Source organism: Phocoena phocoena, chromosome 1, assembly GCF_963924675.1.
Source record: "Phocoena phocoena chromosome 1, mPhoPho1.1, whole genome shotgun sequence".
In the NCBI taxonomy this organism is placed as follows: domain Eukaryota; kingdom Metazoa; phylum Chordata; class Mammalia; order Artiodactyla; family Phocoenidae; genus Phocoena; species Phocoena phocoena.
The window spans coordinates 56589767-57733751 of record NC_089219.1 but is presented as its reverse complement, the minus strand read 5'-3'; the positions used below and the strand labels follow the sequence as shown (position 1 = coordinate 57733751).

Sequence of the window (1143985 nt, the reverse complement as noted above, 5' to 3'; positions counted from 1 at the left end):
TTTGGATTGGGTTGTTTGTTTTTTTGATACTGAGCTGCATGAGCTGCTTGTAAATTTTGGATATTAATCCCTTGTCAGTTGCTTCATTTGCAAATATTTTCTCCCATTCTGAGGGTTGTCTTTTTGTCTTGTTTATGGTTTCCTTTGCTGTGCAGAAGCTTTTAAGTTTCATTAGATCCCATTTGTTTATTTTTGTTTTTATTTCCATTTCTCTAGGAGGTGGGTCAAAAAGGATCTTGCTGTGATTTATGTCATAGAGTGTTTGCCTATGTTTTCCTGATAGTATCTGGCCTTACATTTAGGTCTTTAATCCATTTTGAGTTTATTTTTGTGTATGGTGTTAGGGAGTGTTCTAATTTCATTCTTTTACATGTAGCTCTCCAGTTTTCCCAGGAAAATTTATTGAAGAGGCTGTCTTTTACCACTGTATATTCTTGCCTTCTTTATCAAAAATAAGGTGAACGTAGGTGCGTGGGTTTATCTCTGGTGTTTCTATCCTGTTCCATTGATCTGTATTTGTTTTTGTGCCAGTACCATACTGTCTTGATTACTGTAGCTTTGTAGTATAGTCTGAAGTCAGGGAGCCTGATTCCTCCGGCTCCATTTTTCTTTCTCAAGATTGCTTTGGCTGTGGAGGGTCATTTGTGTTTCCATACAAATTGTGAAATTTTCTGTTCTCGTTGTGAAAAATGCGATTGGTAGTTTGATAGGGATTGCATTGAATCTGTAGATTGCTTTGGGTAGTATAGTCATTTTCACAATGTTGATTCTTCCAATCCAAGAACATGGTATAACTCTCCATCTATTTGTATCATCTTTAATTTCTTTCATCAGTGTGTTATAATTTTCTGCATACAGGTCTTTTGTCTCCTTAGGTAGGTTTATTCCTAGGTATTTTATTCTTTGTGTTGCAATGGTAAATGGAAGTGTTTTCTTAATTTCACTTTCAGATTTTTCATCATTAGTGTATAGGAATGCCAGAGATTTCTGTGCATTAATTTTGTATCCTGCTACTTTACAAAGTTCATTGATTAGCTCTAATAGTTTTCTGGTAGCATCTTTAGGATTCTCTATGTATAGTTTCATGTCATCTGCAAACAGTGACTGTTTTACTTCTTCTTTTCCAATTTGGATTCCTTTTATTTCTTTTCCTTTTCTGATTGCTGTGGCTAAAACTTCCAAAACTATGTTGAATAAGAGTGGTGAGAGTGGGTAACCTTGTCTTGTTCCTGATACTAGTGGAAATGGTTTCAGTTTTTCACCATTGAGGATGATGTTGGCTGTGGGTTTGTCATATATGGCCTTTATAATGTTGAGGTAAATTCCCTCTATGCCTACTTTCTGGAGGGTTTTTATCATAAATGGGTATTGAATTTTGTTGAAAGCTTTTTTTGCATCTATTGTGATGATCATATGGTTTTTCCCCTTCAATTTGTTTATATGGTGTATCACGTTGATCGATTTGCATATACTGAAGAATCCTTGCATTACTGGGATAAACCCCACTTGATCATGGTGTATGATCCTTTTAACGTGCTCTTGGATTCTCTTTGCTAGTATTTTATTGAGGATTTTTGCATCAGTGATATTGGCCTGTAGTTTTCTTTTTTTGTGACATCTTTGTCTGGTTTTGGTATCAGGGTGATGGTGGCCTTGTACAATGAGTTTGGGTGTGTTTCTCCCTCTGCTATATTTTGGAAGAGTTTGAGAAGTATAGGTGTTAACTCTTCTCTAAATGTTTGATAGAATTCACCCGTGAAGCCATCTGGTCCTGGACTTTTGTTTGTTGGAAGGTTTTTAATCAAAGTCTCAATTTCAGTGCTTGTGATTGATCTGTTTATATTTTCTATTTCTTCCTGGTTCTGTCTCAGAAGGTTGTGCTTTTCTAAGAATTTGTCCATTTCTTCCAGGTTGTCCATTTTATTGGCATATAGTTGGTTGCAGCACTCTTTCTTGATCCTTTGTATTTCTGCAGTGTCAGTTGTTACTTCTTTTTAATTTCTAATTCTATTTATTTGGGTCTTTCTTTTTTTCTTGATTAGTCTGGCTAATGGTTTATAAATCTTGTTTATCCTCTCAAGGAACCAGCTTTTAGTTGCATTGATCTGTGCTATTGTTTCCTTCATTTCTTTTTCATTTATTTCTGATCTGATCTTTATGGTTTCTTTTCTTCGGCTAACTTTGGATTTTTTGTTCTTCTTTCTCTAATTGCTTTAGGTGCTAGTTTTGGTTGTTTATTTGAGGTGTTTCTTGTTTCTTGAGATAAGATTGTACTGCTATAAACTTCCCTCGTAGATCTGCTTTTGCTGCATCCCATAGGTTTTGGGTTGTCGTGTTTTCATTGTCATTTGCTTCGAGGTATTTTTTGATTTCCTCCTTAATTTTTTAAGTGATCTCTTGGTTATTTAGGAGTGTATTGTTTAGCCTCCATGTTTTTGTATTTTTTACAGAATTTTTCTTGTAATTGATATCCAGTCTCATAGCACTGCGGTTGGAAAAGATGCTTGATACGATTTCAATTTTCTTAAATTTACCAACACTTGATTTGTGTCCCAAGATATGATCTATCCTGGAGAATTACCACTTGAGAAGAAAGTGTATTCTGTTTTCTTGGATGGAATATCCTATAAATATCAATTAAGTCCATCTTGGTTAATGTATCATTTAAAGCTTGTGTTTCCTTACTTATTTTCATTTTGGATGATCTGTCCATTGGTGAAAGTGGGCTGTTAACGTCCCCTACTATGATTTTGTCACTGTCAATTTCCCCTTTTATGGCTGTTAGAATTTGCCTTATGTATTGAGGTGCTCCTATGTTGGGTGCATAAATATTTACAATTGTTATATCTTCTTCTTGGACTGATCCCTTGATCATTACATAATGTCCTTCTTTGTCTCTTGTAATAGTCTTTATTTTTTAGTCTATTTTGTCTGATATAGGAATTGCTACTCCAGCTTTCTTTTGATTTCCATTTGCATGGGATATCTTTTTTTATCCCGTCACTTTCAGTCTATATGTGCCCCTAGGTCTCAAGTGGGTCTCTTGTAGACAACATATATATGGGTCTTGTTTTTGTATCCATTCAGCCAGCCTATATTTTTTGGTTGGAGCATTTAATCCATTTACATTTAAGGTAGTTATCAATCTGTATGTTCCTATTACCATTTTCTTAATTGTTTTGGGTTTGTTATTGTAGGTCTTTTCCTTCTCTCATGTTTCCTGCCTAGAGAAGTTCCTTTAGCATTTGTTGTGAAGCTTGTTTGGTGGTGCTGAATTCTCTTAGCTTTTGCTTGTCTGTAAAGCTTCTAATTTCTCCATCAAATCTGAATGAGATCCTTGCTGGATAGAGTAATCTTGGTTGTAGGTTTTTCCCCTTCATCACTCTAAGTATGTCCTGCCACCCCCTTCTGGCTTGCAGAGTTTCTGCTGAAAGATCAGCTGTTAACCTTATGGGGATTCCCTTGTATGTTATTTGCTGTTTTTCCCTTGCTGCTTTTAATACTTTTTCTTTGTATTTAATTTTTGATAGTTTGACTAATATGTGTCTTGGCTTGTTTCTCCTTGGATTTATCCTGTATGGGACTCTCTGTGCTTCCTGGACTTGATTAACTATTTACTTTCCCATATTAGGGAAGTTTTCAAGTATAATCTCTTCAAATATTTTCTCAGTCCCTTCCTTTTTCTCTTCCTCTGGGAGCCCTATAATTCGAATGTTGGTGCGTTTAATGTTGTCCCAGAGGTCTCTGAGACTGTTTTCAATTCTTTTCATTCTTTTTTCTTTATTTATAAAAATGTGCTCAACCTTGTTAATATCCATATAAATGGAACTTAAAACCATTAGGTGTAAATAATTTTATACCTAATAGAATGGCAAAATTTAAGATTTCTGATGTAACCAACTATTGAAGAGAATGTGTGTCAAAGGGAAATTTTATATATTGCTGAATGTAAATCGGTAGTACTACTTTGGGGAAAACATTATACTTTATTGTGTAATTTAAACTACATATGCAACATAACCTAGTAATTGCATTCTTAAGTTCTGGTGTATGCTAAGCAGTGGGTCTCATATTTCAGTGTACTTACAAATTACTTGGGAATCTTGTTAAAATGCAGATTCTGATTCAGTAGGTCTGGGACAGGGCCTGAAATTCTGCCACTGCACAATGCTCCCAGGTGAGGCTGACTGTACATAGTCAGGACTTAGAGCACTGACTTTAAGACTTTTTGATTATGACTGCATTGTAGAAACTACATTTTAAATCCCTATTTGTTACATACATTTAGAGTTAAAAGATGTCTGAGACTCCATCTAGTTCAATCTCTCATTCCCAGCAAGAATAATTTCTTCAGCATTATGTACATAAATTGTTATTGTTAAGTCATTTGTCTTCTCTTTGACTAGTTCAAATGAAAGAACACTTACTATTTCCCTGGATTGTTAGTTCCATTGTCAGGTAGCTCTAAATGTTAGAAGTTTCTTCTTCATTTTAAGCCAGTGTTTGTTCATGTAATTTCTAGACAGGATACAAATTTCTACCCTTTATTCCAGCAAAGAAAAACGTCTGTATTTTCTTTGCACAGTAGTCCTTCAAGGTAATTTAATTATTGTAAAATCATGATAGAAAGAAAAAGACAACAATCAACTGTCTTCTAGATAGTATTTCTAGTTTGGTTCTTGAATTGTCTCTAAGAGATCTTGAATCATCTAATCTTCTATTTAGCACATTTACTAATATATCACAAGCAAATGCATTTTGATTTTTTTGTGTTATAGGACACAAATATCTATTTGGCTGGCACTGAAGAAGGTCATATTCACAAATGTTCTTGTTCATATAATGAGCAATATCTAGATACCTACAGAGGACACAAGGTTAGTTTAATTATAGTAGGTATGGAAAATTTTATCTTGCAATATTTCTGAAAAAAATAGTATCATTAGGCACAGCATTTTTTATGCAATAATTTACAACTTCAGAGTTAAAAATACCAGCTTGAATTAAGTGCTTTCTTATACAGAAAACACCAATAACATGGGGGTCATTTAATTTGGCTTCTAGGTATCCTTGATTTCTTCTTGCCAGTTGCAGAAGCCACAATTTTTATTTGTTTCTAAGTGACTTTGCTTATGTTGACATGCTGATCCCAGAGTGAAATTGTCTCTGGCATATACCTATTCTCCACATTTTTTATGATTGTTCCAACTATGCTTTCTTCATTTTCTCCCTTATTTCTATTTATTTTCCTTAACATTCTTTATATTTTTAAAAGTAGTATAATATGTATTAATATTTAGTGAGTATTGTAGCAACTATATTTTTATGTTTCTGAATGGCATAATTTAAGGAAGAGATTCAATTTATGGCCTTATTTTCAGCTAAAATAATACCCACACAATAATTACATGGTATATAAGCTTTTAGAAATCTCTGCATTTTTAATTTGTTGGTCAAGTTTAAAGTATAAGAGGTTAAATCCTACTTACCTATGTATTTTAATTTATTTTTCTAATTCCAGGGTCCAGTGTATAAAATAGCATGGAATCCATTTTGTCATGATGTATTCTTAAGCTGTTCTGCAGATTGGGGCATTATTATATGGCAACATGAGAATCTTAAGCCATTTTTGAGTTTTTATCCAACTACTTATGTTGTTTATGATGTTGCCTGGTCTCCAAAATCATCCTATATATTTGCAGCTGCAAACGAGAGCAGAGTGGAGATTTGGGACCTTCACTTCAGCACGTAAGTGTTAATATTTTTCTTGGAGTTATTTCTAATAGAAGCAGTTCAATCTAAATGATACCTGATAGTACTGACATTGGTTAGAGAGAACTGTAGTTACTTTAAGACAAGTAATAGTTTACACTGTGAGAGTCCTTTGTGAATAAAGAGATATGCCAGGATAATAAATATAGTTTTGAACCTGCAAAGTATTATTTTATTTAAGAAAAACAAGGAATGTAGTATAAAATTATGACATGGGAAAAAAGTTTGCAAAGCATTCACGTGGAAAGAAGGTGTTTTAACTTTTCAATATCCATGTTTGCTTAATTCTTGTCAGCTGTTCACTACTGCTTCAAATATCCGGAATTAATAACTGTACCAACAAAATTCATCCCTAGTGTTTCCACAGAAGACATTAAAATATGAACAAATTATTTTTTCCTTTTCTTCAACCAAAATAGTCTTTCTTAGTCCTTTTTGTGCAAAAATATTACAAGAGCAATTTAAATGGAAATACTGAAATAACATGCCAACATTTCAGAGCACATTTAAAACACCCAGATAATTCTTGAAATTACCATATTCTAAAATAGAATAATATATTAATGTTAATTACTTATACCATATGTCATTTAAAAAATATTTGAATGAAAAATATTTGAATGAAAATAGGTTACCTTACTCCATCTCCATAAACTTTTTGTTTTTGTGGTATGCGGGCCTCTCACTGTTGTGGCCTCTCCCGTTGCGGAGCACAGGCTCCAGACGCGCAGGCTCAGTGGCTATGGCTCACGGACCCAGCCGCTCCGCGGCATGTGGGATCTTCCCAGAACCGGGGCACGAACCCGTGTCTCCTGCATCAGCAGGCGGACCCTCAACCACTGCGCCACCAGGAAAGCCCTCTCCATAAACTTTTACAGGCTGATATAGGATATCATAACTAGCTTGAATTCTTTGTCATTGCCTGGTTTGTGGAAGAATGCAGAGAGACACTGTTCTAATTGTGTCTAATTAACTAAAGACTTTCTATAATAAGATAAAGAAAGGGAGCAAAATAAGTATTTTTTATAATATTTACTTACTCTCTTACCTTGCTTTAAAACATATTTGAAGGGGCATGCATTTAATTAAAATTTCTTATTTTAAGTGTTACACCAAAGTTATGAGAGTGCCATCTAGGCCATCTATCCTTTTTAATATGAAAGTTTATACAACGCTGGAATAAAGTGTTTAATGGTTCTGTAATACTTATTCAATCAATATTTCAATATTGGAAAATATTATAGATCTTTAGGCAAGTTATTAGCAGATGAAGCATGGAAATGCATTCTTGTTTAAAATAAATGACATAAAATTCAATGGGTTTATTATTAATTGCAAATTTTTTCCTAGAGATTAATAATTTAGTAATTGGAAATTTGCATCATGGCTTGTTCTATAAAACAGTTTGACCCCAAAATCAAGGATTACAACACAAAGCAATTTATTTTTGAGTATGAGATGACTAAGGTAGAAAGTGGCTACTTAAATGATCCTACCTCTGATTTTATTTTTTCTAGTAAAATTGTAGTTCCCAGGGCAACATTTCTTCAGAAGTATGCAAGTGACTGCTGCTCTTATTTTATAAGGGTGTCAATGGATTGCTTTGGATAACCAAGAGTAGGAAAGAACCTTTGAACAAGGTTTTCAATCTTGTTCAGATTCATTTAATTTAATTTTTAATTTTTTAAAATAAATTTATTTTATTTTATTTTTGGCTGCGTTGGGTCTTCATTGCTGCCTGCAAGCTTTCTTTAGTTGTGGTGAGTAGGGGCTACTCTTCATTGTGATGTATGGGCTTCTTATTGCCATGGCTTCTCTTCTTGCAGAGCACGGGCTCTAGGCATGCGGGCTCAGTAGTTGTGGCACACAGGCTCAGTAGTTGTGGCGCACAGGCTTAGTTGCTCCATAGGGATGTGGGATCTTCCCGGACCAGGGCTTGAACCCATGTCCCCTGCATAGGCAGGCAGATTCTAAACCACTGCGCCACCAGGGAAGCCCGAGATTCATTTATGTTCCAGGGGTTCATTTGGATCCAAACATCCTTCTGTTAAGAGACATTTATTATTTAAGGAGTTGTATTAGGGATCTTCAGAGAAACTAAACCAATAAAGAGAGAGAGAGAGATTTAAAAATATTGGCTCACATGATTGTGGGACCTGGCAAGTCCCAAGCCGGCATGACAGGCTGGCAACCTGGAATTTCCATCAGAGGAGTCCATGTTGCAGTATTGAGTACAAAGGTAGTCTGGAGGCAGAATTTTATTCTACTTCAGGGACCTCAGTCTTTTCTTTTAAGGCTTTCAACAGATTGGATGCGGCCAACTCACTTTGCAGAGGGTAATCTGCTTTATTCAAATTCTACTGATTTAAGTTAATCATATCTAAAAAAAAAAAAAGATACTTCACAGCAATGTGTAGACTTGTGTTTGACCAAGTTAATGCATAAAATTACTCATCATGGGAGTTTAAATTATGAGTTCACATCTTAATTGTGAACTGCTTTAATTTATTTCGTTGAAATTAGTTTATTGAAAAAATGAAAGTTTTGATTGAATAAAGAGTCAGAAGCAGTTTTTTTGCTTTTGGAAACACATAAAGAAGCTTTTGGTTTTTGTTACATGAAATCACAAATATCTCAGATTTTTCTTAGTCCATATCTAAAAAGAACATATTAACAACAACTAAATTTACAAATAAAATATTTCATTACAGTTTGGACCCTCTGATTGTGAATGTTGCTAACCCTGGAATCAAGTTCACAACTGTTCTCTTCACTAAGCAAACAGATTGCCTTCTGGTGGGAGACAGTGATGGACAAGTTGCTGTGTATGAATTAAGAAATATGCCCCCTGCTTTGGACTCTAACCGGGTAAGACTCAAAAGTCAAAATTTATGTCATTCTATGATTTTATTCCGTTGTAATTTTGTGGCATGGAAGAGATTTACATTTCTTAAACGTATGTTAAGTGTGGTGCAATGGAAAGAATGTAAGTCCCAAGAGTTGCTACCTACTAGGCGTGGCCCCTACTAGGCTTATTTTCTTTGAGTCTCACATTCTCTATCTGTAAAATTAAATAATGTTGTTGGGCAGAATAATTATAAATATTATATGAAAGAACTTAAAATTGTCCCTAGTATATGGTTGGGACTGCTTACTGCAAATATTCAAAGACTTTTACAAGAAATATTTTTAGATATTATCCAGTGTTCCTGAAATTGGCATTTGTTTCTGTTGGTTTAGCATTACCCTCTTCCCTTACTCTGATTTTCAAATATCAAAACTTTGTTGTAAAACTTTGACAAGCAAGTCCGTTAGATTACTAGATGCCCATTATTTTAAGAATTATTTATGTAATTATATATTTACTTATTTCTTGTTTTAAAAAAATTTTAAATTGAAGTATAGTTGATTTACAATGTTATATTAGTTTCAGGTGTACAACATAGTGATTTGATATTTTTATAGAGTATACTTAAAGTTATTATAAAATGTTGGGTATATGTCCTGTGTTGTACACTATATCCTTGTATCTTATTTATTTTATACCTGGTAATTTGTACCTCTTAATCCCCTTCTCTTATCTGCTCCTTTCCCCTCCCCTCTCCCCACCGGTAACCACTAATTTGTTCTCTGTATCTATGAGTCTTGTTTCTGTTTTGCTACATTCATTCATTTGTTTTATTTTTTAGATTCCACATATATGTGAAAACATATAGTGTTTATTTTTCTCTGACTTACTTCACTAAGCATAATGCCCTCCAGGTCCATCCATGTTGTTGCAAATGGCAAAATTTTATTTTTTTATGGCTGAGTAATATTCCATTGTATATATACCATATAGATGCCCATTATTTTCAAGACAGCTTTTCAATTTTTTCTGTTTATGTTTACATTTCTATTTTAAGGAGTAATCTGGTAATTATTATGAATATATCAACATGCTAAAAATATTAAAAATATGTACAAATCAATAAGAAAAAACATTAAGACTCCAATAGAAGCGTGAGTAATGGTCAGGAACAGTTCATTCACAAAAAATGGCTAGTAAATATATTTAAAAATTTAACCTCACTAATAAAACATTGTTAAATTAAAATGTGATACCATTCTCATATATCAAATTAACAAAGTTTTTTTAAATTGGACTACTTATTCCTGGCAAAAATTTGATAAGATAGGTCCTCTCCTATACTGATGGTTGAAATAGAAATTGGTATAACTTCTTTGGAAGCAATTTGGCAATCTGAACCAGAATTGTCCACTTTTGAGACTCTGTCCTACAGAAATATTCATAAAGGCAATCAAAGCAATTAGTTATAGCATATTTTGTGATGGGATGAGGAAAAAAGAAAAAGAAAGAAAATGAAAGAAAAAAAGAGAAAAAGAAAAAAGAAACAATCTAAATATCCAACCAGAGGGAAATATGACCAGGAAAGTCAGATGTACTGATTAGATTAGGGGCACATGTCAGAGGTGCAGTTCTACCCCAACCATATGGACTATAAATGTTAAACAAACAAACAAGCAAGGAAACAAACAGAGAATACCTACCTACATACATACTAGCTTGCTTGGGACTTTGTACTTGTCATTCCCTCTCCCTAAAATCCACACAGTTTGTTCCTCTACCCACTGCAAGTCTTTGCTGAAATGTCACTTTCTTAGTGAAGTCTTCACTGGCCACCTTATTTAAAATTGCAACCTCTACTCTTGCCCACACTCCCTATTCAATACTCTTCCATAACTTATTTTTCGTAGTAACACTTACTTGGTATATACCATATTCTTTATTGATTTATTTTGTTAATTGCTAGTCTTCCACAGCTAGATTATAAGTGCCACGTAAACAGTGAATTTTGTCTCTTTTGCTCTGGGCTATATCCCTGTGACCTAGTACAGTGTCTGGCTTGTAGTAGTTAGTCAATAGATGTTTTTGAATAAATATGCATTGAAAAACTAGAGAAAAATTCAACATGTTAGAAGCATTATTTTTTAGGGGTAGGATCATGAATGAATTTTAGTCTTTTACTTATCCATTTTACAAATCATTACACTACATAAAGTAATTTAAAAAATACATTGGTCTCCTTACATAACAATTTTAGTCTGCTCTGAGATGTGCACCCCTAATGGCTTATTTTTTCCATATAAAACATTTTAATATTTTCAATTTCTCACACATTCATTGAACGCAAGATATTTTAAGAGGATGGGGATGTTTGTGCCCACAGTGGAACTTGTTTAAGATACACAGCTCAACTACCAAAAGAAATTAAAAGAGAATTCTATTCTTTATTTAAGCCTCTCAAAGAAACATTAAAATGGATCCAAATATGTAGTTCATAGTACTCCTTTTTCTTCTTCTGTCCATATCTCTCAAACCCTAAATGTATCTTCAAGGCCTAAATCCATCCCTTTTTGTCTCTGTAATTCTTTCAGTTCTATCCCAGAAGAGCTCTAAGAACTTGTCCACAAGCTCTGAACTTGGGGCAGTGGGCAGGGAGACTTGAATTGTTTCAAAATTTTTCTTAGTATGTGTTGGTGTACTGGTAGAAGGGAATCTATAAGCATTAGCATGTTGATTCTTTTCATCACATATATTTTTCTGCAGGACCTATCAAGTACTACAACAGTTTATCAATATAATTTATAATATTTTGTATACATGTCTTTCTTACTAGTTTGAGCTGCTTGAAAATTGTATGTTCAAGTATCTAGCATAGCACTAGCACATAATAGGTGCTAGCACATAATAGGCATTCAGCAAATGTTGAACAGATGTGTGAATGAACAAACCTATAAACAAAAAGAATATAGTTTCTAAGAAAGAAGCAACATATGCTTAAGAAACATAATCGAGTCATAAAGAACAAAATAAACAAACTCCTATAGGAGCACAGAGCAGGACAACAGTTGACTTTTGAAAGGAGAATAGGAAGAAGAAAAGGAAAAAATAAGAATGTTATGGGGAAGGCTTTCGCACAGGAGATTAAATTTCAACTGTGTTTTGGAGGACTAGGATTTTCTCTTGTAGACAAGAGAGTAGAATTGTTATTCCAGACTGAGTGAAAGGTTTAAGCAAAGATATGGAATTGAAAAGGTCCATGGCACTTTTCATGTGGAAATGGTGAGTAGATTTTTTTGACTGGTAAAGAGATTGCTTGAGATAAAAGCAAGAAAAGGGCCAGTTGGGCCATCTGGGACCAGAAAATGTATGACAGCCATGATGAGGAATTTGAACTTTATTCTATAGATTATGGAAAGCCATTTAAGGTTTACAATTTGAGAAGTGACATAGGGGGGAAACATTAGATCCCCATCTCACATTTTGTACAATGGTGAACTCCAAATGGATTGAAGACTGTGAAAAGTAAACGAACTCATAGAAGAAAATGTAGGATAATACATTTAAGGTCAAGGATAGATTTTTTTTTAAATGACCACCCCAAATCCCCTAATTTTTTCAATTTTTTTCCTTTTCTTTATTTGTAAAATGGGTATAATATTGGTACCAAAATCAAAGGTTGTTAGAAAGATTGAGGGCTTCCCTGGTGGCGCAGTGGTTGCGAGTCCGCCTGCCGATGCAGGGGACATGGGTTCGTGCCCTGGTCTGGGAAGATCCCACATGCCGTGGAGCGGCTAGGCCCATGAGCCATGGCCACTGAGCCTGCGCGTCTGGAGCCTGTGCTCCGCAACGGGAGAGGCCACAACAGTGAGAGGCCTGCGTACCGCAAAAAAAAAAAAGAGATTGAGTGAATATGTGCAAAGTGGTTAGAACTGTTGCTGGCACATAGTAAGCTCTCAACAAATCTCAATTATTCTTTGTATGATTATTATGTCAAAATTAACATTTTCTGTTCAGGATTCCATATGCCAAGTTAAATGAAACAGATTGGAAGAAGAAATTTCCAAGATATATAAAAGACATTTAATATCCAAAATGTATAAAGAACTCCTACAAAACAATAAGAACTCAATTTTTAAAATAGGCAACGTATAAAATATTAACTCAGAGTAGAGGAAACTAGATTATCAAATAAACTTGTGAAGCAATATTCATTCTCACTAATAATGAGGGGATGTGCAATTAAAGTTATATAAGATACCAGTTCATATTGATCAGATTTACAAAAATTAAAATATTAGCCAATATCAAGTATTAGCAGAGTTGTAGGGAACTAGGAATTCTTCTTTTTTTTTTTTTCCCTGGTATGCAGGCTTCTCACTGCTGTGGCCTCTCCCGTTGCAGAGCACAGGCTCCGGAGCGCAGGCCCAGCGGCCATGGCTCACGGGCCCAGCCGCTCCGCAGCACGTGGGATCTTCCCGGACCGGGGCACGAACCCGTGTCTCCTGCATTGGCAGGCGGACTCTCAACCACTGCGCCACCAGGGAAGCCCAGGAATTGTTATGCAAGGGTCATGGGAATATGTCGAGATTCTCTTGCACATGTGTACCAGGAGACATGTATAAGGTAGCAATGTGAGTTTTTTTTAATGTTTCTTTTAGACATAGAGAAGATTACTCAGTCTAGATTCATTTCAAACATTCACATTCAAATATGTTACAAAATTTTAAAAAAACTTTAGGTCACCTTAAGCTCTTACATTTAGATTATATATTTTATTATTCTAAGTCTAGGAAACTTTAATACCTACTTTTAAGTGAGTTTTTGTAACAATTAAATTTCTCTAAATTCTTTAAATTACATTTATGGATTTTTAAGTACTTCAATTGTCTTAGGGCCAACAAATCTCAGATACTTAAGGAATTTTTATTAATTTAATATATTTAAAATATTGAATATGCTGTATCTTAAACTTTCCTAAATGTTTCAGTGCTGTTTACAAATTAATAATTTTTAAATCTATGATTACAAGTCTAAATCAGTTATCCAATCACACATTAAAATTAGACAAATTTATTTGTTAGACAATCAAATATGACAAATTCTTTTATATGTAATGAATATTTAAAATTCCAAATATGTACAAATTCCTTAATACAAAAGTATTAAAATTACCTGTTTGATTTGCTACATTATTTCTATACACAACTTTTATTCTTCTCAGGCTAAAAAATATGTTTTCCCAATAAAGAAACAAGTGAAACATTCCAGGTAGCTTTGGAGATTATTTTCTTAACTGGCTGAGATGCATATTGACGGTAGATGTTTAAGGGCATTTTCCAGACTACCTTGGCTGCCAGGCTGAGCCCTATTTTACAGTTGATTTGTCAATGCCCAGCATATGGAATCGTCTCAAAGCCCGTGTCTCCTCAAGTCTAATTATATATTACCAGCATATTCCATCTTCTCATGGAAGGCTGCAACCCTGAATGTGTTGCTGCATTACTTGATTTATTTCAGTTCATTTATTGACTGTGTCATTAATTCTAAATTACTACAGTTTTCCTATCTGGTAGGACTATAATTGTTCTTGATGTTTAAATGACATCTGTTTGGATTCTGTATATCTCCCAGGGCTTTGTTTAATTTGTTGGTAGTGGTCTGAAAGACATGCAAATGAGAAAAGAATGTTCATAACAGCTTTGTTTCTACATTGATAAATTGGAAGCAATCTAAATGATCATCAGTGGGAGACTGGGTAAATAAAATATGGCATAATTACATGAGTGATTACAATACAGAAGTTTAAATGATATATATTTCAATGTGTCAATATGACAAATTTTGAATAAACCTTAAACAACACAGTGTTGAGTGACAAAAGCAAATTGCAGGAAGGTAAATACAATATGTTATGATTTATGTAATATTATTTAAACACAAAAATCAAAATTATGTCCTTTACTGGCTCTATTTATAGTTAGTAAAAGAAAAGAATATAGACTGGAATGTGAAAGAAAAATGTTTCATTTTTGTTTTGATTTGAATCAGAGACATCTTTTATTTTGAGCAGTATGCTCTGTAAGCAGAAGGCTAAGCTCAGAGAGTCTGAATGTTTTCGATAAACGTGTGTGTATGTGCATGTGTGTTAATGATTTCAGGGCTGCTGAGCAAAATTTTCTTTTAACAAATATATTCCATACATTGGTAAATAAATACAATTTCCTAATACAAATAAGTTTTTCGTTCTTTTTGGCCATTATATTTTAAAGGTTCAGGGTTATATTTCTGAGAGATTAAACAAAAAATTATTAATCAGGTTTTTAACCACAAGCTTAACTGATACGCCTCCTCCTTAGCTTTTCAGAGAAGAATTATAATCATAAAAGTTATTTAAAGTCTTAAAGTAATTAATGTCAAACCATTATTTCCCATCAAGATGTCTTACCGAGTAACATTATGACCTACAATTTCTTCATTAATTTTAACCAAGAGTTAATCAAAATTTTGGAAGTCATATGATTTCACTATATAGGAAAGATGTACATCAAATTTATGATAAAGGCTGCCTCTGGGAAGTGAAAGATGAGGGAAGAATAGGATTGGGGAAGGGTACAAAGAGAATTTCATCAGTAAAATTTTATTTCTTTTATTAGAAAATATTCAAGGCAAAGATGATGTTTGTTGATTTGGGGTAAATATGTGTTTCACAAAGGCAAAGTACCAGACAGCCCACGCATAAAGTGTACTGGAGCAGGGTTCACTGAGGAAAACCCACGGAGATGGGATCAATAGCAATTTTAGGACCACAACACCCACTCATATTCTCATTGCCCATCACTTTCTGTGGCCTTGCACAGCAGGAGAAGGACTTTGATCCTTGGGCTGTGGAGGAGGTTTTAAGTGACATAATTTCTGAAACTATGGACCCTCCCAATGTGATCAAGGGTCAGAGTATTATTGTGATAGGACATGGCAGAACATTGGCTCTAGCCCTATCCTACTGACTCAGTGCTCATGGTTAAGGGTAACATCAGCCTGATGCCTGACATGAACAGGCAGTTGGGGTCCAAGCCTTGCAGTTATAACTTTGTGATGTAGCTAGCTGTTGACAGGATTTACCGCCACATTAGCATTTATTGTTTGTTGAAGCACCAACTCCTCTCCTGGTGTGATGGGGTTTGGTTGATGGGGGCCTAATTCTTGCATCGAACAGAATTATGGCTTAAGCACTTGGCAGAAGCTAATTTCAGTGGCACAAACCAACTCCTTTTCTGGAGGCAGCCTGTAGAGAATCACTCCTAAATACTGTATCTACTCTTATGTTTCAGTATACAAATGTTTGCCATCTTTTCCTCTGTACTTTTTTTTTTTTTTTTTTTTTTTTTTTTTTTTTTGCGGTACGCGGGCCTCTCACTGTTGTGGCCTCTCCCGCTGTGGAGCACAGGCTCCGGACGCGCAGGCTCAGCAGCCATGGCTCACGGGCCCAGCCGCTCCGCGGTATGTGGGATCTTCCCGGACCGGGGCACAAACCCGTGTCCCCTGCATCGGCAGGCGGACTCTCAACCACTGCGCCACCAGGGAAGCCCTCCTCTGTACTTTTGAGTGTACATTTTTTCCCAAATTAAAGGGAAAACAAAAAGATAAGTGAAATTGTCAAAAATATAAACACACACACACACGCGTGTGTGTGTGTGTATATATATATATACACATATTAATGTTGAGAGACACTGAAGACAGAAAAAATAGACTGTTCATTCAATAAATATTTACTGAGTATACACTATATGACAGGGTCTGTTTTAGGCACTAAGAATACAACTGTGAACAAACTACAGTAATGATCTACTACGTTTGCCCAAGTGACAGACTGAACTAGATTTAGGTGGGTTTGAGAAGCAACTTAGCAACTGATTTGATGTGTCACAGCTTAAAGGATGGGGAAGTACCAAAGAGTATAGTATAGGTTAAAAGACAGGAACTGACTTATGTATTATCTAAGGTGTTTATAACTCTTTAGAGTTTATAAAACACTTTCACCTACATTAGCTCATTCACCTCTTACAACAGTTTTTGGAAGTGGATGTTAATATTTCCATTATGCATTCAAAGAAACTAAGATTCCCAGATATCAGTGATTTCCTCAAGATCACCTATATGTGATAGAGAAAACTCTAGTCTTCTGCTTCCAATTCCCATCTTTTCACTATGTCTTTCTTGAAAACTCACCTCCCATCTTTGGTTTCATTTACCCTTTTAGTACAAAGATCATTATTATTAAATGAAATACAAAATCCATATAGAAATTCAGACATTTTACTCTCTCTAAATCAAACACTACAGATCAACAAAGAGCTTAAGATAGCATCAAGACTAAAAGTTATTTTACAGATGAGAAAACAGATTTAAGCATTAAAGCTAAACAGGAGCTGCCAAAATTGTCCCTTTACTGAATCCTTATAAAATTGTTTTTCAAACTTCATTAAGAGAATCTCTCATAGGAAAGAGAAGGTTCATAGTAGGAAGTAAATGTTATTATTTAAACTTACCTTGGTTTGTTTCATTTTACAATCTTATTGGATGCCCTTTATATGTGTATCACTAGCTTATAAATTTTAAATGGCATTTTAAAGACTACTTTACCTCTTAATTTGTGTTTTATTGCATTGTAATTGTGTGACCTTTTTTTTTTCTTTTCAGGGAGATATAATAAATACTTTGCTTGGACCCAAGTCAAATCAAAGCATAATTCATCATCAGTAGTATCTTTTTTGTTGTTGTTTAAAGGAACAGTGTTTAATATCCAATAGTCTGGTTTGTATGCAGTGAGCTGGGATTTTGATTATAGAACACAATATTTGATGTATAACTTCCATCTAAATTTAATATAAACTTAATGAACTTTTACTTCAGAAAATGTGATTAGTTTGTGATTTAAGCTAATTGTAAGAGTTTTACTGGGTTTTTCTTAATTTTTAAAAATTTATTTCTATTCTTTTTCTTGGTCATAGTCCAAGTACATATATGTACTTATAAAATATCCAGATAAGTTAGAAATTGTTATTCCTTTAGAAGCAACGCTTGGAAAGTATTAGAATTATTTAAACCAGAATCTTTATTAAGACAAAGTTCCATACACTTTTAAATCTTCTGCTTTCTGAGCTGTGTTTTCCAGGGTTTATGAATTTTGCAGGTGTTAGTATTGTGAGAATACTGGATTTTCATACCCAATTTTAAATAAGAATTTTATACTCTTAGATCTGAGAGCTGAAACTATAGAATATTGTTAGACTATTTGACAAACAAAAGACATGACAATAAATGTCAGAATTGCATTGTTTGGCCAGCAGGCATCATACACTCAATTCAGAGAGAATTAGTCTGGGACACATCAGGGCATCCTCCTCTGCATCCTTCAGAATCTGCTCTGCGTTTTAAGCCCAGACTTAAGTGGGCCCAGAGATAAAATAGAAGTCCCTGGTCTGTAGTTTGCATCAGGATGTTATTTTGTGAAGGGCTCTAGAGCAAGCTTGTGGAAATTGGAGGAGTGGGAGGCAGCAACTCCTCCAAATATAGATTGCTAACTGTCTGTTCCATGCTGTTTGTCTTCAAAAGTCTTGCAGTTTGTTAACTGAGACCATAGAACAGTATAACCTGTTCTGTAAAGCATTCTAAGTGGAGAGGAGAGGATAAGGCACTTGAAACTGACTAAACTGTCTGAAAAATAATATTAAAAGTGAGAATGGAATCAGAGCAGCAGTGGGAATTATCAGTGTCCATTTCTCTGGAGCCATCCTTTAAACAAAAGCAAGGCAATTTTTAGGTGGACTGAAAGCTAAGGTCAGGTTATAAGGATTATAAATTTTCTGCTGGTGTAAATCATTAACTCTTTGTCTTTTAAAAAGATTTGGACTTTCCATAATACTTTGTATAACAAAATAAAACTTAATTTAATTGAAAAAAATGTGTCTTTTTATTATATATTTTTGATCTTAAAAAATTTTCACATGTTCTATTCTCATTGCTCATCAGGCCTAAATGAAAAATAAAGCTATTTTATTCTTCTTGGATCCTGGGCAACTGATCCTGAACTGAACCTATTCCATTGTATGGAATCATACGATATGTAGCCTTTTCAGATTGGCTTCTTTCATTTAGTAATATGAATTTAAGGTTCTTCCATGTCCGCTAATGGCTTTATAGCTCATTCCTTTTTAGTGTTGAATAATATTCCATTGTCTGGATGTACCACAGTTTGTCATTCACCTACTGAAGGACATTTCGGTTGAGTCCAAATTTTGGCAATTATGAATAAAGTTGCTATAAGCATCTTTGTACAGGTTTTTATGTGGAATAAGTTTTCAACTCCTTTGAGAAAATACCGAGGAGTGCAATTGCTGGATCGTATGGTAAGAGTATGTTTAGTTTTGTAAAAAAAACAAAACAAAACCCTGAGCCATCTTCCAAAGTAGCTATACCATTTTTCATTCCCACCAGCAATGTATGAGCATTCCTGTTGCTCTACATCCTCGCCAGCTTTGATATTATCAGTGTTCCAGATTTCAGCCATGCTAATAGGTGTGTAGTGGTACCTCATTATTGTTTTAATTTTCATTTCCTGATAACATATAGAGTTTACCATAAAATGTTAAGAATTGAATGAGAATTCTGCTCAGTTGTTAGCCATCTCGTTTTATCTTTAAACACACACAAAATACCAATGGGCTGGTTAAGGGCCTAAGGAGGGAGTGGTGACTGGGCTAACTTTAGGGTCCTATTTTGTGCTAGGTATGCATTTTTGCATTTGGTCATTCTCTGCCAGGCATCTCTCAGAGAGAAGTTAAACTGTTGCCTGAGAGTAAATTGTTAGCTGCTCTTCCAACTTCTGTAGGGAAGGAAGATTGTATTCTCTAGTATATAGTTGTACATCGTATTTAGTGTGTTCATTTAGTTCACCTCTGTGTGGTTACATACAATAATAAATGAGAAGTAGAACATTTAGTATTTGCTGCTTTGTCTCAATAGGAGTCTCTCTAAAAACGTTGAATTGTACTGTGAATAATTGTTATCAACACGCTAGTAACAGTGTACCTGTTAAAGTTCTTTGCAGTTTGCAAAACATCTTCAAGTCCACTGTCGCATTATACCCTTACATTGATCCTATGAGACAGGTAGGGCAAACAGTTGTATTATTATCATAATCTCTACTTTCCAGATGATATAATTAAGGCTTAAAGAGGTGATATATTTTGCCAAAGATCATAGAGCTGGTGACTGGTCAGACTTGAACTCAAACCCAAGGTTTTGAACAGTTCTTATACATTATCCACTATTGTGTTGTCAATGGTTTATGCCTATATGGTTTGCTGAGGTCTCATACACCAAAACATGAGTACATATTCTTCTATAATTAAGGTTTTACCCCTAAATCATAATGCTAGTAACTTAGTTTTACTCAGCTTTTTTCCTCTGCTATTAGACATTGCCATATGGACCCCTTCTGCTGGGAGTACTCTCCTCCTCTCTCCTCACTCCCCTTCAGTGTGTTAGCTCTTCACTCACCCTTCAGATCTCAGTTCATATCTCATCTTCTCAGAAGAGCCCCTTCTGAGCTCCCTCCTACAGGACCTCACCCAGCCAGGCTAAATTTGCTCCAAGCATCTTGAACATGAAGGGAAATGTGAAGTTTCTGCAGGGCTGGAGAGGAAGGGGAAATGAAGAAAAGAGAGAGGCCTGTGGATCCACAGAGCAGAGGGGACCCATGTCCTACTTCTGAAAAGCATTGTTCAGGAAGTAGTAAGACCTAGGAGGGACCATAGTCAACCTCAAAAAACCATTCTCCATGGAATGAGTGATGTGCAAAGAAGCACAGGAACTGAAAAAACCAGGCAACTGAGGATGGTTAATGATCCAGCAAGAAGCAGCGCTTTGGTGGTAGAAGGGCCTTGGCACAGAGTAAGATACTAGAATTATATCCTGGGAAATGGAAGAAAACCAACTCTGAGAGATATGGACATTAACTTTTTGTATGTGTGGTTTATTTCTGCCAGCTGACTGGAATGAAGACTTGGAGTTAGAAATTGAATTATAGAAAATCTAGTTCTTGGATACCTAAGTTTCTGAGTTGACATTCATACCTGCTGTGCTAAATATTTCTGTGGTCATTTTCATAGCGTCTGCCTCCAGCCCTAGACTGTAAGCTCCTTGAGGGCAGGGACTATGTGTTTTGCTCACTACTGTATGTTCAACACCTAGAACAGCACCTCCAATGAGTAGTTATTACCACAAATATTTGTTGAGTAAATGAATCATCAAATTAATGTAAGTAATGTTGGCTCCATGCTTGTCCTATATTATAACATGATCTAATATTTTACATATGATTTCCTCAACATCCTAACAAAACATCTTAACATCACAGAGGGTAAAAACATTTTAATGGTGGAAAACATATAAAGCATAAAATGAGCCTTAAAAGTTGCTAAACACAGGTCATAGCTCTTTTTGGTTCTACAACAGGATAAAATCCATTTTCCCCCTCAAGACAAAAGCTAAGAACAAATCTATGATCACTTTCTTTAGGTGAGTATTACTGATGCTTTGTGAGACTGTATTCTCACTGACAATTTGGGGCACAATTTTCCTCCAGCGGAAAGCACTTAGCAAGATGCCTGGTATGAAGTAGTTGCTCAAAAATAGCAGTTCTCATTTTGATTATCCCAGACCACATCCCCACTTCTTGATCTGAGAACCTCTTTGCCCTTAGCAGCTGGCTGTGTCCTTGCCAAGGCCCTACTCCTCCTTCAGGAGATATAGACTGTGCTTATGACCTCATTTGTTCCTTTATACAACATCTGGGCTTCGTGTCTTGTTTGTTCAGGCCTTCAGAACCATAGAACACTTACTAGGCTATTAGCCTTCATTTGCTTAGGTTGGCATACCTAGTTGGTGATAAAACTAAAAGGCTAACAGTTTACATGAAACTAATTCCTGGGTTAAATAGAAAGCAGAACATGCCCATTAAGCTGGAACACCTAAAAACATGGTTATGAATCTTATAAAATGAGCACTGCTTTTTTTAAAACTGATGAAACATTTATGTAGCATCCAGAACTACTCATAAAAAATGTACTCTCACCGTGTCTGTGATTTCTTTGGATAAGCCAGCTTTTAAAAGATATGATGCCATTATACCAGGAAGAACAAAGGATCCCAGGACACTTTAGGGATCTTAAACCACAACTTACTGATAATAGTTTTAGTGAATTTTCTAAATTACACATAGTTTGATTATTTATTGTTTTAATTTCTAAAAGCCCCAAATAACAACAAACTCATAAAAAGAAAATAGCTTCTCTGTCCATACAAAATGAAACTTTAAATATTACTGTTTATGAGATTGTTAATAAAAACATTTTCAGCTGCTCATTTAATTCTTAATGATAGGGCATTTTAAAAATCACTAAAATGAATGGTAAGAAAATTTTATCCATAAAATTATGCAAAATTATCTAGATAAATGGTATTTCAATATTGGTTCTACAGATAATTGTAGAATAGAAATTAACTGGTTTTAAAGAGGGAAGGAAAAGGAGCTTTAGGTGAAGAAAACAGTATGTGTAAAGGCCTAGAGAGAGAGAGAGAGAAAGAGAGAGAAAGAACATGAACCTTTCAAAAAACTCTGAGGTGTTTGGTATAGGTGGACCATTTAAAGTTTGAGGGTATCTAAGACCTTTGCAAATAGAGGCCAGCTCACGAAAGGTCTTACAGGCCATGTTAAGGGAATTTTGCTTTTTCTTGAGGAAAATAGGAAACAATTGAAGAGTCTTCAAAGTGGGTAATAATCACATGTTTTAGAAAGATCATTCTGGCAGCAGTGTGGAGAATGGATTGATGAAAGATATAGGGCCAAGTGAGAGGCCATTGCAGTAATCTAAATGAAAGTTGTGATCATGGCAGAGGTGATAGAGAGCAGTGAGTAGAATACAGGGAAATTTATCAATAGAAAGTAGAACTGATGAGACTTGGTGATTTAATGGATGTGTGTGTACAGGAGGATTCAGTCAGTGAAGAGTGAGGGAGCATGAGGAGCTGTGAATGATCCACAAGAATAGCTGAATGAATGGTGTGCCATTGATGAAAACACCCTCCAGAAGCAGTTAGTATGAGTATTAGCCAAGGATGAGCAGTACTAACTCTGTGTTAAAAAAATAATAAAAATAGGGCTTCCCTGGTGGCGCAGTGGTTGAGAGTCCGCCTGCCGATGCAGGGGACACGGGTTCGTGCCCCGATCCGGAAAGATCCCACATGCCGCAGAGCGGCTGGGCCCCGTGAGCCATGGCCGCTGAGCCTGCATGTCCGGAGCCTGAGTGGAGAGCCTTAAATTCCAGGCTGTTTGGATTTTATTCTCCAGGTAATGCCGAGCCACTGAAAGTTTTTGAGGGGGGAGTAACAGAATTAGCCAATTATAGCAAGACTTAGAATTTCAAGTTCAAAAGAGTTTTTTTCTTTCTTTTTTTTTTAAAGAGTTATCAAGTAATTCAATCCAACTCTCTCAATTCACAAATGGGGAAAACAAAGCCCCTAAATTTGAAGCTCTGCAGCTGGGGCTTTCATTATTGGCAATAGGTTTTTCATGTGGATAACTGACACGGGTGATTAGCTTGCCTCCATTTGGTCACGGCGTGAGCTCAGATCTTGCGCAGGTCTCTCGCCTGCGTCCCAAATTAACAAGAGTCCTGATGAGGCCTAAGAGCTGGCTGAAGAAGGGACTATTTTGAGCCTTGGGAGATCAAGTAAGGGTGATGGCAGAGTTCAGAGATAACGGAGTGTATCTAACATCTAGGGTAGGGTCATTCCTTGGCTGAATGCTTCTCTCTTGGGTTTTGCAGAAGCCTAACCTAGCCCATAGTCACTGATGACAGCTTTACTGCAGTGCTATGTTAAAGCTGGCATTATCAAGGTGGGCAATATAAGTCTCCAAAGAAGGGAAGAAGTTGGGAATAAATGGCTGAATAATTGCTGATGTTGTGAGTGTGTTAGACTTGGTCATGCAGATGTCCCTCTGGAGTTGATAAATGACACAGGTTCACCTGCAGTTTTGACCCATCAAAAGATAAGGTAGCTCTGTCTGATGTCAAAAACCATTCCTGCGCCTTTGGTGTCTTTCTTAGCAAATGGGCGCCCTACCTCCCAGCTGTGTAAGGCAGAAACCTAAATACCACTTTTGGCTGCTCTCTCCATTGCCCCTGATGCCCAATCGGTACCAAGCCCTTCTATTGTTTGAATACCCATTTGTCCCATCCTGTCTACCATGACCTTAGTTTAGGCCACCACCATATCTCATCTAAATTATTGCAAAAGCCTTTCTCCGTTTTCCCTGCCTCAAACCTTGTACCCCTTAATCCATTATCTGCAGCCAGAGAGATAAAGAAAGCATCAATTCTTTGAAATAATATGTCTGTTTTTCAGAGTCAGAGATGTGTCCAATGACAGCATCGATTATTTTGTTCTGTTTTCTAGCTTCCCTACAGAAGAACAGTGATGTCACAAATATTAGGGGTGAAATGACATTGATCCACAGGCTCAAGTGATCTTTTTCAACCAGATATCACAAAGATTCAACAAAATCAACTAAAAAATTATTTGTCCAATTTGCTAAAAAGCGACACAATAAGTCTTTAAGATCTCAAACTCTAGAATTTTCAGTTTAGGTAAAAGCTTTGCAAGAGCTAGTGCTTTCAGAAGGTTTACTGCAAGAGAAATTTCATTATTTAGCTATTTGAGATTATGAATTCAGTTTTCTATTATAAAAATGTGTGTTGATAAAGGCATACCTAAGTCATAGTGTGAAGGATAACAAGGAAGATTCTAGTCAGAGAACTTCTCCTGAATTCTAAAGGAAAGTTATCTTTCTACTTTGTCCGGATGGTAAGGGAAGAAGGCAATCAATAATTATTGACTGTTTATTTTGCCAAGCAAGATGCACATTATCTCATTAGCTCTAGGAAGTAGTTACTATCAGCACAATTTTACAGTGAAGGATGCTTGGGAATGTTAAATATCTTGATAAAGATTCTAGAGCTGATAAGTGGGAAACCAGGATTCAAGCCTAAAACATGAGAACCTGCATTCTTTTTCTAAAAAATTTAATTTAATTAATTTATTTTTTATACAGCATGTTCTTATAACTTATCTATTTTATGCATATAGGTGTATATATGTCAATCCCAATCTCCCAAAGAGAACCTGCATTCTTAAGTGTGCATTCTCAATGCTTTGAAATAGATGGTGCTTTCAATACTTACAAATCCCTTATGAGATAGGTTTTCCCATTCTATAGATATGATTATCGAAGCTTAAAATGTTTAAAACTTGTCCTGTGTCACTCAGTAAGGGGTAGGGCTGACACTGAATCTCATACTTGTCCAGTTTCAAAGTCCATGTGTTTTCCACAATGTCTTCCAAGACAGCATCCTGTTAATTGTCTCACGTATGCGGCTAATAGTAAGTGATGATGTTCAGAAGGGACTGAATAACTAGCAATAATCGTAAAAGCTCATTTTTAAAACGTCATGGTGTCGCCTATGTGCTTAGCAAATGTTGTTAAAATGACGTATTGACCAATAAAATGTCAGGAAATTTCGTATAAATTGGCCAAGAGTGTGAGGGCAACGTCAAAACTTGATTTGACAATATTCACTATATCAGACTCTCATTAAATTCCCAGCGAAATGAGGGGTTTCATTTTTACTTTGTTTCTCTTCTCTCTCCTGCTTGCCATCTCAGAAGTGAAGAGTGAAGAATCCAGGAAGCTCTGCGGGCTCGAGTACATATGAACTGTCATTTACACCTGTGCCAGCTCCCGGTGGAGAAAGCACCTGGAGTCGATCCCACAAGGTCAGCAAGGTAACATGAATGCATATGACTCCCTCATTTATTATTATTTTTTTAAGACTTGTTTTAATAACTGTTTCTCTAGTTACTGCTAAGCCACTTCTATATCAATCTGGGGGATTAATTATCAAAATAAACATTTTGGCTTGGGAAGGAGGTGAGCTTCCTTTCAAAAAATAAGGACCTCGTTTTCTTTAGTCCCCAGCTTGAAATGATTTGATTGCACAACTACTTCGATGAGCTTAGCATCTATGGCAGGTGCTGGGAGGGTGGGTAGAGAGAAGCATGTGATTTCAAGGGTCATGCTGGAGCAGCAAGATTTTCACATGCAGATAATTATAGAATATAATAAGTTGGCATTCAGGCAGGTGCTAAATAAGAATGGAAGGAAGGAATCTAACTTTTACTGAGCACTTATTACATGCCAGGCAGTTTCATGGGCAACATTTCATTCAGTCTTCCGATAAGGATCCTTTGAAGTAAGTAATATTACCACCATTTACCATTTTACTGAGGACAAATATGTTCACCCAGCTAGTAAGCAGGGCGGTTGGGAAGCAAACCAGCTCTTTCTGGCTTCAGAGCTGAGGTCTCCTGCTTATTCTATACTGCGTCTCAGGTGGGGAAAAGATGGTGGTAGTGTGTTGTAATAAATGACACTACCGTGGAGGTGGTGGTATTTGACAGAGGCCCTAAGGGTGTGTAGGGTTTGGGAGTTATGGGGAGTGGGATGGGAATTCTAGCAGTAGGAATTGTCAGAATTTTAGAATTTTAAGGGTGGGAGTGAACCTAATGTGTTTCAGAAACGGAGAGGGGGGTGACTTCACTACATTTCTTCATTTTCCAATTCAAGTAACTTAGAAGTTGGCATTTTTCTCCTGCTAATCCTATATTAAAGTGTGACGTATAATTTATTTAAGATTCTATTTTAATAATTGTGTTTGTTATGTTTTATAATAAAAGTAAAAAAGAAAAACATGTTTACAGAATAGATGTTGCAACCACACATATGATATGAAAACTTTACAGGTTTCAATTTGGTTTAAAATGACTGGTAAACAAAAAGATTTTGGAAAATGACCCAGAGTTTTTGTATTTTGGTGGACTAATGTCTTGAAAAATTATGAACTTACCACTCTTACTTTAATAATGAGAGGTTCATAGTTACTAGATGTTAATAAACAATAAGCATTTTTAATCTCAAGGGAGTAAACATAATTTACCAGGTTGACCATATTTTATCAATCTCCGGCAAATCAGAATGCAATAGAAAAAAATACATTTTGAATATCTTTAAAATATGTGGGGCAATGGAGTATATGTCTGTATAAGGCTATCTCTTCCGACACCACTAGTCAAATATTTTCCCATACATTATTTATTTGATGCATTACTGGTTTACCAATCAGCATTCATTCATCTACATTTTTTCTGGTGGTTGCCAGTGTGCTAAGGTGCTGATGAGTAAGTTTGAACGAAGTTAAAGTGAGACAGGCTTATACATGGACTTCGGGAACAACACTGACAAAAACAGTTGGGCCCACTTTTAATTTTCAGACATAGAGGTTTAAATCTCCACTTCCTTCCTTACTGATCAGCTTTGCAGGGCATACACAGGATTATTTTTTGTTTGATTGTTTTCGTTGATAGCATGTAACTAATACTTTTGGAAGCCGCTGGTCACTGTGCAGAGGTAGCCACGGCAACAGAAGTCAAGCCCTGACTTGGCTGCTAACTGGCCAAGTGACACTGGTTCTGTCACTCCTCTCTGCACCCACGTTTCCTCTTCTGTAAATGAGGAGGGTGGATATGACTGAGTTCTCCCTAAAATATCTAATCTCTCTGAAACCCCAGATCAAAGTTAAAAAAAAAAATCAACTGCAAGATTCAATTTCCTTCCAGAAATCCAATGCATTTCTCCCAGAGTAGAACTTGGTTGCTGCCTTTGTCAGAGCTCTCTAAGGAAGTATTGTTTTTTCCCTTCCATATAGCTGAGAGAGGAAACCGCTTCCAGCTGCCTAATGAACAGATTTCCGAGGAAAGCCCAGTGCAAAACCTTCCAAAGACGGATTCCTCGGAGGAGGAAAGTCTTCAGGGAGAACAGCTGCCCACGGAAGGGCTTCGGAGGTCAAAGAAGTATTCGGTGATGTCAAGACAAGACTTGCAAAAGTGCTGCACCGAAGTCTGTTCCATGTCTGACTTGAGCGCTCTTTGTTAGGACAAACAAATCCCCAAGGGTGGCAGAGTTTTAGCACACGTTTAATCACAGTGTTTTACTTCCCAGAACAATACTCACATTGTGTCATTAAACTAATGTCTTTTGGGTAGGCAATCCTTCTTTCCTAAATGTTGTAGATGGTTGGCTAAAACCACAACGAGGTCTAGTTTCTCCCATTGCCAAGGTAAATGCACTGTTCTTTCCAAATTTTAACTAATCCTTTGAAATTTTAAATGCTGTGCAAAATTACGATAAAAATTCCATAAAGCAAGCTTACTGTGATTTTTCTGTTTTTAAAACAATTTTAAAGAACTTTAAAACAGTAAACCAAAAATGTTGATGGTAAAAAAAAAACCTTAAAAAATAAAAAACTACTATTACCTCATCATCTAGAAATAATCCATTCTTAAGTTTTGTGTTGCTGTATATTATTACTGAAAATTTAAACATCGATTCACAGTCAAGTGTAAGAATCTAAACAAAGTGCTTTTCTCAAGAGTTCTTAGAGTGCTCAATTAATGTTTCCTAATATGCATCTCTTCAACATTATACTTGAGAATAGTTGGGTGCATATATGTATCAAAGAGGGCCCATAAACAGCCCGAATCCAGAAAACGTTTGGGTATCTTAGCTCCTTTCATAGTCTGGGCTGCCTTGGTTTTGCCTTCCTACTGCTGAGATAAAAGGACATTCTATTCTCATCCTGGATGTTGAGAAACTAAAATGCAGATAGCCAAGTCATTGTGCCACAATTGGATGTCTTCACAGATGAAAAGATAAAGTAAGATATCACAAAACTATGCTCTTATTTCTAACTCTGTCAGCCAACTCCCCAGTAGGTTTTAACATAGTTAGACTCTGTTCATCTGAGGTGCTGCCTATTAATACTCCAGCCTGTATTTGAAATTCATCGTCTACACATTGTGCACGTAAATTGTGCCAAAGCATTGTTCTTTGCAGATAAAAAACTGAGTCTCCCTAGAATTAAGTAAACGTTTACTAAGTCACACAGCTGAGGAGGCGGTATCACTGATCCAAACTTAGGCTACTTAGCATGAATCAAGGCAGTCACATCAAACTGCACCGGTTGTCAATTACTCTTTACCACGAGACACTCCCTGTTTGTTTAAATCAGTTTCACTGAAGAATGTCTTTTTTTTTTTTTTTTTTTTTTTTTTTAATTTTTCAGAACACGCAGGCTCAGCGGCCATGGCTCACGGGCCCAGCCGCTCTGCGGCATGTGGGATCTTCCCGGACCGGGGCACGAACCTGTGTCCCCTGCATTGGCAGGCGGACTCTCAACCACTGCGCCACCAGGGAAGCCCTGAAGAATGTCTTTTGAAGAAGCAGTAGAAATTAATGATATTAAATCTCAACCCTTGAGTACATGCCCTTTCAATATTCTGAGGGGTGAAATGGGAAGACTGCATGAAGCATGTTTGCTGCAGACTGAAGTATGATGGTTTCCTCAAGGAAAAGCACTTCTGTGATTGAGTTTGAACTTAAAAGTAGCTGCTTTTTCCAAGAAGCACCATTTTTTAAGAAAAAATAAAGACTGAAAAACTGTGTTTATTCAGATTTGGGTATTAGCAATGAAATGAAATAAGATTTGAAAATGAACAAAGTAGGCTTCAAGGAAAACGACTGACAGTATTGGTTGCTGATGATAAAGTTCAAGCTTACAAGCAATTTTGGAAAACTTTTACCTACCACCTTGAGCATCAGTGGTGATATTTGATTTTTTGATATTATATGACATGTGTCAACATTTGGGAGATCTGCTATAACTCAATGAACCAATATTTTCCAAATGATCAATGCATGATACTACAAAATCATGAATGGTTAAGAAATCTGCTCAAAGTGCAAAATAAAGATTTTAATCTAACTACAAAAAATTCATTGGTATCATTTCAGATTTTACATTGCAAGTAACCTTTAATAAACAGTCACTTGTTGAGTTTTGGTATAATATCAAAAGAGAATATATTGATAAATATGATCTGAAAATGCTATTAAAATACTCTCCCCTTTTGCAACTAAATGTTTATGTGTGGCTGAATTTTCTTCATGTACATTAGCCAACATAACACACAGCAGCAGATTAAAAATGTAGGAGCTGATAGAAGCTGAATTTTATAAAGACAGTCATTAGAGACTTGCAAAAATATAAAACAGTGCCACTTTTCTCACTAAATGTTTTTTGTTTTGTGAAAATATAGATTTTTAAATAAAATATGTGACTGGTGTTAATGTGTGATGAGTTTATTTTTATTTTCAAATGAGTTAAACATTTAAATTTCTCAGTAAAATTCTAATATGATAAGTATTGATAAATTGAACCCACATAAACGAAAGCTCTTTGACATTCTTAATACTTTTTAAGAGTGTGAAAGGATTATGAAACCAAAAAGTGTGAGAATTGCTCTTATATAAGGTTTTGCCACAAATTTTTGAGGTTCCATCAAGAGATGTTTAGGTTGCTGTATTTGTCATGGCAAAGATGCAATAAACAGCCTTGTTTATATATCCTTATGTACCGACACTTTCATTTCAATAGGATAGCTTGCCGAGTTGCTAGGGGGAAAAATATGTGTATTTTTTTCAATGCACTTTTTTTTTTTTCTTTTTTTTTTTATGCTGTACGCGGGCCTCTCACCGTTGTGGCCTCTCCCGTTGCGGAGCACAGGCTCCGGACGCGCAGGCTCAGCGGCCATGGCTCACGGGCCCAGCCGCTCCGCGGCATGTGGGATCCTCCCGGACCGGGGCACGAACCCATGTCCCCTGCATCGGCAGGCGGACTCTCAACCACTGCGCCACCAGGGAAGCCCTCAATGTACTTTTAATAGTTATTTTTTATTTGTTACATATTTATTAGTTATAATAAATGTATCTATTCAATTTAAGTACAAAGAGAAACAAAGAAGAAAGATGGAACCTCGTCTTTTTTTTTTTTTTTGCGATACGCTGGCCTCTCACTGCTGTGGCCTCTCCCATTGCGGAGCACAGGCTCTGGACGCGCAGGCTCAGCGGCCATGGCTCACGGGCCCAGCCGCTCCGCGGCATGTGGGATATTCCCAGACCGGGGGACGAACCCGTGTCCCCTGAATCGGCAGGCGGACTCTCAACCACTGCGCCACCAGGGAAGCCCGGGACCTAGTCTTTTTACTTAAATCCTGTAGTTCCTTTTTTGGGGAAAGAAAGATAATATATATATACGGTTAGGAAACGTAAACAGTCCAGGGAAGTATAAAATACAACAAAAGTCTCACTCTCTTCCATTTGATTCTGAAGTAATATAACCCTTATTCAGAGTTTCTTGTAATTTCTGCCAGAAACAAAAAATTATGTCTATACTGAATATGTGTGGTATAGTTACAGATTTAGTAACTATAGTAGATATAGATAGCTTGCCCTATATCATTATCTATCTATCTACCTACCTATCCTATCTATCTACCTATCATTGTCTATCTATATCTATATCTATCTATATCTATAACAGAGACTTTTAGCTGTCCACTAAAACTTCTCCTCTTCCTCTTGGGCACAGATAGACTACATTTCTCAGTCTCTTTTGCAGTTTCATGTGATCATATGACTGAATTCTAGCTAATTACATGTGACTAGTCCATCAAGTCTCCCTCCCTCTGCCTCGATTTAGCAAGCAATAACCTTTGACGTTTTTATGTTTGATTCTATTTTTTACAGTTGTTAACCCACTCTAATACAATATGTACTGACTCTATCAACCCATTTTACACAAAAAGAAATTACACATACTCATTGCTTTGTTTAATACATCTTGGAAATATTTCAATAACATCCCAGTATAGGTATTATAATTTTAAACACATACCAAGAGAATACCATTTAAAAAGTTTGTATTAATTCATATTTTCACTAGAAATTTATGAGTGACTCTTTCTCTACATTCTCCCCAGTCCATGATGTTATTACACTTGCAAAAATTTGCAATTTTTATAGATGAAACATTGAATATAATTTTGTTGTATTTGCATTTAGTATTTAGTATTGCCTTTAGTATTTATTGGACATTTTAATTTCCTCTTCTGTAAATTTGTCTGTTCATATTCTTTGCCCATTTTTTGATTTCTATTTATTTATAATAGTTTCCTTATCAATTTTTAAGACTTTTTAATATTAAGGATATTAACTTTCTGACTGCCTTCTTAGTAAAATATTTCCCCCCAAATCTTTGGTATGCATTGATTTCATTTAGGATGTCTTTTGCATACAATGTCATTGCATACAATGTCTGTCTTTCCTTTACAGTTTCTGGATTTCCTTTTTTGCTTAGGCAGACCACCCTTATTGTGAGTAAGGTTGTGAAAAAGTCTACTAAATTATATTCTAATAATTTAATTTTGTAAACTTTGCATTTAAATTTAATCCATCTTATATTTATTTTTGTATAGTATGAGGTGTTTAATTTTTATTTTCTTCCAAATGAACAGAACATTTTGCCTGCATCATGGAACAGCCTTTTCCCATGGAAATTTCATGCCATTTTAGTCATATGTTGTTTCACATGTTTGGAGCTATTGTAGGCCCTTTATTCTGCTCTCTGCTCTATTTATCCTCAGTTAGCACCATACTATTTCGATTGCAGTAACTTTATGGTAAATTTTAGTAGCTCTTAAGAAAAGTTGCCCATCACTATAGATTGTTTAAAATTTTTTCATGGATATTATGAGACATACATCCTTCTATGTGGATTTTATAATCCAGTTTCCAAAAAAATTTTATTGGAATTATAATTTGAATTGCTTTACATTTATACTCATGTAGAAAACATTTATATTCTATGATATTAAGAATTCTTATCTAAAATATATTACTATAATAATACAGTATTTTATTTCTTTTAATAACTTTTTATAATTTTAACTATATAGGTCTGTGTCTTTTTATACTACCTTCTAATTTTGTTACCTTTTTTTTTTCATTTTTTTCTTAAACATCTTTATTGGAGTACAATTGCTTTACAATGGTGTGTTAGTTTCTGCTTTATAACAAAGTGAATCAGCTATACATATACATATATCCCCATACCTCCTCCCTCTTGCGTCTCCTTCCCACCCTCCCTATCCCACCCCTCTATGTGGTCACAAAGCACCGAGCTGATCTCCCTGTGCTATGCGGCTGCTCCCCACTAGCTATCTATTTTACATTTGGTAGTGTATATATGTCCATGCCACTCTCTCACTTCATCCGAGCTTACCCTTCCCCCTCCCCGTGTCCTCAAGTCCATTCTCTCTGTCTGCATCTTTATTCCTGTCCTGCCCCTAGGTTCTTCAGAACCATTTTTTTTTTTTTAGATTCCATATATATGTGTTAGCATATGGTATTCTTTTTTTTTTTCTTTCTGACTTACTTCACTCTGTATGACAGATTCTAGGTCCATCCATCTCACTACAAATAACTCAATTTCATTTCTTTTTATGGCTGAGTAATATTCCATTGTATATTACCCTTTTATTTACCATTTTTATTTGCCCCTGTGAATGAGACATTTCCCCCATGTTCATTTCTAAATGCATGCTGCGATACAAAGAAAAATCTTGATTTTTTGTATACTCATCTCCAGCCACCTCCTCCAGTTATTTTATTAAATTTAATGGCTATCTACCCAAGTCTATCTTGGGTTTTCTAGGTGTACAATATTATCATCTACTAATAAAAAGGTAATTTTGTCTCTTTCAATATTTAAACTGATTGCTTCATTTTCTTGTCTTATTACATGACTCATTACTCTGAAATTATACATTGAGAGGGTAATGTGCAGGCATTGTTGTGGGTCTAAGGATACAACCATGAATAAAACAGACTAAGTGTATATTCTTATGGAAGGCAGACATAAGCAAGAGAAATATTAGATAATGATGGACGCTAAGAAGAAACTATGGAAAGGGAGCAGGAGGGCTTGGAGTGGGGGTGAGGATTGAATTTCAGACAGAATAACTAGGGAAGGTCTCACTGGGAAAGTGACTGCAGCAAGAATTCTTAATGATGATGATGATGGTAGATATCTCTTTTATCTTCCTAATTTCAACAGAAAAATGGTTTCTGCATTCCAGTACTCAATATAACATTTGCTATTCAAAATATAAATAAATAAAATAATGAATAAATAATAGTCTTTATATTATAGATGCATATATGTATATGTACGAATATAAATAATATTGTTGATTATCTAAAGAGTTTTATTACCTATTGCTTATGAACTTATTTTGTTATAAATGGCTTCTAAATTTTATCAAATATCTATTTAACTTCAATATATAATTTTTTTCTCTTCTGTTAAAGTGAAGAATTATATTGCTAGCTCTACTTATGTTGAAATTTCTCTGTTTTCTCAGAATAAATCTATTTGATCATGGATTTATTAGTTTTTAGTGTAATAGTTTTTCAATACTCAGAAGGACTAAATTTGTTAATATTTTCTTTAAAATTTTTAATCTGTTTTCATAAGTAAAACTGATCTCTATATTTGTCAATGAAGATTAATATAGCTTCATAAAGTGAAAACATTATCTGTTCTTTAGAAATTTGGAAGAAAAATGCTATGATAGTATCTTTTGCCTAGTGACTTTAAAAAGATTTGTTGAAATATAATATACATATACAATAAAGTGCATAACTTTGAAGTGAATTTTTGCCTACTTTTATAGCCATGAATTTCTGGAACAAATTCAGTTATTAATAATTTGTTATTGTTTTTGACATATCACTGGATTTTATTTGCTAACATTTTGCTTAATATTTTTGCATATATTTTCATTAATAAACTTATATTTTTCCTATAATTTTCTGTAATATCTTAAGTGATTTCGATATCAGGGTTAAGTTAGCTCTATAAAATGAGCTGGGACAATCCCTTCCTTCCTTCCTTCCTTCCTTTTCTAATCTCTGAATGTTTAAGATTGGTATTATTTCTTCTCTAAATGTTGGAGATTTCACTACTGAAGTCATTAAGGCTTGGCATTTTCTTCGTAGAAAGATTTAAAATTTCAGATACAATTTATTTTACAGATGTAGAAATCTCAAGATTTTTACAATTTTTCCTGAACAAATTTAATGATTGTGTTTTTCAAGGAATTTGTCCATTTCACCTAAATAAATTCTTCATAATATCTTCTTATCTTTTTGCTGGGAGGTACTTTTTATATGGTAAATCATTACTTTTCTAGTCTACTTTGTAGTTACTGATCTTTTCAGATTTCTATCATTTTGAGGGTTAATTTAGATAGTTATTCATTACTCAGAATTTCTTCTAGATTTTCAAATTTGCATGACAGCAACCACAAGGCTTTCCTTTATAGTGTGTCCTTGGTTTCAAGAACTTATCTTTAACACATAAATTCCAATCGTATTATCAGCATTTATTCATATTTCAGTGCAAGAACTACTGCTTACCACTATTTTCTCCTTCTTCCTGATACATAGTTTCTAATCAATAAGTATATTTTGGTTGAATGAATAAAATAATCTTATATATTTTTTAATATTATATATTTATGTTCTATTTGCCCCTTAATCATGCTTGCTGATGGTTGGGGGCAGAAGGGTGTTTTTATTCTGTTACTCTTTTGTTTTTTTTCCGAATTTTATTTTATTTATTTTTTTATACAGCAGGTTCTTATTAGTTATCAATTTTATACACATCGGTGTATACATGTCAATTCCAATCGCCCAATTCATCACACCGCCACCAACACCCCTCCATTGCTTTCCCCCCTTGGTGTCCATACGTTTGTTCTCTACGTCTGTGTCTCAATTTCTGCCCTGCAAACCGATTCATCTGTACCATTTTTCTAGGTTCCACATATATGCGTTAATATACAATATTTGTTTTTCTCTTTCTGACTTACTTTACTCTGTATGACAGTCTCTAGATCCATCCACGTCTCAACAAATGACCCAATTTCGTTCCTTTTTTTTTTTTTTTTTTTAGATTTATTTATTTATTTATTTATGGCTGTGTTGGGTCTTCGTTGCTGTGCGTGGGCTTTCTCTAGTTGAGGTGAGCAGGGGCTACATTTTGTTACAGTGCACGGGCTTCTCATTGCAGTGGCTTCTCTTGTTTCACAGAACGGGCTCTAGGCGCACAGGCTTCAGTAGTTGTGGCTCGTGCACTTCAGTAGTTGTGGCTCACGGGCTCTAGAGTGCAGGCTCTGTAGTTGTGGCACACGGACTTAGTTGCTCCACAGCATGTGCGATCTCCCCGGACCAGGGCTCGGGCCCGTGTCCCCTGCATTGGCAGGCAGATTCTTAACCACTGCGCCACCAGGGAATCCCTCGTTCCTTTTTATGGCTGAGTAACATCTTCTTTATCCATTTATCTGTCGGTGGGCATTTAGGTTGCTTCCATGACCTGGCTATTGTAAATAGTGCTGCAATGAATATTGGGGAGCATGTGTCTTTTTGAAATATGGTTTTCTCTGGGTATATGCTCAGTAGTGGGATTGCTGGATCATATGGTAATTCTATTTTTAGTTTTTTAAGGCACCTCCATAATGTTCTCCATAGTGGTTGTATCAATTTATATTCCCATCAACAGTGAAAGAGGGTTCCCTTTTCTCCACACCTTCTCCAGCATTTGTTGTCTGTAGATTTTCTTATGATGCCCATTCTAACTGGTGTGAGGTGATACCTCATTATAGTTTTGATTTGCATTTCTCCAATAATTAGTGATGTTGAGCAGCTTTTCATGTGCTTCTTGGCCATCTGTATGTCTCCTTTGGAGAAATGTCTATTTAGGTCTTCTGCCCATTTTTGGATTGGGTTGTTTGTTTTTTTAATATTGAGCTGCATGAGCTGTTTATAAAAATCTGGAGATTAATCCTTTGTTCATTGATTCGCTTGCAAATATTTTCTTCCATTCTGAGGGTTCTCTTTTTGTCTTGTTTATGATTTCCTTTGCAGTGCAAAAGTTTTGAAGTTTCATTAGGTCCCATTTGTTTATTTTTGTTTTTATTTCCATTACCCTAGGAGGTGGATCGAAAAAGATCTGGAAACAGAAGCTTTAAATGACACAATAGACCAGATAGATTTAATTGATATTTATAGGACATTCCATCCAAAAACAACAGAGTACACTTTCTTCTCAAGTGCTCATGGAACATTCTCCAGAATAGATCACATCTTGGGTCACAAATCAAGCCTCAGTAAATTTAAGAAAATTGAAATCATATGAAGCATCTTTTCTGACCAAAATGCTATGAGATTAGAAATCAATTACTGGGAAAAAAATGTAAAAAACATAAACACATGGAGGCTAAACAATATGTTACTAAATAACCAAGAGATCACTGAAGAATTCAAAGAGAAAATCAAAAAATACCTAGAGCCAAATGACAATGAAAACACGATGATCCATAACCTATGGGCTGCAGCAAAAGCAGTTCTAAGAGGGAAGTTTATAGCTATACAAGCCTACCTCAAGAAACAAGAAAAATCTCAAATAAACAATCTAATGTTACACCTAAAGGAATGAGAGAAAGAAGAACAAACAAAACCCAAAGTTAGCAGAAGGAAAGAAATCATAAAGATCAGAACTGAAATAAATGAAATAGAAACAAAGAAAACAATAGTAAAGATCAATAAAATGAAAAGCTGGTTCTTTGAGAAGATAAACACAATTGATAAACCATTAGCCAGACTCATCAAGAAAAAGAGGGAGAGGACTCAAATCAATAAAATTAGAAATGAAAAAGGAGAAGTTACAACAGACACCGCAGAAATACAAAGCATCCTAAGAGACTAGTAGAAGAAACTTTATGCCAATAAAATAGACAACCTGGAAGAAATGGACAAACTCTTAGAAAGGTATAACCTTCCAAGACTGAAATAGGAAGAAATAGAAAATATGAACAGACCAATCACAAGGAATGAAATTGAATCTGTGATTAAAAATCTTCCAACAACAAAAGTCCAGGACCAGATGGCTTCACAGGTGAATTCTAGCAAACATTTAGAGAAGTGCTAACACCTATCCTTCTCAAACTCTTCCAAAAAATTGAGAGGAAGGAAAACTCCAAAACTCATTCTATGGAGCCACCATCACCCTGATACCAAAACCAGACAAAGATACTACAAAAAAAGAAAATTACAGACCAATATCACTGATAAATATAGATGCAAAAATCCTCAACAAAACACTAGCAAATAGAATCCAACAACACATTAAAAGGATCATACACCATGATCAAGTGGGATTTATCCCAGGGATGCAAGGATTCTTCAATATACACAAATCAATCAATATGATACATCATATTAACAAACTGAAGGAAAAAAGAACATATGATCATCTCAATAGATGCAGAAAAAGCTTTCGACAAAATTCAACACCCATTTATGATAAAAACCCTGCAGAAAGTGGGCACAGAGGGAACCTACCTCAACATAATAGAAGCCATATTCAACAAACCCACAGCAAACATCATTCTGAATGGTGAAAAACTGAAAGAATTTCCTCTAAGATCAGGAAAAAGACAAGGATGTCCATTCTCAGCACTATTACTCAACATAGTTTTGGAAGTCCTAGCCACGGCAATCAGAGAATAAAAAGAAATAAAAGGAATACAAATTGGAAAAGAAGAAGTAAAACTGTCACTGTTTGCAGATGACATGATACTACACATAGAGAATCCTAAAGATGCCACCAGAAAACTACTAGAGCTACTCAATGAATTTGGTAAAGTAGCAAGATACAAAATTAATGCACAGAAATCTCTTGCATTCCTATATACCAATGATGAAAAATCTGAAAGAGAAATTAAGGAAACATTCCCTTTTACCATTGCAACAAAAAGAATAAAATACCTAGGAATAAATCTACCTAGGGAGACAAAAGACCTGTATAAAAAAACTATAAGACACTGATGAAAGAAATTAAAGATGATACCAACAGATGGAGAGATATACCATGTTCTTGGATTAGAAGAATAAATATTGTGAAAATGACTATACTACCCAAAGCAATCTACAGATTCAGTGCAATCCCTATCAAATTACCAATGGCAATTTTTATGGAACTAGAACAAAAAAATCGTAAAATTTGTGTGGAGACACAAAAGACTCTGAATCGCCAAAGCAGTCTTGAGGGAAAAAAATGGAGGTGGAGGGATCAGACTCCCTGACTTCAGACTACACTACAAAGCTACAGTAATCAAGACAATATAGTACTGGCACAAAAACAGAAACAGATCAATGGAACAAGATAGAAAGCCCAGAGATAACCTCACTTATGGTCAACTAATCTATGACAAAGGAGGCAAGGTTATACCATGGAGAAAAGACAGTCTCTTCAACAAGTGGTTCTGGGAAAACTGGATAGCTACATATAAAAGAATGAAATTAGAACACTCCCTAACACCATACACAAAAATAAACTCAAAATGGATTAGAGACCTAAATGTAAGACCAGACACTATCAAACTCTTAGAGGAAAACATAGGAAGAACACTCTTTGACATAAATCACAGTCTGTATGTGTCCCTAGGTGTGAAGTGTGTCTCTTGTAGACAGCATATATATGGGTCGTGTTTTTGTATCCATTCAGCAAGCCTGTGTCTTTTTGTTGGAGCATTTAATCCATTCACATTTAAGGTAATTATTGATATGTATGTTCCTATGACCATTTTCTTAATTATTTTGGGTTTGTTTTTGTAGGTCCTTTACTTCTCTTGTGTTTCCCACTTAGAGAAGTTACTTTAACATTTGTTGTAGAGCTGGTTTGGTGGTGCTGAATTCTCTTAGCTTTTGCTTCTCTGTAAAACTTTTTTTTTTTTTCTGTAAAACTTTTGATTTCTCCATCGAATCACAATGAGATCCTTGCCGGGTAGAGTAATCTTGGTTGTAGGCTCTTCCCTTTCATCTCTTTAAGTATCTCATGTCTCTCCCTTCCAGCTTGTAGAGTTTCTGCTGAGAAATCAGTTGTTAACCTTATGGGAGTTCCCTTGTATATCATTTGTCATTTTTCCCTTGCTGCTTTTAAAATAATTTTTATTTGTCTTTAATTTTTGCCAATTTGATTACTATGTGTCTCGGCCTGTTTCTCACTGCGTTTATCCTGTATGGGCTCACTGCACTTCCTGGACTTGGGTGGTTATTTCCTTTCCTATGTTAGGGAAGTTTTCGACTACTTTCTCTTCAAATATTTTCTCAGGTCCTTTCTCTCTCTTCTCCTTCTGGGATCCCTATAATGTGAATGTTGTTGCGTTTAATGGTGTCCCACAAGTCTCTTAGGCTGTGTTCATTTATTTTCATTCTTTTTTCTTTATTCTGTTCCACATCAGTGAATTCCACCTTTCTGAATTCCAGGTCACTTATCCATTCTTCTGCCTCAGTTATTCTGCTATTGATTCCTTCTAGTGTAGTTTTCATTTTAGTTATTGTATTGTTCATCTCTGTTTGTTTGTTCTTTAATTCTTCTTGGTCTTTGCTAAACATTTCTTGCATCTTCTCGATCTTTGCCTCCATTCTTTTTCCGAGATCTTGGATCATCTTCACTATCATTATTCTGAATTCTTTTTCTGGAAGGTTGCCTATCTCCACTTCATTTAGTTGTTTTTCTGGGGTTTTATCTTGTTCCTTCATCTGGTACATAGCCCTCTGCCTTTTCATCTTGTCTATCTTTCTGTGAATGTGGTTTTTGCTCCACAGGCTGCAGGATTGTAGTTCTTCTTGCTTCTGCTGTCTGCCCTCTGGTGGATGAGGTTATCTAGGAGGCTTGTGCAAGTTTCCTGATCCTGTTAGTCTTTTGAAAGAAAAAATTGTACTTTTTTACTAGCTTTTAAATTTTTATTTAATATGTTTCAATTTTTGTCTGTAGATATCTCCCTATTTTTCTATGTAAATCTCCCTTTTATTTGTTTTGTTTATTTTGAAATGCTTTCTTAATTATTAATATTATCTATTTCCTTCCTTTTTAACTCACTAATGTGTTTAAGTCTAAATATATATGTCTGAGTATATCTTCAGCTATGTCCCTGGGTTTGATTATGAAGCGTTTACCTTCCTATTATGTTCTAAACTCTTTTCAGTTTTAGTTTTCTCTTCATCTTTGACTTAAGGAATTATTTGGGAGTGTTTCATAATTTCAAAATAATACAGTTTTGTTTTCTTAGTCCCTGATTTTTGATTTGTAGGTTTAGAAGTTTATGATCACAGATTAAGTCCTGTAAATTCTCTAATTTTTGTAATTTATTAAAGTTTTTCTGGGAGCCAAAACAAAAAAAAAAAAGTCCAGGTACATAATATATAGTTTATGTTGAGAGTATTGGCTGTTAATAGCTCACAGTTTTCCCTTTTTTAGAGAACTGCTCTGACCAAATAGAGGTGACTCACCAAGGAGGTTATGTGCCTCTCTCTCTGTACCCCCCTCCCCCACTCACGGATCAGCAACAGGTAATGACTGACTTACACAGAGTACAAAGGGCCAGCTCCCTTTTGTCAAGGCTGAACCAGCAATATGGTGCACCTCCTGCTCCAGGGCTCCAGGATGAACCTAAACTCCAGCTGAGAACACATGCTTTGCATAGCTCCTTCCTGTCTGGCTTTCCTTTCTTTATTCCTCCTCAAAACACTCCCTCAATGTTTCAGGCCCTGTTCTGGGGAAGCTAACTGTTTCAAGAGCTGTCATAAAAAACTGCCACAGGCTGGGAGGCTTAAAAAAGCAGACATTTATTCTCTCATAGTTCTGGAGGCTAGAAGTTTGATATCAAGGTACCATCAGGACCATGCTCTTTGAAGGCTCTGGGGGAGGATCTGTTCCATGTTATTCTCTGAGTTTCTGGTTTTGCTTGCAGTTCTTGGCATTTCTTGACTTGTAGACACATCACTCCAATTTCTGCCTCTGTTGTCACATAGCTATGTTCTCCTCTCTGTATAGGGCTGTCTTGCATCTCTTTTTCTCTCCTTATGAGGACATCACTCATATAAGCTAAGGGACCACATTACTCCAATATGACCTCATCTTAACTTACATTTTAATTATATCTGTAAAGACCATATTTCCAAATAAGGTCAGATTCACAGGTATTAGCGGTTAGGAACTTTACATATCTTTTCTGAGGACACAGTTCAACCCTAAACACTGACCTAACACATCAGATGAAAATGCGTATTATCTATTTTAGGGCATGTCCTTCTTTCTGCCTGTAACTGCTAAATCACGTTTAAAAAAAATATTATTAAAATTCTCCATATCTTGCTTATTTTTTGCCTTTTTTAAGACTCTGTAAAAGAACCATTAAAATCTCTTAATTTAATTATGATTTATCAGGTTCTTTTATTTTTAGGAATTTTTCTTTATGTATGACTGTGACTATTGGATGCATAAAGATTTACTGTTGTTATACTCCCTTCAAGTTCTATCTCTACTATTAAACAGTATTTTTCTTTGTTTTATCTAATACTTTTAAACTTGGAAATCTGCTTTTTCTTATATCAATACTGCTTTACTTGCTGTTATTTAATATACAAAATTTGATGATTGTTTTACCTTCTTTATGAACTGTATCTTTTGTTCTTATGAGAAATTGTGTTAGCTAGCTCAGCCTGCCATAACAACATACCATACACTGGGTGGCTTAAACAACAGTGATTTATTTTCTTATAGTTCTGGTGGCTAGAAGTCCCAGATCAAGGTCTGGAAGGGCTGGTTTCTGGTGAGAGCTCTCTTCTGGCTTGCAGACTGCCGTCTTTGGTCCTCATATGGCCTTTCCTCAATGTGTAGGCCTGTGGTGGTGGTGGGGAGGGGCGGGAATCATTCGCTTTTCCTCTACTTATAAGGTCACTAATTCTATCAGATTAGGGCCTTACCCTTATGACTCCATTTAATCTTTTTTTTTTTCCTAATGTATTTATTTTATTATTTTTGGCTGCGTTAGTTCTCTGTTGCTGTGCGTGAGCTTTCTCTAGTTGCGGTGAGTGGGGGCTACTCTTTGTTGTGGTGCACGGGCTTCTCATGGCAGTGGCTTCTCTTGTTGCAGAGCATGGGCTCTTGGCGCCCAGGCTTCAGGAGTTGTGGCTCGCGGGCTCTGGAGCACAGGCTCAGTAGTTGTGGCACACGGGCTTGGTTGCTCCACAGCATGTGGGATCTTCCCGGACCAGGGCTTGAACCTGTGTCCCCTGAATTGGCAGGTGGATTCTTAACAACTGCACCACCAGGGAAGCCCTCCATTTAATCTTAGTTACCTCCAATGTCCTAATTTCCAAATATAGTCACAATGGGGATTAGAACTTCAACATATGAAGTTGCGAGAGGACACAATTAAGTCCATAACAGATATCATTTCTTTTATATTTAATGCTTTGGGCCTTGAAATTTACTTTGTCTAACATTAGTATTGACATTGTTTTTGCTCATATTTCTGCGGTATATCTTTGACCAAAATTTCAAACTTAACTGAACTTTAACTCCTACTTTTCTTGTCTTTTGGTTTTCAGTGTGTATTCTCAAAGTCACATGTAGCTGTCTTTTATTTGTTAAACAAGCCAATTCATGTTTAATGAGTGGTACTTAATAGAGCTGATTATATTCTATACAGTCTAGCATTTATTTTAATTTTTTTGTTTGCCTGACCAATTCCCCTTCCTCACTTGTTAATTTGGAAATGTTACTGTGCTTTTCCATTTCATTGCTGGTTACTTTCCACTTTCTATTAGACATAAAAATCTTGACTTCTCTCTTTTATATTTCCAATTCCTCTCCTCCACTAAGAGAATCCTTTACAACTAGGGCAGTCAAACCATGGCCTTGGGGTCAAATCTGCCCTACCATCTGATTTTTACGGCTCACATACTAAGAAGGGTTTTTACTTTTTAGATGGTTGATAAAGAAATCAGAAGAAGAATAACTTTTCATGATATATGAGAATTAAATAAAATTAAACTTTCAGTTACATAAATAAAGTTTTTTTAGAACACTGCCACACTTATTTTGTTAATTATTGTCCCTGACTATTTTTGTACTTTGATGGCAGAGTTGAGTAGTTGTGACAGAGACTGCACGGTTTGCAAGGCTGACAATATTTACTGTCCAGCCCTTTACATTTTTCTGACCTATGATTAAGAACATTCTAATATCCTCTGGTTGACCCAACTCTCTAGAATGTGTCCTTAGAAGGCTTTGCTTATGCTTGTAAACTGGGATACAAATAAAAAGTTTAGCTGTATTTTTAATTTTTTAGCTGTCCTACCAAAATATAGTTCTTACTATGGAATAAATTTCCTCAAAGAAAAATAAAAAGATAATTTATTTTCTATAATTAATATATAGACTATTTTTCTTTATTTCCAAAATGGAATGACTCTCTAAGGTTAATATTTCTCATATGAATTTAAAAAATGATTTCTCAGCACTCTCTGCACAAATCAGTCTGGATATTCTGTTCTTTTGATGGTTAGATGATCCACCCTCATCATGATCTGTGGGAAGCAACAGACTTTCTTTTTTGATTATGAATGGTAAGTGCGGCTTAGTGCTTCCCATAGTGGTTATACTGGTTCCCTGACTTGCTAAGTAGGAAAATGGCCTAGTGGGTGGGTAGAGAACCACAAGTTTCCAGTTATGTCCTGCACTAAAATAAAAATATAAAAAATTGTGCATGGTAGTTAAATTAGCAAGGAAAGAAACTGAGAAGAAATTTCAGGAAACTTTAGTCAGACACTTAGCATAGTTAAGCTTTAATAAACCTTCTGGTAGTATGTGTTCATGTATGCGAAGAAGGGAAGAGAACATGTAAATTCAAATGGACACTAAGCCAGGAAAAAATAAGTAGATAAGTAGAGTAAGCAAAAATATTAAAAGGAACTACATAAGTCCTAAAGTGGGAGGCAAGACATCTGATCAGAAGAAGTATAAAAAAATAGGCAGAGGTTAGCAAAAAGAGATTAAATTTGGGGATGAATGGTATTTAATCATAAATGTGGACTTGAGAAATAATTCAGTGTTTCTGACTCAAAGAAGGCAGAAACAGGTGATTAAAACTTTTAAAAGAAAAAAATAATCTAGGGAGTATAGTGGAGAGCAGAAATTGCTAAAATATAAGCTCAATTCTTTAGGAAAACAGGTTCTGCATAAAGAAGTTGGAGGTGGAGAGGGAGCTTTCCACGATGGGTCAGATGTTTTACATACACTTTCCCTTTCAGTCTTCACAGCAACAACAGAAGCAGTGATCACTGATCATTGATCAGTTATAAGTAGCAATCAATGTTACAATCATTTTTACTTTTGAGAAAACTGAGGCTGCAGACACTAGTCACTTTGCCCAAAGTCACACCGCTAGTAAGGTCTAGAAGCTAAAATGAGATATATGTCTGTCAAATCTGCAATTTAAAACAAACAAACAAGCAAACAGTCAAACCTATATCACATTGCTGCTCAAGAGAAATTCAGAAGAGAATTCAGAAGAGAACTGAGGTGGAATGCAGCTGGAGGAATGTTTGGCACATTTGGCCCCAGGCACCACTTCCAGTGTTTGTGAAAGCAACATATTGGTGGGGCTGAGATCTGGATTGCAGGAGGTGGAAGTGAGAGCAGCAGAGAAAGTCAGAGGCTGTGGGGCAGGCCACTTATTTAAGAATTTCAGGAGCAAAAAGCACAGTAAATTATCAATACTATTTAATATTGAGTTTTCTTAATTCATTTTTTGATAATATCTAGAAAGATAGGTCAAGTCATGGTCCCAAAAGGAAAGTGTTCACTCTCTAAAATGGCTAGATTTAAAAGTTCTGATTTCTCAACTGTTGTTTTGTAAACTCACCCACGTACTGGATAATTCCCAAGAGTTTCTAAAGAATCAATGAGCTGAGATAGCTCAATTTCCCGACGCGTAATCTGTAAGGGCCTTTTATTATGTGTTTTCTTTAAGGTTGTTTTACTAAGGATGACATCAGACGACAGCATTGACCCTTCTATTTAAGGTGCTGATGTATTAAGGACTGAACCTTTATATTTCTTGTGGTGTCTGACAACAGAAGCCCATCATATAGAATTTTTTTTTTAATGAAGGAAAGAAAGAATGTATCATTTAATTTTGATTTTGGGAAAAATTTCTCTATTGATTTTGGTGACATTCCTAGAGTTAACTGAATTTTCAGTAATTTGCTACTAGTACCGACTATACTTGCTGAAGCTGCTGCTAATAAATATTTTATAAAGCAGGAGGAAGATATTAGGTCTCAACTTGGATGTCTGTCAAGTCTAAATTTCTCACCTTGATGTTGTAACTTAGCTCCAGTCCCACTTTTTCAGCTGCTTGAGGCAATCTCCAACTGAATGTCCCATTATTAACTTAAATTCAACAAGTGCAAAATCAAGCTTAGTATTTTAGTCTTCAAATTCTTCCTGCTGACTTTATTTTTGCTAGGAGGACCATTGATCTGGTTACTCGGACTCAGACTTTCAACTGCAATCATAGGAGCTGCAATCATAGGGCTTCCTTTTAGGCATGGTGCTGTGAAGAGCTTAGCTAACATATGGATTTAATTCTCACCAAAACCCTGTGAGGTAGGTACCAGAACTATCATTACTGTACTTTAAGATGGGGAAGCGGCAGCATAGTGGGGTTGTTGATTTATTTAAGATCACTTAACTAGTGACTGGGATGGAAGGACTCAGACCTGAGGCTGCAAACATCAGAGCTTGAAACTTTCAACCACCTTTTCACTTTGCCTTAATTACCTCTGACTCCTTCCTCTTTGCCTGATTATGTAGACTTTGTCCCTAAAATGTTCATACAACTGTCTTCTCCTTTCCATTTCAATGGCACCGCTGAGTTCAGCCCCTCATTACCTGTCACTTCTCCTAAGTGGTCTTCCTGCTCTTTACTGATGCATTCATCTTCTTAAAGAGTCAGTTCATGTATACAATCAGCCTAATGAAAAGCCTTTGATGGCTACCCAGGGTCTGAGTGTCATTTTCATACTCAGACATTCAAGTTACCAATCTTAGTTCCAACCACTTATCTTCATTCATGAACACTGTGTTTTATCCAGTCTAGACTTCTTCCTGTATTCTGAACTTCTGTGTCTGTTGAAATTCTACTTGTCACCTTCATAGTATAGATAAGTGCTTCTTCCTTCATGAAGCCTTCCCTGATTCCCTTAATTATATAAAGATATTCTGGACTTTTCTTATGAAAACATATTCTAGCCTGTACCATGGTCACTTGTATACTTACCACCCCTATAGGATCCTAGGTCTTCTAGGGTTGAACTCTGTGTCCTATTACCTTTTTGGTTGGTAATTATGTAGCATAGTACTATCAATGCTTGCGATTCTTTCTTGAAAAGTTAAGATGTATTACATTTTCTTCTTAGGTGTTGTCAGGATATGTGGTCCATATACTCAAGATGTTTTCAATCTAGTAAGGGAAACAAAGCTATTATTCAAAACTCAGCTAGAGAAGAATCAGGGGCTCAGCCATGAGAGTGATGAAAGAAGAGAGAGGATGGGAGGGAAGAAATGAGTGGAGAAAGATTTAGAGAAAAGGTGACACCTGAGTTTAATGCTGAAAATTGAAGGAAGCTGCTGTAAGTGGAAGGAGGGTGTTCTGAGCTAGGCACAAGCATGAGTCAAGGCTATGAGGTAGGGATGGCACTTTAGGAACATCTATTGAGAAGAAAAAACACCAGGAGAGTTCAGTGGATTTCAAAGTAAAACAATTCCCTCAAATTTAGTGTCATTTCTTTTTGTAAAAAATGTTTATTTTAAAATTGAGATATAATTGACAGAACACTGTATAATTTTAAGGTACACAGCATGTTAATTTGATACATTTATTGGTTGGAATAGGTGTTAGCTAATATATCTATCAAAATTTCCCATCACAAAGCTTTTTAAAATAATCAGCATTCCTCCAAATTAGTTACAATTAGTAAGCTTTTACCATATATTTTTATGCTGTTATATAATTGCGAGAATTCATCATTGACTACCTGAATTACAGTACACAGCAATATGCTGGCAAACCGCTTCCTTTTTCTGATTTTTAACTGCCATCGTATTGTTAGGTTTTGAATCCTTATACAGCCTAAGACAGATGGTAAGAAACTATCTCATGGTTGAGATTTTATAACTCTAAAAAATAAGGACATTTTTATAATGGACTTTCTACATACTAAAAAAATTTCCTTCATACTGATTTATTCATGCAAAATTGCCATATGATTTCCCCTGCTATTGTTCTAAGAGGAGAGATGTTCATAAATGTATAGTGAATATATAAAACTCATTTATGTACTGTACTTATGATCTAATCCAGATTCATCACTGGCTATGAAGATCGACAAATCTTGGTTGTGATAAATTGTTACACAGACATATTCCCACTAAGGCACTAACAAAAAAAAACAATGAAAATTGACTAATTCATTTTGAAACGCTACCTTAAAAGCCAGAACAAAGAGAAGAAAAGGGATTTAAAAAGTATACTTAAAAAAAAAATACACGTCATCTTGAGGGAAAAATAAGACATCAGTACGTGATTATAAAGCACTGACTATTTTCCCATTTGTTAAATTCATTTTGATATGAATTACACATCATTTTTTCCTTAGGACTATAGAGTTGCTAATTTTCTCCATATGTGTACACTTCATCTTTGACCTTTAACAAATGTCCTCTAGGCAGACCACTTACCATCCAAGAACAATGTCACAGCACCATTTTACATGCACACAAAGGGCTGAAAGCTCCATAAAAGTAAATGATCTATGTTATAAGCTACATTAACCCACAGAATAATAAGCTATTGCAGCCCTGTAAATTTTAGTGCCATCCATTCAAAACCACACCGGGTCACTTTAGTATTAAATTCATAGGAACAAAATAGTAAATACACGTTTTATCTGTTAAGCTGCCAGCTATATATTTTGTGTAAAAGTCTGTTAGCCTAGGAAACCTATTGAAAGGTGTTTCAGGCAGTGTATATTTAAAAGCAGTGGCTCTTTCCAATACACGATTTTATGTTAAAGATACACTTACTATTAAGCATCATGTATATTTAATATCGCATCCTCTACTTCAGTGCCCTAAAAAGCCTATTTTCATTTTGTTGTTTCCATTATTGAAGAGCTAATATTTGGTTCTCCCACAATTTTGTAAAGTGCAGGCAACCCACAAGAGCTTCTAGTTTTAGCTAGCAGTCCTGTGGGACTACGATAATTGTTATGAAATCATTAATTCTACATTAGCAGTTTCAACTGTCAGGTACATATAACAATAATTGCAGTTAATGAATGCTGCTTAACTTATTAAATACAAAATGAAAACCAGTATTCTTTTATACACAGCACTGAGACAGAGTACCATTGATCATTTGTGTATACCACATTGAATATGCTACCGTCATTTATTGGTCAGGGTATATAGCCATATTTTTTAAGACTTCTCTTCATTAAAAAAATAATGCAGGGAATTCTAACTCTCTAATTAAAGTGTAATTAAAATAATTAGTACCCAAGGCAATATTTAATAAGAATCTATGTCTATGAAAAAACAATCCAGCAGAACCAAGACGTAGTTCCTTCTTTGGATAAACAAGATTCTTTCTTGTGCCACCATCTCTCCCCCAAAGAGTAAGTATACTCTTTCATACTTACAAGAGTATGAAAAAGTCCCCAAACTTCCAATTGTTTGAAATATTAGTGCTGTGTCTTTCTCAAACGTCTGGGCAGTGAAACTTGTGTACAAAGATACAGCCTATTTCTTGATTTAAAAAGTATGAACTAGATTTCTTGTTTTCAGTCACTCAAAGTAAACTGTGTAGACATTTGCAAGAGCAAACAGAGAAGAATTTCTGAAAATGTAAGATGCAAAGGTATCATTTTTAGGATCCCAGAGGCATCTGCTTCCAATCAGTATGCTCTGGCCGGTCAGTTGTCCAATGTGAACCATCACAATTAGCTTATATCGTGGAATCATCAAGTCCTTGACCTGGGCTTTAATAACCTAGAAATTAAAAGCAAAAAAAAGTCCTCACTTAGTCACATTGAAATGTAAGAGTCTTAATTTTCCTCATAAATATAGTGGATTTAATTGAAGAAAACAGCATGATACATTTTGGATCCTTTTTTTTTTTTTTTTTTTTTAGCGGTACGCGGGCCTCTCACTGTTGTGGTCTCTCCTGTTGCGGAGCACAGGCTGTGGATGCACAGGCTCAGCAGCCATGGCTCACGAGCCCAGCCGCTCCGCAGCATGTGGGATCTTCCCAGACCGGGGCACGAACCCACGTCCCCTGCATTGGCAGGCGAACACTCAACCACTGCGCCACCAGGGAAGCCCTTGGATCCTTTTAACTGTTGTAGAATGGTAGCTATAATTTCCTTCAAGCACTGGCCTCACAAGACAGGACATTTAGGGACAAAATGATAGCCCAAGCAAGAAATCTACGTTTTCTAAGGCACATGGAAAAATGATAATCCAGAGAATAGAGTTTAATGGATTTATTAAATTCTTTGAAAATCTATGTTGAGATGGCTTCCCTTCAAAGAATGTTGGCATTTGAGTTATACCCTCTTGTTCATGTCTAATTAAGGGACCATACAGCTGGAGTCTCCTGTAATATGACTAATCGTGAATGCTTATTAGAGAGTTTGTAATAAGAAAGTAGAGAAAACCTGATGGAGTGCCAGCATTTTACTTGATAAAAATAGAAAGGTATTTAAAGGCCACAATGTTTGCATTTGATGGCATACAAAGAAGGTGCCTTGGGGAAGAAAAAATGATTATTAAAGTGTATTTTTTACAATAAAAAGTTTTAAATAAATGGGCAGTTTTATATATTTCTTAAACAGAATACATGCAAGTGATGCACATAATAATTGTATTAGACAAAGGCTTTTTACACACACACAGATACACATAGAATATGACCTAATAAATATTTTTATAAAATAAAAATAAGCAGTTTTACTGCTACTGCAAATTAATTGCCTTCATCAAAAAGTAGGGGGTTGTGCTTTCAACAAATGTTCTCATCATAGTTAACACTTTGGGAAATCACACGCATACCTCAGAAATCGTTTTAGTCATCTGTCTACAGAGCTCTGGTTCATATTTTTCTTCTTGTAGGTAGTTAGTTAACACATCTTTCAGAATATGATTGACAATGACAACAGGAAAATGTTTGGTAGGACCTGAAAATACAGATGGAATTTCTTTCAAAGAAGTAATTTCAAATCATATCCATCCACCCCATAGCTTTATTGAAAGAGGGGTCTGAGAAGGGAACTAGATCCCAGAAGAGCCATGTGGAGAGGGCTCCCTTAAGAGTAGCTTATGTCCTTCTGTTGATAGATGCAAACAGCCCAAGATGAGCCCAAAGGCAAGGGTTCACACTCCTCTCTTCCTGCTGAAGTTTCCCTATGGCTGAACTTAACCAGAAGGTGACAGCCCATGCCTAAAGTTGAGTTAGGTCAGCCTCCTGGGGCTCAGTTAATCGTATTTTTATTTTGATGATTATACATGAATTGTTCAATTAAATTTAAATCAGCCTGGGGAATGAATGTGGACAAGTAAAACAGAGACATCTGCTACGAGTATGAGAATTAACCCCAGTATTGAGTCAGCAGGAATCTCTGTTCTACAGGAGAACGACAAGCAGTTATAAACCTATGAAGGGTTGGTCCTGGTTGCTCTTGCATCATGGGGTCAGAGCTAGGGCACCTGTCACCATCCTGTGGATGTTTCAGAAGATCTCCACTTGCGTACGCTAGTGAAATGAGGCTAAATTTGAGAGTGGTTTCTCCCTTCCTACTTAAGAAATTAAAAAATGATACTACCAGCTTGGACTAAATTAAATAGACTATGTCCTTTAGATTGGTACCTCTCTTTTTCACTCCCTCCTACCAAGCACTCGTATGGCATTTACCTTAACTTGACCTGTATCATTCACACGGAACTTAATTCGGCCATGTATTATAGTGACCGTATGCATTGTTCCCTTCAGAAAATAGTTAATTCCTTCAGTGCATATATTTGTCCACCTACGCTTAATACTCCTCCCTGTGATTTGGGAACAGCATCTCCCAAATGGAAGGAACTGGTCCTCTTCCCACTCTAACCAAGTGGTTCTTTACGCTCTACCATCATTTTCTTTGAGCCCAAGTCCAGATCATGGTTGATTGGCCCTTGATGGACTTGCCCCAAGCCAGGCCAATTAGAGTCCTTTCTTGGAATTTTTATTTTAAATTGGAGCTAGGAAAAAAAAAAAAAGTCAGTCTCTTTTTGGTGTTAAAAGTTATGACATGTGACTCTAAGGAACTGCTGGAGGCTGTTTCTCATAGTGGGAAGGCAGCCAGGCCACGGTGAGAGAGGGAGCCTCACACAGTTTAGGGCTGGAAAGATGGAATCCTGGGGGCACCTGAGTCTCAGCTCCCACTGCCCGGCTGCACCAATGCCCTTTCTGCACTTTGCTCAGGTTTGTCTTTTTAATCTCATTAACGAGATTCTATTCCGAAAAGAATTTAAAATATGGTAGTAAACTTTTCTTTTCTCACTTCTTTGTGACCTTGGCCCTATACAGCCAGAATTATCTATTGCCTTACTCAGGCTGGGATGCTGAGAGGCAAAGAGAGAGAGTCAATATTCAGCATTTGACTTCCAAAACAAGCTCCTGAAGCTTTCAGAATCAACTAATGTGAATGCCTAAGCTTTTTTTCATTTCTTTTTTTTAGAGAAAATTTTTTTCTTTAGGAGGAAAAAATGTCTTTAGAAATCAAAAAGCAAAGATCTGAAGAAGTATCAGGATGGAAAAAAAAAAAAAGAGAGAAACTTGTCCATAAAAATAGATTTAAGAGAGAATAGATAAAAATTTGGTTATTTAATATATCTGTGTCTTAGCTTCCCAAATAGGGATAGTGATAAGAATGATCACATATTGTTTTTTGTTGGGATTAAATGAGACGAAGTATTTAAAATGCTCAGAACAGTGCCTGCCACACAAAAAAGCCACTCATCAGAGCTTTGTTATTTAAGAGTGTTGTAGCTGTTATTGTTGCTACCTTATTCTGAGCAAAGAGACAGGGATTGCTGTTGCTGAGAAGGCAGCAAGATGGGCAACAGTGTAAAGGAGGGATGTAGTGAGGCCTCCACAGGCGGGAAGGACCCTGTAGGGTGGAGCAAAGTCAGCACTGAGAGACTGGCAGACTCTGTCCAACAAAGCCTCTGGTGACAGGGCCTGCTCATCTCACGGGAGTTGAGTTCAAACGATGTCTCTCTCTCTGTCTTTAGATTCTATTTTTCAATAATTGGCTTCAGGTGGACTGTCTCGAAGTGGCAGCAAAGATGGCCCCCTATAGCCCTTGTGTGATGTGGTGCTCACAGTGTTTTTAAAAAATCAGGTACCTCTATAGTCATTGCTCCAGAAAAAGTCCTGTGGAGAACTCATTCCATACTTAATAGGAAATTATGTTGGATATCATAGAAGGCTTTTCTTCTTAGTGATCTAAGGTGAAGACCTGGAGTCAGTCAGTTTGAGAAGCAATAACATACTGAATGGGGAAGCAATTTAAATACAATAGTTCATTTAATTCTCACAGTATCCCTAGATGTGACTAGTATCTCACAGTATCCCTAGATGTGACTTGCAGATGAAGAAAGTGAGATTCAAGGATGCTGAGTCCCTTGCTCAAACATCATTTATTTAGGAATAGGCAAAATGAGTGTTCAGATTCATATACATTGGACCCTACAGCTCGTATTTTCTTCTGTACTCATGTTTCAGTAATTAATTAATGGGAAGAGGTAAGTGGCTTTTATTATAAGAAATATGTTTTCATTCTTCCATTCCCCCTTTTTAAAAATTATGATTTATCTCATTCTTGGTGGCTGTAATTACTTAGATAAAGGGAGGACAAACATGCTAAACATTTAAGATGTGTTTACATGATGCATGAGAAAAAGTAAACACAGTGATACTGGTGATTGAGTTTTTCCTCACTCTTCTGGTCAGTATTCATTGTATAGATAGGAGAAAATCTTTGCCAAAGGCCCACAGACTACCTTCTTTCAGATGCAAAATAAACCCAGAAACAAGTGGAAGTGGAAATACATTTTTGATTATTAACAAAATAGCTAGTTAAATGCTTTAAACATGGATTGTCATGTATAAAAGACTTTAATCACAAAAGAATAATTCACATGACTTTCTGAAAGAAAATATGGAAAATATACTAAGCTATTTCTAAAATTACTTTTCTAACTTGCTTCAACACTCAGTACTTCTAAAACTGATTAGACAGTTTAGTTTATTTGGAGAAATGTTATGGAAATAGATCCCTTTGAAGAAGAAACACAGGGCTTCATATTTCAAATGCTTTATCTTGTGAAAATCAGATTCAAAGCCTTCTAGCATGCAGAGCCCAGAGTCATAGGCACTGAATGGAAAAGCTCTTTTAGTTACAGGAAGACCTGACCCAAACTTATTTTGCCTAACTGAAAAGTCTAAGAGTACGCAGCTGGATGTAGGACGTGGTCTCAGGCTTCATGTGAGGGCAAGATGGCCAAAGCTGCCATAAGCCCTTATTCTTTCCAGTTTCAGGATATGAACTGCTTCCTCAACAGCCCAAACAACATTTTCTGAATTGAACCTCAAAGGCTTTGACGGCCTTGACCAAATCCCCAAATCAGTCACTGTTACATCTCTGAAGCCAGTGTCAGCTTCAGGAGGATGCTATGGACCAAAAGTGATAATGATGGCAGTGGTCGGGCTCCCCCAAAGGAAACTGGGTCAGGCTACCAGAAGGAGTATAAATGTATCTTGGTTGGCAGGAATATTAGTTGTCTACCATAGGCACTGTGAAAATACCAGTAGGCAGACTAATTATGGAGGCTTATACTCCATGTCATCTTGGGGATTACTGTAGAAAACTGGCTAGAAGGCCTAATGGGATGTGCTGATGTTCTATAATTTTCCTGAGGTTAACTGACCACAGATGAAACCACTCTGGCCCATGGAGTCTTCCTTTGGTCACTGGTAAGTCTCTGCAGAATTTCTATACAGAAGTAATTATATGTGGATCCAGATAATAGTGAGAAGGTACTCATTTAGAGAAAGCAAGTAGTTCTATGAAGAAATGTGAATGGGGAATGATAGTCACTGTGGACTCCACCTGGAGTATAGGGGCAGGTGCAAAGATTTTTGTTTTCAAAGACCCAAAACCTCTGCGGGAAAAGATAAACATCTCTGTCAACAGGGGACCAGGAATCATTTGCCTTTGTCTTAAGGCTTTTTTCTCCACCTATCAGCAACCTTGGTTGGTTTTGTTTGATAAAACTATAGTGCATATCTCTTTCATTTAACTCAAGTAGATATAGAAAAACTCCACAAGAAATACCCAATGAACTCCTTAATTCAGTAATACAACTACACCTCAGTGCCGCCCAGTGACTTGCTTGGTATTTAGAAAATACTGATAAAGAAAAGTAGGCAATGGATACTGGTCCCACTTTGCATAGGAAGAAATTAAAGCAATACCAAATCACCCAATTAATTAAGATCCCTTATATTGTGCTAGCATTGAAGATAATGCCAGGTTATCAGGTATTATTCTAAGTAAATATCACCCATAAAATTAGAAGTCTTAAATAGGATGGAGTGATAAAATAACACACCCAGTTGGTAGGTGTTTTCCATCTGAACTGCGAGGTGAGAGGCATCTTCATGCTGGCTAGGTTCATCCATATAAGACACTGTACCCAGAGAGCTAAAAGCAAGGAGAAAACAAATTTCAACAGTTACTATAACAATAATAGCAAAACACCATGTTGCTCTTAGCAAAGATGTGACAGAAGTTTTATGTTTTCTCTAAAAATATTTCAAGCAAGTCCCCTGTAAATATCCTGGTAATACATTTAAAGTCTAAAACATTTTGGAGATGGAAATATTACCAGTGTAGAGAAGTCACTTGGAGCAGGTCTCAATATAGTGGTTGAAGCCCAGTGCAGTGCCTGGGGCATTTGATGATCACGAAAGTATTCACGGGTTGTTCCATCTGTGGGCTAATGGAGTATGTACAGTCAGCCCTTCGCATCCAGGGATTCACCCAGTCACGTATTTCAGTTGGTTAAATCCGCGGATGCGGAACCCATGGATATGGAGGACCAACTGCACTGCGCCATTTTATATAAGGGACTTGAGCATCCACTGCTTTTGGTGTCCCATGGGGGGCTCCCGGAACCAATGCTCAGCAGATACCGAGGGCCGACTGTACACGTTTCAAAAGCTATTGTCAATTGCATCTCTACTGCAGGTGCAAAAGTCTCTCCTCAAAGTGGACAGAACTCACAAAAGGGACTGGGGATTAAGTGAGGAAGCTTAAAATGTTGGGCAACAAGCTCTTTACATACATGGGGGATTATAAGGAGTTTACTATTAAATGTACCTCACAAGATCCCTTTAGTAGAAAAAAGAAAAACGAGAAACTCATCTACATGATGAGAGAAACCGCAATTCACCCAAACTATAGTAATCAATAAGCATCAATCACCCTTTTCAACATTAAGAAAGGGTTTTGGCTTGGTTACCAAGGCAATATAAGCTTATCCAGGTGCTGAACAGGAGACTCAAATGAAGAGTAACCCCTAAAGTCCCTCCAGCACTACTTAATCAGAGAAAATTCAGCTGTCACTAATGGCAGTCTCAGATCTCTACCCCAGTTCTCTCCACCTGTGAAACGGAGGTTAAGACAGATATTTCAAAGGAGATGATATAACAGTGTGTGTGTGTGTGAGTGTGTGTGTGTGTTTTCAGAGTGATTACTTTTATAAGCAGGCTAAGTGTTTGCTTTAATTAAATGAGAATATTTGTTCTTAATCTTTGGGGACTTTTTTTTCTCTCTGCAAGGAGTTTTAAATACTTAGTTCTGAGCTGTTGGGAGTTAGTGAGCTTCCTGCAAATTGCTATTTTAAGAAAATCATGGATATTATCTTTTAAAAATCGTTTAATACAATTTAAACAATAAATTAAGGTTTACCCACCCAGCCCAAGAAAGTGATGTAAGACATTACGGTTGCTTTTCCACAATGGATTTCTGGATTAGTGAGTTAGTCTCCATTCTTATAACACCTGCTTTCCTCAATTTTCTGCTGCCCTTTGAAGTAGCAACCAACCTATTTAGCCACGTTGGCTGCAGGTGTTGTGAGCAGCGCCAAAGATGGTAACTTCTGCTTAGAAAAACCAATGTTGCATAAGCCCCTTGATTTTAAGATAAGCCAGCCTGCCCCAATATTGTATACGCTACTTTTTTTCTGCAAAATATTTTCCATGAACTGTCTCATTTTATCTTTAAAATACCCCCTGTAAGGAAGTAAAAGAGTCATTATTCTGCCCATTTCAGCGATAAAGGGAACTGGCAAAGTGCTTAACTGAATACACATACGAAAGGCAGACTTAGATTTCAAATACTCTATTTACCTCTGTAACAAAGTTTCATATATGATCATACCTGATAGAATGGAAATAGGGGCAATGACTACCTGAAATAATTAATTGCTGCAATTAAAAGTTACTTGCACAAACATAAGAAGATCTTAATAAAACCCTATTTCTTTTCTACTAAACGCCATATTAAAAACTCATAGAAGGAGAAGTAGAGTTTGTATAAAACTCAAATTAGCAGAGTTAGAAGTCTAACACAAAAAAGCGAGTAATGATTTTTTGCTTTGGATACTATTGCTTTGTTATTGCCATGTTACTAAAAAAATGATATCCAGTGCCGTTTATAATATTATCAGTATGATATTGGTAACTGTCATAAGGGCAGCTTCAAAACCCCATTGGCTGAAGATTGATGTGCAAATAGAAAGTTCTTTAGAGTGACTTTTTTTTTTGAAATACTGAAGGTGATTTCGTACAGTGCCTTTTTATTTCTACAGCAATCTGTAAACCGTGTATGCTCATTGTAAAAATTTCAAAGTGTACAGGAAAGTATAAAGAACAAAGTAAAGTTACACAAAAAATTACTAACCTCAGTGATTATCTAACCACTCTTAATGTTAAAAAATCTTTTCAGACATGATTTTACATATGGGATCTATTATAGACGCCGTTTTTTTTTCACTCAGAAATATATAGCAGATAACTATGTCAATAAATAGTAATGTGCATCCATGTTTTAAATATCAAGACAGTATTTAATTTATGAACATACTGCATTTTAGTTAAACAGGCCATTTAGGTTGTTTTCAATATTCCATCATTATAAAGAAAACTATAATGACCATTGTGGCAGGGACTCATTTGCTTTCCAGTGTTGTTCTCTTCTTCCTTGGTAGCAGTACCAGAAGTTTGTGGGAATATTTCTCTCCAAATTGAAGACAAATGCTTGGACTCCTTAGTGCTACTGGGGCCATGTGGCTTATGAGCCAATAAGATGTAAGTGGAAGTTATGGGTGAAAATTCTGAGAGAATTAATTCAACCAACTAAGTCAACCAGCAGGGGCCTGTTCATGACTGGACCATGGATATGATGGCAAGAGCTCAGCAGCTATCTTGGATCTTGAGATGACGTTATGGATTGTAGATCAGAAGCTAGAAGACTAGTCCTTCTAGACTTCTTTTATGAAAGAGAAAATATATTTCTATTTTGTTTAAGCCACTGTTTTTATTTTTTATAAAAAGATTTTTATAAGAAGCATTAGATATAACTGATACAAATTTTAACTGATACAGAGTTTGGAAGTGGGATGCTGCAAGTAATAGAGCACAAAACTTGGAGTTAATTTTGTGGAAGAGACGGGGCTTTGGGGAGTGAGATTTCAGATATTTCCGATATATTAACCTGGCTTCCCTTATCATGCAGAAGGAAAATATTTGGTTAGTCTATTGATTTCTGTACATTGGAAATCTGACCATGTATCAACCAAGACTATAATTTCATGTAAGTTATAGAAAAATTTTACTTTTTTAAAAACCCTATTTATGGTATTTTTTGAAACTAATGTTTCCTATATTAGAATGAGATGCCTCGGAAGAAGGGAGAGAGAAAAGAGAGTAAGTTGAACAGAAAAAATACAATATATATTGCATGAAAAAAGACAAAAAGAAGACACAAAATATTAAAAATGCTTGCAATTACCAATGTCAGTTCAGAATACTGACTTAGAAAAACATGTACATATTTTCTATTGATAAACAGCTTTATTCAAGCCCTTTGAAATTTTTAAAGATAAAAATGTGAGCTGCTTCAAAGAGCAAATTTATAATTTTAATTATCAATGCTGTATTCACAGCACAACAAATTTATTGGGTATATTTCACATTACATGTGGATGAGTTTGTGTTGCCTGTGACCAGGCCTTCCCTAGTTTATAATAATAATCCTTCTTAGATACATGATCTCACTGCGAATGGAACGCTGTAGTTGATTTTTTAAATGTGAAAAATGTTCTTGCTGTCTATGTGTTTCATCAGCTTGTTGGCATTTATGGAAGAAAAGGATTTCAACTGGCAAAATGTGCCCAAAGGAGTTGTAAAGTTTTAGGCAGGAAGGTAGTTTAAAAGTAAAAGCAGGAAAACTGAAAGTCTGGTGTAAACTGCTGGTGAAAACAGTGAACAAATGAACTAATACTATTCTAGAGAGAAGAGTAACAATTTGTAACCAATATAAATTTCCATTAATACTTGGAATCACATGTACCATTGCTCAGGACAGACTTGAAATTAGCCTGGTTGTGGAAATAGCTGCATGAAATTGGTACACAATAACAAAAGTAACTCTCTTACATTGTGTCCCATGCTAACCCAACAGCCTGTGTTATGATTATGCAGAAAAGAGCCAAAAAAATTAGCTAGGGAGTTGGAATATGTTTATTTTTCACGAAATTCAGTTTTCCTGAAAACATCTTACAAATTTGCATGCTGACCATTCCTTGAATTACACAGAATAAGTACAAGACATGTCTTATTGTCATGATGGTTGGAGATAGAAACAATGTCAATTAAATCTCACCAGCCATAATACCATCTAATTATTATTAAGAATTCATTTCCAGACATTTTCACTGCCATTATGCCTTAGATGTTTTAAGCTGCAGTAAGAGATAACGTTTGAATAGATAGCTAGCCTTGAAGCCATTCATTTAGCAGCTTAAGAAGGTCACACTATCACCTCTTTCTTCGATTTGTAACTGTGAAATGCCTGGAACTACCGTATTTTGAATGGAATCATTTAAGCATGACCCTCCCTTATTTTTTAAAATCTGTTGTTAAAGTCACGTGCTGCCTTCCAGTGGGGTTATTTCAGAGAGCACAGAGAAAAAGAAGGCTTCAGGGTATAAATTTGTACATTTGTTCTTTTCTTTTTGCTTCATTCTTTCAACAGCTATTTATTGCCCACCATGTGGCAGGCAAAGTGAGAAGTACCGGGAATAAAAAGGAAAATAAGACTTCCTGTGCTGGAGACACAAGATGTAGAAAACAAAATAAAATATGCATCAAAACTCACTTGGGGGCTTCCCTGGTGGCGCAGTGGTGGGAGTCCACCTGCTGATGCGGGGAACGCCGGTTTGTGCCCCGGTCCGGGAGGATCCCACGTGCTGCGGAGCGGCTGGGCCCGTGGGCCATGGCCGCTGGGCCTGCGCGTCCGGACCCTGTGCTCCGCGGTGGGAGAGGCCACAGCAGTGAGAGGCCCGCGTACCGCAAAAAAACCCTCACTTGGGAACTTTCCACCTCAAAATGTCTATGGACATTTTTATGACTATTATGCTTAAGATCAAAAGCGTACCAACTCTTCCCCCATCAGTGGAAGGTACAAGTTGTCTGTTAAGGTAATTTAGTTGTGTGTAGCCAGTTAGTTTTATAGCAGTATTGCTGGATTTTTAACATAGTTTTAAGATATTTTATTCACATTATGGGTCCCATCTTACAAGTAAGAGAAAGGTTGTAATGGAAACAAAAGTCAAGATATGTTTTCAAAAATGAAAGAGGAGAGAAAATGACATGATATGTGTTCTTGTGGGATACATTTTTAAGAGTAGGAATGATTCTGAAGGACAAAGAATGAACCATGCAACCTGTGAAAAGTCTAGCTCTGAAGCGATTGAAGATAATCCAGGAAATGTGACTGACAAAGTAGAACAAATTTGAGTGGGTGAATAGAAAGTCAGAGTTAGTGTCTGAAGCCCACTGTTGGATTTCTTTATTCAAGAGAAGGTGAGGTTAAGGTCAAGAGCAGCTGACGAAACTTCTGTTGCAGCTCCTGGATGAATGCACAGTTCAAAGTCGCATTACCCTTGGCAATCATCAGAGAGGTGAGGCTGGGAGTGTGTGTGCCATGGTTACCTCCACAGTGCCATGGAGATCATCAAGGAGTGTCGTCTATCCCAACAGATGTTCAACACAAATGATAATGTTCTTCTTTTTTAATAGGTGCACAATGGAATGTTTCAGCAAGAAGGTAAAGTATACGTTGTTTTAAAAATTTGAACGAACATTTTTCTTTTTGCTGTAAATGCATCTTTTGTCTGCAAGATGAAAGTCCTTAGTCACCCTGGACTTACATACTCGGACCTGTGAACCTAACCTGTTTGTGTTCAGGAATTAGGATAATGCAATAATTATTCATTCTACTGTCAAAAAATATTTATTGAGTGACTATGTGCCAGGTGCTATTCTAGGTCCCTGGGATATAAAAAACAAACAAACAAAAAAAAACCCAAAACAACAACAACAACAAAAAAACCCAGAAAACAAAAACAAACTAAAATCTCTGCCCTCATGGAACCTAGTGAAAAGAGACAGAAAAAAGACAATAAAATACTAAACAAGTAAGTTATATGCTATGTTAGAAGATGATAAATGCTACATGGAAAAGGAGAGCTTAGTTAAGGGAGCTTGAAAGTGGATGGGAGAGAGGCAGTTGTGTATAATTTTTAACAGAATGATCAAGATAGATCTCCCTGAGCAAAGAGTTGGAGGAGGTGAGAAAATGAGCCATGTTGATGTCAGAGGGAAGGGTGTGTCGGGGGAGAGGAAAGCACATGCATAGGCTTCGAGCAGAAGGCTGCCTGGTAGTTTTGAAGAAGTGCATAGAGGCCAGAGTAGCTGGAGAAGAAGCAGCAAGCAGGAGGGTGGAAGGAGATGAGGTTACCAGGGTGTCAGGTAGCTGGACCATGTAGAGTTTTGTGGGCCATCTTAAAATCTTGGCTTTTACTCTGATAAAGTGGAAGACTTTATAGAGTTTTGAGTAGAGGAATAGCAAGATCCAATGATAACTCCAAATGTTGTGCTGAGAATAGGCTGTAGGGCAGCATGTGTAAACACAGGGATTCCAGTTAGAAAGCTTTTATAGTAATCCAGGGGTGAGATGGTAGTAACTGCTAGGAACAAAATTGTGTCTCTTCAAAATTCATAGATTGAAGCCTTAACACCCCATGTGAGTATATTGGAGATAAGGCCTTTAAGGAGATCATTAAGGTGAAATGAAGTTGTAAGGGTGAAGCCCTGAACTGATAGAACTGGGCTCCTTACGTAAAAGAAAGAAACAGCAGCATTCTTTCCTCCATGCAAGGACACTGTGAAAAGATGGCTGTCTACAAGTCAGGAAGCAGGCCCTCACCAGAACCTAACCAAGCAGGCACCCTGATTTCAGACTTCCAGGCTCCAGGACTGTGAGAAAATAAACTCCTATTGTTAAAGCCACACAATCCGTGGTATTTTGTTATGGCAGCTCAAGCTAATACAGTGACCCAGACCAAGTCGGGGGGTAAGTGGTAAGTAGTTGGGTTGTTTTTTAAAAAAATTTATTTATTTTTAGTTGAGTTGGGTCTTTGTTGCTGTGCGCGGGCTCTCTCTAGTTGCAGCGAGCGGGGGTTACTCTTGGTGGTGGTGTGCGGGCTTCTCATTGAGATGGCTACTCTTGTTGAGGAGCACAGGCTCTAGGCACGCAGGCTTCAGTAGTTATGGCATGTGGCCTCAGCAGTTGTGGCTTGCAGGCTTGGTAGTTGTGGCGCATGGGATTAGTTGCTCCACGGCATGTGGGATCTTCCCGGACCAGGGCTCGAACCCATGTCCCCTGTATTGGCGGGCAGATTCTTAACCACTGTGCCACCAGGGAAGTCCCGGTAGTTGGGTTCTGAATATATTTTCAAAATTGATCCAACGGATCTCCTCTTGAATGGGAAGGAAGGTAGTTAAAGAGTTAAGTTGTGAGATGTTGAGTTTGCAATGTCTGCTAGGTACTGAAGTGAGGGGTCAATAGGCAGTTAGACCTATGAGTCTGGGGTTTGGGAGAGATGTGTGGGCCAGAGATATACATCTGGGGGCATAGCACCATGTCTCAGTCACTAGACTGGAGGAGATTCCCGAGGGACAAGTGTAGGACAAGAGAAGAAGGGGACAAAGTGCTCCCTGAGGCACTCCTACGTTAAGAAATTGGGGAGAAGAGGAGGGACCAGTGAAGAAGACTAAGAAGGACTGACCACTGCATCAGCAATGTGAAAGTCATTATGATCTTGACAAGGGCAATGCCACAAGTTCAGGGACAGTCTATTTTGTTCACCACTGCATCTTTAGCATATAGCACAATGCCAGTAACCCAGGCAACAAAAATGTGTTCAGTAAACAAAAGACATGATGCAGTGATGAAGTCATTGTTATTCTCATTTCATAGATAATATATTAAGACAAAGAATATTAAATAGTAGCTAGTTAACAGAAGATCAGGGATTCAAACTCAGGTCTAGTTTGATGCCAAAGTTCTATGTAATAATAATGATCAACACTTGCTCTGTTCTTTGATGTGCCAAGAACTATTCTAGTGCTTCTATGTATTATTTTAATAAATTCTCAACATGCCCGAACTGACAACTATTATTTTTATCCCATTTTGTAGAGGAAGAAACTGAAGCAAAGAAGGCTTAATAACTTATGCAAGACCAGCAGCTTGTAAGTGCTCACACTGGAATTGACCCCAGCCAGTGGTGGCAGAGCAGGCCTCTGAGTCACCCGTTCGACTCCCCAACTAAGCTCATGCTATTCCATTCACTCCTTCAGAGATACAGTTGACAATGTGGGGGTTAGGGGTGTTGACCCTCTTTGCAGTGGAAAATCCAGTAGAAGTTATGGTCAGCCCTCAGTATCCATGGTTGCATTTCCTCAGTATCCTTGATTCCACATCCACAGCTCCAACCACGGATCGTGTAGTACTGCAGTATTCACTATTGAAAAAAAATCCACGTGTAAGTGGACCTGCACAGTTCACACTTGTGTTGTACAAGGGTCAGCTGCACTGCAATAGTTAGCCAGGGCTGCCATAATGAAGTACCAAGTCTGGGAGGCTTAAACAACAGAAGTTTGCTGTCTCACACTTCTGGAGGTTAGATGTCCGAGAACCAGGTGTTGGCTGGATTGGTTCCTTCTGAGAGCCATGAGGGAAGGATCGGTTCCAGGCCTCTCTCCTTGGCTTGTGGATGGCCATCTCCTCCCTGTGTATCTTCACATCGCCTCCCTCCAGGCCTGTTGGTGTCCAAGTTTCCTTTTCTTATAAGGACACCAGTCACATTGGTTTAGAACCCACCCTAATGAACTCACTTAAACTTAATTCCCTCTTTAAATAAGAGGTAATTAAGTTTACCTCTTATTCCAAATAAGGTCACATTCAGAGGTATTGGGGATTAGGGCTTCAACGTATGAATCTGGCAGGGGTAGTGGGGTACAATTAGCTCGTAACAAATAAAAATACTTTCATGAGGTCTCTAAATTCTAGGGTCAGAGAACCACAGATTATTTGCTCTGTCATCTGGGAACTGTGATACGCTGGCCAGTCACTTTACCACAGCAAGCCTCAGTGTCCTCAGTATATGGGGATAATAGGGCATGTATATCCCTATTTTTCTAAATACTGTTAGATTTCTTTGCTGAATGCCTATATTATTCTCACTAGCCTTGCCAACATTTGGTGTTATTCTCCCTTCTTATGTTTTGCCATTCAGTTGGGTGTAATATAGAATCTTGTTTTAATTTGCATTTTTCTCTTTCCAAGTGAATTTAAGCATCTCTTCACATTCTGCTTTGCCATTTGGGCTTTGCTTCTGTAAATTGCTATTTATCTCTTTTGATTATTAAAAATTGTTTTCCTCCTTTTTTAAAAAATTGTTAATATGCATGAGTTTACAAATATATATCTTCTACTGACCTACAAACTGTGTCTATTGTATTCTTTGTTGAACAGAAATACAAGTTTTACTGTAGTTGTATTTATCAAATTTTTTTTTTGCTTTATGATTTTAGTTTTTCATTTTGGGATCTTATTTAAGAAATCTTTCCCTTCCAGAGAACACAAAGATATTCTATACTTTCTTCTATTAGCTTTCCACATTTCAGTCTTCCATCTGGAGTCTACCATGCAAATGGTGTAAGAATCCAGCTTCATTTTTTTTTCCATCATATAGTAAGCCAGCTTTCTCCCAAAACAATCTATTAAAAACCCATCATTTCTCATGGAAGAAATCAAAGAGGAAATAAAATAATATCTAGAAACAAATGACAATGAAAACATGATGACCCAAAACTTATGGGATGCAGCAAAAGCAGTTCTAAGAGGGAAGTTTATAGCAATACAATCCTACCTCAAGAAACAAGAGACATCTCAATTAAACAACCTAACCTTGCACTTAAAGCAATTAGAGAAAGAAGAACAAAAAAAACCCCCAGAGTTAGCAGAAGGAAAGAAATCATAAAGATCAGATCAGAAATAAATGAAGGAAACAATAGCAAAGATCAATAAAACTAAAGGCTGGTTCTTTGAGAAGATAAACAAAATTGATAAACCATTAGCCAGACTCATGAAGAAAAAAAGGGAGAAGACTCAAATCAATAAAATTAGAAATGAAAAAGAAGTAACAACTGACACTGCAGAAATACAAAGGATCATGAGAGATTACTACAAGCAACTATATACCAATAAAATGGACAACCTGGAAGAAATGGACAATCCTTAGAAAAGCACCACCTTCGGAGACTGAACCAGGAAAGAATAGAAAATATAAACAGACCAATCACAAGCACTGAAATTGAGTCTGTGATTAAAAATCTTCCAACAACAGGGGCTTCCCTGGTGGCGCAGTGGTTGAGGGTCCGCCTGCCGATGCAGGGGACACGGGTTCATGCCCCAGTCTGGGAAGATCCCACATGCCGTGGAGCGGCTGGGCCCGTGAGCCATGGCCGCTGAGCCTGCACGTCCGGAGCCTGTGCTCCACAATGGGAGAGGCCACAACAGTGAGAGACCTGCGTACCATAAAAAAAAAAAAAAAAAAAAAAAAAAATGTTCCAACAACAAAAGACCAGAACCAGATGGCTTCACAGGTGAATTCTATCAAACATTTAGAGAAGAGCTAACACGTATCCTTCTCAAACTCTTCCAAAATATAGCAGAAGAAGGAACACTCCCAAACCCATTCTACGAGGCCACCATCACCTTGATACCAAAACCAAACAAAGATGTCACAAAGAAAGAAAACTACAGGCCAGTATGACTGATGAACATAGTTGCAAATATCCTCAACAAAATACTAGCAAACAGAACCCAAGAGCACATTAAAAGGATCATACACCATGAACAAGTGGGGTTTATCCCAGGAATGCAAGGATTCTCCAATATATGCAAATCAATCAATGTGATACACCATATTAACAAACTGAAGGAGAAAAACCACATGATCATCTCAATAGATGCAGAGAAAGCTTTTGACAAAATTCAACACCCATTTATGGTAAAAATCCTCCAGAAAGTAGGCATAGAGGGAACTTACCTCAACATAATAAAGGCCATATATGACAAACCCACAGCCAACATCATTCTCAATGGTGAAAAACTGAAACCATTTCCACTAAGATCAGGAACAAGAAAAGGTTGCCCACTCTCACCACTATTATTCAACATAGTTTTGGAAGTTTTAGCCACAGCAATCAGAGAGGAAAAAGAAATAAAAGGAATCCAAATCATAAAAGAAGTAAAGCTGTCACTGTTTGCAGATGACATGATACTATACATAGAGAATCCTAAAGATGCTACCAGAAAACTACTAGAGCTAATCAATGAATTTGGTAAAGTAGCAGGATACAAAATTAATGTACAGAAATCTCTGGAATTCCTATACACTAATGATGAAAAATCTGAAAGTGAAATTAAGAAAACACTTCCATTTACCATTGCAACACAAAGAATAAAATATCTAGGAATAAAACTATCTAAGGAGACAAAAGATCTGTATGCAGAAGACTATAAGACACTGCTGAAAGAAATTAAAGATGATACAAACAGATGGAGAGATATACCATGATCTTGGATTGGAAGAATCAACATTGTGAAAATGACTCTACTACCCAAAGCAATCTACAGATTCAATGCAATACCTATCAAACTACCAAAGGCATTTTTCACAGAACTAGAACAAAGAATTTCACAATTTGTATGGAAACACAAAAGACCCCCAATAGCCAAAGCAATCTTGAGAAAGAAAAATGGAGCTGGAGGAATCAGGCTCCCTGACTTCAGACTATACTACAAAGATGCAGTAATCAAGACAGTATGGTACTGGCACAAAAACAGACATATAGTTCAATGGAATGGGAGAGAAAGCCCAGAAATAAACCCACCCACATATGGTCACCTTATTTTTGATAAAGGAGACAAGAATATACAATGGAGAAAAGACAGCCTCTTCAATAAGTGTTGTGGGGAAAACTGGACAGCTACATGTAAAAGAATGAAATTAGAACACTCCCTAACACCATACACAAAAATAAACTCAAAATGGATTAAAGACCTAAATGTAAGGCCAGATACTATCAAACTCTTAGAGGAAAAGATAGGCAGAACACTCTATGACATAAATCACAGCAAGATCCTTTTTGACCCACCTCCTAGAGGAATGGAAATAAAAACAAAAATAAACAAATGGGACCTAATGAAACTTAAAAGCTTTTGCACAGCAAAGCAAACCATAAACAAGACCAAAAGACAACCCTCAGAATGGGAGAAAATAGTTGTAAATGAAGCAACTGACAAAGGAGTAATCTCCAAAATTTATAAGCAGCTCATGCAGCTCAATAACAAAAAAAACAAACAACCCAATCCAAAAATGGGCAGAAGATCTAAACAGACATTTCTCCAAAGAAGATATACAGACTGCCAACAAACACATGAAAGAATGCTCAACATCACTCATCACTAGAGAAATGCAAATCAAAACTACAATGAGATATCATCTCACACCAGTCAGAATGGCCGTCATCAAAAAATCTACAAACAATACATGCTGGAGAGGGTGTGGAGAAAAGGGAACCCTCCTGCACTGTTGGTGGGAATGTAAATTGATACAGCTACTGTGGCAACAGTATGGAGGTTCCTTAAAAATCTACAGCTAGAACTACCATATGACCCAGGAATCCCATTACTGGGCATATACCCTGAGAAAACCATAATTCAAAAAGAGTCATGTACCAAAATGTTCATTGCAGCTCTATTTACAATAGCCAGGAGATGAGCAACCTAAGTGTCCATCAACAGATGAATGGATAAAGAAGATGTGGCACATATATAAAATGGAATATTACTTAGCCATAAAAAGAAATGAAATTGAGTTACTTGTAGTGAGGTGGATGGACCTGGAGTCTGTCATACAGAATGAAGTAAGTCAGGAAGAGAAAAACAAATTCTGTATGCTGACACATATATATGGAATCTAAAAAAATAAAAAGAAAAAACTGGTTCTGAAGAACCTAGGGGCAGGACAGGAATAAAGACACAGACGTAGAGAATGGATTGAGCACATGGGGAGGGGGAAGGGTAAGCTAGGACGAAGTGAGAGAGTGGCATGGACATATATACACTACCAAATGTAAAATAGATAGCTAGTGGGAAGCAGCTGCATAGCACAGGGAGATCAGCTTGGTGCTTTGTGACCACCTAGAGGGGTGGGATAGGGAGGGTGGAAGGGAAACGCAAGAGGGAGAAGATATGGGGATATATGTGTAGGTATAGCTGATTCACTTTGTTATAAAGCAGAGACTGACACACCATTGTAAAGCAATTATACTCCAATAAAGGTGTTAAAAAAAACCCCATCATTTACCCTTGCTCTTGTATTATGTTCTATATATTCATAGGTCTACTTCTAAAGTTTCTATGTATTCCATTGCTCTATTTGTCTATTTCTACACGTATTTGCTTATTCCTGTATTTACTATTATTTTTACTTACTACAGCTTTGTGGTATATCTTAATATCTGATAGAGTAAATTCCTCCTCTATGCTCACTCTTCAAAGTGAACTTAGTTACTCAGAATTCTTTCCCTATTTATAAAATTTAGAAATGGTTTTTTGAGTTTCTCAAAACGTACAAATGGGTTTTGATTGAGATATGTGCCTTTGTAGATTAATTTGAGAAATTTTGATATGCTTTTGTGTTAAGCAGTTTCATCTATGAATTATTTCACCATTAATTCATATCTTCCTTAACAGGAATGCCTTTACCTGGGATCACATTCACAGGGCACTTTTCACAAAGATGCCAGTGAAGGGTTATGTACAAAGATGTTCCACATGGCACTGCATACCTTGGCAGGGAGGGAAAACCAATCTGGGTGCTCATCCCTAGGGGAATGGATAAGAGCATGAGTGATGGATGTGTATTAAGGACTATTATGCAGCAGTAAGAAGCAAAGAGCTAGATATCCATAGTCACATGAGTAAACATAAAAAACGAAAACTATTGAATGAGATATGAGATTGAGCAAACAAAATGAGATTTATAGCACAGTACCATTCATGTAAGCCAAAAATGCATATCTTTAAGTACTCGTTCTGTCATTTTTTATGAGAGTCAGTCAGGTGAAGTCACAGAAGGAGTCAGAGGACGGGTTCATGAAAACAGTTTATTATACTCACAGGTCCTAGAGGCAAGAGACACAACATGCCACACAGGACCATGTGGAAAAATGCCAGTGTGGTCAAGAGGCAGAAGACGGGAGCAAGGGAGAGCCAGGGGCCTTTACTGGGGTTTCCCAGGGAAAGGCAAAGCGGTACAGGGGAAACAGCTCAGGACTGGCCTGGTCTGAATAATTTCAGTGGGCTCTAAGCTATAGGAGAGGCCCCTAGTTGCCTGGTACTTGGCACTGGGATGATTAGGGCAGAGAAATACTGCCTCCTGGGATGTGTGGGGGGCCAGAGAGAATGGGTCAGGATGCCAGTTGGTTAGTTTGCATATTAAAGGCATGCTCCCTGCTGAGTCCTTGACTATCTTTAATAACTGGCTAGCCCTGGTGCCGGGGGCAGCCTCTCCCCAGCCAGAAAGGTTTTTGAAGATGTCAAAACATCATAATACACAGAAAATTAAAAATATATATAATATAGTATTTAAGTATGTATATTCTTGTAGTATATTTAGTATTTTGTGCATCAGAGTGGGTGCCTATTGGGAGATGAGAGTGGGAGTGAGGATGGGGAAGAAGGGGGCAATCAGGCAAACAAGGGGTCCTACTCATATTAGCGATGACAGTGTGCTACGAAATGAGGAATAGTTTCAACTCGTCTCGGCTCCTGAGAGAAGTAAGATAATAAATGAGATGAATGGGGATAATAAAAGTACCTTCTCTACTTAACCCACAGGGTTTTTAAGAGATTCATATGGATATTGTATGGGATATATCTATTAAGCACAACTTAATATTAGCTATTATTGTGGTTTAATTTAGGAACATGGCCAATGCAGTTTCTCAAGCTTCTCTCTCTTTGGAGGGAAGCTGTGTCTCATCCAGGTCTTGTTTGGGGCTTTAGTTTGATTCAGATGGCAATAGAGCTTATCAAAAGGAGGAAACAGGCCAGGCAACATCATTTTTAACCGCACATAAGCGGCTCAAGTAGTATAGGTTGGAATCATTGAATACATTCATCACATTTAAAATGACTTGTGCATTGCCTTTCCCACCAGATTATTTCTGTGTGGTTCACCACCTACTCATTGGTCAATAAACATTTATTTCAAATGAAGCAATGAATGTAATCTTTTCCATTTTTTCCAAAAAAAGATTACCATGTGGCTTTAAGTTTACTTGAAAAATGAGATTCTCGAGAGAAGAACAACCCTACAGTTACACCTTTATATGCCTTACATGTGGCACGAAGTGGAAGCTTAATAAATCTTGAATAAATGAATAAGTGGAAGAATATAATGTGGCCTACCTACTGCATTAGATGCCGCCAGTGGGTTCAAGTGGAGAGCTCTGAGATCCATCAAAGTTCTGGTTCATGATATCACTGTAATTTTGGTTTGAGGCAAAAGAGAGACTCTTCAGTCTTCAGCCTTAGGCTTGACCTACCAGTTGAACTACTGGCCTCAGAGATAAGAAGCCTGGATATCACGTCACATTATCCTGGGAAAGTAATTTAATCTCAGGCTTCTATTTCCATTTTAAGGATATGAGAGCAGCACATCTGTTCAAATACTCTTTGAAAGCTACCAAAGCCTGTTTCCAACAAGAAAGACGTCATTGTAAATACCTGCTCTTACCCAGGGATGGGAAACAGAAGGTTCTGGTGAATGAGTAGAAGAGTTTCATTGATCCAAGTTACACGTAGATAGCCAATTTTCAGAGAATGAGAATTTTTGACTGTAAACAAAAGCCCGTTTTGCCACTTGCTGATTCTGTAGCTTTGGAGCCTCAACCTCTCTAAGCATGTTTCTTCATTTGTAAGATGAAGATGCTAACAGCATCTCTCTTATAGAACAGGGGTCAGCAGATATTTCTGTAAAATGCCATATAGCAGATATTTTCCACTTTGCAGACCCTGCACGTCTATTGCAACTACTGAACTCTGCCATTATGGTGTCAAAGCAGCCAGAGACAATACATACATGAATAAGCATGGATGTGGTCCAGTAAAAACCTTATTTATGGATACTGAAAGTTGAGTTTCTTATAATTTTCACATGACAAAAAGTATTATTCTCCTTTTGATTTTTTTCAACCATGGAAAACCCTTTATACAAAAACAGATGGCAGGTTGGAATTGGCCCTCAGGTCATAGTTTGCCAACTCCTGATACAGTGGGTCTCTGAAACTTAAATGAGGTCACAGTGAGGGCTCAGTAAAACTTAGCTTACCACCCTTATTATTATCAATTATTTAACTGAAAAGCAACAAAATTCAAAATTATAGATAAAGTGTGATGACAACTAGGTAGCTATCGGAAGAAATATGCCAATGCGCTAACAGTTATGATGTTGGGATAGGAAAAACCAGCTTAAAATGTTTTTTTTAAAGAATAAAGCATAAAAATTACCTCATAATGAAAACATAATTTACATTAAAGAGACAAATCTAAAAACAATTAACAATAATTATATTGAATATAAATTCAATCTTCCTTTTACAATTCAGAAGGCATTTCAGGTATCCATTATGCCCAGGGATCAATGTTAAGCGTTAGTTACTTCTATAGAAGACCACAGAGAAACCAAGAATGTGGATGAACTTATGCTGAGCTTATGCCACATCTAAGAAACTGTTTTCCAAGTAGGTTTACCTCCTATGCTTCTTTGCTCTCCTTATCAGAGTGTTTACTGTTATAAAGGCCAATAAGTCCACAGTCTAATGAGAGAGATAGACAAGAAAACACCCAAATACAGTACCACGTAGAAGGCGAAAGCAGCAGGAGCAGAAAGGAAGAGCATCCGACCCAGTCGGAAGTGGAAGCGGTTGTAGTTGGGTAGTTATGAAACCGTGGGTTACATCCATTTCACCTGCCTTCGCTAATCAAGGTTGTTTTAAGACGTTCATGTCCTCCAAGCGGTGCATAACCTAAACAATAAGATGTTTGCCCAAGTTATTGTTTAGGAACTTGGAGTCAACTGCATCTAATTCGAGGTCAGCTGGTTAAGGCTGGATAGGACCACTGACCCTTCAACTGGGCAGACGCTAGTGTCCAATCAGTGACCTTTTAACATCAGAGGGCCCAAAACTCCACCCTCAGAATGTGCAGAGGGCTGTAGGCTAGAAATGTCTGCACGGAACAACAATTACTGCATCTTTTCCCAATCACCTTTCCTCACCCTCCCCGCACTTCCCACGCCTCATACCACCCTGCTTCTTTATTCTTTGTCCCATAAACTCCCGATCCCCCTGGCTTTGAGGAGGTGAATTTGAGATTTGTTCTCCTATCTCCTCGCTTGGCTGCCTTGCGAATGAACACTCTTTGCTGCAAACCTCAGCATATTAGCGTTTTGGCTCGTTGTGTGTCAGGCAAAATGAACCTGTTTTGGAAACTGTGATAGACAGCTTTTTGGAGAGTTGGAGATGGAGCTAAATTCTGAAGGAGGAAAAGAAGGAAGCCAGAGTGTAAGACAAGCATTCCAGACAAGGATACCCCATGGGAAAGCAATGTGAAGCAATGGCTGGAGGCAAGGCAGAGCACCGAGGGATTGTAAATATGGAAGGTGGGAATGGCCCAAGTGTAGGATGCAAGCAGGATAGTGGGGAAGACGGAACTAGAGAAGAAGGCAAGAGTTCGTGGACCCTTTTGGCCATACTCATAATTTAGGACTGTATCCTAATCCTTAAATTGTTCCTTGACCTATAAGTCTCAGCTATTTCATAGCAAAATGGTAAGAATGATGTCTACCTAGTAGGATTAATGCTGGGGAGATTAAATGACATAATGTATTAGGTCCTCAATATACTTCAGCATATGCTTTATACTATTGAAATTAATCTGTTCAAAAAATTGTTTTGAGATAACTTTCAAGTGAAAGCTATATGTTTTTCCAAAAAAACACTGCAAATTCAAAACAATGCTGCATTTGATAGCCACTAAGTTTTCAGAATTTTTCTACTAGTTGAAGACCCATTTCAGGAAGGAGAATCACCCATACATTCTGGTACCTGGCAAGGATGAAGACAATGGAAGATAAGTGGGAGTTAGGGTTAGGAGGCAGCCTCCTAAATGGCCTCTGCATTGCAAGCGTGCTTGGAATCTGTTCATTTGCTATTTAATAAAAAAGGCTCCAATAGAGGATCCATTCTGAATATTTTGTTTGAGAGTCTCTGTTTCTAATTTTGAAATATATCAAGATAATTATCACTCAAATGTATTTGTTAGTAAAAAAAAAATCTTTCCTCATGTGTTGCTAAAACTATTTTCGTGTTCTTGTTACCTTTTAATTTGTTTTTATACTTCATCAATAAAATAAGAGTGATCTTTAATTCTTCAGGTTGGGCCATGTTCTGATTCTATATACTTGACTTTCTAATTTGCTTTGAAAGGGAAGAAGAAAATGAAACTTATGCAAGTAGGGATGATAGTTTAGTTTCTGGATAAGAACAGTGCTTTTTAAATCATGGGACCAGGACTTATGTCAGATTATTATTATAATATTTGCTTCTAAAAAGTTGAATTTAAGCTAACAATTATTTTAAAATAATTTAAAAATAACTCTTACACTTAAATCTTGGAAATAGCAGTCAAAATGACTTAGGATCAGAAGCAAAAGCTATAGAGGTTAATTATTCTCCCAGCTTTACTTCTGATGTACACTGAGATTGCTACTCCTTTATATTTCCTATCTATGAAAGAGAGCATTTGTACAGGACTTGTAATCCACAATCATCTAGGGTTGAAAAGTAGAATTTTGAGTAAGTGTATTAATACATTCTGAGAGCAGAACAATTTGGTTTCAGAATTCGAACGTAAATCTCTTCCAGTTCTTCTGGTCTCTGTTCCAACAGACACACCAGCTCCTGCTTCCCAATCATGGGGATTAATATGCTACATCTTTCTTTCTTTCTTTTAAATTTATTTATTTATTTAATTTACTTATTTTTGGCCTCATTGGGTCTTCGTTGCTGCGCGTGGGCTTTCTCTAGTTGTGGCGAGCGGGGGCTACTCTTCCTTGCGGTGCATGGGCTTCTCATTGCGGTGGCTTTTCTTGTTGCAGAGCATGGGCTCTAGGCACGCGGGCTTCAGTAGTTGTGGCTCGCGGGCTCTAGAGAGCAGGCTCAGTAGTTGCAGCGCACAGCCTTCGTTGCTCCGCGGCATGTGGGAACTTCCTGGACCAGGGCTTGAACCCATGTCCCCAGCATTGGCAGGTGGATTCTTAACCACTGTGCCACCAGGGAAGCCCTGTTATATCTTTCAATCGTGTAGAAACTTTTAAGAAGGAAAGTTTATAATATAAATTAATTGACCTCTGCGTTGGATAATTTGTTTCGTTTTCCTCCCAATGGCAGTCAAAAAAAAATGTCATGAAAGTATTAAAAATTAATTCATCTTTTTTAGGAGAGCAAATGCAATATGTAGCAAGAGCCAAAAAATATACTTATTATCCTTTGACCCACTAATTATACTTTGGGGAAGAAAACAATCAGAGACTTCTTATATAGTAAAAAATTTAAAAAGTGGAAACAAACTTAAAATGCTCAATGATTGGGGAACTGTTGGCTAACCCAGAATTATAAGCTGACAAAATATTGTATTATGCAACCATTTAAAAGGATATGCACAAAGACTATGAAAATACATTACAAAATTTGTTTAAAATAATGCTAAATGTATTGTATATGTATATATTGATTACAAAAATGCAAAAATGATGTATTCATATAATATTGAGGAGAAGAATTCAGGAGTCAGTTAAGAAGTAGCTGGTCTACATTGCATATGACATTCTTTTCAGTAGATGATTTTTTGGGGTAGTCTCTGAAATAGTAACAAAAATGCTGCTGTGATCAACTTATCACTTAAATTTCCTTGTTCTTTTTCTCTTTCTTCTTTTTCTTGGTGCACAACACAGTGATTTATTATTTCTGTACATTTCCAAATGATCACCATGATAAATCTAGTTACCATTTTTTCTCGTTCTTTTAAAAAATATGGCCCCCAAAGATGACCTAAACCTTGTACTTGCCCATTTTTCTCCCTTTTTATGTCCCAAAGGAAATGCATTTTTTTCCTCCTGATAAATATTATGAACCTGTTTATTCAATAATTGAGTGTGTTAATGGACATCCAGTAACTCACTCTTTGGTGCGTCCACGAGGCTCTTTCCGCTGGAACTCATGGCTACTTAAAGAAGACACACTGCCCCTCTTCTTCAGTAAATGAGCCGTTCTGTCTTTAGCAATGTCTGACATCATCCTAACCTACGGAAGGAAACTTTTGTAAAATACTGAACAAAAGATCTGAAAATATTTTAGTATAACATAGAGACTCATTCTAAATAAAGTACACAGATCCTTTTTTTTTTAAGCATTTTTGAATAGGGAAGTGGGGTTTCCTTAAGAGTGATTTTTAGTATATGTTGTTATTCTGGTCGGTATAACTGGAAATATGATAACTCTTTTAAAAAATATTTCAGAATTTATTTATAAGAAGTAGAGACTTCCTTTTTTGTTTTATTTTTACTTTTTTGGCTGTACTACATGGTACGCGGGATCTTAGTTCCCTGACCAGGGATGGAACCCGCTCCCCCTGCAGTGGAAACATGGAGTCTTAACCACCGGACCACCAGGAAAGTCCCATCTGATAACTTTTACTTATGCAATAGCATACTTAATTCACACAAGCATATATTAAGCTGCAACAAAAATACTTAACTGCAGAAGAGGTTAAAGTCACTGAGAAATGATAGCCATATGTAGAAGAACGATATTATCCTACACCAGAAAACAATATTTTTATTGCCTCCCCAAATTTAATTTCAATGATATTTTGCTAATTAACATTTGTTGTTGTTGCTATTACTTTAAAAATTAAGATAAGCTGCTTCTCCAAAGGGTATTTTTTTTTTTTCAAGCAACAGTGATTTACTTTGTAAAGAGCAAACAGAACTTTTGTTTTTGTTTTTTTTTTTTTTGCAGTACGCGGGCCTCTCACTGTTGTGGCCTCTCCCGTTGCGGAGCAACAGGCTCCGGATGCGCAGGCTCAGCGGCCATGGCTCACGGGCACAGCCGCTCCGCGGCATGTGGGATCTTCCTGGACCGGGGCACGAACCCGTGTCTCCTGCATCAGCAGGCGGACTCTCAACCACTGCGCCACCAGGGAAGCCTAGAACTTTTAATGAAGTAATTTATTGGAAAACCTACCTCCTCTCACAAATGCTTGTGAAAAAGCTGGTAGTAGGAATGGACTTCCCAGAACTTGGACTGTAACTCTACTGCCCTATTGCCTACATACAAGTTTAGACATTCATTGGAATTATTTTATAATCTGTAAATCTGAGAGCCCTAACAGGGAGACACTGTGCTAGGCACTAAAATAGAACTAAAACAGTCCCTGCCTTCAAAGAGCTGGCAGTTGAAGTGGGTAGGGCAGACAAGAACACAACCTAAAACCCCAGTGTGATCAGTGTGAAGGCAGACAGAGGCAAAGGGTACTGAAGGGCACACAAATACAGCAGAGGTACTGTGTGTTAGGAAGCAGTGTGGGGGGTGTGTGATTGTGGACCTGTGTGTGAGAGTGTATGTACATGGGTGTGAGCATCTCTATGTGAGCATATATGTGTCTCTGTGGGCATGTGCGTATGAGCATAAGTGTGTCCCCATGAGTGTGTGAGGCTGTGTGTATGACTGAGTGTGTACATAAATGTGTGTGCCTGTGTGAGTGCCCATGTGAGCATCTCTTTGTGTACGTACCTGTGTGTATGAGTGATTATCTGTGTACCTGAGTGTGTGCCTTTGTATGTTGGTGTGTGCACCTTTGTATGTGATGTGTCTGTGCACTGAATGCATGTGTGCTTGTGTGTTTGAGTGTGTCTGTGTACATGAGTGTGCCTGTATGAGCGTGTATATGTGTGAACAAGACATACAGAGCCTGTTTAAGTGGGTCATTCAGGTTCCAACCTTAAAGTGACACTGACAGACCTCGGTTTGCTCACCTGTTTCCAAAGCTGCCCCGCAGGCCAGAATTGGGACCTGGAGGTCCAGAGGGGCTGAGGCCGCCGGTGTCGCCAGACCTCAGGCAGACTGCTCAGAACTCATGCTGCTCCACGATCGGACCGGCTGGCCAGCTCTGCACTGGGTAACACTGTAAAGCCGAGACACACAGGCGGGCAGGAAACAAAAGGCCAGGACCTGCTTCCAGTTCCAAAAACTGGGGCCACTTTTTTCTTATTTTTTGGAGGGAGGAGGAATAAGGCATTAGAGAGAGAGGTCGTGGACAAGGCAGGCAGGCCATTTCTAACACAGGGCCCTCCCCGCTTAGCCCCCTCGATCCTCGAACTTGCCTTTTGCCTCTGTCAATCTTCTCTGCTCCTGCCCAGACGCGCTGCGGAGAGGGCGCACTTACCTAAGGCAGTGCTGGAGACGCAGACGCGACTCGGCGGGGGACCTCCCGGACCACTGGCTCTTCCGCTGCCGGGACCAGCGCGGGTCGAGGCTCCCGTCTCCCAGGCTTCCCTCTGCCCGCGAATGCCCGCGCACTCCCCCTGGACTCCGCGGCCCGTCTCCAAGGTGACCTTCTCAAACAGAGTCCTTGGCCCGCCCCAGGCAGACATAGTAGTTGCGTAGTCCTCTGAGCCGCCTAAAGATGTAGAGGATCTCCTCGTCACTGCCCAGAGGGGGCTGCCCTGAGCCTGGCTGTGCCTTGGGGTGGTCGTGAGCTGGAGAGAAGCCGAGTCACTCTGTAGCGAGGGGGACATCTGGGAACTCAAGGGGCAGCCCTGAGAGCCCTCATCAGTTTCCTTTTGCAGATGTCAGGGGCAGGAGAGGGAAATGCTGGCGGTTCCTAGGACGGGAAGTGCGAGGTACAGAGAGAAAGGAAAGCACCCCCTTCCCTTCCCCCGACCCCTGATGCTGCCTTCCACCACCCCAAGGCACAGATGGTTGATAATAGAGCTCACATTTACCAGGTACTGGCAAACAATTTTAGTTTTATCTAGTCCTCCCAATAACTCTCTCAAGAAAGCACTGTTGGGACTTCCCTGGTGGCACAGTGGTTAAGAATCCGCCTGCTAATGCAGGGGACACGGGTTCGAGCCCTGGTCTGGGAAGGTCTTACATGCCGAGGAGCAGCTAAGCCCTTGCGCCTAACTACTGAGCCCGCGCGCCACAACTACTGAGCCCATGTGCCACAACTACTGAAGCCCGAGCACCTAGAGCCCAGGTTTCGCTACAAGATAAGGCACCACAACGAAGAGTAGCCCCCGCTCGCTGCAACTAGAGAAAGCCCGCACGCAGCAAGGAAGACCCAACACAGCCAAAAATAAATAAATAAATAAAGCAAATTAAAAAAAAAAAAAAAGCAGAAAGCGTTGTTAGTCCTTTACAGATTTAGAGAATTGAGATTCTGAGATATTGAATAATATGCCCAGGGCCGCTTGGAACTCATCGTCTTATCTTTTGGGCATTACAAACTTTCACGTTACACTTTCCTTGACACCACTCTCCCCAATCCTTAAAGTTTACGAAGATTTGAAATGGAGGCTGTTTGGGGTTGAGAACCCACCTGACATAAATAATAGGCCCTTCCTCCTTAATAACTATCCCTCTTCTAACCCCAGAGCCCTTCCCCCAACCCAAAGCAAACAAAACCAGACCCTGAAGGGACCTTCACATAGTGGGCAATCATTGGAAATAGAAAAACATGGCGCCCTAAGCACCTAGCTTGGTGCATGTCCATTAATGAGTGCTCAGTGCAGCTAGAATTGGCTGTCAATAGCAATACATCTGCATAGCGGTAGAGCGCATAAGGATTAGGATAGCATTGGAGAAAGAGCATTAACATTTTCTGGCCCGTCTCAATCCTTATTCACATAAAAATAAGAACAGGAAAGGATTGTTGACTATTTACTATATAATAGTTAGGAACTGTTAGGTGACTGATAAATATTATCTCATTTAATCTGTTCAGTGACCCTAGGATAAGTGAATAGTAACAATTTTTTTTTAAGATAAGGAAATGAAGAATCATTGAGTAACATGCTCAAGACTATAGTTAAATTATAGAATGAGATTTGTCCAACTCTATAGCCCTTGCACTGTGCCAGACCTTCTGCCCACCATGCCCACCCTAAATATGCAACGAAGTTTTCCAGAAATGTGGTAAAACTTTAAGAGGCTGGTAATAAAAGAGGTTCACAGCTCAACTTATTTTTGTTTTTCATTTATTTTCCAGAAAAAAATCACATTTAAATAGTAACTTACTTATATATTTGATCTTTTCTCAAGTATAATTAAACTTTGTCCTGCAATGGGAACCCTAGTGGCAGTAATGTGCCATGATAAATAATTGCATATTCAGGATTTTGTAAAATGGGTGATTGGGAAAATTATGAAGGAAAAAACACTTGTAAAAATCATTGTTTACAAAAAATGATATCCACACCTTTTCTAATTTATAAGGCAAGTAACATTAAAATGTTCTCACGGTTATCTTCAAGAAGTCAGTATTACACATTCATATTACCATTGTTCATCAGAGAGCTTTGGGCAGTTCTGTGAAGGAACAAACCCTTGCTTTTTTTTGCTGTTTTTTTCTTGAGCACGGCACATAAGCAGTAAAGATTTCATCACAGCTACGAGAATTAAGTATTCTCTATTGAATTAAACATGTAGGAAAAAGAGCCAGCCATCAATATTTTAACTAATTTTAAAAGTATATTTGAGTATTTTACCCCAGAGTTTTTTTTTTTTTAATAAATATTTTATGCTCAAGGTATTTTGTGAAAATATGTACTCCATCCAAGGTCATAAAGACATTGTTTACTTTTGCTACAAAGATCGTGGAGAACTCTAAATAAAAGCTACCACCAACTCAAAATATACACTAACAGCATTTTCTTTAAGAAAGACAGATGACTGAATTTTATTACCTTTAGAAATACAACAAAATTTCTGAGATATTTTTCCTAGTTTCTCTTATTGTTAAAAGTACAAAAAAAAGATCAATGCCTTCCATTGCCATTTAGTAGGCACAAAATTAACATTTGATCATTACATTCATACAGATCTCTATGCAAAGTGAAAAAAAAATCCTTTGTATATTGAAACCCAAAACTCTTCAAACAGTTTAAAAAGCCAGCTCTACAAATGACTGCTTGGCCTGTAGTGAAGTCCTAATGAATTAAAAATTGAACTATATTTAGAGAAATGTAAAGTGATTCAGCTTTACTCTTTTCTGTCTGGTAACAGACAGTTCACCCAGGAATTATTAAAGGAACTTTGTTGATTTTTTGTGAAAACGATTTGCAAAATAAAGCAAAGCAAAAAAGAACTGCTTAATGCTCATTAATAGAGTGTAGAGTCCTGCAAAATTTATACAAAATAGTGTATTTTTCCTAGGTTTAACTGAAATGTTTTTCATATAATTTCTAACAAGATTATGTAAAAATGCAGTCAGCATCAATCCATCATGATTCAATTTCTTAAAGTGTTTAGATAAAGTATTACCAAAGATTGTTCACTAGTATTAATTCTACTCTGTAAAGAAATCTGGACCATCTTCAACAGATAGCAGCATGATGTGATGGTCATAAGTGCAGATCCTAAAAATAATGCTTAAAAATTTAAAATAGTAAAACAATTTTATTGTTTTGTTTTGAATACTTTAGGTGATAAAGTTAAATTCACTAAGATATACTTATGAAATTTAAAGTAGATACTAAATCGTTTAAAGTGGTAGAAATTTTCCTTAGAGTTAAAACAAAAACCCAGAAGCATCTTTCCAAAGCATTCCTGGTTATATTATTTGAAATTGCTGAAAGATATGTAAACCAGTGTTAAAAAGAAAACTTTTCTAAAGTTTCTTCAAGATGTGTTTAGAAAGAAAAGTGTTTTTCTGATCCAAAACTTTCTTAAGCTTCATTAAAACACTAACATTTATTATCAATGTCTAAGGAGTGGGTTGGGACTATGGTCTAGAATAATTTATTCTCAGACCACAGTGAACATTTGCCAGAAGCAGTAGTCCTGAACATGATTTGGAAAACTCTGGAATACAGTGAATGAAGTAGAATTACCCTTTACTTATTTTCTTTTACCAATTAAGGGACACATAAAAATATATTTGATTTTCATTGAAACATCTTTTTCTATAAGGTTAAAGATGTATTTAAAACAGGCAATGTACTGCACTAGAGATAGAAGGAGACAATTAGAAATACTATAAGTCAAAGGAAAAATAACATTAGAAGTTAAGCCTAGAGAATAAGTTATTATACCCATGGTGGATGTCAGCAAGGAGGTGACTTTCTCTCCTAGGAATACTCATTTTGGGTAGACATCAGATATTAAACATGAGGGACAGTGAAGAGGTCTGACCATGGTCAACTCAATAGACCCTAAAATTTGATCTTTCAAGAAGGATATTTGGTATTCAGTTAGATATTTAAAATGCAGCTCTAGCCTATAGAAGATTACAGAACATCAAAGAAATAGAAATGCTAGTGGGTTTTGTTGTTTGGTTTTAATAATTGGAGACTTAAACATTGCACTCCTATCTCATTTTTCCTCCATACATTCCACAGACAAAAAGTAATGTAATGGTAGCCATGTTTGATTCACAAATGAGTAAATGGCATTTAACTACTGTTTGCTGAATGAAAAAAAAAAAAAAATGGAAGGAGCAGGAAAATACAATAAAGCCTGAAGAGAGAAGTGCACATAGTAAAAGAGATGGGGTGGGTCATCAGAACAGTCTCTTTAATCAGTGTAACAATGATTGACTCGTTCATTCATATCAACAATTTAATTTGACTCATTTTAAGGAAACATCATGTTGACAACTTTTAAAGCGATATTTAGAGATCACCCTAATTTTGATAACATAAAAAAATTATGCTTCCATTGAAAAAAAATTGCTGACCAGAAAACCATGTAGCAAAATGAATACATTTACATTGAATGGGATTTTGCTCAAATGCATAATCTTTTGGAAAAAAGAAAGTTAAAAAAAAAACAAACAAACAAGAAACCACAAACGCATCTCCTTAGTAGATATAGGCACATTTTACCGTGTCATTCAACTTTAACTGACAGACTGATTATTTTGAGAAAAAAAAATGCAAAAATGAAAGCAATTGGTGCAACTGTTTTGGAATGACAGTAGTCCGTGCTTATAAAGCATCCAATTCAAAGGCCTACAAAAGAAACAGTGTCAGCTCACAAGTTAGTTGCCTGTGTCCCTTGCAGGAAGGGAGCCATGTTTTAGGACATTTTATTTGGAATGAATGACAGCTTGCAACCTACCTACTTCTTTTAATCTTTTAAGACACTGACAAAAAGGACAGAAAAATGACAGTGAGAGAATGCATTTCAGGTCAGTTTGAGATAGCATAAAAGAACTCTAAGAAAACAAGGAATTTTCCTAGAAAAATCCCTCTACCTTTTTTTTTTCCTTCAAGATTGTAGGAAGCTAAGTGGACTGAATGAAAAATTAAGCTCACTAGAAAAATGGTATTCAAATGATAATTGAATGTGTCAAATCTGATGAAATGTCAGAACTAAGAAGTATTTGAGAGATCTACTAGGGCAGTGATTCTCAAATTTTGGGTGCTGTCAAAATACATATTCTTAAACCCCACCCCTACAGATTTATTTATTCAATATCAATTTATTGATGCCCACTACATTCTAGGCTCTGGGGATATAGTGGTAACTAAGCCAAAATCATTTCCCTTGTTAAATAAATGATAATACAAGTGGTCCATAAATCATGCTTTGAGAAACATATTCTTTTCCAAGAATTTTGCTTTTGGAATTATCCTTATTTTGGTATTAATTTTTCATAGCACCTTTTACCTGGGTATTTATTGGAATATGTATAGTAAAATAAAACAGAAGAGTTCATTTCCCAGAATGAACAAGTAAAACAGGTCAAGGGCTCCCACTGCTGTCAAGATAACTGGGTTACTTCCAGCTGCTGTGTCACTTTGGGCAAATTATAAATTTGTTTAAGCCTCAATGTCACCATTTGTAACATACTAATTAAAAAAAGTATCTACCATTTGGGGGTTGATATAAAGATTAAGTGAGCTAACATCTATAGTGACTGGTACATGGTAAGCACTCAAGAGAATATCAATTTTTATTGTATATCAATTACTATGATTGTACAAGTTTTTTTTAAAGCCCGCAAAGGTGGATCTCTCTGAGTCAACTAGAACCATGGCACTTCTGAGGTGGGAGAAGATTTATAGATCATGGCTGTGTTATTATGGTATTTAAACAGTGCTCTGGAGGACCAGATTTAAATTGCCGGAGGAACTCCTTCATTGCTCTGAGCTGTTTTGCCTAAGAGGATTCCATGTGCAATTTTAGCAGAAAAAAGTTTGGCTGTTAAGAAAAGCTTGGAAACCACTGTCAATCTCAACTCCTCATTCTAAAGGTGAGAAATTAAAGAGGGCTATGATTTGTCCAAGGTCACACAACAAGAGTTAATGGTAGAGCTAATGTAGTTACCAGGCTTCTTTGAAATGAATATTTGGAAATGGAAATATGAGTAATTATGGCCTCAAACACTTTGCAGATTGAGATTCAGTAAAAATACATAAAAACAAAAATAAAACAACTGTAGTTTAACTTTCTGGAGGGGATGGTTCCTCTCTATTCACTTGAAACCATTTGAAATGTGGACATTCTTTCTTTACAGGTGAAATGTACTTCCAAATACTATGCAGTGAATTTTCATTTTGGCTGTACGTGTCGAGAAGAATAAAGCTTTAAAAATAATTTAAAATTTAATTGTTTGGAATTGTATGTTCCAATTATGCTAAAATTCAGACTAATTCTTAAGAAAAATTATTTTTAAAAATAACATAAAAATATGGAATTTATTTGAAAAAAAATATTTCCCATGTTGCAAAATAAAGCATTCATACTTTCTATCTTGTTAGAGCAGAATCTTTTTTAATCATAATGCTCAGGAAATGGTGTTCTGTTTAATGAGAAGCCTTTCTTTTTATTTGAACCCTTGGTATTGAAAATCTAAATATGTACTAGCTCATTTTGTTTTAGGAATTGATAATGAATCTGACTTAGTGTTTCTTTTATAATTACTTTGTCTAGGATCATTTTTCCTAACACAAATTATTATTGTACAGTACTTTGCATACAGGAGTAACAGGAGATTATAAACTACAAGATTAAAAAAGAAAACACCAAAATCTAAATCCCTGCTATGAGTTAATTGTGTTATTATATGACCTATTTTCTGAAAGAAGAAGGGATATATTCTCTATGAAGTTTCTGGTATTCAATAATAATAATAAAAATATTTCAAAATTAATAATTTTGAAATCTCTGACTTTCATTCTGTTTCATAAAGACCAATTATGGAATCATAGGATATCTTCATAGTTTCAAATTTCGTGCCTAGAGACATTTGAATAATGTAGAGATCATTGTAATCTGTTTTAAATTACATTATATATCAACCAAATTATTCTATGAAAAGAAAACCCTTGTGTTTAATTACTAATTCACTCTAGAAAGATATAAAATAAAATAAGATATAATGAGCAAGACATGAGAACCAATAATATTTATACACTTTTAATATGGCTTTGTGTTAATATTCAATATGTTTTCTCATGAACTGATTTCTTAAAAACACATTTTTATATTCATATGCTGGATAATTCTCAATTTTCTGTTACTTACTCTCCATTGGTTTCAGTGTCTGAAATTTCCCCATGTTTCATGGGATTTAAAAGTTTGCATTTACTATTTTGGTTACAAAATCAAATTGAATATCTTTGCTTAAAGTGAGTTTATTACTTACTTGTTCAAAAAACTTCAACACCAGAGACTGCTTGGCGAGCCAATTGAGAGTTGTTTGAACAGTAAGATTTCTTCTAAGGTAAAACAGGTCATTTTGAACATTCTCTTGGTAGCAAGCACTGATTGAGAAGTACAAATATTAATTTAAAAGGTTTCACTATAAACAATTGCCTGTCACAATCTCGTTTTAAATGTAAGACTTACAAAATTTAATTTGATTCTAAAATTTAAAGGGGCTAAAGCTTCTTTGTCAAGCATGAATGAATGTAAAATAAAATTTATCAACTAATGATGAATATAACAACTTAATAATTATACTTATTTAATAGTATAACCTAGAGTAGGAATTAGTTTATGTTTAAAATAGGTTCTATGACTTAAAGGAAAATTCATGTTTTCAGATTGTAATGAAGGAAGGTTTTACAACTGGGACCCCTGAAGAAGAGCTTCTTCATCCCGAATTCCCATATTATGAGGCCAGACTGAGTAATTACAGTTTTTATTATACCTTGCAACAATGAAATCATAACATACATTTTTGATAACTCTCTTTTTGATTCCCCAAGAATGGCAAAGATTTATAGTTACATACAATGAATCTTATCCAAAAGGAAATTTATTGCATAATAATGTGGTTAGAATTTGATTTATAAAGCTTATTTTTTCCTTCCCAAATTATATAAATGATGACAATTAAAATTCTTCTTCTGGATTTAAGTAGGGGACTAAAACCTTTTTTTTCTGGGATATTTAGACTCAATGTTTTAGTTCCTATTGGTAAGGAGGAAGATGCTTGGTACCATTCCCCATGCTGGATGGGAGGCACTCTCTGTATAGAGTTATTGTGCAAAAGTTGTTAACCAGTTCAACTATGGAAATTCTTGAAATTTTAAAATCACAATTTTTGTTTTAGTCTGATTATTCAGTAATCTCCACATCTGCTAAACTGTGGAGAGAGGGGGAAGTAGTTAAGACTTCGACATCTTCTTTACTCTTGATTATAATTTCATAAACTTTAAATATGAATTGCTTTCCCTTTTTACACAAGTTATAAAAATAAGAGGGCCTGTTTACACAGTTTGCATTTTTATGAAATTTGCAGTTTGAAAAAAAAGCTTTTTAAAAAGTGGTAATTAATGCTTTTCTTTGAATATGCACATGTACCTTAGAATTTTTTTTTTCTGAAATAGTTTCTGACTTTAACCCACTAAATATTTGAAGATAGAATTTTTATTTAGCACTAGAGTAAAACATACTAAGGACCGAAGAAAAGGAAGTTTTTTTCTGGTTCCACTGAATTTTCTTTGTGTGTGGCACCCCCTTATGACAGCTATCAATATTATATTTAAATTTTATATATTGACAAAATGCAATCTACCTCTGTAAGCATTGTGCCATTCAACAGTACTACTATTAAATTTACATACCACAGTTTAAATTACATCCATTTCAGGAATGGTAAAATGCTAAAACTCAAGTATAACTGCCTTACTGGAATGAGTACAATTTACAAATACAATAATTACATTTTAAAACCATTAACAATATTACACCTAGAAGCAAATACTGTAGGACTGGTCATCATGGTATTGTGTGAGGGAAATCATTGCTGAAAGTCATTGACATTTCCAGCAGATATACCCCAAGTGCAGATTTTGGTTTGTTTTCATCAAACCAAAATTAAAACCTGTTTCTCATACAGTAGTTCTCCATTATATGAATCCTCCAAATCCTTGCATAAGATTTTATTAGTTATCTGCCAAGTATTTTCCTGCAAAATAAAACAACATATCAACGGTTACCTGCTAGTTCCATAATGTGGTTATTAAGTGGGTAACATTTCTATTCTTCCTGCCCTACTCCTAGAAGCCAATACTATGTAATTGAAGGGTACAATACTAACATAAAATACATAAAGTTTATTAAGTTTTCAACTTTCCAGACCAGTTAGTTGCCTTTTCACATTTCCATATAGGAATACTTTGCAGAGGTTTGGGTTGCCCAGAATAGCTTGGAAGATTTGTTCCTGGATGGGAGAATCCAACTTCTTATAGAAAGAGTAACCATATAATTTCCACCCTGGGCCATTTTTGAGAACAAAATGGGTGTAGTTAATAATTACATCAATAAGGCAGACATAAAAGCCAGGATGTATTCCAACAAATCATTGACCAAGATAATCACCTTAATATTGGGGAATCCCCACCAATAAACTCTCGTGTGTGCCAAAAACCTGTCTCATTATCACATTTCAGCTCCAGGCAACCACTTCTGATCTCTGGTCTAGAGTTTTTAAGGTGCTATTAAAGTGAAGATGGATCCTCTTAGATCTCAGCTAAGCCTAGACAAGTCTAAAATCTATGAAGACCTGCTGAAGAAGAAAAGTTTTCAGGTAAGAGATAAATTCAAAATTAGCATTCATCTTGCTTGTCAATGTAACAAAAGTAGGATTTACCCCCATTAACCTCAGTGTACACACCTATATAATGGGAATGACAGGTCAGTCCCATATAAGAAATAGCCAGAGCCATGATAAGTATCCAGGACCTTCCTGATTTCTGATTCCCAGTTTCATTGTCCTATTTTTACTTCATTCAACAATTGGTTTGCTTTCTGATTGTGATGGGAAATGGAGAGTGGGAGTGGGGAAGAAGAGGAGGAAGATGATCAGAAAATCACAACCTATTCCTTCTTAAGGAAGAGTAGCTAAGGCAACATTATTGTTTGCAGATGAAACTCACAAGATACCCACTTACCTGCAGCAAACCTTTTCTTGATGAGTGAAAATCTATATCCTGCTCCAACAAGTTCAATGTCACAGCCAGAAAGGGTGCTTCCTTCACTTGTAAACTGTACAACCAATGGGGAAGGTTTGCTTGGGCCTTCAGATAACTGAAATCTTGCCAATAAAGAGCCCACTCCTAAAAAAGAGTATTATTACAAGATAGTCAACACAACATTCTGGATATAACTTTGGAAATTGTATTCAAAGTTAATGTGCAAAATCGAACTTACTAGAAAATAGTATATGTTTCAGTATAAATAGAATAAAATTTATCATTAAATATTATTCATGACGTTTTTTGCACGCTGATAAAAATGTAATTCAGCCAAATGGTACTTCAAAATTTGGAAGCATGCTGCTTGGAAGGCAATGTATTTTCCAGTTTATGATTAATATCAGAGGAAAGTGAAAAATATCTAACTATCAGGGAGTGTGAGATCTGATACAGAATGGAAATATGCCTCATTAAAAGCTCTTCTCTGCTTAAAGTATGGTCTGTTTGATGTGGGGTCTTGGGCAGAAAAGAGGTAGCAGAGGATTCATTGAAGAACTATTTTCTTTTATTGGTTAAAATAAGTATATACCAAAGTGAACTGAAATATTTTGCTTACTTTTAGAGCTAAATGTATTTTGGTTAATAAGTTTCTAATATCTGAAAGTTATTTCAGCTTTATATATTAAATAAAATAAGCCTGTGATTACATTACCTCCATTTTCTGACTTCTGAGAAATATCAGGAATCTTCCACAATATTCTGTGCTGTTCAGCATTCCTAAAAATAAAGTAGGTAAAAGACTTTTTCATATGCAAGGGTTTCTGTTTAATGGATGTCGTATTTTTCCAGATAGTATTAATTACTAAAAATGATCTTAAAAATTTTAGCTACAATTAAAGCATTATCTATCTATCATCTATCTAACCATCCCTTCCTCCTTCCCTCCCTCCTTCCATCTATCTATCTATCTACCTACTTACCTATCTAACCCTTCGTCCTTTCCTCCCTCCTTCCATCTATCTATCTATCTATTTATCTATCTAGGTATCCCTTCCTCCTTCCATCCCTCCTTCCATCTATCTATCTATCTATCTATCTATCTATCTATCTATCTATCCATCCCTTCCTCCTTCACTCCCTCCTTCCATCTGTCTACCCATCCATCCATGCATCCATTCATCCATACATAAATACTCTCCTTTCTCTTTCCTTATTGTAACTAGTCACAACACTGTCAGAGAGATAAACATTTAGAGGACAATGCAGTTAAATTTTTTTTTAACACATCTACTGAATAAATAGATGGGAAGTGTTAGTTGATCAATTAATTCAGGTAATTTAAATTGGAGCTGTCACATGGCTGACATTCTATTTTTTTTTCTTTTTTAATGTTCTACTTTTTGCTTCTAACAATCATGTGGAAAAACTGGAGTATTTTTCCTTAGGAGGAAAGGATTTTTTAACATCTGGTATTGGTACTCAGTGTCTATTCTGTTTCTGTTCCCATACCTTCTCTAGTGTGCCTTTTAATAGTCCAGAGGCTGCAAAATGAAACTCAGACTCCCTTGTAATTAGGGTCCTAGATGCAGATTAGGGTCCATCAATTATAGGTACTACTTGAAATCTGGAGAATAGAAGGGAGGCAGAGGCCATTTTCCTGATGCTTTTTGGGCTGTTTTCTGCTGGTCAGCAACCTAACTGAGATGTGGGGATCTTGTTAAACAGTGCTCCAGTCCAGTCTCAGTTTTGTAGTTGTTGAGAAGCAGTTTAGGCAGTGCCAGTAGGAGCTCTCTTATCCTTAGACTCTCATGAGGGTGGTGGGTTCTTGAATTCAATGGCTCCACTGACAGCCTTCTAATTTCTCTCCTTCCTGGTTGTAGCAGAGGTAGCAGCTCCCCTGGTGGACCAGTTCTGCAATCTTCTGGGAAATATTCTTGGAGATCCAGTCTAAAGCTTGTTCCTCTTTTTTTGTGTGAACATCTAAATCCCTGTGTTAAATCATTTTCTGCTTGAAATTAGCTATAGCAGCTTCTCTTTAATGCCCTGAACCCTGACACCCAGGCCTGCTGTGATCTCTTCCTGTAGGAAACACAAATGCTAAAAAGTCTGTGATCCCTTTGCCCAGGAGCCCTTTGGTGAAGAGGAAGGGGACTAATGGCTCCTTACCAGACTGCTGGTGGGAGCACAGCCTGGAGCTTGGTTACCCCTCCATCTATGGGGACCAGGAACTGCACATTGTTGAGGGCCACGGCCGTTGTCATTGCATCCGTATTGTATTTGTAATCTATGCGCAGGTCGGTGCTTGCCGGCTCACATCGCCAGTTCACTGCCAGGTTCAGAGGTGTGGACTGAATGCCCTGGGCTGACACCTTGCCAAAGACAGGAAGGAGAACATTTAAGGCTTGAATATTAATCTGAAACAAACCCAGAAGCTATTATTATCTCCCAATGGAATATTCTTAGATATCAAAATGTCATAATGTTGTTTGTGCCGCCCACAAGTGAGCACTCAGTAAAAAAATCACCATGAAGGGTGCCGTATGAGTGAGAGCTGGGTGCTTCAGGTGAACTGTTACAGATTAAAAATATAAAATCAATTATTAAAGTTTCTATAGCACTTTAGAGTTTACAATGCACTTTATGTCAGATAGGGAGCTGGTAGCACACTGGTTAGGAGCTGAGGCCAAGAAGGCAGACAATCCTGGGTGTGAGGTCGTTTTTCCTTTCTTTCTTTCCCTTTCTTTCTTTCTTTCTTTTAATTGAAATAGAGTTGCTATACAATATTATATGTTACAGGTGCACAATACAATGACTCATAATTTTAAAGGTTATACTCCATTTACAGTTATTATAAAGTATTGGCTATATTCCCCATGTTGTACAATATATCCTTGTACCTTATTTTATACCTAATGGTTTGTACCTCTTAATCCCTTACTATTGCCCCTTCCCCTTTCCCTCTCCCCACTAGTTTGTTCTCTATATCTGTGAGTCTGCTTCTTTTTTGTTATATTCACTAGTTTGTTGAATTTTTTGATTCCACATATAAATGGTATCATACGGTATTTGTCCTTCTCTGTCTGACTTGTTTCACTTAGCATAATGCCCTCCAAGTCCATCCATGTTGCTGCAAATTTCATTCTTTTTTATGGCTGAGTAGTATTCTATTGTATACATATACCCCACATCTTCTTTAACCATTCATCTATTGATGGACATGTAGGTTGTTCCATACCTTGGCAAATTGTAAATAATGCTCCTGTGAACATGTATCTTTTCAAATTAGTGTTTTTGTTTTTTTCAGATATATTTGGGTGTGAGTTCTGATTGTCACTTCCAAGCTGAGTGATCTTTGACCAGTCACTAAAAACTTCTCTGTGCCTCAGTTATTTCCTCATTTGCCAAATGGGAATGATAATATATATTTTTTAATTTTTAAAAATGTTTTTGGCTGTACCATGTGGCATATGGGATCTTAGTTCCCTTACCATACTCATGGCCCCTGCACTGGAAGGGTGGACTTTTAACCACAGGACTGCCAGGGAAGTCCCAGAAATAATAATAATATTTATGCCTAGAGATGTTAGGAAGATTGAAGAAGATGTTTTATATGAAACACTCGGCCTAGTGCCTCATATACAGTAAGGAGTTAACATTTTAATACATGTTACCTATTAATATTCTTATCATATTTGCTCTTCACAAACCAGTGAGTTAGACAAAGGTGAATTTGACTAAGGAAAAGCCAGGTTTGAAGAAGCAGCAAAAAGTTATAAGACAATAATATCAACTAGAATCCTGGGCCCACAGTGAAAAATTTGCAAGGTTATTACTTCTATGTACCTTTTATAAGTACACGCGCACAGCAGGGGCCGTGTGGGTGGTGTCTGTGCCCTTGCAGTTTTACTCATGGAGTATAAGTTTTGCTGATTTTAAAGAATATAAACAGCTCTTTATTGGCCTAGTAATGCCTGCACATATGGACACCACGTGGACCTGAAGGCAGGCTGTGCTTAAAAGTCAGCCATGGTTTTGCTGCAGAAACAGACCCAGACATGGATTCTTTTATAAGATGACAGACATGGCTTTTGATGACGTAATTTTAGTTTGATGACCATTATAATAAAAGCTTTAAAACTTTATAATAATCTCTATGATAAGCTTTATAATAAAGTTTTTAAACTTTAAATATTTTTAGCAGCCCAGTCCTCTGCAAATGCACTTTTATGTAGAAGTCTGTTACTTAAGATATAGCTCAAAAGCAGAGCAGACCCACTCTCCCCACCCATTTCTATACTCTGTCCTTGGCAGGAGTTCTCAACTTCTCAGTAGTTCCTCTACCTGGGGAGGTGCTTTATGGATATGTGATTGTCCCAGTTACTGGGAGGGTGCTACTGGTGGCCAGAAAGTAAACATGATGTGATTTGATCCCACAAAATGCTAATTATGCCTCCCAACCAATCCCTTGCATTGTTGAAAAACAATAACAACAGCACAACTAAACCACAACAAAAGGGATTCCTCAGAGCACCTTTAAAACAAAATGTCAGGCCTAGGGCTACTTACATTTCACAAAGTACTTTGAAATGTCACAGCCTATAAAATACCTAGGTAGGAATCATTTTTTCCTAATTTGCAGATGAGGAAACTGAGGCTCAGGGACATTAAGTGTCCAAGGTCAGTGGACAGTAGGAAGCTGACTTAATTCCAGAATTCAGTCTCTTGCCTTCATTATAGTACTTTATACCAAGCTCATATTGCAATAGGTGAATTCTGTTTACTTTCTACGTTTTGTTATAATGTCCAAAGCTTCAATGGTATTATTCTTACTAGAAAAACATTATATTCATTTGTATTTTTGTGAAATGTACAATTACATAGATGCTTCATGTTCAATGGTTCCCTTAGAACATGTGGTTTTCAATCCACAGGGTGCGTTATAATCATTTGGAGGACTTGTAAAAATATATACACCTACGTCACATCCTGAACCAATTAAATAAAAATCTCTGGGAGTGTCAGGGCCCAGTAGATGTCTCTGTCTCTGTCTCTGTCTCTATCTTTATCCCTCTCCCCTCCCACCTCCCCATCTCCATCTTTATCTATAAATAGATTTTTATAGAGACATCTATCTATATTTATATCTGTGTCTGTCTATAATTAGCACCAGTTCAGAATCAACATTTGTTTATAACCGCCCTGGTGATTGTAAAGTACACTCATGTTTGAGATGCACTGATTTCTATTAAAGTACAACTTTCAAAAGAGATCAAGTGGCTAGGAATCAGTGGGATACTCAAGCTCTCTAGAACCCTGGTTTGAAACAGGCTTATTTATTAAATCAGTAATATTCTGGGGTAAAGGGAAATCCTAAACACAAAAAGAAAGTTCTCATATCCTTTAATGTGTTGTACCAAATATTCTCATTAAATTATTTCTTAACATAAGTTTCATCAGAATTTAATTCATAGACTATCACATTATGAAAAAACACCAAATTACTTACATTTAATCATTTAAAGTAAGAGATTTTAGTACGGTAATATCTTAACGAAATTACAGTGAAATATTTTGTCAATATTTGTAATCTTAATTGATGTAGTTTTCTGAAAATTCATTTTTTGGCGTGTTTCCCTAAATTTGAATGAAATTTTTTACTTGCAGGTTTCAACTAATAAGAATATGTATGAATATTCTTGACACTATATAGCCTCCAAATAGTCTTTTAAGGTTTCTGTTTTCTTATAAATTCTAGCTTTTAAATAATATTGAAAGAAATTTTACTTTGTCTACTTTTATTTAATGTTAGGTATGTTAGAATATACATTTGTAATGTGAAAGAGACACCTTGACCATATAAATAGGCTTACCTGATATTTGAGCATATCCACGTTATAATATGTAGCCTGGGGCTTTTGTTCCGACACTTTCTTTAGGTGAATCATCAAATTTGGCATGTTTACCCAGAATTCCTTGGTATTGGCATCATTTTGGGTATTATCACTATTCAATTGGGAAGAAAAAATGATTGAGTAGCATTTTGTAACAAACATAAACCACACAAAAAAGCATATTTTCAAATTGTCATCTGATTTCTATCTCCATCTTTGACAATTTGTAGAGATTATATTATTAACAATAGTATAGTTTTAGTATAATTGTAGTCCTGAATGGTATTATGTTAATAGATTAATACCCATAGGGAGGCATTATTGTATTGCTATAAATCTCAGTGATTTGTACCCAGTAATATTACCCAGTAATATTAACCAATCGTGATGATAACTGGTTGCTTTAAACACTGAATTATTTATTAACCCAAATTTAATAGCCCTTTCTACATCGCCACCATTTCCTATGAATTAGTCGGTTAATGCAATCAAGGAGTCGAGTACATTGATTTTCTGTTGAATTTACTTGAACAGTAGGGTCTCAGAAATTACTTAGTAAATATTTGTAAGCAAACATTTGTAAACAAATGTGTAAACAAATATCTGTAAACACGGTCTTTATCTCCAACTGAGGAGAAAACGGTGATACTAAAATTATCATGCTCCTTTTTTAGCATTCACAATAGTTCATCTAAGAGTATCTAAATCATAAAAAGTCACCTCACTTATAAGATGATCCTGGAATTTAAATGATAATAACCAAGGTAGTTACACTAGAGAGTGCAGTCTTGGTAAATTAAGGAGTTTTATATTCCTATGAGGGTCGTCAATGTTACTCTGCGGCCTCTCCACAGGCCACTCCCCCCGTGTCTTGTGAAAATGTTTGTCTCAATGGCAAAAAGAATCAGGCTAGAGTGTGAAAAGCATCTGCTCACTTCTCACATGATGAAAAAACTGGGGCCCAAGTGTCTCAGTAACTTACTGGCATTTCACTTTCAGAATATCCTATGTAATACAATAATGGTAGCTAGAAGTTTTTGAGCCTCTATTATGTGCTAGGCACTCTGTTAGATACATTATAAACTATATCACTAAAATCTACCCTGCAAAAGAAGAATTATCTTCCTTTTTAAAAATAAGCATATGTTATAAAAAGAGAAAATTAGAGGTCACAGAGACAGAAGGGTGTGATACAGTGATAAAGGCAGGTCAAAAGTAAGTTCCTATGGTTCAGCCTCCAGAAGCCAAGCATATCAAGAGCTGAGTCAAAAAAAACATCAGGGCCTTGAATCTGCTTCTGGTCAGTTAGGAACGAGTGGTCATGGACACCAAGTCTCAGCAGGACCCCTGTGGTTCTGTTGTGCCTGCTATAGGTTGTTGAGGACAGAGAAAACCCTGTGCCTCTGGGCAGGAGGAAGTGAATGGAAAAGACTCCTGGCCCCTCGTCCTTGCCCCTGGCCCAGCTAAGCTAAGGATGCCGATAAGTGTTGTCTAAACTGTTATTATCTAAAACATCCAAGTTACCCAGAGCCTCCAGAGTGGTACCTACACAGGAGGCTGGAGCTAAGAACAATAGAGGTTCAGCAAAATTAAGTAATTTACTTAAGGTTGAACAGCTAATAAGTAAGAGAGTCAAGATTCCAGCCCAGGTCAGTCTTACTGCAGGTCATACTTTCCCACTATACCGAAAGAGGTGTGGAATTAATATCCAGCAACATTTTATTAATTTGTGCTAAGTAAATCCAAATAACTGAGAAAATCCCAATTATATGTTTAATAACAAAATAAGCTAAGTCATATGTCTATGAAAATTCCTCAGAGAACTTGCTTTAACAAATAGTCAAGAAAGGTTTGTCAATCAAAAGCTTGCACAGAGATGCAATTCCTGACTACTCATAAAGCCTTGAGAATTCTTCAGACTCAATTGGTTTAGCGATTGTTCCTGAACATCCTTTGTAAGCCAATCCCTTTCATAAGGGAAAAGTAGAAGTAAATTTCAATTTGGTCCCTGTCACAGGGATTGCAAACCCAAATGTCTCCAGGGACCTAAACTAACCTAACCTAAATAAGTCTTTCAGTAAGGATAACTGAGAAGATTGGCTGGGTGTAAGATAACAGATGAAGAAAGGCTTGAACAGCATTTGAGAATAATGCTTGGTTCCATGACCTTTTGAAAAGTAGGGGTGGCAGCAGGGGTGGTGGAGTGGAGCTACATACCAAAACCAAACAGTCTCTAGGACTGATGGGTCACCAATCACAGCCCTGACACAATCATCAAATACTTAGAGTTAATAAAGTCCAAATTAATAAGAATTTTTTTGCTTTTGCTTTTGTTTTGTTTAAAAAACAACTTAAGGGTCCATATAATGTTTTGTCACACAAAACATTCTCAGACTGATATTTAGTTCAATTCATAGGACTGATATATTAATATAAGTATAAAACTCTGACACATATGCCTAAGAACTTGGCAACATAACTGCCTAAAAGTGCAACAAAAGCTATAACTATCGCACCAGTGATATTTACAGACAAACTGGTGAGATGGTGGCACGTAATTCCTAATTTCAGATGGAGGAACCTAGAAAAATAAAATCAACTCGCTGTGAGGCTCGCTGTGCACATCAAAAACACAGAGGGAAACTGGAATAAGAAGTTCCCAATTTCCAATCTTGATCATTTCACATTTATTTTTCATTTAAAGGGTGAGCATTTCTTTTGTATTTTTAAGCCTGGAATCAAGTTTGCCAATTAAACCATCGCAAGGACCAAAGAGAAGGAGGTGATCTTGGTCATCACCTGAAACACCTGTGACTGTTTTTCATCATGGGAGCGAAAAAGTCTCATTCGGGCAAGAGAAAGAGAGTGACTGTATTGGTCCTCAGATTCCAAATAACCTTTAGTTATTTCTACATAAATATCCAGCTTGACAAAATTCTCTAAGTTATAGTTGAATTGTTCATTCATTCAACAAAGACTACTCAAGTCCTTATTAGGCATAGTGGAAGGTACTGAGGATACGGTGGTGAACCAATAGATGTGTTCTATTCCCTCATGGATTTTACAGTCTAGTGGGGGAGATGGATGGATGAAGAAGACAAATAGATATGTAATTATTAGTTTTAGTAAGTGTGACAAAGGGAAGAATAGGGAAGATGGAGAGAGAATAACAAGGTGATGTGATTTAGTGTGGGAGTGGGGAGGAGAGTGGGGAGGTCAGGGGAGGCTGAGTGCAGCTGAGATCTGAAGGATGAGAAAGAGTCCGGTGAAGAAGTGTGGGAATCCTGTTGGCGGCAGAGGAAACAAGCATACAAAGTCTTGATGTGGGAAAGGACTCAGCAGTTCCCAAGACTGGCAGGTCTGGCTGGAGCTACAAGGATTCTGAGGAGGATGGTGGGAGATGAGGACAGACAGACAGGCAAGAGTGGATGACTCAGGGTCTTGAAGGCAATGGTAACAAGTTTGGATTCTGGTACAGATGCAATGGGAAGCCATCAGAGGACTACGAGCGAGGATAACCTGATTTATGTCAAAAAAGGTCATCTGGTTATTGTGTGTAGGAGTGGGGCAAGACTGGATGCAGGGAGGGAAGGAGGAAAGCAGTTGCTGTGGTCCAGGGAAATGACAGTCATCATTTGGATAGAAGAAGTGATGATAACAGGGAAAAAGTGGCCATTTTAGAGAGAGAATTTTGGATGGAATATCAGGACTTATTGATGGAAAAAACTGTCAAGAATGACTTTTTTTGTCTCATCCATTGTCAATAATTAACTTGTAGGGTGGATCATTTTTTAGTAGCATGTATATATGTGTGTGTTGTGTGAATGTGTATGTGCGTATATATATATGATAAAGACTTCAGATTTAATAGGAAATGTGAAGAAGTGTATTTATGTAAACAAATTCACATAAGCTTCTTTGATGCCATACATGTAAAGTTCCATCAAAACAATCATCATTACAGTACAATGAAATTACATGTTTAACAAAGAGATTTTCAAGCTTATATGAAGAGTAGCTCACAGTTCAGATATCATTTGATTTTAGAAGATGCCAATACAACAAATGGACTTTATTCCTTTTATTGGGCTCATTTTCCACCATCCTCATCCATTGTCTACCAGTGATAAGCAAAACAGACAATGACTAAATTGTCACTAATGCAGATTTCATTACTCTAAATGTCTCTTTAGCCACTTGAGATAGATGGCCATTAAAATACATATATGCACACACACACAATCACCCACCAACAATTTTTACAGCTGGTAAAAGTTCTGGGATTGAATCTATAAACATATCTGAGTAGCGGTAATTTCAGTACAGTGTACCTCTCTCGCTAAAGTACATCCCTCATCTAAGAATAAGGTGCTAAGCCACACACAACTCTAAAAAATTTGTGCAAAATATATTTACCAGCAGAGAAGTTGGGGATTTGGCAGGACGTGTTCTAACCTGCTGAAATTTGTCACCCGAAAAGTCAGGGCAGCTGGCGATGGGTTGTTGGCAAAGTGTCTGGTGATGCCGGCAGGAAAGGACAACACCATTTCTCCAGTAATCTTCACGATACATCTGGCGTATCACAACACGTGAGAGGAAAGAGAGGAAACCTAGGTCAGCATGTGAATCAAAGCAGTTGTGAAAAGCAAAGATTTCTGTAACAATATGACACAGCAGAAGAGAGGAAAAGTAAGCTCTTACAATATCTAAAGAACTGAGGACTTAAAGGTTTATTTTAACACGTCTCCAAAAAAGGTGGCTGTTTTGTTGAAGGTGTTTTTGCACCGTTAGAAGAGAAGTGCAGCTTTTTTCTTTCTGTAGAAAAGTCTGTATGTTCACCTCACAAACAGAATCATTTATTCTGGTGATTCTCTCTCTTTGCTGAATTGATGGCAGCATATTTGACGATACTAAATAATTGCACAATGTTACCACACTATTCACTGGGACTTATTTTAGTTTTCTGAGTAATGTGATTGATGCCTTGAGTGTGTTCTTTTATGGACACATGGGGTAAACTTCCTGCTTCCCACTTAATTAGATCTTTATTCCATTAACTTGTCTATCTGGTTGAAATGATAAAATCAGTCATATATATAAGTTAACACAGTTGGATGATAATTTGGAAGGAATAATAATCCTTTCTAAAAAGGGGCTTTATTGAAGTATAGTCGATATATAATAACTGGTGCTTATTTATAGTGTAAATTTCCATCATTTTTGACATAATCTACATCTATGAAACCATCACACAATCAAGATAATCAAAATATCCAACGTCCCTAAGAGTCTCCCCCTGTGTTTTTGTTTCCCTCTCTCCTGCCCTTCTCCATCCTTTCCCTCGATGTCCCTTGGTAATTACTAATATATTTTCTGACATTACATATTAGTTTGGACTTTCTAAAATTTTAGATAAACAGAATTGTAAGGTGTGTGATTTTTTTTTTGGTCTGATTTTTTCCACTCAGCATAATTATTTTGAGATTCATCCATGTAGTGTGTGAATCAATAGCTCATGTCTTTTTATTGCTGGGTGGAATATGGATATACCACAGGTTCGTTTTGAAAATTCATTCACTTGTTGAAGAACATTTGCATTCTTTCTGTCTTTTGCCTATTACAAATAAAGCTGTGATAAATATGTGTGTACAAGCCTGTGTATGGGCACATACTCTTATTTCCCTTGGAGAAATATATGACTGGATCACATGATAGGTGTACCTTTAACTTTTTAAGAAACTGCCAAACTCTTTTGTGAAGTGGAAAATACAGCTGAGTGTGAGAGTTTCAGTTCCTCTCCATCCTCACCAACATTTGGTAGGATCTGTCTTTTGATTTGTCATTCTCATAGGTGAGTAACAGTATCTTATTGGTTTTTTTGTTTGTTTGTTGTTTTTTTTTTGCGGTACGCGGGCCTCTCACTGCTGTGGCCTCTCCCGTTGCGGAGCACAGGCTCCGGACGCGCAGGCTCAGCGGCCATGGCTCACGGGCCCAGCCGCTCCGCGGCATGTGGGATCCTCCCGGACCGGGGTACGAACCCGCGTCCCCTGCATCGGCAGGCGGACTCTCAACCACTGCGCCACCAGGGGAGCCCTCATTGTTGTTTTAATCTGCATTTCCCTAATGGCTAAGGATCTTAGCACCTTTTCACGTGCTTATTTGTCATCAGTTATTTACTCAGGTGAAGTGTCTGCTCAGATTTTCTGCCAGTTTTTAAAACTGAGTTTTCTGTTCTTTTATTGATTTGGGTTTTTTTTTTTTTTTTGGTACATTCTGGATGTAAGTAATTTATCAAATACATGCTTTGCAAAGATTTTTTTTTCCCCCGTCGGGGGCTTGTTTTTTTTTTTTTTTCTTTCTCTTAAGAGTAATTTGAAGGGCAGAAATTTTAACTTCATCAATTTATTCTTTTATGGGTTGTAGCTAACACTTTATTCTTTTGGAGTCTTATCTGAGAAATCTTTGCTAAATCCAAGGTCACAAACATTCCACCTATGTTTTATTCTAGAAATTTTTAATTTTTAGTTTTACATTTAGCTTTATGATCTATTTTTGGTTAATTTTCTGTGCGGTATGCGTCCAAGTTCATTTTTTAGTGTGTGGATGTGGGTATCTAATTGTTCTATCACCATCTGTTGAATTTATCCACTTGGTAATTTTGTTGAAATTCAGTGGTCCATATATGTGTGGGCCTATTTCTAAATTCTCTATTCTGTTCCGTTGATCTATTTTGTCCGTCTTTACAACAATCCCACACTGTCTTGATTGCTGTAGCTTTAAAGTTATTCTGAGATCAAGTAGTATTAGTCTACCAACTTTGTTCTCTTTCAAAATAGTTATGGCTATTTTAAGTTCTTTGTATTTCCACATGAAACTTAGGATCACTGTGTCAATTTCTCCATAAAATCAGTGGAGTTCCAATTCACCCTTTACTGTCTGCTCTGAGAGAATTAGTATTGGGCCATTAATATATTTTTTCTTTGCCAACGTAACAGGCACTGTCTTACTTTTTGTCAGTAGAGGGCACTAGAAAGACATTGCAGGAAGAAGAGACCTTTTTCCCCTTCCTGGTTCCAGTGCGCTTGCTAGGCAGTCCTCTGCAGTACTCAAGGCTTTTCTAGAGCTAGGCTCCTGCAGTGCAGGAGGCACGTGGCACCCAAGAGTATGGGTACTGCAACCCATGTGGCTTTGCTAGTGCCCAGTAACTGGCAGCTTCCGGAGCCTCTGGCTCCTGAGGTACGTGTGGCTGGGCTGTCCCAGCGCCCAGCTCTTTTAATGCAGATGGGGTCCCTGGCTCCAGGCTCCTATCATATGCACACCTTCTCCATAGCCAGCTTCTGCATTGCATGGTGGTCTGAGGTACCCACAGGCCATTAGCTTCCTCGGGCACCCTCCTCAGCCAGTTTTGCAGTGGAGTGTGTCTCAGTGAGACACCTCCCACGAACGCCTGTGAGTCTGCTGGGCTCTCCCTATGCCATGGCCTGGAAACTCCCCAGGAAGTCAGTTGGGGCAATCATAATCTCACCTCTCAGGGGTCACTGTCCTTCACCTGGGGTCCTGTGTCTTGCAAACCATTGTTTCATATATTTTGTCTGTTTGTGCAGTGTTTTCAAGTAGAAGCGTAAATTGGTCCCTGTTAATCCACCTTAACCTGGAGCAGAAATCTCAAAAAGACTTTTCTTCTTTGGGAAATGCTAAATATTTAAAATGAGTGAACTTCTTTATAACTTTCCTATACATCTGGATAATTGACCCTTGTACCATTTCTGCAACTTTAAGTTCAGGAGTGTACTTTCTAGGGAAATTGAGGTTAATAAATGAAAACTTCGCTCACACTTGAATATAGGAAACTCTATTTGCCCCATAGTCACCTTGTATGCTGTGTAATTGTGACTGATGAGGCATAGTGGCTCAGATGAGATGGTCCTTGGCACACATTCAAAACGGCTTGTGTGAAGAACTGCTATAGCCTTGTTTGTGTAAGGCTGGGTTTGGGGTAGAGGTGGAGGGCAGGTGAGCTTCCTAAAGTTGCCATGTGCCCCTCCTCCCACTCAGATAATATCATCCCTAACTCTGAACTGCTCTGAATGAGAATTCTGGTTTCTGGAAGTTTGCCCCTCCATCCCTGCTGCAGAATATTGCTGATCTCTCCGTTTGGTGCCAACTCTTCTTCCTTCTCTATCTTTCAGACCCATAAGGCTTGCTTGATTTACTGGTGATGAATTGGTGCTAAGCCTGGACTTCCCCTTAAGCTGAGTCTACTCTTTATGTTTTTCAACATGTGGGCAAGAAAAATTTTATTTGATGACTCTAGAAGAAAATAATAACTACTCAGAGCACTTGTTAATCTAGACTTCAGCACCTACCGTCACTCAGTCCACTGTTAGCAGTGGTTGCTCAAATGTTTTTTTAATTGCTAAGGGATCTGCTCAGTTTCTTTTCCAGGTTGCTCAAAATGAGCTCTAAGTGGTGTCTTGGTGGAGGATAAAGTTTCTCTTTTGAAAGAAAGTCAGCAAGGGGAGGAGGTGGAATTTATTAAGTCAATAAACATTTATGGATGCCTAACTATGTAAGCTGGGGTTGTTTGTTTTTGTTGTGAGTGGGGAGGCAATTAAAAAATGAGCAAAAGACATATATACGCTAATATGTATAAAATAGATAACTAATAAGAACCTACTGTATAAAAAATAAATAAAATAAAATTCAAAAAAGATGAGCAAAAGAGCCCCTGCCTTCAAAGGGCTTACAGTGTCAGATGGACTATGAGAGAAGTAGTCAGTATAAGCCAATAGATGAAGCACCCAGGCTCGTCAGTTACATTACATTTCTTACTCTTTTTTTTTTTTTGCGGTATGCGGGCCTCTCACTGCCGTGGCCTCTCCCTTTGCGGAGCACAGGCTCCGGACGCGCAGGCTCAGCGGCCATGGCTCACAGGCACAGCCGCTCCGCGGCATGTGGGATCTTCCCGGACCCGGGCACGAACCCGTGTCCCCTGCATCGGCAGGCGGACTCTCAACCACTGCGCCACCAGGGAAGCCCTACATTACATTTCTGAACTGCATCTCAATTGTCAGAGTCAGACCTTTGGTGATTTATTAATCCATCCAGTGTCTAAGTCGATCTAAAATTTTTTATATAAAAATTAATATTTTCAACCTATGCTCACTCACTAAAGGAAAGTCTTTGTTCAACAGTAATGATTGTTCCTATCAGTGTGTGATGTGGCTACATTTCATGTGAGTTTAAATCATGGAAATCTGAAATACTGCTATATGGAAATATTGACATAGGTACTTTATGAAGTAAATTTAAAACCCTATGAATCCCCATATGAAACATCTGTCTAGAATGGCAAGATTTCCAAGTCAACTGGTCTAGAGCCTTGTAAACTGGGCTCTCCCTGTTACCACAGGCAGCATCATGTTAGCTGGTCAACAGAAACACTGGCCAATTTTGGTCAGGAAATGTGTGGATTTGATTTATGTGAGGTCATCAGAAATATATCCCTCTCATAAAGTGTAAGTTTTACTGCTTTGATAACTAAGCTCATGGTTTTCTGTTCAAGCATACACACTTCTGCACATAGGCTGCTTCCCTTCCTTTATTTATCATCCCCTTTTATTGACTTGGGTACCAGGCAAAAACTCCTTTTATATTCAAGACTCAGTTCAAAGGCAGGCCTTTCCAAGGTCTTTGTTAATATCTTCTCCATTCAGCCCTCTTTAGTTTTTCCTTTCTTTAGTTTCCTTGGACAAATGGACAGATTTTTTTTTTTTTTTTTTTTTTTTGCATTACGCGGGCCCCTCACTGTTGTGGCCTCTCCTGCTGCGGAGCACAGGCTCCAGACGCACAGGCTCAGTGGCCATGGCTCACAGGCCCAGCCGCTCCGTGGCATGTGGGATCCTCCCAGACCAGGGCACAAACCCGCGTCCCCTGCATCGGCAGGCAGACTCTCAACCACTGAGCCACCAGGGAAGCCCAAGGACAGATTAAAAAAAAAATCTGCTTTGTAGTTTCTTGCACGTATTTACTACTGTGAAGGCAAGTACTGTGTCTTAGGTTCTGGGAAGGCAAAGGTATAAAACACAGAACCCAGTGCAGAGTAGGAACTCAATAAAGTATTTTAAAAATAAATCCATACATTTTTTTTTTTTAAAAATAAATCCATACATTTAACAATTATATATTGGCTGCCTAATCAACGTACCAGGCATTGTGTAATGCACTAGAATGGGCAGTGAGAAACAGGACAAATGTGGTCTTGAGCAAACTTCTAGTTTAAGCAGGGAGATATACACTTGAATAACTAATTGAAATATGGTGTTAAGGGAAGGATAGACTATAACTGAGAAGCCTAAGGTTTTCTTGGGAATTAGAGAATTAGTTCCTAGCACAAGAGTTGTTCAAATAGGAGCTAATAACGGGAAATACGTTTCCCCCAGGTGGCAGCAAAGTCAAGGAGTTCTCTGCCTTTGAGCTACTGAGAAAGACTCAGATGCCAGAATACCAGTAGTGGATTTTTGTTTCCAGTGTATGGTCTGAAAACAAATGGGGAAGTCTTTGATACAGGATGAGAGAGAACCACAGGCAAAGCAAAGCCACGTGCGTTTTCTGCATCATTTCTCTATGTGGCGCTGTGTTTGGCTTTATCCTGCTCCCCACCTCTCCCCATGATGGAACTTTTGAACTTGAGTTGTTTCTTTGAAAGTGCATAACAAAGGAACAGCAGTTAAAGTCATTCACTGCTTGGAGATGACATTAAATTTAGAAGAATGTCACTTCATGATCTGTTCATAAATTTCAGATCTCATAATTTCAATGAAATATACTAAATCTCCCATCTACCAATATACAGTATACACTACAGCTACTTATGGCAATATAATTGAAAAAAGACTCGATATGTGCAGTCATCCACAGATCAAAGGCTCAGTTAATTTGGAAGGGCATAGGAAAAGCACTAATATTAATTTGGCTCAAGTACCACATCACTGGAATGCTAAAGTCATGGACACCAGGCTGACTGGTACAGACCTCCGCAGACACTTGTCAGAGTGTGCTGGGGAAACAGAAACTAGATGAAGAACCCAGCTTGTATAGGGACAGGTTCGCAGGTGACTGGTAGGGTCTTTAAATCCCAAGACCACTTCTTGGGATTTAAAAAGGATTATTATTCAGGACTTCTTAACTCCCATTGCCCCATATCTTCACCTCTTCTATAGTGGACTTTGCATTATATTTATGTACAAGTTTTATTTTCCATATCAATTGTCTTCACCACCAATATATCCCTGTCTAGCACAATGGCAGCCACATAATAGACATTCTGTAAATGTTAGGTGAGTAATTAAACTCAACTTGTTCAGCGAATATGCACTGGGTGCTCCATGCCAGGTCCTGTTTTAGGTACTGAGGATATAACAATGAACAAAATACTTAAAGTCCCAGCTCTCATGAAGCTTACACTCTAGTGGGGGAAGGGACAGACAGTGGACACTGAAAACATGGAACATGTTAATTAGCATGTTCATTAACTAGAAAACAGTAAGTATGTTAACTACGAAGGAAGAGAAAGTGAAGTAGGGAGAAAGGAAATGTTGACAGCGGAGAGGGCAGGAGAATTGCTATTTTACATAGAAGGTCTCTGATAAATCTGCTGAAGAATCATGAAGGAAGTGAGGGGGCAAGTCACTCAGATAGTTGCGAGAAGATTTGACTAAGGCAGAAGGAGCAACGAATGCAAAGACCCTGGGGTGCAGGTGGGGTTGGGCTGATGAAAGAAAAACAGCCATGAAGCCAGAGTGGCTAGAGGGGAGTGATTAAGGACGAGGGTGACGGAGGCAAGATCAGAGAGGTGGCAACTGGGATGGGTCGTGAAGGACAAATCTTATAGACCATTATGAAGCATTTGTCTTTAACTTTGAACAAGTTAGGAAGATTTTGAGCTGAGGAGTGACATGTTACATTGAAAATAGATTTCAGGGGGGACCAGAAGTGGAAGTACCCCTACTACCAATTGGATCTCTCTGAATAAATGAACGAATAAATGAATGAATGAAAGCCAATTAGTAAGCAGACAAAAAAGCATTCATTCTCGTGTGATCCTTAGTGTTTTTCACTCCATTATAGACACCTCTCCACATTTTCAACTACTCATTTTTTTTAGGGTGTGTTTCTACCTGCAATTCAGGGAAGCCTGAGCTTTCTAAGGTCCAGGTCAGTCAGTAATAAGTAGTCTTTAGAACTGGTGTGACAGAAAGTCATGCAAATTCTTTACTCAAAGAAGGGTCTACAGAAGAAACATGTATGTATGTATACAAAGTCTGTATACAACCTAAGCGAATGATGCTTACTTTTCTCTAACAGTTCAAATGCATATTCTGTATGAGGAGCTTTTAGTTGCTGTTGATGCATGGTCATGGCAAATGATCTTTCTGCTCTGAAGATGAAAAAGAAGAGACGTGGGAGAAACCAGAACGCTATAGCCTGAATGCTTGTGTTCTCCCAAAATTTATATATTTAAACCTAATCCCTGATGTGATGATATTTGGGACGTGATTAGGTTATGAGGATAGGGCGCTCGAGAATGAGATTAGTGCCTTTATAAAAGAGACCCACAAAGTTCCTTAGCTCTTTCCAGTATGTAAGATTCCGATGAACCAGGAAGCTGGCTCTCATCAGATACCGAATCTGCCAGGGCCTTGGTTTTGGACTTTCCAGCCTCCAGAATTTTGAGAAATAAATTTCTGTTATTTATAAGCCACCTAGTCTGTTATAGCAGAGCAAATGAACCAAGACACCAGCGTCCACAGTATTTGTTTCTCTGCAAAACTCTGGGCCCAGAATAAAACCTAAATGCTGTTTAAAAGGATATTTAGGGAGATTGATAGATCTCAGTGGCTAGAATGGAGTGCAGTTACTAATTATATTAGGTATAATTAGTAATGTTGTTAGATTTAAACTTAAAAATAATGTTGTTAGATTTAAACTTAAAAAAAAACTTAAAAAAAACAAAAAAAAACTTAAAAGCTAGTGTTTCTGAAGTGTAAAGAGGGTTAACAATTAGTCATATAGATTTTCACTTAAAATAGAGTTCCAAGTTCTAATTATACTTATCACTATTTCAAAAATTTTTATAAAACAGTCTAGTGTTCTATATGCACATTTAATTTTTTCTCTCATCTTTATTTCCACGGCTACCAAGGTTTTCTAAGCTCTAGTCCCTGCAAGTAAAAAATAAAAAGCAATTCTTTCCTCACCTAGGTTTGTCCTTTGTTTATACATCAGATTCAGACCTGGAATTGTATTAGTGACACACTTGAAAACCAGTTTGACTTAGGTGTTTAGTTTTCAGTGTAGACTAATAATCGCCCTTAACTTTTTTTTTGAATCTGAACCCCTTTGTGAAATTGATGAACACTGTAGAGTGTCTATGGGCAAATGTGCATGTACACACACACATTAGATATGAAATATAATTTCAGGGGATCCATAGACTTCCTGAACCCCATCCATGGGACACGTTATAGAGAAGCATGTACATTCAGGTAAAGCCCATTGTCAAGTTGTACTGATATAAGTGTAATCAGGCTCATGTAAATAGAGAGTGGTACATTTTTACCTAAAATTTTTACTTTGCTGTGATTATTTTTTTTGGCTAGTTTTTCCTTACTTAACAAGGGTAACACATAACTTGTCCTCTTACATATCTGCATGTTATGGAAAGGTGGTTTTATTCCAGGTTCTCCAATGCACCATTGTTTCAGTTTCTATGTGGGTGACTCCCACCCAGGAAAGACTAAGACAATAAAGACATGATCTAGACATTTCCTTTTGTGAGATAATACATTTTCTCATTGCTGATGGAGTTGGTTGGGTTTTCTGTAACCTGCAACCAAAAGTGAATCAGAGATTTCTGTATTAGATTAGATTACTGGACCTTTTGGCATATTTTTTTAAAAAAGCAGTGAATTAATATTCCTAATCAAATTAATTCTAGGTATGCCACCTGTTACCATTGACTGGATTTTTTTTTTGTTTTGTTTTAGGATATGGAATGAAATAACTATACGTAAGGTGTCCCCACTGAATTGGATAGAGTTTGGAGAATACAATGGACCAAGCCCCAGACTTACTTGCTCGGATCTGCTCCTTTGAAGTAGGCATTGACTGTTTCTGTAAATGCTGCTGCAACAGGGAGGGTGTCCTGGGCTCCCATGGTTAGGGGGCTGGGTCCCCTGGAAGAACCTGCATGAAATGAAAAATCTTCACTTAATATGGATCGGAGCCATCTTAGTATATGTGGAACTAAAAGCCCATTAAAGGATTAGAGGATGAAATCTAATTACTGAAAAAAAAAAGCCATGTGCTAAGAGCCATAACTGTATATTCAACATAGAGCTCAAGTATTTAAAAGGAAATATTTGGCTGGTTTACAGACAAACACACTCGAAATTAATGCAACGATGTATTTTACTACAGAAAAAAATCCAAGCAGAAGAATAAAGTCATGGGGGGTTTCAATGTTTTACATAAAGCATAAGGCAGTATTTGCATGACAGTTTGTACAGCAGGTAGTTAGTAAGAAAATTATTAGCTTCCTATTTGAGCCTTCACCTTATACAATTGCCCACACACTCAAAACTGTTTGCATTTCTTCATTTTAAAGAGACAAGCAGCCATGGAGCACCAAGTTACACATTGTCCTTCTCTGGGGTGTTTCCATTTCAAAAAGTCCAATTACCCTCAGATCAAGTAGGCTGAAGTGTACATGTCCCCAAACATACACAACCCAAACGTCCACCTTGACTTAGCACAAACACATCAATGCATCAATTCACATTATTAAAAATAACAGTTTACTGACCATCTACTACATACCAGGCACTCTACTGGATACCTGACAAGAATTACCACATTCAAGCCCCACATCAGCCCTGTGGGATAGACATTATTATCCCCATTTTACAGAAAGAAAACTGAAGCTCAAAGAGCTAAGTGACTTGCCCAAGACACAGTTAGTTAAGTGGCAAAACTAAAATTCAAACCTAGGTTTGCCAGCCTATAAGGCTCATGTTTTTCCCTATACTGTTTATACCATATTGTTTGTCTAAATGAAACATTTTCCTGTATGTTTTTGATACAACTTGAGGTTTCCAAAAGGAGCGAAGTTTAGGATTGTTGTCTTCATTAATAATCTTTAGACATGGTACTGAAGAGTCAAGTTTTATAAGGAAAAAGTATTTAATTATGTCACACATTCACTGCTTCTCCTTCTTATCACACAAAACACATTTCCTCTTCTCCACCTCATCACAGACTACGTGTTATGCTTTTTATCTTTTACCTTTAGTAACTCTCATACTCCTCTCTGATTACGAAAAGATCTACCTTTGTATATTTCCCTCCTCAATAAAGTTTTCCTTGATAATTCTAGTTCATCCTAGTGTCTACATTTTCTATCTTCCCTTGTCTTTCAATATCTTGGATGTAGTAATGGATCACCAACAGACATTGGCTTATTATCTGCTATGTATCAGGCATTATGGTAGGTGCTGGGGATTCAGAGATAATTAAACATAATCCTTGTCCTCAAGAAATAGGTTTTTGTTGTTTACGAGCCACGCCTCGAGTGGTATTTTGTTACAGCAGTCAGAATGGACTGAGGCACGCAGTCTGGCCCAGATCTATCCTTCCTCACCTCTTCCCTCTCTTTCCAACAACGCTATACCCTAGCTGTGTTCACCTCTGGGCACTACAGTCCTTACTGTGGGTTTAATCAATAATGCCAGAGAAGGAAAGAACATCAAGATTTTACAAAGAACCCCTTTACCTTAAAGGATCCACAGTTTACAATTCTAATTTCTTCACATCCCTATACATTGCAATTAATATGCCATCTTCTATTTCACTTTTTTCATTTATTACACAATTTTCCTTATTGCTCTCTGGTCTACATATCATTTCCATGAGTATATATTATTCTACAAAAATTCTCCAAATATTGGGTCATTTCTAGGTAGAAATTATTCTAAATCCATCTTTGTATAAATTGGTCTTTTTCTTTTAATTATTTTTTTTAAGATATAGTTTTATTACTACAAAGTGGGATGACCCAACCATAAGGCAGATAAATTTTTGATTGCTAAGAATGCCAGATTATTTTATCTTATTTTTAAAAATAAATTTATTTTATTTATTTATTTATTTTTGGCTGTGTTGGGTCTTCGTTGTTGCACGCGGGCTTTCTCTAGTTGCGGTGAGCAGGGCTATTTCTTTGTTGCGGTGCGCGGGCTTCTCATTGCAGTGGCTTCTCTTGTTGCGGAGCACGGGCTGTAGAGCGCAGGCTCCGTAGTTGTGGCACATGGGCTTAGTTGCTCCGTGGCATGTGGGATCTTCCTGGACCAGGGATTGAACCTGTGTCCCCTGCCTTGGCAGGCAGACTCTTAACCACCACGCCACCAGGGAAGTCCCCCAGATTATTTTACATAAAGATTACACTCAGTGAAAATGCTATTAGTAATAAATGAATGCTTCTGTTCCCCTGCAGTACCTTAGAGAGTCTTTGTTACTATGATTATTGGAAAACTGGGCTAAAACCAGGAGAGTGTCTAAGATGCTGAGAAATTCAAACCTTATGGCCTAAGGTGACTAAGAGGGGCCTCAAAACTATTTTCAAATATCTGAGATAATATTACCAGACAGTGACTCTAGGGACCAGAATTCATGGCCATGGATCCGCAAGTTAATAGCTTTGTGACCTCGGGCAAATGAATTATCTTTAGGTTTTCTCAACCATAAAATGAAGGCAATAGATCACATCATCCCTGTGTGTTAGGATTCTATGGTTTTAAGTTGTTTATAGGAATTTAAGGAGTTTTAAACAGTAGGAACAATTTTCTCACACAGAAATAAGCTGCTTTGAAAACCGTATCCCTTCACTGGTGGTTTTAGTGAACCTGCCAAATATTTACTGGGTCTCTACTATGTGTAAGATAGTGGTGGGAACGCAGATATGTAAACTTTCAGGAAATAAGATACAAGCATATAGGAAACCCAGTAACAATATCATAAACAAACAAGAGCTTAAGACAATAGCTCAAGTGACAGCACTACGAGGTTTTTTCACTACAAGATTAATTGTCCAATGAGCAGAACAGGAAATTCTGCTCCTTGATTTAATACAAAGAACCTCAGACTCTGGTGTCACATAGACTTGTGTGTGAATCCCAATGCCTCCACTTACAATCTGCTGTGACCAGGAGCAAGCTATTTAATCTGTCTGTGACTCAGTTTCATCTTTAAAATAAAATATCAATAATATCTATGTTAAAGGTTTGTGGTGGACATCAAATGGGATATCCTTAGCGTGGTATATACTTGAAAAAACATCTTCTTGTTTTTGTTGCTGTTATTTTGTCAGGGTGAGTTTTACTAAGGTTGTTGAATTAGAGTTGGTTCTATGAATTTGAATAGTTATTGAGGTAGAGAATGAAGGGAGGTACCACAAATGGTACTCCTCACTGAGCAAGGACTAGGCCAACATTTTCAGGTTCCTTCCAACTCCAAATTTCTTTTATCATAAGAGCAATGAATTCTGTCGTGCATGTTTAATTTTTTGTGTATTACGTGGGTGGCTCTCATATCTATTCAAGTTGCCTGATAGAATGCTTGGACTCGTAGGAGATGAAAGTTGGTTGAATGCATATTTGTCTGTTGATTCATTCGAATGTGAGTTCCTGCAATAAGTAGGCATTGTGCTAGTTGCTGAGGGATTCACAGAAATGTATGAGATGTACCCCTCCCTTCATGGAGCTTATAGTGTAAAAGGGGACTATAATATTAAATACAAATGAAAGACAAAGCACTACATGAAGGTAGATAATATTGATAGTTAAGTATTATAATTATTATATTATTATTAATGATTATTTTTAAAGAATTCAATGTCAAAATAGTAATTATTATGTCTGTCCTACAATAAAATAAAAGATCAGACACTAATATGGCTTTTTGTTCTTTATACATTGAGGGGATAAACAGGTTCAGTATAATTATCTCTATTGCACTAGCCCAAGTTCACTCTGCTAGTAAGTGGTAAAGATGAAATTCAATCCTAGGTCTCCTAGTGCTAACAAAAACAGTAGTAGCAACAACGAAAACTTTGTACCTCTTATCGCATACTAAGAACTATTCCTGTATTACCTCTTAATCCTGATAATACCCCTATTAGGGAACTACCATTGTTATCCCTGTTTTCCAGAGGAGAAAACTGAGGTTACAAATCATTCAGTAGCCTTGCCCACAGTCACCCAGTTAGTAAGCAGTAAGCACAGCATTGGGATGCAAACCTAGTACTTCCTGACTCTGGATCCTGAAGTCTTACCTACACTGCTCATGGAACATGTAAGTCAGAACAAAATTATGTTAGACATCTGAGGGTGCATATGTGGTCCCCCAAGGAGGACAAGTTGCTGCCATTACCTTGTCGAGTTCTGACAAAATAGCAATTCCAGGGTCCTGGAAAGCAATTGCCATGCACACTTAGGGAGTTCTGAGAAATGGAAAAAGGCACACAGACTCACCATCATGTGATGAAATTTTCTGAAAGGCAGTTTTCTGTGACTCTCATTACCAAGCAAGGTTACACACACACACACACACACACACACACACACACACACACACACACTAAGGCTAAAGAAAAATTAGTATGACATCTTTAAAAGAAGAGGTCATCCTACTATATAGCACAGGGAACTATACTCAGTATTTTGTAATAACCTATAAGAGAAAAGAATCTGAGAAAGAATATATACATATATATATATATACATATATATATGTAAAACTGAATCACTGTGCTGTACACCTGAAATGAACACAGCATTGTAAATCAACTAAAAGAAATCAATAAAAAAAGAAAAAGATAAGGTTGTTAGTTTGTGAAAGCATTTCCTGAGTAGTCTACTGAAATATGAATGTGAGTATGGAGTAGGGGCTGTATATGTAAAAATACGAAAGGAGAAAGGGAAAAGGGAGAGTGATTTTAGAAGAGAAAGGGAAAGATACAAATAAAAAAGAGGGAGAAAAGGAAGTGAAATACCCAGGTACAGAACTTGAGTAAGAGTACAAGGTTTACTTGATAAATAAATGGCTGTTCGAGTCCCGGGTTCCACAGACACGCCTGGTACTACACCACTGCCAGTCTTTTGTGTGGAGGGGAAGTGTGTCCTCACGGTGTGCAAGCCTGTCCGGTCCCCCTGCCCCCCTGTTCGGTACAATTTACTCCATTTTCTGTATAATGTTTTCCACTTTGCAAAGTTGAAATTTGGAACTTTTTTCATATCAAACCAGCTCATGAAGAAGACTTCTTTTGAGTTGTTTTAAATATAATATGAATTTATGTCAGAGTAGTGCTTTCCTCAGGGGTGTTTGTAGCGTTTGTCACTATAGGCTTAATAAATGGTAAAAGCTGTTATTTATTGTGTCCTAACTCTGTGTGATGCTTTATATGCATTACCTCCTTTAATTCACACAAACACCTCACCAAGTAGGTGCTATTTTTAACAACCTTTTCTTACAGATGAGAAAACTTTGGAGGCGTAAGTAGGTCAAACTCAGAGAGCAAGTGATCTATGCTTTTAGTTATTATGCTTTGCTGTTACAGTAAAGAATCTAGAACTTCTTCAGAGGCTGTGGGCTTCAGTAGTGACTGTGCTTCTTAGTTAACATCTGCCCTTGGGCAGGTCACTGATTCTAGCTGCATCCCTATTAAATTGCGACAGCAATGTCAGTGCCGCCAACTTTATCTGACTGTAAAGAGGATTTGCACTTACAAATGTCAGGAGTCAAAAGAGCTGCAAATTTTACTCTCTTTTCACCTGGGTTCGGAAACAGTCACTCTGAAAGTACAACATGAAGCATGGACAGCAGGAGAGGGCAGACTTGTTTGTTTAGAAGACCATTACCAGCCTTGCAGCCTACCAACCCGAACAACTCCTGCTCCACCAGGCCCGCTGTACACGCAGGGCAAATGACCCTTATGTCCAGGAGTGAGAATGCAGGAGACAGAACCAACAGATGGAAGAAACAGACAGCATCAGAATGCATGAAAGAAGAGAGGAGAAATTCCAGGAGTTGTATGAAGAGAGTGGGAACTGGATTAGCTTTTTCTAAAACAAAGCAAATCATATTAGTAGAATTAGTAAAAAAAAAAAAATATATATATAGTCAATTCAACTATAATTTATAGAGTATATTCTGTATAATGTGATAAAGACAAAAATGTTGGAATCAGATTGAATTAAATTTGAATCCTGACTTTATCACTTATTGTGCTACCTTGGGAAAGTTACTTAACCTCTCTCATGTCCACCTTCATCATTTTTTAAAATGGAGATAGTACCTTCTACAGATACTGTGAAGATTACATATGATGATATAGAATGTCTTTGTTATCTGAGGATAGTCAGTATCAGAAAAAAAGTCACTTAGAAATGAATGCATTTACACGGTTTCCAAAATTTCATAGGATATAGTAATAAAAGGGCTTGACTTGCACTCTAAATTGTCATAAACTAAATTTGTGAAAACAATCTTTTATTAACACACTGCAATCAAATAATCAATGAGTTCTTAGAATGAACAAAAATGATTTGTGTTGATTTTTTGTGTTGATTTTTTGTGTTGATTTTTCCTCAATCAAAATTGAGGAAAGGCATATTTTTCTGATAAATTGTATTATAGCTTCATATAACAATCTAGTTTCAGATTTGGTTTTCTTTCATGATTATAAAGTGATCCTATATTGCAGGGTTACTTGAGAGTTTTATACATTTTCCTAAGGGTCTCTCAATTTCTTGATTTTCTTTTGAAGTGGCTATGATGTAAGCTTCCTTTATTTCTTCTTTTTCAATCATTGATAGTATTATTTCTGCTAAACCCTCAATTGATGATGACTTTGAATATGACCTAAGGAGCTTTACACCATCACTTTCCTTGGCTTCATGGAATCCTGTATCCTTTCTAAGATTGGCAATTTCATTTTGCAATAAATGTGCACTGCACCTGCATTGCATGTCCATTGTTTGTTTCAGACATTTATGGAAAAACTGACTACATCTGCATATTATGTGATGAACGGTGATAGATGCTAGGGTTAATTTGGTAAACTGATTTTAGAATGGGGACTAATGTTCTAGATTAATACTTTCATGTCGAGTTGGTCTTACTTTCCTACTAAATCCAGTAACTGCAAAGACACCCGTAAGGACACTAAAGTAAGGAGTTTCGCCAGTATATGTAAATCTGAGTGCCTGAGCATAGTAAATACTCAATAAGTAATAGCCATTATCATTAACAGAGAAGGAGAATTTGCTGGGCAGTCACAATATGTAATATATTGTTTCAGGCTGCCCTCAACACCATATGCATTTAGCATACAAAGTAAGATAAAGAGACGATTAGAAGCTTTTCTTAGCCCAGTAGAAAGAATTTTATCGTGAGAGCTTAACTTGAGAAGGTGAGTTGTACTTTTGTGACCTTGTGAATCTTAGTTAGCTGAAGTGATGGTTAATAAAGTAATGTTACTTTTTTAAAAATCACGGCAACTTTGTTTAAAAATTTTTAGGATAGGTTTGTAAGAAAAGGAGTCAAAGGAAAGTTATTACATATAAAATTTTCTATTTTTTTTTCTCTGCATCTTGGAATGTTACAACTTTACATAAACTAGTTGACTTAAATTATTTGAAATTTATCTTATATGTGTATGTTGTATGTGTGTGTATATGCTGCATATAAAAGTGTACATGTAAAATATTTTGTGTATTTTGGTATATTTTTGTCTCTTTTAGAATTCTAGGTCTAAAAATTCTATATCTAATGAATGCTGTAGGTTAATTTCATAAATAATAATGCTGTGATGATAGCTAAACTGAACATATACTTTTTGTATCCCAGGACTATTCTAAAAGTTTCACATGCATTACCTTACTGAATCCTCACATTTAAAAAAATATTATTATTACTATTTTGCAGATGACAAAACTGAGGCTTAAGAAAGTCTGAAAGATTCCCTAAGTGCTAGTTTGGTTCCTCACATCCTGAAGTAAGTGCCATCAATTGACTTGCTAAGTGCCAAGTGCCAGTACAGAGGAAAAACGACAAACCTCAAATGAGGAGTCACCAACATTACTGGGTACTTGCTATGGGCTACACTCTCTCGTTTATGCTTCACACATACTGCATCATTTAATTATCACCACAGTCCTGTGCCCACATGGGCACTACTACATATTACAGATCAAGAAACTGAGTCTGAAAGAAGATAGTCTTTGGCTCACATTCTCACCGTAAGCAGTGGAGTTAGTTAGGATTCAAATGAAGGTCCACTTAACTCCACGCTCCTTCCACATAAGGAGCCCCATAGGCTTGTCTCGACTCACAGTGGCTTTGGGTGAATTATACTTGTTACATGCTTTTCAGTGTGCAAGGCATATACCTTCAGGAAAATGAGGAAGGCATACTTAAAGTCAGTTATCATAGAGAAGAATTAAGGACACTGAATTTCTGGGTATGTAAATAGGATTAGAGTTGTTTTCAGTCTTCCTCTTCAAAAGTCCCTGCTCACCTGCCTTGGAGAGATATACATATATGTAAAATATATACATATATACATATATAGATATATAAAAATATATTTTATGTGTAAAATGTATATATACACATATAATATATATATTTCATGTGCAGATAATTGTTGCTTTTCAAATTCCACTTAGTCCATAAACGTGATTGGTCAACGTTTTTGTTGTATTTTATAGAGAATTTTCTTCAAACTGGATCTTTGCTTACAGTTCTCAAACCATCATCCAACATTAATTAATGCCGTATTTAATTAACTTCCTAAAACAATATGGTTGACTCAGAAAATGGGAAAATTATGTTTCCTTTTCATCATCAAAGTCACATCAAGCATATTCAACACAAGGACTATTATTAGACATGGACATAAGGCAGGAGACAAAGCCATAATGAAAACGTCTTCAGTATGAGGACTCACATGACCAAAACCTATACAACTTCATACAGACAATACTGAGAGTGATTAAGCATCTGAAGCTAAGCCAGCCAGAGCGTGGTATGACAAAGGATGTGGAGAAGACATGAAGAGCTACTCTATGTAGAACACTTATACGGGATGGCCATTGTGCCGAATACTTTACATGCATTATGTCTTCTACTTTCCAAACATCTCTTTGAGGTACATATCATACCATTATTAGGCATGTGTTACCTTCGAGGAGATTGAAGCTTAGTGAGATTAAATAATTTGCTCAAGGTAACTTGCTCTATAGTAAGTAGAAAGGTGCTGTGACTGAAACCAGATCTAACTTCAATTGTATTTTCAGTGTTGGCCTGTTCATGTTAGAAAGCTTTGCTCCAAGATCCAGCTGGATGCATAGTATGCATTCTCAAGGGGGCAGCTTCTCCCCAAAAGGGGTAGAAATTGGTTCTTAGGGGAAGGTGAAGGAAATCTTTACCTTTTTATGTATGAAGCACACAGATATTCATACAGTACATAACCAGGTGTACAGTACATCTGTGATATTAAAATTGTACTGGGGAGCAATGAGGGGGAAACAAAGGTCTAAAAAGACTCTGTGGGTAAGGGAAGGGGGATAATGAAAAAACAGTTTGAGAAGATCTGGTTTACAGCTTAAAAGGGTCATTGGTTGTGAATGTCCTTTACACCTCATCAACTCTCTTGGGAAAAACTTTACGGGACTGGTTTCGCTAAAGGATAATAATGGTTTATTTCTTTCTTCAAACTTACAGAGTGAATAATATCTATGGGGCTGAAATTATGGGTGGGCTAATCAAGATCATTGGGAAAATATCCAGTAAGGACCCCACAGAGGAACCATAAATGGCTAAAAAGTTTGAAAACAAGTTCAGCCTCACTAGTAATCAAAGAAATACAACAGGAAGAGAGAAATAATTTTTTATCTTTTCAGATTAGAAAAGATCTGAAAAGAACAATACTTCATGCGTGTGAGAATATAATGAACTAGGCACTGTAATATAATGTTGATGGAAGTAAAATTTGGTATAACCTTTCTAGAAACCTGCTTGGCAATGTGTGTCATGAGCCTTTAAAGGTGTCGTAAATTTAGCCCATAATTCCAATTTTAAGGATCTATTCTAAGAAAACGTCTTAAGGCCAAAGAATTATGTGCAAAGATGTTCATGGCATGTGGGAGAACTTGAAGCAATTTAAATGCCTAATAACTGAAGTGAAATAAATCACAATTCATGACAGAATAAAATGCTATGCAGATATTAAAAGGTTTTCAGTAATTAAAAATAGAGCTAAAAACAATCACGTATCACATTTTACCTATTAGATTGGAAAAGATCAGAAATACTGACATAACTCAGTGTTGCTAAGTGCATGGAAAAAATGTTAATCATAATGCTGGTATAAATTTTTGGATGGACATTTGGCAATATGTAGTATTATTTTAGATGTGCATACCCTTTAACACAGTGATTTCAGTTTTAGCAGTTTATCTTTTGGAAAAATTCACACAAGTACGTGAGGACATAGGTTTAAGGCTGCTCACTGCACCATTTTACACAATAGCAAGAAAAAGAAAAGAAAGAGCCAACCTAAATATCCATTAATAAAAGAAAGGTACATGCATACAGTATAATACTATGGAAACATTAACATGATTATATAGATGTATATGTATATAATGCACACACATATATATATCCCAAACACTCCATATCATAAATTTAAATGACTACTATTGAATGCAGATTATAGAGGAGAGTCTATCTTCTATTTGCATAAAACCGTACATACTTCCTTGATTGTTAAGAAACATACTTTTGAAAACATGAAAATATTAAAATTTCTGAAATTGAGATGCATCTTGTAATCAATGTCAAAAGAAAACTGGCAGCTGCTAACAGAACATGTTCCAGAGTTGTCTTTGCTTGTACTTGTGGGAATGTAACCTTGATTAGAAGTGATCAGCTCATCTCGAGGTCCCCTCAGTTGAGTTATTTGAATTGACAGCCTCTCATGTGATTAAATTTGGACCCTTATTTTCCCTTAAGAATTGTTTTTAAAGATTCCATCTGATGCAGTAATAAAGTGAGAAGTTATTTGTACACAGAAGATAAACTGTCACACACCAAGCTATGCAACGGCAGGCAGGAGAAACTGCCAGATGCTTTGAAAAGTAAACCATGGAATTTCGAAAGGTGGGACAAGTAGGTTATGACTGAATTATGCATCATGAAAGAATATATAACTCAGGTGCTAAAACTGTATCTGTCAACAACTTCTGGCTGACTTTCAAGAAAGTTACCTTTTGGCAATTTATAAATAAACTTAGGAAGATGAATGCAGATAAAACCTTGGAAGTTTTGAAGTGCCCCCAAATGAAACCATAAACATCAAAGAGAATAAAAAGATCCAGATTATGAACATGCTGTATAAAAAGCATCAAGTCACTGTGATATTAAATATAACTGCTGATGGCCAGAGTGACTTAGGTGTATCTTTAATTCTGAAATTGAAATAAGTTTAGATTCAACTTCTGATGGTTATACTGAAGATAGTGGCTTGCAATTTGTCTGTTATTGTTAGTTAGGAAAAAAATGCCTTTATACTTTTAATGAAACTTATTTTGCACCTGAAGTGTTGTTAAACCAATGGAGTACATCCCAATGGATGGCTTTTTGGAATCAAGTAAATGCAGCACGTGTGCACACACACACACACACACACACACACGTGTGATTTCAGCATTGTATTTACTCTTTTATTTTTCAGTTCCAGGATCTTTTTTCTTTAACTTTATTGAGGTACAATTGAGAAATAAAATTGTAAGATATATAATGTGTACGTATGATGATTTGATCTACATTTACATTATGGAGGATTCCTCCCATCTAGTTAATTCACACGTCCATCACCTCACATATTTTTCTCCCTTTCTTCCTTCCCTTCCTTTCCTTCTTTATTTCTTTTGTGAGAACATTTAAGTTCTACTCTCTTAGCAAATTTCACTTGTATCAATACAATACAGTGTCATCAACTATAGTCACTACGTTATACATTAGAGCCTCAGACCTTATTCATCTTATAGTTGAAAATTTGTACCCTTTTACCAGCCTCTCCATATTTCCCCCACATCCAGGCCCTGGCAACCACTTTTCTACTCTCTGTTTCTATGAGTCTGACTTTCTCTTTTCTAGATTCCACATATAAGTGATACCATGTAGTATTTGTCTTCCTCAAGATCCATCCACGTTGTTGCAAGTAGCAGGATTTCCTTCTTTCTCTGTATTTACTCTTTTATCTATACTTCTCCATATTGTTTGAAGTTTTAAAAAGTAATGTGCTTACATCAATTTCACAATCAGAATAAAACACTGAGCTATTTTCAAATACAGTTTAATGGCATGGGGGACATTATCATATGTTAAAGTAAGAGAATGCATACTTATATACTGTATGAAAATATAAACTACACAAACACACATGAGTCACCTACACAAGAAAAACCTTAGAAATAAATTACACCAGAACAGTGGTTATCTATGGTTATTAGATTATAGGTTATTTCATTTTTTATAGCTTTCTGTTTTTCTAAATTTTATATAATGAGCATGATTAGGGATAGTGTGGCAAAAAATATTATAAATAGAAGATGTGGTACAAATATACAATGGAGTATTACTCAGCCATTAAAAAGCATGAAATAATGCCATTTGCAGCAATATGGATGGACTTGGAGATTATCATGCTCAGTGAAGTAAGTCAGACAGAAAGATGAATATCATTTGATATCGCTTATATGCAGAATCTAAAAAAAATGGTACAAATGAACTTACTTACAAAACAGAAACAGATTTATAGGCTTAGGTAACGAACTTATGGTTACGGGGAGGGGAAGTGGGGGAGGGATAGATTGGGAGTTTGGGATTGACATGTACACACTGCTATGTCTAAAATAGATAACCAACAAGGACCTACTGTATAGCACTGGGAACTTTACTCAATACTCTGTAATAACCTATGGGAAAAGAATTTGAAAAAGAATAGATACATGTACATGTATTGATATAAGTGAATCACTTTGCTGTACACATGAAACTAACACAACATTGTTAATCAACTATACTCCAATATAACATAAAAATTTAAAAAGAAAGAAATTGAGAGTTATACTAGGATCTTAAATAACTCTGAAGTTTCTACATTTCTCCTTTATTTCTTGAATGGTTTCTGTTCTTACAGTCAAAAAGTAGATGCTGGTAATTTTGAATTTTATGATATTTGATATTTATGAATGGAGAGGCATAAAGAATGCTGTCAGTCCTAGTCTGACTGCCTGAAAGCCTGCTATTTGAGCCACCAGTTTCCTGGGGAATGGGCTGTGAGCAGAGTCCAAAAAAGGCAAAATCTAGGAAAGGAGTAATCAACATTAAGTAACTCATTCTTCCCCTTCCTGGACTCACCCGTTACAATGATGACTGCAACTCCGGAAAGTCACCAAAACATCTTTGAAAAATTAACCTCACCCTTGCTCCTTTGTGATACTTCTCCAGAAAAACCTTTCATGTTTCTCAAAGGCATAGTTCAATGAGCCTCTAAATCAAATCTTGAAGCAATGTTGCAGTTACTCTGAATATAAGACTGAGCAACACAATTGTAAGTCGCACACACTGTCTGTGTGAATATGTGCCAGCAGGAAAAGAAGCCCCAAGGCCATATTTACTAATATCCTGGTGACTCAGTACAGCAGAGCCAGCAGAAAAGGAACACGTCCATGAAAATTCCTGTCTGCTGAAATTCTACACTCTAGCAGAGATTATTGCCACATACATGTTGCAAAATAGTTGAAGATACAAAAGGGTTAAAATCTTAAGGGCAATGACTTATCTTAATGCCTTATTTTGATGACCCCAAATCAATCTCTGATTTAATAAATAAAGCAATGAATCTAAAATTCTTAGCACATATTAAGTATTCATTAATGTTAATTATTTTAAGAAATGATTATATTTGTATAGTACTTTATAGTTTACAAAGGCCTTTCACAAGTAATTGATTAAAGTCTATTAGGAGTATGTTTGATATTGATGAAATATATACATTCCACATACATAAAAGGGCTTAGAAATGGGAGATTCTCCCGAGTCTTGACATCACCTCTTTGAATCCCTTTTTCATTCACTGTGTCAGCTCTCCTCTCTCTAGTGGGTAATCAAAGGTCCTTTTCTCTGTCTGGGGGAGTCAGAGTCAGGAGTACAATGTATGGGCTGTCTCCATCTGTGGACAGCTCTTCTTAGAAGACACATAATAAAAAACTATTGTACAAACTAGTATGTGTAAAATAAGTTACAGGGATATATTGTACAACACAAGGAATATAGCTAACATTTTATAATAACTTGAAATGGAGTATAACCTTTAGAAATTGTGAATGACTATATTTCACACCTGTAACATATAATATTGTACATCAGCCACACTTTAGTTTAAAAAAAGCTATGCATGATGAAGGCTCACAACTATGCAAAGGTAAAATAGATCCTTCTGGTGATTCTCAGCTTCTCCACTCTTTTCTCAGGAAGTTTGAAGTTACTTGTCAAATTTGCTGAAATACCTTGATTTACAAATTCCTTAGTAAAAGAAATGGTAACAGATTTTCTTCCAACATCTCCCATCAGCATGAACACAGCATCCCGAGGAGTGTATCACCAGGCAGATCATTAGCCTCAGCGAGGCAGCTTTAATGATTGGCTCTGGTGGAGGCTGGTGGTAGGAGGTGAGTGTACAGCAGGAGGACGCATCCTGCTTCCACGGGATTCTCCTGCTCCATAAGCAGCCAGAAAAGAGGGCCCATTGTCCCTGCTGACAAAGAGCAGGGGGCCATGTAGCAGCTCACGGCAGACTGAGTTGCCAGATGCTTTATGTGGAAGACTAGAATGCAGCAACCTGACCTTCTTCAAAGCAGGCGATAACTAAACAAAGCAGTCCAGGGATATGGGAAGGTGGACAACAGTGGTAATAGCTAATCATTATTGAGCACTTTGCATGCACTGACCTCGTACTTGACTATTTAATCTTTACTACAACCACTACAATACTATGAAATAGGTTACTATTTCCCAGTAATACCATAACTATTCCAATTTCCAGAGAAGAAAACCAAGACTTAGGTTAAGTAGCTTCCCTAAAGTCACATCATGCTTAGACTATAATTTAGACCCCGAAGGCTAGTTCCAAAGCCAATGCACGCGCATACATACACACACACACACACACACACACACACACACACACTTTCTCCCTGTCTCTAAATATATATATATTCCATGTATTTTTCTCTATCTCTATGGATATATGTGTGAGTACATGCATGTGTGTACACTGAAAGTAAACTAATATAAATTAAATGGGGACTTTGTCTATTTCTAATATCTAGGATAATACCCAATATGCCTTTAGATTAACATTTATACATTATGTAAGATTTTTATTAGAATTCTAACTCAGCAAAACATTTTATCTTTCTTTAAAGCGGACTCTGTGTAGACTTAAAAGTCATGCCTGTCTCTTCTTCTGGAAGCTCTCCCTAACTTCTAGGCCAGGTTGTCTTTCTGCTGGGTGCCTCCCCAAACATCCTATCTCCTGAATTATAACAATCTCTGCATGTTACTGTAACAACTTGTTTAATGTCTTTTCTATGCTCCATGAAGGTAGAAACATGCTTTTCTTGTTCCCGACTGTAACCCCAGTATCGTTCATAGTGCTGAGCACATAGTAGAGGCTCAGTAATTACTTGCTGACTGAATGAATACAGCCACAACAATATTTGTCCTTATAGCAATATTATCAAGGTCGTGTTCTACCAATTTGTTCATTGTTTTCCCTATCAGATACCTACCTATTGTAGAATTAGTAAACATGGTAAACCTTAGCATTTTAATCAATTTTGTGCACATACATACAAACATATGTAGACAGTCCTAATTCCTGCTAGAGAATATTAACTGCAAGCATGTCTAGACACATTGCCGCTACCATGAGGAGGAATTTAGAAACTCTGTAATGTCATAAGAAGCAACTAATTGCTCCTTTTGAACATGACTTATATAAGTTTACCGTGGGGATAGGCAGGGAACTTTAAAATTTATTGCAAGAGCTCCTATTTCATGGAAAAAGAAAAATGAAGTGCCCTATTAAAACAAATAATTTTCTTTCTATTTATAAGCCAAAAAATACAAAATTTATTACTCAATTATTTGTAAGGTTTATACAAGTCATTAAGTTTTTGTTTGATGTACTCAACAAATATTAAAGATTCCTTCAGTCTCAAATGATGGTCAGTTTTGAGCGTTCACGTCTGTGGGTCAGAAGGAAGAGATAGAAGCTTACAAGACAGATGAGAAGGACACACGCCCAAGAGAGGATGAAAGGCGTGGACAGGCAGCGGTCAGGGAAAAGAGGCAGGATGTCACCTCTACGCTAACTTGTATTTGCAATAATGGCCTTCTAGAAGCTGGTATCCTCCTTCTAGGCTTGGTGTCTGCAATTTTCCTATCTGTTACTTAGGTGAACGGTCATACTCAGAGTGCAGCCGGGTGAGCCGGTTAGGCGCTCTCCCCCGAACACGAGTGACCGAGAGACAACAGATGAGCAAAAGATCTAGGCACTTAGTATATACCACAAAAACCTGTCCATTAAATATCCTGCATTCAAAATTAACCATTAATACTGTGTGGTTATTTAAAGAAAAGATACAATGGAGCAAGTTCCAGGCTACAATGCATTCCTTTTCCCATATGGTTCCTGATACAGGCTTGCCCCAAGGCTAAACCCTTACCTCCCTGGATTCAGTCCTCACGTCTAAGCAAATAACTCCCACATTTCCACAGTCTGTTTACTCCTGGACTCATACTATATAGATGGTGTGCAGGACTTCAAAGCTGAGACGTCTCCAAAGAAACTCATTTTTTCTGACCAAATCTAGTGCTCTTGGAGTCTCCTTTCTTCTGGTTTACAACAGTACCCTTCTCCCTGTGTCTCAGAATAGAAGTGTTCACTTATTTTCCACAACCTACTAGATGTCAGATGTTTCTACCCCAATGGTGATTTCCAAAGCTCTCCGTGAAAACGGTACCGTCGGTTCTTTCCTACTTCTCCTGAACTGCTTCAGTAAATCCCCAAATTTCTCTGTGCCTCTAATCCTAAAAGTCAAAGATGATCCTACCAATTTCTTTCTCCAAAATTTCTCAAAGTTCCACCTTGCATAAAGATTGTAATCAAATTCCTTCTCTCAGTATTGAAAGCCTTTTGGAATATGATCTCTACTTACTTTTCAAGATCATTTCTTAAAACATTCCTGGCCTCTCCCAGTGTTTACTGAATATAATGTGGATATCATTCCTGGGTATGACGTGGATATCACTCACCCTAACGCCTTTGCTCAAGTCATTCTTCAAACTGGAACAATCTTAGGTGTCTGAAGTCCTCCTTGTACCTTACTGTCAGTCAGGTCAAAGTCCCTGTGTCTCTAAAAAGCTTTCCCAGATTCCTCCCAGTTAAAAAAAATCTATCCATTACTCATACATTTCCAGCGTGTTTTTAAAATTCTATTATGACATTCACTACAGTGTGCCTTTTATAGAAAATCCTAACTCTTCTATTTCTTGTGAATTCCTACAAGGCAGAAGCCATATTGTTTTACCTCCATAACTCCTTCACAGGGGAGTGTGATAGCTCTCTAATAGCTAAGAGCAGCTCAGGGAATGCTTGTTAACCACTGAAAGAAGAAATACAAGAATGAACAGTCTTTAGCTTTTCTATTCTATTCATTACTAACCCTAGTTCCCTTTTCCTGATCTAGGGAACTATTTAACTTATGCTTCAGGTTTTGAAATTGTCTACACATAACAACTCTTCTTTGTGGGGCTTAAGGCTTTGTGCTGTTCTTATTTGTTCTTCATTTGGTAACCTCAATCAGATGAGAAACACTACGATTTAATCTACTTTTGCACCCAGACAAGTGTGACTGAAACTCAGGGTTCATTTCCTTTGTTGGGGAATAAAAGACTTCAATCTTGAGCAAAGCAAAGGCTGTCCAACATTTACATATTTTAAAATTATCGAATTATCTTCATTTTCTTTTGCATGAGGGACACATTCAGAAACAACTGTGTATTTTGGACCATATTAGAAGAAAATACACCATCAGTGAGTCTGATGGGGATACGAAAGGAAGCTCCTGGCCTTAGTCACTACCAGAGACCCAAGAGGTCACTTTAGAGACCAGGAAAATACCAGAAATAAACAAATGCATCTTAGCTACAGAACCTTCTTGGCCCCTTCCCTTAATTCTCCTCATTCAGTTTGAATGAAAATTCAAAGTATGAAAAATAAAAACATTTCAGAGCTACGAGTAATAAAAAGACATGGAGGAATCTTAAATTCATATTATTAAGTGAAAGAAGCCAATCTGAAAAAGGCTACACCTTGTATAATTCCAACTATATGAGATTCTGGAGAAAGAAAAACTAGGGAACCAGTAAAAAGATCAGTGCTTGCCAGTGGTTGGGGAACTGGGAAAGAATGAATAAGCAGAGCACAGAGGACTAGGGCAGTGAAAAAACTATGTAGGATATCATAATTACAGACACATGTCATTACACATTTGTCCAAACCAATAGAATATAAAACACCAAGAGTGAACCCTAATGTAAACTATGGACTTTAGGTGACTACCCTGTGTCAATGTAGGTTCATCAATTGTAACAAATGTCCCACTCGGATGAGGAAGATTGTGCATGTGTGAGGGCAGGGGGTGAATGGAAAATCTCTGTACCTTCCCCTCAATTTTACTTTGAACCTAAAACTGCTCTAAAACATAAAGTCTATAAAAAACCAAAACCAAACCAAAAAGCCTTTCATATCGTGTAGTATGTTAGTAAACCAAACACACACACACACACACACACACACACACACACACACACACACACACACACAAACTATCTTAACTTGATTTTCCTAATTATCCTACCAGGTGGGTATTATACCTTCCACTTTAAAAATTACAAAACAGAAAACTCAGACATTAAATTCTCAAGATCACATAGTGAGTGGCACAGCGAAGATCTGAATATTATAGTGGTTAGGAGCATTTATAACATAACACTAACTCCCTCTGAACCGATTTACACACTGACTAGCTGTGTTATTTTGGGGAAGTAACCTGAATTCTCAGTGCCTCTGTTTACTCATCTGTAAAGTGTGAATAACGATAGTGCCCACTTCACACAGTTGCTGTGTAGAGTACACGAGTTTGTGGCCAGGGAGTAATTAGCAGAAGATGAGAGCCATGGTAAGGGTTTATTGGTGATATTGCATCAGCAGTATTGGTATAAGCAGCAGTACTCTGGATATGCTGAATCCAAATAAAATCAACTTTTCACTAAAGGGTACCCTTTGCTTGGTGACTTGGGATAGAAACTGCCACCTACTCTTAAGCTTTCCCACAAGTATTTAATTGTATAGAATTCTGATATGAATTCTGTACATTCACATCATCCCTAGCAACCCATTCATAATTTGGCCTGGACATCAGGGCTAAAACAGGGAGCACTTTGCTGACTACGATGTTAAGAAACACATATTAGGTCTTTGTCCCAGTTCCTGGCACAGAGCTCCTCAAACCCTTGTGATTGCTTGAGCGAGAGGGTTAGTGGGGGCTTTGGGGTTATTCATAAAAAGTCTCTTTTAACCATACTTGAGTCCATACTAAGGAGGTGACTCTTGGAGGATGGGGGCTGGTTGGTTAAAGGGTTGAACTTTCTGTTCCATCTCCCAACCTCTGGAAGAGGAGAGAGTCTGGACATTGACTTAATCACCAGTAGTCAATGATTCACGCAACTGTGCCTACATAATGAGCCTCCCATAAACCCCCTAAACGATGAGGTTTGAAGAACGTCCGGGTTGGTGGACACATCAAGGTACTGACAGGGTGGCACACCCAGACAGGGCATGGGAGATCCGTGCCTCTACCCCCATACCTCCTCTTAGTCATTTCTTTTATTTGCCTGTGCCTGCGCTGTATCCTCTAGAATAAACGGTTGATAGAAAGTAAAGCTCTTTCCTGAGTTCTGTGAGCTGTGCTAGCAAGTTATCAAAACCCAGGAGGTGGCTGTGGAGAGCCCTCAATTTACAGGCGGTCAGTGAGAAGTACAGGTGACTTGTGGGACTTGTGACTGGTGGGTAAAGCGAGGGGCAGCCTCGTGGGACTGAGCCATGGGGTGTGCCTAACTCCAGGTAGTTACGTCAGAATTGTTCAGTGTGAAGGGAAACACCCCACATGTTTGGTGTCAGGAGTGAGTGGAATAAAGAGAGAGGCTTCTCTTTTACTGACTTTCTTGTCTATCTCCAGCATGACAGTCATACACAAAACATGTGAGCCAAGGCACCTGCCTCAAAGAACAGGAACAAGTGAAATATCAGCATGTTGGCCAATCCCAGAGATTTTCAGAACCAGGTCATTAATTTCTTGTGAAGAGGTCGAGTGAATTCTGAAACCCTCAGCAGATCTGCCTGGTAGAACATTTTGCAGGTTCAGCTCCACTTGAACCTTCTTCACAGGTTTAGGCTATTTTAAAAACTGCGACCTTCAGTTATGAATAGAAAGGGCGTTACATTTTATATTGACAATGTACTTTACATAGAAAGATTCAGAATAGCTAGGAAGTGCGATTTTAATATGTTTAATGAAGACAGTCTTGTATCACTGCTTTTTATGTTTCTATATCGTTTCCCCAACTGTGACTTGCAGAGTTGGGTATTCCATAACTTTACTGCATTATTGATTGAAAAGGGCCTACAGTGGGGTAGGGGCAATTAGTGGACACTTCCCACTTCAAGAATATTGTGAATTTAGCAAAACAGCTGCTTCCCAGAAAATTGGTTATGCCTTTCAATTTTTCTTTCTTTAGTGACTCTCAGATGAATGAATTACTATCCTCCTGGTCATATGTGAAAAACTTGACCTGTTTGCTTCTTACAGGATGCTATTACTATTGTCAGGGCAAAGAAAGTTGAGTGGTCCATGACTACGATTATGTCTTACCAATTTTTAAGCAGGGATATTTAATAACCTACTGAAGGAGGTCAGAAGTTAAAAATATCCCAAGTGTTACTTTTTTCACATGGACTACATAATTCCAAAGAGGAAAATGTAGATCCCACTGTATAGAGACATACTTTTCCTCTGTGGGGTCTAACCTGGATAAAGAAGAAAACTTGAATGTAGGCTTGGCTAGTGGACTGAACGAGAGTGGGGTGGACATGAGACTAGAGGTTTCAACAAGGTTAAAGATAAGGTGTAGTCCCGGGACCAGGAAGCTGGAATGTTAGGAGAGTTGGAAAAACCTGCGAGCATCACCTATCTCAAGGGGCTGTTGCGAAGGCTGAATGAGATCACGGATGCGGAGCAGAGCATCAGCCTCGGTCTCCAGCTAGGAGCCTGGTTTCAATCCCTTCTCTGCCTCTTCTTGGCTGAGTGATCTTGCAAAAGTGACTTATGTTAGCTGAATCTGAATTGCCTCATCAGTGAGTTGTGCAGGTAAAATGAGATAGTAGATGAAATGTACTTTTTGCATAGTAAGAGCTCAGGTGTTAGTTATTATTGTTCATTACTTTTATTACCTCAGGTCCTCTTATTTATTTATTTTCACCCCCAATATGTTCCATTCTCCTTCCCTATTTTATTTTATTTTTTTCTGTAGAATTTAGGCTGTAAATTTTACTTGTTTATCTTTTCACTTTTGATTCTCCACATTAAAATGTAAGCTCCATGGTGACAGGGAATTTTTCCTGTTTTGTTCCCTACAGGGGAGTGCCTAGGACAGTGCTGGCACACAGTAGTACTCACTAAATATTTGTTGAATGAAAGAATCATTGTATAGGAGTATAGGAAGGGGGACACATGGTTAGTTCTGAGATAGCCAAAATGACACTTGTCAGTAGGGACCTTTTCCAAGATGTGGTCAGAGGTGTGCGTTAATGAGTGGAGGGAAAGTTTATTGGAACTGAAGAAGTCAAGAGGCTCTGGAGCGAGGGTGTTGGGTGGATCATCCCCATCGAATCTATGACACAAAATGAAGCTAGGGAGTGAGGTGGAGAAGAGGGTGAAAAGGGGCTGCCAGCATCCCTAAGCCTGTAGATGAACGCTGAGGAATGCTCCGTAGTCAGTGGTGGACGGCCGTAGGTAAAAGGCAGAATGAGCAGATGGCTGCTTTACATTATGGGGAGTGGGAGTTGGAGGTAGCAATGGGGAGTTGGGAGAACTCGCAGTCCCATGACATAGGGCCCACAGAAGACTGAGGAACTTTCCGTGGAGAGAGCTAGAGGAGAAGAGATGGCCCCTGGAGAGAGCTGGGATGCAGTTAAGGAAACAGGTGGGCGAGTGTGGCAGAGAGCCTGGGAATGCAGAGAAGGGTGTTGCTAAGGACATGGCAGTCCCACAGGTTGGTGGGAGTGAGACTAGTAAACGGGAGCACGGAGCTGTCTTGAGAGGAGAGTGCAAGTGGCTGTATGCACAGAGGAGAGGTGACACTCAAGAATGTATGGCTGTAGGTCGTCTTTTTCTCCATTACCAGATACAAGATGATTTTGTAGTTAAATAAGTTAAACAAAGAGAGGGACAGCACATTTCTGGAAGCATCTTGATGTTCAAATGCTCTACAGAATTATTCAAATATCTAACAGTCACATCTTCTACTTGTTATGGAAATATCTTTCCCTTCCTTCCATCTCAGAAGAATACTTGATAGTTTCAGTTGGATATACTCCTGGATGAATGAATTTAAACAATTACCACCTTTCGTAACCTTCACCACTTTTTTTCAGCTCAACTTAAATAGGTTAAAATTTCAGTGAATTTTTAAAAGATGAAATTGTTTATAAAAGTAAACCACTAAGACAAGCTTTGGAACTCTTCTGAGTTAGAACTATCATCTAATGCTTTTCTATCTCTCTTGTTAAGTTAAATTTGGAGGTGTGAAGCATCTCAAGTTATCTCCAAATAAGTTCATAAGACAAAGTTCATTAGTGAGTTGGCTGATTGGTCAGTGACTCAAACACTCACTGGGTAACCACAATGCCTAGAGCACTGTAAGAACAAAGCAATGGATAAGACAGGCTAAGGTTTTGAACATGATAGAAACACTATTTAGATGCCAACCAATAATAATTTCAAAGCTATTTGGAACAAGTGAATATTTTGAGCTGGGAATCTTTCTTCCTTTTCTGCATTCCCTGAATAAAGAATTGAAGATAAAGATAATTAACATTAATAATAACAAATGTGGGTACAGCCAGAGTACCCTAGAAAAATATACTAAAAGTGCTACTCAATAAAACATGTTGAATGACAGTCTTTTGGGAGTTTAAAATTTGGGTAGGGGCACTATTCTCAAGGCATTTTAACATGTCACTGTTTCTATGCCATTTTATCATCACAGCAGAAAATTTAAAAATCATTCCAGGTTGCACTAGCTAAAACTACCTGAGATGAATGTACATAAAAGATGAAAACAAAGTTTTCCATTCTTAAAATGTAGCCATCCTTATGTCATTTTTAGTTCCGTGGGTAAGGTGTCATTTTTAGTTTCTCTTAAGTCTTCTCTTGAAGTTCACTGTAATGTATTTTCATCTGCATGAGTGTTTCTTGATGAGAAGACTAGGGACACATTTATGAAACAGCTGCTCCTATAGTCCCTTAAGAAGCCTTGCCTATACTTTCCAGCCTTGAGCAAAGTCCAAGATGAAGCTAACACAGAACTAGAGATTCCAATTAATTTCTATTCAACCTCTTTCTTGTATGACTTCTCTTGGCTTAAATTGAGATGCTTAAGGAATTTAGATCTTACTAATTAAAATAGCAATGTTACCAACTTTAGATACCCCCAAATCTACTAACAAATATTTTCTTTTCCTAAAAAGAAAAAAAGGGGTTCACATTGTTATTTCATATGTTTATTAATACTTATATTTGATTGATGATGTGGATTTTAAAAAGAAACAAACCAACAACCAAAAGTTCTCTTTAGATTGGTATCTTCAGAAAAAGTCTACCTCTCTCTGTTTAAAGAAATCCAAGCCAAAACACAAGCAAAGCAACCAACGGATACTCTAAAGACAAAACAAACCACACCAACAAAAAATTATGAAATATATTTTTTGGAGCCCCAGATGTTACTTGAAGGTTGCCGGTAGCATATGGCTTAATTTCCTGGTTAAAGCAGGGTAAACTACAACTTCTACTGTGGCCAGACTGAACCAGAGAAAGGGCCTTTATGTATGCAGGTATTGGCTATAAGTCAGGATCACCAACCTATTCAACTGTAGCTTCTGCTCTGAGTTGTGCTGATCAGTAAAAAGACACCTGGGCACTTTTTAATTCCATCTGATTCGAAGAGAAAGTTTAGCAGGTCATAAGTTTGTGGATTTTGCATCTTGGTTATCACAAAATTAATAGCCCGAGGCAACGAAGGTTTCCGACATCACGTGGAAAATATGCATCTTCCCTTAAAGACTGCCTATCCACCTGTTCTCTGCCTGACCCAGGATAGACATCAAGTATTTGGGAAGCTTTAAATCATACAATATTTCCTGCTGCTACCCAAGCTACTCCAAGCTAAGGACTTCCATCTCTGGGACCACCTTGCAAGGAAAAGTCACTGTTAAGAGAAAAAAGCCACACCACAAAAAACTACTTCAAAATCTGTATCAGTCATTCTGATTTTTTACAACTGTGCTAAAACACACACTTAAGAAAGTTCTTTTTGTTGTCATGAAATATAAAACATTCAATATTTAGGTTCAATTCTAGAGTAGAATATTTTTTGGCCAACTTTTTATCCCAAGATAAACGTAGCTATTTAAAATCGTAGAAAGCAGAGTTTTAAGTGATATGTGTAAGATAGTCCATTAATTAAGTTGAACTACTTAATTTTTCCTATACAATAGTTTAAACAGGCCATTTTATCAAATGCCTGGCCTGTAAAAATGATTTAGAATTTAAATATAAAATAGAAGAATGCTAATCCTTAATACAGAATATAACAAATTATCTAACATTGAGGTTAGATACCTGACATTATATTTATGTATATTTTCTTTCATCTTCTAAAATGGCAAGTCCAGTGGTAGCTGTACATTTTACTAGTCATTCCAGTTTCAATTTCCATTTCAGAAGATGTAAATAGAACTTACTAAAATACTTTTTTTCTTTTCCTCACTTTTCTGACCTCCCATGCAGCATTCCTTGTCATAAGAATATTTACACATTTACATTTTACAATAATGGATGTTGTATCTGAAATATTAATTATCCAAAGCAAAGTTAAATTCCAATTCCAACCAAAAATGTCCTTATATTTGTTGCATTGCATTTGCAAAAGAGTTAAGAAAGAGCCCTGGTTGACAGAGTTAAGTTCCTTGCCCAAAAAAGGTGTTTGTTTTTTTTCAATTTAACACAGTTAATTAAGTAACCAATATTAACTGCAAATTAGCTTTAATTTTTTAATATGAAAAAATCGAAGATCCCATACAAACCAAATTCATGGAATATTTTCTTTAGTATTTAATATTTTCGAAGTAGCCATAGCATTTTTATATAGAAAGTGAGACCAGGTCTTTTGAAGAGAATTGGGATTTTAAAATGTGAATGGGGAAAAGGCACGAGGGGAGGATAAATTAGAATCTGGTATGCTATGCACTACTTACCTTCAAAAGTCAAATAAAACTTTCCTCTGTCAAACCAAACGAGGGAAGGCTGTTCATTCTCTGCATGGCCAGGAGTTGAAGCGGGATGGGAAAGGTTAAGGAGAGGGAGAGAGAAGGACACAGTATGAGTTACAGAGCAGGTCATTAATCTCACTAGGGGGGAGGGCAGAGGCACTGCATGCCGTTAGCGTGCAGGAAAAAGGGAAGGCTGGCAATCTATTATTATTGTTATTTTGTTTTCAGTTCGGGAAACAGAAAGCAAAAGCAAAGCTATGGAGGCCTAAAGGGATGGGCACGTGTTGCTGGTAGCTTGGTACTCGGTGCTGGTGCGCATGGAGCAGAAGTCTTCCTGGCCATGCAGGGGTGTCAGCATATTTTAACTGCACTAGTTTGGCCAAACCGTCATTCAGCAATTGCTGTATTTATTTCATCTTCAATGTCATCCCCTTCTATGTTTTCAAAAAGATAAACTCGGAGTTATAGGTTATATAAAACTTAGCTGAGGTTTTCAATGACAACAGCATTGCATATCAACTGAAAGTTCATGGAAGATGTCATATTTCTTCCATCCCCTCCCCTGGAATCACCTTAGGCATCCAGACACAAAACACCCTTTACCTACATACCAAAGAAAAAACAAGATTACTAACGGTGCTCTACTATATTTTTAATTAAAAAGCCGTCACTGGACACGTAATTCTGAGCAGTTAAATTATTCCTCCTTTTGTAAATTCACAAAGCAATAGCATCTCACCTTTTTGGAACCTTTTCACTGAGAAACTGTCATGCAACCTGCGGCTTTATAAAATGTTCACTCAAAAAACATTTCAGTGGCATGAGTTCCACGATGAACAGTAAATAGACGGTGCATCTGATCGGCACTGGCCACTCATGAGGCGAGGAGCATGTCCATGAATTCATGTTGAGCATTCAGATGGCATAAGGGCTTGGATTTTTAAAGTCTAGATATCTAGAGCTCACTCGGCTAGCACCATACCTGCAGGCGTTTCACAGCGCCTTTCAAACGAGGGCAGTTTGTCATAAAAAACATCATCTTCTGACACTACGAACCAAAGAAATATAAAGGAATGGAAAACAAAAACACAAATACAAATCTCAAATGAAATCAAGCAACACACTTTACTGATCGAAACACAGGAATGATTTTAATGGAAAAGGAAACAAAACCTAAGACACTGCGATTATGGAAAGGGTATAAAAAAGTGATGTGCTTATTTCATGATGAGCCTATGAGAAGAAATGGAAATCTAAAAAATGCCAGATGTTAGCATCTGTGAATTCACTGAAGTCAGCTCCATGGAAAAAATCACACCCCCACCTTTTCAGGGAGTTGTTAAAAGCACTATCATTAATAATTGACTCGTGCAGGTGTATTTCATTCAGACACAATTCTCAAGTGGCTGGACATATATCCATCAACAGAACCTCTGGACAGAGCGCTGACAGCTCAATGGGATCACCCAGCATGCACCTTCCTCCCCATGGGGAAAGAGGAAGCTTTTAATGAGACCATAAAAATGCAACAGTATGAATCTGAGGTCCCTGAATGAAGTATCCCATTTCAACTTCATAATATCCAAATTCAATTTGCCTTGCACTGTACTTGGTAGTTATGGATTGTTAATTTTGAATAGCATTATTGTAATTCTATCTTTGGCTATGGTATCAGGCATGGCCAAATGTCTTTGTAAACTGGTCACAACAGTTGCTCTGAATCCCAACCGTTCTGGATCTCTGTACACGGTCTCCCTCCTCACCAACAAACGAATGTAGACAATTGAAGTTTTATTCTATGTGATTTAGATCAATCAGTGCTACAGGTCTGAAGGGCATTATTATAACTTTAATAGAAAATTGAATAAATTCTGTACAAATTTCTAGGGAATTTTTCTAGGGAATCTTCCCTAGAACACAGAGAAGTAAGATAAGGAAATGGATGAGGGTAGTAAAATTATTTCAAAAACTCTGTTTCTTGGAAAATATTCTACTAGCTTGCCTCCTTAGACTTAGTGAATAAGGCGGGGAAACTATTTCTTTGTCAGTTCTTAAGGCTCTAGGATAGCACCTGTCAATCAGCTTTTAATATACATGTGGCTTCCTTGGTGGCTAGAATAAGAGAATGCAACTCCTATAATATCTGTAGGAGAGGAAAAAGAACTGGCCCTAAGAAGGATACCCCATAATATCTCCAGAAAATAGGACTCAAAAAAGTTACATTGGCAGAAACTGAATGTAACAGTGCCTTTTCATACCTATTAGTGGGGAATGGTGGAGAATATTCCTTTCTTTTGAAGAACTAATTTTCTGTTTACAATCTCCTTCAAATGAGGAGCCTCCAATACTGTCATTTGTTCTTTGAGCTGAAGTTACAAAAGAATGGTTCGTAAGGGTTGAACAGGGTGGCTATCATTTTTTATTGTGGTTGTAGACATTGAGCGCTTAGAAGAAAACATACTAAATACGTCAGAGAACTTAAAAAATGGGTGGTTGCATAGCTCTGTGCTTAATTTAAATAAGGGCAACACTCAAATCAAGTACAGAAGAAAAATTTCCTTAAGAACTAACCATGGAAATTGCCTCAGATTGATCTGAGATAGGGAAGTCAGTACTGGAGACAGGCTTTTCAAAAAAAAAAAAAAAAAAGGCAGAAGGAAAAAAATACTAAAGTGTGAGAATTTAAAATTGGGATCAAGAATATCTACCTCCAAAGGTCTTTCTTTTTGTCCAGAATAATTGATGTTAATATAGTTATATTTTTTAAAAAGCTTATCTAAGTCAGAATTGCCACCCAGCTTAGAGAGACAAAGACTTGGAGGAAATATTTTAAGTTTTAAATGCTATGACTAATATTCCTGTACTGAATACAAATCACTTTTGCTCAAAGATCTACACCAAAGGAAGCATCAAAGTCCATCTGATGCTTCCTTTGGTGCCTGTAAATGATTACCTTTCATTCATTACAGATTCCTGGGATGTTAAAGATGTAATTTAAAAATGCATAATTAACAGTGAAGGAATATAATTCATAGTGAATTTAACAATGAAGAAAAATTGTCTTCATGGTGGTCTTTTTGCATTGGGGTACCAAAGGAAGGTTTTGCAAACATCGAAAAAAATGACTATCACCTATAGAAATAAGAAACAAATAATAAATTGGATATATACAATTAGAGATGACTCCCTGTTTATCTCTATCTCTAAATGTCTAGGAATTTGTTTCTTACAATAGAATAACTTTAAATACTTTCTTTATTCATATAATATTAATAGGATTCTTCCCCCCAAATCAAATAGTGAAGGTCCTGTGAGCTTTGTTCAGTACAAAAGGAGTTTATTGTATTTCATTGATTCTACTATGTGTACTTTTTAACCTCTCTGGAATTGGGATGGGTCTTAAAATCAGTATGATAAGAAAGTATTGCACCTTACCTCAACTGGCAGCTTTCTCCACCCTTTCTCAGTCATATAGAAAATAATAGTGCATCTTCTGATTGAAGGTAACTTAAATTCAGTGACATATAGTTGCAAAGGTACTCTTCATTATTTGAATGTGACAATGCACAGAAAGTCCTGTTTTCAATTTGGCATCAGATTTACTACTTTATAATCACAGGTCTCATGAAAAAGATTTTATGCTCGAAGTCTGGCAGGAGCGAATTCTTACTTGAATTGTTGTGTAGGAAGACCAGACATGCTCTTAAAAATTTAATCCTTGAATTATATTAAACTATGCAATAAGCAAGTACAAATAATAAGTATCCAGTTTCTGCCACACATGTCCCAATTTTGGCACAAGTGTCACAGGAAATGTCAGAAAAGTATCTTGGTGGAGGGAGGGAAATATTGAGCCATCGATGTCAGGAATTTGCTGCTGAAATTCTATCTGCCCCAAGCCATCTGATTACATTAAGTTGATGTTCCAAGGCAGTCATGAACAGTCAGCACCTTAGTGCTGAACAGCCAAAGCACATCCTCTCCAAAAAGAGATAAACAACGCTACACAAGGTGCTGCTGGGCGGTCGTTGACAATGTATTTACTTCAGAGAGAAACGGCTGTCAGGTGACCCACAGCAGCAGGAAATAAAGAACAAGAGAGTGAGGAAGATGAAAACCAAACAAAAGTAACAGACCCAAACAGATAAAATCAGAATGCCCCTCAGCAATGAAGCAATGTGACCAGCCTCTAAGGTGGCTTTTTTCTCTTTTTAGCCCCTCTGTGGTTCATCTTAAAAGAATGCATACTAGCTGTGTTAAGAATCAGAGTCACTGGCCAGGATTTGAGATTTCTGCAGCAGGGAGCATGAGAACACATGGTACAAAACGTGGCCACAGGTCAAACGCTCTGTGTGTGCAATTTTCTCTATGAATCTCAATGAGTTGAAGGAATAGGTTAGATGGTCATCTGAGGTCACTTGAGGTCTGCTTTCTGAGTGACAGTTTATTATCCTTACTTTCCTCTCTGGACCACCAGGAAAATCACAGAAAGTGAGTGGAACAAATGACCTTGAGGAAAAACAACGGAAAAACAACAGAGCAGGAGTGGGGGAAATGGCTGTAGCAATCAAGAGCATTAAAGAGAGTTCAAAAATAAGGTCGGAAGTTACAGAAAAGACAAAGCAAAACAGCGACAACAACAAAACCCAGAGAGAAACTAGCTAATAGGCATCTAAAGTTAGGGAGCCCTGAATGGCCCCAGCTGATGATGCAGATAAAGAATAGACATGGTTATATAAATGATGTTAAATATCTGTCTGTTAACGAATCATATGAAATTGGATAACTGGCTACATTTTCACCAAATTTGAAGAATTCTTTGGGGCTGATCTGATTAAAAATGTAGAGCACGTGATATGGTCGAAATTCCCTTTGGGGGCCTAAGACGCACACCTTAACTTATTTCCCTGGGAAAAGAGGGATTTCTTCTCCAGAAGAGCTTCAGGCTTTGATCAAATTACTCCTCCCATGGGCAACTCTGTAGTGTGCTTCTTTTTTGGCAAGTAGCAGCGGGAATTTATTTAGCTTTGGTTAATGATTCTCCCAAGCAATGCAGCATGAGCCAGATGGTTTATAATATGGGAGACTTGGAGGGCATTCAGACAATAAAGGAAGACAATGGGAAAAAATGGAATGGGAAAGCCCAGGTCAGAGATACCATGCAAACATGAGAGAGGCAGCAGGAGCTACGGAAGGTGGGTAAAGAGGTGTAGACAGAGACCGGCCTTGGGAAGAGGGAAGACACTCCAGGCAAAAAGAGGCATTTAAACCTGGGAAAACCATCCAGCTGAGCAGCCATTCTCAACTCTTCACTTTCATCACACCATAAGGAAAGAGGCACAAAGGCATTTACTGAAAGTGCCAGCAATGACTTATTTCTTGGGGAAAATTGACCGCACATCACTGAAAAGCACTACAAAAAATGTCGAAAAGTTTTCTCACGTCCCACAGTGCCCATGTTTATACCATCTGTCAACATAAGGAGAACCAAAGTGATGAAGAAATGAAAGCTTCAAGAAAATAAAAGTTCTAAATTTTGTGATTTCTGATGTGTTACACGGTTGGAATTTAAAAAAACATTCCCCCCTCAATGGAGACTATTTTCATTATAAGAAATAATATCTAAATTATAGGATCTTATTTGACGATTTCTTCTTTACTTTTATGAATAGCTCTACATGGAAATAGCATAAGAGAATTCCTGCAAAACACAGGTGTTCACATTCTTTTATTTGCTTACTTAAAGCACTTTGCCTTCTTTGCTGAGAAGGTGCTTTTAAAAGAAGAGTCAGATGATAGTAGCAAAACACACAGCAAAACAACTTTGATCAGAAACATTGGGCGTTAGGGTTTTCAGATCATAAATAATAGCCAGTCAAAACCACAAACAGATTAGAAGAGAGGAGATAATTTTTACCAACTGTCGGGGTGGTGGCTGCACTCAAGGAATTTGTGGACGATATTGAAGAAGTGCTTTCAGCTCGGGCTAGGGGTGCTATCGGAGGAGGGCTGGAAGAATGGATGGGAGGGCTGAAAGGTCGGGGCTGCAGGGAGAAGAAAAGAAATGGAAAGTTAGATTCACAGGTCTGCCCTCCATATTTTTAGTGTCTCCCGGCCCCAGATATGACAACTCAGATTCTTAAAAGAGAACAGGTGGCACCATTTTTACACTGAAGTTGATTATATCTGTACAGGAGCTTGTGGATGGAGCTAGAGGAACCATCAACCGTAATGCGCTGCACTCAACAGGAACATCACATTTAGAGAAGCTGAGGTCTGGGGTGTGGTCAGTGATGTTTCAGGAGGATGGCCTCTTATGCCCCCAGGAACTAAGCAAGTAACATAATGTGAGAGCTTATACCCACTGAAAGATATCTGAATACAGAATACTGTACTGTGCTAGCTAAACCAGATATCAGGGACATCACCGGTCTGTGACTCCTGTGTGCAGATATCAAAGAAATTTACCTCTGCCAGAAGTCTCTTAATTGTTCACACAGAATGTTTCCCACCTCTCAGCCTTAAAACATGATGCAAGAAATGTCAGAAAAAACTCATTGGGTCATACCACCCTCCTTTATATGCACACAGTGTGCCTACCACCAGTAACTTCTCTGTAGTCTGGGGACAGAAATCAGGACTTGCCCTCCCTTGGAATCTTCCAAAATCAGATAAATATGGTGAAAGGAAACACCTCCCATTCTAAAGGATTTAGCACAATTGAGCATTATTATCTTAATTTTCATCAAACCCACTGTAGAAGAATTAAGGGCCCCAGGATCCTGTTCCTACTATTTTCGACCTTGGCTTGAAAGATGTTAGAGATTTGAGGCCAACTGAAACATACACTCTGATTGCAGTGACTGTCTTTCAGATGTCACCTGTCAGGGCCATTTGTACAAGCACTGTAAGTGAGACTTAGACCTGAAGTTGAGATGACCCGCATTCAGGCACTTGGACTCCTGTTTGTCATTCCCACTGGATGTTTCTGAGCAGGCCAGGGCAGAAGGGAACATACCACATCTCCGACTCCAGGCTTCCCTGGAGGTAGCTTTGGCCGAGACGGAGGCCGGGGAGGAGGTGGAGGTGGGGTCGTGGTGCTGCAAAGAACCAAGGGGGTGGCTGGCCGAGCAGGGGATGATGCACCTGAAAAACAAGCTGGTGTTAAAAATGATTAGGAACGCAGGTGGCCAAAAGTGCTGTCATCACTGGATCCCGCCTTCCCCATCCCCCAACACAGTGTCAATCACAGCCATTTGTTTCACCTCAGCAGTTAGTACAGTCAACTCTGTAGCACATGGGGTTTGGGTTTTTTTTTTTCAATAAAGAAAAAAAATCACTAGGCTGATGGCAGAAGCTGAAGCTCATTGCCTTTTGTTGTCATGTGACATCCAGTGAAAGGTAAATCCTTTTATTACTCCCTGTGACAGAAAATATATTCTTAAGACTCTTTTGGCTGGGTGGGTGGGTATCCTTCATTTTGACCATGGTACACACCAAACTTATGATAAATTCTCTTGATTTTTGCATATTCAGAATTTATTTATGTCCAAGATGAAAATGGAGGTTGGAACTTGAAAAAAAAGATTTTTCACATTATATGTATATATACATATATATAAATATGTGTGTATATGTATATATATATATATTTATGTATATAAAACACAGAAGAGAAGTATCCTTCTTACTGTGCTTCAAGCTATGAGTGCTAACTTCGTAAATGTAAGCAAACACTCGATGGTAAGCAAAGGACAAAATGTAAGAAAGTAAATTAGATGGTATGTGCATACTTTGTGTGTAGAATCTTAACAGAAACACATTGAATTGAGAGGATTTTATTTTTCAAAGGTGGCTAGGTAGGAATCTGTCTGTGTAGAGGTTTCCTGTGATGATTTTTGTGATGATTTTTAAAAGAGCCCTTGGATTTACTTTTCTGGCTGTCAATGACAAGCATGTGAAACACAGAGGACACACAGAGGTTGGCATGCACGCTGATGAGCACACCAGAGAGGTCTCTAGACTCAGGGGTCTGCCTGTCTTCAGTCATCTGTCCGGGATACATGGGTAAACTACTTGACTAACAACCTTAAGAAAGTCAAATCAATATTCCAAACTGTTCTTGTTCAGTCAGAGAAGTTCCAACTACTCCTAAGGTTTTTTTCACTTTGATTAGAAGCACAGGTATCAAATCACTCCAAGAAAAGTCTAAGAAATTGTGCCCCAGGAAAATATCTCTCCCCACCTAGCCTCCCCTCCAACATGTCACAAAGCTCTGTTCTCTGGAGACTCCTAGACCAGCACCTCCATGTCCAGATTTTCAGATTCTCAAGGAGCTTTGGAGTTGAGCAGCAAAACCCATCACCTCAGCATCTGCTCCCATCTTAGGCATGTCCTGGATGTGAAAATCTTGCTTCTTTGTTTAAACAATTTGAAACGTTGAGTGCGTTGTGTTTCTCTGTGTTGCTTATTCTAAGTGTAGTTTCATCGGTGCGAAACCCTACTAATTATTACCACCCATCCCTACCGATACCTCCTCTCCACCACTACCAACTTTTTATTGTATACTCACTTTTTATTTTGTTGGGCCAGCATCTATGTTAGGCATTTTACATGCATTATCTTATTTTATCCCCACAATAAGCTTTGGAGGAAGGTACTTCTACTGTCTCAGTGGAAAGTAAAGCTCAGAGATATTCAGTAACTTGCTCAAGGTCACGTAGCTCAAATGGTCTATGTAACTACAAAGCCTGAGCTTTTAAATGCAGTGTCTTGTAGCTTTAGGTGGACCTTAGCCCCATATTTTGCACAAAGGTCTTCTTTTTGCATGGATAGACTGCATACTTTTCTCTCAATATAAATATTCTTAGTCTTTGGCTAATCTTCTCTGAATAAAGAATAGGGTATATTTTGACAGGTCCCACTACAAAGTTTTCTTTATACCCAGGATGTTTTCAGAAAACAGAAGTGACAGCAAAGAGATGGGAAATAAATCTTTACACAGCAAAGTCTTTGTCAGGAAGTTTTATGGAGCTTTTTTGAGGGTTCTATTTTGCTGGAAAACCATGCTATAGGAGTGGGTCAAAATGTCTACCCATGGGTCTATTTCCAAGAAATAGTCTTCTGAGTCAATCTCGGGAAAAGGTCAGCTGTGGGATTTTGACTTCTCTGAGCCTCAGCTTCCTGTTTTAAAAAAATAAGACATGTTTCTACTTTGCAAAGGGGTTGTCACAATTGGAATGGACAATGCTTATTAAAGTATTTACTAAACTATAAAACACTACACAAATGGAAGGCAGTTGATGATGGTAAAGATTGTTTTTTGATACAGGTACAACTAGAAGCAAGGAAAAAAGTGGCTAGTTAACTGGTTTCCTTTTCCTTTTGCGGCACGTTTTCTTTACTGTTTTACTCACTTTTTCTTTACTGAATTGATTTCATTGATTCGTTGTGCAGTTAGAAGATACTAAGGGAGTGTTTAAGAAGCAAAACCTGCTTGACAGAACCCACACATTCAGCAGAGAGTAGTCAGGGCCTAAGGAGTATTTCACAACTGTACTAACGTTTCACACAATTTTGTGAGATTACACAATTATTTTGTATTGCAAGAATATAGAGGGCTATTATTTGTACATCTCTATCCTCATTCTTCTACCTTCAATTATACTTTCATTTTCCCTTCAAGCAGTGTTTATTCCCAAGAACAATGCTGGAAAATAACTGGGCAACATTGTTTAACTTTAAAAATCACACGTACGTCATTTGAGTTTTGTGAGTTCAGAAAAGTTGGCAACCATTGACATGCTCTCAATCCATCTGCTGCTCTCAACCTGGAGTTCGATCATAACTTTGGTATGAGAACTGCATAAGGATGGCTTCAACTTTCATCTCTCTTTTTGTGTGTGTGCTTGTGGGTGGGGGAGGGGAGTGGGGGGGAGAAGTGGTAAATCGAATCCAACAGACCTGAGGTCAGACAGATACTGGCTTTGCTATTTATTGTTTTGTAACGGTGGCAAGTCCTATCTTTCAGCATCCGTTTCCTTATCTGTAAAATGAGGCTAATACATCAAAATGTTGTGGAGGAGAATCAAATGAATTAAAATATATGCACTTCAAAATATGTGAAGAATAAGTCTTTCCCAACTTGTGTTCCTTAGGACACAATTATACCATTGCTTTGAGGAAAGTATTAAACATATGTGGGAATGGTTTCACACTGCATTTCTTTTTTGGTGACCAGCACATTAAAAGCCCTAAAACAATACTGTCCAACAGAGCTTTCTGCAATGATGAAAATGTTCTGGAACAAGTGCTGTCCAATAAGATAGGCGTTAGCCACATGTGACCACTGAGCACTGAATTATGCCTACTGTATCTAAATAACTGATTTTTAATTTTAATTTTAATTAATTGCCATTAAGATTAAAATAGCCCCACGTGCCTAGTGGCTTCCATATTGGACATGTAGTTAGGAAATATATTTGTTTAATTCAACCCCAGGTAGCTCAAAGTAATTTGCTTATGGGGGGTTGTATGTGTGTGTCTGTTTGTGTTTAACATGCTTTACTATTGCTTTAGTTTCCCCAGTCGGGAAACGTTGCACTGAACGTTCTATCTTTACGGACACCTCTCTTTCCCTGGCCTCCAAACTTGCTGCAGGCCAAGAAAACACTTTCCCCATTCTATCCCCTGGGCACACACAGCCCACATAGGAGAAGCGATAGCTTTTGCCAAGAATCAGTGTCTGCATTCCAATAAAGCAATGTGTTGGCCAAACTATGTATTTTGAACTTTTGCCATAAGGAAATTAAAGTTCTTGGAGCAAATTCTTAACTTCCAACTTTTTCAATAGCAGGTAACTCTTCTGATTCACGAGGCCTGAGTACTGTCTAAACTTGGTCATTGGCAGTCATCTCAGTGTGAATGAAAATTTTAAAGTAGGCATAATGGTATCTAATTAAATATAGTTTGAGGTCTACAAGAAGAGTTATTCCCATCAGGTTAAGTTTTAAGAAGCAGGTAGTGATAAGCACTACGAATCTTTAAAACATGAGACCGTGTCCTATTGTTTTAATCCTAAATTTACATTTCTTCCAGTCTGTGTATATTTCATCAATAAAAGATTTACGAGCAAATAAACTGGGACTTAATTAAGGAGATAATGGCGCAAGTTTTATTTATTCATGAGCTTCATTGGCCCAGTTCGGTCTTCTACTTAGAAATTCAATCCTTTAATACCAGCAAAGTATAGTTTTTTCCAGCACAGTTATTAAGAATTGATAGTCTTTACTGGTAACATTTTCAAGTAATTTTAAATAAGAATATGGAAGCTAAACACTAAAACAACAAAACTCCCAAGGATTCTAGAAAGAAAGCTAGAGCTTCTCTTGTCACTCATTAGCTCAGTGGTCAATTCAATCAAACAAGCATCTCCCAGAGCCTTGTGGAAGGTGTTGGAGGAGCTGGGTGAGTAACAAAGCTCCCCTCCCCCGACCAAAGGAGTTTACTTTGAGGAGAGCATAGTGGCCGGGCCACTGGAAAGAAGGCATTATTCCTTGAAAAGTTCTTTCGGAAGACTCAGAGTCTGGCCCAGGAAGGAGAGTCCCATCCAAGGCAATGAAAACATGCCCCTCTTTGACAGAGGACAACCAGCTTCTTTGGGGTTGAGGTCTGAACTGAAGGTTTTACCTAGGGGCCCTTTATTATCTTTACAGTTAAGTAAGAACCCCAAAGACGTAAAAAGGAATAGAGGGTGGAAGTGAGGCTCTAACCCTCCAGAATTATAGAAAGGAACACAGAGGAGTAGGTTTGGAGAGAAGACTTTTGGTGATCTTGATGACACTGTGCAGTACAGGTGTGTGTCAGTCTCAAATAAGCTTGGGATGTTTTGTCACTAAACCTTACAAGAGTGCCTGGAGGGCATAGTGGTTGAGAACACAGGCTTGAGATCAGAGAGACCCGAGGATCAATCCCAAGTCTACCACCTGCAGCTGTGTAAACTTGGGCAAAGTACTAAACATCCAAGAGCCTTGGTTTTTCGATCTGTAAAATGGGGGAAAGAAGAGTATTCACCTCATGGGGTTGTTGTAAGGATGAAATGATGTGCATAAAGTTCTTGGCATGAAGCCAAGACAAGAAACTATAGCTGTTGCTCTTATTGGCAAAATAATGGCTCTCAGAGGTCCTATAGTAAAGAAGCCTGCCGATTTTGTTTTAACATAGTTTCCCAAACTTAAATTTTAGTACTGCATTCTTTGTCCTTCTTGGTGGAGGAAGGGCACACCTAATGATATAAAACACTGATTTTGTGCGCAGTGCATGTGACTCTCCAGTCCTCTCCTTGATCGGCTTGGATGCTCTCACTTTAAAGCACAGAGCAGTTTGCAAACCAGAGCAAGCACTGAAAGATACTCCACTGAAAGCAGAAGCAATGATGACTATTAGAATAGAGACAAATGCCTTTCCTTTCTGTCTCTTACTAGACCTAAATAACTTAGACTTGGTCGCCTCTTTCAAAGAAAATAAAAAACAAATAGTCCTTCACACCCCTGCAAAGGAACCTAAACCAAACCCACAGGAACAGTTTGGGAAGGCACTGGAGGATCTTGTCAGACAAACATGAGCACCAATGGAATGAATAATACAGAAGCTGCATTAGAAAAATCTTGGTCTTTCTTGGATATGCTTGGTAGTTCCCATCCTTTCATAATTAGAGAGCACAAAATGAAGCTTCAAATAAGGGAAACCAAAATATCAGATTCAATGTCAACATGTGCATTTAGAATCCCAAAATGTACATTTCTGATAAAGTGCTCCATCACCTGTCACTATAATTAGAGTTGACCTCATAGGCCGATGAGCATGTCAAATGATGACATCAGAGAGTAGTTTGTTTCAGTGGCAGCTTGATTAGGCTGGGGATGCAATAAGGCAGGCTCTTTTTTTGCTGTCCTCTAAAATCTCTTTTTCAAACCCTACTTCTTTTTCTCTGAAGTAATTAGAGGAGTTAGCATAGTTCTCCCACCATAAGGAAAATAAACAGAAAAAAAATAGAAGAAAACGCATTGATCTACAAAAACTAGGACCCTTGAAAAAAAATACAAACAGATTTATAAGCTTATAAGCTGAATAATGTCTGAGGATCTAATGTATAACATGGTGACTATAGTTGATAACACTGTATTGAATGACTGAAATTTGCTAAGAGAGTAGAACTTAAATTTCTCACCAAAAAAAAAAAAAAAAGGTAAATATGTGAGGTGATGGACTGTGTTAATTAACTTGGTGGGAGGAATTCTTCACAGTGTATGTGTATATCAAATCATCAAATTGTACACTTTAAATATCTTACAATTTTGTCAGTTGTATCTTAATAAAGCGGAAAAACCCGAAAAAATCCCAAACAAACTAGGGCTCTCGTGGAGGCATCTGATGAGGAAATCAGACATTAAACATGAAACTCATTTGCTGTGAAACCTGTCTTTCTAGAACTTTTCCTGAAATCTAAACAATGACATCACAGCTTTCTTTAAAAAATATACACCTTATCTGCAGGGTAGAAGGCAGGGCACTCCTAAGGGCTGCAAGTGCAGGGCAGGACACATCCACAGACTTGCACTATGACCGTGAGCATTCGATGGACTAGTACATGCCACAGGGCACAGGACACCCACGCCAAAGGAGGGATGGCTGAAGCTCTAAAGCCAACTGCCAGGCAGGAGGAGGGCGTTGCTCACACTGCAGTAGCCACGGCCATTCCCGGTCACACGAAGCACACTCAAACATAAGACGTACCACTGGTGGTCCCCGTACCACTGCCCGAGCCAGGTCCAGGGGATGAAACCACAGTCCTGTAGGTGGGTGGTGGTGGGGCAGGCGGAGTTGCTCTCTGCCCCAGCCCCAAATCTTTAGGAGATGAGATTGTTTCTAAGTAATCATCTTTAATGAAGGCCTGCTCAGCGACTTTCTTCTGGACTTCTTCTAAGTTGAGTGGCGATGGTACATTGCGAGGGGGACTTGGAGGTCCTGGGGGACCAGGAGGGCCCGGGGGGCCCGGAGGCGGGGAGTCAGCTGGGTTGTCTGAGGCAGCTGGTGGGGACACCACCTTTTCCCTTGGAGTCAACTCTGGAGTAACACGTTCCGGGGATGTATCAGAAAAATGGACCCACTTTTCTTCAGCATTAACAGCAACAGACTTGGGGGACAACACAGGGCCAAAAATGCTGTCCAAGTCATTGATTGATGGTAGTTTTTCAATTTTGACCTCTGTGGCTGCCTGGTCATTTCCTATGGTTAAAGTAGTTGATTTTAAAATTTAATTGACTTTGTTAAAATTATTTGTATGGGAAGTGGGAGGGGTGAGGCAAAGCCTGGTAAATAGATTGTCTTGTGAGGTGCCTAGGTAGGCATATTTCACAATGGAAAATCTTGATTGGAGTTGAAGGGGAGGGAAGAGTTCCTTGCGTCTACAATATGAGTATCGTCTTTTTTGCTATTATTTACCCTTGTGTGGGGTGACCCGAGTTGGCTACTTCTACCATCATCGAAAGCACTTGAGCACACGACTGCCCTCCAAGCCTGCTCACAGGCATGCAAAGTGTGGTCATTCTGAGAAGGCAGTGTTAGGTTCACAGAAGTGTACAAGCTCTGGAACTGGAAATTCCAAAAGGGAGGTCCCTTTGGAAAATCTGGCCTACTGAAATACAGAGGACACAACTGAAAAAGAACTGATAGCTGGAAATGACCCTCATTTGATAAAGATTGTCTACTCTGGCATATTAAATGAAAATGTTTCGTGAAACTAATGACAATATCTGTTAGTTAAAGAAAATGATCACATCATAATTAGTTGTATAGCCTCCACCTTGAACACACCAGAAACACAGCACAAAGATTATTTAAAGAGATATCCCCACATGAATATTTACAAACATACATATACACACTCCACATACCACACACATAGGATAATGAGAATACATTTACTACTTATTAGAACTGTTACATACATACCTGTTTAATAGGGAAGAAAATTATAAAAACATCTTTATAATTTCTTTTCTCAAGTCTAACCTGTTAATATCAAAGGCATAACTGATATATATCTATCTGAAGTCGCAAAACAAAAAAGTCTGTTTTGCTTAAGTATTAGCATTAGCTATTCTTTTTAATTCTTATCAGTAATAAGAGAAAAAATTAAAACTATCTTCTACAGCTTGGCAGGAAATACTTGATAACATTCAAAATGTGAGAAAGTGTACCTTTTACTAAACCTAGGTTATTTAAATTAGAAATTGTTACCTATATAATTGCAAGGCATGAGCAGAAGCCACTTTACCTTTAAATAACCTTCTAGCTATAAGAGCCAGATTAGTATTTCCATATTTCACATTTGAAAAGAGCTAACCTTCAAGGTTCCAAGGCTACAGATAAATGGGATAGCAGTTTGCATAGGCCACAATATTTATAATTTTGTTGCTGGTAGATTTATCTCTAACACATTCATGGGAATCCAAGGGGCCAAAATGATTTGAACTTGCAAACACCTTTACCTGTGACGCTCTGGATGACTGTTGGGTCTGAATCAATGTAAATTTCATAAATGACTATGTCTTGCATTTGCTCTTGTTGATAAATACCTCACTCTGTAGCTATCAAACTCACCAGGCTGCATAAATAGCTAAGGATGAAGCTGCAACAGAATTCCAAAGGTGATGAAGAACTGCATTCTAAGGACCCAGGCACATAAAATAACTACTATTGCCTTTTTTTTTTTTTTGCGGTACGCGGGCCTCTCACTATTGTGGCCTCTCCCGTTTGGAGCACAGGCTCCGGACGCACAGGCTCAGCGGCCATGGCTCACAGGCCCAGCTGCTCCACGGCATGTGGGATCTTCCCGGACCGGGGCACGAACCCGTGTCCCCTGCATCGGCAGGCGGACTCTCAACCACTGCGCCAGCAGGGAATCCCACTACTACTGCTTTTGACTTGCTAGTCCAGTAAGACTAGGTAGATTATAAACTGTAGGAATACATAGTATTGATTTTAATAGACAGTAAAGGTGTGCCTTAGAAATTATCTGTCTAAAGGCATGCAGCAATTCCTTGCCATATTTTATCATCCTTACACATCTCTTTGCCGTGGGATAATAAATACTTTAATAACTACTGGGAAAAATTCCCACCACCCAAGCTTACCTGTATGTTGCATATCCCAGGAACCATTCTATTATCATTGTGGACGACACAGTTTTAATTCTAGAAAAAGACTTACTGGTTCTTGGAACAATACAAATTATGCCTTTTAATTTGTAAATCATTACAGTGAGATCCAATGAAGTGAGATGTCAATTGAACAATGACTTTTGATATTGAGTTTGTTTTCTTCCATCTCACAAGTAAATGTGGCCTTTGTTCGACAACATTATACAGAGAAAACATGAGTTAGGAAAGTGAACCCTTTTGTGAAACCTGGGAGTGATACTTTAAAAGAAGTCTACATAGTGAAATGTAATGGCAATAAAACTAAACGCAAACAGTTTCATGTTTAGTCTAGCCTATAGCTTCCAACACATCAAGAGCATGTTGAGGTACAGGGCCACTGCTGATTGCTACATCATCCCAGAGCAGAAAAAATAAAGCTTACCTGGTCCAGTTGTTAAGGGGGAGCCTGTTCGGGGTGGAGTGGCTGGTACGTGTTTTGGAGGCAGTGGTGGAGGTGCTGCCAGGAGATAAGAAGCCAAGCATTGCTGATCACACTCTCCCTAAGTTACACAGTATTCCCTAGGTAGGCAGGATTGGGGCTTTCGCTCATACTTCTGCTATTGGAAAAGGAATAGCCATTAACAATCCATCTTCTTTAAAGTTCAAAGCTAAGGGATTGAAGCAGGACTCATTCAGATTCTTCCATTTTATGATAAGAATTTGTCAAGAGAAAGTCAGATAGTAACAACAATAACACCGTCATTTCATTCATTCGTTCCTTTTTTCAATATGCCTCAAGTACCAATGAGGTCCCATGTCCTGTACTAGGAATGAAGGACGTGGGGTTGACTACAACGAGCCTCTGCCCTCAAGGAATTTACTACTGAATGAATGAAGATCATGGTCACAGGCAATTACTGTCCAGAGTATGGTCAAGGACAATGAGAACAGCTTGGGTAGGGGCTCAGGGGAGGTTTTGTTTTTAATAGAGTCAGGATATTATCGCTTGGATGGAGTCTGGAAAGATTTCTCAAAGTTATATGTCTTAAATTTTGGGTATATTTTTGAAAGACTGAAGCAAAATGATTTGGATCAAGGAAGAATGAACAGATTCCTTTGATGAAATTATAGCTAAAAAAAATCCATGAGATAGAAAAAGTATTGTATTATAGCCCCAACCCAGAGACTCCTCCTTCTGAACTGGGCTTGTCACTTTGTGGGCCAAAGTTAAGAATTTCAACAGGTACGCTGTTTTCTTATTCTTTCTTTAAATGTATGTTTTCCTCTCACTGCTATATTTGGTAGATTTGATGAGTTCACTTTTTTCTTCAGGACTTCTTTCCCCAGCCACCTGGAGTAAGGGTTGGGGGCATTCTGGAATAAGTGGAGATGATGGCTCTCTTTGCTTTGAGATGAAATTGCCCTGATCTCCTATCTCAGCTTCTCTCTACCATATGGCATCATTTCTTTTGTTCTCCAATTATCACTCTTTCCTCTCAATGTGTCCTCTCTATTCTCTGTAGCCTCAGTTGTTCTGTAGGCCTAGCAGAGACCTTACCTGATTTGGTTACCTCTGTGTTGTGTGCTAGCCCACGCCTGGAGAATAGCAGGGTCTTTAGTTCACTTGCTTATCACTCCTACATAAACCTATTGAACGAATGAATGAGCCTGTGGGACGTCAGAAGAAGCTATAGATTCCAAGTTACTTATTCTGCTTTATTTATTTTATTATTCCTGTCTCAACCAACTGTCCTAGGTCCCTGTAACTCTAAAGCTTATCAGGATAACATCTCTTCTTAATGTTAAACAGTCCAAATGTGGCTTACGTAGACTTTGTAAGGGTTGCCTAATTTCACTATGCAGGCAGACAGTAAAATGAGTCACTTATTTTTCCAGACAGAGCAGACACATAACTTACTTCCAGTGGGAAAAGGCCTTGTTAACTTTGGCGACTCTGTGCTTGGATTAATTGGTTGGCCTGGACCCCATATCTCAGGCTGATCTAAAAGAACTGGAAACATAAAAAGAAAATTTCCCAGGGTGAGTTCAAAAAAGAAACGTCCTGAGTTTAGAACTTAAAATTTCAATTTAAAGTTGAGTTTCACAAAATTACTTCTGTCTTCCCTCAGTCCTAGCAAATTAATTTAGAGATGCGTTGTTCCTCATTTTTTTCAAGCAGAGAATGGACAAAGGAGCAGAGTGTGTGTGTGTGTGTGTGTGTGTGTGTGTGTGCACGCGCGCAGGGGGTGTCTGTGTGTGCACATATAGCTAAATAAAAACTTGCAAAACAGAGCGTCTGCATTCTTTTCCTGGTTGGTCACTTAAGGACATTCTAAATGTCAATACATGTACTGGCTCCTTTCTGGCACCCACTTGAAAATCCAGGCATTACTCCCATGGACATTTGTTTTAAGTTGGTTTATTTAAAGTTTGTTATGAATAGGCTTCAAGAATGAAGATGCCTGAATTCTGTACAGTGGTTCCCACCTTTAAAGCATCTTACGGGGTCTTTAAACAATCCTTTTACAGTATCATAAAGAGAAATTAAATTATTCAAAAAATGTTTGGTGAACATATTAAGAGAACCAGAAAAATAAATAAGTCCTTAGGCATCTAAAGTAAATCAGGGCAGTTAGGTATTAGGCCTAAGGGCACTGAATCTAATATTTCTTTTTTTTGGTTGTTGCCATGGTAACAATGTAATGAACTAGCTCTTCTCAGCACCTATCATGTGCCAGGGTCTGTGTAAGTACTGCTGGTAATTCATTAGGTTGTAAAACAGGCTGGGAAGTCAGTTGGATGTGGATTTGAATCCAGCCTCTATGCTTACTCTAGGACCTTGGGCAATTCGTGTAACCTCTGAACTTCCCTTCCTTCAGTGTAGGGATAATAAGAGCAATCTCAAAGAGTTACTAAAAGGATTAAAGAAGGTAATGTATATAAATATAATGTATATAAAATACATGTAAAACACTTATCACAAGGCCAGTAGCTATTATGATATATTTTAGTCCTCACCTCACCACCATGTGGTTGATATTGAGGAAACCAAAGATTACAGTGATTAAACAACTTGCTCAATGACATACATGGTGAAAGTAGCAGAGCTAAGATCTGATCCCAGGCGGGCATTCCTAACTCCAAAAATATCTACTTTCCTCTCAGGCTTTGTAAACTAGTGATAGAAGAATCAATAAAGAAAGAGTGAGTAGATAAGAAAAGTAGGTGCAGATATTGGAAGAGCTAGTATGTTCGGTGCAAATGTTGGAACTTTACAGAAATCCAGGGGCTGAAACCACCTAAAGAACAATCAAGACAGGCTCATTGACAAGTTCAGTTCCTCTCCACCACAAACCTCAATGATGGTCTTAGCTCTGTTTTGTTTTAACATGAAAGCACACATTCTCCAAAGATGTGATGTAGCATTTGGTTTTTTGTAGATGCAGTGTGGGACACCACTTTGATTTTTATGAACTGTTTTCTATTTTGTCTATCAGGTTTATATAATGTTATGGGATTTTTTAATAGGTAGATTCAAATGCAACAAATCAAACCCCACCTTCAGTCACTACACATGACTTTATGTCATTAAAAGTGAGACTGATCACAGATCGGTTAATAAGATAACTGAGAACCTCACCGCAGGGCCACCTTTATTTATGGATTCTAAGTTGTAGACATGTAAATCACTGAAGGAGTATTTAGGGATGTTCTTTATACACTTTGCTAACTACATTGTTGAAAAACATTCAGCTGTGGCTGGCTGCTAGCTGTCTCCCAGGATCCATTCTCCATTTCTTCTACGGTTAAAGTTAAGCAGGCCATATGGCACTAAATTCTTTCTGATGGGTTCTGGTTGGAAGTGATGTGTGTCTCTTCCAGGTTTTGCTCTTACAAGAATTGGCAGTGAGTTCCATGGGTCCTCCCCTGCCCCCCTTTCTTCTGATGGTGAGAGCTGCAGCAGCCCCCTTGCACCCAGAGATGAAGGCCACATGCGGAGGATAGAAGAGCCACCCAACCAGTCCTACATTGTGTACTTCGAGGCTGTTTACATGAAACAGAAATAAAATTCTATCTTGTTTAATTCACTGTACTTTGGAGTCTCTTTGTCACTGTATCTTAGCCTACTTACTATGCTTTCAAGTCTTGTTGTCCTTAACACTTATATCTAATTTCCTTCACCGATTGGTCCTAGAAAAATCATCTTTGATTTTTTTGATTTTTTCTTTGATTACATGACCATAGGGGTCTTAAATCAAATGATTTCTATAAAAACATCCCATATTATCAAATATATAGCTGCTGGAGATCCATGCATTGGACATAAATACATTTTAGGAATAGATTAGATCCCTTTCATAAAGAGTTTCTTTTATGTCAGCAAGGTATACATTACTCACAGCCATCCAAAAATGGTTAATGTTTAAAAGTTAAAATATTTAATTCTAGGAATAAATATTTATTAGGTAAACCCAACAATAACAGCCAAAATGATATTTCTCCCATAACATTTTATTTCTAAGTTGCTAAATGATTTAAGGTCATTCCTGGGTCTTGAACCTGCAAACAGTGTCTATTGTGTGAGTAAGACAATTGACACCTTCACTGATGAGGTCGACAAGAGAGAAAATGTGGTCAAAGAGGCTATATCACAACGACAGTGACTATGATGGGGAATTTGAAGGTCTGGCTCCATAATAATGGCTGTTTGGTTAATAGAACACTTATTCCCCATCCAGTGAGTTGTAGAGATTTGCAGTAATTCTTATTGGCCTCTTTTGAAGAGTGAACTTGTTAGCTCTTAGCTACTCTTGGAAGTAAAGTTTCAAATCCTGAAATGCTAGAGGTCTGCAAACAAAATTCCCATGCTGAGAGCACACCTAGATCAGAACTATCCTTTCACATGAAGATCTGGTGATACCTTACAAACATGCCTCAAAACACATTTACTCTAGGTAAGTTATACTTTATTGAAAGGAAAAACAAATCTATAGATATACAGAGTTTTTTCTACCTTCTGTCTTCTGTTCATCAAAAGCTGATTCTAATGGTGGGCCAAAGAGGGGAGCAAGTGCCATGGTGTCATCTGGAGGTTTTCTGCTGAATCACACACATTACAGCAAAACATAGAGAAAGGAAATATTAATGTTAAAAAAGATATAAAGCTTCCAAATATTTTCCACGGTAAGGCCGATGTATGTGTGTGCACTTATGTACATATATATGTATGTACTCAAGCTCCCGAGGGGCTAAAAAGTATATTTATGAAGAGGTCAAATGTATACGGACAAAAGGATCAGTAGGAGGTAAGATCCCTCATTCTCAATGGGGGCCCAAGGGGCTGGTCCAGCAGAAACAAGATGAAGAGAGAAACTCTTTCAAAGCATCTGAGTCTCTATACCTAGAAGAGATTATTAAAGATAACAGTTTATTGAAAAGCACCTTCTTCTCTTAAGATCTCAAAAACCATTTATATCTGTCTTCACCACATCTCTGTGTTGTAGTTAATGTGGGTTTATGATTAGTGAAAGTCAGGCACAGGGAAGCTAAGAAACAAGCCACCAGGAAGTTTGTGTTTGAATAAGAAACTGAGTCTACCAGCTTCTAACTTCCATCCTCCCCTGACCGCCCCACACAGTTGACTAATTATAACTTCCTAATACCTTAATACTGCACATTAGAAAAAGAAGAGCATTGAGAAATCAGGGGGGAAAGACAGGTAGTAAGTTAGATGCTCATCCTTTCTACTAATTATTACTTAAACTGATTATTAAAGAAAAGCTGCATAATTATCTCCATTTCTTCCCCAGACCTGATTCCCTTCATTGATCCTCATGAGTTCTGTGTGTGTTGGGGGATAAGAGGTGAAGAGGAGAGGGGAGGGGTTAGAGAAGGAGGGAAAGTTAAAAGCCTTTAGATAGAAATAGGAGTCTTTGGGGGAAACATTGCTTATGTGCACAATACTTACTTATCCCAAGGATTACACGGTGTAAAACACAATGCTTTGCCAAAAACAAAAAACAAAATAGAAGATTCCTTTGGTGTGTGGCAGGTAGAATGTATCACAAAATTGTAGCCAGCTAAACAGGCTACTCTTTGTAAGGCAATATAATCATATTTCAGATCAGCATTCCAGACACCAAATGACGTCTTCATGTAGACGTTTAATCCTCTCATTAGTGAGGGGCTCCATATTCTGATAGATGTTACTTTAGATGACTACAGAGTACTTTCCTAAAGATCTCCCTCAGGCTGCACTTAGGAGAAATGATAACATATTTGAAACTGCTGTGACATACACATATGGGCAGGCCCTTTGTTATTAGATGCTGAGACTTTAGCCCAAAGGAGATTTGTTTCATTGTTAACAGTGCATGATGCCTTGCATAAAACACAACTAGTGTTTTTCATGCTCACCTTATGAGTTCTGGAGTTGGTGTGGAACGCCTGGGTCTCGCTACTTCTTCACCTGATGCACAGGACAAAGGGAATTTTTAGGCATATTTTTACCATTTTTTTTCTTTTATGTCTTATGAGCTATGTTTGGAAACACTTAGAGATTTAAGTCCCATCAATAAGCAACTCCATGTGAAAACTTTGCAAAACAAACCCAGAAAACAAACCCTCTCCCCTGGCAATGCAACAGCCATATATTAGGCATATGTAGTAGCATTTTCTTTGGCATTTATAAAACTAGTTAACCAGGGAATTACCACGATAAGCCAGCAAATGGAAGATGTGTACACTGTAGAGCTTAGTGGAATAGCACACCATTCTTTCAATGCCTGCTGCCTTGATCAGTTCTGCTTTTCAATTACCATAAGAGAATACTAAGCCAGGCCATATGTACATAGTGCATGAATCCAGCATTCTCTGCCTGTTCTTTTCTTGAAATGCCAAGAAAATGTTATACCTTTAACTAGGAACCATTCATTTAAAATTTCCTAGAACGTGCTGTATGCAGCAGAAGAAAATCATGCCACATGTATATTATAACCTATTTCATATAGCTTTGGTTTACTAAGATTTTCACATCAAATAACACAAAAATGGGTAAGTTGCATCTACCTTCAGTTCCTTCAGCCCTCCTCCTCTCCCTACCCCAATAAGCAAACACACACTTGATTAAATTCATTTCTAAAGTCAAATGATACAGTAAGAGTTGACAAATATAGGAAGAAAATAGCAATGTTTACCCCAAAACATATTCACTTTCAGGATCTAAACATTAGTCATTCAGAACCCAGAGAGCCCTTTTATCATTACAAGATTTCTTTTATCATTACAAGATTTCTTTGCTGTAAGAGTAAGACATTTGTAAGCCTTAAAAATCAAGCCCAAGAGTGTATAAGTCAAATGTATATATGCTCCAAGATCCAAGGAACTGTTCCTTCTTTTAAATCGTACTCTATTTCTGGTAGCTAAGATATACTTACTGGATAAGTTCCTTTTAATTGCACCCTAGAATTAGAAATAGACACTATAAGGTTTAAGACCACATATATGTTATGTACAATATGTATATTTCTGTCATTTCAATTAAACTGAACTCAAAGAAATGCAGTTGGGGAAAAATGAATTTTTTCTCAGAATTGCATTCAAGTTGGAAATTGTAGACACACACATATAAATCAATTTTTCATTTTATTCAAAGATTACAGAGAGGAAAGAGAGTAAACAATAAGTCTTCCAAACCAGAAGAAAACCCTTACCTGGGTAGATTTGGTAAATTAAAGCAAATATTGAATAGTCTATTAAAAAAAAAACCCTTGAAATCTAGCAGTCAAGAAAGTAAATCCATGTTTAACTTATGTTTAATGTTTAAAAATTACAGACTGTATGAGGAGTACTCTCTGCTCTTATCAGATGGGGTCCCTAAGTTGCTTGTAGAAACAGTCATTAGTTACGAATGCAATTTTTAAAGATACATGTGGAAAATGTTAAAAAGAAGGAAAACTTGAAGGTATTACCACTGAGTGGGCTGTTCTATTCAGGGAACCAGAGAATTCCATTCTTTCCCATCGGCCCTTCCTACCCCAATTTCTTTCACTTGCCTGCCATGGGGGCACCAACCTATCAATTGGGTGTCAAGGTGCTGTGATTCTATAGAAATGACAATTTCCCTGTCAGGAATAATCTGAGAAGGTCATTTTCAGATTTATAAGGCCCTAGGAGAAAATTATTTTGACAACAGAAGATTGATTCAAGTTTTGATTCAAAACTGCTGTGAAAGGTCCTTAGCATGTGATGCTTCCAGAAAAGCAGACCACTAGAAGCGTGGCCTCATAAGATGGGACATGGCTTGGCAGGGCCTCCTTAGGAGAATGACAGGGGCAGAGTTCAGGTTGGGGAAGTGGAAGTATAATAAAGTATAATAAAGTATAATATAGTATATATAATATAGTATAATATAGTTTTATATAATATAAAACTATAATATAATATAGTTTACATTTATATAATATAAAACTATAATATAATATAGTTTACATTACTATAATATAATATAATATAATATAAAGTATAATAAAGTTTTCAAAAGGGTATGACTATGAGTTTGGTGGGTGATAATCAAACACATTTTTTTCTACTTTCCTACTTTGGTGAAGGCTCAACATGGTGGTCACAGATGTTTTCTTCTCTCAAATGATAACAAACAACTCAGGACAAGACGTAGCACCTCTGTAACAGAACTATAAGAGGATTCTTTCCCTCTTTCCTAAGGATTTATCAGAATTTTGTCTCATTTTGAACTCATTTACAATAGAGGAGCAGTTTCAGACTGAATAAGATCCACTAGATGTTTTTTAGTGACTTGCATGTATGTGCTATATAGAGATTATTATACATTATTAGTAAAAACTTTTTACTAAATATTTTATTTATTTTAATAGATAAACACTTTAAATCAGTATGTGTAAGTTAACATGTTCATTTAAATTAATAAATATTTAAAACAAATATGATCATTTAAATCAGTTATGGTCATTATAGGAGTTTTGATGTGGGTTGGCTTTTGGAAAATAAGACTCTGTAGACAAAATAATAAGAGAACAAATTGTTTAAATGGAGTTAAAATGTTTTTCTAGGTTGGAGAGCCTCAGATTGTCAGATTTTTATTAATAAAGTCTGAAGGAAGAGATCAGGTGGAGGCGTTAGGTCCAAGTAGTCAATCACGAGGTTGACACTGAGGGAATAGGACCTACCTAGTATAGTGAGACCTGAAATTCAGGAGTTAGGGGACCCCAGAAGCTGTATTGAAGACCTTTTGGTCTCTGTCTTACCCCTTTATTTATAATGTAATATTCATGAAACCAAGAAAGATACAAAGCTTCTTTGGTGTTCATTGGTATTCATCATTTCCTGGTGTATCAATTCATTTGATAGATGTTTATTGTTGAGAGGCACTAGACAAGAAGCCTCTGTGATATTTTATTAAATATTCCGTATGAATGAACAATCATCAGTGAAGAGGAAGAAAGACATGGCAGAAATATGCAAGAAAACCGTTGTTTAGAAATTAGAAAGAATAAAATCATATCAATTTAGAAAGGAACAGATGTTCAAACAATAAGCAGGAAACCATTAGCAACAGAAAAGAAAGTCCCGTTGTCCCATGATCTGGCATACAGATTTTGATGGCCTTGCTGTCGAAACAGGACAACTCTAGAACAAGGTTAAGGTGATGTCGACCACATAAAGCACATTCAGGAAAAAAGCCTATTGAATCCTGAAACCTTCTCCTCCCCAAGTGACCACATTTTCTTCCTTTCAAGGACTGTCTTTATAGGCAGACTGTGAATAGACTTCCTGCATTTTGCCTTAGTTAATTCCCTCTTTTTCTTTTTTTTAAAAAAGGAGTAACTTGTCATAATCTGAGCTGTGACCCCACTGCTGGATTGGAATCAGCCACATAGTCCCTGTAGGTGTTATCTTTGATCATCAACTACGTGGATTAAACAGAGAACCACAGCTTGTCAGCTGGTGCAGAGTATTTGTCTCAAGTAGTAATTGACTGATCAAATTGGCATAGGCCTACTTTCTGACAGCATTGTTTCAGTTCCATTTCCTCTCTCAAGGGACTGACTGGGCAGGTCCGGGTCATTTCAAACATAGCAAAGTCTCTTCTTGTTGCCTCAATGTTATCACACGGAGGAAAATAACAGATTTACTTTGAGCAATGCAAACTAATACTGATTTGCCTTCAGTGATGAAATATATATGTGACAGCCTAGAAAGATTGACTTGAAAGTACGGCTCTTCCTCCCAAGATAGAAATTATGATTGTGTATGACTGTATATCAGTACACTGAACAATTTGAGTTATGGTCCAGGGACTTATGTTAAATTCAGGCTTAAAAACAATGTGGTTTACAAATTCTTTCCTTACTTGCCTTACAGTTTTCTTATTCTTTATTATCACCTTGCTATACATTTCTATGGTGATTTCTGGACAATCTCCAGCCCTTGTACACACACACACACACACACACACACACCACACTTTTTACATTTAGCACTAGGAGTTGGGGTACCTATGTATTAGTTTAATTTGTTATGGAAAATTGCTCTGATGATCCTAAAACATGCTCTTGACACATATAAGACCAGAGACTTTCAGCCACTAAACCTAATTCATCTGCCTCGTTCATACTGGGTTATCATAAATTTAACAAGAAGCCAACCTGGCCACCTTGCCTAGGCAAGAATTATCTCTATACATGTTTAAGGTAAAAATGTTGAGGATTCTTACCGGGCTGCGCCTCTGTGATCAGCAAAAAGGAAGAGAGAACAGACACCTAGTCAGAGAATGATGGATCAGTCAACAGGCTTGGGTAATAGAAGATTTCATAAACAGCTAACTAAACACACACTCCAGGTAATCAGGCCAAAGGAAGACAGGCAGTCATTGTGTTTGTGGCTTATTTAAACCATAATGAGGTTTTGGAGAACCTTAAGGAGACTCTATCCATTGCATAATATAGCTTTGCTAATGAGGATGTACTGGTTTCAGTTATGTGTACATACAGACAAAGCAGAAACATACAAGAAAATTTTACTGATAGATTTAAAGGTCTTGTCATACAGAGTTTTTCTTCATATTGTTTGAGGAGGGGAGTTTTAGAAACTGGGTAGTACAGAGAAAACTGTTTCCCCATACAAAAGGGTGTTAGCAAACATCATAGACACGATGCATTTCCCACATAATTCAGGCTTTAATCGGAGCCTCCAAAAATCAGAGAGCAGGATTAGAGACACCTCTTCTTTGCCTAGCTCTTCTCTTTAGTGTTCTGTGGAATGAGTGCGGATGAGGACTTTTTTAAAGTATATGTTCTTGGCCTGGTGTGATTTGGGCAGCCTCACCCAATGGGTAGAATGTGGTGGGGAAGATAAGGAGCTCCTGACAAGCACAGGTGCGAATGATGAAAATTGTCCAGCACCAATAAAACACTGGTGGACCAGATGATGCCTGGAAAAACACAAAATGCTGACCTACGACTTTTTTCTTTCACTCGTCAAACCTTGATCATGGCTGCTATCAATTTACCCCAACAATCTCTGGTTGCTCTCCCTCTTTGGGATTTTTCTGTAGTAACAAGAGTGACTATGATGTGAGTAGGGAAAGAGCTGTTGCTCAGTTTCTCTTTCAGGATATGGGCTAGCTTGTGAATTCACCAGAGGCTACCTGGGACCCAGTACCAGCCAAATTCCAAAATCCAAGCAAGAAGCACAAACACAAAAGTATCTAGCAGGTTGCTTAAATGAAAAAGATGATTCTACTCTCCATAACATAGACAAGAAATAAAAACCTATAGTCTTTTATACCTACTCCAGTTGATTTTACTTGTAATATTTTAGATATTATTATTTGCCATATTTTTCCAGTTCTGTTCCATACGGATCCCATCTTTCTTATAAATCTGTCTATATGCATGGATGCAATTTAAATGAAATTAGAAAAAGGACACGTTAATATGTATTTCTGGGCTTACATTCTTTTACTGACGAATTCATACTGTGTTTTGAGAGAAATCCAAGCACTCTTTTATCTATTTAGACTTTATAATTCTTTAATGACCAGGCTAAAGTTCTTCACTAAAGAAGATGTGGGCATTTATGATTTTGCTTTAATTGCATGTCAAACATTTCCTTCTTAAGAGCAGCATAAAATACAGCAAAGAGGGGATTAAAAGTGACACAATTTCCCCCAAGATGATTATGAGAAATAATGCAAAATAAAATGTGTATTGCAACCATATAGAGGCAGAACCTTAAATTCAATAAACTTTGTTAAGATTATAGAGAACAACACTGTTCAAAATAATTTCAATTATATAAATTCACCCAAATTAAGTCCAGTGAATTAAAAACCTATATATTTTAATCAATATTTCCTGTTTGTATTTTTTCTAGTAAAAGATAACATGAAAAAAAGGAACATCAAGGAACATCTGTTGAAATTCATGTAGTCACAGGTTTATTAACCAAAAGCCAGAAGACCCAGCTAAAAGCTACGGAAAGGTCAGACCCAGAAAACCTCAAGGTCCACAATTAAAAGTGATCTGAAACCTGCAAAATAAAAGGAATTCCAGAAGTCAAATTGAAGGGCTTTCTATACACTAATTATCACCATTAAGGAGCATAAAGCAGTTGTAAGTTCTGCTGAACACGGACAGCAAAATCATTATCCGCCAGGAGGGGAGAGTCTTTCCTTTTAAAAGTTTTATTTTACTCTTTCTCCTGTCATTTCCCAGGAACTTTGAGGCCTTTAGCATTCTATCTTTGTTCTACCAATGTATAGAATTTGCTTCAAAGGCGGAAGGAAACATTCAGTATCTGATCTTGATATATTCTGTAAGCTGAACACTCTCCATGTTAAATCACAAACTCAAAAGCTTGCAGGGCAAGGAGCAGGGTCGCTGTGCACGAGGGAATGAGAGTTTCACAAAGCTTTGGTGAAATGGCCACAACTCAGGGGCCCCATGCTTGCAGCACAAAAATATGGGCCTAATGCTGCCAGATCTTCAGAGTTGTCAGAGAAGACGCATATCTTGATTTTTTTTTAACTTCAAAGATTCTGGCTTTTAAATGGCATTAGAATTGTTTTTAACTGCACAACCAAACAAAACATCTATTCAGTTGTTCAGAATCTGCAGGTGGCCAATTTGTCTCTGATTGCAGACATTTGTATCACACATAATAAGCTCTCAGCAAGTTTTTTTTAATCTACTGTTATTATTATTTCACCTGATTACTCAAACAGGGATTTTGCAATTGGTCTATTTGTTTTCTGAACAAATTTCTTGTGTTCCTAATTAAACATTAATTGCTCAATTCCTTGACTTCTCTTGACCTTCTGATGCATTCTGGAGAAGGTACTGAAAAACATTTTATTTTCCCCTCTATTTTTATCTTGATGTTCAACTTAGAGATAAGTCTTAGCTTGTATTTTGAGGCTATTTTCAAAGTGGGTATGATTTGGTCACTAGAATGAAGATCTTCGGTCAGAACATTTTGCATTTCTAAAATTTATATACTTGGCTATATGAATACGCCTTCCTAAAAGAAAATACTTCAGCAAATGTCCTCACAGCACCCACAGTATCCTTACCCACACCAGCTTTGTTTTGTTATTTTTCTGCACAAAAGAATTAATTTAAATTCAGCTAAGTAGGCTAACTTAGTCTTTGCCAATGCGGGTAAGTGTTTTAAGATATTTATAAAAAGAAGTAACCAAACACAATCTGTCCGGCTTGTCAAAGTCACTAAATAACCAACCTCAGGTTTTGAAGCTTTACAACATCCTCATTTGCTAAAATTCAGTGCTATAGGGAAACAGAGGAAAATACGTGTAAAGCCACAAAGCACCCAACAAATATTATTTTTATACAGTCTAGTCATAGCAAATTCAGTCATTCATGGTAGTGAATTTTCTAGGAAAGAATTAGAATATATGATGATTATGTTTATTATTATGGTCCTAACCAGTTTCTTGTTTGCTTTCAAATGCTTCAGGGTGAAGATAACCTCTCTGGCAAGCACCTATTTGATGTCCCCACCCCTGCCAACTTTTGTGTTTGTCTGTATTTAAATTTGTTCCCATATCTATTACAAGTCAGATGACTGTGAATGCCTGCCAGATCCAATAGGACTTGGTAGAGATGATCTTCCGAAATTCCATTTAGGAAGAGACACAAAGAGCCTATTACTAACCAAGATATCACTAAAAGTTGACTGGTTTGAACAGCAACAACGTGGGCATTGCCAAAGAAAAACGAGGCAGGGGAGCAGGAGAAGGACTCATCCTTAGAGGCACAGCTAACAATGCAAAGGAGTACTTGTAGTTGAAATTGCTGTAAGAACAAGAGGAGGAAAACCAATGAGGAACAAAGAGTTTTTAAAGCACCACGGATAAATTTCAGACTACATAGTCCTGTCAATATTTGAAGTGGCCAAATCTGGATAATTCAGAGAAAGATTCAGGGTCAAAGAGAATAAATGAAATGGGCAAAATACTGTTGACTGAAAAAGAAAAGCACAATGCAAGAGTTGTGAGTTAAGTTTTATTTGGGGCAAAGTGAGGACTATAGCCTGGGAGACAGCATTTCTGATAGCTCTGAGAAACTGCTCCAAAGAGGTAGGGGGGCAGGTCAGTATACATGTGATTTTGGTGAAGGGGGAGTACATGCAGTCAGGCACATATTTTTTGCAGAAGGTTGCTGCTAGTCATGAGGAGCAGCCATCACCATGAAGGATTTTAGTGCTTTTCTATATATGAAGAGATGCAACAGTTGGGCTCATAAAATCTTCTCCTGAAAATATCTAACCATCTGAAGTTCTGCCAGTTTTTCCCAGAGCACAGATTGCCTCATTCCTGATCTCCACCCTGAACTCCTTTCAGGAAGTGTTGAAGGTCAGCAGCTGCAGTGGCTCATAATTTAATCCTCGTAGAGGTAGATGGAAAGTACCAATTTATAGTTGGCAATACAAAGAAAGGTTGCTGAAGCACACCAACGATCTGTATGTCACATAGCATGTGACCCAGAGTTGACTCGCAGTTACACAGAAGTGGGCCATTCAATTTAGTAATAGTAATAGTTACAATCGTACTAATTTTATTTTTGGAAGCAATGTCATTGGGTCCATATTTTGACAAATTGTAATATTTTGATTCTGTCTTTTGTTCTTCCTGTGTCTTCTGTTCTTCCTTCCTCAAAAAATTACATGAAATTGTTACCAGTACATTTCCTGCATGTGGTACGGAGACTGCCAGGCTTGGGTCAATGCGCAGGATGGGAGGTTTAGCAATAATTACAGCATCCACTTAGGTGAGGTCAACAGACAGTCAACTACTTCTCGGTGTGTGTTAACATGGAAACACAATATTTTCATATTTTCCACTGGAGAGGTCACGTGTATCAGCCATGCATTAGCATCCTGGGAACATGTTCCCATAAATTAGGCAGCTGAGACAAGAACAGTGCATTTTTTTTTTTTTTTAGTAGATCTGTTTCATTGCTGCTCTTAAAAAAAGAAAAAAAAGATGTAGATACATCCTAACAGATCTGTACTGCCATTGAAAAGGATGCTATCATGTTGTACATTCAAAGAAAATTTAACAAAGAAATGTTTGCCTAGCTCATGGTAGATATATGTAGCTTGACTAACCCAAGTGGAAGCTGCAATAAATGAAACTTAATACTAAAATATTTGAACATATGCCTGTGATTGAGGCGGAGGTGAATCTTTACAAAATTACCCTGTGGCCCTTAATAACAGGTTTGGAAAATCACTTAGCAACCAGCTTCCTTTTATCCCCATGGGGCATAATTAGACTGTGTCCTGGTTCACAAAGGTTTGTTTTTAAAATTCAGAATCTTGTTTAGGTGTTAAACACAGTCAGTCATTAGATATGCAGATGATGAAAATGAACAGAATAAACAATGTTTGGCCAAGATGTAGAAAGGATTTGTTGTTTCTTACCGGACTTTTCCTCTAAAAGCGTAGGCATGAGGAGGAAAAATAAAGAGAAAATGAAAGAGGTGAAATGTATATTCAAGAAGATACCACTCAAGGCTCAGAATAACCTTACTTAAAGCAGCTCTCTAAGGCATGGCTTTTATAAATGCTTCCTGCGGATGTCTGATATAGTCATACCCAGGCTGCCAGCTTTATACCACCCCAAAACATGCCACTTGGCCATACTGTTTTGAGCTGTAGGCACTTGAAAACAGCAAAATCAGGAGAGACTTTCTATGAACAACCTTAATCTGCCTAAACATAAATCTTCCAGTTGTCATAAGGGTTTCACCAGCCAGGAAGGACTGACTCAACATAGGAGTGGAGACCAGAAATCAACACCATGCCCAGACAAACTCTGTCACAAACTATCATATTTCCCATCTATGCTTCCAAGGGTCCATTCATCTTCCCTAAATTACTCTCCCTTAAGAAGCCTCCATCCCTCTCCCTTTTCCCTGTTAAGACGGTATTTAATCCTGAATTCTGAAGACACCTCTTCGAGTTACTCAATTTTCCTGAGTGTTTGCCAGGTATACAGGAATAGACATGTTAATAAACTTATGTTCGTTTTCCTCTTGTTAATTCTGTCTTTTTGCTGAAGAGTCCCAGCTGAAAACCTAAGACGGGTTGAGGTAGTTTTGCCTCCTGTCCAAGTTCAAGTGATAGAGGACATACGTGTGGTCTCCATTTGAGCACATTCTAAGCTCTCTTTTGAATGGTTTACTTTTATCAAATAGATTTGTACTTTCAAAACAGAGAATTATGCTTTGTAATATTGAAAGGAGCGGGAAAATTCCATGAATGCATTGCAGCCAAGCATGAAACTAAAATGTGAGATTTTCCCAAAATTCTAATCCTGTCAGGGAACCTGGTACCTAGTATCTTCTCCCAAGATACTCTGGCTAGAACCATCAGTTCTTCCATCCCATCCTTCATTTGTCCCCACCCCGCATTGGGCAATGACAAATTATTTTCCTGGTGAGTGGTCCCTGGCCCCTGGGAATGATCTTTTCTTTCTTCCACATCTGCCTTAATGAGGGCTTCATTTCTTGCTGACAGTAGTACTCCACCAAGCTCCTCCATATTTCATCTCCTAAATCCATCCTTTGTACCATCCCTAGAATTATTTTCCAAAAATAGTGAAGTCAATGTATTACTCTGCCCTGCAAAAACCACTCTATTATTCAGAAAATAGAATGCAACCTCCATCCTGTAATTTAATGCCTTTGTGATGGGCTTCGTCTTACCTTCACTCCCTCGTCTTCCACTGTTGTCTGTATGAAGCCTACACTTAGCTGCAGACACTCCTTCTCGTCTCCTGAACTTGTAGCACACTCACACTTCCCTGCCTTCTGCTCAAGCTGCTTCTTCAGCCTTGATGCCTTTTCCCTCCCTCTCAATTACCATCTTACTTATTCTTCAGGGCCAGTAACGTTTCCTCTATGAGGGCCTTCCCCAAGGGCCTTTCCAATTAGGATAAATTGTTCCCTGGCATTTTTTAGCCTCAGAGAAAACAGAGGTACAAACGGGTAGTATATATTTTTGCAGTTCTTATTTTGTTCTGTATTATTTAGATGTCTCCATTCGATTATTAGCTCCCAGTAATGGTTATGAATAACCTCTGTCTAGCCCCAAACAGAGTGCAAATCACACAGTAGGCACTCAAAGCATGTCTATGAATTTTATTTTTGTGGTCATTAAAACATTATACAAATGTTTGAAGCATAGTGTCTTTTAAAATATAGAAAGATGGGGGGCTTCCCTGGTGGCGCAGTGGTTGAGAGTCCGCCTGCCGATGCAGGGGACACGGGTTCGTGCCCCTGTCCGGGAAGATCCCACATGCTGCGGAGCGGCTGGGCCCGTGAGCCATGGCCGCTGAGCCTGCGCGTCTGGAGCCTGTGCTCCTCAACGGGAGAGGCCACAACAGTTAGAGGCCTGCGTACCACAAAAAAATAAAAAATAGAAAGATGAATTGCTCTCTGAAATAAGGCTGAATTGTATATAATATATAGCCCAAGGGATATGGCCCCAGTTGTAATGGTTCCTTCACCAGCTCCTATAAATGTGTCACTTAGCTCCTATTTAACTGTTGATCTTTCTGCCCATTAGTGACCTCAGGGGCTGATATGTGTTACCAAGGCTCCAAGGAATTGGCACAGCTTTGCACAAACACTGGTGTAGAGCTATGTGATCAGCTCTCAATGCTCTCCTATAGCAAAAAGAAAACGAGTGTTTCAGCATAACTGAGGCTCAAGATAGGGCCCACATCCTAGGTGCTGCTTTCAGACCCAGACCCTTGCGAAGTAGCACAGAAAAATGAAAATGCTTAAGGTCCAGGTCCTCGATTTACAAACAGAAAGAATTTTGGGGTTAAGATCAAATAGCTTCAAAGAAGTTGTCATGGAAGGAGGTGCAAAAGTTTTTATATATTCAAATTAGCTTAACCCCTTATTTTCTGCTTGCTTTTGCACAAGACATACTGTTCCTCAGTTCCATAGGTTGTAAAGTAGGGATGATTGCTATCTTATAGAACAGTTGTGAGGATTAAAAGATATGGATGATAGTGACAGATAAAATTCACTGAGAATTTACTATTATTGTTTTACCTTACGAGGTTGGTGTCATTATTATTTCTAATTTACCAGTGAGGAAAAGGAAGGTCAGTTGCGTTCCAAGGTCACGTGGTTACAAAGGATGAGAGTGGGACTAGATCCCAGCTTGTCTAACTCCAGAAAGCCTGGGCAGGGGTGGGCTCATGGCACAACCCAATTCCCCTGGCCCTTATCAGCACTGGGATTTAGAAACAACAGAGCTAATAGCTTGCAGATCACAGAGCCTGGAAAATAATCTTGGAGTTTTCCAATGGAAGGAGTTAAATAGGTCATGCCTGTCTATCATAGCAGGTCACAGGGAATGAACTTTTCAGAGAGTGAGCTTGTATTTTTAGGCATGGTGTCAGATCTTAGAATTAAACTCTGATTATATAGGTAAATTTCTCAGCCTCTTTCTAGAATTAAGTGCATTTTATTAAATTAGAATCAGAAGAATAAACATGAACACATGAGTGATAAGGGCCCTCCCCTCCTGCCCACTCCAGGCTAGATGATGATTAAACCATCTTTATTCAATATGTTGTTTTAATTGTTAGCAGCTATCAACACCTAGGCTATGGCCGTTTGGCTTAAGGGTTTCTTCAGAATGTTAAACAACCAAAGATAAAACATGACAAGACAATTCTCCTTTGGGGAAAGCAAATATATTTCTTGATTTAAAATGAGCTAATAGCATCAGAGTGATTTTTAATTATGGAAAAGATAATAAAAGAAACAAAAAAGACATGTATACCTCCAGGTACTCGTGTTCACAGAAACAAAGTCAGTGAATTTTTGGATTGAACAATGCATATACCTAAAATATAACCACTGTCTCTAAGTGCAGGGATGTTCCTGTCCTATGGCCTGAGATAACATAATTCTCCAATTTGCAAGCCTTGTTGAAAGGTAGTTCATCCTTATGATCGAGGAAGCTTTCCAAGGAGCACACAGGCCCCTGCCCTCTGTGGATGGAGTCTCTCTCTGGCTGCATTATCCTAAATCACTTTCTAATGCAAGTAGTCATTCAAGTTAGGGCTTGTTGAAGCCTTCATTCTGCACAAAGGGCTAGAAATCTGCAGCATTTAAAACTGAATTCTGTTGGAGACCCAGACCAAAGCTAACTGAGGTGAATAGAGAAAATATACACCAGAGTTTCAATGATCCTTACATGGAGATTTTGTGCTCTAAATACACCCCTGTCCTCTGAACAAGGAACTGAGCTGCCATGGGAATTTTTGGCATCAAGTTTCATAGAGTGGGATCAAGACACAAAAAGCCAGATCTAATTTAGAAGCTTTTTAAGAGTCCACAATTGTTTAACCTGAAAAATAGGATAGCTATATTTTGAGTCTATATTTTAGCTAATGAGATTTTTTATAGATATAACCACTTCCTACCAGTTATGTATGAATAGTCAGGTATTCACAAGGAGCAAAAGGGTTATTTACTCATTTATTAAACCAGTAACTGATATTTATTGGGTACCTAATAAAGACCAGACACTATTCTTGTACCTTGGTGAACAAAACCGTAGGAACAACAAACAAAAAACTTCAACGAGCTTTTTGGGGGGCAGGGGAGGAAATAGATAATAAATAATAAATATAATAAGTAAGCAAAGTATTTAGTATTTTAGAAGATGATAAATGCAATTTTAAAAAGTAGAAAAAATATAAGGGTTTGGGAATACCAGGGTAGAGAGTTTTGTGATTTTAAATAAGATGGTCAGGAGAGGCCTCACTGAGAAGGTGACTTGAACAAGCACCGGAAGCTGAGAGGGAGGTGGCAGTGCCAGTATCTAGAGGAAGAGGGCACAGCCAGGGAGCTGGGAGGGGTGGTGTGAGAAGGAAGAGTGGCAGGTGTTAGTCTGGGGTCGTGGTGTCCCCACCGCGAGGGTCTTGAAGGCCAATGTGAAGATTGGCTTCGTTCTGCTCCCAATCAGGAGTTCTCAGCATGGACGTTTAGTCACTCTTGGTTGCTGAGAAGAGGCATTGATGAAACAGATGAAACAAGACCAGAAAATGCCTGGATGTGACATATGCTGTTGTTTTTCACTACTCTTTGGGAGCTTCTTTTGATTCCCCATGTACCATGCTAAAAATAAAATAAAATAAAGATGGGCTTCACACAGGCTGGGAGGTAGAAAGAGAGTTTCAACTGGGCAAAACAGAATGAGACCAGTCCATCTTGCCTTCCCTCTGTGTCGGCCACTTCAGGACGAGTAGCTCAGACTGGCACGCACAGCTCTGTACCACAGCTGTGCTGGTGGCTGATTTCAAACAGTAGTTCTTAAGGTCCAGTTAGTGGCTGTCCTTTAGATAATATAAGAGACAGAAGGAAACTTCACCTTCATTCTGTTTAGAAATGAAATTTCCCCCAGTCTTTGAGGAAACATTTTCTGACATAATTAATATGGGTGATTCGTACTCTAAGATTTTTTTTTCTAAAACAATGAAAAAGTACATTCATTGCTGTAGATTATTTCTGACACTAAAAAAAAAAAAATTCTCCTTTAAAGAACAAAGGGATAGATCCTTTTTTCTTATACTGTTATACTTACTTTTATACTATTATTCATACATTTATAGAAACTCTTTAGTATAAAAATAAATATAACAGTGTAAAAAGATAATAAAGTATCTACCCTTTATTCTCAAGGTCATGGACCACTAAGTGACAAATCTGAGATGAGAAAACAGACATCTCATTAGGATGTATGGGATTAGGGAAAGAGAATTATGACAAAAAACTGGTAGCCTCAGAAAAGGACACATTAATAAACTTTAGAAAAGAACCTACAGATAACCCCTATAAGAGAAGAACAGTTATTGTTCATACTGATCATCCATCTGATAACGAAGAAAAACTTGGTTGAATTGAAGGGGAAAAGATAAAAAATTTTCTCTCTTTATAAAATAATGCGAGGGATATAAGTTGTCTTATATCCCAGGGAAACACCAAGTTCCGTACACGTCCCACAGTGAAGAGCATCCTTCTGTTCAATCAACCAACAAATTTTGTTTTGTTTTTGGCTGCACTGCGTGGCTTGTGAGATCTTAGCTCCCCAACCAGGGACTGAACCGGGGCCCTGGCAGTGAAAGCGCCTACTGGACTGCCAAGGAATTCCCAGCCAACAGGTATTTTCTAAGTACCTATTACGTGCCATTCAATGTCCTAGACTCTAGAGGAAAGGCCCCATTAAGGCAGGAGTAAGAACCTATAACTTCTGGGTGCAGGATGAGTTGTCATTAACCCAACACTTGCTGAATTGTTCACAAGTTATGTTTCTGTTACAAACTTATTTTCCAAAATGATTGCTTCTTTACAGGGCCCATTCTATCCCGAATACACCATTAGCTAATAAAAATGGTTTTAAATTCAACTCTACACTGGTAGGACTAACACAACCAAGGCAGAAGACCTTAAAGATAGAAAAATTAGCCTTTTTGATTACAATTAGCATTGTAATTAAAAGACTAAAAGCATATAATTCAAGAATTTGCTACCTCTGGTTGAGGACATCCTAACATTTTTATGTGTGTCAATATTGTAAGTCTATTGTTTCATTCAATTAGATTTTAAGTTGGTAACAGAAATTGAGGGTTAAGGTCTCTGACCCTGGTGTTCACGTTTCTGGAACCCCCAATCAGATTAGGTTGTCTGAGATAGAAGAACACAATGAAAGAATCTGCAGTTATGCAAGGAAACTCTAACTCTTACATCTCACAAAGAGAAGCAAAATACCAGGTACTCAGAGGGTACAACCAGTATTAGTTGGAGAAATAATAACAGAGGCAATCCAGATTGAATTAATATTCTGCTCATTTTCAAGGAGATCAGAACATATAACAGTTCAGGGATTTCTTCGCACCATCGTAGGCTGGGCATAAGGGTTTGGAAAAATGATATTTTAATTTTAAATGTCAGGGAATGGGAGCAACAGAGAATTCCCTAAGAAAAAATAGTAATGAAGGAAAGAACATACACATATCAGATATGAAACAAATTCTTCTGCGAGTAAGTCACACGGCTTACTATAATGCAGGAAAGAGAAGAATATATTTTGAAAAAGGAAGATCCCACCCATCTCCCCATCTATCCTTCTCTATAAGGCCTGGAAAAAAAGAGATACATCTCATGTGCCAACTCCAGAAGATTTTGGTCAGGCTGCTTGCAGCTCTGTCTAGAGGGGGCTTCTCAGACTACATCTGGGATGTGGGATCTAGTCGCAATGTCTGCTGAGGGTTTAGAAGGGGAGTGGCAGTTTATATGCTTCATGCTTGACATCCCTGATCTAATCCCAACCCAAATCATGTTTGATGCGTTGAACCCAAGCTGAGCCTCTCCCCTCCAACTCGTTGTACTGGAGGTCTGGGCTGAGCGCTTAGCATCAGAATGCATGCAATCTTTACCTTCCCCTTGCACCGTGCTGAGTTTCTACCAAGAGTGAATGCCAGTGTGTAGGAGACTGGAGCTCTCTTCCCCCACCGATGACTCTTTGTTTTTACTGAACTCAATGGGGTGCTGAACCTTCTGCCCAAGTGAGGACAGGAAAGGGAGTGGTGTTACCAAGCAGCAGCAAATTCAGGGATTTTGCTCGCTGGCAGGCTAATTTGGGGGTGGGGGGTCACCTGGAATAGGCAAACAGCACCAGACTGTCCTCAATTAAAAGCTATCTCCTCCTCCCCAGATTTTTTGATTAAATAACTCCATTATGGATGGCAAATCTCCAGGAACAAGATTAAACTAATTGCCCCTTCATAACTCCATGTCAAATTCTTTAATTCCTTGTATCACTGAATTTTGCAGGGGAGAGAGAGGAGGCAGTAGCACACATGCCAGGCTAGGTCAACTCCTACTCTCTCATCATTTCTATCAACCCTCTTCTGCTTGACTTTGCTCAAGTCCTCCCTCGCTATTTTTATTCTCTTTCTTCCTCCCACAAGTCTCTGAACTTAAGGAAGAGAGAAATGGAGCTGAAGAGGGAACCGATACTTACAGAGCCCATTCCTAGGTGATAGGCACCCAAGTGGGCATTTTGCAACATTACCTCACGTCATCTTTACATCAGTCCTGAGAAGGTAGGCATTACTGTTCCCATTTTACAGACTTGGGAACTGAGATGCTGAGTTAAGGAGCTTGCCCATGGACACAGAGATAATAAGATACGGATTCAAAAGCCTGTGTTCTCTCTACTTAACCAATGGGCTTCAAGGAAGTGCTCTTTTTCTTGGTCCCCTTGCTATATCATCAACCTGTCCCTAAAACAGAGCACTTCCCGTAGAGATTCTTGGGCCAGAATATGCACAGCAGAGTATTAAAGTTGAGAGGAATTTAAAAATAATTGAATCACAGACCCTGATTCAATGTAGATGAGAAAATATACTGTGGTGGTTTTTATTTGTTTTTTTTTTTTTTAATATACTGTGTTTTTAACTTGGCAGAAAGGAGGCAGATGCTGGAGTTCAAGTCCTGGCCCTCAAAACTTCAGCTGCCTCTTGATCTTTTGGAGTTGATGTCTTCCGTAAAATAAGCTGAGCGCCACCTCCCTGCCTACTTAACAGTGTAGCTTGCTCATTACATCTTTCTGATCATGACAGCTTTTGCAAAACATGAACCATTATTATAATGAACCATCCATCTAAAAAATGCTTGCTGATTGATTGATTAGGGGAACTGAAATATATGAGTCATATAAAAACAAGGTGTCTTTCTTTAACATTTAAAACAAAGGTGACACAGCTGCAATTACGCCTGACTGACCTATCAGCTCAACCTTGCTCTCTTGTCACGTGGAACACAGGAGAGAGTGTATGTAGAGTGACATGCGCTCTTTAGGCACAATTATAGTGATAGCCTTCAAAGGGTTTGTGAGTAATCAGAAATTATTTGTAAAATGTTTTGTATGAGTTATTGAAATTTTAATTTTTTCCTCTGGAAAGAGAAACAGTAGCTTTCTTCAAAAGTAGTATAATATAGTGGGTAAAAATTTTGAATTGGAAACCAGAACTTCTGAGTTTAAATCTCAGCAACTTCACTTACTAGCTGTGACATCTTGGGTGAGTTAATTAATTCTTCTATGCCTCAGTTTTATCATCTGTAAAATGAGGGTAATAATAGTACCTATCTCATAGGGTGGTTGTGTGGATAAATGAATTAACATATGTGAAGCAACTGAAACACAATCAGTGAGCAAATTTTCATAGCTGCCAACCAGCAACACCATCGCCATCGTAAGTTCTCTAAGTGGTCTCTCACCTTAAGGATGTTTATGAGTAGTCACCATGAGACACACTCCATTGTTCTGATTAAAAATAGCTATCATTTACTAAGCAACTCCTTTGGGCCTTACGTAAATATAATTACAAAGTACTAACTACTTTACATGCACTACTTCCTTCATTTTTAAAAGGATCCTATGAGGTGAATAGTATTATTAAAATGATTTTACACCTGATTAAGCCTTGACTGGGGCTTAAAGGTTTAAGTAACTTACCCAGGATCATGTGGATAATGAGTGCAGAGCCAGAATGCAAACTTGGTTCTGACTTATCCCAGAGCAAAAATTTGTAATCAGTATAGAACTCAATGCTTCTAGTTAAGGACAACTTCTCAAGGTAAGTCAGCAGTGATCCTCGACTCACCAAAGAACAAAAGTAAAGGAATCAACGGCAGCTCATGACACAAGGAAAAGATGATATTGCACCAAGAATTAAAATATAGCATCTGTCTTTTCAATTCCAGGAAAGCTATGAGAGCCACAAGATTCAAAGTACCTAGTGAGCAAAGCACGTCGCTGAAGATGTGTCCCTGTGGGTTCAGGAAGAAACGGAGATGTCTACCTCTGAGATCCTGAGAGGGGTGAGGAAGTCAGGAGACTGTGAAATGGAGGCCAGAGGGGAAGCTGACCACATAGGCCCACATATTCAATCAGGACTGAGTGAAGACAGGACCACAAGGGGAAGTTCAACCTCTATGTACTGCTTGTGACATCAGCTATACATTGTTTTCTGATAAGCTTGTAGTTAGTTAGCACGAAGGTTAGACCAAGTGTGTCCAATATTTCTGATGCTAGCTCTCAGTGCCTGCTACATAGAAGGTGCTTACCAAATATTCGGTGAATTGATTCGAAGAGGGCTGGAAAATTATGTCATTTCTCCATGAAATAAATTTGGTGGGGATGCACAATGTAGGATCCCATTGGGAATGCTAGCCTTCAGTACGGTCTCCCGAAGAAGCACCACACTTATTCAAGGGATTTTGTTAAAACAAAATTAGGGATGCTAAAACAGGAATGCTTCTGGAATGAGCTTCAAAACCAATCCACAGGCATCACAAAATAAGTTATTTTATTAACACATTTTCCCAGTTTGATACTCAGAGTAATTACTGGTCTTGGCTCTAAATGACTTTTGGTCATTTGGGTTTCCTGATTTATCACCATTAATGATATTCTTAAAAATATGCCCCAGGCTCTGCAGACAATTCTAATAACAACAATCAAATAATCCCTAAATGTAGCATCTGAGTGCTTTCTATATTAACTCATGCCACACTTACAATAGCCCTGTGAAGTAGGTATGGGAGTTATCTTCACCTACTAATGAAGAAACCATGACTCAGGTTTTGTCACTTGCACAAAGCAACCCCAGGTAAGAGGCAGAGCCCAGTTATTTGAGTAATTGTGACATCATTGGAATAAGGGTCTATTTGTATCTCCCTCAAATTACCTTAAAGGGAATTAATGGTATTCCATTGTGTATTGACTTTTCATTTTTTTGTTTTTATAAGGGCATATTTCCTTATAGTCCAATCTTGCACCCGTTAATTTATTTAGCCCCTTTGAGAAATTTTTACTTTTTAAGGACAAAACCACTCGTGGAAGATATAATAGAGGTTTGCTTCTACCCTGAATGTAAGGAGTGTGGTATCAAGGGAAGCAGATAGCAGAACTCTTTATCTCATATCTCTGCTTCCATCTTCTCCTTTAAAGGAAAGATCTTTACATTTTATTAGCAGAAAGAGATGGACTACCGTGTAAGGTAGGTGTTCATTTATGCCCATTTTAGACATGAAGAAACTGAGACTCAAACAGGTCTAAGAAACTTGCCTAAGTTTGCAAGAGGTTGAGTTCAGGTCTAACAGATTCTAACATCTTTCCTATAAAATAAGCTGGCACTGTATGCTAGGTCCTTCAGGGGTTAAGTACAAAGTTTCTATTTGTGTTTAAAGAAATATCAATCACAAATGTCCAGTATGGAAAAATTTGATTTAAAAGCAGTTCCTCTAAAAGGTGGAGATTTGGTTCAAAATTAAAGTCTAAGATAGGCAAGAGACTGCCCAAACCTCTTTAACTGAATTCAAGACTTGAGATACAGATACATTATAATCCAGGATATGAAAAGACAAAATGCTTTTAGGGCAGGGGACTAGAAATGGGGGAGCAAAGCCATGACTCTCAATAAAGGGTCAAGAGTTAGATTAAAAAATTATGTATATACAGATATAGATAAATACATACATACATACATACATACATACATATTAGTGTGATGGTTAATTTTATGTGTCAACTTGATTGGCTATCAGGTACCCAGATTAAACATTATTTCTGAGTGTGTTGTGAGGGTGTTTCCACATAAGATTAGCATTTGAATTGGTGACCCTCCCCTATGTGTGTCAGCATTATCTAATCTATTGAGGGTCTGAATAGAAAAGAGGTGGACAAAGGAGGAATTCACCCCCCTTTCCTGCCTCATTGTTTGTGTTGGGACACACCTTGTCATCTTCTGCCCTCAGACTGGAATTTGCACCATCAAGTCTTCTGGTTCTCAGGGTTGAGGCTCAGATTGAATTATTTCACCAGCTTTCCTGGGTCTCCAGTTTGTGGACAGCATGTTGTGGGACTTTTCAGCCTCCATAATCATGTGAAGCCAATTTCTTATAATAAATCTATCATCATCATCTCTCTCTCATCTATCTATACACATATATACATATATCCTGTTAGTTCTGTTTCTCTGGAGAACCCTGAACAATACAACCAGTAATAAAGAAACAAACAACTGCAAAGCACAGTACTTAACAAGGTACTGTTACTAGGATATTCTGTGTGCTTTCTTCATTCACTCATTTATTGAATAACTATCTATATGCCCAACGTGTACCATGTACTGTGCTAAGCACAGGGAACAAAAAGTCAAAGAAGATTTGATCCTTCCAGAGACCAACCATAATCTACAGAAAAATTCCATAAGGACCATTATTACCCTCACTTTACAGAAAAGGAAACAGAAGCTCAGAAGAATTATAGGACTTATCTAAGGTTACATAGGTAGAACATGGCAGACCTGGGTATTATTATACGGCTACCTCCTATTGACCCAAGATTCTAGAAGAAATTATTTATACAAATGGCCAGAAAGCACTTGGAAAAGAATGTGTTAACAAGAGGTGCCAAAATATGCCGTGTAGATTTGTCTTCAGAAGGGTTTCTCCCACAGCTGTTAGGAGTGCTATTGGCAGACAGCCTTCAACTGTCAACACTTCAGGATCTGACTCAGCTGCAGAGAGACACCTTGGCGAAGGTCATGCCCCTTTCTTAGCCTGCCCATATTGGAGCACTAGCTGTATAAAGGTTATTGATCTCAGCTAAACCCAGGACAACCCGGAAGGGTCATTCTAGCTCACAAGTTCCCCATGTGATTAGCTTAGGCTGTTGTTGGATGTGCAAAACAGCTTAACTTCTCCCTCTGCCCACCCTACCCCACAGGTATTGAGCCCAACATCCTGCACGCTAAACTCGGAATTGGAGTCAGCGTGCTGCACGGAAAACCTGTTGAGAAAAGGAGGGACTCTGTTCTTTTTTCATCCTCCAAAGAGCACAACTATAACATGAACAAAAGTTACACAGAGACAGCATTTGGGTTTAATAAATTTCTTTCAACAATGAAACAGCCTTCCTCAAAAAGCAGTGAACTTTGTAAGATAGAAGGAGCGCTATTACTGTTGGAGGCATCTCTATCAACCAAATAAGTTGGTATTTTACTTAAATTTGTTTCTTTTCATCCTTCTGCTGGCTAACACATAGCATAACATAACTGGTATTTAGAAATTAGTGATTAGAATTCTCTAAAAGGAAACTTCCTAGTTTCAATAGGTTCTGGGAATAATTTTAAGATAGATGGGGAGGAAATCCCATTTTCCAATAACTCCCCAAATTTATCTGAGATTATTTAAGATATAGTGGCACAGAAACTGTGTCAATATCTACCAATATCCATTCACTCCTTTATCTTTTAGTAACAGAACCCTGAATTTTAGCTGGTTATATGTGTATCCAGCCAAAAACTACATTTCCCAGACTCCCTTCCAGCTAATATGGCCATATGACTAAATTATGGCCAGTGGGATCTTGGGGGCAGTGATGGGTACAACTTCTGAATTCAACACTCAAAAGAAACCACTTGCCTTTTATTTTCCCTTTCTTCCATCCCAAGGCTGGAACATGGAGGTGTTTTGTGATGGTAAGGCACCAGCATCCTTGAAAAGGTAGAGCAATAATACAGAAAGTTCCTGGGTTCTTGAATAACCCCTGGAGCAAGACTCTATTACCCATCTGGACTGCCTACCAGCTTTGACTCTTTTGTGGGATAGAAATAAATCATCCATTTTTTAAAAGCCGTGACTATTTTGGTTTCTGTTAAAGCAGCTCTACCAATATTCTAACTCATACAGATCCCAAATCAACAACTAAAACCTGGGTGATTTTCCTTCTTTACCATATCAGCATGATATCTTACTAGGAGACCACAACACGATAAGAATAGAAATTAACATTTGCCTGTGAGTTGACCTTTGCATCCTCCTGTCTTCTTTTTTGGTGCTTGGCCTTGTCCTGGTCCATACTATACTTGATTTCTATATAAAAATCAAGGGCCCAGGTGAGATCTGAACTGGAATTATGTTCATTTGTCTGTAGAGTAGGATTTTTGCCAGTAGCTAAAACCCTGATTTTCTATGTTGCTGAAGCTTTGTTTTGGGGAGGAGTAATTTTCAGATAGGTTTGTTTATACTGTATATACACATAGATATATATGACACATTCATCCATCCATTCATTCATTTCATTCATTTATCGAGTCATTTGACCATGATGTATATACAGGAAACCTATCCAAATAAAATGAAAATCAATTCATGATAAGAGATATCAAATGGGTTACAATTCATTAATACATATTCACAGATAGATGAAAAGAACAAGTGAAACACAACTTTATCTTAAAATTCTTCAAAAGAAATAGAAATCAGAAATTCAACATAAGACATTGTTATGAATAGCTTACCATTTGGAATTTTCTTTATTTCTAGTAGTGTAACAATTGATGCTTTTGTAGCGTAAGAACCATAGCCTAAATGAAATATTCTGATATATCATTAACTGGTATAGGTCCTATTTCTCTTTTTGTACCTGAATTAAGTGTAGCTGTGTGAACGTCTGATTGCTTGGCTGGAAACATCTAAAGCTGTGCAAAGCATTCCTCATTTTTATCATGGCACTAACTAGATTTCAGAAGGTTATTTCTATTTATCCAGTTCTGGAGATGAAGTTCTACCTATGTCATTGGTGAAATACACCTATATTTGGTTATGGGTTATCTAGAAGAGGGCATGGATTCTAAAGCCAAGAATATGTTTCCAGTCCAATCGCTCTTTACACTTATGTTTATCCAGAAACGTGCCTACCTTTCCCTAAAGCAACAATCACAGCTCATTTTCTTACAGTAAATGTCAAAAATCACAACTCTTTGGGAATCATAGTAATGAGAGAGCCAGGTTCTCACAGTAGAGGGAACCAGCTGGGAGTGTGGAGGCAGTAGTGGGGGTGGGGATCCCTTGGTTTGTGGGGCTGCAGGGCTGCAGGAATTGCCTAACCCTGGGATTACTTCTCTGGGTGTCTCCATCTAGTTTTAACATTGTTTCCCTAACATCTTTTTGTCAGTCTCAGCCACATCGTGTCAATATACCACTTTAAAAACTGGTGTTGGGAAGAGCTCAGAGTGACAACCACTCTCCTTGCTGTACCCTCATTATCTGGTAGGAGGAATGACTTGGGCAGGCATATTCGTTTTGATAGAAGGGACTTCCCCTTTCCAAGAGTCAACTAGCTTTCAGCAAATATATCCCACACATGTCTGGGATCGTTCTAATAAGTTTTTTTTCACAGAAATTTGTTCACTGAACCCCATGAACTTGCCTTCTTACACTTATCCTGGTAGCTTTCAAATGACCACGAGGTTTATTACACTCTACAGAGAAGTGGATATAAACCGGTTTCAGGCATTGAAATAAACTTTTACAATTGATAAAAAATGATTTAGTAAGTAAAAAATGATTTGAAAGATGTTAACTGAAAAGTGAAAGTGTGTACAGTTAAAATGCCCCTATTACTAGAAATCACCTGTATTGTAGACCAACATGTGAATTTAAAATCTGTACCCTCCATGGCAGAAGGGAAAGAAAACTAATACATGTTATGCCTCCCTTTTCAAGAAAACATCTTAAGATGGCAAGTGAGTATGATTAAAAATTACCTGAAATATCATTTGCTGTGGTTGACTACTATTAGCAATCATGTTAGTTGACCCTAACCGTAGAGGTAAAGGCCATTATAAGCACTAAGCACTAAAGAAGGCATCTTTATAGACTTTATTCATCCCAGGCAGGCAAACATTTATTCCCAAAGGATGGGTGATTACAACTCCTTCAGAAAGGTTAGTCGAGATAGTCCAGAAGCATCTCAAAAATGGTTCAGCATTTATTAATTACCTCGTTCATGGGAAATGCTGCAGGGAGAGCACATTTCTCTAAAGAAGATGCCAAGAAGCCAAGAACTATTAGCTCCTAGTATGAGAGCCTTCATCTGCTCTTCACAGCTATTTTTAGAAAACAATTGCAGCATTTATCAAGTACTACAGAGAAAACACTGTAAATGTTGGAACTCAGAATGCAGCAATTAGAGAAATTTAGTAGATGAGAATTGGAGAAGGAAGTACAACTTGTAGAAAAGTACAAATTTGATTAATATAAATAAGGCATACCTGTATCTGAGGTGCCTAAATGATGAGATTATTTAAAACAATTTGATAATAAAATATAATGAAGCTTATGAATTTTAATATCTTTTTAGACTATGATCTATGATGTTAGATTAATATTTCTTTTTGAAGCATTAGCAATGAAAAGGGTTTTCATTTTCCTAAAAAAAAGCAATTTTCTTGGTTTTCTTTCCATGAGTTTTTATGTTTTATATCATAAGAGATGACATTAAGATGTGTTTTTAAAAATCACTATTAGTAAATTTGTATACTTCATATTGTTTTTAATTGTTTCAGGAGTAAGTCTGGATAATCTTTATGTTATTCTTTCCTTCTTTGAAAAATGATTGTGGGAAAACATCAAAAAGAAATGTGATCTCGTGCATTTTTACCATTTTGAAAAGCACAGAAACTGCAATATAGAATGAGCATAACTTTCCATGGCTAGAACGAGCTGCTTCAGGTTTATAGACTTCATAAAGTGGTGACCATATGCAGCCTTCAGTTTAAGAAGTTTCTGATCTACTTAACGTGTATGGGCAGAGCACAGCTCTCTGTCCAACCTCACCAAAGCTTGAAATAAAATCCACTCACCACTGGTGATGGGGAAAGTGCAATGTTGCCTATTGATGCCTTCAGTTCATCTACAGTTGCAGCGTTCTTAAGAATGTCTTTAGCTTGCAATGGCTTAATCTTGATATTAAACTTCTTGTGTGATTCTTCTTCCTCTTCCGATTCGCTTGAAGAATAAAAGTGCTTTCCTTTGGTAGGTAGAACACAGTTAAAGATACGTAACTCTTTTTTTCTACTGGGAGGCAATGATGAGTATAAGACATGAGTGACTGCACATAGAGGCAGCAGAAGTATCCTTAGATGGTAGAAAATCAAAGCAAAACAAACAAAAATCAAAGGGTAAAGAAGGAAAGAGTTAGAATTTATTCACCTTTCCTTGGAGCAGGATTAAGGATGGTGAATTTCAAGGAGCAATGGTTACAAAGTTGGCCATTTGTGTCTCACTCAGCACACACAGTGACAGGCGTGACAGGCCCACGGGAACTTCTTCTTACTGTGGAGACAGGAAGGCCTCTCTACTGACGATTTGTGATGATTTTTAACTGCTTCAGAGTGTGACCTGCTCTTACCAGAGATGGTTTGCAGGCAAAGCACAAGTCAGAGCTATTTTCCAGCCACCATTAGTGACGTCATATCAGATTTCAGCAGACAACCCAGTACCCGCAATTTGTACAACTGTTTTTCAGCACAACTTTTCTCTTTCTCCTCTCTCTCTCTTTTCTATGAATAGAGCAAGGCAAAATGCCTGCTTGTTAGTGATCAGGCTGTTCTCTGTGCTGTTTGTTCATCTCTAATACAAGGGACAACAGGACTTGAAAAGCTTGGGTTTCGGCACCTTTTCAATACAAAATTTATCACCCTGCTGAGAGCAAATGAAAATGAAAATGAAAATATAAAGAAAGGATATAGCCGGGTTCCTCAGGTCTGATGCTGTAGCCTTCCTCATCCAGCTCAGGCGAGTTCTATAAAATACAAGTGCACATCAAGCAATTATTATCCTGACAATGATAAAGGAATTATTCATTTTCCTTCAAGGGTCTTCCAGTTAAGGGTATAGACTTGTCTCTTGTTTTGGAGGTGAGTGCTGGGCCCTATATGTTTAGATATTTACTCACGGATATTTGGAGAGTCTTCCTATTGGGAAAATAAACTAGTAATCAACTGTCAATGAAAGAAAACATTCAAACAGAATTTATCATGCATTTCCTGTAAGCCAAAGACTATGCTGAGCAACATGGCAGGGATACAAAATGCAAATTATCTTTCGACTGTATTCTGGTAAGCAAAAGCTCAAAAAAATGCGAAACACAAAACATCAGTGATAGGAGTTTGAAAGGAGAGGAAATTTGTGAGGTTTGGAAGAATTAGGGAGTCTGTGTGTGCCTTTCGGGCCAGATGGAGAGGAGAGGGGAGTCAGTGGTGAGGAAGAGCCTGTACCGAGACACCAAGGCAGGAATGGACAGTATGATTCCTGTAGGGAAAGGGAGAGGCAATGGTGACAATGACAGGACTGGAAAGGAAGCTGTATTGTGGAAGACCATGGAAAAGAAGACCATGGCTGGGGGCTGGGGAGCAACATGCTGGGGGAAGAGTCTGGACTTGATATGGCTACTGCAGTTTCTCAATTAAGGTAGGACATGCTGAAAGCAGAATCTTAAGGTGTTGGAAATATGCTTCAGGATATATTGGGGACAGAAGAAACTGGAGAAAGGAAAACTAATTTAAGATGCTTGCATCAATTCAGGTGAGATGTGCTAAGTAAATGACCAAGTTGTTCGTGGTGGGAAGGGAAGAATCAAGGACATTTGGAAGGACAATTTGTTAGTTCTTAGTAACAGACTGGTCATAGGAGAAAAAGAAGATGGAAGGTTCAAGAAGACTCCAAGATTGCTATCCTCAAATTCTGGGAGTACTCCTGGCTGAACTCATTCTAACAGAAGGCAAGTAACATTTTTAGGAAAAAGACAGGAAAGATAAAAGATAGTTTGCATGACTGGGATTAGAGTTATATTTTAGTTCCTATTATAGGATAAGTACTGTGACCCGCGCTTTATTTTACTGACCCTTCATAACAGTCATATGCAGAAAGAATTATCCCATTCACCAAGGAGGAAACTAAGAGGAATTAGACGCCATTTCTCAAGGAAACACACCCAGCAAATGGTAGACCTGGGCCTTGATCCCAGGTATTTTGAGGCTCAACTCTATGCCTGAGAGAGGAAAAGGGTACAGAGTTCAAGGGCAGCCTCTTGAAGTTGAGGTCATAGGCCTGGAAGTAAAGAAGACAGAGCTGGAGAGAGAGATTTTGGAGTCACTGAAGCAAAAGACATACCATGACCATGGAGAGAGAAGAGGGCCTGAACGCCATGGAAAAGCTGCCATTTATTGGGCATTTATTGTCTCCCTCTGTCCTTTCAGTACTCAAAGCTACTTTTAAAATGCAAGTGTATTAAGGTTACTTTCCTGCTAAAAACCTGTCCCTGGCTTCTCACTGCACTTAGAATAATAGTCAGCACCACTGTGCAACCCGCAAGGCCCTGCCTGATTCTCACGAGGCCTTCTTCCCACTATTAACGTTTATGATTTGATTGCTCCAAGCTCTTTCCCACTTCAGGGTCCTCATAAATGTCCTTCTCTCTGCCTGGAAGTCTCCTCCCTCAAATGTGCAGTCAGTTAAACCCTACTTAAACTTTAGGGCTTTGCCTGAAGGCCACATCCTTCCCTAGGCCTTCCCTGCCAAAAACACGATGATATAATCTATTAAGAATAAAACCTTTATTATTACTTAGAGAAAGTGGAGTCTAGTGTATAATTACAAACACAATTCCTGTGACCCGAGTATTTTTTAGGACCAAGCAAATTCGAGGGAAATTCTGCTTCATTTAAACACTTACGTGTTGACAGGACAGCACTAGGGTTTAGAGTTTAGATGGGGTAGCAGAAGTACTTGATGAGTAATTTCGTATTTTAATTACCATGCTTCTTGTTTGCTTAGAGTATCCCATTCCTGTGTATTAAAGAATTCTACAAAACATAACAAAAATCTTTCTGGGTGAAAAAGTGTTAATTTTGAGAAAAGAAATCATCCTTCCTTAATATCTTTAGTAACTTCCTTTATAACATTATTTGTGAACAATTTGGATGTAGGATAACATAGGGGCTATCATAGATCTAGGGAATTAAACTGCTAAAAATAGCAAAAGATCTCAATTCTGGGAAACAAATATAAGAGAGGACCAGGTAATGAGGCTGACAGAAGGACATGTTTTGGACTACACGGGTGGCATGAAGAATTTAACCTATCTGAGCTTCAGTTTTCTTTTCTCTAAAATGCAGATAATGTAGTATTTACCTTCTAAGGTGGTAAGAATTCAGTAGCATATAATATTATAAATGGTGGTTGTTATTATAAAAATCAAATTCTTCTTATTAACAAATGTGCAAAAGCATTAACATCAATCTTAATTCTTATGAAAGGGGAGGCTGGGCCAGACAGTCACCTAAGGTATAAGTACAAAGGCATTCTGTAGGGATTGTGAATTTGGGCACTTACTATGCAATAGAAATGATTTTGGATGTGAATATGGTCTACACGTTTTCTATGATTAGAAATCTAAGAGCCATTGTGTCCATTTTGTTGTGGTCGGTGAAGAGTGTGGTGATGAGGTTAATAGCTTTCTGGGGGAATTATGAGGAGAATTTAGGTCTCAGTTGGGATTCACCTTCGCTCCTTGAGAAGCAACAAGTGATTGTCATTTGACCTAAGAAAAATCTGTACCACGAGGCTATAATAATTATCATGAGCTATGGTATGAAGGTTTGTATTCTCCCCAAACTTATATGTTGAAATCCAAACCCCAAGGTGATGGTATTAGGAGGTGGGGCCTTTGGAGGTGATTAGGTCACGAGGCAGGAGTCCTCATGGTTGGGGTTAGTGACCTTATAAAAAAGACCCCAGTGAGGTTACAGCTAGAAGGTGCCTTCTATGAACCAGAAAGTGGGCACTCAACCAGACACCAAATCTGCTGGTACCATGATCTTGGACTTCCAGGCTCCAGAACTGTTAGAAATAAATATCTGTTGTTTACAAGCCATTCAATTTTTAGTATTCTTGTTAGAGCCGCCCGAATGGACTAGGACATTATGAAATCAAGGCCCAATACTCAAAGCTGCTTAGAAATATAACCAGGACTGAAACATCTGGAGTTAATATTTTAAAAAGCATTTTTTGAACACATATTACAGGCTAGGCAGGCTACTGAAATATTCTGCAAATAATTAGCTCAATGAATCCTCGCAACAGTGTTATAAAATAACTACTGACTTCATTTTTGCTGGCCAGCAAATAACCAAAGCCACACATAGGTGATATATGGAGGGGCCAGGTCTTGAACCCAGGTCTAATAGACTCTAGTGCTCTTAACTGCTACCTGTGCCGGCACTTCCTAATGAGGTGTTTCACTTATTTCTGTGTCCTATTTTAAATACAAGAATGCCTCGACTCGTTTTCACGTTCTGAAATATTTATAAAGACAAACAATCTTCTGATACTCACGTATCTTTCCCAATCAATTTCCGCATAAAATCCATTTGGTGCCCCATTGCTTTTCTTCTGTAATAAATTTGAAAATACGTTTAGAAGAGAAACAATTGAATGAAAAAAAAAAAAGGAACAAAGAACACTTCACCCTTATCTGGATTTAGCAAGAGCTATCCAAACCCAACACTGGAAAGACAAATTAGAGCAGCCTATTAAGCGGCCACATTGGTGTAACTGAATGGTAAATTGAGCTGCTGTGACACTGCATAAAAGAACTTACACACTTATTTCACAAAAGACTGTAGGATACCTAAGCATAGAGATATTAACAACTAGCTGTTCAAATTTTATTCAATTACTAGAGAGTCAGCAGCACCTACGTTATAATTCCATCCTTACCTTAGGGGATATACCCAGATGTATATACATATTTAAATGGAAATATTTTGACTTCTACATTACTCTCATATACAATTAGTTCCAACAGATCCAAAGAGTATTCATCCCAACCATTAACTAGTCTTCTTTGAACTTTTCTGACACTGACTCAACTTTTTCCTAACCACCCCCTTGACAGAATATAAAGGAAATCAGCTCCAAATTAGGTAATTCAGCCTGTAAGTATTAAAAATAGTGCTGATATTCTTTTCAAGTGGCTTTTCTTACCAAATTATTAATATAGAATTTGAGGATTAAGAGTGGATTTCTGTCATCCATGCATCATAAGCCTCCATGAGCACACATCATTACAAGTGACTGGGTATCAGCATTGTCCTCTCAGGATTGTCTTAAAGTTCTATTTTGGCCCCTAGACAACCATGGCATGTATGGCCATAAGAACTTGAGCAAGGATGTGGCATCATCCAAATTGAAATTCCTGGGATTCTCTACTTCTTGTGAGCAAAGGACAAAAACGCAAATGAGGTTGGTAATGGACAGTCCATTCAACAACATTCCTGTAGTTGGCACATGGAGCAACAAACAGTATGTCACAGAGCACTCACAGATCTCACAACAACACGCATCAGATGCTGACATGACACACGAGGCTTGAGGACAGGACACGTAATTTCGCAGTCACAAATGAAGGCCAGTTGAAATAAAATATGAACAGCTGACAATCTGACAAATAGGCAGGAGAAGAAAGCTTTGCATCTATGCATATAGGATCATTGGAAAACCAAAGCAGAGGTAAACCTAGTAACCATCATCATTGAGTAATACTTACTGCATGTTGACTGGGCACTCTAAGAACAGTAGTTCAGTAAGGGTAAAGTGCCTAGGGAATAATGTGTTCATTATCTTCCTCTCTCTTCCTGTACACTAACACTGCACTGGAATTTACAAATGCACCAACGCTGCCCCACCTCCACCAACCAGCGCCCCAGAATACAGGGCTGGTACTCCTCTTCGTCTGTGTCTTGCTCCTGACAAAGATAATGTACTTCGTCAGACTACATCATTTTAACCTTCTCACAGAATTGCCTTCATTGAATTAGTGCTTCAATGACATTCTTTCTTCTTTGAACAAAGGTTGCTTTAAGAACCTGCCACATCAACTCTGCACCAGTATGAGCTATGAAGCTGCTTTTGAGGACATACATGGTCCATTAAATAATGTGCCATCTAATAAAAAAAAAAATCTCTCTCATAGTGAATGGGCATGGTTCCTATTTTCTTTTCGTCATATTTGCTTTCTTTTAAAATTTCTACTTTACCAATCTGTTTGCATATGTCTTCTTTGCAAAATTCTCCAAATCCTTCTTAGATAGCATGTATAATAAATTCAAAATACAAATGTAATGTATAATAACGAGAAATCAAATAAACTAAGCTGATCTCAAAGAACTAAACTGATGAATTTTGTGATCAGTATAGTACTATTAATAGACCTTTTAGTTATCAAACAATTCTTCAATACAAAGAATTGTTATCTGAAAACTAAAGAGATTAAACTACTGAGTTCAAAATTTTCAAAGTTCTACAGTTGTTTGCTTCCATGATAAGCTCATCTCCATAATCAAAGCCTTTCAAAACCAAGATAGTTGATATGTTCAGCTAAACAAAAACAAAATAAATATATGTGTGTGTATGTTTCTTTCCTGACAACATATATCCGACATTATGACTCAAAAAGTTCCTCGATTTTTTGAATTTTCTAGATCTGGGCTGAGTGAAAATTTCCCAGTTTCCATGGAAACCAATGGAAGATTGAGATAAAGAGAAAGCAAAGCCTATAAAAAGAAATTTTCCTTTAAAATAGGAACATTTTAAACATAAGTACTAAACACAAACAACAAATCATAAAAATACATTCTTTGGGGCAGACATTCAAAACATATGCAAACATACACACACACACACACACACACACACACACACACAGACACACAGATTCATTAGAGAAATTGGCAATTTGGCCTCATTCATACTAGTGAATTCTTACAAATATATTTGGTTTTGCAAGTGGATATTATCAAGTTAAAGCTAATCCAGAACCTGGCTGAAATTCTTCTGGTCAAACTCCAAGGAAGAAACAATTCTCCTGGTTTAACCATTTAAGCAGCTCATAGTGGTAATATGGAGGTGATGGCTGTATTGATTTTCAATTGGAAAACAGTGAAAAAGCAAGGAAGTATGTAAGTTAAGTGGGGAAATATTATTTAAAAACTAAGCTTACTATTTAAAGCAATGTTGGCTATTCATCAACATATAAACAGTGATTTTTCTCTTGGAGTATAATTATTTATTCTTTTAATTCTTTTCTGTATTTTCTAAAATTCCACAATTAGCACAAATAACTTCTACAACTTGAATATATGACTGTTATTTGAAGATAATTGAGGCTTACAGCAATGTTGATCACGTTTTAATAGGTATTTTACTTTGGTCAGGTTTATTATCTGCTCTCACATAATATCATGGTTTAAATCAATAGACGTAGTAACAATTGTGTTCAATTACACATTCATCAAAGTTCTTAATTTCCATCGTGAATGCTCTTCTTTTCCAAGGTCAGATCATGGCCACACAGCTTTCCTTGGCGAGAAGTATTAAAGGCACATGATACACTGCCTAAATATAATCTTTTTGCCATTGAGACAGACTTGACTCACTTTGTATAGAACAGCACTATCCAATAGAACTGTCGGTGAAGAAGTAAATGTTCTGTAAGTGTGCTGTCCAATATGGTAGCCACTAGCCACAAGTAGCTGTGGAGTACTTGAAATGTGACAAGTGTGACTGAGGAACTGAATTTTATTTTTGAATTAAAAAATTATTTATTTACTTAATTAAAGTATAGTTGATTTATAATGTTTCAGGTGCATAGCAAAGTGATTCAGTTATATATATATATTCTTTTTCAGACTGTCTTCCATTATAGGCTATTACAAGACAATGAATATAGTTCCCTGTGCTCTACAGTAGGCCCTTGTTGTTTATCTAGTTTTATATATAGTAGTGTGTATCTTTTAATCCCAAATTCCCAGTTTATCCCCCCCTTTCCTTTGGTAACCGTAACTTTGTTTTCTATGTCTGTCAGTCTATTTCTGTTTTGTAAACAGGATTTGTATCATTATTTTTTTTTTTTAGATTCCACATATAACTGTTATCATATTATATGATATGTGTCTTTCTCTGTCTGGCTTACTTCACTTAGTACGATAATCTCTAGGTCCATCCACGTCGCTGCAAATGGCATTATTTCATTCTTTTTTATAGTTGAGTAATATTCCATGGTGGAATATTCCATGGTGGAATTCCAAGATGTGGTGCATATATGCACCACAACTTTATCCATTCAGCTGTCGATGGACATTTAGTGAGCCCTGAATTTTAAACAGCCACATGTGGCCACCGTGTTGGACAACACAGTTATGGTTGTTGCATAGTCTGGGACAGGATCAGCATCCCAAGTCCATTGTCAAGTACATTAGATCCCACAGGCCAAGGTCCTGCTGAATTCCTGATGTTACTGAGATGGTGCTTATCCTAATAAACAACTACTCAATTTGTATGGTGGTGTTTATATTACAGCCAAGGCTTTTTTATAGATAGCATATTCTTTTTAAAATCTGAATCCCTATCCTTTGTGTAAGACATAGGAATCACACGTCTCTTATGTCTGATCACTTTTTAAAAGTATATTCGGATGTCAACATATAGAGTCTATTTGGTTGATTTAAAAATTGGCCCTGGGTATTCAGGAAGTAATTGGGAAATATTATCTAAGAAAGAGTCTTATTAAATGCTACTGTTGTTTTTTCAAATTTCAAATTGGGATTTTACTCACTGTTTCTACAACCCCTTGGATATCTTAAACTAAAATCTGTTTCCTTACCGAAACTTTTTTTCCTCCTTCACGTGCGCACTCTGCTTTGTTATTGTAGGGTGGTTCATGTGGGCTGGGCTGCTGGAATTGATTGTTTTCATGTAGAAAAAAGTTGTTAAAGGATCTGTTTGTTCTTCAAGACACATATAAAGAATCACATGGAGTCAGCAAGCATACCATAGAAGAAATAATGTCTAGGCCAAATTGTAGGGCCTACCAATCTTGGCAGGGTTCTTGAAGCAAAGAGTGGACTTTGGGGCCCATAATGAGGCTCTATTCAGCAGGCCACTGTGGCTAGGCCAGGAGAAGAAGGGAAGGAGGAAGAGGCACCCCAGGCACTAGGGATGATGTGGATCGAGTCCTCACTCAGCCGGCACTTAATTTACAGGTAGAGAACAGACACCGGGACACACCAAAGAGACTTAATAAAAATGGTTGCATTTCTAATGGACGTCTGAAAAGGCTAGCTCCATCATATATTCCCCTGGATCAAAGCCTTCCTGGGAGACATCAATACACACAGCACACACAGTTGACAGCTCCAAATCCGGACCCTTTCTTGCACACGTGTTCAGGATGAGCAGAGATCTCCTCACAGCAACGGCCGTGACCCCTAGTGCCCCCAGTCTAGGTGTGGATGGAAATCTGAACTGCTTAGGAAAAACTTAGAGAGTATCCTGCGAAAAACAGAGTTTGTCTCTGGGTTAGACTGCGTCACCACACACAGTTGCCTGAAGCTTCAGACATCGAGACAGACAGCTCGGCCGAGGGTAGGCATTTTCAGCCAGTGGGGAGCAAGGTAAGCCCATCTTGATACGTGCAGCCTGGCCACAGAGGCTCTGTAGATAAAACCTCAAAAGCAGTGTCACTAGAGATGGGCTTCACTGGATTTTTGAGAAACTGAATTTAAATAGTTAAATCTATCGTGTGGCCCCTGCATGGACAAAGTCGTCTATAAGCGTTAAATGGATACACCACAACCTGTAGTTTGTAGAACCACGTGAGTGAAACCATAAATTTCAACTTCAGATATTCAAAAAGCAACAATTTGAAAGCTAACTCAGCCACATAAACGTGGACTGGCTCCACAGACATGAGATCTTAAAGAAATCAGTCTGAGTTTGAAAGAAAATCAGGTTGAGATTTCCAGGGACTGAATGCGAACAGAAACTTGGACCCCTACAGCACTGGTCTCATAAGACGTTCTCAAAATTTGGTGACCATAGTATGTGGAAAAAACTTGAGGCACATTTCCAAATAGTAAAATTAGCAGCTGGCCAATAATTTCCAGTTACCCAGGAAGCTGTACACCCTGTTTCTGAGAAACTGCATTTATTTAGAATGCAGCCTGCTTTCCAAACAGGTCTGTGTTATTTCCTGAGAAATCAAAATTAAATAATTCTTCCTTCCTAAAATCATGACCATTCATGGCATTTCCAATTAAGGAACAAAGAAGGCACATCTGCTGATAAATAACTTGATGTGACTGAGAATGGTGACAGTGAAGGAGGATCGGGGAACTCAGGGATGAAGCCCTGACTTAGGGTGGGCAAGTCCGCAGAATCATGGCTGGGCTTATTGACTCAGCACATACTCAGAGTTGCCTGCTACACGCCCGCCAGGACTGTGCCAAGCACTGGGATGCATGTTCTGCTCGAGATTTAAACTCGTGGTCCCTAGAAGACCAGAGAACTCTGAGATAGCAGTGGGGCCTTGGGAGACAATGAACAGCAGGGTGGGAGGAGCTTTAGAGAAAGGAAAAAGGACAAGACTGAGGGTGCCACAGGGAGAGAAGCAAGAAACAGCAAACCAGCCTGGAAGCAGCAGGGAGGGAAAGCAGAGACTATCTCACAGAGCCTTGCAAGGGTCAGAATGAAGGGGACAAGAGAACTCAGGGAGGGGACCAAGACAGAAGCAAAGAGAAGACACAGAAGCAGAGAGTACCTGAGACAGAGTTAACGAGAGGGCTCTGAGCCAGAAGCAAGAGGTGAGGAGAAGCTGAGTCTTCTGGGTCTTTTTTTTCCCCTGCTGAATAGAGCCTTGATTATAGTGTTACCCAATGTCTGATAAATTTCAGTCTACTTTCTTAACATTTCATGGCGAGAACTACATGAATGCAAAAGGCGTCCCAAAGCTAAGAACCTTGAGTCAAATATGGGAGAAAAATTCTTACCATAGCTGCAATTAACACCCCAATTTAGGTCTAATATTATAAAGGGTGATTTTTCAAGAAAATATTTTTAACTATCTGGTTTATTTTCATTCCCACTTCAGCCCAATGAGCCTAATGCGAGTCCCTTTTTTTTTTTTTTCCTTCAGTGGCAGCTGTTCTTTTGAACCTTCTGAATAGGCATCTGATTTAGATTTGAAGGAAGTTGTTTTAGAAGCTGGTGCAGACTCGCATAAGCACAACTCAGATAAATCCAAGCCCATGCACCACAGATTTCTTTAAAAAGCAAGAAATCTGGTGACCAGCAAGGAATCAGAGTTACTGTTGAATCTAAACCCAGTGGACACATTTTCCTCCTCCAGGCTGTAAATTCAGGCATAAATGGTTTCAAGACTATTCCCTACCTATGAACTTAACATAGAAAATGTATCTGCAGCTCAACTACGAAAGAGGAAGAGCTTCTTTCAATTTTATTGGATCTCAGATCCATTACGACTTTGTGGCCTCTGCTGGAGAAAAACATTCTCATATAAGGAGCTCTTATATCATTAAATAGGAAACGAAATAACAGTTGATGGTAGCAGTCCCTGCAGGAACTGTCTGGCTTCTGACCCACCATATTGATGACTGGTTTGCTTGCCTACTCTGGGGCAGGGTTTTTGGTGAATGCAATAAATAAGTTTAACTTGACCAAGACTGAATTTATGTCCCATGCAATGACTACAAAATTTACAACAAAAATTTGTAATTGAAAAGTCATTTAAGCTAATTTTTTTCCCCTTGCAGAAAAAAAAAAAAGAAGAAATGGGGCTTTAAGAAATTTAAACTAGCATAGGTTGAAGTGCAAACCTACTAATAATGGTCATTTAAATACTTACAATTCCATCTCTATCTGGTGAACCTCTGTAACAAAAAGAAATTGGTAGCTATTAGGAAAATGAATCATTCTTGCTACATAGTCTCAAGTATGACAATAAGAATCATTAACCACCTTTCTCCCCCCTCTCACAAGTTCCAACCCCAGTAAACCTGGCTAATGAAAGCCAAATCAAAACAGATTGGTTGAGTGATATTTGAGTGTGGGGTGTGTGTATGTGTGCGTGGGAGGGAGAGTCTCATTAAAAACTGAAATCCAAAAGGCACAAGTTGCTGGTGCAGTGTTTTGAGAGGAGAATTCATTAAGAGCTGTCCCACCCAGCAGCCTTCTATTTGAAACTACCACCAGGAATGCAAACCCATTTGTTCTCTCTCATCTCCCCATAAGTGGTCTTGAATTTCCCCTTATAAGAAGAAACTTCTTATACTTATAAGAAGAACTTATAAAACTACAAAGTAGTTTTCAACTTACTTTGAGAATCTATATTTTCTTCCATATTTCTAGAGTTACTGCTCCTTTGATTACAGAACAGGAAATGGAGGGCAATTTTGCTAACTGGCTTGCTTTGATGACTAAAGTCCAGGGTATTTAATCCATGGTGAAGCTAGGCTGCAGTGCTTAAGAATAAGGGCTTTAGAGTAGGATGAAGCCAGGTGTCCGGACTCCACCACTTATTAGCTCTCTGACCTTGAACATATTGATTATTACTTAGTTCTCTAAGCCAGCTTAAATATGATAAGGTATATAAAGAACGTACAATGGTTCCCGACACATACTAAGTATTCAAAAATGTTTGTTTGTTACAGGTTTTTTCCTCTTCCGTGATGTCTCTACCCTAGGAACACAAAACTGTTCACCTGCAGCCATGTTAGACTTTATAGCAATAAAGGAAGGGTATTATTATTGTTACTTTGGAAAACTGGGCTGGAGGAATCAGAGAAAGAGAGAAGAAAAAGAGTAGTCACTTTATAATTTCTTATATTAATTAATTCTGTAAGGAGCTAGAAAAACATTATTCTATTAACATGGAGACCAGAATTATGCTTAGATGGGGACCTGCATTGTTTGGAAGAAAACCTTAGTAAGTGCTTGGGTGGACTATGAAATCTTGAAGAGTTTGGTGTGGTTGGAACTGTTCCTTAGCAGGTGGGACCAAGTGACAAAATTGTTTATTGCTTCATAGGGTGGGACAGAGGAGAGAGAGAGAAATGCAGAGTTGGTGGGACATCTTCTTGGCTTCAAGATGTGATTCCCCTTCTCCCACCAACACCCCCTTCAAAATTAGCAGAATATTCTACTTGTATTACAAAACACTTGATGGGAGAGCATCATTTTCCATAATCATTTCTGTGTCCATGTGGATACAGGGATGAATCAGTGATACAGGGGCTAGAAGCAGAGAGGACCCTGATATTGAAAGACCATGGGAGTTGACAGAAATCTTAGGATCTTTGGATATTCGCTGGCTATGGGAAAAAGTTGGTTCAAAGAAATTTCATCTAAGATAGAAAGATAGGAAGAGTCTCAGCCAATAAAAGTTATATATAATTCATTGAACAACTATTGAGTGCTTATAATAGGCCAGGCACTAGGCTAGGGTCAGAAGATAAAATAATGAAGAAGACATGCTCATCATAGAGAGAATGAGACAGGCAAGTAAATCCAGTGGGCTATTATGGCCGCAGTAAACCCAGGTAGTAGGAAAGTACAGAGGAAAGGTACCAACCCATATTCATCAAAGTCAATTTTCCCTAGATTTGTACACTGCAAAAAATGAGCATTTCTTACTAGGATTTCAGCCTCTGCTAAAGGAACTGATAGAGAGGAGATTGCATCAAATTTTGCATAGGACACATCCAGAGGCACTGATCCTCGTGGGGTTGTCTTTCGGGGCAGGTGATAGATGTGGAGAAGACAAGGCTCTGGAGATAGTCCTGGCTGTGGTGTTGCCCACTATTGGTCCAGGTAGAAGGGCATAGCTATAGGGGATCTTAAATGGGAAGCCACTTGGTCTCATGCATATTACAGCTATAGGGATGGCACTTCAAAAATCTTAATCAGAATAATTGTAATTGTACATAGCAGCGTTGGTGTCTATTCTGATCCTTTGTCTTATTCACTGATGGAAATGGGGCTGCTGCTTCCCCGTATGATAGCAGTAAGCATGGTGGTATAGAGCACTAGCTATAGTGCCCAACTGCCCAGGTTCAATCAACTTAGATTTCCTAGTTGCATAACCCTGGACCAGTACTTCACTCCTTTGTGTCTCAGTTTCCTCATCTATATAACAGCCATGATAACAGCATATAGCTCATAGGTCTGTTAAAGGATTCAATAAGTTAATATAAATGAAGAGCCCGGAATAGTACCTAGAACATAGTAAATACTCATTAAATGCTACCTAGAATAAAGTTATTATACAAGCTGACCTAGGATGGGGAGTAGAGAGAGATTTTAGCAGCCTCAGACAATGGGGTATGTGTCCTCAGTTTATTTCCTAACCCCCTTTTATTAAGTTTTATACATTTTTAAATACTTTTTTTTTTCTTTTTAAGAGCAGACCCATTATATTTACTGATTCTGTTTTAAAACTGATCATCTACCAGGAACGCTTTGCCTCTATTTTAAAAAGTGACAGTCACCTCTTGCCACTGCTGCCGTTTCTCTTTTACCCTCCTATTGGTCTTGAATATAATTTTGCCCATCTATTCTTTTTTTTTCTGAGTAATCAAAGAATAGGCACTTGACTCTGGACTGGAATACTGGCTCCATGTCTTATTTTTCTGGGTAGCCTTCAGCAAGTTACTTAATTCCTTTTGGCACTGATTTCTCATCTCCAAAATTGAGATATTATTTCTAACCTTGTTGAATTACTATGAGGATTAAAAAGGATATCAGTACATACAAAATACCCTGCACAGGGCCTGCCACTTAGCACAGGCTCCTCTCTCCTTTCCTCTTTCTATCAGCCATTGTAACGTTGATCAAATCAGGAAGCTCTGGTTCTAACCCCACTCTATCTAAGGACACTCAATCAACTGAAGTTGGAACTGGCAGCTACCATAGCAGGTTACTTGTCAACCCTCACGGAGTTGCAACAGCCCTGAAAACAGTTTGTATCAACAAGATTTCAGTGATTGCAGACTAACATAAGCATTACCTAAATCTGAAGGGATAGCACATTGCCAGAACATTTCTCCAGCCTTCTGCAAGAATGATATATGACCCAATTAGAGAGCAGGGGCTCATGAAAAGCAAAGGCTTACACTAAACGTCTTGTCCTTTGACCATCACTGCTGGTGGAACCAATTTATAGCTAATTTGCTATCACCTAAGTAAACTGGGGCGCTCAGATGATAAGAAGTAAAGGACAGATGCTTGGGATTTTACAAGAAAATGTCTTGTTAGAGTATTTCAGAGAGATATTGGGCATCTACACAAAGCCATGAAGAGTAACTTCCTCATTTTCATGTTTTTAGAAGCGGTGATGGAAGAGTGGTACTTTGGCCACCTGCAAATGAGCTCAGTCTGCCCTGGGGAGGTTGTTTGACCTCTTTTTCCTTTTGAGGGAGCTTTTTTCCTTTCTAATTTTCTTCACACACCAGAGATTATGTATAGTCAGTTACAGAAACCATCTCAAAGAAAAATGGATTTGTTTTCTGCTAATGATGTTCTCCTGAGATATGTCTAATAGTGTCCCCCACAACACATGGCACATTGTAGGTGGCAAAAGATTCTGTTGACAGACGGACTGCTACAGTGTCTGGCCTTTTATGGAAATTCCATTCCATCTAGTGCAAACTGAGGCCCATTAGAGGAAAGTGTATTCTAAGTATGTGGAGCTATTGGCAATGCTGAAACCAGAGCCCAGGTCTTCCGACTCTGGTGAACGAAGCATCTCCTATTCTGGTTAATGTTTCAAAGTTGGCAATTTCTTAAGAAATAATGAAAATTATATAATGCTCAGAGAAATTTTTTTCTAATTTAATCATTTAGAAAAATTGGCAAGACTAGAGTAAATACAGCTTCCATGAAATAATTATTTACCCAAAGAAAAAACACAAAGAAAAGGTAAGAACAGGGGACTTAAAATTTGATATCTGGACAAAAAATAGCTTTTTACCCCCCAATCCTTTACAGTCTCTGGTTTAAAAGCCTTCAAGGCTTCAAGGTCGCCCACTGCCTAAGGAAGGAAGCCCAGACACCTCAGCCTGGCTGGTACTTAAAGCCCTTCCTATCTGGCCCTGATCTCCTTTGCAGCCTTGCCTCCCACTATTACATTTATGTGTGGCCGACAAGTAGACAGACTGCTCTGTTTAGCTTGTCCCGAATACCTACTTGGCTTTTCCACATCTCTGCTTTGGCTGTTGTCCCTTGGCACGAAATGCATGTCCTCATCTTCTTGAAGGCCAAAATCAAGGCTCCTCCCTCTTTGAAGCTTCACTGATCATTTATTCAAATATGAGCTTTCCCACCCTCCAATTCCCCGGAAATTCCATTTCTAATCGCTCCTAAGGAACTTACCACGTATTAATTTGTATTAGTGATAACAGGAGTAGTGGCTGCTACCATTCACTGAGCGTTTACTAAGTACGTGTTACCATGGTAGTCATAACAAATGTTAGCTCTTTTAGTTATATGAAAGATACTTCAATTTGTGTGATAGATATTCTATTCCATGAATTATAAATTCCCAGAGGACAAGGCCACAGGGCAATTCTCAGCACCTTGTGATAAAATTTATGCACGATAAAAATGTACAGAATGAAAAGCTAAAGTTGCGAGATCAACATCACCTTTTTTCTTTTCACCTGTGCCTAAACAACTATTGATTTTTGCATTTTCTAACTTTCTTTCAGGGATTCTTGTCAAATAAGGGGTTTTATAGGTTCATTATTCTGCTATACAGCAGACCACACCAGATCTGCGTTTCCACACGGTCACAGCCAGCTGATGCCAAGCAGTGGTGCTCTCCTTAAGTACATACGTAGAATCAGTGTCCTTTTCTTTCTTCCGTATTCCAAAGGCCTTCCTTGTACGTTTTTTCAATCCTGTGGGAAAACAACAAAAGGTCAAAAAATCTATTTTCTATTTGAATGTTCCTAGCAACATGCAAGTGAACATATTTTTAAAGTTGCAATATATCAGTTAAATTTGAACGTTCAAAAACCCGTGAAAGTTTCTTCATGTGTATGCATGTGTGTGTGTGCGTAGGATTCATTATTGTTTTTCAACAGATGTTTATCAAGGACATGGCACTGTAAGTTCTTAGCCCTATGAGCAATGTAAGAATATTAAAAAAAAAAAAATGGAAAGGAGATCAGGACAAAGTACAGTAAAGTAGGCAAGCTTTTCTTAGACTATTGCTAGCCATCGCCCAAATTGGCGCTGTGCCAAGAAACCCCATCACAGACTTAGAAGAACAGTAATTTCCAGGGTAGGCGGATTCTTGACACTAGGGTAGTTCCAAGACAGAGATGATGTAAACCATACGAAAGAGCCACATTGGCCTGACACTTCTTTGTATCCCATATTCCCAGTTCATCTTTTTCTACTTCCTCAATTCGGTGGCTATACTGGATTCTCTGAACATCCCCAATATCTGTTCTCTTGTATCTCTTTTCTCTTTATGTGGTCCTTGCCACTGGCTGAAATGCTTTTCCTGTTTTGTTGATATTTACAACTTCCATATGTGCCTTCACAGCCCAGTCAAATGCCCCCTCCTCTGTGAGGGCCTCTCAATCTTAGTGCTGTCAGAACTGACTATCCTGTCCTCCCCCAAATGTTGCTGTTATATGTATTACAATATATCAAAGCATTCCACTTAGTAGTTCCTACGTCAGTTTCCCTCATAGACTGTAAGACTTTCTAGGACAGAGGCCAAGGATACTCTCAGTATGTCCTCTACGCCAAGTAGAGGAACCAGATAATATTTGTTGATTTAAGATGTTTTCCAGGAAGCATCATTCAGGTGGTATTGGGGTAAGAAGTCTCCTTTTCTTCCATCCTGGACAAACCAAGCCTACTCTTGTATCTTCTATTCTTCTCCTGTCAAGGCTGTGTCAGGGATTCCTATCTCCCACGTGTCCTGTAATTACATATGTGGCTTGTGTGTTTCTCATGTTAGTGAGTATTATTCAAATATACCAATGCCTATATATTCAAAATCTTAGACTTGTTACTGGTGGTTTGGAACTTCATCCTGACAAATTAGAGCTGGAAAAGTCACTGACGTTCAGGATTTGTTTGGCACTACCAGGTGGATCAAGGGTAAAAACACTGACAAAATCAGAGATTTGATGACATCTTTTTTTAAAACATGTGAGTCAGCCCAGACCACTCAGATGATCTGAGTCATTCATTATCTGGCTCTTAGGATACTACTCAAATATAATCTCCAAAATGCCTCTGTTTGTCTAATTTTGTATTGGAATAGTCATTCCATTTAAGATGTTTAGGTCTTTAAAATGTCAATGTTTGTTTAAAAAAAAATCTCCTCCCACATTAAGCTATTCTCCATTATCCCCCACGTGAAGAGTTTATAGAAAACTTATTGACATTTAAAACTACCCACCCATAATATTTAGGAACACCTTCTCTCTGTTCATTTTTAATTTTGATTGTGAAAAACTTCTTTCTTCTCACCTGTAATTGCCTTATCTCCTTATAGGGACAAAATATTGTAGTTAAAATCATCATTTTCCTCCTATAATTTTTCTTGGGCTTCAAGTCTCTTAATTGGCTTCTCCATGCTTCTAATTCAGCTTTGGAGTCACAATGAATGCTATATTCACCAGTCACTACTGGTTTTTATAGAATTATAAACCAAATGCTATTATTATCTTATGTTTTCAAATTACTCTATTTTCTGCAACTTGACCATGAGACAAGAGATAGCATGCCCTACCAAACAGATGAGAAAATACAGACAAATTCCAGTAATTCTTGTATTAAATTAGTAACAGAGCAAGCAATAGTAATTTTCCATAGACTCTGTCCTGTTTTTGACCACCAAACTTGGATAATAGCCAACATGAACTAGGTCATGAACGTCACGAGTTGTCCATTTTCCAGTGAAAAGTGCCCTGGATCAGGCTCCAGGAGACAGAGTCCATTCCCAGCATCATTTCTAATTGTGTAGATGAGTATGAGTTGCATTCTTTTTGTATTTCCATCTCTCAGTGTACAACAAATCAGCAAGTAATAAGGAATGAAAGAATTTGCATATGTTCACAAAATGCAATGCCATTCTGTAGTTTTAGTTTCACTGAAAGTCATATTTCCCATATGTAAAATACATTCCTATATATGGAACATAAATAGGAATACACTAGAGATGTGACATTCCAGAAAAACAAAACTAATCGAATTATTGTATAAGAAAAAACACTGAAGACTTTTCCCCCTTGAAAGGTGGAAAGATGTGAGAAGTTTAGAAGAGTAAGAAGAAAACTCTGAAAGACTAAAACAAAGTTATGAAATATAAAAGTTATTCATATCTTAACAGCTTTTTGAGAAGACCCAGGAAGAAACAGTCATACCAACCATGTTAAAAGTGAATGGAGAGGTGTGGTCAAGTCTTTTGAGAGTTTATTTAAAAATATTCAAAGAAATTCTTCAGAAGAGAGCAAGGACAGTCAAAAATCTTACAGGAGTAACAAGTTTAAGACACTGTGTCTGGTAAAATGATAAGCTTAAAAAACAGTATATCCAATGATTTTTCATTTCTGACTCCAATATAGTGTAATTGTTTTTAGGCTGGGTCATGAATTTTTGTCAACTATTTCTTTACCAAAAATGGGAGGGAAAAAAAAATCAAGTGTCTTTGAGAAATGAAGTAAATAACTTTTCCCTTGCCAATATCAAAACAAAGAGATCTAAAGAGAAAGAATTTTAAGGTCCTGATGATCTGGGGCTAGAACAGTTTTCTTCCAAGCTATGGAATTGAGAACATCCTCCTGTGTGCATGCAGAACTGGGTTGGAAGTCTGGCCTGTGCCTCTTAGCGTCTCTTCACCTAATTTAGATTCTTTTAGCTTCCATCGGTATTATGGGAGAAGCTAGCAAAGTCTGGGAACAACAACAACAACAAAATTAAAAACAGACTGAGCTTTAAGAGGGTAGGAAAGCTTATTTCAAAATAGGTAGTCCTGGATATGAGATTACAAGACAGTGAAATAAAGAAACATGCAGAAACTGACAATAGTGACAGCACAAATATATATAGTAATATTTGTAGCTATCATTACTGAGGTCCTACCTATGGGCCAGGTACCAGCTGCTTTGCATATGTTGACTCATTTAATTTTCTTACAAACCTTGTGAAAAAGTAGGAGGTGTTTTCTTTGCAAATGATGAGCCTGAGGGTTCACCTGAGTTAGGTTTTATTTATCATCATCTCTAGGGAGGAAATTGGAGGCTCCTTCTCCCTCCACGGATCCCCAAAGTACCTCTGGACTCTGTCCTAAGTTCCTTTACACTCTCTCCCTGGGGCAATTTCATTCACTCACATGGTTTCATTTTCCATCTGTAGGCAGATGAACCCTAAATCCATAGGTCAGATCCAGTACTATCTCATGAGCTTCTGGATATACAGCACTTCTTCTCATGCTCAAACTTCTACAAATAGACATCAGGTTTCTTTGAAAGCCTTTAGGTGACCATATATATATATATATATATATATATATATATATATATATGTATATATATGTATATATATGTATATATATGTATATATATACATATATGTAATCAAACCTCTAAAGGTATGTCCAATTGATTAGTTTACAATTATTTTCTGAATAAAATCTCCCTTAAAATGAAATAGTTCTCCATGAACTAATGAATGGATAAACAAAATGTGATGTACCCACACAATGGCATATTATGCAGTCATTAAAAGGAATGTGATACTGACACATGCTACAACATGCATGAACCTTGAAAACATTATGCTAAGTGAAAGAAGCCAGATACAAAGAACCACCTATTGCATGAGTCCATTTATGTGAAATATCTGGAGTAGGCAAATTCACTGATACAGAAAGCAGAGTAGAGGTTGCCAGGGGTGGAGTAGAGGGGAAATGAGGAGTGACTGCCTAATTGGTACAGAGTTTCCTTTTGGGATGATATAAAAGTTTTGGAACTGGATAGTGGTGATGGTTGCCCAACACTGAGAATGTACTGAATACACTTAAACATAGCCAAAATGGTAAATTTTGTCGTGTGTATTTTATCACAATAAAAAAGAAACAGAATAGCTCAAGCCAGATTATTCTGTGACCAGAGGGAAGAAAGATAGGAGGGAGTGAAAAAGAAAAGAAAGAGACAAGGCAGATTGGCTTAAAAGTTGGGAATCTTTTTTTTTCCTTTTTATTTATTCTTTTGTAAAGTTGTCAAATATTTAGTTAAGAAACTGGGAGCTATATAGTCACAAATCTGTGTTCATGATGACCTTCACCATCGCGAAAGTGATATGTCTGCAAGAATTTACAACTACAACAACCCTCCAGCTTTTCTCTCTCACATAATAGCTGTTTACAAAAAGCTTGTCATAAACACATTTTTATGTACTGTTCCTTTCAGCTTTTCTCATCAGATCACAATGTTATGTTAATCCCTACTAGCCGGTAAGCTCTGTGAAGTCAGCCACTCTACTATGTAGATGCCTGTCTTTATTTTCACTGCCCCATAGTGTTTCACGAATAGAACATTCCTTAAAATGATTTACTCAATTGTGTTAAAATAGAGGCATTATTTCTCACCTTCTTTTCAGACTGCAAGTCAGGCCATCGGAAGCTTATGAAATCAATTTGTTAGGGTGAAACCTCCATTCGAAAATAAAGTAGAAGAGAAAAACGAAGTGTGCATTGCCTGTAGAAAGGATGAAGACTGCATCATGAAATTCTTGGCCTCAGCTGTGTGGGTAGTGAGTGTCTGCAAACTGGGTGACCATGTAAAATATATTTCTTATGATAACTCCAAAAAGTTTGAAAGTCTTTTAAAAAAATAAACCTTCCTTTTAAAAGTCTTTTAAATTTAAAACACAAATTACTGTGTTCACTATGTTTTTCTCTGAAATGTCTCCTAACTAATTAAAAAATAAAGATACCTTCCTGACTTTGAGTATACAACTCCACAGGTGAGGAAGAAATAATACAGCAAAAAATTACCTTTATCAATTTCCTTCTCTCCCAAGTGTAACTGTTCTATAGAGATTCACTAAGCAAACACTAAGTTCTAAATTTGAGCCTTTAAATGTTACAATGAAAACAGAATTTGTCAGAGGGATCCTCCAAAACAGAAAATTTAGCCTCTATACTATATACTAATTTTAGGTGAAACATCAAAATCTGATACTCAAAAGAAATACAGAGTTTTTGCTTGGTTGGTTTCACATCTTCTATTTCTTAAAATTACAATTGAAATATTTTTCCCTAAAAATGAAGGCTAGTTCTATAGATGGACAGACTGAGATAACAGTCCTGGAGTTGAGTCCAAAACAGGAGAAATCAAGGTGTGAGCATCCTGTAGGCAGGAGCTGAGGACCAAACTCACAGAAGATTCTGCTGGCCTTCGCAAGACGCTCTCCTGCCACATAGGAGTGAACGTGGAGAGTCCTGCCAATACCTCCTCTTTTCTCTCCTTGTCCTGAATTCCTACCATTCCACTGCTAGCTGGTAAGACAACAAGAAGAGGTCAAAGGTAGACTGGTCACCATCCTATCAGCATGTTGGCAACAAACTGGTTTATCTCCAAGATAAATTAAAGGGACTGGGATGGGAAGAGATGTGGCACTATATTTTATTACCTTCCTCACTCATGTCGCAGTCTTGCTTACACACTGCTTTCACTAACAGCTCTTTATTATGGTGTTAAACCCCCCATACAAGCATTTTGCATTTAAAATTGATGAAAAGGCGGCACTTTTTCAGATCATGTTCCTGGGGTGTACTTGATCCTTCTTCTTCCCACTCCTCTACAAACAGTGATTTTGAGCAGAGCTTGGACCAGTCATGGCCTGGGCACAGAGCTGGCTCTAAGAGTGACCTAGAGCTTTGGAAGAAAGAGGAGAGGGTGGCAGTGACAGCTGTTTAGGGTCAGTATGTAAGACACAGTTCACAGAGGAATGCAAATCATCTTCTCGTGTATCTCCTCCAGAAGCATGAAGATGCCCCTCCCAGATACAGAGCAGGAGACGTGGTGGAAGGGAGCAGAAGGGCTGCTTTCTTTGGAATCCAAAGATCTGGAATCAAATCTTTTTTTTTTTTTTTTTGCGGTACGCGGGCCTCTCACTGTTGTGGCCTCTCCTGCTGCGGAGCACAGGCTCTGGACGCGCAGGCTCAGCGGCCATGGCTCACGGGCCCAGCTGCTCCGCGGCATGTGGGATCTTCCCGGACCGGGGCACAAACCCGTGTCCCCTGAATCGGCAGGCAGACTCTCAACGACTGCGCCACCAGGGAAGCCCTGGAATCAAATCTTAATTGGACCTCTTACTGGCTGCCATTTGCAGCAAAACGTATAGAGAATCTGAGAGGCACTGCGTTACTTTCAATATAAGATTCATGTCCTCCCAGGACATGAGGTTTGGAGGAATAGCCTCAGTTTTTCTCTCTGTGATCCCTAGGAGTGAGGGGAAGGCAACGCTGGTTCACTGAGTCCCACATACGTGTCACACACTATGCTAAGCATTTTCACAAACTAACTCTTTCAACAAGCCCAGACGGTATCACTAACCCCTACTTTATGGATTAAGAAATAAACTCAAAGTGATTAAGTTCCTTTTCCAAGATCACCAAACAAACAAGTTAGATAAGACCAAGATTTTGAGCCGGGTCTGTATGCCTCCAAGCCAAGTGACTTATCGGGTAGTCCCGATGCTTCTCTCGGTACCCAGGGCCATGCCTAGTACATGGTGGACACACCTTCCATGTTTGCCTAACACCTTTTAAAAAAGCCACTGAATGTTTGTATAATAATTAAAAGAAAAACTAAATGACTTTTCTGGATGTTTGCAATCTACATTCCATTGATGTTTAGTGTTTGAATATTTATTTGTATATATGGAGGTATCAGGGAAAGAGAAGGAGCCCTAAGCTGCATGGGGTGGACCTATCTGATAGCATGTGCATTGGGGGAGGGGTGTGGGGTGACCTCACCACATTTTTAGGTGAAGAATGTATACAGTGGCACATTGAAAAGCTAAATTTAGCCCAAAACACACATCATGAATAAAAACCAATAGATGTAATTTGTTAAGTACTTAAGATGTTTCAGGAAATTCATCAGGAACTTCGTTATCTTAGCTCAACACAACCTTATAAAGCGGGAGCTATTATTATTGTACTGATTACATACCATGGGGCATGAGGAGTGACTAGTGTCAGGTCACACAGGTGGCAGTTGACGGACCACATTTCTTTTTTTTTATATTCATGGTTATAGTTTATTACAGAAAGGCTTATTACAAATTAAAATCAGCAAAGGGAAAAGGATGCTTAGAGCAGATTTCAGGAAAAAAACAAGTGCAAGTTTCCAGTTGTTCTCTCCTACTTTTGCATGGGTAGTGCTTAATTCTCCCCGTAGCAATGTATGACAACACATGTGAAGTGTTGCCAACCAGGAAAGCTCACCTAAGTTCAGAGTTTTTACTGGGGGTCAGCTCACATAGGCATGGAACACCTGCCTGACTGACCTGAGGTTTTCAGTCTACAGTCCCCTAGATGTCAACTGATAAACCCAAAGCTTCAGGCATACAAAGACAGATGCTCACCACAAATCACACTGTTAGACTAAACTATCTGGTATGGCTGAAGGTTTCAGATATACAATGCCACTCCTATCAGGCAGGGTATTCCAAGGGCTCCCTCGGAGTTTAGTTCCCAGCGGTTGGGACAGACCACATTTCAAAGTCCCCTTTGCCTAATTCCAGAGTCTATGCGCTTCATGTCTTTGGAATATCTTTCTGTTGACAATTCGTCTTGCCCTCTTATCAAAAAAACCAAAAACCAAAAAAAACAAAACCTTGATTTTTTTTTTTAAATTGAGAAACATTTTTAGGGAAAATAGGCAGTACATTTGTTAAACACAAAGACTGTGTTTTGCATGTTTAAATCTTTGTGCTGCCCAGTGAACATAAGGAGACCCAATAAATGTTTGCTAAATGGATTATTTCTGTAATAAATGTAAATTTTCAAGCTTGAGTCTTCGTCAGCTTGGAGGGTTACTCAAAGGTGAACCACATGTAATGGAATTACTTATTTTCTGCAGGAACCCAGGCCAAACATTTGGTCTCAATAATAAAAAACAGGCAAATTTAATTGCCCTGGGCGTAATGCCACATATTGACAGCAACTCTCACTGGCAATGTCTATTAATTATAATGGCCACTGTATTTCTGTCAGGAAAGATTAAAATGCTTTGCGTATTAGCTCTTCCCCTAAGTTTTAAATATAGGTACTATAATCCAATTCAGATTCTTTGTCCTAAGAAGGTCTTACAGAAAAATGTAAGACCAGTTAAGATGAAGGCCAGTCTCTCCCAAGATTTTTTATGATATTAATGATTTCCAGTGCCTAGACTATTGCCTAAGATATGGGGATGCTTAATAGAGGTGAGTACCAGGGAATATGAAAAGTCAAGTTCAGTGTTGAGCAGTACCTGGCACAGGGTAGTCACTTAACAAAAGTTTGTTGGTTGCTCTACACATTTCCAGATTGTTCAAAATTGGTATGCATGTGGTCTGAATGCTTTACTTTCATTTTTATGTGACTCAAAGGAAATCCAGGTGATCTTTGTACTTAGCACAGAGCCTCTTTACAATATGGTACCCCTTTATTCTGAGCTGAGCTTATTGGGGGAAATATGCATCTTAATGACACACTTCATTGGTGCTGGATTGCAAAAGAGGCTGATGTGGATGGCACCTTGAAATTCAGATTTGATATATGGGAGTTCAGGTTAGTATGCTGAAATGGAGATGACCGTAAGACAATTAAGACTTCAAGGGCTAAAAAATAGTAACAACTTTTTTTGTGTGTGTGTGGTATGCGGGCCTCTCACTGTTGTGGCCTCTCCCGTTGCGGAGCACAGGCTCCGGACGCGCAGGCTCAGCGGCCATGGCTCACGGGCCCAGCCGCTCCGCGGCATGTGGGATCTTCCCGGACCGGGGCACAAACCCGTGTCCCCTGCATCGGCAGGTGGACTCTCAACCACTGCGCCACCAGGGAAGCCCAAATAGTGACAACTTTTAAAGAAATATTTGACCTTTTGGAGACATGGAAGAAATGTTGAAAAGAAAATGGTCATGGAACAGGTTTGCCACAAACGAACTTAGTATTTGCTATGCCAATATCAGTGCAATGAAGGAGTTGAGTGGGAATGGGAAGAATTTTAAGCAGGTGAACAACTTCTATTAAGCTTTAAATACAGTAACAAGATCCATGGGAAACATGCAGTTGTAAAAAAACGTAGGAGCTTTGAGCTCTGAAAAAGTTTTGTTCAAATCCCATCTTCACTACCTCCTGGGGTAAGTTACATAACTTCTCCGACTCTCAGTCTTTTCAGCTATCATAAAAGGTTTTTGTAAAGTTTAAATGGGTGTAAAAGCTTCGTATCATACATAAAATACATTGCGCATCACTTTATGCATACTTTTCTTGCTTTTCTTGCAGTTTTGATAGTTACAAAGCAACTAGAAATCAGCTATTTTAACAGATTACATAAAAGTAACTAAATGCCTGATTTCAGCACTTACAGCATCTCCCTAGCTCTATTCCTTTAGAAATAAAAATACAACACCAAAATTTGAAAATAATCAAATTTTCAAAATCTCAAGCTTCTCCTGGTTACAGCTATAAAAACAAAACCAAGATCAAGAAATGTAATTTACTAACATCTATCATAAAAGATAAGTGGGGATTTAAAAACTCACAGTAAGAAATACAACAGTCTCCTGAAGCAGGAAAATACATCATTGATGAAGCCTTTACTGTGTGCTATTCCAAACTTTAATCAGCTGGTCATCCCAGCGTGATTTGAAAGTAAGCCAGTGTTACTTTTACTTGGGTTAGTGGTATATAGAATTTGTTTTCTGCTCCTACCAGGTAGGGAGAATAACACTTCAAACACTAGTGAAATGAATTTGACGTGTTCCTTGGGAACCTTGTTCTGTAAAATGGTTTTCCTCTTATTCTCTATTTCTCTCCCTCATCCTCTTTCCCCACATTCATTTATTCTCTTCTCTCCCCTCCATCCCCAGTCCCTCCCCAGCCTGACACTGACATGTAAACAGAACTGAAGTTAACGATCCTGCACAGAAAGATTCTGGTTTTCAGGCATAAACAGAAAAATTCAATTGAATTGTAATTCACCAAATCTCATTTCCCAAACACTCCATTTTCAGCAAGAAAATAAATCCAAAAGAAAGCAAACTGCACAACGACAGAAATGCTTTTCGTATGCTCTTGTCTTTTTATATTTCATCTGGAGAGGAAGGAGCAAGTCCTTTGGTCAAATTTCTAAATTGTTACGACATGTGGCATTTAGCGCTGTGAATTAAATTCTTCAAGTGTGAATTTAAAAATGAACGCTGGAACATGTCCTACAAAGAATCATTTTGGTTTAATTCTAACCTACTACATGGAGGAAGAGAGGTGAACAAAGGAAAGGAGATTTACATGGCATGGCTGACTCAATACATCACAGGTTATTAGCCAACCTTATTTACTGGGAATCCATGAAGTCAACTTCTGAAATGGAATGGAAATGGTTTAAAACATATAAACATTGAGTTGTTTTTTTTAAAAAGAAGATCAGTTATCGGAGAAACATACACAAAATAAGGGTTTAAAGGAACTAAATACAGAATTCGCGTCTAAGTCCTTTTGAGAGGCCTCTGGAATGCATGTGGATTGATTCTGTTTGTAAGATTTATAATCATCATCATCCATCTATCTATTCACCTGTCCTCTATACATTTGCCTGCCCACCCACTCACCCATCTATCCTTTGGCTATAAATTTCAATAGGTAACAAAGTTCAATGTCATGAAATTATGCCTGTTGTATAATATAAATCTACCAAGTTGCAATGAAAATCTACTCTCCTTTAGTCTGTTCTCATTGGAGGTAGAAAATATCAAGTCCACCCTCTTGGAAAATTAACCCTTGGTAGGCTTGTTGATTTATTAAGCCATGCCCTCAGCATCTTGGTAGACTAAACAGCCATATTACTCTTCCCTTGCTTCATTTACCAATGTTATATTCCAATCACTTAAATTCATGTTTGTTACTCTACAAATGATCTCTGATTCTAGTTCTGCATATTTACCTAGGAAGCTCAGATGGCAATTTCCCCCATTACTGGTCAGTATTCTCCTCATCAATTTCTCAGTGTTGGGCAAGGAGATAACTCTAGCCTTTTATTCAATGCCCAGAGTCAGGCAAGCTCCTATATTTGGGATCACTATCAGAAGATTTCATCTTCTCATTTGATGGTTGATAGAACAGGAACGTGTTGGACGTCTATCATGTGCCAGGGGCTCTTCTGGACTAGAGATAGTGTCTAATATGACCCTTGAATTATGTGAAATCAAAGCTAAGTTACTGGGCTTCCCTGGTGGCACAGTGGTTGGGAGTCCACCTGCTGATGCAGGGCACACGGGTTCATGCCCGGTCCGGGAAGATCCCACATGCTGTGGAGCGGCTGGGCCCGTGAGCCATGGCCGCTGAGCCTGCGCATCCGGAGCCTGTGCTCCGCAATGGGAGAGGCCACAGCAGTGAGAGGTCCGTGTACCGCAAAAAAAAAAAAAAAAAAAAAAAAGTAAAGTATCCCATCCAGTGTAAATGGTAAGGTCTCTCTCTTCCCTTGTTTGCATGAAAAGGGGAGGAAAATCCATTTTCCCTAGCAAAACATCTAAGAGCATATTTTCCAATTTCTTCCTTTGGGTAGCATTAACTCTAAAATTCTATAAAATCATGCTTATTTGCTTTTCAACAATCTATTAAGATAAGGACAAGTGTTTACACGAGGCATGGATAATCTAAACTGGAACTTCCTCCTTAGCCAGTTCCTTTGCCAGAGGTTCCCTCTCCATGGAAAATAGTACCATCAACCCTCAAGATGCTCCATCCAGAAATCTAAGAATCTATCTTTGACTCCTTTCCCTCCCTCTCCACAGCCAATCGATCAGAGAGTGCTGTTAGCTTCTTATGTACATCCAGTCTGGTCACACAGGCTCCTTCCATCTCTGTCATCTTCAAGACATGGCCCCTAAGATTGTCGTGGAAGGGAAAGAAAGCATGAGGAAGTTACCTGGGATACTTTATTACCTCAGCCAGGAGGGACAGAGTTATGCTTATATACCACTGACCAGAAGGGTTTGGGCTTATATACCATCTGGTCTCACCTAGATGTAAGAGATGCTGGAAAACAAAGTCCCTGGCTGTGAAGTCACTCCCCAGCAACAGCTCTGTGCTGTGGAAAGCAAGCTTGGCTCTTTGGGAGTCAGCTAGCTATCTCTTCCAATCCCTTTACACAAAAGCCTCACCTCCCATTTCACTTCTCTGCAGCTGAGAGCTCTAGTCCCACATAATTAATTGATTCTGCCACTTGCTACTTGTGTTACTGTCAATAAATTTATGCTTCTCTCAACCTCAGTATTCTCATCCACAAAATGGATCTTATCTCATAGGGTTGCTATGAAAACTAAATGAATCATGCCTGTAAATTGTTTAGCAAATCAATGGCTTATCACAATCAATATTTTCTAGAAACTGAGTCTGGATATAAAATTCTTAAAATAATTCTTAAAATTGTTGGAATAAAAAAAAAATCTATACTGTGGTTTACTGAATTATCTTTTCACCATAAAGGTAATGGTTGAAGAAGACTTTGGAGATTTTTGTTTCCTTTTTTCCCCCTTAAAATCCCAATTTAAACAAAACATTCTTGTTCTTTGAAGAAGCTTTTAATAAGCCTCCATTAAAAGATTAAAAAGGGGAAATAACATGGCACAACTGATAGGCAGTTAAATCACAGAATATCAGGGTACAGATTAACTAATAGATAAGCAAAACTGAAGTGCTGGGAGACTAAAGCAACATGCCTCCAGCCACACAGAAAATTATAGAGAAGGCTGGATTCAAACCTTTGTCCCTTTACTTTAGTTCAATATACTTTACCATATTGCTTCATTATGTATGAGTGGGCATAGGTATGTGTGTGTATAAAAAATAGCCTGGCATTCCCTGGTGTTCCAGAGGTTAAGACTTCACACTTCCACTGTAGGTGGCACCCGTTCGATCCCCGGTGGGGGAACTAAGATCCCACATGCTGTGCAGTGCGGCCAAAAAGTTAAAAAAAAAAATTATATTTATATAAAATAAATATATAAAATAAAAAAATATATATTTTATATATACATATATATAAAAAAGAGAGAGAAAGTACACAAACTATCTCTCATAGTGCTCTAGAATGCCAAGTAGTTTTAGGTTTGAATACAGTTTTTGTTTCTACTTCTATGCTAAATATATCTCATTACTTTCTAAATGTCTAGAACCGTGTCATGAACCCCTATTTGGCTGAATAGCATTCCCCCAACAATCTGGGTCACAATTCCAGTGACACTAATACCATTTTAAGTGGAAATTTGGCATAACATTTTGACTAAATTTTCTGTTAAGTACTCTAAAAAGACTTTTCCTTTCATGAGACTATAACCTCAAAGGCAGAAGGAAGTAAAAGGTGACTTTTATAATGATAAAAACAAAACAGAAAAAAGTCATTAGAAATGGGGTTTGTAGAAACACCAAGATCCAAATGCTGAGTCTGAATTAAGCTAATTATGTGGTACTTTCCGCAAATGTATGTTTTTCTTCCTGGAACAGTCATGCTAACAAGAGTAATTCTATGCGAAATTCAAAAGTTTGCTAGCATCCTAGTCAGGCTGCCCCAGATATTTCTCCTCTGAAATGCATTTGAAAACCCCAAGTGACTGTAGTTCCTTCTTTTTTACAGCCACCTAAATACATGCCCACACTTGGTTCACCTCTGCCATTTTGTTTAATTAGAGCCCCCTCAGTGATTTCAGCAGAATTCAGTCTGCTCTGAAGTTACCAGAAGACAGATCTCCTTGCTTAGGTTGGCATTTCAGACATGGTCTATCATATTTCTCTAGTTTCATCTCTCACTATTACTTGTAAACACTCCGCTCTGCAACCGAATGAAAATTCTCCTCATTCCCTAAACAAGTGTGCACATCTGTGGCGTATGTATTAGCTTCTATTTTGAGGACTCTCTCTTTGGACCACCTTCTCTTTAGCAGATAACCACAGGAACCCACCTATGCTCCAGCTGGTTCATAAATACCCCACCACACCTGCAGGAGGGTCTCCTTCAGAACTGATTTTTTTCTCTTGGGTTCTTCCAAAACTTAAGACTCCACAATAGAAATTACCAAATTTTGCCTCATATGTCAGTTTACAATGTCTTTGTTCTTTTGGATCTTAGGCTGCATGAGGACAGGACTCACTTCTCATTCATCTTGGGCCCCATCAGTGAAGCTAATTCAGTGCCCTGCAATAACGTCAACTAAGTTAACACTGATTGAATTGAGAAAAGGGTTCTAAGCCAAGCCAAGGCTCAGGTGTCAAAAATGACCTTCTCTATCCTTGCTGGATATAAGCAAACAAATCAGGAGCTTTCAAGTTAAGTCTTCTTCCATCACTGAGAAAAGAACCTCCACTAAATACTTGCTAATCTTCACGTATACAAGCACACGTATCATAAATACAGCCAACATCCTAAAAAGCTAGCAGAGTTAATGAAGAAGTGAAACAAAGGTGAAAGAAGGTATACTAGTGTGTGTACACAAATAAGATGTACTAATACTTGTGTATACAGCACAGAGGAGGTCCTCAGTTTTTCTCATTGTCTGTTCCCTCCTGTTTTAAGGACAGAGACAACAATCTTACTAATCTTTTCCAGACCAGAAGGGCAGCAGCTAATTAGAAGGGGTCAAAGAGGCAAAGTTATGCATAGGTAGCAATGGCAGCTGCCAGAGAGGAAATGGCACATCGCACTCTTCAGAAAATGAAAGGGCTTTTATCATCAGGCTACCAGCCTGGCTTGTAACAACAGCGCCTGATAGCTTTGTTGAATTATAGCATAGGGCATTCCGTGGTATTCTGAACAATGATAAATATAAAAAGCACTTTTTAGTTGTTTTAAGTAGTTACAAAACTGTTACTTCTTACCATCAAAAATGGGTTAAATGATGTTTGATGATCTTTGCTTAAGAAATATAAGAATATTGATATATCAGAATATATGTTACATATGTTAAGTATATATTTATATATCTATAATATGCAAACATATTAAAATTTCACTTTTGATATCTCTAAAATGTAATATATATTACACATAAAATATATAATATTTTTCCCTCAGAAAATTAATTTCTGTGGGGTAAGACTGGCTAGTCTTAAGGTAGCATTTATTAAATGCCTGCCAGGTACTTTCATGCATTATCTCATTAAAATGCACAACACCACACTGTGCTGTCTGCTTGGCAGACAAGGAACACTTCTTTGAGAAGTTCCACAACTTGCTGACATGTGTCTGCTGGGTGACTGGGGAGAGAGAGCTGGGTGCACACAGTGCCCTGACCGTGCACTTGCTGAAGGCACTCGGGAGACCCGGTGATTCTCCTCTCGCTCCCCCAGTTTCCTCTGCCAGCACTCCTGGGAATATCTGCTCTAGATGGTCTGCTACATTCTCTTGCTACCATTATTACAGAATAAGATGCGTGCATTCAGGAAAATGAAAAGCAATAGCAAGAACTAAGTCGGTGGTTGGCATGTAGGGATGAAATACTTCCCTTGCCACCAAGTTCTAATGTTTTGAGTAGGCTTCCCCTCTGAAGAAATTGAAGAGATTGATCAGGCATCTCTGTGACGGGGTGTCCCCTGGTGGGGGAGCATCCCTCTGGGCCTTTCAGGACTCCCCCATGACAGAACAGGTTCAGCTACACAATCAGAAGGCAAGGGGAAAAGAAGGGACCGGTTCTCTCTCTGAATTACCAGCTTTTATTTTAGCGATAGAGACAGTGACTTACTTTCTTCACTTACTCTCAGCCATCAAGTGCCGGCAAAACGTACCCTGCCACTATGGTGCACCCTCCTTCACTCAACTCTACCCAATGGTAGACTGTGCTCGAAACAATCAGTCTGCTGTTTGGCATCTGCTTAGCGGTACTCTCTAGGACTTAGCAGGTTTTATTTATAAGTAATGCCTAGTCAAGGATGCTAGGCTACCTGGTCACTGTGTGTAATAAAACTACAAGCCTTGGTCCCTCATCCTAAAGGAAATTGTCATTTGAGGTAACCAAACAGTTAGTATTTTGTTTTGAAATATGAGGAAATATTGGAAATATGAGGAAATAGGGGGAAAGTTCATGGTTAAAGGAAGGGTATTATAGACTCAAGCATGTTTCTTAAACAATTAAAACAGACCTTGGAATATCTGTTTGAATTCTGTTGAGGAAAAAATGTGATAAAAACCCCATAATAAGATAGTACAGTTCACAGAAACAATGCATGGCTCCAATCCTGTTTTCATTAGGGAGTATATTTTAGAATTCCAGGAAAAATGTATTCATGAAAATGGTCTCTCTAGCTATAAAGAAATTTGGTCTTTTACTATGTAGCAGTGGCTCTTCACTTCTTTTTGGTCGCAGACTCCATTGAGAATCTAATAAAAGACAGGGATCCTCTCGCATAAGGTATTGGCATAGACATATATCTACCAACCTGTGCATACTATTCCTGCATTATAAACAGGCTAAGCGTATCACGGACCTCAGGTTAAGCCCCTTCCTCTGTAGGAACTCATTTTTTTTTTGCATTAATGTGTAACAATAGCATATAATAAATGATCGTGGCCAAGACAACCCAGCAATGCCAAGCATTATGGTGAATCTTTGTCAGAAATTAAATGTTACTTAACACTTCAGAAGGAATCAGGGACTGAGTCAGGCTTAGAATTCAGTGTCTGTCCCTGGACCCATGATGATGGATGCTCTAAATTACAGTCCATCAGCTGAGTCCTTTGTCATGTCTCACTCATGGAGCCTCCCTATTTTTCCTCTGGCTGGTCTAGTCATCCATCTGTTTCTATTACAAACAGCCACAGTGCTTTGGCTGGACCTGCAGCTTTCAAAACTTAGTAGAAGGAGGAAAGAAAACCCCAGAAGCTAAAGAGCTTGGTTATTAGCAATGATAAGGGAAGAAAAAAATAAACATAGTTCCTACTGTGTGTTAATTACAATGCTAGGCTCTCTCACTTATTTTATCTCATTTAATCTGTAAATCATTCCTGCTGGGTAGGTATTATCAATCCACTTTTTACATGCAGGTAAAAATCTAAGAGATTATGTGACTTGTGTAAGACACCATGGTTAATAAATCGCACTAATATTTAAATATATTTGTGTCTGACTCCAAGTCTAGTATTTTTCTACTATATAATGCTTTTAAAAGTACTTATTAAAAACATCTGAGATCTAACTCCATGCTTACAGTATCTTGAAATTATCTATGTCTGAGAGACCTCAAAGCTTCCTCAGATGAAAAGTTATGCATGGAGGAAAAGGTGACATACACCTCCTAGAACATTCAGGTGAATTCCAACACTAAGGTCACATGGTTTTCACTGAGACAAAGCAGTCAAAACCTTACCTGGAGGACTGGGTTTCCATCCAGGAGCATTCAGACTCATAATGCTTTTTCTCCCAAGACATGGCTAATTGAACCACAGAGACAATCAGAGGTATCAGGCAGTCATGATGAAACTTCGTATCCTATTTCCATTCACCCTCAGACACCAAATTAGCTTTCACCTGTATTTCCTTCTAGATTAAGAGTCGAAGCTTTTATGGACTGTCATGGCAAGAATATCAGCTTGTTTGGGGCTATAAAGGGGTCAAGAGTCACTGTTTTGCTCTTTGTTAAGAACTCTGGGACACACCGGATAGCACAGTAGTTTTGTAATATCTAGACTGATTGCCTCCCCCCACATCCCATTAAGAGACAGTCTGGTATAATGACTGTGTCCCTACTCTCCTTAAATTCATTTCAAGTGTCTAGGTTGAAAACAAAGCCACATTACAATTCTTTAGAGAGATGTCTTACAGAGGGGTCCCATCTCTTCACCTTCTTTGACAGCTTCCCATTTCTACGTCTCCTTTCATTTCTCTACCTCTTGGGCGAGGTAACTGAGGTGAGGTAAGCAGACAGTCTGGGGGGCCAATGTTTCCAGAAAGTCCTGCTCATGGAGTTCTACCTGGGGAACGACTGCCATAGAGCAATTGAATAGTCAGATAAGAAAGCCTTCAGAGGCTGTCTTCCAAAGTCATGCTTAGAATGGACCCTGGCTTCTCCCTTGGTAACAGCCTCCTGTAACTCACCTGAAAACATCTGGCAAATGCTTATTGAGCACCTACTATATTCTGGACATCATTTTAGATATTGTTCTATGGAGATAAATAAGATAGAGCTTCTGCCTTTGTGGAGTACTGTTGAGTTAGAAAAAGCGATTCACAAGTATAAAATTTCAATAGAGCATATTTGGGTATGCTTATGTGCAGGCGTTAGAGTCTATGAGAGCAAATAAGAAAGGCACCCACCCCAACCTGGGGACTTAGAGAAGAGTTCCATCTGACATGCATAACATGAGTATCAAAAGATGAGTAAGAGTTATTCTGGTGGAAACAAAAAAGTGGGATGAGCAAAAAATGTGGTCTGGACTGAGGAAACCACATAAACATAGGCACAGAAGGATGAAACAGATGCCATGCATGGATAAGTAACAACAATTTGCTATTTGTTACTAAAACTAAGTAAAAAGGAGACAGTGACAGGAGATGGGGCTGGAAAGGCAGGTAGGGATCTGGTCATAGAGAGTCCTCTATGCCATACTAGGTAACTTGGACTTCATTCTTTAGGTTATTATGAAGCAGATGCAGGCTTTTAGCAATGCAGTTACATGCTTAGACTTGTATGTGGTGGAGAAGATGGATTAAGAAGGCAAGACCAGAAGTAGGGCGACCAGTTTAAAGATCTTTGCAACAATCTAGTCAAGAGATGTGATAGGGACCTGGGATTGAGCAGTGGTACAGGAATGAAGACCACAAAAGTGGATTAAAGAATTTATTTAGGAGATAAAATAGGAAAAACTTAGTGAATGACTGGATATTGGATTGAGGGGTGGGAAGATCCCAAGATGACTCTAGTTAGAAAAAAGGGGCTAAAGGTTGACTAGGGAAAACTCAAATGTCTCAAGAGTATACAAACAATCAGCTAACCCGTGGCTAATCCAATGCAATAATTTATACCTAGTGACATAGCAGCGATTGTTTATGAATTAGACATTCATCACATCATTTTGATCCTCCCAACTGCCCTATGAGAAAAACACTACTTTGTTACAGATGAGGAAATGGGTTCAGGGAAAGTTAAATGGACTTGGTCAAGATCATATAACAAAGCAGTGGTTGAGAGAGACTCAGACTTTCTAGATTTATACCAGTAACCTAGAAAATGAGTTTCTTTTTAAGTTAAACTGTATAAAATTGTCCATATTTTACCATTTTGGCAATTTCATATGGTTCGACCCAACACTCTGGTACATTCTTCAGTGGAAGAATCTTGTGGTCTGAAACCTCCATGACAGAAATGCAGACTTTTTCTTCAGTCATCCCACCAGAATCTTTCTGTTTCTGTACTTTAGTTGTTTTCCTCCACAGACTATTCCGCTACATTATGAGATGAAATTCAGAACCCTGGGAATAAGTCCAAGGAGTAAGCTTTGGAGTCCTAGTACCTTCTCTGATCTGGAGAAGAATGGCTTTTTCCCCTTGCACTTGCCCTTCTCAGAAATCTCATCATATTTAGATCATCATCGAGTTTTCCAGGGACAGACTCTAGGTAACTCATGGGGTTCCCATGAAGGTCAAATAAGAGAATACATGTGAAGGGGATTCATAAACTATAAAGTGCTGTTTAACTCATAGTACTATGTTGTTATTCTCTTGTCATAATGAAATAAAAGGGAGGAAGACAAAAATTTTAGTCAATATCCTTCAGACTCCTTTCTGATTCTGAGTATACGCACCTCAGCACATTCCAACATTCATCTGAGGTTCAAGCAGCTAGGCGATGATTATATCTAGCTACAGAAAATTAAAAAAGAAATACTCCATAGATACTTTTTTTATTAAGATACTGGAGGACAGTTGGAAAGTGATTGCTTTTTCTATTTTATTTTTCTTTCCTTTCTAGACCTTACCTAAAATATTTTGCCTGAAGAGATTGGGTTTTCCTACCTTAAAAATTTATATCATCTTTTAGTAAAGTGTTTCTCAATGTGTTTCACAGCTCCAGTACCATGAGGTCTGTGTGACTGGTTCTTCTTATTCTTTTTCATGCATAGCTTTATACTTCAAATGCTCTATCAGAAGCCATACAAGTGAATATTCTAATTCCACTGCTTTCCTTTCAGTTTTTAAAATCTCCTTTTTATGTCTTAAACCACTGAGAAAACATTAATTGCTCATTTTTAAAATGGAAATTGAACTCTTGTAGGCCACTAAGCATAGACAGTCTCCGAATTCACTCACCCAGAGACTGTGGGGTTTGATATGTAAATCCTGCACAGGATGTGATTATATATCATTCCTATTATTTATCTTATATTAGTAAATAAAAATCTTTACTTGAGAAGTACCATGAAAGAACTAAAAGTTTTTCCACAGTTAGACTGAAAAACCTTTAATACCCTCTCCTTAAAGGCTGAACACTCTATTCTCACCTCGTTTTCTAAGACAAACTGTTGTCAAATAGCATGAGCTTAAAATTTATCATGTATTTTAGGACTGATTCATTTAGGCTCCACCTACAATAAGGTGAATTTTCTCATATGTTTCTTCTGATATACATGTTTGTAAAAAGGGAGAAAACAAGTACACACACAAACAAATCCCACTGTTTTCCACAGACAATAACTATAGCTCATCATGTTATTTTATTTCAGAGAGGTCAGTTTTAATTTAGGACTTAATTTAATTATGTAACACTTTAAAACATTTGTGTGAAACCTTTTTTTAAGATTTTTTTTGATGTGGATCATTTTTAAAATCTTCATTGAATTTGTTACAATATTGCTTTTGTTTTATGTTTTGGGTTTTTTGGCTGCAAGGCATGTGGGATCTTAGCTCCCTGACCAGGGATCAAACCTGCACCCCTGCATTGGAAGGCAAAATCTTAACCATTGGACCGCCAGGGAAGTTCCTATGTGAAACTTTTTTTTTAAGTTCTAGGAAATTTCTGGTGTTACTATAAGCAAAATATTCTAACGCATTACAAGAAAATAATATTTTTTCCACATCGTTATAATTAATCATTTTTAAGGTGAGCAAGGAGAGAACATGCAAATTAGGAGATAATCTGATGCTGCTTTCTGTTCTACACTTTGGCCATTTGGGTTTATTAGTTATGCTCAGTCTAAACACTGCAGTTGACTCTGGAATTTCAAAATTCAGAAAATCATTGATAATTTGCCCAGATTGGCAGGGAAAGCTGGGAGACCTCTATATTGGTGTCTTGCACCTAGAGGGCTTTTGGCTGTTTGGGGGGTTCTTACACACACTGTTTCATTTGTCCCCCATCACAACCATGACAAGGAGGCAGATCACAGCCTCCTCTGGAGCAAGAACCTGGGGTTCATAAAGCCCAAATCAGAGAGTTCCAGTCATGTTCACACATGTGGGTCATGCAGGGAGATTTTAAAATGTTTACATTCCCAGATCTGGCTTCAGCGCTCAGGAATCTGGGCTTGAAGCCCACAGGAATTTATACATTAAAATATTTCCCAGGTGATTCTGCTGCAGTGAGTCCAAGGCTCAGTGTCTGGGAGGCTCAGGTCACATAAGCAAGATCTAGGAACTCTCAAATCCTAAGGCAAGTTTCTGTGCCCCACCAGTGACCCAGCTTTGACTTTAAGTCCCTCTAGTAGAAAATCCCTGTGGTATGAAATGCAGAGATTCCAGTTTCTCCAGACCACTGCTTCTCAGCTCAGCCAAGTCTCCTCTATGCTCACCCGACACCAGGAGCTCCTTGGTCTGTACATAAAAGAATTACACATGGGCTTCCCTGGTGGCACAGTGGTTGAGAGTCTGCCTGCCGATGCAGGGGACACGGGTTCGTGCCCCGGTCCGGGAAAATCCCACATGCCGCGGAGCGGCTGGGCTCGTGAGCCATGGCCGCTGAGCCTGCGTGTCTGGAGCCTGTGCTCCGCAACGGGAGAGGCCACAATAGTGAGAGGCCCGCGTACCGCAAAAAAAAAAAAAAAAAAAGAATTACACAGATACGCTTGGGACATGATATCAGGAGGGTGAGATTTATAGAGGAAGGTGAGATTTACATATAATTAAAAATATTGTTTTTATTAATATGACTGTTATAAGGAAAGGCTCTCTACATCAGAATGGAAGTTGAACTAGATCAGTATTTTTCAAACACCAAGCAATCATTCATTAGCGGGTCAGGAAATCAATTTACCAGGTTTTGACAAGCATTTAAAAAATGAAATAGAGTAGAAAATAGAGTGACTCTCACACAGAAAAAAATAGGGTTTTTTGTTTGCAAAATACTATACTTTTAATCTGTGTACATACATCTGTGTATAAATCTGGATGTAACATGTTTTTATTACTGTAGGGGTCAGGGTAAAGTGTTTTTTGAAAACACTAGATTAGATCATTTAGCTTCATTCCAATTATAGATACACACACACACATACACACACACACACACAATCAAAAAAAACAAGCCAAAAAAAAAAAAAAAACCTGACAAAAATAGTGGAAAGATAACTCTGTATGAGTTTTACTAAAGAAGTATAAAAGTTGCTTTTACTTCTTTTGCACAGGACCAACATTGGTGCTCTTGAAGCCCAAGCACCCCCTTTGTGTTCATGTTGGGGAGGCTTTTTCTCTGCCAGGGAAAGGTGGGTACACTAAATCACCATGAATTGTCAACAGTAAGAGTCTCATGGAATAAGCCTTCACATGCACATAGTGTTTGCTGTGCACTATTCCAGGACGCTAGGTACTGCAGAAGGGCTTTAGAAAGTCATCCAGCCTAAATAATTCCTGCTTCAAAAAACAAAGAAAGAAAGAAAAACATCAAGGAAATATCAGTGGAATTAACAATCAAAATGACAGTCAGTTCAAGAAGCATTTAAGTGAGGATCTGTCCTTGCTGCCTGGGCTTGGGAAGGCAAAAAGACAGATAGCAGGAGATCTTCACACATCATATTGTATTGACAATACCGATACCACATACTGATATCATCAAATGTGTTGTTTGATAGAAAACTCTATCAAACGGACCAAGTGCAGGAAGGAATTGAGGGGGGAAAGACCAGAGGCCTGAGGACCAAATGGAAGGGATTTTACAATGATCCAAGTAAGAGACAATGATGCCAATGACAGGTGGAATGGGGGAGTGAAAATTGGCAGGACCTTATCATTGAATGCAGGCAGAGGATGGACCTTTAGATTTCTATTATAGTACCTAGAATAATGACACCATGTGTTGTCCATGTGTTTAAGAAAAAAACAAGAGAATAAGTTTAAGGAGAAGTTGAGATTATAAACCTGTTAACTTTCAGATGCCAGAGGGATATGCAAATTGGCATATCCAGTTGGCATCTGGGCATAGCACTCTGAGCTCAGGGATAAGAATGTCAGAATATAAGTAGTGCTTGGACCATCACGGTAGCTGACAGCCAATCCTGAAACCCTGCTAGTCTTCACAACAACCATGGGAGATAGGCCATATAATCCTTAATTAAGAAATGAAAAATCCGAGGCCCAGAGAGGTACAATAGCTTGCCAAGGTCCCACAGTAGTGGCAGAGTAGAACTCCAATCCAAGTCTGACTTCCAAACATAAACTCTTTCCACTATGCCATGATGCCTCTTGAGAAGAAAGTTAGGGAAAGATCTGAACTCTGGGGGATATTTATATTTGAAAGGTTGACATAGGAGGAAGAGCTGTTTGCTCTGTCACAGTGAAAAACTGATCATGTTTCTGCAGCCCTTCTGCTACAAAAAGAAGGTTACAAATGTGACAATGTCCGCCTGGATTTCTTAATATAATATCTGAAACATTTTTGCAGTAAAATGTAAGAATGAAACTAACTCTCTTTGAGCAGCTACTATACACTAAGCATTGTTCTCTATACGAGATTAAATAATCTCAGCTAATTCTTAACCCTCTCTAAAATATGACATTATTAACGATCTTTTATAGATGAGAAAATCAAAGCTTAGGGGAATTAAAAAGGTCACTGAAAAAAAAAGACACAGATAGATGGTATTCTAGCTCATGACTGTCAGGCTCTAATGGCCATGCACTTTCCACTTTCCACCATACCTTGTGGACTTCCACATGAGGCATTAGTAAAATCATGAGATCAGTCACAAGAGCAAGTTCAAATTGGGGAAGTTGGTCCTTAATGCTTTTTTTTTTTTTTTTTAGATGTTGGGGGTAGGAGTTTATTAATTCATTTATTTATTTTTCCTGTGTTGCGTCTTCGTTTCTGTGCGAGGGCTTTCTCTAGTTGTGGCAAGCGGGGGCCACTCTTCATCGCGGTGCACGGGTCTCTCACTATCGCGGCCTCTCTTACTGTGGAGCACAGGCTCCAGATGCACAGGCTCAGTAGCTGTGGCTCACGGGCCTCCTTGCTCCGCGGCATGTGGGATCCTCCCAGACCAGGGCTCGAATCCGTGTCCCCTGCATTAGCAGGCAGATTCTCAACCACTGTGCCACCAGGGAAGCCCCTTAATGCCTTTTTAAAAATTACTTTTGATAACATTTAAATTCTTCTCACTGATTTACTTTAAAATGCAATTTCCAGTTAGGTCCTAATATAAATCCAGCCCACTTATTACTGTCCTATTCAGTGACAGTTAGAATTCATAGTTATCTCCCTGAAGGGCTGCAAGATTCTGGAGTAGGTCTTCCTGTGTCGGGCTTCTTATCTATTCTAAGCTATTCTCTACACTATGGGCAGAGTGGTTTTTCAAGTCTGCAAATCTGATTATGGCTTCCCCCAGCCTAAAACCTGTCAGTGCTTTACCCCACAAATCCATACCCTTGCATGGTGTACAAGACCATTTGCCATGACAATCTCATCTACTCACTGGCTTTCTCTCCTGCTGCCCTCTCTGAGCCACGCCACAGCCCAGAATACTAAACTACTTGCATCCTCCCTAACAATGTGCTATTTCAGCCCCTGGTTTCTGAGCACACTCTTCTTTCTGCTTTGAATTCTCTTTCTCAGCATGTTCACCAAAACTCCTACTAAAGCTTCAGGTTAAAACCTAATCATACCTCCTCTGTAAAGGTTGCCTTGGTAGCATCATCTAGACAGAACCAATAACTCTTTTCTTGCTGCAACAGTCAGAACTTGTGAATGCCTATTATTATTATTGCCTTATGATTAATGTCTTATTATTGCAACTACCTCATGAGTATGAGTTTCCATTTTTATGACTTCCATTTATAGGACGGGGTCTCACGCTTGCTTTGCCTTTGCATCTCCAGTTTCTAGCAGAATGATTGGCACATAATATATATTTGATAAATATCTGAGCAAATGAAGGCTATCCAAATCAAAGGAAGATTAAATCTTAGATAGAAATTTCTTGTCTAGATGTGAGTCATAGTCACACCGCTTTGTAATGAATCTATTTTAGAAAATTAAATTTCTGTAAGTTTATTGAAGTGCACCCAAGGCACAAAGACTGACTGTTTAACATGCTGCTCATAAGGCTGCATGTTAAATGCCACTAAACAAAAAGCAAAGCAAAAGCTCACCAAAGCTCGCTAAAGCTGTGTTTTAAAATACCCATTACAATAGACATCAATGTGTCAAATCTTGTAAAAGTTCTAGCATTCATTGGACCTTGGGTTTTAATACTGCCTGCCCCTCTGGGCTAAAAAGATGGTATCAGGGATAATTTCTGTGAGGGCTGATGGGAAAATCCAGACTCTCTTCAGTGTTAAATTGGAGCTCGGCAGGTTGAAAATAGATCCCAAGTGTCCAATTCCCTGAAAGACAGAATCAACCATTTAGCTACAGGAAACCCGAGGAGAGGACATCATCCTCTGAAAGACCTCAGGGTCTCCTTGGTAACAGGAGCTGAAAGTTGTTTTAATATTGTTTTAGTGTTTATTCAGACCAAACTCAAATCCTCATGCCATAATACCGTGTACATTTTCCTCACATACTCAAAATCAAGTGGGGCAGTGATTAAATCAGCACACATATTCCTGTCGTTAAATAAGACATGGAGAATGGAAGTCTACCTCTTTATTCCGTAAATTCAAACCTGGAAGGAAGAAGACAAATGAGGATAGGGAGAGAAAGCATGGCTTTGTGAAAGGCGTCCTGGGAGGAGAATCAGGACACCAGGATTTTGTTTCAGTTTTGTCTCTAATTTCCTATGAATTTTCAGGCAAATCACTTAGCTCTGCAGCCTTAGTCACTTACCAGCCATTTAGATGGACAAGTCCCCCAAACTCTGTTAAGTCTCAATTACTTTGGGTGTAAAATTAGGCCGATTATACCTACCTTATGAGATTTCATGAGGAATAAACAAGAGAACATGGATGAAGTATGTTTCCCAATGCCCAAGTTCATTTGATAGCTAAGTAATATTTTCACAAAATAGAAATACCTAACAGCTCTGTTCATTAGTAGTTAGGTACAAATAACTTGATGAGTATTTTCAGGTCCTTAGCAACTTAGTAATTGTATGAAAAAAAGATACGTATACACTGAAAGAAAAAAATTAACAATTTTATTATATTTGTAAATAACCACAATTACTTAACAGAATGTGTGCTCTTGCTGGAACACTGCCTCCTTCATTTCCTGTTCCACAAAGATTTTCATTCTTTACTTGCTTTTTGTCACAGTAACTATCTAAAACCCAGCTTTGCGAAGATATGAAGTCATCTGAAGGAAGGTAGCATGGTCTAAGGTTGAAAATGTGAAGTACCTTATGCTCATTCAGCATCTGACAGATATTATTGTGTTCCCCTTGAAAATTTAAAGTTCCCGTGGCAGCATGGTACCCTGGGGCACCTTGGCACAAATTCTGGGAACTATGGCCCTAGCACATAGTAGTTACTCAGGAGAAATCTGAACTAGATGAATTGACTCTTTCGGGTAAATAATTCTATGATTTGTTAGTTTTTTTTTATTGCTTTTCATATACTAGTGTGGATAGAGTTCATGTAAAGAAAATAAATTTAAATCACCTATTTGCCCTTTTCTCCTCGATTAAAAGATACCTTTATCTTCAAAATGAGTCACTGGTGTCAGCATCTAGAAACTGATCTTCTCTGACACTGAAGGTTGCCAGTATATATTAATCATTGCAAAAAGGGTACATATCTTTAAAAATATGCACATGCCCAAGAGAACTTACTTTCCCCTACACGGGCCAGTTGTGATCATTTTCTGCTTGAACTATGAATAAATTAAATAAAACCTGTTCACAATTTACCAGCTGCATATGGCATTATTTTTTAAGGAATGTTGCATTTAAATGCGAAAAAACTCAATTTGGGGAGTATTTATTTATGAACAATAAAGGCATTTCAGCCAGCATGTGAATCATATTTAAATGAGGTGAAACTGGGGGAGGAAACAAAAAGTTAATGCATAAAATCCTTTTTATTTGGCGTGGACAGGAGGATAGAGTACACTAGAAAAATCTCATTCTCTAGGAAGGTGAAACAGCACATAAATGCTGACTCTGGGGCTCCATCTTGTGTCAATGGCAATTTACTGTTAACGTCTCTCTGAAGTGTTATGTTAAGAAGGATTCTGAGGAAAAATTCAGGCTTTTAAAGATTTAAGTGCCATGATCCACTAGTGATGATTGGAAGCATATATGCTGCATGTTTGCCATTTCTGGCTGAAATACATAGAAATCCAGAACACTCCCCCTTCACATTTTTAAGGAAAAAAAAACCATCTCATTTTTGCTTACTTATTTTACTGTCTTATATTAAAAATAGAAAATAAAACAAATAACTATAAACCAATACTCTCGAGTTTTAAATAAAGTTCTCAGGTTGACATATTGTTTGATCAATAGCTTTCTGCTATAATATAGACTCAGGTCATATGAGGGAGCAAATGTATCTTTGAGAACAGTCCCCAAAGTAGCAACATTATAATAATAGTAGGAAATATTAAGAACACAGCCATGTTAGGGTTGAAAACACCTGAACATCATTCTCTGCTACTATTCTGAAGGAATAATTCTCTTTATTTGATACCAAATTACTATAAAATGCGGTTGCAATTCCCAAGATCCTTATCACAGATCTTTTAAAACTCTTTTGAGATAATGCTAGATTCACATGCAGTTGTAAGAAATAAGAGAGAGCCATCTACCCTTCACCCAGTTTCCCATTCCAGTGATAAGTCTTATATGACCATAGTACAATGTCACATCCAGGAGACTGACATTTATACAATCCACCCAATTATTCAGATTTTATCAGTCTTCCATGCATTCATATGTGTTGTGTGTGTGCATTTGCGTGTTTTTATAATGCGGTTTTATAACATATGTAGATTCTTGTGACTACCACAATCAAGTCAAGCTACAGAACAGTTCTATTACAAGGACCCCTTGAACTACTCTTTTTTTTTTTTTTTTTAACTTAAGCAACAGAAATTTATTTTCTCACAATTCTGAAGGCTAGAAGTCCAAGACTAAGACTTAGGCAGGTTTGGTTTCTCCCAAAACCTCTTTCCCTGTCCTACTCTTTAAGAGCCACAGCCAACCTCCCTTTCTCCCCTCTTCCTAAGCCCTGGTAACTACTAGCTTTTTTTCCTCTCTATATAATTTTGTCATTTCAAGCATATTATATAAATGGACTCATACAACATGTAACCTTTTGAGATTAGCTTTTGCAGCACAGCATAATTCCCCTGAGACCCATCCAGTCTGTTGTATATGTCATTAGTTCATTCTTTTTGTCACCGAGTAGTATTCTATAGTATGGATTCCATAGATCAGTTTAACCATTTGCCCTTATCGTAAAATTTATGAATAGGTTAAGAAAGTCAGTGAATGGAAATGCCAAAAGTACAAACTCTTTCACAGGCATAATGTCTGACAGAGGAACTCAGGAGTTCCCCAATATAACTTTTGTCTTTATCCTCTCATATTTTGTGAGGTTGTGGAAGGTATTTGGAGGGTACCCCAAGACCCCTTAGCATGGTGAAAATCTGATTAATGGAAACAGCATTCAGTTTTAATATAAGAAATAGTCTGTTTTTAAGCTAAAAGCAGGGACTGGTGATTGATTTCACAGTGGCCTGTTCCCAGGATGGCAAATACATTTCATTTCCAGTAAAAATTATGAGCCATTGATAGTGGCGGCCTGGAGGCCAGTGATGAGAATTCAGAGCGTGACTCCAGGCTCAGCAGGAACAGAAACTAGATGGTTCCCGATGTCTGCCCCAGGCATTGGTGGAGATATTGCCACATCTGTGCTAGCTGTTTGTCACCAGTTAGAACTAAAGAAAAACTGCATCAACTGAAAGGTCAATGACCAGCATGAAGTATATAAAAACAATGTTAAGAAAATCAAACCTGACCCATGTGTCTCTAGTATTGTTTGGGCAAGGAGCTCCCAGCAAGCAAAGTGTCATTGGAAAGCTTATCTCAGTGGTGGGAAGGAATGGCTCAAGCCAGGAACTCCTTCACTGTAATCTTCTGTTCCCTTTTCTTCCCTCTCTACACACTTTAACAAACTAGCTCATTCTGAGAGAGAAAGCGCTGACCAGAACAGCTGAAAGTTTCCCCTTTCCCTAATATTTGAGTGTTTGGTAAGTGACAAATAGGGTGCTAATGCATTTTATATGCATTATCTCATTAATTCTCACACAATCTTGTGAAATTGGGTCCTATTATTTTCCTCATTCACAGATAAAGACTGAGGTTTAGAGAAGTTTGGTACCCACCCAAGCCAGGAAAAGGAAGCCCTTAGTGTCTGTCTCCACTGCCACCCCTGCCCCATAGCCTTTCCTTTCTCATTATAAGGTAATAAGCTAGAGGTATGTTTAATATACAAATCTCTGGTGAGTCTGAGTCACATGGTGGTTTCCACAGTCCCAGAGCCTGCTCACCTCTGGGCGCTAGCAAAATCAAGTGCCTGGATACCCAAGTTTAAGGACCAGACCTTGCAAATGGAGACTCAAGTGAGTTTTCTGAAGCCACTTTGCTTAGTCCTGAGCCAGCCTTCCTAAGCCACACCCTTCATCACCCTAATACACCTCAACATAGGTCTTATCACAAAAGACAGAATTACTGGGAAAAAATTGCTCTTTTTTTTTTAGCACCTACAGGGTGAGAAATTATGTTTATGTTAATAATAACAGGTCTAATAGATTGAGAGTTTCCCAATGAGACCTACAAGGGGGTAGAAAGAAATAATTTTGAGGACTAAATAAGTGTTTGGAGTTTATTGGGTACAAACCTTTTTTACACTTAAGCAAAAAAAAAATTGTTTCCATTTTTTTCTTTCACATATGTTGTTTATTCCCATTAGATCATCCCACGAATACTCTTCATTCTCACTTCTAGATTTGATAGATATAGAAGTATTTTTAAATTTCTAAATTTATACCCACATTGCACTTTATTACTTTAAGTTGTGAAGAAGAAAAACACATTCTTGTTATTGGGTAACCAAGGATAAGATTCTTTTATTTCACCTCTCATGATGTTATTCCTTAAGAAACTTGCAAAGTTTATCAGAATATTTGTTATATTCTTTAAGAATATGATTAGATAAATAGTCTTTAAAATATGTTGGTATCTATTAACCTTATTTAGAAGAATAGGAAACCTAAGCATATAAGAGATTAAAAAAATGCTTGGCAAATTGCATAGCAAATGAGGAACAGAACTGGGTCTCACTTAGGTCTGTTTTTGACCTCGAGTGGAATTCATTATGCCTTAGAGCTCACACTAATATTCCATTTTCCAAAATAACTAGAAGACAGTCTTAATAAGGGAACCATGTGCTTAATCATCTACTTACACTAGTAAGTACTATGAGTCCAGTGACCCCACCAACCCATGTGAAAAGTGAACATAACTGTGGGCCTAGAGAAACTCTCATTCATTGTTGGTGGGAATGCAAAATGGTACAGCCACTTGGAGACAGGTTAGCAGTTTCTTATAAAACCAAATGTGCTCTTACCATGCAATCTAACAACTGAGCTACATGGTATTTTCTCAGAGGAGTTGAAAACTTATGTCCACACCAAAACCTGCACATGAATGTTTATAGCAGCCTTATTCATAGTTGCCATAACTTGGAAACAATCAAGATGTCCTTCAGTAGGTGAATGGATTAATAAACTGTGGTACCTCCAGATAAGGGAATATTATTCAGTGCTCAAATGAAATGAGCTATCAAGCTGTGAAGACGTGGAGGAACCTTAAATGCATATGAGAAAGATGCCCATCTGAAAAGGCTTCATACTGTATGATTACAACTATGTGACATTCTGGAAAAGGGAAAACTAAGGAGATGGTAAAAAGATAAGTGGTTTCCAGGGTTTGTGGAGGTTAGAGGGGTGAAAAGGCTGAACTCAGAGGATTTTTAGGGCAGTGGAACTACTCTGTATGAGACTACAATGGTGGATCCGTGTCATTACACACTTGTCCAGATTCATAGAGTATACAACATTAAGAATGATCCATAACGTAAACTGTGGACTTTGGTGATGGTGTGTCAACATTGGTTCATCATTTATAACAAATGTACCACTCTGCTGGGGGATGTTGATAGTGGGGAGGTTATACGTGTGTGCAGGTTTGGAGGATATGTAAATTCTCTGCGCTTTCCATTCAATTCTTCTGCGGACCTAAAACTTCTCTTTAAAGTCTATTAGAAGGAAGAAAAGTGAACACAACTGGCAAAGGAAGGGACTTTCTCAAAATGGAGGTCAAGGAGAAAGTGTCCATCACCCACATATGATCATTCTCACAGGCTTACTTTGAGCCTAAGGATCATATTCTTGGCTTAAATGAGGTAAAATTATCTGAGAAAATTTTATTGTTTAACAATTGGGTCAAGATTCCCTGTAAGAAGAAATCTAGCATTGTCTGGGAAATGGCTTGATAAGATGCTTTGGACTTTGGTCCTAAATCCGGAATGTGGAGTGAGGGTGTAGGATAGAGAGAAGGATCAGAGACCTCTTCTCCCTCCCTGAAGTAGCGTAGCCAATGCTCAACTTTAGAGAAGAATCAATGAACACCAAAGATTTCAAGTTTACTGTACGTGCATGATATTAAAATGCCTTTATCACCTCTAAACAATATTTAGCAAATTTTACATTGCTCATTAATGCAGAAGCATTGATAAGAGTAGATTTTTCTGTTGGGGCAGTTTGAAAAGGAGGACGTCTGAGCTACAGAAGTAGAATGTTTCCCTTATTTAAAAAAATTCTTATATATAGAACATACACTTAAAGCCAATAATTCAGAAGAAAATTATTTTCTAATGTGTCCTCTAATTTTATAGAGATTTACTACAGGACTCTGTTAATCAAACTAACAGATGTTGACAGAATCCAATTATTCTTAGGAACATAAAGGAGGATAATATTTATTTTTATCTTCAAACAGATTAGGATTACTCAAGAGGCCATCTATGTATTTGCTTAGTGCGCCAAAAACAGGAAAAAAAGTTAAAGAATAACATTTCCCAAAACAAGTATAGAAAATTCTGAAATTTGCTAGACTTTCTTATCCTTATTTGACTGAATAACATCATTTTTATTTTGAATTAGATGTGGTAGTGGAGGAGATGCCAAATTTTTTTCAGTACCTAGGGTCTCTTGAGATCTTAATCTAATCTCTGTCCTCGAGTAATTTAAAAACTCGATGGGGAGGTAAAACACACAGGAAACAAAAAGAGAAAACACAGTGTTATATCACCGTGTGGCAACTGTGTGTTTCTGTCTATGAGCACAATAGAAATTTTATGAGACATAGAGACATATGGATGAGATGAGACTTAGGCAAGGCCAGAAGGACTGGATAGGCCAGTCCTTGGTATTCAGAAGAAGATATTCAGAAGGAGATGTGGAATTTTTATATCCAGAGGATAGCTTAAATAACCCACAGTTTCCATGACTTCTGAAGATGATTCCTTTAAAAAGTCTTGACTTACAGGTAATGTTTTAGGAATATGTTGTCAAACACCTTCACTTGTTGAGTCTTCAGGGCTTAGAGTCATTAGACATAAGAAATGTAGCATCAGGGGAGTGATTTCCATGGGTTTCTGAATTTTCACCACAGGTATCCTTTGGACGCTAAAAGGTGGGGAGGCATACATTCCCATCACAAGCTCAAGATCTCCTGGGAAAACTCATCTTTGTAAAATTCATGGGCTAAAAAGGCCAACAGTTTGAGTTTGCTTTAAGGACTCCTGACCTTCTAGCCCAATGTTTAGGGAATTTGTTATGTATTGTTTTAAGAAAAGAAGAGAAACTGGGGTTAATGACAGAGGATATTTTTTATGTCCAAATGATTTAAGAAAACAAAGTCTAAAATAGGCATGTCTTAGCCTCTTCAGCAAACACTAAATAAATTCATTCTGTTTCCTTCCAGTCATGAGAAATCCCTGAACCCTTCACCTTCTCTTTATCCTCAAGTTACCATGTAGGTACTGGGAATCTAAATGAAGAAAACTAATGATGACATATTTAGATGCTAAATAAAACATAAGACATGAGTTCCTATTGATTAAAGCAGGCCTGTGTTTTATTGCTGGGAAAAAAATGAAGAAGATAAGAGTCCTGCTTCCGTTTCTTGTGTTAGATAGAAGCAGTTTTTTCTTTTCTTCATTGCATTTCTACCAATTTTTCTCTTTTAACTGCCAGAACCTGGGAGGCAGTATAATTCTCTTATTTTACAAACTTAAAGAACATTTGATAATAATAGTGTTTTGGTTACTTCTGAGAAAATGTTCAACTGAGAATCTACTGTTAATGGTCTGCAAAGAATAAAACACAGATTAAATATGAAATCAGAAGGGAGGTAAGAATGAAGAATGAGAATGGGACATTGTGAAGGTTATCTGCACTCTTAATTGCACTTAGAGCTTTCTAGATCACAGACAAAGTGAAATGGAAAATACAGGAAGGAAGATCCACTAGAAAGAGTGAAAAATTAACTCTGTTCAATTGATTATTCTTTCTTTTCTTTTATGGTAAAAATCAAATTACCATATATTATTAGACTGAATATATCTCTGCCTTGGATCACTTGGCCTCAAATATTCACAAATCCTGCATATTAATAAATCTGTCCTTCATAAATGAAGAAAACACAAAACACCACTGCTTCACTTTCTCTTTCAACAGTTGAATGAAGTAGGGTAGAGTCTAACCTTTTCACATTTTGCAGATGAAGGCACCAAAGGAGAGAGAGGGTAAGTGCCTTCTAAGAGGCTGTACAGTGAGTCAGGGTCAACCTGGGGTATGAGCGATAGGACTTGCATATTATTTTACTATCGTACTTGAACACTTCAAGGGGACACATACCTATGCAGTGATTCCATTTGCTTTTAGTTAGTGGTAATAAAAGATGATGTCCTAGCAATCATTTCTCTTCTTTCATGGGGATTGTAGTGATGCAGACAGGAGCTAGCCATGAAAACAAATGTTAACACCATGTGACAAAGGAATATGCAGAAGAAAAAGACACCAATAATCTCTGCTTGTTGGGAAGTAGGAGGTCTTAAGCAAGGATGTAAAACAAAATGAGGCTGAAACAGCATGGGGTTTGCTCTTTAGTTCACCTAATGAAAGGGTGTTCGGGCTCAGAGAATTATGCTTTCTATGTATTTAATCACAAACTGAGGAGCTTGGATTTTTATTTTAAAATAAAAATTAGGATCAACAATTTCTACAAAGGTGAAACCTAGCCTCTAAGCGAATAGTCAGTCCCAATGGTTGACAACCTTTAGGGTGCATCAGAACAAACCAAGGAACTCATTCAATGCAATTTTTGAGACCCGCTCCCTGAGATTCAGTAGAATGGGGTTAATCTGAATTTAGAATAAGCACTTTAGGGGCATCTAGTGCAAGTAGTTCATGGACCACACTTTGAGAATACTCCCAACTTTTCTGCTGCTTTCCAGAGCTGATGGGTCACCTATTGAACAAATCCATCTTCAGGTCTCATCCAAACCACTTAGACTTTTCTGGCATCCCATTATAGCTGGATGTTTTATTCGAAAAACCATATATAATTCAAAATACTTATAGGCATATGTGTCTCACCCTCTCCTTGAGAACCATTTTTTAGGCAGGGTGTAAAACGCCATGTGTAATTCAGATATTTACAAACCAATGGATGTCAAACACATCAGAGACTTGATATATTAGAGAATTTTATAAAGGTATGTAAAATAAAATCACTCCCTATCTATATTTTTTCATAAATCTGAATTTAAGTTGGGCTTACTTTAAAGTAAGATGTACCTATAGGTTAATACTCATTTTTTCTAGCATAGTACAGGTGGTTGTCACTCTATTACGGTAAACAAAGACCTGAGGGCTTAAGAATGAGATCTGGGGGCTAACTTATTTTAACATAATCTTAGATTACTCAAAGTTGATTAACCTTTTAGCTTATTTTACGCAACAATAAATCTAATTGCTTTCTATGTTTTTGATTGGAAAGAATTAACTGCTTTTCCACTAATATAAATTGGCAAAGCCCTTCAAAAAAAAAAAAACTCGTGCTCAGTTTGTGAAGTGTGTTTTCCCCTCATTTAACCAAAGACTCAGAGGTAACTGCCTTTCCCCAGATCTCCCACAGAACAATGACTCTCCATTCATATTTGTAGGCCTGACCCGGTTTCACACAAAGTATGCCTGCAAGGGATGCTGGACAGGAAAGTCCTTCTATCTTCACTTGCCAGCTCATCTGGCCACTTCCCCTGAGAAAAAAATACCTCAGAGCAAAGCCATTCATTTTCAAAGGCAACGTTTCACAATAAGTGGTGTTTTATATTATCCATACTATTACTTTGAGTCCACTTACTCTCATTCAGAATTTATGAGCCCTTTTAAAATCAAGATGACCTTTTCCCAGATTTCTAGATAGCTCATAACCTCCTTTACCTGCCCTATGAGCACAGGAACGTGGAAGGAGTACTGAATGGACTTGGGGAAACAGTGATTCCAGTCCTGTTGTCACCACTAAATAGACTGTCTCTTCTTTCTGTGAGGTGAGATTCAGAATCCATCACCTTGCTCTCTGGGCTATACCTCAGTGTTTCTCTTTTTCTTTTTGTATAATTATGATGGCAAAGTAGCTGGTGACCTGGCCTTGCTTCTAGTAAGACACCGGTTAATTGGAATGCTGCAGCTCATTGAGATCCACACTGGTTATCAGGTCCCACGTCAAGCATTTCAAATACAGAATGAGGGATTATCTCTTGTGATCTCACAAGGACCCTCAGGTGGTATGCAGGCAATGGATACTTTGTGAGGTAAATTAGATTACACTACAGAAGGATTAACCAAATTATAATCTACTTGCTTGTCTCTAATGAACATCTTGTGTCTTTCTTCATTTGATGAAGTAAAATTGGGTAAAAGTCTCCAGTCTTCCTATTTTAATGTTAAAGTGTTAACTATGTCAGGACCAAACTTACATGTGATGCTGTGTTGTTACTATGACAATCATTCTTCAGTCTTCAGTGAGGAACACAAAATGAAACTCCGCTAACTTGGAGTTTTCTCATGAAGAATGCAAAGTAACTTGGTTTGGGCTAAGCTGAGGATGTGCCAGGCGAAGCATTTTAAACTTAGGAAAATGTATGGGTCCTAATAGAGGAACTACTTTTATAGAAATAGATGTTCATCATTAATAGTTTTTATTTATTCTTTGAGTCAAGACTGGCAGGACCTACTGAGAAATACCCTGTTGACAGTTATTACATGCAATTAAAAGTAATAAGAACTATATTCTGGAATAATAGTAACAAAAGATAAGATCAAGATTTTCCTGTTTATAAGGCACTATTTTAAGAGTTTTATGAATATATGCCATTAAATCCTCTCACGAACATGATGAAGTGATACATTATTAACCCCATTTATATACAAGGACCAGAGATGATAAGTACTTTTCCAAGGTCACACAACTAGAAAATGTTCAAGGTAGAATTTGAAAATACACAGCCTTGACCCTTAAACCACTGCCTTACATGAACAAACTGGCAGTTTAAACAGATTGGGCTTTGTTCGTCTAAAGTAATAATGAGGTTTCATCATTTACTCTCACATCTTAGCGTGAGAAGGTCTTGAGTTTTTGCCCACTAATAAAACAAGTAATTGTGTTAAGAAAAAAGTTACAAAATAAGATTTCTCCAATTTTTTCCATACCTTTTTTTAAGCTTTGGTATCTATGATGGCTTGGCTTTTCTCCAGGTCACAGTTGGCAGATCAAAAGACATGTACCAAGCACTGTACTAAATGTTGAAGACACAGTAACGACGACAACAACAAATTACTGCTGTATATGGAAAGATAGATGATGAACAAATAAATAATATATCTTGTGTCAGGTGGAGAGAAATGTTATGCATAAGAAAAAGACAGGTTCAGGTGGTAGGGTGTTTTGAGGTCATGGTTGCTATTTTATGTGGTATGTTCAAGAGAGGCCTCTCTGGCTAGGTGCTATCTGAGCAAAGACCTAAAGGAAGTAAAGGAATACATATATACCATGTGGTTATCAGGGGACGAGGGTTCCAGGCAAAGCAGAGCAAGTGCAAAGATCCTGAGGCAGGAGCAATGCTTGAAGGTGCACAAGCACCCTAATGTGGTGGAAAAAGGTAGAAGAGATGGTGGAGCTCTAGGTTACACAGGGTCTTGTGGGCACTGTTAGGAGTTTGGCTCTTTCTCTGAGTAAAATGGAAAGCATTCAAGTGTATTAAAGAGTTGTGATATGATCCACCTTACATTTTTAAAGGATTTGCTCTCACTGTCATGTAGAGAATAGATAGAAATGGGGCTAAATGAAAACAGAAACGATAATCAGGAGGCTATTAAAATAAAGCATCTGAAGGCTGACTGTGGCTTAGATCAAGGTGAAACCTTCGCAGATGGTGAGGAGTGATTGTATTTGGGACATGTTCTGACAGCAGAGATAATAGGATAGTTAGTTGATTGGATGTGGTATGTGAGAAAGAGAGGATTCTGGTGTGACTCAAGATTTTTGGTGAGAGCAGCTGTAAGAACAAGGTCCACATTTACTACGATGGGGAAGAGGAGAGAATGGCCAGTTGTATTTGGGTGAGGGTGTTGCCCAAAAAGGCTTTGTGGGAAGAAATAACCCTTGAACCCAATTTTGAACAGGTCTTATAACGTTAGGGAAAGATGTCCCCGGAACATGAACAGATGATTTTTATTTTTGTCAGCTGTGAGCCAAGGCAAAGGCAGGTAAGAAAGGAAGAATGTTGGTCTTCCCTGGTGGCGCAGTGGCTGAGAGTCCGCCTGCCGACGCAGGGGACACGCGTTCACGCCCCGGGTTCGTGCCCTGGTCTGGGAAGATCCCACATGCTGCGGAGCGGCTGGGCCCGTGAGCCACGGCCGCTGAGCTTGCGCGTCTGGACCCTGTGCTCCTAAACTGGAAAGGCCACAACAGTGAGAGGCCCGCGTACTCACCCCACCCCCCCAAAAAATGAAAGAAACACAAGAATGTTGTGAGAACCACGGGTAGTCTGGTAGGCCTGGAACAGAAGGTGTGAGACTGGGGAGGTCAGCAGGGCCCAACGAATGAAGAGCCTCTCAGACGTGCACTTTATTCTATAGGTCCCTTGTCACGTGCACAGGATTTGAGAACCATGGTCTGTCTACATAGCTTTAAAGTTCTTCTTAATCCCATTTGGATCTCTTTTCTATCCTATATATTTGCTCTAATTCCATATTGATCTCTTTTTCTATTCTGTGAAATGGCTATGTCTATCATTTTATAAAACCTTACAAAAACTCTGACATTGGACAGCCCCATGTCCACCATCTTATGCCTATTATCTTATACCTCAATGAATGTCCCCAAGGACTCTGACATAAAGGGCTGGGCTAGTGAAAAACGTGTGAGGCTAAACAGAGGTAGCCTTGAGAAAGGGAATATCGGGTACAGGCATAGTGGGAAGACAGGGTAGTCATGGTTTCTCTCTCTCTTTTTTGCCTATAAAATTCAGTTTATTGATTTTTTCTTTTATAGACTGTTCTTTTAAACATTATCAATTGAAGTATAGCTGATTTACAATACAATGTTGTCTTCACTTTACCTTCTTAAAAGAGAATGACAGTTAACGGCAACAACGAAGTTTGGTTAATCCCTACAAGTAAACATGTATACGATTTTAGGAACCCCAAAATAGACAAAAGTAAGACCACACACACTGGAATACTTAAAGAGGAGGAGAAAAAAGTTCTGCTCTTTTTCTTTCATTAGATTTTTATCCAGAGACCGCATGCTTACTGATGCGTCTCTGGATCAGCAGTGTCACCTGTAGATGCCCCCCCAAATTCTCTCTGCTTGCTGAGCTAGATATTAATTCACCATGAACAAATTCCTTGGACCACTGAATGCATATGTTGTGTAAAGGGCATGAGATACGCAGTGTTTGAATCTGGGCTTGGCCAGGACTTTGGGTTTCTAGGCAAGTCAGTTGATGTCTTTGCCTCAATACCCATTTAAAAAAATAGAATAAAAACAACTGCTTTACCAATGTTTCAGAAAGTATGAAGTATATGAGAGCACTTTATAAGATGCTTCACAAATGGTAAAGTGCTTTAAATATGTAAATTATATATTTCATAACATAATTAAAGTTTGTGATTGTGTTTTCTTATGTCTACTGGGCAGGACCCAATCTTTTTACCTCAGTGGTTCCCACATCAGTTGTTCCTTTGCTGCCTTTGGGAAGCTTTTTTTAAAGATACACATTCCCAGCACCTGACCCATCCCAGATATCCTGACTCAGAACTCCAGGGATGGGCTCAGGTATAGGAGCTCTCATGTGACTCGGGCGGTCAGCTAGATTGGGGAGCTATTGTTACATGGTACTGGATATTCTCCAACCCCCACTCAATATAAGTACATAGCAGGAACTTAAATCTGATAATGGAGAAAGATGAAAATATAAATGTCTCTGCAAGACATAAGATCTTGAAAAAGTCATACTAATTTATAAAGGACAATGTGATATTTTGGTTAGAGTAGATCTTAATAGGAGAATAATTCCTAGAAAGCAAACTTGAAGCTAAAAATCATCTGGTTCTTGAATCTTGACTTCATACAGGAAGGGAAAATGCCAAAGAAATAAAGAAAAAATTTCAAAGTGTAATCTAGGATTGAGCCTGCTGTCACTGTGTCCTTCCCATTCCTCCTTTCTGTCTTTTCTGTCTCAGCATGCAACACACACACATACAAAGGACTGGATTCATACCATTTTTCTAGATTGCTAAGTAAATTAGTTCATCAGATTCAAATTATTAATCATTTGAGCACTTGCTATGTTCAAAGCCTGATTTTATGTAGAAAAACAAGTCCCTGGAATCTTGCTTATGAAAGAGAAACAAGTACAACTGTCACTACAGTGAAAATGAGGGAAGGTAACACCCACCAGTTAAAATAGCCTCGTAACCTCTCTCCTCTGTGTACTTCACTGTGACCAGCTTCCCCCAGGGTCAGAATCAGAAGCCAGAGGCCATCAAATTAATTAGCTAATTTAAGCATCAGGGAGAGAGTGAATTCAAAGTAGAGAATGGTTATCAAACCAAGATACACATAGATTAAAATAAATTGTTCAGGGTCAGTCTATGAATGAGAAGCGTTCTCTAAGGGGTTCCTTTACGTGAGGAGATGCTGGACTGCATCACCAGATTAGCCAAGGATACTTGCAAGTGTAAACCTCTGCTGTAAACATGTGCTCTGAGCTGAGAGAGAAAGGGAGAGGAGAGGCCAAGAAAGGACTTTATGGAGGAATTGATGTTTGAAATGGACTTTGAAGAATGGAAAAAGCATTGAATAAGCAGAGAGTGGAGGAAGGTGGTGCCAGTAGAAGCTTGAGCTTTATCCGGGAGAAAACCTCCCTTGCTAGTGCACAGCAGTTCAGTAGTTACTCAGGTCCCTACATCCTGACAGTTACCCTTCCCCAAAAATAAGACAGAGCTTTTTCAACTCTAACTGCGGCAGCTGCTCTCCAAGCCCCAGGCACGACCCCGCTGATGCTGCAGCCCTGAGCAGGCAGCCGGTCTGCCCGGGAAGGAGGTGGGAGGGAAAATGAGACAGTCACTGCCCTTGTCTATTCTGTAATCCCTGAAGGAGAACTCCCAGAGCCCAGACTTCAGGTGACGCAGGGCTACTCTTTCAAGAACAGTTTGGCGTATGCCACTGCCCATCCCTACCAAGTCTGAGAAGACGGATGAGAAAAAAGGAGGAGAGGAAGAAGCTGAGAAACGAGACCACAGATAAGTTTCAGAAAATTTAGAGAGATGGATTTTTGGAGCTAAACTAGTAAAGACAGAAGAGGTTGGTCCAGGATATCTCGCGATGTGTGTTAAAGTTTGGTGTAGTAATAAAATTAGCTATCAGTTCCTTGAGTGCTTACCATGTGCATTGGGATCATTACCTCTTTACATCTTTACCATGAGCCTATATTCTCATCTCTATTTTACAGACAAGGACACTGAGGTTTGCAAAAGTAAATACTTGCATAGATTCGTAAAGCTTTTTAAAGTGGCTGAATTAAAAAAAAAAAAAAAAAAAAAGAGACTGAACCCCGTTCACTGACTCCAGAAACCCAGGCTCCTAGCCCACATCATAATGGGCTTAACCACTTAGGTTCAGCAGTGGGAAGCAATTCGGTTACAATTATTTCAGTTTACCTAACAGAAAGGTTTTCTCCTTCTTCCTCATCTTCAGTGATTCTGAATTGATACATTCTCCGTTAGCACCTCCTTTTCAAGAAGAAAAATGTTAATGCTAATACAGTACTCCTTCCTTGTTAACAACCTGAAAACAGTAATTATCTTTATGACTCCAGGATGACCCAATCCCAGGTCCCATCTCCATATTGTTACCATCCATTCTCGTGTTTTGACCTCTTGCTGCAATACATGAATCAATACTGATTCCCTTTGGATTTTTGCACCTTCACTCCCAGCTCCAGCGTCCACATGTTCCCAGGAAGAAAAGTTCTGAAGTCAAATAAGTTGCACATTGCTCCTGGTGTAAGGACAAAGCTGCCACTGTCAGGGGAAGCCTGGATCCATTTGGAGGCCACCTGATAACAAAGGCAAACTCTGTCTCTAGTTTTCTTTCCAAGACACCCAGATGACAGGTGGTTTCCATTTAAGCTATAAACACACAACACATATTTTATTCACTTTGAAGTTTGTCAAAATCTAACCACAGATAGAAAATAAAGCCCTTGGTATGATTTTACCACCGAGTACATATGTACCAAGCATGAATCATTCAGTTTCTACAGCGTTCGAAATGAAGAGACATTAGGAATAAGACTGGCCCCCTTTTCCACTTTTCTGTGAAAAGGCCTGGCATGACTTGCATGAGGACCCACATTGAGCCATGTGCAGGATGTCTCAAACACATGGGTTTGAGAGAATAGACATTTACTAAATTTGTACTATGGCTACTTGCGTCCAGTTTTGAGGTTTTGGACTGTTATTTTTAAGTGGCTCATTTCTAAACAACAGCAAGCAGAGAAGATTTGAGGGTGTATCTCCAAGTAAATGTAAGGCCAACTTGAATCTAAGAATGAGAAAGTTGGTCAAGTGAAATGGGGTGCTTTAAATGCACATTATGGACTTGAAGGGTTCAGAATGTGCCACCCAAAATATGTTGCTTTGGCATTTTGATTATTTTGAGCTGAAGGCACTTGAGAAAGTGCAGATTCAGGAAGAGGTCTCTGACTTCTCCCTTTCTACCTAAAAGCAGGTCGAAAAATTTCCCATGAGAAAGGTGCACTCCCTGTACCAGGGAGAGAAGAGCATTCTTATCACCAGACACTGCAAGCTGACTCCAAAATGGACCTGTACAAACAAACCTACTAAAATAACCCTTATCTTACATAGCTTCCCCCATATATTTCCTAGTCACTGTCCCACAATTTACTGCCCCTAGCCCAAGCCCCTTTGTCTCGTCATATCCTCATAATTTATTGTTCTCTTTGTAAAAAGGTTTATAAGTTTTGGTGCCCAACAACTTCTTCGGGTCTTCATTTTCCTTCTGAAGACCCTTGTGTACATGTAAAAATATTTTTTAAATTTTATGCTTTTCTCCTCTTAATCTGCCTTATGTCAGTTTAATTCTTAGGCCAGCCACAGGACTACCCCTAAAGGGGTAGAAGGAAGTTTTTCCTCCTCTGCAGACAATAGTTAAGACCGTGGGCTGTTCTTCCATCACTATCAATCTTATAGGAAATTCACACATGACCTAGTACAAGTCCTCTCACCCTCTTTACAACACTCCCTAAATTCCCAGAAGATTCTTCACTCTTATCCCCATGAACCATACATAGACATGAGCTTTCTAAGCAGAAGGTCAAAACTACACATCATGTGATCAGAACTACAGAGAGGATGTACCTTCCAAGTGTTCTGTGAGTGGCAACGCGATAAACTTTTCTATCAAAAGACATCTCTTCAAAAAGCTCTAGAGCTCTCAAAGTACATGTTTGCCCACATTTTGACAAAAAATATAAGGTCAAATCTATTTTAGAATAGAAAGACATTTAAAATAAACAACACCATGGCTTCACGAAAGAAAAAATTTTCATACCCCAGAGATTGGAAGGACATAATCTCTAAATAAATTTCTTGAACAAGGGCTGTTGGCAACCTTACACACACACACACACACACACACACACACACACACACACACACACCCCACATAGACAACATTGTCTTTATTTTGATCACTTCACCATGGACTAGCAGCAGTCTACAGCCTGGTATTTGAAAACTGCTGCTAGTAAGCAATGGGGAGCCACTGAACGTTCTAAATGGGGAGTACTAAGAATAGATTTGTTAAAGAAAAGACGTTGATGACAAAGACTATAAATTAAGGGGCTGCCCTGGTGGCACAGTAGTTGAGAGTCTGCCTCTCGATTCAGGGGACATGGGTTCGTGCCCCGGTCTGGGAAGATCCCATGTGCCACAGAGTGGCTGGGCCCGTGAGCCATGGCTGCTGAGCCTGCGCGTCCGGAGCCTGTGCTCCGCAACAGGAGAGGCCACAACAGTGAGAGCCCTGCGTACCGAAAAAAAAAAAAAAAAAAAAAAAAAGACTATAAATTAAGGAGCAAAAGGACAAGGTGATAACTCCCCATGTGCTGCATATGAAGCAAACCATACTCTCCTTCCACTTAAAGAATTAAAAACAATCTAATTGTTTTCATAGATGTACACTATATGTGCCTAACTAAAGACTGAAAATGTATATAATACGGAATTGTATTAGGTGATGAGTAAAATATGAGAAAGAATTGGAGATAAGCACACATAAGTTGGGAAGGAGGGAAAAGAGAGAGTGGATGGAGAGACGAGGGCAGGGTGGGAACACTGCATCAGAGACTGGATAGCCATTTGCTATCCAGTTTCCTCTTCTTCCTGGACCACAACTGAGTTACATTTCCAAGAGTCCCTTGCAATTAGATGTGCTATGTGACACAATGAAACTTGAGTGGAAGTGATACTGAGTACTCCCAAGCTGAGAGGGCAGAGAAATGGATGTGCCTCTCTCTGCTCCCTTTCCTTATCTACCAGCTGTATACAGAGGACTCTGAAGACCTAGAGACATAAGATGGAAAGAACTTAGGTCTCTGAGTGAATGCATGGGACGCTCTTTGGCTACCAGGAATACCCGTTATGGGAATGAGAAAACAAATTTGCTAATGTGAAGCCACCATAATGTTTGAGTGTCTTTGTTACACCAGCCAGCATTACCCTAAAAAATAATGTATCCAATTCTCATGCCTAAGTTTTAAAGAAAAGTAGCAGCTTTATTGAGATAGAACTTATATACAATAAATTTACAATTCAATGATTTTTAGTATGTTCCCAGAGTGTGGAGCCATCACTGCTACCTAATTCCAGAGCATTTTCATCACTTCACAAAGAAACCCTATACCCATTAGCAGTCTCCCCCATTTCCCTCCAACCCTTCCAGCCCTAGACAACTACTCATCTTCTTGTCTCTATAGATTTGCCTAGTCTGGACACTTTCTATAAATGGAACAATAAAATATACGGTCTTTTGTGACTATCTCCTCTCACTTAGCACAACGTTTTCAAGGTTCATCAACATAGCGTGTATCAGTACTTCATTCCTTTTCATTGCTGAATAATATTTCATGGTATGGATATACCATATTGTACACTTCCATCCATTAACCAAGCTTTTCTTATCTTTGCTGTAGGAGCTTTAAAATATCCTATCACCATATTGAAGAGGCGATTCACTCATCTGGAGAACGCACACACACATTCAAAGTCTTGTGGGTTACAACTATGAATACCTTACCAAAAAAATGGCTTGACTTAAAAGCATTCAGAAAACTTGAAATTCCTGTTAGAGTGATCACATACAAGGTACCCCAAAGTGAAAAAAACAAGAGGAAAGCACATGGTTTCATACCTTTTAATTCAAGAATATAAGGAAAAATAATGCATTGCAGCCAAACAGTCTGGCAGCAGCCTCCATGAAGATACATTCTGGGGAGGAACCCAAATAACTAAACCAAGTGTCAACAGAAAGCAATTAAGTAGAAATTAGGTATTGCTGGGTCAGGAAGAAAAGTTCATTAAAGAATTAAATCTCAGTGTTTTCCTAAAGATAAATCCCAGCTAGTCTGAAAATCATTAAATCTTAATGACAGAGTCAATTGTTGGTGTTGTTTACAATTGAAATATTCACATATTTCTGTAGCCTGGAAGTTTAGAATTGTGATTGCCTTTCCATGGTAGAGAAGTTAAATTTCTGGGAAGATTTACAATACGGGAGAAAAATGCTGTAAGACAGAAAAATGCTGTTTCTGTATTCACTCTCTTTAGGTCATCAGGAGGACATTCACAAAGAAAGAACTGACTCTGCAAGCATTACATTCATTTGATAGGCACTTATCAAGCTCCCCTTGTTTCCTGGGCACTATGGTGATGCTAGGAATACAGAGATATAGAGACATTGGCTTGGTAATTACAGCAGAATGTAGTAAGATCTGTAAGAGAGTCGTGGATAAAGGGGAAACTGGGAGAGAAAGACTAATTCTGACTGAACTCCTGATCTCAACGGAAAACATATTGTGTAGGGTCTTGGGGATGAGTAATTTACTATGTGAGAAGGACAGCAAGGAAATGGGATCCACAAAGATTTGGAGTCATGAAAGGTCATGACAGGCTTAGAAAAAATGGAGTTATGCAAGGCAGAATTATAGAGAATGCAGAAGTAGGTTGAAAACTATTTTGGGTTCAGTCTATAAAGGGACCTGCATGGCAAGCTCATGAGTTTAGATTTTGTTCTTTAGACATCAGGGAATTAGCAGATTTTTTTTTTTAACGAGTTCCATGGTTGGATTATTTTTTAAATTTTACTATGAAAACTTATACACACACAAAAGAATAAGATGCAAATTACCATATGCATATCAACCACTCAGCAATTGTCAAGATTTTTCCACTTTTGCTTTGTTTTACTTAAATGAAGGATTTTAAAGTAAACTTCCCACCTGATTTCATTTCACCCCTACATCTCTACATGCGGATATGTTCTTATCAAACCACAATCCACTTTCACATCTAACTAAATTAATAATATTGTATTGGCATAATTTAATCATTGTGGACTGAAATGTTGTGAATTATCTCATAAATATCTTTTTTATAGTAGGTTTGCTCAATTAATTTCCCATGTTGCCCTAAGTTGCAATGATTCTTAAAAATCTTAATTTAGAGCACTTCCTCTTCATCCCACCCTCTTTTATCCCCATGCCATTGACTTACTGAAGAAACCTGGTATGTTCTGGAGTCTGTCCCATACATTGCATTTATCTGTTTGCTTCCTTGTTGGTATAACTTAACCTTTTTTTTTTTTTTTTTTTTACATTTTTCCTGTTTTCTATAACTGGTAGTTTACTCTGAAAGGCTTAGTTACATTCACCCTCAATTATTTTTTTTAAGGCAAGAGTACTTCATAGGAGGTATTACATAATTTATATTGCATCTCATTGAGAAGCACTTAATATCTGGTTGTCCCACTCACAGTGATGTTAACATTGATGATCAGATTTTCTTCCAAGATGACTTTGCTAGTACTATGTGGAAGATGGACTATGGTGAAGCCACTTTTGTAGCAGGGAGATCAGGCATTGCAGCATAATAGGAGCAATGAAGTGATGTGAGGCAGGAACCATAGATAAACAGAGAGACTGACATGATAATAATTCTGGAGTAGAAGTATTGGAAGATTGGAAATTTATTATAAGTTTGGATGGAGGATGGGAATCAGGGCAGGTGAGCATGTGATGAGGACAAAAGAATGTAAGCTCCATGATAGCAAAGAACTATGTGTATGTTGCTCAGTACTAAACCCTTAATGCTTAGCACTGTGCCTAGCACACAGTAGATATTTGATAAATATGTGTTAAATCCATATATGAATGTATTGTTGGATGGGTGGATGGGCGGATAGGTGGATGGATGGTGCTGAAGCTACTAAAATAAAAAACTAGTTGGGTGTTCACACTACTGCTAGTAGCTGGAGAGATAATATGAAATGTCCTTCAAATTTGACTTGCCTCCAAGATATTTGTCTATTAGTACCTCAGGAAAATGCTTAACATTGTAAGGTATATTCCAAATCATACAGCCCAGAGATGTAAAAAAAGATCCAAGTGAATCTAAATTTATTCCTTGGAATGCATATCTAGATTTTAGAAATGTAGGAATGAACTTTGTGATTTTGGAGGGCCTCAAATCATACAAGAGTTTCAGGAAATTCCTAGGATGATGACAATGTGAGAATTTATGCATGTCCAACAGGAGGCATTTCACATAGTAAAGTCAAGAAACATTAAAAATAATAATAGATCAACAAAAGCAGAATCTGGTTCCTTGAAAAGATCAATAAAATCAATAAGCCTCAGCCAGGTTATCTAAGAAAAATAGAGAGATGACACAAATTACTAACATAAAAATTAAAAGCGGGGACATTACTACAGATCTCACAGACATTAAAAAGATAATAAACAAATATTATGCCTACAGATCTGATAACCTATATTAAATGTACCAATTCCTTGAAAGGCACAATCTACCAAAATTCACACAAAATAAATAGAAAATCTGATAGACATGTATCTATTAAGGAATTTGAATTAATAAATTAATAGCCTTCCAAAACAACATCAGGCTTAGACAGGCTCACTGGTAAATTCTACCAAACATTTAAGGAAGAAATCATACCAATTATCTATAATTTCTTCCAGAAGGAAGAACTACATGGAATACTTCCTAACTCATTCTATGAGACCAGCATTACCCTAGTACTAAAACCAGACAAAGGCATTACATAAAAAGAAAAACTACAGACCAATATCTCTTGTGGACATAGATGTAAAAATTGTTAACCAAATATTAGCAAATTGAATCCAACAATGTATATACAGAATTATACACCATGACCAAGTGGGATTTATCTCAGGTACACAAGTTTGGTTCAACATTCAAAAATTAATTAATGCAATCACATCAACAGACTAAAGAGAAGAATCACATGGTCATATCAATAGACGCAGAAAAAGTATTTGACAAAAGCCAACACCCATTCATGATAAAACCCTCAGCGGACTAAGAATATAGGAGAAATTCCTCAACTTATAAAGAACATCTATAAAAAACCAATAGCTAACATCAGATTTATTGATAAGAAACAGGAAAATTTCTCACTAAGATCAGGAGCAAGACGAGGATGTCCTCTGTCAACAGTGCTTTTCAGTATTGTACTGGAAATCTTAGCTAATGCAATAAGGCAAGAAAAGGAAATAAAAGGTATACAGATTGTGAAGGAAGAAATGAAACTGTCTTTGTTAGCAGAGGACACGATCATCTTTGTAGAAAATCTGAAAGAATCAGCAAAAATCTCCTGGAACTAATAAGTGATTATAGCAAGTTTGCAGAATGTAAAGTTGATACACAAATATCAATCACTTTCCTATATGCTAACAATGAAAAAGTGGAAATTAAACACAGTGTCATTTCCAAAAATAAAATACTTAGGTATAAATCTAATAAGCCAGGTATAAGAACCACATGAGGGGAATTATGCTCTAATAAAGAAAACAAAGAGAAGGACCTTCAAGATGGTGGAGGAGTAAGATGTGGAGATCACCTTCCTCCCCACAAATACATCAAAAATATATCTACATGTGGAATAACTCCTACAGAACACCTATTGAACACTGGCAGAAGACCTCAGATTTCCCAAAAGGCAAAAAACTCCCCATGTACCTGGGTAGGGCAAAAGAAAAAAGAAAAAACAGAGACAAAAGAATAGGGACAGAACCTGCACCTCTGGGAGGGAGATGGGAAGGAGGAAAAGTTTCCACACACTAGGAAGCCCCTTCCCTGGTGGAAATGGGGGATGGGCAGGGGGAAGCTACGGAGCCACGGAGGAGAGTGCAGCAACAGGGGTGCAGAGGGCAAAGTTGAGAGATTCCCACACAGAGGACTGGTGCCTGAGAGGTTTGTCTGCTCACCCGCTGGGGCGGGTAGGGGTTGGGAGTTGAGGCTTGGGCTTCGGAAGTCAGATCCCAGAGAGAGGACTGGTGTTGGCTGTGTGAACACAGCTTGATGGGGGCTAGTGCACCACAGCTAGCTGGGAGGGAGTATGGGAAAAAGTCTGGACCTACCTAAGAGGCAAGAGACCTTTGTTTCAGGGTGTGTGAGGAGAGAGGATTCAGGGCACCACCTAAACGAGCTTCAAAGACGGGTGCGAGACACAGCTGCTCCTGCAGCCACCAAGAATCTGTGCAAGCATAGGTCACTATCCACACCTCCCCTCCCAGGAGCCTGTGCAGCCTGCTACTGCCAGGGTCCCATGATCCAGGGACAACTTCCTTGGAAGAACACACAGCATGCATCAGGCTCTTGCAATATCACGGTGACCTCTGCTGCCACAGGCTCACCCCACATGCTGTACTCCTCCCACCCCCCAGCCTGAGTGAGCCAGAGCACACTAATCAGCCACTCCTTTAACCCCCTCCTGTCTGGACAAAGAACAGACGCCAGAAGGTGACCTACATGCAGAGGCAGGACCAAATCCAAAGCTGAACCCCAGGAGCTGTGTGAAAAAAGAAGGGGCAATTTCTCCGTGCAGTCTCAGGAGCAACAGATTAAATCTCCACAATCAACTTGATGTACCCTGCATCTATGAAATACCTGAAGAGACAACGAATCATCTCAAAATTGAGGTAATGGACCTTGAGAGTAACTGTAGACTTGGGGTTTGCTGTATGTGACTGACTAGTTTCTGATTTTTATGTTTATCTTCGTATACTTTTTAGCACTTGTTTTCATGTTATCATTAGTGGATTTGTTTATTGGTTTGGTTGCTTTCTTCTTTTTTATTACTTTTTAAATTTTTTTCAAAATAATTAAAAAAATTTTAATAACTATTTAATTTAATTTTGTTTTATTTTATTTTATTTATTTATTTTTCTCCCTTTTCTTCTAAGCCGTGGGGCTGACAGGGTCTTGGTACTCCAGCTGGGTGCCAGGCCTGAGCCTCTGAGGTGGGAAAGCCAAGTTCAGGACATTGGACTACCAGCGAACTCCCAGCACCACGTAATATCAATTGGTGAGAGCTCTCCCAGAGACCTCCGTCTTAATGCTAAGACCCAGCTCCATTCAAGAACCAGCAAGCTCCAGTGCTGACACCACATGCCAAACAACTAGCAACACAGGAACACAACCCTACCCATTAGCAGAGAGGCTGCCTAAAATCATAATAAGTTCACAGACACCCCAAAACATACCACCAGACGTGGCCCTGCCTACTAGAAAGACAAGATCAAGCCTCATCCACCAGAACACAGGCACCAGTCCCATCCACCAGGAAGCCTATACAACTCACTGAACCAACCTTACTCACTGGGTTTAGACACCTAAAACAACAGGAACTACAAACCTGCAGCATGTGAAAAGGAGACCCCAAACACAGTAAGTTAAGCAAAATGAGAAGATAGAGAAATATGCAGCAGATGAAGGAGCAAAGTAAAAACCCACCAGACCAAACAAATGAAGAGGAAATAGGCAGTCCACCAGAAAAAGAATTCAGATAATGACAGTGAAGATGCCCAAAATCTTGGAAAATAAATGGAGAAAATACAAGAAACGTTTAACAAGGATACAGAAGAGCTAAAGAGCAAACAAACTATGAAGAACAACACAATAAATGAAAGTAAAACCTGTATAGAAGGAATCAATAGCAGAATAACTGAGGCAGAAGAACAGATAAGTGACCTGGAAGATAAAATACTGGAAATAACTACCGCAGAGGAGAATAATGAAAGAAAGAATGGAAAGAATAGAGGACAGTCTCAGAGACCTGTGGGACAACATTAAATGCACCAACTTTCAAATTATAGGGGTCCCAGAATAAGAAGAGAAAACGGAAGGGACTGAGAAAATATTGGAAGAGATTATTTTAGAAAATTTCCCTAATATGGGAAAGGAAATAGTCAATCAAGTCCAGGAAGGGCAGAGAGTCCCATACAGGATAAATCCAAGGAGAAACATGCCAAGACACATATTAATCAAACTATCAAAAATTAAATACAAAGAAAAAATATTAAAAGCAGCAAGGGAGAAGCAACAAATAACATACAATGGAATCCCCATAAGGTTAACAGTTGATCTGTCAGCAGAAACTCTGCAAGCCAGAAGGGAGTAGCACGACATATTTAAAGTGATGAAAGGGAAAAACCTAAAACCAATATTACTCTAACCAGCAACAATCTAATTCAGATTCAACAGAGAAATCAAAACTGTTACAGAAAGCAAAAGCTAAGAGAATTCAGCACCACCAAATGAGCTTTACAACAAATGCTAAAGGAAATGCTCTAGGCAGGAAACACATGAGAAGAAAAACACCTACATTAACAAATCCAAAACAATTAAGAAAATCGTAATAGGAACATACATATCAAGAATTACCTTAAATGTAAATGGATTAAATGCTCCAACCAAAATATATAGATTGGCTGAATGGATATAAAAACAAGACCCATAAATATGCTGCCTACAAGAGACCTATTTCAGACCTAGGGACACATACAGACTGAAAGTAGGGGATGGAAAAGATATTCCAAGCAAATGGAAATCAAAAGAAAGCTGGAGTGCAATTCTCATATCAGACAAAATAGAGTTTAAAATAAAGACTATTACAAGAGACAAAGAAGGAAACTACATAATGATCAAGGGATCAATCCAAGAAGAAGATATAACAATTGAAAATATTTATCCACCCAACATAGGAGCACCTCAATACATAAGGCAAATACTAACAGCCATTAAAGGGGAAATCGACAGTAACACAATCATAGTAGGGGACGTTAACACCCCATTTTAACTAATGGACAGATCATTCAAAATGAAAATAAATTAGGAAACACAAGCTTTAAATGATACATTAAACAAGATGGACTTAAGTGATATTTATATGGCATTCCATCCAAAAACAACAGAATACACTTTCTTCTCAAGGGCTCATGGAACATTCTCCAGGATAGATCCTATCTTGGGTCACAAATCAAGCTTTGGTAAATTTAAGAAAATTGAAATCATATCAAGTATCTTTTCTGAGCGCAACGTTATGAGACTAGATATCAATTACAGGAAAAAAAACTGTAAAAAATACAAACACATGGAGGCTAAAGAATACACTACTATATAACCAAAAGATCACTGAAGAAATCAAAGAGGAAATCAAAAAATACCTCAAAACAAATGACAGTGAAAACACAATGACCCAAAACCTATGGGATGCAGCAAAAGCTGTTCTAAGAGGGAGGTTTATAGCAATATAATCCTACAGCAAGAAACAAGAAACATCTCTAATAAACAACTTAACCTTACACCTAAAGCAATTTGAGAAAGAGGAAAGAAAAACACCAAAATCAGCAGAAGGAAATAAATCATAAAGATCAGATCAGAAATGAAAAAGAAATGAAGGAAACAATAGCAAAGATCAATAAAACTAAAACTGCTTCTTTGAGGAGATAAACAAAATTGATAAACCATTAGCCAGACTCATCAGGAAAAAATGGGAAAACACTCAAGTCAACAGAATTAGAAATGAAAAAGGAGAAGTAACAACTGTCACTGCAGAAATACAAAGGACCATGAGAGATTGCTACAAGCAACTATGTGCCAATAAATGGACAACCTGGAAGAAATGGACAAATTCTTAGAAAAACACAACCTTTGGAGACTGAACCAGGAAGAATTAGAAAATATAAACAGACCAATCACAAGCACTGAAATTGAGACTGTGATTAAAAATCTTCCAACAAACAAAAGCCCAGGACCAGATGGCTTCACAGGCGAATTCTATCAAAAATTTAGAGAAGAGATAATACCTATCCTTCTCAAACTCTTCCAAAATATAGCAGAGCAAAGAACACTCCCAAACTCATTCTATGAGGCCACCATCACCCTGATACCAAAACCAGACAAAGATGTCACAAAAAAAGAAAACTACAGGCCAATATCACTGATGAACATAAATGCAAAAATCCTCAACAAAATACTAGCAAACAGAAAACAACAGCACATTAAAAGGATCACACACCATGATCAAGTGGGGCTTATCCCAGGAATGTAAGGATTCTTCAATATAAGTAAATCAATCAATGTGATATACCATATTAACAAATTGAAAGATAAAAACAATTTGATAATCTCAACAGATGCAGAAAAAGCTTCTGACAAAATTCAACACCCATTTATGATAAAAACTCTCCAGAAAGTAGGCATAGAGGGAACTTACCTCAAAATAATAAAAGCCATATATGGCAAACCCACAACCAACATTGTCCTCAATGGTGAAAAATTGAAACCGTTTCCTCTAAATTCAGGAACAATACAAGGTTGTCCATTCTCATCACTATTATTCAACATAGTTTTAGAAGTTTTAGCCACATCGTCAGAGAAGAAAATGAAATAAAAGGAATCCAAATTGGAAAAGAAGAAGTAAAACTGTCACTGTTTGCAGATGACATGATACTATACACAGAGAATCCCAAAGATGTTACCAGCAAACTACTAGAGCTAACCAATGAATTTGGTAAAGTGGCAGGATACAAAATTAATGCACAGAAATCTCTTGCTTTCTATGCACTAATGATGAAAAATCTGAAAGAGAAATTAAGGAAACACTCCCATTTACCATTGCAACAAAAAGAATAAAATGCCTAGGAATAAACCTACCTAAGGAGACAAAAGACCTGTATGCAGAAAACTATAAGACACTGATGAAAGAAATTAATGGTGATACAGAGAGATGGAGAGATATACCATGTTCTTGGATTGGAAGTATCAACAGTGTGAAAATGACAACCCTGTCAAACTACCAGGGGCATTTTTCACAGAACTAGAACAAAAAATATCACAATTTGTATGGAAACACAAAAGACCCCAAATAACAAAAGTAATCTTGAGAAAGAAAAATGGAGCTAGAGAAATCAGGCTCCCTGACCTCAGACTATACTACAAAGCTACAGTAATCAAGACAGTATGCTACTGGCACAAAAACAGAACTGTAGATCAATGGAACAGGATAGAAAGCCCAGAGATAAACCCATGCACATATGGTCATCTTACCTTTGATAAAGGAGGCAAGAATATACAGTGGAGAAAAGACAGCCTCTTCAAAAAGTGGTGCTCGGAAAAGTGGACAGCTACATGTAAAAGAATGAAATTAGAACACTCCCTAACACCATACACAAAAATAAACTCAAAATAGATTAAAGACCTAAATGTAAGGCCAGACACTATCCAACTCTTAGAGGAAAACATAGGCAGAACACACTGTGACATAAATCACCTCAAGATCCTTTTTGACCCACCTCCTAGAGAAATGGAACTAAAAACCAAAATTAAACAAATGGGAGCTAATGAAACTTAAAGGTTTTACACAGCAAAGGAAACCATAAACAAGACAAAAAGACAACCCTCAGAATGGGAGAAAGTATTTGCAAATGAAGCAACTAACAAAGGATTAATCTCCAAAATTTACAAGCAGCTCATGCAGCTCAATATCAAAAAAACAAACAACCCAATCCAAAAATGGGCAGAAGACCTAAACAGACATTTCTCCAAAGAACAGATACAGATTGCCAACAAACACATGAAAAGATGCTCAACATCACTAATCATTAGAGAAATGTAAATCAAAACTATAGTGAGATATCATCTCACACCAGTCAGAATGGCCATCATCAAAAAAACTACAAACAATAAATGCTGGAGAGGGTGTGGAGAAAAGGGAACCCTCCTGCACTGTTGTTGGGAATGTAAACTGATATAGCCACTATGGAGAACAGGATGGAGTTTCCTTAAAAAAAACTAAAAATAGAACTACCATACGACCCAGCACCCATTACTGGGCACATACCCTGAGAAAACCATAATTCAAAAAGAGTCATGTACCACAATGTTCACTGGAGCTCTATTTACAATAGCCAGGACATGGAAGCAACTGAAGTGTCCATCAACAGATGAATGGATAAAGAAGATGTGTCCCATATATACAATGGAATATTACTCAGCCATAAAAATAAACGAAGTTGAGTTATTTGTAGTGAGGCAGATGGACCTATAGTCTGTCATACAGAGTGAAGTCAGTCAGAAAGAGATAAGCAAGTACCGTATGCTAACACATATATATGGAATCTAAAAAACAATGGTTCCTATGAACCTAGGGGCAGGACAGGAATAAAGACAGACATAGAGAATGGACTTGAGGGCATGGGGAGGGGGAAGGGGAAGCTGGGGCAAAGTGAGAGAGTAGCATTGACATATACACACTACCAAATGTAAAATAGCTAGCTAGTGGGAAGCAGCCGCATAGTACAGGCAGATCTGCTTGGTGCTTTGTGAGCACCTAGAGGGGTGGGATAGGGAGGGTGGGAGGCAGACGAAAGAGGGAGGGGATATGGTGATATATGTATGCATATAGCTGGTTCACTTTGTTATACAGCAGAAACTAACACAACATTGTAAAGCAATTATACTCCAATAAAGATGTTAAAAAAAAGATTGTAATTATGTGATGTGACTGAGATGTTAACAAACCCTGCTGCAGTAATCATTTCACAATATACACATATATCAAAATCATCACATTTTACACCCTAAAGTTACCCAACGTTATATGTCAACTATATCTCAAAAACACTGGAAAAAAATAAAGTTAATTAAAAACCTAATAATATATAATGAAAATGATGATGCTTACAAAAATAAAACTTAAAAGACTTAAAATAGGTCACTAAGGCAAAGCCTTTGGTCTTTAATGATGGTGTTTTCCCCTTTTCTTTCTTCAAATAACATCTTTTTAAATTTCATAGATTACTGTCTGCCCTCCTTATCCTCAGATTCTGTATCCATGGACTCAACAAACTGCAGGATCATGCAGTACTATATTTACAATCCTTGGTTGGTTGAATCCATGGATGCAGAACCCACGGATATGGAGAACCAACTATGTGACTTGAGCACCTGTGGATTTTGGAATCTGCAGCAGGTCCTGAAACCAGTTCCCCGTGAATACCAGTGGATGACTGTATTATCTCTTCTGTTCTGAATGTTTGAAAATATCTGGTGGTGTTCTTCCTAGTAAGATAAGAAAGTCTGTATTATCATATTCCTTCCTTACTACCAGATTGGTATCAGTCATGCCATTAATAGTTACCTTTCAATGGCTTAATAAGTGAAAGGTTCATATATGTTTTACCAATTTTTAAAAAAATATAATCTGATTCAAACAGCTTTAGTGAAAATGGGGGATTTATCAGTTCACCTAAGTGAAAATTCAGGAATGGCACGTCTTTAGACCTAGGCTGTTCCAGGGACTCGAACCACACCATCAGGGCACCATGACCTTGAGTACTCAATTCTCCTTTTTCTGAAGGGACGTCCTTCTTAGTCTCCACTATTTAGAGACTAGCTACAGGCCCACATCCTCCTGGGTTTAATTTCAAGAGAACAGAGAGAGTACCACCAGTAGCTCCCATATAACTCCCGGAATTCATTTCTGATTCAACCAGCTTGGATAATTTGTCCATCCCTGATCCAAATCTCTGTGGTTATTTTATAAGCATCGTCAATTAGTGTTCTGATTTGCTAGGTCTGTGTCACATGCTCTGTGCCAGACAGAGGAATGGCTAGTTCCCAGAAGAAATTTTGTATACTAGAAAAAGAGTAGATGTATTCTAGCAAGGCAAAAACTCTAAAACATTGTTTTGTACTTCGCTTTCATATTATTTTGTTGTGAATATCATCCCCACCTCACAAACGAGAAACAGAAACTCACTGAGTGGTGTCATTTGGACTGCAGCTCAGGTCTCCCCTTTCTTAGCTTGGTGTCATCCCGCTGGACTAGATTGTGCTGCATACTAGAGTAAATATTCATTACTCCAAAAATGAATAATGGAACTCTCCCCCGAGAAAAGATGTACTTTTTTATTGCTGGATAAAGGAAAAGATTTTGGAGGCAAATGTAAAAATTCCTCTTTCCAAATTTTCAGTTGTTATTCAATTGTTATTCCAATTGATTCTCTGAAATCAAAATGATGGATGGAGTAAGAATTAGCTCCTAAGAAAGTTGACGGCCCTAAGAGAAAACAATTGCTCATTAATTCACACTGACCTTAAAGAGATCCCATGATTCAAATAGCAAAGTTGCTGGCAGAGAGCGCTGAGGTGGGTTGCTTACCACTAAAGAAATCACCCTAGTGTCCTTTTAATAAGATTTACATAGACTCTTGTGCAGTTTCAATGTACTCGAGCCTGAATGATTAATTTTCCCCAATAAAAGAAAGACATTAAAATGAATACATCTTTCACTCAGTGTAGTGACTGGCCTGGGTTGACCCTAACTGGAGCCATAACAACTTAGAATGATATACTGAAAATTTGCTTTTTAATTAAATGGGCTGGCAAATGGATGAACACTTAAAGTTCAGACTAGACTATTCTGTATCAATATCCCCTGCTCTTTGCTTTCTCCTAGAAGTAGGACATGGTAGGACTAAAAAAGTTTTTCTTGACAAACTAGACTTTAAATTCTACAAGAGCAAAGACCTTTGCCTGCTGGACTCACTGCCTGGCACATACACAGACACTAGTACAGGAGAGATAAATAAAGTTTGTTGAATAAATTAGTAAGCAAACAATTCATTTAACTTTCTTAGAGGAGCAAGAGTCTTCCAGCTTTGGGACTCCACTGTGACATACTTGTTTTCTAGAACTCTAAGCCCAAATTTTGGAGTTTCAATTTATCACCCTCCCATTTAGAAATCTCTCCTTTTCTTCAGAACTCTCTTGTATTTTCTCTTCATATCTCTATCACTTGGAATTTATTTACTGTCTTTTCATTTTTATATGTGTATGTTTTTGTCCTCAATTTATGTTTCTAGATTTCAGACACCTAGGTTTATCCTTTTTATACCCCCTACCACCTCCTACATCCCTCAAATATTTAAGTTTGCATTTCCACTTGTTTCCGATAACCTGGACAGTTTTCAAAAAGACATACCCCCAAAGAAATACAGTACTCTGTTTAAAACAAAAAGTAAATAAAAACCAGGCCACAGAAAATAAGAGTCCATGTCAACAGAAGGAAGGGATAAATTCTTTCAGAGCTAGACAATTATACTTGGGCAATAAATTTGGTTTCAAGTTTTCCAGTCCAAAAAGAAAAAGGGGGATGCCCAAATTACATGTCAGATGACTATGCCTTGGCAGAAACATTTCCCCCAAGAAATTAAACCCAAGTAAAAATTTATGAGGGGTCTTTGTAATAGAAAGCAAATGGGCATTGGAGTCAGGTTGTCCTGGTTTTACATCCATTTTCTCCCCGTTTCCTAACTGTTTGACTTTGGACAAGGCATTTATTAAACTCTCCAGACCTCAGTTTCTTCATCTGGAAAATGAGGACTTTGATAATGATAAGCTCCACAGGGTTACTGTAAGGAGTGTTATTATTAAGCTACTTACATAATAGTAATAATACTTACTACTACTTCATGCTTACTATACCAGGCACTGTGCCAAGGTCTCTATGTGTAGTATCTCACTTCCCTCTCATTCCCACCTTGTGAGAGAGGTGACTGAAGTAGTGGGATGAAGTAACTGGCTTAAGGTCCCACAGCTAGCTCACTCTGTGACTCAGCATTCGATCAAAGTTAATTCCCTTTCCCTTGCATGGCCTGGTAAATATCTCCCGCCATCACATTTTTACAAAAAGAATAACCAGTGCAGCATGATTTCCTATCATTTCCTCAGGACTGTAAGCCATCCTGGGATAGTATTGGGACCTACGTAAGGAAAAAAGGGCAGATGACACAGAATCTCAAGTCTTGATAATTACACTAACTAAATTTCTGTGTGCTTTCTTTGCATGTTTATATGCATTAAGTTTAGATCAGTCAGGTCCAACCATAGTTTCCTCTGCCCTTACCTCACTGAATTTTCCCTGCTTATAGGACACAGTAACCTAGTGCCTGTCCAGCCTCATCCCATCACTCTCTGTCTCCAAGGAGACCTTAGTTCCAGGTGAGAAAGAAGTCAAAAGACCATTTACCACTTAAGTGAGTTACAGGAGAGTCAATGGACTGAGCTCAATTCCAGACCCGCTACTCATTAGCCATAGGACCTTAGGAAGGTCACTCTGAAACGTGAGTGTCACTATGTATAGAGAGAATAAGTTGGACAAGCTTAGTAATAGTTATTGAATTACTAACTCGATAGGGAGCTGTCTCGGGGACTGCTACTCCAGGGCAAGGAGGAGATTAAAATGTTCTCAACCCCTAACTTCAACCTGGGGAGCTCCAGTTTTATTGTTTTTTTATTTACTGGGTGTTGACTTTAGTTTGGTTTAATAAAGGGCTCCTGATAGATTGAACTAAATGATTGCTAAAGGTCCTGGTTTAACAATCTCAATACACATCTATTCCTGGCTGGACTGACTGCCCTAGGTGGGACTTCTATGTTACAATTTGCCACTAGTAGTAGGCATGGCAGGTTTACTAAGAGAAGAGTTAGGAAGAGGCCTTTTTCCTTTTCTTTGCTAACTTCTGAAAAGAAGTAAAATATTCCAGATGATATTCTTTCTCTGAAACTAGCAAATAGGTGGCCAGAGGAAGACACTGGTTGCAAGTGAGACCAGATGAACTGGGAAATTATTTACTGCTTTCAGCAAATTATCTGGAGGAAGAAAAAAGAACGCTTTCTCCCCTTTAGCACTGTGGGGCGGAAGTAAACAAAACATTCCATTCGATGTGATTCAGAATTTCCCAGATGCTAAGCCAATCGGCCCATTGCAGAGTTCTAAATCAGTAGGACTTTCCCAGAGCATCCTCAAAGCAAAGAATCGTCTCTTATGAAAGAGGCAGGGGCGGAGGGGACTGTCCATAGGCTCCCACTCAAGAGATCTGGTCCTCCCAGTCTCTCCTCTGTCTCTCTTTGTTTGGAGCTGGGCAAGTCGCTTTCTTCTCTGGTCTTGGTTTCCAAATCTGTCAAAGGAAGATTCTGGACGAGGTATGTGTTACTAAAGTCTCTTCTTGCTACAACATAGTGTGTTCCTCCAAATAACCCAGGAGTCAGCCAAATGGACAGCCCCAAGTCACCTGGCCTCTGTAACACTTCTCAGTATTGAAGTAGAAATGCTTCAAGCCCCAACCCTGCAGACAATGACACACCCACTGACCCTCTCCTCAGTACCTTCAAGGTTTACTGGGTGGGTTATATTCCTTTTAAGCATATCTCATTCAGATGGTCTATTTACACTGAATTCTTGATGTGTTTTTTCTTTTTTTTGCAGTACACGGGCCTCTCACTGCTGTGGCCTCTCCCATTGCGGACCACAGGCTCCGGACGCGCAGGCTCAGTGGCCATGGCTCAGGGGCCCAGCTGCTCTGCGGCGTGTGGGATCTTCCCGGACCGGGGCACGAACCCGTGTCCCCTGCATCGACAGGCGGATTCTCAACCACTGCGCCACCAGGGAAGCCCGTGTTTTTTCTTTTATAGCTGATTTTTATTTCCTCTGTACTTCATGCTGATGTTTCAGGACAATGCCTCCTTTTTTTCCCCCCACAATTTCCCCTAAATATCACATATTAAAGAGTAGTGGGTAATAGACTTTAACAACAACAAATAGGCAATAATAAAGGAAATGTTACATTATAGAAAAGTAGGTTACTTAAAACTAAATTTTAAATATTTCTGTTCGTAAAAATCACAAGTCATTATTATCACAGAGAACCTTCCTTCTGCCAAATTTCTTCATCTTCCCTCAGCCTCTCGCTCTGTTACAGATCCTAGCTCACTGCCATTCATTCTAAGTCCTCTCCTTGGCAATTCCTGGATATTTGAAATTTTTCTCAACTTCATTTTATAGAGCAGTTCGGCTCTCTCTCTCTTTTCTAATGATGCTCCTTGGCCATGCCCTGGGGTTAGTTCTCCACATCTAAAAACAACAAATTATTTTTTCTAATTGATTTCTCTGTGCAGTTTCACATCTCAGTTTCCTTAGCTGTAAAAAGGGGAAATCCTATTTCTGTGAGTTATTGTGAGGCTTCAATGAGATGATACCTGCTTGGCCTGCTTGGTACCCCAAATAGTGCCTGGTAGAGTCATAGTCGGTGCTCAATTAATGTTAGCTATTTTTAGCTATTGGTATTTGCAATACTATAATCTTTCAGGATTGCTTTGAGGATTAGAGATAAAGTGAATACAGGGCCTGCCTCATGGAAGGCAGATAAAAGCATGTAAATGTGTTAAAACTTAAAGAGGGCTTACTCAAGGCCAAGCACCCTTCTATTTAAGCACATTTAATATTCACAACAGCCCAGAGAGGTAGAGTATAGATATTCTTATCTTCACTTTACATACGAGGAAACTGAAACATAAAGAGGTTAAGTAACTGACCTAAGGTCACACAGCTAGTTAGTGGCATAACTAAGATTTAAACTCAGACAACTGAACTTCAGAGTCTGTGCTTTGACCCACCATGTTGTTCTGCCTTTTAACTTTTTTTTAGGAGCATTCATAAATAAATGAGGACAGAAGGTTCATTTAATGCATACTCTAACTATAGGAATCTGTATCAAGGAACAAATTCTCTTAAAACACTTTTAAAAGTAGCTTTCAGCAGTTCACTAGGTCTTCCAGGAATGTTGTCAAGAACATTCTAATGGCTAATCCGTTGAAGGAAAAGAGAGCGTTTGGGCCTTCAGGCTTCCCTGCAGGAGATCTGTGATGAGATGAGATGGTCTATTGCCCTTCTTGAAATGAAGGCCTTTTATTGGGAAGTGTGTGTGAGTAGCCCTTGGTTGGTTGTCAACCCAGTACCCTATCTCCTCCTTCCCCAGTCATAGCACATTTCCTCTTTCCAACATTACCTGGCCTTTTTTCAGTTATCCACTCCCCCACACATCCATGTGCTTCAAGGTACTCTAACCCCCTCCTCTCTGGCTCCAGCAAGGGGACCCTGATTATCCTGATTAACCTAAACTGATCACAGTCATCTAATTTCTCTGGCTAAACCACTGGGTTAGGAATAGACCCAAGACATGAAACATGAGACGTTTGCTTGGGGCTTCTGGGAAATGTATCTGGGCTCTAAACAGAGACACTCTAGAGACAGCTCCCTCTGCCCAGGACATTGTTTTATCCAAAGGTAATGCCTGTGACAGTCATAGCCATTTTGCAATGCTGAGAATGGCAGCATGGAGAAAAGCCTGGATCTTTGATGACACTATGGAATCATGGACTCTGCTGCTCCTGGAGCCTGTTTTGACTCTCTCTGCTCTTTCAATTGTGTAAACTAATAAATCTCATGGTTGAAGGCAGTTTGAGTCAAAGTCAAACTTTCCCCTTATTTGAAGCTCTAAGGATTCTAAGTCCCAGCATGCATGCATGCATTTGTGCAGGCTTGTGTCACTCTAAGTATCAGGAAGATAGGGTAAACCAGACTGCTTTTAGGGAAAGGTGGTAGCTCCACTGTAAGCCAAGATGAAACAGAAACTCAGGATCTGACCAAAATGCCAAACACGGCAAACCTGTCAGCTTGCTACCCAAAGTGTGGTCCATAGACCAGCAGTATCAGCCTCACCCATGAGCTTATTAGAAATGCAGAATGTCAAGCGCCACACCTCCCAACCCCACCACCTGACCTGCTGTGTCAGAATATACATTTTAACAAGACTGGTAGGTGTTTCCTGTACACAGTAAAGTTGGAGAAGCATTATCTTAGGATCCTTGAGTCCTGGAAGAAAAGCGGAAGAAATGGGCCCAGTGATATGGTTCCCCAGGGATCTCTTGAGGAATTTTCAGGACTCAGCCTACTTTCCCTTTCCCTTGTCTCTAGCTGGAGGGAAGGGCCTGGAAATCATGCACCCTTGTTAGCCCCTCTCCAGGTCCTGTCCTCTAAAGATTTTTCTCTTTGACTCTTTGAAATCAAATGATAACACCTGCATGGCAGGATTGTAGCTCTATTCCTTTGCAGCCAGGTGAGAAGGAATGCATCTTTCTGATATGATGGTTGCTGGAGAGGGCTCTCGTTAAACAAAGGGCACCACACATCACAAACCCAGCCATTACTCGTGCATTCAACTTGGGGCAAGAAGAGCCAAATTGGAAAGACAGGCTATTCTACAGCTGCCAGTCTAGCCCACTGTGTACGTTAGGTGTTCAGGGAGGACCTTGTACATAACTTGTGGGGCTTGGTGCAACATGAAAATGTAGGATTCCTTGCTCAAAAATTACTAAGAATTTTAAGCAAGTAACAGCAGGGCACTAAGCCAAGTGCACGGTCCTTCTAAGCCTTATGCAACAGGACAGATTGCACAAACATGAAGCCAGGCCTGCTCTCAGGATAAAATGAGCGGGAGAGAATGTGAATGTAGTTGTCTCTGCTTTCAGAAAACCTTTTGCAATAAAAAGATATTGTCAGTGGAAGAGGTCTAAGATTGGCTCATGGTGAATAAGACTCCATGATGAAACCACTCATACTACATATCATCTACTGTAATTATTTCTTCATTCAGACTCACCACATGCAAGGCACATTGCTAGTTTCTTGGATACAAATTTTAGAAAGAGACGTCCTCCATCTTCATGGGGCTCACACTCCAGTGGGCGAACTAACATGAAAACAGGCCTATAATCTGAGTCTGCAGATTGTTATAATGGAAGAATCCAAAAATATTAAGTATTGGAAGCTGAATCACTGATCCATAAAATCTAAGGGTGTTCTATAAATTAGTAATTTTCCCCTTCTAACGAAAGGGGAACTTTAATTTTGTGTGTGGCAAACTTTTCAAATGAAGCCAAGAAGCAGGCTGATTGAGGGGACCACAAGTTGAATTTCTTTTTGAGGGATGAGGCACATCATTTTGCCTATGTGGAAATTTTGTCTAGTATGTACCTACTTATTTTTCACCTTCATGAAATCTTGCCCCTACTCCTCCTTTCTTCACTATATCCTCCTAAAACATCTATCCCAATCCCATTGCCGGAGGTGGGCAGATCAAGTAAAGTGATCCATTTTCCTGAGGTTTTTGGAGAATGTTTGTCAAGGAGATAACGGAGAGATCTGCATTTAATGTCAGGCTGAAATTAAAAAGAGGAAGAAAAGAGCCAGCTTATTTTAGACCTTCCAAATCCCAACAATAGTAAGCAATTTTCACATCTTCAAGCACCAAAGCCAGTTAACCTTTTGTGGAGGATTCTGATACAGGCTGCATCTGGCCAGGGCAGTTGATGGATGAGCAATGTTGGCCATGGGTGTGGAGTGGGAAAGTTCCGAAAGCCTTATGTGAAAACTATTTGTACAAAAACCTAGTCATTTCACTGATTCAGAAGTAGAGTTTACCCTTAACATTTGGACAAGAATCTCCAAATTATAATTACTACTCCAGAGACCCCAGAGATGTGGATGCTGGATGCACAGCTGGGTATATTCTCTAACTGACCCTCACCTAAACCTCTGCATCCCTACCTGGGTGATTCATAGTCACATCTTAGGACCTACAAATTATTTCTTGCTGTGAGTCTAAAATGCATGGTATGAATACTGGAAACTTGAATGCTAAAGTTGTAAATATCAAGATACAACAGTTGTCTGTCAAGCATGGACTCTGAAAACATAATTTAACCAGGTTGATATTCTCTTAAATAACTGGGATTCACATGATTAGGCTTCTCTGAGGAAAAAGCTTTCAAGGAGAGCAAAAATATTAAGCTTGAAAATCCAATAAGGGAACCATTTGAGACATCTTGTGTTACAGGTCATTTTATCCATGATGGATCACTCACCCTTTAAAAAACACTTTCTGATCTCCACACTCATTTGAACAGGGTCCAGCTGGCATCAGAAGTAGGGCATCTTGCATAAACCATCCCGTGACTTGTGGGTGGAGGAGGGAAAGTTCTGGAGCCTTGGTTTTAAAGGGTACCAGTGACACATATCCAATGCCATGCTTTGCAAGGAAGCTGGGCACACAGCCTGCCTTCCTCCATCTCCATTGCAAGCCTGGAAGCAAGCCTGTCTGTGCTTTTGTGAATGCGAACCTACATCAGGTTGAGCCAACTCAATCAGTGGGGAAATACAAATGCCCACTTCATTTTTATTCAGCGATCAGAGGCTTGCAGTGCAGAGCTTCCTAGGATAGCATGCCAGAGAAACTCTAGGAAGCAGAGCTTCCTTAAATAAGGCGCATCCTGCCGTTATCCATGTAGCATTTTCAGAGGGCCAGAGAAGACCCTTAAAAGGAAAAAGAGGAGCTCGAGCTAGGGTAAGCTTGTTATTATTTAATGCCAAAACACAAGGATACATCTATTTATAAATAGCTAGGAGAGCATCTCACTGGGGATTCTGAATACACAAGAACTGAATCAAAAGGGCCATCCATACCTAATAAGATCATATTGTGCTTCGTTGATTGTAGAGTCTGCCTTACGAGATTATTTTTATTTTGGGGGTTAGTCTGATAATATATTCACTATTTTCCTATGCCTTGCAATGGTGTGAGGATTAGCACAGTATAATGCTGACAATTGCATACTCTGTAACCCCTGGGTTTGAATCCAGGTTGAACCATGTTCTAGCTTTCTTATCTTAGGCAAGTTACTTAATCTCTCTGGACCTCAGTTTTCACATCAATAAACTGGGAATAATAAAGCACCTAACTTCACAATGTTAATATAATGGTTCAGTGAGTAAAGCGTTGACAAAGCACTCAGAATAGGGCCTGACACATAGGAAGAGCTTCCTCCTTCTCCGGTCTGTAAGAGAAATGACTATGGCCAGATTTTGGCCAATTTAAAATCCTTCTTTGATTTCACTGATTTCATTCTTCATTAAGTGTATGAAAGCAAAGCAACGCTCTAACACTAAGACCACAGAGCTATAAATTAGTACCACTGGGATTTACAGAATCCTGACATGAATGTAGGATACAGTAGTCAAGGATACCCTCGTGGAAGGGAGTCATATACTAATTCAACTAACACTTACTAAGTTCTCCTTATGTGCCTAGCCTCATGCATGTGCTCAGGATACATCTTTCTTGATGAACAAGAGGGACAGAGCTCTTCTTTGTACTTGGGCTGGACCTTGAAGGACTTGGAAGAATTCAATGAAGAGAGTTGCAGAAAACAGTCTTGGCAAAGGTTCAGAGATAAGATAAAGATGGTGGCCACAGGAGTACAGAAAGCTTATTTGGGACAGTTTCTGCTTATGGAAGCCTAGAGAACTTGATATTGCAAGTGATAGGGAAGGAACAATTGAGGTTTCAGACAAGAACAAGAAGTGAGCAAATATGTATACACACAAGAAGGACTGGGAGGAAAACTGGGTAGCGCCTGGGAGTATGGACAGCTTGCAATGTACTTCAGGATTCCAGGAGTGAAATAAGATCCAGATTTACAGTAGAGGGTGACAACAATAGGAAAGAAGAATACAGACAGGCATTTTGAGAAGAGAAGTGATGGTACTTGGTGATTGAACCTATGAGATAGGGAGAAAGAAGAAAAAAAGGCAATTGCACGTCCGACTCCTAACCAGTTGGGATGACTAAAGCGTTAACATGGCTTAAGATAAAATAGAATCTCTTAAGATTACTTAACTTAAAGATAATCAGTTTTATAGATTGATTTTATAGATGAAGAATATCTTAATCAAAGCAGCAAATGAAAAATTAGTAGCAGAGCTGGAATGAGATTTCCAATCAAGTGCCTCTTTCTACTACGAAACCAAAAGATAGATCACAGTATTGTATAAAAAATATAAACAGACTCAAATTTGAATTCTCTGCACAAGCTTTGGGGCCTCATTCTGTCTGAGCCTTGGAGAAAGTACCTATTCTCATAAGATGGTGAAAAACAAAGCAAAAGATATTTAACTCAGTAGAGCTCAACGGTTGTTGGGTTCTCCCTCTTCTATACTGTACTCCAACCTTGATTAGACTCTTCAGAGCATCATTTCTTCCGAAATTGTATGAACTTGTGGATCAAGGCAGCATACATTCAGGAACTACCAGAAGTGAATTCTTGAAGCCCTACTGGATGCCTTAGAAGATCTGCTCAATGGTAATGGAACAAGGGGTGTTTGGTCGGTACGGGAAACACGGTAATGGACTCTGTCATGTGATTCAGAGACAGAGTCACAGACAGTTGCAGCATAAACCAAGCAGCAATGAGCAAATAAGGCCAGTCCACACACATCCAGATGGATGCTCAAGAGGGGGACCACCGGCAACGGTGCTTCTAAATTCAGATACCGACCCAGAGTGCTAGAATGTCAGAGCTGGAGGAAACTCTCAATCATTTTACAGATGAGAAAACTGAGGCCAGGAGCGGGCAGTGTAGGAAGGAGGGTATGCAGCAAAGTGAAGGGAGCAAGATGGTGAGGTGTTAAGAGCACAGATACTGGAATCACATCACGGAGACCTGAGCCAAATTACTTAACTTCTCTTGGCATCACTGTTGATGACCTTATTTTTAAAATGGAAAACATAATATCATCCGTAAGAGGAGGTTTCGAATAAAATGCTTCGTGAAAAGTACCAGGCAGAGATGGCTCTGAGCATCTTCTGAATTCTTTACACTCGCCCCTCCCCACCTGCACACGAGTTATCACATGTGCACTGATGCATGACTGTTGCAGGCAAGCGAACAGGAAGCCATTGTTCCCCCAGTTTTCTGCCCAGCCTCCTAAGACCACAAGACCCAAACCGTGGAGCTATTGCCAACACCCCCCTGCACTGGAAATATGGGAGGCATATGGTAAGACAGGAATTGCAAGAGTTAAGAGAAAAACGACACTTGGCTGATGCATTGGTCCCTGTGGCAGTAGGCCAACGTGCTTTGTGGCCAAGGGGAACTTGAAAAGGAAGGAATGGGAAGCACCTTAAAGGGAGAACTTGTCTTGTATTCTTCCTGGGGGAAGGGTTTTCCTTAGAGTGGTTAAAGTGATTTCTCTCTCAACGAAATGATGGGATTTCCTGATATAAATTACTCACCACTGAAAAATTTATTAAAAAAATGTTATTAGGCAAGTGATTGCTAAGCTTGGGCACTAACCTAAGCACTTTATATATATTTGCTCATCTATTCCTTATAATAACCCTCTGAGATAGGTATTAGTATTGTAATGTTGATTTTAAAGCCGAAAAAAACAGAACACCAAGGCATAGAGAAGTAAATTAGCTGAGGTTTCAGAACTTGTAAGTGAAGGGGGAGGGATCTGAAGCCCAGCAGCCGAGCTCAAAAGGCTGCTGTCCTGTCAAACGTGACTGCAGGAGGGGAGCAGGAAGCGGGGAGATCACAGAACGGGAACACAGGAAGCAGCAGCACGATGCAAGCCAGGTAAGAGAACACAAAAAGAAATGAGGAGAGAAGAGAGAAGAGGCAGCAGTGGAGCAGTGTGAAATAGCACACAGAGCAGAAAAGAAGGGCCAAGTGAAGCGGCCAAGCGTAGCGCAGCTCCGGAAATTGTGTTGCTAAATGAATTTGACAAAGTCAGTAAAGACTCATTAAAATACGTAGCCAGCAAAACAGGCACACTCAAGAGCTCAGACGGGATGATGACTGGTGATAAAGAAGTCCCAGGTGAAGTCTTCGACTGCTCTTGACAATGGATGAGAGCTTCACCAGCCCAGCTTCCTCTAACAAGCCCGCGATGATGGCAGACATTAAACACAGAGATGACAGGATCTGGGCTCAGCAAGTCCCATCCTGCTCTACCATTTCCTAGCAGTGCATGTGACCTTGGGCCTCATTTCCCTCATTTATCAAGTATGCTTAAGAATAACCCTCATTGAATGTAAATTGGTGCAGCTACTATGGAAAACAGTACGGAGGTTCCTTAAAAAACTAAAAATGGAGCTACTATATGATCCAGCAATCCCACTCCTGGGCATATATCTGGAAAAGATGAAAACTCTAATTCGAAAAGCTACATGCACCCCAATGTTCATAGCGGCACTATTTACAATAGCCAAGACATGGAAACAACCCAAGTGCCCATCAGCAGATTATTGGCTTAAGAAGATGTGGCACATCTATATAACAGAATATTACTCAGCCATCAACAAGAATGATATATTGCCTTTTGCCACAACATGGATGAACCTAGAGATTATACTAAGTGAAGTAAGTCAGACATAGAAAGACAAATATTATATGATATCACTTATATGTGGAATCTAAAAAATAATACAAATGACTTTATTTACAAAACAGAATAGACTCACAGATATAGAAAACAAATTTATGGTTACCAAAGGGGGAGTGGGGGAAGAGGGATAAATTAGGAGTAGAGGATTAACAGATATACACTACTGTGTATAAAATTAGATAAGCAACAAGTATTTATTGTATAGCACAGGGAGCTGTATTCAATATCTTGTAATAACCTATAACAGAATAATCTGAAGAAATATATACGTATATAACTGAATCACTCTGCTGTACAACTAACACATTATTGTAAATCAACTATACTTAAATTAAAAAGAAAAGAATAACCCTCATAGAGTTATGGTGAGAAATAGGTGATCTACCATTTATACAGTCACTCACTCAGAGGCCTGCACACATAATTACTATTACACATAGTACTAATGATGGCTATCGTTACTACAAGCCTTGGGTGCTCTGGCCAATTTTGCCCTCAGAGAATCTACATGGTTTTGGACTGTTGCACGCTTTAGGGGCATGTGCCTTATATAGGGAGTTCAACTATGCTGTTGTTTTTCCTGCTCTGCCTAAAGAGCTTGTAATGAGAACAAGAAACACAGTGCACAGGGGGAAAAAAGGCAATACCTAGGGCTGTATTTATATTTACTGCAGAATAAATAGCATAAATGCTCTATTTTGGGTTTATAAATAAACTTGGAGAGGATCTGCATATTTTTACACATTTCTAAAATACGCATTTTATTACAGTTTTTGAGGACTGTGCATCTGTTAGGAATATTAAAATCAAAAGCAGTGTTAAGTCTTAACTACAGTGAAGCTATTAATATGGAATTGGGAACTATAACCTTTTCCAAACCACACAGTCAGAAGGACTTTATTTCTCACATTAAACAAAAGTGAACTGGTGATTGAACTGCCTCTGAAATTCTATAAAGTAAAAATTGTACGATGTGCCCAATAGATTATTAAGCAAAAGGTGGAAATAGATTTCTCATTCTAGCATAGGAGAAGTGCTTTAAGTACTGAAAAGGCACTGCAAATTCCTCTGAAACATCCAGTGTAGTTTATCAAAGTTTGCTTTACCATACAGTGCCATAGAAACCTATAAAGTAAATGTGAGAAAATGCAAACCAATCTGATTAAGAACAATCAGAATAAGGACATCCTGGACAATGTTTTTCTACCTCTACCATTATCTACTTATTTTTTATTAGCCAGAAAATTTTATGTGAGGTATTATAGACGTTTTATAATATATGCAGGAATTGAACAGCAATCTCCTCAAATTCACAATTTACCTGGTGGGAAGAAACAGGTAGGCATGCTGTAATTGTCAGTTGTGATGATGTTGCTGTTTTTCTTGATATGGGAATATATTAACATAATTTCTCCAAGGTTAAAACTTTGAGACACAATATTACTTAGTGATTCAAACATAAGTTTGAGAGTCAGATCAGTGTTCAAGTCCTAAATATTTAGGCAAGTCATAAACTCCCTCATCCTCAGTTTTCTTATCTACATAATGGGAATAATTATCATAGTATCAACCTCAGAGAATTGTTGTGAAGGTTAAATGAGATAAATGCTTATAAAGAATTTAAGAACGGTTTATGGCATGTATCAGGGGCTCGAGAAATGGTAGCTAGTTTTACGTTAATAAATCTGAGCTCTACCCGAACATTCCCTCCTCCTGGGGAGGGCAGTTATTATAGCTGTAGTTACTTGTTAAGAGCAATTGTGGAATATTTCAGGGATAATGTTATTCTTAGTCTTTCTTACATCTGGAGATCTAGTGTTGTTCTGGGGCAGCTCTCTTTCTATAAGGTATAATTAGAGAATAGGAAGAAAGGAAGGGAGAACTAAAGTCATTTATGAGCAACTTCAGAAGAAGAGGTGATTCGGAGCTAATGGCTATAAAAAGCTATCCCTCTCACCCATCAGCTGGAAAAATCAACAATTTACCATGCATAGATGTATATATCACATATGCACAGACAATATAAAAAATTAAAACCATAGTTTCACAGCCTTTGGTATGAAGAAATGGAAAAGTTTGAGGATTCAATTGATGGCATAGGCTCTAAGGCAGTGATGAACAGGAAAGACTTGCTGGAAATCAGTGGGAAGAAATATTACCTCAGGCTCATAATTCAGCCAGAACAGGTGCTTATGGTGTCGAGTGGGTGTAGCCATAGGCTCTTCAAAGAGGCTTAAACAGAGAAGGAGGCATCCTCCTTTTCTTTTGGAAAATCTCCTAAAAGGTTCTTCTTCCCTTCTGGAATAGCATAGCAACAAGGCAGTTGTCATGTTGGGATCCGGATGACATGCATTTAGGAGATAAAGCAATAAGATCAGGAAATCAGGAGCTTTCTAAGGAATCCAGGTGAGTCAGGCATGGCTGGAACTCAAAGTGTGAGTGGCTAGTCCCAGAAACTACTCAGAAAGCAGGTCAGAAATTAGGTAAACTGTCAGGCATCAGGGAGCACAGATGCAGAGCAGCTCCAGGCAAATAACCAAGAACGCAGTCAACAGACATTTTTGGAGCACCCCGTAGCAAGTTCTGGGAAAGCTCACTGAATCAAGGATACACACATACACATGGTGTATCCATACATGTGTATCCATACACACATACACATACTACATGCACACACATGGTGTGCATGTATTATTAACAATGACAATAGCAATGATAATATAACAATAACAACGATGATCCACTGAATGCAAAGGTCACAGGAAATGTGTTATAGGTACAGTGTCAGTTAATGTTTGCAACAACTTTGACTCATCCCCACCTTACCAGGTTAGGCCTCATAGTTAAAAAGCTCTGTGACATAGAAAACAAACTTATGGTTACCAAATCAGAAAGGGAATCGGGGAGGGATAAATTAGGAGTTTGGGATTAGCAGATAAAAACTCTTATATATAAAAAGATAAACAACAAGGTCCTACTGTATTGCACGGGGAACTATATTCACTATCCTGTAATAAACCATAATGGAAAAGAACACACACATATATATATATGAATCACTTTGCTGTATACCAGAAACTAACAACACTGTAAATCGACTATACTTCAATAATAAAAATAAATAAATAAAGAGCTCTGTGAGAATCCCATTCAGTACTTCCTTCACAGCACTTTGCTTGCTTGCAATCATTTCATCATCTGTATTAATGTTTTTTTATTTAAAAAAGACATTTATTTTCTTTTGGATATATTTCATTGTTCATCGTAATGAGAGCCTCTATATATTAGGTACTTAACAATACTTGCAGAATAACTATCTGAAAATTTAAAATGTCAATGTGTCTTTTTTTTTTTTTAACATCTTTATTGGGGTATAATTGCTTTACAATGGTGTGTTAGTTTCTGCTTTATAACAAAGTGAATCAGTTATACATATACATATGTTCCCATATCTCTTCCCTCTTGCGTCTCCCTCCCTCCCACCCTCTCTATCCTACCCTTCTAGGTGGTCACAAAGCACCAAGCTGATCTCCCTATGCTATGCGGCCACTTCCCACTAGCTATCTATTTTACGTTTGGTAGTGTATATATGTCCATGCCACTCTCTTACTTTGTCCCAGCTTACCCTTCCACCTCCCCATATCCTCAAGTCCATTGGCTAGTAGGTCTGTGTCTTTATTCCCGTCTTGCCCCTAGGTTCTTCATGACCATTTCTTTTTTTTTTTTAGATTCCATATATATGTGTTAGCATATGGTATTTGTTTTCCTCTTTCTGACCTACCTCATTCTGTATGACAGACTCTAGGTCCATCTACCTCACTACAAATAACTCAATTTCATTCCTTATTATGGCTGAGTAACATTCCCTTGTATACATGTGCCACATCTTCTTTATCGATTCATCTGTTGATGGACACTTAGGTTGCTTCCATGTCCTGGCTATTGTAAATAGAGCTGCAATGAACATTGTGGTACAAGACACTTTTTGAATTATGGTTTTCCCAGGGTATATGCCCAGTAGTGGGATTGCTGGGTCATATGTTTTTAAGGAACCTCCATACTGTTCTCCATAGAGGCTAAATCAATTTACATTCCCACCAACAGTGCAAGAGGGTTCCCTTTTCTCCACACCCTCTCCAGCACGTATTGTTTGTAGATTTTTTGATGATGGCCATTCTGACCAGTATGAGATGATATCTCGCTGTAGTTTTGATTTGCATTTCTCTAATGATTCATGATGTTGAGCATTCTTTCACGTGTTTGTTGGCAATCTGTATATCTTCTTTGGAGAAATGTCTATTTAGGTCTTCTGCTCATTTTAGGATTGGGTTGTTTGTTTTTGATATTGAGCTGCATGAGCTGCTTGTAAATTTTGGAGATTAATCCTTTGTCAGTTGCTTCATTTGCAACTATTTTCTCCCATTCTGAGGGTTATCTTTTAGTCTTGTTTATGGTTTCCTTTGCTGTGCAACACTTTTAAGTTTCATTAGGTCCCATTTGTTTATTTTTGTTTTTATTTCCATTTCTCCAGGAGGTGGGTCAAAAAGGATCTTGCTGTGATTTATGTCATAGAGTGTTCTGCCTATCTTTTCCTCTAAGAGTTTGATAGTGTCTGGCCTTTCATTTAGGTCTTTAATCCATTTGGAGTTTATTGTTGTGTGTGGTGTTAGGGAGTGTTCTAATTTCATTCTTTTACATGTAGCTGTTCCGTTTTCCCAGCACCACTTATTGAAGAGGCTGTCTTTTCTCCACTGTATATTCTTGCCTCCTTTATCAAAGATAAGGTGACCATATGCGTGTGGGTTTATCTCTGGGCTTTCTATCCTGTTCCATTGATCTATATTTCTGTTTTTGTGCCGGTACCATACTGTCTTGGTTACTGTAGCTTTGTAGTATAGTCTGAAGTCTGGATGCCTGATTCCTCCAGCTCCGTTTTTCTTTCTCAAGATTGCTTTGGCTATTCGGGGTCCTTTGTGTTTCCATACAAATTGTGAAATATTTTGTTCTAGTTCTGTGAAAAATGCCAGTGGTAGTTTGGTAGGGATTGCATTGAATCTATAGATTGCTTTGGGTAGTAGAGTCATTTTCACAATGCTGATTCTTCCAATCCAAGACTATGGTATATCTCTCCATCGATTTGTATCATCTTTAATTTCTTTCATCAGTGTCTTATAATTCTCTGCATACAGGTCTTTTGTCTCCTTAGGTAGGTTTATTCCTAGGTATTTTATTCTCTTTGTTGCAATGGTAAATGGGAGTGTTTTCTTAATTTCACTTTCAGATTTTTCATCATTAGTGTATAGCAATGCAAGAGATTTCTGTGCATTAATTTTGTATCCTGCTACTTTACCAAATTCATTGATTAGCTCTAGTAGTTTTCTGGTAGCATCTTTAGGATTCTCTATGTATAGTATCATGTCATCTGCAAGTAGTGACCGCTTTACTTCTTCTTTTCCGATAATCCCAATCTCCCAATTCATCATACCACCACCATCACCCCTGCCACTTTCCCCCCTTGGTGTCCATACATTTGTTCTCTACATCTGTGTCTCTATTTTTGCCCTGCAAATCGGTTCATCTGTACCATTTTTCTAGGTTCCACATATATGCGTTAAGATATGATATTTGTTTTTCTCTTTCTGACTTATTTCACTGTGTATGACAGTCTCTAGATCCATCCACATCTCTACAAATGACCCAGTTTCATTCCTTTTTATGGCTGAGTAATATTCCATTGTATATATGTACCACATCTTCTTTATCCATTTGTCTGTCAATGGGCATTTAAGTTGCTTCCATGACCTGCCTATTGTAAATAATGCTGCAATGAACACTGGGGTGCATGTGTCTTTTGAATTATGGTTCATCTGTACTAATTTGTATTAATTTAATGTCTTTGTCACTATACTGTAAATTCCGGAAGGCCTGGCATTTGCTCACCAGAGACACCTAGCCCTGAGCACAGTATTTGGAACCTCAATAAATACTTGCTGACAATCTTGTGAATTTGTGATAAATTAAAAACCTGAGAAAGACACACAAAAAAACCCTGAAGTTTAGGCTTGCCCAAAGGCACACAGTAAGTTGCAGAGGCAGGATTTGAACCCAGGTCTGTTTTGACTTCCAAGCCTGTGTAATTCCCTGCTGTGAATACTTAGAAAAGAACACCAGAGTCCTAAGTATCAAGAAGATTGGAATAGGAGCACATGCCACCATCAGGAAGGGGACAAATGCATACAGCATTGGCAGTTTTGGCACCTGCAGGTAGGCAGGCAGAACTGTATAGCCGGAGGTGTGCATAGGTGAATCTATTTAATGGAAGCAATAGGGACTCAGGCAATGACATTCAGAAAGGACACAAGAGGTTTTAATGGAAACATTTGTGGAGAAAATGGAACACCGAGAGGTCAACCTCTATCAACAGCAAGGTCTCTTAAGTACTTCCATCTTTCTGATCTGGCCTAGAGAGAAAGAGACGCAGTGATGAAAGCCAGCCTAATACACTAACTGATTCAGTATCAAAATGACTATCAAACAATTGAAGTGCTTTGAAGCCATTTAAAAATAAGTACATAGGGGCTTTCTTGATGGCGCAGTGGTTAGGAATCTGCCTGCCAGTGCAGGGGACATGGGTTCAAGCCCTAGTCCGGGAAGATCCCACATGCCACGAAGCAACTAAGCCCAGGTGCCACAACTAATTAGCCTGTACTCTAGAGCCCACAAGCCACAACTACTGAAGCCCATGCATGTAGAACCCATGCTCTGCAACAAGAGAAGCCACCACCATGAGAAGCCCGCACACCATAACAAAGAGCTGCCCCCGCTCACCACAACTAGAGAAAGCCCATGTGCAGCAACAAAGACCCAACGCAGCCAAAAATAAATAAATAAATAAGTTAAAAAAACAAAACAAAACAAAAAAACAAGTACATAACACAAACACATATTAATATACTTTAATATCTTCAATTTTTTCACCTGTCAACATGCCTCTGAAAAAAATCTAATGCCAGAACATTTGGGTTAGGCAAAGAATTGATTGAATAAAGTCGAATTAACCCTCACTTTGAGCCCTCAGACCTCAGCACAGATGGTGCTGAGTAGTTGGGGGAAGAGCAGCACAATTCCTTCCAATTTCTCTTAGCTTTCCCAAAAATGAACATATAATTTAAATAAAATCAGAGTATTTATTACTCAAACACAGGTTCAAGACAATCTCCTCTCAGAAAAACAAACAAAAAAACCCCAAAAAACCCACTCAAAAAACCATAATGCTATCTCTAGCCACTCAAGTTCATCCAACATCCACAGTAATTGTTTAAAGACAAATGGAAGCATGACCTTCTGCTAAAACGCCTCCAGTGGCTTTCCATTGCCTCAGAATGAAGTTTAGATCCACCTCCATTCCTCGTAAAGACATCCTTGACATGAATCTTGCCTTCGTTCTTCCTTGCCTCCTTCCCCCTCCTTCACTGGTCTCCAGTCACCCTGGCTTTCCTTTTGTTCCTTGAGCTTACCAAGTTCCAGGCCTTTGACCCTTGCAATCCTCACTCCTGCAGGATCTTCACATGTCACAGTGTGAAGAAGTCTCAGCTCAAATACTTTCCCGGACCCCCTAAAGTAGGATTCACCACCACTCTCCATTCTCTTCCATACGATTCTTTTTTTAAAATTGATTTTACCACCATCTGAAATTCTCTCGTTTATTCATTTGGTTTGTTAGTCTTGTCTTCTCACAGTAGAATGCAAGCTCCATGAGAGCAAGGACTCTCTGTGTCTTGCTCACAGGTATCCCATACCTAGAACCATGGTAGCTCAAAGCACTCCACTGCCACCAAAAAACTTCCTCTGTATCTTAGTCAAAGTTTATCAAGAAAGCAACGAGCTCTATCCTTCAATGTGCCAACTTGAAGTGGGTTGCCGTGAAGATAGAAGATACCAGAAAACTCTAGAAAAGAAATCCAGATTAAGTAATTTGTTCTGGCAATTAGATTGAGCAGATTAGACTTTGCTGAGATTATATATTTGGTTTTGTAACTATGCCAAGATAGATTTTAATTGGACACACTTTTAAATGTATTTTAAATTGTCCCACTACAAATTCATCATTAGAAACAATATTTTTACCCAGTTTAACAAAATGATATACTACACTGTTCAAATAAATAATTCACCAAATTAGGAAAGGTGTTGGTCTCCTGGTATCCAAAAATGAAGAAAACCATTTGTATGCATGAACGGTGGGAGGTATGGGGAGAGGGGTTAACTATAGCAGGGACACAGCCCGAAATCCTAGTACCAGGTCACAGAACCTTAAAACTAGTTAGCGCCTCCCAAATTACCTAGCCTAACCTTTCACTTGAAAACAGAGTTTCCTAGATACTAAATGTAATTATTATAGCCCTAATACTATACTACATTTATATAAAAATTTAGAGCTTTCGAAATACTTTCTCATTATATTTTGTGCTTTGATATTTATAACCTAGTGAGAAAGGCAGGAAAGTTCATATCATTTACCATCCTACAGATGGGAAAATAAAGAGATAGTGACTTGCCCAAGATACACAGCCAGAACCTTCAAATAAGACATAAAAAATCGATTCCTACCCACCTGGTAAATTCTTGGCCTCATACCCACAGCTAATAAAGAATGGTGCCAGGAGATGCTAGAATTTTTTGAATTACAATCAATTTCTCTTTCTAATCTTTGCTTTCTCTTCTCAGTGTTATATGGCTGTCCAAGGTTCCTCTGCTGGCTGGGGCAGTGCAGGACTAGAACCCAATACAGAACTTGCACTGCCTCACCAAGCTATCATATTAAATGAAAACCAAGAATTCATACTATTCCATGAGACTCAATGTGAGCCATTCTAGCTCAAAATGCAAATCAAGCTCCAGCTAATAGTATAAATGTGTAACACCAAGGAAATAGTAAAATAACGTATGACGTTATGGAATATTATGCAGCCCGCAAAAATAAGGTTTTTGGAGATTATTTCGTGAGTCTGATAATGACAGCTAACATTTCTTTTTGTTGTTGTTGTTGGCTGAGTTGGGTCTCCGTTGTTGTGTGCGGGCTTCCTCTAGTTGTGGTGAGCAGGGGCTATTCTTTGTTGTGGTACATGGACTTCTCATTGTGGTGGCTTCTCTTGCTGTGGAGCATGGGTTCTAGGCTGTGTGGGCTTCAGTAGTTGTGGAGCATGAGCTCAGTAGTTGTGGTGCACAGGCTCAGTAGCTGTGGCTCGTGGGCTGTTGAGTGCCCAGGCTCAGTAATTGTGACACTTAGCTGCTCTGCGGCATGTGGAATCTTCCCGGACCAGGGGTCGAACCCGTGTCCCCTGAATTGGCAGGCGGATTCTTAACCACTGCGCCACCAGGGAATTCCCAACAACTAACATTTCCTGTTTTTTTCAATGTTTTTATTGGAGTATAATTGCTTCACAATGTTGTGTTAGTTTCTGCTTTACAACGAAGTGAATCAGTTATACATACACATAGATCACCATATTGCTTCTCTCTTGCGTCTCCCACCCTGCCACCCTCCCCATTCTACCCTTCTAGCTGGTCACAAAGCACTGAGCTGATCTCCCTGTGCTATGTGACTGCTTCCCACTAGCTAGTTATTTTACATTTGGTACTGTATATATGTCCATATATACACTACCACTCTCTCACTTTGTCCCAGCTTACCCTTCCCCCTCCCTGTATCCTCAAGTCCATTTTCTAGTAGGTCTGCATCTTTATTCCCATCTTGCCCCTATGTTCTTCATGACCTTTTTTTTTTTTTTTTAGATTCCATATATATGTGTTAGCATACGGTATTTGTTTTCCTCTTCCAGACTTCATTCTGTATGACAGACTCTAGGTCCATCCACCTCCCTACAAATAACTCAATTTCATTCCTTTTTATGGCTGAGTAATATTCCATTGTATATATGGGCCACATCTTCTTTATACATTCTTCTGTTGATGGACACTTAGGTTCCTTCCATGTCCAGGCTGCTGTAAATGGAGCTGCAATGAACATTGTGGTACATGACTCTTTTTGAATTATGGTTTTCTCAGGGTATACACCCAGTAGTGGGATTGCTGGGTCATATGGTAGTTCTATTTTTAGTTTTTTGGAACCTCCATACTGTTCTCCATAGTGGCTGTATCAATTTACATTCCCACCGGCAGTGTATTAGGGTTCCCTTTTCTCCACACCCTCTCCAGCATTTTTTGATGATGGCCATTCTGACCGGTGTGAGATGATATGGCATTGTAGTTTTGACTTCCATTTCTCTAATGATTCATGATGTTGAGCATTCTTTCATGTGTTTGTTGGCAATATGTATATCTCCTTTGGAGAATTGTTTGTTTAGGTCTTCTGCCTATTTTTGGATTGGGTTGTTTGTTTTTTTTAATATTGAGCTGCATGAGCTGCTTGTAAATTTTGGAGATTTATCCTTTGTCAGTTGCTTCATTTGCAAATATCTTCTCCCATTCTGAGGGTTGTCTTTCCACCTCATTTATGGTTTCCTTTTCTGTGCAAAAGCTTTTAAGCTTCATTAGGTCCCATTTGTTTATTTTTGTTTTTATTTCCATTTCTCTAGGAGGTGGGTCAAAAGGATCTTTCTGTGATTTATGTCATAGAGTGTTCTGCTTATGTTTTCCTCTAAGAGTTTGATAGTGTCTGGCCTTTCATTTAGGTCTTTAATCCATTTGGCGTTTATTGTTGTGTAGGGTGTTAGGGAGTGTTCTAATTTCATTCTTTTACATGCAGCTGTCCCGTTTTCCCAGCACCACTTATTGAAGAGGCTCTCTTTTCTCCACTGTATATGCTTGCCTCCTTTGTCAAAGATAAAGTGACCATATGTGCGTGGGTTTATCTCTGGGCTTTCTATCCATTAATCTGTTAGTTCTATTAATCTATAATCTATAATAATCTATTAATCTATATTAATCTATATTTCTGCTAGTACCATACTGTTAATTACTGTAGCTTTGTAGTACAGTCTTAAGTCCAGGAGCCTGATTACTCCAGCACTGTTGTTTTTTCTCAAGAATGCTTTGGCTATTTGGGGCCTTATATGTTTCCATACAAATTGTGAAATATTTTGTTCTAGTTCTGTGAAAATGCCAGTGGTAGTTTGATAGGGATTGCATTGAACCTGTAGATTGCTTTGGTTAGTAGAGTCATTTTCACAATGTTGATTCTTCCAATCCAAGAACATGGTATGTCTCTCCATCAATTTGTATCATCTTTAATTTCTTTCATCAGTGTCTTATAATTTTCTGCATACAGGTCTTTTGTCTCCTTAGGTAGGTTTATTCCTAGGTATTTTATTCTCTTTGTTGCAATAGTAAATGGGACTGTTTTCTTAATTTCACTTTCAGATTTTTCATCATTAGTTTATAGCAATGCAAGAGATTTCTGTGCATTAAATTCATATCCTGCTACTTTACCAAATTCATTGATTAGCTCTAGTAGTTTTCTGGTAGCATCTTTAGGATTCTCTATGTATAGTATCATGTCATCTACAAATAGTGACCGCTTTACTTCTTCTTTTCTGATTTGGATTCCTTTTATTTCTTTTTCTTCTCTGATTGCTGTGGCTAAAACTTCCAAAACTATGTTGAATAACAGTGATGAGAGTGGGCAACCTTGTCTTATTCCTGATCTTAGTGGAAATGGTTTCAGTTTTTCACCATTGAGAACGATGTTGGCTGTGGGTTTGTCATATATGGTCTTTATTGTGTTGAGGTAAGTTCCCTCTATGCTTACTTTCTGGAGGGTTTTTTAACATAACTGGGTGTTGAATTTTGTCAAAAGCTTTCTCTGCATCTATTGAGATGATTATATGGTTTTTCTCCTTCAGTTTGTTAATATGGTGTATCACATTGATTGATTTGCATATATTGAAGAATCCTGTATTCCTGGGATAAACCCCACTTGATCATGGTGTATGATCCTTTTAATGTGCTGTTGGCTTCTGTTTGCTCATATTTTGTTAAGGATTTTTGCATCTATGTTCATCAGTGTTATTGGTCTGAAGTTTTCTTTTTTTCTGACATCTTTGTCTGCTTTTGGTATCAGGGTGATGGTGGCCTCAAAGAATGGGTTTGGGAGTGTTCTTCCCTCTGCTGTATTTTGGAAGAGTTTGAGAAGGATAGGTGTTAGCTCTTCTCTAAATGTTGGATAGAATTCACCCGTGAAGCCATCTGGTCCTGGGGTTTTGTTGGTTGGAAGAGTTTTAATCACAGTTTCAATTTCAGTGCTTGTGACTGGTCTGTTCATAGTTTCTATTTCTTCCTGGTTCAGTCTCGGAAGGTTGTGCATTTCTAAGAATTTGTCTTTTTCTTCCAGGTTGTCCATTTTATTGGCATATAGTTGCTTGTAGTAATCTCTCATGATCCTTTGTATTTCTGCTGTGTCAGCTATTACTTCCCTGTTTTCGTTTCTCATTCTATTGATTTGAGTCTTCTTCCTTTTTTTCTTGATGAGTCTGGCTAATGGTTTATCAACTTTGTTTATCTTCTCAAAGAACCAGCTTTTAGTTTTATTGATCTTTGCTATCGTTTCCTTCATTTCTTTTTCATTTATATCTGATCTGAGCTTGATGATTTCTTTTTTTCTGTTGATTTTGGGGTTTTTTTTGTTCTTCTTTCTCTAATTGCTTTAGGTGTAAGGTTAGGTTGTTTATTTGAGATCTTTCTTGTTTCTTAAGGTAGGATTGTATTGCTATAAACTTCCCTCTTAGAACTGCTTTTGCTGCATCCCACCGACAGCTAACATTTCTTGATCGAGCATTTACTCTGTACCAAATGTTCTTTAAGTATATTATATTTGACATATATTAGAATAAAATAATAATAACTATATTAAACTCATTTAATCCTTATAGTAACCTTTTCATTGGGGATTATTTCATATAGAAGAAGGAACTGAGGCACAGAAGGGTTAAATAACTTGCCTAAGCTAGCATAGTTGGCAAAGGTAGAGAGATCAGGATTTGAGTCTGGGAAGTTTATCTCCAGTTCCCCTGTGCTTAACAAATATATAGGCTGCTTAGGATAGTGGTTACAATCTAATGTAAACTGGAAAAGTCATGTGTATGAATATACACACAAATATGTGTAAATATGAACATATTTATAATGATAAAATTGGGTTCTTTGACATAAATATATATTTTGAACATAAAGCTATTAAGAGCTAGCATGTATTCCGTGCTTACTTAATACGCCAGGTAAGTTGCAAGTGCAGTCTATATATTATCTTATTTTATTTCCCCACCGTCTTGTGGTAGGTGTTATGTCAACTCACTTTACTGATAAGATTGCTGAGGTTTAAAGAGTTTCAGATTGTCCGTTTCCAAAACCCATATTCTACACTCAACAAGTTGTAACTGTGTTTGGTTATTTTATTGATATAACAATGAGATTAGTGGTGATTTCAATTTCTTCTTCACATCTTCTTTCTATCTTTTAAGTTTTCTACAATGAAACCTAGTCTTCCTTAAAATGAGAGGAACACAATTAAAAGAGTCAGGAGGAATGTGTGAGATACTAGATTAACTGCATGCTCCTGGAACCAGAGTGTGGCTTTTGGCCTGAGTGAGCCTACACAGCAGACGGGTGCTTTGGGGAGAGCAGAGAGAGCACAGTCCCCAGGGGTACTGCCTGGCATCCAGAAACCATGCTGGAGCCTTCTATGTGCCCAAAAGAGTAAATTGAGTAAGTCTTTCCTATGGAGCAAATACTCTTCTAAATGTTTTATGTATATTAACTCATTTAATTATTATGATAGCCATAGACTGGGTGGCTTGACTATCCTCCAAAGAGTCTGTTATCCCTCGACAGGATTCATTCATTCACTTGATATTTACTTAGCACTTATACAGGCCACACAGTGATAATACAAAAATGAGTAAAACATGGTCCTGGCTCTAGCCAAGTCCTTGGGTCTTTGGGGGAGACACAAACAAAGTAGGTGTAAGAACAAAAAATAGCAGCTAATATTTATTGAGAGCTTAACATTTTGCCTCAAGACTGCAACATCAACCCCACCTAAGTTTCTAGCCTGCCAGTCTGTTCTGTGGACTTTGGACTTGCCAGTCCTCACAATCAAGTGACCCATTTCCTTAAAAATCTCTCTCTCTCTCCCTCTCTCTCACCTATTGGTTCTGTATCTCCAGAGAACTCTGAGTGCAAAAGTGTACTTTCTGATTTAATCCTCAAGAACTTTATGTGATTAAATTACCCATGAGAAAGATACTTTTATTATCACTCTCATTTTCCAGATGAGAAAACAGGTTCACTAGCTTCTCAAGGTCACACACATGAGGTTTAACCTAGGTCAGTCTGACTCCAAAGCCAGGGCTCTTAAACCTTCTGCTACTTGGCCTTGGAGAATGGGAATTGAGAATTAAGCACAAGGAAGGAAGCACCTCACCATCAACCTGGGAGACTGTAGGAAGGCTTCCTTGAAGGGGCTGCTTTTGTTTGACCTTGAATGATCAGAACAGACCGTTACCACACAGAGAAGGGGAGGGACAGCATATACAAGGGAAAGAGAAGGCAAGGCACTTCTGTTTGGCAGGGGCAGTGAGACATGAGGGCATAACATGGCCCATGTGTGAAAGTGTTGCACAGCACACGAATGCATTTGGACCTCATATTAGAAGCATGAGGAGCAATCAAAGGCAGCTGAGGAAAGGGATCTCTTTGATGGCTGTGAGGAGGATGGATTGGAAGATGGAGGCAGCAACGCCTTGTCAGGTGTGATAGCAGGGGATGAAAGAGAGAGAACAGAGTCAGGAGCTCTTCAGGAAGGATAATCAACAGCTCTTGAGGACCTACTGACACAAGGCAGGCAGGAAGGAGGAGTCAGGAACAAATCCCAACAAGGACTCTGGCTTGGTTACTTGGTAGACACAGTTCTTCGAATTCGGGGCACAAGGAGGCTAAGAGAAACTTGATGGTTAAGGTCAACAGCACAGGAGTAGGGTCCTACCTGTTACAAGGCTTACAGACCACTTCCTATTATTACTACCATAACCAGGGCTGTGAGCAATTTTTCACATGATATTTTTCAGTGACTCACTAAGGGCATTTGTAAAGGCTAGGTGCACAGCTAGACCACCCGTATTCTAGTTTTATGCATTGTATTTCAACTTACGGAAACTGCCCGTGGTAGGGAGAGAAAAGTGATATCATCTCATGTGCCAACTTCAATCAACTGGCAGAGGTGGCCTGGAATGTGATGTTGAGATAGGTGCTGAGGCCGGACAGGAAGATGACTATGATTGATTAGTGATGTCTGCCATGTTCAAGAAAGGGGCAGCATAGCACACGGACACTGAGAATAGAGGATGATAGAATATGCTAGTAACTAACAGTATGAAGAGAAGAGGGAAATCTATAAGCCTTCTCTGCAAAAGAGATGCAGCAATAATCTACTTGAAAAGCAAAATAGCAAGCAGTAGTGCCTAGCCACCAAATGCTAACAGACCCACATGTAACAAACAAGCTGAGAGAGAGCCATCTGAGAAAGTAACTGGCATTTGCATCACACCTTTTCAGATATTTTTATATTGATGACCTCATTGGATTTTCACAATGACTCTGAGGGAGGGAACCAGCATTATTGCTACCTTACAAATGGGGAGGGTGAGGCCAAAGCAGGTCCAGAACTCACTCAAGGTCATATAGCTACTCAGGAGGTACAGCCTCTTCAGGTCCTGGTCCTTCCCTCCACATGGCCCTGACTCACCAACAGCAGGTGCAGGAGCCATGGCAGCCCAGGAGGCAGCTATAAATGGCCCCATTGTATGCACACTCAGTAGAGCTACGGCCCTGGGGACACATTCATTTGTGTGTCTTTGGGCAGTCACCCAATCAGCCCCAGCACCTTTGAACGTGAAAGACACCACAGGTTCCAAGTCTTTGTCTATTCACATTTTTGGAATCATTATTAAAATAAACTTTGTCTTGCCCTCTTACAGAAAGAATAAAAATCCTTGGGAAGGTTGTTTCATTTGGTTTTGGTTTCCTCAATGCAAAATGAGGTTGGACTAGATTGGTTAATCTTCCAGGGTAGCACACACCATGACGCTTTTATGATAATGGTCAAGGCTTTCACGGAATGTCAGTGAACACCGAGCTGTCCTTCTCAGAGAGAAAGGGCTTTTGTTCATAGTGGGAGCCAGGCTTTCTGATAAAGTGTTTTGTAGAATGTAAGCTGTGAAAGTTTAGAGTCCACTGGCTTAGTGATATCACATGTCCCTTCCCGTCATAAAATTCGAGGAACCAGTGTCATTGAAAGGAGCCCATTGGGCTAAAACACTCCTGCATTAGGTAGCCTTCTTCAGGATGGTGGCTGTTCTAAAAGCTCATGACCTGATAATAAAATTAACTTGCTTAGTTTTGAAGAAGGCTCTTGAAATACCGTGTCAAATTTAGACAATGTGCTGTTGGCTTGTCAGCCAGAGACCCAGGCCAAACAATTTCAGATTTGAGCAGGATGTTCCAATCATGGCATTAAACAAACAAAGAACACTTGACTAGGATTCAAGTTTGGCTAATAAATGCTGGTTCTGCCTTTTGGTAAGGTGGTCACCTTGAACAAGTCACTTAACATCACTGACCCCTGGTTGCCTCCTGTTTGAAATGAAGATAGTAATGCCTATTTCTACCACACAGAGATAGTGTAGAATAAAATACGTACAGAGTATGTGATAATATATACTAGACTCTGAGTTTCTGAGGATGGCAACTACAGCTGCCCCTTTTTGCTATCATATTCACTGGGCCTAGAATTGCACATGAGACTAAGGAAAAAGTTCCAGATATACCTGTTATATGAATGAAACATTTTGGAAACTTTGAAGTATGTTCAAGTGTCACATAATTTTAGGACAATGTCCTAAGTTAGATAGGACATGTTAGATAACATGTTAGGTAACATCTTCCTTATACTGTTTGTAAAGATATGAGACATGGGTCACTCTGGGCCTTTAAAAAAAATCCTAAAATACTAGCCCTGGTACATAGTAGAAATTTATATGAACCAAATAAAAATAAAAGCTTCTGATACATAGTCAAAATATTTGTGAATTGATGTGTAATTCTGATTCTGATATCACCTTATCTTGAAGCTCTATCTTTTGTGTGGAAATGTTCAAGACTAGAATTGTAGCTGAACTCTCAGCTCTAACTTTGGGCTTGAAACCATAAGCCAAGGCAAGAGCATGATATGCATCCACTTGCTGAAATACAGGGGAAGAATGGGTCTGAGAGGAACCATCAAAAGACAGTCACAGAACTAGGATCAGAATACCAGGCTTCTGAATGCCCACCTGTTGCTTGACACATGGATAACACAGGTCCATGTAGAGTGACTTCTGCAAAAGGAAACTGGCTTTCCTACCATTGGAAAGGATCCAGCGATTCCACTCCTGGGTATTTGTCTGAAGAAAACAAAAACACTAATTCCAAAAGATACATGCATCCCAATGTTCGTCACAGCATTATTTACAATAGTCAAAGATATGGAAGCAACCTAAGTGTCCCTCAACAGATGAATGGATAAAGAAGACATGATAATATGTTTATATATGTATGTATATATATATATGTGTGTATATATATGTATATGTACACACACACACACACACACACACACACACGCATGCAATGGAATATTACTCAGCCATAAAAGAGGATGAAATCTTGCCATTTGCAACAACATGGATGGACTTGGAGGGTACTGTGCTAAGTGGAATAAGTCAGACAGAGAAAGACAAATACTGTTTGTTTTCACTTATATGTGGAATCTAAAAAACAAAACTAATAACCAAATATAAGAAAACAGAAAACAGACTCACAGATAGTGGTTGCCAGAGGGAAGGGTTGTGAGGGTATTGGTGATATAGGTGAAGGTACAAACTACCAATTATACAATATAAATAATAGGAATGTAATGTACAACACAGGGAATATAGTCAATAATATTACAATAACTTTGTATGGTGAGTAATCTATAAAAATATTGAATCACAACGTTGTACACCAGAAACTAATATGATATTGTAAGTCAACTATATTTCAACCAAAAAGAAAAAAAAAAAGAAAGGGGGCTTCCCTGGTTGCGCAGTGGTTAAGAATCCGCCTGCCAATGCACGGCACACGGGTTTGATCCCTGGTCCGGGAAGATCCCACATGCCGCGGAGCACCTAAGCCCGTGCGCCACAACTACTGAGCCTGCTCTCTAGAGCCCGCGAGCCACAACTACTGAAGCCCGCACGCCTAGAGCCTGTGCTCCGCAACAAGAGAAGCCACCTCAATGAGAAGCCTGCACACCACAACGAAGAGTAGCCCCCACTCGCCACAACTAGAGAAAGCCATGCACAGCAACAAAGAACCAAAGCAGCCAAAAGTAAATAAGTAAAATAAATAAATTTTTTTAAAAAGAGAGAGAGAAAGGGGCTCATAGGTGTCTATTTGTTCTTACCTCTCTGAATACCTCTCTTGAACATTCCCCCGACCTTTGCTCCAGACCCACGGGCCTCCTTGCTGTTCCGCCCACATTCTGAGCCTTTCACTGGCTCTTCCCCCTTTAGACTGCTCCTCCAGGTAATTACTTGGCTGCTCACTCCCTTCCCTCCCTCAAGTCTTTGCTCAAATGTCTTCTCAGCGAGGCTTTCCATCAACACCCTATTTAATAACTGCAACCCCATCTGCCCCGATCCTTCCACTACTTCCTCTATCCCCTTTCTCTACTCGTCTCTTCTCCAAAGCCCTCACCCCCATCCAATGTACTCTGCATTTTATTTTATTTTTTCATGTCTCTCTTGCACCAAACAGGAAGCTCCGTGCAGGCAGGAATCTGTTTTATTCACTATTGAGCCTCTAGCACCTAGAACCATGCCTAACACCTAGTATTCATTCAATATACAATTTTTAATGGGCACGTAAATAGTTCTATGCTAAGAGCTATATAAGAGGGTTGCATAGATGCACTTTTGTCTTCTAGCACAGCAAAGATGCAAGACAAACTTGTAGCATAAGTGCAAAAGGACAGCAGAGGAAGAATAAACCAATAAAAGCAGATACTAATATATTTGAATCATTTTTTGTGTCAGCAAAGGTATGTTCTGAGGTAGGATGAAGAGGAGTCAATCATTAGAATTTAAACCTTGGAGGGAGTGAATATGTGGAATCCAAATCATTCAGTAAATGCCAGAGACTCTTAGAGCTGGAAGTTCTAGAGGGATGACAGATCAATGCTCGTATTTTGTTTGCAAGGAAACAGAACCCCAGGAAGGTAAAGTAATCCTCTCAAGACACATAGCCAAGAAGTTACAACACTTAGTCTCTAACCTAAGTCTGACTTCTGAGTCCATGCTCTTTCACCCCAAAAAATCCAGTCTGCACAAATTCAGAGAACATATTGAGTTTCTAAGATTCATAGATTCTCCAATCGAGAATAATTTGGCATCTGAAAAACCTCACATACCAACACATTGCCACTGCATGCACAAATACATTGTACAATAGTACACTAGTTTACATACATTAATTTATTTAAAAACACTTTCCCAAATTCCAAGTCAAACTTTCTAGCTCTATAATCTATTATTTTCAGATCTGGTCATAAACCAGAGAAAAGGAAAGAGAGCCCTGGAATGAAAAGGAGGAATGGAAGAATGAGAAAAATGGAGAAAGGAAGGCAGAAATACAAGGAAAGCAGAAGGAAGAGAAAAAAAATATATGTACAGGATATTGACAACAATGCCTCTGGGAATGTCTTTGAATAGCTCTGCTATAACTTGTCTTTTTCCAGTATGAAATCATTTCCTTGGAGCTAATCACCAAAATAATTTAAGCTCGAGTACATATTTTCAAATGGACTATTTCTTTTCTTTTGCTTCTCAAAAGGTATTATCTGTAACTTACAATTAGTACTCCATAACACATATCTTTTCCCTAGTTATCTCATGTTTATAGATCTTGTTTCTCCAGCAAGAACATACATTTGAGCAATTTATTTTTCTTATATCCACCATAATGCCCCAAATAATACCTTATAATGTAAACTATGAAGTCATCAGAGTCATTTACATCAGGTTTTACTCACTTAGTCAATAAACAAACATCTAAGCATCCACTCTGCATTAAGAGCTAAGGATACAGAGGGGAGATGACAGACCAGATTCCTGCCCTCATGGAGCTTACCTCTGAGTGAGAGATTTAGCCGATATACCATTAAACAACCATGAATAATAAATACAGCTCTTAGGAGAGAGAGGACACTGAGATGGACTCAGGGCCCAGGGTGTGTGTCTGGGAGCTTGGGATGACAAGGATGGTAGGGAAGGCCTCCTGACGAGGCGGCAGTATTGCTGGGATCACAAGAGAATCAGTTACTCCATGAGCTGGCAAAAGAGTGTTCTAGGCAGGGCAAAAGCCCTGAGACAGGAAAGTATTTGTTCTAGACACTCTGAGAGAGGCAGCAAGGCTGTCGGTGTTAAGTGCCACGTGAGATGAGCTTGAAGAAGCACAGAAGGCCAGAGCGTGCCGGCTCCTGTATGCTCTAGATTTTAAGAGAAATGAGAAGGTATTGAAGTTTTTTTAAATAAGGAAGCGACATGATAGAAAATATTAAATAGAGATACTGAATATCTTTCTAACACCCTGTAGGTACAATTAAATGGCATACATGTTCCAAGAATGGAGATTCATTCCTCCCCAAGTCTACACCTCTTTCCCCAAAGCTCTTCCGCTGGTGAGCAAGCCATCCTAAGCCCATAGAAATATTAGGTAGTCAGTGCACAAACCCATTAGATCCAATACCTCTGCCCCACACCCTACTTTCTCCTCAAAGTAATCCTGCACTTAGCATGCTCCCTAATTCCCTTCTACCTATGATCTCTTCTCCAGTTAATTTCTCCTCAGAGACTTTTATAGACGCGTGAGCTCACGTCCATTATAATCCCTTAACTTTTTCAACTCCTTTACAATTATCTTTCTCTCTTTCTTGATTCCATTTGTGAGTTTCCATAAAGTGGTCACAATTAAACAGCATTAGATATGATAAAATTGAATTGCAAATAGGTAAGCCACAAGTATGGACGTAAAATTGAACATAATTGAAAAATCCAGTGTTGAGTCTCTAAAACTTCTAAAAATACTTAAAAAAAAAAAAAACTCTTCAAAATTTCTCTCCATCTCCTCATTGTCCTCTAAGTAAACCTTCTTCCCCTCAAGTAGCAACATTAGAAATAGAAAGTACATTTAATGCCATTGTTCTCTTTTGGCTAACTACTATAGTAACTGTCATGTTCTTTATACATTTCATGGCAAATATTTAGTTTCAGGCAGATAACAGGTTAACAGCCTTTGATGGATTACTGAAAGAATGCAACCATCATTTATATCATCATTTCTACAGGAAAACTTGTTTCAAGTGACCAGATCCCAAACAAACCCAGGAACATAAAAATTGAGTTGCTGACTTCCTGCAACTTGTTTATTTGAAACATGGATAGTGTATGTGCCAAATCCAGCAGAAAGAATTATCCACAGTCTTCTAGCGTGGTTTATCTAAGTTAATTTTTTTTGAAAAGACTACATGTTCTTTTTAGAGATTTAAAGTTGGCCTTGGGAATTGGATGGGAATTTATACATAACAGGAGGCTGTTTCCAACCCTGAGCCCCTTAGGAAGGAGAGAACTTACATAAGGGATGGAATATATATTATAATCTCATAGGCATGCTTAAGATTTTCCAAAATATCATCACCATTTCTGGGAAGGGAACTGGTAGAACAGTGAGAAGCATTCCCTTTAAAACTTCTTAGCTAACTAGAAAATGAACAGTTCCAGCTTCAAAATGCTTCGTTCCTTTATGATTACAGCAAAGAAATTTCCAAATAAATAAACTTCATTTCTAGATAGGGGAAAGAAAAGCCTTTACTGTTACAAGGTTCACTGCCACAAGAGAAGATCAGTTAATCTAGAATTGTTTAAATTTTTCTAAATATTGATTTTGGAGGTAAAAGGTATTAACAAGGAATTGAGAGGTATGATTCTGTGAGTACTCACATTTAAAAGAGAGACAGATGCAACCAAAGAAACTTAAGGCCTAGCTTTCAATCAGGTTAATATACCCACCTTGATACAAAGTAAAAAGAAAGAAAAAGTTCATATTTAAAACGTTATGAGGGATCAAAAATAGGAGCTTTCTTGTTAAATGAACTTGGGTCCGAAATCCATCCTCCCATTTTTCTGCCTCAATGTATTAGTTTTTATTTTTACAATTTAGAAAAAGTACTGCAGAAGCACTCCGTGCAGAATACATTTACTTGCAGGTTATTGTGAATAGTAAAAATAATAAAACTAAATTCCTCTGCACATTGCGATTAAACCCAGTAAACCCTTAAAATATGCTTGTTAACTTCAAAAATTATTTACAGGATGAAACTACTGGCCTCCCCTACACTTTTCTTTCCAGTAAAACACCTAAGAGCCTGAATAGGGAACTGAAAACACAAGCACTTCCAGTCCAGTTCCTCCACACAAGGGAAAATTTCCCAGACTGCCTTACAAATTAATAAATGTCCCTGGAAACCCTGACTTAGTTTCACTTATCTTTAAAAAAAGTAGCTAAAAGGTCATTTTCAAACTTTAATAATAATAATATGTGAAAAACAACAGAATCCCTGAATAGTTGCCCTAACCACTCAGACTGTACTGTAAGCTTGGCCAACATATATGCCCTTTAGCAAATAATTCCCTCTGCTCATCCTCTTTCCCTTCACAGTCATACTACATAAGGCTCCACACACAGGGCATTCTTTAGGAAAGACCCAATACTAACCACTGCCAAAAAATAAAGAATGCAGGAATCAACAAATCGGGTCCCTTAAAATATACTTTTTAAAAGAAAAATATTTGAAAGGAGTCATGGAGCCACAAACGACCGATAACGTGCTTGAGGTCCCTGCAGAAGTACTTCACTGCCTTCTGTGATACTTGAATCACTGGGGAGGTAGTAACAGTTCTCTTCTATGGCCTGAATTTCCAATAGGCATTGAATGAATGGAGCTTATATCCTGTTCCATCAAAATGAGAACACAAAATTAAACCATAAGCCATTCTGATGAATATTTGTATACTCTTGTTTTACACAAAGTAGAGAAGTAGCTTTGAAAAGTTGCCATGGCCATGCTTTTCCTGAGCACTAGACTAAAACACTTCAGTAAATATAGAAATATATACACACACAAATGCAAATGTGGGTTCTCTCCCTTTCTAAAATACTGTATATGTGTGGATGACATATGTGTGTGCAACTCGTGTGTGTGTGTGTGTGTGTGTGTGTGTGTGTGTGGCATATGAACTAATTGAGAAGACAGCATGTTACCTATCTGGATGTTTGGTGACACATTCTCAGAGCCCACTGACGTTTTGGCAGACGGCTGCCATGACAGGATTTCAGGGTGCTTTTTAGGGGCTTTCTTATCTTTCCAAGGCTATCATGATAGATGGAAGCCTAGCTTCTTCTAGGGAAGAGTTAAGTGGGAATGACAACTGCTATAACACACTTTCAGAGCAATTCAGAGGTGAAATTCTGAGATGCAGTATCAGAAATATGCATATATTGCCAGAAAGGCTGGCAACTAAGTTGGAAGGCCATGGATAAGCAAACTGATTCCTGATTAAGGTTCCCACCAGTCTTTCTAAGGTCCCTGAACCGTGAAGGTAATAAGTCTTGAATAGTATTTAAGTAGGAGCTTTAAGTAGATAAAAATTATTAGTTTCATTTAAATGTTTAAGCCACTGGAAACACCTGTCCAATTTCTTTTGCAAGGATCTGATGGATGGCCACCGCACCCCTAAGTGTCACCTTTAATTCATAACAGTGCTCAGATAGTATCCTTCATTAGATAAATTTGGTCAACGCAGAGCAATAGTGTTAATTCAGCTCCAACACATGTCTTTGTTACAGTTCTCATTACAGTGTAGGCAGCTCAGATAAGCTTATCACAGGGCTTCGAACTGACATTCTGGGGTGGCACAATAGACAATATTACCAAGAGAATCATTAATAAGCATCAAAAAATATTACTTCCTTCAAAGATACTTTAAGTCCATAGTCTATAAGGCAAGAAGTAAAAGGAAAGCTCTTCCACTTCCCCGTGTAAGATTAAAATCTAATCAGAACGTGTGCGGATTTATTCTCAAGAAATGCTACGTGAAATTTAGCTGGAGAAACCTAGTACCTCTATAGACACAATTTTTTTCTGAAGAGGGTAATCCACGTGAGCTTCTAATTGAAAAGTTCATCAGTAATGCTCTTTCTTGTTTGTTTTGCCTTGTTACTCAAAGGTTAAATCCATTTTGGATTTCATTTTGAATTAATGAAAATGATTTAATCTTAGAGCATTAGTAATCTCACTTTATTTAAAGGCCTGTATTTAAAAAACTAGCTTGAGAACCCTTTGCAAACAAGACCAGTCTCCACAGCAAAATGATACCCAATCTCTCTTTTCAGGCTATTTTCTAAAATCTGTGGGCCATGACTGTAGAATTCTTCACTCCCCAAATCACATTAACAACGTTTGACATGATGACAGAGAAAGCAAAAAGAATTCATTTCTGCCAAATAAGTACAGGCAACGCTTCTGTTTTTTGCAACCATTCTCCTCTTATTCCATTTTGGTAAATTTCTAAGGAATGTTTAAAATCTGTAAGACAGACCTTGGCTTAAGAGGTGGCCTCTCTGCCATTTTCATGGCTGATTTGAGACCCATTATGCACTCGATTCCGCATTGTGAAATCCAGGCTGGGGACAAATTTCTGCCTGTCATCTTAGGAAAGGCCAGGAGTTTTGCACCATCCTGTAGTGTGAAAACAGAAAATCAAAGCCGGGGTAGGGCTGCCTGCTTCTTTCCTAATCAGCTTGCTGCTTTTCTGAGGCACTCTTGGTTGTCACCATCTCAAGCTTAGAAGGGTAATTTAGTAGAATAAAATAGAGTTTAAACAATATCACCCCAGGGAAAGTTCCTCCTTACACTTAAAATTGAATGCAAAAAGGTAATCAGTTAAGTAATCATTTGATGCTTGGCTAAGAACCATTGCATGGAGAACACATTTAGGAAGCACAAAATTCTTTTTTTTTTTAACCTGATAAGACCCCTAATGAGAAGCCAAGAGTCCCAGATATTTTCCTCATACTGCTCATTCTGTTGCAATGACAGCCCCATAAAACTATAGCTTATGGACTAAATTTGTTGCACCTCTCACCCCAACAGTATGATGTAAATTGCAGAGATAAAAATACCTTACAAGAATTTTTAAAATTTTTAAACAGTTCACCGAAAATGACAGCATGCATAACTCTGTCAATGACCTCTCCTGTCTAATGTTAATTTCAGAAGACAAGTTTCCGTTGTAAATGTTTAATCAGTGTAGTCCCAGGAACCCAGAGCAGAAAACCTTATCTTCTCTCCCAACTTCTTTGCTTTGCAAGCTCTTTGCTAGCTCTATCTCAGCTCCTTGCAAGCACTTTAGGCAAGCTCTGTAGGTTCTGAGCTAAACAAGAAGCCCTGTGGTTTGATTCCATTAGTCTGAGCCCTGGTCCGCTGCAAGCAAACTGCAGAATTTCTGCTTGCAAATCCTGGCAACAAGGTTCTAGACCAGCCACAAACACAGACTGTACACATAATTCAACACTGTTCTGCCCAAACCTTGCCTGAAGCCAGTCAACCACAGCAGAAAGCATCCTACCTTCCATCATGGTGGCAGAATTGCATTCCTTAATTTCCAAAGAGTCTGAAAAAAGACAGGAGGATACGATTCCAGGTCCCAGCTAAGTCCTCACAACGCTGCTGCTGCTGTCGAGAGATCTGCTCTGTCCGATGCTGAAGCCAAAGGAGACAAGTGTTAACCCCAAAGATAGGCCATGGATGCTTGTGGTGCTGCTTCACCTACAGGCTCCCAGGAAGATGCTGCGAGAGAAAGGGAGAGGAACAGCAAGCCCAAGCTGCACCGCCTGCGCTGCCTCGGCCAATCCCTTCAGCTCTGGACCGCGTCACATGGTAGCCAGCCTGCATCTCCTGACACAATACCCCCGGAGAGCACACAGAACCTATTTCCCGTCCCCATTCCCCTCCACCCCCATCCCCTCCGCTTGTCACCAAATGCACAGCCCCTTCCCCACCTGGTGACGCACTTCCCCCGCCCCTCCTCTTCGTCTTCTTAAGCCTATTGCAGCGTCTGGGTACCCGAGATTAATTATCAGACGCTGCCACCTTAACCGGGGACGCTGGCATGAAACGAGCACCTAAGTGGCTCGCGGCGGAGGAGACTTTTTTCTTTTCTTTTTTTTTTAAGAAAAACTTCTTAATTATTCCGTGCAGCCTGAAGTCTTGGCTGCACACTTTCAAGCTCCTATTGCTATCTCCCTTTGCCCTGAAGGAATTCCAAATGTCAGTTATCTGTGGCCTCCGCACACATCTGTGACCCTCTCTCGCGCTCTGTTTGCCTCTCTCTCTCTCTCTCTCTCTCTCTCATTCAGGAGAGAAAAATCAATCCGGCTGACGTCACATCATAAACAATTATCCCCAAAAGGATGATGCAGAAGAAATATCACCCCAGTTGCCTTCAAAAGAGCCAGAGAATTAATCGCGCATGACACGCCGAAGGGCTGGGAACTGTCATTAAAACAAAGAAACAAAAGAACCCACCCGAGTGGGGCTCTGGAATCGCACTGGCAACGCTTGAGATAATTTCTGGGGCGGGAGGCGGGAGAGAGGGGAGCAGGCGGGGAGTGAGGCCTCAGCCCGACGGAAGCCAGCTGTGCGCGCCGCTTCCTCCCACTCGGACCTGGGCCGCCGGCCGCCGACCAGACCGCGGGGCGCAGCTCCGCTCGGCGTTCGAATCCCGCCGCCGGCGCGTCCTCGGGCCCAGCGCACACGTGAACCACGGCGCCGCCCACGGCAGTCCCTGTAGAAACCAACTTTCTTCTCAATGACACCTTTCTCGCCAAGCGCCTCTAGCATCCGTAGTCGCCGTTAAGCCCATTCGTTCATTCCTGTGGGAATCCGGCGGGAGATAAACGTGCCGGGTTCCGGCCCGAGGGGTGGGTGGAGCCCAGGGTTACGCAGCTTCCAGGGATGGGGTCGGGGCGCCGTGCTGCTATTTAAGTGGAAAGGGTTATGACACCCCAGCTGCTTGGGTTGAGACTGTCACCCGACTGGTCCCTAGGGATCCAGGAGCCGTTAAGAGGGCTCCAAGCCCCCGGGGTCTGGCTGTCCTCGTTTCCTTTCAAGCAGGCTTAGCCCTCAGAGGGCCAAGGAAGGAGAGGGCAGGAGGAGTTTAGGAGGCAAGAGGAGAAAGAAAGGAGATGGGCAGGGGAGGAAAGTCCTCTCTAGAACCCTAGGCGACAACATCCGGCAACGTGACTGAGAGAAAGGCCACTACATCACAGAACAATTCTGAGCATCGAATGAAATAATTTTAAGAAGTATGATGCATTAGACCATCAAGGTTGAGTCTCTAATACTATTATTAATTATTTATAGTATAAATATACCCATGAACTTTTGATATTGCCCAGCCCTTGTCATAGTCTAGTTCTTTCTGTGAGAGCAAATATGAGGTATTGGTGGCTGAGGACTACTGAAGAAAATATAACTAAAGGAGCTAACTGAAGTACCATATTAACAGATGAAAAAAATTCAGTTCCTTAGCAACTTAGAAGTTTTGAAAAACTCATTGTTCTCCCTAAGGACACATACTTCAATGGCCTTGAAATTTCAAAATGAAACTCTCCAGGGAGATACATGCTTGTGCCTTATTCTGTATATCTATGAGGTAGTTGAATTTTAAAAGAGGAAATAACTCCAAAGTAAAACCTGTCTTGAGTATAACTTACACTGCTCTGAAGACTACAAGGGTATTATAGCAAAACTCAGATTGATTAGTGTGGGAGTATTTAGCCAAATGTCTTTTAATGGTTAAGAACATGGATAGATATGGGTGTCAAACAGACTGGGATCAAGTTCTGTCTCTGCCACTTCATGAGCTCTAGTGGCCCTGTACAAGTTATGTAATTCACTGTGACTCGCAGCTTCCTTATCTGCGAAATGAAGATAATAGTACCAAGTTCATAGGACTATAAATAGTACTAATAACAAATCTTTATTAATGGCTTACTGTGTGCTAAGTGTTCTAAACACTTTGCCAGTAAGTTACTTAGCATTGTTTCTGGAGCATAATATACCCTCCATGTTGGCTTTTTAATATTAGTATTATTACCACCAAATGGCTGCCAGAGGCATCAAAGAAGTCTGCAGCCAACTCAGAGTTATACCACATGCACAGAGAACAGCTCAGTGAAAGATTAGGTGATGCATCCAGAGGTGTAACATGTCAGAGACTGCTCTGTAAAAGAGTGGTTACTAAGTAAGATAGGGAGCTCTAAAGTAAAAAATTGGCTCAATGTAAAATCTGGAGGTAAGTGTAAGCACTGAAGTGTAGGGCTAGGCAACATTGTCAAAGGTGTAAGGGGAGAGAAGAGCCAGGGAAACCCAGGCTGCCTGGCTTTTCTCACCCAGTGTAAGTTTTACAGCATGTTAGAGCAAACCTCTCAGATAGATTCAATGTGGGCACACATCAGTTTTGTTTTCGACTTGGAGCAAAGCAACTAGCCAGAGACAGAAAGATGGTTCAAAGATTCTTTTGGTCACTGGGGTGGTTATAGAAAAAAGAAAAGTGTCTCGTTAGGATTGTTAGAGAAGGAACATGAAAGGGATGTGTAGTTAAAGGTTATAAGGCCAGTATCAAGACTGGTTGAACTTTATGCAACTTTATCAAAAAAATGTTATCAATTATAAAAGCATCCGATGAACAAAGTTCTGCTTCAAATAAAAAACTGCTCAAGTATGTTATCAGAAAAGTTTAAGCATTCTAATTTTTTCTCATAGGTTTTTTTGGGGAAAAAAATTGTTTTCTCAAGAACAAAGACAGTACTTTAGATTGAAACCCCAATTTCATCCCTACCTAGGATAGTTTTTACTTACCAACAAGAAGGAGAATTTCTAGCTGCTATAATAATGGAATACTTTTTTCAAGTCTTAAATGGAAGTCAAAGGATCTGTGGAAAAGATCAGTCAAATTACTGACTTGCACCAAAATACAGGGACTTCCCAGGAGTCTAATCCAGGATAGCGAGTGTGTGCCCAAGATCACACCAGGCTCTCAGAGAGTGCCTGAGATTTGTCCAAGACCAAAAACTTAACTGCTGAAGTCACTAGACATTTAATTTTTTTCTGAGGTATTTGTATGCTAATGATGCCCTATTACACATTGTTTTTTTACAAATCCTATTATATTTTACTATGCACATTGAATTTCTTCACTATATCCCGATTGTCATGTGTGTGTGGAAAATCAGCTCATATCTCAGAAGGAGGAAGAATATAATGAGAACTGAGTCACAAATGAAGAAGGAAACAAAATTAACACAGAAGGAAAGTTTTAAAAATGGATCCAGATATGTATCTCCAAGACAGTGATCTCAGCACGACCTTGACTCTGTCCCTCTTGCTATCCCTGCTGAGGCAGTTCCATGAATTTAGAAAGGAAAATATTGTCCAAGCCCTGGAAATCAGCAAGGGTCCCACTTAGAGAATTAGATTTCCATAGGCTGAAATAGGTGAGGAGCAGAAAATATATAGACCCATGCCCAGAATGTTTATACTCTTTGTTAAAAGGAAAAATTCCAACTGGAACTGACATGGGCAAAGAAGGGGTCTATTTGGGTAGCTCACAATATGTGAAGCACTGCACAGCTGAGGGAGAGCAGGAATTCAATCCTCCAGGAAATGTTGTGACCAGAACCAAGTACTTACAAGTCTGTTTCTCCCAGCACATCAGCTTCTTTTTGCTGCCTAGTTTTTCTCCCTGTGATCAGAGAGCTGGCCATTTAAATCCTTTAAGTTCACAGCTTGACTATCTAAGATCTACTTCAAAAAACTCTGATTGACTCTGGCTTGGATCACTGTTCCACCTTTGAACACATTAACGAGGCCAGGTTGATGAGGTCTCATGATAGATTTATTCAAACCAAAATTTACATTGGACTTAGTCACATGCCCACCACTGAGACTACACGTGGGAGAGAGATAGGCAAGTTTCTGTGACAAACAACCTTTAATAATATGAACCCCTAATATGGTTGGAGGGGTAGAAGAGACATTGGTGAAGAAAGAGAGGGAACGATTACCAGAACAAATGTGGGGAGAGCAACTATGAAACAAAAGCTGTCCATCATGTAGACATTACTCAGTACACCTAAGATAAAATTTACAGAAGGATTCATGGTGGCAGAGGGACTCAGAATGCTATACTCAATCCCATTCGGTATATCAGAGAGGTTATTTGTATATTCTCACTACTATATCCAGAGAGAAACTTGCACACCCTATAGCCATCCTCTTCCTAACTGTGGGGAAGGAGGGCAGAAAAGGGGAGAGCTGACCCTACATGTTGACCCACGGACACCAAAGACATGCCCTGAAATGTTTGCCACCCATTGGTCCAACACTGCCCCGAGAACTAATACTGCAGGAACCTCAACCAGTACTGCAGGAACTTCTATCAGCCAAGAGTACTGCTTTATCTAGACCTACATTGACAAAGGTAAGTGGTAAAGATTGAATACACTAGTAGAATCAGCGGTTTCAAACGAGGGAGAAGGTAAACAATTATAGCTCACTGAAGCAGAGGAAACACCCTCACTGAAAGCAGGGGAAATGTAGAAAACTGGAGAGGCATTTATTAAAAAATCAATTTTTTACTTTTGATACAATTTCAGGGATATAGCAACAGTAAGTAAGAGCAGACTGCTATGATAAAAGAGCATACTGAGGGCCAGAAAGAGAGCATGGAAGTAATAAAAATATTCTTATTAAAATTTTTAAATGTTATAGTTATAATCAAAGATATGATGGATACTGCCGGCAGGGAATATTGATAGTCCCGGTGGTAATGTGCTTGAAATATAGACCCACAACAGCATTAACTGGCCCAAGCACAATGGTATTCTTTTTCTCTTTGCAGAATCATTTAACTTAGGTATAACTTTAACAGTACAAGAAACTAGCGAAAGAGATAAAGCTCTGAAAGTCACTTATGAATTACGAAATCTGACAAAAAGAGTTAAAAAGTAGCCCAATCTTGCTTCTGAATATCGATGCAAAACTCTTAAATAAAATAACAGCAGACAGAATCCACCTTTTCAAAAACATTATATGTATTTATATATAATTATATATATATAATGTTAGAGTTTATTCTAGAAGAAAAAGTCATTCAACATTAAGAAATCTAATAAATCTTATTCACAATTAAGCTAGTGAAAAGAAAATTGTTATTATCCCAATTGCTGAGAAGATATCTGATAAATTTCAACTTGTATCACTCATTAAATAAATAAAAACCTATTAACAAAGAAAGAGATAAAAAGTTCCGTACTATGATGAGATAAACAAATCTCTTCCCCAAATCTGTCATCTTGTTAAATGGAGACATGTTGAAAACAATCTTCATTAAAATCAGAAATAAGACTTAGGGGGGACCTTGAAGATGGCGGAAGAGTAAGACGCGGAGATCGCCTTCCTCCCCACGGATACACCAGAAATACATCCACACGTGGAACAACTCCTACAGAACTCCTACTGAAGGCTGGCAGAAGACCTCAGACCTCCCAAAAGGCAAGAAACTCCCCACGTAACTGGGTAGGGCAAAAGAAAAAACAGAGACAAAAGAATAAGGACGGCACCTGCACCAGTGGGAGGGAGCTGTGAAGGAGGAAAAGTTTCCACACACTAGGAAGCCCCTCCACGGGCAGAGACTGCGGGAGGCAGAGGGGGGAGTTTCGGGACCGCGGAGTAGTGCACAGCGACGGGTGCGGAGGGCAAAGCGGGGAGATTCCTGCACAGACGATCGGTGCTGACCGGCACTCACCAGCCCGAGTGGCTTGTCTGCTCACCCGCCGGGGCGGGCGGGGCTGCGAGCTGAGGCTCGGGTTTTGGTTTTGGACGGAGCTCAGGGAGAGAACTGGGGTTGGCGGCTTGAACATAGCCTGAAGGGGTTAGTGCACCACGACTAGCCGGGAGGGAGTTCGGGGAAAAGCCTGCACCGGCCGAAGAGGCAAGAGACTTTTTCTTCCCTCTTTGTTTCCTGGTGCGCGAGGAGAGGGGTTTAAGAGCGCTGCTTAAAGGAACTCCAGAGACGGGCGCGAGCCGCGGCTGAGGGCGCGAGCCCCCGAGACGGGCGCGAGCCGCGGCTGAAAGCGCAAACCCCAGAGACGGGCGCGAGCCGCGGCTAAAACCGCGGACCCCAGAGACGGGCGGGAGACGCTAAGGCTGCTGCTGCCGCCACCAAGGGGCCTGTGTGCGAGCACAGGTCACTCTCCACACCCCTCTTCCGCGGAGCCTGTGCAGCCCGCCACTGCCAGGTTCCCGGGATCCAGGGACAACTTCCCCGGGACAACGCACGGCGGGCCTCAGGCTGGTGCAACGTCACGCCGGCCTCTGCCGCAACGTCACGCTGCCTCTGCCGCCGCAGGCCCGCCCCGCACGCAGTGCCCCTCCTTCCCCCATCCCCCAACCCCCGGCCTGAGTGAGCCGGAGGCCCCGAATCAGCGGCTCCTTTAACCCCGTCCTGTCTGAGCGAAAAAACAGACGCCCTCCAGCGACCTACACGCAGAGGCAGGGCCAAATCCAAAGCTGAGCTCCTGTGAGCTGTGAGAACAAAGAAGAGAAAGGGAAATCTCTCCCAGCAGCCACAGAAGCAGCGGATTAAAGCTCCACAATCAACTTGATATACCCTGCATCTGTGGAATACCTGAATAGACAAGGAATGATCCCAAATTGAAGAGGTGGGATTTAGGAGCGAGATCTATGATTTTTTTCCCTTTTCCTCTTTTTGTGAATGTGTACGTGTATGCTTCTGTGTGAGATCCTGTCTGTATACTCTTGCTTCCACCATTTGTCCTAGGGCTCTATCCGTCCATGACTTTTTTTAAAAATTCTTTTTCTTAATAATTAAGTTTAATTGTAATAACTTTATTATACTTTACCTTCGTTCTTTCTTTCTTTCCTTCCTTCCTTCCCTCCTTTAGACAACGAATCACCCCAAATTGAGGAGGTGGTCTCAGGGAGCAGGATTTATGATTTTTCCCCCTTTACCTCTTTTTGTGAAGGTGTATGTGTATGCTTCTGTGTAAGATTTTCTCTGTATAGCTTTGCTTCCAACATTTGTCCTAAGGTTCTATCCGTCCCTTTTTTTTTTTTTTCTAAATATTTTTTAATTCAATAACTATATTATACTTTATTTTATTTTTACTGTATCATCTTTCTTTCTGTCTTTTTTCCTTCTTTCCCTCCTTCCTTCCTTCCTCCCTCCCTCCCTCCCTTCTTTCTTTCCTTCTTTGCTTCTTTCTTCCTTCCTTCCTTTCCTCCTTTCCTTCTTTCTTTACTCATACTTCTACTAATTCTCCCTACTTTTTCTCCCTTTTATTCTGAGCTGTGTGGATGAAAGGCTCTTGGTGCTCCAGCCAGGAGTCAGGGCTCTGCCTCTGAGGTAGGAGAGCCAACTTCAGAACACTGGTCAACAAGAGACCTCCCAGCTCCACATAATATTAAACGGTGGAAATATCCCAGAGACCTCCATCTTAACACCAGCACCCAGCTTCACTCAACGACCAGCAAGCCACAGTGCTGGACAACCTATGCCAAACAACTAGCAAAACAGGAACACAACCCCACCCATTAGCAGAGAGGCTGCCTAAAATCATAATAAGGCCACAGACACCCCAAAACACACCACCAGACGTGAACCTGCCCACTAGAGAGACAAGATCCAGCCTCATCCAGCACAACACAGGCACTAGTCCCCTCCACCAGGAAGCCTACACAACCCACTGAAACAACCTTAGCCACTGGAGACAGACATCAAAAACAACGGGAACTACGAAAGTGCAGCCTGCAAAAAGGAGACCCCAAACACAGTAAGATAAGCAAAATGAGAAGACAGAAAAACACACAGCAGATGAAGGAGCAAGATAAAAACCCACCAGACCTAACAAATGAAGAGGAAATAGGCAATCTACCTGAAAAAGAATTCAGAATAATGATAGTAAGGATGATCCGAAATCTTGGAAGTAGAATGGACAAAATGCAAGAAACAGTTAACAAGGACCTACAAGAATTAAAGATGAAACAAGCAACGATGAACAATGCAATAAATGAAATTAAAATCACTCTAGATAGGATCAATAGCAGAATAACTGAGGCAGAAGAACGGATAAGTGACCTGGAAGATAAAGTAGTGGAAATAACTACTGCAGAGCAGAATAAAGAAAAAAGAATGAAAAGAACTGAGGACAGTCTCAGAGACCTCTGGGACAACATGAAACGCACCAACATTCGAATTATAGGGGTTCCAGAAGAAGAAGAAAGAAAGAAAGGGACTGAGAAAATATTTGAAGAGATTATAGTTGAAAACTTCCCTAATATGGGAAAGGAAATAGTTAATCAAGTCCAGGAAGCACAGAGGGTCCCATACAGGATAAATACAAGGAGAAACACGCCAAGACACATATTAATCAAACTGTCAAAAATTAAATACAAAGAAAGCATATTAAAAGCAGCAAGGGAAAAACAACAAATAACACACAAGGGAATCCCCATAAGGTTAACAGCTGATCTCTCAGCAGAAACCCTACAAGCCAGAAGGGAGTGGCAGGACATACTGAAAGTGATGAAGGAGAATAGCCTGCAACCAAGACTACTCTACCCAGCAAGGATCTCATTCACATTTGATGGAGAAATTAAAACCTTTACAGACAAGCAAAAGCTGAGAGAGTTCAGCACCACCAAACCAGCTTTACAACAAATGCTAAAGGAACTTCTCTAGACACGAAACACAAGAGAAGGAAATGACCTATAGTAGCGAACCCAAAACAATATAAAAAATGGAAATAGGAACATACATATCGATAATTACCTTAAATGTAAATGGACTAAATGCTCCCACCAAAAGACACAGATTGGCTGAATGGATACAAAAACAAGACCCTTATATATGCTGTCTACAAGAGACCCACTTCAGAACTAGAGACACATACAGACTGAAAGTAAGGGGATGGAAAAAGATATTCCATGCAAATGGAAACCAAAAGAAAGATGGAGTAGCAATTCTCATATCAGACAAAATAGACTTTAAAATAAGGACTATTAAAAGGGACAAAGAAGGACACTACATAATGATCAAGGGATCGATCCAAGAAGAAGATCTAACAATTGTAAATATTTATGCACCCAACATAGGAGCACCTCAATACATAAGGCAAATACTAACAACCATAAAAGGGGAGATCAACAGTAACACATTCATAGTAGGGGACTTTAACACCCCACTTTCACCCATGGACAGATCATCCAAAATGAAAATAAATAAGGAAACACAAGCTTTAAATGATCCATTAAACAAGATGGACTTAATTGATATTTATAGGACACTCCATCCAAAAACAACAGAATACACATTTTTCTCAAGTGCTCATGGAACATTCTCCAGGATAGATCATATCTTGGGTCACAAATCAAGCCTTGGTAAATTTAAGAAAACTGAAATTGTATCAAGTATCTTTTCCGACCACAACGCCATGAGACTAGATATCAATTACAGGAAAAGATCTTTAAAAAATACAAACACATGGAGGCTAAACAATACACTACTTAATAATGAAGTGATCACTGAAGAAATCAAAGAGGAAATAAAAAAATACCTAGAAACAAATGACAATGGAGACACAACGACCCAAAACCTATGGGATGCAGCAAAAGCAGTTCTAAGGGGGAAGTTTATAGCAATACAAGCCCACCTTAAGAAGCAGGAAACATCTCGAATAAACAACCTAACCTTGCACCTCAAGCAATTAGAGAAAGAAGAACAAAAAAACCCCAAAGCTAGCAGAAGGAAAGAAATCATAAAAATCAGATCAGAAATAAATGAAAAAGAAATGAAGGAAACAATAGCAAAGATCAATAAAACTAAAAGCTGGTTCTTTGAGAAGATAAACAAAATAGATAAACCACTAGCCAGACTCATCAAGAAAAAAAGGGAGAAGACTCAAATCAATAGAATTAGAAATGAAAAAGGAGAAGTAACAACTGACACTGCAGAAATAAAAAAAAAATCATGAGAGATTACTACAAGCAACTCTATGCCAATAAAATGGACAATCTGGAAGAAATGGACAAATTCTTAGAAATGCACAACCTGCCAAGACTGAATCAGGAAGAAATAGAAAATATGAACAGACCAATCACAAGCACTGAAATTGAAACTGTGATTAAAAACCTTCCAACAAACAAAAGCCCAGGACCAGATGGCTTCACAGGTGAATTCTATCAAACGTTTAGAGAAGAGCTAACACCTATCCTTCTCAAACTCTTCCAAAATATAGCAGAGGGAGGAACACTCCCAAATTCCTTCTACGAAGCCACCATCACCTTGATACCAAAACCAGACAAGGATGTCACAAAGAAAGAAAACTACAGGCCAATATCACTGATGAACATAGATGCAAAAATCCTCAACAAAATACGAGCAAACAGAATCCAACAGCACATTAAAAGGATCATACACCATGATCAAGTGGGGTTTATTCCAGGAATGCAAGGATTCTTCAATATACGCAAATCTATCAATGTGATAAACCATATTAACAAATTGAAGGAGAAAAACCATATGATCATCTCAATAGATGCAGAGAAAGCTTTCGACAAAATTCAACACCCATTTATGATAAAAACCCTCCAGAAAGTAGGCATAGAGGGAACTTTCCTAAACATAATAAAAGCCATATATGACAAGCCCACAGCAAACATCATCCTCAATGGTGAAAAACTGAAAGCATTTCCACTAAGATCAGGAACAAGACAAGGTTGCCCACTCTCACCACTCTTATTCAACATAGTTTTGGAAGTTTTAGCCACAGCAATCAGAGAAGAAAAGGAAATAAAAGGAATCCAAATCGGAAAAGAAGAAGTAAAGCTGTCACTCTTTGCAGATGACATGATACTATACATAGAGAATCCTAAAGATGCTACCAGAAAACTACTAGAGCTAATCAATGAATTTGGTAAAGTAGCAGGATACAAAATTAATGCACAGAAATCTCTGGCATTCCTATATACTAATGATGAAAAATCTGAAAGTGAAATCAAGAAAACACTCCCATTTACCATTGCAACAAAAAGAATAAAATATCTAGGAATAAACCTACCTAAGGATACGAAAGACCTGTATGCAGAAAATTATAAGACACTGATGAAAGAAATTAAAGATGATACAAATAGATGGAGAGATATACCATGTTCTTGGATGGGAAGAATCAACATTGTGAAAATGACTCTACTACCCAAAGCAATCTACAGATTCAATGCAATCCCTATCAAACTACCACTGGCATTTTTCACAGAACTAGAACAAAAAATTTCGCAATTTGTATGGAAACACAAAAGACCCCGAATAGCCAAAGCAATCTTGAGAATGAAAAAAGGAGCTGGAGGAATAAGGCTCCCTGACTTCAGACTATATTACAAAGCAACAGTAATCAAGACAGTATGGTACTGGCACAAAAACAGAAAGATAGATCAGTGGAACAGGATAGAAAGCCCAAAGATAAACCCACGCACATATGGACACCTTATCTTTGATAAAGGAGGCAGGAAGTACAGTGGAGAAAGGACAGCCTCTTCAATAAATGGTGCTGGGAAAACTGGACAGGTACATGTAAAAGTATGAGATTAGATCACTCCCTAACACCATACACAAAAATAAGCTCAAAATGGATTAAAGACCTAAATGTAAGGCCAGAAACTATCAAACTCTTAGAAGAAAACATAGGAAGAACACTCTATGACATAAATCACAGCAAGATCCTTTCTGACCCACCTCCTAGAGTAATGGAAATAAAACCAAAAATAAACAAATGGGACCTAATGAAACTTCAAAGCTTTTGCACAGCAAAGGAAACCATAACCAAGACCAAAAGACAACCCTCAGAATGGGAGAAAACATTTGCAAATGAAGCAACTGACAAAGGATTAATCTCCAAAATTTACAAGCAGCTCATGCAGCTCAATAACAAAAAAACAAACAACCCCATCCAAAAATGGGCAGAAGACCTAAATAGACATTTCTTCAAAGAAGATATACAGAATGCCAACAAACACATGAAAGAATGCTCAACATCATTAATCATTAGAGAAATGCAAATCAAAACTACAATGAGATATCATCTCACACCAGTCAAAATGGCCATCATCAAAAAATCTAGAAACAATAAATGCTGGAGAGGGTGTGGAGAAAAGGGAACCCTCTTGCACTGCTGGTGGGAATGTGAATTGGTTCAGCCACTGTGGAGAACAGTATGGAGGTTCCTTAAAAAACTACAGATAGAATTACCATATGACCCAGCAATCCCACTACTTGGCATATACCCTGAGAAAACCAAAATTCAAAAAGAGTCATGTACCAAAATGTTCATTGCAGCTCTATTTACAATAGCCAGGACATGGAAACAACCTAAGCGCCCATCATCGGATGAATGGATAAAGAAGATGTGGCACATATACACAATGGAATATTACTCAGCCTTAAAAAGAAATGAAATTGAGCTATTTGTAATGAGATGGATAGACCTAGAGTCTGTCATACAGAGTGAAGTAAGTCAGAAAGAAAAAGACAAATACCGTATGCTAACATATATATATGGAATTTAAGGGAAAAAAATGTCATGAAGAGCCTAGGGGTAAGATAGGAATAAAGACGCAGACCTACTGGAGAACGGACTTGAGGGTATGGGGAGGGGGAGGGGTGAGTTTTGACAGGGCGAGAGAGAGTCATGGACATATACACACTAACAAACGTAGTAAGGTAGATAGCTGGGGAGAAGCAGCCGCAAGGCACAGGGATATTAGCTCGGTGCTTTGTGACAGCCTGGAAGGGTGGGATGGGGAGAGTGGGAGGGAGGGAGACGCAAGAGGGAAGACATATGGGAACATATGTATATGTATAGCTGATTCACTTTGTTATAAAGCAGAAACTAACACACCATTGTAAAGCAATTATACCCCAATAAAGATGTTTAAAAAAAAATAAAAAATAAAAAAAAATAAATGAAGAGTGCCCAGGAATAGAAAACTTCGAAAAAAAAAAAAAAAAAAAAAGAAATAAGACTTAGATCATGCTTGTTATTTAATACTGTTCTATGGATGCTAGCCAAAAAATTAGGAATAAAAGGTATAAAACTGTGCCAGAGATAGTGATATGTATTCATCACAGCATTTTCTCTATCTAGATACATAGGAAGACTGCATTTGTTGGCTTTCCTTGCATCTGGGTGGAGTTATATGACTGAATAAAGCAACGGAAATTTCCAGGCCTGGCCTTTACAGACATCCTACATACTCTCCATACCATTTTTTCCCAAATGGGAGAGACCTACTTGATCCTCATTAGACTTCTTTTTTTGATTATTACTTTTTTTGTTAGCATCTTTATTGGAGTATAACTGCTTTACAATGGGTGTTAGTTTCTGCTTTATAACAAAGCGAATCAGTTATACATATACATATATCCCCATATCTCTTCCCTCTGCGTTTCCCTCCCTCCCACCCTCCTTATCCCACCCCTCTTGGTGGTCACAAAGCACCAAGCTGATCTCCCTGTGCTATGTGGCTGCTTCCCACTAGCTATCTATTTTACGTTTGGTAGTGTATATATGTCCATGCCACTCTCTCACTTTGTCACAGCTTACCCTTCCCCCTCCCCATATCCTCAAGTCAGGTCTCTAGTAGGTCTGTGTCTTTATTCCTGTCTTGCCCCTAGGTTCTTCATGACTTTTTTTTACCCGTTAGATTCCATATATATGTGTTAACGTACAGTATTTGTTTTTCTCTTTCTGACTTACTTCACTCTGTATGACAGACTATAGGTCCATCCACCTCACTACAAATAACTCAATTTCATTTCTTTTTATGGCTGAGTAATATTCCATTGTATATATGTGCCACATCTTCTTTATCCATTCATCTGTTAATGGGCACTTAGGTTGGTTCCATGTCCTGGCTATTGTAAATAGAGCTGCAATGAACATTTTGGTACATGACTCTTTTTGAATTATGGTTTCCTCAGGGTATATGCCCAGTACTGGGATTGCTGGGTCGTTTGGTAGTTCTATTTTCAGTTTTTTAAGGAACCTCCATACTGTTCCCCATAGTGCTGTATCAATTTATGTTCCCACCAACAGTGCAAGAGGGTTCCCTTTTCTCCACACCCTCTCCAGCATTTATTGTTTTTAGATTTTTTGATGGTGGCCATTCTGACCGGTGTGAGATGATATCTCATTGTCGTTTTGATTTGCATTTCTCTAATGATTCATGATGTTGAGCATTCTTTCATGTCTTTGTTGGCAAGTCTATTCAGGTCTTCTGCCCATTTTTGGATTAGGTTGTTTGTTGTTTTGATATTGAGCTGCATGAACTGCTTATAAATTTTGGAGATTAACCCTTTGTCAGTTGCTTCATTTGCTAATATTTTCTCCCATTCTGAGGGTTGTCTTTCTGCCTTGTTTATGGTTTCCTTTGCTGTGCAAAACGTTTAAGTTTCATTAGGTCACATTTGTTTATTTTTGTTTTTATTTCCATTTCTCTAGGAGGTTGGTCAAAAAGGATCTTTCTGTGATTTAAGTCATAGAGTGTTCTGCCTAAGTTTTCCTCTAAGAGTTTGATAGTGTCTGGTCTTACATTTAGATATTTAATCCATTTTGAGTTTATTTTTGTATATGGTGTTAGAGAGTGTTCTAATTTCATTCTTTTACATGAAGCTGTCCAGTTTTTACAGCACCACTTATTGAAGAGGCTCTCTTTTCTCCACTGTATATTCTTGCCTCCTTTATCAAAGATAAGGTGACCATATGTGTGTGGGTTTATCTCTGGGCTTTCTATCCTGTTCCATTGATCTATATTTCTGTTTTTGTGCTAGTACCATACTGTCAATTACTGTAGCTTTGTAGTATAGTCTGAAGTCCAGGAGCCTGATTCCTCCAGCACTGTTTTTCTGTCTCAAGATTGCTTTTTCTATTCGGGTCCTTCATGTTTCTATACAAATTGTGAAATTTTTCGTTCTAGTTCTGTGAAAAATGCCAGTGGTAGTTTGATAGGGATTGCATTGAATCTGTAGATTGCTTTGGGTAGTAGAGTCATTTTCACAATGTTGATTCTTCCAATCCAAGAACATGGTATATCTCTCCATCTGTTTGTATCATCCTTAATTTCTTCCATCAGTGTCTTATAATTTTCTGTATACCGGTGTTTTGTCTCCTTTGATAGGTTTATTCCTAGCTATTTTATTCTTTTTGTTGCAATGGTAAATGGGAGTTTCTTTCTTAATTTCACTTTCAGATTTTTCATCATTAGTTTATAGGAATGCAAGAGTTTTCTGTGCATTAACTTTGTATCCTGCTACTTTACCAAATTCATTGATTAGCTCTAGTAGTGTTCTGGTAGCATCCTTAGGATTCTCTATGTATAGTGTCATATCATCTGCAAACAGTGACTGTTTAACTTCTTCTTTTCTGATTTGGATTCCTTTTATTTCTTTTTCTTCTCTGATTGCTGTGGCTAAAACTTCCAAACCTATGTTGAATAATAGTCGTGAGAGTAGGCAACCTTGTCTTGTTCCTGATCTTAGTGTAAATGATTTCAGTTTTTCACAATTGAGAACAACGTTGGCTGTGAGTTTGTCATATATGGTCTTTATTTTGTTGAGGTATGTTCCCTCTATGCCTACCTTCTGCAGGGTTTTTATCATAAATGGGTGTTGAATTTTGTCAGAAGCTTTCTCTTCAGCTATTGAGATGATCATATGGTTTTTCTCCTTCAATTTGTTAATATGGTGTATCACATTGATTGATTTGCATATAATGAAGAATCCTGTATTCCTGGGATAAACCCCACTTGATCATGGTGTATGATCCTTTTAATGTGCTGTTGGATTCTGTTTGCTAGTATTTTGTTGAGAATTTGTGCGTCTATGTTCATCAGTGATATTGTTCTGTAGTTTTCTTTTTTTGTGACATCTTTGTCTGGTTTTGGTATCAGGGTGATGGTGGCCTCATAGGATGGATTTGGGAGTGTTCCTCCTTTGGTTATATTTTGGAAGAGTTTGAGAATGATAGGTGTTAGCTCTTCTCTAAATGTTTGTTAGAATTCGCCTGTGAAGCCATCTGGTCCTGGGCTTTTGTTTGTTGCAAGATTTTTAATCACAGTTTCAATTTCAGTGCTTGTGAGTGGCCTGTTCATATTTTCTATTTCTTCCTGGTTCAGTCTCAGAAGGTTGTGCTTTTCTAAGGATTTGTCTATTTCTTCCAGGTTGTCCATTTTATTAGCATATAGCTGCTTGTAGTAATCTCTCATGATCCTTGTTTTTCTGCAGTGTCAGTTGTTACTTCCCCTTTTTCATTTCTCATTCTTTTGATTTGAATCCTCTCCCTTTTTTTTCTTGATGAGTCTGGCTAATTGTTTATCAATCTTGTTTATCTTCTCAAAGAATAAGCTTTTAGTTTTATTGATCTTTGCTGTCGTTTCATTCATTTCTTTTTCATATATTTCTGATCTGAGCTTTATGATTTCTTTTTTTCTGTTGATTTTGGGGTTTTTTTTGTTCTTATTTCTCTAATTGCTTTAGGTGTAAGGTTAGGTTGTTTATTTGAGATCTTTCTTGTTTCTTAAGGTAGGATTGTATTGCTATAAACTTCCCTATTAGAACTGCTTTTGCTGCATCCCATATGTTTTGGGTTGTTGTGCTTTCCTTGTCCTTTGTTTCTAGGTATTTTTTGATTTACTCTTTGATTTCTTCAGTGATCTCTTGGTTATTAAGTAGTGCATTGTTTAGCCTCCATGTGTTTGTATTTTTTACAGATTTATTCCTGTAATTGATATCTAGTCTCATAGCGTTGTGGTTGGAAAAGATACTTGATGTGATTTCAATTTCCTTAAATTTACCAAGACTTGATTTGTGACCCAAGATATGATCTATCCTGGAGAATGTTCCATGAGCACTTGAGAAGAAAGTATATTCTGGTTTTTTTGGATGGAATGTCCTATAACTATCAATTAAGTCCATCTTGATTAATGCATCATTTAAAGCTTGTGTTTCCTCATTTATTTTCATTTTGGATGATCTGTCCATTGGTGAAAGTAGGGTGTTAATGTCACCTACTATGATTGTGTTACTGTCGATTTCCCCTTTTATGGCTGTTAGTACCTGCCTTATGTATTGAGGTGCTCCTGTGTTGGGTGTATAAATATTTACAGTTGTTATATCTTCTTCTTGGATTGATCCCTTGATCATTATGTAGTGCCCTACTTTGTCTCTTGTAATAATCTTTCTTTTAAAGTCTATTTTGCCTGATATGAGAATTGCTACTCCAGCTTTCTTTTGATTTCCATTTTCATGGAATATATTTTTCCATCTCCTCACTTTCAGTCTGTATGTATCCCTAAGTCTGAAGTGGGTCTCTTGTAGGCAGCATATATACAGATCCTGTTTTTGTATCTATTCAGCCAGTCTATGTCTTTTGGTTGGAGCATTTAATCCAGTTACATTTAAGGTAATTATGGATATGTATGTTCCTATTACCGTTTTCTTAATTGTTTTGGGTTTTTTATTGTATGTCTTTCCCTTCTCTTGTGTTTCCTGCCTAGAGAATTTCCTTTAGCATTTGTTGTAAAGCTGGTTTAGTAGTGCTGGATTCTCTTATCTTTTGCTTGTCTGTAAAGGTTTTAATTTCTCCATCAAATCTGAATGAGATCCTTGGTGTGTAGAGTAATCTTTGTTGTAGGTTTTTCCCTTTCATCACTTTAAATATGTCCTGCCATTCCCTTCTGGCTTGCAGAGTTTCTGCTGAAAGATCAGCTGTTAACCTTATGGGGATTCCCTTGTGTGTTATTTGTTGTTTTTCCCTTGCTGCTTTTAATATTTTTTCTTTGTATTTAATTTTGATAGTTTGGTTAATATGTGTCTTGGAATGTTTATCCTTGGATTTATCCTGTATGGAACTTTCTGTGCTTCCTGGACCTGATTAACTATTTCCTTTCCCATTTTAGGGAAGTTTTCAACTATAATATCTTCAAATATTTTTTTAGTCCGTTTCTTTTTTTCTTCTTCTGGGACCCCTATGATTTGAATGTTGGTGCATTTGATGTTGTCTCAGAGGTCTCTGAGACTGTCCTCAATTCTTTTCATTCTGTTTTCTTTATTCTGCTCTGCAGTAGTTATTTCCACTATTTTATCTTTCAGGTCACTTATCTGTTCTTCTGCCTCAGTTATTCTGCTATTGATCCCTTCTAGAGAATTTTTAATTTCATTTATTTTGTTGTTCATAACTGTTTGTTTGCTCTTTAGTTCTTCTAGGTCCTTGCTAAACGTTTCTTGTATTTTCTCCATTCTATTTCCCAGATTTTGGATCATCTTTACTATCATTATTCTGAATTCTTTTTTAGGTAGACTGCCTATTTCCTCTTCATTTGTTAGATTTGGTGGGTTTTTACCTTGCTCCTTCATCTGCTGTGTGTTTCTTTGTCTTCTCATTTTGCTTAACCTACTGTGTTTGGGGTCCCCTTTTTGCAGGCTGAAGGTTTGTAGTTTCTGTTGTTTTTGGTGTCTTCCCCCAGTGGCTAAGGTTGGTTCAGTGAGTTGTGTAGGCTTCCTGTGGAGGAGACTAGTGCCTGTGTTCTGGTGGATGAGGCTGGATCTTGTCTTTCTGGTGGGCAGGTCCACGTCTGGTGATGTGTTTTGGGGTTTCTGTGACCTTATTATGGTTTTTGGCAGCCTCTCTGATAATGGGTGGGGTTGTGTTCCTGTCTTGCTAGATGTTTGGCATAGGGTGTCCAGCACTGTAGCTTGCTCGTTCAGTGGAGCTGGGTCTTGGTGTTGAAACAGAGATCTCTGGGAGATTTTTGCCATTTGATATTATGTGGAGCTCAGAGGTCTCTTGTGGACCAATGTTCTGAACTTGGCTCTCCCATCTCAGAGGCACAGCCCTGATGCCTGGCTGGAGCATCAAGAGCCTGTGATCCACATAGCTCAGAATAAAAAGGAGGAAAAAAAAAAGAAAGAAAGCAGGAAGAAGATTAAAATAAAATAAAGTTATTAGAATAAAAAAATATTTATTAAAAAATTTTTAAGTAATTAAAGATAAAAAAGGAAAGAAAGAAGAGAGCAACCAAACCAAAGAACAAATCCACCAATGATAACAAGCACTAAAAACTATACTAAAACAACAACAACAAATGGACAGAGAGAACCCTAGGACAAATGGGAAAAGCAAAGCTATACAGACAAAATCACACACAGAAGCATACACATACACACTCACAAAAAGAGGAAAAGGGAAATATATATATATATATATATATATATATATAGTTGCTTCCAAAGTCCACCTCCTCAATTTGGGATGATTCGTTGTCTATTCAGGTATTCCACAGATGCAGGGTATCAGGTTTATTGTGGAGATTTAATCCGCTGCTCCTGAGGCTGCTGGGAGAAATTTCCCTTTCTCTTCTTTGTTCGCACAGATCCTGGGGTTCAGCATTAGATTTGGCTCCGTCTCTGTGTGTAGGTTGCCTGAGGGCATCTGTTCTTCGCTCAGACAGGAGGGGGTTAAAGGAGCAGCTGATTCAGGGGCTCTGACTCACTCAGGCTGGGGGGAGGGAGGGGTACGGAATGCGGGGCGAGCCTGCGGTCGCAGAGACTGGAGTGACGTTGCACCAGCCTGAGGCGGGCCGTGTGTTCTTCATTAGACTTTGAATGTGCAAGAAATAAACTTGCATTATGTTAATTTCTATACTATGAATATACATTATATATATGTGAATATTTACATATTCTTTGCACATTATATGTGTGAATAATCTTTTATCAATGATTTATCCAAAAGTATATATTTTTAAAAGAGCTAGAGGAAGAGTAATCCAAGCAGAGGACCCTCCAGGTGTAGAGGCCATCAGAAGGGAGAGAACACTGAGCAGTACTATGGCAGTCGGCCAGAACAAGCACGTTACACAAGGTGGCCAAAGGGGGCAAGAAGAAAGTGGTTGACCCATTTTCTAAGAAAGATTGGTATGATGTGAAAGCACCAGCTATGTTCAATATAAGAAATATTGGGAAAACACTAATCACGAGAACTCAAGCAACCAAAATTGCGTCTGATGACCTCAAGGGTCATGTTTTTGAAGTGAGCCTTGCTGATCTGCAGAGTGATGAAGTTGCATTTAAAAAATTCAAGCTAATTATTGAGGATGTTCAGGGCAAAAACTGCCTAACTAATTTCCATTGCATGGGTCTTACCTGTGACAAAATGTGCTCCATGGTCAAAAAATGGCAGAACATGGTTGAAGTTCATGTTGATATGAAGACTACCCATGGTTATTTGCTTCATCTATTCTGTGTGCATTTTACTAAAAAATGCAGCAATCAGATTCAGAAGACCTCTTATGCCCAGCACCGACAGTTCCTCCTAATCTGGAAGAAGATGATGGAAATCATGACCCAAGAGGAGCAGACAAATAAATGACTTGAAAGAGGTAGTCAATAAATTGATTCTAGACAGCACTGGAAAAGGCATAGGAAAAGCTTGCCAATATATTTATCTGCTCCATGATTCTTTGTTAGAAAAGTAAAAATGCTGAAGAAGCCCAAATTTGAATTGGGAAAACTCTGGAGCTTCATGGTGAAGGTGATAGTTCTTGGAAAATCTACTGGAGATGAGACAGGTGTTAAGGTCGAATGAGCTGATGGATATGAGTCACCAGTCCAAGAATCTGTTTAAAATTCAGACTTTTAATGGTGACAAATAAAAGAGCTGATTTGTGATTTTTTTTATAAAAGGGAAAGAACTAGGTATGTTCTAGAATCTAAAACTGCTCTAATACAGTAGTCACTACTACATGTGCCTCTTTCACAATTGAAATGTGTCTAGTCTGATAGAAAACAAACTTACGGTTACCAAATGGGAAAGCTGGTGGGGGGGGAGGGATAAATTAGGGCTTTGTGATTAACATATACACACTACTATATACATAATAGATAACCAACAAGGACCCACTGTATAACATAGGGAACTATACTCAATATCTTGCAATAACCTATAATGGAAAAGAATCTAAAAAGGAATATATATGTAAATATATAGAGAGAATATATATATTTTATGTTCATATATATAAAACAATGTACATATATATATAAAACACTGAATCACCTTGCTGTACACCTGAAACTAATACAACATTGTAAATCAACTATATTTCAATAAAAATTAAAAATAAATGTGACTCGTATGAATTGAGATGTGATGTAAGTGTAAAATGCACACCAGATTTTAAAGAGTACAAAACAAAGAGACACTAAAATATCTCATTAATAATTTTTATAGTGATTATATGTTGAAATGATAAAATTTTTATACATTTGGTTAAATAAAATATTAGTAAATTAATTTCACTTGTTTCTCCATAGTGTGTGAACTTGAAAATTTAAAATTATACCTGTGCTTCAGTTTTGTGGCTCACATTATATTTCTATTGGACAGGGCTCTTCTAGAGACTGACAGAAAGCCAGGCTAAGAAACATTGGCATAAGCAGGAGATGGGTTAATTTAAGAGGTTATGTGTTAAGGGTGTATGTCACTACCACATTCACATTTCTTCATTTCTTCATCCAACAAAGAAATGTTAAAAATTATCTATGCCCAGGCATTGTGTCAAGTTTGGGGACACAAAGATGAAAGAGGCATAAACCTTTCAAGAAACCTCTAGCACAGGGGAGGAGACAGATGAGCAAACCAAGAATTACAATATATCCATTTATGAATGTTCAGCGCTAAGGCGACATGAGGAGGGACACCTGGGGTAGAGGAGAGGCAGAGAAAGCTCTCAAGAAGAGTTAACGCTTGAGCTGTCTTTCAAGGGCAAGTAAGATACTCTTACAGACCCACCCTTATCCAGCCCTATCCCATCCTTTCTCTCCAACTTCAATTTCTCCTCTGATAGCCCTTTCAGTGTTCTGTCTAGATGTTCTGTTCAATGGTTGACAAAAATGCCCATAGTCAAACTTCAGCATCAACTTGCTTAAACTCAACCCTAGTTTTCCTTTAGTGACATATTTTCTCTTTCCTCCATGTCCACTCTACTGGAGACCATCTCCCTCTCTCATGCCCTACCCTTCATCCCCAACTCACTAGGTGAAGAGGGGTTGGCATTTTCTTAGTTCCCCATTTCGGCTTCGTGTCAGTCATTTGCTGCCATTGCCAAAAGTAGCTTCTAGGTCCATCCTGCCTGCCTGCCCCCACTTTAGTTGTTTTTCTTTTTGTCAACCCCAGATCAACTCCAGGTCAAACTTTCCTCTATGTTTTCAGCAACTGTGTCACAGTCCTCCTCTTTATCTCACTACCTGTCCTTATTATTCATGACTTCAGCATCCCTTCCATCATCCAGCATACCTACTTCACAGTTCCTTGACTTTCTCAAGTCTGATGACCTTAATTCCCTTAATTTCCATTGTATCTTAGTCACTAAAAGTATAGCCATATTTTGGACCTCATCTTTGTTTATTTTTATTCTTTCACACTGTATATTTCTCTAACCCCTAAACTATGTATCTACCCTTCCCCACCCTCCACATACCATACGTATGCCTTAACACCTCCTGAATCTGCTTTTGTTTCTTATTGTGATCCCTAGGGCTGTGATGCTTCTTTATTCACTTCTCATAGTCTTGGGAGTAAAATCTGTGGTGAGGTAAGAGGAGGGTTTCTAGAAAGCAATCCCTCCCTCAAAACTCAATAATATCTGCTCTAGTCATTTTCCACTGGCACTCACCTGTAATGCCTACTTTTATCTTGATAAATGTCATCCTTTCTTCAAGGTCAAACTCAAATTCCCTCCAGGAAACAAAGCACATGGATCTTTCCTTCTTTAACTCCTACTACATGAACCAAATCAACTTTTGATTATATAGCTTAAGTCATCTCCAGATTATTTCTTATCTATTAGTCATTGCCCCAACAGAAATCTATAAGAAAAGGACCATACATTCTATTTCTTTGGCATTTCCTACCCAAAGAACACAATGCTGGATGTATATTTGTTGCTTAGATAATTATTTGATAAACAAATATATCATTTTTTATTTTGCTATGTAAATCCAGTAACAAAACATTCTGCTTATTCTCATAATTTCTTTGGCAGCGGAAAAATTGAGGAGAAAATAAAACTTTCTTGTGTAATCTCCTCAGAGAGGTCCCATTGAAAATCCCAGTGGGAATATAAGACTGGCAATTAGTTCCCAGATTGGATACAGAAGCCAGACCTGGTTATGTGGGGTTGTTATCAGAGCAATCAGAAGCAGAAACCACAGAGCACCATGATAACAGCCAGAGTTTATGAAGTATCTCATAGCATTCTATATTTTATTAAGTATTCTATAGGCAGTCTACTAAATACTTTCTGATTATTATTTCATACAATTCCTCCAAACCTATGAGTTAAGTATTCTATTCCCATTTTACAGATGAGGAAATAAAGACTCAGAAGTAGTAAATGACTTGTCCAAGAGAACAGCAAGTATCAGAGTTGGGGTTTGAACTCACATCTGTCTGACCCTAAAGCCTATGACTTACCCTTAAAATTCAATGAGTATAATTTTGTTTTGTGAATATTAATTGGTTTGGGAGGAGGTCTAATATTCCTTATTTCCTCTGGTAATACAACTCCCTTCTTTGGGAAGAAATTCCCTTCTTCTTTCCACCATGCTCCATCATGAAGAAGAAATGGTTACTGTCATCTCTCAACATGACAATACCGCCCTACCCATAATGTTTAGTCAAGGGAGAGATATCTGCTCAAGCTGAGCCAACAATACCTGATTTCCCAGATCAGAACCCAAGCTGCCCCAATTAGAATTCTTCCCCCAAATTCAGGAAACTAAACCTGTGAGTGAGGAGTGTTTCCTGTTAGGTACTCAAACTATATGAATGTAAACCTGAAGCCATGGCATGTCCTTCACCCCCTGGAAGAAGACTGTGTGCAGGAGAGAATAAAACTGACATGGAGAGACAGGGAGAGAGAGCCAGCCCTACTGCTTGTGAAACATCCCCACTCACCTTTTCTCCCTTGCTGCTTCTGACCTTCCCATGGTGAGTGGAACCAATAACTTCCCCATTTTGCCCAAGCAAGTGCTTTCTGTCACTTGCAAAGGAGTCCTAAATGATTCAGCCCAACCCAGGAAGTGCTGAAGGTCAAAAATCAGTAAAAGTAAGACTCATTAGCATAATGAAGAAGTAAATGAAATATTGGAAGCAAGAGACAAAGCCAAGAGGTTGCAAATCAGACAGCACGAAGAGTGGATTAGGGGTGAGAGACAATGGAATTAAAGCCACCTAAGATCATCTATCCTGGAAGAGCTCTGTGAGACCTGAAACTATTTCTTTTTAAAGGTCACTAGCCAAAATAAGAGTCAGCAGGTCAGCTTAGTTCAAAGACATGGATGGAGTAAGAGCAATAATCAGAATTTCATAAGATAAAATTATTCCTTTTAAGAATTAAGCCCAAATTAAGCTCCATCTTAAAAGAGCATTTTTTTACTGGTATTCACTACCTTCTTTTTAATGACCATTACAAACTAAGTAAATCATATGTTAGACCCAAGGAAGGAATTAGAAGGAAATCAAAGACATTTGAATATGTAATATGTCATATTGGCTAAGAACTAAAGTTATATAGAATTTACACATAGAAGAAAAAGAGGCTTGGCTCTTGGTAGACTTAATTTCACCAGGATGATGTGTTGAGGTTTAGAGTAGGTGAGAATCAGTCTTTGACAATGGACCAGACAGCCACACTAATATGGCTGAAAAAATAAGCTTTCTCAGTCTGCATTTACATTTCAAAAATGTAGGTGCATGAGCTTAATTTCCTTACTGGGTTTACCTGGAGATCAGTGTCAAGGAGCAAGCTCTAAAATGTAAATAATTCATTGGTTCACCGAGTGGTTTTCCAAGCTACCACGGACTTTAGTGCTCTGACCTCTGGGAGAAAGGGGTGAAGGCTTGGATTGAAGCTTATTTTAGCAAATCCTTTCCATTCAAAACCCATAAGCTTCTTGTCCTTGTCAGCAAGTGTCCAGAAGGTGCCTTGTCAACAGATCCCATTCGAGGGTAGCACAGCTGGGAGCTGACAGAAGTGGGAGGAGCCTTGGGTGCTTTTGCTACAATCTGGCCTGTGACATGAACTGAAAACTGCTTTGGTTTTTCAGCTGGAAGTAAATTACATTCCTTTGACTCACTTTCTGTTTTGTGATGTGCCTGTATGTGTACACAATATGTGTGGTTTGGACATGTACATGCACACATACAAGTGTGTTTATCAGTTGAAACTGGGCAGTGTTTTCACATAGTGCATAGTCCAATAAAAATTGTTGAATCTCCAATTGCTTCCTGTGGGTTTTGTGATCATTGCCCAGAATAAGAGCCGGATCCAATCCAACTCATTGCAGAATCTGCCACCAATACAGTCAAGTAGTATGATCAAAAATTGTTGAGGGCTGCTAATTTAAATGGATAAATGTGCACCCAAGGTATAATATTAATCTTTCAACTTTTTTTTGCTGAAGTCTTTAAAATTAGGGCATGGCTTAGGATTTACACACAGAAAAGAGATGCTTATACAATTGCTTTTTTTTTTTCTCTTTAAGAAAATCATTGTGCCTCCATTTAGTCACATCATTGGAAATAGGCCATGGTGAAGTGTTTCTACCATAAAAAGGACAGATTACTAAGTTCTCTAAATCCTATCACTTTTACAGTTGACAATTAAACCAAATTATTACACCCATAAAATAGAATAAGAGAAGGTCCTTGTTAAATAAATCATTTCAGTTTCAGCATTGCTTGATAAATAGTGATAGGGATATAAATTCTATTAAGTGAGAAACTCTACACTCTAAATTGGATACACATGGTGGACTTGAGAAATGAATTTGAGATGAGAAATATATTCGCTTTGTGAACCAAAGTAATATAGTGGTTGCTAAATCCATTAAAGCATTAGCTGATTATAATTCAGTATGTTAATTTAATATTATGGGTGATAAGCTTTGTCCTAGTTCTAGTTCTAGTTATGATCTGTAATAAACCTGGATGTATATTTGTACCCCATTTTCAGGCTGTGCCTTTTTCAGTCCCTTTGAACTAACACTGTTGATACCTTTTATCTGTAGCCTCAACTGCACTTCTTATGAACCTCTTCTGACAAAAGCTGGAAAGAATGTTACTAATTGCATTCATTCTTCCCAGCAGGTGAAACCAAGAATCATTTGTGTTTGCAGTGTGGTATCAGTGTACTGAGGGTCAACTCTGGATGCTTGAGTGCCCTCCATCATTTTATTCTGGTCCATATCCCTTATCTCCCTTTAGTTTTCCTCCCAGCTTCTTCAGAGGACCTGCTTATCAGGGGCTCTGGCACCTTTCCTGGTTTTACCAAACAATTTCTATGGTATCCATCTTCCACTTGCAGTTTTACATCACTGGACATAACTGCCACAGAGGCCAAGAATACTGAATATAAATTGGCAATAGAGGATCACTCATTGTCTCAGTATGAGTTTGTTCAAAAACATTGAGACATTGCAAGTATTGATGGGTGTAATTGATGTTTAATAATGAAGACAGGGCTTACACAAATATGGAAAGAGCCACAGGATTATCAATCTGGATGGCTGACGCTAGAGAATCAAGAAAGAGTCACAAATATCAGACTGAGGCAAAGGAATAAAGAAAGAAGCATACCTCTTATGGGGGGAGTTTTCAAACCAGTATGACCGCTAGGTGAAAGCTCTTGAAGAAGTCTTGAAGCCTACCACATGGGATTATAATAACTTTCCAAAAATTCATTTGCTTTACTTTACCTTCCAAATCTCAAGAAAGTTGTTCTCATTGGAAAACTCCAATCCAGAACCATGTATGGAAGGAGATTTTAGGAAACATACTTTCCAGGCCTAAAAGGGGATTTTGAAGATACTGCTAAATTGACAACAAACAATCTAACAGAGTCAACCCCTTTGGAAATTTGACAACTATGCCCCATTCCATTTAACTGCATTTAACTCAATATGTAATATAAGGACATCATGCTTTTAATTAGCACAATGCAACCATCCTTTGATAACCAAAGACCAAAAAACTCTCTTCCCAAAGAGTAGACTCAAGTCTCGTATATCATTTTAACTACCTTTAAATGATGCTTAACCCTCTTTAGCTAAGTTATACTTGCCCCATTGAAATCCTGTAATGCAAATGCTAATGCTGTATTAAAATATCTAATGTTAGGGCTTCCCTGGTGACGCAGTGGCTGAGAGTCTGCCTGCCGACACAGGGGACACGGGTTCGTGCCCCGGTCCGGGAAGATCCCACATGCCGCAGAGCGACTAGGCCCGTGAGCCATGGCCACTGAGCCTGCACGTCTGGAGCCTGTGCTCTGCAACGGGAGAGGCCACAGCAGTGAGAGGCCCACGTACCGCAAAAAAAAAAAAAAAAAAAAATCTAATGTTAGATAATACAACATTAAGAGACAGAACAGATAAGAATAATTCATTAACGTATGTAAATATAAAATCAAAGCAATAAGGAAGATGAGTGTAATCATTACAGTTATTATTCCTACAAGTGATGATTTGGCCATAATTGGTATTTATATCTTTCTTATTCCACTAAACTTTCCTTAGCCTCTTTGTTTTCAATAAGTGATTCAGTTGGTTGTGGTTCTTTGCTCAATGGAATTACTCAAATCCTCCTGAAGGATCTGTCATCAGCAGTCTTGTCTGTATTGGGTTTCTGTAGTTTCTCATTATCTTTCGCTAGAGGACATAAGAGTACTATGAAATATACCCATAGAATATTCTGGGTTATAGTCATGTCCTCTTTACTCCCATTTTGTAGTAGCAACATAATTTCCCCTTTATAATCAGAATGAATTACCCCACCTATTAGAGTAACACCCTCCTTTGCTATTGGTTCAGTGGCATGAGGTACCCATAGTGGACAGATGGCACTGGTAGTTTCTACTTCATAATAACTATGTTGTGTCCCCTGATTCTAGGAATTAAGATCTTAAAGCAGCAAGTCCAAGTTATAATATTGGGAATAGAAAATTTGCTAGTGGATTTTTAGGGATAATAATGAGAGAATCCAGTTCCATTTCTACCCTGTAGTTCTTAAATCCATACATCCTGGCTATGGGTGAAATAACATCATATACTGATTGCTGATTCAAAGCATGTACAATATACTGAGGACATTTCCCCAGGCTTGCAAAGTTTGTCAAGCACCTAAAGCCCTCCATCTATAACCTATAGAGGGTTATATTGTCCCTCTGATCATTGAAAGTCTCCTCTGTTGTGGTAGCCCTTTCATGAACATTTATATGACACAAAAAATTCCTAATATTCTATGCCAATTTGGAGAATTACATCTACTTATCTCTTCTCCAGACCTCCTTGTCTACAGTTTTCCAATTTTGTGTCTTCTCACTCCATGATCATCTAGCTAAACTGTTAGCAACTGCCCACAAAACCGTATAGATCCATACCTCTGTCTACATTTCCTTCCAAGAAAAATGAATAACAAGGGGCATTGCTCAAAGTTCTTTGTGCTGGGAGGATTTCTCTTTACTACCATTCTTTAGGATCACCCCTGTGTGGTGCTACAGTGTTGAAGCTGCCCACTTTAAATTGTTACTGGGATATAATATAGAATCATCTTGTAAACAAGCTCTGTGTTTGTCCATGAGCTGATCATAGAGGACTCACCATGAAGTTAAAGGTGCTGATCGAGGAAAAGAAGTCTGGCAACAGGAGTAGGGACCTCAGGAGTCTTGAGTAATTCATCTGGGCAAATTGCTTGTGCCTCCAAGAGCTGCTTGGGCCCCATCTTGTATATAGTACTTGATGATGAAGTGCTGTTGTACACTCCAAATTTATAACTTCATGAACCAGACAGCACACATGCTATGAGAAAAGCTTATCATTTTATCATGAAAAGCTTAGGTCACATGGTAACTCGATGGCCCATTATCACACATTCAGTCTCTTTTAGGACCCAGGAGCAAGCTGAAAGCTGTTTCTCAAAAGGACAATAGTTATCTGCAAAAGACAATATAATTTTACTCTAAAATTCAAAAGATCTTCACTGTTATTTATCTATAGGACTTGCCAAATACTCCATATAGCATTCATATCTGTCATAGATACTTCACCACCATTGGGTATGCAGGCTTATATGGCTCAAGTGGCAAAACAGCTTGAAAAGCAAGCAACCTGGACCTGTTGCATAGCTTTTCCTTGTCCTGTTTCCACTCAAAACTGGCAGTCTTAACAGATTACTCAGTAAATGGATCAAATCCATGTTCCTAAATGAAGAATAGATTGCTTCAATACCCAAAGAGGTACCCTAGGTGTTATACATTTTCCTTACTGGTTGAAGCCACTTGTCCTTCACTTTGTAGTGATTATCTCAATGTATCCCAGAAATTCCTAGAATTCCTAGAAATTTCACTGAGTTTTCAAGCCCTGAATTTTGTGGTCTTACCCCCTGGCATGCATGAGTTTTATTAAGGTGTACAAGGATATTAGCTACTTCCTGCTCACTAATTTCAATCAGCCTGATAACATCAATGCAGTAGGCCAGAATAATGTCCCATGGAATCACTAGATAACCAAGGTCCTTGAGCACTGGAGTATTGAAGGGGTCTGAGGTAAGGCCACCTATTGAAGGTATATCGTAACTCCCCCTATATCAAAGAACACTTGTTCTGATTGTGCTTACTAACAAGTGTAGAAAAAAAAAAAAGCACCAGCTAGATCAACAGCTACTTACAAGATATCCGGAGCTGTGTTGATTTGTTCAGTAAAAATCCACATCTGGTCAATAGCTTCAACTGAAGTCACTATCTAATTAAGTTTATGATAATTCACTGTCATTTCCAAGATTTATAATTTCTCTGTCCTGGCCAAGTATGTAGGTAGTAGGTAGGTTGAATGGGTAAAACGGTAGAGACTAATATCTCTCCATATTTCAAGTCTTTGATCAGTATTACTTTTTGTTTTCAATTTCAGTAGGAAGAGTACTGAAGAGCCTTTCCCACCATAATACCTCCCACTCCACGGATCAAGGTGCTAATATGACAAGTCTGCATATGCCTATCCTACCTATGTATTCAGAACTAAGAAACAGCCAGAAGCTTGGACTTATAGGCAGGCATGAGCCAAAACTCCATTAACCACCTGTTCTCCATAAGTTCCTACTTTTGGCTAGTGGACCACAGTGGCATTTGTGTCTCCAGGAATGAGCATCAATTCAGAGTCAGTTTCTATTAATCTCTGGAAGATTTGGCTACCTTCCTTTTCTCAGTGTGCATTCACCCCGGTAAATGGAAACAAGTCCCTTTGGGAAGGTTGGGCGGCAGACTTACAGTGCAATTTTTGTAAGTATAGCAGATCCTTTACTTAAAGTGACCTTTAATATAGCATATTAGTTTCCTATGGCTGCTGTAATAAATTACCACAAATGTAGTGTCTTAAAGCAACACAAATACAAGTTTACTAACTTACAGTTTTGGAGGTCAAAAGTCCAAAATGGCCTAAAATGAAGGTGTTTGTAGAGTTATGTTCCTTTCTAGAGGCTTTAGGGGACAACATATTTTCTTGCCTTTTCCAGATTCTAGAGGCTACTTGCACTGGCTCATCACCCTCTTATATCTTCAAGACCAGTAGGGACCAGGTATTTTAAAATGGCTCCTTTCCCTTCTGCTTCTGGGAAGTCTGAGGGGATCCTTCTCTGATATTTACTGAGAGTTCTTGTAGGTAAATCTTGCAAAATTGTGGGGGCCCTTATGCTTGGATGCCCCTGGAGTTTTTAAATCTCAGAGTTGTCCACACTGAGTATCCAGCAAGTGATTGATTACAGCTCAAGTTTTTCTGCCCCAGCACTGGTTCCTGAGGAGGTTTCCACTGCTGACAACTCTTCAGGGACAACGACTGAACCCTGTGGGTTGAAGAAAAAAATAACAGATTTCCAGGTAGACTAAAAAACAACTTAGCACTCAGCAAGAAAAGAAGTGAGAACTCAAGTTGAAACAAACTGTGCAGACAATGTCACCACAGCACTTCCAGATATTAAGAATGGTGGAAACCTGGACAGACCACAAGTCATCTCCACCAGTGCATGGAAAAAGGAAAGAGCTTACCTGAAACAAGAAAAAACAGAGCCAGGAGGACGAGAGAAACATCTCTGATGACTTTTGGAGCAGCAGGACTCAGTAGTGCCTGAAACCATTTAAATGAATTGAAAATTTTTCTTTTACTTTTCAAAGAAAGTTTGGAATTTTTAAAATTTACAGCTATAAGACTGAAGAAATCCTGTTGTTAAACATCTGATTGAGCAGAAGCAAGAACTACAATCCTGCAGCCTGTGGAACAAAAACCACATTCACAGAAAGATAGACAAGATGAAAAGGCAGAGGGCTATGTACCAGATGAAGGAACAAGATAAAATCCCAGAAAAACAACTAAATGAAGGGGAGATAGGCAACCTTCCAGAAAAAGAATTCAGAATAATGATAGTGAAGATGATCCAAGACCTTGGAAAAAGTATGGAGGCAAAGATCGAGAAGATGCAAGAAATGTTTAACAAAGACTGAGAAGAATTAAAGAAGAAACAAACAGAGATGAACAATACAATAACTGAAATGAAAACTACACTAGAAGGAATCAATAGCAGAATAACTAAGGCAGAAGAACAGATAAGTGACCTGGAAGACAGAATGGTGGAATTCACTGCTGCAGAACAGACTAAAGAAAAAAGAATGAAAAGAAATGAGGACTGCCTAAGAGACCTCTGGGACAACATTAAATGCAACAATGTTCACATTACAGGGGTCCCAGAAGGAGAAGAGAGAGAGAAAAGACCTGAGAAAATATTTGAAGAGATTAGAGTCGAAAACTTCCCTAACATGGGAAAGGAAAGAGTCACCCAAGTCCAGGAAGCACAGAGAGTCCCATAAGCATAAGCCCAAGGAGAAACACACTGAGACACATAGTAATCAAATTGGAAAAAATCAAAGACAAAGAAAAATTATTGAAAGCAACAAGGGAAAAATGACAAATAACATACAAGGGAACTCCCATAAGGTTAACAGCTGATCTTTCAGCAGAAACTCTACAAGCTAGAAGGGAGTGCCATGATATACTTAAAGTGATGAAAGGGAAGAACCTATAACCAAGGTTACTCTACCCAGCAAGGATCTCATTCAGATTTGATGGAGAAATCAAAAGCTTTACAGACAAGCAAAAGCTAAGAGAATTCAGCACCACCAAACCAGCTCTACAACAAATGCTAAATGAACTTCTCTAAGTGGGAAACACAACAGAAGAAAAGGACCTACAAAAACAAAGCCAAAACAATTAAGAAAATGGTCATAGGAACATAGATACCGATAATTACCTTAAACGTGAATGGATTAAATGTTCCAACCAAAAGACACAGGTTTGCTGAATGGATACAAAAAAAAGACCCATATATATGCTGTCTACAAGACACCCACTTCAGACCTAGGGACACACAGAGACTGAAATTGAGGGGATGGAAAAAGATATTCCATGCAAATGGAAATCAGAACAAAGCTGGGGGATTCCCTGGTGGTGCAGTGGTTGAGAGTCTGCCTGCTGATGCAGGGGACACGGGTTCGTGCCCCGGTTTGGGAAGATCCCACATGCCGCGGAGTGGCTGGGCCCGTGAGCCATGGCTGCTGAGCCTGCGTGTCCAAAGCCTGTGCTCTGCAACGGGAAAGGCCACAACAGTGAGAGGCCTGCATAAAGCAAAAAAAAAAAAAAAAAAAGAAAGCTTCAGTAGCAATACTCATATCGTATAAAATAGACTTTAAAATAAAGAATGTTACAAGAGACAAGGAAAGACACTACATAATGATCAAGGGACCAATACAAGAAGAAGATATAACAATTATAAATATATATGCACCCAACATAGGAGCACCTCAATACATAAGGCAACTGCTAACAGCTCTAAAAGAGAAAATCGACAGTAACACAATAGTAGTGGGGGACTTTAACACTTCACTTACAACAATGGGCAGATCAGTCAAAATGAAAACAAATAAGGAAACAGAAGCTTTAAATGACACAATAGACCAGATAGATTTAATTGATATTTTTAGGACATTCCATCCAAAACCAGCAGATTACACTTTCTTCTCAAGTGAGCACGAACATTATCCAGAATAGATCACATCTTGGGTGACAAATCAAGCCTCAGCAAATTTAAGAAAATTGAAATCATATCCAGCATCGTTTCTGACCACAGCGCTATGAGATTATAAATGAATTACAGGGAAAAACACGTAAAAAACACAAACACATGGAGTTTAAACAATACGTTACTAAATAACCAAGAGATCACTGAAGAAATCAAAGAGGAAATCAAAAAATACCTAGAGACAAATGACAATGAAAGTGCGATGACCCCAAACCTATGGGATGCCGCAAAAGCAGTTTAAGAGGGAAGTTTATAGCTATACAAGCCTACCTCAAGAAACAAGAAAAATCTCAAATAAACAATCTAACCTTATACCTAAGGAACTAGAGAAAGAAGAACAAACAAAACCCAAAGTTAGCAGAAGGAAAGAAATCAGAAAGATCAGAGCAGAAATAAATGAAATAGAAACAAAGAAAACAATAGCAAAGATCAATAAAGCTAAAAGCTGGTTCTTTGAGAAGATAAACAAAATTGATAAACCACTAGCCAGACTCAAAAAGAAAAAGAGGGAGAGGATTCAAATCAATAAAATTAGTAATGAAAAAGGAGAAGTTACAACAGACACCACAGAAATACAAAGCATCCTAAGAGACTACTACAAGCAACTCTATGCCAATTAAATGGAAGATCTGGAAAACATGGACAAATTCTTAGAAATGTATAACCTTCCAAGACTGAACCAGGAAGAAATAGAAAATATGAACAGACCAATCACAAGTATTGCGATTGAAACTGTGATAAAATTTTTCCAACAAACAAAACTCCAGTACCAGATGGATTCACAGGTGAATTCTATCAAACATTTAGAGAAGAGCTAAGGCCCATCCTTCTCAAACTCTTCCAAAAAATTGCGGAGGAAGGAGCATTCCCAAACTCATTCTATGAGGCCACCATCACCCAGATACTAAAACCAGACAAAGATACTACAATAAAAGAAAATTACAGACCAATATCACTGATGAACATACATGCAAAATCCTCAACAAAATACTAGCAAACAGAATCCAACAACACATTAAAAGGATCATACACCATGATCAAGTGGGATTTATCCCAGGGATGCAAGGATTCTTCAATACACACAAATCAATCAATGTGATACACCATATTAACAAATTGAAGATTAAAAACCATATGATCTTATCAATAGATGCAGAAAAAGCTTTTGACAAAATTCAACACCATTTAAGATAAAAGCTCTCCAGAAAGTGGGCATAGAGGGAACCTACCTCAACATAATAAAGGCCATATACAACAAACCCACAGCAAACATCATTCTTAATGGTGAAAAAGTGAAAGCATTTTCTCTAAGATCAGGAACAAGGCAAGGATGCCCACTCTCACCACTATTATTCAACATAGCTTTGGAAGTCCTAGCCATGGCAATCAGAGAAGAAAAAGGAATACAAATTGGAAAAGAAGAAGTTAAACTGTCACTGTTTGCAGATGACATGATACTATACATAGAGAATCCTAAAGATGCTACCAGAAAGCTACTAGAGCTAAACAATGAATTTGGTAAAGTAGCAGGATACAAAATTAATACACAGAAATCTCTTGCATTCCTATATACTAATGATGAAAAATCTGAAAGAGAAATTAAGGCAACATTCCCATTTACCATTGCAACAAAAAGAATAAAATACCTAGAAATAAACTTACCCAGGGAGACAAAACACCTGTATGCAGAAATCTATAAGACACTGATGAAAGAAATTAAAGATGATACCAACAGATGGAGAGATATACCATGTTCTTGGATTGAAAGAATCAATAATATGAAAATGCCTCTACTACCCAAAGCAATCTACAGATTCAATGAAATCCCTATCAAATTACCAATGGCATTGTTTACAGAACTAGAACAAAAAATCTTAAAATTTGTATGGAGATACAAAAGACCCCGAAGAGCCAAAGCAGTCTTGAGAGAGAAAAAACGGAGCTGGAGGAATCAGACTCCCTGACTTCAGGCTAGACTACAAAGCTACAGTAATCAAGACAATATGGTATTGGCACAAAAACAGAAACATAGATCAATGGAAAAAGATAGAAAGCCCAGAGATAAACCCACGCACCTATGGTCAACTAATCTATGACAAAGGAGGCAGGGATATAAAATGGAGAAAAGACAGTCTCTTCAATAAGTGGTGCTGGGAAAAGTGGACAGCTACATTGAAAAGGATGAAATTAGAACACTCCCTAACACCATACATAAAAATAAACTCAAAATGGATTTGAGACCTAAATATTAGACCGGACACTCTAAAACTCTTAGAGGAAAACATAGGAAGGACACTCTTTGACATAAATCACAGCAAGGTCTTTTTTGATCCACCTCCTAGAGTAATGGAAATAAAAACAAAAATAAACAAATGGGACCTAATGAAGCTTTTGCACAGCAAACGAAACCATAAACAAGACGAAAAGACAACCCTCAGAATTGGAGAAAGTATTTGCAAATGAATCAACAGACAAAGTATTAATCTCCAAAATATATAAACAGCTCATGCAGCTCAATATTAAAAAAACAAACAACCCAATCCAAAAATGGGCAGAAGACCTAAATAGACATAACTCCAAAGAAGACATGCAGATGGCCAAGAAGCACATGCAAAGCTGCTCAACATCACTAATTATTAGAGAAATGCAAATCAAAACTACAATGAGGTATCACCTCACACCAGTTAGGATGGGCATCATCAGAAAATCTACAATCAACAAATTCTGGAGAGGATGTGGAGAAAAGGGAGCCCTCTTGCACTGTTGATGGGAATTGTAAATTGATACAGCCACTATGGAGAACAGTATAGAGGTTCCTTAAAAAACTAAAAATAAAATTACCATATGATCCAGCAATCCCACTACTGGGCATATACCCAGAGAAAACCATAATTCAAAAAGACACATGCACCCCAATGTTCATTGCAGCACTCTTTACCATAGCCATGTCATGGAAGCAACCTAAATGCCCATCTACAGAAGAATGGGTGAAGAAGGTGTGGTACATATATACAATGGAATATTACTCAGCCATAAAGAGGAACAAAATTGGGTCATTTGTTGAGACGTAGATGGATCTAGAGACTGTCATACAGAGTGAAGTAAGTCAGAAAGACAAAAACAAATATTGTACATTAACGCACATATGTGGAACCTAGAAAATGGTACAGATGAACAGGTTTGCAGGGCAGAAACTGAGACACAGATATAGAGAACAAATGTATGGACACCAAGGGGGGAAAGCAGCCAGGGGGTGGGCGTGGTGGTGTGATGAATTGGGCGATTGGGATTGACATGTATACACTGATGTGTATAAAATTGATGAGTAATAAGAACCTGCTGTATAAATAAATAAATAAAATTAAAAAATTAAAAAAAATCCAAGAAAACCAAAATACCATCTGATTAGGGTGATTTGATTAAAGGTATTATAAATCATTCAAGAGTCTTTTGAAGTAACTTTAAATAATATGAATTTGTAGTAAATGATTCTTGATTTATTGTATAAGAAGTAATCTTAAGTAAGTATAATCCTCAAAATAGTTATAGCAGAAATATACATTTAACAAATGTTCTATTTTGTTTAATCAGTTTTGTTTGTAAAATTTTGTACTTTAATTTTTCATTAATTTAGACTTTGTTTTATATTATTTTATTTATTTTAAATTAATGGTATCTTTAATAACATGCCTAGGTTATTTTTTTAGTTGTAGAAAATATACAATCATTATCTCCCTCCAAACCCTGCCCAGTTCCTCTCCATCAAGTGACAGGCTGCTAAGTAGATTTCCATATGTAGATCTTTATGCATATTTATTATGTGTAATTCCAAAGATTTTTATTCATATGCAAGTTAGTATGATTATATATCCCCCCCTTTGTTTTTACACAACAGGCAGCATAATATACACAGCAATCTTTCCCTTACTCATTGCATTTAACATCTAGACTGATAACTCCCAGGTTTATAGGCCAGACCTCTCCCCCTAATTCTAAACCCACATGTCTAACCACCTAATTGGCAACTGCATTTGGATGCATAATAGCCATCTGAAAATGTACTTGTCTAAAATTGAACTCGAGACCTCTCTCCACACCAGCTGTATTTCTAGTTTTCTTCATCTCAAGTCACTAACATTTCCATTCTACCTGTTCAGGCAAGTGATGTCACCCTTTCATTTCCCCCTATTTCTCTCACAACAGTTCCAACAATAAATCCTATTGGCCCTACTTCAAAATACATCCAGAAGTCAACTGTGGCTCACCATCTCTGTTTTGCCACCACCCTCTCTCCCCTGGATTATTGCATTAACATTTGAGCTAGTTTTCCTCTCTATTTCCCTGAAGCCCACTCTCAATGCAGCAGCCAAAGTCTGCTGTATCACCTGCAAGACCCTATGTGATGGGTACCTCCTATTCTCTGGACTCATCTTTTCTGATCTCCTTCTTATTCTAACTGCTTCAGCCTCATGGCTTTTCTTCCTGTTCCTCTAACATTTCTTTCTGTTCTATTCCTCAGCCTACGGCTTCTAGGCTTCAAATTACCTGCTTTAGTTTTTCTGTTGTCATATTCATTAAATTCTGTTTTAATAATTTTAATAGTCTTTAAAATTTTTGTTTTGTTCTTTATTTAAAAATTTTAAAATATGAGTCAGTATTAAATAGTTTGCCATTTTCTGTTTACATATTTCTCTAGGTATTGAAAGCTATTTATTTTCCACCAAGCACTGCCTTAGAGAAATCTCATAAATTCTTCAATATAGTGTTTTCATATTCATTATCTTTATTTTCTAGATATGCTATGGTGTTGTTTTACATTCACTTCATGAACTGGGACTTATTTTAAAATATAATATTAAAATTTATAGTTAGAATGAAAAAAAAACAAAACCCAGCAGGGACCATTAGAATCATTCTCACAATGACATCTCTTTGGTTCTGACTCTTTGGTCTCCCTCTTCCATCTTTTAAGGATCCTTTGATTACATTGGGCTCACTCAGATAATCCAGAATAATCTCTTTATTTTAAGGTCAAGTAAGTAGGAACCTTAATTCTGCAATCTGGTTTCCCCTTTGCCATGTAACAAGACACATTCACCGATTCTGGGAGTTAGGACATGGACATCTTTGGGAAGCCATTATTCTCCCTCCACACCTATTCTCTCCCTTTTAAAAAGAACTCTAGGTCTGTGATTTGGCTCAAGTATGGGAATTTGTTAAGGAAATATGACCATCTATTATATCAGCTCATGTCAAACCTCTGTGATCACACCAAGTTTTGGTTTTTGTTTGTCTTGCTTATACAAACGAAGTAGGTGGCTCACCACGGTCCTAGGGACCCCATCATAAATTAGCCACCACTAAAGATCTCTACAGACAAAATCATTCTAATTACTTCTTGTATCTTGTTACTCAGGGATTTCACCACCCATTGAATTCAGAGTACCTAATTCCATGGCAGCATCTTTTGCTTTCTTTGCAGACAACTGCCACTACAGAGCCTTTCTAGGATGCTGACACTACCTTCACCAACTTATTTCTCAAAGCCTTGATGAAGGGTATGTACTCTGGACTCTCCTAGGTGATATAACCAGTAGGCCGTTCATAATAAATCTACTCCAGGTTTCATATCTCCATAAGCCTTCGGATACCTTCTTCTATAGCAATTGTTCTCAAGTGGAGCCAATTTTGCTTCCCCGTATGGACATTTGACAATGTCTAGAGACATTTTTTCTTGTCATAAATTGGGGGAGGTGCTACTGGCATCCAGTAGGTAGTGGCTAAGGATACATCTAAACATTCTACAATCCAGTCTCCCTCAACCTCCAACAAAGAATTATCTGGCTCCAAAATATCAATAGTGGTAAGACTGAAAAAACACTGCCCTACAGTGTACCACAGGAATTCTGACATCTTAGCTTCATTGATTATAGACCACTATTGAGCCCAGATTTTAGTCAACAAATCTAGAAACTAAGTCATTCCCAGCTTCTTGAGCTAATGCATTGTATTCAGAATCTCTAGTTGATGCATCCATATTTAGAAATTCAGTCTGATCAAATGTTATATTCCTCTCACCCTGGTCTAACATATTTAAGATCTTTTTAAAATTTTATTTGTACCATTTTACCAATCTCTCCCTATTTCCCCCATATTCCAGTCCCTGGAAACCACTTTTCTACTCTCTGTTTTAAAGTTTAACTTAAAAGAAAATTAGATTCCACGTATAAGTGATATCATGTGGTACTTTTCTTTCTCTGTCTGGCTTATTTCACTGAGTATAATGCCCTCAATGTCCATCTATTTGTAGCAAATTGCAGTATTTCTCCTTTTTCATGTCTGAATACTATTCTGTTATAAATATACACTTCACTTTCCTTATCTATCCATCCCTTGATGAACACTTAGGTTGTTTCTATGTCTTGGCTATTGTGAATAATGCTGCAATAAGCAATGGAATTCAGATATCTCTTCAATATCCTGTTTTCATTTCCTTTGGATATATACCCAGAAGTAAGATTGCTGGATTTTATAGTAGTTCTATTTTTACTTTTTTGAGGAACCCTCATATTGTTTTCCACAGTGGCTGCAACAATTTACATTCTCGCCAACAGTGTAAAAGTGTTCTCTTTTCTCCACATCCTCACCAACACTTGTTATTTCTTGTCTTTTGATAATAGCTATTCTAACAGGAGTGAAATGATATCTCATTGTGGTTTTGATTTGCATCTCCTTGATGATTAGTGATGTTGAGCACCTTTTTATGTACCTGATGGCCATTTGTATATCTTCTTTGGAAAAACATCTTTTCAGTTCCTTAGCCCATTTTTTAACTGGATTGGTTTTGCTATTGAGCTGTATGAGTTCTTTATATATCTTGAGATTAACTCCTTATCAGATATGATTTTCAAGTATTTTCTCTTATTCTGTAGGTTGCCTTTTCATTTCATTGATGGTTTCCTTTGCTGTGCAGAGGCTTTTGAGGTAGTCCCACCTGTTTATTTTTGCTTTTGTTGCCTTCCTTAAGATCTCTTCTTATCCATACTCCCCAAATTTCTACTGATATGAATTGATAAACCTTATATTCGGTGCCTGTGCATCTGGGTTATACTCAGTGCTGAGCTGTAGTACAGGCCTAAAATCAATAGAGGTGGTGGGAGTTGGTCTTTGTTTTTTATTGAATCAAGTTGATTTACAATGTTGTGCCAACCTCTGCTGTACAGCAAAGTGACTCAGTTATATATATATATATATGTATGTGTATATCTATATGTATGTATATATATATGTATGTGTATATATATGTATATGTATATATATATATATATATATATATATATATATATATACACACATTCTTTTTAAAATATTCTCTTCTATTACGGTTTACCTCAGGAGACTGGATATAGTTCCCTGTGCTATACATTAGGACTTTGTTGTTTATTCATTCTAAGTGTTGTAGTTTGCATTTACCAACCCCAAACTCCCAGTCCATCCCTCTCCCTTCCCCCAACCCCTTGGCAACCACAAGTCTGATCTCTATGTCTGTGAGTCTGTTTCTGTTTTGTAGATAGTTTCATATGTGCCATATTTTAGATTCCACATATAAGTGATGTCATATGGTATTTGTCTTTCTCTTTCTGACTTATTCACTTAGTATGATCATCTTGAGTTGCAACCATGTTGCTGCAAATGGCATTATTTTGTTCTTTTTATGGCTGAGTAGTATTCCATTGTATATATGTACCACATCTTCTTTATCCATTCATCTGTTGACGGACATTTGGGTTGCTTCCATGTCTTGGCTATTGTGAATAGTGCTGCTATGAACATAGGGGTGCCTGAATTATAGTTTTGTCTGGATATATGCTCAGGAGTGGGATTGCTGGATCCTACAGTAATTCTGTTTTTAGTTTTCTGAGGAACTTCATACTGTTTGGTGGGGGGTGTTCTTAAGGATCAGCATTCACCTACAAGAAAGATATCTCTGAAACAGTCATTACAGATTCTGTAGGCAAGAAGAATGTAATTCTCTTACATAGGGAAGGAAAGGTGCTTCCACTGGCAAGGGAGACTCAGGGGAATCTGGAAGTTCCAGGTCCTCAGTTTAATTAAAATATAGCCAGATCTTCTCATTCCAATTTTAAAGGTCCAACTCTTTCCCAATCAGTGGCCTAAATTTAACATGAGAGAATAAAACTTTGGATTTGGTTGTCATAAATTTCAACTCTGAGGCTATAGGAAATAGGATTTCCTTTTGGACAGTCATAGAAATCTTCTGATTATTTATCTACCTCTGAGCTGGAATATTAGAGCCCTAAGTGCAGCTCCTCACCCTCCCTATGTTCTCTATTACATTTAGAAGCAACCAATCCATCTGACAGTACATTATTTCCATTACAGTGTTCTATTGCAGAAACTTACAGCCTTGACTCCTATAGGTACTTGGCTCCAGGTGACTACAGTGCTCATTTAAGTAACTGTTTTACTACCACCTGCAATAAACTACTAATGATTCATTACTACTGAAAATGAAGGTTATTAATACCTTTAAATCTAATCAGGTCAGAGAACCAATGCAAGACTCCCATCCACAAATTTCTGTGCCCTTAAGACTACTTTAAATAGCAAAAGTTGCATTAGTTTGGGTTTGGTTGAGAAAACAGAGCTATAAGAAGTTTTATGAAAATAAGTACTTTAATACAGGAATTAGAGCTTACAAAATGGAAGGACCTGGGGGATCTGGGATATCTGGCATGCCAAAGCAGAAGAATTGGAGAAACTGTCACTGTGACATCAATGAAAGCCCTGGAACAGAGAAAGAAAGCTGCCACTTGAGAAGTCTGGAAACCCTGTAACTTAAAAGTAAAAACTTCAAAAGGCGTTTGAAAGCCTGCCACGTATGTCTGCTAGACCACTCCAAATATAATAGCTTCTGCTTCACTTCTGCTTTTCCAGATCTCATACAAGTACCTTCATTGGCAAATTCTAACCCAGAGACTTACAGATAAGGGAATCCTGGGTAATGTCGTTCTTGGATTTAAAGGGACTGGTGGTGACGGTGCAAAGTTGACAACAAATGCAGCACATTCACTCATTTTACAAATACTCATGAATCTCCATTGTTAAACTGTGCCACCTGTAACAACCCTGGTATTTCAATTCTTGCTTGTTTGATCACAATCTGCTTTTGAATATCCTTCCTAGCATTAATGAATCAGATTCTAAAAGTGACTGTTCAGTGTTTGATCTGAAGATTTGTTTTAGCTCTGCTTTTTGGAACACTACCCTGGCATGGAGAACCACGTTTCTGGACTGAACTAGGTGGTTCATGTGTTTGAACTTGATTTTGCTTTGTTAATCCTTTGGGCTTTTGAAAACAAAGTCTTCATGGTAGCTGCAGATAGAAGTCTTTCTGCGTTTCCTTTGCTCTGTGATCCCGCCACCCCGATTTTAGTTCAAACATCACATCCTTGGAGAAGTTTAGCCTGACTTCCCATAGATCTAATCTACCCTATCAAATCAGATGGATTACATTCTCACAGCAGTACTTTGTAGTCCCTTACAGCACTTATCATAGTGTGTACTTTATACTTGTGCCATTATTTGATAAATAGCTCTAACTCCCACTGAACTATAAGTCACAGGAGGACAGAGACTATGACTGTTTTGCTTACCGTTACGTCACAGTGCCTGACACATAATAGGTGCTCAGTAAATATTTGATGATGTGTCATCTGATAGCCTCATGCCATCCCTTGCAAAAGTGACAGCATGATATAAAGAAAGGAGTGCTAATAGACCATCCGGAGAGCTCCGTTCTAGTTCCACCTCACTTGCTACCTTGTTAGATGAGCTTGGGCAGGTGACTTAAACTTCCTGAGTTTCAATTTACTCATTGGGAAATGAAGCAGTTGAACTGAAGGGAGGTCCATTTCAGTTCTGAGCCTATGACTTTTTTGTATGACTGAATGTTGTACATAGAATTTTCTTAAAATAGGATATACTATCACATACTCACATTGAATATGGGGGGTGTGGGAGATGGGGCATTCTGAGATGACCCCCCAATTTTTAGCTTAGATGACTGTTTTTTTTTTTTAATATACCAACGAAAGCAATCAAAGTTTGTAGCATGAGTCATGGATCTTTCTTTGGATTCAAGATTAACAATATCTTCCTTATTTTTACTTATTTTTATTAATTTGGGTCAGTTTTATTGGACTGCACTCACACTAACATTTTTCCTGAAAGGTAGCAGTGTGTTTTAGAGGCAAATGCATGGGCTGGGAATCATATAGATTTAGTTTTTAATCCTGATTCCTCACTTGCTGGTCATCTGATCATGATGAAGTAACTTCATCTCCGTGAACCACAGGTTTCTTTTCTTTAAAATGAGAATAAGGGACTTCCCTGATGGTCCAGCGGTAAAGAATCTACCTTCCAATGCAGGAGACGTGGGTTCAATCCCTGGTTAGGGAACTAAGATCCCACATGCTGCAGGGCAACTAAGCCCATGCACCACAACTACTGAGCTCATGCACCTCAATAAGAGAGCCTGTGTGCTGCAACTAGAGAGAAGCCTGCACGCTGTAACTGGAGAGAAGCCTGCGCACCACAACGAAGACCTAACATAGCCAAAAAATAAATAAAATTTATGTATCCTAAATTATTCAAAAATAAAATAAAATAAAATGAGAATGACTACACTATAGAATTATTATGAAAATGAAATAGATCATAACTGTGACTATCTAAGCCCAGTTCATGGAATAAAAGAGGCATTCAAAAACTTAATTGAGTTTACAAATAAGTAAATTGAGGCAACAATTTCATGTGTGTGTATGTTGCCTAAGCTCATGTGACTGGAGCACCTGTTTCTCAAACCTTCCTGGATCTCAGGTCTGCCTGGCAATCCTGTGGAAAAGGAAGATAATAAAGGATGAAAAAGGATAGTTCAGAAAGGAAGCCATGTGAATAAAAATACTAGGCACATACATGGTATAAACAGTTCTCAGTATCTAAAAGAACATTAAGCACTTTGCTTTTTATTTCTTTAATCTCCTTTAATGTTTATCTTGGAACTGCATTGAGCACAATGAACAGCATTTTTACATTATAAGACCTTCAAAAGGGTAAATCAAAATACAATTTTTAATTAACCAAAATGCTCAGAGAAGACCAGGATTTTGGTTAACTGAGAAAGAAGTCCAACAAGCATTTTTTTCTACTTTAAACTTGAAAACCTTTCAAGAATAATCTTTTAAAAGTTTCTAGCTATAGTCTATAAAATATGTACATTCTCGGGAATTATTTCATTGTTGATGTCTAAGGATCTATTGAGAGGTGTGTTATCATTGATTATCAATGATTCATTTAATCTATTATATTTTCTTAGTGTCTAACAGAACTTGCTAGATGCTAGAAATACAAAGACAATAGGTATAATTTCTTTACTCAAGATTCTTACAGTGTAGTGCTATGTATAGTAAAAGTAAGAAATTACTAAACATAACTAAAAAGTGATTGTTTTAGTTATCGTTATTATTTAATTATAGAAGCTTCACTTTTGGACACCACTGGCAGGCACAGAGGAGAGGAGAGCAGTGCCTGGCAAAATAAGAAGGGTGGCCCAGTTCACCATGAATGTCCATTGGGCGTGGCCTAGGCCTGGCCCCGGTTAGCCAGACGTCACCATATCCATCGATCACCCTCAAAACTAAAGAGATTTTTGTCACCTCCAGTGGAACTGAAGATAAGAAAGAAGAGGAAGAAGAGGACTTCAGGAAAAGCGAGTAAAGAGTGCTGAGAGAGGGCAGACAGCAGAAGCAAGAAGAACTACAATCCCACAGCCTGTGGAACAAAAACCACATTCACAGAAAGATAGACAAGATGAAAAGGCAGTGAGTTATGTACCAGATGAAGGAACAAGATAAAACCCCAGAAAAACAACTAGATGAAGTGGAGATAGGCAACCTTCCAGAAAAAGAATTCAGAATAATGACAGTGAAGATGAGCCAGGACCTTGGAAAAATAATTGAGGCAAAGAGCTAGTAGATGCAAGAAATGTTTAACAAAGACTGAGAAGAATTAAAGAAGAAACAAACAGAGATGAACAATACAATAACTGAAATGAAAACTACACTAGAAGGAATCAATAGCAGAATAACTGAGGCAGAAGAACAGATAAGTGACCTGGAAGACAGAATGGTGGAATTCACTGCTGCAGAACAGAGTAAAGAAAAAAGAATGAAAAGAAATGAAGACATCCTAAGAGACCTCTGGAACATTAAATGCAAAAACATTCACATTATAGGGGTCCCAGAAGGAGAAGAGAGAGAGAAAAGACCCGAGAAAATATTTGAAGAGATTAGAGTCGAAAACTTCCCTAACCTGGGAAAGGAAATAGCCACTCAAGTCCAGGAAGTACAGAGAGTCCCATACAGGATAAACCCAAGGAGAAACAGGCTGAGACACATAGTAATCAAATTGGAAAAAATCAAAGACAAAGAAAAATTATTGAAAGCAACAAAGGAAAAATGACAAATAACATACAAAGAAACTCCCATAAGGTTAACAGCTGATTTCTCAGTGGAAACTCTACAAGCCAGAAGGGAGTGGCATGATATACTTAAAGTGATGCAAGGGAAGAACCTATAACTAATATTGCTCTACCTGGCAAGGATCTCATTCAGATTCTATGGAGAAATCAAAAGCTTTACAGACAAGCAAAAGCTAAGAGAATTCAGCACCACCAAAGCAGCTCTACAACAAATGCTAAAGGAATTTCTCTAAGTGGGAAACACAAGAGAAGAGAAGGACCAACAAAAACAAACCCAAAACAATTAGGAAAATGGTGATAGGAATATAGATATTGATAATTACCTTAAACGTGAATGGATGAAATGTTCCAACCAAAAGACACAGGCTTGCCGAATGGATACAAAAACAAGACCCATATGTATGCTGTCTACAAGAGACCCACTTCAGAACTAGGGATACATGCAGACTGAAATTGAGGGGATGGAAAAAGATATTCCATGCAAATGGAATCAAAAGAGAGCTGAAGGGCTCCTTGGTGGCGCAGTGGTTGAAAGTCCGCCTGCCAATGCAGGGGACATGGGTTCGTGCCCCGGTCCAGGAGGATCCCACATGTCGCGGAGCTGCTGGGCCCGTGAGCCATGGCCACTGAGCCTGCGCGTCCAGAGCCTGTGTTCCGCAACGGGAGAAGTCACAACAGTGAGAGGTCTGCACAAAAAAAAAAAAAAAAAAAAAAAAAAGAAAGCTGGAGTAGCAATACTCATATCAGATAAAATAGACTTTAAAATAAAGAATGTTACAAGAGACAAGGAAGGACACTACATAATGACCAAGGGATCAATCCAAGAAGATGATATAACAATTATAAATATATATGCACCCAACATAGGAGCACCTCAATACATAAGGCAACTGCTAATAGCTGTAAAAGAGGAAATCAACAGTAATAAAATAATAGTGGGCGATTTTAACACCTCACTTACACCAATGGACAGATCATCCAAAATGAAAATAAATAAGGAAGCAGAAGCTTTAAATGACACAACAGACCAGATAGATTTAATTGATATTTATAGGACATTCCATCCAAAAACAGCAGATTACACTTTCTTCTCAACTGTGCATGCAACATTCTCCAGGATAGATCACATCTTGGGTCACAAATCAAGCCTCAGTAAGTTTAAGAAAATTGAAATCATATCAGGCATCTTTTCTGACCACAACGCTATGAGGTTAGAAATGAATTACAAGGAAAAAACATAAAAAACACAAACACGTGGAGTCTAAACAATACGTTACTAAGCAACCAAGAGATCACTGAAGAAATCAAAGAGGAAATCAAAAAATACCTAGAGACAAATGACAATGAAAACATGACGATCCAAAACCTATGGGATGCAGCAAAAGCAGTTCTAAGAGGGAAGTTTATAGCTATACAAGCCTACCTCAAGAAACAAGAGAAATCTCAAGGAAATAATCTAAGCTTACCCCTAAAGGAACTAGAGAAAGAAGAACAAACAAAACCAAAAGTTAGCAGAAAGAAAAAAATCATAAAGATCAGAGCAGAAACAAATATAATAGAAACAAAGAAAACAATAGCAAAGAGCAATAAAACTAAAAGCTGGTTCTTTGAGAAGATAAACAAAATTGATAAACCATTAGCCAGACTTATCAAGAAAAAGAGAGGACTCAAATCAATAAAAATAGAAATGAAAAAGGAGAAGTTACAACAGACACCACAGAAATACAAAGCATCCTAAGAGACTACTACAAGCAACTCTATGCCAATTAAATGGAAGATCTGGAAAACATGGACAAATTCTTAGAAAGGTATAACCTTCCAAGACAGAACCAGGAAGAAACAGAAAATATGAACAGACCAATCACAAGTAATGAAATTGAAACCGTGATCAAAATTCTTCCAACAAGCAAAAGTCCAGGACCAGATGGCTTCACAGGTGAATTCTATCAAACATTTAGAGGAGAGCTCACACCCATCCTTCTCAAACTCTTCCAAAAAATTGCAGAGGAAGGAACACTCCCAAACTCATTCTATGAGGCCACCATCACCTGATACCAAAACCAGACAAAGATACTACAAAAAAAGAAAATTACAGACCAATATCACTGATGAATATAGATGCAAAAATCCTCAACAAAATACTAGCAAACAGAATCCAACAACACATTAAAAGGTACATACACCATGATCAAGTGGGATTTATCCCAGGGATGCAAGGATTCTTCAATACACACAAATCAATCAATGCGATACACCATATTAACAAATTGAAGAATAAAAACCATATGATCATCTGAATAGATGTAGAAAAACTTTTGACAAAATTCAACACCGATTTATAAAAAAAACTCTCCAGAAAGTAGGCATAGAGGGAACCTACCTCAACATCATAAAGTCCACATATGACAAACCCACAGCAAACGTCATTCTCAATGGTGAAAAACTGAAAGCATTTACTCTAAGTTCAGGAACAAGACAAGGATGTCCACTCTCAGCACTATTATTCAACATAGTTTCAGAGGTCCTAGCCACGGCAATCAGAGAAGAAAAAGGAATACAAATTGGAAAAGAAGAAGTTAAACTGTCACTGTTTGCAGATGACATGATACTATACATAGAGAATCCTAAAGATGCCACCAGAAAACTACTAGAGCCAATCAATGAATTTGGTAAAGTTGCAGGATACAAAATTAATTCACAGAAATCTCTTGCATTCCTATACACTAATGATGAAAAATCTGAGAGAGAAATCAAGTAAACACTCCCAATTACCATTGCAACAAAAAGAATAAAATACCTAGGAATACACCTACCTAGGGAGACAAAAGACCTGTATGCAGAAAACTATAAGACACTGATGAAAGAAATTAAAGATGATACCAACAGATGGAGAGATATACCATGTTCTTGGATTGGAAGAATCAATACTGTGAAAATGACTATACTACCCAAAGCAATCTACAGATTCAATGCAATCCCTAACAAATTACCAATGGCATTTTTTATGGAACTAGAACAAATCATCTTAAAATTTGTATGGAGACACAAAAGACCCTGAATAGCCAAAGCAGTCTTGAGGGAAAAAAACAGAGCTGGAAAAATCAGACTAGACTACAGAGCTACAGTAATCAAGACAATATGGTACTGGCACAAAAACAGAAACATAGATCAATGAGACAAGATAGAAAGCCCAGAGATAAACCCACGCACCTATGGTCAACTAATCTATGGCAAAGGAGTCAAAGATATACAATGGAGAAAAGACAGTTTCTTCAATAAGTGGTGCTGGGAAAAGCAGACAGCTACATGTGAAAGAATAAAATTAGAACACTCCCTAACACCATACACAAAAATAAACTCAAAATGGATTCAAGACTTAAATGTTAGACCGGACACTCTATAACTCTTAGAGGAAAACATAGGAAGAACACTCTTTGACATAAATCACAGCAAGATCTTTTTTGATCCACCTCCTAGAGTAATGGAAATAAAAACAAAAATAAACAAATGGGACCTAATGAAGCTTTTGCACAGCAAATGAAACCATAAACAAGATGAAAAGATAACCCTCAGAATTGGAGAAAATATTTGCAAATAAATCAACAGACAAAGGATTAATCTCCAAAATATATAAACAGCTCATGCAGCTCAATATTAAAAAAACAAGCAACCCAATCCAAAAATGGGCAGAAGACCTAAATAGACATAACTCCAAAGACGACATACAGATGGCCAAGAAGCACATGAAAAGCTGCTCAACATCACTAATTATTAGAGAAATGCAAATCAAAACTACAATGAGGTATCACCTCACACAATTTAGAATGGGCATCCTCAGAAAATCTACAATCAACAAATGCTGGAGAGGGTGTGAAGAAAAGGGAACCCTCTTGCACTGCTGGTGGGAATATAAATTGATACAGCCACTATGGAGAACAGTATGGAGGTTCCTTAAAAAATTAAAAATAAAATTACCATAGGATCCAGCAATCCACTAATTTTTCTCTGGGCATATACCCAGAGAAAACCATAATTCAAAAAGACACATGCACCTCAATGTTCATTGCAGCACTCTTTACCATAGCCACATCATGGAAGCAACCTAAATGCCCATCGACAGACAAACGGGTAAAGAAGGTGTGGTACATATATACAATGGAATATTACTCAGCTGTAAAAAGGAACGAAATAGGGTCATTTGTTGAGACGTGGATGGATCTAGAGACTGTCATACAGAGTGAAGTAAGTCAGAAAGAGAAAAACAAATATCGTACATTAACGCATATACGTGGAACCTATAAAAATGGTACATATGAACTGGTTTGCAGGGCAGAAATTGAGACACAGATGTAGAGAACAAACGTATGGGCACCAAGGGGGGAAAGCGGCCGGGGGGTGGGGGTGGGGCTGTGATGAATTGGGCGGTTGGGATTGACATGTATACACTGATGTGTATAAAATTGATGAGTAATAAGAACCTGCTGCATAAAAAAATTTTTTTTTAATCTAAAAAGTAAAAAAATAAAATAAAAAAATAAAATTTTAGAAATAAATATTAAAAAAAAAGAAGCTTTACTTTTTTAAATATAAATCAGATTAGTTTCCAAAGGCTATTTCTGAACCCACTTGTTTATAACTTTAAAATGTTGGAAGAGGTTTTTACATGTATTTCCTTGATGCAGTTCTAACTAAAGTGAGGTATGATTTGTCCCTTCACAGTTTTAAAACCAAGTTCAAATTGGATGTTGTCTCAGGGAACTTTTCCCAAAATAGATCAGTTTCATCTACATTAAAATTTAGCAAAGCCTGTTGATCACCAAACCTCCCACATGCACCCACCCCCCCCCCACACACACCCCACACACACAGACGCCACACCCTGATAATCTCCAAGGCAACCACAAAATGCCCCAGTGTCTGTTTTCTTCCTCATCACTCCTTTGATATTTAGAGTCCAGTAGGTGTTGAACCATTGCACATTCAAGAGCTGCACTAGAACTTTCCATCAAGAGCCTTTTCACCTTGTTTAGTCTTTACTCTTGTAACAAACTTTGAATCTTCTCCTGAATGAATATTAGACTAGTGGGCTTCCGGCATGGATGCTGACTCTCTAACCACACATGTAGAAGGTTATCCGTTTTGCTCATAACCTTCTTCATATCTTGCTGAAGCACCATATTTGTTATCAATGGCATGATCTAATCTCTGTCCTTTCAGAAGCTTTCCTTCTCATTATACTGCAAATTCATCCATTTGCAATATTCATAATCTTTTCACTACTTTCTAATTTTAAATATTCATCTTGTTTTTTATACATTGTACATATACACCTCTTACTACTAGCATTTACCGCACATTGCTCATGGTAAATAGGGAGATATAGGACAATTATCTGGAAGCATTAAGGACCCACTTGAGGTTCTTGGTCAATATTTTAAGGTGATTTCTGTCAGCACGGTTGAATGTTTTCCCCTAGGCACCTCCAGCTGAGATGTGGGTATGGAATAGAGGAGAATTGGATTTAGCCAGGGTTGTAGTTTTGCCTGCAGATAAGATGATGAGAGAGATGGCCAAGAGATTTGTTTGTGCAAGTGACTACAAACATTGACCTTGGAGTTTTAAGCTGGATAGGAAGAAAGAGAATATATTGAACCATGAGAAATAGTGATAAGATAGAATGATCAATTGATTGGAGATGAAAAGTCAAAGACCATTAGAACCAGCTGTCAGGGTAGAGAAAATGAGCTGAAAAGATGAAAGATGATGATCAGAGTGGAATGGTATGATGGCTGGGTTGCAGGTAACAATCTTGACAAGGTCTACTGTTTGACTTGGGGAGTGAGGAGGCTGAAGTAGGGTGGACAGCAAAATCATGGGGAGGAAAGACATTAAGGTTGTGAGCAGCCATGCTGTGAAAGAGTCATATATACATATATTGAGATCACCAAGAGTTAAGATATAAGTAGTATGGACAGAATGAGAGTGAGCCAGGGACTGAAGTTGCCAAAAAAAATGCGGAGATGGAGTGATAACCTGGGAGTCAGTAGATAACAGCCAGGATTCCACTAGACGCAATAGTAATATTACTAAAAACCTCAGAACTGAGCATAAAGACCAATACTCACATTTCAGCCCATAGGTTTAGGCCAGTAAAGCACTAGAACCATGAATAAATCAAGCCCATTGACAAATTTTTATCTGAGGGACAATACACTTTTTAAAAGTTTGGATTAGTTGTCAGATAAAAATGGAAGGAATCGCATAAAAGTCCAGTTTTCACCTTCTCTGGAAATGGAAAGATTTGTCAATATTGAACTCAAACTGACATACAGGAATAATACAGTGAAGGTGAGTGCTGACTGCCCCATCAAACAGGACGCACTTGCTCCAGTTTACCACAGTCCCCTCCACTCCCTCGTGTCTCACTTGGCCCCTTTTACCAAGTTACTTATCAGTTCACCTATAGGCATTTGAGTTTTTAATCCTGTGTCAAATCAATAGACAATATTTTGGCCAAATGACTGTAAAAGATTGCTAAAGCTATGCTTAAAAGTGAATCTCATAGAAGGAAAAGTATTTACGTGTTGGAGAGCTCTTTTCAGTTGGAATTTAAATTTACTGAAGTTTTACCACCTTGCCCCACCACTTCACAAGCAATTATCCTCATTGAATCAACATTCCTAAATTACAATGCATTTCAAATTATATTCCAAATATATTCTTTGTGTCATAGAGATAAAGATTAAGAGCCTTTATTAAGGCTCTTAAACATACCTTACGCTCAAGCTTCTTAACTTATAAGAAGAGAATGGAAGGAAGCGTAGGGAGTTAAGGTAAGATGTTCAAGGTCATGAACCATGCTGCATGGCATAACTGGAATTTAAATTCTTAACTCCTCCAAATTAAATTTAAAAAGAATCATTTATCTTGTTTAGGATCTTTTGGAAATACTTTTGTTGTAAAATATTGCAAAAATTATTGCAAAAGCTTACAGAATTGAATACATTAATATATGTGTACTTATCACCCAGCTTTATTAAAATTTCAAATATCTTTAGATTTGGGTAAGAAATATTTTAGGTAGAGTTGAAGCCCTTCCCACATGTTCACCCCAAGTCTCTTCACTTCCCTTCCTCCTCAGAGGCTGCCATTATGGCAAATTTGGTATCTTTCATTTAGGAAAGCATTTAAAAGGAAATAAATTCTAAAAGTAATTATATTTATGGAGATATTTTATTCCTACTAAGATGTGTGAACGTACAGTGCTAAAAGGAGAATGCATATAGAGTTTATTTACAGACCAAAATCACCCTACAAAAGGAAATGGAGCCATTCCAAATATGCCTCCAAGCGAAGTCCCAAATTGAAACTAAGTATTACTGACTCAAGACAATACATGAGACTCATTGATTTCAACAATAAGAACTAAATCCTGTTTCTCCAAGAGTAAAAGTGAGGAGAGATGCTTCTAGGCAAAGCCAGGTTCATGGGCATGCAACCTGTGCAGTCACACAGAGCCCTACAGCTCAAAGGGTCCCACACTTGGTTTAATGCTCTGTTATTGCTGTCTTGAAATTCTGGATAATTTTTGAACAAGGGGCACCACATTTTCATGCTGCACTAGGCCCTTCTTATTATGTAGCTGGTTCTGGTCTCGGGGCAAGTGAGAGCCAAACTGAACCTTCCATCCCCAACTCTGTCTCTCTAAGATGTAGCTGTCTTCTAGTGACTCCTGAGCTGACAGTGGCTGCCAAATTTGCTTTTTCCTCAGGAGGGTGCTGTTCTACCTTTAATACTCAGTTCTAATCTTAGATGCAGACTTCTTGCCTAGTTTCCCATGCACAGCTGTATATAAAAGAGGGAATGTTTAAGTAGGGTTTTAAAGGCCAAGTTACTTCAAAAGGGAAATGGACATGGAAATACAGATAGGTAAGAATTACAGTCATTTGTTGAGCTCTTACCTTGTGCCAGGTGCTATGCTAAGCAGAGTAAATGCAGTATTTCTTTTTTCTGTACAACACCTTATGAGATAGATGTTATTATCTCCATTTTACAGGTAACAAAACTGAGGACCAGAGAGTTTAAGTACCTTCCCAATGGCAGATAGCTAGTGAGAGGAAGAATTAGAATTTGAGCCTTGTCCTGTCTGCCTCCAGAGACCATGAATGGAAGGCTTTTGTTTGTTTGTTTTAATCTCTCTAATAGATAGATCTTACTTAATCTAATCATTCATCCTTTGAATAAATCATTTCCTTTTGGTATTTCAAAAATATCTCTAGAGCAAAACATCAGAGTAAGAGGGATCAGTTAGTCTCACTGGATCAACGGCTTTCTAAGCTTAATAAATCTTTCCCAGGTCATCATTCAAACAAGTGCTCCAGGAAAATTCCTTGTTTCTCCATGTTAGAGGCCTTTGAGGCAGCTCACAAATGATTTAAATCGTGAATAATCTGTGAGTGTTAAGGTGCTATTTTTGCCAATAGCTTTAATGAATGTTTAATACATTCTAGATGCCATTTTAAGTATTTCGCATACATTGTCTCTTTTAATTCCCACTATCAGCCCTATGAAAGTGGTATGATTGCCATTATCCCCCTTTTGCCAATGAAGAAACTGAGGTCCACAAATATATATATATATATATATCAGTGAAAAGAATGAAGGTTGCATTGATAAATTAACCTGTCCCCAAATGCCTGGTAATATTTCCTCTACTCTCACTTTAACCCATTGTATAATGTGTGTGGTTTTATATCAGGAGGTACTGAAATTTGGAGGATTATGTTATTCTGTGCTGTGAATAGGATGTTCTGTAAAACCTGATTCAAGTAATATTCTTCTGAAACAATCTTGGGCTGCTACATTGCCAGTCTTTTGTTAGATCTTTGGTGATCCCAGTCAAATTGGCCTTTTGCTTATTTTAAATAAATCTAGGATCTTAAAGAGTTATACATTCTAAAAGAAGAGAGGGCTTATTAATACTGACAGTGAAGAGACACAGAGAGCAACGTTTCTTTGCTACTAAAAGTAACTACTCATACAGCTCATAGTCACAGACCCAAATTCAGGCTTTCTTTTCAGGTTGCATCCTTACCCAGCTCCAGGTCTGCTTCCTTTTGGAAGGAGGCACTTTTCTGCCACCTCCATCACTACTGGGACTACTCTAATTATCCTCAACATGTACATGTCTCAGAGTACGCTTAGTTACGTGGCAAACAGGTAAGATCTTTATCAGCAACAGAAAGATGCTCTCCAAAGGTAAGATCTCTATCAGCAACAGAAAGATGCTCTCCAAACAATTCAGAAGGCCACCATTTGAACTCTAGGTCTATCCATGTCTCTACAAATGACCCAATTTTCATTCCTCTTTATGGCTGAGTAATATTCCATTATATATATGCACTACATCTTCTTTATCCATTCATCAGTCAGTGGACAGACATTTAGGTTGCTTCCATGTCCTGGCTATTGTAAATAGTGCTGCAATGAACATTGGGGTGCATGTATCGTTTTGAATTATGATTCTCTCAGGGTATATGCCCAGTAGTGGGATTTCTGGGTCATATGGTAATTCTATTTTTAGTTTATAAAGGAAGCTCCATACTGTTCTCCACAGTGGCTGCATCAAATTACATTCCCACCAACAGGGCAGGAAGGATCTCTTTTCTCCACACCCTCTCCAGCATTTATTGTTTGTAGAGTTTTTGATGATGGCCATTCTGACCAGTGTGAGGTGATACCTCATTGTAGTTTTGGTCTGCATTTCTCTAATAATTAGTGATGTTGAGCATCTTTTCATGTGCCTCTTGGTCATCCGTATGTCTTCTTTGGAGAAATGTCTATTTAGTTGTTCTTTTTTTTTTTTTTTTTTTTTTGATATTGAGCTGCATACGCTGCTTATATATTTTGGAGATTACTCCTTTGTCAGTTGCTTCGTTTGCAAATATTTTCTCCCATTCTGAGGGTTGTCTTATTTCATTTATGGTTTTCTTTGCTGTGCAAAAGTTTTAAGTTTAATTAAGTCCCACTTGTTTATTTTTGTTTTTATTTTCATTACTCTAGGAGGTGGATCAAAAAAGATCTTGCTGTGGTTTATGTCAAAGAGTGTTCTTCCTATGTTTTCCTCTAAGTGTTTTATAGTGTTCAGTCTTACATTTAGGTCTTTAATCCATTTTGAGTTTATTTTTGTGTATGGTGTTAGAAAGTGTTCTAATTTCATTCTTTTACATGTAGCTGTCCAGTTTTCCCAGCAACACTTATTGAAGAGACTGTCTTTTCTCCATTGCATATTCTTGCCTCCTTTATTATAGATTAGGTGACCATATATGCATGGGTTTATCTCTGGGCTTTCTATCCTGTTCCATTAATCTATATTTCTGTTTTTGTGCCAGTACCATACTGTCTTGATTACTGTAGCTTTGTAGTATAGTTTGAGGTCAGGGAGCCTGATTCCTCCAGCTCCATTTTTCTTTCTCAAGATTGCTTTGGCTATTCTGGGTCTTTTGTGTTTCCATACAAATTGTGAAATTTTTTATCCTAATTCTGAAAAATGCCATTGGTAATTTGGTAGGGATTGCATTGAATCTGTAGATTGCTTTGGGTAGTACAGTCATTTTCAAAATATTGATTCTTCCAATCCAAGAACATGGTATATCTCTCATCTGTTTGTGTCATCTGTGATTTCTTTCTTCAGTGCCTTATAGTTTTCTGAGTACAGGTCTTTTACCTCTATGAGATTTTAAGTTACAAGTATTGTAGGCTTCTGAAGATGGGACCAAACTCTAAGTCTTTTCTGAGGCATCCAGAGTATCCAACACAGTGTCACACAAAATGGATCCCATAAATGCCTATTAACTGATTCAATTATATCTCTTGGGCAGCATCCCTGTCTTTATGACCATTTAAAGAGTCTATCCTCTTTCTCCAAGTTCTCTTTTAAACATTAGTTTCTATGTTTCCATAAAACCATGGACTGATCAAGTAAACATGAAGAGAAAGTTGTCAGCTAGGTCACTTCATTATAAGGCTCATTTTATAGGCACCTCTCTTTAACACCATTAAAAACAGGGTTTCTGCACCACCCCAAACTTTATTATTTGGTTCTAAAACTACACTGGGACTTATAAGTCCAAGGATGAAAGGAGATACAGGAAGGGAACACCTATTTAATGCCTACTCTGCAGTGGAAAATGTATACACCCTGTCCTATCACACCAGCAGTCTCTTGGGAAAGGCTGGGATGACAAAACACAGGAGAATTAAAAGCCTCTGCTCTCAGCAATCCTGTCTTGACGGCTCTTTCTAATCCTCAGGAATATTCCAATGTTTGATATTTTCATAATTAACCCAGACTCTGGGCACTCACCTAAGCTTTTATAAGGAGTTTTTTATGGGAAGCCCCAGAATCAGATCAAGGGAGTGAACATCTTGCCCCAGTTTCCCAAAGATCATTCAAACTATCAAATTCTTTCTGGTAGCAGAGAGAAGGAAAGTTAGCAAGAATAGCAGCTCCAAAAACTTTGGCTAAAGTTGTAGGTGTAGTTGAGACCTCAGGCCAGCTTTAAAGAAGAAGACTATAGTAGCTTCACAGTCTCTGGGGCCAAAGCCAGTGGCTTTCAATGTAGATAGACTCTAATAATGGTTTTCAAGCTGAGTGTGGGGTTGTATCTAGAGAAAGGTTGTATAAGGCCGAGGCAACTTGGCTTTGGGAACCAAATGATCTGTATGTAGCAACCTGCATCTTGGCTTCTTGGAATCTAGCTGAGGGTAGTCTTAGAGAAGCATGGAAAAGAGGAAAGAAAGAATACTACTAGCAAATGGTATTACTAGAAAAGGAAAGAATACTATTGGACATTTTTGGAAAAGTTGAATTTGAATCTTGATTCTGTGTCTTTTTGATTTTGAGTTAGGCACTTAAGCTCTCTGAACCTAAATATCCTTTTTTTGCAAAAAAAAAATAAAAGAGAATAATGATACCCTGCGTATACCAAAGAACCATCATGAAGATCAAATTTATTTCATCAATTCTTTAAGCAAATATTTATCACATGCTTTCTATGTGTCAGGCACTCTGTTACATGCTGGGGATACACTGGTGAGCACAGATGTGCTTCTTGGCCTGATGAAGCTTTAGTCTAACACAAGTTTCTCAACCTCAGCACTATTGATATTTTGTATTGAATAATGCTTTGTTGTGGGAGGTTACCCTGTGCCTATCCTGTAGCAGTAGCCTCCCTACCCACTAGATGCTAGTAATGCCTCTGCTTCCTGTCATAACAACCAAGAATGTCTCCAGACACTGCCAAATTTCCTTTGGGAGGAATAATTATTGCCAGTTGAGAACCACTAGTCTAATGGGAAACAGGTGGCTTCTGAGAAAGGGAAAACAAGTTTCTTTCTTCTTCTGGATGTTAATTAGGAAGCATTTCCTGGTGGCGGACATCTTATGACCAAAAGGGGAATTGGCTGATGCTGTAGGTGGCAAAATGAAACGATGGAAGAAAACTTGGGGTCCTGGTAACACAATAAAAACTTAATCCCTGGAGTTTGCCCTATCTCTGGACCTCTGGATTTGCTGCTAAGTGAGATATTGCATTTCCATATTGTTTAAGTAAAAGAGTTTCTGTTGCTTGCAACTGTAAGAATCCTAATTCATATGGTCTTTCTTCATCTCTTCTTTCTTCATCCATAAAATGGGGATAATAAAACATTCTTTGTTTTGCAGTGAGGATAAAATGTTTATAAAACATATTGCCCACTGTTGGGCATCAAGTAACCAGTATTATTATAATGACTAGATTTATTTTTGATCTTTTAAGACACTCATCATCATTTGCATACATCTCTGTTTAATACCTATCCTTAATATGTGCATCAAATATTAATTTTCCTCATGGATTTCCTCAGAGAATCTTCCTTCAAACATACGGTGCAACTTACCGGTCACTAATATTTGTTAACCCAATAATAATGAATGTCTATAATACTTAAACCTGCAGCATTCTTGGTAACCTGACTGTTCTCACCTCTCTATATGTGTGTTCACTCTTCAAGTTGTATACCTTCACTATAGTGTATTATTGCATGTCTGTCCCTTTGGTGAGAAGAGTCACTTCCCAAGAGGGACCTGAGCTAAAAATTATCTCCAGCCAGGAAGGATCATGGACATTATGACCCTTCCAGTGATGTAACATTAAATGTCCTTCTTACCCACACTGCAGTAGCCATTCAGGAAGTTTATGATGGAGATAATTAGTGCTCACCATATCCAGCTTTCCTTTCTTTCCTGGGCACAAAGGAACATGTCCCAGGCACTTACAGTTAAGTGGATCCATATGACTAATTCTGGACAGTAGTCTGTGACACAGCATTATTTGAGAGTGGGTGTCATCTCTGCAATTCTCCCTTTTGCATCTTTGGAAGCTATTTTTTCCGGATGGTATAGCCACAAATTGGAAAGGGCCTGGATCCCCGCTTGGAAGGGAACAGCCTTGAAAAGCTATCTGACCTAAAGGAGATGTGAGTGAGAAATAAACTTTTATGTGTAAGACCACTAAGGTTTCTGGGGTTATTTGTTACCTAAAAATAGCCAATCCTGGGGCTTCCCTGGTGGCGCAGTGGTTGGGAGTCCGCCTGCCGATGCAGGGGACACGGGATCGTGCCCTGGTCCGGGAAGATCCCACATGCAGCGGAGCAGCTGGGCCCGTGAACCATGGCCGCTGAGCCTGCGCGTCTGGAGCCTGTGCTCCGCAATGGGAGAGGCCACGGCAGTGAGAGGCCCGCGTACCACAGAGGGAAAAAAAAAAAGCCAATCCTGTTTTAATACAAGGGTGTTCCTACTCATTTATTTCATGTCACACATCCTGGAGCTACACGAAATCCCTTCTATCTGGAATCATTTGGGAGGCAAGTGCTCCACATTAGTGAATTTTCCAAATACCTGAATGGAACCAGTATGGAGGGGAGGTGAGATAAGGGGTTTGGAAAGTTTTTATTTGGCTGTGTATCTTTTTGTCCTATGGCCCTGGAACACGGTTAAATTGGGCCTGACAGTTAATTTAGGTTAACTTTCTCTTGGAGTGCTTTTGTGGGCTCTATGAAGGTGCTGTGCTGATAGCACCCTCTTCCATTTTTTTTGACCTAGGAAGATTCATCCTTATTCTAGACGGTAAGACTTGTGATTACTTTCTCAGTTTCCAGGCATCTTCTTACTCCTCCAGGTCACTCTATTGAGTAGGACCCAAGAAGACACTGTACTAATACTGTCCTATGTGGCCCCCATCATCTATGGAAAACATTCCTGCATTGTTTGCCCTGATAAACACTGGAATAAAAGCTGGTCCCAACGTAGCAGTGCTCTCCTGATTCTGGGTCCCTACACTAATCAGTCAACCTCTTTCCTACCTTCTACTTAGCCCACAGTCCTCTTTTGCTTTCTTAGACACGGGTTTTCTCCATGACATCTTCTGACTGCAAAGGACACATAAAATATCTCCAAGTGGTGCCCTGGAAGATTCCCTCACTAGGATTGAGGTAACAAGATTGTAACTGTACTTCTACTTCATAGGAGGCCAGGTAGAGACTCACAGCAAGGCAAATGCACTCCTCAAAGGTTATCTCCTTTCCCATTTTTTCTGTCTGACCCCACGTTTATCTTTGACTTGACTGAGGGTATAAAGAGACCTGGACTAGTTTCTAAATCTGCACATGGTAACATACGGAGGGAAAATTCTATCTCAGGCTCATTTTGCCATTCTGATATGTACAGTACAAGTGCTTTAATTGATACTAAGATACAGCAAACAAGCCCCATGGCAACATCTTGTTACATGAAGCTTACCTTTTTAAAGCAGTGGATTCTTTCTATTTTAATAATTTTTCAGTGACACATATTTTAAGTGTGTGCTTAAATTATTTATAGATAACTAAAAATTTTTATTATGCATGTTAGTTATTATGCCTAAAAATTCATGCCTTTCGGGAGTACTAACGTGTGACTTTGCTTATTTCTATATCAAATGGCCCCAAATGACTATGCTTTAATAGTTATGTCACATGAAGAATTGAAGAAATTTGGGGTATATGTACGGAAGAAAAAGAAGACATATGAGAGGCTTCCGGGAAGATGGCGTTAGAGTGAGACGCGAGATCACCTTCCTCCCCACAGATACACCAGAAATACATCTACACATGAAACAACTCCTACAGAACACCTACTGAACGCAGGCAGAAGACCTCAGACCTCCCAAAAAGCAAGAAACCTCCCACGTACCTGGGTAGGGCAAAAGAAAAAAGAAACAACAGAGAAAAAAGAATAGGGGCGGGACCTGCACCAGTGGGAGGGAGCTGTGAAGGAGGAAAGGTTTCCACACACTAGGAAGCCCCTTCACGGGCGGAGACTGCTGGTAGCGGAGGCGGGAAGCTTCGGAACCGCGGAGGAGAGCAAAGCAACAGGGGTGCGGAGGGCAAAGTGGAGAGATTCCCGCACAGAGGATCAGGGCCGATGGGCACTCACCAGTCCAAGAGGCTTGTCTGCTCACCCGTCGGGGTGGGCGGGGCTGGGAGTTGAGGCTTGGGCTTCGGTCGGAGCGCTGGGAGAGGACTGGGGTTGGCGGCGTGAACACAGCCTGCGGGAGATTAGTGCGCCATGGCTAGCCGAGAGGGAGTCCGGAGAAAAGTCTGGAGCTGCAGAAGAGGCAAGAGACTTTTTCTTCCCTCTTTGTTTACTCGGGCACGAGGAGAGGGGATTAAGAGCGCTGCTTAAAGGAGCTCCAGAGACGGGCGCGAGCTACGGCTAAGAGCGCGGACCCCAGAGATGGGCGTGAGACGCTAAGGCTGCTGCTGCCACCACCAAGAAGCCTGTGTGCAAGCACAGGTCACTATCCACACCCCACTTCCGGGGAGCCTGTGCAGCCTGCCACTGCCAGGTTCCCGGGATACAGAGACAACTTCCCCGGGAGAACGCATGGTGCGCCACAGGCTGGTGCAACGTCACGCTGGCCTCTGCCGCCGCAGGCTCACCCTGCACTCCGTGCCCCTCCCTCCCCCCGGCTTGACTGAGCCAGAGCCCCCGAATCAGCGGTTCCTTTAACCCCGTCCTGTCTGAGCGAAGAACAGACGCCCTCCAGCGACCTACATGCAGAGGCGGGGCCAAATCCAAAGCTGAGCCCCTGGGAGCTGTGAGAACAAAGAAGAGAAAGGGAAATCTCTCCCAGCAGCCTCAGAAGCAGCAGATTAAAGGTTCACAATCAACTTGATGTACCCTGCATCTGTGGAATACATGAATAGACAACGAATCATCCCAAATTGAGGAGGTGGACTTTGAGAGCAAGATTTATGATTTTTTCCCCTTTTCCTCTTTTTGTGAGTGTGTATGCTTCTGTGTGAGATTTTGTCTGTATAGCTCTGCTTCCACCATTTGTCCTAGGGTTCTATCTGTCCATTTTGTTTTTTGTTTTTTTCTTAATAATTATGTTTTATTTTAATAACTTTATTTTATTTTACTTTATCTTCTTTCTTTCTTTTTTCTTCCTTCCCTTCTTCCTTCCTTCCTTCCTCCTGCCCTCCCTCCTTCCCTCCTTTCTTTCTTTCTTTCTTTCTACTTCTACTAATTCTTTCTTTCTACTTTTTCTCCCATTTATTCTGAGCCATGTGGATGAAAGGCTCTTGGTACTGCAGCCAGGAGTCAGTGCTGTGCCTCTGAGGTGGGAGAGCCAACTTCAGGACACTGGTCCACAAGAGACCTCCCAGCTCCACAAAATATCAAATGGCGAAAGTCTCCTAGAGATCTCCATCTCAAAACCAGCACCCAGCTTCACTCAATGACCAGCAAGCTACAGTGCTGGACACCCTATACCAAACAACTAGCAAGACAGGAACACAACCCCACCCATTAGCAGAGAGGCTGCCTAAAATCATAACAAGTCCACAGACTTGTGTCCATAGCACACCACCAGACATGGACCTGCCCACCAGAAAGACAAGATCCAGCCTCATCCACCAGAACACAGGCACTAGTCCCCTCCACCAGGAAGCCTACACAACACACTGAACCAACCTTAGCCACTGGGGACAGACACCAAAAACAACGGGAACTACGAACCTGCAGCCTGCAAAAAGGAGACCCCAAACACAGTAAGATAAGAAAAATGAGAAGACAGAAAAATACACAGCAGATGAAGGAGCAAGATAAAAACCCACCAGACCTAACAAATGAAGAGGAAATAGGCAGTCTACCTGAGAAAGAATTCAGAATAATGATAGTAAAGATGATCCAAAATCTTGGAAATAGAATAGACAAAATGCAAGAAACCTTAACAAGGACCTAGGAGAACTAAAGATGAAACAAATGATGATGAACAACACAATAAGTGAAATTAAAAATACTCTAGATGGGATCAATAGCAGATTAACTGAGGCAGAAGAACGGATAAGTGACCTGGAATATAAAATAGTGGAAATAACTACTGCAGAGCAGAATAAAGAAAAAAGAATGAAAAGAACTGAGGACAGTCTCAGAGACCTCTGGGACAACATTAAACACACCAACATTCAAATTATAGGGGTTCCAGAAGAAGAAGAGAAAAACAAAGAGACTAAGAAAATATTTGAACAGATTATAGTTGAAAACTTCCCTAAAATGGGAAAGGAAATAGTTAATCAAGTACAGGAAACATAGAGAGTCCCATATAGGATAAATCCAAGGAGAAATATGCCAAGACACATATTAATCAAACTGTCAAAAATTAAATACAAAGAAAGCATATTAAAAGCAGCAAGGGAAAACCAACAAATAACACACAAGGGAATCCCCATCAGGTCAACAGCTGACCTTTCAGCAGAAACTCTGCAAGCCAGAAGGGACTGGCAGGACATATTTAAAGTGATGAAGGAGAAAAACCTGCAACCAAGATTACTCTACCCAGCAAGGGTCTCATTCAGATTTGATGGAGAAATTAAAACCTTTACAGAAAAGCAAAAGCTGAGAGAATTCAGCACCACCAAACCAGCTTTACAACAACTGCTAAAGGAACTTCTCTAGGCAAGAAACACAAGAGAAGGAAAAGACCTACAATAACGAACCCAAAACAATTAAGAAAATGGGAATAAGAACATACATACCGATAATTACCTTAAATGTAAATGGACTAAATGCTCCCACCAAAAGACACAGATTGGCTGAATGGATACAAAAACAAGACCCATATATTTGCTGTCTACAAGAGACCCACTTCAGATCTAGAGACACATACAAACTGACAGAAGGGGGATGGAAAAAAATATTTCATGCAAATGGAAACCAAAAGAAAGCTGGAGTAACAATTCTCATATCAGACAAAATAGACTTTAAAATAAAGACTATTAGAAGAGACAAAGAAGGACACTACATAATGATAAAGGGATTGATCCAAGAAGAAGATATAACAATTGTAAATATTTATGCACCCAACATAGGAGCACCTCAATACATAAGGCAACTACTAACAGCCATACAAGGGGAAATCAACAGTAACACATTCATAGTAGGGGACTTTAACACCCCCACTTTCACCAATGGACAGATCATCCAAAATGAAAATAAATAAGGAAACACAAGCTTTAAATGATACATTAAACAAGATGGACTTAATTGATATTTATAGGACATTCCATCCAAAAACAACAGAATACACATGTTTCTCAAGTTCTCATGGAACATTCTCCAGGATAGATCATATATAGGGTCACAAATCAAGCCTTGGTAAATTTAAGAAAATTGAAATTGTATCAAGTATCTTTTCCAACCACAATGCTATGAGACTAGATATCAATTACAGGAAAAGATATGTAAAAAATACAAACACATGGAGGCTAAACAATACACAACTTAATAACGAAGCGATCACTGAAAAAATCAAAGAGGAAATAAAAATATACCTAGAAACAAATGACAATGGAGACACGACGACCCAAAATCTGTGGGATGCAGCAAAAGCAGTTCTAAGAGGGAAGTTTATAGCAATACAATCCTACCTTAAGAAACAGGACACATCTTGAGTAAACAACCTAACCTTGCACCTAAAGTAATTAGAGAAAGAAGAACAAAAAACACCCAAAGTTAGCAGAAGGAAAGAAATCATAAAAATCAGATCAGAAATAAATGAAAAAGAAATGAAGGAAACGAAAGCAAAGATCAATAAAACTAAATGCTGGTTCTTTGAGATAAACAAAATTGATAAACCATTAGCCAGACTCATCAAGAAAAAAAGGGAGAAGACTCAAATCAATAGAATTAGAAATGAAAAAGGAGAAGTAACAACTGACACTGCAGAAATACAAAAGATCATGAGAGATTACTACAAGCAACTCTATGCCAATAAAATGGACCACCTGGAAGAAATGCACAAATTCTTAGAAATGCACAACCTGCTGAGACTGAACCAGGAAGAAATAGAAAATATAAACAGACCAATCACAAGCACTGAAATTGAAACTGTGATGAAAAATCTTCCAACAAACAAAAGCCCAGGACCAGATGGCTTCACAGCCGAATTCTATCAAACATTTAGAGAAGAGCTAATACCTATCCTTCTCAAGCTCTTCCAAAATATAGCAGAGGGAGGAACACTACCAAACTCATTCTACGAGGCCACCATCACCCTGATACCAAAGCTAGACAAGGATGTCACAAAGAAAGAAACCTACAGGCCAATATCACTGATGAACATAGTTGCAAAAATCCTCAACAAAATACTAGCAAACAGAATCCAAGAGCACATTAAAAGGATCATACACCATGATCAAGTGGGGTTTATTCCAGGAATGCAAGGATTCTTCAATATACGCAAATCAATCAATCTGATACACCATATTAACAAACTGAAGGAGAAAAACCATATGATCATCTCAATAGATGCAGAGAAAGCTTTTGACAAAATTCAATGCCGATTTATGCTAAAAACTCTGCAGAACGTAAGCACAGAGGGAACTTTCCTCAACATAATAAAGGCCATGTATGACAAACCTGCAGTCAACATTGTTGTCAATGGTGAAATACTGAAAGCATTTCCACTAGGATCAGGAAAAAGACAAGGTTGCCCACTCTCACCACTCTTATTCAATATAGTTTTGGAAGTTTTAGCCACAGCAATCAGAGAAGAAAAGGAAATAAAAGGAATACAAATCGGAAAAGAAGAAGTAAAGCTGTCACTGTTTGCAGATGACATGATACTCTACATAGAGAATCCTGAAGATGTTACCAGAAAGCTACTAGAGCTAAGCAATGAATTTGGTAAAGTAGCAGGATACAAAATTAATGCAAAGAAATCTTTTGCATTGCTATACAATAATGATGAAAAATCTGAAAGAGAAATTAAGAAAACACTCCCATTTACCATTGCAAAAAAGAGAATAAAATACCTAGGAATAAACCTACCTAAGGAGACAAAAGACCTGTATGCAGAAAATTATAAGACACTGATGAAAGAAATTAAAGATGATACAAATAGATGGAGAGATATACCATGTTCTTGGATTGGAAGAATCAATATTTTGAAAATGACTCTACGACCCAAAGCAATCTACAGATTCAATGCAATCCCTATCAAACTACAACTGGCATTTTCCACAGAACTAGAACAAAAAATTTCACAATTTGTATGGAAACACAAAAGACCCCAAATAGCCAAAGCAATCTTGAGAACGAAAAATGGAGCTGGGGGAATCAGGCTCCCTGACTTCAGACTATACTACAAAGCTACAGTAATCAAGACAGTATGGTACTGGCACAAAAACAGAAAGATAGATCAGTGGAACAGGATAGAAAGCCCAGAGATAAACCCACGCACATATGGACACCTTATCTTTGCTAAAGGAGGCAGGAATGTACAGTGGAGAAAGGACAGCCTCTTCAATAAATGGTGCTGGGAAAACTGGACAGGTACATGTAAAAGTATGAGATTAGATCACTCCCTAACACCATACACAAAAATAATCTCAAAATGGATTAAAGACCTAAATGTAAGGCCAGAAACTATCAAACTCTTAGAGGAAGACATAGGCAGAACACTCTATGACATAAATCACAGCAAGATCCTTTTTGACCCGCCTCCTAGAGGAATGGAAATAAAAACAAAAATAAACAAATGGGACCTAATGAACCTTTAAAGCTTTTGCACAGCAAAGGAAACCATAAACAAGACCAAAAGACAACCCTCAGAATGGGAGAAAATAGTTGCAAATGAAGCAACTGACCAAGGAGTAATCTCCAAAATTTATAAGCAGCTCATGCAGCTCAATAACAAAAAAACAAACAACCCAATCCAAAAATGGGCAGAAGATCTAAACAGACATTTCTCCAAAGAAGATATATAGACTGCCAACAAACACATGAAAGAATGCTCAACATCACTAATCATTAGAGAAATGCAAATCAAAACTACAATGAGATATCACCTCACACCAGTCAGAATGGCCATCATCAAAAAATCTAGAAACAATACATGCTGGAGAGGGTGTGGAGAAAAGGGAACCCTCTTGCACTGTTGGTGGGAATGTAAATTGATACAGCTACTGTGGCAACAGTATGGAGGTTCCTTAAAAATCTACAGCTAGAACTACCATATGACCCAGGAATCCCATTACTGGGCATATACCCTGAGAAAACCATAATTCAAAAAGAGTCATGTACCAAAATGTTCATTGCAGCTCTATTTACAATAGCCAGGAGATGAGCAACCTAAGTGTTCATCAACAGATGAATGGATAAAGAAGATGTGGCACATATATACAATGGAATATTACTCAGCCGTAAAAAGAAACGAAATTGAGTTATTTGTATTGAGGTGGATGGACCTAGAGTCTGTCATACAGAGTGAAGTAAGTCAGAAAGAGAAAAACAAATATCGTATGCTAACACGTATATATGGAATTTAAGGAAAAAATGTCATGAAGAACACAGGGGTAAGACAGGAATAAAGACACAGACCCACTAGAGAATGGACTTGAGGATATGGGGAGGGGGAAGGGTAAGCTGTGACAAAACGAGAGAGAGACATGGACATGTATACACTATCAACCGTAAGGTAGATAGCTAGTGGGAAGCAGCCACATAGCACAGGGAGATCAGCTCGGTGCTTTGTGACCGCCTGGAGGGGTGGGATAGGGAGGGTGGGAGGGAGGGAGATGCAAGAGGGAAGAGATATGGGAACATATGTATATGTGTAACTGATTCACTTTGTTATAAAGCAGAAAGTAACACATCATTGTAAAGCAATTATCCTCCAATAAAGATGTAAAAAAAAAAAAGAAGACATATGAGAGATATAAAACCATTTAAACATTTGAAGGGTTATCTGTAGAAGAGAGATTAGAATTATTTTATGTTGACCCGGGGGCAGAATCAGAACCAATCCATGTGGAATTTTGGCTAAACATGAGAATGAACTTTATAATGAATAAAACTGTGGCATCAACTGGCTGGCCATTTACCAAACCTGTTTCTGCTCATCCTGGACATGTAGTTAGACCACATTTCCCAGCCTCCCTTGCAGTTATGTGTGTCCATGTGATCGAGTTCTGACCAATGGAATGTGATATTTGTTGTTTCAGGCCTGGTCCATAAATACCCTTCTCGTACAATCTTCCATGTTCTTTCTCCCTCCACCAGCTTGATGCTTGTGATTCTGAAAGTCTGAAAGCTAGATGTCAAAGATGGGAGAAGCCTGGGCCCTGAATCAGTACTCAGAAGGGAGCCTGTTACCGATCAGGTAATCTACTTTGAACTTTACTAACTATATTTGACTAGATTATTTGTTACAGATACTAGCACTGCCATAACTAACTTAATAACTGTGAAAACGTAATGGGCTCCATTGGGAAGTTCTTTTTGTGACCAAGGTATCCCTTCAGCAAGGGTGACTTAGAAGGAATTAAACATTTGCACAAGGGTTGAATTACATGTTCTGAGTTTCCCTCTAATCCTGAGATTTTTATTATTTTATTCACTCAAATATTTTTCGAACTTACTGTACCCTCAGACTTTCATTTAACAGTTGAGAGCATGGCTCCTTTTAATGGTCCTCAAATTTCTCTTCCAATTTGCTGCTTCTAAACTGCTCTGAATATTTTAGACAACCAAACTTGTTAACTCTGGCCTTGAAATAACAATCAGTATGCAAAGGGCAGTATATGAATTTTTATATAGAGAGAATGATTCTCATTTTGCAATTTATTTACATGCATATGCACAAAAAAGAAAAAAGATTAGAATGAAATACAGTAAGTCCCCTACATATGAACCTTCAAGTTGTGAACTTTCAAAGATGCAAACGTGTGTTCGCATGTCCAATCATGTAAGTTAGTTCATGTGTCTGGCATATATTGTCACATGCATGCATCCTCTGCAAGTGTTTGTACTTTTGTGTACTTTACTGTACAGTAGTGTACAGAGTACAGTAGTAGAGTATCTTTATTTCAAGCCCAGGAAGTCCAGAAGAAAGTGTAAAAACAGCGGTGATGTAGCTGGTACTGCTAAGAAGCACCAAGCGATAACGATGGAAACAAAAGTGAAAACAATTGAGAGAGTGGAGCAAGGTGAAAAGATGGTAGACGTCGTTCATTCTTATAACATGAATCGTTCACCCATTGGCCCAATTCTAAAAAACAAGGACAAGATCATGGAACATGTGAAGTCTGCTGTGCTGATGAAGTCGACAATACTACTGAAAAAGTGAATAAGAAGAAGACAGTAATATGGAAGAAGAAAAATGATGGAGGAGATGGAGAAACTTCTCAGTGTGAGGATGCAGGATCAGCATCAGAGTCGAGTCCCACTCAGATTAATGCTGATTCAAGAGAAAGCTAAAAGCCTTTATGAAGACTTGAAGAAGAAACATGGCAAAGAATCAGAGGGTGCATTTTTAATGCCAGCCATGGCTGGTTTCGTTGGTTCAAGGCTAGAGCCAAACGTCACAATGTAAAAGTAAGTGGCGAGGCAACGAGTCAGATACCATAGCTGTCTGGGAATTTCCTGAAATGCTTCAAGAAATTATTGATGAAGGCGCATATTTACCTGAGCAGGTTTTTTTTTTTTTTTGGTGGTACACGGGCCTCTTACTGTTGTGGCCTCTCCCGTTGCAGAGCACAGGCTCCGGATGCGCAGGCTCAGCGACCATGGCTCACGGGCCCAGCCGCTCTGCGGCATGTGGGATCTTCCCAGACCGGGGCACGAACCTGTGTCCCCTAGCATCGGCAGGCGGACTCTCAATCACTGCGCCACCAGGGAAGCCCCTGAGCAGGTTTTTAATGTGGATGAGACAGGAATGTACTGGAAGAGGATGACAGACCGAAGTTATATCAGTAAGGAGGAAAAGTTGATTCCAAGCTATAAAGCAGCAAAAGACAGGCTAACTCTGTTGTTAGGTGGCAATGCTTCTGGTGATATGAATCTGAAGCCTCTCTTAGTTTATCATTCAGAGAACCCAGGAGCCCTTAAAAACATAGCCAAGGGCTCTCTTTCTGTTGTGTGAAAGAGTAACCCCAAACCCTGGGTTACACAGGCCATTTTCCAGGACTGGTTTTTCCACCACTTTATCCCAGAGGTAGAGAAATATTGCTTAGAGAAGGACATTCCATTCAACATTCTTTTGCTGCTCGACAGTGCTCTGGGCTACCTCCCATTCATGGACGACTTTCATCCCAACGTCAAAGTAGTGCATCTGCCACTGAATACTATGTCACTCATCCAACCTATGAACCAGGGAGTTGCAGTGACTTTCAAGAAATACTATTTACGACACACTTCTCATTAGACAGTAAAGGCAAGTGACGAATCAAGAACAACCTTGCAACAATTTTGGAAGACTATAACAGTTACAAGGCCATAAAAAAATTTGACTTTGCTTGGCGTGAGTTTACAGCTGTCACCATGTATGGGGTTTGGAAGAACCTTTGCCCACAGTTTGTTCATGATTTTCGTGGATTTGAGAAGGTGGATGAGGAGTCCAAAAAGGTCTTCAGCAGTTTAGTGACCCTCAGCGAGAAGCTGGAGCTAGATCTGCAAGAGGACGACTTCATTGAACTCCTTGCTGTGCAACATGAGGAGCCTACTAATGAAGACCTGATGGAATTGGAGGCCCAGAGAAAGGATGAAGAGAGACAAGAGGAAGAAGAAGTAACTGAAGAACTGAAGAGATTCATGACACAGGAAAAGGCAAGGGGATTTTCTTTATTTGAGGAGGCACTGTTAGTTTTGGGCCACAGGACCCAAATGTAGAATGGTACATGAAGGTTGCAGCAGCTGTTCAGAACGCAGTCCAGTGCTACTGTGTCATCTATGATGAGAAAAAAAGAGCTACTGCCCAGACATCACTGGATTGTTTTTTCAAGGGGGTAGGTAGAATTGAACCCAGCAAGGAACCAGAACCTGTGCCACCAACGTCAGGCATGGGTGAAAGTGCAGGTTGCACTCCGTTTCCTATTGCTGAAGATCCTTCAGCTCTACCATCTCCCACCTCCTCTCCCTCCTCCAGTCAGTAACTCTTCTTGCCTGTTCACTCGATGCCAGCCCCTGTATGCCAGCTGTTGTACTGTGCTACTGTACTTCTCAAGGTACTGTACCGTAAGATTAAAAGTGGTTTTTTTTTGTGTTTTTTTTATGTATTATTTGTGTGAAAAGTATTGTAAATCTATTACAGTACAGTACTATATAGCCGATTGTGTTATTTGGGTACCTAGGCTTACTTTGTTGGACTTAACGAACAAATTGGACTTATGAACACACTCTCAGAACAGAACTCATTCATAGGTAGGGGACTTACTGTACAAGATAGCAAAAGTGGTAATTTCTGTGTTCTGGGATTACTGTTAATGTTTAACATTTTTCTTTAAACTTTCCTGTACTATATTTTATTTAAACTAAAAAAGAAAAACAGATTTTTTTTTCATAATCTAAAAAAATCTAATAACTATTAAGGTTACTTTAAACATTTAAAATAAATAGATTTTAAGTTAAACCTGTGAGGTATGACATAAGAGTACAGCTCTGACTGTGGATTTTGTCATCAACATTATGTCCAGATGGTGAAACTCTAGAGTGAAGAGTTCAGGTGATCTGCAACATGACCTCCAGTTGAGGGATGCTGCTCTACTGTACACACACCTCAGTTTTAGCTTTATCCATCACCTGGTCTCCATTTCTCATTGCTCTATAAAAAGGAAGAGCAAGGGAGAAGCAGCTGACCTTAGGACTATTCATCCCATTCTTTATGGCTCATTTCATCAACTGATTGTTTACATACTACCTATTGTGATCTCGTGGAAATCTTTGATTGGAACAATTATTCACAATTGCAGGCCTTAAATGAATGCCTTTTTTGATGGATAACTTGATGGGGTATTACATTTTATTCCCCCAGAATTCTAATTGGATAACTCTCATTATAGCTCTCCTTTGTTTTATTACTCCCCAAGTCCCAATTTACCTTTCGATTACTTTTTGGTTTATTTGTTTTTCCCCTAAAATCTGCAGCTATAATTTTACATATGATGTTTCTCTGATCTATTTTATTTCTATCCGTAAAATGACTCAAAAACTAGCCATGGAAGAAAAGTCAATTTTTGCAATATAATTAGACAACGGAAAATCTGATTGGTTGTCTCCTCAAGCCTCTAAATCACAGGGAAAGTCTATAGATTAACATGCCTAATTTGGAGATGCCAAGTTAGTTATGAGAAGAGCCAGCCTGGGGTTTACCCAAACTGTACTCAGTGCCGTATCTCTGCCACTGGTGATGGACCACTGTTCTTTCCAAGTTCATATGTTTCCATAGACTGGGTTTTCATGGTTTTGGCCAAGTATGCTAAAGAGCCTTGGTACGTCTATGGTGAGCAGAGAGTTTTCAGCAATGAAATGATTCAAGCAGCTCTGAATCATTCTGAACACAGAGAACAAATGTTATAGGAGCCTTGAACCCGGTGTGTCTATGCTGTTCCTGCAAATGGTTGACAATTAAGTCCAGATGGCTCAAAGGAGCCTTCCTGGATCTTGACTGAGACCAAACGGGTATATTATGCCTACACTTAGAAATATTTTTTAGACCAAAAATCAGCAACTGGCTCTGACAGCATAAGGAAGATAAAGGTATTCAACATAGATAATGATGATGATGATGATGATGGTGACAACTAAAACTTTGATGGCACTGTTCTTGTTTTTTTTTTTTCCGGTACGCAGGCCTCTCACTGCTGTGGCCTCTCCCGTTGTGGAGCACAGGCTCCGGACATGCAGGCTCAGCGGGCCCAGCCGCTCCGTGGCATGTGGGATCTTCCCGGACCGGGGCATGAACCCGTGTCCCCTGCATCACGGGGCACTGTTTTTTACATGTATCAGTTATTTCATTCTCACAGCAATCCTGGGTGGTAAATATGTAAACAATCAGTTAATTAAATGAGTCATGGGAAATAAAATAAACATTATTTTTTTTTTACATCTAGAATAAACACAGTTTCTCCCTTGCATTCTCTTTTAATAGAGAAAGGAGAATTGGAGGCAAGTGAGGAATGTTAGTATTCCTATATCACAGATGAGAAAGCTGATGCACAGAGAAATCAAATTGCCTGTCCAAAGTTATATTGAATATTTAACATTGGAGGTTAAATTAGGGGACATATTTGATACTGGAGACATGACATGAGTATAATGATAATAATTTCCCTTTTCATACATTACATCTAATCTTTGTAATAAACCTGGCAGGTAGGAATACCATCCCCATTTTACAGTGAGGAATCTGAGGCTCAGTTTTAGTGAGTTATTCATGGTTGCATAGCAAGAAATTGGTGGAGCCAGAGGAGATACTCAGCTTTCTTTGACAAAAAAGCTTGCACTGTTTTACTAGTTCACACCGCCAGACACATACTTCCTAAAGTTGGTCCCAGACCTTCTTTCTCTCTATTCCCTCCCTTTCATAACTTGCCCAAATGTTAGTCAAGGATATAATTCAAGAAAATGAGAAAAATCAGATTTCAAGTAGATTAGAAAACAGGAAAATTGCCTTGCTTTTTTCTCTTCTGGATTTAGATATGGGGTTTAGAGTAGAATACTCTAGATGTTTAAGAGTGAATAAATAGTAATAATGCTAGTCAAATGGCATCACCAGGTAGATGAGAAAAGATGAAAAGAATAGAGGAAATGAAATGTAGCTTAATATGATTGAGGATAGGCTTGCAATAGGAGGAAATAGGTATTGATGGAATGGAAGTCTGGGAAGACTTAACAGAACAATTAATTGAAAATTAGACTCAAAGAGCACTGTGTAACGTATATACAAGATCAGTTACACAATACATACAGTTTAAGGATCAGAGCCACTCCTTTATAAACACACATACACACACATGCAAACACATGCACACATATCCTTATCTAATGAGGTAGGTCTCTCAAGGAAAGAGTCTTTTTCTGCATGTGTAGTCTTTCAGGAGAGAGAAATGAATGATAATAGCATAAATTGATAGCAATTATTAGTTCAAAGCACTACCCATCATGTTCATTTCAGATTTAATATTTCAGATTCAATAGTACAAATGCAGGATAGTATTTTAACATGATTTATAAGCATTTTCGATAAAAATAATTGAAAAACATTAGAAAAGTCTTTTGGTTTATTTTCCAATTGCATCTTTCATGTAGAAATTTTGGCAAAAAAAAAATAATGTGAAAGGAAAAATAATTTTCTTCATTAATCCTTTCCAGAAATAAGTATTGCTAAATCTCTGGTATAAATATATACATGTATTTATTCAGCAGGTAGAAGAAATGCTATTAAAAATTAAAAATTGACTGCAGTTGCTCCTGCCTTCTAGATTAATGGCCAAATTCTTATCCAGTTGATAGATTATTATTCTGGTTTATTTGCAGAGAAGGAGGAGGAAAAGCTGTTGATGGATCTTTTTGGTGACAATAGATAATGTTGTTACCATATACCACCAACACACTTAACACAGAACACAATTTAGATGGGCAAGTGAAGGACAAAGGAGGAGCTGTATGTTCAGGACAAAGGACGAGGAAAAGTAGAAGGAAATTCAGTAGCTCAGGTTTCAGGGAGGTCTAGCAACATGGTGGGAGGCTGTGGGTACACAAAGCAACAGAGCCAGTGAGAAACTGAAAAGAAATGCAAGACTGATGGTTGCCAGATTTCTAGGTCTGGCAACATCTGCCTTTGAACTGGAAATTGCTTCCTGTTCTATATTTTATCTATTGATTCTTCTCCAACCCAATTTTCTATTAAAATTTCAGTAAAATTCCATTACACAAAAAAGCTTTGTGTCTGTGATACTTTGGATGAAAATTATGTACAATGCATTTAAAAATCAAAATCATATTGTACATATAGAAATTTTTCTTATTGAAGAGATAACTTTTAAATAATGAATCCCTTAGTTTTCGTATGTATTTTGATATGGACATGAATATATTTAGGCATATATCTTTGTATAGAATTCTATTTTCTTAATGACAAATGTCCAAAGTCAAGACACAGCTTGGTTGCCATTGACACATTTTGTTAAGAAAGAGTTATGATTGTTATATCTTTATTCACACATTTTATTCTCTTCCAGTTAATCAACTTGTACATATAGTTATCAATCCTGGCAGTTTCACTCAAGTTGATTCATCCATATGATAGCTAAAGTTGCCACCAAAGTAGCCCTAACCCTTCTGAGTTCTGAGTCCTTCTCAGACTTGGTCTGCTTAGAGATTTGAACATCCTTGCCTTTGACCTTGAGCCCTTCTGAGTCTGCTAATCTCTAAACCTGGCAGTGGAACAGGTTAGAGGAGCTGAGCAGCAAAGTCAGTAAAGGTCAGCTGAACCAAAGTGGTTAAACGTGGGGATCTTGCCCTCAGCTCCATTCATGCTGGTCATTGAGGTGCCTATGGAAGTCAGAAGGGTCTTGAGAAATGATATTTTTCCAGCTGTAAATATTAACTTATTCGGTCCTTGTATTATCTGTGAAATATAATTGTTATTATTATTCTCTCTACAAAGATGAAAAAACAGACTCAGACCAGCTCCTGGTCATGAGCTAATATGTGGCAACCTAAGGTTCTTTTAGCTTGTTTTGCTCCTGTTCCTGCTCCCAAATTCTTGAAAATCCTGAAGAACAAACATAATATAGTTTGAATTATATCTCCCTGATTTTATCTCTCTCTTCCTCTTCTCACTCTGGTGCAGTTGTTAAGGGGATTTAAGCCAAAAGGAAGTGGGAGGAAAGGAAGGTGTCACAATGGGACTTTGTACCTAAGAGTTAACTACACCCTTCTGGAAGCAGAACCAAGGAATGTCTGAAATCTTAGACTGTGAGTCTGATGCTTGTGGGGATTTTGTGGTCTCCTAAAATATTAATGACCCATCACCAAAATATAACAAAATAGAATAGAAGTACTCCGTATGACTTCTAAGTTTGAGATGCACTCATCTCTACTTCCCCAGAGTCAAGTATTTCACAAACATTATCTTAGTCATCTAGCACAGTTTTATTCATTCCGCCTTGAAGAGGAAAAAGTTCTGAAATTCAAAAAGACTGCAAATTTGGGTCAAGATCATACTAAAGCAAGACTATAATGAAAGCAGGCATAATTTAGTTAAGTTCTGATTCATCTGGGCAAATGCCTAAGGCTATAGACTGCTGTGTGGCGATAGCCTTCTATTTGCTCTATTTCCTCTTCCCTATCTCTCTACTTCCTCTTCCTTCCCTCTACTTCCAACCTTCCTATCTCTCTGAAGAGTAAATAGCATGTAGTTTAGCCTGGTATTTCATGTTTGCCCCTAATCTAGCTTTTCAGCTTTCACCAAACACTTTCTGAGCTGTGCACATCCTGTGCATTTTTAGGTCTCCATGGCTTTCCAAACAATGTTCCTTCCTCCTTGAAGCCCTTCCATCCATCTCCAGTTTCCACAGGCCCTTTGCTTCAAGACTCACCTCCATGATTAGCCACTTAAGAAGCTTTCCCCAATCTCTGTTTCTCCCACTCCATAGTATTTTTTCCCTCTTTTACATCCCTTTCTACCATTGTAGGGGATATCTTTATTTTGACTATCCTGAGACCTGGCTACACCAATTTTTGTTCCTTCAACATTTGCTATGATTTTTTCAATGGCATTTCCTTTATTCTTATGGTTTCTTCTGGCCACATTTTACTGGTCTAGATGGGGCTCCCATCTACAGTCAGAAGTTTATTAATCAGTCTTAAGATTTTTTAAACCAGAATTGAGGAAAAAAATAGTCAGGTTCTCTCTGGTGGCCAAAGTTGTTGGGAGTCAGATTTGGGAAATGTAGGTAGCCTGCCATGTGCTTCCACAGAGAACAGTACTGCCTAAGCTGCTGAGCAATGAAAAATAAGGAGTTGGAGAAAAGAAATAAAATGCTGGCAACATCCAAGTCCTGCTTCCTGTGGTTTCTGAGTTGAACCTTCCTTGCAGACCATGAGCCAATTTGCCAGTTTGTTACCTGTTGTCTCTTAGCTCCAACCTACATTTCTTTAGTCTATATACTGCATTTCCTAGACCCCTATACCAACAGGCTCTTTGATAGCTTGCAGGAGGCACTAGAGAAGGATAAGAAGGCTCCAGAAGAGCAGGGTCTTCTTTCTTGTTTTCTGGTTGTTATTATCAGTGTCTTCCCAGCAGTGACAGTTTGCTACAGCTTCCAGCTTCTTTGACACTCCCAGTAGCTGATTTATTGCACCCCCTCAGAGAGCTGGAGTGGGAATGTCCCCTTCCTCAAAGTCTGAGCACCAACTCAACATTCAGTGCTCTGAGATCCAGGGTTCTAGAAATGCACCCCTTCTGTTTTGGCCCCCTGGTCTGGAGGAGGTAGCTTCTTCTTGCAGTTACCATCTCTGTTCCATCTTTGCCCTTTCAGCTTTCCAACATCTGTGAAACTATTTCCTATATATTATTCCCTCAGATAGCTAATTGTGATTTCTGTCTTTCTGACACATCCATTAAAAAAAACTCCCCTTTGGCTATTTGGGGACTTTTGTGTTTCCATACAAATTGTAAAATTTTTGGTTCTACTTCTGTGAAAAATGTCATTGGTAATTTGATAGGGATTGCACTGAATCTGTAGATTGCTTTGGGTAGTACAGTCATTTTCACAGTGTTGATTCTTCCAATCCAAGAACATGGTATATCTCTCCATCTGTTGGTATCATCTTTGATTACTTGCATCAGTGTCATAGTTTTCTGAATACAGGTCTTTTGCCTCCTTAGGTAGGTTTTTTCCTAGGTATTTTATTCTTTTTATTGCAATCGTAAATGAGAGTGTTTCCTTAAATTCTCTTTCTGATTTTTCATTGTTAGTGTACAGGAATGCAAGATATTTCTGTGCATTAACTTTGCATCCTGCTACTTTACCCAATTCATTAATTAGCTCTAGTAGCTTTCTGGTGGCATCTTTAGGATTTTCTATGTATAGTAATCAAATAGCCAAAGCAATCTTGAGAAAGAAAAATGGAGCTGGAGGAATCAGGCTCCCTAACTTCAGACTATACTACAAAGCTACAGTAAGCAAGACAGTATGGTACTGGCACAAAAACAGAAATATAGATCAATGGAACAGGATAGAAAGCCTAGAGATAAACCCATGCACATATGGTGACCTTATCTTTGATAAAGGAAGCAAAAATATACAATAGAGAAAAGACAGCCTCTTCAATGAGTGGTGCTGGGAAAACTGGACAACTACATGTAAAAGAATGAAATTAGAACACTCCCTAACACCATACACAAAAATAAATTCAAAATGGATTAAAGACCTAAATATAAGGCCAGACACTATAAAACTCTTAGAGGAAAACATAGGCAGAACACTCTATGACATAAATCAGAGCAAGATCCTTTCTGACCCACCTCCTAGAGGAATGGAAATAAAAACAAAAATAAACAAATGGGACCTAATGAAACTTCAAAGCTTTTGCACAGCAAAGGAAACCATAACCAAGACCAAAAGACAACCCTCAGAATGGGAGAAAACATTTGCAAATGAAGCAACTGACAAAGGATTAATCTCCAAAATTTACAAGCAGCTCATGCAGCTCAATAACAAAAAACAAACAACCCCATCCAAAAATGGGCAGAAGACCTAAATAGACATTTCTCCAAAGAAGATATACAGAATGCCAACAAACACATGAAAGAATGCTCAACATCATTAATCATTAGAGAAATGCAAATCAAAACTACAATGAGATATTATCTCACACCAGTCAGAATGGCCATCATCAAAAAATCTAGAAACAATAAACGCTGGAGAGGGTGTGGAGAAAAGGGGACACTCTTGCACTGCTGGTGGGAATGTGAATTGGTTCAGCCACTATGGAGAACAGTATGGAGGTTCCTTAAAAAACTACAAATAGAATTACCATATGACCCAGCAATCCCACTGCTGGGCATATACCCTGAGAAAACCAAAATTCAAAAAGAGTCATGTACCAAAATATTCATTGCAGCTCTATTTACAATAGCCCGGAGATGGAAACAACCTAAGCGCCCATCATCGAATGAATGGATAAAGAAGATGTGGCACATATACACAAAGGAATATTACTCAGCCTTAAAAAGAAATGAAATTGAGCTATTTGTAATGAGATGGATAGACCTAGAGTCTGTCATACAGAGTGAAGTAAGTCAGAAAGAAAAAGACAAATACCGTATGCTAACACATATATATGGAATTTAAGGAAAGAAAAATGTCATGAAGAACCTAGGGGTAAGACAGGAATAAAGACGCAGACCTACTGGAGAACGGACTTGAGGATATGGGGAGGGGGAAGGGTGAGTTTTGACAGGGCGAGAGAGAGTCATGGACATATACACACTAACAAACGTAGTAAGGTAGATAGCTGGGGGGAAGCAGCCGCAAGGCACAGGGATATTAGCTCGGTGCTTTGTGACGGCCTGGAGGGGTGGGATGGGGAGAGTGGGAGGGAGGGAGATGCAAGAGGGAAGACATATGGGAACATATGTATATGTATAGCTGATTCACTTTGTTGTAAAGCAGAAACTAACACACCATTGTAAAGCAATTATACCCCAATAAAGATGTTTAAAAAAAATAAAATAAAATAAAGCGAAAAAAAAAAAAAGAACAACCCATTCCAAAAATGGGTGAAAGACCTAAATAGACATTTCTCCAAAGAAGACATACAGATGGCCAAGAGACACATGAAAGGATGCTCAACATCACTAATCATTAGAGAAAAGCAGATCAAAACAACTGTGAGCTACCACCTCACACCAGTCAGAATGGCCATCATCAAAAAATCTACAAACAATAAATGCGGGAGAGGATGTGGAGAAAAGAGAACCCTCCTACACTGTTGGTGGGAAGGTAAATTGATAGAGCCACTGTGGAGAACAGTATGGAGCTTACTTAAAAAAACTAAAAGTAGAACTACCATATGGCCTAGCAATCCCATTACTGGGCATATGCCCTGAGAAAACCATAATTCAAAAAGATACATGTACCTCAAAGTTTATTGCAGCACTATTTACAATAGCTAGGACATGGAAGCAACCCAAATGTCCATCGACAGATGAATGGATAAAGATGTGACACATATATACAATGGAATATTACTCAGCCCTAAAAAGGAACGAAATTGAGTTATTTGTAGTGAGGTGGATGGACCTAGAGACTGTCATACCGAGTGAAGTAAGTCAGAAAGAGAAAATCAAACACTGTATGCTAATGAATATATATGGAATCTAAAAATATGGTACTGATGAACCTAGGGGCCGGACGGGAATAAACACACAGACGTAGAGAACAGATTTGAGGACACAGTGGGGATAGGGAAAACTAGGACGAAGTGAGAGAGTAGCATTGAAATATATACATTACCAAAAGTAAAATAAATAGATAGCTAGTGGGAAGCAGCTGCATGGCACAGGGAGATCAGCTCAGTGCTTTGTGACCACCTAGAGGGGTGGGATAGGGAGGGTGGGAGGGAGGCCCAAGAGGGAGGGGATATGGAGATATATGTATACATATAGCTGATTCACTTTGTTGTACAGCAGAAACTAACATAACATTGTAAAGCAATTATACTCCAATAAAGGTGTAAAAACAAAACAAAACAAAACAAAAAAATCTCCCCTTTTTTTTAAGGTGGTTCAAACTGAGGTTCTGTCATTTGCTATCATATCCTTCCTGACCGACACAAGCATGCTTTATGGTTACTGTTTAGAGTAGCAGTCACTCTGTCCTTAATGTTTACTATATGCAAAGCACTGTGTAACTACTTCATATGAATACTTTTATTTAATACTCTCATTGTTATGAGATAAGCATACTAACCAAAGAGGCCCCCTTCAGCACTCATCTGTTATCTTTACCTGGCTCCGTACACACACACACACACACACACACACACACACACACACACTCACACACACGCTCACACACTGTGTTCCCACAGGTACCCAGAGGCACATAAACCCTTTCCCTTTCTCTATCAGCAGTTATATGGGCAGACTTCATACCTGTTATCAAGGAACTGGCTTATTTCTAATACCAAAGGAAAAAGGGTTTCTGCATGACTGAATGAAGTGCATCTGATATGTGAGTGATATTGTCAAAAATACCAGACCAACAATGTACATACTCTCTACTGGTCCCTCCACCAGTCTGGTAACTGTGGAAGGCAGACCTGGGACAAGGGGCCCTGGGCTTTGAATAGACTATCTTTGCTTTCCAGAAACTTATTTTAAAAACGAAGCCTTGCAAAGGAACTTTTGAATTTCCAAGGCCAGGGACAGAGAGCCTTGATCTCATCTAACATGTTAAAGGTCCAAGTCTTTTATCTGGATACCTTCCTATAGATAGGAGGTAACCACAGTCCAGGAATAACTGCAGAACAAGTCCAATATAGAATCATTCACTGGGCGCCAGAACATTCTGTTTTGATTCCTGATTCTAATACAGCATCCTCACTGTGTTATATTCTTATTGTTCAATCTAGTAAAGCTTTTTTCATAAGGGATGTGATTTATACATAATATTTGGAGGTAATTGCCTAGCAGGGACCAGTAATAATTCGATGAAGGGCCAAGTCTTTCACTTGTTTTTTTTTCACATCTGAGAGCACTGAGGCATAGTAAGGTTGATAAACTTACCAAAGACCACACTATTAAAAAGTGAAAGATCTAAGCTCTGAAACGATATGGCTCAAACCTCATGCTTTTAACCATTATATCTCACTGCTTATCTCTTCAAAACTGTGATCAATACATGATTTCTTTTTATCCCTTCTCCACTCTTTAATCTTGCCCTCAATTTATAGGGCAGTGCCTTGCACTGACCAGAAACTCAAAGATTAAATGTTGAATATCTTTTTAAAAAGCACAAACAACCACCCTCTGTGAACTTAATCATCTTCCTCTTTGCTCTGAGGGCTTTGACGAAGGCCCAAGCATTCACCAGGCAATCACATCTCTGAGACCTCTGCCTTGTCTCATCCAGAGCTGTTCTTTTTTCTATGTTGTATAGTGTATCATCTGTTTTACATAAGATGTTGTCCAAGAAAGGGGCTTCTGTTACCAAAACAACTTTAAAATCCTCTGATATAGAAGATTCTTCAAACTACCTAAACTCGTTCCTGTATATATATATAGTAGGAACAAGTAAAAGGGAGTGTCTATATATATATATATATATATATATATATATATACATGTATAATTTCTTTTCCCAGACACTTACCCATCTATGGTACTTAAAAAGTTGAGCTGCTAAATCCTTAGGGACAGGCCACTAGTACTATAATACTGATGGCAGTAGAAAGAGGTGAAAATTGGGTGGTAACAAAGGTGGCAGAGTACATGGCAGAACAAGAGTGTTTCTCTTGCTGCACATCTTCAGAGAAAACATGATTCATGTGCCTACACCTCCAAGTGGCATTGCTGGCAAGGATGAAACCTCTGGGACTGGCAGGACAGAGATCAATGGAATTGCTTAGAGGACGCTGTCCAGCTGGCTTCTGCTAGGTTCACTTTCTCAGTTTTTTCTGGTCGCTGTTCACCTGTCACCTCCATAGAGAGCCTGTCCCTGGCATGCTATCTATCAAAACATCTTCTCCCATTAGTCTTCCAGCCCTACTCTGCTGCATTTGTCTTAACGTTTTTATCTCTACCTGAATTATATTATATATTTGCGTTTTTTATTTGTTTACTGTCGGTCTCCGTGCACTAGAATGTAAGCTCTGTGAGGGCAGGCACTTTGTCTCTCATATTCACTCATTTCCCCAGTGCCTTAAACACTCAATTCAACATTTTGTTGATGGATGGATAAATGAATTCCAGATCTTGTACTTGTCTTTGGCAGAGCTAAAGCTCTACAACTTTATGCATTTCAGAAGGGGTTTGGAACATACCCCTGGCCTATGGGGTTTTTTCCTTCTTTGCCAAATTAAGCTAAAAATGACTTTTCCTATCACGATTATTAAGTTTACACTGTGCATCTATGTTCACAACTATCGGGGAGATAGAAATCCTTAGTAGCTGTGAAGTTAACTTTGATTTACATTGAAAAACCCTGATATTCTCAAACACATTAACGTCTCATTTATTTAGCACCCATAAATTTGTAATGGTATGGGCATTACAAATTGGTCTGAAGTATATTTTCTCTATTATTTGAAGTAAGGTTTTGCTGTGTCAATTGATAGTCTGAACAAGATTGCAGGGAAACTGATTAACTACTTAACAAAATAAATTCTCATACAAGTTTTTTTTAGAGTATTCAGCAATACCAGTATATCCATGTTCCAATGGTTTAAATGGTTCATCTCTACTGAGTAAAGCAGATCCAATAGAACCTTGAATTGAAATGCTAACTTTGGATCTTGTTTGACCCTTAAAACAGTACAACTTTGCAGAGACTGGGACATGAAATTTCTGTATTGCATTTTTGGCAACAAAATTTAAGAAGGAATTAACAAAAGAGATGCATGAAAAGATGGTCCCCTTGATGGCTGAGACACAGATTGCACCTCTAAATTCCTCCAATTTCCTTGTTCATCTAGAACTTATGACATGATTGTCAGGCAAACTCATCTAAGTCAGTCCTGACTAGGGCCAGAGGCATATTAGCAATCTTCGCTCCTGTCTGTAAAAAAATAATTTAAATAATAATATTGACCATTTCCTGAATATTTACTACATGCCACACACTGAACTATGAACTAAAATAGTATTTCCATTAACCTTCTTGATAAAGCCCATGAGTTAGGCATTATCTCATTTTACAAATGGGGAAACTGAGGTTCAAAGAGGTTTATTAATTTATGCCATGAAGTCCCATAGCTGGTAAATAGCAAAGCCAGGATTTAGAAGCAAATGCTTTTAACCCCCAAGTCACTGCTCTTATCCAGTGCACCAAAGGTAGGTGGCCTTTGGTGCCATAAACTCAGCCTCAGTGTGATGAATAAACCTTGTCTGCCCTGGTATCTTCCACGTTTTTTCCCTCCAACACTCTTGTGGCTATCCCAGTCCATAGGCCTACAGCTTTGCCTTGGTTTCTCTGCCTAGCCCTGTAGTTAGTTCCAGTAACAGCTACTGGCTAGGCCCAATATGTAACTCAGATTTGGCATGTTTCCCTTTCCTAAGGCAACTCCCAGGGACATACTCCACCCCACTGATGAAAACCCTTTGATTCTCATGCCAGTCAGAATGACATCTGAGCTTGCTCAGTCCTTAAAAATGCCCATTAGAGCCTTCTCCAGACTCTGTAGACAACTTAATTTTCCCTCATCCCATCCTAAAGAACATGCCTGCCATCTTTTTTGTTAAGGTTCCATCATGTCTTGAGGTCTAATCCATTTTCCATAGTTTAGCCCAAAGACTTCTTTGGCAGAGGCTTTCTGCCCACATCATTATTTTCATTTCTTTCTTCTAGTGTAATGATTAAACTTGATCAGTAGCAATTGTTTATCCAAGAACTTAGCAAAACAGCTATTGCTGATTGCAGTGCACCTGGAGATACAGCCTTGTCAAATGGTGCATTCTTATTCCAGGTGGATAAACTAATAGGGACAGTTGGCTACCTGAAATAATTGAAAATCTTCTAAGCTGACATTCTAGGTAAATTAATTTCCTCCCTTTCCTTATCTCCATCTTTCTGCCCAATCCACTTACTTCTCCCAGGCAAATTTACTCAATATTCTTTTCGTGTCATCATCTTAATCTTGCCATGAAGACTTCTTCATCAAACCCTTGGCCCAGAACAATTCACTTCATCCATTTATTATGTGACCATCTTCTAAATGTATGATTATCCATAAAACTCCATCTGAAAAATTGGAAGAGAGGTTGCAATTATCTCCCAACTCTACCTTTTTTCTAAACAAGCAACTATTCTTTCTCTTCCTGTCTTTCTATGTTACAAACACATTATCAGTTAACAGCAACTATCAAGATTTCTCAAATGCATTGGTTACATCTCCAGTTGCAAAATAATACAAAATTAAACCAATAAACTGTATTTTAATAAAATACAACGAGTAGATTTAATTTGATTCATAAAGAGTTTTAGATTTCTATAATTAGGACCTATGGGGACCTTAAGAGTCAGGCAGTTGGTAATAAGCATTATGCTGGGCAGCCAAGGTCCTGGACTGGGTGTCAAGAGGACTGAATTTCAGTTCTATCTCTTCCACTAGTCCTCTGTCATATTGGACAATTCTTTCCATATTTTTGGATTCTCTGAAAATACAAAAACTTGGACTACATGATGTCCTAGGTTCTGAAACATCCCATGATTATAGCATATTACAAACCTGCTTAATGTTTTATTAAGGAACAGATGTTAACTTAAGATTTTTAAAAATTTCTTTGTAATCTACCAGATAATTTATTTCTACACCATTCAAAATTTCAAAAAATTTTCTTTAAATTAGACAATTGAGGCTCCTTGTACTCTATTTCCCCTTTATTATCCCTAAGTCTATAATAAAATTTTATTTGAGTGTTTTAGTCCTGCATCATCTGGGATAAGAGATATGAAGAGAGAGGCCCAGTGTCCCTGCTTGGATAGGAGTGTGAAGGGGGTGTGGGTCAGGATGGAGATGTCAGGGACAATCAGTGACTGACCCCAAAGGAAAAGATGAATCTCTGGGACAGACTTGGGTTGATTCACCAGCCACCCATCACCACTGAAAGATTCTTCTTTTGGTTGCAACCTAGAAAGCTATGGGTTTAATATTTACGAAGAAAGGAAGCTTTTCATTTATGTATTTAACTTTCATTCATTTTAATAGAGTAATTACTACATGCCAGGCAACAGGCTAGGAACCGGAGACACAGAGAGAGGAGAGCAGAGGAGCCCAGTGTGTAGAGACAAACATTAGCCCGATAATGCAATTACACCATGTGGTAAGTGCTATCATGGCTCTGGTGTAACAGGTTCCCCCTGCCCACACCGTTTGCTCCCCTGTGATGCTCTTTACTCTACTACATGGTAGCAAGTGAGTGTGTGTGTGTGTGTGTGTGTGTGTGTGTGTGTGTGCATGTGAAGATCTGTGCATGAGAACAAGGTCCCAGTCCTTTATCTTAGCTAACATCTTTGCCTAGATACAAAAGGATTTCTGTTGCCCAGGATTTGATATCTCACAAATGGAAAGGGATGCATTTCTTATTCTGTGAGTGAGGAAGACTGTGGATTCTCTGCTTTCAGATTACTCTCTATATCAACAAGATCTGATTACATCACAAATCACCTACAAGCAAGCACTCTTCACCTAAGTAAATATTATTTTCTTCTAAGATAACTTACATCTCTTATGAGGCTAATGCATTTGTCCTATTAACATAACTTTTGACCTTGCTTCTTACAAAATAATAATCCTGGAAGGATACTGTCAAGAAACATCTGACCTCCTCCTAAACTTACTTATATTATAAACCCCACTATATCAGCTTGGAAAATCTGTGTCCAGACCAGATGGACCTGACCTAAAATACTCTTTTTGATCATATTATCTCAATGTCAACCATTTGTAGGTTTGATCCAGTTGGTTCATTTAGTTAATCATGAAAATGTGTACAGCATTATCTACCATGCATGCAAGATGATGGTAAAGACAGAAGTATTCTGATGTTGTTTACAATCTAGCTGACTCTTTTATCTATCACAAACATATAAACAGTCCATGTTTATTAGCTGTGATATCCAAAAGATGTATTTTTCTTCTTATAACACATTGCTTCTGCACTAACAATGTAAGAGATCTGTGTTATTCAGTGTTGGCTGAAAATTTTCCAGCACTCTTGACTATTGAGAAGAACACAGAGAAACATGATTCTCTACCTAGTTGCTGATTCTCCCTTGTGTGGGATAGGAGGGTCCGACAGGTGCTCTGGGAACCCATTAAAATAAAAGCACATTTGTGAAAAGTGAAGTCAAAGGAATAAACTAAATTTCTTAGCATATGACCCAGTCTGGAATTTGTGGTTCTATTACTCTCATGGCCTGGTTTCACTAACTGGAGTGTTCATAGAAATGGTATCAGAGGAAGACCTGGGCACATCTCAGCACAGATGCTGGCAAAAGTCCCACCAAATAGAACTCGGCTCTATAACTGATTGAACCAAAGTAACCCAGGGCTGAGAAGCTTGCAATTTCCTGAAAAGTCTTTAATGTTGGGACTTTGAGATCCAATTCAGCTGCATTTCACTGCATGTTAATAGTGTTCTAATGGGATGAATCTTAAATGTTGTTGGCTTAGTTTTTGAGAGCTTCTTGAGTGTTCTTAAGCCTTGTAGAATGGTGCTCAGAAAAATATGTCTTTAGTGTGCTGGAATCTTGATGAAAAAGCTAACAAATCTAGACTGCGTTCGTTGAAATTTAATATGAAGTTGAGAACAGACTACAAATGGAGTGCTGTGTTCTGTTCTGGGTGCTGGACTTCAACAGTGACATTGACAGTTATAAAATGTAAGGTACAAGAAGTGCCACTCAGGAAGGAGCCTAGGAAGAAAGTTTTACAAATAATAGTTGAGATCATACTGGATGTTTTTCCTGAAGATATGAAGACTTGGTGTTGGTGAAGATGGCAGGAGCTTGGGAAAGATCGAGTTACAAAGAATTGGCTTGTTCAGGTTTACTCCAAAAGGATGCATAAAGACTCATGCAAGTTTCTGGTAGACAAATTTGGGGGTATAAAATCAGGGAAAAAAACCCCAGAGGTATTCAAATATAGAAACAACTGTCTCTTAAAACAGAATCCATCCCAGGCTGTGATATTCCAGGTGAAGCTGGGGACTCCACTCTCTGTAACCTGTGATTGGGGGAAGTAAATCTGATTTAGGTACAAAAGGTTAAGGTCTTGGAGTTGGGCACACCTGAGTGTGTATATCATGTCCATAACTTCTTGGCTATAAATATAAGTAAGGAATTTACTTTATCTGAACCTGAGTTCTGTCATTTTAAAAATAGAGGTAACACTTTCCTCCACATGTTAGTTTTGTAATGAATGAATAAGACATTGTATGTCAATGGTGTATTGAAATGCTTAACACATAGAAAGCACCCCTGAATCACTTGTAGGGCTCCTTTCAGTTTTAAGAATTCCAAATTCTGAGAATGGTGCAGGTAGTATATAATATTTTTTGCTAGGTAACTTTTTCTGTACTTTTCTATCTTTTCTTGTACATATTACGGTCCTGCCTAAACATGTCACTTATTGACTGGGAGTACCTTACATTAAAATCTGTGATCAGAGGTTCTGAAATCAATGTAAGGTTACTCAGGAGATGTTTGATATGTTTAGTATTTCCATTATGGAATCATGAGTGAGCTCAAGTTAAGATATTCTGTTTGACTTTGCCTTCAGTATTGGGGGAAAAAAATCCCATGACACTTTACTGCCTCTTGGGATTTCAGGATTTGTGTTTTGGATTTCCTATAAAGTAGCTCTATTGGAGAAGTCATTTCAACTCTGATGACCTCATATTCCTTATCATGGAAACAAAAATGTGGATTAGATAATCTTTAAAACCTTTCCACCTATAAAAATAACAGGATTTTACTATATGGTCAACTCTGTCAATATTTTTCTAGAAAGATTAGCACCTTGGAAAATGCAATTTGAATTCCAAAAAAAATTTATGATGGCAGAGAAGTAGGAAGAAAAAGTGGAAAATTGTTCACTGGAAACTAATAAAGAGAAAAGTAACTTGTACTAATTCAAGGTTAGAAAAATACCAAATTTGTATTACATAAGAGACTTCAAATATACATGAGTCAGGAAGTAAATAAAGAATAATGAAAAGAGATGCACAGGATGTTCTGGAAGACCCAAATCATGTATGAGTAGGTCAAGAAAACCTTCAAGGTTCCTTCTTGATAGAGGGGGAAGGGTTTGCCAGATGGACCAAGAGAGAAGACATTTGGGGCTCATATGCAAGTGTGTAAGAAAGGACATGCTATATTTCAGGAGTAGCAAGTGGGACCAGTATGCCAAGAGTTCCAGGTGTATATAAAAAGGCAGAAAACATGAAGTGGGAGAAGGAATGGGGTCAGAACTTGAAAATGAGTGTTTATTATTCTCTTCTCAAAAAAAATTTAGGCGTGTGTAGTTACGCAGGGGACTTCATAAGTACTGCACAAAAAGAACTAACCAACTGACTTTTTTCTTTCCTACCTGCCTTCCAAAAGCGTTGACCATGCCCCTGTAATAGGGAGGGCAGGCCTTGCATGAGATACACCAGGTATTCAAATCCTCACTCGAGGCTGCAAGGCATCCTTTATCTGCACAATTCCATGGTTTGGGAACCTCAGTCTATGTCCAATTTACTCATACCCCCAACCCCCCTAAAATGTGCTCCATCCTGCTTGGGCTATCTGATTCAGCAGGCAGCCCAGGCTAATATCATTCTTGGTGCCATCCTCAGGAATCTCAGGTAAACTCAGGACATGCTGTTTCATTATGCTCCTTTTTCAGCTCTGCTGTTTTCTAGTTCTCTCTTCCCCTGTTCAGAGTGATAAAGGGTCAGATTAATAAGCCGCTAGTCAAGCATGTTTCTGACTAGGGAATATATTCAGGTCTCCTCTTGCAGGCACCCCGAATCTGTATGAGCTATTCTCCCAGAGCCCCCTAAGGAGGAAGTGAAGCCACCAGCCACCCCTCCTTCACAGGTGATAGTGATGAAGGAAACAGCCCCTCTTTGTGAACTCTGCACTTTCTAAAGGGCTCACTACCTTTTACCTTCCTGGTTCTTCTCTTTTTTTTAATTAATTAATTAATTTTTTTAACATCTTTATTGGTGTATAATTGCTTTACAATGGTGTGTTAGTTTCTGCTTTATGACAAAGTGAATCAGTTATACATATACATATGTTCCCATATCTCTTCCCTCTTGCGTCTCCGTCCCTCCCACCCTCCCTATCCCACCCCTCCAGGCAGTCACAAAGCACCGAGTTGATCTCCCTGTGCTATGCAGCTGCTTCCCACTAGCTATCTACCTTATGTTTGGTAGTGTAAGGTTCTTCTTATAACAACTAGAGTTTGGGCAGCTTTGGTGCCTCCCACAAAGTCCTTCAGGCAAACTTCTGGAGACCCTTTGTTCTTAAAATGTGACATAATTTGCAGAGTCTTTTGCCCTAAACTTTGGGCCTTAATTGCCCACCTGACGTCTTATACTGTTTTGGAAACTTTGTGGTGCCTATAACTGTGCTTTGCCTTTTAGACTTGGAAGTTTAGGAAATCAGGACAATTTAGAGGATTACTATCCAATCCCTTAATTGTTCAATGGAAGAGCTGAGGTCCAAAGACATGAAGTGGTCTGTCTAAGATTACATATTTATTATTGGATACTGGAACCATATCAGTTAGGTTGCTTTTGGTTGTAAGAAACTATAACTCTAAACTGGTTTAAACAATAACAGAATGCATTGTATCATGTAACACGAAGTCCAGGGGTGGGACAGTCTACAAGGCACAATCAAGAGCTCTGACTGTATCACTTTGCTCTTTGCTCCGCCCTTCTACCAGGTGTCAGCTTTGGGTCAGGCTCTCATCCCTCATGCTTTCAACATGCCTGCTCACTGTAATTGTAGCAAAAATTATTCCTTGTTCTTATCTAACCAGTGAAAGAGATTCTTCCCTCCAACCATACAATGGAAGTCCTTCTTTGTAATCTGATTGAGCCAAATTGGACATGTGCTCAATCCTGCACCAATACAGCCCCTGGGGGATGCCTGTGCACTTATAGCTTAAATCTGGGTCCCTGAATAAATCACTAGCTAGCGGATGGTATTACTCTAATTGGCTTAGTTGTTAGGATACATTTTTTGGAGTGCAGATAAGTTCAACTATTCCTGAGATACATATGACTGTCAAGGAGTGGTGAAGGATGGTTATCTAAACAAAATTAGGAAGGAGGAAATGGATACTGTATAAACAACAAACAGTATCAACTATAGGAACCCAGGGACCCCATATATTCCAGTCCTATGTTGATCTGCTGACAAGAAAGAAGAAAGATGAAGGACTCTGGAGCTTGTACTTGAGAGAGTACCACATTCAGAACAGACAGTGTGGAATCCTTCTTATGAGTAATGACGCTGAGCCAGTCCAAACAGAAAATAGCTAACTAAAGAGCAACAATTTTATTCTGCTGCCAAGACAATGTCATCTTCTATGACATCACAGGTAGATACAGCAGCACGTTTTATCTTCTGAAGTTGCCAAGGCAACATAGTCTGACCATGACGGTAGAATAAGGTGGGGAGCGTAGAAACTGACTTTCTTTTTTTCAATATATTTTTTCCACTATGAAAAGCAATTTAGACTAAAACAAAACTTATTGTTGGAGAATATTTTAGATATCCAGAGATAGGTTAGCCAGAGAAAAGGTAATTAATTTTTTAATTCAATATTTTTTAGACATTCTTCAGTGGGTTAAAATGATCAATAAATTATTATGAGTTGGAGCCTTCTATGATGGGTCTCAGTTGTTTTGTTTTACTTCTTTGTCTAAGTCTTTTTGATTTTTTGAATTTCTTATCAATATGACACAGGTCTGTGCAGATCTGGCTTTTTTTTTCTCTCTTGAATTTTTTTTCTCTATCAACTTCTGCCCAGCTCTCTTGAAGCTAACTGATGAGACTCATTCAATATTTTTTTGTACTTATACTCCACAGTGCCTATGATAGAACTAGACAAATAGAATGTATTTAATTAGACTTGTTGGTGAATTGCTCTTTCCTTGTGTTTTCTTATTTTATTTTATATTCCACCACCAATTTTCTAAATTTATTTTTCTTACTTGCTTCTTTTTAGTAGAGATTTGTCCAAAATTAATAATGGATTGAAAATGCAGTTTACAAAACAGCATGAATCTCAGTAAAGAAGCATAACTTACAATATCTGTCTACCAGCCTAAGATGTAATTTGGTATACCTCTTTCATCTTTTCAGTTAGTGACTGAAACTTTCATAACCCTAATAAGCAACAGAAAGCCCGGCATCTCCTTCCTCAGGCTTCAGCACTAACTGTGTAAGAAACATGGGGCTTTCTCATTCATCAATTTATTCATAGAAAAAAATAATTATGGCGTGACCATTATGTGCTAGGCACTGTTGCAGATGCTGGAGATACAACAGTGGAAGAGTTCTACTCTCAGATACTTTTAGAGAGAGAGAACTAGGAAATTTATGTGCTCTAGCACTGATGCTTTGATCATTTCTACATAGTTCACTGTTGAACACTCATTCTATACCATTAGGTTAAAACCTGTCCACAATTAGGTGTTACCTTTTCATGTCCAGATCCTTAACCAGTGTTGCATTAGCACCTCACCATGAGGTCCAGAGTTATTTTACCTTTGTTTGAATTCGTAGCCATTTCCTCCAAAGCTTATAATTGAACCAGGAAAAATAAATCTTGCAGGCATTGTATTTGTGTGAAATGATTTCCAGGTAACTTAAGTTTTTTAAAGTAAGTTTCACCATGGCTTAAACTTTTTATAGTGATCATGCATCAAATTTGAAAACAAATAAACAAATGAACAAAAGAACAACTGAAAATAAAACATCTGGAGGCTTCTAGTCTCCATCTAGTATATAGAAAGCTGAAAATAATGTTGCTTCTAACAACAGAAGATTCCAGAAAATCCAACAAAATTCTAAGTTTTCTTAGGAAAGCCTGGACAGGGGGAGAAACCACTGTTATGAGAAAAGCAAAAAATCCTGCCCAGACACTTCTCCCCTAAGGAACAAATACTTAGGTTGTCAGTGGAAGGGCAGCAAATACTTTTGTCCCCAGAGTACAGGTGAAGACTCATTTCGGCTGAGGGAAGGGAAAAAGAAAAAAACCTCTATGACTAGAGAATGGGCAGGGAACTGGACCTGGCTCAGACAATTTGAGGTCTCCTATTCTGGTGGAAGGGCAAGACCACCAAGTTTAAATTCTGAGATCCTTGGATATAGAGCCTGCCTAAGAATGAGGCAGAAGCAGGGCAACAGAGAATACCTCCCACATCCCACTACCACTACTGTGCTAGCAACCACCAAGTATCAAGTAATAGTAGTCTACTGCTGGGTGAAAGGCAAGAGTATAGGAGAGACAACTTCTCTGATATGCAGGTGAACAGGGAAGGTGTAAAGCTGAGAGAAGAGCAGGAATATTGACAAAACCATCTGGCAAACCAGCCCCCACCTTAAGCACAATGTAATAATAGGGGAATGAAACTGGTGAGACACTAAAGCAACAACAAAGTAGAAACCAGCTGAGTTTCTGATCACGTTGACTCAAACCCCAACAGAAGACGTTATTCCTATTTGCAAGCATAAATAATATGGATATTTATTACACTCTCTACTGTTCTAAGTACTATATCCAGCATGCAATAAAAAGATAAAAATAACCACTGTCAACAGTGTCAACCACTGTCAAGATAAAAATAACCACTGTCAAAACAATCAACAGGATCATACCCAGTAATTACCCAAGTATTGGGACTATCAGCCAGGAATTTAAATCAACAATGATTAATATATTAAATACTCTAGGAGAAAAGATGCACAACTTGCATGAACATATGGGGACTATCAACCCAGAGAACTGAATACTGAAATAGTATGCCAAACAGAAATGCTTGAAATAAAGGATACAGGTAGCAGAGATAAAGAACAACCTAATGGATACATCAGGGGAATCAATACACCTGAGGAAAGAATCTATAAACTGAAGAAATTACCCAAACTAAAACACAAAGTAAAAAAAGGAAACAGAACAGAGAATTCAGAAACTATGGAATAAGATCAATCATCTCATATATGTATAATTGGAACTCCAGAAGGAGAAGAGAGAATGACATGGAAAAAAGTATTTGAAGAGATGACATCCAATAATTTCCCCAAATAATGAAATATATCAAATCACAAATCCAAGAATCTCAGAAAACGCTAAGTATAAAAATACCAAACACATGCACACCTTCCCCCCACCAAGAGACATTATATTCAAACTACTGGAAATGAAAGTTTAAGAGTAAATTGTAAAGGTATTCAGGGAAAATAAGACATATATAGAGAAACCAACTAACCAACCAAATTACAGCAGACTCCTCATCAAAAACTATGCAAGCTGGGAACCACAGAGTGGTATTATCGGAGTGCTAAAACAAAATCTGTAAACCTATAATCCTATACGCAGTGAAAAGACATTTAGAAACTGAAGGAGAAAAAAAGACTTTTTCAGAAAAATAAAAGCCAAGAAAATTCTTCTTAGCAGAACTGCACTGCAAGGAATGTTTAAAACAGCTCTTCAAGCAAAGGAATGTGCTACCAGAGAGAAAAGTTGATGTACACAAAGAATGAAGATCTCTGGGAATGGTGAAAATAAATGTAAATATTTTCTTTTTAATCACTCTAAAAGATAATTGACTATCTAAAGTAAAATTAATAATGATGTATTATGGCACATGTAAAAGTAAAATGTATGACAGTGACAGAACCAAGTATAAGTGGGAGGACTAGGGAGCATGTACTATGAGGTTATTACATAACACTTGAAGTAGTGTAATACTAGTTTAGGAAAACCATGCTTCATTAATGGTGAACATTGTGAACCTTGGAACAACCACTTAAAATAAAATGTTTTTAAATGATAAGTTTTAATAAAAAATATATTAATTGTTACATCAAACATAAATTGTTTAAACAACAACTAAAAGAAATTATCAGATTTGATAAACAAGCAACTCAACTATATGCTCTCTATAAGAAACTTTTTTTAGATACTGGTTAAAAGTAAAAGAATGGAAAAAAGATTTGCCATAAAAACACTGATCGAAAGAAAGCTAAAAAGGGTAAAATATCAGACCAAGTAGACTTTAGAACAAGAAATATTACCAGGAAAAATGAGGGACATTGCATAATGCTAAAGGGGTCAATTTATCAGGAAGACGTAACGATCCTAAATGTGTATGAACTTAACAATGGGGCTTCAAATTATCTGAAGCAAAAACTAGTAAAATAAAGAAAAAATTGACAAATCCACATTATAGGTGGAAACTTCAATCTTTCTCTCTCAGTAACTGATAAACAAATGGATTTTTAATATCAGTAAGTATAGAGAAGATATGAACAACAAACCTGATCTAATTAACATTAGCAGAATACTCCTTCCAACAACAGCAGAGTACACATTATTTTCAAGTGCAGGTAGAAGTACACGATAGACTAATTTTCTGCAAAATGTTTCCATAAAAAAAACTTCAATTAATTTAAAAGAATTACAATTGTATAAAACATGTTATCATATAGAAATAGGACTGATCATCAACAGAAAACTACCTAGAAGACCCTGAAAAACTTGGAAATGAAACAACACAGTTCTAAGTATCCCATGGTTCAAAGAGCAAAACACGATGGAAATCAGAAAATATTTTTAAATGAATGAAAATTAAAACACAATATACTAAAATTTGTGTAATATAGCTAAAGCAGTATTTGAAAGGAAATTGCTACCCTAAGATGTTTATATTAGACAAGAAGAAAGGTCTCTAATCAATAAGATAAATTTCCACTTTAAGAAAATGGAAGAATATTTTAAATCCAAAACAAACAATAGAAGGAAATACTAAAGATCCCTACAAAAATCAACAAAATATAAAGCAAAATAATGAGAGAAATCAAAGCTGGTTCTTTGAAATCAGTAAAAGTCAATTAATCTCTAGCCAGTCTGATCAGAAAGGGGAAAGTCACAAATGAGAATAGTGACACCTCTACATATTCTACAGATATTAAAAGATTCTAAGGGAATATATGAGCAACTTTATTCCAATAAAGTAGCTGCCATGGGCTGAGTGTTTTGGGGAAAAGTTTGGTTGGGTGTTTTAAGGGACTGAGTGACTACAGAGTAGAGAATAAAGAAATTTTTGTGGATGATGAAACTGTTCTATATTTTGATTATGGTGTTTGCACAACTATATGGGTTTGTTAAAATTCACAGGACAGTGCATTATAAAAAAATTCTATTTAATGTAAATTCATTAGTTTCTTTAGATTAAGGATCTCAATCATCATTGTTTCTCAATCATCCTTGACATATGTAATAGCTATCCTTAACTTCTGGGCTTTTTTAACCTCTTGTTTTTAACTTACGTAGATTAAAAAGCTTAGATATCAAAAATTTTAGTTATTAAAAATTCTTTTCATGAAGATTGGAGGAGATTATTCAGACAGGATAACTATATGCAATGCATGATTGGATCTTGAACTGAATCCTAGAACAGAGAAGGACATTATTGGGAAAACTGGTGAAGAATACAAGATAGAAAAATAGAGTCTGAAACATGATTTTTAATTTAAATATATTGCTTAAACTAATAATGTATGTAATTCAAATGAGAACAAGATTTAAAATTAAAGAAGAAAAAATACACCACGTCTGTGTGCTGGTGCAACTGAAGGAAGTCCCAGCATCACCCACAACTGGCCACCTCCCGAGTTGACTTGTGTACTGAAGCAAAGGACATAAGACAGGAAAGACGTGCTGCTCCTGAATGTTTGTGGCTACCCTCGTCTCTCTTGACTCTCCATTCTGGGATATGTGATATTACTATTAAACAGAAAGGAAAGCTTAGAACTAGTCCAGGCAAAGATAAGTGAGAGATCTAAGCCTCATGTCACCCTTGTCACAGACCTCTTAATGAAGCTTTGTGTGCGCCAATGGCAAAGAATCTGAAATCAAGAAACCCATGACTTATAACATTGCACATTTACGTTTTACGTATGACAACTCTTTATTGTAGAATGAAACATTTTCTTGTTGACATAGCCATCCATCACTTCCTGGGCAGGTAACATTTTCTTGTTGACATAGCCATCCATCACTTCCTGGGCAGGTCTAGAGCTGCTCATGAATTTCAAGGATCAACTCCCACACTTCTTTTGCAACCCTCATGTGTTCACCACACAATCTGGCATTTACCTCTTCCTTCACATACAGCATTTGAGCCGTTTCTTTTTAGAGATTATCCCATAAAACTTTCTCAAATCTATTTATCTGCGTGTCCTTGGTGCCCCTCAGTCTTCTGCCAGAATTTCTACATAATTGGAAGGAGTTCAGACTTTTTTTTTTTAAGGGAAACAAGCTTCCCTATTTCCTCAGTATGTTAATGCATCCACGGCAGAAAGAACTGGCTGGTGTCCCCCATCCCTTAACGAACACAATAAAAATGGGTGCATCACCAAATTAAAATAATGTAATCTTGAATCTCTTTGGAAGCAAACATCCAAAAGGGAGCTAATGTTATTCTTTTATGATAAAACTTTTGTCTAGATTTCTCTAAGAAAATGGCTGCAAGATCAGGGAAACTTCTTGATAGTTGAAGAAATTTTCCTTTACATTATAGGTTTAGATTACACTGCTCCCCAGCCACCATTCCTCCAAATTAATGACTTTTCTAAGGATATATACATGTAACTGGTAAGAATTTTCAAGCCATATGCTTAGATATGTATAGGAAATAAAAATTTTTTTCCCTGAGAACTAGACCCAGTTTCTTCCTTAAGCCCTTGCTCCATCAGTAATGGGACACATGTGGCCAATTCAGAGTAAACTTTGACATCTTAGGATTTTTTAGATGATTTAAGGAAAGTATTGTCCCTGCACACTTTTTCCTCAATCATTTTTCCTCTGATATGGCACCTAGGTTTCTGGCGGCCCTCAGAGCCTCCTGACAATTACATGATGGAGGAATTGTCCTAGCTCCCGGGTACCCCCAGCTCCTCCATTTTTCAGTGTCACATCCACATCCTCTTGGCTACACCAGAAATATTTTGCTGCTCTCACTGAGTGAAGGAGCTCAGAGTCCACCTCTGGCTCATTGGCCTGGGATCCTCACACTGCATCTCCACTCTACTCCCATAACCATGATGATGTGGAAAACTCTCCAGCTTCTCCCCCCTCCCAGTACAGGTGGGAAGCTGAGCATAGGCCTTCACTAGTCTAACACCCTCACATTTCTCTGAGTGCATTATCATCCCTTACATCCACCACTTTGATGTTGAAGGAAGGACAGAGATCAGTGCCACATTTCAAAGCCCCTCACCAGGTTCTCTTCTGAATTTCTTAGAACTCTCTCTTCCCAACCCGGAGGTATTTTAACATCTCCTCAGTGTTTGTGCTTACTTATATTTTTTGCATCTGTCATGGGGAATGAATGAGACAATGGGGTGGAAAAAAATAACTAGAAAAATGTTCTTAGAAATCTTCAGTGTATTCCAAGACCTCAGCTTTTTTTTTTTTTTTTAATAGATTTTAGTTTTTAGAACAGTTTTAAGTTCACAGCAAAATCAAGCAAAAGGTACAGAGACTACCCCTTACAGCATGGGTATGCCTTCCCTATTATCAACATACCCCACCAGAGGGTCCATTTATTATAACTGATGAAACTACATTGTCTGTAAATGTTCAACTAAATTGAACCAAAGTTCATACTTCACATTAGAGTTCACTCTTGGTGTTGTACTTTCTATGGTTTGGGTCAAATGTATAATTACACATAACCGGGATTATGGTACCATACAGAGTAGTTTCACTGCTCTAAAAGTCCTCTGTGCTTCACCTATTTATCCCTCCCTCCGCCTAAGCCCTGGCAGCTACTGATGTTTTTACTGTCTCCAGAGTTTTGCCTCTTTCGGAACGTCGTAAATTTGGAATCATAAAGTATATAGCTTTACAGACTGATTTCTTTTACTTAGAAATAGGCACTCTTCTAAAAGATTCCACTATACTTCATTGATGCTAGGATGCATCATTTGTAAGATACATTACTGTTTTATGCGCCACTAGGGGAAAATATGCTACCAATTGAATATGAACAATGCTTTCTTGCATTCTGAATTTTATTTTATACTAATCAAAGATGGCACTTAATGGATTTTTTTAATTAGAGATCACAGTTGTTCACACATTAAACAGGAAAATACAAGTGAAATAAATTATTTAATGTCTTTCTAAAACTCATTTATCTTTGGAGACTGTCTCTTCTTAGTAACTTTTGAGGGTCCCCACTTCAGAATTCCTGTTCCAGGATTTTCTTCCAGCCCCTGACACCCATTTTCCAGTTTTGACACTGGAGCTTCTGGTACCTTACTAGAAGAGCATTTTCCAACAATCAAGAGGCACGTTGCTCCTAAAATCATCCTGAGACGGCTTGTGGCCTGACACCTGGAGCGATTGCAAGGGTCCTGTCTCCCCACCTCAACAGCAGTCTTAGCCCAGGAGCAGCTGATTACAATTTCATCAGAACCACAGTGTGGACATCAGCGGGTGGAAGCCCCGCTCATTGTCAGTACATCCTGATTTTAAGATGTTAAAACAAGAAAAAAAAAGTGCTCTTAGAATTGATGATATACAGGTAAACCATCTAATCTTCGCACCCCTCTGAGGCAACTACAATTATATCTCCATTCTACAGATAAGGAACCTGTCTTCGTCTGTTCGAGAGGTTATAACAAATTACCATAGACTGGGTGGCTCATAAAGAACAAAAATTTATTTCTCACAGTTCTGGAGGCTGGAAGTCCAAGATCAGGGGACCAGTATGCTCAAGTTCTGGTGAGGGCCCTCTTCCAAGTTGATTAAGAGGTTTTATCGAGTTTTAACCTCCTTCCCCCTTTACCAGTGGGCAGTGGGTGAGGCTGAAAGTTCCAAACCTCTACTCACTTTTTCTTTTTGGTGACCAGCCCTATCCAGAGGCTATCTAGGGGCCCCACCCTAAGTCATTTCATTAGCATAAATTTAGATGTGCTCAAAAGTGAATGACAAAAACACTCCTGCCACTCAGGACATTCCAAGAGCTTCAGGAGCTTTGTGCCAGGAGCCAGGGACAAAGACTAAATGTATTTCTTACTAGGCCACAAGCCCAAATGTCCACTGATGGATGAATGGATAAGTAAAATGTGGTATACACATACCATGGAATATTATTTAGCCTTACAAAGCAATGAAATTCTAATATATGCTACAACATTCATGAACCTTAAAAACTTTAAGTTAAATAAGCACAAAAGAGCAAATGTGATGTAATTCCACTTGTAAGAGGTACCCAGAATTTGACTAAATTTACAGAGACAGAAAGTAGAATAGTGGTTATCAGGGGCTGAGAGCAGGGAGGGAAGAGTGGAAAACTATTGTTTAATGAGAATAAAGTTTCATTTTGGGATGATGATGCCAACGAAAAACTGGCACTTGTCATCTGCCTCTACAAGGATTAAGTCACTAGTTACTGTAGTCGTTGACCTTCAACTCACCCCGAAGTGAGTTCGGGGTGGAAATCAGGAATGAGGCACTCTGTGCTCTGGTAGAACAGGCCTTCAGATAGTTAGATATTTTCCAGAGAAGATTTTATGAGCCCAAATTCTTGCATCTTCTCACATCTAGAAAAGCACTGAAATCATTAACAGAGACATCTGCTCCTCGTGACGAGCAGTATAACCTCCTGCAAAAAATGTGTGCTTGCTTGCATGTATCCCCTTTCACCAAAATCACATATATACTGACTGCACCCACACCTTCAGAGAAGTTCCTCAAAGCTATCTGAGAGGCTATTTCCCAGGCTATAGTCCTCATTTTGCCCCAAATAAAACTTAACTCACGAATTTCTAGAGATAGCTGATGGTGATGGTGCACAAAAGTGTTAATATACTTAATACCACTCAATTGTATGTACACTTAAAATGGTCAAAATGGTAAATTTTATGTTATGTATATTTTGTCCCATAAGAGAAAGGAAGAACACACACACAAATGCACTATATGAGGCTTTGTTAAAGAATTGGATGTTAAGATATCAAGCAAAGCACCTCAATCTGTTGACTTTCTAGCCACCTTCCCTTGATAAGAAACTGTAGGGAAACATTATTTCATGGTGTTTCCAGGGTTCTCTGGGAACTGTATCCATTGAAAACATAAGACCTGGCTTTGAAGCAAGGAATCCAGGAGATTCCAAGAGTCAGGGTAAAGAATTTGTGAGCAAATTCTCCCTCGTGGCTGATCATCTCCTAAATCTAAGGACTGGTTATTCTGTTTTGCGTAGTCCATTGTGTTCAGTTTCCTGATGAGAACAAGGTGGATGTTCAAATAAGCTTCACCTTTTAGTCGGATGTAACCAGTTTTTCCCGGTCAAGTTATTTATTTAGATGTATGGCACCAACTGGTATGGGCAATTGTGTCCATCCAAAGTTCATGGGTTGAATTTCTAACTTCCAGTATTTCAATGTGACTGCATTTGGAGATAGAGTCTTTGAAGAGCTAATTAAGTTAAAATGAGCTCATTAGGGTAGGTCCTAATCCAATATTACTGGTATCCTTCTAAGAGGAGATTTAGACACATACTACACAGAAGGACGACCTTGTAAAGACGTGGAGAAGACAGCCATCTGAGGCCATGGAGGGAGGTCTTGAAGAAACCAAACCTGCTGAAAACTTGCTCTATAACTCTAGCTTCCAGGATGGTGAGAAAATAAATTTCTCTTGTTTAAGCCACTCAACCTGTGGTATTTGTTACAACAGCCCTAGAAACAATACACAGTCTTTGAGGGAAGACTCTACTTGCTACAGATTGAAGCAAAAGAACTTGGATAAAAACTGCGGTATTTGACTAAACATTTCTCCCCAAAGGGTAAGCTTGTTCCTACTTATATAATTTGCCTTCCAGATAAAAACACAGGACATTGAACACCTTATTTTTTTTTTCTTTTTCTTTTGATACTAGTAAAAGACTGTGAGCTCCTACTTGCAGGGACATACTTCATTTCTTAAGTTTTTCTGTCAGTCTTTATAACAGACATTGCCACTTTTCTAATGCACTGCTAAAGTGCTATAGCTTCCATTACTAAACACCTGTTTGCTCTGTTTAAAATTTTTTTATTTTCTTTTACTTTTTATACATTCAGCTAGAAATGAATTAGCTTGATCTTGGTCATCAATTCAAAAGGGAGCCCTCAGGTGGTTATAACAAATTGTCATAAAGCAAAACTTATAATGAGATTCAGAGGAACAAACAGAGATACAACATCTTCATGTCTTTGACTGGAAAAAAAATACTGAAGTACTGGGCAAGATTTTTTTTAAACATTTTTGTGTAAAGCAATATTCTATGTGTTTTCATGTAATAACTAATTTAGTGCTTACAACACCATAGAGACTTATTGTCCCTATTTAATAGTCACAATGAGCTTATGTTACTTGCCTCTAATCACGTAGCTGAGAAATGGTAGCGCCAGCTTGTGAGTTCTGGCCTTGTGGTTCCAGGGCCCACCCTCTCAATGGCTATTCTTCAAGTCCCCCTCCCACTTGCACACCAATTTTTACTTGTGAGACTCTGGTTAGTTATGTTAGAATTTGCTTTTCAAGATCTGTGTCTCTTGGTCTTTTATTCATATATACCACCTCTTTATCTCTCTGGGCTGCATTATAGGTAATTCCTTCAAATTATATTTTCCAGCTCATTGTCTCTTCAAGTCTGTTGAACTTTCTGTTTCACTCAACCACTGAGATCTGTGTGTGTATTTGAAATCTACAAATCTTATTTAGTTCTAAAACCTGCCTTATCTTTTTTAGTATTCTGGGTCTTGTTCCTTATTTTCTCTCTGATTTCTTTGAACATTTTGCACATGGTTATTTCACATTTTCATCATATCATTATAATATCTGCTGTCTTTGGAAGGTCTAAGTCTTTATTGTTTCTGCTGCCTCTCAATTATTCCTTGTATGTTTTGTGGGTTTTTTAAAAAATTGTGGATTATATTTTACTGAATGAAATCTATGAGAATCCCAAGAGCCTATGTTGGACATGTTGATTGCAAGGATGTGAACATTTTCTTCCAGACCTTCTCATCTTACAGCTCCCTCCTCTGCTCGCTTACTTCTTGCTTACTGTTACTATTACTGTTTATTTAATTCTTAGACCCTCATAAATTTCCCTTCACTCTAATAAGTGCTACAATGCATTAACATTAGTTTACTGTGTTTGTGTAATTCATCATCTAATTATATTTTATCTGGAAGGCACTTTAAAGTAACTAGTTGACCATATTGCCAGAAATTGATAACCACATCTTCCTTTCATAAGGTAAAATTTTCTAGGCAGGCTGAGTGTAGGTTGTCTGAAACTCTAAAAAATTTTTGCATGCATTCTCCAGGAATATAACACAACTTCTGGTTATCTACGTGCAATCATTCCAGACTCTTTGATTTTCTAATGAAAGAAATGAAGGTTAGAGGGGAGAAATGACTTGTCCAAGTTATTTCTGCAATTGAAAAACAAATTTAATAAAAGAATTAGAACTGATCACTAGGAACAAAGAAACTTTTCAGGTTTACCCAATGGTCTGTGAATTAGACTCAGAAAAAAACTGAGAGAAAATGGCAAAATAAGAGCTCTCTTAGCAGCAGACTGCTTGGCCTGTCTAAGCAATCCAGGATATTCAGCAAAGACACTTTCTCCATCCATTTGGGGTTCAAACCACAGTTCTTTGCAACTTGAATCTGATCAGCACTCACAAGCTGGGGTGATAAATTGGAAGGAAAGAAAATTTAACAATTGATCAGATAACTTTTTGTGTCCTGGACACATAATAAGTTACCTCATTCTAGGATTCCATGGGAATGACCCAGATCTAGATGCTTTACTCTCCAAGACTCAAGAAAGCATATACATTTGCATTCTTAGATTGACAACAACAACTGGCTGGTAATATTCCAAGGGAAATTTTGCAAAAGTCTTGCTTGCCCAGAAATGTCCACATCAGGAGCTTGGGGTTTAAAAGGTCTCAATTTTGTGGGCTCTGAGAAGGCCTGAGATCACTTTGGATCACAGATTAAGGAGTGAGGAGGGAAATCTGTCTTAGCGACTTGTCAGAAGCCTGGCTCACCTTTTTGTAGTGAAGACAGCAGATTAGGGATGCCTATAAACTAACATAGACAGATCTTTCTGAAATCAGTGTATAAGTTTTTGTAAATAACACTTGTTATACCCCCAGTGACTAGAGTAAAGCCACACATATCAAAGGCTTTCAAATAAATAATTGTTGATTGAATTTGTTAAGAAGTAAAAATTACTGAACCCCGTTTCTGAGCTTTAGTGACAGAATTGCTTTGTGCCACTGGATGGTGCTGTAAAACCGCTCACAGATACACACAATACAGATTCTGATGCTTTCTGGCCTCCCAAGCATGAGATATTTCTCTGTCTCCGCTTTTCAAATGACCTTAATCTGGATATCATGCATTTTTCTTTTTGAGAAAAGCTGAAAGCATTTCCAATTCATCCTTTATTTAAACGACTTTATTTTTGTAGAGCAGTTTAGGTTGACAGCAAAATTAAGAAGATACAGAGATTTCTTATATATCCCCTACCTGACACATGCATAGCCCCTCCGCATTATCAATGTCCCCCGCCAGGGTGGTACACTTGTTACAATTGATGAACTTACATTGACCCATCATAATCACCCAAAGTCTTCAGTTTACATTAGGATTCATTCTCAGTGCTGTTCATTCTGTGGGTTTCAAATGTAGAATGACATGTATCCATCCTGATATTATCGTACAGAGTATTTTTCACTATCCTAAAAATCCTCTTGTTTTGCCTTTTTATCCTTCCCTCTGATTCATTCCTGAAGGCAGTGATTTTTCCAGCAACACTTCTGCTAAAATTGGATCCACGCTGGGAAGATTTCTACAGCTCTGACATTCGGATGATAGACACATCTATGGAGCATTTTGTTGTTTTTGTCAGGGGTGACAGTTGTAGATTAATTAATAGAAAGAAAGGAAACCAGGAATTCTAGGCTTTGGGTCCCAGACCCAACATCCCCTTATGACTTTCCTCAAAGTGAAAATGTTTAACTTGACCAATGATTTTCAAATTGTGCTCTTGTTCCTCAGTGACCTAAGGATTCTTCAGGGATACTTTTGGCTACCAAGGGGTGTGTGTGTGTGTGTGTGTGTGTGTGTGTGTGAGAGTGTGTACAGAGGGGGAATGAGAGCAGGACTGTTCCTTCCAACCCTTTCAACCAGAATAGCTCCATGTCAGGGATGGTGATAGGAAACAAAATCTTTTTGTTGTCGTTGTTTTTAAGAATGTTACCCTCTTTCAGAAGAAAATTTGAACAAACTACCAGGCTCAAGGATCTCAAAGGCCCTTCCAGTCCTAACAGCCTATGGTTCTAAGTTCTTTCATTTCTTGGTTGAATATTTCACCTTGGTCGACCTGCATGCAGGCTAAGAGGATGAGAGGCTCTGGATTAGCCTGAAAGCAACAGGCAGGTCTGTGCTCACCCTCAGTGCCCTTTCCTTGGTGCCGTCTCCTTCCTGTGACCATGAGTGCTGGCTGCCTGGCTCAAACAAGCCACCACTTAGGAGGAGGTCTTTGGAGAAAGATTGGAGAGACACAGAGCACTGTGGTGGTACAATTAATTGAAAAGATACCCACTTCTTATAGTGGGCTGGGGAAAGTACATAGGCAGAAACTGAAGGCCAAAGCCCTGTAACAGGAAAGCATCAACCCAGGGCCGACTGTGCATAGAGGCAGGAGCCAAGTGTACACAAAGGAGAGGGTCCCAGAGATGGGCAGGTGAGAGACGATGTCAACCAGTTCAACAAACATGTTTTGAGTGTCTTCTGTATGCTGCATTCTAAGGATACAGAGAAGAATGTAAGGAGATATAAGGAGATGGGAGACAGACACATAAATGGAGAGCCATCAGGCCATATGTAAGTGCTTTGGGAGTGAATGGAATAGGTTGTTAGGGCAATTGAGAGAGAAGGCACTGAATCTAGTTGGTGGCTTTGGGAGACATCCTGGAGGGGCAGACACCTAAACTGAATCTCTATTGACCCAGAGACCACTGCTTCAATCATACTTAATGAAAAGGCTTTTATCAGTTTTTTATGAAAGTTGTTTTAAATTAACTTTTATTGGAGTATAGTTGATTTACAATGTTGTGTTAGTTTCTGTATGAAAGTTTTTAAACTCAGACTTCTGTATATCTTTGATGGTTGCTTTCATCCCATATGTAGTATTAATAGCTACTCATCATTAAGTTCTAAGCATAGTGCTAAGCACTCTACATATAATTCCACATTTAATCCTCACAACAATCTCATGACAGAGGCAGGTATTAAGACCCTTACTTTGGAAACTTTTTATGGAAAAATCAAGCCCATACAAAAACCTTTTTTATGTATGATTATTTTTTTAATTACTTTTTATTAGAGTATAGTTGCTTTACAATTTTGTGTTAGTTTCTTCCTGTATAGCAAAGTGAATCAGTCATACATATACAAATATCCACTATTTTTTAGATTTCCTTCCCATTTAGGTCACCACAGAGCACTGAGTAGAGTACCCTGTGCTATACAATAGGTTCTTATTAGTTATCTATTTTATACATAGTAGTGTATATGTGTCAGTCCCAATCTCACAGTCCATCCCTTCCCCTCTTGGTAACCATAAGTTTGTTCTCTACATCTCTGACTCTATTTCTGCTTTGCAAATAAGTTCATCTCTACCATTTTCCTAGGTTCCACATATAAGTGATATTATACGATATTTGTTTTTCTCTTTCTGACTTACTTCACTCTGTATGACAATCTCTGGGTCCATCCACATCTCTGCAAATGGCACTATTTTTTATCCTTTTTATGGCTGAGTAATATTCTGTTGTATATATGTGCCACATCTTCTTTATCCGTTCCTCTGCTGATGGACATTTAGGTTGCTTCCATGTCCTGGCTATTGTAAATAGTGCTGCAATGAACATCAGGGTGCATGTACCCTTTCAAATTATGGTTTTCTCCAGATATATGCCTAGGAGCGGGGTTGCTGTGTCATATGGTAGCTCTATTTTTAGTTTTTTAAGGAACCTCCATACTGTATAATTAGTTTCAGTATACTCATCACCCAGTATGAACAGTTATCAACTAGGAGCCAATGGTGTTTCATTTATACCTCACACATTTTCTGATGTCAGGAGTATGTTGAAGCAAATTTCAGACATCATGTCTTTTCTGTACATAGGTCAATGCCGTAATCTAAAAGATAACAAATAAATGTAACCACAAGTCTGCTGACAGCTAAGATGGAGTTAAGGGATTGGATTCACACTCCTGCCTGAAATAACCAAAGAAAAAGACAAAATACGTGAAATGATGTTTTTTCTTAATACAGTGGATATCAGACAATGAAGGACAATGATATCCCAGACATGAGGAACAGATGAGGTATGCCCTCCCCTTGTCCTGCTTATCTCCCTGAGTTCAGCTGTGACAGGGCAGAGGAGCACAGAGAAACAGGATGGGGGTCCCTGGGCAGCTTTTTGTAGAAGTGATCATTTGACTGTAAAATTCAAATGGAAATGCAAATGACTCAAAATAGCCCAAGTAACTCTGAAACAGAAGAGCAGGGTTGGAGGAGTAGTACTACCTGATTTAAAAACTTATGATAAAGTTACAGTAATGAAAACAATGCCATAATTGGCATCAAGATAGGCAAATAGATCATTGGATCAGAACAGAGGGTCCAGAAGTAGATCACATGTATGTGACAACTGATTTTTAATGAGGCACAAAGGAAATGAGTGGAGAAAGGATAATCTTCAACAAATAGTTCTGGAACAAGTAAATATCCATATGCAAAAAATGAAGTTTGATATATCATGTACAATATAGAAAAAATAACTCCAAATGGATCATAGATCTAAATTTAAAACCTAAAGCTACACAACTTCTAAACCTCTAGAACATTGGAGACTTTTGTGACCTTGGGTTAGGCAAAGTCTTCTTAGATATGACATCAAAAGCATAATATACAAAAATAAAAATTGGTAATTTGGATTTCATCAAATTTTAAGACATGTGCTCTTTGAAAAATCCTGTTAAGAGAATGGAAAGACAGCCTACAGCCAACAAAAGATGTTTGCAAATCATATGTCTGATAAAGGACTTGATCATATATATAATCAAGTCACTTCACCAAAGAAGATATAGATATAGACGTAGATATAGACGAAGATATAGACATAGACGAAGATAGAGACATAGAGGTAGATCTAGACATAGAAGTAGATATAGATGTAGATATGGAAAATAAGAACTTGAAAAGATGCTCAACATAATTAAGCATTAGGGAGATGTAGATTAAGACTAGAGTGCAATCCTATTACAAACCTATTATAGTGGCTAAAAATAGAAACAATGGACCATGGCAAATGTTGGCGAGGATATAGAGCTTTAACTTGTATGGAACGTGGAAGAAGTTTGCCGAACACATTGCCAGTTGCTTTGTTTTGCCAACGCTGCAAGGGGATATCTAGTTAGAGAACCAAAATGTGATGTAAATGCAGTAAAATCAGACCTGAGAATATGGTCATTTGCCTCCCAAGTTAGGAACATTGAACAGTGAGGGACCCTAACAGATCTGGGAGTTTTGAGGTTTAGTGGGCACATAACACAGAGTAGGCTTTAGGGGGTTACTAACTGAACCACACCTGAGGGATCCTCCTGAAAGAAGGTAGGCAGGGAGGTCTGTAAACTGGGATATACATCAGCAGGACACATTTTCTTACCTGGACTGTCAGTCTTCACAGTTCAAATCCCCATCATGAATGGAAGTTTGATATTGCAACTCATCTGCTAAGAATGGAAGGGAAATTAAAGGGGGAGAAATATTGGATGCATTGTGGAAAAATATTGGATGTTGTCCTTCTGGTGAGGATTACCTAGAAGTGTGAGGAAAACGCTATAAGTATTTTCAAACAAGCAAAACAATAAATCAAGTATTTAAAAAATATCATTAAGTTCTTATGTCTGATCAATAACTTAACACTATGAATTAACAAGGCAGTTAGTTAATAATGAGTATTCGACTTCAACAGTTGCATTTTTAGCCAGAGAATCACACATTCAGGATTCAAATCATGGAACCGAGAATTGCAAAGTTTTTAATTGTTCTGGACACAGCTCTTTGGGCCCTGCTGCCCTTCCCCTTCCTCTTTGGTCAAAACTGTGAGGTTGCCTCGAATAGTCCCTTTAACCATCTGGTGCCTTAATGTTCTCATCTGCAAAATAGAGACAAATATTATTGTTCTCGAAGAGCATAATAGGGGCCTAATATCTATTCCTTAAGTGAATTAATAGATTGGTTTCTTCAACACTTAAGTGCTATCACAGATCACATCAGTGACCATTATCTTCCAGGAACTCTAAACCCTACAGAGGATATAAACTATTTCCTGACTCCAACTGTAAAGACCAACTTCCTCATTTCAGTAAGAAATCACACCATTAGCAACAAGTCAATACCATAAAACGTGCATTTCCTAATATGGATATATTTTTTAAATTTTCTCAGTGCTTTTTTTTTTTTTTTTTTAAGTTGGAATGAATTTCAACAGCCTCCCAGCTGTTACTGCTCTTTCACATAGGAGCAAAGTGAAACCCTGAATAAATGAATGACTTGCTTATATTTACATAGCACAGACCCTGGGACTATTGATCTTTCTTCTATCCAAGAGCAAGTATGAGTAGAATTACCCATCCTCAATTAAATCCTAGGATAAATATAAGTATCTAATGCTCCATTAAACCTGCTCTTGATACCATGTGGCAGAGGTGAATCTGTTGTAAAAATTAACTGAAGGGATGGTAGGAGCCATAGTGATAATGGAGTTTGGCCACCCAGATTGGTTTAATCCCCCATCACTTTGAATTATCCTGAAGTCCTAAAAAGTCAACAGGGAGGATATATCAAAGAGGGAGGATGTGGAAGGTCTGTTTAGCCCTGAAGGTAGGGCATTAATGCCAAAACACAGGATGACTTCAAATCCAAAGAAATTGCTGGTGGGAGCAGTGGGGCTGGGGAGTTGGGAGTGGGGGAATGAGATGAAAAACTTTCATGGAAGTCTCTCCCTATTGGGAGACACATCCCAGCCAAGCCAATCCTGGTGAGACCCAGACTGAGGAAGAGGGAAGTTGTTGAAAAGTAAGATAGGTCCTAATCCAATGGAAGAAAAAAGCTATTTCCAGAATATGGAAACAAGTAAAAGGAAAGAAGATGTTTACCTGGGGGTTCTAGGTTATATTCATAGAAGTTACACATCTGCTGCTTTGAAATGTATACCGTCTCAAACAGATATCCATGGCTGGATTTCCAGTGAATAGACAGGAAGCTCTGCCCCATGTTTTATATGCCTGTTGGGTCTGCAATTATAAATGCAGTTAGGAGATTAAAACTGGCCATTCCTAGCCACACCCATTATTGCTCATCATAATCTCCTCTGAAAAACAAGAACAATTATAGGACAGAATCATAGAACTTTAGAGTTAGAGGGACTCCCTGAAGAGGGTTTCTATCCTTGACACTACTGACATTAAAGGTGCAATAATTCTTTTTATGAGAGACTGTTCTGTGCATTGTAGGGTGGTTAGCAGCATACCTGGCCTCTACACACTAGATGCCAGTAAACAGCTCCCCAGTGGTGACAACCAAAAATATCTCTAGATGTTGTCAAATGTCCCCCGGGGGTGGGGGTGAAATCACTCTCTGTTGAAAACCACTGTCCTAGAACACTGTACCCAACCCCTCTCACACCTTGTACACATAAAAAATGAAAATATTTGTATAGGACAAGGAGTAAACTGGAGGGACTCTGAGAATAGCTATGTAAGCCTCAGTGAAAAAATTCATTACACTTTATACACTTATAGGAAAAATAAAATACAGAATATTAAATATTTAAATTTATACAGAAATTCTAAATAAAATCATTTCAAAATTTTAAATGAGAAATTTGAACTTACTTCTACTGACATATCTTTTTACCGACAGATATTATGCTTGAAATGATTTTATGCAATGTTGATCAAGATATTTTAATGATGATCGCTTTAAATTCTTAGGGGTCTCTATCAACAAGGAATTTCAGTCATACAAGCAGATGATTTAAAAAATTTAAATCATTGGGGCTTCCCTTGTGGCGCAGTGGTTGAGAGTCCGCCTGCCGATGCAGGGGACGCGGGTTCGTGCCCTGGTCTGGGAAGATCCCACATCCGCGGAGCGGCTGGACCCGTGAGCCATGGCCTCTGAGCCTGCACGTCTGGATCCTGTGCTCCGCAGCGGGAGAGGCCACAACAGTGAGAGGCCCGCATACCACAAAAAAAAAAAAAAATTTTAAAATCATTGTTTATAGTCAATTGAATATTTCTAACTTTTGATATTAAAGAACCTAATAGCTTATCCTTCTCTTATACAGATAAATCAGTGTTTAAATTTCTTATGATAAAGCGAAAGTATTTCAAATTTGAACTTTTATTTATCTTGTGTTTCAAAATAATAATGAAGGTTGAATTTCTACGTTGCATGTGTACGGTAAGAGTGGCTGTCCTGCAGCCAGTGTGGAAACCACTAAATAGGCTTCTTGTCCATCAACTGCAGATGGACAAGAGAATCTGATACATGTGAAGACAGAAATCCTGGGCTACCATTTGTCACTGGGCAGACCAGAAAGCCTCACCATATGTCTGCACCCATCTATCCCCAACTGGCTGCATCTTGGCCTAAGCTTCAAGCTCTGGGCACCTGGCAACAAACTCCCTTCTGGTCCTTAGACTTTATACAGAATGGTTATTGGTGTGCTCTGAAGCCAGCTGCTGAGATACCCAGGCAGTAGAACACCTTCTTGGCCACACTCAGGGCATCATGGTGAAGCAACACATGGTAAATATGGCACAGTGTGCTAGTTGTCTTCTCTGGGGACTGTGAGGCTGGTCCTTGGACTCCAGAACGGCTAAGACCACTCCCCAAGGAGCAGTGATGAGACTCCTCTTGGTTAGAGGCACCTGGCTGCAGAGTCTCAGCTACCAAGTCCCATAGGGCACTCTGAGTGTTGAGAGACTCAGTAATTCATAGCACACTTGGAATCCATCTGCAGCACACAATTGTAACATGGCAAACAGCTTCGGAAGCTCTGCCTTAGAGAATTCTTCCTGGCTCTAGGTGAGTACCCCATGGCCCAGAGAAGGGTGTGAGTCACTCCAGGTCACGTGCTAAGTTAATGACAGAGCTGGGACCGGAACCTAATTCTTCTGGCTTGACATACCACAACCATGTAGATCCTTCTTTTCTTGTCACTTTTTTTCCCCTCTGTGTCTTCCTTCCTCCCACTGACTCATTCACCATAAATTTCTCATGTAACTAGCCTACTAGTCAAAGACATTGATTGGCTTGTACAGCACCTACCACAGGGAGGGCAGTGTTTCCTCAAGCTTTGGTGTGCATAAGAAAGGAAGTTTAGAAATGGGTATATTTTATTGTGTCTCTGTGAAGAAACTTGCCGCAGGAAGAGAGAAGAGTGAAGATTTACAGTAGGGAACATTAGACAATATTTTCATTTTACTCCATCTAATATCTTTGGCTGCATTTTATGCTGAACACTACTAGATCTTGGTGACCTGTAAAGAGACACGGTGACCCAAAGGCTACAAATATGCAAGAGGTCAAAATAACAGATCATTTTGTCTGAGAAAAGAATGGAAATAATTTCAAGTGCTTGGAGAGACATGGCAGTGGTTTCCAAACTCCAGTGTGCATGAGAATCTCATTGGAAGCTTGTTTAACTTATCTTGGCAAGTAATTCTAAATCAGTGGGTTTGGACTGAAGCTGACAGATCTGCCTTTTACAAGCACTCTGGGATCATCTGATTGAGAAATGCTGAAACAGGAGTAAGACCTTAGAGCTTGACTGCATTATATAATGGGGACATTGCAAAAGGTGGGAGGAAAATGATTTTGTAATTAAAAAAATTCTAGTTTCTTGGGCTTCCCTGGTGGCGCAGTGGTTGAGAGTCCGCCTGCCGATGCAGGGGACACGGGTTTGTGCCCTGGTCCGGGAAGATACCACATGCCGCGGAGCGGCTGAGCCCGTGAGCCATGGCCACTGGGCCTGCGCATCCGGAGCCTGTGCTCCGCAGCGGGAGAGGCCACAGCAGTGAGAGGCCTGCGTACCACAAAAAAAAAAAAAAAAAAAAAAAAAATTCTAGTTTCTCTAAGGTAACTCATATTCAGGATATTCATGTTGTAAATTATTTCTTACAGATAAAAAAATTCATCTCCTTTCCCTCTCTGATTTCCTCCTCTACGTTCATCTATTTTGAAGCTGGGAAAAAGGGACTTTGGGTATTTTCCCTTAAATGAATGCAAGCCATTTATATAAAAACCCCATTCCAAGTGGAATAGCCAAGCTGCAAGCTTCCCTGGTCTTCTGAGCCTTTGACCCTTTGCTGTGCACCCCAAGTTCAAATACCTGTTAAGGCTCCCCTTGTTTTAGGCAACACTTGTGTTAGACCCCCCACTCCCTGTCCCTAGGAAAGGTGAGGCAGACAGTGAGAGAATAGGATAGAGGTGGTGTGCTAGTGACAGCCTATCAGAATGTAGGATGTGGGAAAGCTCAGAGCACCGCTGGCCAGTTATGGTAGAGGAATTGCCCCAGGAAACCACAAGACAGAGTCCATAATGTAGGCCCAGAAATGGGTTCATGAACACATTTTTACCCTGAGTTAATAATTTTCTTCTCAAAGTCCTTCTAAATAAATCTTACGTGTGTACGTGTACATCATATTATATTGTTATACATGTGTTATGTGTGTATGTGTGTGTGTGTGAGAGAGAGAATGATTACTACCATCTTACTCATGTGTAAAGAGAAGATTAAAAGCCCCTGATGTACACATCAAATACCATGATGTATTTTCATATATATTTTCTCATTTGAGCCATACAGAAGCTTTGTGAGGAAGGTAGACTTGGTATTATTTTTCTCATTTTGAGGAAATGGAGATTTAGAGAGTTAACATGTTGTGTAACTTTGAACAAGTTATTCTTACTCTTCTGGCTTCTGTTGTTGTTTTTTAACCTACAAAATCGGGGGATTAGCATAGCTTAATCCCGTGGTAACAATATATCATAATTAACTTAACCCAAATCACACAGCTAGAAAAGAACTTTAACTCATATCTTCTCCTTCCAAATTCAGTGTACGTTCTTCTACACAAATGGCTTATCAGTGAGGATGGCACTCAGAGCAGTTAACTGGAGTCTCGCAAATCTTGCTGTACCCAGTGTAATGAAGACAAGAAAAGTCCCTGCGCAGCTGTCCGTCTCAGAGCCAGAAAAGTCTGTGTGGACCGACCTCCTCCGTGTGGTCATGTGTTCAGGCTACCCTGAGGAGGTCATCTGGCCCTACTCATGGGTAGTCCCATGAACCCACATGCTCAGTGTCCAAGAGTCAGGCTGTGGTGAGAGGACCGGGAGAGCAGCAGCAGCCTCCCATGGGATGGTTCCCTCTGCCAGAGCAGGGAGACAGCAGCTTTCAGGCAGCCACACCTGCATCCATTAGGCTTTAGTTTTTCTGCCTCCCCACTTTGCAAGTGAGGAAATAGTACCTTCCATGCAACACCCAACCATGAGATATCTTGCAGTCTTGCAAGGTATCGTGCAGTCTTGCATGGCATGGCAGAACAAGTCAAGCCTGTGAGTTAGAAGATCTCATCCTAGTTACAGAGAGCTGTGTGACCTTGGGAGTGTCACTTAACCTCTTTGAACTCTGATTTCCACATCTTTGAAACAAATTCAGTTGGTCAATTAATCTCTAAGACAGGTGATTCTCAAGCTTTTAACAGACATTAAGAATGACTTGGAAGATTTGGGTATAAAAATGGGTTTAGTATCATACAGGTTCATCATATTAAACACAAATAAGAATGAACACATCTTACATATTATAGAATATTTATATTGGATATAATAAATAGAGGAACTGATCAACTTATACATTTAATTTCTTTCTAGTTTCCAAACAGACAGTTTTAGCAAAATGTTATTCCTCAGTGTACATGTGTGATTAAACTCTTTGAATTTCATCAAAAAAAATCACTTGGGGTTAAAATGAGGGTGCTTGTGAGGGTCTTGGTCCCTATGATTCTGATTCAGTAGGTTGAAATAAGGCACAGAAATCTGATTTTTTGACAAGCACCCAAGTAATTCTGCTAGAAGTGGTCTGTAGACAATACTGCAAGGCTGAGGGCCCCTCCAGCTCATGCCGTGTGGATTATTCATCTCTCTCTGTAGTTTACCAGTCACCAAGTGCTGGTGATTATTCAGGCAAATTATCTGCCTCATCCACCCCTTCCTTTGTATCCCACAGCAAAGACAATTTTATGTCGGTATGACAGCAGTGACCTTTGATTTGAATTCCTACTTCCATTATTTTGTCCTCACATCCTCTTATCACAGTCTGCGTATATTCTTAACATCTTCTCGTCAAAACCATGCAATGGGTGTTGGTTGTCTGTAGGATGAAATCCAAACTTCTTAATCTAACGATTGTCTCCAAATCCTTGTTTTCCATGGGTCCTCAATAGGAATGCTCTGCACAGAGAATCTGACTGCTTGAAGTCTCCTGAATGAGCCTGTGTGTCCTCGCCACCAAGCCCTTTGCTCATACTTCGTCTTCCTCCTGAAACTTTCCCCTTGACCCCTCTGTACCCACTGTCTAAATTCTATTCATATTTTGAAGAACAGCTTTAAAGTTCACCTCCTTTAGGATGTATTTTCTGACCACTCCTCTTGATCGTGAGTTCTTTATTCCTTTAACTGGCCCAGCACCATGAAACGATCATTCTAACGTTTCTACCTACATTGTGTATCTCCATCTCCTCACTTGCCTAGAGCACGGTGGTGTCTCTAAGTAGTTATGCATTTCTGTATCCTCCACAAGGCTGTGCACAGAGCAGGTATTCAATTCAGATGTATTGCACAGTCTTTTCTCACAGAAGGCCTTCACTGTTTCAACAACAAAACTAGCATGAACCTGAGTGAGCTAAATTAACTTCTGACATTTTTCTCTGTTTGCGAAATACAAGAACCAAAACAGGATACTCCTCATCCCAGGATGTTACAAGAAACCATTTTTTCAAAATGAATAATTGTTGACCAAGAAACAAAATGAACAGGTGTATCTGCCTGCTTGGATTAAGAATGCTTCCTCTAAGTAATAACACAAGCTTTTTCCCCTCTGTGAAGGATTTCCTGGCATCCTCAGCCATACTTGTTGCTGTTAATGATAATAACATTTATTGAATATCACGAAGAATCATATACATTATTTTATGTAATTTTGACAACCACCCTATGTATGAATCATTATTAACTTTCTTTTATAGATAATGAAATTGAGACTTAAGAGATTAAACAGTTTAACAAAAGTCACCAGTTGGTGTCAGAGCCAGAATTTGTGCCCAGGTCAGTCTGATCCCAAAGCTTAGGCATTTGGTCATTACATTATCTTGCTAAACTAACATCTTGCTGACCTAATATCACAGGGCCTTTCAGTTGTTGCTTGCAGGCTAGTTATCTGGGGAAACTGTAAAAGTTTTGGAAGCCAGCTGTGTCTTTAAAGCCTGGCACATAATAGGTGCTCAACGAAACCTGGATAAACACAGACTGAAAGGGAAGATAAGAATGTGACAGATTATAACATGTTCCAGGCCAGGTGGCTATGACAAGTGCTAATAAGTGGCATCAACAACGTTGAGAGGCAGAAGAGGGAGGGAGTCCCTTCAGCTGCCACCAAGAAAGGTTGCGTGGAGGAGGTTGCGTCTGAGATAGCAATGCCCCTTTACCTGAGGGTCCCTTCCTCAATACACTTGTCCTGTACAAACTCCTGATCAGTAAACATCATGGTATGCACAGCACAGGGTCCTCAACCACTTAATCATTCAGATGATCTGTGTGTCACTTGGGTTCTTAGCTATAACCACAGGAACCCGCCCTAACTAGCTTAAGCAAAAAGGAATTTACTGAGGATGTTAGGGAGCTCACAAAATCTCCAGGAGGACCAGAGAATCAGTGTGAGGAGCTAGTCAACCAGAAAGAACACTCAAACCCTCTGTGGACGAGGTGTTTACACCACTCCACGACTGGGGACAGATACCTCAACCTACAAGGGTGATGTTAGATCAAGAATGCCCGAATCTCAGCCAATGCTGTACCCCAAAGCTGGACACTCCAGCCACCCTTTTTATTAAAAGATGGAGTCCATGGGGTGTCTGCACCATCACACCGCTCTCTTCCTAATCAGAGAGTGTGAGGTTGCTGGAGGAAGCCCAGATTTATGTACTGACATTCGAGCTTCAAGATAGGCTGGGAAAAAGACTCTGGCTTCTTACTTGGCAGAGCAGAATTCAGAATGCAAGCCACTCTCCCAAATGTAGGAATGTAGTTCAAAAGATGCTGAGGGGTTCTATGAGGGATACCAGATGTTAATATCATATAACAACAAGAAGAGCTGAAACTTCCTGAGCATACACTATGTGCTAACCATTTTACATACATCTCCCTGTCTTCCTTGCAAGACCACACAACTGATAATATTTGTATCCCCATTTCACACAGGTGGATACTAGGGCTGGGAGAGGTTAGTTTAAGGCCATACAACTGAGGTGTTAAATTCTATACCAGATTAAATTACAGGTCCTGCTACTTCCCTGAACTTCCCCTATCATAACACTCTTCTTATCTTGTTGTTATTATGTACTTAACAGCTGTCTTTTCGGCTAAGTGCCATGAGCATACAGGAGGCCTGTTTCCTGTTATATCCCCAGCACCTGTGATATTTATTCATTAACAGATACTCAACTTCCATCATGGGTCTGACACATTCAAATGGTGACTCAACAATGATACACTGACTTCATCTAACGTGCCAGGCACTGTCACTACGTGCTGAGGGTGCTGTTGGAACAAGATAGGCAAGGTCCCTGCCTGAGGGAGACAGACAATCAACAAATAAACAAGTGTATAAAATAACTGGAAGTAATATGTGCTATGAGGGAAAGTAAAGCAAAGGAGGGGATAGAAAGTAATGGGGTGGGGTGATGAGGAGAGGCTCTGCTGGGATGGTGTTCAATATAACAGAATGAAGGAGAAATGAAAACTTGGGGAACCATGATCTAGGTGGTGGGAATAGCAAGTGCAAAGGCCCTGAGGTGAGAATGAACTTGGCCTGTTCTGGGAATAACAAGACCAGTATGGCTAAAGCATAATAGATAAAGGGGAAAGTGATTGGAGATGAGTTCAGAGAGATAGACCAGGTTATATACAGCCTTGAAGCCACTGTCTGATATGGAATTTAAATTTTACTCAATACAAGGGCAGCATTGGAGGGTTTTAAGCAAGGGAGCGCCATGATAATGCTTTAGTTTTAACTAGATTATGGCAGAGGCTGTGTGGAAATTAGACTGGGAGTGGGGCAAGATTTGAAATAGGGGGGGTTGTATAGATATTTTAGCAGTAGAACAGGAGAGAGAGAACTTGGACTGGGGTATTGGGGATGAAAAGAAATGGCTGAATTGAGGGGTCTATTTTGAAGGTGAAACAAACGGGTTTCCAAGTGTATTCAATTGGGGGTGGAAAGAAAACTGACTTGAGTAACTGGGTAAATGGAGATACCATTTCATGAGGTGCAGAAGACTTGGGCGGCAGAAGCTTTGGAGAAAAAACTCAGATGTTTCATGGTACTTGGATGTGGACACCTTGAGGGGCTTCCAGGATTTGAGTGGAGATGTTCAGAGGCATTGGATGGATGGATGTAAGAGTCGGGATTTGAGGCGAGAGGTCAGGACCAGATGTACAAACATGAGAGACGAGTATACAGCTGAAGTTTCAAGTCTTAAGACTAGATGATCACCTTAGCTAGAATTCAATAAACCTGCTAAGTATTTAGGGGTAGAGGTTGTGTTGAAACATAGGTCTGACTCAAAGCCTTAAGGCACATAACTTGCAACATCCTTTTTGAACTTCAGGACAGGAAGAGGAAACAATTTTACTGAGGGAGAGAGAGATTGGTAGAGGGATAGAGACACTGAGGGAAAAAAGGGGTAGATAGAGCAGTGCCAGATAAAGGGGAAAAACATGAAAGGGAGAGGCCAGCAGGGGATGGGGAAGAAGAGGGCAAGAGCCTACGGTTTGTGGCTGGAACTCCTTTAATCTTTCGTGATTTGTGTACTTACAGTCGCCCTCTGCCCATTGAGTGCTTTTCTTGGTTTTGTTAACTACATCTTCTAAAATTATTCATGGAGCTAACTTTATAAGACCTCTTGGGAGCAATTTATTTCTATTTGGTATCAGGAATAGCTATCTTTTCTTGAGAAATTTAAAGCAAATCCTGAGAAATCTAGGGATCCCATAACTAATCAGGTTTTTTTTTTTTTTTTTTGGTCACGCCACGCACCTTGCACGATCTTTGTTCCCCAACCAGGGGATTGAACCATATCCCCAGTAGTGGAAGCGTGGAGTCCTAACCACTGGACCACCAGGGAAGTCCCACTAATCAGGTTTTCTTTTTGTGTATCAAAGCCTCTTGAGTGACATTTTTGCATCAGCCTAATTTCAACTCCATTTTAGGCCCCAATCATATTTGTCTTTTTTTAATGTATATGTGCTTCTTGTTTAAATTTCTTTGCTCTTTTTAAATATCCCTAACAGTTACATCAACTGCTCTATGGAGCAAGGCAGGGAATAACAAACACATGTGGCAACTGAAAGAACCTTCTTTTCAAATCATCTGTTCCATTGCCCCTATAAACGCACTTGTCAGACGTGTGTCTCAACTTCTGGTAGAGAAATATGTCCCTCAGGTCCACCCAGGGACTGTCCCCCACATTTCTGCTCTGTCTTTCTTTCCCAGGAGAGGGAGTAACCAAGCTCAGTTCTCCTTCCTCCAGTCACTCTACGAATGAGAAGTAGGATTATCTTAACTATTTATATTAGGAATAAAAGAGGCCCAAATGTTACCAGCATCACTTAGCATCACCTCTTTGGTCAAATCCAGACTGGTGTAGCTACTGCTACAACCAATGCAGTAGCAGGGATTGCAGCTTGACAGTTTAAGTTGTAGTTGTCCTAGGATACAGTTCCAAGCACATATGGCAGACTGGTGGTTTGGGCCTCCAAGGTTGTGTCCCTGTGAAGGACTACAGTGTGAGCCAAAGTCAGCTCACATCTGGAATGGAGAGGTCACCACTCTCCAGAAACAAGGTTATATCATGGAGTCTTTGGCATTGGTCATGACCGAAGACATCAGTGCTACAAACCTGAACAGGAAAACAGGAAAATGGTAGCCAAGACCACTACATGAGATGGGCAACTTCCTGGGGACTCCCAGAACAAACAGGGAGGAGTTTGAGGAAACTGGAAGTACTGCAATAGCAGGTGGGGGAAGAACCAGAGATATACTGTTTTGATATGGAGTTATTGGTTTGGCCTAGAGAAATTCTAGTTAAAGACTATTTTGCGAAAGAGTTCGATAATAACAGCATAGACAAAGTTTATTTAAATCTGCTTATGTTAGCGTCCATGAACACTGGGGTAAATTTCCCTCTAATGCAGAAGAAGCCCTTACGAACTCACTCACAGTTGGGAATGAGAAAGCTGTACACTGGAGAAGGGAGATGTATTTCCAGTAATCGATCATTTGTTTGTGAACATTTATTAAGAACTGATTACAAGCTTCTACTGTGCTTGGGGCAGATCTACTTATAGAACAAAAGGTGGTTGTCATGGAAACTGCAGATAGCTGCAGTCCTCTCTGGACCTGAAAGAGGAGATAAAACCCCTCTGACCAAGTTATTGTCTCTAGCTAAGAAACCCAGGAGCTTCAAGACTGTTCAAGTCAATACTAGACTTCTGATTTTATGCACTACTCCCCCATTTTAGTTCTGAAATGAACTGTGAAATCAGGGCTCTTCTGATGAAGAGGACGATAACGACTCAAGCAGTTGACACACTCCTCAAGGTCTGTGTTGCCTTTTTTGAGTGTGTAAATCCACCCTTGTCTTTGCATCTGCGTTATCCTAGCTTACACTGCAGAGAGAGCAAGGGGCTAAGAACAGAAGGCATCTGATATATGAGATGGACTAGGGTGAGTTGATCACATAATATGTACTTCTGTTTGGTTCACACTAGTGATTTAAACAAGCCCAGAATCCCAGAGACAAATGGCAGAGACTAAGGATGAGTGGTTCACCCTTCTCTTAATGTACCTGCCCTCTCAAATTCCAGCTCTACTGCTTAATGGTTCTTTGCAATTAGGCAAATCCCTCAAGCCCTCAGAGCCTCAGATGCCCCTTATGTTAAATGGACAGATCAGTTATTAGATCACAGAGTTATTTGAACAACAAATGAGAAACTGTGTGTAAAAAGTTTTTGGGTTTTTGTTGCCCTTCTTTCAAATGTTAGAACTTAGTGGTAATTTTACTTAGCTTCATGGAAAGAGGTTGGCACCCTGGTGAGGGCTATGTTTGCATTTATTCAGCTTCACATCCTCAGATTCTGGCACAGTGCCTGGTTTACTGTAGGAGTTTAGTAAATGTTTGTTGTTGAAGAAATGAAGAAGGGTTGTAGTCGCTTTGCTTGTAGTCATTCTGATATTCAATTCCAAGCATTGGAAGGGAAGTCTCAAGGTCATCTGATCCATGACTCTGCCTCTGTCCGTAAAGAAGAGGTAGGTTGGTATAAAATGAAAGCTCTTCCAAGGATATGACTGTCCATGGATCTCATGGCTGATCAACGGGGGCTTTGGATAGAAGCGCCAATAGGACACAAAACAGAGTGGAATTGGCCTACCTCTAGATGAAATAGGCTGTTTTTTGCATGGGTGCCAGTAGATCTATCTTCTCTAAAATAATTCCACCATCCTTATCTTCCTGTTGGTTTATGGGATCATGTCTCTAGAAGACTCCAATTGAAAATGCAATTATGTTCTCAGAGAATGGTAGCTTACAAAGTCATTAATAAGTTCTTGAACCAGCAGAGTAGGGACCACTGAACAGCAAGATTTTCAAGGGAGGGAGGAGGGATTGAGGGTAGATTTGGGGCTATTTCTTGAGGACCATGAACAAGCCGGTGTGCCTAGGTGGGTCCCAGACAAGCTGGGAGCATCTCAAAAGCACCAGGGAAAAGAGGACTCAGAAACTGTGGGATGGACATCTAAGGCAGATGTGGCAAACTCTGTCATTTTGACCAATATTTAAGGTAATTAAAATTCTCAAAGCACGGTTACCTTAATTTTCCCATGTCACTCTCATAACAACTGTGCAAGGTGGTCAAGCAGGGACATGATCATCACCCCACAGTTTCAAGTGAAGAAACTGAGGCCCAGATCAGTCAGATGGTCTGTTTAACACCACTCAGGTAATATGTAGCAAAAGTGGTACTAGAGTTTATTTCTTTTGACTCCTAATTGAGTTTTCATTAAATTCTACTGCCTCCTTGACTTGGACCACTGACCAACAAACCAGTGACAATGAGATACAGATAATACTAGCAGCCCTCTTTCATCGTGCTACTGCTGTGTAGCAGGTATTGTGCTAAAGAGCTGAGAAACACTTTGTCACTTGTTAATTATCACCTCATTTTACAGATGTGGGAAATGAGTCGTGGAGGGGATAAAATTACGTGCCCACACCCCTGCAGCCAGTGAGAGATGGAGCATGGACTCTAATCCTGGTCTGTCTGCTGTCAAAGTCTGGGAGTGCTCAGAGCTTTTGCAGTAAAGGATCTCTGGGTTGGAAGGATCTTAAAGATAACTTGGCATAACCGTCCATCGAAATCCTTCTCCAATGTCTCCCTAAATGCTTTTCTATGTGTTTGGCTTAGAGAAAGCAATCTCCTTATTTCCTGGGGCAGCCTGTTCCATTTTAAGACAGTTCTCATTGTTAAATCACCAAAGGGAGAGATTTTTATTCTTTCAGCAGCAGATACAAGAACATTTTCACAGGAAAACACTTTGATAGCCTCACTTGAGACCAATCTAAGCCTCTTGAGGTCTGAGAGTCGGCTGGTGCCACTTTAAAATCAGGACTGTGTAAGAGAGGGTGAATTGTAGCTCTCAGAGGGCTTGGAGAATGAGAGTGTAAAAAAGAAGGAAAGGAGGGAGGGTGAGTAAAACGGTGGCATGATGAGCACTTCTTCATGTCTCTCCTCTTTATCTACTACTCCCCAAAACAAAACAAAAACAAAAACAAAAAACAAAAAAAACTTATGCAAAGTCTACAAAACCCTAAAACATTTGTTGGATTTTTATAGAAACCTTTGACAGGGTTGGCCTGGGGGTATTCCCAAAGGAATAGAGGTAGTGCTTGTATTCGGGGAAGCTGACCATATGAGCATAATGGGCAAGAGGGCTGGCAGATGACTCTACGAGGAAGATTGTGGTTGGTAGAATGGAAGGTTGTAGTATACCTAATGAGATTTTATAGCCTACAAAGGCCTCAGTTGACGCTTGACTTACAGTTACAAGAGTTTTCCAAGTTATTGCACTTATGTTTTTTCTTTTAGCTGGACTGTTTCAAGTAGAGAAGAGGAAAATTAGTCCAGTAGATTCTTGACATCCAAATGAGATGCTTTTTGAGACTTTCTCAAATCCTCATCTTCACGACTATTGCCATAGACCATGATCTCCTATACATTAATCTGTAAAAGGAGGGTAATAATATCAGCCCAACAGGGCTTTTTGTGAGAATTTAGTGAAATCACGTGTTAAGTAGAGATAAAACACCATAGAGAACCTGATGCTGGGCAGTCAGCTAAGCTCACTCATTTGCAATGACTTGCTTTTCATAGTGTGATCCACATTTGTGCCTCAGCAAAAATTTTAAATGGTGACACAGCATGGCCTTTGGAGGGTAGCATGAAAATAACTGAAACCTCAAATTTGAAAACGTCAAGTGCCCAGATTCGCCTATGTCAAGCAATGTATTCAAAGTATCTTTCATATTCTCTGGGTTTGAAACCCTCAGATCTTTGCATGTTAGCCATCAGTTTCACACTTAAAAAGATGAATGATCCAGAATAATAGTGCCATCTTTTCTTGCCAGCTTTTTCCTCCAGCTAACAATGATCTTATCTCCGAGGTCTAATTCTCCCTCATATCCAGGAGCAGGCAGTAACTACTGATTCGATCTCCACTCCTTGCCTCTCTGTCATCAGCAGAGCTAGAAAGAGATGTTGTGTACCTGGCTGGAGTCATGTTGAGGACAAAGGGAAGGACTGGGGTCAGAGATCAAAGCTTGTCTGGATGCCAGGTTTATGAACTAACATTATCTTGTTTTTTTGTCTCCCAGGGGAATTGTGAGAGGCAAAAACTGCACTTGTTTGATTAAAGAACATGAATCTTAAGATAGAATGAGTGAGATTGGTATCATAAATAATTTTGGGAATGATAGGTGGTCACAAACACATTGTAAGCATCCGTGGGTGAGCCGGAACTCCAAGACTGCACATTTATACAATCTACATGAGCCCCTGAGCGCCCCACATGGGATGACTGACTCTCCTTGGAAAGTCACCAGCTCAGGTCCCCCAGCCCTCTGAAGATAAGACAGGGGAAGCGATGACAAGAGGGGAGAAGCTGAGAAATTGCATGCCTAGGACGATCACAGGGGATCAGCAGAATGGCTCAGGAATGTTATTTTTTGCCGGAAAGACGTGGCATTATCTCAGAACCATCTGGTGGCAGCAGGAACGAGAAGGGGGAAGGAGGCTCTGAGCAGTGGTCACGTAGCCTTGTCTTACTGTTTGCAGATGCCCACAATCAAGCTATTTCCTGACAGAAGTGGGTCAGCTAATAGCCTGGGTTCAGGAAAAATGGAGCTTCAAGGCATCAGAGAGATGATCTGCGGAGACTGTAGGATTCCTCTACCAAGAAACCTTAAGAGACACTGTCCAAAGCTTCCTGTAACACGGGCAAAGTCCCCAGACTCGGGGAGAGTGTAGGGTGCTCTTGATCTTTTGGTGTGAAATTGATCTGAATTCAGGAGGGCCAGCTCTCTCGCAGCCTCAGTGTAAGATGGCATTTATGGACTCCAGGGTTCAATCTGGCTTCTATATACCACATTAGTGATTACGGAACTACTGGATTAGTTCCCAACTTTAAAATATCAAGGTATTTTACATAGAATGCAGATTTCTGGCTCCTCCGAAGAATGGGAAATCTGACCACTCTGGGCCCACATTCTCACATGGCAACACTTGGCTGGAATTGAGCAGCCTCTGTCCCAGAAGCAAGGGATTTACTCTCCACTACCCCGTATTCCCTACCCAACCACTTCACTTAAAGCCCCTGTAGGCATTTGTTTTGTGACTCTTGCCCTAGAATGCAGTATCAGTGATGACAAGGAATGTGAGCATGTCCCCCAAGTGTACCTCTGTCCCCAGCACATGTCTGCACAGGGCTGGGCAGTGCACAGGCATTTAATAAATATTTCCTTAATAACAGATGGTAAGTGAAGACAGTTCTGTCGAAGCAGGTCTGCATTTAAATCCAGGCTGTGTGAGCTTGGGTAAATGATTGAACTTTCTAAGCCTCTGCTTTCCTCATTTATGAATTAGTACTGACCTCATAGCACAGTCTGAGAGAAGGAATGCAAAACATTTCACGTGGTGTTGCCCAGACTGAGCACCCAATAAATATTTGTTGAATGGCTGAAACCATGTTCAGTCACAGAGTTGTGATCCCTGGGCCTCCTTTTTTGGATAAAGTGGAAATTATTTCATGAAGCGAGCATGGGAATTGCAAAGTGCCAGAAAAGAATCACAAATGACAACCAAAACAGTGGTTCTCGTGGGGGTGAGGGATTGCTGGGCAGGGAAGGATAACTTGTGCCTCCGTTTCATTGTTAACCATCAGGGTAACAGCATGATGTGTAGCACTAGGGGGGAGCAGCTGGGTGAATTTTAGGGGGATAGAGTTGGGGTTATGAGTACAGGATTTGGAGATGTGTAATATGTGTTAGGCACTTGGCTAGGCTACTAAATCCATTTGAGACTTCAGCTCCCTCTATTAGAAAATGAAGATCATAATGCCCACTGTTTGGGGTTTGGTCTGATTAGTTAATATGCAGATCCATATAATATGCTTAACATGTTGGCGAGCACATAGGGGATGCTTAGCAAATGATATAGTTATTGGTATGAGAGGGAAAGCACTGCTTTGAAGTTCACAGTCCTGAGTGCTGTTCTTTTTTTTTTTTAGTTTAGGGTTTTTTTTTTTAATTAAAGTATAGTTACTTTACACTCTTGTGTTAGTTTCTGGTATACAGCAAAGTGATTCAGATTTTATATATATATATATACATATATATTCTTTTACATTATAATTTATTACAAGGTATTGAATATAGTTCCCTGTGCTGTACAGTAGGTCCTTGTTGGTTATCTATTTTATATATTTAGTAGTGTGTATCTGTTAATCCCAAATTCCTAATGTAACCCTCTACCCTCCTTTCCCCTTTGGTAACCATAAGTTTGTTTTCTATGTGTGAGTCTGTTTCTGTTTTGTAAATAAGTTCATTTGAACTATTCCTTAGATTCCACATATAAGTGATATCATATGATATTTGTCTTTCTTTGTCTGACTTACTTCACTTAGTATGATAATCTCTAGGTCCATTCATGTTGCTGCAAATGGCATTATTTCATTCTTTTTATGGCTGAGTAATATTCCATTGTATATATGTACCACATCTTTATCCATTCATCTACTGATGGACATTTAGGTTGCTTCCATGTCTTGGCTACTGTAAATGGCTCTGCTATGAACATTGGGGTGCATCTCTTCAAATTAGAGTTTTCTCCAGATATATGCCCAGGAGTGGGATTGCTGGATCATATGGTAACTCAATTTTTAGTTTTTTTAGGGAACCTCCATACTATTCTCCATAGTGGTTGTACCAATTTATGTTCCCACCAACAGTGTAGGCAGGTTCCCTTTTCTCCACGCTTTCTCTGGCATTTATTATTTGTAGACATTTTGATGATGGCCATTCTGACTGGTGTGAGGTGATACCTCATTGTAGTTTTGATTTGCATTACCGCAATAATTAGCGATGTTGAGCATCTTTTCATGTGCTTATTGGCCATCTGTATGTCTTCTTTGGAGAAACGTCTACTTAGGTCTTCTGCCCACTTTTTGATTGGGTTTTTTGTTTTTTGCTTTGAATTGAATGAGCTGTTTGTATACTTTGGAAATTAAGCTCTTTTTGGTCACATTGTTTGCAAATATTTTCTCCCATTCTGTAGGTTGTCTTTTCATTTTGTTTATGGTTTCCTTTGTTGGGCAAAAGCTTGTAAGTTTGATTAGGTCCTATTTGTTTATTTTTGCTTTTATTTCTATTGCTGTGGGTGACTGCTTAATGCTATTCTTTATTCATCACCTTACCATATTACCCTGGGCCATCCAACTTCCTACTCTAGGACTCTGCTTCCTGTAATGTGAGAGAATTTACTTGTGTAGTGGATGCTGTGGAATGCCACCCCAAACTACCTTCAGAACAGAGGCATTCAGTACCCCCAGCGGCAGGGAGTGTTTGTTGGTTGCTGATGGCCCATGGCTGAGTTCCTCTTGAAGAATTGCTCTCAAAGATAACTATCTCATCCCAGGTTCCACACACACCTTCCTGGGGGTGTGTCTATGCAGAGGTTCAAAGTACAGAGAAGCTAATTTAGGACATCTCTGAAGGGTCATCCCAGCTTCAGAGCTCTCCCATGGGATCAGCTGAATTCTCTGTTTCATTGTAATTCAACTTCTCCTTTGCCCAGTCTCCTTTCCCTCATCCCCTTATAGATGTTCCTGAGAGCACTCACCAAGAATTTGAGGGTATAAGTTTCCCTTTCAGAATATATTTCCAGGAAATATGACCAATGGCAATTTGGGTGATTTCAGCTTAGTCTCTCTGAGCTCAGAATTGTTTGCCTTGCTGTATTGCACTTAGATGACAAGGAGTTGGTGTGTGTTACAGAGGAAGATCAAAGTTATCTTCCTCTGAAATCCTTAATATAGACTCTAGAGGATTCTCTATGAGAATTTTAAAATAACATGGGATAAAGGCAAATATTTTCTGGAAGGCCATGAGGATTCAAGGAAGTGGCAGGCCTCCTCTTGTGCAGCTGATGCAGGATTTGGGAGTTTGAGACACACACAGGGCAGCTCAATTAGATAAGCCTTTCAAAGGCCTGCATAGAAACCTGGCAGGGAAATCCTACCTCAAACCTCGGGAAATGACCAAGGTTTCTTCCCCGAAATGCAACTGCAGGTTCTGCTGAGACCATACCTTCTTGCCAGCAGGAGGAACAGAATTTGGTGGATGCTGCCTCCATTCCAGAGAGAGGAAATTAGGAAAATCAGCTGGGATGGGAGAGCCAGTACTGTCCGGCAGCACTGCCTCTTGCTGGCAGTTTTATCCCCAGCATCAGGCCTGTTTGTGCTACAGGAATGGTGAGGAAAGCCCGCCTTTTCTTGCAGAGAATTAGGCATCTTAAGCAAGGCAGGGTGACCCCTAGGTGTCCCTTCTGCACTCAAAAGTGGACAGTGTGCTCAGCCCCTCAGAGAATGGGCCTGGGCCCCTCCAAGCACTGCATGTGCAAAAGGAGCCGCAGTGGCAGCTGGTGTTTGCACACACTCTCCCTGGGGACCCGATACTCAGAGTCATATGAGTCTTCCGTCTGGTTCAGAAGCAAAGATGCAGAGGCAAGGAGCTAAATTCGTCCTTCACAAAGATTCCCACAGAGGAAAGCACCTTGTCTAGAGCTGGAGGAGGCCAAGATGGGGGTGGTCTTAGGGTCTGAGCAAATGAGGGGAGAAGCAGGAGACCCTCCTGCAAGACTGGGTACAGGATATCCGCCAGAGATTCCTCAGGCATCCAAAGGACTTAAGGACATGTCTTGGAATCAGAAAACTGATTCTTCCTTGGGCAAGTTCTTTAATTCCATAGACTGTTTATTTCCCCTTCTGTCTAACAGGGATGATAGTAAGAGTCCTGGCTTCATAGGTTGCTGTGAGGCCTAAGGGAGGTCACATATGTGTCTAGAGCACTTAGCTCAGGCCCTGACCCTCAGCACACACCCTCTAAAGCATTGCTGTCTTTAACTTCATTCTCCAAGGTAGCTGGAGCTGAGAGGTGCAGGCTGGAGGAATCTGGCTTCTAGGTCAAGTGTCCACCAAGAGTCAGTTTAAGAGACCCTGTTATACAGAGAGACTCATGCCTGCAATTGTCATTGCATCCTGACGGGGTTGTCCTCCTGTATTTAAAGTCTGAATCACCATCATCAATAGAAAAGGATGGTCTTTCCCTTCCAATATTCCAAACTAGCTTCCACAGGTCCCTCTTAATTTCCATGGCCATCTAGTTTAAATCAGCACAAGGATCCAGCAGAGTTGTTTTTCTCCATTATTGATGCTGTTATTACAACTAACTTGGATTTGTTCAGTGCCTACTATGTGTCACCTCATTTAATCCCCATTTTCACTAGTGAGTGAGGTAACTCCATCACATGGAATGAAAGTCTCAAGGAAAGTGAATGCTGGAAGAGAAGAAGAAAAATGGAGTAGAAGCAACATGGTAGCCAAAAAATCTCATTCATGAGTACATGTGGGACCCCTCCTGGGGACTCCTACTACTGGGGCGTACTCTCTGGGACCTAAAAGTTCTTCATTAACAAGTGGAGACAAGAGCTAGCCACAGCTCATGTTACAGAGTCCTTCTGAACTAGCTCCTTGTCAAAGGTTTTGTGTTTTACTATAAAACACTTGCAATATCCTTCTCCATATCTCCAGGCCTGGATTTTGCTTTGCCAAAGAAAACAAACTTCATCTCCTACCCCTTCACATTCTCCTTCACATGGGCGCTCACCTTTTTAATTGAATCTTTCAGTTCAGAAGAATCTAGTATTGTCTGTGAGAACACAGAAGGACCTCTTTGTGAGCATTTCTCAGAAGCTTCCTTGGGGGTTTCCCTAATCAGAGCCAGAACTCTCTACTAATGCTTTCCGTTTCTGTGGGATAAGCCAGAACCTTCCCAGATTTCTTTTGTTCTGGAGAGGCCCCTAAACACAGGAATTGCCAGCCTGCCTGCCTGCCTTTCCTTTTTCCTTCTCTCCTTTATTTATTTATTTTTTTCTCCGTGTGTGTGTGTGTGTGTGTGTGTGTGTGTGTGTGTGTGTGTTTTAATCAAACTCACTTCCAAGTCCTGGCTTTACCACTGTCTATCTGTCCTTGGGCAAGTTAAACTCTCTGAGTCTCTAAAATGTATAAAGTGATTTCTAATACCACTTTCAGCCCTAAAATCAAATTTAATGCTAATATCCAAGATAGTAAATAAGAGCTTGGGCATTGGAGTTGGTCAGGACTGGGTTTAACTCCCACCTACTTTGCCACTTACTTCATGACCTTGGAGTAGGAAGGTACACATTTTTGGGGCCTCAGTTTTTCTAGCAAGGAGATAGAATTGACCTCATATGATAAGAGGGTTGGATGCGGTAGCGGTACTGAGCGGTACACTTATTATGTGCCTGATTCTGCTCTAAGCTCTTTACATGTGTTGACTCATTTAATTTGCATGATATCTCTGTAACGTTTCATTTTGTTAGGGTCTCTGCTTATTTTTCTAGCTTGTTGAGAGTTTTTATTTGCTTATTTTAAACTTAATTCCATCACTTCAAACATAGGAAGTGATGGAATTAAGTTTAAAATAAGCAAATTAAAACTCTGAACTATAACCCAAGTGGTTTCTCTTGTCTTCATTCAATATGTTCTTTAAAAATATATTGTAAAGCCTATAGCCAAGAAGACAGCACTAAGCAAGTAGTGCTAAACCTTTGTACATTAGAACGCTAGAGAGTTGTTGAAATATACAAATAGCTGATGGCAATGCCAGACAAACGAAATCTGAGTCTCTGAGGGTAGGGCAAGGTATTGACGTGTTTTTAAACTTCCCCTGTTTATTCTAATCATCGGCCAGCACTGAGAACCACAGCCCTATGTCATGAGTTTAAGGATACTCGCTTAGACTAATAAGCTGTGAAGGGATGTGGGTAAAGTGATTATCAAATATGACTCTGGCTTATCACTGCACCCACATTTCTGCAATTAACCTAATTGTCAAATCTCCCTCTAAAATCAGAATCCATTCTTTTTAGCATGTTCCTGACCAGCCCACTCCAGTAATCCTCTCAGACAAGTGCTGGCTCCTAGTGATGACCATTTTCATGCCTAAATGTTTAGAAAAATCCTCTAGAGTTTTGCCCAAATCAATGGCATAGGCTTATCATTTCTGAAATTCAACTTTTGGAAAATTAGAAACTGCTTATTTCCAGTCTTCTGGAACCTTACTCCACACTTGTCAAAGATCATAGAAAAATGGCTCTCTCATCAGACTGTAAGCTTTCTCAACCCTATGGGTTATAACACCTATGTATTTACAGGCGAACAGTTAAAGAAACTTTATACTCCTTTCCTATTCCCTGCTTATTTCAGGTTCTACATATTCAGAAACGCTGGGGGTGGCTGGCACTGACAGTGCACTAACAGCTCTTCTGAAGAAATCCTCTTCGCAAATCCCCTCTTAATCTTCAGCATCCCAAACCTCTTACTCTCTCAGTGTGTGTGAGTTATCCAACAGGATTCTGACTACTTCCTGTTTGCAGGCCTTCTGGGTGGACAGCCTCAAAATTTGCTTCAGTGTCTAAGATCTAGGCTCTCTCGGTACTTTGGTTTACATCCCAGTTATCACACCTGGTAAATGAATGCAAAATGCAAAACTGCCCACTTGGCTGTTTCTGTAAAAGCCTATTGCACAGCATTCATACTTGAAGCCAGCTTGTATTCTCCAAAACCTTCCTCCGTGTCCTGGAAGCCTGATTGAACATAGCCTACGTGTTGGCTGTCAGTCCCCTGTGCTAAGAGTTTTCGTAGTATACAGAAAACAGGTCAAAAATCTGTTGTGAATAGATGAAATAAATTAGCCTTTCTATTTTTTCCTTCCTTCTCACTCTAAGGAATTTCAACTTTTATTATTCCCTGATTATATTCCCCAATTTCTTTTCCATACTAAGGGAGCTTACTATTATGGAGTCCATCATGGGGGATTGTTTAACATTTTAATTCTTATAATCCTCACAAAATCTCCTGCAGGTGAGTGCCGCTTTGTTTATCTTACAGCTTGGGAAGCAGACGTTCTGAGTTATTAAGTAAACTGCCTACATTCTGACAGACAGCAAGTGGCAGAGCTGTGAGTCAAACCTGGGTCAGTCTGAGCCACTGTACGTTATGCAGACACTGTTAGAGCAGCCAGCTCCGGCCTATCCCGGGCATACATCATCAGTGGACAATACTTATTCCCACTGGATCCAGATATACCCACAGAGTCCCCAACACATTATTCCCATGGCCACTCATTACCTTTCAGAGTTGGCAGGCAAGCGGAAGACTTTGTCATTTCTTCACAATATGATGGGTACTCCTGTATAAACCATATCCTAAACAGATGACTTGAATTTTTACAGTCTATCAAAAATCTTAATTCTTTTGAACTAAATCCCTTTCCATTCTCTTAGAGCAAAGACTACTTCTGGGTGCTCACCAATGTTCTGCACACTCTATTTTCTTCTTAGCTTTCCAGCCTCATCTTGAATCTCTTCTCCCCTCTATTTCTATCCTTTAGACACAGTGGGAATCTTTCATTCCCTCAAATAATCTATGTTCCCTTATCCTCAGGGCCTTGGCACGTGCTGCCCTTTCTCTCTGTAATATTTATTTTCTTCTTTATCTGGTGAACTTCTCATCTTCCTTTAGACCTCCACATGCTGTCTATTACGTCCCAGCTAGATCAGATCAGACCATCCATTTATCATTTTTAACACTCTAGAACTTTTTTTCATGCAACTTACCATGGTTTGTGAATATGCACTCATTGTGTTGTTATTTAATCAATTCTATCACTTCTCCATTTACTTTCAAAGCCTCAGTGTCTGGCACATAGTAGGCAGGCAATAAACAATTACAGACCAATGTTTTCAAGTTTCAAATCATTACAAGGGTCTCCTGAAGTGCCAGTTTCATTTCTCCTTTGAATATTTCAAGTATTAACCATAATAAATATGCAGAGAACCTGTCAGGAAATAATGCTTTTGTGAAATGGAACGACACCAGTCAGATGGTAACTCCCCTTTCCCTAGCCGGCCCCTAGTCACATGAACAGAAACATGCTCTCTTGCTGGGCTATTCCATTTCCATCCATAGGCAGTGGGTAGAGTGATAAAAGAGAAAGTGGAAGTGCTGGGGCCAAGCTGGGATTTGAGTTCCAGCTCTAATACTCTGTAGATGTGCAAAATTTGTCATGTGGCTAACTTCTCTAGTCCTCAATTTCCTCATTTGTAAAATCCCTCATTCATAAGATTCCTGGGGAAACACAATGGGCTAATGAATCTGAAGCACGCTCCCAGCACAGATACTGGCTTGTTGTATAAAACTACCTTCCCCCAGGGTACACAACATACCTGGGAAAACAGCAATGAGTTTCTTCAATCAAGTTATACGATTAAAATAGTTGACATTATGTTATGGTCCGTGGTCTAAACATTCCTCATATCTTAATCTATTTTAAACTCACAGGACCTGAACCAAAATGGTGGAGTAGAAGGACGTGCTCTCACTCCCCTTGCAAGAACACCAGAATCAAAACTAATTGCTGAACAATCATCGACAGGAGGACACTGGACTCACCAAAAAAGACACCCCACATCCAAAGACAAAGAAGCCACAATGAGATGGTAGGAGGGGTGCAATCACAGTAAAATCAAATCCCATAACTGCTGGGTGGGTGACTCACAAACTGGAGAACACTTATACCACAGAGGTCCACCCACTGGAGTGAAGGTTCTGAGCCCCACGTCCAGATTCCCAACCTGGGGGTCCAGCAATGGGAGGAGGAATTCCTAGAGAATCAGACTGTGAAGGCTAGTGGGATTTGTTTGCAGAGCTTCAACAGGAAAGGGGGTAACAGAGACTCCACTCCAGTATTGGGTTGCCTCGGGCAAAACAACCAAAAGGGAAGAAACCCAACCCCACCCATCAGCAGTCAAGCAGATTAAAGTTTTACTGAGCTCTCCCCACCAGAGCAACAGTCAGCTGTACCCACCACCAGTCCCTCCCATCAGTAAACTTGCCCAAGCCACTTAAATACCCTCATCCACCAGAGGGCAGACAGCAGAAGCAAGAAGACCTACAATCCTGCAGCCTGTTGAACAAAAACCACATTCACAGAAAGATAGACAAGATGAAAAGGCAGAGGGTTATGTACCAGATGAAGGAACAAGATAAAACACCAGAAAAACAAATAAATGAAGTGGAGATAGCCAACCTTCCAGATAAAGAATTCAGAATAATGATAGTGAAGATGATCCAGGACCTCGGAAAAAGAACAGAGGCAAAGATCGAGAAGAAGGAAGAAATGTTTAAAAAGACTGAGAATAATTAAAGAACAAACAAACAGAGTTGAACAATACAATAACTGAAAAGAAAAGTACACTAGAAGGAATTAATAGTGGAATAACTGAGGCAAAAGAACAGATAAGTGACCTGGAAGACAGAAAGGTAGAATTCACTGCTGCAGAACAGAATAAAGAAAAAAGAAGGAAAAGAAATGAAGACAGCCTAAGAGACCTCTGGGACAACATTAAATGCAATAACATTCATATTATAGGGGTCCCAGAAGGAGAAGAGAGAGAGAAAGGATATGAGAAAATATTTGAGGAGATTATAGTTGAAAACTTCCCTAACATGGGAAAGGAAACAGTCACCCAAGTCCAAGAAGCGCAGAGAGTCCCATACAGAATAAACCCAAGGAGAAACACACTGAGACACATAGTAATCAAATTGGCAAAAATTAAAGGCAAATAACAATTGTTGAAAGCAGCAACAAATAACATACAAGGGAACTCCCATAAGGATAACAACTGATTGCTCAGCAGAAACTCTACAAGCCAGAAGGGAGTGGCATGATATACTTAAAATGATGAAAGGGAAGAACCTACAACCAAGGTTACTCTACCCAGCAAGGATCTCATTCAGATTCAATGGAGAAATCAAAAGCTTTACAGACAAGCAAAAGCTAAGAGAATTCAGCACCACAAAACCAGCTCTACAACAAATGCTAAAGGAACTTCTCTAAGTGGGAAACACAAGAGAAGAAAAGGACCTACAAAAACAAACCCAAAACAATTAAGAAAATGGTCATAGGAATATACATATCGATAATTACCTTAAATGTGAATGGATTAAATGTTCCAACCAAAAGAGACAGACTTGCTGAATGTATACAAAGACAAAACCCATATATATGTTGTCTACAAGAGACCCACTTCAGACTTAGGGACACATACAGACTGAAAGTGAGGGGATGGAAACAGATATTCCATGCAAATGGAAATCAAAAGAAAGCTGGAGTAGCAATACTCAGATAAAATAGACTTTAAAATAAAGAATGTTACAAGAGACAAGGAAGGACATTACATAATGATCAAGGGACCAATCCAAGAAAAAGATATAACAATTATAAATATATATGCATCCAATGTAGAAGCACATCAATACATAAGGCAACTGCTAATAGCTCTAAAAGAGGAAATCAACAGTAACACAATAATAGTGGGGGATTATAACACCTCACTTACACCAATGGACAGATCATCCAAACAGAAAATTAATAAGGAAACACAAGCTTTAAATGACACAATAGACCATATTGTTTTAATTGATATATATAGGACATTCCAACCAGAAACAGCAGCTTACACATTCTTCTCAAGTGAGCATGGAACATTCACCAGGATAGATCACATCTTGGGTCACAAATCAAGCCTCAGTAAATTTAAGAAAATTGAAATCATATCAAGCATCTTTTCTGACCACAACGCTATGTGATTAGAAATGAATTACAGGGAAAAAAACGTAAAAAGCACAAACACATGGAGGCTAAATAATATGTTACTAAATAACCAAGAGATCACTGAAAATATCAAAGAGGAAATCAAAAAATACCTACAGACAAATGACAATGAAAACACGATGATTCAAAACCTATGGGATGTAGGAAAAGCAATTGTAAAAGGGTAGTTTTAAGCTATACAAGCCTACCTCAAGACACAAGAAAAATCTCAAGTAAAAAATCTAACATTACACGTAAAGGAAATAGAGAAAGAAGAACAAACAAAACCCAAAGTTAGCAGAAAGAAAGAAATCATAAAGATCAGAGCAGAAATAAATGTAATAGAAACAAAGAAAACAATAGCAAAGATCAACAGAACTAAAAGCTGGTTCCTTGAGAAGATAAAGAAAATTGATAAACCACTAGCCAGACTCATCAAGAAAAAAAGGGAGAGGACTCAAATCAATAAAATTAGAAAAGTAAAAGGAGAAGTTACAACAGACACCGCAGAAATACAAACAATCCTAATGGACTACTACAAGCAACTCTATGCCAATAAAATGGACAACCTGGAAGAAATGGACAAATTCTTAGAAAGGTATAACCTTCCAAACTGAACCAGGAAGAAATAGAAAATATGAACAAACCAATCACAAGTAATGAAATTGAAACTGTGATTAAAAATTGTCCAACAAACAAAACTCCAGGACCAGATGGCTTCACAGGTGAATTCTATTAAACATTTAGGGAAGAGCTAACACCCATCTTTCTCAAACTCTTCCAAAAAATTGCAGAGGAAGGAACACTCCCAAACTCCTTCTATGAGGCCACCATCACCCTGACACCAAAACCAGACAAAGATACTGAAAAAAATAGAAAATTACAGAACAATATCACTCATGAATATAGATGCAAAAATCCTCAACAAAATACTAGCAAACAGAATCCAAAAACACATTAAAAGGATCATACGCCATGATCAAGTGGGATTTATCCCAGGGGGCAAGGATTTTTCAGTGTACACAAACCAATCAATGTGATACACCATACCAACAAATTGAAGAGAAAAAACATATGATCATCTCCATAGATGCAGAAAAAGCTTTTGACAAAATTCAACACCAATTTATGATAAAAACTCTCCAGAAATTAGACGTAAAGGGAACCTACCTCAACATCATAAAGGCAATATACGACAAACCCAAAGCAAACATCATTCTCAATGGTGAAAAACTGAAAACATTTCCTCTAAGCTCAGGAACAAGACAAGGGTGTCCACTCTCACCACTATTATTCACCATAGTTTTGGAAGTCCTATCCATGGCAATCAGAGAAGAAAAAGAAATAAAAGGAATACAAATTGGAAAAGAAGAAGTAAAACTGTCACTGTTTGCAGATGACATGATACTATACATAGAGAATCCTAAAGATGCCACCAGAAAACTACTAGAGCTAATCAATGAATTTGGTAAAGTTGCAGGATACAAAATTAATGCACAGAAATTCTTGCATTCCTATACATTAATGTTGAAAAATCTGAAAGAGAAACACTACCATTTACCATTGCAACAAAAAGAATAAAATACCTAGGAATATATTTACCCAGGGAGACAAAAGACCTGTATGTAGAAAACTATAAGACAAGGATGAAAGAAATTAAAGATGATAGCAACAGATTGAGAAATGTACCATGTTCTTGGATTGAAAGAATCAATATTGTGAAAATGACTATACTATCTAAAGCAATCTACAGATTCAATGCAATCCCTATCAAATTACCAATGGCACTTTTTACAGAACTAGAACAAAAAATCTTAAAATTTGTATGGAGACACAGAAGACCCCAAATAGCCAAAGCAGTCTTGAGGGAAAAGAACAGAGCTGGAGGAATCAGACTCCCTGACTTCAGACTATACTATAAAGCTACAGTAATGAAGACAGTATGGTACTGACACAAAAACAGAAACGCAGATCAATGGAACAAGATAGAAAGCCCAGAGATAAACCCACGCACCTATGGTCAACTAATCTATGACAAAGGAGGCAAGGATATACAATGGAGAAAAGACAGTCTCTTCAATAAGTGGTGCTGGGAAAACTGGACAGCTACATGTAAAAGAATGAAATTAGAACACTCCCTAACACCTTACACAAAAATAAATTCAAAATGGATTAGAGACCTAAATGTAAGACTGGACACTACAAAACTCTTAGAGGAAAACATAGGTAGAACACTCTTTGACATAAATCACAGCAAGATATTTTTTGACTCACCTCCTGGCGTAATGGTAATAAAAACATAAACAAATGGGACTTAATTAAACTTCAAAGCTTTTGCACAGCAAAAGAAACCATAAACAGGACGAAAAGACAACCCTCAGAATGGGAGGAAACATTTGCAAATGAATCCATAGACAAAGGATTAGTCTCCAAAATATATAAACAGCTCATGCAGCTCAATATTAAAAAAACAAACAACCCAATCCAAAAATGGGCAGAAGACCTAAATAGACATTTCTCCAAAGAAGACATACAGATGGCCAAGAATCACAGGAAAAGCTGCTCAAAATCACTAATTATTAGAGAAATGCAAACCAAAAGTACAGTAAGGTACCACCTCACACCAGTTAGAATGGGCATCGTCAGAAAATCTACAAACAAGAAATGCTGGAGAGGGTGTGGAGAAAAGGGAACCCTCTTGCACTGTTGGTGGGAATGTAAATTGATACAGCCACTATGGAGAACAGTATGGAGGTTCCTTAAAAAACCAAAAATAAAATTACCATATGATCCAGCAATCCCACTACTGGGCATATACCCTGAGAAAACCATAATTCAAAAAGACACATGCACCCCAATGTTCATTGCAGCACTGTTTACAATATCCAGGTCATGGAAGCAACCTAAATGCCCATTGACATACGAATGGATAAAGAAGATGTGGTACATATATACAATGGAATATTACTCAGTCATAAAAAGGAACAAAATTGGGTCATTTGTTGAGACGTGGATGGATCTAGAGACTGTTATACAGAGTGAAGTAAGTCAGAAAGAGAAAAACAAATATCATATATTAACACATATATGTGGAACCTAGAAAAATGGTACAGATGAACCGGTTTTCAGGGCAGAAATTCAGACATAGATGTAGAGAACAAACTTATGGACACCAAGGGGGGAAAGCAGCGGGTGGGGGTGGTAGTGGTGTGATGAATTGGGGGATTGGGATTGACATGTATACACTGATGTGTATAAAACTGATGACTAATAAGAGCCTACTCTATAAAAAATTAAACTAAATTAAAAAAAAAAAGCTGGGTCCAAAGAAACTGGAAGTTTAATCAAGTTATTAGTTCATCATCCAAATATCACATTTTCTTTCCTGAATCCATTTAACATCTCTTTTTACTGTTTCAAAACCACTTGTGCCCAGTGGAGGTCTATGAGCTGTTTCTGAAAGGTCATAGAGAACCCTCTGGAGACCAAGAGGCACCGGGGCAATGCAGCATCATATTGTCTTTAGTAAGAATTTCTGAACATTTAAGGACTATTGCTATTTATTTCTTTTAATACCACTCAGCACCACCTGTAAACTTTTCTTTTTTTAACTAAAATGTGCTTGTTTAGTTACCCCACACTAGCTGAGGGACAAGATAAACAGTTTTTACAAATCTTGCTATTTCTTTTGTTGTAAGCATGCTGTTGAAGATACGGGTCATTACATAGCACAGTTACCATTACAAGGAGTCCCAGGAAATATTCCTCTCTGACTTCACCCTCCTGAATCATTGTGGGGATCATAAACAATTGGACAGTTTCTATATACAGACACTGGGAATTGTGTAACTGACCACAATGTTTCCCTTTTATTATTATTTCCCTTTTATTCCACACTTTCTATAGCAAGTGTGTTAGTTTTATAATAGGCATTAAATAAATAAATAAATAAATAACTCACGAGAGCCCTATGAAGCAAGTACTAGTATTAACAGCTACATTTTACATATGACGAAACTGAGGTTAAGAGAGATTACCAAAAGTCACAGAGCTAATCATGACTGGGCCAGGATTTAAACCTAGTCTGTTTATACTCTTTTTTTTTTTTAACACCTTTATTGGAGTAAAATTGCCCCACAGAGGTGTGTTAGTTTCTGCTTTATAACAAAATGAACCAGCTATACATATACATATATCCTCATATCTCCTCCCTCTTGTGTCTCCCTCCCACACTCCCTATCCCACCCCTCTAGGTGGTCACAGAGCACTGAGCTGATCTCCCTGTGCTATGCAGCTGCTTCCCACTAGCTATCTATTTACGTTTGGTAGTGTATATATGTCCATGCCACTCTCTCACTTTGTCACAGCTTACTCTTCCCCCTCCCTGTGTCCTCAAGTCCACTCTCTACGTCTGAGTCTTTATTCCTGTCCTGCCCCTATGTTCTTCAGAACCTTTTTGTTGTTGTTGTTGGATTCCATATATATGTGTTAGCAAAGGTATTTGTTTTTCTCTTTCTGACTTCCTTCACTCTGTATGACAGACTCTAGGTCCATCCACCTCACTACAAAAAACTCAATTTCGTTACTTTTTAGGGCTGAGTAATATTCCATTGTATATATGTGCCACATCTTCCTTGTCCATTCATCTGTCAATGGACACTTAGGTTGCTTCCATGTCCTGGCTATTGTAATAGAGCTGCAATGAATATTGTGGTACAAGACTCTTTTTGAATTATGGTTTTCTCAGGGTATATGCCCAGTAGTAGGATTGCTGGGTCATATGGTAGTTCTATTTTTAGTTTTTTAAGGAACCCCCATACTGTTCTCCATAGTGGCTGTATCAAGTTACATTCCCACCAACAGTGCAAGAGGGTTCCCTTTTCTATACACACTCTCCAGCATTTACTGTTTGTAGATATTTTGATGATGGCCATTCTGACTGGTGTGAGGTGATACCTCATGGTAGTTTTTATTTGTATTTCTCTAATGATTAGTGATGCTGAGCATTCTTTCATGTGTTTGTTGGCATTCTGTATATCTTCTTTGGAGAATTGTCTACTTAGGTCTCCTCCCCATTTTTGGATTGGGTTGTTTCTTTTTCTGATATTGAGCTGCATGAGCTGCTTGTAAATTTTGGAGATTAATCCTTAGTCAGTTGCTTCATTTGCAAATATTTTCTCCCATTCTGAGGGTTGTCTTTTCATCTTGTTTATGCTTTCCTTTGCTGTGCAAAAGCTTTGAAGTTTCATTAGGTCCCATTTGTTTATTTTTGTTTTTATTTCCATTTCTCTAGGATGTGGGTCAAAAAGGATCTTGCTGTGATTTATGTCATAGAGTATTCTGTCTATGTTTTCCTCTAAGAGTTTGATAGTGTCTGGCCTTACATTTAGGTCTTTAATCCATTTTGAATTTATTTTTGTGTATGGTGTTAGGGAGTGTTCTAATTTCATTCTTTTACATGTACCTGTCCAGTTTTCCCAGCACCACTTATTGAAGAGGCTGTCTTTTCTCCATTGTATATTTTTGCCTCCTTTATCAAAAATAAGGTGACCATACATGCGTGGGTTTATCTCTGGACTTTCTATCCTGTTCCATTGATCTATATTTCTGTTTTTGTGCCAGTACCATACTGTCTTGATTACTGTAGCTTTGTAGTATAGTCTGAAGTCAGATAGTCTGATTCCTCCAGCTCCATTTTTCTTTCTCAAGATTGCTTTGGCTATTCGGGGTCTTTTGGGTTTCCATACAAATTGTGAGATTTTTTGTTCTAGTTCTTTGAAAAATGTCATTGGTAGTTTGATAGGGATTACATTGAATCTGCAGATTGTTTTGGGTAGTATAGTCATTTTCACAATGTTGACTCTACCAATCCAAGAACATGGTATATCTCTCCATCTGTTTGTATCATCTTTAATTTCTTTCATCAATGTCTTATAGTTTTCTACATACAGGTCTTTTGTCTCCTTAGGTAGGTTTATTCCTAGGTATTTTATTATTTTTGTCACAATGGTAAATGTAAGTGTTTCCCTAATTTCTCTTTCAGATTTTCATCATTAGTGTATAGGAATGCAAGAGATTTCTGTGTATTAATTTTGTATCCTGCTACTTTATGAAGTTCATTGATTAGCTCTAGTAGTTTTCTGGTAACCTCTTTAGGATTCTCTATCTGTAGTATCATGTCATCTGCAAACAGTGACAGCTTTACTTCTTCTTTTCCAATCTGGATTCCTTTTATTTCTTTTTCTTCTCTGAGTGCTGTGGCTAAAACTTCCAAAACTATATTGAATAATAATAGTGTGAGTGGGCAACCTTGTCTTGTTCCTGATCTTAGTGGAAATGGTTGCAGTTTGTCACCATTGAGAATGCTGTTTGCTGTGAGCTTGTCGTACGGTCTTTATTATGTTGAGGTAAGTTCCCTCTATGCCTACTTTCTGGAGCGTTTTTATCATAAATGGGTGTTGAATTTTGTTAAACTTTTCCTGCATCTACTGAGATGATTATATGGTTTTTCTCCTTCAGTTTGTTAATATGGTGTATCGCATTGATTGATTTGTGTATATTGAAGAATCCTTGCATTCCTGGGATAAACCCCACATGATCATGATGTATGATCCTTTTAATGTGCTGTTGCATTCCGTTTGCCAGTATTTTGCTGAGGATTTTTTCATCTATGTTCATCAGAGATATTTGTCTGTGGTTTTCTTTCTTTGTGACATTTTGTCTGGTTTTGGTATCCGGGTGATTGTGGCCTCCAAATAAATTTTGGAGCATTCCTCCCTCTGCCAAATTTTGGTAGAATTTGAGAAGGATAGGTGTTAACTCTTCTCTAAATGTTTGATAGAATTCACCTGTGAAGCCATCTGATCCTGGGCTTTTGTTTGTTGGAAGATTTTTAATCACAGTCTCAAATTCAGTGCTTGTGATTTGTCTGTTTATATTTTCTATCTCTTCCTGGTTCATTCCCCAAGTGTTATGCTTTTCTAAGAATTTGCCCATTTCTTTCACATTGTCCATTTTATTTGCATAGAGTTGCTTGTAGTAATCTCTCATGATCATTTGTATTTCTGCTGTGTCAGTTGTCACTTCTCTTTTTTCATTTCTAATTCTATTGATTTGAGTCTTCTCCCTTTTTTTCTTGATGAGTCTGGCTAATGGTTTATCAATTTTGTTTATCTTCTCAAAGAACCAGCTTGTAGTTTTATTGATCTTTGCTATTATTTCCTTCATTTCTTTTTCATTTATTTCTAATCTGATCATTATAATTTCTTTCCTTCCGCTAACTTTGGTGTATTTTTGTTCTTCGTTCTCTAATTGCTTTAGGTGTAAGGTTAGGTTATTTATTTGAGAAGTTTCTTGTTTCTTGAAGTATGATTGTATTGCTATAGACTTCCCACTTAGGACTGCTTTTGCTGCATCCCATAGGTTTTGGGTCATCAGGTTTTCATTGTCATTTGTCTCTAGATATTTTTTGATTTCCTCTTTGATTTCTTCAGTGATCTCTTGATTATTAAGTAGTGTATTGTTTAGCCTCCACGTGTTTGTATCTTTGACAGGTTTTTCCCTGTAATTGATATTCAGTCTCATAGTGTTGTGGTGAGAAAAGTTACTTGATACGATTTCAATTTTCTTAATTTTACCAAGGCTTGATTTGTGACCCAAGATATGATCTATCCTGTAGAATGTTCCATGAACACTTGTGAAGAAAGTATATCCTCTTGCTTTTGGATGGAATGTCCTATAAATATCAATTAAGTCCATCTTGTTTAATATATCATTTAAAGCTTGTGTTTCCTTGTTTATTTTCCTTTTGGATGATCTGTCCATTGGTGAAAGTGGGGTGTTAAAGTCCCCTACTATGATTGTGTTACTGTTGATTTCCCCTTTTATGGCTGTTAGTATTTGCCTTATGTATTGAGGTGCTCCTATGTTGGGTGTATAAATATTTACAATTGTTATATGTTCCTCTTGGATTGATCCCTTGATCATTATGTAGTGTCCTTTTTGTCTCTTGTAATAGTCTTTATTTTAAAGTCTATTTTGTCTGATATGAGAATTACTACTCCAGCTTTCTTTTGATTTCCATTTGCATGGAATATCTTTTTCCATCCCCTCACTTTCAGTCTGTATGTGTCCCTAGGTCTGAAGTAGGGTCTCTTGTAGACAGCATATTTACAGGTCTTGTTTTTGTATCCATCCAGCCAGTCTATGTGTTTTTGTTGGAGCATTTAATCCATTTACATTTAAGGTAATTACTGATATGTGTGTTCCTATTACCATTTTCATAATTGTTTTAGGTTTTTTATTGTAGGTCTTTTCCTTCTCTTGTGTTTCCTGCCTAGATAAGTTCCTTTAGCATTTGTTCTAATGCTGGTTTGGTGGTGCTGAATTCTCTCAGCTTTTGCTTGTCTGTAAAGGTTTTAATTTCTCTGTCAAATCTGAATGAGATCCTTGCTGGGTAGAGTAATCTTGGTTGTATGTTTTTACCTTTTATCACTTTAAATATGTCCTGCCACTCCCTTCTGGCTTGTAGAGTTTCTGCTGATAGATCAGCTGTTAACCTTATGGGGATTCCCTTATTTATTGTTTTTCCCTTGCTGCTTTTAATATTTTTTCCTTGTATTTAATTTTTGATAGTTTGATTAATATGTTTCTTGTCATGTTTCTCCTTGGATTTATCCTGAATGGGACTCTTTGCACTTCCTGGACTTAATTAACTATTTCCTTTCCCATATTAGGGAAGTTTTCAACAATAATCTCTTCCAATATTTTCTCAGTCCCTTTCTTTTTCTCTTCTTCTGGGACCCCTATAATTTGAATGTTGGTGCGTTTAATGTTGTCCCAGAGGTCTCTGAGACTGTTGTCAATTCTTTTCATTCTTTTTTCTTTATTCTGCTCTGCAGTAGTTATTTCGACTATTTTATCTTCCAGGTCACTTATGCATTCTTCTGCCTCAGTTATTCTGATATTGATTCATTCTAGAGAATTTTTAATTTCATTTATTGTGTTGTTCATGATTGTTTGTTTGCTCTTTAGTTCTTCTAGGTCCTTGTTAAATGTTTCTTGTATTTCCTCCAATCTATTTTCAAGATTTTGGATCATCTTTACTCTCATTACTCTGAATTTTTTTTCAGGTAGACTTCCTATTTCCTCTTCATTTGTTTGGTCTGGTGGGTTTTTACCTTGCTGCTTCATCTGCTGTGTATTTCTCTGTCTTCTCATTTTGCTTAACTTACTGTGTTTAGGGTCTCCTTTTCACAGGCTGCAGGTGTGTAGTTCCCATTGTTTTTGGTGTCTTCCCCCAGTGGCTAAGGTTGGGTCAGTGGGTTTTGTAGGCTTCCTGGTGGAGGGAACTAGTGCCTGTGTTCTGGAAGATGAGGCTGGATCTTGTCTTTCTGTTGGTCAGGACCACATCCAGTGGCATGTTTTGGGGTGTCTGTGACCTTATTATGATTTTAGTCAGCCTCTCTGCTAATGGGTGGGTTATGTTCCTGTCTTACTACTTGTTTGACATAGGGTGTCCAGCACTGTACCTTGCTGATCATTGAGTGGAGCTGGGTCTTATCGTTTAGATGGAGATCTCTGGGAGAGCTTTTGCCATTTGATATTACGTGTATCCAGGAAGTCTCGGGTGGACCTATGTCCTGAACTTGGCTCTCCCACCTCAGAGGCACATGCCTGATACCCAGTCAGAGTACCAAAACCCTGTCAGCCACATGGCTCAGAAGAAAAGAGAGAAGAAAAGAAAGAAAGAAAGAATAAAATAAAATAATTAGAATAAAAAATAAATAATAATTATTAAAAATAAAAAAATTTTAAAGTAATTTAAAAAAGGAAAAAAAAAGAAGAGAGCAACCAAACCAAAAACAAATCCTCCAATGATATAAGCACTAAAAACTATACTTAAAAAAAAAAAAACAGAACCCTAGGAGAAATTGTAAAAGCAAAGCCATACAGAGAAAATCACACACAGAATTGTACACATACACGCTCACAAAAAGAGAAAAAGGGAAAAGAAAAATATATATCATTGTTCCCAAAGTCCACTGCATCAATTTTCGGATAATTCGGTTGCCTATTCCGGTATTCCACAGATGCAGGGTACATCAAGTTGATTGTGGAGATTTAATCCGCTGCTCCTGAGGCTGCTGGGAGAGATTTCCCTTTCTGTTCTTTGTTCGCACAGCTCCCAGGGGCTCATCTTTGGATTTGGACCCGCCTTTGCATGTAGGTTGCCTGAGGGCGTTTGTTCTTCGCTCAGACAGGATGGAGTTAAGGGATCAGCTGATTTGGGGGCTCTGGCTCACTCAGGCCGGGGGGAGCGAGGGGCACAGAGTGCGGGGCAAGCCTGTGGCAGCAGAGGCCAGCGTGACGTTGCAACAGTCTGAGGTGTGCCGTGCATTCTCCCGGAGAAGTCGTCCCTGGATCACGGGACCCTGACAGTGGCGGGCTGCACAGGCTCCCAGGAGGGGAGGTGTGCATTGTGACATGTGCTTGCACACAGGCTTCTTGGTGGCAGCATCGGCAGCCTTAGTGTCGCATGTCCGTCTCTGGGGTCCGCGCTGATAGCCGTGGCTCGCGCCAGTCTCTGGATCTTGTTTAGGCGGTGCTTTGAATCCCCTCTCCTCACGCACCCCAAAACAATGGTATCTTGACTCTTCAGCAGCTCCAGATTTTTTCCCGGACCCCCTCCTGGCTAGCCGTGGCGCACTAGCCCCCTTCAGGCTGTGTTCATGCCGCCAACCCCATTCCTTTCCCTGGGATCTGACCTCCAAAGCCCGAGCCTCAGCTCCCAGCCCCCGCCCGCCCCGGCGTGTGAGCAGACAAGCCTCTCGGGCTGGTGAGTGCTGGTCTGCACTGATCCTCTGTGCGGGTACCTCTCCGCTTTGCCCTCCGCACCCCTGTTGCTTTGCTCTCCTCTGTGGCTTTGAAGCTTCCCCCCTCTGCCACCCACAGACTCCACCAGTGAAGGGGCTTCCTAGTGTGTGGAAACCTTTCCTCCTTCACAGCTCCCTCCTACTGGTGCAGGTCTCATCCCTATTCTTTTGTCTGTTTTTTCTTTTTTTTTTTTTGCCCTATCCAGGTATGTGTGGAGTTTCTTGCCTTTTGGGAAGTCTGAGGTCTTCTGCCAGCGTTCAGTAGGTGTTCTGTAGGAGTTGTTCCACATGTAGATGTATTTCTGATGTATTTGTGGGGAGAAAGGTGATCTCCATGTCTCACTCCTCTGCCATCTTGAAGCTGCCTCCCAGTTTATACTCTTAGACCACTACATGATACTGTCTCTTGGCTGGAAATTTAGCAAGGAATCCTAGGCAGTGAAAAGATCATTAGCTTTGGAAAGAGAAAAATCTCCCAGTTTTACTATTCATTGGGTGACCTGGCCAGCTCAGTTCTCCATTCTCTAACATGGGGATTGTGGGACTTCCCTGGTGGTCCAGTGGTTAAGACTCCATGCTTCCAATGCAGGGGGTGCAGGTTCGATCCCTGGTTGGGGACCTAAGATAGCACATGCCATGCCAAAAAATAAAAATGAAATAATTAAATAACATAAAATGGGGATGGTGTTCCCCAGCCCACCCTCTAGCGTGAGAGCCATGTGAGAGGATGAACATAAAAGCCCTGTGCACACTCGGCATCAGACAAACATTGGCTCTTTCCTCTCATGACAATCAAATCTGTTTCTTTCATAAAAATGTGATCTTTGAGTTTTCTTGCCAATAACCTGGGAAGGGTAAAGAGAACTTTGGCCCTGGACCAGCTCTAGAGTTTCTCGGATACAAATTGTTGGCATCGAGCCCACACAAAGCTGGAAACTCCCACATGGATAACTACACGGGCTGTGACCCAGCACAGATTTCCCCTGAATTCTACAGAGTTTCAGCACAACTGAGGCTCTTAGAGAGCAAAGCCCAAGGTTCTGGAACTACAGAGCCCAGCATGGGGGAGGGGAGCAGTGCTCCTTTGAATAGGAGGGAGTCTTGGTGATCAGATTTAGCAGACAGGGCTCCAGCCACACTGCCTCTGCCCTTCACAAACTTCATAAACGTCACTCTAGGAACCTCCTTCACACAGCTTTACCCAGAGAAGTGTTCTTAATAGAAAAAAAAAAATTCTGACATTGGCCCTTTGATTGCCAGAGTTTCCCTGGACTATAAAGGACAAGGGTCTGCCCAAGGTGGCCTTAGGACATATGCTGAGCACTCTGAGCCCCAAGAAGAGGTGGGAGTCTTCTCAGTGCCTCAGTCACAGCCGTGAAAGCAAGAACAGAATGGATCCTATCTCTTAGAGTTACTCTGAGGATGCAGTGGGGTAATAAACGTTCAAAGCTTAGGACAGGGCTTCATCCTTACTAAGCACTCCGTGAATGTGAGCTGTAGTTGTTGTGTTATTACACTTGTCTTAGATCACACAGCAAAGTAAGTTAAGAAACTAGAATTGGAGCAAAGATGTCAGAGAATCACAAGCCCAGCTCTTTCTGTCCTGCGAAGCAGCCTGTCTCTGGCACGTCTGAGCCTCAGTATCCTACTTTGTGGAGTGAAAGGGCTAAGCCATGTTAGGGAGTCTTATAGGACATGTAACATGAAAGAGTCTCCCCCAACTCTCCACCCCACCACAGATTCCACTCCCATGATCCCGCCTCACTAACATCCTTCCCAGCCCCTCATCCCTCTGGGCTCTCTCTACCCTCACAGGCTTCCTTCAGCTCCAGAAAGTCCCTGTGCCATAGGAGCACACACACAGAGTTTTCTGATCAGTGCTTTCCTCTGAATTCCCATGTTCTGCTAGGCCGTGGACTCTGCATGTGGCATCTCTCTGTCAGTAGGGTACCTGTGATCTGCAGCAGTCCTGAGCTCAGGCTTGGCGGATCTGGCTCTGTCCTGGCCTGGATCAGCTTGGCTAGTAAAACCAGGGCAGTGTTCCAGAGCTGCGTGACTGAGGGGCGAGGAACCGGTTTCCATGGCAGCAGGTGTGTAGGGGCCATGGCACTGAGTTTGTGGGCATTTGGGCCTGGGAAGGCAGCACGGGCTGGGGGAAGCCTGACTGCCGGATCAGGCAGGAATTTTGAAAGAATACAGAATTCTTTGTCTGCTTCAAGTTAGATCTTACACAAGTGACTTAGCTTCTCTGAGTTACAACTTCTCTGCAAGTGAAAGATCTTACTGCCCTCCTCGTGGGCCCTGGGGAAGATTAAGAGGGCAGTTAGTGTAAAGCATGGGGCAGAGACTCAATTAGTAGCTGTTTACTTATTATTCCGTTCCTCTTCTCTTCTAATATAAATGCAAATAATGGATCTGGCTACCAGGAAGATGAAAAGAGAAAGAAAAGATAATAATAATTCAGTGTTATTCATGCTCCATGCAATATATCCTTTTATCTTCTCCGTAACCCTACAAGATAGGGATTATTATTATCCTCATTTTATGTATGAGAAAACGGAGGCTTGGAGAGGATAAGTAACTTGCTCATCATCACTATAGGAAGTGGTGGAGTTGGGACATGAACACGGGCCTCCAGCCCCAAGCTTATCCACCACCCAAACCTTTCTGACACCCATGAACTGAGCTGGCAGCTCTCAGCCAAGCGGATGTGGACCAGACCTCCTTGCAGCCTTTCTGGCAGATTTTCCTGATAGCTGAGAATTCTTCTCAGCAAGGTTCTGCCACTTCTTCTCTTGGTTTAGTCTAAGCTTCACCTTTTTCTTTTGAAACCATAAATCTGTCAGCTGTCCACTCTCAGCCATACAAGGAGAAAATGCACAACCAGGGGAGGATTATGGTCTTGGCAATCCAGACCCTCCTCCTGAGACTGTCCAAACTGGCCTGGGCCTGAGGCTGGAGGCATTTGTTGACTCTGGCTGTGGTCCCCCAGGATGTGTTTCTAATTCTCTTCATGGGTCAGCTTACCCCCCCTTGGTCAGTGGTGGCTCATCCTCTGTCAGGACTTGGGCCTTGCTTTGTCCATTTCCTACTCCTTCCCACTTGCCCACCCCTGCTTTTGACTTCCCACAGTCCCTGGGTTGTGCTTATACCCTCCACTTTCTGGTCTTAAGGTATCAAGCAGGAATGGCCAGAGCTTGAGATGAATGGGAAAATTGCCATTGGCCTTCCATGTTCCCAAGAGCACCATGACTGCACAGGGACCCTCCAAAATAGTCTGAGCTTTGGAGGGATACACCTTCTACACCTGCAAAGAATACTTGGCTTCTCCAATCTTCAGTTTTGTGGTTTCTTTGTCTGAAAAATGAGGGAATTGAGTCAGGTTCTTGCTAATGCTCTTTCAAGTGCTGACATCCTATGAGCTGGTGATTAAGATCTTTAAACATATTTTTAATCCTTTTCTTCTTTTTTTTTCTGATTATAGAATAGTGCTTTCTAATTGTAGAAAATCTGAATAACATAAAAAAGTGTAAAACAGAAGCCAGTCGAAACCTTATCCCTCAGAGAAACTTAATATTAATGTATTGGTGTTAATTATTCTTTTTCTTGTAGTATACATTTGTGTGTTTAATGTGATTTTTGTTTTATATATTTATTATACAGTTTTTAATAAATTTAACCTAAATATATAATTAAATATTATTCAAAAATATTAGTTTGATGGCATCATAGAATCCCATCATTTATTTGTTTTCATGGTATTGGACGTTGAGGCTGTTTTAAGCTTTTTTTCCAATTTAATAATATTATAGTGAATATGTTACATATGATATTATAGAGCAAATATCGATAAATCTATATGTATACTTAAATCATTTCCTTTGTCAGTTCCACTTAAAAATAGAATTACTAAGTTAAAGGATTAGAATTAATTTTAGTACCCAAATCCCTTTCAGAAGACTTGTATTGATTGATACTTCTACCCAAACTAAGTATGTGAGAATGTGAGTACTAATTTTACTGAAGTCTTAGTATTGGATTCGATTTTTTAAAATAACTTTGTCAATTTGAGAAATGGTATCTCATTGTTACTGTAGCTTGCATTTGTTTTGTTACTTCTAAGGATAATATTTTTCACATAATGACTGGCCATTTTGATTTCTTTTTAAAATGAATTCTCTATGGGCTTTACTCACTTTTTGAGTATTCATCTTTTCTTTTTTATTGATTTTTGAGAACTGTTTATTGATTTTGAGTATAAAAATCATCCCTTATTGATCTTTGGGAAGGCTATTATATAAAAAATTATATCCTTTGCCTTTCATGTATGTGACATATTTTCTATATTTATTGTTTCCTTTACTTTTGTTTATAGTAAATTTTAGCACATATATTTTAAATTTTATGGAGAAGAATTGATCAATCCTTTCCTTTATAGTTTCTTTCCTTGTTTTTATGCTTGGAAAACCTATCTCCACCTTGAGATAAAAGAGTCTCCTATAATTTCTAATAATTCATTTCTACCTTTAATTCTATAACCAATCTAAATTTAGCTCATGTATAATATGAAATTTGAGTCTATTTTTCTCTGATGATTAATAAATAGCTACAGATTTGAACTATATTAATCAACTTCCTTTGAAAAATGATTTGATATGAAGTCTCTATCACATTTTGAAGTCATATATAAACAGTTCAGTTTCTAGACTTTCTCTTCCGTTGTATATATCCATTTTCTTACCCTGTAACACTGTCCCTTGTCTTAATTATTATAGTTTTATAATAATTTTAATTACCTGGAAGTTCATATTGTCCATAAATTTTTCTTTCAACTGTTCTTCAGCTATTCTCACTGCTTTGATCTTTCAGATGAATTTTAAAATCAGTTTGTTAAATTTCTCCAAAAAACTACCATTGATTCTTTTTTGAAATTACATTAAGTTCATATGCAAACCTGAGGTGAATTTAGATTATTATGACACTGAGTTTACCACTCAGGGATATAGTATCTATTGCCACTTAGAAAAGTCTTCCTTTATGCCCTTAAGTTCCAATTTCTTTCTGTAGTTCCTGCCTATTTCCTCTTAAGTTTGTTCCTACCTATTTTAAAATATTTTTGCTATACTCTTGTAACTGTGATCATATTTTTTATGACACTTTGTGGTTATCATTTCATGCTGATTATTTAGCATTAAACATGACTGTTTTCATTTAGCATTACATAATCAATAGTAATCGTTTAGCTTTAGGTGATAGCATACAAATCGCACGGAGATAGCATTTCTTCTTTCTTACTGGTGCTAGGAAGCAGGGGATTTGCTTTTATTCCTGTTCCTAAACTCTCCCCACCCACCAAGAGTCAAGTATTCATTTCCCGCACATACTGAGTGTCCTCCGTTTGTCCCATGCTGTGCTTGGCAGTGGGGCTCAGCACCTTCCACCTTAAAGTCACCTTTCTGAGTTTGTCCTTCCAAGTCCTCTGCCCCTTTAAGCCACAGTGAGAGGTTGGGTGTGTGTATTAATAACACTTTCTGGCTGCCTCACGATGCTTATTTGGAGGCTTCCCAGATTTGGCAGCATGGGCTTCCATTTTAATTAGCTTCTCAGGAGGTGTTTGCACAATTCATGAGACAAATAAGCCTTCTTTAGAAGTGAGAAGCCTGGTGCATAGTGGCCTGGTCTCCTGAGTAAAACTCCTGGGAGCCTTGTTTCTGGGAAGGGTGATCAAATTGTGACAGAGGAAATGGTGTATCTGGCTCAGCTCACTATGGATGAGAGGCTTGGCTGTTTCTGGAAGTGAGTGGCAAGCTAAGCCATATTAGAAACCTGAAAGGAAAAAAAAAAATCACTGATTCTGTCTTTATTTACTTTTTCAATATTTCTTTAATTGTTGACTTTTGGCACTCATTTTGACTCGGGGAAATATTTTATTAAAATATTTATTTCTATTATTAATTTATTTATACTGCTGAGCTTTTTTTGGTGTCCCCTTCAGTTCTGCAGCTGAGTTGAGTGCCTCACTCTCCTCGTCCCAGTCCTGACCCTGCTAGAAATGCCTCTGGAACAAATGGAATTGTGGGTATCCCCCCAAAGCCATGCCCATATTTAGCCTCTAGCATCTGTGAATGTGACCTTATCTGGAAAAAGGGACTTTGCAGATATAATTAGGGATCTGAAGATGATCTCATTATCAGGGTGGGCCCTAAATCCAATGACAGGTGTCCTGACAAGAGAGAAGAGAAGGCAACACAGAAGAGGAGGCCATGTAAAGACAGAGGCAGAGACTGGAGTTATGAACCCACAAACCAAGGGCAGAAACTGGAACACACAAGGGGGATTCTTCCTGAGAGTCTTTGGAGAGAGCACAGCCCTGCCAACAACTTGATTTTAGAATCTTGGCATCAAGACTATGAAAGAATAAATTTCTGTTGGTGCAAGCCACCAACCTCGTGGTCATTTGTTATGGTAACCCTTGGACATGATTACAGCCCCAAAGGCAGGTGTGTTGGGAAGAAGTTTATAAGTCATACTGAGGAGAAACCTCAACCATCAGGTCCAAGGCAGGGCAGCTGCAGGTGTTGCAAAGTGTGTAGAGAGAAACAGAGGTGCAAAATAAAAAGTTAAAGACAGCTTCTGGTTGGTTAAATGTGCATGTGTGTATGTGTAAATTTCAGTTGACTCATCAAATATTTGAGTACTTTCTCTTTGCCAGCCCCTTGTGTGAGGCAGTATGTGGCCCTCACACACATGTGCACATGCTCACCAGGCACAGACATGCATGATTTAAAACAACTTTAAAAGACAGACTAAATTGTGAAGCTACAATAGAATTCTAATCAGCTCTTCCCAGAACACTTGCCACAGTTCTTCCAGCTCCCTAAGGAGACCTAGCAAAAGCTTCCCTCTGTGATGTCATAACACCCTCTGTTTTCTACTAACGATGTACTTTCCCCACTGCGTAGTAAGGAAACCTTTTCTTACCTGCCTCTTACCTGCACTAACTGTGGGCTCAGTGAAGTCAAAGATTATCTTTTAAATCTCTATTTCCCCAGCACTATACACACACATGTATATATACATATATATATATGTATATATGTATACATACGTGTGTGTGTGTATATATATATATATATATATATATATATATATATATATATATGGAAAGAATAAGTTAAGCCCAAACCCCAGATAACATTTTGAGAGAAACAATCAAGGCCCCCCAATGTTAGATGTGCTAAGTGAGGCCAACAAATGTTAACTTAGAAAATTTTTAAAAAGCAGAATCCCTAATAAACAAAAATGAACAAACAAAAAGAGAGGGCGTATGTGCAGTGGTCAAGCTTACAAATTCCATGTCTGAACTCCTGGGTTTATGTCCTGTCTCTACTTTTTATCAGCTTGTCTCCTAGTTCTCTCATCTATAAAATCGGACTCATATAGGTATCTGTCTCGTTGGGCTATGGTAGGGTTTAGATGAGTTATTATATGTAAAACTTCAATGCATTTTAATTAATATTACCCATTGAATCTAAAGCTTTTAGCAATGTAGCATCCTTATGCAGACTATCTTATAAACTTCATGCTACATTGTTTCCATTTTTGCTTAAAGGGTCAGTTATCTTTTTAAAAGATTTTTTAAATTAAGAAAAATTATATATTTAGTGGTATAGTTGTCATTTCTGGGGCTCTTCATTTCTTGGTGGATCCAAGTTTCCATCTCATTTCCTTTTCCATTTGCTTGAGGATTTCCATTAACATTTCTTATAGTGTGAGCATTGGCTACATGCTCTTTCACCTTTTGTATGTCTGGAAAAAACCTTTGTTTCTCCTTCATTTTTGAGAGGTGTTTTCACTTGCTATAGAATTCTTGGTTAACAGTTTTTCTTTCAGTACTTTAAAGATGTTGTTCCATTGTCTCCTTGTTTCCGACAAAAAATCTGTTGATATGTTTATCTTTTCTCCTCTATACATAACCTAATTCCCTGCTCCACCTGCCTTGGCTACTTTTAACATTTTTTTTATCACTGGCTGTAAGAAATTTGATAATGATGTGCTTTGATGTCGTTTTCTTCAAGTTTCTTGTTCTGGGGTTTCACTGAGCTTCTTATATTTGTGGGCTTATAGTTTTCATCAAATTTGGAAATTTTTCAGAATTTATTTTTTAAAAGATTTTAATGAACCCCTTCCCCTTCCTCAGGGATTCCATCTACTCCTTATTAGCCCCCTTGCAGCTGTCCTGAAGCACAGTGATGATTGGTCCATTTCTTTTTTTTTTTTTAATTCTCTTCTCTTTTTGTTTCAGTTTGAATAGTTTCTGTCACTATGTCTTTAAGTTCACTAATCTTTTCTTTTGTAACGTCTAATCTGCTACTAATCCTAATTAATGTATTTTTATATCTTTCTTATCTCTCCTTAACATTTTGAACATAAGGAATACAGCTTCAACTGTATTTCTATCTCCTAATTCTAACATTTCTACTAGGTAAGTGTTACTTTTGTTTGATTGATTTTTATCCTCATTATGGGTGGTATTTTCTTCTTTCTGTGCCTGGCAAGTTTTCATTAGATGCCATAAATTTTGAATTTTACCTTGTTTGGTGCTGGATAACTTGTATTTCTATAATATTCTTGACCTTTATTCTGTGATGCAGTTAAGTTACTTGAAAACACTGTGATCCTATGTTTTTTTAAGATTTATTAAAGGAGACTATAGCAGTACTTTATTTGAGACTAATTATTCCTTACTCAAGGCAGTTCATCCTCGATACTCTAACTAATGCCCCATGAATCATGAGATTTTCCAGTCTGGCTGGAAGGTACAGGCACTCTTTCCAGCTCTATGTGAGCACAGGGGACTGTTATCTCTTATTCATTCCAATAATTCTTATCTTTGACTTGGGTTGTTTTCTCACAGGTATGTGATGATCAGTACTCTGCCATGTACTTGAGAAGAGCTTTCGGCAGACCTCTGAGGTTCTGTTAAGCTCCCTCTTTCCTGATACTCCATCCTGAGAACTATAGCCCCCTTGTTTTCCTCTGACTCTCAGCTCTATATTCAACTCAGGGAGTCAGCTGGGCTCTGCTTGGGTTACATGGCTTGGAAATTCTTTCAAGGGAGATTATTGGGCTCACCTCACTTATTTTCTGTTTCTCAGAAATCACTCCCCTTCATTGACTAATGTCTAGGATTTTGAAAACCACTGCATCATAATTTGTCACGTTTTTTTTTATTTCGGTTGTTTCAGTCAGGATGGTAAACCCAGTTAATTTATATTAAATGGAAGTGGAGTCTGAGACTGCATTTTAAAATTTCATATGTCCCAGCTCCTGCAAAAGTCTGATTCATAATTTGTATTTTGCAAAACAAGATATTCTGATGGATATTCCTTGTTGTACACCAGAGGACTAGATCTTTGATATTCAAAGTACTGTCCATGTACCAGCAGCATCAGCATCATCTGGGATCTTGCTAAAACATACAGAATCTCATGCCTCACCCAAGATCTACTGGTTCAGAATCTGCATTTAATAAGATTCCCAGTTGATTTGTATGCACATTCAAGTTTGAGAAGTACCAGACTGGCTAATTTCAAAGTTCCCTTCTAACTAAAGTTCTTTTTGCCTGTGAAATGGGTAAGATGGTTTCTAAGAGAGCAAGGGACATTGTGGGAAAGTTGTATGTTAAAAAGTATGTTAAAGACATAATTTTCTAGGGTAGGTTTTTCATATTAACTGCAAAAGTCCTAACAAAGGAAAGAATAAAAGCTCTAACAAAGGACAAAAAGGACAAATAAATACTTACTTGACTAACACATAGTTTTGCAGTTATTTGGTTAATGTTTCTCTATATGGTTTATGTATTTCTTTTGTTTTTCACCAATCTATCCTAAGAGCCCAGACAGTGCTCAGCATGTGTCAGGCACTCAGTAAATAGTTTTTGATTCACTGAATGACCAACAGACTGAAAGATTAGAGACACTATCAAGGTGGGTGTTTTTATGCCTTTAAGAGGGACAATTTAGACACAGAGAGCTCAAAAGGGACAGAATAATTTGACTCAGAGAAGATGGCTCAGACTACCTAAGAAATATTAATGTTCAAGAGAATTTCGTAAAGGAGGGTATCCCAGAAAGTTTATTCAGTAAACATTCTTTGTAGCTAAGAGAAGTAACTGCAATTCCATGTAATTTCAAACAAAGAGGAAGAGTGTGTTACAGAGGAAATAGCAGGAAGTTTTGGAGAAAGTGACCATGCCAACTCCAAATTTACAATAGCTGAGGACACAAGTCTTGGGGCAGCAGCTTTACATATAGAAAGAGCCTAGAGTTTCACATCATGCAGATCTCCCCTTGAGTCTCTGCTTTTCATCAGTCCAGTGAAATGACTTGAGGCACTTTCTTAGTCTTCTCTGGGCCTCTATAAAACTGAGTTGGTGGAGATGATTATGATGGTAATCATGGTAGTGGTGATGCTGTTGTAGCTGGGTGTCACATAACTTGTATCTCAAGGAGGCTTTGTAATAATCAAATGCAGTGATGCCTATGAATGGATACTATAATGTTTATTAAGTGCTATGCAAATGATCATTATTCCTGGATTTTAGAAAGGAAATAAGAAAAACTCATGTGACTGCACAAAGATGCTCTCTAAAGAGCTTAGTTTGTAATATAATAGGTATAAAAAATGGTAGGAAGAGGAACAACTTTCCCAGAATGAATACAAAAGTTTGAGACCATAAGAGTCAAGACAGCCACTTGATGAACATGAATACATGCTTAGCAAGAAAACAATGAGAATAAGCTAGGTGGAAAATTGCTGAGGACAATAGAGGGAGTATTCAAAGCTCTGACAGGGTGTGTTAAAGCTTGGCAGATAGTGTAGAAGTTATATAATTCACAGGAAAACTCTAGCCTAATAATTCTCACATCCTATCTGCTCTTTCTTTCCTATCTTTCCCTCTTTCTATCTTCTCAGGGAGAATGAACTTCATGCTGAATGAGAGAACAAATTGTCTTCATGTGTAAAGGGGAGAAAAACAGTCAAAGAAAGAGAAACTCCCAACATCCAGCCTCCCATCTCATGCTTGAATTTTCCCTTTAGCATCAGCCCCAACGTAAAAGTCTCCTCGAACAACCACTTCTAATATCTTCAATTCACCATATCTTTGATCATATTATTCCATCTTTGGGCAATAAGAACAATTAGAAAATCCAGCTTGTCATAATTCTGGGCCAAAACAAGACTTCCCGTATCTTCCTTTGGCCTGGGTCACATCCTTACTGTAATTAAGTACAAACTAATTTTCTTTTTACTTGAGAATTACTTAAACTTTAAGAAACTTTAAGCGTTTCTTCTATTTCCCTTCTCCAAGTGGATTTATCATTTCTTCAGGCTGAACACTCAGTTTTCCTCCAACAGTTGGATGCTTGAGTTCCTTTAGTATCCTCCAAAAGTGTTTTTACTTGATTTTAACCAAATGTTCCTCTTGGTTTAAAGAAATGGCTAGTGTGAAAGGACCAATGTTCTTTTGTTGAAAGAGTATCAAAGATACCAGGAGAAATTCTTTCAACTTTCCTTCACTGAACTCACAAGTCCACTTATACATATACCCATCCTTTTCTGGTATATTGGAGAAAGTAGCTTTTCTTCTAAGACTAATCCTTCCACCAGTGCTTTGGACCACACCACTCTGCTTTCCCAAGCAGACATTATCAATGATCCCTCCATCTTTCTTCCCTCAGTCCCTCTCAGTTTTCCTCTTCATAAATGAGCTTCTTGTCTGGTCTCACTGCCTCCATTTTTTCACTTCCCCCTTACTCTTTATTCAGTGAAAACTGGCCACGGAGCCATTGCTTCACTGAAAATGATCTAAGTTCACAAGTAATATCCATCATTCTAAATAAAATGAATATTTTTCCTTCTTACTTATTTCATCTCTCAGCAGAATTCAGTATTGTAGACCAACTCCTTATTAAAGCAATCTTTTTCTTTATCCTTCTTAGACACCAGGTTCTCTTGGTACACTCCCCACTTCTTTGACTTCTCTTTCTCATTCTTCTTTACAGACCTATCTTTTTTATATTCTGTCATTGAATAACAGAGTCCCTCAAAGATTAGTCCTACCCCCCAACCCTCTTTTCTCACTATATAGTGTCTCCACAGGACATCCCATGGCTTCAGTTACCATATGTATAATCTGTGGGTATCTCGTAGCCCAGGCTTCTTTGAGTTCCAAACTGTCATATTCAAACTATTTCACATCCACTTGGATGTCACAAAGACAACCAAACCAAAAGTCAACACACTCCAAGCTGGAATCATGCCTCCCCACAGCAGTTCTTCCCTAGTGTTCCTTTTTTCAGAAAACAACTTCACTACCTTTCCAGTTTTATAAGCTAGAGACTTGGGATTTATTCTTTAGTCTTGTCTCCCTTTCTTCTCTAATATCATCCAACACCAAGATCTGTAAACACAAGGCCTAAATTGCTCCACATTCATGAAATCACCTGCTAAGTTTTCTCCCACATTTTTTATTGTCCTCTCAGGATCTGCCCTCCACTCTGTAGTCAGAATGATCTTTCCAAAATTCAAGTTTGATCATATAGGCTCCCTGCCTCAAATTTTCAGTAGGTTCTCATCATATTTAAGGAAGAGCAAAATCCTTAAAATGCCCTGTGAGTTATAGCCTGTGCCTGCTTCTCCAGCCACCATCTCAAGTCGAACCAGCCTTGTTTCAGGTCCCCGTGGGCACTCTGCTCCCTCCTGCTACCGAGCTTTGGCACAAATTGTTTTTACAAACATGAAAATCTTCCCTCTCCCTTTCCTTAGAAATAGGTCCAGGTGATTTCTTTTAATACTTTCATGTAACTGTATTTCCATCCTTTGGAGAACCGATATCAATTCCTAATAATATACTTGCATTTAAAAATTTGATTACTATCTGTCTTTCTAACTATAACATTATTTAATGTGAGTAGGTCTTTTATTTGTTTAAATATCTCTGTATCTCCAGTGTCTAGTATAGCTTCTGGCCCAACAGTATGCACTCAATAAATTTTTGCGGGATGAATGAGTATATGGATGAGCCTCAACGATACCCTTTCATATCCCTACTCTTTTCCTGTGCTCTTCCTTCCTCCTGGCATACAGCCCTTCCTGCCCTTCTTCCCCATGCTCTTCTGCTAGACTTGCCAAATAAAGCACAAAGGTGTTAGAAGAGCATCTCTGTTCTTTAAGTGCTTTCATGTCTCTGGGTACATGATTTACCAGGATGTTAAAAGGACTTAACCAATGTGTTTTTTGACTCATAATTGGTGATCTTTGAGGAATCAGAGAGAACACGTAATATGTCATACATCTGGGGGAATGTGATAGACAAATATTATCCCAATTTTTAGAAAGAAAGATAGAGTCCATCAGTACATGTTGAGCATGACATCAGTTGTATGAAAAATTCTAGAATAGATCATCAAAAATTCTAGAATAGATTAATGTATGGTGTGTGGGTCATTGAGAGAAAAGTAACTAGCATGAGTTCCCTTAGAAAAGTCATTCTATAATAGTCACTTCTCTCAGTTAGTTAGGGTTTAGTAGATTGTACTAAGGAGGGAAGTGCTTTAGACACAATATGTCTAAACTTCAGAAAAGTCTTTGATCACATTTTTTCTGATGTGTTTTTGCACATAGGTGAATGGCATACAAAGTTGAATTTATAATTGACTGACCACCTATGAAACACTGACAAATGGATCGATGCTGATCTGAAAGACTGGTGGTGGTTTAACACACCTCCATTTTTGGTTAACAATTTTACTAAAAATGTAAATGAAAATATAGAATACATTTTTATTAAAGATGTAGATTATAAATGTGGGGGTGGGGTGGGTGCATAGGTAACAGATTATCAGAATCAGAATTCAAAATTATTTTTAGGCTAAAAGTAATTTGGTTTTAGGATTAAAACCAGCAACATGAAGATTTTTCCCCACACACATATGCTGCCTCATGTAACCATCATTGTAGGGTGTTAATATTATTAATAATTCTCATTTATGACATGTCTGAATGTGCCAGACTCTTTGCATTAGTTATGTCACTTAGTCTTTCTAAATCATGCTTTGATATGGATATCATGCCTCCATTCTACAGAAAAGGAAACTGAAAATCAAACAAGTTAAATGCCTTCTCTAATGTCTTAAAGGTAGTGCTAGAGCTGGGATTGACACACAGGTCAGTCTGACACCCAAACAAAAAACCCTCTTTTCTATACTCCACTGGTTTTTCAGATAAAACATATCAATAAAGTGTAAATGATGCACTGAGTTGCAGGAACTCAATTCTACAAGCACAGAAAGGTGGAGACACGGTTTCACAGTGGTTCATGTGAAAAGGTGTAAAGGGCTTCTTTGCCTGTATGTACCTTGTGAATCACCAGGGTGAGTCACTGACTTCTCACCAAATGAATATGATCTGGGCTGTGGACCAGTGCCCAGAACAAAGAAGGGCAAGAGCCACACTGTGCTCCACTGTGACTGAAACATGGTGCTTTTGGACACTCATCCTAAGAAAACACTGTCAATGTGAGCAAACCCAGGATAATTAGACCAGAATGATGAATTTAAGTCATACAGGAAGTGCTTGAAGGAACGACAATATAGAAACCATGCTACCCCTAGCTATATACAGTTAACATGTGTTAATGTATACTGTAGGACAGACACTATCCTGAATACTTTACAGCCTTAATTCATTTAAGTCTCACAATAATCTTTGACATAGGTTCTGTTATTATTGTTTCTATTTTATAGATAAGGAAACTGAGGCACAGAGAGGTTATATAACCTTTCCCAAGGTCACATAGTCACAAACTCTGAAAGGTTGGCTCCTATTTTCAATTGGAACAAGAAATTAGAAGAGGAACTAACTGGCTACAGAAGAAAAACAAGCAGTGTGGGTGCTCTAGAAGAGTACAATTTGATTCCATCTCAAAAACTTAACAATTTACCTCATCTCAGAAGAATCTTGCTGAGTTCTCTATCACAGGAAGCTTTCAATCAGGCATATTTTTGAGGGTCTACAGCACTGGAAGAGCGTGGACTAACATGATTACAAGTTTCTTTCCATTTCAAAATGAGTCTATCAGTGTCAGCATAATCCCATATTGGTGGGTTGAAGTGAGAGCATTTATCCTCCTGGAGTCTTAAGGTGTGTTTGGAAAAATCTAGATTAACTGGAACTTAATTTACAGAACCTTAAATTAATCAAAACGTATTGTTGCATTCTGTTTTCAAAGGAGAAGGTGATTTTTAATCCTTCCATCCATAAGAACACACATCCAGATGGTAAAGATTTGTTGATCTCCTACTATATGTAAAGTTACATCGGAATCCATTTTTAACTGCCTATTGTTCGTTCCTGTTAATTATGAGAAAATGTAGGCTTGGAAAACTTAAGTGATTTGCCCAAATTCCCACAACTAGGAAAAGCATAACAAGGGCTGGAACACAGGTTTCTCAAACCTTGCTTTCCCCAGCGTACTCTACTCCTTCCCTAAGAAAATCAGATAGATGGCTAGATATATTTCCCAAGTAATTTCAACAACAAAGTTTTCTACCTTGTTTCTTGGGTCATTTGCTCAACGAACCTCACAGGGCACTCCTTTCACTAAGGGCCAGCATAATGATTGCTGGGGAGGGATACAAAGATTAAGCAAGCAAACAAAAAACACTGTCCTATCTCGAGGGGCTCAGTACTAAGTAGAGAGGCAAGTCTGAAAACAGGGCATTGCAAGTTAGTGAGAAAAACTGAGAGCCAACTTGCCTGCCGTGCATCTTCCTATTAACTGGGGGTTTACTGTCCTCAACATCAGATTTATTCAAAACTATTTGAGCATCCACTCTGTGCCAGGCATGATGCAAAGCATTGTGGAACCGGGAGCAAAGCACCAAACGTGGTTTCTGCCTTCACAGAGGTTCCAGTTGCTTGATCTCACGTGTTCTGGCCTGGCTCTTCTTGGAGTTTCCATATAGGAAAACAGAGAAACTGTGGAGTCATGTCTTACTTGGATGTTAGGTTAGAAGTCAGTGAGAAAGACAAAAATAAATATAAACATGATTACTGTCGAAAATTGCTGTATTGGACATGACATACTATAACTCTAATCATCCAGAACAGCCAGGTGTTTTTTTTTTTAAACCCCCTGGTGTTATAAGAGACCATTTTTTACTTTGTTTTTATTTTTACCTAAGCACCAGACAGCAGGCTTGCTTTGAGGGCTCATGCTGTACGATAAAATCATATCTTGGAATATTAAATATCACAGTCAGAAAGCACAATGCAGGAACTGAGACGGAGTGAGGGAATAGTATTTTTATGTGTCTCCACTTACTCTCACTGAGGGCCTGCACTCAGGGCTCTAAACTACAGAGAGCTGTGAGAGATACTTGGGGAAAAGCCCGAGACCCAAAGAATATTTGCAAGCAATGAAAGGGCCTGGTAGAATTGTTCTATCAAAGATATGGAGAAGAATCTGTGCCCTTGTTGGGATGGGGTGAAATTTGAGGGGGAAAAAAAACAAAACAAAACACAGAAGGATCTGGTAAAAATCACTACCCAAGCCTCCAAGTCTCAACTACCAAGCAGAGGGCAATTCTCAAGCATCCGTGCAAACCTGGTCAAGGGTGTGGGCAGGGCTGGGCCTTGAGGTGGGGAGACTTGGGAGACTCTTGTGTTTTGTCTTCTGCTCACGCATCTCTCAGAAAGTTTGTGACTGAGCCTTCCCATTTTGACTGAGGGAAGATATAACAAGAGGCAGAAAAGTTCTTATACCTGAACTTCTCTTGGGAGAGCAATGTGTATATGTTTACAAAATACCTATTGAGAAGCTCTTTGGTTTGGAAGGTAAGATGCCCCCAAATCAGCCTCCACCCATAAAAGATGAATGCTGACTCTCGTGCAAAAGCCAGGGAAAATAACTGGTTCTCCTCCTGAGAGGGAGGTTCAGTGAGTTGGAGAAAAGAGTGAAAAGGAGAAAGAGGAAATGAGGCAGCTCTGTGGTGGCGGAAAGTGGCATGCTATTGCAACTGACCTCCCAGACACCCTGCAGTTTCTAGAAAATTCTACAAAATTACAAAATGCTGGGTGTGGACAGCTTTCTTGAGGAAGCTACTGAAGGGGTCCCAGTGTGGGTGAAGGACGATTTGGGGTAAAACAGAGTTAGCCCACGTGGACACAGGGCCAAGTGGATAGGGAATCTCCTCACTGATAGCTTGGGGACTCTCAGGAACCCTGCCTTGAATTCCGGACACATACATCTGACTGCCTCCTCAGCATCTCCAATTGGATGAACAAAAAGCACCTCAAATGTCAAGAGTCCCTCACCAAAATCTGTTCCTCTCCAAAGGCTCCCCATCACAGGAAATATTCCCACCATTCAGTGGGCTGCTCAGTCTACCTCTTCGGGATCTTTTTCACACCCTTTCCTGTGGTTTCATTTTCAAGTCCATCAGCAAGTACTGTTGGCTCTGCTTTAAGAGCCTACCCCAGGGAATTCCCTGGTGGTTCAGGGGTTACGATTCTGCCCTTCCACTGTTGGGAGCACGGGTTCAATCCCTGGTTGGAGAACTAAGATCCCTCGTGCCATGCAGTGCGACCAAGAAAAATAAAAAATAAAAAAAATAATAAAACCAGGCTGAGGATCATTAAAAAAAATTTTTAAATAAAAATCTACCCCAAATCTTCCAACTCTTAACAGCTATGCCACCACTAATCTTGTCAAGTTCCGGTCACTTCAGAAGACCCTTGCAGGAGCCTCCTGGCTGGTCTCCCTGATTCTGCATGTGCCTCAATATTGTTATTCTCCTCACAGAGTGATCTTTTAGAAATGTAGGTCTGATCATGTCAGTCCCCTGCTTGAAACTCTCCAACAACTTCCCCGTAGCCTTACAATAGCCTGAGGACTCTCTGTGACCTGGCTACCAACTTTCTCTCCTACTCTTCTGCCTTCCCTGGTCTTGCTGCTACTCTTCGCAGTTGACAGGCACACTGTATTTTCAGGGTCTTTGTATTTGCTGTACCCCAGTCTGGACCATTAATAATGGGTGAAGCTGGGATTCCAAGCCAGGTAGCTGAACTCCAGAGCCATTGCTCTTAACCACTGTTACTCACCAACCCCACAGCACAGGTCATACTACCTGATACTGTACTACTTATCTTTTCATTTATTGGATTTTTTTTTTCTCCCTCTCTAAAATATAAATTTCATAAGGCCAGGGCCTTTGTCTATTTTGTTCATCACACAGTGCCTGGCACACAACTGGCCACTCTATAAATATTTGTGGAAGGAATGAGCCTTAGCTGACATCTGTGATACAATGGCTAACACATGCCCATTAGATGCAATATTCACTAGTCTTTACAAAATCCTCACTTTAATGAGGATGGAACTGTGGCTTGAAGAGGTTAAGTATTTGCCCACAGTACACAGCTAAGAGGTAGATGAGCAGGGATTTGAACTGGGATCAGTTTACCTTCAGAGCCTAAGCTCTTAACTCCTGGGCTATGTTTGTCCTCCTACCCCAAGGTCCTGCTTCCTCTTCTCCCTGATCCATGTGGAACCTAGCTATACCAAGGAAATAATTAATTTGTTTGAAGAGCTCAGAAAAACTTTAAGAAAACAAAAAACACCTTGGTATAAAGCATTACACTTTTTATAACTGAATAGTACCTGTTCAAACATATAGTCCATTCCTCTGATTTTATAGCTGAGATTAAGGTGCAGAGAAGTTGAATGGATGTCTAAGGCTCCCAGATTCCAAGATGCTGCAGAAAAATCCCTGTGTAAGGAATCAGGAAATCTTCTAGTGAGGAACTGTGTGTTATGATTTGAGTTATATCCCCCTCGAATTTATATGTTGAAGTCCTAACCCCTAGTACTTCAGAATGTGACTTTATTTGGAAATAGGATTGTTGCAGATGCAACTAATTAAAGTGCTACTGGAGTACGGTGGGCCCTTAACCCATGACTGGTGTTCTTATAGAAAGGGGAAATTTGGACACAGATATGCACACTGAGAGAACATCACGTGAACATGAAGGCAGAGATTGGGGTGCTGCATATACAAGCCAAGAATGCCAGAGGTTGCCAGCAAATCACCAACAGCTAGAGGAGAGGGAAGAACAGATTCTCCCTCACAGCCCTCAGCAGGAATTCACTCTGGCACCATGACCTTGGACTTCTAGCCTCCAGGACTGTGAGACTAAATTTCAGTTGTTTAAACTACCCAGTTTGTGGTACTTGGTTATGGCAGCCCCATGACACTAATATACTCTATCATCTCAGGCAGGTCACTGGCCACCTCTGGACCTCAGTTTCTTTAATTATAAAACAAAAGGCAGAGACTGGAAGATCTCTGAGGAAATTTTGTTTCTGGAATTGTATGGCTTATCATTCCAGGGCTCTGAAACAAACACCTTTTTGGTTTGGAAAGCCTGAGACATGGGGTTGTATTTCACTCTTTCACAAAACTACTTGGTTCTATTCAGTTTGACAAATGTATATTTATTTCAGAAATTGGATTTGGTACTGGAAGTTCAATAGCGAATAAGATCCATCTTCTGACTTCAATGATTTATGGTCTTTTGGGAAAGACAAAAACCTAACTTAAATACATAGTGGTAGGTATTAATAGTCATAACATTTCTTAGAACTTTATGTGTATCAGTTCATGTAATTCTCACATAACCTGCTATAAGTTAGATATCATTATAATTATCCCCACTTTACAGATGATAAAGGCGAGGAACAGGGGAGTTAAGGGACTTGCCCAAGGTTACACAGTTAATTAGTGTCAAAGCATGAGATGTTCTTGGATTTCCAGAAAAGAGTCCTTATCCCAACCTTGAGGATCAGGGAAGCGTCTTGTAGGAGGTCACCTGATCTGAGTCTTGAGGGATGTAAGAGATGACTAGGTTGGAGAATTCTTGGTAAGGGGCACAGGCTGCACAAATTGTGGGTTGATAAATGGCATTTACCAGACATCTTAGTCCATTTTGGTTCACAGGTTTTAAGGCTCATACAATTGTTGATTTCATCACTCTCAAAAGATATGAGGCTCAGAGAGGTAGCAATGAAATTGTAGAAAAAGCCCTGGGGTTATTATCCCCATCTGACAGATTTATAATCCCCAGTGAGTAAGTGACTTATTTAAAGTTGTACAGGTAGTAAATGAAGGAGTTAGGATTTGAACCCGGGCCATTTGGCTCCAGAATCAGTACAATAAACCACCTCCCTTCACTTGGACTCCATTAGGCTTCCTTCAGTGGACTTAGAATTACCATGACCCCCAACTTATTTATATCAAAATAAGCCTGTGGGAATATGTCAGGGAAATGCCATCCAGCATGTGTGTGTGTGTGTGTGTGTGTGTGTGTGTGTGTGTGTGTTTCTTTCCAACTCTGACAGCTCCTGAGTCTATAAATCAGCCTTTAGCTCCTATGCATTTTGTTAAACACAAATTATCACCCTCAGCCTTGGCAAAAATGCTGCAGTAACTTCTGCTTCTGCAGTAGCTCCCTACCATCATGTGGGAGGATGACTACTCTTATGGCCTATGTTTTGGAGTCAGAAGATGAACTTTCTTTTAGATTGATCTTCACTGTGGTTTTCCTGAGAGCATGATTATGATTTTACAATCTGGAAGGCAAGTAGTGAGCAACAACAGCATATTGTAAGCTCCTGGAGTGCAGAGCTCCATCTTACTCATTTCTGATCCCTACTTGTCTCTATACTTGAACCAGTGCCTGGCCATGATGGGTGTACAATGTCTGAAGACAGCTGGGGTGAAAGAAAGCTGTTATGGTCTGAATGTTTATGTTTCCCTAAAACTTGTATGCTGAAATCCAAAACCCCAAAGATGATGTATTAGGAGGTGTCACCTTTGTAAGGTACTTTGGTCATGAGGGTGGAGCCCTCATGAATGGGATTGGTGCCCTTGTTAAAGAGGGTCCAGAGAGATCTCCAACCCTTTCTACCAGGTGAGGATACAAGTGAGAAGGCACCAGCTATGAAGCAGGAAGTGGGCACTCACCAGAATGTGATCATGCTAGTATCTTAATCTTTGAATTCCCAGCCTCCAGAACTTTGAGAAATAAATTTCTGCTGCTTTTAAGCTGTACCGTCTGGAATTTTGTTATAGCAGCCTGAATGGACTAAGACAAAAGCCTTAGCTGCAAGTGTGCTTCTCTCTTCTGGAGCAGTGGTTCTCCACTCAGATTACATGTTAGAATTACCTGGGGAGACTTTAAAAATCTGATGCCCAGGGCTCCACCCAAGACCAATTCAAACAGAAATCTGGGAGTGAGGATGGAACTCAAACATCAGTATTTAAAAAAAATATTTATTCCCCAGATGATTCTAGTTTTGCACCAAAGGTAAGAACTACTCTGTAGGAAGAGACCTGCAAATAGTTATAAATATTTATAGCTCTAGATATTTTAAAGTCACACCTGTGGCTATTCTAACCAATTCACTTTTGTCACTCAATCTGTAAAAGCTCAGAGACAGTGGGGTGCAATCAGAAATCAGGGATGGTGGCAAAGAACTATAAATACTAGCTCTGGAACCAGCAGGCAAGCTGGTTCTGCAACAGTGGCTCACCTTCAATTGTCTTTAAAAAGAAATACAGTAATTTCAGTTTATTGAATGGAGTTTTTCTAGAGCAGACCCCTTCCTGTTTCACGAACCACGTCCCCCTGTGGTTAAAATATCATGGGCCATCCACTGATTCTTATTTGCAAGCTTTCTCAACACACACACACACACGCACGCGCGCGCACACACACACACACACACATACACACACACCTTTCTCAGGATAAATTTTTTTTTAAGCTGACTTTTTCAACGAAGCATTATTTTGTTTATATTTACACAGTTCTTTCCAGAAAGAAAAGCATAACCATATGATCAACAGGAGACTCCATGGATCACTGAGATGACCATGAGTGTCAGCCATCACTCCTTGCATTGTGCTTTAAGGTGACTCTTTGGACCTCAGATTCTTCATGTGTCAGATGAATCAATGGGACAATCTGACTACACTAAGCTAATGTTGGACCATCGGACTACATTAAGTTAATGTGCTATGATTCATTTTTCTAGAGGACCCAGCCAAGTTGGAGATTCCCTTTATTCATCCAGTAGATTAAACTCTTCAGATTCTTAAAGTGGCTTTGTTTCTTTTAATTCATCATCTCCCTTCTCGTACCACTGAGCTAGTTGAACAGTTGTTAAAAAAATAAATGTTTCAAGCTAGGGGACTTTTTGGACACAGATTATGAAACTTTAGTTGTGATGCTGGCCAAGCAAAGTGGGTAGTTTTCTCTGTGGGGTATGGTAGGAGAGAAGAGGAAAAAAAGATCTGCTTTCAATGCGTCAGAACTAACCACAAAATAATTGGGCCTACAGTCTAATCTAATCATGCTTTTTTTATTCACCTCATATAAAAGTCTCTTAAGAATGCATCTGAGCACAATATATAATAATACTATAACATACATTGTGAGAAACTTTGGAAAACAATAAAATGTCCACCTGAAATAAGCAGTGTTCATAGACATACAAACCCATTGGTCATGCACATTTGTGCCATTTCTTGAACTACCGAGTCACAATGCTGAACTGAAAGCATGAAATAGATTTTACAAACAGAGACTGAAGCCACTCAGAGGCCTAACAAGTGTTATCAGAAGCTTCACATTTGCATAATTTACTACGTCAGTTCACATTTTATTATAAAATTCACATTGTTTTATTGTTTTCTTTTGTAATTAATTGGAACATGACATTCCTGCTTAACAGCAGGCAGGGGGCTTCCTCTTCAAAGTCAGTAGTTTGGGGACTCTCCAGAGAACCATCTGTGAGTTGCTTGTTAAACTGAATGTAGTGTTTCTTGTTAAACCGAAGCCACAATTATAGTAGAACCCAGTTAAAACTCAACTCATGTGTACAGATTTGGATAAAACAGGGGTAAAAACCGCATCCCACTGCCCCCTACCCCTATCAAACTATACAAAAGTAAAAGCTCAATAGAAACCATTAGTATCTAATGTGAGAATCCCGTTTCCAAAACAGTTCATGAAAGGGTTGAGCAGTATTAGCAACTCAGACCGGGAAAAGGGCAGACCCAACTGGTGAGGGGCCCGTATGTCTCTCTTCAGCGATGTTCAGGTTCTATAATAGTACACAATACAAAACGTTACAGGAAAAGTCGTAACTCTTAGGCAGAGTCTTCTACACAAATTGAACACCACCGTTGGCAGGCAATGTTAGATATATAAATTAATAACTTACAAAACATTACATTATATACATTAAGTAATAAATACACGGTTATAAACAGAAATGGAGGTGATAGCGTGGAAGGCAGTGCAAGAGAAAGACGGCAGCATTAAACTGGAAACGGTGTAACTGGTGTTAGCGTGAAGAGGGGCGCAAGAGAACAGGATGGGGACTGTGCAACCCCAGTGGCACAGGGGTTCGGGACCCGACAGGGTAACTGCTCATGAAGCTGAATTCTACACAGATTGTTACTGGGAACAACATGACTACCCCTTAGTTTGTTCAACTTTATTCTGTTTACAGCAAAAAAGTGCAACTCTAGAGGAGAAAAAATACTGTTGGAAGCAGGCAAACAGAGATACTTTATAAGGGCAACTGAGGAGTTGTTTGGGACCACAGGAGAAGGAAGTTGAATGTGGTTAGAAGCGTAGCCTTTCTATTTGCAAAAGTAACTATAGTCAAGTGAAAGATATTGCCCAAGAAAGAAGGAAGACCATTTTCTTTCCTTTTTTTTCCCCCAGAAAGAGTCAGAAAAGTTTATGTCAACTTTGAACGTTTATCTGTGTAGAAGTTAATACTAAACTCTAGGTATTCAACAGGCATTTTAAAGACGTGAAAATGTTTTACAAAAAAGGCACACAGGTTGGCAGACAAGGGGACAGGTGAGCAGATATAGAAATGACATTATTAGTCAGTCAGTTCAGTCACTAGAGGGGACAGATTCCCAAAACTTAGTGCAGAAAAATCTCTCAGTTTTGTGTCTTCCATTTTCAAGCCATTCGGTTGTGATGCGAACTTGGCCTCCAGAACCACAGAAACCTTCAGCTCTCCCACTAAGCCTGCAAGCAAGGCAAGTCAACTGTGGAATTTCCTGAGCTGCTATGTGCTTCCTGGTCTTGCATTCTGGCTCCAAACTCAAGTAACTGGAAAGGCCGGGAGGCCCTTGTCCCGTGCAGGCCTCGGCCCCCATGGTGGGCTGGCCCTACCATACAGCTGGCATGCTTGTCAAGGGTGGAATGTTCATCTCCATATGAAGAGGGAGATTATGTGTCAATCGGGGACTTGTCTTCTGTTGTGATGTCTACATCAGTCTCTCCCAGTGAATCCCTATTTTCCGGATCCATCACACAGAGTGTCTTTGTGTTGCTGAAATAGTTGTGGCCCTCTCCTTCTTTTTCGGGGCCTTCAGAATCCTCCTCTTCGAGGGTCAGTTCAAATTGAAACTTCTCCATCAGACCCTGGCAGTCTCTGTTCTGCTCGTCCAGTGGTGGGGAGGGACTCTGGGGTATCATGCTCTGATACCAGTTCCTGTTATCTTCTAAAGTATCCAGAATGTCCTGGGCATCAGGCTGTACCAGGTCCGCCCAGGTCTCCCACAGCGGATGGACAATGTAGTCGATGAAGCCCACCTGGAGAAAAAGAAGGTTACACATCTGTTATTGTGATGGGCCCTGGAACACCAAACAAGCCGTCCTGGTTTGCATGCAAAGAAAGAGCCACAACAACCCAAGAGAGGTCAATAATACTGGAATCTGTTATTTGAGTACCTATTATATGGTGCATCCTGCACTGAACACAATATATACATTATCACTCTTAATCATGCAGAGTAAGTATGGCTATTCACCATTCACAAAGGAGGAAACTGTGACTCGTCGAGATGAAATATCTTGTCAGAGATCACAGAGCCAGTAAGTGGTGGAGATGGGACTCAGTCCCAACTTTGTCTGATCCCAAAGCCTGTGTTGGTCTCACTAGAACTGATTACTTTTCCTCTGACGTCTGCCAGGTAAGAAGTCTGGATGTAACCCTGGCTGGGAATGACTTTGTCACTCATTGGATTCTGTGAGTCATTCTCTGAAGAAGGAAGCTCCAGGTCTACTGAGCTCTGACTCAACATTCTTTCCCTGATAACTTTAAAATATGCCACGGTTTTAAAATGAAAGGGAGCCGGCCTCGTATGACTCTGAGATGTCTCAGGTTCTGTGGAATGTTTTTGGTTTGTAGACGACGTAGGTAAAACACTTGAAAACACTTCAAGTCCCTAAACAAACAAATATCCCCTCTGCAGACACGTCTGCAATTGTTTTAGATCCAGAGGGCATACCGTCATTTCCATCAGGAGAAAGAAGGAAAAATAAAGACAATTAAGCAGTTCCTTTGCTAGTGTTCCTGTGAAGAAATGTGAAGCTTATGGCTCTGTTATGGTTTACACAGGGGCTATGCATCCTGCATGAGCTGGCTCTGTGGCCTTATCCTGACCTTTCCACTGTGGGACAAACAGGAAACATTGGGGGTGGGAACAGGCTGAGAGAAAGAATAGGCACTAGTTGAATCAGGGAATGGAATTCCCCTGTCATGGTCTGGGGAGCTGGAGAGATGCTGGGTAGGGATTCAGGGGTAGATGAGCAAAGGCAACTTCTGTGCACCCATGGGCATTACATAGCTGTCTTTCCACACTGCTGGAAACTTCCCTTTATTAACATTCTGGATTTGGGCCAGTTATTTAACACATCAAAGTTGTACCATATCAAAGAACCTTAGTCGTATGTGACTTTTATCTATCTATCTATCTACCTATTATCTATCTATCTTTTCTCTGGTGTTTCCCTAGCCTAAACAAACAGAATTCATACCACAGTCAGGGCATCTCTGATCTGCACTGATTACAAGAACTTCGACTGTGGATGATTCAGATATTTCTCTTGCTTCCACCCACTCCTCTTTCCTCCCTTTTACTTCTTTATGTATGTTTAGTGGTTTTTAGAGACTATTTTCAAGGTGTTTTCCAGGGACCTGAAAAAAACAAGCTCAAGGCAATGGAGAAAATTCAATCAGCTGAACGCAGTGCCGTCATTTGCTTTCTTCATTTGTTCTGCTTCTGCTAAATGTTCAGCACTTTTTTGAAAGGTAGCCTCTAGTTGCTTATTTCCTAGGCCCTGGGACGAGAGAACTCTACAAATCAAGGGCTTCATTGCCAGACTACTCATTCCCCATCTGTGGGAAATACCAGGGTGGACCACAACATCATGGAAACAGTGAGACCTGTTCTCAGTGATGGACAGTGAATAGTTTTGGGTGGAGGGTAGCTGGGTGAACTGGAACAAGAGGACAGCTTCTTCACCTGACACACTGGGGAAATACCTGCTATGTCTATGTCACAAGGCTGTTTGGAGGTTCAAATGGGATAACGTATGGGAAATGTGTGGAAAACCACACAGAACATCATATACATACGAAACACCACTGTTGCTAACAAAAGGGCAATACGCTATTTAATTAACTAATTCATGAATATCTTGTTCTAATTAAGGCATTAGGGTATTTGAATTGGCCCTAACTTTATGTTATCACGTGTTTTTATGGCATATTAGACCTTCAGAGCACTTACAGATTTTAAACTCATTTGATTGGGTTTCTTTAAAAAGCAACACAACAATAATTGCAAAGGAACTATACATTGATATTATAACTACATGTAAATTTGGGAGTAGAAGGTAGTGGGGAAAGAGGATAAACACTAACAAAAAGTACTCTGAATGCTTTTGTGAAAAAGGCCTTGGGCAGCCTAGAGACATAGTCTTAATCATGACTGCCTGGCTCAGGTAGTTTGTTGTCCTGAAAAAAATAGCATCTCAGCCGGCCCTGAAGCCTTTGTAAGAATATCGATACTATCTAGTGCTACATATTTTGCAGCTAGCGGCATCTGGGGCATTTCTGCATCTCCCTGCCTACAGTGTAATGTCCCCCCAGTCCTTAGCACACAGAGAGTTTGTAGCTTTGGACACAACCAAAAGATGTCAGCATGCTCTCAGAAGTGTAGACGTGACCTTGGAAGGGGACACAGGACAGCGCTTCAACTATGAGGCAGAGAGATGTGTGGGAATGAGGTTCGTCACCTCTGGTGATGGTAGCAGTGTGCATGATTATGGAGAGACAACGAAAACAGGAAACAAGGGTGAAAAGCAGAGGTCCTGGAGGGTAAAGACAGAGCTGGGGGAAACCTAGAGGGATGAGATGAAGGAGACAGCAGCATTCAGTTAAATCAGCAGGATTTGTTAAGGTCGTAGACAATGATCTAAACTGAGGATACACAGTCCAAACTTTGATGGATTTCTGAAGACTGCTTTATCTCCTTGTTGTGAAATTGAGTGTAATGCAGAAGGCGAATGAGTCATGAGCATAATGGAACTAAATAAAGTAGTTGCTTCCTTATAATTTCACACACACACACACACATATTTAAAAGAAAACAGCTAGAAAGAGCCCTCCAGTTCAACCATCAGCAGAGCTCACAGAAACTCTGAAACCTTATATTAGATACCTGGGATTTTTCCACGGAAGCTGTGTGCTTATCACACATGGGGCTAATCTCCATTCCCCTCTCCCGCTCTTTGTCTCCCTGCTGGAAAAATTCCTCCATGATGCGGTCTGTCCATTGCCGATACAATTCCAGGGACTTGGTGGGGTTACTCAGGTCTGCACAGTGTACCATGTTGCGAAGGACCTGAAATCATCAAATTTTGGAAATCCCATAAAATGAGGTATAAATACTACCGGAACATCTCATCCCTCTCGTACTAGTACACTTGGTACCAGACCCAAGAACATTTTAGTTGCATTATAATTATGGTGCTTGCACCAAAAAAGCAGGATTACAATGGTGCTGGCCAGAGTTGGTTATTTACCATTATAAGAGTCCCCAAAGGGAAAATATGTCTTCTTTGATTGACAGTCATTGAATTAAAAAACTGGAAGGGACATTAGAGGTCAGATGCTGCCATGGTTTCTTCTCCTCAGTTTGGAAAAAATGCAAAGAATTACTCAAAGTAGATGTCTTCATATTTTCCACTTGTGGAAAGAGGAGACCAACTGAGGGCAATTTGTATAATCAAAACAGACCTAACAAAGTTCAAGTCAGTAGGATTTATGTCCAAACATGAGCCTTTGGGATCAGCAGTCACGTATACCCTATTATAAAGAGATTTTGCTGTTTATTTTTAGAATTAAGCAACTCAATAAATAGGGTTCTGTTTTTCTTCGTAAATTAGAGAATCAACTTGAATGTCCATTTTCCTTTGCTCATTCTTAAAATAAGCCCAAAGCCTTAGTTGTAACCTAGGACATGCAACTCAGTAAACTTGTTTTTCTTTTTCTAATTGCTGCGTCATTAATTTGGTGTGGCTTTGTGTTAAATCAAAGGCTTCTGTCAAATACCTGTATACGATCAGTATAGTTGTCCAGGAGAAGAACACCGGAACTTGTAACTTTCTTTGTTTCTACCATTGTCTTCAGGTCTGCCAGCAGGCTCATGTGTTTGGACATATCAGTTGCTAAGACCTGAGGTTAAAAAAAAAAAAAAAAGGAAACTCTCAATAAACTCAGTTTATCAAGGAGATGGATTTTCTCTTCCAGCAAAAGTGAGGAACACAGGGAGACCAAAGTCTTACCATGTCAATAACCATCTTCCTGAGTGTCTGACGCTGCTTCTTGGTGAGATTCTGGAAGATGTCACAGTGTTCTTCTTGGAGCAGTTTGAAACCCACGGCAAGGTGATGGTTTTCCAACACAGATTCATCATTATACATCAAAGCAAGTTCTGAATCTAATAAACAAAGGAAAATGATGATTTAATAAAAAGGGATACAATTCAAACTGTGGAATTACCTCAGTGTGAAATCAGATCTAGTTCTCTCCATATGATCTTAAGAACCAAGACCCCATATGTCATTTTCTATTAGAGCAGAGTCTCCCTCTACAAAGAGAAATAGTCAGTTCCTAAGTTAAAAAAAAAAAAAAAAAAGTTTCCAGTAGATATTAGCTCATAAACTTTCTCTTTGATTAAAAGTCACAGTATTTTTAAAATCCTTTTTTTTCCTTTTCACTTCAGATGAAGAATTTGACATTTTAGGTAAGGGCATTCCCAAGCAATTAATCCTATTTTTATCTCAGTTTGTAACTTCCCTTATGTCCTCACAAATGTGTGCTTTGGAAAAAGAACAGACTGAAAATGCCACTAAACTTTACCCAAGGTATTAAAATTTTTCACATTATCTCACTTTTTGATATGTTTCCCAGCTCCATCAATTGTGAGTTTTGGATTTTCAAAGAAGATAATGGTGTGAGTGTAAAATTTCACTTTATTCAAATAATGTAGCTCTTTGGAGCTTTCTGTAAATATGGTAACAAAACAATAACTTTTTACAACAATTTTGATATCCCAGTTTCTGCCCTATGGCCCTATACAACAGAAACTGCATTATCTAGTTACCTAAACTACAGCTTCTAGCCTGCCTTTCACACAGAAGAATCACAGACAACCTTTGTTAGGCAGCGCCATGGTCTGCAATTGAGAACATGGTCATCAAACTCATGAAGCCACATTTTCTCTTAACCAAAATGATAACCAAGTGATGATAATATGTTAATAATTGTAGGTGTTGTTACTCATAAACCATTGCTTTTACAGTGTGCTTTGAGTTACATCTTCAGAAAAGGTGGTGGGATATGTGATGTGGTTTCAGCACTCTTGCCTTGTTCATCCTGTGATCAAGGGCATAGCTCTGCAAGCTGGCTTTTTATGGTACGTGGCTTTGGCAGAAAGACCATTTTTCTGTGTGAAGCTAACTGGCCTATATATGGAATGGTTCATGACACCACAGTAGACCAGCTGATATAACCCACACAGACAAGCAGCTGCCCAAAGTTTACGTTCTTTCAGTAGAAAAACAAGGTAAAAACCAAGGTACCTCACACTTAGTCATTCAAATATCCTGATGATAAAGTATGATAAGGGCTCTTTCACAGCAAGTAGCTCCAATATTTCTTAAAACCGTCAGCACTTGATGTTAATCTTGACCACAACAAGATAACCAGTATTCTCAGAAGAAAAAAGTACTTAGATTTTCAGCATTTGGAAGTGGTACATTAACTGGGAAAAATCATGGATTTTCATTAGCATGGATGCTAAATATTTCGAGCATGACAAAAGCTTTGAGTAGGGCTTGGGATCCTAAGGATGGGCCAGCCCTTGAAGGTCACTGAAGTCAGACCAATCCATACTACAGACCAGTGCATAATCAAACCTATGAAGCTGGAAGAGAGTGTGTGAGACTTTTAATGACCCGACCCTCCATCCTGAATTGTGGAAGCTTTTTCTTGGAGTCTTATTTCTATATGGAGGCTCCCATGCTCAGATACAACGTTTGAACCTGCTCCCTCAGTAGAGAGGGACACTAGTGGGTCACCATGCTTTGTGTGAGAGCCCTGCATAATCCTAAAAAATCATTACCACATTATTCCCAAGCCTTTCCGTATCCTTACTGGATAATTCCACATGTGTTACTCTTTCCTCACATGTTGCATTTTCCAAACACTGAGTACTTTTTATGGCTCCCATCTGACCCTTTCCAAGTTCTCCACGCAGCTCAAAGTGATGTTGCTAGACTGGACACAGTATCCAGGAAAGGTCTGACCAGTTTGAGTGGAATGGAAGGATTACCTCATTATTACCCTCATTATTATCCATAATGAAAACATCAGGAGGAAAAAAATGAAGCAGTGACTCATACAATTATCTCAAATGACTGTTCTAGTGGAGAACTCACTTGTGTTGATGAGAAACTGATTGGAGACTCCAGGATGATCAACGTCATGAATAGCAGCTGCAAAAATGGCGGCCAGGATTTCCAAATCTGTGAAGACGGCCTGCAGGGCAAAATGAGTGCACTGAACTCCACGTTCCATTTGCCTATCCTGCTTAATTAGTTTCATACTAAGGTACCCCATTTCATTCTTGTTGGGAGAAAGATGGTTTGTTGATCTATACAACGTCTCAATATACTATTTTAATTAAATGTAGATTCTGTCCATCATCATAAGGTCTCTTATGTGAGAGGATTGGTGGTCAGAGCCCACGCCCACATCAAGCCTGCAGGCTGAGGCTCGGGGAAGGCGTTAGCACAGCGCTCATGGTGAGAGATCAGGTGGTACCTGATATTTGTTTCTTGGATAAGTGGTATAACAGGATGGTGCTTAGGCAACACAAGCACATATAGTGGTCAAAGAAGCACGTCAGACTGGCTCTGCTCTGCTATAAAAAGCTTCCTATGCTTTCAGGCTGCATAACTAAGGCCAAATTCCAGATGTATAAGCCTGCCAGTAAGTTATTTCTTAAAGCTAAATTTGTAGCATGGTCAGAGCTTTCACACATTTATTCGTTCATCCGTTCAGTCAATACCTATCCACTCAGTGATTAGTATGGACAAGATCTGAGGACATTTCTGAGAAATGAGACCTAATGCCAACTGCTCAACTCCTTCATGCCATCCCGTGAAGCCTCCCTCCTCTGCCCCTACCTGTATGCAATGATTTAAACCTAGTATTTATTTAGGTATAAATTGCTTCTGGCTGAAATGTCTTTCATCATTCTCTGTGGTTACTTAAATCTTCTGACCCTTCGATTCAATCTAATTATGCAAGGACACATTGAACTCTCCCTTCTCTAAACATCTGTGGTTCTCATGCTCGATTTCCAGCCACACAGTAGGTAACAGCAGCAGACAGTTGATAAACAGTGTTGGCCCACCGTGTGATACTGACACAGAACATAAAAATAATACTGTTTTTTTTTTTTTTCCTTCAGGGCTATAAAACAGTCTTAGCTTCTTGGATTTCATTTCTCAGAATATATGGAACCCAAGCAATAGAGTTGGGGTCAGTTTAATCTTTCTTCACCTTCCAAGCTGAATCTGCAGAGGTGGGCTTGGCTAGGGCATGGCCAGTCCCTTCCCACAAGGAGCCTACACATTTTGGAAATACCCGACCACCACTGCCATCTGTCAAGGAAGAGCATGGACTGCTGTACCCACTGGGCTGCTTATAGTGATATACACAAATGCATTAATCTGTGAGAGAAGCAGTCACAGCCATCTTCGAGAGAGATGTCTAACAAGTTGGAAAGCTGTCCCTCTTTGCTTCAGCATTGTTAATTCCTCAGTTCTAGATTTTTCGGTTACTTTTCCTTCAATCCATAGAGCCAGTTTTATGAATTCTTAGGCAAATAAGCTTATGGATGCTTATTCTTAACAGGAACTATATAGAACATTTTATATTATATTTCTGTGCTATCCCTCAGAGGACCTGGGATGGTGCAGGCAGCTCAGATCAGCACATGCATACTGAGGATATACTATATACTAAATGCTGAACTGGACACTTATTAGGTACTAGAGATACAATGACAAATAGAGCATCCTATTAACTGCTTGATAATTAAATAATTTTTCAATTGTAACAGAGGTAAAGGAAAGGTTACTCTGATATGAGAGAGCAAGTAGAAATGTCATCCATTTATATTAATAACCCAATTGATACATGCTCTACATAATAAAGAGCCAGTTCCAGTATGCAAAAACATCTAATTACATTATTTCTATAAATATATCACATGTTGTATGGCACTTTTTAAGGAGGATGGGCAGGGTATGCAAAACAGATCATAACTACTCACATCTAACGCTGGCGTAGAAAGAAGAACATGGGTTGACTGGGCTACGTCAGCAGCGTGTAGGCTGTTATGATATGCCACATCAGCATGGTAATGGTCTTCTAAAGTCATCATGTAGGTAACAAAGGTGTCAGATGAAATTTTGAATGTCTTTAGGAGGTCTCTTTCCTATGCGGCAAAAAGGATTAGAAAATAACTAAGTGGATGTCCAAAAATGAAGAAAAACCAAATCAGAAAAGTAAACTGGGATGGAAAAAAATCATAAAGAGCATCTAATTGGATAACCAACGTTCACTCCTGTTTACTCACCTGGAATATGGCATACATGATGCATGTTAGGGGCCTATTGTGGGAATATCCAGCCACATTGAAGATGTTAAGGCCCCATTTGTTCAGGTCTTCCAGCTCCTATCATCAAAATTAGAGAAATTTAGAAATAAGGACAGTTTTGTTCACATGCCTCATTATTTTTATTTATTCTGGGGACAGGGGTTGGCTAAGTCTTTAGAGTATCTAGTTAGAGTGTTCTGGTTGCATGAACGTTTGAAAATGGAATGATCTGGGAAGTTGAGTATCTTCATGCTGGTTAGAAGGTTCTGTACATATTTTTCAGAAAAGGGAGAATGTGTGTTTATTGATAAATTTTGTTGCTGACCTCTAATTTTTTGCCGTATGTCAGTCCTCAATCAATGTTGCTTTCAGAAGTAGGTGCAAGTGATTAGAGATCATTCTAGCCCCATTTCCCTGTCTCTCCCCTTCTCTGCTCACTGGTCCATGAGTAACAGCTAGAAAGCAATCTCAGGGAAACTCCTCTGCCCTTTGGTTATTATCACTGAGAGCCATGTCAAGGAGACTTAGCTGCTAGAATGTGTGTAAGTCAACCCTGATTTAGTATAAAAGGTCATGAAGATGCTAGTCATCCATTACATCCTAGAGCTCCTGCGCCACAGAAAGACTTGAAAGAAACATCATTCCATCCTGTGTTGTGGGATTATTCCAAGATTATCTGATTAAAGGAGCAATTTATTCCATTATTAATTACTGCCCAGAGTAAGGGATCCAGGCTCTCCCCAGAGGCTTGGCCCAATGTGTAATCAACCTTCTTCTAATGACATCTTTCAGACGCTCCCTCACTGAATGTTCATTTGTTCTCATTTCATATTCTCACAAGGCTGAGAGAACCTCAGCAGTCACCTTGCACGGCCTCCGAGAGGAGGTATGAATTCTTTCTGAGCCTTCCTCCACTACTAGGGTTTGGGCTCAAGGATCAAGGCTGTCAATTTCTCCCATTTCTTCTTCAGCTCTGCCAATCAGTGCAGATTTTCTCATCGGTCCTTGGCATACAGTCTCTGAAATATCCTCTGGGGTAATTCAGCCCTGTCTATTGCCCTCACCTTGGATTCTCCCAATATGTGTTCAACAGGATTCTCCATTCATAGGTTAATGGACCCAACTCAGGACAAAATTATGGTCCTTTGGTACAGAAAAAGGGCCTTTAACTAGGTATTCAACAATGGACAACGGGCTACATCAGCCTCATCATACTATTTAATCATAAAGCAAAAGCGATCACTGTTTCCTAGTAGGAGCTTTTAGACATCTGCCTGCTATAAAGCAGAGCTACACGAGCACACACCCAGCTCATACACACCTTGGCTAGATGATCTTCATTTTCCGTGTTGACTCCAAAGCGTGAGATACTTGTATTATTTAAGCTTGAACTATGCATCAGTTTTTTCACTCCGCTTATCTGTGTCATGAGCTGTTGCTTTTTCTTTTTCTCCCTGTCTTTCTGGGTGGGAGATGGAATCTCCACGTCATTCTGCTTGTCTGCAACAACACAAAAATAGGTTTTCCAGTCCCTGTGTGCCAATGAGAACCCACTGCAATATTCAAAAACAACTTCTAACGGTCTATAATGGATGGCTCATCTTATGAAGGTCTGTCATAGCGTTATCTCACTTGATCTCCAGGACAATCCGGTGATACATGATTTTATTGCTAAAGCAGCAAACTGACGTCCAGAGGAGCTACATAAGTGGTTCAAGAAGTGGCAGAGGTAGAACTCAATCCCATGTCTTCTGTTTGCAGGGTGATTTGGGACAATTACACTCATACACTTTCAAGGTGAGGCATCAATATTTATATGTAAATTTCTTATTAAAGTGAATAACTTGTATGTTTGTAAAAATAGAAAAGGTTCATGTAGCCAAGCCCAGGTTAATAAAAACAGGCTTTATGTTTTGCTCACTTTATTATGTTTATAATGACTGTTTAATTTAAAAGATCCATATAACAGTAGCTGGGTTCAGTTTAGATGAGTAGTATATATGTTAGAGAACTAAATGGCTTCTAATCTTCAAATGATTACTCTAAAGCCTTGGCTTATGACGATTTGAGGTTAAGAGGAAGACTGTAATTTCAGTTTTATTTCATGCCTTGTGTCTATGAATTCTGCTAGTAAATAATAACAATGCCTCTCATTGGTAACAGGCATTACATTTATTAATGTATTTGTGCTTATTAAATATTTATAATCATCTCATTTAATTTTTTAAAAAATTCTGCTACAACAAGATAAAAGGAGGGCTAGGGTTAGTGAGAAAAACCTATCTACCTGCTCATAGAAGCTCTTTCTTCTGTATCATGCTATTAAAAATATCAGCAATCAAATATTCTATTTCACTTCTCAGGGAGATGGATGGATCCCGAGTCCTTCTGAAAAATGCATTAACTCTCTCAGGCCACAGGGATGCCTGTGAATGCACTGAGGCAATCATTTATTGAGGTGCTCTACAGCTGCTTCATTGAACTAAATGACACCCTGTGGCTGAAAGAGTTAATGCAGCTTTCAAAAGTTCCTACATTTATCTCTACTTGTTTCAGCGAAAATGAGTCTTTGGACAACTTCTCTATTTGAAAATGACACATTTCCAGATGGCCTGCTGGGATCTAGATGATTTGCTTTCAACTCTTGCAGCTGATGGCATAGTCACACGTTCTCCCTGGAGACTTCCGCCTGCTCACAGAGCCCTGTGGACAACTCATCAAAGCAAAGTGAGCACAGTGAGGTGGAAGCAGCTGTCCTGGACCCTTGGTACCTGGTTGTAGGGCTGGAGCAAGAGATTTCTCTATCCCTAGCATCTCAGTGCTGTCTCTGGGTGCCCCCAAGTTCCTAGATTCATCAGCCTATGACTCTGCCTTAGGGAGGAATTTTAGTGGTCATCCCAGTTAGTTCAGGGGTTTCCAACCTAGTTCAGCATCAGAAGCACCCAGGGAACTTTTGAAAAACACAGATTTATGAGCCCCACCCAGTCCTACTGAATCAGTGTTTTTTAAAAATCTTCCCAAGTGACTTTGATGATCAGAGTCAGGTTTGGGAACCAATAATAACCCCACATGTTCACTTTTCAGATGAAGTCAGCAACTTTCCCAAGCTAAAGGGCAATTCATTCAACAGATATTTATTTCACAATCACTTTGTTCCAGACGCAGTGATTTAATAGCTTAGAACCCAGGCCTTCAGGTTCCCGTTAAAATCTCTTTCTGGTCTCTCAACCTTTGGCATAAAAACTATATATGACATTACTTTTGAAATTACTTTTCTCCCTGTCACTTTACTCCTCATAATGACTACTTTTGCTAAAATAAAAGGCCACAATAGCCCCTGCGTTTCCTAACCATCATTCTTCACCATTCTTCATGCCTGGTTAACGAAGCTGTTAGATTCTTCTGTGCCAATGCAAATATAAAACCTCTAGCGGGACTAGCAGCTTTTTCCCTTTGTTTAATTAAAGATTCCCTGCGACAGCGAGAAATTGAGCCGAACCACTACTGTGTCTGGAACATTACGATAAAGAAGAAAGCCATTATCCACAGAGAGTGCCATTTTGACATTAATGGGTGTTTCCCTATGCAGGCATTGGAACAACTGATGGGTTTCCCTATTCTGAATTTCCTCTGCTAAATGCTTAGCCAGTCCCATGCAGAAATAACCTGAAACACACACTCAAAGAATCATACTACATGCTTTGTGAGTTCACATTTACAGAATGGTCAGACTACAGTGGGGAAAGAGTGGAACAGTACCAAATAAATAAATAAACAGATGCAAAAAACGTCTCATCAAAACTCTGATAATGGCGGCATTGGAGGTGCTTTTCTTGCTAGCTTACAGCATTTAATCATGCAAAATTCCTGAGTTCTCTTCCCTGTGTCTTGAGAATTCTATGTTCCAGCTTTGGAGACAGTAAGTCGGGGATTTAAAGGGGTGATTCTTCTCTGAAAAAATATCAACTAACTTGTAATATCACATTTAAATATCTTGCTCTAATCTGTGCTCCTTCCCCCTGGGTCCTTTACTTCCTCCTGTACCAGCAACCCGAGCCCATTAACCTGTATGAGTATCACAGAGTGCCTGCACTGATGGTCTCTTGCCTGCATGTCAGCCTGTCCATCTGGACGCCATCCTTTTAAATGGAAACAATACAAGTTTCACACATTCCCCGCAGTGAGGGATTTCCCTCCTTTCTGGATGACACATTTTAACTTTCAATGACTCTTACTGAGATACTGCTCTTCAAGTTTAACTGAAATCAATAAGGTCTTCCCATTTTGTGCTCTTGGAGATGGTTGCTGTGCTCTGACAAGAGGCTCTTATATTACTGGAAGCTGTTAACACATTTTTAGGTCCAACAATCCTGATTCTAAAGACTTTTCTCCATAGATTACATCTATTCTGAAAGGCGATTTTCTTCTGACAGCCTAATAACCTTTCCTAGTTAAAGAAGTGACAGGTATTTTGATCTAGGAGTCAAGAGAGTGAAGTCATAGTTCTGGCTCGGGAACATTTTAGCCAAGTAATCTTGGTCAAGTTATATACCCTTCTGGGCCTCAGTTTTCTTTCTTGGAAAATGAGGGAACTGGATGAGGCCATTAAGGTCCCCTTCAGATCTGACATTTTGTGAAGAAGGCTTCACGGTCCTCCAGGAATACTTGCCATGCTCACAAGACAGGACGTAGAGTTCCATGTCCTGCATTTGCAGTTTGGAAACAAGCTTTGTTTGTTTGCTTTTTAAGATTATCAAATTGTAAGCCTACAGGCTATTCCAGAGAATCCAGGTTGCCAGGTATGTCTCAGCAAGACTGATAAACTCCATCCATATAGAAAGTTAGAGCTGGAATGGACAGAGGGTGTCATCTACTCCAGTGTTCCCATTTTACAGTTGAAGTAGCTGATGAATCTTTTGTTTATATGATGGATTTTTTTCTCCCTAAATTTTCTCAAGAATATAATCTATCTGTCTAGTCTGTTTGATCGGGTCTACCTTGTGTGCACATGCATGTGCATGCAAACGCACACACACAAACACACACTCAGGCTCACCACCCTCCTAATGTTGAGTGTGTAAGGACTGAGGTTCTAACAACCTACCTCAAACCACTTGTTGATAATTTAATTTTGGGGGGAATAATGAGATGCCAAATGATGGTTTTCCTCAAGAGATATGCCTCCATAGCAAATGGAATATTCAACAGAGTTGACAGTTTCCCGTTCTTGAGATGCAAAGTGTTGAAACTGAGAACTCATTTTTATTATCTTCTCAGCCTCCTCACTTGATAGCCTTTGATGGTAAAATAAGAATAATTGGTATACTAAACTATTCTCATGGTCCTTAGCAAGCAGATAGTGAAAGAGGCTACAAGCCAAAAGGACTGCTTAGGTACAACCTTGGATGATGAAGAGCTCAGAGACTTCCTGCAGCTTTACTCCAGTGGTCAGAGTCTCTTCTGAGACGACAGACAAGACCTGATATGTTAACATGCAATGCTTATGAAAACAAAAATGAGTCCTTGCACTTATTGATTTTATTCTTCTTTCCCACAGTCATTAACCTGGAGACTGTCCCTAAAACAATCCCCAGCTTATGAAAAATAATTGGGTGTCACACAGATGGACAGGAGAAGATACCTGCCTCCAAAAGCATAAAGGGGGATAACGGAGAAGAAAAGGATCAGTACACAACACTTTCTGTTCAATTAGATTCTAGCTCCTCTTGGAGCTGGGATGTATGAAAAAAATCTTCTCTTTGTTCTCTGACAAAGGTTGCCACAACTGCCGCTGGAGAAAACCGGGTGCTGCAGACACCCACATACTGGAAACTGTTGGAAAGGCACTTGTCAGTCATGCCAATGCCCACTGGCCACAGAGTAGCGCCATGAGCTTTCCACTAGGCTGATCAAAGATTGATCTGCTGATAGCAGGAACTGCTTTGGTATTAGAGAAATAGAATTGATTTTTTAAAATAAAACTAGAAGAGGTATGTGTTTCCATAAGACATCAAGGCAAATGCTCATTGATTTAAGGATATGCAGCAATGCCAAAAAGAAGGGAGGTGTAATGTTCGGCTGTAAGATAGGTCATTTCCCTGGAAAGTGGAGTTCTGCTAAATGAGCATAATTCAGTGGTAATTGAAAGTCAACAGAATCAGAGTCTAAAGGCTACCCATTCACTCTGAAGTACAGATTTGCAGGTTCTGCAGGTCTTATTCAAGAAAAATACACAGCAGGATGGCTTTAAACATGAGATCAGAAATTCCTAGTAATCAAACAGGATGCATGACAGTAGTTGAGAGGCACTGATGCAAACCTTTCCTGTCAGTGGCATGTGTTAAAAGACTAGCAATGTGAAAGCAGAGACTGATAGGTAAGTATCAGATTAGGAAGATAATGATGCTGCTTGCAGAAGGCTAACTCCTTCAGAGAGGTGGAGATTCTTTCTGCCCTCCCCCCATGTATCGTTAAGAAATACCTTAGCAAAGCAACAGTGAAATTATTTCCAAAGCTTATTATCATGGGTCAAATCACCATACAGTTCTCCAGCCATCTCTCGCAAAGCATCTAAAAGGAAACCTTTTGCTCAAAGCCCAGTTACTGGAAGAATTTAAAGAATACCATGTCACAGGAGCCAATTGGAGTTGTCCCTAAGGACTGGATGATTGAACCCCCCATCACCCACCCCCCCCTTCAGAGGTCTTGACAGAGATGGAAGTGGGTGGGTAGATAAGGAGTGACCTGAGGTCTATATAAATTTAATTAGGCCATAATAAACTTCTGTCTTTGATGGGTATTTTCATTCATTTTTTTCACAACACCTTACAGCTTTTTTTTTTTTTATGTTAAGGATTGTCTTTAGTTCTTATTTTAAATGGATTTTTCTGTCACTTAACCCCATTCCAAACTCATATAGTGATGTTCCTGACAGTTTGCAGAAATTAATATTAAAAAAAAATCTCAGTTATGGAATAAGTTTTCCAGTGAATATCTTACCTAAGAAAGTATTTGAAATGTATTCAGACACCTGGTTCCCCGATCGGCTCATTTCTGAAAGGTGTGTCAGCTCCCGGTTCAGCATTCTTTTGAACTGTTTATAAAGAACAAAAACGTATTAACCACCTAAAAAATAGCAGATTATCATTTTAGATGTTTCCAACTTTATTAAGAACCAAGAGACCGAGTGAGCAGACATCATTAGATAAATGATACCATTTCTACAAAATACAATAATGTGAAATTATTCCAACGTCACCTTAGGGAAAAAAGGTTTTCTTAAGATTTCTTAGAATTAACATCTGATTTCTTTTGAAGATTCAAACATAGGAAAAGGAATTTTAACAGAGGTCAAGATCATTTCACTTAAAAATAACCACATTTTAAAATACGTTTATTGGAAATTAACTCTAAAATATAATTTGAGTTAATAACCTATAGAGTGAGAGGTGATTAAATGTGAAAAGTTTAAGGGAAAACAAAAGAAAAGATAAGCATCCTTTAAAAATAGACACGTGTAAAAAGAATAGGGTTAAAATACAACACAGTCTATTTAAATACAATGTAATATAACATGCCCCTATTTCACCATAAGCAGCCTCAGTGGGCTAAGTGATAACACAATTAAATCATTACAGAGATTTTCTACTTCACAGAAAACATACACATGTAAATGTTTCACATTCTATCAAAGACACATAATGGAATCAAATTAACCCACCTTGATGTAACCCCAAGATACAGATAACAAATAGTTTGCCTCAGGCATTTTGGAATGCACTCCTTGCCACAATCCACAAAAATCCCTTTGAAAGAATTCACAGTTCTGAGAGAGCAGTCCCCAAAGGATCGGGAAAGCCTTGCAGATTCAGTGGTAAAATAATCAGAACTTATGACAGACAAAGCCTCCGAAATTTAGGGCATTTTCTAATCCAAACAAAGCCCATCTTCGCACTCCATTCTTGCAAGAAGCCTATGTTCCCTGCTTCTTCCCTGGCAGAGAGAGTAATGAAATCAGGACGTGCACGAAGGTGCAAAAGCCTGTCCAAATGCATTCAGCTGGCTGGTTTGCAGCACTTATGAATTATGAATAGTCCTGGTGGCCGAAGGGGTTTCCACTCTAGATTAGTCCTGCTCAGCTGAACTCTGCAAGGAAGGAGCAATTCTTCTTTCCCGAGGGGATGCCAGACTAGGAAACACAGCCATCTTTTTAAAAGGAGAAGATTAAAATGGAGGAAGCTCCATGAATATTTAAAGCAATCCGAAGTCGGTACCCTCCCCCATTTCATCTAGGTGTTCTTCACCCTCTCTCCACTGCGGAGACCAGGACACTGCAGACGCAGCCTCCGTACAGAGCTCAGCCGCTCTAAGGGTTTCGAAGTGACGGTGTGTTTGATTAATTTACTTTCCGAACATTAAAAAAAAAAAACAACATTGAAAAAGCGAGAACTGTGGCTCTTTTCAAACTAGGCTTTCAGTATACAAGAATACTTTTTAAGCTAGCTTTTGGGGAGATTTTCTGCACACCAACGGCGTGCCAGTGCATTTAGACTTCTTTCACAATGAAACGAATGGGAATAGAATTAATGGATTTCGTTTTAAAAGTACTTCGTATGCAGAATATAATTTTCTGCCCTCCATCAGCTCATTAATATGCACATGAGACTGCATTCGACAAATGAATTAAACACATTTAACCTTTCCATCTAGGATCTGGAGTGAGTTAGGAAATACAAGCTATCGTTTTCTGCATGAATGGAGAATTATTCGGGGTTATGAAAGACTGTGCTGTTTCGGTATTTCAGTGTTACATCTTCTAATTCATGCTAGAAATATTTAAGAATTAAATTAATTTTTATTTTGTTTTTGCAATCTGGAGCATGCTGAGGAAGTCTTTCCTATAGTCTCTCTCTCTCTCTCTCTCTCTCTCTCTTTCTCTCTCTTTCACCTTGTCGGCTTTAGAAAGATCACAAGCAAGAAGAAAGTCTGAGACTAGAGCCCTGCAGTGGGATTCCCTACCCAGGCCCATCCCACTCCCCTCCTTCTCCCTCCTCCGTTACCCCACCCCTGGACTCCCAGGAGTTCAAGTACAGCACGTTAAAGAAATAGCGAAGCACCATGGCAACAGTCTCCGCACGCAATTGGCTCTCTTTCCTGTGAGGCACTCCCCTTTCAAATCAGCATCCTGCACAGACAATGGCTTCACTTCAAGCATCCAGGCCCCCTCATGCCACTGCCTGTGCCCAGGAGACTAGGCCTTTTGAGGTGAAGCCAAATGCAAGTCAGTATTGCCGTCCTTTAGCTCACTGCTCTATGCATTGTCCTCAAAGAGGCATGCACAGTCACCCTCTTTCTGGGGAACCCTGCTGGTGTACGTGTGGGTCTTCCCATGATATAATATGTTAGTAACAGTCACCAGAAATCTCTGAATTAATCGTCTCAGCTAGTGTGTTTTACTTATCGAGCTGCTCTGCAATTTGAACTCCAGGTGAATCATGTAAGTTCTAAGTTGTTTATTTTTTTAAGACAAAACTGCTGTCATAATAGCCTCTCATTTTCAGTTCTCAAAAGACAGGCACTTACACTAAAGACTCAGAAGCTGAAAAAGACAGGTTTCTGTGCTCTGATGGATCGGCTGAATTTTGGCAAAGAAGCAAACTTTACTCGGAGCATTGCAAAAAAATGTCTTGTAGAAAGCATAGAGACAGATGGTTTTTTAAATTATGTCTCTGCACTAGACTTAGCCAAATGTAACATTCAAGCAATCATCCTCATTTTGGTTCCTTTGGTCTCTTGGAAATACTTCGGAAGATTTTGGAGTCAATCAGGTTTGTACTAGTTGAATAATGCCATTTCATCTCATGTATTTGGTAAATATTTACTGAACCCCAAAATGTGCCAAGCAATGCATTAAGGATATAGCAGTAAAAATAAAGAAAACAAAAAACTCCCCCAAACAAACAAAAACACTTTTCATGCTTCTAATAAGCTTTCATGCTAATAGAAATAGTCAGATATATTAGGGCATGTTCGTTAACCACAACAGTTACTGTCTGCTGAGGCTGGGGCCAACTCTTTATTAGCTGTATTGACCCTTCAGCTCAGAATATAGGAGCAGCTAGAAATTCAATCATAAAAGACTAGGAAAGACTTTCCTTCTTACTTTTTTTCTATCACCTCCCATTGCCACAGGATCCTGTTGGTATACATTGTCAATCAGTCCCAACGTGGGCACAGGGAGGTGGCTCTAAGCCACAGGGCTGGGAATAAACCAAACTCCTCACCTTTCCTGCAGAGCTCCCAGATGGGTTAGTGAACTCATGTCAGTAGTTAACAGCTGAAAACCACCTCTCTCCTTCTCATGCCTAAATTAGTTCTCCTATGAGCCTTTTGCTAACGGCACGACAATGCCACCAAAACCCAAAGTCATTTTAAGGCAACCATAAAACACACAACATGATGAAGTAAGCAGATGGAGGTCACTCAGTGTCAGAAGCTGACCCAGTCCTTTAAATGTTGCTTAGCAACAGCCTTTGGTTTTCCTCCTCCATAAGGGAGGGTCCAACCACATTGACTAAGGCAATCACTGCTCTCATCATAAAGCATTTATGAAGGGCCCACTTACATTAGGCTCTGTACAAACTAAGCAAGGCAGACATGCCCTTGGAGGAGCAGACAGGGGGTATCTTTTACATGCTAGTAATGCAGAGTCCAATCAGTATGATTAGTGCTGGCCTGTGTGATGAGACACGTCAAGGAATGGAATAGCTTGTGTTTGAGGCTAAGGCTACAGAGACAGTGGGGAAGCTTGGCTTAGTGGGGTTTTCAGTGTCTGATTCCCATATGGGAGTTGTTTCTGTTGAGCCAGAGGTAGCTACGATGTACTAGACGAATCTAGACTTTCATTCTCAGCTCTCGATAACAGGTAACAGTCTGGTGAAGTCACCTTAGCTCTCATATACAAAATGAGAGTGATACATGATTTTAGGATCTCAGCCCAAACCTGTCAAGATTCTATGATAAATTTTGTGGCAGCCTCCTACTGTCTGGACATATGATTTACCGGCAAGCAAAATTTCCCAGAAAACAAAACTCCCTTAACACTACAGAGAAAAACAACCCAAATCGGAAATGCTTCAGTCCAAAAGAATAGGTCACAAAAGGAAGAGAAGTGGTTATCATCCCTCCAGAGTTTTATATTCTAAGACCCTTGGAGTCTTCCTGTCTCCTTATCAAGTTGGGTATTCAGTCCAGATAAGAAAATTAAACAGCTCCTGAGGTTAACTGTGGCCCAGGAGTTACGGGATTGAAAGGGAACAGACATTATTTACTTTATCAAATGCAGCAGAGAAATCCACAAACAGGAGCACACTATTTCAAAGATAAATGTGTCTCTACAACCTAAGGTACACATATCCTATTTTTCTGTTAAGAAGCTGCCTTCACAAGAAAACCCTGTTAGAGCTTACCTAGAAATAATGTCCCCAGAGGAAATGGCCAAAGCCCCTTTTCAACACAGACAAGCAAAGTTTGTGAATGAACCCTTAGTAATACAAATTCCTCCAGTGCTTCCTTAAACTTACGCCCAACACTAGATTCATGAACACGGCCAGAAGTTAGTTATTTTCTGAAAAGGGAAAAAGATATCATTCTCTACTTAAATAATTCGATATTGTTTGCCTAGCATATATCTTCTCTATAAAATCATATGTGAAGTTTTTTGAATAGGCTACCTTTAATAGTGGGAAGTTACTTAAAATATATAGAATAGCAAAAGCTGAAATTGAATATAAACATTTTGTTTTATGGCTTCAATTTTTCTTTGGCTTCAATGCTACTACGTACAGAGAATATTTTCTTCCGAGCCAATTTCTCCTGAAGGGATGGAACACTTCATCATTTTTCTATATTTCTCATCAGAGGACTAGTTTGGGCTTTGCGCAAAGATCCACAGTAAAGCTAGAAACTCTCCTGAAAAGTTCTTGTTAAATCAATCACACAAGGAAGCCTGGACTAGAATGATCTCGGAAATTCATCCTGGTCCTAAAACTTGTTGATTCTGTCTTTCTAAGAATAAAACCATCTAGAAGAGTAATAATACAAGGGACTAGTATCAAGCACATAAAAGACCTACTTTTAAGACTAATCTGGGCTTGTTAGGGGGTGACCTGGAAATCACTTAAGAGTGAATCTTTAGTGATCAAAAATATTCTTCAGCCTATCAAAGGCTAGATAAAGCGGGTACTTTCCTCTCATTGATAACCTTAAGATGAAGTAAGTAGATGAAACCTGCAGATGAAAAAAAAGGTGCCCCTGAGAGGAAGACAACCTCAGGAGTCACCCTTGTGGGTGGCCGTCTGCGCAGAAGCCCATCTGTGAGACAGGCGCCTTATTGTGTGAGATCTTCCTGTTTTTGCAGAATGAAACAACCGCCAAAGTCATTAAAGTCACAATGACTTTATTAGGGACTACATTTTGACTCATATTTTACACTTGGTTAGTCATAACTTAATAAGAATTCCCGGGCATGAGAAAAAGTGAAGGGGCTGAAAATTCTGCCTGGAATCACAGAATGCTAGTAATGGTAGAAGGAGGTTGAAACTGCAGTGGCCGGCCCAGTTTAGTGAGAAATGGAAGTAAGGCAAGCTTGTCTCTTAGTTCTGGCACTCACCTGATGTGTGACCTTGGGTAAGATGAATTACCTTCTTGTTTCTGTAGTTGTAAAATGGCAAATTTATCAGGTTCTTTCTCATTTTGAAAAAAATTGCTTTTTCCGTATATCTAAGTTTCCACATGAAGGAACGAAGACCCAGAGAAGTGAAGGACTCGAATTCCTAAACACCTACACTTTCCTTTGCAAAATCTGATTTAAACAACAACAATGGGAATATAGTGTACTTTTTCTAAACCCCTTTATCACACTCACAATTCCCACAATTCTTAACATTTCAGGTTATCCGACAATGCATCTCATCTCTTGTCTCCTTTTTGTCTTTCCCTATGAACTCTACCATCTATTTGAAACTTGATGTCCAATTTCTTTAATGACATATTTGTCTTATTTGAGAGGCAAATGAAATTGAACTGAGTTGGTAATGGGGTTAAGAAAGGAATAACTTGCCATTGTCCATTAATATCCACTTAACTGGAGACTATATAGTTCCATGATGGGGCATTCTAGCAGAAAAGTTCTGCTCTATTACTGGAGCAAACCCCTGGTGCTCCAAGGAATATAGTTAAGTCGTTCTAACTGTCCATGTGCCAGATCAGAAAGAAATGCATCTAAACGTATTAGAATTGAGTGATTCTCTTCTTAACTGTCCAGTGATGTAATAATCCACAATAGATATGTAATGAAAAACAATCATGGACATCTCTACCATAATTCTGTAACAAAACATTGGCATTTATGATGAAGCTAAAAGAGAGTAAATTCCATTTGCTGGTTAGAGGACTAGTATCTGTTCAAGAGACATTTTAAAAGTCAAGGTAGGGACAAACCATTAGTGCTTTCATACAGAGAACTGAAAAAAAAAATCAAAAGAATTTAAATATAACTTTGAATATAACTGCTCTACAACTTGATACTAGGTCTTGAACAGTTCTCAAAATTATTACCGTAGTTGTTTCTTTTTACCCAACTGTCTATCTATACTCTTTGGTGCTGTCTCTTTTTCTCAGAATTTCTGGAAACTTTTCAAGAGGAGATATGGCACACATTATTGGGATGCTAAAAAAACGGACTTTTCCTAGACCCAAAGTAATCCCCATAAAAATATTTAGAGAAATTTCTCATGAACTAACATTCCCCTAACTCTGAGAGTTGCTGCAATGACACAATTTAATAGACAAAAGACACCATATTTATACCCAAAGACTTATATTTTCATTATGCATTTTTAGCTATATATACATATATATGTATATATATGTATAAGCTATGATTTATAAATATAGTGTGTGAGTATATATATGTTTTCACATATGTAGGGTTTCTAGATTTAGTAAATAAAAATTCAGGGTACCCAGTTAAATTTAAATTTCAGATAAACAACAAATGTTTCTTTTTAGTATAAATATGTCCCAGATATCACATGTCCTAAATATCCCTTAAAGAGACTGGATTTCAAAGTCATACACTCATAATGTGTAAGGTTTAGAGGTACTGTATATTTTTAGATAATTTAAAATATTCAAACTTGTTCTTTTTGACAGAAGTCTTTCCTTCTGATGAAAAACACCTGCAACTGTTACTGAAGCTTCACAGTTTCATTTTATGTACCTGACCTTTCCCTTTTAATATGGTTGTTAATAGTGATAGACCCCCAAAAAGGTACTATGACAGACTGAGGATGCTGGCCTGATAATTACACACAGCAGAGGCTTTATTTTTCTACAGATGACAAAAATCACAGTAGCAATGAGAAAAATCAAGGAATCAAGGTAAGCTATTTAGTTACTCTTTTGTTTTTCCATTTAAGCCTTCTACAACTTCTTCTGTGCACGATGGCTAATATTTAACCTCAAGCTTCTAAAGCCAGTTCCAGGGCCATGGGACGTTAATGCGATTCCAAAGCAGAATATTAAGGATTCTTTTGAATGACTACATAGCCAGAGGTTCTACAACTTGTTACATTTTTAAAATTAGAAATCTTACCATGGATCAGACCCACGGTCCTTTCAGTTTAGTGTCCTCTCCCGACCAGCGGAAAACACGACCTATGCTTCAAGGCCTTCATATTTAACTTGAGAGCAATGTCACAGAACAGGAAAATCATCCCCCAAACATTCTACGGTCTTTTCATAACCCCATAAAAATTGGTCATGATTTTCTTTAAGAACTGATTTGCAATTTTATCCTATAACGTCTCCTGGGTTGCTTAAAATCCTGCATTAAATATTGCCTTATTAAAATTTCCACTATTTTTGCAGCCATAAAAATCTACCATAGCTGATTTTTGAGATTACTACTATACCCCTTTTAAACACAATCTGCAGCATATCTTGTGTTTAATATCAATTATATTGATTTCAGCTAGCAACTTTCACATACCCTTTGAGATAAAAGACAACGGGATGCTTCAAAATGTCCCCTGAGAATCGCTGCTTCTGGATTAGCAGTTTCCCAGGGTTGGGACAGCTGCTTAGTCTGGAAATGTTCAAGATCAACTCTAGGGACCATCAAATAAATAAAGAAAATCCCTGGGTTACATAGAAATATCCTTTTCTTCCCTGGATAAATATATGTTATCTGTTGGTATTTTGGTAATCCCTACGCTAGAATACGTCCTTGCCAATTGAGAAGAATCTACCATAGGTTAGAGATTTGAACATATTTTTAAATCATAAAGGATGAATGCAGTAGTCTTAAGTAATTTTATCCTCAAAAAAGACAATTATACTTGTTTTGCATTTTGTTTTTCCTATTATTAGCTACCAAAGTTTAGAAGAGATGGATGGATGCTTTGCAGAACAGCATACCCCCAGATGTACAGGTTTGTTGGGTGCATGAAACGACTTATAAAAGTAGTTTCAGAGTTAGATGCATAGGTTATACATGAAGTAGAAGGGGTTCTGACTACAGGATGGTCTTACCCATGGGGTCTAACAGCATAAATAAGACTCTAACAGCAGACCCAACATCATAATAACATGACATAGGATCAGCTGAGTATACAACTGGGTCTGAAAATAAAATCCTATATTGTAACTTAGACTGAGAAACTTGACAAGTTGTTGAGTTTCTTGGAGACTAAGTTTTTCTATCTTTAAAATCGGAAGGTTAGAAACAATACATATACAGTGGTCGGTAAAGTGTCTGAGACTGTTGTAGAATTTGTACTTAAAACTGAGTTTTTCTCTGAATTTTCAAAGAATCTGAGCTCTTGGCACCTTTTTCACTTGGTTTGCATCTGAGTGGAGGTTTTGGTTGGCTCTTTAGCACCTAAACTCTTTTCTTTTCGTTGTTGACAAGAAATTAACTAGAGAATTTCCCTGATATGCTGCTGCAGGTGTGATGCAGTGCTATGTCATATAGATTACGTGACACATGAGTTACTCACAGAAGTTCTGGCTCGCTGGTTGACATTTAGATTATTCCTCAGTCTAAGGAGTGTAAACCAGAATTGCCAGAAAGATAGATGAAACCTGTCAGATAAAGCCGTAACTCAAAATGGCCTTGTGTTAAAGCCATACCTTTAAAAAGTTTATTTTGGAGATGTCGAGCTGTTTCAAATCTAGCCTTTCATGATTCATGACTTAGCCAATTTCCTCAAATTTAGAGACTTCAGAACTCTTTGTGTATTAACCAGAAGCCATGAATGGCCACAGATTGCCTGACATAAGGACAACTGTACCAAGTATGCATTTTACTCAGATTTCCACAGTTCAGGTCAATCCAGCAGCATATCTGAATTAATTGAATATGTGGCCAAGGTGGGGATGAGAGGAGTACCAGCAATATGTCAGGAATGAAAAATACAACCAAACAATGGCATAATGACTAAGCTCCTATGCCCCAGACACAACAGATATGGCAAATGGCTGAGTTTTAGACACAACGTGTATTCACAGATATGCTCCCAGCTGAGCGTGCAGTGGCTATTGTCAGTCTCTGTAGAGCTTAGATTCTTGTCCACAGGATGCAGACTTTTCAAGAGAAAGGTAAGCTGAATACCCCGATGTCGAACCAAACAACACCAAAAATGTGCTTCATATTTCTGCTCACGAGGAAAACATTTGTCCCCAAGACTTCATTCTGTGTTATCTGATTGCATTTGGGGAAGGCTCTGGTGCAAGCTTTTGCTGCTTCTGAGGGTACTTTGAAGAGCCACTGTGAACCAGATGGGAATTTCTCATCAAAGCTAACAATTAGAAAAACTAGAATTGGTCATGGGAAGCACCTATGTGTAGCACGGTACAGTGCAACAGGAAACAGGATTCTTGGGTTCTAATAGATTTGCCACTAACAATATAGTTGGTCCTCAACAAATTAAGTTTCCGAGCCATCATGCACATGATCCAACAAATATTTATTTGAATGCCTAGAGCTATTCTAAATGCCAGAACTACAATAATGAACAATTCATGTCACCAATAACCTTACAGTCAAAGGGAGGAGATTAGTAAAAACCAAGTTCTACAACAAGAACAACAAAAAAAGTCAAAAATCATAAATTGTGACAGCAAATTGTAAAACGAATAAGCTACTGACTTAGGATAATTAGAGAAGACCTCTCCAAAGAGAAAACATCTAAGCTGAGGTCTGAAAAATAAGAAGGTCGAGCTCTAGCTTTAAAATTCTATGATTATACGTTTTGTTGGCAAGGCATGGAAGAATATAATTAATTACCCTGTGGATTTCCTTTTAATTATTATTATTTTTAAAACTTTTATTGGTGTGCAAAATACACACAAAATAGTGTACAAAATGACCATACTTGTTTAACAAGCACTCAGGTAGGAAAGGAGAATATTACCAGCAAAAAAGTCCATTTTGCTCTCTTCCAATCATTAACCACCGCATTTCAAAGGTAACATCCTGATAAAAAATATTAGTTTTCCCTGCTGTTGTTCTTTTATAAAAATGTAAACATACATCATACTAATCTTTTGGTTTGCCTTTTAATTATTATTTTTAAGTCATTTGACTTTGAAGTAAAGAGAACAGGTTTGATTCTAAGCATCATGATTTAGTGACTGAGGGTCTTGGACACAGCTTGTAGCTTGGTTTCACATTGAATATGGAGATATACTAATACTTTCCTCTTGGTGAGCATCAGATGAGATAACATAGGTGAGAGTGCTGTGTATGGAGCAAAGGGCTCTTCAGATAGGTTTCCTTACCACGCTATCTTGGATCTGGCAACACAAAAATAACAAACAGCTATACACTTAAAGAGAGTGGCCCTTTACGTAATGCTCTATCTTGGTACCGCAGGAAGCTTTGAGAGCAAATAAGCTATAAGTGAAGAAATGGGCCTTAAAAATCTCTACACTGCCCCATAATTAATGTTCCCTCGGGCAAAATCAGAGTCCTTGGGAAAGTGCAGTCCTGGCTCATGTAGTTAGATTTGAAAAGTGTTCAAAGAAGAAAAATCTCTCCTGAATTATTTCTTACCAGTATCTCCTCCTTCTTCATTACCTTTACCAAAAAGCTCATTTTTTACTCATTTTAACTCAATATAGTTATTTTACTTTAAAAAAAAGAGAATCCAGTCTTGCCCAGGGGTTCATGTTTTTGTTTGTTTATTTTGGCAAAGTTCTCCTATTTTAGGATTTATCAAGGGCCCTGAAAAGCCTTTTTTTTGAAAAGCAATCTATGACCTTTCAAAGTTAGAAATTTTACTAGTTTACTATGCAGCATTCAACAATGACCTTACCTTAATGCTTCAAACATACAAAAAAAGATTATTAGTAAAGGAGTATTTTTAATTATTGCAAGCAAAATAAAATGAACGTACTGAAATTAAATTATACTGATTTTAAAGTGTTTAAAAAATAATACTGATAAGTCTTGAGATATTATCAGGGACGCTCCCATGCAATTGGTAAGACAGATGCAAATCAATGTGGTGCAACTGGATCTTAAGTGTGTTAAAATACAGCAGGGAAAAGTTCAGTGGCAGCTCATCCTGTCAAGAACACAAGTAATGTACTAGCCCTGGCCAAGAAAAACATACCCATTGCATCAATAAACGCAGATCTAGCTAAATCATTCTGACTCAATTACAGAATGGAGCCAGGAGCAGTGATCGCAATGGACAGGGACTGAGGCAGGGAGGGCACTGTGCCCTTTCATCTTGGTGGATGGGTAGCATCTGGTCAGTGAAACTGACCCTTCTGGGCTACCTACAGCAGGAGTTGGAGTCCATCTCATTAGTGACCCATCAGAAAGTCTCTAGTCTTCTCACAGGCAAATGGGTGTGCAAAAGGATACTGGAAATGCACATTACCCCTGGATAGTCTAAGCATGTTCCATGAATTTAAAGTTTTTGAAAATGCAAAAAAATGTTTCCATCTTTAAACAGTGCTGTGCCCACCAGTGAGGTCATTACCTGTCCTAGCATTGGTCAAAACCAGGATAAGCTATCAAAACTCCCAATGCCAACAAATGTCCTAAATGACCAAATCAAGTAGAACTGCAGAGAGCTTTTCCAAATAAAACAAAACCAAAATCAATTACCACCAACTGACAAAAGCCTTCATCTGCTTTTCACTTCCCTCCTGACAGACAGAAGTAGAGCTATGCCTCCTTGATAATTTTTAGCCCGACTACCACTATAAGCAAATGTGGAGCCTCAAAAATGCAAAGCAGAATTTCAGGACTCAAGAGCTTGCAAACTGGAGCAGACATAAATAAAACCCCAGATAATGAAAATGTTAGCTATGATATTAACCAATAAGATAGTTAAGAGGATGGTCTATGAAAATTTGATCCAAGTCAGGGTAGCTAAGGCAGGGTTTCAAAAAAAGAAAGCCAAGAAGTCTAGCAGACCAGGAGTAGGTTCATAGTACAGGGCCTGATGATGTATTGGAGCCAAAGGGAGGTTTTCTAGGCAACAGGATACCAAGAGAGGGGTAGAGCCAACATTTCTTCATTCTCAGGTTATAATAAAACTCTTCCTTGTTTTCAATAGATCTTCTGATATTGAGGGTAGAGAGGAAGTTGGAAGTCCACTGTTGGGAACAACCAGAGCTACTAAAATTTTAGTCTATTTTTTTCAACTCTGTCAGTTCTTTTCCTATACTCAGCTGATTATCCTGGTTATTAAATAATCTCCTCTCCCCCCTTTCGCCCCCAGCAGTGAAATCACCTTTTACATATTTTAACTTTTAAATTCAAGTCTTCTGTATCTTATAGCGGCTAAAAAACTAAGTTTTCTTATCCATTCAGGAGTTGAAAATTTTCTTTTCATTTCCTACATTATATGCTAAGAAAATTTCTAACTTTGTCCTACTTGATAAAATAAGTAATGATTAGCAATGGGTAAATATCAAAAGAGCTAAAGTTAGACTATCAAGGATATTTTGGCATGGAATGATTTCCCTTAATAAACATTATCCACTAGTCCCTTTTTATTGGTGGAGGATATGTTCCACCCCCAGTGGATGCATGAAACTGAAGACAGTACTGCACTCTATATATATATACAATGTTTTTTCCTATACATTCATACCTATGATAAAGTTTAATTTACAAATTAGGCACAGTAAGAGATTAACAACAATAAATACTAAAATAAAACAATTATAACAATATACTGTAATAAAAGTTACGGGAATGTGGCCTCTCTCTCGAAATATCTTATTGTACAAATTTAATGCTTTTTCCGTCTCAATTAAGTACTTATCACACAGTGTGGCCATGACTTTTGCAGCTTGAGGAGCAAAACTGGCACAAATTTCTTTTTTCGTTTTCACAATTTCACCAATAGAAGATTTATTCTTACCATAGATCTTAGCAACCTCAGCATGTGATTTTTTTCTTTCCTTATTTCCTTATTCTTATTTTTTCTATCCTTATTCCTTATCCTTTTCTTTCCTTATTTTCTTTCCTTATTTCCTTATTGAGAACTTTTACCTTTTCACTTAAAGAAAGCACTTTATAACTTCTCTTTGGCATATCTGAATGGCCAGCAGCACTACTCTAGTGCTTTGGGTCCATTATTACGTAAAATGTAAAGTAAGGGTCACGTGAACACAAGCACTGAGATACCAGGACAGTTGATCTGATAACCCCGCTGGCTACTAAGTGACTATTGGGCAGGATATGCTGGACAAAGGGGTGAATCACGTGCCTCCGGGTGGGTGAAGTGGGACGGTGTGTGATTTCATCACACTAATCAGAACAGCGCGCAATTTAAAACTTAGAAATTGTTTACTTCTGGAATTTTCCATTAAATATTTTTGGACTGCAGTTGACCACGGGTTACTGAAATGGTGGAAAGCAAAACCACAGATAAGGGGGAGGGACTACTATAAACGAGATAATCAGTTCTTCCCAAGTCATTTTCCCTTTATTTTTTCCTGCATCTGCTCATTTTAAGTAGTTAGGTTAATAGTTCAGAGTTTGTCAATGTTTTGTGGCAAGATATTCGCAACATGTGCTTAACTCAGACATCTGAGTTAAACATCAAAACTCATCTTGAGCTACCTAAACACATCAAAATGTATCTCTATCTACTGTAAATGAGGTTTATTTGATTTAAAACGTTGACAAGGCATTAATTACATCAATATTGTTTCTAAATGTGTAGCTGCCAACACTGTTGAATCCAACTCCACCAAGATGTCGATGACACAACTCAAGAATCCAGAAATCTTATTTGAGTTGGGAGAGCTTTGCATAATTTGGGCCACTGGGCAGAAACATTCTGGGGTACAGGGATAGGGTCAACCTGAGATCACTGTCTTCGTTTCTACTTCCTAAGCCAACAGCTCTGCTAAGTAGCAGAGAGAATTGGAACGTTGACTATTTTTCCACCAGTTGGTAAAACTCTCCAATTTATCACCTTCAGTTTCAGAGAGAGGAAAGGAAGAAATAGAAAGAAACTGAAGGAGTTTTACTAATCACAGGGTTTTTACTACTTAAACTTTGGCATTGGGATCAATGCCAAAGCAAATAAGTATCAAAAGCAAATAAGTATCAAAGCCTTAAAAATGTTGCCTTTTAATCCATTAATTCCATTTATGGGAATCTAACCTAAGAAAAGAATGAAGAAATAGGCTATTATGTTAACTGAAAAGGTTGGAAATAAATTATCTGTAGGGTAGCATTTCAATTATGTGAGGATGAAAATGTTAATCCTGGTTGCCTTAATGAGTTTTTTATCTGATGATATATGTATGTATATATATATGTCTATTATATTAATATGTATTAATTCAGATATATTAATATGTATAGTTATTCAGAAATTGAAACAGCAAAAAGCAAAGAGAAGAAAAACAAAACAACCAATGCCAGGGACATTTAGAGTAACTTGCTCCAACTATTTCCTGCTAGATTTTGATCACACAATTTTCAGGAATACTAAATTAGTTCTCTTTACTTGAAATGATTAAGACATGTAGAGCTTTTATTCATGAAGAGGAATGAGAAGGTTAAAAATCATTGCAAGCTAAAGAGGGAATGTCCCATGTCTTTCTTAAGCTTAATCAGCTTTTTGCTGAAGATGAAGAGCAAGCTGGATTTTAGTACCTTAATCTTCCACTAATTAACCTGATGACTCTGGAGCAGTCATGTCATAATAAAATTACTTTTCATTTAGATTTCTTTTTTATATTTTACAAAGATCTGTGGCACATATTAGATATTTAACCCTCAGTTTTTATAATCCTCATCTATAAAATGAAGTCTTAAAATAGGTAATACCTATGGCTCCATTATGGGCTCAAAGTTCGGGAATTTTGTCTAATGCAACCGCATAAGACTATAGCTAGAAAGAATACATTCAGGTCTCTTTTGGTTAGGTTTATCAACTTTTACCATCCATACTGACCAAAGGCATTAGATAGTTGCCAGATTATCACTCCACTTTGCCCCATTTGATTAGCTTTAGCACACAGCCTATGTGGTTGAGCTGGACAGATATTTTTATTTAATGATAACACCTCTTCTTACTGTTTTCTTTCCAAAATAACCATTTAAAATTTTCAGATATAAAATACCAAGACCTCTTGTCTTAAATGCAAATTTTTTTTTTTTTTTTTTTTGCGGTACGCGGGCCTCTCACTGCTGTGGCCTCTCCCGTTGTGGAGCACAGGCTCTGGACACGCAGGCTCAGCGGCCATGGCTCACGGGCCCAGCCGCTCCACGGCATGTGGGATCTTCCCGGACCGGGGCACGAACCCGTGTCCCCTGCATCGGCAGGCAGACTCCCAACCACTGCGCCACCAGGGAAGCCCTTAAATGCAAATTTTTAAAACTGGATAAGTCACTTTACCTTCTGGTATCTGTACTCAAATTTCATTTTTATAATTTGCTGAGGGTTATAATATTACGCACTATGCTGTTATCAAAGAATAAAGGGAACTGGGCCATTTAGAGTTTTAAAATGACTATCTTTAAGATGACCATATTCTGAATAGCTAAAAAAAGAAAAAAGATGAAATTGAGCCATGAAGATGAATTTTCTTTTCAATAAGTTCACTAAACTTCAATCTCTGAAGGTTTTTAAATGGCAAGTAATTAACTGAAGAAACATGTGACTCATGAGCAGAATTGCATGATTTATAGCTTTTAAACTCTACTCCATAAAGAGAAAAAAGTATCAGGCACTTTTTAAAGAGAAAAAGATTATCAGTGACTTCCCACAACAGAAACAAAAGAAACAGGAGTTTTACTGTCTTCTTCACTTCTAAATAACTTAACAGTCCTTTCTTTGTGGAAACACTTGGCTACTTTAAAGTAAATCAAACAAAGGAAGTTACAGTAAAATATCCAAGAGACTAAACAGTTTGGCACCAGTTGAGGGAAACATCACGTACAACTGGGCAAGACAGAGAGGGGTTGGCAGATCCCTGAAAAATGCTAAAGTGGAGGGATGTGCAGAGATGCACGGTGACAACTGGCACAGAGCCTTCTAGAGTGTGAAATCTATTGACCGTGGCACAAGTTTGCCCTGGTATCTTCTGGTTTGGTAAGTCTTGGCTTCCAGAGCTGAGCTATCTCTACTTGCTGAGCACACGTTTACTTAGAAGTAAGATGTGCTGGAAGAATAGCACAAGAACAAGCTCCACCCTTGGCCTTTTCTTTCATAGATAACAATGGCATGGATCTGGGGAGGCTTCTAGACCGGGGCATACTCTAAAAGTAAAAAGAACAATGAGAAAGAAGTATAAAAAGATGTAAAACAAACCTTTATTCCATTGACATAGTGTAATTCTATTTTTCAAAACTAGTGTTCTAGATTTATACTTGTACTCTAAACATAATTTTTTTAATGTGGAGAGAAAGGCTCCCATTAAAATGACTTATTTATTCTATTTTGAGAATATCAGCTCTTATCAGCTAGCCAGAGGTGCACCAATCAATGGTAATGTTCCTTCACTTCATTCCTTCTTGTTTTTTAGAGATTTGTTCACTTGGGCACTTTCAAGTGAGTTATGTGGGCTAAACGGATTAGAATTCAGTGGAGAAAATGGTTCTGTAAATACCAATGCAAAAGTATTTCAATTAAGTAAAACAGATTACAGATCAAATTTACTACAAAGCACTAAACAAATTTCAAAATCTTCGATTTAGGTTTTGATAAGAATAGAACGTGGAATACTGACTTACACTCAATAATGCAACACTATTTTGTCAGAAAGAGTAACTGAAATAATGCTGGATAAAGAATAAACAACTTAATTTTCTATTTCATCTCTGCATGAAGACAAATCTAAGGGAGACAGTCTCCATGTTACTTCTAGGAAATTTCCCTATATTGATTACTGCTACAGAAACATCGCTCCTCTGTTTTATGGTCATATTGCATGCATTGGAAAGGACATAGTATATGATGAAATTGCCCCAATTATTTTAATCGTAATAAAATGAAAAAATTACAGGAATAGCCTCTGTTTTCTTTTTATTTCGGGGGTTGGGGGAGGGGGGGTAGGTAAAAGGGAAATTAGAGGGTAGGCTAAAGTCCTTTAAACAAAACTTACTATCTTATCTTAGGTCATGTTAGAGAAGACTTTGGGGAAAAAAATAGACCTTGAATTTAGCAAACTGATACAGTAGATTAGTTTAATATCATTATTTACAGTTTTATGGATGCTTTAGAACCATTTTCTATAACTACGGTTATTCTTCCCCCTCTTCTATGTTAATGGACACTGCTTCCCAGCCACAGAGACAGAGCTGGAGGTTATTAATGGCCAATCTAGAGGCCCAGAATATGGTGATTGCAGACTAGGATTCTGAACCAGACCTACCCATCTGTGATAGCCAGAGTTAGAAGAATAAGACCTCCCAGAAACCACAACAAAATTCCCTTATAAGAATGATTAACTATCTCTTTATTTCTATATTTATCTGTCCCATTGGGGTCATTGCTGGTGAGTCAGATGGCCCTGGGTATGAATCCTGGCTCTCATCTTTACCTTAGGCAATTTATTTCAACTCTCTAAGCCACACTCTACTCATCTGTAAAATGGGGATAATAACAGTACCCATCCAAAGAGTTGCTGTGAGTATTAATGACAGAATGTAGATCAGGAGCTTAGCACAGTATCTGCACACAAAGTATACACCTGCAAAAATAGATTGGTTGCTCACTATTATTGTTCTATTGATAAATACAAGAGCTGAAGTAGACCATGGAGACAGTCCTCTCCAACAATTTTTTTTTGTAGTTAAGAAAATGCAAAGATTCAAAATGATGTAATTGTTTAAGATAAAACACCTCAATAAAGGCAGCGCTAGAACTCAAACTCATGGCTTATTCCCAGGCTCTTTCCACTTTGCTGTCTCTAGTACCATACATATCTGAGCAGTAGAGAAAGAAAAATTGGACCAAAACACTGTATGAGTCCCCCTCTTGGCCATCAGAACTGATTTTTATTCTATTCTGCCCTCTAATCCAAGGTCACCTCCAACATTTGTGGAGCCACATATCATAAGTCTAATTGTATAAGGATATAAATTGAGCTACCTCCAATATTCCTACTTTGACAGACATCCCTTCCTGTGGAAGGCCAGATTGAATTTAGAAAACCTGAACACCTTGCATATGGTAGTGTAGGGGGATCTAGTTCGTGGACCACGCCCTGCCCCATTCTTTCCCCATGTCCTAGCACCACCAGGGACCTTGTATGTGGGTCCCATAAGTACACCCTCTGCTTAGACAGCCTGCATGTCCAAGCTTCTCCCACACTACTGTCTCAAGCCAGATTGCTGCCTCTTGGCTACTCCTTGGGCTTAAAGGTATGCTTTCCTGCAGCACACCCAGGTAAGAGGCCTGCATAGGCCCTGGAAGTGAGTTCAAAGCCATTTGAGCAGACAATGTGAGGGTGGATGCAGTATGGAAGGGGGAGCACAGGTGGTCCCTCGACCCAGCAGCCTCCCCAGGTCCTGGAGCAGAGTACAGCTGAATACAGACTAGGCTAAGCTCTCTATAAGCACAGTGCCCAGGAAGAGGGGTCCTCCTGCCCCATGGGGGGCACTGCTCTAATCATGTCATTCAGTTTTGCGTCAAAGTGGAATGAATCCCTTTCAATAATTGGTTACCTGTCTATCATCTTCCCAACAGAGTTCTAAGATGAATCCATTGATCAATAAGATCTATTTCCTTTCAGTTCTGCTGGATCCAACATTTCCCATCCTTACAAATTATACAACTGGATAGAGAATGACTCACCAACTGTAAGGGAATCAACCTATCATGGTCACATTCCAGTGACATGCAGCTTGGGTCCCAGGTGGCTCCAGGCTGGTAGAATTCGATGACTTAATTCCCTCCCACCCAAGAGCACAGGCAAGTAGTTGGCTTCACGTTTGGTACTCTAGTACGGCTACACCTGAAGAATCGGAAAAAGAAACCTGTAGAGCTGAGAGGACTCATTTCCCCTGTCATGGTATCTGTAGTGGACTTTCTGATGCCCTTTAGAGAAAAAGGTCCGTCTGTCTCCCGTTCCCATCTTATAGACTTCCTTAGCAAACATTTACTGAAATGCTGGGTCTTGGTGCTCCATTCTCAAGAGAGTACTGATATTATTCAGGACTGCTCTTTTCAACAACAGAACATCCATTTTCATTGATAAGGCCCAAACCTTTGTACTGCACATAAAATAGCCCCAGGGCAAAGCTAGTTGAGAAAGAAAAGTGTAGTGGGGGACTTGTGGGGGAAAGTTAGGTCAGTGACCAGCTGCTTGAAGATAGTTCCTTACTGGGTATTACATCTTTTTTTTTTTTTTTTTTTTTTTTTTTTGCGGTATGCAGGCCTCTCACTGTTCTGGCCTCTCCCGTTGCGGAGCACAGGCTCCGGACACGCAGGCTCAGCGGCCATGGCTCACGGGCCCAGCCGCTCCTCGGCATGTGGGATCTTCCCGGACCGGGGCACGAACCCGTGTCCCCTGCATCGGCAGGCGGGCTCTCAACCACTGCACCACCAAGGAAGCCCCTGGGTATTATATCTTTTGAAAGACATTCAACATGCCGGGTACGAATGACTCCTTTGACATTTTTCACCTGAAAATTTTAGGCCAGAGACACTGTTTCTCAGTCAAAGCTCCCTCTTTCCCCTCAGTCACAACGCCACCTCACTGGGATTGTTCTGTGTTGGTCCTTCCTCAGCCACTGTTGTTGCAACTCTGTACTTTTCAGCCTGCGTCTGTCAGGAAGGAGACAGGAAATTCTAGTCACCCTCACAGCAGCTGTGCCATTCCTCCTCTCCTCCTCCAATGACGTCGGTTGGCTTTGGTGACACGAGGTCAGGAACTGAGCTACAGTGAAGGTCAGGAAGATAGGTCAGTGTTTATGCCGCTGTTGGGCTGGGGACCCTGCTGAGGCTATTTGCTTTCTTCCTTTCTATACTGTTTCTCTTTCCGTTCCTCTTTTTATAATGCGCAGCCAAAGCATCCTGTTTTCAAAACATCTGACTGTTTTGCCACTGAGGAACTCATGCTCTGATGCATTTCGCTGAAGTGTAAGACAATTCTTCTAATTCAGGAGGTGATAAAAGTTGAAACAACAAATTAATGAACAAATCTAAGAAGGCAATCTGTGGTTACAGAAAACAGCTCTCACGCGTCTAGCTGCTGGCAGAAGGTTCACTAGATATCCTTTTCATCTTGAAAGACAATGTCATTGCCCTGTAAAACTCCTACTTAATTTATTCCATCTTGTTGTAATTCTTGGGGGAAAATAATCTACAGTACTGACCCACCTGGCTGCATCTTTCCCTGTAATTCTGGAATTCCATTTGGCCTGTGGCCAGCATTAAGGAATGAGGGAAATTTGAGCCAAGGAAAAGACTATGTTTTTGTAAGTCACAAAACATCTTATCTTACTCTCTGGGCTCTGAAGCACACTTGGGATGGTTGCAATCTTTGAGTCACGGTTTCCTTCAAAAGGGTTAAGAAAAAGCAACAAACAAATCCATCCCTACCCAGATGAAGTGACTATAAAGACTACTTGTTTTCCTCTACTAGACGCAGTTGACGTTCTACCATTTGCATGTAGACTGGCATACATGTAATCTCCAAACCCCTAAGCAAAACACAGGCTCTCCCATCACCACTCTCATGCAAGTTCAGAGGCTGCAAACAAAACTCAGCAGTCACTTAGCTGATCAGAACTAGAGACAGAGAGTTTTATGCAAAGATGTAGCAGATGCTATTAATAAGTTATCACTTATTGAACTTTTGCTTCACATCAGGGGCCTTGCTGAGTGCTTTAGACGCATTATCTCAATCTTCACAGCAACCCCAGTAAGGTAGGGACCACGTTCATCCCTGTTTTACATATGAGAAAGTTGAGTCTTAGAGCAGTTAAGTAAGTTGGCCAAGGTCAAGTAGCTAGTAAATGATAGAAACAGGATCTGAACCACGATCTTTGGACTCCAAAGCCCATGCTTTTCACAAACTTCCTGTATAGAACATCTTCACACTTACTTCCAAGTCTGTAACTCAGAGATTTGCCACAGCTCCTGTGTTCAGTGAGAGTAAGCAGAAGATGATCGAAAAAGACTACACAGTAATGATGATGATGACGATGATGATATTTTTAAACAGTAGCTCAGATGGAACACTCAAATAACTTTGAGAATATTTAAAATTAAATGTGAATTTTAGTTTTACCACAGATAATTCAGTTCCCCCTAAACTGGTATAGATCAATTTCTTTTTGGTGGCCACAATAATATTCACATTATATTATATTATATGTGCCATGGATTAACCCTGAGATGATTATCAGTATAATCAAGACTTTGAGATTGGGGGTAGGTAAAAAGAGAGCTAAGTAAAGAGAGAGAGATCTTTTTAAAAATTGAAACTGACTTCAGCTGTCATCTGGACATTATTCATCCACTGGGTAATTGCTTTGCCCTACAACCTCTCCACTGTAGCTCTAGAAATAGGTGAAGCTGCATGCCTTCTACTTAAGCTAACTGTGTCAGCATTAAGGTTTAGCCCTTTCTTTAGGGTTAGCTCTATTCAACTTTCATTGCTTCCTGCACAGGACACCATAAAGGAGGAGCGGAAGCCTGAATTCTCACTAGGTCCTACACAGTCCCTGGTGTCAGAGCCTCAGTAACTATACACTGAATATGAGATCATTTGTAATAAATTTGCAAGATAGACAATGTCTAATTTCAGCACTCCAGACATAAACCTGGTTAGAATCTACAAGGCATCAACAGTCGAAACGAAAACTAATGGCAATTTGCAGTTTCTCAATGAGTAATCTTTTTCTCCAGAGGGAGAAAGTTGCCCACTTTATCTTAGTGACTCCAGGAGAAAGTTCAGGGTGTCCTTTATGGTGAAACCTGCTAAAAAACTATCCCTAAATACCAGATCTCCATCTTGCATGTGTATCAATGATCACAAAATGCAAAGAACAGAGTATCTGTGAATGTTTCACAGGAGGCTAAAGCCTGTGTGAAAATCCTCCTACATGAACTCCAGTGTGGTTTGGAGAAGTTACGCAGTTACGCCCTCCTCATGGGGAAGCAGCTGGTTGAGATTTACAACAGCCTGGAAAAACCCAGAATTTAGCTTCAATTGAGAACTTCAGAGAAAAGTCGGTAAATAGTTAAAACTCAAACCTTTTTTTTTTTCCAAGTTGAATCGGAACTAAAATTTGAGAGAGGCTTTTTTTTTTGCCCTTTCATTAACCAATAAACAAGAGTAAGAAAAGTCCACTCTCTATACCACCCCCCCCTTACCCCGCCAACCTTCAGGACGTGATGCTTCCTCTACTCAGATCCTCTGAGCAGGAGCCAGCAAGTCTTGAAGGGAAGGTGATACTTTTAACCCCAGGAAAAAGGGAGGAGGGACACACATGCGGGGCTGGAAAGGGCATGTTGGCAGGTGTGGAGCAAAATCTCTTCCCAGCCCCAGAACCTTAAGACAATAAGATAATACCTCAGGCTAGGATGATTGGGGATTTTGAAATGTGTATTTATGAGGGTGCAGTGTTAAGGCTTTCAATTAAAATAATACATACACACACATATATGTGCATATAGATAGATAGGTGATAGATAGATAGATATAAAATCAACAGTCTCCAAGAGAAAAATACAAACTAAAAGCAACAACTCTCACTCCATAAATTAGCACTCTAAATCCAGGTGTTACTTAAACAAATGATATAAAGGTAGATAATTAAAGCTCTTCAACACTAAGTTTTGCCTGGGCATGGTACATAGAACCATTTCTTTGCAGTATGGGTGGAACTTCGTTTCATATGATTCCACTTTGTAAAGCAGCAAACTTTAAAAAAATAACTTTCTTTTTGGAGACAAAGTATATTGTTTCTCTTTTTAATCTTAGGTCATACCAGCATCACAAAAGAAATGTTGGAGAACATCAGAACATCCTTCTGAGGAGAATTTCAGAATTTATGAAACTTCAGGGCAAACCGTGCTTACCATCGATATACAGAAATCACATTATTGTCTTGTTCAGACACACGTATATAACACCTGACTGCAACGCAACATTTTACCCTGTGGATTCATTCAGATTTTATCTTCCTGCTAACTGTTTACAAAAAAATTAAAAAGCATTTTCACTTGTATGGTGATTGGTACACTTCATAAACACCCCTCACCTTAAACACATTCCGCACAGCATCACTAAGAAAGAAGTTTAGGAATTAAAGCCTGCTGAGGATTTTAAACTTTTGCCGTAGCATCACGACGCAAGCAAAGTGGAGCACTTTGGAACAGAATCATCGGAGGCAGATCAACAAAGCTGACAGTGGCGTCCCCATGCACCTCTGCTGCTGGCGGAGGCCAGGGCAGCCCGGAGCTCCCCGCGCGGTCACACTTTAATGAATAAAACGGTCATCTCTTACCTTGTTAGACGCCATCTCGCTGACAGAGCGGTAGGTCTGTATGGTCTCTAGCTGGTCTAAGCACCAGTCCAGTTCCTCCAGCGTTTCCATTGCTAATTTTTGATAAGATTCTTCTGCAAACAAACACACAGACATGTAGTTAGGCTGGAGCTGCTGCAGGCTGTCCATAGCCGAGTCACCGCTGCCGCCGCTGATCCCGGCGCTACTGAAGGTGGCCCCGTGCTCCTTCATTATTTGCACGCCGACTCCTTCCTTCCAGCTCTCTCCACCAGGAGAACAGATCCGGTGCTCTGCCCGGAATGGCTCGTGCCAAGTTTTCACACACCCCCCCGCCCCCAGGCTGAATGAGGTGTCTGCGATCTACCAAGAAACTTCCTTTGAGGAAGAAGGCGGGGAACCGGCTCTTAAAAGCTCATCTGCATACATGAGTCCTAAAACTCAAGGCAGAAGCAGTCAGTTTTCTCAGGCTCTCTCTGCCTTTGTCATCTTGGGGCTCTTTAGGGTGCGTGATGTCATTTCTGAGTGTTTGCAGTCTAGAGGAGAAATGAGGAAAGCATTTTCTCGTTTGGCTTTTCTTCTAAATGAAACGTACAATCGAAAACTGGAGGGGGGAAACCGACAGTTACGTTGTTGGAAGGCTAAGCAGTCATTCATTCTGGGGAATGTGCAAATGTTGGAATAACTTTCAATTCAGCAAACACTGACCAGCACAAGTCTTCCTCTCTTGCGAGTCTCCCTTTTAAGTAGAGGCAAAATGAGGTCTCCCTGATAAGAGTGCAGTCTCAGAGAAACTGTCTGGAGTTTTACATGAACACATTTATTGGCTGGGGAGTCAGGCAGTTCTTGTTATACTAAACAAAGCTAAAACTTCTCTTCTGCAACTGCCAGGATCACAGGGAAATTCTGAACCAGACTTTCAGGTGGAGCCAGATGTGAACGCCGCAGATTTTCTGATTAAAGCCGGGGCCTCGGATTTGTCACTGTAGGAATCCAGACTTTCTGTAAATATGTCTCAGTGGCCCATTCAAAAATTATTGCTTTTAAGATCATATTTTTGCTGGGTAATGAAACTCTTTTTAAGTGTTCACAATACGTCATTTCATACCCAAAAGTTCGTGAGTCTAAGCTAATACTTAAGGTTATTGACTTAAGAACCCTATGTTAATAAACACTGAAATTAATTTTATAAATGCTAGATGAACCAATGATGCTACAGACAGTTATAAAAACCAGTCAGACTCTCCTGCATACATGACTGATTTTTGAAGGGAACACCATCCATTAACTCTACCAAGCTTTCTGGAATGCAAGCACACAATAAACACTAATAAAATTAAAAATCTCACATGAAATTCTATTATAAGGAAAAGACTCACACATTCCTGTCATATTTAGAATACATTTTTCATATGCTCATGCAGAAATCCTAGGGAGATCACATAGCTTTTATATTATTATTTGAATACTTTTATGTGTGTGGCACTCATACTTGAAGCAGAAAAGGGAATAAACAGGAGAGAGATTCCAAGTGACAAGGAGCCACTTGGCACCGATGCACATTTCAAAGAATAGGTGTCTTGTTCATCCCCCACATATGCCTACCCTTCAGGATAAACAGGGGTTAAAATTCAACATCCTGTATGTCATACTTAAAAAGCCACAAAACCACTGAAGGTGACTTCCTCCATTTTTCTTTTCACACGCCTCAAAAATGTGCAGACAAGAATTGAAGTGTTTTTAGTGAAACTCATTTCAAGCCAGACTCGCACATACCTTCCCTCCTTTCTTCCTCAGTTTTGTCATGCTGCTTCAACACGAAGAATCTCCTCACTGACTCTTTTGTGTGTCTGAAACACCCCCCTTGCCTCTATGCCCTTCCAGAAGAGCGCTTCATCCAAGGAAGCTTTTCCTGAAGTGACGGAATCCTCCCCTTCTCCCTCCTGGGCTCTCATAAAAGAAAAGTCCAACCACTTCCCAGTTACTCATGCTTCACGACCCTGGTGTCTTCCATATCACAACCTGTGGTCCTCAAGATCAGACATTCACCCTGGTGGTGGGGAGTAAGTAACTTGCTTGGAGCATTTTGAACTGACTGCGGGATGATATATTACACTTCTCCTCCCGGAAGAGGAAAAAAGGGATCCGATCTCCACCCACAAAGAAAATATGGTAATTATAGCAGTGAAGCACTGAAGAAGGAGGAGAACTCTTCAGTGATCTTCCAGTTAAGTGTCATCGCCACAACTCATTCCTTGTCTATGACACAGAATGAACACACGCATGCTCCTAGAGTTGAGACAATAGTGAGATGCCAGGGACTGGCCAGTGGATATGGCAGGAACTTATTTCACTGCCCCCTCTGATTCTGGTCAGCCACAATATTTCTTTAGGTAAAAAGTTAAAATTTGAAGTTAATGAAAACTTGTCCCTTCCCAGATTCTTAATCCATGGCCAAGGCTTTCTTTATGTGCCGTTTTAGAGCCTTCTTATCACAGTAACTGAGGCAGGAGGCACAGATGTCAGAGTGGGCTAAGGATGGGAGCATCAAACCCCAGCTACTTACTGGTACTGAAAGGAAAGGACCAGTGCAGCTCAAACTGGCTTCCACACTAGAACTTTGTGGCTCTAGCACAAGATCCGGTGCTTGGTACCTAGTAGACACTCAGTAAATACTCAGAGGGATGGAAACCACAGTGCCTGCCCAAGCAGCCTGAAAATATCGATACTTGCGTATCTAGAGGCTGAGGATACATCTGTAGCACTGTGAAAAGAGCACCAGCTTTGGATTGAGGCTCGGGCATTTTGACTTTCTCTCTTACCACTTACTGTGTGATCCTGGACCTCCATTTCCCACATCTTAAAATAAGGAGAAGAATATTCATCTCATAAAGTTATAAAGGAGTTAAATGAAACAAAGTATAGGAAGTATGGTAACCAGTTCTTAGTAGGTGATCAGCACACAGGAGTATAATTATTAACGGCAGTAAAAGTAACCCCCAAACCTGGTATGTGTGGGGGGAGGAATAGGAAGGGAGATAGAAGAACTGCATATTCAACAAGGGGTTTTACAGTCAGGATCAGTTCCATAATTTGCAGGGCCCAGTGCAAAATGAAATGCATAGTCCCTTTTCAAAAAGCAGGAAAAAGTGCTGTGAAAGGTCTTAAAATATGAAGCTTTTCCTTTCTTCTGAAGCTCTCCTTGGACCTGTCATGGTGGTATTGTTTTTTTTTTTTTTTTTTTTTTGCGGTACGCGGGCCTCTCACTGCTGTGGCCTCTCCCGCTGCGGAGCACAGGCTCCGGACGCGCAGGCTCAGCAGCCATGGCTCACAGGCCCAGCCTCTCCGCGGCATGTGGGATCCTCCCGGACCGGGGCACGAACCCGTGTCCCCTGCATCGGCAGGCGGACTCTCAACCACTGCGCCACCAGGGAAGCCCGGTATTGTATTTTTTAAATAAACTTTTAAAAAATAGTTCTAGATTTACGGAAAAGTTGCAGAGCTAACACAGAGAGTTTCCATATACCCCACATCCAGGTTTCCCGATAGCTAACATGTTAAAACGGCACATTTGTCACAATTAATGAATGGCATGGTGTGTTTTATTTACTCTTTAAAATTGTGTTACTTCAGGCAGAGGGATACCAGGAGGAGAGTGCAGACCCTTATAGGACCCCAGAGGCCCTGCAGCCTCTGACTTAGGGCACATGTACAGCTTACCAGTTGCTGGGGTGCCCGAACCTGCCAACTTCCAGACTGCATGCTATGCCCCGGCCCAGGGCAGGCTCTGAGAAAGGCAGACATTTCCCTTCACCATGGTACCAATGCCCCAACCCACAGCAGACAGGTGACCCCTAAAGGTTCTATAACTTCTGCACCAGGATGTGCTAGATACCTGGATCAGGGTGGACAAGAGGATCACCCCCACCAAGACATGGCCTCTGTCTACCATGGTACAGCCATGCCGGCCCAGGGCATTCCCCACCTGAGACTTTGCAAGGCACCCATGTCCAGCTCAGATCCTCTCTGCACCTGCACCCAGGCCCCCGCTGGGAGTGGACGGCAGCAGTGGTCATGGGGTTGGGGTAGAGACATGGATACTGGATGAGCCCCGGGGTGCCAAGGATCAGGGAAACAGGTGGCTGAGAACATGTCCAGGGCAAGCAGGAAGGTGGCAGGAGATGGGACGGTACGTGAGCCAAGGCTTCAAGCCACGGAGTATATGCTCCATTTTCCCATCCGACTTTACTTACAAAACACAAAGATAATAATATTATGAGTTTCAAGACTAACTATGCGGCCCTTGAGTGAGGGCCCCTGTGCGGCTGCACAGGTTACATGCCCATGAAGCTGGTTTTGTTCCTTTTCTTACAAAAATGACTCTGAGAAGGAACGATGCTTGGCACCCCAGAAGCAAGTCTCAAGGGGATAAGGGAAGGTATTGGGGCCATCTGTAGCCATGGGGTGACCCTACTTGTCAAGAATTTCCAGAGAAGAAGGAGCAGGGAGAACCTCCCTTCTATTCTCCCCTTCTTTTGTTCTTTCACTTCAACAAGAGCGACAAAGGAAGATTTACTTCCTTCTGTAGGTCTGGTAAGTATTGCATTGAATAATTATAATTATTCAATTATAATTAGTATCAGTCTGGTAATAATACGTGACATTCTTATAGCTCTTTTCTCAAAGGAGCGCCAAGCACACTACCCATTAATCCTTGCCACATCTCTGTGCCATAAACACCGAAGAGATATGATTATCTCTAATTCACCTTAAGGCACAAGCTAAATCAGAGGTTAAACAGAGCAAGATTCCGGGCAAGACCCTATCTTGGTCAATAAAATAGAGGATTCACCTCAGGGCTGAAAATGCATGCATTCCTGAAATTGCTGTATTTAAAGTGGCATCTTACCCTTGGGTCTTTTCTATTTAAAATTGTGTAACTGCTTTCCTAAATGTTGTCATTTCTTGAGTCTCCTCTTCCCTTTTCTGATCCACCTAACACAGCCATTAGCCCAATATTTACTGTGCAGTATTTACTCAGAAGACCTGGCTTGGTTCTGGTCCTGCCTCTTGTTTCTGAGAGTAACCTCAGGCAAGTTACTTAACTTAGCTGAGGCTACATTTCTTTATCTGAAAAAGGAACATACGAAAAATACTTACTCTGTTCTCACAAGGAAGGTAGAATAGGAGAATACACACAAAACCAGACTCTAAACCTCTAAGTATAATGCACATTTTGCAAATATCACATTTATTATTACAGACAGGATATAGGTGCATTGTAGACATTGTAGACAACAAGAAAATTACAGAGAAGCAAAAAATTTGAAATGATAAAAATGTCACATTTTACCAAGCAGAAATCACCATCGCTATCCCCCTTGTGCATATCCTTTCATGTATGCATGTATATAATCAAAACTAGACAACACTCGTAATTCCCTGGCGGTCCAGAGGTTAGGACTCCGTGTTTTCACTAATGAGGGTCTGGGTTTGATCCCTGGTCGGGGAACTAAGATCCCACAAGACGTCCCGCGCAGCCAAAAAAAAAGAGAAAAGAATAGACAACACTGTACAAACTGTCGAGTAACATTCTTTTTTTTTTCAGTCAATGATCTCCCCTCTTCTGCTTTAATAATTTTCAGCCTCAGCTAATATTTAGCTCACATTTCAATATTCCCATTTTTTTCATGCAAATTCAGCAGAGTGTGTGTGTGTGTGTGTGTGTGTGTGTGTGTGTGTGTGTGTGTGTTTTAGCAGAAAGGTGTTGGGCAGGAGAGATGCTGACGAAGGGCAGGGCAACAGGAAAGGGCAATGGGAAACCTCAGCCTCGCCACGAAGAGCGAGCTGCTCAGAGCTGGAAAGCATGGAAACAGATTTTAGCAGTGATGAAGCCAGTGGCCCAGCTGGTAAGAGACCTCAGGTGCCCTAAAAGTTGGCCCCAAGCTCTGTGCAGGAAAGCATGATCTTATTACTGATCTCTGGGAAAAATCAGGATGGAGGCCCTTCGTGTACTTATATCATTTGACTTTGAAGCCCTCACTATGAGGGTTTCTCAATATAGATGAGAAAAACTGGGGCTCAGACAGGTCCTAAATCCCTATTATTAGCAAGTGAAAGCATCACAATATACCCCAAATATAAATTTTCTACAAACTATATCTAAATGCAATTTTTTATTGAGATATGATTGACATACAAAAAAGCTGGGCATGTTTCAGGTATACACCTTGATGAGTTTGAAGATAAGTATACACCTGTGAAACTGTCATCATAAATAATCTCATAAACTTACCCATTGCCTCTAAAAGTTTCCTCCCTCCCTCTGTGTGTGTATGTGTGTGTGTGTGTGTGTGTGTGTGTGATAAGAACGTTTAAATAAAATCTACCTTAAATTTTTACATATATTATACAGTATGGTTAGCCATAGGTACCATGCTGTACAGCAGGTCTCTAGGACTTAGTCACCTTGGGGATCAGAAACTATGTACCTTTTGATCAACACCTACCCAATCCCCCTTCACCCAACCCCTGGTAACTACCATTCTACTCTCAGCTTCTATGAGTTTGAGTATTTTAGATTCCTAATATAAGGGATCATTCTAAATGCAATTTTAATACAGCTCTGTATATATCAGAGTTGTGTTTGTCAAGATTCCAAGACTTTCTACCCCAATACAGTGCATAGGAAGGAAATGTAAATAACCTTTTGTTATTTATTATTTATTCTTTTGTTTATCTGCCTCACATAATCAGACCTTTTCATTAGAGAAGGTGGTACTATTTGCAAGATTGTATGGTGGTTAAATCAATCAGAACAATTGCCACAGGCAACAGCAGGGATGAATCTCATAAACGAAACCAGAGATTAAAAAGCACATAAAAATATGATGTAATTTATATAAAGTTCAAAAGAGGCAAAAATAAACCTATGATGTTAGAAGTCAAGACAGTGGTTAACTTGGAGTGTTAGCAACCGGGCGAGAACTGGAGGGGGACTTCCATGCGGCCGACAATGATGTACTTCTTGGTCTGGGTACAGGTTACATGGGTCTGTTCATTTTATGAAAATTCACTGACTTCTACACTTGTGATTTGTGCACTTTTCTCTGTCTTCCTGATTTTCTGTGCATGCTTTCAACAGAGAGACCCACCTAGGGAAAGCCTAGTTTTGGGGTTTTTTTTTATTATTTATTTTTATTTATTTTATTTTTGGCTGTGTTGGGTCTGGGTTGCTGTGCGCGGGCTTTCTCTATTTGCGGCGAGCAGGCGCTACTCTTTGTTGCGGTGCGTGGGCTTCTCATCTGGTGGCTTCTCTTGTTGCGGAGCACGGGCTCTAGGCGCTCAGGCTTCAGTAGTTGTGGCTTGCAGGCTCAGTAGTTGTGGCACCCGGGCTTAGTTGCTCCGCGGCATGTGGGATCTTCCCGGACCAGGGATTGAACCTGTGTCCCCTGAATTGGCAGGCAGATTCTTTCTTTAAAAAAATTCTAATTATATCACTCTTTAATTAAGTTATTGATTTGTACATCATAATATAATGTATAATATGATAAAATTGTTGTTGATCACATCAGCTTCTCTCTTTTTAACATCTTTATTGGAGTATAATTGCTTTACAATGGTGTGTTAGTTTCTGCTGTATAACAAAGTGAATCAGCTATAAATATACATGTATCCCCATATCTCCCTCCCTCTTGCATCTCACTCCCACCCTCCCTATCCCACCCCTCTAGGTGGTCACAAAGCACCGAGCTGATCTCCCTGCGCTATGTGGCTGCTTCCCACTAGCTATCTATTTTACATTTGGTAGTGTATATATGTCAATGGCAGGCAGATTCTTAACCACTGCACTACCAGGGAAGTCCCGAAACCCCAGTTTAAAATAAAAAAAAAAAAGAAAGGAAGAAAAGAAACAGGGTTTCTAAAAACATGTTTCCTTTCCTTTCGTTGAACTGTAGCAGTGGGTTTCAAAAGAGCTTGAGTGCTTCCCTGGTGGCGCAGTGGTTAAGAATCCACCTGCCAAAGCAGGGGACATGGGTTCGAGCCCTGGTCCGGGAAGATCCCACATGCCGCGGAGCAACTGAGCCCACGCACCACAATGAAGAGTAGCCCCCGCATGCAGCAATGAAGGCCTAATGCAGCCAAACATAAAAATAAATAAAAGCAAAATGAAACAAAATAAGAAACTTACGGTTATCAAGGGGAAAGATGGGAGCAGGCAGAAATTAGCAGGTTGAGATTAACATACAAAAAATAAAAAGAAACAGAGTTGAGTAAATCACACACAGCTGAAAAAGGATATTGTTTTTGACATTTCATAGACCAGGATGCTTCTACTAACTCAAAATTCAGTGGAACATATTGGTGTCTGGCCCAGCTGTTTACAGATCCTGACTCTGCCATTTGTTTATTAGCACTGTGACCTTAGACAGGGTAAGGAGCCTGATTGTGTCTCTGTGTCTTTACCTGTAAAACAGGAAGAGAGCACAAACTAGCTATGAGAATTAAGTGAAACAAGGCATGCCGAGGCTTTGATACACAGCTTAGTACCTGTCAGGAACTTCTTCCTGCACCCCACCCCCTACAAGCCTCTCCCTGGTCCTGGCCACTTTCCTGAGGGTAGATAGCCATATGTTCGGTGGCTGAGTTGGTAGAGTTGTGCTCTGGCCCTGGGCATTGGAGGTGGGGGGCGGGGGGTCACATATAAAGTGGCCACGAAATCCTACAGTGTGCCTCTGGCTGCATGACCTCAGATAGGGAACTGGCTCTTGGTTAGGTTAGAGTTTGTTGGTTTTCACTTCTAAAATATAGAACTTGCCTGATGTATCATTCTGCTTTTACCCAATGCATACTGACGTACCAGATCAGTGGACCTTTAGACATGGAGAATTGTATAAGAAAGCCATTTGTTCATTCATTTATTCCACAAGATATACGTTGAGTGTCTACTACGTGCCAAGCCTGCTGATGCCAGGTGCTGGGACCACAGCAACGAAGAAGACTCGGTCCACTGAACTGAATGATTACATGGGAAACCCCTTTCCCATCTTCAAAATGGTCAGTCTGTGAAGCTGGGTGCCTTATCATCTTCCTCCCCTGCCTTTGCTCCCCATCCCAAGCTTATACTGTACCTTTGTGAAAATTAGAAAAATGTGCTCTCTCTCGGCAGACATAGCCCTTGGGCAGAAAGCTTGGGAAGTGATGCAAGGGTTGAATTTCAGCTCCCCTCACCACCTGGCTAAGTACCTTTGATCAGTACCCAAACTACACAATGACCTTTTGCAATGGCCCAGTGGCACATGGCACAGTTGGGGCAACCTAGCCTGAAGCTTCACCTGGTCACAGCAAAACCTGCACTTTTAGCCTCAAAATAAAGTAAACTGTTGATGTTGAAAGGAAAGCATCCCAAGACCTTTCCTAGCTCTTAATTTGTGAATATCATCAAATAACTGAAATAACATTAAATAAACCTCCATAAAATAACAAAAAAAAATAATTTGGTAGACTAATTGTTATCTTTAAATGCAGTTTTTGTTTTTGTAGACACAATTTCTAAAGCAAGGGCTCCCTTGGGGAAACTATTAAAGCAGATCTTGATGGAGAAAATTAAAAAACAACTCTTCTGATTCTTGGAAGTAAGAAGTGTATATGAATTGGACTCTACATCCAGCTAATAACTAGCTTTTTCCACAAGCTTCTAGCCCTGTAGTTGTCCTCCCTAGATTCAGTGGGCCTTGAGGTTAGCAGGCTTATTCCACTCCTTGGTTCCTCCTCAAAGAGCAATAAGTATTTGTTAAAATGTAAAATTGTTTCATACATATGGAAATCAGCCTCTCTTTATTTAAAGGAGTTAGGTTGGGGCTGTGAGAGTATTTATTTAGTGATCTTGGTTATGATGTTTTTTCCCTGACAGTTAGCAATAGCTTTTCTTTTCATTGTAAGTTATTAAGTCCAAAGGTATATATTTTCTTTTGATCACTCTTTGGTAAATGAAATGCACCTGTGTTAGAGTGCAACTTTTCCAGAAGGCTGTTGTTTTAACCTTGAGTAAAACATTCTTAGAACAAATCCCAGGAACTGGAGAACACTCATACACTCTGTAACACAGTTCTTCCAAAGGCCATCTGTAAGCCCCAAATGGCCTTTCTTCAGGCAGGACTTTGTTAATGTGTCTTTATAAATATGAGGAACTTTGCAATTGCACATGACAGGGATTTCACTCTGGGTGGATTCACGGAAGAAGAGGTTCACTGCCCTCAAGGGAAATAACAGTGAAAGTAGGTCATTTTGATGCTGATCTCCTTAGCAAATTCCTGTAAGACTACAAGTTAAAAAAAAAAACTCCAATCACAGCTAGCTTTGGTATATACAACTTGACAGTTTACCAAGCACTTTCACTTGTGGCTCTCATTTTTTCCTTGAAAAATAAACCCCATGAGATAGAAATTATTATTATTATGACATACATTTTCCATTATGCATGTTAGAAATGTGAGGCCTAGAGATGTTTAATGATTTGCTCAGTCATCTGATGAGAGACAGAGAAAGAGAGAGAGAGATGAGAGATGAAGAGGAGGGAGGGAGAGAGGGGGAAAGGGGAAGAGAGCAAGGAGGAAGAAGAACCAAAGTTCTCTGATTCTGAATTCCATGATCTTTTTTGCTAAGCCATGGGGCCTGTTATACACAAATGGTCCAACTTTCTCTTCCTTTCACCCAGGCAAGATTGGACAAGGTGAAACTGTCTTTGATGTGCCAGCCTCATAGCCCTATTCCCTTTCAGTGTCCTTACCCTTGCCAAACTCTGCTCTCCAGAAGGACTCTGACTTTGGCATTACTTACTAATGAGAGTCTGTACTCATTCAGTTAATAACATGTACCACAAATGTGAAAGGGTGCCCAAGGAACTTAATTGTCCACCTGTGTTGGTGTTACAGGGCAATGCCACAAGAAAGCAATCAGACGTGGAGGTCAGTCGGTGCCCAGTTATTTTTCTAATACATTAAATATATACAAGAAATATTTAAGAAGAATATAGAGTAGCGGTTAAAAGCTTGGTCTCTGGAACTACACTGTCTGGGTTCATATTCCATTGCCTAATCTTAGAGAAGTTACTTAACTTCTCTCTGCCTCAGTTTCCTCACCCATGTAATGAGAATAATAATGGTATCTATATAACGAGTTGTAGTCTTAATGAATAAATGTAAAATGCTTAAGACAGTCCATGGTATAATATAAGTGCCAGATAAATGTTGGCTATTGTTTGTTGAATATGAGACAACAAATATCTATTTAATGAGTGGATTTTTTTTTGAGTGCCTCTTATATTGTAGGCTCAGCATGAAACTCCAAGGGTATAATGGTAAATTCTATGGACATAGTTTTTGCTTACTTGAAGCCTATATTCTAGCAGGAAGAGACAAATAATTATACAAAAACTTATTTAATTACAATTGGAAAAGGAGCTGCTGCTAATTTTAGAGTGCGCTAAGAATTTATCACAGGGATCACAGAGGACTCAAAAGTCTAAGAAGTAGGATGTGATAAAAAGTTCAGGGAAGGCCTAACTTGGAAAGTTATGAGATTTGACGGAATAAGAATTAGGTTCAAAGAGGGAGGAAAGCATACCAGACAGGAAGAACATCAGGGTGCATTCCACGGACTAAGATCTGTCCATGTGTCAGGAACACGCTGAGAGAAAAAGACTGGTGTGAGAAGTTCAGATCAGGCCCTACACAGTCATGGAAGGCCATGGAGAGGAGCTTGGAGTGGCCTAGCCAAATCTGCATTTAAAAAAGATCACGCTCCTTGGTGGTCCAGTGGCTAAGACTCCGAGCTCCCAATGCAGGGGACCTGGGTTCTGTCCCTGGTCAGGGAAGTAGATCCCACATGCCAACTAATGACCCCACATGTCGCAACTAAAAATCCTGCATGCTGCAACTAAGACCCACGACAGCCAAATAAATGAATAGATAAATAAATATTAATAAATAAATAAAAATTTGAAAAAAAAAAAAGATCACTCTCCATGCGATCTAGAGAATGAACTTGAAGGTGGGAATGGCCGCAAGGAGGCTAGCTAAATAGTATTAAAAAACTCAGGATACGGAGGAAGACAGATAAGTTTGATTTCTGGCTCTGTCATTTATTTTATTAGCAGTGCAAACTTGGGCAAGTTACTTAATTTTCTCTAAGTCTTAATTTCCTCATTTCTAAAATTAGGGGATGTATATCTTTCCGGTGGGGTTGTTATGAGAATTAAGTGAAGTAATCCACATAAAAGTACTTAGTCCAGTACCCAGCACCTAGTAAGTATTCATACCAGTTGCTAGCAGCATTATTACTTATTTTATTGCTTTAACCTATGCAGGAAGTAGTGATGGCTAGAATTACGCTGTAGCAATGCAGATGGAGAGAGGTAAATGCATTTGAGATATTTATGAGTTGAAACCGTACTGTCCCTAGGACAGTGGTATTTGGTTGGTGACCAAAACTCTCAGTCATCTCAGCTTTTCAGGTCAGAATGTGATTTCTGTCAGTGTGCTTTAACTTTATTCCACTTCCAGTACTAGTCCAACTCGTAAGAGTGCAATGAGAAATCAGAGACCAATGAATTAATTTACATAGAGCAATAATTTATGGTAAGCTTTTCATGTCATCTAGTCATTACACGTTCCTCAACATGGGAGACCAAATTCTTATCGTAAGATTGCTTGGCAAGCATCAAATCAGAGCAGGGGACTTAGGTGGATGGTTTTAATCTGCTTTACTCAAGCCTGATACACTTAGCTCAAGTGTTTCCATTGGCCTGAAGTGCCCTTCCCAACTTTGTCCACCTGGCTAACTCTTATCTTTTAGGATTCAGCCTAGAGTTATCTCCTCTACAAAGCTTTCCAGATATTCTGAGGTTGGCTTAAGCTCCCTTCCTCTCAGCTCCCACAACAACTGTGTTCAGGCCTCTTATTTCCAACTGACCATGTCCCTGGAATTCTTTCTCTTCGTTTATTTTACCCATGACTTCTTGAGAGCAAGGAACATATCTTTTTGGCTGGTCTTTAATGTAGCACAGTATCTATTTACCTAGTAGAAGCTCAAAAAAATATTGTTTCAACTGCTGACTTGCCTAACGTATCAGTAGATGGGATATCTACTACCCAAAGGAATGGCGTCTTGGCTACTGAACAGAATTGGAGAAGCAATATCAGGAATTCCTGTCCTTGGTTCTTTTTTTACTAGTCTCCAAATAAACCACCTTCTTTTTGCTGATTTATTCCATGTTACCACAATTAATAAGCTCTCTATTTCTTTTGCATTCATGTCTTGATTCGATTTCTAGCTGGCTCATTTTAACATAGGGGATATTCTGTCTCCCAAGGGGACTTTTGCAAAATCACACGCAGAATTTGTTATTTAACTCTCACAGAATAGCTGCAGGTGTCTGTGCACTAGACAATACTAGAATTCCAAATTGATTCTGACAGTTGTCATACAAAAGATACAAGCAAAGTTCAGAGGCAGCACAGACAGATCTTAAAGACATGGGGGAAAGGGCGATCAGGAGAGACTTGGAGGCCAAGTAAAGAAGAATAGGTGGAATTTTGAGAGATGGAAAAACTGAGGTAAGGCAATGAGTAGCATGAATAAAGGTATGAAATTAGAAACACGCCACACCATTCAGTCCTGTTTGGAAGAATAAGCATAATAGTCCTATTTGATTAGAACACTGGGTGTCAGCAAGGGTGCAGATTGGAATACATTTGCAAAAGTAGCACGGTCAGGGCCCGATACTGGAGAGTGTTTTATGCTAGACCAAGGAATCTGACTTCATTTGGCAGACAGTGGGGAGCCATTGAAAACTGTTCAACAGAAGGATGACACACACAGTGGTTTATAAATATCTTATTATTGTTATACAGTTATTTAATGTTTTGCAGTTATAGATCTCTTTCATATGTATAATCTTTTTAAGTCATCATCGTGCCTTGTGAGAAATGTTTTACTGTCTCTATTTTATACAGGAAGAGACTGAAGTTTAGGGAGTTTAAGCATTTCACTCCAAATCCCATAACTGATAAATGCAGAACCCGGAGACCTGGGCCTGGGCTTTCTGCCTCAAGTTCCGTGCTCTTGCTATTACAGTGAAGCCTATAAGATGAATAATTGATCTGATAGATGTAAGTTGTAAGGATAATAGGATGGAGTAGAAAATAAGCACCTGGTAAATTATTATTATCAGGGATTATTATTTGCAGAAAAAGTTAGCCGCTAAGAAGTAATGAGGTCCCAAACTGAGTGGGATCAGGGGGAATTGAAGGGTTATATATACCTTAAATTTCTCTTTACTTGTAGAGTGAAAGTTGTCAAAGGAATTTCAAGAATCAATGGAGAGCAGAAGAAAAGGTGTTTGCCATCGGGAATGAGCATGGTAAGCGGGGAGAAGAGGGGTAGAAATTTCCTGTCACTCAAAACGTTATGGGCTGAAATCTCTTTCACTTACCTATAGGAAAGTGCCTCCACCTAGTGCTCTCCTGGGTGATGTCTCCAATCACACAGGACTTGGGGTGCTTCACCATGTGAGAACGTCATCGCATTTGACAGTCAAGAGTTTGCCAAGAGCCAAAAGTACTACATACAGTCTTTTCCAGTTGACAAAGCATTTTCAAGTGTGCTCATTTTCTTCTACAAACAAAGCCATGAACGTTCTCTCCATTTTTATAAATGAGATCATTGAGGCTCGTCAAGGTAAGGGGACTTTCTTTAGAATCTGGAATTTCTGCATTGGCCAGTATATAGTTATTAATCATTTGTGGCTACTGAGCAGTTAAAATGTGGTTGGAGATGTGCTGCAGGTGTAACATACACACTGGACTTCACAGACTTTATATAGAAAAATGATGTAAAATATCTCTGAAAAGTTTTACATTTGACATGTTGAAATTATAATATTTTGGATGTAGTGAACTGAGTAAAATGCATTATTAAAACAAATTGCACCTGTTTCTTTTTATGTGTTTACTAGAAAATTTTAAATTTCCTATGGGTTTTGCATTACATGACAATTGGACATCACTGTTCTAGACCATAAAGCTATTGCTATTGACGTGAATACTCCAAAGCCAACATTCATTCCCCCCACACACTCACTTTAGAAGAGGTGGTAATATGGAAAATAATTGGAGTTATTATTTATCCATTACCAAAGTTTCTAAGCACTTTACATGCATGAACTAATTTAATCTTCATCAAAATTTCATGACCTGAGTATTATTTTATATATAGTAGATCATTTTATTTTGCAGATGAGAAACAGAGAAATTCAGGAGCTCTCTGAGAGCCACAGATTTAGTGGCGTCAGAATTCAGACTTAGCCAGTCTGCCTCCAGTGCCATTAGGGAGGCTTTAGTGGCTGCCTCTGTTGGGTAAGTCCCAAGGAGACATTTGGATTGATTTCACTTTATTGTTGACCTACTATAACTCAGGCAGCATGTGAGAGACTTTAGATATTATCTCATTTAATCTTTGCAACAACTCCATTAAGTAGTTATTATTCTTATTTTATAGGTGAGTAAACTGAGGCTTGGAGTGATTGCACAACCTGCCCAAAGTCACACTAGGTACATGGTGGAACTCAGTTTATAATCCGGCCTGAATCTGAAGTTGATACTCCATCACTATGCCGGTCTGTGAAAGAGCTACACCTGAATCTCCTGGGGGTGCTTCCCAGGCAAACCCCAAGGTACTGAAGCAGTCTCTCTGGGGTGGGCTCTGGGAATTTGTTCTTCTTAGAATTGCTTCGGGTGACCCTCATCCTCAGTCAAAAGTTTGGCGATAACCACCCTCTCTGAGTCTTTCATTTTCCTGGGAGTCCCACCTCTTCAGTCTCTCCTGGGAGCTGATGAAAAATTGAAAAAAAAAAGGAAAAGGAAAGAAACAAACAAAAACAGTATTTCCCTTAGGCAGCTTCAGTGGGGCTGACCATTCATCTCAGCAGTGTCCCTGCTTCTTTCAAATCTTGTCATCATCTGCCCTAAAATGTGGGCTGAAATGATTTAATTAAGCAGAGATAAAACAGCCAGTCCTCCTGAAGACATCCTTAGAAACATCTAAGCAGTCCAGGGCTGTGTCTGAGATGAGAGAGGCAGGGATTTAGGGAGTGTAGAGGTGGGACGGGAGGAAGGAACCTAGTGGTAGACCCACAGACTCTCAAGGTGATTTATGGGGTCCTGGATAATTCACTAAGAACCACTGGATGTGAATGAAGGCACAGAATGAATAAAACCAAGTGACTCTTGGGAGTGGGGTTGTGTGTGTGTGTGTGTGTGTGTCCCCACATGCACGAGCGTGCACGAGTGTGCACATGTGGTAGGAAGGTTATGTTTTTGGCAGCCTTGTTTGCACATAGACAAGCAATTGCTTTATGTGACAGATTCAGAACTTCTGACTAGCACACAAATATAAAATTAGGTCCTAGGTTTCATGGCAACCCAACTCAACACAGTAGCAAACAAGAATTGTTTGAGAATGTGAGAAAGAAGCCAACATTGTGTATGTCACAGCTAGCTTGCCTTCCTTTGACCAATTTCTCCTAACTTAGCAGTACTTCCGTTCCTGCCCTAATTTCCCCTGGTTTGTAAACTACGTCACTTAACTGAACTCAGCTCCAGACTTTAGAAAAACAAAATTTTGTATTTCAGCAATGGTTTTCTTGGCATTTCTGCCGCTAAAGAATTTTACTTGATTCTGATTTTTCCTTTTCACCCTTGAAAGATTGTAGCTATCAGTTGTGTCTCCCTGTTTCTCCTTTTCTAATGGAGTGTCTAACGCAGTATAATGCAGTGTCTGTTAAATGTGATTAAAGATTCCAGTGTTTGGTAAAAACCAATATTTACCAGGGAAATCCCGCCAACATAAATGTGCAACCGAGGTAGAAAATATTGGCTCAATCTCCCCCGGACACACACATACAAACAAGAACTGTAAATGTTTTGCATGTCATTTCTGACATTTCTGGCCTCTTTTTTGCCAGTTTCACACATGTATCCATTTAACACAGATTCTGAAGTCTTAAAACTGGAATAATCTAGATAATAGACCCCAATAGTCATTTTTAAAGTTGTTTTCTTATTAGCTGAGGTTTCTTGTTGCTTGTTTTGTTTCTGCTCTGGTGGTTCTTCTAGCATTTATCACACACCGTCACGTAATTTGTTTAAGAGGTTGCCTTGAATTATGAGAGTTAATATTATTTGAAATAGTAAACAAGGGAATAGTGATCTTTTACAAAGCAGATTATACTACAAAACTTATTTGCAGAAACATCAACAGACATTTTGAGATTAAGTCAGTCTTGTTTGAGTGATTACTTTAATTTAGCAAACATTTACTGAATTGAATTTATTCACTAATTGAATTTATTGAATGAATGAAATACTGCTACACTTTGAATGAATTTCAAATAGTTGTAGTTTGGCTTCGAAATTATTTCTCTGAAACTGAATAAGCCCGGGCAGCCAGTAGACAGAAGGCCCCAGCTGGCACCTGGCAGCCACAGCCTCAGGAGGAAGACTGGAGAGGGTGGAGACTGAGTGAGTTTCACGTGGCCAAAGCTCAGGACCGACCCCTCAGTAAAAACTTTAAACTGCAGTTCCTATACCACACTTCCTCTTAGTACAGAGGGCTGGGTCTGAGACGAGGGACAGGGAATGACTCATCTACAAAAGAGGCCTCTGAGATTGCTAATGGCAAACCCTGAACAGTGCCTGGTAAACAGCAAGCACTTAATAAATGCTTACCTTATAAACAAGTAAAATGAAATCCAATAACATACTATAACTTATGGGTTCAGTGTGGAATGTTCTGATCAAGATTTAGGAGCAAGAACAATTTCTATGTCTAGTCGTCATGATAAAATCCCTTTGGTTACTTTCTCTGACTCCAAATGCCCAAGTGCTTATGAATCAAAAACTGAAGGACCACGGGAAGGATGGATAAGGATAATGTTAGTCAGAGCAACCATTAATTGAGAGTCTGCCTGAACAAAATCTCTCTAATCTTCAAGACAACCTTGTGAGGTAGATTGCGTTATCATTAACGCATAAATGACAGAACAGGTGGGAAAGGAAATGGTGAATGAGGCTGGAAAGGTGGCCTGGGTGTGTGGGCTCAATAGCAGGCCCCGGTCCGGGATTCAAAAGAAGCAAAAGACAAGTCGTTGCTGTCCTCTAGGAATGTGTGATCCGAGAGGGGAGCGGGAATGCTTAGTCACAAAAGGCAAACAGCAATGTGTGGGCTGTGGGCTGGATCATCTGAGGACCGGGGGCAGCAAAGGCACGCTTGGGCTTTGAACAGAGCAGGGGCTTATTAATACATGCTTGTGGAAGTGCACTGAACTTAATTGAATTAGGAACCAAATAACGGTAATCTAGGTGGAAAAACATGGAATCGAAAACGAAATGCAAAGCAGCAGGGAGATAAGTCTTACTGAACAGAGACTGCTGAAGAAAAATGGTTAGAGAGTCAGAGTGGGGCCAGATTGTGAAGTGCAGGAGTCTGGACCTGATGGACGTCCGAGCAGCAAGGAGCTACTGGAGGTTCTGGTCGAGGGGCGAGGCATGAGGAAAGAGGGAATTTAGGACAACGCAGCCAACAGGAGTGTGTAAGATGCCTCTCAATGGGAAGCAGCTAGAGTTAGGGGTCCCAGGAAGACCCAACTGTGGGGATCTAAGCTGAAAACAATGCAGGCTAGGGCTTCCCTGGTGGCGCAGTGGTTGAGAGTCCGCCTGCCGATGCAGGGGACACGGGTTCGTGCCCTGGTCCGGGAAGATCCCACGTGCCGCGGAGCGGCTGGGCCCGTGAGCGATGGCCGCTGAGCTTGCGCGTCCAGAGCCTGTGCTCCGCAACGGGAAAGGCCACAACAGTGAGAGGCCCGCGTACCGCAAAAAAAAAAAAAAACAACAACAACAATGCAGGCTAGAACGGATGGTGACAATAGGATGAAAGAGAGAAGTTCTAAATAAGGTCTGGAAGGAAACAAATATATACCAATTCATGACAGGGCAAAAAATATACCATTCTCCGTAAGAGATGACCAGGAAGAGGAAGGTGTGCAAAACTGTCACCACGGTTTCTAGCCTTGGAGTGGACAGAGCAGAGCCATTGACAGATATGAAGGAGCTGGGAGAGGAGGGGGAAACGGTAATTTGGACTCCCTAGAGTTTGGTGTGATTCCCATATGGTTACAAGGACTTGGGGTGGGTCTCTAGTAAGTGGACTGAGCTCCAGGCATGGATTGCTGCTGAGGATTATGAGCTAGGGATCGTGAGAACACACTGCCTGGCCATGACTCTCCAGGGCATGTGTCTATCTTCTGATTGGTTCCTGGAGAAAGGTCAATAACAAATACAAGATCCCACCCACAGCCCGCCCACACATTATCTCACCAACTTGAGTGATTTCCAGCTCTGCAGGGCACAAGCGCAATGCAAGAGATTTCTCTCTTCTCAGCATCTGCAAGGTACAAGGCCGAATCCTCTGTGGAAAGGACCCCTAAAGCTGGAAGCGGCCCAAGAGACCAATCATATTTAAACCAACTCCTTGGTTCATAGGTGATAGGACTGAGGCCAGGAGAAAGCAATAGATATCTCCAAGATCATACAGCCATTCCCTCCGTGAAACAGCAGGGACCAGTTTTGAATTTTTATAGAACCTGTTGTTGCCACTTCACTGTGCCTCAACTCTGACTGGCAACATTTAAAGTACCATTCAATTAAACTGGTATTTGTGGACACATAATAGATGTCGGTCTCCATGATAGACACAGAGGATACCAGAAGGGTAAACAGAGCAATCACTGCCGTTGAGGCACTCACAGTCTAGAAAAGACTGTTTGAGAATAGGAGTAATTGCTTTTCCTTGGGTAGGAGTGATAGGGAAGGCTTCCTGGAGGAAGTTATGCCTTAGCAGGGTTTTAAAGGATGAATAGGAGTTTTCTCAGCAAGAAGTAGGAAAAGAAGGTAAAAGTATTTTATAAGCAAATGGAACAGCATGTATCAAAGTAAAGAGATGATACAGTATAATGTTTGGTGTTACTATTAAGGGTTTAGTAGTTTCATGGCAATTGAGGGTAGAGAAGAAACAGCAGGAGAGGCAGACAGAGCACTGTTAGGAATTTTAAAAGTATGTGTGTTGGGGGTGGGGGAGTGAAAAACATGAGGAAGACATCCACAAAGTCCCTAAGTGATATTCCTTAGAGTTATAGTTATAATCAGAGATATATAGAGAGTTAGAGAGCAAAAGTCAGTAAACTCTTTCAAAAAGACCAGATAGTAATTATTCTAGGCTTGTGAGCCCCATGGTCTGAGTTGCAAATATTCAACTCTGCCATTTAAGCATGAAAACAGCCACAGATAATACAGAAACAAATGCAAGTGACTGTGTTCCAATGAACCTTTATTTTCAAAAACAAGTGTATGGCCCAAGGGCCATGTTTGCCAATCACTACTACAGAGACATCCTGAGATCCTGACATCACTCTCAATATCTGTGGTAGACAGAACAAAGGCTTCCCAAAGAGGTCCACATCCTAATCCTTGCAACCTGTGAATATATTATGCTACATGGCCAAGGAGGAATAAGGTAGTAGATGGGAATATGGCTGCTAATGAGCTAATCTTAAAATAAAAATATTATTTTAGATTATCTAGGTGGACCCTATATACAAGGGTCCTTAAATGTGGACGTGGAAGACAGATGAGTCAGTGTCCGAATGATGGAATGTGAGAAATATTCAACTGGATATTGCTGCCTTTGAATGTGGAAGATGGCCAGAAGCCAAGGAAGGCAGGCAGCCTCTAGAAGCTGGAAAACGCAAGAAAATGGATTTTCCCCTAGAGACTCCAGAAAGTAACACAGCCTTGCCAAAACCTTGATCTGTGTTGTTTTAAGCCCCAAAGTTTGTGTAATTTCTTACAAGGGCCATAGATAATTAATACAATGCTCACGTGAGCTAAACCTTCTAAACATTGTGGCGAGCTCTCCGGCCTCCAGAGGAAAGAACTCAGGTTTAACATCCATTTAAGTGCCTCATTTAAATGCAAAGGGTAGGTGAAAGAAATCTGGATTTGGATGTGGGGAAATTAGGCCATGCTTCAGGGAGTGTCTAGAATAAGGAGCTGCTTTTACACTGAACAGGCTTTACAGCTCCCTGATGGAGTAGGGGAGGCACTGAAACAAAATTTCCCATGATGTGTGTTTCTCAGGGGGCTCCCAGACCTATACACTTGGGGATTTAGAGAACTGTGTGCGTGAGGGTGCAGATGAAAGTCCCAGAGCAGGTCCCGTAGGCAGGCTCAGAGTGGGGAAGTGGGCCGTCAGACATCAGCGCCTGACTTTCTCTTCCACCCGCAGCAGGCTACCCTCTGCCCTCTGCTGTGCCACTGTAACATTTACGTCACAGGGAATACATTTTGCTGCCCTAACATGAGTGTTACGAGGGAAATGAGAACGTGAAGCTGGTGGCGTTTGACAAAGGAGGCAGCATTCCAAAGACGAGCTTGGGCAGTCCTGGCAGGCACATGCTGTTAGGGGTCATTTCAGAGACGGCCACCGCCGCTGGGCACTCACAGAGGTAGGTCGGTTGAGGTCAAGGGCCTCTGCCCAAGAGTCCTCTCAAACTACCTTCCGTGGCCAGAGGCGGAGGCCATGGGTATCAACCTCCCTTCCACACTGTAAACATCCTGAAAGCAAAGACTTCCTCACAGCAGCTAACGCAGTGCCTTCCACTCCAGAGCCAGGCGTCACTGCCCAGTGGCTGATTATTAGTAAAATCGAGGAGACGGTGAAGGCAGATCTTGTCATAACAATAACAGTTCTCACAATAAATCTGGAAAGTACATTTCAATGTACAAAACATCCTCACATACACTGTCTCAAATGATCCTCCTAAGGCTGCTAGGAAGGGAGTATTAGCAAACCCATTTTGCTGAGAAGGAGAATGAGTTCCATAGGCATTAAGTGACTAGATTAACACTCCACAGCTCGCAACTGGAAGAGCTGGGGCTGAACCCAGGTCTTTGGTGTCTTAGATTGGGAGTTCATCTGCATCTTACAACTTCTCCTCCTTTCCTCCCTTCTCTTCGTCCCTCCCTTCTGGAAACACTGAGTATCTACTATGTATCAGACAACACTGTTCAAGGTCCCACAGATGTAAAGTTAACTAAGAAGGTTCTGGACCTGAGGAAGACCATAGTTCGGCAGGGGAGCCAGACATGTCAAAGTGCAAACTATGATCCAACCTAAGACTAAGACATTTACTGAGTACTCTACGTGCTGTGCACTGCACGACTAACGTTCAACATCTTATGACGTAGGTATCATCTTCCCCACTTTACAGGTAAGGAAATGTAGCTTTAGAGTCATTAAGTATCTCGTAAGTGGCAGCCAGGATCCCCATTCTCTCCTGATGCCTCATCTCACACCCTCAGCCACTCTATGGTGCTATGTCACCACAAGCGCTAGCACAGAGCTCTACACCGGGGCAGTGAAAGAGCAGGGGAAAGATGGGTTGACCGTCCAGCAGAATTAGAGAAGCAGAATAAAAGCTGGGTTGACCGCCCCTAGAAAGTGGGGCATGTGCATATAATGCAGTAGAGAGGAATGAACCGGGTCATTTAAAGATGATCTTTAAGTTTGACCCCTGATTCTAAAAACTGAACATGAGAAGAGAGTATCCCACAAATCTGATGCCATTTAAAAAGATTGTTTTGAGTAACTATTAGGTGCAAAGCATTGGCCAGGGATTCCATGAGGAATCAGATTCAGGCCCAACTCTTAAGGAGATAATCCTGTACTTGCACTGAGAGAGCAGAGGTGAAGCCATCTTCTGAGGTCACTGTGGGGTAGAAGGAAAAGTTCTGAACTCGGAGATCTGGACTCCAGTCCCAGTTTTATCACCAGTTCACCTCAGCCTCTCAGTTCCATTTCTGCAGCTTTGAAATCCAGTGTTGGAACAGATAATGTCTAGGGCCTCTTTTTAGCTCTGATATTTTATTATTCTGTTTGGTTAAGGAAGTAGAGGAAAAGAGCTTACGTGTCACAGAGGACTGGAAAGGGAGGGAGTAGTTCACCTCATCAGAAGCCATCCCACAGGAGGTGCCTTTGGCACCCCAATCCTGCAGGTGCCCAGCAGCCACATGGTGCGAGCTGCCAGGGTCCCCGCCTGTTTTCCACTCTCAAACTTGCAAGGGATCCCCTAAATAATGAAACCACAGACAGGTACTCCGAGAGGTCAGTGTTTTTCAGATGCCTTGCACATCCACAGCACTAAGTGGCTGCTTGAAGCTATTATACCATTATTATTGTTGTTGTTAGAGAATTACGGTAATTAACACTATTTACTGGGAGCATTCTATGCACAAGGTGCCACGAGGGGCGCTTTGCTGACAATTACCTCCTCCTCTTGCCAAATGTAAGCAGTGTTACTGTCTCTACTCTAGAGATGAATCTGTGGCTGGAGAAGGTTAAATAACCTGCCTGAAGCCACACAGCTACCAGTCTGGGGCAGAGCCTGTACTCTCACGCAGTCCTCTCACCCTAACCCCAGTCCTAACCCTAACCATAATCCTAACCTTATTCTCCTGCTCAATTTTGCTACAATCTGCGATGCTTCCAATCTGGGTATCCTTCCTTCAGTTTAACCTGCCATGAGCAACTGAAAAGGAGGTTAAATGGCCGATACGAATCATACCATAATCTTACCTTACAGTTTGCAAAGTGCTTTCTCATAAATCCATCATCTGATTCTCATGTCAGCCAGAGAGCGAGATGGAGCATTATTTCTATTTTATAGAAGAAGAAACTGAGTATCAAGGGAAGTGAGTAACCTGGAGTTTTCTTAAACCCTCTTGCCATGCTAATCATGTACTCATCTAAATCTCTGACCACTCTGGGACCTTAATTTTCAGAACATTGTGTCATGTGTCTTAAAATGTATCCGGTTATTTATATTTGCATTGCAGCATGGCTAACATAGGGCCTTCCCAAAGAGATATTACCAAATGGCAACTGGTGTTTCCTTAAATCTTCTTCCAGGACTCAGTGTAAGTGATTCCCAAATAACTGAGATTCCCCAATAACTAAGAATAGTTCAGCGAATGCTAAAGTTCCAAACCCTCACAATAATACAATTTGTTTTCTTTCAAAATGCCAGTACATTCATTGAACCCCATCCTCTTTACTGACTTGACAGTGTTTATGGAAACTTCACAGAACATTTTGAACCTTCTTTTCTGAGTATAAGGCTGTATGTAGTGCTATGAAGTAGATCATGAAGAACTTTCTTATAAATTTTCTACAAACTATGTCTAAATGCAATTTTAACATAGCTTTGTATACATCAGAAACATATCCATCAAGTCTTCCCAACTATATACCCAAAGAAAGCACATAAAAAAGAAATTTAAATAATCTTTTGTTTCTCTGTCTCACATAATCAGACTCTCTTACCACTAGAGAAGGTGGTACTATTTGCAAGGTTGTGTGGTGGTTGAATCAGTCAGAGCAATTGCCACATGAAACGACAGGGATGAATCTCATAAACTTAAATGTCGAGCAAAAGAAATCAAATATTAAAAAGCACATAAAAATATGATTCAATTTATATAAAGTTCAAAAGAGGGAAAAATGAATCTATGATGTTAGAGGTCAAGAGAGTGGTTACCTTGAGGGGGATTGTGACTGGGAGGGCACTTGAGGGGGGCTTTCATGGGGCTGGCAATGATGTATTTCTTGTTTCAGGTTCTGACTACGTGGTTGTGTTCGTTTTATAAAAATTCACTGACTTCTACACTTGTGATTTGTGTACTTTTCTCTCTGCACGCTATATTTCAATAAAACGTTTCTGGAAAAAAATCAGTTAACTCTAGCTTCTTGGGCCTTGACATCTGTAACTAGCATCTTGTTGCTTCTGTCACTTCTGTTTCCCTTTGGAGCTTCTCAGCGGGAAGTGTTCCACCTTTAATTCTGAAATACCTCTACTAAGCTTAACCTTCTTACCTGCCTAATTTTGTAATTTTTTCATGGCTACTGGAGGGCAGAGCCGACATGGTTTGAAGAAGAAAAGGTTCTACCATTTACGGTTTTGAGTCCTTAAGCAATTGCTTGTTCAATGTGACTTTGAGGGTCTCTACCTGGGTAACTGGGGTCATAATGGCTGCTCCATAAGGTTACGATTACTCGTCATGAGGATTGCATGAAACAATGTGTGCAAACGCCATCAGAAATCCTAGCATAAAGGTACTCTTGGAAACCTGACTTTTGCCCTTAACTCCTCCCCACATTGCCCATTCTGCTTGGATCTTCACCTAACATGAATCCCATCAACACTAGTATATAAAACAATAATATTCCCCACTACCTGGGAATTCCCGGGAAACCCCCATTGTCCACATTTTCTCTTCTGCTGCCATAGTTGAAAAGCATCAATGCTAGGTTAATTACATCTACCACAAATGACCAAGTCTAACCTCAGCAGGGCTCTTAGTGCAGTTTTATCATCTCCCTACTGATTCCTCATAGGTGTATATGAAAACATTCCCACTGCTCACAAATTCCCATTTCCATGTCTATCCTCTCACTTTTACCAAAGATCCAATTTCCTACTTCACTGGTAAGATAAAGGTCAATTTGAATTCTACCAACTTCACCCCTTTCATGCCTCAGGAGGCTTCTTTGTCTCTACTTTTACCTATCCATTTCAGTGTCTCTCCTCATTTTGTTTTGTTTTTTTCTCCTCCACTCTAGTGGATTTTTTTTAAAGACCTTGATAATTTCAGTTATACCCTCACCCATTTACACCTTTAACAACTTGTTCTCCATGACCTTCACTGTTTCTACTATACGCTCATTTATGTTTTTCTCATCCTGCAACCTAAAAGCTTTTCTTTAGGCCCTGCTTCAACGTTATCACATCATTCTTCTTTTATTGCCACCTTCCAGAGAAATAATTTTAAATTCTAGTTCCACTTCTTCACCAGCCCATCAGCCTTCAATATCTGTAGTCTTGCTTCTGCTCCCTCCATTCAATGGCAACTGCTTTCTCTCTCTCTCTTTCTCTCAAAATCCAGGGGCCTCCTGAATGTGAAATTTAGTGGGTACTTCCTATTTAATTTACTTTTTAGAGGGCACTTCTTAGTATCCATTGACACCTGTCACACTTGACTTAGTGACTCTAATCTCTCCTCTGGCAACTTCACTTACTTCCATGTCTTTCTATGTTATTTTCATTTTGATAGCTCCCAAATCATTGTCCCTGATCTGTTACTGAAATGCCACATCTACGTTTCCAGCTGACTAATGCATCTTACCACATCATTATTCTACTTTTACAAATTCGAACTCATCATAAAATAGATCGTTTTATGGAATAAGCATTGTTCAAGGCATCTGATTTCCCCAACTGGCTATTCCACTAACTTGCAGAGTGATCATAGACAAGTCATGTACTCTCGCTGGATTTTCTTCTACATGGAACAAAGGGATTGGGCATAATCATAATGACTTTAATAGCTGTGAAATTCTATAATGCTATGTTTAAAAAGATAAAGCCATAATCTTCTTCCCACCTACAATCTTCCCTTTTCCCTGACTTCCATATTTTTTATTAATGGTATCCACATTCCCATAGTTATCTAAACTTAAAATCTCTGCTTTATCTTCCATGCTTCCTTTTTTTCTCAGTTTCTACAACCTACCAGTTGGCAGGCTCAGTGGATTCTACCTCAAAAATATCGATTGCATCCAGTCCCATCTTTCCCTTTCTCTCATTATAAATTATAGTCAAGCCCTCATTGAACCAACCAGGGATTTTGCAGTCACTTTGTCACTGGTCTCCATGTTTCATACCATCAAAAGACTGATTTTCTTCATACGTGACTCATTACATCAAGTGCCAGATGAAAAATCTTTAACGACCCCCAGGACCTTTCTAATACATCCAAATACCTTTATTTGGTGTTCAGGGTTCTTTCTAACCCAGGTCCAGCTTCACGTACTCTTCTCCTTTACACAAATCTCAGCTGCAAACACAGGGATGGATTTGTTCCCCAAGTTAAGTCCTGTTATTTTCACCACGATCTCCTGGTTTGTGCTGTTTTCTCTGCATGGATGATGTTCTCTGTAATCCTTTATTGAAATCCTTGCCATCAATCAAGTCCCAAGTCAGATGGAACTTCTACTTGACGTCTTCCTTGAATCCCACGGCTGGAAGCCATCTGTCCCTGCTCAGAACAGGAGTGCCATCACACTCTTCTGCTGTGACACTTTATCACGTTCTGAGCTGATTTAAAGTGATTTATATATACTCATTTTTCATTATCTGAAGGACAGAGGCCATGTCCCCTTTGTACCCAGATCAGTACTTCTACTGTAGGCTTATAATAGAAAGGGGATAAAAGAATGAATTAAGTACTTAATATTGTACCTTGTGTATGACAAAAGAATAAAAGTCACAGGAAATATGACCGTAAGGAGTTGTGGGGGAGACAAATCACTACCCAAGGAGACAGTTAGAAAACAATGTAAGATATTCTAACACATCAACACCAAATTGAATTGGCTCTGCTTTAGATTCAGAGTTTGTTCCATCTCAGCTCCAAGTAACTGGATGGTATCAAACATAAATTGCCCTGGGTTACTTTTCTTATGAGTAAACTGCAGAGTTGTCCAATTTAGCCAAAAAACAAACAAAATGAAGACAAACAAAGACAGCCAGTTAAATTTCAATTTCAGATAAATAATATCTTTTTTTAGTTCTTATACTATAATCTGTCCTTATACTAAAAAATTATTTGTTATTTATCTGAAATTCAAATTTACTGGGTATCCTGCATTTTATTTGGCAGTCCTCAATAAGGGAACTGTTGTTAATCATCTCTAAGGCTGACTACTCCAATATTCTACATTTGACAGCATTTTCAGAGAAAAGAAAGATAAAACTGTGCTGTTCCCTTGGCTTATAATTCCTTTCCCCTAGATCTCTGCACTCAGCTTTTAGCTCAGTTATAGATGCCATAAAACCCTTTTGATTCTCCTATCCAAAACAGCACCTTCTTATCCTTCCAGCTCCCTTCTCTGGTCACCCCTTATCCCATTAGCTTGTTTTTTTTTTCATTATCTGAAATTATCTCCTCCGTTCTTTTGGTCACATGCTTATTGCCTGTCTCTCTCTGTCACTAGAATGTAATCTTCAGAGAGAAGGGTCTTTACTATCCTGTTCACTGCTGAGTCCCCAGCACCTAGAACAACAATGGCAGATACATGAAACACTTAAAAAACCGAAAAAATACCATAAGTGCTAAAAATGAATTTTTTGGCCAAAGAGCACTAATGGGGTCCAAAGGAAGAAAGCTGAGTATGGGTTAATGTGGTTAGGAAAGGTTTCTTGGAGGAAGTGGGATTTTAGCAATGCCATAGAGCACTGGTTTGGGGGGAGAGTGTCTATCACCTGAATAAGCTTAGGAATATTTGCAAGCTATACAAGTCCCTGCCCTGCCCCACCTCCTCATTGGGCCTATCAGAATTTAGGGTGGTTGATAAGCACTATGTCTAATGTCAAAAGGCTCCCCAGATGATTCTGATATAACCCCTCTACCCCACTGGAGAACATCTTCCACAAAGGATGGGTAGGATTTGGCTAAGCAGAAAGCCTTAAGAACAGAACGATGTGAACTGAGCACACAGAGAAGAAAAAGAGCGTAAACTCTCAGGTGCTATGAAAGTACTGCTCAGATTGGAATAGAGTTAAGGAATTTGTGCTTCAGCTTGTAGGCAAAGGAGAACAAAGGAAGGATTTTCAGAAGGAAGTAAAATTGTAAATTGCTACCTATACGTTACACCAGGATCAGGAAAGTCTGAGGAACCAAACACGGCCTACTGCCTATTTTTGTAAGTAGAGTTTAACTGGAGCACAGCCATGTCCATTTATTTACACACTGCCTAGGATGCTTTTGCTGAAAGTTCAGCACAATGCCTGTAATACTCAACCCTTGTCAAGCTCTCCATGTCCTTTAAGATTCTGCCATTGCAGAAATGGCCTTGCAGCCAGGACTCCACTAATTCATTTTATGTGATGATTACATTTATGCATTCATTAATTCCTAGATACTTGAAAGGACTGGGGATATACAGGTTCTAGGTTAAAGTGCTGGGTTCTGTATTTACCCGATTTGTAAGTCCTACACCCTGCTCATCATCTACCATGATTATCATACTCTGTCGATATGTGGTTCTGATAACATATATCAGTGGTATTGTAGGGTCTTCTAATCTGGCACCAAATAGGAAGATACAGTTATAAATAACCACATAGCAAGTTCAAGTCTCTTCTTAGGAACTGATATCTGACAGAGGATTGGTATGAAGCTTGGTTCCCAGGAATAGCACCAGACACATGAGCAGGCAGGGTGTCATGGCTAAGTTTTCCAGTAACTCCAGAAATATCTACTCTCACCTCTTTCCCCATAGAGTTACACAAACACTAACTTCCATCCTTATCACACTTTTAGTCCTTTCCCAACTCTAAGTCTTACTTCTGGGAATAACCTAATGTTTTAAGCAAATGGCTATAGAGTTTGGTTTCCTGAGAGCCTCCTCCTGGAAATGGTGCTGTTTTAGATGGCTTTAAGAGAGCTTTCCATCTTCTCCTACCCCCAAGGGTAATGTGGAAGCAAATTCCCTTTTGGTTACAGTAGATTATACAGCATTTACTCAAGAAATATTTATCCAGACAGAGCTTATCATCTTATATGTTGGGGTTAAATGGTGAAAAAATAACCATTAGTGAATGACTTGTAAATAACTAGTTTTAGTGCCTAGACAGTGATATTCCAATATGGGTAATTTAATTAGAGTGGTAAGGATAAAGTGGTGATAATCACTGGGTACCACATAAGCTTACTGAATGGTCACCTAACAAAGTCTTGGGGACTTCTTGGAGGAAGTGGTGTCTAAGTGGTAAGCTGAAGGAGCTACATAGATCAAGAGGAGGTGGGAAGAGAAGCCAAAACAAGAGAAGTCCTAGAGGTCCAGAAAGAATAGAAGACTGGAGTCCCGTGTCAATAATATACTATAAACAGTTGCTGATTATCTGAGGATAGCTAAAAAGCTTTGTGGTAGATTCTCATCACTCTCTGGTATGTCGCATAAGGAAACAAGGGCTTTGGCTTATATTCTACTTTTTTTTTTTTTTTTTTTTTTGCGGTACGCGGGCCTCTCACTGTTGTGGCCTCTCCCGTTGCAGAGCACAGGCTCCGGACACACAGGCTCAGCGGCCATGGCTCACGGGCCCAGCCGCTCCGCGGCATGTGGGATCTTCCCGGACCGGGGCACGAACCCGTGTCCCCTGCATCGGCAGGCGGACTCTCAACCACTGCGCCACCAGGGAAGCCCCTATATTCTACTTTTTATACTGCCACCACTGTTTTTGTATGTGAGCTCTGGACATTGCTTAACCTTTTAGAACATCAATTTTCTCATTTGTCAAATCTCATTTGTCTCATTTGTCAATAGGAATACCTGCCCTTGAAGGACTTTGCAGGAATCCAATGACACAATGTGTGGGAAAGTGCTTTGCAATCTCTAATTCCGGCCACCATCCAGGCCACTCCCTGTTTCCACTCACCATTGTCCATCTAGATTTGCTCAGCAAATGCAAGCTACTTTTAATGTCATCTGCTGACAATAAATCAAGAGCCCCCAAATCCAGATTTTTAGATTCTCCCAGGCTACACAGCACCATAGCCCACGTAATAGGTAACAGTAAGGCGACCATCAGGGAAACTTACCAAACTGTCAATCTGTAATTCTTTATGTTTTTCTTGCTCATTTGACAAATGTGGAAACCAATGGGAAAGAGTCCCATGAATGTCACCCAGCTAGGGAGTGATGCTAAGAGCATCTGGTTTGTGGATGAACTGTGCATTTCCATCATCTCTTGCCTCCAAAGCCAATGGGTCCCTTCTGCTTCAGGACCTTCTCAAGTCCTCCAGAAATCAGTATAGGGACAGTGAACTGCAATCTGGAAGCAGTTTAGCTTTCCCCATTTTCACCCAGGGAAGCTGTGTCCTAATCCCTCCCTGCTTCTGGGCTTAGTATAACTGAGCAGTCCAAACCTCTGGGGTTTGGGAGGAGGCTAATGACCACCTCCCAGACAAAGTTAATCAGGTGGATGAGCAGTAAGCTCCAAGCTTTAGCAGGAGATTTCTCTCGAGTTATAAACGCCCAGTGAACTTGCTACTTGTATTTCTCCCATCACAGTCATTCCCTAGGAGAAGTTCAGCAGGGATCCCTGTAATAAAAAGGTCTTTGTAACTCACATGGGTGTAAAAAACCAAACCAGTCATTTGGGAAAGGAACTCACTTATGCCGATGGGGAGGAAAGGCTAGGGGATACATTCATGACCTAGTTTTAGGTAGCATTTTAAATTAACTTTAACATTTTCATTTCATTGTTATTATTCTATCATGAGGTCACAATTATATGTTTGCAAGGAATTCTTTCTTTAATATATCCCGTGTTTTTGAAAAATATCGGCAGGCAATCTGGTGTAGTTAAAAAAGAAAAGAGTACTGTCCAGTGGCAAAAAGATCAGAGATCTAGCCCCAGCTTTATCACTTGCTAGTATTGGGGATCTTGGTAAGTCACTAAACTTCTCGGGGCCTCAGCTACCTCCTCTGTGACATACGAGTCCTTTTTACTTCAGGATCAACTGAAGCAAGAATGACAGCACAGGAAGCATGAAAGTGACTTGAGGATCATGATATCTGACTCAGTTTCCCATAGCCCAAAACTTTACAGGACTGGGAACACAGCAGGACCTCAGGAAATACTTGCTGCTCAAATGAAGCTCCAAAATGGGTCCTTAAAGTAACGAAAAAAAGTATGCTTAAAGTATTAAAAATTACCAGTTGACAAAAATCTGCTTATCTGATATTGGTAGTCTGGTGTATGTGGCAGCCATGTGAGGCCCAGAAGAAATCCGTAGCTTGTACTGTGGCCCATTCATGAACAAATGGTTTTCTTCTGAGTGTTTCAGTGCACTACACCCGATGAGCACACGCGCGCACACACACACACACACACGCATGCACATCCATGCTATCTTTTACTAGGGAGAAAATGGAGACTACTTGAGGTATTAATAGCTTGATCTTCAGAGACCACCCATTTAAACATTATCTGTCAATAATGTCATGTTTGGGTGAGAAAACCCAATAAAAAGAAGACTAGAGAATAGGCTGTTTATGAACAATACATTTGGATACTAGAAATGGAGCTGTATGTAACAAGTTGTGATTGCCCAATCCATCCAGGGCAGAGAGATTGCCCTGGCATAGAGTCATCTTCCTAATGGAACTCAGACCCTCTGGAAATCAAAAACATAGAGAAGGGTAAAGGCCTTGAGTGCAGGATCTGTGTCTTAAGTCACAGCTCCTTACACGCATGTAGGCATCTAACACATATTTGATGAATGTATTAATAAGTGAGGGACCGGGGAATGGAAAGAGCTCTGGACTGGGAGTCAAATGTGGATTCCAGCCCACATTCTATCATCAGCTATGTGAGCAGAGGGAAGTCAATCCAAATCTCTGTCCCTCACACGTGAAACGAGGAGACTAGATAAATCAGCAGCTCACAATCAATAAAATGCAGTGAATTGGCTGATCTCGGTGGGCAAGGAGAAGTGAGTCTGGCCAGAAGTGATGTTCCAGGCTGCAGCCAGGAATGTGGTCTGAGTGCTGACTAAGTGCCCAGAACTAAAGAGATAATATTCCATTCCATGATCAGTATCTCAGGAAGTCTTGTGAAGAGGGGAACCCAAATCACCAGAAAATGAATTTATTCAAGGAAGCCATTAGCTTTGGCCAGTCACTCTGCTTGTTGTAGGATGAGCCTGTCACTCTGAGAAATGAAATAGGACCCTTGAAAGTCTTCTCACATGGCTAAAGATAAAAGCAAGAACAGTAGAGAGAAGACATCACTCTCGATGCCTGTGTTTGTGCAATAGAGCAAATGTCCTCAATATGCATTTGATTGCATTTTAATATTCATATCATTAGGAGTTTATATTATAGCATGTTACTTTTCCTTGTAATATTTCCATTCTGCAATCAACTTTATTATTATTAAAAAGTACTATAGGGAGAGTCAGAGGAGAAGCCGTGATGACACAACATTGCCGGCGTTGAAGATGGGAGGAGAGAGCCACGAGTCAAGGAATGTGGGCAGCCTCTAGAAGGTGGCAAAGGCAAGGAACTGGAGTGTCCACTAGAGTCTCAAGAAGGAACCCTCCCTGATGACACCATATTTTTAGCCCCATGAAGCTGATTTTTGGACTTCTGACTGAGGAATATAAGAGAGGCCATTTCAATCAAATATCTCATGGTCTGCAAGGAGTTTCTGCAGTGCCACTGAGAACTTATGCAGATTAACCAATTGATGCTGATGTAACAGTGATAGGTTCTGGTCCTGGAGGATATGTTGCTGCTATTAAAGCTGCCCAGTTAGGCTTCAAGGCAGTCTGCGTTGAGAAAAATGAAACACTCGGTGGAACATGTTTGAACGGTGGTTGTATTCCTTCTAAGGCTTTATTGAATAACTCTCATTGTTACCATATGGCCCATGGAAAAGATTTTGCATCTAGAGGAATTGAAATGTCTGAAGTTCGCTTGAATTTAGAGAAGATGATGGAGCAGAAGAGTAATGCAGTAAAAGCTTTAATGGGTGGAATTGCCCACTTATTCAAACAGAAAAAGATTGCTCATGTAAATGGATATGGAAAGATAACTGGGAAAAATCAGGTCACCGCTATGAAAGCTGATGGCAGCACTCAAGTTATTGATACAAAGAACATTCTTATAGCCACAGGTTCAAAAGTCACTCCTTTTCCTGGAATTACAATTGATGAAGATACAGTAGTGTCATCTACAGGTACTTTGTCTTTAAAAAAAGTTCCAGAAAAGATGGTTGTCATTGGTGCAGGAGTAATAGGTGTAGAATTGGGCTCAGTTTGGCAAAGACTTGGTGCAGATGTGACAGCAGTTGAGTTTTGGGGTCATGTTGGCGGAATTGGAATTGATATGGAGATATCTAAAAACTTTCAATGCATCCTTCACAAACAAGGATTTAAATTTAAATTGAATACCAAATTTACTGGTGCTACTAAGAAGTCAGATGGAAAAATTGATGTTTCTATTGAAGCTGCTTCTGGTGATAAAGCTGAAGTTATCACTTGTGATGTACTCCTGGTTTGCATTGGCCGATGACCCTTTACTAAGAATTTGGGACTAGAGGAGCTTGGAATTGAGCTGGATCCTAGAGGTAAAATTCCAGTAAATACCAGATTCCAAACTAAAATTCCAAATATCTATGCAATCGGCGATGTGGTTACTGGTCCAATGCTGGCTCACAAAGCAGAGGATGAAGGCTTTATCTGTGATGAAGGGATGGCTGGTGGCGCTGTGCGCATTGACTACAATTGTGTACCATCGGTGATTTACACACACCCTGAAGTTGCTTGGGTTGGCAAATCAGAAGAGCAGTTGAAAGAAGAGGGTATTGAGTACAAAGTTGGGAAATTCCTATTTGCTGCTAACAGCAGAGCTAAGACAAACGCTGACACAGATGGTATGGTGAAGATACTTGGGCAGAAATCAACAGACAGAGTATTGGGAGCACATATTCTAGGACCAGGTGCTGGTGAAATAATAAATGGAGCTGCTCTTGCACTGGAATATGGAGCATCCTGTGAAGATATAGCTAGAGTCTGTCATGCACATCCAACCTTATCAGAAGCTTTTAGAGAAGCAAACCTGGCTGCATCATTTGGCAAATCGATCAACTTTTCAAGTAGAAGATTATATTTTTCTGAAATTTCCTGGAAGCTTTTATAGAGGATTTACTTACATGGATGGAGCTGGAGTATGGTATGTGAACAGCTGTGTTTGAAACAAGGTGATCAAGTTATTTTAAACTTGGTTTTCACGTTGGAAACAGTCATTAGAATAAGTTAAACATGTATAAACTGAACTGATGTAAAAAAAAAAATGTACTGTAGGAACTTTTGGCTACCATGAACACAATACTTTCCACTCTACTAAATGTTTTCATATCCATGTAAAAGGCTGCAGTGATGCCCTCAGAGGAACCATTCAGGGGTAGAAAGCGGAGATGATATCTCAGTTCCATTGTGTGGAACTTCTCCCTCAGTTTGTCAAGAAATGTTTGTAAAGTGGAAATTTAAAAGATGTCAAGTGCAACATTCACCTGACTGGACACATACAGGTTTACCTGGAGTACCCTAAGACCATGCTGTTAGTGGAAAGAACACAAGTTGTGAAAGCTTGGGTTCAAATCTGGACCCTGCCCCCTAGGAGTTGTATGACTTCGGACAGATGACTGAATTTTTGTTATGGGCAGCCTATCTTTAATTTCATGCAATAATCTTCTCCAGAGTTTCTGTGTGAGGATGTAAAAGACTGTGAAACACCTAGCACGTAGTAGGCATTCCGTAAATGTTAACCCTCCTCTTTTCTCCAGAAAGCTCTGCCCTTCTGTGGTCTACCGGTCCTCCAACACTGAACCAACTAAGTGAAACCTATTAGTTAGTCAGGCAAGCTTCCCCTTCTCGTGTCCTATTTTCCCCCAAATATATTCCTCCTCCTACTTTCAAAAATGTAATGAAGAGCTCCACCTAGTCTGATATGACTATAGTAACTTAGGGGCAATCTTAAGTTTGAAAACAGAAGTCAGTGTGAGAACAAAAGTATACTAGTATATTGTTCCGTTGATGGACTTAAGATATTAAATTAATATAGTGTCATAGGATTTACCATTCTTTTTTTGTATACACTCTGTTATTATATATCTGAGGAATTTATGATAAGGAGCACACTTTGGAATTCACACCTAAATTCACTAACAAATGAATAAAATAGTTTTTGGCAGACTTTTACATATAAAAGAGTAGGACAACCCTGTTATTACCATGTGAAATATAAGGTAAACAACCATAATGGACTAATAATCTGGATCATTTAACCCTACTACTTAAAAGATTCTTCAGTAAATACTACAATGAAGTGGCTTTTGGCATGAGGAAGTTAAGTTTAGAACATTTTGACGTGGATCTTTTAAATGAAGCAATACCATCATTTTATTTGTCCTGTTTCGTGGAAGACTTTGAGAATTGCTTCTTAAAATTTCTTTCTTTGTTTTCTGTCTTTCTGGTAGAAATGTAGTATTGAGAGATGTCCGTGAGCTACTGAAATTCAAAAAAGCTTAAAACGATACTTTCATTATTTGGCATAAGATACTCAGGAAAGTACTGAAAATAGGAAAGGCCCAAAATGAAACCTAGGAATACAAACATCTATTCATGAAATGGGAAACAGTAAGGACATTAGGCAATAATGGATTTTCCATCCTTATGGATCTTACACAAGATCTCTGCAGAGGAGAAGAATGAAACAACTCTAGGAACACAGAGAAATTCAGTCATGTTTCCCAAAACCCTGAATCAGAATCTGTGTGGGTCTATCTAATACGTAGTGAATGATGATATGGCTCATGGATGTCTAACAAGAAAAGAGACAAGAGAAGAAGAAAGAATCAAACGCCCATACATGGCAACTCAAAAACAGAACTGAAGGACCTCTACAAAATTAACCAGTCTTGCAATGACTAAACTTCATTCTAGACTAACAGCACGAAATACCACATTCTTCAGGAAGACGAATGTTTCTACCTGCATCTTGAATCGTTGAATGTCAGGGTATGAAAGTGTCCTCTCACAGGTAGGAGCCTAACTTCTGACCAAAGAAGTTATAAGGAATTATCATGCATATCATGCATATTCCAAGGAATCCTGGCAAAACTTGATAAGATATTCACAGGAATAAGAGCTGCTTTGAATTACTGAGGGCCTATTGAGAGCAGCAAAATTTTCACCTATGCAGCAGATATGTGCCAGCCATTTTTCTAAGTCCATGACAAGGTACCGAAGTGACAAAACTTTCTGCCCTCACGGAGCTTATGTCCCATTATTTAACATCTACACAATCCTAACAACAGCCATAGAAGGTCATTACTGCAGATGAGGGAACTGAGATTTTAAAAAATTGAGTAACTTGCTTAAGGTCACAGAGCTTGTAACCAACGGGCCAAAATTCAAATCCAGTCCAAAGCCTGAGTTTTCCACCTGCTTTGCTACACTATATCTTATGAGCAACAGCAAAAAGATTCTGAGGGTCAGCACATCTACTGCAACTCAGGTGCATATTTTCCACTAAAGGATACTCATTTCTCGTTTGTGTAAACAGACTACAACTTACCAAGGAGGCAGCAACTCAGTACTATGTGCCGACCAACAGGCAGGCTCTCATTCATCCAAAATTTATGAACCAGGTATGTGTCAAACCTTAGACCAGCTCCTGGGGATATAAGACACAGCCTTTGCTTTCAGGGAGTCTAGTGGGAAAGAAAAGCATATAAATGGATCACCATAACATAGCAAGATGAGGCTGAGATAAAGATAAGGATGTCTCCAGGACGCTTGGGAGAGAGCAGAAAACAGGTCAACACAGGCTGAGGGGAAGGACTTTTGAGCCCTGGGTTGAGTCTTAACCAGATGGAGTTAGCTTGGTGCAGAAAAGGGAGGTGGAGTGAGGAAGCTCTAAAGTGCTTTGAGTAGAGACAGAGAATGACACGTGCAGGGAAGTGAAAGAGAGCATGGTGCTCAAGAAACTGCAAGTATTTTGACATGTGGGGTGGAGTGAGAGGGATGCTTCTGAAAATGGGCTGTACTGTATTTGAGCAATGTGTGTGTGTCTGGGGGAAGGTGTTGCAGACAGGAAAGAAACTGGGGAACATATGTAGAAATCCAATAATAAGTTATGAAATCTATTTAATGGGTCTTGGCCAGTATTTATTTAAACAACAAAAGACTAGACTAGAATAGAAAACATCAGGTATAACACAGGTAGTAAGATATTGTTTTATAAAACACACGCATATGTGGGGACTCAGTCTTGACGTAAACTTTATGTCTTACTGCGAGTCATGGTCCAAAAAGTTCTAAACCACTGGTCCAGTCTATCTTTTCCAAGGGGCAGACTGTCCCCTTTGGACCTATTCAACGGGGCTCCCTTGCAGGACCTACTATCTATCTATTCCTGTCAGGACACAAAGAGAGGTCGCTTGGAACAAATCTGTCCCAGTTTCTTAAATACTTTCCATACTCCAAAGTCCATGATCTAATTCTAAATCTCAAGTGCTCAAACAGATAAACTCCAATGACCAGGGCTATTTCTGAAAAGCAACTAATACTTCCTTTGAAGAAGTGAGAAAAAAATACACACACAAAATGAAGCTTCAAATCACTCCAAGGAAGTTTGGGGCCAGCAAAAAGTTCTCTGACCCAGCCGTGTTTTCCACCAGATGAATCACCCAGGTACAAAGCCAATACCTTTGAGTCATGAAGCACATGTGTTGTATCTTTGGATTCTCTTCCTTTACACAGGGATTTTCCCTAAAAAACTTTTTTGGATTTTATTCCTCACTTTCTCTTCTAATTCAATTTCTTGCCAGTTTCTCTGCTCTTTGATTTTTCCTTTACGATGTCTAATCTTGTTTCTCTCCTCTTTTGTCTCATCATTCTGAATTAATAAAAAAAGTTCACATGCAAAGAAAATCCGTATAAAATACAGCTTAAAAAAAAAAGAACTTAAGATGTTATTGTTTCTTTCTTTTAAATGTATTACCCATTTGTTTGTAAAGCACATGAGTTAAAGAGATCCCACAATATCAAGTGCTGGGGAAATTGATAACATGAGAAATTCTTTTCACCTGCAGGGAAGTGAGGGTGGAAGAAGAGGAAACCTTTTTGTGGGACTGGCATTTGAACAGCTCTTAAGAAGATGGGAGGAATTGGATATGCACAGACGGTATTAGGGAGAGATCAAAAGTGCGACAGAAAGATGGGAAGCTTGGGATCTGAATTTAAACTGTAATGAAAATAAAGTTTTATAATTTAACCCTCAAAAAATAAAAGAGAAAGTTAACTGAAGTAGTTTAATAAATACCTCTTCATTAAATTATCTGGTTAATTTAGGCTAGTAAGATATTAGAGATTGATAATTCAAGTCAAAAATTCACTTCGGGCCTAAATTAATTAGATTCCTGGCCAATATCAGTAGAATTAATCAGAACTCGTGTTTTGTGGGTCAGCACACACATTTGTTTATGAATCAACAATCAGAAGTCAGTGTTGGAAATGACTGACTCTCTCTCAAGCCCTGACGATTTATCCTTCTCTAAGAATACATCTCTCTTCTTTGAGCTATAAAAACACCAATTGTTTTTGGGAGGCGATTTTGTACAACCATAGATTTCTTGAACTTGAAAACAACCTTAGAGATTATCTGGTCCAGAGTTTCTCAACTAGTTGTTTTTTTTTTTTTTTTTTCTACCGGTTTTATAAGGTTAAAAGCATAAAAGATCACATACCTTGCCCTTATGTAGATTCAGATGGCCCTTTTATTGGGATTCTATGCTTTTTATATCCATATTGGCTAAGAAGAGTTTGTGAAGCTTTATTTTCTGTGGTTTCTGAAGATATTTTTCTTCTCTTTTTTAAATGAAAAATTGAATATGCTTTATTAAATATGTATAAAACTTGGGAATCACTAAGGTAGTCTAATTCTCCATTTTCCAGACCAGGAGAATGAATCCCAAAGATGATAAATGATTTTTCCCCATGCTCCATCCTCCATGGACCTGGTACAGGATATGCATAGCAGATGCCTAATAAGTAGCCATTTCAACCACCTTGAAAATGCCCATAAAGGAAAAAAGTGAGTAAGGAAGTGAGTGACAAGAAATCATCCATTGAGTTACCATCCCAAGGGTAACATTTGCCGGAGAGGGTGATTTTCCAGGGGACTTCAGAATGTGTCCTTAATTTCTGTCCCATTTTAGTCATTCTGCCAAGAGCCCAGCAGCAAATAGCTGCTGCACATGAGGGGACATTTGTCCAAACAAGTGGTGTAAAAACAAAGCTGCTTTGTTTAGAGCGCCTTGTTGCTCCTCCCTGCTCCCTCCCTAACCTCAAGGACCTCAAAAAAGGTCATTTTGTGAAGTTCTGGTGTGTACATGAGTAAACTTGAATCATCATATGTCACAATTGGAACCACTCAGCCAAATGCCACAGACCAGATTACCATGGCATCCCCAAATAGGTTATTATGGCAGGTCTGGGCTACTGGGTCACCAGGATACTCCAGCTGGGTTTGTTTTTCATCTTACCCCCAGGGAGCTTTGGTCCATTGCAAACATCTATACCTAAAGCCATTGGAAAAATATCTTGAACTCATTCAAATTTACTTAGAAAGAACAGAAGGACAACAGAAATATTTATGCTACTTTTCAAATTATGTAGAATTAGTGTGTCTGAGGGAGTCTTGGGCACAGATCACATCCAAAAAGGTAGAAGGAAGGGGGGCGTGAGTTGATTACCTGAGTAATTTGGACACTTAAAACAATAAGGAGAGAAGAGCATATTTGATATGGGTCAGGTATTTGCAATACATATGTTCACCAATTAAATCAAAATTATGGAATACTTATTCAACTTTCCAGCTCATTCCATTTAATAACCATAGCTACCATTCAATGAGCATCTACTAGTTGGCAGGTGTGTACTTGATGCTTTATGTGGATTGTTCTGCCATCCTTGCAAAGTCAGTTTTGTAAACTTTATCTTTCAAACTGCTAAGTAGTGAAGCTTTGATTTGTTTCCGTGGTTTTCTGTCTCCAAATGATGACTTGGCCTTCAAAAGCTCTAAATTCTCATTTTCCCTTTTAGTAACTATGTGACCTTGGGCTAGTTACTTAACCCCTCTCCATTTCATTTTCTTTATCTTCAAAATAGGGTTAATGATAGTCTCTAAGAATTTGTTATACATGAAAAGGGCACATAAAGGCCTTAGCTGGCACAGAGTAAGCATTTGACCTGTTGTTGGCTTTTATCATTATTGTAATGATAGCATATTATTAGTATATCTGCAAATAACCTGGACAGTTAAGATGCCCAGATGCTGAGACTAAAATTTTCAAATGGACCTCAATTATCTGGGAATTTTTTGTAAAGGACAATTCTCAATTCATAATTATGTGGTGGGAAAAGATCAGGTCATTGCCAGTCCTTAGAGCCCACAGAGCTCAGCTTATGCTGTGTCACATGTATCAACACATTTGACTTCAGAGACAATTATATTAACGTAGGTCACCAGGCTTGCAAAAACCAACAACCATAAACCCTTCTCTTTAATAGGCTGGTTGCTATGAAAAGAGGGAAATTTGAATAAAAGCCATCAATTCTATAAACACCCCCAATGAATTAATCCCTCATTTTGAGAGCATGGGAGAGTAGAAATCGGTCTCAACATAGTTGAAAACAAAATTCATGTGTTTTCTGAATAAAATTTATAGAATGGTGGCAGTGTATGATAACTTGAATATGCGCAGTAGTTTGATCTGGCAAGGCTGCTCACTGATTTGCTGTTATAATGTATTTGTTAAAAGAGCCTAGATCCTGGAGTCAGGCTTTCTGGAATCAACTCATGGCTTCTTCACTTGATAGCTTCCTGATATTAAAAAAATTACTTAATCTCTTTAAAGCTCATTTTTCTTATCTGTAATACAGATATTATAACAATACATACCTCACTGTGTTGTTTTAAAGATTAAGGGACACAGTGCATAGTAAAAAAGCACTTTGCCCCGATCCTGATATAGAGTAAGTGCTCAGTAAATCTTAGCTCTTACTGTTTGTTGTCAATCAAAAGCTTTCTGTGTCAAGTAAAGACTGTGTACCTCTTCTGCACTCATGAGAGCTTGGCAATGGGGAGAGCTAATGGTGATTTCTCAGGTAAAGGAGGTGCCCTTGTTGCTGATAGAAACCTGGCAAGCTGTGAGGTACAGTGGGATAGAGCATCCAGCTTGGACTCCTTTCAAGTATAAGAGTCAAAATCAGCCAGTGCATGTCTGTCATCATCCTGGTGGGCTGTGGTAGTTCATTCTATATATCATTCTCTCATGGAGGCCATGGTTCCTCCCTCTGAGCAGGGGCAAGAGTGGTAGTGGGGTAGGGGCAGGGTTCCTTGTGGCCAAGTCTCAAAGCAGCTTCATGAACATTTATTAAGGGCTAGGATGCTAGTAAGGGATTCTAGTATATTTTATTACTCCTGGCATTGGAAATTACCCCTGCTTCTAAATTAAGCATCAATTAAGTCAGGCCACTGAAGTATGACTGCTGAGTGCTGTAAAGACCCACTTGGATTTTGTGTTACATTCACTTTAAAAAAATATATATATATATTTATTTATTTTATTTTTTAGCTGCATCAGGTCTTAGCTGTGGCATGCAGGATCTTTCATTGTGGCGCGTGGGCTCTTCACTTCGTTGCGGTGCGTGGGCTTCTCTCTAGTTCTGGCACGTGGGCTCCAGAGTGCGTTGGCTCTGTAGTTGCGGCACGCGGGCTCTCTAGCTGTGGCTTGCAGGCTTAGTTGCCCCACGGCATGTGGGATCTTAGTTCCCCGAACAGGGATCCAACTGGAGTCCCCTGCATTGCCTGAAGTATTCTCAACCACTGGACCACCAGGGAAGTCCCAGATTCACTTTTTATTGATGATTTCAAATCTCAAATGAACTCCCAATACTGCCTGGAAGTCCCAATGAGTACTTACTTTCTGTGACACTATGTCCTACCTTTTCCCTTCTCAAACCTCCCATCTGCCTTCCACTCCACAATTTAAACTATCAGATGAGAACGAACTCTCTAAGTTTTAATTGAGTATGTGTAAGAACCTATCTCAAAAGATTGTTATGAGGATTAAATGAGTTAATAAATGAAAATTACTTAGAACATTACCTGGCACATAATAAACTCAATAAATATTAGCTATAAGGATGGTGATTATTTCCTGTGCCTAAAGCTATCTCCTCTTTCACCTGAAGAGGTGTCCCTGCTCCGGTCAAAAGGCAAGCCCTCAACCTACTTTCTGGATCCCACTGCCCTTTACCTGCTCTAGGATTGTTCCCTTGATTATTTCCTTTCTCTTTCCATCAGTAACCTCTCCTTGTCTCTGAATTTTTTTTCAGCAACATACAAATATGCTTTACCATCCTCAAGTGTTAACCCACTGTGAATCTGGCTTCTAACCTTATAAGTCCCATAAATCTACTCTTGTCAAGATCATCAATGACTTCTGTGTTGCCAGAACCAGTGGTCACTTTTCTCTTCTCAACCTACTTCAACACAGCTGATGGCTATCTCCTTCTCAAAATACTCTCCTCACTCAGGCTCTGTGATACCATGTTCTCCATGGTTTCCTCTTACCTCTCAGATCATTCTTTCTGAGTCTTCTTCCTGATCCCCTCCTTCTCTACTCAGAATCTCAATGCCGTCATTCTCCCTGGATTTGTATACTCCCTCTACACTCTCATTCAAGCCCACGGATTTATTCACAATTTATATGCTGAAGACTCCAAATATGGATCTCTAGCCTAACCTTTCCTATGCTGACCTGACATCTACTCAAGGATGCATCAAAACACTCAAAATTAGCATCAAAAACCAAACTCTTGTCTTCTTTCCCACCCCCCCTTCCACAATTTCCTCCTCTAATCTTATCTATTTTAGTCAATGGCAACAACACCATACAGTGGCTCGAGCCAGAAGCCTGAATTTCATTCTTGACGCTTTTCTTTCTCATAGTGTTTCTACTTTTACCTCTCCCCATCTAATCCATTAGCAAGTCTTGTCTATCCCATCTCCAAAATATATGGCAAATCTGTCCATTTCTTTGTGTCCCTGCCTCTGTACCATCCAGGACTAAGCAAACATCACCTCTTTACCTAGACTGCTTCAATGTTCCTCTCACTTCCTCTTTTCTTTCCAATCCAACTTACTATCTACATTGATGCCTAAGTGAGTTTTAAGAAGTTATATAACATTTTCCCTTCTACTTTTTGGTGCCTTTCCAGTTCGCTTTAATATAGTCTTAACTCCTTACTATCCCTTACAAGGCCCCACAAGATTAAACCCCTGCCCATCTCCAACCCCATTTTCTACCTGTTTCCCCCAGGTCACTCTGCTCCAGCCACACTGGCCTTCTTTCTTAAATACACCAAGCTCAAGATCTTTGAACATTCCATTTCCCTGCCTGGAATAGTCTCCCCTTTTTTCTTCTTAGCTTTCTGGCTTCAGGTGAAATGTCACCTGCTTGGAGAGATATTTTCTCATCTAAACAACCTACCTTTCCTTCCCATTATTTTCTACCTCTGTGCCCTCTTAATATACTTCAAAGCACTTACCAGAATTTGTTTACTTTTCAGTTCATAGTCTGTATCTCCCTCCTGGTCCAAAAGGGGTAAGGTCCATTTCTATTTTACTCACCACTCCCTAATAAAATGTCTGATACTTAGTGGAATCTACAAAATACTTGCTCAAAAAATGAGTGAATAAGTAAGCAGTCATCAAAGTCTTAATCTGAACAGTTGAAACGCTAGAAGGATTGAAGCAGAGTTTTGGCCAAACTCACTTTAAAAGCTGGACCACGACAAATTATTCTTCCAGAAAGTGGTGCCAAGTCCTGTTGATGATGGAGCATCTTGTGACTGTGATTGGATTTTTCCTCCCTCCAGTTTATGCAGATTATATGCCTCCTCCGTGAACTCCTTAACCCTGACTATTTAATTCCTAACCAAGAGTCAACTTTAATTCCCTGTCCTTGATGAAACCCCTCCCCGTATTGCTAGCCCACGAGGTCCTCGTGATCCTCAGAAAACTTAATAGCACTCTCTTAATAATTATATTCCATTTTGTGCATTGTTTAATGAGCCAGGCACTGGCTTAGGAAATGAGGATCAAATATAAAGTTCTTTGAACTAACATTTATTCAGCATCATTTGAACCAGGTTATGTTAAGCATTTTACAACATCAACACTCATTAATTCCCATGCAAACCCATTTTCTATTTATATTTTATTTATTTTTTTTATTTAACAAATATTTTTACAGCACATACTATGTGCCAGGCCCTCGTCTAAGGACTATACAGATGTTCATTCATTTAATCCTCACAACAAACCTAAGAGGTAGGAAGTATTACAATATTATCCTTACTTGATAGTGTGGGAAACTGAGGCAAAGACAAGTTATTTGCTCAAAACCACAGAACTAATAAATGACAGGTTGGGATTCAGGCGCAGACAGAGGGACTCCAGAGTCTCCATCCTCAAACATCATTCTGGACAACTTCCTAACGCCTATCAGGCAGGTGTGATTACTCCTGTACCACCCCGGTGGGGGACTCTGGACTCACAGGTTAACTTTGCTAGGCTTCCACTGTTAATTTAGGTATTCAACAGCAAATATTTATAGAGTGTCTAGTAAACGTCAGGCACTGTGCCGAGTTCTAAGATACACCATGTTTAAACAGACTTGTCCTCAGGGAGCTTACCATCCCGCTAATTCATGGGCAATGGGGAATTTAGATTTGAGTGTTTCTGACTCTAAAATTTATGACCTTTCCGTGATCCCATTCTAGTAGAGTTACATCAAATTGAGTTCAGACATGAGCCTTCGACACACAGGTGGTGAAGGTGGGGCAGCTCTGAAAGGCTTCACTGAGGAGGAAACCACCTCTTACCACTTTTACCATTATTTAAATGATTAACTGTTTCACACTGAAATATTCCCATCCTCACTCACTGCAATCTCCTCAAGGGCTGGGACCCTAATTTAATATTGTTCACAGTGTTTGGGACAGTGCTACACATTAGTGTCAGTGTCCAATAAAGGGATCTTGAACGAGCTCTGATTGGGTGAGCTCTCGAAACAGTGAACAAAGCTGGCAGAAGTAGTTTTGCTACATGTAAGATTTCTTCAAGCTTCTTCAGACTTGAACACTTAATTACCATGGCAGACACACACTAGCTTTTTCTGGCTCTTTGGGGACTGTGACTCAAAGACTGAATGCCATAAAACCAGGAGGTGTTCTGAATAGTCTCCTTACCACACGGCCTAGATCCTATGCACTTCCAGATTCAATATTGTCCTCCCTAGGGAGCCTCACAGCCCCATCCGTTGCTACCAGGCCCTCCCGAATGAGGAGTCCTGACTTGGTGACCACAAATTGTCTCATGTTTATGTGGCCAAAATAGGCAAATTGAATTCTCACATCTTTTTTTTTTCACCAGTGCAATGGGAAACATCCAGGGCCTTGGTCCTTGGAAACGATGAAAAACCAACCCAAATGTATAACAGAGCAAACACCACTGTTTGCCATGCTGTCTTGTTTGTTTGGAGGGAATGTGGATTTATTAATAATAAAGTTTCTCCATGTGGCAGACACATCTGGGTCACAAAGTATCCGTCATAGAAAGTAACTCAGGAAAAACCCCATTCAGTCCTGCAGAGTCTGACATCTGCCAAGGCTGTGGGCTGTGTTTCTGCCTTTTGAGTTTTAACAGCATTTCAAAACAAAAGAGGAGATGTTAGGTGTGATCTCTCACCTGTGATTCAGAATTATTATTAACAGTGGTGCTCTTCATGGGAAAATGTAAAAAAAAATCCCCAAAGTTTCAACTCCTTAAAGTTTCAACTCACAACCCTGAGCAGGCTGGTTCCCCAAATTTACACAGAAAGAAACGGACTAGTAGACTTCAATGAACAGAAGCACGTGGCATCTTCTGTAGAGACACATGGGCAAAGGAACGACATCTACATTTATTTATTTAGCACTTATTTATTTAACCTTCTGGCTGGGTTGGGCTGTTGGATTTGGTTTTACATCCTGAATTACAAAATTTATGATGGGAACGTGTGTCAGCTGTTTGCTGAAGGAAAGAAAGACCTCTGTTCTTTGTTTTAACTCATAGTAGAGCCAAGCATCCTACATGTTTATTTAGAGAAGTTAAAATATGTGACGAATAAGACCCTAATCCTAGCTGGCCTTCCTCTTCTACATCTTCTGTTCTTTCCTCCTGATTAAACCCTGGGCAGTCTCCTGGTACCTTCTGCCTGGACTGCCCTTTACCAGGTCTCCTCTCAACCCCCTCTAATCCATCTGGCCAAAAGCTGCCAAAATCAGAATCTGCTAAGATTTTCTGAGAGCTGAGCACATGCCCGTTTTGTGTATAACGTGATCAAATGAGTATCCTACACTTAATTCTCACAACCACTTTGTCACATAAGAAGGGTACAGTATGAACAGTAGCCAAGGGCATGGGCTCAGGATCAGGCAGAAAGAGTTTCCAATCCTAGCTCCACTACTTCCCCCCCCCTCCCGTTTTATTGAGATATAGTTGACATACAACATTGTGTAAGTTTAAGGCGTACAGTGTGATGATTGCTACACATATATGTTGTGAAATGATTACCACAGTAAGCTTAGTTAACATATCCATCACTTCTCTACTTTATTTTTTAATCCTTTTTATTTTTACATCTTTATTGGAGTATAATTGCTTTACAATCGTGCGTTAGTTTCTGCTTTATAACAAAGTGAATCAGCTATACATATACATATATCCCCATACCTCCTCCCTCTTGCGTCTCCCTCCCACCCTCCCTATCCCACCCCTCTAGGCGGTCACAAAGCACCAAGCTGATCTCCTTGTGCTATGCAGCATCTTCCCACTAGCTATCTACCTTACGTTTGGTAGTGTATACATGTCCATGCCACTCTCTCGCTTTGTCACAGCTTACCCTTCCCCCTCCCCATATCCTCAAGTCCATGGTCTAGTAGGTCTGTGTCTTTATTCCTGTCTTACCCCTAGGTTCTTCACGACATTTTTTTTTTCTTAGATTCCATATATATGTGTGGCTTTGAGAAAGTCAGTAGCCTCATCTGTAGAGCAGGGATAAGAACAGGAATTCCTTCATAGAGTTGTTTTCGCTTTAAGAATAATTTTATTGAGGCTATTTTGCATGACACATACCTCACCTTTTTCAAGTGTACAATTCAATGATTCTTAGTAGATTTACTAAGTTGTGCAACCATCAACATAGATCAACTTAAAACCATTTTTACCACCCCAGTATGATCCCACATGAACCTTTACTGTTAATCCCTGTCTCCTACCCCTGCCCCAGGTTTTCTCTTTGCTTTTTCTGGATATTTCATGCAAATAAAATACAATTTACGGTATCATACAATATGGAGTATCTCATGTCTGGCTTCTTTCACTGAATGTAATACTTTTGAGGTTCATCCATGTTGTATGTAGCATGTATCCTTAGTTTATTCCTTTCTACTGGTGAATAACATTTCATTGCATGGATGTAAGCACCTTTTTCTATCTATTCACCAGTTGATGGACAGTTGGGTTGTTTCCACTTTTTAGCTATTGTAAATAATGCTGCTAAGAACATTTGTGTCAAGACTTTCTGTGGATATATATGTCTTCAGTTCTCTTGTATAGATGCCTAAGAGTGATCATATGGTAAACATATTAAGTACTCATAGAGTTGTTTTGAGGCTTAAACATTACATAGAAATGGCCTAGCCCAATGCTACACAGGGAGCAGTGATCAATGAAAATTGTGGTTGTTTTTGCTGCTGCTCTTTTAAGGAGGTTTAATCTTGTTTACCATGTAGGTGAGGAGGCTAAAATAAAGCTCAGAAAGGGTTAACAACTTGCTCAAGATCACACAGCTAGTCCATGGAGGAACTGAAATTCTCTCATGATTTCTGACTCCAAGCCTGGCACTATTTCCTGCCACCATAGCAAACACACCACATTAACCATCCTGAAGAGCACAGCTCTGACAACGTGCTCCCCTGCAGAACAAATATCAGTGGCTCTGTGCTGCATGTAAAATAAATTTTCAGCTCGTGTGCTAGGTATACAAAGCCCCCTATTGTTTTCCCACCAATCTTTCCTCCCTACTCCCCCTATCCTCCCTTCACGAATCCTTCACAATGACTTTCGTTCCAATAACTCAGCCCACACTCTTTGGGCCACTATACCTTTGTTTGAGCATGATCTACTTTCTTTTTTTTTTTTTTTTTTTATTCAAACAGAAAGTCACAAAAATTATAATATCCTCATCGGTTCACTCAGTCCCATGTAATTAATTTTTTTTCATCTTGATCTTTTGTTGGCACTTTTATGAATTCATCAGTTTTCCATTAGAGTTCTGAAAATGCTTCTTCATTCAGTTCAGCAGTGTAGTCAGTTACCAGAAACCTGTACTTGTCAGAGTCTCTCCCATGAATTCCTTGATCTACTTTCCTGAACAGTATTTCTCAACTTTTGCCCTGTGAAGTCTTACCCATCCTTCAGGGCAGAGTTCAAATCATATCTCCTATACCTTCATCGTTCTAGTGGCTCAGGACAAAATTAACCCATATTAATGAGAACCTACTGTATAGCACAGGGAACTCTACTCAGTGCTCTGTGGTGACTTAAATGAGAAGGAAATCCAAAAAAGAGGGGATATGTGTATACATATAGCTGTACAGTATACAGTAACACAAAATACTGTAAAGCGACTACACTCCAATAAAAAAAATCATAAAAAATAATAATTATATAAACAATGAAAAACAATTAACCCATATTCTCCTAATCCACTTAGTTATAACAGGTACTCAGTGAACACACTGACTTGAGCTGAAATGGCTAAAAGAAACTTAGCTGTGTAATGAAGGATCTGGCTATAGGAAATACTAATTTTTTTAAATTCAATAACAACTTATTTATAAAATTCCTAGGTATAGCACAGTACAGAGTGTTATTTGTACCGAGGGTAGAAGCCCGTTCCCAACCACCGGCCTTCCTCTGAGTGTCCAGAGCGCTCATGCCTCAGGCAAATTCTTATCATATGCTATTACATAACCATTTATGTTTGTCTACCCCACAAGACTGAGCTCCTCAAGAGAAGAAACTGCATCTTATTCACTCCTGTGTACCCATCACCCAGCACAATGCCTGATTCACGTAATAGTGAGTCGTCACTGGGTGCTTTTAGAGTGAATGAATGAAACAAAAGACGGTGAGTGAATGAGAGAATGTCTGATTTCAGAGTTCTAAAAGAGGTTTTTCCTTTAAGAAAGACTCTAACCTTCCCAATGGCCTACTGTTAACCCCTCTGCTTCCAGATGGCTTGCCTGATTAAGTCAATAAGTACATATGAAGAATATTTTCCTCCTAAGTCCTTCCTTAACCCTTTCTAAACAACGGCCACTAGAAAGGAATATTTAAGGAAAAAAAGTTTTCAAATTATAATTATATAAGCTCTAAGACATAGTGACTTTTTCCTAAGTAGGCTGTTGGATTCTACCAAAGCAGAGGGCTTTGCACATAGTACAAGCACTGCACATAGCTGTTGAATAACTGCATCCAGCAAACTTTCATTAAGTGCCGATGAACAAGACCCGGTTGCAACCTTCCCAGACTCCTGCCATAAGGGGGCTAACAAACATATATAATAGTAACAAGAACAACAATTATGTATTCAGTCATTACTCTATGACTGGCACTATTTTAAATGTTTTATATGAAGTAACTCATTGAACCTTCGTAACAACTCTAAGAGGAAGGTATTAAAGATGAAGAAATTAGAATGAAGACTCTGAGGTATCAAAGCAGGTTTAAGAAGTCATTAGCCTGATAAGTAGTAGAACGGGGATCTAAACGCAGGCAGTCTGGCTCCAGAATCTCCCTATGAGAATGCTTTTAAGCTGGGTTGAAGGACCACCCCCCCCCCCCGCTTCATTTTTGTTTCCCCAGCACTCATAAGGACTCAATGACCATTTGCTGTTGAATTGTGCCAACTATGGCTGGCAGGGATTAGGAAAATAATAAAGATGCACTGTGTTATGTAACAATAATATAGCCAAAGTCAGGGTGGGAATGGGTGGAGGTTTTGGAGCCAAACCCATGAGACCTGGGCTTGAACTCCAGAATCACCAGTAACTAGCTCAGAGGCTATTTCTTCTCTGACAAAAAAAATGATCCATCCCAACACCCACACACCACCATTTCTGGGCCAGGAGCCATTTTGGAAGTTGAAGGCTCTGTAAGATTGGATTCTAGACTCAAAGACTCAAAATAATTCAAAATAAAGATGACTAAGTCTGAGGTTAAAAGATTTACCTCAGGTCACACACCTGGTTGGTACCAGTACTAAAATTCAGTTTCCTGAGTTCCAGCCCAGTGCTCTTTCATTTAAGTCACACAGTTTCATTTGAGGTAGGGAAGTTGAACAAACACCGTAAGAGGCAAATTATTCAAAACGGGACTTTCCAGAGCCAGCCTAGAATTGGACAGCTGCCTCCTTGTGTTCAAGTGAGCCGAGCCCCAGTTTCACTACAGATCTGAAATCGAACTCTTGCTCCTTGTGATGTCAGAGGCCGGGATATCTTCCCAGCTGTGAGTAATGGTCCAGAGATAATTGACCCACCACTCTGCTCTGTCCTAAAATTTCTCCCTTGCCTCCTCTTCCTGCCAGGTTGTCCTACTCAATACCCAAAAGAAATATCCTTCAGTGAAGAGGACTTATTCCTAGAACAGAGGAAGACTGTCACCTCTCCACTGGCTCAGTGATTTCCTTGAGGGGAGACAAGGGCTTGAATCACACTTTCCTCTAGATTTTCTCTCGTCCTAGAATCCAGAGTAAGGCATAGATTAAATGTAGCACAGGAACAAAAGGGTATTGTCCAGAGAAAGCTGAACGTGATTGAAGCAGCAGATGTAAACACCAAACCCAGGGTGTGTGTACCTTTTAGGCAGGTACCTGTGTGGCCATCACCAGAGGCACTTGTACTTACCTGATAGCACAGAGGGCTAGTGCCAAGTATATAGGCTTTGGAGTCAAACAAGCCAGGGTTCAAATCCTAGCTTTGTTACTTACTAATTGAGTGCAATTATACTGCTAGTTACCCTCATTGAGGCAGGATTTCATTGATTAACAAAAGGAACAATAATATGGATTCTATAGGGGGTTGCTGAAGAAGAAAAGAGACCTCATGTGCAGAGTTCCTAATAGTAAATACAGTATTTACTTAGTAGTGGTCTAATAGTATGTTAATACTTCTCTCCCATGCCTTGTAATTGAAACAAGTGCTTTATGGAGAGCTCTTTGGAAATACACACTTTGGGGGCAGTGTAGAGCTGAAACTAATTGATCAAACCACTGTTCTCTCACAGATACTCCTAATGCAGAAACATCTCAGAATCGACCAAGTCCACCCTTCTGCTGAATGATGGAGTCCCAAATTAAACTTTCTACATCTATCTAGACAAGTGCTCTTCCAACAGGGGAAGGCAGAATGAGTCACTCTCCAGAGAAACCCCTTCTATTTTCTGCCAAATCTCTAACGGGGCAAATGGCTCATGGACACAAAAATCTTTCTTACAAATTCCACCCACCGTAATCTGTCTTTGCTTTCTGCCCTGGTAGCACAGAATGGTGAAGACCATTCTCTGTCAAAGACTGGAGTGAATTCCCTCCACAGAAACTTGAGGAGTCAGGGCGGGGGGGAGGGTAATAAGTGATTCCTCCAACAAAATTAGGAAAGAGATGAGAAGTAGCACATTCCAGTGCCGTAGAAAAAGAGGAGGTAGAGGTAAGTGTTTCTAGAAGTTGAGTAAAACAAGTTACTCAAGACCTGAAGAAAAGGTAAGATTTGGGGAAAAGGAATCTGGTGAGATGCTAATTCTCTAAACTCCAGAAAGTATCAACAGTTAAATAATTTGCTGAGAGCAATTCTTTATGAAAAGATCAGTGAGACTTAGGAGGAAATTGCACCTTGAAGGCAGGATCATAGGTCTGAGATATTCCAGACTGGGAGGGGTTACAGGAGCCACGTGCCTTAGGATTAAAATACCTGGGGATCTTACTGAGATGCAGAGGTGAGAGCAGCCACTTGGAACCCTGGTGAACACAAGCCTGTGAACAGGGTATGGAGAATTGCCTGGTGCAAAGTGCTGTGCCCAGGGGCTGGAGGCTTCAGCTCTGAATACATGCTTTCTCAGTGACAGGAGCACAGGACTCAGAGGGGAAATGGAGATAATGGAGATGTTCAAACTCACATTTGAGAAGGAGTCCCAAGAATGACCCGGAGAATAGGGTTGGTATTAAAATTTCCAAATTGTGTAAGAGGACATGAATGTTTCAAACCCCATTTGGTGGAAATAAGTAATATACATAAAGAGGATTCCCACCTCACTCCTCCACTCCCACCACCCTGAGATATTTCAGGCCAAAATTAACCTTTTTTGAGATATTTCTCCCTATTAAGTCTAATATCATTGGTTGTGGTCTCTAGACATGGGGCACAAATTAACTGGCATTATTGTACATCCTGTGAAGCCCAAGATTTTCTCTTTTCTCTCACAGCCACTCAATAGAGAGAACAACGTGCCGGATGCTGATGCAGTGTCACCAGCACTGAGGCAGTGTGCTGCCGCTGCCTGGCCACCATCCCAGGTTCTGAATCCCACCACTTTGCACTCCTGGTCTTTCAAAACTATCATATGGTTTTCAAAACATTTCTGTGAGCTGAGAGGAATGGTTATTTTACTGTGTTTTGAAGAATAGTCTCGATTAATCAGAAGAAATGTAAAGATTTTTATTTTCCTGGATCTTATATACTTTATTTGTAGCAGAGCAGGGCATAATTCTGGTCTGATTCCCAAGATGAGATTTTTGTTGGTTGGTTGGTCCCTGTGATGATTAGTTTTATGTGTCAACTTGGCTAGGACCCAGCTCTTTAATCAACGCGGATCTAGATGTTGCTGTAGGCATTTTGTACATGTGGTTAACATCTACCATCAGTGGACTTCAAGTAAAAGAGATGACTCAGATGATGTTGGTGGGCTTCATCCAATCAGTTGAAGGTCTTAAGGGCAAAAACTGAGGTTGCTGGGTAAAGGACAGATTCTGCCTTGAGACTGAAGCGTTAACTCTTGCCTGAATTTCCGGTGTGCACTGTGGATTTCAAACTGCTGGTCCCCACAATCACATGAGCCAAATACTCAAAATAAGTCACATATACATATGTATGTATGTGTATACGTGTAAATAGAGTCTCCCACGGGCTCTGTTTCTGTGGAGAATCCTGACTGATATGGAACATATCTTCATGTAGCTTTTTCTCTAGAGTCTTCTTTCTACGTGGTGCGCAATCAAGATCAGATTCTGTGTCTTATTCACATTAGTACTTCCCCTCTCCACCGGCTTGGAGACAGGCCATAATAAAAAAATGTAGCATAAGGTATACACTAAAACCTGAACAAATGGATGAATGATGTAGAAAGAACTTAGGCCCATGGCCTAAAGAACTAGGATGCTTTTAAAAAGCAACACAGAACATGCATAGTCCAATATAATGTAGTTAGAGTGGGCAGTTCTGACACTAGGCAGGACTAATTGCAAGAGGCTTTCCATAGGTAACTTTTTTTATTTTTTTTTTTTGCAGTACGTGGGCCTCTCACTGTGTGGCCTCTCTCGTTGCGGAGCACAGGCTCCGGACTCACAGGCTCAGCGGCCATGGCTCACGGGCCCAGCCGCTCCGTGGCACGTGGGATCTTCCCGGACCAGGGCACGAACCCGTGTCCCCTGCATCGGCAGGCGGACTCTCAACCACTGCACCACCAGGGAAGCCCCGTAGGTAACTTTTGAGTCAGATTAAGAGGACTGGGAATTTCCTGGTGGTCCAGGGGTTAGGACTCCATGCTTCCGCCGTCGGGGGCATGGGTTCCATCCATCCCTGGTCAGAGAATTAAGATTCCACAAGTCTCACAGCGTGGCCTCCCCTCACCCAAAAAAAAAAAAAAAAAGGACTGCAGGGAAGGTGATTTGGAAGTGTGAGGGGCGTGGAGAGAGTGGTAAATCAGAGGGAGGCCTAGAAACGTTCTGAGGGTAAAGAGAGACAGGCTGGCCAAAACTGTGATGAGAGAGGAAGAAATAATGGAAAACCAGGTCAGTGAAGACAGAGACGCATCGTGTTGACAAAAGGCATGAGAAGAACCCTTATTTCCCCTGGGATAAAAAAGTAAAGAACCGTCATGTGCACGCACTCACGCACGCACACATGCACATGGCATTGAGCTGGCACATTTAGGGAGCCAAAGGATTCATTGTTTGTCTGGGCAGGTACTCTGCATGGAGATGTAAAGGAGCTGAGTGCCTAAGACTGCCCAAACAAACATGTGAAAAGCCTCTCTCCATGCTTAGGTACCACACTTAAGGCGTGTGTTGACTTCCTAGAACTGAGCCTCTGTTAGCTTGAGGCCCTACTAGCAATGCAGGGATGAAAAGGAAATCACAGTGTCAAGTTCTCCGTAGGATGGTTGGCTCTTTGGTGGGACTGTCCTTCCAAAGCGAGCACACAGAGAATTCCGGAGGGTCAGCCTTGCCTTTGCCTTCAGAGAGACAGTCACATAGCCTAGGAAAATGAAACAGCTTTCTTTCATGAGCCCAATTTTCTTTTTGTGCAGATGGCAACCTAGATTCTGAAACAAATTTTTGTCCCACTGTTTCAAGTTCTCCAAAGCTGGAGCAGCCGGGCAGCTGCAGAGTCATCCAGTTTCTCTGTCCCCCCATAAGTAAGTTCCTCCTTATCAGAATCCACCCCTGACTCGAGGAAGTCCATTTTCCCATGAGTAGAACAGCCATATGGTTCTCCTTTTACTTACAATTCATTGCACTACCTCTCTTTCGTTGTTAATTCTTTTTTCAGTAGATTTTTGAGCACCTGCCCTGTGCCAGGCACTGACCATACAGCTAATGGTATAAGCCATCAAGAAAACAGGCAGTTACAATATGTTAAGAATATTAGCATTTATTTAGTGCTTTCTGAGTGCCAGCCATTGTTCTAGACACTTTACATAAATTAATTTAGCTCTCATAACAATAGTATCCTATGCCAAAGGTCCTATTATTTTCCCCATTGTACAGATGAGGAAACCAAGGCCCAGAGATATTGAATTACTTACCTACAATCATACAGAAAGAAAGGAATAGAACCAGAACTAAACTCAGGCAGTCTGCCTTCCGAGGTTGCCTTCTTAACTGTGCAGGTGGACAGAAGGGGCAGGTGCTGAGTATCGTTTTTTTTTTTTTTTTGAGGTGCTCAGCGGCCATGGCTCACGTGTCCAGTCCCTCCGCGGCACGTGGGATCTTCCCGGACTGGGGCATGAACCCGTGTCCCCCCTGCATCGGCAGGCGGACTCTCAACCACTGCGCCACCAGGGAAGCCCAGGTGCTGAATATCTTGATAGAGAAAGCCCAGGTGCTAGGGAGCACATAGGAGGTGTGGCACGAGCCCAGACTTGTGGTTCAGGAAGTACTGTATTTAAAGTTCAAATCAGATCATGTCAACCTCGTTCTCAAAATCCTTTACCGGCTCCCCAACTGGATCTACAATAAAAGCTACACGTTCAACCATGGCTTACAAATGCTCTGCCCCATCTGGCCTCTCTGGACCTCTCTGGCCTTGCGCCTCGCTGTCCCTCTATCAATCCAGGTCTCTGGCTGTAGCACCTTTTAGGTGTTAGTCACTGTCTCCACCCACCCAGCTCCTACTCAGTGTTTAGGTCTCAAGTCCAAGTCATGTATTTACAAAGGGCTTCCCCATCCCCTAACCTACATTAATCCCAACCATAACCAATGATAATGATAATTAGAGCAAACAGTAAATAACACTAGTTGGTAGGCAATGTTCTAAATGCTTTACTTACAATAACATTTAAATTTTATAACAATTCTTATGGGAAGAACTAGTATTATTCCCACATTCACGGGTGAAAAAATGAGGCGATATTATGGCATTCTGTACTTTTCTTCATTACAGTGATCAAATGTATAATCATGTACTTATTTATTTGACATTTCCTGTGCAGTAAGCGCCACAAGCTCAGGGTCTGAATTCATTCTCTCCTCTGAATTCTCTCTCATTGTATCCCCAGTGCCTAGTACAGTGTCTCATATACAGTAGGCATCTAATAAATGTTTATTGAATAAATGAATAATGGACGTATATGAAACATTTCTCTCAAGACTTACACGTTACAATGAAAGGGATAGATGACAAAGGAATTAAGGGAAATTCTCTGTTATATAGTACTTATTGAGGCTGCAGATAACTCAGTTCCTTTGGTTTCTCTCCTGTTGTGAAATTCTAACCACCCCCTTTCCGTTCGTTATAACATCCGAGGTTTACAGTGTGGGGAGGCCAGGACGGTGTGGTCTAGATTAGAGGGAAGAGCATGGGTTTTCAAGAAACACAGATCTAGGTTTCAGTTCGGACTTCATCACTTACTAACTGTGTGTCTTGAGTAAGCCCCCATATACCCACTGAGCCTCCTTTTCTAAATCTGTGAAACAAGGACAATAACATTGGCAAAACAGTTCAGTTGGTGAGAAAATAATGTCTGCAGAGGGCCGAGCACAGTGCCCAGCATGGAACAGGAGTTCTTCTCCTGCAATCAGAGGCAGGCATGTGGGGCGTTGGAAATGATCTAATGTACTAGACAAGCAGCACTAGCCAGACTAGACCCCAGGAATGTGAAGCCCAAAGAGTAACTGAGGGACAGGGGCAAAGGCTGCATTATCTGACCTGGCTGCCTCCACGGATCAAATGAGCTGGATAATCGCCATGGCCCAAGCTCGCTCCGAGGACACAGTCAAAGAGGGGGTGGGAAAAATACACAAACCTCCGAGGGGTCACTTTTGGTCCATGTCAATAGCTCTAGCTGGGAGTAAGTCAAGACAATAAACCAAGACAAAGATCCAGTGAGTTCTGCTGCCTGTTCTCTATTTCTCGGGGACAGTCCCTGCTTTGTTTCTCTTCTCTCTGGTGAAAGGGCTGTTCCCTGAAATGCTCCTGGTTTCCGAGAACAGCTCTGGAGGCAACTCCATGAAGTGCTGGCCAGATGAGAAGCAAGCAAGATGAATTCACCCTGCCCGCCTGGGACCAAGTGGTTTTGCAGATGCAGGAGGGAGAAAGGGGAATTTAGATGGTCCTCTTCCTTCCTCCTTCAGCTCCCAGTGTCCACATTCATCCTTTTCTAGGCCAACCCGAGCTCCTTCTCATCTTCCTCCCTCCCAATAAAGAGGAGAGAAGGGAGTAGGTGGACACGGGGGTATTGAGAGAGGCATAAAAGTTTCCCAATAGGACTCAAAGCCCTCTCTGATGCTGACTCTGCTAGTAGGTTCTGTCTTCTCTCCAAAAAGAAGCTCTGCACTGCCTTATGCTGCTGTTCTCTGCTGATCTCTGTGGGTTGAAGCACCTGTGCCCGTGTAGGTGTGTGCCCAATCCTGAACATGGTTTTTACATACAACCGTAATGGGTTGTGTAGCTGCAATTATTCTATCCTATAAAGTGAAGTCCTCTCAGGTTTATACAAAAGAAAACTCTCACTTGACTAAGATCCAGCTTATCAGCATGCTAATTGGACTTTCTTCTTCACACTCTGTTTTTAAGAGAAAAAGTCACACTTGTGTCGTGTTCTGTTACATTTGGTAACAGCTGCATTCTGCCCCCAGCTCCCTTAGCTTCCCACTGTATGTCCTGGAGACTCCTATCTTCAGCTCTAAATCTACTTCCATAAAATCAGATTTTCGTGGTTTCAGGGGGAAAGAATCTTTCAAAAAAAGACTGCCTTCTAGATTGTATTACTATGAAAGAGAACGTGATCAGAACCTTCTAGAAAGATCTCTACAAGGCTTGTTTTGGTTCCCTACTGATGCCAGCAGGCCTGAGCTCTCACCTGTCACACACTGACCATGTGTTTTGTGCTGGGTGCTGTGGGAAGTGTGTTGTACAACACTAATAACATCGATACCAATATTGACACTTTCTAAGGGCCAGGAGCTACTCTAAGTGTTTTACATGTGTTTATGTATTTAATTCTTATAACCAACATAGGAGATATGTACGATTTCCATCACAGCTTTACAGAGGAGGCAACTGGGACACTGTCCCAAGATCACACAGTGGTGGAGCGAGGATTTGAGAGAGGCAGTGTGGCTCCAGAGTCTTCACTGTTAATCCCTATACATAGCTTTTCTCATTTAGCCTTTCCTGCAATTTTAAGAGTAGAATGTTAAAATACCCATTTTCCAGATAAGAAAACTGAGTCTCAGAGAAGTAACTTGTCTAAAGGGCCGACCCATGATCCCAAGCCAATTCAGTTCAATATGCTGAGTACCTACTTTGTGCCAGGCTCTGTGCTAGACATGAAGAGCATAGTATAGTGCAAGAAACTAGTCACATATAGCCATTTTCATTTTTTTCCATTTCTTTTAACACTGTCGCTTCTTGCTGAAGTGATGGATAATAAAGAGTTCACTTTGAGTGAAGGAAAGTCACCTGCAGTCAAGATTATCCAGGGATGCTGGTACTGGGCACATGCCTGAGAGCTAGAAGATATTTAGGCCAGGCCGAAGGAAGCCAACTATGAGCCTCAGCTCCTTTCCAATCCTTTTTGATTCAGGAACAAGCATTCACCCTTTTGTCTGATTATTCCATAAGCATTTATTGAGCATCTAATATGTTCCAGATCTTATGCTATAAATTATGGATATATATAAAGAGGATTCATACTTTATCTGGGACCCTCTCAGTTTAGAAGAGGTGAAAATTAAAATAAAGATTACAGCATAATACAACAAGTGCAATAATTGAGATTCTGAGATAATAATTGAGAGTGGTTTTGGATGAGTTGTGGAAGATGGCGTATATGTTGAGATCTGAAGGATAAGAAATGCACTTTCCAGATGGGAATGGGTAAAGGAAGTAGTATTTACTGAGCATATACTATATATCAGGCACTGGATTGAGACTCTATATTTAGTTTAATCCAGACTCTAGAGTCCAATAATCAGATGGTATAAAGAACTCATTCACCGTGACAACGTAAGAAAATCTCTGAGCTGAATATGTGAATGATATTTTCGGGGAAGTGCAGCCCAGGCAGAAGGAACAGCATGTACAAAGGCAGGAAGGCAAGGAAGAGCCTGATGTATTTGAGGGACAGTAAGTTCAGTGCATCTCAGCCATTAGCTGTGCACGGGGCCAGGGGTTAAAGGGGGAGGTGAGGACAAAGAAGGAATTAGAAACAAATTCTGAAAGACTTTGCATACCTGGTAAGAAGTAAGGATCTTATCCCAAAAGTAAAGGTTAACCAACTCAGAAAACAACATAATTGGGTTTTAGAAGAATAATTCTAGTACCAGAATAGAAGGTGGATTGAAGTAGGGAAAGACTGAGCACAATAAACCAAGTTGGAGGGCCACCACAATGGTTTAGGAAGGGAAGATGGAGCGCTAAACTGAAGGAGAGGAGATGGGGAGGAAAAGGAGGGTGTACGATTAGAGGAAATGACTACAAGGATTGTCTGCGGGAGGCGAAGAGCAGGATAAAGGATAGTGAACAGCCACTCAAAGCCAGGAATATGGGAAAAGAAGGAGAGGTGGAGGGAGGGATGGGTCTGGGCCTCCAGATGAACCCAAAGGGGTTACTAAAGGTGGCTGGATGTCTAGCATTCCTGTACATACTTACTGATAAGTATGTACACACTTACTGATAAGGAGTGCGGGGAGGAAAGGGACAGGGTGGAGAAGGGAGATGAGTGCTGAACCAACATGGTAGATTCTGACAACCGGATATGAAGAAAGCTGTCTGCTCAAGATGGTTCCCTGACTCTGAGCCTGGGAGAGGGAGGCAGGAGACTCCAGGTGTGAGGGGAGGATTTGGCTCTGACTCCTGGGGCCGTCCAGGTAAACAGAGCTGTCAAGAACACCCAGAAACAGACAGATGTTTCCTGAAGGGCTCTCTCTGACACGCCTGGGAGCTGCATGACCAGGCTTGAGGCTGGCAGCAGCTGGGGTTTGGGAGGACACAGGCACGTGGGCAGCCTCCTGCGGGGCTCTGCGGATGAAGCAGCTGAGACAAGGGAAGCTTTTTTTCCCAGCCTCGTCCTCCACCTTTGCTTTAGAGCCCCGGTGCTGCCACAGCACAGTGCCGGCTGGCTGCATAGAGGTTGAGTCATAGATGACAGGCTGCGGCTAGAAGACACATAGAAGCAACAGACAGGGCAAAATTGTGTGTGTGTGTGTGTGTGCGTGCATGTACATGTGCAGGAAACTGTATTCAGGGAACTATCAAGCACGGTCTTACGGGTAGACAATAGTGATTTGCCTAGATAATTTATGTCACCAGATAAACATCAGGATGGGCTGTGCAGAGCTAAAGGTGAGACACATTTTTAAAAGTGGGGTGTCTCCCTTTAGGGTCTCAATGACAGGAGATGCTTTTGCACACAAAGCCCTCAGGCAACAATATCTAAGCTTTGTCTGAGCTTACTGTAACCAAAGAGAAAGAAAGGCCGGAACTAAGAGGCAAAAAAAAGAAAGAAACTGTGTTTGGAGATAGGTCTGCTACAGTATAAACTTTTCCCTTTCTCTGGCTCACTGCTATAGCAAAACCTGATGGTTGTCTTTGTAAAAAACGTGTCTGTATCTAGGTCCCTGGCAGTGATTTGCTTCTGGGAGGGCCAGCAATCTATTTAATGACTCCATTGACGTCAATAGCATAACTGAAATACTTACTAACATGCATGATTCCAACTTTCAGGGGGGTGGGTGGATGCTGTTGCTCAGCAATACAAAAAACGTGAAGTGGAATCAAGGCGGAATGAACTCCAGTCTTTAGGCAGCAAGTGAGAGTTGAGATGCTAAGGGTCTCATCAGTTCCATTTAATACTAAGAAACATTCACACTAAATTTAGAAATTAATTTCCAAATAGTGGAATAGCAGTTAATGAGCAGGGTATTATTTTTGGTGACGTTTGCTCAAGGGTAACATTTTAACTATTCACACTTTAGTTGACTTGTCAATGTTTTTTTTTTGCAACTTACACTTACCTAATTTTAGATGCATATGGAATAATTGCAAATCCATATAAACAGCTTAATGTTGATGCTCTGAGGTAAACTTACAACAGGAGGGCTAATTTAGACAAAAGCAATTCTTATAAGACAACCATTTTTGAAATTATTCTCCGAATGACTAGGACTTTTCTAGTGCATCTGCCCTATCGTCCGGTATGCAGACTGCCTAAATACTCAAGGTGAATAACTAAGGCAATTATCCCAATAATTCAGGCCACACAGCATTCAGAACAAAGAAAAAGAATATCTGATATTTTTGTTTTTTTCTTTTTTTCCTTTCCTCCCTCTATCTCTCTCTCTCCCTTTTTCTTTTTCTTTCTTTCTTTCTTTTTTCTTTCTCTTTCTTGCTCCTTCCTTCCTTTTTGTTTGTAATTCCCTCCAATTTCTCCTTTTTCATGAGTGGCCATAGCCTTTGGTAACAAGATTGATTTTATTAGTATTTGCTGTAAGTGTTGTAACCCTGCTTGACAGTTCTTGCTTAATGTGGAAAGCGAGAAAACGTTCTGCTTGAGCTGGGCTTCATTTCCAGTCATCTGACTCAGATCAGCTCTCAGGCCATTGCTGTCATTCTCAGATAGCCCTTTACTGGTGCACACACAGCCCATCTCTCAGCCTAGGCTCTGGCTGCTCTGGCAAAGAATGAAAACTGAATCAAGGTCATGACTTTCCGAATTTCTTAAGATCCAAGGTAACTCACTGAGCCTCTTGTCTACTCCTCAAATAGACCCTGCGTCTGACACACACACATGAACCTCCAGGGGAATATTCATAATCAAGCAAAGACATGGGAGGAACTCATACTGAGAAACAGGCTTCTTAGGAGAAAGTCTCTTCTGTTTTATCAACCGGTAAAAAGCCATTTCCTCCCCAGAATGACCTAGAGGACACATATTAGAAGAAATGGATTCCCATGAGCACTAAAAAATATTAATTAAGTCTGTTTCTCACTTAGGCTCAGCTATTTCAGACTTACTGGAAAGCCCTGTATTGTCTCATCCTATTTCTCCATACACAGGCTTTTCCTGAAATACAGCTAATTGACTGATGTTGAAAACCATTATGAGCCGAGGCTGTGCATACCCAGGCTGAGAGACACTTCAGGTCTGCAGCAGTCTAGCCTGAAGTCCTCAAGGCAATGCTCTAGTCATCTTTGTATGGTTTGCTGTCATTTCCGATGACCCATGGCCTTGGGGGTTGTTCTTCAAAACATCTTGTCTGTTACATGGGTGATGTTCCTGCTCAATACGTTTATTAGTAAACTTTGGAAGAAGAAAATTAGTGTAGAATATTCCACCTTACACATTGATTTGGCTGCTAAAATGTTCCATATATGATACATATTATTAAAAATCAAGTCACATTTATAATAATCAGAAGCGCTGGTCATTAAAAGGAATACTTCTCTAATCCTTTGCAAAGCAAATGATCATTTCGTAAAGGCAGTGAACACTTGATAATTTATCTTTTCAGTAAATTCTTACTTTCATGACATACCCATGATCACTACTGAAATGCATGCAAAAGCAAGGGATGGTTTGGGTGGGAAAAGTGGGACAATTATCCTACACACACACACACACACACACACACACACACACTACACATACAACATACATATGCACACACTCAATCATGTACACACACACACACACACACACACAGTGATTTTCCTCAATTATCTTTTTTTTCCTGTTGAAAATAATTTGGGGGCCTGAAATCCTGAGAATTACTTCAATTTTCCAGTTTGAATGTGTATAGATGACAGAACCCAAGTTCCTCGATACATTATCAAGTTCCTGCCTTGTTTGGAGTGTTCTTTTTTCAATTCTTTTTTTTTTTTTCCCTTCTGTTCCAATCCTTACATATCATGTAGAGAAGGCCTGGAATTCATGCTTGGGAAAAGGCAAAATGTGATAAAAATCGAGATGCTCATTAAACTCCACAGCATTAACATTTTCAACACCCCCAGGAGGATTTACTACATTTCCTCCTTAATGTGGGAGCATATGATTTCCACATTGCTATATTTTCTGGCTTTTAAATCCTCTATTACTTTACTCTGGCTTTCCTATTTAAAGTATAAAATGCTAACTTTTTTGATTTAACTTTTTTTGTTCAAAATCTATGTGACCATACTAATATATAGATTTAGATAGTGCAGTTATAGAATGTGTCTCGAACTTCTTTCAATTTCAATGCAATAACTGATTTTTAACAGTAAAAACATGCATGGCTTTTCATAGCCATGGAGGTAAAATATTGACTCATTATTAAAATTTAATTTATGAGCATTTTCCTTAAGATAAAGTCCTTAAACTTTATGCAGTTCTCCTGCTCAATTCAACATTTACCTATCTTCCTACTATGTGAAAATAACTGTGCAAAAGTATCTTATATGATAAAGAGAGGAATAAGGTATAGACAGTCCCAGCCTTCAAGGAGCTCCAATGGAGGAAACATATAAGCCACAAATTGGAGTATATCCTAGAATGGAATTCTCTCCATAGCACAAAAAAGGAAGCAATTACATTGAGTTTTTAAAAAAAATCTGGATGCCTTTGCAGAAGAGGGAAATCTGTATTGTAGCATGAGAGCTAAAAACAATAAGCTTGGTTAAACCGTGAGGAGAAAGGTACTGCAGACTGAGAGATTTGCTTTGACTTCCCCTATGAATTTTTTCAGTTAATGATCAATTTGTAAGGGCAAATGTACCAATTTAACCATGGTTTTTGACAACTAACTTTTAAAATGAATTGCATTTCCTTCATTTAGATGCATTTTAAAAAACGTTTTAAAAAGAAAAAAAAAATCTTTCCTCTGGCTTTTCTCTATCTCTCTCTTAAACTTGATTTTTACACAAGAATACAGTAACCTAAGTCAGCCAGGCTTTCCCAACAAACTGGGTTGTTGTTAAATCTGTTTAAATTATTGTGGTTTCTTGTATCTTTTATCTTAGATTTCAAATGAAATACATGAGTTCAGCATCAGTGCTAATAAATGAAAACCTGATCTCATCACCACGTTATATCATTTTTTAAAGCAGCACTGCAGCTTTCATTTTTTGTGTGTGCTGTGAGCCACTTATTTTTCATTCCCCTTTAAAGTTTCTATTTAAACACACCTCTTTGTCATATGCTGATAAATATTAAAATAACAGGAAAAATCTGCCTGACTTATTTAAGCTGATAATAAAAACAAAACACAGGATGTGTGTGTCCTCCTTCCTTTTTTGACTGTGGTTAAGCATTAAGAAGGTTTTGAAACCTATAATTATGTAATAATTGGTATCGCTACATTCTCTGCTCAATGAAAAGTCAGAATTTTTGTAGTTTGCCACAAAGACAGACAAAAACAAATTGCCTAAGTGGTATTGTCATTTCTTTGCTCCATTGTTTTAAAAGAATTTAGCAAGAGACTCTGTACTTGCCAAGCTGTAGTTACTGTGCCAATAATCACAACATGATCTTTCCAACATCATCTTTGGCTAATGAGCTAATTTATAGAACCATAAATATCACATATTCTCCTGAGGTTTGTCAGTATTTATTAAAAGAAAACATAGCTTAAATATTCGATTTGTTGTCAAAACCATCTTAGTAAATTTGGCTAATAGAAATGGTAGTGATGGTGTCTCACAAGTGGGCCAAGATGATGAAATGACAGGAGTTTCGAAACCACCCCCTTTGATCTCTAGCATGTAACACCAGTTACATGTTCAAACACTCTAGTTATTTCGTTTCGTTTTATAAAACTTCTAAAGGACATAGTACATCAGCACACCACATTTTTAAAGTCCACGGATAGAGTACCATTTTCTTCTATTTCATATCATGGGGCTCTAGAGGTAAACTTGACTTTGCTTAATATCTTCCTTTTACTTTTATTCTTGTTCTCAATATTTTCTCACAAACATATGTTTTAAAGCATGTACCATTAATACTTCAAACGCCAGTGAGCCAATGGAACATACTGCCTTTGTTCTCTTCTTTTAAAAGTTGGACTTTTGTATTATTTCTGTTATATGTATGGCCATCATATCAGCAAGAAAACACAACATCCGAGCATGGAAGATCATAAGAATAAAGCAAAGGGAAACAGAAACCTATGAGGCAACATTAGGTGTTAGATGATCTCAGCATGAGCTCATCTTACTGTTTGTCCTGTGGCTCTACTCAAATCCACTGCCATACTAGTGGGACAGATTAAAGAGGAAAAACTGCACTTTGCACTTTCAAAAATGCCATCTAACTGGTTGCATCTTATGGCAAGAAGAATTCTATGTCCAACAAGTCTCCAAGATGTTCCTTCAAGGTGGCCCTTCCTCTCCACAGCTCTCAACTCCACATGAAAATCGTATGCACAGTACTAAAAAAAAAATGAGAGGTTAGGTTTCTCTTACAAAAAACACCTTTGAGGAACAAAGTTGGATGACCTCCAAAAGAAATGATTTGTGACCTGGAAAGAGCCTTTGGTTTCACACCTGGAAAGGATGTAGATTCAATTGGGATGTATAGCTGACACTAAGAGGAAAACCACTAACATTCACCATGGGGCCCTCAGGCCAATGTGGGAGCACCTGGGACGTTTGAGGTTAGCTCTCCTGGAGTTCACTGGGGCCGGCAAGCTGAGGTCATAGTTGCACTCCTGCTCTTGTTCTGGGAAGCAGCATGACCACACATCCATCACATTCTGAAAGCCGAGGCATGCACAGGATGGGAAAATTATTTCATACTGCTTTTCATTTGGTTTCACATGGAGTGAAGTAAAGCTCCAGCCTGCCTTTGAAAAAAGTCACCAAGAGACCTACCTATTTGGAGGGCCGTGATGTGCAAACAAATGCTATTATTCTACAAAAGGTTCTGGAAAAGAGGCACATTTGTTATTTTGAAACATGGAGATAAGCCTCATGACACGGCTTACCTGGCAGGTTGACTCTGGAGACAGATGGCTGACTAGCAGCTGGAGACCTCCTGTGGAGAGGGAAAGAAAGGAAGGTCTGAGTCTCTGTATGAATACCCCTGCCTGCACCCCCATGATCACTGAGAAGTTTTCCAGGTCAGAATGAGCTACCTAGTGACGTAATGCTATCTCTGGAAGGCGGGCTCCTATAACTCGTGGGTGACTGCAATTCTCACATCCAGATGGCCTGGAATTTCCCTATGCATAGCCTCCCGGATGCTGTAGCACTCCAGGAAGGAAGTCATTTACTCCAGGTCCCTAACCAGTCCTTCTGCTTTAGGTTTCCCTGCCCCAGGAGGCCCTCCAAAGATGATACCCTTGCTCAGAAATGACACCAAATATATGCATGAATCCCAACTCCTTTGGGCGGTGCTATAGAAAGTTACAGCCAGAGGAGCTCTTAGAGATTAATCAGCCCAGGCCTCCCATTTTTCCACCTCAGAAATCTGAGACCCAGAGAGATGAAATCACTCGCCAAAAGTCACATAGCCATTAGGAACAGCAATCTAGGTGGCCTAACTTACGGAAAAGGCTTTCCATGGTCAAACTGAGCATTATTCTTGTATCACAAAGCAAGTCAAATGAAACAAGCAAACAAACTCATGCTCCACAAATATTAGGGTTCCTTCTCCTTTTCTTTCTTTCTTCCTTCTTTATCTTTTTTACCCCCCTCCCCCCAAAACCCTGATTTTCTTTGCTGCTCTTGCCATCCTTCTCATGCTTTGCCAGACTCTCCAGGATTCAGGGTGCATTGCTAGAGAGCCTCCCAGAAATAGGATAGAGCAGTGGCCCTCAAAATTTAGGGTGCAGAGAATCACCTGCAGAGTTTATTAAGACACACTGATGAACCTTACTTCCAGGGTTTCTGATTCAGTCTGCCTGGGGTGGGCTTGAGAGTTTGCATTTCTAACTAATGCCACGTGGATCTGGGGGCCACATTCCAGAGCCATTGGTATAGAGGGCTGTCTGCCCCACTAAAGAGCAAGCAGGATATTAGCAGTGAGCAAGAGAGTGACACTCCAGGCCAATGGGTCTCAAACATGGACGCCATTTGATCACTTGGGGAGCTATTGAGAATATGATTGCCTTCTCCATCCCTGGAGGGTCTATTTCAGGGTATCTGGGACAAGGCATGAGAATCTGTAACTTTACTATTGCTCTGTGAATTCTGATGCACAGGCAAGGTTGGGAAGGAAGCCAAGTTCTAAATGGCCTGCAAAGGGGTTGAAAAGGAAGGGTTTCCCTACCGGTGTGGCCACAAAATTACTTTCCTAGATTTAAAGTATTCCAAATCCATTTTTGGTCCCTTAGGTGTAATATAGCTTCAAGGTAAAAATATCTTATTGTCGCAGGGTCTGATGGATAGGGTTCATATGTATCACTCATTTACCAGCTGGGTGATTCTAGGCAAGGTACTTTTAAACTCTGTGGCATGAAATTTTCATGTATGATGTGGGGGAGGAAATTTTCTCTACCCTTCTAGGTTCTTTTCGCTGGTCTATTAATTAAATCGACATAAGACAGATGAACAGGTGACAAACAAGTTTAACTACATACTTAAGGGAGCCCCATAAGAATATGAGACCCAAGGGCAAGTCAAGCAGTTGGGACTTATCTGTCACCCTGAGCTAAGGAATGGAACAGGAGCCTAGGGCTTCAAAGCTTAGGAGGGTCGTTCACCAGACAATGAGAAGAGCAGATGATTTGTAATTAGACGTTTGCTCTGCCATACAGATGGGTCATTCAGATAAAAGTTATCTCTGATATTAGCTCTGTTGCTCTTTCAGCCAGGCCCCCAACTACAATTATTTTAGGTAGTTGAAGGAGAGGTAAAAGTTTATCTTGAATCTGCTGGGTCTTGATTGCCTTCAGCTCGAAATAATCCAAGTGCCAAAGTGGCATATTTTGGGATCACACATTCTGCTCTCCTGTGGTGACAAGCGAAGGGAAATTGCCATCCAATGTGTGCTTTTCTCTGCTAGGCACTGTGCTGGGTACTTCTCAGCCTCCATTGAGAGTATCATCATCTCACTTTAAGGATAAGGAAACTGAAGCTCAGAGAAGTTAAGAAATATGCTGAAGCATACATGGTTCATAACAGCAAAGTCAGGATTCAAAGCTCAGTCTTTCTGCATCCAAAGTGCATTTTCTTTGTACTAGCCCATCTGCTGATAACACCTGCACTAATGCCGAGGGCTGGTCTTCAGAAATAATTAAGAGATTAAATTCCAAACTCCTTAGTCTGGCATTCAAAGTCTGCTCTTTGGCCTCAACATATGCTTGTATATGTCAACCACTCAGTAAATACTTATTGCATGGAAGAATGAATGAATGAATGAGGGAAAGAACTAACTCATAGTTTGCCAAGGCCAAACTTGATCACTTCCTTTTTCTTGAACATGTGCTCTTCCTTTCCTGACGTCGCTCAGGCCGTGCTTCTGTGAAGGAAGCTTTCCTCTCACAAATCTGCACATTTAAGTATCCCCTCCATTCTATAACATTGCCAGTTATGGTAAGAAATATACATATATATTTGGCCTTTGGCTCCATTTTTGGCACAGAGCTCCTAAAATCCTTGGAGCTTCCTAAGTGAGGAAAGCAATCAAGGTGTCTTTTGCTATGTTAATGCGGTGACTTTTGGACCAGCAACTACGTAACCTAAGGAGGGGGTTGCCAGGGGTCGCAACCTTGTGATTAGAGAGTTTGAGCCTTAGGCCCACCCTGAACCTCCGGGGAGGGGAGACAGCCTGGAGATTGCGTTCAGTCACCAGTGGCCAATGATTTAATCAATCATGCCTTTGTAACAAAGCCTTCATAAAAACTCAAAAAGACTGGGTTGGTGAACACGTGGAGATTCAGAGAGAGGGATGCACTTGGAGAGCGGGAAAGCTCTGTGCTCCTTCCCCCGGCACCCTCTTTGTTCTCTGCATCTCTTTCATCTGGCTGTTCCTGAGTCATATCCTTTTATAGTAAACCAGTGATCTAGTAAGTAAAATGTTTCTCTGGGTTCTGTGAGCCCCTCTAGCAAGTTCATTGAACCCAAGGAAGGGCTTGTGGGAAGCTCCAACCTCTAGCCAGTGGGTCAGAAGCCCCGGCAAGAGCCTGGGCTTCCCACTGGTGTCCCCAGTGTGTGTAGTGGGAGAGGGGTGTGCGGGGGAGGGGCAGTCTTGTAGGATTGAGCACTTAACCGGCGGGATCTGACGCTATCTCCAAGTTATTAATGTCAGAACTGAATTGAATTATAGGACACCCAGGTGGTGTCAGAGAATTGCTTGGATGTGTGGGGAAAAAAAAACCCATTATCAGAATCATACCTTCAAAGGTCAAATGCCATCTTCTCCAAAGAATGTTGTTGTAGGGAGGAGAACTTGCTACCCAAAATGCTCTTGGCATAGCATACGGATTATTTCAAGCTGAAAAGGCCCGAAAGACCGAGGAAGAAACTTTGACCTTTAACAGCCTAAAAGAATGTAAATAGAGGAAGGGAGCTCTGACCACAGATAAGTATAGTATGAGCTAGGTATGGTAGACAGGGAGGAACCCAGCGAAGTCTGTTTGTTAAAATTCCATTCTGTGTGCCATTGTCTGTCTCCGCATGGTCCAGCAAACATTTATTTACCAAACATTTGCTTTTCCACTTCCACGTCAATTGCCTTCCTTCCTTTTCAAGTCCCAAACCCCTACCCCACAATATCCTCTTTGGTCTTTAGCTGAAAATGGTGTTTAAGGTAGGGTTTCAGCCACTTTGTCCAGTTACTTAGTTTTCCTGGGCCTCTCCCATGTATACATGCTATTAAACTTCTGTGTGTCTTTCTCCTACTAATCTGTCTCATGTTCATTTATTCTTAGACCAGCCAGAAGAACCTAGAAGGAAAGAGGGAAATTTCTTCCTTCCTGAAAAGCGCAGCGTGCTTCATCTGTACCTTCAGGGTTATTTCCTCATGTTACAACTCATATGGCCATGGACTATCCCCTCCCCTCATCAATGACCCATTGATGGTGGGCTCCAGTTCTGAGCCCTTTCATGTGCCCTCTGCAGGACCTCCCAACTTGCCTCACGTAAAGTAGGAACTCCATACATATTGGTAAACTGTCAATTGAATGAACCATTGATGTGAAAATGATTTGAGAAGCCAAATACCATATGAATGTTTTATCTGGTTTCCTTTCCCTCTATAGTCTTGGTTTTACATACTGCTCACTGTTCCTCAGACTCAGAATATGTTTGTGTTGCTGGACCCCTTGCACATATTTTGCTCATCTGACCACTTTTCTCCTCTTTAAGCGGCAAACTCCTTCACATGTTCTAGGACTGCACTCGGCATCACCTCAGAGGATCCTTCCCTCCTGTGACTAGTCACTGGGCTACCTATACTTTCCTATGCCCCACCCTAGCGCTGCTCTTACTGCATTACAATTCCCATTCTCTTGTCTGTCTCAACTAGGCTGTGAGAAATTTAAACAAAGATTGAATCTCATTCATCTTTGTAACCTTGTAATTGGCAAAGAATTTGGTACGATATAGGTAGTCAATAGCTGTTGATTAGACTGATAATATATTTTTTTAATACTTTTATTTTAACTATCTTCCTGAGTTCCAAAGAAGACTTCTGTGAAAAGAGGCATAGAACCAAGAGACCCTCAATATTGGAAATCTCTGCTTTCTTAATGGCACAGCGACACATAGCACCTGATCCTCCCAATGACTTCTAAAAAATTACACAATTTACATAAACTCCTTTGTCCCAGGAGTTATTTTGAAAATATAACCTTTATATAGAGTTGTTAATTCGAGTGAGCATCTGTGTGTGTAAGTTTTGGAAAGGCAAGGAGTACGTTTATAAAGGTTCATCACTTTTTCTCAAGAGCTGGTGCAAAGAAGAAGCTCGATACATTTAAATGAATGAATGACATCTGGACGCTGCATTATTGCTTGTGGGGCATGAGAGTACCAATTAGAAAACTGTGATGAGTGCCGGAAGAAAATGGCACTGGTTGCCCATTACGAGCCCAAAGGTCCCTAACTTACAGAAGAATCATAAGTTCTACACCTGGGTTGTAAAGATGGTGATATTAATAGGGAGGATAATATGGCCACAGCAGTTAATACTTTCCAGCCCTGAATAACACAGTGGAAAAAGAGCTGGACTATGAATAAGAAGACAGGAATTCTAATCCTGGTTCTGGCACCTTCTAACCACATAGCCCTGGGCAACTCACTGAACTTCTCAGTTTCTTCCTCACCTGGGGAGAACAGGCAGCAACTAACATTTTCTGCTAATTTACAGAGTGCCAGCTCCTGTGTGAGAGGTTTTACATATATTTCCTCCCTTACTCTGAGGAAATTTGGCTAGGTTCTGTCCAGCTCTGAATGCTCAAGATTTTTATTATTCTCAGTTAATTTAAATCCCATGCCGAAGAACACAAGGCAATGAAAGACTGAAAAAAAAAATCTAGTGGTTATTAATTCTTTCTCAAAGATTTCATACATGTTCATTTAATTATACCTCGGAAGAACATGGATACAGTGATGTTATGTGATCTCCCGGTAGCCACCGGTGATGTGTGTGATGTTAGGGACAGAGTTGGATGATGGGGACAGCTCTTTGCTCCCAGCTCAATTGCCTGGTTATCAGTCTGATGAATGTAGGTACTCTCATTCACATGTGATTTCTCCATCAATCTGTTTAAAGTCAGTAAATGCTTTAGGGAATGCTTATCTGAATTAACAACTCTGAAAGCTACAGTTTCAAAATTCCTGGGACAAAGAAATACAAGCCCACTCAAGCATCCCTCAACAGAACATTTCAAGGAAGTGCAAGGAAATCACCTCAATAGGAACTCTGAGATTTTCACCCTTTGGGTGGTAAAGCTCAGACAGACAATGAACTGCTTTTGCTGAGCAAAGAGCCAAAAGATAAAGGAAATCTTGACTTATGAGAATTATAGTTCTATGTGGGAGTTCCTTTTCATATAAAAACAACACATTATCCAAATGTCTCATGAAAACCATTCCAAGGACATAATTATTGCTTAAATGTTACATTCAAGGCAAGGAGTAGCACTTTGGAACCCAAGTCAAATATCCCAGAAAACAACTTCTGAGTTCCATGAACCTTATAGTTTCAGTTGTTGAAATAAGTGAATATCTGGGTTGGGGTGGGAGGGGGAATGCTCTTAGCATGGTGGATCCATTCCTGACAGATATTCTTGTCTTCAGTTGTTTTTATTTGTTTGAGGGTATTGACTATCTAGGAATAGAATAAAGTGCATTAAATGGACCCTCAGTTTTCCAACCTGTCCCTGCCAGGCAGCTCCATCATTCACTTCTCAGCCCAAACTAGACCAAGGCAATCTCAACTCCCTTTGGTGAAGCTCTAGTGGTGGACATGTTGGTTTTAAGGAAGTACTTGAACTCAGTAAGAGGATCAACTCTGTACAAATATGCGTATGGATTTGGGAATGATCATTAGATGCAACTATTCTACTGCTGGTCTATTATGTTTGCCGAGTGTGGTTTGGGCCAGAGGTGACACAAACAGCCATGATTTGGAGGGTGGTCCTCAGCCAGAGTGTGAGAATTAGCTCTGGGTGAGCTCTCTATATGGCAACTATGGTCTTAGGGCACTCTGTATATGGCAAATATGGAGGTTTATGTGGCTCAAAACCCCCAAGGCTATGGAAAAATCTGATCTCGAGAAAGTAGCTTCAGCTGATAGCCTATAATAAGCAGGGTTAGGCTTAATTCCCCAATGCTTTAACAGAGGAAGGACCTCCGAGCCCATGCCAACAAACCAGTAACTGAAAACGCCCTGACACATCACCACTGGCACCCCTTCTCCCTGGAGCTGTGCATTGTAGTGGCCTTGAGCCCTGCTATGTTAAAGAAGCCTTGGGAATGTATCCTTATTAATCTCTTCCTCCTCAATTCCTACCTCCATCATCTTGGTTCAGGGTTTTACTCTTCATATTTTAATTCCTGAAATGCTCTCCTAGCTCACGTCTCTGCCTCAGCCTCTCTGACCTTCAGCTATTCCATGAGTTCTTCCTAAATGACTCTGTTCCAAAGCCTTCAGAGATTTCGTCCCAAAACCCAGAAGACTGAATAGGTATAGTAAATGGAAAGATGTGAGATAGTAGAACATACATATATTGTTCTCTACCCTTGCTTCCTGACACAGAGCTCCTAAAATTCCCTGTAGTTTCCTAAGTAATAAGGGCACTAGTAGCATCTTTTGTTCTAATGAGGTGACTCTGGGTGGGGTCCTGGATTTCTCCTGGATGGGGGCTGGTCCCCAGAAGCAACAAGCCATGATTAGAAGCTTAGAATTTTCAGCCCTACCCCTCATCCTCCAGAAAAGAGAGAGGGGCTAGGGATGGAGTTAATAATTGCTCATGCCTACGTGAAGAAGCCTCCAGCAAATCCTAATAATACAGGGTTCAGAGAGCTTCTAGGCTGGTAAACACATCCACACCAGGAGGGTGATGCACCCCAACTCCAAGGGGAAGAAACTCCTGCACTCGGGACCCTCTCAGACTCTGCCCTCTTCATCTGGCTGTTCACCTGTATCTTTTATCATATCCTTTAATGAACTGGTAAACATGAGTACATGTTTCCTTGGGTTCTGTGGGCTGCTCGAACAAATTAATGAAATTAATTAAGGGGGGTGTTGTTGGAATCTTATAGCTGGTGGGTCACAAGCAAAGATGATAACTTAAGCTTACAACTGGTGTCTGGAGTGGGGAGGGAGGCGGTGGGCAATCTTGTGGAACTGAGCCCTTAACCTGTGGGATCTGATGCTATGTCAGATAGCATCAGGATTGAGTTAAACTGTGGGACACCCAGCTGGTGTCGGACATTTTCTTGCTGTTGTGAGGGGAAAACCTCCACGTATTTGGTGACCAGATGTGTCAGAAGTGAAGTGTTTTGTGTGACTAGTAAAGAAGAGTCACTGGGAAGACAAACCCGGGAGGGAGGAACTGGGTTTTTCTCTACAGAGGAAGGAAAAAAAACTGAGTTTTCCTACAAAAGAACACTGCAAGAGAACCAGGATACTATGTTTCAACACTGGCTCTGCTCATCCCATCAGAAGTGAGCTGTTTTTGCACTAGTCATTTAATTTCCCTGAGCTTTGTTTCCTTGTTCATAGTGTGGTGGCAACATGTGGGTCATAAACATCATTTACGGTGATGATAACTGTGATAATGGATGTGAAAACTCCAAAGTATTGTACTGTTTCTGGATTCAGCAAGAGAAATGTAACTATCACTCATAATAACTCACATTTATTGAGCACCTACTACTATGTGCTAGATGCTGTTATAAATGCTTTACAAATAGTAACTCATTTCATCCTCAGAACAACCCTATCTTATAGATTGGGAAACTGAGCTCTGGAGAGGTGAAATAACTTGCCCAAGTCACATAATTTTCAGTTGGTAGAATTGAGTTATGAAGCCAATAAATAAGGCCCCAGAGGCCATATCCTGTAAAGAAAAAAAGATGGAAGAATGGAAAGGATCACTTCCGAAAAAATAATTTTTGAAACATTTGGTGGTCTTTCTCTAACAATTAGTAATTCAGAGATTTATATGCATGACGAATACTTATGGAGCACACACTATGTGTCAGGCATTCTGCTAATTCTTAGAAAGTCAAGGAAAAGTAAATGTAAATTTCAAGTGTCCTTATGGGGACACACAGTATAGTGGTCGTGGCAGAGATCCATACATGATTTGCAGAGTGCTCTGGGGCCACTGGGGGGCGCTCAACCAGGCTTGGCAGGGTCAGGGCAAGCATCCTGGTGAAGATAACACAAATGAGTGTTATAAAAGACAAGCAGGATTCAGTGAGGCAATCACTGGCAGGTGGAGAGAGACACTAGGAAACGAGAACAGTAAGTCCATAATTAGGATGGAGTAGAACATGCAGGGAACAACCAGGCCACAACTGTTAGAATGTGATTCCATGTGGCCAGAGACCTGGTCTGATTGTACACCTCTGTAGTCCCTGGCACTCCCATCAGAATGTAAACCCTGAAAGGGCAGAGAATTGTCTGTTTTGGTCACTATTATATCACCAGTGCCTAGTACAAGGTGGTGCCCAATACATATTTGTTAAGTACACACATATACGTGTGGATGAATATTACACTAAATAAATACTTGTTGAGTGAATTATTTAACAATAAACAGGGAGCACCACTGCAAATGAGCCTGGGCAAGCCTCTAGCTTTCCTGTATACTGCATCTAACATAAACCCAATCAACTATCAAAGTACCTTGAGCTGGATCATGCGGTGCCTTGTGGCCAAGCACACGCATTTAAACTTTATCATAATGATCAGAGTGAACCACTGAAGTGCCTCAAGCTGCGGAGTGACATGGCCAAACAGCAAGTGAGAAAGAGGACTCTGGTGGCAGTTTGGAGAACAGTTTAGAAGAGGAGAGACCAACGATGGGAAAACTCCATGGGGCTATGCAGGACTCTCTCACAGGAAGCTCCGGGAAACGGGATAGAACAGTGAATGAAAAAGTTAGCATTCAAAGCAGGGTTCACTCTCGCTTTTAACAACTCCACACAATAAAAATTTGGATAAAAGCAAAGTAGGGGGTCAATGAATAATTTCACAAAGACTGGAGAGACAGGGTATCCTATAGTGAACACTAGCTGAGACAATCAGGAGATTTAGAATTTGGCCCGGGTGCATATTTAGCCTATGGTGTGGTTGTTAGCAACTTGCTGGATTTCTGAGGGCCTGATTTCTCCTTCTGTAAAACAAAGAGGCTGAGTCATTTCTCAACATTCTCCTCTAGCCCTACCATCCCAGGATCACTGATTCTATGACCTTCTGATCCCTGTGATGAGTTTTACATTGCTGGATAGTGAACGGCATAGCACTTAGACCCACAGATTGAAATGATTTCGGAGGAGAAAATTACTGCAGTATTATTAAGTTCAAACCTTTCATTTCACAGATGAGGAGACCAATGTTCAGCCCTGTTAGTCGAAATGGCCAAGCTTATGCAGCTCGTTAAGGGCCGAAGAGAAGATAATCACACTCTTATCATCAAATTACATGAGCCTGTTTATATATTATCAAAAAATAGGCAACCTGGACCTGCACTTTTGGTACGTGTCATTTTACGTTTGAATTCTCTGAACTCGTTAATAGTTTATTCCAAAAGAATTTTAATAGAATTTACGGCCTTTACTGATGAGCATTCACACTTTCAAGTGGTAAATACAAAGGTTAAAAAAAAAACCATCTCATGTTTTCATCTGTTGAACTCCTGTCTACTAAGTGTTAAAGGCACAAAGATAATAAGATCTGGACTAATTTCTAACATCTTACCAGTTCTAAAATACTATGGTGATCCATCCTACTTTAAATTTTATCATGTATCCTAACCTAGCTAGGAGGGCAAATTTCCATGCATTAGTGTTGGGTTGTGGGGTTTTTTTAGTGCTGTTCAGGGTTTCGCCTTTATGGAAAGGATTTATAACTCCACAAAAAGTGCATGCTTACTTGTTGGGTGTTCCATGGAGGTTTGTCAGTACGGTGAAGTTGTTTCTCACACTTCGCAAGCTGGCAAGGACCTATAAGTAAAATGTTTCCACTGTTAGGAATGGTTAGGAACAAAGGAGAGGAATGGGCAGGTTTAGAGGCTACACTTAGAAACTACACCCAGAGACAGAGCGAGAATGAGGCAGGCCAGCATGATACATACCTGGGCAAAAGGCGTTACAATCAAGTCATCGCCATGTCTGGTGAAAAGAGAGAAAAGAAACATTTTGTAAATGCATTTGAATTATAACTGTGTCATATAAGCTGTAATATGAAACTTCATCAGTGTTAGCAACACAAATGTTATACAAATTCTTCCACCTGGATATAAGGCAGGATTGATTTAGGTGCAGATGGGGATTTCAGGAACTTGAAAGAAAAAAACCCACCAGGTTCATGGCTCCTGGGTGTACAGTGGCTATACCTAAAAACACTTGCAAGTAAGCATATATCTTCAGGGTATTTTCCCATTAAATAGCAGACCCAGAGTACTGTAATTCAGAGCAATTTGTGGATTTTGGTTGTCAGAGCCAGGAACTTCAAAAGGAGGGCTGCTCACAGGCACACACAGAGTTGGAAAAAATGGCCTAACAGTCTGGATAAAGTTTAACTTTGGATTTCCTCGCTTTTGTTGATTTGAACCACAGCCTTCATGCCATTTAAACACAGATTTCTGTCTGGAAATCCCATTACTTTTTGTTTTTAAGACAACTTTTTTCTTAAATTACCGAAGGAAAAGCTTTTAAGGGAGTGTAGTATAGGGACTGAACCTACTATTATATCATTGTCTCTCACTTTGTCCCAAAGATCTGATTAAGCTGAACCTAGTGTTACATAAATCTGTACTTAGGAATAGTCAAAAGCGTGTTTTCAGAAGTGCACTCTCTCTGACACATGCTTTGATACCTCTTTTTAAACCCGCATTCGGCAAGGTCTCCGTTAAAACCGTTAGAAGACAGGCTGGCCTGACCAGCAGACGCACAGTCAGGCCAATTCGCTATCACAGTGTAAATCCTAACAGTCGCACAGAAGGTGGTGGACAGTGAGTTTCCTTCACTGTCTGATCATCTTCTCTGTCTTCACGATCACCACACATATATGGCACCTTATTCGCTAACTACGGGAGTGCAACCAATGGTTATTAAACACCTGCCCGGTACCAGGCATTAGGTGAGGCCTAGGGATCCAGGGTTGGATAACACCTACATCCTTGGGGGCCTCTTCTCTGGCATGGGCTTTTACTTTGGGGTATTATTTAATACAATATTTTCCTTTCTACCTTGGTCTTTAGCTAGAAGTCCCCCTTCAGTTTCATTAAACTTCCTGTGCATCTGAATTGTACAGTGACTGAGTGACTATAAAAAGAACACTGACAAGAGTAAGCATCCTTTGAGTGATTACCATCTATTAGCCCCTGCATAAAAACCTCACTTAATTCTTGTAACAAGAACTGGGGTAACGACTCTTATTCCCATTTTATAGATAATATCAACGCTCAGAGCAGGTAAGCAACTGCTTAACTAGCACACAGCTAATAAATGAAAGAACTAAGACCGATTCCAAAAATCTATGCTTTTAAACATTATGTTTCCTGTTTTATGACGACCCTGCCTAGTTGACTGAATTATACAGAACTCATGATCCCCACAACTTAAAACAGAGGAGACAGAAAAATGTCCAAAACACTGCAGTAGATATTATAAATACAGAATGAGAAATACAAACAATTAATATTTAATGGGGTGCAAAGGAGATGTGATAATTACAGATTAGACATAGTAGAAAAGGCTTGATTGAATGAGTGGTATTCGAGATGAACCTTGAAGGGCAGGCTTTAAAAGGCACGGATGGTAGGTGCTACTAATGAGAACAATGCAAGAACCGAGGCATTGAAATGGGAAAGTCCTGAACATGGAGATGCTTGGTGGCTGTTTAGAGCTGAGCAGTGACAGACATTTGTAGGGGATAAGACTTAAAGGTGCCCCCACACCCACGTTATGGACATTGTGGACAATGGTTGTGGAGCTGGTGCTCAACTCAGTAAAAGAAATGAGCCAGTGAAGGTTTCTAGTGAGATAGGCAAACAGAAAAGTGCTTTGGAAAGTATTGGGTTGACTAAAAAGTTTGTCTGTTTTTTTTTTTTGGCTGCGTTGAGTCTTTGTTGCTGCATGGGTTTTCTCTAGTTGCAGCGAGCGGGGGCTACTCTTTGTTGCGGTGTGCGGGCTTCTCATTGTGTGGCTTCTCTTGTTGTGGAGCACGGGCTCTAGGCACACAGGCTTCAGTAGCTGTGGCTCGCGGGCTCAGTAGTTGTGGCTCGCAGGCTCTAGAGTGCAGGCTCAGCAGTTGTGGCACACGGGCTTAGTTGCTCCGCGGCACATGGGATCTTCCCGGACCGGGGATGGAACCCATGTCCCCTGCATTGGCGGGTGGATTCTTAACCACTGAGCCACCAGGGAAGTCCCAGGTTTTTCCATAACATATTACGGAAAAATCTGAACAAACTTTTGGGCCAACGCAATAAAATGCTATGGATACAAGAGATGGATGGAAGAGAGGACAGAGCCAGGAAGATGGGTTAGGGGGATATCGCCGTCATTCAGATGAGAAGACATCGGTGAGGCAGAGGAAGAAACAGGAAAAGACAACTGGAATAGACCCTGAACGTCTTGCCAAGGACTTGGCATTGAATTGGATAAGGGGTCATAAAGAAATACTATTTTCAGTTTTAAAAATGGGTATCTGGGAAAATAGTGAAGTCGTTAGTAGAAGTTAAAAAGTGAGGATTTGGAGGAGACGTGTCACCTTCTCACATGTTGAGTTTTAAGGTATACATTGATATCCTGGTGGAAACAGCAAGTGGGAAGACTGAAATATGGGGGTTAGAGCTAGAGATTTAGGAGGTACCTACAACAGTGGGGCCCCTTAAAGCAATGGCAGGGAGTGGCTTCCTGGGGTGGGGTGTATAGAGAGAGAGAGTCAAAGGGAGAACCTCAGGGCTCTTGTTAAGAGAGGAGTAGTTGTGATAAATGCAGGGTGGTGAGCTATTACAAGAACTGCCCCTTCCCAAGCTATTTTTTGGAGATGGGTGAAATATCTTTCTATTTTTTCAGATTTCTGCTGTGAAGTTCACATTGCTCAGAAGACATCAGGGTGAACTAGGTATAAAATGACAGTGTTAGACTTAAGTCATCTATGGCTCCTGGATTTCTGGAGTCTACATGTCCAACAAAAGTTAGATAATACAAGCAAATCTCATACATATGTAGTACCTAAAGCTGATGTATTGTTGCATGAGTGGGGAGCTACTAAAACTAAAAAGCTACTAGTCATTAGTACAAACTAATGATTAAACACAGGTTAAAAGAAAAAACACATTAAGAGAGGGCTCGGTGTCAAAATGACTATTATCATGATATTTTGAAGTTTAGGAAAGCAGAACATTCAGAGGCAAGAGACGAATTTTCAGATCCCCAGCACTGGGTCCCTTAAAGAATTCGAGCAGTAAAAGCTAATGCTGTATATCAGACAGTAGTTGCTAGAGAAATGATCAGATAATTCATAGATTACTCATAGCAATTTGAAGAAACAAAAGAAACTTCTATTTGAGTATAGCCAGATTATTTATAAAACCGTTCTAAATTTTTAAAATCATAATTTGGTACATTAATAATAAAATGCATGAATGTAACAAAACACTTGATTGGTTATGAAAACTGATGTACTTCTTAGTTGTCCAAACCACTAGAGCGGATAATACCTCTCAGGAACGAGGCCAGATATTCAGAACCGTGGCACGAGCATCATCTAGTGACAAAACTAGCACATTACAATTTTGTAGGATAATTGGAGATCAGAACTCTGTGGGTCTTAGAATTGAGTGTAGGTCTGCTCTCAACAATGAATGCTTTTCTAGGAAGCAAAAACGCTGCTTCCTACTGCTACGCTCTGGGTTTTATTAATATTAACTTCCTCTGTTTCATGACTACACGTACTTTTCTTGTAATACTAATTTTCGTCTGCCTTAGAGAGAGACATATGCTATTGTAGTTAAGAGCAGAGCTTTTGGAGCCAGACAGCGTTGGTTTGTTTCTCAGTTGCACTATTACTAACTATGAGACATTAGGCAACCTCTCTATGGCTCACTTTCTTCATCTGTAAAATAGAGTGTTGTGAGAATTAAATAAGTTATTATATATGTACAACTCTTACAACAGTGCTAGGCACATAAAGGCACTTTCATTAGTTATATTCGTATTAGTAGTAGGTATCATTATTTCATTATAGTAGGTATCATGTCTATCTTCCCAGCTGGTGAGAACTTCTTTAGGGTAGTCATTTCTGCCCCCATTACAACCAAGAGAACTAACATTTATATTGTACTTTACAGTTTACAAAGCATTTTCATGTCCCTTATTTCATGTGGTAAGAGTATGTTCTTGACCCTGGGGAATGGTGCAAGCACCTATCTTGTTGGTCAAGTCTGAAACCTTCTTTTCCCTCATCCCACAGTCAACCACCAACATCTGCTGATCCTAACTTGCAAATATTTATTAATCGCCCACTGGATCTGTTCTAATGTAGATCCCCATCCTTTAAGATGCAGATTACCGAAGCAGCTTCCCATTTGGCTCTTGGAAACATCTTTAGGCTTCTCCACCCTCCAAACTGTTGTTTTTTTTTTTTTTGCCGTATGCGGGCCTCTCACTGCTGTGGCCTCTCCCGTTGCGGAGCACAGGCTCTGGACGTGCAGGCCCAGCAGCCATGGCTCACGGGCCCAGCCACTCCGTGGCATGTGGGATCTTCCCGGACCCGGGCACGAACCCACGTCCCCTGCATCGGCAGGCAGACTCTCAACCACTGCGCCACCAGGGAAGCCCCCAAACTGTTCTTTAGACTGCAATCAGAGTTATCTTTCAAAAACATTCATCTGATTATGTATTTTCCTGTTTTAAAGCCTTTAGTAGCCCCCCACTGCTTGTCTGCAGCATAAATGCCAACTCCTCACATAGGCCCTTCGTGATGAGGGAACTGCTTACATGTCTAGCTTCGTCTCTCACCACTTCCTCATCCTCTCATGTTCTCTGCCTGAGCCGTATGGAGCTGTGGTCCCCCCAAATGTTCTTGACAACGAGAGTTAGTGAGCGCATAGCCCTTCCTCCTGCACACCTTTCTGCCTGGCTAACTCCTTTAGCTTAGCGGTAACCCCTCGAAGCAGGCTGCTCGCCTTGCCTGGCCAGATCTCTCAAAGTCCGGTGCATCCCTTTCCACAGACATTGCCCTTTTCCGAAGGTATTACAACTGCCTATTGACTTACTAATCTTTTAGCTCCCCTGAAGACAAAGAAAATGTCTCATTTGTTTGCAAAGTGCCTAAAGGTAAGTAAATTTTTGTTAAAAGAAAGGATGTATATAATCTTCATAACAGCTGGAAAGGCAGGCAGAGCAGAGATTCGTATCATTCTTTTTATTTTTCATCATTATTTAGAGTCTGTTTATGTACTGGATAACCATATAGTTTAATCATCTAGACTCCCGGGATTTAAGCCGTGATTCCCCATTTACTGGGCAGGTTACTTAACCTCTCTGTACTTCAGTGTCCTCATCTTTAAGACCAGAAAATTACAGTACCAACTACCTTGGGGTATAGGGATTAAATGAGTTAAAATATGTAAAGGACTTTAAATAGTATATAGGAAATGCTTAATAAACGTGTGCTTTTATTTACAGGTAATTTAGACACTACGAAAAATACTCAATGTCTTAAAGCCATGGTGCTAGTAAGTATGATGGCTGTAACTCAAGTCTTAGACACCACATTGTACTTTTTTGGTAGTCCATCAATAAACAGGTCTTCCATTTAAGTGCGCTCTTATTTCTGCTTTTTCTCTTGGTTCTCAGATCTCATTTCCCTTGACTGCTCTCTCTAGAGACTACTTACATCTCATACAAATGGTGGCTTTAAAAAGTTCCTTGTCTGAGTAAGACTGCAAATGGGATGACCAAATGAAGGAAACATGGATCTTGCTTCCCTGTGGCTTTACTGGTAGGTAATTAAAACTTGGTCCTGTCCAGGGTGGTTCCCGCCACAGTTTGGGGTAATCTAACTGGCCTCACCAGTTTCCGGTACTTTATGTTCCTATTGGGAAATCTATACCTTGGTATACAAAGACATTACGCTAAAGATGACTACGACACAGGAAGGAAACAGAAACCAATAAATTATTGCCACATCTAGGAAAGCATGTGAAATTTCCTTTTGGGATCCAATGGTGATCTTGTTTTCTTTACTAGAAAGCATTCTTTACTAGAACGAAACAGAAACCAATAAATTATTGCCACATCTAGGAAAGCATGTGAAATTTCCTTTTGGGATCCAATGGTGACTTTTTTTTTTTTTTTTTTTTTTTTTTGCCATACATGGGCCTCTTACTGTTGTGGCCTCTCCCGTTGCAGAGCACAGGCTCCGGACGCGCAGGCTCAGCGGCCATGGCTCACGGGCCCAGCCGCTCCACGGCATGTGGGATCTTCTTGGACCGGGGCCCGAACCCATGTCCCCTGCATCGGCAGGCGGACTCTCAACCACTGTGCCACCAGGGAAGCCCCAATCGTGATCTTGTTTTCTTTACTAGAAAGCATTATTTCAGTCTTGCTTTTGTTGCTGTATGCTAAAGCCACTTTTAATGTTCCATTTACTTTTTAACTCAATATCTTTTTCACTCATTCTCCCTGCCTATATGTTTCCTCCTGAAAGAGCTGAGAGGAGAAATTTTAAAAAGCTAGTTTTGTCTCTACTGTTAAGATTTAATGCTGAGGAATTATGCAAAGTTTTCTACCTCTTGTGTAAATTCGTGACTGTTCTGTTCTGGAGAGAGGGGCTCCTGAGCAGGGAACATGCTGCAGCCCCCATCCAGCAGCCTTCACGTCAAGACTCCAAATCTATTATTGTCCTTCTTTTTCTTGGCTTTATGGGTAGAAGGCAGGAGAAGCAGTAAGAGGTTCAGTGGCTGCTGCTCCTCTATTTCAAATCATCCTGAAGAGTAATAATCGGGTGAAATAGCTTTGAGAGCATTACTTCAGGTTAGCTCAAAATACCTGTGTAAAACTGGATTTTCCAACATGGTCCTGAAAAAATGAAATTTCAGAAGAATCTGGATATTCAAGTTCTACTTCTTGTTGTGTTGAGAAATATAAATTGCTAAACTGACAAACACATGAAAGTTTTACTGTCATGCTGAAATATTTGCAAAACAAAATTCTGGGCTATTTTTATTCACTCAAAGCTTTTAATATATCTTGTTATTAGTATCTTTGATAGGATGAGATCATGTTTACAACTGTGTTTTCTTGGGAAGGACCATTCTTTATTACGAAAGTGTGCCCTTACTATATTTTTAAGTTCTGGTTTGTTTTCTTTTTAATATCTTTATCAGAGTATAATTGCTTTACAGTACTGTGTTGGTTTCTGCTGTATAACAAAGTGAATCAGCTATACATATACATATATCCCCATATCCCCTCCCTCTTGCATCTCCCTCCCACCCTCCCTATCCCACCCCTCTAGGTGGTCATAAAGCACTGAGCTGATCTTCCTGTGCTATGCAGCTGCTTCCCACTAGCTATCTATTTTACATTTGGTAGTATATATAAGTCCATGTCACTCTCTCACTTTGTTCCAGCTTACCCTTCCCCCTCCCCGTGTCCTCAAGTCCATTCTCTACATCTGCATCTTTATTCCTGTCCTGCCCCTAGGTTCTTCAGAACCATATATATATATATATATATATATATATATATATATATATATTTATTTATTTATTTATTGGATTCCATATATATGTGTTAGCATACAGTACTTTTTTTTCTCTTTCTGACTTACTTCACTCTGTATGACAGACTCTAGGTCCATGCACCTCACTACAAATAACTCAATTTCGTTTCTTTTTATGGCTGAATAATATTCCATTATATATATGTGCCACATCTTCTTTACCTATTCATGGGTCGATGGACAGTTAGGTTGCTTCCATGTCCTGGCGATTGGAAATAGTGATGCAATGAACATTGTGGTACATGACTCTTTTTGAATTATATATTTTTCAGAGTATATGCCCAGTAGTGGGATGGCTGGGTCATATGGTAGTTCTATTTTTAGTTTTTTAAGGAACCTCCATACTGTTCTCCATAGTGGCTGTACCAATTTACATTCCCACCAACAGAGCAACAGGGTTCCCTTTTCTCCACACCCTCTCCAGCAATTATTGTTTGTGGATTTTTTGATGATGGCCATTCTGACTGGTGTGAGGTGATACCTCATTGTAGTTTTGATTTGCATTTCTCTAATGATTAGTGATGTTGAGCATCCTTTCATGTGTGTATTGGCAATCTTTATATCTTCTTTGGAAAAATGTCTGTTTAGGTCTTCTGCCCATTTTTGGATTGGGTTGTTTGTTCTTTTAATATTGAGCTGCATAAGCTGCTTGTAAACTTTGGAGATTAATTCTTGGTCCGTTGCTTTGTTTGCAAATGCTTTCTCCCATTCTGAGGGTTGTCTTTTAGTCTTGTTTATGGTTTCCTTTGCTGTGCAAAAGGTTTAAAGTTTCATTAGGTCCCATTTTTTAATTTTTGTTTTTATTTCCATTTCTCTAGGAGGAGGGACAAAAAGGATCTTGCTGTAATTTATGTCATAGAGTGTTCTTCCCATGTTTTCCTCTAAGAGTTTCATACTGTCTGGTCTTAGTCTGGTCTTTAATCCATTTTGAGTTTATTTTTGTGTGTGGTGTTAAGGAGTGTTCTAATTTCATTCTTTTACATGTAGCTGTCCAGTTTTCCCAGCACCACTTATTGAAGAGACTGTCTACTCTTCGTTGTATATTCTTGCCTCCTTTATCAAAAATAAGGTGACCATATGTGCATGGGTTTATCTCTGTGCTTTCTATTGTTCCATTGATCTATATTTCTGTTTTTGTGCCAGTACCACACTATCTTGATTACTGTGGCTTTGTAGTATAGTCTGAAGTCAGGGAGCCTGATTCCTCCAGCTCCGTTTTTCATTCTCAAGAATGCTTTGGCTATTTAGGGTCTTTTGTGTTTCCATACAAATTGTGAAATTTTTTGTTCTAGTTCTGTGAAAATTGTCAGTGGTAGTTTGATAGGGATTGCATTGAATCTCTAGATTGCTTTGTGTAGTATAGTCATTTTCACAATGTTGATTTCTCCAGTCCAAGAACAGGGTATATCTCTCCATCTGTTTGTATCATCTTTAATTTCTTTCATCAGTGTCTTAGAGTTTTCTGCATACAGGTCTTTTGTCTCCTTAGGTAGGTTTATTCCTAGGTATTTTATTAATTTCTCTTTCAGATTTCTCTTTCAGATTTAATTTCTCTTAAATTTCTTTAATTTCTCTTTCAGATTTCTCATCATTAGTGTATAGGAATGCAAGAGATTTCTGTGCACTAATTTTGCACCCTGCTACTTTAACAAATTCATTAATTAGCTCTAGTAGTTTTCTGGTGGCATCTTTAGGATTATCTATGTGTAGTATCATGTCATCTGCAAACAATGACAGTTTTACTTCTTCTTTTCCAATTTGGATTCCTTTTATTTCTTTTTCTTCTCTGATGGTTGTGGCTAAAACTTCCAAAACTATGTTGAATAATAGTGGTGAGAGTGGGCAACCTTGTCTTGTTCCTGATCTTAGAGAAAATGGTTTCAGTTTTCACCATTGAGATTGGTGTTGGCTGTGGGTTTGTCATATATGGCCTTTATTATGTTGAGGTAAGTTCCCTCTATGCCTACTTTCCGGAGGGTTTTTTATCATAAATAGGTGTTGAATTTTGTCAAAAGCTTTTTCTGCATCTACTGAGATGATCATATGGTTTTTTTTTTTTTTTTATTTTTTTTTATTTTGCGGTACGTGGGCCTCTCACTGTTGTGGCCTCTCCCGTTGCGGAGCACAGGCTCCAGATGCGCAGGCTCAGCGGCCATGGCTCCCGGGCCCAGCCGCTCCGCGACATGTGGGATCCTCCCGGACCGGGGCACGAACCCGTGTCCCCTGCATCGGCAGGCGGACTCCCAACCACTGCGCCACCAGGGAAGCCCGATCATATGGTTTTTATTCTTCAGTTTGTTAACGTGGTATATCACATTGATTGATTTGCATATATTGAAGAATCCTTGCATTCCTGGGATAAAACCCATTTGATCATGGTGTATGATCCTTTTAATGTGCTGTTGGATTCTGTTTGCTAGTATCTTGTTGAGGATTTTTGCATCTATGTTCATTAGTGATATTGGCCTGTAATTTATTTTGTGCGTGTGTGACATGTTTGTCTGGTTTTGGTATCAGGGCGATGGTGGCCTTGTAGAATGAGTTTGGGAGTGTTTCTCCCTCTGCTATATTTTGGAAGAGTTTGAGAAGGATAGGTGTTAGCTCTTCTCTTAATGTTTGATAGAATTCACCTGTGAAACCACATATTCCTAGGCTTTTGTTTGTTGGAAGATTTTTAATCACAGTTTCAATTTCAGTGCTTGTGATGGGTCTGTTTATATTTTCTATTTCTTCCTGATTCAGTCTCAGAAGGTTGTGTTTTTCTAAGAATTGGTCCATTTCTTCCAGGATGTACATTTTATTGGCATATAGTTGCTTGTAGTAATCACTCATGATCTTTCATATTTCTACAGTGTTAGTTGTTACTTCTTTTGCATTCCTAATTCTGTTGATTTGAGTCTTCTCCCTTTTTTTCCTGATGAGTGGATAATGGTTTATCAATTTTGATTATCTTCTCAAAGAAGCAGCTTTTAGCTTTATTGATCTTTGCTATTGTTTCCTTCATTTCTTTTTCATTTATTTCTGATCTGATCTTTATGATTTCTTTCCTTCTGGTAACTTTGGGGGGGGTTTGTTCTTCTTTCTCTAATTGCTTATTTTTTTTCTTTTGAACTTTATTTTATTTATTTTTTTATACAACAGGTTCTTATTAGTCATCCATTTTATACACATTAGTGTATGCATGTCAATCCCAATTTCCCAATTCATCCCACCACCACCACCACCACCCGCCGCTGCTTTCCCCCCTTGTCCATACATTTGTTCTCTACATCTGTGTCTCAATTTCTGCCCCACAAACCGGATCATCTGTACCATTTTTCTAGATTCCACATATATGCTTTAATATGTGATATTTGTTTTTCTCTTTCTGACTTACTTCACTCTGTATGACAGTCTCTAGATTCATCCACATCTCTACAAATGACCTAATTTTGTTCCTTTTTGGCTGATTAATATTCTATTGTATATATGTACTACATCTTCCTTATCCATTTATCTGTCAATGGGCATTTAGGTTGCTTCCATGACCTGGCTATTGTAAATAGTGCTGCAATGAACATTGGGGTGCATGTGTCTTTTTGAATTATGGTTTTCTCTGGGTATATGCCCAGTCGTGGGATTGTTGGGTAATATGGCAATTCTATTTATAGTTTTTGAAGGAACCTCCATACTGTTCTCCATAGTGGCTGTATCAGTTTACATTTGCACCAACAATGCATGAGGGTTCCCTTTTCTCCACACCCTCTTCAGCATTTGTTATTTGTAGATTTTCTGATGATGCCCATTCTAACTGGTGTGAGGTAATACATCATTATAGTATTGATTTGCATTTCTCTAATAGCTAGTGATGTTGAGCAGCTTTTCATGTGCTTCCTGGGATCTGTATGTCCTCTTTGGAGAAATGTCTATTTAGGTATTCTGCCCGTTTTTTGATTGGGTTGTTTGTTGTTTTGATATTGAGCTGCATGAGCTGTTTATATATTTCGGAGATTAATCCTTCGTCCGTTGATTCGTCTGCAAATATTTTTCACATTCTGAGGGTTGTCTTTTTGTCTTGTTTCCTTTGCTTTGCAAAAGCTTTTAAGTTTTACTAGGTCCCATTTGTTTAGTTTTGTTTTTATTTCCATTACTCTAGGAGGTGAATCAAAAAAGATCTTGCTGTGGTTTATGTCAAGGAGTGTTCTTCCTATGTTTTCCTCTAAGAGTTTTATAGTTTCTGGTCTTACATTTAGGTCTCTAATACATTTTGAGTTTATTTTTGTGTATGGTGTTAGGGAGTGTTCTAATTTCATTCATTTCCATGTAGCTGTCCAGTTTCCCAGCACCACTTATTGAAGAGACTGTCTTTTCTCCATTGTATATCCTTGCCTCCTTTGTCATAGATTAGTTGACCATAGATGCATGGGGGTTTATCTCTGGGCTTTCTATCTTGTTCCATTGATCTGTGTTTCTGTTTTTGTGTCAGTACCATATTGTCTTCATTACTGTAGTTTTGTAGTATAGTCTGAAGTCAGGGAGCCTGATTCCTCCAGCTCTGTTTTTTTCCCTCAAGACTGCTTTGGCTATTCGGGGTCTTCTTTGTCTCCATACAAATTTTAAGATTTTTTGTTCTAGTTCTTTAAAAAATGCCACTGGTAGTTTAATAGGGATTGCATTGAATCTGTAGATTGCTTTGGGTAGTATAGTCTTTTTCACAATATTGATTCTTCCAATCCAAGAACATGGTATATCTCTCCATCTGTTTGTATCATCTTTAATATCTTTCAACAGTGTCTTATAGTTTTCTGCATAAAGCTCTTTTGTCTCTCTAGGTAGGTTTATTCCTAGGTATTTTATTGTTTTTGTTGCAATGGTAAATGGGAGTACTTCCTTAATTTCTCTTTCAGATTTTTCATCATTAGTGTATAGGAATGCAAGAGATTTCTGTTCATTAATTTTGTATCCTGCTAGTATACCAAATTCATTGATTAGCTCTAGTAGTTTTCTGGTGGCATCTTTAGGATTCTCTATGTATAGTATCACATCATCTCCAAACAGTGATAATTTTACTTTTTCTTTTCCAATTTGTATTCCTTTTATTTCTTTTTCTTCTGTGATTGCCGTGGCTAGGACTTCCAAAAGTATGTTGAATAATAGTGACGAGAGTGGACATCCTTGTCTTGTTCCTGATCTTAGAGGAAATGTTTTCAGTTTTTCACCATGGAGAGTGATGTTTGCTGTGGGTTCATCGTATATGGCCTTTATTAGGTTGAGGTAGGTTCTCTCTATGACCACTTTCTCGAGAGCTTTTATGATAAATGGGTGTTGAATTTTGTCAAAAGCTTTTTCTGCAACTATTGAGATGATCATATGGTTTTTATTCAATTTGTTAATATGGTGTATCATATTGATTGATGTGTGTATATTGAAGAATCCTTGCATGCCTGGGATAAACCCACTTGATCATGGTGTATGATCCTTTTAATGTGTTGTTGGATTCTGTTTGCTAGTCTTATGCTGAGGATTTTTGCATTTATATTCATCGGTGATATTGATGTGTAATTTTCTTTTTTTGTAGTATCTTTGTCTGTTTTTGGTATGAGGGTGATGGTGGCCTTATAGAATGAGTTTGGGAGTGTTCCTTCCTCTGCAATTTTTTGGAAGAGTTTGAGAAGGATGGGTGTTAGCTCTTCTCTAAATTTTTGATAGAATTCACCTGTAAAGCCATCTGGTCCTGGACTTTGTTTGTTGGAAGTTTTTAATCACAGTTTCAATTTACTTACTTGTGATAGGTCTGTTCATATTTTCTATTTCTTCCTGCTTCACTCTTGGAAGGTTATACCTCTCCTAGAATTTGTCCATTGCTTCCAGGTTGTCCATTGTATTGGCATAGTGTTGCTCACAGTAATCTCTTGTATTTCTGCAGTGTCTGTTGTAACTTCTCCTTTTTCATGTCTAATTTTATTGATTTGAGTCCTCTGCCTCTTTTTCTTGATGAGTCTGGGTAATGGTCTATCAATTTTGTTTCTCTTCTCAAAGAAACAGCTTTTGGTTTTATAGAATCTTTGCTATTTTCCCCTTGTTTCTGCTTCATTTATTTATTCTCTGATCTTTATGATTTCTTTCCTTCTACTAACTTTGGGTTTTGTTTGTTCTTCTTTCTCCAGATCCTTTAGGTGTAAGGGTAGATTGTTTATTTGAAATTTTTCTTGTTTCTTGAGGTAGGCCTGTATAGCTATAAACTTCCCTCTTATAACTGCGTTTGCTGCATCCCACAGGTTTTGGATCGTCGTGTTTTCATTATCATTTGTCTCTAGGTATTTTTTGATTTCCCCTTTGATTTTTTCAGTGATCTTTTGGTTATTTAGTAACGTATTGTTTAACCTCCATTTGTTTGTGTTTCTTATGTTTTTTCCTCTGTAATTCATTTCTAATCTCATAGCATTGTGGTCAGAAAAGATGCTTGATATGATTTCAATTTTCTTAAATTTACTGAGGCTTGATTTGTCACCCAAGATGTGATCTATCCTGGAGAATGTTCCGTGCGCACTTGAGAGAAAGTGTAATCTGCTGTTTTTGAATGGAATGTCCTATAAATATCAATTACATCTATCTGGTCTACTGTGTCATTTAAAGCTTCTGTTTCCTTATTAATTTTCTGTTTGCATGATCCGTCCATTGGTGTAACTGAGGTGTTAAAGTCCCCCACTATTATTGTGTTACTGTCGGTTTCCTCCTTTATAGCTGTTAGCAGTTGCCTTATGTATTGAGGTGCTCCTATGTTGGGTGCATATATATTTATAATTGTTATATCTTCTTCTTGGGTTGATCCCTTGATCATTATGTAGTCTCCTTCATTGTCTCTTGTAACATTCTTTATTTTAAAGTCTATTTTATCTAATATAAGTATTGTTACTCCAGCTTTTTTTTGATTTCCATTTGCATTGAATATCTTTTTCCATCCCTTCACTTTCAGTCTGTATGTGTTGCTCGGTCTAAAGTGGTTCTCTTGTAGACAGCATATATATGGGTCTTGTTTTTGTATCCATTCAGCAAGCTTGTGTCTTTGGGTTGGAGCATTTAATCCATTCATGTTTAAGGTAATTATTGATATGTATGTTCCTATGACCATTTTTGTAATTGTTTTGGGTTTGGTTTTGTACGTCCTTTTCTTCTCTTGTGTTTCCCACTTAGAGAAGTTCCTTTAGCATTTGTTGTAGAGCTGGTTTGGTGGGGCAGAATCCTCTTAGCTTTTGCTTGTTTGTCAACCTTTTGATTTCTCTAGCGAATCTGAATGAGATCCTTGCCGGGTAGAGTAATCTTGGTTGTAGGTTCTTCCCTTTCTTTACTTTAAATATGTCATGCCACTCCCTTCTGGCTTGTAGAGTTTCTGCTGAGAAATCAGCTGTTAACCTTATGGGAGTTCCCTTGTATATTATTTGTCATTTTTCCATTGCTGCTTTCAATAATTTTTCTTTGTATTTAATTTTTGCCAACTTGATTACTATGTGTCTCGGCATGTTTCTCCCTGGGTTTATCCTTTCTGCACTTCCTGTACATGGGTGGCTATTTCCTTTCCCATGTTAGGGAAATTTTCGACTATAATCTCTTCAAATATTTCCTCGGGTCCTTTCTCACTCTCTTCTCATTATGGACCCCTATAATGTGAATGTTGTTGCATTTAATGTTGTCCCAGAGGCCTCTTAGGCTGTCTTCATTTCTTTTCATTCTGTTTTCTTTAGTCTGTTCTGCAGCCGTGAATTCCACCATTCTGTCTTGCAGGTCACGTATCCGTTCGTCTGCCTCAGTTATTCTGCTCTTGATTCCTTCTAGTGTATTTTTCATTTCAATTACTGTAGTGTTTATCTCTGTTTGTTTGTTATTTAATTCTTCTAGATGTTTGTTAAACATTTCTTGCATCTTCTTGATCTTTGCCTCCATTCATTTTTCGAGGTCCTGGATCATCTTAACCATCTTTATTCTGAATTCTTTTTCTGGAAGGTTGCCTATCTTCACTTCATTAGTTGTTTTTCTGGAGTTTTATCTTGTTGCCTCATCTGGTACATAGCCCTCTGCCTTTTCATCTTGTCTATCTTTCTTTGAATGTGGTTTTTGTTCCACAGGCTGCAGGATTGTAGTTCTTCTTGCTTCTTCTGTCTGCCCTCCCGTGGATGAGGCTATCTAAGCGGCTTGTGCAAGTTTCCTGATGGGAGGGACTGGTTGTGGGTAGAGCTGTGTGTTGCTCTGGTGGGCAGAGCTCTGTAAAACTTTAATCCGCCTGTCTGCTGATCGGTGGGGTTGGGTTCCCTCCCTGTTGGTTGTTTGGCCTGATGTGACCCAACACTGGAGCCTATCCAGGCTCTTTGGTGGGGCTCATGGCAGACTCTGGGAGGGCTTACACCAAGGAGTACTTCCCAGAACTTCTGCTGCCAGTGTCCTTGTCCTCACGGTGAGACACAGCCACCCCCTGCCTCTGCAGGAGACTCTCCAACACTAGCATGTAGGTCTGGTTCAGTCTCCTATGGGGTCACTGCTTCTTCCCCTGGGTCCTGGTGTGCACACTACTTTGTGTGTGCCCTCCAAGACTGGAGTCTCTGTTTCCCCCAGTCCTGTCAAAGTCCTGCAATCAAATCCCACTAGCCTTCAAAGTCTGATTCTCTAGGAATTCCTCCTCCCGTTGCTGGACCCCCAGATTGGGAAGCCTGACATGGGGCTCAGAACCTTCACTCTAGTGGTTGGACTTCTGTGGTATGTGTTCTCCAGTTTGTGAGTCACTCACCCAGCAGTTACGGGATTTGATTTTATTGTGATTGCACCCCTCTTACCATCTCATTGTGGCTTCTCCTTTGTCTTTGGATGTGGGCTATCTTTTCTGGTGAGTTCCAGTATCTTTTTGTTGATGATTGTTCAGCAGTTAATTGTGATTCTGGTGTTCCTGCAAGAGGCAGTGAGAGCATGTGCTTCTACTCTGCCAGCTTGAACAAATCTCCTTTCTAATTGCTTTAGGTGTAAGGTTAGGTTGTTTATTTGAGTTGTTTCTTGTTTCTTGAGGTAGGATTGTATTGCCATAAACTTCCCTCTTAGAACTGCTTTTGCTGCATCCCATAGGTTTTGGGCCATCATCTTTTCATTGTCATTTGTTTCTAGGGATTTTTTGATTTCCTCTTTGATTTCTTCAGTGATCTCTTGGTAATTTAGTAGCATATTGTTTAGCCTCCATGTGTTTGTATTTTTTACAGGTTTTTTTTCCTGTAATTGATATCTAGTCTTATAGCATTGTTGTCAGAAAAGATACTTGATACAATTTCAATTTTCTTAAATTTACCAAGGCTTGATTTGTGACCCAACATATGGTCTATCCTGGAGAATATTTCATGCACAGTTGAGAAGAAAGTGTATTCTCTTGCTTTTGGATGGAATGTCCTATAAATATCAATTAAGTCCATCTTGTTTAATGTCTCATTTAAGGCTTGTGTTTCCTTATTTATTTTCATTTTGGATGATCTGTCCATTGGTGAAAGTGGGATGTTAAAGTCCCTTACTATTATTGTGTTACTGTCGATTTCCCGTGTTATGGCTGTTAGCATTTGCCTAATGTAATGGGGTGCTCCTATGTTGGGTGAATAAATATTTACAATTGTTATATTTTCTTCTTGGATTGATCCCTTGATCATTATGTAGTGTCCTTCTTTGTCTCTTGTAACATTCTTTATTTTAAAGTCTATTTTGTCTGATATGAGAGTTACTACTTCAGCTTTCTTTTGATTCCTATTTGCATGGAATATCTTTTTCCATCCCCTCACTTTCACTCTGTATGTGTCCCTAGGTCTGAAGTGGGTGTCTTGTAGACAGCATATTTATGGATCTTGTTTCTGTATCCATTCAGCCAGTCTATGTCTTTTGGTTGGAGCATTTAATCCATTTACATTTAAGGTAATTTTCAATATGTATGTTCCTATTACCATTTTCTTAATTATTTTAGGTTTGTTATTGTAGGTCTTTTCCTTCTCTTTTGTTTCCTGCCTAGAGAAGTTCCTTTAGCATTTGTTGTAAAGCTCTTTTTGTGGTGCTGAATTCTCTTAGCTTTTGCTTGTCTGTAAAGGTTTTAATTTCTCTGTTGAATCTGAACGAGATCCTTGCTGGGTAGAGTAATCTTGGTTGTAGTTTTTTCCCTTTCATCAATTTATATATGTCCTGCCACTTCCTTCTGGCTTGCAGAGTTTCTGGTGAAAGATCAGCTGTTAACCTTATGGGAGTTCCCTTGTATGTTATTTGTCATTTTTCCCTTGCTGCTTTTAATATTCTTTTCCTTGTATTTAATTTTTGATAGTTTGATTAATATGTGTCTTGGCATGTTTCTCCTTGGATTTATCCTGTATGGGACTCTCTGTGCTTCCTGCACTTGATTGACTATTTCCTTTCCCATATTAGGGAAGTTTTCAACAATAATCTCTTCAAATATTTTCTCAGTCCCTTTCTTTTTCTCTTCTTCTTATGGGACCCCTATAATTCGAATGTTGGCACATTTGAAGTTGTCCCAGAGGTCTCTGAGACTGTCCTCATTCTTTTTTCTTTATTTTGCTCTGTGGTAGTTATTTCCATTATTTTATCTTCCAGGTCACTTATCTGTTTTTCTGCCTCAGTTTTTCTGATATTGATTCCTTCTAGAGAATTTTTAATCTCATTTATTGTGTTGCTCATCATTGTTTGTTTGCTCTTTAGTTCTTCTAGGTCCTTGTTAAACGTTTCTTGTATTTTCTCTATTCTATTTCCAAGATTTTGGATCATCTTTACTATCATTACTCTGAATTCTTTTTCAGGTTAACTGCCTATTTCCTCTTCATTTGTTTGGTCTGGTGGGTTTTTACCTTGCTCCATCTGCTGTGTATTTCTGTGTCTTCTCATTTTGCTTAACTTACTGTGTCTGGGGTCTCCTTTTCGCAGGCTGCAAGTTCATAGTTCCCCTTGTTTTTGGTGTCCGCCCCCAGTGGTTAAGGTTGTTTCAGTGGACTGTGTAGGCTTCCTGGTGGAGGAGACTAGTGCCTGTGATCAGAGGATGAAGCTGGATCTTATCTTTCTGCTGTGCAGGACCACGTCCGGTGGCGTGTTTTGGGATGTTTGTGCCCCTTTTATGATTTTAGGTAGCCTCTCTGATAATGGGTGGGGTTGTGTTCCTGTCTTGCTAGTTGTTTGGTATGGGGTGTCCAGCACTGGAGCTTGCTGTTTTATGAGTTGCAATGCATCTTAGCATTGAGACGGCAGACCCTGCGAGAGCTTTCACCAATAGATGTTATGTGGGGCCTGGAGGTCTCTGGTGGTCCAATGTCCTGAACTCAGCTCTGCTACCTCAGAGGCTCATGCCTCTTACCTGGCCAGAGAACCCAGACCCTTTTGGGAAGTGTGAGGTCTTCTGCCAGCCTTCAGTAGGTGTTCTGTAGGAGTTGTTCCACATGTAGATGTATTTTTGATGTATTTGTGGGGAGAAAGGTGATCTCCACATCCTACTCCTCCACCATCTTGAAGGTACTTGCTCTTGTTTTTTTTAAGGGAGAATGATACTAGTTAACTTACATATATAATCCTTACTTGCCTAAATCTAAAGTTGGCAACTCTATGTAGGTTCTAAAGTTAGGGGAGAATTTTTCCTGGTTGGTAAAATTGAAAAGAGGGTAACCATTAGTATTAGGGACCTGAACGCAGAGTCGTTCAGAACTAGATGTCTGTTTCTACAGCTATAGACTGAGTTGGACTGTGGTCTTGAAAGTCTCTTCATGTTCAAAATTTCTATAACCTTTTTGTCCTAAGTAAGGAATCACTGGAGTTTAATCTGAAATTTGGTTAGAACATGCTGGGAAGCCTCTGAGTGACGCTGAGATGCATCAGGCTGTTTGTCAGGAGTCTGGGGGGTGGGAGGAGGCATTAGCTGCCTTCCAAAGCTAGTCTTTCACCAGTGAAGCACTATGTGAATGAAGCTCTAATTACTTCAGCTCAACACATCTCCTATGCTCTCCCTTGGGAGAGTCCAGAAAGCTGTTTGTTTTGGTGGAAGAGAGACTTCCAGGGATGTTCACTGTCAAAGCCCCCATCCAAACCTTGGTCAGAAACTTCCTTGGTTCTACATGATCTACAGCAAAGAGGTTACCTCTACTCCACTCATGTTTTCTACCTGATAGGAGAGGTTCTACTTTGCAGTTTGTAAAACATAGGTAAATAAAGTCCCAAAGTTTTGCCTATGGTCTTTCTTAGCTACATCAAGGTATATAGCATGGCATAGAATCACGGGGGAGGGGCAGGTTTCTCATTTCTCAGAGTCTTCGTTTCATCATCTATAGAGTGGAGATAATAATGGTGCCTACCTGACGAGACTTTTGTAAAGATTAAAAGAGATAACGTATGTAAATGAACAGGGCCCTATAGTAAGCACTCACTAAATGTTTCCTTCCACACGGTAGCAGTGTTCCTCTTATCTTTCTTATTTAACTGTAACCTCCCTGAGAGCATGCAAACTTTTAGAGAATAATGTCTGTTTTTAAAGCATCTGTGATTTTTTCCCACTGTTCTGCTCACCTTTTATGCTCAAAGCCTGGCACACTGCATGGCACAAAGGAGAACTTCAGTAAATTTTTGCCAAATTAGTGGATAAATGAATTTTGGTCCACCCAATGATTGAGATATTTTAGGGCATGAGTGCCTCTGTTAAAATTAGCTGGCGTAAATGCTCTGGAGAATACTTTTTTTTTTTTGGCGGTTACGCAGGCCTCTCACTGTTGTGGCCTCTCCCGTTGCGGAGCACAGGCTCCGGACGCACAGGCTCAGCGGGCATGGCTCACAGGCCCAGCCGCTCCGCGGCATGTGGGATCTTCCCGGACCGGGGCACGAACCCGTGTCCCCTGCGTCGGCAGGCGGACTCTCAACCACTGCACCACCAGGGAAGCCCCCTGGGGAATACTTTTTATTGGTAGCTTTAAAATGCTCCCTGCCCCTTTCACAAGAGGGTGACCCTTTTTAGCTTCCTTTCCAACAGCAGAAGAGAGCCCAGTGGAATTTTCCAGACTGGAGACTTTAGAGAGCTACTGATATTTTTATAACATATGATGTTAAATACAATTGTACATGTGCCTAGAGACCTTTTAAGGCATGAATTCCAGCATCCAATTTTATTTGGTTTCAGAAACTTAATAAACAAGTAACACAACCCACTCGTTGTTCTTTAAATAAAAATTAGAGATCTCCAATGAATAGCAGCAAAACAGAAACATCAGCCATGCTTAATAGGGCGGTGGAGTATGTTCTGTCTCACCCAGGAGTCTGGCAACAAGTGGGCATTGTGTTAAGGTTCCAAAGAAGGGACACAGACACGTGACTAGATGACAGCTTATTAAATGTCGCCCAGCAAAGGCCACTCAGACAGGATGCGTGTCACCAACCACCATTTTCCTTCTCTGCTGTAGCCTCATGCAAACTGCGCATGCCTTGGAAAGTTTGAGTGTGGTTTGCAAACAGTGTTAAGGTTCTCATGCCATAAACAATTCAGCAGTTCAGGAAATGAAGCCAAATAATAATAATATTTTTTAAGTGTCAATAACCGAAGTAAATCAAACACTGTTGCCTAAGGTTTTAAACACTCTTGGGAACCCCGGCTACATATTTCTCATGCAAGAGAGCATTAATAACCTTAAGGTTGTCACCTCTGCTCTGTTCATTTTTCTCCTCCCTCTTTCCTGTGGGTTAAAGGGGAACAGTGCCGCTGCTCTGATGTGATGGGGTTAAAGTTGAGGTAAGTGTGAAACTGGGAGCCAGATAGCTCGTACTTACTGCTCGCTTGGAAGTGAAGAGTTTCTCGACATTGCCTTTGGTGACAAGTCATAGTCACTGTCTGATCTGTAGAGAAAGGACTCTCTGCGCTGGCTGTGCCCGGGAAAGGTGGCATGAAGCACCAGCCCAGAGGAAGAGCTGGCCTGGGGATCCAGCGGGCTCCGACCTGGGGAAGGGCCATTTTCCACATCAAAGCTTAAAGAAAAAGAAGAAAACTGGTCACATGAGAAACATAGAGAAGGGCATCTGACATACATACATGGAGAACCCATGCGTGCCAGGCACTTTACATAGCACTTCACACTTCATGGAAAGTTTTAAGGCTCCAAATAGCTCTGAGTTGCAGTCATTCTCATTTTTATACAAACGGAACAGTCCCACAGAAGTTCAGTCATCAGCAGAGACTGGAGCCAGGATTTGACACTGGGAGCAAAGTCCCATGGCCTTTCAGCAGCATAAGCAACATTGACAAATTCATAAAATAAACTGTTGATAATAAGCGACTCCAGATATAGCATCTAACACAGCTCTAAGTGCCAGACACTCAACTATTACTTGAATGAGTCTTCTTAGCTGGGAGGCTTCTTCCTGCCATGAATAAATATCACAGTCTCATTAAAGATACAATGTGCACATTTCTGAATGTTTCAGGAACAAAGTGCTATCCTGAAAACATCCACTGGCTGATTAAACCGGAGGCCCAGTCTGACACTTAATATTCATATGCAAGTTTAAGCACACACAATGACTTAATTAATCTAATAATGCCGAATAGCCCTCCAGGGGTGCAGAGCTTTCTCTCTGGAGGAGGATACAGCTACTGACTCTGGCAGAGGAGTGCCATTGAGATTTCTGGTCAGTCTACCTCACTCTGGAAAGGTACCCTCAAGTCCAGAATTATTTGAACAAGCTCTGATCAATGAACACACAGGTGGGAGCAGTAGACATTTTGGCTGTTGTTTTCTCTCTCCTGGTCCTGGTGTTACTTGAGGCACTGTGTCCTTCCCATGCTCTCCACCATCCCCTATGCATTTTTCCTGCATGCACAACCTCCCTTAGCCTCAGATTGACAGTAACCCTCTTGCCTAGTATTTCTCTAGACCACTCACTGCTCTCTGGCTAAAGCTCTGCAGAAAGGTGTTGGAGAAGGTACGGGGCTAAGGATGCTCTCTTTTCCAAGCTGGACCACAGCAGCGGGCTTCCTTTATACTCATCCAGCTGCCATAATTTATTTCTACATTTGTGGTTCTTTTCGTTCACTAGTTCTTATAGCCTTCTCTCTTGGGGTGTATTTTGCGTATATTTTTTTAGTTTATAAATTGCTTTCTCATCTATCATTCCATTTACAACCCTTATCACGACCCTGTGAAGTATGTATTATGATCTCAGTCTACATTTGAGGAAAATGAGGCTTAGAGAGATTTTAAACACCAGCTCAAAATCACAGGCTAGTAACTGTACAGTAAGAATTGCAAGACCCAAGTCTTCCAATTCAGGCTTCTACAACCTCAGAGTTCAGTAATCACAGAACTCCAGAACGGCTCACTGGGTCACTGAGTGCAGTTTCCCCTCAGTCTCTACATTCAAGCAAAATGTGTGTTTGGTATGTAGAGAGTAAATCGGATTATGAGCAACCTTGGCTGTTATCTTGGATGAAGACAAGGGAGGCAGTAAATTACCCTGAGTCTGTAGGTTTCACTGAAACAGGGAAAGAAGAAATGAAAGAATTCAGGGTCATAATCCTTCCCTGGAGACCATTCCGAGAAGCTGCTTTTAGCCAACCCACAAACTCCAGGTGTCTGATAAGAAGCAGTAAGTGAGAATCTCCAGTTAAGAGAACAAGGAAGAGCCATAACAATCCAATGTATGTATTTGGGCTTTCACGGTACTGCAGATGGATTTTCACAGCAGGCTCACGGTCTGGGATGGGACTGTCTTTCAGAGACTGCAGGCAAGCAGGCAGGTGGGCAATCACTCACACACTTCAGCCTGTTTGCCAGCCTGCCTGGAGGTAGAGCTATGTTGTAAGGCAAATACATTGCAGCAAGTGAAAATATAACGTAAGCTGACTTGCACACTTTCCTTGGGTGAGATCTATACTAGTTGCTGAGCAAAATAAAAGAGCTCCTTTGTGGATAAGGACTCCTTTGTGCCACCCAGAGCTTGTAGAACTAGGACTTGATGCTGGCTCTGAACTCTTTTTAAGGACAAAGAGGGAAGGCTCTTAAAAGGTAAAGATGGGACTACATAAAGCTTAAGAGTGGGCATAGGGCTTCCCTGGTGGCGCAGTGGTTGAGAGTCCGCCTGCCGATGCAGGGGACAGGGGTTCGTGACCCGGTCCGGGAAGATCCCACATGCCGCGGAGCGGCTGGGCCCGTGAGCCATGCCTGCTGAGCCTGCGTGTCTCCACAATGGGAGAAGCCACAACAGTGAGAGGCCCGTAAACTGCAAAAAAAAAAAAAAAAAAAAAAAAAAAAAAAAAAAAAAAAAGAGTGGGCATAAATAAGCTTTGAAATTTCATGAGTAATCATGTTGTAATTCATTTGGTATCTATCTGTACAGCCTTTATGGCTATTAAAACATTGAAATACTTTTCTTTTTTTTTTGATGTGCACCATTTTTAAAGTCTTTATTGAATTTGTTACACTATTGCTTCTGTTTTATGTTTTGTTTTGTTTTTTTTTTTTTTTTGCGGTACGTGGGCCTCTCACTGCCGTGGCCTCTCCCGTCGCGGAGCACAGGCTTTGGACGCGCAGGCCCAGTGGCCATGGCTCACGGGCCCAGCCGCTCCACGGCATGTGGGATCCTCCCGGACCGGGGCACAAACCCGTGTCCCTTGCATCAGCAGGTGGACTCTCAACCACTGAGTCACCAGGGAAGCCCTATGTTTTGGTTTCTTAACCCTGAGGCATGTGGGATCTTAGCTCTCCAACCAGGGATTGAACCTGCACCCCCTGCACTGGAAGGCAAAGTCTTAACCACTGGACAGCCAGGGGAGTCCCTGAAATGCTTTTGTAACAGTTGGCAGCCAGTCACTGCCCCAGACCGTCCAGGATCTGCTGATGACTGGAACAGCAGGGGGCCTCTAGCTTCAGCACGGTGGTCTGTGTCCTTTTAATTGGTCAGTGCCCATGTGGTACCAGTCATTACATTTTATGAATGCCACTGCTGTGTATATCTGTGCTAAAATCTTGGAAGAGGTGCCAAGTGGGTATGCCTACCAAACTCTCAGAACATTTTCCATTGAGGGTTTCCACCAAGGCTCACTCTGCCCTCTTTCCTGCTGCAGGCATTCCTAGTGGGCAGAAAGTAAGTCCACAAGTATTACCCTTTATGTAGATGTCACAAAGCATCTGCCCCCAGTGTTAGCAGGAGTACCAGGAGGTTTAGTCCTGCCAGGTAAGCAGGGACTAGGCCCAGACACTAAAACTCCCTCCATGCTGCTTTCCTTTGTTTTCTTCTTTCTCTTTTTTCTTTCTTCTTTACCCTGCCTAAACTCATAGAAGAGCTTGCGGGAATTCAGAAAAAGCCAAGGAAGAATTCTCTGGGGCAAAGAAGCAGTTTCAGGGAGACAAATGGCCTTTCATATTCCCTGGGGCACTGTTTCAAAGCAACCAACACAGATGTACAACTTAGGAACAAACATGAATCACCAACCAGACACCAGCTCCAGTCACAGCAAAATTAGTGGGCAGACATCACAATACGTCCCACAGATCCAGGGTGGGAAGAGGGGTGTGGGCAAGGGGAAGATGGAGGACAGGCTTAACAAGCAAAACGACATGCCGCATAAACTGAAATACAACTAGGGAAAAAACAGAATCTGAAATATCGGAAGCGAACATAGAAATGGGGTCATTATTTATTTAGAGTAATTTTTGGCCCTGCCTTAATCAGGACTCATATTTCACTTTTAGGCTTCTTTATATTAAAAAATACTATTATAAAAGTAAATAAGAATGTTATGTAAAATATAAACAATAGAGAAAAAATATTAGCAGGTTAGTATTTTCTTTCTGAGTGTTAATATTTTTCCTGCAGGCTTGAATCGTGATTTTTTTTCTCATAGTGAGCAGTTTTCAGAATTATCGTTTTCCATGCCCATGGAACTTAATGCTTCATCCAGAATTTGTGCCGAACTTCCTCAGGCATTTTCCCTATTGTGGGTCACTGAATTTCTAATTTTAAATAACATTTTAAGCGATACCTTTGAGCTTACAGTTACTTCAATATTCGGATGACGTCACTGAGAAGTTTCAGATAGACTGAGAGGATGTCATGCACAAGTTTCTGAATAGTTGACGGGACCTGCCCAAAGCCAGCATCTGGACTGAAACAGTATTGAAAGTGGCCTTTTTTTCTAGGATCAGAGACACTTCCCCCACCCCCAAGTCCTGCTCTCTGACGTCCAGGATTCTGTATGCTGCTGTCCCCCGTGATTCTGCCTGCCTCGGCAGATCGCCCTGGACTGAGTCAATTGCTTGTTGTCTAAGACCTAATATTTTAACAACTTTCTCCCGCTTTGATTCTAGAGGTCTCAGCTTCTTGAGGCAGCGGTGGTAGTGGGTGATGCTGTGTGTGAGAGGCGGTGCTCCCTTCCCTGTAGCTGGAACGCCCTTCTCCCCACTGTCTCCAATCGATCACTACTTCAAATTCAGCTCGTGCCACCTTCTCCAGTAAATATTTTCTAACATTGCAGCTACCAGTTCGATTTAGATACGTACTCCTCATCTGTGTTCTCCTAGACTCCTTTACAGCAGTACCTGATCACAGTACTTGTAATATATATTTAATTTTCCATTTATTTAATTATCCACTTATTTAGCTGCTCCCCGATAGATTCTTATCTCCTAAAGAGAAGGGACCCAATATTACTCACTTTTGTATCCCAGGCAACTGGATCGGAGCCTTGTAAATAGTAGGTCTATCAGAAAATGTCAGCTGAACCAATGAAAGTCAGTTTACTATGAAATGTTTCTCCTGTCCCTTCCCTCTTCCTGCCTCCTTACCCTCATCTCAATTCCCATTGGCAGGGGTTTCTTCTGTTTCCTTCAAATGAGTCTATACAGATGAGGCATTAACTTATTTGATAAGCTTTGTGAGACAATGATCTAAAAATAATAATAAAAATAGGGCTTCCCTGATGGCGCAGTGGTTGAGAGTCTGCCTGCAGATGCAGGGGACATGGGTTCGTGCCCCGGTCCGGGAAGATCCTACATGCCGCGGAGCGGCCGGGCCCGTGAGCCATGGCCGCTGAGCCTGCGCGTCCGGAGCCTGTGCTCCGCAACGGGAGAGGCCACAACAGTGAGAGGCCCGCGTACCGCAAAATAAATAAATAAATAAAAAGCACACCTGTGTTCTCCCTGAACAAAACAAACTTACATACAAAAATCACTGGCTTAGATGTTTGAGATGGTGATATCTTTACACAAACCCCCATGATGGGAAAAGCCCTCCTATACCAGCTTCTGTCTGCCATCTTCTCATCTCTTTCTTTTTAATAAAAGCAGGAACATTCTCTGCCCCACTTTCTCTCTGGTGGACTCCACTGCCTAGGGATCCATGCAAAGCCAGCCCTGCACTGGTGCTAAGAGGGAGCCAGCAGGCGGCAGAAGACATCTACAGCTTCCCCAGCCTCCACTGCCCAGCCTCCAGCTGGAGCAGGTAGGGCCGCTTGCCAGTCTCCGAGGGAGAAATAGGACTGAAGCCTTATTCATAAGCCTGGCAGGAAAAGTCAGGGATAAAGAACAGAATCACAAGGTGTACATGAAACCTTTTATTAAACGAAGAGAAGCTCTATTTCCAAGAATTCAAGCTAAGCCAGGTGGCTGCAGAATTGCCTGCAATTGTCCCCAGGGTGGTTGTTTCCTGATCCCCAATTACCTACACATACCCCAATTCATGTAACAAAGAGTTATGAAGCAACATCCTAGGAATCACTCATTTCTGAATCAGAGGAGACTTTTCTTTGACAACTCATTCCTTCTCTAGGTAATACGTTGCCGAATTCTCACAACGCTGGGCTGATTCTCTTCTCCCCATTTCAAAAGGAGGAAACAGAGGCCTCCAAAATGTGAAACTTCATTTGAAAAATTCTCAAGTGTGACCTCTTTTAATTTCATCCTGCAATCTGTGCCCAGGTTCCTCTTCTCCACGGCCTCACAGACTCTTTTTGATCCCAGAACCTACCACGCTGGAATGTATGTCTCTGTTTACATTATCTCTCTCATTCCAGTAGACTGTGACCTTGAAGCAGGGACTAAGCCTTATTCATTTTGTGTTCCCAGGGCCCAGAACTGAGTTTCACACCAGAAGGCATCCAACAAATATTTATTGAATGAATGTGAGAATCTCACCAGTTTATATCTCTTATCTGACAAAAAGCCATTTTTATTTGGATTAAAACCTCTGGCAGATAAGATCTCAGAGGAGTCCCCAAATGGAGTCAATAGGGTCCTCTTTCTCCATCTTCCCTTCAGTATGCCAGGAACTCCATCCCACGAGTTTTGGAGAACTTTTTTGTCTATCATAAGGTGTATGTTTGGGTGTGGAGTGTGTGTGCATGTGTGTGTTTTTAGGCGGTGGTATATTTGTGAAAAAATGCTGTTTCTTTAAAATTCTGTTGGAAACTATTTCCCTCAATTATACTCAGAAACTAACATCTTCAAATGCTTGCTTACCACTTTAATAAAAATAACCATTCACTTATATACTTCCATTGGCCATCACCTCAATGTGCAACCTGGTCCCTATAGATGAGGAAGCTGCACAGGGGCATGCATTTTTACCCACAATGACAGTGACCCACCTTTGTATAATTAATGGCTGCAGGCTGCAGCCAGTCCTAATTTCTAATGAAGGACTTAACTGTGCAAAATCATAGTCAGCATGATGTAGAGCCCATGTCCCAGCTGAAAGCAGGCAGACCTCCTCTGGCCACAGTTATGGCAGAATATCGCAGTTTTGCCCTAAGAATCCAGTTCCAAAGTGTTGACTTCCCTCCCGTAGAATAGGAAGGAGAGCTATGATGTTCAGCTCATCTGAATTCCAGAAGCATCTTCCCACTGCTTTCCTTTTTTCCTAGGGGCTTTGAAAATTACATCCACTGCAATAATCCAAAGATGCTTTCCCCACAGAGAAGTTTAACCAGAGAGAGCAGAGTAATCCCAAAGAGCCCTGAGATTCTGGAGCCCTGGCTTCCAGCTCCCGCTCTGTGAAGAAATAACTGCCGTGAAACAGGCACTCCCCATATTCTGGCCCCCAAGCCTTAGTCTTTCCCCACTGAAATGAATGAAGAAATGAATCACTAGAAGATCTTTGAGATGCCTCTGAGATTAAACATGGTACGAGATTTTAGAAATAGAAGATCAGTTCTCAAGCGTGGTTCAATGTGGTTTTACATTGTTAACGGTAACTCATTCACTGAACAAATATTTATTAGCATCCATTATGAAACAAGGCACTGTTCTAGGCCTGAGAATTCAGCAATGTATAAGACAGACAAGGTCCTTGTGGGGAGAGATGGACAATAAATAAATCAAATGAGATGATTTCAGAAAGTGATAAATGCTATGGGGAAGATAAAGTATAATGGTATGGTAGAAACAGGTTCGGAGAAGAATGTTTCTAGGTTGGGTGGTCAGCAGGCCCACTCTACACAGCCTCGTAGACTGTCTATTGCTTTACACCGGGCGCACCACCCATCTTCCTCAGATGCTCTCATTTGAGTTGAGACCTGATAGAGGTAGTAGTAACTTTTGTCATTGTGTTCCTTCCAATCTCTATTTCCATACCCTTTTAAGCCAAAGAATTGTGTCAAATGATATTTGGGTTTGAATGTGGTGCCATCTATTAAGCTAGTGATTTAATTTTCCTCTTCTCTGCCCACCCCCCTTTCTGAGTTGAGTTAGGTGCTCCATTGTCTCATACAGGTATCTCTGCACTGATATCTATCTATTGATATATCTCTACAATAAGACTTGTCCAGGACGATTGTAAGTAAGTGTTCTAGTTTGCCCCCAAAGGGCTGTGTTCCTCAAAGACACAGAACCTCTTTTTCATATTATTTATCCCATTGCTAAGGGTCATGCTTGTCAGAGGTACTTAGCAAATGTCTGATGAATAAAAACAAATGAAGGAATAAATGGTTCGAGACCAGGAACCTTATTCTAGCTCCTCTTTGATGCCCACCACAGACAGCACAGACTTCTCCAACAAAATGGAGTGTAAGTGGTGTGGAGACATGGAGTCATCTCCTGCCCTCTACTGTGATCACCCCTAAAAGCCAGCTCCATAAAGAAGAACCAGGGGGTTGCTACCAAATACCAAATACCACCTGCAAAGAATGGCTGGAATACCTTCCATAGGGCATCAAGCCCAAGAAGAAGGCAAATGATCCTATCTGGCAATGATCATCCTCATCCCTTGATGTTGATGGTGGATGGAAATGCCATGAATATTCCTCTTGATGTTCCTTTAGCTGAGGACTCTATGTTGAAAGTTCTTTTATTTGTTGTTTGAGATCTTTTCTCAGGGTGTTAACATTTCACTAAGGAAATGCATAAACAAATAAGTAATATCAATACCTAATTTTTCTACTGGGATTATAAAATGAGGGTCATTTTAAAAAATCATTGTTTCAAATGCTTAGGAGCATATTTTAATGATCCTTTAATAACTTCACACTGTGTTTTTCCTATGTTATGTAATTTGATGCACAAGGAAAACAGGACCAAATGTAAACAATTCTACCTCATAATTATAAGAACATTATTATTTCTAACCTGTTTACAAAGTGTTCTGCCCATCTATTTCCAGGTAAAAAATAATTTTCAGAAATAGGAATGTTATAAAGTGTGTGTTTCTCTATGTTTTATAATAATGGCTGTAATTTCATATACCCACTCTCACACTTTCATCCACTAAAACCTTCTAAGAGCTAGGACAACTCTTAACAGTAAAGGTCACTTCCTATAGGACAGTGATTCATATCAATAGATAGATATCAGGGCAGAGATAGCTGTATAAGACAATGGAGCACCTAACTCAACTCAGAAAGTGGGGTGGGGCGGGCAGGGAAGAGGAAAATTAAATCACTAGCTTAATAAATGGCACCATATTCAAACCCAAATATCATTTGACACAATTCTTTGGCTTAAAAGGGTATGGAAATAGATATTGGAAGGAACCCAATGACAAAATTGCACTTTGGATGTACAAATTATCCTACTAGCTCAATACTTTTCAGCCTACTCTCTCCAATTTCCCTAAAAGGTTATTATAAAATATATTCAAATGGTTTCTTAACAAAATAAAAATACTCTCATTTATAAGTTTGGTAGCCCTACCAATAATAAACTCTAATAATTAAATAAAATATTTATTAAAATATATGGTACCAGCTTCCAGTAGCTGAGAGGCAAGTGAAACTACCTTTGAGAGAAATGAGATCAATCTAGGAAAACCATTTCTTACTCAACGAATGATGGTTTCAAGAAATTGTTTCTTTTATAAGTTCTCACATACCATCTGGAAATCTGTTTCAGAATTCTGCTTGAAATCTATAGTTAAAATATTGTAGATAAATGGTCATTTAGCATGTTTTTATATACTCCAGTGATGGGGGACATGTTAACCCCATGAGACACTGAATTTCACTTTTGTATTGATTTAATCGTTTAAAACTTGGGCCAGGAAACTTGAATTTATTTTAATCTTTAGCCCAAACCTCCTCTAGTAACCCCCACCAACCTCCATCCACTTACCCAGTCTCCCTCATTGTGGTAAATTAAGCCACCATCTATTTAGTTGAATCATCCATGATTTTACATCCTTCCTCAACCCCCCTTCTTCTTTTTCAGTTGGCCAGAAAGTCCTTTCCCTCCTACATCAAAACTGTACACTCTATCTCTGCTGCCATCACTGTTTCAGGGCATTAAAATCTCACTTGAACTAGCATAGCCACCCTATGAACCTCCTTGCTTCCACCCCCGCTCCATCCTCCAAACCCTTCTCCACATAACAGCAAGAGCAATCTCTTAACACACACAGCAAATCCTGTCATTGCATTTAGCATAAAGTCCCTACATAGTATTGCCCCTGCCACCCCTGCAACCTCATCTTGTGCCACACTCCCCTTTGCTCAGTATGATTCATCTTCAAGGGCTTCCTTTTTGTTTCAGAAGCATGCCAAATCCCTTCCCACCTCAGCAGTTTTGCATGTGTGTTTTTTTTCCACTGGTATATTTTCTTTGCTTTGAACAGTTCCTGGCTTATAGAAAGTGCTGAATAAATATTTGTTGAATGAATGAATAAATGCTGCTCTCTGCTTATTATCTCCTCTACTCTTTGTATGGCTGCCTTCTTCTCATTCTTTAAGCCTCGGATTAAGCCACCTCATAAAAATTCCTTCCCCAACCCATTGTTTAAGTAGAGCCCTTTTGCATCACAGTACTATTACAGCTTTTTGCTACATCTATTTTTATGTTCATTATTTTTGTAATTGTCTTCCTCTTGCATAAAATGCCAAGCTCCATGAGGATCATTTGTTGTGTTTACCAATGTATTAACTAGTGCCTGGCAATGTGCTTGGCACATGTTGCTAGTCCTGGACCAATGTCTATTCAATGGATTAGTGAATAAGTAAATGAGTGTGTGAGTATATTAAACACCAACAATCAACTTACTGATTCATAGAAGATCCAACTTAATTGCTATTTTAAAAGCAACTCTTCTTCATTAGGAGAAGGACTCATTTATTGATTTCCTGTCATTGGCATAGCACCCACACTAATCCTTAGGAAGCTCAAATTTAAAACATCAGTTGGCATAAAAACTTGTTAGAGGTTTGAAGCATTTTTTGTGATTATTACTCTGGGCTTATTTCAGAAAATGAGACTAGTTTTGAGATCAAATTTCACAAGTTGTTGACCTTTCAGAGAGAGTTTCGTGTAGGTGATGAGGTCTGCACTGAGGCTGCATTTCCAGTCCTAAGTTTGTGAAATGGCATTACTTAATGTTTCAAGAACTTTGTATTTCAAAAAATTATATTCTCTTGAGAATGAATAGGCTATATACCTCCCTTTTGGTGGAGTCAGGGGGTGGAAGGAGTGGCAGTATGGTTTGCTATTAATTTAAATAATAATCGTAAAATTGGAAATCATTGCCTCAGCCTCTGGTCTACAGAGCACTTAATAGTGTTAACATCTGGCCTCCAAATGTTATCAGTCTTGAACACTGCACCTGCAGACAGCCTGGTATTTGAGTTTTAAATATGTTCTTTTAGAAAGGAAGGTGGGGGGGTGGTGAGAGGAGGAAGATAAGAGAAAGTAGAGGTAGAAAAATGAGGTCACAGAATATTTTCTCCTTGACTTAGGCAGTAAAGCTAAGAAAAGCGACACATTTTTTTTCCTCATAGGTATAGAGCACTCACTGTGATCTGGGTCACATGTTATGTGCTTGGTGGACATTAACTCATTTCATTGCTGTATGACTCTGTGGGGAAGATGTTAACTTGATTCTATGGATGTGAAAACTGAAGTTCAAAGGGTGTAAAAATTTTGCTGAAGATCACTCAGCTATTGGTTGGTGGATCTTGGATTTAAACCCAGTTGGATTGGAACCATTAACAAATTCAACCAACTCACTCACATCAGTAAATATCTGCTCAGTCTTTCCTCTTGTTATTATCAATAAATCTCCATGATAATATCTGAAGTCAAGTCTTCTGTTCTGAACCCTACCCTTTCCCCCTATTCATAGACTATGTTACTTTACTTGCTCATGCATCATCATTTTCCATTTTGTACATCAGCAAGGAAATCCTTTAGACAGAAGAAACATAATACCAGATGGAAATCTGAATCTACACAATGAAATGAAACATTTTTTGCTTCTTATTAAAATATCTGAAAAATATAACTGACTGAAAAGCAAAAATAATAACAATGTATTGTGATATTTATAACACATGTAGAAGTAAGACATATAACAATAAATGCACAAAGGCAAAGAAGGGAGAAATGGAAATATATTGTGGAAAAGATATTATACTATATGTACTGCTTGAAGGTAGATTGTGGTAAGCTAAAACTTACACTAGAATCCCTAAAATAACCATTAAATTAAAAAAAATGTAAAGCTATACCTAAGGAAATAAAATGGAAGCACAAAACACTAGCAGAAAAAGAGAAAAAAGCACATAATGAAGAGATAGGAAAAATAGAAAACAAATAGCAACATAGCAGCTTTAAACCTGACCACCTTAACAGTCTCCTTAAATGTAAATGGTCTTAATACTACAATTAAAAGGCAGACATTTTCAAGATGGATAAAAGAGCATGACCCAACTATATGCTGCCAAGATAGATAATATTCTAGGCCATAAAACAAGTCTCAATAGGTTTTTAAAAATCCGAGTCATACAAAGTATATTTTCTGCTCAGAGTGAAATTAAATTAGAAATCATAACAGAAAGATCTCTAGTAAAGTTCCATATATTTGAAACTAAACATTCTAAATAACTCATGAGTTAAAGATAAAATCAAAAGAGAAATAGAAAGTATTTTTAACTGAATAAATATAAAAACATGACATATCAGGATAAGGAGCAAGGAGACTTTCAAGATGGCTGAAGAGTAAGACGTGGAGATCACCTTTCTCCCCACAAGTACATCAGAAATAAATCTACATGTGGAACAACTCCTACAGAACACCTACTGAACACTGGCAGAAGACCTCAGACTTCCCAAAAGGCAAGAAATTCCCCACGTACCTGTGTAGGGCAAAAGAAAAAAAAAAAAAACAGAGACAAAAGAATAGGGATGGGGGCTTCCCTGGTGGTGCAGTGGTTGAGAGTCTGCCTGCCGATGCAGGGGACACGGGTTCGTGCCCCGGTCCAGGAAGATCCCACATGCTGCGGAGCGGCTAGGCCCGTGAGCCATGGCCACTGAGCCTGCACGTCCGGAGCCTGTACTCCGCAGCAGGAGAGGCCACAACAGTGACAGGCCCACGTACCACAAAAAAAAGAAAAAAAAAAAAAAAAGAATAGGGACAGGACCTGCACCACTGGGAGGGAGCTGTAAAGGAGGAAAAGTTTCCACACACTAGGAAGCCTCTTCACTGGCAGAGACGGTGGGTGGCAGGGGGGAAGCTTCAGAACACGGAGGAGAGAGAGCACAGCAACAGGGGTGCAGAGGGCAAAGTGGAGAGATTCCCACACAGAGGATTGGTGCCAACCAGAGCTCACCAGTCTGAGAGGCTTGTCTGCTCACCCACCAGGGTGGGTGGGGGCTGGGAGCTGAGGCTCTGGCTTCGGAGGTCAGATCCCAGGGAGAGGACTGGGATTGGCTGTGTGAACACAGCCTGAAGGGGGCTAGTGCACCACAGCTAGCCATGAGGGAGTCTGGGAAAAAGTCTGGAACTGCCTAAGAGGCAAGAGACCATTGTTTTGGGGTGCACGAGGAGAAGGGATTCAGAGTACCACCTAAATGAGCTCCAGAGAGGGGAGCGAGCCACGGCTATCAGTGCGGAGCCCAGAGACGGGCAAGAAATGCTGAAGATTCAGCTGCAGCCATCAAGAAGCCTGTGTGCAAGCACAGGTCACTATCCACACCTCCCCTCTTGGGAGCCTGTGCAGCCCACCATGGCCAGGGTCCCATGATTCAGGGACAACTTCCCCGGGAGAACACACGGCACGCCTCAGGCTGTTGCAACATCACGCTGGCCTCTGCCCCTGCAGGCTCACCCCACATTCTGTACCTATCCCCCCACTGGACTAAGTGAGCCAGAGCCTCCTAATCAGATGCTACTTTAACCCTGTCCTGTTTGAGCAATGAAAAGACACCCTCAGGTGACCTACATGCAGAGGTGGGGCCAAATCCAAAGCTGAACTCCAGGAGCTGTGTGAACAAAGAAGAGAAAGGGAAATCTCTCCCAGCAACCTCAGGAGCCGTGGATTAAATCTCCACAATCAACTTGATGTACCCTGCAACTGTGGAATACATGAATAGACAACAAATCATCCCAAAAATGAGGCAGTGGACATTGGTAGCAATGATATATATATATTTTTCCTTTTTCTCTTTTTGTAAGTGTGTATGTGTATGCTTCTGTGTGAGATTTTGTCTGTATAGCTTTGCTTTTACCATTTGATCTAGGATTCTGTCTGTCCATTTTTTTTTTAAACTATGGTTTATAGTGCTTGTTATCATTGGTGGATCTGTTTTCTCGTTTGGTTGCTCTCTTCCTTCATTCTTTTTATTTCCTTTTTTTCCTTTTTTATTACTTTTTAATTTTTAATAATTATTTGTTATTTTCTATTTTAATAACTTTATTTTATTTTATTCTTTCTTTCTTTCTTTCTTTCCTTCCTTCCTTCTTTCTTTCTTTCCTTCCTTCCTTCTTTTCTTTCTTTGTTTTTCTTTCTCCCTATTCTTCTGAGCCTTGTGGCTGACAGGGTCTTGGTGCTCCAGCTGGGTGTCAGGCCTGGGCTCTGAGGTGAGATATCTGAGTTCAGGACATTGGTCCACCAGAGACCTCCCAGCTCCACGTAACATCAAAGGGTGAAAGCTCTCCCAGAGATCCCCCTCTCAAGGCTAAGATACAGCTCCACTCAACGACCAGCAAGTTACAGTGCTATACACCCTGTGCCAAACAACTAGCAACACAGGAACACAACCACACCCATTAGCAAAGAGGTGCCTGAAATGATAATAAGGTCACAGATACACCAAAACACACCACCGGACATGGACCTGCCCACCAGAAAGACAAGATCCAGCCTCATCCACCAGAACACAGGCACTAGTCCCCTCCACCAGGAAGCATACACAACCCACTGAAACAACCTTACCCACTGGGGGCAGACACCAAAACAACAGGTACTATGAACCTGCAGCCTGCAAAAAGGAGACTCCAAACACAGTAAGTTAAACAAAATGAGAAGACAGAGAAATGCAGAGCAGATGAAGGAGCAAGGTAAAAACTCACCAGACCAAATAAATGAAGAGGAAATAGGCAGTCTACCTGAAAAAGAATTCAGAGTAATGATAGTAAAGATGATTCAAAATCCTGGAAATAGAATGGAGAAAATACAAGAAACGTTTAACAAGGACCTAGAAGAACTAAAGAGCAAACAATGATGAAGAACACAACAAATGTAATTAAAAATTCTCTAGAAGGAATCAATAGCAGAATAACTAAGGCAGAAAAACGGATAAGTGACCTGGAAGATAAAATAGTGGAAATAATTACTGCAGAGCAGAATAAAAAAAAAAAGAATGAAAAGAATTGAGGACAGTTTCAGAGAATTCTGGGACAACATTAAATGCACCAACACTCGAATTAGAGGAGTCCCATAAGAAGAAGAAAAAAAAGGGACTGAGAAAATATTTGAAGAGATTATAGTTGAACACTTCCCAAATATGGGAAAGGAAATAGTTAATCAAGTCCAGGAAGTGCAAGAGCCCCATACAGGATAAATCCAAGGAGAAACACATGAAGACACATATTAATCAAACTATCAAAAATTAAATACAAAGAAAAAATATTAAAAGCAGCAAGGGAAAAACAACAAATAACATACAACGGAATCTCCCTAAGGTTAACAGCTGACCTTTCAGCAGAAACTCTGCAAGCCAGAAGAAGTGGCAGGACATATTTAAAGTGATGAAAGGGGAAAAAACACAATGAAGATTACTTTACCCAGCAAGGATCTCATTCAGATTCGACAGAGAAATTAAAACCTTTACAGACAAGCAAAAGCTAAGAGAATTCAGCACCACCAAACCAGCTTTACAACAAATGCTAAACGAACTTCTCTAGGCAGGAAACACAAGAGAAGGAAAAGACCTACAATAAAAAACCCAAAACAATTAAGAAAATGGTAATAGGAACATACATATCAATAATTACCTTAAATGTAAATGGATTAAATGCTCCAATCAAAAGACACAGACTGGCTGAATGGATACAAAAACAGGACCCATACATATGCTGCCTACAGGAGACCCACTTCAGACCTAGGAACACATACAGCCTGAAAGTGAGGGGATGGAAAAAGATATTCCATGCAAATGGAAATCAAAAGAAAGCGGGAGTAGCAATTCTCATATCAGACAAAATAGATTTTAAAATAAAGACTATTACAGGAGACAAAGGACACTACATAATGATCAAGGGATTAATCCAAGAAGAAGATAAAATAATTGAAATAGTTATGCACACAACATAGGAGCACGTCAATACAAAATGCAAACGCTAACAGCCATAAAAGGGGAAATCGACAGTAACACAATCATACTAAGGGACTTTAACACCCCACTTTCACCAAAGGAGAGATCATCCAAAATGAAAATAAATAAGGAAACACAAGCTTTAAATGAGACTTTAAAGAAGATGGACTTAATTGATATTTATAGGACATTCCATTCAAAAACAACAGAATACACTTTCTTCTCAAGTGCTCCTGGAACATTCTCCAGGATAGATCATATCTTGGGTCACAAACCAAGCCTTCGTAAATTTAAGAAAATTGAAATTATATCAAGTATCTTTTCCGACGACAACACTTTGAGACTAGATATCAATTACAAGGAAAAATCTGTAAAAAATACAAATACATGGAATCTAAACAATACACTACTTAAAAAATCAAGAGAGCACTGAAGAAATCAAACAGGAAATCAAAAAATACCTAGAAATAAATGACAATGAAAACATGACAGCCCAAAACCAATGGGATGCAGCAAAAGCAGTTCTAAGAGGTAATTTTATAGCAATACAAACATACCTCAAGAAACAAGAAACATCACAAATAAACAACCTAAACTTACACCTAAAGCAACTAGAGAAAGAAGAACAAGAAATCTTCAAAGTTAGCAGAAGGAAAGAAATCATAAAGATCAGATCAGAAATAAATGAAAAAGAAATGACTTAAAGAATAGCAAAGATCAATAAAACTAAAAGCTGGTTCTTTGAGAAGATAAACAAAATTGATAAACCATTAGCCAGACTAATCAAGAAAAAAAGGGAGAAGACACAAATCAATAGAATTAGAAACGAAAAAGTAACAACTGACACTGCAGAAATGCAAAGGATCATGAGAGATTAATACAAGCAACTAAATGCCAATAAAACGGACAACTTGGAAGAAATAGACAAATTCATAGAAATGCACAACCTTCAGAGACTGAACCAGGAAGAAATAGAAAATATAAACAGACCAATCACATGCACTGAAATTGAGACTGTGATTAAAAATCTTCCAACAAATGAAAGCCTAGGAATTTATGGCTTCAGAGGCGAATTCTATCAAACATTTAGAGACGAGCTAACACCTGCCTTACTCAAACTCTTCCAAAATATAGCAGAGGGAGGAACACTCCCAAACTCATTCTATGAGGCCACCATCACCCTGATAGCAAAACCAGACAAAGATATCACAAAGAAAGAACACTATAGGCCAATATTACAGATGAACATACATGCAAAAATCCTCAACAAAATACTAGCAAACAGAATTCAACAGCACATTAAAAGGATCATACACCATGATCAAGTGGGGTTTATCCCAGGAATGCAAGGATTCACCAATATATGCAAACCAATCAATGTGATACACCAGATTAACAAACTGAAGGATAAAAACCATATGATCCTCTCAAAACATGCAGATAAAGCTTTTGACAAAATTCAACACCAATTTATGATAAAAACCCTCCAGAAAGTAGGCATAGAGGGAACATACATCAACATAATGAAGGCCATATGACACAAACCCACAGCCACCATCATTCTCAATGGTGAAAAACTGAAACCATTTCCACTAAGATCAGGAAAAAGACAAGGTTGCCCACTCTCACCACTATTATTCATCATAGTTTTGGCAGCTTTAATGACAGCAATCAGAGAAGAAAAAGAAATAAAAGGAATCCAAATTGAAAAGAAGTAAATCTGTCACTGTTTGCAGATGACATGATACTATACATGGAGAATCCTAAAGACACCACCAGATATCTACTAATCAATGAATTCCATAAAGTAGCAGGATACGAATTTAATGCACAGAAATCTCCAGCATTCCTATACACTAATGATGAAAAATCTAAAAGTGAAATCAAGAAAGTACTCCCATTTACCACTGCAACAAAAAGAATAAAATAACTAGGAATAAACCTACCTAAGGAGAGAAGAGACCTGTATGCAGAAAACTATGAGACATTGATGAAAGAAATTAAAGATGATACAGATGGAGAGATATACCATGTTCTTGAATTGATAGAATCAACATTGTGAAAATGACTATACTACCCAAAGCAATGTACACATTCAATGCAATCTCTATGAAACTACCAATGGCATTTCTCATAGAACTGGATCAAAAAAATTCAGTTTTTATGAAAGCACAAAACACCCTGAATAGACAAAGCAATCTTGAGAAAGAAAAATGGAGCTGGAGGAATCAGGCTTCCACTCTTCAGACTATACTACAAGGCTACAGTAATCAAGACAGTATGGTAGTGGCACAAAAACAGAAATAGAGATCAATGGTTCAGGATAGAAAGCCCAGAGATAAACCACACATATATGGTCACCTAATTCTTAATAAAGGAGGCAATAATATACAATGGAGAAAAGACATCCTCTTCAATAAGTGGTGCTGAGAAAACTGTACAGCTACATGTAAAAGAATGAAATTAGAACACTCCCTAACACCATACACAAAAATAAACTTAAAATGGAGTAAAGACCTAAATGAAAGGCCAGACACTATAAAATTCTTAGAGGAAAACATAGGCAGAACTCTGTATGACATAAATCACAGCAAGATCTTTTTTGAGCCACCTCCTACAGCAATGGAAATAAAAACAAAAATAAACAAATGGGACATAATGAAAATTACAAGCTTTTGCACAGCAAAGGAAACCATAAACAAGATGAAAAGACATCTCTCAGAATAGGAGAAAATATTTGCAAATGAAGCAACTGACAAAGGATTAATCTCCAAAATATACAAGCAGCTCATGAAGCTCAATATCAAAAAAACAAACAACCCAATCCAAAAAAGGGCAGAAGACCTAAATAGACATTTCTCCAAAGAAGATATACAGATTGTCAACAAACACATGAAGGAATGCTCAACATAACTAATCATTAGAGAAATGCAAATCAAAACTACAATGAGGGATCACCCCACACCAGTCAGAAGGGCTATCATCAAAAAATCTACAAATGATAAATGCTGGAGAGGGTGTGGAGAAAAGGGAACCCTCTTGCACTATTGGTGGGAATGTAAATTGATACAGCCACTATGGAGAACAGTATGGACGCTCCTTAAAAAACTAAAATTAGAATTACCATATGACCCAGCAATCACACTACTGGGCATATACCCTGAGAAAACTGTAATTCAAAAAGAATCATGTACCACAATGTTCACTGTGGCACTATTTACAATAACCAGGACATGGAAGCAACCTAAGTGTCCATCAATAGATGAATGGATATAGAAGATGTGGCACATATATACAATGAAATTCAGCCACAAAAAGAAACAGAATTGAGTTATTTGTAGTGAGATGGATGACCTAGAGTCTATCATATAGCGTTGAAGTACGTCAGAAAGAGAAAAAAAAAAACATATGCTAACACATATATATGGAATCTAAAAAACAAAAAATGGTTCTGAAGAACCTAGAGGCAGGACAGGAATAAAGATGTAGACATAGAACATGGACTTGAGGACATTGGGAGAGGGAAGGGTAAGCTGGGATGAAGTGAGAGAGTGGTATGGACATATATACACTACCAATGTAAAAGAGATAGCTAGTGGGAAGCAGCCACATAGCACAGGGAGATCTGCTCAGTCCTTTGTGACCACCTAGAGTGGTGGGATAGGGAGGGTGGGAGGGAGACACAAGAGGGAGGAGACATGGGGTATATGTATATGTATAGCTGATTCACTTGGTTATAAAGCAGAAACTAACACATCACTATAAAGTAATTAGAGTCTAATAAAGACACTAAAAGAAAAAAAAAAGAAGAAAGGATAAGGAGCTTGTCCAAGGGAAATAGTATGTAGACCTTTTTGAAATTAGAATTTGAAACCAGATCTGCCTGACTGAAAATAGCCACATTATCTTCCTAATAAAATTATAAATTTATTAAGAACAACAACATCAACAAAAAACAAGACATATGAAAATCTGTGGGATGCAGCTAAAGCAGTACTTAAAGGGAAATCTATAGCACTAAATTTTTATTAGATAATAATAAAATAGACCAGAGGGCAGACAGCAGAAGCAAGAAGAACTACAATGCTGCAGCCTGTGGAACAAAAGCCACATTCACAGAAAGATAGACAACATGAAAAGGCAGAGGGCTGTGCCAGATGAAGGAACAACATAAAACCCCAGAAAAACAACTAAATGAAGTGGAGATAGGCAACCTACCAGAAAAAGAATTCAGAATAATTATAGTGAAGGTGATCCAGGACCTCAGAAAAAGAATGGAGGGAAAGATCAAGAAGATGCAAGAAATGTTTAACAAAGACCTAGAAGAATTAAAGAACAAACAAACAGATGAACAATACAATAACTGAAATGAAAACTACACTAGAAGGAATCAATAGCAGAATAACTGAGGCAGAAGAACGGATAAGTGACCTGGAAGGCAGAATGGTAGAATTCACTGCTGCAGAACAGACTAAAGAAAACAGAATGAAAAGAAATGAAGACAGCCTAAGAGACCTGTGGAACACCATTAAACGCAACAACATTCGCATTATAGGGGTCCCAGAAGGAGAAGAGAGAGAGAAAGGATGCAAGAAAATATTTGAAGAGATTATAGTTGAAAACTTCCCTAACATGGGAAAGGAAATAGCCACCCAAGTCCAGGTAGTACAGAAAGGCCCATACAAGATAAACCCAAGGAGAAACACGCTGGACACATAATAATCAAATGGGCAAAAATTAAAGACAAAGAAAAATTATTGAAAGCAGCAAGGGAAAAACGACAAATAACATACAAGGGAACTCCCATAAGGTTAACAGCTGATTTCTCAGCAGAAACTCTACAAGCCAGAAGGGAGTGGCATGACATATTTAAAGTGATGAAAGGGAAGAACCTACAACCAGGATTACTGTACCTAGCAAGGATCTCATTCAGATTCGATGGAGAAATCAAAAGCTTTATAGATAACCAAAAGCTAAGAGAATTCAGGGCTTCCCTGGTGGCACAGTGGTTGAGAGTCCACCTGCCGATGCAGGGGACAAGGGTTCGTTCCCCCATCTGGGAGGATCCCACATGCCGTGGAGTGGCTGGGCCCGTGAGCCATGGCCGCTGAGCCTGCACGTCTGGAGCCTGTGCTCCACAATGGGAGGGGCCACAACAGTGAGAGGCCCATGTACCACAAAAAAAAGAAAAAGCTAAGAGAATTCAGCCCCACCAAACCAGCTCTACAACAAATGCTAAAGGAACTTCTCTAAGTGGGAAACACAAGAAAAGAAAAGGACCTATAAAATCAAACCCAAAACAATTAAGAAAATGGTCATAGGAACATACATATCAATAATTACCTTAAACGTGAATGGACTAAATGTTCCAACCAAAAGACACCAGCTTGCTGAATGGATACAAAAACAAGACCCATATATATGCTGTCTACAAGAGACCCACTTCAGACCGAGGGACACACACAGACTGAAAGTGAGGGGATGGAAATAGATACACCATGCAAATGGAAATCAAAAGAAAGCTGGAGTAGCAATACTCATATCAGATAAAATAGACTTTAAAATAAAGAATGTTACAAGAGACAAGGAGGAACACTACATAATGACCAAGGGATCAATCCAAGAAGATATAACAATTATAAATATATATGCACCCAACATAGGAGCACCTCATTACATAAGGCAGCTGCTAACAGCTATAAAAGAGGAAACCGACAGTAACACAATAATAGTGGGGGACTTTAACACCTCACTTACACCAGTGGACAGATCATCCAAAATGAAAATAAATAAGGAAACACAAGCTTTAAATGACACAATAGATCAGATAGATGTAATTGATATTTATAGGACATTCCATCCAAAAACAGCAGATTACACTTTCTTCTCAAGTGCACATGGAACATTCTCCAGGATAGATCACATCTTGGGTCAAAAATGAAGGCTCAGTAAATTTAAGAAAATTGAAATCATATCAAGCATCTTTTCTGACCACAATGCTATAAGATTAGAAAACAATTACAGGGATAAAAATGTAAAAAACACAGACACATGGAGGCTAGACAATATGTTACTAAATAACCAAGAGTTCACTGAAGAAATCAAAGAAGAAATCAAAAAATACCTAGAGACAAATGACAGTGAAAACATGACGATCCAAAACCTATGGGATGCAGCAAAAGCAGTTCTAAGAAGGAAGTTTATAGCTATACAAGCCTACCTCAAGAAACAAGAAAATTCTCAAATAAACAATCTAACCTTATACCTAAAGGAACTAGAGAAAGAAGAACAAACAAAACCCAAAGTTAGCAGATGGAAAGAAATCATAAATATCAGAGCAGAAATAAATAAAATAAACAAAGAAAACAATAGCAAAGATCAATAAAAGTAAAATCTGGTTCTTTGAGAAGATAAACAAAATTGATAGGCCATCAGCCAGACTCATCAAGATGAAGAAGGAGAGGACTCAAATCAGTAAAATTAGAAATGAAAAAGGAGAAGTTACAACAGACACCACAGAAATACAAACCATTAAGAGTGAAAGACTGAATTATTTCCCACTAAAATTAGCAGAAAAGAAATGTCTCTTTTTATCTCTTCTATTCAGCATTTTACTAGAGGTTCTGTTCAGTGCAATAGGCAAGACAAAGTTATGAAAATATCTATATTAGAAAGGAAGAAGTAAAATTGTTTATATTCATAGATGATATGATAGTCTATATTGAATATTCATTGCAGTTTTGTTATAATAAACACTGGAAACACCCTAAATGTAAAGGTTCATGAATAAACAAATTATAAAATATTTATATAATGGAATACCACTTAGCAATAAAAAGGAATGAACTAAAAAAAAATTTGTGATTACCACTTGTGACTCTCCACCTATTTTCTCATTTTTTTGCACTGTTTTTAAAGCAAAACTCTTCAAAAAGTTGCCTTTATTGGCTGTCTCCATTTCTTCGACATCTGTGTAATTCTTAACACATCATAATCAAGATTTGGTCCAAAGCACTTTGTACAAAATTCCTTCTGTCTAGATTATCAGTGCCCAAACAAATGATCAATTCTCAGACACCATCTTTCTCAAAGGGTCAGGAGCATTTGACATAATCTTTCTCTAATTTTGACTTTCAAGATATCATCTTCTCCTGGTTTTCATCCTATTTCATTGACTTCCCTAAGTCTTTAATCTCTTCCCAAACCCTACATGTTGGGAGAGTCCCTGGGCTCAGCTCACAAATCTGTTTTCTTTATCTACATTCATTTCCTATGTGATTTGATCATTGCTCTTATCATGGTATAAAATATTACCTGTTCAGTAATGACTCACTAATGTGTTTAAAACAATGATGATTATAGGAATAGTACAATGAATGGCCAAGAAGCTCACTAACTGGACAAAGCTGGAAACCGCAAGAGGAGCAAAGACTATTTAAAGGACAAACATTTGAAAATGTGGTATGGACGCCAGGTGCTTCCAGAGAGGGGCCCAGACTGTGCTTTCCAGTGTATTCGAGACACTGTCTGCACTGCTTTTGTGAATCACTGTTCTCAGCTCTGGTGGTAATTTTATATAAAATGCATCCAATTTATATAAAACTACTTAGCATTGATTTTGCATCAGAAGAGTTTCAGAAACGTCAACATTCCAAAAATAAATGGTACCATGATTCTATTAGAGCTTAAGCAAAGTCTCCAGGCTTTGCTGTTCTTTGCCATTATTTTGGGAAATTAAATCTTCCTGTAATTTAAACCAAATGCCTCTGAGCAGGTCACAGCTTGCCCTCATCAGGATAGGCAGGCAGTCCCTCTCTTCCTTCCCCAAAGCCAAGGTTAAGGCGGGATCAGTCAGGCTTGGGAGGTGGCCTTACAAGTACAATCACCTTGGGGAACTGAGGATCCTTTTACCTCACACCTGACACTCACATGGAGAATGAGAGCCCTAAATCACTAGGACAGGCTTCAGCTTTTCTTCCCAGAGCAATCTTTTCAAAAGAGAGTTACAGGATCAGTGTTTTGAAGTAGATAGAGAAGAGTTAATTTTTTTAATGAATGTGAATTCATATTCCTCTTCAGATATCAATTCCCATTCATGATTCCTTATTTATTTATTTATTTATTTTTGCGGTACGCGGGCCTCTCACTGCTGTGGCCTCTTCCGTTGCGGGGCACAGGCTCTGGAAGCGCAGGCTCAGCAGCCATGGCTCACGGGCCCAGCCGCTCCGTGGCATGTGGGTTCTTCCCGGACCGGGGCACAAACCCGTGTCCCCTGCATCGGCAGGCAGACTCTCAACCACTGCGCCACCAGGGAAGCCCATGACTCCTTATTTTGGAAAGGGCATTGTTACTTTACAAATCCAGCTTTTCAATAACAGCAACAATCATTGCCTCCAAATTTCAGTACTGAGGAAACACATTGCCAAAGCATTCTCTTCCTTTCAATTGCTTCTCCTACATCCTAGTGCTTTGACTGACCCACTCACAAAGAGTTAAACAAGTCATTTGAAGGGCTGATTTATTTGATAAAGACATCCCCTGAATACTTTTTCTCATTTCTGTCAATAATCCTATTTCCTCGTTTTATCTTTTCACAACCAATTCTCTCAACATGGATTTCCTCTTTAAGACTCAATTATCTTAACTTACTGGTAAATTACCCAGTCAAACCAAAACATCAGTTTCAGTAATCAAAAGGACAGAGGGCTCTTCACGTAGTGTTTATGACTCGCATATTTCTGATTCACAGATGGATGTACTGTGTTCTGTGCCACCTCAATAATGTAGCATTACTTGGACAAATAAAAGCCACTACACTTATGCAGTCTAGATAGGTTTCTTGCATGTTTCCTTCTCAATTTTATAAACAAGTCACTTCTTGAATATTCTTCAACAATTTGTAAAATTCTATTCTGGAGTATGACCATTCTACTCTAGACAAAGAAGCCATGATACTCTTTCTATTTCTCCATGCAGGTTTTACAACTTAGGAGCTATTTTAATATAGAATTGAGAGTTGCTTACGGCCATTTATTATTTAATGAAAATAGAAGCAACATTTATTCTTATTAGGAAAATTTAGTTTGGGAATAGTTGATTTGTTTTTTCTTTCTGTTTTTAGGCTAACAGTTCTTCTGATGCACAAGCTATAAATCTCATTGTTAGCTTGGGAAAAAATATGACAGAAAAGGGCAGGAAACATCCCTTAATAATTCCTGCAGTGGGATTATCATGTCTGCTGGGTACTTAAGGCACTTTTCAAAGAACTTCTTTTTTTTTTTTTAATTGCAGCACAAAATACAAAGTGTAATTGAACTTTCCTGTGTCAAATCCTCTAATACATCACCATTGTAGATAGAAGAAAGTTCAAACTGATCTGTCGGGTAGTCAAGGTCCTTTTGGTATAGTCTGAACCTGACCTTCTAAGCTAGGATCACTTATCTATGCTCTAACCAAGTTGAATTACACACTCTCCCAGAGATATATTTACTCGCTTTTGCTTATGCTCTTCCTACTTCCTAGACTATCCTTCCATCTAGAATATGCTTTCTGACATTTTCAAAAATCCAGATCCATGTGTGAGCAAGGGACTAAGTGGGGGATGGAAAGCCCAAGAATTAGGGAGAATTCGGCAGCTCTAATTCTGGGAGTGACTGTGCAGAGACTGTTAGGCTTCTCTATGCTGTCAGCTCCATTAAGAAATACTCAAAGTGACTCAAGGGGTCCTATATATAGTGGGAAATGAGTGCCCTGGGAAAGCTCTACTTGGAAGCAGTTTAATGTAATGGATCATGCAGAGGCTTTGGAATGAAACAGACCTGGGTCTGAACAGAAGCCCTGCCATTTGCTAACTAAAAGGGCTTGGATTTAAACTTTCTGAGCCTTAGTTTCCTTGTATGTAAAATCATAATAGAAGAGAAAACTAAAGGCTTGCTATGAGCATAAAATTGAATATGTGTAAAACTATAGATGTTCAGTTCTACAGTTCAGTAGCAATGCCAGCAAAGAACAAATGCAGAACAGAAATGGAAGTATAGCTTATGTAGACAGAGGATTTGAGATTTTATCATTACCTGCCCTGACTCCTGAAATGTAATTCCCCACGATCTGTAGACATCACATAGCAGACCTAAAAGTTTTCATGTGGCCTTAGAAGCTGCTGAAGTGTGGAGTAGGAATTCAGAAAAGAGTTGAGAACCCCTAGATCTGTGAAGGCGTGGTGGCCACCTGGTAACAGAGGTTCTGGGGGGGATGGCCCAAAGCCAGGAGACTGAATAGAGTCTTGGAAGATAAGCAACTCAGGAAGAGCCAAACTGTATGGCAGGCATGGGACTGGCTGCCCCAGAGGCTCACACAATCTTTGTCTCCTACTCTGCTTTGAGGCTAGGAGTGCTCAGGTAACATAGTTTCAGCCAATGAGATGTAGCTGGATGTCTCTGGGAAAGGGGTTCCTTCCTAAATCTTAGGTCAGACATACAAAACTGCCATTTTTGTAGGTTAAAAAGTAGCTGAAAGCCAGCAATTTCAGACATTCAACTTATAAAAGACAAACCTTTCTACCTAGGAGAGCTCTTCATCCTTTTTTACTCTTTCTCCTTTTTTTTTTTTTTTTCTTCCCTGGAACAGAGAACTCAATGCACAATCAATAGCAATATTATGGCTTTGAGGAGAAGCACCAGGGTGGTAGAAAAAGAAGATAAAAGGATACTGAATCTCCAGACACCACTGAGTAACGTAAGGTCCTGGACCATCTACCTCTGACATTCCTGTTGCATGAGACAAATACAGCCCTCACTGTTTAACCACTGTAGTATGGAGTCTTGTTTGCATCTGGAAACACCCCTAGTTGATGTCATGGTGCTGAGTCAGAAGGCAGAGAACCAGTGGACTTTAACTGGGCAAAAGAACTGACCCTGGAGAAACGGGCTTCAGGGAGTAAAGTACCTCTCAGGATGATCAAAACATTTGAAGTAGAAACCCACCTTCTGCTGCCTCTTCAGGCAACATGGTATGATTCCTCTTCCGGAAAAGAAAGGAAGAGAAAGGAAGAGAAAAGACAGGAGGAGAAGGAACATATTGCTCCTTCTCCTAGAACAATAGTTCTACGAAAGCTGCAGTTTTAAACAGAGTGGTCAGGTTAGGAAAGCAGATATCTGAGGAAATATTTGGCTGAAGAAACAGGAAGTCAAAAGGCCCTAAGGCAAGAACACCCTTGTATTTGTTTTTGAATTTTTGAACTTTATTTAATTTTTTTATACAGCAGGTTCTTATTAGTCATCCTTTTTTTGTTTTTGTTTTTGTTTTCTTTTTGCAGTACACGGACCTCTCACTGTTGTGGCCCGTTGCAGAGCACAGGCTCCAGACGCGCAGGCTCAGTGGCCATGGCTCACGGGCCCAGCTGCTCCGCGGCATGTGGGATCTTCCTGGACCGGGGCACAAACCCGCGTCTGCTGCATCGGCAGGCAGACTCTCAATCACTGTGCCACCAGGGAAGCCCAATCAACCATTTTATACACATCAGTGTATACATGTCAATCCCAATCTCCCAATTCATCACACCACCCCCACCCCCACCCACCGCTGCTTTCCCCCCTTGGTGTCCATACGTTTGTTCTCTACATTTGTGTCTCAATTTCTGCCCTGGAAACCAGTTTATCTGTACCATTTTTCTAGGCTCCACATATATGCGTTAATATATGATATTTGTTTTTCTCTTTCTGACTTACTTCACTCTGTATGACAGTCTCTAGATCCATCCATGTGTCCACAAACGACCCAATTTCATTCCTTTTATGGCTGAGTAATATTCCATTGTGTATATATATATATATATATATATATATATATATATATACCACATCTTCTTTATCCATTTGTCTGTCGATGGGCATTTAGATTGCTTCCATGACCTGGATATTGTAAATAGTGCTGCAATGAACACTGTGGTACATGTCTCTTTTTGAATTATGGTTTTCTCTGGGTATATCCCAGTAGTGGGATTGCTGGATCATATGGTAATTCTACTTTTACTTTTTTAAGGAAGCTCCACACTGTTCACCATAGTGGCTGTATCAATTTACATTCCCACCAACAGTGCAAGAGGGTTCCCTTTTCTCCACACCCTCTCCAGCATTTGTTTGTAGATTTTCTGATGATGCCCATTCTAACTGGTGTGAGGTGATACCTCATTGTACTTTTGATTTGCATTTCTCTAATAGTTAGTGATGTTGAGCAGCTTTTCATGTGCTTCTTGGCCATCTGTATGTCTTCTTTGGAGAAATGTCTATTCAGGTCTTCTGCCCATTTTTGGATTGGGTTGTTTGTTTCTTTAATATTGAGCTGCATGAGCTGTTTATACATTTTGGAGATTAATCCTTTGTCCGTTGATTCGTTTGCAAATATTTTCTCCTATTCTGAGGGTTGTCTTTTTGTCTTATTTATGGTTTCCTTTGCTGTGCAAAGCTTCAAAGTTTCATTAGGTCCCTCCTATTTGTTTATTTTTGTTTTTATTTCCATTACTCTAGAAGGTGGATCAAAAAAGATCTTGCTGTGGTTTATGGCAAAGAGTGTTCTTCCTATGTTTTCCTCTAAGAGCTTTATAGTGTCTGGTCTTAGATTTAGGTCTGTAATCCATTTTGAGTTTATTTTTGTGTATGGTGTTAGGGAGTGTTCTAATTTCATTCTTTTACATGTAGCTGTCCAGTTTTCCCAGCACCACTGTCTTTTCTCCATTGTATATCCTTGCCTCCTTTGTCATAGATTAGTTGACCATAGGTGCATGGGTTTATCTCTGGGTTTCTATCTTGTTCCATTGATCTATGTTGCTGTTTTTGTGCCAATACCATGTTGGCTTGATTACTGTAGCTTTGGAGTATAGTCTGAAGTCACGGAGTCTGATTCCTCCCACTCTGTATTTTCCCTCAAGACTGCTTTGGCTATTCAGGGTCTTTCGTGTCTCCATACAAATTTTAAGATTTTTTTGTTCTAGTTCTGTAAAAAATGCCATTGGTAATTTGATAGGGATTGTATTGAATCTGTACATTGCTTTGGGTAGTATAGCCATTTTCACAATATTGATTCTTCCAATCCAAGCACATGGTGTATCTCTCCATCTGTTGGTATCATCTTTAATTTCTTTCATCAGTATCTTACAGTTTTCTGATACAGGTCTTTTGTCTCCCTAGGTAGCTATATTCCTAGGTATTTTATTGTTTTTGTTGCAATGGTAAATGGGAGTGTTTCCTTAATTTCTCCTTCAGATTTTTCATCATTATTGTATAGGAATGCAAGAGATTTCTGTGCATTAATTTGGTATCCTGCAACTTTACCAAATACATTGATTAGCTCTAGTAGTTTTCTGGTGGCATTTTTAGGACTCTCTATGTATCACACTATGTCATCTGCAAAGAGTAACAGTTTTACTTCTTCTTTTCCAATTTGTATTCCTCTTTTTTCTTTTTCTTCTCTGATTGCCATGGTTAGGACTTCCAAAACTATGTTGAATAATAATGGAGAGAGTGGACATCCTTGTCTTGTTCCTGACTTAGAGGAAATGCTTTCAGTTTTTCACCATTTAGAATGATGTTTGCTGTAAGTTTGTCATATATGGCCTTTATTATGTTGAGGTAGGTTCCCTCCGTGCCTACTTTCTGGAGAGTTTTTTTCATAAATGGGTGTTGAATTTTGTTAAAAGCTTCTTCTGCATCTATTGAGATGATCATATAGTTTTTATTCTTCAATTTGTTAATATGGTTCATGACATTGATTGATTTGCATATACTGAAGAATGCTTGCATACCTGGGATAAATCTCACTTGATCATGTGTATGATCCTTTTAATGTGTTGTGGGATTCTGTTTGTTAGTATTTTGTTGAGGATTTTTGCATCTATATTCCTCAGTGTTATTGGTCTGTAATTTTCTTTTTTTGTAGTATCTATGTCTGGTTTTGGTATCAAGGTGATGGTGGCCTCATAGAATGAGTTTGGGAGTGTTCCTTCCTGTGCAATTTTTTGGAAGAGCTTGAGAAGGATAGGTGTTAGCTCTTCTCTAAATGTTTGATAGAATTCACCTGTGAAGCCTTCTGGTCCTGGGCTTTTGTTTGTTGGAAGATTTTTTTTTTTTTTTTTTTTTTTTTTATGCGTTACGCGGGCCTCTCACTGTTGTGGCCTCTCCCGTTGCGGAGGACAGGCTCCGGACGCGCAGGCCCAGCGGCCATGGCTCACGGGCCCAGCCGCTCCGCGGCATGTGGGATCCTCCCAGACCAGGGCACGAACCCGTGTCCCCTGCATCGGCAGGCGGACTCTCAACCACTGCGCCACCAGGGAAGCCCTGTTGGAAGATTTTTAATCGCAGTTTCAATCTCATTACTGGTGATTGGTCTGTTCATATTTTCTATTTCTTCCTGGTCCAGTCTTGGAAGGTTATACCTTTCTAAGAATTTTCCATGTCTTCCAGGTTGTCCATTTTATTGGCATAGAGTTGCTTGTAGTATCCTCTTAGGATGCTTGGTATTTCTGCGGTGTCTGTTGTAACTTCTCCTTTTTCATTTCTAATTTTATTGATTTGAGTCCTCTGCCTCTTTTTTTCTTTTTTTTTTTTTGAGGTATGCGGGCCTCTCACTGTTGCGGCCTTTCCCATTGGAGAGCACAGGCTCCGGACGCACAGGCCCAGCGGCCATGGCTCACGGGCTCAGCCGCTCCGCGGCATGTGGGATCCTCCCGGACCAGGGCACGAAACTGCGTCCCCTGCATCAGCAGCTGGACTCTCAACCACTGCGCCACCAAGGAAGCCCTGCCTCTTTTTCTTGATGAGTCTAGCTAATGGTTTATCAATTTTGTTTATCTTCCCAAAGAACCAGCTGTTAGTTTTATTGATCTTTGCTATTGTTTTCTTTGTTTCTATTTCATTTATTTCTGCTCTGATCTTTATGATTTCTCTCCTTCTGCTAACTTCGGGTTTTGTTTGTTCTTCTTTCAATAGTTCCTTTAGGTGTAAGGTTAGATTGTTTATTTGAGAGTTTTCTTGTTTCTTGAGGTAGGCTTGTATAGCTATAAACATCCCTCTTAGAACTGCTTTTGCTGCATCCCATAGGTTTTGGATCGTCATGTTTTCATTGTCTCTAGGTATTTTTTGATTTCCGGTTGATTTCCTCAGTGATCCCTTGGTTATGTAGTAACATATTGTTTAGCCTCCATGTGTTTGTGTTTTTTATGTTTTTTTTCTCCTGTAATTCATTTCTAATCTCATAGCGCTGTGGTCAGAAAAGATGCTTGATATGATTTCAATTTCCTTAAATTTAATGAGGCTTGATTTGTGACCTGAGATGTGATCTATCCTGGAGAATGTTCTGTGCACAGTTGAGAAGAAAGTGTAATCTGCTGTTTTTGGATGGAATGTCCTATAAATATCAATTAAATCTATCTGGTCTATTGTGTCATTTAAAGCTTCTGTTTCCTTATTTATTTTCATTTTGGATGATCTGTCCACTGGTGTGAGTGAGGTGTTAAAGTCCCCCACTATTATTGTGTTACTGTTGATTTCCTGTTTTAGAGCTTTTAGCAGTTGCCTTATGTAATGAGGTGCTCCTTTGTTGGGTGCATATATATTTATAACTGTTATATCTTCTTCTTGGATTGATCCCTTAGTCATTATGTAGTGTTCTTCCTTGTCTCTTGTAACATTCTTTATTTTAAAGTCTATTTTATCTAATATGAGTATTGCTACTCCAGTTTCTTTTGATGTCCATTTGCATGGAATATCTTTTTCCATCCCCTCACTTTCAGTCTGTATGTGTCCCTACGTCTGAAGTGGGTCTCTCGTAGACAGCATATATATGGGTCTTGTTTTTGTATCCATTCAGCAAGCGTGTGTCTTTTAGGTGGAGCATTTAATCCATTCACATTTAAGTTAATTATCGATATATATGTTCCTATGACCATTTTCTTAATTGTTTTGGGTTTGTTTTTGTAGGTCCTTTTCTCCTCTTATGTTTCCCACTTAGAGAAGTTCCTTTAGCATTTGTTGTAGAGCTGGTTTGGTGGTGCTGAATTCTCTTAGCTTTTGCTTGTCTGTAAATCTTTTGATTTCTCCTTTGAATCTGAATGAGATCCTTGCCGGGTAGAGTAATCTGGGTTGTAGGTTCTTCCCTTTCATCACTTTGAGTATATCATGCCACTCCCTTCTGGCTTGTAGAGTTTCTGCTGAGAAATCAGCTGTTAACCTTATGGGAGTTCCCTTGTATGTTATTTGTCGTTTTTCCCTTGCTGCTTTCAATAATATTTCTTTGTCTTTAATTTTTGCCCATTTGATTACTATGTGTCTTGGCATGTTTCTCCTTGGGTTTATCCTGTATGGGACTCTCTGCACTTCCTGGACTTGGGTGGGTATTTCCTTTCCCATGTTAGGGAAGTTTTAGACTATAATCTCTTCAAATATTTTCTCACATCCTTTCTCTCTCTCTTCTCCTTCTGGGACCCCTATGATGTGAATGTTGTTGCATTTAATGTTGTCCCAGCGATCTCTTAGGCTGTTTTCATTTCGTTTCATTCTTTTTTCTTTAGTCTGTTCCACAGCTGTGAATTCTACCATTCTTTCTTTCAGGTCACTTATCAGTTCTTCTGCCTCAGTTATTCTGCTATTGGTTCCTTCTAGTGTTGTTTTCATTTCAGTTATTGTATTGTTCATCTCTGTTTGTTTGTTCTTTAATTCTTCTAGGTCTTTGTTAAACATTTCTTGCATCTTCTCAATCTTTGTCTCCATTCATTTTCCGAGGTCCTGGATTATCTTCACTATTATTATTCTGAATTCTTTTCTGGAAGGTTGCCTATCTCCACTTCATTTAGTTGTTTTTATGGGGTTTTATCTTGTTCCTTCATATGGTACATAGCTCTCTGCCTTTTCATGTTGTCTATCTTTCTGTGAATGTGGTTTTTGTTCCACAGGCTGCAGCATTGTAGTTCTTCTTGTTTCTGCTGTCTGCCCTCATCCTTGTATTGTTAAATTGAAGGACAGTTGCTATAGAATATTATATAAGTTACAGATGGACAATATAGTGATTCACAATTCTTGAAGGTTATACTCTATGTATAGTTATTATAAAATATTGGCTATATTCCCAGTGTTGTACAGCATATCCTTGTAGCTTATTTTATAGTTCGTACCTCTTTCTTCCTTACCCCTAGGCTGACCCTTCCCCTTCCCCTCTTGCCACTAGTTTGTTTTCTATATCTGTGAGTCTGCTTCATTTCTGTTATATTCACTAGTTTGTTGTAGCCTTTAGATTCCACACATAAGTGATATCACACAGCATTTGTCTTTATCTGTCTCTTATTTCACTTATAATATTTGGATAACAGCAGATAGGTCAGGGTAGCTGGGGCAAAGTGAGCGAGGCGGAAAGCAGAAGATGAGGGGAGTGGGCCATTTCATACAAGGCTTTCATAAAGCATTTGTGAGAAAGAAAGACAAGGGCCAATGATGCCTGCAAGGTTTTATACCTAAGCAATTAGAAGACCTGAGATGTGATCCATCATCTGAGATGAAGACAGTGGAAGGCGTCGATTCTGGTTCTGGGGGTGAACACAAGATCATGTTAAGTTTGAGATGACAGACATCAAAGAAGAGTTGTCAAGTGGGCAGCTGGATATAAGTGGAGAGAGACACATTTCAGGTTCATATGAATGTTTCCCAGATTGATAAGTCAGGAGTAGTCTGTGTAGGTATGCTCTTGTTTTTGAAAAGTGAAAGATAAATTTATATTTGCATCCATCTGTTTTCAGTCTCTTGTATACTGATATTTGTTTATTTTTTTAATTTAATTTTTATTTTATATTAGAGTATGGTTGATTTACAATGTTGTGTTAGTTTCAGGTGTACAGCAAAGTGATTCTGTTATAAATATACATATATCTATTCTTTTTCAGATCCTTTAACCATATAGGTTATTATAGAATATTGAGTAGAGTTCCCTGTGCTATACAGTAGGTCCTTGTTGATTACCTGTTTTATATATAGTAGTGTGTATATGTTAATCCTTAGCTCCTAATTTATTGCTCCTCCCACTGACATGGTTGATGTGAGGAGTTTGGGAGGATTTAGGTGAAATAATGTATACAAAGGGTATCACAGAATAGATGTTCAATAAATAATACCTAATATATGTCGTGTTCTTATATTTTTCCATGAATTTTGGTAAGCACTATGCATAAACTAACATATTTAATCTTTCCAGTCAACTGATGGGGTATAGAATATTTTAAGCTCATTACATAAAAGAGGATACTGATGTTCAGACAACTTAAGAAACTTGTTCAAGTTCAGAGAGCTGGTAAGCAGCAGAACCTGGATTCATACAAAGATTTTCTACTCTTGGACCGATGTTGTTAACCTGCATGCTATACCAGAGTAACAAACTCAGAAGCCCTTAGGGGTAACATAAATTCATGCCGTGATTCCTATATCCAATACCCAGTCAACATTTACACACGGGTATCTAATGGGTATCTTAGACTCCACATGGCCAAAACAGAATCCTTTACTTTCCCAACTAAATCTATCTCTCCTTCAGTCCTTCAGTTTCCCATATCAATTAATGGCATGGTCATCTGCCCAGTTGCTTAAGCCAAAAACCCAGAAATTGTCCTTGATCTCTCACTTTTCCTCAACTGATGCATCCAACTCATCAGCAAGGCTTGATGGCCCTATGTCCAATATTTATCCCTTATTTGTACATTCTGTTGATATTCACAGGTCCAACTGTGATTTCAAGCTAACGTTATCTGTTATATTGATTTTTTTCACTACTCACTGTTCTTCGTGTTTCCATTCTTGGCTCCTATAACCATGTTTACCCATAGCAACCAGAATAAACTTAAATATGTAAACCAGACAGTGCTTTGAAATCTTCTACAGCCATCCATCACACTTAGAATAAAACCCCACATCCTCACTACAGCCTATATTGTTCTCCTTGGTCTGTTCTCTGCTATCTTTCTGACTTCATTTTAAACTAGTGTCCCTCCTTGTTCATTATATTTTAGTTGCATTGTCCTTCCTTTACCTTGAACAAACCAAATTCTTCCTGCTGCAGGGTCTTGCCCTTGCCATTGGCTTTGCTTATCATCCTCTGCCCCTGGTTCTTCATATCACTGAGGTCTCAGAGCAAATATTATCTCACGAAGGCCTTTCTGGTCTACTCCATCTATATTATCACTTCCTTCCACCAACAATCCACATCACAGCATCTTATTTTATTTACTTCATTATGTGCTTATCGTTGTTTGAATTTTTCCTGTTACTTGATTCGTTGACTCCTTTTTATCAGTCTCTCTCCAGTAGGATGCAAGACTCATGAGATGTGAAACTTTGCCCTATCTTATTCCCTGCTATATCTGCAGGGCCTAGTACAGTGCCTGACACGTAGAAGACCTTCAACAAAGATTTGTTAAATAAATTTGTTGATTTATTGGTTGATTGGTTGAATATCAGATAACAGGGAGTAATTGTTGGGGTCTTGATGAACTAGATGCATATTCAGCTTAAAAATCTTTAATTTAAATTTCTTTAAAATACTTTATTGGCCAAATCAAAAGGTCTGTTAGAACTGAATCCCTGCAGCTCACCACTTCACCTCCTGACCCATCCTCACCAATTCCATAAGGTTGAAGACCTGAAAACCTAGAGACAAAATGACACAGAATTTCAGTATGCAAATGAGCAACTGCTTCCCAGCAAAATATTCTTGTCCTAGATCTGTAGTGATTGCTCCAATAGAAGAAACTATCCAGCTACCTAGTCTTCCTTTAAACATGACATATACAATGAATGTGTTATTTCCCCCGGTGGGAAATTTATTGATGGGAAATGTTGCAAAATCCATGAAAACAAATTTGTGTTCAAAGGAAAATAAGGGATTGAAACTTCCAGTCACCAAAAACAAAATAAAACAAAATAAAACTGGAGACTCAAAAAATAGTATGAATTTACATAAGTTAAACAGGGTGCTTTTATTTAATTGATTAATTAATTTACTTTTTTTTGATAAGATTTTAACTTTTTTCCCATGTACACAGGGGTCTCACAGATAAGGAAATGAAAACCCAGAGAAAGAAGTAGTTAGGCTTTAAACAGAGTGCTTTTTAAAAGATTTCATAGCCAGGTTAAGTATCAAATATACTTTCTCTGGTTGCTGGGCCCAAATATTCAGTTTATAATTTCTAGAACCCAAGTCTAGATGCATCCTGGCTGGAGCTGTGCATAAGTCTTGCTTCAAAGTCTATCAGGAGAAATGCCATGGGAGTTGATGTATCCATACTCAAGGAGAAACAGGCTTTCTTCACTTAATTCAGTTCAAATCCACTTGATGAGTGTAAAAGAATTCCTCTTACTCGGGATTTCCCGTTATAAAATGTGAGGGTAGAAAATATTTGAGCTAAGATTAAGATTGCAGTAGTTCTTAGAAATACTGTGTACTGAGTAGAGTAAGATGAGGATAGATCATGTGCTATAGGTTTTGGAAACAGGAAAAAACACTGATGGTAGTACACAAAAGCCAGATTGAAGTGGGTTGAGGGGAGAATGAGAGGGAAGGAGATAAAGACAACTTTTTAAAGAGTTCTGCTGTGAAGGGGAGGGCAGCTATGCAACAGACACTGGAGGGGGCTCTGAAGTCCATCTGGCTTCGTTAGTGCCATGCTTGAGTGCTTGAGAGGAGAGAATGATGATCAAGGTGCAGGAGAAGTGTTGCAGGTGGGAAGTCCTGGAGAAGGCAAGAGGGCATAGGGTCTAGTCTACAGTGGAGAGGCTGGACTGGGTTCATGGATTATGTCCAAAGAAAGGGCAGAGGGCATTGCTAGATTTGGGGACAGTTAGGTGAATTAGCTCTCCTGTGATTTCTTCTATTTTCTCAGTAAGAGTGAGATAGATGAGCATGATTCTGTAGGTTTCAGGAGCAATGAGATTGTGTGAAATAGTTGTTTTAGAGACTGGGAGAGTGCACTGACCTGAAACACGAAGTAAAACTGCTGAGTATTGCTGACAGCTCATTTGAGATTTGTGGTCATTAATTTCGAATGAGCCCACGAAGCATGGTTGGGTGTTATTCTCCAGCCATGTTCAGCTACTGTTTCTTGTGTGTATGCTGAGAAGGTGAAGAGCTGGTCTAACAAGTTCTGAAATGTTGACCCTAAGTATGGTGGGCAGCTAGGGATGTTTATAAAGGGGTGATTTTAATGATAAACCCTGAAGTCTAAGCTGCGTACAGGAAGAAATAAGGGATGTGTGTGTGAGGAGTTGAGGGGAGTGAGGGACAGTGGGAAGGTGGTAGGGTCAGTGAATTGGAAGTCATCATGGGGTACAAGCCTAAGCAGAGGGGAATAGAGAGATGAGCTGGAAAGATGGAAAGTGGGAGTCTGACAGTGGGATACTCAACATCAAAATTCTGGCGATGGTTCAGTTATTGGTAACTAAAAGGGCTAGGATAAACATGGGAGAGAAAATGGCTTAGTTGGTATGGAGGAAAAGATTATTCAAAGTGATAGCAAGTAACCATGAGACCAGAATACTGAATGGATCGTATACATGGGTGTGGAAGTGATTGCAAATGATGACAAAATTTATAAAAGAGAGAAAGAGTGAGTCAGATGCTGCAATATTCAGTGAATTAGGAGTGACCCAGAGGTGGATGACTGCACTCAGGAGGAGTAGTGGGTGATATAGTCTGATGGCATACACTTCAAAGGAGCCAGGTTTTCAAGAGAGAAGGCTAATAAAGTGGCCCCTAAGCAGCAAGGAGGATGCCTCCTCGACCTCTAGGCCTTATAGTGCACAGAGTATGGGAGGAACAAAGGGAGCTATCTCTTGAGGGCACTGCAAGGGTAGCTCAGTGGCCAAGAGAGAGGCAGTGTCAGAGCAAGGAAAGGGAACAATGGGCTAAGAGACTGAGAATGCAGGAAATCTTGATGATTCCCAGACCAGGAGTTCTAGTGATATGGTGGAAAGGTTAGGGGAGAATAGTTTATATTGGGGGATGTGTCAGGCCATACAGGGCTAAATGTCAGGGTGATTATGGAAGGCTTGGACTTTTAATGGTAACAGAGGAAGACAGGAACTAAGAAATAGGAGATGGATGGTGATGGAGGGTGAGACAGTCAGAGGGAGGAAAGGAGAAAAGATTTTGGAACTGAAGTTCCTCAAGGATCTTACCTGTCTGAATAGCAAATAACCACAGAATAGGAGAGACAGAGAGGAAAGAACATAACGTACATAAACAGGAGTCTTGGTCTCGATATGATTCTGTCATTTAATTGCTACGTGACTTGGGAGAATTTATATATTTAATTCTAAATTACATAATCTATAAAAGAGTTTTAATACTGCATACGTCATAGTGTTGCTACAAAGATTAATTGTTGATTAATACATTTTACTTTTTTAATGAAAAATAAAGTACACTGGATTTATTTTTTGGTTGCCAAGCATGCATTTCATTTTTAACAATATCTTAATTTACCCTTAAGCAGTTTTGTCTTCCCCATTAGAGAAAGTCAGTTGACATAACAAACAATCAGAGGTCCTACATAACCTGGCTAAACAAGATGTCCCATCCTTGGAATTTAAATCTCAGCTAGGGGAACAAGAGAGCTAAAAATGGCTACAGTTCCTTTTCATCCTGGTGGGGTGGTCTTTATCAGATGGTCCTGTTTGGGAAGTTCTCTGGGGGGTCCTGCTTCTTTCCTCCAGGGCTGCCTTTTCAGGCTTCCAACAATTGTAGGAGCTCCCAGTAGCTTTTCAATAAATTCCCATTTGTTTAAGTTAGTCAAAATCAATATCTGTTTTAAGAAACCAAAGAAACCTAACTGATATATTAATACATATTATATAAATATTGTTATTGCAACTGCTACTACTAATAGCAGTAAAAAACAATGTGTCTGTTTACCACTTTAGACAGAAATAGCCAAGGCTCTATTGGAAAAATAAATGAAGAGATCAAGTTCATATTCTTCCCTGGAGCCCTGGCAATATTTTCAACTTATTCTCCTTCAAAGGACTATCAATCCCAATTGATGTCATTACCCATTTCCAACAAGGCTCTCAGCAACAATTTTAAGACACCTTTCTAAAGCTATAAATTTGCCAAACCAGTCCCAGTAAATCCAAGTCTATGCCATTATGAAACAGTAGCAGAGGGAAAGGCAGTTTAAGAATGTGAGTGGGGAAGGATAAATCACAGATAAAAAGATAAATTAGCAACCTGAAAAAGCAATGACTCAAAAAAGAGAGCATCCGTTCTAATTTATAATGCAAAAGTCTCCACTGTCATCATCCATCTTAGCCTGCAAGCAGCATACAAAGCTTCTTTGCAATTTTAATAATCAGTTTGGATAACTAATATCCATATTAAAAGCCCCTCAACTTCATACTCCATTAAGAGGATGCTGATGTGCCAGGCTCCTGAATGTCTCCCATTTTATCCCTTGAAATTTCAGGAGAGACAGTTTGGAAACTGTAACATGTTTTCTCTCTCTAATGTATAGAAGGTGAGGCTAAGAGAAAAGTACCTGAACAAAGAAATACTGAATATTAATCTAAGCTATAATGCTTTGAAATAGAAGGGGATCAAACAGCATTCTTGTTATCAGGTACTCTGCTCTTCTCTTTCTGTGGTAAGTAAAACATCCAATCTTGTGAGCTTTTTGGCTGCTTCGCCTTGTCTCAGACCACCTCCAAGGCTCCAGACGTTCCTGTCCTCCCTGCTTCCTTCCTTTTACTTTATTTTGTCCTGTCATTAGGTAGCTTCTGCTAGCCATTGTGGATTTCTCTGCCCCAAACTGGCTTGGATTATGTAGCTTCCTCAGCCCCAAATTCCATGTCGCCTTGGAAGACAAGTAGTCAGGTCTTTCTAGTTTTAAGGGTTTTGATGCTAATCATGATAGAAAAACTATCAAGGAATCACAAAAATAATAAAATAGAGAAATGACAAAGGTTTCCAGAATTGTACAAAGTATATAGTCTCTGGTCTTTCATTTCTACATCCTGGTGACTGGGAGTCATTTTGCACTCTTGCTCTCTGATTTTGCTATTGGGGATGAGGCCCATCTCCATCCCTAGCCTTTGTCTGATCCTGCCTCTCCACAATGTCATGCAGAATCCTTCCTCAACAAGAGTCTTCTTGCCAGTGCTTGACCTGAAGATTCCAACCATAATTTTTGGAAGCATAATTTTTGGCAAATGGAAATGAGACCATTAAGGAGAATTTTATTTGGATAATTTGATCTCTGTATTGCAATGGCAGATGAAGTAACATCTCTTCAAATGTCATGGCCCAACCCAGATCATTAAAACAGGTTTCAGCATAAAAACGGGGTGTAGAATCCAAACGTAAGCCAGGGACAAAGGAAGGGCTAATACTGTGCTTTGTGACAGTCTCTGAATTTCAATTTTCCCCATGACTTGGTTTTCATAGGCAGAATAGAGACAGCACACTTTGTGACCACAACTGAAACCACAACTTAGGAAAATGCTTTACATGTGAAATGATTTGAGTCAACTATAAAAGCTCTCTCTTTGATGGTTTACTAATCAGTTTCAACCTGAGAAACTTCTATGGCAGCAAGTAAGAGCAATTGATCCTTAGTAGCAGCCAATAGAATTAGATAAGAATCATGCCACTTACATTATGATATATTACATGCCCACTGGTACCTGCGACCAACCCCTGCCATTGCGCTGCCCTTGCCACTGGACCATATTCCAGGGAAAACCATATTAGAAAAACAATCTTCTAGGGACTTATCTTTCCTGAGCCTATATATAACAAAGTTCTCTACTTGTGAGAATGGGACTTCTACATATTAGCAGCCCCTAAGTGAGAGGTAATTTGACTTTATTTACTCAATCGGAGAAGACAGACTACTGATGCTATCAAATGCTGCTACCAGAAATGGTGCACATTAGTAATTGCAATGAAAGCATGACTTTTCTATAAAAACTAATTGAACCCCACAGTTAAAACCCAATGGAAAAAAAAAAAAAAACCCAATGAAACAGTTTTTTAAAAGATGGCTATTGCTATTCTTATAACTGTATGTACCCAATCAACCAAAAATTGTTTTAATTCTATCAAATACAAGGTCTATTGCTATTCTTATAACTGTATGTACCCAATCAACCAAAAATTGTTTTAATTCTATCAAATACAAGGTCCTATGCTAGATGCTAAGAGCACTGAGATGAGGAAATAGTATTTCTGCTTGCAAGAACATCACTGTCTACTGGTAGAATAATATACGCACAAGGATCTGAAAGAAGATTACGTCCAAGATCACAGCATTCCTGAAGGATAGGAAAGAGGTCCCACGGGGGTCATAGAAAGATTAAAATTTGTTGGGCTGGAGGTAGAGCGATAAACACTGATATTGAGAAGGACTGATTGCCTAGGAGGAGCATAACTTTTTAGCAAATGGAAATGAGACCATTAAGGACAAGACACAGAAGTGCAGCTAGTGGGTCATCTCTCTACTTCCCTCCTCTGCACTTTCCAGACAGCTGAGAAAGAGACAGATAAAGAGAGAGGCCAGTAAATTCCTGTCCTAATGACTCTGCCCTTGAACTTTGTAGGATATTCTCTCAGACCCTGAGTGGGAGTATCCTAGCTTCTGTCTAGTCCTCTGTCTAATAGTTAGGAGTTACTGTTTTGGATGGGGGCTGAATCATCCTGCAATTCCCATGCACTGAATAGTAATATCACCACTATCTGTTTGCACCCAACAGCCTTACAAGGTGTTCGGTGGGCTATTACCAGGCGACTGCTGCTTCCCCGTGTTCTTCCTGCCTTTAATTTCTTCCCCATCAATCCATCTGATATAATGTTGTCAGCTTAATCTTTCCATAATCTATTTCTAACTAAGCTGCTCCCATATCCTGAACATCCTTCAGTGACTTCCCATTGCCTATCTAGCTAATGAAAGTTCTCAGTGATCTGGCCTCAAACTACTTTTCCAGCTGTACCTTTTTTTTTGGTCTTTTTTTCTTAAATCTTAACCAGCAACTACACAGAATTTCTCCAATTGCATGTGTATAATTCAGTTTCCTGCCTATGGATTTTGCCTGTTATTCTGTTGCTTGGAAAGCACTTTTTCTCTCCCACTCTTGAAATCCCAGCCATCATCCAAGGCTCTCTTCAAATGCTGCCTCCGGCAGGTTTTCTCACAATATCTCCAATATACTCTATAAATTATATGTTTAATAGCCTCTGAATTAATTCAAGAGATATTTAATAAACAGCTACTATGTGCACAGTACTATTCATGACACTTAGGATTTAAATAGTTACAGTTAAGAAATCTACTGTTTAATAGGAGAGGGGAATATAAAAAGTAACAACATAAATTTATTGAGAAAACATGACTGCTGTTCCTACTAGATTCCAGGCACACACAAAACTATTTTTTGGAAGTTTAAAGTCAATTTCTCTCTTATTATTTTTTTTTCTTATATGGATCACAGTAGAAGAAATATACACCATTTTCTGTTAGAGTTAGAAACACTTACACTCTTCAATTTTACAGCCTCATCACTGGTTGCATTTTAAAGGGAAAAAAATGTACCACTACAGTTTAAGGATGAGGGTATGATTTAGAAACAGAAGAGAAAGAAAACAGAATCATAGAGGATAGCCTGTCATAACTTTAGGTCTGGAAAAACCCAATGATTTCACAAATTAGCTGAAACCTGCTAACTTGAGAAGTTATAAACATTCGCTTTTTCCTTATCTTCTAGAAATTTTACCTAGTATGTTGCCATTAATTGTTAGTGGAAACATGGCCAGAACCCTTCTCCCTGCTCTTGTGTTTACACAGTGTAGGGAGATCGGTTACAGACCCACACAATTTTAGAGATTTGGATTGGGTCTTAGAAATCAGGAGTGACCCAGTGGTTGTCTACTTGTACGCTATGGAGATCTTTGAGGGTAAACCCAGATGGGGTTAGGATTCAGGAAAATACTAGCAGGATTCCAGGCATCTACTCTCCAGGCTTCACATCCAGAGAACTGCAATTTCATTAATTTTTTTTAAATTTCTTAGTAGGACCTTACTTTTTAAAAAGTTTCCTGTGGTTTAAAACCACTAATCTAGGCCATTTCTTTTACTTTCCAGTGAAAAACCTGAGGCTCAGATAGTTAATGGGACTTGCTCATGTCACACAAAGGCTGTGACAGAACAGTACTCAATAACTTAATGTACATTTCTTCATTTCAGAACATTCCCCAAAGGAGTCTAGAGAAGGAATTAAGGGATGGATGAATGGATGGATGGATGGGTGGATGGGTGGGTGGATGCATGGATGGGTGGATAAGTGATTGAGTGAATGTATAAATGCATGTGTGTTAGGGTTTGATCCAGTTTAACCCATGCTGAAGTGCATTCATTTCCTGGTGAATGAAAAGGAAAATGGATTTGGCATCAGAAGTCTTGGATGCCAATTTCAGCTCTGCCATTTACTGTTATGAGAATTTGGGAAGGTTTATCCTCTACCAGCTGCAGTTTTTTCATCTACAAAATGGAGTTAGTAATATATTCCCCTCACGGTTACAATAAGGAGTAAATGATATATTGTTTAGAAGAGCCCAGGTGCAATTCTAGTGCCAGGAATGTTAGGAGATAATAAATAATAATTGCATGAAAAAACCCAGTCCTTGTTAGAGAAATAAACATTTTCACTATATTTTAGTAAGAAATGTTAAGACTAATAAAAATAATAAGCCAAACCATATAAATATTCCAAATAGCTAGGTTGGTTATTATCCATTTGCTTCTCTCTACCTCTACCTACACTCCAATCCATTCTCCATCCTTCTCTGTGATCTGTAGGGTTGACTCCTAGATTCCCTTGCCGTCTGACTTTTGGTTGAGTTAAGCCAATAGAATGCACTAAACAGAGACAGGCAGGCAGGAGAACAAAGATGCCACAGCGTCTCTTCTCTTGCTCTCTCCAGCTTGGCACTGCAGTTCTGACAGTGGTTGCGTGCTACACTGTCCTAACCCTGTTTCCTCCGCCTGCTTCTTCCAGACTAGCACTACGAACTACTCCCCACTCTGGTCAGACCTTAGGCACCCCAATATCCCTTACTGGTTCCTTTAACTGCCTATACTTTTGCAGATAAACCTTTATCAAATTACATTCATAATCCCAGATGGATGTGCTTTATATTTCTTGCCAAGACTATGACTGCTACATTGTTGGGGTTAACTGTTGATGATGAAATGTAACAGCCTCATATGGCATTCAAAAATGAATAAGGTAGGGCTTCCCTGGTGGCGCAGTGGTTGAGAGTCCGCCTGCCGATGCAGGGGACACGGGTTCATGCCCCGGTCTGGGAAGATCCCACATGCCGTGGAGCAGCTGGGCCTGTGAGCCATGGCCGCTGAGCCTGCGCTCCGCAACGGGAGAGGCCACAACAGTGAGAGGCCCGCGTACTGCAAAAAAAAAAAAAAAAAAAAAAAAAGAATAAGGTAGATTAAACATGATCCAGTAGATTAAATGTGGGCACCAATGACCCACATGGGCAGGGGCCTAGAGGGGATAAGCTAAGACCTCTACAAACCACTGTTTTCCTCCTCTTATAGTTAATGACCCACCTTACTTTTCACATTGAAAGAATAGACTTGGAGCAAATGAAGCAGGTAGGATGGCATAAGAAGAGAGTAATTTAAGTTCAAGGCTTTATTCAATCTCAAAAGCAATGGAATTTGTAGCTGGGGCTGGATTTAGGGCCATGACTTATCCTCAACTCATTTTGCTGTGCATAGGGACTGAGACTGATGTTGGGAACATGTGGTCCAGAGAGTCACAGTCAAATCCAAAAAGAATTGGGCAAATTAATGATTGTACTACCTCTAAGATAGACTTCTTCTCCAAATAGCCTTCTCTTTCCTGTGGCTAAATGAGTTGTTTCAGTATCCCTTTTCCTTTCTTCTCTTGCATACCACGCACTGACTAGTTGGGAAATGAACATGTCAAACTGTGTCCCCAGCTAACAGCTGACTATGCTTTAAGACATTTTCAGGGATGTCTTAAGAAAGCAGGCTCAGGGCCAAATTGCATTGCCTTCTCTAATAGTAAAGTATATGCTTTTGTTAAAAGTAACATATGCATTTAAAGACTAACTTGTTAGATGAACTGGAACTGAATCCATGAAAGTAATTCAGGAAATTCAGATATTTAGTCGGATATTCATAGTTAAATACTGTGGTACCACTGGATAACACTAGTGTAGCCAGTTTACAGCAAAATATCAACTCTGTTAGGGATAAAATAAGAATGATTTTTTTTTTTCTAATTCCGCTCTTCAAATATACTTTTGAAAATTTCCTTTGCTGTGACACTTGAATAACATCCTGGGCAGACACCGTAGCTCTGCAAGCAGTTTAAGGAGTATAATGCATGCTCCTTTAAAACTCCAATTTCATGTTTTCCCCCTCCTCACTGCAGGCAAGGCATTTGGCCTTTACTCCTTCCCTCCACCTCCCAGTCCAGCACCTCGCGAGACGGGGCACAGAGTTTCTTGTTGAAGTAGAGTTGATTTACAATGTTGTGTTAGTTTCAGGTGTACAGCAAAGTGATTCAGTTCTACATACATATATATCTATTTTTTTATCAAATTCTTTTCCCTTAAAGGTTATTACAAAATATTGAGTATAGTTCCCTGTGCTATACAGTAGGTCCTTGTTGGTTATCTATTTTAGAAACCCAGCCCAGGGTTCTCTACACTGTGATACCACTGGCTCTCTCATCTCCTTCCTGGCATCTCCCAGCCCCAGGATCTAGTCTCATGTATCATGCTAGAAAAATCATGTTCTTCACTGACTGTCAAAACTCTTTGCCTCTAGAGTGAAAATATTTGCAGATACTAGCTCAAGCTATAACCTTTCCATGGACACGTTTCCTATGACCTGCAATCTTGCTGAAGAGATCTCTGAGACCTTTTGTCTGGATCTTTATACACTGCCTGTGCTGAGCTTTCCACCTCCTGGGCTCTGTCTACTTGTCAGAACACCCCATTACCTCTTACTAAACTTCCCTCACCTGTCACAGCAGGTTTCTACTGCCTGTTACTAAAAAGTCTAGACTTTCTGCTTTCATCCTTACCCACAGCTGTTCAGTTTCTAACCACTACTCCACCCCAGTAACAGTTCTATTCCAGGAGGTGTGCCTTATGCTTGCTCCTATCCTCCTACTGTTATTCGCCCCTGCCAGCCTGGCCATATTATGAGAGAGGATCACTTTTAATTTCAGTCAGTTTGCACTTTCAATTTCATTCAGTTTGCACTGAGCTGCCCTAGCCAGTTATGATTATTTTGTATTCTGAATTGGTCGTAATGAATTGTAGGTATTTACCCCAAATTTAAAGTAACGACTTGATTTGTTAATGGGTTTTGGAATTACTCAGACCTAAGCTTTAATCCTGGCTCTGCTACTTGTGACTTGGGAGGAATAATCTCTTTGGTTACTTAATGAAGATAACAGATTAAGCAAGGCATATTTCATTAGATAGAAAACACTATTGATTTTAAGATACATTTATGGGATGTTGATATTTAAGAGAAATATGTGTCTTAGAATTGATGTGAGAACATGTGTACAACCCTTCAGGCCAATACCTAACCAAGAGTAAGTGCCCAGTAGATCGGAACTCATTTCCCCTTCCTTGTCTCTGTGATCTCCCTTTACTCCACTGTCTTCTTCCTCTTCAAAAATCCATGAAAGTTATGAAAAAACACCAGAAGGGAAAAGTAGGGGATGAATAAAAGATCTGAGGATTCTTTTGATTTTTTCTTTTTGCCTAAATGGAGCCTTTTTTTTTCTTTTTTCACTTAAAGTCTAAACATAGTGCTGATCCCAGAAGTACAGTTTCCTGGAAAAAATGGTTGTTCTACTTTAGGAGTTAGGGAACATTTCATGGACCAGGAATAAAATAGTTTTTCACTAAGAAAAAGGAGATGTTGCTTAGCTTTCATTGTATTATCCCCAAGATCATAGTATATCTCTTGCCACAGGTATGTTTAGGGGGACATTTCAATTTTTTAATGCAGACATGCTATTTGTGTACAGTAGGCATCCATATGGCAAGCAGAAAGGGCTGTAAAGTTAAGCAGGACAAGACTATGGAGAAACTTTTGGTCATGATAATTAGTACAAATTGTTCTCCTGAATGTGATGGGAGAGCATGGAAAGATTTTATGTGAATAAGAATTTTACTGTGGGGCTTCCCTCGTGGCACAGTGGTTGAGAATCTGCCTGCTAATGCGGAGCACACGGGTTCGAGCCCTGGTCTGGGAGGATCCCACATGCCGTGGAGCAACTGGGCCCGTGAGCCACAACTACTGAGCCTGCGCGTCTGGAGCCTGTGCTCCGCAACAAGAGAGACCGCGATAGTGAGAGGCCCACGCACCGCGATAAAGAGTGGCCCCCGCTCGCCGCAACTAGAGAAAGCCCTCGCACAGAAACGAAGACCCAACACAGCAAAAATAAATTAATTAATTAAAAAACTGCTACCCTCAACATCTTCTTTAAAAAAAAAAAACAGAATTTTACTGTGGATCATCATATTCGCATTTCCAAGGAAATCAACCAGGGCACTGTGATGAAGAACTGAATGAATGAAAGCAGAGGTGCTCTAACTACACTGGAGCCCAAAGCCACCAAGGTTCTTAAATTCTAAGCCACAGTAAATGCATGGTGGAGGAGCAATGGACCAAAAGCAAATTAAAACAGGGAAGTCCAGCCACACGTGTGGTCCCCATTAAGCAGGAAGAAGAAAAAAAATTGACTTTACTATATACAGTTGTTTATTGCTTTCAAATTTAGTTTTCAGAGAGGAGAGCCTAAAACAATGAAAAGCACAAACTATGTTAGGTCAGTTTGAAACCTATTATTCTGCAGTAATAATGTTTATAGTGCTTAGGTGAAGTTGCTATAAAACAGAAGTGTTGGGTGAAGGTAGTCAAAAGGTACAAAGTTCCAGTTATAAGATAAATAAGTACTGGGGATGTAACAACATGATGACTGTAGTTAACACTGCTGTACAATATATTTGAAAGTTGTTGAGAGAGTAGATCCTAAAAGTTCTTATCACAAGGAAAAAAAACATTTTTTTCTCCTTTTTTAAACTATATGAGGTGATGGATGTTAACTAAACTTACACAGTAATCATGTTGCAATATATCTAAGTCAAGTCGTTATGCTATAGACCTTAAACAGCACCATCTGTAAATTATATCTCACTTATTTATATATATAAAACTGAAAGAAAAAATAAAATCAGAAATGCCACAGGTATATAGCAAGGATCTAAGGATTAAGACAGCCCATGGAACACCTGGATACCATGTCTGGGCACCAAGAGTCCTATTTGCAGACTTAATAGGCATCTAAGGGTACACATGAAAAGAGATTTCAAGCTGGAAGGCAATAGCTGGAAAGGAGCTCCTGGGGAGGGCACTATAAAATCTCTCTGAATAAGAGAAAAGCCTTTCTTAGGACAGTTATTTATGCTTGGTGGACAAGGTTGTGCCGCTGAAGTACATCTAGTTCAGTCTCTAGGAGCATTTTTTTTTTTTTTTTTTTTTTGTGGTACGCGGGCCTCTCACTGTTGTGGCCTCTCCCGTTGCGGAGCACAGGCTCCAGACGCGCAGGCTCGGCGGCCATGGATCACGGGCCCAGCCGCTCCGCGGCATGTGGGATCTTCCCGGACCGGGGCACGAACCCGTGTCCTGTGCATCGTCAGGTGGACTCTCAACCACTGTGCCACCAGGGAAGCCACTCTAGGAGCTTTACACAGCTTCCTCAGGAAGGAGATTTTCTTCAAAGAGTTTCAGTGATGCACAATGAAATAGTGTCCATAGGAATACAGGCTAATTAACTATAGGGTCTCGAGCTGAAATACATGCATAGAGCCAATTAAGGCCCTTATTGATTTAATTGGAAACAAGAACAACAATAAAAACCCATGTCTGTAAAACAAGGCTTGACTGAGCCACCACCGAGAAAGAGGAAAGAAACTTCAGGGGCCTCCATAGACTTTGGAGGCAATATATACCATATTATGATGCTCTGCCTAAACTCACTGACCAATGACTTGAAGGCTTCCAGCTCTGAGAAAGGTCCAGAGCGAGAGCAAGCCCTCCTGCCATGCTGTGCTGTGTTGAGCTCCAGTGCATGCAGCCCTACCACTTGCTCCTTAGTACTGAGCTTATCCAATGATGCTGTCAGTGTCGGTGCAGATTAGGAAGGTGTATGGAGTTTACAGCATGTCTCAGAAAGTGTGTCATGATGGCAGTCTCCAGGATTCGTGTCAATTCCACAAATATTTAATGAAAACCTAATGGGCCAGGAACTGTTCTAGGTGCTTATGATAGGCCAGTGAACATGAAAGAAATGACATGAAGGAATTACATTCTAGTGGAGAGAGAAGACAATTGAAAATAAAATGATAAAGTGTATTTCATAGTATATTAAAGAGTGATACATGCTACTGAAAAGAGTAAATAAAACAGAGCAAGGTAATGAAGATCGGGAATTGGGGTTAGGGAAGTTAGGTCTTTTGGAGAATGTGAGATTGGAGCAAAGGTCTGAAGGTGGTGAGGGAGTTAGTCTTGTGGACACGGGGATGCGGAGCATTTCGGACAGGGAAACTGCCGGAACAGAGGTTATAAGGCAGGGGTGTGCACATATGCTCTGACTGAGGAACAGCACAAAACCCCATGTGGCTGAGAGAAAAGAGTGAGAAGAAAAGTAGAAATCAGAGAAATAGAATTTAGAGAAGTAATAAAGGGGCAGATTAACTAGGCCCTTTACTTAGGTTCTGAGAGAAAGAGGATTCGATAGTGGCTCTGCACAAAGCTTGGAACCAATTGTAAGCAGGTCCTGTCACATGAAAGAGGACAGGTTGCCTAGCAGCGACCAGGACAGCAGGGAGAAGCAATTTCCCCAGGGGCTGAACCTCATGTGATACATGTTGCTGTCACTTTTCTTGGTAGATAAGACTAAGGTAAGAATCCAAATTTATCGATGGGCTGCAGACAGTAGTTGCTCACAAAGAGGGCAGGAAAGAATTCTGAGGGAATCCAAGGAATTCTCTAGAGTACTCTCTGATGCCCCATGTCTGGTGGTAGAAGGCAAGGAAAGTTTCTCTCAGTACTGTGCTTTCAAGACTGCAAGAACTTGATCCATCAAGAATAAAGGCTTGGGTTCCCCTCATTGGGTAAGAATATCAGCTATCTGAGGTACAGGCTGAAGGCTTTTCTGGTAACTCTGTATGAGAGACTTGCTAAACAACAGTGCTACAGTCTGCTATATGCTTAAGGAATGTCCCCAAGTTACGACGACATCTTCTGAAGCTGTCTTTCGAAGTTAAGCAAACCTGGTTTGCTGCCATGTACTAGTTGTAGAACTTTGGGCACAAAGCTCCCCCACCCCTTACTTAGTTCCTCCTAAGCTGCAGTTTCTTTCTTAATAACTCAAGGCTAATTAAAGTATCTACTTGAAAATGTTGCTGAGATGATTAAATGAGATGATGCATGCACCATACTTAGTAGAGGGTTATTTTATTATTAATAAACCATTATCATTTACTCCAGTATATAGCATTATTATTTAACTGGTCTGAGACAGAAGCATAGATAATTCATCTATAGGCAGGAAGGTAGAGTATCTGAGAGCAGACACTAGTAACTGGGAGTCTGTGGAAATCTTCTATTGCTTCACTTTACTCAGTGAACTAGAAAAAAGGATCATCAACTGAGAGTAGGGATAAGAGAGGAGGTCTTGAGGTTTGAGCAGCAGGGGAGGTATGAAATATTCACCTAGAATTTTAGGAGGGTGAATGGACCTGGAATGTATAGCCTGATTGCCTGGAGAAAGGCCATGCCTTTTACACAGGTAAGAAGTTGTATCTGGCTAGTGTCTGAGTCTTAGTAGAGACTCATAACCATGTAGTATCACGTTCACACCACATGGGATTGAGGTGACGATGTGGCCCAGGCTGTCCATCATGAATGGCATATCTAATCTTTCTAGCCTTAATATCAGGCGTGCCCTGCCCCGCCATGATCTTTCAGAGGAGAAAGTGCTCAAGCAGGTCTTGATGTCTCAACTAGAAGGCAAGGCTTTCAACACACACCTCTAGTGTGCCTACACCTGCCACTCTACTCCTCCCCCTCAGCCCATATCAATGGCCCTATTGGAAATTTCTTAGGAGCAGACTTCTAAAGGCAAAGGGAAAAAATGGAATAACTAATTATGGTCTTATGATCAGGAGCAGAAATAGAGTCTAGTGTCAACGGCTGTGACAGCAGGGTCATCAACAGCCTGCTTTTTGTGATGTGACCTTGGCTGTGGTCCTGGCAGCTGTCTAGCTTTACTCTCTCCTGCCTGTTCGACAAACCTTGTCCTGAAGGTTCTTGGTGATTGCACGAACTACCATATATCCTTTGCATAAATTCATCTACTTTATAAGGGAGCCCAGATTGTTTTCAGAATCTTGGAACTAAGAAGCCTGACTGATAGATAGAGGGATAAATATCACTCACCTGGAGGTAAAAAGATCACTGACCCTAAAAGCAATGTAATCCATCAGAAGGACATATTGCAGTGCAAATGGAAGTCAGTGTAAATGCATAACCAAATACCTGAGAGAAAAATGCCAACACTAATCATGAGTTTCAGAAATTGGCTGGAGTCCATGTTATCCTCCGTGCGATTGGGCTTGTATGAAGGGCAATCAGAGCATCGTTCAAGACGAATGCAGAGTTCAAGAAATGTTTTAGGATAATATGCCCATGAGCCCATAAAACTGGAATGTGAATGTTCATAGCAGCTTGATTTGTAATAGTCCCTAACTAGAAACAACCATATATCCGTCATCAGGCAAATGGAAAAACAAATATCATGTAACAATAAGATGGCCTATTATTTAGTAATAAAAAATGAACTACTGATATATGCTACCATATGTGTGACTCTCACACAATATTATGCTGAGTGAAAAAAGCAGATGCAAAGTTCTAGAACTGGCAAAACTAATCTGTACTGAGAGCAATCACGTCAATGGTAGCCTGAGGCAAGGGGATGGGGTGAACTGTAAAAGGGCACAAAGCAATCTACTGAGTGGTGGACATGTTGGATCGCTTGAGAGGCGTGGTGGTTCCAAAGATACATACAATTTTCAAATCTCATCAAATGCAACGCACTTAAAAGTACGCTTTCCATTGTACATAAATTATATCTCAACAAAGTTGATTAGAAAACTCACAAGCTAGCCAAACACAAATTTATGGTAAACATAAGCTCTGACTTAACAGGGTATTTTGTGTAGATTTTGGAGTCAAACAGCTGAGTCTGAATCTAAGACATTCCCTTCATTTTGCAGCTATGTAATCTTGAATAAATCATTCCAGATTTTAGAATATTGGAATCCTCACCTATTTTACAATGAGGATTAAAGGAAAGAACGTGAAACTACCTAGCACATAGTAGAAACTCAAGAAATAGTTTCCATATACAACTGAATTGAATTCATGGTGCTCTGAGTAATACTACACACCAGCTTACTTCTGAGGAAAGCAGAATTAGCAATTCCTTGCATGAAGATCCCTGTGGGACAAGAAATCACTACACTGAATTACCACTATCTATGGAACACACACGAAAAAGGTCTAAAGCTTATGAGGTGGTCTGACATGAGACTAAGGGTTCATATCTGGCATACACCATTGAGCATAACAGAATTCTGATGAAAGAATCTGAAGCTGTACAAGGTTGGAGCAAGACAATCCTGGCCTGCTGCTATTTACCAGTTAAGAACTTCGGGCATGCAAGTTCCCTCCCTAAGCTTCAGATTTTCATCTGTAAATGGGAGTATATACAACACCCACTTCAAATGGTTGCTGTGAGAATTAAGTGAGATAATACAGGGAAAGCATTTAGCAGAGTATTATTTTGTAATTACTAAATTGATGCCTTTTCTGCATTTATTTAATTGACCCATCCATTGTAGTCTATGTGTTATTTGGGATAGCTTTATTTTAAACAACATACAGAATAAGTCCTGTTTTGTAAAATTTGAGTGACTTTGGAGGAGCAAGAAAGTGTAGTGTAGGAAATTAATAATTTCATTGTATGGCTCTGGTTATAACAAGAAGCTTACTATGATAGAGCATATTTTAGGCTCTCCATATCTCCATCTCTTCAGAAGAATGAGAATCTTTTGAAAAGAATATTAGCACTTCCCTTGACAATTACATTAGGAGTCATCCCAGAAGAATCTTCAGGGAGTTAAGCACTTATTAATAATTTGCTTGGGCATCTATAGCAGGAACTGGCAGGTGCTAGCTAGAACAGCTCGCTGGAAGTAGACGCCACCTAGACCATGAATTCTTTGAGGATGCATTCATCTTTCTACCCTCATCACTTGGAACATAGTACACCCTTAACAGTTGTTAGCTGGGGTCGGGGAGAGGGAGAGTAAAAGCAAGCAGTACCAATAATAACTTGTATAAAAGAACCTGTGCTCATCCTCAACGCTCCTTTCAGAGAAAATGATGGGAATGATCAATGGCCCAAAATGACAAAAAATATTGAAGGAGGCACATCTAGACAGCATGGAACATTAACAACATAGGCTATTTAATTTATACAGGAAGCAGTTATAATTAGTGGAAAAATATACGGTGTGATTGTGAAAATAAGAGGTTCCCCTTAGGTTTGATTCAAAATTAGTCTAAGTAGTTGAGCTACACAAAAGATAAAGAAATCACATTTTAACACCTAGAAAGCTACCCTATTAATTGGTAAAAATCAAATGCGAAGAGGATTAACAAGCTGAGATCAAACTTTATGGTTCTTCATGCAATTCTAAAGACTTAATTTCAGGATACAAAAGTACTCAAAGAGTGTTTTGTAATTACAAACCAATAAGAAAATCTATCCAGGAGGAATAATTATATAATTTCTGCATGGCTTCATTGTGCGAGGCTCAGAGAACAGGAATAGATTCCTCTATCATTATGAGCGCCGCAGGGAATGACTCACCATTACAACTGGGACAACATCCTAGAATAGTTGTTTTTTTTCCCCCCCATTGTGTATCGTATAAGAAATTAAGCAGGCTATAGTTCCCAGTAATTTTTTAAAAATTTAGAAACCCCAAACCTGATTCAGTTTCTGAGACTCTTGCCAGTAACAAGATCAGCAATAGGGTTAAGCTATTATTAAAAATATAAGAAATTTCTCTTTTGAAAATGTTTTTCATTTGTCTTAAACTGTTGGTCTTCACTGGCAGGAAATTAATTTATATCTTCAGTGACCTGTGGTTTCATAAATATTTATGATAGCAAAATGCCATCTGTGTAAATAATTGGGGCATAGTTTCTAAATTCTTGAGACTAACATCCTATATCACATGATGTTGAGACTAACACCATAAATTAAGAAACATTTCATTTACTCTAATCCTGCTACTGAATTTTAATCAGTAAATATTACAACAACCTCATTATAAACCTACATATTATTAAGAATAAATTATGGCACTCAAGACTAAAAATGTATCAGGTAATAAAGAAATAACATGACTATAAAGTTATTCTAAAAACAAAACTAAAAACGATCTTTTTAGATGTTAGCTGAACTTGTAATTATTTCACAATATATGTAAATCAAATGGCACACCTTCAACTTACAATGATGTATGTCAATTATTTCTCAATAAAACTGGGGGGAGAAAACCCTTAACCTTTTAACCTTCCATTTATCTCAAAGAGAATTGAGAATTGTAAATTTTTGCCCCACAAGTTGTGTTTATTTACTCAGTTCCATTATTATTTTCAGCAAAGCTTGTGGCTAAAGAAAAAAATAAAATGTAAGATTTCCTTTCAGTTTAAACCTTGGTAATCTTTCACCAAAAAGTGGGCTCAGCCTTGGATGTTTTGCCTAAGAAAGAATAAGAAAACACTAAGGGGCAGGAGGGGTAAGCGGTGATATAATTAGTCCACCTTACAACATGCTGTAATGCAGAATCTTGATCATATTTAGCCTTTTAATAACCCATCTTCAGTCTAATTTACATATTTTAGACTCATATACTAGAAATTCAAAGACAAATGAAAATCAGGCCCTGAGCTGGAAGATCATACAGTTTCTGAAATTCCACACATGATTATATGAGTCCCACACTCTCTGCCCTATAGGTTCCCCACTCTAGGCATGCTTGGACTACCTGGGTTGGATCTCAGCTGTGGCACTAACCAATCTCTTTACCTGCGACAGATTCCTAGCAAGCATACTGCTGAACCAAGCCAGCTGCTGGCAAAATGAATGAAGGTCTTTACAATAAATGATCCACGTCCCACAGCATTGTTTATTATTATCCCACTGAAAAGACTTTTTGTTGTTAAATCTAGAAAATGATTATACACCTACCATGCCCAAGACTTCTGTGTTCTTGCTGCTTCCTCCACCTTCCGTTTCAGGGTTACTAGACACATCTATTCTTTGGTCACTGGGCTATATGTGGGATGGGATGCTGGCATGTGGAGCTGGGCTGCATGGCTCGCAGAGGGTCTATCTGTGCTCCAGGCCAAACAACCTCCTGTTGCTGACCCTTCAGGGACCCTGAAACAGGAGCCTTCTGGGAGATCATCTGAACCTACCCCAGAACTGGATTTCACTCCTGTGGGGTATATTACAAGTTTCCCTGAAGGAAACTGGATTGGAAAGAGAAATTAAAAGAGGCCCTGGAGAGAAAGTACTCAGGTGTGAGGATGGAAAGCAGTGCAGGCCATGGTGAGGAGTGGCAGAGGTTCTGGGGAAAAAGTGACTGGGCCCGACCATTTGGAAGTCATGCTACTGCCACCAGTGACCAGTGTCCTTGGAAGATGATAGTTTAGGAACTCCTGATTCCTGGTGTATTGCTTCAGCTCCCTTCTTCCTTTGCCCCTGAAGTCACTGTATGTGTCCAGAAAGGTCCCAGCGGGAGGACAGATATTACTGCATCTTGAAGAACAGTGGAGTTAGTCAGCCTATCTGAATGCAGAAAAATACCAGGGAAGGCAACAGGGCATGGACACAAGGGAGTAGGACTTGAAACTTTGACTGGAAAGGGCCATTTACTAGTTGTATGACTTTTCTGTTTCCTTTTTTCATATGTAAAATAGAGAAATTAATAATAACATCATGATGAGTGAGTATAACATCAAGATGTAGAACTCTAACACTAACTATTTTGCAATCACTCAGAAGAGTGGGTTTTTGTATCAGGTTTAATTAATGACCTCTACATCCAAGATTCATTATGAAAGGGACCTGAGGCTCCTTGCAGGATATTAGTCACTTGGTTTGCTCCTAAGTCTCTAGATTCAGATGAATATTAGTAGCTTAATAGTGTATTAATACAAAGCCACAGCCTACTTGATCTCCAGTTGCATTCTTCTTGCAGCTGAGTACTTACTTGTAGCAGTCATGGACTTGGTCCAAAAAAGCTCTTTGCAAAGAAAGTACTAAAAGCAGTGTGATTTCCTTGGCCTACTTCTCTTCCATTCAAGCACACTAACTTGCCAACTCAACAGAAACCTGTTCCTTCCTATTCCGGTGAAACAGCAGAACATTTTGAACAGAAATATACAGCAGTAGGGTCTTCCTTTTCTTTCTCAAATTGAATGCTAGTGCATTTTAAACGCTTTCAGGATGAATCTTAAGTTGTTAGGGATTCTAAATTTTGTCTATGTATTTCTTGTTTGCCTTAACCTTAGGTTTCAGTTTATGTTTTATTCAGAGCTTTAGAGAGAGAAAAAAATAAATTTATACAAAATATGGATTCCAAGTCCCAGACAGGAGATTCTGAAGAAACCAGTGCTCTTCGGGTTTTGTATTTTCCCTCATCAGTAACGGGAAAAGAGCAAAGATGGTTTTTCACTGTAGTTTAGGTGGCGTATCTGTGGACTTATTTCAATTCAGTTTTTACTGTGAGAAACACCATTCCTGAATATTCTGCTTATAAAAGCAATAAACATGATGTGTGTCTGGCTGATTATTTTACCCTCTTTAACAGTAGGAAAGACTGCTGCTAGCTATAAGATATTAACATCTATAAATTATTTTGCTTTTTTGGTTGGGTGAAGTGAGTTGATTTATCATCTGTTATGGCCAAGAATACAGTTCTAGGCCAAGCATACAATTAGACACGGTCCATTTTCAAGTGCAAAGAACATGGAGAAGGAATAAAAATACAAGCTTTGCAAATATATTTTTTATTCCAAATAAAGAGATCTAATTTAGGCCATAAGTGGGAGAGTCACAAATATCTATACCCTGCCAGCTCCATGAAAATTAAATTACTGAGTGATATTTGTATTTGGTAAATTCAACAGAAACTGCGGCAACAAAAAACTGATTCAGACTTCAGTCTCTGAAATTTGATTTAGCAGAGTAAATTATTTGTCTGATTTCAGATTTATATGGTTTTTAATCTCTTTTTTGTCATTTTTTAAATCCTGAACATGAGCTTAGTGTTTATTTTGTTGTTATTGTTCTTTTTACATTTCTGATTAGTGACAAACTTTCTTAACAATCAAGGCGGTATGATCTTCATGTAAAAAAGAAATATAAGGGGGCAGAGTGCCCACAGAATCTTCTTGTGCTCACACCTGGTCACCTGATATTTTCCCTTCAGAGATGTGCTGGCCTAAGGGCCATGTCATTTTGCAGAAGTTCTCCACGTCTGAAGTTTTGATGGCAAAACAACCCTCAACACTTCAGCGCTCCAGGCAGTGTCTCTTTGAGAGAATAACAATTTCTTAATCTCAGTACCTAGACTGTTGATACAGGAAGGCCTTGGATATAATTCTCTCATTTCAAAGATGAAGCAGTTAAGACCTAGTAAAGAAAAGTGACTTACCCAGGCTTATAAAGAAAAGTGACTTACTCAGGCTTATCTAATTTGTGGCAGAGCTGGCTCCAAAGCAGGCCTCCTGTTCCTAGTCCAGAATTTTTTTCCCATACTGTTTGGCCTCGGCAGGCTGTAATCAATTTTCACTTTTAAAGATACAATTTTTTTTAACTTAGTTCCTCAAAAAAGAACACATTCTCAGAGCTTTGTGGCTTTGTGTCATTATCAAGTGATCAATATCACTCTTGAAAAGAAATTCAATAAAATGCTTTATCGAAGTTTCAGCCTCTTCTTGCAGGGGTCTCTTAAAATCCATTGAACATACTAGTTTTGTAAGGCATATTAACTAGCCAATTCTTACTAACAAGATATGCAAAAGAGAAGGATAACAGAAGGTGAAGAAGGTAATGAAGTTCCCCCAAATCCAATAGGGCCAGGAGTCTTAGGAACTTGGTGACATATTTCCCATTTTACAGATTAGAGAGACTGAGTGATATTCCCCAGGATCTACTTGCATGGCAGAGCTAAAATCTCAACCTGAACCACTTTGATTACAAGCTCAAGCTCCTTGAGTCAAATATTTGTTTACAAGCTCAAGCTCCTTGAGTCAAATATTTGTAAGTCAAGTACAAAGACAGGGGGAGGGTGTTCTTTAAAAAGATCAAACTACGATTTACAAAAACTCCTTTTTAAGTCTGTGACAAAAAAATTTTCCCTATATTACTCCTCTGGTCCTCTGGCAATGTTCCCCGTGGATGAAGGTCAAGAACCTAAAAGACTCCTTTCAGTTATGTTGTTAATACATAAAGCAATGTTATTTAAATCTTTGGGTGCTTTTGTTAGTCAAAGATATCACTGATTTTCTCTCCTACATAGGGAAATGTACACAAGGTCATGGGAACCCTGGAAAAATATAAAGTTTTCAGAGTAGCTCTATTCTTCTGGTGCCAGAGTGATTTTTGATTGGCCCCAGGAGGTCACCTTACTCACATTTTAAGTTCATTTGTCATTCTCGGATTGCTCATCAGAAGAGACTAAGCATTAAACTCCAAGTAGTAAGCTGTGTGCTATTGATTATTCATTTTAGGAAACACACCTTTATCAAATTTTTATAAGATATGCAACAAATGGATAGCAGAAATGTTCCTGGAAAGATGAGTGCAAATCAAAATCTAGTTAAATTTTTTTTTTTAAATTCACTACTAATAATGACTCTTTAAAAATTAATAGTAATGACTCACAATTATGTAGAGTTCAAGAGCTGACCAAATATTTTCACATACAAAAATCTCATTTAATTCTCACAAGCAACCATTCAGTAATATTCAAATATTAAGTGACCGTTAATCTATCCTGTGAATTGCGCTAGGCCCTAGAGATACAAAAATAAATAAGAAATAGCCCTGGCCTTCAAGGAATTCACCATTTTTATTATTATCATCTTATGTAACATAGTATGTAAGCAAAGCTTATAAGTTAGAATATACTTGCCCATTGAGTCCAGTTATATCCAGACTGAGACTGGAGTTGTTTGAAACCAAAATTTATTCTTGTCTTACTACATCAAACTTCTGCTTAGCTTTGGAGTAGAAATGTGAGGAAAGTGGCTGTGGATTTTTAAAAAAACAGTCTCCCTTAATATATTAGTTCTTAGTTTATGACTTTTATAAATCTGGGATTTTTAAAGGCAATGTGCACCCTTGTAATCTCTCTTGCTATTACACAATGCTTTGCATTTCCAAGGTTAAAAGGAAAAGTTTTCAGCATATGTTTGCTTAAACAGAAACAGAATCCAAGTTATCATGTTCATGTATAATATTCAACTGAGCAACTCACAAGGTATAATTGCTAAACATGCGATTATATATTATCCTGGGACTCACAACTGAGACGAAGACTTGGGGAGAGTTCATGTGTGCAAAAGGAAGGTGATTAAAGGGTTAGACAAAGAGAAATTATGCAGAACCGTTCAAGGAATTTGGCTTTAGGATGAGAGCTGAATAACATCTTGATAACAATCTTTATGTTCAAGAGGAGTTATTATACCAGCTGTGTTTTACCTCTAGGGATGGAAGAAAATGAATTCAAACTGCAGCCCTAGGGATTTAGGTTAGCTCTGAAAAGCTATTTGCTGACAGGTGAGATTGTCTTACTGGAAAAGGATACCAGGGGAAGTTGTGGAATCTCCCTTAAAAAACAAAAAAAGATTTCTAATCTCTTTTTTTTTTCTTACCTTTTGTATTTTATTTTTTATTATTATTATTTTTACATCTTTATTGGAGTATAATTGCTTTACAATGGTGTGTTAGTTTCTGCTTTATAACAAAGTGAATCAGTTATACATATACATATGCTCCCATATCTCTTCCCTCTTGCGTCTCCCTCCCTTCCCAGCTTCCCTATCCCACCCCTCTAGGTGGTCACAAAGCACCGAGCTGATCTCCCTGTGCTATGCGGCTGCTTCCCACTAGCTATCTATTTTACGTTTGGTAGTGTATATATGTCCATGCCACTCTCTCACTTTGTCCCAGCTTACCCTTCCCCCTCCCCATATCCTCAAGTCCATTCTCTAGTAGGTCTGTGTCTTTATTCCTGTCTAATCTCTTTTTATAGCTCAAATGTGACATGGCCCCAGGCAGAAAGGTGGACCAGATAGACAGAACCTCAAGGTTCCTTTCATCCTAATGACTCTATAACTATGATGATTTCAGCCACAAAAAACATCCTACCATGGCAAAAGCCCATTTGATGCTGAAGTTATAATACCTGAAGTTTCCCTTTTACTTTGCTAATAGTTCCATATAAACATTCCATATAGACGATAGCTTCAATTTATGGTTTTCCTCCAAATGTCAGCTAGAATCAATTTAGAGGTGTCTTGATCAATGTTTCTAAAGGTTAAAAGGCCAAATGTAGGAAAGTGCTAATATTTTGTAAACTGTTGTCCTCCTCACTCATTGTTTCATTTTAATTCCAAACCATGGAGAACCCAGTAGAGATTATCATTATAAAGCTCTGAGATGATAATATCCCCCTACGAGTATCCCCATAAGCTTTTTCTCACCAAATCAAGTTGATACTGGACTTCAGAGGTTGCTCAGAAGCAAACCAAGCACAACAGAGGGATTGGAAGGTATGGGATATGGTGAACCTAAGACATCACTCCATTCAGTTCATTTATTTAACAACAAAGAAATAGGCTCAGGATTATTAAAGAATTAGTACAGGATCATACAGGTTAGCAAAACACAAAGCTGAGATTAGAATTCAAGTCTTTTGACTCCTTATACAGTGACTGTTTTATAAATCATATTTGTCATATTAAAAGAACCAAAGCAAAAATGAATTTAAAAATAATCATGTTTCCAAATATATCTAGATGCTAAAAGACTAGACAATGTGAATTGGTTCAGCCACTATGGAGAACAGTATGGAGGTTCCTTAAAAAACTACAAATAGAATTACCATATGACCCAGCAATCCCACTACTGGGCATATACCCTGAGAAAACCAAATTTCAAAAAGAGTCATGTACCAAAATATTCATTGCAGCTCTATTTACAATAGCCCGGAGATGGAAACAACCTAAGCGCCCATCATCGGATGAATGGATAAAGAAGATGTGGCACATATATACAATGGAATATTACTCAGCCTTAAAAAGAAATGAAATTGAGCTATTTGTAATGAGATGGATAGACCTAGAGTCTGTCATACAGAGTGAAGTAAGTCAGAAAGAAAAAGACAAATACCGTATGCTAACATATATATATGGAATTTAAGGAAAAAAAAAATGTCATGAAGAATCTAGGGGTAAGACAGGAATAAAGACGCAGACCTACTGGAGAACGGACTTGAGGATATGGGGAGGGGGAAGGGTGAGCTTTGACAGGGCGAGAGAGAGTCATGGACATATACACACTAACAAACGTAGTAAGGTAGATAGCTGGGGGGAAGCAGCCGCAAGGCACAGGGATATTAGCTCGGTGCTTTGTGACAGCCTGGAGGGGTGGGATGGGGAGAGTGGGAGGGCGGGAGACGCAAGAGGGAAGACATATGGGAACATATGTATATGTATAACTGATTCACTTTGTTATAAAGCAGAAACTAACACACCATTGTAAAGCAATTATACCCCAATAAAGATGTTTAAAAAAATAAATAAATAAAATAAAAGACTAGACAAACAACTTGAAATTCCTTTCTTGTGGAAACATCTGACTTTTCTCTCCATGCTATGATAATGAAATCAGGAGGGAGGGATGGATTGGGAGTTTGGGATTGACATGTACACACTGCTATATTTAAAATAGATAACCAACAAAGACCTACTGTATAGCACAGGGAACTCTGCTCAATATTCTGTAATAACCTAAATGGGAAAAGAATTTGAAAAAGAATAGATACACGTATGTGTATAACTGAATCACTTTGCTGTACACCTGAAACTAATACAACATTCTTAATCAACTATACTCCAATATAAAATAAAAATTTTTAAAAATCAGGTATCTCCCTGCATGGACAGACATGTGTTAACAGTTATTCCATTCATATGTGACTACCATATTCCATAAAATCCACATAAAATCCATGTCTTTTCTAATGGATTTGATAGATGCTCACTTGCCAATTTCCCCTAACTGTAAAGAGTAGGCTTTAGAGGCAGAAAATCAGGTTAATCTTGACTTTTCCAACTGCTAATATTTCTGTGGCCTTGGGCAAGTAACTTAACCTGTTTGCTTCCCCTTCTGCAAAATGAAGATTTACCTAGACTGACCAAGATATTATTACGTTAAGTGCTTAGCACAGGCCTTGCAAACACTAAGTAAGTGCTCAGTAAACTATAGGTGCTGCTGTTATTATTATTGTTACTATTATTATTATTCCCATATACTTCAACACTCAGAAAGTTACCCTGAGACATGATGAGAAATACAGCCTTTCCATTAGGCATACAGATATAAAAGAGCTCTTTCTTAGGAAAACAATCCCCCATCCCCCAAAGCCATGAAATCCATGTCTTCAGTGTCAAAAGTTCAGTTTAACTGACATTTTCTGCATTTCCTGAGGAGCCAGTATATGCCAGAGGCTCTACTGAGTGCTGTGGACATAAAAATGAGGGAAACAGTCATGCTCCTCAAGGGTTTCATGGTCCAGAGTTGAAAGAAACAAATAGACAAATACAATATGACAGGTCAAAGAGAGCAGAAAGGGCAGTACATGCAGGATGAGAGGATGGGGGAGAATGGGGAAGGGTGTTGGGTGGAATTTGGAAAGGCTTGTCAGAAATTTCCATCACTTCAGCTGAGTCTAAATTTTAAGCAACAAGGCGATGGAGGTTCATGATCCCTGAATAGTTTTTTTAAAACTAAAATTTTGTAGGCTAAACTAAAAGAGGTCACTGATCAAATCTGTCCCTTATCTGTTTCATCTTAAGTCAGTTTGACAGAAAGGATTACAAAATATTAGCGTCTGAATGAGAGAGAGCTATTTCAGCACGACGCCTGGCACATCAGTAACTGTTTGCTGGGTAAATCTTTTTCAGTGAATCTGCAATTTGCTGGAGGTAATTATCAATATAAGAAGGTCATTTTATTATCATCTTATGTTTACTAACACAACTCTTCAAAGATAATTATGCAGGTAATGTTCTCAACTCCTCACTTCAGCTTCCATGTGGATTCTTATTCTTAACTTGACAAAAGGCAGACACTTTAAATAAAGGGGGTCATTATCAAAATCCTCAGGGTTTCTATTGACCGGATGATAACCTAATTATATGGCTCACATTTGCTTGGATGTGAGCTAGGATTCTTAATGTCCGCTAATTTTTAAATATGCACTGGTTAAAAACATCTTACTTGTAATATAACCCACAGGTCAGCATTATAAATAAGTTTTGAGACCTGTGGATAGGTAGGAAAAATCACCTATACTCTATCACTCATCTAAATAACCTCAGAGGAGATGATTAGATGTTTAAACTGTTAAATGCTCAAGATGACATAGCTCACAAAACGTATCAATATATAAGGTCGAATTCAATCTCTCCCCACAGGGCACTAGCCCCCTAGACCCTCATTTTAGTAGCTCCGCACACAATGCATAATATTTTTCATAATGTATACTGCATTAACATATAGGCAGGGTCACAGCAGCAATGAGCTAAAAAGATTACATGGCAAGGTAAATTCCAAGCAACATTCCTTTGAAATAACTTTCCTGAGATTATTTGAAAACACATTATGAATAAACATATTTTGACTCTTTGCTTTAAAATGATAAGTAAAATGGGAAACAATTTACCTGATTAAACATATTGAAATATCTATATTTTGTTAGAATAAAAATACACTAAAAAACCCCAATCATGACTTGATAATATTGATAATATTTATACAGCACTTGATGCTTTGAGCTATAGAGTATCCATGTGAAGTATTATTATATTGTCAAAGAGGCTGACTTCATAGTGAAAATGCACTTTTAGCAAACAAGCTATGGGACTTGTTCCCTTGGCAGAGAAATTTCCAAGTCAGCACTGACTCTTCTTCCATTCAGGACCAGTTGTTACTAAGTGCTGTTAGTTCTAGCCCCTTTGCTCTTGGTGAATTTATCTCCTCTCCATTTTAGGCAGGCAGCTTATCAGTTTGTGACTCTCATATTCTCATACCTAGAATAGTGCCTGACAGATAGTAGGTGCTCAATAAATACTTTAAAACAAATGAATGAATTCCTATATCGCCACATTATCCTATTTCCTCAAACCCCTCCTCCCACTTGTCTCTGAAAACTCCTAATTGGCGCCGTGAGCCAGATTTTCTATTCTCTCATGTACCTTACACACGGTTGCTTAACCAATTACACTAAAGCACAGATTTAATGGTTTTACTCCCTAGATTAAAGCACTTAAATGTTTCCTTATTATTACAAACTCCTCACCCTGGCATTTAAAATCTGTCACTAACGGCCCTAGTCAAACTTTGACCAGATCCCAGCCTTCAGTTTCAAAATAAGATCCTTTGTATCATTCCTGTCAGCCCTCAGACTATCTTGACTATTTGACTGTTCATGCAGGTCCCTTGGCCCACATGGCTGCACCCACCATCTCTATCTGCTGAAATGTCACGAGTCCTTCAGTATTTATGTGAAATGTACTTCATTCCAGATGCACTGATCAGATACTATCATTTCATCTTATACACCTATCTTATTCTGCCTAGTAATACAGTTATATGTGGATCCGTGTCTTATTCCCAGTATTCTAAGTTCTCTAAGTCCAACGACTGTATCTTATTGATACATAGCTTTTATCCTAAAGCATACAGTAAATGGTCAATACATATCCGCTAAGATGAAGGGAATCCAAAAGATAGGTCATAGGATCAAAAAATACTACCTCATTGAACATATGGTGGGGAAAGCCGAGGATGAATGTAGAGTTTCCAAAATTGGGGTTTGAATCTTGGTCCTGCCTTTACAAGATGAGTAGCTCAGGCAAGCTTTTTTATTTTTCCTTTTAACCTGACTGAAGCCGTCTCCTCATCTATAAAATGATGACAATTACTTTATCAACCTCACAGAGTTGTCTGCCAGACAAAGTGAAAAATGGAAGGGATGTTTCATAAACTTCAAATGTTATAAAGATTCAGCAGTTTTCCAATTGTATGCCATGTAACTTGCTGGCTCAAAAGAAATGGAAGCTACCTGGTAATTGTGAGTCCTTTCCTGCCATTCCTGGTGGAGAATGAGGACTGGGTATGCATAAGAACAGAGATGGAGAACATTCTCCTTCTGCCAGCAGTCCAATTGGCCAGCAGAGGAAAAAATCAGCATTTGGACACATATTTTTAACATTAATGCTCAGCTAGGTCACTAAATTGCTATGTTACAGCATGTAGAAATAAATTATTTTGAGGCTTAGAGTTTATCATATTTTTAATGTATTAAGCTGACAAAACAACTTAAAAGAAAACATTGCCAAGGGGTTTCTTTTTCCTCCTCTGCTTCCTCTTGTGTATTTTCTTTTTGCTAAATTCATTTTTTAAAAAAATACAACGATAAGAGTCTGTCATTTTCCTTGGAAAATACTGTAGCTCTACTCTGTGCTCATATCATGGTTTTGGGGCGTTTATTTAGAGCTCGACACAAAAGACTGTGTATAGTGTAGAGACCAGGAGGAAAGGGTGCTGGTAACTAGGCAGGGCGGTTAGACCAGTCCTGCCCCCAGGGAAAGACATTTCCCAGGCCACTTTCTGCTTCAGATATCCCCGATGGTAAGAGACAAGCCGGATGCAGGTTATGATATCTGAGTACCCTGGACGAATGTGGCTCGCTGAGATATAATCTGATTTTAGAAGGGCTTATCCAACTCACATTCCTTGTCTGAGGCTTTCCCACATTTCTGGATAGCTGTTGACATTCTAATAATTTTTTTAAGTGCAGCGAAGGAGACAAAGTCTGTCCATTATCTGAGAAAATATAACAGCTACGTCTTTGGAGTGAGGACTGGGTTCTGAATCAGTGTTTTTCTGTTCCTTCATTTCATTTTTGTGCAGGTTTACTAGACACTCTGGACTGGTTTGAAACCTCGCAATGACGTCAATGGGGCAGAGAAATTGGAGCAGCAGAGACAGCTGCAATGCAGCGAGTCTACTGAGGTTTTATTCTTTTCTCCCAGGGTGACATCTGAGACAGATATTATCAATCAAACCCTCCTGGCTCAGCACCAAATCAAAGGCACTTTATCATTCAAAGCAGTAAAAGCTGCAATTAGATGATCTGCTCAGCTTTTTCCCTAGGAATATCTTGTTCACGACAATTAATAATGCAATTAAACCTAAATTAAACAAGAAAATGCGTACTAAAATATTTAATTTAAATATGGGAGTTCTTTCCTTTAATGGTTCAATTATCAAATTATTAAAGATCACTCTCTACATATATTTTGTATAAAAAAATTCAAAACAAAGTATTACCTGTTTTGAAAATACTAATAAAAGCCAAATGATAAACTTTAGCCTGCTTCCAAGAAATGTCCAAATGTCCAGGAAAAAAATATAGGTACATAAATAGCAAAGCTTTACTATCATTTAGAAAACAACAAACAACAACAACAAAGACCCAGGGACAGTTTACAGGAAGGAAACCAGTGCTCTGCAAATTAACATTTCTTTCAAAAACATTCAAAATAAAACCAAAAGGAAGAAAACCGAGCCAACTGCTTTTTTGTTTGTTAAGCACAACGTATTATTTACTGACTTTTCAAGCGTCTCTTCTTGGGAATTGTCTTCCTTGCTTGAGTATAAAATAGCATATTGAAATCTGAAAAAATACAGCACTTAATCTAATTATATAGTTTTAAAGTAAAGGTCTTCATTCTGTCTGTCTCTCTCTCTCTCTTTTTAAAGAAGAAAACTTAAAACTACTAAGGACACCCAAGGCTAATCTTAGCAAATCTAACTAATAAACATCCTTAGAACAGATTTTTTTTTTCAAAGTTGCCTAGAAGAGCTAGGCATGGAACATGCTCACCAGAAGGAAGAATACAAAACTGACTGCTGTCCTGTCTCTCCTTGCTTTCTGGAGTGTTTGTTGGAAAAAAAATGCTGGTGGAAAAAAAATGCTGGTGAAAAAAATAAGTGCAAAGTGGACTAGAGAGAAAACTCAGGGTAAAAATCAAGGAGAAAATACCAATGTCAGTCTCAAGGTGATGTAGCCAAACTGAATGGGATTCAAAGCCATTTAGTCTAGAAAGGCAAACTGGCCAAATACAAGAAATATAGAAAACAATATTCTTCGGCAACTGTCTTTTATCCAGGAAGCATCATCAACTCACTCAACGTTATCACACTAGGTAATATTATATATGATGTATATTTCTCTATCTTAATAATAGATTTCAAAACTAGGAAAGGCCATGATGCAGGAGACTTACTATTTTAATGAGAAATAAAAAAGAGGACATGTGTTAAGTCAGCACTAAGAGTTTAGTTTAGCTAGAATAACAAATATCTTGCCAATCAGTCATGTTTACCCAAGCGTAGGGTACCAAAAGTTCTCTTTATTATTTAGATTTAAACAATAAGTTCCTTTTTTCCACCCTCTTTCATCCATTTAGCTGTGAAATAGACAATAAATCATAGCTAACACTATGAAATACCTTGTACATTATTTACAAAGCTTCCTAACTGATCCAGCCCTAAAGCTTCTCCCACCACGAGATCCATCATTCCTTTATCCATTCCTTTCAGTCATCATAATGGTAATAACATGGGCACTGAGGCCTGTGCATGTGGGTTTATATCCTAGCTCCATCTAGATACGTGTCCTTGAATAACTCAGTCTGTAAAATAATAATGAAATGAAAGGACACATGAATAAACATTTGTAGGCATTCTAAATGTGATAGCTATTATTTTTAGATGTTTGTTTAAAATGTGCATTATTGTGCTTTAGTGCCAAGTACTGTGCTATGCGGTCAAAACACACACACACACACGTGCATGCACACACATAGAAAATAACACAAGATGCGCAGGGTAAACCAAGCTAGCAACCTGAGAATCATTCTTACCTTCCCACCTAATCACCACTACCACTACCAACAAAAGCAGAGTAGGGCCCTTTCACAGCTGTCGGAAATGTCTTATCAGCCACAATGTGCCAAACCTTGCCAATGTCATAAACAAGCAAGTAACAGAAGTTCCAGAATCAGATTCAGATTTAAAATCTACACGTTCTGAGTGTCCGCGGTTCTTCTAAGGAATGTATAGCCTACCATTTCAATCCAGAAATCGCAGGGATGCCAGAAGTGAGAGCCCAGGTCAGCCCACGCAGGAAGTTAATCATTTATTGACAACTACCGTTGTCCAAATGACCTGAGCATCCTGGATCATTTACCCATTCATTCAGCAAATGTTGATTGACAACTGTGTCATCCTAGACACTGCAAATTCAATAGTGAACAAACAGGTTAGTTTACTTTTATTGAGCATCCACTGTGGTATGCTTCTTTCCTTCTAATACATTTTGATGTGTAAGCAGCCCATGACGGAGGGCCCTTTTTGTCACTGGCGAGATCTCACTCTCACGCCATCCTACCGGGTCTTCTTCTCCATGTAATTTCTAGTTCTGTGTGCAGTTCCTACCCTCCACTGTAACCTGTGTTCTAATACAAAGCGTAGTCTCACTGTCTCTTGCCAGATTAAGGAGAAAAGGATTTCTTTAAGCAGGCAGAGCAGGCACCTAGATAGTCTGGCATTGGCCATTCACTATTGGATGGTATTTTGATATTAAAAAAATATGTACTTGGTGAGTTTCCCTGGTAAGGTTGGCAAACACTAATGAATAATTGACTTGGAATTAAAGCAGTAAAGAATGAAAGTGAATTTTTTTCTGACAGGTGATTGAAAGGCAGAAACTAAGTATTGAGCATAAATGCTTCATTCTCCAAGCTTAATTATAAGGTCCTTGAGGGTCTTTCCCTTATTTACATCAGTTTCAGCACACAGTGTATCTCATATAGTACCTCCTTGTCCACAGTATTATTACCATAAAAATTTGTGGACTGTTGCTTTTGGAAGCAATTAAAATATTTTCAGTTGAAAGTACCAAATATGTTTAAGTAAACTTGGAAACAAATGCTATTTTTCTGTTAATAAAGGCCACAAAGGAATTTAAATATATTCACTAAATAAAATTTAAATATGTATAAATTTATAAATAATAAATTAAAAATTAAAAGCACTGTCATTAGCAATCAAGAAATCAATACTTATACAAATTGTCTTTATTATGTGGTATAAAGAGTAAGAGTTTTAGAATCATACAGACTAGAGTTTGTGTCCAAATTCTGTTCATAATATGCTCCATGAAAATGGGAAAATTAATACTAAGTCTCAATTTTTAATAAAGGGACGATAGCTTATCCAGTAGTTTATTATGAAGAATAAATGAGTATGTATAAAGTATCCTAAACTGGCATAGAGTAAATATTTAATATTTTTAAGTGATATACTGTATTTTTTTTTCTATTTTGAGTTTTTTAGGGGGCACAGGGAAAACTGTTACATGGAAATTTCAGAATATGTCACTATAGTGAGTTTTTTCAAATAATATATAAGAGAATAAGATGCATAGATAATCTCTTTCTTTTACTGTATTTAAAAAAATGAATTGTAGGCATTGTGAGACTTTATAGTATTTTAAAGTCTGAATTATAATTTCAAGACTTGTCCTTTGTAACACAGAAAGTGATTTTTAACTCTATCACTAAATTTTTTGGGTTTTCACAGCAACATAATGCCTACTGACGCTTGTGACAACTCTTCCAAAGCTCTGTTTACTGAACCATCATGGCACCCCACCTTTAAGAAAGACATTCCTGTTGCTTACTCAGAAATCAACACCAAAGGCCTACACTAAATATCCTTGAACAGGGTTTCCTAAAATGACACAGAGCCTGAATATTTATTATCTGGCTTCAATATGCTATGGACACAAGCCAAAACTTGACTTATTCCTTCTGTAGCTTATGGTACTTCTCAATGACAAAAAGATCTCCCAGGGCTTTAAAACTCTGCTGCTACAGAGTGAATTTTGTTTTAAAATAAAATTCTCCTTTGGGTCAAGTATTCACAAGGAGGTAAGAAGATCAAAGACCAAGGCTTGTCCGAGGCTTGTTTCTCCAAAATCACTTGAACTCATGGAGGTGCATAAGTCCCAAGTCACAGAATTACAACTCAAACATACACACACACACATACACACATGCAGTCTTTTAACAAATATTTATTGAGCATTTACTGTGTGCTAGACACTGTTCTGCACATGTAAGATATATTCATTAACCAAACAGACAAAATACCATGCCCTTATGGAGTTCACATTCCACCTTGGGGTATGGGGTGAGATGGGAGAAATGGGGAAAGAAACTATAACAATACACATAAGCCACAGTGTAGACTTTATCTTTCCCTGGACAAGTCATGCCCATATCTATTATCATTCCTTTGCATTTTCTTTGCTTTCTACCTGGAATGCCTCCTTTGTCATCCTGCTAGACCAAGGTCAAATATCACCTCCTCTGTGAAGACTATGCTAGCTCTCCTTGGGGCCTCATGGAGCTTTATTATAGCTCTTCTATGGCATTTCTCAGATTGTCTTCTAATCGACATGTGTCTGCATCTCTCAGTGGCAGACAAGTTCCTCCGAGGCAGGAACCTAGCAAAGACTAATTCTTAGTAAGTGTTGTATCACCAGGGCCACCCAGTACAGAGCATAATCAAGTAGCACCCTCAATGAATATTCAGTTAAAGACTGAATGCAGTTTTATTCTATAATAAAGAAAAGAAAGATTAATTGTGAGGTTAGCTATGACTAGGATGTTTCCTTGCACACAATCCACACCAAAGTTTGGCTAATACACAACTTTAAGAAAGATTATGCTTGAAATTGAACTATTTTATGTGAAATATAACGGCATTGTTTAACAGCTGATTCAGCAGGCATGGTAATTCAAAAGCAAACTTTTAGTTAGTTGATACAAATAGCCTTGATAGAAATACTAATTTTATGGCTTGCTTATCTTTTTTTTTTTGATTCTCTCTTTTTTTCTAATTTGAAGCTTTTTTTTAAACTTTTATTTATTTATTTATTTTTATTATTTTTGGCTGCATTGTCTTTATTGCTGTGAGCGGGCTTTCTCTAGTTGCGGCAAGCAGGGGCTACTCTTCATTGTGGTGCGCGGGCTTCTCATTGCGGTAGCCTCTCTTGTTGCCAAGCACGGGCTCTAGGCACACGGGCACTAGGCACACGGGCTTCAGTAGTTGCAGCACACGGCCTCAGTAGTTGTGGCTCGAGGGCTGTAGAGAGCAGGCTCAGTAGCTGTGGCTCACGGGCTTAGTTGCTCTGTGGCATGTGGGATCTTCCGGGAGCAAGGATCAAACCCCTGTCCCCTGCATTGGCAGGCGGATTCTTAACCACTGTGCCACCAGGGAAGTCTGGCTTGATTATCTTTTAAAATACTTAATTTTATCTGTGCTATAATCATTTAGATGAGTTTAGTTAAGATGTTTATTTTCTTCAACCTTCTAATTATCACAAGAAAATTAAATTACTGTGTTACTCTGAGAAGGAAGTCTTAGCCCTCTAACTTACTGTGATTGGCACAGTGGAGATTACTTTAGGGAGCTGCAGTTTAAGGCAGGGAATATTCCAAGAGCGGAAGTCCTCGTAGGCTTTAGAAAGTGTCTACGCCCCACTGAGTTATTAGATCTGTGGTTCTGTAGGTTGGACCCTCTCAAGACATTATCTATCAGATTAGCTTTTCTTCAGTCTATCTTCAGCTCAGAGAATGTTGCGTTCGTTGATTCAGCTATGCAATCAAAGAGGAAGCTGCATTTCTGATACAGAGGAAGGTATTAGGAGCAAGTTAACATCCCTTCCTGCAATCAACTGTCAGGGTAATGTTAGGTCTTCTACTAAACGGATAGCTGGAGCCATCTGCCTTTAACCAGCGTATAATACGAAGCACTACATAGCTGTTGATACTAAATAAGAATGTCTTCCTTCTTTATCTTTTCTCTACTGACTTTTCAAGGAAATAATCTCATGGGAAAGGTTTATTTCTCTGCCCCAAATTTGAGGCAAATGCATTCACACTTCTCTTGCATAGCCCCAACACTTAGCTTCATGCTGATAACAGCAAATAGGTGATGACTGATAGAGTACTCTTACTTAGAAGTGCGTGCTTTTGCTTGAGCAGGCTGTATGCAGTTCCTTTAAATAGCATAGGAAGGAAGAAGTGATGTAATTCTTCAAATATTATATACACTTTTCCTCATTAAAGTAGGCTCACAGGCATTCACTCATACTGCTAGAGCTATGGTGAAAGTCTCAAGAGTAGGATAATGTCTATAGCACGGAGAAAATTATGAATATATTTTTTGGAAGTCTTGGGTGTATATATTCCAGCTAAATAAATTAGTTGTTGATTGAAATGAGTTTTTCTGCTCTCTGTACCTATCAGTGACTACCAGTAGAAGATAATGTATTTGAATTTTTGTGAGTATTCAAATTTTACTGTTTTTTAACTTAATCACAGGGACCTGGTCTCGGGCACATTTTTTCCTTTTGGGTAATTAAAGCAAAGGGCCTTCTCTGAGCTAAAAAAAAGTATCTTTCACACATAATTGCACACAGGACTGTAACCTAATGGTGGTCAAAAATCAGCTCTTGAATGTTAGTTTCTGTGTGGTGTTTAGCAGTGACAAATACACTCTGTCAGGCTCTATAGATTTTCTATCTATTGTTTCAAAGAATAAACAAGTATATACTGATTTCTGGATACATTTACAAATCTGTAACTTAGCTTCTAATATGATTACCTTGGGAGCCAACACAGTTTCAAGTTAAGCCCATAATCCCACCTACTAAACATACTAAATGTAGATGTGCCCTGCTTTAAGGAACCATGCAGTACAAAATATATGTTTACATAAAACAAAAATATTTGGAAGTAATTTTACTCTAAAAATAATTCTTCTTCTTGCTAAAGGATTTCACCTAGGGTTCCTTTAAAGTTTAGTTCTCCTAGTACATTTAAGTGATGCTTATGTATAATTAAACATTGAAAATGTAAACTCAATTTTATTTTCTCACTGAATTCACCATTAACTATAGCTCAATTGGAAAAAAAATTTCGATAAAATAACTAAAAAAAATTAGGTAAGTCAAATGAGCCCAACTAGAAAAAATAATTTTACACTTAACTCTTAAGGAATTGATAAAAAGAGATAAATCTTATCAGGTAGAGGGCCTATAAGAGTATTCTAGGCAGCTTTCCAAGCCTTTAGCTGTTGAACCTTGAAAACATTTTAATTGAACAATTTAATTGTGAAGTTCCATTTTGATCGTTGCAAATTGCCACCAAAGAGTTGACCGAGCCATTGGGTCACCTCGAAGATTCTTATACACACAAATAGACTTTTGTGGGTTTAGTAGCACTTGCCTGAATGGTTTTTTGGCCTGAATTTTTTCCTTCAAAAATATTGAGACTAGAATACAACTCTACTTCTATGAAAGCCCCCTTTGCTTTCGTAGAAAATGCTCAAAACTGTCTCTGCTTCCAGGCTGGTGCCACACAGTGGTCTATGGCCTTCCCTGCCTTAAGACCCTTAATGGTCCCTCGTAGTTTTGGGGATAAAGTTGAAATTATTATGAGAGCTTAGCTAGCCCTGTCTGTCTTTTCTGCATCGTCTCAGGCATCCACTTCCCTTCTTATGATTTGGAACAGCAACAGCTTTTCCCCAAATGAATCATGCTCAGCTATGTTACACCTGGAAGTTCTTTCTTCTGATTCTCTGTCTAGTTTTGGCCTACTTATCCATCAGAATTCTAGTTATGAATCACTTCCTTTATGCCCCCATCTGATATAGGTGAAGCCAAAGCAGGTTATAACATACATTATTGTTTTAACACATTGATTTATAATCAGTGATTTATTTGTGGATTTACTCTATCTGATGGTTACACAACTTTAGATCCCAGAAGCCTGGAGCAGTACTTAATACGTAGTAAGTGCTCAATAAATGTATGTTAGAAAGATGAATGAATCAATCATATCAATGGATAAGTGGAATTTTTAAAAAGTTAATTTGAACAGCATACCATGACTAAAAAATCCCCTGGATTTTCAACAAAATTCTAACCAACTTATAAATATGTGAAGGTGATGAGATAAAGAGTAAAGAGGCTAATATTTGTTGAGTTAATTATTTGGACTAGGCGCTGTGCTACTTTTCATCTCATTTAAATACCACAGACACATAATACCTGTATCATTTCTCATATTTCATTCTTATTATAACTTAGAGTTATTGAGAGTTTCATATGTGCCAGTAACTGTGTTAGGTGATTCACATCATGTCACTTAATTGTCATAGCATTTCAACGGAAGCATTATACCTTCATATACAAACAAGAAAATTAGCGCTCTGACCTGCCCAAGCTCAGAGTTTGTAAACAATGAAGCTGAGATCTTCACTCACACTGATCTGGTTTTCTAGGCAGTGTTTATTTCATCGAAACAACATCACATCACCCAAATTGTTTTTCAGAGGTCTATGAAGATATTAATAGGTTGCTCCACTCCCCAAAAAGGTTTTACGGTTAGATAAGTTTAAAATACTTTTTCCCTTTTAAAATATATCCTTTTTTAGAAATTCCAATGACATTAGTTGTATATCACAGCTCTGAAAGCATTAAGCAACCTGCGTAACTATCTAACCAAGTGTTTTCAAGTTTTAAGAAACTGCCTCCTTTCCATTTCTTCACAGACCACTAACATTACACCCCATAAAGTCATGACTGCCTTCAACTGAAATTATATTAAAATAGGGTAAAAGGGGTTCTTTTTGACCCCAACCTCTTTTGAATTCCATTCTTGATGGGAAGTTTAGAAATTCTAAGTTCCTTTTCCCTTCATGACCCCTTTATTTTCAATTGACCCTAGCAAAAAATATATGATCAGGAAAAATTGTGGTCTGATTTATGAGAAATAATTTTGCTCAAAATTGAAAGTATTTTTCTTCTCTGATTTACTCATCAATACCACCAGAAGTATTTGTTGAATGAACTGCCTGAAACCTATGCTACGCACTGGGCAAAAAATTATGCCAGCTGTAATTTCTGTCCTCTGGAAGCCTTGGCATTCAGAGAGTTGGAAAATGAAATCCCCAAATAGGAAATGCCTGTTTAAAATGTATGCTCACATTCCACTGTTTTGATGTATATGTCAATCTGGGACTGTGAGATGCTACCAGGCTAAATCAGTGTAAAATCACACAAGTCACTGCTTGGTTCTAGTTTGTGACGCCCATTGTCTCCCATGTACCCAGAATTCCATGTTTCTTATTGTCTTAATTCTCAAAATGAAGACATAGTTCATAGACAACGAAATATTTAAACAATGCAAAGTAGTTTACCTCTCTTCCACAGCTCTAAACAACACGATTTTAAAAAATATTCAACTATTCATTAGCCACATAAAAATACATATTTGAGAACGGTTAAAAAAATCTTTACAATTTATAGTAACTGCTCATTACCTTATAGTTCTTTTTGTAAGAGTCGAATAAAGGAAAGCTTTTCAGAAAGTCTTACTTTAAATTTCAAGTTGAGAAAAGTGAATATCATTCACAAATTTTACCATGGCCTGAGGAAACAGATAATTTATTCTTACAGAAAAATTTCACCCAATTCACTATCTACTCCTATAACCTAAAAAAAAAAAGATGATGTAAAGAACTTTTAATATATGAAGGTACTCAAAGTATTTTTCCTAAAAAAACACACAATTTTACAAAGCATAAAATTTTCCTGTTGTTTTGTTTATATTCATTTCTTATTATTCAGTGATTTTAAATATGAAACCATGTCTCAGCTCTATTCCTGAACTGTCAGATGAAGTTTGTTGTTCACAGGGTTACCAACACCTACCATATCCATGAATGTCTCCGGGGAGGAGGTAAATCTCCGACATGCAGCATCTTGAAGGGCTGGTGCTGTCTCAGTATCCCAGCACTCAGGAACTTATTCATTTACATTAATTTCCCTGTGTTCTTGAGGCCACATAGTTATTGCTTAGCTCTTTGTCCTTTTAATTTTCTTTCCGATGGCATGCCACTTCCCATTGCAGAGTAGATATCGTTTTTGATATGAATACAAATGACTTAGCAATCAACATGTACGCATTCAACTGGAACATCATCAGTAGTTTCCTTTAGACATCAAATGAGAAAATCGATTTGCAGTCACATCTGAATGATAGCTTCCCATGGTGCGCGGAGCATTTCTTCCAATTTACCTCAGAAAAGGAAAGCATTTGAGTTTCTAAAATTGTTGAAAAATCTCCCTTTAAACAGTATCCTCTGTTTTCTCTCTCATTTTGCATTTTCTCCTCCATGCCTGGTGATGTGTCAGCATGTTTTCGGGTTTTCTTTTAACTGAGGTAGTGATCAGATTAATCAAATGCAATTCCCTCTCCTTCTACCTTTTGCTTTGCGTTTGGAGCTATCAAAACTCCTGTCTGACTCGTTCTGCATTGTTTAGCCCATTCGGGGTACGATGAAAGAACACCTAACACACAGGGTCAGATTTCCTGAATGACATATGTTAGACCACAACAAAGGAGAAAACCCTGGAGAGATTATAAGTCCTTTTCATCGCAGCAGATTACAGAGCAAAGAAAATGTCTATGTTATACAAAGAAATAACAGCGTGACTGGAATAACAAATTCTACTTTGCCCAGGTTTGGGATCAACATCCCTGCTCTAAGCATGCTGGTGTGCATTTAAACTCCCACCTCTAGCCCAGGAAGACCGGCCTTTAAGCAGATACAATAGCCCTTAACAGCCACTAGGATCATCATTAACACCGCACAGCAGTAAACAGATTCAAAGCTCCTCAGATCCTGAAGAACTAAAGGCATCTTCTAGAGTGACAAATTATACCCCAAAGATATTCAACAGAAAAGACAAGGGTCTCAGCATTTTGGCTCTCTGAGTGGAATGTGATCGTGGTTACAGCTCACAGTGACAAACACTGGTTTACAATCAAATGAGACACGTCTGCATTGCTTCCCCTTTGCCTCTTATTATAGGACTTAGTCTTATTTAACGTCCTTCTGAATCCTGATAATCCTGTGTTTTAACTGGATCTGTGCTACTAAAGGGATACCCGGTTTCTTTACTTCAGATTTGCCTCCACATTTCAACTTCCCAAACCTCACTATGTCCCAGAGAAGCTGACCTTAAGATAGGACTCATTTTTTACAATGGCAGCAACAGGCATGAATTTATATATAAAAGGTATATATATATATATATATATATAGCCAGGGTAGTTCTTTAAAAACCTAACTCAGGTCACATCATTCATCAGCTGAACACCTTCTAGTTGTTCCCCCTTTCATTCAAAGCGAGAGATAAAGTCCTTACTATGATGTACGAGGCCCTAGTACAATCCCCAAGATCTCCCTAACCCCACTGCTCACTAGGCGTTCCCTTCCTCACTCTACTTGAGCTTGCGCTGGTCCTTTGCTGTGTCTAGAACATGCCAGGCATGCTTCTGCCTCAGGGAGTTTTCAATGGGTATTCTCTCTGCCTAAGATGCTCTTCCCCAGTTCCCTCTCTGGCCCACGCCCACACTTCCTTAAGTCATTGCTCAAATGTCCCCTTATTACTGAGAGCTCCCCTGACCACTCCTAACCTGACACGCTCTTTACCTTGCTTTATTATTTCTGTGCACTGCATTCATCACCTTCTCACATACCTAATTTATTTATTGTTTGCCTCATCTGTATCCTTGCACTAGAATGTGGCTGCAAGAGAAACAAGATTCCTGGTGCTTTATTGTCAGTGCCTACTTTAGTGCCTAGTTCACAGGCTTACAGCTCACAAAAAAGAAGGTAGTTGGTCCAGTTCATAATTAAATAGAAGTTTTTATGAAAATAATATTTTGGGTCAGGATGAATGTTCCAATAACTTTCCTACAGGAAAAAGTTTTATTTTCTTTTGTGGTTTAGGGAGCAATATAATTGTTGAGAAGGACTAAACAGAAGAGAGACGCATTGGGGAATGTAGCTCATTTAATACAATGGCAGCATGATGGCTTTTGAAAATGCTCAAAAGGATTGTTTTTAGATTATGAAGGCAATATAAAATTAGCGAAGGCTATCTGGGAAGACTTTGATAAGGGGAATTTTAAAGATATATGCCTAATTCACTACCACAACTACCGCAAGAGACTCTGCTTTTACTCTTGGAAATAGAAAAAAAGGCACCTTATATTCTTTTTCAATTCCATAGGATTATCAAAAAGCTTAAGTTCCTTTTTTTTAATAAGGAGCTTTATTAAGATATAATTCACATGCCATAAAATTCAACTTTATCAAGTGTCCAATTTGATAGGTTTTAGCGTATTCACAGTCATGCAACCATCACCACCATCAATTTTAGAACATTTTCATCATCCGAAAAAGAAATCCCATCTCCATTACCTTGCCCCTAGCCCCTGGCAACAACTAACCTACTTTCTGTTTCTATGGATTTGCCTATTCTGAACATTTCATATAAATGGAATCATATAATATGTGACTTTTTTCACTTACCATAAAGTTTTTAAGGTCCATTCATGTTGTAGCATGTATCAGTACTTCATTCCTTTTTATTGCTAAAAAATATTCCATTTTATGCCTATATCACATAAATGAATATATGTTGATTGCCATTTTAATTGTTTCCACTTTTTGGCTATTATGTATGAATAATACTTCTATGAACACTCAAATACAAGTTTTTGTGTAAATGTATGTTTGCATTTTTCCTGGATATACACCTAGGAGTGAAATTGCTGGATCATATCATAACTCTATGTTTTACATTTTGAGAAACAGTCAAAGTATTTCCAAAGTGGCCACACCACTTTTCAATGTCATCAACAATATCTGAGGGTTCCCCTCCTACACTGGTGGTGGGAATGTAAATTGGTGAAGCCACTACGGAGAACAGTATGGAAGTTCCTTAAAAACTAAAGAGTTACCATATGATCTGAGATTCCACTTTTGGGCATACTTCTGGAGAAAACTATAATTTGAAGATACACGCACCCCAATGTTCATAGCAGCACTATTTACAATAGCCAAGACATGGTTGCAATCTAAAGAAGATATGGTACATATATGCAATGGAATATTACTCAGCCATAAAAAGGATGAATTAATGCCATTTGAAGCAACATGGATGGACCTAGAGATTGCCATACTAAATGAAGGAAGTCAGATAGAGAAAGATAAATATCATGTGATATCACTTATAGATACAAATGAACTTATTTACAAAACAGAAATAAACTCACAGACATAGAAAACAAACTTATGGTTACCAAAAGGGAATGGTAGGGGGAGGGCTAAATTAAAGGTTTGAGATTAAAATATATACACTACTATATATGGAGTAGATAACCAACAAGGACCTACTGTATAGCACAGGGAACTATATTCAATATCTTGTAATAACCTATAATAGAAAATAATCTAAAAAAGAATATAGATAGATATATTCTATATCTATGTCCCTATATGCATAACTGAATCACTTGGCTGTACACCTGAAACAAACACAACATTCTAAAACAACTGTATTTCAATAAAATTTTTTTTTAAATGTCTGTGGATTCCAATTTCTTTACATCCTCTCCAACATTTGTTATTGTCTGTCCTTGTTATAGCCATTTTAATGGATGTGAAGTGTTATCTCATTGTGGTTTTGATTTGCATTTCTCTAATAACTAATGACGTTGAGCATATTTTCATGTGGTCATTGGCCATTTGTGTATTTTCTTCGGAGAAATGTCTATTCAAATATTTTGCCCATTTTTAAATTGGATTACTTGGCTTTTTATTGTTGAGTTTCAAAAATTCTTCATATATTCTGGAAATAACTCCCTTATCAGATATATAATTTGCAAATATTATCTCCCATTCTAATGATTGTTTTTCATTTCTTAATGGTGTCCTTGGAAGCACAAAAGTTTATGATCTCAATGAAGCCCAAGGACTTAATTAACAAGATAGAGTGGTAGCACAGGGATTCAAACGCAAGTTAAAGAAACTAAGTCTGAGAGACAGCTTGCTCATGGTCACTCATCTAGAAGAACCCAGAGTCAGGGTCCAAACCTAAATCCTCTGACTCTGTATTTCATGTGCAGTATATCATGCTGCCTATAACAGATAGTGTTGGTCTTCTCATAAAAGTTGAACTACTGGTAGTAGAAATTCCTCACAATGGGGGAAAAAAAAGAGTATACATATGAAATACATTACTCTAGGATTATGTCTGCAAAATGGATTTCTTTTGGATTTCTACTAATGCATGTCTTGCTGATGGAGTGGATCCCAGTTTCCAGCTGAGAGGGCTGGGCAACATCAGGAAATAAATGGAAGAAGAGTGACGGCAGAGACTTGCATACTTATAGACCAACACATCTTAAGATTTGTTCTTAAAGCTCACAAGGAGGAAAAGCAACAGGGAAAAAAATGTTATCTGATAGCACAAAGACACATAGGCCATCCATCAACAGCTAATAGCACAAAAGACACCAAACAACTTTGCCTGAGCAGGCCATTTTTCTTTTAGTAATAAGTCACGCACCAGTGCCGGGTGGAGACCTTCCCAGGCTGGTGCGGAAAATCTGAAGTGTGATGGGCAGCTGGACAGCCTTTAACTACTTAAATAGGGCAGCACTTATCTTATTTCACTAATTTTTAAGCTCACTAGCTTTAAATGACGTTTTAAAAAAATTACTTTACTCAGAAACAATTTTACATGCTGAAACGTGATTTTATTAGTTCCAGTATCTTACAATAAATGTGGCTCTGAACAAAATCTTATGGGCTAAGGAATTTGAAAAGTTATTTCCAAGCCATCTTCTAACATGGGTATTTCTTTGAAATAAAAAATTAGAATCTATACTATTTGACCTAGAAATAGTAAAGGCAAAAATAATGATTAACAGTAGTAATAAGCAATAATTATTATTACTTATAAGCAATAATTACTATTACTTATTAATATTAATTAGTTACTACTATTATTATTTTTACATTAGTAATAATAGTATTATTTTAAATGATAGTGATGAGATTAATGATAATAACAATGATAATAATACCTTTTACATAGTACTTTGGAGTTTACAAAATGCTTTCATATATATTGTTGCATTTAATCCTCATCACAACCTTCTAGGGTTAAGTATCCTATCTTCATTTTATAGATAAGGAAACTGAGATCCAGATTCAGTCTCAACAAACATCAGTGTATCAGGTGTATGCTAGGTATTGCCACCCATGCAATCTTATCTACCAATTACAACACCATTTGAGGAAGGTATTGTTAATTTCATTCTGCAGATGAATCTCAGGGAGAATTAAAATTTGCCCAATTCTATAGCTAGTAGGAAGCAGTAAAGAAATTGGAGCACAAAGTTTTTTCTGACTCCAAAGTTATGCTCTTCTAGTAAGAAACCATAACTCCTGAGAATGTTTATAAATTAAATTTTTTGACAAAAAGTTTTCATGGTGATTATAAAGATGGGAAGTTGTATTTTGCATCTGAGCCTCAACAAGAAAAACAACAATGACAAAAAAAATAAAAATGGTTCACATTCATTGAATACTTACTATATGTCAAACATTGGGTTAAGTGAGCACTTTGAACTTACTATCATTTAATCCATATAGCATCCCTATATTATTACCTCTATTTAAAATGTTGAAAACTGAAACTAAGAGAAGTTTCAATAGCCTACCCATGACCCCAGTATGGTTAATTGACTTCAAGTCACGTTGAATTGGGTCTTCTGTTTCTCACAAACAAAAACACAATAGGTAATTCATCTATCCATTATCCTAATGATTGGTAATCCTTTAATTCATTTCTCACTTTATCTTAGGTCCAGCACCAGTCGTCCACGCACTGTGACTGGAAGCCAGTACAGACTAGGCAGCAAGCTGAGATCTGTAGTTACTGAACAGAGAGACGCTAGCTGGCTTACCCGAGATCTGATATACGCTCTAACAAAATATACCAGCTCTGTTAGATACTAATCCCAGATGACAGCATCGACAGACTGTGGAACAGCCGCTTTCCCTTGCCTGGAAGCCACAGATTGTTAGATTCTGTGTGTGTGTGTGTGAGATTAAAGGGTCACCGGGATGACAGAAAGCAAAGTAGGCAAGTCCATGAACCTTACTGCTAAAGAAACTTGTGAAAGCACAGCTTGTCCTGTGCATTAGTTTTCAATTAAGGATAAAGTGAGGCCATAGAAAATCCTTAGAGCCTCAAGGCACCTGAGCACTGACCATTTTGTAGTATAAAAGTGTGGAGTTTCCAAAGACCCTCAAGATACCAACACTGACTAGAGCACTTTTTTTTTCAGCAGTAAAAGTTCTTGGATGAATACCTACTTGGCACTGATAAGTAACCACATTGGTTGTGATGAGTGTTAAGAGCTTTACATGGTTTCTCATTTAATTCTCCAAAGAAGCTTACATAATTTGATATCATTAACTCCATTTTAAAGATAGTGGAATCAAAGATGAATGAGATTAAGTTATATGCTGGGGGTCACAAAATTTGTGGGTGAACTTAGGAATTCAGCTCAGATATATTTGGCTTTAAAGCCCTTGCTCTGCACTATCTGAAGCCTAGGTAGAATATTAGCCACCACTTATTAGCTGTGTGTGTCCCAGGATGAGTTATCGATATCATTGAGCCTCAGGATCTTCATCTTTAAACACAAATAATAACAGAGTTACTGTGAGGATGAAAGACAAATAGGTAAAATATAAATAATAATACTACCAACTTCATAGGTTTGGTAGATAGCTTAAACAGAAAGTTTGCAATGAAAACCCCTGGTAGACAATAAGATACCATATAAATATGAATTTAAAAATAATTTGAGCTTCTGTGACTAAGAGATTCTAAAAAGATGAATTGATTTTCTTATTCAAAGAATTGAGTGTTAAACCAGAAACTCACTCAGAGTAAGATTACCCTGATACTTTAGACTTGGGTAATTATCAAAAGGCTGGGAAGACAATTTCCCAGCACCCAATCTAAGAACACATTCCAAAGAAAACAAAGGCTATTCTGTGTGCATGTGTGTGTGTTTCTATTCAGGTTTGCATGCCTGTTCCTGTTTGTGCACGTCAGTGCTAACATGAGCTTTACCACACTGATTTTGCCTCTCAGTGTGGTCATCTGGAGCGGTCCACATGTTCTGTGGAGTTGTCAAGCACCCAATTTAAATGCCAAAAAAAAGGTGCTTACAGCAACCATTCCAAAATCATGTGTTTCCAAGATTTGGGATTATGTATTATAATTTTCAAGAAAAAAAAATAAGAAATCTTTTTCATCTTTCAAAAGATTGGTTGCATCTGGATATTTTTAAATTCCTTCCTGACAGTGCACACATGTCCTTTAGGATTCGACTCTGATCTGGAAATAATAATCTATTGATGTTCTGACAGCGCCACTCTGGAATTATTGCTGGATGGCTGGAAGCCAACTTGGCTTCTGATTGTGAAGGCTAAGGGAGAACCTCCTCTTGATGGCTCTTTGTTTTCATATTTAAATAAACCTTAGAGGCAAAGTCAGTATAATTAGATCTTCAGAGGCACTAAGATCTTTAGAAAACTTTCCATGAAAAAAAAAAAAAAGATCTCAGAGGTCACTGAATCCAACTTGATCATTTTGAAAATAAAGCAATTTAAACAGAAACTTGTGTAGGGCCACTTGGTAGCTAGAAATTTTCTATAACTATAGTAGGTACTTGTCTCCATCAAAAAACAGATGAACAACAGCAATAACAAATCCCTAAGTTGTGTTAAACTGTTGGCTGAGCGCTAACTCCGTTAGGAGGGTAGACAGCTGAGGCAATGTGGTGTGGTGGACAACAGAGGAGGAGGCAATGCTTAGATACCCATAGACCTGAATTCAAATCTCATTTTGCCACTTAACAAGTTAGCAAGTAATTTAATTTCTCTGTACCTTAAAGAAAGGTCTGCATCTATAACATGGAGATAATACACCGTACTATTTAGTGTCAAATTCTTTAAATCTAAGAATTCCTTTTTTTTTTAGGGTGCTTTTTCTGCCACTCTTGGCACTGTGCCTAAATCATCACAGTGGCGCATTGGTGTGAGGTGACTCTTAGCCAGTGGAATGCTACTGACGTCCCTATCACAAGCCCACACCACACCAACCCAAACTGCAATTTACATAATTGCTCTAATACGATGCATTTTCATTTATCTAGAAGAATCTGAAATCAAGGTTCTCAAATGTTTCCTCAGAATATTCTGGAGATATCACAAAATAGAAAGACGATCACTTTTTATAAGCCTTTGGGTTAGGGAAAGAGTACTCAAACTCTAGTCAAAAGATTCATACTCAAGTCTCATTCCCTCATTCAACAAATATTTGTTGGGCACCTTGAAATAATACAGCACTTGGACTTATGTTCTAGTAAGGAAAAGAGGGAGTACAACGAATTAAGCAAGTATATAATGTACTGACAGGTAAATGAATAAGAAAAAATAAAGTGGGTTAAGGGACATGGAGTTGTCAGGGAGGGATTACCTTTGAGTAGAATCAGAAGGAATTCAGGTAGTGAATCATGGGAAAATGTGGTAAAAGAATATTCCAAACAGGACTAGTAAATAGAAATACCTTAAGGCAGAAATAAGCTTGGAAAGGCAGAAGCTAGATCATGTAGACCTCATAGGTTCTAAAAGAGACTGTGAGTTTTAATTAGAATGAGAAAGGAACCCACTAGATGGTTTTACATTTGAAAGGACTATGGCTGTTCAGTGGAGAACAGACTATAAAAAGGAGAGAGAAAGGAAGCAGAGAGCCAGTTAGAAGGGCATTTCGGAAGTCCAGTCTGGTGATAACTGCGGCTTTGCCTAGTTTGGTAGAGGTAGAGATGGTAATAAGTAGTCGGATTGCAGGTAATATTTGGAAGGTAGAGTCAACAAGACTTACTGACTGATGAAATGCTGGGCCTGAAGAGAGGCGTTAAGGATGACATCTAGATGATTGGCTAGGGATCTGGATGAATTTAGTACCACTTCCCAAGAAGGGGAGCATTGGCATTAGAGCAGGATTTTCCAGAGTTCTGCTTAGGAGCTGTAAGCTTGAGATGCTTATCTAGAGAGAGTTAAGAAGACTCTTGGATACACAAGTTTGGAGCCTCAGGGAGCAAACTGGGTTGAAGATATGAATGTGGGAGTCACCAGTTTGCAGACAATATTAAAAACCAGGATCTGGTTAAGATCACCTTGGGAGTATAGACAGAGACAAGAGGAGAGACAAGACCTGAGCAGTGGGCCACTTAGAAGTCTGGAGGAGGAGAAGCCAGTCAGTAGCTGGAAAACCAGGGCAATATACTGTGTTTAAGGCCAAGTGAAGAATGTTTCAAGGAGGAGGGCGTGAATAGATAAGATGTAGGTTCCTAATTACCTTGATAAAAGCAATTTCAGGGGAGTTGTGGGAATGAAAACCAGACCTGAGTTGACTGAGGAAAGAATGTCAGATGAGAAAGTAGAGACAGTGACAGCTTTGCTATAAAAGAGAAGACACATAAGGTTTGTTTGTGTTGGGGAACATGAGGTCCAGAGAGGGACTCCTAAGGATGGAGATATTATAGAATGTTTACACTCTGAAGATAATGGTCCAATGGAGCTTGAGAAATTGAAGTTTAAATGACATAATGTGAGTGTGCTTTGTAAATCAGAAAACACTATACAAGTTTCAGGTGTTTAGTAATTTGATCTAAATGAAAATTTACAGTCTAACCTTTCATAACCCACATCTCACAAAACATTGCATCATGTCCCTTTTATAAATATTTATGATGACATCATAAACACTCTCCTGAATACTTCTTGTTTGTGTTCAACTCACAAGAGTTGCTTTGTTAGTCACAATAATAGCTATTGAGTTTGAGAAAAGATGAAACTGTTCATGTGCCAATGAACTTATCCTTTAAAGGTCCTTTCATTCACTCATTCTTGCTGGATCTGAAGCCAGATGAAAACACAAATGCCACTCTTTAATCCACTCTAATAAGAACATACCAAATACCTACTACTTAGAAGGCAATAGTAAGTTTTGTGAGATTTACACATTAGTTAAATCATTTAGACATCTTATCAACCTGTCTCTAAGACCCATCTTCACTCTGTCTCATACTTTGCATTTCTATTGATTCTTCCATGTACAAAGGCAAGGACATGGTACACTATAGTATATTTCATGAGTGACTTTGGCTTTGTAAAGCATCAAGTACAAGAAATTGAGCAGGAGCAGGAAATAAAGCTGGAGAAGTAGGCAATAAATATCCTCATACTAATTTGGCTGATAAATGTCATTAATAATTTTTAACACGGAATATCATGGTTTGATTGGTGTTTTGGAATGACTGAAGGTGGATTAGAAGAGGATGAGTGAGAAGTAAGGGTGTCAGGAGCCTCATTTAGCCATGCATTCAATGTCTGGAGTACCTACAGGATGCCAGGAATTGTGCGACGTTCTGGGGAAACCACCAAGAAAAAAATGTAACTCTGCCCTAGTGGTAATAACTATATTACATATATATTTTAAAATAAATAAATACCTAGAATAAGGTATAATGTGTATTAGAACATAAATATATAATAAATAGCATACTGGTAATAATCGACATACAGGTAACTACAATGTACGATCAACTCTTGGTTATATTATGGAAAATGAACCAATCTGTGGATCAACCTGCTAAGAATTAATTTGAAAAATACATTTGTGGAAAAATTTAAATTCGTATGAACCAGAGGGTACCTATTTGGAGGCATATATTTTTGAAGCTGAAAAGTCATAAGGTAGTGAGTGTCTGGGGTAGCCATGATGGGTCATGTGAAGTTGTGAGAGAGGAGAAATTATAGGTAAGCAGAAGACATGAGAAAAGAGAAAAGACATGTAGGGCTGGAGGAGCAAGAGGAAAATGGAGCAAGCCTACAGAGGAGACATCATGAAAAATAGAGAGCTCATTCAGCTAATGAGAAAGAAACAGATAAGAACATAAGACTCCAAAGGTATCTTGGCTTCAGCTCCAATCTAGATGCACCTTGAAAACTCCAGCCCTATTACTTGAGAAAACTTGCGTAGGTCTGCGTTCCTTGCAGACCTACACAGGACTTGGAAAAAATACTTTGTTGGCTGTCTTTGCTAGCTGATAACTTTGAGCAAAGGCAAAGGGTGGAGGATGGGAGAGACAAGCATGGGAAGAGGTTTATGTTCTCGGTTCATGCAGAAATAAAAGATATCTTGAAAGCATTTTGTTTTTATAAATGAAGCATGTGTAGCCAATTTTACACTCAACAAATGCTTCGAGAAAAAAATCCTGCCAGCTGACAGTGTTTCAGTTTGTGTTTCGTAGAACAAAGAGCATGTTTAATTCACAAGGTACTTTATCCATGAACGAAAGCAAAAAGTGGACAACAGCAAAAAGCAGGATCAAGGATGGCCCCAGGCACAAAAGTGGTTTCTTTAAGGATCTGTTTTTTAGACTTCCTCCATCTCTGCCCTTCAATTCCCTTTCATAAAGCCTGTCCCCTAGATGTGCTCAGGGCTCACTCTATCAAAGAACCACTTAGTCATACCAGGAACCCTTACAGAGCATCCCACTATGTGTTTGGTACTATGCTAGATGCTGGGATAACAGACGTGAAAAACCCTTTTTTTTTCCTTTAAGAGCTCAGTCTAGTGGGGAGCTTGGGCAAATAACAAACAGGTAAACAATAGAGGATGGAAAATGGATGTTGTAATAGGCAGAGTGCTGTGGGGACCTAGGGGAGAAGCCCCTAACTCCTCAGGGTGGTGGCAGCCTTCAGGGAGGGCCATTTAGCTGCCTTAAAGGAGGAGATGATACAGAGGTAAAGAAGGAAGAGAAAGGAATTTGAAAGAGATATCAGGACATGTATTAAATAATGTCTCCCAGGTACATCTGGAGACTGGATAATTCCAAACCCAAATGAATGGATTCCCAATGGTGGCATATCAAGCATTATGGCATCTTAGCAACAGAGCTATTTTTGGATCAGTTGACTTCTTTGATGCCCCTCAGATCACACCACACACATTATTCCTTTACAGGTTTTATGAGGACAGAGTTTCCAGCCCACTACCAGCCGGCTGTCTGCTCTGGTTAGTGTCTGTATGTAGGAGGATTAAAGTGAGGAGATGCTGAGGGGAAAGTGATTACACTTCTACAGCAGGAAGTGATTAAGTTCAACAAACACTTATGGATACCTACAGGTTACTTATTCGCTCCCCCCACTAGACTATGAACTCTCAGATTGCTGAAAACTTGTCTAATTGATCTTTACATACCCTGGCAGTTAGCATAGGACCTGGCACAGAGTAAGTATAAAGATTGGTGCATGAAGGAAAGCTCTACACCCTGTAGAGAAGATAAAAATTTGATACAAAACAAACCAAAAAACATGAGATTCTTGATGCCCTCAAGCCACAGAAGAGGGGGGCCGTTGCCATGAATACATTTTAGAATAATGCAAAGCAAAGTAAGGTGACTGAACTGCCAGGGAATCTGCTGGGGGTTCAGTAGAGGGAGAGATGATATTTAAATAGGAAAGCAGCCACGATTTGTGAAGGCAAAGGGTATTTGCATGGGGTCTAAGGGATAAGAGGAGGAATTTGATAGCTGGGGCAGAGAAGGAGACAGACTCTAGAGTAGGTATGGGGAGACCAGCAAGGCAGAGATGTGTGGCATTCCATTAAATCATGATTATTAGTCTGGTGTGGGGCATAAAAAGGCCTGGAAAATTGTGAAGCAGGAGAGTGAGGCAGGCCCACGTGGCAAAGGACCTTGTAATGATTCGTTTTATGGATCAACCTGGCTAGGCTACAGAATCAATATTTAATCAAACACTAATCTATGTGTCTCTGAGAAGGTGTTTAGTAGATGTGGTTAACACCTACAATCAGTTACTTTAAGTAAAGGAGATTACTCTCAGTAGTGTGGATGGGGCCTCATCCAGTCAGTCAAAGGCCTTAAGAGTGAAAACAGGCTTCCCAGAAGATGAAATCCTGCCTCAAGTCTGCAGCACTAACACCTGCCTGATTTTCCAGTCTGCTATTTCAGTCTTAAGACTTTAACATCAATCCAGCCTGGGTTTCTAGCCTGCTGGCCTGCCTTACAAATTTTGAACTTGCCAGCCCCCATAATCATGTGAGCCAATTCCTTAAAAAAAGTCTCTCTTTCTCTTGCTTCTGTTTCTCTGGAGAACCCTGACTGATACAAACCCCAAATGTCAATGTTAAAAAGCACAGACCTAGGGCTTCCCTGGTGGCGCAGTGGTTGAGAGTCCGCCTGCCAATGCAGGGGACACGGGTTCGTGCCCCGCTCCGGGAAGATCCCACATGCCGCGGAGCGGCTGGGCCCGTGAGCCATGGCCGCTGAGCCTGCGCGTCCGGAGCCTGTGCTCCGCAATGGGAGAGGCCACAACAGTGAGAGGCCCGCATACCGCAAAAAAAAAAAAGCACAGACCTTGCTTAGGTAGCAGTCATGTATTGTCATTGCTGCTACAGGCAGTGCCACCACTCTATCTGCTCCCTTTGTCTTGTGATAGAGGGAGAATATAAGAAATACTAAATGTATTGGGAACTCCACAGGGATCCTGAGTTTTTCCATATTCCAAGGCATTTAAGTAAACAGCACTGGGAATAGCTTCTAGGTACAAAAAATAAAACTTGTCACTGAAAAGCTTCTAAAATGGATTTCCCCTCCCCTAGTACCAAGCAGTGTTGTGATGATCACCAGAATCCCTAAACACAGCTCTGTTACACCAAAAATCTTCAAGTGTAATTATGTTTCAAAACACAACAGATTTGTTTTTGTATTTTCAAAAAAAGATGTCATCCAAATAGATTTTTATCATTTCTATTTTCTATAGCTACTTTGAGGCTTTTATAGTGCCTTTTTACTGAAGGGTTCAAAATGTGCTACTGACATTATAATATTAATTTGTCATTCAGCTGAGTTAACTTCAATGAGCATTTATCAGTATCGTACCAGGTGCTGTGAGAAGCACAGAGAAGTACAATAACATCTCAGCTACCCACAATGCTGGGGAAAAACCTCATTCTGGATAGCGAATCTATTAGTTTAACAAATATTAGTTTAACAAATATTTATTGAATGCTTACTATGTGACAGGCACTCTACTAGATTTGAGATAAAGAGATGAATCAAACATGGCTACTGCCATCAATTATTTATAGTACATGAGAATAACAGATTAACAAAAATACTCAGATTTGTTAGATGCTCTTCACTGATATTTTATTCAGGAACATAAACAGTCTTTATTGTGATAGATGCAAAAATCCTTAACAAAATACTAGCAAACTGAATCCAACAATACATAAAAAGGATCATTCACCAGGATCCAGTTGGGTTCATTTCAGTGTTGCAAGGATGGTTCAACATATGCAAATCAACCAGTGTGATACTCCACATCAACAAAAGGATAGACAAAAACCACATGATTATCTCAGTAGACACAGAAAAAGCATTTGACAAAATTCAACATCCATTCATGATAAAAACTCTCACTAAAGTGGGTATAGAGGAAACATATCTCAACATAATAAAAGCCATTTACAATAAACCCACAACCAACATAATACTCAATGGTGAAAAGCTGAAAGCCTTTCTGCTAAATTCAGGAATAAGACAAGAACGCCTAATCTCACTACTTTTATTCAACATAGTATTGGAAGTCCTAGCCACAGCAATCAGACAAGAAAAAGAAATAAAAGGTATCCAAATTGGAAGGGAGAAGGCAATACTGTCACTATTTGCAGACGACATGATACTATATATAGAGAACCCTAAAGTCTCCACACAAAACCTATTAGAAGTAATAAATGAGTTCAGTGAGGTATCAGGATACAAGACTAATATACAGAAATCTGTTGCATTTCTTTACACTAACTATAAAATATCAGAAATAGAAAGTAAAAGAAAAAATCCTGTTTAAAATCACATCAAAAAATAAAATACTGGACTTCCCTGGTAGTGCAGTGGTTAAGAATCTGCCTGCCAATGCAGGGGACACGGGTTCAAGCCCTGGTCCAGGAAGATCCCACATGATGCAGAGCAGCTAAGCCCAGGCATCACTACTGAGCCTGTGCTCTAGAATGCATGAGCCCCAACTACTGAGCTCACATGCCACAACCACTGAAGCCTGCACACCTAGAGCCCATGCTCCACAACATGGGCTCCAGGAGCTCCACTCGCTGTAACTAGAGAAAGCCTGCATGCAGCAACGAAGACCCAAGGCAGCCAAAAATAAAATTAAAAAAACCAGGCTGGGCGGGAAGATGGCGGAAGAGTAAGACGTGGAGATCGCCTTCCTCCTCACGGATACACCAGAAATACATATACACGTGGAACAACTCCTACCGAACACCTACTGAAGGCTGGCAGAAGACCTCAGAGCTCCCAAAAGGCAAGAAACTCCCCACGTACCTGGGTAGGGCAAAAGAAAAAAGAAAAAACAGAGACAAAAGAATAAGGACGGCACCTGCACCAGTGGGAGGGAGCTGTAAAGGAGGAAAAGTTTCCACACACTAGGAAGCCCCTCCGCGGGCGGAGACTGCGGGAGGCGGAGGGGGGAGCTTCGGGACCGCGGAGTGGAGCACAGCGACGGGTGCGGAGGGCAAAGCGGGGAGATTCCTGCACAGACGATCGGTGCTGACCGGCACTCACCAGCCCGAGTGGCTTGTCTGCTCACCCGCCGGGGCGGGCGGGGCTGCGAGCTGAGGCTCGGGTTTTGGTTTTGGACGGAGCTCAGGGAGAGGACTGGAGTTGGCGGCTTGAGCATAGCCTGAAGGGGTTGGTGCGCCACGACTAGCCGGGAGGGAGTTCGGGGAAAAGCCTGCACCGGCCGAAGAGGCAAGAGACTTTTTCTTCCCTCTTTGTTTCCTGGCGCGCGAGGAGAGGGGTTTAAGAGCGCTGCTTAAAGGAACTCCAGAGAAGGGCGCGAGCCGCGGCTAAAAAGCGCAAACCCCAGAGACGGGCGCAAGCCTCGGCTGAGGGCGCGAGCCCCCGAGACGGGCGCGAGCCGCGGCGGGAAGCGCGAGCCCCCGAGACGGGCGCGAGCCGCGGCGGGAAGCGCGAGCCCCAGAGACGGGCGCGAGCCGCGGCTGAAACTGCGGAGCCCAGAGACGGGCGGGAGACGCTGGGGCTGCTGCTGCCGCCACCAGGGGGGCTGTGTGCGAGCACAGGTCACTCTCCGCGCCCCTCTTCCGCGGAGCCTGTGCAGGCCGCCACTGCCGGGTTCCCGGGATCTGGGGACAGCTTCCCGCACGGCGGGTCTCAGGCTGGTGCAGCGTCACGCCGGCCTCTGCCGCAGCGTCACGCCGCCTCTGCCGCCGCAGGCCCGCCCCGCACGCAGTGCCCCGCCTTCCCCCATCCCCCAACCCCCGGCCTGAGTGAGCCGGAGCTCCCGAATCAGCGGCTCCTTTAACCCCGTCCTGTCTGAGCAAAAAAAAACAGACGCCCTCCAGCGATCAGCGCGCAGGGGCAGGGCCGGGTACAAAGCTGAGCTCCTGTGAGCTGTGAGAGCAGGGAGGAGAGGGGGAGGTCTCTCCCGGCAGCCGCGGAGGCGGCGGATTGAAGCTCCACAATCAACTTGATGTGCCCTGCATTGTGGAATACCTGAATAGACAGGGAGTGAGCCCAAATTGAAGAGGGGGAATTTAGGAGCGAGATCGGTGATTTTTTTCCCTTTTCCTCTTTTTGTGAATGTGGGCATGTATGCTTCTGTGTGAGATTTTGTCTGTATACTCTTGTTTCCACCATTTGTCCTAGGGCTCTATCCGTCCATGGGTTTTTTTTTTTAAAAAAAAAAAAAAATTTTTTTTTGATAATTAATTTTAATTGTAATAACTTTATTGAACTTTACCTTCGTTCTTTCTTTCTTTCTTTCCTTCCTTCCTTCCCTCCTTTAGACAACTAATCACCCCAAATTGAGGAGGTGGTCTCTGGGAGCAGGATTTATGATTTTTCCCCCTTTGCCTCTCTTTGTGAACGTGTAGGTGTATGCTTCTGTGTAAGATTTTCTCTGTATAGCTTTGCTCCCAATAGTTGTCCTAGGGCTCTATCCTTCCATGGTTTTTTAAAAAAAAAAAAAAATTTTTTTTCTTTCTTAATAATTAATTTTAATTGCAATAACTTTATTGTACTTTACCTTCGTTCTTTCTTTCTTTCTTTCCTTCCTTCCTTCCCTCCTTTAGACAGCAAATCACCCCAGGTTGAGGAGGTGGTCTCTGGGAGCAGGATTTAGGATTTTTCCCCCTTTGCCTCTCTTTGTGAACGTGTATGTGTATGCTTCTGTGTAAGATTTTCTCTGTATAGCTTTGCTTCCAACATTTGTCCTAGGGCTCTATCCGTCCATGGTTTTTTTTTAAAAAAAAAAAAAAAAATTTTTTTTTCTTTCTTAATAATTAATTTTAATTGCAATAACTTTATTGTACTTTACCTTCGTTCTTTCTTTCTTTCTTTCCTTCCTTCCTTCCCTCCTTTAGACAGCAAATCACCCCAGGTTGAGGAGGTGGTCTCTGGGAGCAGGATTTAGGATTTTTCCCCCTTTGCCTCTCTTTGTGAACGTGTATGTGTATGCTTCTGTGTAAGATTTTCTCTGTATAGCTTTGCTTCCAACATTTGTCCTAGGGCTCTATCCGTCCATGTTTTTTTTTTAAAAAAAAAAAAAATTTTTTTTCTTAATAATTAATTTTAATTGTAATAACTTTATTGTACTTTACCTTCGTTCTTTCTTTCTTTCCTTCCTTCCTTCCCTCCTTTAGACAGCGAATCACCCCAGGTTGAGGAGGTGGTCTCTGGGAGCAGGATTTATGATTTTTCCCACTTTGCCTCTCTTTGTGAACACGTATGTGTATGCTTCTGTGTAAGATTTTCTCTGTATAGCTTTGTTTCCAGCATTTGTCCTAGGGTTCTATCTGTTCTTTTTTTTTTTTTTTTTTTTTTTTTTTTTTTTTCTTTTCCTTTTTTTTTTTTTTGTTCTAAATATTTTTTAGTACAATAACTATATTATACTTTATTTTATTTTTACTGTATCTTCTTTCTTTCTGTCTTTTTTCCTTCTTTCCTTCCTTCCTTCCTCCCTTCCTCCCTCCCTCCCTCCTTTCTTTCCTTCTTTGCTTCTTTCTTCCTTCCTTCCTTTCCTCCTTTCCTTCTCTCTTTCCTCAAACTTCTACTAATTCTCTCTACATTTTCTCCTTCTTTCCCTCCTTCTTTCCTTCCTTCCTCCCTCCCTCCCTCCCTCCTTTCTTTCCTTCTTTGCTTCTTTCTTCCTTCCTTCCTTTCCTCCTTTCCCTCTTTCTTTCCTCAAACTTCTAATAATTCTCTCTACATTTTCCCCTTCTTTCCCTCCTTCCTTCCTTCCTTCCTCCCTCCCTCCCTCCTTTCTTTCCTTCTTTGCTTCTTTCTTCCTTCCTTCCTTTCCTCCTTTCCTTCTTTCTTTCCTCATACTTCTAATAATTCTCTCTACTTTTCCTCCCTTTTATTCTGAGCCGTGTGGATGAAAGGCTCTTGGTGCTCCAGCCCAGGAGGCAGGGCTCTGCCTCTGAGGTAGGAGAGCCAACTTCAGGAAACTGATCAACAAGAGACCTCCCAGCTCCACATAATATTAAACGGTGGACATCTCCCAGAGACCTCCATCTTAACACCAGCACCCAGCTTCACTCAACGACCAGCAAGCCACAGTGCTGGACAACCTATGCCAAACAACTAGCAAAACAGGAACACAACCCCACCCATTAGCAGAGAGGCTGCCTAAAATCATAATAAGTCCACAGACACCCCAAAACACACCACCAGACGTGAATCTGCCCACTAGAGAGACAAGACCGAGCCTCATCCAGCACAACACAGGCACTAGTCCCCTCCACCAGGAAGCCTACACAACCCGCTGAAACAACCTTAGCCACTGGAGACAGACATCAAAAACAACGGGAACTACGAGCGTGCAGCCTGCAAAAAGGAGACCCCAAACACAGTAAGATAAGCAAAATGAGAAGACAGAAAAACACACAGCAGATGAAGGAGCAAGATAAAAACCCACCAGACCTAACAAATGAAGAGGAAATAGGCAATCTACCTGAAAAAGAATTCAGAATAATGATAGTAAGGATGATCCGAAATCTTGGAAGTAGAATAGACAAAATGCAAGAAACAGTTAACAAGGACCTAGAAGACATAAAGATGAAACAAGCAACGATGAACAACGCAATAAATGAAATTAAAAGTACTCTAGATAGGATCAATAGCAGAATAACTGAGGCAGAAGAACGGATAAGTGACCTGGAAGATAAAGTAGTGGAAATAACTACTGCAGAGCAGAATAAAGAAAAAAGAATGAAAAGAGCTGAGGACAGTCTCAGAGAGCTCTGGGACAACATTAAACGCACCAACATTCGAATTATAGGGGTTCCAGAAGAAGAAGAAAGAAAGAAAGGGACTGAGAAAATATTTGAAGAGATTATAGTTGAAAACTTCCCTAATATGGGAAAGGAAATAGTTAATCAAGTCCAGGAAGCACAGAGAGTCCCATACAGGATAAATACAAGGAGAAATACGCCAAGACACATATTAATCAAACTATCAAAAATTAAATACAAAGAAAGCATATTAAAAGCAGCAAGGGAAAAACAACAAATAACACACAAGGGAATCCCCATAAGGTTAACAGCTGATCTCTCAGCAGAAACCCTACAAGCCAGAAGGGAGTGGCAGGACATACTGAAAGTGATGAAGGAGAAAAACCTGCAACCAAGACTACTCTACCCAGCAAGGATCTCATTCAGATTTGATGGAGAAATTAAAACCTTTACAGACAAGCAAAAGCTGAGAGAGTTCAGCACCACCAAACCAGCTTTACAACAAATGCTAAAGGAACTCCTCTAGATAAGAAATGCAAAAGAAGGAAACGACCTATAATAACGAACCCAAAACAATATAGAAAATGGGAATAGGAACATACATATCGATAATTACCTTAAATGTAAATGGACTAAATGCTCCCACCAAAAGACACAGATTGGCTGAATGGATACAAAAACAAGACCCTTATATATGCTGTCTACAAGAGACCCACCTCAGACCTAGAGACACATACAGACTGAAAGTAAGGGGATGGAAAAAGATATTCCATGCAAATGGAAACCAAAAGAAAGCTGGAGTAGCAATTCTCATATCAGACAAAATAGACTTTAAAATAAGGACTATTAAAAGGGATAAAGAAGGACACTACATAATGATCAAGGGATCGATCCAAGAAGAAGATATAACAATTGTAAATATTTATGCACCCAACATAGGAGCACCTCAATACGTAAGGCAAATACTAACAGCCATAAAAGGGGAAATAGACAGTAACACATTCATAGTAGGGGACTTTAACACCCCACTTTCACCCATGGACAGATCATCCAAAATGAAAATAAATAAGGAAACACAAGCTTTAAATGATACATTAAACAAGATGGACTTAATTGATATTTATAGGACACTCCATCCAAAAACAACAGATTACACATTTTTCTCAAGTGCTCATGGAACATTCTCCAGGATAGATCATATCTTGGGTCACAAATCAAGCCTTGGTAAATTTAAGAAAATTGAAATTGTATCAAGTATCTTTTCTGACCACAACGCCATGAGACTAGATATCAATTACAGGAAAAGATCTGTAAAATATACAAGCACATGGAGGCTAAACAATACACTACTTAATAATGAAGTGATCACTGAAGAAATTAAAGAGGAAATAAAAAAATACCTAGAAACAAATGACAATGGAGACACAACGACCCAAAACCTATGGGATGCAGCAAAAGCAGTTCTAAGGGGGAAGTTTATAGCAATACAAGCCCACCTTAAGAAGCAGGAAACATCTCGAATAAACAACCTAACCTTGCACCTCAAGCAATTAGAGAAAGAAGAACAAAAAAGCCCCAAAGCTAGCAGAAGGAAAGAAATCATAAAAATCAGATCAGAAATAAATGAAAAAGAAATGAAGGAAACGATAGCAAAGATCAATAAAACTAAAAGCTGGTTCTTTGAGAAGATAAACAAAATAGATAAACCACTAGCTAGACTCATCAAGAAAAAAAGGGAGAAGACTCAAATCAATAGAATTAGAAATGAGAAAGGAGAAATAACAACTGACACTGCAGAAATAAAAAAAATCATGAGAGATTACTACAAGCAACTCTATGCCAATAAAATGGACAATCTGGAAGAAATGGACAAATTCTTAGAAATGCACAACCTGCCAAGACTGAATCAGGAAGAAATAGAAAATATGAACAGACCAATCACAAGCACTGAAATTGAAAGTGTGATTAAAAATCTTCCAACAAACAAAAGCCCAGGACCAGATGGCTTCACAGGTGAATTCTATCAAACGTTTAGAGAAGAGCTAACACCTATCCTTCTCGAACTCTTCCAAAATATAGCAGAGGGAGGAACACTCCCAAATTCCTTCTACGAGGCCACCATCACCTTGATACCAAAACCAGACAAGGATGTCACAAAGAAAGAAAACTACAGGCCAATATCACTGATGAACATAGATGCAAAAATCCTCAACAAAATACTAGCAAACAGAATCCAACAGCACATTAAAAGGATCATACACCATGATCAAGTGGGGTTTATTCCAGGAATGCAAGGATTCTTCAATATACGCAAATCTATCAATGTGATAAACCATATTAACAAATTGAAGGAGAAAAACCATATGATCATCTCAATAGATGCAGAGAAAGCTTTTGACAAAATTCAACACCCATTTATGATAAAAACCCTCCAGAAAGTGGGCATAGAGGGAACTTTCCTCAACATAATAAAGGCCATATATGACAAGCCCACAGCAAACATCATCCTCAATGGTGAAAAACTGAAAGCATTTCCACTAAGATCAGGAACAAGACAAGGTTGCCCACTCTCACCACTCTTATTCAACATAGTTTTGGAAGTTTTAGCCACAGCAATCAGAGAAGAAAAGGAAATAAAAGGAATCCACATCGGAAAAGAAGAAGTAAAGCTGTCACTGTTTGCAGATGACATGATACTATACATAGAGAATCCTAAAGATGCTACCAGAAAACTACTAGAGCTAATCAATGAATTTGGTAAAGTAGCAGGATACAAAATTAATGCACAGAAATCTCTGGCATTCCTATATACTAATGATGAAAAATCTGAAAGTGAAATCAAGAAAACACTCCCATTTACCATTGCAACAAAACGAATAAAATATCTAGGAATAAACCTACCTAAGGATACGAAAGACCTGTATGCAGAAAATTATAAGACACTGATGAAAGAAATTAAAGATGATACAAATAGATGGAGAGATATACCATGTTCTTGGATGGGAAGAATCAACATTGTGAAAATGACTCTACTACCCAAAGCAATCTACAGATTCAATGCAATCCCTATCAAACTACCACTGGCATTTTTCACAGAACTAGAACAAAAAATTTCGCAATTTGTATGGAAACACAAAAGACCCCGAATAGCCAAAGCAATCTTGAGAACGAAAAAAGGAGCTGGAGGAATCAGGCTCCCTGACTTCAGACTATACTACAAAGCAACAGTAATCAAGACAGTATGGTACTGGCACAAAAACAGAAAGATAGATCAGTGGAACAGGATAGAAAGCCCAGAGATAAACCCATGCACATATGGACACCTTATCTTTGATAAAGGAGGCAGGAATGTACAGTGGAGAAAGGATAGCCTCTTCAATAAATGGTGCTGGGAAAACTGGACAGGTACATGTAAAAGTATGAGATTAGATCACTCCCTAACACCATACACAAAAATAAGCTCAAAATGGATTAAAGACCTAAATGTAAGGCCAGAAACTATCAAACTCTTAGAGGAAAACATAGGAAGAACACTCTATGACATAAATCACAGCAAGATCCTTTCTGACCCACCTCCTAGAGTAATGGAAATAAAAACAAAAATAAACAAATGGGACCTAATGAAACTTCAAAGCTTTTGCACAGCAAAGGAAACCATAATCAAGACCAAAAGACAACCCTCAGGATGGGAGAAAACATTTGCAAATGAAGCAACTGACAAAGGATTAATCTCCAAAATTTACAAGCAGCTCATGCAGCTCAATAACAAAAAAACAAACAACCCCATCCAAAAATGGGCAGAAGACCTAAACAGACATTTCTCCAAAGAAGATATACAGAATGCCAACAAACACATGAAAGAATGCTCAACCTCATTAATCATTAGAGAAATGCAAATCAAAACTACAATGAGATATCATCTCACACCAGTCAGAATGGCCATCATCAAAAAATCTAGAAACAATAAATGCTGGAGAGGGTGTGGAGAAAAGGGGACACTCTTGCACTGCTGGTGGGAATGTGAATTGGTTCAGCCACTATGGAGAACAGTATGGAGGTTCCTTAAAAAACTACAAATAGAATTACCATATGACCCAGCAATCCCACTACTGGGCATATACCCTGAGAAAACCAAAATTCAAAAGGAGTCATGTACCAAAATGTTCATTGCAGCTCTATTTACAATAGCCCGGAGATGGAAAGAACCTAAGCGCCCATCATCGGACGAATGGATAAAGAAGATGTGGCACATATACACAATGGAATATTACTCAGCCTTAAAAAGAAATGAAATTGAGATATTTGTAATGAGATGGATAGACCTAGAGTCTGTCATACAGAGTGAAGTAAGTCAGAAAGACAAAGACAGATACCGTATGCTAACACATATATATGGAATTTGAGGGGAAAAAATGTCATGAAGAACCTAGGGATAAGACAGGAATGGAGGCGCAGACCTACTGGAGAGCGGACTTGGGGATATGGGGAGGGGGAAGGGTGAGTTTTGACAGGGCGAGAGAGAGTCATGGACATATACACACTAACAAACGTGGTGGGGTGGATAGCTGGGGGGAAGCAGCCGCAAGGCACAGGGATATTAGCTCGGGGCTTTGGGACAGCCTGGAGGGGTGGGAGGGGGAGAGTGGGAGGGAGGGAGATGCAGGAGGGAAGACACATGGGAGCATATGTATATGTATAGCTGATTCACTTTGTTATAAATCAGAAACTAACACACCATTGTAAAGCAATTATACCCCAATAAAGATGTTAAAAAAAAAAAAAAAAAAAAACCAATAAAATACTTAGGAATAAACTTAACCAAGATGGTGAAAGGCCTATATGCTAAAAACTATAAAATACTGATAAAGGAAAATGAAGATGATTCAAAGAAATGGAAAGATAGTCCATGATCTTGGATTGGAAGAATTTATTTGTGAAAATGGCCATACTACCCAAAACAATCTACAGATTTAACGTAATCCCTATCAAATTACCCACAATAATAAAGAACAAATAATAAAGAACAAATAATAAAGAACAAATAATCCTAAAATTTATATGGAACCACGAAAGACCCAGAATTGCTGCAGTAATCCTCAGGAAAAAAACAAGGGTGGAGTCATAACCCTCCCAGATTTCAGACAATACTACAAAGCTACAGTAATCAAAACAGCATGGTATTGGCACAAAAACAGACATATGGATCAATGAAATAGAATAGAGAGCCTAGAAGTAAACTCACACACCTATGGTTATCTTTGACAAAGGAGGCAAGAATATACAATGGAGAAAAGACAGTCTCTTCAGCAAGTGGTATTGGGAAAGCTGGACAGCCTCATGTATCAATAAATCAAAGAAGTTAGAACACACCCTCTCACCATACACAAAAATAAACTCAAAATTGTTTAAAGACCTAAATGTAAGACATGATACCATAAAACTCCTAGAAGAGAACATAGGCAAAACATTCAAGGACATAAATCATGGTAATATTTTCTTAGGTTAGTCTCCCAAGGCAAAAGAAATAAAAGCAAAAATAAACAAGTGGGACCTAATTAAACTTAAGCTTTTGAACAGCAAAGGAAACCATCAACAAATCAAACAGACAACCTATGGAATGTGAGAAAATATATGCAAATTATGTGACCAACAAGAGATTAATATACAAATAGCTCATACAACTCAGTATCGAAAAAGACATACAGGTGACCAACAGGCACATGAAAAGATGGTCAACATTAGTAATTATTAGAGAAATGCAACTCAAAACCACAATGGGGTATCACCTCACACTAGTCAGATGGCTATCATCAAGAAGTCTACAAATAATAAATGCTGGAGAGGGTGTAGAAAAAGGGAACCTTCCTACACTGTTGGTGGGAATGTAAATTGGTGCAGCCACTGTGGAAAACAGTATGGAGTTCCCTTAAAAAGCTAAATATAGAGTTATCATGTGATCCAGCAATTCCAGTCCTGGGCATATATCCAGAAAAGATGAAAACTCCAGTTAGAGAAGACATATGCATCCCAATGTTCATAGCAGCACTATTTTACAATAACCAAGAAGTGAGAAAAACCCAAATGCCCAGCAACAGATGATTGGCTTAAAAATATGTCATATATATCACAATGGAGTATTACTCAGCTGTAAAAAAAGAATGAGATACTGTCATTTGCAGCAACGTGGATGTACCTAGAGAATATTATACTTGGTGAAGTAAGTCAGACAGAGAAAGACAAATATTATATGATATCACTCAATGTGGAATCTAAAAAATAATACAAATGACTCTATATAAGAAACAGACTTACAGACATAGAAAAAAAACTTATGGTTACCAAAGGGGAAAGGAATGGGGCATGAAGGATAAATTAGGAGTATGGGATTAACAGATACAAGCTACTAAACATAAAATAGATAAGCAACAAGGATTTACTGTGTAGCACAGGGAACTATATTCAATATCTTGTAATAAACTATAATGGAAAATAATCTGAATATATATATATATATAACTGAATCACTTTGCTGTACCCCTGAAACTAACACAATGTTATAAATCTCCTATACTTCAATTAAAAAAAGAGAACTAGTACCCAGTTTTCAACAAGATGATTTTCTTCCAAATGCCACTTACCATATAAAATAAAGAATAAAAAATATTTTAATGTTTTTTAAAAAGTCTTTATTGTGAAAGTGACACTTGATGTGAGTCTTAAACCATGAGTAGGTGTTTGGCAACTGCACAAGACTGAAGCAGGGAGGGAGCAGGGATGAATAAAGGCATAGTTTATTGTGGGTAGTGGGAACTTCATGAACAAAGTCATGAAGTGAGAAGGGCTTTAATTTCTGGGAAACTGAATATAACGGTTAATTGAGATGGTGTTATAGACCTAACATAGTGCCTAGAAGAGAATAACTATTATTATCATTAGTTCAGCACAGATGATGCTTACAGTGTGACAGAAATAGTGGCAAGAGATGGGTGAAGCCAGAGAGGTTAAGCAAGTTCCCCATGGAAGAGTCATGAACCAAGCTAAAGAGATTAAATTTTAACATGCAGGCAATGGGGAATCACTTCAGCTCCAGTGGCCTTAGCTTTCTAACTGTTTTTGAAAAACCAGTCAAATTCCAATATGTCTTGTTGTTCTCTTTGCCTATAAATCCTTTGACCCCAAAACACCCAACAAAGAAAAGTCCAGGACCAGATGACTTCACTGTTAAATTAACACAAATCCTTATAAAGCCCTTCTAAAAAAATAAAATACAAGAAGAGGAAACACTTTCCAACTCATTCTATGAAGCCAGTACTACCCTAATTTCAAAATCACACAAGGATATCACCAGAAAAGAAAATTATAGGCCAATATCCCTTATGAATATAGATGCAAAAAATTCTCAACAACATAGTAGAAAACTGAATTCAGCAACATATAAAAAGAGTCAGACATCATGACCAAGTGGAATTTAACCCAGGAATCCAAGGTTGGTTTAACATATAAAAATCAATTAATATAATATACAATATTCATAAAATGAAGGATAAAACCCATGTGATCATCTCAAAAAAGGCAGTAAAAGCATATGACAAATTCCAACATCCTTTCATGGTACAAACACTTAATAAACTAGGAATAGAAGGAAACTTCCTCAATTTATGAAAAACTCACAGCTATCTTCATATTTAACAGTGAAAAACTAAATGATTTCCCCTTACAATTGGGAACAATAAAAGGATGTCTGCTCTTACCACTTCTGTTCAATACTGTACTGGAGGTTTTTGTCAGTACAATTAGGCAAGAAAAAGAAATAAAAGGCACCATGATTGGAAAGAAAGAAGTAGAAACATTTCTATTTGGTGATGACATGATCTGGTAAATAGAAAATTTTAAGGAATCCACTAGAAAACCATTAGAGCTAATAAATGAATTCTGCAAGATTTTGGAATATAAGATGAATATACAGAAATCAACTGTATTTCTACACACTAGCAATAAACAATCAGAAAATGAAATTAAGAGAACAATTTCATCTACAATGGCATCAAAAAGAATAAAATGTTTAGGAATAAATTTGATCAAGTGGTATGGTCTGAATGTTTGCATCCTCCCAAAATTCATATGTTGACATCCTAACCCTCAAATATGATGGTATTACTAAGTGGGCTTTTTAGGAGGTGCTTACACCATCACGGTGGGGCTATCATGAATGGGATTAGTGTCATGTAAAAGAGGCTCCAGAGTGACCTCTAGCTTCTTCTACCATGTGAGGACACAGAGAGAAGATGCTGGCTATGAACAAGGACGTGGGCCCTCACAAGAAAACAACCATGCTGGCACCTTGGACTTCCCAGCCTCTCGAACTGTGAGCAATAAATTTCTGTTATTTATAAACCACTCAGTTGGTGATATTTTGTTATAGTAGCCTTAACAGACTAAGACAGCAAGGAAGTGTAAGACCTGTATTCTGACAACTATGAAGGGTTGCTTAAAAAAATTAAAGAATTAAATAAATAGAAAGACATCCCAAGTTTACTGATGGGAAAACTGAACATTGTTAAGATGACAATACTCCCTAAAGTGACCTACAAATTCAATGCAATCCCTATCAAAGTCCCAATGGCCCTTTTTTTTTTTCACATAAATAGAAAAGCTGATTCTGAATTCCAAGGGATTTCACATAGCCAAAAACAGCCTTGAAAAAGAAAGTTGGAGGATTCACAGTTCCTGATTTCAAAACTTAACTTGTATGATATCGCTTATATGTGAACTCTAAAAAAGTGATACAAATAAACTTGTTTACAAAACAGAAATAGATTCAGAAACATATAACAAACATATGGTTACCAAATGGGGGTTGTAAATTTGGAGTTTGGGATTAAAATACACATGGTACTATATATAAAATAGATAACCAACAAGGACCTACTGTATAGCACGAGGAACCATACTCAATATCTTGTAATAACCTTTAATGGAACCTACATATATATATGACTGAATCACTTTGCTGTACACCTGAAACTAACACAATATTGTAAATCAATTGTATTTCAATAAAACTGAAAAACAAAATAAAACAAAATCTTAAGTCTAACAGGATTAGGAATAAGGCTAACTTCTTAAGTACTGTGTACTGACAAAACAAATGTATAGAATAAATTGTGTTATATGTCATGAAAAAAAAACTTAACTTGTAATCAAGACAGTGTGGTGTTAGCATAAGGACAGACATATAGATCAGCGGAATAGAATTGAGAATCCAGAAATAAACTCATGCATCTATGGTTAATTGATTTTCTACAAGGATGTCAAGACAGTTCAGTGCAGGAAAGAATAGTCTTTTCAACAAATGGTGTTGAGAAAACTGGCTATCCACATTTAAAATAATAAAGTTGGACCCCTACCTAACACGTATTCAAAAGTTAACTCAAAATGTGTCATAGACCTAAATATAAAAGCCAAAACTTTAAATTTTCAAAATAAAACACAGGAGTAAATCTTCATGACCTTAGTTTCAGAAATGGTTTCTTAGATATGACACCAAAAGCATAAGCAATAATAGAGAATAACAGAAATTTGACTACATCAAAATTAATGTGGTACAAATGATATCATCAAGAAAGTAAAAAGATGAACAGAATGGGAGAAACTATTTTCAAATCTTATAACTGATAACTGGATATATCTGTGTTTGGAATAAAGAACTCAATTAATTAAAGAACAACTAATTTTAAAAGATATTTCACAAAAAATTATATACAAATTACCATAAGCACATAAAAAGATACCATCATTATTAAAGAGAGATGCACATCAAAACACAATTAGATACTACTTACTCCTACTAGGATAGCTAAAATAATAAAGACAGGCTATAACAAATGTTGGTGAGGATGTGAAGATATCGGAACCCTCATTTACGTCCAGTGGGATTATAAAAATGGTGCAGCCACTTTGGAAATGTTTGGCAATTTCTCAAAAAGTTCTTGTATGACCTAACAATCCCCCTCCTAGTTATATACTTGCATATGAATGTTTCTCATTACTCATGAGAGCCAAAAATTACAAACAACCCAAATGTCCATCTATTGCTGAATGGATAAACAAAATGTGGTATATCCATACAATGGAATATTATTCAGTAATAAAAAGAAATGAAGTGTCAATACATGCTACAACATAAATGAATCTGAAAACACTATATTAAGTGAAAGATGCCAGTCACAAAAGACCACACATACTGTATAACGTCATTTACATGAAATGCCCTGAGTAGGCAAATCCATAGAGGTAGAGAGTAAATTAATGGTTGCCTAGAGCTGAAGAGAGTGGAATTGGAGAGTGAATGCTAATGGAGAATAAATGCTAACACAGGGTGTATTTTTGGGGTTATGGAATATTTTAAACTTTGAGGTTATGGAATATTTTAAACTTAAACTTTGCAAATTATGTGAATATACTAAAATGATTCAACTGTATGCTTTATAAGGATACATTTATGGCAAGTGAATTATATATCAATAAAGATGTTAAAAACAACAAACATATGCTGAAGTCAGATATGGAAGCTACTATGGGAGACAGAATTGTCATAGAAAGTTTAAGGGAAGAAGGGGATGTCAGCAACCCTGAAAAATAGACAGGATTTCGACATAAGGGAGCAGGTCACAGAAAATTCCATGGGGAAGCTGGTGTAAACTTTTTTTTAATGATACAGATAAGATAGCCATCCCCCAAAGAGGAGAAAACATATTTGTCTTTCTGCAAAACTTGGTAGGGTGACTTTGGTACACTGCAAATAATTCTAGCCTCAAATGATAGAGTAATAAAAATCACTAGATACCTGTCAGGACAGAGCTCCTACTACAAGTCAGACTTTTTCATTCTAGTTTCTCTTCCTGAGTGATTTAAAACAGTTCCGTGTGGAATGCCAAGAAGCAGAATAAAGTAGGTAAGAAGTAGGTAGGAAATACCTGCCTGGAAGCACTCTATTACTGCCATCTATAATTTGTTCATTCCATCCTGAAGTTTGACTGAATCCAAGCTCACAAGAAGAATTACCGGATATAGAAAAAAGTTTTTACTCTGAACCTGATATTTGAACCAGAAAAGGCAATGTGATATGTGTGGATCTCGAAATTGTGTGGTTATTGAGAGGAAAGCATGAATGTGGGAATGTAGAAGGTATCTAGGGTCACGGATGGTGCATTGTTGATGTACCAGTGGGCATGGGTTCATGTTCCCCCTCCCAGTTCTGCCATGAACTAACAACGTTATCCTGAGCAAGTTGACACTCAACCTCCAATCCATCCTCTGCAAAATGTCAGTATTTCCCAACTTATGATATTGTAGAGAGGGTCAGAAATGATAAATGTTAACTAGCTCAACAAATCTTTATTGAGAATCTACTTGGAACTATGACACGATGAATTTTAAATTGTCTTTGAAGAAGCTCACAAGTCTAGTGTGAGAGCACTTTCTAAAGTATAATATACTGACCAAACTTAGATGCTATTTTTGTTCTTCTTCCACAAGTTATTCCTTCTCACACAAACTGGCTCAATCAGGCTTCACAGCCTGTCCACCTATGTCAAAGCTGTTGGCTGGTTCATTAATGTAGCCTGGAGAGCATGCACTCACAAATCAAAAAAGGTGGAATTTCCAGGCCCTGGAGCTGCACACAGCAACTGAGCAGAGAAGTCATCCTTTGTGCTTACCCCTCATTTTTAGTGTGCAGTGGGTGTAAAGAAGTACAGGATTTTAAACATGGTAAGTTTTTCTGGGGCATTAATTTGCCTCTATGGTAAACAATTTAAAACATGATTTATAACAGACATATATTAGAATAGAGTCAAAATTTAAATGAAATTTTAATATATAACCTTGAGTCTTTAGGGAGAGCAAGCAGACTTCCAAAGTGTATAATACTAAGGTAGGCAGATTTCAAGTATCTTAGCTCAAAGCTGTGAGGTTTGACTGTATGCATTGTTTATTGCACAATGTCAGGGCCACCATCCACATAGATCTGAGTCAAACAGTGTCCCCAGGAGTTATGAAACAGTGGTAATTCTTCAGCTGCTCATCTAGGCAAAAGTCTTGGTAGACTAAGTCCCTAAAAGTCATACTGCCTAGGATATGGCCTTCTAAGTCTTGTTCAGGATGAGTGGTTTTAATATATTCTTATTATGCTGTGAGCAAAAAAGGATAAGAATATCTAACAGCAGGTTTTGGAAGTCACTTTCAGAAATGAGTTGGGGGAGTGGGCAGTGGACTGGTTGACCTGTCAAATGTTTTTCTATCCTTGCTGACTTTGGTGAAACAAAACAAATATTGCAGTCATATATCAGTGCCACAACTTTCAAAACACACACTCGCAACATCTTAATAATAGCAGGGATCATCACTCAATGTCAAAGAGCTCTTACTATCCCTCTGTGGAAATAATTAGGAGAAAAAACAATATTCAGTATCTGTCCAGAAAAGCACAACAATCCACTGTGGGAAGCAAAGCAGCAATGAAATGGCTGGAAAGGCACCTTCTTCATTTTATCTCATCCCACATTTCTTAAAAGGCAAGCAATAATAAGGCATAAAAGCTTTTGTGGAAATCACTTACCATCATCTGAAGACCACAAGACTGTTACTTAAATAAAACGTTTGAAAATTACTTTCAGAAATCCCTGAGACTCAAGATCTCAAAACACACTGCGTGTGTCATACAAAGAGGGATGATGAAGTGCCCTTCCCATCAAAGGCCCAAGTTTTGACTTTTTCAGTATATGAGAGCTAACAGAACCTCAAGTTATATACCTGAGTGTTCTTCTCCACCTATTTGTAGTAAGGTCCAAATATCTGGGCAGAGAAATAATAGCCTTGCCCATTGTTGCAACAGGCTCAGTAGCACTGCTTGAGTTACACTAGCTACAAAATTCTCTTGGACTCTGATGCCATCAAAGGTGTTTGACTTCCTACTAACTAACCATCCATGCACCTTCTGCAGCTCTGTTAGGTGCTTGCTCTGGAAACTACTACCTACCTGTTTTCTCTAGCATGCATAGGCTACCAGGAGCTTGAGGACAAACAACATGCCACTCTACTCTGTCTTCTCATCACATAACACAGTGTCTGGCACATAGCAGGTGACCAATAATGTTTTCTGAATGTGTGGAAAGAGATGCATTAATGCTCAATTTAAATGTTTATTTTAGGAGCTAGCAGTCAACCTTGTGGATTGCTTTTTGTGATAATCAGAGCATTACAGGGGCATAAAGAGGTTGTATGACACACACCAGTCCATTTTACTGCCTTAAGAAGTTAGATGTTTGATGGGGTGCGGTGATTTTGAAAAGTGGAGATTAGAGCCTCTGGAAGTCTATCAAAGCAGAGTAGCCATCCATAACTCTCCAGTGGTGGCATTTACATGTCTTCCAAGATGTTCTGTCTTCAGCTACTTAATTCATTTTCCATTAGAAAGACACTAACTGTGTATTTCCTTAATTCAAGATCACTAGTAATAAAACATGATAGCCCCTTTTCTTCTGTGGTACTAATGTATCAGTAACCAATCTAAACTCCAAATTGTTGGTGCAGTTGAAAGAGAATAATTTATTCTATGTTAGAATTTCAGAAATTTTTTTAAATCACATTTTTCAAATCCAGACTATTTATGATTAACTTTGATACCCCTTTTTTCATTGGATCATGTGCTTCCTAAGGAGCCACATCATATACCTTTTTGTATCCCTGCAACCCAGCACAATGCCTGACACATAGCAAGTGCACAATAAATATTTATTTGAATGATGAATAGATGGATGTTCTAAGAATGCATAATAGTTCAGTAGGAAAGAAAAGAGGAACTGGAACCTTTTGCTAAGTACTGACTTAAGAAGATTGGAAAGTTTACTTTTCTCCATCCTCACTAATTTTTTCTGTTGAAATAGAGTTGACATATTATGTTAGTTTCAGGTGAACTGCATACAGACTTGACATTTGCATACATAATGAAATGATCACCATGATAAGTCTAGTAACCATCTGTCCCACACAAAGTTATTACAATACTATTGACCATATTCCTTATGCTGTATATTATATCCCCCATGGCTTATTTATTTTATAACTCGAAGTTCATATCTCTTAATTCCCTTCACCTATTTTGCCCATCCCCCCACACCCCTCCCCTCTGTCAACCACCAGTTTCTTCTCTGAATCTATGAGTCTATTTTTGTTTTGTTTTATTTGTTTTGCTTTTAGATTCCACATATTAGTGAGATTATACAGTATTTGTCTTTGTCTGACCTATTTCACTTAGCATAATACCCTCTAGAGCTATCCATGTTGCCACAAATGGCGAGATTTTGTTTTTTAAGGCTAAGTAATATTCCATTGTATATATTTATATATATCCCATATTTTCTTTATCTGTTCACATAACAATGGACACTTAGGTTGCTTCCATATCTTGGCTCTTGTAAATAATGTGCAATGAACACTGGTGTGCATATCTTTTCAATTACTGTTTTTGTTTTCTTCAGGTAAATACCCAGAAGTAAAATTGCTGGATCATATGGCAATCCTGTTTTTAATTTTTTGAGAAACCTCCATGCTGTTTTCCATAGTGGCTGCACTAATTTATAATCCCACCAACAGTGCATGAGGGTTCTATTTTCTCCACATCCTCACCAACATTTGTTATTTGTTGTCTTTTGATGACAGGCATTCTGACAGGTGCAAGGTAATATTTTATTGTGGTTTTGATTTGTATTTCCCTGATGATTAGTGATGTTGAGCATCTTTTCATTTGTCTGTTGGCTATCTGTATGTCTTCTTTGGAAAAATTCACGTCCTTTGACCATTTTTTAATCAGGTTTTAAGGTTGTTGTTGTTTTTGTTGTTGTGTGAGATATTTGCATATTTTGGATATTAACCCCTTATTGGATATATCATTTGCAAATATCTTCTCTCATTCAGTAGGCAGCCTTTTCATTTTGTTCATTTTCTTTCACTGTGCAAAAGTTTTTTAGTTTGATGTAGTCCATTTGTTTATTTCTGCTTTTGTTTCCCTTGTTTGAGGAGACAGATCCAAAAATATATTGCAAAGCCTGATGTCCAAGAGCATACTGCCTATGTTTTCTTCTAGGATTTTTATGGTTTCAGGTATTACATTTAAGTGTTTACTCCACTTTGAGTTTATTTTTTTATATGGTGTGAGAAAGTAGTCCAGTTTGATTCTTTTGCATGTAGCTAACCAGTTTCCCCAATACCATTTACTGAAGAGGCTGTCTTTTCCCCCCATTGTATATTCTTGCCTCCTTTGCCAAACATTAATTGACCATAAAGTGTCAGTTTACTTCTGAGATCTGTATTCTGTTCCACTGATTTATCTGTTTGTTTTTGTGCCATTGCCATACTGTTTTGATTACTGTAGCTTTGTAGTATAGCTTGAAATCAGGGAGTGTGATACTTTCAGCTTTGTTCTTCTTTGTCAAGATTGATTTACAAATTTTTAAATTATTTTTTCTAGTTCTGTAAACAATACTATTGGTATTTTGATAGGGATTGCATTGAATCTGTAGATTGCCTTGGGTAGTAGGTTATTTTAACAATATTAATTCTTCCAATGTATGAGCACAGTATATATTTCCATTTGTGCCATCTTCAATTTCTTTCATCAGTGTCTTATAGTTTTCAGAGTACAAGTCTTTTATCTCTTTGGTTAGATTTATTCCTAGGTATTTTATTCTTTTTGATGCAATTGTAAACAGAACTGTTTTCTTAGTTTCTCTCTCTATGAGTTCATTATTAAAATACACAACAGATTTCTGTATATTAATTTTGTATCCTGCAATTTTACTGAATTCATTTATTAGCTCTAATCGAGTTTTGGTAGCATCTTTAGGATGTTCTGTAGTATCATGTCATCTGCAAACAGTGACAGTTTTGCTTCTTCCTTTCCAATCTAGATTTCCTTTTTTTTTTTTTTCCTTGTCTGATTGCTATGGCTAGGACCTCCAGTACTATGTTGAATAAAAGTGGCAAGAGTGGGCATCCTTGTCTTAAAGTAAATACTTTCATCTTTTTACCATTGAGTAAGACATTGACTGTGGGTTTGTCTCATATGGCCTTTATTATATTGAGGTATGTTCCCTCTTTGCCTACTTTATTGAGAGTTTTTATAGTAAGTGGATGTTGAATTTTGTCAAAAGCTTTTCCTGCACCTATTGAGATGATCATATAATTTTTATCCTTCAGTTTGTTAAGGTGTTGTATCACATTGACTTGCGAGTATTGAACCATCCTTGCATCCCTGGGACAAATCCTTCTTGATCATGGTATATGATCCTCTTAATGTACTGTTAATTTGGTATGCTAACATTTTTGTCAAGAATTTTTGCATCTGTGTTCATCAGTGATACTGGCTGTAATTTTCTCTTCTTCTGTGGTGTCTTTGTCTGGTTTTGGTATCAATGTGATGCTGGTCTCATAGAAAGAGTTAGGAACTGTTCCTTCCTCTTCAATTTTTTTGGAAAAGTTTGAGAAGGATAGGTGTTAACTGTGCTCTAAATGTTTGGTAGAATTCACCTGTGAAGCTGTATGGTTGTGGACTTTTGTTTTTTGGGAGTTTTTAAATTATTAATTCAATTTCAGTACTGATAATTGGTCTGTTCATATTTTCTATTTCTTCCTGATTCAATCTTGGGACATTGTACATTTCTAGGAATTCATCCATTTATTCTAGGTTGTCTATTTTATCAACATATAACTGTTCATAGTTCTCTTATGATTCTTTGTATTTCTGTGGTGTCACTTGTAACTCCTCTTTCAGTCCTGTTTTATTTATTTGGCTCCTCTATTTTTCTTGATGAGTTTAGCTAAAGTTTAGCTGAAGTTTTATCCATTTTATTTCTCTTTACAAAGAACCAGTCCTTAGTTTCATTGATCTTTTCTATATATATATTTTTTAGTCACTATGTCATTTATTTCCACTCTGTCTTTATATTATCTTTCCTTCTACTAACTTTAGGTTTTGTTTGTTCTTCTTTTTCTAGTTCCTTTAGATGTAAGTTTAGAGTGTTTGATATTTTTCTCATTTCCTGAAGTAGGCTTATATTGATTTAAACTTCCCTCTTAAAATGGCTTTTGCTCCAGTCCATAGATTTTGGATTGTTGTGGATTTCGATTTTCATTTCTCTCCAGGTGTTTTTGATTTCTTCTTTGATTGGCCCATTGGTTGTTTAGTAGCATGCTTTTTAGCCTTCACATATCTGTGTTTGTTTTTGTCTTGTAGTTGATTTCTAGTCTCATACCATTGTGGTCAGAATAGATGTGTGATATGTTTTTGATCTTAAATTTATTGAGACATGTTTTGTGGCCTTGCATAAGATCTATTCTGGAGAACATTCCACGTGCACTTGAAAAGAATGTGTATTTTGATGTTTTGGATGAACTGGTCTGTATATATCTATTGATTACTTCTGGTCTGATGTATCATTTAAGGCCAGTGTTTCCTTATTGATTTTCTGTCTAATTGATCTGTCCATTGATGTAAGTGGAATGTTAAAATGCCGTACTATTATTGTGCTACTGTCAATTTCTTCCTTTATGTTTGCTTTATGTATTTAGGTGTTCCTATGTTGGGTGCATATATATATATATATTTTAGCTGTGTTGCTGTGCACAGGCTTTCTCTAGTTGCAGCTAGTGGGGGCTACTCTTCATTGCGGTGCATGGGCTTCTCATTGTCGTGGCTTCTCTTATTGCAGAGCACGGGTTCTAGGTGCATGGGCTTCAGTAGTTGTGGCATGCGGGCTCAGTAGTTTTGGCTCGTGGGCTCTAGAGCTCAGGTTCAGTAGTTGTGGTGCACGGGCTTAGTTACTCCATGGCATATGGGATCTTCCCGGGCGAGGGATCCAACCCATGTCCCCTGAATTAGCAGGCAGATTCTTAACCAGTGCACCACTGCAGAAGCTCCTGCATATACTTTTTAAATTGTTATATCCTGTTGTTGGAGTGATCCTTTTATCACGTTATGCCCTTTGTCTCTTATTACAGTCTTTGTCTGAAAGTTAATTTCATCTAAGTATTGTTACCCAAGATTTCTTTTTGTTTCCATTTGCAGGGACTACTCTTTCCCATCCTCTCACTTTCAGTCTGTATGTATCTTTAGGTCTGAAATGAGTCTCTTGTAGCCAGCATATATATGGATCTTGTGTTTTTGTTTTTGCTTTATCCAACCACTCTATGCCTTTTGATTGGAGCATTTAGTCCATTTATATTTAAAGTAATTACTGATAGGCATGTACTTATTGCCATTTTGTACATTGTCTTCCAGTCATTTTCATAGTTCTTTTGTGTTCCTTTCTTCTTTTGCTCTCTTTCCTTGTGATTTGATGACTATCTTTAGTGTTATGTTTAGTGTTATGTTTAGGATTCCTTTCTCTTTTTTTTGTGGGTGTATCTATCATAGGTTTTTGGTTTGTAGTTACCATAAGGTTCATATATACATATAATTTTTTTGATGTTCTCTTATGTTCAATTGCATTCTAACAACTCTACATTTTACTCCCCCAACTACATTTAATGTTTTGAGGTCATATTTTACAGTTTTTTAATGTATATTCCTTAATTACTTATTGAGGATATAAATAACTTTACTACTTTTGTCTTTTAATTTTTCTACTAGCTTTGTAATTTGTTGATCTATGACCTTTACAGTATGTTTGCCTTTACCAGTGAGATTTTACCTTTCATAATTTTCATATTTCTAGCTGTGGCTTTTTCTTTTCTGTTAGAGAAGTCCCATTAACATTTCTTGTAAGGCCAGTTTAGTGGCATTGAACTCTTTTAGCTTTTGCTTCCTTGTAAAATTCTTTATCTCTCCTTCAAATCTGAATGATAACTTTGCTAGCTTGTTCTTGGTTGTAGGATTTTTCCGTTCATCACTTTGAATGTATTGTTCCACCTCCTTCTGGCCAGTAAAGTTTCTGCTGAAAAGTCAGCTCACAGTCTTAAGGGAGATCCCTTGTACATAACTAGTTGTTTTCTCTTCCTAATTTTAAGATTCTCTATTTATACTTCATTTTGCCATTTTAATTATAATGTGTCTTGATGTGGATCTATTTGGGTTCATCTTGTTTGGGACTCACTGTGCTTACTGGACCAGAGGTCTGTTTCCTTCCCTAGGTTAAGGAAGGTTTCAGCTATTATTTTTTCAAATAAGTTCTGCTCCTTTCTCTCTCTCTTCTTCTGGAACTCTTATAGTGTGAATGTTGGTACATTTGATTTTGTTCCAGAGGTCTCTTACACAATCCTCATTTTTAAAATATTCTTTCTTTTTTTTTTTTTTCTGTTCAGCTGAAGTGATTTCTACTACTCTGTCTTTCAGATTGCTGATCCATGCCAATGTATCATCTAATCTACTGTTGATTCCTTCCAGTTATTTTTTATTTCATTTATTATATTTTTCAGCTGTTTAGTTCTTCTTTATGTTTGCTAACTGTTGAAATTCTCATTCTCATGTGTTCATCCATTCTCCTCCTGAGCTCAGTGAGTATCTTTATCATCATTACCTTTAACTATTTATCAAGTAGATTGCTTATCTCTACTTGGTTTAGTTCTTCTGAGCTTTTGTCTTATTTCTTAATTTGGAACATATTCCTCTGTCTCCTAATTTTGTCCACTTCTCTGTGTTTATTTCTATGTGTTAGGTAGATTGATTATATTTCCTGATGTTAGAGAAGGGACCTTGTATAGGAGGTGTCCTATGGGGCTCAACAGCACACTCCCCTATGGTCACCAGAGCTATATGTCCTAGGGGTGCCTTCTATGTAGGCTCTATTCACCCTTCTATTGTGGCAAGGCTGACTGCTATGGTCATACTGGTAGGTGGGACTGGCCCCCAGCCCAGCTGGTTGAAAGGCCCTGCCTCATGTGGTGGCTGTAGGCCCACTGGAGGGAACAGTAGGTTTTCCATGTGGTTGGCTGCATGGCCTTGTGATGGGGAGTGTAGGGTTGCTGCCAGTCACTGGTGGGTGAGGCTGGGTCCTCATGAAACTGTCTGTGTGGATAGTGTTGGGGGTGCTCAGCACTGGTGCTGGCCTGCTTCCACCTTCACAATGCTTGGAGCTTTTAACTTCCAGTTAGAATTGCTCTTACGTTTTTGGTCAACTATTTTTGCTTTCCCCCACAAGCTATCTCTATCAATCAGGACTGAATTTAACTGCATTAGTAGGTACCTGGCCACAGTGGGTTAAACAAATTAGTTTATTTTTCTCCCATAACAAGGGACCCAGGGTAGGAAGCCTAGAGCTATTGCTCAAGAACCAGGCTCCTTCCTGCTCTATGATCCTCAGTGTAAGACTTTTGCCATCCTAGCTATGAAACGGCTGTTCATCTCTGTGAGTTGAGTGGAAAGAAGGGCAAGGGCAATATGAACTACAGATGTCAGGTGTGTCTGTTCCATCTTTAAAATACCATCTGAGCAACTTCTGCTTATATCTTAATGGCCCAAACTGTTACATAGCCATCCGTGGCTACAAGGGAGTTCTGAGAAGGTAAGTAATTTTATGCAGGCACTTTGGCTCCCAAATTAGAATTAGGTCCCTGTTCATAAGGAGAAAGGGGAGGATGGTTACAAGTTGGACACCTAGCAGTGTCTCCTATACCACCACCCATCCTAGAAGCACCCTAGCTGGCACAGTGTCAAGGGTCTTCTGACTACATTGCCCTGCTTCAATTCACCATTCCTGTTAGTCTCATCTCCCTACCTCACTTATTGATGCTTTGATCATGATCAGATTATTGTCCTGGATTCAGATCTAGTACTGGATCTTGACCTATTATTCCCACTTTTCCCCTCTCTGCCTATTGATATTCTCCCTATTTGTCAAGCCTCCACTCAAATGTTTCCTACTCAGTGACACCTCCTTACCTCTTAATTAATCAGCATTTTAGTGTACTAATAAGTTAGGCTATATTAGGATATAGTTAGTTGTGGATAGACCTGTTTCCCTCAGTAGAAGGCAAACTCTTAAAGATAAGGGCTATGTCATACTTTATTGTAGCCCAGTGTCTGGCAAAAAGGTAGGTCCTCAATAAGTATCTTCTATACTACTGTGATGCTTTTCTTGATTCTTCAAGCATTTTCTGTGCTTCTTATTCTAAATAACTGTCTGTCTCCTGTGTTGAGGTTCTCACTCTGCATCTACATTATAAATACTTGCTATAACACAGATATAAAGCATGGATGTGAGGGGAACTGTTCTCTCTGCCTAAGCTTATTCTCCATCTTATCCATCCATTCCCTGATGCTGGGAGGAGGGTTTTCTTTACAGATCTTTCCTGGTGGCTGATGTGAGTGTTCAGGACAATCCTCAAATGTTCCTTCCTTCTAGCTCTTCTCTTCCAAAGAACGGAGATATATATATAAGTGAAAATTACCAGGGGCAGACAGATGTCAACAAAAGAGTGAAAGACAGATATTACAATATCATTAAATCAGAACACGACCCTGGTACTTCAAATGAAATATAAAGTGTGGCCCACAAGGCAAATTTTTCACATATAACTAACAGCAACTTGACATTTTCAATTCATCTGTGGATTTTTCCACACACACACACACACACACAAAAGACAGTTCAGAAATTGTTTCCCCCAACAGGGGTTATTTTCAAAGCAGGTATTCTTGTAAATAAACTCTATTGTGCTTGCTTTCTAATGTTGTTTCCCATTTTAAAAAAAAAAAAAAAAACACTGTCAGTATGTTGGCACACTGCAACAAAATTCAAATTCTTCCTGTGGTTTTCTATATCAGAAAATATTTCCATACTGAATTCTTGGCGAAGGATTGTAGCTTTTCTAATCTGGGGGAGAACCATGGGAAGTAACATGTAAATTGGCAGAAGTGACTTTGAATCTTTTATAGTACTACCATTTACTGACTTCTTTAGAGGTTATATAGAATTGTTTCCCTTTCATTGCCTGTTTTCATGATACCTCAAGTGCATGACACATTGTGTTGCTTTCCTAGTTGGAGCAATGACTAACCTGAAAGGGAAGTCCATGTAGTCACTGTGTCACCACCCAAGATTGGCTGTGGAAATGTGGCCTTAAAGGCAATTGTTCTAAGAATTGCAGGGCAATTCTTCAAGCCCTGCCTCTCAGAGACCCAGAGAGAATTATATACTCTTGTTTTGGTTTCTCCCATAATCAGGGAGATGATCCCCACTCCCTTCTCCTAAGAGACCCAGAGCCAAGAAACAATCATCTGTAATGGAACTCATATTCCAGGGCAAACCACAGAGGCATTCTGAGATGGCTCTTAACTCTTTCTTTTTTTTCTAACTCAATCTCCTTTCCCTTACATCTCATCCTTCACTGAACTGGGTAATAAGATATTGAAAATATCAGAAACCTGAATAAAGAAATTACTTCTAAAGACTCGTTCACTAAAATAAAGTCATCTCCAGGAATCCTTGCTCAATTCTTTCTGTCCTAGTTTAGAGTAAGTTTCTCTCCTGTGTATTCCCAAAGCTCTCTATGTTCACTGCTGGCTGCTAGTACAGAATTTACCACAATATACTGTTCCACGTTTCTCTCAACCAGAATTCTGAGAGCTCTTGAGCCCAGGATGCTGTGTCTTAATAACCTTAGCATTCTCAGTGCTCAGGTCACTACAAGGAACACAGCAGGAGCTTAATAAATGTTTAATAAATGAACGAAGAGTAAAATTCCTAAGCTATAGCATATATATATATATATACACACACACATATAAATGCATATTATATATGCACAAATATATACACATATGTATCCATTTATTTAGCTTTGATTAGATTGATATCTCTGACAACCAAAAACTAGTAAAATTCTGCATCTGTTGAAGAACAGCATATGTGAAACCACTGTATCCAGACAGAGACATAAAACGTTAATATGATGTTTTTAAATATATCTCACAAGCTTCAAAATAGAGAACTAAAATGTAGGTGGGTGGCAGAAGTAGGGAAACCAACTGCTACAAAGCTAATTTTCAAGAGAGCAGAATGTACGTGAAATCATATTCCAAGTAGTACAGCAAGAGCAATCTGTAATACACCTACTCCTCCCAATGAAAATGTACCCTTCATATACATCAGACTTAACCATAACTTTAATAGGCACACATATCACATTCAAGCACTGTCATAAGCTGAATGACACCTCCTTGTATTCAAATATAACCACAGTCCCTTAAAGTCATACGAACTTTTAAAAGATGGATATTTTTACAATTTGGGAAAATAAACATAGGGATTCCTATAAACAGTGTAAAAACAGTATAAAGACTGATTTTTGTATTTTTCCATTATAAAACAATGCCATTTTTACTTTTCACTTGTTTTGTAGAGTACAAATGGAGATGTTCAACACATTTTGCCATTTTTTTCTTACATGATTAGAGCATCTTCAGCTTTTTTGACATTTAAATTATATTTTATGCTGCTTATGTAATGATGTGTCATTCTTTACATTTAATTTGTAGTTGTAAAAGTTGCATCAAATCCTTTGTTTCCTGGCTCTGTATTTTTAAATCTGAGAAGCTTTGCTGACCTTTTCCCAGTTTCTAGCCCTCTCTGAGGGAATTTCATCAAGTGGCTGGCCTTTCTGGGCTTGCGAGATTGGCACTACATAGAATGAGACCACCAGTTAGGGCAAATTGCATGTTAACCAACTGCTCTCCATCCTTCATATCATTTTCATCTGGGTAAGGACATTTTAAAATGAGCATCAAAAACAGCCATCAACAAAAACAGAAATATAGATCAATGGAACAGGATAAGAAAGCCCAGAGATAAACCCACACACAAATGGTCACCTTATCTTTGATAAAGGGGGCAAGAATATATACAATGGAGAGAAGACAGCCTCTTCAATAAGTGGTGCTGGAAAAACTGGACAGCTTAAGGTAAAAGAATGAGATTAGAACACTTCCTAACACCATACACAAAAATAAACTCAAAATGGATTAAAGACCTAAATGTAAGGCCAGACACTATCAAACTCTTAGAGGAAAACATAGGCAGAACACTCCACGATATAAATCACAGCAAGATCCTTTTTGACCCACCTTCTAAGAAAGGGAAATAAAAACAAAAATAAACAAATGGGACCTAATGAAACTTAAAAGCTTTTGCACAGCAAAGGAAACCATAAACAAGGCTAAAAGACAACCCTCAGAATGGGAGAAAATATTTGCAAATGAAGCATCTGACAAAGGATTAATCTCCAAAATACACAAGCAGCTCATGCAGCTCCATATCAATAAAACAAACAACCCAATCCAAAAATGGGCAGAAGACCTAAACAGATGCTCCTCCAAAGATATACAGATTGCCAACAAACACATGAAAGGATGCTCAACATCACTAATCATTAGAGAAATGCAAATCAAAACTACAATGAGGTATCACCGCACACTGGTCAGAATGGTCAACATCAAAAAATCTACAAACAATAAATGCTGGAGTGGGTGTGGAGAAAAGGGAACACTCTTGCACTGTTGGTGGGAATATAAATTGATACAGCCACTCTGCAGAACAGTATGGAGGTTCCTTAAAAAACTAAAAATAGAACTACCATATGACACAGCAATCCCACTACTGGGCATATACCCTGAGAAAACCATAACTCAAAAAGAGTCATGTACCAGAGATTGGTTCAAGATGGCGGAGTAAAAGGACATGCTCTCACTAGCTCTTGCGAGAGCACTGGAATCACAACTAACTGCTGAACAATCATCGACAGGAAGATACTGCAGCTCACTAAAATGATACCCCACATCCAAAGACAAAGGAGAAGCCACAATGAGATGGTAGGAGGGGTGCAAGCACAATAAAATCAAATCTTATAACTGCTGGGTGGGCGACTCACAAATTGGAGAACACTTATATCACAGAAGTCCAACCACTGGAGTGAAGGTTCTGAGGACCACATCAGGCTTCGCAACCTGGGGATCTGGCAATGGGAGGAGGAATTCCTAGAAAATCAGACTTTGGAGGCTAGTAGGATCTGATTGCAGGACTTTGACAGGACTTGGGTAAATAGAGATTCCACCCTTGGAGGGCACACACAAAGTAGTGTGCACATTGGGACCCAGGGGAAGAAGCAGTGACCCCATAGGAGACTGAACCAGACCTACATGCTAGTGTTGGAGAGTCTCCAGCAGAGGCAGGGGGTGTCTGTGTCTCACTGTGAGGACAAGGACACTGGCAGCAGAAGTTCTGGGAAGTACTCCTTGGTGTAAGCCCTCCCAGAGTCTGCCATGAGCCCCACCAAAGAGCCCAGATAGGTTCCAGTGTTAGGTCACATCAGGCCAAACAACCAACAAGGAGGGAACCCAACCCCACCCATCAGCAGACAAGTGGATTAAAGTTTTACTGAGCTCTGCTCACCAAAGCAACAGCCAGCTCTACCCACCACCAGTCCCTCCCATCAGGAAACTTGCACAAGCCTCTTAGATAGCCTCATCCACGGGAGGGCAGACAGAAGAAGCAAGAAGAACTACAATCCTGCAGCCTGTGGAACAAAAACCACATTCACAGAAAGATAGACAAGATGAAAAGGCAGAGGGCCATGTACCAGATGAAGGAACAAGATAAAACCCCAGAAAAACAATTAAATGAAGTGGAGATAGGCAATCTTCCGGAAAAGGAATTCAGAATAATGATAGTGAGGATGATCCAGGACCTCAGAAATAGAATGGAGGCAACGATCGAGAAGATGCAAGAAATGTTTAACAAAGACCCAGAAGAATTAAAGAACAAATAACAAGAAGAATTAAAGAACAAGCAAACAGAGATGAACAATATAATAACTGAAATAAAAAATACACTAGAAGGAACCAGTAGCAGAATAACTGAGGTAAAAGAATGGATACGTGACCTGGAAGGCAGAGTGGTGGAATTAACTGCTGCATAACAGAATAAAGAAAAAAGAATGAAAAGAAATGAAGACAGCCTAAGAGATCTCTGGGACAACATTAAATGCAACAACATTCTCATCATAGGGGTCCCAGAAGGAGAAGAGAGACAGAAAGGACCCGAGAAAATATTTGAAGAGATTATAGTCGAAAACTTCCCTAACGTGGGAAAGGAAATAGCCCCCCAAGACTAGGAAGTGCAGCGAGTCCCAGGCAAGATAAACCCAAGGAGAAACATGCCGAGACACACAGTAATCAAATTGGCAAAAATTAAAGGCAAATAACAATTATTGAAAGCAGCAAGGGAAAAAAGACAAATAATATACAAGGCAACTCCCATAAGGTTAACAGCTGATTTCTCAGCAGAAGCTCAACAAGCCAAAAGGGAGTGGCATGACAAATTTAAAGTGATGAAAGGTAAGAACCTACTACCAAGATTACTCTACACGGCCAGGATCTCATTCAGATTCGATGGACAAATCAAAAGCTTTACAGACAAGCAAAAGCTAAGAGAATTCAGCACCACAAAACCAGCTCTACAACAAATGCTAAAGGAACTTCTCTAAGTAGGAAACACAAGAGAAGAAAAGGACCTACAAAAACAAACCCATAACAATGAAGAAAATGGTATTAGGAACATACATATGGATACTTACCTTAAATGTGAATGGATTAAATGCTCCACCCAAAAGACACAGGCTCCCTGAATGGATACAAAAACAAGACCCGAATATATGCTGTCTACAAGAGACCCACTGAAGACTAGGGACACATACAGACTGAAAATGAGGGGATGGAAAAAGATATTCCATGCACATGGAAATCAAAAGGAAGCTGCAGTAGCAATATTCATAGCAGATAAAATAGACTTTAAACTAAAGAATGTTACAAGAGACAAGGAAGAACACTACATAATGATCAAGGGATCAATCCAAGAAGAAGATATAGCAATTATAAATAATTTGCACCAACATAGGAGCACCTCAATACATAAGACAACTGCTAACAGCTATAAAAGAGGAAATCAACAGTAACACAATAATAGTGGGGGACTTTAACACCTCACTTGCACCAATGGACAGATATCCAAACAGAAAATTAATAAGGAAACACAAGCTTTAAATGACACAATAGACCATATTGATTTAATTGATATTTATAGGACATTCCATCCAAAAACAGCAGATTACACTTTCTTCTCAAGTGCACATGGAACATTCTCAAGGGTAGATCACATCTTGGGTCACAAATCAAGCCTTAGTAAACTTAAGAAAATTGAAATCATATCAAGGATCTTTTCTGACCAGAACGCTATGAGATTTGACATCAATTACAGGGAAAAAAATGTAAAAAGCTCCAACAGATGGAGGCTAAAGAATACGTTACTAAATAACCAAGAGATCACTGAATAAATAAAAAAAATACCTAGAGACAAGTGACAATGAAAATACGATAGTCCAAAACCTATGGGATGCAGCAAAACCAGTTCTAAGAGGGAAGTTTATAGCTATACAAGCCTACCTCAAGAAACAAGAAAAATCTCAAATAAATAACCTAAGCTTACACCTAAAGGAACTAGAGAAAGAAGTACAAACAAAACCCAAAGTTAGCAGAAGGAAGGAAATGATAAAGATCAGAGCAGAAATAAATGAAATAGAAAGAAAGAAAACAAGAGCAAAGATCAATAAAACCAAAAGCTGGTTCTTTGAGAAGATAAACAAAATTGATAAACCATTAGCTAGACTCATCAAGAAAAAGAGGCAGAGGACTCAAATCAATAAAATTAGCAATGAAAAAGAAGAAGTTACAACAGACACCGCAGAAATACAAAGCATCCTAAGAGACTACTACAAGCAACTCTATGCCAATAAAATGGACAACCTGGAAGACACGGACAAATTCTTAGAAAGCTATAACCTTCCAAGATTGAACCAGGAAGAAATAGAAAATATGAACAGACCAATCACAAGTAATGAAATTGAAACTGTGATTAAAAATCTTCCAACAAACAAAAGTCCAGGACCAGAAGGCTTCACAGTTGAATTCTATCAAACATTTAGAGAAAAGCTAACACCCATTTTCTCAAACTCTTCCAAAAACTTGCAGAGGTAGGAACACTCCCAAACTCATTCTATGAGGCCACCATCACCCTGATACCAAAACCAGACAAAGATACTACAAAAAAAGAAAATTAAGAACAATATCACTGATGAATATAGATGCAAAAATCCTCAACAAAATGCTAGCAAACAGAATCCAACAACACATTAAAAGGCTCATACACATGATCAAGCGAGATTTATCCCAGGCATGCAAGCATTCTTCAATATATGTAAATCAATCAATGTGATAAACCATATTAACAAACTGAAGAATAAAATCCATATGATCATCTCAATAGATGCAGAAAAAGCTTTTGACAAAATTCAACACCCATTTATGATAAAAACTCCCCAGTAAGTGGGCATAGAGGGAAACTACCTCAACATAATAAAGGCCATATATGACAAACCCACAGCAAACATCATTCTCAATGGTGAAAAACTGAAAGAATTTCCTCTAAGATCAGGAATAAGACAAGAATGTCCACTCTCACCACTATTATTCACCATAGTTTTGGAAGTCCTAGCCACGGCAATCAGAGAAGAAGAAGAAATAAAAGGAATACATATTGGAAAAGAAGAAGTAAAACTGTCACTGTTTGCAGATGACATGATACTATACCTAGAGAATCCGAAAGATGCCACCAGAAAACTACTAGAGCTAATCAATGAATTTGGTAAAGTTGCAGGATACCAAATTAATGCACAGAAATCTCTTGCATTCCTATACACTAATGATGAAAAATCTGAAGGAGAAATTCAGGAAACACTCCCATTTACCATTGCAACAAAAAGAATAAAATGCCTGGGAATAAACCTACCTAGGGAGACAAAAGACCTGTATGCAGAAAACCATAAGACATTGATGAAAGAAATTAAAGATGATACAAACACATGGAGAGATATACCATGTTCTTGGACTGGAAGAAACAATATTGTGAAAATGACTGTACTACCCAAAGCAATATACAGATTCTATGCAATCCCTATGAAATTACCAATGGCATTTTTTACAGAACTAGAAAAATAATTCTTAAAATTTGTATGGAGATACAAAAGACCCCGAATAGTCAAAGCAGTTTTGAGGGAAAAAAACTGAGCTGGAGGAATCGGACTCCCTGACTTGAGACTATACTACAAAGTTACAGCAATCAATACAGTATGGTAATGGCACAAAAACAGAAATATAGATCAGTGGAACAGGATAGAAAGCCCAGAGATAAACCCACACACCTATGGTCAACTAAACTATGACAAAGGAGGCAAGGATATACAATGGAGAGAAGACAGTCTCTTCAGTAAGTGGTGCTGGGAAAACTGGACAGCTACATGTAAAAGAATGAAATTAGAACATTCCCTAACACCATACACAAAAATAAACTCAAAATGGATTAGAAACCTAAATGTAAGACTGGACACTATAAAACCCTTAGAGGAAAACATAGGAAGAACACTCTTTGACATACATCACAGCGAGGTCTTTTTTGATCCACCTTCTAGAGCAATGGAATTAAAAACAAAAATGAACAAATGGGACCTAATGAAACTTAAAAGCTATTGCACAGCAAAGGAAACTACAAACAAGATGAAAAGAGAACCCTTAGAATGGGAGAAAATATTTGCAAATGAATCAACGGACAAAGGATTAATCTCCAAAATATATAAACAGTTCATGCAGCTCAATATAAAAAAAGCAAACAACGCAATGAAAAAATGGGCAGAAGACCCAAATAGACATTTCTCCAAAGAAGACATACAGATGGCCAAGAAGCACATGAAAAGCTGCTCAACATCACTAACTATTAGAGAAATGCAAATCAAAACTACAATGAGGTATCACCTCACACCAGTTAGAATGGGCATCATCAGAAAATCTACAAACAACAAATGCTGGAGAGGGTGTGGAGAAAAGGGAACCCTCATGCATTGTTGGTGCGAATGTAAACTGATACAGCCACTATGGAGAACAGTATGGAGGTTCCTTCAAAAACTATAAATAGAACTATCATATGACCCAGCCATCCCACTACTGGGCATACACCCAGAGGAAAGCATAATTCAAAAAGAGACATGTACCACAGTGTTCATTGCAGCACTATTTACAATAGCCAGGTCATGGAAGCAACCTAAATGCCCATTGACAGACGAATGGATAAAGAAGATGTGTTACATATATATAATGGAATATTACTCAGCCATAAAAAGGAATGAAATTGGGTCATTTGTAGAGACGTGGATGGATCTAGAGACTGTCATACAGAGTGAAGTAAGTCAGAAAGAGAAAAACAAATATCGTATATTAACACATATATGTGGAACCTAGAAAAACGGTACAGATGAACCAGTTTGCAGGGCAGAAATAGAGACACAGATGTAGAGAACAAATGTATGGACACCAAGTGGGGGAAGTGGCAGGGGGTGGTGGTGGTGGGATGAATTGGGAGATTGGGATTGATGTATATCCTAATACGCATAAAATAGATAACTAATAAGAACCTGCTGTATAAAAAAATAAATAAAATAAAATTCAAAACCAAAATACTGTTGGTGATAGAGAAGCGAATAAGGTGTGGTCTCTTACCCAAGAGTCCTAACAACTCCAGCATGGAACATATCATTGAGCAAAGATGCAAAAAATACTTCTTGGATAGATGGTTGCATAAATGGATGTATATGAATCCTCTGCTTTGTCTAAAACTTAGCTCTTGCTTTGTCATTTCTTCATGAAAATGTAAATTTTGATAGACCTTAAAAGAGTGTTGCTGTCTATTGCCAAGCTCTGATTATTCTTACCTCTCTTGCTTTGTGAGTCAAACCATTCTAACCCTACCTGCCAGGCAATCAAGCCCACACTGAGATCTCCTTCCTTACATTTCTAACTGGACTAGTCATTTTGCAATTCATCATGCTCTGCATTACTGCTCTCTTTGTATTGTTACATTATCTTGCTACTGATTGCCTTATTTGTTAAAGGCAATTCTCTTTACTTTCTGCTTTCCCAAAAAGATAAGCTCCTTAACAGCAGGAACTATACTTACTATAATAGATAAAACTGTGAGTGCTTGAGCTAGTCTAGCCTGGCTTTGTCACTTAATATCTGTGTGACAGTGTAAGTGACTTAACCTCACTGGACTTTGGTTTCCTTTTCTGTAATATGGAAATAATAGGAGTTCTCCACTCTCAATGGGTTGTTGTGAGGATTACAGTCATTAATATGTATAAAGTACTTAGAATAGTTCGTGGCACATAGTATGTGCTCAGTAAATATCAGTTACATAGTTGGTTTCTCAGTGTAGCACCTGTCACAAAATATGATAGAAGACATGAGATACTCAGTAAATAATTGTTAAAGTTTAGCCATAAAAAGGAGAGTGAAAAGATGATGAGATATGCACATTTAAAACTATTTTTTAAAATTTCTATTTTTACCCTTTGCTCTTTGATTGACTGGTAAAGATAAAACATAAAAACCTCTTAAAAAAAAAAAAAAAACCTCTTAAACTCTCCAGTGCCAATAGACTAATAATCTGGAGACTCCTGAAGCAGTTCAGACTCTGACCTAAGCCACCTGGGTGACCTCTGGTGAGTCACTGAAGTGTTCTGATCATTTCTTTCCAAGTCTCTCTGTTAGGCATAATAATACCACTCCTCTCAACTGAGTCTTTCAAATTTCTAAATGAGTGTATAAGAATAAGTGACTTAAGATCCTGACTCATCACATTCAGCAAAATAGCCTTACCCCCTACTTCAGTGAGAAAACTAAAGACGTCACATGTGATCTCCTTCAACTTTCTGCCACCATGAATAAATACGTTGAAAGATATGCTTAAGTGACTCCCCTCCTTTTTCAGAGAATGAGCTTTCCCTCCTGATCAGCCCTAACTTCTTAGCTGTGACCTTGATCTCCTTCTTTTCTATACCCTATGAAATGATGAAAATGCTCACAAAAGAAGTAATCAGCTTTAAACATCTGCCAGCAATTATCCTCTCCCTTTCCTGTATCTTCAAATCACCCCTCTCTAATGCCTGTTTTCCCTCAGCCTGTGAACCTGCTTAAGTTTCTCCCATTCCAAAATCCTTAATCCCACACCCCCTCTAACATGTAAGATCTCTCCTCTTTCATCTAGACTTCTCAAAAGGCTTCACCATTTCCCCTTCTTTTACTGGATTTGCTTTTACTGGATCTGCTTGATTGATCTCCTAATTGCTAAATCCAACGTTTTCATATTTTAGCCCTCATCTAATTACATGCATCTGATATGCTGAGTATGCCCTCCTCTTGTAACCCACTCTACAATTTCTGTGACTCCTTTATCTCCTGGTTCTTCTTCTGCCTCGACCATTGTTTCTGTCACTCTCCTTCTCTGCCTCAGCTCACTTTCTGAATGATGGTTTCCCCGAGCAATCTGTCCCTATTCCACTTGTCTTCCTTCATGAGCCTTCTTGCTGGGGGAGATGCGGGGCGGTCTCATCATTTCAGTTACAACTTCTAATGAAACAATTCACACATCTTTGAAACAGGATCTGTAACTGGGATTCAATCTACTTGGGTTTTGGTTGAGGCCCCAAGACAACAGATGTCAACTAGTCCCATGCTCCAGAATGAAATTCTATAGCACCTGAGCAGAACTGGAAGTAGAAAGCACATCTTATATTACAGCTGTACTAATGTATCTTCACAAAGTGGAACTGCAGAGGTGAAGATGGGGAGCAGTCATAAGTAATCAGACAAAGGAAACACACTGCTGGCATGTGTAGCTAGCATAGCGGTAGTCACCATAGCTCAGTACACAACTCTTCAATGAGCCCATGGAAGTGCTCAAAAGGGAAAGAACCACCTTGAACCATCTGGAACAGCCAGAGCAACCCCATACCAGATTACACTGGTGCCAGTCAAAAGAGACCTTTTCTGACCCTTACTTTCCTCACTCCTCCCATCTATTGCCTGCTCACAGTGGGAAGGCAGAAGTTTGACTTGAAATGCTGATTTGCAATTTCAACTACTACATAAGATCAGATATTTTACTTACTAAAATGAGACTATCTAGGGAACCAAAAGTGACCAAAAGGGCTCAATGATGACTGTCTCTCAAGTTGCATTTATTAAGTATAATGAACACATCTATATTACTAGCCCAGACTCTTATCTGAGTCTTGTGTTCAGAATCCTAACATCCAACCACACATCTTCACCTGGATGCCTTAAATTACACATGTTCCAAACTAAACTCATCCTTGCCTAAACTTGTTTCTACCTCTATATTTTTTCTCAGATGGCATCAACCATTTTTGGTTTCCATATTTATATCAATATCCCTAAGAGCAAAATCAAGTTCCAAGGATCACTCTATTCTTTTATACTCTATTCTTAATGCCATTGTGCTAACTCAAATCTTCATCATTGTTTCCCTGGACTCTGGACTTTCTCTGACTAGTCTTGATATGTCAAACCTGTAGCTGACCCAGTGAAACCCTGCATTGTGGTTATCTATTTAAAATTAAAATCGTATGGCATAAGACCCTTCAATGATTTCTCATCACCCAAAGAATTCCCTTATCAGAATATTCTGGCCTTTAACTACTTCTTCATTTTCATCTCTAGTTACATGTTGCTTCAAATTGCACGCTCCAGCCATATTAATATGTCTAGAACCTCTGTTTCCACCAACAGACACCAATGCGGGTGTTTGCTGCTTTACTGTCTTGTTCTGTTATTGATACCTTGATCTTCTAAGACTCAGTTTGGGTATCAGCTCCTTCAGGAAGCCCATTCTAGCACCATCTTCCTATATACAGACGATGTAGTTACCTCTCTTATACATGCTATGACACATTTCTGTAGATGCAAATACTGCTTCACACGGTACCCTTCTGTCTACTTATCATTCTACTTTACTAGATTATATTTCTGGAGGGAAGTGATTATATTTTATCTATAAAGCTCCAAAGCAAAGTGTTTGGCACATGGCACACATGTAACAGACATTTTTAAAAAGAAGGAAGGAATTGTATAAAAGTATTTTACAAACCTCCTTTCATCACATTATTTCATTTGACCCTCAGAACAAAATCATGGAGTAGATATTTTAATTTCTATTTTACAATAAGGGAAACCAAGCCTTGGATATCATAATCAACCTGCTGACGACCACCGAGGGGATTAAGTGTAGCAAGGATTATGTATCTATGTCTTCTAGGACCAGGATCCATGTTTATCCCACTCAGCCACACTGGCACCTTTGAGCACTGAACCTAAATGTATATGTGAGATAAGGCATGAGGTGTCTGATACTGTTAACAGGAGTTTCCTCTAGCCCTAAAACACCAAAAAGAGAAGAATCAAATTCCAGTCAAAGTAAAAGAAAGAACCAGAGCTGTTTGGGTATGAAGAGATGAGGTAAAGGGCCATCGGACCTTTGAGAGCTGTGCTGCTTTACACACCACCTGCCTCTTAGACCATCCTATTATTAAGCAGAGAAGTTTTTAAACTACCACGTAATTACATTGGATTCTCCAAAGTAACTCTACAGTGCCAACTCTGTAACTCTCCTCCTGAGACACAATTGTTTCTCAGGCTGAATCAGAGTATGTTTTCCGTAGGAAGCCAGCATGGTTCTGGCACAACAAGAAAGCTGTTCTTTTGGTTTCAACATATTCATCTGGATCTCTATCTCATCTTAGAAAAGATTTCTACTCTTTCATGGCAGACTTAGGAGTCTGTTTTTCCAGTTTTGTCTATATATTTGAGATGACAACCTACGCTTTTCTCTCCCTGCCTTTTGCCTGCTCACTTATCTCCCACTAAAGTAAGAGGTAGGCTCTAAGCTCATTGTCTCAAGGGAGGAATGGGGAAAGGCAGAATGCTTTCAGGACAGCAGATAATGGCAACACAGAGAGGGCTCAACCCCAGCTACCAACTCTCCTCACTGCCCCAAGCCAGGTTCCTGAGATTTCAGAGGTCCTGGGCTCTGCTCCTCAGCAATATCACCAGGAAGGTGTCAAGGCCCCAGGAGGAAGATGGCTTCTTAGGGTTTCTAGGCACACGGGATCAGAGGAAGACTTGCTTAAGATTCCATAAGGGCCACAAGCATGGCAAGGAAGCAGCAGAAGAATGCCAGACCTAAATAAACGATGAGGATAGGAACAACAGGCTTCTTCTCATGGTCAAGCCAGCTTGCAGGTCCAATGGCCAAAGACAAGGTTGCCCTATAGTCATACTTGGCAGTAAGACTAGGAGTTGTGACTCACCCTTGAACCCCAGGGAGGCCTAAGCTTAACTTTTCCACTGTGTAAATAGGACTCAGAAACAGAAGTTAAGGCATGTTAGTGAAAGTAAAGGCAGTAATATCTATTGCGATTCCAAGTTTGTGAACTGAGATTCATAGATAAGTTATTGTCATCATCATCACCATCATCACCATCATTACCATATACTGTGGAATTTCTTCAAATACCTGACAGTAATTTCCAAAGCTACCTCTATTGCACGGGAGATTGGCAGGACCACCTGAGGCCTACAATTTTGTGGGGCATTATATTGTGGGGAAAATGTGAACAGCACTGCAGAAGAACAGAGGCAACATCCCTACTTCTATATCTGAGTCTTTATCGCCGGGTCTTCTCCTGCTCCCACCCATGTTCTTCCTATTCGCTTTAAACAAAATCACAGGAGTTTGGGATTAGCAGATGCAAATATCATATAGAGAATGGATAAACAACAAAGTCTTACCACATAGCACTGGGAACTGTATTCAATAACTATGATAAGCCATAATGCAAAAGAATATGAAAAAGAATGTGTGTGTATATATATATGTGTATGTATAACTGAATCACTTTGCTGTACAGCAGAAATTAACACAACATTGTAAATCCACTATACTTCAATAAAATAAATTTTTTTAAAAAATCACCAAACTGCAATATTGGAAGTCTCGCTGGCATGCCTTACCCTTCATGTTCCTCTAAGCGAGGAGCCCCGGTTGTATCAACTCTTGTATCCAGTTGCCACTCAGAGGAAAAGATTCTCCAAACATAATATTTTTCATGCTACACTGCTGCTGCCGCCTCTGAGTTGTATCTGAATTTTCCTAATCCTGAAAATCCTGTTAAAAATGTTGGATGACCTTGGTCTTCTCCAGCGCTTTGCCCTTGAATCATTGAGAAAGCAAAGAAGTGCATTAAATGTAAATGCACACTGTGTAAGTCACTCGTGTCACCCCGGCTGCTGTCTAGGGCTGTGTGATCTGGAGACAACAAAAACAGTCTGCTTGAGGTATAGGATTTCAAGGCAATGAGAAAAAGAGAAACATTCCAGTCTCATAGACTCAGCAGCCTTTCACTTCTAACTCCCTTTGAAGCTAGAAGACCAATAAAGCAATTGTTTTTCTCTTTAAGAAAGGTCAGAGTTTATTTCTAGGCCTTTCTAGCACAACAAAAGTAAGATCAGAGAAAAGCCAGCATATTTACATCAGTGTTCATTCAGTCCTATACTCCACATTCGTCTCTATGACAAATATGAAACATCTACCCTGTGTCAGGCACTGCATGTGAGTCATTTCCTCCTTTCACAAATGGGGAAACTGGGACTCAGAGGATAACTTCCAGTTAGGAAGAGCTGGGATTTGAACTAAGGTGGGTATGATCTCCCCACTGTACTGCACTGCTTCCTTATCATGTCCTCTTTCATCCATGACACTAAATAATGCTTGAGTGGCTATTGAATAGACCCACATTTCTCAGGGCCACTCTAAGTCAGAACAACCTCATAAAAATACGAATAAGGTCACGACGTCACTCCATGGCTTGAGATACGCTAATGAATGATCACACTTAGAATAAAATCAAAACAATCTTTCACGGTCCGCAAGTGATCTGGCCCTTGCCTAACCCTGGCACTTCCCCTACACTCTCCACATCTCTTGCTCTGCTGCAGCCATCCTGCCTTTCTTTCTGTTTTTTCAACGTTCCCCTCATTCCCTCACAGGGTTCTACATTGGTCTTTTGCCTGAAGGTTCTTCTCACAGACCCTGAAATGGATGACCCCTCACTGTTGAGATGTCAGCTCACAGACTGGCGTTGCTTATGTGTTTATTTTCTTGTTGGCTGTCTGCATATCCCTGGCATAAGGTAAGGTGATATGAGAGGGAACATGCCTCCCACTCACTGTTCTATCCCCAGCGCTCAGAACAGTGTGGGGCACACAGTAGGTACTCAATAAATATTTATTAACTGAATGCATTTGTTATTACTAGAAAAATTTTAAATGTTAAATCATAATCCTTTCCATGGTTATGAATATACATTTGGCATTCACAAAATATTGAAGGTTAATATTGGCATAAAGTTTGATTTTGCCATTTTCATAGGCAACATATAACTATTGTTTAATATAACTCTGATTTTTTTTCTCATATCCACAGCTATTCTAAATTCAGAATCTGTTTTCTATGTTCCTAGCAGCTTTTTTTTTTTTAAAAAACATGATTTCCCATAAATATTTTATGTTGTTTATAGCTCCTTATTTTGATCATTCAATATTTGGTGACACATTGAAAACAATAAAATAAGTATCTGCTAAGTGGGACTGACTTATTAACAAGGTCCCAGTAAAACAAATGAAGTAAATTCCTCTTCTGGATGGCAATACTTACACCACGTTTCATCTGTCCACTAGCTCCTGCCCTCTTTCTTCCTGCTAATGGTGACATTTCGACATATCCATCTTGCCCTTGGAATTAGCTCTGCAGAGCCCTTTAAACCAATTCTGAGAGCATCAGACTGCAAGGCTGGGACTGAGAAATTAAACTGACCTGGAAGGGGCTTATCTGCAACCTTGAACCCCATTTCTAATTGCCGGGTTTTTACAATATCCATGACATTAGGAGAAAGCATCCTGACTCTACAACATATTGACTGTATGGGCTTGGGTGAAATAATAATCAAAAAAAAAAAAAACCAAAAAACTCCCCTAACTTCAGATTCCTCAACTGTAAAATGGATGTCCAGGAAATAGGCTTCTAGTCTTTATGATTTGTGTGGTTTGTTGGCCAATGCTTTTGGGAACAACACACTTATAAGGGGTGAAGAGAAAGGACTGGGCAGAGCTGATGAACTGTGATGCTGCAACAGAGGCCTCAGCTCAACCTATTACTGACGCTTTGGAGCTGGGATGGCCTTTCAGTAATGTTGACACTAGGTACTGAATCTTGATAATCTACATCAATCAGTCACTGGATACAGGCTGCCTGCAGGAGGAAGTGTGACCCTGGACAATTGCTGTCTTTGGTGGACAGCAATTCCTGATAGGGAGTCAGGCAAGAGCCTTCAACTGCCAATTCTTGGGGGAAGCTGGGGGAGTGAGTAGCTTGGTCCTTAAGGATGTCTGGGTGGTGCCCCACAGCATCCACTATGTGGGGTTGGTCATATTTCTTTGCCAGATTTCATGTGGTATCAAACAAGATCATGTGTGTTGAAAGCATCTAGCCTAGTCGCAAGCACTTAGATGACACTCAATAAAAATGTGCCATATGAATGAACAAAAGAAAAATGAGTAAATGTTTTATTGATGCCATGTTTTGTTGTATTTGCTAGTTCCTGTGTGCTACCCGTGCTTGTCACCTGTGTCTCTCTTTCCTAAAGTATGTGATTATAAAGATTTAACTTTTTAGAGAGGCTCTACTGGGTCTACCACGAGGGGCCTGTCTCCACTTCACAAATTGATTCATTTTCCCATTTGCTTTGAATGATCAGCTACACTTTTAAGTTATAGGAAGTACTGTCTAAGTGGGTCACGTTCGACAGCTACATGTTGGACCTTTGAAGACAGAATTTGGGGGATTTTTAGCATCAGAGTTAGGCTGAATGGAATCTAATCTTTTATAGAATTTTTAAAAAATAACTTCTGTTTTTTAGGCTTTAAGGCTAGCCTGGCAAGGTAATATTTTCTAATTATTTCATTTCAGCTGGCCCATACATGAGATTTACAGTAGAAACAAGGCAAATGTTATACATCTGAATCAAGAGAAAGTCATGTTATATAGTTATTTCTTTTACAAAATAAGAATTCATTTTCCTCTTTATGGAATAGATCTCCTATTTTAAAGAAATTCCTCCAATAAATATACTTTTACACATATTAATTAAAAACCTTTTGAGATAAATACATATTTCCCCATTTATGGAGAGATTTAAGTGACTTGCTGAGTTGCAGAATTTGTAAGGGACAGAGCTATAGCTTGTAATTTTGACTATTGTGCCATGTCCACCTCCAATAATACCACAGTGATTTTGTTTTCTCTATCAAAAATTTGTTTTCTCACTGTATAATTAGTTAATTCTTTAATTCCATTATGAAATATTTTTGTACCACTTAATATATACCAAGTCCAGACTGCAAGATGAGTAACAGTGTCCCTAAATGCAAGTACTCACACAGGTAAGACCAACTACTGCAACAAGAGATGTGTCAGAACAGAGCCTTAGACCTTTGTGAGATGAATCTACTTCCTTCAGTGTCTTACTAGTTATTCAATCATTAAGTCAGGCTACTTATATGGTTTTCAAATCTCTTAAGAAGAAGCAGTCACTTTTAACCTCACTTTTAACCCTCAGGGTGACAAATATCCTTAGAACAGGCTGCTTCTTCTCAAGTGAACATCCTGAATACATGCTACTTAGACTCCAATATAAATGAAACCTAATGGCTAGAGGAAAATCACATTCTCCTGGAATTGTACATTTATGACTCTAATAAGGTGAACAATGGCTCTGTTAATTTTTTGAAATCCAATACACTCACAATTACACTAATACAGGCTAATTTTCAAGGGAACAAAAATAAAATAAATTGATTCTTTGGAGAAATCTCCAATGAGAGCTATCTTATGACATGGTATCTCCCTGGAGACTGGTTATAGAATTTTCTTGCAGAAAACATTTTATGTGATGAAAATGGAGTGCATTTGTTTCCTTGGAAACAAACCCTTTCACCTTCATTGCACAGAATTTTAAGCAATGAAAATTTAGTAATTAGGCCCAGAATCTACCTATTTTAAACTAGTGGAATTTTCAAACGCATGATATTATTAGAAGTAATGTGCAATAAAATCCAGCTAGCTCAGTTGAAGTCAAACAAATAACCTTTACATATCTTAGAAGCATAGGCATCTGGCATTCTAAACACTGAAATAGAATTACCTAAGGACTCATACTTGAATGGGTTAGAAAATCCTTCAGTTCAAGTCATCAGATGACTAAAATAATCTGTCCTAAAGAGCGAGCTAAGAAAGGCACAAATTGAGTAAACAAATATTAGTTATTAGAAAGTTTCATCATGAGAAAGGCAGTACTGTGACTATTGGCCAGTAGTCTCAAGCAAATAACAGTTTTGGGTATAGAAAATGTTTTCTACAGGGAAACAAGAAGTCTGTTTTCTTTGCTGAAGTGTGTGGGGGAGGTGTCTTACAGCCCTTTGGGTATTTTTCCCCCTGAGCACTTATTTTTAGAAAATTTTTTTATTGATATACACTTGATTTACAATGTTTCAGTTGTACAGCAAAGTGATTCAGTTATACACATATATGTGGACATATATATGTAGTCGTTTTCAGATTCTTTTCCATTACAGGTTATTGCAAGATATTGAATACAGTTCCCTGTGCTATACAGTAGGTCCTTGTTATTTATCTATTTTATGTACAGTGGTGTGTATCTGTTAATCCCAAATTCCAAATTTATTCCTCCTCCCCGTTTCCCCTTTGGTAACCATAAGTTTGTTTTCTATGTCTATGAGTCTATTTCTGTTTTGTAAATGTTATTTGTATCATTATTTTGTATCCCACATATAAGTGATATCATATGATATTTTTCTATCTCTAGCTCTTTTCTTTTTTACAGAATCAACCAGAATCAGCCTCCTGGATATACTTGAGATATCACATGCTTTCTTTTTTTGTATTATATACTATTTGCAGTGTAAAGATAAAAATATTGGGAGAGGGCACTAGACCAGTTAAGACTAATTCTGACATTTCTCAGGCTCAAATGATTACTTCGATAAAAGTAATCATATACTTTAATTCTACACTTTATTTAGCTTCTATATTTTATTTAAACTCTAGAAGAAAAATGTTACAGAAAATTTTTCTCCTTTTTTTATGTTACAAAATTTTCTTTAATAAAATGATTTGGATAAGATTTGAACATTTTACCCTGTCTTCAAAGTTCAAATCACTTAGAAGTGTCCCTAATGTGTAGACAGAATTATATTTAAAATTTTTAACTTTGAACTAAATTTAACCTTACAGAAAAGTGGCAAAAACAGTAGAGAGTTGTGGGGTACTCTTCATCCTTCACCTAGTTTCCCAAAAGTTAACCTCTTGCATAACTATAGTATAATTCTCAAAATTAAGAAATTAACATGCTACAATACTATTAACTAAACTGTAGTCTTTATTCATAATTTACCAGTTTTTCTACTAATGTCCTTTTTTTCTGTTGATCCAATTCAGTATCTCACATTACATTTAGTTTTAAAATTTCTTTATTCATCTCTAACCCATGATGGTCCTCCCTCATTCTTTGTCTTTCATGACCTTGATACTTCTGAAGAGTACAAGTCTGTTATTTTGTAAACTGTTCCTGAGAAGTGATGCACCTTTTAAGTTTATCCTATGAAAGGGTACATGATTTCAATCTATCTTATTACTATTGATCATTGGTTAAACTTGATCATTGGTTGAGAATGACTCTGCTGGATTTCTCCACTTAAAAAAAAAATTACTATTTTGCCTCTGTAGTTAATAAGTATCTTGGGACAGATACTTTGAGACTATGTTCTTTCTCAAACCCAACAGTTTTAGGATCTACTGGTGGATCTTGCCTACAGCTATTACTGCTATGTTTTAATGGTGAATTTCTGTTTCTCTCATTCTTTCTACATTTATTAATTCAAATTCTACTGTAAAAAGGGGCTATAAGGACAGTTTTTTGTTTTTATTTTTGGTTGGTTTGAAAATAATCATTTTACTCCTTTGTCCTAGGTCCTCTGAAACAATTTTAAGTTTTAGAAGATCAAAGTTGTTATCTTAATAAGGCGGGGTTGGTATGAAGAAATGTTACCGTGGGCCAAGAAAGTTAAAGCTTAAAAAAAAAAAAAGAGAGAGTCCATAAAGCAAATGCTGTAAGGAAAGCTTCAATCTCTGAAACAATTTATTTGTATTTGATGTTAGTAGCAAAAGAGGCATATTAGAAAGTTACCAAGTCTTGATTATTCAATTATGTATTCAGTGGATTGAAGACATTTTGCTAGGTGAGGAACTGACCATTTTTCATGACCCAACTAAAATATCTCTTCTCAAAATCCATCTCTGACTTACTCTGCAGAGAAATTATGTACCCCTTTTTTATTGTCTATTAGTGTGTGCCTCTGATATTTGCTGCTTTTTTTTTTTAAAGATTTTTTTTTGATGTGGACCATTTAAAAATCTTTATTGAATTTGTTACAATATTGCTTCTGCCTTATGTTTTGTTTCTTTGGCCACGAGGCATGTGGGATCTTAGCTCCCCAACCAGGGATTGAACCCACACCCACTGCATTGGAAGGCGACGTCTTAACCACTGGACTGCCAGGGAAGTCTCAAATTTTTAAAATTGTATTTCAGTTGTGGACGTTCTCCCCTGCGCTCGACCCCTCTCCCTTTCTCTTTCCTCTAAGACTGCAAGCTTCTTGGGATCAGCCACCTCATCTGATTTACCCTTGTATTTCCAACACTTAACCCAGGGTTAATACATACAGGTCTTCAAATTAATGTTTAATAAATTCTCGACAGATGGATGGATGGATGGGCCAAAATACCTGCCCTCAGGAAACTTAATCTAGTTATAATTTGAATTATTACAGGCAAAATAAGGGGGGGGGCAATATATAAAAAGAGTCTGGCTTAGCCATTAAAAGTCATGTGGACATAGAAAATTCATTTACCTTTCTGGGTTTCAGTTTCCCCATCAAAAAAACGGATTAGATGATTCCTAAAGTTATTTTCAATAATAATACATTCCATCATTCTAACGTCTATTTGGATATCGCTGAAATATGAATACTGTACTAATATGTACTCAAAATGTCCAATTGAATAAAATTTAAAGCAAGTATACATGTTCTTTCTAACACCAGAACATTTATATATTTTATCTAAATTGCATCATTGTATAAAATTAGATCCTTTTTCATATGACTGTCAATCTGTGAGCTCTTCAGAACTAACCAAGGAGCATGATCATTTTCTATCTCAAGTTATGGCAAAAGTAAGCATTTTTGGTGCCTTCCCAACTCCCCTGGAACAACATTTACCAATTATGCTAATCCTGCTTCACACATGCTGATGTTGTAAGCACATCGCCTCTCATGGGACGAATCCATAATTTGATAAATATAATTAAATGCTTAATGGCGTCATACAGACTTCTTTCTGTGTAGAACAGTTTGCCTTAAACTTACTAATGAAAATAATATCTTGCATTTGCTTTGCGTTTTATATTTCAAAGGGCTTTTGCATTCATCACCTTGTATAAGGAAACACGTTAAAAATATTTAGGAGCCGAACAGAAGTCATATATTGTTGTTCTCATTACGGTGATATGACAACCTTGTGAGGTAGACAGGGAGAGTGAGAATCATTATCCAAGTGTACAAGTTAAGTAACAAAGCCACAGGCTGGCCAAGGGACCGCTCATGATCACGGCCTGTGACTTCCAGGTATTGTGAAGGGTATTTTGTCCTTGGCCTAAAGGAACTCACATCTAATAGCTGGTCTATAAACACAACTAATATGTTTTATTTGATGAAATGATGATGAGCAGAAGGCTAAAGTGTCTGTGATGATTATTTAATGGCAACATTTACGAGTTTAAAAGAATAGAATGATACTACAGCTTTCAGAAAAAAGCAAAAGAAATCAATAAGGGAGGGAAAGAGGGAATGGGAGGAAGGGAGGGAGAGAGGAAGGAAGGCAGGCCCACTCCCACCCATATCCTACCCCTTCACTTGAAAAGATCAAATATCTGAAAATGCTGATGAACATAAATATTTCAGGAAGCAAGGTACACAGATATACAAAGGTACTCTGGAGGGACAGCCTTCAAAGTGGTGTCAAGAACATTACATTTGAATACTTTCTTGTCAAATCTATTAGGATTTCAGTTACCATACCTGTTGAATTCACACGAACTAGAACAGGCTTAAGTCGTGCTATTTTCTTTTGTTAAAATCACTGTCCTAACGAAAAAGTCTCATTGTCCCACCTATTTCAAGTAGAACATGCTTACTAGCATGTGGAAAAATACTGACCTTTGCAAATGTCAAGGTACGATAGGCTGGATATTCCCGTAAAGGAAAAAGAACAGAGAAATAGATAAATGGTCAAAACATCCAGCTCTTGAAAAATCCCACTGAAACCCGAGACTCCTCAGGCCTTATGTATAAAGTATGTTATATCACAGACAAGTTTCTCTTTCTCAAGAGCATAGAAGAAGGCATCTACAATACAGCTATATTCTCCTATAAGTGATCTAAGAGTTGGTTATATTTGTAAAATTAACCTATTTATCAGTCAGCCTCTAATAATTCATGATTTTCATTATCTGAACCTAGGTTGTAGATTCTACATGTTATTTCATAACAATTTTTTCAATATCAAAATAAATCTTTTAGGTCTAAAATTAAGTGAGAAATAGTATAATTTCGCTCCATATTTTAAAGAGTCCATCTTCAACGAGGACAAGAACTGTAGCAATACTAGCTAACACTTAATGTGTACTTAACAGGTACTAGGCACTGTTCTAAGTGTTTTGCATATATTAATACATGAATATTCTCTACGAGGTGACCCTACGAGGTGAATGTTAATATTATTCCATATTGAGGATAAGAAGAAGCTAGAAAATTGAGGATCGATAAGAAAATTGAGGATCGAAGAAGCTAAACAACTATCTCAGTGTTGCATACCTAGTCAGTAGTAGCTCTAGGATTATAATGCAGGCCATATGACTCCAAAGTTATTGTTCTTAACCTCTACATGATGTTACAAAGGTACGAAGGAAGCAGGAAGGAAGAGAGGATGGGAGGAGGAAAGGAGGAAAGAACAGAGAATGAAGAAAGGCAGGGAGGGAGGAAGAAAGAAAGAGCTGGGAGGGAGAGAGGAGGAACATTGGGAGGGTGGAAGGGAGACAGAAAAAGAATGTCAAAGGGAATAATTTAACTCAGGTTTCAAAAGGACAGATGAGCTTTCTCAGTGAACAGTTGTGAAACTCAGCTAGTAAGTTACTGAGAATACTTTTGTGGAAGTGAAGCATTGCTAGCACGCTCATGTGAGAAAGTTGGGAGAGGGGAAGTTGTGGCAGAAATAGGAATGGTGTACTACTTCTTTAGGACTACTTACCAAGAACTGTGTTAGACCCATTCCCTGAAAACTGCTACTAAGAGAATGAAAAATAAATAAATAAAGGGAAATTTTCCACCATGCATCTACTAGATGCAAATGTTAAATGGCCAGTTTTCTTCTTGAGCAACAGAGGTTAAGGCACAGAGTTCTTGGCTAATTCTTAGTTACTCTTGCCTATTCTTAGCCAAAGAATAAACAGAGCTCCTTTAAGAGACTAATAACTCACCACTGCCTAACCTTAGATCTGACATTCGTGTTGTGATTGGACAGCTCCAAATAATCCTCTCTAGATTGTTCTCCATAACTTCCCTCAGCTCAGGCAAATTGAACTATTTATTATTTCTCAAATTACCCCATACTTTCCCACTCACATGCTCAGTTTTCTTCATGTTTGATCAAATCCTACATTTTTCCAAGTCCCAGCTAAAACACCCCTCACTGCCACTACAAAATTTCCCTGATGGTTCTACCTGATGGCCCTAGCCAGAAGTGCTCTTTCCTTCCTCTGAATTCTTGTTTAACTTTGTCTGCATTTGTCTTTACACTTTTCACTTTCTTCTTGAATCTCTTACATGGATGATTCATTATCTTACTTCCTCAGGGCAGACTGTAATCCTCTGAGGCAGCACCACTATTTGGTCTATCTTTAGAGACTTCATGGTACTTAAAAGATTGATTTTGAGATAGTGGACAAAACAGACTTTAAATATTTGTTTAATTTCCACCGTATACATTACACTATTGGGGGCATATACATAATCATTACAGGGCACACACCCTTTGTAGATATATAATGTACACATGGGGCAACTAAAATGACTTAAACTAAGTTCTAGACTCCCAGAGGAAATAGTAAGAAAACAGAGAGTCCTCATAATGATGTCTACAGAGGTCCCAAACTCAAATGCCTGTAGGGCCCATGAAGGTAGCATTCATGAGAGAAGCCAGCACTGGGCCTGGTGCAGGAAGAAGAGGGAGGGCTGGAGACAGTGGAAGTGGAAAGTGAACCCTTCAAAAGTAATCACTGCTCATCTTAAACGAGAGCTGGAAATAGTTCACTGGTACTGCATAGGAACGCCAGCCTATTATGCCAGAAATTCAGATCTTGATGTGCAATCCTGTAATTTTTATATCTTTGCAACTAATCATTATGATTGTTTTTGGGGTTTTTACTTTAATAAAACTCTGTGCAGGCAAATAAAACCCATTTGTGTGCTGAATCTAGGCTGTGATCACCAGTTTACTGATATCAGACCTGAAATTTTCAGGCAGGTGTGATGGAAAGATAGAAGGTCAGAGATCTGCGACGTTTATATGAGACACAGGGAGTCTTTTCTCTAATTCTTGCCATCACTACTGGGGTGGGGAAGGGAGCTCTTACAATAAATTTCTCCAGGAGACTGGATAAGGGTAAGATGCCCCTAGCTGCGATATCTGCATGGCTTAAACACAGAAATTTATTGTCCCACCGTCCCAGGGGCTGGAAGTCCAAAATCAAGGTGTCAGCAGGGTGGGTTCTTCTGAAGCCTGGGTGGGAGAATCTGTTCCATGCCTCTCCCCTAGCTTCTGGTAGCCTCGGGTGCTCCTTGGCTTATAGATGGCATTCACACTGTGTCTTTATGTCATCTTCTCCCTGTGCATCTGTCTCTGTCCAAATTTCCCCTTTTTTATAAGCACACAGTCATACTGGCTGGGACCTACCCTAATGATCTCATCCTAACTTATCATCTGCAAAGATCCTATTTACAAGCAAGGTGCATTTACTGGTCCTGGGTGCTAGAACTTCAACATCTTTTGGGAGAACACAATTCACTCCATTAACAGTGATACCATCCACAATCCAGCGCTTCTTGCAGAGCTCCCTCTTCTCCTTGAAAATCCCAGCAGAAGTTTGTGCCATGAAGAAAGAACTGGGAACAGTGGCAGTAACGTCAGTTAAAGGGCAGGGTCCTGGGACACAAAAATGCTTTTTTACTCTGGTGATGTAGAATGCTGAAGACAATATTATTTCTCCTGAGAAACAAGTAAATATCTTTCCTTCCTCCCTGTAATATGAGGATACGCTCAGCTACCTGTACATGTGGCCAAGTGCACTAGCAACTGTTCTGTGTGTCCTGCTTCAGACTAATGGCCTTAAAGGGTCAGGTCCTACCTGATTCTACAGGACTTAATGTACCAACTGCCTCTGTACAGAACGGCTCACTGGCCAAAGTCATAGTGAAAAACACACTGCTGCGTTTCTGCACATACAGGAACTGCATGGTGAAGAGATCTTCGGAAAGCCCCTCCTACAGTGAAACCCTGACCTTTCTACTCCTCTATTTCCTTCTCAAATATCATTAGAATTCAACCAAAACAGAGATTATCCAGAATCCAGCTGGGCCACCCAGTTATACATATGGAGATTACATGGGTCTTAAATGAGACTCCTCTGTTTCTCTGAGGCCTTTATGATATGAAGCCTTGAAAACCCAATTCATTTCTCTGGACAAATTTTGCTATTTGTAAGATGAAGAAGTTGAAGAAGGTTATAAATAAAGATGAAGAAAGTGATACACATAGAGGGGAATAGCATTAGATGTTTCTGTGAGAATTCCAGAAGGCTTTACCAGAGAGGTAACATTTGAACTGGTTTTGAAAAAAGTAGTAAGGAATTCACCAAGACTCAAAGAGGGAATGAGCATTCCAGGCAAAGATAAAAGCATATAACACATATATATGGAATCTAAGAAAAAAAAAAGGTTCTGATGAACCTAGGGGCAGGACAGGAATAAAGACTCAGACGTAGAGAATGGACTTGAGGACACCGGGAGGGGGAAGGGTAAGCTGGGACGAAGTGAGAGAGTGGCACTGACATATATACACTACCAAATGTAAGATAGATGGCTAGTGGGAAGCAGCCGCATAGCACAGGGAGATCAGCTCAATGCTTTGTGACCACTTGGACGGGGGATAGGGAGGGTGGGAGGGAGACTCAAGAGGGAGGAGATATGGGGATATATGTATATGTATAGCGGATTCACTTTGTTATACAGCAGAAACTAACACAACATTGTAAAACAATTATACTCCAATAAAGATGTTAAAAAAATTAATTGGCCATAAATATAAAGGTTTATTTCTGGACTCTCAAATCTGTCCCATTGATCTATATGTTTACCCTTGTGTCAGTGCCAGACTGTTTTGATTACTGCAGCTTATATTAAGTTTTAAGATTAGGAAATGAAAGTTATCCAACTTTGTTCTTTTTCAAAAATTTTTGGCTATTCTGTGTCTTTAGGATTCCCATATACATTTCAGGTACAGGTTGTCAACTTCTGCAAAATAGCCTGCTGGAATTTTGGTGGAAATTGAGTCGAATCTATAGATCAGTTTGGGAAGAACTGCCATCTTAACAATGTTGGGTCTTCCTAACTGTGAATGTGAAATGTCTCTCCTTTTATTTAGATCATATTTAACTTTCCTCAGCAATGTTTTGAAATTTTCAGTGTTTAAGACTTGCACTTCTTTTGCTAAATTTATTCATAAGCATTTTACTCTTTTAAATACTATTGTGAATGGAATTGTTTTCTTATTTTTATTTTCAGGTTGTTCATTCTAGTATATAAAAATACAATTTATTTTTGTATATTAAAAAAAGATAAAAGGGGCTTCCCGGGTGGCACAGTGGTTGAGAGTCTGCCTGCCGATGCAGGAGACACGAGTTCCTGCCCCGGTCCGGGAAGATCCTACATGCCGCGGAGCCATGGCCGCTAAGCCTGTGCGTCCGGAGCCTGTGCTCCGCAACGGGAGAGGCCACAACAGTGAGAGGCCCGCATACTGCAAAAAAAAAAAAAAAAAAAAAAAGATAAAAGTATGTGCAAGAGCATAGAGGAAAGAAAAAAACAAGCAAGGAATTTATCTACTTAATTCTTAAATGCCACCAACTCTGAGACAGTTCATCAATGTAAGAGATGTAATAACAGTTTTGTTGTATCTTTTTTTAGAAAGAGAAGCAATAATACATTACCTGTGCATCTCAATTTTCATGCACAACCTATTTTCAGCAAAGATGATATATGAAAAAGAAAAATGTCCTGTAATCAAGAAAAAACTAAGTGATCTGATAAATTCCTTCCAGCTCTAATATTTTACAAGTAAGTGAGCTGTCCAGTCCCAGAAACTAATTCAGTTGATCAATAGAAAACTGAGTACTCACTATGGATAAAGCTCTGAGCTGAATGCTAAGGGAGGGTGGGGATATAAAATAATTTAGAAATAGCTGTAGCCTTGTAAACTGAACAAACATTGAGGTAAATTCTGTGTGTTACTACCACATTGCTTCCAACCTGTATACTTGATCTGCTAATTTTTCTGCAATCAAGTACAGACTTATATCTAACAGTATTAAATGTTACCTTGCCAGATAATTTCCATAATTACAGCTTGTGAAGATTCTCTGGGCTCTCAAGTTTTCTAATGAAACTGTTTTAGTGTTACAATGGGGTGGCTATTCATAAACAGTTGTGAAGAGGGTCAGAGGGAATTTCTCATTAACACTCTACCTGGGTTCATGAATTTGATTCAAGAAGTTAAAAAAAAAACCCTCTATACTATCAACAATCCTTTTTTTTTTTTTCTGCAATTAGTAAGAGCTTCTTGAGCAGACCAAAGAGAAAGAATGCAACTAGAGCAGCTGGAGTTGTGCATAATCTACATCTACTTATCTATGCTGCAGCCCACACTCAACAATTTTCCTGAATGTCTGTTTTACTTTGCACACAGGTGTTTGTCTTCTTTTCTTCCTTAGATACTTTAAAAGTAAAAACGGAATTTTAAAAAATCTGATGAATACACAATGATAAAGTGAAGGGGGGCAGGAGTCTGTCATCAGCATTTGGAAGATGAAAGCTAGACTGAGGAGTGATAAATGATGAGGCAGGGCAAGAGATAACACAGCCTAGTGACGTCCTGGGGGCTGCAGTTGAAAAGGAAGTCACAATAAGCTCTAGGCTGAAAACTGGAAAAGTTGTTAAAAGATTTTTTATAGATAGACCTCAAGATATTTACACTCCCATGCCAAATCCTCAGGCAAAAATCAGAAGAGCTCCTCTAAACAATTAGACTGACCTGTATGGTGAAAGTTCCAGGATATGTGTGTGGTGCTGGGGGTGGAAGGGGAGCCCAGCACGAAGTACCCAGTTCAATGTCCTATCCACTCACTCTGCCTGATTCCCCTAAAGCTAGACCTACTTTTGCACATGGAATTCCAAACCAGCACTTTTATTGACTCATTTCTAAATATGAATGGACAATCAATAATCATCACACATTTGAGGAAAGCCTAAAACACGAGAGAGCCCCAGATAAAGAAAGGAAATAGAGATAATTTGACAAAGTTTTCAAAATTAGGTATGCTCATGTAAGTGAACATCCACCTTAATGAGTGTCTCAGCAGAAAAGCAGGTTAAGAAATAACTGCTCTTCCAGTGTTTGATCTATCCCTCCAAATTTCCTATCTTCTGTACATTTGATGAACATTCTATAGCTATGCTCCAAGAGCCCTAGAACCCTTGACTAAAACAATCAAGGAAATACAGTAGAAATAGAATGTTGCCAATGTTAAATATTTCTTTGGAGTCAAAGTAGATTTGGCAATGTAAATTTAGAGTATCCAGGGGACAGTTTCAAAAAAGTGACAAATATACGATCCTGAATCTATTATCAGGATTCCCTACACTGTAAGCAAAATATGCCAACACTCAATCCTTTCTGCTCAGATTCCAGCCTTCCAGAGCAATAATTTAATAAGTACATCTGCCCAGCTAATCAAAAAGGAGAAACGGGTTTTCAGACAATGGATGTGCCCAATAGAAAGTCCTCACAGTCTCAGCATTCTGTATTCTATAGAAGACAATTTGGTATTTGATTAACATGTTACCAAATTCCTAGGGTCCGATTAACTCCTATGAAAGTTTAGAATCAAATTTTGTACCTCAACTCTTGATGAATTCACAAAACTAATGTCATTCTGGAATGTCTTGACTGAATGGTTAGGTTACTCCTTGCCTGGCAATAATCCTTTATATTTGGTGCATTTTTCTAAAACAGTGATTCTCAATTTTGGCTAACTAGGATTATCTGGGGAGCTGTTAAAGAAAATTCTGATGTCAGGACCATCTCCAGATATTCAGTTTATTTGATCTTAGCTGGGACCTGGGCATTGATAAGTCGTAAGTGCTTCCCAAGTGATCCAAAAGTAAGCGAGAGAAGAGAACCATTGCTCTGAGGTAAGTTATTGTGGGCCAGGAGTTTAAACTAATACTGGGCTGCTGACAGCCCAGTGTGAATCTTATCATCCATTTTTGATATCAATATTATCTTATCAATATTTATCATATTCATTTTTGCTCCATGATCAGACAATTTCAACAAGGGGAAATTATGGGGAGAAAGATTGTTACCTAACAGATAAAATAATTTTTAATGCCTGGAACTTCTTAAGAACAGATTGGATCACAAACTCCCTAACCTTGGAAGGCTTTGAGTTGGACACAATTCAATTCAATATTTTCTGTGGACTACTGTATGCAAGGAGATCCAAAAATGAGTTAAACACAAGACTCTGTTTTCAGAGAGGTTTCAATCTAAGTTTCCTTCTCATTCTAAGCTTGTATAATTTGCACATCAATTATTTTATTTTTATCTGACTAATAATAAAATTCAGAACCAGGCATTAGTACTTTCTGCCTTTTCCTGGATTTCACTTTTATTTAAAAATCTACTTTATTATTTGATGCTTTATCTACCTCTTACGGACTATAAAACCTTAAACTTAAGGTTTTAAGTTTAAGGCAACTTAAACACTCTAAACTTTAGTTTCCTCATTTTTGAGAAAGGGTTCATAAGAGTAGAAGTGCTTACCCTCAAAAGATTCTTACAAGCATTAAATGAATTATGCATACAATGTTCTTAGCACAGTGTCTAACACAGAGTACTTAATAAATGTTTATTATTGTTTATCAACTCTCAAAACAATATATTCAATGCATAATTTATACCTCTTTTCTTCCTGCTATTATTAGAGTTTAAAGAAAATGAGATTTTTATTAGAATTTCTCTAACTCACTGACAAGAACTCTATTGACAGTGTTTGTAGTGAACACATTTTTGTGTTTTTAAAAAGGGATAAGAAGTAAGAAACACCTAACAAATGGTATTAGGCTTGTAGTTAATCGAGTTATAAGTGTTGCTTAGACAGACATTCGATGCACATTTCGTAATCAGATGTTTCATTTTCTTCTTCACATTTGGGCTCGTCATTCTCTTAGAGCAGCTGTGTAATTCAGTGATTAGAATTATCTTATTATGGACTAGCACAGTTAATGTACAACACATGTATGAAAATAACAGGATCTTGTATTAGGAAATGATTACAACACAGAGCAGCAACAGCAATTCTGTGCTCACTTGTCTTGATGAAACCCATTTTTGTTTTATAAATCATTAGATATTTTCCAACTCTGCAAAATAATGTAAATTGATGTTTTCCCTCACAAAATGCTAGTTAAAGAAAATTTTTGATGGCAATTATAATTGTAAGTTGATCAAAAGCTTTGAAATACCAAATGCAAATAAAGCAGCTCAAAGCATAAGACATCTGGAGCAACACAGCAATAAAACTCTGTGATTTTTTTCTGCACTGCAAAATGTTCTAGTTCAGTAAACAGTTTAACCTTTTTGCATGCTATTCGCACATCTGATTCACATCCATGGGGGAAAGCACCTTTCGGTGCTTGAGAATTCTAAATGTGAATCCCAATTTTGTCTTAAAACTTAGCATCAAGGGAGAGGAGGAACAAAAAGGAAACTTGGCCACTTCAGATGCTGTCACAATCACTAGAAACAAGCCGGAGTGCCATCTTATTGCTTGGGGCAACACTAGATTTGGAAGTGGAAGACCCAGTTTAAGTTCTGTTCTGCTATTTACTTGCTGTGTTATCTTGGGAAAGTCACCACATTTCTCTGAGTCTCTGTTTCCTCCTTTGTAAAGTGGGGAGGACATCACATCCTCCCTAGAGGCGCTATGGAGATTTGTCAGTTCATGGTAATGAAGTCCTCTGTAAACTGAAAAACACTTCAAAATGTTTCAAAATGATAAGGTATGGATACGTCAATGCCAGAGGCATGTGAGGAAATGCACATGACAGCGGAGACAGAGGGAGACTGGATCTGTATAATAATCAGGCAGTATGAATGGCAGTGGTATCATGCAGTTAGGTGCATCCTCACCTCCTTGTTTATGATCGTCATCCTGACAAGGTCAATGAAACGAAAACCTATGCAAAGTATCTGGCTCACAGTAGACAGCCAGTAAGACTTTGTTTATTCACTTTCAAGTACTAACCTATGACTTATTTTTGCTATGCTTATATGGTTATTTAATTAACTCATTCAACAGACATTTAGCAATGCTTCACTGGAGGGAAAAATTATTATGTAATTCTATTCTCATTAAGGTTTGGGGTGAGACAGACATTCAATAAATAATTTCCTCAAGTACATAATTATAAATTGTAATGAATGCTCTGAAGGGAAGGTACTAAAAGGAAGCAACACAAGAACATTCAATTTAGAAGAGTTAAGGGATGACTTCGACCTCTTTATGAGTACTTTGATTTTTCAAACATGTCTCCCTGTTCTCTACAAATACACTTAACTTCCTAAGTATGAGTCAGTAGTTATAGTTCTTTGTATTTCTCCCAGAATCTCACTCAATTTTTTGCCTATAATACTTACTCAATGTATATAAAGTGATCAACTTGTCTCATACTCTTTCTTCTGTCATTTTACTTGTCTTGTATACATCCTTGGGTAAACACATAAATTGTGAGTTTCCAGTATAAAAGATTAAACCTGCCAAAGATGCTGGGACCATTCAGTCACTTCATTATGTAGGAAATAGTGATTGCTTACTAAACTCTGAATCGCTCTCTTTTGATAGAGAACCATAAGCAGACGATACAAAAATACCTGATTAAAAGAAGTATGAGCCCTTCTAATCAACTACAAATCAGACCAAGCCATATGGATTGTAATGAACATATCACTTGTTGATGTACTGCCAGTGAGAAAGCTGAAATCAAGTGGAGGCAGTGCCCCTCTCATCCAAGCCTACATGTAATCACACCTGCAAATGTCTCTGTGACATAAACAAAGCCCTAGACTATAATGAGTATGACTAATCAACATCTGTTAGACACTGACAGTTATGCTTACTTGGAGCAGAAAAGGCCAAGAAACATGATTTAAGATCATGTTTTGAGACACTTTAGTGGCAACAGAAAAAAAATTAGCTGTGATGTTTTTTTGTTTTTAAAAAGCAACTTACTATGATAGATTTCCAGCGGCTGCTTCTTCTATTTACAGTTCTGTTGTGTTGGGTATTCTGCTTGCTTCCTCCACATGCCCACTCCACCCTTCCCCACTCTGCTTTAGGCTACAAAAGGATGCCCACCGTGACTTACATCACCTGCCTTTCTTGCCCTAACTTCTCTTTGTGTTCAGCCAGTGGGGAGTGGTAGCAGGACTGAAGAGGCGTTCATACTCCAGGCTTACATCCTGAGGGGTCAAGAGAACTGCTGAAAGGCTCATCTCCTTAGACGGCTATCTCCACTAAAACTTGCATGGAACGGCTCCCTCTTCTCTCCTCTTGAATCTTAGGGAAGTAAGGGCACCACTGTTTCTAATCTGGGTGACTGAACTATCCTTGCTGGCTTCCTTTATGCACCCTTGAACATAAATCTCTTTATAAATCTCCTCCAATTATCCTAATTTGGGAGCACAATCTGTTTCCTATTAGGATCTTGGCTAGCACATACATATGTAAAATTTTATATTAGAGGAAAGTTCACACATATTAGAGTACCACTTCAGTTTTTACATGAAGAGAGAGAAGTTGCTTGCTCAGAGTGGCAAAGCTAGTGGAAAACCAATACCAGAGGGTATTTTTATCAACTAAGACAATGCTATAAGGTAATGGTTCTTAAAGTGTGGTCCCCAGACCAGCAGCAACAGCATCACCAGGCAATGTGTTAGGAGGGCAAATTCTCAGATACTTCTGTAGACCTACTGAATCAGAAATTCTGGAATCAGGACCAGCAATCTGTATCTTTCAAGTCCTCTAGGTAGGTGATTCTGATGCATGCTAAAGTTTGCTAACTATTATTTTAAGGTACCATTCTAATACCAAACCATATGAGATAAGAAAAAGCTCACTGATTCAGACTATTATGGGAGAAAGGTCATTTTAATAGGAAGCCTAAGTTAAATAATAGTCTTAAAACAGAAACAGGTACATCAATGTTCATAGCAGCATTATTTAATAACAGCCAAAAGATGAAAGAAGGAAGCAACTCAAATGTCCCACAGATGGATAGGTAAACAAAATGTGGTATATACATACAATATAATGTTACTAAGACTTAAAGAAGAATGAAATTCTGACACATATTACAATGTGGATGAACCCTGAAGACATTATGCTAAGTGAGATAAGCCAGACACAAAAGGACAAATATTGTATGATTCCATTTACATGAGTGCCTAGAGTAGTCAAATTCATAGAGACAGAAAGTAGAATGGTGGTTGCTAGAGACTGCAGGGGAGAAAGATGGGGAGTTGCTGTTTAATGGGTAGAGTTTCAGTTTGGGAGTATGAAGATGCTCTGGAGGTGGATGGTGGTGATGGTTGTACAACAATGTGAATGTACGTAATGCCACTGAACTGTACGCTTAAAAATGGTTAAAATGGTAACTTTTACGTTATGCATAATTTACCACAGTAAAAAAAGAAACAAGCGTCAATTCTGTTAAAACACCGAAAATAACTGCTAGAAAACTGTTTTAAAATTCATATCACATAAGGCTTTTCTTAATGAATCCTGGTGCTCAGGTCTTTTCCTGTTGGTAGGAATTTGGCACGCCTTAAATCTTTGTTCAAAAGAGCTACATTTCATCATTTACTTATAAATAATTTGCTAACGTTGATAAAAGTGCTTTGCTTTACCACATAGGTTAATTCTCATGATTCATATGTGCTACAAAGTAAGATTCTGCCATGTCCAAATTGGTCATATTAATCAGCTTGTGATGTATCTAATGCTGCTTATCCAAAACCTCAAAAGTTCCCAGCCAATTCCTAACAAGACAGGAAGGATAACAGTAGTTGCAGTATCAGTGGTAGTAGCAGTAATAGTTGTTGTCATCATCACAGTTGCAGTTGCGGTAGAAATCGCTGATATTTAACTTGAGGGCTTACTACATACTAGACATTGTTTTATTTACTTTATATGTATTCATTCATTTATTTTTCTGACAACTGTGTGAGGTAGCTATTATTATTATCTTGTAAGCTTCACAGAGTAAATAGTATTCCCATTTTACCCAGCTGGTTATTGCGGAAGATGAAAATACAGATGGTTTGACTTCAGAATCTATGCTTCTTAGCCATTAACCATTACTACCATCCTTAGTAATATCTACCATGTATTTGGCACTTACTATGTGCCAGGAAGCATGCTATGTGCTTTTTCATACATTATCTTAGAAAATCATACTGAAGACTTGGAGACACGACTTATGGAGTCAGTCCATCCATTGCACTCTTCTATATACCTCAATACTTACACGTTGGAACTCTCCCCATCTAGTTAAAGCTGCTTAAGTTGGAGGCAGTGAGGAGCTCCAAGCTCCTCCAAACACCCCCATTCACACTTCCCTACTTAGAAACGTGACAGAAATTACTATTTTGACTATGTCCATTGGCAGTGTTATCTCAAACACTCATCAATTTCTGTTCTTTATTGAAAAACTAGGTTTAAGGAATGATTTAAAAATCAGAACCCTCTTCACCAGTATTGATCTGCATTTATGAACACTTTCAAACTTTTTGCTAGAACAATTTGGTTTATAGGGTATCTAGTCTCGGCAGACGTGCTGGAAATTTACAGTAAGGTTAACTTTTCAATTGAAAAGTGTTGACAGTGAATGACTTGATCAATCTGTAACCAGACGAATCAGAAAATCTCTTATCTAGGAGTTCTCCACAGAAATTAACTGAGTCATCCATGTATCATTTTAGAAAGAGTCCCACAGATTTGAAACCTGATATCCTAACAAAAATATCTACTGCAATATTCCTAGCACTGTTAATATAGCCTTATAACTTCACTTACAAAACTATGGCTATGGGGGCTTCCCTGGTGGCGCAGCCAATGCAGGGGATACGGGTTCGTGACCTGATCTGGGAAGATCCCACATGCCGCGGAGCAGCTGGGGGCCCATGAGCCATGGCCGCTGAGCCTGCGCGTCCGGAGCCTGTGCTCCACAACGGGAAAGGCCACCACAGTGAGAGGCCCACATACTGCAAAAAATAAATAAATAAAACTATGGCTATGCTCACTAAAAGAATTATCCCATCATCACCAATTACATGTGTATTCTCCAATATACTTGGCAAGGAAACTCTAAAAAACAAAAATAATTTTAAGAAGTTTCCTGAGACATCTGTTGGTGTATTTTAGATAAATCTTCACCAGGATTGTCTAAAATAGAGTTTTACTAACTCTATACCCTAATTACAATAGATTAATTACCTTCCCCTTTAATTATCAGGTACAATGATTAGCAAAGAATATTAAAAAATAAAACAACTTGGTTATTTGGGTCCGTACAGATTTCATTTCTCCATGTACCATGAGCATTACAATCAAGACACTGGGCAGAAATATGGTTGATGAGGAGACTAATGGGACAAAGGTAATGCTGTGAGAACAGAGATTTTCTATATGACCAATGGTTTGACTTAAAATCACTCAAAAACTAGAAATTAGGCAAGCTAATTTCATTAAAAATGATAAGAAATCATTTGACTAGATTTTTCAGTTGCATCAAAATAATTTAAACCAGCTCTGTAAGTAGAAATTGAATATTTAGATACTATGCTCAGTAACTACTCATAAATATATATTAACACCATACTATCATTCATAAAAGATATTAAAATGAATGTGCATCTTTCTTAAAAAATCCAAATGAAACCTCCGAACATGTCACTATCAGTGTCAAGGTTTGTTGCTGCTATTGTTGTTTTATATTGACATTTAATTCATAGCAACGAGCTGCAAAATAGCTTTTATTGCCTTGGGTTGATGCTTATACAACTAAGATTGATCATATTCACCTGGTAGTTTAGAATAGTTTTGTATTCGACAGTATCAAATTTGTCTTCAGAAATACTTGCTTCACCCATCTCATAAAACGTTTAAAATCAGGAAAGTTCCTAAAGGGAAAAATACCAGGAAATAACGTGGTGTTCTGCCTGGAAATGAATGCATCTGCATGAGAGCATACCATCTCCTGAGGCAAGGACTCAACAAATAGTCTTTTTGGTTGCCACACTGGACTTATCATGAATTCTCATGGGAAGGCAAGTACTTTTTGCTGTTTTCTGAATGATTGGAACAACTTAAAACTTTTTTTTAAAGTACAAAGACAAAAATAGTTTTAAAGTTCACTGTACACCATAATCTTGAATAAATAGAGGTAAATGTGTTGGCATTAACAACCCAAGTTCATTACTGTGCTTTTCTCATTTCAGGTGCACTGAAAATAATGGATGATGGCTATCCATCTTAATTTAATTTGTATGTACTGTGTTGGTATGTTTTTATGCATTCACAGTAGGCTATGACTTCCCGTTTCCTGCAAAGTAAAGGAGCATATGCTTTAGTATAAACAGATTTTGTAATGAAAAGTGAATTTCATTCAGAGACTACTTGGAAGCCTAAAATGTTCTGATAGATTGCACAGGGGGAAATATATCTGTATAGATGATTCATTGGGTTTAATGGCTATCATTCCAACTCAATGTTATGGAATTATATTGTTTGTTTATGTGTACTTATTGGCTTGTTTTCCTTTGTGGTTTTAATACCATACTGGAAACTACAAATATAGAGTAAAAAAGGTTGCCATGATCTTCACTAGAAAAGCCAAGTCTCCTTCTAGAGATTTATCATGCTAAATCAATTTCTAAATTCTATCACTATGGACATGTACAGACAAATATTCAACTTCACTAAAAGAGGAACTCTAAGGCCATTTTTCAGTGGCAGACATGCTGGCCCCATTTCATAAGTTTAAGATACAGAATAAGAAGCAGGGCAAGACCAGGAAGTGTGATGAAAGCAAAAGTTCAAAATCTTTTAAAGTTCCCACTTTTGGGGAATTCCTTGGTGGTCCAGCGGTTAGGACTCTGCATTTCCACTGCAGGGAGCATGGGTCCGATCTCTGGTCAAGGAAGATCTCACATGCTGTGAGGCACGGCAAAGGAAGGAAAGAAGGAAGGAAGGGAAGGAGGGAGGGAGGGAAGGAAGAAAGGAAGGGAGGAAGGAAGGAAGGAAGGAAGGAAGGAGGGAAGGGAGGGAGGGAGGGAGGGAGGGAGGGAGGGAGGGAGGAAAGAAAGAAGGGAGGGAGGGAGGGGGTGGGAGGGAGGAAGGAAGGACAGGAGGGAGCGGGGGAGGGAGACTAAATAAATAAAGTTCAAGCTTTTTGGAGAAATATGTTCAACATAAGCCTTGTCTCGGGTCCTTGAGCTTCCTCAAGATCTAGAGAAGGAGGAAGCAACTTGAAAAAGCACATGTAAGGCAGGATTTCTCCTACTCAACAAAATCAACTAATTTTAACCTTTCCATGAAGACTCATAGTGATTGTCCAGAAGCAGATGCCAATTTTTAACAAAATCAACAATTTACAAATACATTTCCAATGCACTTCTACAACTAAACTAAGTAATCCAGGGGAGGCAATGTGATTTTACTCTATTGCTAATGACAAACCTTCATTTATCTGTTTTAGAAAATATTAGTTTCATAGAGAATCATAAAGAACTTTTCTTTTATATAATTAATTTCCTAAAAAGTAGACTGTGATTTATTCTCTGGAATATCTACCTCTAAGAGGAAAATGTTACTATTGAAACAATACTTAAGGCACAATATCTAAAGAATTTGGAGCCAAAGAAACTTGGCATGTTAGTAAGCTGGACATGAGGTTTCTAATTTCTAGTCCTCGCCACCATTAACTCTGTGTCTTGGAGGAAGTCATATTCTGACACAGGAAAGTTGGGCTCGATTTTATTTTTTCATTTGTAAACTGAAGAAGTTGATTTAAGTGATTTTGCAGATCCCTTCCATATCTAAGAATAAAAGATATTGGTTTGCTTCATTTTAATGAACCATATTAAAAAATATGCAAGTCAAATCAAAATATAGAAAAGAGATCTATTTTACAGGCATTTTAGCAAAAAGATGTTAGAATAAGCCCAGATATTTTCTAATAAGTTGAAAATGTATGATTAAAAGATCTTAAAGGTAACCTTCTAAAACATCAAAGATTCTAAGAATAACAATACTGCTCATTTTACTAGCTATACTCACAGCAAAATTAATCCCATCACTTCCCATGTGCTACTAGAATGATAATTTCTGATTTACAGGATTTAGTCTATCTGGGACTAGTTACATTTTCATAACATTAGAAATAAAGAACACTCAGGTAGGCACACCTATTCAGGGAAAATCCCTGAAAGTATAATGCTATAAATTCAAAGCAGAATAATGGTACAATGCAGAAATTTTTTTCTTAAAAACAAACAAACAAAAAACCCTAAAAGATCTCCTTAGTATTTAAAACTACTAGGGTCTCTTTGAATTAGCTACTAGAATCAAAGTATAAAAACTCAAAAGCTTAGAGTTTAGTTTAGCCATAGATAGGTAACAGCAAAGGCTTTAGGCATCTTGATTCAGCAGTAATGCTTTTTGGGGATGTGCAATTAAACTCTACACCTAGAATACCCTCCATACAAACAACAGTGAGTTTGGAAACTGTATTCTCGATGAGTTCTAGTATGGCTGGCCAGCAATGGGAAATTCTAGCAGGCTACAAATAGTTTAGGCTAAACTTAAAATGTCTGCAATCATCTGAATAAAGAATTCATTTATTCATCATTGGTTGATGAAGCAAATACTTATTAAGCATTTATTTTACTAGGCACTATTTTAGGACCTATGGATACCATGATAAAGACACCAGTCAAAGTGCCTCCTCTCACAAAGCTTACTTTGAAGTCAGGGGAGAGGGAAATAAACATATACATACATAATATTCAGGTGGTGACAAAAGCTATGAAGAAACATAAAGCAGAGTAAGAGAACAGAGTAAAGAATCAGTGAAGACATCTTCAATAGAGTGACATTTAAGCAAGGATGGATTTGAATGAAGCAAGGAACAAGACTGGATATTATCTAGGTGAGTTGTGTCATAGGGAAAAGAAACATTCCAAGCAAAGAAAGCACCCAGTTCTGAAAACATCAATAAAGAATGAAATTATGGAGTAATTATTCCATGAGGACAGAGACCACATCCCTCAATGTATTTCCCAGCACCCACCACAGCATTTTGCACATTGTAGGAGCTGACATGTGCTTGGCACTGAGATAAATTGACTAAATAATTCAATGCCTGCTTACTTAAGGATTCAAGAAAGGAAGAAAGGATATGTTCACTAGCTTTATTCTATCAGCAATGGACTTCCATTTCATCAGGTTTTACTGAATGCCAGCTATGTGTTCAGCATTGCCAACTATGTGTTCAACATTGTAAAAAACATTTTATTCTTTGATTATTTAAAAATGTATATTCTGCTATTAAAATCATAATATAAAAAGGCATTAAAAACAAAGTTGAAATGAGTCGAAACTATAAAAATATGCTAAATAGCATGTATTACTATATTCTTTCAAATTGCTCAAGATTTTCACCAAGTCAAAAGCAAAAGGTCTAAGAATTAGATTTAGTTCAGAGCTTCTTGGCAACCAAGAGGGCAAAAAAGTAATGGGAGGTATATTACGGTAACAAAATTTTCATTGTGTGTGTGTATGTTTTTTTTATTGGAGTATAACTGCTTTACAATGTTGTGTGTGTTTTTAAACAGAAGGTGTAATATGTTTCTATAAAGCCTTCATGAAAGCAATAAGGTTTACATAGCTGAGTGAAGACGTTTATGGAAGGGTTAAAGGAAAGTACTCCAGTTAAAATGCTTTTTAGTGCTCTAACTTGATATAGAAATGAAACCTAAAAATTTAAAAACAAGCATATTCATTATAATCTGTAGACCACCTTTATTTTATTTTATTTTATTTAACATCTTTATTGTAGTATAATTGCTTTACAATGGTGTGTTAGTTTCTGCTTTATTACAAAGTGAATCAGTTATACATATACATATGTCCCCATATCTCTTCCCTCTTGCGTCTCCCTCCCTCCCACCCTCCCTATCCCACCCCTCTGGGTGGTCACAAAGAACCGAGCTGATCTCCCTGTGCTATGCGGCTGCTTCCCACTAGCTATCTATTTTACGTTTGGTAGTGTATATAGGTCCATGCCACTCTCTCACTTTGTCCCAGCTTACCCTTCCCCCTCCCCATATCCTCAAGTCCATTCTCTAGTAGGTCTGTGTCTTTATTCCCGTCTTGCCCCTAGGTTCTTCATGACCTTTTTTTTTTTTTTAGATTCCATATATATGTGTTAGCATATGGTATTTGTTTTCCTCTTTCTGACCTACTTCATTCGGTATGACAGACTCTAGGTCCATCCACCTCACTACAAATAACTCAATTTCGTTCCTTTTTATGGCTGAGTAATATTCCCTTGTATACATGTGCCAAATCTTCTTTATCCACTCATCTGTTGATGGACACTTAGGTTGCTCATCTCCTGGCTATTGTAAATAGAGATGCAATGAACATTTTGGTACATGACTCTTTTTGAATTATGGTTTTCTCAGGGTATATTCCCAGTAGTGGGATTGCTGGGTGGTATGGTAGTTCTATTTTTAGTTTTTTAAGGAACGTCCATACTGTTCTCCAGAGTGGCTGTATCAATTTACATCCCCACCAACAGTGCAAGAGGGTTCCCTTTTCTCCACACCCTCTCCAGCATTTATTGTTTGTAGAGTTTTTGATGATGGCCATTCTGACCGGTGTGAGATGATATCTCATTGTAGTTTTGATTTGCATTTCTCTAAGGATTAATGATGTTGGGCATTTTTTCATGTGTTTGTTGGTTATCTGTATATCTTCTTTGGAGAAATGTCTATTTAGGTCTTCTGCCCATTTTTGGATTGGGTTGTTTGTTTTTTTGATATTGAGCTACATGAGCTGCTTGTATATTTTGGAGATTAATCCTTTGTCAGTTGCTTCATTTGCAAATATTTTCTCCCATTCTGAGAATTGTCTTTTCATCTTTTTTATGGCTTCCTTTGCTGTGCAAAAACTTTTAAGTTTCATTAGCCCCATTCGTTTATTTTTGTTTTTATTTCCATTTCTCTAGGCGGTGGGTCAAAAAGGATCTTGCTGTGATTTATGTCATAGAGTGTTCTGCTTATGTTTTCCTCTAAGAGTTTGATAGTGTCTGGCCTTACATTTAGGTCTTTAATCCATTTTGAGTTTATTTTTGTGTATGTTGTTAGGGAGTTTTCTAATTTCATTCTTTTACCTGTAGCTGTCCAGTTTTCCCAGCACCACTTATTGAAGAGGTTTAGACCACCTTTCTTGAATGTTAATGTATTAATATTCTTCAGTGTATTTTTCTTGGATCCTAGGGAGCAATGATTCAACTAACCTGGTGATGGAAAGGAAAAACTCACGGTGCGCATGCAATATGTATAGGTTTAAAAGATGATGTTTGATTTCAAAGTTAAAGTGTTTAGACTTCTGCTTCTGACCATGATGGAATAGGAATTAACTCTCCCACCTCAAACAACAAGGAAATATATAAATCTATTTTATTTATAAATAAATATAAAATATATAAAATAATTGACTGTGATTCCTTAAAGAAGGTAAAATAAGCCAGGTGAGTCCAATGAAAGCCCAGGGTACAGCCCACAGTTGTCTGCCTGGCTGCAGTTCAAGGAGAAGAACCCAGACAGAGCCCAGCATTCTCACTGAGTTGAGAAGATCAGAGTTTAGGGAGGGTAATGGGGTTGGAAACCGCATGATAGAACATTAGAGATGAGGGAGCTGTACAGAGATAGAACTCCAGGGATCTGCTGAGGGTTGCCCATTGAGTCAGGCTGAATACTGATATGCAATTGTGTGAGAGGAAACTACCCGAGGCTGAAGAATGAATCCTAGTCTGAACAATTATCAGAATTTATGCAGAGCTAACCACAATTCATGTTTCCACCATCCAGTGTTATTACATGGAGTATCAATATGAATCATCATTTAGTTATCACCATAATAGTGAAGGACAATCAATCTTAGACTAAAGGCTACTGCGAACCTGCTTTAACTAGTTTAAAAGCAAGCTTCAAAAGAATCAAACTGATTCCAAGTAGCTTAACCATGCCAGAAAAAATGTCTATCACTATTTAAATGAACAAAACAAAATCCAGCAGCAAACAATGTAAACCCCTAAATGTCCAGCATCAATAAAAAGGGGGGAAAAAGATCAATAAATAGGGGAAAAGTCAGTAAAAGACCCAGAAATAACAGACATAATGACATGTGCAGAGAAAGACCTTTTTAAAAAGCTACAATAAATATGCTCCATTTGTTTCAGGATATAGACGAAAATATAAATATAAGGAAGAAAAAAATGTAAGCTATAACAAAGAGCCAACTGGAAATTTAAAGATGAAAACTGCAACATCTTAAATGAAAAAAATATAATGCATTATATTGTCAGCAGATTAAATACTGCAGAAGAAAATTATAACTGAACTTGATAACATAAAAATAGAAACTACCAAATCCAGTATATATAAAGAACCCTTTACCTTTTCAACTCAATTTGAAGACAAATAACATTTTTAAAAAGGGCAAAATATTTTAATGATACATTTCACTAAAGAAGAAATGTAAATGATCAATAAGCCCATGGAAATATCCTCAACATCATTAGTTATAGGAAAATATAAATTAAAATAACAAGACACCATAGACATTCACTAGAATGGCTAAAATTTAAAGAGTGATAATATCAAGCTGATAAAAATGTGGACCCCTGGAACTTTCATACACTGCTAGTGGAAATATAAAGTGCTACAATCACTTTGGAAAACAGCTTAGATGTTTCTTGTAAAATTGCATATATATTGATACTTACTATACATCATCCAGTAATCTCATCCTGCTATATTTACCCAATAGACATGAAAACATGTGTACATATAAAGACTTGTACTCACATATCCATAGTGGCTTTATTACAATAGTCAAAAACTGGAAACAACCCAAATGTCCATCAGCTAAGTAGATAAACAAATTGTGGAATTTCCCTCCATAAATACCACTCAACAATAAGGGAGCAAACCTCTGATTCATAACAACACGGATAAATCTAAAAAGCATTATGTTAAATGAAGGAAACCATATACAAAAGACTATACTCTGTATGATTTCATTTATTTGATGTTCTAGAAAAGGCAAAACTGTAATGACAAAGAATCTCAATGATTGCCAAGGGCTGAGGGGGGAAAAGGAGATTGCAAAGTGGCAAGAGGGAAGTTTTTAGGGGTTATGGCAAGGTTGTATATAAGCATCGTCCAATAGAAATGTAGTGCCAGCTATACATGTAATTTAAATATTCTACTAGCCACATTTAAAAAGTAAAAGGAACTAGGTTAAATTAATTTTAATAATATGATTTATTTGAGATATCTAAATATTTTTCAATGTATAATTGATATAAATTATTAATGAGATATTTAAATTTTTTTCATACTAAGCCTTTGACATCCAGTGTATATTTCACACTTAAAGCACAACTTAATTAGGACTAGCCACATTTTGAGTGATCAATACCACAAGTGGCTAGTGGCTACCATTTTGGACAGAGTAGTTCCATATCATGATTGTGGTGGTGGTTACACAACTGTATACTTTTGTCAAAACTCATTGAATCATACACTCAAAGTTACTATACTTTATCGTATGTAAAAGATATAAAGCTGATTTTTTTTTTAAAAAACAGTTAAAGTAGTTGATTTGTGGGTTTGCTCACATAAAAGACCTTTCCTCCCACCCTGGAAGGCAAAGCTCTAGGACACAGAAGAAATATAAAAACAAACAACCAAGAAACATTCCTATGTGAGAATTTTATAATTGAATTGGGAAAGCAAAAGTAATACATATTATATTACACCGCAATCCATGACATACATAATACAGAAATAGCTTAGTTCCAACTTCAAGTTCAGTAAATTAGTTCTACGAAGTAATATCACTGATTCTGAACTGGAATAGCAAGAGACATATAGAGAAATCAGTGGGTTGTTTTTGTATGAACCTTGTCACTACTAAGTCCTTTAGTTCACTGCAAGAAATACCGTAATCAAGAAACCTGATTTGTATCCTGGATATTCCACTACTAGCTAGCTATGTGATATAATTTCTCTGACCTTAGTTTCCTCTCCTGAATAATAATAATGGCTCCATTTTTAATTGCCTCATATATACTCTTTTAAATTACCTCATATATACTCAGTGCTGTGTCAGGCATTTTACGTCATTCCTTTCTCTCCTCAACATAATTTAGCAAGTACAATTATGTGACTTTTATAGATAAGCAAACTAAGACTTAGAGAAGTTAAGTAACTTACTCAAATTGCAAGCTAGTAAGTACAGAATTGGATTTAAATAAAGGTTCTTCTAGTTCAAAAAGTCCATGTACGTTCTATTAGACAGCATTCACTCCCAAGGTAGAGTTAAGACTGGATGTTCTCCCAGGATTGATGGTACTCTGTGGCACAAAGTAACGATCAAGAACTCAAATTCTAGGGTCATTAGGATAAGGCTAAAATTCTACCTCTGCTTTCCAAGGATTTGTTCTGTGATCTTGGGGAAATTACTTAACCCCTGTGCTCCTCAATTGCCCCCATCTTAAAAAAGCGGGGATAATAACTTCCACAAAGTTGTGGGGACAAAAAGTTAATATAATTTAGGCATTTAGGATTGTGGTTGGCTCCATAAATGTTGTTAGTTATTAACATTGTGCTTCTAGATGACTTTGGCGATCACTTTAAATTCTACAAGTCTATGATTCTACAATTTATAAATTATTGTGCATGGATAGTGAACAATTTTCCCTCTGAATTTGTGTCTTTGCCTTAAATAATTCTAAAGTGATTTTCAAAGTTTATAAGCTAACAGTGATTTTCAGTTTTTAGTCGATTAAACCCTAATGCTGAAAGGAAACTGCTTTTAATACAATTGTCCAAAGTAAAAGAAGCTAGATTCGGATGTATATGTCTTCTGCTGCAGGGACTCATTAGGTCACTAGGTAAGTGAGAGATCTTTGAACTGGTGTTCTGTTACACAAGGACTATAAACTCCGTTTATTAGTTTGAAAAGTTGTTAATCATTAGGTTTTCATAAAATCTAAAGTGCAGCCCTTCTTCTAACCTATCAAGCTACTACCTCTTTCAGAGTCTGTGTTTTCTATTCCCTCTGCCTTGAATTCTCTTGCCCCATATAGCATTTCTTAGCTTCCCTCAGGTCTCTGATCAGCTATCACTTCCTCAGAAAGTCCTTCCCTAACCACCTTTTACTGCTCTCATCTATTTGTTTTACTTCATACCATTTCTCACCCCCGAACTATGAATTACAATGAATTGTTTTGTGTTTTGTGTGTGTGTGTGTATGTGTGTTTCCTTTGATTTCAAAGACTTTGATGGAGTGTTCACAGTGCCTAGAACTGTACCTAGCACAGAGCAGAAGTTCAATTTTAAAAATAATTGAATGTATGAATGAGCCTCAGAGGTCCAAATGACCTCTTGGTCTGTGCTGGTTCTAGATGTTTGACTCTAAAATTTAAGGGGCATAAAATTTAAGGGGTATATTCTTCCTCTTGGTACAGAACTAAAACGTCAAATTACAAATATGTCCATTTGAAAATGATTGTTAAACAAGCAATTTTAAGGATAATTCAGTAAAGTTGCTTGAAAAAATAAGTACGTAAATAAATGTTTGTATGAAAAAAGTTAAAGAAGAAATTGACTTCAGCTAAATTCGATTTAGTGTTGCTCGTTTCCTGGAAGCCTCAGTTAAGCAAGACTAGGGTAAGTCTTTGCCTCCCTCGCTGCTGTCAGCCATTATAGAAAGGGCATCTTGATAACAAGACACTTTGACCCAAACTACAGCCTAGAAGAGTGGAAATATGATGTATCATACTGAAAAAGAGCACAGCTTTTAGAACCTAAGACTGTCCTAAATCCTAACCTCGGCCTCACTGCTATTACATCATCCAGGGTATATTATTTACTGTCCCTATTCCTCAATCTCTTAATATTATGAAAAAAAGAGGTAAAACAATACCCACCTTGCTTTGTAGTTGTTAGAATTAAGTTATGTATCTAGAGCATGTACTCTAAAATCATCTTCAATAAATGCTGTTTTCTACACCCTCTCTATTGCTACGCTCTTTGCCTGGCTCTGAGTGTTTGGCCTCTAGCCTTCTGCTTGGATTACTGAAGCAATGACTGGCCTTCAGTCTTCCCTAAATTGGGCCCGTAGTCCACTAGCACAGTCTATCCAAATGTCACAGTCGCACTACCAGCCCTATCCTACAGCGACTCAACTATCTCCGTAACCTCAGAATTACATTTTCACCTTCAGATCAAGGTCTTAAGTGATTTCTAAAACACACTTTCTACTCTAAATATTAAAGCACAACTATGGGCAATGTTTCCAAACTTTTTCTGGATTGTTTCTCCTAAGTGCTGAATGTGGCAGAGAAGGCTAGTTCAGGGATCTTTCTTGACTGAAGTCTCATCCTGTTCTGTGCTCACTTCCTCTTTCTGAACTCCTGTCTCACTGGACTTTTTTGGGTTCCTCTCAATTCTCACAGGTCCTTTGCACATGCCCTCCTCTCTGTCTCTAGTATTTTCCACCATCTTTTCTTTTGCTATGCCTACTCAAACTTTCATCTCTCAGCTTAAATGTTACTTCTTCTGAGAGATTTCCCCTGACCACCCCAGCCCCAAATCCGACTGGGCTTCCTTGCTAAACTCACGCCATCATGTAGCTTCTCTTTACAGTATTGATCAAAGTTGTGTTTTTACTTTTGTTTGTACTACCATTTAATTAATTTATAATTCCCAATAACTTCATTTTTCAAGTTCCTTGAGGAAGGAATTATGTTTAATTTTATGTATCATTGTACTCTGAGAACTTAGGACACAGCCTGGCACGTGGTAGGTCCATGATATATATATGAATGAATGAATGGATAACATGCAAAGAAAAAGACTGACTCAAAATTAAAAATTCTTATGTACAGAATTCATTATAGTGTTCTCTTTTTCCAAATGTTCATTACTTTAGCATGGCGATCTTCATCTAAAAATCTTAATTTCCACCGGAAAAAGTAAAAGAGCTGTTGACCCTTGGTCATTCATAATTCAGTCTTTCATGTTTATCACAACTCATGTTCTATGACAGGCACTGAAGATGCAAAGATGAATAGTGTATGTAGCACAAATTCTACTTCTAATTGTGTAAGCTTCTATTTCCTTCTTCTGTTGCCGTATTATGGATTTTAGATACATCACCAGTGAATACAGCTACCCAATATAGTTCTTCTTTAGAAGTGAATACAGAAGGAAAAATTACATAAAAGTGGTTAATGCTGATCATGCTGGCGCTGGAAATTTACTGGTCAGTATAAGTTAACAGTTATTTAATGAACTCCACTAGCAATCCTTCACATTGCCATCCATCTAAGCCTCTAAAGTACACTTCATCAGTGAAAACAAGGCAGTGTTCCTGGGTCCCACTCTTGAGCAACTTCAACTCTGCTCTCTTTATAAATGGCCCCTCGTGTAATTATTAAAAAGTGTCTAAATTTCATCTGCTGGGTATGGATAGTAGTCAATTAGAAGAGATAGGAAAAGTATCTTAATTTAGAAAAAAAAATAGGATCGGCATATTACAAAAACAATGAAAAAGAATGTATAATCTACCGTGTAATTTTACTTTGCAATCTCCACATAATCATTTATTAGAGTTATTAATACCCATGGGGAAAAAGTTCTTCTTATAAACAGAGACAATCAGAGAGCAGTAACCTGAATTTTATGGAACCTCATTCTTTAGAAGGAGGGTTTTCTTCTGAGCTTTTGAAGTTGCCCACAAGAGTTATGTCATTGCTTATAACCAAGGAAACCACAGGAAACTTGGTTGCTAGGAAACCACTGAATTATCTCCATGAAGATCACCACAGTAGTCTTGGTTTGAATAGAACAGATGCTAGGAAAATAAAATTATGAAGTTACAGTTACTTTTTATTTCAACCTAGGATGCCTCTTTAATTGCCAGTTAAATCTATTCACCTAAGAGGAACTGCTTGTCACTTCTGAAAGGCCATCACACAGGTAGAACGGGGAGCCACGACAGGGTGCTGCTGGGGCTGCAGGAAACGGGCACTGTACAGTGTGTGAGCCTAGGCTCCAATGCACACATTCTTCCTTTTCCCAATTAATTCAGCTACCTAGGGAAGGGATGTAGCGACAGCTACTGTCACCCCCACTGAGGGATAGATTATTTTAAAAAATCAAGCACACTTGTAATTGAATATTTTCAGACCTATGACTTCCAACATTCTCTAGTATGCTTTATGCAGAATAGAATTCCACGCCTCCTTCTTAAAAATTTAAATTGAACTGTGATGACACAATATAAGAACAAAGCAATGGCTAACCTTGGCCAAGCTTCTGAATGGTCCAATATAAGTTCCCTTTTAGAAAACAGGGTGATCCAAAAGTTTTCTTCAAATATCATACATATTGTCCTGTCACCTGTCCTTCCCTCCATGGAATTATTAGCGATGTATTTATAAATCTATCTAAACTTGGTTAGACTCCAAATATATTTCCAGCTCATACCATACCTGGAAAAATTAGGATTTATAGCCTGTCCACACCATGACAGGAAGTGATACTTCCTTTTATATGCCTCAAACCTAACTTTCAAGGTAATTCTTCTTTCTACTATTCTAGAACTACATTTACCTTATTCATACTCTTTTCTTTCTCCAGTTCTTCTACCTCTGTGTTTTCCAAGGTCACTTTGTCCCAAAGTTGCCACTTCCTCCATATTACCAATTTATGTTTTTCAAAATGAAGTTATGGGATGCAATTCTGATCATCCCTTCTGTTTTCTAAGAGTTAACTTGTCAGCCACGTAATTCAAGGGTCTATTGTATGCCTCTCTAAATGTAAATTTAGATTTTCATTTGATAGTCAAATGGATAAAAATCTTCCATAAACTTTATCCTGTGGGCAGTGATCCTGTGGGACCACTGGAGAGTTTTAAATAAGGGGGATGATATAAGCAAATAATCAGATCATGTTAGATAACTTTGATGACCGAATGACAAGTTTTGGTGTAAGACTACACTGGAAGTAAACAGAATAGTTAAGAAACTATCTGTGTATTTCAGAACACTCACAACAAGCTTGTCTTTGGGAGGGAAAAAAGCTGGAATATCACTAAACAAATAGTTTACAAATATTCAAGAAGCCTATGGCATTATCTCATATGCAATCTCAGGAAAATGACTGGCTTAGTGCAATGCCTTTTATACAGTACAAGGGGAAAAAAATCTCTACATCTTCATGGACAAGATGCAAAACTAAATTTTTTGCAAGTGCATTGTTAGTACAATGCAGTCTAAAGATAGTCCATTAATAAATGGCATATTTGTAAGAAGATCTACGTTGGCATAGCCAATCTGGTCCTGTCCTTGGCTCTATCTTTCTCCTCTTTTGTAGCAACAGCTCAGATCAACATATAGCTAACATGTTCAACGAACCTGAGTACAATACAAATCTCAGAGGGAAATGACCATAAGGTATTACAAAATCAGTATGCTAAAAATGAGCCACTATCTATAAAGATAATAATAGCTGCAGTGTAATGAATAGCTTCTATTTATAGGGTACTTTATATACCTTGTCTCTAGGCCTTGCTGAGCTCTGGCAACCTCAGTATCATTATTCTTATTCCAAAAATGAAGAAATTGCTGCTCAGAGAAGTTGTGTAAGAGTTAGTTAATTAGTAACAGAGCCAGGTATTGTGCCCATGCCTAGTTATCTCTTTACCAGTCTGACTGGTTGGTTTATACTTTGAGAATAACAAGCTCAGTGGCTTAATGCAGGAAATTTTATTACTCATACTACCTGTCTAAGTGGGTCATATGGGGGACTCTGCTTATTATAGTCACTTAGGAACCCTGGCGGATGCGGGCTCCTCTCTCTAAGGCTGCAGAGGCAGAAAAAAGGAGTGTGGTGATTCGCAAACTAATTCTTAGAGCTTCTGCCTAGAAATGCCAAATGCCACGCTCCGTGTACTCACATTCCAGGAGCTAAAAGCTGGTCACAGAGCTAAATCTAACTTACAGGGGGCGAAGAATGTAATCCTGCTGCTCCAGGAGTAAGAAAAGAACTGAAACATTTGTGAAAAGCCCTAGTGATTACCAGGCCCCTAAGTTCAAGTTCTCTCCACTTCACCTTGTTGAATATTCAATAGGATGACATTGAGTGAAGTTAAGTCAGAAAGAGAAAAACAAATACCGTATGCTAGCGCATGTGTGTGGAATCTAGGGGAAAAAAAAAAGGGGGGGGCGTCATGAAGAACCTAGGGCTAGGACGGGAATGGGGACGCAGACCTACCGGAGAGTGGACTTGGGGATGTGGGGAGGGGAGGGGTGGGCTGTGGTGGAATGGGGGAGTGGCATGGACATGTATACACTACCGAGCGTGGAGTGGATGGCTGGTGGGAGGCAGCCGCGTGGCGCAGGGACATCAGCTCGGTGCTTTGTGACCACTTGGAGGGGTGGGATGGGGAGGGTGGCGGGGAGGGAGATGCAGGAGGGAGGAGATGTGGGAACATATGTATATGTATGGCTGGTTCGCTTTGTTGTGAAGCAGAAGCTAGCACACCATTGTGGAGCAACTGTACTCCAGTGAAGATGTTAAAAAAAAAAAAAAGAAGAGTGCTGTGTCACACTATTATATATAAGATAGATAACTAATAAGGACCTACTGTATAGCACAGGCAACTCTACTCAATACTCTGTAATGGAAAAAAAATCTAAAACAGAGTGGATATATGTATATGTATAACTGATTCACTTTGCTGTATACCTGAAACTAACACAACACTGTAAATCAACTATACTCCAATAAAAATTAAAAGAAAAAAAAAAGACATTGAAAACAAAGACAAATGGACAGGTCTCCATTTCATTTAGGGTGAACAAATACAGAAATACAAGTACAGCCTAGAGTAGATCTGACACAGCAGCAGGAGGTATAAAAATACTTAAGATTTATGAGAGTAGAACCTTGCAGTGAACCATCATGGATAGGTTTACTAATAGCATTATAAAGTCATGACTCAGAAAGGCCAATAAAAAATCCCCACACTTTCAATCCAGGTCTCCTGTCAAAATTTTCTTCATGAGCTCCAGGCCTCTTCATCTAATTAAATTCTAGACGTCTTCAATTGGATATCCAGGGTACTTGGAACTCATCATTCCAAAACTGAACTTAATTAATTTCTTGTCCTTAAAATGTAACTCAGGAACATCCTTGCATTTGCCTTATCTGAACTGACACGGCCCCAAGCCAGTGCCCCAAGTTAGAAACCTCAGACTCCTTTCCTTCTCTTCCCTCTCTTCTTCTCTGCTTCAGACAGCTGACCACGAAGTTCATTTGCTCTTTGCTCAGCAACGCCTCTCCTTTGCCTAAATTGTAGTTCCTCTCAGCTATTTTTAGAACTATCGCTATACCCTCTTAACTGATCTCTGTGCCTCCAGTTTGGTCCACCCCAAATCATTTTGCATACTTCTTCCAGAGTAATCTTTCTAAGATACTTCTTAAAATATGGTCTCCCTATTTAAAAGCCATTGACTGGCCTTCTAATAACCATAGAAAAAAGTTCAAGCCCAACTGTGTGAAACATAGGCCCTTCACAATTTGGATCCTGTATTTCTGGTTTCATCTTTTGCCTTTCAACCCATACTTCACTGGCGTGAAGCTACCAGCCGTTCTCTGAACATACTGAACACTCTGCTGTTATGACCCTGTGCCCTTGTACGTGCAGGTCTCTCCCTGGCATGAGTACCTGTCTCTTCACAGTCTGGTGAATTTCCATTCAGTTTGTAAAGATCCAACTCAAATATCACTTTTCTCGATTACACTTCTCTCTTCAAACACCTCCATTATTATCCTTATCACACTGTATTGGAATTATTTCTTTACAAGTCTATCTCCTCTGCTAGACTACATGCTATGGTAGGAATTAATTGTCTTAGAACTTAACATGGGCCCGAAAGTTTTGGAAGAATTAGGATGGAGATGAGCTGGAGAATAAAATGCTAATTGGATGGAAATAATGGTGCGATGTACAAACAGTACTGTTGGGTTAAAATTTTTAGGAACTAAGTAAATTGTGAACATATCACTGGCAAAATAAAATATCAAGATAGAAAAAATAAAAGGTGATTATTATCAGTATTAATTAGTAAAATGTTATTGGCCTATTCACTAATTAGAACTCCCTAATGATTAATGACATAAGAAAATAAACTTGAGGGTCTGGGATATCAGGAGGTGCAGAATGGTCTTGAAAGAAGGTCATAGTGAACTGCTGGACCCAGTCACGTAGCTCCCAAACTCTGCGGATCCTTTATGATACTGTACCGACCAACCCCTTTATAAAAAATCTCAGGTAGCAAAGAGCCCAAATATTAACAACACACCTGACTGCATGCTCTTTGAGGAATTTTAAATTAGCACAAAGGAAAGTGTTTCCCTTGAGAGCTATTCTGGCATTTTATACTCACTTATTGCAACTGGTATGTGAGACCAAAGCAACATGCTTTTAATAAAACACTCCATAAATGTGGGAGGGGTGTGTTTCATTACCCTGGTGATAATTCGGCTTTTTTCCCTTCAGAGAAGAGAGGCTCTGAACCCCGCTGAGCTGACAAAATAGGCTCGATGAATCCCTATAGCAAGAGTAGCATTAGCAGTGGGATTGCATAGACTTCAGATCACAAAAGCCTGTGTAGCATTTCATTATTGAAGTTGCCTGATTGCTTTGGTTCTAATCTTCTCCCCAATTCCTTTCTTTCTCTATTGAAAATCACTACAACAAACAAATGAAACAATAACACCACAAGCAGCAGCGTGGGCTGAGCCCCTCATCACGAATGACAGCTGCACAAACTTGCAGTCAAAACACCTATTTTTGAGGCTAACGCAAACAAAGCCTGTCACGATTCCCCCTAGCCTGTCAAGATCAAGGGCGATGTGCACTGCATGTCCCAGATCTTTGTGCTCATGCTGGTCAAATGTATCCAGAATCCAGGAGAAGTTTCTAGAATCAGAGTGCCCAGCCATTCTGCTTATTATGGCAACCTATGGTTCTGTTTTCATCAGCTGCCAAGTTATTATTTCCCTAGCTGCATGTAGAACCACTCTAGATTTCCCTTCTCCCAAAATAAAACTCAGACGCTCTTAGAGCTGCTTCATAGGAAGGTAAATGGCAGGAAATGCCGCTAGCTCATATGAAAACTTCTCCATTCATTAAATCTGTACCTTCTCCCATTATTAAGAGAACTTCTAAATTTCCCTGTCTGTACTTTCCTCATAAAAAAATCATTTTTTTAAATTCAATGACTTGTTCCAAACCACTTCATCATTCTATGTTTCATAAAAAATTTAATGGCATCTAATCCTCTAAGTCCCACTAAAATTTCTTTGTATCTAATGTCAGCTCCAAGCCAGTCTAAGAGCAGATACTTATACCTAAAGCCTGTAGGTTCTGTCCCACTTGGTCCCTAAACCACTGGTTCTCAAATTTTAGTCTACATGACAATCACTTGGGAGTTTGTAAAACATGCAGCTCCCCGAGACCTATGCCAAAACTACTGACTCACTAGGTCCTGGGTGGACCTGGATGGGGCAAAGGAGCATGAATGCTGATAAGCACCTCTAAGTGATTCTATTCCATACACTGAGACCCACCCATAAGCCAATGAGAACTAAGCCCCAGCATAGATATGTTTTCAGCCCCATCCTCACTAATCCTAACATTTGGTGCATCCTGATTTGAAAGCCATCAGGCTAAACCACATCCTCCAACATTTCTGCCCTAACTTAGTGTGCATGGCAGTGCTAGGCTACAATTTTTGATTAGTACTTTGTTTCCAGCCAGAATGAGAACTGTGCCTAGAATCTCAGCCCAATTTGCTGGGACACTAACACCTCACCTAGTTTCCATCAGGGAGAGCCCTGTCCCAACGACAGTCTGAATTTCTACCAAAAACCAGAAAGAGTCGCCAGGAGAATGAAGGCACCACCACATATCCGAAAAAAGGCTGGAATTATAGGTGATGTCTACCATATCTGATCCCACTGGACGCATGCCATCCCCCAACTTCTACATCTGAGCCTCCAGATGTCTAGAGTATTTATCAGGACCAGTACATTCTCTAACAGTTAGACACTTAACCCTTTTACTGGATGAGAGTTTTGGGGGTAAAACCACAGTGTTTGCCCTGCTCGCCACGTGAGAAATTTTTCTTAACTGTATTTTACTTTGTTGCTATGATGTCATTGGCTACACTCAGGGTCATTATAAGAAAGATTCCTACGAGACCCTTTATTGTAACTACTGTAATGATGTTGGCAGGGATGTTGTTCACTAATTTACTCAATTTCCTCTTAATTTCTCGTTAGGGAGAAATTCCTGTCTGGTCTTGATACCAAAAATAGATTTACTGCCCATGAACAATTGATTTGTTTTTTTTATCTCATGGACACTGAATTTTGTAAGAGAGAAGGCTTCTGTTTTTGACTTTGACTGCTAGAAAGCAGAGCCTACCTCTAGTGTTATGTTGTATGTTTTAAGTCACATTCCCAGCAACACTGTCCCCAGTTTTATTTTTCTATTTTCTTTCATCCCAATACTCTCTTATTGTATTTCTCATATCTCTTATGGGGTGTCTTAATTTTTTTGAACTGAATGAAGGTTTACTCTTAACTCCTTTCTGTCCTGCCCATCTGGGTCTAAGATAACAAGATAACTCAAAGGCTAAGGGTGACCAGTGGTCCTATCAACAAGCATCTATTACGTACCGACCTGATGCTCAGAAAAACTGCAACTCATCTGAGGGATTTTGAAGTAAGACAAAGTGCTTGCCCTTAAGGTACCTACAATGCAGCTGGGGAAAGAAGATTGGCACATATAGACTGGCACAAGAGAACACAGTGCAAGGGGAAATGCGAGGGACAAGGTGGTATTTATGTTTAATATGCCGGAGTTCAAAGATGAAGGAAATCACTGAAGGCAGGAAGAATTAGACATTTTCCAAAAGAGATAGGACTTGAACTTGCACTTAGGTCATGGAGAGAATTTAAGGTTTTAGATTAATAGAATGGGAACAAGGACATTCTGGACCAAATGAAGTATGGAGTATAATATAGAGTACAGCATGGAATAGAGGCACAATGAACAGAAAAGAAAGTTGAGGTAAAGAGACATGAGTTTGGATCCTGGCTTGACATAGGTAGATTCCTTAACCTCTCAGCATCCTTCTCCTAATTTGTAAGTCAGGATAAGGATGTCTACTAAGAGTCTCACTTTGATAAGAATTACAGAGAAATTGTAAAACAGCTATATAATACCTAGCACAGGTTAAGCACTCAAAATGAGCCAACTCTATGACAATGGTGAGAAGTCTGGAGGTGATACTTAGTGCCTCTGGCCTGCAGATTCCTTCCTTCTACAGCAGCCGTTATACCCTGAGAAGTGGAAAACATAATTACGTAGAGCTGGGGACAAATGGTGGGTGGTCTGGTAAGTTAGCAGGTAACTTTGGACTTGAGAGAGGAGGAACAAATGAGCTATTTAGAGTTACTAAGCAGGGTAGTGACATGATGAAAGCAGTGTTTAAAGAAGATTAACATAGTCATGGAGGAAGAAAATGAAGGTGACAATACTACAGGTATGGGCACTAACTCAAAGGCTGTTGTGGTGATAGGCATAAAGTGACAAAGTACAGGATGAGGGAGGTGGCAGGGGACTGCAAAGCCGAAGCTTGGAAACACTTTAAAGAAAATATTTCTTTACTTCCTTTAGAAAGGATTTTGTGACTGACTATACAGGGGAGATGAATGAGTCAAAGGGTCAAGTCTTATCATAGTAATTGTCCTAAAAATTGCCAGTTGTTTGTCTTTATCTCCCACTAGATTCTGAATTCCGTAAGGGAAAACAACGCTTCTACCTTGCTCACCAGTGCCTAGCATGGTATTTCAAGCACAGATGACAATCATGATACTTTAAAATGCATTTCATTAATGAATAATGAATTCATGAACTAATTTTATTCATGGAAAATAAACTGAATGAAAACATAAATAACATTAATGACTACCACAAACAAAAGTAGTGAACATGCATTGAGCACTTTCTATTGAGCCTTTTGTAAGACTTCATTTACATTAAATATCTTATTTCAATCCTAACAAAATTCCTATAGACCAGATACTGGGTTTTTCTGCGGTACGCGGGCCTCTCACTGTTGTGGCCTCTCCCGTTGCGGAGCACAGGCTCCGGACGCGCAGGCTCAGCAGCCATGGCTCACGAGCCTAGCCGCTCCGCAGCATGTGGGATCTTCCCGGACCGGGGCACAAACCCGTGTCCCCTGCATTGGCAGGCGGACTCTCAACCACTGCGCCACCAGGGAAGCCCAGACCAGATACTGTTTTATCTGCATTTAAAATGAAGCACAGCAAATTCAGGCTATTTACCCAAGGTTGCTTAACTAGAAAATGACAGAGCCAGGACTCAAACCTATGTCTTCTGCTGCCAAAGCCTGTGCACTTACTCAGCAAAGTGGGAGTGGGCCTTGGAGAAAGAAAGTCCTGTCAAAAGAGCAGAAGTAATGGAAGCCAGTTACCTGTTATACACTTTTCACTTTATAAATATTTACTCTTCATATCAATTCCACAGGTAGATATTCAATTACAGTGATCTCCTGTGGATAAGCAGGGTCCCTAGAAACAAAAAAAAAGGAGCTTCCTTGTTCGCAAGGACAGGAAAAACAAGTAGAAGAGAGGAGATGTGACAAGAAAAATCAGCCAAAAGACGACAGTAAAAGATAAACTGCAAAACCCCACTTGATGGGTTTCCCTGCTGGTGCAGTGGTTAAGAATCCACCTGCCAGTGCAGGGGACACGGGTTTGAGCCCTGGTCCGGGAAGATCCCACATGCCGCAGAGCAACTAAGCCCGTGTGCCACAATTACTGAGCCTGTGCTCTAGAGCCCGTGAGCCACAACTACTGAAGCCGCGTGCCTAGAGCCCGTGCTCCGCAACAAGAGAAGCCACCGCAATGAGAAGCCTGAGCACCGCAACGAAGAGTAGCCCCCACTCACTGCAACTAGAGAAAGCCCGCACGCAGCAACAAAAACCCAACGCAGCCAAAAATAAAAAACAAACAAACAAACAAAACGCACTTGATTAAGTGTGCAAGGAAGATGCAGGTTAATAAAGATTAGGATTTGGGAAGTGAGAGTGAATGCTGCCATGTTTCTTTGTTCCAATGGCCCTCTGATTACTTCTTTCTGCAAATACAATTCCAATTGTATTTCTCTGTTATAAGACTGTATAAATTGCAATTGCCCATTTCAAGAGCATTTTACAAAAATCCCCCTTAAAAAAAAAGCTCTCTTTCCAGGCATCTGATGATACTTTAGAATAGATAACTTGTGAAGTGAACACATGCCATTTTAGCAGGCAAAGCTAGAGTATTTGTAGCTACACACACATTGCCCTTTTCATTCCCATATAGAAGTTTTCTGTAGTAAAGAATTTCAATTGAATTCAGAATTACCGAGATGCAGCAAAGGAAACCATTGACAAAATGAAAAGACAATTTGCTGAATGGGAGAAAAATATTTACAAGTGATATGATTGATAAGGGGTTAGTCTCCAAAATATATAAATATCTCATACAACTCAATATCAAAAAAGCCAAACAACCCAATTAGAAAATGGGCAGAACACCTGAATAGACATTTTCCCAAAGAAGACATACAGATGGCCAACAGGAATATAAAAAGATGCTCAATATCGCTAATTACCAGAGAAATGCAAACCAAAACCACAATGAGATATCACCTCACATCTGTCAGAGTGGCTGTTATCAAAATAACAAATAACAAATGTTGGCAAGGATGTGGAGAAAGGGAATCCTTGTACATCATTGGTGGGAAGGTAAATTGGTCCAGCCACTGTGGAAAACAGTATGGAGTTTCCTCAAAAAAGTAAAAATAGAACTACCCTATGAACCACAATTCCACTCCTGGGTATATATATCCTAGGAGAATGAAAATGATAATTCGAAAAGATATATGCACACCAATGTTCATAGCAGCATTATTTACAATATCATAGATATAGAACCTAAATGTCCATCAACAGAATGGGTAAAGGAGAGGTGGTATATGGATATACAATGGAATACTACTCAGCCATAAAAAATAAGGAAATTTTGACATTTGCAACAATGTGGATGGACCTGGAGGGTATTACGTCCAGTGAAATAAGTCAGATTGAAAAAGACAAATACTGTATGTTATCACTTATATGTGGAATCTAGGAAATAAAATAAACTAGTAAATATAACAAAACAGAAACAGACTCACAAGTACAGAGAACAAACTAGTGGTTACCAGTGGGGAGCGGGAAGTGGGGAGGGGCACAATAGGGGTAGGGGAGTAAGAGGTACAAACTTCTATGTATAAAATAAGCTACAAGAACATATGGAAAGGGAATATAACCAATATTTTATAATAACTTTAAATGGAGTATAGCCTATAGAAACTTTGAATCACTATGTTGTATACCTGAAACTAACATAATGCTGTAAGTCAGCTATACCTCAATTTAAAAACATTTTTTAAAGAATTATTGAGTTACAACACTAGAACTAGTTCTGTGAAGTACTTTAGATATCTCTATGCTATAAGAAGAGCCACCGCAGACCAAATGTACACAGAGGAAACAGTTATGGAGGTGAATCTAAAGCAGTGAACATTACCCAGTTTCCCAGAAAGCTAAGAGAAAGCCCCCAATTCCTCAAATAAAGACATTTTACAATGGAAATATTTTAAAATACATACTATATGGTCTTCTGCCACCTTAATGATGGTATGCAAAATATATAATTCATCTTTAAATCACAGATTTGGTTGTACCTTAGAATCAACTGGAGAACTTTAAAAAATATCCATTTCCTAGGCCCCACCCCTCATGAATTAAATTAGAATCCCTGAAGGTTAGGCCAAGAACATCAGGCTTTCTTTTTTAAATGCCTCAGATGATAATAATGTAAAACCAGATTGAGAACCATTACTTTAGCCTATGACTCAGAGACATTTTATGAATATCAGTTATTTCTGCATTCACTACCCATAGCTATAGAAACTGATGGGGAAGAATTGATGGGACCCTAGGCTGATGATTTAATTTGGCCCAAATCTTGTTCTCTGTGAGTGAATAGGTCCTCACTATGTGTCAGGTACATTTATGCAGTGTATACTTCTCCATACACAGCACTTGGTTTCTGCTGAAAAGGACAGGCTTGTCATTGGGTTGGCCAAAATGTTCATTCAGGTTTTTCCGCAAGATGTTATGGAAAAACCCAAAGGAATGTTTTGGCTAACCAATTATGTCAACATATCACCAGTCACTCAGGGCAAACCTTTGCAACACCAGCTGGCCAACAGCAGTACATCCAACCCTCAGGTCTCCCATCCACAACCTCTATGTTCATTCTGGTTACTCAGGAACTGGCTCCTCATCATTAAAGTATGGAAGAGTATGGCTCACACTGCTTACAGGGCCTGAACCAATCTAGAAATAGAAAAGTTCCACAAATTTGTCTCCAGATAATGCCAGAGATGATCACTTCTTGACTTTTTTTTTTTTTTTGCGGTACGTGGGCCTCTCACTGCTGTGGCCTCTCCCGTTGTGGAGCACAGACTCCAGACGCACAGGCCAAGCGGCCAAGGCCCACGAGCCAAGCTGCTCCACGGCATGTGGGATCCTCCCAGACCGCGGCACGACCCCATGTCCCCTGCATCGGCAGGCGGACTCTCAACCACTGCGCCACCAGGGAAGCCCCGACGATCACTTCTTGAATGTCTGCTTTATGCCAGGCACTGGAGTAAGTGCTTTTCCTAACATTACCCTACTTGGTGCTCACAGGAACCCTAGGAGCGGGTATTTTGTTCAGGGTCCTGAACAAGACTAGGCTAGATAAGCCAAACCAAGGGGATTTCCTTACAGGGAATTTGTTACACAGGTATTGAAAGAGAAGTAATGAAGTAGAGGTAAACTGGGTATCAGTAACTGCAAGAAGTAGCTAAAAATCCTCGGGCTGGAAAAAAAGGGGAAGATGTGGAGTTAACAGAACTTACAGACTCAGAGGAAGAGGCCCCACACAGTGGTGCACAGAAGGCTGAAGGGACATGACTGCTACTAGAAGTAAGAACAGAAATTGAAATCTGGAGCCTCCCCTCTTATGCTGTGGAAAAGATGCTAATAGGATCTGAAATCAGGAAGGTGGTCTTTTCTTCCCACCTCCCATCTTTTGGGTTCCCACCAGTATCTCCCATTTTTGGAACCTGACTGGAAGCAAGCTAATAAGTGAGCTTGAGAAATGTGGTCCACTGAGTTCCATCTTCAGCATCACAGAATGGTAAAATAAAAAAGGAGAGGGCGGAGTTTGGAGATGAGAGTCTCCAAATAATTGGCATTTGTAGGTGTTATCATTTTCCCTGTTTTATAGAGGGATAAGAAAAAAAACTAAGTAATTTGACCAAGGTTACAGTTAGCAAGAAGAGGAGATTGACTCAAATCTGTTAGCACATCTATGCTTCTAACTACTGACCAACATTGCCTTCCATGTAGTACAGCCTTAAGATTTTCAAAGCACATAATAATAATCATATTCATTAATGAGAATTAACATTTATTGAGCATTTTTCATGTGTCAGGCTTTGGACTAAACCCTTTACATGGATTTGTTTATTTAGTTCTCACAATAATACTATGAGGTGGGTACTAGAGTATTATCATCTTTGGTGGCAGTAAAATGACATGGTGATCAATACCATGGGTCAAGGGCTCCAGACTTTCAAGTACCTGGATTAAAATCCCATCATTATCACTTATTAGCCTAATCTACTGTAGGTAGCTATTTACCTATTTTATACTTCAGTCTTCTCACATGTAAAATAGGTTTATTAATAATACTTAGCTTAAACAATTGTAGGGAAAACTAAATGAGATAATGATATTAACTTCCAGAAATTCTGAATAAGCATATGATAGGTACTAGCTATAATTGTTATCACCATTTTGCAGGTGATAAAAATTGAGCCTTACTTCATTGCATATTCTCACCTCCATTATCAAAGATAAGGTGACTATATGTGCGTGGGTTTATCTCTGGGCTTTCTATCGTGTTCCATTGATCTATACTTCTGTTTTTGTGTCAGTACCACACTGTCGTGATTACTGTAGCTTTGTAGTATAGTCTGAAGTCAGGAATCCTGATTCCTCCAGCTCGGTTTTTCTTTCTCAAGATTGCTTTGGCTATTTGGGGTCTTTGGGGTTTCCATACAAATTGTGAAAATTTTTTTCTAGTTCTGTGAAAACTGCCATTGGTGGTTTGATAGGGATTGCACTGAATCTGTAGATTGCTTTGGGTAGTATAGTCATTTTCACAATGTTGATTCTTCCAATCCAAGAACAGGGTATATCTCTCCATCTGTTTGTATCATCTTTATTTTCTTTCATCAGTGTCTTATAGTTTTCTGCATACAGGAAAACTGCATAGGTAGGTTTATTCCTAGGTATTTTATTCTTTTTATTGCAGTGGTAAATGGGAGAGTTTCCTTAATTTCTCATTCAGATTTTTTGTCATTAGTGTACAGGAAAATGCAAGAGATTTCTGTGCATTAATTTTGTATCCTGCTACTTTACCAAATTCATTGATTAACTCTAGTAGTTTTCTGGTAGCATCTTTAGGATTCTCTCTGTATAGTATCATGTCATCTGCAAACAGTGACAGTTTTACTTCTTCTTTTCTGATTTGAATTCCTTTTATTTCTTTTTCTTCTCTGATTGCTGTGGCTAAAAATTCCAAAACTATGTTGGATAATGGTGGTGAGAGTGGACAACCTTGTCTTGTTCCTGATCTTAGAGGAAATGGTTTCAGTTTTTCACCATTGAAAATGATGTTGGCTGTGGGTTTGTCATACATGGCCTTTATTAAGTTGAGGTAGGTTCCCTCTGTGCCCACTTTCTGGAGAGCTTTTTATCATACATGGGTGTTGAATTTTGTCAAAAGCTTTTTCTGCATCTATTGACGTTATCATATGGTTTTTCTCCTTCAATTTGTTAATATGGTATATCACATTGATTGATTTATGTATATTGAAGAATCCTTGAATTGCTGGGATAAACCCCACTCTATCATGGTGTATGATCCTTTTAATGTAGTGCTGGGAAAACTGGACAGCTACATGTAAAAGAATGAAATTAGAACACTTCCCAGCACCATACACAAAATTAACTCAAAATGGATTAAAGATCTAAATGTAAGGCCAAACGCTAGAAAGCTCTTAGAGGAAAACATAGGCAGAACACTCTATGACATAAGTCACAGAAAGATCGTTTTTGACCCACCTCCTAGAGAAATGGAAATAAAAACAAATAAACAAATGGGACCTAATGAAACTTAGAAGCTTTTGTACAGCAAAGGAAACCATAAACAAGACAAAAAGACAACCCTCAGGATGGGAGAAAATATTTGCAAATGAAGCAACGGACAAAGGATTACTCTCCAAAATATACAAGCAGTTCATGCAGCTCAATATCAAAAAAATAAACAACCCAATCCAAAAATGGGTGGAAGACATTTCTCCAAAGAAGATATACAGATTGCCAACAAATACATGAAAGGATGCTCAACATCACTAATCATTAGAGAAATGAAAATCAAAACCACAATGAGGTATCACCTCACACCAGTCAGAATGGCCATCATCAAAAAATCCACAAACAATAAATGCTGGAGAGGGTGTGGAGGAAAGGTAACCCTCTTGCACTGTTGGTGGGAATGTAAATTGATACAGCCACTCTGGAGGACAGTATGGAGGTTCCTTAAAAAACTAAAAATAGAACTACCATACGACCCAGAAATCCCATTACTGGGCATATACCCTGAGAAAACCATAATTCAAAAAGAGTCATGTACCACAATGTTCATTATAGCTCTATTTACAATAGCCAGGACATGAGAGCAACCTAAGTGTCCATCAACAGGTGAACAGATAAAGAAGATGTGGCACATATATACAATGGAATATTACTCAGCCATAAAAAGAAACAAAATTGAGTTATTTGTAGTGAGGTGGATGGACCTAGAGTCTGTCATACAGAGTGAAGTAAGGCAAAAAGAGACAAACAAATACTGTATGCTAACACATATATATGGAATCTAAAAAAAAAAAAGTTCTGATGAACCTAGGGGCAGGACAGCAATACAGATGCAGACGTAGAGAATGGACTTGAGGACAAAGAGAGGGGAATGGTAAGCTGGGACGAAGTGAGAGAGTAGCATGGACATATATATACTACCAGATGTAAAATAGATAGCTAGTGGGAAGCAGCTGCATAGCACAGGGAGACCAGCTAAGTGCTTTGTGACCACCTAGAGGGGTGGGATAGGGAGGGTGGGAGGGAGGTGCGAGAGAGAGGGGATACGGGGATGGATGCATATGTATAGCTGATTCACCTTGTTATACAGTGGAAACTAACACAACATTGTAAAGCAATTATACTCCAGTTAAGATGTTAAAAAAAAAAAAGTTGAGCTTTACAAGGTTAAATAACTCTCCTAAGGTAGAGCTTAAAAGTGATACATGAAGTTTAATAGTGACAGCCACAGTTTTTGGGCTCCAGATTCTAGTTCCTTGGCCACTATAGTATAATCTATCCTGTAAATTTTATAAAGATAATTTCTAATCCTTATATGATGCTGCAATAATAATAATAAATACTTCTATATTATTTAGCTTGTGTCAGACATTATTCTAAGTACTTACATATCTTGGCTCATTAAATCCTCACAACTCAATGAGGTAGGTATAATATTATCTCTTGTTTTCAGATTAGAAGACTAAGGCACTGATGATAAGTAATTCACTGGAGGATGCTTAGATGGTTAAGTGGCAGAATTACACTTCTAATGCCCTACAGAAAGAAAGGTTTTATTGACCTCTTTTACCAGTGAGGAAACTGAGGCTCAGAGAGGTGACTAATTCAAGGTGAAGCAACAAGACAGTAGAAACTCGACAAATCTCTCCAATGCTACCACCACAGGCTGAACACTTCCCACTTAGTCCACATTGCTACCAAGTTCTCTACCAAAAAATATGTAGCTTCCTTTAGAGTCACTGACATCATAGAACTGCTAATTCCATAGGCAGAATTTTCTTTATTCCTGAAGTATCTATTACATATCCTTTATTCTACTTTAGAAATTAGTACACACAGATGATGATTAGAATATATATATTTCAATCAGGTTTTTTTTTAAAAAAATGACTTTAATATTCTCTAAATTTAACTTTGTTGAAATTTTATAAAGAAAGTGTAGTCCACAAAATAGCTGGGACATAGAATATCAGCTCTGTAAGAATTTCAGACAAAGGCTGGGGGAACTCAACATCCAAGTGAAGGGCATCCAGCACTGATGTTTTTTGAATGAGATTGAGAATGTTGATAATAGAAAAGACATACACTGGATCAAACTAATCTCAACCTATGCCAAAGTTAGAAGCTTTACCTCTTGAAGGCTAAACAACAACTGTTATGAAGAAAAACAAGAAATAAGAGATTAAAATAGAATTTCCTCACATGGGGGAAAAGCCATGCAGAAAACTCTGTGGGATATCCAATAGCAATGAATCAGGAAGACCATGATGGAAAAGCAGAGGAAGATTCAGAAGGTCTATGCTAAGAACTGAATGTACTGTGAGAGACCTCTTTCTCATTAAACATCTACAATATTCTCATAAGGGATGAGAAAGCTGGAGAGAATCCGCCTGTAATACACACAGTGGCCGCCTCCATGTTGCCTCTAAAATTAGGTCTCTCTGTTAACACTTGAAGGCACTTTGGTGAAGACTGGCCCAACTTTGTTTTCCGTATTTTCCATCAAAGTTAGACTATTTTTCCTGAGTTCAGGCTATCTCAGCAATAACATCCAAACACCAAAACCTTTGCCAATGTTTTCAATGATTATGTTTTGAATTTTACTCATGCAATCAAGCCTCCTTTTTTTCCTTTTATCCTCAATACTGTAATCCTTGTTATAAACAAGTATCCGCTCACTCACTAAAATAATGACCATATTCTTTAACTGGTTCATTTTGTCAAAGTAATTCCTTAAGTTCATTTTATTTATTCAGTTTTCAACAACTTACAATACAGATATGTTCTATTTGTTCTTTCATGATGGTTTTGGGGGTTTGGATAGTAATACTTTGTCACAATTTTTCTATGTGAACTGGAATAACTTTCTCACTCAGGAAAGGACAACACAATGGCATAGAAACATGGAAATGTCATAGCCTGGTGGACAGCTCCCATTACTCTCAGAACGGTGCCAATGAAACAAAATCTTAAAAAGCAATTATTTTAATATTGCTACACTGGACCTCTCTCATACAGTTAGAGATCTAGGATTTTACAGGACAGACATTGTAGAAACATCTGGGACAGATGAGTTTTTGTTGGAACAAAAAGATTGCTCAAATTGAAGACTAATAAATGTGAAAAAACAGCAGGTCATTTAAACTGCCTGACAAATATTAAAATTATTTTTTTAAACTTGTTAGCCCATTTTAAATGCTTATTTTTATTTCTTCAAGGAGAGGCTTCTACATGATAATTGGAAAGACTACTTTATAATTTAATAAATTTTATCTTTAATAGAGTTCACATGTACTTCATTTAAATATTCTCATTCTCAATTCTGCCTCATTGCTCTTAATAGAGTTTCATTGTATTACATAAAATATTTTTTCCTCCTCAACATTCAGCATCTTCAAATATCAAAGAGTCATTAACTCTCCCTTTAGTTTCTGCTCAGTCAAGCTGTGTGTAATTAGCTCCTTTAATCTTTTCTCTAAATAACTCTCTCCATTCTCTTAATCAGTTTGTGCATTCTCTGAAGTTTCTTTAATTCACTGGCATTTGTTGCACTGCATTACATGTGGCTTTACAGGTGTAGTATAAAAACTATGTACAGTACACTTAATTAACTACCCTGAAGAATATCCATGGGGAATTTAGAGCCCCAGCAGGTTTATATGACATATTTCACATGTAACCTGAGGGCTACCAGGTATATAAAACAACTGAGATAAAAGGTCAGAGTCCTCAAGTTCCCTTAAGTCGCCAACAAGGGCACCTGTGCAACCATGACTCCATCAGCAGGAGTTTTTAACAAAAAAATAAAAAGGTATATTTTAACCAGAAATACCTGTCCACACCCCAGGGCCCACTAAGAAATCTTTAAATAGAATTGAGAGAGACCAAGACAAAAAGGAAGAAGATAGAGGCAGAGAGATATAGACAACTCAGAAAGTGAAAGAGAATGCTCTGAGCACACATGTTAATTTTTAATTCTGTTTGAAGTGAATCAATATGCACTAAATGAGAACGATGTGTAGGCTACCTGGTTGCAAAATTTTGATCACCAGACCCACCTGATCTGAATGTGCCTGAGGTCAAGCTCCTCAGAGACAGGGAATGAGTCTATTATAGTACGTAGTAGAGGCTCTAAAACCAAAACCACTTCTTGCATGAATAAATGAATTCATGGGTGATGCCACTTTCCTTCCCCTACTGCCCACTCCCCTCCCCAAAGCTGTGACACACACTTCAAGAGAACAGGAATATTCTCTGATCAAAGTTATAAAGTACTTCTACCCACCTGATAGAATCCTCATGTATTGTGTGATTTTCATATGAGGTCCTGTGCCAGGCTGTGGTGCAGAAAAGAAAGGTAAGAGCTAAAATCTATGACAAGATTTAAAGTACAGATTAATATAATAATAGGGGAAAATGTCACAGCTTTGTACAAAATGAATTGCCCAATAAATAACAAAGAATGTTAGAGAAGGGAGAGAGAAAAAATGTTGACCAGATTCTAGGGACTAAGCAGATGCTGCAGAGAAATAGGGAAAGGAAAGGAATATTCAGGGAGATGGGCAGTATGCCATGGTGGTTAAGGAGAGAAGCTTTAAGCCAGGTAGGCAGTGGTCTGAATCCAAATTCTGCAGTTTGCTAGTCATGTAACCCTAGACAATTTACTCAGTTTACTACTAAATTTCCTCTTAGTAAAATGGGCATAATAATAGTAGCCAACTGTATTGAATGCTCACTGTGTGCCAGCAAACTAGAAATGCTTTACATGAATTAACTCATTTAATCCTCACAAAGTCCAGGAGCTAGATATAATTAAGAGAGATCATTCCCATAAATTGCTTAGAACAGCACAGAGCACATGGTAAACATGAGGACAGGATTCTCATTACATCATTATCACCATTTTGAAGCTAATAAAAATAAGGTACATAGAGGTGTATGACTTGATCACAATCACACAAATTATAACTAACAGAGACAAGATTAGAATCAGAAAGTTTTTCTAGAGTCCCAGAAACCAACTTCTTCAAGGTGTGTGCTTTATTAATAACCTAATAGCACTGATATGTGCCTGACAATATCCCAAGCACATAGAAAGCCTTAAATATTAGTGATTGTTTCTACTATTTTAGAGTAGACAAGAATTATACAATTCTTAGAGACAGATACAATTCATTCATTCACTTAACTGAAATTTAGAGGGTATCTACATATACTTGGCACTGCACTCAGTCCTGGGGTCATGAATGTAAATAAAGCATTGTCCCTGCCCACAAATTGCCTACAGTATATAAAGGAAGTCAAATTCAAAAATAAGTAACTGAAATACTCTAAGAAGTGCTCTACAGAAATGAAGATAAAGAAATTACACCTACCTCATTGAATTGTCATGAGAATTAAATTAAGCTGACATGTGTCAAATGCTTAGACTAGTACCTGGAATGTAGTAGTCAGAAGAAATGCACTAGCTATCATTGACTTTATTGTTATTATAATGCTCTGAATGGTGGTATACTCGTGAAGAAAAAGAGAGCAAAATTAGTAAATTGATGGTCTGTTAGCCAAATTAAATTTCCAGTTTTGTTTTGCTTGGCTCACACAGTGGTTGGTTGGTTGGTTGGTTATTTATTTATTTATGTGAATACATTGCCAACATTTAAAAATTAGAATATTACATAAAATCTAGATTTCCAGTATCTCTTGAAAAAAATAAAAATGTGAAAGCACATTTCTGCCTGGCAAACACTAGCAAGAGCCAGGATTTAACCAGCTCAGAAGGCCTGGATGTCCTCATCCCAATGTATGGTGTAGAGACCAACTTGGAAGCAGCAGGCTCAGGGTCCCACTTGCACAACACCTAGTGGACAAGGAATGATATGAAATGCTGGCCTGAGGACATGCAGAAATCCCCCTATAGATTTATACATTTCCTAAATATTTATAAGATTTTGGTCACGATCATGAATAGAATTTTTTTCCTATGTCTAAGTGGATATTGCTAAATCTCTAAAGAGGTGGGAATAAAGGTACTGACAACCTTTCTTAATATTGCAAATTGTAGGCAAACCAGAGAATACGAAGCCTGAAGTCTCACTTTAAAAAAGAAAAAGAAGGGCTTCCCTGGTGGCGCAGTGGTTGAGAGTCCGCCTGCCGATACAGGGGACACGGGTTCCTGTCCTGGTCCGGGAGGATTCCGCATGCCGTGGAGCGGCTGGGCCCATGAGCCATGGCCGCTGAGCCCGCAACGGGAGAGGCCAAGCCCGCGTACCGCAAAAAAAAAAAAAAAAAAAAAAAAAAAGAAAATGAAGTTCCTCAATAAGTTAAAGAATTATCATATCCCACAATTCCATTCCTAGGTATATACATAAAACAGCTATCTAAACAAGAACTTGAACAAAAGTGTTCACAGTACAACTATTCACAATAATTAAAATGTGGATACAACCCAATTGTCCATCAACTGATGGATGGATGAAATGTGGTATATCTATACAGTACAGTGGACTATGATTCAGCCATAAAAAGAAGTGAAGTATGGATACATGCTGCAACATAAATGAACCTTGAAAACATTATGCTGCATGAAAGAAGCCAGACATAAAAGGCCACATATTATGTGATTCCATTTATACAAAATACCCAGAATAGGCAAATTCATAGAGACAAACAGGATGCAAGTTAGTAGTAGCCAGGGGCTGGGGGAGGCGGAAATGAGTAATTGTGTTAACGGATACAGGGTTTCTTTCCTTCTGGGGTGATGAAAATATTCTGGAACTAGAGTGGTGATAGTTACAAAACACTGCGAATGTACTAAAGATTTTATACGTTAAAGAGGTTAAAATGGTAAATATTATGTGTATTTTAGCACAATTTTTTTTTTTTTTTGCGGTACGCGGTCCTCTCACTGCTGTGGGCTATCCCGTTGTGGAGCACAGGTTCCGGACGCGCAGGCTCAGCGGCCATGGCTTACGGGCCCAGCCGCTCCACGGCATGTGGGATCTTCCCGGACTGGGGCACGAACCCGTGTTCCCTGCATCGGCAGGCGGACTCAACCACTGCGCCACCAGGGAAGCCCTAGCACAATTTTTTTAAAAGGCATTATTCACAGGACTTAGGTTCTTTAAGTCCCCCATATTTGTTCTCTTTTGTCCAAGTATCTTTGCTCAGTAAGCTTCTCTTACATGAATGGATGGTTTAATAAGTGCTATGTGAATGAATATCAAATAATTATTGAGCGAAAGAAAGCATGACCTGATTACTCCTTACCAAGGAGTGTGTCATTTTAACTAACAATATTTTGTGACCAAGAAACATTTGGATATGTTTGCCATTATAAGTGTACAAACTAATTCATTAACCCAGAATACTTCTAAACCCCCTCCTAAGGACATAACAATGAGCAATCACATCTCCAGAACCTTTTCTGACACAGGCAGTGAGTCTCAAATGGGCAGAGATGTCTGCCAAAAAAGCAGGTGTTATTTGTTTATGCTCTACTTATAGCGCTACAAAATAAAAGCAATGTCTGAAGGGCTCTGGGCTTGACTTTCCTAAGGACCACTCCACTCTGCATTAACGCCCTCTCTTTATTTAAAGATGGCTCTTCTATATCCTGTGTCTACTCTTTTTCATATGAAATATCCCTACGTCTTTCAACTCTTTCCTTCTATACTGTGGTTTCCATAGCATTAAACAACCTGCACACCCTTCCTGGGATGATTTCTCTTTGTTAATGTCCTCAAGGACAGCATCAAAAACTAGGCTCAGAGTTCCAAATGGAGTCCACAAAGGTGCCAGAGAAGGATTTCCAGAGTTCTGGAACCCACACTTGCATTGTTGCAGTTTAAATTAATATGTGATTTAGGGAACACCATGTTATTTGGTCTCCTATTGAGCTTGTTGCCAACAAAAACTTGAAGGTAGATGTAAATGAATTTTTTTTCAAAAAGCTTAAGGGGGAGACATAGTCATACCATTATATCTCAAAGAAGGGACAGGGGTAAGAATAGGGAAAGTGGGTCTGGAGAGGCTGGAAAAAAAAGTGATATAAAAGTGATATAAGTATTTATCTTTCTCTGACTTATTTCACTAAGCATAATATTCTTCAGGTCCACCCATGTTGTTGCAAATGTCAAATTTTCCTTCTTTTTAATTGCTGAGTAGTATTCCATTGTGTGTGTGTGTGTGTGTGTGTGTGTGTGTATACACACACACACACACACATATACACATCTTCTTTATCCGTTCATCTACTGATGTACACTTAGGTTGCTTCTGTATCTTGCCTACTGTAAATAACACTGCTATGAACATTAAGGTTGATGTATCATTTCAAATTAATGTTTTTGTTTTATTTGAATATATATATACTCAGGAGTGGAACTGCTGGATCATATGGTAGTTCTATTTTAAGTTTTTGAGGAAACTCCATACCATTTTCCACAGTGGCTGAACCAATTTACATTTCCACCAACAATAAACAAGGGTTCCCTTTTCTCCACATCCTCGTCAATATTTATTATTTGTAATCTTTTTGATGACAGCCATTCTGACAGGTGTGAGGTGATATCTCATCATGGTTTTGATCTGCATTTCTCTGATGATTAAGCAATGGTGAGCATCTTTTCACGTGCCTGTTGGTCATCTGTATGACTTTATTGGAAAAATGTCTATTCAGGTCTTCTACCCATTTTTTAACTGGGTTGTTTCTTTTTTGGATATTGAGCTGTATGAGCTGTTTATATAATTTGGATATTAACCCCTTATTGGTTATATTATTTGCGAATATTTTCTCCCATTCAGCAGGTTGTCTTTTCATTTTGTCGATGGTTTCCTTTGCTGTACAAAAGCTTTTAAGTTTAATTAGGTCACATTTGTTTATTTTTCTTTTGTTTCCTTTGCCTTAGGAGACAGATCCAAAAAATTATAGCTACAATTTATGTCAAACAGTGTTCTGCCTACATTTTCTTCTAGGAGTTTTATGGTTTCTAGTCTTACATTTAGGCCTTTAATCCATTTTGAGCTTACTTGTGTAAGTGGCGGTGTGAGAAAACATTCTACTTTCATTCTTTTACATGTACCTGTCCAGTTTTTCCAGCACCACTTATTGAGGAGACTGTCTTTTCTGCACTGTAAATTCCTGCCTCCTCTGCCATAGATTAATTGGCCATAAGTGTGTGGGTTTATTTCTGGGCACTCTATTCTGTTCCACAGATCTATGTGTCTGTTTTTGTGCTGGTACCATACTGTTTTGATTACTGTAGCTTTGTAGTACAGTCTGAATTCAGAGAGTATGATACCTCCTGCTCTGTTCTTCTTTCTCAAGATGGTTTTGGCTATTCAAGGTTTTTTGTGTTTTCATACAAATTTTAAAATTATTTGTTCTAGTTCTGTGGAAAATTCCATTGATATTTTGATAGGATTGATTTGAACCTGTAGATTGCCTTGGGTAGTATGGTCATTTTAACAATATTAACTCTTCCAATTCATTAACATGATTTATCTTTCCATCTGTTTGTGTCATCTTCAATTTCTTTCATCAGTGTCTTATATCTTTCCAAGTATAGGTCTTTTATCTCCATAGGTAGGTTTTTGCCTAGGTATCTTATTCTTTTTGATGCAATTGTAAATGGGATTGTTTCCTCAATTTCTCTATTTGATAGTTCGTTGTTAGTGTATAGAAATGCAACAGATTTCTGTATATTAATTTTGTTACCTACAACTTTACCAAATTCATTAACAGCACTAGTAGTTATTTTGTGGCATCTTTAAGATTTTCTATGTATAGTTTCATGTCATCTGCCAACAGTGAGTTTTACTTCTTCCTTTCCAATTTGGATTCCTTTCATGTCTTTTTCTTCTCTGATTGATGTGGCTAGGACTTCCAATACTATGTTGAATAAAAGTGGTGAGAATGGGCCTCATTGTCTTGTTCCTGACCTTAGAGGAAATGTTTCAGCTTTTCACCATTGAGTATGATGTTACCTGTAGGCTTGTCATATATGGTCTTTATTATGTTGAAGTAATGTTCCCCCAGGCCAATTTGCTAAAGAGTTTTTTTTTATCATAAATGGATGTTGAATTTTGTCAAAAGCTTTTTCTGCATCTATTGAGATGATCATATGATTTTCATTCTCCAATTTTTTAGTGTGGTATTATCACATTGATTGATTTGCAGATATTGAATAATTCTTGCATCTATGGGATAAATCCCACTTGATCATGGTGTATGATCCTTTTAATGTATTGTTAGACTCAGTTTGCTAATATTTTGTTGAGGATTTTTACATCTATCTTCATCAGTGATACTGGTCTGTAATTTTCTTTTTTGTGTGATGTTCTTGCCTGGTTTTGGTATCAGGGTGATGTTGGCCTCATAGAAAGAATTTGGAAGTGCTCCTTCCTCGGCAATTTTTTGGAATAGTTTGAGAAGGATAGGTGTCAACTCTTATCTAAACATTTGGTAGAATTCACCTGTGAAGCCATCTGGTCCTGGACTTTTTTAGGGGGGGTAGTTTTTAAAATTACTGATTCAATTTCATTACTGGCAATTGGTCTGTTCATATTTTCTATTTCTTCCTGGTTCAGTAATGGAAAATTGTACATTTCTAGGAATTTGTCCTCTTCTTCTAGGTTGTCCATTCTATTTGCATATAATTGTTGGTAGTAGTCTCTTATGATCTTTTGTATTTCTGTGGTTTCAGTTGTAACTTCTTTTTCATTTCTGATTTTATTGATTAGGGCCCTCTCTCTCTCTATTTTTTTTTTTTTTTGATGAGTCTGGCTAAAGGTTTATTAGTTTGGTTTATCTTTTCAAAGAACCAACTCTTAATTTTGTTATCTTTTTATATTTTTTAGTGTCTGTTTCATTTATTTCTGTTCTGATTTTTACGATTTCTTTCCTTCTACTAACTTTGAGTTTTGTTTACATATAGCTCTTAATTTTGTTATCTTTTTATATTTTTTAGTGTCTGTTTCATTTATTTCTGTTCTGATTTTTACTATTTCTTTCCTTCTATTAACTTTGAGTTTTGTTTGTTCTTCTTTTTCTAGTTCCTTTAGGTGTAAGGTTAGATTGTTTATTTGAGATTTTTCTTGTTTCCTGAGGAAAGCTTGTTTTGCTATAAACTTCCCTCTGGAACTGCTTTTGCTCCATCCCATAGATTTTGGATCATTGTGTTTTTGTTTTTGTTTGTCTCCAAGTGTATTTGATTTCTTCTTTGATTTCTTCAGTGATCCATTGGTTGTTTAGTAGCATATTGTTTAGCCTCCACATGTTTGTGTTTTGGCAGTTTTTTTTCTTGTTCATGATTTCTAGTCTCATAGTGATGTGGTTGGAAATGATATTTAATATGATTTCAATTTTCTTAAATTTACCAAGGCTTGTTTAGTGGCCTAGCATGTGATCTGTCCTGGAGAATGTTTCATGTGCACTTGCAAACAATGTATATTCTGCTGCTTTTGGATGGAATGTCTTATATCTATATATCTATATCTATATCTATCTGTATCTCTATATATCTAGTAAGACTATCTGGTCTAATGTGTCACTTGAGGCCAGTGCTTCCTTACTCATTTTCTGTCTGGATGACCTGTCCATAGATGTAATTAGGGTGTTAAAGTCTTCCTACTATTATTGTGTTACTGTCAGTATCTCCCTTTAGGTTTGTTCATATTTGCTTTATGTATTTAGGTGGTCCTATGTTGGGTGCACATTTATTTGCAACTGTTATATCTTCCTCTTGGATTAAACCCTTTATCATTATATAATGTCCCTCTTTGTGTCTTGTAACAGACCTATATTCAGCAAACTATAAGATACTGATGAAAGAAATAAAAGATGACACAAATAGATGGAGAGATAGATCATGTTCTTGGATTGGAAGAATCAATATTGTGAAAATGACTATAGTACCCGAAGCAATCTACAAATTCAATATAATCCCTATCAAATTATTGATGGCAGTTTTCACAGAATTAGAACAAAAAATTTTACAATTTGTATGGAAATACAAAGACCACGAGTAGCCAAAGCAATCTTGAGAAAGAAAAACAGAGCTGGATAATCAGGCTCCCTGACTTCAGAGTATACTACAAAGCTACAGTCATCAAAATAGTATGGTACTGGCACAAAAACAGAAATATGGATCAGTAGAAAAGGACAGAAAATCGAGAGATTAAACCACACACCTATGGTCATCTAATCTATGACAAAGGAGGCAAGAATATACAGTGGAGAAAAGACAGCCTCTTCAATAAGTGATGCTGGGAAAACTGTACAGCTATATGTAAATGAATGAAATTAAAACACTCCCTAATATCATACACAAAAATAAACTCAAAATGGATTAAAGACCTAAATATAAGGCTGGATACTATAAAACTCTTAGAGGAAAACATAGGCATATGTTTTCCTTGACATAAATCACAGCAAGGTCTTTTTGATCCACCTCCTAGAATAAGGAAAATAAAAACAAAAATAAACAAATGGGACCTAATGAAATTTCAAAGCTTTTGCACAGCAAAGGAAACTATAAACAAAATGAAAAGACAACCCACAGAATGGGAGAAATATTTGCAAATGAAGCAACTGACAAAGGATTAATCTCCAAAATATACAAACAGCTCATGCAGCTTAGTATCAAAAAAACAAACAACCCAATCAAAAAAGGGATGAAAGATCTAAATAGACATTTCTCCAAAGAAGACATACAGATGGCCAAGAGGCACATGAAAAGATGCTCAACATCACTAATTATTAGAGAAATGCAGATCAAAACTACAATGAGGTATCACCTCACACTGGTCAGAATGGCCATCATCAAAAAATCTACAAACAGTAAATGCCAGAGAGGGTGTGGAGAAAAGGGAATCCTCTTGCACTGTTGGTGGAAACGTAAATTGGTACAACCACTACGGAGAACAGTACAGAGGTTCCTTAAAAAAGTAAACATAGAGCTACTATATGACCCAGCAATCCCACTCCTGGGCATACATCCAGAGAAAACCATAATTCAAAAAGATACATGGACCCCAATGTTCACTGCAGCACTATTTACAACAGCCAGGAAATGGAATCAACATAAATGTCCATCAACAGAGGAACGGATATAGACGATGGACAATGAAATATTACTCAGCCATAAAAAAGAACGAAATAATGCCATTTGCAGCAACATGGATGGACCTATTGTCATAGTGAGTGAAGTCAGACAGAGAAAGACAAATATCATATGGTATCACTTATATGTGGAATCTAAAAAAAGAGTACAAATGAACTTATCTACGAAATAGAGTTACAGATGTAGGAAAGAATCTTGTGGTTATATAGGGGTAAGGGGAAGAAAAATTGGAAGATTGGGATTGACATATACACACTACTATATATAAAATAGGTAACTAATAAAGACCTACTGTATAGCACAGGGAACTCTACTCAATACTCTGTGATAGCCTATATGGGAAGAGAATCTAAAAAACAGTATATGTATATTCTTATTACCATTTCGTTAATTATTCTGGGGTTGTTTTTGTAGGTCTTTTTTGTTCCTTTTGTAAGTCTTCTTTTGTTCTCTTCTATTGTAATTTGATGACTGTCTTTAGTGTTATGTTTGCATTCCTTTCTCTTTTTGTATGTGTATCTATTATAGGTTTTTGGTTCATGGTTACCATAAAGTTTATATATATAGCAATCTATAAATATACCTTGTTATTTTAAGTTGCTTATCTCTTGATTTCAAACTCATTTAAACAACACTGCATTTTTACTCTCATCCCTTCACAATTACTGTTTTTGACATCTTATTGTATAGCTATTTGTTTTGTGTACCCCATAACTGCTTATTGCAGATATAGATGATTTTACTACTTTTGTCTTTTAACCTTTCTACTAGCTTTGTATGTGGTTAATTTACTACCTTTACTGTATATTTGCATTTACCAATGAGCTTTTTCCTTTCGTAATTTTCATGTTTCTAGCCGTGGCCTTTTCTTTTTTGCTTAAAGTCCCTTTAACATTTCTTGTAAAGCTGGTTTGGTGGTGTTGAACTTTTTTAGCTTTTGCTTGTCTGTACAACTTTTGATCTCTTCATCGAATCTGAATGGGAGCCTTTCCAGGTAGACTATTCTTGGTTATAGATTTTCCCCTTTCATCACATATGGTGCCACTCCCTTCTGGCCTGTAGGGTTTCTGCTGAAAAGTAGCTGATAGCCTAATGGGAGTTCCCTTATATGTAACTTGTTGCTTTTTCCTTGCTGCTTTTAATATTTTTCTCTTGCTGAGGCGCGCCGTGGTTCTCCCGGGGAAGTTGTCCCGGGATCCCGGGACCCTGGCAGTGGCGGGTTGCACAGCCTCCCCGGAAGTGGGGTGTGGATAGTGACCTGTTCTCGCACACAGGCTTCTTGGTGGCAGCAGCAGCAGCCTTAGCGTCTTATGCCCATCTCTTGCGTCCGTGCTTTTACCCACGGCTCGCGCCCGTCTCTGGAGCTCCTTTAAGCAGCGCTCTGAGTCCCCTCTCCTCGCGCACCAGGAAACAAAGAGGAAATGTAACAGAATCTAATTGAAGAGAATAAGATTCAAGATACAGACTGGAATTTCTTAGTCAAGAATCACTGACCTCAACTATTTTACACAGCTAAATTATCAGCAGAACTTTTGATTTCCCATGAATCCCAGAAATCAGATTGGCTGTGCTTTTATGCAACATTAACCTGGATTTTCTAGACAGACACCATCAGATGCAAGCTCAGAGCCCTATGTGAATCGCCCATTAACACTGTGTGGATGAAAGGCTCTTGGTGCTCCAGCCAGGAGTCAGGGCTCTGCCTCTGAGGTAGGAGAGCAAACTTCAGGACACTGGTCAACAAGAGACCTCCCAGCTCCACATAATATTAAACGACAGAAGTCTCCCAGAGACCTCCATCTTAACACCAGCACCCAGCTTCACTCAACGACCAGCAAGCCACAGTGCTGGACAACCTATGCCAAACAACTAGCAAAACAGGAACACAACCCCACCCATTAGCAGAGAGGCTGCCTAAAATCATAACAAGGCCACAGACACCCCAAAACACACCACCAGACGTGAACCTGCGCACTAGAGAGACAAGATCCAGCCTCATCCACCACAACACAGGCACTAGTCCCCTCCACCAGGAAGCCTACACAACCCACTGAAACAACCTTAGCCACTGGAGACAGACATCAAAAACAACGGGAACTACGAACCTGCAGCCGGCAAAAAGGAGACCCCAAACACAGTAAGATAAGCAAAATGAGAAGACAGAAAAACACACAGCAGATGAAGGAGCAAGATAAAAACCCACCAGACCTAACAAATGAAGAGGAAATAGGCAATCTACCTGAAAAAGAATTCAGAATAATGATAGTAAGGATGATCCGAAATCTTGGAAGTAGAATGGACAAAATGCAAGAAACAGTTAACAAGGACCTACAAGAACTAAAGATGAAACAAGCAACGATGAACAATGCAATAAATGAAATTAAAACCACTCTAGATAGGATCAATAGCAGAATAACTGAGGCAGAAGAATGCATAAGTGACCTGGAAGATAAAGTAGTGGAAATAACTACTGCAGAGCAGAATAAAGAAAAAAGAATGAAAAGAACTGAGGACAGTCTCAGAGACCTCTGGGACAACATGAAACGCACCAACATTCGAATTATAGGGGTTCCAGAAGAAGAAGAAAGAAAGAAAGGGACTGAGAAAATATTTGAAGAGATTATAGTTGAAAACTTCCCTAATATGGGAAAGGAAATAGTTAATCAAGTCCAGGAAGCACAGAGAGTCCCATACAGGATAAATACAAGGAGAAACACGCCAAGACACACAGTAATCAAATTGGCAAAAATTAAAGGCAAATAACAATTATTGAAAGCAGCAAGGGAAAAACAACAAATAACACACAAGGGAATCCCCATAAGGTTAACAGCTGATCTCTCAGCAGAAACCCTACAAGCCAGAAGGGAGTGGCAGGACATACTGAAAGTGATGAAGGAGAAAAATCTGCAACCAAGACTACTCTACCCAGCAAGGATCTCATTCACATTTGATGGAGAAATTAAAACCTTTACAGACAAGCAAAAGCTGAGAGAATTCAGCACGACCAAACCAGCTTTACAACAAATGCTAAAGGAACTTCTCTAGACACGAAACACAAGAGAAGGAAACGACCTATAGTAGCGAACCCAAAACAATATAGAAAATGGAAATAGGAACATACATATCGATAATTACCTTAAATGTAAATGGACTAAATGCTCCCACCAAAAGACACAGATTGGCTGAATGGATACAAAAAAAAGACCCTTATATATGCTGTCTACAAGAGACCCACTTCAGACCTAGAGACACATACAGACTGAAAGTGAGGGGATGGAAAAAGATATTCCATGCAAATGGAAACCAAAAGAAAGCTGGAGTAGCAATTCTCATATCAGACAAAATAGACTTTAAAATAAGGACTATTAAAAGGGACAAAGAAGGGCACTACATAATGATCAAGGGATCGATCCAAGAAGAAGATATAACAATTGTAAATATTTATGCACCCAACATAGGAGCACCTCAATACATAAGGCAAATACTAACAACCATAAAAGGGGAGATCAACAGTAACACATTCATAGTAGGGGACTTTAACACCCCACTTTCACCCATGGACAGATCATCCAAAATGAAAATAAATAAGGAAACACAAGCTTTAAATGATACATTAAACAAGATGGACTTAATTGATATTTATAGGACACTCCATCCAAAAACAACAGAATACACATTTTTCTCAAGTGCTCATGGAACATTCTCCAGGATAGATCATATCTTGGGTCACAAATCAAGCCTTGGTAAATTTAAGAAAACTGAAATTGTATCAAGTATCTTTTCTGACCACAACGCCATGAGACTAGATATCAATTACAGGAAAAGATCTGTAAAAAATACAAACACATGGAGGCTAAACAATACACTACTTAATAATGAAGTGATCACTGAAGAAATCAAAGAGGAAATAAAAAAATACCTAGAAACAAATGACAATGGAGACACAACGACCCAAAACCTATGGGATGCAGCAAAAGCAGTTCTAAGGGGGAAGTTTATAGCAATACAAGCCCACCTTAAGAAGCAGGAAACATCTTGAATAAACAACCTAACCTTGCACCTCAAGCAATTAGAGAAAGAAGAACAAAAAAACCCCAAAGCTAGCAGAAGGAAAGAAATCATAAAAATCAGATCAGAAATAAATGAAAAAGAAATGAAGGAGACGATAGCAAAGATCAATAAAACTAAAAGCTGGTTCTTTGAGAAGATAAACAAAATAGATAAACCGCTAGCCAGACTCATCAAGAAAAAAAGGGAGAAGACTCAAATCAATAGAATTAGAAATGAAAAAGGAGAAGTAACAACTGACACTGCAGAAATAAAAAAAATCATGAGAGATTACTACAAGCAACTCTATGCCAATAAAATGGACAATCTGGAAGAAATGGACAAATTCTTAGAAATGCACAACCTGCCAAGACTGAATCAGGAAGAAATAGAAAATATGAACAGACCAATCACAAGCACTGAAATTGAAACTGTGATTAAAAACCTTCCAACAAACAAAAGCCCAGGACCAGATGGCTTCACAGGTGAATTCTATCAAACGTTTAGAGAAGAGCTAACACCTATCCTACTCGAACTCTTCCAAAATATAGCAGAGGGAGGAACACTCCCAAATTCCTTCTACGAGGCCACCATCACCTTGACACCAAAACCAGACAAGGATGTCACAAAGAAAGAAAACTACAGGCCAATATCACTGATGAACATAGATGGAAAAATCCTCAACAAAATACTAGCAAACAGAATCCAACAGCACATTAAAAGGATCATACACCATGATCAAGTGGGGTTTATTCCAGGAATGCAAGGATTCTTCAATATACGCAAATCTATCAATGTGATAAACCATATTAACAAATTGAAGGAGAAAAACCATATGATCATCTCAATAGATGCAGAGAAAGCTTTCGACAAAATTCAACACCCATTTATGATAAAAACCCTCCAGAAAGTAGGCATAGTGGGAACTTTCCTCAACATAATAAAGGCCATATATGACAATCCCACAGCAAACATCATCCTCAATGGTGAAAAACTGAAAGCATTTCCACTAAGATCAGGAACAAGACAAGGTTGCCCACTCTCACCACTCTTATTCAACATAGTTTTGGAAGTTTTAGCCACAGCAATCAGAGAAGAAAAGGAAATAAAAGGAATCCAAATCGGAAAAGAAGAAGTAAAGCTGTCACTGTTTGCAGATGACATGATACTATACATAGAGAATCCTAAAGATGCTACCAGAAAACTACTAGAGCTAATCAATGAATTTGGTAAAGTAGCAGGATACAAAATTAATGCACAGAAATCTCTGGCATTCCTATATACTAATGATGAAAAATCTGAAAGTGAAATCAAGAAAACACTCCCATTTACCATTGCAACAAAAAGAATAAAATATCTAGGAATAAACCTACCTAAGGATACGAAAGACCTGTATGCAGAAAATTATAAGACACTGATGAAAGAAATTAAAGATGATACAAATAGATGGAGAGATATACCATGTTCTTGGATGGGAAGAATCAACATTGTGAAAATGACTCTACTACCCAAAGCAATCTACAGATTCAATGCAATCCCTATCAAACTACCACTGGCATTTTTCACAGAACTAGAACAAAAAATTTTGCAATTTGTATGGAAACACAAAAGACCCCGAATAGCCAAAGCATTCTTGAGAACGAAAAAAGGAGCTGGAGGAATCAGGCTCCCTGACTTCAGACTATATTACAAAGCAACAGTAATCAAGACAGTATGGTACTGGCACAAAAACAGAAAGATAGATCAGTGGAACAGGATAGAAAGCCCAGAGATAAACCCACGCACATATGGACACCTTATCTTTGATAAAGGAGGCAGGAATGTACAGTGGAGAAAGGACAGCCTCTTCAATAAATGGTGCTGGGAAAACTGGACAGGTACATGTAAAAGTATGAGATTAGATCACTCCCTAACACCATACACAAAAATAAGCTCAAAGTGGATTAAAGACCTAAATGTAAGGCCAGAAACTATCAAACTCTTAGAAGAAAACATAGGAAGAACACTCTATGACATAAATCACAGCAAGATCCTTTCTGACCCACCTCCTAGAGTAATGGAAATAAAAACAAAAATAAACAAATGGGACCTAATGAAACTTAAAAGCTTTTGCACAGCAAAGGAAACCATAAACAAGACCAAAAGACAACCCTCAGAATGGGAGAAAACATTTGCAAATGAAGCAACTGACAAAGGATTAATCTCCAAAATTTACAAGCAGCTCATGCAGCTCAATAACAAAAAAACAAACAACCCCATCCAAAAATGGGCAGAAGACCTAAATAGACATTTCTCCAAAGAAGATATTCAGAATGCCAACAAACACATGAAAGAATGCTCAACATCATTAATCATTAGAGAAATGCAAATCAAAACTACAATGAGATATCATCTCACACCAGTCAGAATGGCCATCATCAAAAAATCTAGAAACAATAAATGCTGGAGAGGGTGTGGAGAAAAGGGGACACTCTTGCACTGCTGGTGGGAATGTGAAATGGTTCAGCCACTATGGAGAACAGTATGGAGGTTCCTTAAAAAACTACAAATAGAATTACCATATGACCCAGCAATCCCACTACTGGGCATATACCCTGAGAAAACCAAAATTCAAAAAGAGTCATGTACCAAAATGTTCATTGCAGCTCTATTTACAATAGCCCGGAGATGGAAACAACCTAAGCGCCCATCATTGGATGAATGGATAAAGAAGATGTGGCACATATACACAATGGAATATTACTCAGCCTTAAAAAGAAATGAAATTGAGTTATTTGTAATGAGATGGATAGACCTAGAGTCTGTCATACAGAGTGAAGTAAGTCAGAAAGAAAAAGACAAATACCGTATGCTAACACATATATATGGAATTTAAGGGAAAAAAATGTCATGAAGAACCTAGGGGTAAGACAGGAATAAAGACGCAGACCTACTGGAGAACGGACTTGAGGATATGGGGAGGGGGAAGGGTGAGTTTTGACAGGGCGAGAGAGAGTCATGGACATATACACACTAACAAACGTAGTAAGGTAGATAGCTGGGGGGAAGCAGCCGCAAGGCACAGGGATATTAGCTCGGTGCTTTGTGACAGCCTGGAAGGGTGGGATGGGGAGAGTGGGAGGGAGGGAGACGCAAGAGGGAAGACATATGGTAACATATGTATATGTATAGCTGATTCACTTTGTTATAAAGCAGAAACTAACACACCATTGTAAAGCAATTATACCCCAATAAAGATGTTTAAAAAAAATAATAATATTTTTCTCTTTATCTTTAATTTCTGCCATTTTAATTACAATGTATCTTGGTGTAGTCCTCTTTGGGTTGATCCTGTTTGGGAATCTCTGTGCTTCCTGGAAGTTTTCAGCCTTTATGTCTCCAAATATGTTCTCTGCCCCTTTCTCTCTCTCTTTTCCTTCTGGGACCCCTATAATGTGAATGTTAGTATGCCTGATGTTGTCTCAGAGGTCTCTTAAGCTGTCCTCTTCTTTTCTTTGCTGTGTTCAGCTTCAGTGTTTTCCACTACTCTCTCTTCCAGCTCACTGATCTGTTCCTCTATATCATTTAGTCTGCTGATTCCTTCTGTAGAAGTTTTCATTTCAGTTATTGTATTCTTCATCTCTGTTTGGTTGTTCTTTATATCTTCTAACTCTTTGTTAAAAACTTCTAACTTCTCACTCTGTTCATCCATTCTTCTCCCGAGTTTTTTGATCATCTTTACAATCATTACTTTGAACTCTTTCTCAGGTAGATTGCCTATCTCCACGTCATTTAGTTCTTCTTCTGGGGTTTTATGTTGTTCCTTCATTTGGAACATGTTCCTCTGCCACCTCATTTTGCCTAACTTGCTGTTTTTATTTTTGATGTCTCCGGTAGGTTAGTTATGTTTCCTGACCTTGGAGAAGTGACCTTTTGTAGGAGATGTCTTATGCCTCCCAGCAGTGCACACGCCTCTGATCAACAGAGCTATATGCTCTAGGGGTGCCCCCATGTGGGCTGCATGGGTCCTTCTGTTGTGGTGGCCTGATAGGTGTGACTGGCCCCTGGTCTGGTTCGTTTCCAGCCCATTCCTTGTGTGGAGACTGATGGCCCCTGGTTGGCAGGGCCAGGTTATAAAGCAGTGGCTGCAGGTCCCCAGGGCTAGTGCTAGCTCACTGACAGGCAGAGCCAGGTCCTGAGGTCTGGATTCAGGGCCCAGGGGTTCCAGAACTCATGTGGAACTGCTAGTGGTTGGGGCCAGTTCCTGAGACAGCTGACTGCAGTGTCCTGGGTGTCCCGAAGTGTTGGCCTGCTGGTGGGTTGGGTCAGGGCCCAGCTGGTCATAGGGCTGGTGGTGCCCTGCTGGTGGGTGGGCTCAGTACTGTGACATCAGGTTTCGGGGTTGCAGTGGTTCTGGGCTGGTGTCTGCCTGTTGATGCATGAGGCTGGTCCTAAAGCTAGAGCAGGCTCACTGGTGGGTTTTGCAGGGGATTCTGGGGGTGCCTGCCCATTGGTGGACAGAGCTGTGTCCTGGGGTCTCTGGATGCAGGGCCCTAGGGGGGTCCTAGGTCTAGTCCTGTACCCGTGTGTGTGGGGCCAGGACTTGGGCACTATGGTGGGCAGGGCCATGTTCAGGGGAAGTTGCGGACAGCCTGTCTGCTGGTGGGTGGAGCTGTGTCCCTGCCCAGTTAGTTGTTTGGTCCCAGGTATCTCAGCAGTTGCGCTACAGGCTGGTGGGAGGGTGTAGCGCTGGGTCCTCAGGCCAGTGAGCTAGAAGGAGGATTGAAAAATGGCACTTGCCAGCACCAGTGTCCACATGGTAATATAAGTATCCCAAAATGGCTGCTGCTAGTGTCTGTGTCCCCAGGGTGAGCTCCAGTTGTCTTCTGCCTCTCTGGGAGACTCTCCAAGATCAGCAGGTCTGTCTGACCCAAGATCCTTTCAAATTAGCGCTTCTGCCCTGGGTCCCAGAGCATGTTAGATTTTGTGTGTGCTCTTTAAGAGTGGAGTCTCTATTTCTCCCAGCCCTCTGGGGCTCCTGAAATTAAGCCCCACAGACCTTCAAAGCCAAGTGTTTTGGGAGCTTGTCTTCCCGGCACAGGACCCTGAGGCTAGGGAGCCCAGTGTGGGGCTCAGACCCCTTGCTCCTTGGGAAGAACCTCTGCAATTGTAATTATTCTCCCATTTGTGGATCACCCACCTGGAGGTATGGGTCTTGACTATATAACGACCCTACCCTCCTACCCATCTCATGGTTCCTTCTTTATATCTTTAGTTGTAGAAGATCTTTTCTGATAGTTTCTGGTCTTTTTCATCAATAGTTGTTCTGTAAATAGTTGTAATTTTGGTCTGCCCATGAAAGGAGGTTAGCTCAGGTTCTTTCTACCTCGCCATCCTGGGACCTCATCCCAATAGTAGAATTTTTCTTAAAGATATTGCAAAATGTCCATATACTGAAGTACTGAGAAGAGGTAAGGAAAGTCTTACTAAAGTAATTATAGAAGAAGTCAGGTCTGCCTCCTTCACTTGTAGTGATTTGGATACTTATCCTTTTGGAGGAAGGTTAATCCTTTTTAGGCACACACACACCACTCTTTACTGCTTGGTCATTATTTCTCAAGCATTTTCCATGGTATTCATCAATCTCTAGTATAGAAGAAGCACCGAGTGAACAGGATTTGTTTCGAAGTTTCATTTACATAGTGAGCAGTCTATTGGTGTACATTTATTTGTGGTGGCTTAGGGTAAGTTAATAGAGATGAGGGTATAGGCTAAAGTATACCCGAGCCATGCCTTAGAGACCTACTGGTGCCATGGAGAGAACACTACAGGGACAAACAGGAGACACAGCCTTAAATTCATCACCTAACCTCTTTCTTCCTCAGTGTTTTTCCCTTTGAAATGAAATGAAATGAAAAAGTTGGACAAGTTCACCTCTAAGTCCTTCCTACCTATCAAGTTGTATGACCTTAAGAAAATAAGAGGGCTTTCTGTTGCCTGCAGTGTATGAAAAATCAACATGTTGTTATTTTCCTAAGATTGTGGATAATACCTAGTCTTATAGCATCTAATGAGGCTTTTCTTGTAACATATTGTTTGAGATACAAAAGATCAGTAATAACATGTGGGCTATCCACAAAAGGTCTATATGCCTTCCTTTTCAAACACTGAATTCTGAATGCCAAAGATGACAAGAGGTGACAGCAGGAGGAGAAAGCAATTCTCAGAAAGGTAATTCAATCTAAGTGTGACACTTAAGGTGTATCAGTACCTGGCAGGAAATCATGTATTCTCTGTAACCTCTTTACATTTCGGTTTTACAGGACTAAAAAAGTAAAGAATCACTTCAGGATATATTATCTAAAGTACTCATCAAAGGGAACTTTAAAACTTGAATCCTACAATGTACAGGTAACACTAAAGTTTAATATCCTGCTTTATCAATTCAAATTTCTGCATGTTGCATTTTTATAAACATGAATGTTTTTCAATCATCTAATTTCTACATATTCCTCAACTACAAATATACTGTCCATAATAGAAACTTCCTTGTTTCCATAGTAAGTTGACAGTCAAAATAAGCCAAATAAAATTCTAAACCTAAAAAGGGTCTCAAAATCCAAGTTATAAAAGCTTAAAATATACACTCTACTATATATAACATAGATAACCAAAAAGGACGTACTGTATAGCACAGGGAACTACACTCAATATCTTGTAATAACCTATAATGGAAGGGAATGTGAAAAAAGAATTGATATATAATTATACATATATGTGTATAACTGAATCACTTTGCTCTACATCTGAAACTAACACAACACTGTAAATCAACTATATTTCAATAAAATTTTTTTTAAAAACTTGTTTAGAGAAAAAGTGAGCCTGTTTTTATGGTACCATCATACTAGAAATGATCTCTTAATATTTATATTTTATGCTGCTATTCAGTGCAAATTAAAAGCAGCAATGGAAATTTCATTAAAAAACTGTCATTATTAGCATTACTTTAAAGTAAAGAGTATGCTTTAAAGAAATCTAAATGATTCATGTTTATAAAATAATGCTTTTATAGCTTCCAAATAAATATATCATTTAAAAAAGATTCTATAATCATAAAAGAGTGATGTCTTATAGAATTGAAATCAAAAAATATTCCTTAAATTTCTGTGAATATAACTTACTAAGATAGAAAAAAGTTCTTAAACAAATCTTAAGGAATATTAAAAATAAATTAGAAACTAAGGTGTAGCAATTTTAGGTTAATCAGATATTTAGCTGAAAGAAATAAGTAGGAATCTCTTCAAGTGCATTTCTCTGAATGTCCATGTTTCCATGGCAACTATCTCTTTCCTTTCCTGCTTCCTAATATCCTCATCAATCAATATTTTATGATAATTGTTTCCATGGAAATTTGAACTTACCTACTTTTTCCCTAGCCTAAATTGCTACCTTCCCAAAAAGTGAACCAAAAAGATATAATTTTCAGCAAAGATTAATTTAGATTAGCCGGGACAAATTATTTTTAAATGGTTTATTGTCATTTTGTGTTTCACTTTACCACCTTCACTGTCCCCAGCTTCCCACTCCATCTATTTCTCCCTCTGCCATTCTCCTGTGTATTGACACATTTTTTTTCTCCAGCTTGCAAATCTGTCTCTTCCACCCTCAAAGACTTTTCTCCATGAAGTTACAGACTATATATAGTAACAAGAACACTTATATATTCCAACTAAAAATTGCAGCAGACCTTTTCCTCCTGAAAAAAATGCACATAGACGTTAATCAATCTAGTTTAACATATTTATTGAGTACTTGCCCTGTATGTTACAGGTATTGAGCTGGGTACCTGTCGATATGATTAAGAGTAAATGGTGGCATTTGCTCCAAGAGTTCACAGCCTTGTAAAGGTGTAAGGATATGAAACAAATACTTTCAGAGTACAAAGTGTACAGACACACTATATATACTAATCAAGGTTTCACAGTCCTGCTGGATAAACACACAAATACCTGACACACACACACACACACACACACACAAATGCAAGCATAAAGAAGCATGGAATAAATATTAGAACAGAGATTTGAGCAAAGAATTGAAAGACAGTAAATCTGATTTTTAATAATTATATGGACAGAACTACACCCAAAATGGTTTAAATGAGAGAATATAAGGAAAGGGCTATTTACAAAGTTAATATTTAGCTTCCTCCTGGAAATTTTTTCTGACCCAGACCCTCAGTATCCCCTAAAATGAAGATTAACTTAGGTGTCACTCATTTATACCCTGTGACTTTTTTATAAACCTACAATGGTATTTATCAAACTCAATTTTAGAGATTTTCTTTTCTCTGCCCTTACTAGATTTTCAATCTGGGAGAGCAGGGAGTATGGTCATTTCATCTCCATACTGCTATAGTGTCCAAACACAGTATGTGTTTAAAATATACATAAAATACATGTGCGGCAGTATGTATATAAAATAAATGTGCAATCTTTACTAGAAAGACAGTGTCATAAATAATCAGAGATATAATGTCTAAGAATTAGTATAATGCAAAGGTAATCATAGCAAATGCTAAAAGCAGAAATACAAAAATGTGCTAAAGAAGATCTGAGAGTAGGAATTAATCCTATGATAATCAAGAAAATTGTCTTAGTGGATGGTAACAATTTGAGTTATCCTTTGAAGTTTCTTTAGGATTTCATCCTACAGAGATAAGGCAAGATGGTGGGACATGCTGAGTGACAGCATGGAAGCAGGATAGAAACAGCATGCTTAGAGAAAGATATGCTTTGACTGGATGTCAAAGACATAGCTGAGGGAATGAGGTTGGAAAAGTGTATTGAACTATGGTCAGAGCTTGACTGCTGATGGACTTCAATACCCAAAATTAAATAGACAATAGGGAACCATGTAAGGACAGAGCAGGCGGTTAACACAGTCACCAAACATAAACAGGCCTTATCTGGAAACCATTCTTAGAGAGCTTCTTGCATGTCTCACCTACTCTTTGTTAAACAATTCTTACTGCATTTATCAGATAGATATCCATCTGGTCCTGGCACCTATCTGTACAATTAAAAGCTTTATTCACTACCTGTCTTATAAAAGAATTGAATTCTTCTAATTCAGGACTTTATGAAGACAACATAAAATTTAATTCAAAGGGATTTAGCCACTCTGTGAGGTGAAACCTATGTACAGTTAACCAAACAGTGAACTGGACATAAACCTACTGTCTATAAACCATAAGAAATATACCTGTGGTTCTGGTATTAAGGAATTGACCAAACAATGGGAAATATCTATGTCTTGATCCCATTTTGGATTTTCCATCTCTGTGATCCTGGATTGGTCTTCTTGAGTGTCCCATTATATCTGACATTCCATGTCAGTCTATGATTTTATATAAAAGTATGGTCTGTATTAAGGATTATGTTTAAATAAGAAGAATTTTTCCATATTTCCATCTGCAATTATTCAAAGTTATTAATTAATATATCAAAACATATCCTATTTCCTCAACCCAGAGGTATGAGTTATTGTAAGACAAATAATTAATTTAATATCCCCCTCCATGCCCAGGCAGGAGATAAGACATTAAGCTCAACTGTAAGGTCAATTTCAAATTCAGAAATTTTAAACTACAGATTTTGAAAAGGGGAGGAAGGGTTGAGTGTGCTTTGGTTTTTAAAAATACGGTAAGTTATTATCTCAAAAATCCTATCAACTCTTCCCCAACTCTGTTTCTATAGTTCTAGCTATTGGTTATTTCTGATAGCTGCTGCACAAATCTCCATGGAGGGCTCCTCTTCTTAAGTGCTTACTTGGCAAAACACTTGCTGACTCTTACCCTGCTTTCCTGGGAATAGCTTCACTGGTTTTGAGCTGTATTTCTGCTCTGTGTTATTCTTTCAGTGAGAGTTCTCTAAGTTGTGCTGTACTCCTGGCTTTTTAGTGAGACAGGACCATCATATCCTCAAGGCACTGACTTTGGTTGCTCTAGCTTATGTGTTCCCTAGCTTTAGGAATTTAATTTTTTCTGTGTAAGTAGTGCAAAATAGAAAGAGCAGTTAAAATATATCAAATGCTATGCACTGAACAAAAACAACAAATTCCATTCATTTTCCTTCTAAATTGTCAGAGTAATCTTGTGAAGTTCTATTACGTTTTATATTTTACATATAAGAGAACGGAGTCTCAAATCAAGCAGCATGTCTAAAATCATATATCTAGTTAGGAGTCTCAGCCAAGATTCGTATTTAAGCCATTGTAACTCCAAAACCAACATTTTTTTTCTTTTTTTTAAATTTAATTTATTTAATTTTTTATACTGCAGGTTCTTATTCGTTATCTATTTTATACACACCAGTGTATACATGTCAATCCCAATCTCCCAATTCATCACACTACCACCCCACCCCCACCTTCCCCCTTTGGTGTCCATACGTTTGTTCTCTACATCTGTGTCTCTATTTCTGCCCTGCAAACCAGTTGATCTGTACCATTTTTCTCGATTCCACATATATGCATTAATATACGATATTTGTTTTTCTCTTTCTGATTTACTTCATGCTGTATGACAGTCTCTAGGACCATCCACGTCTCTACAAATGATTCAATTTTGTTCCTTTTTATGGCTGAGTAATATTCCACTGTATATATGTACTACACCTTCTTTATCCATTCGTCTGTCGATGGGCATTTAGGTTGCTTCCATGTCCTGGCTATTGCAAATAGTGCTGCAATGAACATTGGGGTGCCTGTGTCTTTTTGAATTATGGCAAAACCAACATTCTTAAATACTGGGCTTCAGGTGCTGTGCCTTCAGAAGATTAGCTGAGGAGGGTGAACAAGAGATGTAAGGTATGAAGGACTGAAAAGCAGAAATGGACATGAAGCTTTAACTTTGTGGTCAGAATGAAGAAAGCCAACTGGTATTTATGTGCATAATTATATTCTGCAGCTTTTAAGGAATATATGTCTCCACCTGGAATTTTCCAATTTGATTTACATTTTTCTGAATGTTTACACATCACATCTACATTAACATTTCAACAAAGCTTAGTGCCAAAGTAGTTATATTCAAAGGCAAAATCAGTTTTGTTTACTCAACAGAAATACTACCAATCATTTCCTACTTATGCTGGAAATAATTTGTCTTTGAATACTTAAGAATTTGTATAAAAAATACTACTCAACAATTTGCAAGGCTTCAGGGTAAGCTTTTTTTTTTATGTAATCAATGATATAAAAGTAAATGTAGAAGATTATATACTTGAAAACAGTAGATTAAAACCACATTAGAGCAGAATAGTTCTTATGACAAAATAAATTAATTCAGTGTGTCCAAGACATATTTCTTTCTCATTTCCACTATATCTACATGGCTCCAAAATAAATAGTTAGCTTAGGAAATGGGGGAGCAGTAATCTTATTACTAAGCACAACAAAATTAATTAAGGAAATAAGAACACTCATCACTGAAAATGAATAATTAAGTGCTTAATAAGGATTGGATGAATAAATAAATGATCAAATTACTTATACATATTCTATTTTTTAAACATACAAATTACTTATACATGTTTATTTCTTTCATTCTAATTCTTGTTCCTGGAAGGAAGAATAAGGGCACCCAAAAGAAGACTGGATAAGCCATTCAGTATAACAAAAATTGGATGAAGCTTTTCTAAACTAAAAACTATTAACACACAAATGCACCAAAGGTGACACAAAGGTATCACTAAACCTTTTGGTACTAAGGTTAAATGACAGTAAAATTCTAACACCTACGTGGGGTATTAATATTTAAATTTAACCCCAATAACTAATAAATTATGAAACGGTAAGCACATAGTAAGCACATGTGCTATTATTCACTGAATATCTACCTCTTAAAAACGTACTGGATAATGAATAAAACACTAGACCAGGAATTTGAGAACTGGACTTTAGTCTCCACTCCACTTAGACTAGTTGAGTAACTAGGGCAAGTCTGATCGACTACTTTGATTCCCTCTTCTGTATAGAAGGAGTTTGGACTAGATCACTCAATGATTTCTAAAGCCTCTTTCATCACTGACATTCTATGATAATATTGTGTGATCACACTACAGAGACTGTCAAAGAAGTATAACACAGCTCTGACATTCAAAGTATAAATTACACTTACTGAAAAAAGAAGAACAACATACAAAAATGACACCCTGGACCCAGATATTGATTTTTTTTCATTTTATTTTGCTTTCCTTTGGTTATAAATTCTAGATCATAAGCTATTTCCCAACTCAAGTTATTCTAAATTGACATACAGCCACCACGTAGATCGTTTCAACAATTCTAAAATGCACATTTTTTCACATTTTAGTATTTCTGAAATCAGGATGTTACTTAAATTGATGACATATTCAATGGCATATGGTAATAGTCATCAGTAAATATTTTGTTCCATGAATGAATGGATGAAATAATAAAAGATTGATGTGAACTAAGAACAAGTTGATTTTAGTTTCTAATTTCATTTCTATTAATGAAACTCTAAGGAATTTCTTTCATATTTAAAAGAATAAATTTAATATATTATTCTTGAAAACTATCTGTGTGCAAATGCTGGACTTTGATTTTAAGTATTTAAAGAAAAAGTTCTATACAGAAACCTAAGGAAGTACATAAAAGTGTTTTAAATATTAATAAAACATATCAGCAAATTATATACTTATTACATTTAAAAGCAACCAAAATGTTTATCTTATTCCCAAATTCACATTTCAGAGTTGCAATATGGGAAAAGCAAAAATAATTTAGGTGAAAACACTGCAAATTGTTTTGGAAAGTTTTGTGTGTGTGTGTGTCTTTTTTATATATATAGCCAATATTTTATAATAACTTTAAATGGAGTATAATCTATAAAAATACTGAATCACTATGTTGTACTCCTGAAACTAATATAATATTAGAAGGTGGTTTTTTTAGTCCTCTGATTCTGTAAGAAATACCAAAGACATAAATCTTATAGAATATATTTTAAACAAATGCTACTAATAGGAGTTGGCACTCAAGTTGAAATATATGGTATAACATTCTAATAAAGACTGGGGATCAGAATGCAAAATGCAAGAAATCAGTAAGGCATACTGCAACTTTAGAGTTCCATATAGGTAGCAGGAAAAAATAGACTTCAGAGTCCCAGAAAACAATAGACCATGAGGACAACACCAGTGAGACAACTTCTGGTAAGTGGTCTGAGGAGAAAGCTCCACCTGGCTTCCATTTGGATTTGACCAATGGTAAACACCAGCAGGTAGCCATAGGGCAAAAGAGACCCATGCTATGGATATTTCTTCTGCATATCCTTCTAGCTCTGGACTGCTCTCTTTTCTTTGCTTTTTTTCTTTTCTTTAAGTAGTCATGACCTTCCATTTCCATATCTCCTTTGGGCAGGTTTTTAGCTTCAGCTCATAGCCCATTAACACTCTTTTACTTCTTGCCACTTCAGGCCTAGGTTTCTCACTGCTATTAGGCTCTTGGTGTCTCATAGACCCTCGCTTTGTCCCCTACTTTGACCACACCTCTGTAAGAAGTTCCATCACTAACATCTCCTTATTACAACCATCTGATTTGAATTCTGTTTTTGCTGTCTGACTAACAAAGGCTAGGAGAAACCCAGGTGAAACCTTCAGTATGAATAATCTTGAGGAGTATGAAAATCTAATTCTGTTTAATTATACCTCAACATTTTTTTCACAACTTACCTCATTACTCTCAGGAGAAAAGCACTGACTCAACTATCAGTGACTATTGTTAATCCTGACCTTTCTGAAACCTCATTAGGATGTTCAGCGTTGACAGTTCTAACTCATTTCAGTAGTAAACATGCTGGATGTTCTTTATGGATTACTTTCTGCAAGAGCATCGTCTATAAAACAGTCAGCTTCTGATTTGATAGTTTATTTATTTTAAAACATTTAGAAATTTTCTACTTTGAAATTTAGAAAATGAACATACCAAAAGGAAAAAATAAACACTCCTTTACTCAATGTTATTTTTTAAAATAATAATTGCTCTATTTGGGGTATAAGCTAAGCTTTTCTAGGACTTGAAAGAATACTAATTAAATCATTTATCCATAATATAATAGTATTTTAGATAGGTACAACGGTGCCTGGAGGGCTTCTGAGACCTCAGGGGCAGCATATATGGTAGATTGGTGGTACCTAGGGAAAGGGGGCTGGAGCAGGAAAGAAATGACAGATGTCGCATAAGAACTGCCTGACAGGTGACCAGACACGCTAAAGAGCACAGGGATGATAACCCCTTATCCTCTTTATGTTGTAGGCTTAGTAGCTAAGTGGCTTATTAGCCAGGGACTTATATAATTTTTCTCAGGACTCAAGGCTTTCAAAATTGGCAAGGCAACCAGAATAATAAGTAGCATGAGGACAGCCTGCTTGCCAGGAAGTGCAAGGTCATAGCCAGTGTATGGGAAACAGGCTCCAGATACTCCTAGACTCACATACCTAGGAAACCAGCTAGAAGGTTGTAAGTCAGATGCTCCTGGCTCCCAGATTTCTGTAACTCAACTTACATCACTTGAGACACTTTGAAAAATAAAGTCTTGTTCTCACAGTCATCAAAATGCCATCCTTTACAAAATTGCTAAAAAGCAGGCAACATCACCAGTGTCTGAGGGTCCTCCACCTTGCTTTTTTATGGCCTTTTGTTACCAGGGCCTAAGATTTTAGATATTTTTATTCCACATCAAAACAAGACTCTTGTGACATTCTTTGTATACTTAGCATTTGCATGGTTCAAGGCAGAAACCCACGTCCTTAACGCTTGTTTACTGTGTTGCAGCTTCCCTGTGAGAACAAGAGTCTTTTCATCTTCACTCACACTCACTCATTCATGCACCTACCCCATTGTTTATTTTATTTCAGTAAGCCTTTCTCAGGTGTGTAATACACGCCAAAAACTATCCTACAAGATACATCAATAGATTATACCTTTGTCAAGTGTCTAGCTTTGAGAAGTTCAAGTTTTGTGTGAAGGTAAATAAACTGTAAAACCAAGAATATGACACGGAGGACAGCTATGGACTGAGTACACAGATGATGGGAGTAGCTAATACTTCCTGGAAGACATGAAGGAAGCCTTCAGGGAGAGTGATACTGGAGTTGGATTTAAAGAATGAATACGTTGGTGGGAATGTAAATTGGTGCAGCCTCTATGGAGAACAGTATGTAGGTTCCTTAAAAAACTAAAAATAGAGTTACCATATGATCCTGCAACCCCACTCCTGGGCATATAACCACAGAAAACTATAAGTCAAAAAGATACATGCACCCCAATGTTCATAGCAGCACTATTTACAACAGCCAGGACATGGAAGCATCCTAAATCTCCAGCGACAGATGAATGGATAAAGAAGATGTGGTGTGTATACAATAGAATATTATTCAACCATAAATAAGAATGAAATAATGCCATTTGCCGCAACATGGATGCAACTAGAGATTATCATACTAAGTGAAGTAAGCCACACAGAGAAAGACAAATATCATATGATGCCACTTATATGTGGAATCTAAAAAAAAATACAAATGAACTTATTTACAAAACAGAAATAGACTCACAGACATAGAAAGCAAACTTATGGTTACCAAAGGGAAAAGGACGGGGAAGGGATAAATTAGGAGTTTGGGATTAATATATACACACCACTGTGTGTAAAATAGATAACCAATCAGGACCTACTGTATAGCACAGGGAACTATACCCAATATTTTGTAATAACCTATAAGGGAAAAGAATCTGATATATATATATTTATATATATTATATATATATAAATAAATATATATATATATATATATATATATATATTCTGAGTCACTTTGCTGTACCCCTGAAACTAACACAATACTGTAAATCAACTATACTTAATTTTAAAAATAAAGAATGAATAGGCATTCTCTGTTGTAAAGTGGGAGAAGAGCTTGTCAATATGTTGCCACAGCAGGTGCAAAGGCTTAAAGGCAGAAAATAATATTTTTTCCTTGTATCTTCGGTCCCTAACCCTTACTTCAAGGCAACACCCATCACCTCTGAGAGAGTCATGTTAATTCAGAGAGAGGGGTGGCAGCACTTTCTAGGGAAGACTGTCTCACTGAAGCTCCTCAAAAGACCTAGCTGGAGATTTCTCTGTAGAAATGAATACCAGCTCAATGGCCTAACTGTTAGAATAAAGATTATTTTTTCATTATTTATAAGATGTTTGAATTTAATTTTTAAAAATCCCTTAATTCTTAAAACAGAGGGTTGAAATGGATAAATATGGAGCTATGATTAATTATGAGATGGATCAAATATAAGAAGGTATAGAATTTTGAAACGTAGGTGTCTTTTAATTCAAGCATCAAAAATAGCTCTACAATACTCTTCTCATTTACATGCACTCATATTCTTTCATGACTGGAAGAAACAGAAGTGGACATTTAACTATTGGATCGAGAATGTCTATTCAAAGAACTATATCATCCATCACGTGGTCTCAATAGAAAGGCTGGAGAATTGCTGATCCATCTATTTTCTCTGCCCTTCCTTAAGTTTATGGAGGACTTGGGCCTATTTTCCAGGGACACTTTAGCAGGTTTACATTCTTATAAATAACTCTAAGCACATTGGAGAAACTGATTTATTCTATTCAGAAAATTAGAAAGGAATAATAGAACATGCAAGGGGCTTGATCTGGGTTAAATAAGCACAGTGTATTTTAAAAATCATCTTAAGCACCTCATTTTACAACTCAATGTCAGGTCAGGTTGACTATTCTTTTTGTGAAGACTCCCTATCAAAAATGCTGGGATCCACTGATATAAATGCTGCTATGCATGAAAATTTTGATATCATCCCTGATTCCAAGACTATTTATAAAAACATTATATCCCTTACCACTTGTGCAAATTCAATAGTTTAACAATATCAATAACCAATTTCACTGACCTAATCATTTCCAAGCTTTGCAAAGCATCACTTCAATTCATTATATTTGTTACATTCCTAACTGAAATCCTTTAACACTGGAACCATTCTGAGGTATTCAGCTAAATTTTGATCAATATATACAATTATATTTTGTTACAACTGAGTAGCAATTGTTAAAAACACAGTAGCTGTGTTTGTTTTTTCTCGCCACCACATCTCCAGCAATAAATGAATGGAGGAATGAAATGTCTGTTAGGCGGAATGTTGAGCAAGGCAGGTCATGGAAATGAGTTACAAGGACAGTAAAGCTTGTTGCAATTAGGCGTTAATAAGAAGCTGGCAACAAAGAAAGGTCATACATTTGGAGAAGCTGCCAGAATTTTGACTGTGACAGAGCACGGTCAGGACAGTAAAGAATTGTTGACAAAGTGGACCAAGACACCAGCACAATAACCAGGGATGCTTTTGTAGACCCTGTGAGTCATCATCATACTGCAGCAGTGAACGTGTCGCATTGTAACCATCACTTTGTGGTTTAGAGTGTTTTTCAGTCTTCTGATTCCCTCAAGCATATTGCCCAAACTTATAGCTTTCACGAGTATGTTACAAACATCAAAGTTTTTGAGAACTATTCCTCTAAGTCCTAATATCCCCATTAAAAAATGAAGAAGTTAGGAAAGACTAGTGTTTCCCAACCTTGACTACACATTAGAATTACCTGTGGAGCTGTCAAAACAAAAGAAAGAAATAAACCCTAAACCAGAGCCCAGGAACCACTTTTAGCTCAAGTAAAAAAACCCCTGAGTACGGGATCCAGACCTGGATTTAATTTTTAAATTAAAAATTCCAAGTGATATTCAGGGTTGAGAACCAATGAAACAAATAATTTTCACCTTCTCTTGCTCTAGTATCTTATCATACGACTTAGTAAGAAACTAGACAAGAACCCTCACAGTTTTGTGAGGGTTTTAAGTTTGGTCTATTTCAAATCCTAGGGCACAAAATGAATGCTATCTATTACGAGGCAGCTGGGTGCAAATAAGCTTCGCAAGGTCTTAGCTGATTGATGTTTTAATAAGGTCAGTGTACAGACTAGCTGTACCAACAGAACTACCAACTACCAGGCTCTGCCACATGTGGGAGGGCTGCATAAACACCTACACTCTTTAGTCACCTTTCATCAAAAGGGCTCATGCCTAGAACATAGAGATCCTTGCTAATAAACATGTGTTTCATTGCACTCAACTGGGGATGTGAATTATAATACAAATAGTCAACAGTTTTAAATACGTAAGTGCATTTCATTGGATTTGCAATGGATAATGCAATCCAGATACCGAAAGTTTTCTTTTTAGAAACCTGTTAACACACGTCATTGCTTTTCATATAATCTTAACATTGAAGGGTTTTTGAAAGTTAGCTTGTCTAATATCCTACCAAATTTCAACCCAAGGTTGAAATTCCATTCTAGCATACTTTATAGACCTCTGCTTAAACACATCCTCTCGTGGGTCAGCCCGACTTTCAAGCGTCACCAATTTCGCTGTTATCTCTATTAGGATGCTCTTTGGTAAACTTAAAATAAATTTCCCTCATTTTTCACATCATCTCCTCTTCCTAATTCACCTGAAGCCACATAGAACAAGTCTAATTTCCTATACTGTCTGAAAGCATTCTAAATTCTTGGAAGAGACCTATACAGCATCTCTAAGCTGTCTCCCCAGTGTACCCTTCAAAGCCTCTTCTGTAAATGCTCCATGATGCTGATGTATGGAATGCCATTTTTATTTAGGTGCTATAACTACTACAGTTCCCGTGATGAGCATCCAACAGTTTATCTGTCAAGTAGAAAAATGCATTTTGTAAAGAAACCCAGAGTATCTCCTGCTTTTTATTTTAACCAAGATATTATAGTGTTCGGTTTGCTTGCCTAGACAAAATTATCCATTTTTTCATGGCTCAGGAAATAGAATATTAGCAATTTTCAAATGCCAAAATGACTAAAGTATTCAACATTTTGCAAACTAGATGAATAAGCAACCCCCCCCCCACTTCTGCTCCTGCTCCTAAGACAAGCAAAGACCCATTTGGGGAACCAAGTGTGATCACTTTTAAATTGCTTCTGCATGAACATCACTATTATGTCCCTCTCTCCCTGGAGGTAATTAAGAACTTCTAAAACAGATGTTCATAAGCAGTAAGAGGATATTGAAAATCTCTCCCTTTTTGCTAGCACAAGACTCATGGTTTCCTCTAGTGTATTAGCTTAAGTAAAATAATAAGATTCAACAGATTACATGGCCATAATATTATCTTTCATTAATTCCAAACAATGAGTGTAACTCACAGCACTGCAACAAAGCCTTGAAAAAAAACAAGAACAAAATCTTAAAATTGGACAAAAGCTTAGACACTTTATAGTTCAACCTCCTCTCCATCCTCTTCTTCATGAAACTGAGAAGTCTTTACTTTTAGTGGGAGGACAGTCTGAACTCATGTCCAAGAGACATCAGATGTTTGGCTCCTTCTTTAGAAAGCATGGCCACTTGAATAACCACTTCCCCATGCTGTAAGAACACTAGTGCAATAAAATGATAAATGCTATATTGCAAATCAATTTCCATCACTATCAAATCTGAAGACAGTATAAAATCACGATATTTAATCCATCCCACCCAGTTCTTTCCTCTCCACTCAAATAGGTTAAATTTTGTCATTCTCACATTCTCCTGGGTTCACATTTCTGGCTGCAGACATGACCTAATCTCTATCTGGTGAATAAAGAGGCTCTTTGTCATTTTCAAGGGGTGGGTTCTAGAGCTTTCTTGAAAAAGGACAAACAACCTAGTTGCAGCTGATAGAATATGCTGCCCACTTCTATCTCCACTCTTCTGATGGCATATCAATGTTGCTCTAAACTTTCTCTTATGTCTATTTTACCTATTAATCTGTCTCTTATCAAGAAGGGTACCCCTCTTCCAGGCTCAGAAAGAGCGAAAGGACCAAGCAGGGGTGGCCTCACAAGCAAGAGACACTGACCTCACACTTAATATTTAAGAATCTGAACATGGTTGCCTATATTCTCCTACAGCTGAAATGACCAATTAAATCATCTAAAGCAGCACTGTCTAGAAGAATATAGTGTGAGACACAAAAGCAAATAACATATGTCATTGTAAATTTTCTAGTAGCTACATTAAAAGAGGTAAAAAGAAACAAGTAAAATTAATTTTAATATTATATTTAGCCAAATATATCCAAAATATTATCATTTCAACATATAATCAATACAAAACTCACTATGAGGTTTTTGGGTTTTTTTTAATTTATTTGTTTTTGGCTGCATTGGGTCTTTGTTGCTGTATGAGGACTTCTCATTGCGGTGGCTTCTCTTGTTGCACAGCATGGGCTCTAGGTGCTCGGGCTTCAGTAGTTGTGGCACGCGGGCTTCAGTAGTTGTGGCACGTGGGCTTAGTTACTCCGCAGCATGTGGGATCTTCCTAGACCAGGGTTCGAACCCGTGTCCCCTGCATTGGCAGGCAGATTCCTAACCACTGCGCCACCAGGGAAGTTCCTCTATGAGGTATTTTACATTATTTTTTCTTTTGTATGAAGTTTTCAAAAGCTGGTGTGTATTTTACAATTATATCACATCTCAGTTTGGACTAACTACATTCCAAGCGCTCATAGTCACATATGTGGCTAGTGGCTACCATATTAGATAGCACAGGGAGAGTGCTACATCTCTCTGTTCTTTCAGGGGAAAAAAAAAGTTATTGTATTATATATTTTAAATGAAAGAACAAATTTTGTAACATGTTAAAACTCTTAGAATTTAATAGGTCCTATATATTTTTCTTCCTAGTTTTTGCATAATACCTAGAGTTAGAAGTAGCAGTCAAGGACATTTGAGAAAGGTCTTATATCCACTAGTCGTACAAAATTTAGTCCTGAAGCTTCAGAACACAGTGATAAAAATAAAGCCAGATTGGAAACCACAAGACATAATTTATTGGTTGTAGTCCCTTCTGAATCAAATAAGAGCTGTTGGCATTCATGAAATATATTATGCCATAGTAGTTTAAGAATTAGTCTTGGCAGAACTGTCATTTATGATTTAATTTTCACAGAACAACTTACTTATAAACTGTTTCTGAAGTCAGGGTTGGATTACTATGGTGTGTCTGCTCCTGGAATTCTATTTGGGCTTTTACCTTGCTCACTGTTGTTTTGGCCAAAAATTGTTTTAAATTCTCCAGGATTCCACTGTAAGAGGTACCTTAAAAACAATGTAATACAGCCAAAGAAAATGAGCTGTCTCCTGATTCCACATTATATAGGGAAATCTTAAAAGACATGCGTATATATGTGTTAGCTTCCAAAAGACTCCCATCCTTTAAAAATGGCTTATGTCATAACGCTAGAACAATGCTGAGTACAAACAAAGGAAGAAAACGTCCTTATCCTCAAGAAATGTGCAATCTAAAAGGTTGTACCCCTGAAATGAATATAATATTGCAAATCAAATATACTTCAATAAGTAAACAAATATTTAACAAAAAAATAGAAGGGGGAAAGTCTGGCAGAACTAGTCATGACTAATGTGATAATATAGTAAGAAAATGGCTATTCTTTTTAAACTGAAATATAGTTGATACGCAATATTATATTAGTTTCAGGTGTACAACATAGTGAGTCAATATTTTTATACATTATACTCCATCAATAGTTATTATAAAATATTGCCTATATTTTCTGTGCTGTATGTTGCAATTTTGTATCTTATTTATTTTATACCTAGTAGTTTGTACCACTTAATCCTCTTCCTCTGTCTTGCCCCTCCCTCCACCACTCTCCCCACTGGTAACCACTAGTTTGTTCTCTGTATCTGTGAGTCTGTGTCTGTTTCGTTATATTCATTCCTCTGTTCTATTTTTCAGATTCCACATATAAGTGAAAACATATAGCATCTGTCTTTCTCTGTCTGAAGCATAATACCCTCCAAGCCCATCCATCTTGTTGCAAATGGCAAAATTTATTCTTTTTTAATGGCTGAGTAGTATTTCAGTGTGTGTGTGTGTGTGTGTGTGTGTGTGTGTGTGTGTGTGTATACCACATCTTCTTTATCCATTCATCTGTTGATGGTTGCTTAGGCTGCTTCCATATCTTGGCTATTGTAAATAATGCTGCTATGAACATTGGATGCATATATCTTTTCGAATTAGTGTTTTAATTCTTTTGGATATATAACTAGGAATAGAATTACCGGATATTATTATTTTTTTTTATTTTTTATTTTTTTGCGGTATGCGGGCCTCTCACTGTTGTGGTCTCTCCTGTTGCGGAGCACAGGCTCTAGATGCACAGGCTCAGTGGCCATGGTTCATGGGCCTAGCCACTCCACGGCATGTGGGATCTTCCCAGACCAGGGCACGAACCCATGTCCCCTGCATCAGCAGGCGGACTCTCAACCACTGCACCACCAGGGAAGCCCATGGATATTATTAATTTTTGAGGAACCTCCATACTATCTTCCATAGTGGTTGTACCAATTTATATTCCCACCAACAGGGTACTAGGGTTGCTTTTTCTCCACATCTTTGCCAACACTTATTATTTGTTGTCTTTTTGATGACAGCTATTCTAACTGGTGTGAGGTAATTTCTCATTATAGTCTCGATTTGCATTTCCCTGATGATTAGTGGTATTGAGTAGTTTTTCATGTGTCTGTTGGCCATCTGTATGCCTTCTTTGGACATCTTCTCATACCATATACAAAAATAAACTGAAAATGGATTAAAGACCTAAATGTAGGTTCAGAAACCATAAAACTTCTGGAAGAAAACACAGGCAGTGTACTCTTTGACATGTCTTAGCAATATTTTTTTTGGCAAGGAAAGGAAAAGCAAAAATAAACAAATGGAACCTAACCAAACTTAAAAGCTTTTGCACAGCAAAGGAAACATCAACAAAATAAAAAGACAACCTACTAAATGGGAGAAGTATCTACAAATGATATGTCTTATAAGGGGTTAATATCCAAAATATATAAAGAGCTCATACAAATCAGTTTCAAAAAGCCACACATGGGCAGAAGACCTGAATGGCTATTATTCTTTACAGCATCTCTGGCACTTAGCAAAGTTCCTGGTATATACCAATGAATGTTCATGATACAGCAAACTGAGGGCTTCCGTAAACAAATTTGTCTTCGGTAGGGGATGGTAATTTAAACATATATTACACATGTAACATAACAGATCATGGTAGAATAAATATAAGTGAAAAACGATAAAAATAAATGTACTTCCCTCAATGTGATATGAAATGTGTACATGCTTGTATTAATTTTTTATTGCTGCTCTAACAAATTACCACAAAATTTAGTGGTTAAAACAATGCAAATTTATTATCTTACAGTTCTGGAAGTCAGACATCTGACACAAATCTCATTGGGTTAAAATCAAGGTGCTGGCAGGGCTGTGCTCCTTTCCGAAGGCTCTAGGGGAGAATCCTTTTCCTTATCTTTTCCAGCTTCTGAATGCTGCCTGCCTGCATTTCTTGACTCATGGCCACTTTCCTCCATCTCCAAAGCCACTGACATTACATCTCTCTGACCATTCTTCTATAGTCACATACCTTTCCGATCACAGTGGGAAAGCTAGAAAGGCTATATTTACTTCTCTGAAAGGTTACATCTCTCTTTCTCCCTCTCTCTCTTTTTTTGTCTCTCTCTAATTCTCTCTTTGTCTCTCTTTGCCTCTTTCTGTAATAGGCCAACTGTCTGAAAAAAAATAGAGATAGCATGCAGATAGCAATTTAAAGTAAAAGTGAAAATTCTATTTAACTCCCCCTGGCTATCTGTTTCTTATTGCCTTCAGAAGTTTCATCAGCCTGATACTCCCTACATTACAGAAGAATGAGAAAAAATATTCGATAGCAGAGATGAAGTATCACCTACACACCTGATTATAAAATATATCCGAATAATAAAGTTGCATCCATCATGGGCAAAATATAGTTAAAATCACTTTGGCCCTCATCATTTCATCCTACGGGAAGTGTAGCCAGAAGATTCACATATTTATATTTAAAAAAGCAGCTGCTCTGCTGAAATACGTATTCAAACTGTTGAGCAATGAACCATTTCTGATATTTACCTTTTTGTGGACAAAGTATTCGATCAGAAACTCCCTGCCAACCTCGCTGTCAACAACCTAACATATTAACATATTTAAATGCAAAATTTTTTTCAGGGTTTTTACTGCAACAATTTATTTTATATCACAACATTTCATCTCCTATCTATATTCAGGTTTCTGACACATCATTTTAGGTGAAAAAGTATGCTTTAAAAAGTAAAAATATCTGGCCTCTTAAACATTTAGTATTGAGGCACAGGGGGAGAACACCTACATAAATCACAATCCAGACAGAAAAGGCGTAGCTATAGAGGGAACAAATGGGATGTGTTTAAAAATAGTGTCTTGTTACTGACCTAGACTACTAACCAGTCACCCATTCCCATCTACTTGTTATCAGAGTATTGAAAGAAGCATAAAAATCAGTTGTTTTTAATGTGCTTTTTTTTTTTTTTTTTTTTTTTTGGTACGCGGGCCTCTCACTGTTGTGGCCTCTCCCGTTGCCGAGCACAGGCTCCGGACGCGCAGGCTCAGCGGCCATGGCTCACGGGCCCAGCCGCTCCGCGGCATGTGGGATCTTCCCAGACCGGGGCACGAATCTGTGTCCCCTGCATCGGCAGGCGGACTCTCAACCACTGCACCACCAGGGAAGCCCTTAACGTGCTTTTTTAAATCCATGAACTGAATACTTTTTTTGCTAAGACTAATAATAGCTATTTTGTGCCAGGCATCAAATTAGCTATATTATTATTATTTATTTATTTATTTATTTTGCGATATGCAGGCCTCTCACAGTTGTGGCCTCTCCCTTTGCGGAGCACAGGCTCCGGACGCGCAGGCCCAGCGGCCATGGCTCATGGGCCCAGCCGCTCCGCGGCATGTGGGATCTTCCCGGACCGGGGCACGAACCCGTGTCCCCTGCATCGGCAGGCGGACTCTCAACTACTGCGCCACCAGGGAAGGCCTAGCTATATTATTAATAAATAGTTTCTCTATTTTTATCCTCACAACAGCTCTATGCAATAGATATTGCTAGCCAGAAGATAACTGAGGCTCAGAGAAGGTAAGTGGGTGCCAACCAAAAGTTACTCACCGGGTAAGTGTTACACATATGCTCTTTACAGTGCTAAGCCAACCTCCAATACAATTAAGCACTGTCAGCTACCAGGCATTTACAAAACACTACCTTCAAATACAGAGACTATAAAAACTGGTTAATCAAGATAGTCAGTGGTTAAGTTACTTATGGTTAAGATCATGTAATAAAAAAAAAACTAATTTAATATTCCTTAGTTCCTAGACTGCAATTCTCCCTCAAAATCAAAATCAACATCAATAAAATTAAGCCTTTGATTTTAGTGATGCTCATCTAAATTGTCTGCACTCTCAAAACCTGGCTTAATTAATATCTTCTCTACGAAGCTGGCCATGAAAACATAATCTAAATTGATTTCTCTCTTCTTTTAAATCCTCAGACAGTTTTATTGCAACTCTATTATAGGGGGATACCATGAAACTAAGGACGTAGTAGGGGTAGGGGCGATAGGGAGAACAATGACACTTAGAGAAGGAGGAGCCTAAGGGGGAAGCATGACATAAGAGGATGCTGAGAGGCACTTGCGGATACTGAATGCATGCATCCTGTGTTCCAGAGCCATGGGGGAAAGTGAAGTAGAAGTAGGGTACACAAGAGAAGGGTGTCATTCAGGAGTGACCCATGGGAGAGGGGAAAATAAGGCATCAATCCATACTACGAGTCCTAGTGACTTAGGGGAAGCAGGGAATAGGCCTGGGAGAAACCAAACCAAAGTGTAAAAGCAAAATAAATGTCCTTCCATCAAATGAGACAAAGCCAATTAAGAATCATAACATGAGCTCTACCCTCTTAACAACTTTTTAAAAATCACACAATACAGTATTGTTAACTATAGACACTATGTTGTATGACGGATCTCTACAACTTATAAAAAAAAAGGGCACAAGGAATTTCTGGAAGTATTGGATATGTTTATTACCTTAATTGTAGTGATGATTTTTTCACAGGTATATGCATATGTCCAAGCTCATAAAAATGTATACATTAAATATGTGCGGTTTTTATGTATCAATTACACCTCTATAGAGCTTTTAAAGTAAAAGAATAATAACAAATATGAGGCCTATGACTACCTGTCCAAACACATTACAAGTTAGCAAATCATGATCTCTTTTGTGACATATTTGTACCAAAACACAAACCATGGCCACAGGATGGAAATAGAAAAGGCAGCCTTCAGAATTACATAGAGGAGAGTTCAAACCTTGAATGCACCACCTTCTAACTGAGAGACAGAAGAGCTAAGTGCCTAAAATGCAAGTAATTGCACAGACAACCTGGATCTAGTGTGACAAATCATTCCAGTTTGCCTGGGACTATTGTAGTTTTAACAATGAAAGTTCTGTGTCCTGGGAAACCCCTCAGTCCTGGGCAAACCAGGATGGCTGGTCACCCTACCTGCGCTGAATCCCATTCCCATCGTTAACCCACTGTGAGACCTTGGCCAGGTTACCTCATCTCTGTGTGTCTGTTTTCTCATCTACAAAATGCCAGTGATGATAATGGGGCCTACTTTAATGGAGCCATTCAGAGCAATAAATAATTAATATACATAAAGCTCTTAGAGAATGTCTGGTACATAATAAATGGCAAGTGAAAGGAGTTATCGTAACTTAAACTTGAAGCTTAGATTTCTTATCCAAAAATGAAGATGATCATATCTACTTCACATGTTTACTGTCAGTAAATATTAAGTGAAATTATATATAACTCCCTTCTCTAGTATCTGAATTTAATCACATGTATGGTATTATTTATTTGATAAACATTTAATGTATATAAGTGAAAGCATTTTGTACAATGCTAAACAATTATAAAACTACTATTAAGGTATTAGAGGAAGGATAAATGGATCTCAACTACTTACAGATAGAGATCAATAGGAATGAGATAAATACAGAATACACCCAGACCACCCCTCTGGAACACACTTAGCAATAAATATACCATCTTTTCCACACGGCAAATGCTAACATGGTCTCTGAAAAAATACATTTTTCTAGACTGAAATATCTCTACTTTGTAGGATCTAATTCCCAAGAAATACTGAATACAATTCTTGTGATCATGGGAAGAAGGTCCTGAATGTGAAATGAAGAAACTGTCCTTCAGCCCACCTCCCGCATTCTCAGAGGAAGAGGGCTAATATTCATTGCACTGTGGAGAACAGCTTGGTGTCATGGGGTTCAGAAAGCATCCTCCAATTTGATCAATTTTAAGCACAGTTATAATCTGACAGAATGACAAGAGCTTTACGTGCCCTTTGTATACCTTCCTATACACACCACACTCCCAATCATTTCTCTAAAAGGATTTTACATTTGTGGTAAACAGCTGTGGCTTAGGATGATGAGGAAAGAAACTGGATTCAAGGAACAGAAGAGGAAAGAAGGAGAGAAGAAAGATGAAAAAATGTCCCTGAACACAGGAAGCTAAGGAGCAGTAAACCCGCCTTGTGTTCTAACCTCTAGTATGACAGTAGGACCTTGAGTGAGTCCTTTTACCCCTCTGGGCTCCAGCTTTCTCATCTGTATGAGTGCATTTAGTGGGCTCTGTAGGGTGTCCTTAAACCCTGTAAACGTAATTAGGTATTTCCTTAGAACTCTTTAGTAGCTAAAGGTCTGCATGTAAAACATGAGCAAACTGAAATTTTGCAAGCATTACTTCTTTTCCTTGTGAATTACTAAAGAATAGAAAATAAATGATTTGATGGCATGTATACATTTGAAATTTGACTTTTAAATTTTATGTACATATATTTATCCATACGAGAATTTGCACACAATAGAAAGAAGTTTATGAAACCAATTAAGTCCTCCAGAATTCAGATTCTGAGATGGAGTTCAGGATGCAGGATGTTTGTAAGGAGTGCTTTGGGGCTGAACACCTGTGGAAGGGAGGGGAGGGAAGCAGGATTGGCAGAGGGAGAATCTGAGCTGCAATGCAGGTCCTCCCGCTGCTTTGGTTAACCCCACTGGACATCAGAGTTGTTCCATATTGAAGCAAAATGGCTGGACCCTTATACCCGCAGCCTCCATCAGCCATGAAAGTGGGCTGCTCTGGGAATGGCATGATCTTGAATGAGGAGGCCAGAGCTGAAATAAATTTTTCTTTGGAGGAGTATCTGGATGGCATATCAGCATGTTCACCATAGCACATGAATAATATTAATCTATAGATAGACATTTTCCAGGAGATATATCAAATTTTATAAAAATATCACCTTTGCATTCTATTCATGGCACGAATAGATGATTAAAATAAAATTTTACTTTGATCATCTACCCAAATTAGCAAATAAATGAAAGTATTAAGTCCATTAAGATCTTTTTGAAGGTCAAAAGTAACATTTTAATAGCGTTTTATTAATTCCCTTTGCAAATTATCATCCACTTATATATTCACATGTGTATAATGTTTTCTACCTCTACCCCTGGTTATCAAACATGAACAGGTCATTCTCTTTTTTTAGAGAGAGGGACAGGGGGAAAAAACCCTTCTTACCCTTCTTTTTCTCTTCATTCTCAAACACTCAAATTAATGATTTATATCTCAGATTCCATTCCCTAATCTTTTCCCCCAATTAAAAATGTTCACTCCATGGACTGGGGTTTGAATTTGATTCTCTCATATATTAACCCATTAACTGTGAGGTTGGTATTATTTAATACCCTGTTTTAAGGTATGATCAAGTGACTTGCCCCAAATTCCAAGACTAGGAAGAAAAGAACACAGGATTAAAATACATATTCTAGAACAAATGTTACTATTTTCCTCATTTTGTTTTCTTCCAAATTTAATTTTTAAGAAAGACTACAGGATTCAAGAAGTAGCTCTAAAGGCAAAAAGATACAATATGTCTAATTTAGAAGAAAATTTAATTTTGTTTTTTATTTGGCTGTGCCCTGCAGCTTGCAGGATCTCAGTTCTCCGACCAGGGAGTGAACCCGGGCCCCCGCAGTGAAAGCCCGGAATCCTAACCACTAGACCACCAGGGAACTCTGAAAGTTTAATTTTTAAAAGTAGAAAAGTCACCATTTCTTTGTACTCTCTACCCAAGTTGTGATATTGTTTTTCACATTTCCTTTGGGAATTTTCAAGATCTAGGTCCCCCACCCTGCTTCATGCTGTTCTTTTGTCAATAAAGTAATTCAGTGTAGTTTCTCCCATTCTCATTGGATGGCAGCCTTTCTTTCCATTGCTTTTCCACTCCTCAATGTTCAGTCTGTCCTTTGTGTGCCCCAACAGGAGCAGCATTCATTTCTATGGTAACAATGATGCTCCCCTCACAGATCTCCCAACACTACTGACTAACACAGCCTTGCAGGATAACTTCCCTTTCATTATTTTTAGTTAGTGAGGTCCAGAAAGGAAAAGCTGATGGGATCTTTTTTCACGAAGGCATACCTCAGATTGGAACCAATGTTGTGTGTTTTCTGGGCCCTGTTGAATCTATATGCTGTATAATCAAAGGTATTGCTTTTAAAGTAGGGCATGGCTTTGCAATACAAGAACAACTTTATTTGCAGATTCTATAGAGCATTGTGAATCTCATGCATTAGTATGAAAATTTAAGTAAACATTTTATGTATATATGTGTGTGCACGTATATAAAATTGCCAAATATGTGCAGAGAAATCAACATTGCCCATTATACTAAGTATTCATTAGGTTCTCACAGAGCCAAACAAAGAAGCCACTGCTTTGTTTCCCAAATGTTCCAAATTCTATTTCCACTAAATGATGTCACTAATGTCATGGTTACAATACTGCACAAAGCCTCATTCCTGCCACTGGCCACTGATACAATAGATCATTTGAACAGCTGAGTCATTAGTAACAAACAATAGATTTTCTACTGATCTTGAATTAAATGTATATTCTCACTTGAGCTTATGATTTACGGAAACAAATTTTAAAAGTTGCTCAGTGTTTCATTAAGTGACAATGAACATCCTGTACTGTTCATTTTTTTAATTTTTAAAATTTTTGGATATATGACATTATGTATTTTTAAAATTTTTTTAAAGATTTATTTATTTATTTTTGGCTGTGTTGGGTCTTCCTTGCTGCACGTGGGCTTTCTCTAGTTGCGGCGAGCGGGGGCTACTCTTTGTTGCGGTGCACGGACTTCTCGTTGTGGTGGCTTTTCTTGCTGCGGAGCACGGGCTCTAGGCGCGCGGGCTTCAGTAGTTGTGTCACGTGGGCAGGAGTTGTGTCTCGCGGCTCTACAGCACAGGCTCACTAGTTGTAGCACACGGGCTTAGTTGCTCCGCGGCATGTGGAATCTTCCCGGACCAGGGCTCGAACCCATGTCCCCTGCAATAGCAGGCAGATTCTTAACCACTGTGCCACCAGCAAAGTCCAACAACCTGTATTTTTTAATTCATTGAGTCCAAATCTGTCTCAATAAGGCTGGATGACAAAGCACTGAATGAGAGAAACCTAGTCAAAAGAAATTTTTTGTTGTTGTCTAGTCCCCAAACTTGTTTCCATTTCAAGTTATACTTCTAGGAGTATTTTAAAATATATTTTTATTTCTTTATGTGGGTTTTTCACACTGCTTTTCTTTAATTTTCAGCATCAGTATGGGAAATCTTAAATATATTATTCCCTCCCTAAGGCAGAGAGTAACTCAGGGTTCAATTTGTATTTTTGCAAAAGAAAAGCAAAAGGCATTTTGATGAGGTACATAGCAGTGGAATACCAAGGGCCAAGAGATGCTAAAAGCAAGTTCTTGGCATCACTGGTATCAAGACCCACCCCAATGCCTTCCATGTTTATACTTTCAAGAAGACCCAGACCACACTGCAAATGAGCATGAGTCAGGCCCTATAACCCAAATTCCTGCTCTATTCCCTTGAAAGATTTAGCAAATCCATGTTTGTGTGATCCAGTTTTAGAACATATGCTAACATACTATTTTTAACACAAATCAGCTACATTTTAATTACATGAGTTTTTTTTTTTAAATATGAAATAGAGGCCTAGTTGAAAAACCTCCAAAAATATCTCAGTGCTCTTACTCAGAAAATCTCTTCAGTATCCTCTTATTGAGTGAGAAACCCTGAGATGGTCTTTTTGTTACTCAAACCATAGGACTCCTATTTTAAAGCCCATCAGCTGACAGTACAAACACAGATGCCAAACTCCCACCCTAGTCCCTCTTCCAACAAGCAGGCATTGGAAATGTATGAAATGCATGAGGCTAACTGACAGGACAGGTGTAACATTCAAGGACCAGAAGCTTTTCCCATTCATAACTGAGAGGATAAACTGAGGCCAAAACTGGTAAAGTGACTTGTTCACGATCAGGCTTCAGGTTCAAAGTGGAACTTGTAGTAGAACTTAAATTATTCATCCTAAGTTTATACTCTTTCGTCTGCCCAAATCACAAGTAACTAATTTTTTAAAAATTAATTCAAATATAAAAGATAGAGAATCTAGTAAAAGCTCCACAGTTCAGGGGGTCAAACAATTACTGCAGCAACTGTAGCAGACAGGTTCAAGATGAACCAAGAACTAATTAATTGGGAAGTTTTCTCCCCTCCCCCAACAATATAACTTAAATATGAAGAAGTCTATATGTACTCCATCACTGACTGACAGGTTAAAAGTAGACTCCTTGTGTGTCCTCTGACATATCAAGTGAAAAGGAAGCTATCTCAAGTAGTCTCCCAGCCAGAAACGTTTAGACATTTTCAACCATGTTATCAGATATAAAATGTTCGTTTGCGGATGAAGAACACTGGGCTGTGAATCAGAAAGCTATTCCAGTATCACTGCAGCTCCTTGACTAAATGTGTGCTCTTGATCAAGTTAACTCCTTACCTGCCACAACTATTGAATAAAGGAGCCAGACTAGACAACCATCATGTTCTTTTTATCACTAAACACCCATGAATTCCATGATTTATTTCTCCTCGACTATTTTCTTATATAGCTACACATTCCACACAATTATTAAAAAGCATATTGAATACCATATTCATATTGTTCTATTATCTCAAAGCAGATAATATCTGGTCAAGTTTCTTTTCCATCATCCCCAAGTCATAAGAGGGTACACTCGTGGGAGCCTGTAATATTGACTGAAGAAAAGATTACTCATTGTTATGTAGGAGGATGGTGGAGTCGATTGCTCCTTAGCTGTCAGGAAACGGCTCATCTAGAAGCTTTCGAGTATGGAGGTGGCTCAAAAGGAAAAGTTTACTCATAAATACAAGTGATGCCTGGGTAATGGAATTTTAGTGATCAAAAGCTAAGGGAAGTGATGATGGCAGTCACCTAAACCTCATGTTCAGAGAATGGTGCAAGAGGAACAGAAATGAGGAAACTGTGAGCTCTCTGCCTGAGTTAAGGGACAAGCTGCTGGCGTGTGATGAGTAAGAGAGGATACTGGAAGCAAATCTGAAAATGGCAATGGTCTGCCAAGGACAACTCTAGTCACGATCCGAAGAACAGAACTGATGTGCACACCCGGTGGAAATGACTCATCTGTCACTTAGCCCGTTAGCCCTATTAACGCCAACAGGTAGCCATCGCCAGTACTGACAAGGTCACCAATGCTAAATAAACAAGCGACACTTCCCTGGACAGGGCAGGACAGCTGATGCTGGGGTGTGATTTATTTGACTGGCACTTCCAATCTGCCTCTTCAAAGGGCCTGAACTTGCACCACCCGAAGTAGGTAAGGCCAAAGTCTTAGCATAGCAGATCGTAATCAGTGAAAGCCCATGGTAGCAACAGTATTTCCACAATATCCTCAAACAGAAAAGTTATTGTTCAATCATCTTCAGAGCCCATGTCTGTACCATTTGGAGTTATGGGTCTAGGGCATGAAAAACTACTTGGAAATTTCTGCTACCTCTACAACATTTAATTTAATTCAGCTCAACCTTTGTGGGGCACCATAAATTATCTCAGAACACCCACGTGGAAGAGTTTAGGAAACACTGGGCTGGAGCTCAGGATACCTGGCACAGTGGCTAGCGATAAAGTTTGGAAATCTGACCCCTCATTATACAGGGAATATAGGCCATTCTAAGGAAAACTATGGTTCCTTTTCTTTGGAAAACAAAAGGAGCAAACACTAATATAATGCTTATTATTATATGCCAGGCATTGCTTCTAAGATCTTTGCATCCATTGATACCTATCATCCACTCAACAACCCAGACAGGTAGGTATTATTATACCCATTTAACAGCTGATGGAATTGAGGCACAAAGAGGTTAAATACGACCAGTGGGCAGTGAAGCGGAGAGCACAACTCAATCAGTCAGGCTCCAGGGTCCTTACCCGTAATCTCAGTGCTGCTCTGTCTCTCAAAGTAGAGATAGAAAACTTCATAAATTTTGTATTTCACCAAATCTTGCCTCATTTCCCATGGAATGACCAGTTGTCTAACAATTACAAACAAAATCATAGGAATTAATACTGTAAGGCTAACATTTTCTGTTCTCTAAATAAAGCAATTTACAAAATCCTCTCACTCTTAGTTTTGCTATCTTGCTTCCACTTAGAGATCTCATACTGGATTAAAAAAATCTAAAGTTCAGAGGGGTTTATTTGCGTTGACTCATTAGAGGTTCCAGGAGTTTGGGTTCGTAAAAAGTACACTCTAAGAGTGGTTCATACCAGAGTCCAATGTATGTGAACACTGCAGGTCTCTTTTATTCAGTAAGATACAAAAAGAATAAATACTGAAGAAGGATAGTATTCCTTTGCGAAGCAATGATACAATTTTTTCCCCCATTGTATAGTCTTCCTCACTCCTCACTGTTAACAGTTATAACCATTATTCTATTCTTAAGGCCAAAAACGTGTACTTCCTGATAATTCAGAATCTTATACATAAAAAGTTGACAAGATTTTGTGCAGATAAGAAAGAATAAGAATAGTATATATCCATGTTGACGACTCGCCAGACATGATTACTCAATTTGCCACCAAGAACAAAACGTTTTGGGTGTCCTACTCTCGCCTGTCTTTCCACTCTGCTCTGCTTTTACCTCTGTCATATTTCTTTGTGCTGGGAGATATTTAAAATGGGTACAGACAGTTCTGGGCTATGGCTAAAGGAAAGTTGAGGTGGTGATACGTTTAGTTTGTGCTTAATGAAATATATTTCTCTGTCTTAATTTTGTGAGGTTTATGGTTTCTGTCATGTTCTTAAAATGTGTAACTTTGTGGTCTCTTTTCTAATTTTAAGTAAATGTTTACTTTTGTACTTCATTTTGAAGTCAAATTTTGCATTCTTTTTCATCAACTGTGTTAAGTTTCAGGCCCCACAAAACCTGGATTTGTTCTGCTCCGTGTAAACATTTAGAAATCTCTATGTCATTTAAGACTTTATTGAATATTTCTCTAAATTGTCTCCTCCCCCACCTCTATCACCGCGGACTTAGTCCAAGTCTTCACTATATGCAGCTTAGGTCATTTGTACTCACTTCCTAACTGGTTTCCCTGCCTCCAGTTTTGCCCATTTCAAGTGTCTCTGCACACTGCTGTTAGAAAATAATTTAGCTAAACTAAAAACACCCCAGTAGTGCCCCCACCATGTACAAAATCAAGTCTGTTTCCCCAACAGCCCCAGTCTTGATCTGGTTCTCACTCCACGGTCTGCTCTCCCTCTACTCGCCATCTTTCTCACTTCTCTGGTCAGCACATTACTGCATATAAGTTCCCTGAGAACAGCATTTATTTCCATGTCCTGTCATGTCCACTCCCAATTTCTTAGTCAGACTCTCACTCACTCTTTAAGACTCATTTTGCATGAACAACTCTTCTTTGATTGAATCTTATATCTTTTTACAATAATCCAAACATATACATCTTTATGTCTCTGTCCCCTACCTTAATGCATCTTGGGCGTTCAGTATATGTCTTAGACTTCTTTGTGTGTGCAGCATCTTAGAGAGTGCCTCCCATATCGTAGGTAATTTATCAATGCTTAATGAACTTCCAGCTACATACATGAACAAAATTATGAGGCACATATTAGGAAAATATTTTGGTAAGAGAATTTTGTGATATGAATCATTTTAGTGAAACATGCTGGAAGGAGTTACTTGAGGGATTGTAGGGATTTGATCATACCTCTAAATTTGAGTTAAGGATGCCTACTCTTTGGGAATCAACATTGTCTCTGGGAAGCCAGAAGAGTTAGATTAGACTTCAAAACAGAAGAAACAGAAATGTGGCACCAAGCACTATTTTGAAACTCTAAAATGAAGGAAAAGATTTAAAGGAGATTAAAGATCAGTTGGGAAAGAGTCATAAATTCTGAGTTAAAGCTCTATCTCTAAACATACATCATACACATAGCAGGAGCTTCACCTATACCATGCGGGTGGAATTAGAACGCAGGTGGGTCAAATATACATATTGGTTGGTTATTCCAGTTGCAGGGGACTTAAAAATACATCATTATTACAAGGAAATGGGTATCTTAGGTTTTGGGGGTTTTTTAAGCTAGGACCAGTAGTTATTCAAATTTATGTTTCATGAAAGTGGCATCAGTGGCAGTAAACAGAAGAATTCAATAGCTGATGTATATAATAATGACCAAGATTCAAGGAAAGGTAAAATTTTACTTAGGACATAATAACAGAAGGGAGGAATATGGAATTTTGTATAGAAATCTTTATTCAAAATTCTAAAAAGAATACCTTTCCCTCTTAGAGTTAAAATTCAGTTTTAGCGATGTGGAATATCTCAGTTACACCTCGCAAAGCATAAAAGAAATGTAGTGCAACTTTGCTGAACATGTGAGTTTTGACTTTAATATAATACTATAAACTATTATAGTCAAATATAATTGGCATAAAATACCAATTTTCTCAAGTTCCTCTGCCCTCTGTAAGTCCAGAAAGTTTTATCTAATGAAAGATATAGCCAATCTTTCAAACATCTGCCTCAAAATTATTGAGCTTATAGTCCCCCCTGCTAAGGCAATTGAAACAAGCAGCATATAGAAACACTGCTGAGTCATCAAATAGTCCATTATTTTTTTCTTTTAAAACATAAGTCTTCTCATTTCACAGCAGATATCCACCTATGTAAGAACTTACTCAAAGCAGTAGTCAAAATTTTTAGACATGCAAAGGCTTTTAAAATATTTTTTTTAATCTGTCAATACTTTGAGGATGAATCAACCTACTCTAACAATTTTTAAATCCATACAAATAAGAGATAAATTATACACTCCTCAAAATAGAGTGCAGTGTGTTGAAAAGGGCTTGAGACACACCTGAGATTCAATCCTGAATCCACCCCTCCTCAGCTATATGACCCTCAGAAGACACTACATCTCTCAGTCAGTTTCTTCAGAAGCTAAAAATGAGGCTAAAATAATTCCTACCCCATATTGTTGGTGAGAAAATTACAGGAGAAAATGCATGTAAGAAGCTTAGCATAAAGTTTGGTCAACCTTCAGTGTGACTCTCAGTGCCCTCCTATAACCAAGTGAGAAAGAGATTTTTGTTTTAATTTCAAGACTATACCTTTAGTCCTTGTCAATCATTGTCCCTAGCTGACTATAATTTACAATGCTCAACCTAATTTTCTCATTTGCCTCTAGACTACTGTAAAAGAAAAACAAAAATATTGCAACCATCCAAGTTTCACTACAGAACACAATTTTGATGCCTATTTGGTTCTATTTGGACCCTTTGCTGATTTTTAGGTGAACCAGTTCCAAGTGCTCCAGAACTTTTTAAAGACACTACATCTCTCAGTCAGTTTCTTCAGAAGCTAAAAATGAGGCTAAAATAATTCCTACCCCATATTGTTGGTGAGAAAATTACAGGAGAAAATGCATGTAAGAAGCTTAGCATAAAGTTTGGTCAACCTTCAGTGTGACTCTCAGTGCCCTCCTATAACCCAGTGAGAAAGAGATTTTTGTTTTAATTTCAAGACTATACCTTTAGTCCTTGTCAATCATTGTCCCTAGCTGACTATAATTTACAATGCTCAACCTAATTTTCTCATTTGCCTCTAGACTACTGTAAAAGAAAAACAAAAATATTGCAACCATCCAAGTTTCACTACAGAACACAATTTTGATGCCTATTTGGTTCTATTTGGACCCTTTGCTGATTTTTAGGTGAACCAGTTCCAAGTGCTCCAGAACTTTTTAAAGGAGATTAAAATGGATTTCCTCTTTTCACTGCCGTTAGAAATCTGTTTACATAAGTTTGATTGGTTCTGTTCATCTTTGGGAAAGAAATCCAGTTTTTCAGGAAAAAAAAAAATTTTTCAGGGTCCTGGGGCACTTGAACAGAGACCCCTGAAATAGCAGCTGCTCTCAGGTGGTACATTAGGAGGGTTTAGTTTCTATGCTCCCCTTGAGTTTCCATATGGAAGTTATATACGTTGAAACCACTAAGCCAGTTCCATGAAACCCAAACTGCTGAGTTCTACACTGCTTTAAAAGAGGTCTTCTGTTTCCTAACCAGCATGAGCTTGGGAAATTTTCCATTTACATGGAGGGCTGTCATGTAAAGCCGCTCGACCAGTTTTACTCAAAGATTCGATACAGATTAACTGAAATAATGGAATGAATCCAATTAGTTGACTTCTCCATTTCACTTTATTTTATAACTGCATTCTATGGTCAAAATTCAAAGGAATTCTCTTTTATTTCCTTTCCTTCTTCTAAAAGCTCTAAAGAGCTATTGTTAAAGGCAGGGGCTCAGGCTTATTTTTATTCCAAAAGCAATAAGAAATGTAGCTACTCAGTAGAACACACAGTAGGCACTCTGATCCATCTGTCCCGCTTTTCTTTTATGAGGCCTCTTAAAGCTCAACCCATAGCCCTAAACTCAGAATTACATCAGACTTTTTACAACTGCACATTTATGGAAGGAACACATGAATTTCACACAGTAAGAAAATAGTTACTATTGAAGATTACATTGTAAAGAATTACACCAGGGCTTCCCTGGTGGCGCAGTGGTTGAGAGTCCGCCTGCCGATGCAGGGGACACGGGTTCGTGCCCCGGTGTGGGAAGATCCCACATGCCGCGGAGCGGCTGGGCCCGTGAGCCATGGCCGCTGAGCCTGCGCGTCCGGAGCCTGTGCTCCGCAACGGGAGAGGCCACGACAGTGAGAGGCCCGCGTAACGCATAAAAAAAAAAAAAAAAAAAAAAAAAAAAAAAAGAATTACACCATTGCTAGAGTACAGTTCCAATTTGATTCACTAGTTACTGGGCTCAAACTATTGATGTTGTTTAGAAATGTCATAGGCGTTACATAGTCAAAGATTTTTAATTAATACATTCAATTAATTTTTTCCAGCTTTATTCAGACGTAATTGACGAACAGCACGTGTACATTTAAGGTATACAACGTGTCAATTTGACACACTTATATACTGCAAAATGACTACCACCATAGCATTAGCTAATACCTCCATCATGTCACATAGTTACCAATTCTTTTTATGGTGACATTTAAGATTTACTCTCTTAGAAACTTTCAAGTACATAAGAAATATCATTAACTATAATCACCATCCAATCTATTTTATATTAACAATTATATCTACTTTTGATAATACAAAATAACCAGTCTTTTCAATAAAAATTTTCTTCCTTTAACAGATCAAAAACTTTTCAATGCCAGTGAAGTCCCTTCTTAAATACGGACTGTCTGACAAAAAAAACCACCGCGATACACTTCCTCAAGAACAGTGAAGATATAGAGAAAAGAGAAATGCTGCTTTATTGAGCACCTGCTGTGTGCTGGGAACAGGGCTGATTGCTTTCCCTGCATTATCTCCTTCAAACTTCTTAACAATGTGAACTAGGTAACATTATCAACCTGTTCCACATGAGGAAATGGGGGCTCAGGAAGGTTAAGTAACTTACTAAGTTCTCAGGGCTATTAAGTGAGGGACTCCAAATTTGAACTGTGTTGTTCTCTACAATTTTGTTTTCCCAACTCTGGCCATGACTTCTACTTCATTTTAATTTATTCTCTTCCTCAAATTCAGTAAGTAAATCTCTCATTCAAAAATGTACTTCAGACACATGAGAAGAATCACTGCCATTATGTATGTAGTAATAAACCAGTATATTAAGATATACTGAGCCCTAACATATACTTTCTTCAGATAAATAAACAAGTGCATTATTATTTTTTCATCTATTAATATTAAAAATACATCATGAATTAAGTAGCAGTAGTATAAATTCCTTCTTCTGGAAAACACATGAAGAAAATATATTTTATGCTATTTTTTGGTTTGAGAATATAAATTTAAAACATCATTTTAAAAGCTATTTAAATGTAATAGTTATATGAATCACTCCAACTTCTACACAAATAATTTTAATACTTACTTGAAGCTATGTGGAAAAAAAATAAATAGAAGTTGGTTAAAAAGGAACTACTCCATGATTAGTGACCTCCATGTATGACATTTCCTTTGAAAATGGGTAATCAAACCCTATATATCTTTCTAAACTTTTATATTAAAAATAAAATTGAGGGGTTTGTTTTCTCCAAGAAAAGTAACTCCTTTAAAAATATTTATTTAATATTAACATATCATATATATCCATTAAGTAAAGCACTTGAAATTCATATATTCATTTATTCTTTCCATCTACTGGTTACCTACTAAGTCAGAATCATACAGCGAAATCATACATTAGGCGCTCTATTTATATACGCAAGAACACGATCTCTCTCCTCAAGTTACTCATGACCCAGGAAGAGAGGGGCAGGAAAACAACATGTTCTATGTGGTGATAAATGTTATTATAAAGCACAGTAAACTTAACTGGAGCACATAAGAGAGACAGCTAACTCTGACTTCATCTGCAACCAGCCAGGCTTCTATAGGACATTGAGCCCTGTTTTGAGGATTCAGTAGAATGAGACAAGTGGAGAAGGAAGTGAAAGTGTTCCCAAAACTGGGTATCGCATAGTCAAAGACAGCATGTTGTAGAATCTGCAAATAGTTATATAGAATCTGGGTCTTAAGTTTGAAGAAAAAGACAAAAGGAAAATAGAGAAGTTGGTAAGGTCTAGTGACAAAAAGCATCTGAGGTCACATTAACAACTTCTGACTTTGGACCATAAATGCAAAACAAACCAATATAAAGGGGCATTGTCAATACAAAGATAGTGCCCATTTGACTACTGGGAAAATGCTGGAAGCTTTTTGCACATATGTGAGTACTGAGTGGCCAAAAGACTGAGAAGCCAATTACTAAAAGTGAGTCATTTTAAACAATATTTCACTAAAGAAAAGCCAGCAGGTTTTCTTTGAGCCACCATGCTCTCTAAGCTACTTTGCTTAGCACGTTTACCCAAGAAGCAGTTACTAAGACCTTAATACTTCTGTTTACAACACAATGTTAATCTGGGTCAGTTTTAGTGAAGGAATATTCTATTCAACAATAAATCATTTGAGGATTCTCCCAGCTCTCACCCACTTCCAACCTTACCAATTCCAGAAAAGATAGGCTGAAAGATTTCAAAGAAGTTGGAGCCAAGATCAGGCACATCAGATTTTAAGCAAAATTATCAAGTGAATGAGGTATGGTTTTGTCTTTACTACTTCCTTTGATAAGCCTTCCTCTCCCCCCCCTTTCCCAATACCCTGAGCTCAGGGCTAACTCCCAAATGGCTCTTACATGACAGCACCTGAGGTTTTTCTTAAACTGGGCTCAAACTGTTAATCTCATCTTTATCTTTGCTCTTTCTGATCAAAAATTTCATTTCCTGAGTAAAGTTACTTCTTTAAAACTGCGTCCAAAAATGTCTCAGACATTTCAGGATTACATTTTTTGTGTGTGCCACATGAGAAATGGACTTGCTTTTATTCCCAGTCATTTCATCAAACTCTTTACTTATTCTTTATTTTCTAACATCCCGTGCCTGAGTATATGCTTCTTATTAAACAGGCAACCCCAAACAAACAACTTGTCTCCCTAGGTGTCAGGCTTATCAAGAGAAGTGTCACCTGTCATTTTAATCTCCTAATGCAGCAAAGAACGTTAACAGAAGATGTGGCACATATACACAGTGGAATATTACTCAGCCATAAAAAGAAATGAAATTGAGTTATTTGTAGTGAGGTGGATGGACCTAGAGTCTGTCATACAGAGTGAAGTGAGTCAGAAAGAGAAAAACAAATACCGTACGCTAACACATATATATGGAATCTAAGAAAAAAAAAAAGGTCATGAAGAACCTAGGGGTAAGATGGGAATAAAGACACAGACCTACTAGAGAATGGACTTGAGGATATGGGGAGGGGGAAGGGTAAGCTGTGACAAAGTGAGAGAGTGGCATGGACATATGTACACTACCAAACGTAAGGTAGATAGCTAGTGGGAAGCAGCCACATAGCACAGGGAGATCAGCTAGGTGGTTTGTGACCACTTAGAGGGGTGGGATAGGGAGGGTGGGAGGGAGGGAGTTGCAAGAGGGAAGAGATATGGGGACATATCTATATGTATAACTGATTCACTTTGTTATAAAGCAGAAACTAACACACCATTGTAAAGAAATTATACTCCAATAAAGATGTTAAAAATAAATAAACAAACAAACAAACAAACATCCAACCTACTCCCTCTCCGTAGCCTTTCTCTTTGGGGATGAGAAGAAATATGTATTTGTGCCTCCAGCCCCCTTCTTCCTGCTGGCAAAGGAAGGGGAAAGAATTAAGTATCCCGGGCTTCCCTGGTGGTGCAGTGGTTGAGAGTCCGCCTGCCGATGCAAGGGACGTGGGTTCGTGCCCCGGTCCGGGAAGATCCCACATGCTGCGGAGCGGCTGGGCCCGTGAGCCATGGCTGCTGAGCCTGCGCGTCTGGAGCCTGTGCTCCGCAATGGGAGAGGCCACAACGCGGTGAGGGGCCCGCGTACCTCAAAAAAAAAAAAAAAAAAAAAAAAGAATTAAGTATCCCTTTAACAGACTTTAAGATTCCTCTAAAGAGAAGAGAATTGTTGTTTCTCCATTCAATGACAATGAGGACCTGAGTGTCCTGGGTGCCCCCTGCTAAAAGGTTTACTTGCTAGGAGTTAGGCATAGACAAAACTAATATCAGGTATCCCTCTTCCTGCCAATATAAGAGTCTTCCTAGTTGAGAAGGCTGAAAGATGAACATAGAGTCCTAGGGACAGCCAGTGTTCAGATGGTTCAACTACCTTCCCTGACAGGAGGACCCTTCTCATCCTCCATCCTGAAGGCTCCAGTTTGGATGCTGATGGAGGGAGGGGAGTGCCGAACCCTAGCTGCATCTTCCCAACCTTCCATTCTTAAAGAAGAAGCTGCTGGGGCTTCCCTGGTGGCGCAGTGGTTGAGAGTCCGCCTGCCAGTGCAGGGGACACGGGTTCATGTCCCAGTCCGGGAAGATCCCACATGCCGCGGAGCGGCTGGGCCCGTGAGCCATGGCCGCTGAGCCTGCGCGTCCAGAGCCTGTGCTCCGCAACGGGAGAGGCCACAGCAGTGAGAGGCCCGCGTACAGCACAAAAAAAAAAAAGAAGAAGAAGAAGAAGAAGCTGCTGAACTCAGACTTTCCTCTCAAATACTCACCAAAATTGATTAGAAAACATTGATTAAGTCAGTTATGGAAAGCAATAGCCATGTATGCCTATTTTCAACTGCAAAACAATAATACCATAAAATATAACAAAATAATATCCACTCTGTATTGCATACCAATTATAAAATCCTTCATAGATATTTTTTTCTAATCCTGCCATAAACTCCACAAGACAGAAGAAATTATTCACCTTTTTTCAGAGTCAGAAACTGAAGCTCGTGACTACATGGCTTTTCTGGGTTACAGCTGACTGAAGCCAAGATTAAAACCCATGTTTTTCTGCCTTCAGAGTACGTATACATGTGACAATAGGTAGGTAGATAGATAGATAGATAAACAGACAGAGAGAAAGAGATAGATCAGACAGAGAAAGAGAAAGAGAGAGAGAGTGAATACTGTCTTTGGTGACCTCTGATATCGGTCAAGAATGGAAAAAAATGTTTTGGTATGTAGCATACTGAAACCTAAATAAACTTTCAGAGAAATCATTTACCACCCACTCTTTGTGTCTTGAAAAGCAATGAATCTTTCTGCTTTGGGCATGCAACTGATTTCAACAAGAAAGGTACTCTTTCCAAATTACAGAGTTCTTTACTTGAAGATACACTAAGAAGCTAGGCAACAAGACAGGCTACATGTGGAAAATATAATGCAAATGCAGTACAATGCAAATGTTCATTCTACTCATTTAGTTGCTCAGTCAATCAATAACTATAGCCACAGCGTGTTCACTACTTTCCAAACTCTGCCTTAGGTGCCCTACGTAAAATAAAGAACAACTCTCTCGGCCCATGGGAAGTTAACAGTTTTATTCAGAGAACAAGAACATAAATAATTAATTATTTCATAAAGTGTGTGCTAACAGAGGTAGAAATAGAATTCTGTGGGATTCTGGGGAGTAGCTATAACTCTTCCTGGGGGAATAGGGAGAGATTTTACTAAATATATGACTTTTGAGATACACATGCTCAACTCCATTTTTTAAAAAATAGGAGTGAAAAGACATCACAAAAACTGAAAACACATACCGGATATTTTTCACATGGACATTAAGCTCTCTTGATTCATGACCTTATTACTCCATACCTGCTCATATGCAGCAATCTTCCATCTGACCTTTTCCTACTCCAATCATTCAACAATCTACTGCCACCAGATTCTTAAAGCAATGCCTTCACCAGTTCACTCCCTGCTCAAGAGCCTATTTGCTAAACAATCTCAACTATTTTTCCCATTTTAAAAATGGGAAATTTTAAAAATGGGAAATTTTAAATTGTGAAACGTCATCTAAAATCCTGCAACTTCATATCCTACTTTTACCATTTTGGATACTTCACAGACATCTTCCTTTCCTCCATATTTTCAACCATTCCCTAGAGTGGGTTGCCAATCTTAAAGCAAAACAAAAAGAATTTTCTCTTCACCCCACTTTAAATCTTAAGTCAATGTCCCTTCATCGTGGAATTCTCTGATCCCATACTCTAGATATCAAGACCCTCAGCTGTATACTTTTATGACTTCAAGTTCTTTCCCTGCAAAACGTATACTACATGGTTTACCATTAAATTCTTATGCAATTATTCAATTAATGGCTATATAGGAGTATATTTTATGTTACCTGTTTTTAATTACCACTGAAACTCCAAAACCTAGTATAATGATGAGGCACGAGGTAAGAGCAACTAGATAATATTTTAAATGTGTGACTGACTGAATCAATGAGTCCTGCCCACTGTACACATCTCGCTCTAGGTGTGCACCATACCAACATGTACCAATTTTATTCCACCACCTAAAGCCCTGTTACTCTTGCAGTTCTGAGCTCCTGAAAGATCCTCCCTAATTTTTCTCTATTCAAATTGTGTAAATCCTTCAAATTTCTAGAAAAAGCTTAATAAAGCCTTCGATTTTATTGATCTCTTCTGTTTCTGATTGATCATACAACTTAGACATAAGTTGAATAAGGTAGCATCAACATGTCTTATTCTCTTTCCAGTAACATTTTTCTGATTCATAATCTTTCACCCAATGATAAAATTACCCTCCATAAATAATTTTTACTGTAACCCAAAATTTTAAAAAATATTTTTATTGTTGAAAATGATGACAGTCTTTAATCAAACTAAAATTTGAATTATAGTTTAGCCCATTTTTGCAACTGACACCAGGAAATGATCCAAACTACATAGAGTAACAGTATAATACAAGGAAGTATTAGAAGACTAAGCTGCAAAGAGGGCCCTAAAGGACTCAGATAGATTGAGAAGCTCCTCTCCAGCAGAGAGAAGATACCAGAGAAGAAGTAGGATGGTGACCTGAAAGTGAAAAGGTTTAAGTAATCCCCCACCTCAATTCTATCAAGTAGAGGGAGTGAATGCTTTAGGAAACAGAAATAACAATGCCAGTCCAGTTGAGGGGCTTCTGCGAGAAAGTGGACAGTAATATCAAAACTTTAGGACCAGAGGGGGAAAGCTAGAGCAGATGGAACTGAATAGAGGTAGAAATTAAAAGGAAATATGGTTACTTCTAAGATTCAGCACATGCAGTAGGAGTTCCTAGAAATGCTAAGCGTTTGAACAGAAAAGTAAGGGTCTCTCAAAACATAGAAGGAAAAAGAACAAAGGTGGTGAGTGAGTTCAACAGATTTACAGGCAGAGGTTTGTACAGAATTGTTCAGTGTCTGAATGCTTTCTCCCCTTTTATAGCCTTTTAATGTTTGGTATATATTTCAGAGAATATTTTCTGTAGTTAAGCCAATTCATAAAACTATGTAGGATATAACTAGAGGACCAGGCAACCCAGCAATATTCCATGATACCATGTATAAATTAAATTTATTGTCTAATAACATTAAAATAATAGCTTAAATTAGGGCTGATGACTCTTTTTCTACTGAAACGTTCTGACCTAGCGTCCAAAGGAGGAGTTGATTACCTAGCAAAAAAACTCTTTTTCTCTCTTTTAAAACATGAAATTTAAAGCTTTCAACTCGTTATTTAGGGAGAAAACTCGAGGTTGTAAATCTTTACGAAGTGACTACAGTTAATATGTTCAACATACAATTCAACATACACATAAGAGTTAAGGGTATGGAAACCACTTAAAGGGAAAAAAAAGGAGAGGAAAAGCTAATTCACAAAGATAGTGGTGGGGAAGAACTACAGAAACAAAGAGATAGAAAGATTAGGAAAACAGAGGATTCAGTAGAAGAGGCAAAAAGAGTCTGATAAAATACAATGACAGAGAAGCACAGAAAGATCAAGGTTAGGGGAGAGAATTCTGAGAAGTGCAGAGTAGGGGTGGGCTGGGACCTGTGTCACTGGGTTAGTCAAGCTGTCATTCATCAAAGCCGGTGATTCACAGAATCATCATCCATTGTCTCTCTTTGAAATGCTAATTAAAAGTCTAATATTAATAGCTAGTCCAAGAAGCACAAGATGATTTGAATGGAAAGCTTAAGGCAAAATTACAAAAAAAAAAAAAAAAAAAGGAAATTTACTTTCGGCCTCCTTTCCTGCCCCTCCCATTTTTTCAGGTTTGGTGCTTTTGTCTTCTCCTGTTTGGCACATCTACTGGCTTTCTGGCATCTTTCCTGGGTTTGTCTTGCTTTCCGCTGGCTGCTAACATATTCCACCTAAAGTTCTAACTAAAAAATCAAAGTGTACCCTCAAGTACAGGTATACCTAGTTTTATTGCATTTCTTTTTATTGAGCTTCACAGATATTGTGCTTTTTACAAGTGGAAGATTTGTGGCAACCCTGCCTTGAGCAAGTCTGTCAGTGCCACTTCTCAACAGCATTTGCTCCATTCGTGTCTCTGTGTCACATTTTGGTTATTCTCACAGTATTTCAAACTTGTTCATTATTATTTTATTTATTATGGTGATCTGTGATCAGTGATCCTTGATGTTACTATCATAATTGTTTTGCGGAGCCACGATCCAGTCCCATACAAGGCAGGGAACATAATAGATAAAAACATGTGTGTTCCGTCTGACTACTCCAAAGACCGGCTGTTCCCCCATCTCTCTCCCTCTCCTCCCTATTCCCAGAGACACAATAATATTGTAATTAGGCCAACTAATAACCCTACAATGACCTCTAAGTGTTCAAGTGAAAGAAAGAGTCAAACATCTCCTACTTTAAATCAAAAACTAGAAATGATCAGACTGAGTGTGGAAGGCATGTTCAAAGCTGACAGGCTGAAATCTAGGTCTCTTGTACCAGTTAGCCAAGCTGTGAGTGCAAAGGAAAAGTTCTCGATGGAGATTAAAAGTGCTAAGCCAGTGAACACACAAATGACAAGAAAGCTAAGCAACCTTATTACTGATACGAAGGAAGTTTCAGTGGTTTGGATCAAGCCAGCTACAACATTCCCTTCTAAGTCAAAGCCTAATCCAAGCAAGGCCCTAACTCTCTTCAATTCTATGAAAGCTGAGAGAGGGGAGGAAACCGCAGAAGAAAAGTTTGAAGCTAGCAGAGGTTAGTCCATGAGTTTTAAGGAAAGGAACTGTCTCTATAACATAAAAGCTCAAGGTGAAGCAGCAAGTGCTGTTCCGTAGCCCATGTATCAGGGAATAATTTTGATTTTCAAGTCTTATTATTTAAGAAATACATTTTGTAAAGCCATAGTTACATAAGATAGTGATTCCTCTGATGGATCAGGACAAAGTAAATTGAAAAGCTTCTGGAAAGGATTCACCATTCTAGATGCATTAGGAACATTCATGATTCATGGAAAGAGGTCAAACATCAACATTAACAGGAGTTTGGAAGAAGCTGATTCCAACCCTCATGTATGATTTTGAAAGGTTCAGGACTTTAGTAGAAGAAGTACTGAGAATTTGGAGGAAAAAAATGATTCAGAATATTACATAAACTTAATTGATTAAGCAACCATAGGGCCTGAGAGGGTTGATTCCAATTTTGAAAAAATTTCTACTGTGGGTAAAATGCTATGAAAAAGCATTGCATGCTACTGAGAAATCACTTCTTGAAAGGAAGAGTCGCTCAACGTGGGAAACTTCAGTGTCTTATCTTAAGAAATTGTCACAGCCACCCCAATCTTCAGCAACCACCACCCTGATCAGTCAGCAGCCATCGACATCGAGGCAAGACCCTCCACTGGCAAAAGATTATGACTCGCTGAAGGCTTAGAAGATGGTTAGCATTTTTTAGCTACAAAGTATTTTTAATTCAGGTACATACATTGTTCTTCAGACGCAATGCTATTGCACACTTAATAGACTACAGTAAATATAAACATCACTTTTATATGCACTGAGAAGCCAAAACATTCCTGTGACCAGCCTTATTGCCATATTTGCTTTGTTGTGGTAGTCTGGAACCCAGCCTGCAATATCTCCAAGGTATGCCTGTATACTACTTCTCAGAGGCATGTATATTTTAAAAGAAGAGATCTCTTAATGCATTCAGTAAATTGGAGAATAGTATGCATTAGTCCTCGGATTCAGTGGTGAATAGGCACTACTCTCTTGAAGCTAAGTGCCCCTCTCAAAGAAGCCAGTGAGCAGTGAGGAAGGATGAGCAAGGAGAGCCTGGGTCAGGTACTGGGTGGTAGAAACCATGGGAAGCAAGATGGTCTGGTGGGTGCAAAGTGTTCACTGCTCCACTCTGCCTATATTGCCTCGTAGGATGCCTTCTCCTAGAGAGTTCTCACCCGATGCTTTTGCTGAACATTTCAGTTGCCTAGTGTTGAGATTATAGTGACATCTAGGAATAGAAGGCTCAATTATTTTTGGACAGCCACCACCCTCTTAGGTTGTGACACCCCTTTTATTTTTTAATTCATAATTAAAACATAGTGTGTGCACAGAAAAGAAGTAAGGGAAGGGGAGAAGAAAGGGAGGGAGGGACGGCAGAAAGCAAAATGGATTGCTTATTAAGAACTGAATAATGATACCACGGCATATCAATCTCTATTTTAGAGACCCTACCCTGAATGGAACTGAGAGTCTATTTGCACATGGAAAGATGAGGTATGCCACCTTGCCCTTATGAAATTATTTTAATTGTTTGTACATACCATCAAAGAAAATTAGACCATATCCTAAGGATTTTCACCAGTTCAGTATCTTAAAGGATACTTTACAGTTGATCATTCAAAGTGGGTGCATTTTACGTATGTCTTTACACAAATCTTAGAGTTGAAAAAAAAAAAGCATAAACTGTAGTGTCTTAGTATTGTAATTGAAAGATTCAGGTCTCTCGTCAAGAAAGCCATAATTACTGTGAGCAGTATTATCTCTACCACTTCATTATACTGCCAACACTGTAACACTGTACAGAATGTCTTAGAAGAGATTATTAAATATTGACATCAGTAATAATAAGTAACAAGCATCTTATATGTATTACTTCAATTCTCAGAACAGTTTTATGAGGTGGTCACCATTTTATCCCCATTTTTACTGAGGAGGTAACAACATTTAGAAAAATTGTACTACTTGCCCAAGTAATAAGGCCAGTTGGGGGTATGGTCACGGTTTACATTTAGATCTGGTCTGTCTCAGCCGTGGGCCAGAGCTACGTTCTATCTAACTAATCATTTTATCATCTACTTCAATAAATTTCGAATTCTGTTCAAGGGAAGCCCCAGGCTTTAAAGGAGCCACCTCTGGGGCCACCACAGACAGATAGAAAGTTGAGGGGACCATGGAATAATAGTCCTTCTCAAATGCAAACCAAGCAACTCTGCTTAAATAAGTTTTAAAAGCTTGAGTCCAGATTATAATTTAACTTGAAGAGCTATTTTTACTGCTAATAGGAAACAAAGAAAAACTTTGAGAACCATTGATCTAGATTTTTTAAACTTGACTTTTTTCCATGATAAGCATGAATTATTGAAAAGCAGTGAGTGCCAGAACCATATGGGGTTCATCAAGAACTAAAGAGAAAGGAAAAACACAATTCCACCTCCGCATTAATAGAAAATGAATCTTACAGGCAGCTGATCAATAATTAAAAATGAAAACAAGTGCTCTCTAATTTACTTGCAGGCTGCGCCCAATTCTGGAATAATAGGCAAACACACAAACACACACACAGACACAGACACACACATAAAAGTAAATATATGAGTCACTGAAATATTTTATTTTTCTTCTACATTATCGATTCCAAAATTTTGTCATTTAAAAAAATATGAATTTGATTTTTTTGTTTTGGGTGTACTGCACCAAATTTTCACCAGTGGGGATGGCTTTCCTCCTGGCTAAACCACACTTATTGATCATGAAACTATTTCCCTCTTTGACCATGTCTCCTTGCCCCATCCCCATTTCCATTGCCCTTCTCTGTAAAGGAATGCCAGATAAAAGAAGAAGTGTTATTAATTCCTATTGCATTAATCCATGGCAAAAGAGTTTATAGCCTCATCTATGATTCTCTAATCAACCATTTTAGTTGATTTATTTGAATACCCCAAAATGCAGTATTTGCTATCAGAAGCCCAGATTTAAATACTAATTTTGTCACTACATTTGACTATGTCACTTAGTTTCTCTGAATTTTCTGAAATTAGGATTAATAATTTCTGGTGAGCAAAAAGAAAAAACAGAATACCAGTTGAAAATACTTTTGTACATCAAGCAAATATAATTTATCATTAGGTACACTGGATGAAAAATTAAATACAGGTCATTTCAAAGTTAAGATTATAAAACAAAAATATCATAAACTTAAGAGTCAAAATATTTCATGATTTTATGTCTAGATGTAAGGAAATGATTTCATTATGTTATGATGATTACAATTAAGAAGAAATTTTGTCCACAGTTCTATTACAGTAGCATGACTTGTAATTATCCTAAAAAGTAAAAGTATCATTCATAAATATCATATATAAATAGATACTGGGATTGTCACTGCTTAAGAAAGAAGAGTCAACAGACTCTTTATCTTCTAATCTAAAACATTTTTAACAATGGTAAATTGGAAAAATATTTTCTCTAAAATATTTGTAATGTAAATCATATTTATCTCAAAATGTTTCTACTCAAACTCTCTTGTATAAAATTACATTCTACCAGCTTAGAGCAATCTTCCTGTATAGTCATACAGTTTCAAATTTTACTGGATTACAATACTTTAAAAAAGTGCATAAAGATAACAGGTAAAATAAGGGTCACAAATATAGATATGCATTTTCACAGTAACACTGGGCAACAAACTGATAGTATTACTCAAAGCAAATCTTGGTTTGCAAGTGGGAAAGAGAAAGAGCAAGTTTACTCAGTCATGTACTGTGTAAGTAGTCCTTTCCAGGCATATGTCATGGCATTACAAGGTGAAGTGTACATCCTCCCTCACAAGGCCATTTGCCCGGCTTATTTTGTTGGTTTCTTTGAAGTAAAGAACGCATATTTGTGTTAAGAGGATATATTCTCATCTGTTTTTCTGTGTGACTAAAGTCTGAAATACTGCTTACAGAAATTGGAATGGAGTTTCTGGCAATAAGAATAACAGCCAGCACTTTACTGAGTACCCACTACATGCCAAAAACTACGCTGAGTGCCTCATAAAACTATGAATAATAGCAAACAAATAGTAGTTTTTATTTGCTAATCAGGGTCCTAAGCACTTTTAATATATATTCACTTGTGATATTCTCACAACAGTCATATGAATTAAGTGCTATTATTAACCCCATTTTCCAGAGCAGGAAACAAAGACATAGAGAAATTAAGTACCTTTTCCCCGGTATCAGAGCTAACAGAACTGGGATGTATACCCAAACTTCCTGACTCCAAAGCCTGAGAGCTTAATCTTGAAGCCATGCTGCCATCCTATAGACCTCTACTAATTAGGGTGACATGGGGATAATAGAGGACAGGAGACACAGTGTTATCTAGATCTAGAAAGGAATCATTGACATCATCAAGTCCAAGCTCTATTCTGACGGAGACTAATTATTTACCCAAGGTCCAAAGCCAGTTAGGGCAAAGCAGAAAGTATAGCCATGAGTTCTGATCATATCCATGGCCCTTTCTACTGTACAGGTTAAACTCTTGAGGAAAAAAAAAACCTATCATTGATACTTCAAGGGCATTTTCTAGGTTTGTATAAGTAAAAAACTAAACTTGTATTCACATCTTATCTTATAAAGCAATAATGACCAAATGCTATTGATATTTAAAATTCTTTTTCAGGGTTGTAACCCTAACTAACTAAAAAGGACAGTGAAAACAATAAAACAGTTCATCAGCCAGAAAAAAAAAATATATCATTAGTGTTTATATTCTGAAACATATATTCAACTAGATTCTTCAAAACTGAAACTAAGAATAAAATTGCTAGTCTAAATCTATTCGCCATCCTAAGCTTGACATTTAATACTGTGAAATTTTCCAGCACTCACAATGAAAATAAAAGCATAAAACTTCTATGGTTGGTAAAGATCTAAGTGTTTACTGTACCTAAGGAGATAAAATAATTTGCTTGCTGGATTTGCAAACAGAGAACCAGAGTTTGGTAACTAATTAGTTGTGAAATGGGGGAGAGGAGGTTGAGTTTAAAATTTGCAGCCTGGGAGATTTAGAGGGTGTGATACCATAAACCAAATTAGGAAACTCATGAAAGCATCAGTCTGGGAAGAAATTAGTTCAAATTATTTCAAGCCTGTTAAATTTGTAGTGTGGTAGGTTAAGCTGGCATAGCAGATAGTAGGGATGAAGGGTAGAAAGGTATTCTCTTTTTTTCCCCTTTCGTTGTACTTACATTTCATCTTGGTACAATTGTGTTCTTTGAAAATATCTATCTTTAATAAAATCCTAGATTTCTACTATATGTGGTACTCCAAATGGTTTATTAGGCCCCTGAGGAAATCAAGATATTAGCTTCTTAGGCATTGTTTCAAACTTTTACTCCTTTTTATGCACTGCTATAGTAGGGTTTTTTCTGTAGTACTTCTAATTAAAAGTATGCAGCTTTCTTATAAATTGTTTTTTTTTTCAGACATTACTTCTATCATAGCCTTCCTTAAAATACCCTAACTCTCTTAATATTCTCTCAAAGCCAATTTTTTAAAACTCAGTAAGTTCTAATATGTCCTTGAACCAAATCTTAAATGCTGCCATATTTCAATCACTGGACTCCTATTAAAAAGAATAAAGATGTAATGGACAACTGAAATGCTGGTTGAGAGGCTACAAATTTGAAGAGCCAATAAGGCTATTAATCTTAACTCTCTATCACACACATGGTCTTCAAAGTGGGATATGGAAGTCATTTTACTGAGATATTGAGATATGGGAATAAACTGTTTATATATATATATATATTTGTATAAAATATTTTAAAATATGTCTATTTAGTATACATACATAATAATTTAGTCCGGTATTTCATATTTATAATTTTTATATGTATTAAACTAAATACATATATATTGAATTTGCCTGAATTTTTTATACTATGCAATAAAAATACATAAATAATAATATCCTTCTAGAGGATATTAATATGCTCCATTTCACATTCTTCATTTATCAAGAAATAGGTCAACTTTACATACAGTTTATTATTTCATAGTGAAAAAGAGAAATCATTATAATTTATTTATCTATCCATCCATCTACTGATATAAGAAACATTTATTAAAAATCTGTCTTCTTACCAGGAAAAACATTATATCCTTATTCATAATTTTAACATTTGTGGGTCTAGAAAATTCCTTGCACACATTATGTGCCTGATAAATTTTGATGAATAAATGTATGAACTGACCTAGTTTGGTGTAGCTTCCCTAGAAAGAAATTGGAAAAATAGACTTAAAGTCTTAGATACAGATGCTAGCTTAATGCAAGGTCTTTCCAAGTGTTAAAGTTAGTCAACAGTGGAATGGCTTCCTTAGGTAGTGAGCCTGCCATCTTTGAAAACATTCACACAGAGCCTGATGACCAGCTGCCAGGGATGTGATGCAGGTTGAGTGGCTACTTGATTGGGTAAGGAGTAAATGAGGCAACCTCTGAAGTACTTCCAACTCCAAGGTATATTGATGCTAGACTTATAATTTCTAGAGACATGCTGAAAATGCCTTGGTAAAAGATCTAATAGAATACTATTGAAAGTAATGTTTTTCTATTGTTTGTACCTATTAATGATTATTTCTCTAGTCTCTAGAATGCTTCGTATTGACAAGCAGCTCTACTCCAAGTTAATGGAAGAGACTTGCATGGAGAGTCTCTCAGAGTGGAGAATCAAAGAGCCAAGAGGCAGACAGAAGCACAAGCACTAGTGGAGAAGCAGTACAAGAGCTAGAAAACGAACTCAGGCCTAAATAACCCACAGAAGTAATGATCAAATACGTATAACTGAGATCTTCCTGAATACAAGAGTTTTTTCCTTTATTTCACAAGCATTTCTTCCTGAGGTCAATTCTCCAGGTAAATAAACACAACATAACTTTATGAAGTACTAATATAAGAAACAGAAAATAGTAACTCAGTTCAGAAAACCAATCTCTATAACACTGCCCTAATTAGCCCTCTCCACACTGATCCTTTATTCTTAAGACTTTATCTCTTAAGCATCATTATTAAGTTTATACTATACCTCTTTATTCTTTTACTACATAACTGGTAGTTATTCTAATGTTGGTTCAGGCCTGCGTGTTTCTTTTCTTCCTCAGGTGGATTATGGGCTATTTACAGATAAAGACTTTGTCTTGTAATTATCTTCCCCAGAAATCCATGGAATGTTAATGTTAACCATTTTCTCCACCTGGAAGTCCCTCTCCCTTTTCCCAGATGTCTGAACTCTTTCATTACTACAGGGCCAGTTATTGTGTGGAGTCTTTCAAAGGTTCTATAGCTCTTAGTAACAACTTCCTTTTCTGAACTCTTATGTAGAGTGTTTATTGTCTCCACCACTAATTGGAACTGAGCATATGCCACCTTGTCCTTGGCAACACTTCTGCTGTCTGAGCCAAAAACAGGATCCTTCCCCTGGAGAGAAAGCATGCCAACGTTGTGAACCCATGATAAGCTTATTTGTCCTCCTCAGTACATAGGAACCTTGAGGAACCCCAAAATACTGCCCATGGTCTAGTGAGAGGGCCAAAAGGTTTAACAGGATGAAGATGATATCCTGGCACCATGCAGTTTAATTGCAGCTAACTGGAGTACAGCTGTAGTAACTAACTTTCAGTGCCACCACAATGATAAACCTTAGGTAGGCCTAAACCTAGGAGGACAAAAAGCCTCAGTAGGACCTTAAGCAAAATCAGTTACAGGTTATCGAGAGCTCTCCAAGGTACCAAAGGACTAGAGCTACTCAGTCTACCCACCCAATGGTAAGAGTTCTGCTTCTCTGTGTTCTTTAGGTGACACTGTTTATTTACTTACTTACTTGTTTACTTATATACTTATTTATGTGACTCCCACTATTATAATGCCAGACACCTGCCTTAATCTGAATCGTACTGTACCTAGCAAAATGCTATAATGCGCCTATTATCCTAACTTAATTACGACATGTTTTTGCAACTGGCCTGACTATCTACACTGTTGACCAGCAGCAAAATTTCCTGACCAAATTTCCAATGGGCATTTAAAAGATGTATATATCTAGTCTCCCAACATTAATGAAAATTCTTAAAAGAGAAATTGTGCCTCTGTGTATCAATAACTCTTGTTGATAACGAATACTTAATTTTTCTTTGACTTCTATGTATACAGTCTAGCGCAGGTCTCTGTCATGAGTGACCACACAGTGAATTCTTGTTTGGCTGACCTAAACTTAAGAAGCCAAACCCAGGGCTTGAGTGATGCCTACAAGTGAACCAGAGAAGTACACTTAGCTTCTGCAACTCTCTGAGTGTATTGTCTAACTAGCCCTCCAAACCAGATGTGGAAAGACTTCCAGCTTAGATTTAGGTTAGTGCTATATAGTAGAATAAAAGAACAAAAGAGTATGGTTACATGTGTAAATATCTAACTGTGTTTCTGGATGCAAAGAAACTCCTATGCATTACTGATTTGCAAAAGATTGCACAAAGGATGCAATATATTGAAAATAATTTTCTAAAATATTGCTGGAGCAATAAAATGCTGCTGGATAATTTCTAAAGTATGCTGCTGGAGCATCCCATAAATTTGCATGGGACATTTAAATAACTCTATGTGAATCATAAACTTTTTCTAAAAATTGCTTTTTAAATAAATTAGGCTTCAGTTCCTTAATTAATGATTTCTAGGCTAGGAAAAGCACTAATACATTTAGTTGTCACTTCAATAATATCAAAATAAAATGTGCAGCAACTACTAGCCCCCATCAATGACACTGAAAGTTTTTGCCAGTTTTAACCAGGTCATCAACACTATATGTCATCACATCTGGATGCATCTGAATGTGAAAATAAGAACTCCTACCATTAATTTAAGAATATAATTACTCCCCAAAGCAACAAAAAATGGCGTTTTCAATTTTATAGGTAGTTTCATCATTATAAAATATGAAATTATATAACTGTTACATCTTATACCATTTTATCCTTAGATCACAATCTATATCACATTTTCATTATTATCATACACATTTGTTTTCTGCCTCAGCACACAGTGGGCTCTCAATTGATATTGGCTGGATAAATATATAGTGGAATATGCTTGATTATTCCATTTCTTCTTATGTTATCTTGTATTTCTTATCTCTCTTGTATTGTGTCACTTAGCTAAGACATTTCATCTTTTATTCCTTTTAGATTCTCTTGGCATTTTTCCTCTCACTGACTGCATTACACTTGATATCACAGTTCACAATTTTACCTAAAAATTATTTGTGTAATTTATGTCTCTAATATCTACATTCTTCCCTCCACTGAAGGAGGGCACATTGAAGAGGATGATGCAGATGTTAAAGTATGACAGTCGAATAATGATGGCAAAGATAATACAGCCAATAAAATAGGAGTATGTGGAAAAACAGAAAAATAGTGTCTGGGGGACAGTAGGTATTCAATACATATTTATTAAATAAATATAAAAGTGAATGAATGAACTCAAACTTCACTTTTTCTTTTAAACTTTCCTAACCTTTGGAACTGAATTAATTCATCCCTTTCTGCTGTTCTGTAAAATAATCACAACAATAATAGTAGTTAATAGGTACCGAGGGATTGTTTTGTGTCAGACATCATTTAAAATGCCTTCAAGGTATTAACTTACTTCATCCTTACAGCGGCTCCATAGGGTAGCTACAATAAGCTCCTCATTTTATAGATAAAGATACTCAGACACAGAGAAGTTAACCTACCCCAGGTCACGCAGTCAACAATCAGTCAACAAACTGCCTACCCACAAACAGACAAGAACTTCTCGACATAAGCATTTTGCATCGTTTATCTCAGTTTCTCCAATGTCTAGTTATAGAACAGCACCTGGAATATAGCAAGTGCTTGGTAATTTCTGATAAATGAATGCATGGATATCTTAAGAGTAATGAATAATATGAACCAACCATACAATATAAAACCAATTCCTGACATACTTGCCAAACTACAGGTCTCCAAAGTTGAGAGGAGCTCCCAGCCATTTTCCCTATCACAGGGGATGCTCTGCCCAACCCTTTCCTCTCTTTGCCTCTGGACGAGGAAATATTAATTTGACCTCTGTTATATCACACTGCTGTCATCCTCACTTCCTTATATCATCAGCCTCACTGGCCTTATTTCTAGTTCTTAAACGCACCAAGCATGTTCCCACCTGAAAGCCTTTTCTGTTCTTTCTGATGGAAATGCTCTTTTGCCAAATTTTCTCATGGGTAGAGACCTTTAGCCAGTCAGATCTCAGCTCAGTCATGATCTGCTCAATGAAGTTTCCTTGACCAAATATAAAATTACCTTAGGCAGAAGCCATGTGCTCCAGTTCAGCTTGGCATGGAGATAAACTGTGGAATTTTAGATACAAATCCTAGTTATTATAAAGTAACTTACTTCTAACTTATATTGTCCTTTGGGCATTTTTCTCCCAAAAGTAACTCAGAAATAAGAGAAGTAACTGGGCCAAAACAAGCTGTAGGCGCGCCTGTAATCTTTGGCCATTATACAATTGAATAGCACCTCAAATTCTATGATTAACCCTACAAATATTCATTTGCTTCCTGACCAAAAAGGGAAAATTAATGTACGAATGAGCAAAGTCATGGTGACAGAAAGTGACAAAGAACAATCTTGAAGGGAAAAATAAAGTGCAAAATAGTATTCCATTGTTAAAATCGAACTAGATATATATGAAATTCAGGTCTTTTTATAAACCACCGAGCCATAAAATTGGTCCCCTAGGCAGTCACCTCTGCAATCACCATTGTCAAGCCTTCAAATGACATAAGAGAGGATTACCCAATTTTCTGGATCCCTTTCTCACTATCCACTAGGCCAGAGTGTCTCAACCTCAGCACTAATGACATTTGAGGCCTGATAATTCCTTGTTGTAGAAGTGTGTTCTGTGCACTGTAGTATGTTTAGCAGCTTCTCTGACTGCCACTCACTAGATATAATTAGCAACCACCCCCCATTCCCACACCAAGATATGATGACCAAAAAAATCTCCAGACATTGCTAAATGTCCCCAGGGGGATAAAATTGCCTCAGTTGAGAACTCTAGAAATAATTCCTTCTAAATCCACTGTAGTTTGGACCAAAGTATGAGAAGAACTACAGGTTTACAGCTATGTGGCTTGCATTTCACTTAAACTTGTAGCAGTCTTTTTGACAAACAATGCTGGGAAAAGTAAACATTCACATGTAAAAGAATGAAGTTGGACCTTTACCTTACACCCTACACAAAAGTTAACTCAAAGTGAATCAAAGACCTAAGCATAAGAGCTATGACTATAAAACTCCTAGAAGGAAACATAGGAGAAAAGCTTTATGACTTTAGATTTGGCAATGAGTTCTTAGCTATGACACCAAAAGCACAGGCAACAAAAGTAAAATTAGACTACATAAAAAAATAAAACTTCTGTGCATCAAAAGATACACCCAACAGAGTGAAAAGGCAACCTATAAAATGGGAGAAAATATTTGCAAATCCTATATCAGATAAGGAGTTAATATCCAGAATATAGAAAGAGTTCAACAACAACAAAAAAACAACTCAATTTAAAAATGGGTAAAAGGGACTTCCCTGGTGGTACAGTGGTTAAGAATCCACCTGCCAAAGCTGGGGACAGAGGTTCAAGCCCTGGTCCAGGAAGATCCGACATGCCACGGAGCATCTAAGCCCGTGTGCCACAATTACTGAGCCCGTGCACCACAACTACTGAGCCTGTGCACCACAACTACTGAAGCCCATGCACCTAGAGGCCCTGCTCTGCAGCAAGAAAAGCCACCGCAATGAGAAGCCCGCACATTGCAACAAAGAGTAGCCCCCCACTCGCCACAACTAGAGAAAGTCTGCAAGCAGCAACGAAGACCCAATAGTATTTATTTACTTATCCAAAAAATAAATAAATATATTAAAAATTAGCCCCTATTTTTAAAAAAATGGGTAAAAGACTTGAATATACATTTCTCCAAGAAGATATAAAAATGGCCAACAAACACATGAAAAGATGCTCAATGTCACTATTATGTAAATGCAAATCAAAACTACAATGAGATATTAGATACATCTTATACTCAGTAGGGCAACTACTGTCAAAAAAACCCAGAAAATAACAAGTGTTGGCAAGGATGTGGAAAAACTGGAACACTTGTGCATTGTTGGTGGGAATGTAAAATGGTGCAGCCATTAGGGAAAACAACCACTATGATGTTTCTTCAAAGAATTAAAAATGGAATTAGCATATGATCCAGCAATTCTACTTCCGGCATATACCTCAAAGAATTGAAAGCAGGGTCTCAAAGAGATATTTGTATACCCATGTTCATAGCAGCATTATTTGCAATAGCCAATCAGTGGAAGTATGAGACCAAAAGGTTCATAGGTGAATGAATAGATAAAATATGGTGGTTTCCAAAGGCTAGAAGGGAGAATGGAGAGTTGTTGTTTAATGGGTATAAAGTTTCAGTTTTGCAAAATGAATGTGTTCTGGAAATTGGTTGTGAAATAATATGAATGCTGTTAACACTACTGAACTATATACTTAGAAATACTTTAGACGGTAAATTTTATGTTATGTGTATTTTACCACAATTAATTTTTTTTTTTTTTTTTTTTGCAGCATGCGGGCCTCTCACTGTTGTGGCCTCTCCTATTGCAGAGCACAGGCTTCGGACGTGGAGGTTCAGCGGCCGTGGCTCACAGGCCCAGCCGCTCCGTGGCATGTGGGATCTTCCCGGACCAGGGCACGAACCCGTGTCCCCTGCTTCGGCAGGTGGACTCTCAACCACTGCGCCACCAGGGAAGCCCATACCACAATTAATTTTTAAAAATTGTATCAGTAAGTAGCGATGAGTGAAACGAACACAAATTCTCTCAGATTTGGAAATCCAAGATGCAAAGCATCATCCTAGGAGTATCAGGGCCTTAAATATGGGTTATTATTAGATACTAGGACCCACCGGCATCTCTGTAAAAAGAGCAGCCTCTCCCCTGGGTACCATTGTGATTTGCCTTTTGTTCTGCATATTTCAAAGTATGTCAAACTCAGTCATTATTTCACTCATTCTTAATTAAACACTTAATTAAATAAAAATTCATCCAGTGCTGATTATAAGTCAAGCATAGCACTGAGGGAGGAAGAGTGTGTAATTCAATTCTGGGGAAGCAATATTTGATTTTTAGAAATCTGCAGCTGAACACAATCATAGCATAGTTTAGTAGTTAAGAACACAGACTCGGGCCTGACCACCTAGGTTTGAATTCTGGCTCTGCCACTTGGTAGCAGTGGTCATTTTGCCTTTTTGCCTGTTTCCTCATCCTTAAATTGGGTTTACTAATAATACATTATTCATAAAGTTGCTATGAGGATTAAATGGTTTAATATTTTTGAAGTTGTTAGAACATTACCGGACATGTAATAAGGGCTACATAAGTACTCATTAAACAAATTCACAAACATGTGCTGAGCACCTAATTAAATAAAAAAGACCCTGCTAGAAGTTTGAACATTTGCTTGAACTGTGCCCTAGAACCTACTACTTAACATAGCGAAAGGGGATTCCTAGATGTTGGGCTATTTCAAGAAAATGTTCAAGTCCTTGAAAATATCCCCTCCATCTGTGATGACTGAGAACAGATTGTTTAATGAAGAGGAGGTGTGACGACTGCTAAGTTTCCTCGTACCGGACTCACAGTGTAGTTACTTCTCCTGTCCTCACAGCTTTGATCTGCACAGAAGGAAGTAGAGAGCAAGCACGTTGTCATGGTGTGCAAACTATGATTGCTTTCAAAGAGAAATGCACCATTAAAATCAAATGTTGTTTAAGAAAATAAAAGCAAAAACAAAAAAATGCAAAGTTAAAAACGTATCTACTCTATCAAAGTAGAGTCATGGATAGAATTACAATGATGCTCTCCGAGCGCCTGAGCTGCATTACAAATGTGAAATCTTTTATGAGAACCAGATGGAAACAATAAATGCCTAGAGAATTGAGAACATGTTAAAAATGAAAATCCCAATCCAAACACAATAACTATGTCTGATGTATGCTACTGCAGAACCAGAAAATATTTAGAACATAAACTCCTAAAAGGTTGTCTTTCGTTGAAAATTAAACAGCTCTTAAGAGCTCCCAACTGCTAAAAACTTGGATAAAAATCTTGCATAGAAGTTCAAGAAACAGCACTTGGACCTGGGCAAAAAGTGATAAGACATAACTCTTGATATTTGTCATTATTACGATAGAAAAAGGAAAACAATTATAAATTCTAGGTCACAATTAACAAGTTTCTTGAGTACCTAGAAGGAAGAAGTTTTAACTACCATAACCTAGAAAACCATATATAAATTCTGTTTTTATATCAAAAACAAAAAATGGGTTCTTTCATTTTATACATTCATTCATGTTTTAGAAATATTCTAATTGTTCAACAAATAGTGTCTGTGCAGGTTTCCTCACACCCTATAATTTTGGATGTTACATTATTATATCACCCTCTGCCTTGCCAATATCTCAGTGGTAAAACAGTGACCAAACTAAGTGTGTCTCATATGCAATAGAAATACAGACACCCAGGAGCTTCCCTGGTGGCATAGTGGTTGGGAGTCCACCTGCCGATGCAGGGGACGCGGGTTCATGCCCCGGTCCAGGAGGATCTCACGTGCCGCGGAGCGGCTGGGCCTGTGGGCCGTGGCCGCTGGGCCTGCACGTCCGGGGCCTGTGCTATGCAGCAGGAGAGGCCATAACAGTGAGAGGCCCTGTACTGAAAAAAAAAAAAAAAAGAGAAATACAGACATCTTAGAAAAAAAATTAAGAAATTCAGTTCAAAAGTTACTTGCCAGAGACCATGTAAGGTAAATAAGACTAAATTATTGTGGTGGTCATTTTGAAACATATACATATATAGAATCAACATGTTGTACACTTTAATATGCATACATATGTTGTACCATTTTATAAATGGTGTATGTCAATTATACAGCCATAAAACTAGAAATGAAAACAAAATAAAATAAAATCCTTTGCCAATAAAAAATAAAAAGAAATAGCACCTGGCCTCAAAGAAATTAGTCTTAAACAACTTATGGTTAACAGAGAGGAAGGGTCGGTGAGGAGGGATAGTCAGGGAGTTTAGGATTGACATGTACACACTACTATACTTAAAATGGACAACAAACAAGGACCTACCATATAGCACAGGGAACTCTACTCAATATTATGTAACAACCTAAATGAAAAAAAAATCTGAAAAAGAATAGATACAAATATATGTATAACTGAATCACTCTGCTGTACACCTGAAATAACACAACATTGTTAATCAACTATACTCTAATATAAAATAAAAATTTTTTTTTTAATTTAGTCTAATACAATGACCTCTAATATTTTTTCTTCAACATAGTGTCTTACGAACGACATTTACAATTCTGATACTCTGTCCTAAAAATACTCATATTGCTGTTCTTTTAATAGCCTGGTTGTAGCATGGGGGAAAAACTGGTCATGGTAATTTAAACTTATGTGCAATTCACACTGCATTTACTCTATGAATACCCTTTTCACTCTTGCTGATTCATGACATATTAGTGACATGGGAACAACCACTGTTCTAGTGTGAGTCAAAGAAACATACTTCCAATTAAAGAAATATACATGTATTACTGTCCTATAATGCTGAAGACTGATCCAACTTTCTGCCCTTAGAAATACAGTTAAAGGACTCACCAGTTTATATGTGTATGTTAAGGCAAGGAGAGAAGTTTGATTAATCTTTGACAGGTTGGTGAGGTTGACTATAATATCACATGATGCCAAGAAGTCTTGTAGGAAGAAAACAGAAGAAAGTCAATGGGGCAGAAATTTAGAAAGTCACTGAATCGTGGCGGAGGAGTAAGACAGATTGTAGAGGGCTAATCTGTGAGTGTAAATTGAAGTCCTGCATATAGGAAAAAAGAAAAATAATATCTACTCAGTGCCTATTATGCATCATATTATTTGACTCAACCTTCACAGAAATAAAGTTGATGGCATAGTGGGTATAATGGGAGGAACAGACTAGATTATTTATTTGCCTAAGATCATACAACTAGTAAACAATATAATCAGAATAGGAATTAAAGTTTTTTCATTGTAAGTTCGATATATTTTCCTTATGCCTGTGCATCTCTCTCTCCTCTCTCTCATACTTATCTACTGTGAAATTTTAATTTTTTTTAATTTTAAAAATGTATATTTGCATATAAAATTGCTTCTTTGAGGGGCAGTTACTTTTACTATTTTATTTATCACAATAATTATTTAGTAATTATTTCTCGTTGTACTTTAAATTATCTGTTCACATTTCTCTCTCCTATCAACTTGGGGGCTCAGTGCTTAAACCTGGAAGGTATGCAAACGGTCTGCCCAATTCATTTTTATTCGTTCATTCATTCATTCAACAAATATGTATTAACTGTCTACTATGTGCTAGCTTGTGTTATGAGTTTAGGAGATTTAGCAATGAACAAAATAGACAAAGTTTCTGTCATTATGGAATTTATATTCTAGTGGGAAAAGGCAGACAGTAAGATAGATGATAGGCAGAGAGAGATGATGTAAATATGGACATGAATAGAGTTGTGCGTGTAGATATATACATACAGACAAAGATGTAGAGCTATACATCAGGTATGGACAAGTACTGTAAAGAAATCAAAACTGAGTTAAGGATAGGAGGAAGGCTATTTTATATTGCTTTTATCTCGGTGGTCAGGAAGATCCTCTCCAATGAGATGAATTCAAGCAATGATCTGAAAAAAGGAAGAAGGCCATACAGATATCTGGGGGATGCTGTTTTCTGACAACAAAAAAAGGCAGAGGCTTTGATAAGGGATGCTGCCTAGACTGTTTGTTTGAGGACCAGCAAATAGATCAGTGTGTCTGGAATGGTGTGGGGAGAGAAAGGAGTTTTAGAAGTTAATCAGCTGAAACCAATAGGGCCTTGCAGGTATGGCACATACACGTCAATCCACACTCTGAGTGACACGGGCTGCTCTTGAAGGATTCTGAATAGAGGAGTGGCACAATCGCTCACATGTTATAAAGAATCACTGTGGCAGCTGCATGGGGAATACATTGTAAGGAGGAAAGGGTGAAAAGCAGGAGTGTCAGGTAAGAGGTTAATTTAATAATCCAGGTATGAGATAATGGCGACCTGGATCAGAACGGCGGCAGTGGTGGTGATGAGAAGTGGTCAGATTCTGGAGACATTATGAAGGCAGAGCTGACAGAATTTGTTGATGCATTTGGAATGTGAAATACCAGAAAAAAGCAGGTGCCATGGAAGACTCCAAGATTTCTGGCGTGAACAATTAGAAAAATGGAATTGCATTTTACCAAGATGGAGAAGACTGGGAAACAGATTGCAACAAGGGTGGGATGTCGGGGATGAAAATTATGACGTCAGTTTTGGACATTCTCAGGTTTAGCTGTCAAGAAGGCTGTTGGATAGATACACAGGTCTGGAGTTCACAGAAGTCTGGCTAAAGATACAAATTGGAATCATCAGTGTACAGATATTATTTAAAGTCACGAGTCTGAGATACTTGGCCTAGGGAGTGGTGTAGACAAAACAGAGAAAGAGAGAGAGAGAGAGAGAGAGGGCACATTCCTCTGGGGACATTCCAATGTTTAGAATTTGGGGAGAAGAACCAGCTGAGGAGATGGAGAAAGAAAAGCCTCTGAGGAAGGAGAGAGATTATAGTATCCAGGAAGCCAAGTGAAGGCAACGTTTCAAGAAAGAAGAAGCAATCAACTATATGATATGCTGCTGATGGGCTAAGTAAGATGAGGATTGCTAATTGATCATTAGATTTGGCACATGGATGCCATAACCTCAGTAAGAACACTCTTAGTGGAGTTGTGAGGGGAAAACTTGATTAGAAGTTTTCAAAGAAGGCCTGGAGGAGAGTAAGTGTAGAGAGACATATAGACTATTATTCTGGAGAGCTCTGCTATAAAGGGGAACAGATATAGGGTAATAGATGGAGGGGTTCATGGGGTCAAAGAGGGCCTTTGAAAGAATAGAGCTATAGACTGATAGACATAATCAAATAGGAAGGAAAACTGATGACGCAGAAGACAGCAGGGACAAGTGCAAGAGCAAAGCCTATTGAGGGGGAGAGGGGAGAGGCTGGCCTTAACCAGGTACACAGAGAAATAGGAAGGAGGGCAGGAAACATGGGCATGGAACAGGTAGGTGGTAAATTCAGTGAATGAGTGAGAGGTTTGCAAACACAACTACACGCCTGGGACATTCAGCCCATCATCTGTGTCCCAGACCTTGAGGACACTGGAAAATGCCCTTTCATCCTCCAAAATACTTCCCTTTGCCTCTGCTTTCTATTGTGTCAAATTCAGAGATTAATTTGTCTGGTTTAATGTTTATTTCACTAAAATGGAATAACACATTAAACCCTGTGAGTCAATTATGCTTAAGTGCAAATGAATCTGTCAGGTCCTCACTGTGAGAAGGCTTTTAATAAGGGAACATGAGAGTATGATAACTCTGGATGTCTCCCCATAGGAGTTGGGAGTTGGGGGTTAAGAAAGGGGGTGAAGTGGATTGTGTGAAGGAGCACCGCTGAATCTGTGGACCTTGCCAATATGTACAATGTGTAACTCTAAATCAGAACACATGGGCTAATTCTTGGTTTACCACTCTGTAGCTTGGTTACTCAGCATCAGTCAGTTGACCTTCCTGAGTCTCAGTTTCCTCATCTGTAAGTAGAGGTGAGGATTAAATGATATAAGGTGTATGTGGTAGCACTTTTCTATTATTGCCCCATTTTTTATTTAAAAAATTAAAATACTGCTGTCTTGTTCCTTCCTCTCCTGGGGCATATTTTCTGCTTGCTCACACCAGCAGTCTGCTTATACCCGACCTCTTGCTGGTACATCAGATTCCCAAGTACAGTTCACTATACTTAATACTGATTAACTGCTCAAGAAAATAAGTCATCATAACATATGCTGATTCAAGGCTCACAGACATTTGGAAAGGGGAGCACCACGGTTGCTCTGTAGAACTTTAGTTTCATAATCAGATTGACACCACTTGGTAGTCATGAGAGAGCACTATATTTTATACTTGTATACTTTTAACACTAGAATCTATCAAATAAAATGATTTCACATGCCAAATTATTATATACACTCCTTGGTTAGATAAAAGATCCTTAATGGCAAAGCATATCATGTTTGCATCATTCCACAATACGCATTTGTTGATTGGAATCAACAAAAAGTAAAAATGCAAGCCACGTATCAGAATTAATTCACTAAGCAATGTCTATCTGGTTTTCAGCCACTGAAAAAGGACTAACATACACAAATATAGTAATGCTTTAAGACACTCTAAACATAAACATCTAAACTTCCAGAGTACTAAATACTTGGCAAAAGCATTCTTAGGGTTCACATAAAATATGAAATTCATTAATACATTTTAAAGCCGAGTCACATTTTTGAAAATCTGATACGTATAAAACTTCTTAGAAGCCTTTTTTTTCCGTCTGAACGTTTTTGCCAAGTTACTTTGCAGAAAACCAAAGCACTCTATAAACACTGGCATTCAATATTCATACCATAATGCATAAAGTAAGGATGGTAGAGCAGGTAATTATTAATCCCTTTTGACAAAAAAGCTACCAGCCACAAATGTATGCATATGTGCTTACTGGGCATTTTGGATGCAGCTGGCATTAAAACCCAAATCCCTTGAATCCCGAGCAAGTACTGTGTTTATAAAGATAGCTCTTTCATAATAAGATAGCACTTTCATAATATTAGACTCTGCAAAGCTTTATTCAGATGAAGCAGTTGCTTGATTTAATCTACAGTTACCAGATAGGTTCCTAAAAATCTTATTTTTATTAATTTAGACAGAATCAGAAACTTGGCATAATTCTTTTGAAGCCCAAAAGTACTCTACTTTATTGCACTGTTGCAAAGGTTTGAGTTTATATGGATCAATGATGTACAAATTCACTTGAACAGAGCTCCTAGTCTTAAAGATATAACCTTTTACTGCCTTTCAATTGCTCAGAGACAGAATCAACCTGATCAATGATAATGTGAGAAGGAAGTCTGTCAAAAGAGAAGCCATAACCTTTATTTCTGTTTTCATCCTTAAATACTCTTGGAAACGACCAAGAAATACAGAGCAATTTGACTTAAATGCTGTAAAGTCATCTGGATAAAGGTGAAATACAACTTGCACTGGACTGAACATTGGTTATCTGAGCTTTCTGTTATCTTTCTGCAGGAAGCATGAAAGTGATGTAAAGACCCATGAGGGTAGTAAGACCCAAAGGTACCATTTAGTCTAGCCCCTTTCTCCACAGTCTGTCCCTTAAGTGGTTCCATAGAGCAGAAACTCCTCCCTTTCTGAAAAATAAAATGTTTGTGAGGCAGTGTTCATGGTATTTAATCATGTTTATTAAAATGATGTTCTTTACATACAACACAAATACACCTACAGCATTTTGTACTCATTAGCAATAGTTTGTCATTACTGTCTGTCCTATAAACTTATCTTTCCTCTTCTTTCAGAAAACAGGTTCCAATTCTTTGTGCTTTTCAACAATTCTATTTAATTTTATAAATATCATATATGAATAGGGAAATAATTGTTTTATCTATACTTTACTGATGAGGAAGTTGAGATTCCAAAAGGTTAAATGACTATCCCTACGCTGCTCAAAAAACAAAACAAAACAAAGCAAAACAGTTTGTAAGTGGTGGCGCCAGGATGCATGTCTAGAGTCTATAACTCTAGGTCCTAAGCTCTTTTCCCATTGCCTCTCTTGAATAAACTTTCTTACATAAACAAATCACTAGGAGGTTAGATTCTACTGACTAGGGAAAACAACACAGGGACATTCTGGTACTTCGAAAAGAACATTATTTTTTTCAATTTAGAAGTAATTTATTTAAATTCACTTAGAGAAAAAGTGTTTCATCAGCATCTAGTTTCACTAATGGAGACAAGTATCAAATTCAGGAAGGTAACTGGAATTTTAAAGAATAAAGAGCATTTTATGGCCAAAGTCATTTGCAGTTGTCTCTGTGAAAAATGAGAGGGATTAAACCCCATAACGCAGAGTGATTTCTTTTTCTATTTAAATTTTATTTTACTGTTGTAAGAACACTTATTATGGGCTTTAAGATAATGTACTATCCTATGAAACTAAGGAATATCTAAGTGGCCTAAAAAGAATGAATTTAATATGTACAACATTGCTCAATAACAACTTATTTAATTAAACCATGTCATATCAAATATTTAATTTATATTACTACATATATATATTACAAATTGTTATATGAAATCATAAGTTCTGGATACATGTGTGAACTGATGTCTGCTGGTTACCTCTCATTGGCCAAGGATTGGGCTAAGCATTGTACACACATTACTTCATTCAATCTTCACAGTGGCTTGATGAGATACAAGTAGTATTTTTCTAATTTTGCAGACGGAGAAAAGAGGAACTAAGGTTAAATGGTTTGCCTAAAACCTAGTATCTGGTAAAAGGTGGAGTTAGGATTCAAATGCTGTGCTCTTTGCACTGCCCAGCTTCCTAAAGTCCCATGTTGTTTTGGTAAATTTGAGCATGTTAGAGACACAACCCTGTTTTCTGGGTGAGCTCAGTCCTGGCTGAGCAGGCTGATAGATAGGTAAGGACAAAGGCCATGGTTATCCCCAGGAAGTTAACATCTGCATGTGGATTTCAATGGTAACCTCTCAGAAGGAAGTCTGGGGCACTTAAGACATCAGCAAGAGAGACTTGGATCCCTGAGTTTCTTTGTCCTGCCTTTCTAAACTGCTCTTCAGGAGACCTAAATCGGCCTGATGGTGAGAGACAGGTTTCCTGTGTAAACTGCTGAGGTAATTGTGGCCCAAATAAGCCACAAAAGCACTTTCGGATTCTCTGCACTGTGACAAACAGTCTGTGCTTATTAATTTGTGCAGAAATATAAAGGGTAGCAAGGAGACATTTTGAGAAAAATGAGTTTTTGATGACACTGGAATTTTTCCAAGGCATTTGTTCACTGAATCTTATATTGGCTTTTTATATGTAGGATCCTGAAATAGACAAGGCATCTTCTTATGCTTTTTTTTTATTCCTCTCAAGCTTATTGGTGCAAGTGGATGGAATTCAAAGTGCTTTTCTTCCTGTCTCTTTCGCACAGTATATGATAACACATGGCTTTTTCAAATATGTTGGTGATAGCAGCCAAACAAGGCTATAAAGTTTCTTATTGGGGATGTAAGCTATTCACATTGGGTCTTCTGATATGCACTTCAATATAATTTAGCTTGGTTCATTAAAATGTGATTTTCACATGATCATAAGTGAATGATATTTTGTTTCCTCAGTATGTAGAAGGGTCACACCGTGAATATTATAAAATCATTTATTTACAAATGCAAGTGCACTTTGACTCTTTCAAATTAGCACATTTCATACCCACTGATGCTTTTCAAATAATGAAAAATAATTTCTGCTTTACCAGCCATGGTTGACAATAATGTGAATGTTTGTGTGTGCTTAGAGATTTGGTAAGATAATTAAACAGTAGCATCTATTATGTGACTTATAATGCATGAAGTATTCCACTAGTACTTTAATACATTTTCTTAGGAGATAGATAGTGGGATAGATAGTAAATACATTTTTTAAATTAAATTAACATTTGAAAATATTTAAACATAAGGCTATTTTCTCCACTTTGAAAATGAAGGAATTAAGGTCCAAGACAGATAAGTAACTGGTCTAAAATTTCAACAGCAAGTCAAGAGAAAATACTGAAACCCAACCTAGCTTCCTTGACTCCAGATAATGTAACATAAAACAAAGATCAACAGTAAAAATAAAATTCAAGATAACATCAAAATTATATAATGATAGAACCCCATGTGTAGTATATTAAGAAATTATATAATATTCCATATTAATGATACAAGTTTTATAGTTTTAGAAAAAAAAATAACATCTCTTTTGGGGGGAAGAAAAAATTGAATGCTACAGACATCTACCCTCTTAGAAATGGTTTCAAGTACCTAAAACCAACAATTTATCACCACGAAAAGTCATAAACTATTATAGATACCTCTAACCCTCCACTATAACTGCTTCAGTAGTTCATTTTTTAAAATGGCCCACAAACTTATTCATAACTTGTCAGTATATTAGTCAACTATTAAGAATTAAACTCAAATTTTTATATGAGAACATGTTGATGAAATGGAAATAATTAATTCTGTACTTTTAAAATATGAGGCTCTTTTTGATCCCAAACTAATACTTTCCATCTAAGTGTGCTGTCTTCAAACTATAGAAAACATATATAAGAGTTTATATATGGAGAGAGGTACAGAGATGGAGTAAATATGTAAAAACAGTAACAATCAGTAAATCTAGGTAGAGGGTGTTCATTGTACTACTATTCTTTCAACCTTCTGAAATTGTAAATCTTCACTACCAGTAACCTCTCCTTGACCCGCAGATAGGTCTATCCTCCTCATTTATTCTGCTGCCATTCCTGGACATCTTAGATACATATAATCTTAATGTTATAAATTGTCTGGAAATTTCTATGACTCTATCAAGCACAGCTACCCAGAATTCTTTTTCCCTATCTACCCATTTATCTCTTACATTGGTGGTTTTCAAGCATCTGGAGATTACAGAATCTATGTGTGTGACTCCTCCAAATTTCTCCAAGCCTAGATTCATCCATGTTTCTTTGTTGGGACCCGGGACCAGGAAAAAGATCGTCACTATCTTATTTTTTCAAGGAATTCCAAAAATGGGTGCAAGAACACTAATGTTTCACAAAATTCAGTTTGAAAGCAGTTTTCCTTAAAGCCACACTACTCCTACCCCTTTATTTCCAATCTGTGTAATTTGCAGAAGTTGGAGTTGTGAGGGGTATAGGGAGGAGGAGGGGGGAAGCCGGGCCTGTCAGGGGTGCATGCCGAGTGACAAGTGTTCTTTTCCACAAAAGGTCAAGAGAAGTAGTCATTCGTATTCTCCCTCAAAGAGAAAATGTCTAAGTTCTAGCAAGAAGCAATCTGAGAAGGTCAACAAATTACTTTCATTTTTTTAACTTAAAGTACACAATGGGATTCAAACATATCTTTGTCAAACAAATTACTAGGAGTGACAGAGGTCCCAACCTCTCAATTCAGAAAAAAATGAGACAGCACCAAGTGAAAATTTTCACTCCTGAGGATGTCTCTTCTAGAATACAGGGTTATTAATTCACAATTTCCTCACTCTGCAAGTCATGGACTCTTACTTCCAAGTTCCCCGGGGAAATTCTATCAAAAGCTCAGTGTCAATATTTTTTAGATGCTGCGTCAGTGGGAAAATATCGATAATTAAGCATTCTAATATATAATATGCAGATATGTTAAAGGCCAAATAACAAATATATTCCTCTGTACAACACTTCCACTGAGACAGTTAAGAGATATGTAGAGCTTCCCTGAGCTGAAACACCTACTGTGCTGTTTGATACGTGAAGAACACCGAATAAATAACTGTACAGTGCTACAGACAAATATTTACAGCACTACAGGCTAGGTAACATGATTTGTACACAGTGGCTTAATTAAATAGGCTACCATGTAAAACACTTAGCCTCTAGTGAGATATTGTAATTAAACCTGTATCTACAGTATCATAGAACACAAAATAGAAAGCAAGTTAGAGTAGCCCTACTGGCAGAAAGGGAACACAACTATTAAGAGATGGATGAAGTAAGGATGCTTGTAGAGTATCAACTAAGCTTCCTTTTCTCCTCCTTTATAACAGGCTAAAGGAAAGTGCTATAAGAATAAGGAACAGAACATAGGAACAATATTCATTTTTTCTTTTATTTTTTATCAAATATTTACCAAGCGCCAGCCTTTCTTTAGGTGCCTGGGATATAGTAAACAAGACAGAATCCCTGCCCTCATGCAATTCTGCTGGGTTGGTATACAATAGAAGAGAAAAACAACGTAACAAAGAAGCATGTCTTTTCCAGTAATGTATTTCCAGGTAATGATAAGACCCAAGAAGATAAATAAAGCAGAACAAGGGACAAAAAAGGGAAAGGTGCTTTTTTAGACAGAGGGGTCAGCAGAAACCTCTCTAGCAAGTGATATTTGAGTAGAAGCCTGAATAGAAGTGAGAGAGTGAGCCACGTCAACATCTAGGGAGCTTCCAGGCAGAAGCAAGTGCAAGGTCCCGGAAGTGGAAACATGCAAGGTTGGTGAACAGAAAGGAGGCTAACGTGGCTGGAGAATAGGAGATGAGGTCACAGGTAGCGTGGAGCCAGATAATGTAGGGCCCTGTAAATCATGGCAAGCACTTTAGATTCTTTTCTGGGAATCATTTAAATGCAAGTATAATGTTGCTGACGTCTTGACAGTGATGGTAGAGAAGGAAGCACCATAAACATCCAAGTAAAAAAACTAGGAGACAACAAAAGAAGGAAGAATGGGAAAAGAAAGCAAATGGAATTTCACAAAAGGGCTTAGACTTTAGCAGTTGGGCAGCAGGCATGCCTGCTGGGCCACCTTCCGGTGTGTGTTCTGGGGGGTTGTCATCATTACTTTACAAAGCCCTTTTTCCAGTAAGTATTTTTAAAATCCAATACATTGAAGACTTGCAGACACTAAAAGGCCAGGAAAATACCATTTATAGACTTGCATTACTGAGAAAATGCTTGCTCTGATTAAAGCAATAGAATCACGCTATGTATGAGGCATAGATTTCCACTGGCATTGAGTTCAGACTGTGGACTAAAATAATCTTTGTAAAAATCTCACCAGGATTATACACAAAACACAACACAAAGCACCCCTAGTAAATGAGGACTGAGCTACTAGGTTTTCCCCAGATGCACCCATCCTCCCGAGCACCTTCGCTAGGACTGATACATTTGGAAGTAGTGCATCAACTAGAACTACGCACAGCATCATGCTGGAGGTGATAAATGCAAGGGATACCAAATTTACATACTTCCTTCCCAGTTTCCATAAACCATAATTTAAGTCATAAAGAATGTCATAAGCACAGTTTTCGATGTTTTGGGATATACACAATAACTAGAAGTCATTATCTCTCAAATGCACATTCTCCCTTTTCCCCCTCCTTCTAATCCTCTCATCTTCCAATCCACTCTCCACAATGGAGTGCAAAACATCGTTCCAAAGTAAAAGCTATTTACGGCAATCCCCTTCTCACAACCTTGCAGTGGCTCCCCACTGATGATGGAATAAAGCCCCAAGTTCATGACATTGGAAGCCCTAGGGTATGGCTGCAATCTATAGGCAGAGTCTGACTTCCTATCTCTCCCACCTTGCACTTTAGGCTGTAACTCCAATGAACTTTGCTCACCTTCCCCCACACTCTGAGTCAAATCCCAACTCAGCCCCTTATTTGCCGTGTAATCCTGGGCAAATTACTTGTCGTCTCTGTGCTTCATTCATTTTCTGATAAAATGGAAGTAACAGTATATAACCCATGGGCCTTTTATAGCACAAAATAAGCGAATATATTTAAAACAATGCCAGATGCATTTTTAGTGCCAAAATAAGTGTGAGTTATTATTACTGTTATTTGCTGATGGAATTTTCCTATTATTGTTTCTTTGGCAAAAAAAAAAAAAAAAATGCCCTCCTGCCCACTCCTCAAAAACTCCTATTCATTCTACAAATGTCATCTCCTCTCCAAACTTTCCCCAACACATTGACTCACTTTCTAGCGGTATTTATTTTTTCTGCTGCTCTTATGACAAGTTGAGTGTCATTCTTCAACAGCATTATTTATACACTATTGATTAATTATTAATGCATAAGTGTGTCTTCCGGGGGTATATGCATTCTTTGAAGGCAAGTGCTCTATCTTTCTCATTTTGTATCTCCCAGAGTAGGGCCCATAGCACAGTAGGCTCTCAACAAATGTTTTGTTCAATCAAATGTTGAATCAGTAAATATTTAAAGACAGATATTTCTCAAAAAAATGTCCAGGGCTTCCCTGGTGGTGCAGTGGTTGAGAGTCCGCCTGCCGATGCAGGGGACACAGGTTCAAGCCCCGGTCCAGGAAGATCCCACATGCTGCAGAGCAGCTGGGCCCGTGAGCCTTGGCCGCTGAGCCTGCGTGTCCGGAGCCTGTGCTCCACAACGGGAGAGGCCACAACAGTGAGAGGCCCACGTAGCAAAAAAAAAAAAAAAAAAAATGTCCAATACTGCTAGGAAATAATTCAAGGAAATTTAAGAATAACACAATGCACAGATTTAGTAGATTTAGCTAACAAACTAGGACTAAATTGTGTAAGACAGTAAATGTGCTTAAAGGTTCAGAGAAAGGTTAAGCATATACTATTCATCACTTTCATTTTACTCTTCTCCAGTTATTCTAGCTTTGTCTTGTCAGGGGTAAGCTCCTTTAGAGTATGAACTATGCCTTTTAATACTTTTGTGGTCAAATATGAGGCACAAAAGTGCACATTTCATGAACCTTTGATAAAATGAGGAAATATTTCCAAGGTACAGGTAGAACTAAATGGGGAAAAGGAAGAAAAACCTAAGTCTTCTTTCTAATACTAACTCTGAAAGCATATTGTCCTCTGTGAAGCATATACCATGCGCAAGCAGGGACAGACAGACAGAGTGGTGCTCACCAATCCATCTGCTCTTCAAGAGCAGTGTGGTAGGCCTGGGATGTACTCAGGACCATCACCAGTAGCTTCCGTCACAGAGCATCATGCTGCTTGCTGATAATGGAGGACAACTGATAACTGAGGTTGGAACGTGAGCAAAGGAGAGAAGGTTGACAAGGCTGAACACCATGTGCTAAGTGCCAGTCAAGAACAAGCAGGCCCCATAAGACAAGCAAGATAAGGTTATGTCTCAGGAGTCATCACCCCTGATCTGGGGCTAGGAATCAATAATATGTCGACCTTAAGGACTCTGGCATTAATTTCCCCACTCATCAAAGCTCAACATTCCACTGACACTTTGTAGTGTAGGATATGTTTTTTATCTATATTGTCTCATTTCAGCTAACGTGGAGTTTGGTGTCCACTTCTTCGTTTCAGAATTCAAAGAAGAAATTAGAAATTTGGGATAATGGTACAGAGTCAAAATAATCATTAATGGAGTAGAAATACTTGGAAGAAGCTAAAGCAATTCAGAACATTTTTACATCTGCAGCAAGCAACATTGAAAAGAACACAAATTTAGAGTATTCTTATCCCTCAAATGAAACTTAAATGAGATAATACATGTGAATATTCTAGTAAAGAACCTAAAATACAGTAGGTGTTGGAGTCCATGCAGATCGTATCAGCATGTTTTACTTTTCTTGCTCACAGCAGTGCTCAATTATACATGATGAGTGAAAAAAAAATTCCTGGGACTGGTTAATAATGATCTTTATTTTCATGCAAGTTCTTATAAATTTTTTTTTATATCCATTGAAGACCCCAAAAATTATATATATATATATATATATATATATATATATATACATAATACATATATAATTCAATACCTGGACTATGAAGTAGTAAGACTGTGTACTAAGTGAGGTTATAGAACTGCTTTCTCCAGAGTCTTAAAAATAGGCCAGATTCCCATATGTCAAAGATGGAGCAATTATGGTCCTGCCCAAGGGTAAAAGGAAGCAATGAGATAATCACCCAAATTCCTTCCAGATTTAGGATTGCGTAAATACTCTGATTAGCGACAACACATTGAATATTTACTATTTGTCAGATATTTAAAAAATAATCCCAGAGTCAGTATTTCACAAGTGTTTCTTAAATCTTCTACCATTAATCCACACTTCATAACTTGGGTTTTCAAAACCAGAACTACACATTCATCTGACCAAAATATGAAATCTACAAATAACTGAAGATAAAAAAAAAATGTTCAGTGGGTTTAGATATAAACTGCATCCTCTGCATTGTTTAGCTTCATCATGAAAATTACTTTAATTTCAATGCTGGAATCAAAACAATCCAGCCTTCTTAAAAGATATCTACTGTTTACTGTAAAGTAATAACATGTTTTTGGAGACTTCTAAGTGCATATCTTGGAATTTCTAACTTAAATGCAAGGTTTGGAAAATACCAATTGTTGATCGTGAAAGAATGGTTACATTTCATCATGACAAAGAGGCAAAAATAAAGTACTTATGCTCTTATTTCCTCGTGTAAATTACATATGATTCTTAAAAATAGGAGCACATAATTTTTAGGATTAGTTAAAAAGTCATTCAAATACATATGTGTGTATTTTATGAAAAGAAATTTTCATTGAATGTTTCTTGAAAATAAATTTGAAAAATACTAAACATGCACTCAGATAAAACAACAGAAATAAATATAAATATAGACTTAGGAGTTAAAACAAACTGTGATACAACTTTTCTAAGAAACAGAAGAAGAGTGTGTGAGTTGGTAGGTAAAAATGGGTGAAAATGAATCATGTTCATAATTAAAGTTATTTTATAAGTTTGGTGGTTAGTGGATTCTTTAAACCTATATTACAGTACATCATACTAAAGTCATGTGTTTTGTTTTTTAGCAATTTGCAGAAATTTTTTTTAACTTAGCTAGAAAAAGATCACTTTAATAGCATAAGTTACCTCAAATACCATTTAATTGTTCTTTGTGTAATTTGCTGCAAGAAAATTTGTATAATGCAGGAGTGAAACTGGCTCTTTAGTCATTTTAAAATTTGGGTTCTTTTGAAAAGAAAAAATTCAGTATTTATAGTTCTACCTTCCTAGCACATCAAAAATCTATTCTAAGTAAAAGAAAGGTCATGTTATTATATTCAGGAACTCTACAATAAGGAAATATTACCAAGGTTTTATGAAGATTTATCACTATCTGAAAATCAGTTAATTAAAATTAAGTATCCTTCTTGTCAAATTATTAACCCAACTAGTAAAACATATGAGTCTATTATCTAAGTATGTGTTTTCTCACCTTTATTCCTTTTATGAGAACTAATTAACAATATACCTATATACCTTCTCCTATTCAGTTATACTACTTAGCAAACTATGTGAAAATACACACACATTAGGGGTGGGGTAAATCATGAGACAGAAGACTTCCTCAAATCACTACATACTTATATATAAACCTTCTATTTATTAAATGCTACCACTGGTAGGTGTTGAAAAACTAACCACGTGGACTCTACAAATATGAGATTACAATTAAATAAATAATAAGATTTAACTCACCAGAAAGATGACCAAAAAATGTTCCCCGATAAAGCGATTATGTGAACAACAGTGCATTGTCAGAAAACAAAAATAACCATATCATTTTTAGCTAGGTAAAGTATGTGTACTGGTTTTAACATGTGGTGTCCATCAAAGGCAAGCTACATATTTCCAGGGGTAACTTGAATTTGCCAATATACTGTGCAGTAGATTAGGCAGACAAACATTTCAGACGAGCAAAAACACAGAATTCAAGTAAATATTAATTTTTGAAAACCAGATATCCTCAGTTTATAATGTTGGTTGGCAATCTAGTATGCAGTCAAAATCCCTGTGCTAGAAATGTCTTTAAGAGGTAATAGCTCCCTGCACTGCTATGGTCCCTGGTAAATAAAAATTATAGGTACCCAATTTTGAAAGGTATATTAATCTGAAATAAAATATAACCTTCAAAGAAATCTGAAAAGGTCTACCAAAGTTTTAAAATTTCTTTTGTGCTTTTCCCTGTATTCGGTTATTATACTGGTTTAAGGAAGCTACTCTCTTGTACATAACATATATATTAAAGGTGGCAGCCTCAATACAGTTTTTACAGAGGGTTCTGGAATTTACTTGGGCATTCCCAAATAAATTGGGAATTTATTTATTATTATCTATAAATTTTATGTCACTTCTTTACAACAAGAATTTCTTAAAGATAATAGCAATTTGAATCATAAATAAAATTAATTAACCATGTGATTTCAGAAGTGGGAACTTAGTTTTCCCTTGCCTTAAGTACTGTAAAGATAGAGGCGATAAATCAAAACCACTAGTTTACATACTACAAAAAATGGCAATGCTGTAAATTAAGTTTGACTTTATACATTGTTTCAAGAAATGAATCCAAACTAAGATTGAATCACTTATCCTTGTACCAAAAATATACTATTAAAAAACATCATCAACAACCGCAAGATACACACAAAAAAGTCAGCAATCACCTCAACAGAGATTAAACAAAAAAACTGAATTTTTATAACTCCTTCAATACTCGGTTGCCCTAGAATTAGCTAGGTGGTTTTTTTTAAAGCAGTAATTTTAAAGACTCTCTACAGTGAGAGGCTCATTTTATCTGGAAACAGCTAGTGGCACAGTGATATTAACGCACAGAGCACTATATATTCTTCAGCTGACCTGCTCGCCATTCATCTCACACATGTGTTCTGTATTATGAACAAAATTCAAATGTCCTATTTGCTACATTTCTAAATCACTGTTGCTAATGAAAAGCACTCCAGACACCTCCAAGTCCCATCTTACCACGTATGAGCCACAGTGAAGCGACGACGCTGCCGAATGCTTTTATTCACCAGCAACTTTCTGAAAAAGCATGGTGAGTTCCTTGGCGAACTGCGTGGAGAAATTTTAGGAGATGTAGGTCTGTTTCCCGGTAGTCTCGGAAGCTCAAGTTCTAAGTGCATTTGCTCCTTGAAAGTCTTTATGTAAACCTCAGATTCAGAAGCGGTAAGTTCTTTTGAAGAATCTTTTGCTGTCATGTCTTATATGGAGTGCTGGCTTTCACCATCCAAAACAAAAACCTCAAACATAGCAGAGACACAGCTGCAGGTTAGGAGGCTGGTAAGTCTGCAAACTGTTCCCAGTTTAATTTAGGAAGCTGTGGCTCCAGTGTAGGAGCTGCTTAGAGCAAGAACTGCATAATCGAAGAATGGCAAGTCAGGCTGTCACAAGGAGCTTTATCAGCCTGGCTTTGCCTCTGAAAATGCGCCAAAGTGCTTCCTATGTCAGTAGCCTCCTTGTGGATGAGGTCTGTCTGCAAGCTACACACTGACACTCGCTGAATTCATTCAGCTGAATATATCAACTCATGAAATATTCATGAGGGCTTCTGATAAATCCTTTGCATGTATTTTTTTAAAAAATCTTTTCAAACATGCTGCATCCACTAATGGATAGTAAGCAAAACCCAGTCACCTATTTTTGTTTGCACAAAGAGCAGAACCAGAGCCCATCCAGCACGTGCGATGTTTAAAGTCTTCATTCAGAATTATCTTTCTCTGTAATGCACACAACAGTAACTCCACCTACTAAATGCTTATTGGCCCAGGACTATTTAAACAACTGCACTCTGTTTCCCCCTCAACAACACCCTCCATTGCCCAGATTTTCACATTTGTGAAGCCACGCTCATCATCAGTGAAAACATTAAATCAGGGATTGTCAAAAAGCCTAGCTAAAACAGCCCCCCCAAATTCCATTTCTGAATGAAAGAGCTGATTTGCTGAAGTTTTTTTTTTCCCTCTCCCCTCCAAAAGATCCAAAACCACATCCATGTAGAAAGTGTCAGCTAACAGGAAAACATTAGATTTGGTTCATTCCCCTAAGGAATTTAAGGACTAATCTTTAATCCAATAAAAATTGCCCTCATTCTTCTGCTTAACTTCATTGTCCCTGAGGTGCCCACAGCAGCCACTCTCTGTTAGATGTAAAGTCACTTCTGAAAGTCAAAGTTCCCTAGAATGGAAATGGAGGTAACAACCAGGAGAGATGAATGCTCCCCGTCACACCTGCAGGGTCCAAAGTCAAGCATCATTCATGTGTGTGTGCACGCATGCACGTGCAGGTAGATGTACACAACAGTGTCTGTGTGAGGGTATCTTTACTTGCTAGCATGTGTGTACTTGGTTCACAAGGGCATGCCAGTGAGACATATGGGCAGGGGAGTCCAAAAAAATGTCTCAAGTTCCAAAGCAGATCATTGTAACCTGAAATATCATTTAGAAATATACTGGCATGCAGCTTCTACACTTTAAAAGAAGTAAAAAGAATATTTTAGTGCTCGAAGTGTACAGATGCTGTGAAATTCTGTACCTGCAATGTCTACTACTAGGGCCAACCTGATCTCACACAAATTTGGCAAAACAGAACTGGGGCTAGTCAATGTGAGTGACAGTTCAGGAATGATTCACAGTAAGATTTCAGTGAAAAAGCAAGAAATTCATTTTTTCCTCTAAGGCGTGAGAACTTCCACCTTTATAAAATCATTTACATATGTCATATACTCTGGCTGAATATCTAAAGGGCTGAATAAGAGCAGACAATGACCTATGTATAGGAAAAAATAAACCCCACTCTAGCCCTTGGGGGAAATGGTTTAAACTTAATAGGAAGGATTTAAACTCCGAGTTTACAGGTACTGCCTTGGAAGGATATAAGTATTGCAATAGTACCCTAAAATATATTACGAACAAAGGCAAACTCATGGAATTTTAAAGTTTGAGTGAATCCCAGTAATCACCTTGTTTGGTTCCTGATTTTAAAGACGAGGAAACAGACATAGAGAACTTCAGTGACTTGTCCAAAGTCCTGTTTGTAGTTGACATTAGAGCAAAAGCTAAAACCAAGGCTTTCTGATTCCCAGTTGAATGTTCTTACGTTATACGATAAGAGAGGTCAACATAGTCATTTTGTCCAGCAAAGCCCTAGCACACACACTTTATATATTTGAAGATATTTTAACTGCTCTATTTGAGAATAAATTGTTAGTAATGTCATGAGAGAAAATATAGTTAAAGCTATCTATTATTTACTACATTATGAAAACAAAGCTAGGACTTTCTTCCAACAATAATGGGATATAAAACTGGAATGTGAGAATATGTGAAACTGCCAATATTCAGAGTGACTTATTTGCAAAAAAAATGAAATAGCAATTTGAAGTCTTATTCACTTTTTAAGGCTGCCAAAACACAATAAGCATTTTAGGGGTTTTTAAAAATTATGGCTCTCAAAATTATAGCAAATTTCACCACCCAGATTTAGTATGTGAACTGGGATTCAGATAAGGAAATGTTGACATAAACTTACCTAAAGCAGCATAGCGGTACTATTATAATTACTTTCTAATTCTTACTGTCAACTTACGTGACATTATGTGACACTTCACATTATTCTCTCTTTGCCTACTATGACAGCCAATGTCCCAGTTAAAGAAATTTTGAGAATCATCCTAAGAATTAGAATTCTCAAAAATATGTAAAGTCGGTTAATTCTACCTACTCTAAATAACATTTAGGAATACCAAAGACAGCTAATTGAAATACAAAACTTAAAAGATAACCAGACTGGGCTTCCCTGGTGGCGCAGTGGTTGAGAGTCCGCCTGCTGATGCAGGGGACACGGGTTCGTGCCCAGGTCCGGGAAGATCCCACATGCCGCAGAGTGGCTGGGCCCGTAAGCCATGGCCACTGAGCCTGCGCGTCCGGAGCCTGTGCTCCGCAACGGGAGAGGCCACATCACTGAGAGGCCCGCGTACCGCAAAAAAAAAAAAAAAAAGATAACCAGACTGTTTCAAAGTCTGAATTAGTTACCTCTTAGAAAAGGAAATGCATGTTTACAGATACATGCACAAAAGTTTGTTTCTAGAGTCAAAATACTATAGAAAAACTTGATACTGTGTTAAATATTGAAATCAAAGATGAATATAGACGGTAAAAGACAGGAGATGGTATCTAAGAAAATGTAAAACAAAAGCACAGTAAAAGCAAATAACGCCCTGCCATAGTTTAGCAAAGAATATACTGTTTTGAGAGAGAGAGCCAGAGAACAGGAGAAAAAGCCAAGAAGAAAGCAAATAGAGTTATTGTGCCCTTCTGAGTGCCTCGGAAGGAGCTAAAGAACCATAGTGAAAACCCTCCTGTCCACACATAATGCTTAGCTATTTCTCCTCAAAGGGAGAAATGAGTAACTGAGTCAATTTATTAATGTTCAGATAATTCACCTTGGGAATTACTTGAGAATTCCAATTACAGCTAGGTCTCAATTTTAAATAATGAAATTCCTGGTATCCACATCCTGTCAAAGCAACAAGAATCAAGAATTATCATCATAAAGTATCATTCAAGGATCTGAATAGAGTTGTATGGTCTACAGTCAATAATGTATTATGTATAAATATTATGGACAAACCAAAACGTTGATTTTTCATTAAATTGAAATGGAAAGCAAATTAATTTCAACCAAATAAAATGATAAACTTACAGTGCAAGTATTATAATAGTTAAAATGTTTTTTTAAAGGTAACAGCTTTGTAATCAATTTAAGTGAAAATAATTGTACTCTTTTTATATTCAATATCTTTCAGACTTTAAAAGTTAACTTGGAATACATTTTCTCTGAACTGAGTGACTAATTTTTAACTAACTGTTCTTATAAAACTAAAGTATTTTAAAGGCACAAAACTACTGATTCTGTGCAACAATATTATACATAACAGTATTAAATGCAATATAACATGGCTCACATTTACTGTAAATACAAAGCTAGAGATTTGAAAAGACAGAGTTTATTCAGAAGTTTCTTTTTAAAGAGGAACAGATTTAAGACTGTCAATATTAACAGTTAAATTACTGTGGATTGTATCTTTATTTATATCATTATTCAGTTCTCTTTTTTTAAAACAACACACCATCTGAGCACCGCCATTAGGTTCTACTCAATTGAGTAGAAAATACACAAGCTCTTCCTTCAGTCAGACAAGGTAGTAAGTAAATACAGAACAGCAAGAAACAACTGTTGCCTCTTTCAACAGAATACCCTACTCACCACAGACGGCAACTCATCCCAATTTCTCTATTTCAGTTAGCAGAAATGGAACTAGAGAATTATTCTAACATGATTGAAGAAAAGACAACATTCAACTGAATGAAAATATTAATAGTTGTCTAGCCATCCTGGAGAAGAACAATTAGCTGACCACTCTTAAGAATTAAGAGATTATAAAGAAGAAATTTACATTTATTGCATACCTCCTGGATGCCAGATATTATTGTAAGCATTTTTAATAAGTTGTTTCATTTGGTTCTCATTACAAACATATCAGACAAGTGCTATTGAAATGCTTGTTGGACTTCTCCCTAGTATTAAACCATGAGGTCTTTTAGGGCTGGGTTGAGTTTTGTTCATTTCTAGAACATGGAACAGAGTTTGGCACAGAGTGGATACTCACTAAATTTTGTAGACCAAATGCACGTTATTTTGCCCATTTTCCAATGAGAATATCAAGACACAAAATTGCATAGCATTTAAGGAGTTGATCCTACACCAAGCTTTTTATAACAGAAGATACCTAATGAGACAGCAGAGGGAATGCAGGCTCCTAGGGTGGTCTAGTCATGTCACTAGAAGTATATGTTCACAAGTACTAAATGCCTTGAGTCTGAAGTTATCTAGCGTATTATTTTTATACGATGATATGAAGGCTTCACTTTTATCCATATGATACAATTAATTACTCATCATTAGTAAACTGATGTTCTAGAAAGATCAGTTTTAGCCTTAACCACCTTCAGTGTCACCTGAGTCCTAGAGAGGAAGTGGGAAGCCTGTACTCTAAATGCTTGAGCATGGTATCATAAAGTTCTCAGAGATTATCCTATTCAAGAAACAAAAACCCTCCAGTGGCTCAACATTACACTCAGAGTAAAAGCAGAAGCCCACACAATGGCCTAATGTACTCCACAAGCACTGGATTCATCTCTCAGAATGTTTCATAGTATACCATAGTACATATTTTCATTTGTCTCCTGAACTAACCTATGAGCTCTCTAAGGACCTAAGCTATCAATATTTTACTTATCTTTGTATCTCCAGAGCCTGAGATTGCATCTTGATTGATTAGTATTTATTGATGGAAAATATGAATAGAAAATTAAGGTACTGCCCCAAATCATGTTCTCCTGTTAGTCTCAGATTTTTCTTTCTGTCTTGAAAGCTAGTCCAGTCAATATCCTAACTTCTTATACTTGATCTTACACAGGATTTCAAAATGAACTTCCTAAATCATAGCCATTTGGCTATGTTTTGCCATTTTAACTAGCATTTCTTTGTTCTTTAAAAAATTATTATTATCATTATCATCATTATTATATTATTATTAATATCCTCACTGCAATGCAAAAGCAGAATACCTATGCATTGCAATCTCTGTTCATTTGGTGGTATACAGGCAGGACAGACTTGCTATGCCCTCTCTTCACACTGCTTTCTGGTTTTGGCAGAGTAATTAGGTGCTTCTTTCACAAGGCACATTCTATGAAGGGAGACTGCATAGACAAAGAAAAACTAAGGGAGCTCCTCTCTTTGTTTCTCAGGTCATTGTTAACATCAAGATATATTAGCAAGGATGAGTCAGATACCTATATGCAAGGAGAGAAACTCTTCCCTTGGTGTTTTAAAATCTGCATCAAAAGAGGGTACTCCAGTTCCCAAAGATAATACTAGCCTGTCAGCAAATTACCTTATAGGGTGATTTCAAATGAATATGATATTAGGGACATGTATGTTAAGTACAAAGGCACATTTGGGAAAACCTCTTTCTCTAAAATGAGCTTTCATCTTTTTGTTACTTTCCACCCTGTCAGCAGTCTTCTATGAAATATGTAAGAAAAAATGATATAGTATTAATCTACAGTTTAAAATTTTAAATGTAAATAATTATCTCTGTAAGACCAATTAATTATGATACTACAGAGATCATAGAAAGAGTACAGCACACATGAAAATTAAGTCAAATTCATTCCACTGCTCTTAAAAAGAGAATAATTTTCAGGGATCCATTTTGTGTTTAAGTATACATTTGCAAGCTAAACAAAATTTTCCTAAATTAATATTTTAATTGCATGAGTCTAAAAAGGGTACAGAATACATATCAATATGGAAAATATTTCCAAAATAGTGGGTTAGATCAAGATTGGCTCACTTAATTTCAAGATTTGTTTACTTATTACACATTTTGTTAATTTTAAATCTATTCATATTAAATTTTTTAAATTCAGTAACATTAATAATGATGGCTTTTTGACTCATAATTAAGAAAATAGAATTTTATCTACCAAGAGCGACTAGTGTTAAGAAGTAACTCAAATTTAATTTCATATAAATATTTCATATCATTAACACTGTAATATTAGCATATGTAAAATTCAAGACTGGAAACATATTTATATAAGCATGCTGAGCTTTGTAGCAAACATTTTAAAATAAAATATATATTTTGGGGGCTTCCCTGGTGGCGCAGTGGTTGAGAGTCCGCCTGCCAATGCAGGGGACACGGGTTCGTGCCCTGGTCCGGAAGGATCCCACATGTCGCGGAGCGGCTGGGCCCGTGAGCCATGGCCACTGAGCCTGCGCGTCCAGAGTCTGTGCTCCACAACGGGAGAGGCCACAACAGTGAGAGGCCCACGTACCGCAAAAAAAACTATATATATATATATATATATTTTTTTTTTTTTTTTTGTAAAGTTCCCTTGGCTACTCTTTTATTTCCTTTGTTTTATTTTTAAATGCATCATACAATATGATTAACAGTTTTGGTGTACTGTTCTATGAAATTTAACACATGTATAGCTTCATGTAACCACTACTACAATCAAGATACAGAACAGTTCTGTCACCCCCCAAAATCTCTCTTGTGCTATACCTTTATAGTCATATTCTCCTCCACTCCTAAAAGATGGCAAGCCCTAATCTACTCTCCATCACTATAATTTTGTTACATTTATTAATAACTCATTCCTTTTTACTGCCAAATAGTATTCTGCTGTATGGATGTACCACAGTTTGTTCATCCATAGAACACTGAGCTGTTTCCAGTTTGGGACAATTACGAATAGACCTGTTATAAACGTCCATGCACAGGTCTTTCTATAAATATATGCTGTCCTTCCCCTATTGTAAATACCCAGGAGTAGGATTGCAGGCTCATGCGAAAGTATACATTCATCTTTACAACAAAATGTCAATCTGTTTTCCAGAATGGTTGCCTCATTTTGCATTTCCATCAGCACTCTATGAGAGTTCCCAGTTGCTCCACAGACTCACCAGCACCTCTTTTCATTATTTTTTATTTTAGCCATTCTAATAGATGTGTAGTGGTATCTCATGCTGATTTTAGTTTATATTTCCCTAATGGTTAATGTGATTATCTTTTTGTGTGCTTATCTGCCATCAATATATCATTTTTGGTAATGTATCTGTTCAAGATTCTTGCCCATTTTTTAGTTAGGTTGTTTCTTTTTTAACAATTGAGTATTCTTCCCCAATCTGCCCACTAGTATTTACTTTTCAGAGTTCTCAAATAGCAATCCATGCATTTCATCCAGGATTTAAAGCTGTATTCAGTGGTTGAAACAAAATGGAATGTGATTACTCCCAACTCGCCTGGAACCAGAACCTTTAATAGAACACAGTCGTCCCTCAGTATGCACAGGGGATTGGTTCCAGGACCCCACACAATACCAAAATCTGCAGATGCTCAAGTCCCTTATATAAAATGCTGTAGTATTTGCATATAACCTATGTACATCCTCCTGTATACTTTAAATCATCTCTAGATTACTTATGGTACCTAGTACAATGTAAATACTAGGTAAATAGTTTTAAATACAATGTAGATGCTGCGTAAATAGTGTAAATCGTTGGTAGCATGCAGCAAATTCAAGTTTTGCTTTTTGTAACTTTCTGATTTTTTTCCAAATATTTTCAACCTGTGGTTGATAAAATCTGTTGATGTGGAACCCACAAATCAGCAGGAGGACAAGCAGTAACATTAGTTACAAAATCTGAAATTTTCAAATTGATTTTATAGTTTATAACCCTTTTAATTAATCAGTGCTCTTTCCAAAGCCCCCAATGTTTACATTCTTGACTTTGCTGTTTCTTTGCTTCTTGGGGCTTGCAGCCTGGCCCATCTTCAAAGCTCACTCTTGCAGTGATTAATCCTCCATGCCACCACTGGGGCAAGGCGGTGGGGCAGGGCGGGGGGCAGTAACTATCATCAAGGCACAGCAGAAGGTTTCATGCTTTTTGTGGCTATTGAAAGAACCCCTTCTAGAAATGGACTCTAGGTGACTCCCATTCTGCATCTCCTAGCCTCTCAATCTGTATCTTCTTTCCCCACTGCCAGCTGTGGCACCATGAATACCTCTTAAAGAAACCTGATCTTTTTGCTCCTTCTCTTTACTTCTATTATTTCTACTAATTCATACACTCTTCAAAGATACACTTACTGAGTAGGTACTATGTGCTAAGAATATGATTCCCTGTTTTCCTTGGTAAGCCTGGGTTATTGCTTGAAATTTGCACACTTGTTACTAACATAATCTAACATAATCACAATTCTAAAAAGCTCCATGTAATTTTAATTTTATCTGCCTTAATCAGTTTTTAAATTATTTTAATTAACTTTTAAAATTTATTTTGCATTGGAAGAATCTTTTTTTCTATACATATATAGTAAGTCATCACTGGCATGATAGTACACTTTCTGAGAAAGTTTCAGCATCAGACTTACAATTCCTTTCTTGTATGTATGTGCCACACAAAATATTTTATGCTCTTAGAGAGTTAAAGGCCATAATTTATTTTTTGTTTGTTTGTTTTTGTTTGTTCATTTCAGTATAGGTTATTACAAGATATTGAGTATATCCCTGTGCTATACAGTAGGCCCTTGTTGTTTATCTATTTTAAACATAGTAGTGTGTATATTTTAATCCCAAACTCCTAATTTATCTCCCCCTCCAATCCCCTTTGGTAACCATAAGTTTGTTTTATATGTCTGAGTCAGTTTCTGTTTTGTAAGCAAGTTCATTTTTATCATATTTTTTAGATTCCACAAATAAGTGATATCATATGATATTTGTCTTTTTCTGTCTGACTTACTTCACTTAGTATGATAATCTCTAGGTCTATCCATGTTGCTGCAAACGGCATTATTTCATTCTTTTTTATGGCTGAGTAGTATTCCATTGTGTGTGTGTGTGTGTGTGTGTGTGTGTGTGTGTGTGTGTATACCACATTATCTTTATTCATCTGTCACTTGACATTTAGGTTGCTTCCATGTCTTGGCTATTGTAAAGAGTGCTGCTATGAACACTGGAGTGCATGTACCTTTTCGAATTAGAGTTTTCTCTGAATATATTTTTTTATGTGTTAGCTTCTTTATCTAAACCTCTTGCACACAACTAGAAAGTGTTTTTTTTACTGTTACTTTTTTTAATTAAAATTTACCTTTTTTTTAAACATCTTTATTGGACTATAATTGCTTTACAATTGTGTGTTTGTTTCTGCTGTATAACAAAATGAATCAGCTATACATATACATATATCCCCATATCTCTTCCCTCCTGCGTCTCCCTCCCTCCCACCCTCCCTATCCCACCCCTCTAGGTGGTCACAAAGCACCTAGCTGATCTCCCTGTGCTATGCGGCTTCTTCCCACTAGCTGTCTATTTTACATTTGGTAGTGTAGAAAGTGTTTTGTGCATGCTAAACAAATGTTTAAAAACCCAGGAATATGAATCAACAGTTATCTATTCATTTACTGGTGTTAGTTAAATGTCAACTATGAGTCAAGCACTGTGCTAGTCTGAGGAAAAGTGCAATGAATAAGCTAGACGTATGCCTGCCCTCATGGTACTTAAAGTCTAATGGCACAACTATCACAGCCTAATTCTAATCAATATTCAAAACTAATTTGCCTCCTCATTCACCTGATCTCCTTTTAAAGGAGGTCAAAATCAGGTTCTCTTCTATTTCACTCCGTACTTGGAGTCTTCCTTGTCTCACAGTGGATTATTCTTATCCTGACTGTCCAACAAGACGAAATATGGATGCATTCTTTGTACAGAGTTTCAGGAAGTTTTTTCCCCTTAGTCTACCCTGTCAGTGCCTATTCCTTGCTCCTAACTCAGCCTATGCTTTTTTTAATATTGAAGAGAGGTAGATGTCCATGCAGTAATACACACCAACAAATACAAACAAACAAAAAACCTCGTTTCAACTCTCTGTGAATTCCAACTGGGGCACAGGCGATTTCTGTCCCATTTTAATAATAACTGGCAAGTAGTTTTTCATTCTATTGAACCAAAGTCTGACTCTCAATAATGTCCTCCTATTGATTTTAGTTCTGTCACCTCGAATTACAATGAATAAACCAACTGAATACCCTTCAAAGATGTATCCTCTAACACATTTATTTTCCCTCCTAAATAACTACAGCTTCTTCAACTTTTTCTTATGAAACACATATTAGATTTTTTTTTTTTATAATACTTAGACTGAAACCTTGTGAGAGGTGTATTAATTAGTTTGCTAAGGCTGCCATAACAAAGTACCACAGACTGGGTGGTTTAAACAACAGAAATTTATTATCTTACAGTTCTGAAGGCCAGAAGCCCAAAGTCAAGATGCCGGCAGGGTCAGTGCCTTCTGAGGGCTGTGAAGGAAAGATCTCTTCTAGGCCACTCTCCTTGGCTTGTAGATAGCCATCTTCTCCCTATATCTCCTCATATCATCTCTACTTTATATATGTCTTAGTGTCCAGATTTTCCCTTTTTATAGGAACACCAGTACTACTGGATTACAGTCCACCTTAATGACCTCATTTTAACTTGATTACCTCTGTAAAGGTGATCAAGTCACCTTGAAATGAGAGGTTTTTTGTTTGTTTGTATTTGTTTGTATTTGTGTGTGTCACTGTATGGACATCTACCTCTCTTCAATCCTATCTCCAAATAAGGTCACATTCTAAGGTAATGGGATTTAGGACTTCAACATAGGAATTCGGGGGATACATTTCAACCCATAACATTCCACCCTCTGACCTTCAAAATTCATGTCCTCACATGCAAAATACACTCACCCATTTTAATGTCTCCAAAAGTCTTTATTCTGTCATCAACTCTAAGTCCAAAATCATTTAAACCATCCAAATCAGTTATGTGTAAAACTTAAGGGAAGATTCATCATGGAGCAAAGTTCCTCTCTATCTGTGAACCTATAAAATCAGAACACAACAATGATGGGACAGACATAGGATAGATACTCCCACTCCAAAAGGGATAAATTTTAAGGAAGAAAAGGGTCCCAATCAAGTCTGAAACCTACTAGGACAAATTCCACTAGAATTTGAGGCTTGATAATAATCCTCTTTGGCTCAATGCTCTATCCTCTGGGCTCACTAGGGTGGTGGTCCCACCCACTTAGCCCTGAGCAGTGAGGGCTCTGCCCTCTGAAACCATGGAGGTGGCTCCATTCTCGGAAACTAAGAAGGTGGCCCCACCTTCTGAAACTGAGGAAGATGCTGCCCAACCTTCAGGGGCTTGTGTCCTGTGGGCCTGTGGTGTCAGGAACAGCTGCTGGCCTCTGAATTGCCTTCAAGGTCAGTCTTCACTTTCCTTGAAGGATGACACATGTTTGCAGCTGGATAGATATCAGCCTGTTTCCTGCACATGGTATCCCAGAAGTCTGAGAGCCTTCCTTCATTTCATCCTGTCTCTCCTTCAGTCAAAGCTGGCAATGTTTCCTTTGATATAAATTTCTCAAAAATCTTGTTGGCCTCCTGAGCAATTCATGGGAGTCCAAACTATCAGACAGGAGTCCCCCACAGAGCTTTCCTGCATAACCACATCTCTATTCCTGACTTTTGCTAAGATAGTTGATTGAATCCATGAGTCACATGCCCAATTTCCTTGGCAAACAGTAGTCCAGTTACACCCTTGATGTTCTCTCTAGAACGTATTTTCTCATTTTTTTGCAATCGGAATAGGCTGAGAATTTTCCAAGTCTTCAAGTCCTGGTTACTTTTTGTTTAACAATTCCTTTTTCAATTTATCTTTCTACTCTTGCATTTTAGTATTAGCAAAAAAAAGAAACCAAGTCGTGCCTTCAAAACTTTGCTTAGAAACCTCCTCAGCTACAAACCCAAGTTCATCACTCATAATTTCTACTTCCCATACAAAAAAAAAAATGAGAACACATTTCAGCCAAGTTCTTTGCTACTTTATAGCAAGGATCGCCTTCCTCCAGTGTCCAAGAACATGTTCCTCATTGCCATCTGCTCAACAGAAGTACTTTTAACATTCAAATTTCTACCAAGTCTCCTCAAGGCAATCTAGGCTTTTTCTTTTTTTTTTTAACAACTTTATTGGAGTATAATTGCTTTACAATGGTGTGTTAGTTTCTGACGTATAACAAAGTGAATCAGCTATACATATACATATATACCCATATCTCCTCCCTCTTGCGTCTCCCTCCCTCCATCGAGTGTCTCTTCCAGTCTCTATGCACAACTCAATTCCAAAGCCACTTCCATATTTTAAGTACTTGTTACCGCAGCATCCCACTCTCTGGTACCAAAATCTCTATTAGTTTGCCAGGGCTGCTGTAAGAAAGTATTGCAGGCTGAATGGTTAAACAACATAAATTTATTGTCTCAAAGTTTTAGAGGCTAGAAGTCCAAAATCAAGGTGTTGGCAGAGTTGGTTCCTTCTGAGGGCTGTGAAAAAAAGATCTTTTCCAGGCCTCTCTCAAGTGGGAGGCAGAAGGAGAAAGAGAGAGCAAGGTGAAGAATAAGACATCACTAGCATTTATTGAGGGCAGACTATGTATTAGGCACTTTTGCACACATTATTTTCACATTTAAACCTCACAAAACCCCTTTGAAATATATAATATACCCTTTACAGATAAAGAAACTGAATTAAAGAAACATAGGATGAATTACCCAAGATCACCCAGTCAGTAAGGATTCGTACCCAAAGTCACCAAACTCAAAACTCATGCTTTAATCCACTATACAGCATTGCAAAGGAAAAATGAGAAAGAAGCATAAGGATATGCCCTAAAGATAATCAACTGTATAAAAACCTGTTAGCTCCAATTATGTTATATCCTGAAACTAGATTTGCTTCTCTCTAAATGTCATATTTCAATATAATACAAAATAATTTGAATATGCAACAAAAATGATTAGTTTCACCCAGGCAGCCATAAATTTCACTAATAAGTTATTTTTTAAAATAATTTTGTCTGAATGCACCTTTATCAGTTTTAAGTCAATTTTGAAAGAGAAGATATTGGCTTAACGTACCTTAGCATGTTCATTCATTGCAACTCAAAATGAGAATTTGTTTGACCTTCCTGTGTAGTTAAAAACTAGAAAATTGTCTTATATTCCTCCCTTTCTTTATGATCTTAAATATTAAAGATAGAACTATCCTCCTATGATTCTATTTCTAGCCTGTTTTAGCTTCTAATAGACACTCCCAAGAGTTACATTTTGGGGATTCCCAGGTTACAAACTTCATTCTCTTGGCTGAGATTACTACAAACAGCATTTTGGTATGAAATCTATACTGATTTTGCAAATTCTACATGCAGATTTTAAACCATTTCATTTGTGCTACATTCGCCATAACCAGTATTTTCATCTTATTTTTGGTAATTTAGAAATTTTAGAAGTGGGAGACCAAATTCTTAATGATACTGCTTTTGTTTAATCTCTTCTAATTTTTCTATTTTTTTGGAAAGCAGGTCCACTTTTAGAAGATCCTCGAAGGTGCCGCTTCACACCAGCTGCCAAAATAAAATCTAGGAATTCTTTAATTCCTCCTTCCAATCTGTGCCTAGCACCATTTCTTGGTTCAGTTTTCTGGATTTCCAGACACATTTTGGGACTCAATTGGTACAGTATCCACTAAAATTAATGGGCACCACTTGTCAAGCATAGAAGCCAAAGAAAATTTCAACTTCATGAGAATATAAACAAACTCAAAGTAAGGCATATTGAGAACATAAATGAAAATCAAATGAAAAGAAAAGAAATGCCCTACCCCCTTTATAGCAGGTGATTTGTATTCTAAAATCACAGCCTATGATTACGGCTGTAGATTCCATCAGATTATTTTTTACAGCTAAGGAAATGTGCCTTTTAAAGCAGGGATCCAAATTTCTGAATCGTGACAGCAACAGCTGAAGACTAAAGATAGACAGTCAAAACAGCATTTTCTGTACATTTTCAGTTGTTAAAAAAGCAGTTACAGTACATTATGTGTGAAATATACCATTTTAACCCTGTGATGGCCCCACTGGGAAAAAGATTTATAACAGAAAACGTTATTTTATGCCTTCCTTATACCACATCCTTAAAATGGCAATGGCTCTTTTTCTTGATGTAATATTTTTTAATGTATTTTATACAGATGTGTATGCTCTTTATTAACAAAAACATCCCTATTTCAAATAAACGCTGTTTACACGTGGCTCATCACATGCCTACACACACCCGCCTGAGAGGCTATTTGCTTTTACCTCTGCTTGGAAAGCTCTTTGTCTAGAGCTTTCTATGGTTCCACCTCTATTTCCTTCAGGGACCTGTTCACACATCCTCTCCTGAGAGCGGTCTTCCCTAGTTATCCCCTGTAAAGAACCCCATCCTTCCTCTCACCTTACTCAGTTTCTTCACTAAACAGCATCTATCGCTCTCTTGACTTTGTTATTGTCTGTCATTCCCACTATAATAAAAGTCCCATGAGGACAGATTCCTTTAGTTTTATTTTCCACACTGATGCCGGCACCCAAAATAGTGCCAGACATATAATAAGCGTTTAATACTTGTCTACTTAATAAACAAAGGTCACTTAGTTAAACAGCAAAAGCATTTACTCTGTGCTCCAATTAAGCACCATCTGTCTCCTTCTCAGTCACCTCAATCAGGTCCATAAGCAAATTCATTCATAAGGCCACTACAAAGGATGCTGAAAGACATGTTCAGAACAACAGAGGAAAAGCGAGGATTAAGACTTGTCTTGAATTCACCACTTCTAATGGCCTTTTAGCCACCACTACTAGGACACCACTGAAAGTCTAACCTTCAATATGCAGAGGAATACTGCAATTATCTATTGCTTAGCTGGAGCACTTCTTGCTAGACAGAAGGAAAAGCAGACATGAACTTGTGACCTTCCCAGTGGAGTAGCTCTGCCACCACCACCCAGCAGGATTCAGATAGCACAATGGTAACACTGTGTGTGGAGGCATGATTCACAGGAGAAACAGGAGCTCCGCCAAAGGCAAGAAGGCAATCTCTACAGAACACTATATGCTGAGAGGGCTTTCTTTTCATTTCAAAATGAGAAACAAGCATTTGGGGGGATGATAACTATCCAAGCAGCAATATGTGTCCCTTAGGTGGGAAGACCCAAGATGTGTGAATCGCTCCTTTGTTCTGGAGTGGAGTTCCAATAAGGAGCTTCACTATGGTAAACTAATCAAAATGTTTCTTGAACTTGATTTTCAGTTTTTCACAGCTCAATAAATATTGGAGAAATGTGGTGATGATGATGATGATAAAAATTAGGGAAACAGTGCAAATATAACTGAGTTAATGACAAAAACATATATGGATAATGTTTAATGTGATTTTGAAAATTACCTATGAAAAACCCAGATATATATAAAAAATTGAGATGCTAAGGTGAAAGACCCTTAAATCTGCATAAAATTCTAAATGATTCAGTATTCAAAACATTGAGTTTGTTGTCAAGGAGATTTATGGTAAGCATAGTAATTCTCCCTTCCATTCCAGGCTATCATTTGTACCGTCCAGAAGCACTGCATGAAAATTAAGAACTATTTTGCCATAGATAGCATTATATTTCCTAAAGAGTAATCTTGATGCTTTTTATTAAGATTACTAAGCACAAAAATATAGCGATCTATGTTTACAAAATCTGTATGTGAAAATACTTATTGGAAACAAATTAAACCCCTGGTAAACTGAAGAGCAATCAAATAGGAGAATGACCTAAGTGAATGAATTATTTATCAGGAGTCTGTGCTTTGAGATCTAAAATAAGCCAGTTTCCTCATCATCACTGGGCAATTCCTTCAAACTTTCTGTTTCTCAGTTCCTCGCCTGTAAGATGTAAATGTTCATACCAAGTATTTTGCAGGGTAATTCATGTAAATTAACAAATTATAATTTAAAATGTAAATGGTATTGCACTTGCAATGCAATCTGGTACATATATTTAGATATTACGCTCCCTTGGAGGATCTAAAAAGTGTAACAGACATAATCACATTCATTTTTAAGTATTCCCTGTAAATAGGGAAATTCCAGCCTCAGTGTGGCTCCTTGGCTTTTTATACACAGTTCCCTACTAAGTTACCATTTGTCCACTTTCCTAAATTTAAATAAAGTAAAACTTTCTCCTCAGGGCCTAAGGCAAGATTTTCAAAGCAAAGAGAAGCTATCTTTAAAATACCATAGAATGAGTTTGTGAAGATTAGAATCTGTAACATTTCTTAGAAGAAACAGCAAGAACAATACATGACTGTCTCTGTTTGTCTCTGTTTCTCTACAGTATCCAAAAACATGCTCAACCTGATTTTTTTCAATTACAAAGTACAAAAAAAGTACACAAAGAGAATAAACATTTTTTGAGGGATTATTTCCACTAAGTGCTTGAAATATCATTTCATGTAATGCTTAACATAATTCCATGATACAGGTTTTATTACATAGAAAATTTCATAGATAAACATTTGAGGCCTAAATAGGTTAGGAAACATTCAAAGTCAGAGCACTAGTAATGATGCCCCAGGGCTTTTCTGTCTGTAATTCTGTGCTCTTTTCACTACACCAGTGGTTCTCCAAGTGTGGTTGCATAAACCTGCATCACCAGGTTATATTTCTTCTTGTGGTTGCATTTCCTAAAGAGTGTTCTGGACCTGTTGTTAAAGATTGCTACACCGAATCGGAAACCCTGATGGTGAGACCTGCAACGTGCTGTAACAAGTCTTCAGAAGATTATGATGCACACCAATGTTTGTGAACCATGATATTCCATGATGTTTTCGGAGTTGATCTCATGGAATTCAAGCATATAATGAGATCAAAAGGGGGAAAATGCAGAAATAAATAATAGGTCAAGTTTCCTAAATACAGATTTACTGGGCTAGAGAAATCTGCCTTCATTTAAGAGAGTGAGCAGGGACATTCTCAAACTCCTAAGAAATGCTTAGGTCAGGATGACACACAGGTGTTATCATAGGTGTCAAATCAAATCAATTTGTTGTGACTGCCTGAAATGTGGAGGCCAGGTTTGTGAGGCTGCATTCAATGGGAAAGAATGCCGTGATCAATTAGTAAGGTCTGAGGACTTCTCCGGCGATCCAGGGGTTAAGACTCCACCTTCCAATGCAGGGGGTGCAGGTTTGATCCCTAGTCAGGGAACTAAGATCCCACATGCCCCACGGTGAGGCCAAAAATTAAAAAAAAAAAATCAGTAAGGTCTGCCATGGGTCAGGGATAAGGCACCCACTACACTGAAGCACCCAAGCAGAGTAGTGATCAACTCTGAGTACCTCTAATTATGCCTACATCTGAGTAGGCATACTACATCTACATCTGAGTACTTCCTACATAAGGAGCCAGCTTAAAGATATAGTTTTAGAGATTGGGGGCCTACTGGAGATAACGCAGAATTGAGTTGAAGCAATTCATGATAATAACAAGCACAGCCCTATTACTGCAGTTGGACCAGTTATTGATAACACTAGTTATTGATCATGATTCTCAAGAACATCTTTGACTTTATTAAAAGTATTTTATTGGAACCTCAAATGTATATTACTAAGTGAAAGAAGCCAATATGAAAAGGCTATATACTGTGTGATTCCAACTATATAACATTCTGGAAATGGCAAAACTATCAAGATAATAAAAAGATCAGTGGTTGCCAGAGGTGGAGTGGGTGGGAGAGATTATTAAGCAGAGCGCAGATTTTTAGGGCAGTATAAATACTCTGTATGGTACTATACAGAGTATTTTCTGTATATATGTATGGATATATGTCATTATACAAAGGTCCAAACCCACAGAATGTACAACCCCAAGAGTGAACCCTAAGGTAAACCAAAGACTTTTGGGGAGTGATCATGAATGTCAATGCAGGTTCATCCTTGGTAAAAAAAATGTACCATTCTGGTGAATGATACTGATGCTGAGGGAGGCTATTTATGTGTGGGGCAGGGGATGTATGAGAAATCTTTGTACCTCTCTCTCGATTTTGTTGTAAACCTGAAACTACTCTAAAAAATAAAGTCTTTCTTCAAAAAACAAAGTATTCTATTACAGCTTCATCCAGGGAGGAGATTTCTAGATACAGATTGGGAGAGAGGCCAATGACAATATAGAATTTCCATCCTTGTGACATAAAAATTATTTCAGAACTACATTTCTGCCCTATAAAGGTTTTGCATTGTTCTGTATGTATTATATTCAGATTGTTTCAGAATTATTTGATGTACGAATGCGTCTATTCCCCATCCAAACTGTAGAAAGCTCCTTCAAAGACACAGATCTTATTTTGTTTCTCTTTGCGTTCCTCCCATAATATCTTCCTGCAATCTTTTGCTCATAATAGCATTTCAATATTCATTTAAAAATAAGTTAACAACAAAAGGCAAATAGCTACCAATTGTGAAGTGTCTACTGTGTTCTAGTAGCTTTGCAGATACTAAAACAACTTTACACAATACATATTTTTATCTCCCATTGTACACTTAAAGAAACATGTTCTGAGAGGTAAGGTTCGAAGCTGAAAACTGGTAATTCCTGAAGGCTTGATTCAAACTTGGCTGTCTCACTCCAAAGTTCTTTCTCCAACTAGAGTGTCTTCTCTAATAATCACTCTATAAAATATAGTATATATTTATTATTTTATAATATCTATTACAGATAAACATAAAATAGTCACTGAGTTTGAATACCTATATAAGTAAACCTACATTCATTCATAATTATCTATGAATTAAAGCATTTCTTTGTCATCCATTCACCTTCAGTTTAGTTCTGTGGAAATGGAACTATATTAAGGAATAATTCTGTGTGGTTTCCAAGCAATGAGAAAAAGGACTTGGTTCTGGAGCTGATATTTTTTCCAATATTGTCAATTAGCTAATGCTCAAAGCTGGCTAGCCCTGGGGTTTCCTGATAAAAACAGAAGGGATAGATTTTCAGCCAAAAGAACACTTTGCTCCTAGAATTTTACCTAAATGCAATCAAAAGAATGTACAAGACAAAATATTCACTAGACTAGAAATTCTCTAGGGCAACCGTTTGTCACAATCAACTTTATGCCACAAAATAGGCATTCAGTAAACGTTTGGTCCTAGAGAAGCTAAAAACAATAGAGTGGGTTATCTTCTCCTCTCTTCACTGCAAAGGTAAGACTAATTAGTTATAATATAACTGCATCTAAATAAGGGGGAAAATGAAAATACTGTCCAGAAATAGGCAGAAACAGCAAGTTGGAGTATATCAAATAGGATGTAATCCCTTATATCTGTTCCTCCACTTCCACTACTTTTTGGTAAATTTCACAGACCTTCAGGTTGATTCTGTCTCATCCAATTCCACACTCACCAATTGAAAAGTATCATCATTCTTTGGCCTAAGTTACTTTGATCCCAGAAAGATTGATCTAGGAGATTACAAACTATCCCTTCTTCAGAAAAATATTCAGCTTTATTACACCTCTTCCCAAACAATCGAGACCTAGAAAGTATTCTAGGAAAAAGAAAAAAAAAAACCTAAGACTCAAAAGGACTTTGATCTCATGGATTTCCTGAGATATCAAGATCTGTAAACACATAATCCAAACAACAAAAAAATCTTCTGTGTAACATAGCATAATATGGTTCTCTAGGTAACTGTACAAACACATCCAGCAGACCACTTGAAGGAATAACCTCTTAGCTTTTTGGGAGACTGACCATCTAAATGGCAAACTGATTTGTAAAACAACTGGCCATCTGACCACAAAATGTAAGCATCAAAACACACCTGTATGTGAAAGTGCAAAGGACCTAAATGCTTATAAACTTAAAAATCAAACATATCAGTTTAAAAGAAAAAGAAAATCCAACAAATATACAGTTATAACATTTTAACAAAGTTTTTTTATATCATAGCCTCTACCCATTCTGGCTGGAAAGAACAGTATGAGATCATAACAGGGAGACACAACAATAGTGGATATTTCTTGGTAACACAGATAATGGCTTTTATATTCATAAGATACAAGACATGGCATTTGAAAGTTCAAAGGAAGAATAGATCATGACCTACTTTGTTTCCTTAATAATGATGTTCATTTCTGAAATCCCTCAAATTATATAGTGTTATATAAGATTATAGCAAAACACCTACTTAGGCATTCTAGAGATAATTATTTAGAATTAGTCAATTTTGGCACTAATCATTCTCCCTCGTCTTTATTCTTGATTTGTCAAAAATAGCTAATACTGCTGATAACAGCAACCTCTCTAAACACTGTAAGGGACTATCATATTCTACTTTTGAAGTAGTTGAAATAAATATCATTCTCAGCACTTTCATTTCACTTCGACTATGTATCATTCTTCAAACTACTGATGGTTACATATGTGACATCTTTCCTTTATTCACTGATGGGTTCTTGCATTTAAGTCACATGAGGCTCTTCATGAAATAATTCACTGAGAAATCTCCCCAGTATACCTATTACTATCTATTAATAGAAATGTCTAAATAAGTACTTAGTACAAGGCAGATTTACATAGCTGAGGAAGGCAATGACTGCTGTTAACACGTATGCTGCTTTCTAACAAGTATATTGGTACTTGAAAGAAAATTTAATAGAGATGTCTTATGTAGAAAAAGCAGTCAAGTTATTAAAGGACCAGCTGCCATTTTCAAAGCACACAGTCATAATATTATAAGTTAAAGTACAAGAATTAGTCACCTATCTCAATTGCCTAGAATCTAGTCGCTGGAGAATTAAGCTGATGAAAACAAGATCTAAGTTTTGTGTGCCTCCCAGTCTCACTATTTCTAGTTTCTTCTCCCTATCCATCCCCCACTACGATTACTTATCTTCCTAAATATATCAACCTGACTGTGTCATCCTCTTGTTTTGTAAGTTTCAACAATTCCAGGTAAATTCCGATCCCTTTAGTTAATGCCTCTCTTTTCTTATCCTGAAAAAGTAATATATTCTTCTGAGGCAAACCCAAGCCAAGACCCTGTTCTGTCTGGCTCAGGGCTTTCTTTCAGCCTCATCTCCTGCCAACACTCCCCAAACCCATGTACACAGCCCTTGGGCTGTGCATGTTTTCACACGTCCATGCATTTAATAACTCATGTCACTTGCTATGCTTGCAGTGTTCTTCTCCCTCCTCTCCTGCTCAGTGAATTACACTCAAGACCCCAGTATATGTCACTTGATTACCTCACTCTTGGAAGATCTCACCGACACCTCCAGGTTGCTTTTCCACAAGCTCTTGGCACTTCCATTGTATTCGGTAGGTACATTTATCATAAAACTTATTACATTATACACCTGTTAATTATATATTAACATATCTATTTCCCCCAGTTTACTGTGAACTACATGAGAATATGGTTTACGTTGTAATGATCTTTATATTCTAAGTTTCTACCAAAGAGTAAATAAGGCATACTGTAGACCTATAGTTACTTTTGGCTAATTAAGTGAATAAAGTATGTATTCCATAATATTTAATGGCAACATATCATACCAGTACCTCCAGTCAATAATCTTCCAAATGCGTATATCACTCTTCTGCAAAGGATCACAGGAAAGAATGTAATCTAGCCCCTGCCTCTGGACATGTGTTTCAGAGTGCATGTTCCATTGTTAAGCTTCTATTGCCAGTTTCATATAAAATAGAACCTTTACAACTCTTAAAGTGTAACTAACTTAGAAAATTACCTGTGATTCCTCAGAAATTCTTAGTAATAGTCATATAATTAAATCAGTTTGAGTGCCTGCTACACTAGGAGTGCAATAAAGATTTGTTGAATAAGTAACTAAATGAAAAAAATGAATAAAATTGGTAACGCATATAAAAATGCATTAGTTTGAGGACGTAAAGTAAAAGCCATTAATACACTGTTTACTATTTTACCTAAGAAAGCTGAATAGTAAAATGAACCTTCCAGATTGATACTCAGAAGCATTGTGAGTCTAAAATGGTTTTCTGACAAATTCCTATGTACTCTGGCTCAGAACTGCATTAGAATGGAAAATGAGCAAGCACTAGTAGAGTGCTGTCAAAGGATAACACTGAAATAGCAATGCAAGGCAAAGCACGGAAAGGGTCTAATGAAAACACAAAAGGTAAAAGAAGCATTAAAGAAATAAAACCTCTACCATAACCTAAAGTTATTTATTTTGTAATGCTTCTGAGAATCATAGTAATAAGCTGATTAATGTCCATGGGCAAGATTTAGAAATATACACCATAGCAAATGTCATAAATCTAAAATTTGAAGATGCTGATGAAATTTCAGCAATATATATAATGCAGTAGATATTTTCAAGAAAGATGGTACTTTGATATTTTTAAAAAATGGTTTCTCAACTAAACAAGTGTCTAGGATAACCAACAGTTAATTGATTCCCAAGCCAATTAAGAGAGCTAATGCCTGAAAACAAGTTTTTCACACCATGTATGGTAGTAATTGCTGTTACTCATCAAATATCCCAGCTGTCTTCCTTTCAGGCAGATGGTAGGGTAACACTTCCTGGCCCCCTTGGGAGATGATGGAGCATGTGACTAATTCTGACCAATGATATGCAGCTGGATGTAGCCAAATAATTTATTGCCAGCGTGAGACTCTCCAGAGCTCTCTTTGTCCCCTTGCATGTCTTATGAAAATATTTGAGGTGGCTACTGTCACCCTGGATCTCAGAAGGATTATGATCAGTCTAGCTCATCCATATCCGAGGTGAATATGCAGTATGAGCAAGAAGAAAACCTATACGGTTTCAAGCCTCTGGGAGTTTTGGGGTTTTTTGTTACAGCACCATGACCAGCTTATTCTGACTTACCCTGAGAAAGCAGGATGTTTCTGAAGTAAAACTAGATGGAATATATTAGTACATCATCTAATAGATCAAAGTAATAAAAAGATCTATGCTGTGCCAAAATATGCCTATGATTATTTTAGCATAATTCATTTTGTTAAAGTATAGAGATGCTTTGCATTAAGAAAAATCTTAAAGTAATAGAAAAGTATATGTAGGTTGGGTCATAATTACATGACAATATGCCTTCATTATGTCACTGAAATATTACTTCTAATCATCAGTTTGCTCTGGTACAATGAAAATATGACAGTTTATAAAAATATAATTTATAAACTGCATTTTAAACACACATCTACATTGTAATGTGAAGTATACTCACTATGTCACCAAAAAGCTAGAAAATACTAAATTTGTCACTGTTCTGGTCCAAACAATTAAAAAGGAAATATAAATCATGAGTTTAAGCTTTCTGAATTAATTTATCTTATCAAAGAGAGCTCTATGATGACAAACGACCCCCCCAATAAGAATAACATCCCATTATTACAAGATCATACTTTAAACAATGAATAAAAATTTTCAAAATGTAATCTGCTGAGTAGAAGGGCACACAACTCTCTCACTGGAGGAAGGGACCCCAAGGCCAATGACTGTGTGTGCCTTGTTTGCAGGCCTATTCTGTATGACATAGCACAATGCCTAACACACAGAAGACATTCAGTAAGCATCTGTGGAATACATTAATAAATACATGAGCTTGGGCAATAGGGAGAAAAAGGAAAAAACCCCTGAGGGACCCCTTAGAATCTTAGGTACTTAAATATGAAACAAACTCCCATTGGAGTTAATCTAGTCCAATCCCCTTTTTAGCAAATGGGTAAATGGAGCCACAAAGAGAAGTCATACACTGAGTTAATAGAAGAGCTGGGATTAGAACTCAAGTCACTTGTCTCTCCATCCGTTATTCTTTCCATCATGCCATTCTACTCAACAGCAAGCACAGATTGGAGATGTCCAGGTAAGCACATTTTCCAGCTCTATCAAGTATGCATACTTTTGGTGAGTGCCTATTATGTGTCAGGCACTGTGCCAAGCACTTGGGGAGAAGGTGATAAGATACGATGTTTGGTTTATAGAAATTTATTCATGGTCACCTATCCATTAATGGGGAACCATCACAGTTAACAATGTTATATTTCAGTTCAATTTTTTCCCACCAGATAAACTGTTAAAATATGTTGTTTTGCATTTATGGGAAATAAAGGCATTTATTTTTAAGTAAAAAAGCTGACAAAATTCCTGGAAATGTTCATTGCTCTTTAACATTTAAAACTATGAAATTGTCTAATGTGGTTTGCTCCATATAAAATGTATTTAGTCTTTATTCCAAGGATGCCATCTTTCTGTACTAGAATTACTTTGACAACAATATGTGCTTTGTAACCCTTTGAGAATAGGATCCTGCACCAATTTCACTGAAGTTTGTAACCACAGACTATGCAAAGCTGAATTCTAATTAATAGTACAGTAAAAGCTTTGTTCTCTTTGCTCTGTGGGGGGATGAGATAGATGCCTTAACTCTTTAAGCAGGCATCAATTCATGTCGCCCAAGGTGTTCCCATTCCTCTAGGTCACCCTGCTCACCTTTCTAAAGCTTATCCCTGAATAGAAGGACAGGAGTTTAATGAATTACTCACATGTCCCCATTCCATAAGTTTAGCACATATACATGCCTCACTTTATAGTCAATTGTGTATGACTCTACTCCCTTCAAAATTCAGTAAGTTCATTGAGAATAACTTTTCCTTTAAACAAAATAGTGAAGCATGCTCAGGGCAGTAAAAACAGAGCACAGTGAGCAAGGTAAATAGGAAATACAGCAATTTAACTTTAATCATTCCATCCAGGTATAACCACTGTTAATAGATCATGTTGGTATACATTTTTTCTAGTCTTATGAAACACACACACACACAACACACCCATATGCGTAAAAATGTTGTCATAAAGTTTTGTAGATTGTTTTCACCACTTGGTAATATATTCTGAACATCTTTCCACAGCAGCAAATATTCTTCTACAACATCGTTTTAAATGATCTGATAGCAATCCATTAAGTGGCTGCAAATTAAATCATGCTTACTTATTAGACTGTAGAATTTTTACCCTTCTACAGAATTTTAAACAATGCTTTAGCAAACAGCTTTAATATATACACACACATATATATGCCACTTTATGAATATCTGTTATTTAGATTTATATATTTCACATTATCAAAGACATTAATGGACACAGTGGAAGCACATAGAATTTTGTGGTGAATTGATTGTCACACTATGGTTTATGAAAGTTAACTACTCTTGCTATGACCAAAAGTACCAGGAACAGTGAATCCTGACCTTCTTGATTCTGGTGCATGTCTACTAAAAGCTGAGACTTAAGAGTCTTTGTTTACAGGTGTGATTTTGTACCTTATTTTTTATAGTACTTCGGAATAATTCACCTTGGAAAATGATCATTTTATTGGTTGACACATAAGCTGAGAAGACTTTTTAAGTAAACAACTCTTTAAGCAATTCACTTAAAAAGGACAGTGGTAGTACAAGTACAGAACTGTCATTTCACTTGATTTCATTTCAGCTGAGAACCGCTGGAACAGAAAGTGTGTGTCTGTGTCTGTGTGTTAGCATGTGTGTGTATGAGCACACGTGTCTGACTTGGAATAAATTCTGTCCCAGCAAAAGTGCAGCATCAACCACTGAACAGTAATATATTTAGGATTTCGAGAGGCAATGTCTCCCAGTCTTATCACTTCTCAGAAACAAGGAAAATTGCTTGTAAGAAGTCTGTTAGAAACTGAATTCTTCTGATATTTCACTAATCTTCGGAAAGGTATAAAGATCTTTACATGCAAGTAGAAATAAGAACAAAAAGGGGGGAAAAGAAAAGAAAAATCTAGAGGCCAATTAAGGACGTATCTGCACAAAGCCAGGCTCAGCTAATAACCTCAGGTAACCAGTTTATTTCCAGAGCAGTTTGGAAGATTCTGCTTTTTGGAAGGCAAAGACTGTGTTATTTGAAGAATGAAGACCAGGGAATGAATGTGTCAGCGCTTGCCTCAGGCCAATGTGAACAAGCCAAGGAGGAGCCCTGATCAGGCACTTAGTACCCACGTGGCTCTAGGGGAAGGCCATCCTACCACTGAATGAATAAACTACATTTTCTGCGCACGGAAGGCTGCTGTTTGACAGGGGATGGTGAGCTGACAGCAGTCAGATCTGGGTGAGAATGTCAGAGCCCAGGTCTCAGAATCCCCTGAGAAGCTGCTGTTTGCTAATCTGTCACAAAGGTGCTCTCCCACTGCTGACAGGCAAACTGCAGACCGCAGCTGAGTAACTTTACTCTAGGGGAGCCAGTGAGTGACCCCTGAAGCACTAATCAGCAGTTATTTACTGACAGTTCCTGCATATTCCTCACTGTGCTGGGCACACTGGGAGTGGAAAGGAGGCTGCAGGCAGTCTCTCCCTTCAAGGAGCTGGAAGGGAGGCTGGGAGGCAGACTTCCCACTGCCTGTAGTTTCAGACCCAAAGGCAGCATTGTTCTCATCAGTGATTTTGGAGTTTCGAGAATCACATGCACTTAAAAAACCTAAGCGAAAATGAGGGAGAGGGGACCCGAGGAGAGAGTATTTTAGGTAGGGCAATATACATCCAGTGGGATGTTGGAGCTGACGTGTCACAGCTTGAGAAGGCTGATTATTAAATTTTCAGGAATTTTGCCACGAGTTGATATTGCATTGGGAGTTTAGAATCAGCCGTGGCGGGAGTATTTATACCACAGAAATCGGCAAACACAACAAATTAAATTTTGCTCTGTTGTTTTCATCATCATCACTGTTATTTTCTGGAGAGCAAGTGGTTCTTCCACCCACCATTGCCTACATCCCAGTTTTTATCTGTCCTTGTCCATTTTATGCTTGTAATTATTAACAGCACCCACTTTCACTCTCAAAAGTATGTCAGTTTCGATAACACTTATATGATCCCCCTAATTTTAGGATACAGAGATCTCTGGGATCCAAGACAGGAACTAGACCTGCTTCACAAGCCCTAAACAACTGGGAACTGTGAATGCAGCAGAAACTAAAGAACTGATGCCCCCGTTTCTTTTCCTCAGAGACCTCATGATGCTCCGTCTTGGCTCATCTCTGCACTTGCTGTGTTTTTCTCTTTCTAGAGTCAGTTTCCTAATCAGTTTTCACATGACCTCAAATAACTTCCTGAGCCCCCCAAATCGGATAACCTCCCTACTTTAGGGCCCTCCACAGACTAGCAATAGTCTTGGTATCTTTGCTTCAAAATTTTGAAAGAGAGAATCTGATTCAGCCAACTCGTATGTTAAAGCCAAGCGACACAGATCATATATCCCTAGTAAGACAATAGACTGTGCTACATTTGGGTCAGGGCTCTATCTCCACCCAGCCATAGCTGGGAGGTGTCCTATATCACAGTAGCAGACCTTCATCCTGACACCTGTACGCACAAGAACGTATCTATTACGTTTAGTGTTACAGATTCTCCAGCTACACTTAACTGTGTGCTATTTCCTGCATAAATGGTGCTCTTCCAAGCCTCCAATGCTTTGTTTCTGCCAGGAGATTCTCTCTCCACTCCCATCCCCAACTTCTCCTCCCTTAAGAACCCAAGCTCATCCTTCAGGCACAAGTCACATGTCACCTGCTCTTGGTAGCTTTCCATAACTCCTGTCACATTATTGTTTTTCTCTTATCTGTCTTCTCATTGAATTACTCTGCAGCCTGCGCTTTCAAACAAGACAAAGTGTTGCCTCACCCACTTCCTGGATATGTTACCTTAAGAAGGTTCTTTAGATTCTCTGAATAATAGGGTCAGGTTGTAAGGACTAACCTAGTATACAGTGAGTACTCAATAAGTACTAATTATTATCATGATTTTTATTATAATATTATAGGTGAATACACTTATTATAGAGGAGCTATAAAGTTATAATATCATAATAGATATTGTCTCCCAAAGAGACAATGAATTACATAGGAAACCCATCAACTTGCACGGTTTGCCCTGGTCTCCTTGCTGTTTCTCAAACATAACAACCACACAACTTGCTTTCAAGGCCTTTTACTTTTTTGTTCTCTCTGATGAGAGCTCACTTTTCCTGGATATATATGTGGCTCATTCCTTTATTTAATTCAGGTTTTTGCTCAGTTTTAACCCTCTCAAAGAAGGCTTCTAAGACATACTACCTAAAATGGCACCTACCATCATCCTCTACTTTACCAAGCTTCATTTTTCTTCATATTATTACCAAACATTCTACCGTTCTACACGTGTGTATGTGTTTGCTTACTGTCACCCTTACAAATATAAGCTCCAGGGGAAAAAGATTAGCCCATTTTGTTCATTGCTGAATATACAGTGCCTAGAACAGTGCATGTTGTAAAATGGATGAATATTTCCCTAATATATATTAGGTGCTCTATAAATGTTTACTGATTTGAACTAACTAGATAAATGCAAAAATATAGGCATGTCTCAAGTAGAAATTGAGTTCAGAGAAGGAAACATTATAATCTTATTTTTTTACAAAGCTTTACAGTTTATAAAAAATGTTCACAAGCATCTTTTTTCTTACTCTTCAAATTCAAGCTTTCTATAGACACCCAGTGGCCTCAATGGGCACTGCTTGAAACTGCAGATGGCTCTGAGTTACAGAGATTGGTGCCCTTGTCACAGAGCAGAGTAGATTAAAATGAAATTTTTTTAAAAGGTTGGCCATTATTTACTGAATGGGTATGTGTGTACCAAAAACTGTATATACTTATATACACACATATATACATACACACACATATACATATACACACAAATATTTACTTCATAATCCCAAGAAATTGATATTATTTTTTTTCTTTCTTTCACAAATGAGGAATCTGAGGCTCAGGGAGCTTGCCCAAAGCCAAGAGCCAGCAAAAGGCAAACCTGGGACAAAAATTCAAGCCTGACTCCTAAAGTGACGTTAAACTCAAAAGATGCAGTCCTGGTTCAGGAACAAAGACTGGTGGTTCAAAGATTTCAATTAGCAATCACGGGCAATCTACTTCAGCAATCTGTTCTTGCCTCAGTTTCTCTTTTTCAAAGGTTGAGATGCTGTCTTCCATATCTGCCACTGGTAGGTAATGGAGATAGTAACCCACCACCTTTGTTGTGCCTTGGGTTTCTCAGAGGAAAATGTGTGATGTGAATCCACTGTGCTACCATACAAAAGCAAACCCCTTCCTTAGTCACTGATTCCCTAGTACAGTGAAACACAACTCTAAAGGGACTGGATGCTTCTGGGATCTCCTCCACAGTTCTGTTAAGATCAAGATTCTCAGACATAAGGCATTAAATGAATGCTCAGATGTAAAGACCTACAAATAATAAATGCAATACACACACACACACACACACACACACACACACATACATAATGGAAATTTATTATAGAAATTGGCTCACATTATTATGAAGGCCAAAAAATACCACATCTGCTGTCTACAACCTGGAGAACCAGGAAAGCCAGTAGTGTAATCCAGCCAAGTCTTGGTCTGAGTCCAAAGGCCCAAGAACCAGGAATGCTGATGCCCCTAGGCCGGAGAAAATGGGTGTCCCAGCTTAAACAAAGAGCAAATTCACCCTTCTTCTGCCTTTTTGTCCTATTTAGGCCCTCAAGGGATTGGATGATGCCCATCTACACTGGTGAAGATCATCTTCTTTACTGATTCAAATGTTAATCTCTTCCAGAAACACCCTGACAGACACACCCAGAAATAATGTTTTACCAGCTATCTGGGCATCCCTTAGTCCAGTCAAGGTGACACATGAAATTAACCATCAGAGTAGCCTAGACTAAATCAAATATATGAATTGGATGGGGTAAGGATAAAGAAGTTTGAATATCAAATCCAATAAATTTTTACAGTGAATCACTGAATTCAATCTCTTTTACTGTGGATGGAGAAGCAGTGTGAAGTGGTGGGAGAAGCCTGGGTTTGGCAGTCAGTGCTGCCACCTATGAGCTTCATGAACTGAGGGTTGAATCACTTAACCAAGCTTCTACTTCCTCACCTATAAAAAATGAGAGTAACTTTTCAAGAGTATTATATTAAGAATAATATAGTTAAGCAAATAATAAGGATCTAAGATAAAATGAGCAGCCAAGAATGGTACTTCTTCTTCCCATCATCATTATTACTATTGTTATTGCACTCCACCCCCATCTGCAAGTCCATTCATTTGTATGGACCTGCCAGAACCCCTGGCACCGGTTTCTCTCTCTCACAGACTTGTTGCATCACATCTGACAGGAAGCTCACCTGCTCGGAGGGTTACTCATCCTTTATGTCAAACAGGCCTATCTCCTGGTACCCTATGTACTTCCCAATAATGTGACTGAAAATCCCGTTTAAATGAATTCCGATTTTTAGAAAATTACCCAACATAAACACTACAAGACACAACAGTACCTTGTCTTCTTCTCAGAATTGGCTGATTATTATATAATAGGATCAGAAACAATGAAGCAAATATGAAATGTATACAATTTGTATGAATGCTCATCAGAGGGTACTGTTTCAAAGCTTGAATTAAAATGAATATCATGTGAGGGCTAAGTAGTCTGGGTCATCCTTTGTGCAATTCTCAAATGATTATTCATTTGGAAAAGGTACACTATATTTAAACCTGCACAAAGTATAGCAACGTTAGGCCTACAGGAAATGAACAGTGCTACAATGCTGCCCCCTTGTGCTGGAAAATAAAACAAATGAAAATATGTTATTTCTGCTTATCTGGGAGGGGCTGAATGATACATAGTTATAAACTTAAATATTTCAAGAAGAATTTTTAAAAGAGCATGTTCACAATTGGAAGTGAGATTCCATAAATAAAAGGCATCTGTAATACAACTCACTACATAGATCTATTGCCCTTTCTATTTTATATAGCTCTCTCTACACCTGAGACAAACATGCTGTGGCCTTTCATCCATCACAAACTTGGCAAGAACTAGACTGAAATTACCTCCCATCCACCATCGAATATGCATGTACACTTTGTTAATTAGTGGCTGGTTGGGTTTACTTAACAGGCTAAAGAATGTGTGGGCGCTGGGGGATTGGGTGGTATTGTGCCATGGATTCCATACCCCCTTGCAACTCCTTTTTTTTTTAAGTAAAATTTTTTTAATTTTAATTTTATATTGGCGTATAGTTGATTACCAATGTTGTGTTAGTTCCAGGTGTACAGCAAAGTGATTCAGTTATACATATACATGTATCTATTCTTTTTCAGATCTTTTATTCCACAAAGCTAGATGACTAGAAAGTAAAAGGTCCTCACACCTGTGTATCTTGTTCATCTGCTTTGAAGGCAACTGTACTGATGACAATCACTGAGAGAAGAGGCTAAAAGCAAGAATAAATACTGCTTGAATGAAAGAAGGCAAGTGTATTCATTTCCTAGGGCTGCCATAACAACATACCACAAACTGAGTGATTTAAAAATATATTCTCCCACAGTTCAGGAGGCTAGAAGTCTGAAATCACGATGGCAGCACAGCCAGGCTCCCTCTGAGATTCTGGGTAGAATACTTCCTTGCCTCCTCCTGGCTTCTGATAGTGACCATAGGTCCTTGGCACTCCATAGCCTTCAGCTGCATCCACTCCAATACCCGCCTCTATCATCACAAGGCCTTCTTCCTGTGTGTCTGTGTCTTCACATGGCATTTTCCTCTTCTTACGAAGAAACTAGTTATATTGGATTGGGGTCCCACCCTACTTCAGTATGACCTCACCTTGATCACACCTGCAAAGTCCCTATTTTCAAATAAAATCACATTCATGGATACTGGGAGTTAGGACTGCAATATACCTTTTGGGGGTCACAATTCAACCCACAACAGCAAGCTAAATATTCTCTCAATGCTCTTATGGGGAAGAATTTATTAATTTTTACCTAAATATTTCTGGTAAATTAATCTATTAGTGATCAGAGAGCATCAATCCAATGGAGGACAGGAGAAAAAACACATGACAGAAGAAAACTGTCAAAAAGGATTACCTTAGCTCAGGCTGCCATAACAAAATATCATAGGCTGTGTGGCTTAAACAATAAAAATTTATTTTCTCACAGTTCTAGAGGCTGGGAGTTTGCGATCAGAATGCCAGCATGGTCATGTTCTTGGGAGCACTCTCTTTCTGGCTTGCAGAAGGCTGCCTTCTCTGTGTGTCCTCACATGGTCTTTCCCTGGTGTCAGTGTGTGGAGAGAGAAATATCTCTCTTCCTTGTTGTAGAAGGCCACTAATCCCATCATGAGGGCCCCATCCTCATAACCTAGTCTAACCCTAATTACCTCCCAAAGGCCCCTTCTCCAAATGCCACCACAATAGGGGTTACAGTTTCAACATAGGGATTTGGGGTACACAGTTCAGTCCACAGCAAGGATACAGTAATCTAGAGGAAGCCCATGCCTGCTTTTCTTTGGGGGGGGGGAGGGGGCTTATTTGCTTTAGTTTAGATATTCACTGCACTATACCTTGGGAACATCCTGAGCTATTTTGCAAGAATTTGGACTTCCCTCTCAGAGTTCATCACTTTGGGATGACTAATGAGGTAAATCATGATAGAAGGAGTCTGTACTCCAAACAGGCACTATATATAAAATTGAAGACAAGGGGCATACGACCATCATGGGGACTCTGTGCCTCCAGGTTTTCTGTTTCAGAGGTGAAATTGTGTAAACCTGTACACCAGAATTAACTATTTAGAACATATTGACAAGAGATTACCTCTTCTCCTCAAGGGCACATTGACCCATCCAGAGGTGAATGTTAAGTGGAGTTGCTGTGCTGACCAGGACAAATGTTTTACTCTGTGGTTTGTAGTTGTCATGTCCTTCACTACAGTGTTGTTCACATGTGTCCCCAAAATTTTCCCTACAGAGGACCCTTTTGATTATTTTTCTCTCATAGCATGCATGTTTTAGAAGCGTTTGGGTACCTTTTCTAAAACCAAGAACAGTTAACGTTTGAATGAATACCATATACCAGGTACCATGCCATGGAGAAGTTACAATTAACTCATGTAACATTCACACATATCCTATGATTTTCAGATGGGACGCAAAGAATATTTAGGGAACTTACCCAAGGTACCAACATTGGTAAATCACAAAGCTCAGATATGAACCCAGGAAATCTGACTCCAGAACCCACTGGCTTAACTTCACTAATTCTAACTTTTTCACATGACAGCTACTGTAGTAGTGTTTGTTAATTAGTTTTTTAACTAGCAAATTTCAAATACTTATAGGCCCTGTCATCAATATTTTCTCAATTAGGAAAAAGGTCCAGAGGGTTTAAGAATTTTGCCCAAGGCCATAAAATATAGAGGACAGAGGCATGATTCAATCCCACATCTTTCAGACATCTAAAGACCATGTTCCTCCTTCTATACCAAATTGTCTACCCAGGACCAGTTATATTATTTGTGAGGCCCATTGAAAAATTAAAATGTGGCACTCCTGGTTAAAAAATAATTATGAATTTCAAGGCATCCACTAAGCATGAAATCAATAGCTGGGACCCTCTGAATTTGGGACCAGTCACACGCCCATGAAGCTGGCCCTGCACCTACATCCATGCCCAATAGTTATGAGGGTGTTGCAGGATACAAGCAAGCAAAATAGATCAAATTTCTTTGTTATAACACCTTTGGCTACCTTTTCTATACTCTATTTTATGACCACGTTCAGGACTATTTGAAGAAATTTGCTAGGAGTATCCAAGGAAAGAACAAAAAAATACACAAAGAGGCAAAGAAGGAACACAACACTAAAGGCTGGTAAATGTCTTGGTCTTAAAGCTCAGAACCATAGATCACGCGAATAATAGAACTTAAAGAGTAAAGATCAGAGTTCAGTCCCCTTTGTTTGGAGACAACGGGAGACCACAAAGTTAGTTAACGACCTTTTATGAAATATTTCAACTCTGGGTCTCCATTTTTTTATTTTAGAATGATGTAAAACTAGATTATTTCTAAATGTCTCCCAGGACTAAAATTCATGACACGGTATAGATATTTTAAGTATGTACTCTATGGGGCCATGTAAGTTCTAAAAATTTTTGAAAATGAGACTGTTTTAGCTCAATGTCCTCCAGAAAAGCAGACTCTGAGGCCGATTTGCATGCAAGAAGTTTATTGGGGGGGCAGTGCCCATAAGATCATCGATACCTGTGGGGAAGTGACAAAAGTAAGATTTGCAGAGAACATGATACAGTCACGATAAAGGTCTCAACCATCTCCACAGGGATCTCTCAGCTAGGATGGTCCCTGAGAGGTGTCCTGAACTGGGCACACACAGATACATCAATAGTCACTGGATGCAGACTGACCCTTGGGCATGACAGTCCTCTTCAGACAAGGGCAAGTCAGAGAGGATAGTGGTGCCCAGCAGCTAGGGAAATGAGGGCTTCTGTCCTGTAAAGGCGGGGGGGGGGTGGGGTCAAGAGGGGATACTGGCAACAATCCAAGACGAACACTACAAAGACAGTACAATTTTATTCAGCACTCATTCCAAAGATCAATAACCACTGTCACCTTTTCTCCAGAACTTCTGCTTCCAGCAATATGGTAGGCTAAGAGTTTTATTGACCTTCTGCAACAAAGCAGCTGGATCTTCAATAGGACCTAATTTGTGATATACTGCTGTGCTCACAAGCCCCACTAACAAACAAATAAACCTTAAGCAGGGCAGCCACTGAATGCAGTAAGCAGTGAGAGTTGAGGAGAGGCAGAGTTGCCTCAAGGGCAAAGGACCACAACAGGACTGCCAAAGGATGCGGAATGGGAGGAAATAAGCCAGTTATTCCTTCACCAAGCCAGGCCTCTAAGGGTCTCAAAATAGTCCTGGGTCGGTGGCATCAAAAACAGACCAGCAAAACAGACACAAATATCTCTGGAAGAAGCCACCCCAGCTTAGGCTGGCAGGATTCTCACATAATATGATTAAGTAATGAGCTCACATTAAAATGTCCCAAAGCACATTAGGGTCAGCTGCAATGAGTGAAAGTCAGAGGTTTTCAAGGACTATAGATGTTGGAATTGTCCAGTACAGAATGTAGAATTACTAGTCTTGAAATGTTTAAATAAGTGCAGAATAAAATTACAAAGAAGAGTGATACTACACTGTAGTTTTGCAAGATGTTAAGGGAAATTAGGTAAACAGTATTCCAGGTTAAGGGTACTCAGCTACATATGAATCTACAATTATCTCAAAATAAAAAGGTTAATTAGAAAAAAAAAAGCAGTTGCAGCAAAAAGATCACCTACAAAGGACAGCTGGTCAGACAGGAGAGCAGTCTTCTGACCAACATGAAAATCAGAAATGAGTAAGTGGAAACATTGAGAGAAAATGACCATCAGACTAGTATTTTCAATCAAACAAAGCAATCTTTTAAGAAAGAGAGAAAGTAAAGGCAAACTCAGACCATCACTAAACCTTCACTAAAGGAACTTTTGAAGGATGTAATTCAAGAAGTAATGATTGGGGTAAGACAGGAATAAAGACACAGACCTACTAGAGAATGGACTTGAGTATATGGGGAGGGGGAAGGGTAAGCTGTGACAAAGCGAGAGAGAGGCATGGACATATATACAGTACCAAACGTAAGGTAGATAGCTAGCGGGAAGCAGCCACATAGCACAGGGAGATCAGCTCGGTGCTTTGTGACCTTGCCTGGAGGGGTGGGATAGGGAGGGTGGGAGGGAGGGAGCCACAAGAGGGAAGAGATATGGGAACATATGTATATGTATAACTGATTCACTTTGTTATAAAGCAGAAACTAACACACCATTGTAAAGCAATTATACTCCAATAAAGATGTAAAAAAAAAAAAAAAAAAAGAAGTAATGATCCCAGGGCAACAGATCTAAGAGGAAAGAGCAAATGGTGAGCAAACAAAATGGAAGATGTGGTACTTAATCCAAATAAACAAATATGATAAGAATATCAGATATGTGACAGTTGTTTAAAAATAGGGCAGAACTAAATTAGCATGATAAATAAGGAAAATATTTGAAGATTTTGAGGTTTTTTTGGGAGGGTTGTGGCTTAAGAGTAACCACTAAGAATAGTAGAAAACAAAGAATAAAATTGTGAAAAAACTACTTCAATCAATCAAAAGAAGAAAAATGCCTAGAGGGAATTCCTTCACAGTCCAGTGGTTTGGACTTCATGCTTTCTCTGCCAAGGGCCCGGGTTCAATCCCTGGCTGGGGAACTAAGATCCCACAATCTGCACAGCACAGCCAAAAAATAAAAGTATAAAAATGCATAGAAAAATGGAGAGAGAACAAAAATAATATGATAGAAACAAGTCCAGTGGTACCAATAATTATAATGACTATGAAAGGCTTATATTTGTCCTTTACAAAACAGATTATGAGACCAGAAAGAAAAACAAAACAAAATCATTCCAGATATACACTATTTATGAGAAACACTCCTAGCTCAAAAAGACATGGATATTTTGAAAACAAATGCATGTAAAAAGGCACCCTAGACAAATACATGGACAAAAAAACAAAAACAAAATATCAGACAAAATAGAGTTAAAGTCTATCATTATTAGCACTAAAGTAAGTCACTATATAGTGATGGAAAGTTTATTACATCAAGAATACATAAAATTATACTAAAGGTATTTGCAGCACATATAACTGACAAAACATAGGTATTCAAAATACGTAAAGAATGCCTGAAAATCAATAATAGAGAAGAAAATACAGAAAATGGATAAAACACACAAGCATGTCACAGAAATTTAAAAAAAAATGGTAATAAGCAATTCTATGCCCACAAAACTGATGTACATGAAATCGACCAATTCCTTCAACAACACAATCTGCCAAAACTCACACAAGAAGACACAGATGATCTGAATAGGCCTATATCTATTAAAGAAATTAAACCAATAATTAAGAACCTTCCAAAACAGAAAGCACCAGGCCTAGCTGGGTTCACTGGTGAATTCTACTGAACATGAAGGAAGAAAGTATACCAATTCTCCACAATCTCTGTTAGAGGATAGAAGCAGAGGGAATACTTCCTAACTTATTCTATGAGGCCAGCATTACCCTCATACCAAAAACAGACAAATACATACCAAGAAAAGAAAACTACAGAGCAATATCTCTCATAAGCATATATGCAAAAATACTCAACAAAATTTTAGCAAATTGGATCCAAAAGGTATAAAAAGAATTATACATGACAACCAAATGGAATTAAATGGTACGCAAGGCTGGTTCAACATTCGAAAATCAATTAGAATGATCCATCACATCAACAGACTAAAGCAAAATCAGATGATAATATCAATAGATGCAGAAAAGCATTTGACAAAATCCAACACTTATTCATAATAAAAACTCCCAGTAAACTAGAAATAGAGGAGACTTTCTCAACTTGATAAACTATAAAAGCCTACAGCTAACATCATATTTAAGCATAAGAAACTTGAAACTTTCTCACTAAGAATCAGGTATAATGTAAGGATGTCCCCTCTCATCACTCCTTTTCAACAATGAACTGGAAGTCTTTGCTAATTCAACAAGGCAAAAAAAGAAAATAAAAGGTATATAGATTGGGAAAGAAGACATAAAACTGCCTTTGTTCACAGATGACATGATCATTTATGTAGAAAATCCAAAAGAATCAACAACAACAACAAAAACCTTCTGGAACAAATAAGCAAAGATGGCAAGGTTGAAGGATACAAGATTAATATAAAGTCAATTGCTTTCCTATATAGTAACATTGAACAAGTAGAATTTGAAATTAAAAATGCAGTACCATTTACAAAAACACCCCTCCAAAATAAAATGCTTAGGTATAAATCTAATTAAATATGTACACTATATATAGGGGGAAAACTACAAAACTCTGATGAATGAAACCAAAGAGGAACTAAATAAATGGAAAGACATTCCATGTTTATGGATAGGAAGACTCAATATTGTCAGGATGTTAGTTCTTCTCAACATGACCTACAGATTCAATACAATCCCAATCAAACTTCCAGCAAGCTACTTTATGGATATCAAGAGACTGGTTCTAAAATTTAGATGGACAATAGCCATGCACTATTGAAGGAGAAGAACAAAGTTGGAGGACTGACACTACTTGATCTCAGGACATACTATAAAGCTACAGTAGTCAAGACAGTGTGGTACTGATGAAAGAAGGGACAACTAGATCAATGGAAGAGAAGATAGAGCCCAGAAATAGATCTCCATAAACATAGTCAAGTCATCTTTGACAGAGGAACAAAGGTAATACATGGAGCAAAGTCTCTTTAGTAAATGACACTAGAACAACTGAACATCGATATGCAAAAAAACAAAAACAAAAAAAAAACATATCTGGGCACAGACTATATACCCTTCACAAAAATTAACTCAAAATGAATCAAAGACATAGACGTAATATGTAAAACTAAAAAACTCCTAAAAGATAACATATGAGAAAATCTAGGTGAACTTGAGCATGATGGCTTTTTGATACAATACCAAAAACACAGTCCATGAAAGAAATAACTGATAAGCTGTACATCATTAAAATTAAAATTTTCTGCTCTGCAGAAGACAATGTCAAGAAAATTAGAAGATGGGCCAAAGACTGGGAGAAAATATTTGCAACAGACATCTGATAAAGGACTATTATCCAAGATATACAAAGAACTCTTAATACTCAACAATAAGAAAATAAACCCAATTTTAAAATGGGCCAAATACTTTAAGACACTGCACCAAAGAAGATATACCAATGGCAAATAAGCATATAAAAAGATCATATGGAGCTTTCCTGGTGGCGCAGTGGCTGAGAGTTCGCCTGCCAATGCAGGGGACGCAGGTCCGTGCCCCGGTCCGGGAGGATCCCACATGCCGTGGAGAGGCTGGGCCCGTGAGCCATGGCCGCTGAGCCTGTGCGTCGGAGCCTGTGCTCCGTAACGGGAGAGGCCACAACAGTGAGAGGCCCGCATACCACAAAAAAAAAAAAAAAAAGATCATATGTCATCTGGGAAAATGCAAATTAAAACAACAAGATACCATTACACACCTATTAGAATGGCCAAAATCCATAACACCGACAAAACCAAGTGCTTGTGAGGATGTGGAGCAGCAGGAACTCTCATGCATTGCTGGTGGGAGTGCAAACTGGCACAGCCACTTCGAAAGATGGTTTGGCAGTTTCTGACAAAACGAAACATACTCTTACCACACGATCCAGCAATTATGTTCCTTGATATCTACCCAAAGGATCTGCAAACTTATGTCCACTCAAAACCTGCACAGGGATGTTTATAGTAGATTTATTTATAATTGCCAAAACTTGGAGGCACCAAGATTCTCTCCAGTAAATAAACAGATAAATAAATATGGACATACAGACAATGGAATATTATTCAACACTAAAATGAAAGGTGCTTTCAAGCCATGAAAAGATATGATGGAACTTTAAATGCATAGAACTAAGTGAAAGAAGCCAATCTGAAAGGATACGTACATATGATTCCAATATATGACTTCTAGAAAATGCAGAACTATAGAGACAATAAAAAGATCAATGGTTTGGGGGGTGTGGGATGAATAGGTGGAACACAGAGAATTTTTAGGACAAAAACTCTGTATTGTATTATAGAGATGAATATATATTCATAGAACATACAGCACCAAAGGTGAACCCTAAAAGAAACTGTGGACTTTGGGTGATTATGATGTGTCAATGTACGTTCATCCTTGGCAAAAAAAAGAAAAAGTACCATTCTGAAGAGTGATGTTGATAATGAGGGAGACTGCATGTGGAGGGGGGGAGCAGAGGATGTATGGGAAATCTCTGTACTTTCCTCTCAACTTTCTTGTAATCCTAAAACTGCTCTAAAAAATAAAGTCAAAAAATGGCAAATAAACACTTGAAAATTTGCTGAAATTCATTAGTAATTACGTAATACAAATTAAAGCCACAATGAAATATCATTACATACTGACTAGATTGGCAAAAAACAAGATGTCTGAAAATATCAAGGGTAAGATAGTGAATAGATAAATAGGAACTTTTACACACTGCTAGTAGGAATGTACATTTTCGACCTCTTTGAAAAATAACTTAGTGTTTCCTGGTAAAGTTCAGGGTGTACACCCTCTATGCCTGCATTGTCACCAGTGCATATTTCTCAGAGAAAATCTTGCACAAATGTACCAGGGAGACAAGTATACATAACATTCACAACAATAGAAACAAAGGTAACAAGTTTATTTCAAGCTCCACCTTATTTTATCTCACTCATTATTTCAGGTATTTCACAAACATTTACTGAAAGTCACTGGAAAGTCACCGGAGAACCGCACAAGGAGAAAACCCTCAGAAAATCAAGGAACTACAATCTATATCTATATCGCTTTGTATATCTACATCTAAAATAGCATCTATGCATGATGTAATACTCTGTGTGCATATGTATGTGCCAGCAGGTGTGTATGTGTGTTTTAAATAAAGCGGCTTTGAGAACATGGAGGAAGGAGTGAACTATTATGCTTGGAAAGGAGAATAATTGATGGAAAGGCCTCAGAGAGGAAACAATGAGATGCTATCACTGTTACTAAAACCAACACCTTTCGTTTCCTGAATTAAAACAGGACCATTCAACCAAGAAACTAAAAATACTGCTCTTTAAAATGTGCTGAGTTATGACGTTCTCAAACCTTAAATATGCCCCAGTGGTAAGAATGAAACTTTGGCAATTATAGCAGCTCTCTGAGTTTCAGCACATCATTTAGAAAGCACTGCTTCAGGTTAAATATCAAGAAGAATTTGCTGACAGCATGAAATAGCCTTGAAGAAAACTGTGGAATCTTCTCTGGATCCCTCTTAAAATACCCCAGGGGCTAGGGATTCCCTGGTGGCGCAGTGGTTGAGCGTCTGCCTGTCGATGCAGGGGACATGGGTTCGTGCCCCGGTCCAGGAGGATCCCACATGCCGCAGAGCGGCTGGGCCCGTGAGCCATGGCCGCTGAGCCTGCGTGTCCGGAGCCTGTGCTCCGCAATAGGAGAGGCCACTTAATCAGTCTGGAACCTAGAGACATTTGAGTGACTTCTGTATGCCATGACATACTTATGGTTCTGTATTTGCTGAATTATAAGAGGTGGATTTCTTTTTCTAGATCAATAACTTTCTTATTATTCCATTTAATTTAGTTAAAACGTATTTGTTCAGTTCCTAATATATTCCAGGCATGCTGTGAGGTCTCAGAAATACAGAAATGAATAAGACACACCCTGTCCTCAAGAAACTCAGAGATCAATAGACTAGCATGCAATACAGTAAGTGATTGTTTTTCTTCCAGTTTTATTGAGATACAGTTGACACACAGCACTGTGTAAGTTTCAGGTGTACAGCATAATAATTTGGCTTACATACATCATGAAATGATTATCACAATAAGTTTAGTGAACATCCATCATCTTATATAGATACAAAATTAAAGAAATAGAAAATTTTTGTGTGTGATGAGAACTCTCAGGATTTACCCTCTTAACAGCTTTCATATATAACATACAGCCGTGGTAATTATATTTTTCATGTTGTACATGACATCCCTAGCACTTATTTACTTTATAACTGGAAGTTTGTACCATTTGACCACCTTCATCCAGTTGCCTCTCCCCCCACCCCGACCCACACCTCTGGTAACCACAAGTCTGTTCTCTTTTTCTGTTTTTTTTTTTTTTTTAAGTATAATTGACCTACAACACTATGTTAGTTCCTATCATACAACATAGTGATTTGATACTTCTATATATTTCAAAATGATCACCATGATTCTAGTTACTGTATGTTACCATATAAACATATTATATATTTATTGACTATACTCCCACACTGTACATTTCATAACCACGACTCATTTATTTTGCAACTGGAACTTTATACCTCTTAATCTCTCTCACCTATTTCTTTCCTCCCATCATTTCCTTCCCCTTTGCCCATTTTAAAATTGGGTTATTTTTCTTTTTACCATTCAGTTGTAAGAGTTCTTTATACTCTTGCTATAAGTCCCTTATCAGATGTATGATCTGCAAATATTTTCTTCCATTCTATGGCTGTCTTTTCACTTTCTTGATAGTGTTCTTTGAAGCACAAAAGTTTTAAATGTATACAAAGTCCAATTTATCTTTTTGTTGTCGTTGTTGTTGCTTGTGCTTTTGATGTCATATCTAAGAATCCATTGCCAAACCCAAGGTCACAAAAATTTACCTCTGTGTTTTCTTCTAAGAGTTTTATAGTTTTAGTTTTTACACTTAGGGCTCTCATCCATTTGAGTTAACTTTTGTATATGGTGTAAAGTAAGGTTTCGACTTCATTCTTTTGCATGTGGCTCTCCAGTTGTTCCCGCACCGTTTATTGAAAACAGTGTTCTTTCTCAACTGAATGGTCTTGGCACCCTTGCCAAAAATCAATCGACCATGGGTGAATTTCTGGACTCTCACTTCTGTTCCATTGATCTGTATGTCTATCCTTATGCCAGTAACAGTCGGTCTTGAAGTAGGTGATTAACAGATGTGTTACTTGTAACATCAGAATTATGTTTACAAAATTCAAAAGGGGATCAGGAGGAATTCCCCAAAGAAGCAAAATGTGAGCTGGATTTGAGTGACAAAGGTTATGGTTAAGATACTAGACAATTAACTGAGAGAAAGAGGCATAAATCCCTACTCTTCAGGAAACAGGCTAGAGTACCAGAATGAGCTTTGTGTAAAACAGACCTGGGCTTGAATCACAAGTCTCACTGTTATTAATACAAGCTTGAGCAACTTACTTAAATGCTTCACTTGTGTATGTGTATGTGTGTGTTAGCTTGCACACATGTGCCACTTATACTGTAGTAATTATGTAGGATTATGCCTTTGTTGTTGTCATCATTTTTTTTAGGCAATAGGGGGAAGACACATTTCTGTGGGTAGAGAACAGAATATCCCCTAAACGGGTAGACGTTCCCCCAATACCATGCTTGACTTTAGAGGGTATTTCATAAACTGTCCATGGCCTGGAGAAGCACTTGTCTACATTTCTTGTCCCAGTCCTCAAAATAGAAAGTCACTGTGTCTTAATACCAGGTTTATGGGCTGTGCCATAACTGACATTGAGACGGATATGGCTTCAGAATATGGGGAAGGAGTTAAGGAAAAGACAACACAAATCACTTAAATATATCTTAAATCACTTAAATATCACTTAAATCACTTAATATATATCTTAAATATATATATTATAATACATATTATATATATATATCTTAATATATATATATCTTAAATCACTTAAATAATATATATCTTAAATCACTTAAATATATCTTCTCCTATAGAATGAATGCAATAGATTCTCTCATAACATATCATTTTCCAGCAGGCCAAACATCCATTATCTTACATCTGTGTTCCTGCTCGTGGTTCTTGAGGTACTCACAAATTGTACAGTATTTTCAACAAAAACACAAACAGACATGAGTTTGGCTACTTTACTTTAAAAAGAATAAAAAGGATTTTTAAATTTTTTGAAAAAAATTTCTAAATTGAAAAAAACTACATGTAAAATATGCAACAAAGTGACATTCCAATAAAATATAAAGAAACTGGAAAAAGAAAATGAAAAACTTGCATGAAGGATAAGATGTGTATACAAATAAACTTGAGACTCATTCTGGCCATTCTAGGTCTTGCTGTAGTTTCAGCTGAGGTGAGAGGCTTGAACAAATTAAGCATTATATTTCTATTTTTTTAAATTTTCTCTTAATATCCCAGTATTTTAAAAAATAGGAAAAATAAAGAATTTAAGAAAAGCTCTATGCATCTAGATATTGCTTTACAGATGTGAAAAATCACAGCTATATATGACAGCAAACTATTTCCTTAAGTTAAATATTTGGGTTTTTTTTTCCAAGATCATGATAATTTATGATATGTAATTCCCTTAAAATGTGTGAACATGATATATAAACTAATAGTTTATTTTTAAATCTAAGTATTCATTGAGAGTTTTAATGACAATTCAGTTGCCACTGCCTCAGCAGAGCCAAATGTTGTAATTAATAAAAAATATTATCTAAGAACTACAATAACTCAAAAAAGGTGATCTAATTTGGCAATACTTTCTATTAAAAGCAAGTTCTCTGAACAATATAACTCACAATTATGCTAAAATAAAGGTAAGAAAAATAAATAGAATGGAATAAAAATAATTAATGACATACATTAATTGTATTATTCATTCAAATATCACTGGATCATTCACAGACTATTCAAAATAATCATTAAGTTTAATCACCATTGATATTTTGCTAATGTGTACTCTTATGTAATGTAATATAATGTGTAAAAGCACATATACATATATTTTTTTTAAATTTCATAGTTATGAAGGTAGGAGAGCTATTAGTTTCTTAATGCGGCTATAAAAATTATCACAGACTTATTCGCTTAAAATAACACAAATGTGTTACTGAATAATTCTGAAGTTCGTAAATCCAAAATTGGTCAGCAGGGCTGTGTTCTCTCTGATGGTTCTAGGGGAGAATCTATTTCCTCTCTTTTTCTATCTTCTAGAGGCTGCCTGCATTCCTCACTCATGGGCACCAAACCACAACTGTTGCTTGTTGTCACATGTCCTTCTCTGACTCACCTGCCTCCCTCTTATAAGGACCCTTGTGATTACATGACTGATTATTCCGGATAATCTCCCCACCTCAAGGCCTTTAATCACACCCACAAAGTCCCTTTATCACATAAGGTAATGTATCCACAGGTTCCAGGGATTGTGGGGCTGTTATTCTGCCCACACAGAAGATAAAGCTTTTTTTTAAATCTTGCCCTGTTAAATTATAAATGTAAGTGTATGTTGTGTGGGACTCCAATTTATACTCTTGTTCCAAACCCTGTAAATGTTGGGGGTGGGCCTGATGTTCCCCCAAAACGACAGCCTAGATAATAGGAAGGCACTGAGATGATAAATTAGTATTGGGGCTGAAGAGAGAATTCCTGTACTTCTTTTGGCCTAGACTTCAAGTACCCTAGATATTGTTGAGGGTGCTTTGGAATTCCAAGGGTGAAAAATGTTGCAAGCCCTATGGAGGTGGCCTGAGAGCTACTTGCTGAGATCCACTGCCAACAGGGGCTATGCACTGATGATGACGAAGCAAAATCCAGCTTATTACCCTTTAGTGAACACCCTCTATGAGTCAGGTGCTCTGCTAATTGCTTAACTCTCATCATCTCACCTAATTTTCACAATAGCTTTAAAAGGTAGGTATTATTATTATGGACGCAGAGCCTTAATATCAACATGATTAAATGACAAGTTGGATTCGAAGTCTAGTTTGTCTAACTATAAAACTGGTGCTTTTAGCCACTATAATGCATTTCTATATTTGATGAATCATTGTATGTAATTATACATTACTGGGGAAGTTCATTTTCCTTTTATTATGGACAAGCCATTAGGAAAGTTGTTTAAATGTTACAATTGTGTCATGGCAATTAAGGGTCCATTTGGCTTCAGTGGTACATGGGAAAGTACTCCCTGAGGTCAGAAGGATGTATCAAAGGTGATCAGTAAGACTCCCTCAGACAGTGATTCTCAAACTTTAGCAGACCTCAGAATCACCTGGAAGGTTTATTAAAACACAGATTGTGGACCGTACGCTTAGAGTTTCTAATTTCATAAGTCTGGGGTGGAGCCAGTAATTTTCATTTTAACAAATTCTCCAGTGCTAATACTCTAGCTTGGAGACCACACTTTGAGAACATCATCCTAAGGAAATGAGTTCCCTTAAGGAAGGAGAATCTCAGTAGACAAGAGTGAAACCCACAGGTTTCTACCATGGTTTCCCACAGGGAGATTCACCTTCTGTTGCCAAATCTTGGAGTATCAGGATTTGTTTCCTCAGAGCGGAGATTCAAACCAAGCTTAGAATTATGAGTGGAATTTTGACAGCTAGGAAGGAGAAGATGAAAGGGGGATTCTGCAGCAAGTACAAGGAAAAAATCACAAGCTAGAACAAGGGATTTATGTATGGGGGAAATGGAATATAAGCTGAAAGACAACTTTAGTGCAGACTTTGGAGAGGTTCGCTTAAAGAAACCATAATACCCTATTTTTTTAATGTAGATTTTCACAGTTTTCAAAGCACGTTAGCATGCATCAGCATTTTTGAAGTGTTTATGGTGCAGGGACTACACATTCCGCAGTGTACTCTAAGCTTTGTAGAGTGAAGAACAGGATGGTCCTAACCATAAACTGCTTTTCGTCAACTTGGGAGACAATGACTTATTTCCAGACCCTTCAAGAAGACTGAAGTCCTGAGCGAGGTTATACATTGTTTTGCTGGCAAAAAAGTACAAATTCCCGAACTCAAACTGAAATAACAGAAAATCAAAATCTCACTCTCATCTATTTTTACACTACCTTTGGATCTTCTATATTCTCTTTCCTTTTTTACTTTCTGTCCCCTTTTCATAAATAGTGTACTGGTATAGAGACACTTTCACTTGTACATGGAAAGCAAGAGGGTAAAGCATTGTTCACAGTACAATCATGCCATTCCAAATGGGACAATGTCCTCATAATCTCTCAATCCAACTACTATAGAGTAAAAGTAAGGATAAGAAGGAGGGGGAAACGATAAAATTAACCAAGGGTCACAGCGGGGAATAACATTCTCAATTTGAGGATGCTGAGTTGATAGCAGACCAGGAGGGAACACCTCATTTTCATGAGGGTCCCTAGTTCAAAGACGGTGAATTAGGCATTTGGGACTTACGGCCAATGGGACTGAGTGTAATTTTGTTAAAAGGAAGGAAAGATAAACACAACTTTCCTACCCAAGCATAGAGAAGATTTCCAAATAGTTCAAAGAAATATATTTCTTACCTTGGATACAGAATAGAAAGAGTGTACTGATCATAAAGAGTGTAGAGTTCAGAATAGCTCTACCCTGTTATACTGAATGCTGTTTATGTCCACCCAGATCCCCTCTCAGGCTGGTGCACCCCTAACCTGTTTGCTGTAATTGCTGGAGATAACAATACAGAGAATTGCCCTGGACCAAATGGAAGCACCTTGCCTGGGAGGCTATACCTCTCCCCACTCTCCACCAGGGTTGACTCGGTCAGTGACCTGCTGGCGTGAAATAGAGAAGGTCGGCCCCCTTGCCTGAATGTGAGACTAGCTCTGTCATGCCATTTATGCTCTAGAGTATCTTGTGGGATCAGACTGAAGCCCGTCTTTACTGAGACCACATTCTTTTATTTTAATTGAAGTATAGTTGATTTACAATATTGTGTTAATTTCTGCTATACAGCAAAGTTAATTTCAGTTATACATATATATACTTTATTTTTTTATTTTTATTTTTGGCTGGGTCGGGTCTTCGTTTCTGTGCTAGGGCTTTCTCTAGTTGCGGCAAGCGGGGGCCACTCTTCATCACGGTGCATGGGCCTCTCACTATTGCGGCCTCTCTTGCTGTGGAGCACAGGCTCCAGATGCGCAGGCTCAGTAGTCGTGGCTCACGGGCCTAGTTGCTCCGCAGCATGTGGGATCTTCCCAGACCAGGGCTCGAACCCATGTCCCCTGCATTGGCAGGCAGATTCTCAACCACTGTGCCACTAGGGAAGCCCCCTATATATACATTTTTTATATTCTTTTCCATTATGGTTTATCACAGGATATTGAATATAGTTCCCTCTGCTATATAGCAGAACCTTGTTGTTTATCGATTCTATATATAATTCATCTGCTAATCCCAAACTCCCAATCTATCCCTTATCGCTGGCAACCACAAGTCTGTTCTCTATGTCTGTTTCTGTTACATAGATAAGTTCATTTGTGTAAGACGACACTCTTGCTTGACATTTTTCCCCTGCTCTGTTATGTTTTCCTCACTTACTTTCTTCTGAGAGCATATTACCAATAAATCCCTTAATCATGGGTCCCTATTTCAGGTTTTGTTCTGAGGAACCCAATCTAAGACAGTTGATACCAGAAGTGATCCCGGGAAGCAGACTCTAAAGATGGGAATTCTGGAATTAGATCATTTTCCAGCTGGATGCCAATAAGAACCCCATCACTGGTGACAGGTAGAGTGGGGATAGTCCTTGGAATGCTAGAGCATGTTTCTGGCTTCGACCAGTGGTCACCTGTGACGGGATACAGGTGGAAGGGGATGCAATGGCTGGAACAACACCCTGAGTATTTTACTGGTCTGAGGAAATAATAACTATAAGAACTGGGGAACTGGTTGGCTGTTGCTAAGCACCATTGATTTAAGAGAGAAAATGACAGGCTTGGATCTGTTAATCACCAATTTTAATCAAAATGTGAGAACAGGAGGGATTCCTTGGTAGCATTTAAAGAGAACTTCTGCTTCTGCTGGACGGCAGTCATAGTAAAACAAGGACAGAACTTAATTGCTAGCAGAGCTTCAGAAAAGGTTGAATCTCAGCCTAGGCAAGTCTCTTACACCAACTCAGGGTCCTGCAGGGAAGGAGAGGCATCCTGACACTTGGAAGGAGATATCTGTGAAGATACAGTTAAGAACCTCAAATCCTGAGGTTATCCTGAATCCTATGGGCCTGAAGAAATAGCCAATTCCCCCTTATCAGAAGATAGAGCTAGACACACACACACACACACATACACACACACACACACACACTTGAAGTTATACAAAGGCCTCAAATGAGGCAAGTGCCTCAGAAGATATTTCTGTAAACTGCAGCAAGTTCAGAATGAGTCAGCAAGGCCTAACCCACAAAATTTATGGAAATGGCTCATAGAACACAGTATTCCTAGGAACAAGATAGATGGGCAGCCAAAAAGGGTATAGACACATACATTTACAATAGAGATCAAGAACTGATGAGAAAAAGTTTGAGGTCAGCCACCCTCAATGAAAAGCTATGTTCACATGCCCAGTTCTCTGACCCAGAACACATCATCTAAAGGGAAGTCCCTGCAACACTACAGCTAGCCCTGTGGATTATGCAGACCTTTCAAGGCTAGTGAGCACAGATTGATGCTGATAACCAGAGATCCCAAATACAATCATGGCCTTCCCTTTAAGAGCAGACGTGTGCGGAAGTCAGCTGATAAATGGTATCCTAACCATGTTTGTCTCACAGTGGTCATTTCCCTGGTTTCCAAATGCATAATTGGAATGAGTATACTTAGCAATTGGCAGAACCCTAACTTTGTTCCTTGAATTGTAAAATTAGAGATGTTTTGTAGGAAAGCCAAGAGAAGATCCTGAAAGTGCCCCTACAACCATTCCATGAGAATAATAATTTTTAAATATTTATATTGCATCCATATAAGTTTCTTAGGGCTATTGTAACAAAGTGCCATAAACTGGATGGCTTTAAACAACCTAAATTTTTTCTCTCATAGTTCTAAAGGCTGGAAGTCTGAAAGCAAGGTGTTAGCAGGGCCATACTCCTTCCAAAGCCTCTAAGGGAGGATCTTTCCTTGCCTCTCCAGCCTCTGGTAGCCCCCAGGTATCCTTGATTTGTGGTAGTACAACTTCAATCTGCCTCCTTCTGTCTTCTCTCTAGCTGTCTTCCCTCTGTATCTGTATCTGTGTCTAAATTTCCCTCTTCTTATAAGGACACCTGTCTCACTAGATTAAGGGCCCACCCTACTCCAGTATGGGTACATCTTAACTAATTACATCTACGATGACCCTGCTTCCAAATAAGGTCATATTCACAGGTACAAGAGGGTAGGACTTCAATATATCTTGGGGGGGACACATTTCAACCTATAACAGCAACTAAAAGGGGTGACAGAAATCAGTGCCACCCTCAAAATCTTAAAGAACATAGGAGTGGTAGTCCCCAGCATAACACTATTTAATACACTAGTCTGGCCCCTGCAAAAGTTAGGTAGACCATAGAAGCTTATGGACTACCACAAGTTAATCAAGCAGTCACTTGAATTGCAGCTGCTGTACCCCATGTGGTATATTTACCAAAGAAGATTTTTTTTTTACATCTTTATTGGAGTATAATTGCTTTACAACGGTGTGTTAGTTTCTGCTTTATAAAAAGGGAATCAGTTATACATATACATATGTTCCCACATCTCTTCCCTCTTGCATCTCCCTCCCTCCCACCCTCCCTATCCCACCCCTCCAGGCGGTCACAAAGCACCGAGCTGATCTCCCTGTGCTATGTGGCTGCTTCCCACTAGCTATCTACCTTACGTTTGGTAGTGTATATATGTCCATGCCTGTCCCAAAGCAGATTAATACAGTCTTGACAAATGTTTTCTTTTTAATTCTTATCAGGAAGAAGAATAGTAAGTTCCCGTTCACATGGACAGACAACAGTGCACATCCACAGTCTTGCCTCAGGGCTGTTTTAATTCTCCTTCCTCTTGTCATAATATTGCCAGAAGAGCCTTGTGGACGTTCTGCAGATCATCACACTGGTCCACTATATTGACGATGCCATGTTAATCATATGCCTTAGAAGGATGCCTTAGAAAGACACACGTGCTCCAGAGGGAGACAAAACCCAGAAAGATTTCAAAGTTTGCACACAGGTAAAGTCCCTAGGGGTCCAGTGTTATAGGCATCCTGGGATATTCCCTTGAAAGTAAAGGATAAGTTATTACTTTGCATCTCTTAGCAGTAAAAAAAGAATCATAATGTTTGATGGGCATCTTTGCTTTTGAGAAGCAGCATATAATACACTTGAGAATACTGCTATGACCCATTTTTCAGAAGATATAGAAAGCCATTGAGTGGAGCTCAGGGCAAGGAAAGGTTCTGTATAAGGTCTAGGAAGGTTGCTTGGACTACATCACCCATGGTACTGGAATTATTGATATTTGTGGCAGCAAAATACATGATGTACAGTACACACTCCTAGGTTTCTAGAGAAAAGCTATGACATCTATAGCAGAGAACTCTGAACTATTGATAAACAACACCTGGAATGTGCTGGGGCCCCATTAGAAACCGAGCATCAAACAATGGGATCTCAAGTGACGTCAAGCGGACCATATAGCCAGAATTGCCCACCACTCGCTGTATGCAGTGGTATGCTAGAGACAGTTCATATAAGCACATCTCTTCCCAACTCCACATTCTGTGACCTTACTTTGGCAGCTTGAAATCAGCCATGATGGAAATATTTGCACCACAAAACTCAACAAATGCTACAAAACCAGGTGGTATTTTTCAGAGGTGATTATTAAACGTTTGCCAGCACACCACTGACACTAATAGACCCCACAGGTCATATAGTTAGGCGTCCCCAGCAGCAATCCACCATAACATGAATGTGATACATCTGGGATCAAATGTGAGCAGGTCTAGAAATATACTTGTGCAAGGAGCTGCACGAATATATGTCCCAAACCCCCATGTCATCTGTCACTGTGACAGCAATGCTTTTCCCTCATTTCACACCTATGAACTCATGGAAGGCTTCCTGTGAGGAGGTGAGGAGGAAAAAGCCCAAGATGGGTACATGGCTAGGTCAACTCAGTATGCGGGTGTAAGCTAAAAATGAATTGCTATTGTGCTACAGAGCAGCCCTGGAAAATTGCAGTTAAGGGAAGAAAAAGAGAAGTGGACTGAGACTGGGATATATGAACTAAGGACTTAGCTGACTGGCTGGTCAGGACCCTGGAATATGCAACTTTGGAAGATGGGTATAGGAAGGTCAGGATAAGAGGCATGTGGATGAACCTATGAAGGTGGGCACAAAGTACGGGGATTGTTAGAGCGCATGTTCATGCCTACCAGAGAGAATCCATTGCAGAAGAAGAGAAAAGAACACCAAGGATGAATCAGAGAGGAGATATCAGCCAGATTCTGCACGTGGCTACCCTGAAGCCTGGTCAATGGTCTTCTGAACAGAGTAGCCAGAGTGGTAGCAATGGAGAATATGAATGGACCTAATATCATGGGCTCCGCCTCTTCAAAGCTTATCTAGTAACTGCTGCTGCTTAAGGTTGGGCCTGCCAGCAACAAAGAGCAATGCAGAGACTATCCCTCAAGGAGATCAACCTGCCACCTGGTAGAAAATTGATTACATAAGATACTTTTCACGCAGTAAAATGGGTGAATGTTTAATCTATGTTTAATCAAGCTAGGACTTACATGTATTCTTGGTCTGAGTTTGCCTTTCTTGCCAACAGTGTCTCAGCCAGCCCACTAGCCAAGGACTCAAATTGTATAATGACCAAATTGGAATCCCACATATTATCAACTTGGGCCAAAGGATCACTTTACAGCAAAGGAGGTATGGTGGAGAGGAAATGCCAAGGGGTACACTAATCCTACTACCACCATACCACCTAGAAGTTGCCAGCATTAGAATGGAATGTAGTGGACTTAAAGTCATTATTGAGGTGCTAGCTTGAAGGAGACACCCTATGGCATGAGGCACTGTACATGTTAAGTACTCTTAACATGCTTCGAGTGCCCCTCTTGGGAACCAGCACCACTAGACTCATAGAGCCTAAAGTGGGGGACTGTGAAGTCATAAACGGTCTCCAAATTGTCAAACTCAATTCACATTCCCTGCCCTAGCCTGAGATCTTGGTAGTAAAAGTACAAGGAATAAAGTTTGGGGACACTTATGGCGCCCCAGCCTATGGAAGTTCATAGAGAAGGATGCCCTGTAATTGCCAAGTCTCTACACATAACAAAAACTAAACATATACTAATAGGAGTGTCAGAATTGGAAACCTACTGCAATTGACTATAATTTTACAGATGCGGAAAGATGGGTATCACTTAGAGTCCACTGGGGACCTGTATCAGTGAAATTGTGTAGTATGAAACAGGGTATATGGCTATACCCATAAGAGACCCAAAATCAGAACTTACTGAGATTTGGCACTTAATTTATACTCCAGTTCATTACAACGTCTATTATATGGGCAAGAGCTGCTCTTGTTAGGAAGTTAATTCTAACTGACATTTTGTAATGACTGTAGTCTAATTCATAATGTAACTACATAATAATGAGGAAATTGGTAAGGATAACTTGATTTATTTTTTTAAAAATCCTATCATAATACTAATATCAATGATCAAATGTATTAGGAAATTGAATTAAAATCCCTATAGAATTTTCTCCCAGTGGAAGCTAATTGGCTAGAGGAGGAACTAGATTTACTTGGCAATCAATTAATCTTTACATTAAATCAATCTATTAATGCCTTACATAAAAGTCATATTTTGGTGATAAAAGGAGGTAAAGGGGTGGACAAACATGTGCAAGATTACAAATAAACCTGTGCTGGATATTTGGAAAACCAAAATATTTCTTTAAAACAATACCTATACTCTATTAGATGAAACAAGTAATTAGTATTTTGTTATTTGCATTTCTGCTTATTTTGGGGGGGGTTTCTATAAATGGTGCAAAAGATGCATGAAAAAAGAACAATAACAAGCAAGTTATAATTAAGAGGCTTGACCGAAAGTCAGGTGGGTGGACTGCAAAATACAGTTACATTGCAGCTGGACTGGAAGAGTTTTTGGTTATCTCCAGGGACAACCAGACATCAGGAGCTGATTTTTGGTCAAGATAACAATGAGTAGGCTAACAATGTATAATGTGCTGTTTAAAGTTTAACACCACTGATGGCACTCAGGGCCAGCTTGATTGTTGATGGCTTACAACTACTGTAACCAATTAAAGAGACTGACTTGACTATAGGAGAGAGATCTGACTGGAAACTTCTGCCAGAGCTCTCCTGAAAAAAAAATTCCTCATTTGCATCTTGGTGGCTCATGATGCAGAGACGAAGTGCATTCTGTACAACTAAGAAAGGACCCTGGGGACTCCTCTTGGAAGTCTTCTGCACTTTTTCTCCTGCAATCACTTATACTTTGTCGTTATTAAGAGGCTTCCATGAATATCGGCTGAGGAAATCTTATGAGTTATTTCGATTATCCAAACTGTATAATCTTTGCTGAAATTACAAAGGCATTCTTGATTTAAGTTTAACACCATAGTTGGTAATAACTTTCACCACTTCCCAAATGATATGTGTACCTTATAAAGGTAAGACTGTTTTTGTCCTCCAGTCTTTCTGGTTCCACCATTTCCGGAACTAGGTTGAAAACCTAAGGCCCTGGATGAGCATCTTCAACAGTTTTCTTCAGTTTCTGTTTCCACTCCTTGGGCCCAGCCAGTCAATGGCTTCAACCTTATCCCCTGTTTTGTTTTTCTGTTTCATTTCAGGTCTAGAGAATTTCTGTAATCTGCAACTGCTGTGTTTTTCAAGCAGAACTTACATTTTATCAAAACTCCCTATATATGTATTTTCAAAGATTGTTTAATCTTTTATTTTAACTGTGTTTCTTAAAAACCGCATGAGGTTTAGGGGTCATATGATCCAAACTGACAGGCTCTGTCTTTCAGTGAGATCATTCAGGCTATTCACATTTAGTGTTATACCATGTATATTTTACTTCCAATTCTCCTTATAGTTACCAACCTTATAAAGCTAAATAGCAAGAGGACATTTTTTTCACTTTGTTGTACCCTCTTTGTATTTTTCTTTTTTCTGGTTTGATTACATTGATTTTTATTTCTTTTTTGCCCCATTTTAATTTGAAAAGACTACTATACTTTTGTATTCCATTAATAGCTGTTTTCCCTTTCCCAGTGCTTATAATCAAAACAGCTTCTCTACCGTTATGTGACCACAAGATATGTTATGTCCTTTACCATTATGTGCTCTTCCCTCATTTCTCCCAAATACAATTGGTCTTTTATAATATTTTCCCTACCCCCCAACTACTCAGAAGCAAATTTTTCAGGGCTTTCATTGAAACCCCCAAGTCCCAGGCTATGCTAAAATGGTTATTATATTTATTTCTGGATTATTATGGGTTTTCCTTTCATCATGTCATTTTTTTTTTTTTTTTTTCTTTTTTTTTTTGTGTGGTATGCGGGACTCTCACTGTTATGGCCTCTCCCGTTGCGGAGCACAGGCTCTGGACGCGCAGGCTCAGCGGCCATGGCTCACGGGCCCAGCCACTCCGCGGCATGTGGGATCCTCCCGGACCGGGGCACGAACCCGCGTTCCCTGCATCGGCAGGCAGACTCTCAACCACTGCGCCACCAGGGAAGCCCCCATCATGTCATTTTTATTCCAGAATTTTTTTCTTTTTTTTTGCCTTTGTGCTAAGCCCAGGTTGGTTGGTTGCTTGGTTGATTTATTTTTATTTAGGTGTAGCTGATTTACAGTAATTATATTAGTTTCAGGCATACAATTTAGCGATTCAGTATTTTTACAGTTTATACTCCATTAAAAGTTACTGCAAGACAATGGCTATAGACTCAAGGGGGCGGAGTCAAGATGGCGTGTGGGAGGACGCCTAGTTAGCGTCTCCCCACAACTAGGGTGCCTGCCAGCCATTGGTGGGGAACTCTGACGCCCAAGTAGACAGGAGGAATCCCCAAGTGAATCGATAGGACATGGTGGGACTGAGGGGGGAGAAGAAGTGGAGGCCAGACAGGATCAGCTCCCGAGGTGGGGGAGATAAGGAGAAGCAGGCAGGAGGGGCCCTACGAAAGGAGTGGAGGGCAACTGCCCCCCCCCACTTGGGCCCCAGGAATCTGCTGAGCTCCCAGGTGACGTTCCCCACTCTCCAAGGACCCCCCTCCCCTTGGCCACATTGGTCCTGAGGGCATAGGAAGGAGGCTGAGGGGAGAACAGGAGAGGTAGGTGGGAGTGGCCCTCTGGGACCAGAGCAGGAGAGGAGAGGAGGGCGGTTGCCTTGCACACTCAAGCCCAGGAAGCCTGCTGGGCTCCCAGGTGAGTTCCCCTGCCTTCTGAGACCAGGAGTGAGGGGCACACCTGGGCCCCTTCTGTTCCGTTGAACCTAAGCCCCACCCCCCACAGCCCCCAGGGCATTTTCCAGCCCTGTGGGTCCTGAGCATAGGCCCCATCCACTGCCCAAACCTCGCCCCTGCTTAGGCCCTGCCCTCCACAGCCAAAGCCTTTTCCCCCGTTTTTCTTTTTTCTTTTCCCTCCTCCTCTTTTTCACTATTGTGGTACCGTTGTACCTTCCAGTTGTTGATTTATCTATATTTTTATTTTTATATTCTTTCTAACATATGTGTTAGTTTCCTAGTCAAATTTTATTTTTTACTTTGTTATCATCCTCTCTTTTTTATTTTTTTGCCACCCCCACACAGCTTGAAGGATCTTGGTTCATGAGCCAGGGGTCAGGTCGAAGTTCCTGCAGTAGAAGCTCCAAGTCCAAACCACTGGACTAATACAGAACCTCATATACCAGGGAATAATTATCACAGTGAGGTCTCATGGAGGTCTTCATCTCAGCACCAAGACCCAGCTCTACCCAGTAGCCTACAAACTCCAGTGTTGGAAGCCTCAGACCAAATAACCAGTAAGATATGAACACAATCCCACTCATTAAAAAAGAAAAAAAGAGAGAGAGAGACAGCAAAAAAAATATGTCACACATGAAGGAGCAAGGTAAAAACCCGCAAGACCAAATAAATGAAGAGGAAATAGGCAATCTACCTGAAAAATAATTCAGAGTAATGATAGTAAAGATGATCCAGAATCTTGGAAATAGAATGGAGGCATGGACTGAGAAAATACAAGAAATGTTCAACAAAGACCTAGAAGAACTAAAGAAAAAATAAACAGAGATGAACAGCACAATAACTGAAATGAAAAATACACTAGAAGGAATCAATAACAGAATAACTGAGGTAGAAGGACAAATAAGTGAGCTGGAAGGCAAAATGGTGGAAATAACTGCAGAGGAGCAGAACAAAGAAAAAAGAATGAAAACAATTGAAGACAATCTCAGAGACTTCTGGGAAAACACTAAACGCAACAACATTCGAATTATAGGGGTCCCAGAAGAAGAAGCAAAAAAGAAAGGGTCTGAGAAAATATTTGAGGAGGTTATAGTTGAAAAATTCCCTAACATGGGAAAGGAAATTGTCACCCAAGTCCAGGAGACACAGAGAGTCCCATACAGTATAGACCCTAGGAAAAACACACCAAGACACATATTAATCAAACTAACAAAAATTAAATTCAAAGAAAAATTATTAAAAGCAGCAAGGGAAAAATGAAAAAATAACATACAAAGGAATCCCTATAAGGTCATCAGCTGATTTTTCAGCAGCAACTCTGCAGGCCAGAAGGGAGTGGCAGGATATACTTAAAGTGATGAAAGAGAAAAACCTACAACCAAGATTACCCAGCAAGGATCTCATTCAGATTTGAAGGAGAAATCAAAAGCTTTTCATACAAGCAAAAGCTAAGAGAATTCAGCACCACAAAACCAACATTATAACAAATGCTAAAGAAACTTCTCTAACTGGGAAACACAAGAGAAGAAAAAGACCCACAAGAGAAAACCCAAAACAATTAAGAAAATGGTAATAGGAACATACATACCAATAATAACCTTGAATGTAAATGGATTAAATGCCCCAACCAAAAGACACAGGCTGCCTGCATGGATACAAAAACAAGATCCATATATATGCTATCTAGAAGAGACCCACTTCAGACCTAGGGACACAAACAGACTGAAAGTGCAGGGATGGAAAAAGATATTCCATGGAAATGGAAATCAAAAGAAAGCTGGAGTAGCAATACTCATATCAGATAAAATAGACTTTAAAACAAAGACTGTTGGGCTTCCCTGGTGGTGCAGTGGTTGAGAGTCCACCTGCCGATGCAGGGGACACGGGTTCATGCCCCGGTCCGGGAAGACCCCACATGCCACGGAGCGGCTAGGCCCGTGAGCCATGGCCACTGAGCCTGCGTGTCTGGAGCCTGTGCTCCGCAATGGGAGAGGCCACAGCAGTGAAAGGCCCATGTACCGCAAAATAAATAAATAAATAAATAAATAATAAAAATAAATGAAATAAATAAAATAAAGACTGTTACAAGAGATAAGGAGGGACACTACATAACAATCAAAGGATCAATCCAAGAAAAAGATATAGCAATTATAACTGTTTATGCACCCAACAGAGGAGCACCTCAATACATAAGACAAATACTAACAACCATGAAAGGAGAAATCGACAGTAACACAAAAATAGTAGGGGACTTTAACACCCCACTTACATCAATGGACAGATCATCCAAACAGAAAATAAATAAGGAAACACAAGCTTTAAATGACACAACAGACCAGATAGACTTAATTGATATCTATAGAACATTTCACCCAAAAGTAGCAGAATACCTTTTCTTCTCAAGTGCACACGGAACATTCTTCAGGATAGATCACATCTTGGGTCACAAATCAGGACTCAGAAAATTTAAGAAAATTGAAATCGTATCAAGCATCTTTTCTGACCACAATGCTATGAGATTGGAAATCTATTACAGGAAAAGAAAACTGTAAAAAGCACAAATACAGGGCTTCCCTGGTGGCGCAGTGGTTGAGAGTCCACCTGCCGATGCAGGGGACACGGGTTCATGCCCCAGTCTGGGAAGATCCCACATGCCACGGAGCGGCTGGGCCCATAAGCCATGGCCGCTGAGCCTGCGTGTCCAGAGCCTGTGCTCCACAACGGGAGAGGCCACAACGGTGAGAGGCCCGCGTACCATAAAAAAAAAAAAAAAACACTAATACATGGAGGCTAAACAGTGCACTACTAAATAACCAAGAGATAACTGAAGAAATCAAAGAAGAAATTAAAAAATACATAGAAACAAATAACAATGAAAGCACGATGACCCAAAACCTATGGGATGAAGCAAAACCAGTTCTAAGAGAGAAGTTTATGGCAATTCAATCTCACCTCAAGAAACAAGAAAATGTTCAAATAAACAATCTAACCCTACACTTAAAACAACTAGAGAAAGAAGAAAAAAGAAAACCCAAAGTCAATAGAAGGAAAGAAATCATAAAGATCAGACCAGAAATAAATGAAATAGAAATGAAGAAAACAATAGCAAAGATCAATAAAACTAAAAGCTGGTTCTTTGAGAAAATGAACAAAATTGATAAACCCTTAGCCAGACTTATCAAGGAAAAAAAGGGATAGGACACAAATCAATAAAATTAGAAATGAAAAAAGAGAAATCACAACTGACACCACAGAAATACAAAGGATTATAAGAGACTACTACAAACAACTATATGCCAATAAAATGGACAACCACGAAGAAAGGGACAAATTCTTGGAAAGGTACAATTTTCTAAGACTGAACCACGAAGAATTAGAAAATATAAACAGACCTATCACAAGTAATGATATTGAAACCATAATTAAAAATCTTCCAAGAAACAAAAGTCCAGGACCAGATGGCTTCTCAGGCGAATTCTATCAAACATTTAGAGAAGAGCTAACACTGATCCTTCTCAAACTCTTCCAAAAAAATTTCAGAGGGAGAAACACTCCCAAATTCATTCTACGAAGCCACCACCACCCTGATACCAAAGCCAGAAAAAGATATCACAAAAAAAGAAAATTATAGATCAATATCACTGATGAACATAGATGCAAAAATCCTGAACAAAATATTAGCAAAGAGAATCCAACAACACATTAAAAGGGTCATACACCATGATCAAGTGGGATTTACCCCAGGGATGCAAGGATTCTTCAATATATGCAAATCAACCAATGTGATACACCACATAAACAAATTAAGGAATAAAAACCATGTGATCATCTCAAAAGATGCAGAAAAAGCTTTTGACAAAATTCAATGCTGATTTATGATAAGAACTCTCCAGTAAATGGGCAGAGAGGGAAGCTCCCTCAACATAATAATGGCCATATATGACAAATCCACAGCAAGCATCATACTCAATGGTGAAAAAATGAAAGCATTTCCACTACAATCAGGAAAAAGACAAGGATGTCCACTCTCGCCACTCTTATTCAACATAGTTTTGGAAGTCCTAGCCACAGCAATCAGGGAAGAAAAAGAAATAAAAGGAATACAAATTAGAAATGAAGAAGTAAAACTGTCATTGTTTGCAGATGACATGATACTACACATAGAAAATCCTAAAGATGCCACCAGAAAACTACTAGAACTAATCAATGAATTTGGTAAGGTTGCAAGATACAAAATTAATGAACAGAAATCTCTGGCATTCCTACATACCACAATGAAAAATCAGAAAGAGAAATTAAGGAAACACTCCCATTTACCATTGCAACAAAAAGAATAAAATACCTAGAAATAAACCTGCCTAAGGAGGTGAAAGTCTTGTACTCAGAAAACTATAAAATACTGATGAAAGAAATCAAAGATGATATAAACAGATGGAGAAATATACCTTGTTCTTGGATTGGAAGAATCAATATTGTGAAATGACTATACTACCCAAAGCAATCTACAGATTCAGGGCAATCCCACTCAAACTACCAATGGCATTCTTCACAGAATTAGAACAAAAATTTTTACAATTTGTATGGAAACACAAAAGACCCCGAATAGCTAAAGCAATCTTGAGAAAGAAAAACAGAGTTGGAGGAATCAGGCTCCCTGACTTCAAACTATACCACAAAGCTGCAGTAATCAAGAGAGTATGATACTGGCACAAAAACGGAAATATAGATCAATGGTACAGGATAGAAGGCCCAGAGATAAAGCCACACACATATGGTTGCCTAATTTACGACAAAGGAGGCAAGAACACACAATGGAGAAAAGACAGCCTCTTCAATAAGTGGTGCTGGGTAAACTGGACAGCTACATGTAAAAGAATGAAGTTAGAACACTCCCTAACACCATACACAGAAATAAACTCAAAATGGATTAAAGACCTAAATGTAAGACCAGACAGTATGAAACTCTTAGAGGAAAACATAGGAAAAACACTCTTTGATATAAACCACAGCATGATCTGTTTTGATCCACCTCCTAAAGTAATGGAGATAAAAACAAAAATAAACAAATGGGACTTTATTAAACTTCATAGCTTTTGCATAGCAAAGGAAACCGAAAACAAGACGAAAAGACAACCCTCAGAATAGGAGAAAATATTCGTAAATGAAGCAACTGACAAAGGATTAATCTCCAAAATATACAAACAGCTCATGGAGCTCAATAACAAAAAAACAAACAATCCAATTAAAAAATGGGCAGAAGACCTAAATAGACATTTCACCAAGGAAGACATACAGATGGCCAAGAGGCACATGAAGAGATGCTCAACATCACTAATTATTAGAGAAATGCAAATCAAAACTACAATGAGGTTTCACCTCAAGCCAGTCAGAATGGCTATTATCAAAAAGTCTAGAAACAATAAATGCTGGAAAAGGTGTGGTGAAAAGTGAACCCTCCTGCACTGTCGGTGGCAATGTAAATTGATACAACCACTATGGAAAACAGTATGGAGTTTCCTTAAAAAACTAAAAATTGAACTACCGTATGACCCAGCAATCCCACTACTGGGCATATACCCTGAGAAAATGATAATTCAAAAAGAGTCATGTACCACAATGTTCACTGCAGCTCTATTTACAATAACCAGGACATGGAACCAACCTAAATGTCCACTGACAGATGAATGGATAAAGAAGTTGTGGTACATATATACAATGGAATATTACTCAGCCAGAAAAAGAAACGAAATTGAGTTATTTGTAGTGAGGTGGATGGACCTAGAGTCTGTCATACAGAGTGAAGTAAGTCATGAAGAGAAAAACAAATACCGTATGCTAATGCATATATATGGAATAAAAAAAAATGGTAGTGATGAACCTAGTTGCAGGGCAGGAATAAAGATGTAGACATAGAATGGACGTGAGGACACGGGGTAGGAGGGGGAAGCTAGGGTGAAGTGAGAGTAGCATCGACATATATACACTACCAAATGTAAAATAGTTAGCTAGTGGGAAGCAGCAGCATAGCACAGGGAGATCAGCTCGGTGCTTTGTGATGACCTAGAGGGGTGGGATAGGGAGGGTGGGAGAGAGGCTCAAAAGGGAGGGGATATGGGGACATATGTATGCATATGGCTGATTCACTTTGGTGTACAACAGAAACTAACACAGTATTGTGAGTGATTATACTCCAATAAAGATCTATTTTTTAAAAACAATGTTACTCAAAAAAAAAAAAGATAATGGCTATAATTCCCTGTGCTATACACAATATATCCTTGCTGCTTATTTATTCTATACATAGCAGTTTATATCTCTTGATCCCACACACTTCTCTTCCATCTCCCCACTGGTAACCACTAGTTTGTTTTCTATATCTGTGAGTTTGTTTCTCTTTTGCTACATACATCCATTTGTATTATTTTTTAAAATTCTATATATAAGTGATATCATACAGTATTTGTCTGACTTATTTCACTTAGCATAATACCCTCCAGGTCCATCCATGTTGTTTCATATGGCAGAATTTCATTCTTTTTATGGCTGAGTAGTATTCCACTGTATATATATATATGCCACATCTTATTTATCTATTTGTCTGTTGATGGACACTTGGGTTGCTTCCATAACTTTGCTATCGTAAATAGTGCTGCTATGATCATTGGCATGCATGTATATTGTCTTATTAGTGTTTTCATTTTTCCGGATATGTACCTAGGAATAGAATTTCTGGGTTATATGGTAGTTCTATTTTTAGTTTTTTGAGAAATCTCCATACTGTTTTTCATAGTGGCTGCCCATCCGTAATTCTTATTTATCCCCTGTACTACATATTCCCTTATAGTCCATAATTGTCCACTTAGTTTTACCTTTACATATTGTGAGATTCATTTCTAATCATTGTTTCTACTCTTTGTCTTCAACTATGTGGAGTTTTCTGTTTTAATCTGCTACTTGTTAAAGTTCTTTATCAAGTATTTTCCTCAGATTGGGTATGTAGATGATATATGCTCTAAACCATTCTATCTCTACAAATACCCTTTTTTTCCCCAAGAGAGATTATATTCATTTTCTATTCTTTCCATAATAAATGACTACAAATGTCGTGGCTTAAAGCAACATAAACTTATTATTTTACATTCAATGGACTAAATGTCTGTGTCCCCTCAAAACTCATATGTTGAAACTCTAATCCCAGTGTTTTGGAGGTTGGATCTGTGGAAGGTCATTAGGTCATGAGGGTGGAGCCTTCAATGAATGCAATTAGTATCCTCATAAGAAATGGCCAGAGAGCTAGTTAGGTCTCTTTCTGCCTTGTGAGGATACAAGAAGTTCACAGGCTGCCACCCAGAAGAGGGCTCTTATGAGAACTGACCATGCTGGCAGCTTTATCTCAGACTTCCAGCCTCCAGAATTGTCAGAAGTAAATGTCTGTTGTTTATAAGTGACTCAGTGTAAGGTACTTTGTTATAGCAGCCCAAACCGACTAAGACATTACAGTGCTGTAGGTCAGAGGTCTGATATGGGTCTTACCAGGCTAAAATTAAGGTGTCATCAGGGCTGGGTTCCTTTCTGGAGGCTCTAGAGGAAAATCTGTTTCCTTGCCTTTTTCAGTTTCTAGAGGCCACCCACATTCCTTGGTCCATGGCCCCTTCCTCCATCACTAAAGCCAGCAACAGCAGGTCAAGTCCTTCTCACACTACCATTTCTCTGGTTCTCTCCACCTAGGAAATGTTCTCTACGTTTAAGGACATATGTGATTAGATTGAGTCCACCAGAATAATTCAGGCTAATCTCTCCATCTCAAGATCCTTCATATTAATCAAACCCATCATTTTCCTTAACACAGTTGTGAATTACATCTTGGTATCTTGGTTGAATACAGGATTATTGGGTTGCAGTCCTTTTTTCTTAGTAGTCTGTAGGTTGTACCCTTCTATTTAGTTTCTCATGTTGAAGACTAAGAGTCAAATTTCATTTTACATTTTTTTCTTGTAACTGAATTGTTCTTTCTTGCTGAAAGTTTAAAGACATTTTTCTTATATGTACCTGAAATCCCAGCACTTTGCTAGAGTATATCTAGATGTGAGTCTGTTGTCATCAGTCTTGCCTGGAATTGTAAGCGCATTCAGTTTTCAGACACAGGTCTTTCTTAAACTCTGAGAAATACTTGTCTGATATTTATTTAACTATTGCCTATCTTTCATCTATGTCTTTTTCTTCTTCCAGAACGCTTATTATTTACACGTTAGGGCTTATTGAACTAAATTTCGAGTATTTTTTTACTTTAAAGATGTGTTTACATCCTTGTATTTTTCTCTGACATTTGAGATAGTTCTACCACTTGATCTTTCAGAACATTAGTTTATGTATGTGTACGCGAGTTGTGTGTTTGTATGTGTCTATGTGTGTGTGCTATTTTTTTTTTTTTTTTTTTGCGGTACACGGGCCTCTCCCGTTGCGGAGCACAGGCACCGGACGCGCAGGCTCAGCGGCCATGGCTCACGGGCCTAGCCGCTCCGCGGCACGTGGGATCTTCCCAGACCGGGGCACAAACCTGTGTCCCCTGAATTGGCAGGCGGACTCTCAACCACTGCGCCACCAGGGAAGCCCTGTGTGTGCTATTTTTAATCTCAAAGATATTATGCTGTTTTGATTCATCTGCTGAATGTTTTAAATGATTTTGGTTTCAAAAAGTCTTTCTTTGTTCAATACTTGAATGTCAAGTACTTTGTTTTTGCCTTAAGTTTTTGTCTTCCCCAATAACTCCACTTCACAGGAACCTCCTCTGTGTTTTCTCTTTGCTCTTCATTTCTCTGGTAACTTAATGCCCTTAGTTGCATTGATATTTTTCCCGGTCTTCTCCTGGGGGCTTAAGGTGATGGGTGGGGTTCATTAAGCAGTAGCAGTCTTGCCAACCTCCATTCTTATAATTCAGTAGTGTGGGGGTTGGTACCTCACTGGTTCATGTCGAGGCATCAGGAGGAAACCTCTCTCATATTCTTGCTTTGGCCTCTTCATGCTCTCCCAACCTAAAAGGTAGAAAGGATCCAGCAACTGGTTAGGTTACTTCTCAGCGTTTAGGAATCCAGAAGCAGAATATTAGATATATTCCTATGCATGTAAATTTGCTTGAGATCACGAGTTTCTGAGGGCTAAGCTGTCGCAGGATGCGGGCATGCTCATCCTCATTCTGGGACTCTTCACTGCCGATTTCCAGGCTCTCCCCTTGCCAGAAGGGAGAAAGTCCTGTCCTATCTTTGGCAAGGTTGTGAAAGAATCTGAGGTTTCTTTCTTATCCTCCAGGACCTGTCTACTGGAAGAAGAGGAAGAGCTCAGAGTGAATGAGAACTGAAATGCATTTAAGCCACTGTCTTCCCAGCATCTTTAAGAATGCTCTCACTCCTTTATCTGCAACATCATGTTTTTAAAAGGACTGAAGCAACAAAAGGCAAAGTGTCAACATTTGTTAAATCTGGATAGCAGGTATAGCAATAGGTGGTGAGTATTTGTTGAATTATTTTCTGTACTTTTAGTTTATTTGAGGTACTTATAAACCAAATGAACTTTTAAAGTATTAATGCTATATTTATTCTGATGACTTATCAAATTTCTAACTCTCCTCCAGACCCATATACCTCCAACTGCCTATGGCCATCACAAACCATCGCCACCTTCATACTTGACTTGTCCAAAATGGGTCTTTTGGTTTATACCCACCAAAATCTTTCCCCAGGTGTTTCTAATTTCAACAAATGGCACCACTATCAACCCAGCTGCTCAAGCAAAAAGCATAGGATTGGTTGTTGATGCCTTCCTCCCCCAGACCTCTAAATGCATTCCCTTTAGCAAGCCCTATCAATATACTTCTAAACAGCAATTAAAATCCTTTCACTTCTCTCCAGCTCCTCTGGAATCATCCTGTTTCAAATCACTTTTCTGCAATAGTCTCTGCTTCCACTTTGACCCTGCAATTCATTGTACCTGTACCCAAAACACTATTCTTTTAAAGTCAGATCCTGTCATGTTTTTAAAACATTGTAATGGCTTCTCATTGCTTATAGAATAAAACAAAACTCCTTACTATAGCCTACAAGTAACTAGGTGATCTAACTGCTCCCTGCCTCTCAAATCCCAACTTCCTTCCTCCCCCTTGCTTTCTGTGCTCCAGCCACACTGGTCTCCAGTCTCCTATTCAAATATACTAGGCTCTTTCCCATCCCAGGGCTTTTATATTTCTATTCCCTCTGCCTATTAAGAGCCTGCGTCCCCTCACCACTACTTTTTGAATAGATTAACTGCTTTCTATCATTTAGGTATCAATCAAATATCATCTCCTCTCAGAGCTCTTTCATAGCTACCTTATCTAAGTACCATTCCTTTGCTCAGCTCATAGTTACTCCATCACATCACCCTGGTTATTTCCTTCATCACATTATTTCAGGCTATAGTTTTCTGTTAATTATTGTAATCACTATTGTAATCAGCTTGCACCTCAATGAACAGACTCATGCCTTTATCAACTAACTAACCATTTTACTTAAGATTGGATTAGTAAGTACATCAGATAATAAGAAGACATAATGAAGGGATATTCAGCTCTCATCACATTGGCTGGCATACTCAGATGTAAGTACTTTGTATAAGTGGGTCTTTCTTGTCTGAAGAACAACCAACTAACTGGCTTGGGCATTCTATAAACCTCTTCCTTGCATGCAAATTACAGCTAGTAGTTATTTTGAATAATATATTAAGCATAACAGATCCAACTGTATACAACATATTTATATAACTTAGTTATACTTTTAGATGACTGCCTTTGTAAGATTCATGATCTGGGCATCCCCTTTATGTAAACCTCCACTACAATTGTATGTCTCTCCCAGTATTACTTATGATACAGGTTCAGATGCCGTGTCAGAGAGAAGCATAAAACAACAATAGAACTGTATTTACTTCATATTAAAACCCAGTGTGGTGTGGTGGCTCTCTATGAAGTTGTCACATACTCAGGGCCCTTCAGTTTTGCTGCTCCATCAGGCCCGTGGTGTTAACCTTGGCCACAAAGTGCAAGCAGCCTCACCACTGCATACTCATTCCTGCCCATAGAAAGGGGGAGAATGGAAGGAAAAGGATGCCCTTTGATTTCAAGGGCATGACCTGGCCAGAATCTAGTGTAACTAGGTTCTAGCTAGACTTAAAACGAAGCTGCAAGAAAGGCCAAAAAGAACCATCTCTTTTCTGGGTAGCCTTGTGCTCAGTTACAATTCTAAAGTTTTCTTACTGTTAGAGAGAAGGAAAGGGTGGACATTAGGGGTTCTCTCCTATGTACCCCTTTAGAACGTAAACTTCATAAAAACAGAGATTTCTCCATTACATCCCATTGTATCTCAGCTCCTAGAACAGTGTCTGGCACAAATATGTCCTCCTCTGACCATTTTCCTTGCCTTTGTCCTGACTCAGCAGCCATTATCACTGCTCACTTGGACTAAAGCAAGTCTAAATTATCTTTGTGTCTCAATACCAATCTATCTTCCACACTACCATCAAAGTGAACTATTTAAAATAAAAACATTCTTCTTTGATTCCATTTCTTAAAGCCCTCCAGTAGCTCAGCAATGTCCTTAAGATAAGATCCAATGTATGAGCAGAGCCTTCAAGGCCCTTGCCAACTGCATCTCACCACACTCACCCTGTTCTACAGCCAAATAAATATGAATACAGTTCCTTCAACATTCCATCTTCTTTCATGCTTTTATGACTTTACACATGTGTTGTTCAATCCAGGAAGATTCACAGCCATTCACTCTCCTGCATTCCCATAGTACCTTGTACATACTACATATAACATAATTTTGTAGTTTTTTAATTTACATGTCTGCCTCTTCTATGAGACTACAACTACTGACGAGAAGGACAGAGACCATGTCCTGTTCATCTTTCAGTTCTTAGCCCTGAGTTAACCACAATATTTTTTCACTATTTTTGTTGTCTGAAATGACCACATATCTGAAGGAACAAAGCACTATTAGCTTATTTAAAACTAAGAAACCTGTTTCATCCGGGCACCTAACATCCCCTGCAGGATTCTGGGCAGCCCCTGCCCAGGAATTTACGGATGTCAGGATGAACGACACATAGGGCTAATAGATATGAAATTAGTTTACTACTCATATGATAAACAGCAAAAGGATTCCCCAAGGAGAAGGGCTCAGGTTCCGCCTAAGGTGAAACAAACTTGAGAGGGAGGTGGAAGGTGGCTTAGGGTTTTATTATGATTAAGGGGTGGGGGGTAGGGCCGGGATGAGGATTCCCAGAGAGAGCAGAGTTTTGCATCTTTTGAAATTCTCACAGGCACCAAGGGAGGGAGTGTGCAGATTTACTTATCCTTCCTAGATGTGGGGCAAAAAGGAAAGGGGAGAGGTGGAGAGTTGAAAGCTGTCAGCCACCAATCATCAAAAATGGAGTCTTTCTCTATTATGAAACCTTTCATGCCCATGATCATACTTAGGTTGAAGTCATTTTTATTTTTGTTTTACCTTAAGGAAAAAGTGCCCACCTTGCAAGGTTGTTGTGGGAGTTAAATTTAAATAAAATAGGAGTTGGAAAGGGCCTTATATACTATAATGTATTATAGTGAGAATATTATCTATATTACACCAACATTACACTATCATATTATTATATTATTGTATAATATTATATTATTGGTATTATATTTAATACCAATATTAAAGTATTATACCAATTATTATAATCATATAGACCAGATCCTATCCTAAGTACCTTCTATATAGTACATATCCTAATATATATCCTAATATTCTAATACAATTTTGACCTTATTGAGAATATATAAGCAACACGGTATGGAGTGGATGATGCATGGTTTTAAATATCCATTGTCTATTATCTCACACACCTGACAGGGGGAATCCAGGGGGAACTTTGTGAATTGCTGACTTGTAGATTGCAATGCCTGATGCACAAGTCACAAATGCAGTTTCTGTAGCCAAAAGATTTCAGTGGGTGGTAAAGCCTGGTGGGAGCTAAACAGATGTGCCATCAATTTCCCATCTTCACACCAGCTTTTGTTGAATCTATGGCATTTGTGCACAGCATCTGTGGGTGTTTTGATCTTTAAAACAGGGCCTTAGGCTCTGTAGTTGAGAGGCAACCCCAAAGCATAAAATATTTTTATTGAAAACCTCATCAGACTGTAAACTTGTTACAGATTGTGGGAGCAATAAAGCATAGCCCATGTTTCTGAACCACCACCTCAGCGGACTGACCGCATTCCCCTTCCGTGATAATGAGAACAGTTGAAACTGCTCCCAGCCTTCCAGACAGCAACAGGGCAACTGACACCACTCTCCCCAGTGTAGATGAAAGTTGGGACAGCGAACTTTAAGGACATCACACCTAAGTTAATAGATGCCCAAATAGAATCATCATGCTCACAACTGAAACATTTAGAGAAGCAAAGCACAGCCCTCAGGCAGAAAGAGGTGGGAGACAAGCAAACTGATATTTATAATCTTCTTTGAGGGAATAACAAAGGAGAAGCCAGAACTGTTTCTTATGAAAAAGTGCACCATTAGGAAAACCCTGAAACAAGATTCCCTGCCTACTTTATCTCTGAGCTCTTCCTATTCAACTGAAAATGCAGCTGACAATAGCTCTATTGCATCATTAAGATGTGAGCATTCTTAGAGCAGTACTGTTATCTCACACCTGAGAGTTCAGTCCCACCACAGGTCAGCTGGCATGGCACAGAAAAAAGAAATGCCCCCAGACAGAAATGCATGCTTGGTGATCAGGAACAATGTATTCCTTTGGTTGAAAGGACAGTAGAGGGTCCGCACCCCCTTATTCTCAGCAGATGACTTAACCTCCTACTTCTGAGAAAATCTAGGCCAGAGTCCTCAAAATGTGGTCCCCAGGTCAGTTCCACAAGTTTCACCTAGGAACTTATTAGAACTACAGATCCCCAGCCCTATCTCAGACTCCCACCTCTAGGGTTGGGGTTCAGCGATAAGTTGAACCAACTTTTTCAATAAATTGTCCAAGTGATTCTGAACCACTCTAATATTTGACGACCACTGATCTCTATCTTTGGAAATAAGGTTCTCCTATTTCTCTCCTTGTCATTTCCAATATACTCATTCTTTTCTGCATTGGATTTACATGTCTCAAAAGAAGATATTTCTAATCTTGTCTAAAGTTTATCTTTCCTTGTGCTACTCCTACTATATTCTATATTAATTATTGCCCATCTCTCTTATCTTCAATCTCTCCCCATCTACCAGTTCCTTCTGTTCAGCATAGATAAAAATGTCTCCACATTATAACACTTTTCCATAATCTTGTCTACCCCAATCAGCTTCCATTCTTACTCTTTTCACTAACAAAAGACTTCAACGAGTAATATTTTATTGCTATCCTTTCATCCTCAGCTCTAATTTTTGCTTCTTTAAAGTTGCATTTTGTCCTCTAGTATCACTTTTAATATAGTATCCGATATACAAAAGAACATATGTACCTACCCAACAGAACTAGCACAGGACCTATGCATTGCTGTGCATTTCTCTGCATCCCTCTGCCTCCCTGGTTCACTCTTAATCCCATGCATTCTGATTCCATGATTCTACTAAGGCTTCCACTAGTGTTACCAATGTCCACTAAATTGAATTATCCGAAGGCCTTTTCTCCGTCCACATCTTACCTGTACTCTGTGCAACTTCTGTTTTTGCTGACCAAACCTTCCCTATGGCCTAACTTCTGTCCTTTTATAATAATTCTCTATTCTAATTCTCCTCCTATATCTCTGTTCGTGTTCTGCCTTCTGCCTGCTCCTCTTTTCCCCTTATTTGACCCCATGTTATTATTATTCCTTAGGGCTATATCCTTAGTTCAAGACAAAATTGATATTGACTAATCTCTGCATACTTGCTCTGGGTAATCTCATTCATTCCATTACCTCATTACCACCTGTACACCTATGATCTCCAAACTATGATATTCACACACACACACACACACACACACACACACACACATTTAACAGCTCCCAGACAATATCCACTTAGTAACATGTTTAAAGTAGTACTTTAAACTCACACTATTCAAAACTAAACCCACCATCTTTCCCTTTATACCTTAATCCCTCATTTTTTGTCCTTGTTCATGGCATTTCCATGCATCCAGCTGAACAAGAAACTGCCGCATGTTCATGGCTTCTCCTCCTTGCTCCTAATCCACATTCAACTGCGCACCACTTCCCATCCATTCAACCCCAGAGTTGTTCAGTTTTCCTCCTCCTTCTCATTCCCACACCTACTGCCTGTTCAAATCCCTCAGCATCCATCACCCACCTCGCTCTGAAATCTTCCTCTCTAGATTTTCAACTTTCAACCTTTCTCTTTCCAAACAGCCTCTACATTGTCTCTCATTATCTTATTACCTTACAGATCTATACTCAATTTATTTAAAAAACCCAATGGCTTCAATTTATTAATTTGGATAAAGGCAAAAGTGTAAGACCCTTCACATTCTGACCTCTACCCACCTTTTCAAACTCAGATTTCCCGCCTTTTAATTAAGCCATATCTCCACCCACACCATCTCACATACCCTACGTGCCCTATGAATACTTGCATTCCTTGAATATGTCACTTTGTCTCAAGGAGTCATGGTCTTGTCCCTGCTATTTCCTGCTTCTGAAATGTTACTTCTACTTCTGTCCAGCAGATATATGCTTGCTCAGCTTCAAGTCAAGGACAAATAACAGCTTTCACTGTTGCTTCTCCCCTCCAAGGAAGAATTCATTGCTCCTCACCTGTATTCTTATTCTAGAACTAAATATACTGTATTATATTAATTTGTCTACATCTACATTTCTCACTACATCTGTGGGTTTTAAAGATTCATTCATTTTTATCAACACTCTCTCCTGAGCCCCTGGCAACCATTGATCTTGTACCATCTCTCTAGTTTTGCTTTTTTCTAGAATGCCATATAAGTGGAATCATACAGTATGTTGCCTTTTCATACTTGATTCTTTCACTTAGCAACATGCATTTAAGATTCATCCATGTCTTTTTGTGGTTTGACAGCTTATTTCTTTTCATCATTAATGTTGCACTGTATGTATGTACCACAATTTATCAATTCACCTATTAAAGCGTATCTTTATTGCTTCCAGCTTTTGGTGATTTTTAATAAATTTGTTATAAATATGTTTGTGCGGGTTTCTGTGACAATGTAAGTTTTTAAATCAGTTAAGTTAATATCTAGGAGCGTGAGAGCTCTTGCTCTACATTCTTGCCAGCAATTGTTTTTTGGTGTTTTCTTTTTGGATTTTGGCCATTCTAATAACTGTGCCATGGCATCTCATTGTTTTAATTGACAATTCTCTAATGGCAAATGATGTTGTACATCTTTTCAAATGCTTGTTTGCCATATGTGTATTTTCTTTGATTTGTTGTCTCTTCAGATCATATGCCCATTTTCTAATGAGGTTATTTGTATTCTTATTGTTGAATTTTTTATGTTTCTTGTATATTTTGGATACAAGTTTATTATCAGATATGCGTTTTGCAAATCTTTTCTCCCAATCTGTGGCTTGTCTTTTCATTCTTTTAACAGTGCCTTTCACAGAGCAGAAATTTTTAATTTTAATGAAGTCCAACATATCATTATTTTTTCTTTCATAGACCATGGGGTGTTTTTTTTTGGTGTTTTATCAAAAACTCATGGCCAAATCCAAGGTCACCTAGGTTTTCTCTATGTTATCTTCTAGGAGTTGTGCAGTTTTGCATTTTACATTCAGGTCTATGATCATTTTGAGTTAATTTTGGTGAAATATGTAAGGCTTCTGTCTAGATTATTATTAATTTTTTGATATGAATGGCTATTTTTTCCAACACAATTTGTTGAAAGATTATGTCTTCTCAACTGAAATGCCTTTACTCCTTTATCAGAGATCGGTTGACTGTATTTTATCGGTCTACTTCTGAACTCTATATTCTGTTCCATTCATCTATGCCACTGTTCTTTTGCCAGTATAAAGCTATCTTGATTACTGTAGCTTTATATTAAGTCAAAATCAGGTAGTGTGACTCTTCCATCTTTTTTCTTCTTCAGTATTTATTGTGTTGGCTATTCCAGATCTTTTGTCTTTTATACAAAGTTTAGGATCAGTTTTTCAATATCTACAAAATAGCTTGCTGGAATTTTGACTGGAATTGCATTGAATCTATAGATCAAGTTAGGAAGAATTACACCCTAACAATTTTGAATCTTTTAATCCATGACCATCATATATCTATTTATTTAGAATTCCTTTGGTTTTTTATCAGAATTTCATAGTTTTCTGAATACATATCCTGTACATATTTTTAATTTATATCTAAATGTTCCTCTTTTTGTTTTCATGAAGTTATAAATAATATTATTATAATATTTATTTCAAATTCTAATTGTTCATTTCCAATGTATAGGGAAGTAATGAATTTTATATATTAACCTTGTAATCTGCAACCTTGCTCTACTCATTTATTAGTTTCAGAAATTTTATTTGCCAATTCTTTGGGATTTTCTGCATACACATTCATGTCATCTGCAAAGAGAAACTTTTATTTCTTCCTTTCCAAATCGTATGTCTTTTATTTCCTTTCCTTTGCTTATTGCACTAGCTAGGACTTCCAGTGTAATGCTGAAGAGGATTGGGCAGACAGAACACCCTTACTTTGGTCCCAATCTTAAACGAAAGCATCTAGCTTCTGACCATTAAGTATGTTAGCTATAGGTTTTTTTGTAGAGGTCTTCAAGTTGAGGCAATTCTCCTTTATTTTTAGTTTGCTGAGAGTTTTTACCATGAATGGGTGCTGAATATTGCCAAATTCTTTCTCTGCATCAACTGATAAGATTATATGACTGTTCTTCATCTATTGGTGTGGTAGATTGCATTGACCGACCTTAAAATGTTGAACCTGGAATAAACCCCACTTGGCCATAGGGTATAATTTTTTTTACATATTGTTGAAGTTTATTTGCTAAATTTTTTGAGGACTTTTGTATCTATTATGTTCATGAGAGATATTGCAGTTTTCCCTTCTTATAATGTCTTTGTCTGGTTTGGGTGTTAGGCAACACTGGCCTCATAGAATGAGTTGGGAAGTGTTCCATCTACTTCAGTTTTCTGGAACAGATTGTGGAGAAATGGTATCATTCCTGTTTTAAGTGTTTGGTAAAATTTGTAAGAAAACCATCTAGGCCTAGAGCTTTCTTTTTCTTGGTAGGTTAATAATTTTCTACTCAATGTCTTTAATAGATACAGACCTTTCATGTTATCTATTTCCCCTCTGTGAGTTTTGGTACTTTTGAGTCTTTCAAGGAATTAGTCCATTTCATCTAAATTTTCAAATATGTGGATATAGAGTTGTTCACAGTAGTCCTTTATTATTCTTTTCATCTCCAGGGAATCAATAGTGATGTTCTCTCATTTCTTAAAGTGGTAATTTATGTCTTTTCTTCTTTTTCTTGGTAAGCCTGGCCAGAGGTTTATCAGTGTATTGATCTTTTCAAAGAACCATCTTTTGGTTCCACTGACTTTCTCTACTGTTTTCCTGTTTTCAATTGCACTGATTTTTGCTCTAATTTAATTATTGATTTTCTTCTGCTTGCTTGAGTCTTAAATTACTCCTTTCTTTATGGTTTTCTAAGATAGAAGAAGTACTGATTTAGTTTTTTGTTCTTGTCAAATATATCTCTATATAGAGATAGACAGAAATCGATATATAGACATATATATAGGTATAGATATAAATTTCCCTCTAAGCACTGCTTTTGCTGCATCCCATAAATAACAGTAAATTTTAATTTTATTTTCACTTAGTTCAAAATATTTTTAATTTTCTCTTGAGATTTCTCTTTGGCCCCTTTGGTCTGTTATTTACAGTTGGGTTTTTAATCTCTGAATAGTTGGGACTTTCCAGTTATCTTTCTGTTACTGATTTCTTATTTAATTCCACTGTGGTCTGAGAACATACTTTATATGATTTTTACTCTTTTAAATTTGTTAAGATGTGTGTGATAGATGTATCTTGGTGAGCATTCAATGCAAGCTTGAGAAGAATGTATACTCTGCTGTTGTTGGATGAAGTATTCTAAAAAACTTCAATTAAATCACAATTAAATCACAATTAAATCACAATTAAACACTATTGATAGTGTTGTTCACATCAAATGTATCTGTAATGATTTCTCCCTGTTTGGTCTATCAATTTTCTGCAGTGTTGAAGTCTACAAGTATAATAGTGGATTTGTCTATTTCTCCTTACTCTTGCTATATTTAAAGAAATTTTTAAAAGCTTGAAAACATCTGCAATGTGGTAGGCAACCTCTAAATTTGTCCCCAATGATGCCCACCTCCTCATATTCAGGCCCTTGGACATTTCCTCCCCTTGGGTGTAGGCTAGATCTAATGAACGGAATTTGTAAAAGTGATGGGATGTCACTAAAAAGATTTTGTCTTGCTCACCTTCTACTGGTCCATCTTTCTCTATCAAAAACTCTTGCTCCATAAAAAGCAAACTGTCATGCTATGAGTAGCACAATGGAGAGGCCCATATAGCAAAAAACTGATGTTTCCAGTCATCAGTCAGTAAGGAGGTGAACCTGTCAAAAACCGTGTGAGTGAGCTTGGAAGCAGATCCCTCCCACCCAGTCAACCATTGAAATGATTGTAACACTGGCTAATAACTTGACTTTGGCCTTGTGAGGGACCCAGTCAGAGGCACCCAGCTAGGCCACAACGAGATTCCTGACCCACAGAAAATATAAGATAACAAATGTTTGTTACTTTAAGCCATTAAATTTGGGGATTATTCATTATACAGCAATAGATAACTAACACATGTAGGGAAAAGAAAACTACATAAAATTACCTCACATATTTAAAAACTAAATAAATACAAACTTTAAAAACAGAAAATACAATAATCAAAATTGAAATACTCAATATAATAGATTTAACAGCAAATTTAACATAGTTGAAAAGAGAATTAGCAAACCAGAAGGCAGACCAAAAGCAATTACCAGAATACAGCCCAGAAAGACAAAATTTTTAATTACATATATATGAAAGACATGAAAAGAAATGGAAGATAAAGAAGTAGATTCAAAATACATTTAATCATAAATCCAATAGCAGAGGAGCAAAAGACTGGCAGAGAAAATATCTGAAGAGATAATAACAAAGAATATTCCAGATCTGATGAGAAAGATACCAATTGACATATTTGAGAAGTCCAGTAAATCTCATATAGGATAAATAAAAGGAAATCCACCCTTAGTTACATCAAAGATGGAATTCAGAAATCAAGAGCCCACCCCGCCAAAAAAATGCAGATTATTTACACAGAAAAACAATTAGACTTACAGCCATTTTCCCAACAACAGTAATGGAAGCCAAAAGGCAAGGGGTAAAGTATTGAAATAAAGAAACTGCTACATAATGAAAAAGAAAACACTTTCAAGAATGAGAGCAAAATAAGGACATTTTCAGAGAAACAAACTAAAAAATAAGAATAAATTCTAAAGGACTTACTTCAAGCAAAAAGGCAAGTGATCCCAGACAGAGAGCTAGCGTATTTGGGGGTTAAAATATATAGATAATTAAAAACTGTAAACAGGGAAGGGCTAGAAGGGGTTAAAGAGTTAAAAGATCCTCATGGAGGAAAGTTAAAATTATAGATTAACTGTAGACATTCAAGGCTGAGTATTGGCTTATTTTCCTAACTTGGTTGTGGTGACATTGCTTTGATAAATTTGGTAGATCAATAAACTGCTTTAATTATTCAAAAAGTGAAGACCACCAGAGGCTTGGCATTGGCCACATCCCAAGTATGACCCCAGACTAAAGGTGAAAAGAAGGGGGGAAGAATTGGGGAATGTCAGGAAGAATGTATTTTTCCCACTTTTTGATGTGTCTTCCAAGTGTCAGGGATGCCACCAGCTTAAGATTCATAACCTCCTTCTGCCTTTTTACTCAGTCTTCCCTGAAAAGAAGGAGTAATTTAATCTGCACTGGTCTTTCCAGAAGGAGAAAGTAGACATGCACAACTCAGTCCTTCCTTCCTACTGTCTCACCAGGGCATGATTCTACAACTCCACCATTTTCAAATTTCATAGAGGTAGATTCTCCCTCTGAGGACGAGGGCTGCCTGCACAGGCCCAGCACCTCCTATCACTGGGTGGTAAGTCTGTATGATTACGGTGTACAGCGTTAGCAGGCTACTTGCCCACAGACACAGAGTACATATTCCAATAGTAACTTTATCAGTAATGAGGATAGCATCTTGTTTTCATATCTGACTTCTTCTTTCATCATATTTCCAAGATGGTTCCAATAACTCAAGTGGCGAAGTTCCTCCAGAACCCCCAATAATAGAAAATGCATAATTCTGGCTATTCAGTTCAGGTATAACAATAAAAAAACAATAATAACAATAACATCAAAATAACCACTAAGTGCTACATATATTACATTTTCTTTCTCACACAACTCTGAAAAGCTGTATCATCTCCACTGTTTATTCATTTGAGTTTTTGTAGGATAAAGAAACTCATCCAAAGGTAGCAAGATGGAAGTCCACCCAACTGGACTCAGGTCCTCACTCTTTCTTTCTCCATAGTAAATCAAATCATTGTCCTTCCATTCCAGGCCTTTTGCCTGCAGTGATGGCCACCTCCCTTCACCAATGTACCCTCCCCAAACAAGGGCTAAATTTATATCAATGTTTTTCTATTTAACTTTATATACCTTGGGCAGTAACTTTCATTTGTTCTCATTCAAATTCCTTCACTGGCTTTAAATACTTGATCTGTAGCACATATTCCCAGACTTTTGACATATTTAGAACACCAACCAGGAACTCAAGGTCAGTTTCACCCAGTTACAACTGTCAAAGCAATTATCAGAGCAGGAGTCATATCCTAGAGATTTTTACTAGTCTAGAATAGGAGTCATCAAACTGACTGGCAGGCAAAATCTAGCTTGCTGCCTGCTTATGTAAGAAAAGTTTCATGGGAGCTGAGCTACACATTCATTTATGTACTGTCTACGGCCATGTTCACACTACAATGGCAGTGTTGAATAGTGGCAACAGAGACTATAAAGCCCACAAAGCCAAAAATATTTACTAACTGGCAGAAAAAGCTTATTGACCCCTTGTCTAGACCTGGAGATTGATTCCACATTCTCCGTGTTCTAAGCAGTGAGTATAATTCTTTCTCACACATGATTGTAGGCTGTACCCCTTACCTCTAGGACCTTTCATCAAGTTGATGGCAATGATGGTATCTGGAACCCTACTTCCTCACTTCTAATCAAATGATTTTTCAATTAAATTCCTCTGCCAGCAATTCCACCAGTATTCATCAATATTGCAAAGGAATTATTTTTAAGGGATGTATTGATATGCTTTTAGTTGCTTATACTTAAAAATAAATTTGGAGTCAATGACTGAATACTCTCACACTTTAAAAACTATCCAGGTAACTGAAAAAAAATGGACATATTATGAAGGAATTACTAATATGTGGTGTTGGCTGACTGCATGACAAACTGGATAATGGCTAAATCTTCCATTTCACTCAGCATGAGGCTAGTGATACTTGAAACATGGTTTCTAATTTTCAAAAGGCTTTAATGGATAATGATCAAGAGAAGAGAAACTAATGTTTGTTGATTGCCTAACATGTGCTTTTTACTAAACAAGGTATTTTGGAGGTATTACCATATTTAATCCTTACAATAGCCTATGAGGTGAGTACAATTACTCTCTTTGTACAGATGAATATATTCAATTTAGAAAGGTAGACAAGTGTGCCCCACATGTCAGAGTCTAGATTCGATACTTCTAAGGAAGGAACAATTCTGCAACTCCCAAAGGGTCTTTGAGTAAAATGAACTCCAGCATCGCAAGGTACTCTAACATTGCAAGGTACATTTTATCTGGAGTGTTATTCTAACAGATAAAACACCAACGACCAACAAAACTGGACTCCTGCTGTGCCAGTCATCACCTTTTTAGCTGTTGGTTTGTAAGGAATTTGCTTCTGGGGAAGCGTCTGGAATAGTAATAAGGGCAATCAGAGAGCTCAAGAAAGCACGTATTTACCAACTGGTATGGAAGCATTTCAATATTGTAACAACTGGTAATACTGCACCAGTGCCAACCTGCTGAAAAATAACTCTGTGGAAATCTTCTGAACTCCAAATCTGCCATCATGCAGAAGCAAACCAAGACTAAACACATAAGTTATGTGACTGAGTAAGCAATGCAGAAGCAATATGCCCATTTTAGTGCTCAATGATTGGCTATGACTATTCTAATGTTAATTCAGCTGAGGAGCAGATGTTAGTCAGTGCTTTTCAAATGTTTAACCCATTCCCCCTACGACATGTTCACATGCTTCTCTATCACATACAGAATGATGAACCATTTCAGGCGAATAACTGTGAGAGCTGAAGTCTCAGTGATCTAATTCTTAGTGTATTTGATAACCACCAACTAAAAGATTTCCTGCATCATTCAGTGAGCACATATGGACTACTCCTCAGCACTGTACAGCACACCATAAAAACGACACATTTTAAGGATTTACTGTGATAATATTGCACAGTGATTTAATATGTTTAGTTTTTCTCCTTAACAAGTGAGTTAAATGAAAAGTGATTTTTAAAGCACCATATTATTATAATTTAAAATTACATAAAAAATAGAGAAAATATTTTTCTTTTTAATAAGCCTCCATGTTATGTAAGCAGACTATTCTTGGAAAATATTTGGAAATTATGTAGAGCAAAAAGAAAAACCAGAGAAAGTGCTAAAAACTAAATATGTGATTAAAAACACATATTTGAAGAAATATCATGGCACAATTTTAACCACAGTTATAAATTATACGTATTCAATTAACGTTTCAACACTAGATTAAAAAAGCCTGTTTCACAAACATAGACTCTGCAAAACAGTCCAAGCATCTCTCATAGTACAATCTTCATTCCTTTTTTGATTTATAATGAAGTGTTTTATTTTCTAGATAACCACAAACTGAAATTAGTAAAGTGGGATTATAATAAAAAGAAGCTAAGAATAATTATATTTTGAGTACAATAAGAATATCTCCTGTCATTCATCTATATAATATATATGTTTTACTTCCTTTAGGCACTCATATAATTTTGCTTTTCTAAATTAAAACATCATATTGACATACACTAATAGTTTTTTTTTTAAAAAAAAGATCATAGGCAGTAATTTTGCTTTCCTTGTCATTAATAAAAATGCATCGCATTCCTTCCTCAGTAGGCCCCTTCCAATCTTAAGAGGTAGGAGATACCTCCACTCCTCATTTTGCTACCCAAAGGGAAACAAATTCTCAAAATGTCAAAAGCCTTAGTTACTCCACAGATAACTAACATTTTAATAACAAGAAATTGTACTGGGAGTAACTGGAAAATAAAACTTAGAACTGACATTTAAGTTGGGGGCTACTCACCACTCCTGGCTCACAGTTGTAATAGCAATGCTTGGAAGTGTCACCAAAGGAAGCGTGGTCGGTCTGGAAATGCCATCTCCCTCAGGGGTCCTTGCCCTTCCGCTCTGTCTTTGGGACAGTGGTGGCAACTGCAAGTTTCCTGAGCAACACCTTCTCCCTCTCCAGAGGTCGATCCCAAGTGTGTTACTAGAAGAACTGTAGGATTTACTCAAGTTGCATTCAAAATAATCTTTAACATTCTAGAGGAACCACAGGGAAAAAAAAAAGAGAAAAAGAAAATGAAATTCAAATGTTTAAAATGATGCACGATGGAGTAAAATAAGAAGCTAAATGATCAAGCTGTCACTCATAAAGTCCTGATTCATTATCTCACAATCAGAATTGAACACTGACGTCAAAAGCTTAAGAGAAAACACGTAGGCACAAGGGGCTAATTCTCAAATTTTAAACACATTAGTTGCATAGTCTTGGTGATCTTCAGGACTGTTGATAATATTTTCCAGTTAGAAGCATGTGGATTGCAGGGCTTTTTATCTTCTTTCTCTTTTTTTAAATTATTCTTTTTTTCTTTCTCTTTTTTAACTTGCTAAAATGAAAGCTTTTCATAGAAAATATATTTTGGACATCAGGGTTATCATTCTGCAACACGGGAACAAACTGTACTAGCTAAATTATAACATTTCTTGTTCAATGTTTTAAAGTCAATACATTTTCTATCTCAGGCCAGCAAGATACTCATAATTGTGGGTAACCGGGTAACTGACTTTTCCTATTCTTATAAAAGGTCTCCTCAGAGTTGAGGGGATTTGGGGGTGGGTTTTTTTTTTTTCTGGTCAAACATATAAGAGCTTAGAAAAAGAAGAATATACTTTATCTGGTCCTGAATTGAACTGCCATGTGTTCAATATATGCCCTAATGCTGACATGAATGAATACTTGTGAGAAGATAGAGGCATTGTATTATAACCAATAATAAGAGTTATTCATTCTTCCTATATCTCTTGGTGACTCTGGTTCCTGGTACTGTGGGGAGTGGAAGCCCCAAAAGAACCTCTGCCTGCATCACCATTCATACCGGCTTAAAGACAAGAAATGTTACAGCAATGCAAGTAGCCACTGATAGCAACTTGGAGTTTAAAAGTTGTAACTGTCACTCTCCAGTCGTATCTTAGGCAATAATGGAAGTCCTAACACCAGGCCAAGGTCTCTCACCTGGAAGTCATTCTGTAGCCCTAAAAAGACAGGTACTTCCTACTAGCCCTTCAGAATAGACTTAGGAGAGCCTGGGACTAGACTGCCTTAGGTTTAAACAAACTAAAGTTCTCCGCCCACCACTCCTCCACCCATCCCTATACTAGTTCATACAAGGATAATTAACTCAAGTTTAAGGGTCTAGCTGGGTTCATTCAACAAATATTTTCTGCACACCTATTAAAGTCTTGCTCTGTGCTACTTAAGAAAGGATACAACAGCAAAAAGAGACAGAACCTAGATTCTAGTGATTATGCTTATCTCATCCATGCAAAACCACATTTTCATGATGAAAATCTGGGCATGAATAGGCCTGACAATTTTCAGGGGCCCCACTCTCTCCACCTGTAAATGGGATATCATCATATTTTTTGTGCTTGACTTATGGTTTTGGAATACCACTTATTTAAAATTCAGTAGAACCACAATTCAGTAACAGGAAGGAGACAAAACAATTTACAATTTTCCAGAGTTTGAAATATTCTGGAATGTGGCCAGTGTTTTACTGTTTAGTAACTGGTTATATTAAATCTACTGTAGGCCTAGCACTTATATGTGTGTGCGTGTGTGTGTGTGTGGAAGGAAGTCTTAGGAGAGACAAAGTCTTCCTAAAGAGATTCAAGAACAAACCAAAAGTCAGAACTTTTATAACTCAGTTTGTTCCAAATATTCATGTAAAGAAAGCACTGATTATCTGGAAAGCAAAGCAGTGTTTCTTGTATGGGTGGTAAAGCATATACTTTACCACCCATACAAGAAACACTGTACCAAAGAACAGAAAGGAGGATGTCACTTAGTTAAACCACCAACCACAACAGTCTTATAATAAAGTTATTGGATATTTTTCCTCTTTTAGAAATGGAAATATTACCAGCCAGGTTTAATTGCAGTGAATAAACTAAATGGGTATTTATTTGGTACTTGTTATTTGAAAAGTAACAAAGTCACACCTATCACAAAATATATCCCATACTGACTTGCCAACAAGCTTGAATTTACAGATTTGTAGCCATTCTTTGAAGAATTTGTTTCAAAAGACCTCAGTTAATGTGCAAATGCATTGCCACAAAAGAGCTTAATGGAATAGCTTTTTAGAAATTAAGTTAAATACTAAAAACAGTAACATTGTTATCCAAACACATTAACCTAAGTTGAGTTATTCATAATTACCTCAAACTTTCTAATTCATACTCATAATTACTGCCCCAAATTTGCTAACATCCTCAAAGGCAAAATCTAATTCAGTCAATTCTAAACTACTGAATTGGTGATCTTGGACTTATTTTCCTATTTTAATCAGCATGATACTGGCCAACTACACCACACATCAGATCAAAGATGTGGGGGGAAAAAACATTAATTTGAATGTTACTTTTGGAAATCACACTGTTCCCTTTGCCAGAAACTCTCTTCCCCCAGGTCTTCACAGGGCTCACTCCCTCAATGCTTATATGTCCTCACTGTCCATATTTCCTCTCTTCATGTTATCCTTCTATGAACACCTCTTGTCACCGTCCAACCATTTTTTGCCCCCTGACCAGCTTCATTTTTCTCCACAGCTCTTATCATAGCTGGGATTATTTTATAATCTATTGATTGATGTACGCCCTCCCCCCTAGAATATAAACTACAAAGGGACAAGGACTCTAATCCCTAGAACCTAACCAGTGTGGAGTGTATAATAGGTGCTAAATTAATATTAGGTGAATATTTAAATCACTGAGTAACTGTTTGTTGAGCTGAAATAATGAGAATATAATAAAATATCCTTGACTTAAGGGTGAACCTTTCTTCAGAGTGTGGTATGAAAAAATATAATACCTGCCAATTTGCTTTTGTTGTAAGGGAAGAGATACTGTGTGTAACATTTGATATGATCTTCTGTACTATACTGGAAAGGTTGAGGTGCATGGTGAAAAGTTTTAGGTTATGATTGTCCACCAGAAATAAAGTATAAGCCACAAATGGGAGCCAAATGTATAATTTTAAATATTCTAGTAGTCACATTAAAAAAGTAAAAAAAAAGGAAACAGGTGAAATTACTTTTAATAGTATATTTTACTTAGCTTAGTATATCCAAAATATTGTCATTTCAACATGTAATCATATCAAAATTATTAATAACATATTTTATATTCTTTTCTATTTGTACTATTATGTAATCAAAATCCAAGATGCATTTCACATTTACAGCACCTCCCCATTCGTACTAGTGCTTAACAGTCACGTGTGGCTAGTGGCTACCATGTCGGACAGTGCAAATCTAGGTAATAATACTAACCCCACCAGTCTAGGTGGGGTTAGTATTCTTCAAATGTGCTTTTCTTTTTTGTACATTCTTCTATGCAACCTTCCCTGTCTTTTGATTGTGGTAACCATTACCTTAGAGAGGATTAGGATTATTACTGCAATGATAGAATGAAAAGGAAAAAAATCATTGATCATCCTTTATAGACAGGATGCATTGCTTAGTTTTATTCTTCCAAAGAAATAGAATCTGGAGCACACAGTATACAAATAGTATTATGGGACAACCCCAAGCTTTTTTTTTTTTAAGAGAAACAGAATTTCCAAATTCCAGAAGTTTCCCCTTAGATATCCTAACCAGAGCATGAAGGTCTGAACACAGCTTTGTACCACTGGTACTGAGGACTTAGAATATGACTTAAGGGCAGTTCCCTTGTAGTCAAGGAGCAGGGAAGGGGGAAAGAAGAAAAGGAAATATGGCACAGGCGATGAGACTAGATCACTAACCAAGTGTCTCAACACAAAAGAGTAGAAAAGGCAATGGCAAAGGAGTGCGCTTTGGTGGGTGAGAGCCTCATGGCACAACTAAGTCTCACTCTGCATTTGCAGGTCCTAGAAGTTCTTACAAACCCAGATAGGGACAGAGAAGGAAACTGAGAATTAGCCTCAGCTTGCTCTTCAAGGGGTTTTCCGCAGCATAAGGTAAAGGGACCAGAGGTTCATGGGGTGAGCAGCCCAAAGGTAAGGGCTGCACAGAAAGCAAAGCTGAGTCTTTTAAACAATCAGAGCTCCACTGAAAGGTTAGGTGAAGAGCCCAGGCAGCAGGGGAGAAGGTCAAATTTACAGCGAGCTGAGAAGGTCCCCTGCTCAGGCTGAGAGCACTCATCACCTTTTATACCTACCATGTGCCTAAGCACACTGGATCAAGGGCAGAGACTGACAACCAAATATCTGGGGAAATGAGCTATTCCTCAATAGGACAACAGTAAGAACCAGTGGAAATACAAGACAAGGACAATACCACACACCTGTGACTACAATGTCAATTAATGTTGCTTTCCCACTTGCCTACATGGAAGGGAAGGAGTAAGAACTTGGAGAAATACTCATAAACTGGGCATTTACTCAAAAGATACCAGTTTACATTATTAATTACCAAGTTCAAGTTCCTCCCAGCCCCTCCCCCATCTGTGAAATAGAAGTTTAACAAGATGAGCTATTACAGACAGCAAGGAAAATGACTTATTTTTCCTTCCTCCCTCCCTTCCTTCCTTCTGCACATCTGATTAGTGGCATATAATTTTTGGCTCAATGTCCTGAGTAAACACTGGACAATTAAAAACACACTAATGGAGGACTGGTCAATTGAAAGCAAAAAAGATAATATCAGCTGACCAAGAGGCAAAGCTATTAAAAATGATGAGTCTACAGACTTCTTCAAATGACCCAGAGCAGAGCTTCTCAAATATAATGTACATATGTAGTCAGCCTGGGACTTACGTATATTAAAAATGTACTTGGTACATAGTAGGTCCTCAAAAATATTTGTAAAATGAGTAAATCAAAGAATATAATTAAATGTTAAAATCCTTAGGTTTCAAGGAAAGCTTTGGGAAGGAAATGCGGTTTCTTTTTAGCCTTATATAATAAGTAGAATTTGTTTAGTGAAGATAATGGAAATTTACATATGTACATTATGTACATATGTAATCACCTTGGGAATAAATTCTGAACTTTAAGTCTGAGGGATGGTTCTGAAATTCTGCATTTCTAATAAATACACAGGTGACGCTAGTGCTGCTGGTCTGAGGCCCACACTTGAGCCAAGTCCTAGAGGATGGGTTTCAAACAGCTGTCAAAGACCCCACCATAGGAGATGACTCAAGGATCAGCTGAACTTGGATAAAAGTGTGCAAGAAAGTCATCAAGAAATGCAAACAGGGGCTTCCCTGGTGGCGCAGTGGTTGAGAGTCCGCCTGCCGATGCAGGGGACACGGGTTCGTGCCCCAGTCCAGGAAGATCCCACATGCCGTGGAGCGGCTGGGCCCATGAGCCATGGCCACTGAGCCTGCGCGTCCGGAGCCTGTGCTCCGCAACGGGAGAGGCCACAACAGTGAGAGGCCTGCGTAGCGGAAAAAAAAAAGAAATGCAAACAGGGTGAAAAGAAAAATTTCCACAGATTGGTGGTTTTGTAAATGAAAATCACAAAGCTCAAACTGAGCCCATCTCCAAGCTGCAGAGAGGGCAGTGTGCCTGCTGCCTAGCATGCAGAGTGTTGGGTCCAAGGGCTGGCAATGTCCAGGTCACAGAAGCACCTAGAGGCAGTGGTACTATTAGACAACCTTGCCTGCCCTTGGAACAGAATTATGGAGTGACTTCTTTATTGAGCAAAGAGTGGGTGGAATCGGCAACTCTGATGTTTGGAACTTACATCGTCGGCCGTCACTGTCATCACACTCCTGCTTTTCTTCATTATAAAGGGGAACAGCAGCCCCTTTTAGGGTGTCTGTTATTCAGTGCAGCTTTGCTGACAATTTTTAAGACCTGCAGGGGAAAACAAGACACACACAAAAAAGAACAGCTCGGTATCCTTAAATACAAATAAGTAGCTTAGTCGTATTCTCCACACTAATATTTGAATGTACACAATGCACGTGTATAAGTAAATATCACAATTTACCAAGCCAATTAAATCTACCATGTGAGGAAAGAGGTTCACAAAATGCAAAAATCCAAGACATCAGTGCAAAGATATTTGAGAGGAGAGAAAAAGAATAGAGGATAACAATTAGGCTCCCAAATAATCAATGATCCTTAAGAATACAGAAATAATATGTATTAGTGAAAGGCTTTAAACTTACAAAGTACTTTCCCATATAATATTTCATTTGATCCCCATAACAATCTGTGAGATTATTTTCATCTATTTTTTCTAATGAGAGAACAGAGGATCAGAAAAATAATTGGGCCAAGGTAACAGAGCTAAAACATGGCAGATTTAGAATTTAATGAATATGATCCATTGATTCTCTTGTCAAAGAAAACAGGAAAAGAAAGAAAACCAATACAAAAATATGCATGACCAAAAAAAATCTTAATTTCAATGGTACCATCAGTTTAAACCTCTTACACATATAAGTACATAGGCAAGTATTCATCACAGAGAATTTTAGCAACCAATAGTTAGAAAGAGCTAGTATTCCCTGGTTTAAATCACACAAACTTGGCCATTCTGAAGCTGAGATACTGCAGTTCATGACATTTGTTTTGTGTAGATCACTGGAAGCCACTACAGCAACAAAGAACCTCAAAAACGTTACCAAAATTTAAGGATGCACCCCACTTGTGCCAGCTCCAGAGGAAAAAGAGTCACTGGTTTATGAACACTCAGGGTATTAAAACAGGCCCAAGTTTAAAGTTCAGACATACAGTAGTCTAAAAGAGAATATGAAGAATTCTGAGTTTGCAGAATTGAACTGGAAAAGGTACAGTATAGAAACCATTGAATCCAAGAAGCGTTGGTCCACATGACAGATTCTCAAGATCTTAACATCAAAAATGGCCTGCATCGATGCTGAGCTCAAGAAGCTCCTATGTTTTCTCACTCTGTACATTTAAAATTCTTAATACATGCCTGATTTGAAAAGTCTGCTTCTCGAACATGAAGATATATATAGATTAAGAGCGTGATGGAATTGTAGCTATGTGACTAGGAATACTAAGTAGTGGCATTGTCCCATCACCCAGGAAACCAGGGTTGAATTTCTAACACATAATTTGATGACATTATGCAGGAGTTGGCAGTGAAACTGACAGAGTGGATAAGAGAGTGGGGGGAGGGAGAAACTTTGCCTTTATGTCTTCTAGGGAGAGAACCCCACAGGCCTTTCAGGTGTTCAGTTCAATATGCCAAGGAAAAGAATTTCCTCAGCATACACCAAGGAATGATTACAATTACTGAACTCCTCTAACACTGACCAAAGAAGAATAGGCAGAATTTTAGAGCTTTTTACTCAAAGGCTGCTTGAAACTTAACAAAAGTCGACAAATAACAGGCATTTTATCTGTTATGTTCAGTCTTGAGTGCCTCTCTAAGGCCAAACCTGAAAAAAAAATGTTTATACTCCTAAGCAAAGAAAAAGCAAGATTAAAAGATGTAAGTTTCAAATGCAGGATATAGGATTAGATATCCCCAATCAGAATAATTCTGTAAAAATATGAGCATAGAAAATTACTAAAGAAGCTGTGTAAAATTAAAACCGTGAACATTATATGAGTTATTGGAGGTTTTTCTTTCTTTTTCATATTTTCCAAATGTTTGTGATGTATTCTTTTCTGAGCCAAGAAAATGATCCATTTTGCTTGGCAGGAAATGCACTTAAAAATAGGATAAAACAACACAACTGGAGTAAAAATCTCTAGGCTGTCTTCAGCAGGGAGAAACAAGGATCAAGTTTCCCCAGCAGAAATGAAGAGTAAGACCTTAGCTATAGCTTCTTAGACGTGAACAAGGCATTCTAGGATCCAGATGAAGCTCAATGCAAACCCAGCCCTCAAGAATTTTAGGTCTAGTCTGGCAGGGAAGACTTACATATATTAAATGTGCACTTGGTACAGAGTAGGTTCTCAAATATGTTTGTAAAATGAGTGAATCAAAGAATATAATTAAATGTTAAATGCTTAGGTTTCAGGGAAGACTTTGGGAAGGAAATGACGTTTCTTTTTAGCCTTAAATAATAAGTAGAATTTGTTTAGTGGAGATAATAGAAAAGTATATGGTGTGCAAAAATATGGGAAAGAATTTAATGTACTAAGGGTGTGACACATGCAGGAAGATGCCATGCTAAGGAAATTTATGGCAGGCAGAAAGACATGTTCCAGGGTAACATCAGTAGATTTGGGGCATGCAACAGTATTTTTGTGAGGTCTTAGCCATGAAAATAAACATGCTTTAAAACACTTTGAGTGTGAGAGATGACTGGATAAATTCATGTGCCTCCAAGTGGGAGCATGTCCTGGCTAGGAAAAAGCAAGATCTCAAGTTACAAGGAAGTTGTCCAAATGTTCTACATTTAAAATATATTACTTTGGTGGCGCAGTGGTTGAGAGTCCGCCTGCCGATGCAGAGGACACGGGTTCGTGCCCCGGTCCAGGAAGATTCCACATGCCGCTGAGCGGCTAGGCCCGTGAGCCATGGCCTATGAGCCTGCACGTCCGGAGCCTGTGCCCCGCAACGGGAGAGGCCACAACAGTGAGAGGCCCACGTGCCGCCAAAAAAAATAAAAATAAAATAAAATGTATTACTTTTACATTCAGAAATAAAACCCAGCATCCATTATATATTGGGTTGGCCAAAAAGTTCGTTCGGGTTTTCCGTAAGATGGTATGAAAAACCGAACGAACTTTTTGGCCAAACCGATAAAACCAAATACAAGAGAGGAGAGATTGTTTTCTAGATAGTTTACGTTTGCCCCTCAAGATCCACTCCAACACCTTCTCCATCCTGGCTGTGCCCTAGGAGGCTGGTCCTCACAGACTGAGTCCCTCTGGCTCCTGGGAAGTGCAGCAGGAAGACAGGAGGAAAGAAAGGTTCCTCTCTGTTGGCTAGAGTGTAATAGTGGCAAAAGCCCTCTACTCTAGATCACAGCTCCTGCAGTCACCTCTCTCTAAGGAGATAGGTTTCCCTGGGTTCCATTAACTACTGTCTCCACTTGACCCTTCAGACATAAGGCTGGTAGCAACTTTCCACCGTTGCTAGCCTCATGGTGCTGCATCATGCCTTTGTGGTTATCCTCAACCCTGTCCACACCTTTTGTAAATAGTACCTACATTAAATTCTCTTTCACTCCCTGTGCGAGTGCAAGCTGTTTCCTGCTGGGGCCCTGACTGATAACAGATTTGCTCCAAAAACTTTACAAAGCCAGAGGGCAATTTTAAAATATCTTCCCTCAGTGCCTCGTACAGCGACTGACACAAAGCAGAGTCTCAATAAATAACTGTTAGAGAATGAATAAGTAAAATCTAGTTGGAGTTCTAGAATGGTTTTATGGCTTTTAGAAAAGAAGGTCAGCAGGCATTATCTCACATTGCTTTTGTGAGGCAGAAATAGTTTTATGTCATCACTCATGGGTGGCAATGGTGATTCTGTTTGGGAGTTCAGAGAAATGTTATAACATGTTTAATATTACATTGTTATATTATTGTATTATACTATTGTTATATAATAGTATACAATATAATTTAACATTATAATATATTGTGTTATAATATTATGAAATAGAAGAATAGAGATTATATATGCCATGTTCTTGCTGATTGCTAGTGTCAGTTGCCTTTCGTTTAGGCTAACATGGATGGAAAAATTATCTGGTACCAGTTTATAATATACATATAAGAGTTCAATTATGTTTCATTAGAGCAGCCAACCAAATAAAGTGGGCACAATTATCACAACAGGTGAGGGAATCAAGTCTCGGAACAGTAATAAAATACGCACAAAGTCACACACTCTGCTGGTTTAGACTAGAACTTTATTTCTAAGGCCAAGTCTCTTAACCAATCACTATGCAGCTGATTGGGTCTTATTCACATCTTTTCAAGGTAGAAGTGAACGAAGTGATTTTTATTTATTTTTCTGATACTGGAATACAAATTAAGTTGATCGGTTTTCTGGAATCATGCTCCCTAATCATGTAAGGACAAAAAGCAGTAATTTTTAAAAGATACTGACGTTTTTAAGCACCTCAAATTTAAGGCAAATGTAAACAAGAGAAGAAGTCAGGCTCTCTTAATTTGAGATTATTCTTCCATTAGCAAAATTTGCTTCTCAATATGTAGAATGCCATTTGGTTCATTAAAACAAAGTGTTTCTAAGAATTTCAAAGTTATGAGTAAGTATGATGACTATAAATTCCATTCCTGGCATATATGAATAGTTTTCCTGTGGTTTTATCTTTCACCACTTAAAAGATGCTTTTAAACTTATGTTAATCTTTCACAACATTCTGTTATTTTCTAAGACTACAGTATTCTTCATATAATTATGTATTTCCCTCTTTCTCCACAGAGATATAAAAGCTAAAATGAGGAAAAAGACCCTGACTGACTGCTATAGCTATAGTGTAAATTTCTCCTTTGGCAGGTTTCAGTTATCAGTACTAGTAATCCCTGATTGACAGAAAGTTCAATGAATAATGATAATCATTCTAAAATCCTACATTATGGATATAAACCATGATGAAATGACCAAACCCTGAAGAGATGAAAAAAATAAGGGTAATACTTTGAGTTTTTAAGAAAGTTGTTTTTTCCAGTTTAAAGATTGCCCTTTATTCTGAGATGATGTTCAAAAAAGTTTCATTTTGTTTTTTGTATAACTGATTTATTGAACATTCTGCACATGTTTTAAGTTTTCTCTAATAACTGTTTTCCATCTGCAATGTTAAATCTCTTTCCTCTTCCTTAACAGCAGCTCAAATTGAGTCCATAACTTAGAACTGCTTTAAATCCCCTCTCCTTCCCTTTTCTCTGCTCAGTGGCCAGGATCTGTGGGGCCACTTGGTGGCCGGTGTGTAGGACTTGGAATGGCCAGAAGGAATAGTCTACTCTTTTATCCCTCCTCCCTCCTCTTTTCTTTAGGTTCTAGCTGTTTCCACACTGCAGCAGAGTGGAAGAGTTAATGAAAAGGAAAGTCCTCGTACATAACTGGGCATTTAATTGCAGTCCTCTGTTAAGTGTCATTGCTTCTCTGACAAAAAGAGACTGTATATTGATGCCCTCTCTAAGGCAGGTGTCCAAATGCTGGCTCTCTTCTTAGGGGTAAGTAGGAGCTTTCACTGGGAAAAAAAAATAACCTTTCTCATCTCCTCAGCTCCCATCCCCACTGGTACACATTGAAACTCTTGTTGGTAAGGTTCCCTTGAGCAAGTCTATTCTTCTGATTAAAGGAATGACAAGATGGCTCAATCCACAATGTCCTTATCCAGAATAAGCTCAAGCATCCTTGTTACCCCAAGTGGCAAAGGTTAAGCTTCTTTGCTGCCATCTCTTCTCTCTGCCCTGCTATCTCTCTCCATTTCCCCTTTCCCTTGCTCAAGGGGACATAAAGAACCAATCAGAAATTCTTCTGCATAAATGATCAATGGAGAAATGAGACACTGTGTCAGTTGTTTTATCATTGTCTTTCAGACCAAAGCCAACCATTCAGTTACTCTGCTCTGTGACGCTGGGGTTGAGACACTGCAAACCGTATTTCACAAATTCTCTTCCCAGCTGGCTTCCTTTAGGTGCTGACAACAGGAATCGTGAGGAGGAAAGTGGAAGAAGAGAGTTGGAGAGAATGGACTCTCTTCCTTTTATCAGGAGCATAAACAACACTGGCCCTCCCTCCAGGCAGACCCAGAAGCAGCCATAAAATACCCCATCAGATGTCTGCTCACTAGCTTTGAAGTGAGCAGAGCCACCCCTTGGTGGTTCCAGCTCCTAAGGTGGTGACCCCTCCTTTCCACTGCTAGACTCTCATAGTACTACCTTCTCTTTCTCCCTCGGCACTAGGAGTGGTAGCTGCTTCACTAATCTCTGTGTTACCTGGCTGGCCTGTTTTCACTTTCATTATTCATATTTATGTAATCAATTTATTATATTACATCCCTTTTGTTTCCCTAAAGTACATAGAATCTAACCTTCTTTTTATTGACGGCACCCCCAATCTCTAGAAGTGGTTCTTCATCTTCAGTAGGCCAACAATTCACCTCCCCAACACCTCTTCACATACCATCCTACCCCCACCCAGAGTCAGTTTATATGAGGACTGGAAGGTTGCTGGGGTGATGACTGGTGTCAGAACCCACCTGGCTCCCTCTCAGAGGGAGCTGCCCGAGCACTTTTACATACAGCTCTCCTTGGAGAATGTGGGATATTTGGATGGCTCTTGGTCCTCTGTTTAGGGTTACAGTCCCCATTTTTTTAAACAGGGAAAGTCCTACTCATCATTCTTTCAGATGTGAAAATGTCCATTTTTGAGATGATGATGATAATGTAATGCGGCATGAGCATTTCTTTCTTCTGTTTCTTAATGGCCTCAATTGAGAAAATTAGACATCGGCAATTTCTATGTCATTCCTCTAGTTCTCTGGAAATTTCACTGATTTATAAAGTACAAATGTCTAAGAACCTCTTTACTAGACCGGTGGATATTAACCTTTTAAAATAAATAGCATAAAGTCTAGTTCAAGAAGATAAGGGTTTTCTGTTTTGGGCTAGGATCTAATGGAGTATGACTGGAAGGAAGAAATGCTGGCCAAAGAGGAGTGCGACGTGTTATCCGCATTCACAGCCCCACAGCTGCCTAGCAGAGCTATCAACCTCGCTCTGGGTCTTGTAAAAGGGCTGTGGTATAATTATCCACAAACTCTATGAATCTAATGAAATTCCAGGAAACTAGCATAAGTAAACACAAACCATAAAACCAACTCTCTAGACTCAGCAAATGGATAAACATGTCCAGAAGTCAATACAGAAAATATAAAGTCCTCCCTGGAGTTTATATCTACTGGTCTCATCACACTTTCAGAAACTCAGGGCTACTGTGCCCAGTTAGAGCTGATTTTGGATTTGACTGTTGGGGAGATAAAAAGGAGAGACAAATGTGCTTCCTCCCAAAAACTCTAGTAATGGGATGCAAATAATGGAGAGCAAAAAACAAGTGATAAAAAAAAAAGTGTATGTAATACAAAAAGACATGTTTTATGTAAAATTTCTTAAGACTATAAGCACCCAACATTTAGATATGGCATTTCTGGGAGAGAAAAATGTTTGTTTAATTAGGCAATAAGCATCAAGGGCTTTTGAGATAAGAATTGAGAAGTATTAAAAATTAATATGAACTTAAACCATTAGCTTAGCCTGAGAGAATTATAAGTAACAAAGAAATAATGGCATTCTTTTAATAGTTGTCAGACTGCAAAGTAGCTAAGCTAAATTCTGCTCTGAGTAAAACATGTCTCCTAAACAACCACTTAAAACCAATTTCTACTATAAAATGTGTTCCTTATAACTTACTAATAGAACACAAACTTGAAATCAATACACATGTTGACAAGAAAGAAATAATTCTTACCGTACAATTTGTTTGGATGAATGTCAATTCCTGACAACAACAGAACAGAGAGAAAGTGACAAACTATTCCCATGTTTCTACTTGTATAAATACTGTAACGCCTCAATGGGTTTATTAATGAGTTTCTCTCCAATAAAAACAGTCTAAATGGAAAATTTTTTAAGTGTTGAATTATTTTTCCTACTCTAAAAAAAGTAACTGGTACACTGATTAATTTTTTATAGTTTAAAGTGCCATAAGACATTATATAAACTGCTTTGTTTTTTCAGCCTCTTAACTAAGAGGGAAAGAACAAAGAAGCCCTATGTTCAAATGACATATTCAAGCCGTATATTCAGATCAATGAACAATTTGATATTGTAAGCTCTCTCAACATCTGAGGGCTTCCATCTCAGAGTTATCATTGTACCAAAGTGATGATGTGATCAGGAAGATTTAGGAAGCATGAGGAATTTTTACTACCTCCTGAAGTGAACCATAGAAGGTCTACAAACAAATGTAAAGGGCCAGTATGGATGAAGGATCTTCAGTTCCCTTAAGTATTTGTGGGGTATGTGCTCAGGCTCAAATTGAAATATTTTAATTCTACCTTCATAGCTACTTAGTAACTTTCACAAACCTATTACAGCTGTTCTAAGACCCCAATTAATGTTACCAAATTTCAATGATAGTATAACAAATTAAATTGCATCTATGATCCAAAATTCCCATTTCCACCCAAAATAAATAATGACACTTCTTTTCCTTCAGTTTCCCAAGAGCAGCAACAAAATCCATTGAGAACCCAGTGTGTGACAGAGACTTGCTAGATGCTGTGAGTAATACAAGATGAATATGACATAATCCTCAACCTTAAAATGTCCACTGTCTAGTCTTCAGAGAGATGAATCAACAGTTTTTCATTCTGCAATACTTATGCCTCCTTGGCACGCATCAGGCTCACAGAGCAGAGTGATAAGTGCTGTGACAGGAATAACAATGGGTTCATTAGGTGAACAAATTAGTGAAGGCCACCTCTATGGGTAAAAATCATCAAGGAAAGCTTCACAGAAGAGGTTCCAGTCCTTTTACAGGTACTGTAACTAAGGGACAAAGAAAGAAGCCCTCTGCTCCCCCTCTATCTATTCTCCAGAATGATCTTTTGAAAATGCAAAGTTCCTTATAAACTTCCCTGCTGTACATCCCTCATGGCTTCCTGTTACATTTAGGATAAGCCAAAACCCTTCATGTGACATACCAGTCCCTACAGATTCGGTCCCAGCTTGCCTTTTCAGCCTCAACTTCCTGTGTTGGCTTCTACTCGCTTCCCCACCTTACTCCACATCACTATCCCCTTTAACTCATTTATCTTTAACCAAACTGCATTTAGGGTTTACCCAACATGGCTTCCTTGCCGCAGGACTGTTCCTGCGCTGTAATAATCTCTCCATTTTGCCTGGTGAACTCATTCCTCAGCCTTCAGCTTACGGATCATTTCTTCAAAAAATACTTTACCGACTTCCCCTACGTGTCACGGGGCCTTATCACATCATTACTTTTTTCTTATTCATACTATTCATCATAATTATATATTTATTTGTAAGAATACGTAATTTTGCATTGTAGTTTACAGAACGTATGGAGCCTATGAAAAGCTACTCCTTTATGTAATCTCATACAAATTTACATCAAATTGAAAAACCTGGACTATGAAACAACTGTAGATCTAAAACAGCTAAAATGGCATAATAATTTGCCTCTGCTTTCTCCTATGCTTGAGCAAGAATTCACAAGTATTTTCTTCTTCTAAATTAGGTCTCTGCTTCAATACCTAAAATAATTTTAAGTTCATGCAGAATACTCTTAATGTTCATTCACAAGTGCTATGTCTTAAGGCTTTTTAAAATTGTCCACCAGTATAATGCTTTTCAAACATGTTTCATGGAACATGTGGGAGATAGATGAGATTTTGGTCAAAGTCTTCTTCTTAGGCTCAAAAACCCCAAATGCTCATCATCAGTGTAAAAGTCTTCTTTTCTTGGGAAGAAGACAGAAATAACAAACTTCATTATTATTTTAAGCAAGCAAGCACACACAATTTCTGTGTGCTCCTTCCTCAGAAATATAAATACTACATCATTACAGACTTCCTATGAGAAAGATGCAAAAAATGTGAGGAATCTTCTGAGGACCTCAAATGAATTAATGGTGTGCCATTTACTGGCTTAACTGAATTAATGGGATATTAATTCTGGCAATGACTACCACCTATTTAGAAGCAGACACCCAGTTTTGGGCCAAACAGTCTATCCCAGCCCTACTAAAAGTTTGGGGGTCCAGATTGAGGTGAACATATGAAAAAAAGAGGAAATCTCTCAAAAACAGAAGGCTGAAACTAATATGGCAATACCAGAATGTTGTACAACATTATTTTGATAGAGCATAAAGGAATATATGGAAATATTTTTATTGGTCTTTAAATATCTTCATATTCAGAAACTATAATTTGTTTATTTTTAAAGATGCAAAATTAGACCTCACCCTAAGAATGGACTCACTCATGAATTTGACAAGTACCTAATACATCTGATATATAAGTGATGAGTGAACAGACTGAGCAGGTATTAGAAGACAAAGATGCTTGGCAGCCACAAAATCTCAATTTTTATCTATTTTATATTCTGGGGCTCTATGGAAGATTTTATTTGACAAGAAGTTCTGCCAGCTAGAAAAGTTTGAAAACCAGAACTGCCTATAACACCCCTCCCCCATTAGTTCCTTAGAGCAGTGTTTTTCAAAGTTTATTTATTCGAGTGCCATCTCTGTAATATTTGCCATATGGGATTCCCTCATTTTACAGATGAAATATAGACCCTATAAAAGCTGATTTGTCATTTACCTAATGACGGCACAAGGAGGACAAGACTTCCAGTAACCTGGATTTGGTTCTACTTCAGTGCTTACATTTGCTACCTCTAAATTAAAGGGTTGTGTCTGTTTTTGTTTGTTTTTGTTTTAGCAAAACTTTATACATTAAAGAGCATGCTAAAGCACACACACAAGAGACTTCAGCACAAAGCAATTCATTTATGAATTCATATATGCATGTACTCAGGTACTCTTTTATTCATTCATTTATCTGAAAATCATTCACTGAGTACTACTGAGGGCCATGTACTGTATAGGCCCTGAAAATACATAGATGAAAAGGCATGAGCCCTGTCTTCAAGGATTGTACAGTCTAAGTAGAGTAGCAGAGTGGAAATGGACAATTGATGTAACTATAGGGGTGGCAACAGCATACAGGAAGGTTATATAAGACTGCCTAGGAGGACCAGGAAAGGAATCACAAAGATACATCTGAACCATGCTCTTGTAGGATAAGTAAACTTTTATCAGGAAGGTGAAGGAGAGCAGTTCATTCAAAACAAAACGAGACTTCCTCTCTCTGATCTTTAGCTACCAGTAAGAGCCCAATTAGTGACTATGGAATCTTTATTAAGTCATTTGATCTTTCTAATCCTGTACTTCTATTGGTGAAAAACAATTTGCTGTGTCTATTTTTGATATGGCTGCAATCATATAACAAATATTAAATGTGGTTAAAATGTTGCATGCTTTAGAATGACAGAAGCAGTAAGATTTCTGGTTTTAGTGATAGGCATTTGTAGATTCTCCAATATAAATGACATTCAATGCAAGCCAGCAGTTGTATAAAGGAAAGCTCTCTGAAACTGGATTCAGACAATTCTAGGTTGAGATTCCAACTCGATACTAACTGTGGAATGTTAGCAATTTGAGTGACCTCTCTGAGACTGTGTTCTTCCTTGTAAAAACAGGCACAATGCCTCCTATCTCACAGGGTTATTGTGAGGATTAAATGAAATAGAAAGCAATGCCTAGCAGGGTCTTGCATGTAATAGGTCCTCATTAAGTGGCTTGCTGAATCACAATCCCATCAAAACATTTCAGTTAAGTCTTATCTCTTAACACCTCACCACAAAGATGCCCTCTTTCAACTTCTTTCCTTTTAAAAAACACAACTGAAATAACACGACCTTATATAACTGTGCTTTAGAGCTATTTATGCCTGAATTTTATTATCAAGAGAATATAACAACTGCTTCACAGGGGAAAGACAGTCTCCAGGGATCTGAGCAGAGAGTCAAGATGAAATCTGACAAGGTAAATACTACAAACATTACAAAAGGGCAAATCATAAGATGAGGAAATAATATAGTGTCTGAAATGGCATTAATCCCAAGTCCTTTAAACTACAGTCCATTCATAGATGATTGTGGGAAATAACAATACTGAAAAATTATTATACAACCATGAATGTAATATAGAACACTATTCCTCAGTATTGAATGAATAAGAAGCAGTACATATTTCTCTCTTCTATCATAAAGCTAAACAACATCATCTGGGTCACAAAAAGTCTCTTGGCCTTCCCTCTGTTTTACAGGTTTTGTGTGTATGTGTGTGTGTGTGTGTGTGTGTGTGTGTGTGTGTGTATAATGAAAATACAGATCAAATTTTTGTAAAAATATGAACTTCTAACACAGAATGACAGAATGCAAAGGTTACACAGGTCTTCCTTCTTAGGGAATTATAGATAATTTGTGATAGCATTGTTATTTTCTTTTTTATCTTTGCCAAGATGATAATAAAACAACTACCATTATCATTCATTAATCATGTTAAATCTAGGACTATAGTAAGTAATACTGAATAGACAGAAAATTACCTTCAAAGTCTACAATTTCTGTCTGTGAGTTCTCCTGTTTCATTATCAAGTAGCCATGTTTTTAAGTGCCAGACAGGAAATGAGGCAATGGTCTCAAGCCTAAATCTTATGAGATCTTTATTCATTTACTTAGAGAAAATAAATAGCATAGGTCTATTATTTGACAGGCACTGCTACCAGCAGAAGATCCCCAGTTTGCCTGTCAAAGAGTTCACAGTCTAGGACACTGCAGTGCTGAATGGCAATAATAAGCATTATTATTCATTATGTAGAGAAGAAACACATGAAAAGGATTGATTAATGTAAATAAGAGTATTATAGATTTATAGGATCATGGTTTTGAAGGATGAATGGATTTCCTCAGAGCAAAAGAGCTGGAAGAATAATCCAACTGGAAGACACATCACGGAGATGTTCAACATTATGGTATGTTTGGTGAAGTATATCCAGTTTATATGGCTCTGAAGAATAGGATCTGAAGGATGAAAAGCAATAGAAAACACAACTTAAGAAATGTGGAAGAGACAGAATATGTTAATCTTTAAAGTAATGCTAAATGGTAAGACTTTAAATGGAGGTGGGAAATGTTTTGAAAGAATGTAAATAGGGGATTGAAATGTTCAGCTCTGCACTCTAGAAAATGTATTCTTATGGCAAGAAGAAAGTAAGCTGAAGAGTAGAATTTTGAAAGAAGAATAGTAAGAAGTCTGATAACAAGGGATCAATAGTGACAGAAACCAAGGAGCTTTAAGGAGGAGGCACAATGGACATGGTCTTATGACACAGAAAGGTCAAGCAAGATAAGAACTGAGAAGTAATTACTAAACAGAGAAAGTAGTTGGTCATTAACCAGCTTTGAAAAGAAGAGGCTTCAAAAAGTGAGAGGGATAGAAGCTTGATTTGAGTGTCTAAAGGATGAGATTAACATCTTTGGAAGCCCGGAGCGCTGAAAAGATTAGAGTGTCTCCGCATGTGGGATTCAAAATAAAAACAACACTGAAGAGCCAATTTCCATTAGCTGAGAAGAAAAAAGTCTAAAATAAATCAGGCATACATTCAACCCTATGACAAAAGGAGGATTTCTTTATTCCTAGAACAAAGTACTGACTCCACCCTCATACAAACCTCCAACAAATGACTGGCCAAGAAGAACTCATTTTACTCAAAGATAAATGAGAATCAAAAAGGAAAGAACACAGATCTATGCAAGCAAATGAATGAATGAAGGAGCAAACCAATGAATGAATAAAAGAATAAAGAGGTAAGTAAATGAAAGAATACCACTAGAAAAATACTATCATGAGACTAAATAAAAATTTTAATTAAGCACATTGCTATTAAATTGTGTATGTGCGTGTAAAGAAAGAGCATGTGCTTGAAAGAGAGCAAGAGAGAGATATCACTTCTATAAAATAAGATCACATAGAAGAGATGCAACAATTGAGAGAAGTGTCTAATACATGGTAGAAGACATTCCATAAATATCTGTCAAGTGAATGACCTGTAAAACAACAAAAGAAGATAAACATGAATACATGAATTGGCAAAGTTTAATGAAGAAGTGAAGTACATAATAAAATCAACATAAAAATAAAGGCCAAATTGGAAGCAGCAAAAAGCCAAACTGGCGATGTTAGAAACATATTAGGTAACAGATTCACTTAAAGTAGGCTAAGTAAATTGGAAATAAGCAAAGGGTTTAAAGGAATTAGAGAAATAATGACAAATAAAGAAAAGAAGAAACACATAATTAGCATCTCTGAAAAAGGAACCCCCAAAAAAGGAGGCATTAATATGAGACAAATATCTAAAGGTATAATTTAAGACAATTTTTTAGAAATAAAAGAACATTGAAGAAGAATGAATAGATATACAGTATGGTCCAGGAAAAAGTGACCAATAACAATCATATCTTAGTAAAGTTAATAGATTCAAAAATGAAAAAAGAATTGAGTAAAAAAATGTAGATTCTAGTAAAAAAATTAAGCCACTAATAAAATTTCTAAAAATAAACATTTTTATCACTGTATCATATAAGCAATCATACAGGCTGTTCTCTTGTGTCTAGTTTCTTCTGTCCAACTTAATGTCACTGAGTTCCATCTGTTTTGTCACATCTACCAGCAGTTCTTTCTTTTTTTTTAATGTATATTGCTGAGAAGTACTCCACTTTATAAATATATCAAAATGTTTATCTTTTCTCCTACTGATAGACAATTGAGTTGTCTATCAGTAGGAGTATTATGAATATAACACTCCTACTGACAGGAGTATTTGGGAGTATTATGAGTATAATGGGAGTATATTATGAATATAACTGCTAAAAATGTTTTGTACAGGTTTTTGTTTGTTCACATATATTTATTTCTCTCAGGAATTACCTAAGTGTGAAATTTCTGAATATAATCACAGAGTATGCTTAAATTTAAAAAGAAACTACTAAGCAGTTTACCACCATGATTTTAATATTTCACATGACAACCAGCAATATATGAGAATTCCAGTAGCTGCAAATTCTCACCAGCATTTGGAAGTATCAGTTTTTGGGGTTTTTTGGTTTTTTGTTTTTGTACTTTAGACATTTTACAAGGTTTGAAGTGGTATCAAATTGTGGTTTTAACTTGCATTTCCCTGATAATTAGTAATGCTGAGAACTTTGTCATGTGCTATTGTCCTTTGGCAAATCATCTTTTATGAAGAGTCTGATCAAATACATTGACTATTTTAACTGAGTTATTTGTGTTTTCATTATTAATTTTCATAGGCGTTCCTTATATATTGATACAAGTCCTTTACTAGATATATCTCCTCCAGTTTGTGGCTTGCCTATTCAGTTTAATAAAAGTGTATTTTTAGTGAGTTTTTAATATTAGTGAACTCAAATTATACATTGTTTTCTTTTACATTTAGTGTATTTTATATTCCTAAGATCTTTGCTATCCAAAGGCACAAAGAGCTTTTTCTATTTGTTCTATAAGTTTTATAATCTTACTCTTTATGTTAAATACTATGGCCCATATGAAATTAATACTATGGCCCATATGAAATTAATGTCTGTATGAGGTAGGAGACAGGACCAATGGTCATGTTGTCCCAATATTTATCCAATTGTTAAAGTGCCGTTTTAAGAATCAACATACCTGAAGTAAAAATAACCTGTTAAAATTCACTAACTTTAAGTTAACTAATGTACAAAGTTCTATAACATCAACACAATCAAGATATAGAATATTTCCCTCATCCCAGAGTTCTCTCTTGCCCATTTGCAATAAATCCCTTCTCCTACAACTAGCTCCTGGCACCCACCAATATATTTTTTGTCTCTGTAAGTTTGCCTTTTCTAGAATTTAATATGAATAAAATAATACAGCATGTAATCTTTCATGTGTAGCTTCTTTCACTCAGCGTAATGCTTTTGAGATTAATCCATGTTGTCATGTGTATCAATAGTTTTATTGTTACTGCTGAATAATTCTCCATGATATGGATATACCACAATTTGTTTATCCATTAACCAGTTGATAGACATTTGAGTTGTTTTGGGGTTTGGGTTACCATGAAAAAAGCTGCAGTAAACATTCAAATATAATAAAACATTTGTTAAAAAATAAGTATGGGGCTTCCCTGGTGGCACACTGGTTGAGAGTCCGCCTGCTGATGCAGGGGACACGGGTTCGTGCCCCGGTCTGGGAAGATCCCACATGCCACAGAGCGGCTGGGCCCGTGATCCATGGCCGCTGAGCCTGCGCGTCCGGAGCCTGTGCTCTGCAACGGGAGAGGCCACAACAGTGAGAGGCCCGAGTACCGCAAAAAAAAAAAAAAAAAAAAAAAAAAAATATGTATGTTTTCATTTATTTTGGGTAAATACCTAGGACTAGGATAGTTGAGTCATTTGGTAAGCGTGTATTTAACTTGGTTAAAAAACTACCAAGCTGTTTACCAGTGTCTAAACTATTTTGCATTCTCCTTAGTAGTGTATCACACTTCCAAACGTTCTGCATACTTGCCAAAACTTGCTATTATCAGCATTTTTTTGTTTTCTTATTTTAGCTATCCTAAGAGGAGTGTAATCGTATCTTATCATGTTTGGATTTACATTTCCCTAGTTACTAATAATGTTGAGCATCTTTTCATGTGTTTACTTTTCATTCATATATCTTCTTTTGCGAATTATGTGCTCAAATCTTTTGTCTATAATTTTATCTGGTTGTTTTTCTCTTTACTGATTCGTAGGAGTTATTCATATATTCTAAAAACAAATTTTATACCAGACATATATTTTGCAAATATTTCCTCCAAAGCTAAGGCATGTAGCTCTATTTTCTGGATAGTGTCTTTTATAAAGCATTTTTTTTAAGTTTTCCCATTTATTTATTTATTTTATATAGTGTGCTTTTTTTGTGTGTTATAAGAAATCTTTGTTTAACCCATGGTCACATAGATTATCATACATTTTCTACTAGGAATTGTATATATATTTAACTTCCAGTGTAAGTCTAAATTCCAATTTGAGTTTTTTAAATATATGGCATGAGTTATGATCCAGATTATTTTTCCCCATATGCATGTTAAAACATCCAGCACTAATAGTTGAAAATACTATCATTTCCCTCATTGAATTATTTAGGTGCTGTACTCTAAAAATTACTTAATCATATATGCATGGATTCCACTATGTTCCACTGGTCTTTAGTGTCTATCCCTACATCACACTGTCTTCAAATCAGTTAGTATAACTCCTCTTACTCTATTTTCCTTTTTCAAAATTGTTTAGCTATCGAAAGACCTTTATATTTCAATATAAATTTAAGTAATATTTTAAAAGCTTACTATAGCTTTATTTCTAAGTGAAGTTAGAGTGGAAGATATCCATGAACCCCTAAAAGATCCAAAAATTGGTGATAAAATGGCACAGAAAGAATATTCCTCCCAAAGAATGACTCTGGAGGCCAGGTGGGCTTGCATTCATGGGTGCCCTGGGACTGTAACAATGGGAGAGAGAGTTCTTAGCAGACTACAGCCCCAGGGCACTGAACAGACAGCAGACTAAAACACACCCCCAGTCTTTCTGAGAAAGAGGCCTATTTGCTTGTCCAGGAGCTTTAGCCTGAGGGGCAGGCCTCCCTGGTCTGGCACACTTCCAGAGGCTTCCAGACCTGTTCTCAAGGAACAAAGGCTGGTGGTTTCAATCTTTGCACTCTTTCTCTACCTCACTCCAGCTCCCTCGTATCTCCCAAAGAAATTTATACCTTCGTCTGACATCCTGATTTTTGTAGCTTATTCCAGAGGTCACCTCTATATCGCTTTGCTCTGGTGCCCAGCAGGGCTTACGGTCACAGGTCCCATAAGACTGTAACCAACAGAGAAAGAGTTCTTAAATAGCTACCATCATCAGGGCTCAGCAAGAAGCAACGGTCACAGGAGCTCAGTTTTTCTGTGAAGGAGGCCTATTAGCTAATCACCATAGCTGCAGCCCGAGGGGCAAGCCTCTAATTAAATACACATATAAAGGCTGACTGTAAACCTTTCCAGAGACCTCAGAAGGTGGGCGCTACCTTTGTACTCTCCCTCTGCTACACTCCAAAGTGCCAGCATCTCTTGGAGGGAAGCTCTTTCACATCTTGTGCCTCAGTATTTATAGCTGGTGCCCCAGTTTTTGCAGCTGCTGCCCATGGGATGCCCCTTGAATGCCTGGCTCTTGTGTCCAGGGATTCCTGGGTCCCATGGGACTGTAACAATAGAAAAGACAGTCCTTGGCAGGCTATCACCCCCAGGCACAAAACTGACAGCAGACTAAAACACACCTCCAGTCTTTTTGTGAAAGAGGCCTATTTGCTTGTTCTGGAGCTTCAGCCTGAGGGACAGGATTCAGGTTTGGCACACATCTAGAGGTCTGCGAAGGGGCTCTCAGGAAACATAGTCTGGGGATGTCATCCTTGTGCTCTCCCTCTGCCTCACTACAGTGCCCTGGTATCTCCCAGAAAGAAACTTATACATTCATCTGGAGCCCCAACTTTTATGACTCTTGTCCAGGGGACAACTCCAGATGACCTGCCTGGTTGGCCATCAGGGCTTATGCTTATGGTCCCACAGGACAGTATACTTTTGCATACTTTAACAGCTGCTGACTGAGTGTCTGGCTTCCAATCAGCCTTAATCTAGATGCTGACCAAGATACCCCACTGTGGAACACTGAAAAGTCTAGGCACAACCTCAAAAACCGGGAGCTACTAAAAATAAGCTTTCAGACAATCACAAAGGTTTGGGAGACAACCAAGGGCTAGGGCACAGCTGAATGATAAGTTTCTTCTCCTACACAAGGCCACTCCTTCAAGACTAGGAGAGGTGGTTTCTTCATCGAAAACAGAGAAATATGTTCCAAACAAAAGAACAAGATAAAAACTCAGTAAAAAACTTAATGAAATGGAAATAAGTAATTTACCTGATAAAGAGTTCAAAGTAATGGTCACAAAGATGCTCACTGAACTTGGGAAAAGAATGGATGAACACAGTGAGAACTTCAACAAAGAGAAAATAGAAGAAAGTATCAAATAGAGGTCACAGAGCTGAAGAATACAATAATAAAACTAAAACATATACTAGAAGGGTTCAACAGCAGACTAGATGAACCAGAGGAAAGGACCAAGTGAACTCAAACAGGAGAGTGGAACTCACCCAATCAGAGCAGCAAAAAAAATAAAGAATCAAAAAAAAGTGAAGATAGCTTAAGGGACGTATGGGACAACATCAAGCAAACTAACATTCATATTATAGGGGTCCCAGAAAGAAAAGCGAGAAGGCGGCAGAAAACTTATTTGAACAAATAATGGCTGAAAACTTCCCTAACTTGGGGAAGGAAACAGACATTCTGAGCCAGGAAGCTCAGGGAGTTCCAAATGAGATGAACTCAAAGAAACCCACATCAAGACACATTATAATTAAAATGTCAAAAGTTAGAGACAAAGAGAGAATCCTAAGAGCAGCAAGAGAAAAACAACTTGTTACATGCAAGGGAACCCTCATAGGATATCAGCAGATCTTTCAGCAGCAACTTTGCAGGCAAGAAGAGAGTGACATGATATAGTCAAAGTGCTGAAAGAAAAAAGCTACCAACCAAGAATACTTTTTCCAGCAAAGCTATCATTCAGAATTAAAGAAGCAATAGCATTTTCCAGACAAGCAAAATCTAAAGAAGTTCATTACCACTAATCCAGCCTTACAAGAAATGTTAAAAGGACTACTTTAAGCTGAAAAGAAATGGTGCTAATTAGCAACAAGGAAACATATGAAAGTATACCTATCACTGGTAAAGATAGTGGATTAATCACTTAAAGAGCTAGTATGAAGATTAAATGACAAAAATGGTAAAAAAAATAATTATAATTGCAATAATTATTTAATGGATACACAAGATATAAAGATGTAAAATGGGACATGAAAAACATAAAATTTGTGTGTGGGGTGAGAGTAAAAATTTAGAGCTGTAGAATGCATTCAAACTTAAGTTGCTACCAACTTTAAATAGACTGTTATAAAATATAGATAGTTACATATAAGGCTCATAGTAATCACAAAGCAAAATCCTATAGTAGATACACAAAAGATAATGAGAAAGCATTCTAAGCATAACACTAAAGGAAGTCATCAAACCACAATGAAAGAGGGGAAGAGAAAAATTTTAAAACAGAGAGGAACTACCAGAAAGCAATTAACAAAATGGCAGTAAGTACATATCTATCGATAATTACCTTAAATGAAATAAATTCTCCAATCAAAAAGCATAGAGTGGGGCTTCCCTGGTGGCTCAGTGGTTGAGAGTCCGCCTGCCAATGCAGCGGACATGGGTTCATGCCCCGGTCCAGGAAGATCCCAGATGCCGCGGAGCGGCTGGGCCCATGAGCCATGGCCACTGAGCCTGCGTATCCAGAGCCTGTGCTCCGCAATGGGAGAGGCCACAACAGTGAGAAACCCGTGTACCACACACACACACAAAAAGCATAGAGTGGCTGAATGAATTTAAAAAACAGAACATCTAATTCTGCTTACATGAGACTCAGTTCAGATGTAAGGACATGCATAGACTGAAAGTGAAGGAATGGAAAAAGATGTCCCACACAAACAGAAACCAAAAGAAAGCTTGACTAGCTATAATTATATAATTACATCAGACAAAATAGACTTTAAAGCAAAGACTGTAATAACAATCAAAGAAGGTCACTATATAATGATAAAGGGGTCAATACAACGAAAGGATATAACATTTGAAAATATTTATGCACCCAACATAGGAGCACATAAACATATAAAGTGAATATTAACATACCAAAAGGAAGAAATGGACAGCAGCACAATAATATTAGGGGACTTTAATATCCGTTTACATCAATGGATAGATCATCCAGTCAGAAAATCAACAAGGAAACACTGGCCTTAAATAACATCATAGGTCAGATCATCTTAACAGATATATACAGAACATTCAAAAGCAGCAGATACAAAAGCATCAGATTACATGTTCTTCTCAAGTGCAGAGGTAACATTCTCTAGGATAGATCTGTTAGGCCACAAAACAGGTCTTAATGAATTGAGCAATAATTGAGCAATATTGAAATCATATCAAGCATCTTTTCCACAATGATAGGAAAACAGAAATCAATTAAAAGAAGAAAACTGGAAAATTCACAAATATGTGATATTAAATAAAATGCTGCTAAACAACAAATAAGTCAACAAAGAAATCAAAAGACAAGTCAAATAACACCTTGAGACTAGTTAAAATGGAAATACAACATACCAAAACTTATGGGATGCAGCAAAAGCATATAAGTGAGAAGTTCATAACAATACATGCTTACCTCAAGAAACAAGACATTTCAAATAAACAGCCTAACTTTGCACCTCAAAGAACTAGAAAAAGAAGAATGAAGCCCAAAGTTAGTAGAAGAAAGGAAGTAACAAAGATCAGAGTGGAAATAAATGAAACAAAGACTGCAAAGACAATAGAAAGATCAATGAAACTAAAGCAGTTCTTTGAAAAGACCAACAAAGTTGACCAACCTTCAGCTAAACTAACCAAGAAAAAAGGAGAGAGGGCTCAAATAAATAAAGTTGAAAATGAAAAAGGAGACATCACAACTGATAGCACAGAAATACAAAAGATTATAAGAGACTACCACGAACAACTATACACCAACAAATTGGACAATCTAGAAGATATGGATAAATGCCTAGAAACATATGATCTTCCAAGATTGAATCATGAAAAATTAGAAAATCTGAAGACTAATTACTAGTAAGGAGGTTGAATCAGTAATCACAAACTTCCCCATAACCAAAAGTCCATAATCAGACAGCTTCAGTGGTGAATTCTACCAAACATTCAAAGAAGAATTAATACCAATTCTTCTCAAACTCTTCCAAAAACTAGAAGAAGAGGAAACTCTTCAAAACTCATTTTACGAGGTCAAGATCACCCTGATACCAAAATCAGACAAGGATACCCCAAGAAAAAACAATTTCAGGCCAATATCAGAAGAACATAGATGCAAAAATCCTCAACAAAATGTTAGCAAGCTGAATTCAACAATACATTAAAAGGATCATATACCTTGATCAACTGAGACTTATTCCAAGATGCAAGGATGGTTCAACATCAGCAAATCAATCAAGGTGATACACCACATTAACACAATGAAAAATAAAAATCATATGATCATCTCAATAGATGGTGAAAAAGCATTTGACAAAATTCAATATCCATTTATGATTCTAAAAACTCTCAATGAAGTCAGTATAGAGGAAGCATAACTCAATATAATAAAGGTCATATATGACAAGCCCACAGCTAATATCATACTCAACAGTGAAAAACTAAAAGCTTTTCTTCTAAGATCAGGAACAAGACAAGAATGCCAATTCTCACCATTGTTTATTCAACATATTATTGGAAGTCCTAGCCAGATCAGTTAGGCAATAAAAATAAATAAAGTCATCCAAATTGTAAAGGAAAAAGGAAAACTGTCACTATTTGCAGATGACATAGTATTATATATAGAAAACCCTAAAGACTATCAAAAAACTGTTAGAACTAATTAAAAATTCAGTATAATTGCAGGATACAAAATCAATATACAAAAATCTGTTGGGTTTTTATACACTAATAACAAGCTATCAGAAAAAAAATTAAGAAAACAATCCCATTTACAATTACATCAAAAAGAATTAAATACATAGGAATACATTTAACCAAGGAGGTGGAAGAACTACACACTGAAAACCATAAGACACCAATGAAAGAAACTGAAGACACAAACAAATGTGAAGGTATTCTGTGTTCATGGATTAAAAGAATTAATATTGTTAAAACATCCATGCTACCCAAAGCAATCTACATATTCAATACAATTCCTACCAAAATTCTAATGGCATTCTCCATAGAAATAGAACAAACAATCTTAAAATTCGTATGAAACCACAAAAGACACTGAATAGCCAAAGTAATCTTGAGAAAGAAAAACAGAGCTGGAGGAATCATGCTCCCTGATTTCAAACTATACTACAAAGCTATAGTAATACAAATGGTATGGTTTATAATATCTGCAGAAAATGAAAACACTAATTTCAAAAGATATATGCACTCCCATATTCATTGTAGCATTATTTACAATATGCTATAAAAATAATCTAAGTGGCATCCATTGGTGGATGGAAATCCCTTCAAGATGTTTGCATACACTTCTTTCTTTTGCTTCTCCATTCTTCTCCATGTATTCAAATTCTTTAAAATCAGCTTAAATCTCATGCCTCTCATGGGACTCTATGCCCCTCTCAACTCTGATTACAGCAGACTTCAATTATTCTTTAATTGTTCAATATTACTCCAAACTAGAGTGTAGGCACATTGATAATGAAAACATATTTTTCACTCTGTCACAATATCTAGTTTTTTAATTGATTAAGTTGGTTTCGATACTTGAGTTACCACAGGAAAAAAAAAACAAAAACAATACTGAGACTATGAATATTTGCATTTGCTATGGTGTCTAATGTATCCAATGATTTAAATTTCAGAACTCATACAAGAATCATACACCATGATCAAGTGGGATTTATCCCAGGGATGCAAAGACTCTTCAATATATGCAAATCAATCAATGTGATATACCATACTAACAAACTGAAGAATAAAAACCAAATGATCATCTCAATAGATGCAGAAAAAGCTTTCAACAAAATTCAACACCGATTTATGATAAAAACTCTCCAGAAAGTGGGCATAGAGGGAACCCACCACAACATAATAAAGTCCATATATGACAAACCACAGCAAACATTATTCTCAATGGTGAAAAACTGAAAGCATTTCCTCTAAGATCAGGAAGAAGACCAGGGTGTCCACGCTTGCCACTATTATTCAACATAGTCTTGGAAGTCCTAGCCACAGCAATCACAGAAGAAAAAGAAATAAAAGGAATACAAATTGGAAAAGAAGAGGTAAAACTGTCACTGTTGGCATTTGACATGATACTATACATAGAAAACCCTAAAGATGCCACTAGAAAACTACTAGACCTAATCAATGAATTTAGTAAAGTCACAGGATACAAAATTAATCTTGCATTCCTACACAGTAACAATGAAAGATCAGAAAGAGAAATTAAGGAAACAATCCCTTTTACCATTGCAACAAAACGAATAAATTACCTAGGAATAAACCTACCTAAGGAGGCAAAAGACCTGTATGCAGAAAACTATAAGATGCTGATTAAAGAAATCAAAGATGACATAAACATAAACAGATGAAGAGTATACCATGTTCTTGCATTGGAAGAATCAATAATGATGTGAAGATGACTATACTACCTAAAGCAATCTACAGATTCAATGCAATCCCTATCAAATTACCAACGGCATTTTTCACAGAACTAGAAGAGAAAATTTTACAATTTGTATGGAAACACAAAAGATCCTGAATAGCCAAAGCAATCTTGAGAAATAAAAACAGAGCTGGAGGAATCAGGCTCCCTAACTTCAGACTATACTACAAAGCTACAGTCATCAAGACAGTATGGTACTGTCATAAAAACAGAAATACAGACCAATGAACAGGATAGAAAGCCCAGAGATAAACCCACCCACTATGGTCACCTAACCTATGACAAAGAAGGCAAAAATATACAATGGAGAAAAGACAGCCTCTTCAATAAGTGGTCCTGGGAAAATTGGACAGCTACATGTAAAAGAATGAAATTAGAACCCTCCCTAACACCATACACAAAAATAAGCTCCAAATGGATTAAAGACCTAAATGTAAGGCCAGACACTATAAAACTCTTAGAGGAAAACATAGGCAGAACACTCGTTGACATAAATTGCAGCATGATCTTTTTTGACCCACCTCCTAGAGTAATGAGAATAAAAACAAAAATAAACAAATGGACCTAATGAAACTTAAAAGCTTTTGCACAGCAAAGAAAACCATAAACAAGGCAAAAAGATAACCTTCAGAACAGGAGAAAATATTTGCATACAAAGCAACAGACAAAGGATTAATCTCCAAAATATACAAACAGCTCCTGCAGCTCAATATCGAAAAAACAAACAACCTAATCAAAAAATGGGTGGAAGACCTAAATAGACATTTCTCCAAAGAAGACATACAGATGGCCAACAAACACATGAAAAGATGCTCAAGATCACTAACTATTAGAGAAATGCAAGTCAACAGTACAATGAGGTATCACCTCATACCCGTCAGAATGGGCATCATTAAAAAATCTACAAACAATAAATGCTGGAGAGGATGTGGTGAAAAGAGAACCCTCTCGCATTGTTGGTGGGATACAGCCACTATGGAGAACAGTATGGAGGGTCCTTAAAAAACTAAAACCAGAACTACCATATGACCCAGCAATCATACTACTGGGCATATACTCAGAGAAAACCATAATTCAAAAAGACACATGCACCCCAATGTTCATTGCAGCACTATTTACAATAGCCAGGACATGTAAGCAACCTAAATGTCCATCAACAGAGGAATGGATAAAGAAGATGTGGTACATATATACAATGGAACATTACTCAGCTATAAAAAAGAAACAAAATGGGGTCATTTGTAGAGATGTGGATGAACCTAGAAACTATCATAGTGAAGTAAGTCAGAAAGAGAAAAACAAATATTGTATATTAACACATATATGTGGAATCTAGAAAAATGGTATAGATGATCTTATTTGCAAAGCAGAAATAGAGACACAGTCATAGAGAACAAACATATGTTATATGGATACCAAGGGGGGAAGGGGGGGTTGGGATGAATTGGGAGATTGGGAGTGACATATATACACTATTGATACTATGTATAGAATAGAGAACTAATGAGAACCTACTGTATAGCACAGGGAGCTCTACTCAGTGCTCTGTGGTGACCTAGATGGGAAGGATATCCAAACAAGAGGGAATATATGTATACGTATAGCCAATTCACTTTGCTGTACAGTAGAAACTAATACAAAACTGTAAAGCAACTACTCTCCAATAAAAATTAATTTTAAAAAATAATAAATTTCAGAACTCTCTAGCTTCCAGGGTAAAAAATTTTTAGATTTTAACTGTATTAAAATAAACATACAACTTGATGTACTCAAACTCATGTATTCACACATACAACCACATATGATTGGACATAGAAACAGCCTTTCCATGAAAATGCAAATCAACATAAGGCAAATAATTCTTTTGGTTTCATTTAAGTAGAAGAATTGAAATCAAATTTGAAAAATAAGCAAATATCATATTGGATTTTGCCACAGAGGAGAAAAACAAATTCATCAAGCTTTAAATTACAGAAATTCCCCAAGTCATTATAAGATTTACAGTTCCAGCAATTCTAAATCGTTCATACAGATCTTCTTCGACTTACAGTGGGGTTATGTGCCGATAAACCAATTGTAAGTTGAAAATATCTTAAGTCAAAATGCATTTAATACACCTAACCTGGGCTTCCCTGGTGGCGCAGTGGTTGAGAATCTGCCTGCCAATGCAGGGGACACGGGTTCGAGCCCTGGTCTGGGAAGATCCCACATGCCACGGAGCGGCCTGTGAGCCACAACTACGGAGCCTGTGCGTCTGGAGCTTGTGCTCCACAACAAGAGAGGCCGTGACAGTGAGAAGCCCGTGCACCGCGATGAAGAGTGGCCCCCGCTCGCCCCAACTAGAGAAAGCCCTCACACAGAAACGAAGACCCAACACAGCCAAAAAAAATTAATTAATTAATTTTTTTAAAAAAATACACCTAACTTACTAAACATCATAACTTAGCCTAGCCTAACTTAAACTTTCTCAGAACACTTACATTAGCCTACAGTTGGGCAAAATCATCTAACACAAAACCTATTTTAAAATAAAGTGTAATTTATTACTCATGTAATTTTTGTTTGTTTTGGCTGTGTTGGGTCTTCGTTGCTGCGTGCGGGCTTTCTCTACTTGCAGCAAGTGAGGGCTACTCTTCATTGAAGTGCTGGGGCTTCTCATTGTAGTGGCTTCTCTTGTTGCGGAGCATGGGCTCTAGGCGCACAGGCTTCAGTAGTTGCAACACACGGGCTCAGTAGTTGCGGCATGCGGGCTCAGTAGTTGTGGCACATGGGCTTAGCTGCTCCGTGGCATGTGGGATCTTCCCAGGCCAGGGATTGAACCCATGTCCCCTGCATTACCAGGCGGTTCTTGACCACTGTGCCACCAGAGAAGTCCCACTCATGTAATTTATTGACTACTGTACTGAAAGTGAAAAAGAGAATAGTTGTCTAGGTATAGAATAGTTGTAAGTCTATCAGTTGTTTATCTTCACGATCACATGACTGAGTGAGAGCTGCAGCTCACTGCCACCACCCAGCAATATGACAGTATCCTACTGCATATAGCTAGCCTGGGAAAAGATCAAAATTAAGTATTCAACTTAAGCTTTATACTGAACATATATCTCTTCCACAACATTGTAAAGTTGAAAAATTCTTAAGTCAAATCACCTTAAGTGGAAATCATTTGTAATCATTTGTAAATGTAAATCATTTGAAATCAATGGTACAAATAAGATTTTAAGAATCTTTTTAATTGAGGTATAGTTGATGTACAATATTATATAAATTTCAAGTGATTTGTAATTTTACAACACAGTGATTTGCAATTTTAAGGTTATACTCCATTTATAGTTATTCTAAATATTGGCTATATTCCCTGTGTTGTACTATATTTCCTTGTAGTTTATTTATGTATACATGGTAGTTTGTACCTCTTAATCCCCTACCCCTATACTGCCTCTGCCCGCTTCTCTCTCCCCACTGGTAGCCATTAGTTTGCTCTCTATGTCTATGAGACTGTTTCTTTTTTGCTATATTCACTAGTTTGTTTTATTTTTTAGATTCCACATATAAGTGATATCATACAATATTTGTCTTTCTATGTCTGGCTTATTTCACATAGTATAATACCTTCCAAGTCCAACCATGTTGTTGCAAATGGCAAAACTTCTATCTTTTTTATGGCTGTATACTATTGCATTGTGTGTGTGTGTTTGTGTGTATGTGTGTGTGTGTGTGCGTGTGTGTGTACCACATCTTCTTTATCCATTCACCTGTTGTTGGATACTTAGTTTGCTTCCATATCTTGGCTATTGTAAATAATGTTGCTATGCATATGAAGGTGCATGTATCTTTTCAAATTAGTGTTCTCATTTTTTTTCAGAAAAATACCCAGGAGTGAAATTGCTGGGTCATATGGTAGTTCTATTTTTAGTTTTTTTCAGAAACCTCCATATTGTTTTCCATAGTGGCTGCACCAATTTACATCGCCACCAACAGTGTATAAGCAATATCTCCACATCCTTGCCAACATTTATTATTTGTGGTCTTTTTGATGATAGCCATGAGATTTTTTTAAATTTATGGATTAGCTATTTAATTTGAAGATAGTTAAACTTTAAAACTATTGAGTTAGCCAAATTAACAGCTATTCAAACTTGGCGTGATTCAGTTGGGGGAATGTTTAACCTTTGGCAGGATTATGAATCCAGTGAAGGCTCTAAAACAGGAAGAAATATGTGCTACATTTATTGTTCATAGCTATAGTTACTGTGTACTCTGTAGTATTCAGTACATAATAACATAGAATTTTAGCTTTTCTATGAGGATGTCTACTGAACACAATACCCCAAATTGAAGGAAACTTCTGAGCAGAGGAACACTGGAGCCATAACGTTAATGCAACGTGCCTGTTCTAGGGCCCCCACTAGAGCAGCAACCACACAGTGTGAGGCCTGCCAGAGAGTACTAGGAAGATATCCCTGTCTTTTCCCTGGCCACCTCTCAGTCAGATGCTGAGTTATCTGGCACCTCATTAAAAGGACAAATATTTTCAGCAGCAACATGTGCCTTCCTTGGCTTCAATTCTAAACATACTTGACCTTATGGAGCATTTTATTTGTCAAAAAAATATGTATGATTTAGTTTTATTTTATATTTTTAGCTATTAGCTATGAGTTACCCATAGTGTAAATATTAAGGTGTGAAAAGCAGGATATTAATAATAGAGTTTGCATAACATTGTACAGTTTTACAAAGCCCTTTCACATAGGAGTCTCGTCTAATTCTCTTAACCCCATAAGATACACATATAATTACTAGTCCCATTTTACGGATGAGCAAATGAGGCTCAAAAAGGACAATTGGTTTACCCAAAGTCACATAATTAGTAATACGATACAAATTAAGGACTCAAATTAAGACCTCAATTCTGAGTTCAGTGTTCTTTCTACTCTTATGGCCTAAATTGAAATTAGTTCATGTGTATCTTAAAGGCATTTTGATCTTCAAATGTCTATACTTCTAGGAAAAGACTGATTATTCAGTTACCACGGTAATAAGTAGTTACCCAGTGGAGGTTCAAACTTATTTAACTGGTCAGTGACAACTCACCTCAAGAACCAAGTTTCTGAAAATCAGCCAATCAGTGACACCTCAGGATTATGAAAGTCAGTGATCACACTTTTGAAAGTCAGAAAATCAACAACAGACGTACACTGGTAACTATGCTTCTACAACAAACGGTCAACGAATCACTAAGCAGTTCTGTGTTGTTTTAGGCCCCCAAATACCTAAACTCTATGCTTCCCACAAATTTCACAAAACCAAATTCATGCTTTGTTCACAAAGGGCCATGCCTAACATTCAAGGCTCTCCCATGCTTATAATAGTAAGAAATTCAGTATTTTGTTTCAGATATTTAGTGATGGTCTCGTCTCTCAACAAAGATGATAATTTATGCATACAGATTTGTTCTTCCTTTTAATTGTTTAAGAATAAATTCTCAGGAAAGTGACTATTAGGCAAAATAGCACAATGACATATAATGTCATGCATTTTTCTCAGAGTTATTTTGATTATCAATGTTGTCAGCAGTGTATAAATACATCTGTACCCTAACAACTTCAACAATACTGGATGCTATTATATTTTAAAATATTTGCTGACTTAGTAGGCATAAATTGGTAGTTTAAGGTACTTTTAATGCTAGTTTTAGAGAATTTTTCAAGGGCACAGATTGACATAAGAGTATGAGAAGACCATAAAGGATCCTAGGGAAGTGAACTGGGAAGGTACAGAAACAAAATTATGCCCATTGTGGGTCCTATTGGTAACTACAGGCAAGAGAAGACAATTACTCTTTAGAGGAATTAGCCAGCTCACATGCTTTTTAAGAGGGAGTGTTGTAAATTGGGCTCCCTGCGAGGGAGATGCAGAGTCTGAGCTCAACATTCCAGGTAATTATTAGGGAGCACTCTCAGGATTCAGGTTTGTGAAAATGAGGACAAGGAAGCAGGTCTGGCAGGGGCAGAAGCCAAGCTTCAGTGCATCCCCAACAAAGATCTTGAACAATCCTACACTGGGTCCAAAGGACCCTTTATACTTGACATTGATCAGTCCTTGGATGCAGGCTGCTCCAGGAAGGGGACAGAACCTTGGTGAGGGTAACTGACTGAGGGTAATTCCTGAGAGAACTGAGAACCATTCATCAGTCCTGATGGAGGGTCTGCTTGGTGTAGCACAGCATCCATTAATTTAAGGGACATTTTACAGAGGTATACGCAGGGTTAAGGAAACTGACAAAAGATGGCGAAGCAGCCAAAGACTAGCAACAGTGGGGAGTTGTTATCATCCCTCTATCTGAAGGGAGAGGGAAGGGTACAGTGTCACTGAAACCTGATAAGGGCTGGAGTCAGGAATGAGGGGCTATCTGACAGTAGCTACAGGAACACAGCCCCTGCCAACACTATGGTCTGGGAGTAATGAACACCTCAGCTCTCTTCATCTTCCCTTTCTTCTTCCTCTACTGCTTCCCAGAGGCCAAAATCAAGAGGATTCCAAAGGACAGGAATATCATTAATGTAGAACTAGAGATCAGCCTCCTAGAAGAGAGAAGAGCAGAGGATGGATTTGGAGGAACAAACAGACAAAGACCAGCCTGGGCAGGGAAATATTTTGCTACTCAGAAGATTTACATTGTGTTGATGGTCACCGACTCAGTCCTGACCTGATTCACTTTTCTTTAAATTCTGAGTCCTTGCTAGTCAAAAGTCAGCAGAGGTGTTCTCAGTGGCCGATATCATTGGAGACTCCTGTCCAGGTATTAAAGGGAAATTGAAGCAGCATAGCCGGAGCTATTGTCCAGATTATTTCTTTTCTGGTCGGATCTCAAATCTAGCCATTGTGGCACCTTCTGCTGTCTTGTAGTGATCATGATTGAATATTTGGGGAAGCAGCATATACTAACGTTGTGGGAAAGGCAAGCCAGCTGCACTTCCTCCTTTTGTCATTCTTTTTCAGAGTCCTTATATAAGGCAAGGAAGATACTCAGACCAAGAATAGTATTAGACCTATGTTTGTCTATGCAAACAATGAGAAGAGAAAGAAGACGGATGCAACTAATCTTCAATAATCTAGGGTAATAAACAGTCCTGAAGTCTGGTCAGGAATCAGTACTCTTCAAATGCATAAGTGACCTTGAGTTAAAGTGCAATTGACCATTCTCTTTCCAAGTTTCTTTCATATCCCTTGACCTCCAGCTATAGAGGCCTCATCACTGTACTTGATAAACCCTTTAAGTCTTTCAATGCTTTTATTCATGCTTTTTCTGTGCCTGAATGCCTACCTAACTGGGTTCCAGCCAATCTCCTACTTCTTTTAAAACCCGCTCCAATCACATTCTTTCTCTGTAGTCTTTCACACTTTTGCTTCCTTGGGTCTGAATTAAATCTTTTCTCACCTGCTCTTTTATAACACTTTTTATACATATTTACTTTATATTATTTATGTTTTACCTATGTTTACTTGGGAGCTTGACTCTTCCCCTACTAAGCTGTTTATTTTATATACCTTTTCATCACATTCACTAGCAGGTACTTAACATCTGTTAAACAAATGAATGACCAAGTAATATGAAACCTTGGAAATAACAGGGACAAAAAACAGCATACACCTGTGCCTGCTACACAGTAGGCATGTGTTAGTTCTGGGCCTGTTTGTCCTGGGATCCATTCTTCACCCTTCCCCAGTTTGGCGTATATTTCAGGAGTATTGAACTTTGACTACTGTATTTCCCAGGAAGCCCTGACGGATGGCTTATGGCTGGGTTCAGACACTAGAAAGATTCACAGGGAGCGAGAATGCAAGGGAATATGTTGTTTGTTCTCGTCCCCACTGCTGCAGCAGGGGCCCCAATAAAACCGTGCCTGAATTTCTTGTCTGGCCTCTAGTCAATTTCTATTGATTGGGGAAGCCCAAGAACACTGGTCAGTATCAGATTTATCATGCCCAACGTGGGGCAGTTGTCCTCTTCTAGGGAGAGGATCTGGGCACCTCTGGGACCACTGAACGCAGCTTCCCCGTAGGTGACAAGTGGCCACCTGAACCTCTTGTTTCAATGTTACCCCATTTGTTAAGTCTGCTTTCTTGGCCCCTGGAGGCCTCAGTACCCTCATTCAGGCAATGCTTTTCCTCTTCCCCTTTTCTCTCTCCTGATATCTCTCTAGTTCTCCTCTCTCTGTCCTCTCTTACTTCTGTCCTATCCTTCTGAGAGAGTGAACATCAGGCAGCTACAGCATCAGTCCTCTCAGCTTGTGAGGCCATGCTCCCTCTGGCCGGCAATGGCTCACCTTGACGGGTGACAGGCTCGCCTCACACCATGCAGACCCTGGTCCATCAGGCTCTCCCTGATGGGAGATTTATGAGAGTGACAGAGGTTAAACCTCATTCCATGTAGTGGCTGGAAGTTCTATCTTCCCAGTGTTCTCACCTTTATTTTCCTGCTCTCTCTTTCTCTATTTCAGTCCTTCCTGTCCCTCCTCCCTTTATCTCTCCCTTGATCCTTATAACTGCACTCCTGTCCCTTTTATCCTGAAAACTTCTTGTTTGTGTCTTTAAGTTTTTGTCATTGGTATCTTTGTTTTATGTAGTTTTGTCTGTCCAACTGCTCCTGCACGTCTTTACCAAAATTATGGGCACGGTTGAGCATTTAAATCTTGAAATACAAACGCAGCCTACATTGCCTGAGACTCCAGCCTTGGGTTTCTTGGTGGGATTTTAAAGGACAAAAAGAAAAGAGCTTGCATTTTTCCTTCCTCTGCTTTTGCAATGTAACTATTCTTTCTGCCTGAGCTCAAGGAGCTTGCATCTCTCTCCTTTGCCTTTGCAATCTAACTATTCTGCCTGGGCTCTCAGGAACTACCTGATTTATCTGTAGTCCCCCAGACTGAGGGAGAAAAGGGGGGCCATTTTAAATTCAAGCAGGAAAACTATGAGATCTCTGGTTCTGTCTGTCTTTATGTAAAAATTCACTTGTAAATGAGCTGTATTTAATTAACTTAAAGGAAACTGAGCACTTATATACATTTTCAGAAATATAAATGAGGCTCACCAGAATACATTTTGGGTTCATGTGATCTGGGAAATATTCAATATTAAATTATTATCTGGTATTAAAACTAGCTTAACCTTGTGGGTTTAATTAATACAGACCTGTCTTTAGAATCATCAACATTAAGTATAATACTTTCATTGTAGCTAGGGTTACTGAAAGTCAGTAAGTGCATATTGTTTTTGTCATGAAACTTGTCAACAGGGAAAATAACCTGATGTGATTATTTTAAGTAAATGTAACTGGGATGAGAACTTTTTGGTAAACTCTATAGGAATAATTATGCTTTGGAAACATCCATCTAAAACAGTCCCTCCAAATTTTGGTAACTTTAAAGTAAGTTAAATGATAGGAATTCATTGAGTATCCAGGCCATTTCAAATAAGATAAAATATTGGGAACATTAATTACTAAACATTAATTGCTAATTAATTGTTAATTGCTAAACAGGTCTAAATTTACCTATTTTTGTCTTCTTGTGAGAGAGAAACTAAAGATGTTTGGTGCCACCTTGAGATGTTCTCTACCAATCTATAGAACGATGATGTAAAAGACAGTTCATGGTTGTTTAAGGAAAGTAGGATGTGTGTTTTCAGAAAAGAAGGTATGAGGAATGGAAATGAATTTTGTTAAAGGAAAAAGATTTATTTTTGTTCTAAAGTGGTTATTTCTAAATGGAAAGAAAAGGGACAAAGTATGGCTACAGAAAGTAGCAGAATATTTGCAGAAGAGGAATATTGAGAAAAGAATTTTGTATGTCGTCAGGATTTTCTAAGGTTGAATTAAATTTAATTAGGTAAATGGATTTTATTAAGAGTAGGCTGATGTAAGGCTGGATTTGGATTCTCTCTCTCATAAGAGAACAAAGTTTTCCTGGAATGCTGCTTTTGATATCAGATTGTGTGAGTTTCTGTGCCTTTAAGTGATCTGTATTTATTTTTGAAATCTTTTTTCACCTTAGCTCAAGGAATAATTGTTTCACAGTGACTTATGAGTCTATCTGACCAGATGTTTTTAAACTTTTTAATATTTTTGACAGACTTCCCAAATATCAAATTCTAACTAAAGTTCTTTTGACCTCCAAGTAACTTTGGGGTCCTTCAAAGGGCCCTTGGAGCATTCCCAAAGAGATATCCTAAACTAATTGGGTTCATTTGGTATGTTAATTTACATGGGAAACATTGTCCAAACTTGCTATTGCCTGTGTCAGATGGAATCATCAGGCTCTCCCCAGTTTTACTGCAGCCGCCAAAGAGATAGGGGAAAGGGTTTGGGGTTCTTCTCCTGCCTCGTCTCTCACCTTAATCTATATCCAAAAAAAATCCTCTGTGGGAATACTCCCACCTCTAGGCCGTCAGATCCTGACCCCCATGGCATTTTGCATTGCACCCAACTCCAATTCCTCCAGGAGTTCCTTTTTGCACCTCTAGGACCCCCTTCCCTCCAGGCCTTGGCATCCCATTCACTGTTACAGACTACCTATTGGGTTGGCCACTTCCAGGCAGCCCACATCCTAGGCTTTACAGATGCTCGATCTCGAGGAATACACCCCAACACAGGGAAACTTACTATAGGACATAAGCTTTATAGACAACAGACTCCCCCTCAAGGAGAGCCCTAGCAATGCACTGGCACTGGTTCAAAGGTCCCCTATAGGGGACCCCTCGCCTGAGGGACTGGTACCAGAGACATCTGGTTAGGAATCGATGGGAGAATAGAGGACACTCAAAATCCCATTAGGTAAGAAGGGAATTTGGAGGACACTCTGACCCCCCTTCCAACAAAAGCCCCCTGGTAAATGTCTCCGGGATGCCAGACTTCATTTCTAGGAGCGCTCTTGGTTGCACGTTACTCAACATGGAGGCTCCTCTTCTAAGCCAGAAGAAACACCTCTGGAATGTATCCTTAAAAATTGGAAATTTTTAAAAATAGATGGGCTGAAAAGGGAAAAACTTAACCTCTATTGTAACACTGCCTGGCCTTTATATAAGTCGGGGGAATGGAGAAAAATGGCCTGAAAAATGGGTCTCTAAATTACAATACCATCTTGCAATTGGATCTTTACTGTCACAAGATGGGGAAATGGACTAAGGTTCCATATGTCCAAGCCTTTATGGTCCTTTACCAAAACCCCGCTCTACGTGGCTCCTGTAATCAAAAGCCTGGGGAATCAGAAAGCACTCCCGACATTTTAGATGATCTCCTAACATTTCCCAATTCTCAGGGGGGAAACCAAGTTTCCCCTGCTTCTCCAGAGCCACCTACTTCCCCAGATCCCTCTGACCAATCCCAAACTCCGCCTCCCTATGTCCCTTTATACCCTCCGATACCCCAGGAGGGAGAAACTAATCCCTCCAGAAGCTATTGCCTTCTTAGGGAAGTAGCAAGTGGTGAAGTGACAATCAGAGTACATGTGCCCTTCCTTTTAACTGATTTAGCCCAATGCAAACAGAGACTGGGCTAATTTTCGGAAGGCCCTAGTAAGTTTGTTGAAGGGTTTCAGGCCCTAACTCTGGCCTTTGATTTAACTTGGAAGGATGTCGAAATAGTTCTATCTACTTGCTGTACCCCTGAGGAAAAACAGAGACTTTGGGCAGCAGCCCAGGGGCATGGTGACCAATTTGCCAGAGACCAACCTGAACATTTTGTTATGGAGGAGACACAGTCCCAAACCAGAAGCCCTGTTGGAATTATAATTCCCGGGAGGGAACAGAAGCTAGGAAGCACATGATCCAATGTGTATTAGAAGGGATGAGAAAGTGTATCAAAAAGTCAGTTAACTATGAAAAGGTTAAAGGAATGACCCAAGAAGAAAAAAATCTAGCCCTCTTTCAGGGATGGCTTGTGAAGGCTTTTAGAAAACTTACTAACTGATCCATCCACTCCTGAGGGTAAATCCCTGCTGGGACAACATTTTATGATATTAGGCGGAAACTCCAAAAGTTACAATTAGACCCACAAAGCCCGATATCCCAACTCCTAGAGGTGGCCTTTGGGGTATTTAATAATTGAGATCAAGCTGAGGAGGAAGAGAGAAACTGATGTGAAAACAGGCAGGCCAGGGCTCAAGCTAAACTGATGGCCATAGCTGTGAGCCACGCCTTGCAACCTCAGGACAACCCAAGGGAGCCAAGGAAGTTTACTCATCCACCTGGAGGTAAAACCAGCAAGGGGGAATGCTTCAAATGTAAGTCAACCAGCCACTGGGCCCAAAAGTGCCAAAAAGAACCCCCCGGTCCATGTCCAGTCTGCAAACAAATAGGTCATTGGAAGTGGGACTGTCCTCAGTCCCAAAGGGGAAGGGGGCTCCCTCTCCCAAGATGGCCATGCTGGATGACTGAGGTGGCCCCGGGGATTCTGGTGGCTCCCCGCAGCGAGATGTCTATCTTCATCCAGAAGCCCCGGTGGGCTGTTTTTAAATTGGTACGGGACCCACTTACTCTGTCCTGATCTCTCAGGCTGGGCCTCTTTCCTCCAAAAACTGTACTGTGACTAGTGTTGACGGAAAGTCTCATACCCGTTTCTTCACTGGGCCTCTTACTTGTCAATTTGAACAGTGTGTGACCTCACATGGCTTTTTAGTTTTGCCTGAGTGTCCTACCCCACTTCTGGGGAGAGACTTTCTGGGCTCCCTCAGAGCCATATTACAATTAGGAGGCTCCGAGCAGCCCCTTTTCTTGACTCTAAGACAAATCAGTGGGAAGAGCAAGGTCCTATTCCTAGCCATATTCTACACACAGTAAACCCTGCAGTTTCCGGCAAAGAAATCCCTGGGAAGGCTATAAATGCCCGACCTGTAAAAATTAGCCTTAAGCCAGAAGTCGCTTAATGTAACAAGAGACAGCACCCCATAAAGTTGAAAGCAGAAAAGGTTTGCAACCCCTCATAAATAAATTCTTAAAACATGGCCTCTTAGTGCACTGTCAGTCTCCATGCAATACCCCTATTCTACCAGTTGTTAAGCCAAATGGGGAATATCGAATGGTACAAGACCTTAGAGCAGTAAACGATGCAGTGGTCCCTATACAACCCCTTGTGGACAATCCTTACAATATATTAGTCCAAATTCCTGGAGATGCCAAATGGTTTACTGTGCTTGACTTCAGGATGCCTTCTTTTGCATCCCAGTTCATCCCTCATCTCAGTATCTGTTTGTCTTCAAGTGAACTAACCCTCACTCGGGCCAAAAATGCAGCAATCTACCTGCACAGTATTGCCTCAGGGCTTTCGGGACAGTCCATACTTGTTTGCCTAGGCCCTAGAAAAAGAACTAAGGGAAATATACCTAAAAGAAGGGGCCATTCTACAGTATGTAAAAGACATATTAATATGTAGTCCCACCACGGAGGCCTCAGATCAGAACACCATTGAAGTCCTTAATTTCCTTGGGGCCCAGGGGTACAGGATCTCCCAGAAAAAAAAGCACAAATCTCAAAGCAACAAGTTAAATATCTGGCATACATTATAAATCTTGGAAGCAGACCGTTATCTCCAGATAGAAAACAAGCTATATTAGGCCTAAGCACCCCAAAGGAAAAAAAAAAAATCTTTGTACTTTCTTAGGCATGGCACGATTTTGCAGCATTTGGATTCCAGGATTTGGACTCATGGCTAAGCCTCTATATGAAGCCACTAAAGGCCCAGATACAGAACCATTACTGTGAACTGGGGAACAAGAAAAGGCTTTTAATAATATCAAACAGGCCCTCACCAGAGCTCCTGCTCCGGGTCTCCCCAGTTTAAAAAAAAAACAAACCATTTTTCTTGTACGTAGCAGCTCTGGCGGTCCTTGTACAAAAGCTAGGAGAAGTTCCTCAGCCTATATGCTATTTTTCCAAACAACTAGATTCCATGGCCCAAGGTTGGCCGGGCTGCCTCCAGGTAGTAGCTGCCACTGCTTTAATAGTGGAAGAAGCTGACAAGCTTACCTTTGGACAGCCACTGGAAGTCCAGATCCCCATCAAGTACAAGGGATTCTGGAGATTAAAGGCCACCACTGGCTAACTGGAGGCCACCTTACTAAATACCAGGCTTTACTCCTTGACTCCCCAGAGCTAACCCTCAAAACTTGCCATACCCTTAATCAGGCTGTACTCATGCCCACTGAAAGCCCAAAACTAACACATTCCTGCCCTGAAACCTTGACCAGCTTTACGCCTGTAGGCCTGATCTAACAGACCAGGCCACAGAAAACTGGGAGGAAGAAGAATGGTTTAATGATGGCAGTAGTTTCATTAAAGATGGAGTCAGGAGGGCAGGGTATGCCACTGTGAGCACTTACAGTGTTATAAAAGCAAAACCTTTGTCACCTAGCACTTCAGCCTAAAGGGCTGAACTAATATAGCCCTATGGGCAGGGAAACTGAAAACTGGTTCTCCACAAGGTATAAAACAATTTCTGTCAGGAGGTTTTCATTTTCTTATAACCCTTCTCTTTTCAGTCATACTGATTTATGCCATATTTCGTCTAGTACTCTGTTGTCTTCCCTACTGTTGTAAACTTGTGACTAAGACTTCTCGGTCCAAGAAGGAGACCCTGGGACCAACAGATCTAGACCTTCCATTCTAAAAATGTTGAAACATGTTAAACTTTAACCCAGAGATTAACAAAAATGTACAGATTAACAAAAATGTACACCCAAGCAGAATGGCTTCTTGGCAGAGATGACATCACCTCCCCTGCCTGGTCAACAGTTAAGGAAGCCCTCCCAGAGTTAACTAGGTTCCTTCCCTTTTTAGGCCTTTTAATGGCTATTGTTGTTCTCCGTTTTAGCCTTTGTTTGTTTAACCTTTTGGTTAAGTTTGTGTCTTTTAGGCTTCAACAGTTTGAAGTAAGGCTCACAATGGCTCAAGGAATTTAACCTATTCCAGTGGAAAATGGCCCAGGTCCCTACAGGTCCTTGGAAAAGTCAGAGAGGGACTTTTACACCTCTAGGGTAGGCTAGGGTCTGCGGCACCTGTCCAGCAGGAAGAAGTTTCAGAAAAAGACAGCTTCGGCCCCTTACCCCTTAAGAATAAGGGTGTAGAGTCTCTGAGGGGGGAATGAGACAGGCCTGGGACCTGGGACCCTTTGCTGCAGTGCTGCAATGCTTGCACTTGGACACACCTCTCCTTAAGCAACAAAATGCAAAGAAACTGTACGGGACTAAAAATAACGCGCAGTTGGGACAAAATTATGGACTAAAGACGGAAACCAAAAAACTCAACTGCCACTTCTGAAGAGCTGGGAGCAAAAACAGGGTGTCGGGAGCAAAAGCAGGGTACTGAGCATGCCCCCTGCACACAACACCACCTAAGGGGTGGGCAAACCACCTAAGCTACCCCTCTGGACCGACCCCTGGACACACCCCTACCCTCACCCCATATAAAGAACAAGCTCGCCCCCCCTCAGCGAGCAAGGGAACCTGTTGTTTGTTCTCGCTCCTCCCTGCTGCAGCAGGGGCCCCAATAAAGACTTGCCTAAAAAGAAAAAAAAAAAAGAAACACTGATAGAAGATTGGAAGGCAAGAGGAAGAAAGAATCCAGGGTATCTGTTTTCTGCATCTCAATTTCTTCATTTCTCAAATGAGAATAATAGTTATCTCATAGAGTATGCTTAAAGATAAATGTGTAAAGAGTTCAAGTAATATAATAATACCTGGCATATAATAACGCCTCAGCAAATTAGTTTTTCTCATTATTTAAGTACTTTCTAGAATTTTTCATAATGACTTTATAATCTTTGAAAACTTCTCTGCTAATTGCATTAATTTGAAAATGTTACACAGAAACATACTTCCAGACTATCATTCCCAACCATGAAAATATTTCCAATTGTATGAATAGAGACAACAGTGATTAATAAGTCTATATATCTACAATGTGTGATAAATTATAAAAAATGTATTAATCGACAGTTTTAAGATCATATATTTTGGGAACCCTGACCACCAATAATTTAAATAAGTTACTGAAGAGGACCCTAAAGAATTTGGCCTGTGCACTGACACTAATAAAGATTTAATAGTAAATAAAATATACACCCATTTTATTTTTCTAATTTAATCAATCTCAACTCAACAATAAAATTTTACACACATATTATATATGTATATATGTACATATATATAATATATATGTAACTGTTTATATTTGTTTTGCTCATTTGACAAAATGCTAAGTATTTTTCATTGTGTTCTATGATATTCATAAGAAGCTTTATGGTCCTAAACAAATACTTTTTAGAGAGCATCTTTTAGTTAATTGAATTTTTGTAAGGATGGACAGCATCAAATTATATAAAATAATGTTTTTGATAAAAAATACTGTGTATTATTGATTAATAATGGGGAAATCTAAAGTTAAAACTACAATAAAACAATTAATAAGTGATTCAGGTTAAAGTTGGAGGTTTAGAATATGTAATAAAACGTTTTATCTATATTGGCCTTTAAATCCAGAGAAATTCATCCCGCCCCTCCCCCTTATATCAATTTTTGAACTACTTTGTACATGAAAATTAATGAGCTGCAATAGGATGAAGATCAGAATATAATATAAAGAAAAATGAAAAAGAATTACAGAGAATACCCTTGAATAAACTGTGGAGAAGAAAATCAGAATTTGGCAAAAATCTCTAGCTCCATTTGTGAAGTACCATGTCAAGCCCCAGTATGTATATGTAGAACTCAATGCTTCTACAAAAATAAGTCTTAAGACACTCATCTGATAAAAAGAATATCTTGATAACAAAAGATAATTGTTCATTTTCATATATTCAATTAAAAGAGTTCTTTTAGGGGGCTTCCCTGGTGGTGCAGTGGTTGAGAGTCCACCCGCCGATGCAGGGGACATGGTTCGTGTCCCGGTCGGGGAAGATCCCAAATGCCGTGGAGCGGCTGGGCCCGTGAGCCATGGCTGCTGAGCCTGCGCCTCCGGAGCCTGTGCTCTGCAACGGGAGAGGCCACAACAGTGAGAGGCCCGCGTACCGAAAAAAAATAAATAATAAATAAATAAAAGTTATTTTATATCAAATTCCTAATTAATTCCCAAAATATTTTAAAATGTCTTTTAAAAGAACAATTTAGGAAAGTTTTATGATGACTATTATACTAATTGCTTCATACAACATAGTTAGGTTTAGAAGATAAATGCTTTAAACTGATCATTAAAAAAACTAGTTTCTTGCACCTTATCTCACCCTTTGTAATCCACACATCACACTCTACCATATTTATCTTCATTATTTTTCTGTAGATCATTCTAATGCTTAAAAACTCCTTATCTCACACTTCCTGGGTTCTATTTTGTTGCTCCTGACCCCCTCTCCCACCCACCCGCCCACACACACAACTTCAAAGCCCTGCCTTTTTTGCCTGAGTGAAAAGGACTCCCTCTCTAAACTGTCAGTTGATTTCACTTGGCCTCTGTACCACCCACCCAGAGCCCAGCATTTTCTACTTAGGATTGTTATTTTCCCCTCTCCCCTTCTGGACTGTGAGCTCTGGAAGAGCAAGGGCTTTCTATCATTGCGCCAGTACTTGGTATGGTGCTTGGCACATAGTAGGACCACAATAAATATTTTCAAATGAATGAATATTTGTATATGAAGATGTGGATCCAGATGCCAATTCTGCAGAGGATTGGACAAATCATTTGATTTCAAAAGGCCTTAAACTGTCTTACCTCTAAAGTGGGAAAAATAATAACATCTGTATTTCTTCCTTACAGGGATGTTGTCAAGATTCCATGAGGTCATATATGTGAAAGAACTTTCTTTACTTGAAATGTGTTACACAAATGCTTTTATTATACTTTTTTATATTCCTCCACAATGCTTAATATACAGTACTTTGCACATAGTGCTTTGCATGCAATAAGTATTCAATGAAGCATGCTGAATGATTGAAGACGGAGAAAAAATCCATGTCCATTATCACTGCCATTCTGTCCCCCTTTGAAAACTGTGATGGCTGAATAGCTGCCTTTTTCTCTTCTCTAGACATTAAGCAACCTGACCTTTACTTCAGCAATCTATTCATTGAGTGCTGAGGATTACAAGGCTGCTATGGTTCTGAATTGTTAGTAACTCTTTGATCTAAGTACTAAGTAAAGTACAGTGGTTTAACTGTACCCTGTTCTTTCTTTACTTCCCATTCTCACAGTGAACCCAGTGTCAGCTGAAACACCAACCTTACTGAGAAGTATCTCTCATGATTGCATTTTAAGGACTGTACATTATTCAAGGCTAGAATCTATCCCTTGCCTGTGTTTCATTATTTGTCATTAATTACTAACAATTATTCAATAAATTGCACGTTATTTCATTACTCATAAACATAACCCTTCATTATGTCATTACTCATAAACATAACTATTTTTCTAAAAATGATTTCAGAAATCATTTTTTTAAATAATTTGGTCTGTAGGTGGTAATTATTTTAAAAATTTACATTTTCTAAAATATGGTTAAATCCGGCACTTATGAATTTGAAAAAAAAACATGTCTGATAAGCGAAAAGGAAGAAACTGGATAACTTACACAGTACATATGTAGGGTTTTCCCATAAAATTTATCATGAAACCAAAATGGTAACCATTAAGAAAACAATTATTAATTTCATCTACTCTTTTTTTAAAAGCATATTTGCATCTTATTCTTAGTACAATACTCAACATTTTCACAAAAGAATTGTACAAACACACACACACACACACAAACTCTCCATATTATATTCTATTCAGAAGAGAAAAGTCATACTCAGAGCTTAGGCAAAATTGATTAATATATTAAACAGACCTCTAGAGATAGGATTTAGGATGTTATGTTTCTTAGCAAGCATGATTACAGTATTTTTATTGATACTTATTATGGAACTGCCACACGATTCAGCCAGGCTGACAGGCACAAGGGAAGAGGGAGAAGTGGGAAGCCCACTGAATGTCTGGTCAGATGACGGAAGGCTGTGTGTCTGAGTACCAACCCTTCAACCAAACTAGTTAGAAATAAAAATAAAGTGCAAATTCTAATGACCTCTGTGCCTGGCATTATACCAACTGGTTTTACATCAATGCTAACAATCAGGCTGTGAAGTATTTTACTTATTCTCATATTATAGATAAAGAAACAGAAGCTTTGAGAAGTTAAATAACCTGTCCTGGGTCCCAAAGCTAGTGAAGGGGTATGTCTAAAACCAGAACTTCTGTGTTTAACTACCATCCTATATATTAGTTAGCAGTTAAACTAACAGATCAGTTTAGATTAGAGCAAAGCGGAACTGTGTTTCACAAGGGGATGAATCATGAATGTGAATATTTTAGATCTTAATTCTCATCTGCAAGCCCTGGTTCAGCACTCCAGGTCCAGGACCAAGTCTGACTTTAATTTGGGGAGATGTAAAGCATACTCAAAAGAGCTCAATTTACCCTGCCATTTGAAGGGTCCTGACTGTACGTCTTACCCTAACAGCCAAGCTTCTATCTTGTGCTTGGCAGTAAATCTCTACCTTGAACCCCAGTTCTGATAACTAAGTCCCTGTTATGCCCCCTTGTTGCTGGTCAAAATATTCTGCCCAGGATCTCAATGTTGATCACATTCCAGGGCTGCAGTGCTGCCCTTGGACATCAGGCTTAAGGCACGGTCCTTCCTCTAATTGTGCCATCTCTAATTTAATAGGTCCAACTCTCTTGACCCGGATACTCTTTTTCTTACCTACTTGGCTTTTAGACCATTAAAGTTATTTATACTTTGACCTACCTAGGTCACAGTATATTGCTATCTATCACTGTGCTCCCTGATCATCTTTCATGGCTCTCAATTAAACAAGGACAGGCTTAGCCACACCCATTAGTGACAATAAGATACTCGCTTTAGTGTTAGTAATTTATTTAAATGGTCTGATCTATGTGGGGAAAATGAAAATGCAGTCCCTCTCCTCTCACTATAAACTTTAGTTATTGGTGGTTTAAAAGATAAATTACTGCATTGAAACTATTTTGCTAATTTTCTTGTTAGTCTGAAAGACATTTACCAAGGAGTGCCATCTAGGCACTCAGATAAGAATTTATTTTTTAATTAAACCCCAAATATGATCTGGATGATTTTAATGTGTTCTAAGTAGAAAGGGATTTTTTAACCCTCTACTCTTTACATTTTTAGTTTTGTTTTGGTTTGTTTTTGTTGTTATTGTTTTTGGCTAGTGGCAAGGGAGGTAAAGGGGTTGGTGGAAGACTACTGAGAAATGATATCCTTCCTTTGATGAAATAACTTTGTGCTCAATAAGCAACTGAATGTGCTATTGTGAGCATTCCAGGGCATGACCTGAAGACAAAGTAACACATAAGAGCATGAATATGATGGTTCTGGAGATATGGTTAGAATATGCAAACCTTTTACACATTTCTTGGCCTAGCTCTGAAATTTATTCAGCTTGGAGAAGGATATAAATGCAAAATAAAACAATCCTCTTGGGAAATAATTCTCTCTGTCTCTCTGGTCAAAAATGTCTTGGGTATTTTAAATCTTAGCATGATACTATAGAAATGAAGAAAGTAAGCAAGCATTGAATGGAAAAAATACCTAGTCTAAAATTAATCTTATGACATATGTGAGCTATCTCAGTTCTCAAATCCTTCCCACAATCATACTCACATTATCTCATCTCTAATGAAAGCAGTCAAAGTTCTGGAGATAACGATGAAAGACTCTAATTGCCTTTATGGGAGCATTTTCATGAGATGATGAAAAAAATCAGGAGGTATACCTTAAACTGGAATTTTGTCTTTCATATAAAAGACACAAAAATTCACTTTTTAAAAAAATGTGATAAAGGCAGGTAATAGGTGCAGCTCTATTCAAGCACTCCGGTTACCAAAAGTTAAATAAACTAATACTAATATCACCTCAGAAATTTAAAAGAGTGGATTTAAATAGATTTCAGCTATTGAAAAATGTGCATGAACCATGTAGCCTCCTTCTCAGAAAAATAAGGTGGAACTCCAGCACACTTTGATGTAATTTGTATATTGGAAACTGACAACTGATGGTTAACTCCATGATAATGATTGGTTACTATCACTGGTTCACAAATTAATTCTTTCTGTAACATTCTGTAAGCTCCTGCACTCTGTATACCTACAACATACACACACACACACACAAACAAACCCAGACCCCTGCTGTTTCATCCTTTTGGAAATGTTGCAACTAACATTGGTTCAAAATCCCCAGACTTTAAACAATTATATTTATTGAACACCTTCCAAGTGACAAATATTCTTGAGTTACATAAGTTATGTTTAATACTCCCAAGAATCTGTACAGTGGCTATACTTATTTTCATTTTACAAATATGGAAACAAGGACACAGAATGAATAGCTTTGCACAAGATAACACATTTGGAATTTGCATCCACATAAATGACACTGATTATACCTGAAATAGAAAATGATTTACCTGCCTTAACTACTTGCACTTCCAAAGCTGTCTGATTATGAGCCTATCCAAGAGCATCTGCCAAGAATCAGACTGAGTGTGTCATTCCCCATACCTGGACTTGATCTGTGAACATCTGATCCTATTCCACTGCCCATTCGTGACCCAGATTATCAGTATTCCCCATATTGTCTCTGGATTGGTGCCCTTTTCACCTGCTCAATCAGTGCCTAGCAGAGTCCCTGCCGTATAGTAGGTACTTGATAAATATTTGTTCAATGAGTCAATAAATAAATTAGTGCTCTATGGCTAACCCCAGCTACATGGAGGAGAGAGGGGCAGTGGGAAGAAAATGTTAACCCAATTGTGTATGTCATCCTTTGAAACCCAAACTAATTTTCACACTGTGAAGCCCTTCCTTAGCCACCAAGCAGTGTCATGCAGAATTTCCTCTGTTCCTTGTACACTTTTATACCATCAGAGTGTTTAACCATCTCTGTCTCTCACTAGACAGCAGGGTTCCCAGGGCCTGGAACGTAGTAGGATGCTCAACTACTGTTAAATGAATGGGGAACGATGAGAGAAATGCCTATATTTCATCACAGGCAGCAGCAATTGGCGAATTGTCCAAGAGATGGAATAAGCTTAGACCAGAGGGAGTCTAGGGAGCCATCTGGGACCTTAAGAATTAGAAAGTTTTTATAAAGCAGAGGACATCAATGCCAAATATAGCACTGAAGAGAAAGAGACTGAGCACTAAGAAAAGAAAGAACAGGGGAGCAAGAACCATGCCTCATATGTTCACCTCTTACCTCCAGGACCCAGCCCTGAGTCAGTATTTGTTAGCCATTCATTAAATGTTTATTAAATGACCACCAAGTGAGTGCACCGGTGACTTCTCTGATAACAGTGTCAGTGGAATTTGCAATATCAGAGTCAGTGGATAAATAAATGGATTTTGATCAAGAACAGAATGGTGAGGCAAAGTGTATATTCTCCCTCACGCACTATGCCTAGAAAATCAATAAATAGGGGTTGGTTGACAGATTTACATCTGCTCCTTTCTGAAGTGTGCATCTCTGTTTGAACAAAGACACTGACCACTCTGAACAATGATGTAGGCCATAGAGAACAGTTCCTAAGTCAAGGGGATAACAAGTTAGATTTATAATTTAGTCTAGTGCTTCCCAAGCATTTTTAGAGTATGACACAAATAAATTATAATCTCTATATCATATATTAAGGCCAAAGACAATGTTACTTACAGCTGGACACTGAAAGTCGTAGCCCAGGAGATTATATATCCCAGGCACCCCAATGGATAAAGCAAATCTGTAATCCATGCTCGTCATGCAAGGTGGGAAATACCGGTTTGGTAAAAAGTTGGGGGAACTGGCCAATCTGTCAGACAGGCCTTTTTAAGTGTAAGACACAAATATATTACAAAGTTAAAAAAAAAAAAATTTTGCATTTACCTGTTATTGTAGATCAGGGGTCCCCAATCCCCGGGCCACGGACTGGTAGCACAGAGCAGGAGGTGAGCAGCGGGTGAATGGCGAAGCTTCATCTGCCGCTCCCCATCGCTCCCCACTGCTCGCATTACTGCCTGAACCATCCCCCCACCCCACCCCCACATCCGTGGAAAAACTGTCTTCCATGAAACCAGTCCCTGGTGCCAAAAAGGTTGGGAACTGCTATCATAGATTGCCAGGGAACCACAATATTTGAACAGAACTAGATTGATTTTATCCAGGATTATTAAATCTTCTTTGGCCTTCCTTCACTTTATATATATATAGAAAACCACGTTCTCTAAAGTCTTACTGGCCCATACTCTGGTTCTTAGAGCCTCATTTAAACATCTTTGTTCTTTCTTTATTTTTAATAGATCTTTATAGATCTATTTAATAGATCTTTAATAGATCTCTATTGGAGTATAATTGCTTCACAAGACTGTGTTAGTTTCTGTTGTACACCAAAGTGAATCAGCCATATGCATACATATGTCTCCATATCCCCTTCCTCTAGAGCCTCCCTCCCACCCTCCCTATCCCACCCCTCTAGGTCATCTCAAAGCACCGAGCTGATCTCCCTGTGCTATGCTGCTGCTTCCCACTAGTTACCTATTTTACATTCGGTAATGTATATAGGTCGATGCTACTCTCACTTTGCCCCAGCTTCCCCCTCCCACCCCGTGTCCTCAGGTCCATCCTCTATGTCTACGTCTTTATTCCTGCCCTGCCCCTAGGTTCATCAGTACCATTCTTTGTTCTCTTGGTAGATGTTTTTAAAATTTTCATTACAGAAAATTTCAAACATATTCCACAACAGAGACAGACTACTATAATGAACCTCAATCACCAGCTTCAAAAATTATTAACTCGTGACCAATCTTACTCCACCATTTTATTTCCTCCCTTTCAGACATTGTATTATCTGCAAGTACTTCATTATACCTCTCTAAAAGTTAGGTATTCTTTTTAAAATGACCACATACTATTATCATATCTTTTAAAATATCATTTATGATAATTCCTTAATATCATCAGACAGTTCTATTCATATTTTCTAAATTTTTCATAATTTTTATAATTTGCAGCAAGATCCTAACATAGTCCAGACATCGCAACTGGTTAGTATACTAATGTGTCTCTGAAGTCTCTTTAGTCTATTTTTTTTTTTATTCTTTCAGTTCTTTGTTAAAGGTACCTTTTCTCTAGCAGGGTTTCTCCCCATAACCCAGAATATGCTGACTGCATTCCTATAGCCAGGTTCAACATGTTCCTAGGCTGTATTTCCAGGAAATGAGTAGTCACATCTAGAGCTCATTATGATGTACATGTTATTGCTGTTGGTAGTTTTACCTAACCTGGTCATATTTTGGAATTCATACTTCATCAGCTAGTTTTGTTACAGGTATTTTCTATAGGTTTGGTGCCTTGCTATCCTAGCTGCTTTTTTGGTATTTTATGGTGAATTCAGGAAAATTTTTAAACTAGCTATCATCATTACCACATTCTAAAAATATTTCTTAAAATTGACTTTATTTTTTAAAGTTTCAAGAGATATTGCTTTAGTATTTATTTTGAGTTTGAGTATGTTAATGACAGTTCTCTCATCTTAGATTTCCTCTAACTTACGTGACATATGGATGCATATTAAAGGAAAAGCATGCTCGGGGATTCTTGGTGTTGACAAATTATTTTCATTATAATTTTTCCTATATTTGTGTAACACTAAACAGGAATGAAATCCTTTGAATTTTGCTCTCATAGAATCTTAAAAATAAAACAAATTTACAAAATTAATAAAAAGAAAATTGTCAGGGTTTAAAATGCTCAGTAATGATTAATTTCTCTCCCTCCCAAAGTGGAAACCAATCAAGAGAAAGAGACAGACAGATGGAAATCAAAACATCATCTTTCATACTGATAAGGCAGCTAAAGAACATGGCTCAGTGTTAGGATAAGCATTCCTTGCCCTAGCCCTTGCCAAGTCCAAACCTTGGGACAACATACTTGTACAAAGTTTGGGTCTACTGAACAGCCACAACATATAATGAATCAGTGCTTATTATCCCTCAACAAGGTAATTCACTCCACCTCTGTGGACAAGAATGAGGGTTGGAACAAGATGTCAGGAGTGTTTCTTTAATGGGCATATATCCACACAGAAATAGGGAGAGGGGAGAAATTTCCTCTCCCTGAAATTACAAAACAATTACCAATCAATTTAACTACATTAAGTTAATGTGATATATAATGTTTTTCTAAAACTGAGTGAACTAGTAGAAAGCTGTATTTGTCTACAGTATTTATATGTTTTATGTCAGTTGCTACTGGCCTGATTATTATTGCTTTGAGCATATTTTGATCATTGATTAATTTTCATTATTTTCCCTTTTTAATGACAAACTCCTTTGGACAACCAATTGGTCACTTTCTGTGACAAAGAACATATTAGTATACTAAAATGCGATACCAATGTTTCTTAAATATTGCTTACGAAAATATCTTCACTGAATTGCAAAGCATAAAGAAAGAAATGTTGCAATTAGTACAAAGATAGAATCCACACAATCTCCCAGCACATTCATATGCAAGATAAACATCCTATGGTACATATTCCTCTGTATTTGACATCCCTATAGCAGTGTCCTGTGATGATTCAATTCTCGCAACTCTTCTCAATTCAAACTAGGGCAAAACTTTTGCATTAATTATGGTGACGTCAGTTGACTATCACTTTGTTCCAATGTAAATGTAAAGTCAACAGAAAATGAGCATCCAGATAATCTAGAATATTTTATGTCAATTACTTTACATCATCAAATAGAAAATCTAAACATTCTCCTTATATTCATGGATAACTAAATTAAGTTGTCAAGGTTCCAGGTATCTGTAGATGCCAGTTTCAGAAGTACTGGGCAGAGAAGGGGAATACACAAATATCTGAGGTTGAATACATGGATGACAAAATGCGGTAATACAGCAAGTGATAAAATTCAAACATATCCAGAGAAAACTAAGAATTCACATACTACCAAAGGCAAACATCTCTAAAATGGGAGCAAAAGGCTCTCTCTTCCCATCCCGTTCAAAAATGGTCTACTACGGAATAGGGATTGTTAAGTAATGGAAGGGAGGCTGAAGAGAACAAAGATAAGGACATATACAAAATCTACTGTAGAGTTACTGAATCAGCCCAGTGACATTGCACAGTCTAATCTCAACATGAGATGAGAAGTTTGTTCAGTCTTCTCGAGGAAGAACTGGTCTCTTTTTGTCTGTAGGTCACTGTGTGATTCTAAGGGACCACAGTTACAGCATCATGATGGCAGGAACATAGATTATCTTCACAAATGTTCCAGACCAGAATTCAGAGCTTAACTGCATCACCTATCTCTCATTTCCTCTGTTAACAGGTTGTTTGGCAAACAAAATCAGGGCCACAGGAATGGTCCATTGCCATTCTGTGGTAAATTCTCTGTCCTTCTGTTAACAAAATTGCTAGTCTTTTAAATGTTAAAATGGCCAGTCCTAAAGTCTGATTTGCTAACCAGGTGATATAGGCCAAAAGAAGAGAATTCTGTATACAGGCTGGTAAGAAGGGCCACATGTTTGTATGAGAAGGATGAAAAAAAACTACAAAATTAAGCCTAAATGTTATAACAATGCTTTTAAACTTCTTATTCCTCTATACTACATTTAATCAACATTGTCACATTTTATCCAAGATAATGAAATGTTTCCAAGTAAATGTAATCCCCAACATGTCATCAAGCTATATTTCAAAAGTGTTTGTAAATCAATTACTTGGAACTTGTAGCCAGATAACCCTCACAGCTGCTTAGAACTCAGACATAATTTCTCATATAAAAAAAGCTGATAGACTAGATATCAATTACAGGAAAAGATCTGTAAAAAATACAAACACATGGAGGCTAAACAATACACTACTTAATAATGAAGTGATCACTGAAGAAATCAAAGAGGAAATAAAAAAATACCTAGAAACAAATGACAATGGAGACACAACGACCCAAAACCTATGGGATGCAGCAAAAGCAGTTCTAAGGGGGAAGTTTATAGCAATACAAGCCCACCTTAAGAAGCAGGAAACATCTCGAATAAACAACCTAACCTTGCACCTCAAGCAATTAGAGAAAGAAGAACAAAAAAACCCCAAAGCTAGCAGAAGGAAAGAAATCATGAAAATCAGATCCGAAATAAATGAAAAAGAAATGAAGGAAACAATAGCAAAGATCAATAAAACTAAAAGCTGGTTCTTTGAGAAGATAAACAAAATAGATAAACCACTAGCCAGACTCATCAAGAAAAAAAGGGAGAAGACTCAAATCAATAGAATTAGAAATGAAAAAGGAGAAGTAACAACTGACACTGCAGAAATTAAAAAAATCATGAGAGATTACTACAAGCAACTCTATGCCAATAAAATGGACAATCTGGAAGAAATGGACAAATTCTTAGAAATGCACAGACTGCCAAGACTGAATCAGGAAGAAATAGAAAATATGAACAGACCAATCACAAGCACTGAAATTGAAACTGTGATTAAAAACCTTCCAACAAACAAAAGCCCAGGACCAGATGGCTTCACAGGTGAATTCTATCAAACGTTTAGAGAAGAGCTAACACCTATCCTTCTCAAACTCTTCCAAAATATAGCAGAGGGAGGAACACTCCCAAATTCCTTCTACGAAGCCACCATCACCTTGATACCAAAACCAGACAAGGATGTCACAAAGAAAGAAAACTACAGGCCAACATCACTGATGAACATAGATGCAAAAATCCTCAACAAAATACTAGCAAACAGAATCCAACAGCACATTAAAAGGATCATACACCATGATCAAGTGGGGTTTATTCCAGGAATGCAAGGATTCTTCAATATACGCAAATCTATCAATGTGATAAACCATATTAACAAATTGAAGGAGAAAAACCATATGATCATCTCAATAGATGCAGAGAAAGCTTTCGACAAAATTCAACACCCATTTATGATAAAAACCCTCCAGAAAGTAGGCATAGAGGGAACTTTCCTAAACATAATAAAAGCCATATATGACAAGCCCACAGCAAACATCATCCTCAATGGTGAAAAACTGAAAGCATTTCCACTAAGATCAGGAACAAGACAAGGTTGCCCACTCTCACCACTCTTATTCAACATAGTTTTGGAAGTTTTAGCCACAGCAATCAGAGAAGAAAAGGAAATAAAAGGAATCCAAATCGGAAAAGAAGAAGTAAAGCTGTCACTGTTTGCAGATGACATGATACTAAACATAGAGAATCCTAAAGATGCTACCAGAAAACTACTAGAGCTAATCAATGAATTTGGTAAAGTAGCAGGATACAAAATTAATGCACAGAAATCTCTGGCATTCCTATATACTAATGATGAAAAATCTGAAAGTGAAATCAAGAAAACACTCCCATTTACCATTGCAACAAAAAGAATAAAATATCTAGGAATAAACCTACCTAAGGATACGAAAGACCTGTATGCAGAAAATTATAAGACACTGATGAAAGAAATTAAAGATGATACAAATAGATGGAGAGATATACCATGTTCTTGGATGGGAAGAATCAACATTGTGAAAATGACTCTACTACCCAAAGCAATCTACAGATTCAATGCAATCCCTATCAAACTACCACTGGCATTTTTCACAGAACTAGAACAAAAAATTTCACAATTTGTATGGAAACACAAAAGACCCCGAATAGCCAAAGCAATCTTGAGAACGAAAAAAGGAGCTGGAGGAATAAGGCTCCCTGACTTCAGACTATATTACAAAGCAACAGTAATCAAGACAGTATGGTACTGGCACAAAAACAGAAAGATAGATCAGTGGAACAGGATAGAAAGCCCAGAGATAAACCCACGCACATATGGACACCTTATCTTTGATAAAGGAGGCAGGAATGTACAGTGGAGAAAGGACAGCCTCTTCAATAAATGGTGCTGGGAAAACTGGACAGGTACATGTAAAAGTATGAGATTAGATCACTCCCTAACACCATACACAAAAATAAGCTCAAAATGGATTAAAGACCTAAATGTAAGGCCAGAAACTATCAAACTCTTAGAAGAAAACATAGGAAGAACACTCTATGACATAAATCACAGCAAGATCCTTTCTGACCCACCTCCTAGAGGAATGGAAATAAAAACAAAAATAAACAAATGGGACCTAATGAAACTTCAAAGCTTTTGCACAGCAAAGGAAACCATAACCAAGACCAAAAGACAACCCAAAGAATGGGAGAAAACATTTGCAAATGAAGCAACTGACAAAGGATTAATCTCCAAAATTTACAAGCAGCTCATGCAGCTCAATAACAAAAAAACAAACAACCCCATCCAAAAATGGGCAGAAGACCTAAACAGACATTTCTCCAAAGAAGATATACAGAATGCCAACAAACACATGAAAGAATGCTCAACATCATTAATCATTAGAGAAATGCAAATCAAAACTACAATGAGATATCATCTCACACCAGTCAGAATGGCCATCATCAAAAAATCTAGAAACAATAAATGCTGGAGAGGGTGTGGAGAAAAGGGGACACTCTTGCACTGCTGGTGGGAATGTGAATTGGTTCAGCCACTGTGGAGAACAGTATGGAGGTTCCTTAAAAAACTACAAATAGAATTACCATATGACCCAGCAATCCCACTACTTGGCATATACCCTGAGAAAACCAAAATTCAAAAAGAGTCATGTACCAAAATGTTCATTGCAGCTCTATTTACAATAGCCAGGACATGGAAACAACCTAAGCGCCCATCATCGGATGAATGGATAAAGAAGATGTGGCACATATACACAATGGAATATTACTCAGCCTTAAAAAGAAATGAAATTGAGCTATTTGTAATGAGATGGATAGACCTAGAGTCTGTCATACAGAGTGAAGTAAGTCAGAAAGAAAAAGACAAATACCGTATGCTAACACATATATATGGAATTTAAGGGAAAAAAATGTCATGAAGAACCTAGGGGTAAGATAGGAATAAAGACGCAGACCTACTGGAGAACGGACTTGAGGGTATGGGGGGGGGGGTGAGTTTTGACAGGGCGAGAGAGAGTCATGGACATATACACACTAACAAACGTAGTAAGGTAGATAGCTGGGGGGAAGCAGCCGCAAGGCACAGGGATATTAGCTCGGTGCTTTGTGACAGCCTGGAAGGGTGGGATGGGGAGAGTGGGAGGGAGGGAGACGCAAGAGGGAAGACATATGGGAACATATGTATATGTATAGCTGATTCACTTTGTTATAAAGCAGAAACTAACACACCATTGTAAAGCAATTATACCCCAATAAAGATGTTTAAAAAAAAAAAAAAAAAGAAAAATACTTTTGAATCAAAATTAATTATGAGGTCTCAGATATCTCACATAAAGAAGAGAATTAGCAATATTAATATACACAATGTACAATTTGATATGTTATTGTATAAAATGTAAATATTATACTAAAGCAAAAAAAAAAAAAAAAGCTGATAAATCATGTAGGTACAATGATATTATTAGAATTACCGTTCAACTTCATGTGGATAAAAGAGACTTCTGTGGACTTAACCACCATTTATAACAAGGAGGTGGCAAGGGATAAACAGATTATATGAATTTGAATGTTCACAGCTGGACTGAACTCATTTTTAACACATTCAAAGAGGTTATCAGTGATTCCAATGAGTTGCCCTAAAACTTAAAGTTGCCATCTGAGAATGAAACTTCAGAAAGAAACCAGAAATAACGAAATTAATTCTCAGTAAAAATAACACACTCCAAGAGGTATATACCTGAGTCTACTTGGACACTTTCAAGTCTAAGCAAAATAACTAATGTACAAAGCCAGGAAAATATGTCTGAAAACAAAAGAAAGCTCTACCCTAGATACAGGTATTATGAAACTGCCTGCAGGAAGAGAATGCGGTCTGTGTGAAGTCTCAAAAAAAGGGGTAGTCACAGGTCAGGTCCTTGCAAGTTTTTGTAAAATACCACCAATGGCAAAGAAATACTGAGTTTGCAAGGCACAAATATCTGGTCACTAAAATAGACTTCAAATATTCATTTACTCCAAAAATATCTCTTGAGTGTGTATGATGTTCTCAATGGTGTTTTAGGCAACAGGGACAGTTTAGTGATTAAACGGGATAAAAATTACATTCTAGGTGGAATAGAAAGAAAATAAACAAACAAAAAAAAGAAAATATTTGGCTATGTTGATAATGAGCAATCCTATTGGGGGAAAAATAGAGAAAAGAAGGAGAATAACGAAGAGGTAGAGGGGTATAATTCTAAATAGGTTGATTAGGGAATTCTAAATAGGTCTAACAGAGAAGGTGACTTAAAATTAAACCTGCTGGGCTCCCTGGTGGCGCAGTGGTTGAGAGTCCCCCTGCCGATGCAGGGGACACGGGCTCGTGCCCCGGTCCGGGAAGATCCCCCATGCCGCGGAGCGGCTGGGCCCGTGAGCCATGGCCACTGAGCCTGCGCGTCCGGAGCCTGTGCTCCGCAACGGGAGAGGCCACAACAGTGAGAAGCCCACATACCACAAAAAAAAAAAAAAAAAAAAAAAAAAAATTAAACCTGCTGATGGTAAGAGAAGCAATGTGGATACGGGTTGCAAAAAACAAAGAATGAGGAAAACAGAAATGCTAAGGCATTGGGGTAAAAGCATGCCTGGGATGTTTGAGAAATAGCAAGGACACCACTATGTCTAGAATGCTTGCATCAGGAAAAAAGAAGCAACTGAGGCTAGTCTATGTAGGCCCTTATAGACTATCCTCAGGAGTTTGGCTCTTACTCAGGGTCAAATGGAAAATCACTGCAGAGGGTTAATATGATCTGACTTGCATTTTAACAGCATTACTTTGGGTACTCCGTCAACATTAAACTGGGGGGAGGAGTGTGTGCAGGTTGTAAGGGACAAAGCAGAGAAAACAGATAGGGAGCTACAATATTCCAGGCACAAAATAATAATGACAAGCACCGTTAATGGTGACAAGCCTGGTGGCAGTGGAAATGATGACAAGACGTTGGATGATTTTGATGGTCGAACTGACAGAATTTCCTGAGAGATTGGGTGATATGCAAAAGAAAGTGAGACATCAAGGATGCCTCCAAGATATTTAGCATGATCCACTGACAAGGCAGGGCTGCAGTTATCTCAGGTGGGGCAACTTGGGAAGAATATATTTGTGAGACTGACAGAGTTCACAAGACTGTTCTGTGGCTGAGGCAAACAAACACTTAAAAATCTCCATCTGCCTGTGTGTTGATTCCATGCTCACCAGGAAAGCTTTCAATCATTAATGCAATCCACCCAATGGTATTAGGGAGACAGTACGCAGGATAACAAATGTGAGTATTTTACTCATAATAAAGTTTGTCTTCTATCACTTTAAAGAGGGTGTTCCATCTACACCCTCGCTTGAGAAGTCTGAAATCATTCTCATAGTCATTTGTCTATATATAATATGTCTCATATTCTCTGACTGCTTTTAAGTATTTATGTTTATAGCTAGACCTTGGCAATTTAATTTTGATGTGTGTGTGTTTTTCTTGTGTTTATCCTATATAAATTAAACAAAATAAATTTATTATTAAAATCTTAGCAACTACAAAAATTTCAAACCCAGATGGCTTCACTGAAGATTTCTATCAAATATTTATGTAAAATATAACACTAATGTGACACAAACTCTTTTAGATATGTGAAGATGAGGGACTACTTCCAACACATTTTATGAGGCCAGCATAACTCGGATACCATAGCCAGACAAAGAAAGAAACAAGAAAACTACAGTTCAATATCCTTCATGAATATAGATACAAAAAACTCAAGATATTTTTGGAAATAGAATCCAGCAATATACAAAAAGGGGTACCACACCATAACCAAAAGGTTTTATCCCAGAAATGTAAGGTTAGTTTCACATTCAAAAATCAATCAATGTAATTCACCACATTAATAAAATAAGATATATATTATCATCTCAGTAGATGCTGGAAAAAGGATACCTGATTTTAAAATGTTTTAAAACAATCAGAAAACTAGCAACAGAAGATGTACTTATCAAAACTCCTTCTAATGATGAAAGAATGAATAATTTCCCCTTAATATTCAGTAAAGTAAGGATTCCAATCTCCAATCTTCTATTCAACAGTATAATAGTAATCCTACCCATTGCAGCAGGTGAGAAAAGGAAATAAAAGATATACAGACTAGAAAGAAATAATTAAATTCCTAAATAATTTAGAAAAAATGCTTATAGAACAAATAAGTTTAATGAGATCTCAAGATTTAAAGCCAATATTTAAACATCAAGTTTATTTTTATATACTAGCAACAGACAATTGGAAACGCTTTTTAAAATATGAAGAAAGGAAAGCAAAAAAGAAAAATAATAATAAAATAGTATCTAAAACCATGAATTATTCATTGATAAATTGAATAATTTATGTGTAGACTTGTACAATGAAAGCTACAAAGTACTGGGGGGAAGAAATTTTAAAAGACCTAAATAAGTGCAAAAACATACTATGTTAATGGAATATAAGACCAAAATTGTTCAGATGTAAGTTCTTCCCAAATTGACCTACAGATTCAACTCAATCACAAAATTTAAATCTCAGCAAACTCTTTTGCAGACTTTGACAATATGATTCTAAAATATGTGTGAAAATGCAAAAAAAAAAGCTAGATTATGTATGAAAATGCAAAGAAAAAGCAAAAACAAATAAAAAAAAAACATATGAAGGAATTATACTGTTGAACTGCAAATTTTACCATAGAACTACTGTAGTCAATACAGTGTGGTACTGGCATAAGGATAAAACATAGATTAATGGAACAGATCAGAAAATCCATAAATAGACAAGGCATACATAGTCTATTGATGTTCGACAAAATGCCCAAGGTAACTCAATGGAACAAAGAAAGTCTTTTCAACTAATAGTGCTAGAACAACTCAGTGCCCACATGTGAGGGGAGGGGTGGGTTCATATTCATATCCAGATAAACCTCAATCTTTATCTCACCCTATACAGAAAAATTAACTTGAAATGGATCATAGACCCAACTAACTCTCTAAAAAAACTTATAGAATAAAATATGGGAGAAAAATATCTGTTATCTGGACAAAGATTTATTAGATTGAACAGAAAATCACTGTTTAAGAAAAACTGTTAAATTGGACTTCACCAAATTTTAAAAGTTCTTCTCTTTGAAACGCATAATTAACAAAATGCCAAGGCAAGACACAGACTAGGAGAAAGCATTATAATACATGTATATGACAATGGATCTTTTTTCCAAAAAAAACAAAACAAAACAAATATATGTATATATATATATATATATATATATATGTACATACACATACATATATATATACCACATGTATGTACGTACAAACACACATACCTACACACACTGTTACAACTCAGTTATAAGAAGACAAAAAAACCTACATTTTTACTTTGGTTTCTGTTAGTTTGTTTGTTTGGTTTTGGTTTTTTGGCCATGCTGCACGGCTTGTGGGATCTTAGTTCCCTGACCAGGGATTGAACCAGGGCCGTCGGCAGTGAAAGCGCCAAGTCCTAGCCACTGGACCACCAGGGAATTCCCAAAACCTACATTTTTAAATGAACAAAATATTTGAACAACACATCAATAAAAGATATACAAATGGCCAGTAAGCAAATCAAAAGCTTATCTTTCACCATCAGGGAAATGTTAACTAAAACCAAAAAGATATACCATACCAAATTCACTGCAGTAGTTAAAAGTATAAAGACTGATAATGCCAAGTGTTAGTAATGATGTGGGGCAACTGAAACCCTCATATGCCACTGGTTGGTGGGAATGTAAATGTTAAAACCACTTTGGAAAACAGTTCGGAGGTTTCCTATATAGTTAAACATACAGTAGTAACATATGACTCAGCAACTCCACTTCTATGGATTTATCAAGTGTGCCAGTTATCAGTTTATCGACTCCCAGCTCCATATTCACATTTCATTGTCTGCTCTGTGATAATGGAGCTTAACCCTGTAAATATTTCTCCTCTGCCAGAGGGCACAACATAAGACTTTGTAGTAGAGGGTTCTGGAAAAACAGTGGAGAAAGAAGAGGTTTCTCTTTCTGGTTCTGGTGTACTCCTCACGTCAGGCTTCTGAAGTATACACAATGCTTCCCTGAGGTGCCCAGGGGTCAAAAGCATATGGCACCTTCTTGTGAGCAGCTTCATGTAGCACTTTGTGGTAGAATGCCACTGTCAAGGCACCTCACTGTGAACAGATTCCCCCAGGACCTATATAGTTGCTTCCCTAGCAGTGCCACCTGCTAAGCACCTTCCCTTGAACAGCTTTCCGTGGCAGTGGACAAAAGTATCACTGGCAAGGCGACTCCACTTGACCAGCTTCCCTCAGCAACCCCTTAGGATGCTTCCCTGTTGAGTGCCACTGCATGCCCCTCTTGGTGAACATCTTCTTCCCTTGATACCCCAGACAGTGATTTCCCATTGAGTGTGGCCATCTAGGCACCTGCCCTTGAACAGCTTTCTAGCCCCCCTTGGGTATCTTTGCAGTGAGTTCCAGAGTACAGCATCTCGCTGTGGACACTGCCCTCCCTCTCCAGCACTCCTGAAGGCAGATATCAGGCACCTCATGGATAGTCTCCACCTTCCGTTGAGCCACGAACATACCCTCTCAAATGAGCCCTGGATCTCAGCTCAGGAAGGGGAATGGTCTCCTCTGTGGGTGCTCTGTCTCAATCCTAGGGGCAATGGCTGCTCCCTATTATGCTAATCCTGTATTCCTTAGAATTTTCTTTACCTCTTAATAGCCAAGTTCCCATTACCCCAATCCTCTAATAATAATCTCCTAGTAATAATTACCTGCTATTTTTATGATTTTAACAATATTTCTCCACGTTCAAATTACTGTGTGGTTTCTATCTCTTGATTGAACCCTGACTAGTATACCAAGACAAATGAAAACTTACATCCACAAAAAGACTTGTACATAAATATTCAGAGTAGCTTCATTTATGATAGCTAAGAGTTGGAAACAACTCAAATATTCATCATCAGGGAAGTGGTTAAACGATTTATAGTATATCGATACAATAAAATACTGTCAGCAATAAAAATGAACGAACTAATGATATGTGAAATGACATGAATGAATCTCAGAAATATTTTGTTGAACAAGAGAACCACCCACAAAAGAGTATATATTACATGATCCCATTGATATGAAGCTTAAGAAAGAAAATTTAATCTATGGTGAGAGAAAGCCTGTCAGTGGTTGCCTGACGCTGAGAGTAGGGCATGGGAAGTGACTGGAACTTGGCATGAGGGACTCTGAGGAATAATGGAAAGTTCTACACGTTAACTGTGGTTGATTTTTCACAGTTCTATACATTTGTAAAATTCATCACACTGCACCTTAAAAACTAGTCAATTTTACTGTTTAAAAATTATACCTCATAGTTGATTTTAAAATTAATGAGTTCACAAATTGATTAATAACACATTAGTCCCTGTTCATTCAATTTTGGTGATGTTGTTCCCCTGAGCTTACTCAACTCTTAATATACTGACAAAACTGAGTTTCCAGATACTCAAAACTAAGGACTTGGTACTGCGTGATGATTTTATACTAAAGAAGTTCCATTTGCTAGACTTTCCCTTGATACTGTCTCTTTCTGAGTTCTCTCTGTGCTCCGATTACATTAAGGTGGGAATGACAATAAAGCAGGGACAGTGAATGCAGCTGTGTCACTCACATACAGGCTACTGAGACTGTAGAAAAGCATGGTACCTCACCAAGGCCCCACACTTTAGAGATGTCCAATCTGCTCCAGTCAGACAGTGACTGAGAGACATCCAGTAAGGAGGAAGGCTAAGAAAAGACCCATGGTTGACAAAACAATAGTTTTAAACAAAATCATAATTTTATTCCTCTCCTGGTTAAAAACACTTAACGACTTCATAACTCTCCCTAAATTAAATTAAATTGAAGCTCTTCATCCCAGCATTCAGGGCCCTCCACGGCACATCCCAAATATTTCTCCTTTCTACAGCTTACCTCTCTATGCCACAACCAAACTGGGCTATTTCTTTGTGTCCAAGCATGTCCTATGGTTCCTCACCTCAAGGTTCATTCTCTAAAATCTCACAATCTTTCCCTATATCCATTTGTTGAAATATAATTTATCAAATCTTTAAATATTCAACCAAGTCTCCTGATGCTGTTGTCAGTCCTGACAAGCTTTGAAGAGTGCAGAGCTCATGGAGAGAGGCCAGTCTCCCCTCATCCTGTGCTTTTTTCTTGCTGGAACTAAGTAAGAGAGGCTCCCAGAGACTTGTTCATACAGATTAAGAAGTCCTAACATCCACCCTGGCTGGATAGAGAGAGAACGTGCAGGCCAGCTTGAGTGCCATCATGGAGTTGCCAAGACAATGCAGAACAAAGACCCCAAAGTTATAGGGATAGGTGACCACAGAGCCTGAGGCCCTTTTCTGGAAAAGAGATTTCTGAAGCCAGAAAGTCCAATGAAGTGGCCAGGCCAGCAAGGCTTAAAGACACTATAGTACAATGCATTTTGAAGAACAAGAAGAGAACTCTCTTCTTTACACTCTAAGCCCACCAGAAGGCACAGAAAAGAACCTTGAGGGTTCTTGTGAATTCTTCCAACGGCACACCCATCCAGAGAAGGGAGATGCAGAGCTCAAGAAAGATTTGACTTCCCCAGTCTAAGGGGTCCCTGGGGACAAAGGGAGCAGGCATAAAGCTAACCATTACCTAAAAAAGACCATATGCACAGCATCTGTGTGGATATCCCTGCACACTAACAGGCCACCAGGATCAGCCATATCCAAGATGGACTACAGTGACAGCAAAGGCACTTTCCAGCATCACCAACACAAAACCAGCTATACTACAAGATCTCTATCTTCCTCCATTCTGCCCACCTTTCCCCAAACCAAAAGAGCTTAACCTTGATGAATAAAGTGGTGAAGGTATCTCTGAGGCAGATGTGCCTCACCCCTACAATAAAGTCAGGGTTACAGCTCTAGCCCACAGTATAGAAGGAGGGGGCCTTGATTCAGATATGAGAATGAAGTCTTAAACTAGACTAAACTAAGTTTTAGTAGCTGAAAATGATTAAAAAGTTATAGAATCTATCCAGGTTATTGTTAAGGGATGCTAACAGGGGTTTCACACAGCACAGTTAAATATTTAGACTTGAAAAAATAAAGGTATTTCATATTTATAGTGTAATGAATGTATATACCTCAACAAATCACTTACAAGTGTTGACAACTGTGGAAAAAGTACGTCATATAAACTCACCTCTGAAAACTGCCAAAGATGCTATGTTGGAGGTTCTGTTGGATGCTGAGATATTTATTATCCAGAGAAGGATAAATTGTTTGCAATACTAATTAAAGAGTCTGTCATGTCATAGAAACCCAGAACACAGAAATGATAGGTGGAGGGGCCCCTTAGCCAGATGGGGGGGTGAGCAGAATTCTCCATGGCAATTACAAATTCAACAGCTAGGATTGTCTGGGCCTATGCTTATCACTGCAGATGTCAAACTACAGTCCATTGAAGTGATACAAACTTAAGAACAACTACTCCACAACAGAGTTGCTTTACAAATCACTTTCACCTCATAATTCCTTAACAATTCTATAACGAAAACAACTGGTCCATTCTTCTGCTTATGATTCTGGAAAGCTGTCCAACTGGTCACACCATCTTTTATAAAATATATATATATATATATATGTATTTTTTTTTTTTTTTTTTTTTTGCAGTACGCGGGCCTCTCACTGCTGTGGCCTCTCCCGTTGCGGAGCACAGGCTCCGGACGCGCAGGCTCAGCGGCCATGGCTCACAGGCCCAGCCACTCCGCAACATGTGGGATCTTCCTGGACTGGGGCATGAACCTGCGTCCCCTGCATCAGCAGGCGGACTCTCAACCACTGCGCCACCAGGGAAGCCCTAAAGTATTTTTTTACTGAAGTATAGTTGATTTACAATGTTTCAGGTGTACAGCAAAGTGATTCAGTCACATATATATATAGAGAGAGATAGAGATAGAGATAGATATAGATATAGATATAGATATATAGAGAGAGAGAATATATATATACGCTTTTTCAGATTGTTTTCCATGATAGGCTATGAAAAGATATTGAATATAGTTCCCTGTACTACAGAGTAGGTCCTTGATGTTTATCTATTTTATATATTGTAGTGTGCATCTGTAAACCCAAATTCCCAATTTATCCCTCCCTCCCTTTTACCCTTTGGTAACCATAAGTTTGTTTTCTATTCTTGTTTTGTAAACAAGTTCATTTGTATCATATTTTAGATTTCACATATAAGTGATATATGATACTTGTCTTTCTCTATCTGACTTACTTGACTTAGTATGATAATCTCTAGGTCCATCCATGTTGCTGCAAATGGCATTATTTCATTCTTTTTTATGGCTGAGTAATACTCTATTGTATATATATATATACCACAACTTCTTTCTGACTTTTGAGCCATGAAGCAGCAAAATAGAATGTCCTGTGTCTTCCCCCTGCTTCTTTTTTATCTCCCTTTTTAGTTGCTGTTCTTTCAAGTAATATGGTCAGGTGGAAAATAAACTACACGTTAAAGAAAGCAGCCTTTTGGTTCTGGTCACTAAACGGTCTTGGAACAAAACTCCTGTGACAAGAGATTATAAGAAACCCAAATTACTTTTTGTTTTGTTTTGTTTCAATTTTTTTGAATTTCAAATCCAACACAAAATGAGTTCATAAACCATTTTCAGCTGCCAAGTTAATAGTAATGAGTAAACCAGTTTAACTGGAAAGCTTCCATTTGTCTAAGAGAATACAATGGTCTCTAAGTTTCCAGCTCTGAGAACACATTTCTTCAGTAACGTTAGACCCATCATCAAGGCAATCCTGAACACTCCCATGTGTACTACTATTATTCCTCTTCAAAAAAGTATTTGTGTTTGGACTGCCTGACTAAATTAGGCTACCCGAAAGCATAGAAAAAAATTTCTTTCTCAATTTTGTTAGCTCCTACAGCACTCCTACAGCACCAGTACAATCATTAGTGTCCAATAAATGCTCTTATGCTATTGGCTGCTTTTCCCATCTTGCCCACAGGCCTAAATCCACATTTATAAAGCAATTTGTGAATGTCAGACATCAGGCACTTCAGATGTACCAAGCATTATGATTATATATTGAAGATGTGGATAAGAAATGTTTGAGGTACATGCAGTTAGATGGTAGTTTGTTTCCCTCAAGATCAAACAGAAAGTAAAAACCAGGAAAAAATAGACTCAACTACCTGAAACAGACAAACAAATCTAACTAAGCCATCCACTCAGATAAGCCTTATATGGCAACTTTGTTACCAGAATTGTCTATAATTGTCTTATTCCCACTTACGTCACACTCTAGAAACAGGCAAGTAATATTCAACTTCACCATGCAAGCATATGTAGAGATATGCCATTTTTAGAGTAATTATATTTAACTGAAAGGAAATTTTAGATTACAGCTTTTAAAAAATATATCTTTATCCCTAAAAAATTTGGAAGAATGATATGTTTAGGTACAAAACTTCTTATTTGCAAATGTAACAAAAAAAGCTGCTTGGAAAAAATATATTCTATCTTTCAACATGTACTGATTTAAAAATAATCTAACAAAGTGATTAAATGTATTTTCTTATGAAATCTTAGCCTTATTTTTTCAGGTGAAGAAAGTCGAGTTTAGATATACGACAAAACTTACGCCAAGTCAGATAGCTAGGAAGTGGAAAAGCTGAAAGTCCAAAATATATCTCATATTTTTAACTGTTAACATGTGGTGCCTCTCATGGCCACGCATGGCTTTAGTAGTAGGAAACTTTTATGGGCTCTCTAAATAGCTGTACCTTGGGAATGAAAGGGCAAAGTTTCCCATACAGGAATTAGAGTGAAGCCAAATGGAGGAGAAGCCAGCAAAGGAATCTTTCTAAGTGTCTTCCTTAGGATTTTTCCTGGGACCTTCCTAAGGGGTCTGACTACATTTCCAGTGTTTAGGAAGTTAGGCCTTCTCAGCCTCACTCTTTCTGGCAACTGTGCCTAAGAATGTAACTCTGACATCACCTGTTCTCTTCATGATCCCTCAGTGTACCCCCAGGACCTTCAGAATAAATCCACAGTTTCTTAGCATGATAGATATGGTTCTTTAAGAAATGGCCTCCATCTAAATCTCCAGTCTCATCTTTTCCCTCTCCCTTATCCGTATGGATCTTAGGAATTTAGTAATTTCCCCAACAATCATACACTTTCAGACCTCCATGCCTGTGCACATGCAACGCCCTCTGTCTGGAGCTGCTTCCTCTACTTCCTGAGATGTCTGGCACAGCTCCCATGCATCCCACTAGATGCCACCCATTTTCTGAGGATGCCCGTGTGAAGCCTTCCTCAGGTACGTTACATACAACTCTAATTCCTACATGGGTAAAAGTTCCCATGTAGGAATTAGAGTATCTAGCTCCAAAGACTGAAGTCAAATAATGGAGGAGAAGCCAGGATATTAATGTTTTAAAGTATCTTCCTTTAAGGATCTTCCTAGGACTGTCCTAACGTAATGAGTATGTTTCTGAGCGCACACACACACACACACACACACACACCTTTTGACTGCGAGCTCTTTAAAGGAACAGATCTATTCTTCTCTGCCTCTATTCTCAGTATTTGGCACAGTGCTTGGCATGGAGTGGGTCTTCACTTATTTATTCAGCATTTACTCATCACATGCCAAGTACTAGGCACCACACTATCTCAGAATGACAAGTCAGATGAACTTGACCTCTGACTTTACGGAACTTACATTTCAGTAAATTTCAATAAATATCTGCTGAATTACATCATATTCCTTATGGTTTGCTTAAATATTCCCACTCATGAGCAGCCATGCATGCTGGTCCTTGTGCCTGGAATATCCAACGCCCTCCTCCCTCCACGTTTACCCAAATTCAGTTTGTCCTTCGAAATACAGCTCATATTCCATGCTCCCAAGCTTTACATAACCAATCTCATCTATGCTGACCTGACCTCCATAAGAATTAAACTCACTACCATCATCTTTCCTTCCTCATACAATTCACCCTTCTGACTTTCTTACTTCTGCCGACAGCCACAGCCTCCTCCCAGTGACCCAGTGCAAAATCCCTGACTCATCTTTGCCTCTTCCTTTGCTCAGCAGCTGTTGCATCCTTCCGCATCCACCCCTGCAATGCCACGGCAACCTGTTCCCTTCCTTTAGTTCCCAGTGCATTTACCGCCATCCAGCCCCTCATGACTTCTCTCCAGTCTATTGCTACAGCAGCTCTCTTTCTTTGTCCCGCTCCCCATTTCAATTCACTCCAGGTTAAGCTTCAGAGTTCTATTATAGTTCTATTTATTTTTACCTTTGCTCATAAATCCATAATAATACTTCCTCACTACCTCACAGATAAGGTTCAGACTCCTCCCTTGACCCCGCTTTACTTTTCTAACGTTAGAGGTTTACTTCAGGTAAACACATATGTGTCATGAATATGCCCTTAGCCAATGTTTTTGCTCTGCTGCTCCCTCTCTGCTCATCTGAACTATTATTAAATCCCAATCATGGTTCCACACCTTTCTCAAAGGTGAGAAACCTTCTCTTTTTTTTTAATATATTTATTTTTTATAAATTTATTTATTTATTTATTTATTTTTGGCTGTGATGAGTCTTCCTTGCTGCACGCAGGCTTTCTCTAGTTGCAAAGAGCGGGGGGCTACACTTCGTTGTGGTGCGCGGGCTTCTCATTGCGGTGGCTTCCCTTGCTGCAGAGCACGGGCTCTAGGCGCACAGGCTTCAGTAGTCGTGGCACGCAGGCTCAGTAGTTGTGGCTCGTGGGCTCTCGAGCACAGGCTCAGTAGTTGTGGTGCACGGGCTTAGTTGCTCCACGGCATGTGGGATCTTCCCGGACCAGGGATCAAACCCGTGTCCCCTGCATTGGCAGGAGGATCCTCAACCACTGCCCCACCAGGGAAGCCCTCAAAGCATTTTTTAGATTGTTCCCTCAAACTCCCTTCCCCATAGATGAAAGACAACTCTCCATCCTCAGAAGCAGCATGGAACTTCATAGCAAATTTTGCTACAATATATTTTGTCCTGTGTTTTAGTTTATTTATTGTACCACTCAATTAAGACTTGAGACCACTGAGAGCCATTTTGTGGGTCAGCTTAGAGTGACTCTTCTGTTTTCTCATGCACTTTTTGCATATCTGAATATAATACTGGATCACAACACTATAATGATTTGTTTTTGTGTCTATTTCCCACACTATGACAGTCCCTAATGTTGAAAGACCATGTATTATTTTTCAGTGTATTTTTGTGCCTGGCATACAGTCAGTGCTCAATAAATTTCTCTTGCATGGATTAACACAAAACTTTGGAAATATCTCCTAAATACATCAGTTAGAATGAATAATATGTTTCACTTACAGCCAGTATAGTCTTAAATATAGCTTCCCTCTAATTTTCCATGGTGTAAGATTCATCTCTACAACTACACTGAAATGAAAGATTAGCTTGATTTAGTCTTTGCGTTTTAGTCTGGGTTCTTTGAAGGAAGACATTGGTATACACTTCACTATTCCCCTTTGTTACGACAGTTCAAAATATATAAAACAGTTATCAATAGATGTTCATTAGCTGATTGATAGGTTAATTATCTGATTAAGGTAGGAAACAGAGAATGACCCAAAATGGGATTTCTCTTATATAATAACAAGCTGAAAGTTTTATTTCCTAACTTTAATCTACTGAACAAAATTTTTGCATGTTATGCCAAAGACTATTTTTTAAAGTAAAATAAACTTTAAAGACAGTTTAGACCAGAAATTAAACTTGGGTGGCAGAAAGAAAATTTGAGTGTAGACTCCTGAGAATCTATTGAAGTTTTTCTCCAGGTAAAAATATATACTCTCAAACATCCACACATCATTTTGTATACCATATAAAGTCATTCAAGGCCTCCATTAAGGACATTAAGGTCATTTGTGACTTCAGATTAAGAAACTTTCTTTGGCCCTCATGTTAAAGATGAAAAATCTCAAGTTCAAAGACGGCAGGCACTTGCCCACAATCACACAGGTATCTTACCTCCAGACTCCTGCTCTTTCCACTATACTAAGTGTTACAACAAAGAGAAATGTTTAACACTATAAATGCTTAAATGCAATGCTGTTATTTGAATACTGTTAAATAATTTGCATCCTAGCAAGTTCAAGAGGTCCCACACCTCTGTTTTCTTCCATTTACAAACTTTCTGAGAAGCCCAAACATGACTCAACTTAGTGAGTGCAAAATTTTAGTTTTTCACTCTGGCAACAAATATTTAATTCAACGCATCTAGCAGATATTGACTGCTTTTTATGTGTTGAGCTTTGCACTAGATGCTAAAAGCACAGAGATGAATAATACACATACAAGGAACAAAGCTAGCCACTTCATCTGTTCTTGGAGACAGGAAGTATGTCTAATTCATCCGGTGCCCAGCACAGGGCCTGGTAACTAATGAGCACTCCTAAGTTTTTTGTTTAAAATAATATAAGAGGTGGTACATGGCCTTAAACAGCCCATATTTTCTTGAAATTTTTTTCATTGTTATTTCTATTTTCCCAGACTGAATCATCAAGGTGTTGCATTTAAAAATTTTTAGTATCATTAGTGCTAATCATAATACTGAAAAATTCTGAAGACAGACCAACTAAACTTTTAAGAGGTTATAATAAAAATACACCTATTCATTTAAAAATTCAGGATAATGTTTTTAGTGTCCTAAGAAAATCATTCTATTAAAATCCAATTAGTCATTATTTTTGGCATCAAGTTTAAAAAGCATAACTATATGTTTCTCTTTTTAAACTTTTATTCTTTTAAATAAATTATTTTAAAGTATGCTACACTGAATATAGCTTCTTGGTTTAATCTACATTTATTTTGAGGAATTTACATTCATTTACTTCCATTAAAACTTCATGCTTTCCATAGTTTTGTATATACATTTATATATATATATATATATATATGTAACTATATATATATATTTAAGCCACAATCCTTACCACATTTGTTGATGAATAATACCTAATAGAACTACTCTTTTCTCGTAAATGAGATCATTTTCTTTCTTTTTCAGATAATTTTGCTGTTAGTGTATAGACACACTGCTGATTTTTGTATGTTAATTTTGTACCCTGAAGCTTTACTAAATTCATTGATTAGATCTAACAGTTTTTTGTTAGAGTTGTTAAGATTTTCTATATACAAAATCATGTCATCAGCAAATAGAGACAATTTTATTTCTTTCTTTCCAATTCTGATGCCTTCTATTTCTTCTTCTTTCCTGATTTTTAGACTATTTATTAACTGAATTTTAAGGACATGGTTAGATTTCACAGTTTAACTTTCTTTCTTTCTTTCTTCCTTTCTTTTTTTTGGCAGCTCTGCTTGTGGGATCTTAGTTCCCCAATCCCACCAGGGATCAAACCCAGGCCACGACAGTGAAAGTGCCGAGTCCTAACTACTGAACCGCCAGGGAATTCCCCAGTTTAACTTTCTATTAACTTTGATGAACACCTTTTTTTGTTTCATGTTTTGTAGCATACACATACACTACCTTCATTTTGCTTATTTCTTTTCTTCCTATATTTAAAATCACAGAAAAATATGCATCCAACAAAAGAACTCAGACCTAATCTTGGAAAGCTGAAGGTAAAAAGTATGGGATTTTAACTTCAGCTGTTATAGTTATTTCCAAATCCTAAAGGATAGAGCAAAATTTCATATCTTACATATGCCTACTGCACAAGCCACTAGTTACAACTGGTTTCAGAAATAAATTATTTTTCCTAGTACAATCTTTTTAAGCTCATCATTCAACACAGTGAAATCATACAAAGCATTTATTAGCTTCAAGGTCTTCATTGGTTGCACAAAAACCTTCACTTGCACTTGTCATTTTTAAGCAACAGAAACCTAAGAGCTTATATATCAGTAGGAATGATTAACATTAGAAGAGCTTTTCCAAAAAAATCCAAGGAAAAACAGGAAATTTTTTTCTGCTTTTCTTATTAAAAGAAAAAGAAAGTAAAGGAACGAATGCAATTAGAGTACCATGGTATTTTCAAGTCATCTCCCAGGGCTAGATCAGTCACTAGCACTATATGCTCCTGCAATAAAGAAATGGAAGAGAAAAAAAAAAAAAAATGCAATGATCTAGAGGAAGAAGAAAGAATCAGTGGGACCAAACTGTAAATTGTACAAACAAAATTTTCTAAATTAGACACCTTATTAAATCTTAAAAGTATGTGTTTCTGCTATAGGGTGTTTTTTTTTAACATCTTTATTTCCATATAAACTCTAATATTATCCTCTGCACTCAGGAGCCAATTAAATTTCTTGTCATTCTGCACATTTATTTAATAATCTAGAACACAAAATAGCAAAAAGTATCAGTGAAATACCTTTCCTCTTAAGAAAGACAGTGTCAATTCTTAGGTACTTTAAATACAAATTACATACAGAGGCTTCACTGGCTAGAGATACATTCTTAATTTGAACAGAAAAATTGGAGGAAAAAAACTCTTCACACAAGTAACTATGCATATCTCATCCAGGGATGAAACTAAAAAAAAAAAAATAGTATCTCATTTTTATAATGATGTTTTATATCCAAAAAGAAAAAAAAAAGCATCATAAAAGTACCATCCATTAGATGTGCCTGAAACAAAACCATATCCCAACAAGGCTGCCCATCAGCTTTTACCTTATATCGGGTCCTCAAGCTACTACTACAGAAGCTAGCATACTAGAGAGAGTATCTTTATCGCTGTGAACCAAGTTTGAGAAATACTGTTTCAAAAGCTGTACATTTAGATGTGGTAAACACTTTATCCTTTATGTAAATGGGTATTTTATGTAGACTACAAAGAAAAATATAAATTGTTTTGTTCTTTATATATGTAAGTCTAGGATATCTATCACCATGGTAGCTTAATGCCAAAGACCTGGCCAGCTGTTATATTCTACTTAGAAAAGTATACAATGAACATTTTCAGCAATTGACCTCTTTGATATTTCAAGCAAATCACACTCAGAAAATACAGTGGAAATTAAAAAAAAAAAAAAAGAAGTATTTTCCCTGAGTTGTAGAATCCTCTTTTAGAATCACCATTTTTTTTCTGCTCCAAGCCCTATAAAGACTCTAAACAAAGCAAATGTTCTCTCTTATAAGAAGAAAGAATAGAGACTGGATAGTTAGGCACACTTCTTTACTTCCATCAAGTCCCACACTCTTTCTCTTTACCACAGATAACCTTTAGGCATCATGGTCTAAAATACACAGTAAGAGAAAAATAATCTTTTGCATAATGATAGTGATAGAGATGGAGATGGAGAAAGAGAGCATAGAGAGAGAAATATGAGCTAGAAACAAAAACTGTAAGAAAACAGTATAAGTGTTTAGGTTATTCAGTGCGAGCATAGAATACCAGAGTAGCAAGAAGCCTTAGTGATCATGTGGGGTAACCATTTCACTTATACCTAAGAAAATGAGACTCAGGGAGGTTAACTGTCTAGTGGAAGGATTACCGGCTCCTAAACAACAGAATGTAGCCCCTGTTAGCCACCCAAATGTCAGATGTTATCAATATTACATAGGAAAATGGCTATTCAACAATATCAAAAGAATACAAGGACCGGGCAAATAACCTAACGGAACAGGGCAGACCAGGTATGGACATCAGGACATTGGGACATGGTGGGGAAGGTGATGAGCTGTAGAGTTTATGACCCATCTAAAGAGGGTAAAACTACTTGACTCGAGTGGATTTTCGCCTTGTGGGAATACAGGTCTGTTGTCACTGGATATACTGAATTTTCAAGAGAAGTCAGAAATCCAGATATTTAGTGGAAATCCCCTGATATTTAATTGTGAGAAACTAATTCAAGTTTCTTAACTCCCACATAGACCTAACATATCTGTAGCCCAGACACTGCCTACAGATTGCTAGCTCATGAACCTTGGTGTACAGAGGCTCAAATGCCCTCCGAAAACATTTTTTTTTTTTTTTTTGCGGTACGCGGGCCTCTCACTGTTGTGGCCTCTCCCGTTGCGGAGCACAGGCTCCGGACACACAGGCTCAGCGGCCATGGCTCACAGGCCCAGCCACTCCGCGGCCTGTAGGATCTTCCCGGACCGGGCCACGAAACCGTGTCCCCTGCATCGGCAGGCGGACTCTCAACCACTGCGCCACCAGGGAAGCCCTAAAAACCTTTTTATACGTGGTCAACTGGTCAAAAGTTGGTGTCTCTAGTTACTTCATTAAGATAACCAATTGATTTCAGGCTAGGGAACTTTTCAGTGAAACCTCTTTAAGATGGTTGGTGTAATTTGCCTTCATTTTCCCTTCTCAGTTTTCCTTGATGGCCACCTAATTGTACTGGCTTCTCTAGACTGACAGACAATCCACTTCACAGCCTTATCTTCTTTGGTTTTGCTGAGAGTGAGTTTTTGGGGTTAAGGTTTTTCTGAGTGAAGATTTTATCTCTTTGCCCCCCAAATCAGCAGCCTTGCCTACAAATGCAATTGCATTTAGATACCACAAGCAAAGAAAAGATGTCAAATTTTCTTCAGGAAATTATGAATGATGCAGAGATTGCTTTGGAAAGATCTCCTTGGAGAACTGGGAGGCATAATCCCTGTCTGCAAACTGAATGATGTTAGGTGCCATTTCCTATGCACTGTCTGTGTAATACAGCCCAGGCAGGCACAGCCAAAAGAACACAAAGCAATTTCAACCTCATCAAAACCTTCCCACTCCATGTTCCCTGGTTTCTCTCACCTTGCTTCTTTTAAACTCTCTGCTGGCCCTGTCATTAATCTATTCAATAAATAAATACTTACTGAGCACTAACAACAGTGAACATAGACTCTATCCTCATGGAGCTTAAATTCTAGAGGCAGGGAGAGATATAGATGGACATGGTGAGTGCTGGTAAATGTTTAGCAAGCAGTTCTCCAGGGAGAAGACTCTGACTTCTAGTGTTTGATGATTTGTTATAAATACTTCCACCATAGCTGATTTCAAGCTATCAATGTACATCACTGAAGGCAAAGTTGGGAGAGACATCAGTAGCATGCCATTGTATGTTTCCACCATACAGATGTGATCGATGAAAATAATTGCAAGAGCATAAATAATAGTAATATGTAGCAAAGTAATTAGGAAGTGATGAGTTTTTAGTGTTATTACCTAGTTTTTTAACATAAATTATTTCATTGTAAGTTTACGTAATGGAACTTTTAATAATGTCTGTGTTCTTAACAACTAGCTCTAAAAATTACTGAAAATTTAAAATTTGGTTATCTTGTCTTTGTACAAGCACACTACCGGATACAGATAGATTGACAGATAAATGGATTTTTAATAAAATGAAAAAGGAAGTGATAGATTAGACAAAAAAAAAGTGGGGGAGAGATAAAGAATAATAGAGGAGGTTGAGATCTAAGAATCAGAAACCCTGAGTCTAGAAATGGCCAGCCAATGAGAGAATGTCTTCTACCACATACCCAGCATAATCAATCAGTGCTTTAACATTTCCTGTGACAGCAGCTCCCGCTTTAGTGCCCCACTCCATCTTTGTATATTTCTGACTGAGGGAAAGTATTTCCTTTTATTGAACTAAAATCTATCTTCTTGTAGTTGTGGTTTATAAATTGAGCTTGGTTAAGACTTAGGAGTTCTATAAATGGGACCCAAGTATCTCAAGAGATCTCAAAGTCTGGTGAGGAGAGGGATGGGAAGGCTGGCTAGAAGGAGCCATTCCAGCTTCTGCTCTAAGTAGTTGCACAATTTATACCTTTATATAATAGAAATCTCCTTAAACTTGTATTTGAGAAAATAGTTTTATTTTTAAAACCTAGTTGAAACCCACTTCTATAATTATATATACTTATTACTTATATATTACTTATTATATACACTTGTATATTATATACTTCCACCAATTTATAAACTTCCACAACGATATATATCTTTGTCTCAGTAAGGACAGGCTAGATTATGCAAGAGTAGCAAAATGATCCCCAAAGTCTAAGTGCTTTAATTTATTTTTTTATTTTTATTTTTGGCAGTGTTGGGTCTTTATTGCTGTGCGAGGGCTTTCTCTAGCCGCAGCAAGCGGGGGCTACTCTTCGTTGCGGTGTGCAGGCTTCTCATTGTGGTGGCTTCTCTTGTTGCGGAGCACAGGCTCTAGGCGCACGGGCTTCAGTAGCTGTGGCACGTGGGCTCAGTAGTTGTGGCTCACAGGCTCTAGAGCGCAGGCTCAGTAGTTGTGGCACACGGGCTTAGTTGCTCCACGGCATGTGGGATCTTCCCAGACCAGGGATTGAACCCGTGTCCCCTGCATTGGCAGGCAGATTCTTAACCACTGCGCCACCAGGGAAGACCCTAAGTGCTTTAATATGACAGAAGTTTCTTTCTCATTCATGAAATGTTCTCCAAGTCCATGTGACATTGCTTACTTTTGCTCACTTTCACGCATCATAGAAAGTGACAAGGTTACATGTTCAAGGAAGAAGCAGATAAGGGCATACTTATGCTCAGAGCAGCAGAACTGAAAACACCATTGAACTGCACTAATGCCTAGGACACCCTTCCACTCACTGAACTATATACTACTTATACCCCTAATAACGTTAACCAGGACTATACAAAATTTGATCTTTAAAAGTGACACGTGAAATTCTGACATTCACCATTACTTTAACCTATTATTTATTCCCTATTGAAAACCACTGATTGAAGAAGAAAACATATCGTTCCACCACTTGTGATTTTGACTTTTAACACTTTCAAAGAGGTTGTAGTCTGTGACTACAATGAGGGAACTTAATGTTCCCATCTGAGAACAAAACCTTCATAAACAAACCACAAATGGCAAAATTAGTTCTCAGTAGAAATAACCCACTCCAAAAGATATGTACCTGAGTCTACTCAGGGACTCTCGCTTATTACATTCAACAAATGCTAAATGCTAGAATACTTTCTTTTCTTTCTCTTCTCCCTTTCTTGACTTTTGTTAAGTACTCTCAGCTAGTTTGGGGGTTGTGGAAGCTTCTTAGGCTTACATTGCAAAATAACCCTCTAGACAAAGGGTTGGTAAACTACAATCCATGGACAGAATCCAACCTACGCCTTGTTTTTGTATGAACCATTAAGAATTGCTTTTGCGGGCTTCCCTGGTGGCACAGTGGTTGAGAGTCCGCCTGCCGATGCAGGGGACACGGGTTCGTGCCCCGGTCTGGGAAGTTCCCACATGCCGCAGACCGGCTGGGCCCGTAAGCCATGGCCGCTGAGCCTGTGTGTCCGGAGCCTGTGCTCCGCAAAGGGAGAGGCCACAACAGTGAGAGGCCTGCGTACTGCAAAAAAAAAAAAAAAATTGCTTTTGCATTTTGAAAGAGTTATAAAAACAAAAGTGACCTTCTGCATGGCCTGCAAAGCCTAAATCATTTACTTTCTGGACCTCTTCAGGAAAAATCTGCCTACACCCACTCTAGAACAAAAAGCCCCATATTCACTGGAAATCTATGGTTGAAGTTCAATGATTCCATTAAATTCCATCAGGAAGTTAGGAAGCATGGACAAAAAGATAAATAACAGCTTATCTACTAAAGTTATTTTGCAAGGAAGCATTATAAGGATTTCTGGGTAAACCTAGCTCCAATAAGGCAATTTTTCCAAAATAAGAAGTCTCATGGATTTCTTGGAAATGTGGACTTCAGGAAGGAAAGTTGTCCTGTAGGTGAAGAGTTTGTTAAAATGCAGTAAAGGGGCAAAATTAGCAATTCTTCTGTAAACCAAGCATTCCTACATGTAGATGAGCACAGACATTTTAGGGCAGTACAGATGTAAAATATGATGAAATTTTAATATGAGTCAGATTTCCATAATGATGATATCATCATCATAAGAGTATTCACACCCAGTGCCAGAAAGATGTAGTATATAAAAAGAATGAGTAAGAAGTTGTTATAAAATCTTGGGAAAAGAAATTAAAGGAGAGTCTTGTGAAGCTCATTTCAGGACAGATAACAGAAAAACTCACCAAGAGGTTGTTAAAATTATAGATAGATAGATAGATATTTTCAAGAAGATTATAGAGAGAATTACAGATGGGTGATTCTATCACTTAGGATTATTCAGATTCAAATAACAGAAAACCCAATGAACAGTAAACAATAAGACAATTATTTTTCACTTCTACCAAGTGTGGAGGTGGCTTTTCCAGGGTTCATTCTGTTGCTTAATAGGATCATCGTGAACCAGCCTCTTTCCATTCCTGTGTTCCATACCTCAGCTCAGTGTGCTGGCTTTTTGCCCTCATAGTCACAGAATGACTGTTACAGTTTCATATATAGTTATCACCTCAACAACATCCCAAGAAAGAAGGGAAGGAATGATGCCAATGACCTCTCTTCATATGCCTATCCTTTTCATTGGGAAGAAAATTATCGTTCTCAAAGGTTCTCAATAGTCTTTCGCCAAGTATCTTTGAGTCACATCCAAGTATCTGGATTTTCAACTTCTAGTGTAAGGGGACAAGACATAAAAGAAGAAAGGGGTAAGAAATACTTTGGAGTTACTAGCCAAGCAGGTCTGCTACTGATCTAAAAGATATTGGGAAATTTCATTAAAGAAATATCCACATTCTTCTACTTTCACTCTGAGAGATAGGCTAGGTCTACTGGACCTTTGGTATCCAAAGTAACCATTCTAATGATATGGGGTATCACTAAGGAGCCTGATTCATCTGGGCTTCTGAACCTGGTCCTCCTTATTGCTTGCACACCAGCCCGACTCAGAGACCTGAGGAAGCAGCAACAAAGTTGCATTCAGAATCAACAGCACAAAAATCTACCAAGAAAACTTTATTGTAAGATGAGATTGTAAAATGACAAGAAAGGTTTTAAACAAGAGAATCTATTGGTGAATAAACTGGATATATATGGAATATTTTGGTGGAGACTATATATATATTTCAATGATGTCATCTCTAAAAATATTTTTTGGAACATTCATGTAGAAATGACTTTAGGGTCAATTTATAAGTCACACAAGGAATTCAGTCTTATTCCTTTCTATTTCTTCATAATTAATCCTTTAATATTTTTTGCATACAGAGCCCTGTCAATATTTTTTATAAGTAAAACTGCCCAGTTACTTAAAAAGCTTAATCACCAGATTTAATTCCTAATAAATTTAAACTGCTTTCTTTAATCAGACTCACATTAAAATATTTACTATTTCTCATCACTGAGAATTTTTTTCAAAGTATCTTTCATCTTAAAGGTAGAGTTTGTGTAATTTTCAAAACATTTGTCAAAACAAATCAACAATAAAGCCCATGACCTTCTTTCATCTTCACACCAAGCATGTGAAAGATACTCCAGTTAGGAAAAATCATAGACACAACTCATAAGACTCAGTTCTTGGCCCTGAGGAGTTGATCGGTTTAACAGAAAAAGAAAAAAAGAAGACTAAATTCTAAAAGTTGGGTTCTATTTCCACTCCACAATTTCATTCATCCACAAAAAATTACTATCACCTAGTATATAAAAGGCACTGAGATGGGGGTGGGGAAAATGAAGGACTGTACCTTCATCGATTCACTGCCTGGCAAAGGCAACAATAACACCAGGTAGAAAGTGGTAAGTAGAATAAAGGAACTATATACAATTACAAAATGTTACAGCAGTGGAACTCATGGGTGACCAGGCATGAAAGAAGAAATCGTGGTGCTCATGTTGCTATTAACAAGATATTAGGATCGACAGAAATGAAAGGTATATGATGAAACTAGAGGTACCCAATACACAGGTAGGTATTAATCAAAAAGGTACAAGAAGTTCAGACTTTATTTGCAGGCAATATGAAGTCAGCAACATTTTCTACAAGGAAGTTGGATAGTCAGTCAGAACCGAGTTCCAGGAAGAAGAACCTGGTCAGATGAATTAATGGTGGGAGACCAGATGCTCAGAGACCAGTGAGAGGAGTACTGTAAATAGATAAGATGTTCCAAGGTGATGAGGGCCTGAACATATGCAGACACAGTAAGAACAATGAGGAAGGGACAGACACAGAGGCAGTTCCTCTCACTCCTGGCTGCTTTCCGAATTACCTGTGGAAATTTAAAAATTCAGATGCATGGCAAAAGAGAACACGAATTCTGCAGAAGAGGAAACAAGAATGGTAAATACACAAAAGAAAAGATGCTCAGCCTCATTAGTTATCAAGAAAAGGCAAATTAAAATCACTGTGAGATTCTACTTTACATCCTCCAGTATGAAAACAAAACCAAAAACTTGGGCATTAACAAGTGAAGACAGAAATATGGAACAACACAAATTCTCATGTATGGCTGGGAGTATATGGATATAACCACTATGGGGGGAAAAAAGTGGCATTATTTTGGAAAGTTGAAAATGTAAATGTGAAGATGCAGTCCAGTAATTCTGCTCCTAGGTGTATGCCCTAAAAAAGTTGTATAATATGTGCCTCTGGGGAAAAAAAGAAAAACAATCTAAATATTCATCCATGGGACAGTGGATGAATCAATTGGGTTGTAGTGGTAAGTGGGGTACTATATTAAATAAATGAGCCACAGCTGTAGGCACCAGCACAGACGAATCTCAAAATGATAATGGAGAATAAAAAAGGCAAGTTACAGAGTATAGACATAAGGTTCAACAAACAAAATTTGACCATATGTTGGTTAGGAAGACACATATCTGTAAGAAAACTACAATGAAACCTAAGGGGAAAATAATGTTAACATTCAGAATAGAAATTTCCCTTGAAGAGAGGGAGAAAGAAATGGTAGACCAGTAGTACTTAAGAGACTTCAGTTCTACTGGTAATGTTCCATCTTTTTGAACTGCATGGTAGCTTTAAAAAATCATTTTATTATATCCACACTTTATTTTTGTATTTTATATTGTATTTATTCTTCAATATCTATGAAACCTTCATGACTCAAAATACAGATACTTATACCCCAACATATCCAGGGATGGGTTTTAGGAGCAGTATTTTTAAAAGGCTCCACAGGTGACTCTCACACAGGCTAGGAATCACTGTATTAGGACAGCAAATTTGGCAGGAGGTCAACAATTTTAGGCTGTAGTACAGGAGTATCAAATGACACTCAGTTGTGAACTTTTATTTCTAGAGAGAAAAACAGGTACCATTAACCAAACCAGGGAATTCAGAAGGAGAACTGGATTAGGAAAAACTATGATCAAGATAAATTTAAGGTACGAATAGGGCCAGGACCATTTGTTGAAGGTAACCGGTTAAAGCAATTAATTTTTCAGTTAATTTTCATTAAATGGAGAAACTTTATCTGTCTGAAGACCAGGACTGGAGAAAGTAGACTTCTTTAGGAGGTAGTTTCCAGCCCCAAGAACTATTATACGGAATTTATGCAACTTCCCAGGAAAATATGACAAAAGGACTTGTTAAATTGCTTTAAAATTAAAGGGTTTTTAAAATAAATCATAACAGGATTAGAACTTCCCAAATTGCCAGTCTCTCTAATAAGGGATATTCTTGTGCTTATCTGCATTGGAGGGGATAGCTGTTGCTATGGTAATTACTCTCCTGCAACCTTAAGAATAAAAAGGCTGCTGTTTATAAATGACACACCACTTTATTCTTTCCAAGGGCAGCATGAGCTATGCTCCCTGTGCCTGACCAAGCTGGGTTCAAGTTGGAGTCATCACTAGAGACAGAGTGTCCTGTCTCCTGCTCTGCACGCATCTCTCCTCAATGGATTCACACAAGCTGTAGGGTTTGCAAGTTATGGTCAGGGTACCGGAAATTTTTTTATTAAGTTTTCAAGTAGTTAAATGGATTCTGAGGCTCTGGGGAAAGAAATTTCCCTTGCTGGGGACCTCCATGCATCACCATTAACCCTGATTTATCTTACAGGGATACAGGAAGTGTCCAAAAGTAAATCAGTGCTGATCAAATTATTTCTAACCTCTCTTATCCTGCAAGTTCCTAAGAACTAAAAGTGGATGAGTGAGTCATTATCACTGTAATTAGTACATTGTCGGAGCTACCACTGATTGTCAATATTCCACATACATTATTATTTATTATAATAAAACATCAAGATAAACATTATTATCCCTACTTTGTAGATGAAAAAAGTAGGAATCAAAGAGATTAATTTTCCCAGGGTCTCTGCTATCAAGGAGTACAGGTTGAATTAAAAATCTAAATCCAAGAAGTTAAAAAAAATTTTTGATCCATCTTACTGAAAACGTGTGCTGTTCCTCTGCTTCTAGATCTCCTCTTCAAGTAATTCTAATTGCCCCCACTGAATCTCTTGTATTAATACACATTTCTGACCACACACAGTCTAATCTCAAAAGTGAGAAAGCAATGATTCGATTAATCTTTATGATTTCATACTTTACCTTACCCATAAAATAAGATTACTAGAATTTCAAAAAGTGCCTATCTAACTTAAATATTTGAAGGTCCACTTTCTTTCCGTAGAGAATTACTGAGACTAACTGCAGTCATTCAAGGAGATTAATGTGGTTATTCAGGGATAGAATCCATTCTGCATTTTTAAAGATACTTCCTCTGTGTAACTGAGAAAATGAAGAACTAGACCACCTGAATATACTGCAGAGAGAAAAAGCTGTATCTCTCCGATACACAATCTTGACAGCACTCCCACCCTTGATCTCAGTCTCCAAATGCTCTGAAAGATAAATACTGTCACTATCACTTCTGCCTTTTAAAGTCTGATCAAATCTGAAAATACTTATTTGCCCCCCTGGCCTCATGGAGGTATCTGACAGCAAAGATCTTTTCTAACCAAATCTTACAGTCTTTTTTCCTAATCAATCTCTTTCTATGTTTGACACTGCTCTTGTTCTTTTCCTTCAGAATTTTTTTTCCTTAACCTGATTTCCCTGAAATGATACATTTCTGGCCTCTTTCTACCTCTGAGGTCATTCTTTCTCTTCTTTAATCATCACTGCAGATATTTCCCTGCGCTTTACAGAATAAAAGCAAACACAAGAGAGAATGAGCAGAGAGATATTAGAGAAAGAGATATTAGTAAGTATCTGAGACTAAGTAATACAAACAGTAAACTCATTCAGAATGGGCTCTGATGTTAGACTAACCAAATCACAGCTCTGGCGCACCTACTAGCTTTGTGACATTCCGTCATTCAGCCACCAAATACTGAGATCTTCAACGTACAGGCATAGTAATAAGTGCTGAATAGGCAGTGGTAAACAAAGTAGTTCCCTGTGGTAGATTATACTAATGTTTGCCAAATATTTCATTTTTCCTCTCTTGGGTGCCATCCTCATAGAAGGATTATATATACCCATCCTGTTGTACAGTACTTAGGAATGGTCATGTGACTTGCTTTGGTCAATAAAACGGGCAAATATTCAAAACCCACCATGTGGTTCCATGTCCCTTTTCCTTCTGCTTCCTTGACAACTGGCAACACTCCAGATGAAGGCTGTTCTGTCAGCAAATAACACAATAAATGTGTCTCTAAGCTTCCACCTCCTAGGTGTGTTGCAGGGAATTAAAAAAGACAATGTACATAAAGTTCCTAACTTTTATACACGTAAGTATTAAACATCCATCACATAAACAAGCCCTCAGCTAGTCGAGGAAAACATGGTTTGAGTACTTTGAGTACTTCCCATATTTATACGCAAGACACACAAATAAGGAAAAAAACTGCAGTTTTGTATACGTGGTGCTGGGAACACAAGGTAGGAATAGATTATTCTGCCAGGTAAAACTAAGCTCATTAAAGGAAAATTAGAAGTTTTCTCCAAAGAAAGAGACAGTAGCAAGAATGAAGGAGGGAAGAGAAAAAAAGCATGAGAAACTAAGAAAAAGCATGAAAAAAGATCACAGCACTCTAGGAAAATTACAAGTAATTTAATAAAGTTAAAGAATAGGATGCAAATATGGAAAGAAGCAAGACGCCCGGGATGGCATTTAAGGGGAGTCTAAGGGGGAAGGGCACCGTGTGCCAGGCCCAGATTTGGCTTTCAACAGGAAAATAACCACAGCCAGATTTGCATTCCAGAAACATCCCTCAGAAGGCAGTGTTGAGGGTAGAAGAGGCTGGAGCAGAGGCTAGTTAGAAGGCAGCCAAGGCATTCTAGATGAGATGTGATGAGAGCAAAATCAGTGTCAGTGACAGCTAAGCAACGAATTTTAGCTTTGTGTTCTGGTAAATAAAGCAGAAGAGGCCCCATATTTTTGTCTGACAGAAGAAAACTTACAAGTTTATCTGGAGAAACATTTTCCTGAGGTGTTAATCTTTGAAGAATGACACTAGTATATGGATCCTTCTAAAATGAAAATCAAGTAACACAATGAACATTATGTTTAATTACAATTTTTCAAAAGACATATTCTTATAATATACATAATGGTAAGATTATAAATTATACTTATTGGTTGTTGAAAAGATAGGGAAGACTAAATATATGAATATAATGCCTAAATAATCCCACTACCAACAGATAGCTATCTTTAATTTTAGTGTGTATTCTTCTAGCCCTTTTTGCTCATTCATATAGATACAAAATACAAACACGATTCTATTTTTTTCTTAATTTTTTTTTATGTAGAATCCGGCCAACATAATAAGTTGCAATAACAAAAAAGGAAGGCTAGAGTTTTCCAATTGGGATTGGAAGAAAATAAAATCAATTCCTGTGTATACTGCAATGAGTTAAGACTCCTCAATAAACCACACGCCCACTGACACACACACATAAACCTTCAATTATTAGAACAGTCTCGCTTTAATATTTAAAGCTCAGTCCTTTTGTTTTAAAATTTCAACCTTAAACTGAATTCAAAGCTCTTCTATTCCCCTGCCACCAGTGAAAGCTGGATTTGAGTTGACTCTTAAAAGCTGTGAAAGTGAAGTGAGGCATCCTGACACCCCACCTCCTTCCTCTTAAAGGTTAACTCCTCCAAAGGAGGGGAGGGTAAAAGGGGCAAATCTCTCCTAGTTTTACTGGGAGAGACTAGCATATTCTCCCATTATTTTCCTGGTTATTGCTTCTCTGATTAATAATGACACACTGGCTTCCATGCAGCAGGCATCTTGATAATGTCCCTTGCATTGGGCCTCTCTTCCCAAACACTGTACTCCCCCCAAAGACAACCATATCTTCAGGGTACATTGTAATTAACCTTTGTTCTCAGCTTTGGAACTCAGCTGCAAGTTCAGGAAACAAGAATAATCTCACCTAATATTCTATTCCATGACTATGTTTATGAATATTTTTGTTTTGTTACAAAATTCTTTTTCAAATTATAATTTTAGAAAAATGCTTTTTATAGAACTTATTTCATAGAGGAAGGCTGCTTACAAAAGTAGGATCACACACATGGTATTATATCTTACTTTATTTAATTTGTACTTGATCATATGCATTTTCTCAGTTCTTTAAATACTCCTCAGAAAATGCTTTTTATGGCTTTAATCATAAGTAGTACAATATTTTCTTATTATAGACAAGTTGCTTCCCACTTTTGCCCATTATAAACAATGCTGTGATTCACATTCTTGTTTATATATCTTTGATTACTACCTTAGATTTTACCTAAAATGCAAACGAGTGTCAACCTTTTACGGTTATTGATGCAAACTGATGACTTATTTGTCTTTTGAAAAAACTACATCAATTTTTATTTCTACCTACAGTTTAAAAGATCCTTTCATAACAATTTCTTCAATACTAGCTATCTTTCCTTCTGAAACCTTTTGTAAATTATCAGTTTGGTAGCAGAAAAAAATGGTGCCCTCTTGTTTTAAATTGCATTGCTTTGATTACTATGGAGAATTAATATTTTCAAGTGTTTATTAGCTGTCAGAGTTTTGGATAATTAGTAACACTCTCCACACACACACACACACACACACACACACACACACACACCCCACCACCTCTCGGTCTCTGTCTCTCCGTCTCTCTCTTACAAACACACGCTCTCATACTCACTCACACACACACACATACACATACACACACACACAAACAGTAAATTAATAATCACTAAAAATTGAAGCAGGAATCACACTAACCTAAAAATAACCTTCTTAATGTTTAGTCTGATCAAAAAAGAAAACGTAACTTTAGATAACAATTGGGAGTCCCAAGATTCTTCTAACATTGAAATATAAGCAGCAGAGGTGCATCCAAAGAAAAGAGAAAATAGAGAAAGAGCTGAGCCATGCATGTGCGATTTTTTTCTCCTAAATCCTTAAAACCAGATAAGTAAATTCTCCTCATGTAAGACAGAGTGAGAAATGGGGAAATGGGCTAAGGCTGATGGGTTCCTGTGGAAACATGAGGCAAGGAGATAGGATCCATTCCTTACATAAGCCATATGTACAAATTATTTTATTGACTGCCTTTATGTTCTTGGCCCATTTTTCTTAGAGGGGATTAGCATTTTTATTATTGACTCATAACTGCATTTTATTTAATAAGGATTCATCTTGGGACTTCCCTGGTGGTGCAGTGGCCAATGCAGGGGACACAGGTTCGAGCCCTGGTCCGGGAAGATCCCACATGCTGCGGAGCAACTAAACCCGTGTGCCACAACTACTGCAGCCCGCGCACCTAGAGCCTGTGCTCCGCAACAAGAGAAGCCACCGCAATGAGAAGCCCGCGCACCGCAACCAAGAGTAGCCCCCGCTCGCCGCAGCTAGAGAAAGCCCACGCGCAGCAACCAAGACCCAATGCAGCCAAGAATAAATAAATAAATGATTTTTTTAAAAAAATAAGGATGCATCTTTGTCATATATACATCAACTGTTTTTCTCACTTTATTTCTTGGCTTATAATTTTATTGAGCAGAAACTCTTAATTATGCATTTGGTATCTCAATGAAACTTTTTTTTAAGTTTCTGTAAATTTAAATAAGTTTAAATTTACAGAAAATTTGCAAAGATTTCACAGAGTTCCTATATACAGTCTACCCATTTTCCCACTAATGTCCTTTTACTGTTCCAGGATCCAATCCAGGGTACCATATTGCATTTAATCTCAGTTTGATTTTTAATTTTGGTTGTATTTCTTTTTTATTTAATTTACAGAGCCAAGAATGTTAAATTTCTTCTCTCAAATTGACCAATCATTTGACAAGTAATTACTGTGTTCTCCAGTGACTACAAACACCAACTTAATCTTATAAATAACTTCCAAATTTGTATTTCTTAAATTAAATTCCTACAAAAGCAGAGATGCAATATTTAACTTTGGCTCTCAAAGCACAAAATGCGTTTGCTCAAAACTGTGTGTTGAGTGCAGAATGAATGAATATTTTTTCTGCAAAATGTGATAATTTTAGTATAGCCATATACTTTTTGATAACCTAGAACAACGAAGCTATTCCATAACTAGGTATTTACCCATGACAAATGAAAACATATATGCACACAAAGACTTAATTTTTAAAAAGTTTGTAGCTGGTGTATTTGTAATAGCCCATTGCTGGGAACAACCTAAATCCCAATCAGTAGGTTAATGGATAAACAAATTTTGGTATATCCATACAGCAAATAAAAGGAAAGGCATTGACTGAGGAAAAAAGAGACAAAAAGAGTACATACTGTAATCTATTTATATAAAATTCTAAAACTACAAACTAAGCTACAGTGAAAGAAAGGAGATCAGTGATTGCCAAGGGCTGAGGCAGAGGGACAACTGACTGCAGAAGGAGGAAAACTTTTGATGCTAATAGAAATATCTCGATGGTTGTGGTTGCTGTGGTGGTTTCATGAATGAATGCATTTAATACCAAAACATCACCAAATCGTAGACTTCAAGTGAGTGTAATTTATTGTACATAAGAAATACCTCAGTAAAGTTGCTTTCAAAACATTGCAGAAGGTGCACAAAATAATCTGTTCGTTATAGCAATATACGTTACAACTCATTCTTTACCGATTTATTTCATCATTATAAATTTGTTTTCATGTTTTCTCTACATTACACACACATATATGATAGTATGCTTTTTTAAAAATGAACTCTTCTTAATTTTTAAATGACTTCCTTTTTATTGAAGTATAGCTGATTTACAATGTGTTAGTTTCAGGTGTACATCCTGCTTCTTTTTCAGACTCTTTTCCATTATAGATTATTACGAGATACTGAATATGGTTCCCGGTGCTATACAGTAGGTCCTTGTTGCTTATCCATTTTATATACAGTAGTGTGTATCTGTTAATCTTAAACTCTTTAGGTAAATTAGGAGTTTGGGATAGTGTGCTTTACATGAATTTAGTTATAAGGATAAAGGAGCAAAAAGATTTAAAGACTACCAATCCAGGAAACTGGAGGAAAAGAATGATGATATGTCTCTTGAGCTGTTTCTATCAACCAGCAGCTGTCTCAAGCAAGGCTTTGCAAGCAATGTGCTTTAGTCAATTCAGGACTGAATTTTCTGTCAAGTGTGCGGAGTGCCCCAGTCCTTCTGTTCACCTGGCTCTCTACTCTGGGTATTACCCAGAGCTCAAAACTTGGCCTTCTGCACTGTTCTGTCTTTATTCGAAACCTTGCTTAGAGCTCGAATACACTTACGGCTCCCAACATCACTGTGACGCTGAAGACTAATAAATCTGCACTCCAGATTTCTCACTGGTTTTCCTTTGCCTCAACCCCTGTGGCCTGTTGGACACACTAATTTCCAAAGTTCTATTCCAACTCAAATATTCTAATCATATATCTTTTCAAACCAGTTCCTTTTCATACTCTTGCATTACTGCCAAAGAAAAAAAAATACACTGAAGTTATCTTTGATTCATTCACCTCTTTTACTTTTAAAATACTAATTTCTGCCAACTTTCGTCTTCCGGTCTTAATTTACTGTCTGTGGCAGTGATTCCTTGAAACCATGGTGGACCCTCTCCTCCAAAAAACCACACTGGTACACAACATTTTCACACGGTTTTTCATTTTCATGGACCACTCCCCACTCCCAACCCCTAACCAAAAATGTATGGATCTCGATATTGTTCATTTCTAAAATCTGGATTCTGTGATGTGGCTCTTTCTTGAGAGTTCCAGAACCACTTTCCAAGTACTTTCCAGACAGCTGTTATTTTACACTGCACAAATGTCTCAAACTCAGGAGGTTCAAAACTCAATGTGGGGCTTCCCTGGTGGCGCAGTGGTTGAGTGTCCGCCTGCCGATGCAGGGGACACGGGTTCGTGCCCCGGTCCGGGAGGATCCCACATGCCGCGGAGCGGCTGGGCCCGTGAGCCATGGCCGCTGGGCCTGCGCGTCCGGAGCCTGTGCTCCGCAGCGGAAGAGGCCACAACAGTGAGAGGCCCGTGTAGCGCAAAAAAAAACTCAATGTGCCATCTCCCCACCCAAAATTGCACCTTTTTCTTGCTCCTTTTTTTTAAGTGAGTCACAACACCGTCCTCCCAATTATTTAAAATAGTAACTTGAATAGTATTGTTAACTCCTTTCTCACCACACCCCTCACATCTAAATAGTAATGATGGTAGTCTGACAAAATTGGTCAAGGGTGTAAATACAGCTTCATTCGCCAAGGTGGTAAATGGCCCATCATATACACTCGAGTCTTTTCTGTATGAATAAAGCAAGTGACTCATTCCTTTCCAGTCTGGTAGCCATACTCAAGACCTCACCCTGGGATTGCGTCAGGAGCCTCCTCACTCCCCCTGTTCTCAACCTTTTCCAGTTCTAACATCTCCCACCATGTATGAACATGGATTTAGCTTTTCCCTCACCGGCACCCTACAGAAACTGGTGTCCTTATCCTCATTCTTAAGTCTTTCTATCCCTAGGGCAACCTATCCAGGGCTGCCTGGACCTTTTAGGAAGCATCTGATAATTAAATAGAAAATAAAGAGGCTAGAGAATCACTGTTTACACTCTCCCACCCCCCATCCGGTGCTATTATTTACATTTTCCTGGGGAACTTCACAATAATAAGCTTTCTAGTATGACACATATAGTTTCATACAGGAGGCTAAAATAGTCATGCCCCCATGATAGCTACACAGGTCCTGGAACTAAAAACAGCTTTATCTATGTATCTCAGCATTCCCAACAAACATTAATATTCCCAAAGCGGGGACTTCCCTGGTGGTGCAGTGGTTAAGAATCCGCCTGCCAATGCAGGGGACACGGATTCGAGCCCAGTCCGGGAAGATCCCACATGCCTCGGAGCAACTAAGCCCACGAGCCACAACTACTGAGCCCACGTGCCACAACTACTGAAGCCCGCGCACCTACAGACCATGCTCCCCAACAAGAGAAGCCACCACAATGAGAAGCCCTCGCACCACAAAGAAGAGTAGCCCCCACTCGCCACAACTAGAGAAAGCCCGCGTGCAGCGACGAAGACCCAAGGCAGCCATAAATAAATAAATAAATTTCTTTTAATGTTTTAAAAAAATAATTAATTAATTTTAAAAAGTAGTTCCAAAGTGTGCCAAAAGATGAAAAAAATTGAGAGGCATTGCAAGCATAAAAAAACCCTCAAGAGTCTAAAAACAATGAATTTGCATCATGGCATTTTACTGTCTGGGGAATTCAATGTCACCAACCTATAGCTAAAACCTAAATGGTTATGGCCAATTACACTCGGAAGGGATTTGTTAAAGTTGGTTTACGGCAGGGGGAGCAGCAGAAGGCGAGAAATGGAAGCTCTGAGCAGTCAGTGCAGCTCAGGTATGGCGGGGCTTGGAGTGTCCTCACCAAAGGAAGGAGCCCAGTGGAGAAACTAAATCCAGTCAGGAACTAACTGGAGGACCTGGGAATCTAGAAAAGGAATCCTCAGAGCAGAAGCTGAAAGCCAGGAGCAGAACCCAAAAATGAGTCAGAGGAAATGTAAAAGGTCAGACCTTGGGGAAGGAAGCAAGAGATGCCAAATCAGCAGAAGGCTGTGGGCTGAGATCAGGGATGAGTCAAGTCAGCTGTTCTTGAGGTCAAAAGAGTGGCTCTCCCTTGAGCCACCAAGAGGGTTAATCATTCTTTACTGAAATGAAATGAACTAAACTTAATTCTTTGTCAAAACCTAAATAATTCAGTACGTTATTTTAGTCTGTGTAATGACGCTACGTTTTTGGGTTTTACTTTATGTTTCTCCCCTACTTTCCTCATTTCTCTTCTGAATGCTTTTCTATTTTATGTAATTTTTATTTAATGTTAATGCAAAAGCAACTTTCAAGTTGTTCCACATAAACAAAAGAAAATATTTTTTTAACTTGATTGAAATTAAGTATATGTAATGATCTCATATTATAAAGGGAAAATCCAAAACATTTTTTATCATTAATATTATGATTATTTGTATTACTAGCAGCTACCATTTACTAAATTTTTTGTAACCTCATGTCATGTACTGTGCTAGGTGACATTAATTCCTCACAATATCTACAGGAGGAATTATTAGTCCCAAAACAGACAAGGAAACCAAAGCTAAAAGAGGTCAAAAACTTTTCCCTGGATCCTAGAACTAATAGATGGCAGGAATGAGATTTAAATTTGTGACGTGTCTGATTCCAAACCCTGTGTTCTTCATTACCGCACTAAGCTAAATTTTGTTTAAAAGATTCTTGTTTAAATATGACCCACATAAAACAGGCCATTTGTTTAATGAACAGCTGTCAAAGCACTGCGATATTAAGTACTTTTCCAGGCACCCCTGGGGCAAAAGAAGAAGAAAAATCCGATACAGCCCAAGCCTTCTAGAACTCTGAAGTTAAGTTTGAAGACAGAATCCATGAAATAAGGTGAAAATTAGACCAATGTGACATGTAAGCCTTGGGTTTGAGTCCTAGAGATGCCCCTGCCCAGCAATGTGACCCTGAGCAAGTTATTCCTTCTGTGTGAAACTGAGATCATAAGGGTGTGAGCTTCACAGGAGCCTCTGAGGATAAGATGGGAAAATACGGACCAGTGGTTCTCAACCTCAGCTGGTTTCTCCCCACCAAAGGATATTTGGCAATGTCTGGAGGCATTTTTAGTTGTCACAACTGGAAAGAAAGGTAGGAGTGCTATTGCAAGAGGCCAGGGATGCTGCTAAACACCTTACAATGTACAGGACAGGCCACTCCTCCCCAACAACAAGGAATCAGCTGGCCCTAAATGTCAATAGTGGGGAGGTTAAGAAACCCTAATGCAGAAAAAGCACATAGCAGAGTGCTAATGGTATGTAGTACCTTCATACTAGCTCTTATTGCATTTACATAAAAAGATGGCACTGTATGTACTTGAGCAGCAAAATAATATTAATAATTTTAAAATAATGGTGAAAAAGGAATAATAATTTTAAAACATAACTTTTAAAGACAAAGACTTCACACAGCAATGTAGCAGGTAAGAGCATAGGCTTTGGAATCAGATGGACCTACCCTTGAATACCAGGTCTGTGTGATGCTGAACAAATTACTCAGACTTTGAACCTCTTGGTTTCTTCATCTTTCTAATGAAAATAAATATATCTACTTCTCTTTGTTTTGGTGATGATTAAATGAGATAATTTATGTACCTGGAACATAATAAAACTCTCAATAAGTATTTTTAATATACTGAGTCTTATGCAGGGCCTAGAAAAAGTACTTCGGATTAGTGAAAGGAAAAATAAATCATTTATTTCTATATAAACTTAAGCAACGTACTTAGTCTAGTAAAGACTTATGGTTTGTATCTTCAAAATGTGTATAAAATACCTCTATTGCAAAGTTACACTAAGAATTAAATGAATCAGCATTTTAAAGCACTGAGTAAGGTGCCTGGCATATGGGGGGGGGGGCAGTATTCGATAGATATTAGTTACCTTCTCCCCAAAGGGTTAAAAAAAAGTTTTTATAAAGGTACCAAGGTTGAAACAAATAATAAAAATTGCCTTTGCTAGAGCAGAAAGTCTGGCCTGAGAAGGACAGGGAATACTCCATAATTTACAAACAGTCAACCTTGGGGAAGCCCTCTGCATTTAAAAGGGAAGTTACACATACACCGCATCTCCTTCACACCACTCTTCAGCTTTCAACAAGCATCCTTCTTCTGGCCTAGGAATGCCACTGTGACTTACCTAGGCCCGAAGAGAGCACAGCCCTTGGCTGCAGTTAATGGAAGAACAGAAATTGAATTCTTCAACTACAAATGTAACTGCATTTTATGAGAACCAAGAAGATCCACAGCAATAACTATTCATAAATGAGCTAAGCACAACGCACAATTTATTAGAAGACATCTGCCATTCTACCTCTAAAAAATAATCATTAATGAGGCTTTATGATCATCTCTGAAAATACCTGTTTGTCAGGCAGTAATACCAGAGATGAAATTACCTATTCAGTTACTGACTGCCAAGGCAGACTATATCTAAGAGTATAATAAATGCTATTTCAGAAAACACAGTTTAAATTTCAATGAAAATAAGAAAATAATCATAAACCATCCAATTCTAAGCTATTAACGTTAAGGCCTTTTTAAATATCCTGTACCATTGTGCTTAAGATAATTTCCCAATCAAATGAAGACAATGTTTAGATCTCATTTACTCTAGTATTTCAAGTATGAAAGATGTGTCCATATACAAATGAAATAAAAAATATAACACATATAACTTTGCCAGTCTAAATGGCTTAATAAGTGCATTTTCCATTTGAAATTACACATTAGCTGCCATTTGGCAAAGCTGATGATCTTATGGTAAGTCTATATGATTCTCTGACGCAGTTTCTGAATTCATTTTGCCTTTTTATACACCCAATATCTACCCACCTACCACGTGACATGTTCAAAAACAATTTTACTTTCTGTTACAACCTATACATATTCTAAATGCCTCACCTGTCTGTCAAAAATGAACTACTTCCTACTTTCCTTTCTGGGAAATAGAGAATAACAACAACACTGCACTGGACGCATTCACATGATTCTATGTCATTCTGAACATAAATCAGCCACATGGAAAAGGTTCTAGGTCCAGTAGTTAAGATTCCCCACTTCCAGGGCTTCCCTGGTGGCGCAGTGGTTGAGAGTCCACCTGCCGATGTAGGGGACACGGGTTCGTGCCCCAGTCCGGGAGGATCCCATATGCCGCGGAGCGGCTGGGCCCGTGAGCCATGGCCGCTGAGCCTGCGCGTCCAGAGCCTGCGCTCCGCAACGGGAGAGGCCACAACAGTGAGAGGCCCACGTAGTGCAAAAAAAAAAAAAAAAGATTCCCCGCTTCTACTGTAGAGGGGACAGGTTCAATCGCTGGTCGGGGAACTAAGATCCCATATGCCATGCATCATGGCCAAAAAATAAAATTAAAAGAAAGAAAACAAAAGAAAAGTTTCTAGCCTTTATCAACTGTAAGATTCATGTAGAAACCAGGAATACAACCTTTTGTATTGCCTGCATCCATTTCCAATGCGATCTAATGCTATTAACTTTCCAAAATCATGACATTTGTCAGGTCTTACCATACTAGGACTCCAAAAATCTTATAAGTCCCGCTCTGCCCTTAAGATAAATAACATACTCCATAGACTCACATTCAAGGCACACTCAAGTTTACAACGTGACCTTATTTCACCTTTCAAATACATCCTCCCTTCCTTTCCTATATGGACAATTGTCTAGAGTTAAACTTCCCTCACTCTGCATTATATTGTCTGCTTTCAAATGCTTGTGCTCTTCACCTACTTGGTAGACCCTCCCTTTACTCTCTATTGACTCAAAGCCCCACTTACACCTCCCCTACTTATTGCCCCAAGGCCACTCAGTCTGTGGGATTAGGGAGGATAATACAGTCTGGAGGTTGCAGTTCTGTCCTCAAAGACACTACAGGCAAAGTAACAAAACCTATGGTATCTGGAAGGCATCCAGCACTTAGGGAAGTCAATGAAAAGGATCCCTGTGAAGGTTGCAGAGTTTAAACCACAGAGTTCCCCAGACCTTCCAAGTCTCTGAAGCAGTAACTACCCATTCCCTGCCAGATACCTTCTACTGACAACAACCCAAAAGCCGCTCCAGCTGCCCTGCTCCAACCACCTGCTTAAGCAGCCTCCTACTCTTTCACAGGACACCATGGCACATAAGAAAGTTCTTCAGGCTCCCTAGTAATCAAAGAAAACAAACTGAAAACAGCAAGGAGATCATTTCTTTCTCCTCACATTAACAGAAGACTGACAAAAGTCAGAATTATTGGGATCTGGGGAAATGATCATGTTGATGGACAGTTGTGAAAATGTAAATTGGTGTAACCTATTCTGAAAGGCAACTTGGTGGCAAAAAGCCTTTAAAATGTGTATAGCCTTTATAGCCTTTAACTCAGCATTTGTATTAGGATGTTTGTCAAAGCATTGTTTAATTGCACAAATTACAATGAAAGCAATTTAGTGATCAACATTAAAGAAAGGATTAAATAAAGCACCATGCATTTATTCAACAAAATACTATGCAGCCATTCATAAAGATGTAGGAAATCTATATTTTTCATTCAATTTTGGGTGAATAGATCCAGTTATACTATAGCATATACACTATGATTGTGAATCTATACAGAGCGACAGCTGGAAAAATGTTTTCCACTGCTTTTAGGCATGGTTCCCTGATGCACCTGTAAAAGGATGCCTGAACCATAAATGTGGTACTTCTTTTGTATTGATCACCTCCAAGTTCAGGTGCGTCTTCTGGCACATGTGCTGCTTTTAGAGGTCAAGGACCCCCAGGATCTTTACCATTTCATCTTGAGAAAATTCAAGTTCTTCTTCCTTACAATTAAGGCACACAGTAGGAGAGTGTCTGTCTATCTATACTAAAATGTCATTTATAACAACACGTAAGATGTGAAAACTGAATTTTAAAAGATAAGACATTTCTACAGGATTCGCCTATCTGGTTCAACATCCAAATATCATGCACATTTTCCACATTATCATAGCCCTCAAATCAGATACATCTCACAATCGGTAGTATCTTACAATTGTTCTCAGAGAGGCAGCAGTAATGAGCTAGTTGTCATGACCTGCACATTTATGAAAACCTGCAGAATGAGTGTTAGTTTGGTTGCAAGAAAACCCAAGAGACAATAATGGAACACTTTTAACATCTAGAAACCATATGCTTGTGAGGAAGCAAAAGGAAGAGTGGAGAATCAAGCATTTTTAACAACATTCTTGTAGAAGGAATCACAAAGCAAGCTCACTCTACATGATTGCTAAGCATCTTTTCAGGACCAGCGCTATTCCTGGCACAGCAAGTGATAGTGCACGAATGGGCACAGAAATGCATGACTAGGAACTCAAAAGGGATTCAGAAGAGATGAATTCTGAATATGAATACGTTTTTAGAATAACTTATCCAATTTATTTTAGTGCATGTTCTTTTTTATGCACCCACAGGAGAAATATATGATACATTTTATATTTAATTAAGTTTAAACATATTCTTTGAATCAGAATAAAATTAACATTCTAAGCGATAACAAAACATTTCTATAGTTTAATTGAAAGTATGTTTTTCTTAGTGATACATAAAATAATGGTGTATCTTACAACAGAAAGCATATTAGATTAATTGAAATATAGGAATAGAAGTTCTAGAAAGAGGGAACCGAGAAAACCAAATGAAAGAATTTACATTATTTCACGGAACCTAAGATTCTTTGATGCTGGCCCTTTTCTTATCATACAAGAAAGTGTCAACAGAATGTTTTTTTACACAGCCATGTCATGACTGCCACCTGGCTGATGGCTATTATAAGACACCATCAATTTAATATGCATCCTGATTTGAGATGTTAACTTGCAGGGGGAAGTTGACTTTACAACTGGTCAAATCAGTAATGCAAGAAAAATATCGGAACTGAAAGGCATATGTCCAAAAGGAAAAGATCCATTCCTTCCCCCACACAATCAATTAAAAATGACATACACCCAGGCACATCATCTTGAAATTTCAAAATTCCAAAGATAATAAGATGATGCTAAAAGCTTCAAATTGGGGGAAAAAATGTTCACATTTAAAGGATCAAGATTCAGAATAGCATCAGACTTCTCTATAGCTAAAAATGGCAGCAAGAAGACAATGAAATACTCCATCAAAATGCTGAAGGAAAATGACCTCCAACAAGAATCCTACAACCAGAAAAACTATCCACCAGGTGTAAAACAGAATAAAAATATTCTCAGATATAAAACGTCTCAAAAACTTCACCTCAACATATCCTTTCTTAGGAAGATACTGGAGGATGTGCTTCATTCATCGAAACAAGAGACTAAATTAAGGAAAAGCAAAAGATATGGAAATCAGGAAACAAGGGATCCAACATAAGAAAGAGGTAAAGAAATCTGCAGAATGATTGCACTGCAGATACTATTAGCTCTCCACCAAAATCCATTCCCTCTTCTCTGGACACACAGTTAGACATTATCTCAGCCACCCTTGAAATCAGACTTGGCCACAAGACTGAGTTCTAGACAATGATATCCAAGTGAGAGGAGTGTGAGCCACTCCCAGGACTATGTCCATGCCTGACTGAACGGAGTTGACCATGACAACTGTGGAATTCATGTACTGAAAATAGTAGTACCTCTAACCAGGGTCCCTGAGTGACCGCAGGAAACAGAGCAGCACCCTACCCTATTCACCTAGAAGAGCTCAGTAGTTTTACATGAGTGAGAAGTGTACTTCTGTTGTGTTTGAACCATTATCCATTTGTGGACTACTTGTTCCCTTAGCCTAAGATTACCGTAACTAATTTAGATGTAAAAGGAAGATTCCAAAATGACAACAATGAGCAAATGTATGAACAGCTTGAGGATGCATGTGGCCAAGAAAAAGACGAATGTATAGGTTGTCTGATTAAACTAAATATATTAAGAAGAGATTTACAATTTAGATGGCAATTTTGATGGTAAAATAGTGAGAGAGACTTCGAAAACTGAGCAAAATAAAATAATTAAAACAGTCATAAAATATGGGGAAAATATTGGGTTGGCCGAAAGTTTCGTTTGGGTTTTTCTGCAAGATGTTACAGAAAAACCCGAACGAACCTTTCGGCTAACCCAATAAAAACATTTATAAGAAAGGAAATGTAATCATATCATAATATGCCAAAGGATTCAGCTGTGAGTGATAGTTACAGTCAGGGCAATTTAAAAATTAAATTGAGGAAGCAAAGTAGGTGAACGTATGTGTGTCATCTTCCATAGCAGGAAATAACTACATAGAGAAGAAAACTAAAAAAAATCAAGAAATAGCATCATAAACATCTTGTTTTCACAAAACGGAGGCAAACATGAAAAAACAGTAAAACTATTTGAAGGTAATCCCTCTAGGAGGTAAGAATCAGAGATGCAAAAGGGTACAACAGGGCAATGGGAACCACTGCTTTCGATGACATATCAAACTGTAAACCTGCAATTTGATAAATGTGCCAACATGTATTACATTCTTGATTGAACAAAAATACCAAATTTGTTTGCTTTAGGCTGAATTATAACTTCTCCAAAAGGTAACACTAGTTTTGTCATGTTAATTGGAAGCTCTAATTGGCAGCTTTATATGCTGCTGATTACTTTTAAAAGATGTAATTATGGAAATAATTTGATAGATAAAATATTTCAAAACAAGGGAGTCAGAGTGGGGGGAAATAAAAACGGCTGTGAAACTAACCAGGCCTAATCCTTTCATCTTCTAGATAAGAAAACTGCAACGCTTCTGGGAATCTGCTACCGTCTTCCACAAAAGTAAAGCTTGTAAAGTGCAGTGGAAGAAGAGCCTTCATTTGAAAAATGGAGCTAGACCTCGAGGGTTTGGCAGCCACATCTCCTCAATTTCCACCATAATCTCCTCTGCTATTACCACACTGGTTTGGGCTGGGGGCACTCTTCCCACCTATAGCTATTGCCGGATTGGATATTCCCCTTAATTTTCATAAAACAGATAAGACAATTAAACAAGACTTTCTACAGATGTGGAAGATAGATAGATGATAGATAGATAGATAGATAGATAGATGATAGATAGATAAAAAATAATCTGGATAATCTTTACAAAGTAGGACATGCTTTCCTTAACCTGCAAACTTTGTTCCATTTTAGCTACTGTCTGTTTAGTATATACCACCAATGAGCCCAAAATGAAACACTCACCTTCCACAAATCACCCAAATGAATAAGACACAGAAAAAAGCAAAGCTTCCTTCCTCATACCCACTTCCAGACCAGCTTTCACAGGCCAGTTTCACGACTGAACACACATCCCAAAAGACTGACGTGAAAGAGGCCCAGCATTCTTCCCACAGAAATATGACTTTCTCCTGTGACCTCAATTGGTCAACTTTAGCAACTTAAGTCTAGAATGGCGGAAGAGGAGAAGGATATGGCCTGAAGGTGTTTCTTCACAAAGAGCAATTGAAAATCTTTCCCAGTTACAAAGATAAATCAGTAGCAAACCTGAGACAGGAACCTTACTCCCTGGCTCAAAGTCAAGGGTTCTTATCACCGTACAATTCAATTCATCTTTACTGCGGATCAGCACATAAAAAGCATGGCAGTTAAGTCGGAAATAAGGAAAAAACTGCCTTTCTCAAATTTTCTTTCAAGGAAAAAATCTTGTGGCCAAGGAGATGACAAAAACCTTTACTGAAGATATCACAAAAACCTTTTTTGAAGATTTTTATGAGTCAGGCAGAGCCTCATTGTTTTCAAGAGAGAGCCATTGAAAGTTGCATTCTAGGTTGTAACCAACATTCACATTTTAATCACAGTTTTCCCATTTCTTCAACCATTTAAGAGACCCAAAGACCTTTTATATCTGGACAAAACTTATTACTGTATTGCATTATTCAATAAACCCATCTCTTTGAAATTCTTTCTATATATTCTCTTCCCCTCACAATGATGTTTACCTTTGATATTTCAATGCAAGAATGTAAGAGTGTGTTGCTATATTGCTCTTCATTGAAAAAAACAGACACTAAAGACGGCACTCAAAATTCCTGGTTATGATACTCACTTTCGGAAATGCTCACCCATTATCTTATTTACACAGTACTGATACTATTAATAGAATTTATATAACACCTTCTTTCAGAGGAAAAAAAATGCACTTCACATCCATTATCTCATTTATCTTTGTACGCTCCCTCTGAAGTGTAGTGAGAACAGTTGCCTCACCCTGTTTTAATGGAAAAAAACTTAACCAGAAAAGATCTATTATCCTTGATGTGGATAAACAGCTTCTAAGTAGAGTGCCTACATCAATTAGAGAATAAACCCTCAATTACAGAATATTTCTGTCAATACCCTGAATGAGAGTAGCAAAGTAGAAATACTGGAATTCAGCCAATTCTATTCTTTTTAAGATAAATATCTGTTCTTGGATATTATTCACATATGTCATTAAAATTTTTAGAACAACACAATAGCCCAAAATAACTAAATGCAAATTTACACAAAAAATAAAGCACAGTATTTCACGAATGAATAGTATATAATATTGTCATTGTCTGATTTGTCAGAATTTCACACTTACAGATGTCATTGCAGAAGGAGATTATGACCTTTTCCACCCACAATTAGCTTAATACTAATTTCTATTAATATATACTTTGAGTTTTATACGTCAGCCAGCTATCTTGACACAAAGTGACAACTTATACAAAACTTTAAAGGACTATAACGCCTAGGACTTTAAGACAAGTAATAATAACTATTTTAAAACTGTCATATTTTAAGAAATCTCCAGATTATACATTACTGATACAACACAACAAATGTTTTTAAAGCTGAAAAATGTTCTTCAGATGCAATGACAATGATGGTTGCTTACCCAATATCCAATCTCCCCTTCTTTCTTAATAATAATGGAATCCTGGCATTCGGGGAAGTACTGATTTCCCCAGATTAAAAAAAAATTTTTTTTAAAAGCTTCTATTTCTCAGACCTCCCTGCCATTAAGGATGGGCACTGGCATAGCTCTGGTCAATAAGATATTAGTAGAAGTCTACCAGATGCATCTTCCTGGGAGCTATCATTTTCCTTATTAAAAGGACTATCAGCTGATGTGTGCCTCGCCTTTTGTCCAGCCGCTTCTTCCTGCCTGTAGTACAGAAGCCATGCTTGGAGGCTCACTAACTGTCTTTCCACCAAGAGAGGGAAAGCCATACACTAACGGTGGTAGGGCCAAAAGCAAGAAGGAGCCTGAATTCTTGATTACCTCAAGGATGGTGCAGTTGCTCCAGCCTTGTACTCTCTCCCTCCAGATATCTCATGGCATGTAAAACAATAATAAACTCCTTACTTGTGACTGCCAAGGGGAAAAGATGAAGGGGAGGGATGAATTGGGAGGCTGGGACTGGCATATGTACACTAGTATATGTAAAATAGATAATCAACAAGGACCTACTGTATAGCACAGGGAACTCTACTCAATACTCTGTAATAACCTGTATGGGAAAAGAATCAGAAAAAGAATAGATATATGAATATGTATAACTAAATCACTTTGCTGTGCACCTGAAACTAACACAACATTGTGAATCAACTCTATGCCAATATAAAATTTAAAATTTTTGAAAATAAATAAACTCCTTCCTTTTTACTATTACATGTCAGATTTTACTCTCAAATGGATACAATCCTGATAAAATAACAAATATATCCCAATTGAATTCTTCTTTCTTCTCATCAAATGGCTTAATGCAAAAATTAATCCCCTACACTTAAGCAAGGAAAATCCAAATGAAAAGTGGGCAGATACTCTGTCACACAATAAATTATTTTCCATCTTTTATATTCACTTACTGTGAATGGCCATCCTTCTTTAACCTTTAAAGTCCGGCTTTAAAGTATTTCTCATTCATGTGAAAGTGTGAAGTCAGAAGGAAACAAACCTAGACTAAGCAAAGAGGGTAACCAACTCTGCTATACATTTTTGCCTATAAACCAAATGAGGAAAACATTTTTTTCAAGACTCATTGGTATTCTCCAGCTGTATCTCCATCTTACTGAAGATTATAGATAAGTAGGAGGTGTGACTCACAGAAATAGTTTTCCTCACATAAATTTCACCCATTGAATAAAATCTGAAATATTCTCTGAGCAATACAAAATAGACACTTTTGGAGTCTTATGCTATTCTTCATGCTATGAACAATAAAATAAAAATTTTACAAATTTTCACACCCAAGATTCCTCATAATGATAATATTTATACCAACTAGCCTAAATTTCACAGTCCAAGATCGGTAATTACAAAGATCTGTAAACACTAATTTTACCCTTCAAAAATGTAAAATGCAAAGTCATAACCATCACTTTACGTATTCAGTTGGGAATGTATTTGGCTGGGAGGAACAGAGAACCTAATAAATAGTGGAAGAAATAGTCAGGAGTTGTAATTTTTTTTCTCTTGGAATAATAGACTGGAGGTAGGCAGTGCAGAGCTGATATATCCACTTTAAGATGTCATCAAAAATCCGAGTTTTATCATCCTAAGTTTGTGGTTTTATTCCTCATGCTTGCAAGACAGCTGCTCACCTCAAAGCAAAAACGTGATAAGTATTTTACGTATTCAGTTGGGAATGTATTTGGCTGGGAGTAACAGAGAACCTAATAAATAGTGGAAGAAATAGTCAGGAGTTGTAATTTTTTTCTCTTGGAATAATAGACTGGAGGTAGGCAGTGCAGAGCTGATATATCCACTTTAAGATGTCATCAAAAATCCGAGTTTTATCATCCTAAGTTTGTGGTTTTATTCCTCATGCTTGCAAGACAGCTGCTCACCTCAAAGCAAAAACGTGATAAGGGTCAAGGGCAAAGGCCTTCTCCTTGAGAAACTTTGCCTTTTCAAAAATGTACGTGGTCCCCAGAAATCTCCATCTAATCTTTGTAATGTGGGCCATTCCGAGCTTCGAGGGAGACTGGGAAGTTGAATAATTTCCTTTCCAGCTTGTATAGCAGAGCAAGATGAAAGAGAAAGAGGTTGAATGGATGCTAAAGGAGCGATCCACAATATCGCTACCCCTCCAGACCAATTAAATCTAGAGCCATCCTCATTAGCATCCTCACTATTGTAATTATCACCATCTGCATTAAAGTGTTCGTTCCCCAAATTGTGTTGTGTTGTATCCATACAGTTGGGTAGTCCTCATCCAACCATGACCTCTCTAATTATTGTAAATTTCGGACCAAATCAAGGTATTATAGTATAATAACTTCAAACTAAAAATTTGATTCCCTGGAGTGCTTTCTTATGAATAATACAGTGGTCCCTCAGTTTGCGGGGATGGAAGAGGGTGGGGAAATTGGCTTCAGGACCCCCACAGATACCAAAATATGTGAATGATCATGTCCTTTATATATAATGGCATAGTTCAGTGGCACTTCAGTATCCACAGACTCCACATCCACGTAGTAGGTCAGCCCTCATTCAACAGTGGGTGTGGGAAACTACGGATATTGACTATGCTTAATTACACAGGCTTATCCAAAAATTCCACTAATTTTGTGTCAAATAATACCTTTTAATCTAAAGTTTCACCAAATCATAATGCTAGAAAGAATCTTAGAAATTATCGTAATTCAAAGTCTTAATTATACCCTAAGCCTTACCCAGGGGATGTCATTTACCCACTTAGTTGCAAAGCAGAACAGAAACTCAGGGCTTCTTATTCCAAGTCCTCACTTATGCAGTTATTAAAGAGCAACCCTAAAAACAAACCCCCTTTCACTCTTTTAAAAGATGTAAAATCACTAGGAAGAAAAACCTGTCATTCTATTATTTGTTTCCCTACAACCGCCTCATTTTTCTGCATTGAGTTTTTCACCATAGTATACATCATGGCACTTCAAGTCATTCCAGGGTCTTAGTTACAGAGAAGTACAGAGTAGCTTCCTTTAAGGATATATAGGTAGCTTCCTAAAAGTAATTTCAACTACTCTAATAAATACTTCCTGATCTCTGAATTTAGAGACATGTATCATTCTGTGTTCTTAAATTATTATGATCCATAATATAGAAAAACCATGGATGTCATTTTCTTCTTACTCTCAAAAAGTCCCCAGTCAATACATCAAATGCCACTCTATGCTTTCTTCTTTCAACCTATAACATTTGATATGGGTGAAATTGGGTTAAAATGACCACCAGAGCAGCGTTACTAGAGGAAGGGAGAATAGCCTCCAAGGGCAATGTTTCTCTCTATAGTGAGAGAGTGAAAGGAGACAGGAGCAGAGGAAGAATCTTTCCAAGGAATCTAGAGATCTGTGTATATGTGTGTATGGAGGAGGAGGGAGCAAGTATTGTAGGCTGAGCTGCCTGTTTTTTATTTCCCACAGTCTGTTTTAACATCTGCTGGTCTTGCTATATCCTTCTCACCTACTGGCTCTCTAGAACCTGCAGGAAAACAAATTCCTCAGCACACCAGTGCATGGTGCCACAACCCACAAGCCTTTAAAGGTGAGTCTGTCTATAAAATGAGACATTTAAGTCACTTTCCCAGCAAAGACCATCCACAGATACCATCACATGGTACAAACAATACAAAAACAGAATCTAGGACTCTTCCTCAGGAGTTCATAAATCTCCAAGATTATATGCAAACTTTTGAGTTTATGTTAATTTTGCAGGATAATTGGTCCATATGTTCATGAGATTTTCAAACATACTTATTTTTTAAAGAGTACCATCATGCCATCCCAACTTATTAAAGTATTCTTTTCTCTTTAGAAAAGGATACTGAAAACCCATGCCTCAATATAAAATGTTAAGTCTTCTCAAAAGAAAGTGATTCTGATTTCTTAAAGTAAACATAAAATTAAGAAATGCTAAGAACTTATAATAAACAAGCCCTGCCATTATTGAATTAAAGGAAATTAAGCTCCCTATGGCCTTTCAAGGTATCAATGTTCTTAACTATAAAACAATAGGATTGAAATAGGCGATCTCTAAGTTCGCTTTCAGTTTAGAAAGGCTGTAATTCTATGAGTCAGCACTGTGGTATAAACCAGGATAGCCAAAAACAGAATCCTGTTATCTTTTCCTTAATCTACACAAAATATCAGTATGTTGCTTGTGCAAATAATGTCATTTATTTTCTCTACTGTTTAAAGTCCATCTGATATAGAACTTCTTTTAGCAATTCCCAGAGATGGCAACAGATAAAAAATATTAATATTTTTCAAATGCTTTAAGGCAACTTAGAGAAAAATATTCAATACAGAAAATACAGTATACATAGATTTTTTTGTCTTATATTCCACTGGCAAGATGTGACTTAACATTAAATTATTCAATTATAGTAATATTTATTAAAGTAAATAAGATATGTACTGATTTTTTAAACTGAGGTTATACTGTGTCTCTAAAACAAATGCAAATTACAGGAGAACACAAGTCAAACTATTGTTTTCTACTATATTAACAGATAACGTGGCTGAGGAGTTAAGAGTTTTTTTAAAAAGCATATACTTCCAGTGCAGACAAGATGGCATATACTTTCCTCCTCCCCACTTAATATAACTCTAAACCTTGAAAATAAGGAAAGAGACAACCAAAGGAGGACTCAGAACAGTGAAAAGGAGGTGGACTGGTTACCGGCCTTGGACTAGAGGAACAACAGAGCAGAAGGTACCTTATGACCCCCTACCCAATAGCAGGTTATGCAGGTCCAGGGTCTCCCAACCCCCCGAATCTAGCAGCAGGTGATACAGGTGAGCTTACATTCCTCCCTTGTGTCTAACTGCGATCCAGCCAACAACACCAGATGGCCTCTCAGCACTGGCAGGGGGATTCCTGCCATAACAAGCTCCAGGCCCAGGAGTGCTCCTTATTCCTGCAGGCTGAAAAATCCCTTCCCTCACCTACAGGCATCAGGGGGACTGGCCTTGGCAGGTCCCTTCTGCCCCCTTCAGGGGCATCAGCAGGGTTCAGTGGGAGCTCCAGAAGCACCAGTCAAGCCAGGCAGACTGAAGCAGCACCATAAAGCTTCTGCAAAGTAAATTGTCATTGGAACCACAGCCCACAAAAGTAATCCTGGACATGTGTACTAAACCTACACAGGGTGACTGTCTGCTAACGTATAAGATTTCAATAGGACCCAGACCCTTTTAACATGGTACCCAAAATACCCAAGACATGATCACAACTGGAATGAGAAAAGACAATCAACTAAAACCAACACTGAAGTGAATCAGATGTTAGAATTTGGAATTATTTAGTAAGAATTTTAGGGCAGCCATTATAAAAGTGCTTCAACAAACAAACTCAAATTCTCTGAAAAAAAAAAAGAATGGAAAATTTCAACGAAGATGCATACGTTCTAATAAGTTCTAACTGCCAAATGGCAATTATAGAACTAAAAAGTACGATAACCAAAATAAAACACTCACTGGATGGGTTCAATACTGGAGATGACAGAGGATAGAATCAGTGAACTTCAGAATAGATCAATAGAGTTTATCCAATCTGAACAACAGAGAGAAACTAGACAAAAAAAAAAAAAAAAAAGAAGGAGGAGCAGAAGGAAAAGGAGAAGAAGAACAAGAAGAACAGAGCCTCAGGGTCCTGTGGGACAGTAACAAAAGATCCAGTATTCATATCATCACTTCCCAGAATGACATGAGAAAGACAGTAGAGCTGAAGAGTATTTGAAGAAATAATGAAATAATGCTAGGAAAAAATTGGTGCAAGACACAAACCTATAGATTTAAGAAGCTGATCAAATCTCAAACAGAATAAACCCAAAGAAATCTATACCAATACACAACATCACTAAGCTTCTAAAAAACTAAAGACAATGAAAGTATCTTAAACTAGCCCGAGGGAAATGGCACATTGCCTTTAGCAGAGCATCAATTCAAATGACAACAATTTTCTCGTCAGAAACCATGGGGGCCTAAAGGAGGTGGCACATTTTTCAAGTGCTGAGAGAAAAGAACTGTCAACCACAAATTCTTTCCCAATATGAGTTGTTTAAATAATATTCAATGAGTGAAACGAAAAACATAACACTGTCTTACACTCAGAACAACAGCATTTAAATAGAACCAAGAGAAGAGACCCAAATACATATAGTAATAGCCAGAGCAACCACTGAGAAAACTGTACAAAGAGATACACTCAAAAACACTATAAATAAATCAAAATGGAATCATATAAAATGTTCAAATAACTCACAGGAAGAGAAGAAAAGAGAAATAAAGGAACAAGAAACAGAGGAAACAAAGAGAAAACATAATAAAATGGCAGACTTAAACGCTAACATAATGCAGAGAAATTGGATCGCTCATACATTGCTGGTCGGAATGTAAAGATACAGCCCCCCTGGAAAATGGTTTGGCAGTTTCTTATAAAACTAAACATGCAATTATCATAGGACCCAACAATCACACCCATGGGCATTTATCCCAGAGAAGTGAAAACTTATATCCACACAAACACCTGTACACACGTGTGCATACCAGCTTTAATCATAATAGCCAAAAACTGGAAACAACCCAAATGTCCTTCAATGCCTAAACAAGCTGGGGTACACCCATACAATGGGACAGTACTCAGCAATAAAAATGAACAAACCATTGACACATATGACATCTTGGATGATTCTCTGGGGAATTATGGTGAGTGGAGGACAAAAACAACCTCAAAGATTATATAACCTATGATTCCATTTATATAACACTTTGGAAATGAAAAATTTATAGTGATAAAGAGCAGATTAGTGGTTGTCAGAGGTTAGGAATGGGACAGGGAGTGTGAGGGACGTGGGTGTAGTTATAAAAAGGGCAGCACCAGGGCTCCTTGTGGTGATGGAGCTATTCTGTTATCTTGACTGTGGTGGTGAATACAGGAACCTACATATGTGATAAAATTGCATAGAACTAAACACTTACACAAATAAGTGTAAAACTGGTAAATCCGAATAAGAGCTGCAGATGATATCGTGTCAGTCGCCTGGTTGTGATATTGTGTTATACTTTTCCAAGATGTTACTCTTCGGGAACACTGAATGAAGGGTACACAGGATCTCTCTGTACTATTTCTCACAACTGCATGTAAATCTACAATTGTCTCAAAATAAAAAATTTAATTAGAAAGAATACTGGGTGAAAGTTGTGGGGAAGCTGGTCTTTCACATAGTCTCAAAGTATCACTGTACAGTCTATATTAACCTCAAAGGAAAAAAAAAGGATCAATTTGGTAGCGACCATCTTTCAAGTGCTCTGACTTAGTCACCAGTAATGGGACAACCAGACTCTCCTGTTGTGATACAATAGGAAGTACATATCACCAATTCAGGAGTATTCTTGCTGAAAATATTTAACCTGAACCTAACCAAATGAGTAAGCCATTAGACAAATCCATACTTAGAGACACTCTGTAAGTCAACTGACCTGGACTCAACATAAATATTAATGTCACAAAAAGAAAAAATAGACAAGGGGACTAGCATAAATTAAGCTTTTAAAAATAATGTGAGGATAGTATAAAAAAAAAGAAAATAACTGAAAAGAGTTGATTCTCAGTGTTATATAGTCACAGAAAGACGTCTTATGCCACCAGCAAGGCAGACTGAGTTCATGTGAACCAAATTCCCTTCCACTACAAACACATATATACTTAGATTTTTAAAACACCGGAAAAATTGAAATAGGTTAAAGTGTTAAGCCTGAAGAAAAAAAAAAGAAAGGTAATCTGTAGCTGTCAGAACAGAAAGGAAACAGATACGGTAATAGCAGGCACAGAAATCGGTAATACAGCAACCCAAAATTATATACAACTTAGATGCAGGCACAAATGCCAAGAGGCTGGAGATTTCACATGTGTTTAGGGACAGGAAACTTAGTTTGGGACCCATGAAAAGAAGGAGCTGAGACCTCTGCCTAAGAACCCTGAAAGAATTGACCATTTAGTTTAAGAAGGACTAGAAGTTTGGCCTGGAAGCAGCAAGAAGGTTTGTCTCTTCCTGGGGTTCTGGATAGAAGAAAAAGAAAAAGGATTCTTTGAATTAAATCCCTAAACAACCTCCCCACACACAGTTTGAATTTACATCACCTGGTATTCCTATCCTGTGGTATAGGAATCTCAAGCCAAGAAATTAATGAAAAAGCCAATTCTACGGATGATCTAGACTTAACGTGGTGATCATTTCACAATACATACAAATAGCAAATCGTTATGCTGTACACCTGAAACTAATAAAATGTCAATTATATAACATGTCAATTATACCTTAATAATTTTTTAAATCTGATAGATCCTAGACCAGCAAAATCCCTTGGTTAATCTACAGAAGCAAACACAATATCACTCTACAGGGAAACTTCCAAAAACTAGGAAGAATATGGCTATCACAGGGAAAAGCCAAAAGCAGAAACCCAGCTGAAGATGAATTCATAATCCCAATAATAAACCACATGAGGAAAGGATCCTCCTTTAAGCGGATATATAGTTCTGGAAGAACCAGTAAACCCAACCACTGGGACGAGTAACTCCCAGAAGAATTCAAGTAAGAAAACAATCTGATACTTATTATAAAATAAGTACATGTATAATTATTAAAGAGAAAATATGAATAGAATCCAAAATAAAAGGATAGAAAAACTCAGGGAAAAAACAGGAAGATATGAAAAGGCATCAAATAGCACTCCTAGAAATAAAAAAATAATTCATAGCTCAATGGAAATTTAAGCAATAGATATCAATGAAGAATTAGTTAGCTGGAAAATAGTCCTGAATAATTACCCAAATGCCTTTTTGAAATATTTCTTAATAGAAAATAATACAGAGGTAACAGACACGAGACACAAAACAGGAAGGTCCAACATATATCTAAGAATTCCAGTGGGAAAAATAGAGACAATGGGGCTTCCGTGGTGGCGCAGTGGTTGAGAGTCCGCCTGCCGATGCAGGGGACACGGTTTTGTGCCCCGGTCCGGGAAGATCCCACATGCCGCGGAGCAGCTGGGCCCGTGAGCCATGGCCGCTGAGCCTGCGTGTCCAGAGCCTGTTTTCCGCAACGGGAGAGTCCACAACAGTGATAGGCCCGTGTACCGCAAAAAAAAAAAAAGAGACAATGAAGGCAACATAATGTATGATGAGATATGCTATGAATTTTTAATAATTCAAGAAACAGAAGAGTCATCTGATTAAAGAAGCATAAGAAATCCCATGAAGAAAACGTAAAAATAAACCCACACCTGGGCATACCTCAGTAAAACTGCAGAACACCAAAGACAGAGTAATCTCTTTTTTGTAAATTGAAGTATAGTTGATTTACAATGCTGTGTTAGTCTCAGGTGCACAGCAAAGTGATTCAGTTTTATATATATATATATATATATATATATATATATATATATATACACATATGTATAGTTTTTCAGATTCTTTCCCATTATAGGTTATTACAAGATATTAAATATAGTTCCCTGTGCTATACAGTAGGTCCTTGTTTACCTGTTTTCTATATAGTAGTGTGTCTCTGTTAATCCCAAACTTCTAATTTATAAAGTAATCTTAAAAGCAATGAAGGAACTACTCATCATCAACAAGAGAGACAATATCTTCAAAATGATGAGATAAATAATTGTCAAGTTAGAATCCTGCTCTCAGATAGTCTGTTATTCAAGTGTTAGGATGAAATACAGTTTCAAACAAACAACAACAGTAAAAAGATTCAGAGTTTTATCTGTATATGCTTACCAAATAGCTACATACTTCTAATAAAGAGGAATTTTAATCTAGAAGGAAAGAGAGGGATGCAAGAAGCAATAGCGAACATAGAAAACATGGGTAAATTTAAATGAGCATTGACTATGAAAACAATCAAAAAAAAGGAAAAACTAAATATATAAAAAAATGACATAATGGCTGTAAAAAATGTAGTAGAACTATATCACTATACAATATTATGAAACATGAAGTATGATCAGAATTATAACATTGTAGAGCCTTTTAGTATTCGAGAGGAGAGTAGATATTTTGATTAATATCATCTGTTAAGACAAAACATGAATGTTGAAAACATAAAAATACCTACTACTCAAAGTATAGAAATATATACAATATTTAAATCAATAGACCAAAAAGAGAGTAAAAGAAGTATAAGTCCACTAAAAGGAAAGAATGGTATAACAAGGAGGGACAGAAGAGGATCAAGGACATAGAAATGTCCTCCAGAGAGAAGTGACACTATATTTTAAAAGATTAAAACAGGCAAAACTAATGTGCATGAAGGAGGTGTTGCTATAGGATGGCTTCCCCAGGGCAGCTGACTCCAAGATGAAGTTGAGCATGCAATTTTATTAAGCACTGCCTTGCTATCAACACCTGAGAATGGGGAAGGAAGCAGAAATGGGCAAAGGGAGACTTGGTGCTGCAACCCAAGCCCCATGGGGGTTTCCAGAGCCAGAATGGTCCTTCAGAGTTACCTGGAGCTGGACTGAGATGGCCGAGCCTTTATACTCTAACATGGATCAGCCATTGGATGTGAGCTGCCCTGGAAAGTGGTGTGACCTTGGACAAAGGGGCTTTCTACAGTTCAGGCAATCCTCAAAGGGACTGGCCCTCAAAGACCGTCTGCTGATAGCACTCCCACAAGCTGAGGCAACAAGCTCTCCTTGAAGGGGGGTTTGGCACATCACAGGGTCTGCCATATTACCACAAGGTGACTGCAAAACAACAGCGCTCAAAGGAACCCATTTGTCCTGTGATCAACATCCCCAACACTTTCTCTGAAGCCTGCTGCTCAAATTGTCTTGGAAAGAGCAATGACGTTTTATGCCATAATAATAAAAGATAATTCCAAATTGCTAAGCCCCAAATCCTTCTAACTCAAGACTACATCATGTACCTCTTGCTCCCTAATCAAAGTAAGCCAAATAAGAGATTAAGAGCAACCTGGGACTCTTTATTCCTTCACAATTTCAAAGTTTCAGTTTGTAAACGATATAAAAATACCATTATTGTATCTAATATTTTTATCAAACACAAATCCTTACTCGGGCACAGTACTATTATTAAATACCTGTCTCTAGACAGGCAAAAGACTCCAAGATCAGAAAACCATATATGATTGATATCTCATTCCTCATATCAAAACCAGTTCTATTCAAAAGAAACAAGCATGCTTAAGTGGGTACCCTCCAGAGAAATTCAATATAATTTATCTTTGCAAAATATGTCAAGTCAGAAATAAACTAAAAGGCAGATCGACTGAGAAAAAAAATACACGTAGACATATTGCAAAATTGATTACCTCACAACTGTTATAAGAAATACAGAGAGATGACAGATATACAGACAGACGGCCTCAATGTAACAATCATGCCCTCTCAACCATTCCAGTCTACTCAACAACTTTACTCATTTTTTGTAATTGGGATTCTGTTGTTGAAAAAACACAAACAGCCAGCAAATATGTTACTAGCCAAGTCCTACAAGTACAGGTTTGAAGAGTTGAATAGACCATTGTTATGCTGAAGACACATGTTGACATTTAGGGGATTTCTCTTGGCATATCGTAATGTAAGTGAGGTACCCTCAGAGGTAAATGCAGCTGAATTTCCTTTTACCTGAAGTGAAATCATTTACCTTATCCACCTTCATGTCGAATTCATGCACAGATAACTTCCAGACCCCTCCCTACACCTCAGGCTTAGGTAAAAACACTAGGCAAAAGTACCCAGATTATTTTGCTTTTATGAAAATTATTGGCAAAACAACCAGCTTTTAGTAAAAGGAAGATGGGGAACGTGGATGGTCCACTAAAAAGAAACCAGCATCTGTACTTTTTTTGAAATTTAATGTGCCTTTTATTTTTACACTGTAGCCCAGGGCTTTCAAGTAGCCAGAAACCTCTGAATTTAAAAGATGGATGTGATTCAAATAACAGTTGTATCTCATACAGATCGAAGAGACAAAATGCACAGATTTATCATTTCTGTTTAGTAATATCATATACATGTGATGTAAACATAATGTAAATATAATGTAATTTTAGGCAGGAGCCTCAAAATATTTCTTTAAATTTATCCCAGGCATGTGTATACACATATATTTGTCTTTAAAATGAACCACACTATTTAAGAGCTATTCCTCTGTGCTCTCTTCATACTTGCTTTAAAAGCCATTGACTACAGTAGGTTCAGAATATTTTGAAATACAGCACTTGGAAGGGGGGTGGTCTGTGAAAAAGGGAAGGAAGGAAGCAAAAGAGGAAGATGGAAGAGGAGGGAAGGCAGGAAGGAAGCGGGAAAAAACACTACACACACACACACACACACACACACACACACACACTCGTAGCTTAGAAAGGGCCAGGCCCTAAACACACCCCAGCACCCCTCCCCAAACATGAGACAACGCTTCCCAAAAGTTCCTAGCGGAGCCTTCGTTAAGCCGTGGCCTGGGTGCACCCACTTGTGCCCCAAACCCCGGGCAGGCAGGACCATCCTGGGGCCGCAGCCCTGCAAACTCTCGGGTACTTCAGGCTCCCTCCCGTGCCCGCTGTCAATCACCCGGCACAGCGCGCCAACCCTTCGCCCACTCCCGGGCGAATTCTTCTGCCTTTCTCCATCCCCCCTTGGCTCTCTCCTTCCCAGGGACTTTCCAAAGAGTTCAGGGCCGAAGGCAGAGGCTGAGGAGGAGCGAGCGAAGAGTAAGGGCCGGCTGGCGGATTTACCACAAGGGGTAGGAACGTTGCGGTCAAGGCGACCATCCTGGCGCGGCCCCATATTCCCCCCCGCGCTCCCTACCAGCGCCGCAGCACCCACACTCTCCGTTTCGGCTTCGCTGTGTGACCGAGTAAGAGACAGGGGGAAACAAACCTGCAGCCCACGGGACACCCCTTACCTCAGGCTACCCTCGCGGAAGCCGCCCTCGTCCTGTTCGACGCGCCGCCGCTGCACTGCCGCGGCCGCCGCGCTCTGGACGCGCGGGCTCCGGCGGCGGCTCCGGCGGCGACTCCGCCCGGCGCAGCTAGTCCGTGCGAGGCGAGCGAGCCCTCCGCGCTTCCCTGCGCGGGGCACAAGAGGCAGCGGGGAGACGCCGGCGAGACGCTGGCGCGCCGCTCGCGTGCAGCCCGGCCGGCGATCCACAGCCCGCAGCCACCGCGGAAGCGGGGCCGGCAGCCCCGGAAAGGCGCGCACAAACCAGGGACGGCTGCGGAGCGCGCGCGGACCCTCCGGCGTGGAGGACCTCGCAGGGGCGACACGGACGGCCGCAACGCGGCCCCGAGCTCCTGTCTCCTCAGCTGGCCCTCCAAACTCCCACTCTGTACTCCCACTGCCCCGCTCCCCCGGAGAGACAGCTCGCCGGCGGCACTTGGTCTGCCGCGCTGCGCTCTTCAGCCCGGCGCGGGGAATAACAATTGGATCTTATTGCACGGACTAGATGCTGTGTAGTAGGTTGTAACTGCTGCGGCGGCCACCTGTCAATCCTAAGGAGCAAGGCACACGGTCCCCAGCCGTCTGGCCTCTCCCCGATTCCCCACCCCGCTTATTTTCCTCCCCCACCTACCTCGCCGACCGCCCGCAGTACTCCACCAGCACTAGACCAAGGGAGTTTTGCAAAATAACCCTCACTCTCAGCTGGAAGCTCGCGGCATCTCCCTTCCCTCCCTGGCTGAAGGATTACGCGCAGTCCTGCATGCCTAGCCAAAGCTGGATGCCGAAAAGCCTGGTTTGAACCCCACACTCGCCGCCCCCGCCCCCCGCTCCCATTCATAATCCCAGCGGCCGTCTGCCACTACGCACCCTCCCCCCGCTGGCCGCGCTCGCCGCGATTGGCAGTCCCTGGAACGTGTCAGTCACTCGCCGTGAATACGGTGCTCGAGGCTCCGCAGCCAAGGGTGACACAAAGAGGGATGGGGAGGGAGGGCACTCAGAGCTCGGGTGCGGGAAGGCGAGGGAGTGAGTGGGGCAATTACGTGGAAGGAGCCCGAGGGAGGGTGAGAGTCCGCTGCTCTCTGGTTGCGCAAAGGAGGTCCAAGAGTGGATCAGCGCAGTGCTACTGAGCCAACCGGTCAGATCCCCACCGCGGAGGTGCCCCACCAAGATACCCTGGGAGTGGGTCCCAAAACTTGGGAATTTGTGTGACCCAGCAACAGGCACCCGGGAGCCTGACTGCCCCACCTTGAAAGAACGCAGCTGCGTGGAGGCCTGCCAGCTATGGGGGTCTTGGGGGGCGGGGGGCGTTGTGAGAAACACAGCCTTCCTTTTCCCCAGTTGTCCAACCCTTGCAGTCATGGAAAGAGAGAAGAAAGCTGGCAAGGAAAAGAGAAAGATAGGAATGCAGTTAACTCTGCCTACTGAGCTGCTCCAACAAGCTCGAGACCAGAAAGACCTTAATGGATAAAATTGGCTTATTTCTCAGTTTATGCCAATAAATATTAGGGCACACCCATTTGCAGTGAGCACAACATACTGTGCCAGATGCTGGGGTACAGAGATGATTAGGACACAGTTCCTAAACCCAAGGAGCTCACAGCCTAGTGGGAGAAGCAACTATGAAAGCCCAGAACTGACGATACAAGTATTACACTACAGAAACACATACCAATTACATTAGTGGGAGGAATTTTCTCTAGCTGGAGGGGGAATGGGTCATGGAATTAGATCCCTTTTGAACTGTGCATTAAGGGGCAAATAGCAGTGTCCCAAAGAAGTGGCAATAACCTTCTATTATTCAGCAATTAATCCAAACCAGCTTTACATACCCACTCATTCAAAGTCACACCTGAGTGCTTATTAATGTAGATAAGTAATGAACTCCTGCCCTGCACTGTTTCCCAGTTACAGTTTCGGAGGAAACATTACCAAACACTAGCCCTTGGAGTGTAGAACACCTGGTCCTCCCCAGCTGAGATGCTGCCTTCTTGGACCTGTTGCTTTACATCCTATACCATCTACCTTACCTATTAGCTTGAAATTGAGCCCAAAGCCAAAAATTAATAATATGGAAGCAATGAGCATCTGGAGAGAAGCCAATAAATCCTGCAACACGGTCATGGTTCTGACACAGTCTTTGTAAAATGATGACAATATAATCTCTTTTTCCTGAAATCCAGTGATGATTAATTAGTCAGACTCATTAAATATAAAGAGACCGTTGCCCGAACAGAGCGTGGGATGGGAACCTAAACTGTGATTCAGTCTCAGAAAAAAAGAACCAGTCTGAGTGGCACGCTCCCCCTCTCTGAATATTAGAACTTTGAAAAGTATTAACGATTACTAAAGCACTCTAGGTTATTATATCGTCTTCTGAAAAATATGTCCAAAGCGTTCTTGTTGCAAAAAAAGAATTAAATGGACTCCAGTATGAAGATGATGTCATCGATTAAACTATAAGGCAGAAGAGGCACACATGGAGGGGATAAGAGGCACAGAGGGTTTCCAGGGAACCCAGTAGCAGGTATCAGGGGCAACAAAACTATAATCCTTAAAGATGAGGTAGTTGCTGTGAGATGTAGGAGCCCTATTCCTTGTTTGCAAGAACTGGGGAGCACGGAGCTGTTAGCAAAAGGTCTCCTGAACCAAATTTACTTCAGGGACTCAAAGGGAGTACGTTTACAGAGAAGTCATCATTACTGAAAGCAGTCTGTTTTTGAGGCAGCAATAAAAGTGAATCTGTAATGTACTGCTGCATGACGAACCACCCAAAACAATGGTTTAAGAAGCTACCAGTTATTGGCCTACAATTCAGTGAGGTGACAAATCGGGGTGGGCTCAACTGGGATGGCTGGTCTCTGCTCCATGTGGGGTCAGCAGGTCTCATGTATTTGGGCCTCAGGAGGAAAGGCTTGGACACCTGGAGACTCTTTCCAGAAAGCTAGTTCAGGCTTTTTCACATGGAGGTGAAAGAGTTCCCAGTAGCAAGAGAGAGGGCAGGTCCCAATGTTTACACCCTTTCAGAATTCTGCATGTGTCATGTTTGCTAATGTGTCATTGGCTAAAGCAAGTCATACAGCTAAGAATAGAGTCATTGTGGGAGGGCATGGATATGGAACGGTGTCATTGTTGCAGGTCTTTAATACAACAATCTACCACAGAAAGTAAGAGCTTTTTGACTGAGAGAACAGGAAAGCTACCTTGAAGCCTCCATATCAGGAACTTTCTATAAGGACTGACCAGAAAAATATAATTCATTCAGTAGTGAAGAGTGATAAAGAAGAAACTGGCACAAAAAAGGATACAAAGATACTATAAAAGGATACAAAGACACCATTTAAAAAGAAGCATCAAAATTTACCAAGAGATAAGGAAAAAAGAGTTGCCACAGAGCCAATGAAAATTGTGACTATGTATTTTACAAAGAAAAAGAATCCAATAGATAAAACATGAATAGGATTTATTGTTGCCAGGCAATATTCTAACCGCTTTGCAGATATGAACACAATAGATTCTCAATACAACTCTGTAAATTAGGCATGATTGTTTTTCCTATTATGTATATGAAAAGAACTAAGGTACTTAAAAGTTAAATAACTTGTTCAAGATCACACAGCTAGTCAGAGGAGGAGCCAGTATTGAAACCCACTCATTCTTTCTCCAGTGTCTGTAACTCTTATTTGTTAAGCTATATTGCCTCCCTAAATGAAATATATTTACAATTATGTTAACGAAGCAATGTGGTCTATTATGAAAGATAACAGCATAAATGAAGAAACAAAGAAAAGAGACGAGGTTGAAATGAGCTGATATAAATCAGGTATGAAGAAGAAAAAGAACAAAACCATCACAAAAATGAAGACAACACAAATTGGAAGAAACAGAGAGGAATAAGCACTGTGGATAAGTAAGTAACAGTGAAGACAGGTATAAGAAGAATGGCCAACATTAAATGAAAATAATGAGAAATATATTTTTAAAGTATTACATGAAAATGACAGCAATAGAAGAAATATAATGAAGAGCCACCATACCTAAAATCAGAGTCTCTGAAGGAGAAAACCTTAGCAGTGGGACAGAGCAAATACTTTCAAACAGAATTATGAAAGAATTTTCCTGAAATTAAAAAAAAGTCCTGAATCCAAATGTTGAAAGTAAACAACATGCACTAAAGAAAGTTGGTTTATGATAGTTAACTCAAGACATATTATTCCTTACAATTTAATTTCTCTCGCTAGGGAGAAATTAAGTTAAAATTTTCTCTTGGGGGGGCAAAAATGAAAAAAAATTATGGGGACACATTATATTCAATTAGATTATAGTAGATTAGAGTAATCCTTAGGATTATATTAGCATTCTCTTTCTGTGCTTTAACCCTTTATCATTTCTAATTCTTAGTATTTATATCTTTTATATTTTTTTAATTGAAGTATAGTTGATTTACAATATTGTATTGATTTCAGATGTACAACATAGTGATTCAGTACATTTATAGATTATACTCTATTTAAAGTTACTACAAAGTAATGACTATATTTCCCTGTTCTGTACAATAGATCCATAGATCCTTGTTGCTTATCTATTTTGTACTTAGTAGTTTGTATCTCTTTTCTTGATTAATTTAACAGTATTTTAGATGTTATATTTTTATAATGATAAAAACCCAGCTTTTAGAATTATGTATTAATTCTAATCACTTTCTTTTCTTCTTCTAAATGACTTAGTTCTTTGTTTCTGTTTTCCTTCTTTTTACTTAGTAGTGTTTTTCTATGTTTTTGAGTTGATGCTTATTTAATTAATTTACCTAGCAGGAATCTGCTAGGTAGTGTTTTCTTTTATCATTATTTTCTAAAACTCCTTCAATTTTTGTTCATGAGTATGTAAGAGAATTTCTTAATAATTTCCAGGTGGAAAGATTTTTGATTTTCTATGGGTTTTATTGCATTTTCAGCATAGATTGGGTCCATAATTCCTTATTTTTAGATTTTATTGAAGTTTTTTTATGGCTTAATATATGGCCATTTTTCATCAATTAAGGCTGCAAAACCATCACAATTTGTAGAAAATATGAGAGTATATCTGGAAAACCGAAGCAACTAAATTGAAAACTATTACAAATAATAAGCAGTATATCAATATAAAAATATTTTTACATATATAAATAACAGTTGGACAATATAATGAATATAATATCTAATTTATATTAGCAAGAAAAAAGCTGAAATATCCAAGAATACAATAAACAGGAAATGTATAAGATCTATACATAGAAAACTTTGGTAGACTAATGAAGGACACAGAAGAAGTATGAACGCATAAAAAGGCATTCCACAGGTTTTTTTTAAACTTCTTTTAACTTCTTTATTGGAGTATAATTGCTTTACAATGGTGTGTTAGTTTCTGCTTTATAACAAAGTGAATCAGCTATATGTATACATATATCATCGTATCCCTCCCTTCTTATGTCTCCCTCACACCCTCCCTATCCCATCCCTCCAGGTAGTCATAAAGCACCAAGCTGATCTCCCTGTGCTATGCAGCTGCTTCCCACTAGCTATCGATTTTACATTTGGTAGTATATATTGTCAATACCACTTTCTCACCTCGTCTGAGCTTACCCTTCCCCTGCCCGAGTCCTCAAGTCCATTCTCTATGTCTTCATCTTTATTCGTGGCCTGCCCCTAGGTTCTTCAGAACACTTTTTTTTTTTTAAGATTCCATGTGTTAGCATATGGTATTTGTTTTTCTCTTTCTGACTTACTTCATTCTGTATGACAGACTCTAGGTCCATCCACCTCACTACAAATAATTCAGTTCTGTTCCTTTTTATGGCTGAGTAATATTCCAGTGTATATATGTGCCACATCTTTTTTATCCATTCATCTGTCGATGGACACTTAGGTTGCTTCCATGTCCTGGATATTGTAAATAGAGCTGCAATGAACATTGTGGTACATGACTCTTTTTGAGTTATGGTTTTCTCAGGGTATATGACCAGTAGTGGGATTGCTTGGTCATATGGTAGTTCTATTTTTAGTTTTTTAAGGAACCTCCATACTGTTCTCCACAGTGGCTGTATCAATTGACATTCCCACCAACAGTGTATGAGGCTTTCCTTTTCTCCACAACCTCTCCAGCATTTATTGCTTGAAGATTTTTTGTTGATGGCCATTCTGCCCAGTGAGAGATGATTTGAACTTCTCTAATGATTTGCTTTTCTTTTGATTTACATTTCTCTAATGATTTGCATTTGCATTTCTTTTGATTTGCATTTCTCTAATGATTAATGATGTTGAGCATTCTTTCATGTGTTTGTTGGCAATCTGTATATCAGCTTTGGAGAAATATCTATTTAGGTCTTCTGCCCATTTTTGGACTGGGTTGTTTGTTGTTTTGATATTGAACTGCATGAGCTGCTTGTAAATTTTGGAGATTAATCCTTTGTCTGTTGTTTCATTTGAAAATATTTTCTCCCACTCTGAGGCTTGTCTTTTTGTCTAGTTTATGGTTTCCTTTGCTGTGCAAAAGCTATTAAGTTTAATAAAGTTAAACTTAATCCATTTACATTTAAGGTAATTATCAATGTGTATGTTCCTATTCCCATTTTCTTAAGTGTTTTGGGTTTGTTATTGTAGGTCTTTTCCTTCTCTGTGTTTCTTGCCTAGAGAAGTTCCTTTAGCATTTGTTGTAAAGCTGGTTTGGTGGTGCTGAAGTCTCTTAGCTTTTCCTTGTCTGTAAAGGTTTTAATTTCTCTTTCAAATCTGAATGAGATCCTTGCTGGATAGAGTAATCTTGGTTGTAGGTTTTTCCCTTTCATCACTCTAAATATGTCCTGCCAGTCCCTTCTGGCTTGCAGAGTTTCTGCTGAAAGATCAGCTGTTAACCTTATAGGGATTCCCTTCTATGTTATTTGTTGTTTTTCTCTTGTTGCTTTTAATATTTTTTCTTTGTATTTAATTTTTGATAGTTTGATTAATATGTGTCTTGGCGTGTTTTTCCTTCGATTTATCCTGTATGGGATGCTCTGCGTTTCCTGGATTTGACTATTTCCTTAACCATATTAGGGAAGTTTTCAACTATAATCTCTTCAAATATTTTCTCAGTCCCTTTCTTTTTCTCTTCTTCTTCTGGGACCCCTATAATTCGAATGTTGGTGCGTTTAATATTCTCCCAGAGGTCTCTGAGACTGTCTTCAATTCTTTTCATTCTTTTTTCTTTATTCTGCTCTGCAGTAGTTATTTCCACTATTTTATCTTCCAGGTCAGTTATCCGTTCTTCTGCCTCAGTTATGCTGCTATTGATTCCTTCTAGAGAATTTTTAGTTTCATTTATTGTGTTGTTCATGATTGTTTGTTCGCTCTTTAGTTCTTCTAGATCCTTGTTAAATGTTTCTTGTATTTTCTCTATTCTATTTCCAAGATTTTGGATCATCTTTACTAACATTATTCTGAATTCATTTTCAGGTAGACTGCCTCTTTCCTCTTCATATGTTAGGTCTGGTTGGTTTTTACCTTGCTCCTTCATCTGCTGTGTGTTTCTCTGTCTTCTCATTTTGCTTAACTTACTGTGTTTGGGGTCTCCTTTTCACAGGCTGCAGGTTCATAGTTCCCGTTGTTTTTGGTGTCTGCCCCCAGTGGCTAAGGTTGGTTCAATGGGTTGTGTAGGCTTCCCGCTGGAGGGGGCTAGTGCCTCTGTTCTGGTGGATGAGGCTAGATCTTGTCTTTCTGGTAGGCAAGACCACATCCAGTGGTGTGTTTTGGGGTGTCTGTGACCTTATTATGATTTTAGGCATCCTCTCTGCTAATGGTTGGGGTGTGTTCCTGTCTTGCTAGTTGTTTGACATAGGCTTTCCAGCACTGTAGCTTGCTGGTTGTTGAGTGGAGCTGGGTCTTGGCGTTGAGATGGAGATCTCTGGGAGATTTTCCCCGTTTGATATTACGTGGAGCTGGGAGGTCTCTGGTGGACCAATGTTCTGAACTTGGCTCTCTCACCTCTGAGGCACAGCCCTGACGCCTGGCTGGAGCACCAAGAGCCTTTCATCCGCATGGCTCAGAATAAAAGGGAGAGAGAAAGAAAGAAAAAGATAAAATAAAATAAGATAAAATAAAAAGTCATTAAAATAAAAAACAAAAAATAATTATTAAAAAAATTTTTAAAGCAATTTTTAAAAAAAGAAAGAAAGAACAACCAAACCAAAAATATCCACCAATGATAAGAAGTGCTGAAAACTATACTAAAAAAAAAAAAAAGGACAGACAAAACCCTAGGACAAATGGTAAAAGCAAAGCTATACAGACAAAATCACACACAGAAGCATACACATACACACAGAAAGAGAAAAAGGGAAAAAAATATATATATATAATTGCTCCCAAAGTCCACCTCCTCAATTTGGGATGATTGGTTGTCTATTCAGGTATTCCACAGATGCAAGGTACATCAAGTTCACTGTGGAGATTTAATCCGCTGCTCCTGAGGCTGCTGGGAGAGATTTCCCTTTCTCTTCTTTGTTCTCACAGCTCCTGGGATTCAGCTTTGGATTTGGCTCTGCCTCTGCCTGTAGGTCGCCTGAGGGCATCTGTTCGCGGCCAGACAGGACGGGGCCAAAGGAGCAGCTGATTAGGGGGCTCTGGCTCACTCAGGCCGGGAGGAGGGAGGGGTACGGACGTGTGGCGAGCCTGCGGCGGCAGAGGCCGGCGTGATGTTGCACCAGCCTGAGGTGCGCCGTGCGTTTTCCCGGGGAATTTGTCCCCGGATCACGGGACCCTGGCAGTGGTGGGCTGCACAGACTCCCGGCAGGGGAGGTGTGGATAGTGACCTATGCTTGCACACAGGCTTCTTGGTGGTGGCAGCAGCAGCCTTGGCGTCTCATGCCCATCTCTGGGGTCTGCACTGATAGCCGTGGCTCGCGCCCCTCTCTGGAGCTCCGTTAAGCAGCGCTCTTAATCCCCTCTCCTCGCCCAACAGAAAACAAAGAGACAAGAAAAAGTCTCTTGCCCCTTCGGCAGTTCCAGACCTTTTCCTGGACTCCCTCCCGTCTAGCTGTGGCCCACTAGCCCCCATCACACTGTGCTCACACAGCCAACCCTAGTCCTCCCCCTGGGATTCAACAGAAGCCAGAGCCTCTGCTCCCAGCCCCTGCCCGTCCCGGCGGGTGAGCAGACAAGCCTCTCGGGCTGGTGAGTGCTGGGTGGCACCGATCCTCTGTGTGGGAATCTCTCTTCTTTGCCCTTTGCACCCCTGTTGCTGCGTTCTCCTCCGTAACTCTGAAACTTCCCCCCTCTGCCACCCGCAGTATCTGCCTGTGAAGGGGCTTCCTAGTGTGTGAAAATCTTTCCTCCTTCACAGCTCCCTCTCACTGGTGCAGGTCCCATCCCTATTCTTTTGTCTCTGTTTTTTCTTTTGCCCTACCCAGGTATACGGGGAGTTTCTTGCCTTTTGTGAGGTCTGAGGTCTTGTGCCAGCGTTCAGTAGGTGTTCTGTAGAAGTTGCTCCGCATGTAGATGTATTTCTGATGTATTTGTGGGGAGGAAGGTGATCTCCACGTCTTACTCTTCTGCCATCTTGAAGCTCATTTACTTTTGTTTTTATTTCCATTACTCTAGGAGGTGGATCAAAAAAGATCTTGCTGTGATTTATGTCAAAGAGTGTTCTTCCTATGTTTTCCTCTAAGAGTTTTATAGTATCCAGTCTTATATTTAGGTCTCTAATCCATTTTGAGTTTATTTTTGTGTATGGTGTCTGGGAATGTTCTAATTTCATTCTTTTACATGTAGCTGTCCAGTTTTCCCAGCACCACTTATTGAAGAGACTGTCTTTTCTCCTTTGTATATCCTTGCCTCCTTTGTCATAGACTAGTTGACCATAGATGCATAGGGGTTTATCTCTGGGCTTTCTATCTTGTTCCATTGATCTGTGTTTCTGTTTTTGTGTCAGTACCATATTGTCTTCATTACTGTAGCTTTGTAGTATAGTCTAAAGTCAGGGAGTCTGATTCCTCCAGCTCTGTTTTTTTTCCCTCAAGACTGCTTTGGCTATTTAGGGTCTTTTGTGTCTCCATACAAATTTTAAGATTTTTTGTTCCAGTTCTGTATACAATGCCATTGGTAGTTTGAGAAGGATTACATTGAATCTGTAGATTGCTTTGGGTAATATAATCATTTTCACAATATTGATTCTTCCAATTCAAGAACATGGTATATCTCTCCATCTGTTTGTATCATCTTTAATTTCTTTCATCAGTGTCTTATAGTTTTCTGCCTACAGGTCTTTTGTCTCCTTATGTAGGTTTATTCCGAGGTATTTTATTCTTTTTGTTGCAATGGTAAATGGGAGTGTTTGCTTAATTTCTGTTTCAGATTTTTCATAATTAGTGTATAGGAATGCAAGAGATTTCTGTGCATTAATTTTGTATCCTGCAATTTTACCAAATTCATTGATCAGCTCTAGTAGTTTTCTGGTGGCATCTTTAGGATTCTCTATGTATATTATGATGTCATCTGCAGAGAGTGACAGTTTTACTTCCTCTTTTCTGATTTGAATTCCTTTTATTTCTTTTTTTACTCTGATTGCCGTGGTTAAAACTTCCAAAATTATGTTTAATAATAGTGGCGAGAGTGGACATCCTTGTCTTGTTCCTGATATTAGAGGAAATGTTTTCAGTTTTTTACTGTTGAGAATGATGTTTCCTGTGGGTTTGTCATATATGGACTTTATTATGTTAAGGTAGGTTCCCTCTATGCCCAATTTCTGGAGAGTTTCTATCATAAATGGGTGTTACATTTTGTCAAAAGCTTTTTCTGCATCTAGTGAGATGATCATATGGTTTTTATTCTTCAATTTGTTATTATGGTGTGTCACATTGATTGATTTGTGTATATTGAAGAATCCTTGCATCCCTGGAATAAATCCCACTTGATCATGGTGTATGATCCTTTTAATGTGTTGTTGGATTTTGATTGCTAGTATTTTTTTTTTTTTTTTTTTTTTTTGCAGTACGTGGGCCTCTCACTGTTGTGGCCTCTCCCGTTGCGGAGCACAGGCTCCGGACGCGCAGGCTCAGCGGCCATGGCTCACGGGCCCAGTCCCTCCATGGCATGTGGGATCTTCCCGGACTGGGGCACGAACCCGTGTCCCCTGCATCAGCAGGCAGACTCTCAATCACTGTGCCACCAGGGAAGCCCCAATTGCTAGTATTTTGTTGAGGATTTTTGCATCTATATTCATCAGTGATACCGGTCTGTAATTTTCTTTTTTTGTAGTATCTCTGTCTGGTTTTGTTATCAGGGTGATGGTGACCTTGTAGAATGAGTTTGTGATTGTTCCTACCTCTGCTATATTTTGGAAGAGTTTGAGAAGGATTGTTGTTAGCTTTTCTCTAAATGTTTGATAGAATTCACCTGTGAAGCCATCTGGTCCTGGACTTTTGTTTGTTGGAAGATTTTTAATCACAGTTTCAATTTCATTACTTGTGACTCATCTGTTCATATTTTCTATTTCTTCCTGGTTCAGTCTTTGAAGGTTATATCTTTCTAAGAATTTGTCCATTTCTTCCAGGTTGTCCATTTTACTGGCATAGAGCTCTTTGTATCTCTTAGGATGCTTTGTATTTCTGTGGTGTCTGGTGTAAATTCTCCTTTTTCATTTCTAATTTTATTGATTTAAGTCCTCTCCCTGTTTTTCTTGATGAGTCTGGCTAATGGTTTATCAATTTTGTTTATCTTCTCAAAGGACCAGCTTTTGAGAGCGTGGCATGGACATATATACACTACCAAATGTCAAATAGATAGCTAGCGGGAAGCAGCCGCATAGCACAGAGAGATCAGATCGGTGCTTTGTGACCACATAGAGGGGTTGGATAGGGAGGGTGGGAGGGAGGGAGACGCAAGAGGGAAGAGATATGGGGACATGTGTATATATATAACTGATTCACTTTGTTATAAAGCAGAAACTAACACACCATTGTAAAGCAATTATACTCCAAAAAAGATGTTTAAAAAAAAAAAAAAAGAACCAGGGTTTAGTTTTATTGATCTTTGCTATTTTTTTCTTTGTTTCTATTTCATTTATTTCTGCTCTGATGTTTATGATTTCTTTCCTTGTACTAACCTTGGGTTTTGTTTGTTCTTCTTTCTCTAGTTCCTTTAAGTGTAAGGTTAGATTGTTTATTTGAGATGTTTCTTGTTTCTTGAGGTAGGCTTGTATTGCTATAAACTTCCCTCTTAGAACTGCTTTTGCTGTACCCCATAGGTTTTGGATCATCGTGTTTTCATTGTCATTTATCTCTATGTACTTTTTGATTTCCTCTTTGATTTCTTCAGTGATCTCTTGGTTATTTAGTATCGTATTGTTTAGCCTATATATGTTTGTGTTTTGTACGTTTTTTTCCCTGTAATTTATTTCTAATCTCATAGCATTGTGGTCAGAAAAGATGCTTGATATGATTTCAATTTTCTTAAATTTGCTGAGGCTTGATTTGTGACCCAAGATGTGATCTATCCTGGAGAATGTTCCATGTGCACTTAAGGAGAAAGTGTAATCTGCTGGTTTTGGATGGAATGTCCTATAAATATCAATTACATCTATCTGGTCTATTGTGTCATTTAAAGCTTGTGTTTCCTTATTAATTTTCTGTTTGGATGATCCATCCATTGGTGTAAGTGAAGTTTTAAAGTCCCCCACTATTATTCTGTTATTGTTGATTTCCTCTTTTATAGCTGTTAGCAGTTGCCTTATGTATTGAGGTGCTTCTATGTTGGTGCATATATATTTATAATTGTTACATCTTCTTCCTGGATTGATCCCTTGGTCATTATGTAGTGTCCTTCCTTGTCTCTTGTAACATTCTTTATTTTAAAGTCTGTTTTATCTGATAGGAGTATTGCTACTCCAGCTATCTTTTGGTTTCCATTTGCATGGAATATCTTTTTCCATCCCCTCACTTTCACTCTGTATGTGTCCCTAGGTCTGAAGTGGGTCTCTTGTAGACAGCGTATATGTGGGTCTTGTTTTTGTATCCATTCAGCGAGCCTGTGTCTTTTGGTTGGAGCATTTAATCCATTTACATTTCAGGTAATTATTGATATGTATGTTCCTATGACCATTTTGTTAATTGTTATGGGTTTGTTTTTGTAGGTCCTTTTTTTCTCTTGTGTTTCCCACTTAGAGAAGTTCCTTTAGCATTTGTTGTAAAGCTGGTTTGGTGGTGCTGAATTCTCTTAGCTTTTGCTTGTCTGTAAAGCTTTTGATTTCTCCATCAAATCTGAATGAAATCCTTGCCAGTTAGAGTAATCTTGGTTGTAGGTTCTTCCCTTTCATCACTTTAAATATATCATGCCATTCCCTTCTGGCTTGTAGAGTTTCTGCTGAGAAATCAGCTGTTATCCTTATGGGAGTTCCCTCGTATGTTATTTTGTCAGTTTGATTACTATGTGTCTCGGCTTGTTTCTCCTTGCATTTATTCCGCCTTGGACTCTCTGCGCTTCCTGGACTTGGGTGGCTATTTCCTTTCCCATGTTAGGGAAGTTTTCAACTATAATCTCTTTAAATATTTTCTTGGGTCCTTTATCTCTCCCTTCTCCCTCTGGGACCCCTATACTGTGAATGTTGTGTTTAATGTTGTCCCAGAGGTGTCTTAGGATGTCTTCATTTCTTTTCATTTTTTTTTCTTTATTCTGTTCTGTGGCAGTGAATTCCACCATTATGTCTTCCAGGTCACTTATCCATTCTTCTGCCTCAGTTATTCTGCTATTGATTCCTTCTAGTTTAGTTTTCATTTCAGTTATTGTATTGTTCATCTCTGTTTGTTTGTTCTTTAATTCCTCCCTGTGTTTGTTCTTTAATTCTTCTAGGTCTTGTTAAACATTTCTTGCATCTTCTCAATCTTTGCCTCCAGTCTTTTTCCGAGGTCCTGGATCACCTTCACTATCATTATTCTGAATTCTTTTTCTGGAAGGTTGCCTATCTCCACTTTGTTTAGTTGTTTTTCTGGGGTTTTATCTTGTTCCTTCATCTGGTACATAGCCCTCTACCTTTTCATCTTGTCTATCTTACTGTGAGTGTTTTTTGTTCCATAGGCTGCAGGACTGTAGTTCTTCTTGCTTCTGCTGTCTGCCCTCTACTGGATGGGGCTATCTAAGAGGCTTGTGCAAGCTTCCTCATGGGAGGGACTGGTGGTGGGTATAGCTGGTTGTTGCTCTGTTGGGCAGAACTCAGTAAGACTTTAATCCACTTGTCTTCTGACAGGTGAGGATGGGTTCCCTCCTTGTTGGTTGTTTGGCCTGAGGTGACCCATCACTGGAGCCTACCCGGCTCTTTGGTGGGACTAATGGCGGACTCTAGGCAGGCTCATGTCAAGGAGTACTCCCCAGAACTTCTGCTGCCAGTGTCCTTGTCCTCACAGTGAGCCACAGTCACCCTCCACCTCTACAGGTGACCCTCCAACACTAGCAGGTAGGTCTGCTTCAGTCTCCTATGGGGTCACTGCTCCTTCCCCTGGGTCCCGATGCACACACCACTTTGTGTGTGCCCTTCAAGATTGGAGTCTCTGTTTATCCCAGTTTTGTCAAAGCCTTGCAGTCAAATCCCAGTAGCCTTCAAAGTCTGATTCTCTGGGAATTCCTCCTCCTGTTACCGGACCCCCAGGTTGGGAAGCCAGATGTAGGACTCAGAACCTTCACTCCAGTGGGTGGACTTCTTTGGTAATAGTGTTCTCCAGTTTGTGAGTCACCCACACAGCAGTTATGGAATTTGATTTTATTATGATTGTGCCCCTCTTACTGTCTCATTGTGGCTTCTCCTTTGTCTTTGGATGTGGGGTATCTTTTTTGGTGAGTTCCAGTGTCTTCCTGTCAATTATGGTTCAGAAGTTAGTTGTGATTCCAGTGCTCTCGCAAGAGGGAGTGATCGCACGTCCTTCTACTCTGCCGTCTTGAGCCAATCTCTCCAAAATTTGGTTTTTTTAAACCATTTTCACAGAAAGGTAACAGGTTTTTTCCCCAAGTTGGAAATCTTATTTTTGTTACAAAGAGGAACAGCCAAATGGAAGCAATGCATAGGGCAAGGTCTGGGGAAATGGCACAGAGCTTCTTTGCTGTCTCTGAGAAAGCCACTCTCCTGAAGCCTCCAAGTCCTCCTATATAGTTCTCTTTATCTTCTCTATTTGGTGAGACATCATTCGTGTACTTTTTTTCATACTATTCTCTAGACATGATTTCCTTTAGTTCTTTGGAGATATTAATAGCTCATTTAAAGTCTTTGTGTGATAGGTCCAACATTGGGCTTCCTCAGCATACTTTCTATTTGGTGTTTTTATTTTCCTGTGTATGGCCCATACATTCCCATTTCTTTGCATGTATCATAAATTTTTGTTGAAAACTGGATGTTTAAAATAATATATTGTATTAACTCTGAGAAATCAGATCCCCACCCCTCAGTGTTTGTTGTTATTGCTGCTTGTTGTTTTTGTCTTTTCTGTTTGTTAGTTTAGTGACTTTCCTGGACCCATGCTATGAAATCTATATTCTTTATCATGTACAAGCACTTTGGGTTCTGCTCAGTCATCTTAGTGTGGTCAGGTAACTACTGGACAGGGATTTCTTTAATGTCTTGACTCATTCGGTATCCCAGCCTTTGTTGAAGGACTCTGTATGTGCATGGGGGCATGCCTTCAACACCCCAGAGTCAGTTTAATGTTCTGCCTTAGCTTCATTTCCTGCTTGCACAAAGCCTCAAGGACAACTATATGTGAGAGTGTAGGGCCTTCTCAAGTTTTTCTGTTGCATGTCCACAACCCTGTATATGAGTGTGATTTTCTAGATTCTCAGGAATATTTGGAGCTTTTCAAAACTCTTATAGACTTATTTTTCCCCAGGTTTTCTTTAAAGATTTTTGGTCAGTTTCTTATTAGCCCCAACTGGTAATGCCACTGCAGGCAGCTGTTATGCTAAATAACTGCTGCTAATTCTATTCAACAAATGGCCTGTGGGGAAGGCTGTTTGCACAGAGCAGAGCTCTGAATCAGGCCAAGTAAAAGACCTGGAGAACAGAGGTTTTCAATGAACTTCCAGACAGGTCAATAGTAACAATCCTCTTTAGATGGGGCTTTTAGAGAGCTCAAAACCTGTTCTGAACCTTTCGTTGGCTACTAGGTTGCTAGTTTCACAGAGACTATATTTGCAGGGTGTGTTGGGCTTATAGCTGGTGCGTTAAATTAAACTTATGCAGATTATGACCTGTAAAATGAGGAGGCACAAGCCACCCATGTGGGGTCAGCAGGTAGGTCCCTCAACGCCCAAGCTCCCACTTCAGGGAAATGGAAACTTCAGGGCCTTTTTGATTGAAAGTGAAGTTTCATTATACCCACACAAAGGAAGTAAAGTCACAAGATTTATTACTTACAAATTCTAGAAATGGGAGGGTAGGGTTGGGAGAGTGCAACGAGCAGGAGGAAGGGCAGTCCTCTGTCCCAGGTCACCAGTGGGCTGGAGATAAGAGAGCAGAGTAGCAAGCACCTATTACTTACAAGGTGGTTGGGGTGACAATCACTAACTTTTCATGGGCTCAACTCCAGTTATTTTAAAAGATGTGCTGGGGAAAGCAAGGCAGAAACTTGTGGCAGGAATCCTAAACTCAGGTCCTTATCTAAATGTCCATGCTTGGTGTGAGCAGGGTTGTCATACTGTAAAGTGCCTAGGCAGCAACTCAAAATAGCTGTTTTCTCTTCACACAGAGTTGATTATTTTCAAGGCTACCATGGAGCTGGGGAAAGGGATATGGGGTTAGTGCAAGTTAAAAGGCTCAGTTTTATTGAGATGTAGCCATTTTTCTTGAATAAACGCTCTTTGGATTGTTACAAATCTTTAATTTTCAGAGTTTGAAAAGGTTGATTTTGACAGATTTTGCCAGTGTTCTTGTTGCTTTTATGGAGGAATAGATATTTGGAGGTCTTTATTCCATCATTCCAGAAGTAATATTGCAGACATTTTTGCACATATAAAAAATTCTTGGGCTTCCCTGGTGGCTCAGTGGTTGAGAGTCCGCCTGCCGATGCAGGGGACACGAGTTCGTGCCCCGGTCTGGGAAGATCCCACATGCCAAGGAGCGGCTGGGCCCCTGAGCCATGGCTGCTGAGTCTGCACATCCAGAACCTGTCCTCTGCAACGGGAGAGGCCACAACAGTGAGAGGCCCACGTACCGAAAAGAAAAAAAAAAAATTCTTCCTTTTAGTTTGGTGAGCACCTTGAAAATAGGAACTGGAATAATGGAGGGTGAGTAGCATAGTAGACTGATCATTAGAGAGGAAGAGACTAGCTTTCTAATCAAACAAACTTGGATTAAAACTGTTTTGCCATTTACAAGCTGTACAACTTGGAGACTCAATTTTCCCTGAGACTCAATTTTCTTACCAGTAAAACAGGGAAAATGCTTTCTATTTAGGCTATGGTGAGAATGATAGGTAATGTAAGTGATATTAAAGATAATATCAACAACAATAATCCAAGCAAACTCCAATTAAATTTCCCTCTTCAGTCCTGTTATGATCTAGATATTGTGTAAGCAGTCAGCTTTTGGGAAGTACATCTACTTCTAGACTGGAAAAAATCCTGAAAATGCTGACTCAGTACACTGATACAGTCTGAAAATTGTCTAAGTGATGTCAGCTGAGAGGGCTTTACCCAAGATTTTATTTTTCAAAGCATCAATTGTTCAGAGAACCTGGAACAGTCCTTTCGTCAAGGTTCCATGTGTGTCTATATATGTTGAAGATATAAATTTTATACTAAAGCTTACATAGCAGGATCTTTAAGCCAGTATCAGAGGGACACAAAAACCTGTTGGAGAATGAGACTGAGTGGTTGTGATTATTTTAATCCAGTGACCAGTAATCTCAGAATGGAGGAAAGTAAAATTTTCTATTGATAGTACATTACTATTTTCCAGGAGGTTAATCAAAATTTCCCTTAAGGGTAAGAGCATATTATAGATTATGAAAAACAAAAAATCTCCAGGGCCTTGTCATTAAGTGTAAATTTTGTGAAATGTCTCTATGAATAGCATGCTTTCTATATAAACTTAACGTGGTAAAGATTGAGCATCTTTTCTAATTTGATGATTCTTCCCAGTAAGCAATTACAATAGTGTTAACCTAATTAAGAAATATGGAGCAAATCAAACAAACCTATTTTTAGCATTCCTATTTTTATAAGGCACAATAACAAACTTTTGCAAATTCCAGGGGCTTTAAGAAAACTCAAAAATAATTTCAGGTTTGAAAAATATCCTGAAAAATTTTTTTCTGTTTTTTCTTTTTTTTTACTTTAGAATCTAGTCTTGAGAATGAAAAAGGAAAAACAAAAGTATGAGAAAATGTGGTTGTTTGATTAAGACAAATCAGAGGTGGATGAAATGGTGAAGGTGGTGAAAAGATATAAACTCCTAGTTATAAACTAAGTCATGGGGATATCATGGACTGCATGGTGACTATAATTAATAATACTGTATTGCATATTTGAAAGCTGCTAAGAGAGTAAGTCCTAAAAGTTCTCATCACAAGAAAAATATTTGTAACTATATAGAGCGATGGACATTAACTAGGCTTATTGTGGTGAGCATTTCACAATATATATGAATACTGAGTCATTATATTGTGCTCCTGAAACTAATATAAGGTTTTACATCAATTATATCCCAGTTTTAAAAAGACTGCATCCTGGATACCTGAGAAATAACACTTGGCTACCTAGGTAGTCAAATTGACAATAAAATATTTTCAAATAGATATAGAAGCACAATGTGGAAACAGCTCTTTTACAAGTGAGGAAATTTTGTTCCTTAAAAACAATAACAAATGGGACCTAATGAAACTTAAAAGCTTTGGCACAGCAAAGGAAACCATAAAAAATAGCAGCAGCAACAAAACAAGGATATGATACAATCGACCAAAGACAAGGCAGAGCTTATTCTGGTGAGATGTAGAGTTCCTGCTATTTGGGGGCATTACCTGAACAGTAAAGCTCTAACACCAATTTATTATCTTACAGAGATAGCCAAATTCTAGTTCTGTATTTAGTAACATTTCCCCCCCCAAGGGAGAAAAATAGACTTTATTTACAAGTAATAACATTTAGAAAAGATACATACCTAATCCTTAAAACCCTCCCCATCCCTCCAAATCTTATCCCAGTGCATGACTGGGGAAGGTGGGGGTGAGCTGCCTCTAAAACCTGCCCCTGCTATCTCCCTAAGGCATGGGGCCCATCTGTCCTGGAAAAGAGCATCCCTTGGGCAACCATGGCCTTGAGTGGATAGGAGCACATGGGAGTGAGCATAGACCCACTTGGTCAATGGCCAGTCCTGAACTTCAAGAGCAAGTTCCCCTACTAGGCCCAGCCACCAGGAACAGCAGGGACCAGGGCCTGTTCTGCCAATGGTCCCTTCTACAGTCAGAGGCTGAGAGGAGGACTGGCTGAGCCCAAGGACCCAGCCACTGAGTGCCAACCTCAAATCTGGTTGTGATGGAGAAGTGACTTTGCTCTAAGAAAACATCAGGAGAAGGCACGGAGAAGACTGACTGTCAAGGCTCCAGGCCTCCTGGGACAACTCTAAGAACACATCTATTCACCTGGTGAAGGTCCAGGTACCAGGCTGGGATGTGGGCAGACATCACTGTCTATCACTAAGGATTTGGCCACTGTTGGCCTGGGAGCTGAGAGAAGGCACAGAGACAGTAGAATACATATATATATGCATATATTTAGTAATAAAGGTTTCATAAGCTCTCTTTCTTCCTTAACTTTGTGAATATGCCCATCAAAATTATATAAAATTTGCCAAATTTAACACATTTCATAGGTCCTTTATAGATTTATGTACTATTATAAATCAAAGCAAATAGATTCATCACTTTTAAACCTACGTTCACGTACTCCCCCAGGTTTTCTCCTTTACTAGGCTTTTTCTTGTTCTGGAACAGGATGTGCTTTTACTTTAGGAGAAAAAGACTCTCCTTTTCCTTGAAAAACAAAATCATATACCCAGTTGTATGTCTCCAAAGATAGTCTCAACCACCCATATTGATTATAACTTTTAATTAAAGTAACTACTCTTATTTTACAGAGAAACCAAAAGGTAGGTAATTCGTAACAGTCCATCATTCACAAGTCTTTTAGCCAACCAGCAAATCTCATGAATACACATAATTTAATAAATTGAATGCCTCTCTTTTTTCATCCATTTGATGTTCTCTTAAAGAAACAAAAATAAACATTTTCATTAATATAATCCTAAAATATATATCCACTCTGTAGAGTATGTAAAAATAAGAAGCAAAAGTTTATAAACTTACAATTATGCTTAGTAATCAATGTTTCAGTATTCCAAATTATCCAGCTATTCAAAGATTATTCAAAAATAACTTAACATGACATTAATACAGATGTTTAAGTTATCTAAGGATCTTGGAACTTAATTTTAAGTTGGCACACTACAAAACGTGGTTATTGCTATTAAAATGTTTGTTGGAATTATTATTCAATTCAGTTGAACACAAATTTGCCCTATTCATAACCTTAAACTGTATGTAGGAGTAATGTTAACTTATTTGATCAAGAAACCAATATATGAAGTTTAAAATATTTAGCTTAACTAGTCTTTTCATGACAAAAACAAATCCAAACCTTATTTTTTTAACATATGCTTACTTCGTACTCCATAATAATTCATTTAAAGAAAAGGCAAAAAGCTATTATTGTTTTTTAAAACCAAAATCACCAAACCACTCTAATTTGTTCAAATAGTCATCAAAATTATGTAAACTTAAGTTCTTTTATTTAAAAAATATTCATTTATTTATTTAGGCTGCACCAGGTCTTAGCTGTGGCACATAGGATCTTCGTTGTGGCATGCTTTAGTTGCGGCATACGGGATCTTTTTTAGTTGTGGCATGCGGGATCTAGTTCCCCGACCAGGGATCGAACCCGGGGCCCCTGCATTGGAAGCATGGAGGCTTACCCACTGGACCACCAGGGAAGTCCCAGTAAACTTAAGTTATTAAGTTCTACAAACATTGTCCTAAGCCAGCAGCTTATGTAAGAAGAATTTTTTTTCCCTTAACGGTCTAGCACATTTACAGTCATGAGAAATTGGGCTTCTTTTTATTTGTGAATTTGGTAAATATTTTATTTCATAAAGCACTTGTTTATCTCATCAAATGAATCCAAACAAAGTTCGTATATTTTAAGAGACAATTATCTAATCTATTAACACGTTCTGCAGTTAGGAAACTACTTTTCTGATCACAGGCACACAGAAACAGAGAGTTTTTAGCTTGTTTTACAACTCAGTCACAGGTCAGAGGTCAACGTAAAAATACAAAACCTCACTGGTCTAGCTCTCAAACAACTGTTTTTCTTCCTAGTGTGCATGAAATTTTTAATTGATTTGAGCTCACTAATAGACAAAAAACACAACACAACTGGATTCCGTTTTCTCTCACCCAGCAGAGAATAGATCTGTATCAACTTTCCAAGTGATCAGATCGTAAAGCCAAATACACAATTTTAACTGCTACACATACACACAAAGAATAACTTACCAGCCAGGAAAGGACAAAGCGGGGCTGTGAGGGGAGGAGGTGGGGGATGAAACTGGAGAGGAAAACACCGAGAGATTCGGCAAAGTCACTGAAATTCACCCTAGGAGCCAAGAAAAGATGTGTGTGGGCTTAGTAGCCCATGAAGTGTACATCTCTGTCAACACAATTCACTTGTTTATGCCAGGTGAGTTTTATTGGTCACCTTGGTGGATGAACTCTAAAATTGTTAAAGGTCTAATTTTTTTTTTTTTTTTTTTTTTTGTGCTATGCGGGCCTCTCACTGTTGTGGCCTCTCCCGTTGCGGAGCACAGGCTCCAGACGCGCAGGCTCAGTGGCCATGGCTCACGGGCCCAGCCGCTCCATGGCATGTGGGATCCTCCCGGACCGGCACCTGCATCGGCAGGCAGACTCTCAACCAACCACTGTGCCATCGGGGAAGCCCAAGGTCTAATTCTTGAGAGATTAAAAATCATGATTTCATACAAATACAAGACAAACACATGTCATATTTTTTATTTAATTCATTAATTAATGAGAAGGTTATTAAAGATATTAAAACTGGCCCAAAGAACACTTTAATAACAATATATATACATAGGGAATTTAATCCAAAATGTTAGGATAAGATAGCTGGATACGATACAAGAGTGGTATAATCTTCCAGGGCAACAAATTGTAAGCTTTGCTGTATCTGTTCCACTGGATGGAAATTATTTGCCTCTATACCATACAAAAATCTACAACTTCTGCTCCCACTGAGTTATAAAATACCCGAGTCAATAAAAACCCAGCCAGTAGCACCCTGAAGGAATGCCCAAAAATCTCTTTTTCCTATTTCTATGTTTTAGATAATTTTTCTGATTCCCTATTTTCTGTTGTAATACCCCTTTTTACCTTGCATAAAATTAGTAAGTATACAGTCTTTTCTTTTATTGATTTAGACTCAGCCTTTGAGTTTTCATGATTTTCCATCTTGGCTCTCTCTTTCCAGGAACTGGATTTCCATCCCAAAATCCCTGGCCCATACTTTCACTCGAAGTCAGGGGGTTTGGCCAAGCTATGGATGAAATCTTTTAGATCCATTTTCTTCTTCTGGTCTAATTAGCTATAGGCAGGGGGACAGCAATGGCAGTGAGTGGAGAGTGTTCCTTAAGTAAGGAGATAGAGTAGGGCAGGTACAGTGTTCAGTATATGTAGTAATAATACATCAAGAAGAGAATCAGTCACCTGTGGGAAGAAGACCTCAGAGAGGGCAGGACTTTTCAGATATTTCCAACTTAGAAAAAGGACACTCCATAAGCAAAGTCAGGGGTATCTAACATCAGACACTAGTTCTTTCTGCTTCCTCTTCACTCTTCTCATATATCCTGAACCTGCCTCCTTAACTTTTCCTGGCCCACACCCAATTCAAGGCCTTTCTTCTGGGAAATACCAAGCTGTCTCTAAGGTACTTACACTTACTTTTTCTTCCACCCAGTTAATCTTTAAGTATAGTGAGTGAGCTCAGCTCTCCAGGTCTAGGTATTCGGAGCTTAATGATGAACACCATAGAGTATGTGGAATAGGCACTTACTATCTCTTAGTTATTCTGCAAAGTAATGATATCTTGGAGGAATGAATTAGAAAAACTCTGTAAAATTAAAATCTTATTATAGTAAACTGTTTGGAGCATGAATGTACAGAGGTAATACATTTTAAAATTCTTTGTAACTATTTTCAGTAACAGTTTAGAGATTATTAACATGAAAAGAATATTAAAATATAATTTGCTTCTCATATTTTATTATCTTAGTTTATAGTCTGTGTTTCACTATGCTTGGGTGATTTGTGACTTTTGTTCCTAGTTGGTAAAAATTTTTGCTCTCTTGGTGATTATGCAGTCAAAAAGGCTTAGGAGGGAAAGATCTAACTAGTGTTTCCATGAATTTATTCCAAGGACATTTATAAGAAGTGACTTCAGAAATGGTCTTCAGGGGTAGGGTAAGAGCATGGTAGAGAAGAGAAAAAGAAAAGAGAGGTGTGTTTTGAAATGCCTCGTAGGTGATTCTGATGTTCTTACATGGTTTCCTGTTGAGAACAGCCACGTGTTTGAAATGATGGCTATGGAACAGATCAATTAGGTGTGATACTTAAGGAGTAGATCTTTAAAAACTAGTTAAAAAAAACAACTCTGGAAATTTAGGTAACCAATAGGCCAATAAAAGAAAGTTAAAATGATGACTGGTGGGTTTAGAAATCAAGGCTTGTAGTCTTACCTCTGCTCTAAAGAAAAGACATTGGTAAGTTTGGTGTTTATTCTTTATGCTGTATCAGATTTCTCAGTGAAAAAAGCAAGATGATTAAATTATTCCTTTCAGGATCTATTTTATAAGAATTCTTATTTTCAAAAAATAAAAGGTTAATGTTTCTTATTCCCTTGGAGTCAGATCTTATAAAGAATTAAACAACTCACTAATGCTTTCATAACAGACCAATCACACAGTAAGATCCCACTTTCCTGATAATTTACCTCTGCTAAGATACCCTTTTATCTTTCATCAACTGTTTATTGAGCATTCTTGGAATTTGAAAACAATTAATTCCTGACGAATGCCTAGATGATTTATAGATATACTATCCAAACTTCTTCAGAGTTTTAAAACAATAATATATTAATGTCCACATGTTTTTAAAGGGGTGAGCTTTCACAGCACGGTGGCAGAATAATTTTGAGTGTGCAGTACTGAATGTTATTGTATGCAGTAAAAGAGGAAAAAAGTGACTGAGTACAAAATTAATAAGATAGATAGCCACATGGAATGTGGCTCACACCGTGTATAGCACACCAGCAGATCATAGCCTCTGAGTATGAATAATAAACCAATAAAAAGGTGAAACACTTCTTTAATCCACAGGGCTTTCTTCACATTTTCTGAGTTTTATAGCATATGTTTTCCTCTGCAATAATAAATCCTTCTCTGTGGGATGACTTGATACTGGCAATCAGGGTTGGTTTCCCACATAAGAGAAAAAGAAAGCCAGGCTGATGCCCAGGTGGTAGTATTTGAGAGACAGTGTGGTGTAGTGGAAAGAATTCATGGGTAGAAATGTACAGACATAAGTACTGTTTCCATTTGGTCTCTTTGGACCAAATATGTAACTCATCTTAAACTTAATTTCCTCTTCTATGGAGGAATACCTTCCTGCCTACTTCACATCATTTTTTCACAGCTCAAGAGAGAAAACCCATGTGAAAACACAAGTAAACTATAAAGAACCAAGTTTTAATTTGCTACGTAAATGTAAGGAATCACAAGTATGAGAGCACCAAAAGATTCCTTGTTCAAAACACACCTCTCAAAGAGCCCAATTATAACTTTTCAGTGTTATCTTTCCTGAATTGCTTCAAAACCTTTGGAAACGTAGCCTATTTGCTTCATAGATTATCAGTAGTCCATCTAGTACATTAGTAAGTGCATCTGTTGGTTGCCTATTTGGAAACTATGCTCAACTAAAGATTTGTGTTGCTTTCTTCGTGACAGTCTCTGCTTTAAGGGGTTGAATCACGTCAGAGTCAATTGTTTCTCTGGCCAGCCTACATGGACAGATCCAGAAGCTGAAGAGCAACAAGGTCATGCTCTGAGTATATTAATTACACATGCTGCAGTGTTCCCAATTTGACAATGAAACAAAATAAGCATTTTCTTGCCAAGACTTAACTGCTACTTTTAAAATGTCCACAGTGATTTACTCAGGTGACTCATTATACACAGACTCTACAGTCTGACCTATGTTCAAGTCCCATCTTCCTCAACTGTGTAACCATGTATATATACCTTTGTCTATAAAATGATGGTAGCTGTCAAGTCTACTTTCAGAAGACCTGACTGAAGGGAGATAGCAAGTAGAGTTCCTGTAAGGGTTTAATAGGTCAGGCTTAAGAGTAAAAGACATCACTACTACCACAACTTCTGCCACTACCTCCTGCACCAAGCCAACATCATTTGTCACTTTATTGCAATAGCCTTCTACATGATCTCCCTGCTTTCAGCCTCATCTCTTTAATTCTTTTCTCCGTAGAAGTCTCAGATAAACATTATAAAATATGTCAGATAACACTGCAACAGATAAAGCCTTTCTGCCAATTATTTATTTAAGAACCCAGTCATAACCGACTTTCGAAGATGGTGGAAGAGTAAGACACAGAGATCACTTTCCTCCCCACAGATACAACAGAAATACATCTACACGTGGAACTGCTTCTATAGAACACCCACTGAAAGCTGGCAGAAGACCTCAGACCTCCCAAAAGGCAAGAAACTCCCCACGTACCTGTGTAGGGCAAAAGAAAAAAGAAAAAACAGAGACAAAAGAATAGGGACAGGACCTGCACCAGTGGGAGGGGGTTGTGAAGGAGGAAAAGGTTTCCACACACTAGGAAGCCCCTTCGTGGGCGGAGACTGCGGGTGGTGGAAGGGGGAAGCTTTCGTGCCGTGGAGGAGAGCACAGCAACATGGGTGCGGAGGGCAAAGTGGAGAGATTCCCACACAGAGGATCAGTGCCACCCAGCACTCACCAGCCCGAGAGGCTTGTCTGCTCACCCGCCGGGGCGGGCGGGGCTGCGAGCTGAGGCTCGGGCTTCGCAGGCAGAGGACTGGCGGCATGAACACAACCTGAAGGGGTTAGTGCACCACGGCTAGCCGGGAGGGAGTCCAGGGAAAAGTCTGAACCTGCCAAAGAGGCAAGAGACATTTTCTTCCCTCTTTGCTTCCTGGTGCACAAGGAGAGGGGATTAAGAGTGCTGCTTAAAAGAGCTCCAGAGACGGGCGTGAGCCGCGGCTAACAGCGCAGACCCCAGAGACAGGCATGAGACGCTAAGGTTGCTGCTGCCACCACCAAGAAGCCTGTGTGCGAGCACAGGTCACTATCCACACCTCCCTTCAGGGGAGCCTGTGCAGCCTGCCACTGCCAGGGTCCTGGGATCCAGGGACAACACCACCGGGGGGAACACACGGCGCACCTCAGGCTGGTGCAACGTCACACCAGTCTCTGCCGCCGCAGGCTTGCCCCGCACTCCGTTCCCCTCCCTCTCCCCGGCCTGAGTGAGCCACAGCCCACGAATCAGCGGCTCCTTTAACCCTGTCCTGTCTGGGCAAAGAACAGATGCCCTCCAGCGACATACACGCAGAGGTGGGGCCAAAATTAAAGCTGAGCCCATGGGAGCTGTGCAAACAAAGAAGAGAAAGGGAAATTTCTCCCAGCAGCCTCAGGAGCAGCAGATTAAATCTCCACAATCAACTTGATGTACCCTGCATCTGTGGAATACCTGAACAGACAATGAATCATCCCAAATAGAGGAGGTGGACTTTGAGAGCAAGATTTATTATTTTTTCCCCTTTTCCTCGATTTGTGAGTGTGTATGTTTATGCTTCTGTGTGAGATTTTGTTTGTATAGCTTTGCTTTTACCATTTGTCCTAGAGTTCTATCTGTTCGTTTTTGTTGTTTTACTTAAAAAAATTTTTTTCTTAAAAATTAATTTTTATTTTAATAACTTTATTTTATTTTATCTTACTTTATTTTATTTTCTTTTATCCTCTCTCCTTCTTTCTTTCTACTTTTTCTCCCTTTTATTCTGAGCCGTGTGGATGAAAGGCTCTTGGTGCTCCAGCCAGGAGTCAGGGCTGTGCCTCTGAGGTGGGAGAGCCAACTTCAGGACACTGGTCCATAAGAGACCTCCCAGCTCCATGTAATATCAAACAGTGAAAATCTCCCAGAGATCTCCATCTCCATGTCAGGACCCAGCTTCACTCAACGACCAGCAAGCTACAGTGCTGGACACCCTATGCCAAACAACTAGCAAGACAGGAACACAACCCCACCCATTAGCAGAGAGGCTGCCGCAAATCATAATAAGTCCACAGACACCCCAAAACACACCACCAGACGTGGACCTGCCCACCAGAAAGACAAGATCCAGCCTCATCCACCAGTACACAGACACTACTCCCCTCCACCAGGAAACCCACACAACCCACTGAACCAACTTTAGCCACTGGGGACAGACACCAAAAAAACAGGAACTACGAACCTGCAGCCTGCAAAAAGGAGACCCCAAATACAGTAAGATAAACAAAATGAGAAGACAGAAAAACACACAGCAGATGATGGAGCAAGATAAAAACCCACCAGACCTAACAAATGAATAGGAAATAGGCAGTCTACCTGAAAAAGAATACAGAATAATGATAGTAAAGATGATCCAAAATCTTGGAAATAGAATAGAGAAAATTCAAGAAACATTTAATGAGGACCTAGAAGAACTAAAGATGAACTAAGCAACAATGAACAACACAATAAATGAAATTAAAAATACTCTAGAAGGGATCAATAGCAGAATAACTGAGGCAGAAGAATGGATAAGTGACCTGGAAGATAAAATAGTGGAAATAACTACTGCAGAGCAGAATAAAGAAAAAAGAATGAACAGAACTGAGGACAGTCTCAGAGACCTCTGGGACAACATTAAACTCACCAACATTCAAATTATAGGGGTTCCAGAAAAAGAAAGGGGCTGAGAAAATATTTGAAGAGATTATAGTTGAAAATTTCCCTAATATGGGAAAGGAAATAGTTAATCAAGTCCAGGAAGCACAAAGAGTCACATACAGGATAAATCCAAGGAGAAACATGCCAAGACAAATATTAATCAAACTGTCAAAAATTAAATACAAAGAAAACATATTAAAAGCAGCAAGGCAAAAATAGCACACAAGGGAATCCCCATGAGGTAAACAACTGATCTTTCAGCAGAAAATCTGCAAGCCAGAAGGGACTAGCAGGACATATTTAAAGTGATGAGGGAGAAAAAACTACAACCAGGATTACTCTACCCAGCAAGGATTTCATTCAGATTTGATGGAGAAATTAAAACCTTTACAGACAAGCAAAAGCTGAGAGAGTTCAGCACCACCAAACCAGTTTTACAACAAATGCTAAAGGATCTTCTCTAGGCAAGAAACACAAGAGAAGGAAAAGTCCTACAATAACAAACCCAAAACACTTAAGAAAATGGGAATAGGAACATACATATCGATAATTACCTTAAATGTAAATGGATTAAATGCTCCCACCAAAAGACACGGACTGGCTGAATGGATACAAAACAAGACCCATATATATGCTATCTACAAGAGACCCACTTCAGACCTAGAGACACATACAAACTGAAAGTGAGGGGATGGAAAAGATATTCCATGCAAATGGAAACCAAAAGAAAGCTGGAGTAGCAATTCTCATATCAGACAAAATAAATTTTAAAATAAAGGCTATTAGAAGAGACAAAGGACATTACATAATGATCAATGGATCGATGCAAGAAGAAGATATAACAATTGTGAATATTTATGCACCCAACATAGGAGCACCTCAATACATAAGGCAAATACTAACAGCCATAAAAGGGGAAATTGACAGTAACACATTCATAGTAGGGGACTTTAACACCCCACTTTCACCCATGGACAGATCATCCAAAATGAAAATAAATAAGGAAACATGAGCTTTAAATGATACATTAAACAAGATGGACTTAATTGATATTTATAGGACATTCCATCAAAAAACAACAGAATACACACTTTTGTCAAGTGCTCATGGAACATTCTCCAGGATAGATCATATCCTGGGTCACAAATCAAGCCTTGGTAAATTTTAGAAAATTGAAATTGTATCAAGTATCTTTTCCAACCACAACGCTATGAGACTAGATATCAATTACAGGAAAAGATCTGTAAAAAATACAAACACATGGAGGCTAAACAATACACTACTTAATAACGAAGTGATCACTGAAGAAATCAAAGAGAAAATAAAAAAATACCTAGAAACAAATGACAATGGAGACACGACGACCCAAAACCTATGGGATGCAGCAAAAGCAGTTCTAAGAGGGAAGTTTATAGCAATACAATCCTATCTTAAGAAACAGGAAACATCTCGAATAAACAACCTAACCTTGCACCCAAAGCAATTAGAGAAAGAAGAACAAAAAAACCCCAAAGTTAGCAGAAGGAAAGAAATCATAAAGATCAGATAAGAAATAAATGAAAAAGAAATGAAAGAAATGATAGCAAAGATCAATAAAACTAAAAGCTGATTCTTTGAGAAGATAAACAAAATTGATAAACCATTAGCCAGACTCATCAAGAAAAAAAGGGAGGGGCTTCCCTGGTGGTGCAGTGGTTGAGAGTCAGCCTGCCGATGCAGGGGACACGGGTTGGTGCCCCAGTCCAGGGAGATCCCACATGCCATGGAGTGGCTGGGCCTGTGAGCCATGGCCGCTGAGCCTGTGCGTCCGGAGCCTGTGCTCCACAACAGGAGAGGCCACAACAGCGAGAGGCCCATGTACAGAAAAAAAAGAAAAAAGGGAGAAGACCCAAATCAATAGAATTAGAAATGAAAAAGGAGAAGTAACAACTGACACTGCAGAAATACAAAATATCATGAGAGATTACTGCAAGCAACTCTAGGCCAGTAAAATGGACAACCTGGAAGAAATGGACAAATTCTTAGAAATGCACAACGTGCCAAGACTGAATCAGAAAGAAATAGAAAATACGAACAGACCAATCACAAGCACTGAAATTGAAACTGTGATTAAAAATCTTCCAACAGGGCTTCCCTGGAGGCGCAGGGAACACGGGTTCGAGCCCTGGTCTGGGAGGATCCCACATGCTGCAGAGCAACTAGGCCCGTGAGCCACAACTGCTGAGCCTGCGCATCTGGAGCCTGTGCTCCGCAACAAGAGGGGTCATGATAGTGAGAGGCCCACACACTGCGATGAAGAGTGGCCCCCGCTTGCCACAACTAGAGAAAGCCCTCACACAGAAACGAAGACCCAACACAGCAAAAATAAATAAATTAATTAATAAACTCCTACCCCCAACATCTTCTTAAAAAAAAAAAAATCTTCCAACAAACAAAAGCCCAGGACCAGATGGCTTCACAGGCGAATTCTATCAAAAATTTAGAGAAGAGATAACATCTATCCTTCTCAAACTCTTCCAAAATATAGCAGAGGGAGGAACTCTCTGAAACTCCTTCAACGAGTCCACCAACACCCTGATACCTAAACCAGACAAGGATGTCACAAAGAAAGAAAACTACAGGCCAATATCACTGATGAACATAGATGCAAAAATGCTCAACAAAATATTAGCAAACAGAATCCAACAGCACATTAAAAGGATCATACACCATGACCAAGTGGGGTTTATTCGAGGAATGCAAGGATTCTTCAATATATGCAAATCAATCAATGTGATACACCATATTAACAAACTGAAGGAGAAAAACCATATGGTCATCTCAATAGATGCAGAGAAAGCTTTCGATAAAATTCAACAACCATTTCTGATAAAAACCCTCCAGGAAGTAGGCATAGAGGGAAGTTTCCTCAACATAATAAAGGCCACATATGACAAACCCACAGCCAACATCGTCCTCAGTGGTGAAAAACTGAAAGCATTTCCAGTAAGATCAGGAACAAGACAAGGTTGCCCACTCTCACCACACTTATTCAACATAGTTTTGGAAGTTTTAGCCACAGCAATCAGAGAAGAAAAGGAAATAAAAGGAATCCAAATTGGAAAAGAAGAAGTAAAGCTGTCACTGTTTGCAGATGACATGATTATATACATAGAGAAACCTAAAGATGCTACCAGAAAACTACTAGAGCTAATCAATGAATTTGGTAAAGTAGCAGGATACAAAATTAATGCACAGAAATCTCTGGCATTCCTATACACTAATGATAAAAAATCTGAAAATGAAATCAAGAAAACACTCCCATTTACCATTGCAACAAAAAGAATAAAATATCTAGGAATAAACCTACCTAAGGAGACAAAAGACCTGTATGCAGAAAATTATAAGACACTGATGAAAGTAATTAAAGATGATACAAATAGATGGAGAGATATACCATGTTCTTGGACTGGAAGAATCAACATTGCGAAAATGACTTTACTACCCAAAGCAATCTACAGATTCAATGCAATCCCTATCAAACTACCACTGGCATTTTTCACAGAACTAGAACAAAAAATTTCACAATTTGTATGGAAACACAAAAGATCCCGAATAGCCAAAGCAATCTTGAGAACGAAAAATGGAGCTGGAGGAATCAGGCTCCCTGACTTCAGACTATACTACAGAGCTACAGTAATCAAGACAGTATGGTACTGGCACAAAAACAGGAATATAGATCAATGGAACGGGATAGAAAGCCCAGAGATAAACCCACACACATATGGTCACCTTATCTTTGATAAAGGAGGCAGGAATGTACAGTGGAGAAAGGACAGACTCTTCAATAAGTTGTACTGGGAAAAGTGGACAGCTACATGGAAAAGTATGAGATTAGAACACTCCCTAACACCATACACAAAAATAAGCTCAAAATGGATTAAAGACCTACATGTAAGGCCAGAAACTATCAAACTCTTAGAGGAAAACATAGGCAGAACACTCTATGACACAAATCACAGCAAGACCCTTTTTGACCCTCCTCCTAGAGAAATGGAAATAAAAACAAAAATAAACAAATGGGACCTAATGAAACTTCAAAGTTTTTGCACAGCAAAGGAAACCATAAACAAGACCAATAGACAACCCTCACAATGGGAGAATATATTTTCAAATGAAGCAACTGACAAAGGATTGATCTCCAAAATTTACAAGCAGCTCATGCAGCTCAATAACAAAAAAACAAACAGCCCAATCCATAAATGGGCAGACCTAAATAGACATTTCTCCAAAGAAGATATATAGATTGCCAACAAACACATGAAACGATGCTCAACATCACTAATCATTAGAGAAATGCAAATCAAAACTACAATGAGATATCATCTTATACCAGTCAGAGTAGTCATCGTCAAAAAATCTAGAAACAATAAATGCTGAAGAGGGTGTGGAGAAAAGGGAACACTCTTGCACTGCTGGTGGGAATGTGAATTGGTACAGCCACTATGGAGAACAGTATGGAGGTTCCTTTAAAACTACAAATAGAACTACCATATGACCCAGCAATCCCACTACTGGGCATATACCCTGAGAAAACCATAATTCAAAAAGAGTCATGTTCCAAAATGTTCATTGCAGCTCTATTTCCAATAGCCAGGAGATGGAAACAACCTAAGTGTCCATCATAAGATGAATGGATAAAGAAGATGTGGCACATATATACAATGGAATATTACTCAGCCATAAAAAGAAACGAAATTGAGTTATTTGTAGTGAGGTGGATGGACCTAGAATCTGTCATACAGAGTGAAGTAAGTCAGAAAGAGAAAGACAGTTACCATATGCTAACACATATATATGGAATCTAAGAAAAAAAAATGTCATGAAGAACCTAGGGGTAAGACAGGAATAAAGACACAGACCTACTAGAGAATGGACTTGAGGATATGGGGAGGGGGAAGGGTAAGCTGTGACAAAGCGAGAGAGTGGCATGGACATATATACACTACCAAACGTCAAATAGATAGCTAGTGGGAAGTAGCCACATAGCACAGGGAGATCAGCTCGGTGCTTTGTGACCACCTAGAGGGGTGGGATAGGGAGGGTGAGAGGAAGGGAGATGGAAGAGGGAAGAGATATGGGAACATATGTATATGTATAACTGATTCACTTTGTTATAAAGCAAAAACTAAGACACCATTGTAAAGCAATTATACTCCAATAAAGATGTTAAAAAAAAGATCCCAGTCATTGAAGCCTTCGTAGTCTTTAATGGTTGCTCTAGGCTGCAATATCTAGCCAGTCGCTTGGGAAAGAGAGCGCACTTGGAGAATATATGGAAGGTTTTTATGGCTTAGGCCTGGAAGGAACACGCAATATTTCTATCCACATTCTATTGGCAAGACTCAGTCACATGAGCCCTCCTGGTTGGAGAGGGAGGGATAATTGGAAGACGTATTCCCTGTCTGAGTAACCACCTCTCAACATTCAATAATATCGCTACCTTCTTGAAGGGGGTATTAGTCTTTAGTAGACTAGTTGACTTTGCCACAAACATAGCATCAAGAACTCTATTTAATTCACTGCTATATCTTCTGAACCTAGAACAGTAGTGTCTTGTACGTAATGGAAATTCAGAAATATTTGTACAATAAATGAGCTTTGCAGGAATCCGTGAGATATATTTCCTGTAAGAGCTAACACAGTGCTTGACACAGAGCAGATGCCCCATAGATGTTAACATAGTCTTAGACTATCCTGTGTTTTCAGTGATCTTCATTGCCTGGACTTCCCAACAGATGGAGGATATACGTTGCCTTGCTTATTTGTATCTCTTTCCCAATGTCTTGAGGCTTCTTTTGGTGGATGACAGCACAGATCAACAAAAAACGTTGACATAAAGGGGAGTTGCAGAGTATAACTATAGTAAACAAAACATCCTACCCTAAATATACTAAAGGTGTTCTTTGACAATACATCAAGCTATTTAGCTCTCTTGTACTTTATGCTAGATTAATCAGAGTCAAGCCACATTAAACTGTTAGGGATCCCTTAAGCATGGCTGCAGTTCAGCAGCCTTGCAGTTCAGCAACCTTGGCTAACGAGAAATGTCATTAATTCTGTCAAAACAGAAATAAAATGAAATGATCAACTAGGATACCATTTGCAAACTCTTGTCTCACTATTTACATGGAGAGGAACTTACTATTGAGAAACATATCTAGTTATTTTTTATTTTTTTAGATGTTGGGAGTAGGAGTTTATTAATTAACTAATTTATTTTTGCTGTGTTGGGTCTTCGTTTCCGTGTGAGGGCTTTCTCTAGTTGTGGCAAGCAGGGGCCACTCTTCATCACATTGCGTGGGCCTCTCACTATTGCGGCCTCTCTTGTTGCGGAGCACAGGCTCCAGACGTGCAGGCTCAGTAGTTGTGGCTCACAGGCCTAGTTGCTCCGCGGCATGTGGAATCCTCCCAGACCAGGGCTCGAACCCGTGTCCCTTGCATTAGCAGGCAGATTCTCAACCACTGCGCCATCAGGGAAGCCCAACATATCTAATTATTATGTCTGAGACTTAAATATAAACACAAAATAGCCCTGAAGTTTGTTAAAGAAATACAATCATAATTTGTATGCAATAAGATTAAAAGGCCTTATTTATTGCCCAATCATTTTCATGTATATTATCTTGCAAGGAGTAAGTAAATTGTAATTATCAATATGTTTCTACCTTAGTTGGTTGGAATAAAGAGATATTAAAGATCAATAACCAATGAGTCAGGTATGAATGCTTGAGTCTAGAAAAATGGTTGGGGTGTTGTAGCATAACAATGAGGATTTTACTGTCCTTTCAAGCCCTCGCTATAGGTACATTTCAGTCAGAAGACAAAAACTAGAGTAATTTAAACAGGGACATTTTAATATAAAGAATTGTTGAGCCATCATATGAGATTAAGTATAAGGTTGGAAAGAGAACTCTGAAGGATACTTTAGGACTGAGGGAGAATACTCAAAGAAGAACAAACTTGGAAGGGCGATTCATACCTTACTGAAGAAAGTAATGGGTAGTGGAGAGGTTCCCTGAGTTTCACTGCCCCTAGTCTCTAGGAAAGGACAAATGACCTAGTGGGATGCAGGCAAGCTGAGATTGGAGGCAGATACACAGACGGAGTGAGTTCAGAAGGAAACAAGAACTACTGTCCATGTGTGGCCTGAAGCACATGATGTCTGCATCAGAAGGCCATGGAAAGCAAATTTCCAGTGGTGCAGTCAATCCAAGGCTGATGAATAAGCATGCGGAGGGAGTAAGGTACCACTGTGGGTGCTTCTAGAACTGGGAACTGGAAAGACCTCCTTCATAAGCCTAGTGAACTTCTGTGTATTGCTTGGGCTGTAGTGGCTCTAGGCTGCTGCACAAGACAAAAGTCAGGTGGCTGGTTTGCTGGATGGCCTGCTCCATGGGGCCCACCGTGTATGTGCACATGGGGTTGAGGAGAATAGGTAAGGAACTGGTCTGCCTGGGGCTTCTGGCTATGCCACTGCTGCCCATATATGCTGTGAGAACATGAACAACTTACTTAACCTTGCTCAGATTCTATTCCCCTGTTTGTCAAATTAGGTAATGATGGTGTTCACTTCATGGGGTTGTTGTGAGGATTAAATGATTTATCACATGTAAAAGGCTTAGTATGTTAATAATGCATAATCAGTGATCATTATATGTTTCCTATCTCTGCCCTTGATTTACTGTCACTATGATAATAGGAAGTTATTCATTCACTAAATATATTACTGCTGGCTGTGTTTTCCAGGTATTGTCCTTGGTGCTGAAACCTTCCCCTAAGGCTTACTTCCTTCAAGCCCCAGGTTGTCATCCATAAAAGGGATGTGATAATAAAATAATAATACCAATTTCAAAGGGTTGTTCTGAAAATCTAAATGAATTAGTGTATGCTAAAGATCTTTATTTCTATATTATTGTTGAAACCACAATAATATACTGGGTAAATATGCTTTCTTTAGCTTTTGAACATGAGATCAGTAAAGACTTTTTTCTTTAGTGCCCATTTTCAATAAAAGAGGTTAAAAATTGGCAGTGAAAACATTCTAACGTGGAATTCTATACCTTTTAAGTGTTCTTAAGTGAACTTGAGTCTATTAGGATAACATGATTGCATGTTCTTTTACTATAAAGGACAATAAGATTCATATCACTTTATCACAGAGAAAATGATTTTATACCATCATCTAGGAGTGACTTTTACATCAGCTATTCCTATTACATGATTATTGCAGAGAGAACAGCTACAGATGAACGATTCTCAAACTAAAGATTAATTTTTTTGTATTTGTCTTCTAAAGTTCTTTAGAACAGACTTCCCTACTCATTAACATAGATACACATTTTATAGAGTTATCTTGAAGGGTATACAGGATGTAGGATTATCCAGACTCCAAACTACTGGGATTTAAAAGAAAAATAAAAAACTGAGTAGAATTCATTATTTTAAAAATTCTTACGTATATAAAGAAACAAAAGTAAAAGAAGACCATTATTCCATCATGTAGGTAACACATGATGACACTGTTAAGAAAATTAAAATAAAACATGAAAGTTATTTTAATATTCAAACAATCCAGAGGATGGAAAATGAAAATTTTAAGTTCTCCCATACACTTCCCAACAGCTGCTCCTCCCAAGAAAAGCTTTGGAATACTTCTTTGTTTATTTTCAGAAAAATTTTATGTATACACCAGGATATATATTTCCATATATATTTTTTCATTATTTGTACAAAATAGTCATATATACACATAAATTTATAAAATAATAAAAACATATCTTGTATGTTTCTTTTTTGCTGATCCTTTTATGCTAATACATGGAAGGAACCATCTTACTCTTTTTTCCTGGCAGCATTATATTTCATTACTTGAAAGTTCATTTTATTTAACTAATTTCCCACTGATGAACATTTATAATTATATTTTATTTTATCAATACTAATAATATTTTAATAAATATCGTTATGCATCTTACTGAATTTTGTGCATACACCCATTGAGTAAATTCTTGGCAGTCAGATTCAGAAGACATATGTAAATAAAATTTTGTTTGAACTATAAAACAACATAAAATTTTGTTTGAACTATAAATTTAATAGTTTGAACTATTAAATTTAAGTAAGTTACAATAATGTCCATTCTCACCAAAATTATGACAGCACTCTTCATGTCACCACAAGCACTGGGTCTCATCAAAGTCTATAACTTATCCCACTAAGAAAGGTGAATAAAAATGATCTCATTTTCACGTTTATTGTGACTTGGATTTATTATGAGTGAGAATGAGCATTTTTCAGTATGTGCATTGGACATTAATTTTTTCTATAAGCATTCTCTTCATGTTATCCCCCTTAACATTTTCTGTTAACTATTTCTTATTTTTTCTTATTGATTTAGATGTGCTATGTGTGAATACAAGAGTCAACCCTTTGTCAACCTTCTGTGTCAGTCCTATCTTTTATGGTTTCTTTATTATACAGCCTTTTAGAAAAGCCTTCCCAACTTCAAGATTAAAATAAATTTATCCATGATTTATCCAAAAACCTTTATCATTTTGTACACATAAAAATTACAGTTCATTCTGAAATGTTTTTGATGTGGATATTTTCTTTTGGTTTTGGATGTAAATAGATCTTTTTAAAAATGTACTATTGGGGCTTCTCTGGTGGCGCAGTGGTTGAGAGTACACCTGCTGATGCAGGGGACATGAGTTCGTGCCCCGGTCCGGGAAGATCCCACATGCCACGGAGTGGCTAGGCCCCTGAGCCATGGCTGCTGAGCCTGCGTGTCTGGAGCCTGTGCTCCACAACAGGAGAGGCCACAATGGTGAGAGGAAACGCGTACCGCAAAAAAAAAAAAAAAAAAAGTATTATTAATCAATTGCTCCTGCACCATTAATTGAATAAACCCATTTATTCCACTTTATTTGAAATTACTTATTTAAAATAAATTAAATTCTGATATATATCTGAGTCTATACCTGGACCCTATTCCATTAAACTCCTATTTCTTATTCTGAAATGGTTTTGTTTTTGTAGTGTCCTAATTTGTTTTGATATTTTGTTAAGTAATAAGTCAATGCAATCCTCATTAATCTTTCCCCCTCCCCCCAGGGTTTTTCAGGATATTCTTGGACGTTTATTTTTCCAGATTAATTTTAGTATTATTTTCTTCATTCTCCAGGTTTGTTGTTGTTGTATTAGAATTTATATTGCATGGTCTTTGTTTTTCATTTACTTAAGTGTTCTTTTACCTCCCTCAGAGAGCTTAAACATTTTCTTTATACAGGTCCTATACATTCCTTATAAGATTTACTTCTAGATATCCATTCTTCTGGTCGGTATTTATTCTTTGATTCTATTTTCTTATTGACAGGGGCTTTTTTGGGGGGCGTATACTGGGAAGTTATTTATTTTTGTTTAATAAGTTTTCAGTCCGTCACCTTACTGATTCCTTTTGCCTCTAATGGCTTTTCAGATATACTTAGTTTTTCTATTTTATATAATCATATCATTTGCAAATAAAGATAATTTTGCTTCCTCTTTTGCTTCATTTATGTTGCTAATATAATTATCTTGTCTAATTGCATTAACTAATCCTTTTGCAGAAATATTAAACAATAGAATTAGTAGTCACTATTATTATTTTGCTGTACTTCTTTTCAACCTTTTTATTCTTATGTATTTGCAAAGATAATAAAATTTATATATTATAAATTATTTTACAAAGTATTTTGTCTGCAAATTTTAACAGAATTTTTATTCTACAGAAAGTTTTGAATTTTATTTTCCTTCAGTTTACAGATAGTGCATGTCCCTTTCACCAAATATATATATATATATATATATATATATTTTTTTTTTTTTTTTTTCAGTGCGCAGGCCTCTCACTGTTGTGGCCTCTCCCGTTGTGGAGCACAGGTTCCGGACACGCAGGCCCATCGGCCATGGCTAACGGGCCCAGCTGCTCCACAGCATGTGGGATACTCCCGGACCAGGGCACGAACCCGTGTCCCCTGCATCAACAGGCGGACTCTTCCCACCAGGGAAGCCCACCAAATATTCTTTTAATGTTAACTTTGATGAATGTATTTGTTTAATCATTTAGCTATGCCATGATTCATTTAGTCCTTATCATATTATTGAATAAATAAATATCTCTAACTCTTCAACTTCTCTAAAGATGTTGTATTCATTCATTTATTTGACAAAAATATATTGAGTGCCAATATGCAACAGACAGTATTGTAGATGATAGAGACAAAATTCCTGCCTCATGGAGCTTACATTTCTAGTAAAATATATAACAAACAAGCAAAATATATGTTATATAAAAATTACAGAAGATGGAAGGTAGGGAATAGGAACAAGAATTTCTGGAAAAATGGGTTATAATTTAAATAGCCTGGTAATGTAAGGTGTCATCTGATGTGCTGTTTGAACAGAGAACTTTAAGAGTTAAGGAGCGAACTATATGTATGTCTGATGGAAAGCATTTCAAGCAGTGCCAGTGCAAATGTCCTGAGATAGGCTTTTACTTATGTGTTCAAAGAACAAGGAGATCAGAGTGGCTAGAGTAAATGATAAATGGACCAAGAAGTAAATGGTAAGTGTAGTGGTCTGAGAGTTAGTGGCCAGATAATAGGGAACACTGGTGAAAACTAAGACTTTCAACCTGAGGGAGATGGGGAGACTTAGAAAGTTTTACACAGAGGAGAGATATGATCAGACTTACATTTTTAAAAGATCACTCTGGATGCTGTACTGAGTGAACTAAAATAGGATAAGAGTGCAGTAGTCTAGATAAGAGATGAAAATAGTTGGAGCCAAAGAGATAGTGGGGAAACTAGTGAGAAGGAGTCAGATTCTGGATATTGACAGAAAGAGAAGTTAGTGATAAATTTAAGGTCTAGACCTTGATTGCTGGAAGAATCGAGTTGTCATTTAATGAGATTGGGAGGAGCAAGATGGGACAATCATATGGGCAGGTTTTGTTCAGATAAAATTGACATGCAAATTAATCCCCCAAGTGGAGAGGTCAAGTAGGCAGATGGATATTTGAGCCTGGAGTTCAGGGAACTGGTCTGGCATAAAGAAATAATTCAGAAGTCATCAGCATTAACATGATATTTAAAACCATGAGGATGGATAAAATAACCTTGGAAGGAAGCACAGAAAGAAAATATGTTAGGACTGAGTCCTAGGGTATTCCAATATTTAGAAGGCAGGACATGAGGAGAAACCAGGAAAAAGAGAAATGCAGGGGCTTCCCTGGTGGCACAGTGGTTGAGAATCTGCCTGCTAATGCAGGGGACACGGGTTCAAGCCCTTGTCTGGGAGAATCCCACATGTCGCGGAGTAACTAGACCCGTGAGCCACAACTACTGAGCCTGCTCATCTGGAGCCTGTGCTCCAAGAGAGGCCACAATAGTGAGAGGCCCGTGCACCGCGATGAAGAGTGGCCCCCGCTTGCCACAACTAGAGAAAGCCCTCGCACAGAAACGAAGACCCAACACAGCAAAAATAAATTAGTTAATTAATAAACTCCTACCCCCAACATCTTCTTAAAAAAAAAAAAAAAAAGAGACACGCATGACCACTGAAGAAGGAAGAAAACCAAAAGAGTAATATTCCTGAAGCTAAGTTGAAAAAAAGTGGTTCAAAAAGGAATGATTAACTATGTCAAATGCTTACGGCTGGGTCAAATAAGCTGAAGACTAAGAATTGATCTCTAGCTCTAGAAACAAGGTGGTCACTGATGGTTTTTATAAAAGCTATTTCTCTGGAGTGGTGGGAAGGAACGCTCCCTGGAGAGAAATCAAGAGCAGATATGGGAAGCAAGAACTGCAAATGTGAGAGAAGAGGAAGGAGAGGATGATAGAGATTTAGCAAGCTGATGGGAAAGTAAAAAGCTGAGTGTAAAATAATAGAATTGCCAGGCAATATGAGCCCCCTTGTGGCTACAGGTCATAAAATTAAACTGCGAGCAGTCACAAAACTTATTTTTCTCCAGCCAATTCAGCAGCTCGAATACAAAGATGGAATACCTGGAGAAGTTGCTTTAACCAGAATCCTCTTTGAGCCACATGAGTACAGCAGAGGGAGAAAAAGTCAGGAGAATGCCTCTAATGAAGGAACATTGAACTGAATGGAGAGAGGAAGAAATTAGGACATGAAAAGGACAAGGTGGATCGTAGGTCTTGGAGGGGCTTATGAATTGTTAGAATTGGGTTATCTTAACGCTAACAGTCTTTCTAAAGTTATCTTAGAGGGAATTAATTGTAAAGACACAATGTTCAAAGAATTAGGATATTCAGAACTGAGACTATGCTCTTGGGCAGCATGACAAAGTCTAGGAGGTAACAATGGAAATGGAAATCTCAGGTGGGATGGAGATAAAAACCATTGGAAGAGAAGAGGTTTAGTAACTAAGAGGTCAGGTGTTTGAAAGGATTGTCGATACAGATATTGAAGTCACTAAGATTTGATGCAGGAGCAGTGCTTGAGATATCGGTAGTGAGTCAGGAGATCAAATCTTTGAGTGAGAGGGAATAATTCACAATCTTTAAAAAATTGCACAAGAAATGGTAGCAGGTGGTATATTCTACTCAAATATGTTTAAAGCTGGGGATGGGGGTGGTTAAGAAGGTACCAGCGAGAAAGTTACTGCATTTGCAAGAATAGCCTTCTGTGTAACTCTGATTATTTCCTTAAGTTATATTTCTGAATAAAATTTAAAGGCTATGAACGTTTTTGAGCTCTAGATCCAATTGTCAAATTACCCTCTAGAGATGTGGCATCGATTTACAAATTCACCAGCAGTGAATAAGAATGTCCTTTTTAATGATCTTCACTAACACTGAAAATTATCAGTTTAAAACTCCTTGCAAATTTTGAACGCAAGAATTATATCAAACTGTTGCTTTCATCTCATTTCATTCATTAAATTAACATCTATTGAGTGCTTACTGTCCAGCATTATGTTAGACTCTGGATTTGTCCCTGCTTTTAAGGAGGTTATAATCGCACAAGAGAAAGACTTTACACAAATAACTAATTAATTACTATTGTGTCAACAGTGAGGGAAGAAAAGTACTGGTACTGCAAGGGAGTACCAGGATAACAAGGAAGACCTATCCAGTCTTGGGTGTGGAGTGAATACTTAAAGAAGTGTTAAGCTGAGTCTTGGTGATTAGTGTTAGCTGGTGAGACGTTTTTAAGATTGTTTTTGGAAATTTTATTTCTTCATTTATAGACTTTATGATCATGTGTTCTGTACACTTTTAATTGAAACTTGCATCTGCTTTTAAACAGACAATGTATAATTTTAGATGGTTTTTCTCATGGCATGTCTTAGAGCAGAACACTAGTGAAATGTTGTCTTCGTGATGGCTATTCGTTCCATAACTTTGTGCCCTTTTCCTCCTCTCCCCACCCTTATAGCCTGGTAACAGACCCTACCTTCCTGGCCCCAGGGAGGTGGGCATATGACAATGAGTGCGCTAATAATGTACCCAACCAACTGGTCAAAAGTTGGACACATCTTTAGGTCATTTAACTGAAGCTGGTTGGGAAAAGTATAATTTCTTCTCCAGAAACAAACCTGTAAAGATATAAATCCAGAACTCCCTGTGGCTGTAGTTGTATGCTTATGGGACTAGGTAGCCTGGGAGAACAAAGTTAACATCTAGAGAGAAATAGGAGATATTTAGATGGAAAGGGAGAAAGGGAGTACAGGAAGGAGAGCAAGGAAGCGAGAGGAAAAAGACAGGGAATACAACAGTCAAGTCCCTGTATGCAGCCTCCCCTGAGGCCAGGCCACAGTTCCTGCCAGCTTGGCTTTTCTGTGGCGTAGGTGAGCCAAGAGAGGTCCTACTATCAGCCCTATGAGACTAATCAGTCTCAACCATTAGCAACAGGCAAAGTGCCTTGTTGAATATATTAACATTTTCTTATGTGTGTGTGTGTGTTTAAAATTTTTATTGGAGTATAGCTGATTTACAATGTTGTGTTAGTTTCTGCTGTACAGCAAAGTGGATCAGTTATACATATATTGATACATATATCCACTCTTTTTTAGATTCTTTTCCCATATAGGTCATTACACAGTACTGTGTGGAATTCCCTGTGCTATACAGTAGGTCCTAATTAGTTTTCAATTTTATATACAGTAGTGTGTATATGTCAATCCCAAACTCCCAATTTATCCCTCTCTCTTCTTTTCCCCTTGGTAACCATAAGATTGTTTTCTACACCTATGACTCCATTTCTGTTTTGTAAATAAGTTCATTTGTACCATTTTTTTAGATTCCACATATAAGCGATATCATATGATATTTGTCTTTGTCTGACTTACTTCACTCAGTATGACAATCTCTAGGTCCATCCATGTTGCTGCCGATGAACATTTTCTTATTTAATTTAGTACCTGACACACAGTAGGAACTTAATGATTGATTCATGAATTGAATTGAATATGAATTAATGAATTAATTGAATGAATGATTCAAGAACAACATTTTTTAAGCTGTATACAGAAAACACAGGGTTTTGTTAGTAGTGATGTTTTGTTTTGTTTTGTTTACAACACTGCAAAGATCCTAAACTGGTGTTGTCTGGATAGCTTCAAGAAAGTAAGACAAGAATTGGTTCGGAAATACCAAGTTCATCAAGGCTGTATGTTTTAATTGGATTTTTAGAGATGAGATATGTTTCAATGTACTTTTATTTAATAAAAGTACATAATGTTGCTATCATAATGTTGCTTCTGGAAGTCTTCTTCCTGGTGGGTTTTTTTTTTTTTCATTCCATGTATTAATGTATTAGTAAACTCCATCTCCCTTCTTCCTATTGGGTGAACTAGCTACAGTTTGGGAGTAGAAAGAAGAAACAGGAAGCGCCATCATTTCCCCCATGCCTGAGACTGTATTTTTGCTGCTCTCTGTGATCAGATATCATTATAAATGAAGATCGCTCCATACAAACAAAGGGAGAGGAGGACAAATAACAGTGTGTCCTCTGTTACATGGTTAAAGCTGGGGTCTAGGGAGTAAGTGGAGCCAATAGAAATGAGCCTCACAGAAATACAATGCTTCTTTATTTATCAGTTTTAAATAAGAAGGAAATCATCTTTTACCCGTATTTCTTACTAGGGTTCAGCTCCCAAAATTCTTTTAGAACATAAAACACTATAAAATGAATAGGAAAATATTTTCTTTTGCATTGGTATAGAAACATGCACTTGGCTTTACTTTAATATTTAAAAAAATAATAAAATAGGGACTTCCCTGGTGGTGCAGTGGTTAAGAATCTGCCTGTCAAAGCATGGGACACAGGTTCGAGCCCTGGTCCAGGAAGATCCCACATGCTGTGGAGCAACTAAGCCTGCAAGCCACAACTACTGAGCCCGCGTGCCATGACTACTGAAGCCCATGCACCTAGAGCCCGTGCTCCACAACAAGGGAAGCCACCGCAATGAGCAGCCCATGCACCACAAAGAAGAGTAGCTCCCTCTTGCCACAACTAGAGAAAGCCAGCAGGCAGCAACAAAGACCCAATGCAGCCAAAAATAAATAAAATAAATTTATAAAAATAATAAAATAAAAAGGTAAAAACCATGACATTACTTCTAAGTTCCATTGACTATAATGCCACCACAAAACTGATACTATAAACTTTGCATACACTGTTTTCCTTTGAGAAGCACTTTTCAAACCATTAATTTCAACACGTAGTACAATGGATACGTCACAATGTCTTGAATCAGAAAGTTTAGTCTGCATTTGGACAAGTCATTCAGTCTCTCTAAGCATGTTTGCTCTTCTATAAAGTGAGGATAGTAATACCTACCCATTTGACGTGTAAAGAAAATGAAGAACAGGAAGAGTAAGTGACTTGGCCCAAGGTACTATCAGAAGGCTGGCCGAGACAGACACTGGAACTCAGTTCTTTTGTCTTTCCTAGGATTCCTTGAAGGATATTGTAAATAATAGCTACTGTTCTATATATAAGTACATAAACAATTTTAGGAAAATTGTTTATATATTCTGTAGACATTTTTTAAGAATAATGACAAATTAATTTTGTAACACATTTTACAGGCTCATTATAAATAATACATGGAATTATTTAAAATATCTGAGTCATATTCCTCTACCCATTGAGAACAATGTAATAGCCAATACCTCTTGTACACATGTGCAGGGACAGATTAAAGAACAGAACTTTTGCTTTTGTCTGTCAACATTTCAGTCAAAGACCCAAAGTTGAAAGCAATCCATAAGAAGTACTCCTATATCCTATAGAAGCATGGAGACTCTTTCTAAGGGTTTCTGGTTTCAACTTCTTTTTTTTTTCTTAATTTTCAAGGGATATTAAAAAAGTCTGTATCATTCATTATACATTGATTTTCCTACTTGTCAGTCTTCATATTTGGTTCTTTCCTTTCAAAAACATTTTTGAAGATCTTTTCTGCCTCTTTGTTGGAATCTCTACTTCAAAAACACTGTCGGGCTTGCCTGGTGGCGCAGTGGTTGAGAGTCTGCCTGCTAATGCAGGGGACGCAGATTCGATCCCTGGTCTGGGAGGATCCCACATGCCCGGAGCAACTAGGCCCGTGAGTCACAACTACTGAGCCTGCGTGTCTGGAGCCTGTGCTCCGCAACAGGAGAAGCCGCGACAGTGAGAGGCCCGCGCACCGCGATGAAGAGTGGCGCCCGCTCGCCTCAACTAGAGAAAGCCCTCGCACAGAAACGAAGACCCAACACAGCAAAAATAAATTAATTAATTAATAAAATAATTAAATTAAAATTAATTAATTAATTTGACATCTTCTTTCAAAAAAAAAGTAATTGATATAGATTGACATCCATGTGTGGATTCTACAAAAACAAAAAAACAAAGAAATTCTACTTTATAAACTAAGTAGTTATCTCTGAATTGTATTTATCTCCAGATTCTTCAGCTTTCAGAGGAGTCCCTTTGGCCTCTGCAAACATCCAGAGATAGGAAAGAGGAGCTGTTGAGATTACAGACCTCGTTATGCCCTAAAGCCTAGTTTACCCTGAGTATTTAGCAAAGAAAAGATGATATGACCATTAGTTCTTATTCTTGCTTGTGCAAAGAGCGTTGTCAAGACTGAGTGTGATTGGCAATCTCTTCAGCTGTTATGGAGCAGATATGGGGATGTTATCAAGTAGCATAGCGCTTTCCAGTGAGTGCTACCATGCATGTAGCCGGATATGTGCCCAGTATGAAAAACTAGAATGTCTCGGTAGAGCAGGTAAACACTTGGTATTTGTTCTCTAATCAGAAATACAAATTTCTGCATAATAACACCCCACTATTAGTTAAGGTATTTCTTTGCAATAAATATAGTCTGTTATACTCTGTTATACAGTGAAACTAAATCACAGGTTGCAATGAGCTCCACATTTCTCTTCAGAAGATTGCATTATACATGTAAATTAAACTTCAGATTGCTTTATACGTGCACAGTAAAGCTTAAATATATATTAAACTACTTGCTTTGTCACTTTTGATGGTATCGTATATTTTGTAGAATTATTCCAACTTAGCAAGTGTGGAAATCGATGTATTTGTATAACATAATGAGGTGTAGCAGAAGCTCTCCTTGACTCTGTAATCTAAGAAAAAATTAGTATTGGTCTCTCAAAGAATGTAACATGATTTTTTATTTTTAATGTAAGTCAGTCAAATATAATGCCTTTTTTATATACACAATTTATAAAACCAAGAGGAAAGGTGAGGTTTCCAAGATGTATTTTATAAAGCAGGGGTCCCCAGCCTCCGCTTTAAAATTGTCTTCCATGAAACTGGTCCCTGTTGCCAAAAAAGGTTGGAGACTGCTGGTTATAAAGGATCTAGGGTTTCTCAGACCCCATGATCCGAACTTTATTTCAAGATTCAAAAATCCAATTGCAGGTTTGAAATGTAAACACTTAGGGCTGATAACCCACTAAATTACTGAAACTTCTATGTGGATGATTACGGTAGTTACCTATTATCTTGACGCCCAGCATCTGTGCTTTCTTCTCCTGGTAATGAATCTTGATTTTCCAAAGAAAAACTAGTCTCTCCCCTGCTTTGTGCCCAAGATCACAGGTGGTACATGTGGTTCAATCCTAATTTAAATACATCCTAAAAACAATCAGCCTAACACATCTGCTGGATACATTCAGTGCTTGGCTCTTGAAAGGCAAAGAGATGTTTCCAACAGGAACATTTATACCAGCTATCTGACCCTTCTTCTATAAGGTCTGGAGCTAAGGCCACTATAGCTGGGGCTGTTACAGGAAATTTCTTTTATAGAAACCCATGGGAGCTTGAAGTAGAGGAAAATTTTGAATGGAAAGTTGAGAATGGGGCTGAGATATCAAGACTATCTACAGAATCTAAACAGGTTACAGAAAATGAAACCACAGCCAGGAGATAGCAGTTGGAATATACGTGTGAGACTCAAAGAGCCAAACAATGATAGGTTAAGCAGGTACCAGAAAAAGGGCTGTTTTCTAAGGCTAGCTTTTTCCATCTTTTTGCAGTCTTATGCTTAGACAAGTCAGCTGCATTTAAATGTAAACACGAGATAGCCACTTGCTATACACTTGATATTATACCTAGATCATAAGATACCTATAAAGCTGACATATGCATTCACAGATCATTGTATATCTGATCTTAATGCTGTCAGGTATTATAGACCTAAACTTAAAATACAACATAACAAATCACAGGAGATGGAGGTCTGAGGATTGGAAGGTTCCTTGGAAGCATCTGTACAGTGATAGTCCCAGAAAGCATTCCAGAGGAACACAGTGGTGGTTTATGGTTTAGTAACATAGACATTCTGGGAAAATTTGGGGAGAAACTAAGATGCTACTCACTGCAGTGTTGAGCTCCCACACACTCAAATGCTCCAGCTTTAAATTCAGCCAGGAGCAAAACAGAAGAATGGGAAACTTCTTACCAGACAGTAAGCACAAGGTAATAGCCTCAGAATCACAGCTTTGCTGAATTCCTCATTTTTAAATGGTGTTTTTAATGACCAGAGGCACAAAGGATGCCAGCCATTTAAGAGCCACTCCTTCTTTTCAGAACCCAGCTGGCAGAAACTGTAATTCCCAGCAGCCCTTGAACAGGTATCCCAGCAACAGCACCTTCCCCTGACTAATTACAGGCCAGCAGGGCTTCTCATCCCTTTATTTCCTTTCCCTTACCTGTCACTTTATTCCTTATCTCTCTTCAGACACTCTTCCAACTGTTCCCTGTATCTCTCTAAATCTCGAGTTCTCTGCATCCTGCTGCCTCTTCAGAGGGCCTTCTCAGAACCACTTTTACCAGGGCTCACACCTTCTGTGCAGACACTTTTGGTACACCATTCTTGTACTGTGAGTTTCCTTCTGTGTTCTCTCTTTGGGAATACTCCATCTTTTCTCTCATTCTTTTCTAACTTCTCCTCTTTTTCCCTAGCATCTGGGTATTCCCTCATTCCTATAGAGCTTAGTGTTTAGCTCTATAGAAGTTGACGTAGACACAGTTCCTTGCTTACCCAACCTCCATTACTCTCACTTTCTTTATTTCTAGAACAACTCTGATCTGGTTCAAGTAACCACCATTACTCCACAAAGCCATGTGCTTCAGAGGAAATGAGCTCCCCTTGGGTGACTCCTAAGTACTGTAAGCTACCTAAAATCATCTCATTCCTTTTTCTTTTTTCTTTTTAAATTAATTAATTTATTTATTTTTGGCTGCGTTGGGTCTTCGTTGTTGCGTGGCGTCTTTCTCTAGTTGAGGCAAGCGGTGGCTACTCTTCATTGCAGTGGCTTCTCTTGTTGCAGAGCATGGGCTCTAGGCACACGGGCTTCAGTAGTTGTGGCACGCAGTCTCGGTAGTTGTGGCTCGCGGGCTCTAGAGCACAGGCTCAGTAGTTGTAGCGCTACGGGCTTAGTTGCTCCTCAGCATGTGGGATCTTCCCGGAAGAGGGCTCAAATCCCTGTCCCCTGCATTGCCAGGCGGATTCTTAACCACTGTGATGCCAGGGAAGTCCTCATTCCTTTTTCTAAGCATAGGCTTAGAAAAGGAAATCTGTTCTGGCAAATGAGACATGAGAGGAAGTTGGCCGGAAGACTTATGGGAAAAGAATTTCCATTTTCTTAAGAAGACCCCAGGTGAAAGCCACCCCTTTCTTCTAAATGCCTTCATTGTGCTTTAATAATAATATGTTAACCATTTGTTGAGATCATATTTCATCTCAGGCTCACTGATTTATAAATGATCTTTCATCCTCCACAGTTCTGCAAGTATGTATTATAATCCCCTGAGCTTTAGAAGATATAAATTCATATAAATAACAAGCCAGGACATTAACCCACTTCTTTTTGATCTGTGGCACATTCAGTCATTTTAATTAGAATTTTTTCTTCCTTATATATAAAAATTCTTTTAAACATGAACATAATTACTAACTGGTATTCTGTGGAAAGAAAGCTTTTATAAATATAATAATAAATTAAGGTTATTAATCTGCTATATCTATATTCAATTATATTTGACCAATATTTTTCTAATTACCTTATTAATACATTATAAAACTTGGAAAATCAAAAGAGAAATAATATCTCTTATAATCTAAAAGTAACTACTATCAATATTTTCATATGTGTTCTACCAGTATTTTTTGGGTTTTTTTGTTTTTGGTTTTTTTTTTGCGGTACACAGGCCTCTCACTGTTGTGGCCTCTCCCATTGTGGCTCCGGACGCGCAGGCTCCGGACGCGCAGGCTCACTGGCGCGCAGGCTCACTGGCCATGACTCACGGGCCCAGCCGCTCCGCAGCATGTGGGATCTTCCCGGACCGGGGCACAAACCCGTGTCCCCTGCAACGGCAGGCAGACTCTCAACCACTGCGCCACCAGGGAAGCCCACCAGTATTTTTTAATTCAAGTTTATAAGATTTATAAATGCATTGCAAAGTTGGTATCATATTGCACGCACCATTCTGTAGCTCATTTTTAAAATAAAGCAATATATAGTGAACAGTTTCCCCCACCAAAAATACTCTTCCACAACATGATTTTTAATACCCTTTTATGATATACAAATATATTTTTCTTAATTATCCTACATAGTTGAACGTTTGTTTTTTCCAATTTTGTAACTGCGGAACCAGACCAAACTGGTCCTTTCCTGTTTCTAACAAGATACTGAGTTGTTTTTCAGAGACAACAAAACAAAACCACAAGTCATGCAGCAAAAGCATGTGCAGAGAGGAAAATTTTGACCTCGAATAATGACGGGAATCAAAGTTTTCTCCCCACTTCTCACCCCCACCATGTAACCAAAGGACTAGGATATGACCAGAACCTAAAGGCAGATCTGGAAGATCAGGTGCTGAAGTCTCTTAACCATACCTTACAATAAATTGCCAAGTTCCAAACCCTTCAACCAAAATCTGTCCACCAGCACTTCATATATCAACTATCCTCCCCTAACTTATAAAAATTTCATTGAACCCCAGATGGGGAGAGAGATTTAAGTCCTTTCTCCTGTCTCCTTGCTGGTCGACCTCGCAATAAAGCTCTTTTTTTTTCTCAAAAGCCAGTGCCATGCTATTGGCTTCTATGGGTGTCGACAGTGAGCCCTTTGCTTGGTAACAATTTTTGCTTTCATAAATAAGACTATGCTAAACATTTGTATATACATATTTTGTCCATTCCTCTACTTCCTTTCTTATTTTTTGGTTTTCTTTCCATAGTATGGATTAATTTAATTTTTTTTCTTATTAACTATTTTATACATATTATTAGTTAACTATTTTATGTATATTAGTGTATATATGTCAATCCCAATCTCCCAATTCATCCCACCACCACCACAATTCCAACCCCTGCTTTCCCCTCTTCGTGTCCATACATTTGTTCTCTATAGCTGTGTCTCTATTTCTGACTTGCAAACTGGTTCATCTATACCATTTCTCTAGATTCCACATATATGCGTTACTATACGATATTTGTTTTTCTTTTTCTGACTTACTTCACTCTGTATGACATACTCTAGGTCCATCCATGTCTCTACAAAGACATGTGTTCCTTTCTATGGCTGAGTAATATTCCATTGTATATATGTACCACATCTTCTTTATCCATTTCTCTGTCGATTGGCATTTAGGTTGCTTCTATGACCTGGCTATTGTAAATAGTGCTGCAATGAACATTGGGGTGCATGTGTCTTTTTGAATTATGGTTTTCTCTGGGTATATGCCCAGTAGTGGGATTGCTGGGTCATATGGTAATTCTATTGTTAGTTTTTAAAGGAATCTCCATACTGTTCTCCATAGTGGCTGTATCAATTTACATTCCCACCAACAGTGCAAGAGGATTCCCTTTTCTCCACACCTTCTCCATCATTTGTTTTTTGTAGATTTTCTGATGATGCCCATTCTAACTATTGTGAGGTGATACCTCATTGTAGTTTTGATTTGCATTTCTCTACTAATTAGTGATGTTGAGCACCTTTTCATGTGCCTCTTGGCCATCTGTATGTCTTCTTTGGAGAGATCTCTATTTAGGTCTTCTGCCCATTTTTGGATCGGGTTGTTTGTTTTTTTAATATTGAGCTGCATGAGCTGTTTATATATTTTGGAGATTAATCTTTTGTCCATTGATTCGTTTGCAAATATTTTCTCCCATTCTGTCTTTTTGTCTGTTTATAGTTTCCTTTGTTGTGCAAAAGCTTTCAAGTTTCATTAGGTCCCATTTGTTTATTTTTGTTTTTATTTCCATTACTCTAGGAGGTGGGTCAAAAAAGATCTTGCTGTGATTTATGTCATAGAGTGTTCTGCCTATGTTTTCCTCTAAGAGTTTTACAGTGTCTGGCCTTACATTTAGGTCTTTAATTCATTTTGAGTTTATTTTTGTGTATGGTGTTAAGGAGCATTCTAATTTCATCCTTTTACATGTAGCTGTCCAGTTTTTCCAGCACCACTTATTGAAGAGACTGTCTTTTCTCCATTGTATATCCTTGCCTCCTTTGTCATACATTAGTTGACCATAGGTACATGGGTTTATCTCTGGGCTTTCTATTCTGTTCCATTGACCTATATTTCTGTTTTTGTCCCAGTACCATATTGTCTTGATTACTGTAGCTTTGTAGTATAGTCTGAAGTCAGGGAGTCTGATTCCTCCAGCTCCGTTTTTTCCCCTCAAGATTGCTTTTGCTATTCGGGGTCTTTTGTGTCTCCATACAAATTTTAAGATTTTTTGCTCTAGTTCTGTAAAAAATGCAACTGGTAATTTGATAGGGATTGCATTGACTCTGTAGATTGCTTTGGGTAGTATAGTCATTTGCACAATGTTGATTCTTCCAATCCAAGAACATGGTATATCTCTACATCTGTTTGTGTCACCTTTGATGTCTTTCATCAGTGTCTTATAGTTTTCTGAGTACAGGTCTTTTATTTCCTTAGGTAGGTTTATTCCTAGGTATTTTATTCTTTTTGTTGCAGTGGTGAATGGGATTGCTTCCTTAATTTCTCTTTCTGATCTTCGTTGTTAGTGAGTAGGAATGCAAGAGATTTATGTGCATTTATTTTGTATCCTGCAAATTTACCAAACTCATTGATTAGCTCTAGTAGCTTTTGGGTGGCACCTTTAGGATTATCTATGTATAGTATCCAGTCATCTGCAAACAGTGACAGCTTTACTGTTTCTTTTCCAATTTGTACTCCTTTTATTTCTTTTTCTTCTCCGATTGCCATGGTTAGGACTTCCAAAACTATGTTGAATAATAGTAGTGAGAGTGGACAGCCTTGTCTTGTTCCTGATCTTAGAGGAAATGCTTTCAATTTTTCGCCATTGAGAATGATGTTTGCTGTGGGTTTGTCATATATGGCCTTTATTATGTTGAAGTAGATTCCCTCTGTGCCCACTTTCTGGAGAGTTTTTATCATAAATGGGTGTTGAATTTTATCAAAAACTTTTTCTGTAGCTATTGAGATGATCATATGATTTTTATTCTTTGAGTTTGTTAATATGGTGTATCACATTGATTGATTTGCATGTGTTGAAGAATCCGTGCATCCCTGGAATAAATCCCACTTGATCATGGTGTATGATCCTTTTAATGTGTTGTTGGATTCTGTTTGCTAGTATTTTGTTGAGGATTTTTGCATCTCTGTTCTTCAGTGATATTGGTCTTTTCTTTTTTTGTAGTATCTCTGTCTGGTTTTAGTATCAGGGTGATGGTGGCCTCATAGAATGAGTTTGGGAGTGTTCCTTCCTCTGCAATTTTTTGGAAGAGTTTGAGAAGGATGGGTGTTAGCTCTTCTCTAAATGTTTGATAGAATTTGCCTGTAAAGCCATCTAGTCCTGGACTTTTGTTTGTTGGAAGATTTTTAATCACATTCTCAATTTCATTACTTGTCTGTTCATATTTTCTATTTCTTCCTGATTCAGTTTTAGAAGTTTATACCTTTCTAAGAATTTGTCCATTTCTTCCAGGTTGTCCATTTTATTGGCATAGAGTTGCTTGTAGTATTCTATTATGATACTTTGTATTTCTGTGCTGTCCATTGTAACTTCTCCTTTTTCATTTCTAATTTTATTGATTTGAGTTCTCTCCATCTCTTTCTTGGTGAGTCTGGCTAAAGGTTTATTAATTTTGTTTATCTTCTCAAAGGACCATCTTTTAGTATTATTGCTATTGTTTTCTTTGTTTCTATTTCATTTATTTCTGCTCTGATCTTTATGATTTCTTTCCTTCTACTGACCTTAGGTTTTGTTTGTTCTTCTTTCTCTAATTCCTTTGGGTGTGAGGTTAGATTGTTTATTTGAGATTTTTCTTGTTCCTTGAGGTAGGCTTGTATTGCTATAAACTTCCCTCTTAGAACTTCTTTTGCTGCACCCCATAGGTTTTGGATCATCGTGTTTTCATTGTCATTTGTCTCTATGTATTTTTTGGTTTCCTCTTTGATTTCTTCAGTGATCTCTTGGTTATTTAGTAACGTATTGTTTAGCCTCCATGTGTTTGTGTTTTTCACGTTTTTTTCCCTGTAATTGATTTCTAATCTCATAGTGTTGTGGTCAGAAAAGATGCTTGATATGATTTCAATTTTCTGAAATTTACTGAGGCTTGATTTGTGACCCAAGATGTGATCTATCCTAGAGAATGTTCCATGTGCACTTGAGAAGAAAGTGTAATCTGCTGTTTTCAGATGGAATGTCTTATAGATATCAATTAACTCTGGTCTACTGTGTCACTTAAAATGTGTGTTTCCTTACTAATTTTCTGTCTGGATGATCTGTCCATGGGTGTAAATGAGGTGTTAAAGTCCCCCACTATTATTGTGTTATTGTCGATTTCCTCTTTTCCTAGTTTTATTGAGATATAATTGATATGTGGCACTGCTTAAGTTTAAGGTGTTCAACATAATGATTTGAGTTATATACATCATGAAATGATGATGACAGTAGGTTTAGTGAATATCCATTATCTCATATAGATACAAAATTAGTGAAATAGAAAAAATATATATATGCATTTTTTCCTTGTGATGAGAACACTTAGAAAAGGAGGATATTTTAATGCATTACTTTGGTTACTAGAAGGCTGAACTTTTTATTATTTTGTGAATTTCCTCCTCCTGACTTTTAACTATGTTTATTTGGAGAGTCATCTTTTGATGTTGACTTGTAACACATGATAAGGTAGGATAATAATAATTTGCTATATCCATTACGAAAAATTTCAACTTTCCATTTGTCTTTTATTTTTTAATGAAAATATTTAGCTTTTATTCCTTTTAAAATATATGTACCATTTTTTAAATCAGAAAACAACTAAAAGTATAAGAAAAAAGTGAGATATCTCAAGTAATTTCCCAGTTTGGAGACAACAACTGATACGATTTTGTTGTATATCCATCCAACCTTGATAGATGGATCTATAGATGACTGGATAGAAATGTTTATGTACAAACAGGTACACACATATCATTTTATAAAAGCTGGATCACATTTGCTGTTTTGTAGCCTGCAACATTTGCACTACTATCCTTACAAATTCATCTTTTTTTTCACTTTTTAAAAATTAATACTTTACTTTTTTAGAGCAATTTTTGGATCACAGCAAAACTGAGGGGAAAGTGGAGATATTTCCCGTGTACCCTTGTCTTCACACATGCATAGACTCCCTCCTTATCAACCTTACAAATTCATCTTTAAGCCTGTGTCATTTTTCCTTTAGGACATATTTATAGAATGCTTATGTTTTTGATGTAAAGAAGTGAACTCAGATTTTTTACAACTGAACAGTGTATACTGTTAACCACATGCGTAACTTCTATAAGGTGGAAAAGATGAAAGATTTTCTACAGAATGTCAAATTTATACAAGTATAGGCAATAACAACTGTGGCACTTATTCTATCTGGTGGATGACAAGTTTATTTTGATATCTATTGTAACATTCACATTAGTTTCAGGACATTAAAATGTGAGAAAATATGTGTTTCTGGGAAACAAGAAACTTTGGATCTTAAAGCTGTTTATTGTGAATTAAAATGTGGAAGTACATGCACCCTCTCATTTTTATTTCAATGTATTCTTATCTGTTTTACCTGTTTTTCCTTCTAGATCAGTGAGCTGTAGTAATTTCCTATGAATAGTGAATATTTTAGGTTTTGCAGGCCTAATGGTTTCTGTCACACTACTGAATTCTGCATTTGTAGAGCAATAGGCACCATAGAGCATACATAAACAAATAAATGTGTTCCAATAAAACTTTATTTACAAAAGTTATATCAGGCCAAGTTTGATCTCTGGGCCTCAGCTTGCAGACCCTTGTTCTAAATATATATTAGAATCATTTTGCTGTGGAGGAATTTCATTGGAATTCCATCAAGGGTCAAATTGATCTGGGGATGGTTAACATTTTTACAATGATGCAACTTCCCATCTTGGAGCAAGATACATCACTAAATGGATTTAAATTCTTTTATGTCCCATAACTAAATGTCATCTATCTTAAAAACTGACCAAATTATCTGTCAGTTACCACCTGTATAGTGCACATACCACGGATCAGTCTCTCCGTCCTTTAATCTCAGAATACATCACTTTGTATAAAGCCCATTCTAAGGAGAGGGTTGTTTTTGTTTTTTGGCTGCACCTTGTGGCATGCGGGATCTTAGTTCCCAGACCAGGGATCAACCAGTGTCCCCTGCATTGGGAACACAGAGTCTTAACCACTGGAATGCCAGGTAAGTACCAGGAGAGGGTTCTTTTCTCTTCCTACTTTAGTTACAGGTGTGTAGATAACTGACTGTGTGGTTCAGCTTTTTTCTTTTTTTAATTTAATTTTTTTTGAGCAGTTTTAGGTTCAAAACAAAAATGAAAAGAAGATACAGAGATGTACACTCCCTGCTCCTACCCAAGCATAGCCTTCCCCATTATCAACACCACTCAAGAGTGGTACATTTGTTACCAAGGTTGAACCTATCTTATACATCATAATCACCCAAAGTCCATAGTTTACCTTAGAGTTCATTCTTGGTGATGTACATTCTATGGGTTTGGGCAAATATATAATAACATGTATCCATCATTATAATATCATATAGAGTATTTCACTGCCCTAAAAATCCTCTGTGCTCTGCCAATTCATCCCTTCTGCCCTAGCAACCACTGATCTTTTCACCGTCTATATTTTTACCTTTTCCAGAGATCAAATAGTTGAAATCAGTGCATCCATAGCCTTTTCAAATTGGCTTCTTTCACTTAGCAATATGCATTTCAGGTTCCTCCATGTCTTTTCATGACTTGATAACTATTTCTTTTTAGTACTAAATAATATTCCATTGTTTGGGTGTTCCAGAGTTTATTTGTCCATTTACTTACTGGAGGACATTTCGGTTGCTTCCAAGTTTTGGCAATTATGAATAAAGTAGCCATAAACATCCTTATGCAGATTTTTGTGTAGACATAAGTTTTCAACCTCTTTGGGTAAATACCAAGAAATGAAATCGCTAGATCTTATGATAAGAGTACGTTTAGTTTGTAAGAAACTACCAAACTGTCTTCCAAAGTAGCTATATCATTTTACATTTTTACCAGAATGTATGAGAGTTCCTGTTTCTCCACATCCTCACCAACATTCAATGTTGTCAGTGTTCCATATTTTAGCCATTCTAATAGATGTGGTATCTCATTGTCTTAATTTTCCTGATGAAATATGAGATGGGACATCTTTTCACTTGCTTATTTGTCACTTATGTATCTTACTTGGTGAGGCATCTGTTAAGGTTCATGACCTATTTTTTAATCAAGTTATTTTCTTACTGTTAACTTATAAGAGTTCTTTGTATACTTTGGATAATAGTCCTTTACCAGATATGGCCTTTGAAAATATTTTCTCCCAGTCTATGGCTTGTCTTCTCATTCCCTTGGCATTGTATTTTGCAGAATAGACATTTTCAATTTTAACAAAATCCAGCTTTTGAATGATTTCTTTTATGGATCATATCTTTGGTGTTGTATATAAAAAGGCATCACCATAACCAAGGTCAACTAGGTTTTTTTCTATGTTATCTTAAAGGAGTTTTATATTTTTGTGATTTGCATTTAGGTCTATGATTCATTTTGAGTTAAATTTTGTGAAGAGTGTAAGGTCTGTGTCTAGATTCTTTTTTTTGCATGTGGATGTCCAGTTGTACTAGCACCATTTGTTGTAGAGATTGTCTTTGCTTCATTGCATTGCCTTTGCTCCTTTGTCAAGGATCAGTTGGCTATATCTACGAAGGTCTATTTCTGGGCTTTCTACTCTGTTCCATTGATATTTTAGTCTACTCTTTTTTTTTTTTTTTTTGGTCTATTCCTATACTGCACTTTTCTTGATTACCGTGGCTTTATAATAAGTCTTAATGTTAGGTAGTGTCAGTTCTCCAACTTTGTTCTTCTCTTGCAATATCGTATTGGCTATTCTGGGTTGGTTCACCTATTTTACCAATAGAATTTAGGTATTAATAACATTTTTCTCTTACAGGCCGAGGCTTCAGATCAACTGAAAAGAGAAAGCGAAGAGAGTGAGAAGGTTGATGGAAGAGGGTGATAGATCTGATAAACATATTTTGAGAAGCCAGTTTGGCCTTAATGCATTAGCTCCCTTGCCCTCTTAACAGAAACCTGCTAATGGTTTCCATTTATTCTCACAAATACTTTCTCCTTTTCATGATTTATAGATAAGATTTAATGTGAGCACATTTCTCTTGTTGGCATAAGAAACAGAGCTAGGGAATCCCTTTTTATTACTGGTTTCCATCCTGAACAGCAACAACAAATTCTTACTTCACTGAGCCTGAGACAATCACATTTGTTATTAATGAGTGTGTCATTTTCTCCTTTTGATATAAGATGTTACGTTTGGAGCTTTTCCATTTCCATAAAGTTTCCTTAGAAACATTTGCCTTGCAGAAGAATACACTTGCATTGTAGATGGGAGTTTGGTATAAGGGTCATTCTGGAGGCTTTAGCTGAACTCAGATGGAATGAAATTACCATGCATCCTATGTTAATTATACATAACTGATATCTTCTATTGTAGAAGGGAAATATGCAAAAATAAAAGACCAATGTTCCTAATTCAGTTAAAAAAAAAGTAAGATAGAATTCAAAATCTATTGACATTAGTAGATGAATTATTGGGGACAGAATCTAGGAAATTTAATTGAACTCTTCATTCAAATATAAAATGTGTCCTTATTAAGAAAAATAAAAGCTCCTTTTACCTCACCTTTTTGCCTTAGGTATCTCAGGGATTCTCTGCTGCACAGAACCATATAGTTAACAGGTGATCAATAACGTTCATTGAGAAGAAGATGCTAGTTTTGCTTTTCCATAGCACTAAGCTATATTTTTCTCTTATTTAATGTTAGGTAGATGTATTTTTTCATCTTTTGATTTTTTTTTTCTTGCTTCTGGACCACATAAAACCTCTTCTAATTACTTTCTTCTTTTTAAGTGTTCTTAATTCATATCTGTTATGGAAAAATTATAAAATACCAGTAGACAGAAAAGGTGAACCATTCAAAATTCTACTACTCAGAGATAACCACTGTTTAAATGTTGGTTCTTCCTGATCTGTGTATCATGAATTAATATACAATATGTAAAACAAACATGATATTTGATTCTACATATTCTTCTGTACCTGTTTTCATTTGAACATTTTTTGTATTGATAAATATAGACTCATAGGATTCCATAAAATTTCATGATATATATATGTGATAATTTAGTAAAACCTTTATTGTTGAACACTAAGATTGCTTCACTTACAAAAATGTCATTTAAAAAATACCTCTGCATGTTTTTTCTTTCTTTAGGATAGATTTCTAGAAGAGAATTACTGGGTTTAAGAGTAGGAAATTTTTAAGGCTGTTGATGCATTTTGTCAAATTATTCTTTCAAAAGGTTGTAACAATTACACTTCCACCTGTATTATGTAAAAGTTCCTATATACCTACACTTCATCAATACCAAGTATTTACGTACTTATGCTAATTCACTCCTAAAGGGCATATTTTTATTATCAAAGTGGTTGCTATGGGTTAAAAGAACAAAGAAAGAAAGATCATATCATTTTTTGAAAATTACAAAAGGTCTGTTGGTTGTTCCCCATTTACTGAACCATCATGGAGCCCCCTCTCAATCTCTAACTCATAGTAATATAAATCCATATTCTTAATTATTCCTGTAGTTAAATGAAATGTATTAAGAATTGTTTGTTCACAGCAAAGCTATTAAACCTGAGAATACTATTCATTTCAAGATCCTGCAATTATCAATCTAAAAAGCTTTTAACCAAGTCCGTAAGGCTGAATATTGGCATCCTTTCCCAGTGGTTTAATGAAATAAACAACATAGAAAAGAAGCTTAAATTGAGCTGCCAGTTTAAGACTTGGGACTTCTACCATCTTCTGACTGAGATTTGACCCAGCGTTGTTTTTTTTTTTTTTTTTTTAACTTCTAACTGCTTCTATATAGGTGATTCTTCACCAGTATTCTTCAAAATGGAAAGATTACCAGACATTTTTCTTCAGCTGAATCTGCAGGCCCTTGATATGGCAGAAGGGAGAAATATAATTCTGTAGGTTTTCCTGTTCTCAGTTGTGATTAAAAAAAATAATAATGACAGAACGTTAAAATGAGATCTTTTTATCTCAGGGGTTTTTGGGGGTTTTGTTTTGTTTTGTTTTTTGTTTTTTTGCCTGCTCCATGTGACATGTGGGATCTTAGTTCCCTGACCAGGGATCAAACCTGTGCTTCCTGCAGTGGAAGTACGGAGTCTTAACCACT

The 1143985-nt window shown here is 38.5% G+C and overlaps 4 protein-coding genes and 2 pseudogenes across 6 annotated transcripts; 3 read left to right on the top strand and 3 right to left on the bottom strand.

Moving 5' to 3' along the window:
- The first annotated feature begins 25353 nt into the window (after positions 1–25353).
- Positions 25354–27734, top strand: INSL5 (insulin like 5). Its single transcript, XM_065896179.1, is given in 2 exon segments — positions 25354–25528; positions 27508–27734. Coding segments are annotated over 2 exon segments (402 nt in total).
- A 21787-nt stretch (positions 27735–49521) lies between these two features.
- On the bottom strand, positions 49522–78101 carry DYNLT5 (dynein light chain Tctex-type family member 5). The gene is made up of 5 exons (XM_065894409.1): positions 78057–78101; positions 75792–75913; positions 55390–55481; positions 50788–50912; positions 49522–49725 (listed from the first exon to the last, which is right to left on the bottom strand). The coding sequence occupies exons 2-5, from the start codon at positions 75905–75907 to the stop codon at positions 49522–49524; spliced, it is 537 nt and encodes a 178-aa protein (XP_065750481.1). The 5' UTR covers positions 75908–75913; positions 78057–78101.
- A 9133-nt stretch (positions 78102–87234) lies between these two features.
- Positions 87235–296671, bottom strand: SGIP1 (SH3GL interacting endocytic adaptor 1). The gene is made up of 26 exons (XM_065885603.1): positions 296357–296671; positions 295398–295479; positions 199419–199482; positions 194433–194457; positions 193329–193412; positions 187067–187123; positions 183419–183473; positions 182533–182708; positions 166206–166217; positions 160975–160986; positions 157658–157682; positions 156639–156690; positions 155236–155321; positions 152140–152232; positions 150664–150738; positions 147814–148305; positions 141038–141165; positions 139937–140063; positions 134005–134064; positions 108293–108404; positions 98574–98729; positions 94137–94269; positions 90433–90635; positions 88979–89043; positions 88243–88407; positions 87235–87257 (listed from the first exon to the last, which is right to left on the bottom strand). The coding sequence occupies exons 1-26, from the start codon at positions 296669–296671 to the stop codon at positions 87235–87237; spliced, it is 2877 nt and encodes a 958-aa protein (XP_065741675.1).
- Positions 296672–315791: 19120 nt separating this feature from the next.
- On the top strand, positions 315792–316587 carry LOC136128313 (small ribosomal subunit protein eS1-like; annotated as a pseudogene).
- Positions 316588–465424: 148837 nt separating this feature from the next.
- On the bottom strand, positions 465425–1084217 carry PDE4B (phosphodiesterase 4B). 3 transcript variants are annotated; one of them, XM_065885940.1, is made up of 17 exons: positions 1084093–1084217; positions 971037–971149; positions 965108–965346; positions 606305–606499; positions 584847–584883; positions 584645–584715; positions 574077–574126; positions 507143–507255; positions 483130–483223; positions 477452–477630; positions 476110–476208; positions 475804–475968; positions 473900–473999; positions 471743–471897; positions 471510–471632; positions 470617–470799; positions 466808–467701 (listed from the first exon to the last, which is right to left on the bottom strand). In XM_065885940.1, the coding sequence occupies exons 2-17, from the start codon at positions 971076–971078 to the stop codon at positions 467336–467338; spliced, it is 2211 nt and encodes a 736-aa protein (XP_065742012.1). In that variant the 5' UTR covers positions 971079–971149; positions 1084093–1084217; the 3' UTR covers positions 466808–467335. The 3 variants fall into 3 exon arrangements, with proteins under 3 accessions (XP_065742060.1, XP_065742123.1, XP_065742012.1); XM_065885988.1 differs by lacking the exons at positions 965108–965346; positions 971037–971149; positions 1084093–1084217 and adding an exon at positions 884099–884509 and having other exon boundaries at positions 465425–467701; XM_065886051.1 differs by lacking the exons at positions 507143–507255; positions 574077–574126; positions 584645–584715; ... (3 more) ...; positions 971037–971149; positions 1084093–1084217 and adding an exon at positions 483851–484211 and having other exon boundaries at positions 465425–467701.
- Positions 540545–542077, top strand: LOC136130979 (dihydrolipoyl dehydrogenase, mitochondrial pseudogene; annotated as a pseudogene).
- Positions 1084218–1143985: the final 59768 nt, after the last annotated feature.

Bases quoted from the DNA above. Each gene is read 5' to 3' on its own strand.
- DYNLT5 (XM_065894409.1), bottom strand. From the start codon at position 75,907: ATGATGTCAGACATTGCTAAAGACAGAACGGCTCATTTACTGAAGAAG. The intron at 55,482-75,791 runs GTGAGTTACTGG...CCTTGCTTTTAG, and splicing joins CCTCGTGGACGCACCAAAGA to CTCTCTGGGTACAGTGTCTT. The intron at 50,913-55,389 runs GTGTGTTATTTT...CTGTATTTTCAG, and splicing joins GGAAAACACCTACCAACTGG to GTCCTACCAAACATTTTCCT.
- SGIP1 (XM_065885603.1), bottom strand. From the start codon at position 296,671: ATGCTAGAGGCGCTTGGCGAGAAAGGTGTCATTGAGAAGAAAGTTGGT. The intron at 108,405-134,004 runs GTAAGTAGTGCA...CATTTCATGCAG, and splicing joins GTTTTATTTGACTTTTGAAG to GTTCTTCCAGGGGACCCAGC. The intron at 94,270-98,573 runs GTAAATATATTT...CCAATTGAATAG, and splicing joins AATCCCCAACTTCTCTGCTG to TGATAATACCCAAAATGATG.
- PDE4B (XM_065885940.1), bottom strand. From the start codon at position 971,078: ATGAAGAAAAGCAGGAGTGTGATGACAGTGACGGCCGACGAT. The intron at 471,633-471,742 runs GTAAGACTTTGG...TTTTAACCTCAG, and splicing joins GGAAGATGGTTATTGACATG to GTCTTAGCAACTGATATGTC. The intron at 467,702-470,616 runs GTATCTAATATA...CTTTTTCTCCAG, and splicing joins CTTCCGTGGAAAAATCCCAG to GTGGGCTTCATCGACTACAT.